At 46.0% G+C, this 1,153,433-nt stretch overlaps 5 protein-coding genes, 6 long non-coding RNA genes and 3 other non-coding genes across 23 annotated transcripts; 8 read left to right on the top strand and 6 right to left on the bottom strand.

The window, feature by feature from the left end:
- Window positions 1-3,796: 3,796 nt before the first annotated feature.
- On the bottom strand, window positions 3,797-17,557 carry LOC101903545 (uncharacterized). Of its 4 annotated transcripts, none has more exons than XR_235952.5 (3): window positions 16,963-17,557; window positions 10,903-11,199; window positions 3,797-4,706 (listed from the first exon to the last, which is right to left on the bottom strand). It is a non-coding gene; the product is annotated as an uncharacterized lncRNA (long non-coding RNA). The 4 variants fall into 4 exon arrangements; XR_009495893.1 differs by lacking the exon at window positions 16,963-17,557 and adding an exon at window positions 13,660-13,709; XR_003036482.2 differs by having other exon boundaries at window positions 3,797-11,199.
- A 10,701-nt stretch (window positions 17,558-28,258) lies between these two features.
- On the top strand, window positions 28,259-43,378 carry SFT2D1 (SFT2 domain containing 1). Its single transcript, NM_001034551.2, has 8 exons — window positions 28,259-28,391; window positions 34,962-35,048; window positions 35,585-35,667; window positions 37,473-37,554; window positions 38,472-38,507; window positions 40,061-40,119; window positions 41,506-41,535; window positions 42,836-43,378. The coding sequence occupies exons 1-8, from the start codon at window positions 28,329-28,331 to the stop codon at window positions 42,873-42,875; spliced, it is 480 nt and encodes a 159-aa protein (NP_001029723.1). The 5' UTR covers window positions 28,259-28,328; the 3' UTR covers window positions 42,876-43,378.
- A 6,281-nt stretch (window positions 43,379-49,659) lies between these two features.
- On the top strand, window positions 49,660-54,630 carry PRR18 (proline rich 18). The gene is made up of 2 exons (XM_024997135.2): window positions 49,660-51,220; window positions 51,316-54,630. The coding sequence occupies exon 2, from the start codon at window positions 51,329-51,331 to the stop codon at window positions 52,103-52,105; it is 777 nt and encodes a 258-aa protein (XP_024852903.1). The 5' UTR covers window positions 49,660-51,220; window positions 51,316-51,328; the 3' UTR covers window positions 52,106-54,630.
- A 3,318-nt stretch (window positions 54,631-57,948) lies between these two features.
- On the bottom strand, window positions 57,949-62,182 carry LOC132346148 (uncharacterized). The gene is made up of 3 exons (XR_009495891.1): window positions 60,832-62,182; window positions 60,194-60,638; window positions 57,949-58,991 (listed from the first exon to the last, which is right to left on the bottom strand). It is a non-coding gene; the product is annotated as an uncharacterized lncRNA (long non-coding RNA).
- Window positions 62,183-153,301: 91,119 nt separating this feature from the next.
- On the bottom strand, window positions 153,302-153,403 carry LOC112448209 (U6 spliceosomal RNA). Its single transcript, XR_003036591.1, has one exon. It is a non-coding gene; the product is annotated as a U6 spliceosomal RNA (small nuclear RNA).
- A 33,394-nt stretch (window positions 153,404-186,797) lies between these two features.
- Window positions 186,798-196,967, top strand: TBXT (T-box transcription factor T). 2 transcript variants are annotated; one of them, XM_059889714.1, is made up of 8 exons: window positions 186,798-187,184; window positions 187,824-188,088; window positions 189,065-189,199; window positions 190,299-190,360; window positions 190,477-190,538; window positions 192,515-192,691; window positions 193,712-193,841; window positions 196,033-196,967. In XM_059889714.1, the coding sequence occupies exons 1-8, from the start codon at window positions 186,979-186,981 to the stop codon at window positions 196,304-196,306; spliced, it is 1,311 nt and encodes a 436-aa protein (XP_059745697.1). In that variant the 5' UTR covers window positions 186,798-186,978; the 3' UTR covers window positions 196,307-196,967. The 2 variants fall into 2 exon arrangements, with proteins under 2 accessions (XP_059745697.1, NP_001179914.1); NM_001192985.1 differs by having other exon boundaries at window positions 186,979-187,184; window positions 192,518-192,691; window positions 196,033-196,306.
- Window positions 196,968-309,794: 112,827 nt separating this feature from the next.
- On the top strand, window positions 309,795-884,391 carry PDE10A (phosphodiesterase 10A). Of its 5 annotated transcripts, none has more exons than XM_059889985.1 (23): window positions 309,795-309,874; window positions 564,917-565,051; window positions 733,178-733,306; window positions 776,058-776,086; window positions 796,836-796,956; window positions 797,447-797,496; window positions 807,878-808,018; window positions 811,704-811,859; window positions 813,552-813,602; window positions 814,974-815,032; window positions 816,903-816,954; window positions 826,032-826,174; window positions 828,437-828,529; window positions 831,838-832,024; window positions 847,576-847,718; window positions 849,945-850,028; window positions 851,487-851,637; window positions 852,959-853,114; window positions 861,675-861,847; window positions 869,821-869,932; window positions 873,676-873,756; window positions 875,310-875,398; window positions 877,680-884,391. In XM_059889985.1, the coding sequence occupies exons 2-23, from the start codon at window positions 565,003-565,005 to the stop codon at window positions 877,795-877,797; spliced, it is 2,367 nt and encodes a 788-aa protein (XP_059745968.1). In that variant the 5' UTR covers window positions 309,795-309,874; window positions 564,917-565,002; the 3' UTR covers window positions 877,798-884,391. The 5 variants fall into 5 exon arrangements, with proteins under 5 accessions (XP_059745968.1, XP_059745967.1, XP_059745966.1 ...); XM_059889984.1 differs by lacking the exon at window positions 309,795-309,874 and adding an exon at window positions 530,187-530,691; XM_059889983.1 differs by lacking the exon at window positions 309,795-309,874 and adding an exon at window positions 557,018-557,216.
- On the bottom strand, window positions 402,467-423,636 carry LOC132346147 (uncharacterized). The gene is made up of 3 exons (XR_009495890.1): window positions 421,678-423,636; window positions 407,324-419,124; window positions 402,467-402,807 (listed from the first exon to the last, which is right to left on the bottom strand). It is a non-coding gene; the product is annotated as an uncharacterized lncRNA (long non-coding RNA).
- Window positions 558,781-558,884, top strand: LOC112448208 (U6 spliceosomal RNA). The gene has a single exon (XR_003036590.1). It is a non-coding gene; the product is annotated as a U6 spliceosomal RNA (small nuclear RNA).
- Window positions 884,392-898,935: 14,544 nt separating the features above from the next.
- C9H6orf118 (chromosome 9 C6orf118 homolog) lies at window positions 898,936-923,264 on the top strand. Of its 2 annotated transcripts, XM_059889657.1 has the most exons (11): window positions 898,936-899,001; window positions 899,105-899,267; window positions 903,981-904,651; window positions 905,873-905,995; window positions 909,166-909,225; window positions 910,646-910,770; window positions 911,710-911,768; window positions 916,615-916,796; window positions 919,251-919,304; window positions 919,838-919,899; window positions 923,035-923,264. In XM_059889657.1, exons 1-11 carry the CDS (start codon window positions 898,936-898,938, stop codon window positions 923,090-923,092), a joined length of 1,623 nt encoding a protein of 540 aa, XP_059745640.1. In that variant the 3' UTR covers window positions 923,093-923,264.
- Window positions 923,265-974,578: 51,314 nt separating this feature from the next.
- Window positions 974,579-976,770, bottom strand: LOC112448146 (uncharacterized). Its single transcript, XR_003036544.2, has 2 exons — window positions 976,552-976,770; window positions 974,579-975,076 (listed from the first exon to the last, which is right to left on the bottom strand). It is a non-coding gene; the product is annotated as an uncharacterized lncRNA (long non-coding RNA).
- Window positions 976,771-994,456: 17,686 nt separating this feature from the next.
- LOC112448195 (U6 spliceosomal RNA) lies at window positions 994,457-994,563 on the bottom strand. The gene has a single exon (XR_003036583.1). It is a non-coding gene; the product is annotated as a U6 spliceosomal RNA (small nuclear RNA).
- Window positions 994,564-1,081,237: 86,674 nt separating this feature from the next.
- Window positions 1,081,238-1,082,341, top strand: LOC132346183 (uncharacterized). The gene is made up of 2 exons (XR_009495945.1): window positions 1,081,238-1,081,913; window positions 1,082,141-1,082,341. It is a non-coding gene; the product is annotated as an uncharacterized lncRNA (long non-coding RNA).
- A 24,902-nt stretch (window positions 1,082,342-1,107,243) lies between these two features.
- LOC132346182 (uncharacterized) lies at window positions 1,107,244-1,119,410 on the top strand. The gene is made up of 3 exons (XR_009495944.1): window positions 1,107,244-1,107,413; window positions 1,118,292-1,118,449; window positions 1,119,143-1,119,410. It is a non-coding gene; the product is annotated as an uncharacterized lncRNA (long non-coding RNA).
- The last annotated feature ends 34,023 nt before the right edge of the window (window positions 1,119,411-1,153,433 follow it).

Genomic DNA, 1,153,433 nt, shown 5'->3' with positions numbered 1-1,153,433 from the left:
CTTTCAACACAATTTGGGTACCTAAGCCTCCTGAGCGGGCATTGAATCTTAGCAGTTGCTTTTCCTAAACGGATGCTCTGAGCGCTCCCCTGATCAATGAGGTCATCTCTCTGTGGAACTGGCAGGCTTACAGCTTGTTTAAAATCATCTGAAGACTTCTTGAACATATGAGAGACAACTCTGCAAATTTAATTTAAAAGGCTTCCTTTTCCTGCAGATGGGAGAACTAGGCAAGCACGCGGAGAAATGTGAACACGTTCCTGGTTGGCAGAGCTGTCTTAGGTTGGACGTAATATCTGGGGTCTGTTCCCGTCCTCCTAGGGGCAGTTCTGGGAGGTTTGCTGGTCTTCCTCCTCTGTTGGCTTGTAGGCTCCTTGGGGGCTCCTGGCGAACCTCTCCTGTAACCAGAGCCCATAAGGATTCAAGCAGCCTTTGTGTATTTTAGGAAGTCCTCAAACTTCCCGTTTCCTCACAGGCCTCCCTGGCAGCCGGCAGGCAGGGAGCGAGGTTGGGGCTCCCTCTGCCCCCCGGCCTCCCACATGCGTGCCCCAGAAGCAGGCTCCTTACAGAACGTCCACTGTACGGGCCCGCGTGCGGGCAGCTTCATCACTGAGAAGACAGGCCGGTTCTGGCAGCAGAGGCCCCGCCACTGATCAGGGAACCAGCTTCTCACCTTTCCACGCCCGTCACACTGCCCAGGTGTTGGTCCTGGAAGCACAGTCTTAAAACACACTCCCATTCTGCACAATTCTCTGACGGATCTTGTAGCATTTACTAAATCCCTTTTCTGCTTAGACTGGTCCAAGGAGATTCTGCTGTTTGTGGTCAGGGGCTCTAGCCATCCTGAGACAAGGAACGTGGAGTCTGAGACTTCATGTCCACAATTCCTGGAGAGACAGCAGTAGCGCCACAGGCATCTGGAAATACCTTTTATGATCATAAAGGCGAATACCTTTTGGGAAGGCCGAGGGGTGGGGCTCCTGACTCCCCAGGCCCAGAGTGCCTACGGCTGCAGAAGCATTTGAACGTTAAAATGTGCTGGAGATAGGGGGATAAAACAAAATGCCTTTTAAAAAATTTGCGATAATAAATCCATTTCACTTGGACTGAAACAGCTCCTGTAGGCAGGATGAGTAGCTCTACGTTTGACTACAATAAAAAGTCCAGAAGAGAGGTTACAGCAGGAGTCACAGAGACACAGACTGAGGGAAGGGAGGGAGGGAGGGAGGGAAAGAGAGGAGGAGGGTGGCGGGCAGGGAGGGATGGAGGAAGACGGGATCACACGGAAAGAATTCATAGATGGGGGAACGACAGCAAATCCACACAAGAAGTGCTAAAACAAAACCCACGAACATCAGATGCAAGGAGAAAACTCTAAAGGCTTCCACAGAGAGAGAATTACGCATCTGTAAGCAGGGTGATTAAACAACCAGCCAGTAAGTAGAGCCTGTGTCTCCATTTTGGGCTTCCCTGGTGGCTGAACGGGTAAAGAATCCACCTGCAATGCGGGAGACCTGGGTTCGATCCCTGGGTTGGGAAGGTCCCCTGGAGAAGGGTGTCTCCGTGGACGCGAGGCCCTTCTGGTTTCCATCTGCGGCCCAAGCTTCATTCCTAGAAGTGCCCCTCCACTCGCAGAAGCTTCGTGGTTGAATTTTATCCTCACTCTATCTGCAAAGGAGTAAGAGACAGCTTGGCAGGAAAACACTACAAGAGGATACTGGTGTAATGGGTTTGGTTTTTTTAAATAATTTTATTTATTTTCAGCTGTGCTGGGTCTTCGCTGCCATGCTCCAGATTTCTCTAGCTGCAGAGAGAAAGGGGGCGACTCTCTAGTCGCAGTATACACAGCCTTCTCCCTGCAGTGGCTCCTCTGGTTTCCAAACCCGGGCTCTAGGGTGCATGGGCTTCAGTAGTGGCAGTTTCAGGCTCTAGTATGCAGGCTCACCAGCTGTGGCGAGTGGACTCAGCTGCTCCATGCATGAGGAATCTTCTCGGACCAGGGGTCAACCCCTTGTCCCTGCATCGGCAGGTGGGTGCTTGTCCACCGTGCCGCCAGGCAACACGTCCTTTAATAGGTTTAAAGTAGTAAAAGAAAAGGGCTTCGAATGTTAGCTTTTTAAAGTCTGAATTGTCATTCAGATGTGAGAATATAAACATTCTCACTCATACAAGCCTCAAAAATGTTGCCATCCACTGAAAAAGGCTCTTGGAGGCAGGATTCAGACACGAAAAGAGACAAATCCAGGGCACTGCTATACGAGACACGGAGCTGAGGGTGATGAAATGCCTAGGAAAGGTCTACAATAGGAGCCAAGTGGGGAACAGACTGTCCGCAGCCGTCCAGAACTAAGATATCAGCACCATGGGGGCTGAAGGCGGAGGGAGACCAAAACCAGGAGCAGAGCGTCCTGAATTGTAAGACACAGTAAGATATTGCCAAGTTTACTACGACTGGTAAATATGCATAATTATAGGTTTTAAATTGAGGTTAGCCACAGTAAGAACAAAAATATAGTCTTTAACCTTTTAAACTGGCAGAAAACTCAAAATGACCAAGAGAAAGCAGGAAAAGAGAATAAAAAGAAGCAAAAAAGAAAAAAAAGTTCGATAAAAGCAAAGCATAAGACCACAAAACCAAATCCTAACATACGGTCACTATAATAATTATAAATAGACAAAACTTATCAAATATAAAAGATAAAGACAGATTGAATATAGAAAAAATATATGCAATAATATGATGTCTAGAAGAGGCATGATTAAAACAGAAATATACTGAAAGATTAAGGATGCTGCTGCTGCTGCTGCTGTCGCTTCAGTCATGTCCGACTCTGTGCGACCCCATAGACGGCAGCCCACCAGGCTCCCCCGTCCCTGGGATTCTCCAGGCAAGAACACTGGAGTGGGTTGCCATTTCCTTCTCCAATGCATGAAAATGAAAAATGAAAGGGAAGTCACTCAGTCGTGTCTGACTCTTCGAGACCCCATGGACTGCAGCTCACCAGGCTCCTCCGTCCATGGCATTTTCCAGGCAAGAGTACTGGAGTGGGGTGCCATTGCCTTCTCCAAGATTAAGGATAGAGGGTGACAAAAATACAAATAAAATGTTAGCAAGTAGAAGTCAATACCACATTAAGAAAATAATTTGTCATGACCAAGTGTGAGTTATTCCAGGAAAGCAAAGTTGATTCAATATCTGAAAATCCATCAATATTATACACATTTTTACAGATCCAGGAAGACATAATTATGTCCACAGAAGCAGTTAAAGTCTTGGACAAAATTCAGAACCATTCCTGATAAAAAGTACTTACTTAAGATACTTTCTTAATATAATAATAATAATAACATAGATATTCTTTGGTCCTGAAGCCAGCATCTTATTTAATGAAGAAACATTAGAGGCATTTTTACTAACATAAAGAACAAGGTAAAAGTGTGTTAGTTGCTCAGTAGTATCTGACTTTTTTCGACCCAATGGACTGTAGCCCGCTAGGCTCCTCTGTCCATGGGATTCTCCAGGCAAAAATACTGGAGTGGGTAGCCGTGCCCGCCTCCAGGGGATCTTTCTGACCCAGGGGTCAAGCCCAGGTCTCCAGCGCTGCAGGGGACTCTTTATCATCTGACCCACTGGGAAGGTCAAAGTAAGGTATGCCCGGCATTTTCTTAACTATTCCACACGGCATACGCTCAGCAATGCAGTTAGATAAAAAGTATTCAATTGCAGGTGTAACATCAGCAAAGAAGTAAAATGTCTCTTCACACATGATATGGAAGTACAGAAGGAAAACACCAGTGTTTCAATGTTGTTTTATTTTTATTTCGTTATGAATGACTGTGAGCAGGTTTTTTCATTGAAATACTATTTTTTCACCTGCCAGATTGGTAAAAATAGAAATGTCTGGTGGTACACCCAACTGTCCAGGCTATGGGCAAACACACTCTTACACGTGACTGGTGGGGATGCAAATCTGTGTGATCCACCTGCCGGCACACACACACACACACACACACACACACTCTGAACTAGCAGTTCTCTTCTGAGAATGTGCCCTGAAGATCTGTTCTGCAGCAGGCAGGCTCTGGACGGTCCCCAGGCGCCCTGCGTCCTGGGGCTTGTGCCCCACGCTCCTTTCTCCCTTAAGTGTTACCCAGACCTGGTGAAAGTGCCGGTCACTCAGTTGTGCCCGACCTCTGGACTGTACCCCTCCAGGCTCCTCTGTCCATGGGATTCTCCAGGGAGGAATACTGGAGTGGGTGGCCATCCCCTCCTCCAGGGGATCTTCCCAACTCAGGGATCAAACCTAGGTCTCCCACATTGCAGGCAGATTCTTTACCATCTGAGTTACCGGGAGTGACACACCTCTAATGAACAGAACGTGATGAAAGGGACAGAAGGCAACATCTGAGATCAGGTTGCAAAAAGACTGGGACTCAGGTCTTGCTCTGTCTTGCTCGCTCACATGGAAGGAAGACAGACTCGAAGCAGTGAGCCACTGCAGACAACCCAGGAACTCAGGGCGGCCTCCAGCCAGGCAGGAAGTGAGGCTCTCAGCCCAGCGCTGCAGAGGGCTCACATCCCGAACACAGCCGCCTGGCGAGCTTGCATGCAGGTCCTCCTTTGAGTGAGACCACCTCCTGCTGGCAGCTCGACCCAGAGCCAGGCGACCCGGCTGAGTTGTGCGTGGATTCCTGATCAGCAGATTCTGTAAAGTGATAAAGAGCTGCTGTTTTAAGATACTACATTTGGAAGTGACTTGCTATACAGTAGTAGCTAACTCCTAACTCCAGATATACATCTGTATGCAAGTGTTTATGTGTATGTGTGGCTGGGTGCTCAGTTGCTCACTTGTGTCCGACTCTTTGTGACACCATGGACTGCAGCCCACCAGGCTCCTCTGTCCGTGGGATTCTCGAGGCAAGAATACTGGAGTGGGTTGCCATTTCCTTCTTCAAGGGATCGTCCCCACCCATGGGTCAAACCTGCATTCTTTAAGTCTTCTGCATTGGCAGGCGCATTGTTTATCGCTAAGCCACCAGATGTATATATGTGTACATATAATCAAAATGTATATGTATGTGTACGTGTGTGTGTGTATGTGTGTGTGTATATGTGTGAGTATATGTATATATATTGTTATTCATTGTAGCATTATTTGTTGTTGAAAAAATGTAGGAAGAACCTAAGTAGTCATTGAGAAAACTGTTGAACACAAAGCAGCATTATTCAGCTGTTAAAAAAATGAGGACTTGTAAGAACTGATATGGATATTCCAGGATATACTGCTAAGTGAAAAAGGTGAAGTACAAGAGTGTTTAGTATCCTGTCCTCCTGTAAGAGAGAAGGGAGATGGGGGAAAGAACACATCTGCTTTCTGTGCAAAAGAAATGCAGATGCATAAATCAGACAGGAGATTAGTCACCAATGCGGGAAGGGTGGGGACGGGCGGGGGAGTGAGGGGGAGGGGAGCGAGACCGCTGTGCGTCTGGAACGACTTCCCCAGAACAGCACTTAGAATCGGCCAAGATGTGGGGCGCCCGGCCGGGACACAACGGTTCCAGAGGAACCCATCACTAACCTGATACGTTTGGAAAACGGCTTACTGACCACACGGTGCAGCTCAGGACAGAGCGATCCATGCTCAAGTATTTTACTGTCGTTCGGAACTGTGTTTCCCGCAGGGGCAAGGGCAGCACACTCCGTCCGAAGTGCAGTGCGGTTAATCTAGGACTGAGCGGCTATGTAAACACAACGCGGGGATGAAAACCAGGCTTCTCACCGTCAGGAAAAGACGCTATGATTCAGGCAAAGAGGAGGAGGGGATGATGGGAGCTGAGGGAATAACCTCAAGGGGTCCACATATCGCCCCAGTTCTGTCTGCTTGGGTAGCCTAGAGGCAAGGACACCCCGGGACAGTGGGCACACCTGGAGGCCAGATATTTGTTTCTAAGTATGAGTCTCCAATAAAGGAAGCAAGACTCCTTGCAAAACGGTTAACTCCGTGTGGTGTTGGGAAAACACACCATGAGCCTGGAACATGCATGGTGTCAGAAGTTAAGCAAGTGCTCAGAAAACGATGAGGGAACATGGACAGACCACAGGAGCCCCAGAGGCGAAATATGGGACAATTTGAGCAACAAAATAAACAATGACAGTAATTACTAACCCACAGCATAAAATCGATACCCTAAGTCCACAGTCATATCAGTGAGGAACGAATGCATGATTGAACACATACACATGCATTCATACAGTGGAGAAGGGGCAGCTCTTCCTTATAGCAGAATCACAAAGACATATGCAAATATGGAAATAGAAAATTTCCCTCAGGCTGACACCACAGTGATTATGTCTGTAAGCCAGAACCACCTACTGTTGCTAAACGCGGCAGGTGTCAGCATGATGAGAAACCACAGTGGAGTCTTGGTACACCTCCTCGAAGTGAGTGTGTGTGTACCAGTCACTCAGTTGTGTCAGACTCTTTGTGACCCCATAGCCCACCAGGCTCCTCTGTCCATGGAATTCTCCAGGCCAGAATACTGGAGTGGGTCGCCATTCCCTCCTGCTGGGGATCTTACTGACCCAGAGAATCCAGAGGATCTTCCCAACCAAGGGATGGAACCCAGGTCTCCTGCATTGCAGGCAGATTCTTTTTACTGTCTGAGCCACCAGGGAAGCCATAGGTGCGTACCAATGACGAAGGAAAACAGAGACTCTACAGTGAGGAAACCCCCCTGACACCACCCGAATCATCAACATTAGCAGAACAATCGTTCTGATTGGTTCTAATTGGTTCCAAGACCCCCCCCCATAAAATGTCAACGTTATGTAAATAGTTTTAAGTATGATGTAAACACTATGTAAATTGCGTTGGCACTAGAAACTCTAGGTTTGCTTTTTTGCAACTTTCCAGAAAAAAAAATTCTTTCTATTGTTTTCCTTCAACCTCCATTGGTGGAATCCACCAGATTTGAAACCCCTGGTTAGAGAGGAAGACTCTCGACACCCTGTCGTTCTCCATAGGATGCAGAGAGTTCTGCGGGATTCTTGCCCCAAACACATCAGCTCAGTGTAACTGTGAGGAAATATCAGATTATCCCAAAGCAAAAGACATTCCACGGACTCACTTGCCAGAGCCCTCCCAAGTGCTCAGGTTGTGAAAGGCGCAGGAAGCCCCCCGGGGCTGGGCTGCTGGTCACAGAGGGACTGGGTCCTGACTCAAAGGAGCGTGTTAGTCAGACAGTTGGAGAGACATGAATAAAATTTCCAGCTTAGTTACTCAGTTGCATCCACATGAATTTCCTGGTTTTGATCACTGTGGTCTGGTGATGTAATATGTTAAGAGTGGGAGAAATTAGGTGAAGGATAGGAGCAAAATCCTGACTTCCTTCCTTCCCACTTTTGCATTCCAGTCCCCTATAATGAAAAGGACATGTTTTGGGGGTGTTAGTTCTAAAAGGTCTTGTAGGTCTTCATAGAACCGTTCAACTTCAGCTTCTTCAGCGTTACTGGTTGGGGCATAGACTTGGATTACTGTGATATTGAATGGTTTGCCTTGGAAACGAACAGAGATCATTCTGTCGTTTTTGAGATTGTATCCAAGTACTGCATTTTGGACTCTTGTTGACCATGATGGCCACTCCATTTCTTCTAAGGGATTCCAGCCCGCAGTAGTGGATATAATGGTCATCTGAGCTAAATTCACTCATTCCAGTCCATTTTAGTTGTTTGCTGATTCCTAGAATTGTTGCAGGAAGGAGGACCCCTTCCAGGGCCCGAAACCGGGCTCTTGTCTAACACTCGGAATGAATTGTCCGAGGAGACACATGTGCTGACAAAGCAAGAGATTTATTGGGAAAGGGCGCCCAGGTGGAGAGCAGTAGGGTAAGGGAACCCAGGAGAGCTGCTCTGCCATGTGGCTCGAAGTCTCGGGTTTTATGATGATGAGATCAGTTTCCGGGTGGTCTTTGGCCAATCATTCTAATTCAGAGTCTTTCCTGGTGGTGCACGCATCTCTCAGCCAAGATGGATGCTGGCGAGAGGGATTCTGGGAAGTGGACAGACACGCGGTGTCTCCTTTTGACCTTTCCCGAACTCTTCCTGTTGGTGGTGGCTCATTAGTTCTGTATTCCTTATCAGGATCTCCTGTCATAAAACAACTCATGCAAATGGTTACTATGGTGCCTGGCCAGGGTGGGCGGTTTCAATCAGTGTGCTTCCCCTAACAACTCCCCCCGAGAGACTTCATACTCAAGATACTTCTTGGGAATTGGGGCGGAGGTCTCTTTCTTCCGTAACTTCTTCCTGCTGTGCATGGGCATAGCCTGCCTCGCAGAGCAGAAGTCTTTCTCTACCAGATCTAAGTCAAGATTATTTTTTGCCTGAAACCAGCATTCACCGTTATAATAACAGCAATTTAGTCTGAAACTGTTTGCCCCTCTCAGAGATGAAATAGACAAGGGCCAAACAGGAGACCTAACAGGATGGTTATCTCTGGTCCCCGGAAACAGGAGGCAACATTTGGGGTGAGGGCTGCAGGGTTTGTGACCCTTTTGGATTGGTTGGTGGTGAGGCAACAGAGCTGTGCTCCAGGAATCTTGAGTTCAGTCTGAAGTTACCGTCCCGACCTGGGTGGGGGCGCAAAGACATTGTTCTGCATATTCCTTTGAGTAGGAACCAGGACTCTGTCTGGAGGCTGCACCAACCTTTGATTGTTTCTCCGGTTTCTGTATCCCCTCCCTTCCCTGATTAGCAATTGTTTGAATCCACCCTTTGGAGCTCAGGGAAGGTCAAGGAGGCTGAATGAAGCCTATATCCTACAGACAAGAAATGGAGGACACAGAACAGATCTCACTCCAGAGCCCCACAGAGTTCTACTGCGTTTGTCACCCCACTCCAGTGCTCTTGCCTGGAAAATCCCACGGACGGAGGAGGCTGGTGGGCTGCAGTCCATGGGGTCGCTAGAGTCGGACACGACTGAGTGACTTCACTTTCAATTTTCACTTTCCTGCATTGGAGAAGGAAATGGCAACCCACTCCAGTGTTCTTGCCTGGAGAATCCCAGGGACGGGGGAGCCTGGTGGGCTGCCGTCTATGGGGTCACACAGAGTTGGACACGACTGAAGCAACTTAGCAGCAGCAGCAGCAGGCAACTATGACTGTAATAACTTCCTGTCAAAATGGAGCATAAGACTGCCTCAGCTTGGAGTATAAACACTGAATTGGAAGTATTTCTGAGTTCCAAGTTCTAGATCTGAGTCTTATATGATTAAAATCTCAGTCCCTTGGTCTGCCATTTTGGTGTAACAGACCCAATTAGAAGTAGTTGGAGGAGTGAAAACTGGAATTTAGTAGACAAAATAAATCTCATTTCTTTTTAGAAGAATAGGCCTGAAACCCAGTCTGGACCTGGCACTTCAGGGAGACTTGTAGCCAGTTGCCTAGTTTTATAAAAAGATTGCAGTTACCAGCTTCCAGCAGACATTGTTTTGAGAATGGTGGCATCCAAGCCTGACACGACTCAGAAAACGCAAGTGTTTAGCAACACAAGGTCTAATCGGAAAGTACACCCATGGCATCACCTAGTTAGCCAAAGCAGATTTCACCATTAATGACGCCAGTGTTCCTCTAGGTATGAGAAGATGCAAGAATTGGGACTCATAAAATCTTCTCCTGAAAAGATATAACTATCTGAAGGCCTGTTATGCCAGTTTTTCCCAGAGCACAGAGTGCCCCATTCCTGGTTTTCACCCTGAACTCCTTTCAGGGGCGTTGAAAGTCAGCAGTTTCAGTGGCCATGATTTAATCTTTGTAGATGAAGCCGGCAAGTGTCAGTCTTCAGTTGGCAGAGCCCTCTCTTGCTCATAAACTTGACCATGATTTTGAGGGGGGCATTTCATGACCATTTTATCCCACGGTGCTGAGAACGTCCATTCTCAGGTTTGGCAAAGATTTTGTTGACAGGCCACTCAATGTGCTGTTACTGGACTAGGCCATGAAACAGTATCCAAAATTCTCTGGACCACCTGTCTTGCCAGCCTCTTGGTCCAGGAAAATATCCCGTCTTGTTGCTTCTCCCCATATCTAGAGTTACACTGTTACCATCATCGATCTTATTGGCACTATATATTATTCTGTTAGAGGCCTCACACACGCATTTGACGGTGTAAGAAACAGTAAATTTGTAAAACAGGTGAAATACAAAGAACATAGCCAGCAGTATTAGTAAAGTCACAAGGAAGACTTAAGAGCTTCCATTAGATATAGCCCAGTAGATCTCAGGTCATCTGACTTAGTCTGCTCTGTAGAATCTTTATCTTCTAGGGAAATTATATATTGGCACCACTGTCTATAAGGCACATAGCCCAGTTTTCTAGTGTTACTAGAGTGATTATCCTTAGTATGATTTAATTGTTTCCAACACAGAGGAGACTTTAAACCTAAATTACCATAGCCTGGTGTTATCTATATAAATCCATCCCATAATTGTGGTAGATTTTTCCTCCTTTGCTGAAACTTTACTTGTTGCTCTGATTGTGCTTGAGTAATAGATAAAGGCTCAAATTTATGGCCAGAGTCAGAGCAGGCATTATTAATTGGCCCGGTGAGGGGATCCCATATAGTAACATCACAGTAACCTGAATATGACTATAATTGTTTTTTTAAGTAAATTTTCTCAGGGCCAACCAGTTAGAGTCTTGTAGTAGAGAAATTTAACAAGGTAACCCAGAACTAGACACAGGTAATTGGCCACAAACCCAACAATTGAATTGATTTTTAAAACTAGCATAGAATCAGGCCTATGATAGAAAAGGATTTGATTTATATGCAAAGGTCTAAGAAGTCAAGAAAACATAAATGATCATACGAATCAGGTCCAGCATCTCGGGCAAGCTGCCTACCTCTGATGTCATCGTCTTCTCATCCTGGTGTAGTGTAGTTTCTCCTGCTTGAGCATCATTTTAAGGTGAGATCAGGTCAGCTGTCTTCTCTATAGACCAATCCACTGTAGGGGCCTTTGGAAGTGGGAAATAATCTAAGAGTTAATTTCCCTTCAGTTTCATTGTGCATGAGCTAGTTAAGAGTACCTGGTAAAAAAGTCCTTCCATCCAGGTTGGAGACAGTCCCTTAAATTATGTCTTTTTCCAGTCCTGGTTGCAGGTCATGAGGCATCTGATCTTCATCCAAAGATAGATAACCTTCAGAAACAAACTGAAATAAGCTTCAGAAACAAACTTAGGGTGTTCTTTAAGAATTCAATTAAATTTTACATTAATATCACGTAACAGCAAAGAACTATCTAAGAGATGAGTCTTACTAGATGCAGACCCCCATTAACAAACTGGGATTTAACATTTTTTGAAATATCTTTTTCTCCCTAAAATTACCCTCATTTAAATCAAATATAACCAAATTAAGGCTAGTTTGTTTGCAAAATAGGTCTGTTCTCACTAATTTTGGTCTGATGATTTATATAACCATAATTGACTATAGACTTTTTATTTTGCCGAAACATTTATAGAGTCTCAGACTGGACTTTTAAAATAAAAGAGGGCTGGGAAACTCACACCAAAGGCTTATAACAGATTTTGCCTAACAAATCTAGTTGAATGCTTCCCTTTTTAAGTTCTCAAAAATTTCTTGAGATTTTTGTACCCATAACATTCCTAACTCATTTGATAAACTTACTGGAAACCTAAGAATTTCAAATTTCTGGAGGAGTCAGATAGAGAGAAAATATAATGGCTTTGTTTATAACGTTTAATTTTACCAAAGTATTGTCATAATTCGTTTGAGAGGAAGGTTTTCCCTACTCCCTGAAAACCAATCATTTTTCAGATAGAAACCATAAAAGTTATAAGCATATTCACTGGTTCATTCAGTCCTTCTGTTAACTTTTGTGAAGTCATCAGGTTTTTCATTAGAATACCAGGACATATCAGAATGTTAAGAACACCATATAATTTCTAGGATATCTGTATTAGTAATTTTACCATACATTATAACATGAGCGGATTTATTACTCATTTGATAATCTTTTTCATGTAATTTAACCAACCAAATAAACACAGTTTAATATCGCTCTTTGGGATGTTTCAGGGGCCCTCTGAAGCACCCCAAAGTTAGCTAGAGGTCGAAAGAACTTCAAAAGAATTCTATTTAGGAAGTCTTATGGAAAAGATCAATTAAAGGGGTTTAGAACATTGGTCAGATTTAGTCCGTGTTGACGGGCTTGCTGATATGTCACAATGGGCGTAAATACCACGGCTCAAAGTCTAGTGAGAGTCAGCTCCGCCATCTTGGGCCCAGCTGACTCTAACCAGTTTTCTTATGGCTGTGTCATATCTAACAAAATTCATTTATCTAATTGTAATCCAATTTTAGAAAATCCTGATCATGCATAACTCTTTGTAGTATTTTTCATACCTTTTTCTTTCTTTTTTTTTTACTGAAAACACACTTTGTACTTTCATTCAGCAACCAAGAATTTTATATTAGCATTTTATAGATTGGTGAGCATAAATACCAGTGATAATTTCTAAAACCCTTGCTTTCTTACAACATTTAGGATGGCACCAAGCATTATTCATTTATAGTCCCACATCTCTTTAGTTTCTCTGTAAAAGGAAATTAGTGTTTAGTAGCAAATGTTTCAAAATCTTATTTGGAAATGACCTAACTATTCAATAGACTTCCAACACTTAGCACACTTGGCACAACCCTCAGAAATTTAAGTTACGCCAATCTGGAGAGACTATTTTAGACAGATATTTCTAAAGAATAATTATTCTTAATAGAGTTTATATAAAAGCTCATATCTCATTTACATTTTTTTAGAAGTCTCTTCACTCGAGGTAATTTCCTTGTTGATAAACTTGTAACAGATATAATATTTAACTTATATTAAACCTAGGTACAATGAAAATATTCTACTTAATTACTCTAAGACATGTCTATATTAGATAGGTCAACAAACAAACATTAATATCAGGTATTTAATACTGAATATTTCCCAGTTCACATGAACCTGGAATTTATTGTTTAATTTAGAATTATTTGATTTGTAAGTGCTTACTTTTTTTAAGCCAAATAAATAGAGCTCATTTACAAATTAACCTCAAAATATTACCCAGAGACAAAGACATACCAAGACATATTTAGACAGACACAGTGCAAGATCTGGCTTCATTTTCTAAGTTTAGTCACGAATTAGATATTACAATATAAAATTTACTAGTTTATAAAAAAAAATTGAAATAAGTAAAAATTTTAAAGTCTTTTTCCCCTTTTCTCTCAATCTCAGGAGTTAGAGATGGTCTAGATAAGTGTTCCTGAGAGCCCTGGTCTCAAGGCACAGGGAAAGAAAATCAAGTTCTAACGAAATGGCGGCAGGTCTAAACCAAATGGCGGCCAGACAAAGCAAAATGGTCATGAAAAATCACAACACAGAACACAGAGTTAAAACACACACATGTAAACCTGGCATGTCGTCAGACACTCCCTTAAATACAAGAATACAGTCTCTCAGAAAACCTCCTATAGAGACACAACTTCAGACCCAAGTACTAACATCAAAGATTTCAAAGGCAGGAAAGGAAGCCAGGTTGAAAGAAGAAGCGGGAGGAGGCGGGAGAGGGGGGCGAAAGGGGTGGCCTTACAGACGGCTCCTGCCACCTGCAGATACCCAGGCGTTATGGGACTTTCCCCTGGGCCTCCAGAGAAGAGAGGGCTGGAACTCGGCCCTGCCAGAAACCAGACCAGGCCAGAACCAGAATTCGAGTTCTCTGCCAAGAGGAGGTGATCAGTCTCCAATCCTCAGCTCAGGCTGAAGGTCCTTTGACCAGATTCCTGTGTCCAGGACCGGGGGACTAGAAAAACGGGGAAGGATAGGAAGGGTTAAGGAGAGAAAGAGTGAGGGAACGGGAGAGAGGTCAATAAAGTCTCTTGGAGAAGAAAGAGTGAGGGAAGGGGAGAGAGGTCAATAAAGTCTCTTGTTCCTTACCAGTCGGGGCACTCTGGCCAGTTGTCTGCGTCAGGAGGAGACCAGGGACAAAAGGGTCCCAGTTACGGCTGTTGGGTCTGGTCCATTGGCAGGCAAGCTGGCCCCTGAGTACCCCGAGTGGTCGGGATGTCAGTCTCAGCAAAGAAGAGTCCTCGCCAGAGTCGCCATTTGTTGCAGGAAGACGGACCCCTTCCAGGGCCTGAAACTGGGCTCTTGTCTAACACTCGGGAATGAATTGTCCGAGGAGACAAATGTGCTGACAAAGCAAGAAACTCTACTGGGAAAGGACGCCCGGGTGGAGAGCAATAGGTAAGGGAACACAGGAGAACTGCTCTGCCGCGTGGCTCGCAATCTCCGGTTTTATGGTGATGGGATTAGTTTCCGGGTGGTCTTTGGCCAATCATTCTAATTCAGAGTCTTTCCTGGTGGTGCACGCATCGCTCAGCCAAGATGGATGCTGGCGAGAGGGATTCTGGGAAGTGGACGGACACGCGGTGTCTCCTTTTGACCTTTCCCGAGCTCTTTCTGTTGGTGGTGGCTCATTAGTTCCGTATTCCTTATCAGGATCTCCTGTCATAAAACAACTCATGCAAATGGTTACTATGGTGCCTGGCCAGGGTGGGCGGTTTCAATCAGCGTGCTTCCCCTAACAGAATGTTGATGTTCACTCTTGCCATCTCCTGTTTGACCACTTCCAATTTGCCCTGATTCAAGGACCTAACATTCCAGGTTCCTATGCAATATTGCTCTTTACAGCATCGGACCTTGCTTCTATCACCAGTCAAATCACAATCCAAAACGCCAGTTGTGTTTTTGCTTTGGCTCCATCCCTTCACTCTTTCTGGAGTTATTTCTCCACTGATCTCCAGTAGCATATTGGGCACCTACCGACCAGGGGAACTTCAGATGTTCAAGCTGGTTTTAGAAAAGGCAGAGGAACCAGAGATCAAATTGCCAACATCTGATGGATCATCGAAAAAGCAAGAGAGTTCCAGAAAAACATCTATTTCTGCTCTATTGACTATGCCAAAGCCTTTGACTGTGCGGATCACAATAAACTGTGGAAAATTCTGAAAGAGATAGGAATACCAGACCACCTGACCTGCCTCTTGAGAAATCTGTATGCAGGTCAGGAAGCAACAGTTAGAACTGGACATTGAACAACAGACTGGTTCCAAATAGGGAAAGGAGTATGTCAAGGCTGTATATTGTCACCCTGCTTATTTAACTTATATGCAGAGTATATCATGAGAAACGTTGGGCTGGAAGAAACACAAGCTGGAATCAAGATTGCCGGGAGAAATCTCAATAACCTCAGATATGCAGATGACACCACCCTTATGGCAGAAAGTGAAGAGGAACTAAGAAGCCTGTTGATGAAAGTGAAAGAGGAGAGTGAAAAAGTTGGCTTAAAGCTCAACATTCAGAAAACTAAGATCATGGCATCCGGTCCTGTCACTTCATGGGAAACAGATGGGGAAACAGTGGAAACAGTGTCAGACTTCATTTTTGGGGGCTCCAAAATCACTGCAGATGGTGACTGCAGCCATGAAATTAAAAGATGCTTACTCCTTGGAAGGAAAGTTATGACCAACCTAGAGAGCATATTCAGAAGCAGAGACATTACTTTGCCAACAAAGGTCCGTTTAGTCAAGGCTATGGTTTTTCCTGTGGTCATGTATGGATGTGAGAGCTGGACTGTGAAGAAGGCTGAGCGCCAAAGAACTGATGCTTTTGAACTGTGGTGTTGGTGAAGACTCCTGAGAATCCCTTGGACTGCAAGGAGATCCAACCAGTCCATTCTAAAGGAGATCAGTCCTGGGTGTTCTTTGGAAGGACTGATGCTGAAGCTAAAACTCCAATACTTTAGCCACCTCATGTGAAGAGTTGACTCATTGGAAAAGACTCTGATGCTGGGAGGGATTGAGGGCAGGAGGAGAAGGGGACAACAGAGGATGAGATGGCTGGATGGCATCACCGACTCGATGGACATGAGTTTGAGTGAACTCCGGGAGTTGGTGATGGACAGGGAGGTGTGCTGTGGTTCATGGGGTCACAAAGAGTCAGACACGACTGAGCGACTGAACTGAACTGATGAGCAAAATCTACTGTGTTTGCAACATTTTAAAGTTATTTTGAAAGGAGACATCCTAAAGGACAAAGATGAGCTACTATAAAAATTGGGACATTATCACAAGTGTGTAGGAAGCACTTAAGATGCGCCTACATACCACTGTGCTCCCTCTTCCATGGATAGAGACTGGACACAAAGGGGTTAAATAGCTTGTCAGAGACCAACCATGCAGCCAAGGGGCTTGGGGTTTGAACTCAGGTCTTCAGGACCAGCACCCACCACCCAAGCACCAAGCAACTTGGTCGATCTCCATTGCCAGTAAATGGAGCGCTCACCTAATTTCTTTAACTTTTCATTTGTATCAGGGTGTAGCTGACAGTGTTATGGTAGTTGCAGGTGGAGAGCACAGACACTCGGCCACACAGACATGTGTCCATTCTCCCCCAAGCCCCTCCAGTCCAGGCGCCACATAACATTGAGCAGAGCTCCCCGTGCTGTGCAGCAGGCTCTTGTTGGTTATCCATTGTACAAACAGTATAGTGGCTCAGATGGCAAACAATCTGCCTGCAATGCAGGAGGCTGGGTTCAATTCCTAGGTTGGGAAGATCCCCTGAAGAAGGGAAAGGCTACCCACTCCAGTATCCTTGCCTGGAGAATCCCATGGCCAGAGGAGCCTGGTGGGCTACAGCCCATGGGGTCGGACACAACTGAGAGATGAATACTTTCTTGGAGTCCCAAGAGAGACCCCAACCGTGTGTACGTGTCGATCCCAAACTCATTATCTATCCTTTCACCCCAACCCCACCTCGGCAACCTTAAGTGTCGGACGACAAGTTCTGACGTGTTAAATGCCGGTAGTCGCAGCAGATAACACATCTGTCTTACCTGATCTCAGCTCAAGTTCCACAGGCAGGATGTACAGGCATCTACATCCAGCTAGAGTCTTCCTACCCAGAACTCAGACGACACACAACAGTCAGACAACAGAAACTTCATTCTGTGGACACAACGCAACCAGACAAGTCCTTCCAGAAAGCCCGGGGCACACACCTGCCTTCCCAGGAGGACTCTCTGCACTCTCTCCAGCCCAGGGCACACACCTGCCTTCCCAGGAGGACTCTGTGTACTCTCTCCCATTTACATTGGCACCTGTGAGCTGGTCCCCAGGCAGAACTGCAAGGTCAAGGCCAAAAGAAGTAAAGGGGAGGTTGCTGAATAAGGTGGGGGGCGGGGCATGGGAGGGATGGGAGGGAGGAAGGGAAAGGGAATTTGTCCGTATGTGAGTTTTAGCAGCCAGTTCAATATTTGGGGTTTTCAATGAAACACACAAATCACTAGGCTCCCCTAAGCCATCGGTCTGTCTGCAGGGAGGACGGTGCTCCTCCTGATTTAAGTCGTGATCCCCCAGAGGCACAGTCACCAGGTTGGACTGGAAGGACTCTGTCCCGAAGGCAGGGCCTGGAGCCCACACACACCTGACTCTCCCAGAAGCAAGGAGAGCCCAGAGCGGCTTGGCCCTCCGAGGCTCGCCCCAGACTTGAGGCTCTTCTGTGGCAAAATTACGCCATCTCGTGGCCTCACGAGATTCGAACGCTGAGGTCATGTTCACGATTCTGAGGACATGAAGACAAACAGGTGAGGCTCAGGATGGATGTCCAATCTGCTTTCTGAAGTTCAAGTGCGCATTATTCCGGAGTGAAGACTTCCTGCAGCTCAGTCCGCTTGGGTAGTGCAGTACCAAGAAAGAGTGCTGGCTGCCAAGAGAGACCCCAGCTCACGCATCTGCGAGGTTAATATCCTCTGTAGCAGCACGAACCAGTTCTTTCCTTTTACCCTTTGACTGTGTGTGTGCTAAGTCACTTCAGTTGTGTCCGACTCTGGGCAACCCTAGCCTGCCAGGCTCCTCTGCCCATGGAATTTCCCAGGCAAGAAGACTGCAGTGGGTTGCCGTGCCCTCCTCCAGGGGATCTTCCTGACCCAGGGGATCAAACCCATGTCTCTTACATCTCCTGCATTGGTTGGGGGGTCCTTTACGTAACATTAGCGCCATCTGGGAAGCCCCATCTGAACACAGATTTGAAATTCATTTTCTTACCCAGGGAATAGAACTTGCAAAAGGTGCAACGAACCAGAAGTGCATGAAATAATATTATTTCTATGTAGAAACATGAAGAATTTAAAATAAACAGCAGAAAACCTGAACAAGTTCACAGCAACCGAGGGACCAGGCTGAGAAACAACCATTGGTTTATCTAAATAAATGATGCTAATATCCGTCAGTCATGGAGCAAGCACTCAACACGTAGCAGGCAGAGTCCTAGGTCTCTGCTTGCATAATCTCATTTAATCCTTCCAACATCCCGATCATGTCAGCACTGTTATAAGTCCCAGTTTTCAGCGAAGATAAAGGAGGCAGAGACAAACACGAAGTGAACGGGTCATTTGAAACGACAGGGTTCAAACACAGACCCAACATCGGTATAAGCGGTATAAGCTGACTCCCTCTGCTTCAGCCAAGCCAGCTTCAAGGAGCGCGGTGCGGGTCCAACATCACTCTTTGACCCCACTGTGGTCAGGAAACCCTTCTGGACACAGCGGCTGCGCCCACACACCCCGCCTACAGCTGGCCATGGCCACAGCTGGCCTGGGCTTGGCTCCCGACACTCACCTTGCAGGTGGCTCCACGGTGGTGCCCACCTCTCCACGGTCCCCAGGCTGACGGCTCCTTTCTGCATAACCTTGGTTAAGCCACTTTGGTGTTGACTGGGTCCCTCTGCAGGAACGGCCACCTTGGGCCGGGTCACACCTGTGCCCAGGGCCAGCCCCCACCTAATGACAGGTGGATGCAGAAGAGGAGCCTGGACCTTTCTCCTCCACATGTTGCCCCCAGCCCGGATGGGCCTGCAGCCCCTGCCGGGACTCTATTCCAAGTTCTGAGTGCCCGTCTGCTTCTATCACCACCCACCAGGCTGGTCCTGCATCCTGCGCACACACCTGCTGCTCCGTCTCCGTGGGGGCCCAGTCGGGGCAGGTGGTAAGGACCTGACGTGTGTCTCAGGGAGCCCCACACAGGTGTGGAAGCCGAGGGGCCGTCTTCCGCATCTCTCTTGTCAGCGAGTTGAGAGTCGAGTCAGAGACGAAGCAGAGAGGCAGGAATGCCCACCACGAGGGCATGAGGCTCGGGCTCTGCAAGAGAGAATTGAGATGGAGAATGAAGAGTGGAATCAGTATAGACCTGGGAACTGAAGTCTATGGAGTTCAGCAGCAAATCCTTGTTTTTGTGCAAGTATCCCTCCAAACCAGCCCGCTGAATAGAGCTGCCCCGGGCTCGCCCTGTCTGCCCAGTGGGGTCAGTACGTAGACACTCACCGTGTATATCTGTCCTCCCAGGGGCCCGCTACCCGGAAGCTCTCACTTCAGGGCCCAAGACTCTGTGTCCCCAACAAGCCCCTCGCGCTGCCTTCAGGGGCCTCTAACGTCCAAAGTTAAAGTCACCACACACTGTTTTGCTTATGCTCCTTTTTGATTAAATATCATTTCAAAAGTTCTTCATGCTGAGACAGTATCTTTTTCTTTTCTGAACAAAGTACCAAGTAGAAAATAAATGCACTTTTATCCACTAATCCCTTAAAGGGGGGATTATGTTATTTTTAATTGGACCATAAGTTAATCGCACCAATACACATTCATTTTCTGTGGGTTGCATCCGGGTTGCCATGGGAACATATTTTAACCATTTGTGTCATCCTGCAGTCTTGTTTCCATCAATCAATAGGGATTTAGCAAACGGAGCAGGAGAAATAGATTATCAAAATGCTGAATTTCCTTTTGCTTTTAAAAAAAATGGCAATGGGAACATGATTGCTTTACATGGCTGTGTTGGTTTCTACCTACTTTTGCTTTTAAGCTAGCAACATCCAAAACTCGTTTATAGCTGGTTCATTAATTCGAAGCTGTGAGAGGTCCACTTGTTTTCAGAGGCCAGCAAAAGGGTTTCCTGCAGGTCTCAGACGGACGTGAATAGGACTCCTGGAAGCCCCATTCACAGCAGAGCTGAATCCGCAGCGGCAGCGGTGTAATGCTGAGGACGCCACCTGTCGACAGAGGGTGGAGGAAGACCAGAGTCCCGTTCTTACCGGCCAGGCCCTCTCTGCTCTTGGGAGACAGGATTCAGGGAAGGCATTTTCGCTCGTCAAGCAGCTCGAGGTGTAAAACCTTTTCTCGGGGAAGGCATAATGCCCAACAGATAATCAGAAAAAGAATCACTTTTGTGTCCTTCTTTGGAAAACCACATGTGAGTAAAATGGAGAAGCAGGATATTTTCCAACGGAGCAGACCCCTGGGGAACACACCCCTCCACTTCTCACTCGGGGGCTCACGTGGCTCAGTGCCCGGGCAGGGACCCGGGGTCAGGGCACTCTGGGCACCACTGGACACCACCTAGCTGGCACATGGCCCAGGTTCCAGACCTTCTCAGCCGTGGAGGGAGGACCGGTGGACACCCGGGTGGAGGAAAGGCCTGGGTCATGTCAGCCGTTGAATACCCAGCTCATCTTTCTAGATCTCACCAGCCCTCCGAGGGGATAGCTACGCACAGGACGGGCTCCGTACTGTTCATATACTGACAACTAGACTAGCTTTCTCCCCACAACTAACTTTAGATGGCAGATGGAGGCAACTTATGTCTCAGACTCTTTAAATATACTCTACTTATATTACTCATGAGAGTCCCTGGGACAGCAAGGAGATCCAACTAGTTAATCCTAAAGGAAATCAACCCTGAATATTCACTGGAAGGACTGATGCTGAAGCTGAAGCTCCAATACTTTGGCCACGTGATGCGAAGTGCTGACTGATTGGAAAAAACCATGATGCTGGGAAAGATTGAGGGCAGGAGGAGAAGGGGATGACAGAGGATGAGATGGTTGGATGGCATCACTGACTCAATGAACATGAGTTTGAGTAAACTCCGGGAGACGGTGAAGGACAGGGAAGCCTGGTATGCTATAGTCCACGGGGTTGCAAAGAGTGCACAATTTAGTGGCTGAACAATAATTGTTACTCATTTATTAATTCTGAAACTATCCTCTGAGCATCTATCACAGGGTGGGGTCTGGACACAGGGCTGCCCTCGGCCAGGCAAAGCCAGGGAGAGACTGGTGACCCTGCTTAGGGACGGACACAGCAGCACGAAGAGCTCCAGGCAAGGGACCCTGGTCACGTTGTAGGAGTTCCAGGAGGTCTGCCCAGAGGAGACCGAGGAGATCAAGGGAGCTGGCCAAGAAAGGAAGTGTGGAGGAGCTCGGGGTGGGTGGGGCACACGGGAGCAAGATTTCAGGCAATGAGAACAGGGTAGACAGGCCTGTTGGTAGGACTGTGGCTTCTGCAGACTGAACAGGGAGAGCCGGCTGAGCTGTGGGTCTGTGTGGGTGTCTACTGCGTGCGTGTGCGTGCGTGCGTGTGTGGGCGTGTGTGAGTGTGCGTGCGCGTGCGCGTGTGCGCGCACGTGTGTGTGCGCGTGTGTGCGTGTGTGTGCGTGCGCTCGCGTGTGTCTGCGTGTGTGCGCGTGTGTGCGTGTGTGTGTGCGTGCGCTCGCATGTGTCTGCGTGTGTGCGTGTGTGCACGGAAAGGCAGTTGCGGTGATGTGTGAGGCTGCAGTGAAGAGCTGGGCTGCGTCGTGACCAGCTCTGCGAGTTACCCGGTTTATCCGGTCTTTTGTTACTTCGTTAACGTCTTTCACTCTGAGGATGGAGGGGAGTCGTTGGAGGCTCTTCAGCAGAGGAGTGAAATGAACAGGCTTAAAACGACCTCCATGCCACGTGTGGACAACGGCCGGAGCGGGACCAGTCTGGGCAGATGAGCTGGAGCTGACACCGGCCACTTCTGTGCCGCGTGTCTCCCGGGACGGTGGTATTGTCACATGTCATTTACTGGCCCCCACATCTGTCTGCCCCGCGGGGAGGGCGGTCTGGCGATCATCTCAGGGTCCCTGCTGAGTCAGGAGAGAGAGTGGGGATGGCGCCAGGCTCCTGTTGCAGTGGGACCCTCGGAGCATCTCTTTGCAGGGATGTCGTTGGGGATGGCACAAAGGAATTGGGGTCTCTGCGGGGCCACAGGGATCATCAGAACTAAGGCTGTTTCCCTAAAGGCTTACCTCGTCTCTGCTCATTTCACCCACGTCCTTCGAGGCGTGCGTGCCTGCTAAGTCGGTTTAGTACACACTGTGGAGGTGTTAGTCACTCAGTCGTGTCTGACTCTTCGCGACCCTATGGACCATAGCCCACCTGTCCATGGGGTTCTCCAGGCAAGAATACTGGAATGGGTTGCCATGCTCTCCTCCAGGGGATCTTCCTGACCCAGGGATCGAACTCTCATCTCATGTTTCCTGCATTGGCAGGCGGGGTTTTTGTTGTTGTTGTTTTTACCACTAGCACCATCTGGGAAGCCCATCTTTCTAGGTGAGACTGACAGACTTTATTTTCCTGGGCTCCAAAATCACTGCCGATGGTGACTGCAGCCATGAAATTCAAAGACACTCGTTCCTTGGAATAAAAGTTATGACCAACCTGGACAGCATATTAAAAAGCAGAGACATTACTTTGCAAACAAAGGTCCGTCTAGTCAAGGCTATGGTTTTTCCAGTGGTCATGTATGGATGTGAGAGTTGGACTGTAAAGAAAGCTGAGAACCAAAGAATTGATGCTTTTGAACTGTGGTGTTGGAGAAGACTCTTGAGAGTCCCTTGGGCTGAAAGGAGATCCAACCAGTCCATTCTGAAGGAGATCAGTCCTGCATGTTCATTGGAAGGACTGATGCTGAAGCTGAAGCTCCAGTACTTGGGCCACCTCATGTAAACTGACTCCTTGGAAAAGACCCTGATGCTGGGAGGGATTGGGGGCAGGAGGAGAAGGGACGACAGAGGATGAGATGGCTGGATGGCATTACCAACTCACTGGACATGAGTTTGAGCAATGTCTGGGAGTTGGTGATGGATAGGGAGGCCTAGCATGCTGCAGTCCATGGGGTCGCAAAGAATCAGACACGACTGAGCTGCTGAACTGAACTGAACTGAACTGTCCCCAATTCCTTCTCTTCTACCCACACTTTGACAACTGGACCTGACCCTCTGCCTGGGAGTAGCCTCACAGCCTTAATGGGAAACCGACTTTATTCACTCAGTCCTCACGGAGGTAAAGCTCAGTGTTACATTTCGTACCAAGGTTTTCTGCCGTGTCCTGAGAAGCAATTAAGATGAGCTGATAAGACAGAGTAAAGGGCCAGTGATGAACTGTTATCAGCTCTATCCCGAGTTCTGCACTCTTTCTAAGGTACTTCTAGCTGCATAGGGACTCAGCGTAATTTCCTAGCTGAATTGTCACTGGAGAGTGTCTGATACAACTTTCTACCAAGTACTGTATGAAACCTAAGAAATGAGAATAGGAAATTTGAGATGCTTTATATTACCTTTGTTTCAAGATGCTTAAAATGTTGCCATGGGGTTGGGTTCCTGCATACCTCTCCCCAGGCCCCTCTGGGAAGCCAGCGCCTGTCACTACCGTCAGCCGGTGGAGGGGTGGTGGTTGGTGCATGGGCTTCCTGGGGGCAGGGGTCCTGAGGTGGGGTGGAGAGGCCTCCGAGGGCTGCTCTGGGCCCAGGCTTGTCTGCAGAGGAGACAACGTGTTCCCCAGTGGGGACGTCCTCCTCCATGACTGGGGGCTCTGCCCCTGGGACCTGTGTTTGCCTTCGACACCCCCTCTCCCCCGTGGTCAGGTGAAGGGACGGAGGGAGGAGGAACGGACGGCAGGTGTGGAGACCCCTCCACCGGCCCCCCAGCAGGACTAGAGGAAAGCAGGGACTCTTATCTCAGGGCCCAGAAAAGCCTCCCTCAAGCCTCATGTCTCCCCTCTTGGAACCTTCTTATCCCATTGCCTTGTGTGTGAAAAGGCCATTGGCTCTGGAAAGTTCTGTGTCTGAGAGGCAGGAAGAGGAAGGAAGTCAGCAGATCCAGGCTTTTGTTCTAGGATTATGAGCGAGAGGTTGGTTTCCTTACAGACTGTTCGCCAGGATGTGTCTGCCAAAACATGTCACACAGGAGTCTGCAAACAGGGACAGTTTATCTGGGGCCTTAAGGAGGGCAATTTGGAGACACAGATTCAGGGTAACCCCAAAGGAGAAAGGATCAGGGGCTTCTAAAGACACAAAGCCAGGGGAAAAAAAGGAAAAGAAAGAAGAAAACGAGGCAGGAAGACACGAGAAGTTGCCTGGAGAGGACTGTGACTGACGGATGCCGAGTCAGAAAAGATCTGTCCTTAAGGACTCCTTTGTCCTTTAGGACAAAGATTTGTCCTAAAATCATGTTTTGGGGCCAGCGTCCAATAAGCAGATAGACGGCTCCAAGTCATTTTAGGTAAATGTCCTGGTATCTTGGGGCTTCCCAGGGGGCGCAGTGGTAAAGAACCAGCCTGCAAATGCAGGAGCCACAGGAGAGGCGGGTTTGATCCCTGAGTTGGGATGATCCCCTGGAGGAGGAACTGGCAACCCACTCCAGTATTCCTGCCTGGAGAGTTCCATGGACAGAGGAGCCCGGGTGGGTTCCAGTCCCTGGGGCGGCAAAGAGTCGGACGCGACTGAGCCCGGCCGCCTGCAGGCACATGTGCCTGCAGGTCTGACATCTTGCCTTTCCAGCAGGTGTTCTGGACAACTTCATCAGGTCAAGAGGTCAGGCCCCCCTCCAGGCGGAGGCCAGCGAGTCATCTTCCTCTGTGGCCTCCCAGCTCCAAGTCACAGAGTTTGCTGAGCAATACTGACTCCGTTTAGATTTTCCTTCCACAAATGGGAAGGGAGACAGGGAACCAGAGCAGGAATTACACATGATGAAACAACAGTAATGATTATAATCACGAAACCCAACACTGATTCAGCACTTGCTGTCTACACCTACAGTCGGTTCTTGTTATCTGCACACTATGTTTGACCAAGTTGCCGCAAAACTGGTTTACTAAGACTGAGGCACTGCTCCTAGGAGAGTCATAGGTCAGGTTCCTGTGAGCTTCTGAGAGCACTTTCCTCAATGATCAGCCTACAACCTTGCTTGGTGTACTTCTGTTTAAAAACTTCTTAGCACGCGTTATTGATTCATTCACGTGGAACTCACAGCCGTCAGTGTATAACTCAGCCTGAACGCAGCTTCTCTAACACACATTCCCCTCCATAAGCTTTCTTGTGCTTAGGGCACCAGGCAGCACTTCAGCACGAGGCTTGGGGCCTATTTTAAACAGTGAGATCACCGACAAAAGGCGCAAATGTGTGAAAAATGTGGCAGTAGGCAGGCCATGAAAGTGACGCTGGTTTGCAGAATGACCGGAAACAAGGAGGCACAGCAGTCTGGCTCCACCCCAGCCTGACCATGAGTGCTGGGTGACCAGCTTTTCACAGCTCTGCACCTGCCCCCAGTCACCGAGAACGTGCATGCAAGTATTAACTCTGGGTTACAAATAAACTGTGGCCAGTGGGTGAATTTGTTACACAGAACCCCTGAATAAAGAGGGTCAGGAGTTGTATTATTTTTATTTCATCCTCATAACAACCCTGCAAGATAGGAACCACGATCACCTTGATTTTCACATGACACAGTGAAAGGGGAGTGGAGGTTGATTTGCCCCCAACATCACAGCTACACAACAGGGGCATCAGGACTCTAGCCCAGGCCTCTGACTCCAGAGCCTAGACTCGATCATTGTTTCCAGTGGGTTATGCCTTCAGTGCATTTTTACACAGTATTTTTTTTTTTTTTGGAAACTAAGTTTGACTCACAGGGCATGAGAAGTGAGAAAGTCCGGATCACACTCTTAAATCTCCAGTGTTATATTCTAAGTAAAATTTCTTAAACCCAGGCACAGGTTGAAACATGTGAAATTTCCCTTTTCAGGTTAAACAGAGTCAGACACTGGCAATTTCACATGGTTCAGCCTCACATATCCTTGGGAAGCTTTCTCCCCATTAATAGAGGTAATTTATTTCATTGTTTTGTATACATAAAACTCAAGTTACTATACTTAAAAAGGAAAAAATTTTTTAATGGGATAGATGTACTCTTTTTGTTAAATAGAAGCATAGAGGTTTACCATTTTATAGCAGATGTGTTCATCTATTTTCTGATCTTTTTAAATTAAGGAAAAAAGGGGAAGATCTCATACTTTAGTATAAATAGGCCAAATATAAGTATTTCCACCTAAAAGATGCTTTATCAGAACAAGTGCATCATGTTTTTCTAGGGGTCTTATGTTTTCTATCTCACTGAGATTAGATAAAATTCTACTGAAGACAGTTAGAATGGACAATAAAAGCTTTGGGGACTTCACCTTTTAAATGTGAGATTTTAGGGAAGGAATAAAGTAGGTGATTTAATAAGCAAAACAGTAAGCAGGCATTTTCATCACGACCACAGCAAACTGTGAGGCAAAGCGCATCACTTGATGACCTTGGGAGGGGCTCCAAGGGCTTTCCCGGCTCAGTGTAAAGAACCTGACCTTGGGAGGGGCTCCAAGGGCTTTCCCGGTGGCTTAGCAGTAACGAACCTGCCTGCCAGTGCAGGAGATGCAGGAGACTTGGGTTTGATCCCTGTGTTGGGAAGATCCCCTGGAGAAGGAAATGGCAACCCACTCCAGTATTCTTGCCTGGGAAATCCCATGGACAGAGGAGCCTGGTGGACGACAGTCCATGGGGTCACGACTCAGAATTGGGCACGACTGAGTACACACCCAGGAGTCCGTGGAATTCACTGTACGGGAAGCCCTAGCTTCTCCTCTCTCCTTAGCGTGGTAGAGAATGAGAGAAAAAAGCCGCTACCTCACTGCCAGTGTCCACCCCCCAGTGCAGGTGGGGAACTGTGTTTACTCTGTTCAGAGGTTTGCAGTGTTTATGTACAACTGGAAAGGGGCGTTGGATTAGCTATTCCTTTTACAGGTAGGGTTTCGCTCTTACAAACAAACACCTCTCACAAGGAAAAAGGAAGAAGGCAGCAGCCTCTTGCTTTTTCTTGAGACAGTCTGAAGTTCAGTTGACCCTTAAACAAAACAGGTTCGAAATACACAGGTCCACTTAAACTTGGACTTTTTCCAAAGTAAATACTACAGCATTAACGGGTCCTCAGCTGGTTGAGCCCAACATGCAGAACCATGGACACAAGGAACCGAAGATAGGGATGATTCACACATACGACAGCCCTGCTGTAAGCTATACAACAGTTTTAGACTACAGTTTGGGCTGACGCACCTAACCCCCACACGGTTCAAGGCACAGCAAGGCTACTCTTTAAGACTGAACTCTTGTCCCTGTTTTCACATTGTACTAAGCTGCTCAGTGGTGTCCGACTCTTTGCGACCTTATGGACAGTAGCCCACCAGGCTCCTCTGTCCGTGGGATTCTCCAGGCAAGAATACTGGAGTGGGTTACCATGCTCTCCTCCAGGGGATCTTCCCGACCCAGGGACCGAACCCGCGTCTCTTACATCTCCTGCACTGGCAGGCAGGTTTTTACCACTAGCACCACCTGGGAAGCCCGTTCTGATACCAGCCCCCAGCATTCTTCCGTCAGGCCTGGACGGGGGTCTACCGCACAGAGCCTCGGGTCTGCGGCGCTGGACAGGAGTCTGCAGAATCAGACTCTGGTGCAGATACTGGACGTGCATCTGGGCGCTAGACCTCTGGCCTGCGTACTGGACGGCGCCTGCAGTAATGCATATCCAGTCTGCAGAGCTAGACTTCTGGTCCGGACACTGGACCCCCTGGTCTGCAGGCCTGGACCTGGGTCCGAGGCACCGGCGTCTAGGACACTTGTGAGGATCCATATTCGTGGGCCTGTTCATCCAACCAGCAATGGCCATGCGCCCGCTGGGTCCCGACTCCTGGAGGCAGGGGGTAGGTAGCGACGGCTGAACCCGAGAGGAGCGGAACCCCACTCTGCGCGTTGCAGAGTAGCCGCTTTGTCTCCGGGGGTGCTGGGTATTGGGGGGGGCCGGGGAGCGCAGCACCGACGCCCCGCCCCAATCCCCGCCCCCCGCAGCCGCAGGGGCCCAGACGGGCGGGCGGTCGAGCCCGGCGCGCATGCGCACGCCGCTAGGACGGCCTCCGGGGGCGGAGCCGGCGCGCCGGAAGCTGGAGACTGGGACTTCCGGCCAGCCGGAAGAGTCTCGACTTCCGGGGTTTCTCAGGGGCCGAGAGAGGGGCGGGCCGGGCGGCGCGGCCGCGGCCATGGAGAAGCTGCGGCGGGTGCTAAGCGGCCAGGACGACGAGGAGCAGGGCCTGACCGCGCAGGTAGCGAGCCGGCGCCGGGCGCGCGCCCGTGCTGGGGCGGGCGCGCGGAGCTGGGTCGCGGGCAGGCGCCCGGCGCCTCCCGGGAGGGTCTGGGGAGCCTTCTGGGTGTGCGTGGAGTCTGTGTGGCGTCTGCGGGTGCTCGCGTTGAGGCGCCTCTCCCCCCGCACCCCGTGTGGCCTTGAGACCCTCAGGAACCCGCTTCGCTGCCCGTCTGCCTCCCCCAGAGAGCCCGCCCGGCCCCGCGCCGCCGCCCCCCGGCCTCGCCCGGTGCTCCGCGCCCGCTGTGGACTCTGAACCCAGGCTGGCGGCGCGGTAGGCGTGCGGGTGCCCGTGCTGCAGAGCGGGAACCGTGAAGCTCCGCCGCCTCTGTTAGCCCCTGGAGTTAAGGGAGGTGTTGTGAGTGTGTCTTGTCTTGTGGAAGGAGGGAGACTGGAGGGAGAAAAAGAAAACAAACCCGGATCACTGAGAAGTGAAATAATACGGAATCAAAAGCTGTCTGTTGAGCTCTATTAAGAGATTTAACAAGAAACAAAAAAACCCTTGTCTCTGTGGTTTACCCACGAGACTTGATCAGGGTTACTTCCTCTATTTAGAGGGTTAAAAATAGTGCAGCAGGAACTGCTGTGTAAGTATCTGTGTTATTTGCCTGCAGACAAATTCATGCTTGCCTGTCACCGAAGTGGAACATTTAAAAGGATACATATTACAGAAAGACCTTTTATTTGTCCCCTCTCCTGTCTTAACTTCTTTCCTTGTGGTCATAATTGTTCGGCACCTCTAGTGAACAGGATTCTGGACTACTCGGTGAGGGTTCAGAGACTAAAAGCAAAGCATCTGCTCCAAGTGAACTCTAACCAGTTTGGCAAATCATAACCTTAACATAAGAACCAGTAATAGTAATATGAGAAACGTCCATTAGGCAGCAATGGCTCACCCAGCTCATTTATTGAACCACTATCCTCTGCTTCCCTTTTGGCTCTAAATCTGTGCTATACAAGCGGCAGGCCTAGCGACATGTGGCTATTTCAATTTAAATTAATTAGAATTAAATAAAATTTAAAATTCCTTGCAGCCACACCAGCCACGTTTCAGGTGCTGGCTAAGTATGGAAGTTAGCCGCTGTCGCATAGGACACTGCAGGCTTGGGACATGCCGCTGAGAAAGTCCTGTTGAGCTGCTCTGAACCTTAGGGACAGGAGGGTAAGGTGCCTCTTCTCTTGAGCTCACTCTCTAGAGGGGAGAAAGATTGTGTAGAGAAGTCACTGATGGAAGCTGGGAGTGACTGGAAGGGACATGTGCTGTGAATTCAGAGGAGGTGGTCATTTATTCGTTCAACAAATATTTTGGTACCTACATGTGTTTGGTTCGGCTTCCCCCACATGGAATTTATGTTTTAATTGAGGAAAGCAGTTACTAAACAAGTAAATATAAAAATATGTCAGTCAGTGGTAAGCGCTGTGGAAGAAAGTAAAGCAGGTTGAGGAGGTTGGGATTGCCTGATTGTGTTGGACGGTCATCGAGGGCCTGTCAGGGTGCCATTACAGCGTCCCTCCAAAGAGTCCTGGAGCTACCTGGGCAAGTCACGCAAATGTAGATCCTGAGAACAGTGCTCAGTCTGTTGAAGGCCAGTAAAGAAACCGGAGTGTCTGGAGCGCAGGGAGAGCGCAGTGGGGCTCCGGATTACGTGGGGTCTTGCAGGACCCAGTGAGGGTTTCAGCTTTCACTCACAGAGTGCTGAGGACCCGTGGGCAGAGCGGGGATGTGACTGACTTGGATTTTAAAGGATCCCGCTGGCAGGCCCGTGGAGAACACACTGGAGGGGCAGAGGACTCGGGGAGTGGTCCTGGGGAGAGCCCACTGGCTGGATCAGGGAGATGGGGGTGACGGTGGTTTAAAGTGAGAGTGGCCAGGCTCTGTAAATGGCTTGGGTGTAGAGCTGGCGGTATTAGTGGTTGACGGGTTGGATGCGTGAGTGCTCAAGGAGCCAAGGGCTCCTCTGGTTTTGACCTGAGCAGCTGGAGAGAGGGAGTCTCCCTTAGCTGGAAGGCGCAGGTGGTAGGGTGGGGAGTGGGGAGAGTCTGGGTGTTGAGTCTGAGATGCCAGCTGCTGAGTGAAGAGGCAGGAAGGCTGCTGGGGGTGAGATGCTGGAGGAAGTACTCGCGATAACCAAGGGACTGTGGGTAAGCAGACAAGAGATAAGGCTCGGTTTGACCTCTGGGCCTTTCTAGTGTGAGGAGCTCAGGAGAGGGGGGGCAGCCAGGGAAGAAGCGGGGAACCTGGAGAGGGCAAGGGCGGGACAGAGACCAGATAAGTTCATGTGAGAGCCAAAACTGAAGGGGCTCACGCAGCTATCAGTCACTTTGGCCTCTGGCTAAAGCTGGAGGACACGCCAGCTGCATTGGGCTCCGTCTTCCCCCAGCGGTGGGTGTTGATCAAGGATCTGGTGGGGCAGTGGAGGCCCGGGTCAGCCAGTTTTATGGCCTCCCAGGTCAGGGGAGAAGGGCAGGGACTGAGGGGTGAGTCCGCAGGGCCCCTCCCCTGCTGCCTGGCTCTCCTGAGGGCCTCGGGGCTGGGAGTGCGGGGGATGGAAGGACAGGCCAGCCGCCCATCCCTGACCGCGGGCAGGGGCTGTACACCAGGCCTGCACCTTCTCCCAGCTCCTTTTAACCAAGAGCCAGACCCCTCGCCTGGCACTTAACACAGGCCCCCAGGAGCCCACAAGAGGGCCTGTGTTAAGTGTTAACTTTGTTGAGTGAATCAGTGAATGAAGGAGCGGAGGCTGGAGGGTGAAGTCATGCTTTTTGTGTGTTTAAGATGGAAGAGGCTTAAGCATGTTCAGTCCTTAACAGTCGGTGGTGTGGGGGGTGGGGGCGGTGTCTCCGAGGCAATGGGGTTCTCTGTCGACCTTGGGGAGAAATCTGACTTGGTCAGGTCCCTGGGAGGTCAGAGGGTGTGGCATATGAAGCCCTCGTGTCTAGGTTGACCTTTGTCCTCTGTGGTGGTGGGAACCGGAAGAGGTGAGGGTCCCAGGGGAGCCTGGTGGTGGGGGGCCGTCCGTTCCCTGCGGGAGATGGAGGAAGCCCAGGGAGGAAGCCCTGGCGCCAGCAGAGGCGCCTGGCGGAACTGGAGGTTGAAGTGGCAGTGGGGCGGAGTGGTCAGCAGTGGGAGGGCAGGGTGCTGTGGACAGCTATGCGCAGGGGAGGCCCAGCAGGCCGGGGACAGGGCTCCTGAAGTGCAGACGCCCTGGTTTGATGCCCTGTCGTGCGTGACTGCCCAGAGGACGAGCAAGGAAGGCTTGAGTCATGAGGGGGTGTTGCTAGGTGGCTGGAGAGAAGGGGAGCCTCTGCTGTCTGTCGAAGCAAGGCGCCCTGCCATTTGTGCTGGAAAGAGGGGCTAGCGCAGCGGTGAGGCGGGGCGCAGGGGGACGTCAGGGCTGGAGAGCAGCGGCCTGGGCTTGGACACGGGGTCATTTCAGGGCGTGAGGGACCCTGGGTCCCCGAGGGGTGAGGAGCAGAAAGGCTGGGCTGCCAGTGCATGCAGCAGTCAGCTCAGGCTCTGCTAGGAGGGGGCAGGACCTGCGGTTGGGGTCCTGGTGAGAGAGGGTGACCGGGAGAGGGACCCCGAGGGGCTCGAGGCGTGGCCCCTGGGGAGGGTGTGCACTCCTGCTTCCCCTGCTGTCTTCCGGGCAACGTGTCCTTGCCGTATCTGCAGGCGCAGCTCTGGGAGCTCAGTGCTCAGCGGTTCCCTTGACTAGTGGGGTGGTGGCCTGGGAGGTGGGCTCTGGCCGCCACTGCCCGCCTTGCGCTGGTGCCCACCTCCCGACTCCTCTGTCCCCGGGCTCCGTTCCTTCACCTGTAGTACTGGTGCCGCCGGGAGGGTGTTTTCCTCTGTTGTTTCCGACTCATTTTTTCTTTTTAATGAAGTTCCAGTTGCAGGTACTGTTGGTTTCTTGCCGCATAAAGAGGACACCCGAGGACGGGAGGGTTGCTCCTGCTTCATGAGATGCACTCTCTGCTTCCTCTCTCTTTGATAACGAGTGAAATGACTGGTGGCAATTTCAGTGTGTATTTCTCTTCTAAGACTCAGTGTAGGAGATCGAAGCACTTGCTGCGTTTGCTGGGCCCCTTCCCGATCCAGGTTGGACCACACGTCGCACCTACCAGCTCATGCTGTCTGCAGGGTCAGGGCTCCCTTTGTCTCTCGCATGGACAGGGCAGGGCATGGTTTTTTGGCACTACGGATGGACATTGTAACGAAGAAGCAATCTGTATTATGTTTTTGTGTTCTGAACAATCTGCAGGGCTTGCGACAGGTCATTTGCTTGTGGATCGAATATTCCAAATTTGCAAAGGGAAAGAATTTTTCTGGCAGATGACAGTAAGAGGAAAAATATCTGCTGTTATACAAAGGACTGTGCTGAAAACCAAGTCAAACAAAGACAGCGGAGTGATTGAAACTTGAAAAAGAAAATGAATACGGATGCTGGGTCTACTCACCCCCTGCTGAGTCCCCCCCCCGCCACGGTCACTGAGTGTCCTCTCTGACCACTTAGACACCGTTTCTAGCCTTTCACAGACCAGCAGATCGTTTCCCGTGCAGTGTGCCGTCTTCAGAGTTCATTCTCTCCCATGTGGTTAAAATGTACTTGATGTGTATTCTTCCTGATCAGAATAAAATGAAATTTTAGATGTTGTTATAGGCAAGTTCATTCTTTGTTTACAGTGGTCAGTTTTAGTATCAACAGATGACATTGCTGGAAACAAGATTGTTTGTAAAGCAAATTTAAAAAACATTAAAATGTGTTAAAAAAATGATGGATGTTACATTGGTAGAATCTTGATTTAGTTGTTTTTATCTGCTTTTCATGCTTCGTGAGGATTCACAGACTAATCTACTGAGGTAAGGAATGTAGACAAAAGTATTTTCAGGCTTTGCATTCAAAAACTATTTTTGCTTCCTTATTTTTGAAAATACATTATAAGCATGTGGTCTTTTAAGTATATGGTAATACACGTTAGAAATTTAAATTTTGAAATGTAAATTCTTATTGTATGTTTCTAGTTTTCTTGAAACAGCCAGTGTTGATACTTTTTCAGCCTTATTGGGAAATAAATTGTAATAGTGTATTTAGTAATATGAACATGTATTTACCATTTGCTACAATGTAGATGAACCTAGAGGGTGTTAAACTTAATGAAGAGAAAGACAAATGCCATATGTTATCACTTATACATGGAATCTTAAAAACAGGGCAGATGTAGATAACCAGACAGAAACAGACTCACAGGCATGGAAACAAGCTCCTGCTTACCAGCGGAAGGGGAAGCCAGGGCAAGACGGGCAGAGGCGAGAGATGCAGCTGCTGTGCGTAAAGTGGATGAGCAGCTGAGATGGTGTACAGCACAGGAGAACATGGCCATTGTTTTCCAGTGACTTTAAAGGGAATATAATTTATGAAAATACTCACTGTGCTGTACACCTGCAACTGATGTCACACGCCGACTGTGCTTCCTGTGGAGAAGATGTGCACTTCAGTCGTCACTGTATGCCAGACTGCCGTGTGCAGTAGCTGGGGTGCGCTTTTCCCATGTGATCTGCTTAGGATACACATGACATCCTGAAATGTTTTTGCTCTAGAGTTAGTTATCATTTCAAAGCACATGTTTAATAACCTAGGTCTAGGAAATGTAGGCTTTCGTGACTTGGTTTTCTTTATTTATTTAGTGAGTTGGTTTCAAATGAGCTTTTTGTAACTGAAGTTGTTGGGGTACCCCGTGGCAGAGCCTGATGGCGGCACCCCAGGTCCTAGCTGTTGGGCAGATATACCTGTTGCCCATCAGCTCACAGCTGTCCTCTTGGGCTCGCTCTGGAGGTCCTGTGGCATGCTGGGCCCTCCTCATGACACACGCAGCCCCCTGCACACACCCTGCAGCCAGAGCAGCTGGTGGGAGGTGGGTCGCAAAAGGTCAGCGGACCTCACGTCTGGACAGACAGTGAGGTGAACACCGAGGGCCAGCTGAGGTCACGGCCTCGCTCACCCCTCCCCTTCTCTGCCCAGCCTCCCTGGGTCCTCGGGGCTTCCCCTGGGAGTGGGTCCTGCAGGACCACCGAGTCAGGCTCTGTGTGTGGGCACTTGGCCCAGACGCCCTCAGACACAGGGACAGAGAAGGGTGTGTGTCCCAACTCCACCTCGGCACCCGTCAACAGTTTGCCCGTCTGGTGTCATCTTTCCCCTGGTTTTTTAATCAGTGAGCGTTTTATAATGTCTCATCGCGTATGTCATTTGTCCGCATCAGTGCTCCTCCTCGCCCTCACAGGAAGAGTTTTCCAGACTCAGTGCTGTTACCTCATCTGCAGAGGTGACAGTGTCTCCGGGACGGCCCGATCCCCAGACTGTGTATATTCCCCTTCACAGCCGAGGAGTCCTCATGTTCTTAAGCCACACTGCTGTGTGCAGAGTAAAGCAGGTTCATCGTCCGTGTTAAAGTGAAGGTTTGCTTTAATGTCATATAAAGCATCAGATTGGCCAAGTGGTGATTTAAAAACGTGTTCTAACTCCCCTTCCTTAAGGTCCTTGATGCCTCGACGCTCAGTTTCAACACCAGGCTGAAGTGGTTTGCCATATGCTTCGTCAGTGGCATCTTCTTCTCCATCCTTGTGAGTTAAAGCTTTACGTTGCTTGATAATTTCTGCTTCATGTGAGACTAAGCATTCCATTTATCTGAACTGTTTTGATGTAACTTAGTCACTTGAAATAAAGGGGTAGAGATCGATAAAAAGATGTAGAGACTAATATTTAGGGGGGTTTATGGATTGTTAAAATAATTTCACTGAAGAAAAACCACTGTGTGTGTTAGGAGAGTAGCAGTCAGTGGTTTAGAAGAGTTTATTACCTTTTGTAACTTTTCATTTATAAAAAGAATACTTAAATAGAATGAGATTGACTTATATATATAAAAGATTATGGAATACTTTATTTATATATACTTATATGCAAATAGGCATAAGATTCAAATTAGCAAATAACATTGAAAATTAACTACTTTTTAAGAAACTATAATTAGTGACCATATGTTAACACATTCTGCTTAAACATCATATTGTTATACTGTCATCGTTATAGCAGCAGATTTATATTTTAATCTATTACAGTGGTAAAATTATCTTTAAATAACTATAACATCTTAACTCAGGGAACTGGATTGCTGTGGCTCCCTGGAGGCATAAAGCTTTTTGCAGTGTTTTACACCTTTGGAAATATTGCTGCGTTGGCCAGGTATGTATGGAAGTTTGGCTTCTCAAGATGTTTTGTTTGCTGTCATTTTCAAAGTTTTCTTTTCTAACAGGATATATTTCTGTAGGTCTGTGCATGTCATGAGTTCAAAATGCACATCCCCTCAGTGAATACTTAGACCCCTGCCGTCTGCCAGCTGCCTCATAGGGTTTATGGTGAGAAGAGCCAGCATTTGGAGGTGCTACCTGTGTGCCAGGCACTGCCTCTTACCCTCCATTAGACGTCCAGGTGTAGTAACATGAGAGGGGGTGGTCAGTCCTTGGGGAAGTGCTGAGGGAGGTGACCAGGCTGGGGTCCCACCTGACAGCCCTCCGGAGTCCCGGCTCTTAGCTGCCTCGTGAGGGGGACAGTCAGATGCCTGGCTGGCCAGTGGGAGCAGATCTGGGGTGGCAGTGCTGTGCAGAGGGGTCGGGCGGGGCCGTGTGGGGCAGTGACTCCGAGGACCGTGCACTGGGTGTCGGGGGGTCCTCTCTGAGGGCCTCGGGCGCATCTCTGGGGTGCTGCTGTAGCTGTCACAGCTGTGAGCTCTCAGCATTGAGAGGTGAGCCCCTGTCTGCTCAGGGACGTTCCAGGTCAGAGGTGGTGGCGAGGGGACGGGCGTGAACCACCGCTGGGCTCCGTCAGTCTCTGGGTCATCCCGCTCCTCAGACCACAGTCTGGAGGAGCCTGGGGAGCGATTGCACACTGTCTTGCTACTAGGAGCTCTACACTGGCAGTGCTTCTGGAGTCGACTGCACTGTTCATATGTGTCACAGGCGTCTAGATAAGGAGGCAGTCGCTGAATGGGCCCATGCTGAGGTCAGGCTGCTTTGTGTTCCTGGGCCAGCCGCAGCGGCCATGCTGACCCAGCGCTGAGAAGTGACTCTGCAAATGACTGAGAGGCATTCTTGTGTCATGGAATACACAGAGATTAAAGTTCCCTTCTAACTCTTGTTATTCAGTCTCTCAGTTATGTCTGTTTGTGACCCAATGGACTGTAGCGCACCAGGCCTCCCTGTCCATCACCAATTCCCGGAGTTCACCCAAACTCATGTCCATCGAGTCGGTGATGCCATCCAACCATCTCATCCTCTGTCACCCTCTTCTCCCGCTTTCAATCTTTCCCAGCATCAGGGTCTTTTCAAATGAGTCAGTTCTTCACATCAGGTGGCCAGAGTATTAGAGTTTCAGCTTTAGCATCAGTCCTTCCAATGAACATGCAGGACTGATCTCCTTTAGGATGGACTGGTTGGATCTCCTTGCATTCCAAGGGACTCTGAAGAGTCTTCTCCAACACCACAGTTCAGAAGCATCAGTTATTCGGCACTCAGCCTTTTTTATTGTCCAGCTCTCACATCCATACGTGACCACTGGAAAAACCACAGCTTTGACTGTACAGACCTTTGCTGGCAAAGTTGTGTCTCTGCTTTTTAATACACTGTCTAGGTTTGTCATAGCCTGTCTTCCAGCAGGCAAGTGTCTTTTAATTTCGTGGCTGCAGTCACTGTGATTTTGGAGCCCAAGAAAGTAAAGTCTTTGTCAGTTTCCATTGTTTCCCCTTCTGTTTGTGATGAAGTGTTGGGACCCCAATGCCATAATCTTCGTTTTTTGAACGTTGAGTTTTAAACCAGCTTTTTCAGTTTCCTGTTTCACCTTCCTCAAGAGGCTCTTTAATTCCTCAGTTTCTGCCATAAAACAGATTCAGTGAGGTTGTTTAATTAAGCTGACAGGGTTTGTTTTCTTTAAAGCACTTATTTTTACATAGACCAATTAACAGATCCACCTCTCGTGTCTTTTGTTTCAAATAGTACATGCTTTTTAATGGGGCCCGTGAAACAGCTGAAGAAAATGTTTGAAACAACGAGACTGCTTGCAACAGTTATTATGCTTGTAAGTAAATAATGGTCATTTTTAAAAACCTTTCATAGGAGCGTGTTTCTTTGGCGTTATTTATGAATTATCACCCACTTGTGTACAGAGGAACTCATGTTTCCTTTGCTGAATGTAGTAGTCGCACCCTTCAGCTGTGTGTTTGAAGAGTCTGGGTTACGCAGTACTAGCTGACTGGCTGGCTGGGGGAATCCTGCTTCTCGGGCATCCGCTAGCAGAGCAGCACGGTGTATTTCAGGTGGGAAGCAGAGCTGCATGTGTTTCAGTTCCCAGCCCCGTGCAGCCTTTCTTGCTGGATCACTGTATGGACTTTTTGGAGGGTGGGGCTGGAAGGTCGGGTCACTTCTGGGTCCATCTGAGTCTTCTCTGGGGGAGTCACCTGGCTTTTGTCCCTTCCCCGTTGGACTGTTGGACAAATACCCGTTCTCTGTCTTCAGACCTGTCCCCACTGCTTCCATCTGCCTGTCCTTCTCACTCCTTTGGGGACAGCGGTGTGGCGTGACAGTGCCCTCTCTCTGTATGAAATGATTATGGTCGGCTCCTTATGTAAAGCTAAGTAGAACAGGACTCACCGTACATTAACAGTTGTACGAAATACGGTGCTGGTGGTTGAGTTACTGAACATTAACGTAAGCGTTCACACATCCCTGAGAACAGCTGTTGTCACTCTCGAGCACTGGTGAAACAGTGTCTGTTGGCTTAGTCAGCATTTGACTTACTGCGTGTTTCCAGTTTGCCACGGAAGATTGCAGTCATAGACTTTAAAATAATAGGGAATACGTAAGGACAGTTCGAGGGAGCCGTCTCATTAATTTTGTTGTGTGATGTGTTATGCAAATGAGCGCAGAATCGTGTATGCATTTTTGTTAGGCTTTTGATAAGACTCAAAATCGACCATTTTCCTTGCCTTTCCCTAGCTGTGTTTCGTGCTCACCCTGTGCGCTGCCCTTTGGGTAAGTTACCTCAGCCATGTCTATTTTCTGCTGTGTGGACCCTCACCAGGTAAAGTGTCATCAAGCTGCCATCTCAGAGGAGCTCAAAGTCTGATTTATTAAAACCCACCGAAGACTGGTGTCCTTAAAGTCATGTGTGTAGTGTCCAGTTAGTGGCCAGACTGGCAGTGGAGCCTGCCACCTGAAACAGATAGAGGTGAGATCCTTCCTGCTTCCAGGTCAGGACGGCCCCCGTCATCAGGGCGCCGTGAGGGGCCGTCGCTGAGCGTCCACTGCGCTGTGGCTCTCGGGTGGGGAGGGCATTGCGGGCTAAAGGTGTCCCGGCAGCGAGGAGGAGAGGGCCAGCAAGCAGGCCAGACAAAAACGGCACCAGGGACAAAAGGACACACTCTTGCACACTTAGAGCTCTCCAGAAGCTTCTTTGCACACTCACAGCTCTCCAGGAGCCTCTTTGCACACTCACAGCTCTCCAGGAGCCCCTAGAGGAGCTGCTTCATTACAGCTCCGTTTACTTCCTGATGCTCCTGATCCTTCACTGTATTTGCGTATTGTTCCTGATCTACTTCCAAAGGGGATTGAGGTGGTCCTTGAGCTCCCAAGCACACAGTGCATTTCAAAGATGATGGGGTGGTGTATAATGCACTTCAGAAATGTCCCACCAAAGTGTTCAGAGTTTAATGATATAAGGACTGGGCTTTAGTTACACAAGAATTCACTAATACCTCATTTCCCAATTGTAACTTAAAATAATTTTCTTAAGCAATTTTTGCATATCCCTGTGGGAAATTGATTTCTGATGCGGAATGGTCCAGCAGTCTGTTTATAAGCAGTAGATTAAAAATAAGTGAAGAAGTAAATATAAAGATGGACACATTCTAAAAATGGATCATTTTAAAACAACCATGGAAACTGTTTATATTATTCCGGAAGATCACAATAAAGTACAGTTTTACTTCAAAAAGTAACTCAAGGAAAGAAAGAAGTTCCAGTGAGTCAGATACATAAATTCCACATAGGATATAAATCTGCTAACCAAGTGGGCTTTTCAATGTCGATTTTGTTTACTTATTTTTAAAAAATACTTACTGATGTATTTAGCTGTGGTGGGTCTCAGTTGTGGTGCAGGAGATCTAGTTCCCTGACCAAAGGACCAGGGATTAAAACCCCGGGCTCCCTGTATTGGGAGCAGGGAGTCTTAGGCCCTGGACTGCCAGGGCAGTCCCATGATGTTGACTTTGGAAAAGTTAGCCTTGACTCAAAAGGCCTTACATCAAAGGGGTTTAATACTTTGAGCCTGTGCACAGTCATTTCATGAACATTTAATGCCATATATTTAGCAGCATTTGAGTAAATGGAATCAGAATTCTAGACAGAAAATAAAATTTGTGGATATTTAATTTTCAGATTTACTGAATCTTGAATTTGTCAAACTAAAATTTAATGAAATGAGTGGAGCTATCAGTTATGTTTTTTGAAAGGAAGGAATTGAACTAGGCTGTGAAAAATATTTTAAAATGTTTAACTGGTTATGTCTTTGTCTTTGCTGTTGTCAGTGGCATAAGAAGGGGCTGGCCGTATTATTCTGCATATTGCAGTTCCTGTCGATGACCTGGTAAGTCTTACACTCATGGTGTAATCGTTTCCTCAACGGTGTTGAGCGTTTCGTTCCAAGCCTGTGAGCCGAGGGAGGTCCTTGGTGAGGTTCTCCTGGCCCCGTGGGAAAGGGCCTCCTGAAGGGTCAGGTGCCTGCGGTCTGTGGTGTGTCCCTGGTTGCGGTGATGGGCGGGGCGGAGACTCAACATGGGAGAGCTGCAGAGGGGCGGAGCCGCGCAGGCGTGTCACACGGGGCCGGGACCGTAGGGCCCCTCTGATGTCACACCGGGAGGCGGGGCCGTGTGACGTGTCACACGGGGCCGTGGGCCCGCGCTGACGTGTCACACAGGAGGCGGGTTCGCGCTGACGTCACACGGTGCTGCACGCACTTTGCTGTGCGAGAAAAGGCGAGCAATGCACGGGCTGCTACCCGCATGCGTAAACCCAGGCCGGCCACAGGCTGAGCCCGGGGGATGGCGGGGACCCCTCGCTCTGTGCGGTGTTGCTGAGCAGCTGCCGAGCGAATTGGTCGCTGTGCCGCCTCTGGCCCTGAGCACTCGCTGCAGCCCTGCCTCCCCGTCTCCCTGCGGCTTCCGGCCCTCCGCCGGGTCCCTCCTGAAGGGCGTCCCCTTCACGCAGCCGCGTTCAGGGCTGGGCGGCACTGAGGGCCAGGTATGTGACTGATAGAACGTGTCCCCCTCGCATGCTTCCGGGTCAGACCAGAAGTGTTTCTTGCAGACAGAAGCCCTTTCAGAGTGTTGTGCCTTTCTTCAGAGCCGAGTCTCCTTTGCTTCCTCGTAAGAGTCAGTGAACCCCTTCCTGACTGCTGTGTGACGTCTTGGTGTCGGCCAGTCCGGCAGCTGTGTGTGTTTGGTGCTGTTCCTGCCTTTCCACTGAGACAGTATCAGCACATGTTAAAAGCACTTCTTTGCCTGTCGCAAAATAACTTTCAGATACTTTACTCTGACATATGGAACATTTAAATCTTTCTTATTTTCTATTAATATGTTACTTTTTATTGTTGATGTGTAGTTGATTGTTTATCCTTGAAGGAGAGTTAGTTTATTCTGTTATTTTATAGTTTTTTTTCTTAGTAACTTAAAAGGAGTAACCTATTATAACAAGTTCAGGCTTTAGCGGGCATCAGAATCACTTAAGAGTTTGTTAAAAACACAGATTGCTTATTAAAACAACAGTTTTTCATTCAAGAGGTGTGGGGTGGGCCCTGCTAATTTGTCTTTTTAGCAAGTTCCCCAGTGATGCTGTATGCTGTCTGGCTCATGCTCTGAGAATCACTGTGTAATATTCTGCTGCCTCCTTTTTTTATGCTGTTAGAATATGGCCATTTGGCCTAAAGAAAAACGTTAATCAGATTGAATTTCAACACCTTGAATTCTTCTTGCAGGTACAGCCTGTCATATATCCCGTATGCAAGGTGAGCCTGCTTGGATTTCACCCTGTCGTTTCTGCTCCTCTCATTCTTTTTACAAAGATGTCTGAATTTTAGTAATTTTCATATTAAAATATGATTTACAGGGCTTTTTTAAAAATTGACTTTGACTTTTTTCCCAAAAGGAAATGAGTTTTTAAACGAGCTCTATAGAAGCTTGCCACATAAAGTAAAAACATGTGCACACGGGTCCCAGGTGGGCTGGGAGCTGACTGCAGATGTGGCACCTGAACACCTGCAGGTAGGGGGTGTTGGCGAGAGATCCTGGATCCTTCCACGGCTGTAAACACCAGTAAATAGGAAGTGAGGCTGATGCGTAGATGTTTGGTTTAAGCCAGCAGAAACATTTATTCTGTATATTGAGGTAACTGCCATTTTTAAATTTTTTTTTTTTTTCCAGAAAAATGTGTTAATGTAATTGTGGAGGGAAAAGCAAAACCACCTGCAGACTTAAGCGTGATAGGTTCAGCAGCATATTCTGTTGAGGCAGCTCCTTCATAAGCTCTGGGAATGTAGGTTGTATGAAAACAGCAGAACTGTATGCCTAAGAGAGCAGTGAAGGACATTAGTAGAAATTCTGTTTTTATTCAAACGGGTGAGTTTCTGACAAACACTTAAAAGGAGAAAAAGCAAACCAGGGTGACCTAGAACAAGAGCCGGCCCTCGGGACCTTAGCTGGGAGGGCTCCTGCTGTCCCTCAGCAAGGGGAAGAGGCGCCCTGGAAATGGCGTCCACTCCCATGCAGCCGGAGCTCAGAGCCAGGGCGAGGCATCGCTCCCTAGATGCGTGGGCCTGCGCCTCCAGCCTGGGCTCACCCTGAACCGTCTGTGCAACAGTGATCATGTTGAGACTAACTGTCCTGGAAGGTGAATGAGGTCTAGCACGTGGAATTTTTTTTTTTTTTTTGGAGTTCTTACAATGTAGTTATAAACATTTTTGTTTTAAAATCTTGTTCGTTATTTAAAAAAAATTTTTTGGGTTTGTTTTTTTTTTTTTTTGGTACTTAATTTCTTCACAAGAAAATTAGCAATAAGTGCTGGTTAAGATTTCTGAGTAAATAAATACCATTTCAGCAACTAATAAGTTATTTCCGTGTCTCAGTTCTTGATTTCAAGTGACACTCAAGAAAGTTTTAATTAACCAGGAAATGCGCTGGGGGTGTTCCACTGAGTTCTGATGGAAGAAGGTGATGGTGCATTTGTGTCTTGGCAGGAATCTTTTTGCAAGTTCACTCTGGAGGCAAAATTATTATATTGTTTTTCCTCTTTTTTTTTTTTTTAATCAGGGATGCAGTAATTAAGTGCTGTTCTTCTCTTCTGAGCTGAAAGCTGTTTGAAAAGAAGGAAACTGTTTGAAAAGACCTTTTGAAAGTTGATGTTCTGTTTTTGGTGCCATGTGCTTTTCCTGATACAGTGATCACTCCAGAACAACTGCACTGACCATCTAAGGCCATTTTGTATACTGATAAAACTACGTACCCATTAAACTGTTAAATGCTTGTGACAGTAAATTCATTATGTGCCATTAATATGCTCTGTCAGAGATGAGATTTTAATCATTGCCAAGTGTAAATGATTTTTAGCCAGTTTTTAAATCTTTTTTCTAAACAGCATTTGAGATGTGAATATTTAAGGATAAACCTACGCTGCAAGATATATTCAGCTTTTTTGGTGGTTTTTAAGGGTCTACATTTTTAAAATATCTTTTTAAAATAAAAACTTTAAATGTGAAAGCTTTTACTTTAAGCTAAACCACTTTATTGTATGTAATAAAAAATAATATATAAATCTTCATAATTTTGAAATAAACCCACACTTGGAAGAAATAACATTTTCTTGATCAAGTTTGTGATTTTTGTTTTCAAGGTTCTGTTTTAAGTGGGTGGTCTGCTGATCCAGTTGAATAAAATGGGGTTTGGACACTTGTGCAATCTTTGTGCAGTAAAACGGGTAAGGTGGGGTCTCTATCCTGGTAACTGCCCTCAGTGCAGACTGGTGAGGGTGAGAAGACCGGGTGACTGTGACAGCATTTGTTCAGTGTGCTGTGCAGGGTGGGCAGAAAACAGGCGGCGCGGACGCCGAGGAGGAGGGCAGGCCAGGCGGAGCGGCGAGGCAGGGAGGGCTGACCACCAGGAGGGAGGAGCCGGCCCACCCGGGAGGGAGCGCTGCGAGGCGGGGCTGGATCCGGGGGGGAAGTCGGGACAGGCAGACGTCACCAGCTCCACCTGTGCCCCCGGCCTGTCAACGACCGGGTGCATCCGCAGGCGAGGGCCGGCTCCTCGGGAGGGTGGCCTTCCGGGCCTTGGTGACCGAGCCGGGACGGGAGGGGCTCCCGGGAGGCGTGGGGAGGACTCCTGCGTCGAGGGATCTGCGCGGAATTAGCACGAGGCCGGGCTGCTGAGCACAGAGGACTCATCCAGTCCTGGGTGGGTCCTGTCTCCAGCCGAGGCCACGGTCGGGGCTTCGCCTTAGACACATCCACCAGTCCACGGAACCGGCGGGAAGCCCGGTGCTGCGCAGAAGGGAAGGGGCCCGGGGCGGCTGCGGGGGAAGCCGTACGCCGGCAGGCGGGGCGCCGCCGAGAGTCCTCCGAGTTGGGGCCGAGGGACCGACCGACCCCTAAAACAGAAGGCCGCAGCCCCGCGGAGCTCTCGGTCCGCACGGGACCATCTGTCCAGCCAGGCGGCAGCGGTGCAGATGCTCCGGCGAGCCACACCAGGTCCTACCAGGGAGGAGGGACCCCACAATGAGCCTCAGAGCCTGGGGGCTGAGTGGGACTCGGTGGACGCATGTCCACAGCAGGAAGGGACGGCATGAGAGGCCTGCCCAGGCCCTCTGGGCCCTGCCCTGGTGTGAGAGTGACAGATGGTCTCTTGTTAAACTTCCTCATCAAACTTTCCCTCATGCTTCCTCAGGGTGGGGGCCCCTTTGGGAGCTGGCCTTTCGTGGTCGGAGGTTCAATCCTCCGCAGGATGGCCCCCAGGTGAGGTTCTACGGGTATTTGCTCCCTAGGACAGCGGCCTTAGAGTGGGTCCCTTGTGCCACCCGGCAGGCACTACAGCAATGCTCAGCACGGCCCGGGTGAGGCACCCTCCCAGCGTCCACTGGGTAATAACTGGAGAAGGCAATGCCAAACCACTTCAGGATTCTTGCCTTGAGAACCCCATGAACAGAATGAAATGGCACCTGATGTGAAGAACTAACTCATCTGAAAAGACTCTGATCTGGGAAAGAGTGAAGGTGGGAGGAGAAGGGGGTGACAGAGGATGAGATGGTTGGATGGCATCACCGACTCGATGGACATGAGTGTGAGCAAGCTCCGGGAGACAGTGAAGGACAGGGAAGCCTGGCGTGCTGCAGGCCATGGGGTCGCACAGAGTCAGACACAACTGAGAGACTGAACTGAACTGAACTGAACTCTGAACTGTGAGCTCACCTCGGAGCCCTGGGGCTGTAGACACGTGATTGCACAAGGATGGAGTACAGAGCAGCCACTCACTTCTGACCTGTTTGCTGTAGAAAATATCATTTTCACTAAATATTTTACTAAGTTGCTCTTAAAGTCTCGGTTTAAATGTTTAGTAATGACATCAGTAGACAGAGGCCACAGAACAGAAGCTGTGTGGGTCCTGAGAATGTCGAGGGCTCTCGAGACTCACCGGCACTGAGCAGAGAGTGTACAGGGCTCTTACTCCCTGGACAGAGCCCACCCCGGTCATGATGTGGGCTGCCGGGGCAAACCTTGGCCTATTCATCTGGAAAATGCAAGTATTACTGGTTCTCCTCTCAGCAGACTCTCAACAGGTTTCAGTGAAGTAATCTAGATAAAGTGGCTTACCACCTTAATGATAGGAAAAGAGAAAGTGTTAGTCACTCAGTCGTGTCTGACTCTGCAACCCCTATGGTTGCAGCACCAGGCTGCTCTGTCCATGGGATTCTCCAGGCCAGAATACTGGAGTGGGCAGCCATTCCCTTCTCAGGAGATCTTCCCAACCCAGGGATCGGACCCAGGTCTCGCACATTGCAGGCAGATTCCTGACCAGCTTAGCCACAAGGGAAGCCCTAAATGTCTTTCTACTCTCAAAGCCTTTCATCAAATCAGATCAGTGTTAGAAGAAGGTGGTTTGCGTTGATGTTGTTGTTGTTATTGACCAGGTTCTCAATTTCTCAGTAATAAAATAGGACTTTTAAAATCCATGAAAAAAATGTCCTTTCTGTGGCTGTGCAGGGTCTTTGTTGCTGCCCGGGCTTTTCTCCAGCTGCAGTGAGTGGGGTTGCTCCCTAGCTGTGTTACTCCTGCTTCTCACTGTGGTGGCTTCTCTCGTGGAGCGTGAGCTTTAAGGCGAGCAGGCTTCAGGAGGCGCTGCACGTGGGCTCAGCAGTTGCAGCTCACGGGCTTAGTTGCTCCAAGACATCTGGAGTGTTCCCAGATCAGGGACTGAACCCACATCTCCTGCATTGGCAGGTAGATTTTTTACCACCAAGCCACTAGAGAAGCCGTAAAATGGGATTTTTTTAAAAACCAGAGTTAGCTTTCCATGTTTTAAAATTCAGATTAAGTTTTAGTTCCAGATGTTTGAGTACTTTTCACCCTATCCAGTAAAAACTTTGAATCAAGTCAGAAATGAAGTTGAGCCTACGGGAAGAGGGTATAATTGTAAAGACAGTATTGTTTCCCTTCCTGAGTTTTTTCTGAACATTGAAGTATGTGCCTTAGTAGAACCAAGAACTTAAAATTAATGAGGAAAATGAAAGGTTTCTTGAAATTATGGCTAGTTTCCTGGTATTCATGTGATCACTGGCTGTAATTTAATCCACTGGTAACTCCAAGGTGAGGACCAGTTGAGCAGTGTGTCTGTCTGATAAACAGCACGTGTCCACTTTGGACGTGTCTGTGGGGTCCAGGCGTGAAGCGGGAGCATGTCTGTGGCCCTTCTTCGTGGGCTGCGGTCATCATTCCACAGCCCCTATCACTTTCAGTTCAGTTTCAAACCTGTGGAACAACTGCCCTCTGTAATTTTACTCAAGCATGGATATACTCTTCGTATTTTATTTTAGTGATTGAAATATTTTCTGCCTTTATTTTACTCATCCTGAAAATATTTTAAAGGGTGGTTATGATCGAGCGGCGGCTGCAAGGCGCTGGAGCGGCGAGCGGCTGAGAGGAGCTGCCCCACGTCCAAGGTCAGGGGCAGTGGCCGTGAGGAGATACCCCACGTCCAAGGTAAGGAGCAGCGGCTGCGCTTTGCTGGAGCAGCCGTGAAGAGATACCCCAGGTCCAATGTAAGAGAAACACCAGTAAGACGGTAGGCGCTGAGAGAGGGCCTGTCAGAGGGTAGACAGACTGAAACCACCATCATAGACAACTAGCCAATCTGATCACATGGACCACAGCCTTGTCAAACTCAATGAAACCAAGCCATGCCGTGTGGGGCCACCCAAGATGGACAGCTCACAGTGGAGAGGTCTGACAGAATGTGGTCCACTGGAGAAGGGAATGGGAAACCATTTCAGTATTCTTTCCTTGAGAACCCCATGAACAGTATGAAAAGGCAATTTTCCAGTGGTCATGTATGGATGTGAGAGCTGGACCATAAAGAAAGCTGAGTGCCAAAGAACTGATGCTTTTGAACTGTGGTGTTGGAGAAGACTCTTGAGAGTCCCTTGGACTGCAAGGAGATCCAACCAGTCCATCCTAAAGGAGATCAGTCCTGCATGTTCATTGGAAGGACTGATGTTGAAGCTGAAACTCCAATATTTTGGCCACCTGATGCAAAGAACTGACTCATCTGAAAACACCCTGATGCTGAGAAAGATTGAGGGCAAGAGGAGAAGGGGACAACAGAGGATGAGATGGTCGGATAGCATCACCGACTCAATGGACATGGGTTTGGGTGAACTCTGGGAGTTGGTGATGGACAGGGAGGCCTGGTGTGCTGCAATTCATGGGGTTGCAAAGATTCAGACACAACTGAGCAGCTGAACTGAACTATGATGAAAAGGGGCTTCCCAGGTGGCGCTAGTGGCAAAGAAATCTGCCCGTCAATGCAGGAGACATAAGAGACATGGGTTCAATCTCTGGATTGGGAACATCCCCTGGAGGAGGGTATGGCTACCCACGCCTGTATTCTTGTCTGGAAAATCCCACGGACAGAAGCGCCTGGTGGAATACAGTCCATGGGGTCACAAAGAGTTGAACACCAGTGAAGCGACTTAGCACAAGCACAATAATGAAAAGTCTTTGTCCATACACTGACTCTGCTACAACAGTAGGAGAAAAAACTACTGATTTCCAAATGGTGGGAAAGTATTGCTATTGTTTATTTGAAATTTGGAAATAGAATAAATTTGAAAATTAAATATCATACGTAAAAACTGTGGACAGTTCTGAATACATGTATTTGATTTTAACTGATCTTTCAAATCAACTAGCTTTATTTCAAACAGTAAATTTCATATCGTTAGGGTGAGATGTAATTCAGTATTTTGGAGATCACCTCTTGCACCGCAGAAACGTGGCTGTGGAACTGATAATCTCACCACAGTACCCTAGTTTTACTATTTGGTATATAAGTAGTTTATCCCACTATTGTGTTCTGGGCATGTTATGCAAAAGCCCATGTAAATTATGAATTAAATCGGACTATATTTCTTGACTGATCCCTTTTCCGCTCCATCCCGTATTCTGAACGGAGGTCTGCTGTCTTCCCTGGTGTGACTTTCCTTACTGGTAACTGTCGCTGGCTAACAAGTCAACCAAATAGAACGCGGAGCGGGCTCTCTAACAGCCAGCACGCCGGTGTCAGGGGCAGACACAGGCGGCTTTCGCGGGCTCCTGCAGGCCCAGGCGGGCTTTCCAGCCTCCGATGTCAGGCGGCTGAAAGTTCTAGGCAGAGGAACTTGTCAGCAGGGGGCTTTCAGAGTCTGCGGGCCCGAAGCCTTCCAGAAATGCTAACCCCTCCGTGGCCCCTGGGAGGGCAGCCCACCCACCACGAGGCTGGGGACTCCTCTCCCCCACGGGGGCGGGGAGAGGGCGGAGGAACGGGTTGGGTGCTGGGGGGCGCACGCGGCGTTCACCTTCCCGCCTCAGAGGCCAGGCAGACGTGCCGCGTGCCAAGTCCCCGAGCTTCCGGGCTGGGACCGACGTGGGCGGACCGGGAGAAGCCCACGGACCAGGCTGGTGGGACTTGTGTATCCATCCGACGGCTCCCAGTTTCTCTCGGAGGAAAAGACCGACCTGCCGCTGCTGTGGGTGCTGCAGGCTCCTTACCCTCGTCGCCCCTCTCTCCTCTAGTGTGCCGACGGCTCAGACGTGGCCCTGGAGCCCTCGGCTGGGCTGAGGCTCGTCTCCTCCTCCCCCCGGGGCCGCATGTGGTTGGGAGGTGTTTCCGCCCGGGAGCCCTGGTTTTCTATGAGACTGGAGACATTCAGAGGGGCGGGGCGGCAAGTGCCACACAGCACGTCCATCGTGTGCGTGGACTACACGGCTGTCGTGACCATGGCATGCCAACCGACGCTCACCTCCCACTCTCACCCTTCAAGGGTCACTTCCAAAGCATCCTAAGAATTAGGAAACAGGGCTTCCCTGGTGGCTCAGAGGGTAAAGCATCTGCCTGCAATGCGGGAGGCCTGGGTTCAATCCCTGGGTCAGGAAGATCCCCTGGAGAAGGAAATGGCCACCCACTCCACTATTCTTGCCTGAAAAGTCCCATGGACGGAGTAGCCTGGCAGGCTGCCGCCCATGGGGTCGCAGAGTCGGACAGGACCGAATGACTTCAAGAATTAGGAAACAGGAAGCAGGGAAACCCAGTCGCTGATACCGGCACAGCTCCTGCAGTGCTGAGGTCCCTCCTGGAATCCCTCTCTGGGCGTCCAGCTGCCCCATAGCCGTGGTCCCCTAATCCCTCCTCCTCCTCCCGCCTCCTGACCCCCACCCCGCCCATCTGCACCGGCTTCACCTCCTCTGCCGCCCTCCATGCTCCTTGCAGGAGTGTTCCTGCCGCCACGGCTTCCACAGCTAGTCCACACCCACCCAGGAACAGCCGGGATAAAATGCCTGCGTGATTTCAGCGGCGCCGCGGGTGTTTTATGACCTGAACGGTCTCCAGTGTGTTTCCCCTGAGCCTTGGGAGGAGACACGACGCCTTGAGACACTGGCAGGGACAGGGAGAAGGTCCGGGGGAAGGACAGAGGGGAGCCCTGTCTGGAAACGGGGACTGTGTATTTTATGGAGAATATGGACACTCGGGGTGGTTTGAGGGTGATGGTGGAGCCCAGGCCATCAAGAGAACGTTTCCAGCCCCCCATCATGTTCCTTCTTGCAGGGCCCTGAGGGGAGCACGTGGGAAGGGGAGCAGCGGGGAGGTGCTGGTGGGAAGCAGGAGAGCCTGGAGAGCGGGACAGGGCCCCGCGCAGGGGGCACCGGCCACGTCTGAGGGCTCCCTGCTAACCCGGGCCATAACCCACACAACCTAGCTGTGTTCCTGGATAGCCCAGAAAGAGCTTCCCTGGGGATTCGGATGGTAAAGAATGCACCTGCAGTGCAGAAGACCTAGGTTCGATCCTTGGGTCAGGAAGAAAGGAATTCCCTGGAGAATTCCTGAGAATTTCTTTCATTCCCTGGAGAAACGGATGGCAACCCACTCCAGTATACCATAGCCAGTAATATGCCCTGAGAATCCCATGGACAGAGGAGTCTGGCCAGGCTACAGTCCATGGGGTTGCAAAGAGTCGGCCGTAATTGAGTGACTAACGCTTTCCCTGGCCCAGAAAATCATATCCCATGCATAGGGAAAAAAACCTTTTTTTTTTGAGCTCTAAACAATGGATGATTCTCCATAAGTAATGCAGGGACTCCTCATTTGAAATTTTGACTTTAGGAGGCACTTCTCTGTAATTATTCAATGAATCATTCATTTATTTAACACACATTTGAAAACTGAAGGAATGCTTCCAGGTCTCTACCACTAGACTCTAAGTTGACAGTGAAGCTGTCGCATTCCTTTGAACCACTGTTAAAGAAGTAAATGCTTTCCGTGTGCTCACAGGAGTCTCCTGAAACGAACTGAAGGTCCTATATCACGATTTCACCGAAACTGGCCTTTTTTTTTTTTTTTGCCTCGTCAAGGAATACGAGGTTTTTAATTTTAAAATGATTGTCTTTCAACATGATCCAAAAACAAAACCAGAAGGATGCCCTGAAATGCCTGTGCCCGCCTCTGAGCTCTGGCCAGCTTCCTCCCGCGACACCGGGATGCCGGGCCGCGCGCGGGGCCCGCGGTACCCCCGCCGCCGCCGGCCTGCGCACCACCTTAGAAGCGCCGAGAGGTGGCACACGACTTTCTGGCCCACGTGCGAGGACCCCGCCTCGGGCGGAGGACACGCCCGGCCTTCCCCGCCTCTGATGGATTAGCCCCCGCGGTGGAAGGTCGCCCGGGGAGCCTCGGCCGCCCAGTCGCGGCGCCGGGCGTGCGGGCACAGCGGCTCCTCCTCCCGCGGGCGCGCCCAGCTCCGCGTGGACCGGCCGCCGCTGTCCCCGGAGGAGAGCCGGCAGAGCCCCTGGCCCCGGAAGGAAGGCAGGACGGAGGAAGGCAGCGGGGTGCCCGGCCGCAGGGCCCTGGGTGTGGACGCGGGGGGCGTGTGTGCGCCGGAGATGCCGCGGCCCAGCCCAGGTGGGTGCGGAGGGCGGGCGGGGGGCGGACCGCGGCCCCCCGGGGAGGGCGCCGGGCTCGGCGCGCCCACACGGTAGCCGCCCCTCTCCTTCCAGGGCGCTGACCACCATGCCGTTCCCGCCCGCGCCGCCGCCGCCGCCCACCCCGGCCCCCGGGGTCCCCGCCGCGCGCCCGCCGCCCCGGAAGCCCGGCGCCCCGCGCAAGGCGGCGGCGCCCGCCTGCGCCCCGCCCGGACCCTCGCCGCCCGCCGTGGCCGCCGAGAAGAAGAGGAGGCCTCCCGAGCGGCCGCCGGGGCCGCTGTCCAGCTCCTGGCCCTCCGCCACTCTGAAGCGGCCGCCGGCCCGCCGCGCCCCCGGCCCGGCCTCCCCGCGCGCCCCGGCCCCGTGCGCGTCACGGCCGGCCGGTTCCGGCGACGGCCCCGCGGGGACCGCGGCGTCAGGGGCGCGGACCGCCGCCTCGGGCGCCGGGCCGGACGCCGCCCTGCGCTTCTCGCTGAGCCTCACGCCCGAGGCCGTGCTGGTCATCCAGCGGCGCCACCTGGAGAGGCAGCTGCTGGCTCGGCCCCGGCGGGCGCCCCCAGCCGACGCCGGGCGCCCGGCCGCCCCCTGCCCCCGGGCCGCGGGCCTCGGCCGCCGTCTGGCCCCGCCGCCGCCGCCCGTCCCCGTCCCCGGCCCGCGGCCCGCCGACCTGCGCTCGCTGCTCAAGGTGTCGCTGCTCAACGAACGGCACAAATACGACGACGTGGAGTACGAGGAGGAGGCCGCGGCCGCCGACGAGGGCCTGGTGCGCAAGTGCACCGAGTGGCTGCGCGGCGTGGAGTCGGCGGCCGCCGCGCGCGACCGGGCGGGGCCCCTGGACGCGCTGCCGCACCTGAGCTCGCTGTGACCGCGCCCGCGGCCCTCCCGGGCTCCGGAGAGCCGGCCCCGCGGCCCACCACCTGCAGAGGACCGGAGACGGCCGCCGCCCCGCCTGCGGCCCTCTGGGCTCCCCGCGGCCGAGCACCTGCAGGGAAGGGGGAAACGGGCGCTACCCCGCCTGCGGCCCTCCCGGCTTCCCCGCGGCCCACCACCTGCAGAGGAAGGGGGAGACTGCCGCGACCCTGCCCTGCCGCCGGCCGGGCCTCGCCCTGCGGGTCTGCCCTCTGCATCTGTTGGCCTCTTCCGCGCCCACGGGTGTCCTCGGGGCTCGTGGTTGGGGGGTGAGTCGCGGTACCCATGCCTCTCAGCCCCCACCCCTAAGGGTCCCCGGGCCCCCCCTCAGCGGGGGAAGGCCCGTTGGTGGGTGCGGCTTTGCAGGTGCGGGGGGCCTAGTGACCCCCAGGTGCGGGGCCGGGAGGGTGGCGGTCAGGGGCAGAGCTGGGCGCGGCGCTGCGTGGACGGTTTTGCTTCTCCTGAGTGGGAACCATGTCCTGGGGCCTGGAAAACCGGCGACGCAGCTGAACCGAACTTCCTGATGGCAAGGGAGAGGGTGCTGACCACCAGGAGAGTCTGCCTGGCCAGTGGGCGCTGTGATGGACACAGTGCTCTGCGGTCACCACGCAGACTCCTGGCGGCCGGGAGCCCACGCGCAGGGGCCCCCACACACAGGTACATGCCGGCACACTGACACATGCTTACCTTCACACACTCAGCTTTCACGCTCACACACTTGTGCTCTCATGCACACTTACACGCATACGTGCCTGCACACACGCACGTTTGCTTCCATACACTCAGCTTTCACACTCACATACTTGTGCTCTCATGCATACTTATCCATTCTCACACTCACGCTCGTTCATGCACACATGCTCACACCGGTTCCCGTACAGTTCTTGCCCACCATGCTCTCTCCACTCATACACACACATGGGCAAGCACAGCCGTGGGGACACTTTAGCGTCCAGGGTGAGGTGGCAGCTCGGCGCGGCCCCGCTTCTGGAGAAGGCACCCTCTGTATTTTAGTGCTGCTCACAAGTGTCTTTTGTGCTACAGAAAGAAGGGGTGGGGGGAAGAAAGAAGGGGGGGAGGTGACGTGCGGAGAGCTGGACCCACATGCAGGGCGCGATGAGCGGGCCAGAGACCCGCTTCTGTAGGGCCAGTGGGAGTGCGGGGCAGGGCGCGATGAGCGGCCGGAGACCCGCTTCTGCAGGGCCAGTGGGAGTGCGGGGCAGGGCGCGATGAGCGGCCGGAGACCCGCTTCTGCAGGGCCAGTGGGAGTTCGGGGCAGGGCGCGATGAGCGGCCGGAGACCCGCCTCTGTAGGGCCAGCGGGAGTGCGGGGCAGGTGGGTGTTTTCCGTGCCTTTTGGTCCCTGTGTGAGGATCAGTGCGCGGTGGCTTTGTACAGTTTACGCAGTGATTTGGAAAAGGGAAGTTTCTATTTATTATTTGAACACAGGGTAAGACTCCCCTGGCTTTTAGAGGTCATACTCTGCTCCACCAACTCCAGGCTGATTTCTAGGTATTCCTTCCGTGCACCTGAGTGTATTTAACGCCAAGGTTGAGAAGGGGGAGAAGTTTATACTCAGATAAAGCTGGTCATATGAGAGTGTAATGTATTACCTCAACTTGTGACTTATTCTGTAACACTTAAAAACTAGTTTAATGTTTATCTCATCAGACTTTAAAGTGTCAAGTCTTGTTTGGATTGTACATTGAAGCTTTACGTTTTTAAAAACCAATTTTGTATTTTTCTTGCGGAGGTCTCTGCTTTTGTCGCTCTCCCATGCTAGGCACACATCTAGGTAGACACGAAGCATCTAAATTTGTGGGAGCTGGATCAGCCGCCAGATGAGATGCAGGACCAAGGACCCCCACCTGCTGAATAGCTTGCCTCCTGTATGAATGCCCAGAGCCGGACCGTGTTTTCTTTTAAATGCGTGTCTTAATACCAGAGTGGCAAAGGCAGCAGTCGTGCGGAGGTGACTTTAAGACACGTGTCTCTGTGAATGCTGCGGGCACCGCCGTGGAGTCTGCCGAGCTCGGTGCTGGGGGAGGAACGCTGCCCTGGACGTCGACTGTGAGGTCGAGGAGGGCGGCGGGCCTTGGCCTTATGTGCACTCGGCACAAACGCCAGTGGTTAACAGGCCCCGGTTCCTGCCCATCATGACAGTAAGGACATTGTGAAGACTTTCCTGAAGGAGTCGATGTTTGCGGAGCGTCCTGCGTCTGTGTCTGTCCTGGCCCTGGCGCGCGTGCTGTCTGTGTCCGTGTCTCGTCCTCTGTCTCCCTCTCCTCCCCTCCCCGCTCCGCTGGGCCCCCAGCCCCGTCTCGCCCGTAACTGGCCACGGACACACGCACTTTTTCTCCTTTGCGATGTCGGATGCAGTTGTGTGCCTTGTTCTTCATTTTGAAAGCAGATGCGTCAAACGTTCATGTTGCTCTGGTTGACAACCCTCAATAAAAGACAAAAAAAAATGTTCTACACGTGACACATGATGTGCGTTCACATCGTAACTGATGTTTTCCAAGTCACTGCACTGCAGTTTCTTCATGTTTAAGTAAAAGAGAAATGTGATGCCTGTGTTTCTTTTTAGGAGGATATTAAACACTGGCCAGGAAGAGATCACCAAGGTTTTCCGAGAGGATTCCTGATGGCCCAGTGGTTAGGACTGAGAGCTTTCATTGCCCAGGACACAGATGTGTTCAGTCCTTGGTCAGGGAACTAAGATCCCACACACCACCAAAATAGAGTTCTTCTGAGATGGCCTCTCCCTGGTACTGCCCTACCTGAGGCTTTGGAATTTCCAGGGGTTAGCAAACGGTCGTGCCTGCCTGCTAAGTCATTTCAGTTGAGTCTGACTCTTTGTGACCCCATGAGCTGTAGCCCACCAGGCTCCTCTATCCATGGGATTTCCCAGACAGGAATACTGGCGTGGGTTGCCATTTCCTTCTCCAGGGGATCTTCCAGACCCAGAACAGAGTCTTATGTTTCTTGCTTTAGAGGACAGGTTCTTTACCACTAGCTCTTAATTGCTGCCAGCAATGACCGGGATTTTAAGAATTCTATTGCTAGGTCAAATAATGTCATAATAAAACTATTTGGCCTTCCCTGGTGGCTCAGATGGTAAGAATCTGCCTGCCATGTGGGAGACCTGGGTTTAGTCCTTGGGTTGGGAAGATCCCCTGGAGAAGGGGACAACTACCCACTCCAGTATTCTTGTCTGGAGAATCCCACGGACAGAGGAGCCTGGCGGCTACAGTCCATGGGGTCACAAAGAGCTGGACACGACTGAGTGACTTTGACAAGGCTACTTGCCAGCAGTACCTAACCTCTTGTGGGGTCCCAACCCCCATGAGAGCTAATTTCAGAAATTCTCCTAAGAATATGCCTGCCAACAACCAAATCTGCGTATGTTTTAGGGAGCTCATGACCCCAGATTAAGAGTTCCATCTACACTCACTACTACAATGCTTTCCTTTTGCTGAAAGTACTTTCAGTCTGGTGTGTCATTCCAATCAGAAGAGTCCGTTTGAATGATGGTGAGAGCTACAGATTACTCACAGGATGAGGTCTGTCTTTGAAATCTTTCGGTCCATGGAGAAAAGGTGATAAGCGATGTCCATGGAAGGAAGAAGGTGGAACCCCGCGTTCTCTGGGTAACTGGTGATGTTCAGGCCTAATCCTCCCTTCGCTGCCCTGCCCGTAGCTGGGGGAGCACACACTCCGTAGGCCGGGCGTCTGTGCTATAGTGAGCGGACACGGAAGGTCTCTATCGAAGGGCAGGGCACGTGTGACTAAATTCTGCATATCTAGGAAACACCCTGGCACTTTAAGAGAGGTTTTATGTCCATCTGTTCTCTTCCTGGAAAAAGCAGATGCCAGGAATCAGAAACTTCGGTTTTGTGGTTTCCCAACAAATGACAAAGTTCCAGGGATGGTGGTGATCTGTGGGATCTGGTCAGATGAAACTGACTCTGAATCTGTAACTTTGTACCCTTGAATCCAAATCGCCAGGAGAAATATCAGCAACTTCAGATATGCAGATGATCCCACTCTAGTGGTAGAAAGTGAAGAGGAACTGGAGCCTCTTTATGAGGGTGAAAGGGGAGAATGAAAAGCTGGTTTTAAATTTAGCATTAAAAAAAAAAAAGATCATGGCATCTGGTTCCATAATTTCCTGGCAAATAGAAGGGGAAAGAGAGGAAACAGTGACAGATTTTTGCTTTCCTGGGCTCCAAAATCACCGTGGATGGTGATTGAAGCCATGAAATTAAAAACCCTTCTCTTTGGAAGGAAAGCTATGTCAAACCTAGACAGTGTACTAAAAAAGCAGAGACATCAGTTTGCTGACAAAGGTTGGACTAGTCAAAGCGATGGTTTTTCCAGTAGTCATGTATGGATGTGAGAGTTGGACTATAAAGAAAGCTGAGCGCTGAAGAATTGAGCTTCTGACCTGTGGTGTTGGAGAAGACTCTTGAGAGTCCCTTGGACTGCAAGGAGATCCAACCAGTCCATCCTAAAGGAAATCAGTCTTGAATATTAACTGGAAGAACTGATGCTGAAGCTGAAACTCCAATACTTTGGCCACCTGATGCAAAAGATGCCTGAAGTGCCCACAGTCGTTCCTACCTGGAGGAAGCCTGCAGGAGTATCAGAGCTGGGGCCTGGGCGTCCCCGGAAATCTGGGAGGGGCCCCCACGGGTGTCTCTGCGTGTAGGGGACCCACTTGGGAGGCGGTGCTGCCTTCCCTCTATTTGTAGGTGTAGACAGTGAGTCCTAAGGGGAGAGCCTCTCACACCAGCACACAGCTGCTGAGCTGCCCTCATCACCAGGCCCCCGCGTTCAAGTTCTTAACCTTCACACGAAGGATCTAGTGAGCGTGGAGGGGTGCACGGGTGACCGCCTGGGGAGGGCCCTCACAAGGGGCCACTTCCAGGTGCCTCCCTCAGTGGGTTTTCCATGGAACCAACTTTTCCATGGAGTATAGGTGTAAAATCTTTTGTGGATAAAGATCACACTGAGCGAGTGAGTGAAAGTCTCTCTGTCATGTCTGACTCTAGTCCATGGAATGCTCTAGGCTGGAATACTGGAGTGGGTAGCCTATCCCTTCCCCAGTGGATCTTCTGAAGCCAGGGAATCAAACCAGCATCTCTTATGTCTCCTGCATTGCAGGTGATTCTTTACCAACTGAGCTATCAGGAAGCCCTACACTAGAAATCAACAAAATAGGACACTAACAACACAGAAAACTCACGAAGTCTTACGTTGCTTCTTTTTAAAGATTAGTTGGGCTTCCCAGGTGACCCTAGAGCTAAAAGAGCCTGCCTGCCAATGTAGGAGATGAAAGAGATGCTGGCTTGATCCCTGGTCGGGAAGATCCCCTGGAGAAGAAAATGGCAACCCACTCCAGTATTCTTGCCTGGAGAATCCCACAGACAGAGGAGCCTGACGGGCTACAGTCCATGGGGTCGCAAAGAGCTGGACACGACTGGCAACTTAGCACACGAGATTAGTTAAAACGAGCGGTACCTGTTGTGACTGATCATGAAAAAAGAAAGACAGAAAAAAATCACAAACTGTCAAGATCAGGAATTAGGGGGAATTTAACTGCAATCCTACAGATCTTAAGGGGGAATTTAACTGCAATCCTACAGATCTTAAAAGGGCAATCAGTCAAACCAGGGGCAGGCAGAATCGAAGTAACAGCTTTCCCAGCCACTGCCGACAGTGCTGGTCGGAACAGGCACCAGCTGAGGTTTTCTCTGTGTTGTTTCAGAAACATTTCCTTTCCGAGGTCAATATCTAGTTTGCCAGACAGAACAGCTGATATTTGCATGTGTGAGGCATAAATGTTTTTTTATTTTGCATTGCGATTCATTTGGACGCAAGGAGGATTTTGCCTGTTTCCTTAAGCAAAGGATAAACAGAAAGCGTCCAGCACACAGTCGCAAATACGTTGGGAAAACTGCTTCCCTTTTACTGGGAGAGCCTGGTTTGCAAGGCCACGTCGTTCACAGCGAGGGGCCGCTCCCGTGCCCTCGCCCCTGGGAGTCCCACGGCCCACTCCCCCCCCACAACAGGCTGCGGTCTCTGTGGAGCCTCTGGGTTTAGTCTCTGCCCTGGTCCCTGCTCTCTGCCCTTTTTACTGTGTTGATAACGAGTGTGTGTGCGCATGCTCAGTCAGTCCGACTCTTTGTGACTATGTAGACTGTAGCCTGCCAGGCTCCTCTGTCCATGGGATTTCCCAGGCAAGAATACTGGAGTGGGTTGCCATTTCCTCCTCCAGGGGATCTTCCTGACCCAGGGATCGAACCCAGGTCTCCTGTGTTCCCTGCATTGGCAGGCGGGCTCTTTACCACTGTGCCACCGGGGAGCCCCACTGATACCAAGACTAGCCTTCTTTTCAGAGCACTTGCATTCACCATCGATTTGGATGACACTCTCTGGTCAATTTTACAGACAGAAGGGGGCCCGTGATATGGCCCAAGCACTCAGGTGTGAGTGGCAGCAACCGAACTGTGACCAGTGCCCAGCGGATCCAGGCTCCACGGTGCTGGGGTGGCGGGGGGAGGGGAGCCCACCCTCCCCCACCCCCCAGATGCTATGTCCCACATCCTCGGGGCAGCATCCTGGGAAGTCTGTCCAGACATCTCCCAACATGAACTCGTCACTGTCACTTCATGGGTGGAGGGGCCAGCACCCTCCAAGTTACGATGCTCCTGAGGGTTAGAGAGTCACCTGAGACTCACCAGTGTGTTACCCAGGGCTGGGAAGGCGTGACGTGGTCTCCAGGATGGAAGCCTTGTCCCAGGGACTTGCCGAGAAGGTGCTCTTAGGGAAACTAAGTTTCTGGGTAAAGGAGAAAGCAGAGAGACACTGGAGGAGACTGGGTGACCCCAAGGGGCACTAGCAGTGTCCAGGGGTTGCACAATGATGCAGGTTGGCTGGCAGTGCCCGAGCCCAGGGCCTGGCCCATCCCAGCTCCCCACGTTCACAGTGACCTCATTGGTCACTGTCTGCCCCACTTCCCGCTCTGGACCTGGGTGATGGGAGCTCCAGGCGGGGGACCTGGCCTGGCATGTGGTGACGTGGTGTTTGCACTCATAGGGCTCAGACCCCTGAACATGACCCCACTGACCCTGAGGCTATACCAGCTGAGACAACAGAGCCAGAGAGTTCTGAAACAATCTCTCAGTGGTGGGGATGGGACTTCCAACAATGGGCCCATTCACAACCAAGCACAGCCAGTACCCACTGCTGTGCCGTCCCAGGGCCTGCAGAGAAACACTGCGGGTGGTGGGAGGGCCAGTGACAGACAAAGATGACTTCATGCTTGTTATAAAGCACAGCTGTCCCAAGAGGCTGGCTGGTGGGCACCAGGGCCCTGCAGTCGAAGCCGAATCACAGAGATTGTTCCACTTTCTTTCCTCACTTTCCGTCTGCTCAGAAGGCATGTCTGAAAGTCAGGGGCACTGTCTCAAGGACGCCTGTCTGTGCTCAGAGTCTGGGAGCTCCCGGCAGAGATTACACTACTCTTCCACTAACAATGGGATATTTGACCATAGTTGAGAAAAATGTCCTCAAAATGTTAAACATGAAGCACAAAGGGAGGGGACCCCTCACCAGTGGAAAAGAAAAGAGCAGACATCCGGGCAAAAACGGAGCTGTGATCATGTGAGCGGTGCCTTGAAGTCTAGCTGCTCTGACCTTCGTTCTAGAATCACCAGGAGAGCCTCATTAGGGAAGTAAGTGAGGGGACCGTCTCTGGTGGTCTAGTGGTTAAGACTCTGCCTTGCAAAGCAGGGGACGTGGCTTCCATCCCTGGTCTGGGAACTAAGAGCCCACATCCTGGGGAACAACCAGGCCCGCATGTCACAAGTAGAGTCCATGCACTGCCAGGAACGATCTTGCGTACCGCAAGGAAGACCCAATGCAGCCAAACAATAAATAAGTATTTTAAAAGGCAATAAATGAGATGGGAAGAGCTGCAGTCAGCCCGTTGCCCAGTTGCCCTGCAGCTGCCCATCGACGAGTCCTTCGTGGGCACTTACTGTCAGTGTTGCGAAGATTCTAGCTCTGCCCTGAGATGTGCGTAACTCTTCACACAGCTGTACAACCAGAGGCGGCCTGTTTGCTCCAGAACAAATGTGGGGTTTTCTCCCAGCACAGGGAAGAGTGAGAGGCATCAGAGAAGGTGGGGGGTAGGGGGACTGCAGGACCAGGAGAGATGGGATAGGAAGATTGGTCAGCTGTGCCCACTGGCGATGTCGTGTCTGCCAGCCCTGGGAAGGGGCAGGAGAAAACTGGTGAGCAGAGAGGGGGATGAAGCCTCTGCGGGTGGGCTTTGTAATGTGCCCAAGGTCCCCTTGGCCCACCCTCCTGGGCAGTATACAGACCAGCCACCTCCAAAACCTCCCTTGTCTTCGTCTTCTTGGTGTGAGCAAACTCTCTGAGGTTTCAGAGAGTTCTGGTACCTCTCCATGGAAAACACCGAGTCTGTTTTTAAGGAAACAAACCCAAGTCAGTATCTCTACATCATTGTTCAAACATACATTTGAACATAAGACTGGGCTTCCCTGGTGGTTCAGATGGTAAAGAATCCACCAGCAATGTGGGAGACCTGGGTTTGATCCCTGGGTTGGGAAGATCCCCTGGAGGAGGGCATGGCAACCCACTCCAATATTCTTACCTGGAGAATTCCATGGACAGAGGAGCCCTGTGGGCTGCAGTCCACGGGGTTGCAAAGTGTCAGGCACGACTGACTGACTATGCGCACGCACACACATTGGAACCCAGCTCATGGAGACGTGTGACCAGAAGTTCCATGCTTGCCTGCTGGTGGGGTGCCCGCCTTGGAACATGGACGCCCCACAGGCATGGATACGGTCCCACCAGCTGGGTGGTGGACGGTCCTGAGCGGCCCTGTCCTTCTCCATAGCAGCACAGTCAGGCCAGCTGTACCTCAGAGCCCAGACTGTCCTTAACTGTGAAGGATCACTAACACCCCACCCTGAGCTGCAGAGAAAGCAGGTCTTGCCGGTTCAGCTGGGGCCGTGGACGCCGCTGTTCCAGAACATGACTGCTGACTTTGATTGGTATTACTGGCTCCTTCACGAGATCAGGAGCCCCAGTGCTGGGTCCCAGGGATGTCCACCTAGGGCACGTGGTATGCTGGCACTGTGGGGGGACATGCCCAGGGGTCTTTCAGGAACCTTGGACAGGTCCACACAGAAAACTTGCTCTTCGATATCGTTGAGCTGGGAGCAGTGTGCTCTAGCGGGCTGCGCTGAGCTGGTGCTAGAAGGACCTGGAAGCTGCCCTGTGTCCTGTCCGCCGTCCTGGATAGGTATGTGATATAGTCAAGAATTCCCCTGCATCAGCTGAACATCAGCATCACGCAAGAGGAAGACTCAGTCACAACTTTCCTTAATCAGATTTTAAAAAATTACTAAATTACCCAAGCTCATTGTGTACCAGAGATCAAAGGTACCAGATTTTTAAAGAAGAAGTTAGGAGTCCGTGTCCCCAGGATGAACCCTAACTTTGTTCCTCCAGCCTTCTGCAGGCGACCTCCAGTTTGCTCTTATCTTTCTGCTGGGTGGGTACTGCAATTTTGTGAAATTAAAAAAAAAAAAAAATTGAAGCCAAATGAAAAAAAATTTAAAGCTTATTAAAAACATTCATCTGAAGAGACTCCCTCATTTACCCACTAAAAGACTTTGATGGTTACTGGTGTGAATCAAAGGGACCCCGGCCCCAGCCACGTAGGGCGACCGTACTAATGGCCACTGGGAGCCATTGTCCTTTGTCTCCTGAAGGCGAAGTGCCAGAGAGCCGGCTGTTTGAGCAGCGGCCCTGGCTGTGCTTTCCTGGGGGCCTCCCCACGTCTACAGTCGTGGGGAAGAGCCAGCATCACCATCATCCCATCCCGGGTGGAAGGGAGATGCGGAGTCACAGCGTTGCAACACCCACCAACCCCTGATTTTCCAGGGACACGCCGGTTCACTGAGGTTCTTCCCCAACGCAGGCTTTACTTCCGGTTCACGAGATTCTTCCCCAACGCAGGCTTTACTTCCGGTTCACTGAGATTCTCCACCCCGCCACTGCCCCACGCTGGCTTTACTGACTTTACTTCCATCAGGAGAACTGAGGGCCCAGCTCGTTTGAGGCACCTTCCATCCTTCTCCTCCTCCCCTCAGGACTGCCGGCTGGAAGGATCTGAGAGGCTCTCTTCCAGCTCGTTTGCACCAAATAAGGGGCCCTTTGGTGCACGATAAACCCAAATCAAGGAAGTGATCGCTTTCATTCAGAAATCGCTCTGTGTCTTGGTCAAATAATGAGTCTTAAAATAGCAAGACCACAATGAAGGGCGAGTCAGAGTACACAGCTGAGTGCGTGGATTAAAGCCACCGTGGAAACCATCCATGAGCACGGTCTCCACAAGCCCCAGCTTCTGTAGAAACCTAGTTTATTTCTGTATCAACTAATTTGACTCCAGGATCCTATTCATTTGGCTTTTCCTTTATCAAAAAACTTAGTATATCATAAAAGTTTGCAGTCAAGTACAAATTTTGTAATTTGCAATAAATAGAGACACTAGATTTCCCCACCTCGTTTGTAATTTAACAACAACAACCAAAAAAAGTCAGATAAGAACAGAAGAGAAAAGAAGTTGCCCAGTGGTCACGTGATCTTGGTCAGAAAGATTCATTCTCTCTTGTCTTCCCTCTTCTTGTTTTCTTCAAGCAAAGAAATAAGAGTTAAACAAAAGTATTTAATGTGTTGGGCTTCCCTGGTGGCTCAGACAGTAAAGAATCCACCTGCAATACTGGAGACCTGGGTTCAGTCCTGGGGTCAGGAAGATCCTCTGGAGGAGGGTGTGGCAACCCACTCAGTATTTTTGCCTGGAAAATCCCACAGACAGAGGAGACTGACAGGCTACATCAGAAAGAGTTGGACATGATAAGTGACTAAGCACCACACATTTCGGTATATGTGCTTGGAATTAAACAGCAGTGCAGATACGACCCTGTGGCTGCCCTACACACAGGTTCATGAGCACCATCTTTCTAGGCTCCATACGTAGGCACTAATATACGATATTTGTCTTTCTCTTTCTGACTTCCTTAATTCTGTATAATAGGCTCTAGGTTCATCTACTTTATCAGAACTGATTCCAGTGTGTTCCTTTTTATGACCAAGTAATATTCCATTGCATATATGTACCAGAGCTTTACCCATTCATCTGTTGATGGACACCAAGGTTTGGAAGGTGGATTCTTAATCTCAGGGACCACCAGGGGAACCCCATTCTTCAGTAATCTTTTATATCCATTTTTACATAAACTATTAAGTAGCCTGATAAGGTTGGAGAAGGAAATGGCAACCCACTCCAGTACTCTTGCCTGGAGAATCCCACGGACAGAGGAGCCTGGCAGGCTGCAGTCCATGGGGTCACGGAGAGTCAGACACGACTGAGTGACTAATACACACACACACAGCCTGATAAAGTTGTGACCTGACGATTTTTCAATGGGGTAGCAGGAAAGAATTTGATGTCCTCCTTGCTAACAGGACTGTGATGTGAGTGAGGCACTGGGAAGGACAGGGGGATTTGGACATTATTTCTTTGGTATCAGATCCTGCTAGAATGAACACTTGAATTTCTGTTTCACCGCTTCCACTAGAGGTGATCTGCAGCTCACCACCGGGCAGCTTCTGCGCTCTGAAGCATGGGGCTGCCCTGCTAACTTCCAGCTCTTCCAAATGACTAGCTGAGGTTTCTTTGGGTGATAGGTAACTACTCAGTTCAGTTATTAAATAAAAACAAGCAACTTTTTAAGTTTGGTTTTCACAATCCATGAGCATCTCAATAAGGAAATAGAGGAAGCAAAAGCTATTTTTAGTTCTTTGGTTTCTAAAATAAAAGCTAACTCTGCCTCAACTTGAGCAAAAAAGAGTTCTGAGAAGCTTGAGGGATCTGAAAAGAATGGAAGTTGGGGGAGTGCCATCGGAGAGGGAGACTCAGAGGCCCACACCTCCAGCTTAAAATAAAGGAGTCGGCTGGTGAGAACAGTCATTAACATTGGAACAACTTTGAGTGGCAACAGAGGGTAACTAGACTGACCTGGTGATCCTTTCCTAATGTGTGAAAATACAAAGTTACTATGTTGTACACCTTCAACTAGTACATACAGTATTATAGGAGTGTAAGTTAGTTATGGGCTTCCGAGGTGGTGGTAAAGAATCTGCCTGCCGATGCAGGAGACATAAGAGTCGCAGGTTCGATCCCTGGGTCAGGAAGATCCCCTGGAGGAGGGAATGGCAGCCCACTCCAGTATCCTTGCCTGGAGAATCCCATGGACAGAGGAGACTGACGGGCTACAGTCCATGGGGTCGCAAAGACTTGGACAGGACTGAAGCGACTTAGCATGCGTGCAAGTAAATTAGACTTCACTTTTTAAAACATTGAAAGAATGGGAGGAAAGGCTGAGGAAGCAGGCTTTGGTGAGAGTGGTTATCCAGCCCGCAGGCAATAATGGGGGGGGGTCCGTCTTGGGTGACCCTGTGTCAGTCCCTGTGGGGTGCAGATTTGGGGCTTTGCTCTCACGTCGTGGGTGTGGGGAAGTGAGGATGTTTGCCCAAAGAGGGACGGGCTGGATGCCACTGGCCACTGCAGGTCAGGGATGTGGAGCACCGCCCTGCACTGGGCCCCTCTGAGCTTGTCCCCATGGTGACCATGGGCATCCACCTACAAAATCCGAACCTGCCGCCTCTGGTCTGAGAGCTTGGGGTGTATCACTGCACGTCCCTGTGGGGCTTATACGCTGGTGGTGGGAGATGCTGAATACTGGGGGCGAGCCCTCAGGTAGGAGGATCAGCTCCGTGGTGGGACTGAGCCCCAAGGGAGCCTGAGTGGTGAATGGGCAGTGGGCCTGCAGGGAGGCGAGGGGATCGCACAGGGACCTGCGTGAGTAGGCGGTAGGCAGTTCTAGGGAGGTCCTTGCCCGGGTCTGCACAGCTGTTCAGTGGCCGATCCGCGGTTCCACCTAAATAGTTCTGTGCCTCCGTGTGTGGCCTTCGCTCCCCACCCTCAGGGAGGACCTGGCCTTCTGTGAGCATCAGCTCACCTCCAGGATCACCTCATCTCTGCAAAGTCCTCCGGGCAAGGAAGAAACGTGGTTCATTTGTCAGCTAAGTTGCTGCTTTTTCAGTAGTACCTTACGGAAATTTGAAACATATTTTAAAGGGTAATTAAATATCAAAAATAGCAGACGTTCACTTTTTGCAAGGAGAAATTCTATGGCTTGATCTCGCCTTGGTCACGTTTTATCGTTCTCGTGCAGTGAAGTAATTAAAGATGCTAAGTGCTGCTGAGCAAAGCCAGGCTGTGGCTAGACTGGTCCTCTCCTAAGTGCTGCACCAGTTATCGGGACAGAATGAGGACTCTTCCTGTTCATCCTGAGGGTGTCCTATGCAAGTTTTGGTTACTGAGCAACAGTAGTCAAAGCATTTTCATATGCTTTGTCTCATTGTTCTATTAACAAAAGTATCAGATTAGATAGAGGGAATGCTCGTTTCTTAGGAGATGAGGTATTTGACAATGGTAAAATACAAACACAGGAAACAACATGATTTTGAGAAGTTTTCTGAAGTTTTTGGTAACCATGAAGGAATTAGTAACTTAAAGTGATTGTTTCCTCTAAACATCAAAGTCAAACAATGAGCTTTTGTTGTTTTTTAATAACTAGGTTTTTCTTGCTTATAAAAACCTGGGGGAATACTGAGAGATAAAAATCAGAAAATAAAAACCACTCATAATTCTGCTATTCACATGTCATCTCTTTGATCATCTTTGTGCCTCTCCCTGTTAGCGTCTATGCAAATGTAAAGAGCCCTACTGGAAATTAACATGAGAATTTTCTCACATTATTAAAAGTTTTTCTACCACGTGATATTATTGGCTGTGTAGCTTTCCCCTATTACTCTAATTTTGAAAACAAATTCCCTACACAGTATTCAGTTTGACCTCCATTTGGGGGAGGCATTTTAAACACGAGTAACTGTGTTACAGTGAGTAACTGTGTCTGCTAATACTTATGCATTTGTATAAAGTCACTTATTTATGTAAGTCATTAAATTTGGGGGCTTCAAAATCACTGCAGATGGTGACTGCAGCCTTGAAATTAAAAGACGCTTGCTCCTTGGAAGAAAAGCTATGACCAACGTAGACAGCATATTAAAAAGCAGAGACGTAATTACTTTGCCAACAAATGTCTTTCTAGTCGAAGCTTTGGTTTTTTATGTATGGATGTGAGAATTGGATTGTAAAGAAAGCTGAGCGCAGAAGAATTGATGCTTTTGAACTGTGGTGTTGGAGAAGACTCTTGAGGGTTCCTTGGACTGCAAGGAGATCCAACAAGTCCATTCCGAAGGAGATCAGTCCTGAATATTCATTGGAAGGACTGATGCTGAAGCTGAAGCTCCAATAGTTTGGCCACCTGATGCGAAGAACTGGTTCATTTGAAAAGACCCTGATGCTGGGGAAGATTGAAGGAGGGAGGAGAAGGGTTCGAAAGAGGATGAGACGGTTGGATGGCATCAACGACTCGATGGACGTGAGTTTGAGCAAGCTCCAGGAGTTGGTGACGGAGAGGGAGGCCTGGCGTGCTGCAGTCCATGGGGTCGCAAAGAGTCGGACATGACTGAGTGAGTGAACTGAACTGAACTGATGTAAGTCACACTTTAGTGAGTAGGGATGTTTGTGCATCTTTATATGCATCTCTGATTTTTCTTGGAATAAACTTCTGGAACCAAGAGTCTGAATATATTGAGTCTTTTTAAAATAGCTTTTCTCTTTTAAAAATTAGATATTTATTTATTCAGCTGCTCTGGGTCTTAGTGGTCGTGTGCAGGATTTTTTTTTCAGCCACAGAAAGCAGGGTCTTTCGTTGTGCCATGCAAAGTTGGTTGTGGCGTGTGGGCTCGAGTTCCCTGACCAGGGATCTGACTTGAGCCCACTGCTTTGGGAGCAGTGAGTCTTAGTCCCTGGAGCACCAGGGAAGTCCTTACAGCTTTTCTGTGAGAAAGTCTGTGATAATAGACACTTCAAAGTGCTCTCTGAGAATGTCCTTCCCATTGACCCCTGCAAGCATATGGTAGGATCACTTAAAGAAATGTTAATTTGATAGGAAAAAAAAAAAATAAGACAGCTTGTGGGATTTTGTTGATTAATAATGAAGCTGAACTTTTAATTTATTTTCATGTTGTAACTACGGTCATTCTTCTTGGATGAATTGTTCACCTTGGCTGTTTGTTGAAAGTATTCTATTCAGCATATGAAAGGTGACCACAATTACTCATATTTAGAAAGCTTTTAGTGTCTCCTAGACTTGTCTCCTATTACAAACTCTGCTTGGCCAAACTCAAGATCAGTTCCTGGCACCCTTCCCCTGGGCCTCCTTCTTGAGGCCTGTCCTGGGCCTGCCTCGTCCAGGGGGTAGGGTGGGGGGCAGCAGGAATCCTGCTAAGTAGGGCTGGGGATTCCCATCCTCGGTTGGTCACCCTGGCCTGCTCTCAGCAAGAACCCTCACCCTTGGCGTCTTTATCCGTAGTTCCCCACCTGCTGACCCCCCCACCCCAACTCTGCTCCTCCACTCTGAATCCCCAGTTGCATTTGCTATATTTGGAGTTAAGCCCAGTCTCTCTTCCTATTGTGAAAATCTTGTTATTGAGGAGGGGAGATAATTGTTACTTGTTTTTTAAATCGGAGCACAGTTGCTTTACAATGTTGTTAGTGTCTACTGTAGAGCAGAATGAATCAGCCACACATACATGTATCCACTCTTTCGTGGATTTCCTTCCCATTCAGGCCCCCCGGGGTGCTGAGTTCCCGTGCGTGCAGCGGGTCCTCACTCGTCGTCTCTTTTATGCGTAGCTGTGTGTGTCTGCCGCTGGTCTTGCCCCAGTGCAGTAGCCCGGGATAACACTTTCCTTACTGGTTTCACAGGTGCCATCCTTAACGCCACAGAGCGTACGTATCTGAGTTCATTTAATTATCTTCATGTCCTTGTGAGGTAGGCACTATTTTGCAGACATGAAGACTGCAGCCCAGAAAGGCTGCTCACTCGGCCCCTGTCACACGGTGGTCAGCGTGGGGGCCAGGAGCAGACCTGGCCAGTCTGCTCCTAATGCCGCCACAGGTACGGTCTCACGGGCTTCAGGGCTGGGGGGAAGGGGGCTCGTAGATTTGCAATCAGCAGAGACGTCCCCTTCTAAGCGGTTTTATTTTTCTTCGTGTTAGAAGAAAAAAGCATATATATATTTACAAGTATATATGTATATATATAAAATCACATTTTCTTTATCCATTTGTTCTCCGATGGACACTGAGGTTACTTCCTTATCTCAGCTATTGTAAATAATGCTACAATGAACAAGTGTTTAGATATCTCTTAACCTAATGACCTCTTTTCCTTTGGATATACACCCAGAAGTGGGATTGCTGGATTGTCTGGTAGTTCTATTTTTAAAAACATTTTGAAGAACCTCCGTACCATTTTCTATTGTGGTTGAACTGATTTGCATTCCCACCAACAGGGAGCATACTATGCGAACCAGCAATTTCACCGGAAAAAGCGATCCTGTGTGGACTTCTGTGAAACACTATGAACACAGCCATTATTTGCCAGCACTCTGCTCCCCTCAGGGGGCCTCCCTGGTGGCTCAGAGGGTAAAGCGTCTGCCTGCAATGCGGGAGACTTGCGCTCCATCCCTGGGTCAGGAAGATCCCCGGGAGAAGGAAATGGCAACCCACTCCAGTGTTCTTGCCTGGAGAATCCCATGGACAGTAGAGCTGAGCGTACGAAGTCTGTGTCGGGGAGCAGGAAGTCTCTGTCCCTCTTGAGGGTAGCCGCCCACTTCCTGGGGGAGTGAAAGTAAGTGCCCGAAGAGCGGACCTTCAGCTGTCTCTCTGCCATGAACAGGGTCCACTTGCAGACGCCCAGATCCCAGATCTGCCCTGGCCACATGTCTCGGCATCCTGCTGCCAGGACGCACGAAAGCACCTGAAAGGGTGGTCTGATGTGACTGACTGAAGAGCAAACAGATAATGAGGGCTACTTCCACAGTTACGTAGTCTCCTGAGGTGTCATCAGGCTATGACTCGCACATTTGTGCTCAGTCACGTCCAACTCTTCATGATCCCACGGACTGTAGCCCACCGGGCTCCTCTGTCCGTGGGATTTTCCAGGCAAGAATACCGGAGTGGATTGGTTTAGTATAATTCTCCATTTCACGAGTTCCTGCAGCCTTTAAAAATGCAAACACATGTGTGTTCCCAAGTGCTTACTGATTTCCAGGCAAGAGCAAAGATCCTAATGTTCAAGGAGCTTTCTTGGGGGAAAGAATCTAAAAAGAGCAAGAAAGTTATGGGGTGAAAGCAAATCAGCAATGAATTCCGACGTGAAGGGCAGCTGTTGTTAGGACGGTAAACAGAACTGGCGATGCTGGCGAGGGGCCTGTGAGCGCCCGCTGGTCGCCAGGCACCGCTGGGATGTTGTGACAACCAGCTATAGAGGCTCAGGCCGGCACGAGTCCCCGGCCCGGACTGGAGGTGCACACACCGGGGCCGAGGGCCAGCTGGAGCTGCGCCCAAGCGCGCAGAGCTGGGGAGGGCGCGCAGGCACCTGGAGCTCGGCCGGATGGGGGTTCCGCTAGATCAAGCAGCAGAAGAGAGGAGAGGGCGGGATAAGGGGATGGGTGCGCCGACCTCTCTGGCACCTTCCTCTCCGGGAGGCCACCTGGGCACCCTCTGTGTTGGCCCAGGAAAGACAGTGGGCCTGGTTGTTTTTCTAGGGAATTAAGAGACGACTAGAACCACGTCTGAAAATGCTGCAGCGGGCCTGACAGGCCTCTTTATTTAAAAAACAAACATCCCATTGTTTGGTAGCTTTGGGGTTTGTTTTGCAAAATTCAACCTGGCAATGGAGATCAGATTTTTGTATCCCTTCACTTTTCATGAAAAAGACTCAAGAGAAAAGAAATGTATTATATTCTTAAATGGGCCTCCTTAGTACTTTAGACAGTAAAGGATTTGTTTGCGATGCAGGAGACCTGGGTTCTATTCCTGGGTCTGGAAATTCCCTTGGAGAAGGGAATGGCTACCCACTCCAGGATTTTTGCCTGGATTATTCCATGGACAGAGGAGCCTGGCGGGCTAAAGTCCATGGGGGTCACAAAGAGGCGGACACGACTGAGCAACTAACACACACATGTTCTTAAATACTCTTGGAAATAATGTGGAGGGTTTGATTTTTTTTTTTTTTTTTTTTTTGAGTCATGAAAATAAGTCTTAAGTGGCGGCACCATTAAACTGTCTTTTTCCTTCCAGCTGAGTTAACAGCTCTTCTGTGTCATGGTTGAGCGATCTGTGTTCAGCCCTGGCTGCCCCTGGATCGTTAGGAACAAACAAAGCAGGAGACAACGTCTAGTGACTCAGATCCCCGGGGGGCCTGGGCGCCCGGCCGAAACTTCCTGGTGCGCGTAAGGTGTGGCCGGAGGTGGGAACCTCTGTCTAAAACTCGACTACCCAGACTCCACACGCCCAGCTCCCCAGGGAGTTATTTAAGCACCTCACTTACACCAGCAACTTAAAACCCACTCGTGTTTCATTTCCCTTCTCACCAGCATTTGTAGCGGAGAAACCTTGGGAACGCAGGCTGCAGAGCACCACCTTCACGGTGTAACTCGAATAGAAGGAGATGCAGAGTTTCGGTTCCCAGTACGCAAACCCGAGGAAGCGGTATTCCGGCTTTCGGCAATGCAGCAATGCTGAAACGTGTCCAAGGCAGTAAACCCGCATGGCACTAAACCAGAGCCCCGTCACCTCCCGCTGGTTTGGGTTATGGACAGGGTGAGCCCTCAGAGTTTGCAGCCACAGGGTCCCAAGATATTAACAGGGAGTCCCTGCGTCAGGCAGGTGAGGTCCTTCCAGTCCCATTTACAAATTCAGTTCAGTCGCTCAGTCGTGTCTGACTCTTTGCGACCCCATGAATCGCAGCATGCCAGGCCTCCCTGTCCATCACCATCTCACAGAATTTAGAGGGAGGCCCAGCAGTCCCTAACAGGCCAGAGGGTTAGACACGTTTGGGTCGGGATCAGACACACGTGGACTGATTCCTGTCCTTCTACAACTCAGCCACGTGAGCTTGGAGTTATGGGCCTAAGTCAGACTTAATGGCAGACTCTGGACACTGACCCCAGGGCTCCGCCTTGCTGGGCCCTTTCATGCTTCCAGGACCCCCTCGCCCCCAGGTGGCTCACTGCCTCTGGGGGGTCTCACTGCTTCTGAGACCCTTTACCCCGGTCCCCGACCCCATCTAGCTCTCATTCCATTCAGTTCTACCACCATCATCTCAGGACACGCACACTCATGTTCTCCTTTCTGCGTGCTGACTGGGTCTGGGTCGTGTGCTGTGACATCCTGGGCTGTGCTCCGCCGATACTCACCTCTGAGTCCCCGCAGGTGACGCCCTGTGGACCCGCCCTCACGCAGTGTGACCGCAGCTGTGCCCACCCCCCACTGCTGCTCCCTGCAGACAGACAGAAGCCTCCGTCCTCTGGGCAGCACAGAGCAGCGAGGTGGTCACAACATCGCCGCCTTCTTGCACGCCACCCTGGATTCATCGAGTTCAGCGTGAGCACATTTGCAGAAAAGCTTTCCTCCCATGGTCAGTGCAGTTGTGCTGGGGGACCCCCCGCAGCCCACAAGGTGTCCAGGTCACGTCAGCTGTAGGCCAGGCTGCCCCCTCCTCAGGGTCTCCCCGCCAGGGGCCTGGGACTGACGGAGAACGGGGCAGAGGAAAGAACAGCGGAGCGACTTGGCGACGGCCCCGCAGGGCGCACCGGCCACATCCCAGCGCCTGACACCAGGGCTGGCTGGGGGCAGGCCCCCAGGGCAGGCCCGGGAGGACAATATGAAACGTGAGACAAAGGCGGCCTTCTGTCAGCCTCTTCCCTCCTGGCCTCTCCTCCACATGCAGAATACATGCCTGCCTCCCCGCCTCCAGGCTCCATGGCCAGGACTGCGGATCTGAGATCACGGGGCCAGTGCTGATGGGCGGTGGGCTGGGGTGTTCCTTGAGAAGCTCCTGCCGCCTCTCCCATGGAAAGAGGTCCCAGGCCGTGGTGTCTGGCTTGTGTCTCAGCCTTCTGGAAGGATCTGGTAAGGAAGCTCCCAGGGGAGGGGAGCTCCAAACAGCGTGTTGATGCCGCCATATAGAGCTTTGCCCCATCTCAGCTCTTTCCCCGAAGACTGTGCTGTTGGACGTGAAATACTCATCTGACTGATTTCCACAGACTCTTACTTCCATAGATCAACCCATTGTGCGTGCTAAGTCGCTTCATCATGTCTGACTCTTTGCGGCCCCCTGGACAGCAGCCCACCAGGCTCCTCTGTCCATGAGATTCTCCAGGCAAGGATACTGGAGTGGGTTTCCAGTTCCTTCTCCAGGGGATCTTCCTGGCCCAGGGATTGAACCCAGGTCTCCTGCATTGACAGGTGGATTCTTTACATTTAGTGCCACCTGCAAAGCCCTAGATCAGCCCATTAGTTTATACATTTTCTTTGCTTCTCAAGTTATCTGGGGTGAAGAATCAATTTTTTTTTCTATCTTCAATTTCAATGAAATTTTAAAAAGACCTGCAAAGTACACGGCAAATTTTTCTATTATTAATTCAACAGATGTAAGGCTTCTTTGACCCACGTTGTAGCCCAGATGGCTCTAGTGGTGAAGAGCCTGCCCGCCGATGCAGGAGACGTAGGAGACCTGGGTTCGATCCCTGGGGCAGGAAGATCCCCTGGAGGAGGCAATGGCAACCCACTCCACTATCCTTGCCTGGAGAATCCCATGGACAGAGGAGCCTGGTGGGCTACAGTCCATGGGGTCACAGAGTCGGACACGACTGAGCAACTGAGCACACATGAAAATTTCCACTTTCAGTTTTCTAAGCGGCTTTTGAGTCCTTCCTACCGGCTTCTGTGCTCATCTCCCAGGGACCAGCTTTGAGCGTCACGGCTCTGAAGGGCCTTTGCCTCCTTGTGGGTTTGTGCAGTGCGTCAGGTTTAGAACCTTCTGGATGTGACTTTGCTTCTGACTAGGAGCCTGAACTCAGCTCCTGACAAGCTGATGGAGAGAATCTGTCCAGATGAGGGAGCTTGCACGGCACACGTCTTATCGGGCCTTTGCTTTGGGCCTCCCCGGGTCTCCGTCCTTAAGCCCATGCCGTTAATCTTCTCGGTTGCTTTCAGGCGAATGATGAGCTGTGCACGCCCGGCCGTCCTTCCTGTCGCACTTCAGGTGAACAAGCGTGGGCTTGTCGAGTGCAACCGCAGAGGCACCGGCGGCCACCACGTCACCCCTCCCTTCGCAGGGTCCTCTTCCTTTTCTCTGACTCTGCTTCGGAGAGTGCTTCCTTAGCTTCGGGAAGAGGCTGTAATCTAACTCATTGTCTGTTTGCTCTGAAAACCAGCGTGGACGTGCAGAGGCCGACTGGATCACCGTCAGTAACCGTGCTGCCGGTCCGAGAAGCCAGCCCGGCCTCTGAAGCGGTGAGTGCCACCCTGCTGGTGGACGCAGGTCAGGTTTCCCTGGCTTTCTGTCAGGCTGTGTCCTTCCACCTTTCCTCTCCGTAATGACAGTCATCGAGCACATATGTATTGAGCGCCTTTTGGTTCCAAACAAGGCTGCGTTAGTGAGACTCTTGGTCGGAAAAAGTAGAAACCAATTCTGAATAACTTTGCAAAAAAAAAATAAAGGGAATGGATGGGAGGGATGGTCAGCAGCTCACAGAGCTGATGCATCTAGAGAGCAGCTGAGGGAAAGCGAGCAGGATGGAGGAGACCAGGGGTGAAGCCACAGGCGGGGACCGTCACCAAGGCCCGCACGCCCCTGCTCTGCTGGCCCGGCGCCCCGATGCGCCCAGCCCTCAGGATCTGAACACGAGCTCTCCTGTGGGCAAATGCAGGTCCCAAGCTCGGCTGACGCTGCCAGGACCTGGCATCTGAGTAGAAGGTGGCGGGGGCTTCCACGAGCAGGTGAGTGTGGACAGTGACCAATTGGGGGTCTTTGCAAGCGTCTCCCTCTGGGACTGCACTCTGGTGAGTCAGGGGGCCTCGTGTGTCCTGCAAAGAGAACGGACGCCCCTCCTCCAGGCCAGGGAGGCCCGATCTCCATGACACTGACGGTGTAGGGTGGGCTGTTCTCGGTGGCTCCGGGTGGGCCGGCTGCCCGTGCACTGGGGGACGTCGAGGAGCACCTCTGGCCTCTATTCACTGAGTGCATGAGCCGCCCCTCCTCAGGAATGACGACCGATAGGCAACAGTATCTGCCCCTCCCGACCGTGGCCCCCATCAGAGGTTTTGTTAAAGTTCCCCAGCCCATGTCAGAGCCCTTGGAGCAGAAACCCCGGGACCTGAGGTTAGAGTTTGCTTTTTAAAGTCTTCCCCGATGGTTTTATGCACGTTAGAGCTTGAGTGCCATGGATATGGGAGCTTTGTAAGTGGTGGCAGGGGAGGGTGGTTAGGTTTCCCTTCTAGAGAGGTCGCTCTGACAGGCAGAGGAGTTTAGAAAGTCCGGGATGGAGAGGATGAACCTGCGATGAAGACCGAGGTAGACGTGGAGCAGAGAGACCAGATGTGAACCCTCGGGGGTGAGTCTCAGAAGACGCACTGTGGGTGCAGGGACACGTGCCGAGCACCCCTAGATTCCTGATTTGGAGGATGGCGTGACGGTGCCCGAGATTGGGAAAGTCAGGGTGACTCCCAGGAGAAGAGAAGGAGCTCAGAGTAGGACCCGTGGGGCTCCCGGGGCTGACGGGAGCCCCTGATGGAGGCCAGTGTGGAGACGGGGTGTGGTGCCGTCAGCAGCCTGGGGTCACCGCAGAAGGAACAAGAGGGCAGAGCAGAGCCCTGACAAGCCAGCGGCATGTGGGCAAGGGGAGGACCCGAGAGACAGATGGAGGGCAGAGGCCAGGGAGACGGGAGGAGGAGCAAGGGGAGCTGAGGGAGACCGCAGGAGTGGACCCCCGGCCGGGTGCCAGGATGAGGTGATGGACAAGGGCCAGGGGTCTCATACTCTGTGGATAAGAAGTGGCCTTTGCAAGAGTGATTTTGGTAGAGTCATGAGAGTAGAAATCAGATCACAGCAGCGATAAGTAAGGGGCGAGACAGTGAAGGAGGAGAATGCCGTCTTGGGAGGGAACAAGATGGTTGACAGCACTCCCCGGGGGCTGAGAGGCAAAGGAGGATTTCCGTTTGTCCTTAAAGCTTTTGCCATGTCGCAGGCACACATTCTACCTCACGGACGTAAGCCCACGTACTTTGGCCAGTTTTGATATATGTCGCATCTGCGAAACCATCGCCACGATCAAAACGGTGGCTGGGTCCTCAGCCTCAAATCTCTGGTTTCTCCTGGGAAGTCCTCCCCCCATCCTCCCCCGCCCTCCCCTCTCACCCCAAAGCAACCACTGACGGGCTTTTCATCACGATCGATTAGTTTGCGTTTTCCAGAATTCTATCTGAGTGGAATCCAAGCTGTTGGCTGTGACGTATAAGGTTACTATAAACACACACGTGCACAGACGTTCCTACACTTTCTTCTGGGTAAATACCTAGGCTTGGAAAGGGGATTCAAATCGTAAACTATGATTAACTTTTTAAGAAACCAACGTGGTGGCACGTTTCACGTCCTCACCGGTTGGAGGCCGAGCTCTGTACCCCAGCCCACACTTGGAGTGGCCCCCTTTTCAAGTTTAGCTGTTCTCTTCGGCCTCTGGTAGCATCTCATCCTGATTTTGACTTGAGCAACATGTTTGTTTACCAACCCTGGATCTTCTCTGCTGGGGTGTCTATTCACATCTTTTGCCCATTAAAAAATGTTGTTTCTGGCGATTTTCCTCATTCTAATCTTAAAGGGTCCCTGCACTCACTCTGCGTGCGTGCGTGTGTGTGTGTATGTGTGTGTGTGTGTTTGCAACCTCTCCAGGCAAGAATACAGGCAATATGCTCCAGGCAATTCTCCAGGCAATTCTCCAGGCAGTACTCCAGGCAAAATTCTGCAGGCAAGAATACTGGAGTGGACTGCCAAGCCCTCCTCCAGGGCATCTTCCCAACTCAGGGATCAGAGCCCTGTCTCCTGGGTACCCTGCATTGTCGGGCGGGTTCTTTACCGTTAGCGCCACCTGGGAAGGCCCACTCACTCACTGGAAAGGGATCAAATATTTAATGAGGAGAAATTGTGAAAGGCTTAAGAAATGCTAGGCTTACACAGACACTGCCAGGAATGAGGTTTTCTTAAACAGTGTCCTTTGTCTTCGGTGTTTTTGCCCCTGTGAATGTGTCTTGTTTCTTCAATGACTGAAAGATCAAAATGCAGACACCACAGCGTGAAGCAGCAGCAGGATCCGATAGAAATCCTGAATCCACTTCTCAAGGAAACCGCGTTGCAGCGCCGGGTCCCCTGGGTGCCTCTGTGGCCTTTCTCTCCTTTCATCTGCTTCATCACCAGCGAGGGGGCAGCCCAGCCCCCAGTCCTCGGCCCAATCCCGTGCGGAGGTTCAGGCTGTCTCCAAGGGAACCGGGCCCGTCTTCCTGTTGCTCCACCACCCGCTCCGAGTCCCGAGTCCTGTAAGCGCATCTCTCATGTAACAGGAAAAAACGCAAGAGGGGAGCTTTGCCTGCTGATGAGAAGAAATCACTCGGCCTGGCGGGGGCTTCCCATCGGGCTCCCTCCTCCCCCGCTACTGTGGGCGTCAGGGACCCGCGGTGCACGGAGCCCCCCAGACAGCAGGTTCACAGGCCCAGCAGCGGGGAGTGACAGGATGCTACAAACGTGGAGGCGGTGAGAGCAGGTTGCCATGACAACACAGGTGAAGGCCCAGTCGGCACAGGGCCAGCCTGGTTTCTGTCTGCTTGTGGGCAGAGCATCCCTTCTGGTTGGAGGGTCATGCGAGCCTCTCCCAACCCCCCAGCCTCACTGTGACCTGCAGAGGAAAGGAGGTTCACACTGGGGTTGTGTGTGTCCGAATCAGAAACGTGTGATGCCATGGTGCTCGCCCTTAGTATGTGAAATGCAATCTCTTCTCTTCTACCACATTTATAGTATACAGAGTATGTTGCATTATTTTCTCTTCTGTTCCATAAAAAATGATCCACTAAACTGAATGCATGACCCTAGCGGTTGCAGACTTGAGGTTTGGAAAAGTGCCCAGATTAATGGATAAACTTTCAGGCGCTTTCCTAAATGTGGTCAGAGGTTTACTTGCTTCCTTTCCTCTTTGAGGCAGAAAGAAACTGAGGCACAGATTCACAGACTTTCCTTGTGGGGTCCCAGCTAAGCGGGCAGGGTCTGGGCAGCCAGGTCAGGGTCCTCCCCGATGTCCATGGCCTCCTGGCTCAGGCAGGGAAGGGGTGTCTCCAGTTGCAAAGGAGAAGTTTGTTTTTTAGCCACTTTTAGCTGGGAAAGACTGATGGTAGGAGGAGAAGGCGGCGACAGAGGATGAGACAGTTGGATGGCATCACCAACTCAATGGACATAAGTCTGAGCAAGCTCCGGGAGTTGGTGATGGACAGGGAAGCATGGTGTGCTGCAGTCCATGGGGTCGCAAAGAGTTGGATATGACTGAGCCACTGAACAGCAAATAGCACTGAAATACAGTGGACTTTATGGGGGCTCTAACTGGTATACAAAGGCACTAGAGTATAATTTCTTTCTTTTCTTTAAAAAATGTTTTTCAGGGATAAAAGTCCATATTCTTGGTATTTCCAAATCTCCCAAAGCAATTCATCTGAAGTTTAGAATATTTTCTGGGAAGGTGTCCTCCGATTTGTAACATACATTGTCAACACATTTTCCTCTAGAAATGCATTTCAATTTGTCTTTATTTTTGTTTCAACATTGAGTTTATTCAATTTAAATTTCTCTTTTTAGATTTTATTCTACCTGCTTCTGAGTCATAGTTATTTGACGCCATAGTAAATCAGTAGGGCCCCAGAATCATTAGTATAATTACTTACTGAAAAAATAAGACTCTGTCACGAAGCATGAAAGTATGAGAATTTTCACAGGAGTGTAGTATTTATTGCAAATTGCACAAAGCTGGTTCTGTGCTTGCCTCTACTTTTTCTAGCGTGCCGTTCTTTTTTTCCCTTCCGTCTTTCCTTGCCTCACTTAATCTCCTTTTCCCTCTCATTTATCCTTGAGTCTGTGTGATTGTCTGTTTTGAAATGTCAGCAATCTTTCTCTTTTGTCATTTACACTCTGGGCCAGTTAAATATCCAGGCCATTCACCTTTCTGTCTGTTCCGTCCTCACCCTCATCACCTTCACAGCAACGGGGTCTAAGCTGCCCAGAGAATGTGGGCTGACTCAGCACAGGCAGGAATCCTGATAAAATATGAGACCACAGCATCATTTATGAAGCTTCCCTCCAAAGTGAAAACATAACAGTTCCTGGAGACTAGCAAGGGCATGCTGGGTTTGGATGTGACAAATGATGGATAATAATGCCATCTTTCTTCAGGAAAGCAAGGCTTCCTGAGCGTGTGGGGAGCAGCAGCAGTGGGCGGTGATCTCACTTCTAGGGGTGGGTTGGACAGGGACAGGGACAAGAGAGGCGACCAGCTCCCAGGCCAGCTACTGAGCCACACTGAGCACCATCAGGAAGGTAGCATAGCACCTGCCTAAAACAGAGAAATCTCACCATGAGTCATTGGCATTTAATGCAGAATTAGCAGACCTGCCGTGACAGTGAAAGTCGCTCAGTCATGTCTGACTCTTTGTGACCCCCATGGAGTATACAGTCCGTGGAATTCTTCAGGCCAGAATACTGGAGTGGGTAGCCTTTCCTTTCTCCAGGGGATCAACCTAACCCAGGTCTCCTGCATTGCAGGAGGATTCTTTACCAGCTGAGCCACAAGGGAAGCCCAAGAATACTGGAGTAGGTAGCCTTTCCCTTCTCCAGGGGATCATCCCAATAAAGGAGTAGAACTGGGGTCTCCTGCATTGCAGGAGGATTCTTTGCCAACTGAGCCATCCCACGGTGTAATGGTGAGCACTCTGGACCCCGAATCCAGCCGTGAAAGGCCAGCTCATCATAGTCCTTCAGAAGCAGAGACCAAGGAACCCAAGTGCAGACTGCTTGAGTGCAAGAGCCTAGGAGCCACCCGGAGCCCCTCTGCACGGAGGAGTCAAAGTCCCTCCTGCCCCTGTCCTCTTACACAGACAGCTGCCACCTCCTCCCCCCCCCCGCCCCCACCCCCGCCCCCGCCTGGTTTTAAGAGCAGGCTGTGGGACAGAAACTGGATCTGCACCTTGGGGTGACAGCCTGTCCTTCACGGCACCAAGTACCTGGGCTGCACGGTTCCCTCAGGGGAAGCACCGTGTCCCCTGTGTCCCCATGCTGGCAACTGACTTTGCGAATGTTTTGGAAACTGAGACACTGGCATTTACAGTTGCATAAACTCTCTTTCAAAGGCATAGTTCAATCTGTCAAACTCTCATCAGACAAGAAACTGGATCTTGGAGCTCTGGACTTGTGCTACCATGGAAACCTCCAGAAATTTCAAGTTGGTGGCATCTCATTATCTCAGAATCCGTACCTGATGCTGAACAGAAGAAAAGCAACGTGAGAGCTGAAATACCCGTGGGTTGCGACTTTTAAGGGTCACCAACGTATTTGTGCATGTTATGTAATCACTATTGTTAAAGAAAACCGTATTATTCCAGGAAATTAGCTCCAGCTCCTTAAAATTTACAAATTACACACTCAAATTTTTTCAAAATAGTTACAGAAAAAAAAATTATTTAATACTCTGCCACACAGGAATTAGCATAATAGATTATAATGCTTTTGATAGCCATGACGTCAGTAAAGAATATTTTCTGTTGTGAAATACAGTTGGTATGAAAACCTGAACATTAGTTGGTAGGGGACGAAGCAGAAATGTTGAAAAGTTGAAACCTGGTTTGCTAGCAGTGAGATGAAGTTGCCGAAATCCAAGGAACCTGGACCCTGAGGGGCGTGTGAGAGTTTCCAGTTGTGGGGTGGGTGGCATCCGGTCTGCTGTCTGAGTGTGGTCTTCCTTCCTGTATAATCTGCTCTGCGGCAACATCAGTGGGTCAGAAAGAGAGCCTCGCCTGCAGGGAAGGGACGGGCAGGTGCCTGGTGGAAACACAGCTCCAGCACCATGGACAGGGGACACGCTCTTCTCTAGACATGAAGCTGACCCCGGTCAGGGGGCAGGTCAGGAGCTGCGGCGGGGTGGAGGGTGTGGATGGTGATAAAGGGTTAAAGAGGAGGGTAAGGCTGAAGCCAGGTGCCCAGCGCTCCTTTTCTCAGGCTTCTGCCGGGCACAGGGCTGTCACCGCGGGATGCAACCAGGGAAGAGTCTGACCACACAGTGGCCAGGGCACACGCACACACACGCATGTGCACACACACACACATGTGCACACACACGCACACACATAATCGAGGATGGAGACTAGGCAGCATAACCCAGGCTGTGGGGTCCAGAAGGAGACCCTCTTCCAGCACGAGACAGCGGGTCAGGTTGCTCAGAACTGCCCGAGAGCTGCACTGGGGCTGGAGCTGGTCCCCTCTGGGGCGGGTCTTTGTTGACCTTTTGAACTGTGGTTTTCAAAAAAACTCCTGAGAGTCCGTTGGACTGCAAGGAGATCCAACCAGTCCGTCCTAAAGGAAATCAGTCTTGAATATTCATTGGAAGGACTGATGCTGAAGCTGAAGCTCCAATACTCTGGCCACCTGATGAGAAGAACTGACTCATTGGAAAAGACCCTGATGCTGGGAAAGATTGAGGGCAGGAGGAGAAGGGGACGACAGAGGACGAGATGGTTGCATGGCATCACCAACTTGATGGACGTGAGTTTGAGTAAACTCCAGGAGTTGGTGATGGACAGGGAGGCCTCGAGCGCTGCAGTCCATGGGGTCACCAAGAGTCAGACACGACTGAGCGACCGAACTGAACTGAACTTGATGACCTTTCAGGAATTCCTTGGGTTGGCCAACCTCGCACGAGAAGCTTGAGATCTGCCGCCGTGAAAGTATTTGCAGCACAGAAGGGAGCCAAGGCCACGAGGCGGCACACAGCTGGAAAAGGCTGTTGGGGGGAGCGGGTGTAAAACGAGGGACATGCAGCTCCTCTGTCACCGCCTGAAGCAGCTGGAAGACTTGCTTCCCAAAGGTGCTGGCCGCCCGGGCTGCTCTGGCATCTCCTGCACCCCCATTCCTTGGACGGTCACTCTCATATGGAGGGTGTTCTGCCAATTTGCACAGTTGTGCCAATGCACCCAGGGAGATGCCCAGAGCTCAATGACAAACACAGGTGGGGGCTGTTAATCAGGCTGGCAGGTACCGGGTGGTCCTGGCGAGGCCGCACCTGAGGGCCGTGCCCGGGGCCCGAGTGCTGGAGCTGGGGGGGCTCTTCTGCCGCGGCCGCCACGCGCGTCCGGCCTTCCGGGTATCTGGGCTCCAAGGGGACAGAGAGGCCACACTGATGGGGCTGCAGTTTCCTTCATTTGTGACCTTAGTATTATTACTATTTTTCCTCAGAATTTGACAGTGTGGGTTTCTCTTTTCTTCAACTAACTGCATTCATAGCACTAACTCTCAGGTCAAAAGTTGACACAGAATATTCTATGGTTTTAAAAGTAGTTTTTCCCGCAATGAAACAGATAACACACCTGAATGTCAGACATGGGTAATACATCAGCTTGCTGTAACAAAGCGGCACAGGGTGGGTGTCTTAAACACCAGAACTTCATTGTCTCATACTGGAGGCCAGAGAGTGTGGTTAAGGCTTGGGGAGGGCTGGTTCCTGCCTTGGCGCTGCCCCCAGCCCCCAGCGATGGAGGTGATTCTTGGGCTTCCTGGGCTGTAGGTGCATCTGCCCGAGTCTGTCTTCACCATCACAGCGTTCTCCTTCTCCTGTGTGTGTGTGTCTGTGGCTGAGTTTCTCCTGTTTATACAGACACTAATCATGTGTGATCTGGGGCCCACCCTGCTCCAGTATGATCTTGTCTCAACTGTGTCTCCAACCACCATCTTTCCAAGTGAAGTCACATTCTAGGCACTGGGCTTAAGACATCAACCCACAGATTTTTAGTAAAGGTGATGCAACCCGCCAGCGTTGCAGTCAGTTGTAGCCGCCACTTTTCCTTCTTAGACTTGAGCCTCTTTTTAGCATAGTGTGTACCCAGAACTCAGATTTCCAAAGGTTAATTCTGTTGTCAGCAGCAGGCTCTGTGAACGTTGTGAAGATAAAGACGTGAATTTCACAGCGCCGCGCTCATGCGGACTTTAGTCCTATTTTGACAAGATCGCCGAGTTCTGATGAAACAGCAGGAAGTAACGTTTGGGGTCAATGTGATGGTGGTCTCTCTCTGTCCGCCTCTATGAGCTCATTCGCAACATTGATGCTTGTGAAATAGAGGGTCTGAGCCTATCTGTGCTTTAATCACGTGTGACACTTCCTGAAAGTGAAGGTGTCAGCCACTCAGTCGTGTCCGACTCTTTGTGACCCCGTGGACTGCAGCCCGCCAGGCTCCTCTGCCCATGGGATTCTCCAGGCAAGAATCCTGGAGTGGGGTGCCCTGCCCTCCTCCAGGGGATCTTCCTGACCCAGGGATTGAACCCAGGTCTCCTGACAGTTCATATCTGTTCCTGTTTCAAGATTTTCTTCCTCTGAGGCTCTCTTACTTCTGTTACCATAGCAAAGCCCAAAACTTTTTTAGGAAGATGTTTATTGAGACCTCATATACTTTAAGTAATAGCTTTAAAAGCATCAAGACGACTTGGATGTGAAAAGAGTTCAACTATTTTATTTCATGGTCGAGTTTAAACACATCTGTTTAAGATGCTCGACGTCCCCGGGTTCCTTCAACAGGAAGCTGTTGCTTCTCACCTCTGATGGGGTTAGGATTTTCATGAGGGCGGCCGGGGCTCTCATCCACTTCCAGATTCTTCTCTCCTCTGAGCCGCGTAACACACGCTGAGCTCCAGGACCACGTACAGGTGCCTCCTGTGGGCCGGGCCGCGTTCTCAGGGCAGAGACGCAAGAGGTGAGCAAAACACGAGTCCTCGGCCTCTCGGGCCTCGGTCCTGCTGCAGGAAGAGTCCTCGGCCTCGCGGGCCTCGGTTCTGCCGCAGGGAGAGTCCTCGGCCTCGCAGGCCTCGGTCCTGCCGCAGGGAGAGTCCTCGGCCTCGCGGGCCTTGGTTCTGCTGCAGGGAGACAACGTGGAGCCAGAAGAGTCAGCCGTTGTTGTTTACTCACTCAGTCGTGTCTGACTCTCTGTGACCCCAGGGACCGTAGTCCGCCAGGCTCCTCTGTCCGTGGGATTTCCTAGGCAAGAATACTGCAGTAGATTGCCATTTCCTTCTCCAGGGCATCTTCCCGACCCAGGGATTGAAACCATGTCTCCTGTATCTCCTGAATTGCTGGTGGGTTCTTTACTGCTGAAGCACCAGGGAAATCACTTGTCAATACAAGTCAGGTAGAATCACGCACAAGTACATGACATACGTAGAGAGTTTGCCCTGATGTGATGAGCAGAGTGGAGGAAAATGAACCAGGGGTGCAGCCGAGCACCAGGGGCGGGGGAGGCCCAGCAAGAAGTGCGCTGGAGGGGGTGGGACGGGCCCGCGGTGCAGACATGGGCACAGACCTGCCTGGACGGAGCTCCCAGGGCAGCGGTTGCCAGGCTCCTGGGCCTGGGCGTAAGCTGGGGCCCTGGGGCACAGGTCACGTGGGCAGGGAACTTCCATGGCAACAAGCCTCAGGGAGAGGAGGTGACCGAGCCCTGTTCTGGAAGGGCACCCGGGGGGCAGCCTGGGGGCCAGCACGGTGGGAGCGGGCTCCCAAAGCCCCTCTGAAGCAACCAGCCCAGAAGCTCCCGGGTTTGTAAAGCACCCGCTGTTTGCAGCCTTGTGTAGGCAATGCGGGCAAGGGAACAACAAAGTCACTCTGACCAGGACAGGGTCTTGTCCCGTGGGAGGAGGACACACACATGTTTGCACACCCCCTGCAGGCACACACATGCACACGTGTACACACATCACATGCACACACGCACACACATGCACACATCACACACGTGTGCACACAGACACTTAGACAAGGTCAACATAGCCAACCTGGATGAGCTACAAGACCATTATGTGAGATCTGATAAGGGGTCGCACAACCAGTGATTACATTTCTCACGTTTGTGAAAAGTACAAACATCGGAAGGTGAGGCACAGAGAAGGAACCCACGTTATGTTTTCCACTCTTGACATAAAAGAGCATCCCAGCCACAACAAGCTGTCACCCCACAGTCACTCAAGTGGCTGTAACAAGAAAGGACAGATCGTAACGAGGACGTGGAGGAATCCAAGCCCTGTGCGTTACGGTGACAGGGTAAAACTGCGCAGCCACTTTGGAAAGTGGTTTACGGTTCCTTAAAAAGTTCAGCCTCGAATCACTGCATGACCCAGAAATTCCACTTCTAAGCACATACCTAAGATAATAGAAAATTTATGTTCACACAAAAACTTGTACATGATTTTCATAACAGCATTATTCATAAGAGTTAAGCAGTGAGAACAACCCTAATGTCCATCAAGTATTAACAGACATCAAAATCTGTCTCTCCATAACCATACCAGTTAGCCGTAAAAGGGAACTACGTTCTTATGTATCTGGTGCAGCACAGATGAAACTTGAAGATATTACGCTAAGTGAAAGGAGCCAGATGTCAAAGACTACATGTTGCGTGGTACTATTTGTCTGGAATGATTCTATTTGTGTGAAATATCCAGACTAGAGGTCTGCTGGGGTCCGAATCAGTCTGCCGGGGCTGCCCTAACAAAAGAGCACGGTCGGGGCAGGCGCTTAGACGTTTATTTCCACACAGCTCTACAGGCTGGCTCTGCAAGGTCAGGGTGTGGGCAGGTTTGGTTTCTCCTGAGGCCTCTCTCCTTGGCTTGCAGACACTCGCCCACCCCGCATGTCCTCACGTGGACTTTCTCTGTGTACCTGCACTCCTGGGTCCCTCTGTGTCCGAATCTCCTCTTCTTATACGGGCAGCCATCAGGTTGGGTCGTCTCACTTTAATGATGACCTCGTAAAGCCTCCATCTCCACATACAGTCACACTCTGAGGGGCCGAGGTCAGGACTCCAACATCAGGCACCTCTGTCCCCGGGATTCTCCAGGCGAGAACACTGGTATAGGTTGCCGTGCCCTTCCCCAGGGGATCTTCCTGACTCAGGGATCGAACCCCCATCTCTTACGTCTCCTGCATTGGCAAGCAGGTTCCTTAGCTCCAGAGCCACTTGAAGCTGATGGGCAGGCTCTTCCTCTGGGGCAGTGAAAACGGTCTGACGCTCATTCTGGTGATGGGCGCAGTACACTGAGAGACACTCAAGTGAACTCTTTAAGGGGGTGAGTTTCAGGACCTGTGAATTACATGCCTCAGTTAAAAAACAATCTTCTGCTAACCTCCAAAAGAGGCTAATGCAAGTGCCCAGTGGAAGAAAGACATGAGAAATGAGGACGAAACGTAAAGAAGTGTTTCCTGTAGACGCAGGACCCCCGCGGACTGGTTTCCCAGTGCCTTTGAGTAGCCACCTGCTAAAGACTCCACGCTGTTGCCAGGCTCTGAATTCCAGGAAGGAGAAAATGCTGAGATGTAAAACAAAGGCTCTCGGTGGCTGAATTCCCCAGGCTGAGCCCTGGTGACTCACGGCTTCTGCAGGCGGGTCCGGCCCGGAGCGGGCGCTGCTGTGCTGCGAAGACAGTCCCTCTGCAGCGTCCCCCGGCCTGGTCCTCTGAGCGTCTCGCGTCCACAGCTGCCTCGTGCAAAAGCCATCATCCCTGTTCCGCCCGCCCCCTGGGAGCCTGGGCGGGGGCTTTGTGGAGCCCCTTTCTGCTTGACGGAGCCCCGGGCCTTGGGGACGCAGGGCCGCCCACGGCGGCTGACGGCTGTCTCTGCCATCTGCCTGCTCATCCTTCAGCTGTGTGTTAGCACAAACCGAACACCGCAGCCTTCTCGCAGCATTGTAGGGAAGCACGTCTTGTGAAGTGCAGGAAAAAACAGGCTGAAAGGGGCCTTAGGGTAACAGGGATCTTCATCCACAGTTTGGTACGATTCTCCTCAGGTGCGCCTTAACAGGTCACAAATCTTGAAAGATCATGAGAAACGGCTAATGGAAAGAGCCCCTGCAACAGACATTTCATTCTGCTGAAGACAAAGGAAACACAGCTCGTCCTGCTGGAGGAGGCAGTAACTGCTTACGTCACAAGCCGACTCTGTGGCCTTTACTATCTCCCTACGTAACGCCCTCAGTTTCTGTGCGACATGGCCAGGCCGTTCTTGGTGGCAGAAAATATCCCTGTTGTGTGGATGCTAAAAGCCTATATTCTGGCAAAAGTAACACTTTTAAGAGTGTGAATTTGCAGTTTCTAACAAACCTTTCAGAAAAAGGTCATTTTACCTGAGCGCGTGTGAGAAATTCACGCAGCTCGTGGTCACCCACAGTCACAAAAGAGAACATGAGCTGAAATCAGCCAATAATGTGGAAAATCCAAGGACCTCGCCTCTTCTGAATTCTTTCCCTGCCGGAGTCAAGATTGGCTCCAGGTAGGGGTGGCGGCTCCTTGGTCCCTGGCGCCCTCTGCAGGAGGGAAGGGGAAGTGACGAGGGTCAGCAGGACGTCTGGATGGCGCCAGTGAGCGGACGTGCTGACAAAATGAGCTGTGAGTGCAGCTGTGGCCTGGGTAGCATCTGCACGTGTGATTTAAGGCTCGAGGAATTTCAGGTTGAGAAGCCTTCAACCAGAGAAGACATATAACACTTTCATAGGAAGACTTACCGACATAAAGAGACCAGTTCTCCCTGATTTTCAAAATATTTGTTGTTTGGTTGCTAATGGACTGCAGCACACCAGGCTCCTCTGTCCTCCACTATCTCCTGGAGCTTGCTCAAATTGACGTCCATTGACTCAGCAGTGCCATCCAACCATCTCATCCTCTGCCGTCCCCTTCTCCTCCTGCCTTCAATCTTTCCCAGCATCAGGGTCTTTTCCAATGAGTCAGTTCTTCGCATCAGGTGGCCAAAGTGTTGGAGCTTCAGCTTCAGTCCTTCCAATGAATATTCAGGGTTTATTTCCTGTAGGATGGACTGGTTTGATCTCCTTGCTGTCCAAGGGACTCTTAAAGAGTCTTGTCAAGCACTGCAGTTCAAAATCATCTATTCTTTGGCACTCAGCCTTCTTTATGGTCCAACTTTCACATCCATACATGACTACTGGAAAAACAACAGCTCTGACTATATGGACCTTTGTCAGCAAAGAGATGTCTCTGCTTTTTAATATGCTGTCTAGGTTGGTCATACGTTTCCTTCCAAGGCACAAGTGTCTTTTAATTTCATGGCTGCAGTCACCATCTGCACTGATTTTGGAGCCCAGGAAAATGAAATTTTTCACTGCTTCCACTTTTTCCCCTTCTATTTGCAATGAGAAGATTGGACTGGATACTATGATATTAGTTTTTTGAATGTCAAGTTTTAAGCCAGCTTTTTCACTCTCCTCTTTCACTTTCATAAAGAGGCTCTTCAGTTCCTCTTCACTTTCTGCCATAAATGCGGTGTCATCTGCAAACTATAGGTTGTTATTTCTCCTAGAATCTTGATTTTGGCTGTGATTCATCCAGTCCAGCATTTCTCATGACGTACTCTGCATATAAGTTAAATAAGCAGGGTGACAATATACAGCCTTGACGTACTCCTTTCCCAATTTGGAACCAGTCTGTTGTTCCACGTCCAGTTCTAATTCTTACTTCCTGACCTGCATACAGATTTCTCAAAAGGCAGATCAGGTGGTCTGGTATTCCCATCTCTTGAAGAATTTTCCACAGTTTGTTGTGATTCAAACAGTCAAAGGCTTTGGCGTAGTCAATGAAGCAGTTCAGTTCAGTTAAAGTGCTCAGTCGTGTCCAACTTTGCGATCATATTGAGTGAAGCAGAAGTAGATTCTTTTCTGGAACTCTCTTGCTTTTTCTATGAGCCAACAAATGTTGGCAATTTGATCTCTGGTTCCTTCCTCTGCCTTTTCTAAATCCATCTTGAACATCTGGAATTTCATGGTTCACATACTGTTGAAGCCTGGCTTGAAGGATTTTGAGCATTACCTTGCTAGCATGTGAGATGAGTGCAATTGTGCAGTAGTTTGAACATTTTTGGCCTTTCTTTGGGATTGAAATAAAATCTGACCTTTTTCAATTCTATGGCCACTGTTGTGTTTTCCAAATTTGCTGGCATATTGAATGTAGCACTTTAACAGCACCATCTTTTAGGATTTGAAATAGCTCAACTGGAATTCCGTCACCTCCACTAGCTTTGTTCGTAGTGATGCTTCCTAAGGCCCATTTGACTTCGCATTTCAGGATGTCTGGCTCTATGTGAGTGATCACACCATTGTGGTTTCTGGATCATGAAGTTCTTTTTTGTATAGTTCTGTGTATTCTTGCCACCTCTTCTTAATATCTTCTGCTTCTGTTAGGTCCATACCATTTCTGTCCTTTATTGAGCCCAACTTTGCATGAAATGTTCCCTTGGTATCTCTAATTTTCTTGAAGAGATCCCTAGTCTTTCCCATTGTATTGTTTCCAAATAAAGGCTATCAATTTTCTCCCTGGAGATAGATAAATTGATTATAAAAGTTTACATGAAAAATAAGTAGAATTTATAAGAATCAATAAGAAATGATAAGAATCAATAAGAAAATCTTGACAAAGAAGAATTTAGGTGGGGGAAGGGGCTAGCCCTTCTAGGCATTACAACACGTGATAAAGTGTCTATAATTACAGCAAGGTAGTATTAGCACATCACTGGAACAGAACAGAAAATCAAGGAGTCAGCCCAAGAGCAGATGGAAATTTAGGGTGATAAGTGCATCCTCTTAGACCTTACTGGGAGAAACAATGGGCTTTTTACTGAATGACGTGGAGAATCGTGGACCGCCTCTGGGATTAGATCCATACCCTGTGCGGTCCCTAGGCTCATCCCAGAGCTTCAGAGATTTGTGAGCCAAACGCAAAACCACGGTGTCTGAAGAGGGGGTCGGTGGTGTGCCACGCTACCCTGGACCTCCACATGTGAGGTGCTAACTTCTGGGGCTGTTCCTACCGAGGAACCCACATGCTGTTCCCACCGCCACGAGCTGTGGGCCCGGGCGTCCATCACAGGAGCCACCTGCGTGGACTCTGCACGTGTCCATTTGCTGGGGCCCAGGCTGTGGGTCCACACGGCAGTCCACGGCACTGGGCGTCCAGCATCCTAACTCTTCAGAGAGGAAGGGCCTTCACTGAGGTGAACTTCCTCAGAGGCGAGAGGATTAAACAGGACGTATATGCTGAAAACTACAATTCTAAAAGACACCTGCACCCCGGCGTTCATCACAGCACTATTTACGATAGCCAGGACACGGAAGCAACTTAGAAGTCCATCAACAAATGAATGGATAAAGAAGCTGTGGCACATATATACAACGGAATATTACTCAACCGTAAAAAGAACGAATTTGAGTTAGTTCTAATGAGGTGGATGAATCTAGAGCCTATTATACAGAGTGAAGTAAGTCAGAAAGAGACAGAGTATATTAATGCATATGCATGGAATTAAAAGACGCTTGCTCCTTGGAAGAAAAGCTATGACCAACCTGGACAGCATATTAAAAAGCAGACACCTTACCTTGCCAACAAAGGTCCATCTAGTCAAGGCTATGGTTTTTCTAGTAGTCATGTATGGATGTGAGAGTTGGACTATAAAGAAAGCTGAGCGCAGAAGAATTAATGCTTTTGAACTGTGGTGCTGGAGAAGACTCTTAAGACTCCCTTGGACTGCAAGATCAAACCAGTCCATCCTAAAGGAAATAAGTCCTGGATATTCATTGGAAGGACTGATTCTGAAGCTGAAGCTCCAAAACTTTGGCCAGCTAATGGGAGGAACTGACTCATTGGAAAAGACCCTGATGCTGGGAAACACTGAAGGTGGAAGGAGAAGGGGACGGCAGAGGATGAGATGGTTGGATGGCATCACTGACTCGATGGACGTGAGTTTGAGTAGTCTCCAGGAGTTGGTGACAGACAAGAAGCCTGGTGAGCTGCAGTCCATGGGGTCGAGGAGAGTCTGATGTGACTTAGTGATTGAAATTTAACTGTATGGAATTTATTTAGAAAAACGGTACGGATGAACCTATTTAGGGACGGAGTGGAGACACAGATGTAGAGAATGCACTGTGGACACAGCGGGGGTGGGAGAAAGTGGGATGAATGGAGAAAGCAGCAACCGCGTACATCCATGGAGAAGGCAAAGGCACCCCACTCCAGTGCTCTTGCCTGGACAATCCCATGCACGGAGGAGCCTGGAAAGCTGCAGTCCACGGCATCGAGAAGACTCAGACATGACTGAGCGACTTCACTTTCACTTTTCACTTTCATGCATTGGAGAAGGAAATGGCAACCCACTCCAGTGTTCTTGCCTGGAGAATCCCAGGGACGGGGGAGCCTGGTGGGCTGCCGTCTATGGGGTTGCAGAGTCGGACACGACTAAAGCAACTTAGCAGCAGCAGCAGCAGCTGTACATACATGACCCTGTGTATAATAGATCGCTGGCGGGCAGCTGCTGTATATTAATAGTGCAAGGAGCCAAGCCTGCCACTCTGTGGTGACTGTGAGGGAATGGGGCGGGGAGAGAGGAAGGAGGCTTGAAAGCCAGGGGACATATGTGTAACGAAGGCTGACTCACATTGCCGTATGGAAGGCACCAACACAGCACTGGAAAAATTAAAAACCAGAAGAGGCAAAAGCAGCAAGAATTTAAAGTGCAGTTACACCCTGGCTTCGATAACAGTGATGCTCGACACAGGCAAGGTCTTGTGTGAGACGGCCCTGCTCTTCCGGGCGGGAGCGCTCCGGAGCGCGGTGGACGCCAGCCCACCGACCTCAGGAAACCTGTCTCCGTGTTGGAAAGGGAGTGTCTCCCCCGGTCCTGCCTCCTGCTTGCCCTGAGCAGCGGGTGATGGGGCCGCCCGTCCCCCACTGCTTTCCTCCCGCCTGCTCCCCAGGCCCAAATGTGTCCTTTTTCCAGGTTAGGTCAGGGAGATACCTGTGATTCTCAAAGAGGACCCTAAGTTACTCCTGGCAGTAGGTTATGTCCTGCATTATATCCTTCTTTTTTGGACTACTCGATTATAAAATAGCAAGACTGATGTTTCTGCCTGCTTATGGGTACCAGCCCTGTTTCTTTGTACTTAAAGCTTGTCCTGTAGAACTTTTCTGAACTGAAGAATCATCTACGGTGTAAACTAAAAGGATAAGGACGTATTTCATTTTTTTAAAAAATCATAAAGTAATCAACTTTAGTTCTTAGTTCAGTTGCTCAGTCGTGTCCGACTCTTTGTGACCCCATGAATCGCAGCACGCCAGGCATCCCTGTCCATCACCAACTCCCGGAGTTCATCCAGACTCACGGCCATCGAGTCAGTGATGCCATCCAGACATCTCATGCTCTGTCGTCCCCTTCTCCTCCTGCCCCAAATCTCTCCCAGCATCAGAGTCTTTTCCAATGAGTCAACTCTTCACATGAGGTGGCCAAAGTACTGGAGTTTCAGCTTTAGCATCATTCCTTCCAAAGAAATCCCAGGGTTGATCTCCTTCAGAATGGACTGGTTGGATCTCCTTGCAGTCCAAGGGACTCTCAAGAGTCTTCTCCAACACCACAGTTCAAAAGCATCAATTCTTCGGCACTCAGCCTTCTTCACAGTCCAACTCTCACATCCATACATGACCACTGGAAAAACCATACCCTTGACTAAACGGACCTTTGTTGGCAAAGTAATGTCTCTGCTTTTGAATATCCTATCTAGGTTGGTCATAACTTTCCTTCCAAGGAGTAAGCGTCTTTTAATTTCATGGCTGCAGTCACCATCAGCAGTGATTTTGGAGCCCAGAAAAATAAAGTCTGACCCTGTTTACACTGTTTCCCCATCTATTTCCCATGAAGTGATGAGACCGGATGCCATGATCTTAGTTTTCTGAATGTTGAGCTTTAAGCCAACTTTTTCACTTTCCACTTTCCCTTTCATCAAGAGGCTTTTTAGTTCCTCTTCACTTTCTGCCATAAGGGTGGTGTCATCTGCATAGCTGAGGTTATTGATATTTCTCCCGGCAATCTTGATTCCAGCTTGTGTTTCTTCCAGTCCAGTGTTTCTCATGATGTACTCTGCATACAAGTTAAATAAGCAGGGTGACAATATGCAGCCTTGACATACTCCTTTTCCTATTTGGAACCAGTCTGTTGTTCAATGTCCAGTTCTAACTGTTGCTTCCTGACCTGCATACAGATTTCTCAAGAGGCAGGTCAGGTGGTCTGGTATTCCCATCTCTTTCAGAATTTTCCACAGTTGATTGTGATCCACACAGTCAAAGGCTTTGGCATAGTCAATAAAGCAGAAATAGATGTTTTTCTGGAACTCTCTTGCTTTTTCCATGATCCAGTGGATGTTGGCAATTTGATCTCTGGTTCCTCTGCCTTTTCTAAAACCAGCTTGAACATCAGGAAGTTCATGGTTCACGTATTGCTGAAGCCTGGCTTGGAGAATTTTGAGCATTACTTTACAAGCGTGTGAGATGAGTGCAATTGTGCGGTAGTTTGAGCATTCTTTGGCATTGCCTTTCTTTGGGATTGGAATGAAAACTGATCTTTTCCAGTCCTGTGGCCACTGCTGAGTTTTCCAAATTTGCTGGCATACAGAGTGCAGCACTTTCACAGCATCATCTTTCAGGATTTGAAATAGCTCAAATGGAATTCCATCACCTCCACTAGCTTTGTTCGTAGTGATGCTTTCTAAGGCCCACTTGACTTCACATTCCAGGGTGTCTGGCTCTAGGTGAGTGATCACACCATCGTGATTACCTGGGTCGTGAGGATCTTTACTGATGTGTAATTTGCACACAGCAAACGTCCACCCATCTCAAGTATGCTCGTGGATGTGGATGACTGTTGATGAATGTGAGACTCTGTGAGCCTTCACCCCAACTCTCTCCCCGGTGAGTCCCCGGTGCTGTGGGCCTTGTTTGAATGATCAGTTCCTTATTCTGTATCGGGATGTTTCTTTCAGTACGACCTTGAGCTGCACAAGGACAAGCACAGACCAAGGGATGCTCTCTGGATGAAGATGCTCCAAGAGAAAATGAATACGCAGCAGAGGCAGAGGAAGACCCCCAGCCTCGGCTCTCAGCGGGACCTGGAGAGCCAGCGGAGAGAGGTACCTGTGGTCTGTCGTGTTTGCAGGACAGACACACGTGCTGCCATTATCGAGCTTGGGGACGCGCCCTTCAGGCCTCAGGTTCGCAGCAGGTGCCTGGTCTTACTTCACCTCCTCTCGATCACACGCAAGCCCTTCCCGTCACGTCTTATCCAGACCATTTCCCAGGGGAGAGCTGGGCTGGAAGAGGTCAGGGAGCTGCCCCCAGGCGCAGCTGGGCAGTGGCAGAGCCGGGGTGTGCCCCAGGCCTCTGGCTACTCCTCACTGCCCTCGGCAAGATGTGCTCTCACCAGCTTTCCCCCCACCCACGACCCTTGCTGCCCGTTCCCCCACAGTCCGGGCCCACAGTCCAGGCCAGTTTTGAGCAGAGCTTGCCCAGGACTGGCTCCTTCCTATCTCTATCTCTGAATTCCTCCTCTGAGTTGCCGTCTCAAGCCTCTCCAGAGAGGCTGCCCGAACATCTCAGATGCGTTTCATATGCCTTCCCGACTCCAAGTTTCTTCCCAGTCGACGGCCTGCCTGACTGCAGGGGTCCTGGTCCTTCCCACCATCCCACCCTGTTCAGGAAGACTTCATCTGCTCTCAGCAGCTCCCAAACAACCTTCTCCCACACCCTTTATAATAATCCAACACAGTTCCTTTTTATTTTTTAGTCAGTTCAGTTCAGATGCTCAGTCCTGTCTGACTCTCTGCAACCCCATGGACTGCAGCACGCCAGGCCTCCCTGTCCTTCACTGTCTTCCAGAGCCTGCTCAAATTCATGTCCATTAAGTCGGTGATGCCATCCAACCATCTCATCCTCTGTCATCCCCTTCTCCTCCCACCTTCAATCTTTCCCAGCATCAGGGTCTTTTCCAGTGAGTCAGTTCATTGCATCAGGTGGCCAAAGTATTGGAGTTTCAGCTTTAGCATCAGTCCTTCCAAAGAACAGCCAGGACTGATTTCCTTTAGGATGGACTGGTTGGTTCTCCTTGTAGTCCAAGGGACTCTCAAGAGTCTTCTCCAACACCACAGTTCAAAAGCATCAATTCTTCTGCGCTCAGCTTTATGGTCCAACTCTCACATCCATACATGACTACTGGAAAAACTGTAGTCTTGACTAGATGGACTTTTGTTGGCAAAGTAATGTCTCTGCTTTTTAACACGCTGTCTAGGTTGGTCATAGCTTTTCTTCCAAAGAGCAAACGTCTTTTAACTTCATGGCTGCAGTCAGCATCTGCAGTGATTTTGGAGCCCAAGAAAATAAAGTCTGTCACTGTTTCCATTGTTTCCCCATCTATTTGCCATGAAGCAATGGGATCGAATGCCATGATCTTGGTTTTTTGAATGTTGAGTTTTAAGCCAGCTTTTTCACTCTCCTCTTTCACCTTCATCAAGAGGCTCTTTAGTTCCTCTTCACTGTCTGCTGTAAGGGTGGTGTCACCTGCGTATCTGAGGTGGTTGGTATTTCTCCTGGCATCTTGAGCTGAACCAGGTCCTACTTGCAGCACACGGGGGCTTCTATCTTCGATGCAGCGGGCGCCATGTTTCAGTTGCAGCATGGGAGCCCTCGGCTGTGTCACGTGGGATCTAGTTCCCTGACCAGGGATCGAACCTGGGCCCCCTCCATTGGGAGTGCAGAGTGTTAGCCACTGGACCACCAGGGAAGTCCCTCACAAAGCTGCTTCTGAAGTTTGCTGGCTTCGTGCCTCAGGCTGATCACCAGAGCCCCAAGCCCTGAGTTCCAGGATCTGGGACCTTCCCTGAAGTACGTGGTCAGTGCAGCTTGTGCCTCCAAAACATTTACTTTGTGCCAATGAGAGACAAATAATAAAAAAAAAAAAACTAAAAAAGATTAAAGAAAAATAGATTTGATGGTAAGATGGGAGAGGATACAGGCTGTGAAAAAAATGGAGGGCAGGTTAAAGGATATCTGGGGTGCTGGGGAGGGCGGCCTGCGGGCCTCTGGGTGCGACCACCCTGGAGAAGAGCAGGTGCCAAGGCCCTGGGGTGTGTGTGGTGAGCAGGGCACAGTGAGGACCCCTGGGTGCTGGGAGAGTGGGGACGCGGGGGGCTCAGGGGCGGGGCGGGGGTTCCGAGCCTATGAGCCAGAAGAGAGCGGGATGTGGGGGCAGGGGCACGGGGGTCCCGCGCCTACGGGCCAGAAGAGAGCGGGGACACGGGGAGGGGCAGGGACGCGGCGGGCAGGGGCAGGGCTGGGGTCCCGGGCCTACGGGCCAGAAGGACCGTGGCTTTTACTTGGGGTCCGAGGAGGCGCCACCACAGGGTTTTAGCAGAGAGTGGCCTCGACCGAGAGCAAGCTCACAGGTGGTTCTCAAACTTTGGAATCCAGCTAATGCTGCCACATGTCTGCCGCTTGCTGTTAGGGCGTCCTCAGGGGTGTCTGTGTTGCGGTTCCCTGGAACGCAGCACACCGAGGGCTGGAGTGTGTCTGGAACGCCCTCAGCTCCTAACACAAGGTGGTGTTTTTACATTTTGCTCACACCACTCAGCCTGCGGGATCTTAGTTCCCCAAGCTGGGGCTGAACCCAGTGGAAAGTGTGGAGTCCTAACCACTGGACCCCACGCAGGTCCCTGGGGCACCTTTGTGAGGCTGTGGAGACACCACATCTTTTGGGGGTCCAGCGGGCGCCCCAGGCCACACAGCTCCCATTTATAAACGGTCCGGGCCGGTGGGTGCTGGGACCCAGACCCAGGCTCCGGCAGGCCCCGGAGGAGGAAGAGGACCCACAGAGGAGCAGTGCGCCCTCAGTGAGGGGGGACTCGGGTCCCCTCGGAAAAGGTGCTGAAGGCCTCCCGCAGGGACCGGAAACAGGGCCTGGGAGCACGTGAGTAGTCAGGGTGGGCCGTCCTGGTGGGGGGCCTAGGCCAGGAGAAACGGTGTCCTAAGAAAAGGGGACCCTGGACACGGGTGTGGGGGATGGGAAGGTGCTGTGAGCTCGGGGCAGAGACCGGGACGCGCCTCCCGCGGCCCCCAAGACGTCCGCAGCCCCGAGGGCCGGATGGATCCCCCTCAGTGAATCCCCCTCGGCCCTGGGGTCAGACTTCCGGGGTCCACACCGGCCAGAGGAGCCGCGTCCCTGGTTCTCCGCCACGTCTGTGCCGCCCCGGGTGCAGGCTCTCTCTAGCGGACGTGGGCGGCCTCCTCGGGGGTCCGTGTGCGTTTGCTGGGGAATCACACAAAACCTCGGACCCCCGCCCCGGCAACCTCGTACACAAACGGCCCAGCTCTGCACCGTATGCGGAACGCTGTCCCCGGGGTCTCCTCCCCCCCGGCCCCCGGCGCACCCCGTCCCTGCACAATGGGGGCCCCTCCTGCCCGGCCTCCATCCACCTGGCGTCACCGCGGTCCCGTCGCTGCCCCATGGCCACGCTCAGCCTGGCCCGGGCACTGTCCGCCCCGTCAGGCCCACTCGGTGCCCCTGGAGCGCCCGGAGGGCCGTGGTCTAGTACCTTCGCCCAGACGGAGCCCATTCCGTGCTCACCCCGCCCCCGGTGCCCTCGCCCCCCTCGCTGTGCCCGCCCCCCGCCCCCCCCCTGCACCCTGAGTTGCGCAGATCATCGCCCAGTCTATCTCCCCGCTGGTTCCATGGGAGGGAAGCCTTTATCTGTGTGCTTCGTCTTGATCCCCAGTGTCTCCCAAAAGCCCCGAACAGTGTCTGCCGCGGAGGGGGCGTTTAAGCCGTGTCTTCAGAGGAATTGAGCAACTGCACGACTAGAAAGCACTTAGTGTTTGAGGGCTTCCCTGGTGGCACAGACCTAAAGCATCTGCCTACAATGCTGGAGACCCAGGTTCAATCCCTGGGTTGGGAAGATCCCCTGGAGGAGGAAATGGCAACCCACTCCAGTACTCTTGCCTGGAAAATCCCATGGATGGAGGAGCCTGGTAGGCTACAGTAAAGAGTTAGACATGACTGAGCGACTTCACTTTTCACTTTCAGTGTTTCTCTGAAATGTGCTTATAGCTGATGGGACAGCATTGGCTGAGGTTGAACGACTTCTTTGTATCTACCAGTAAGCAGTCTGTGCAAAGACAAAGGCTGGACCTGGAAATTGTGGGCTTCCTCCACCTCTGGCCCCTGCCCTACCCCCACCTCGGCCCAGAGGCTTCACCCTGTGGAGCTTTCTAGGCGTCCCTCTGGCCCCTGCAAGGAGATCCAACCAGTCCATCCCAAAGGAGGTCCTGGATATTCATTGGAAGGACTGATGCTGAAGCGGAAACTCCAATACATTGGAAAAGATCCTGATGCTGGGAAAGATTGAGGGCAGGAGGAGAAGGGGACGACAGAGGATGAGATGGCTGGATGGTATCACTGACTCAATGGATATGAGTTTGAGTCAACGCCAGGAGTCGGTGATGGACAGGGAGGCCTGGCGTGTTGTGGTTCATGGGATCACAAAGAGTTGGACACGACTGAGCGACTGAACTGAACAGAACTGACTGAACTGGCCCCTGCTTGCAAGAGCATAAGAATGTCCTCATCCCACTGCAGAGGAAGCTCCATGCTGCATCCCCCTTTCACCCGAGAATCAAATGGATGCTGAGAGCAGTGAGTCTCCGAGCCTGGGCCTGGGGGTGGAGGGGTGGGGGAGCAACACCCTGGGGAAGCAGAGCCCCAAGGCCCCCCAGACCTGCTGAGTCAGCGCCTGGAGGGGCGCTTGAGGTGGGGCGCTGGGGGCCACACACTGTGGGCCGAAGCTCCAGGTGACTCTGGGGGGTCCTCGCTGCCCGTGAGCAGAGCTGAGTAAACAGTAGCACCTGAGGACTTTGAAGAGGATGCTCACAGCTCCAGAGAGGGCCTTGAAGTGGAGACTGAAAAAGCGCTTTGCTCTCCGCCCAACTGGAGGTCAGACCCGGATCCATTCCCAAGCACCGGGGTCCCCCACCTCCCCCAACACCGCCACCCACCCACCCCCCCCCACCGCGACGGGGCACCTTGATGGGATTAAAAAAATACACCCAAGCGCTTTCTGTTGACAATACTTTGTGCCAAATACCACTGTCCTCGCAGGAGGCTCATTTGCATTCTATTAATATGTGCATAAAATGTTGTCTGGTCTGAGCCCAAATACACAGACTGGGGAATCAAAGGGAACCTCTTCCCACCTTTTGCCGGCTTCCTCCCGAACAGTTATTTGTTCTAAAACAACTTCCTCAGCGAATTTCCTTTCTAAAGGAAACTCCTCTCCATTTTAAAGGAAAATTACCCCTTATTCCCCGCTCCTTAACCGATTTCTGACAGGGGGCCCTAATGAGGGTGGGAGATTGCAGCTGGCATTTTTCCTGCCCTCCTTTTTAAAGCTGTGGGTGAGGCTCTTGAGAAAATATTCCGAGGAAATTTAGTGACTACAAAGGACTTGCCTTCTGTGTGGAATTTATACGAACACCTAACTAATGCTTTTATTTTGGGGCGGGGCAAACAATTACTGAGGTGCCATAGACTTTGAACCAGGTCCTATGAGGGAATTATAAAAAAAGATCTAGTTTATAGACATTAAAGAATAGGTTTCCTGCTCAAAATAGCATGCTGTCGCTAGAGTAGATTAAAAATGGTACAGAGAGTAAAAATAAGGAAAAAACCAGTTTTTAATGAAACGTTTAAAAATATTTAATAATGTTCAGCAAATACTCTTGGTAAATTTTGCATGCTTCGAAGAAGTTAAAATAGGCTTTTTGGGGGGACAAAAACTTTCTGTCTCTGAGACTGAATTCATTGAAGATCTTAAGGGCTTTAGTGGACTTATTTAGTTATCTCATTTTTCTTATAACCAAGGATGTGAAACTCTTGAAGTTTGAACAGTTGCAGAGTTAAATGGAGCTTGGAAATCCTCTGGTCCACTTTCCTGGTGGGAGAGACCCTGAGGGGCCAGGGCAGCCTCCCTCCCCAGGCTCTGTCCTGGCTCGGTGTCTGTCTGATCCAGATGCTTCAGAAGTCTTTCTGTTTCTGCTACTATATTTAACCAATTTTAATTAACTCTTCTGGTTTCCCTTGTGGCTCAGCTGGTAAAGAATCCGCCTGCAATTCGGGAGACCTGGGTTCGATCCCTGGGTTGGGAAGATCCCCTGGACAAGGGAACGGCTCCCCACTCCAGTACTCTGGCCTGGAGAATTCCATGGACTGTAGAGTCCATGAGCTCACAAAGAGTCACGAGTGAGCCAGTTTCACTTTCACTTTTCGGGTTAGAAGTGAATGCAATGCACATTATTTACCTGCAGTTCACCAGGATTTGAGAGACACGGTGCTGCCCAGCTTGGCATCAGTTGCACGAAGCCTCAACCCCATGAAAGTGCCTGCACTTATTCATAAAACAGGCCCTTGGACTCTGGAAGTCTGTGTTAGCTGGACTCTGGAGGGCGGATCTGAATGGCAGTGCTCCGAGTTCTAGGCCTTTGGTCCTGCTTCCCTGCTTTGTAAGTGGGACGACGTGTGGGGGCAGGCCTGGAGGGGGGACTGGATGGTGTCTGGGCTCACTCGCCCCGCTTTCAGACGCTGTCTTCTCGTGGGTTACGACCTGGTAGCACGATTTTCCTTAGGTCATATCATGCTTCCCCGGTTTTCATGGACTTTCCTCAGGCCCAGGAACTAAGAACTTCAGTCTCTGAAGGCCGAAAAGTCTGCTCTAAGACAGGTTTTTATAACTGACCTTTGAGAGATTGGACAGATTTTATACAGTTCTGTTTGTAAGAAACATGGAGTGAGTTTCCAACTTAGAAAACGACTCCCCACGGCCTCGTGTGTGTATTTAAGATGTGATTTCTATCTTACCTCAAATGTCCATCCTGTGGCTCTTTGGCACAAGGACTCACATCTGCAACACAAAGCTAATTGAGAGGGATGCGGTATCCTGTGGCCTTCCCAGGCAGCTCAGCTGGTAAAGAACCTGCCTGCAATGCAGGAGATGGAAGAGACGTGGGTTCGATCCCGACTAAGGGTTGAACCTGCTCGCCCTGTATTGGAAGACAAAGCCTTAAGCGCTGGACCGCCAGGGAAGTCCCCTAAGTGGCTAAACCCGAACTTACTTTTCCTTTTCCACGGCTTCCATCTTCCCCTTCATTGGAAGGGTCTAGACTCCCACCTTCAACTGAATTAATAGATACTGATGTCAGGCAGGCTGTTGCAGTAGAATCAGCAGGAACCAGGCTGCACCTAACCATCCGACCTCCCCACCCTCCCCCAGCACCCTGACCTGTAGATTCTCTTACCGTGTTTCAAGAGGCGTCTGCAGGGAAGGGTTTCCTGGGCGCCACCAGCTTCGCCGGGGAAATTCAGTGCCCATTTTTTTCTTTTCATGTAGCTGCGAGCACAGGTGCCTCTAGTTTGTCGTGAGCACAGCGTCTGGCGTGGCATTTGCTGTGGAGCACGTCCTGAAGGAAAGAGCTGGACAAGTGCAGGGCAAGACATCTTAGGGCGAGCTGGCCATAGGCGCCAGCCCACCGGTCACTCCACACACGACGTGGCGTGGCCAGGGCTTTGAAGCCCCATTTACCCCACGTAGGGTAGAAAATCCTATTTAATTGTTCAAACGAACGTACTCATGATTTTTGGGCTTCCCTGATGGCTTAGTAAAGTATCTGTCTGCAATGCAGGAGACACAGGAGATGTGAGTTCTATCCCTAGGTTAGGAAGAGCCTCTGGAAAAAGAAATGGCAACCCACTCCAGTATTCTTGCCTGGGAAATCCCATGGACAGAGGAGCCTGGCGGACTGCAGTTCACAGGGCCACAAAGAGTCAGACACGACTGAGCAAGCAAGCACACACACACATTCACGATTTGGACCGACAGATTTGTCCTTCATACGTAATAGATGAAACAAAGAATGGCTGACCCGTGAAATGAACGCTTGGTAGTTATTAAAATGAAATATTTTAAAACCAGTGCATATACTGACCATTTATTTATAAATTAATAGATACTTGTGTAATATCTTTTGAAACATTGAACTTTAATCCTTAAAAAAGAAAAACATACCGGGCTTCCCCGGTGCCTCAGCGGTAAAGAATCTGCAAGGCAGAGCAACGCAGGAACCGCAGGAGACCTGGGTCCAGTCCCTGGGTCAGGAAGATCCCCTGCAGGAGGGCACGGCAACCCACTCCAGTGTTCTTGCCTGGAGACTCCCATGGACAGAGGAGCCTGGTGGGCTGCAGTCCATGGGGCCACAGAGAGTCAGACACGACTGAGTGACTGGGTCACGCCCACATGCCCCAGCCCAGTTCCACAGAAGAGGAAGTTTCCCGGTCCCAACTCCCAGAAAAGAAGAACGTGCTATAAACTTGCCCTCCCAGAGGGTCAGTGCTTACCAAGATAAAACTGTTCACTTAAATAATTTTAATATAATAAATGTGAATAATTTAGTAGGAACTGAGATTTATGGGAAAGTGCTAGCATTTGGCAGATTCTGATGGGGTAGAAAGATCGAATTCATTATTTTCAGCAGTGTTCAGGTGGGCATTGTTCTATTAATTGTACCTGAAGACATTAATAGAGAAAATCAATAAAAATATACATATCAGTTCAATTCAGTTGCTTAGTCGTGTCCGACTCTTTGCAACCCCATGAATCGCAGCACGCCAGGCCTCCCTGTCCATCACCAACTCCTGGAGTTCACCCAAACTCATGTCCATCAAGTCAGTGATGCCATCCAGCTATCTCATCCTCTGTCGACCCCTTCTCCTCCTGCCCCCAATCCCTCCCAGCATCAGAGTCTTTTCCAATGAGTCATCTCTTCGCATGAGGTGGCCAAAGTATTGGAGTTTCAGCTTTAGCATCAGTCCTTCTAAAGAATACCCAGGACTGATCTCCTTCAGAATGGACTGGTTGGATCTCCTTGCAGTCCAAGGGACTCTCAAGAGTCTTCTCCAACACCACAGTTCAAAAGCATCAATTCTTCTGTGCTCAGCCTTCTTCACAGTCCAACTCTCACACCCATACATGACTACTGGAAAAAACAGCCTTGACTAGATGGACCTTTGTTGGCAAAGTAATGTCTCTGCTTTTGAATATCCTATCTAGGTTGGTCATAACTTTCCTTCCAAGGAGTAAGCGTCTTTTAATTTCATGGCTGCAAACACCATCTGCAGTGATTTTGGAGCCCAAAAAAATAAAGTCTGACACTGTCTCCACTGTTTCCCCATCTATTTCCCATGAAGTGATGGAACCAGATGCCATGATCTTCGTTTTCTGAGTGTTGAGCTTTAAGCCAACTTTTTCACTCTCCTCTTTCACTTTCATCAAGAGGCTTTTGAGTTCTTCTTCACTTTCTGCCATAAGGGTGGTGTCATCTGCATATCTGAGGTTATTGATATTTCTCCCAGCAATCTTGATTCCAGCTTGTGCTTCTTCCAGCCCAGCATTTCTCATGATGCACTCTGCATATCAGTAGTGGGAAAAAAAAAGTATTATAAGTATATTATTTCTGGTAGCAGAAATAATTGGTTTTCAAAATAGCAGAAAATTCTGTTTCTTTTTGCTACTTTGCATACATTATTAGGTGCATACAATTGTTGGTTTCACACAACACTGAAGTAACTGATTTTTTAAGTCATAGTGATGCTTTTGTGTCAGGGAATCTGGCACACAGTTTCCTATGACCTTGAACTCAGTGAAAACCAACCATGACAAACTACATTATACCCCAGAGAGAGAGTAAGCAGAATTAAATTGAGACAATTCATTTCAATATGTTAACATTATTTTCACTGCTCTCAGCAGAACGCTTTCTGCTGTGTCTTAATGACATTCAGTCTGCCTTTATTATTTAGCACAAATGAGTGCCTGAGATGTGCAGTGTATGTATGTGTGTGAATACACGTGTGTGTCTTTTAAAATCACACACAGAGATTGTGTTGATACAAAGACAGATCAGGATCAACCCTCTCTATGTCATCACTGACCCATTCCTGCAACTCTGTGATCTCTTTCCCATACAGGATTAACTCTCCAGCACCCTGAGCCTTTCTGAACTTTACTGATTACAGGAAACAAGCTAAATGACCTTAAAAAATAAAAATACATGTCACAGGCTCCACGCACTGTGTAAATTGATATTGACAAAATTGATAAAAACATAATAGCAGCAAGCAGTTCTTCAGGCCAGCCTACCTTAAGTGCTTTGTATGTATCAACTAACTCGATTCTCACAAAAACCATGTCAGCTGGACACTTTATTTTCAAATCCATTTTGGAGATGAGGAAAATTGAGGTGCAGTGAAATGAAGTCATTTGTTAAAGTGCCATAGTTTTCCAGTGGTGGAACTGGGATTTGAGCCCAGGTGGGGCGCTCTGGATTCTAAACACTGTTTTAGCTGACCATCCAGCCTTTCAAACAGCCATGTGTATAAAGGCTTCACGAAAGCGCTTGCATTTCCTCGGTTGTCGTTCAGTTTCTGAGTTATGTCCGACTCTGCGACCCCATAAACTGCAGCACGCCAGGCTTCCCTGACTTTCACTGTCTCCCCAAGCTTGCTCAAACTCATGTCCATTGAGTCGGTGATGCCATCCAACCATCTCATCCTCTGCCGCCCCCTTCTCCTCCTGCCCTCAGTCTTTGCCAGCGTCAGGGTCGTTTCCAATGAGTCAGCTGTTTGCATCAGGTGGCCAGAGTATTGCAGCTTCAGCGTGAGTAAAAAATCAAAACAGCAAACAGCACTACCAGGCCCCCTCTGTGAACTCCAGGTTTCCCCGGTTATCATGAGAGGCACGGGGCACAGCCCGGGAGGACCGACAGGGCTTGGGGTCACCAAGAGATCTGCCTCTAGGTCAGTTTTCCCACCTATGAAATGAAATGACCACTTTGCAAGGTTGCCATGGCTTCATGTTTGTTAAGGAGACCCAGAGCACAGATCAGAGCCTGACTTCTTAGAATAGATAGGTTCAACACACAGCTGTGAAATTAGGTAACAAAAGCAGAAGGCACCAGACTGCCTGGAAGGTGCTTGGAAGGTGCTCAGGACTAGAAGTCACTTTGATTATTCTTAGAAATACAAGAGATGCAGAACATGTGAAGAGTTTCTGATTTCATCCTATACATTTATTTTTGTAAAATTAACTATAATAATGCATAGTGGGGGGAAAAAGCCAGGAAAGTAGCTGATGCTTTTTTTTTTTAATGAACATAATGTTTAAAACTTTATTTTAAAATCCTATTACCTAGGCAATCTGACAGTCCAGCTTGTCTCAATTCCCTAAGTTTCTGGATGGCTGAGGTTTTACTACTTCGACTTCTGGAGTAGAAAAGGGGCTGATCAACAGTTGTTTTTAATTTGTACCTATTGCCTGAAGGCAATCTGGCTTATGGTGAAGACACACAAACATAAAATTATACCTTTTTTAAGAAAAATCAAACGCAATTGAGCGCTCAGGACATAGCATGAAACCATAGCTCATTCCACAGATGTTTGCATCCTTGGCACAAGCAGTTGGAACACACGCGCGTGACAGCACGCCCCACATCGCCGTCCCCAGGAGAGGCCCTCTTGTAGGCACCGATCAGCTCAGTTGTCTTCACAACGCTGTGGGTGTGGGCTTTCCCTGTCTCTTCCCATCTTTAGATGAGAAAAGGGGGCGTACACGTATGTCCCAGAAACCCAGCTACAAGGCGCAGAGCTGGAGCTGGGCTCCGGCAGTTCGGGGAGAGAGGCCACGGTCTCCCCAGGAATTCAGCCCAGGAGGGGCCAGAGGTACAAGAGCAGAGGGGGGCCTCAACTAGAGACGTGCAAACGAGCTTTGGGCGGACTGAAGACCCCACAAGACCAGCCGTCGATGGAGCTCCAGCCACATTGCTCCCCGACTGATACAGAAGAGAGTTTAAGAACCGTTCGGGAGGAAGCAGCTGCATGTGTTCTTTGGCCCAGCAAATTAGCTCCCTGGGGCTATGGAGGGCGTGACCACAAAGTGGTGGTGGGCGCAGGAGTTCAGTCCCTTGCAGTTCTGGAGTGTGGAAGTGTGAGCGCACGGCATCAGCCTCTCCCGATGACTAATGTGCTAAAATTAAGACGTGATGATTGGGAGAAAAAGCCAAGGATGTGACTACAGTGTTTGGAGGGGGCAACAGAAAGACACCGAGGTCAGGGACTCCAGTCACACTAGGACCTTTTCAAGGGACTCGGGGAGCCTCAGAGCCAATCAGCCAATCTGGGGTCTCTGAGGAGGTTCAGGGCCTCCATCCAGGGTCATCTCAGCAGGATCCAGACAGAGATCATCTCAAAAACATCTATGAGCGAGGTCTTCTTTTCATGCAGTGAGTCTCACTGAAGTCCGTGGGAGACACACAACGTTTCTGAGCAAACTACTTCTGCAAAAACACTGCCCACTTGGGCAGAAAGGAATGGAGAGAGTACAGCCCCCGGATTCCACTGTCAGGAGGCAGGCTGAGAAGGCCATGCAGCTGCAAACAAGCGCCATACCTTTCACTTCAAAGCAGAGACTCAGAAGGTGGAGCCAACAGCTGATGGTGAAGCCATGAAGATTATCCCCAGCGTGCTGCCTGTGGGCCCACTCAGTCGCTCAGTTGTGTCTGACTCTGTGCGACCCTGTAGACTGTAGCCCATGGGTTCCTCTGTCCATGGGATTCTCCAGGTAAGAGTACTGGAGTGGGTTGCCATGCCTTCCTCCAGAGGATCTTCCTGACCCAGGGATCGAACCTGAGTCTCTTACATCTCCTGCACTGGCAGGCAGGCTCTTTACCACTAGCGCCGCCTGGGAAGGCCCGATTTTCCCCAGACTTGAAGCCTCACTGGGGAACTTCCAAGCTCAGGATTCCTACAGCACAGAGACCCCTCTTCACCTCCTTTCTCTCTTCTTGTGAAATGAGCAGCCCATAGCCCTTTCCTGCTGCCTGTGCCACCATGGTTTTTCAGCTGGGCTGGGGACAGATGATTTTCTGTCTGGCTTCTCAGGTCCCTCATAGCTCAGCTAGTAAAGAATCTGCCTGCAATGCAGCAGACCCCGGTTCGATTTCTGGGTCAGGAAGATCCCCTGGAGAAGGTATAGGCTACCCACTCCAAGATTCTTGGGCTTCCCTGGAGGCTCAGGTTGTAAAAATATCCACCTGCAATGTGGGAGACCTGGGTTTGATCCCTGGGTTGGGAAGATCCCCTGGAGAAGGGAAAGGCTGCCCACTCCAGGATTCTGGCTTGGAGAGTCTGTATAGTCTGTGGGGTCACAAAGAGTCGAACACGACTGAGCGATCTTCACTTCTCAGGTCCATGGATGGGCAGAAACTGAACTTGATTAGACCCAGGAGCCTCCTCTGACCTTTTTCTAATTCCAGTGAGAAGCTGATGAACTTTGAGTTTGCGCTATGAGAGATAAGAATCTTGGGAGCCCTGGGAGCAGCTGAATGTGTTTGAATAATAAAAGCCAGAGGGTGGATGGTGGCAGACAGACCCACAGTGGCCCAGGGTCCTGCTGCTGCTGCCTTTGTGGAATCCCCTCCCTGACTCACAGAGCAGGACCTGTGACTTGGTTCTAACCCACAGCTTACAGCAATGATGACAAATACCGCTCTCCTGACCATGATACAGACTGCTGGTAAACTCACTTTCCCTCCCTTTGTTGACTCTGAAGATGCTAGTGACCATGAGTCCTGTGACCGAAGGAAACGATATTGTCAACATCCCTGTGAGCAGGGACGCACGCTTCCACAGTGAGACCTCCGGATGAGAAGAAGCCTGGCCAGCACCTCGTGAGGCCCGAGGCAGGGGCCGTCCCATCCCTGGACTCTGACCCGCAGAAACTCGGAGATCACAACTGTGTGTTGTTTTGTTACAGCCGTGGTAATTTGTTACACAGCCACAGATAATTAGCGCATGCAATTTATTCCTTTAACATGAGTAAAGGGTGTGATGCCAATATATAGTAAAAGTTTTAATGGATATACGATTATGGCTTTGCTTCATTATTTTCATTAATCTGAGTCCTTAGAATATTTATAGCCCAGTTAATTTATGAAATAAGCATTAAGATTTTAAGACAATTTTGCACAGAGTAGTAATTTCTCTATATTTTTTAGCCCTCAAATTTTAATTGATACAGTTTCCTAGGTCAAACTTGGATTTATGGGGTGCAAAAGGATTGTTAATTGTGCTTTGATCTCCTCCTGTTTATCAGATAGTTCTAGGCACTTACCAGACATGATCATATTGTCAAAAAAAAAAAAAAAAAAAAAAGGAGGGGATGGTCCAGGCTCTATATCTACACACAGAGCTGATTCACTTCCTTGCACCGAAGAAACTAGCACAGCATTGTAAAGCAACTATACCCCAATTAAAGAAAGTTTTTAGATGGTTATAGTCGTAAAGCAAACAAAGAAACAAAAATCCTGAGAGAAAGATATTATCACTAAGTCTAGTTTGCAACTGGAAAAACTGAGGGTTGACGATGTTAAATGACTTGCCCATAAGGGCAGAACTTGGATTTGAGCCCAAGTTAGATGGACCCCCAAACTCACATTCTTTGTGTACATTATGTTGGTTATTTTTAAATTGTTACAGAGGTAGAAGATTCTTTTCCCTCAGTGCTGTTCATCTGTTGACTTTAACCAGCACATGTTTTTTAGAGTGATAATCTTTAAGTATTTTAAAATTTTCGAGTAGTGGAAATGTAAGCACTTTCCTTTATTATTTCAGCAACTCTTCCAAATTCATTTTATGAAGCCAGCATTATTTCGACACCAAAGCCAGACAAGGATGCCACAGGAAAGAAAATTACAGGTCAACATACATGCAAAATTCCTCAACTAAACACTAGCACGGAGGGGGTTCCTTGGTGGCCTAGTGCTTAGGATTCTGGGCTGTCACTAGCGTGGCCTGTGTTCATTCCCTGGTTGGGAAACAGATCCAGCAAGCCACACGACATGGCCAGACCATGAAAGCACTGGACTGCACTGGTGATTCAGTGGTTAAGACTCTGCCTTTTGATGCAAGGGGTGTGGGTTCAATTCCAGGTCAGGGAACCAAGGTCCCACTTGCCACCAAGTGTGGCCAATTGAAAAAAAAAAATGCTAGCAAGGGAGAGGATGCTTGCAAATCATGTATCTGATAAAGGACTAATATCCAAAATCTATAAAGAACTCATATAATTCAACAACAGGAACCCCCAACAATCCAATTTAAAAATAAGCTGAAGATCTGAATAAACATTTTTCCAAAGAAGACATACAGATGGCCAGTGGGTTCAGGAAGGGATGCTCAGCATTATTAACCTCCATGGAAATGTATACCACAGCCACAATGAGATACACCTCACGCCTATTAGAATGAGTATTATAAAGAAGACAGGAAATAACAAGTGTTGGTAAAGATGCGGAGGAAAGGGGTCCCTTCTGCACTGTTGCTGGGAATGTGTGTTTGTGTGTGCATGAGTGCACACTCAGTCGTGTCTGACTCTTTGCGACCCCCTGGACTGTGGCCCACCAGGCTCCTCTGTCCATGGGATTCTCCAGGCAAGAACATTGGAGGGGGCTGCCATTTTCTCCTCCAGGGGATCTTCCCGACCCAGGATCGAACCTGTGTCTCCTGTGACCCCGGCATTGGCAGGTGGGTTCTTTACCTGCCATCTGGGAAGCCCCTGTCTATCGGTGCGGTCACTATGAAAAACAGTATGAAGATTCTTCAAAAAAATTGAAAATAAAACTATCATATGATCCAGCAATTCCACTTCTGGGCATTTATTCAAGGAAAACAAGAACAGTAATTTGGAAAGATATATGCACCTACATGTTCATTTAGCATTATTCATAGTAGCCAAGGTATGGAAACAACCTGTTTTCATTGGTGGATGAGTGGATAAAGAAGATGTGCTGTAGTATTATTTAACCATCGAAAGAATGAAAAGTTACCATTTGCGACCTGGATGGGCCTCGAGGGGGGCATCATACTAAGTGAGACACAGGAGGACACTGAGTGATCGCTGTTGTATGTGGAACCTGAATACAGATTAGACTCAAGCTAAAAAGTAAGACAAACCTCTCAAACCCAAGCCCACAGGCAGGACAGACGGGTAGAGGGTTGGAAGGTGGGAGAAACAGGTGAACTGAGTGGCACATGTATCAAAGATTTGATTCAACTAATTGCTTAATAAGGTGACGAGATGCTAAGATTGATTCAAAAGAGAATTTCAAGGATGAAGACTCAGTCCATGGAATTCTGTAGGCCAGAATACTGGAATGGGTGGCCTTTCCCTTCTCCAGGGGATCTTCCCAACCCAGGGATCGAACCCAGGTCTCCTGCATTGCAGGCAGATTCTTGACTAGCTGAGCCACAAGGGATTTATGTAGTGGCTGGTAAACAGTGTCTTTCTCTGAGAAAGACAACCAGCTGAAAAGAAAGGTACACACACACACCAACAGAAGACAGAGAATCGCCGTAGTGGGAAATAACCGAGCTACATACACTGGAATTCCTTTTAGGATTATTTCCTTGAAGTGACTTGTGGTTATCTCTCCTTACATTTTATCAGTTTTTATATCTTCATAGGTATTTATAGATTTCCGATTTTAGACATTCTTTCCTTCCTGTGATGTATGATTAAATATATTCTTTCTTCCTTATGATAAAGGGAATTTATCACGTATAAAGAAAGCATAAAGAAGTAATTCTCAAGTCCTAGGTGATGCCGAGTGACTCCTTGGCTCCCCGAGCTCTAACGCACACTAACCACTTTACCACTTGCTTTAAAAATGCTGAAGATAACAGTCTAAGAGGCAGGTTCTGTTGGAAGCGCCTTTGCATAGCGCTCGAAGTTCCTAAGCCCGTCTGCGTGTGTGGTCTGGGGGCTGAACCCCGGGAGATGAACCCTGTGGGTTCCCAGGACCCGCCCTGGGACCGCGGTGGACGCCGCGGGGGTGTCACCGGGACGCGCCGGGCTGACCGCGGGGTGTCGCTGCTGCAGAGACCCCGCCTGGCCCGCGGGCCGCGCCCGGGAAGGGACCCTGGCTCCCCAAATCAAAGCGAGCTGTAAGGCATCTTTAAAAAGCTCAGACAGAAGCGTTCGACGGAGACCCTCAGTCCTTGCTGGACAAGCCACTGCCACTTGAAGTTTTAAGGAATGGTTGAAGGGCGCACAGAGGAACATTTGGTTATACAAAAGGATTGATTTTTACGAGAAGCTTCAAACGACGCCCCGGAAAGTGGGTTAGTACTGACATCTCCGTGTCCCTTCACCTGGGGTGGCGGGGGGAGCCCTCCTGCACCCCCGCCCCTGGGCTGAGCCCTCCACTGGCTCCCGGAAAAACGGGTTAATGTGCGAGATACAGGAATCCCAGTCTCCTTCCCTCTGGCCTCCCCCCGGGGCCTCTTTTGGGGGACGACAGGAATTGAGGCTTCGAACAGCTCGCCTTGAAAGGCCAGGGGAGCGCGGCAGGTGGACGGCCGCCGGCGGGGCTGCAGGCGGCGTGGGGGCCGCGGCCGCCCCCTCGGCGGGAGGCGGGTCCCCGCTGCGCGCTCATTAGCGCCCACTCTGCTTAATGGCTTCCTGGGGCTGGATGTTTACTTGGCGTTTGTTTTCGCCTCGGTTGCCCAGCTACCGAACCCGCACGCTGACCGCGGCTTTTCTTGGCTTCTCTGCAGCGCGCGGCGGGAGTTGCTGGACGTGCGCCCCCGCCTAGGCCTCGGCGCGCACAGGCCCGCGCCCGGCGGGCACCCCGCGCCCGGCGGGCACCCCGCGCTCCGGCGCCTACCGGGGAGGCCCCGGGGCGGGGCTGGGCGCGCGGCCCAGGACCCGGGACCCGCGTTCCCGTCCGGCCTCAAGTGCGCTTCACCGTCAGAATGGCTCAGGAATGGCGGGGGTGGGTCCTCCCTTGGGCAAGCCGCTGCTCTTGGAGCCCCTCTGCCCAGAATCTGGTGGGAGCTGTGCCGGCCCCGTCGGCCCCCTCGGGGACACGTGAAATGCTGGGAGCGGACAGTAGGGGAGACCCGAGCCCCAGGGCCTTCACACCCTTTACGCTCCCGGGGGGCTGCCCCCTGGCCAGAGCAGGGAATCTCATTCCAGACCGCAAGTCATTTTGGGCAGAGTCTTGAGAACAGGCCCCGGCGAATGAAAGCCCTTCCCTCTGGAGGGGGAAGGGTCCTACCTACCTTGGGGGGTAGGGGGGACCGCCCTGGGTATCTGAGGGAGTCCAGGGTGCCGCCTGAAACGACCTCCTGAATGAGGAATTGCTGTAGGAATCCGACTGAAAAGACCAGTCAGTGCTCATCCGAGTTACCCTGGCAGCGTCCCCTATCGTCTCCCAATCTCCCAGAGCCCCGGACTTCCTCAGCGTCGTCTTGAATTGAATGGAAAATTCCACCCCAAGCTATTGCTACAGATCCTTGGGGAGATTAGAGGGGTCTTCTGGGGAGGCACTGTTTTAAAGAAGCTATTTCATGTATCTAGCTGCACATCCTAAGTCAGGCCTTATCAGTTTCTAAGAGGTGAATGATATTTAAAAGCGGTCAGACTCCCTGTGCCTGTTTTCTGTAAGCCTGGCAGACGCGTCTTTTATCACAAGCAGCATATTCCTATGTGACGATTGGTTTACAGTGTATGGTAATTCTGGAGTCTGCATGTCAAGGCGATAAAACTAGAAACTGAATTTTAGGAGAAAGTTACCTTTATCTACTTCCTCTCATCGCCCTCAAACCTACCCACCCTTTTCTCCCTTCCTTTCCCAAAGCCCTCCTCTCCCCCACCACCTCTCCCAAGATTTCTCCTTATATTAACTTCTGCTGCTGCTGCTGCTAAGTCGCTTCAGTCGTGTCCGACTCTGTGCGACCCCACAGATGGAAGCCCACCAGGCTCCCCCTTCTCTGGGATTCTCCAGGCAAGAACACTGGAGTGGGTTGCCATTTCCTTCTCCAATGCAGGAAAGTGGAAAGTGAAAGTGAAGTCGCTCAGTGGTGTCTGACTCTTTGCGACCCCATGGACTGCGGCCTACCAGGCTCCTCCGTCCATGGGATTTTCCAGGCAGGAGTACTGCAGTGGGGTGCCATTGCCTTCTCTGATATTAACTCCTAGTTACCACCATCTAGGATGAAAAAAAAAAGAAGAAAGAAAGGAAAACAGTTTACTTCCCTTGAAATTGTTTCCTTTAGTTTTTAAATATAAATAACCCCTAGAATTAAGGGACAGAGACTTTTAAAGGTGTTAGTTTTCTGGCATCAGTTACTGTTGAAAATAATCCTTTCCTAACTAGATAGCTGCAAGTTATCCAGGTGCTATCCTTTGATGCTTAGAAATGGCATTTTAAATTTCTAATTACCCACCGACTTATTGTTTGCCATTAAAATGTAACTTTGCGATATATGTATGTGCGATATATGTGTATATATATATATATATATATATATATATGCCCACGCACATATATACTGTTCTTTTTGAAGATAAGATTGGAAGGGCTGCAGAATGAACTGCCCAAATGTGGAATCTGGAAGAACAGGAGTGGCAATGAGGAGTTTTGGAAGCTGATCTGGGAGGAAGCTTGTGGAACAGAAATCAAACAAAAACTCCAGAATATAAAATTTAAAAGTTTGTATTTATCCTTTTTTTTTTTCCTTCTGAAATTGAATAATTTTTTCCCCACTTTTTAGCAGTTAACTCTGGGAAGTAGGATGTAATCTGCCTTCCAATTAAGTTAACATTACATAGCATTTTTAAGTATTTTAAGACTATATTGATTTTAATATGATTTCTTAAGTAAAGTAAGCGCTGTAAAATAGTGCTGTCTGGTGTTTTCCTTTAGTATATGGACGTCAGTGATAGTGTACGGACGTCAGTAATAGCCATGATCATCAGGAGCCGAAGCTCAGAGGTGGCACAAAAGTGCCCGTTCAGTGATAGCAATAATCATCAGGAGCTGTAGTTCAGAGGTGGCACAAAAGTGCCCGTTTTTCCCACTCAGCTTTCACCAAAGAGAGGAAACCCGTTTCAATAAAGTGGAGCGCTTACTTTCTGCTTAGAACCGTGCACAAATACAGATGTAAGTAGCCTAAGGGTTGAGAACCCAGTGTTCCCAAAACCTGTTTGAGATTTTCAAGTAGGGCTGCAGGAAGCTCCGTGAGCTAGCTTTTCTTTATTGAGCCACGTAACACCAGTAACATCACACAGTGGTGTCATCCCGACAGCATCACTTACGCTAACAGAAGCATGATTTTTCAGAAGGTAGGACAGAGCAGTAATTTGAAAGTGAATTAGCCAACAGCTCTGAGCGGCTTGTGGTGCATTTGGGTAAATTTTGGTTGGTTCACGTGATCTACATGAGAATCTCATAGAGTTTGGTGGGTGACTGTCACCTTCCCTGAAGTCTGAAGTGTTCTTGATAATGAAACCCTCTGGAATTCTTGCATAAATATTTAGTAAACGTTCACCATGCCAGAACTGGTGCAGGTTGGTACAGGGGGAACATCACAGGCCAATAATCACAGATAGTTTTCCTATAGACACATTGCTGAGGCAAAGCATTTTTAGGTGTTCAGTTCAGTTCAGCCGCTCAGTCATGTCCAACTCTTTGCGACCCCATGAACCACAGCACGCCAGGCCTCCCTGTCCATCACCAACTCCTGGAGTTCAGGTGAGCATCACCTTTTATTAATGCACTCATATTAATGGGGCTTCCCTGGTGGCTCAGAAGGTAAAGAATCTGCCTGCAATGTGGGAGACACGGGCCTGCTGTCTGGGTCAGGAAGATCCCCTGGAGAAGGGAATGGCTACCCATTCCAGTATTCTTGCCTAGAGAATTCCATGGATAGAGGAGTCTGGTAGGCTACAGTCCATGGGGTCGCAAAGAGTTGGACATGACTAAGCGACTGATACAAACACTTCACATTAATGTCCTGCATGAAGATTCCAATCTCCCTTCTCTAACCTGCATTCAGGATTTTAGAGTCAATGTAATCTTTCATGTTACCCCAAATACTGTTATGTACTATTTCCATAAAATGTCTAAAGAAATTTTGCTCAAGCTTGCAAATTTCTTAAGAAATTTGTGCATTTAATCCACTTAACATGGCATTTTCAGAGAAGATTTAAATGTTGTTAGTAGAGTCAAGGGCAATTTTGGAGTGGTGTGTGGAGCTTTGCAGCCCTGGTGAAGGGAGGTGATGGCATGCCATTTTTGGGAAGCTCCTCTGAGTGGGGCTGTGGAAAGGAGCCAGTGGGCTGGTCCAGACTGGAAGGAGGGATACGGGACCCTGCTGGAGCTGCTCGGTGTTGAACTCGGGCTTAAGCGTGTTCGCCCCGAACTGCCCATCTCTCTGTGCACACGACTCAACCCTGGTGACTCAGGTGGACCTTTTAGAGTGGACGCAGAACGCTGACTATCTCAACAAGGGCTTTAAATTAGAGCTAGAAGGTTGAGCAGAAACACCTTCCTCACCACTGAGACCCTGTGTGTGTGAAGGTGAAAGCTGTGGTCTCGTGTAACAGGCCGGTGTGCTGAAGGGTCCTCATTGCCGCTGGGAATCTCAGTTGTCATGGTGATCAAGGATGTCACAGCTGTGAAATGAGGCTCAGTGTCTGACATGGGGGAGTCTGAGTGCCAGGCTGGCAGCCAGCTCGTAGTTCCCCTCAAGAGAAAAATAGTACTGTTTTCTGGAAAGCACGGGACTCTGATCTAAATAAGTGTCTGCGAATGTTGTTTGTGATGGTTTTGGAATTTCAAAATAAAATTTTATTGAAGTATAGTTGATTTACAATGTCCTGTTAGTTTCAGATGTTCAGCAAAGTGATTCAGTTACACACACACACACACACACACACACGTGTGTGTGTGTGTGTGTGTGTGTGTATTTTCTCTTTTAGATTCTTTTCCCTTGTAGGTTAATACAAAATACTGAGTAAAGTTCCTTAGGCTATATACAATAGGTCCTTAATGTTGGAATATTTAAATGGTATATATATATAATGCATTTCTTGTCTCTACCAAGATAAGTTTAGTTTCTCTGAGAATTTTAAGAATTAAAACACTGATAATTTTTTACTTGTATACAATGATAAATTAAAAAGTCTACCAGTAGTTATGTTTATAAACAATAGTATCAGATACTGAAATACCAGAGTAAATCTGGCAGAGTTGAAAGAACTGTAAATTTCCAGTTTTAAACCAAAAGGAAGAATTTATTATTCAAATGTTAAACTTGGTCTTGAATATATATACACACACATATATATTTTACAGTTTAGATTTATTTATGTATTTGTTGTTGTTTTTTAAACCTTTTGGTTTGTATTGGGGTAGAGTCAGTTAACAAGCAATGTTGTAATTATTTCAGGAGAACAGTGAAGGGACTCAGCCCTACATTCACATGTGTCCATCCTCCCTCAGACCCCACCCCCATCCAGGCTTTGGCCTTAAATATCAAGCAGTATATCTCATTGTGAATTCATATTCTTTTTTATTTATAAGGTAATGAATGCGTATGGAGAAGGCAATGGCACCCCACTCCAGTACTTTTGCCTGGAAAATCCCATGGACGGAGGAGCCTGGGAGGCTACAGTCCATGGGGTCGCTGAGAGTCGGACATGACTGAGCGACTTCCCTTTCATTTTTCACTTTCCTGCACTGGAGAAGGAAATGGCAACCCACTCCAGTGTTCTTGCCTGGAGAATCCCAGGGACGGGGGAGCGTGGTGGGCTTCCGTCTATGGGGTCGAACAGAGTCGGACACGACTGAAGTGACTTAGCAGCAGCAGCAGCAATGAATGCGTATAATATCAAATACTGCAATACACTGCTCCATGAGCAAACAGGACCTTATAATTAAATATTCTTTCCAGTGTCCCCTCCTAGGAGAATAGGAACCAGGCTATTCATCAACACTGAACAGAGGAAAGAGGTGAGATTTCTCATATTGATGAAAAATGTGTTTTCTAACACTATATTCATTTCCACTGGGGATATTTTTGCATGTCTACTATGTTCCATGGTTTTTAATTACTCAGAATTCAAATTTTCACTTCAGTGAAGTGGTTAGTGTAACGAGCATTTGAAAATCTTATTGTATGTAAAATAACATTTTGCATCATCCAAATAGTTTCATTTAGATGACGTCAAAGAAGGAAGTCATGATCTCTGCCTGCAAAGAGAATATAATGTGTCTGGAAGGAAAAGCATTCAGTAAATGTGATTCAAGGAGAGTAAGGAACTCACCCAGAGAAGGCAATGGCACCCCACTCCAGTACTCTTGCCTGGAAAATCCCATGGACGGAGGAGCCTGGTAGGCTGCAGTCCATGAGGTCACCAGGAGTCAGACATGACTGAGCGACTTCACTTTCACTTTCACTTTTCACTTTCATGTATTGGAGAAGGAAATGGCAACCCACTCCAGTGTTCTTGCCTGGAGAATCCCAGGGACAGGGAAGTCTGGTGGGCTACCGTCTATGGGGTCACACAGAGTTGGACATGACTGAAGTGACTTAGCAGCAAGGAAGTCACCAGATAGAAACAGAGTTGGAGAGAAAGAAAATAAATTATCCTGGGAAATCCCTGGTGGCCCCCTGGTGAGAACTCCATGCTTCCAATGCTGGGGGCCCTGGTTCAATCCCTAGTGAGGGAATTAAGATAAGAACCCACAAGCTGCATGGTACCAGAAACATAAATAAATACATTTTCTTTTAAACAAAGAAAATAAATTATCCTTAGCCTTTGTTATAAAATCAAGGTGAAAATAAACTGAGGAGGTTTCCTGGAGATAACAGGTTTTAGTATGGTCTTAAAGGTTTTGCTTTTCCAGGAAGGAGAGGGCTTGCCTGCCGTGCGTCTCCGGTGAGTTGTAGCTGGTGTCGTCTCCTAAGCGCCCGGCTCCACTGCTGTGGGGCCTGGGAACGGCCTTCTCCTGATAGGGTGTGTGTTTTCCATCTTTCTCCCTTTGCTGTCCTGTGCGCTGCCCTTCCCTCCTGAGGGAGCTCTGCTATTTCAGAACCCACGTAACATCTTCGGCAAGCTTGCACGGCACGGTTTGGAAATAAAAAGGCAGGAGAATCTGGGATAGAACGTGAAATATCATGAACTGTATTTTAATACCTGTACGTCGTCGCTTGGGTTTAACAATGATGAGAACTTTTTGCCTTTGTTCCTAGAGCTGGGTTTTTGTTTGTGTGCTCACACATAGCAGCAGGATAGAGGTAAGATGACCTGGATCTGACTCCTTGTTTGGCTCCTCCGGGGCCTTCTGAGCAGGTCCTCAGACCCCTGAGTGCCTCTAGGAAATGGGGAGGATGGTGCTTATTTCATGAGGCTATCATGAGAAGACCCTTATGTGCAAGTGCCTGGCACAGATTCATTTGAAGACAAAAGTGAAGAGTATGTCCTGTTTAAAATAGGTTTTATTTTGTGTGTATGATTTTTATCAAGTTATTTTTCTGGACAACTTGGTAGGCTGTGTACTGAACGTTTTCGTCATTAGAAGATGGTGTGGGTGCTGGTGGTACCCAAAGCCCTTGGCAGAGGGCAGGTGGTTCCATCTGTCTCCCGTCCCTGTGGTGCCCCGGCCCTTCCAGCTTAGCCGGGAGGCCCGGGCCTTCGCACCTGGGTGTCAGGACCACAGCATTCTCCATTGCCAGACAGGGCAGGGTGGAGCCGCTCTGTCAGATGGATGGAGATGGCTGAAAGCTTAATTTGTAGCAAACATTCGACTTCTGTTCCACATTCTCTGGAGAGAAGACAAAATGCCCTCATGACTATAGACCAGCTGCTTAACACTTTTAAAGCAGGATAAATCTTACATATTAAATTCAGAAACGTGGTTTTCGCTAATACTAGAAATGTGGAGCTTTTGAAAAAAGTCATGATCCGCTTGAAATAAGGCTTTATTGTCTGTGCAGAAATGGAAGAAATTAAAAGTATTTTTAATGTTAATTGTTTCTAATGACCCCTCTGAATTCAAAGAGGAACTGAAAGCAGTTTCCTCTTCCGCACGTACTTGCTAGTACATACAGGTATATAGAAGTATTTACTCTGGCAAGAGTGAGAAAGGTTTTGGTAGACAACTTGTAAGATTTCATGGAAGTTTCGAGACAAGGATCAAAATGTTGTCTTTTTTTTTTTTTTACTGTATATTAGTCTGCCAACTTCATTACTAACATTAATTAATAAAATGATATAAAGATATTACAAGAAAAGACAACTACAGACCAATATCTTTCATGACACAGATGTAAAAATTCTCAACAACAGTCAGCAATCAAATTCAAGAAAGTAGAAAAAGAATGAGAAGTCAAGTCATGGGACTAGGAGAACCTATTTGCAAAGGCCAACACCTAATAAAGGAGAGTTATACAAAAACATACAAAGAGCTCTTAAAGCTCAACCGTAAGAAAAGAAACAGCTGCGTTTAAAAAAAATGGGGTAGGGACTTCCCTGGCGGTCCAGGGGATAAGAATCCACGTTTCATGCAGGGGATGTGGGTTTGATCCCGGGTCAGGGAACTAAACTCCCACATGCCGAGGGACAGTTAAGCCCACACGCCACACTAGAGAGAACCCCGCACTCGCTGTACGAAGAGCCTGCACACCGCGGCAGAGATCCAGCCCCCACATTTCTTAGAAATAAATAAAAAATGGGCTAAAGACCACGATAGACTCCTCACCAAAGGAGATATACAAGTAGCAAATAAGCATGTGAAAACATGCTCCATTTCATATGCCTTCAAGGAACTGCAAATGAAGACCATGATGAGAAATCACTACACACCTATTAACAACAGCCAATAAAAAGAGAAACAGCCGAAGTCTGGCACGCTGACAACCCCGAATGGTGGTGGATTTGTGGAGCAACAGGAACTCGCATTCATTGCTGGTGAGACTGCAAACTGGTACAGCCACTCCGGAAGACAGTTTTGTGGGTTCTTACAAAGCTCATTCAATGTCCTATCTTTTTCCAAATCGGGAAAGGGCTACGTCAAGGCTGTATATTGTCACCTTGCTTATTTAACTTATATGCAGAGTACTTCATGTGAAATGCTGGGTTAGGTGAAGCACAAGCTGGAATCAAGATTGCTGGAAGAAATATCAGTAACCTCAGATACGCAGATGACACCACCCTTATGGCAGAAAGTGAAGAACTAAAGAGCCTCTTGATGAAAGTGAAAGAGGAGAGTGAAAACGTTGGCTTAAAACTCAGTATTCAGAAAACGAAGATCATGGCATCTGGTCCCATCACTTCATGGCAAATAGATGGGGAAACAATGGAAACAGTGAGAGACTTTATTTTTTTGGGCTCCAAAAATCTCTGCAGATGGTGACTGCAGCCATGAAATTAAAAGACGCTCCTTGGAAGAAAAGCTATGACCAACCTAGACAGCATATTAAAAAACAGAGACACTACTTTGCCAACAAAGGTCCATCTAGTCAAGGCTATGGTTTTTCCAGTAGTCATGTATGGATGTGAGAGTTGGACTATAAAGAAAGCTGAGCACTGAAGAATTGATGCTTTTGAACTGTGGTGTTGGAGAAGACTCTTGAGAGTCCCTTGGACTGCAAGGAGATCCAACCAGTCCGTCCTAAAGCACATCAGTCCTGAATATTCATTGGAAGGACTGATGCTGAAGCTGAAACGCCTATACTTTGGCCACCTGATGCTAAGAACTGACTCATTGGAAAAGACCCTGATGCTGGGAAAGATTGAAGGCAGGAGGAGAAGGGGACGACAGAGGATGAGATGGTTGGATGGCATCACTGACTCAATGGACATGAGTTTTAGTAAACTCCGGGAGTTGGTGATGGACAGGGAGCCCTGGCGTGCTGCAGTCCATGGGGTCGCAGAGAGTCAGACACGACTGAGCAACTGAACTGACTGACTACAAAGCTCTGCATACTCTTTCCATATAACCCAGCTATCACAATCTTGTTATTTACCCAAAGGAGTTGAAAACTATGTCCACACAAAAATCTGCACCTGGGTGTGTATAGCAGCTTCATTCATAATTGCCAAAATGTGGAAGCATGTCCTTCGGTAGGCAATGGGCAAATAAACTGTGGTACTTCCAGACAATGGAATATTAATCATCCCCCCAAAAAGAGCTGTCACGTCATGAAAAGAACTAGAGGAAACTTAAGTGCACATAACTGAGTAAAAGAAGCCAGTCTGTAAGTGCACGTACAGTATGATTCCAGCTGCATGGCATTCTGGAAAAGGCGAAGCCATGGAGATGGTGCAAAGATCAGGGGTTGCCACGGGTTAGGGGTGGGCAGGGTTGAACAGGCTGAGAGCGCAGAGGGTTTTTCAGGCAGCGCGAGTACTGTGTGTGATGTCATAATGTTGGATGTATGCCGTCATTCCTTTGTTCAAACCCATAAACCTCCAAGAGTGAACCCTAACGTAACCTTCAGAGTCTGTGTCAAAGTAGCTTCATCCCTGGTCACAAAGGTACATCCTGGAGAGTAAAGCTGATAAACAGGGAGGTTGTGCCAAACCTGTACCTTCCTCTCAATTATGTTGTGAAGCTAAGACTGCTCTGAAAGTAAAGCCTTTATTAGAGACAAAAGAGTGGCTGCTCAGTCGTGTCCAATTCTTGGCGACCCCATGGAGCCAGGCTCCTCTGTCCCTGGGATTCTCCAGGCCAGAATACTGGAATGGGTAGCTGTTCCTTCCTCCAGGGGAGCTCCCTAACCCAGGAATCGAACCTGGGTCTCCTGCCTTGCAGGCAGATTCTTTAGCGTCTGAACCACCAGCTTCTTTCAAATATCCCAGTTTTAAAAGATGACATAAAGTGACTCTCAAGCCTGGAAGTCCCTTTCCGATCATGGCGTTTCGCTCCACATGGGTATTTCTGAAGCCTTTCCGCGCAAGGACCCTGCAGGTGAGTTTGGAGCATGGTGGGGGCAGCTCACACCCAGCTGTGAGAAAGCCGGCCGCCTTTCATCTGGCCTGTGGGTCTCTGCCGGCCCTGGGGTGCCTGTTTGGTTTGCCTGCACTGAAGCCAGCGTATCTCTGACTCAATATTGTTACTCCAGAGCGGACCTGAGGAAGAGATTGTTCACAGAGGGGTGAGAAAAAAAAAAAAAAAAACTGAAACGTGGCAAGACCCTTTCCACCATGAAAAGGAGAAATGCCACTTGAAATTAAATCCAAAACGAGTTTTAGGAGGCCGCTCTAACGCTGTGTCAACAGAGGGGGTCGGTGAGCGTGGACACGCCGGCCTTTAGGAGAGTGACAGGCAGGAGATGAAAGGGACGGAAGGGAGGGATGTGGCTGGCCGGCCCTGGCCTCGAGCTCGTGTCTGCGGCCTGCCGTGTGGGCAGCTGCACCTTCTTCCCTGTGTCGCTTCACATTTCCCTCCACGTGGGGCGCTGGGTTGGGGTTTCTCTGGGCGACGTGATCCAGGTGGACATGTGACCATGGCTGCTGGTGTGAGAAGCTGGGTAAGGTTTAACCAGGAAGCCTCGCAGAAATCCCAGAAAGGATGCTCTTGAGACACCGAAACCAGGCCATGCAGGCCGTGTGCAGCTTGGCCTGTGTGGCTGCAGGTCCCCTTTGAGAGGCTGCGGTCACCCTTGGGAGACCAAGACGCCGGGCAGTCCCAGTGGCCTTTTCAGCAGAGAACGGGGGTTCCCTTGGCCGCAGCGAGGAGTGTCTGTCTGGGGCGGGAGCTGCCTTCCATGCCACTTTCAAAGCCAGACCTCAGGTGGTTGGCTGGGTTACAGCGGGTGGGCACTCTAGTCAAAGTAGCGTCAGTCACTTAGTCGTGTCCGACTCTTTGTGACCCATGGACTATAACCTACCAGGCTCCTTGGTCCATGGGATTCTCCGGGTGAGAATACTGGAGTGGGTGGCCATTTCCTTCTCCAGGGGATCTTCCCAACCCAGTGATCGAACCCAGGCCTCCCACACGGCAGGCAGATTCTTTATCCTCTGAGCCACCAGGGAAGTGCCACCAGTGGGCGCTGTGGGTGGATCCTAAGTGCTTTATTATCACCTTGTTACTCTGTGCATGTCACCATTAATCACACACACAGATCTTGCTCTTCATAGACAGACAGTCGTACCCTCTGCTGTTCCAGGGGCCTCTGAGGGCTGAGCGTGGGGTTGCCTGTCATTTTGCTGTAAATCGGGCCCTTCGGTCAGCTGCGTGGTGTCTGCATCCTGAACCCGGCCCTTGACCACGGGGTGGACTAGCTTGGCGGGGCTGGATGCAGGTGTGCACAGGCGTATCAGCAAACTGGGCTTTCTTGTATGTGTCGGGATAGATTCTCCACCATCACCAGGCATGGGCACGCCCGACCCCGTAGCCGCACGGCATCAGTGGTCCCTGCAGTGGCCCTGACCAGAACCACCCCAGGAGACTCCTTAAAAACGTCCATTCTGGGGACCTCCCTGGTGGCCCAGCGGGTAAGACACTGAGCCCCTAATGCAGGGGACCTGGGTTCGGTCCCTTGTCAGGGAACTAGATCCCACCTGCTGCAAAGAAGACCCAGTGCAGCCAAATAAATACAAATAAATTAAAAATAAAACAAGAAATGCACACTCTCAGGCTGCCCGCACACCTCCTGAACACAGGAACCCGGGCTGCCCAGCAGTCTGGTTTGACAGCCCCCCCAGTGATCCTCATCCTAGAGGCTAGAGTGTGAGAACCAGGCTCCCGCCTTCACGCTGCTCCGGGACTGGACTGTCCCACCTGATGGCAGGGCCATTGAGTCGCATCTGAATCTGCAGCTGGACTGTCCCATCTGATGGCAGGGCCATTGAGCCCGCATCTGAATCTGCAGCTGGACTGTCCCACCTGATGGCAGAGCCATTGAGTCGCATCTGAATCTGCAGCTGGACTGTCCCATCTGATGGCAGGGCCATTGAGCCCGCATCTGAATCTGCAGCTGGACTGTCCCACCTGATGGCAGGGCCATTGAGCCCGCATCTGAATCTGCAGCTGGACTGTCCCACCTGATGGCAGGGCCATTGAGCCCGCATCTGAATCTGCAGCTGGACTGTCCCACCTGATGGCAGGGCCATTGAGCCCGCATCTGAATCTGCAGCTGGACTGTCCCATCTGATGGCAGGGCCATTGAGCCCGCATCTGAATCTGCAGCTGGACTGTCCCACCTGATGGCAGGGCCATTGAGCCCGCATCTGAATCTGCAGCTGGACTGTCCCATCTGATGGCAGGGCCATTGAGCCCGCATCTGAATCTGCAGCTGGACTGTCCCACCTGATGGCAGGGCCATTGAGTCGCATCTGAATCTGCAGCTGGACTGTCCCATCTGATGGCAGGGCCATTGAGCCCGCATCTGAATCTGCAGCTGGACTGTCCCACCTGATGGCAGGGCCATTGAGCCCGCATCTGAATCTGCAGCTGGACTGTCCCATCTGATGGCAGGGCCATTGAGCCCGCATCTGAATCTGCAGCTGGACTGTCCCACCTGATGGCAGGGCCATTGAGCCCGCATCTGAATCTGCAGCTGGACTGTCCCACCTGATGGCAGGGCCATTGAGCCCGCATCTGAATCTGCAGCTGGACTGTCCCATCTGATGGCAGGGCCATTGAGCCCGCATCTGAATCTGCAGCTGGACTGTCCCACCTGATGGCAGGGCCATTGAGCCCGCATCTGAATCTGCAGCTGGCGCCCGCCTGCCTTTGAGCAGTGAGCACCTGGGCCTGTCTCTGAAGGTGGTTCTTTCCCATTGCATGCACCAGCCCCAGGAGTGGGCAGCACTCCTTGCCTGTCCCTGCCACCCCCAGCTGCACCCCAGTCGGTCAGGGCACCGGGCTCTGAGTGTTTCCTCACGGGGCAGGTGTGGGCTTGCCTGTCCAGGCGCCTGGCCCACAGTGGGGCGTATCTGTCAGAGATCCACTGGGGGTTAAGCTGTGGCCCCCGTGCTGACGCTGAGCCTGATACATTTGCCTGGGGGCCGCGGTGGGGGGCCTGTGGGGTGTCTCTCCTGCCAGGGTTGGGGGGAAGAGGAGGCGGAGGCGTCTGTCTGTGGTGTGAACACGTGTGTGTGTGAACCCCACGTGGCATTTCTTAGAATACAGGCCCTGGGCCCTCTGAGCACAGGGCAGCAACCAAAACTGGTTCCCAGAGGCGTTTCAGCGTGCTCCCGGGGCTCAGGGACTGCACACGCCCTGAACCCTCTCGGGCCTTTGGCTTCAGTCTCGGACCCTGCTGTACTCCTGGTGGCCGCCGAGGTCTGCAGGATCCACGTGCTGTGAGAACGAGTGGGCGGATTCCGGCCCTTCCTCTGTCCAGTGGCTGCAGGCCGCAGTTTGGCCTCCGCAGTGCGAGAAGTAGAACTGGTGACACTCAGGCTCAGAGTAAACACTGTCCCGGGAGGTGAGACAAGCCCTTGGGGGGAGAGAGCAGGGGAGGGGAGGGGAGGGGAAAAGGATGAAACGGAAAATGAAGAAGGTTTTCATCATCTCGAAAACCACTTAGACAAGAGATTTCTTAGAAGGGAGGTTGAGGGGCTGTGGGATGGACATAACCCGTCGAGTGATTTCAGAAACTGTTAGCCTTCCAGGAGCCAGGTCTGAACTTTGCCTTTTCTAGTTCTTGGGGCTTCCCTGGTAGCCTAGCTGGTAAAGAATCCACCTGCAGTTCAGGAGAGCCCAGTTCGATCCCTGGGTCGGGAAGATCCCCTGGAGAAGGGAAAGGTTACCTATTCCAGTATTCTTGGGCTTCCTTTATGGCTCAGCTGGTAAAGAATCTGCCAGCTGTGGGAGACCTGGGTTTGATCACTGGTTGGGAAGAGCCCCTGCAGAAGGAAAGGCTACCCACTCCAGTATTCAGGCCTGGAGAATTCCATGGACTGTATAGCCCATGGGGTTGCACAGTCTCACGACTGTGAGACTTTCACTTTCTTTCTTTTCAATAAAGAATCACTCTTTGCAGACACCTGGTGAGCAGAGTGTTCCTGGACACACAGTAGGTGCCCAGAAGAGACCCACTGATGGAATGAACAGCCCCTGGGAAAGCCAAGGGAATACCAAGGCCAGTTCCCGGGGAGGCAGGCGGCGCTCCTGTGGATTCCTTGGAGACCAGCATCATGCTTCTGAGCCAGGGCTTGACTGGGGCCACAAGAAGGGTCTGCAGCCATAGCCAGGACACCGGGGGCTGAGTGTCCCCATCCTTCCGACCACTCTCAGCAGGCAGCAGCGGATGGGCTGAGGTGCCTGTCCCAGGAGAGGAAGTGAACTCGGGGTTTGATGACCCTCCACAGACTGGGTCCCATTGAGTCAGTTCTAATGAGGTGGTAGATGAACCTAGAGCCTGTTTACAGAGTGAAGTCAGGCAGAAAGAAAAACAGGTATCGTATATTAACACATATATACAGAATCTAAAAAGATGGTGCCGACAGTCCTACGTGCAAGGCAGCAAAGGAGACACAGATGTAAAGAGCAGACTTTTGGACTCAGGAGAAGGAGAGGGTGGGATGATTGAGAGGATAGCACTGCGACATTTGTATCACCATCTGTAAAATAGATGACCAGTGTGAGTTTGACATGTGACATGGGGCCCTCAAAGCTAGTGCTCTGTGACAACCTGGAAGGATGGGGTGGGGACGGAGGGGGCTCAGGACGGGCGGACACGTGTCTGCCTACGGCCGATTCATACTGATGCATGGCAAAAACCATCACAACACTGTAAAGTAGCTATCCTTCTGTTAAATTAATTAATTTTTAAAAGAAAGATTGTGTCCCAGAGGACACTTCCTCTTGGATTCTCCCTGACAGCGCCTCCCCATTCAGTACTGTGTCCCCTCTGTGAGCAAATAAAGAGAACCTGCTTCTTGAGAACAAAACCACAATTGGGTTTGTCAGGGGAGTGTGTCACTTCCTCGGTTCTGTCTCGTCACAACAAAAATTTGAAGCAACGGACGTTAAAGCCCTCGGACAGAACCTGTCTCAGCTCTCGGACAGACTGTGTTACACCTCTGGGACAGGTCAGTATTACAGCTCCGTGTTACAGCTCAGTTTTATTTTGAAAATAAAAAGAAAATACATCCTCGAGGCGTGAGGGCATGCTGACCCAAAAGACATGAAAAGAGAGAGAGAGGGCACACGTGCCGGAGAGAGAAACCCCTGGCCCTTTGGCTCCTTTTTTTATATGTTTTTTCCTCCCCATGGGCCTGCCCTGTGTAAACTGGGCTAGCCAGGGGTGCTGTTTGTTCTACCTGAGGTCCTCACTCGGGTCCTCGGACCTTCCTCTGTTCTATTTTCCAGGGCTTTTCCCTTCCTTGTCTTTTAGGCACCACCCTTATGGACTCCTGTTTCCTATTCTAACTGCCTAACAGGTTCATCTCCAAGAAGCCACTGGGTAACTCCAGTGGGGTCTTAAGCAATCAGCCCTCCTGGGTGCCCTCCATGGGGCCTCGGCACCTGTACCTGGTGCTGAGAGGAATTCCTATCTCCCCGGTGTTCTCAGGTGGCAGGTGCCTCCCGCTGGCTCTGCTCACCCCAAGCCTGCACCTTTGCAGCCAGGGACCTCCCCAGGCGCCCTGGGGAACAGCCGGCCTGTAGCTGCGGCTGAGCACCTGCTGATGGAGACTTTGGGCTGTGTGTATGCTGCTGCCCCGTCGGCTGGTGAAGCCACAGCCCACGCTGCGTGTCAGCAATCGTGGCGGCCCCTTTAACACCCAGAGGAGGCCACAGGCTCGTTCTGCCTGCCCTTCAATTAACGGAGTGCTACTGCAAGGCCTCTCTCTCCAGAACCTGAGCACAGGTCACCATGCCTGTGCACTGACGGTGACCCACGTCCAGGCCGGCCGGCCTCTTGTCTCCTTCACTGCCTTTGCTCCCCTGGATGCCACCACAGCCCGCAGTCTTAACAAAGCGCTGGGGCAATGCTTGCCTGCATTTCAGTGATCTCTGCCCCGTGACAAAAGGCCCCTGAGCCCAGCGGCTTCAAACGAGACTGGATTACTTCTAAGGGTTGTTTGGAGGATTCCTTTATTGGTTTCCATCACCTGGCTGCATTTAGCTGGGAGCTCACTGGCTTCTGACATCTTCTTTCTCTCTGTCTTCATCTCTTCTGTCTCTCTTTTTGTGTCTCTCTCTCTCTGTTTCTGCCTGTCTCCCTCTGCCCCTCTCCTTGTGTTTCTCTGCCCACCCCTCTTTCTCTCTCACTGGTGGGACATCCGTGCTTCCTAAAGGGAGCCTGTTTTCTAATAAAGAGGGACCAGGAGCTGCCTGTGCTCTTCAGACCTGGGTTTGGAAGTCACAGAATTCCACTCTGTCACACTCTGTGAGTCAGGAGGTCACAGGGATGGCCCGGGGAACCTGTCCCACCTCTGGACGGAAGTGGTCACTTGTCCCTGTGAAGACGGAGGAGCCGGGGTGCCTTCTGAGGCCGGTCCTATGAAAACCCTCCAGTGGTTCCCCGTGTCGTAAAGGCCGAGGTCCTGAGCTGCCTGAGAGCTGACTTGTTTATTCGTTCCTTGTCAGCACTCTGCTCTCCTTACCTGGATAGAAGCTCACTGCAAGCCAGCATTTCTGTCCTGTGGTCCTCAAAGCCGAGAGTGGTGCAGAGCACGTAGGAGGAGCTCAACAAATGTTTGTGGAATGAGTAGAGGGAAAATGTGCACATTTAGGTAAACCAGACATAGGTTTTTCTCTAATTACAAGCACACCCTGAAGGATGCTGTGTAAGGCAACGCCTGTGACTGCAAGTCCTTATGACCCACGTGGGACAGAACATATCCTCCTGGGTCTGAGCTGAGGTTTTGAAGCAAAAGTGTAACTGAGCTGAGAACCCAGCATGACTGGAGGGGGTCCCACTCACCCCGGCTACTGCAGTGCCCAGAAGTCAGGCTGCTCCGAACAGCGGGGCCACATCTGTGCCGTTGGCCACAGCGAGCAAGCGGACAGTGCGCAGGCCCATGGGTGCCAGAAGGCAGTACCACACAGGACCAGGCTGGGCTGATCCATCCCGAGACTCACCAGAGAAGCTTCTCTTCCTGTTAAACCTGTGTTTAGATTTAGAGGGATGACCACCACCTTCCCTGCTGGCCTGTTAATGTGTGAATTTTTATCAAGTGAGTCTTTTTTCTTTCTCTTTTTCTGATTGGTAAAAAAAAAAAGTACCAGTTTTAAGATTAAAATACATTAAAATGATATGTTGTTGTCGTTCAGTTGCTAAGTCAAGTCCAACTCTTTGTGACCCCATGGACTGCAACCCACCAGGCTCCTCTGTCCATGGCATTCTCCAGGCAAGAATACTGGAGTAGGTTGGCATTTCATTCTCCAGGGGATCTTCCCAACCCAGGGATCAAACCTGAGTCTTCTGCATTGACAGACGGGTTCTTTACCACTGAGCCACCAGGAAAGCCATTAAAATAATACAGCCATAAAGTATTTTTAGCTCCCTAACGGATCTCCAGAGCTGAGGCTTTTCCTTAAATTGCCCTTGTTTTGGAGTTAGTGGGAAATTAGTCACTCAGCTAAGAACCTGAGTTTAGTCTGCTTACAGAGTATGACCAATGCAAACATTGGGTTCTAATTCTCGAAGCTTAGTTTGTGGCACTTTATTGAACAATAGGGCCCTTAAATCTGGGAAGGTCCTTAGTTTCTGCAGGAAAGATACCTGCTGACATTTTCAGGCAGGATGGAGATAAAAACAAGTGACGGTAAGAGTGCATCCAGGACAAGGGGAAGAAGGGATTCTTCCCATTCCTAAAGCACCAGGATGAAGCAGAAACACGGGAAGACTTCCCGTTCCTAAAGCACCAGGATGAAGCAGAAACACGGGAAGGCTCTTTTAGAAGACTGTCATCTGGCCGTTCCCTGATAGTTTCATTTATTTTTTTGGCCACACTGCCAGGCCTGTGGGATCTTAATTCTCACCCGCCCCCCACCCCAGGGATCAGACCTGTACCTGCTACACTGAAGCATGGACTCTTCACCACGGGACCACCGGGGGTGTCCTATTTGGCCATTCTTCTTTTTATTTTTCACTTCTTTCAAATTTTCATTTTTATTTATCTTCCACAATTTTGAAGCCTTAATAGTTTAGCTATAAAATTTTTGTCAATCCATTCAGCTATAGCACACATTCATTTTAAGAGGATAGTTAATGCTGAAATTTTCATTTTCCTTGAATGTAAATATAAACAGTATTTGGAGAAGGCAATGGCACCCCACTCCAGTACTCTTGCCTGGAAAATCCCATGGACGGAGGAGCCTGGTGGGCTGCCGTCTATGGGGTCGCACAGAGTCGGACACGACTGAAGCGACTTAGCAGCAGCAGCAGCATCAAGAAAAATAAAACTTTCCTAACTTCAAAAGTGAAAAGACAAAACAGTTACCATCATATTAAATATAGTTTAATTTGACTTGACCCAGTATTAATGAACCTGAAATCGCAAGTATATTAGTTTAACTTTTCTAATAAGTTATTTTTCTTGGCAGTCTGTCTTATTTTGACTGGAAGCACATCTGGATATTCTGAGAAGCAATAGATCATATGGCTGTTTAGTTTTATAGATATTTATTCATCACTAATATTTGTGTGTGTGCGTGTGGAGTGTGATTAGTTGCTCAGTCATGTCCAACTCTTTGCGACCCCACAGACTGTAACCAGCCAGGCTCTTCCGTCTACGGGGTTTTCAGGCCAGAATACTGGAGTGGGTTGCCATTTTCCTCCTCCAGGGGAGCTTCCCGACCCAGGGATCAAACCTGCATCTCTCGTGCCTCCTGCACTGCAGGCGGATAGTCACACAAGGAATTTAAACGATCAGAGATAATTTTCCTCTAAAAATGATACCAAATAAAAAAATAATAAAAATGATGGAAAATAATAGTACATTTGGGGCATCTTATTATGTGCAACAAAACATTTGTTATATGTAGAGAATCTAAACAGATATAAAGAGTGTATTTATTTGAGGTGACGAGAAGTTATCTCCATTACCAAATTCCAAGTAGACATGCCAGAATATGTTTATAATCTCAGAAATGTTGAAAAACACATCCCCAAATAAGAAGCGCTTTATTTCTGTGAAATGCTTTTGTGCAATGATGCATCCATTCATCCAAGCTGACCTGTCTTTGGAATTGAGCATTTCTTTACAGACCCCGGCGTCTTCCCCAGAGTCCACACAGGAGGTACCTCAGAAGCCCCCTCCCCGAGTAAGTGACAGAGGATGCTTCAGTGTGGCCTGGAAATCTTAAGATTATTGATCAGCTCGGTGACCAAACCAGGACGGAGTGTGGTGAAGGTTGTCTTCCTTCCCGAGACGTTCACTACAGAGTCCCTAAGTCTGGGGCTGTGATGTTATCCTGTCCACGCAGCAGCCTTTTCTCTGTGAAGATGAAGCTGGTTGCGTATTCCTTCTGTCTCTCCTATCGGAAGGGGATATTGTTCTCAATGTGAGGGTGCGTGTCTCTAAAGTTCAAGTTTACTTGTGAACATAATCAAAATCACTCACCCGTTTATTTAAAAAAAATATTCCATTAAAAAAAAAACCTTGAATGTGCTCCAAAATAGATTCTGTGAGTGACAAAGACATGAACCAACTCCTCGAATGACCAGCATTTTGCTAAATTTTTGGTATCTATTACTGTACTGTAACTTGATTTGGGTTTTAGGATAAGTGGTAGAGTCATTTTTTCATTGTGATAACATATGTACAATTTGACCTGGCTGTTTTTGCTTTTTCCTTTCTTAAAAATACTTCCAGCATGAGAAAGGCTCTAAAGGGACCAGAAATCACAGGCAATGAGCAAATAGCCATGAAAATACATGCTTTCTCCCTTACGTTCTACCTGATTGACTACGAGCAACTCAGGGTTCCAATTTGTCCTTCATTTTATCAGCATCCTTCAATCTGTACTTAATATTCTTGTAAACGGTCGTCATCAAATGCGGGCAGAATGCTTTAGAATGATTTTTGCAGAGGTTCCTAAGAGGTGCAACTACAGAGCCCTTCTGCAGCTCCTGTAGTTGGACTTGTAAAGAACTGCAGGCCCAGGATCCCTCAGGGTTTGGATACCCCCTAAAGCAGACAGCAGAGGGTGTGATGGTTTGTTTGAGATATTCCCCCCGTTTTTCTCGCAATTTTCTCCTTGTCACATAGCAGGTGGAGCGACTCTGACTGGCTTTTATCAGACGGATAAAATGATAAAATGTGTCCGCATGAAAATGAAAGTTCCCTAAGCAGAGGCTGCCAGCTGTCCCTTCCAGGCCGTGGTGTGGACACTGAGGGGCTTGCCGGGGCTGAGGGGACCGAGCCCGGGGCCCTTGGGCCATAAACAGCCTTCAGGGCACTTAAAAAAATGTGCATTTTGTGGGTGTTGGCTGAAAGCACCGGCTTTCTCCCCGCCATCTGTCCTGTGTCTGAGTCTCCTTTTGAACATCTGCCTTGGCTTGTAAACACCGCCATTCACTTCACTTTCGGTTTCTGGGCGATACCACTTTGTCAGATGCACTTGCGGTCTGTTCTTAAACAGCCTTCGTTGTTTTGGTTAACTGGATTCGGCTTTTCTTGCTGGTTTTAGGAACTGTGGTTCCCCCTCCGCTCCAGCCCCTTGCCTGGGACCCGACCCTCCTCCTCCTGGCGAGGAGGGCAAGGGTGGAGGCCCTTGAGACCCCACATTCAGATCCCGGAGGCCCCAGCTGGCGTGCTCGAGAGTCAGCTTCGGATCCAGCTGCCCCCCTGGACTGGTCAGGACTGAGTTGGAGCAAAGGAACCCCCTGGGAGGGTCCCCGCCCGCCATTTACAGGGGCTCTGAGAAAACGTATGTTTCAGGGTTTGTGCTTAAGAGAAACCCTCCTCCCTACGTAGGCTGTTTCCTGGCCCAGTCCTCCCACTTCTGGAGGCAAGGCTTCATCAGGACGAGACCCCACCTCACTCTCAGTGTGAGGGACTGGCTCCCCTGGGTGGTGAATTTCTCAGAGGCTCCTGGATACCTAAGGAGGCGCACAGAGCTCTTTGCACTGATCACGATTTCTGAAATTGGACCTGCTAAATCCCTTCTGGAGGTTGGAAGGAGCCAGAATTTGTGAGCAGACAGCTTTATTGTTCTACGTGAGCAGAAATGGGGCTTCCCAGGTGGCTCTGGTGGTAAAGAATACCCCTGGCAATGCAAGAGACTTCCGAGACTCGGGTTCAATCCCTGGGTTGGGACGATTCCCTGGAGGAGGAAATGGCAACCCACACCAGTATTCTTGCCTGGAGAATCCCATGGATAGAGGAGTCTGGCAAGCTGCAGTCCATGGGGTTGCCAAAAGCATGCACCACACAGGAGCAGAAATAAGTCTAGAAACGATTCTGAGCCACAATAGGAGGCTGGCTCTCCTTCACGTCACCCACTGTTCTGCTCTTCCCACCAGGCTGCACCAGCGTCCGTGTTCCCTGAGCACAGCGGGGTCCTCCCACCCCAGGGCCTTTGCACTGAAGTTCCCTTTCCCGGGAATGACCCCCCAGACATCCCTATGGTGCTCCCTCACTTCCTTCCGGTCTGTACTCGAAGGCCTCGCCCAGGAACCACGTGACCCGTCCCCACCGCCTCCACGCCCTTCCCTGCGTGTAAATCCCCTTCTTCTGCTTTGGTTTCTCTTCTTAGCACACCACTGTCCAACACTCCATGCATTTTTTACTTATTTTCTTTAGCGCGTTTCTCTCCCCTCTGCTCTAGAGCATCTTTCTCACTCTACATAGTGTTTCCTAGAATCCCCAGTGTCTTAGAAAAGTGCCCGGCATTCAAGAAACACTTGATGAATAAATGAAAAGATCTGGGCGTCTTCTGAAAGCATGTTATTTTCCCTGGCAAAACTTTTCATTTTGTTTTGTAACACACCATCTCTGAACCATGAGCTTGGACCCGTGAAGGTGTTTGGCGGTGGACGTGGTCAGAACTAGTGTTCAAGGCCGGCTGTCACCTGCTCCCAACTCCCTGGGGCGGGGGCCCATAGTCGCCAGGCTTCCCTGTTTTGGCCAGGTGCCCCCCTCCACCCTTCCAGACTTCTTCCTGGCCCAGCTCATGCCTCATCTCCCCGCACGCCCTCCCCGGCAGATCCCACTGGTGACCCCCGCTCTCCTCTCTAGTTTAATCTGCAGAGCAGATTGTCGGTGCCGAGATGGGGTGGTCAGTCCTGCTTCAGCACCTCCCCAGGGCTGGCCCTGTGCAGCTCGGGGGCCCACTCAGCCTGGCAGCCGGGAGTCCCCTGCCAGGGACCACCCAGGGGAGGGTCCCCATGCACCCAGGCCTCGTCCGGTCAGGCCACACTGCTTTACCCTCAGCCTCTTCCGTCCACCCACAGGCGTGCCCTTCACATCAACGGCCTCAACATCCGCCCCCAGGTTTAAACCTCTCAGGGACAGAGGCTCCTTCACCGGGGTCCCCCTCCCACGACGTGTCACGTTCTCACCGGGTTCGAGATGGGGTGGTTGAGGCCATCACTTCTGGCTCCATCCTCAAGGTCGATCAGCCCCGAGAGTGAGAGTGCTTCCTCCCGGCCCAGCCTGCTCCTCTCGGTCACCTGACAAAGGGCCCTGAGCCGGACTTGGACAGACTGAGACGGGGAAGCCCCCGCAGCCCCAGAAAGAGGCAGGCCCAGCCTCTGATCCCCAGGGACCCTTGGCACCTCGGAAAAGGGTGTTGGTGAGGATGCTCAGTGCTCCAGGACAGTCTGTAGAATCACCTTCCTTTTCTGAAAACTCTTTCTTTTGGTGCAAAATTCCATTTCAGGAGATCTCTTCTCCCTTTGGTGTAAAGAACACATTTGACTTGAGGCAAAAGATCCTCCTTTATGTTCTTTCCTAAGCGATAGTAGATCCTCTATGAGACCGAAGTGCTGGCTTTTAAAGTGGAAGGAGCACAGGGCTTCCTTGGTGGGCAGTGGCTGGGACTCTGCACTTCCAGGGCAGGGAGCTCAGGTTTTTTAGGGGTTTTTTGGTTGTGCTGGGTCTTAGTTACTAAGCACGGCCTCTAGAGCCCCGGCTTCAGTACTTGTGGCCAGGCCAGGAATGGAATCCGTGCCCCCTGCCTTGGCAGGCGGATTCTTTACCACCAGACAAACCAGAGCAGTCCCAGGGGGCTTAGGTTTGATCCCTGGTCAGAGGATCCCACATACTGCACGGCTTGGCCAAAAAAAAAAAAAAAAAGGAAAGAATAAGAAATATATACAATGAAGAGAAAAATAAATAGTGATGATCATGTCCCATCACTGGTGGCCTGTTTTCAAGGTGCTTTATTTTCCTTTGGGGCTTCCCCAGTGGCTCAGCGGTAAAGAATTTGCTTCCCAATGCAGGAGACGCAGGAGATTCTGGTTCGATCCCTGGGTTAGAAAGATTCCCCTGGAGAAGGAAATGGCAACCCACTCCAGTATGCTTGCCTGGAGAATCCCATGGACAGAGGAGCCTGGCGGGTTGCAGACAAGGAGGTTGCAAAGAGTTGGACACGACTGGGCACACGTGCATGCGTATTTCCCTTTGAAAACACTAATTATTATTAGATTATGTTCAATTTGGAGTGTTTTCAGTCATCTTGTTTCCTCTTTCAATGTGTGTGAGACTGTGAGTGTTTGGGGCCAGAACTAGATCTTTTTAAAAAATCTCTGTGTATCTAAGTTCTAATACAGTTGCAGGCACAGAATGAGTGGGACATAACAAACATGAAAAGATGAGGAATGAATGAATGAATGCGTCCTACCCCACCATGCTGGGTTATGAGGGTGACCTGTGATAGAATCTGTGGCCCTGTCTTAGAAGTTGTCAGCAGTTTTGATGACATCATGGGGCCCTAACCGTGGGACCTGAAGATTCATGGCTTCAGTTCAGGGTGAGGCTATACTGAAAGTGAAAGTCGCTCAGTCGTGTCCGACTCTTTGCGACCCCATAGTCCATGGAATTCTCCTGGTCAGAATACTGGAGTGAGTAGCCTTTCCTTCTCCAAGGGATCTTCCCAACCCAGGGATCAAACCCAGGTCTCCTGCATTGCAGGCAGATCCTTTACCAGCTGAGCCACAAGGGAAGCCTCTCGGCACACCATTCCCACTATTGGGAACCTTCAACTGACTGATTCTATTCAACCAGAAAAATATCTTCTTTTAAAGCTCCTTTACTACCTACACATAAGATTTCCTCAATAATGCCTCAGAGCACTTTAGCTTTTTAGCTTTGTTGGAAAACACTGTAAGCTGTGACACGCACTATTGTTAACTATTGTTAACTATTCTGAGTTAGCCAGATGTGGACTTTGAGCTGGTTCTTCCAACTGCCTGTTGCAGGCGATAACCCTTCTGCTTGCCCTGTCTCTGTGTTCCTGTCTTTAAAATAAGAACAGTAATTCCAACCCTCTTCAGTAATTAAAGAGTTCAATCAAACAAATTTAATCATACAAACTTCCTCTCACAAAATTACTACTCATGGAATGTATGTTCTTTTTATCTCTCCGACTGAGTTCAATTTAAAAAATAGCCTTGATTAAAATGGGAAGTAAAGAATTGAAAATAATGGAGAGGGAACATTACACTCTGCAAAGAAAGTGAAAGTGTGAGCTGCCCAGGTGTGTCCGACTTTGCAACCCCCTGAACTGTAGCCCGCCAGGTTCCTCTGTCCATGGAATTCTCCAGGCAAGAATACTGGAGTGGGTTGCCATTTCTTCTCCAGGGGATCTTCCCGACCCAGGGATCAAAACCAGGTCTCCTGCATTGCAGGTAGATTCTTTACCATCTGAACCACCAGGAAAGGGTCTCTGCTTAGTTTACCATCATTCAGAATAAATTCAGTATTCAGGTCACGCCGCAGCCGCTTTCTCTAATCATTTTATAGATTTAAGAAATGGTTCTATATCACATGGATCCAATACACAGTTATACTCTTTTCCATGAAGATCTGGGACAGAAAGGTTTGGTTGATGAGCTGTAGATGGGTGCTGTCAGTCAAACGTGATGCTGGATTTCAGGGTCCCCACACTGTTCTCCTTCCTTGGAGGGGTGTCTTGTTCCCTGCTGAGGGGAGTTAGCCGCTTGCCAATCAGATACACGTGGCATCTGCTTGATATATTCATGCTTGTCGATATTTCTTTTCCCCACTTTTCTGGAACATTTAAGGGAGTCTGTAACCCTCTTCTGTCCTCAAATCAACTCCAATAATCTTTGGTAAATAATTACTTGTGTCTACTGTGTAGCATTTCTCCCCCAAACTTTCAAATTGGTAGAATTCTCTGGGCCACAGAAAAATGTGTCTGATTGCATTCTGTTCAAAGAGACTGAGCAATAAAATCTGGGAAGGTGTACAGCTGTAGCTGGTGGGATGCCTTGCCTTAATGCAAATTTTGAAACAACTTCTTGTTGTCTTTAGTTTATAGCTTCAGCTGGGAATTTTACATGCAGTTGCCTGACTGTGGCAGGCAACTCGTACTTAATCAGGCCCTGCTTGTCCCCAGGTAGGTTGTCATCTATAACTCAGGGCTTGTCCCTGTTGGGTCCGGCCAGCTGTGAAATGTGGCTGCAGCTCTGGCTGGTACAAATGGCATTAATGACCTCAAATGGGCATCAGCCAAATGGAGTCATTGGGTTTAGGAACGAACCATATCCTCTATTAAGATCAAGGATCAAACTTTTATTCTGCCTGCTTCCAGGAAAACATGTTTTGTTGTTTATATTGAGCAAATGTGTCATCCATAAAATGATGCAAATTCCAAATAGATGTTCTTTTTATTTGATGTGCTTTTTTTGGGTAGATACTCTACATATCTACCATAAATAAATACAGGCTGATGTGTTTTGCCTTAATTTCTCAAAATGTACAAATTCCCATTCACTCCCAAGTATACGTGAAGGTAATATAAAATGCCTACATAAAAATTCTAAAAACCCTGACTTCACCATATGAGTAGTTTACCAACTCAAAAAAAGTGATGACAAGGGCAGCATGTAAATGTGCCCATGAAAATCCCAACGACCTCAGTGTTTACTCCTTGGAGAAATTGGCGTAGTCTGAAATTTTGCTTAGACCATGTATTTTAATTGAGAGCAGGGACATAACTTGGTGATTAAATGAAGACTTGTTTTCGATTATCCCTAAAAAGTAATTTGTCCCCAGATGAAACAATTTTTGTGGTTTAAGTGCAACTAGATAGAAATTATGGTTCTTAAAAATGCAGATTATCCAATACATGTGTTTATTTTAAGCAGGCAAAATGTCTGGGTTATAAGAGGTGCTGTGGTGAAGTGGCCAGAAAGACTGTTTAGGGATCAACAGCGTTTGCATATTGTTAGACTGTTTAACATAGTGAGAGAGGTTTAACAGGGGGGAGACAGGAGTATACCTTTGGCTGATTCATGCTGATATATGGCGGAAATTAACATAATATTGTAAGGCAATTGTCCTCCAATGAAAAAAAAAAAAACTAACACACTGATACCTTCATTAAGTAAAATCGACATAGTCAATGCTAAACCAGAAATTCAGATAAATTTAGAATTAATCTGAATTAGCCCTCAAGTATCTGAGGCCCTGAGAACTCCAAGAACAGGAAGATGAAACGCTGGAGAAGCAAGGCCTATGCTCTTCATGTTCTTATGAGCGAAGACACCGTTTCCTAGAAGGGGGTGGTGGTCGTCGTCTAAGACTCTGCAGGCCACCGTCGTCTCTGTGGTGTATTCTTTCTCTCCTTCGTCCCTTTCTTCTTTCCTTTCTTTCTCTTTTTCTTTCTTTCAAAAACCCTTTAAAAACTTGAAAACCACAACGTTGGCTCGAAGGCTATATTTGGCAGACGTCTCATCTAGGACGGTAACTTGACATTCTCCTTTCTGAGCTTAAATTGTAGAAAAATGAATTGAAATGTGTCCTGCATCTTTTGGAATCTGTAAGTACCAACGCTGCCTTCTTTATAATCTTGCGTTCTTCTGTTTAAACCACAAACTCTATTATGCTTACCCTTCTATGCTAAGATCCTAACCCAATGCCCGATATACAGTAGGTTTTTAGAAAATACTTACCATACGATAACATTCTTATTTCCATCAAAACCTATAGTATTGAAAGGATGGCTTCAATTCTGAGAGCTGGATTTTCTTCCATCAGCCTTAATTGGAATATTTCCTTATGTCACTCCGTCCCGACCCTCCGTTTTCTGTAGAATTTAAAGTATGGAAACCAACAAAAACAATTTACCAAAACTATTACCTCTATGAGCAATATTTATGTATAGGGCAAACACACTATTAGAGACTGAAAATTTAAAGGGATGAGATAAATTCTCAAATGCTGTTTTTACAATGTGTCTAAGCTCATTTTGCGTTTATTTGTTGGGTCTCCTTGATTATAAAGTAGCGTCCTTGAGGGCAAAACCAGGACTCTTTCTCTCTCATATTTCTTTCATACTTCTTTCCCCTTCATCCCTCCCCTGGCCTCCTCCCCTGAAGGTGATGAAGTGCTCACGACTCGACACACGCTGGGAGCTCAGTAAATGCTAAGGTTCCTGGGCTTGCCTCCAAGATGGTCCTTCCCCTTCCCATTATTTTTCTCTCTTCTTGCAAAAATGCTGCAATGACGTTTCCCTTTGTATAGAAAAGCGTGCATTTTTCAATCTGCCAAATAAAAACAATATGAACAATTTAAAGTGGCTTTAAATAAATTGATTTTCTGTTCATTCCCTTTATCCCCCCAAAACACTGGCACTAAGCCATGCAACGTAATGACCTAGTGGTCTGCAAAGTTAGAATACAATTGACTAATATGTCACCTGCAATAATTCATTTCCCATCACTAAAAGAAGAGGAAGAGGGCAAGCTATTACATCCTTACTGAAGTCCTGACATCTCCAAAAAAATGCGGTGTTTATTCATCTCTCCCAGTTTGAAGAAGAACCAGAGCCTGGTTCTGTGGTTTCAGAAGCATCTGTGATGGTACCCGATGCTGTTTAAGACATTTTTTTAACATGGGTTATAAATGTCGGCGTTGACTTGGCTTCTGTCTGCTTCCCCCGTCAGTGGCCTGTTGTCATCCGGTCGCTCAGTCGTGTCCGACTCCAGCCGCATGGACCGAGGCCCGCCAGGCCTCCCTGTCCTTCACCATCTCCCCGAGTGGCCTGGGTTTTGGTGAATGTGAGTTGCACTAAAATGTTCTGCCGGGCAGGCGTAGGGACATGAGGATCTAGAAAAGAGGGATATGAGACTGGTTTCCGCACACCCCCAGCACACGGAACACGGAAATCTGGGGGGGTCGTTCTGAGGAGCTGCAAGCCTGGCTGGGGTGAGCTGAGAGGCGGGTCTCCGCGGCACAGCAGGCGGCTCCAGGGAAACCGCGAGGGCATCCTGGCCCCTGCCTCCCACACCTGCCGCCGGGTCCCCTGCTGCAGTTTTATGGGCGTGAGGAGGCAGGTTTGACGCCGGGGGACACAGCCTCTGCCGACAGCTGCAGACAGTCAGCTCACCAGACAGTAAAATGGAAAGATGGGGGAGGGAGAGAGAACCTTTGAAGTTCACAAAAAAGCATGACTTTGACCACTTCCTTTTTCCTTTTTGAATTGGTGTCTCAGGTATGCTGAGAGCCACCATTGGCTGACTTTACAAGGACAGATCCGCTTCCTCCCCGCACTGCAGGGCTGTGCGGTTCTCAGCCTCTTAATCCCAGAGCCCAGGGGCCTTCATTTCAGAGACAGCATCTGTAGGGAGCGGATGAGGAGTGTGGATTTTGGCTGAAGGTGTGTAGTAAGGGGTGATGCTCTGCCTACACACACCCACAAGCATGCAGAGCGCTCTCTGGATTCAAGTTGAAGTGTAAAGGGCACAAGCCATCACTGCGCCCCCCCATTTTGCCCCCCTGGGCTTACTCAGGCTGTTGTCCTTAAAGGAGAAACGCAAAGAAAGTGAATAGGAATTTTGGCACTGCGTTTTCCTCTGATTTTCATGTCTCAGTTTTAACTTCCACTGGATGCTTTTCCTTTCCGTTTTGTTTTCAGGATTCCTCTCTGTGTTTAAGAAAAGGATCTCAGGATTTTAGCTGTTCTGTCGGTTTTACACAGTCTAGCATGAGATGTCCTGGAGAGTGTGTGTGCGTGTGTGTGTGTGTGTGTGTGAATCCCGTAGAGCAGATCTTCAGGAGACCTCGAAGGATTGTGGGGCTTGAGTTTGAAATTTGAACCATGCACATGAGAAAAGTAAAAAGGATTCTTTAAAAATTGCATAACAGACCTCATATTTGGCAGTTTTGTGATTTCCAGATGTAACTTCCTTCCTTGCATCATTTAACAATGTTACATGATGTTAACATCATTTGTCAACATCATTTAACAATGATCTTAACTCTCTGTTTAAAGAAAGGTACGCAAAATGGATCAGATTTAAACTCTCTGATGTTCAATTCTAAAATAAGAATTAGGGCCATTTTATAATGACTGCTTCCAAGCCAGCATAATATTTAAAGAAAACAAAGAATCTCACAGTCTGTTACTTTTCCTTCAAAACTATTAAAAGGAACATAAATACTTACACCCTTTTTGTAGGGTGGAAATTAACCTAGAAACCAACCCACGGATCCTCCCATTTCCATCACTGAAGTACTCAGTGTCTGGTTGTAAGCCTTCAGACCAGTCCTTGAATTTCCTGGGACTCCATTCCCAGTCTTGGGGGAAACAAGGCATGTGGTCTCAACCTTTTCTGTCCAATTCTGTAGCCACTAGTCACCTGTGACTGTTTACATTTCAATTTAATACAATTGTTGTTGTTTAGTCGCTAAGTCATGTCTGATTCTTTTGTGACCCCATGGACTGCAGCCCGCCAGGCTTCCCTGTCCCTCACCATCTCCCGGAGCTTGCTCAAATTCATATCCGTTGGACTGGTGATGCCCTCCAACCATCTCATCCTCTGTCACCTGCTTCTCCAACCTTCAGTCTTTCCCAGCATCAGGGTCTTCTCCGATGAGTCGGCTCTTCTCATTAGGTGGCTAAAGGATTGGAGCTCCAGTAACATTAACAATTTAATCCCATGATTGAGCAGCCACATCTCAAGTGCTCGGCAGTCCCAGGCGGCTGGTGGCTACTGCACTGTCCGCCCCTCGGATCCAAACCCCGTCTGTGAGACACTTCTGGCCGCTTGCTACTCGCGTTCCTTCGTTAATTTTCTTGGTTTGTACACCTCCCTCTTTGTCGTTTTGGCGTCCTACTCATAGGGCTTCCCCGATGGCTTAGTTGGTAACAAATCCACATGCAATGCAGGAGACCCCGGTATAGTTCCTGGTCGGGAAGATGCCCTGGAGAAGGGGTTGGCTCCCCACTCTAGTATTCTTGGGCTTCCGTGGTGGCTCAGCTGGTAAAGAATCCACCTACAATGTGGGAGACCTGGGTTCAATCCCCTGGAGAAGGGAAAGGCTACCCACTCCAGTATTCTGGCCTGGAGAATTCCAGGGACTGTATAGTCCATGGGGTCGCAAAGAGACAGACATGACTGAGCGACTTTCATTTTCACTTCACTTTTCATTAAGCAATTTTATTTTTGGTCTCCTTAAATCTTTATTTTGACAGCAGTTAATTAATGTTAATCTCTTGGAAGCTTGTATTTTCTGTATAAATACACTTATAATTAACATTCAAAAAACTAAGATCGTGGCATCTAATCCCATCACTTCACGGCAAATAGATGGTCAATGGAAACAGGGACAGACTTCACTTTCTTGGGCTCCAAAATCACTGAAGATGGTGATAGCAGCCATTTAAAAGACACTTGCTCTTTGGAAGAAAAGCTGACCCACCTAGACAGCATGCTAAAAAGCAGAGACATTACTTTGCTGACAAAGATCCGCATACTCGAAGCTATGGTTTTTCCAGTAGTCATGTGTGGATGTGAGAGTTGGACCATAAAGAAGGCTGAGTGTCAAAGAATTGATGCTTTTGAACTGTGGTATTGGAGAAGACTCTTGAGAGTCCTTTGGACTGCAAGGAGGTCAAACCAATCAATTCCAAAGGAAATCAGTACTAAATATTCTTTGGAAGGACTGATGCTGAAGCTGAAACTCCAGTACTTTGGCCACCTGATGTGAAGAGCCAACTCATTGGAAAAGACCTTGATGCTGGGAAGGATTGAAGGCAGGAGGAGAAGGGGACGACAGAGGATGAGATGACCGACTCAATGGCCATGAGTTTGAGCAAGCTTCAGGGGAAGGTGAATGACAAGGAAGCCTGGTGTGTTGCCGTCCATGGGATCACAGAGTTGGACAAGACTGAGCAGCTGAACAGCAACATGCTTGTAATTATTTTCACTTTTCAATCATAGACTCAAGCTTCCTTTTTATTTACCATAAATCATTAAAGCCATCTGTGCTTCCAAGAAAGGACACGGCACAGGGAAGGTTCTGCGGGTCAACACCAGACCGTACGTGTGTGTCACCCTATGGGACCCAAGAAGCAGCACCCAGGACTGCTGGGCTCCGCTCACAGCGGCCCACTCTCCCCTTCTGTGGACAGCTGGTGGAATCACGATTATAGTATTTATCACGGCAGATCTGCAGTCTTTGATTCATTAGATATGTGATGAGCACTTGCTGAAAGCCAAGAATCGTGCCCTGGGCTGGAGACATAAAGACAAAATCCATCGTGGCTATGTGCTAGGTGCCTACTGTCTGCAAGAGGACACCAGCAAATAAACAGTCCCAAATGCAGAAGCGATGGGGCGGCGTGCAGAGGCTGCTGGGCATCCTGCAGGGGTTGCTCCCAAAAGGGGCACTGAGCCTTGGAGGAGGAGAGGCGCTTTGTCGCAGCAGTCACAGGGGAGCATTGTGAGATGAAGACTCAGAAGTGGAGTTGCTGAGGTCAGGTGCAGGATACGTCTGCAAGCTCTCCATGTCTCCACTGGCTTCCACTCAGAAAGCATCAGTCTTCACATGTTGGCCAACATGGACGCATTTCAATTAAAAAGTGCATTTTATCAGTGTTTCAAGTAAAAAAGGTTAGTTTTGCATTCCTTTTATTCCTGGTGAAGTAGAACCCACTTGCATTGCTTCATTGACATGTGTTCTGTAGATCACTTTCTGTTCAGTTCAGTCGCTCAGTCATGTCCAACTCCTTGTGACCCCATGAGCCGCAGCACGCCAGGCCTCCCTGTCCATCACCAACTCCCGGAGCCCACCCAAACCCATGTCCATCAGGTTGGTGATGCCATCCAGCCATCTCATCCTCTGTTGTCCCCTTCTCCTGCCCTCAGTCTTTCCCAGCATCAGAGTCTTTTCCAATGAGTCAGTTCTTTGCATCAGTATTATACACGCAGTGTGTCAATTCCCTTTTAATGTGTATATATTTTAAAAAATTAGTTAATTTAGATATTTGACTGCTCTAGGTCTTAGTCGTGGCATGCGGCATCTTTAGTTACGGTATGTGGAATCTAGTTCATTGGATCAAACCCGGGCCCCTGCGCTGGGGGTGTGGAGTCTTAGCCACTGGACCCCCAGGGGAGTCCCAGATACTTCATATTTTAAATTTGTGGAAGCAAAGACAGTTTTCATTATTAGGTGATTTAAAAGTTTCAGTCTTCTCCTTTGTCGTGGTACGTCTTCCCAAAGCAAATCTTCTATAAACACTGACCTGTGTTGTGGTTCTGTACATTGGCTGAGGGGCGGAGCCCTCTGAGGAGGTTGAAGACATACAGGTGCTGGGGGCCACCCACCTCTCCAAGAGTCCTACCATGTGCCTGCTGGAAAGCCACGATAAACCGTGATCCATACTGTGTAGCGCTTTTATGATTCCATGTTCTATGTTTATCTGATTGAAGCAGACAGCTGACATTATATTTACAAAATATTTAGCCATTTGCCTTTTCATACAGTTTACTTCATGGGAAATAGATGGGGAAATGGTGGAAACAGTGTCAGACTTTATCTTTTTTGGGCTCCAAAATCACTGCAGATTGTGATTGCAGCCATGAAATTAAAAGATGCTTACTCCTTGGAAGGAAGGTTATGACCAACCTAGACAGCATATTAAAAAGCAGAGACAGTACTTTGCCAACAAATGTCTGTCTAGTCAAGGCTATGGTTTTTCCAGTAGTCTTGTATGGATGTGAGAGTTGGACTGTGAAGAAAGCTAAGTGCCAAAGAATTAATGATTTTGAACTGTGGTGTTGGAGAAGACTCTTGAGAGTCCCTTGGACTGCAAGGAGATCCAACCAGTCCATTCTAAAGGAGATCAGTCCTGGGTGTTCATTGGAAGGACTGATGTTGAAGCTGAAACTCCAGTACTTTGGCCACCTGATGTGAAGAGCCGATTCATTGGAAAAGACCCTGATGCTGGGAGGGATTGAGGGCAGGAGGAGAAGGGGATGACAAAGGATGAGATGGCTGGATGGAATTACCACCTCGATGGACATGAGTTTGGGTAAACTCTGGGAGTTGGTGATGGACAGGGAGGCCTGGCTGCTGCGGTTCATGGGGTCGCAAAGAGTTGGACACAACTGAGCGACTGAACTGAACTGAACTGAACTTGCCATTTGCCTTAAATCCATCTGTTATAATCCATTGGTTATTAAGTCCATTCTCTCCCAACTTGTTTGGAACACCATCTTTTTCACAGACTCCACTTTCAAAGACATTTGGACTTTGTCTGTGTTTTCTTTTTTGTCTGATTGGTTCCTGTGATGGCACTGTAGACTGTGCCCGTAGACTGAATTCTCCCTGGTTACTTCTGGATGTGGAGCTCACATTTTAAATAGCACTTATCAATTTTAGACTTCCCTCATAGCTCAGTCAGTAAAGAATCTGCCTGCAATGCAGGAGACCCAGGTTTGATTCCTGGCTCAGGAAGATTCCCTGGAGGAGGGCATGGCAACCCACTCCAGTATTCTTACCTGGGAAATCCCAGGGTCAGAGGAGCCTGGCGGGCTATAGTCCATGGGGTCGCAAGAGTCAGACACAACTTAGTCACTAAACCACCACCATCAATTTCAGTTGATTAAGTAGAAAGGCCCTAGAGAGTCATGGTGTGAATATAATAATTGATAGAACCATCTGGATTGGTAGGTATTGAGTTAAGATTAAAAGCTGGTTTATTCTTGACTCATTTAATGTAAATACATTTAAAGTGAAAGATACACTCATAGATTCATTCAGAAACTTTTTGCCGGGGTCAAGGCCTTTCCTTTGAATTTGGGTTTGCCGATTAGTTTCCTGTGGCTTTTCTTGCATCACCAACAACTTAAAGGCACTATTCAGGTTTCAGATTTCTGGTTACATGATTAGTTAAACACTCCTGGCACCAGATCTAAATGCAGAATCCTTTTCAGACCCTTCTCGTTTTCTCCCTTGACCCAGTCCTTTGGTGGTCTTTGGTGACTTACCTGTATGTGTCTTCCCAAAGCAGTTGGCATGGTGGTCCCACCCCTTCCAGCTATACTTTTCCAGAGTATGTAAATAGTTCATTAAATTATATAACTCTAATTATAGCTATACTTGGCGTTGGAAGGGAACTAACACAGTGGACCCCAGATGACCATCACTTTGGTGATGGATGGAGCCACGCGGTCACACCAGAAGGTCCTGCCGTCCTGCTTAACCGGCCCTGGTGCCTGTGGGCGTATTTCAAGGAGCGTGGAGGGCTAGTCTGGTGGGTGGTTCAGTGGGGTTTCAGGGAGGTTCTGGGGTGGGAAAGCGCCCCACCGGTTGGGAGCACCAGAAGCTACACTCTCGGTCACTCACTGTGACCAGAGGGTGATCCACGAGGTCCTCCTGAGCGTTCAGTGTGGCCACACCCAGGGACGGTTTAGAGGCCAGAACCCCGGGCACTGTCCCCCCAACACTCTCTTCCTTCCCCCCGCCAGATCCCCCACCCTTGTGACGAACACCCCAGACTCCAGGCGGCCGAGGCCAGGCCTGCTGTCCATCCCTGCACCCTCCCACGCTGGGCGCGGCCACGCCGTCTGCGCCTGGACCAGCAGCCTCTGTGTCCACTCTGCTCTTTGTTACACCCATGCTCATTAGCAGAGTGACTTCAAAGGGACCCCTAGCATCCTGTCAGCCTCCCCCTCAAAATACTTCAGTGTCAACCCAGGGCTCCTAAGATAAAGATGAAAGCCCCAGTCTCGAGGGACCCTGTGTCCTCAACTCCCATCTCACTGGCCTTTGGGTCCCGAAGTGGATGAAGGGGGTCTTCACCGGGGCTTCCTACACACTTTTCCCTCCTGCTCCCTCCTCCCTGGCCCTCCTCCCTGACCCTCCTCCTGCCCTCCTTCCTGGCCCTCCTCCCTTCCCCCTATCCCACCCTCTTTCTCTCCGAGGCTCTCAGCTTTGGGGTCCCCATCCTCAGGAGCCCTCACCCAGCTGCAGTTTCGGATGTATTTCTGTGGCTCTTTGGTTAATGACATCTGTATCTCCTGAGGAACTCAGACCTCTTGGGGACAGGAATCCTGTCCCTGACACCCTCCAACGGGCCCACCATGGCTGGCACAGGTCTCAGCAAACAGTCCATACATCGTTTATGGAGTATTCACTGGAGCAGATGATGATTACAATAAAGCCTCTAACAGAGTCTGACATGTAAGATGCCCTTTTACACACACACACACACACATACATACATATATATATTTCCTTTTCCCTGTCCTTTTAGTTAATCAATAGGACCATGTTACCTATTCAACGAGGTATTTCATACTGGGCTGCATGTGATGTGGGCGACAAATGAGATGGCATTTACCTTCAAAATGATTTCTAGACCATTTGAAACAAGCAGGTCTGAGACCACATCTTGACAAAGACTGGAAATTTTCCATAGAAAAGTTGCAGCGATTTCCTCAATTGGCTTGTAGTAAACTGAAGATCCCTTGGAGGAAGAAATGGCCACCCACTCCAGTATTCCTGCCTGCAGAATCCCAGGGACAGAGGAGCCTGGCGGGCTGCCATCCACGGGGTCGCAAAGCATCGGACACGGCTGAGCACAGCACCTACAAACTGCTGTCCATAAACCTCCACCTCCGTAACCGACTGTCACAGCTGCCGATGACGCCAAATTGCAGCTTACTTGTAATGATATTAGGCTTCTCCCTCCCCCGTGGAGAGGCCGGGATGGGCAGGCAGGCTTTGATCCCGCCTAGGTGTGTTAACACGGAACAGCAGGGAGCCCCAGGCGATCGCTCCCAGCCCAGCCCACCCCTGCCGCCCCAGCACCGGCTCTCTGCTCAGCCTGGTGAAGGAACTGCTTGAAAGGGCCCAGGCCCTGGTCACAGCCGCACCAGCTGAGTCCACTGGGGAAAATGGTTTAAGGAAACAGCGTGAGAGTCACTGGTTAACTTGGGTCAACAGTGAGTATGAGATGGGGACTTCTAGTTTATATTTTGTGGCGTCTACAAACCTTCTTGCACAGCGCCCGGGGGCGGGCAGGGCCCTTCTTACTCTGCCCTTCCGGAGCTCTGAGCCCTGCCTGCGGCCCTCACCAGGGTGCTGCGGAACCCCAGCCCACCCCTCGTGCCCCCGGGTCCCTTCACAGGCAGCAGACCCATCTCCCTGCAGGTGGTTCTGGGGGTTGCTGTCCTGCTCGGGGTCCGCCCCCTGCCTGCTGGGCAACACGGGACCCCTGGAGGGGCATCCTTGACCACCCTCTCTTCTCGGGAGACAGGCTGACCTCCATCCTCGGAGGGCTCCCGCCGCCCGCTAACCTTGGCATTTGTGTCAGGACCGAAGGGTTTTCCTGATCTCCCGGGGCCTCCGCCTGCAGGTGTGGAGCGGGGCTTGGCTTCCCCGCCAGAGACGGGAGCCGGGGTCGCCGCAGAGAGAGCCTCAGAGCGGAGCGCTCGACCAGTGGTCAGTGACAAGGCCCTGGCCCTTCAGCTTTGCAGAAAAGACAGAAAATAGTGAAACGAGTATTCATTAAGAGGAAAAAAGTACAGTATGTGTGGATAGACACACGGGCAGACTCAGGGAAAGACAGAGTTGCTGAGTTGCGTCCTCGTGGCAGTTTGAATTACTTTCATGGAGTATTTCTTCCAGGTTTCTTTGGTCAGTTGTTTTAACTTCCCTGGCTTGCAGTCCATATTTGGTTTGTCTCAGGATCCTCCCAAGTTGGCGCACGCATCTCTTCACTAAGACAGATTTTACTGACCAGGGTCTGAACCCGAGTCTCCTGCATTGGCAGTGAATTCTTCACCACTGAGCCATCAGAGAAGCCTGTTTGTACAACACCGTTTAAAAAACATTTTTGAATATCACCCATGGTGTATACAATAAAGGCATATTTTCAAAGAGTCAATAACTTAAAAATTATGGAAACTCATTGAAAATGCAATTGCTGCTGTAGTGACAGCTTTGGCAGGAATTAAGGAGAATGAACTTGGGGCAGAGCTATAGGCCCAGCATCGTGTGTGTGTGTGTGTGTGTGTGTGTGTGTACTCAGTCGCTCAGTCGTGTCCAACGTTCTGCGGCCCACGGGCTGCAGACTGACAGGCCCCTCTGTCCATGGCATTTCCCAGGCAAGAATACTGGAGCGGGTTGTCATTTCTTTCTACGGGGGATCTTCCCAACCCAGGGATCAAACTCGAATCTCCTGCATTGCAGGCAATTTCTTTACCACTGAGCGACCTGGGAAACCCAGATACAGTATCATGTGTGAAATTAATTCATTGGATCATCCTAGGCAAACTCAGGCAAAAAGAGTGGAATCCAGAAGTGGACAAAGATATGTAGAACATTATTGATCTGATAGTTAATAAAAATAAAACATAAACTGTGTGAGGGTTGTTATAATGACGTGTCACAACGTGGGCCCTGGCCACGCACTCTTGTACCACACAGCGGTTACTGGTCCATTTTGAATGAGACACTTGGAAGACTTTAGTGTGTGATGAATGCAAAGAAAGAGCTCCAAATTTACTAACCTTCTCTGAGATAACAAACAACTACTGGATTGCTACCTGGCAGAGTTAAGAAGTCAAGCCAAGACCCTTCAAGGCAAGGATAAAATTACCACATTTATTAACTCTAGCCCGTAGTTTGCGTTGGGGTTTGCTCTCAGAGGTGTACATTCTATACATTTTGACAAATGTGTGCTGCCGTGTATCGACCACATTAGTATCATAATGGTTAGTTTTACTGCCCTGAAAATCCTATGCTTAGCCTATTTATGCCCCCACTCCTCAGCCCCTGGCAGCAATGACCGTTTTATCATCTCCTTGGTTTTTACGTTTTCCAAATGTCATTGGAATTGTACAGTGCGTAGCCTTTCCAGAATGGCCTCTTCCACTTAGGAATAGGCGTGTAAGATTCCTCCGTGTCTTTTCACGGTTTGATGTCTCGTTTCTTTTTAGTGCTGAACCATATTCCATGGTCTGGATGGACCCCGCTATTTGTCCATCAGCTACTGTAGAGCATCTTGATTGCTTCCAAATTTTGGCGATTATGAATAAAGCTGCTATAAACATCTGTCTTTGTGGGGACATTAATATTCACCTCTCTTGAATAAATACCAAGGAGCATGATTGCTGAATCTTGCGGTCAGCGTATGTTCGGTGTTATTAGAAACTGCCAAAGTGTCTTCCAAAGTGCCTGTACCGTCCTGCGTTCCTGTCAGCAGTGAGTGGGTCCTGGTCAGCATAATGGCCATTCTTTCTTCTTCTAAAACTTTTTATTTCATATTGGAGTATAGCCAATTAACAGTCAATCCTAAAGGAAACCAGTCCTGAATATCCATTGGAAAGACTGAAGCTCCAATACTTTGGCCACCTGATGAAAAGAACTGACTCATTGGAAAAGACCCTGATGCTGGGAAAGATCGGAGAAGCCAATGGCAGCCCACTCCAGTGCTCTTGCCTGGAAAATCCCATGGACGGAGGAGTCTGGTAGGTTGCAGTCCATGGGGTCGCTGAGGGTCAGACACGACTGAGCGACTTCACTTTCACTTTTCACTTTCACGCACTGGAGAAGGAAATGGCAACCCATTCCAGTGTTCTTGCCTGGAGAATCCCAGGGACAGGGAGCCTGGTGGGCTGCCGTCTATGGGATCGCACAGAGTTGGACACAACTGAAGTGGCTTAGCAGCAGCAGCAGCAGCTAGGAAAAATTGAAGGCAGGAGGAGAAGGGGACGACAGATTGTGAGACAGTTGGATGACATCACCGACTCGATGGTCATGAGTTTGAGTAAGCTCTGGGAGATGGTGATGGACAGGGAGGCCTGGCTATAGTCCATGGGGTCGCAAAGAGTTGGACACGACTGAGCGACTGAACTGATAGCCAATTAACAACATGGTGGTAGCTTCAGGCGGACTCAGCCATCCATGTTTGGGTATCTGTTCTCCCCCAGTCTCCCGTCCCATCCGCCACATAGCACGGAGTGGAGTTCTGTGTGCTGTCCAGCAGGTCCCTGTTGGTTAGACACTGGCTGTTCTAGCAGATGTGCAGTGGTATCTCTTTGTAACCTGCATTTCCCTGATGACATACGATGTGGAACATCTTTTCAAATGCTTCTCCGTGTGTCTTCTTTGGTCAGTAGTCTTTTAAGATCTTTGGCCCATTTTTCGATTGTACAGGTTTCTGATTGTTGAGTTTCAAGTATCTTTTGTGTATTTTCAATACAAACCCTCAAGATATTTTTAATGATTTGATTTTGATTACTATTATTATTATTATTGGCTGCAGCTTGTGGGATCTTAGTTCCCTGAGTAGGGATCAAACCCAGGGCCTCCTGCAGTGGGAAACTCAAAGCCTTAACCCTTGGGCCGCCAGGGAAGTCCCCCTTCAGATATGTTTTTGCAGATATTTCCTCGAGTCTCTGACTTGTCTCTTCAGTGTTTCAACAGTGTTTCCCTCAGAGCCTACGTTTTTTGTTTTAATGAAGTCCGGTGCATCATTTTTTCCTTTCATGGACTGCGCTGCTTTTAGCATGGTAGCTTAAAAACTCCTTGCCAAAGCAAGGTCACCTGGCTTTCTTCCTGTGTCCTCTTCTAGAAGTTTCATACATTTGCTTTTCACATTTGCAGGCTGCCAAGGTGGTGCAGTGGTCAAGAATCCGGGAGACACTGTCAAAAGACTGAGGAGACAAATCAGAGACTGGGAGGAAATACTTGCAAAAACATTTCTGAGGGCGAACTTCCCAAGAACCCTCACATGCCTCGAATTAGATGATTTTACTGTGGCTCTTGGTTACAAGGTTAATATATGATGATCAACTTTCCAATACACTTTCCAATACACACAGTGAATGATTGGAATTTAAAGTTAAAAACACAGGCATCCTTGCTTCACTTCCAGTCTTACAGGAGGAGAATTCAGTCTTTAACCTGTAATTGTGATACTTGCTGTGTGGTTTGTAGATGGTCTTCATGAGGCAGAGGAGGCGCTTCTCCATGCCCAGTTTTCTGGGAGATTTTATGCCACTGGGTACAGAATTTGTCCGAATCATTTTTCCATGCCAATGGATTACTTAGCCTGTTAATATGGTGGTTTGCACTGGTTGACTTTTGAATATTGATCTAGCTTTGGATATTCGGAAATTCTACTTGGTCATGGTGTTTTATTTCTTTTTATACATGGCTGGATTGGGTTTGCTAATATTTTGTTGAGAATTTTTGAGTATATGTTCATGAGAAAGATTACTCTGTACTCCCTTCTTTTTTGAATGGAGAACGTATTTTGGACTTTGCTGTCAGGGTAAGTACTAGCTAGCCTCATAAAATGAGTTGGCAAATATTTCTTCCTCATCCATTTTCTTGGAGAGATTGTATAAAATTTTGCGTTAATTCTTACTTCGAAAGAAAAGAAAGAAAGTGAAGTTGGTCAGTCATGTCCAACTCTTTGTGACCCCATGGACTGTAGTCCTCCATCCATGGGACTTTCCAGGCAGGAATACTGAAGTGGGTTGCCATTTCCTTCTCCAGGAGATCTTCCTGATCCAGGTATTGAACCCGGGTCTCCCACATTGTAGATAGACGCTTTACCGTCTAAGCCACCAGGGAAGTCCAATTCTTACTAAGTGTTAGATAAAATTACCTTGTGAAATCATCCGGGACTGGATATTTCTAAATTCAATTTCTTTCACGGTTTTAAGAGTTCTGAGATTAAGAAGCTTATCTTTCTCATCTTCGCTGAGTTTTTGTCCTTTGTGGGTTTGAGAAATGACTCCATCGTGATCAGAGAACAAATTCTGCATGATTTCAGTTTTTTAAAACTTGCTTACATTTCAATTTTTGCTTTGCTTCTTCTGTTTCTCATTCCTCTATTTTTCTTTCCTTGATTTCTTTTGGATTATCTCAGCATATTTTAAAATACCGTTTTTATTTATGTATAACATTTTGATCATATCTTTGTATGTAGTTTTATTGGCGGCTGTTCTGGATCTTATGGCACACTTAAGTTACTCAGCATGGCCTCGTCCACGCCTTAGCACTCTGAGTGAAATGCTGAGTGTTTACTCCCATTTAGGTCCTTTAATTCTTTCTGCTTTTAAAATAAAATCGTCCTAAGTATTTCCTCTGCACACATGGAACACTACAGCAGACAGCGTTATCATGTTTGCTTCAACCATCAAATCTAATTTAAGAATCTGATGAGAAGGATAGTCCACTGTCTTTACCCAGTGAGTTACTCTGCTACAGCTGCTGTTACAAAATCCCACAGGTCGAGCAGCTTAAAGAACAGAAGTTCATTTCTCACAGTTCTGGAGGCTGGAGGCCAAGATCCAAGCACCAGCAGGCTGGGTTCCTGGGGAGAGATCTCTTCCTGGCTTGCGAAGAGCTCTCCTCACGTGGCCTTCCTTTGTGTGAGAGCAGCCTGGTGTCCCTCCCTCTTCCCAGAGACCAGTCTTCTTGGACCAGGGCCCCATCCTCAGGTGACCTTCCCTCCTTTTTAAAAGGCTCTGTCTCCAGACGTGTCACATAGAGGGTTAAGGCTTCAACACAAGGATCTGGGGGGAACATAACCCAGTCCATAACACTTACATGCTTTTTTTCCCTTTCTGGAAAGGATAGTGACCATCTCGTGAATTTATGCGTCGTCTCGTGCAGGAGCCATGCTGGCCTTCTCTGCATTGTTCCAGTTTTAGTGTATACATATTGCCAAAGCGATTCTTCCAGTATTTTCTTGAATACTTAGACAATTCTTGCTGATTGAGCCTGTTTCTCACCATAGAATCTGTTTCTCACATAGATTTTTTTCCCTTTATGACACAGATCACTTTTGAAAGCAAGTTGTGAGTGTTAATAACATCCCTTTGTCTTAGTTGACTGAATGTCAACATGTCCTTAAAACATTATAACTATAGCACTCTAGAGAAACCAGTTGGTAATATGTAGGCTGAGAATCAGATAATAGCATTATAGCAATATTCAGTTCCTAAATCTGGTCATTTTAGTGATGTTGTGTAAGAAAATGACTTTTTTACTGATAAAATATTTATGAGTAAAGGGTCATTATGTTTTTAACTTTCAAATGGTGAACTAATAATAATAATATTAGCATAATTATGTGTATACATATAAAAACATGTAAAAAGAGAGAAAGGGAGTCATAAAACATGCATTTAATGTGACACAATGAGAAATATGTTTGTAATTGATACAAGTAGCTGAAGAACTGATGGGAGTTCATTGTATAATTCTTGTAAGTTTGTGTAAATTTGAAACTCTTTCAAACTGAGCAGTTAGAAAAACCTTAGGGAAATTCCCTGGTGGTGCAGTGGATAAAAATTCACCTGGCAATGCAGGGGACATGGGTTCGATCCCCGGTCCAGGAAGATTCCACAGGCCACAGAGCAACTAAGTCCATGCACCACAGCTACTGAAGCCTGCATGCTCTAGCAGCCGAGAGCCACAACTCCTGAAGCTGGAGCTCCTAGAGCCTGTGCTCCACAGAAGCCACTGCAATGAAGACTGGTCCCCTCTCGTCGCAACCAGAGAAAGCCCGCACAAAATGAAGACCCAGCGCAGCCAAAAAAGAAAAAAATGAGAAATCTTAGAGTTCACAGCCGAAAAAAATGAGAACTCTTAGAGTTAAAAAGAAAGATTTCTCCCAACTTTACCTCCTGGGAGTATCATAGATTTCAAGATAGCGTTACTTTTATTTTTCTTTCCGTATATTAGACTGGCTAGTGAAGATAGAACGAAAGCAAAACTACAGTGCTAACTTCAACTATAATCAACTGTCAGTGTGTGTTTCCAAGTACAGAAAACAGGTAAACAGAAGTTGCGTTTTATTGATTTTCGAGGATGATCCAGTGATTCTGTGTATGATGTGCAGAGCCCGTGGGAAAGTGTCCCTTCATCAGCTGGTTGACAGCTTGTTATGAATTAGAAAAGTCTGAGACACAAACTGCAGACAGACAAGTCTTCTGCAGCTGAAGATTGGAAGAAATCCAACTAGACTCTTGTGCAGACATGGCGATTGAATGGCGCTCTGATTAAAGTGGATAATCGCATGAAACACTCGTAAAGAAGGACAACTGTTCAGAAATGGAGGTGATTGATTTGACCACTTCAGTTAATTTCAGTTCAGTTCAGTCGCTCAGTAGTGTCTGACTCTCTGTGACCCCATGGACTACAACACGCCAGGCTTCCCTGTCCATCACCAACTCCCGGAGTTTACGAAAACTTATGTCTATTGCTTTGGTGATGCCATCCAACCATCTCATCCTCTGTTGTCCTCTTCTCTTCCTGCCTTCAATCTTTCCCAGCATCAGGGTCTTTTCAAATGAGTCAGTTCTTTGCATCAGGTGGCCAAAGGATTGGAGTTTCAGCTTCATCATCAGTCCTTCCAATAAATATTCAGGACTCATTTCCTTTAGGATGGACTGGTTGAATTTCTTTGCAGTCCAAGGGACTCTCAAGAGTCTTCTCCAGCACCACAGTTCAAAAGCATCAGTTCTTTGGCACTCAGCTTTCTTTATGGTCCAACTCTCACATCCATACATGACTACTGGAAAAACCATATCTTTGACTTAGATGGACCTTTGTTGGCAAAGTAATGTCTCTGCTTTTTAATATGCTGTCCAGGTTGGTCGTAACTTTCCTTCCAAGGAGTAAGCGTCTTTTAATTTCATGGCTGCAATCACCATCTGCAGTGATTTTGGAGCCCCCAAAAATAAAGTCTGACACTGTTTCCACTGTTTCCCCATCTATTTCCCATGAAGTGGTGGGACCAGATGCCATGATCTTCGTTTTCTGAATGTTGAGCTTTAAGCCAACATTTTCACTCTCCTCTTTCACTTTCATCAGGAGGCTTTTTAGTTCTTCTTCACTTTCTGCCATGAGGGTGGTGTCATCTGCATATCTGAGGTTATTGATATTTCTCCCGGCAATCTTGATTCCAGCTTGTGCTTCGTCTACTTCCAGCTTGACCACTTCAGAGCAGCGGAACTTCCAAAATGAGCAGAGAAAATGAATACAGGTTATAAAGGGACAGTGTGTCAGTGACCTCAGATCTAGAAGTATTTGAGAATGATTACAAACTCCAAGATAACAAAAGTTCTGACTAAAACAAGGAAATAAACTATTTGAAAACCTTTGAATCTTTTTTGTCTGGAGAACTGGAAGGGTAGGCCTGCTGGAGTGGGAGAGACCAGACGCTTTCTGGCAAAGACAGTCTGCTGGAGAAGACAGGGCACCCATCTGGCTTCAGCACTTTAGGCCAGTGTGAGAGGAACCGGACCGAGCAGGATGGGCAGGCTGACCTGGTCCCGAGTCCTGGGAACAGTGATTGGCATTCAAGTATCCAAACTCACCCAGGTTCCCCTGGGCATCCTGAGTGCCAGGAAGCCGCCTTCACCCGTGTGCTTTGTACCTCAATGCAATGCTGGGGCCCTGTGAGTAAGGAGGAAAATGGGCCCCCAGTGGGCCCCACCCCTCCCCCCCGGGAGAGTCCCCGCCCCCGGCCGGGCCAGGCAGTGACGTCACCCTACACCGGGCAGACGGCCGTGAAGACCCTGTACCTGGTGCCCAGAATGCTTGCAGAGCCAGCAGTGAGAGGAGCCAAGGAAAATATGGAGGGGGTCGTCAGCACTGTGCTGTATCTGAAGCACCCCATTCCTACCTAACCAGAGAATCCGAGATCCAGCTCCATCGCTGGCGTTCTGCATGAGACGCAGAGCCGTCGTAACGCGGACAGGGAGGTCCCGGCACCATCGAACCAGGGACGATGTGCTGCCAAGTCACTTCAGTCGTGTCCGACTCTGTGCGACCCCACAGACGGCAGCCCATCAGGCTCCCCCGTCCCTGAGATTCTCCAGGCAACAACACTGGAGTGGGTTGCCATTTTCTTTTCCAGTGCATGAAAGTGAAAAGTGAAAGTGAAGTCGCTCAGTCCTGTCTGACTCTTAGCGACCCCATGGACAGCAGCCCACCAGGCTCCTGCGTCCATGGGATTTTCCAGGCAAGAGTACTGGAGTGGAGACGATGTGCACGCACGTCTTAAAACCAGGGAGAAGCCTCACTGAGACGTGGGTCTCAGCCACACTGGGCTGCGTTTGGAACCTTAGCCTTAAATAACAGGGGGCCTTGCCCCGTGCCACCCCCGGTCCGGGTACAAAACGCTGAGGCAAGACCCCCACTTTGTGAGTTGTGGTAGAAATTGGAGGGCCACGCTCAGCTCCCAGGGCTGGTGAACTGTGACACGGGAGTGTTAAATATTAAATCCTTTAATATTTATTAAAGGATATCTCACGTTCCTCCTAAGGGCCTTCTTTCTCGGCTTACAGAATGGAAGGAACAGCGTGAACAGCGAGAAACTGCAGCCCGGCGACCCCGAGGCCCGGAGCAGGTGGGCTGGGGGTGTGTGTGTGTCCCTCAGTCCCTTCTGGACCGCCTTCCCCCGTCCCTGCACCTTCCCCCCCAACCCCCACCCCTCCTCCTCCCACCCTGGGCGTCTTGTGGATTCCACCCGTTCAGCCTGAGAGAAGGCCCAAGGTGTCAGGGGTTCAAAGTGAAATTCAGAAGAACCAGTGGTGGCGAAGAAGAAAAGAAAAGCCACAGACAAATGCTTTTCTTTACCATGAGAATAGCCACAAAGCCTGGCTGAGGGCTGAGCACAGGCTCCCTTCCCTGCGATAAAGGGGTTATCTTCATTATCTGAAGTACCAGCCTCAAAGCCAGATACACTGGCTCAATCTCCCAAAAGCATGTCAAAGCCACGTTAGGATAACCTGAGCCACATTTGAGCCTCTTAGGGTGCAAGTGAATTCTTGAAACTCCTGGATTTTGCTGCACAAACTTTCCGCTAAAGGTTTACTGTCGTCAGTTATGAAAGCCAGCATCGGACTCTGTTTAATTCATTTATAGGCTGAAGTTTAAGGGAGGGAGCTCCAGAATCCTCCCAGGCTCAGAAAAGGGTCAAAGACCCACACCTGCAGTAAGGTCCTCCTGTGCACACACACGTGGAAATGTGTGAGCCACAGGGGCATCTCCTGTCGGTCAAATGAGGGACTTTGAGAAGATGATCTTCTCAGCCACTTGTTCAGACTGTAAAATTCCATGAATATTCATGTGTAGAAATCTAGGGACCAGGTTACAGCCACCACCCCAACAGGACAAGTAAACTGGAAACACACACACACACACACACACACACACACACACACACGAATGCCTTTCACTTGTAAAACAAACCTTGTCCTGTAACTAATACGAAAGTGAAAGTGTTAGTCGCTCAGTCGTGTCCGGCTCTTTGCGACTCCTCCACGGACTGTAGCCCACCAGTCTCCTCTGTTCATGGGATTCTCCAGGCAAGAATACTGGAGTGGGTAGCCATTCCCTTCTGCAGGGGATCTTCCTGACCCAGGGATCCAACCTGGGTCTCCTGTATTTCGGGCAGATTCTTTACTGTCTGAGCCTCCAGGGAAGCCCATCACTAACGTAGTCTATCTTGAAATCTGATTCCTTAAGCGAAGGGGTAAGTGGTAAGCAGATGCTGTGGGACTGTCTGAAAGACTGACTCTTCCGTTATTTCTGGCTTCTCTTCCTGGGTCATCCTCAGCTGTGTGGCCGTCCCCAGGCGTGTTGGGTCACAGCGGTCGCCTGGGGCACCTGTAAAATGTGCAGTTCTAGGCCCTTCCCCAAAGACTCGGTTTGAGTGGGTCTCTGGGGGGACCCAGGAATCTGTGCTGTTATCAAACTTCTCAGCGAATCCCTGTGATTCTGAGGATTAGACAAACATGGGAAATCCTGAATCAGAGCACCTGCCTGTGACCACTGGTGCTGGCTTGGTCTGGTGGACATGAAATTAAGGGATGGCTCACAGGCTCAGCTCCTTCCTTGGCCCCAAGTGAGCCGTGCACGTCCCGACCAAGGCCTTAGGGGTCTGAAAGCTCAACCCAGCAGCCCTGATTTCTGAGTCCTCCCTTCCTCCACCTTCCTGGTCTCACTTGTTTCTTGGTTTCTTTTCATCCATTTGGGATTTTCTCTAACCTGATATTCTATCACTTGGCATTCAGTTCATTTTATTGGTTGGTCAAAAAGTTCGTTTGGGTTTTCCCATAACATCTTATAGACAAATCTAAAGGAACTTTTTGACCAACCCATTACTTTAGCTTTCTGAATATTTCTATGTTTTGTTCTGTGTGTGTGTGTTTTTAAATTTCTCCTTTTCTACACTTAGGGTGATATAATTTACATCACTATTTTTGAATTTTTAAAATGTTGTCTCAAATACTGCATTTAATACTACCCTTAATTACCCTGTGCTAAATCGTGTGCTTTGGTTCGAACAAGTCTTAGCCTGGGAGTCTGCTTTTCGTGAGATGTTTCGGCAGTCCAGTGGCATTAACGTGATCTTGTCAACTAGTTTATACCAGAAGGCCAGGGCAGGGAAGTCTAAGTATTAATATTTATAGCATACCCAGAATATTTTGACATAGATCCAAAAGCATTATAAATATAAAATTCAGAGAGTAGCTGCTAGGTTTACGTGGCATAGTAAACAACAATACTGAGTCCAAGCTCGTACAACATGGGCCATGAACTGAGAGACGAGTTGTTGGGGCAAGGAAAGGCGCCAAATGGAGAAGATGGTGGACTCGTGTCCCAGAGAAGCATCTGCTTGAGTTAGAAGGCAGGCTTCTTTTATGCTAAAAGGGGAGGGGGAAAGCCAAACGTCTGCTGGTCCCGGGCAGCCTCCTGAGGGGACGTGTGATTCCTTCCTGCCGCCATTCGCATATAGGCTTGGTCACCATGTTTCCTGAGAAGATATTTTAGCTTAATGCTCCTAATCTGCAAGACGAGGTTCCCAAGGGTGGGCCGCCATGTGTCGTCTAAACTTAGAGTCAATGTCCCTTTAGAGATTAACTTGTAATAGGTTGCAAAGGCTCTTCCTTATTCCGGCAGCACAGTGCACACTGATTGTGTGTGGTACATGAATCCCGGCCTCAGAAGTATGAAGAGGAATGAGGACCCATCTTTGACAGCCTTAGATTCTAGCTTCAGAGGTAAGACACAAAAAATACAAATAAAACATTTCTTTCAGGACAAGATTATCTGTAAATCAGATAAGAAGGATTCTGAAAGTAAAAGATACCTTAGTCGCTTACATCAGATGTATTCCACCTCGCTCGCCAACGTGGAGTTCTGCAGGAGGTAAGTCTCTTTCTAACACATACGTGGGTGCTTATTTTACACGCCTTTTGCACAATCACATCCATGGTGTTTTCACAGAGATATGAAAGGATTGTCACTACACAATATGGTACCAACACTGTTTTCCAGGAAAAGAAGCATCATAACATCTAATCAATAAGAATCTGTTGTTGTTGTTTAGTCATTAAGTTGTGTCCGATTCTTGCAGCCCCATGGACTGTAGCCCTCCAGGCTTCTCTGTCCATGGGATTTCCCAGCAAGAATACTGGAGTGGAGTAACTAGCATAATGTAAATCTGAAAAGTAAGCAAAAGTAACCCCTGTCCTTTGGGGTCATGGAGACTGTAGGAGGTGGAGGTAGAGAGGAGAGAAAGGGATGGGTATCTCAGAGGATTGTGGAGCCCTTCCCTCGAGACTGCAAACTGTTAAAGCCTCTCACTCATGCCGATTTAAAACCAGCGTTGCTCCCACCAAACATGCAGATTCCGGCAGAATGGAGCCGAGTCCAGGCACGCACCAGGAGTGAGAGAGTGTAGCAGTTGGTGGGTGAAGGGTCCACTCATGCACAAGCATGGGGTTGGCGGGTGTGTGTGCTCAGACACTGATGTGTCCAGCTCTTTGTGACCCTAAGGACTGAGGCCCGCCAGGCTCCTCTGTCCATGGGTTTCTCCAGGCAAGAACACTGGAGTGGGTAGCCATGCCCTCCTTCAGGGGATCTTCCTGACCCAGGGATCAAACCCAAGCCTCCTGAGTCTCCTGCATTGGCAGGTAGATTCTTTACCTCGTGCCACTTGGGAAGCCTGATGGGTGGATAGGGGCGACACAAAAGCAAATATTAAAAAGACACACAGTTCTTTTTCAATCAGCTCTTCAATCACTCATTTTAGTCACGTAGAAAATGCACTCCATGCTGTGTTGACAGTTTGATGGTAAGAGACGAAAAATGAGATTAGGCAGGAGATTAAAGTCAGGAGATTAAAAATGACAAGTTATGTGGTGAAGTATGTGAAAAGGTGTTTACACTGATATATAATACCTAGGTTGATTTACAGCTAAACAATAGCTGTTGTAAATCTAAGAGCAGGCCTCGAGGCCGTGGGCCGTGTGAGTTAAACGTGGCAGCTCAGCATGTCCGAGGGGCCCTGGCCACACGTGTAGGGAGATGCTGCACTGGCCAGACGCTGGTCAGGAGTGCACAGGGGCTGCCTCTGAGCCCCTTCCCTGGGGGCGGGCTGCCTGCACGAACACCTCTCAGCCCTGCCTCAAAATTTAGTTTTCCAGAGTTTTGTGTCCATAGAAGTGTCGGATGCCCAGTCAACCATTTTGTCTTAAAACATGGGACTTTCCTGGAAATCCCGTGTTTAAGACTCCAAGGTTCCGACGCAGAGGACACGGGTTCAATCCCTGGTGGGGAACTGGATCCCACACGCACAGGGCAACTAAGCCCGCACGCCGTCAACAGAGAGGCCAGCATGCCGCAGCGAGAGCGGCACAGCCCTGCTCACCTTTAAAAGGTAAAGAAATAAAACATGCTTTTCTGATTTAAACCCTCCCAACCCTGCAAAAACACAAGAACAAGACCTAGTATCCCCCTCAGTCAGTCTCTCCCATCAGGAAGCTTCCATTAGCCTCTTAGCTTTCTCCATCAGAGGGCAGACACGATGAAAACCACAGTCACAGAAAACTAACCAATCTGATCACATGGACCGCAGCCTTGTCTAACTCAATGAAACTATGAGCCATGCCGTGTAGGGCCACCCAAGACGGACGGGTCATGGTGGAGAGGTCTGACAGAATGTGGTCCACTGGAGAAGGGAATGGCAAACCACTTCCATATTCTTGCCTTGAGAACACCATGAACAGCATGAAAAGGCAAAATAATAGGATACTGAAAGAGGAACTCTCCAGGTTGGTAAGTGCCCGGTATGCTACTGGAGATCAGTGGAGAAATAACTCCAGAAAGAATGAAGGGATGGAGCCAAAGCAAAAACACAACTGGCGTTTTGGATTGTGGATGTGACTGGTGATAGAAGCAAGGTCCGATGCTGTAAAGAGCAATATTGCATAGGAAGCTGGAATGTCAGGTCCATGAATCAAGGCAAATTGGAAGTGGTCAAACAGGAGATGGCAAGAGTGAACATCGACATTCTAGGAATCAGCAAACTCAAATGGACTGGAATGGGTGAATTTAACTCAGATGACCATTATATCTACTACTGTGGGCAGGAATCCCTTAGAAGAAATGGAGTAGCCATCACGGTCAACAAAAGAGTTTGAAATGCAGTACTTGGATGCAATCTCAAAAATGACAGAATGATCTCTGTTCGTTTCCAAGGCAAACCATTCAATATCACAGTAATCCAAGTCTATGCCCCAACCAGTATGCTGAGAAGCTGAAGTTGAACAGTTCTATGAAGACCTACAAGACCTTCTAGAACTAACACCCAAAAAAGATATCCTTTTCATTATAGGGGACTGGAATGCAAAAGTAGGAAGTCAAGAAACACCTGGAGTAACAGACAAATTTGGCCTTGGAATACAGAATGAAGCAGGGCAAAGACTAATAGAGTTTTGCCAAGAGAACACACTGGTCATAGCCAACACCCTCTTCCCACAACACAAGAGAAGACTCTACACATGGACATCACCAGATGGTCAACACTGAAATCAGATTGATTATATTCTTTGCAGCCAAAGATGGAGAAGCTCTATAGTCAACAAAAGCAAGACCAGGAGCTGACTGTGGCTCAGATCATGAACTCCTTATTGTCAAATTCAGACTTAAATTGAAGAAAGTAGGGAAAACCATTAGATCATTCAGGTATGACCTAAATCAAATCCCTTATAATTATACAGTGGAAGTGAGAAATAGATTTAAGGGATGAGATCTGAGAGAGTGCCTGATGAACTATGAATGGAGGTTCGTGACATTGTACAGGAGACAGGGATCAAGACCATCCCCAAGAAAAAGAAGTGTAAAAAAGCAAAATGGCTCTCTGAGGAGGCCTTACAAAATAGCTGTGAGAAGAAGAGAAGTGAAAAGCAAAGGAGAAAAGGAAAGATATACCATTTGAATGCAGAGTTCCTAAGAATAGCAAGGAGAGATAAGAAAGCCTTCTTCAGTGATCAGTGCAAAGAAATAGAAGAAAACAACAGAATGGGAAAGACTAGAGATCTCTTCAAGAAAATTAGAGATACCAAGGGAACATTTCATGCAAAGATGGGCACAATAAAGGACAGAAACATTATGGACCTAACAGAAGCAGAAGATATTAAGAAGAGGGGCAAGAATATACAGAAAAACTGTACAAAAAAGATCGTAATAACCCAGATAATCATGATGGTGTGATCAGTCACCTAGAGCCAGACATCCTAGAATGTGAAGTCAAGTGGGCCTTAGGAAACATCACTATGCACAAAGCTAGTGGAGGTGACGGAATTCCAGTTAAGCTATTTCAAATCCTAAAAGATGATGCTGTGAAAGTGCTGCACTCAGTTCAGTTCAGTTCAGTCGCTCAGTCATGTCCGACTCTTTGCGACCCCATGAATCGCAGCACGCCAGGCCTCCCTGTCCATCACCAACTCCTGGAGTTCACCCAGACTCACATCCATCGAGTCAGTGATGCCATCCAGCCATCTCATCCTCTGTCGTCCCCTTCTCCTCCTGCCCCCAACCCCTCCCAGCATCAGACTCTTCCAATGAGTCAACTCTTTGCATGAGGTGGCCAAAGTATTGGAGTTTCAGCTTTAGCATCATTCCTTCCAAAGAAATCCCAGGGCTGATCTCCTTCAGAATGGACTGGTTGGATCTCCTTGCAGTCCAAGGGACTCTCAAGAGTCTTCTCCAACACCACAGTTCAAAAGCATCAATTCACTCAATATGCCACCAAATTTGGAAACTCAGTAGGGGCCACAGGACTGGAAAAGGTCAGTTTTCATTCCAATCCCAAAGAAAGGCAATGCCAAATAATGCTCAAACTACCACATAATTGCTGTCATCTCACATGCTAGCAAAGTAATGCTCAAAATTCTCCAAGCCAGGCTTCAACAGTACATGAAGCATGAACTTCCAGATGTTCAAGTTGGATTTAGAAAAGGCAGAGGAACCAGAGATCAAATTGCCAGCATCCGTTGGATCATGGAAAACGCAAGAGAGTTCCAGAAAAACATCTACTTCTGCTTTATTGACTATGCCAAAGTCTTTGACTGTGTGGATCACCACAAACTGTGGAAAATTCTTCAAGAGATGGGAATACCAGACCATCTGACTTGTCTCTTGAGAAATCTGTATGCAGGTCAGGCAGCAACAGTTAGAACTGGACATGGAACAACAGACTGGTCCCAAATAGGAAAAGGAGTACGTCAAGGCTGTATATTGTCACCCTGCTTATTTAACTTCTATGCAGAGTACATCATGAGAAACGCTGGACTGGAGAAAGCACAAGCTGGAATCAAGATTGCTGGGAGAAATATCAATAACCTCCGATATGAAGATGACACCACCCTTATGGCAGAAAAAGAAGAAGAACTAAAGAGCCTCATGATGAAAGTGAAAGAGGAGAGTGAAAAAGTTGGCTTAAAACTCAGCATTCAGAAAACTAAGATCATGGCATCCAGTTCTATCACTTGATGGCAAGTAGATGGGGAAACGGTGAAAACAGTGGCTGGCTTTATTTCTGGGGCTCCAAAATCACTGCAGATGGTGACTGCAGCCATGAAATTAAAAGACGCTTACTCCTTGGTAGAAAAGTTATGACCAACCTAGACAGCATATTAAAAAACAGAGACATTACTTTGCCAACAAAGATCCAGCTAGTCAAGGCTATGGTTTTTCCAGTAGTCATGTATGGATGTGAGAATTGTACTATAAAGAAAGCTGAGCACAAAAGAATTGATGCTTTTGAACTGTGATGTTGGAAAAGACCCTCAAGAGTCCCTTGGACTGCAAGGAGATCCAACCAGTCCATCCTAAAGGTAATCAGTCTTGAATATTCATTGGAGGGATTGATGTTGAAGCTGAAACTCCAATTCTTTGGCCACCTGATGGGAAGAGCTGACTCACTGGAAAAGACCCTGATGCTGGGAGGGATTGGGGGCAGGAGGAGAAGGGGCGACGGAGGATGAGGTGGTTGGATGACATCACCCACTCAATGGACATGAGTTTGAGTGAACTCCGGGATTTGGTGATGGACAGGGAGGCCGGGTGTGCTGCAGTCCACAGGGTTGCAAAGAGTCGGATACAAATGAGCGACCGAACTGACTGAACCCTACAAAAACAGACCCATACTGTGATAATGGCAGAGAGAGGCTGAGAAGGTTTCCAAGCCTCTCCATCAGGGGAGACTTTGGAAGCCTTTGTTGGAAAGGCTGCAGGTCGAGAGTGGCCGCTGTAGTCCTAATTCATCTTGATTCTGACATGGCCTTGTTTCCACTGTGCTCCCCACAGCCACATCCCCCCACCCTAGTCCTCCCACCAGCATCCTGCACCCCAGCGCTCTGCTTGCTGGGGAGGTGGGACAGCTGGAGACAGGCAGCCGTGGGGCCAATGATCCCAGCTCAAGTCCTGCCGTTCAGGGCGTGGCCTTGGGCCCCATTCTGTGCTGTGTGTTCCTTGCACCCTGAGTCCTTAGGGGGACAGTCCCAGGAAGAGAAGAGCCATGTTTGCCTCCCCAGGCAGGAGGGCATGTGCGCCCTGTGGGGCCCGCCGGCGCCCCGCACCAGCCTCGCCCTGACCGCTCAGCTGGCGTCCGGGGGGCGTCCTTCTGTGGCAGCCTCTCCTGTAACACCCGACGATGCACCCAGAACTGTGGACGCCAGCGCCGTGCCCGGTGTCATGCCAGATCCTGTCATTTCTCCCTGGACGTGTAATGGGAAGAGGAGAACTTTGTTCAAACTGGAGGCCGTCTTCTCTTCTCCAGGAACAGGCTCCCGGAGCTGGCCGGGCCGGACACCACCTCGGGGCCGTTTCCCATGAAGCGACTTCACAGATCTCACAGCTGTCTGACTGGGCGGATCCCACGGGTTCTTGGGCAAAGGAGTGGCCTTGTGGTCATTTGCAGGGAAAAGTGTCTCCCTCTCTTAGTGGCCAATTCAGGCCCCGCGATTAGCATTTGAATCAGACCGCCCTGCTGTTTTGATTGAAAAGAGAAACCCAGCCTTTGTTGTTGCAATTCAGGGGCGTAAGTGATTTTCTCCCCTCCTTTAATCAGGCCTGAGATTTGGGGGAAATGGCGATATATACGGGAAAGGTGTGGTCTGGCCTCGGAAATGCAAACGCAGCTCCTGTCCCAAAGCTGAAGCTGCCCGAGACCAGCCCCTCGTGCTGCAAGTGACGCTCAGCCTGGGAGACCCCCGCCCCCATTAGCCGGCTGTCCTGTCCGTCAGAGGCTGGCTGGATAGCTTCAAAATATTATTCTCTTTGTTTGCATTAAACCAACCCCAATAATTATGGCTTCCCAGGTGGCGCTAGTGGTAAAGAAACCGCCTGCCAGCGCAGGAGACATGGGTTTGATCCCTGGGTCAAGAAGAACCCCTGGAGGAGGAAGTGGCACCCACTCCAGTGTTCTTGCCTGGAGAATCCCAGGACAGAGGAGCCTGGCGGGCCAGAGTCCACGGGGTCACAAAGAGTCAGACACGACTGAGCGACTGAACCTGCACGCACAGCAGGACAGACGAAGCTGGAAGGTGGGCGTTCAAGGTCTCCTCTTTGTGGGCTGATCCGTGGCCTGCGCACGAGGCGGGAAGGGGCAGCTCCTTGGCAGGTCCCGAGGTGACACCGACACGCCCAGAAGCCCAGGTCCTGGGTCCAGGGAGCGATTTGCTTTTAATTTGTGTGCGTAGGAGACACTCTGTTCACTTTCCTAGCGAAGAAAAGCTGCAAAATTCTAAATTGAAGAAGATGCCGGGCCAAGTTCTCAGAACCCCTCCCTTGCCTCGTTGTTCCTTTACTTCGCTCACATTTTCTCATATTACGCACACACAGACATGACAGTTTTGGATTCTTAGAAACACAGATGACTAAAGACCACCCATCTGGTGAAAAAAAAGGTCTTTGCTAAGTTGACGAGTTTGTAGCCAAATTCAGAGCCGAGGTCAGCAGGATGGCTTACTTCCGCACCCTGACAGCCAGGCCGGGCCGCCACCCGCTGGGAAGCTCTTGGCTGCTCTTCAGGGCCTACGGCTCCTGGGCCCTGAGGGTGACGGGCTTGGCGACATCCCCACAGAGCATCTGGAAAGCAAGACTGTAAAACCCTAGGAGTCGCGTGAGCTGAGGCCCAGGGAGGAGTCCTGGACCCATGGTCTCAGCTCCAGGTGGGGGGAGCCGAGGCTGCCCTGCTCTGCTCTGCACGTTCAGAGATGAGACGCTTCTGGCCCTGCTCTGCCCCAGGACCAGGCTCAGCACAAGGAGAAACTGCTCCCACGTCACCCTGGGCCTGCAGAGGGTATCCGAGCACAGCAAGCCGCGTTTTGTCATGCGTCCGGCTGAAACATTTGCTAGCTACCTTCCCCCACCTACTTTGGACATCTGGAGAATTCCCCTCTCTGCGACGTGGTTGACCCGTCCCCTTCACAAATGACCACTTCCGGGAAGCCCTCGAGGATGCCTCCCCTTCTCTCCCGGGTTCCCGGCTAAGCCAGGGCTGAAACCAGCCTTCTGCCAGTTGCATTCTGCAGCTGTGTGAGCTCTGTAAGGACCTCAAAGGCAGGCACCGTGTCTTCTAATTATCGTGTGTCCTCCCACAGGCCTGAGCACTTTCCCGAGGAAAGCAATTTGTCAAGCAGCTGCTCCCCAGGAGGGAGAAAGGCTGTGTTTGTTTCTGCCTTGGTGTTTGCGGTGTCGTGTGTACAGAAGACAAACGGCAGCCGGGCTTTCAGACATCTGTCCTGTCCCGGCATGCGGGCACCCGTGCCAGGGAACCCCACCTGCCCCCTGGGGCTGGTGCCAGCACCCCCAGAGCTCACCCCTGGGGCAGGGGTCGCCTGTACTTTGCCAGCTGCTCCGCCTCTCCGGGAGAAGCAGTTCGGGAAGGGAAGATGAAACGCTGGGGGTCTAGGGCTGCCGCTGAGAGCGCGCCCTGGGCAGTTCTCCCACCTGGTCTAGAGTCTGTTTTCTCAGAAATCAGTGATGACCCCCATCACTCCGTGTTCTGGCGGAGCTGTTGTGAGACCCAGGGGAGAGGGCGTGGGGCCACTGACAGCCACGGAGCTGGGACACGTCCTTGTCACTGTCCCCGGGGGGTCCGAAACAGGCCCCACGCATGACCCTCTGGTCCCAGTGCCCTGAAGCGAATTCCCCATGAGACCACGGTCTCCTGGCCTCTGGCCTCACCTTCCCAGGCCCTCCAGGATGCAGGTGAGAGAGGCAGACCGGACGCAGCCTGGTGACAAAGGCTGCCCCTGTTGTTAGTCAGCAGAGAGGCGGCACCTGGTGGGGCTGGCGGGGGGCCGGGCACTGGGCACGTGGGTCCCTTGTCCCTCGTGGGCCTCTGAGTCATCAGGGTTGCAGATCAGAGAGCGGGCTCAGGGGGGACTCGCAGGGCCGCAGCAGCGGGCAGCCCACCTGGGCTGGGGGCACAGGTCGGGGGACCACATCCTCACCCCCATCAGGGAGGCGCCCTCCAGCCACGCGCTCTCCGTCAGCCCCTAACTTTCTGCGTTCAGGCACACTTTGTGCCAGGTTTTATTACTGATGCTCTGGAGGCGGAAAGGGAAATGGGCTCTTATGATGGTGGATTCAGCGTGCTTCATACAGAATCCGTGTAGATGGTAGACACGTGAACGCACGCTGCGCGGCGGCGGGAATGCCGTCTCCCCCGTTTACTGTTGCTTCTTTCATGATGAGTGCGCGCGCTCGGCTTCCAGCCAGGAAAAGCCTCGAGGCGTCCTGACAACGGCGCTGTGTGCTCAAGGCGCCGAGCCTGACAGCTTCTTCTGTGTTTGCTTTTCTCTGTTTGGTGCTACCCCGAGCAGCCTGCTGGAGGCGAGCCGCCGGGGTGCAGATGTGGGCGCCGACGGCAGAGCCGGCGGTCTGGTCAATGTCGTCTGGGTCTGGCAGGCGCACAGGGAGGCTCTGTCCCCATCTGGGTGGGGCGGGTGGGCAGGAGCCACCACTGCGCAGTACCCCCCGCTCCTCCCACTGCTGCAGGGCAGCGATTGTGCGGTCAAAGTCCTGACGCACCCAGGAGGGCTGCCTGGAAGCAGTGGCCACCGTTAATAACCTAGGATGAAGGCATGTCCATCTGCATTCTGGGTCTTGATGCGGTGACCAGAGGACAGAGACATTAGTTCTGGTTTTAGAGACACAGATCTAACCTTGACTCTAATTTAAAACCAACGCAAAGCCAGAACCGCACCTGCCTTTCTGCTCTGAGTTTTCTGCCTCTCTTCTCCACCCACTCTCACGACCCAGCAAAGCTCCCCGCCCCTCAGTGGGCGATCATAGACAAGATGAACTCGGGGACTTAAGTGGTATTTATTATCATTTTTTTATTAATAGCAATAAGGTACAATCTTCCAAAATATCAAAGAGAGTATAATGAAAATATGAATACACATTTTAGTGATTATTGCTAGTTCAACTGTATCAAGATCTGTTTTAAAAGTTATTTCTCACATTGTGAATGAAATGAAAACCATAACCACAAAAATGATGCTTGCTTCCCGAAGTGGGACCCCGCGTTCCTCAGTGGACATGGGCAGCACCAGGTGCGGCCCCCGGAGAAGCGGCCTGAGGGTGCCCACTGGGCCGCTGGTCGTCAGCGTGAAGCCCGGCCTCCTCTCCTCTTCCTGATATGTGACAGCCTGCCCGGCGGGAAGAAAGATTCCAATGAGAAGGCAAGAGGACACACAGCAGCCCTGGGTGGCATGTGAGTGGTCTAGAAAAATGCCAGAAATGAGAAATACTCCAAACAAAGAAAACAATAAATAAACAGAACAACCCCCGCTATTTAAAAAAAAAAAAAAACACTTTTTATTTTGTATTGGAGCATAGCTGATTAACCATGTTGTGATAGTTTCAGATTAATAGCAAAAGGATTCACCCATACATCTATTATGCATGTATCCATGCTCCCCCCAAAGCCCCCTGCCATCAGGGCTGCCAATAGCATTGAACAGAGCTCCCTGTGCTGGACAGTAGGTCCTTGTTGGTTATCCATCATAAACCCAGCAGTGCGTACGTGTCCATCCCAAACTCACTGTCTCTTCCCCCATCCTTCTCCCTGGCAACCGTAAGTTCATTCCCTAAGTCTGTGAGTCTGCTTCTATTTTATAAATAAGCTCACTTATGTAATTTCCTTTTAGGTTCAGCGTATAAGGGACGTCATACGGTATTTCTCCTCCTCTGTCTGACTGACTTCACTCAGCGGGACAGTTGCTAGATCCATCCATGTTGTTGCAGATGGCATTCTTTCTTTCTTTCTTTTTCAGTTCAGTTCAGTTGCTCAGTTGTGTCCGACTCTTTGCGACCCCATGAACCGCATTCTTTTTAGTGGTTGAGTAATATTCCATTCTATATATGTGCCACATCTTCATCCATTCTTTAAAACCTCTGCTGTTTTTGAGAAGAGTTTGGCAGGGGGAGTGGAAAGAGACTTGAGAGATTGCAGACAGTGGCTCCACTTTCAATCTCAACCCAAGTATCACCTCCTCCAGGAAGCCTTCTAGGATGCCAGTAGCAGGGAGTGGGGCCCGCACTGGGCCCCTTCCTGCCCCATCCTTCCCATCTGGTGTTTTCCTCCTCTCATCACCATGGAGGGAGGGATAATGGCTTACGATCTACGCCCTCCTCTCTCCCCCTACCCTCCTCCCATGCGGGAAACCGGTGAGTGGACAAGAGCAGTCTCGGTCACTGCAGAGTCTCCTGCCTCAGGAACAGTAACTGGCCCACAGAGGAGATCCGTGACTTGTCCCGAATGAACGAGGGAGCGAGCTCCTCCCCGTTCAGCTTTCCATCTACCAAGTCAGTGCACTGCCCGTGCCCCGCCCCTGCTTCTCACGCAGAGACAGGTCCTGCCTGGCCTTGTCTCCTCACGTGGCCTCAGTGAGGTCCGCCCGTGGTGTCCTTGTTCTGAGCGGTGGGTACAAAGGCGCCTGCTCAGGGTTGTTGTGAGGATGAACTCAGCAGTGCAGGTAAGGTCCCAAGGTACCATAGCACCTGCTCGTGGTACAAGCTCTTGACTGTCCAATCCACATTGCAGGCAGATTCTTTACCAGCGGAGCTATGAGGACAGCCTCATAAATAGTGGGAAGGGGAGGCCTGGGCTTCCAGCTGGAGCCGCACTGGTGAGGCGGCCTCTGATGAGGGGAAGCTCAGCTGCGGCCTGGCTGCTGGTCTTGTCTGATTGTGTCTGTGAGAAAGATGCTTTTGGCATGAGCCCAGCTTCATGTGGCAGACACGGAAAAGCCAAGACAAGACACTGGGGTTCCATATCTCACTACTTTGCTAACTGGTCAACTCCTCTTGTCTTTCTGGAGAGAAATGAACAGAGTTCTTGTTTTTGTTAAGGCCCCTTGCATTGTAAAGAAGCCACCGTAACTGGGAGTTGGGCCTTATGGAGAGACTGGGAAAGTCAGGCTTCTGGGGGGTGCCTGGGAATTCCTGAGATAAGGCTTGCATTGAATCTAGATGACTTTTGGTAACATTGAAATTTTAATAATATTAATTCTTTCGGTCCATGGACATGGGATAGCTTTGCATTTATTTGTATTTTCTTAGCTTTCTTACATCAAAGTCTTACAGTTTTCAGAGCAGATAGCTTTCATCTTTTTGGTCAAATTTGTTCCCAGTATTTAATTGTTTTTGATGTTATTGTAAATGCGATTGATTTCTTTTTCAGAAGATTCACTGTTGGTAAATACAATCTTTAAGACTCTGTCTCTTTCCTTCAGGAGTAACCTTCCAGAACAAACGAGGAGTAAGCCTGCCTCTCCAGGGATGACCACAGCACCCCTCACCCTGGAACAAGTAAGTCAGAAGTCCCGTGTTCTGGTGGGCTTCTCTCTTTTCTCTGCCCAGACAGTTAGAGGGTGTGGTTCCCAGGAGATCGAAGAACAAGTTAAAGCAGGAGTACAAGCCCCAGATGCCCGAGTTGGGAGGTTGGGGTCAGAGCAGGACGCTGAGCTGAAGATTAGAGTCGCAGCAGCTCTGGGCAGTGCCTGAAGGCAGGAGCGTGAGCGCCTGCCCTCCGTGGAGTGGGGGTGAAGGTCACGGCGGTTTTAGGGAGGCCGAGTGAGACGGGTGAGCAGCCGGAGAATATGGACGTTCCCACGAAGACGCAGCAGGAGGGTGAAGGGGCGTGAATCTCCCCCCAGTTCCTTGGTGAGTAAGAGCAAAGAGCCAAGAATTACAGTTATAGTGGAGGTGAGGGCACTTCCCCACGGCACTTTGCCTTCAGAGTTTATATGTTGTTTTTTCTTTTTTGATTCTAGGAGGCTAAGGCAGCAAGTCGATACTGGACTAACTATGTGGATTGAGAAAGCGAATGTAGTGTCTCACCTGCATGAAAAGAATGAAGAAATGTTGAAACTCCCCCCAAAATAATTAAATGGCAGATTTCTTTTTCTTCAAATTTATGACAAGAAAATATGGTATTATCTAGTAAATAATAATATAAACCCAGAAATATGAATAAAAATCAGTAGAAATAAGAATCAGCTGAAGTAGATTCACAAAAAAGTCAAGATAATGGAAATTATCGTGTGTGGAAAATACAATAAATATGATTGATATGGTTAAATAAAATTTTACAAATTTTAAATCATGAGTAAAAACTATGACACTATGAAAATGAATCAAATTTATTTGAAAAAGAAATTTTTAGAGTGGAAAATACAGTAAGTAAAAATAGCAAGTGGGTTAAAGAGTATATTATGCATATGTGAAGATAGAATTAGTGAACTATATATATCAATAGAGGGCTTCCCTGGTAGCTCAGCTGGTAAAGAATCTTCCTGCAATGCAGGAGACCCCAGTTCAATTCCTGGGTTGGGAAGATCCACTGGAGAAGGGCACAGCAACCCACTCCAGTAGTTTTGCCTGGAGAATCCCCATGGACAGAGGAGCCTGGCAGGCTACAGTCCATGGGGTGGCAAAGAGTCGGACACGACTGAGCGACTAAGCACAGCACACAGATCAACAGAAATTATCTGAAATAGGGCACAGAAGAACAAAGTGGTAGAATATACAGCACAGAGGTTAAGGGCGGACAGGCCAGAGCATGAAACTCCAACATATGTTTCATCGCATTACTAGTAGAAGTAATCAAGAGGAGGAAGAAGCAATATTTGAAACTTTTTGTTTTCAACTTCAGAATTGATAAAAGACACCAGTCCTCAGATTTAAGGATTCCAAAGAACCACAAGAGCAATAGATTTTTAAAAAACCACCACAAGTAAAGTGAAATTTTTAAAGAAGCCAGAGAGAAAAGACAGATCACTCACAAAGAAATAACGATTAGAAATGCAGATGACATCTCAATAGCAACAGTGGACAAGTTACTTTAGTAAAGAGAAATAGGAAATCCAAGTAGTCCTACAGTTATTAAAAAAATTGAATCCATAATTTAAAAACCTTCCCACAAAGAAAACTATAGGTCCATATGATTTCATGGGTGAATTTCAGCCAAATATTTAAGGGAAAATAATGTCATCTTTTATAAGTAAACTCTTTCAGAAAATGGAAAAAGAAGGCAAGTCCTCCACCTCTTTTTGTGATGCCTGCAAAACTTAGAAGAAAAAAAGAAGGTTAATCTCACTCAAGAATACAGCTCCAAAAATTTTAAACAAGATATTAATAAATTGAGCCCAGTAACTATTGTTTATTTCAGTAATTTCTGCTCATAGTGAAAATGATAGCAAAGTATAAATAAGAGGGAAACTTCTTAATTGGTTAATATAGTTTTAAAAATATTTGCAAATAAACCCTGTACTTAATGGTGAAATACTGAAACCTTTCCTTTTGAATTTTGGAATGATAGAAGGAAGCCTGTTTTTTCCTTTTTCTATTCAAGCTTGGACTGGAAGTTTGACCAGTATAAAAAAGAAAAAAGAAATAAAAATCATAAGGTTCATAAAAGATATAAAATGTCTATTTTTAATAGAAAAATTCCAGCACAGAAAAGCAAGAGAATAATTATTATAATTTTCTGGAAAATGTTTAACGGGGAGGTAAAGGCTTGTGATTAGGAAGGGAACGTATGGTTGCTGAGAATGGGGAGGGGATTACTAACGCTTGTTTCATAATGAGTCACTATGTGACGTCTTGTTACGAGATAAAAGTGCTTACAAATATTATTAAGGGCTTCCCTGGTGGCACAGTGGTCAAGAATGTACCTGCAATGCAGGAGATGTGGGTTTGATCCCTGGGTCAGGAAGATCCCCTGGAGGAGGGCATGGCAACCCACTCCAGTATTCTTGCCTGGAGAATCCTATGGACAGAGCAGCCTGGAGGGCTACAGTCCATGGGGTCACAAAGAGTCAGACACGACTGAGCAGCTAAAGAACAAAACAAAATATTATTGTCGTTCAATTGCTCAGTCATGTCCAATTCTTTGCGACCCCATGGACTGCAGCACATCAGGCTTTCCTGTCCTTCACCACCTCCTGGAGCTTGTTCAAACTCAGGTCCACTGAGTCGGTGATGCCATCCAACCATCTTGTCTGTCGTCCCCTTCTCCTCCCACCTTCAATCTTTCCCAGCATCAGGGTCTATTCTAATGAGTCGGTTCTTCCCATCAGGTGTCCAGAGTATTAGAGTTTCAGCTTCAGCATCAGTCCTTCTAATGAGTATTCAAGATTGATTTCCTTTAGAATGGATAGGTTTGATCTCCTTGTAGTCTAAGGGATTCTCAAGAGTCTTCTCCAACACCACAGCTCAAAAGCATCAATTCTTCAGTGTACAGCCTTCTTTATGGTCCAACTCTCACATCCATACCCAAATACTGGAAAAACCATAGCTTTGACCAGATGGACCTTTGTTGGCAAAGTAATGGCTCTCCTTTTTAGTATGCTGTCTAGGTCTGTCTGAATTTTTCTGTCAAGGAGCAAGTGTTTTTTAATTTCACAGCTGCAGTCACCATCTGCAGTGATTTTGGAGCCTCCCAAAATAAAGTCTGTCACAGTTTCCACTGTTTCCCCATCTATTTGTCATGAAGTGATGGGACTGGATGACATGATCTTCATAGTTTGAATGTTGAGTTTTAAGCCAACATTTCACTCTCCTCTTTCACTTTCATCGAGAGTTTCCTTAGTTCTTCTTTGCTTTTGGCCATAAGGGTGGTGTCATCTGAAAATTTTAGGTTGTTGATATTTCTCCTGGGATTCTTGATTCCAGCTTGTGCTTCATCTAGCCCTGCATTTTGCATGATGTACTCTGCATGTAAGTTAAATAACAGGGTAATATACAGCTTTGAAATACTCCTTTCCCAATTTGGGAACAGTTTGTTGTTCCATATCCAGTTCTAAATCTTGCTTCTTGACCTGCATACAGATTTCTCAGGAGGCAGGTAAGGTGGTCTGGTATTCCCAACTTTTTCAGAATTTTCCAGTTTATTGTGATCCACACAGTCAAAGGCTTTGGAGTAGTTAATGAGGCAGAAGTAGATGTTTTCTGGAACTCTCTTGCTTTTTCGATGATCCAGCGGAGGCTGGCAATTTGATCTCTCGTTCCTCTGCCTTTTCTAAATCCAGCTTGAACATCTGGAAGTTCACGGTTCACATACTGTTGAAGCCTTGCTTGGGGAACTTTAAGCATTACTTTGCTAGTGTGTGAGAGGAGTGCATTTGTGCGGTAGTTTGAATGTTCTTTGGCCCTGCCTTTCTTTGGCATTGGAATGAAAACTGACCTTTTCTAGTCCTGTGGCCACTGCTGAGTTTTCCAGATTTGCTGGCATATTCAGTACAGCACTTTCACAGTATCATCTTTCAGGATTTGAAATAGCTCAACTGGAATTCTGTCACCTCCACTAGCTTTGCTCATAGTGATGCTTCCTAAGGCCCACTTGACTTTGCATTCTAGGATGTCTGGCTCTAGGTGAGTGATCACACCATCGTGATCACCTGGGTTGTGAAGATCTTTTTCGTACAGTTCTTGTGTATATTCTTGCCACCTCTTCTAAATATCTTCTGCTTCTGTTAGGTCCATAAGGTTTCTGTCCTTTATCGAGTCCATCTTTGCATGAAATATTCCCTTGGTATCTCTAATTTTCTTGAAGAGATCTCTAGTCTTTCTATTCAATTGTTTTCCTCTATTTCTTTGCATTGATCGCTAAGGAAGGCTTTCTTATCTCTCCTTGCTATTCTTTGGAACTCTGCATTCAGGTGGGTAATATGTTTCCTTTTCTCCTTTGCCTTTCACTTTTCTTCTTTTCTCAGCTATTTGTAAGGCCTCCCCAGACGACCACTTGGCCTTTTTGCATTTCTTTTTCTTGGGGATGGTCTTGATCCCTGTCTCCTGTACAATGTCATGAACTTCCACCCATAGTTCTCCCAGCACTCTCTCTATCAGATCCAATCTCTTGAATCTATTTCTCGATTCCACTGTGCAATCATAAGGGATTTGATTTAGATCATACCTGAATGGTCTAGTGGTTTTCCCTACTTTCTTCAATTTAAGTCTGCATCTGGCAATAAGGGGTTTATGATCTGAGCCACAGTCAGCTCCAGTCTTGTTTTTGCTGCAAAGAATATAGCCAATCTGATTTCAGTACTGACTCTTTTATACAGGTCTTTTAAAATATCTCTCAATAATTTTTATAATTTTGCTCAGTTTCAGAAATGAAATTCTGATTCTCCACGTTTCATCCCTTGGCCTTTCTGCGTGTATTGTGGAACCTGTGGGATGTGTTTCCCACACCACTCTGTCAGTTTTCTTTTTTTTCAATTTGTCAGTATGCCGTTACAGTGCTGCACTCAATACGCCAGCAAATTTGGAAAACTCAGCAGTGGCCACAGAACTGGAAAAGGTCAGTTTTCATTCCAATCCCAAAGAAAGGCAAAGCCAAATAATGCTCAAACTACCGCACAATTGCACTCCTCTCACACGCTAGCAAAGTAACGCCTAAAATTCCCCAAGCCAGGCTTCAACAGTACGTAAAGTGTAAACTTCCAGATGTTCAAGCTGGATTTAGAAAAAGCAGAGGAACGAGAGATAAAATTGCCAGCATCCATTGGATCATCGATAAAGCAAAAGAGTTCCAGAAAAACATCTACTTCTGCTTTATTGTCTATGTCAAAGCCTTTGTTGTGGATTACAACAAACTGTGGGAAATTCTTCAAGTGATAGGAATACCAGACCACCTTATCTGCTTCCTGAGAAATGTGTATGCAGGTCAAGAAGCAAGAGTTAGAACTGGACATGAACAACAGACTGCTTCCAAATTGGGAAAGGAGTATGTCAAGGCTGTATATTGTCACCCTGCTTATTTAACTTCTATGCAGAGTACACCATGTGAAATGCCGGGTTGGATGAAGCACAAGCTGGAATCAAGATTGCCAGGAGAAATATCAATAACCTCAGATACACAGATGACATCACCCTTATGGCAGAAAGTGAAGAAGAACTAAAGAGCCTCTTGATGAAAGTGAAAGGGGAGAGTGAAAAAGTTGACTGAAAACTCAGCATTCAGAAAACGAAGATCATAGCACCCAGTCCCATCACTTCATGGCAAATAGACGGGGAAACAATGGAAACTGTGAGAGACTTTATTTTCTTGGGCTCCAAAATCACTGCAGATGGTGGCTGAAGCCATGAAATTAAAAGACGCTCGCTCCTTGAAGGGGAAGCTAAGACAGAACTAGACAGCATATTAAAAAGTAGAGACATCACTTTGCTGACAAAGGTCCGTCTAGTCAAAACTATGGTTTTTCCAGTACTCATGTTTAGATGTGAGAGCTGGAGTATAAAGAAAGCTGAGTGCTGAAGAATTGATGCTTTTGAACTGTGCTGTTAGAGAAGATTCTTGAGAGTCCCTTGGACTGCAAGGAGATCCAACCAGTCACTCCTAAAGGAAATCAATCTTGAATATTCATTAGAAGGACTGATTCTGAAGCTGAAACTCTAATACTCTGGACACGTGATGGAAAGAGCCAATTCACTAGAAAAGACCCTGATGTTGGGAAAGACTGAAGGCAGGAGGAGAAGGGGATGATAGAGGATGAGATTGTTGGATGGCATCACTGACTCAAGGGACATGAATTTGAGTAGGCTCCAGAAGTTGGTGATGGACAGGGAAGCTTTGCATGTTGCAGTCCTCGGGTCCCAAAGAGTTGGACACGACTGAGTGACTGAACTGAACTGATATAAAAGGGATATCATCCTCATGGAGAGAAATACTATACATTTCCAAGATTTCAGTTCTCCCCAGTCTGATCTTTAGATGTAAAGCAATTTCAATAATTTTTCATGGAACACGACAAGCTTATGTTTATATAGAAGAGCTACCAGTTGTAACAGACAAGACCTACCCGAAACAGAAAACAGGGAGGCGTAGGGCTTGTTCTACTGTCCGCCCCGATTCAAAGCCATAGAACAATTAAGCCAGTGCTTCACTGGCACGACTACAGATAAAAGCCTCTGTCAGTGAATTAGAAGCGAGCCCAGGATCGGAGCCCAGACTCAGATGCAGAATGAAGACTATTGACGGCAGATTTATTGCTGATTGTTTAGTGAAATAATGAATGATTTAATAAACAGTGCTTGACAATCAGTTTTCCAAATTGAAAGTGGACCTCTTTCTCATCTTATGTGCAGAAGTCCATTCTGCATGGCTTAAAGTCCTGAATGTAAAAAGGCAGAGCTATACAACTTTAAAAATCCAAGTGACCATCTTGGGAGATGGCTCTCCTAAACAAAGACACAAAAAGCGTAAAGTGGAAAGGAAAAATGCAAGACCTATGACCTTATTGAAATTGAGAATTTATGTTTTGGCAAAAAGACATCATTGAGGACCTGAAAAACTACTCATGAAGAGGGAGAATGACATCAAGAAATGAGTAGTATCAGCATTAAAGAAAACGCCTGTAACTGAATTTTTAAAAAAGATTCAATGGACAAATTCCGTATACTTCTCATATGCTATCTAAAATATGACGCAGATGAACTTATTTACAAAACAGAAGCAGACTCATGGAAGACAAACTTGTGGTTACCAAAAGGGGAAAGGGGGTGTGGGGAGGGGTAAATGAGGAGTCGGAGATTAACAGATACACACGCCTACATGTAAAATAAACAGAAGGTCCTCCTGTGTAACACAGGGAACTAAGTTCAGTGTCCTGTAATAAACCATAGTGTGAAAGACAGGAAAAAGTTAGATAAATACAATAAACGAAATATTTGCTGTAAAGCAGAAACTAACACAGCGCTCTGGACCAACTGTCCTTCGATTAAAAGACCCAAAGTCCTCAGTGCTCCAGGAAACGCCGTCTAAAACCAGGACGTTCTTCTTTATGCCCTTCAGATTGGAAAAACTGTAAAATCTGACAGTATTAGGTGCTGGCTGGGATGCAAAGAGAGAGGAGGCTTACTCACCGCAGGGGGCATATAAAACGGCTACAGCCTCTTCTGAAAAACAATTCAGCAAACACTGTAAATACCGAAGGTGGACCTTACTCAGAAATTCCCTTTCTAGTCTTGTAACTCACACATGAACACTCTCACACATGGGCATCACAAGATTTATAACCTGTATTCAGACCTCAGCAGATAACTGTCCAAGTTCCCACACCGTTTCACGCCTTTAATCTCACCAACACGTCTAGCACCCAAAGGAGGTAGCTATAATAGCAGATTTTGTTTAAAGCCAAGGAGGTAGCTACAATAGCAGATTTTTTTTTAAGCCAGCCTCTGAGATTTTTGATGATGTTTGAAAGTTATACACGTTGACAGAAATGAATTAAACAAAGACCAAGGGACACAATTTGAGTCTTCCTACTTCTGTTCCGGAATGACACTAGTCCCCTAACCTAACTTGGAGTTCCACATGAACTGTGCGACCTTGGGAGACCTCTTTACCTCTCTGATCCACACTTTATTATGAAGATTTTTAAAAGAAAGGGGATAACTATAGTGACCTTCATAGGGTGCTTTGGAAACACAGGGATGATGTATTCAGGCCAAAGCATTGTTTGGCTTTTGCTTTTCTCCGAGTCACTAGCACCTCTGCAGGACTGTAAGTTGTGTAAGGGAGTGGTTGTCCAGCTCCTATTACACTGTTACCCTTTGCATAATGAAACATTTTTTAGATTTTGAAAGTATTTAAGCCCACCGCCTCTGCTGGACTGTAAGTTGTGTAAGGGAGTGGTTGTCCAGCTCCTATTACACTGTTATCCCTTGCATAATGAAACATTTTTCAGATTTTGAAAGTATTTAAGCCCACCAGTGTCCCCTCTGCAAACACACACACACACCAGATTCCATTTGTAAGCAATTTTATGAGTGTGGTGGGTGGGAAAGAGAAAAATACGTGTTTCCACTTGCTCTTTATTTAACCTAGTTTAGGTTAGTGAAAACAAGATGAGTTTTAAAGTAAGACAAGTCAGAAGTCCAGCTGGTCCCCTTCCCCTCTCTCTGGAGTCCTCATTGCTTTAGCGGCTCCATCATGCCCAACTCTTTCGCGACTCCAGGCACTGCAGTCCGCCAGGCTCCTCTGTCCGTGGGATTTCCCAGGCAAGAATACTGGAGTGGGTTGCCATTTCTTTCTCCTGGGAATCTTCCCCACCTGGTGTCTCTCCTGTCTCCTGCATTGGCAGGCGGGTTCTTTACCACTGAGCCATCAGGGAAGCCCCTGAGGAGCCATTAGGAGCCTTAGCTACCTGAATATAAAAGAGGAGTATCAGGGCCTTGCAAGCTGATGCCTGGTGATAGCATATGCAGGCCTCCTTGCATATAATAGAGCACACTGAATGCTACTTCCTCCTCCTTGGGTTCTGGGCTGGGACGGCTGGGACTCTGGAAACTGTGTGGGTTTAGGTGGCAGAATGTGCTAATTCTAATTTCCAAATGGGTTTTCCTCCTCTGAGGCTTCTTTTCAGCTGGCAAAGTCCCCGCGGTGGGAACCATTGACCGGGGCTCCTTTCTCACAGACATGCTAACCCTCCCCTTTGTCCCGTCAGTCTGGTACTTGGTATGGAAGGAGGCTGCCCTTTAACCCTGCCCCCAGCTCTCCCCACTGGGCGCTCCCCAGGGTCTCCCTCCAGCTTCCTGCTCCCATCCCAGCTCCCCCCGCCCGCCCTACCAGTCCTTCCGCTGGCATCTGCTCTGGGCTGCACCCTGTCTCCCTTCTCTCCCAGGCCCAGCTGAGCCCTCCCCAAATATCCTACACTTGGACCACTCTTCCTCTTCTCCCTTGTGTGCGTCTTTGTCTACAGGATTTACGGGAATTTCTACAGGAAGCCTCTGGACGTGCCCCAGAGTGTCTACGATGCGATGCAGACCTTTCTAGAGTTCCTGCTATTAGTCCCTAAGATCCCTGAAACCCACCCAGTGCCCCAGCCCCATACCCGCCGGCTCATCTCTGACCTCCCGTCTCCTCTTCCCAAACCACCTAGCACGCCTGCCTCACCAGGAGCCCTCGTGCACTCAGCCCTCCGGTCTTCGTGTCCCACTGGTTCTTACTAATCAGATGACTGCGTCCTTGGAGCCTCCACTGTCATTAAAAGTCCATGGTCTCTCGGTTGTCCTCAGTTTATGTGAATTTTTAAACTTTTGTATTAATTATCTATTTTATACATGTTGTTGGTTAGCCACTAAGTCGCGTCTGCCTCTTTTGTGACCCCATGGACTGTAGCCCGCCAGGCTCCGCTGTCCACGGGGTTCTCCAGGTAAGAACACTGGAGCGGGTTGCCATGCCCCTCTCCACTGGGCCATGTTTTGTCAGAATTCTCCACTATGACCCATCTGGGCGGCCCTGCATGGCATGCCTCGTAACTTCATTGAGTTACACAAGCCTTTCACCACGATAAGGCTGTGATGCATGAGGGGGAAGCCTCACATGCTGCAGTCCACGGGGTGACCAGGTTGCATCTACCTGCATTTATTTCCAACGTTCTTTCCTGGAAGAGAATTGGTTTGCGACTTCAGATATAATTTGTGCCAAAATAGGATCCTCAAAACTAAGGTATATAGAGAGGAGCGTGGGGTGAGTAGTATTATACACAGTCACGGAATAGATGACGGGGTAGAGTCCCCAGGCATGACTTCTTTAGCACCTCTAAGCCTAAAATCCTACCTCTTCGCCCTGATCACGTCTCTTGAAAGAGTTCATTTCTTTTCATTCTTAGGTCTCCTTTTATACACAATGCCCACAGGAGGTCCTTCCCTTACCGTCTTCCCGACAACAGGCGATTTGAGTCCATGATAATGGCCGAAGAAAGGCCACTGTGGATTCTGTGGCTCCTGTTTCGGTGAAAGTTAAGGGTTAATGTTTTGTCTACACTGCTGTTAAAATGCTCCCTGGCAGGTCTGGGTGTGTGTGTTGGGGGGGTTGGAGCTCTAGCTTCTCCTTAGATGCCCGTGTGGGCTGCTTTCCGATTTTGCCCACCCAGTCACTCCACAGGGACCCCTTGGGCCCCCAGCGGGAGTCAGGCGCTGGTTTGAGTGAGTAAACAGACCCTGCACCTTGCCTGCCTGTGGGGCGGCGGGAGGGGTCCTCAGGGCGGCGGGCAGGCTGGGGAGACCGACCGAGGGAGGAAGAGAATGAGGGGCGGGGAGAAAGTAGCAGGGAGCAAGGCGTTCAGGGCTGGGAGCAGCGGGGTGAGTCCTGAAACCCAAAGGTGAAACAGCCGCTGGAAATAATCAGTGACAAGGAGCAGAAGAGAAAATCAGAGAACAGATTGGCTTCCTTTCCAGTCAAACACAAAAACCATGGCCTCTAGGAAAAGGAGCCGCCGGGAGGCTGCAGGGACGAGGGAATCAGGATTGTCCGAAAACCCACCCTACGGCTCAGAAAGGAATCCTGCACCGGAGGCGATAAAAACCAAACGTGCCGGAAGAAAGCAAACTGACAGAAGGAAGCGGGAAAATTATCTCACAGGCTGCAGGATTCTTGCAGAAAGGGCTGAGGGATGCGACGGTGGAGAAATGGGACGGGCAAGAAATACGACGTGGAAGCAGAGATACGCCTCAAGGTAGGAACAGGACTGAAACGGGGACCACGACGCAGGGCAGAGCTGAGAGACGCCCAGCCTTCCGAGCAAAACCAGGAAGCAGAGATTCGTCCCTCGAGACAGCTGCGAACTCCGAGGAGTGAAAACTCAAGAGCCCAGGGCGGGCGGCCCGCCCCGGACGGGACCTCAGTTCAGCCACCTCCAAAGTCCGGAGGGGCTGAGTCCGGAGGGGCTGGACTCGTACAGAGCAAGCTCGCCGTCCTGAGCCTCAGCCTCACCAGGCTTGTTTGTTTTTAGTGTGTGAACTCCCATCAGGAAACTGCGCACTGTCATCCGTGGCAAACTCTGCCAGGATGGGTTTGGTCTTGAAGCACTTCCTCGGGCTAATAAGGCTGCTCCTCCACACCCTCCCATGCAGTTTCTGGGAGAGACTTCCCGAAGCTCAAAAACGGTAGCCCCACAGCCTGGGCTGCAGGGCTGGGTCAGCCAGGTCCAGGGCCAAGACGCTGTGCTGAGAAGACTTTGAAAAACAAGTCTTGGCTCTTTTCCACAAACCAGAGATGTTCCTGAACAACCCAAAGGGCTTGGAAAACTTTCCATGTGAAGGAGTCTAAAGAATTGCATGGTACGACTTTAAAAGCCATAACAAAACTCATCAGGCTTCTTCTTTCAGTGGGCTAGGCATACACCATTGGTGACAGAAAAGATACACTATCAAATGCCTCTAATATGTGGTCTGAAATTTAGGATGCAGATGCTATTGTTATGTCTGCTTAACCAGAATGGAAGAAGAGCTCAGCAGAAGAACAAAATGAAAAAAAAAAGTTGAAGAAAACACTCACAGAGGCACAGCGGTTCGTGGTTGAGGCTTGCATCTTCACATAAGCACACACGTACAAGAGTGCCCATGTGATGTATATGCAGATAGGCACATACACAGACGTGTATAGCATATTCTACAATGAGCACAAGTTATATAATCAAAAGTAAATTTATTTTCTCTCTGAAGAAGGAAGCTGGAGGGCATGGTGGAGGTCCCACCAGGACAGTCCCTGCTCCATCTGACCATCCTCCAGCCTATTAGGGCACCATTGATACCTGCTCCCACAAGACAAATGGTTTTGTGGCTTGAGAGGGGGTTGGTCTGGGGGAAACCTGCCTCTCTGGGAACTGAGGGGGGGGTGTGTGTGTGTGTGTGTGTGTGTGTGTGATTTCTTGTAAAATGCTTCCGAACTTATTTGTTTGTGAGGGTGATGTCCAGTTGCATTCTGAGCCCCAGCCGTAAAGCTTTTACTTATTTTTTCTGGAAAGAAGAGAAAGACCTTGGGAAAGACGCGCCTGGGGAGCCTTGGCCCCCCTCCCCCCAAGGAAGCACCTTGTTATTAACTCAGAACTCTTTATAGCTGGCCCGGAGGAAGTTTTTGGCTGTAAACTGTCATGCACCGCAGCCTTCGTTGAAAGGACCCCGAGAGCGGAGAAGCTGGTCCTGAGAACCAAGGAACGAAGATCCAGAAACCCCCGCCCAGAAACGAAAGGGAAAAACCTAGGCGCTGACCGTCGGGGGGACCTCCGCAGCTAGGCGCAGCCCTGCGCCCCAACCTCGGGGCGGGGGATCCCGAAAACCGGCCGTGCCTGCTGGAGGGCAGAAATGTCCCCGCGCAGGTTGGAGAGCTAATATTCCCTTCTGCCGGGTTTTCCCCCTCTTATTCGGCGGTGCCACGCCGCGTTTGTAGAGCTGAACTGAAATCGGAACTACAGTTGGCGGGAGGGACCCGGGAAACCCGGGGGTCCTCACCAGCGCTTCCAGACTTTGGGGGAAAAATCATCCCCCAAGCGGCAGCGCCGAGAGCTCCCCGCCTTGGGGGTCAGGGAGCGACCTAAGCTTCGCTCTCGAGCCAAGGTTTTGGAGAAACCCCGCCCTCGCGACTGCCTGATATTCACGCTTCTTCCGTCCACCACCTCACACCCACCCCCTTATTCTAAGTACTCAGGCTTGAGCAGTCCCAGGCAGCAGAGATCACCTTCTTAATTTGTCCAAAAAGACACGCAAAGCCCCCCAAAGCCCGTGGCCCAGGAAGCAGGGTGAAGGTGACTCAGCAGGGTCCGGGTGCCGCGAGCACATGAGGTCATTTTCAGTGTCTCCTTCCAGAAGGAAACTGTCCCCCTCAGGCCAGCCCCTGGGCATTTCCTTGTTCCTAGACAACAAAGAAACTGAGAAACGCGACGGAGTCGAGGCGCGCGGGGCTGCCCGACTCCCGGCCAGAGTTGGAGAGGGCTGGGACGGCGAGCGCGCAGGGTCGGCCGCCGTCCTTCCCGCGGTGGCCCCCACGGTTCTCCACGGCGGAACGAGGCTGCCCCGCGCCGGGCGGGGAAGGGTTAGCGCGGGGCGCCGAGCCCCCTTGATAAGGCGTGGGGTTGTTCTGAATGGGGCGCCCCACCGACGCGAGGCTCCCTCCAGAAAGCCTGGAGGTGGGGTGCATGCGGAGCAGACCCGGGGGACCGAGGCTGCGGCCACTCTGGGCTCTCTCGAGCCGCGGGCTAGCGAGTCTGAGGCGCGCAGTCCGCGTCCCCACGAGGAGCGCCTTCTTCCTTCTTTACTGGGCTCCCGCTTTAGGAGGAATGTTATTGTCTGAAGAGGCCCCATTGAACTATTTCCTGCCCATTGTCACCTTTCCTGCGCTCTCCTCCCGGTCCTCGCGGAAGGTAATAAACCACCCGGGCCCTGCCACCCCGCCAGGCGCTCCGTCGCGGCCGCGCGAGGAGACGCTCCCGAAGCCCGCTCGCGGGGAAACCGAGGCCCGTCCTCTTCTGCTCCCACCTTCCGCGAAAGCGAAGACCAAAACCCATAGAAGTCGAACAGACTCCTGGGTTACACCCAGTGCACGCACAGACCTCGCCATCAAAGTCCTGCTTTTATGCAGGGAAGCGAGAAAATATCCAGAAGGCGGAGGGCGGGGGAGGTGCGTTTTATTGATTTCAGTCTATTTCCCTCTCCGGGCGCGAAGTGGACTGTGGGCAGAGACTCGGAGCGTGCGATGTCTCTTTCCAGACCCGTGAGGGCTGCGGAGAACAGGGGGAGCCCGGTGGGCTGGTCCGTGGTCGAGGGTGTTGGTAGGGTCACCTGAAGCGCCGAGGAACGTGTCAGGCCGGGACCGGGCTCGGTGGCAGCTGAGCCTTCGGAAAAGCCCGACTCGGGCCAGGCCCTGGGCACGCACTTAGGCCGGGCTGCGCGCGGTGGTCGCGGGCTCGGGCGCGCGTGAGAGCCGCTGTGGGAATGGCATACCTGTGGGGTCCGGGACGCCCTGGGAGAGAGAGGAGGGGACCGCGCGCGCGAGAGAGAGTGGGGGAGCCTCGCGGGCCGCCGAGCTGCCCCTGGGCAAGGTGCGCGCCGGGGCGAGCTCGCGGGCCGGCCAGTCCGCGCCCACCCCGTCCCCCACCTCCTCCCGGCCTTCGGGGCCCGCCCAGACGCTTTGATGGAGGTGCAAACATTTGGGGGAGGGCGGAGGTGTAGGGGCTGGGCCGGGGCTCGCAGGGTCCGGCTCCGGATTTACAAAAAGCTGGCGCGGGAGCCCATTGATGACCCCCCGCCTCCGCGGCCCGCCCGGCGGGGTCTGATATGGCCGCGCGCGGCCAATGGGCTGCGGCCCCGGCGCTTCAAAGGGCTCGCGGCCCAATCCGCCGCGCCCCCCTGCGCCAGGCTGCAGGCTCTATTTATGCCGAGGGGCGATTTTCCTTCCTAGGAGACCTACTCTCGTCCCTCCTTGCGGGAGTTCAAGTGGAATAACCTCCCCCCCACCCCTCTCCCCCGCCCCCTCCTCTCCAGATCGTCGCCTTCCACGGAGGTCGGCGCTGGGTCTGTGCCGTCGCGGGTCTGGGCACTTCTTGGGTCTTCTTGGAAGAGCGGCCGTCTGCGGCGGCGAAGGTGGCGCTTGCGTAGCCAGTCGGGATTTGGGGGGGCGTCGGGGCGCGGGCCGGCAGGAGGATGACCTCCCCGGGCACCGACAGCCCGGGGAAGAGCCTGCAGTACCGGGTGGACCATCTGCTGAGCGCCGTGGAGAGCGAGCTGCAGGCGGGCAGCGAGAAGGGCGACCCCACGGAGCGCGAGCTGCGCGTGGGCCTGGAGGAGAGCGAGTTGTGGCTGCGCTTCAAGGAGCTCACCAACGAGATGATCGTCACCAAGAACGGCAGGTGGGCGCGCCGGATCCCTGCCCGGCAACACCCTCGCCTAATCTTTCCGCTCATTTCCGCTTGGGCTGGGAATAGACTCGTGTGGCCTCTCCCTCTGCCTCTAGGCCTTCTTCGCAGAATTGTCACTTTCCTGGGGAGGACGGGGTGGCGTCCCTGCGGGCTCAGATAGTAAAGAAGCTGTCTGCTATACGGGAGACCCCAGTTCTGGTTTCTGAGTCGGGAAGACCCCCTGGAGAAGGAAATGGCAACAGGCTCCAGTATCCTTGCCTGGAGAATCCCGTGGACACGGGAGCCTGGTGGGCTACAGTCCATGCGATCGCAAAGAGTCGGACAGGACTGAGAAACCAACACAACCCTAGGGAGAGGGACTCCCCCGGAACTCGGGGGACCTATGCCTCGCCTACTCTTGCCCCCGGACTGACCCGTGTGCTGCAGCCTCTACCAGGTCCTGTCCCACCTGCCTCCAGAGGCCGAGGGATGAGGGATGGTGGGGTGGGCGCATGCGGATCTAGGTGAGTCCTGGCAAGGAGCACCGTGCGTGGCCCCTTTTAAGTTCCCAGGGGGAGCTTTGTGCCCCAAATGACAGACGCCCCTGCCTTCGGCCTCACGATCCCATCCGGGGTCCTCCTTCCTTTTCAGGAGGATGTTCCCGGTGCTGAAGGTGAACGTGTCTGGCCTAGACCCCAACGCCATGTACTCCTTCCTGCTGGACTTCGTGGCGGCTGACAACCACCGCTGGAAGTACGTGAATGGGGAGTGGGTGCCGGGGGGCAAGCCGGAGCCGCAGGCGCCCAGCTGCGTCTACATCCACCCCGACTCGCCCAACTTCGGGGCGCACTGGATGAAGGCCCCCGTCTCCTTCAGCAAAGTCAAGCTCACCAACAAGCTCAATGGAGGGGGCCAGGTAGGTGTGAGGGGTGGGGGGCAGGGGCCAGGTAGGTGTGAGGGGTGGGGGGCGGGGGTCGACTCTAGGAGGGGCCTGCGACTCTGCACCTTCTCGTGGCAGAAAGTGGAAGGGCGCTCTGGCCTGGAGGTGAGGTCTGCCTTCCTCAATTAAGCCCTCAGTGTTGTTTATAGTAAGCTGACGACAGTAACACCCGGGCCTGGAGAGCGAGCTCGGGGAGAGGGCGCGAAGCCTCACCTTTGAACAGGCAGGCAGTTCTCAAGCTAAGAGGGCACTTCTGCGGCCTAGCCTTCAGCTTCCCTGGGGTAGAGAAAATATGCATGTCGAGGGTAAGTGCTCACTTCAGAGCTGAATGTGCCTGGACTGACTGCTCGGAGTCTGAACAGACTTGCAAAGCTGTCCTTTTCTACAGATAGTCTTTCCTTGGGGAGTGTTCCCGAAAGCGGCGCTGGTGCTCAGGCGTTCCAAGCTGTCTACAGCTGCCCTGGAAGCCGTAGAACTTTGTTCCACCAGGTCGAGCATGTCCGGAAGGGCAGGCGTTGCCTCTGATCCTGTGCAGCGCCTCTCATCCCCTTTCCGACCTAGTCGTGGGAGCAGCGCCTGACGGGCCACCTACCACCTTCAACTTGCTCAGTCGCTCCGTCTTGTCCGACTCTTTGTGACCCCAGGGACTGTAGCCTGCCAGGCTCCTCTGTCCATGGGATTTTCCAGGCAAGGATACAGGAGCAGGTTGCCATTTCCTCCTCCAGAGGGTCTTCCCAATCCAGGTATCCCTCGTCTCCTGTGTCTCCTGCATCTCCTGCATTGCAGGTGATTCTTTATGCCCCGAATCACCAGGGAAGCCCCCAGCGTCAGCAGTGAAGACATTTTCCTGTGAGCTGCAGTTTCTGCGTTTACATCAGGACAAATGGAAGTTTTGTTGTCTTTAACGGTGGGACTTTGAGGATCTCAGTTCCTGTGTTTGTGTCTCTCTCAGATCATGTTGAACTCCTTACATAAGTATGAGCCTCGAATCCACATCGTGAGAGTTGGGGGTCCACAGCGTATGATCACCAGCCACTGCTTCCCGGAGACCCAGTTCATCGCGGTGACCGCTTACCAAAATGAGGAGGTGAGGCACGGGCAGTCAGGGGGCTCGTGTGTGTGTGTGTGTGTGTGTGTGTGAGAGAGATTAGTGTCCTTTAGAGTCTAAGGTTTAGACCGATATTTAATGCCTTTTCAAATAATTTCCCATAACGGTAAATACCAAGTGGGACAGAAGGAGGAAAGTTTTAAAATAAGTACTCATTCAGGCACTTGCTCCTTTACTTTTCCCTAGAAGGGTCTAAATCTAGAAGCATCCACTAAATGCTCAAAATGAAAAGATGAATCAAACATTCAGGTTCAGGACTGTAAGATTTCTTGAGAACAAGACTTGAGAGAGAGGGCGGGGGGTGTCTCCTTACTCTGAAAACCTTCCTGAAAGGGTCAGGGGGCACCCCTCCAAGTCTGTGCTGTGTGAAGAGTCAAGTAGACACAGCATGCAGTTTAGAGCCTGTGGATCTGTGTCTACGCCTGACACAGACAAAGGACAGACAGTAGGTGATTAGCTGGTCAGGCTGAGAGTGTTGCCCGCCAGCCAGACTAGAAGTCACTCTCCCTAAGCGGACCTGGGTTATGTTTTGAGCCATGTTTGTTAGACGGGATATTTTTTTAGATACTTTGTTAGACATGCACACAGAATATTTTGTTAGACATGCACACGGAATATTGTCAGCAGTGAAGAAGTGAAATGAAAGTCACTCAGTCGTGTCCGACTCTTTGGGACCCATGGACTACACAGTCCAGGCCCGAATACTGGAGGGGGTGGCCTTTCCCTTCTCCAGGGGATCTTCCCAACCCAGGGATTGAACCCAGGTCTCCCACATAGTGGGCAGATTCTTTACTAGCTGAGCCACAAGGGAAGCCCTTGTCAGCAGTAGGTTAAATTTATTATTGTGAATTCCACTTAGGAAATCAGCATTTAAAAGCTTTACATAAATGTGCTGTTCTTTATGAAATATTATAATTACTTGTCTACTTCAGATTCAAATAGGAAAATATACCTGGAAAGAAGTCTGAATATATTTGAATATTTAAAGGGGGTACTGGTGGTGCCTGATTTCTTGGTGCCTAATTAAATCCTCTGACTAACGAGCAGATACTAGTAGATGCAATTTCTTGTTTTTCAGATCACAGCTCTTAAAATTAAATACAACCCATTTGCAAAAGCTTTCCTCGATGCAAAGGAAAGGTGAGAGAATGCTAACGATACCCCTTGGGGGAAGAAGTGTGCAGAATGATGCGCTACTGCTGCAGATACTGTTTCCTGAATGTTCTCCTTGACCATTCAATACACTTTCTTGACAGAAGCGATCACAAAGATATGCTGGAAGAAGCAGGAGACGGCCAGCAGTCTGGGTACAACCAATGTACGGTTTGTTGCGCTCTGCCCAGGGGCACCTTGTCTCAGGGACGAGCCTGTCTGGGGCAGGGGGCTGGGGATGGAGAAGACAGAGCTTCTGGGTGCCCCTGGGAGCACACCGCTCTTGGCTGTGCAAGGCAGTGGCCCTGCGTGTTGATGCTGTTCCTACTGGTTATCGAACTGCTGGTCATCAGCCTCTGCTCCATCGGGCCTTTTGGAGGGCGCCCCCCGACCAGCTCACGGGATTCCTGACAGAGGAGCCTGGGTTCTTTTGCTTTGAGGCCCCTCCAGAGGCTTCCTAGGTGGCATGATGGTAAAGAATCCGCCTGCCAGTGCAGGAGACAAAGGAGACCCAGCTTCGATCCCTGGGTCGGGAAGATCCCCTGGAGGAGGAAATGGCAACCCACTCCAGTATTCTTGCTTGGGGAATCCCATGGACAGAGAAGCCTGGAGGGCTACAAGTCCATGGAATCAGAGTCCATGGACATGACCGAGGGCTGAGCACACACGAGGCGGCTCCAGCCACGGCTAGGATGGACTGCTGAGACCCTGATCGGTGTTCAGACTCTGCTGTGTTGGGCAGGAGAAGAACTTGGCTCTCATCCACTCTGAGATGGTCTGTCTTTTTGTTAATGGCTGAGAACGGAAGGACCGTCTTTGGGACGGTGCTTCTGATCATGTGTAGCTCTCCTCCAGCTTGCTTCGGGGCTGGGAATGGCCCACTGGGTCATGCTGGAGACAGCAGCTCGCAGGATGGGCAAGTCTGCTTTCAGTCTGGCCTCCTTCAGGAGTTAGTGAGGTAATCAGTGGAGTGATGCAGGTCTGTAGCAGAGTCTATCGGGGAAAAGGCTTTCTTTACCCATCCAGGCCGGGTAAGGACTCAGAGATGAGAAACTGGCAACTGTTGGGAGAGAAAAGTTACTGCTGGCTGCTCACTTCTAAGTTCGGGAGGAACCAGAGCGCCGGCTTCCTCAAAGAACTGTTTTCCCTTTCTTTCTCAGTCTTTCTCCCTCCCTCCCTCCTTCTTTATCCTTCATGGACTACTTTAACAAACAGCTCTCCTAAGTGGCTCACGACTGCCACCTCACAGAGCAGAATATGAACAACTGCTCTGGCCAGCCGTGGGCCGGAGCTTTGTGGACAGGTCTGGACCCTCCTCTCGTTGGAATGCTGTCTGCAGTTAGAGTTTGGGACTTGGAGCCCGAGTAGTTGTCCTCCTCGTGGTTGCTTTTCTGAAATTTTTTTTAAAAAAGAGGAAAATAAAGGGAATGGAGAAGAAACGGGAGCTGTAAAGGAGGGCAGGGCAGTGTTGGAATGATTCTCTGATTGACCTGTAAGGTGGGAAAGGGTGAGCCGAACGCAGAAGAAAAGCGAGAACACGGGTGCCCGTCCAGGCAGGACGAGACTCCTCCGCGTGACGGTGTGGTCTGCAGCGGGGAGGGAAGCGGGGAGAAGCTGGGGGCAGGGCTCTCCCTGTGCGTCCTGAGTCTGAATTTTGTCTGTTTTAACATTTATTCACGCTCAGTAGTTTGGCCTTGAAAACTGACCTGCCTGGAGGGTCAGCACGTCGCGGGGGATATTCTGGGAGGATCCTGGCAGGGGGGATTTTTTGAGGAAGCCGCACGGCTGGCAGAGGTTGGGGTCAGTCTCTCAGGTTCTTGGGTGCCCTGTGCGTCTGGACACCTTGGCCCTTCTCTGGCCGCACGGGTGATGCCCACGACCCCTGAAGCCTGGTCAGGCCCTCGGTGTCCACGGACCCTGAGGAGGAGACCCGTCGCTCCCTGGCCTCTGCCCCGCTGTCCTTTAGCTTCGTTTCCGGCCACGTGGCTCGTGGGATTTTTAGTTTCCCGACCGGGGCCTGAACCGGGGCCCTCCGCAGTGAGAGCTCGGAGTCCTGAGCCCTGGACCGCAGGGAAGCCCCGTCTTGCCTGTTCGATGACGGAAGGGAGGCCGAGCGGGGTCCGCAGCGTGCTTCTCTCACAGCAGGGGGCTGGCTGATCCCCGGAACCAGCACCCTGTGTCCACCCGCCACCCCCCACCCCCAGTTCGGAGGCCCCCTCTCGCTCCCCTCCACACACGGCTGCGAAAGGTACCCGGCCCTGAGGAGCCACCGGCCAGCCCCCTACCCCACCCCGTACGCGCATCGCAACAGTTCTCCAAGTAAGTCCCGAGCGGAAGCGGAAGGCGGCCGGGGTTGGGATGCTGGGAAGACTTCCGGGAAGGGAGAGGCAGTCGGTGAGCGTCCAGGGAGCAGGCTCTTGACTGGCTCGAGAGGGACCTTTTGTGTCCATGTCGCTGCTGGCTCGACCACAGAGACCTCCAGGCCAGGGGCTTCGGGGCTGAATGTGACTGCTACCGCTTGAGCCTCTTTTCTTTGGGACCCTGGGCCCAGGCTTGCATATTTTGAGAACCTTGTAAGGTGATGATGCCGGGCCAGCCAGGCACGAGGATTACTAGCTTGACGAGACGCAAGAGTGTTTCTCCAAGTATGAGGCCAGGGTCAGTGGCTCCAGCATCATCTGAAAACCCCCCCGACCCACAGAGTCAGAAGCTCCGGTGGTCCAGCACTTGGTGGTCTAACATGCGCCTAGGGGATACAGGCTTATCCCTGCCCCTAGGTGCAGGCTTGAGTGGTATGAACACCGGGCCAGACCACGAAGACCCCTGGACCTAATTCCCTCTAATACCACGGATGCCCCAGACTTCATTTTGTCTGGCTCTGAAAGGAGGGAAAAAGCAAATGAACGCCATAAAACAATTAAGCAATTAAAGCTGATTTGAAATGGAAGAAGCTTATTTGGGAAGGAAATAGGAGTCCAGCTAGAGCCTAGATCATATTTTAAATTTTGCCTTGAGTAAATGGTTTTCAAAGCCCTTTTAATTCTTAAGCAATAATCCTTTGCAGAAAAGACAGGTAAAAATTACATTGATTTTTCAGTATAATTAATTCTTAATCATGTGACTGTAGGAGTCCATTTTGTACAGGATAGCTATTGATCTAATGATAAAGAAAAAGCCTGGGTGCTGGAATATATTCCAATATGTACACTGACAATGAGTATTGGCCTCTGATGACCGATTAAGCAGGTGGTGATGTAGCTCCAGCTGTTGGTAGCGTTTCAGTGTGTTTTTTCCCTTTTGGAAGCCCCCATGAGTAATGACACTTTCTTACATCTGTAGCCTATTCCGACAGTTCATCTGCGTGTCTGTCCATGCTCCAGCCCCATGACAACTGGTCCAGCCTTGGAATGTCTGCCCACACCAGCATGCTGCCCATGGGTCCGAACGCTGGTCCTCCTGCAGGCTCCAGGTAACGCATGTCTGGGGAGTGAGGCAAAGTGTGGGAACGTGAGTGCCTGTGATGTCATCCCATCCCATCCATTAGCCTGTATCCTGCTCTTCACTTATGGGTGACAGGTTTTTATTGGTAACTTGACTACTAGCCAGCTATGTCCGGGGCTCCGGGTTACATGACTGCTGTGAGTTCCTGCTTCACCTGTCCTCTGGGAGTTCAGTGGTGCTTTCAGGGTGGATGGAGCTGGAATCTCATGGTAGGGAGCAGGGACCCTCTCCTGGCTCTGCTGTTTACTGGTCCATGCGATGGACAAGCCTCCTGAGCATCGCTTCTTCAGGAAAAGGGCACCAAACAACCCCAGCCTCAGCCCATCTTCCCAGGCTTGTAGGTGTACAGGATTGTGGGGTCAGTAGGTGAATCTTGAAGACAAGTTTCCAGGACCTCTTTTGACAGGCACTATCAAATTAAGGAAATACATTTGTTGGATTTCTGTGGATATAGAATCAGGGTGTTTCTTCACATACAGGTAACTTGAAAAGAATGATGACTATTTTATTATTAAATTGAAAATTGTATAGAGGGAGGTTGGCTTCAAAAAATCAAGCTGGTCGGTCAATGTATTATATTTCTTCATAGGATTTTTATAATAAAAACTAAAATGGCAAAGTGAGAGCCCTTTCCACGTTTTCTGAGGAGGAGATGAGTCACCGGTATTAAATGATTGAACAGGTTGGCTCACAGCAGAGTGAGTCTACGGACAAGGCACCTTGACTTCAAAAGCAGTGCAGGTTCTGTGTGGATGCTAGCTCAGGTGCTCAGTTGCGTCCGACTCTTTGGAACCCCATGGACTGTACAGAATATCAGAATTTGCCTAAGACCTTAATTCTTTATGTTTAGGAAGCAGTTCCTTTAAAGTAGGAATCCAATGTCTACTCTTAAAAATAGAGCAAGCAATACATAACCAGGAAGCCTTTCCAGGGCTCCGAGGTCACCTAGAAGACTGCGGTGAGTCGGATGACCTGCAGGTTACAACGGGGTCCCCCTGAGGACTCGAGTGCATCTCGGAGCCTTGCTGCCTTTCATCTGTAAAATGGGGAGAGTCCCCTGCCTCCCTTCATCACGCCTGTTTGCAAGTCCAAGGGCATCTGAAGTGTAGGACGTGGCCTGGTCAGCCGCATAGCCCGCCACAGCCTAAGCCCTCATCGTTCATTTACGGAAGGATTGATTCTGCTAGAAGAGAGGGACATTTTCAGAAGCAAAACGTCAGCCTGGTGTAGTGTTGGTCGGGCCTGTGTTCTCACACAGGGGAGGGCTAATGTCCGTTTCCAGTTCCTTCCTTCAGGGACGGGGAAGCAGAGCCTTGAAGGTGGGCTCGGAGCAAGGCTCACCTGTCAAAGTGGGTTATCGGGGGTTTACTTCCAGGTCTGAGTCCTGGGGCTCTTCCTTCTCCAGGGGCCACGCTGACATGTGCTGACACGTGGTGCCCACAGGGCGTCACCAGAGGACGCCCTCCACCATCCACATGTGTCTCCCTCCTAGGAATGACTAGCTTTTTTTTTTTTTTAAAGATTTGTTTATTTACTAACTCTTTGGCTGTGGCAGGCCTTCACCGCTACGCGGACTTGGTCTAGTTGTGGCGAGTCGGGGCTTCTCGTTGCGATGCCTGCTTTTGTGGCCGAGCACGGACTCCAGGGTGTGTGGGCTTCAGGAGCTGCGGCTCACGGGCTCTCCAGAGCACAGGCTCAGTAGTTGTGGCTCGTGGGCTGATCGCTCTGGGGCATGTGGGATCTTCCCAGACCAGAGATTAAACCCGTGTCCCCTGCCCTGGCACGTGGATTCTTAACCAGGACCACCAGGGAGGCCCAGGAATTACTAGTGAACACGGATGTGTACGCACATCCTCTGAAACATCGGACTCGGTGCATCTGAGAACTTGGGTTCTCAGCTTGAGCACAAAGCTGGGGTCTTTGGAGCGGAAGCTAACAGTGCATGTCGAGGCGTTTTTAGGCGGCTCCTAATGATTTTGCTTCTTGTGGGCAGATGAGACGTGACCTCTATCCGTGTCCGAGTGTGATTTAATCACACAGAGGAAATGAGCCGTTTATGCCCCGGCCGTCTGGGGTGGGGTTGGCGGGGGTCTCTTGTCCCCTCCTGGAGCGCCTGCCCAGGTCTCTGACCCGTCTGTCTCCCCACTTTTCCGTTTCAGCCAGTACCCCAGCCTGTGGTCCGTGAGCAGCGCCGCCGTTGCCCCGGGCGCCCAGGCGGCGGGCGTGCCCAGCGGGCTGGGAGCCCAGTTCTTTCGAGGCTCCTCCGCCCACTCTGCCCCCCTCGCCCACCCGGTCTCGGCATCCTCCTCGTCGGGGTCCCCACTGTACGAGGGGGCCGCCACGGCCACAGACGTTGCCGACAGCCAGTACGACGCCTCGGCCCAGGCCCGCCTCCTGGCCTCGTGGACGGCCGTGTCGCCCCCGTCCATGTGAGCCGGAGCCTGTGCCTGAAAGGAGGCCGGGACTGCAGTGTTTGAGCGGCAGTCTCGTGGGGCGCGGGAAGGGGGTCAGGCCTGCTAACTGCCCTTCCAAGAAAAGAGGAAGAAGGTTCATGTTCTGTTATGTATCAGGGGTCCCACCGCCAGCGCTGTGCTCCTCCTCCGTGGTGGCGATGCGTCCTGGGTCCTTTCTGTGCTGCAGGTGTGGAAGCAAGGCGGGGGCCTCCCTCGCCAGGACCCTCAGTAACAGTGACCGGCCAGCATCCAGAAGCTGCGTTTCTCTTACATACAGCCCGGAGATGCCTCTGGCGCATCAGGCTTTGTAACTTCTCCGGTCATAATCTGGGGAGATAAAAAGCACGCTTCCAGTTCTCCTCCCTGTTGCTTTCCAGAAGCTTCCAGGTCCCTTTGGGACCCCTGTAGCTGGGGTACTAGCCGCAGCCCAGCTGAGACAGAATTGAGCCACTCTTGGGGGACAGCAGATGGTCGTTGAAACAACAGTGTCCAGCTCTGCCTGCTAGAATGTTTGCTTTTGAGCATAGGTAGCTGATCTCTTGTACTGTTAAACCTACAAATGTTTATGTTTTTCTTTTGACAAACTAGCCAAAGACAATCAGCAGAAAGTATTTTCTGCAAAATAAAGGCAATGTGCAAAATTCGGTTGGTCTAGTTATTATTTAAAACCCTTCTTTCGGAATGAGACTTTGCTTGTGCTTATGACTATCCTGGAGGAGCTTTTCAGTCTGTGATGGACTTTAACATTTTATCCAATCAGTGGCAGGACTAGAAGTGAAATGTTCATATATTTATTTACTCAATAGATAGACTACGTTGCCACAAAAATGCAAATGATGTTAAATGATTTTCAAGAGAGCCAGCACTGAGGGGTGAATGTGGATAGTGACGGGATGTAGACCATAATGATGCCATGAAGATTAAACGGAATGTTTACTCCATTCAAGCAAAGATACATAGAGTGAACTGGCAAAGGGTTAGAGTTTGTAGGTGCCAGGTGTAGCCACCACAGTCATTTGAACAGTAAGGCATCTGTTAACATCTTCCCTGCTAGTAAGGTTTCCCAGGAGTGAGTCAGAGCCACACCTGTGCTAGATTGGGGCAATTTCTCCACCTAGTGGCAGAACCCTTACTTTAATCCTAGCTGTTCAAGCTCGATGCTCTGAACCTCCTGTACCTTTGAGTGTGAACCTAGAACTGAAGTGTAAAGGCCTGCACCTTTGGTGTGTCTGTGCCTGCTTTCCATCGGGCCATGCTTCTTGTAAACTATTTGCCACTTGAAAGTTTTTCTTGGTTTTATTCCTGTGTGTGTGTGTTAGTTGCTCGGTTGTGTCTGAGTCTCTGTGACCCCATGGACAGTAGCCCGCCAGTCTTCTCTGTTCATGGGATTCTCCAGGCACGAATACTGGAGTGGGTTGCCATCCCCTTCTTCAGGGGATCTTTCCCACCCGGGGTTTGAACCCAGGTCTCCTGCATTGCAGGCAGATTCTTTACCAGCTGAGCCACCAGGGAAGCTGGTTTTATTCCTACTAGGTTTTAATGCAACTCCTGTAGAAATACCCGAGATGAGAAGACCTGATATTATATAAAGATATAAAGGGCCTTCCCTGGTAGCTCAGCTGGTAAAGAATTTGCCTGCAGTGGAGGAGACCCGGGGTTAATTCTTGGGTCGGGAAGATCCCCTGGAGAAGGAAATAGCAACCTACTCATGTATTCCTGCCTGGAAAATCTCATGGACAGAGGAGCCTGGCAGGCTATAGTCAATGGCACCACAAGAGTCGGACATGACTTAGTGACTAAACCACTGAAGATATAGAAGTATTGGAAGAATATTTTAAAATAAGCCACTGCCCAAGTAGGACTGGGAAGTAAACTGGCCCCAGACGTGAGGTCTGCAGAAGAGTGAGGCGGGGAAGGAGGTGGCAGGACGGGTCGTGATGGGGTTTCCCAGAACACATCACCTGACTGCCGTCCACAGGCTGGGGCCGTCCCCAGCACCTGCCCCTTCCCAGGCCTTCAGGAGCGTTAGTGAGTGATGACCAAGCTGCCGGTGAAGAGGAGCATGTGTCCAGTGAGATTCATGCTCTGGGTCGCTGGGGAGCACCGCCAGGAACAGAGCCCTGCCCCCGCTGGGGGCTGCGGGGAGATGGGGCCTCCACTCTGGGCTTTGACATGTTGGAGTTTCTGAAGGTGACCCAGAGAGCAAATTCAAGGAGTTAATATTTTAATAAATCCAATAGCATCCTTTTGGCTATGTAGCGGGGCAGTGGCAGCCAAAAAGAGCGAGGAGCCGGCAATTTTGGTACAAAAAACCTGGATAGGACTGTTCATCCTCATCCCTTGCTGTGGGAACCTCAGGAAAGTTAGCTATGCTTCTAGAAGTTGAAGTTCCTTATCTGTCCAGATGCAGAAAGAAAAGACCTGGGTGCTGTCAAAACGAATCTGTGGATCTCCCTGCCTGGTCCAGTGGTTAAGTGCTTTCACTAGAGGGGACGTGGGTTCAATCCCTGGTCCAGGAACTAAGATCCCCAAAGCGAAAGAACATAGAAATAAAGTAAAAATGCATCTGTTTTACCCAGAACACACACTTTTCGGGAGCACCGTCTGTCCCACTGGCCAATTGAAAAATGCTGTGGGCTCTATCAGGAAGAAGACGCCTAACCTAGAAGACATCAGGAAATTTGGTCAACAGTATACCAAGAGAAGGGACTGTGTCACACAGGAGGAAAGAGGCCCCCAGGAAAGGAGATGTAAGAGCCTGTGAAGAGGGCTTGGCTCTTCACAGGAGGGGAGCTGCTTCTGAGCCCGGCTGGGCTGAGACAGCTGAAGACGGTCACAGACAGGCAGAGGACAGCTCGCCCCACTTCCCTCCTGCCCTGCACTGGAACCTGTAATTGCTGTCCACCTCTGATGGACAGAGGACCTCTGTTAGCAAACATTCCTCTTCTTAAAATTTGGCTCTAAAACCAAGAGGGAGAAAGCAGTGCGATCACAAAGATATTAATGTGAATAGTAAAGTGGAGTCGCTCAGTCGTGTCCGACTCTCAGCAACCCCATGGACCGTAGCCCACCCGACTCCTCCGTCCATGGGATTTTCCAGGCAAGAGTACTGGAGTGGGTTGTCATTTCCTCCCTGAGAAAACCGTTAATATCTGTAAAGCAAAACGAAACCTGCAGTGGGACCCTTCCACGTGGGAAGACGAGGTGTCCCGGGGTGAGTGGGTGCAGGGCCGGGACTCGAGGGAGCCCGAGGCACAGGGACTGCAGAGGCGTGTCCGTGGCCGTGTTCACGGCACAGCCTCCTGCCCCGGGAGAGCTGGCGTGGACCCCTGCTCCCTGGCCCTCCCTGGCCCTCACTCCCGTGCTTCCTTGCAGTGGCGTCCGCCTTCCCAGCCCCCCCGTCACTGCTGCCCTTTCTCCGCTTGAAAGAAAGGTTTACTGCTGACTCCCCCAGCTCTTCATTGACTCAGGTGTAAAAACCTCCGGACATCAAACGGAAAGACAATTGTTCACCCTCAGGCCTCATAAAGGCCCCCAGGTTCTCCTCCCCAACAGACCCCGTTGAGAATCCGCATGGTAGAGGTGCTGGCTTCCCGCACCCAAGCGCACGTCACCTACTTCCAGCAGGCCTGGGGGGAGCTCGCCCATCTGACCCGCAGTTTTATAAACTCTAAAAGAGTTTACTGTTATTACTTTTTATTCTGGCTGGCCTTGTAGCATGCCGGAACTTAGCTCGAGACAGGGATCGAAAGCCCGTGCCTGCTGCAGTGGAAGGGAAGGTCGTAACTACCGGACCACCAGGGAAGCCTCCTGACTCCCAGTTTTAAATTCTCCGGAGACGATAACTGTACACTTTGGGGTGCTTAGTATGTGCCCGCCACTGTTCTCAGAGGCTTCCCTCATAGTTCACTTGGTAAAAGATTCTGCCTGCAATGCAGGGCACCCGGGTTTGATTCCTGGGTCAGGAAGATCCTCTGGAGAAGTCATTCAATCGTGTCCAACTCTTTGCGACCCCATGGATTGCAGCCCAGCAGACTCCTCTGCCCATGGGATTCTCCAGCAAGAATACTGCAGTGGGTTGTCATTTCCTCCTCCAAGAGTCGGACACGACTTATCAATGAAACCACCACCACCGCTGTTCTAAGTACATTGCGTGTGTCTCTGACCTCCTACAAAACCTCTCCTCATTTCATAGAAAAGCAGGTGGAGAGCAGAGGCGTGGAACGCCTTGTCCCAGGTCACATAGACGGTGGGCCGAGGGTTGGGAGACGCAGCCAGGGGATCTGCGTGCAGAGCCCCCGCTTGCTACCTGTGTGCTCGGCCGACAGAACAAGGCAGGCGGCTTCCCTGGCAGTCGCGTGGGAGGCTGAGGGAGGCACGGAGCGCCCGCGCTGGTTCCAGGAGGAGCTCTGTTGAATGTTCTGTCACTGTTAGAATATCGAGGCATCTGATAACAGTACGACCGTATCCACCAGAGACACGGCTTAACCCCGCCTCACAGGGACCCGCGGCTGGCTGGATGCTGGGGCGAGGAGGGGGCTTGAGGAAGGGGTGCTTTCTACACTGGTTTGAAACTACTGGCCGTACAAGTGTGGGTCTATCCCTGACTATTCTGTTCCACTGATCTGTCTTCCTATCTTTATTTCAGTCTTGCTTTATAATAATGCTGGAATTTAAGAAATGAAAGCTCTCCAACTTTACTCTTCTTGATCACTTTAAATATATGTTGCTGCTGTTGTTGAGTCATTAAGTCATGTCCGACTCGTTGTGACCGTATGGACCGTAGCCCACTAGATTTTCCTGTCCGTGGGATTTCCCAGGCAGGAATACTGGAGTGGGTTGCCATTTCCTTCCCCAGGGAATCTTCCCAACCCAGGGATCAAAGCCACGTCTCCTGCATTGGTAGCTGGATTCTTTACCACTGAGCCACCTGGGAAGTCTATTATAGGTTTATGCCCCCAAATTGTTATTATTTTTGGTTAAAATGATCAGTGTATGATGTGATATTCACCCTTTCTGGTAATCTGCATCATCTGCAGATTTGGAGTTCCATCTGGGAAATTTCTATCAGTCTTTCTCATAGGATAGGTTTGCTGGAGATGAACTGTTTCAGGTTTTGTCAGTGACCATCTTTATTTCCCTTTCAACTTGGAATACTATCTTTACCAGGAATAGCGTTCTCGTTTGCTGGCCTGTTTATATCCTGTGGGTGTTTTTCGGCCGTTCCCTAGTCGTCTGGCCGCCGTGGTCTCTGGTGAGAGTCAGACGCCGCTCACAGCGTCATCGCGCACCGCGCTGTGTGTTCATCACCGCACGTTACTTCCTGCTGCTTCTAAGCTCTGTCGTTTATCTTTCGTTCTCAGCAGCTTTACTGTGACGTTCCTAAATTTATTTATTCATGTATTTTTTGCAGTAATCCCGCTTGGAGTTGGCTGGGAATTTCGTATCTGCGAGTTAGTGTTTCCACCAGCGTGGGAGTGTTCTCAGCTATCGTGTGTCGACAGGTTTTCTCTGTGGCGTTATATTTCTCCTCTTCCTCTAGGACTCCAATCGTTTGCGTGTTTGATGTTTGACTTTTTGATCTTGTCCCACAAATTTTGTGGGCTCCTGGCTGATTTTTCCTCTACGTTTTTTTTTTCCTTTTTATTCAGTTTGGACTCTTTCATTGATCTGTCTTCAATTCACTGTGTCTTTCCTTTGCAACATCCAGTCTACTATTAAGCCTATCAATGTGTGTACATGCGCAATTGCTCAGTCATGCCTGACTCTTTGCGACCCCATGAACTGTAGCCCATCAGGCTCCTCTGTCCATGGGATTCTCCAGGCAAGAATACTGAAGTGGATTGCCATTTCCTCCTTCAGCGAATCTTCCCAACCCAGCGATAGGCGGGTGGGCTCTTTACCACCGGGCCACCTGGGAAGCCTATCTAAGGATTTATTTATTACTAACAAGTTTTATTTCTAACATTTAGCATTCGAGAAATTGGTCCAAATTTCTAGTGTTCTATCTGCTGAATTTAGTTGTCTCTTTACACAGCTATCTTTTTCTTTTTAAAAAACTTTTTATTTTGTATTAAGTTGTAGCTGATTTGGAGAAGGCAATGGCACCCCACTCCAGTACCCTTGCCTGGAAAATCCCATGGACGGAGGAGCCTGGTGGGCTGCAGTCCATGGGGTCGCTAGGAGTCAGACACGACTGAGTGACTTCCCTTTCACTTTTCACTTTCATGCATTGGAGAAGGAAATGGCAACCCACTCCAGTGTTCTTGCCTGGAGAATCCCAGGGACGGGGGAGCCTGGTGGGCTGCCGTCTATGGGGTCGCACAGAGTCGGACACGACTGAAGCCACTTAGCAGCAGCAGCAGCAGCAGGTTGTAGCTGATTAATAATAGTGTTGTGATAATTTCAGGTAAATGTGAACAGTGAAGGGACTAAGCCATATATGTGTATATCCATTCCCCCCCAAACTCTCCTCCCATCCAGGTGCATATAACATTGAGCAGAGTTCCATGTGTACACAAGCAATCTTTTCCTACAGTACACTTTCACATTTTTAACATAGCCATTTTAAAGTCTCTGACTCTTTAAAACTATTTAAAACTGTCTTACTGATGATTCTTTTTTTTTTTTTTTAACATGATTCCTTGTCCTACTGTTTCATATGTCTTGTAATTTTTGATTTTCTGTTGGATGTTTTTGTAGAAAAGAATAGTAGAGACTAAAATAGATGATCAGTGATCAGTGCAAAGAAATAGAGGAAAACAATAGAATAGGGAAAGACTGGAGATCTCTTCAAGAAAACTAGAGATACCAAGGGAACATTTCATGCAAAGATGGGCTTGATAAAGGACAGAAATGGTGTAGACCTAACAGAAGCAGAAGATATTAAGAAGAGCTGACAAGAATACACAGAAGAACTGTACAAAAAAAGATCTTCATTGTTGGGAAGCCCAGTACAAAATAGCTGGTTGGAGGAAATCCTTGGGAAAATGGCGAAGGGCCAGAAATACCCCGGCTTGGTGTGCTTGGGCAGAAAAACATCTCCTACCTTTGGTTATGCCCGGTGCTAAGATTTAATTATAAATATTAATGTTTAATAATAAATTAATAATAAATATCAATTTAATAAAAATTAAATGATAATAATAACGTTGCTTGAGAAAACGGGTTATGGGATAAGCACACGGGTCACTTAGAGCACGCTATCCTTGAAATATTTTTAATGATTAGGTGTTAACCCCATACATGCTCTGCTGGCTGTATACTCTAAGCTCTTTATTCCTACTTCTATAAAAAGGCTTGACTGCAGAAATAAACTTGTCAGTCCTTGCAAGAGACTGTCCGAGTGTCCTTCTTTCAGTTTCGTCACTTCCAAGTCCCGGGGAGAAAATCCCCAACATTCATGACCCAGATAATCACGATGGTGTGATCAGTCACCTAGAGCCAGACATTCTGGAATGTGAAGTCAAGTGGGCCTTAGAAAGCATCACTATGAACAAAGCTAGTGGAGGTGATGGAATTCCAGTTGAGCTATTTGAAATCCTAAAAGATGATGCTGTGAAAGTGCTGCACTCAATATGCCAGCAAATTTGGAAAATTCAGTAGTGGCCACAGGACTGGAAAATGTGTTTTCATTCCAATACCAAAGAAAGGCAATGCCAAAGAATGCTCAAACTACCGCACAATTGCACTCATCTCACACACTAGTAAACTAATGCTCAAAATTCTCCAAGCCAGGCTTCAACAATACGTGAACCGTGAACTTCCAGATGTTCAAGCTGGTTTTACAAAAGGCAGAGGAACCAGAGATCAAACTGCCAGCATCCGTTGGATCATCGAAAAAGCAAGAGAGTTCCAGAAAAACATCCATTTCTGCTTTATTGACTATGCCAAAGCCTTTGACTGTGTGAATCACTACAAACTGTGGAAAATTCTTCAAGAGATGGGAATACCAGGCCACCTGACCTGCCTCTTGAGAAACCTGTGTGCAGGTCAGGAAGCAACAGTTAGAACTGGACATGGAACTACAGACTGGTTCCAAGGGAAAGGAGTACATCGAGGCTGTGTATTGTTAATCTGAGTATTTAACTTATATACAGAGTCCATCATGAGAAATGTTGGGCTGGATGAAGCACAAGCTGGAATCAAGATTGCTGGGAGAAAGATCAATAACCTCAGATATGCAGATGACACCACCCTTATGGCAGAAAGTGAAGAAGAACTAAAAAGCCTCTTGATGAAAGTGAAAGAGGAGACTAAAAAGTTGGCTTAAAGCTCAACATTCAGAAAACCAAGATCATGGCATCCAGTCCCATCACTTCATGGCAAATAGATGGGCAAACAGTGTCAGGCTTTATTTTTTTGGGCTCCAAAATCACTGCAGATGGTGACTGTAGCCATGAAATTAAAAGATACTTGATCCTTGGAAGAAAAGTTATGACCAATGTAGACAGCATATTCGGAGAAGGCAATGGCACCCCAGTACTATTTTCCAGTACTCTTGCCTGGAAAATCCCAGGGGTGGGGGAGCCTAGTGGGCTTCTGTCTATGGGGTCACACAGAGTTGGACACGACTGAAGCGACTTAGCAGCTTAGACAGCATATTAAAAAGTAGAGACATTACTTTGCCAACAAAGGTCTGTCTAGTCAAGGCTATGGTTTTTCCAGTAGTCATGTATGGATGTGAGAGTTGGACTATAAAGAAAGCTGAGCGCCAAAGAATTGATGCTTTTGAACTGTGGTGTTGGAGAAGACTCTTGAGAGTCCCTTGGACTGCAAGGAGATCCAACCAGTCCATCCTAAAGGAGATCAGTCTTGGGTGTTCATTGGAAGGACTGATGTTGAAGCTGAAACTCCAATACTTTGGCCACCTGATGTGAAGAACTGACTCACTGGAAAAGACCCTGATGCTGGGACAGATTTGGGGCAGGAGGAGAAGGGGACGACAGAGGATAAGATGGTTGGATGGCATTACTGACTCAATGGACATGAGTTGGGTGGACTCCGGAAGTTGGTGATGGACAGGGAGGCCTGGCATGCTGCAGTCCATGGGGTTTCAAAGATTCAGACACGACTGAGCGACTGAACTGAACTGAACTGAACTGGAAGTAGATGATATTTACCTGCAGACAGAGGCAAGCTCTTGTTCTCTTGGGCTGAGGTGAGGATGTCAGTCTGATCTATAGTTCAGGGCAGTCTGAGGTTTGCTGCTGTTTCTGTGTGATTCAGTTCACTACTGGCTTACGTATTTTGATGGATGGGATTTGAACATGAGTGTGGTTCCAGAACCTGTCTCAGCGGTTTCACATCTGTGCTGTTGCCCTGCCATCTCTAAAGGCTCAGAACACCTAAGACGGCATGCTCACAGCTCTCTGTGCACCTCTGGACTTCAGAAAGGGATTCCTTGTACCTGGGTGAGACCCCACGCACCTGACTGAGCTCCCTGTGAGCTCTTGTTCTCTGATCAGCTTTTGCTCTCAGCACCCAGGGAAGCGCTCAGTGGAGGCCCGTGGAGAATGGTTGGTGGTTCAGTGCAGAAAGGATCTGAGACTTGGGCTCCCAGGATTCTATCCAGCTCACGTGCAGATGTAAAAACTTTGACTGTTTCTTCTTAGCCTCATCCGTGGTAGATGCGCCCTGGCCTTACCATTCTGCTATGGATGAGTGCATTCTTGGGTGTCTTCCCTCCTACGGACAGCTCATCACTTTCTTATGTGTCTTTGTGTCTTCAGAATTCTAAGCAAGTGCTATCATTTTGTAGCTTATCTTCCTTTTCTTGTTAAGTTAAAATCAATGGTCTCAGACAACTTTTTAAAATTTAAACCAGAATCAAAAGCCCCTCTGATGTGTTACTCATCTACAAAATGCTTTCCATTTTCTCTCGTCTGATTGCCCCCCTGATTTAAATGTTTAGATATTGAGCTGTTTAGTTTTTTCATTGCTCATCTTTACGTAAAATGAGATTTTTTTTTTCCTTGCCAGCTTTCTAAAGCAGAGGGTAAGGCCATGCTTTCTGTCCGTGCACAGTCGTGTGCGACTCTGTGGCCCCAGGTACTGTAGCCCTCCAGGCTCCTCTGTCCGTGGGATTTTCCAGGCAAGAACACTGGAATGCGTTAACATTTCCTACTCCAGGAGATCTTCTGACCCAAGGACTGAACATCTCCAAGTTGCCACATCTGGTTGAAAACGGAAGACTTTGACTGGAGCTGCCCCTGCCTGGAGGCTCCCTGGTTGCCCTGGGACATTGGCAGTGACGAAAGTGAAATGCGGCTGGCGTGGCGGGGGTAGCACGCCCCTCTCACTTTTGTATTTCACGCTGCAAGAAGAGCTCCAAAAAATGTTTGTCCTTTGGTGATTGATAGAATTTTTAGTAAAAAAAAATTTTTTTTCCAATTTGAAAAACTCTTAACGTCTGTCTTCTGCCTGAGGGACAGACACTGGGAGGGAGAGAAACCGTCCCTGAAAATGCATTGTGCCATGCTCGGTTGTTCAGTCATGTCCACCTCTTTGGGACCCCATTGGCTATAGCCTGGACTAAATCTGTCCATGGATTTCCCAGGTAAGAACACTGGAGTGGGTTGCCATTTCCTTCTCCAATGCATGAAAGTGAAAAGTGAAGTCGCTCAGTTGTGTCTGACTCTTAGCAACCCCACGGACTGCAGCCCACCAGGCTCCTCCATCCATGGGATGTTCCGAGCAGGAGTACTGGAGTGGGTGCCGTCGCCTTCTCTGACACGTGCTTGCAGTCAGGTTCCGTGCAGGAGTACTGGAGTGGGTGCCGTCGCCTTCTCCGATGTGTGCTTGCAGTCAGGTACAGTTTAGCGTCTCAGTCCCGAGCCCTGTAGCTCTGTTGCTCTGAAATCGAGGCAAGCAGTCTGCAGGCAGGGAGAATGTCGATATGCCCGTCACTCTAGATCCTTCCATGCAGCCCATCAACACTCCAAGTCCACATGGCTCAAGGGATATTTCTACTTAATTTACTATATAAGGGATCTGAAGCTCTGATTAGAATTTATTTATATTTAAGAGTGGCATGAGTTTTGCAAAACCCACAAACCTCTAATAGTCCCGGGTAAAGCTGGGACCTTCTTGACATCACATAATGAGAAGCTGGAGAGGAAATCCGGGATTTACAGTGAGGCTTCATGTTGCTCACAGGAACCCAGATTCTTTTCTCTGCTCCACGATCTCCGCTGCCTTGAACTTGACCTTTCTGTTTACACCCTTCTGAGGGGCTGCTACATTTCCAGGCCCCCAGCCATGTTTCAAGCAGGAAGAGAGAGAGAAGGAAAAACATCCGTTACCCGCTTATCTGAGTTTCATTCCCAGAACTGTCCCGAGGCTGCTGCTTCTTAGGAGGCTGAGAAAAGCTCTACAGATTGCTTCTGTAAGCTCTGTAGTAGTGGCAGGCAAGGTAAGGAGGGCTGAGTAGGGAGCAAACGTGCAGAAAGCTCAGGTTTCTCTAGGAAATGGAGCTTCCAGTACGACGTGAGTGATGGTGGTGGCCAAGGGGGCGTTTTCAGGGTCCTTCCTGAACAGCGCCGTTACCGATCTGACGCTGTCCCTGCACCTGCTCAGATGCTACCGTGTGTGACAGCTTCATTCTCATCCTTTTTCATGGCTTTGGACTTAGCTCTAGTTTTCTGGAAGTGAGAATTCGGCCTCATTTTCTACTTAGTAATGTTGCTCAGTAACATGTTAGAAGACAGACAAAAGATGGTTCAAAAAATTACGTGAGGTGTAGAACAGATTTCTCACGACCTTGCTCTTCAGATAGTTTCCTCCAGCCCAGAAAGGGCTTCCAGGGTGTTTCTGACTAAGTCACGTTCTTTTAAGCAACTTCCCGCAGTCCATGGGGTCGCAGAGTTGGACACTTCTTAGCGGCTAAGCAACTCAGAATGTGGATGCACCATTTCTGTGGCGATATTTGGACATGCCACTTTCTCGTCAAAGGTCAGGATTTTATTGAAATCATTTTTGTTGATTCATCGGACAGAGGCAAGAGCAGACCCAGCGCTCTGACCTCTCTGGCGGGAACCGGGGCTTCCCTGAGGCCTGTGTACACAGGGGCCCCGGCCGTGCCGTCTTGCTCTCAACTGCAGGCAGCATCTCCACCCAGGCTTTTTGTGTGAACTCTGTTCTTAGCAGCCCAGTGTGGAAACGAACGCCATTCCTCACCTATGTAGGAGAATTTTCTCATCAGGAAAAACACATAGTTCAGACAGCGTTGAGGAAAATTCCTCTGGTCCCAGTGACTGATGGGCGGTGGACTGGAACGCAGCAGGCAGCGTGTTCCGACTCAGCAGTTCGTGTTTTTGAAGAAAGTATTTCAGAGCTTCTAAAGCCTCGTTTTTGGACACAGATAATTAGCTGTGGTTGAGCTATGACTGATGTTTGACTTTTATAAAGTGTCTCTTATAAAAACAATTGGCAATCAAGAAACTCGTTTTAACACTTAACTTTCATTTTAGGGAAAATATTTTAAGGAAGTTGCGTACCCTCAAAACATCTCCAAAGAGCAATGATTTGTGAACTAAGGATGTTTCTGAGATGTTTTTATAAATAATTGCTAGTCAATATATTGAAGGGAAATTAAAGAAAGAGCACACTTAAATTATTTTAGAATTAGAAATAACCTAGTTTTGTCATTGTCAAAGAATGTCATCTTGAGAGTATTTAAAAGCACAAATTAATTGCATCTTAAAAATCTTGTGTTAGAAACATCGCAGGCACTCATGAAATAGGAGGTTTTTGTTGCAGTTTTTAGTTTACTTCTATCAGAAATAAATGATTTTGGTTCATTACTTAATTCTGTGCTTCAGTTTTTGGTTTAGGAAGTGTGTCCACTTTATCTGTGTAAATTTTGCAAAGAAATATATTAGCATAATGGCCTTAGTTAGTGTTAGTTCCTCAGTCGTGTCTGACTCTTTGAGACCCCATGGACTGTAGTCCACCAGGCTCCTCTGTGCATGGAATTCTCCAGGCAAGAATACTGGAGTGGGTGGCCATGTCCTCCTCTGCGGAATCTTCCCGACCCAGGGACAGAACCCAGGTCTCCTGCACTGCAGGCACTCTTTACTGTCTGAGCCACCAGGGAAGCCCCATGATGGTCTCAGTTGTAACCAACAGTCTCATGCAGAAGAACACCAAGTGTAGGAAGATAAACTCTATTTGCAGTAGTTACTCCCCTCGTGTCTTCCATCTTGATCAAATTCTGGTCATAACGTGGATAGTCTCCCCTTCTGTGCTTTCATAGCATCTCTTCCACACCTTCATTTTCTGTTTCTATTACAGATATTGACCCTTCAAAAATAAGACGGGACCTTGAAAAAACGTGATCCTCATAGCTCACATCCACAGACTCGCTTACTCTGTGCCAGGGGTTATACCCAGCAGCGAGTTCTCAGTTCACCTCCACACTGGCCCCCTGGGAGCTCTGTTCCTACCTGCAGTTTAGCAGCAGAAGCATGGGACCTCTACAGAACAGCCTGCTTGCCAGATCCAGACATGAACGTCAGAAAATCAAAGGGGGCAAAGGAAATCCACAGGCCAGTCTTAGGATGGACAGGGAAGAGCCCTCCCGTCGCGATCTGTCCCTGCAATGGGTACATGTGCGGCAGGGGGTACATAACCCCGTGTTTCTAATCCGACCATTTCCTGGAGTTTTCAGACACTTGTCCAGGTTGCGGTAATTAATGGGATGCTGGGAGTGAAGCCCAGGTGTGTGTCGGTCTCTGAAGCCTGTGATCCTTCCATGACGTCATGCCTGGGATGTTTGCAGGGTCAAGATAGCTCCCATGTGACGCGGTCCCTTTTACTTCTGGTGACTAAATTAAAACTAGGTTATTAGATTAGCCATTTTAAAAGTCGTCCTACTGTGCAGCACAGGGAACTCAGCTCAGTGTTATGTGGCAGCCTGGAAGGGAGGGGAGTTTGGGGGAGGATGGATACATGCATGTGTATGGCCGAGTCCCTTTGCTGTCCGCCTGAAACTATCACAACACTGTTAATTTGGCTGTACTCCAGTATAAAATAAGAAGATTTTTAAAAAGTCATTCTGCATTATTTTTAAATAGCGGAACTCTTTATAGTATGACAGTGTATGTTTCAAACAGGATGACACAGCTCAGTTGCTCAAAAAATTTCTTATGTACCTAAGTTTAAAGTATTATTCTGAAAATTGTTTGGCTTATTTCTTCATCATGCTGACTTAAGGCCGTGGATGATGCGTCTGAAGACAATTTCCACTGCATAACACTGAATTTCATGGAAAAGATTTTAAATCTCCTGAAGGTGTGATGGAGCCATATTCACTGGGATGGGTTTCCAGCTTCCTGGAGATGAGGTCACAGGGACTTTGGCCCCTGCGTTGCGTGTGTTCTCAGGTGGGGTGATGAGCACAGCCAAGCAGCTGCACCCAGGCTACCCTCTGTGGATGGCGAGGTGGCCGGGCACCCAATGGTTGCTTTCTAATTGGAACTTGGGTGGGTCTGAAATTCTCCCGGGACAAACACGGCACTGGTGTGCATATTTTGCTTCATGTCCTGGTGACAACTCATGAAAAAGTTTCTGATGGAATTTTTAGGAAGAAAACGTGTTGAGTTAGAACTCTTCAGAATGAGTTTTTCGTTTGTTTACAAAACACCTCCTGGGCGCTGTAACCTTTAATTAGATGTGACTGGCAGTGTGGAGTCTTCTTTTTGGGTGTGGGTGGGTGGCCGCGGACCAAACATGTCAAAGGGAGAAGGGTGATATATGACCCGGCTTATTGCGGCCCCGGCTGTGAGAACATTCCCTCCAGAGGAGACAAACAGAAGCCGTGTGTGCTCTTGAACGCTTGGTCTTCGCGCGGGTAAACAGATGTGGCTGCAGGGCTCCTCAGACAAATAGCTGATTTAGCAACTTGCAAAGGCAACTGTGCACAAGTGCGTAGGGGCCCTTGCTCTCAATGCTTTACCTGGTTAAAGGAAAGTCTTGCAGCTGGAGATCTATGAAAAGTGAAGACGGGGACACAGTGGGGGGACATGAGCTGGGGCCCCTGGGAGAGAGGATGCTGGCCAGCATCCTGGGGGCTGAGGCTTGCCCTTCGCCTGATGTTTGGTCCTAAGGATAAACGTTGAGTTCTGTAACACTGCCCTCAATATCTCATAGATTTTAATGTATTTGGGAGAAGCCAGAGAGCAGAGCTGTTGTGGACGTGGGTGGCTGTAGCTGGCCAGGATTGAGTCCATGCTCATCTGACTCTAAAGCTGATGATTTTCTGTGACTCCAGGCAGTCTCTCTGGCAAGTACAGAGCACAGTGGTGGATAAAGAAGTTACAATATGAAGCTCTCTGTGTAATGGGATGGGTATGGTGACTTCAGTGACTACAATGCTAAGATGCGCTGCCCACTGCCCTCTGCACAGCCCATCCCTGCTGACCTTCCTGGTCCTGCCGGGTCTCCCACAACCACTCCCCCCATAGACTGTCTCCTTCAGAACTTTCTCCCACCCTCCCCCATCACTGCAACCGTAATTTGACTTCCTCACTTTACCTCCTATGTAAACACTTTTTTCCCTTAAGTAAAAATACTGGGATCAGAAACTCTTGACCTGTGTATCCACTTGCAGAAATATTTCATTTGGTCACCTAGTTTTAAAAATAATTTGCATGTAAATGCCTTTTCCAGATAGGTCCCCTCAATACCGGTTGTGCAGTTCTTATTTAACTAGCTGACTGTATCTTCCCGGTTCTTGAAAACACTAAATCGAGACCCTTTTACATAGAGTGTCATCGTGGAGAAGAAAGTCACTGTCTCACTGCAGACAGTGGTCCCATTTCTCAGGCAAAGTCATTACCAGCTTCTCACTCAGGTGAGCTTTGTTTTAGGTGGTTTTATTTTTTAGTTTTTTCTATATTTCATGCCAGGTTTCCCTTTTGATCTAATTTGAGAGTCTGAGAAGGGAATGGCAATCCACTCCAGTGTGCTTGCCTAGAGAATCCCATGGGCAGAGGAGCCTGGCAGGCTACAGTTCATGGGATCACAAAAAGTCGGACACAACTGAGTGACTCACACACACACATTGTAAAATGAGGTTTAATTACATTGATTGCTATGGAGGATAAAAGTATTTTGTCATGATTTTTAATGTTCCAGGCTGGATGAAGCACAAGCTAGAATCAAGGTTGTCTGGAGAAATATCAGCGACTTCAGATATGCAGATAATACTATCTTTACGGCAGAAATTGAACAGGAACTAAAGAGCCTCTTGATGAAGGCGAAAGAGGAGAGTGAAAAAGCTGGCTTAAAACTCAACATTCATAAAATTAAGATCATGGCATCCATCCATGGAAAATAGATGGGGAAAGAATGGAAACAATGGCAGATTTTATTTTCTAGGGCTCCAAAATCACTGCGGACAGTGACTGCAGTGATGAAATTACAAGACAGTTGCTCCTTGGAAGAAAAGTTATGACACACCTAGACAGCATATTAAAAAGCAGAGGCATGACTTTGCCAACAAAAGTCCATCGAGTCAAAGCTATGGTTTTTCTAGTGGTCAGTACATGTGAGAGCTGGACCATAAGGAAGGCTGAGCGCCAAAACATTGATGATTTCCCACTGTGGTGTTGGAGAAGACTCCTGAGAGTCCCCTGGACTGTGAGATCAAACCACTCAATCCTAAAGGAAATCAACCCTGAGTATTCATTGGAAGGACTGATGCTGAAGCTCCAATACTTTGGCCACCTGATGAGAAGAGTCAACTCACTGAAAAGACCCTGATGTTGGGAAAGATTAAGGACAGGAGGAGAAGGGGGCGACAGAGGATGAGATGATTGGATGGCGTCAGTGACTTAGTGGACATGAGTTTGAGCAAACTTAAGAGACAGTGAACAGGAAGCCTGGTGTGCTGCAGTCCATGGGGGCACAAAGGGTCAGACAGGACTTAGTGACTGAACAACAACAAATAACCCTTTTTATCGCTTATTTAAAACATGTTTCCCAGTAAACTGATATGTGTGTGTTTTTGTGGTTCGTTTGTCTTATGTGTGTACTTCTAGTAAGCTGGACAGTTGTATAAATGTTTTGTTCTAGCAGTTACTTTATACTTCCTATTGTATCTTTTTATATTTAAATGATACTTTGGTGGGTGGAGAAGGAAATGGCAACCCACTCCAGTGTTCTTGCCTGGAGAATGCCATGAGCAGAGGAACCTGGTGGGCTACAGCCCATAGGGTCACAAAGAGTCAGACACGACTGAGTGACTAACACACCTGCTTGGTAGAAAATTCATCAGGCACATTCTTTCTTTGAAAATCTGTGGATATTTCTCCATGAACGGATGGAATGTTTCTTGGAGTTATTTTGGAATCAGTCTGATACTTCACTTTCACAGCCTTAGTCTTTTTTGTCTGGATGTTTAAAAGTTTCATCTTTACTTTGCTTTTCAGTAACTCGTGTCTTGGTCTTTTCAGCAAATTGTGACTTGCTTTTCAATGGGTGTTGTGGGCTTTTCAATCTACAGAGCATATTTCAAAAATTTCTTGTAACTTCTTGCATACTTCTGTGTAAGTTATAGTTTGACGTTCACTCTGTTGCTTTTGTTCTCCATCCGGGGATATGCTATACATTTATCATGCATTATGTGCTTGTCAGCTGAATTCATCACTTTTACTTCGTTTGAATTATTGTTCGTGTCCACTCGTACTTGCTTCTGCTTGTGTCCTAAACTTCTCTACTGCGTCTTCAGCAGTTTTGCTCCCAGTATCACCCTCATCTGAGTGTGTCTGTGTGCAAACTGACCGTAGTTCCAGCAGTCTCCTTGACCCCAGGTGGAGGCCTTGTAATAAGACCGACAGGGAAGAAATATAGAAGGACCTGGAATTAAGATTAATCGAGAAGAAATACAGAAGGACCTGGGTCAGTTAAGATATCCTGGGCCTTCCATATAAACCTTGCAATAACTCGTGCAGGATTTATACATTAGAGAAAATTAAACTCCATTCTTTAGAAAGATGGTAACACTGGCCTTGTATGTGAGACAGCAAAAGAGACACAGATGTAAAGAACAGACTGTTGGACTCTGTGGGAGAGGGCGAGGGTGGGATGATTTGAGAGAATAGCATTGAAACATGTATATTACCCTATGTGAAACAGATCGCCAGTCCAGGTTCGATGCATGAGACAGGGCGCTCAGGGCTGGTGCACTGGGATGACCCTGAGGGATGGGATGGGGAGGAGGTGGGAGATGGGTTCAGGATGGGGGACACATGTACACCCATGGCTGATTCATGTTAATGTATGGCGAAAGCCACCACAATATTGTAAAGTAATTAGTCTCCAATTAAACTTAATTAATTAAAAAACTCCATTCTTTATAATCTACTGTAATTTGAGCTTTCTATCTTGTCTAGTAATACTTGTCTCTTACTGATATAACAAGGATGCATCACAAAATTACCTAATTATGGACATTTATCTTATCTGTAGTATCTTGCTCCAAGGCATTGCTGAGAATACGAAGACCTAGATAAATGGAGAGACGTACCGTGTTCACAGACTGATGACTGTGTCGTTAAGACGCTGGTTCTCATCATACTGATCTATAGACTCAGGGCAGTTTCAGTCCCAGCAGGCCTTTTTGTTAGATGTTGAGAAGCTAACTGTAAATTTTAAATGGAAATGACCTAATATGGTCAAAGTGACATTGAAAAAGGACAAAATCCCAAATAATTTCAAGACACATTATCAATTCAGTTCAATTGAATAGAAACTATAAAAATAGGTCCATGAAGCTAGTTAGTTGACAGAGGTGCGATGGGAATTCAAAGCTAATCTCCTCGGTGAATGGTTGGGACAGCTGGTAGCCACATAAAAACAAAAGCAAAAGAATAAACTCCTTCACACCATTTGAAGCATCAGTTTGAGACAAGTCCTAGACCCAAAGATAACAGATAAAACTGTGTAACTGCTAGAGGAGAACAGAGGAAACAAGGTTAGTAACCTTGAGTTTGGCAAAAAATTTCTTTAAAAGGACCCAAACACCACAAAATAGAAAAGACAAGAAAAGTAGAATTTTCCTTTTAGCTTCACCCATGCCAAAATAAAGCTTTTGGGTTGGGGAAATATATATATATATGTGTGTGAATGTGTTTCCCAATCAAAAGTGTCATTTCGGCAAGAGTGAAGCTAAAAGGGAAATAAAGATCAGGGTCTTTTAACCAGGAGCAGGGAACACAGGTGCAAAAAGGATACCACGTGTCCGGTCATTTAGTTCATCCATCAGGAAAACCCAGTTAGGAAAAGCTTAACCATTGCATTTTTAGTCTTTACTACAATTTATGAAGTGGTTCTTAACCTCATTCTGCCAATGAAGAGAACGCGTTTCACAGGTAGCAGGGCATTTGTGCAATAAAATCCATAAGTGAAAGTCAAAGTGAAGTCTCTCAGTCGCGTCCGACTCTTTGCGACCCCATGGACTGCAGCCTACCAGGCTTGTCCATCCATCAGATTTTCCAGGCGAGGGTACTGGAGTGGGGTGCCATTGCCTTCTCCAAATAAAGCCCATAATTAATATTAATTGGTTAATAATTAATGCACACAGTCCCGACCTCCCCCTTCCCCAAGTCCGGGGCTCTCCTTGGGAAGCCTTTCAGCCACAGTGGTCCCGCAAGCTGGCTGCAGGCACTTGGTTCTGATCCTAACCCACCGGCCTGGCTCGGCCTGTGAGGATAAGGGGGCTCCAGCCTACAGAGGACCCTTCCTCGGGCCGAGCCCCCTCCTGCTCCCTGCACCCCTTGACGCCTGCACCTCAGTCAGCCTGGAGCCCCGCTGCAGACTTCGCATCAGTCACCCAGGCCCTGCCCTGCTCCGAGCTCTGACTCAGCTTCTGTACGTGCCCCAGAGCAGCTCTGGGAATTTGGGGAGAACAACCTTGCCAGCTGACCCCACATGCTCTTACTGCAGCGCTGCCGCTCAGATGGACAAGGAGCCCGCGTATGTCTGCGGAGCAGTCTTGGAGACGGCACACAAACAAACCTCCGGGGGCTGTTTCTAAGTGTCCGCCCTCCTCCCTGCCTGCTGGGCTCGCGGTGATGGACGGTGATGTCAGCTGTGTCAGGAAGGTGCTGGTTTTCACACCGCCATTACTTCAGCAACTGGAAAATCGAGGCATCCCTTTCTCGGTATTTCCCAGGCGCGGCCTGGAGGCGGCAGGGACCCAGGTGTGCTCAGGGACAGCTCCCACCTGCTGCAGAAATCTGGGGTCCTCCGGACCCCTGCCAAGTCCTCAGCCCCAGCACGTCCCCCACCCCAGCCCCAGGCGGTCATCACCGATCACTCCCGGGCCCCTGGACTGAGTTGCTGTCGCCATGGTGACGGCGTCCCGCCCTCCTCCAGAAAATAATGCTGGTGGAACAGAACCCGCCCACCCCTGAATTCTGTGTTGTGTCAGGAGGAAGGCTGCCTTCCTGTGTCCCAAGGCGCCTGCAGGCCAGCCTAGAGGGAGGTATCCAGGGAAGGGTGAACGAGATCCGATGGAGCAGAGGGGCCGGGACAGGGCGGTGGGGCTGAGTGTCCCGGAACCAGGTCCGTTTGCTCAGTGCACGCTGAGATGCTGAGGCTGCTACAGAAAAGGAGTTTAAACTGGAGGCAGCCCCAGGGGAGATCGGAGAACAAATCTCACATCACCTTTCTCCAGGCTCCGCATACCTCAGACCGCCTCAGACCTCTGCACACCTCAGATATTTTCTTTTTCCCATAAATATCCTGAGCCTTTCGCCCTCAGGAGGCGGAGCTGAGATCTGCACAGAGGTTAGTGAGCCACAAGCCTCTTCACTGCACTCCTGCTCAGGAAATGGCAGGTGAGCCTGCTGAGAGGGTGGAGTTCTTGGCTCTCTGACCTCAAAGGGTCTCTTCTATGATGCTTGCACATGCCCATTTGGAGGGCTGGGGGTCCCAACCAGTCTTAACCAGCTTGAGCTGGAACTGGACACAGCAGACTCCAAGCACCAGAAAAATAACTCAGGCAAACGTTTTATTGTTTAGGCCACGCAATACTTGCAGGATGTGCAAGTTTTTGTAACAACAATTAAATCAAGCTCATCAGTGAAGGCGGTTTCCGGTTCATGTTTTATTAAGCAAGCTGCAGTTTAATGGTGACTCCGTGGTAAAGAACCTGCCTGCCAATGCAGGAGATGCAAGAGATGTGGGTTTAATCTCTGGGTTGGGAAGATCCCCTGGAGAAGGAAATGGCAACGCACTCCAGTATTCTTGCCTGGAGAATCCCGTGGACAGAGGAGCCTGGAGAGCTACAGTCTTTGGGGTAAAAAGAGTTGGACACGACTGAGCGCCCACACACACGCACAGTTTAATGATCTAACTGATGACTACCCTCAATTTCAAGAGTGACACGCAAGTCTGTAACAGTCAAGAGGGGAGATGGTGGCAGGATTCTTGGAGCTGGTGAAGGTGGGGGGAAGACACATCAGGTGGGGAACAGATGAGTGTGAGCATGTTGCTGGATGTCACTGTGAGAGTCACATACGGATTCTGTCAAACAGCTGTTTAAAGAAGCCTGACCTGGGTGTGTAAGTCTAGGAGTTGCTGGCCATGGGTGGTGAGTCATGAAGTCAGAGAATGGGTGGGATTATTTAGAGGACTTTGAGGGGAGGCCCAGGAGAGGGCGTAGGAATCAGAGGGACTGTCGTTGTATGTTTGGGCCACACCCTGAGTTTTGTGGGCTCTTAGTTCTCCGACCAGGTACTGAAGCTGGGTCATAGCAGTGAAAGTGCTGAGTCCTAACCACTGGCCTACCGAGGAAGACCCCCAGGGACTGTCATTCATTGGTCAGAAAGGCAAGAAGCTGGCAAAACCACGGGGTGGCAGCACGGAAGAACCAATACAGCATCAACGGACTGACAGCGAGGAGGAAGAATTTCGATGGGACTAAGCCCTGCCCTGGGCGATGAGGTCGGAAAGCTGGAAGCAGCTCCACCAGGTTAGCCAGGTTTAGAAGAAGAATTGTTAGAAAAACAGCTCAATTTTCCTCCCCCACTTTTTGGGAAGATTCTTTTTTATGTGGGCCATTTGTAAAGTCTTTATCGAATTTGTTACAGTATTGCTTCTGTGTTATGTCTTTTGGGCCTCGAGACATCTTAGATTCCCAACCAGGGATCACACCCAGACCACCTGCAGTGGAAGGTGACGTCTAAACGGCTGGACCACCAGGGCAGTCCCTTCTTCTGTTTTTTATCTGTCCGCAAACCAGCTGCTCCTGTTCACCTTGCGCTCGGCAGTACTTTACTGGATGTTTGATGCCAGCATCTGGAATCTGGAGCCCACGTGAACTCGGTGTGGCTGGTCCAAGTTCCATCCCAACGCTGGAGACAAGGAAGCATTTAGTAACACCAAGAGGAAGCTGAGACGACTCCCGCTAGTTGTCTTTTAGGGCTGAAGAAAATATGAAAGCAGTCTGGCGGTTTGAGGAATTGGGGTCTGTAACTGTTCTTTCCTCTTGTTCTGGCTCAGTCCACATCCGCTCCCGCCAATAAGACGGCAGAGAAGCTGTGAAGCTTTTGCTACGTCACACAAAGATTAAAGCAAGAAGACAATAACGATTTCCACAGGAATCTAGAGAACCAGGAAATGTTGGGAAAATGATGCCTGGTTGCTAGGGACTGGCTACTGTTCTCTGTTGGGGCTGTGAGTCATCAATATGGAAAAAACAGTTGACCCCAGCGTGGGGAGCCGGCCAGGGAATCTCCCGCCTGAATGGGCTCTGTGAACATGAAGTCAGCTCGAGGCACAGAAACAGTGGCTGTTGAAGGACTGTCCCTCCTTCTCCATTCAACTCCCCTTTTTTCTACCCCACTCTTCCATTGCAGGGACAGAGGGCAGCCCAGCAGAAGCACGCCATTCCTCAGATACAGCCCACGATGGAGGAAAAAGAGCCTCCCAGTGGTCATTAGTAAAGAATCCACCTGTCAGTGCAGGAGACGAGGGTTCAGTCCCTGGGTCGGGAAGATCCTCTGGAGGAGGGCATGACAACCGACTCCAATATTCTTGCCTGGGAATTCCCAAGGACAGAGGAGCCTGGCAGGCAGCAGTCCATGGGGAGGCAAAAGAGTCGGACATGACTGAGCCCTCAACAGCTGTAGTACAAACAGAGTTGCTAATGGTGTCAAGGTTTTCAAACCAGGAGCTTGAATCCTGGACCCTACAAGAAGTTCCAGGACATTCGTGGACTCATGACTTTGATTGCAATCATTTTTGTATTGTCTTTTTTCTGTGCATCTTCTTTTAAATAATTTCTAATAAAACATATACAAGAATTTCAAAGAACAGTGCAATGTTAATCTCTGTTGTGCAAAACAAAGTCCCCTCTTTAAACATCTTTCTGTCGTATTCTCCACAATCCTGACTGCAGTGAGCTGCTGTGAACTGTGCTCATTTCCAAGCAAACACCTATATTTTGACAGCAGACATTTTTATTCTAAAACTATATATGGTATGTTTTAGGTCTGAGAACAATGCCATTGATATTTTGATAGCGATTGCATTGAATCTGTAGATTGCCCTGGGAAGTATGGTAATTTGAGCAATTTTAATTCTTTCAACCCACGAGCATGGTGTATCTTCCCATTTGTTTGTATCATATTGGATTTCATTCATCAGTGTCTTTTTTTTCATCAGTGTCTTATAGTTTCCTGAGTACAAGGCCTTTACCTCCTTGATTAGATTTATTCTTTTTTCAGGAGTCCCGGGCCGCCTCGGCCCCCTCTGCCAGCCCGCACCGAGCACGGGGCGAGCCGGCGCGGAAGCTGGGCGGGCACGGGGCGCTGGGCACCCGCCCCTCGCAGTCTGGGTGCCGCGCGCCCCCGGGGCTGGGGGGCCTCAGACCTTGGCGGCCAAATAAAAAAAAAAAAAAGATTTATTCTTTTTTCAAAAGATATTTGTAACCTCAGATATGCAGATGACACCAGCCTTATGGCAGAAAGTGAAGAAGAACTAAAGAGCCTCTTGATGAAAGTGAAAGAGGAGAGTGAAAAAGTTGGCTGAAAACTCAACATTCAGAAAACAAAGCTCATGGCATCTGATCCCATCATTCATGGGAAATAGATGGGGAAACAGTGGAAACAGTGTCAGACTTTATTTTTCTGGGCTCCAAAATCACTGCAGATGGTGACTGCAGCCATTAAATTAAAAGATGCTTACTCTTTGGAAGAAAAGCTATGACCAACCTAGACAGCATATTAAAAAGCAGAGACATTACTTTGCTAACAAAGGTCCATCTAGTCAAGGCTATGGTTTTTCCAGTGGTCATGTATGGATGTAAGTTGGACTATAAAGAAAGAGCACAGAAGAATTGATGCTTTTGAACTGTGGTGTTGGAGAAGACTCTTGAGAGTCCCTTGGACTGCAAGGAGATCCAACCAGTCCATCCTAAAGGAGATCAGTCCTGGGTGTTCATTGGAAGGACTGATGTTGAAGCTGAAGCTCCCATCCTTTGGCCACTTCATGTGGGGACTTGACTCATTGGAAAAGAGTCTGATGCTGGGAGGGATTGGGGGCAGGAGGAGAAGGGGACGACAGAGGATGAGATGGCTGGATGGCATCACTGACTCGATGGACATGAGTTTGAGTGAACTCTGGGAGTTGGTGATGGACAGGGAGGCCTGGCGTGCTGTGATTCATGGGGTCGCACAGGTCGGACGTGACTGAGCAGCTGACCTGAGCGGATGTGCTTATTTGGCTGCCCTGGATCTTTGCTGCAGGATCTCTTAGCTGCAGCATGTGGGATCTAGTTCCCCGACCAAGGATCAAACCTGGGCCCCTGCGCTGGGAGCTCCGAGTCTTAGCCACTGGACGACCAGGGAAGTCCCCTGTTTGTGTGTCTCTTTCAGGCAGCATATAGATGGGTTTTATTTTTTAATCCATTCAGCCACTCTGCGTCTTTCAATTGAAGTATTTAGTCGAATTACATTTAAAGTAATTACTGATAGGTGTGTGTTGATTGCCGTTTTGTTCATTGCTTTCTGGTTGTTTTTAATAGCTCTCTCATGTTCCTTTCTTGTTTTGCTCTCTTCCTGTGTTATATGATGATGTCTTTAGTGTTGTGTCTGGATACCTTTCTCTTTTGTGTGTGTATCTATTACAGGTTTTTGATTTGTGGTTACCAAGGCAAACCATTCAATATCACAGTAATCCAAGTCTATGCCCCAACCAGTAATGCTGAAGAAGCTGAAGTTGAACGGTTCTATGAAGACCTACAACACCTTTTAGAACTAACACCCAAAAAAGATGTCCTTTTCATTATAGGGGACTGGAATGCAAAAGTAGGAAGTCAAGAAACACCTGGAGTAACAGGCAAATTTGGCCTTGGAATACGGAATGAAGCAGGGCAAAGACTAATAGAGTTTTGCCAAGAAAATGCACTGGTCATAACAAACACCCTCTTCCAACAACACAAGAGAAGACTCTACACATGGACATCACCAGATGGTCAACACTGAAATCAGATTGATCATATTCTTTGCAGCCAAAGATGGAGAAGCTCTATACAGTCAGCAAAAACAAGACTGGGAGCTGACTGTGGCTCAGACCATGAACTCCTTATTGCCAAATTCAGACTTAAATTGAAGAAGGTAGGGAAAACCACTAGACCATTCAGGTATGACCTAAATCAAATCCCTTATGATTATACAGTGTAAGTGAGAAATAGATTTAAGGGCCTAGATCTGATAGAGTGCCTGATGAACTATGGAATGAGGTTCGTGACATTGTACAGGAGACAGGGATCAAGACCATTCCCATAGAAAAGAAATGCAAAAAAGCAAAATGGCTGTCTGGGGAGGCCTTACAAATAGTTGTGAAAAGAAGAGAAGCAAAAAGCAAGGGAGAAAAGGAAAGATATAAACATCTGAATGCAGAGTTCCAAAGAATAGCAAGAAGAGATAAGAAAGCCTTCTTCAGCGATCAATGCAAAGAAATAGAGGAAAACAACAGAATGGGAAAGACTAGGGATCTCTTCAAGAAAATCAGAGATACCAAAGGAATATTTCATGCAAAGATGAGCTCGATAAAGGACAGAAATGGTATGGACCTAACAGAAGCAGAAGATAGTAAGAAGAGATGGCAAGAATACACAGTAGATCTTCACGACCCAGATAATCACAATGGTGTGATCACTGTCCTAGAGCCAGACATCCTGGAATGTGAAGTCAAGTGGGCCTTAGAAAGCATCACTACGAACAAAGCTAGTGGAGGTGATAGAATTCCAGTTGAGCTATTCCAAATCCTGAAAGATGATGCTGTGAAAGTGCTGCACTCAATATGCCAGCAAATTTGGAAAACTCAGCAGTGGCCACAGGACTGGAAAAGGGCAGTTTTCATTCCAATCCCAAAGAAAGGCAATGCCAAAGAATGCTCAAACTACTGCACAATTGCACTCATCTCACACGCTAGTAAAGTAATGCTCAAAATTCTCCAAGCCAGGCTTCAGCAATATGTGAACCATAACCTCCTGATGTTCAAGCTGGTTTTAGAAAAGGCAGAGGAACCAGAAATCAAATTGCCAACATCTGCTGGATCATGGAAAAAGCAAGAGAGTTCCAGAAAAACATCTATTTCTGCTTTATTGACTATGCCAAAGCCTTTGACTGTGTGGATCACAATCAACTGTGGAAAATTCTGAAGGAGATGGAATACCAGACCACCTGATCTGCCTCTTGAGAAATGTGTATGCAGATCAGGAAGCAACAGTTAGAACTGGACATGGAACAACAGACTGGTTCCAAATAGGAAAAGGAGTTCATCAAGGCTGTATATTGTCACCCTGTTTATTTAACTTATATGCAGAGTACATCATGAGAAACACTGGACTGGAAGAAACACAGGCTGGAATCAAGATTGCCGGGAGAAATCTCAATAACCTCAGATATGCAGATGACACCACCCTTATGGCAGAAAGTGAAGAGGAACTCAAAAGCCTCTTGATGAAAGTGAAAGTGGAGAGTGAAAAAGTTGGCTTAAAGCTCAACATTCAGAAAACGAAGATCATGGCATCTGGTCCCACCACTTCATGGGAAATAGATGGGGAAACAGTGGAAACAGTGTCAGACTTTATTTTTGGGGGTTCCAAAATCACTGCCGATGGTGACTGCAGCCATGAAATTAAAAGACGCTTACTCCTTGGAAGGAAAGTTATGACCAACCTGGATAGCACATTCAAAAGCAGAGACATTACTTTGCCAACAAAGGTTCGTCTAGTCGAGGCTATGGTTTTTCCTGTGGTCATGTATGGATGTGAGAGTTGGACTGTGAAGAAGGCTGAGCGGTGAAGAATTGATGCTTTTGAACTGTGGTGTTGGAGAAGACTCTTGAGAGTCGCTTGGACTGCAAGGAGATCCAACCAGTCCATTCTGAAGGAGATCAGCCCTGGGATTTCTTTGGAAGGAATGATGCTAAAGCTGAAAGTCCAGTACTTTGGCCACCTCATGGGAAGAGTTGATTCATTGGAAAAGACTCTGATGCTGGGAGGGATTGGGGGCAGGAGGAGAAGGGGACGACAGAGGATGAGATGGCTGGATGGCATCACTGACCCGATGGACGTGAGTCTGAGTGAACTGCGGGAGTTGGTGATGGACAGGGATGCCTGGCGTGCTGCGATTCACGGGGTCGCAAAGAGTCAGACACGACTGAGCGACTGATCTGATCTGATCTGATGAAGGACACATGTAGTAACTTGAAAATCCTCATCATTATTTTAAGTTAGAGGATCTCTTAATTTCAACTGCATTTGAACCATCCTGCATTTCTATCGTCTCTACGACATCTGATGCTTTGGCATCATAGTTTATCTATTTCTGTTTTGTGTCTCCTTTACCCACTCACTGCACTTCCTTGTGGCTCAGAGGGTGAAGAATCTGCCAGCATTGCAGGAGACCTAGGTTCAGTGCCTGGGTTGGGAAGTTCCCCTGGAGAAGGGAATGGCCACGTACTCCAGTATTCTTGCCTGGAGAACTCCATGGAGAGAGAAGTCTGGCAGGTTACTATAAATGCACAAAAGACATAGCTGAAAAGCCCATAGATAGATTAATAAAATACAAAATATTCAGATTCTCCCAAAGAAGGGAGGCTCAGAGGAACAAAACCAGAAAATAATAAAATGTAAGACCAGGTTTCCACTATGTTAACACTTGCATTAAATGTTGATAATCTAAATGTGGTAAGGGATTGGAAGGCCAAGATATATGTTGGCTACAGGAGACATGTTTGAAATATAAATATATAGGTTTAAAGAATTGGAACAAAAAGCATATGTTGTGAATAAGAAAAAGGATACAAAAAAATTGAGTGGTTCTTATGAGAGTGTTACCAGAGACATTTCTTTATCATAATCATGAAAAGTAACAATTCATCAGTAACACTTAGCAGTTAAATATGCATGTGTGTTTAATAACAGAGCCTCAGACAAGTAAAGCGAAAATGGACAGAACTGGGAAGTACAGACAATGCTGCAGTTTTGGCCAAGAGTTCCTGTGCCTCTTTCTGCAGCTGGTAGAACAAATGGACACAAAAGCAGTAAGGACTTAGATGACTGAACCGGGCTACCTACTGCCTTTATGTGATTGATGCCTGTGTGCTTAGTCACTCAGGCATGTCCAGGGCTTTGTGACTCTATGAACTGTGGCCTGCCAGTCTCCCCTGTCCCTGAGATTCTCCAGGCAAGAATACTAGAGTGGGTTGCCATGCCCTCCTTCAGGGGATCTTCCCAACCTAGGGATCGAACCCAGGTCTCCCACACTGCAGGCAGATTCTTTACCCACTGAGCCACCAGGGGAGCCACCAGGAATTGATGCTGGTAGAATAGTATGTTGACCAAGTGCAGAATACGAAGTCTTTTCCAGGGCATGTAATATATTCACCAAGACAGGCGATATATTGGCACATAAATCAAGTCTCAACAACTTTAAAAGGATTAAACTCTTGGACTTCCCTAGTAGCTCAGTGGTAATGCATCTGCCTGCCAGTGTGGGAGACCCGGGTTCGATCCCTGGTCTGGGAAGATTCCACATGCCGCAGACCAGCTAAGCAGGTGCCCCACAACTGCTGAGCCTGCGAGAGACTTGAGAGGCTGCTGAGGCTGGGAGAGGCAGCTGACACCGTATTCACCTGTGAAGGCTTAAATGAGTCTGAGCTGGGGAGTCTGAGGTCTCTGGGTGAGAGGTGGAATTAGCGGTTGTTAGCACGCAGGTGTAATGGGCCGACACAAACTTCCCAGGGAGAAAAGCAGAGGCAGCAACGGACCCCAGGGAACACTGACTCCGCGGCACGCAGACACAGACAGGAAGCTGGGACAGGAGGAGGGGAGCATGCGAGGCTTGACTGTGTGTGTGTGTGTGTGTGTGTTAGTTACTCAGTCGTGTCCGACTCTTTGCGACCCCACGAACTGCAGCCTGCCAGGCTCCTCTGTCCTTGGGATTCTCCAGGCCAGAATATGGACTGGATTGCCATCCCTCCTCCACTGAGGTCTGATCAGCGTCTGAGTTAGTTCCAGCTGCCCGTGGGGCCAACACAGGAATCCTCATTTGGAAAAGCGCTGTGAAAACGCAATACCCTGAAAGGCCACACGATGGCGCAGCAGCCTCGGCCTTGCGTCCCAGGCCGGTGCTCTAGGCAAGGGCCCCTCCTCTGCCGTGTGACCTACACTCATCCACTTACTGAGTCACTTATTGTTCTGGCAACTATTTATGGAATTGTTGCCCTATGTTAGGTACAGGCCCTACCGCTCAGAACGAGACAGTCTGCTCCCCACGTATGGGGTTGGGGTACAGGAAAAAAAAACAAGTAAATAAGTCAAAGTGGGCTTCCCTGGTAGCTCAGATGGTAAAGAATTTGCCTGCCAATGCAGGACACTAGGGTTCGATCCTGGGTCGGGAAGATGCCCTGGAGGAGGGCATGGCCACCCACTCCAGTATTCTTGCCTGGAGAATCCCATGGACAGAGCAGCCTGGTGGGCTACATCAGTCCATGGGGTCGCAAAGGGACACGCACACGACTGAGTGACTAAGCAACAACAACAGCAAAATCCAGAAGGGTAATTTCAGAGAGCAGTAAAGGTCTGAGGCAACAGAACTGCCTCTGGTGAGCAAGCAGAGCTGTGCCCGAGACGTGGCTCTCTCTCTGTGGTCAGGACCACACAGAGTTCATGCACTGACTCACAGCTGTCCAAGCAAAGCAACGTGCACACATCTCACCTGCTAGGCCCACTTGTGACCTGACTTTCCTTCTGATGTACAAATTCAGTTTATCTACCCACCTATCCATCCATTTATTTATTTATATCTTCTATTCATCTGTCTGGCCATCCACCCATCCACCCACCCACCCACCCATCCACCCACCCATCCATCCACTCACCCATCCACCCAGACACCCATCCATCCACCCACCCACCCATCCATCCACCCACCCCCCCACCCATCCACCCCCCCCCACCCACCCACAAATCCACTGATCCACCCACCCATCCATCCACCCACCCACCCATCCACCCATCCGTCCATCTATTTAGGGCCTCATTCCAGCTGGGAATCGACCCTCCCACTTGCATCTTCGTGAAGAGCATTCCTCTGTGTGCTGGATGGATCCTCTCAGACAAGCAGAATTCGAAGTTTAAACCTACGTAAGTTGGGACTTGCCCAGTGGCAGGAGGGTGGAGAGTAAGAAGTCATGTCGCATGCACTGCAGTTGAAGAAACAGGCTGTTATCTGGAGAGAAGAAACCTCAGAGCTTTGGGGTGAAGTTGGGGCAGGTGAGAGACTTCCGTGCCTGGAGCACTGGTGTGGAGGTCTGGGAGGAGGTCTACTGTGCTGACCTCAAGGGCAGGGGTGAATGCGGCTGTCAGAGCCAGTCTCGACATGATAAATTTGAGATCTTTCCACAGGGTTTGCTAGGCGGAGGGGCAATGCCCGTCACATGGGCATTTAAAGAGGGACACGGAGAGGGGAGAGGTCACACAGTAGATGGCGGTTGATCCAGGTACCTTTGGAGATGACTTGTCCTCCTGAGATTATCTTATTTTTAAGAGAAATTGAAGAAGTCAGGAGTAAGTAGAGAGCAGAGTCAAGAGAAGAAGCCAGACAAACTGGCAAAGTTGGAGTAAAGCAAGAAAGTACAAATGGGGTCAGGAAGGCCAGGGAGGGGAGTTATGTATTTATGCACTAGTCTTGAGATTGCAAGGGGTCAAAGAGGGGAGCTGAATAGCAGACAACTTGTAAACGTGTGTGCTCTGCGGGGCAACGGGGGCCTGGAAGAAGGGAGCAGGAGAACCGGGAGGAGAAAGGGATTCTCGTCTCTTGGTATTCTTGTTTGTTTGAGGATTTTGTGAGCCAAGGGGTTTACCAGCAGAGAAGTTGGACAGGGAACCACTGAAGATGAGTGTTCATGAAACAGTGGGCTTATCAAGGAAGAGCCCCGTCACTATCATGGGGTACTCTGTCTGCATCCCATCTGGGCAGACGTCAGTGGCGTCTGTGATGTCCCTGCAGCAAGATGGTGTGAGAGAGGGGGCCGGGAAACCCACGAAGAGAGAGGGCTGGGGACTGCAGACAACCAGAACCGCGCTTAGTGAAGGACGGGGAAGCCTGGCGCGCTGCAGTCCATGGGTTGCAGAGTCAGACACAACTGAGAGAATGAACAACAGCAACAAACCCTGGGTTTGAATCCTAGCTCAGCCTCTTAAATTTGTTGGCATCTTGGGCAACTCTTGGACGCAACGTCTTGGACGCAGAGGAATCTTGGGTTCCCATTGAGTAATAATGAAACAATTGCTATGATTTGTTGTTTACAAAGACCCAGTGCTTCCCAGGGGACCCTACTGGGAAAGAACCTGCCTGCCAATGCAGGAGACGTGAGAGATGATGGTTCAGTCCCTGGGTCAGGAAGATGCCTTGGAGGAGGGCATGGCAACCCACTTCAGTTGGGTTGACTGGAGAATCCCATGGACAGGGGAGCCTGGTGGACTATAGTCCACAGGGTCGCTCAGAGTTGGACTGAAGCAGCTTAGCACATACCCAAGATCCAGCGCCAAGCCAAGTGAGTGCTCCAGGGGGTCAGATTCATGGAATTCTGAGCCCTGCAGGCATCAGGTTAAATGACCTCCCAAGGTCACAAAGCTGATCGGTGCCTTTTCCTCCAAACAGATATACAGCACCACCCCCAGTTGTCTGCCCCACACAATTTGTTCTAAGCTCTAAAAAATCAGGAGTATTCAAAGTAGTTGTGAATTATTGTAGTGGGATAAATGTGCTTTATTAAGAGTGCCCAGGGTTGCTAGTAACTGAGTAAGCAAATGAGTAATTAAGCTCTGGGGGAATCTGATTGATTTGGAAAATCAGCAAGCAGGTTTATGGTAATACATTCAAGAAGGAGAGAGAAAGCAATTCCTCGTTTTCAGCATGTGTGATGCTGGCTCACAGGTGAAGGAAGCTGCCCGGCAAACTGCCCTCAGTTGAAGTTTCACTGCTGACCTGGCGCTCACCTCCCACCCCTTTAACGCTAAGGAATTTCGGTTTTGTTTTCTTTTAGTCTGGGGGCAATGTAACCTCCTCCCTGCAAGGCCCCTCCCTGAGTCGTGACCACTGCATTAGAGAGCCACCAGAACTTCAGCCCTGAGCCCTCTCCTCCTCCCTGGCACGCAGAGCAGGAATTACATGTCTCCTTGACTCCTGTTTCTGGAAGCCTCTGCGCTTCTGAACAGTGCAAGATTATCTCAGATCCAAGAGCCCGGAAAAAGGGCCGTTTCTGGGTTTCTAACTCCCTCTTGTGGCTTTTCTGTTGCATCTCTTTGGACGACCTTGAGAAGATGCCGCTGCTTGTTGAGTCTACCAGCTTGAGCCGCGCTGCCTTGGTCCACACCAAGCGTCGTGCACTGTGCCTGGGAAAAACGTGGTCTCCGGCTTATAATCTAGGGGTTGGGAAGTTTTGTTTTTTCTCACAGTGAGGTGTTCTCCTGCTGTTCTGGTGTTTTCTCCAGTGTCTGTAGTTAATCTTAGAGGCATGGCAGTAGCCAGTGTTAGTAGCTCAGGCAGGTCCAACTCTCGTGACCCACCAGGCTCCTCTGTCCATGGGATTCTCCCGGCAAGAATACTGGAGTGGATTGCCGTTCCTTTCTACAGGGGGCCTTCCCAATCCAGGGATCGAAGCTGGGGGGCCTCCCACATTGCAGGCAGATCCTTTACCATCTGAGCCATAGATGAGGTGATTGTCAAGAAAAACAGTGAGTTTATTGCTTTAAAATATGCAACCACGCAAAGAGTGCAAAATGCAACTTGAATAGGTGACTAGGAAATGTGTGTTTCACAACCTGACGAGTGCTGTAGTGATTTACAAAGTTAGGCTACAGTGTTTGCATTCTCTTTTTCAAACATACTAGGTTGGCCAAAAATACCTTTCACCTTTCATAACCGTAAGTTTGTTTTCTGAGTCTGTGTGTTTGTAAATAAGATCATCTGTATTTTGTTTTAGATTCCACGTGTAAGTGATGTCGCATGATACTCATCTTTCTCTGTCTGGCTTATTTCACTCGGATGAGTTTGGTTTCTTACAGACAATGGTCCGTCTGGGGAAGGAAAATGTATTTTCTGTTTCTCCTCTTAACGTCTCCTGAGGAGGTGAGCTCAGACTTCGAGGTCCCCCTAACTCACTGTCTGTGGTGCTTTTTGAAGTTAGTTGATAGTAGGAGTCACCCAAAACCTCCCAGGTCCCTGGAGGAGGAAATGGTCACCCACTCCGGTGCTCTTACCTGGGAAATCCCATGGACAGAGGAGCTTGGTGGGCTATAGTCCACGGGGTCGCAAAAGACTGTACATGCCTTATCGGCTAAACAGCAACAACAGTGCAAAAAGAATCGACATTTATTTTTTAAGAAAGAGTAAACACACTCAATGAAACTAAGCCACGCCCGTGGGGCAACCCAAGATGGGCGGGTCATGGTGGAGAGATCTGACAGAATGTGGTCCACTGGAGAAGGGAATGGCAAACCACTTCAGTGTTCTTGCCTTGAGAACCCCATGAACAGTATGAAAAGGCAAAATGATAGGATACTGAAAGAGGAACTCCGCAGGTCCGTAGGTGCCCAATATGCTACTGGAGATCAGTGGAGAAATAACTCCAGAAAGAATGAAGGGATGGAGCCAAAGCAAAAATAATACCCAGCTGTGGATGTGACTGGTGATAGAAGCAAGGTCCGATGCTGTAAAGAGCAATATTGCATAGGAACCTGGAGTGTCAGGTCCATGAATCAAGGCAAATTGGCCAAACAAGAGATGGCAAGAGTGAATGTCGACATTCTAGGAATCAGAGAACTAAAATGGACTGGAATGGGTGAATTTAACTCAGATGACCATTATATCTACTACTGTGGGCAGGAATCCCTCAGAAGAAATGCAGTAGCCATCATGGTCAACAAAAGAGTCCGAAATGTAGTACTTGGATGCAATCTCAAAAACGACAGAATGATCTCTGTTTGTTTCCAAGGCAAACCATTCAATATCACAGTAATCCAAGTCTATGCCCCAACCAGTAATGCTGAAGAAGCTGAACGGTTCTATGAAGACCTACAAGACCTTTTAGAACTAACACCCAAAAAAGATGTCCTTTTCATTATATGGGACTGGAATGCAAAAGTAGGAAGTCAAGAAACACCTGGAGTAACAGGCAAATTTGGCCTTGGAATACGGAATGAAGCAGGGCAAAGACTAATAGAGTTTTGCCAAGAAAATGCACTGGTCATAACAAACACCCTCTTCCAACAACACAAGAGAAGACTCTATACATGGACATCACCAGATGGTCAACACCAAAATCAGATTATATTCTTTGCAGCCAAAGACGGAGAAACTCTATACAGTCAGCAAAAACAAGACCAGGAGCTGACTGTGGCTCAGACCATGAACTCCTTATTGCCAAATTCAGACTTAAATTGAAGAAAGTAGGGAAAACCACTAGACCATTCAGGTATGACCTAAATCAAATCCCTTATGATTATATGATGTAAGTGAGAAATAGATTTAAGGGCCTAGATCTGATAGATAGAGTGCCTGATGAACTATTGAATGAGGTTCGTGACATTGTACAGGAGACAGGGATCAAGACCATCCCCATGGAAAAGAAATGCAAAAAAGCAAAATGGCTGTCTGGGGAGGCCTTACAAATAGTTGTGAAAGGAAGAGAAGTGAAAAGCAAAGGAGAAAAGGAAAGATAAAGCATCTGAATGCAGAGTTCCAAAGAATAGCAAGAAGAGATAAGAAAGCCTTCTTCAGCGATCAATGCAAAGAAATAGAGGAAAACAACAGAATGGGAAGGACTAGAGATCTCTTCAAGAAAATTAGAGATACCAAGGGAACATTTCATGCAAAGATGGGCTCGATAAAGGACAGAAATGGTATGGACCTAACAGAAGCAGAAGATATTAAGAAGAGGTGGCAAGAATACAGAGAAGAACTGTACAAGAAAGATCTTCATGACCCAGATAATCACGATGGTGTGATCACTGACCTAGAGCCAGACATCCTGGAAGGTGAAGTCAAGTGGGCCTTAGAAAGCATCACTATGAACAAAGCTAGTGGAGGTGATGGAATTTCAATTGAGCTGTTTCAAATCCTGAAAGATGATGCTGTGAAAGTGCTGCACTCAGTATGGCAGCAAATTTGGAAAACTCAGCAGTGGCCACAGGACTGGAAAAGGGCAGTTTTCATTCCAATCCCAAAGAAAGGCAATGCCAAAGAATGCTCAAACTACTGCACAATTGCACTCATCTCACACGCTAGTAAAGTAATGCTCAAAATTCTCCAAGCCAGGCTTCAGCAATATGTGAACCATGAACTTTCTGATGTTCAAGCTGGTTTTAGAAAAGGCAGAGGAACCAGAGATCAAATTGCCAACATCCGCTGGATTATGGAAAAAGCAAGAGAGTTCCAGAAAAACATCTATTTCTGCTTTATTGACTATGCCAAAGCCTTTGACTGTGTGGATCAAAACAAACTGGAAAATTCTTAGAGATGGGAATACCAGACCACCTGATCTGCCTCTTGAGAAATTTGTGTGCAGGTCAGGAAGCAACAGTTAGAACTGGACATGGAACAACAGACTGGTTCCAAATAGGAAAAGGAGTTCGTCAAGGGTATATTGTCACCCTGCTTGTTTAACTTCTATGCAGAGTACATCATGAGAAACGCTGGGCTGGAAGAAGCACAAGCTGAAATCAAGATTGCCGGGAGAAATATCAATAACCTCAGCTATGCAGATGACACCACCCTTATGGCAGAAAGTGAAGAGGAACTCAAAAGCCTCTTGATGAAAGTGAAAGTGGAGAGTGAAAAAGTTGGCTTAAGCTCAACATTCAGAAAACGAAGATCATGGCATCTGGTCCCATCACTTCATGGGAAATAGATGGGGAAACAGTGGAAACAGTGTCAGACTTTATTTTTTTGGGCTCCAAAATCACAGCAGATGGTGATTGCAGCTATGAAATTAAAAGATGCTTACTCCTTGGAAGGAAAGTTAGGACCAACCTAGATAGGATATTCAAAAGCAGAGACATTACTTTGCCAACAAATGTTCGTCTAGTCAAGGCCATGGTTTTTCCAGTGGTCATGTATGGATGTGAGAGTTGGACTGTGAAGAAAGCTGAGCGCCGAAGAATTGCTACTTTTGAACTGTGGTGTTGGAGAAGACTCTTGAGAGTCCCTTGGACTGTGCAAGGAGATTCAACCAGTCCATTCTGAAGGAGATCAGCCCTGGGATTTCTTTGGAAGGAATGATGCTAAAGCTGAAACTCCAGTACTTTGGCCACCTCATGAGAAGAATTGACTCATTGGAAAAGACTCTGATGCTGGGAGGGATTGGGGGCAGGAGGAGAAGGGGATGACAGAGGATGAGATGGCTGGATGGCATCACTGACTCGATGGACATGAGTCTGGGTGAACTCCGGGAGTTGGTGATGGACAGGGAGGCCTGGCGTGCTGCGATTCATGGGGTCACAAAGAGTTGGACAGGACTGAGTGACTGAACTGAACTGAACTGAAACACACTCTTTTTAAATAGGAGCAAGGCTAGTATATCTGTAGAACACATAATAAAAATGTGTTTTGCTTTGGATAAGGCAATTCCACATTTAAAAATAAAGGCCTCACAGGTTTGGGACTCTTGGTTTTGTTTTTTAAAACATGTATTTAAAACTTTGCATATAGTAAATCACTTTTTTTGGGTGTGCAGTCCTGTGGGTTTTCACACGTACTGATTTTTGTAACCACCACACATACAGGACACAAAGCGATTCTCACAGCCGTGAACTCCATGCTGTGGTCCCTGATCGTGGCAACGCCTGGCTTGCTCTCTACCTCAGAGCTCTGCCTCTTCCCAAGTGCTGTGGCCATGCTACAGCGGAGGGGTGGGGGGGTGTGTGTGACACGGCCCCTTCCGTTCTCAGCAGAATACAGCTGCGGCTGACCCATGGTGTCCCTTGCGCCAACAGCTCGTTCGTTCCTGTCACTGAGTGCTGTCCTTGGTGTGGACAGACCACTTGCTCATCCATTTACCCACTGAAGGCCATCCATCTCCATTGCTTCCAGGTTTTGGTAATTATGAATACTGTTGCTGTAATTATTCACGTGTGTTTGTGTAAAGACGGGGTCTTCTTTTCTCCAGGAGGGACACGTGGGGCTGGGCCACGTGCACGCTGGCCGTGTGGTTGCCGTGGGCCCCGGTCCATGGGCGGTGGGCCTTTCTGGACGCTGCCCCTTCAGCATCTCTGCCTTCCTCGGCGACCTCACTCATCCTGTCTCCACACGAGCAGGCGAGGGTCACATCTCCATCATCTGAAAAGCTGCTCTGACTGTTCCCTTGTCTTATTAATGTCTCTTCTTGGCCACTCACACGTGGCCCATCTGCAGTGGAGCTCTCCCATCTTCACCCCAAGTGTGTTCTTCCCACCGGAGTAAACTGCCCTGCCCTCCTCCCAGCTCCCCAAGCCAGGAGGTCACCCCGGACCCCGCCCGGCCACTCTGCTTTGTCCTCTTCACTCGCTGGTCCTGCTGGTTTGACCTTCATGGTATTTCTTAGAACCACCCACGTTTCTCCAGCAGCCTGTCCACACCACCATCGTTGGGAGCTGGATTTCACAATGGCTTCCTAATAAGTTTACCTGTTTCCATTCTTCCTTTGCTCACCAACCCAGGCCCCAAAGAATGGCCAGAATGAGCTTTAAAGGTATAAATGAACCCCACTATGAGATGCCCTGGCTCAAAGCCCCAGACGGCCTCCAGCGCAACCCTGGGTCCCCTCTGCCTGTCCGGCTGCAGCTCTCACGCATCGCCACCTCCACCCTGAGGCCCGGGGTCCGGGTCCTGGCAGGTTCTAGAACCACTGTGCTCCTACAGCAGGATGTGGGGTGGTGTGGGGCACCCCCTTCTCATTGCACGGATCGCCTTACTGATCCTTCAGAAGTCACCCTGATTCCGCTCCCAGCAACGATCTCCCTGCCTTGCCCGGTTGGAACCTGCTTGTTTACTTCTTAGGATGAAATGCAATCTGTCCTTACTCAAGTCTGTTCATTTCTATTTGTTAGAATCACCAGACTGTGTGTTCTTGTATGTACATTTACTTCTGAGGGTATGCAGTCTTACTATAAAAGACGGAAAAGTTTGTGAACTATAGGTGAAAACTTTTAAGATATTTTAAGAATGGAAGAGGAGCTAGTTAAGCTTGTAAAAAAGGGCAGAGTTCATAGGTTGTGCTAAGTGGAGACTGGTGGTTAGCAGCATATGAGTGTTAAAAAACAAATGTGTGTACAAATGTGCTCAGTGGTGTCTGATTCTTTTTGACTCCATGGACAGCAGCCTGCCAGGCTCCTCTGTCCATGGGCTTTTTCAGGCAAGAATACTGCAGTGGGTTGCCATTTCCTCCTCCAGGAGATCTTCCCAACCCAGGAACTGAACCTGTGTCTCTGGCATCTCCTGCATTGGCAGGTGAATTCTTTATCCCTAGTGCCACCTATTTCAAATCCTAAAAGATGATGCTGTTAAAGTGCTGCACTCAATATGCCAGCAAATTTGGAAAATTCAGCAGTGGCCACAGGACTGGAGAAGGTGTTTTCATTCCAATCCCAAAGAAAAGCAATGCCAAAGAATGCTCAAACTACCACACAATTGCACTCATCTCACACACTAGCAAAGTAATACTCAAAATTCCCCAAGCCAGGCTTCAATAGTACGTGAACTGTGAACTTCCAGATGTTCAAGCTGGATTTAGAAAAGGCAGAGGAACCAGAGATCAAATCACCAACATCCTTTGGATCATTGAAAAAAGCAAGAGAGTTCCAGAAAAACATCTACTTCTGCTTTATTGACTATGCCAAAGCCTTTGACTGTGTGGATCAAAACAAACTGGAAAATTCTGAAAGAGATGGGAATACCAGACCACCTGACCTGCCTCCTGAGAAATCTGTATGCAGGTCAAGAAACAACAGTTAGAACTGGACATGGAACAACAGACTGGTTCCAAATTGGGAAAGGAGTACATCAAAGCTGTATATTGTCACCCTGCTTATTTAACTTATATGCAGAGTACATCATGTGAAATGCCAGGCTGGATGAATCACAAGCTGGAATCAAGATTGCTGCGAGAAATATTAATAACCTCAGATACACAGATGACATCACCCTTATGGCAAAAAGTGAAGAAGAACTAAAGAGCCTCTTGATGAAAGTGAAAGAGGAGAGTGAAAAAGTTGGCTTAAAACTCAGCATTCATAAAACTAAGATCATGGCGTCCAGTCCCATCACTTCTTGGCAAATAGATAGGGAAACAATGGAAACAGTGAGAGACTTTACTTTTGGGGGGCTCCAAAATCACTGCAGATGGTGACTGTAGCCATTAAATTAAAAGACACTTACTCCTTGGAAGAAAAGCTATGACAAACTTAGCATATTAAAAAGCAGAGACATTACTTCACCAACAAAGGTCTGTCTAGTCAAAGCTATGATTTTTCAGTAGTTATGCATGGATATTAGAGTTGGACCGTAAAGAAAGCTGAGCACTGAAGAATTGATGCTTTTGAACCGTGGTGCTGGAGAAGACTCTTGAGAGTCCCTTGGACTGCAAGGAGATCCAACCAGTCCATCCTAAAGGAGATCAGTCCTGGGTGTTCATTGGAAGGACTGATGCTGAAGCTGAAGCTCCAGTACATTGGCCACCTGATGCAAAGAGCTGAGTCCTTTGAAAAGACCCTGAAGCTGGGAAAGATTGCAGATGAGAGGAGAAGGGGACGACAGAGGATGAGATGGCTGGATGGCATCACGGACTCGATGGACGTGAGTCTGAGTGAACTCCGGGAGTTGGTGGTGGACAGGGAGGCCTGGTGTGCTGCGATTCATGGGGTTGCAAAGAGTCGGACACGACTGAGCGACTGAACTGAACTGAAGGTAGACATAGGTTTAAACCACCCCTCACCACGCGTTCAAATGTCAGAGCGATGGACAGACCATGTAAGACTGACTTTCAAGTCCAAGAGAGCTGCAGGTGCAAAGGCCTTTGGCTTTTATTCTGAGCCTCAGTTTGCTGCCTTTCCCCTGACTGTCTGTGGCTCTGACCCACCGGGAGCCTGGGACAAGCTGATCCCTGCTTCTTGGCACAAGAGCACACGAGAGCCTGGAAACTGCAAAGCTGGCCGTTGACAATCGGAAAGGCAGCCACCGTCACAGCCCCTGCCTTGCACACTCCCTGTCCAGTGGCCGCAGGTGTCCACGCTTCCCAGGAGCTGGATCGGGAGCAGGTTACCACTGCCCACCTGTGCCAGGGACGGAAATGTCTTTTCCCTGCCTCAACACCCCTGGAAGGAGAAGGTGATCAAGTGATTCAAACCATATGGGCTATCCTCCTCTGCAATGGCCCTGAAAAGGGATTTGGAGGCTGTGAAATGACCAGTCGTGTGCCAGGACTGGCATGGGGGAAGTTGGGTTGTTTACTTTTCCAAGTGGAGGTTCTACCCACGTTTATGGAAAAACCCATTTTGGAAAAACTATGGGTTTCCATAAAACCCATAAAACTGTGTCTCTTAAAACATACAGCCTTCTTGCTTCCACAAAAAAGGTGTGAGTCAGCCCTTTACCAACCGTCAGGGTTGTGGGCATGCTTTCAAAGTTTTAGAGAGGCAGTCGATTTTGTAACATTGATTCCAGAACTCTGATTGTTTTCCCTAAGCTCTTTCAATAGTCAATAAAATTGGTCAGAGGAGCCTGCTAGCAGTAATAAAAGATATTTAAGGGTTTTATCTTCTGTTAAGAAAAATAAATGCAGAAGAGAAAGAAAAAGGGGAAAGAGAGAGGCTTGGAGAAGGCGTATCATTTGAGGTTCTCATATTTAGGAGAGCGTGTGAGAGGAGACCTTGGGTAATGGAAGCTCCATAACAAAATGACATCACATATATTGCCATTTCTTTCCAGAACTAACATTTATAATAATATGCATTCTGTGTATATCTTCTAAAAATGCAGAAATTGTTGTCACATTTTACCGTAGTCCTGCAAGTTTGCCTGTCTAATAGGTAAGCAGTAAAGTTTAGAGAAGAATTTATTTTAAAAGTGTGTGGTTTGAGAGATCTATCACTGTTCCCAGTATATCTAAAAATAGAAGGGCAGAATACTTTATATGTTTATTTGCATTTAGATTTTTAAATGCTTGATATAGATAAAAACTTTTCCAGGGATCTTCTCAACCCAGGGATCAAACCTGGGTCTCCCACATTTCAGGCAGATTCTCTACCGTCTGAGCCAGCAGGGAAGCCCCCTCTCCCTTTTTTTTTTTGGATAGATAAAAACTATCCCTTACTTAAAAATGAAAAATCAGATGGGTGTGTTACACTATTGCTAATCAGCAGTATTAATTTGAATTTTACTTTTTGTTAAAGAGCATAAGGTTCTATTCAAAATAAAATTCTCTTTTTTTTTCCCTGTTGAATGTCTAAGGGTAAATTTTTAGGCTATGAAACAGCAAGTCAAGCATTTTTGTGTGGATATAGACAGAAAGGATCTTTGTCCTGTGAAAGCTACCAAAATCTAAAATCCTCAGGCTAATCTTTATTATTTTGGAGATTAATTTATTCACAATTTAAAATGTCATTTTCAGCAGGGGATATAGCGATTTGGTAAAGAATTCCAAACATAAGGAATCTGTCTGGCGTATTTGCCAAGGCTTCATCTTTCAGATGTTGTAAGGGACACTGTTCAGTACATCACAGAGAATCGTCACATGTCAGGGCTCAGTTAAACTAACTTGCACGTCTCTGGAACAACTAATTTTTAAAAACTTTGTTTGTGCCATCAGGCAGTTGATTGTATTTTCCTCTGAAAAACAGAACCAAATTTCCAGGCGTTTAGCAATTAATGGTACATTTTTTGTGTCCTGACCCAGCTTCCACATTGATTTTGTGTTTCCTCTCCTATTGTCTCATGTCCCCCAATTCCTATTATTTATTTCTGGTTATACGTATCAGATCAGATCAGATCAGTCACTCAGTTGTGTCCGACTCTTTGCGACCCCATGAATCACAGCACACCAGGCCTCCCTGTCCAACACCAACTCCCGGAGTTCACTCAGACTCATGTCCATCGAGTCAGTGATGCCATCCAGCCATCTCATCCTCTGTCGTCCCCTTCTCCTCCTGCCCCCAATCCCTCCCAGCATCAGACTCTTTTCCAATGAGTCAACTCTTTGCATGAGGTGGCCAAAGTACTGGAGTTTCAGCTTCAGCATCATTCCTTCCAAAGAAATCCCAGGGCTGATCTCCTTCAGAATGGACTGGCTGGTTATACGTATACTGTTGTTTATATTTTTATTCTTGATTATACATATAGTGTTCTTTATCTTTTTATTCTCATGACTTCTGGTATGGTTTCTTGGGCTCGGGGACTGCCTTATGATACGTGGTCATCACCTCTCTTCTGCTCTCCTCTTTTAGCTGCCTAAAAAATTTCTAATTGCTTTCCAAGTTTCAGCTCAACGATGGTAGATAATCTTTGTGGAGTTTTCACAACTCTCTTGGGAAGTGTTAGGTGCTCCTTTTCCTTTGCAGCATGGATTTCACCCCTGACTTTCCAGGCTGAAGGTCTGATCAGCTTGTTACTGCATCACAAATGCTGTCGAGTGACGGATGGAGTGATGACTGTTTCTGCTGGAGATAGTTCATGCATGATCTACTTCTCACGTAACTGGGGAGCACAGGGGTTCTTTTTTTCAGGGATGGCAGCTGTGGATCCTCCTTCCTGCCATTGGCCCCACCAAGATGGTACCAGAAAAATTCCAGATTATGTCCACATCTGTATCAACACACTTTGCTGACGAAGGTCTGTATAGTCAAAGCTATGGTTTTTCCAGTAGTCACATACGTATGCGAGAGTTGGACCATAAAGAAGCCTGAGCATGGAAGAATTGATAGTTTCCAATTGTGGAGAAGACTCTTGAGAGTCCCCTGGACAACAACGAGATAAAATCAGTCAATCCTAAAGAAAATCAGTCCTGAATATTCATTGGAAGGACTGATGATGAAGCTGAAACTCAAATATCTGGCCACCTAATGCAAAGAGTCAACTCATTGGAAAAGACCCTGATGCTGGGAAAGATTGAAGGCAGGAGGAGAAGGGGACGACAGAGGATGAGATGGTTGGATGGCATCACTGACTCAATGGACATGAGTCTGAGTAAACTCCGGGAGATGGCGAAGGACAGGGAAGCCTGGTGTGTTGGAGTCCATGCAGTCACAAAGAGTCGGACACAAAAGAGCGAGTGAACAACAATATCAGTACCTGACAAACAGGACCCAGAGCTCCTTTAAGGAGCCAGTTACAGTCTGTGTTATTTGCTTTGAATGCCCCTAAAACTTTGAGCCAAATTCAAAGTGTATCCATTGTAGCAGGAAGTAAAGCCATTTTTAGTAAAATGTACTTAGATTTCTGGTTCAACAAGTTGCTCTGGGCTGTGTGGAGGCTTTCCGTGCAGTAATATTTGATAGCCATGAGTTCCTGAGCGCGTCAACAGTTGGCTCTTTATCCCTCCACATGTGGAATGCTGAAACTGTAGAATGTGTGGTATTTTTAAACTTGCTATTTCTATATGCTACTGAAATATATCAGAGCTGGGCTATGGGCTGTGAGCTGAGACCATTCACACCTCCCACACTCAGCATTTTCTTGTATTCTCATAAAGAACTGGTTTTCAAATACAGGAGGAAGAGAAATCCATGAAATCGGAAATATTTACAAAATTCAGAGGCACATGCGATTCTGGTTATTTTAACTACAGAAGTTTTGTTCAGAAAAAAATCTGTGGAAAAAAATTTGGGGTGGTTGAAATCTTTAGCTTGCAAGAGTTTATGCATTCATGATTTTAAGAAATAACCTCAGTTTCACAATACTTCATAGTGTCAGATGGATACTTATTTAGAAATTGCTTAAGTGTAGTATTCTGAGATAACTTTCTAGAAAAAAAGGGAAAAACCCAAAGAAAAGACTTTTTTTTAATATTTATTTTTATTTATTTGGTTGCATGGGGGTCTTGGTTGCAGCTTGTGGGATATTAGTTCCCTGAGCAGGTTTTGAACCTCAGTCCCTCGCTTTGGGAGCTTGAAGTCTCAGCTACCGAACCACCAGGGAAGTCCCTTATTATTTGAATTGTCGCAATTGTCAAAATGTTGAGTTTGTGTCAAAATGTTGAAAGTTTTATGCTTTTTTTAATCAGCTCTAGAAGAATATACAAAACCACTGTGTAGGTAGCCACTATTTTATCATGAATAAAGTGGGAAGATTGCAGAGGAGTTTTCTTATTTGGTAGAAAGAGGACTGGGTGGGCAGTTGGAGACATGGGTGTGGCCACTGCCCTTTGAGATGGGACCAAATGGGCCCCAGACCCACCCTCCTGTGACGGTCGGTTGATTCCATCAGCAGAGGCGGCTCCATGTGCTCCCTTTTAATTTAGAGAGCTGAATGGACATTTCCTCAGCTTTGCCTGCTGACGCCAATGGTTCTTGCTTAACACAGGAAGGCAGATAGAGGAGGGGCAGCCCACTGGGTCTGTGGGCATCGCCACCCGCGGCTCCGGCCATTCAGACCCTTCGGGTCAAGGGGTCATGGAGACATGCTTCCAGAGTGACCTTCCAGGATTGGTGACCTTGCATCTGTTAGAGCCAGGCATCAGATACCAATTTGATGAGTCAGTTCCCACCTGAACGCAAGAAAACCACACCAGTGTGTATTGAAATGTGTTCTGGGTAAAGATGTCACCAGTAGATAATTCTCAATTTCTAGACCAAGACAAGGAAAAAGAAGAAAATGCAAAAGGCCTATGAAGGGAAGATATTTGGTCAAATTCTTTTCCAGGAACTTACTTAGAAACCTTGTAATTGATGGTTTTGTTCCCCTTCGTATGGGGAATAAAATGGAATTTAAAAACTATGTCCATTAAGGCCGTTTGGCCAAGATCTGAGTGTTCTCCCTGAGAAATAACTCACACACAACTCAGCAAGGGAAGAAATTGCGTTATTGGCAAAATTCTAGGGAGAGACCTGCCTGTGTCCAGAAAGTGGGTTTGCTTGCCGACTATGTCAGCCTGACAGGGTGAGGGGCTCCCCTCCCGCTCAGTGTCTGACCATCACCCCAGCCCACTGCGTCCACCTCAGGGGCCCAGAGCCCAGCCCTCTGCACAGTGCCCTGTGGTCTCTCAAGGTGCTGACCGTATCCAGGAGCCGCTGCCCGGGGTGCTGTCTCCCTGGAGAGATTCTGTGGGTGCAGCTGCATGTGTGGGGGTTGCTTTGATAAAGTTGCACGTGGAGAGAGTCCCCAGGCAGAGGGCAGACTCCAACCCCAAGGAGGGACAGGATCAGGAGGGCAGCGGTGGGGCGGACCCCAGGGTGGTGGGCGAGCTGGTCAGGCGGTGGCGCTGACTACGGAGAGCCACGTGCAGGAGCGAGCCAGCAGAGCAGAGGGAACTCAGAGCAAAACCCCACCTGGATCAGAGCAGCCAAGCGAGGAACAGCTGCAGGCGCAGGCAGGATCACGGTGTCTCATGCCAGACAGCAGTAGCCGGCAGGCACACTAGCTAACAAGGTGCCCCAAAGCCCAGGCAAATAGCAGGCTCTCATTTTATCCAGAGCCAGGCAAGTGTGGACCATGACACATGCCCTTCGGGAACTCCACGCGCGGGCTGCACCCTACTCTACGACAGTTTTTCTTGGTCCTTGATCACCTCTAACACCCGCCCCACGACTCCATTCTACATAAAATAACTGGTGTGTATGCACTCAGCACGAAACTCTTTTTATCCCTTAAATTGTCAGCCCTCTGTTGATCAATGGCAGCTATGAATGAGGTGAGGGGGAAAACCGATTCTCAGAAAACACACCCTTTTCTTCAGGGGTGACACACTTATTCAGACTTTTTATGTTTTTACGTCAGTAAGTTATTTTGATCTCAAGGTTTAATGATACACAAATAAACACAAATAAAAACCTTTTATATATTCCTTAATTTTTAATTTTGCTTTTATTTTTTTTATGCCTTTCTGTCAATTCTGTGTCTTTCAATAGGACTAAGTTATTCTAACAAAACTGATACTGAGTAAATTCTCCTTCAACCCAAGCATCTTGTTGAAAAAAAAGTCTCTTGAAAATACACAGGCCATACATTCTTTAAAAAAAAAAAAAATCAAGGTCATGAAAGACAAAGAAAGACCAAGACAATGTTCCAGATTACAGAAGGCTAAACAGAGCACTGACGAATTGAAGCTTTTGAACGGTGGCGTTGGAGAAGACTCTAGAGAGTCCCTTGGACTGCAAGGAGATCCAACCAGTCCATCCTAAAGGAGATCAGTCCTGAATATTCATTGGAAGGAGTGATGCTGAAGCTGAAACTCCAATACTTTGGCCACCTGATGCGAAGAACTGACTCATTGGAAAAGACCCTGATGCTGGGAAAGATTGAGGGCAGGAGGAGAAAGGGGAAGACAGAGGATAAGATGGTTGGATGGCATCACCGATTCAATGGGCATGAATTTGAGCAAACTCCAGGAGATAGTGCAGGAGCAGGAAGCCTGGAATGCTGCAGTCCGTGGGTTCACAAAGGGTCAGAGACAACTTAGCGGCTGAAAACCAGCAACGAGAGTACTATGTGTCTTTATCTACATTGAAACATGATGCTTATGCCTCTGTTGTATCACACACTGCCTTTTATTATGAGCAGTTCTGTAGGAAGCTGTCCATTCTCCTAGATTTTGAGTCCTTTGCAGAAGTGGATGGGGTGGAGGTGCAGTCGGGGGGAAGGCGTGCACCTTTTTTATCACCAAAATACCTTTCGGGTAGAGGCAGCCTGTACGTGTTTGTACAACTCCTTGTCAAGTTCTCCCATCTCTCCTCCCCTCTAAACTTCAGCATTTAAAACTGTCTCCTCGGGGCTTTCCTGGTGGTCCAACGGCTAAGACTCCACACTCCCGGCGCGGGAAGCCTGGGTTCCATCCCTGGTCAGGGAACTAGATGCCACGCGCAGCAACGGAGAGTTCACGTGCCCCACAGCTAAAAACAAAAAAGGATCTCAGAGGCCTCAGCGAAGATCGAAGACCCTGCATGACTCAAGTAAGACCGGCAGAGACAAATAAATAAACATTAAAAATAAATAAACTCTCCCCTCTGCTTGCCTCTCATTTCACCCAGATGAAGCAGAGCTGTGAGGGTCCTGATCAGAGTTCTAATTAGGCCAGGCTCTGCCTCAGCACAGCAACAGCTTCTCGAAAGGACTGTTGACGTATTTGAAAACTGAGAGAGGTTTGCTGGGACCATCTAATTGGGCCACAAGCAGATCAGTGTCGCTCTTACTTCCAAGTGAGTGTCCGTAGGTTTAAAAAAAATTTTTTTTTTTTTTTAACATCGGAAACACTTTGTATCGGGGTGTGGCTGATTAACAATGTTGTGGTAGCTTCAGGTGAGCAGCAAAGCGACTCAGCCACATGTATACATGTGTGCATCTGCACGTTTAAAAGTTATCCTAACAACATGTTTCTTCATGGTTTTGGCCTCTGGACCAGCAGTGACTCACTGTGCTCCCACCCCCACCCGTAGCTCTGGGGAGCAGGGCCGCTTCCGCCGGTGAGTGGGTCACGAGGTCACGCCTCTGCCTTGTCTCTGCTTGTCTGTCTCTCCTGCCGTCTTCCAACCCTCTCCATCTCTGTGCACCGTCTCACGATCCCCACTGACCGCTCTCTCCCTGCGCTACGTCTCTGCTTCTGCCCACTGGCTCTCTACATCTCGTGTTTATTTTTCCCAAGGAAAGACCTGCCTTGGGTTCAGACACCAGTCCCTGGTCTGGTGGATGGCATATTAATGCAAAGCAGGTTTAGCAAACAGCTTTCACATTTTTTAGGCGCTCTGTTAATCACTGGTGATTAGAGACGGGCCGCCTTCTCTGCAACCTGACACTGGGTGGGCTGTTGTAACTAGAGAAGCTAGGCTCAGTTCTGCCTCACATGCCTTTCTTAACAGACAGACCTCAAAGCAGACGCACAGCTGGATCTTGCAGTCCTAGTGGAATCCCTTGTACAAGTCCTTGGGTTCAGGTGGTAAGCCCAGCAGTAGCCATGTCAGGACCAGTCTTCTTGGGGCAGGGGTGCACAGCTATCGTCCTTAGACTTGTTAGAGGTAGTAGAAGTGTTAGTCGCTCAGTCGTGTCCGACTCTTTGCGACCCCATGGACCGAAGCCCACCAGGCTCCTCTGTCGATGGCATTCTCCAGGCAAGAATTCTGAAGTGGGCAGTCATTCCCTTCTCCAGGGGATCTTCCTGACCCAGGGATCCAACCCCGATCTCCCGCATTGCAGGCAGGTCGTTTACCATCTGAATCACCAGGGAAGCCCCACCCCTCGTTAGATGGAGAATTTCAGACCTAGAGAACTACTCCACAAGTGTTAGGTGACCAGGTTTAGATTTTTATACCTTGTTCGTTGAAGGGCAGTGGAATCCGTAAAACTTTCCTATTCAATTACATTTAAAAATTTCATTTATTTCACCAAGGAAAAATTGCTAACTAAAGAGATTTGTATGGAAGATTTATGTAACAATGCCTCAAAGTCTCGCTATAACTACCTCTGAAGTATAGATTTCTGATTAGTTAACTGCCTCCTAAGTACCCCGAGGCATTAGATTAAAATTAACTTTTATGCACATCCATTGACCACTTTATTCTGCGGTAGTTGAAGATTTGTTATGAATGGTGATCTGATGTTGGCTGGATGGTCTTTAGCTGCTTCCAACATCCTTAAGAAAATTGGAGTCAGTAGGCACTTTAAGAATTTCCGTTATATACAGTCCCATCCAAACAGGAAATGAAATTAGCAAGATGTGGTTTCTCAGGGACCTCACAGTGGTGCAATATTAATGACACAGCGGGAACGGCCTGGGTCGGGCCATTCATAACCCCACCTTCTCCTTTGTCCATTTTGAAAATGAAAACCTGAGTTACGCATCCCCCCACCCCCCACCAACTTCAGTTTCTAAGGCGTGGCGGTTTTCCATCCACTTCATTCGTAAATGTGTGTTCTCTGACTCCTTTTCCCATCTTGATTTTCCCTCATTTTACCTCTCCTTTCTTTTTTTTGACCCAAAGATAACGGGTGTCACTGGTGGTTCAGACAATAAAGAATCTGCCTTCGATACAGGAGACCCAGGTTCAGTCCCTGAGTTGGAAAGATCCCCTGGAGAAGGGAATAGCAACCCACTCCAGTATTCTTGCCGGGAGAATTCTTTGGACAGAGGAACCTGGCGGGCTACAGTCCATGGGGTCCCAAAGAGCCCAGCACAAATGAATAACCAACACTTTCACTTTTCAAAGATAATTCTGGTAGAGACTTTTTTTTTCCCACTTCATCCATTTATTCATCAAACACTGACTGAATACCTGGGCAGAGAAGTGCTGTCGCCCATTGACCTAGCTACCTGTGGCCCCAGGAGAGGAGGCACATGGGCTTGGGTGGCGGGCACAGCTCTGGGTTTAGCCCCAGGGTTTTGCTGTTGCTTAGTCATTAAGTTGTATGTGGCTCTTTGTGGCCCCATGGACTGTAGCCCGCCAGGCTCCTCTGTCCAGGCAATTCTCCAGGCGATTCTCCAGGCGAGAATGCTGGAGCAGGTTGCCATTCCCTTCTCCGGGGGATCTTGCCAACCCAGGGATTGAACCTGCGTCTCCTGCACTGTAGGTGGGTTCTTTACCACTGGGGCACCGCAGACGCCCAGGGTTTAGCCTCTGGGTTTTCTGTCTCCTGCTTCCTGCTTCCTGCTTGGCCGGTACCTGATGAGCACACCCAGCTCACACCCAGCGGAAACAAAGGAACCTCTGAGCCAATGTCAGATGTAGAGCCCAAGAGGCAAGACCGTAGAGCCAGATGTTCTGCTTAAAAGATTGTCTTGTTTAGGCTACTATAACAAAACGCCACAGACTGGGTGGCTTATAAACCACAGAAATTTATTTCTCAGTCTGGAGGCTGGAAGTTTGAAATCAGGGTACCCACACGATTGAGTTCTGGTGAGAATCTTCTTTGGGGGGGGGTCACAGACTGCTAAGTTCTCATTGCTCTCACATAGCTGGAAGGGGCGAGGGAGCTCTTTGGGGTCACTTTTATAAGGCCACTAACCCCACTCACAAGGGGACCACTCGTGCTCATCACTGCCAAAGGCGCCATCTCCTAATACCATCATCGTGGAGGTCAGGGTTTCAATGGGTGGATTTGGAGAGACACAAACACTCAGGCCATAACAAAGATTAATGACTCTGGTGTGAGAGTGGACAAGATGGAGGGCTGAGAAATGACCCACAGAGAAACAAGTATTTGAAAGAAAGGGATGCTTTCTTCCCAACAACAAGGGAGTGGTCCAGGTGCCCTGGAGTGACCACTGCCCAGTCACACATCACCTGGGGCCTCTGTGCACTCCCATACGTCAGGACACATGTAAGCAAGACCCTGAGCAGAGCCTGGGTGCGTGTACACCTTATGGTGATACTGCAGCCAGAGGGTGAATCCTGTCCACTGGCCGTGGTGGAACAGAACAAGTCCCACTGGGAATGTTCGCAAAGACCAGGCCAATGGTGGAACCACTTCTATTGTTTCAGTTGGTTATTTCTAACACCTGGAGTTTAGGGCGCTAAAATACAATGTGTTTTAGATAGGAAGAAAGGTAACTACTTAGAGTAAGAGAAGGCAGGTAGATTTCACTGGGACTTTTGTCCAGAAAAGGGTCAACGGATGATGCGAGGTGCCTACGTTTGATGAGTTCAGTTCAAGCTCTGGACCAGGCAGTGTGACTCACACAGGAATATAAGGAGGGTGGATTGGAAGGGGAAGGCTGGGGCCTACAGACAGATTATACCTGGGGTAAGAGCTCCAGGGTCTGCCTTTACCAGGGCCTTTGAAACTGTTTTAATCATACTTTCGTTCAGCACCCAATTCACACATTTAAATATAATGTTAAAAAACATCTTTCTCTTCATCAAACTCTAAGGCCCAGATGGTTTTATTGATATTAAATAAGTCTATTACACCTTCAATGAACCCTTAATTCTTACTTCATAATAAGTTATTTTCCCCCAAATATAAAAAGACAGAAAAATTGTGCTTTTCATTTTATAGCTGCTGTTGCTGCTAAGTTGCTTCAGTCGTGTCCAACTCTGTGCAACCCCAGAGACAGCAGCCCACCAGGCTCCCCCGTCCTGGGATTCTCCAGGCAAGAACACTGGAGTGGGTTGCCATTTCCTTCTGCAATGCATGAAAGTGAAAAGTGAAAGTGAAGTAGCTCAGTCATGTCCGACTCCTAGCGACCCCATGGACTGCAGCCTACCAGGCTCCTCCATCCATGGGATTTGCCAGGCAAGAGTGGGGTGCCATTGCCTTCTTCGATTCTATAGCTAGCTAGGGACAATTCAAGAGAAGCCAATTATAAGCATAGTTCCTTTAGAACACAGTTGTAAATATCTTAAATGAGATCTAGCTAAGAAAATCCAACAATATGTTTTTAAAAAGGAACAATAATTAAACGACTTTTTCATGAATGCAGGATGGTTCACCTTTGGGGAACGTCTCAGTGGAACTCATCACATTCGCTGTCAGCTAACATTCACGTGTAAAACACGTGGTTATCTGAGGCGATGCAGAAAATGCTCTTGATCAATCTGACACACATTTGTACTGAAAACTGTTAGCAAACTAGAAATAGAAACTTCTTCAATTGTTAAAGTTATATACCTTGAAAGTCACAACGTACTTTATCCTTCTGAAGGTCATTTTAATATTTCCTCTAAACTTGTGAGCAAGGCAAAGACATCCATCACTACTCCTACTATTTAACCTTTGTACTTAAGCTCCTGACCAATGCTCTAAGGGGAAAAAGAAATAAGGACTGGAAGGAACAGATAAAATTATTTGAAGATGATATGATCATTTATCCCCCCAAAATCCAACTATTAGAACTAATGAAAGAATTCGCCAGCATTTTCAGATACAAGACTTGTGAGGGGCCTTTGTTGGTGATTCAGTGGCTAAGAATCTGCCTGCCAATGCAGGGGATGCAGGCTCAGTCTCTGGTCTGGGAAGATCCCCCATGCTGTGAGGCAGCGAAGCTTGCTTGCCACAGCCACTGAAGTCCATGCTCTAGCCTGTGCTCCGCAGCAAGAGAAGCCATTGCCGTGAGGAGCCCACACACCTCAACTGCAGAAAGCCTGCAAGCAGCAAGGAGACCCAGAGGAGCCAAACATAAATAAATAAAATTAAAAAATGTTAGAAGGACTTGTGAAATCTTACCATACCTCTACAATGACAATACTAGCTGGAAAATATAATAAAAATATTATTCCAAGAAGCAGTCAAAACTCCAGAGTACATAGGAATTAATCATTCATGCATAGAAACTTTATAGAAAACATTTTAAATTTAATGAATGACAATGGAGAAATGGGGAGACGATCCATTCTCTTGGACAAGACATATCGTAAAGAATGCTAGTTTTCTCCAAGCTGATGAATCACAAGCTAGAATCAAGATTTCCAGGAGAAACTTCAGTAACCTCAGATATGTAGATGATACCACTCTAATGGCAGAAAGTGAAGAGGAACTAAAGAGTCTTCTTGATGAGGGTGAAAAAGGAGAGTGAAAAAGCTGGTTTAAAACTCAGCATTCAAATAACTAAGGTCATGGCATCTGGCCCCGTCACTCTATGGCAAACAGACGGGGCAAAAGAGGAAACACTGGCATCTTTTATTTTCTTGGCTCCAAAATCTCTGCAGATGGTGACTGCAGCCATGAAATTAAGACACTTGCTCCTAGGAAGAAAAGTTATGACAAACCTAGAGAGCATATTAAAAAACACAGACATAATTTTGCTGACACTTTTCCATGTAGTCAAAGATATGGTTTTGCCACAGTCATGTACAGATGTGAGTTGGACCATAAAAGCACTGAAGAACTGATGCTTTTAAACTGTGGTGCTGAAAAAGACTCTTGAGAGTCCCTTGGACTGCAAGGAGATCAAACCAGTCAGTCTTAAAGGAAATCAACCCTGTATATTCATCGCTGAAACTCCAGTACTTTGGCCACCTGATGTGAAGAGCCGATTCATTGGAAAAGACCCTGATGCTGGGAAAGATTGACGGCAGGAGGAGAGGGGGACGACAGGATGAGGTGGTTGGATGGCATCACCGACTCGATGGATGTGAGTTTGGGCAAACTGCAGGAGACAATGAAGGACAGGGAGGCCTGGCTGCTGCTGTCCGTGGGGTCGCAGAGAGTCAGACTCTGCTTAGTGACTGGACAACAGTACCCCACAGTATCCAGAATGATCTCCTTTATTTCAAGTCAACTGACTGTAAATGTTAAGCACATCAACTAAATACCTTCACAACGACACTGTGATCAGTGCTCGATCCCGTAGTCGGGCAGTAAAGCCTAGCCAAGCTGACCTGTAAAACTAACTGTGACACTAAATAGCCCACGTTTACATTCTTGGTTAATTGTTCTGCCTACTGACTATGGAATTTACCAGCCGATACGGAGACACCTCAGAAAGTTCCTATCAGTTCTGGCTAGACATCAAACACATGTCAAATTGCTGAGCAGGGAAGTGGTATGAGGAATGGAGATGGAATAAATTAACAAATTCATAAATAAGTAAATAAATGAAAGAAGAAAAGGGCTTTGCATGAGTAGTGATGACAGTGTGCCAGGAACTTAGGAATGTAGCCCTACCCTTTATGCTTGACGCCAAAAACAGAAATTTTTTTTTTAATTGCCAGCCATGATTCCTAGATACTTAACTAAAAGAAACGCCAACCTACCTTTACACACAGAGACTTTACAGAAATGCTTATGAGGCCTTTACCTAAAATAGCCAAAACCTAGGAAAACATCCCAAACATTTATCAATAGGTAAAAGGATAAAAATTGTGGTTTCCATACAAGGGAAATCTACTCTACTGATACATGTAGTGACATGGACGAATCTCATAAAAAAACTTATCCTGATCAAAAACTAGCCATGAGACTAAAGTGGGCGAGTCCATTTAGATGCAGATCTGGAGAGGGCGCTCTCACCCAGGATGGGCGAAAGCACAGCCATGGCCGAGGGTGATGACGGCCACGCGGTGACGTCATTGCTATCACACTTGGGAGACGAAGATTTCATCACAGTGGTGACTCCATGGGGTATACACCAAATTCCAACGAAGGCAGATTAGAAATAGTCCTCGGTCACCTGCCATAACCCAGCGGGCAGATCCCGGGACGGTGGGAGATGAGGAGGCGTGGGAAGAAATGCAGCCCGTCAGTCTCCCAGGTTGATCTCTGAGTTAATAATAGTTTAAACTGTTAATTGCATTGAATAATGCAGGTATGAGGTGGGAAAAACTCCTTGGGTCTCGGACGTCTCCAGTGGGGATATGTGTTTGCTTGTTGGAGGTGGATGTGCCGACGGGGCAGCATCTTCCAGGAAACTGATCACCAGAGGGTGTTTGTATCAGATGACATTGACATTGGCAATAAAAGAAAACTTTTATTATTTTTCATTTATTTATTTGGCTAGTTGTGGCATGTGGGATTTAGTTCCCTAGCTAGGGATGGAACCGTGCCCCCTGCATTGAAGCCTGGAATCTTAACCACTGGACCACAGGGAAGTCCCAAAGTCTACTTTTTAATGCACCGAAATCTTTACGTATTTGAGGATGGCTGTGATTTTCTTTTAAGCCAAACATCACCCATGACTTACTTGAACCTTGCCCAATAAACAACAGTTTTGGTATTTCCTATGGCACAATGGTAAAGAATCTGCCTGCCAAGCAGGGGATGTGGGTTCAGTCCCTGGGGTGGGAAGATCCCCTGGAGGAGGAAATAGCAACCCACCCAGTATTCTTGCCTGGAAAATTCCATGGACAGAAAAACCTGGAGGACGACAGTTCATGGGGTCCCACAGAGTCGGACACGACCCAGCGACTAACACGTTCACTTTTCAAAGATAATTCTGGTAGAGATTTTTGTTTTCACTTCATCCATTTATTCATCAAACAGGCTACCCTCACCCCAGGACTCGGGCTGCTCACAGCGGGGTTTGTATAACTTTGCTGACGTCCCTTGAGAAGGAGCCTGCAGACCCCACTGCAGCTCTGGGTGGAGTACCACAGCAGAGTTAACATCGCCTCTCTTCTCAACAAGGCTTTTAATGTAGCCCAAGAGCATAGCCGAGGTGGGTTTCTGGTCAGTGGACCATGCCAAAGCTGCCCTTGGAATCCTGGAGTTTCTAACTCCCCAAATCTCTTAATTACAAACTGCTGTTACGCTGTGCTGTCTTGGGGCAGAATTCAGATGCAAGGCTTGATGCGATAGATATCATGTTTCATTGCTTGGGATTTAGACCAATATGTCAGACTGCTGAGGTTTTTACTTTTTGTTTTACTCGGTTTTGAATCCAACCTTCACATTTACTATCCATGGGAGCATTCCATAAATGCTACACACAGGTCATTTTCTTCCAAGAATGGTTTCTAAGGCTGTAGGCCGTATTAAAAGCTTTGTGGCATTCCACTGGAAACCTCTTTCCATATGGCTGTGTGCACTCAGTCATGTCTGAGTCTTTGCAACCCCATGGACTGTAGCCCGCCAGACTCCTCTGTCCGTGGGATTCTCCAGGCAGGAATCCTGCTGCCACTTGCTACTCCAGGGGATCTTTCCGACACAGGGGTCGAACCCAAGTCTCTTTCGTCTTTGCATAGGCAGGCAGATTCTTTACCACCATGCCACCTGGAAGCCACTTTCCATAAGGCACTGTACCATTAACCATGTACCAAACTTGCTATGGATCCACTAATTTTTACTGTTATTCAAACTATATAGAGGTGGTTTTCCTTAATAAATAAGGACAAGGCATTTAAAAATATCAAACACACTGAGAAGGGAATATCATGATTGTTAATGTGATTTTTATTACCCTTGAAAGTAGTTTTCTTTCTATAGGACAGTATGTCTGAAATCATAGTGAAAATTAATGAGAAAATGTGACTCTGTGTGTCTTTCACAGACAGACACTTTCTGGAAAAGTCATATGAAGATGGATGGTCAAGATGTGGACAAGCAGGAGCTGATGGGCAGCGAAGAGTTGTTTCAACAGGAAGATTCAATGAAAGTCAGACGCACAGAGCCCGGGAGTGAGCTCGGGGGACTAGAAACAGGAGGGACGTTCGGGCAGGTTTGAAATGAGTAAAAGGGAAGCTGGTTTACTACTATGAACCTGTTCATCCTGAGAAACACTGTTCTAATTAATGTTCTAGGTAGGAATGGAGAACCGAGCGAGGAATGACTGTGGTACCTTATTTAAAGCAATGAACAAGGAGGAAAGAGAAGGGCTGGTTAAAGTCAGAGATTTTAAAGAAGTGAAGACTTGGGGTGACTGTCCTCAGAAGTTGAGGACAAAACAGGCTGAAACCTTGAGAGGTGAGACTGAGGATGGGCTTACAAATGCCCAGCGACGAGAAGGCCGAAGAGGAAACCAGAGCGCATGTGCTAAGTCCCTTCGGTCGTGTCTGGCTCTTTGTGACCCCGTGGACTGTAGCCCGCCAGGCTCCTCTGTCCATGGGGTTCTCCAAGTAAGAACACTGCAGTGGGTTGCCGTTTCCTCCTCCAGGGGATCTTCCTGACCTGGGATCGGACACGGGTCTCTCACGTCTCCTGCACTGGCAGGCAGGTTCTTTACCACTAGTGCCGTCTGGAAAGCCAGAGAAGGTAGCAGGTGCACTTGCACTGGGTCAGGACGCAGCTGGAAGCTTCCCAGAAGAGGGTGAGTGAGAGGTCTGAGGAAAACGGAGGGGGAATTGCACGCTGTCGAGCTGTCCCTGAAAACACGGGTGGGAGGTCTCCGGGGAGGAGGAGCCAGGCTCCTGCTGTGCGCAGGGGCCCTGAGCATCCAGGGCCTGGGCTCGCCGGCCAGAAGTGCGGCTTTCCACCGGGCTCCGTCATCCTTCTTGTTTCCGTCTCTGGTTTTGGGTACTTGGGTCCTCAAGCCCTGTAGTTAAACTAAACAGCCAACATAGCAGCAGAAATTTCAGATGAAAGCAAATGCTAGATAAATGAGCTTTTTAAAGAAACCGTTTCCTATTCATGTTATGAACTGTGCTGCTTTGGGATGTCTTTCCCCACTCAGTGATAACAAACTACCATAGGCTTTGCTGTGTGATTTCCCTACTTGGTTCATTTGGACACTACGGTGACAAAACAGGTGTTAGTGTTTAATAAGCCTAACCAGGGACACTGTTGGTCTTCAAACACAAAGTGAAAATAAGATAAATCCACAGACTTCAGCAAGCCAGTGAGTAGCACGGACACATCAGTTGTCATCATCTTCTGCTTCACACTGTTTCATAGCTCCTCTCTGCAAAACTCCTCATCCTCCTTGCAGATAGAAAATGTAAAACTGTAAAAGAATGGATTCAGATATTAAAAAAAATTAACATTAATACCTTGAGAAATAAAGAAGTAAAAGTGTCATGAAGTGTTAACCCTTCACACTCAGCGTTAGACCATCAGTCATGTCTGGCTCTTTGCAACCCTATGCACTGTAGCCCGCCAGGCTCCTCTGCTCATGGGATTCTGCAGGCAAGAATACCGGAGTGAGTCCCCATGCCCTCCTCCAGGGCATCTTCCCGACCCAGGGATTGAACCCAGGTTTCCTGCACTGCAGGCAGATTCTTTACCGTGTGAGCCATCAGGGAAACCCATTCACACTTAATTCCTACGTTCCTATGTTTTTCACTGCCCTATTCACAGGTTAAGAATAAGACTGAAGATCAAAGAAAGGTCGTGAATTTCCAGGTTGAGAAGATGGTGGAAGACGCATCTGAGTACAGAGAGGCAAAAGTGAGCTCACAGGACTGTGCGGAAAGAGGAGCCTGTGGGAGGCGGGCTGAGTGTGGCTTCTCCAGGCTGAGCTCTGCCAATTGACGTCAGCTGCCGCGAGCCTCCCCCAGACACGCCGGGACCAGCTGGGCCGCCCACCTGTGCAGGCCGTGGGCTTGGCGTGAAGACAGTGGGGTTCGGCCGTGCAGAGAGAACAGACTCTTAGAATCCCAGGCTGCTTTTAGCAGAAGCCCCGGAGAGAAAATTCCTTGGAGAAAGGATATTCTCTCAAATGCCTTTTCAGTTACATCAATCAAACAGTTCTTAATTTCCAACCAGATTTGAACCGAGGAATACAATCTAGGAGTGAAAACCTCTTGACAACAAATCGTTTTGTTAAGTTCACATTTTAGGGCTCAACCTCGAGACCTTCCATTATGGGCATGAGAATGCTTTAAAAACCTGGGTCATGTTTGGACAGATGACCAGTCAGGGTGTCCTCAGGTCAGCCGCTGATGGAGTGAAGCAAATTGCTGGGCACGAACGTGGAGCAGGCACCCAGGGCACACCCAGGAGCAAAGCGGACAGACCTGCCCTCGTGGGGTGGGAAGTCTAGTGGAGGAGACAGAAACAACGGTAGCATCGATAAGTGAACCGCTTCCTATGCTCGGAGACAGAGATGCTGTGAAGAAACGGAGCGGAGTCAGGGGTTTGGAAGAAGTGTGGGGGAGCTGTGATTCCTAACAGAAGGGCAGCGTGTGGGCCTTGCTGGTGGACGGCCGGTTATCTGGTCAGCCCACTAAAGAGGGTGTCCGGGGACGGTGTGCCAGGTAAAGGCCCTGAGGTTGGACCGTGTGCCGTGGCGTTGGGAGCTGTGTCCACAGTGGGGTCAGGGACCCTAAGAGACTTGCGGTTGTCAGGTCTCAGCCTTGGACTCAGACTGGAGTGGAGAGAGCCACGGTGGTTCTGAGCAAAGGAGAGCAAGTGATATTATCTCCTTTACATCTTCAAAGCATCCCTTTGGCGGAAGTCTGGGCGCCTGCCAGGGCGGCAGCCGTGGAAGGGGAGGAGGTGTTTGGATTCTGGATGCTCTGCCTTTGGGAGCGGGAGCCAACCGGATGAGGTGGAGGGGCGCGGGTGGGAAGCGAGAGGAAAGGATGACTCAAGCGATCGCACGCCGTTTGGGGCCGCAGCTCCTGGGGAGAAGGCGTTTCGTCGGCGAGCTGGAATTGCAGGGTGATCTATCACCCGCAATGCGTCAAGCGTGGTGCCAGGTGCCAGCTGAAGCAGGAGCTGGGTCAGTATTTTTCCATCCCAGGGAGGATGACCAGGGAGGCCGTTATGACTCCGTGATTTCCAGCTAGCATTTAAACATCCAGATCGAATGCTGTTGTACGTGCCCTGGGGCCCCACAGCACACCTGGGGTGCTGAGAACTTCAGCTGTGCTCTGCTCAGAGCCACCTCCCCCAGAGGATGACACCTGTGACCTCAGGGACCACCGAGACCAAAGAGGAGCCTGTGGCCGGGGTCCGGCTGATGGGCGCCGAGTCTGAGCTCTTGACTTGAGTGGGTGAGCAGGAAGGCTGTGCTGAGGCCCCTGAGTAAGAAGATATCCGTTTTCTCTTCTGGAAACCAGACAGATATCTTTGTCAAATGCTATTGAAGTCCATTTGAGGGTATGAGGGCTCCCAGGAGGACGGAGGGAGTGTGGTTGGATCGGGGGGTGCCCAGGGTCCAGATCTCTGCTGGCGGGGTCTGGAGGTGCCTGCAGAGCCCCGAGGGGTCTGGAACCTCTGGGGCTCTCACTTCCACAGGACACAGAGGATGCTGGCCTGGGCAGTAGTCTTGAGGTCCCCAAGCAAAGTGCCAGTCACTTCATGCAGCAGGGCAGGTCAGAGGCTATGAAATGTCTTCATTTTATGCCCAGAGAGTTGCATGGCTGATGTAACATCTTCCAGGGAACCGTGTACCATAAACCCACAGAGTTTAGGTTTATTGACCTTAGGTTTACACACCGTTGGGAGGGGAAGGAGAGGATGGGGTGAATTGGGAGGTTGGGATTGACGTGTATTCACTACCCTGGTGCAATAGAAAGCTGCTCTATAGCGCAGGCAGCTCAGCTCAGTGCTCCGTGACGACCTGGAGAGATGGGACGGGTGGGGAGGAAGGGAGGCCCAGGAGGGCGGGGACACGTGTGTACAGACGGCCGGTTGACTTCCGCGTTTAACAGAAGCCAGTACAACACGGTCAAGCAATTATATACCAATAAGATGTTTAAACATTCAATAGTCAAGGACTCTTCTAGAAAATGCCATTTGTCATGAGGTCTAACTACCAGCATGTTCAAAAAGGGATCAGACCAGGCCACTTAACCTTTTTCCTTTTGTTCAATGTCTCCCCACTACCTGCCTACTCTCCCTGGAGTGCTTTCCAGGGACATAACATCCTAGCACGACCCCAGAAGACGGTGCAAACATACAGCGAGGCCGGCCTGGAATTTTGGAAAAGTGATGGATTTTTCCATTAAGGGAAGCGGGAATGGCAGAACTGCCATGGTAGGTGGCGGTAGGAGGGATCTTAGAGAAATGGTCAAGGGTGGCTTCACAATTGAAGTCCAGAACACCCACAAGCAGATCACGTTTTGTGCGATGTCCAGACGATACCCATCCACTGCGCAAATACAGGATGTGCGGGGAACTTCTAGTCAGATGCAGTAATAGGGACTGGATTTACCCTCTTAACTAAAACAACTGTAAAACCAGACAAACTAAAACAGGGTTTACAGACGTCACACTAGCAGTGCAGGAGGAGACAAACAAGGCTCCAGAGGGAACAGATCTCCAGGCTTTCCCATCTTCTAAAGCCGCACTGTGTGCACCGCTCGACTCATGGCGCCTTCCCACGTCTTCAGGACCAGCCCTGTAGCTTCTTCACATCAGCCTCTGCCTCCCGGTCACAAGGGTTCTTGTGATCACATTTAAGTCGCAGGGAGATAACCCGGGAGGATTCAGTTCAGCTCAGTCGCTCAGTCGTGTCCGACTCTTTGCGACCCCATGAATCGCAGCATACCAGGCCTCCCTGTCCATCACCAACTCCCGCAGTTCACTCAGACTCACGTCCATCGAGTCGGTGATGCCATCCAGCCATCTCATCCTCTGTCATCCCCTTCTCCTCCTGCCCCCAATCCCTCCCAGCATCAGAGTCTTTTCCAATGAGTCAACTCTTCTCACAAGGTGGCCAAAGTACTGGAGTTTCAGCTTTAGCATCATTCCTTCCAAAGAAATCCCAGGGCTGATCTCCTTCAGAATGGACTGGTTGGATCTCCTTGCAGTCCAAGGGACTCTCAGGAGTCTTCTCCAACACCACAGTTCAAAAGCATCAATTCTTCCACGCTCAGCTTTCTTCACAGTCCAACACTCACATCCATACATGACCACTGGAAAAACCATAGCCTTGACTAGACGGACCTTTGTTGGCAAAATAATGTCTCTGCTTTTGAATATGCTGTCTAGGTTGGTCATAATTTTCCTTCCAAGGAGTAAGCATCTTTTAATTTCATGGCTGCAGTCATCATCTGCAGTGATTTTGGAGCCCAGAAAAATAAAGTCTGACACTGTTTCCACTGTTTCCCCATCTATTTCCCATGAAGTGATGGGACCAGATGCCATGATCTTCTTTTTCTGAATGTTGAGCTTTAAGCCAACTTTTTCACTCTCCATTTTCACTTTCATCAAGAGGCTTTTTAGCTCCTCTTCACTTTCTGCCATAAGGGTGGTATCATCTGCATATGTGAGGCTATTGCTATTTTTACTGGCAATCTTGATTCCAGCTTGTGCTTCTTCCAGCCCAGCGTTTCTCATGATGTACTCTGCATATAAGTTAAATAAGCAGGGTGACAGTATACAGCCTTGACGTACTCCTTTTCCTATTTGGAACCAGTCTGTTGTTCCATGTCCAGTTTTAACTGTTGCTTCCTGACCTGCATACAGGTTTCTCAAGAGGCAGGCCAGGTGGTCTGGTATTCCCATCTCTTTCAGAATTTTCCACAGTTTATTTTTGAACGGTTCTATGAAGATCTCCAAGACCTTTTAGAACTAACACCCAAAAAAGATGTCCTTTTCATTATAGGGGACTGGAATGCAAAAGTAGGAAGTCAAGAAACACCTGGAATAACAGGCAAATTTGGCCTTGGAATACGGAATGAAGCAGGGCAAAGACTAATAGAGTTTTGCCAAGAAAATGCACTGGTCATAGCAAACACCCTCTTCCAACACAAGAGAAGACTCTACACATGGACATCACCAGATGGTCAACGCTGAAATCAGATTGATTATATTCTTTACAGCCAAAGATGGAGAAGCTCTATACAGTCAACAAAAACAAGACCAGGAGCTGACTGTGGCTCAGATTATGAACTCCTTATTGCCAGGAGGATTACTTCATCTCAGTTTCCTTAACTCAATCCCGTATGCAAAGTCCCCATTACCATATATGGCAACATACATAGGTCCTGGGGCTTAGACTTACCTGGGGCCCTTATCTAGCTCATGGTCTTCCCAGGCGGTGCTGGTGGTGAAGAATCTGCCTGCCAGTGCAGGAGATGTGAAAGACGGTGGTTCTGTCTCTGGGTTCGGAAGGTCCCCTGGAGGAGGAAACGGCACTTCACGCCAGTGTTCTTGGACAGAGGAGCCTGGCAGGCTACAGTCCATGGGGTCACAAAGAGTCAGACATGACTGAGTGTCTGAGCACTCACACATTCAGCTTACAGCTACCATCCGACTTGATATCTTGACTTTTGTATCAGACTCCATCCAACAGCAACATAATACACATTTTTTTTTTAGTACAAATAAAACATTTATTAAGAAAGACTATATTCTGAGCCATAAAGCAAATCTAAATAGATTTAAGAGAACTGAGAGCATAAAAGCATATTCTCCTTTCATGACAGCAAAATATCAGAAATTAATAACAGAAATTACATTGAAAATATCCAAATATTTGAAAACAGAACAAAACATTCTAAGTAACCAGGGGTAAAAGAAGAAACCATAAATAAAATTTGAAAACATGCTGAATTGTATAAAAATGAAAGCACAACGTGCCATCATTTGTGGCAATCAGATAAAGCTGTGCCCAGAGAGTAACTTTTTTAGCATTAAATGCTTATATTGTCAAAGAAGAAAGGTCTCAGATCAATCTTAAGCTTTAACTCTAAGAAATAAGGAAAAATGACAAGTTAATCCTAAGCAAGAGGAATGAAAAAAAAAATGTTAAAGAGAACAGATCAGTGAAATAGAAAGTCAGTAAAGAAAACCAGTGAAATCAGAACTATGTTATCTGAAAAAGTCAGCAAAATTACTAAACTATAAGCAGACAGAATGAAATAAAGAAGGCAAAGTCTGCCAACTACCAAAGTCACTCAAGAAAAAATTAGTAACCTGAGTAGCTCTATATCTATAAAGGAGCTAAATTCTACTTTAAAATATTCCCAACAAAACACCCCAAACAAGCAAAACCCTCCAGGCCAGGTAGCTTCCCTGGCGAGTTCTATGAATATCATATACTGAAGGAGAGAGCAGCGCCAGTTGCACACAGATCCTTCACGGACATGGTAAGGAGTTGAGACACTTCCTAACTCCGTTTAGGAGACCAATATGATCCTGACTCCAAAAGCAGATCAATATACCTTATGATCAGAGGTGGAAATGACCTCAGTAAAACATTCACAAAATGAATGCTGCCTAGTCTGCTGCTAAGTCGCTTCAGTTGTGTCCAACCCTGTACGACCCCATAGACGGCAGTCCACCAGGCTCCCACGTCCCTGGGATTCTCCAGGCAAGAACACTGGAGTGGGTTGCCATTTCCTTCTCCAATATAAGAAACATAGTACATCATAAATGGGTGGGTATCATTTCATGAAAGTAAACTTGATTTAATTTTTGAAAACTAATTAGAATAATTCAGCATATCAATGGGCTAGAAAAATCTTATCATCTTAATAAATTCAAAAAAGATGTTTACAAAATTTAATATTCATTTGTAGTAAATAAAATTCTTGGAAAACTAGGCATGTGAATTAATTTCATCAACATGATAAAGCACAGTGATTAAAAAAACCTACAGTAGCCAACCTTGTATGTCAAAGTGGAAGACTGCTTTGCCCTTAAGATCTGAAATAAGGCGAGAAGACTGACTAGCACCACTTGGTTTGGGAGGTCCCACACAACGCCATAAGGTAAGGGGAGGAAAACAAGTATGTAGCTTAGAGAGGGAAAATTAAAACTGGCTTTCTTCACAGACTGCATGACTGTCTACACAGAAAAATTCCAAAGAAACTGTTGAAAAGCTACTAAAAAATTATTTTAGCAAGTGCAGATTATATGAGCAATACACAGAAATTAACTATACTTCTGTATACCAGCAGTAATTGACTAAAAACTGCAATTTAAGTCTGATCACTTAAAAGAGCATCAGAAAGTGAAATACGTAGGGATAGATTAAACAAAATATGCTAAATAACAGCATAGAGAGTTTGGCAATCTATACTGTAAACTCAAACAAAAAAATATAGAAAATTGTTGAAAAAAATTAAGGACCAAATAAGTGTAGAGAGATTTCACCTTCACATCACAGAGGAATCAATATTGTTGGGATGTTTTCTTTCCCCAAACTGACTGGTTTTCGATGCAAACCCAATCAAAACCCAACAGGCATTTTGGTAGAAGCCCATGAGCTGATGCTAAAGTTTATTTGCAAATGCAAAGGACCTGAAAAATCCAAGACAGTTTTTAAAAATGATGACCAAGTTGGAGAACTTACGCTACTGGTTTTGGGATTCTTATAAACGAATTGCGGTGTGTGTGCGGAACAGAATTCTATTAGGCAGAAGAAAGGCACAGTCACTCAAACAGCCCATCAGGGCCAAGTCCCCAGAGCATGACACTCAGCCAAGGAGAGCAGACACGGGAGACCGCAGACCCTGAGTCATTACCAGGAAATTCTAGCAAAAGTTTGACGGTGCTGTCAGAGACCACATCAGTGGTTTGGGGGAGTGAGGACAAAGCAAAGGAGTATGGGGAAATACTTGAGGTAATAGAAATTCTAATCCCAAGAAACACCCATGAATTCTGCACCTGAGACTCTTGCATTTCACGGTATGTCAATTCACGCCAACGGAGTTGATTCGAAGAATAAGGAATGCCCTGGAAAGAGGCGCCCCAGAGCTACTAAAAAAGTCTGCACCCCGAACAGTGACCTTTCCAGGGGCTGTGTCCCCAGCATCCCTGCCCTGGGGGGCTGGGGACAGGGAGGGAGGAGAGGGGTCCAGCCACCCTCTTTCTTGACCTTCTGAGAGAGCCCGCTGTCCCAACAGAAGGCGTCTGCAACGTCCTAGTGGTCCCGGTTCCCAGAGAGCAGACACGTCCATCTGGGCACACGGTGAGAGTCCTGTTAAAGTCCAAGCGGTGGCTGCCACCCAGCGTCTCAGGGTCCTGGTGCCAACGGAGCAAGCCTGGCCTGGGAACCGGCAGGTGTTCCCGAAGAGCGAGGCTGTGGCTTCACCCGGGGAAGGCAAGAGGATATTTCTTGTTCAGTTGAGCTACTCATGCTCCCAAGCTCAGCAACTTTTTGAAAACATAATTTACTTATTTATTACATCTTTAAGTCTCCCTTGCTGCACAGGCTTCTCCCCAGCTTCACCAAGCACAGGCTTCTCCCCAGCTGTGGCCCGCTGTCTCCTCACTGCCGTGGTCTCTCTTGTCGCGGGGCTCGTGCTGTAGGTCGTGCCGGCTTCAGAAGCGGCAGCACACAGGCTCAGGAGCGCTGGCTCATGGGCTTATTTGCTCTGCAGCTTGTGGGACCTTCCTGGATCAGAGATCGAACCCATGTCTCCAGCCCTGGCAGGCTGATTCTTTACCACTGAGACACTAGAGAAGCCTGTCAGCTTTTAAATGTAAAAAAATTAAGTAATCTCAAATTTGTAAATATTTGCAATCCAGACAGTACACGGCATGGGTTTTCACCTGCATTTTTGAAAGCGATTTGCCAAATCGATGCTCTGTCACCCTCTAATATTTTAATGTGTGCTGCCTAAGTGTAAAGATATTTCCTACATACCCACAATAGGAAATGGCAAACCACTCCAGTATTCTTGCCTGGAGAATCCCATGGACGGGGGAGCCTGGCAGGCTGCAGTCCACGGGGTTGTAGGGAGTCAGACATAACTGAACAATTAAACAACAACAACACAATACAGCCATTAAAAAAAGAAAAATTGGAGTACACGGCTGACTTGGGCTTGGTTGGTGGCTCAGCTGGTAAAGAATCTGCCTGCAATGTGGAAAACCTGGGTTTGATCCCCGGGTTGGGAAGATCCCTGGAGAAGGGAAAGGCTACCGACTCCAGTATTCTGGCCTGGAGAATTCCATGGACTGTATAGTCCCTGGGGTCAAAAAGAGTTAGACATGACTGAGCACCTTTCACTTTCACATAGCTGATTTACAACGTTGCCTTATTTCTGCTGAACAGCAGTCATTCAGTTATGCATGCACGCATATATTCTTGTTCATAGTCTTTCCCATTCTGCTGAGCAAAGTTCTTGTGGCTTACCCGTTTTATATGTTGCAGTGTGTACCTGCTAATCCCAAACTCTTAACTGTTTCCTCTCCTCTTTCCCTTCAGTAACCATAAGCTTGTTTTCTGTGTCTGTGGCTCTGTTTCTGATTTGTAAATAAAAACAATGATGCGACCTCAGTCAAGCCCCACCGAGGTGAGCGGTGCAGCTGTGTGTACACCATCGGTGACAGTTACAGCCCCCGGGAGGGGGCATCTTAGTGGTAGACGCAAAGCCAAGTGCAGCTGCAGTGCAGGCCTGGCGACCCCAGCCCAGGTCCGTCAGCGCCCTCGAGATCAACCTGGTCATTGTTGATCCTCCTGCCTCCCCTCCCTGTTCCTCTCTCAGCGTTTCCAACGCTGTAGAACTAAATTCCTCCAGGCTTGAAATCCCTGCAGTAGTTTCTGATTTCACGAATGGATCCTGGCTGATGGCCAGATTTAAAGGAGGGGAGAGTGCAGGTTGGCTGCACACCTTGGTGATGCTCCTGAGACCCCACGAAGCCCAGGGCTACGCTTGCCCCGTGGTTTTCTCGAGGTTTCCTGGTGAAGGTCTCAGTTCTCTCCCCTGATCCAGGCACTTTCCCACCCTCTCTGAAGTTGGCGGTGACCCCGTCACTTGCTCTGGTGAGAGCCACGTGTCACTTGAAGTACGAAGCCTGAAGAGCCGGTGCGTGTCCGCCACCACAGCCCTTCTCCTCACACGTGCCGAGGTCCGTCCCTGCCGAGCTCATTCCTAAGTGACCGCAGGGAGTGAAGACCGGCCACCTACTCGCAGTGGACGTGCAGCACGAGCAGGAAGCACGTACTGCTGTCCCCACCACGTAGGAACGGCAGCCGTTTGTCCCCGAAGCTTAGCCAAGCCCAGCTGGACACGGACAGAAGACGGTTCCTGCCCGGAGCACGGGCACGCTTGGACAGGGCTGTGGAAACCGGCGGAGGGTCTGGTGATGATTCCTCGATTGAAGGGTGGACTTCCCACCTCCCAGAGCTCTGTCTCCTTCTCTGCATCTCTGGTTTCCACGCAGACATCAGGACCACTGAGGACGATCTCTGGGGTGACGAAGCTCCCCGAGGCCGGAGAGACCTCCCTCGGCTCTTTGCAGGCTTGTAGCTTTTTGTCACTTATGTCAAGAATGCATCATGACATGAAACGATCAATAACCAGTCACTCAGATCTTCTCGTGCATGGTTACACATGTTTACTTTGGCCTTGGAAAAACGAGAGTTTGGCAGACTCTAGTCACGGTTGTCTTTGAAGAGACACAGGAGCTTGTGATCCTGTCGAGGAAGTAAAGCCCTTTCCAACCCCAGGGGTTCCTGGATCCTGAAACACCTGTGACGCTGTGTCCCCCATTCCTCCTGCCACTGGCCCCCACTCAGATAAAAGCTCCTGTCTCAGACAACTTTAACAAACCGCATTCAACTTTAAATTCCCCTGTGGTATTTTTTTCTTCTTAATCGCAACAAAGTGGCCCTTGTTTATTTCATCTCAGGCTTACATGTTTAATGTCTTTATCCCCACTAGATTGTAAACACCAAGAGGATGGGGACCACCATGGCAGGCGGTAGCTGGCTCACCGCAGCGTTTGTGTCACCGGGAACACTTCCTGGCTCAGAGTCATCGCTCAACCTGTACTACGCTGAATGAGCTCACTGGCCAACGAAAAGGCAGGACAGCCCCCCGGGCCTCTGCTCATCCCTCAGCATCGCAGTACAACTTGGTCGTGTGTGGCTTTCGATGGCTCACGTAACTCCTGAGCCTGGGTCTCCTCCTCTGTAAGCGGGTGTGACAGTGCTGCGCTCTGCTAAGTCGCTCCGTCTTGTCAGACTCTCTGCGACCCCGTGGACTGGAGCACGCCAGGCTCCTCTGTTCATGGGGTTTCCCATCAAGAATACTGGAGTGAGTTGCCATGCCCTCCTCGAGGGGATCTTCCTGACTCAGGGATTGACCCCACATCTCCTCTGGCTCCTGAATTGCAGGTGGGTTCTTTACCACTGAGCCACCAAGGAAGCCCAGGAATAATACTACCTACGGCTAGTTGGATTTTCTTTTTTCCTACTCAAGATACGAGCACACATTCTTTTGGATCCTAATGGTTTGTATTATGAGTCTTGGTGGAGGTGACCCACCTCTCCCCCAGAAAAGCCCACAACCCTGGCAGCTAGGATGTGAGCCTGTGACTCTAGCCAACCAATCAGACGCTCTCACCCAAGCTGCTGCACCCTGAGGGAGGGTCACAACACAAGAGCGAGCTGGAAAGGAGGGCGGAAGTGTGGGGGGCGTCTTTGGCGGACGTCCCTTGGACGTGACCTTCGCCCGCATCCCTTAACCTCTCTTGGTTTCTTCCTACTGAGCCTCTTTCCCAATCTTCTTACAGGCTTCATAAGATGCAGAACACACACCTGAAATATTCCCTTCTATATCTTGTGCTCAGCGGCTCAGCCGCATCCGACTCTGCGACCCCGTGGACTGTAGCCTCCAGGCTCCTCATCCATGGGATTCTCCAGGCAGGAATACTGGAATGGGTTGCCATTTCCTCCTCCAGGGGATCTTCCTGACCCAGGGACCGAACCCACATCTCTTATGTCTCCTGCATTGGCAGGCAGATTCTTTACCACTAGTACCACCTGGGAAGCTCTTTCTGTACATTAGGCACTTGATTTTTGTGAGTAGCTGCCAGGCACCCCAACCATACAAGAGACTTGTGAGGGTTAAATTACAGGGTCATGCCAGGAGCACTGTGGCTTGGTATCTGACAGAGGCTCAGCACTCGTGTCTGCGTTACTCTCAGGCTGCTCTGCTTAGAGATCCCTCCCGGATACCAAGCCAGGAAATAGGATAGCGCTGCACGAATCTTCTGTTTTAATCATGTCAGTGGGACAAATGGTGTGGTGAGGCTGTTTACCTTCAGAGCCACCATAAACATTCCATGTTTCGTGCGTCCCTTTAGTTACTCAGTATAGTTACTCAGTAAATATTTACAGACGCCGTCTATGCGTGACATCCCCACACTAGTCCCTGAGCAGGCAAACAAGTCCATGGGAAGCAGAGCAAAGAAGAAAGGACAGAAGAAGAAAGGGAAAGACAGAGAACTGATGGAGACGGGGACTTGTGACACGTCTGGGTGGGGCCTATGCCACCCAGGCTGAATGAATGAGTCCATTCTGTACCACCGAAAGGATTCTGGTGACGCCCACCGGGGCAATAGTCCCATCAGCTGATGGCGTCTGGTCCGGGAGACAAAGCCCTGGGCCGGAGTCACCTCTGGAGGAACAGCCCCCACAGCCCCCACCTCGTCCACAGCGAGGGGTCCTACGCCCTCTCTGCACAGCTGCAGAAAGCAGTAATCCAGCCCATTTCCTCCTGGAGGTTCAGCGAGGAAAAGTAAGATCATAAATAGATAGCTGCTTAAACGTTCTCAAGTGGAAGTTTTTCTAGGTTGGATGTGATTCTTGTTGTTACTAATATGAAAAATAAGGATGTGCATTGATGATGTGAAGTTTGGCATTTTTGTCCTAACCTCAAATTACTCTTTCCTAACTCTCAGTTGACGCTGAAGGACACATTCCTTTCCTCTCTAAGCAAAATTCAATGGACATAAAAAAGTGCCTTGCTGATTTATGGCAGATCTTTCAAAGACAGTTTTATGTAAAGCCCTTTTCTTTTGGGAAATTGAGGATGAAGTATGTTATAGGTTATTTTCTCTCCTCAGAAAAACAGGATCTTCAGAATCACCTTCCTGTTCTCATTTCATCATTTAATTCAATTCCAGTGGAAATTATTCCAGCGGAAATTTAGGGGCTTTCCAGGTGGTGCTAGTGGTAAAGAACCTGCCTACCCATGCAGGAGACGCTGGATCCCTAGGTCAGGAAGATTCCCTGAAGAAGGCCATGGCAACCCACTCCAGTACTCTTGACTGGAGAATCCTATAGACAGAGGAGCCTGTGGGCTCCAGTCCACGGACTCACCAAGAACCGGGCACGGCTGAACTCACTTAGCGGGCACGCATGCCCGTGGAAATACACCTAATCTCACTCCGGGTGTCACCAGCCAGGACTCGGCCCAGCGTCTGAGACCTGATTCCCAGAGTGAGACAGCGTGGGCTTGCTTTCACTTTTAACCTAAAACAAGGGAGAAATGCAATCTTAAAGGAGGGAAGCATCTTAAGTATGGTGTGGTCCAGCTGTTTGACTTTACAGATCTTTGTGCTAAGTCACTTTAGTCGTGTCCGACTCTTTGTGACCCCATGGACTGTAGCCTGCCAGGCTCCTCTGTCCATGGGATTCTCCAGGCAAGAATACTGGAGTGGGTGGCCATTTCCTTCTCCAGGTCTTTACAGATCATGAGACGAAGCCCAAGCACCCCTGCCCTCCTCCCCCAAGGGGAGCCTCCTTGGCTCCTGCCTCCGCAGCCTGCCCGACTCCTGCTCCTCCGTTCACATCTCTTCGTCCCTCGGGTGGGGCCAGCTGCATCAGAGGAAACGTTAGGGGTGTCCCGGGAGGCGTCCCGGGTGCCCCCTTCCCAGCCGCTGGCCTCAGTCTTGCTGTAACGCTGCGTCCTAAACCAGTCTCCTTCTTTATCAGACTCGCTTCCCTGGTCCCTCTCTCTGAATGCACTGAGGCAAGGGCTGGAGCGGAGAGTCCTTGGCGGGTCCCTGGGTGGCCTCTGCATAACACTCTGACCTGAGTGGGTGGAGGGTTGCCTGCCCGTGGTCCAGCTTGAAGCCATTGTTTGATTTCCACCCACTTCTTTTCCTTTTTTAATAGCTTTTATTTATTTATTTATGGCTGCCTTGGGTCTTCACTGATGTGCGGGGGTTTTCTTTAGGTGAGGTCATCGAGGTCTCTCTAGGTGCGGGGCACCAGCTTCTCATTGCAGGGGCTTCTCTTGTTGCTCAAAAGCACCTGTGCTCCCCAAGCAGCTCGGGGGCAGGGCCTCCCTTTCTGATGCAGACAGGCAGGAGGGGTGAGCAGCAGGGGCTGATGGGGAGACGCACAGCTCTGAGGACTCCCTGAATCCTCTTCTCTTAAAAAAGTCTCAGGTCCCCGGAAGAGAAGGAAGAAACTCTGTCACCTCCAGGACAATCTGGAAAAAAAAATCAGATCCATACCTCACACCATGAGTAAAAATCCAGTCCAGATGGATGAAGAACTTAAAAGTCAACAGCAATACTTTCAAAGTGTCCAGGCCTTTTGCTTGCTTTTTCTCAGGTCAGTTCCCTCCTTCCTCCACGGTCCCTTTTGTTCCTCAAGGCGGAGGGATGCTCACACCTTTGATAAAGTCATCCCCCGCGGCTGTCTCCTGGTCCTCATTATCTTTTCAGCTCTTTCAACATCTTTGTAAGGAGTTCCGTGCTGAACATCTCTCTCTGAGCTACCTGGCTGCTGCTGCTGCTGCTAAGTCGCTTCAGTCGTGTCCGACTCTGTGCGACCCCATAGACGGCAGCCCACCAGGCTCCTCCATCCATGGGATTTTCCAGGCAAGAGTACTGGAGTGGGGTGCCATTGCCTTCTCCAGAGCTACCTGGCAGGCATTCTTTTATACTGACCCTGCCTGGCTGACTGACACAAATTCGGAAAGAAAAAAAATGAGACGATCTTTATTCCATGATGTTGCACTTACGGACTTTTGTTTACCAAATGAGATCTTAAAACAAGTGAAAGTGAGGTAAAAACCGGGAGAAAATGTTTGTAAAGTGTAACCAATAGAGAACTGATATCAAGAGTACTTAACACCTCATATTAGTCAATAAGAAAAATGCAAAAATTCAGCAGGGAAATGGGCAAAAACCTATGAACAGACTTTTCCAGAAGCAGAAATGCAGGGCTGATAGTTACGTGAAGAGCGAAACGCAAATCAAAGCCACAGCGAGAGATCCTTTGTGTCCACTGGAGTGACAGAATCAGCCAGGTGACCAGTCCGTAGACTCTCTTATATCTTGCTCACGAGAGCGCGCCTTTGGAAGACAATTTGCCTACCCCAGCAATTTCACATGTGTCTTCTAATTGCCAGGAATTTCTTATTTCTTTTTCCCCTGGGGATAAATCTGGCATATGTACTGAAAACTCCCCAAAATTTAGATCTCTACTCATTTAGTATAATTCAGAAAATATACACCTTCTGAGCCTTCGGTGGTCTGATTTCCCATGGAAAATTCAAAATAATGATAATAACAAACAAAGTAAGATTCAAAATTGTGTGACACTTTACTTGGGGAAAGTACTCTTCCTATTGCAAGGGATTACTGTTGTCAGTTTTGTTATTATCATTGTTATTTTCTAAAGTGTTGTGAGGTTTTGTCCTTTGGGAATCCTGTAAGATTTCAAAACTTTTGGAATAATCTTAAAGGTCAAAGTTTGACAACATTGCTTTGGTTGCTTGAAGAGAAGGAAGACAGATATTTTAGACACTGATAGAGAACTCTGAGAAGCCTTACACATCACGAATGGGAGCTCCTCACTAGACAAGGACGCTGGTAGCCTGGGGTGCCCACACACCCTGTAGCCTAGTGAGAAGGGACACCTAAGCCCAGGTCCACGCACTTGAACTAGAGAATGGCGGGTCACAGCAGCCAATGGGCTCCCCGAATAAGGCAACGGCTTGGTTAGTTGTTAGTTCAGTAGCTCAGTCGTATCCGACTCTTTGCGACCCTATGGACTGCAGCATGCCAGGCCTCCCTGTCCATCACCAACTCCCAGAGTTTACTCAAACTCATGCCCATTGAGTTGGCGATGCCATCCAACCATCTCATCCTCTGTCGTCCCCTTCTCCTCCCGCCTTCAATCTTTCCCAGCATGAGGGTCTTTTCCAAGGAGTCAGTTTTTCACATCAGGTAGCCAAAGTATTGGAGTTACAACTTCAGCATCAGTCCTTCCAATGAATATTCAGGACTGATTTCCTTTAGGATGGACTGGTTGGATCTCTTTGCTGTCCAATGGATTCTCAAGACTCTTCTCCAACACCACAGTTCAAAAGCATCAATTCTTCAGCACTCAACTTTCTTTATAGTACAACTCTCACATCCATACATAACTACTGGAAAAACATAGCTTTGACTAGATGGACCTTTGTCAATAAAGTAATGTCTCTGCTTTTTAATATGCTGTCTAGGTTTATCATAGCTTTTCTTCCAAGGAGCAAGCGTCTTTTAATTTCATGGCTGCAGTCACCATCTGCAGTGATTTTGCAGCCCAAGAAAATAAAATCTGTCACTGTTTCCACTGTTTCCCCATCTATTTGCCACGAAGTGATGGGACCGGATGCCATGATTTTAGTTTTCTGAATGTTGAGTTTTAAGCCAGCTTTTTCTTTCTCCTCTTTTACTTTCATCAAGAGACTCTTTAGTTCTTCTTCACTTTCTGCCATAAGGGTGGTATCATCTGCATATCTGAGGTTATTGATATTTCTTGCAGCAATCTTGATTCCAGCTTGTGCTTCATTCAGCCCAGCATTCTGCATGATGTACTCTGCACATAAGTTAAATAAGCAGGGTGACAATATACAGCCTTGATGTACTCCTTTCCCAATTTGGAACCAGGCTATTGTTCCATGTCCGGTTCTAACTGTTGCTTCTTGACCCACATACACATTTCTCAGGAGGCAGGTCAGGTGATCTGGTATTCCCATCGCTTAAGAATTTTCCAGTTTGCTGTGATCTACACAGTCAAAGGCTTTGGCATAGTCAATAAAGCAGAAGTAGATGCTTTTATGGAATTCTCTTGCTTTTTCTATGATCCAGCAGATGTTGGCAATTTGATGTCTGGTTCCTCTGTCTTTTCTAAATCCAGCTTGAACATCTGGAAGTTCACGGTTCACATATTGCTGAAGCCTGACTTGGAGAATTTTGAGCATTACTTTACTAGCGTGTGAGATGAGTGCAATTGTGTGGTAGTTTGAGCATTCTTTGGCATTGCCTTTCTTTGGGATTGGAATAAAAACTGACCTTTTCCAGTCCCGTGGCCACTGCTGAGTTTTCCAAATTTGTTGGCATATTGAGTGCAGCACTTTCATAGCATCACCTTTTAGGATTTGAAATAGCTCAACTGGAATTCCATCACCTCCACTAGCTTTGTTCGTAGTGATGCTTCCTAAGGCCCACTTCTTTTGATTGGTGCTTTAATAAAATATGTTTTTCCAATATTTTACTATTAGCTTATCAGTGTCATATATATATATCTCCATATTGTTGCCTTTTGATTGAAGTGTTTAGACAAGACAGCAGTGAATTACGGACCCTACACCAAACCCCATCTCCTAGTTTTGTAAATAAAGTTTGTTGGGTCACAGTCACCCCCATTCATTGGTGGAAAGCGGATGACTGATTTCTTGCTACAACAGCAGAGTTGATGTATTTGCAGCAGAGATCGTATTGCATGCAAAAGCATAAAATGTTCACTATCTGGCCCTTGGCAGAAATCCCTGCTTTAGACCATTTACAGGTACTGTGATTATCAGTATGTTTGGGTTTAGGTCTATTATCTTGCTTATGATTTATTCCACCTATTATTTGTCTACTTCCCTATTCTGCTGTTTTTTTTTTTGCATTGACGGTTTTTTCAATATATGCACGTTTTATTTCTCACACAAGGCTACCATATGGCATAATGTATTTAATTTCTTAACAATTCAATTTTATTGCCATAAATGGATTATTAGTTGTATTTCCTTCATGTGTATATATTTGCTCTAGAACCTACTCTGCATCTTAAAATTTTCAGATATACTTCCGATGACATTTGCACTACTCTTCATAAAATATTGTGCATATAGAAAAGAACTCACAACTGTTTACTTCCTTTTCCCAATCCTTGTCTTCTTTGCTACTGTTCTGACATATTTTACTTCTTCATGAATTCTTCACCCAAGAATATATTTTTATTATTTTTACTTTAAACAATGAATAGTTTTAGAATTCAGTTAAGAACTGAGAATTATGTATTGTTTAACTTTTTAAATTTCTGAGTTGAAGGCTAATCTCTTTTTTTCCCTATTGTGCTCTTTGACAAATCTTGATGACATGTCAAATTCAAAATCCACAAATGAAAACTGAGTGTCTGTAACACTTGGCATTGTCTGGGTATTTCCACGTGTGATGTCTCATTCAATCCCCCTGTGAGGATCACACCATTATTCATATTTTATAAGTGAGGAGATGAAGGATCAAAGATTTAAGCAACTTATAACATCATTCTCAGAAGGGCACTGATACTTGAAAACTTACCAGGAAGAAGAAACCTATTAATCATCATGACTGTCAGTTTTAGTGATCCCTAGAGGAAAGCTGTGCAAATTCAACCTTCAGTTAAGACACGCGAGGGGTCTGAGCCTTTCTCTGTTTGTGAGCTAACACGTCAGCCTGCACAGATCATGTGTGTTCATGGGGATAAGATGGTTTATCACTTTCAACTTCAACTGCCACCGTAGCTCAGACCACCCCCAAACCCCAACTCTCATGAGGCAACTCGAAAGGGACTTCCACTTTGCAGTTGTTGGTAGTCCATGAGAAGAACCCTGACTTGGGTTTCAATAATGGGCCAGTGTGCCCTTCACCAGGAAGAGGACATTGTCTTTTTCACACTGGGTGCTGAGCATGCCTGAGCTTTGCTGGGGAGGAAGATTCTAGCTCTGTCTCACAAGGCTGGTCACATGCAAGCGTCCTTGAAAAGCTGTCCAGAGCAAACATGGTCGGTGCCTCTGGTGCAAGTCATTCAGAACCACAAAAGGCACACGGAGAAGAGTCTCCCAACATGCAGCTCTTAAAAAATCTCAGGTATCTCTGGCATTAAAATCTGTCTCATTATTCTAGCTTCACGGCCATTTTCTATGTGTAAATGCTGAATTGTTTACATATCGTAGGCATCCATCTTACAGTCCAAATGTTAAGAAAAGCAGCCAGATGGGTTGGACAGTATGTTTAACTTCTAGATGTGTTACAGTTACTTTCTTCTATAACATGCTGTCTTTTTCAGTTGAGATTAATTTTGAACTAGCCTTCAGTAAGCCACATTCTCAAGACTAGAATGCCACGGGACTTCAGGGAGTGGACTTACAGTTTGCCTGGATCTAAACTTCAACAATGATGTGGTGATGTCTCAGACGGTAAAGAATCTGCCTGAAATGCAGGAGACCTGGGTTTGATCCCTGGATCAGTAAGATCCCCTGGAGAAGGAGATGGCAACCCACTCCAGTATTCTTGCCTGGAGAATCCCAGGGACAAAGGAGCCTGCTGGGCTATAGTCCATGGGGTCCCAAAGAGTTGCACATGACTGAGCAACTAACACCTTCTTTTTTTTTCAAACTTCAATGATGATGTGATTACAAGAAGACACACAGCTGTGAGTGACAGAGGGGACATGGAACCCCAGACCCCGAAGTCACCCAACTCTCTTTTCCTTGAATTCCCCTGACTCCCAGACATGCCAACAGAAGATAATTTGTGTAATCTGACAGTAGCAGTCACTGGACTTTTTATCCCAACCAAAGTGTTAGTGATCATCACATATCAGATTAGTCAAGACAGCTATGCTAAAAACACGTCAACACTTTTCTAACCTGAAGCACACAAGTTGATGCCCACATTGATGAGATTAATATGATACGAGTTGAATCTTCACATTTCACCTTCTTATTCAGACATGCTTATATTATCTGTGAAAAAACAGACCTGCATTTTGAGCTACTATATGTGAAATCATTGGGGTTTCCTAGGTGGCCCTAGTGGTAAAGCACCCCCGGCCAATGCAGGAGACTAAGAAATGGAGCTCGATCCCTGGGTTGAGAAGATCCTCTGGAGGAGGGCATGGCAACCCACTCCTGTATTCTTGCTGGATAGTTTCCATGGACAGAGGAGCCTGGTGGGCTACATTCCATAGGGTCACAAAAAGTCAGACATGACTGAAGCAACTTAGCATGCATACATGCATATGAAATAGTTATTTCATATGCATTTTATAGTAATTTGGAAAATGCATGAAACCAACACCCTCTGCTTTTCTTGGTCTTTCTCTGAGCGTGTCTGGAAAAACCACATAAAGCCTACAGATATTTGGCAGTTTGATGTACAAATGGTTTCTGTTCCACAAAACTATTCATTTTAGGTGATAATTGTAAACTAAAATATTCTAGCAGCTCATTAGAAGCTCTGAGGTTTTCATACACTATGATTTTTGTAGCTAATGGAGCAAGCTAACTATAGAAGAAAATGTTCAAAAGACCTCCTATTATTTTTTCCTTCACATGCAGGGAAATTTAGAATGAGGTCATTCATGAAACTTGACTCATATACCTGGATACAGACATCAAAAAATGCTGAACATCCACCCTTTCTCAACTTAGCCTTTGTGATTAGAGACAGCCTGACACGTGCTCAGTGTCTGCACAGTAGGCAGTTTGATGGATACAGAAGAGTGGAAAGTGAAAAGGACACATGCGTGTAACACACACACACCGTCTTCTTACCACAAGCACTCAGGATCAACACTGGATGTGTTAGAGGAAATAACTGCTCTTTCTGGTGAAAAGCATGACAAGGAGAAAGAGGAGAGGACTTGGATCACTTCTAGAACCAGAGAAAATGATAGAATCAGATAGGTTGTCCCATTGCTGGCTTGCGTAGTTCCTGTGTCAGCAGAACTGGTCTAAAGGCTGCCAGGGGTTTACCCTGCAAGAAAGCCCAAGGAGGCTCCTCAGAAAGATGGCCCCGGTCCTCAGTCCTTACCAGCCACAGGAGTATGGGACCAGCAGAGATCCTGACAGCATTATTACCCGGATAAATACAGTCCACTTCCCCCACCACCAGGATGTCATCCACCCGTAGGCTGGGGATGATGGAAAAACCAAAAAAAGATGTTTCACTGAAAACTCTGTGTGACATAGTATCACCAAGAGCGTTGCTTTGCAAAGTGTGAATCAGAAGGGGGAGAAGGTCTCCTGTCCACCGAGGTCCCAGGCTCAGAAGGGGGAGAAGGTCTCCTGTCCACCGAGGTCCCAGCCTCAGAAGGGGGAGAAGGTCTCCTGTCCACCGAGGTCCCAGCCTCAGCTCTGTGGCTGTGGTTTCCAGTGCTGGCGGCTCTGAGCAAGGGCTTGAAGGAGGGAGGGGCACCTGAGATGCCCATCAGAGAAGGTGCCAGAAACAGGCCATGGATGCCTGTTACTGGGGAGCGTTAAAGCCAGTGCCATTCCAGTTAAAATTCAGTGCGACCCAAACTTGTCTGCAATTGGAATTCCTGGGAAGTTTCTGCAAATATCTCTGTCTTGGGGGTGGATCCTGGAAATCCATGGTGGTGGGAAGACCCCCACTGCTGATGCATTGGGCACCAGAGTTCTGTGCCCGGCGAGGCCCCTAGACCTGCAGCCCCTCTCCAGGGCCCTGCCGCTGTGAACGTCCCCTGAGAGTGGCTGCAAGTGCCCCCTCCTGAGGGCTGTCCTGGGAGGTTGAGGTGCTCTCTCCCTGCCTGTGAGGGCAGCGAGATGCTCGCTCCAGAGCCCCAGGCTTGCCGTGGAAGCTGTGTCCCCCTTCTCCCCCCCGCCCCCCTCCATAGCACACTTCTGCTCACTCTTCTCTGCCCTCTCCTGTGTTCCCCTCCTGACTGGCCCCTCTAGGAGCTCTTCCTCAAGAACTACTTAGACAGGAACCCAGCCGAGGACAAGGAGCAGCCCCCACTCTGTCCCCCCTCCCCCGGAGCTGATGAGAGACGCAAGACCCCTGGCCCAGCCCAGCCCAGCCCCTCAGCCTGGGCAGGTGAACAGGGAGGAGGCCAAGGATTGGCCTGATGGACGCCGGAGGGGCAGGCGACAAGCGCTCTGCCCCGTCCACCCACCCTGGTATGGGCGAGCGCTCCTTAAACAAACAGGAACTTCAGAGAAAAAATAGTACAACCAGGATGTCAGAAACAGCTATGTGAAGGGAAAGACTATTTAACATGTTAGGCTTGGTGGGCACGGAGGCCTACTCTACTGGAGATTTCGAAATTTTTAAGGATGGCAGAGGGGGAAATAATTGCTACCGTTTGTGGGTGGGGAAAACACGGAAAATTTGAAATGAATGTGTAACTAAATGTCCACAAAAAGTATACCAACTAGTTTCCTACAATTTAGCTAAACCCATATATATTTAATGTGGGCTGTGGTGAATTTTTCATGTGTTTGCTCTGCAGTGGCTTGGGGCCCCTACACTGTGGATTGCCCAAAGCTATAAAAAATGAAAATGGCTTTGAAAGGAGCCACCATGGGCAGCTCCCCTTTTCGGCAGCAGTGGGCTGAGCCGCTTTCCCCCCAGCCCGAGGATGGCCCACCTCCTGATGCCCCAGGTTCCAGGATGTGGGGGCTGGGCTGAGGGTGGGGCTGAAAGGGGCCCCCGGAGGAGGCGGGCACTAGGGGGTCCCCGCCCACCCCCTGACCCCTGCGGAACCAGGAGAAGGACGGGATGGGGGGCAGGGTTCTCCTGCCTGGACTCTGGCTTTTTCTGATGCTTAGAGCGCGCCACCCACTGAACAGTGTCTCCCTTCCGTTAGACAGGAATTTTCACTAATACGAGTTAGGGATGGTTTCTACAGAGCTCCCACCCTCCTCCCCAGCTCACCCTAGTGGGCGGAAGGACCCTTATGGCCACCGGGGAGCCACTTGGCATGATTTTTAGAGCTGGGCTTGGTGTCTTGAGCTTTGGAGTTTCACATTTCTAGTCCATTCTGAAGGAGATCAGCCCTGGGATTTCTTTGGAAGGAATGATGCTAAAGCTGAAACTCCAGTACTTTGGCCACCTCATGAGAAGAGTTGACTCATTGGAAAAGACTCTGATGCTGGGAGGGATTGGGGGCAGGAGGAGAAGGGGACGACAGAGGATGAGATGGCTGGATGGCATCACTGACTCGATGGACGTGAGTCTGAGTGAACTCCGGGAGTTGGTGATGGACAGGGAGGCCTGGCGTGCTTTGATTCATGGGGTCACAAAGAGTCGGACATGACTGAGCAACTGATCTGATCTGAAGACTCAGTTCATTAAGTCGGCTTTAACTTTGTTAAAGAATGATTTTCACACACGGAAACACACCCCATTTAAGTGTACAGTTTGATTGGTTTTGGCAAATGTATACAGCAGTACAGTTGTATATATACCAACTAGATGATGGTATAGATAAATACAGTGCACTCCCCACCACCAGGATGTCATCCACCCTTAGGCTGGGGATGGTGGAAAAACCAAAAAAAGATGTTTCACTGAAAACTCTGTGCAACACAGTATCACCAAGAGCGCTGCTTTGCGAAGTGTGAGTCCGAAGGGAGAGAGGGTCTCCCGTCCACCGGGGTCCCAGGCTCAGCTCTGTGACTGTGGTTTCCAGTGCTGGCGGCTCTGAGCCAGGGCTTGGAGGAGGGAGGGGCACCTGAGATGCCCACGAGAAGAGAGCCTATAAATACACACAAATACCATACATACCATAATCTAGTTATAGAATGTTTCCATCACACCCAAGAGTTCTCTCGGTTGTCAACCAACCTTCCACGTCCAGGCCAGCTCTGATCTGCTTGCAGTAGTTAGACTTCTCTAAAATTTCAGATAAATGAACAAAAGTCTCCGCTTAACAGATAAACAGGTATGGCGATGCAATATGTAACATGATAACTTGCGCTAACATCGCTGCGTGATATATAGGAGAGTTGTTAAGAGAGCACATCCTGAGTTCTCATCACAACCAAAAGAACACCTTTCCCCCTGTTTTTGTAATTGTAAGACACAGTGGATATTACTGAAACTCAATTCGCAGTGTATGTAAGCCAGGTCACTGTGCCGCATACCTTAAACTTTTACAGTGATGTGTGTAAACAATATTGGGGGGGAAAATGGACAAAAACCAATTCCAGGACAATGCTGAACAGCAGCGGTGAGAGGGGCCTTCTCTGGCTCGTTTCTGCTCTTCTAGGAGAGCTTCGCGTTTCTCAGCAGTTAAGTGTGCGTTTAGCCGTACATTCTGTGTTATCTAACTTTGTTTATTACCGCCACTAGTGCCCTAGTAGTAGTAAACCCAGGGAGTGTGATGACAGTTATTGTAAAGAAATTAAGGCCCAGAGTCTCACTAGTTTTCTTCAGAAGTGTGATCCTGGGTCTGCTGTTGGTTGGTTACGCAGTCACAGTCAGCGCGCAAACCAGAGAAGAGTATTTGCAGAGGTGCACTGGCTAATAAGGATGGCATCACTGACTCGATGGACACGAGTCTGAGCAAACTCCAGGAGTTGGTGATGGACAGGGAGGCCTGGCGTGCTGCAGTCCATGGAGTCACAGAGAGTCGGACACGACTGAGCGACTGAACTGAACTGAACTGGTTAATAAAGCAATGAAGCCATTAAAATTCTAGCGGCATTTACAGGCAAAACAGAAGGAAATCAGGTTTTAATACACCAATAGAACTCCCCGAAGGACAGACGATCGAAATAAAAAAAAAGAGAGAGCGAGAGAGAGAAATAGAAGTTCAGTATTTTACAAGTGGACTTGGTATGCTGGGGAAAGTGAAAAACTGAAGTCGCTCCATCGTGTCTGACTCTTTATGACCCCATGGACTGTAGCCCGCCAGGCTTCTCCATCCATGGGGTTTTCCAGGCAAGAATACCGGAGTGGGTTGCCATTTCCTTCTCCAGGGATCTTCCCAACCCAGGGATCGAACCTGGGTCTCCCTCATTGCAGGCAGACGCTTTACCCTCTGAGCCACCAGGGAAGCCCTGGTACACTGGGGGACATCTTATAAAGAAGGACTTCAGACCGATAAGACTAAAACACCACCTGCGGTTACTGAGACTCTGGTGTGAGAGAATATCACAGATGAAAGTGAAAATCAAAGTGTGAGTCGCTCAGTTGTGTCCCATTCTGTAGAACCCCAGGCACTGCAGCCCACCAGGCTCCTCTGTCCATGGGATTCTCCAGGCAGGTACCAATTCCTTTCTCCAGGGGATCTTCCTGACCCAGAGATCGAACTCTCATCTCCCACATTTCAAGTTGATCCTTTACCATCTGAGCCACTAGGGAAGACCTAATATCACAGATGTTTGCCTGCATATACTGGGCGTATTTGTGCCAAACAAGGTAACTCATGTCCCATCCATCCAGGAGCTGATAGTGATGCAGAAATCCAACTGCAGAAAAAATAAGTCTAGACAAAACGATTTTTTCTTACAACTGGATGACTGCTCTCGCAATACCAACACGGAATATTTTCAGTCCATTGAGATTTTGAACATGATGCGATGTGAAAGAATTCCCCTCTTGGTTTTCTATCCAGCAGACATGACCAGCCTGAAACGTATGCCATGAGGAAGGGTAAAGCCAGCAACACTGCGGATTGCACTTTTAAAGCTGTGCAGCTTGGCATGGCCACAGTGACAGCACACGGTGGGTGAGTAGTTAAGAGATTAGGAGTACATCTCTCCTGAAGTCAGCTGGCTCTGATCTGTGGTTCCAGCCAGCTTTACCTGGGGCGCAGTTGCCACAACCTCACCTCCCTATGGGCTCTTGTCAGTACTGTGGCCAGAGACCTTTATTTAATTGGAGGAAAATTACTTTCCAGTGTTGTGATGGCTTCGGCCATGCATCAACATCAGTCAGCCATAGGCACACACGTGTCCGCTCCCTCCTGAACCCCCTCCCGCCTCCCTCCCCTCCCCACCCCTCCAGGTTACCTCAGAGCACCGGCTTTGGGTTCCCTGTGCCATATATCAAACTCCCACTGGCTATCCATTTCACACACGGCGAACGTTGGTGTACGCTTCAAGGCTCTTCTCTCAAATCATCCCACCCTCTCTCTCTTTCTCCCACAATGTCCAAAAGTCTGTTCAGAGAGATGTTTTTAAAAATGGGAATCAGATCGCTCCTCTGACCCACGCACTCCTTGAGCTGGCTCTTCTCTGAAGAGAAGCAGAAGCCAAAGCCCTGATGAAGGCTGGCAGGCTCTGCATGGCTCTCAGAAAGTTCTCTGCTCTCCCATCTCCGTGTCTCTTTCTCCACATGTTCATACGCACTTCCACCCTATCACGCTTTGGTGGGAAACACACATCCTTAGCCTCATTCCTCCAACGTTCTGTCCAGTTGAAGGGAGTGCTGGGTTCTTCCGATCTGGGGTGCCACTCTTACATTCACCTTCACCTCTAACTGAGGTTTTACTTCTTTAGAGTGACCCTTGATGCCTCTCTGACATCCCACAGGAAGTCCTGTCAGCTCCATCTTCAAAATGTATTCAGAACACGACCGCATCTTACTATCTGACCACGATTGCGTGGCTCTGAATGGCATCACTTTACACTGGATTTCTGCAGCGTGTCCTCTTCACGTGCCCAGTTTCAGCCCTGGGCCGAGAGATCCTTCTGTGATGCTTGTAGGACCGTGTCGTTCATCTGAACGACGGAGCAGTGCCTGGCCCTCCATGTCACACAGTAAAACCTGAAGGCCTTGCAGGTTTCTGAACTGCCCCGTGTGCTTGTCCTCAGTCCTTCCTTCTAATCAGAGCTGTTGCACGGATCCCACGTTACTAACTGCTTCGCCAGCCCAGCTCTGCTCCAGTGCCGCCCTCTTGGCAAATTCTGCTCTTACTGTCCTACGATTCCCCTATACTGCTGTATTTCTACCCAAGGCATGGATTACCTTCCATCATAACATCTGCCTTTATTATGTCTTATCCTTAACTATCCCTCATCCAATAGGATGATAATTCCCCAAGTGCAGGGGATATTATTTATTTTGTTCATGGACGTATGTTATGCACCTAGAATAATGCTTGGAACACAGGTGCCCTATGTATCTGTCCTACGAATAAAGGTATTAATTACTTAGTTAACCTATTCAGCTCTTTCAACCCAGACAGAATCCTTCACAAACTGCATGTGTACTGTGAGTGCCGGAGAACTCATGCCAGTCACGTGGCTGTTTTCAGCCCTGAGCTGGGAGACACAGGACCCCTCCCCTTCATGCGTGGAGTGTTCCTTGGGGTACCTCTTGCCAACTCTAGGATTCAGTGGAAGACAGATGGAAATCACTGACTTGGCTGTCCCTCACAGGGGAGTTATTTTCTTGGACTAACACGCATTGTAGTCACCCGTGAGTCTCTACACAACGAGGCACACGTCGGGATGAAATAGAAGCTCCAGCCAATCATCTGGTCCACTTGTGCTCAGAGTATGGAGGGTCGTCCCTGCCTCCCCAGACCTCACCAGCCCGAGGAGGACAGGGAGAGAGGGCAGGGCCAGGGGCAGCCTGCGCGCTAAGCCTGCATCTGGAGTCTCCTCTGCTCCTCTCCTCCCCTGGTGTGGGCCCTGCCGTCCCCTCACTCTCCCGGGTGCCTGAGAAGCCAGCCTCCCTGCTGGCAGGTCTGCCCCCACATCACCTCATCAGTACCCCCCTACCCCCAGGATCAGGGTATCCCTGTAGCTGCTGCTGCTGACCTGGGTCTTGTCCAGGCCGTTAACGCCATCAAGCTTGAAAACCTATAAGGACAGACAGGGCGAAAGCTCCGGACTTAACTCCTCCCTCTGTTGCTCTTAGTTGCATGGTTTGAGAAACTCAGGACAAGTTCCTCATGGGCTGAGTTATAGGCCATCCAAACGGTGCAACCCCAAAACACCAGCTGTGGGTGGAATCGCGTCGTCTGAAGAGTTAGGCTGAAGTTCTCAGCCCGTATTTGAGACTGAGACCTCGTGGGGAAATAGGGTCTTGGCACACTTAAGATGATGTCATCTGGGTGAGTCCCAACCAGTAGGACTGGGGTCCTCAGAAGAACAGCAGAGGACAGGCCGAGAGCAGGCCGTGGGACCCCCGAGGCAGGGCTGAGAGTCACGTGGTGCACTCAGGGGACCCCAAGGCTCAATAGCACCTCCAGAAGCTGGCAGAGGCCAGCCAGGGTCTAGCAGGCTCGGAGGGGTCATGACCCTGCCCACGCTTCCATCTCACACTGCCAGCCTCCAGCACTGCGAGATGCTGCCTTTGCTTCTTCCTAGGTGTGGCCCTTTCTCAGGGCAGCTCTGGGCAACTGATCCGTGCTCACTCACGGCCACTTTCCCAAGACAGACCCCGAGCGCCTGGCTCTCTCTCTGCAGAGTGATTTCCCCATATTCCGGTTTCCACCTCTGGAAACTCTGAGGATCCAGGAAACATCTGCTACCTCTACTTACTCAAGAGGGTTAATCCTTTTGTATCCAGGCCCAGAGACGAGTTCTCAGAGCAGGAGCTGTGATTTTTCCAGAAAGTCCCCTGTGAGAGGTCCCCTGTGATGAGACGCTTCGCAGTTTGCCCAACAGCGCCCCTACTACTGTTACCCCACAACCTATAGGAACTTTGCAAGTATTAACTATGTTTCATCTGTGACCATTTGTGCTTAATCCATAAGCTTAATTCAATTAAAGATATGCTTAATTCATCTCTCTCATGTCCTTTATACAATGAAATAAATACATTAGAAAGCTAACATAATCACACAAACTTATGTGGTGAAACTGGTAAAAATAATTGAGAAGCATAACATATAAAGACTGGCAATGCATAAAAAACATTCCCACATAATCTTAAACATGGATACACAAAGAGGAGAGAAGCAGCAGCATCCAGAGGTTCATTTCTTCTAGGGAGGAGATACTGACACAATTTCACCGAATTCACTGTAATACTTAGCAAGAACATATTTAGCAATGAAATGTGCCTCTAATCTCACCATGCCAATCTTTCACATGGGAAAAAAGCATTTTTGAAACACAATCCTACAGTCCTTTAATATTTTTTTTGCTTTTTTCTCCTCCTTTTAATTAATAAAATCAAAACATACCAAGAGTACACGGCTAACTAAGCCAGTAAGGTAACTAAGCTTATTAAAAAGCAGAGACATTACTTTGTCAACAAAGGTCCATCTAGTCAAGGCTATGGCTTTTCGAGTAGTCAAGTATGGATGTGAGAGTTGGACTGTAAAGAAAGCTGAGTGCCAAAGAATTGATGCTTTTGAACTGTGGTGTTGGAGAAGATTCTTGAGAGTCCCTTGGACTGCAAGGAGATCCAACCAGTCCATCCTAAAGGAAGTCAATTCTGAATATTCATTGGAAGGAGTGATGCTGAAGCTGAAACTCCAATACTTTGGCCACCAGATGTGAACTGACTCCTTGGAAAAGACCCTGATGCTGGGAAAGATTGAAGGTGGGAGGAGAAGGGGACGACAGAGGATGAGATGGTTGGACTGCCTCACCGATTCAATAGACATGAGTTTGAGCAAGCTCTGGGAGTTGGTGATGGACAGGGAAGCCTGGTGTGCTGCAGTGTATGGGGTTGTAAAGAGTCGGAGACGACTGAGCGACTGAAGGACTGACTCACGGGGGAGGTGGGCTTAGCCAGCGGCGCATGCGTCTTACCGCAGTGGGCGGGCCGCCGCAGTCAGGTTGATTGATGGCCGCGGAACAAAGCTCGAGGTGCCGACGTCAGCGGAGCTCAGCTGACTCCCAAACACACAAATTATATCTTCGTGCGCACACGGAGGAGTATGATGAAAAATGAGGATGTGGAGTGTGTACTGAAATATCTGTAGGATTCATATGCATTTAAGGCTAAGTTGCAGGCGCTACGTGTTTTCCTGACTCAATCCTCAAGCAGGACTACTATATGCTTTTGTGAGTGTGTGCGCGCAAAGGACGTGCTTACAGACTCGTGCGCGCGCCCAGGCTCACCCGCACACACTGTTAGGTCCTCCAGGAGGGACAGGATAGGCGATGGCGCGTTCAGCTTCTCGCCGTAGAATGCAGGGAGCACAGTCCTTGTTTTGGCTTTCCCTCCCCCGGGGACTGCAAAGGATGCTGTTTACTGCGCGCCCCTGATGCCACGGCGCGGACAGCTCCGAGGCGCCCCGCCGGCGCGCCCCTCATTTCTCAGTCTCCGCTACAGCGTGAGGCGGCCGTGCAACGCGGCACCGACGCGGTAGGTCTCTCTATCGGGTGGACGCATCTCCCGGCTGCTGCAGCGTGTGTCCGCGTCTCCGTGGCCCAGATCCAAGGTGCGAGAGCGGTCCTCTCCGGAGTCACAGGGGCGGAGCCAGCCGCTAGCGGGTGCCCACCCCATCACCGCGACCTTGGTGAATGTCAGCGGCAGGACCCACTCCTCTGCCTGCCCTTACCCAGGCTTGTTTTCTCCCCTCAAAGCAGATCCTACTCCCCCGCCCCCCGATATCTACTGACATCTGTATCTTTATATATTTGCAGAATGGTCATTTCTCACCTTTGGTGCACAAAGGAAGCAAATAACTTTCTGGTGGCATTCGTTATATCTGCTGCTGAAACTGTGTATAAAATTCGTTTTGCAACAGAACCAGATTTAACTCATTTTGCGCAGTATGCAAGCTGCCTATTAGGATCTTCCACTGAAGTCCCTCAATCCACATGTTACGTTGTGAAAGTCCCTCAGTCGTGTCCGACTCTTTGCAACCCCATGGATTATACAGTCCATGGAATTCTCCAGGCCAGAATACTGGAGTGGGTAGCCTTTCCCTTCGCCAGGGCATCTTCCCAACCCAGGAATCGACCCGGGGTCTCCTACATTGCGGGCAGATTCTTTACCAAGTGAGCTATCAGGGAAGCCCCTTAAGATAGGTTTTATATTTCTTGCACCAACCAACTTTTGCAGGGCATAAAGATCATTCATAGCAGAACCTGTGCTTAGACACTGAAATGACGGAGCTTATTTTGAAACAGTCCCGAAGACTACAATGACCTTATGCCAATTTCTTTTGCTGTTGGTGTGCATCCCAGACTGCTGTGTACCACAGTCCAGATAAGAGATGTTGTCTTGGACATCTGTGGACTACATCCGAACAGCCAAACGAAGTTGCAAGTGTTCATTTTTCTTTTCCACGTGTCCCTCCTTCAGCTGCTCACGAGCCCTCTCCAGATGGCCCTCCTCAGTGCTTCTGTCTCTTTCTCTCTCTTCCTGAAGTGAAGAATGTGGGGAATCAGGGAGTGGATGTGATCCCTCTAAACACTTGCCTCCCTTAGCTGGTGATAGTTGACTTACTAACTCCTGAAGAAAGTTCACACACATGCAGAGAGCGTGTCCTGCTGTGAACAAGCAGGGAGAAGGAGAAGGCCTGGCTGAAGCTGCCCTGGACACCTGGACACAGCAGTGACCAGAGGCAAGCAGACAAGCATCTCCCCTGTGGCCGTGTGCAGCCTGGGTCTCCAGCCTGGGACCTCCTCAGTTTTAAGATCAGAAGAGTCTGGAGCTGGAAAGAGCAGAGACAACCACTCTGCTCCTGGTTGTTATTTACGGCCATTGAAAGAACTGAAAGAATGGAGGACACAGGTTGAGGGGGAAGAGTTAAAATTATTATGTGTGCTTAGTTGCTCAGTCCTATCCAACTCTGGGTGACCCCATGGACTGCACCCACCAGGCTCCTCTGTCCATGGAGATTCTCCAGGCAAGAATCCTGGAGTGGGTTGCCATGCCCTCCTCCAGGGATCTTCCCAACCCAGGAACTGAACCCTGGTCTCCCAGATTGCGAGCCAATTCTTGACCACCTGAGCCACCAGGGAAGCCCAAAATTATTACAAATTTGGAACAAATCAGGCCACAGTCTTTACAGTTACTTTATTCCAAGGCCGTGTGCTCTGGATGCTCACTTTTAGTTGAAAGTTGTGAGCAGGTTCTAAGGGTTCTGCTCTTGGTTCTGAGCCCAGAGAAGATCCAGGAGACAGAGTGGTTCTCTCAGGGAGGCTCTGGGAGACCTGGTTTCTTAGGGCCCAGATGACCCGCTTGAAGAACTTGTGGGTTCCGTGTAGATAAGAGGCCTGAACACACTGAGCGCTTCTAAGGATAGCTTCCAGAGGTGGAGCTCTGTTCTGCATCCCGGCCAGGTCTGTAAGAGGGACACCCCCTCCCCACAGCGTCCCTACCCCACTGGCTTGGTCTCTGCACCTGGCTAGGCCTCCCTGTGAAGCCTCCGGGCTGCGGCCTGTGCTGGAACCAACGATGGAAATGAGGGGTTCGTGGGGCTTCCCTGGTGGTTCACATGGTAAAGAAACTGCCTGCAATGCAGGAGATCCAGGCTTGATCCCTGGGTCTGGAAGATCCCCTGGAGAAGGAAATGGCAACCCCCTCCAGTATTCTTGCCTGGGGAGTCTCATGAACAGAGGAGCCTGGCAGGCTACAGTCCATGGGGTCGCACAGAGTCCGACACGGCCGACAGAGTGACGAACACTTCCTGGGACTATCCCTCTGAGGATTAACCTGGCCGGGCACCCCCCAGCTCTTGCAGGGGCTCCCCCACTGCCTTGTTCGAGGCCTTGCGGAGACACAGGAGGGCCTGTTTGTCTTGCTGGCCATCTGCGAGCGCCGGGCATTAGCATGCAGAAGCATGCCGCGGCTGCTGACGTCTTTACTGCCTGATCTGCATTCATGGCTGGTGGTCTGTTTCGTGTCAATAACACACCCACACAGAAGCTACCTGCTCCGCACCATCAGCGCCCACCCATGGGACGTTAGCCTAGGGCGGGGGGTGGGCTGTGCACCCCGCTCTCGGGCAAATCATCGCGCGTCCCCCTGTTTCTGGGTGCGCAGCGGCCAGGGTCTGCACCGCCGACGTCCCGGCCCCCCGCGCAGAACTGCGCTCCTCACCGCGCAGAGGGGAACTATTTCAAGTTTTTCCTCTAAAGGAGGCCAGGCGGCTCAGCCCCGCTTCGCGCGGGCGGCGGGGAGTGGGGGGGCTGGACGCGTGCCAGGTCTGATGGCCCCAGCCGCTTGATTTATGAGTCTGATAATAAAAATCCCATTAGGCTCCTCTCATTGAGAAAAAGGAGGAATAAAAAAACAAGCTGTGTGTGTCACCAAGCGGCATTGACGCAGGCAGCTCTGACGACAGCAGCCGCGGGCGGGGGACGCGGGGATGGGGGCGCAGGGCGCCCGCGAGGGGCGCGCGAGGGCCGGCTGCCAGGGTGCCGCCGCCCGGCTGCCCTGGGTCCTCTGCGGACCCCCCTGCCGCGCCCCCCGCGCCCCCGCCCTCACTGTTGCGCTCCCTCGGAGCCCGACCTGCCTCTCTTCACCAGCCCCTCCCTCCGCGCCCCCGCACGCCTCTGCTGCACCAGCCCCCCCAGATCCACCGGCCACATCTCCTCAACCACCCCATCCCTGCACCTGCTCCGCGCTCCCCCAAGCCCTCCACCACTGGGCCCCCCTGCCGACCCCCTGCCTGGGAGGTGGGAGGAGAGGCCGGTGCTGGACCCAGAGAGAGAGAGGCACAGACTTGGAGGTCGCAGGTCGCTGCCCCCAGGGGAAGGGGGCTTAGGCTGGAGGCAGGGAGGCGCCACGTTTCCCAAGGACACTTTGTGATGGCCAAACCCCTGAGGGAGTTGCCATTGCCAGAACCCCTGCAGACCCCTCTCCAGCAAGCCCACTGGGCAGGGTCTGAAACCTGCTAGAGTCAGAGTTATTTTTAAGTTAAAAAAAAAAAGCTTTCAGGTTAACAAACAAGATGAGCGATGCTGTGCTCTGAGGGTGCTGTTGGATCTCGGCCCGGCCAGCATCCATCCGTGCTGCTCTGGTAAAGCTCTGGGGTCAGCCAGGCTCCGCCGGAGAAGCTGGGGAGGGAGGTACTGCCTAGTGCCAGAGGGCCCTGGGGTCAGCCCCGAGGAAGGGGCAGATGCTGCTGTGGTGGCCTAAAGGTAAACGCTGCTTCTCTACCAGAATAAGCAAAGGTCTGACTGCGTGTAAACGTCAAGCTTCCCAGTCACTTTCCACGATAGCTGGAGGTTTTCATACACTCTCCACAAGAGAAGAGCTGGTCACATTCACTCTTTTCTCAGTGTGTTGGAAAATCCCTTATATAAGATTGACCTTGACAACTACAATTTAGCCTCAGCCTTACATTCTGCATCCCCCCTCTTGAATGCCGTTGGTGCAGTAGATACATCACTCCTGGTGTCCCAGACACGTGGGCCTTTCCAGCTCAACTGTAACATGCAGCAGCCTCGCCCATGGAGAGAGATTTTTGAGAAGACCTCTTGTTACAACTTCCTTCTCATCTCCGGCAAATCCTAATTTTATCTTTGAATTGAACACACATTACTCGTATGCTAATATTCAAAGGAGCGTGACTCACAACAGAAAAGAGGCAGAAATCACTCACATGTTGATCTGGTGATGAATGGAAAGACAAAATGTGGCCTGCCTATGCAACAGAATATCATTCAGCTGTAAAAAGGAACAAACTTCCAACACATGCTACAGCTTGGATGAAACTGGAGGACCACCGTAAGTGATATAAGCCAGTCGTAAAAAGAGAAACACTGTACGGTTTCTCTTCTGTGAGGTCCCTGCTGCTAAGTCGCTTCAGTCGTGTCCGACTCTGCAACCCCATAGACGGCAGCCCACCAGGCTCCCCCGTCCCTGGGATTCTCCAGGCAAGAACACTGGAGTGGGTTGCCATTTCCTTCTCCAATGCATGAAAGTGAAAAATGAAAGTGAAGTCGCTCAGTCGTGTCCAACCCTCAGCGACCCCATGGACTGCACCCCACCAGGCTCCTCGGTCCATGGGATTTTCCAGGCAAGAGTACTGGAATGGGGGGCCATTGCCTTCTCCCTAGAGGAGTCAAATTCATGGAGGCAGAAAAATACACTGAAGAGCAGTTGGCAGGCCTGGGAGGAGGTGGGGATGGGGGCTTAGTGTTTAGTGGGTACAGAGTTCCTGTTTAGCACGATGAAAAAGTTGGAAGATAAAGGTGATGGTTGTGCAGCATCGTAAATGTGACCAGTGTCCCTGAATCGCACAGTTAGAGACAGCTGTGTTATGTCTTGTGTCAGTTGCTAAGTTGTGTCTGACTCTTTTCGACCCCATAGACTGTAGCCCGCCAGGCTCCTCTGTCCGTGGAATTTTCCAGGCAAGAATACTGGAGTGGGTTACCATTCCCTTCTCCAGGAGATCTTCCCTACCCAGGGACTGAACCTGGGTCTTCTACATTGAACGCAGATTCTTCACCATCTGAGCCACCAGGAAGTCCTGTGTTATGTTTGCATTTCACCAGAACAAACAAACGAACATGAATGTCTTCAGAGAGGCTACTTCCTCCAGGTCTCCTCTCCAAGCTGCCCATTCTGAGGCCCGCACCCCCCCCATGGGGCCCTTGAGTTATGGGCACCCAGCTGTAAATGTACCTTCTGCTGTTTTAGAACACAAAGAAGTGCGTATGTGCTAAGTCGCTTCAGTTGTGTCTGACTCTTTGCAACCCCATGGACTGTAACCTGTCAGACTCCTGTGTCCATGGGACTCTCCAGGCAAGAATACTCGAGTGGGTTGCCATGCCCTCCTCCAGGGGATCTTTCCGACCCAGGGATGGAACTCCCGTCTCTTATGTCTCCTGCGCTGGCAGGGGGGTTCTTTACCGTTAGCACCACCTGGGAAGTGCAGAACCCAAATGAGACGCGATACTAAAAGTCACTAAGGGCTTTCTTGTCCCTTTATACCGATTTGAGAATGCTCCAGGGTGGACTGAATCCTTATCCTCTCTGCATCTTCCCTGTGCTAGTGTCCCACCCCTACTACAGACGCATATTCATAGAATGGATTTCAGTTCAGTTCAGTTCAGTTCAGTTGCTCAGTCGTGTCCAACTCTTTGCGACCACATGGACTGCAGCACGCCAGGCCTCCCTGTCCATCACCAACTCCTGAAGTTCACCCAAATTCATGTCCATTGAGTCAGTGACGCCATCCAGCCATCTCATCCTCTGTCGTCCCCTTCTCCTCCTGCCCTCAATCTTTCCCAGCATCAGGGTCTTTTCAAATGAGTCAGCTCTTCGCATGAGGTGGCCAAAGTATTGGAGTTTCAGCTTCAACATCAGTCCTTTCAATGAACACCCAGGACTGATCTCCTTTAGGATGGACTGGTTGGATCTCCTTGCAGTCCAAGGGACTCTCAAGAGTCTTCTCCAACACCACAGTTCAAAAGCATCAATTCTTCTGTGCTCAGCTTTCTTCACAGTCCAACTTTCACATCCATACATGACCACTGGAAAAACATAGCCTTGACTAGACAGACCTTTGTTGGCAAAGTAATGTCTCTGCTTTTGAATATGCTGTCTAGGTTGGTCATAACTTTCCTTCCAAGGAGTAAGGATGGATTCGGGGGAAGAAAAATCATTTCAACGTGTTTGGTTACTGCTGACCTAAGTGTATTTGTTTCGTATGGTTACTGTAAACACAACCTCCAATTAGTGGCTTAAAACAACGTGAATGCATCATCTTCTGGTTCGGGAGGTCAGAAATTCAAGAGGGTCTCACTGAGCTGAAGTCAAGGTGTGGGCAGGGCTGTGTTTCTCCTGGGAAATGTGGCTAAACTGAGCTGGGCCTGCTGGACGATACTTTATTCTCCTGTCTCGAGGTCCATGCTTCAGTCACACGGGAGAGTCCCCTTGCCATGCCGGGTGCTGCCATCACAGTTCTGGGGGCTGGGGGAGGCGTGGGGTGATTCTGCTCACGGCCCCAAGGCCCTGGTCAGGGTTCCTGGTTCTGTGTTTGGGAACACTGCTCTCAGTGAACTCGGCGGCACCAAGCAGCTTGCTCACAACTCGGTCAACACTCAGGAGAGAAGTCGACTGAGGTTCTCTGTAGCTGCTGTTCCGGTGGCTTTGCAGCTGTTTAAAAGCCTTGCAAGTCGTCCTGGCCCAAGGGCCCTGCTCTTGGAATGAGAGGCGGGTGTTGACTGGGAGCTTGTGTTTGCAACTGAGGCCCCAGAGAACAGTCACTCTGTGCAGTCTGCTGGGGGGTGGGGCAGACACAGTGTCCCCCCCCAGGCACAGACCCCGTGGGGACATAGGATGGAGGCTGGATGCCTGTGCCTGCAGCCCCGGGGTTCCTGCGTCGGTGGGGCTCCAGCTTGGTTATTACGGGCCTGTCACCTTCTTAAGATGCTTAATATTTTTGAACAAGAGTTCTAGAATTTTCATTTCTCACTGAGCCCAGAAAATTGCGTGGCCGGTGGTGGGTGGACGGAACATGCTGCCCGCCTGGGAGTCACACAGCTGATCCTTCTCCCCAAGCCCGGCTTACCACCCGGAGCCCTGCCCTGTACCTTTTGCCCTGAGCACAGTTGTGCCCGGAGGTGGACGTGCCTGGAAGTCCAAGTTTCCTGCCACAGGCGTGGCGGGGGGGCCAGGAGGGCACAGGACTGATGCCCTTCAGCCTTTATTAGTCAGACAGAGATCTTCTGCTGCGGTCACACGGGACCTGGCCGAGAAGCTGCTCGAGGCTGGGACAGGGCCCGGGGCTGAGTCTGGCAGCTCGTGGCCTCCGAGGTCACACAGACACTCGGGCCGCAAGCAAAGGAGAGCACAGAGCAGATGCTCCCACCTTGTCTCTCCTGGGCCTCGGCCTGGGCGGGCGGACCTCAGCTCCTGCGCCAGCCACTCAGGGGAACTCACCCACGGGGGCCATGTCCATGGGCAGGTGAGGTCTGGGGAACTTGTAGCTCGTGCTGGGCTGTATAGTTCTCTTCCTGCGGCAGAAGGGGACGGTGGAATGGTGGGTGGTCCTAGCCATGCCCCCTGCTTCCCTGTTAGTCCCGCCTCCTGTCTGGGCCTGCCCTTCTGGGCCGCCCCCCACGGGCACGGTCTGTCCTGCCCTCTGTTTCCTTCTGACCTGATGGTCTTGCCTCTCAGACGATCCTAACCGTCTCTGTCTCTAAGTACGGGAGTGCGTGCCAAGTCGCTTCAGTAGTGTCCAACTCTTTGCGATCCCATGGACTGTAGTCTGTGGGGCTCCTCTGTCCATGGGATTCTCCAGACAAGAATACTGGAGTGGACTGACATGCCTTCCTCCGGGGGATCTTCCTGACCCAGGGATCGAACCCGTGTCTCTTATGTCTCCTGCACTGGCAGGCAGGTTCTTTACCACGAGGAACACCTGGGAAGCCTGTCCCTGATCATGAGATTTTTCAAAAACATTAATTTTTTTAGGATTTGTTGCAAGTCAGGGAGACTCCTTTGCTTTCTAAAAACTTGCAGAGATCATCATGGACTGGGTCCATGGCTAGGAGGGAGGGAAACGGCCGAACCTTAGAGAAAAGGAAGACCATGAATCTGTCACCCTCCTGAAGACTCTTAGCTGCCTGCCTGTTGCCCTGGGATAAGCTGATCTTGAGTGCTGATTCCCAGGCCCCATGACATCTGGTTCTTCCCATGTCCTCACTCCCATCACACGTCTCCCTGGCCGGCCCACCGCTCCTCTGTGTCTAGAAGGCTCTTTCTCTCCTGAGAGCTCACAGGCCACCCTCCTCCCCCAACACCAGCTTCTCGCCTCCTGCTCTCCTGGTGAAGGCCTGCTCTGTTTTGAGGTCCTATGAGAAATATCACTTCAAAGACATCTTCTACTGCTTTCCATCCCAACCCCAAACACAGAGCATCATGGGGATCTCTGCTTGCTCGGGGTCGTTTTCCCTCATAGCGTGAATTATAACTCGTGGCTACACATTGACACACTTTGTTCCCATCTCATCATCTGTCTCACTAGATCCGAGACGGTCAGCTCCACCAGGCACGGAGCCCACCAGACTCAGAGCCCACGGGGCATGGAGCCCACCAGACTCGGAGCCCACCAGACATGGAACCCACCAGATGTGGAGCCCACCAGGCATGGAGCCCACCAGACACGGAGCCCACCAGGCACGGAGCCCACCAGACATGGCACCCACCAGACTTGGAGCCCACCAGGCATGGAGCCCACCAGGCATGGAGCCCACCAGACACGGAGCCCACCAGGCACGGAGCCCACCAGATTTGGAGCCCACCAGACGTGGAGCCCACCAGGCATGGAGTCCACCAGACCTGGAGCCCACCAGGCACTGAGCCCACCAGGCACGGAGCCCGGAGCCCACCAGACTTGGAGCCCACCAGACTTGGAGCCCACCAGACACAGAGCCCACCAGACACAGAGCCCAGAGCCCACAGGCACGGAGCCCACCAGGCATGGAGCCCAGAGCCCACCAGGCACAGAGCCCACCAGGCATGGAGCCCAGAGCCCACCAGACTCGGAGCCCACCAGACATAGAGCCCACCAGACTCGGAGCCCACAAGACACAGAGCCCAGAGCCCACCAGGCATGGAGCCCACCAGGCACAGAGCCCACCAGGCACAGAGCCCACCAGGCATGGAGCCCAGAGCACACCAAACTCAGAGCCCACCAGGCACAGAGCCCACCAGACACAGAGCCCACCAGACTTGGAGCCTACCAGGCATGGAGCCCACCAGGCACGGAGCCCACCAGGCATGGAGCCCAGAGCCCACCAGACACGGAGCCCACCAGGCATGGAGCCCACCAGACACGGAGCCCACCTGACACAGAGCCCACCAGGCACAGAGCCCGCCGTGCATGTATAGCCTCTGCCGTGGCATGTGTGCTCCACATGCATCTTCTGGGACCAAACAAATGAAAGGATGAGATCATAAGCAACTGGGGTGAGCTGAAATCCAGGTCATAGGGTGCTTGCTTGTTCAGCTGTTTCAGTTCAAACTCTTTGTTAACAGGGACGGTTGCTTCGAACTTGAGGACCATGAGAAGGATGGATCTTACATCCTTGTTTCTGTGAGCAAATAGAAAAGTCTCCAGTCATATTTCTGATTTTCTTTTTCTTTCTTATTTTTCTTCCCACCTGCAGTATGTTTCCCAGTTTCTGCCATCTATGAACTCTGATGATTGTATTGTTTCCTTCTGTAATTATTTGCGGGTGAAATATTTTATTAGCTGTTTGTAGAGTGTATTTAACATAAATGTGTCTCAAGATATAAAAGCCAATTGGTGGACACAGGAAAATTTTTTGAAGAGACCTTAAGATATTTTAAATAAATTAAAGATATTTATTACCATCTGTGCTCAACGTGCATCGGAGAAGGCAATGGCATCCCACTCCAGTACTCTTGCCTGGAAAATCCCATGGACGGAGGAGCCTGGTAGGCTGCAGTCCATGGGGTCGCTAAGAGTTGGACACGACTGAGTGACTCACTTTCACTTTTCACTTTCATGCATCGGAAGAAGGAAATGGCAACCCACTCCACTGTTCTTGCCTGGAGAATCCCAGGGACAGAGGAGCCTGGTGGGCTTCCATCTATGGGGTCACACAGAGTCAGACATGACTGATGCGACTTAGCAGCAGCAGCAGCAGTACTCAACGTGCATAGAATTTCCACAGATAATGCGGTTGTGTTAAATTTTCCATTTTGATCTTCATTTGAGTTGAATGTGTGCGTACACATACCACAATAATCCTTTTACCACACTTACTGTATACATTTGTTTCAGCATTGCCATGGTTACCAAAATAAGTAATTGAAAACCCTTCCCCAAAGATCTAATTCTAAATGGGTTGTGTGCTGTGACAGTGTGTTCTTTGATTTGTACGTTAGTCAAATTCTTAGCATTTCTCAGTGGAACATTCCGGATTTGCAAGAGAATCTCCAACATTTCAGACCTTGGTGAGTATGTTGAGAGCACTCTCAAATCTGAGAGAGGCATTTTCACAAGTGTTAGTGATGTATTTATTTATTCTTTGTCAGTCTCTCAGTCGTGTATGACTCTTTGGGAGCCCATGGACTGTATGTAGCCCCCCAGGCTCCCCTGTCCGTGGGATTTCCCAGGCAAGAATACTGGAGTGGGTTGCCATCCCTTCTTCAGGGGATCTTCCTGACCCGGGATTGAACCCAGGCTCCTGCACTGGCAGGTGGGTTCTTTACCACTGAGCTGCCAGAGAAGCCAATGTTTTCTGGGGAAGGTTTCCTTTTTTCCTGAAAAAGCAGGTGCCAGTCACTGTCACTTTTCTGCTCTCATCTTCATCCCTTGAACATGAAATGGTGCCTGGCTCCAAGCAGCCATTCTTGCCACGAAGGAACCAGCAGGAAGAAAAGGCCAAGAGGTGCCTGGGGCGGCTTGGGCATCGCTGAGCCCCTGACCAGCTAAGGAGGCAGCCCGCATCCAGACTCGCTGTTCTGCGAGGGCAGGACGGTGGCGCTTCTGTGGCTCTGGAAGCCTGACTGTGCCAGTGCCCTGGGGTCTCCCTGGGTGCCGCCCAAGGATGGAGCGGCGTGTCCTCCAGGGAGGAGGGAGAGAGCTGGGGAGCTTCCCGGGGCAGGCGGCAGGGAGCGGAGTGCGAGCAGTGTCGTCGGACCCCAGGCAGGGTGTCCTGGCCGAGGGAGGGGCCTCGGTCCTGCAAGGCAGCCTGTGCAGCCTCTGGTCCTCAGGGCAGCCGGCGCTTGAGGAGCTGGAGCGGGCGGAGGAGGCGAGGCTGCAGAGGCGGCAGCGTGTGCTGGTGCCAGGGCAGCGGGTGCTGTCCTTCCGGAAGGGTTGCACAAGGCTGAGGCAGGACGCAACCCGAGCAGGCATCTTTTCCGGAAACTCCCCTGGGCGTGGGGAGGGGACAGTCCACGACCCTGATAGCTTCCAGGCCGGGGAGAGGGTTGAGAAGAACAGTGGGGTTTTTCTAAGAGCCGCTGGGAGAAGGAGACGGGGTCCAGCAGGGATGCCCGGTGGGTCCATTCAGGCCTGGCTGCGTTGGGGTTGTGAACCAGGCCTGACCCATGGGGCCGTGAGCACCATCCAAGCATGCGGCGGCCTGAGCCAGCGGACCCCAGGCTCCTTCTGGAAACCTAGTCCAGCGGAGGTGGAATCAACACAGCCAGATCTCTGGTGCAGGTGTATTTAAAAAATCACAGTCAGGCATCCTGAATACCGCCCCTCCCCTTCGCAGCTTCTCTCTCCTCTCTTCCTGCCAGGTGAGGGACTGCTCTTATTTCTTGGTCTCCTGAGTTGAGCCCCGAGTGACAATGGCAGGAGATGCACAAAAGAGCCTCTTCTCACTTTGCCTTTTTTTTTTTAGATTTTTAATCTTTCTTTGTGAGCCAACTAAGCTCAAAATAATTACCCGAGGTCTTAAGGAAAAAATCCTAAGTGCTTTCCCCTGGATCAGAGGTGGCCAGTGCCTTCCCTCATGGGTGGAAAGATGACCTTAGACTTTCAGGAACTGTATCGGCCTCTTTGTTAAAGTTCCATTTTGAAATCATCTATTTCTTGGTGAAGCTCTTTAAAGAGGGGGTGTGGCATTCCTCTCAGACCTGCTGGCGCTCTCACTGCGGGTTTCACGTAGGCTCCTTGAAAAAGCAGAATGCTTTGGGACAAGGCAGGATCTACAGCTGAAGGAGTTCAGCCCTTTTATAGTGTAAAGATGGGCGATAAGATCCAGAGAGATGAAAGCGCACTGCTGAATGGTGTGTTAACTGTGGTGAGGATGAAAATGAACCAAAAAATGCAGATTTGCAACATTTCAATTAAATGTTCCCTCCCCCCCTCCCCTTCTTAGAATTAAGATGTTTCAAAGACTGTGGACAAATCGGACAATCAGAAACAACTAACAGACCTATAGACAGATAGATAACATCCAGGCATTTCTGTCTGGTCCATTAGGGAGTCGGGGAACATATTATTTTTATCTCCATCTTACAGATGAGGAGAGGAGTCTTAGTGACATCAAATGACTTCCCCAAACTCACAGAGCAAGAACGTGACAGAATTGAGAACAGAAATGAGGCCTGGTTCCAACTGATTTCTTCCCAGCACATTTATTTCATAATATAGCAGAATACCAGGTTCAGAATGTATGTGCTCAGTTTAGTAGACATGAGTGATAGAGGCGCGTGTTTATATCATGTTCTTATCGCCTATCTTTATATCTTTATATCATGTTCTTATCACCTATCTTTATATCTTTATACTATGTTCTGCTAAGTTCTTCTCACCCCAAGGTGCCTGAGGATGAAGCAGACCCTGGGCCCTAACCTTACCAGTTCAGTGAAGCAAATTACTTCTTTAAAACTTTTCTTTTTCCACTAATGCAAATTTGTTTACATTTGGGGAATTTTTTTTCTTTATGAAATGAAAATGATTGGTGAATTGTAAACTGATGGAAACCCTTTGAAGAATTTGTTAATATCTAACAACAACAGACTGGTTCCAAATAGGAAAAGGAGTACGTCAAGGCTGTATATTGTCACCCTGCTTATTTAACTTATATGCAGAGTACATCATGAGAAACGCTGGGCTGGAAGAAGCACAAGCTGGAATCAAGATTGCTGGGAGAAATATCAATAACCTCAGATATGCAGATGACACCACCCTTATGGCAGAAAGTGAAGAGGAACTAAAAAGCCTCTTGATGAAGGTGAAAGAGGAGAGTGAAAAAGTTGGCTTAAAGCTCAACATTCAGAAAAAGAAGATCATGGCATCCGGTCCCATCACTTCATGGGAAATAGGTGGGGAAACAGTGGAAACAGTGTCAGACTTTATTTTTGGGGGCTCCAAAATCACAGCAGATGGTGATTGCAGCCATGAAATTAAAAGACGCTTACTCCTTGGAAGGAAAGTTATGACCAACCTAGATAGCATATTCAAAAGCAGAGACATTACTTTGCCAACAAAGGTCTGTCTAGTCAAGGCTATGGTTTTTCCAGTAGTCATGTATGGATGTGAGAGTTGGACTATGAAGAAAGCTGAGTGCCGAAGAATTGATGCTTTTGAACTGTGGTGTTGGAGAAGACTCTTGAGAGTCCCTTGGACTGCAAGGAGATCCAACCAGTCCATCCTAAAGGAGATTAGTCCTGGGTGTTCTTAGGAAGAAATGATGCTAAAGCTGAAAGTCCAGTACTTTGGCCACCTCATGAGAAGAGTTGACTCATTTGAAAAGACTCTGATGCTGGGAGGGATTGGGGGCAGGAGGAGAAGGGGATGACAGAGGATGAGATGGCTGGATGACATCACTGACTTGATGGACATGAGTTTGAGTGAACTCCGGGAGTTGGTGATGGACAGGGAGGCCTGGCGTGCTGCAATTCATGGGGTCACAAAGAGTCAGACATGACTGAGCGACTGAATGAACTGAACTGAACAAGACTGTATTTATATTTACAAGGCAGTCCAGCTCGAGGTTGGGAAAGGAGTACATGAAAGCTGTATAGTCACCCTGCTTATTTAACTTCTATGCAGAATATATCATGTGAAATGCCCAGCTGGATCCAACACAAGCTGGAATCAAGATTGCTGGGAGAAATATAAAAATCTCAGATATGCAGATGACACCACTCTAATGGCAGAAAGTGAAAAGGAACTAAAGAGTCTCTTGATGAAGGTGAAAGAGGAGAGTGAAAAAGCTGGCTTGAAATGAAACATTAAAAAACACTAAGATCATGGTATCCAGTCCCATCACTTCATGGCAAATAGAGAAAAGTAGAAGCAGTGACAGGTTTATTTTCTTATTTTCTTTGGACAGATTTCTCCAAAATCACTGTAGATGGTGACTGAAGCCATGAAATTAAAAGACGCTTGCTCCTCGAAAGGAAAACTCTGACAAACCTAGACAGGTATTGAAAAGCAGAGATATTACTTTGCCAACAAAGGACCATATAGTCAGAGCTATGGTTTTTGCAGTAGTCATGTACAGATGTGAAAGTGGACCATAAAGAAGGCTAAAGTGCTAAAGAATAGACGTTTTTGAATTGTGGTGCGGCAGAAGACTCTTGAGAGACACTGGGACGACAAGGAAATCAAACCAGTCAATCCTAAAGGAAATCAACCCTGAACATTCATTGGAAGGACTGATGTTGAAGCTAAAGCTCCAAAACTTTGGCCACCTTGTGAGAAGAGCTGACTCACTGGGAAAGACCCTGACGCTGGGAAAGACTGAAGGCAGGAGGAGAAGAGGGAGACGGAGGGTGAGATGGCTCAGTGGCATTATCAACTCAAGGGACATGAGTTTGATCAAACTCTGGGAGATAGTGAAGGACAGAGGAGCCTGGTATGCTGCAGTCCATGGGATCCCCAAGAGTCAGACAGGATTAGCGACTGAACAACAACCAGCGAGTCCACTCCTAGGAATTTACTCATCCACAGTATGAAAATAAAAATGCACAAAGCAATTTTTTGCACTTATTGTAATTGTAAAGTTTTGGAAATTGCCTTAATGTCCAAGCACAGGACATACATACAATAGAGTTGTTTTTAAAAACTGAGGAAGAGGAACTTCCCTGGCAGTCAGGGGTTAAGACTTCTTCTGATGCAGGGAGCACGGACTCAATCCCTGATCTGGGAAATAAGGTCCCAATGCTTTGGAGTGCGGCCAAAAGTTAAAAAAAAAAAAAAAAAAACAATAGAGAGAGAGATTGAAAAACAGCAGGGAGTGATTTCCAGGAGATGTTACTAATGACAAACAGCAAATTGCAAAAGAGCACATAGAGTATAAGTTTTGTGGAGAAAAAAAAAAGAGAGAAAATAAGAAAACAAACATATCCACTTACCTTTATAGAGGAAAGTTTTGAGATAAACCAGAAAACAGTGAAGCTGGTTTCTAACCAGGCTTGGGGGCAGAGATAGAGTAGAAGGAATTTAGATGGAGGACCCTCTCTCCATAGATTTAGTCTTGACTTTCAGGAGCATATTCAGGAGCCTACATGCTCAGAGAATAAAATTAAACCAATGAGCCTGGAAAAGGGAAACCTCTGAACCTGAATGGACACAGAAACAAAGGAATCCTGTCATCCGTCATTCAAAGGAGAGGAAATGGAAGGGGAATACATAAGACAGAACCAACCAGCACCTTCTGAACACAGGGCTGGCTAGAGGTCTTCCGGGTCCTGTGTCCTCTGAGAGGTGCTGGGAGGCAGGGAATCCTGACCTCCTTGAGTTTGTTTGTTGCCGGCAAAGCCAGCTTTCAGACACACTGTGGAGCTGAGCAACTGACTAAACGCTTGATGTGGTTGGGGGGGGGGGGCGGGGGGTCATCTCGGTGATAAAGGGCCATATACCGATGACATGGGAATTCAGGAAAGACCCTGACACATGTGTACGTGTGTAGGTGCATAGTGTGTGTGCTGACTGCCCAGATCCGTCAGCTGCAAGGGCCAAGAAGAACGGACACCCTCAGCAGCAGTGAGCAGCCCTGGTACCCAGATCTTGGTCTCTAATCCCACTGCAAAGACCAGCGCTCCTTGAAGAAATGGCTGATTTCAGGCTGAGGCAAGGATGGTACAAGATAAGCCTGTACCATCTTGCGGTGCCAACAGTCAGGAAGAGTTCGGCAAACAATGACCTGTGGGCAGCAGCCAGTTTACAGGGACCCTCACAGATCCGTTTATGGACGAAACATGAGCAGAAGAGCCGCATACAGAGGTGAATCACAGGGCTTCCCTGGCGGTCCAGATGGCGCAGTGATACAGGATCCCCCTGCCTGTGCGGCAGGCGCAGGAGATGCTGGCTTGACCCCTGGGTGGGGAAGATCCACTGGAGAAGGGAGTGGCTATCCACTCTAGTATTCTTGCCTGGGAAATCTCATGGACAGAGGAGCCTGGTGGGCTACAGCCCATGGGGTCACAAAGAGTTGAACATAACTGAGCAGGCACGGAACAAATATCCTGGTTAAGCATCTTCCTGCCAATGCCAGGGACATGGGTTCGGTCCCTGGCCCAGGAAGATCCCATATGATGCAGAGCAACTAGGCCTGCACACCGCAACTACTGAGCCTGCACACTAGAGTCTGGGGCTGCAACTCCTGGAGCCCAGGGGCCTAGAGCCTGTGCTCGGCAGCAAGAGAGGCCACTGCAGTGAGCCCCAGGCACCACAACCAGAGAGCAGCTCCCACTCAGCACTAGAGAAAGCCCATGCGCAGCCATGAAGACCCAGTGTGGCCAAAAATACGTAAATAAATAAAATACATCTTAAGAAAGAAATGAATTATGAACCATGAGAACTGGGAATCTGTGAGTCCCTAAGACTTCAATACTCACAACATCACAAATAAGCGGATACACGCATGTGTGAATCAGGGAAAAGGGAGGCTCTCACCCACCCCAGGGCTGGCGAGTGAATGTGGAGGGTGCGCTGAGTTCACAAGCTGTCCAGGCAGGAGCGGACCAAGTCATAACCCTCAGATTCGGGGCAGATTTCAACGAGGAGCGGAATAGTAGCCATTCTTCCCAGAATGCTTATTAGCCATGAGCATGAGATCAAACGTGTGATGACACAGTGGAGGTGTCATCCAAGAGCTGGGCCAGGATTCAGATTCTCAGAGAGAACCGAGTGGACATCAGGGCCTCTGGAGGCGATAGTCTGGTAAAGAACAGCCTCCTCTTGGCAGCGTTTCAGCTGAGATCACCCGACTCCAGTCCTTTGGAAACATCTAACCGACTCATCCCAAGAAACGGTTTATTGTAAAATGAGGGGAGGGGATGTCCACAGCTCTCCAAAATGTCTGTGTCGTAGAAGACAAAGACGGGTTCTGGAAATGTTCCAGAGTGAAAGAATCTAAGACTGGGCCAGTTCAATGAAATCTTTATCCGTAGACTTTCAAGTTGTGGGGCTGGAGAAGACTCTTGAGAGTCCCTTGGACTGTAAGGAGATCCAACCAGTCCATCCCAAAGGAAATCAGCCCTGAGTATTCATTAGATGGACTGATCCTGAAGCTGAAGCTCCAATACTTCAGCCACCGGAGGCGAAGAGCTGACTCATTGGAAAGGACCCTGATGCTGGGAAAGATTGAAGGTGGGAAGAGAAGGGGCGACGGAGGATGAGATGGTTGGATGGCATTGCTGACTTGATGGACATGAGTGTGAGCAAACTCTGGGAGATCGTGAAGGACAGGGAAGCCTGGCGTGCTGCAGTCCATGGGGTCACAGAGCAGGATAAAGCTTACTGACTTAACAACAGGCTGCATTCTGCTTTGGAGGGGAGAGCGAGTCTAAAAGACGCTGGATCTGGTGTCACCATGAAGGGATAAGTGTTCAACTGCATCAACTCCCCCTTTGCCAAAATCACATACATTGAGCTCGCGTCCGCCCCCCACCCCCGCCACCTGATTGGAGCAGTTTCTCAGAGCTACCTGACATGCTGTCTGCCGGGCTACAGACCTCATTTTGCCTCAAATAAAACTTACCTTGCAAAATAAATAAAATAAATAAAAGACATTGGATCAATGGATAAAACTGGAATATGGACAGAGGTGAGATAAAACTATTTTATCAGGGATGTTTATTTATTGACTACAGTGCTGTGTTTATATAAGGAAATATCCTTATTCTTAGGAAATGCACACTGAAGTATCTCAGGGGTAGAGGGCCAAGAGATAATGCACGCTTCATTAATGAGAAAACTAGAGACCGTGCATATGACTAACATTTCACCAGAGGAGGGTCTGGATATCAGAAAGGTCCTTGTACTATTTTTATCCTTGCAAGTTTTCTGCTACTTGAAATTATTTCCAAATAGAAGACTAAAAGATGTGAGTGATGGCTTCTAAATAGATGAAATATTTAAGATAATTAAGCCACACTACTTACGGAACAGACAAGATGTAATAAAATTTCTGTGTTTATATGATCAGCTCACAACTCTGAACACAGTCCACAGCTGTGCTGTCCTTCCTTTAAAAAGAAAACAAACCACCGAAGCCCACTGCTGCTTGGCCGTGTTGCATTATTTGCCCTCATTTTCCTCATTCATAGCCCAGCACTTGGGACTAGGGGATTAGTCTCATTACTTAATTGAATGTTCCTTCCACTCTGCGAATCAGTGATTAGACTCTATTTAACCCATTCACAGTGTTAAATAAGCTGCTTTCAGACTTTCTGTGTCTACAATTCCCGTTTGAAAAACCACCTCCCACAACTTACAAGTTCTTCCCGGAGCAGAAATGCTTGTGCTCGGCGGTCAGCAGAGTCCTCACCCCTGCTTTCCAAGCAGGCACACTTGGTCGGAAGCCTGCTCTGATTTCACTTGTTTTCCCCAGCCTGTTCTTGGAATCGGTGAGAATTAACACCCCATTATCCAAAGATCTCACTTCTTCTTGGAACCAGAAGAACCTGGAAATGCTCTTCCAAGAACCAGGGGGAATGCAGCCCCCGCCCCCTCAAGCTGAGCCTTGCAGGTGTCAGGACAAGCCCCAGCCTGCCTGCCCACCACCCCCGCCGCAATCTCCCCACTCTTTATTCTAGATGCAGCCGGGGAAGGCCAGGCCACAGCCAGGATGTCCTGACTGCAGTTGGGGCGTTGCCCTCAGAGCCCATGGCCTTTGCTAGCTCGCATCACTGGTCCGTTTCCCCTTGCGGCAGTTTCAATGGAAGGGCCTCATCCACATCATGTCCCGTCATCTGATGCATTTGGGGGAAGCGGTGGCCAGCATGCAGGAAACTCAGGCTCCCCTTCCAGGGTGATCGAGGGGGCCTGCCCTGAGTCCCCCCCCGGGGCCCCGCCCCCTCACCTGCTCAGGCTGGCAGGTGACAGGGGCGCACGGGGTTTCCGGATGTGCAGAGTGGGTGACCCATCTCAGCCTGCCCTTGCGTGTGGCGTCCAGTGGTGCCAGCCCGCCTGCTCCTTGACGTCAGCCTCCTTGGAACCCTCAGCTCAGCTGGGCTGAGTTTTCAGATGCTACTCAGAAGATGGGCCGGCACATGAGCACCCAGAACTATTTCCGGCATCCTCACCTCCTCCCTCTTCTCACCCACGCGGCCAGCCCGGTTCCCTCCTTCAACTTGGGATCCGTGAAAACAGCCTCTGGGCCACCCACTCGCCCTGCCTCTGGTCCCGCTTCCTTTCCGCCACTCCCCAGCTGTCTCCCTTGCACACTGAGGACTCCATCCCACCTCTTTCTGGAAGCCCACCCACCAGGGCCTTCAGGATATGGCTTCAACTCCTCAGCCTGACACTGGAGCGCTGGGCCTTCCAAACAATCCCTCTTCTGCCTCTGGCCCTGGGGGGCCTCCTGTAGGGGGACCCCCCAGCATGCCAGGCCACCTGCAGCGGGCACTCCACAGCCTCAAGGCCTCTCCTGTGCCCGGGGATCACTGCAGAGACCAGGGCCTCTCCTGTGCCCGGGGATCGCTGCAGAGACCAGGGCCTCCGAGCTTTGCTCCCAAGCTCAGTGGGTTGCTGAATGAATACAATGTTGGGTGCACAGGGGGCATTCTAAAGTTTCAGGAACTGGGTATTTACTCTCTGGATGAGAAGGGTGGGAACCCACTACTAAAGGGCTCAAGGGAAGGAGTGTGGTCTCTGAGGACCCAGGTCAGCCGGGGTCCAATTTACCTCTGTGTGGACCACAGCAGGCTTAAGGCTTGGCAGGAAAGAAAAACCCAACAGGGAGATACAAAGAGAAAGGAGCAATGGAAGCAGAAAGTGACTGAGCAGAGAACCGAGTCACCCAGAGGCCTTATGGGTCTCAGGTAGGGGCTCCCACCCTCCCAGATGGATATTTGATCTGGGGACCATTGTGGTGGATGGAGGCTGCCTGCCAGCCTCCAAGCCCACCTTCTTCTAGCTCAGTTCAGTTCAGTTTAGTCACTCAATCATGTCTGACTCTTTGTGACCCCTGGACCACAGCACGCCAGGCCTCCCTGTCCATCTCCAACTCCCAGAGTTTATCCAAATTCATGTCCATCGAGTCAGTTATGCCATCCAACCATCTCATCCTCTGTCATCCCCTTCTCCTCCTGCAAACCCAGCATCTCCGGAATGTATGGTGAGGTGAGGAACTTCCCTGAGGCCAAGCCTACTTTTTGATGCAATTATGCTATGCTATGCATAAGTCACTTCAGTCGTGTCCGACTTTGTTCGACCCCATAGACAGCAGCCCACCAGGCTCCCCCGTCCCTGGGATTCTCCAGGCAAGAACACTGGAGTGGGTTGCCATTTCCTTCTCCCATGCATAAAAGTGAAAGTGAAGTCGCTCAGTCGTATCCGATTCTTAGCGACCCCATGGGCTGCAGCCTACAACCAAAGGCAAAACCCCCTGTCCTCGAGAAGCTAGCAGTTGAGGGTGAGACAGAATAAACAAGGCAAATGAGTAAAGCAGAAGGAGTGGCCAGAAGTGCTATTCCTGTGCAGGGATGGGGGCTGGAATTGAAGGCAAGTTTTAGGTGAGGTGCTGCCAGGAGCAGGAGGTCCGCCCGTGGCAAAGGTCATGAGGAAGGAGGCTTGGCATACTCAAAGGCGGGATCGAGCCTCAGGAGTCCCCCTGGAAATTCTCGAGCATCTACCCCCAAAACCAGAGTCTGTCTACTTTCTGCTTTGTGCTCTCACCTACACCTCTGACTTTACGGGGGGCTGTCCCCCACTACCTCTCTGAAAAAAGAGTTAACTTACAGCTCCAGTTAATAAAGTTCCTGGGTGTGATAGTGTTTCAACCTACAAACTCCTTTGGAAGTCCTCTAGCCTGCCTGAATAGGTTTTTCCGGCCACATGTGATTGCTCAGAGCCTCCCAACTGTGAGAGGCATGAGATGTTCTAAACTGTCTAAATACAGATTCCTTTGAGCAGTTAAAAAATTGATTAGAAATTGTATTGGTGAAGGGTTTTTCACTTATTGGGCCAATGTTTGCTGCTAAGTGTCCATATCCCTTACCTACTGTGTCCCTGGCAGTGTATTGATTAATATAATTGGTGTAAGTAGTAGCTTTAATGTTTGTAACCTTGGACCCTTGAGTTAATTCTTTTTCTTCTTATAGCCCACCACACCTTTGCCCTATAGGAATGCAATTTTATCTAATGCTTTTGGAGGGTGGCGCCTGACTAATCACCTTTAGAGAAAAATAAGTTTTCTGAAGAAAGGGTCTTAAAATGTTAACAGGCCTCCGGGCCAGAAGATGATGCAAATCACCTAAACTTTTGCATATGATAAGTTTGCAGGAAGAAAGCCTGGCTTGCTGCATGACTCTACCCCTTCCCCCATTATCCTCTATGCATAACTTAAGGTATAAAAACTACTTTGGAAAATAAAGTGCGGGCCTTGTTCACCGAAACTTGGTCTCACCATGTCGTTCTTTCTCTTACCTTCTGGCTGAATTATTCAGCCTCTTTTCTCCACTGAATTTCCTCACTGAGCTATCCTTATTTAACCACTCTTTATATCCTTAATTAACGTTTAATTAAGCAATTGTTTCCTGATCCTTGCCGAGGCTGTCCCCACTTCGAATTCCCTGGATCCACCCGGGCTGGACCCCGGCAAGGTGCCCTCCAGGGCTTCTCAGAGGAGGCCCTTGAGTAGAGGTGAGAAGGAGAAAGAGAGGTCATCTTGAGGGTCTTCAGTAGGCGGGTCTGGAGGGGATCCACAGATGCAGAGGTCTGAGTGGGTTCTAGAAGAGTTCTGAGTGGGTTCTAGAAGATTTCTGAGGGGTTCTAGGAAAGTTCCGAGGGGATTCTGGGAACGTTCTGAGGGGGTTCTAGAAGAGCTCTGAGTGGGTTCTAGGAAAGTTCTGAGGGAGTTCTGGGAATGTTCTGAGGGGGTTATAGAAGAGTTCTAGAAGACCTCTGAGTGGGTTCTAGGAAAGTTCTGAGGGTGTTCTGAGGGGGTTCTAGAAGAGTTCTGAGGGGGTTCTAGGAAAGTTATGAGTGGGTTCTAGGAAAGTTCTGAGGGGGTTCTGGAAGAGTTCTGAGTGGGTTCCAGGAAAGGTCAGTGGGACTGGGGACCAGGGAGTGGGGAAGGAAGAAGGTGAGCCAGAGAGAGATACCAGCCACTGTAGGGACCCGGCATCACTGTGGGGGAGAAGCCAGAGACCTGGTCTTGCATCTTGACCGGCTCTGACACCCATGTGACGCGCACACGGGCAGGGCAGGGGCAGGAACTGCAGCCCAGGCAGGAGGCCGTGGAGCTGGGCTGTGCAGTGGGGGCCGTGGAGCCTGTCCGGGTCTAAAGGTAGCGGGAACAGCAATTGCTGACAGCTGGAATGTGGAAGGTGAACACAAAAGGAGTCAACTGTACCCCAATATTTTGGCCCAAGGGCAACAGTGAGGATAAGACACCCTTTTGCAGAGGTGGGAAGAATTGTGGGCAGAGCAGGTTTGGGGTGAGGGTGAAATCAGGAACCCAGTGAGTCCTGATGAGTTTCCTGCACTTTTTAGACACCCGGGTAGAGGTGCAAGTGAGACAGGCAACCCCAACATTTCGGGGAGAGCTCTGAGCTGAATATATGAATGCTGACTCTTCAGGGTTGAGATTGGACTTAAGACCAGGAGGTAGAGTAAGGCCACCAAGCAGGTGGATGACAGAGTAGGTAAGGCAGCCGTGGGCAACTCCAGCATCAAGAAAATGGGGAGATGCAGATTCAACCAAGGTGACCCAGAGGGAATGACCAGAAAGGCAGGATGGAAGCCAGGGACAGTGTGTCCACAGGCGGGAAGGGGACCCAAGACTCCGTCCAACATGATGCGCAAGTCAGTTGAGGCTGAGGCTTAAGAACCGACCTTTGCTCCAAGCACTCAGGGTGACCTCTGACCTGTGGCAGAGCTGATTTTGCTAAGTCCCTGAATTAGACCCCCTCAGACCATCCTGTAGGCCTGGATTCAAAAGCCAGTGAGAGGAGAGAAATCAGAGACAGTGTGGTCAAGGGGAGAGAAATTGGGTGGAGGGATGCAGAACATGTGTCAAGACTTACTTTTTCCCCTTGGGAGACAGACGGGGCAGCATGCTTGGGGCGGGACCAACTCAACAGAGGACTTAGGACGGGGCGCGAAGGGAAGGCGGGTTACTCTAGCAGGGAGAGGGGCCCGGGTCAGGGCCTGAGCGGGGAGAAGGGAGCCCCCGGAGCGAGCAGCTTCTCCAACAGGCTGGGCCAAACCGGGCTCAGAAGGGTCAGCGGGTCAGCCTCCCTGCTGCTGGGCGTCGGCAGCAGAGACGCCCCGGACCTCTCGGCCACCCTGCTCTCTGAGTCCCATGGCAGCTTTTGCGAGCGTCCATCCAGCGCCCGCAATGAACAGGGCGCCTGAGAACTCCATCCTGTGGGATCCCGGAGCAGAAGTTGGGGGGGGGGGGCGGCCCAGGCCGGGGCGCCGCGTCCCACTCCCGGCCGGCGTGGGCCTCGCCAGCCCTCGGTTCCCCGCAGCAGCGCGCAGCCGACGCGAGCCCATCGATCCCCCGCGGGCTGGGCTGGGAGGGTGGGAACCCACCGCTGCGCGGTCCTCCGCAGCCCGCACCCCTGCGCCCTGGGGTTCTGGAGCCGAGAGGGCGCCGGCTTGTGCCACCCAGGGTGCGCAGAGGGAGGTGATGCCCGTGGCCTCGGCCAGTATCCCGCCCCTCCTGGCCGCTCCCCTCGCTGTGGCTACGATCTCGGTCGACCCTGACTGGCCCTGGTTGCCTGCGCGCCCCGGCTCTCCTCGGCTGAGCGCAGTTCGCTCTGCGTTTGGCTTTCCAGCACCGCAGGGGCAGTGACAAGAACCCCAGGGTGGGAGGCCAGGCTCTTGGTCCCTCCAAGGTGGCCGTTGGGGGGTCCACCCACCCGCACCTAGGAGAGGGCGCGGGTTCCGCGCGGGAGGAGCGGCCCCCGCGAGGGCGGCATCCCGCGCGCCCAGTGGTCCCCGCGCGCGGGCACGCTTCCATTCACTGCGGCTCGCGGAGCCGAGCGGCCGCCCCAAGACTCAAACCGAATCTATGAATGGGGAAGAGGGAAGCGAAGCAACGTTTATTTCCACTCCCCGCTTCCCCGCCCCCTCCCCTCCTCCCTCCGGGCCGCGCGAGCCCGGCAGGGGCGGGGGCGATGCCGGGTGCGCGGCCAGGAGAGGGGGGGCGCGCTGTGAGTCTGGCCGGAGACAGCACTATTTATAAACTCCGGGGCTCCAGGACAAAGGAGACAGATCGGAGTCCCCCCCTACCCCCCCGCAGCCCCAGCGCCTCCCCGGGCCCCTCCCCAGAGACTTTGATTTCATCCCCCAAGCCCCGGGCGGGCTGGCAGGTGCGGGGGTGGGAGCCGTCTCCGCCGGAGCCGCTTTGCCAAAGGTCCGGCTGCTGACGTCGGAGCGCCAGCTCCTGTCAATGAACGGCAGCGGCAGCCTGGGGACTGGCTGGCAACGAGGCTACAGACGTCATCGCCTCCTGTTGGACGCGGGGGGGTGTCCGAGCCGCAGCTCCGGCTTAAAGGAAAACTCTCCAAGTTCCAGGCAGCCGGGGAGCGCCGTTCCCGACAAGCACATGCTCCCACAGCCCGGTGCGCGCGGGCACACGGGCGGGCACACTCGCGCACTCGCACACACGCACACTCAGACACGCACGCACCCTCGCACCCGTGTTCCCTGTAGGTGTGCGGTCCAAAGTTGCGGCCGCAAGGAGGGTGAGCTGAGATGGACCGGTCTTCCTTGGCGCCTGGAGCGCGCTCGACGAGGCTTTCCTGGAGACCCCCAGAAGGACAAGAGGGCAAGAGGAAAGACCCCCTCCGCTTAGAGTTGTCTCCCCGCTTTTCCGAGATGACCAGCGCGAAATGTGGACTGCCCCAAGCCTTTGGGACGTGCCTGCGGAGCGGAGCCGGAGCGAGTGTTCTTGGAGAGGTCGTGAACTCGGGCCACCCGGGCTCACGGTCAACTTGTTCTGCGCAGTTCTCAATGGAGCCCCGGACCCACCGGCTCCTGGCTCGCCTGCTTCCCACCCCCTCTTTTTTGCTGCTCCTCTCTCTTTTAAATGTGTGAAGTTGAAGTGGAAAGCAGATAGGTGCTTCGTATACTTTGGCGGGTAAGTGGACTCTTGCGTTTACCTATTACTTAACCCTTGGGAGTCTGGAAAAACTACAATCTAACCTTTTCCCTACGTCAAAAAGTTATCATCATTTCCCTCATCCCTTTGGGCAATAAGGAAGTGCGTGCGTGTGTGTGTGTGTGTGTGTGTGTGTGTTGTCTGGGGACATGACTTTCTTGAGGAAGGGATGTTGAGGGGAAGTGATTAAAAAAAAGAGACCCAAGTGGGTAAAACCAGGAGCCTAGAGGGGTGGCAGAGGAGGTGAGGGGGTCCGCAGCCAACTCCAGTGCCTCCAGCCTCACCCGGCCAGCGCTCCCAGCTCCAAGTTCCGGGGAAGGCTGCCCTCCAGCTGCAAAGGGCCGCGCTGCGAGCCTGGACCCCAGAGGGCCTCGGGAGTCGGCCCCCCACCCTCCTGGCTCCTGGGTTCTGGAGGGGGACAAGACCCCCTCCCCTCTCTGCCTCTGGGCTCTGCCGCAGCTCTCCCGGGCCCACCCGCCACCTCCCCACCTCCCCCAGCCCCTTTTGCAAAAGCCCAGATGATGTCACGGCCGAGGAGGGGGGTCTGCGCCCCTAGCACCCGAAGGCATCACTTTTTTGGCATCCTGCAGCCTCTTCCTTCCTTCCTTCCACCCAGTTCTCCTTGCAGTCCTCTGCAAATACTTCCTTCCCAACGCCACAGACACCCCCACCCCACTGCCCCTCCCCAGGACCTCAGTCCTTCCCAGGCAGGGCCAGGAGTCCTGGTACCATGCACCCACCCACCCACCCCCTCCTACATCAGAAAGAAACCGGCTGAGGGGCCAGGAGCCTCCTCTCCCTGATTTTGTTGGGTCTCTTTTTCCTCTGGGCTTACCCTTCCAGGGGAAGGAAAGAGAGGAAGGAGAGAGGGAGAGGGGAAGAGAGAGAGAGGCAGGGAGAGAGAGACGGAGAGAGAGAGCACACAGCCCCCTAGACGTAGGTCTGCAGGAACCGCACGTAGGATCTCAGTGCCTGTCCGCCGGGTCCCTGCCTCCGGCTGCCTTCCTGATCCTCCGAAGAGCCTTCCCTCCTCCGGCAGCTGTCCCCCCAGCCCTCTCCCCGGCTCCCTCCCCCCCAGCTAACCCCACCTTCACTCTCCTCTCCGAGGTTGGGGGGGCGAGGCTGGGGGTGGGGAAAGAGCACCCCAGAGCCCCAGCCCCGGCAGAGATGTCGAAGAAGCGCAAAGCCCTGGAGGGTGGAGGCGAGCCCCAGCTCCCGGAGGAGGAACCCACGGCCTGGTTTGAGGGCGGCCGCGAGGAGCAAGGTAGGGGGAGGGGGTGAGGCACGGGAAGGAGCCGGCCGGGGAGGTTTGGGAGTTGAGAACCTCTGCAGGAATGTTCCAGCCTTCCTCCACAGCAGCTGCCTTGTCGGGGCAACTTGAGTCCACTTTCCCCCCCACCCCACAGATGGGGTTTTGCATGTGTCTCTGGGAAATTGGGGGTGGGCTAGGATGGAGCTGATGAGGCCCACACTGAGGACCCACCTTTGCCTGAACTTGGAAACTCTGTGGGGAGGGTGGGGGGTGGAGAGGGGGCAGGAGGAGTTTGGGCCCAAGGTTGCTGGCCATTCCCCCCTCCCAGTCCCCCGGCTGCCTGGCCATCACGGCCCTGGGGGTGACAAGCTGCCCCATGGATGTGTGGCCTGCGCTGGCATCCGTGTGCAGGACACCTGCGTCTGCAGGGCGGGGTGCTGGGGTGTCTGGGGCCGCCGAGGGCCCTGGGGAGGGCTGCTGCTTTCTCCCAGGCTGCTTGGTCGGAGGATGCTCAGGGCTGCGTCATGTTGAATCCCGAGCCCCTGCTTAGCCAGACCTCCATGTGCAAGCTCCCCAAGTTGGAGGGGAGGTCTGAGGCCCATCCAGTGCTGGGCTGTGATCTCAAGGGGAGATGTTGGAGGTGCCAGCAGCCGGGGTCTCCTTGGCCTGGAATTAGACCCATGAAAAAGTGAAGGTGGGGAATTTCCTAGGGAAGCCAAAGTAGTACTTGGATATCCGACTGCCACATGAAAGGAACCCAAACAGACACCTTTTATTTCACTGAAAGCAGTCTGAGTCTGGTTAAAGGTAGGCCCAGATGAGCCAGGCAAGCTCTTTCCTGGGCTGTAGGCTAAAATACAAAGGAAATAGGAGCCAGACGCAGGTGTTTGGCTGTCTGTGGAGCTGTGGACGAGGAGCTGAGAGGGCGTGTGGGCAGTGCGAGAGGGCTCCTGGTTGGTGCTGCTCGGGGCAGGGCCGGGCACCCGGGGACTGGGCGTGTGTCTTAAGATGGAGCCCATGGCTCTTCTTCTTTGACGTCATGAGAGACACAAAGTCACCCAAGTCCTGGCTGCTCACAGAGCCTGGATGTGTGTGTCCACTCGGCACCGTGCGTGGTTTGTGTGCGTTCTAAAGCCAAGGTTTAGACCCAGCTCTCCCTGAGCAGTGGGATTTAAGGGAAGCAGATGTGAGCAAAGCTGGCCACTCACCCCAGAAGAGGTTGTAGCTCAGTGTCTGCCTGTGTTTTGACTTTCTTGGCTTAGTTTCCATCTGAGAGCAGAAGTCAGTACCTTTCTTCCATTCATGCTGCTGCAAACATGGCATTTGGTAAGACATTCAGCTATTGCAATGACTGGTCGGTATTTTTCCATCTTTGGGGAGAATGACTCTGTATCACCACAGGTGTCTGACAGACTCATCAGTCCCATACTCAGCATTTAGTTTGGGGCTGAGGTTGCTCTCAAAGGTGCACACCATGTTCCCTTGCTTAAGCAACTGGTGAAGCCTATGGAAACTGATGTGATCATCCTGGTAAATAACAACCTGTTTACACTTTTATGCCATTTTTTAAGAATTAGTGAATGCCTGGCTGCTAGTTATGAAAAGCAATAAGAATACTATTTTAACAAACATTTATTGTCCTCTTGGTGGAATTGTGTGGTATTAGAATTTAAAAGCTACATGCTGGAGGTCTTGCACCAACAGTAAGAAAAATCCCACATGCCCGAGTGTGGTAGGACCCGGCCGAGTACATTCTGCAAGCCACAATGGGCAGTAGTAAGTACCTGTATCTGTGGTATTCAGAGGTTATCATAATTTTGAAGTGACTTGCTGTATAGATTGGCTTTGTTCAAACTTGGAAATATCTCATGTTTTTACTGTATCCTTTGCATTGGCATATACAATTGGTACTGGATAATTGCCTATGAATACGTAACTGTAGAAACCATGACATGTGTGAATACTCAGCTTTCATAGGAGGATGAATGCATTTACTCGGGAAGTGGTACCCATGATGCTCACCGAATGTGGTGGCGACCATCTCTACCTTTATGGCAGGCAGTAGGGCTGTGGGTACTTGGACCATAGGAGACGGGAGGCCAGGTGGAAACCGGGGTTCGAGTGACAGGTGGCTTGGCACTCGCACTGAATGTGGTTAGGGTTAGAGGATCTGGGTCTTACCACCTCTCCAACTCAAGGTTGTTGTTTTCCCTCTGAGTCTTCCAGCCAAGCTTGACAACCCGCACACCAAACAGCAGAGGAAGGTGCTTGCCTCCGTTCTGCTGACCTGGAATACCAGGAGGGGTGTCTTCTGAGCTCTGACAACTTGGAAGGCTGATGCGCTTGTTCATTTCAACCATTGAAAGTACTTTATGGCATGGATTAGATTAAGGCAATTGGAAATTAAGTTTCAGAGGGAGCCATTGATTTCAAGACCGTCTGTCAGCAGGTTGGCTCGGTTTAAAGTTTTAAACAGCTGATAAGCAGGCAGGCTGCCTGGAGAGAGTGGAGGGGGAACTTTGAACAGAAGGACAGAAGACCGTTGCTCCTTTCCAAGTCCTGCCATCCTGTGCCCCAGTCAGGAGGGTGGGCCTCCACTCAGGCCCCAGGCAGGGGTTTCCTGTGATGGCCCCTATCTTGTTCCTAGTTTCTGTTCTAGAGGTTCCTTATGGGATGAATGAAGATGGTGAATGGGTCGTTGTGAACACACATGGATGGTTCCCTTTTTCTCTCTGACCTATTTGTTCATCTGGAGCGAGTAGCAAGTGAAGTGCCCCATGCTAGTTGGGCTGAGCATTTCTTTGGATGTCCGTTGAAGTCATCTGGGGTGTGTGTGTGTGTGTGTGTGTGTGTGTGTGTGTAAAATCGTGACGTTGGTCAGAATATGGTTCTCTTGTGGCCCCAACTTCTCTGACCAAAATGTTCAGACTCTATTGATGGGAGGTGTTTGCATAAAATGTTAAACATGTAAAGGTTTTACCTTTACAACTTAGAGGAACTTGGTGTGCAGATCTACACTGCCAGCCACGATTTCTGTTTTGTTTCTACTGTCCTTTGTGGCTTTGAACATAGACATGAGCGTGTGTTAGAGTTTCATCTGGCCGTGAAGATGATGGGGGCTATATGTCAAACACCATATGGGATGAGGCCATGGTGGAAACACTGAATGATTATGTTTATTGATCTTATCCCTTAAGAAGATACTTCTCTTTTTTTCATTCTCTTCAGATGGTCCCTTTTCAAGGAATTCTTATTTACACAGAAACTCTGATTGAATCACACGATATTATATTAGTTGGGCTTCCCAGGTGGCTCAGTGGTAAAGAAACTGCCTGCCATTCCAGGAACCGCAGGAGACGTGGGTTCGATCCCTGGGTTGAGAAGATCTCCTGGAGGAGGAAATGACAACCCTCTCCAGTCTCCTTGCCTGGAGAATCCCACGGACAGAGGAGCCTGGTGGGCTACAGTTCATGGGGTCTCGAAGAGTCGGACACAACTGAGAGACTGAGCGTGCACAAAGCCAGTTAAAGCTGAACATCTAGGTTCTTAACTGACTACATCTACATGACCCCCTAAAGTCAGTTGAAGTGATTTTTTTCCTAACAGATTAATGGATTAATGTGTTTTTTTTTTAAGAACAATTGATTAGATTTTTATTATTTTGAAAGATCTCTTAAAGAGTGGTTTACAGTCATTAATGTTAAAGAGTGGGCAAGACCCCTGGAAGAATCTGATGCTAAAGAAGATCTCACAAGCACACATTCTGCAGAAGCAGAGTTGTTGTACAGGTGCTTGGTTTTTTGATTCTCTCCTCAGTTTCTCTGGCTCCCATCAGAAAGGCCAGGTTGCCCTGCAATGTGCCAAAGATGGTGGCGGGAGGAGGGGAGCTCGGGGGGCAAGAAGGACAGGGATACAGAGGGTGGTGTCCAGGTGGAACCTTCACATGTGGGCCAGAAAGGGAGTCCCATGTGTCTGAGGAGACTCGCCCATCCCTTGTTCCTGTGTCTGTAGCCTCAGAAGATTGAACCAGATGACCTGGGGGGTCCAATTTCCAAGACTTTGAATAGGATTGCGTGAAGAAGCAAGTGGGTTAAACCATAACTGGCCTCCAAGCTTAAAGGCTAGCTCACAAAGGAAGTAGATGAACAGCAGTTCTTACTGACCCGAAAGGCTGGGAAAGGGAAGTCATTTAAAATCTGCACAGTTTGGGCAGGCTGGTGGCTGGCGCAATGCTTTCTTTCCATTCATTCAGAGCCACCAGGCACTCTGGTGGGGTGTGAGCAGAGCGCACCTTCTCATCTGCGATTTTGCAGCAGGTCTTCACGGCGTAAGCAGTTCCGTCGATGCTCTGGTTTGCCAGCCCCCTCCCATTCCCCACAGACACCCCCCTCTCCCCTTCCCACCAGTGCAGACACATGACTGCAGATAAACAGAGGCGAGAGCCACATGGAGATGCTTCCACGACGGGCCTTAACCCTGCGAGTGGGACCTCGGCTTCTCAGGCAACCCGGAGTTACCTTCACCTTGTTAGCGGGAGGAGAGCTGCGCAACCGTGATGTGAGATGGTTGTTCAGAGCTCTTCAACTTTCTCATTTCTTCTTGATGAACACGGCATAGCAATCACAGCTGTCATTCTCACTATATTATACACATATATACACACAGACACACACATACACACATGTATACAGACATACACATGATAAGAACAGTAAGTACCACAAGAGGACATACAGAAAAAGGTGCAAAATATGTCTATCCTCCCCTAACCCCATTCGCATTTCCCAAAGGCCGCCAATGTGACAAGGTTGTTATGTTACCGACCAGTATTCTGGGCGTATACAGCCGTCCTTTAATATCCTCGAGGTATCGGTTCCAGGATTCACCGCAGGTACCGAAACCCAGGAACACTCAAGTCCCATGGTCAGCCCTCCCCATCCTTGGTTCAGCAGGTGCAAATCCACCAACTGTGGTCATGTGATCCCGCTTGTATTTCCTGCAAAGAAATCTGTGTAGAAGTGAACTCGCGCCGTTTCTCAGGGGTCAACTGTACCGGGGTGCCTGCTTGATACCCCTTCCTGAGACAAACGCAGGCATTCGGTGTCGACTCTTCTCCAGCCTTTCTTTGTTCACTTGCCTTCGAGTTGGAAATTTGCCGCCGTATATGGATCTACTTGGTTTTCATCGTCTGTAGAGTGTTCCACAGCACAGTGTAACGGGCATTTCCGCAGTCATGCTCAGCGTCTGATTCTTTGTGACCTCATGGACTGTAGCCCGCCAGGTTCCTCTGTCCGTGGGATTTTCCAGGCAAGAATACTCTAGTGGGTTGCCATTCCTTTCTCCAGGGGATCTTCCACCGTGGGATCAAACCTGAGGAACCCAAAGCAGGGTCTCCTACATTGTAGGTAAATGAAAGTGAAAGTGTTAGTCCCTCAGGCGTGTCCGACTCTTGGCAACCCCATGGATTGTAGTCCATCAGGCTCCTCTGTCCATGGAATTTTCCAGGCAAGAACACTGGAGTGGGTTGCTATTTCCTACTCCAGGGGATCTTCCCCACCAAGCGACCTAACCTGAATCTCTTGTGTCTCCTGCATTGGCAGGTGGATTCTTTATTACTGAGCTATTGATTGAATTCTTGTGGGATTACTAGTCTTTTGTTTTTATAAAGAATGCTATAACAGACAACTACATTGTATTTTTTGAGCACAAGTGTGAATGAATCTTGGGGTCTCCCAGGTAAAGAATGTCAATGGCAAAGAATCTGCCTGTCAATGCAGGAGACTCAAGAGATGCAGGTTAGGTCACTTGGTGGGGAAGATCCCCTGGAGTTGGAAATGGCAACCCACTCCAGTATTCTTGCCTGGAAAATTCCATGGACAGAGGAGCCTGGTAGCTATAGTCCATGGGGTCACAAAGAGTCGGACATGACTAAGCATGCATGCATGCACACGCACACACACACACACATATGAATGTGTCTGTTGGTAAATTTTCAGATACAGAAGTGGGATCAGAGAGGTGACAGCCACCAAAACTCCACCAAAGGCCTGTTTGCCCACAGCTGCCCCAGTTCTCTTGTGGAATTGACCTACTCTCACTGTGGACATTCTACTTCAGGGACGCGAAATTGGAGTGATTAGCAAATGTAAGCACGCTCCTCGAATCGATCAGTGGGATAGAATATTTGAGGTCCGAGCAGTACTAGATGTGGGGTGATTGTAACTGTGATGAATTTTAGGATTTATGGGCCAGTGTTTCTTTTCCAGCTTCCTGCTTAGAGCAAATGTGGATATGGTATCCTGTTCTGTCCATGTCAGCTACTGTAAAAGGCACAGGTGTTTGATTTTGCTGTAAATTCATGTAAGAACAGAGAAAGAGTTGTGTCATTTAAAGTGTATATTATTATAAAATAGGATATGAATACACTTTCTGGGGTGATCCATGAAAATTCTGATTGGTGTAAGTTTTGCTCTTGAATTCTCACATAGCTGCAATGATGTGTCTGGGTTTCATGACTTTTATGCATTTTGTATACTTTGAGATTCTTAAATATTGACAGAATATAAACTCACGAAGGGCAGGGGCAATGTCTTAGCTGGTGTGTTTACAGAAGGCTTCGTCTAGAACTGATAATTCCTGACTTGTTCAGTGTTTTATTCCTGCCCTTGATACAGTACATGTTACACAGAAGGCACTCGGTTTCTTAAGTGAAATGACCAGTGTTTCTGTAACTCAGGCAACTTAAAGTATTGAGTATTCTATTTAATAGTGACCATGATAATTCTACTTGTAAATGGCTAGAGATAGGGAGGAATATTTATACTGAGGTGTAAAATCTTTCATTTGTGAAGGAACATTGGCTTTGAGATTAAGCACGCACAGACGATTAAAACAGCATTGCATATTTATAAAAATAGTTGTCCTTACGACTACGTGAATTTTAAGACGTTAATGCCTTGGACTAACGAGAGGAAAGTAGGAACAGCTTCTCTTCTCCCACTTTCTATTTTGAAAAGTGTTTCATCGACAGAAAAGCTACAGGATTCATGCAACGCCCGAGAGGTCCTCTGCTCTTCCCCTGTGTCAGCAGTGTGACAATGTGATGCAGCCTTGGACTCCATTTCTGATGTTTCCCTGCAGACAGCTTTCAGATACCACCACCCAGCTTCCCATCTGCTCCACACCTAGGCCAGCTGATCCGACACCCCACGTGGGCCTTCCCTTGGGGCTGGTGGGAACTCAGTCCGCAAGAACCCCAAACCCTGCACAAGAAATCCCAGCACTGCCTGGAACTGCAGTGAAACCCACACGTGCTGGCTCCCAAGCCACTTTCAGACACATTTTCAGGAGTCTGGCCCGCTCCCCTAGCAAAGGCTCATTATGGCAGAGCAGACTTTTCCACACTCTCTTGATGCTTGGGTGGGATCACCGGTCTGGACATCCAAACCAAATTTTGGATGAGGGGGGTTCATCACACTCCCAAGGGGCTACGACAAACTTTGGCTATGCTGTCGTGTCCTCTTTCCCCTCCACCTCGTCTTTCTCATCCGAGGATTATTATTTTTGGCTGAATCACTTGAGAGTTATTTGCAGACGTTGTGATGATTTAGAGACTTCAGATTTATTTTCTAAGAGCAAGGCATTCTCCTAAATGACCACAATCCAGCAACCACATTGAGGACGCCTAGGCATTGACATAATATTATCTAGTGGGAGCACATGTTCGAATTCCCCCAATAACAGTCTGTGTTCTTCCCTCTCGATCTAGGGTTCTATCAAGAATCACGTGTGGCGTTTAGTTGTCTCGTTGTCTTTCATCTAGAGGCGCTCCATGACCTTGACAGTTTTGAAGAGTCCAGGTCAGCTATCTGACATCCCCTGATGATCAGTCAGGTTAACCGTCTTGGACAACGAGCCTCTGCACAGGCGATATTGGTGTCTCATCAGAGGACACACGATCCTGCCAACTGGCCCTGCCACGAGGGAGGTTGAGCTGGATCACTTGGTTATGGTTGTGCCTGCCGGACTTCTTTCTATATTGTAAAGAGAAGCAGAAACATATTCTGATAATTCACTACTTGTGCCGTGGCAAAAATCTCTGCCTAAAAGTATAAAATTTGAACACTCAGATCTGCGTTCGTGCATGCATGCTCAGTCACTCAGTCCTGTCTGACTCTTTGCGACCCCATGGACTGTAGCCCACCAGGCTCCCCTGTCCATGGGATTCTCCAGGCAAGAATACTGGAGTGGGTTGCCATGCCCTCCTCCAGGGGGTCTTCCCCACCCAGGGGTCAAACCCGCATCTCAGATCTGCAGTACAAGTCAATTCCTAACTACACAAATTTGGATTTTGCTTTCATACCAATATTTTTCTATTTAATTGAACTGTAACACTTTCAGAAAGCTCACGTTCTTAGGCGAACAGCTCAATTAATGTTAACATATATACAGTACCCAGGCCTGAGGACACAGGACATTTCCTGCATTCTAGAAAGCTCCTTTTGCTCTGACCCAATAAAATCCCTATTCACCATTCTGAACTCTATTGCCACGAACTCAGTTTTCACTGCTTTGCGACTCATACACGTGGAATCAAATAGCACCACAGCCTTGTGTCTGGATTCTTTTCTTGACATTGTGTCTGGAGGACTCACTGTGCGGTCACAGTCGTTTGTTCCTGCCGAGTGCTAAGCAGTGTTGCTAATATTCTACAGTTTACTTGCCCTTTGTACTCCTGGTGGACATGTGGGTTATTTTATTATTGGGGTCTTTACAAATAAAACTGACAGGAAACAGCTCCTGTGCTTTCCTTTTGGTGGACATAAAACTCATTTATTTTGAATATATACCCCACACATCCATTTTTGTAATCATTTGTAGAATGTTCTTTATCAGTCATTGGAGCCCATCAATGAAGGTGTATGGCTTTCTCTAAATACTTTGGCCACCTGATGTGAAGAACTGACTCATTGGAAAAGACCCTGATGCTGGGAAAGACTGGGGGCAGGAGGAGAAGGGGACGACAGAGGATGAGATGGCTGAACGGCACCATTGACTCGATGGACATGGGTTTGAGCAAACTCCGGGAATTGGTGATGGACAGGGAGGCCTGGCGTGCTGTGGTTCATGGGGTTGCAAAGAGTTGGACACGACTGAGTGACTGAACTGAACTGAACTGAACTATGTCTGAATATTATAAATGTTATATCCATGAAAGAAATCCCTAATGTATTCCACACACTTTAACATGGCAATATTTGCAATCCACATATAGGATCTTGATAAATGGACTAGATCTTATTCTTCTTAGTAAAAGTCTACACAGAATTTTGATTCACAGAAATAGTTATTCCTCCCTACCATGGATGTTAAATTTGATTCTTATTCATTTAAACAGTATATTGTGCTTGCATCTCTGACTCTGAAGGAGGCGGTGTTGAGAAGGAAGATGAAATATCCCCTGGGTATAGAGTCTTGAGTGAAGTTGCTCACAAGGGAGATCCTATTACTTCTGTTTGGGGAAGGATTGCCCGACAGGAATCTCTGCCTAGGAAGGTCCGTAACTTCACTTTAAGAAGGGAAGGATAACCAGGAGGGCCTTGTTTTCTTCCCCAGACTAACCTTGAGCTGTCATGATTTTGATTCCTGACTCTGCATTTTTCTACATCAAGACCATCATTTGTTTGCCTTGTCTGGGGCTTGCCTGGGCTAACTGTGAAGTAGAAGGGGAAAGGGACAAATGTGACTTTATGCCACTCCCTGCCCTGCAATAATAAAGCCATGTTTAAATAACAGGTGCTGTAGCTGGCGGACAGCTTTCAATCATCTTAACATTGAGCTATAGGACATCTCTCAGGAAGGGAATGATCTTGGTTTGGAAAAATACTGGGATGCACAGCAACAGAAAGAGGTGAGACCCTAGCGCCTTGGGGGCAAGAGTTTTCGTTGCTCCAGCAACAGGGAAAGTCCCTGAGTGTAAAGAAAAGAGAATGTGAGAGGGAGCAGAAAGCAGGGTGAAGGCCCCAACTCAGAGCAGGGGCCCTGCTGCGGGGCAGGCGGTGCGGACGCAGAGCCGGGGGCCCGCCGAGGGCTGGTGCTTGGTGGACTCGGAGCCTGGGGCCCGCTGAGGGCTGGCGCTTGGTGGACTCGGAGCCTGGGGCCCGCTGAGGGCTGGCGCTTGGTGGACTCGGAGCCTGGGGCCCGCTGAGGGCTGGCGCTTGGTGGACTCGGAGCCTGGGGCCCGCTGAGGGCTGGCGCTTGGTGGACTCAGAGCCCGGGGCCCGCCGAGGGCTGGCACTTGGTGGACTCAGAGCCCAGGGGTCGCCGAGGGCTGGCGCTTCAACTCAGAGCAGGAGCCCTGCTGCTGGGCAGGGGGCGCGGACGCAGAGCCCAGGGGTCGTCGAGGGCTGTCGCTTGGTGGACTCAGAGCCCAGGGGTCACCGAGGGCTGTCGCTCGGTGGCTGCTGGAAGCTGGACTGCTCTGCATGTCCTCAGTTCTTTGGTAAGTCTACCGATTTCTTCAACATCTCATTCGTAAATGGGAGCCAGTGAAGGGCCTGAGTCTCCCGTCTGGGCCGACGCGGAGCAGACCTGAGGTGTGGAAGTCGCTGCCAGACCCAGGTGAGCCGTGAGGTCTTGCGTCCGAGACTGTTTTTAGGGCCGCTGAGTATCTCTAGGTTGTCGTTGTTCAGTCGCTAAGTCGTGTCTGACTCTGCAATCCGATGGGCTGCAGCACGCCAGGCTTCCCTGTCCTTCACTGTGCCTGGAGTTTGCTCAAATTCATGTCCATTGTTCCAGTGATGCCATCCAACCATCTCACCCTCTGTTGCCCTCTTCCCCTGCCTTCAATCTTTCCCAGCATCGGGGTCTTTCCCAATGAGTCAGTTCTTTGCGTCAGATGGCCAAAGTGTTGGAGTTTCAGCTTCAGCATCAGTCCTTCCAATGAATATTCAGGGTTGATTTCTATTAGGATTGACTGGTTTGATCTCCTTGCTGCCCGAGGGATTCCCAAGAGTCTTGTCCAGTACCACAATTCAAAAGCATCAATTCTTCAGTGCTCAGCCTTGCTTATCGTCCAACTCTCACATCTGTACAAGACTACTGGAAAAATCATAGTTTTGACTATACAAACCTTTGTCAACGAAGTGATGTCTCTGCTTTTTAACATGCTGTCCAGGTTTGTCATAGCTTTCCTTCCAAGGAGCAAGCATCTTTTAATTTCGAGGCTGCAGTGCTATTCAGGGTAAATCTTTCAACTCCAAACCCTGACCGTAAGCTGTCTTTGGCCACATCACATGTTCGCCCAACTTGAAGTTCATTGGAGCACTTTGGTTGTAGTCACAGCTGAGTCTCCTGTTCTGAGTATGGTGTCACCTCTGGCTTGACGTTTGGTAAAAGATTGCATGGCATTCTTGCAGCCCTGGGTTCACTCAGACACAGTGGATTTCAGTGACCCAGTTTGAAACGATAGGGATTGGGTCCAAACCAGCTGCCTATCTTAAATGATGAAGGTGATGATTATTATGTATAAATAGCAATAACTTACAGAGCAGGAAGAATTTCCTTTAACTTCATTAGGAATGTCCACAGCATATCAGTCAGTTCAGTCGCTCAGCTGCGTCCGACTCTTTGCGACCCCATGGACTGCAGCACACCAGGCCTCCCTGTCCATCACCAACTCCCGGAGTTACCCAAACTCGTGTCCATTGAGTCGGTGATGCCATCCAACCATCTCATCCTCTGTCGTCCCCTTCTCCTCCTGCCCTCAATCTTTCCCAGCGTCAGGGTCTTTTCTAATGAATTAGCTCTTCGCATCAGGTGGCCTAAGTATTGGAGTTTCATCTTCAACATCAGTCCTTCCAATGAACACCCAGGACTGATCTCCTTTAGGATGGACTGGTTAGGTCTCCTTGCAGTCCAAGGGACTCTCAAGAGTCTTCTCCAACACTACAGTTCAAAAGCATCCATTCCTCAATGCTCAGCTTTCTTTATAGTCCAACTCTCACGTCCATACATGACTACTGGAGAAACCATAACCTTGACTAGACGGACCTTTGTTGGCAAAGTAATAGGGAAAAGTAATTTGTCATAACATATAAGAAAAATTAACTACCAATGGATAGCCGGAGAAGGCAATTGAAACCCACTCCAGTACTCTTGCCTGGAAAATCCCTGGAGGATCCCAGGGATGGGGGAGCCTGGTGGGCGGCTGTCTATGGGGTTGCACAGAGTTGGACATGACTGAAGCGACTTAACAACAACAACAGCAGCATGCTACTTTAATCCGTCTCCCTCTCTGCTTAATATTAAGCTCTTTTCCTGCCCATTCCTTTCAGTGTTTGTTGTTCGGTTTCGATGGTCAGACCTGAGGTCATTGTCATCTGATGGTCTCAAGTGCACAAGAATTGCAAAATGGAACTGAAATGTTGCAGGGACAGGATTTTGTGAAATTCATGAGAGTGGTGTTGGGAATAGCTCCCTTTATATGCTAAGTCATTAACTGCGAGTTAGAGAAAGGACACCAGCGAGGATCGCCCAGGCCCCGCCATGATGCATTTCCATCCCACTCTAGCCTCTCTGCCAGGCGCCTGAGTTGCCGCCTGGCCTGTGCTCAGTGCTGGCCACCCAGGGTCCACGAGCCTGGGGTCATTGTGGGAAAGGGACGTATCGCACGGGACAAAGTGTTGTCCGAGACTTTCTTATTGTGCTTACTTTTTAATAGTCTGTTTCTCCCCATAAGAATATGCTCTTGATTAAGACAGAAGCCTGTTCGGACTTCTGTTTTTCCCTGGTGTACCTCTCCCAGTCAGAGTAAAACCTGGCAGATATTGAGTCCTCCTTAAACACTTGTTGAGTAAAGCATGAAGGAACGATGGAAGGCCCTTTTTAGGAGAACTTCTCTGTAGACGTAGGGTGCCCAGGATGTAGGCAGGAGAAGGCTGCAGTGGGCTTTTGCTGCAGTGCCCTAGCTGTACTCCGTGCCCCCAGCTCTCATGCTTCAGCCTCTCCTTGCTGTGAGTCCCTCTCAGTTACAAGTGGTGAAATCCAAAGGGGACTTCAGTGGGAGGGGGTTTGCAGGGAGTCCCTGGGGGTGGGTTGCAGGTGGAGTCGAGGGGGCCTCCAGCCTTGGACGTGGCCCCTTCGCCTGCCTCCACCTCCCCTAGTTGATGAGGCGAACTGCAGCTCCAGGTCAGACCTTAGGACTAGAGCAGAGAGGAAGGAAGACCTTGACACTGCTGGCCTGGCCTCCACATCCCAAAGACAGAACTTCTCATGTGACGAATGGGGCATGGTCTACTTGAAGAAGTACGTACACGAAACACGGCTGCCACCTCGGGCTCCCTCCCCTGCAAGTGCGAGCAGCCCATCACTGTCTCTTCTCCTGCAGGAAGGTCGCCACCCCCTCTCCTTGGTGTGAGGGTCTGCTGCACTGCGGTCCTGAAGAGGTTTCAGTGCGATAATGGACGTGCCAACGTGTGGTCAACTAAAAGCAGCGATGCAGACTTAGAGACTTACTGTCTTTCGTGTTCCTCCCGTCCAGCCCCTTACGGCACCCTCCCATTTAGCTAAGCTGATACCTTCTAGGAGTAGTTATCCAGACATATGTATGAATATGCTTCAGGACCTGGTGATGGACAGGGAGGCCTGGCGGTCCATGAGGTCGCAAAGAGTTGGACATGACTGAGCGACTGAACTGAACCGAGAAAGTATAAGGGTAAAACGTTTTCACTTCAATGGCTCGTTTACAGGGTGGCTAATTCATAAGCAAAAATGCTTAAGTTTTGCTAAGAAACTCTGTGATGTTATTGAAGAAGGAGAGTGCCCAGATATCCAAGAGAATGAACTGTGAAGTGAAGTGAAGTGAAGTCCCTCAGTCCTGTCCGACTCTTTGCGATCCCGTGGACTGTAGCTTACCAGGCTTCTCTGTCCATGGAATTTTCCAGGCAAGAGTACTGGAGTGGGTAGCCATTTCCTTCTCCAGGGGATCTTCCTGACCCAGGGATGGAACCCAAGTCTTCTGGATTGCAGGCAGACGCTTTACTGTCTGAGCTACCAGGGAAGTATGGAACTGTGATAAGGATTAAAAAAACTCACCTGGAAATTGTTACTGTGTTTGTAGACTAACACTGGTCACACCTGGACACTTCCACAAAGGTGCTCTCTTCACCTGTCCTTGGATGGGGCGTGTGTGCTAAGTCACTTAAGCCTCCTCTGTCCCTGGATGGGGCATGTACTCAGTTGCTTCAGGCTCCTCTGTCTATGGGATTCTCCAGGCAGGAATACTGGGGTGGGTTGCCGTTTCCTCCTCCAGGGGATCTTCCTGACCCAGGGATCAAACCCGTGTCTCTGACGTCTCCTGCATCGGCAGGCAGGTTCTTTACCAGTAGCGCCACCTGGGAAGCCCCATGGTGGTCTTTAGTTGCTGATGTTGTGAGCCTGTCTTCATCCTCTAGGGGCACCTTGCTGTATCATGTACATCTTTAGACTGCCAGGGACTGTTGGACGCTTCTTCAAAATGTTTATTTCTTAAAAAGATTTCAAGCTTTTGTTCATATAATACCCTCCTTTGCCAGCTTCAGTGATCCTCAATAAACCCTCCTTGTGTCTTTCCCCCACAAAACATGCGCGGGCACCCTCAGAGCCCTCAGCTCCACCACATTTTGGAACAGTCTCAAACCAGTGCTTTTTCAGATTGTGGTAGCAGTCTATTTGTGAGTCATGGAATCTATCTTTAGTAAGCTCAAATCATATTTCTCAAGGCTGAATGGAATGGGGGGAAGGGAGGGAGAGGGTGTGGCGGGGAACAGGGAGGGGAGGGGAGCGTGACGGTGGGCCCGGCAGGGGGCAGGTACCATTCAGTGGTGTGTGTGTGTGTGCCGCATCTGGTTCTATTTTAAAATAAACTTCTTACTGTGAGTTGAAAAGGTCATAAAACCCTGGTCTAGACCACATTTTATAGATATCTTGGTGACAGCAGATAGTCCATAGTATCAGAACTGTTACGGTTCTTTGCCAGGGGTGATGCAGGAGACCCAGGTTCAATCCCTGGGTCGGAAAGTCCCCTGGAGAAGGGAATGGCAACCCTCTCCAGTATTCTTGACTGGAGAATCCCCATGGACAGAGGATCCTGGAGGGTTACAGTCCATTGGGTCACACAGAGCCGGATAAAACTGGGCATTCATGCAGAGCCAGTGATTATCTTGATGAAAAATTAAATAAATAAATCATTTAAGTGATTTAATGCAAATCTCTCTGGATTCAGGACCACCTCTAAGAGGGCTCTAGACTGCCTGTGTTAGCTGGAAGTGAAACCCAGTGACACAGTGGCGTCTATGGGGCTCAGTCCCAGGTGGGCTATCTCATCCCTGTCTTACTGTCAGCTAAGACTCCCGTGAGAGCCTTGGTTCCCCAGCGAGACCAGAAGCATTTTCAGGGCATGATCAAGTCTTCATTCCAGTTGTTCTTCCAGTAATGAGCACAGAGTAGCTGTTCAACAAATGATTTTATGTGAATGACCAAGAACCTGGAACACACCTGAGCAGTGGGTCCCCACGCAGAGGTGGAAGGTGAGAGGGAAGGAGGCCAGGAGGCCGGGGAGAAGGTCCACGTCTGAGTGCTCCTGTCAGGGCCGCGGAGAAGGCAGTGCAGGGAGCCTGGGGCCCCTCTGGGTCTTGGCCCTGCCCAGGGGCAGCCCCCACCAGTGACCTGAATCCTTGTTTCCCTGTTGCTCCACCTGGGGGGTAGACAGAATGCTCCGAGTTCCACCGTAGAATGAAAGGCACACTCTCCTTCCTAAAATTGGGTTTATGTGATTGAAACTTTTCACGCCTAATTTGTGATCTTAATGCGCTTGTGCTGGGTGCTGTGCTAAGTTGCTCAGTCATGTCCAACTCTTTGCGACCCTATGGACGGCAGCCCACCAGGCTCCTCTGTCCATGGAACTCTCCAGGCAAGAACACTGGAATGGATTGCCGTGCCCTCCTCCAGGGCATCTTCCCGACCCAAGGATTGAACCTATGTCTCTCATGTCTCCTGTTCTGGCAGGCAGGTTCTTTACCTGGGAAGGCCTTATGTGCTTGGGGAGTAATTAACTGTGTGTGTTTCTTTAAGTGAGATTCTTCTCGGCTTCTTTGTTATAGACTGTACCTTTTCTGCTCACCCCCTCACACTCCAGGAGACTGGACTTAGCCTCTGATATTTATGCCTTGATTGCTACTTTGACAAGTATCACTTGTTATTTTATATTACTTTAAAATGTTTAAAGTTAAATTAGAGTCAAGTGATGGGTACATATAGTTCTTTAGTTTTTCTCCATCCAGTGTGAAATCTTACTTATCAAATCTAGATGTGGTAGGTAAAGAGGTAAAATAATGAGATAAATAAATAAAAGCTTTGTGGCTGCCTACATGCCAATTTGCAAAAATCAATGCCAAATTATCTCTGGAAATGTCTGGAGCAGCTGTGGTTGTCAGTATTGCTTCAACCCCCAGGTCTGATGATTTAAGCTTTCCATTTTTCTTTTTAAAAATTAGAGGCAATACATGACTATTGTTTTACTCCCTTTCCTTCTGTTGTCAGAAGAAAAAATTTATGTGTATATAGAACTTGGTTCTTAATTGGTGAGACTCGATTCATAACTCAGGTCTGAGTTTGGATCGAGGGAGAAGAAAAGAAAATGAGAGCTTGACAATCCCGTGTTCACTGTGTGTAAAGCAGCGGGGAATTGTCACGAGCGATGGGCCAGAGTCCATTTTCTCAGCCCTTAAGGAGTTTCAGTCCTTATGGAAGAGAAGTCTGTGTTACGTGAGACGTTAAGTGAGCGACTTCATGGAAGTGATCCAGAGTTACAGAGGTTTCTGGGAGGGAGCCACGCTTTCCTCCCAGCCTTGGGAGGGTTGAATCACGGGTGGGCTGGGTGTGGGTAGTGGGGGGCTATCCCTCGCGTTTAAGCACACGGGATGTTGCAATCAGAGTCTGTTGCTGTGCAGTTTTCCTTCTTTGTTTAAAAGAAACTTCTTTATAATAACTTTAGTGGATTCAGTGCATGTTCTGATCGTGTTTTTCTCAGTGCGTCGTCTTTGCCAAAATTTCAGTTATTCCTTTTTTCAGTGTTTACTTCACATCTTTATGTTTTTTCAACTTTTTAATTTATATTGGAACATAGTGGATTAACAACATTGTAAGAGCTTCGGGTATGCAGCAGAGTCTTCAACGAAAAATAAATGCGTTAGTGAAAATTGAAAAGATACAAAAACTATATAATGAAAATGTCTGTGTTGTGTTATTTAGTATTGTTTCAAAGGTTTCTTCATGTACATGTTGCCTAATTTCTAAGTTCATTCTTAGGTGTGTTTATCTTTTTTAAAAAGTTGCCTTTATAAATGTAAACATTTCTTACACTAGATATTTTGGAGTAGTTTTATAAATTGATTTTTAAGTTTTGAAATACACTTACAGAAAAGTTGCAAGCATTATACAGTAGAAGGACCTTTTTTTCACCTGAACCACTACCCCGAATATTTTATTGTGAACTTTCTACAAACTAGGACATCTTACATGAATACAATGACACCCCATCGAAACTGGAACTGAATGTTGACACATCTCCACCATCTAACCCTCCCCTCCATTCGTGTCTTTCCAGTTGTTCTAATAGCATCCTTAATAAAAGGATCAGGCTCAGAGCTTCGCATGGCCTTTGTTTCTTTAGGCCCTTTCAGCCTGGAGCAGTTTCTTGTCGTTCACGGGTTTGCACCACCTTCGTGGTTTTGAAGAGGAGGAGTAAGTACCTTTGTAGCGCATCTCTCAGTTTGAGTTTGTAGACCCAGGCTACCCCCTGTAAGGAGGGCTGTCGCTGAAATGATGACCTGTTCTTCATATTCACCGTAACAAGTGGCCCATGAATCATCTGTCGCATTAGTGAAGATGTCCATTTTGACCTCTTGGTCGATTAAAGGAGTGTCCTCCACTTGTCTCCATTGCAAGTTACACTTTTCCCCCTTGTGAGTAGTAAGGAATTTGTGGGAGGGTAAACTTTAATGCATGCAAGTATTCTTTTCCTTTTCAAATATTTGATTATTAATTTGCTGATTTACATGAGTTTGTTTTTTTATTAATAAGTTTTATGAGCTGTTTGTATATTTTGGACATTGAGCCCTTGGTTGCATCATTTGCAAATGTTTTTTCACAGTCTGTAGGCTGTCTTTTCGTTACGTTGATGGTCTCCTTTGCTATGCAAAACTTACAAGTTTGATCAGGTTCCATTTGTTTATTTTTGCTTTTACTTCTAGTCCCTTGGGAAACTGACCTATGAAAACATTGCTATGGTCTGTGGACTTCCATGAGTTTGGACACTTGTTTTCCTGTTTTCGTCAGTGGGTTCCCATGCCTTACTGCTAGTCTTTATTTCAGAGCTCAGAGTCCCAGGGCTGGTGGGAGCCCCTTCAAGCTGGTTTCTGTACCTTCTGACACGTCTGTCTCTACCTCTACAGTCTTGATCTCCGTATCTGTGTAGAGAGACCGAGATGCTCACATATACAAACACATCTGCATCTGTATTTTTCCTATGTTTCTGTATGTCCTAAATGTGGAGGAAATGCCAGCATCTTCATTCCAATCCAGCATCACAGGGTTCATTCTAAGTTTGCTGCTTCTCCATATTTGTGACTCTCTTCTCCCACAGTGAGAAGCCTGGCTGCATTTACACCTATTGCTGTTTGATCAGTTTTTCTCCGTGTAGCCATGCTCCGTAAGTGCTGTGACCCACTCCCCTGTGTGGACGCTTTCCTCCTCCATCCAGGCTCTGACCCCCAGATCTCTGCTCCAGCTTCCTCTGCCCTTGGCCTTAGCCATGCACCCTGTCTTGTCCGCCCCCAGCTCACAGCTGTGGAATGGGAAGAGGAGGCAGAAGAGGAAGAGGAGGAGGGGCAGAGAGGTTTCAGTGCTGACTTTTGCTCGTCCACCTTATGTAGGAATCACCTTCGGTCATTTATATTTGTCCTTCACCTTGTTTTCCCAAGTAGGTCAGGTTGTTACTGATTAGCTGCTAAGTCTGTCTGACTCTTTGTGACCTCATGGACTGCAGCGGGCTAGGCTCCTCTGTCCTCTACTAACTCCCAGAGTTTGCTCAGACTCATGTCCTTTGAGTCAGTGATGCTATCTAACCTTCTAGTCTTGCTGCTGCTAAGTTGCTTCAGTCGTGTCCAACTCTGTGCGACCCCATAGACGGCAGCCCACCAGGCTCCCCCGTCCCTGGGATTCTCCAGGCAAGAACACTGGAGTGGGCTGCCATTTCCTTCTCCAATGCATGAAAGTGAAAAGTGAAAGTGAAGTCACTCAGTCATGTCCGACTCTTAGCGACCCCATGGACTGTAGCCCACCAGGCTCCTCGGTCCATGGGATTTTCCAGGCAAGAATACTGGAGTGGGGTGCCACTGCCTTCTCTGAACCTTCTAGTCCAGTCAGTTACAAATAATGGTAATTTTACTTCCCCTTTCCATATCTTACACCTCCTTTCTTCTCATCTGCTTAAACCTTCCAGGATGTCTTTAAGCTTTAGCAACAATAAAGACTTTATGGGAACGCTTTTTTGTTTTCCCACTTATCATAGAACTTACAGGCTTTTGGGTAGAGACTGGTAAATCTCATCAGAGTGATCCTTCTTAAATGCAAACCTGATCCCATCACACTCCTGTATCAAACTTTTAGACTCATTAACAGGTGAATAAAGAAAAGTATATATACACAATGGAATGTGACTCAGCCATAAAAAGAATGAAATAATGCCATTTGCGGCAAATGGATGGACCTAGAGGTTGTCACGCTAAGTGAAGTAAGTCAGACACAGAAAGACAAATGTCATATGATATCTCTGATACATGGAATTTTAAAAAATGCTACAAATGAACTGATTTACAAAACAGAAATAGAGTCACAGTTGTAAAAAATTTATGGTTACAGAGGTGAAAGTGGGGCAGATAAATTGGGAGACTGGGATTGACATATACACACCAACTATATATAAAATAGATAACGGACAAGGACCTACTCCTGTAGCACAGGGAACTCAACGAGATATTCTGTCACGGCCTGTATGGGAAAAGAATCTAAAAGAGAGTGGGTATGTGTATATGTGCAACTGACTCACTTTGCTGAACAGCAGAAACCAGCGCGACACCATAAATCATCTGTACGCCAATAAAAATTGGAAAAAACAAGAAGAGAAAGACGAGTATCATATGGAATGCCACACGTGTGGGATCAAAAAGACGGTACACGGCTTCCCAGGTGGCTCGGTGGGAAAGAACCCACTTGCCAATGCAGGAGACACCGGGAGATCCCACACGCCACAGAGCAGCTACGCCCGTGGGCCACAGCTGCTGAGCCTACGCATCACCGCAAGACGCACGAGCCTGGAGGCCTGCTCCGCAACGGGAGAAACCGCTGCAGTGAGAATTTTCTGAGCGCTGGACTGGAGAAGAGCCCGTGCAGCAACAAAGACCAGCACAGCCAAAAGTACATGCATAAATAATTTTAAAGATAAAAATGATGCAGATGAACTGATTTGCAAAACACTTAGCGAGCCGACTTACCAGCCCTGGCGCCGGGCTTCTCTGCGCTTTGTGGCTCCTCTGCGTGGGGACGTCTCCCCTTAGCAGCCACGGTGGCGTCTGCCCCTTTGAGAAGTGTGCCTTGGTTTCCTCAAGCCGAGATCCTCTCCTCTTTCACTGTCCTCTCTGCACCTGATCTCTCTTCGAATGATGGCGTGAGTCCGTCTGTGTGCTCAGCACAGAATATTGGTTGAAGAACTGTTGTTGCTGTTACTGCATTCACACGTCCGCCTAGTCATTACCTGTTTCTGTGGCCGCCCCTTCGAGTCTGAGCCCTGCTCGGTGATAGGGTGTGCGTGCCTGCGTGTTAAGTCTCTTCAGTCGTGTCCTACTCTCTGCGACCCTATGGGCTGTAGCCTGCCACGCTCCTCTGTCCATGGGATTCTCCAGGCAAGAATACTGGAGTGGGTTGCCCTTTCTTCCTCCAAGCGATCTTTCCAACCCAGGGATCGAACCAGGGTCTCTTGAAGTCTCCTGCATTGAAAGGCAGGCTCTACCACCATCACCCCAGAGAAGCCCCCAGTGATAGGGACTAAGCCTTAAAAACGTTTCCAGTGTGTGGGCCTAGTGCAGTCGCTGGTGTGTCCTGGGGCTTTCTGCATTCAGCGTATCACTGTCTTTTAATTGCATATTTACATTGCCTGCATTGTTAAAGTTTTAAGGCAAATTGAAAAAGCACCATTCTCAGTCCTAACAGAAATTTTTAAAAAAACAGAAAAAAAAATGAAGAAGAAAATTAAAATCACCTGCTTTCTCACTCCCCAGAGATAATATTAGAATTCAAATATGAATGTATTTCCTCCCAGTCACTTTTCTATGCAGATGGCTGTGTTTATAGGGTGTGTCTTTCTCTGTCTTGGTTTTTCTGTTATTCTTTTTAATTTTATTGGCGTATAGCCGCTCCACAATATTATGTTATTTTTTTGCTGTGCAGCAAAGCCGTCTCTATGCATTCCTGATGGTGATGAGAGAGGATTCACAAATAGTATTTGGTGAGTTGCACTAGCGTCATTCAAGTGGAATCGGTTGGGCATGTTTTAAAATTAAGAATATTTCAGGGATTTTATGCCCAGACTTCCTCTACCTTTTAAAAAGGGTAAGTAGTAAATTGGTAATGATTAAAAAAAAAAAATGAAGAAGAAGAAGAATAGGTACAAGAGCGATGAGAGGGTAGAGAAGTCTGGCCCATGAGGAAAGGGTGCAGTTGCTCAGCTGTGCGTCTCTGGACCGCTGGGTCTCCCCTGCCTCTGTGGAGTGGGGTGCCGCCTGAGGTCTTGCCCCGGCCCGAGGGACCCTGATTCTTTGGGAGGACGGGGGCGTGGAGTGACTGTGGTGAATGAGGGCAGACCGCTCCCTGCTGCTGCAGGCTGGCTAATGAGGAGGTGACTTCCGCTTACCCGGAGGGTTATAGACGAAACGAAACGAACTGCTTGGCGATACCAGAGAGAAAGGGATGAGCCAGCTTTGTCTGTGGATTTCACGAGGTCATCGCCTTGGGCTGCCTGGGTTTCCACCTGCCAGGAAACCCGGTGACTACGGTGTGGCCGGCACCCTGCCTGCCCTTCCAGCTCGGTGACCTGATGCCACCCAGGGGCTCAGACCAGAGTTAAACGCAGCACGTGGTGCCTGCAGGGCCCCTGCTGAGAGAGCACAGAGGGTGGGGGTCCTTTCCCGTGGGCCCGGTGGTGGTTGGTGGTCGGTGGTTGGGGAGGCGGGCTGGGCCAGTGAAGAGGTTGGGGGAGGGATGTCCAGGCGGTGAGGCAAGCCAGAGGCGGGGTGGGGATGGGGCGTGTGTCTGTCCAGGTGTGGTCACCGGTCACCCAGGGCTCCCGCTCCGTCACTGACGCTCCCGGGGCCGCTTTGCTTCCTGGTAAAACCACTTGTCCATTTTCAAGCCAGAAACTTCCAATAAGACTTTCGCCACAGTCCCTGGGGTTGCCTTTAATCCTCCCCTTTTTTAACTTGGAAATTAGGACCAGAGATAGGAAACCGCTTAGGAGAGGTCACACAGCAAGAAGGAAGGAGAGCCAGGCTTTGATCCCAGAATCTTTGGCTCTTGATATATATTTTTTTTCATCCTCCCAGAAAACATGCCAGTCCACGCTAGAGAGGAGGTCTGGGGAGGTTTTTTGAAAGCTGTGAAGCACTTTTCACATGTAAGGCCTGAGTAAATGAGACAGATTTACTTTATGGCTAGAGAGTCTGAGCTGCCCTGAGTTAGGATTAAGGATACGTTCCCACTTTCCTTGCGTAAGTGTGTGTGTGTGAGCATGTGTGTGAGCGTGTGTGTGTATTCGAGAGGGAGTGGGAGGAGAGATCACATAAATCTTGATTAATTACTTCAGAAGTTTCATTTCAAGGGTGGAAAGCTGGGTTGCATTCCTGCCAGCATCTGAAAAATGTCCCTTCTTGGCACGTTGCTGTGCTTCTAAGATCAGGTGGCTAGAACAGTAGTTACAGCTGTCTGTGTGTGCACGCGTGTGCCCACCTGCTTGTTTTATGTTTCAACTCACGAAAGGCTCAGGTTCAGTGGACAGACCCAGCATCCCTGTGGGCACAGTGGCAGCTGGTCCTCTGGGCACACGTGTGCTTCTTCCGCGTGTACGAAGGCCTGGCCGCCCGCAGGTGGGTTTCGTGCCTGCGGGGAGTGTGGTCCTGGTGTTGACCCTCAGTGACTGGGCGGGCATCTTGCTGGTCTTATGGACCTGAATCCATGCAGGTAATAGTGAGGGAGGTCCAACCAGTCCATCCTAAAGGGGATCAGTCCTAGGTGTTCACTGGAAGGACTGATGCTAAAGCTGAAGTGCCAATTCTTTGGCCACCTGATGTGAAGAGCTGACTCACTGGAAAAGACCCTGAGGCTGGGAAAGATTGAGGGCAGGAGGAGAAGGGGACAACAGAGGATGAGATGGTTGGATGGCATCACTGACTTGATGGACATGAGTTTGGGTGGACTCCAGGAGTTGGTGATGGACAAGGAGGCCTGGCGTGCTGCGGTTCATGGGTTTGCCAAGAGTCAGACGGCTGAGCAACTGAACTGAACTGAACTGAACAGCAAAGACAGTGAGCCCCTGTCTCCTCACCGTGTCCCGCTTCTCCCCCGCTCTCCAGGCTCCACCTGTCTCTGCACACACCTCTGCCTTCCCAGGAACGCAGGGCCCCTGCTTGCTCCTCTCCTGGACCTTCATTTTGTCCTCATCGGCTGACTCGCCCCCACCGCACCCCGTGAACCGCTCTGCTGGATTGCTGTCTGGTTCTGAGCAGCTTCAGTGCATTTCCAGCCCGTTCTCCACCTCTCCTTTCTTGCCAACCAGCTTCTCTCTGTCCTTAATGTTCTGAAAGTGAGTGACGACACGTCTCGGGGTGGGCTTAACGTTTTATCCCGGTTGGCGTTTGGTGGAAAATGACCTTTCCACGCGGGGGCTTGTCTCTCCCAGCTCGGGACGATGTCTTGCTCTCTGTCTGGGTGCTGTCTCTCCTCCGGTCTCGGTCTGCGCCTCCTGGAACTCCTGCGGGTCCTCCTCACCCTCACCTGTATTTATGTTTTCCGTTTCTTTACAGCGTGTTCTTTGGAAGCTTGCTGCGGTGTTCCGGGAGGACGACTTTGCCATCATTCTCGCCACGTTAATGTGAACTTTGCATGCTCTTCGGCTTTTATTCGTTTCCTTTTTTAAAGACTCCTACTTGCCTTTCCCGTGGTTGTCATGGACTGTTGGTGCTCTCACCTGTGCTGGTTCGATGGCCCCTTCTGTGGTTTCCCCGTGCAGCCCTTGCTCTCTAAAGCTCAGTGTCCCTACTCACAGAGTGGCCGGGTTTTCTAAAGCTCAGTGTCCCTACTTACGGAGCGGCTGGGTTTTCACGTTGGGAGGTGCTAACTCTGCCCCGTGCGTCGGGCTTGTTGCCGCTCCCTTGTCTCAGGGCTGTGATTCCTTCTAGACTATTCCTTACTTTTGGACATGCTGGCTGACTGGTGGGGGGTGGGGCGGGGAGGCAGGAGCCGTGACCTTGAGGCCAGGTGCCCTCGCCGCTTGCGGGGGCCACGCTGCCTTGCGGGGAACCCCGGCCGCTGAACTCTCAGGGATGCTGCTCCTGGCTGTCTGCTTGGTCGTCCAGCCCTGGGCCCGGCCTGTCCACCAGGAGGCTGACACCTGGCGGGGAGAAGGTGGGGGGAAGGGGACACGCCGGCCCCAGCCCGGGGCCCCTAGAGCAGCACAGGAACTTCCAGGGAGCCCTCCTACAGCTTTCGTGACCCTCTTTGCGTTCTTCTCTCCAAGAAATAGACGATCTGGATGAAATAATGCCCAGGGAGTCAACTTTCTAGGCTGATTGCCACAAATCATCCAAAGATAGCCAGTGTCTCAATGTGAAGGCAGAAGGCAGACATAAATCATCGTGTTTCTTTGGTCTGATCGGCTTAGGATGGTATGTAAGTTTCCTCATAGGGAGGGCAATGGATAAAGGGCTCATGATATTTTATGGCAAAGGCCTGTGCTTTTTCGTATGCCTTCCCAGGATCATGAGAGACAGAGGGAAAGCCCAGAGCTCTGGGACGGGCCCCAGGCCCCCTCCCTCCCTGCCTCCCCTCCCCACCCGACCCTGCTCAGGAGAAGACCGTTTCTTGCCCCGCAGTATGGAAACCATCAGCCGGAGGAACATTTTTTAGGAATCTCCTCACCTTGGCTCCTCACTCCACTGAGCATATTGCAGACTTTCCCCTCGTTCTCACTGGGCGATCCTGCCAGGAACAGCCCCAGGCGAGGAGCTGAGCCTGGAGCTCTGTGCTGCCTTGGAAGCAACTGCGACCCGTCGCCGCTCTGCGCACAGCCCTGGTCCACGGGCCCCTGTGGCTGTGTTTCCAGCTTTTCCTTTCATCCACCCGTGGATGCTCTCGCCTCTCGTTTCTCCAGTAAAAGTGACGAGAGAAGCATCAGGAAACAAAACCCTCCTGACATATGCAGGGAGATGAAACTCTTTTTCAATCATAGGTCACCGGAGGGGTGTGTGTGTGTGTGTTCCCAGTCACGTCCGACTCTTTGAGACCCCATGGACTGTAGCCCACCAGGCTCCCGTGTCCATGGGATTTCCCAGGCAAGAGTACTGGAGGGGGCTGCCATGCCCTCCTCCATGGGATCTTCCCGACCCAGGGACTGCAGCTGCGTCTCCTGCACTGGCAGGCAGATTCTTACCGCCTGGGAGGCCCGGTTCTTTGTAATTACTTCTCTCTGTAGAACAGGCGTTCCTTGGCCTTTCCCGTTCATCCTGGGCCACTGTGTCCTTCGCTCCTGTGCACACACACGTCCAGCGCCCTGGTCCGGGCGCCCCTTCTGTCCTTGGTGGCGAGAGGCAGAGGGACGAGGATGCCAGGAGAGCTCTGCTTGAAGGTCCTGGAGGCTCCCGGTCTCTGTTCAGTAAACCAGCGAGTCCTCCTTTTTGCTTCTCTTGCGAGTGAGAAGCTCTCCGTGTGAGTTCTGGTCTGGGAAGGATCAGAAATACCAGCTTCATGCTTTTCTTCTGAGCTTCTCTGAGGCTGGTGCTGGGCTGCCAGACGTGGAGTCAGGCGTGGACACTGCAGGACCCTCACCCCTCGGCCTCGGCCGCCCATCCCCCAGCCCTGAGCCCTGCAGGGTCTCCAGGGTAGCATGCACCGAATTTGGACTCCCTCAATCCAAGACAGAACACATCTATTTTCAGGGCAGTTGCTGCTTTTGTATAATTTGTCTCTGAACATGTTTGCCTCTTTCCAAAGTGTCTAAATTTCCTTTAAGATTGGCTGATTTCCTAAAGGAAATCCACCCTGAATATTCACTGGAAGGACTGATGCTGAAGCTCTGATGTTTTGGCCACCTGATGTGAAGAGCCGATTAATTAAAAGAGACCCTGATGCTGGGAAAGATTGAGGGCAGGCGGAGAAGAGAGTGGCAGAGGATGAGATGGTTGGATGGCATCACCGACTCAATGGATATGAGTCTGAGCAAGTGCCAGGAGATGGTGAAGGACAGGGAAGTCTGGTGGGCTACAGTCCATGGGGTCGCAAAGTCTCCGACACGACTGAGAGGCTTGCAGCCACCCCTCCTGGAAGGAGGGCTGGGCAGCTGTTGGCCTGGTTCCTGGCCCTGCTGCATATGGCTGGTGGTGACTTGTTGTCAACCTTCAGGCCACAGTCACTCCATCAGATGCTCCCCAAGGGTGGACTTGTGCAGCTCACCACTCTTTAGGAAAAGATATATTTGAGAACATACCACCCTGTGTATATAGCAGACTCTTAAGACCCCACTCATCCTCTGATTCCATGACCTGGTTGAATTCTGAATCACAGCAGACATGCCTTCTCGTGTGCCCAGTGGACAGAGAAAATGCTATAGTCCACTCCTTCCTGTATGAGCAGTTATGTTTTTGTAATTAAGTGAGAACCATGGGAAGAGGTAGAATCTGGTGAACTGTGCCACAGTTTAAATAGAAAGTGTTAAAATATTTCTGCCACGTGGACGAAGGGTTACTTTGCTCACAGATGCGAGAAGGAGCCTACAGGTGACTATCACAGGAGTTGCGATCCTGAACATGCTGACATTTCACAACAACTGCTTTTCTTGTGCAACTTTCATCATTCTGCTTAGGTTTCTAGAGACACTAGTAAAATTTGCAGCTGGGCAGAACCACTTCAAAGAATTAAACCATAAGAAACCACAGAGTCGAGTCACTCGAACAGAGGAGGTTTTAGAAAAGGACTAAGTGAGAGGCAGAGAAGTTGCCAGGGGTGTTGAGTCCTTCCCTCAAACTCCTGAAAACGTGGAGAAACAATAACAACTTAGGTATTTCTCCTGATAACGCAGGGTGGCTCCCTCCAGTTCTAGCCTTGCATGCGTACTTGTCCTGTGCTTACGTGAGTTAAGCAGAGACTGCTAAAAAGAAGAGACTGCTGTTATGAAATAATTTAATCATTTTTGAGACTTTTTTGCTTTTAAATAGCTAATAGTATTGGATATTTTAACCTTGAAAAGACCACTAACAGTTTTTTAGTCTCTCTCGGTATCTTCTGTACAGTTTATTAATATGTACATTTTACAGATGTGACAGTTGAGGTTCAAAAGATTAAGGAATATGTTCACAAATTATAACAAGAAAGCATTAACTGTTTGCCCTTCCCTGTGTAGCTTTAAAATTTTCATATGCATTCAGTGTATATTGTCACATACTATAACCTATCAACACATGTCCGCAGGAATCAGCGTTTTTTATTTGCTGCCCTGCTACGTTCCACCCGTTTTTATTTGTTATGGTGTCTTGTTTGCACTACAGGTTATTATTTTACCAGGTTATAGAATTTTTTTAAGGGTATAGATTCTTTAAATTCTTTGGTTTTGTGTAATTTTTTCAGTGTCAATGTTTCTAAATACATCTATACTTTTCTATGCTTTGTGCATTGAAATTCCGGATTTTTATGAGAAGAAGAAGAAGCCAGTACAGGCAGAGGGAACAGCACGAGCAGAGGCTCAGAGGTAGGGGCGGAGTCCGACTGGGAATGGAGAGATGGAGCCGGCCGTGGAGATGCTGGGTGTCAGTCCAGGGCGTCAGGGCTGCATGTGGCAGGAGGCAGGCAGGCAGGACGGGCATGTGAGCACCTGTGCTTCCAGAGGCTCGGCTCAAAACACTGGGAGAAATGAACTGGATGTGGGGGGACCGGCAGAAGGAGACAATTTGAAGTCATCGCCAAGATCTAAGTGAGAGATGTGCATGCGTGTGCTGAGGTGCTTCAGTCGGGTCTGACTCTCTGTGACCCCACAGAGTGTAGCCCACCAGGCTCCTCTGTCCATGGGATTCTCCAGACAAGAATACTAGGGTGGGTTGCCATGCCCTCCTCCAGGGGATCTTCCCCACCCTGGGATCAAACCCATGTCTCTTACACCTCCTGCATTGGCAGGTGGGTTCTTTACCCCCAGTGCCACTTGGCAAGCCCAAGTGAGAGATAATGAGACCTAAATCCAAGCCACAGAAGTGGAAAATGGGTGAGAAGTGCCATGAAAATGAACTTCTGCCTCTGCTATGCTCTCTCTGCTTCCAACCCTCCATTAAGAGCCTGACCTTAAACTTCAGCAGGTGGGGAGACTCGGGCCTTGTACATGCCAAGCCACCAGTCAAGCAGGAACTGGTTTGCCCGGGCATGTTCAGTGAGCATGTTGTTGAGCTGTGATTGACAACAGGTCTGTGGTGGCCCCTGGGAGACATCATGGAGCATGCCAGCCCGTCTGAGCATCTGTCCAACCAGCTCTTCCCACGGGCACCAAGGAGAGCCTCGCAGGCTGCAGGGTGCTCAGACCAAGCCCAGCTGCAGCTATGTTGAGTCTGTCATGGTTGTGGCTGTTTATTCACCCGAGGGCTTAGCCAGTCTGACAACCGTTCCCAAAGTCCTTCCCCGCGGTCTCCTCCCCCACAGAGCTGTGAAGAGCAAATGCTGGCCTCGGAGCCTCCCTTGGGTGCGGAGGTGGCCGTGGGACACCGTGTGACTCGTGAGACACGAACCGAAGAAGTTCACGCAGAAGCGACAGGGCAACCTCATGCTTCCCTGCGAAGGCCACGCTGCTGCTGCCCCTGTGGTCCTCCTGGCTTGAATGCCACCCACCCCCGGACACACACACCTGGCAGCTATGAGCCGGCAGGACGACGATGCTGGAGGTGGTGTCCACGCTGACCTTGGAAAGGAGGGAAGTCGGGGGTGTGAGGACCACACTGGCCTCCGCTTCCTTCTGCTCCTCTCGTCTCAGAGAAACCAAGCCCCGTAGTGCAGCCTCTGGAGTTGGGTTTTCTGTAGCTCAAGTGTTTCCCTGTGCGACACACAGTGGCTTTTCTCCTTCCTTAGCAGCTGAGGGTTTCCTCACAGGTCGAGGCTGAGCCCTGACCATCTAGAAACAAACCTGGCTCCTCTGTGGCCACACCACCACTGCTCTTACCCCTGGGTTTGGTGACGTAATCTTAGTAACACCAGTAATCACGATAGTAGTGACGTCAGAAGTGATGTCTGTGGTAATACTTCCATCCTGTAAAATTTAACTCAAAAATTTCCTTCTCTCCATACAAAACCCTCACGTGCATCTTTTTAGTGGTTTTATTCCTAGTGGCCAAAAATGCAATGGAAGCAACCCAAATGTCCTTCAGTAGGCAAGTGGATGGATAAACTGTGGCTTATCCAGACAATGAAATGTTATTTGGCTCTAAAAATAAATGAGCCATCAAATCAGGAAAAGATGTGGAGGAAACTTAAATGCATATTCCTAAGTGAAAGAAGTCAGTCTGAAAAGACTGTGTACTGTACGACATCAACCATAGGACGCTGTGAAACAGGCAGAGTTGTGAAGGCCGGCACAAAAATCAGTGGTTGCCTTGGGTTCAGAAGGAGGGAGGGGGCTTGCCTAGGGGTTAAGAATGTGCCTGCCAATGCAGGAGGCATGGGTTCATTTCCTGGTCCAGGAAGATCCCACATGCCTCGGAGCAACTAGGCCGGTGTGCTCGTTACTGAGCCATGCTCCAGGACAAGAGAGGCCACTGCAATGAGAAGGCCAAGCACACCTGGAGAGGAGTCGCTGCTTGCTGCAGCCAGAGAAGAGCCCGTACGTGGCAGCAAAGACCCAGCACGGCCAAAAGTAAGATACAATTAAGTGAATGAATAAGATTTGTTAAAGAGAGATGGAGGTGTGAACAGAGGGGGCATAGGGTTTTGAGGGCAGTAAAACCACTCTGAACGTGGTTTTAGGACATATACGACACTATAATGGTGAGTACGTGATACATGTATTTGACAAAACCCACAGAACGTGCCATGTTAGGAGTGACTGTCCAAGGTAAACTGTGGACCGAAGTTAATAAGAATATATTAGTATTGCTTCATCAGTTTTAACACTATGTCAATGCCAAGTATTAATGATAGGGAAGCAGAGTTCAGGGCAGGAGGGGATTATGGGAACTCTGTGCTTTCTGCTCAATTTTCTGTAACCCTAAGACTGCTCAAAGGAAAAAGTGCACAAATTTTTAAAAGGCACAGTGGTAAAGAATCTGCCTACAATGCAGGAAACAGGTTTGATCCCAGGTCAGGACGATCCCCTGGAGGAGGGCATGGCAACCCACTCCAGTATTCTTGCCTGGAGAATCCCCTGGACAGAGGAGACTGATGGGCTACAGTCCATGGGGTCGCAAAGAGTTGGACACCACTGAGTGTCTGAGCCCACAATTCCAATAAACTGCTAACAACCACATTTCCCTCTCTTACCTCTTGAAGGAGTATTTTAGAAATGAATATTTCACCCTTGAATGTTGTAAGGTGTAAGTGGGAAGTGCTATTAAGTAAATGGTTTTAAAGCACTTCCCTGATAGCTTCCCTGATAGCTCAGCTGGTAAAGAATCCGCCCGCAATGTGGGAGACCTGGGTTCGATCCCTGGGTTGGGAAGATCTGCTGGAGAAGGGAAAGGCTACCCACTCCAGTATTCCGGCCTGGAGAATTCCATGGACTTTATAGTCTACGGGGTTGCAAAGAGTCAGACACGACTGAGCGACTTTCACTTAAAAGCACTTCTGTAATAACAGAGAAGATAAAGGCGCAGAGTCACAGATCTGCCATGGAGTCAAGCCTAGTGTATGAAGTTCGGTTAGAACGCCAAAACGCTAGCTTGGCAGCAAGCTAAAAGAAAACCAAAAACAGATTCTTTACTTTTCAAGTCTCCCTTGTTTCCGTTCATAATTCCTCCTGATGCTGGATTTAAAATATCACCTCGGGGCGGCTGGGAGAGAGGCTGCTCGGCCATTTCACAGTTAGGAGAGGTCAGAAAACCCACAGGCCTAGAACAGGAATGCGCTGTGGCCTCTTAACAAAAATAATAAGTGACTGAGCAAACATATGGAAAAGGTTCCTTCGAGAGCGATCGGGGCAGAGTGGGAAGAACCATTGAGCATGTTTGAGCCTCACGGACTCGGGGGACGTGGTGAGGTGCGTCCAGACAGCCGCAGACCCAGTCCACCGGGCTGACCTGCCGAGTTGAGGGGTGCGGCTTCCGGGCCCTCCCAAAGTTCCCAGGCTTCTGGAGACTTTCCTCTATTTCTTTAAGAAGACAGAATGAACACTTCATGGGGAAATGTCGCAGATTCTACTGCAATAATAATACTGAAGAACTTCCATTCAATAATACCAAAGTTGAGTTTCAGAGGAGGTGGGAAGTGCGTGTAAAATTGAGGTGCTGGACGCTTTTCGTGTGTTTTCTGCATGCTAGAAAACAGGACCAGTCCAGGGCACACGCTTATTACCATGACTCCAACCTTGAATTCCGGCAAAATCTCACCATGATGGGTGAACCCCATTGCCCTAGAAGCTGTGCTGTGGTGCTCAATGAGAGGTATGGGACCTAAGTTGAGGACACAGGATACGCACAGGTGAAAACGAAAAATGGGAACGAATCGTGGCAGAGGCCGTGACGGCCATGTGGTGAGAACGGAGCCGTGCAGGAGGGCAGACGGGGTCTGGAGCCAGAGAGCAGACTTTGGATCCTGGCCAGGGAAGTTACCCAATTCCTCTGAGCCTCTCTGCTTCATATGAGAAATTGAGGGTACCACTCCCCATTTCAGGGGTTATTGGGAAAAGGAAATAAGACATGTCAGCAAGTACTTAACACATTTCCTGGAGCAGTACGTTGCTGATCAATGTTAACTAGTTATCATAAATTATTACAGCGACTGTGTGATAAAGGGCTTCCCTGATGCCTAGTGGGTGAAGAATCCGTCTGCAATGCAGGAGACACAGGAGACATGAGTCCAATCCCTGGGTTGGGAAGATCCCCTGAAGAAGGAAATGGCAACCCACTCCAGTATCCTTGCCTGGAAAATTCCGTGGACAGAGGAGCCTGGTGGGCTGCAGACCAAAGGGTTGCAAAAAGCAGGGGACAGCTGAGCAACTAAGCACAGACAACATGTTGTTGATCAGGGTTAACCGTTTGTTACAAATTACAGCAACTGTGTGATGAAATGCCAGTGGGGAGTTTGGACTCTGCAGCTAGAACAGTGCCTGGCACGTTGTAGGTCTTCGATAAAAGTTTGTTGAACGGATAAATGGAGCCACAGTCCCTCATTAAAGGAAAGCAAGATCACCACTCATATGGGGAGGGCAGTGCCTCAACCTGGATCTGGAGGATTCAGTGGGAAGAAGAGTTGGAAAATTAAAGCAGAAGAAAAGGCAGGTGGTGCTGAAGGGTGGTCATCAGACCCCTGTCAATGGAAGAAGGGGCGTTGGGAGGAAACCTAGCTAAGATAGAGGACGTGGGCCCTTGAAGAGGCCCTCGAACATGAGGGTCAAGAGTTGGAATTTCCCATCATGCACCTGAGGGTGAGGCTCCCGGAGGAGTGATCCAGCATTGCTCATGAGGTCCACTGAAAGGGCAGCAACCGCCGCAGGGACCCAGGCAAGGGAGGCACTGGGCAGTGAGGCCTGAAGATGTGACCCAGGAAGTGGCCAGTCCTGGGTCCAGGATGTCCCGAGGAGCTCAGAGGGTGTCCCGAGGAAGACAGGACCAAGTTTAATCTAACTATTCAGCCTAAACTGAAGTTCTACAAAGCTTACAGGGGAAAAAGTGCACAGGTAATGCCTACTAGGAGATGACACCGTGCATTTAGAACCGGAGTTGGCACAGTGACAGCTGTTCTGTTGCCTGTGACCTAACTGGTTACTTTACAGAGCTGGTGAGTACAGTGTGATTCTGCGTCCGTTCAGAAGTGGTTTTTCAGATCCTCCCCCAGCCAGCGAGACACCCCAAAGTAGTGGGTGTGGCTTATATCAGCCTTGCAAAAGGTCTCTAGGACTTTAGTCCATCCCCAACACTGACCTTTAGAGCCTGAAGGCACATATCAAGATGCGATATGTTTGAGCCAAAGCTAGCTCACATTTCCACATCAGTCAAACTTACGTGAGAGAAGGATGTGCAAAGAAATCAGTAACTTTCCAAAAAGGACACAGATGCTCTATTAAATCTGGATAAGAGACAAGCTCTCCCCCCTTTTACCCAGTTGCACGTGGTTTCATTGAGTTTTTGCCACCGGTTTTGTTCACTGCGTAGTCTGCTTCACGTCTGAGGGCTTAACAAGACAGGCTGGTGACCAACCTTTAATTCAGATTTCACTTTCTTCAGTCCTTTGGACTTCCGAGGTTCAGGTGAAGACCGTGTGTGTGTGCTAAGTCACTTCAGCCGCGTCCGACTGTTTGCAATTACATGGACTGCAGCCCACCAGGCTCCTCTGTCCATGGGGTTTCCCAGGAAAGAATACTGGAGTGGGTTGCCATTTCTTTCTCCAGGGACAAACCCTGTTACTATGAGTGAATTATGTGGGATTAAATACTTCACATCAAACCATATATAAGCCTGTTAAACATTTAGCAAAGACTGTACTTTTCTGTGTGTAAGAATAACTTTTAGAACTTTCTCTGGGGTTTCCTACTCAAATCATAAAGCATGCTTTAAATTCTGGAAACTAACCATGTTCTTGATGAAAGTGAAAGAGGAGAGTAAAAAAGTTGGCTTAAAGCTCAACATTCAGAAAACTAAGATCATGGCATCTGGTCCCATCATTTCATGGGAAATAGATGGGGAAACAGTGGAAACAGTGTCAGACTTCATTTTTGGGGGCTCCAAAATCACTGCAGATGGTGATTACAGCCATGAAATTGAAAGACGCTTACTCCTTGGAAGGAAAGTTATGACCAACCTAGACAGCATATTCAAAAGCAGAGACATTACTTTGCCAACAAAGGTCTGTCTAGTCAAGGCTATGGTTTTTCCAGTGGTCATGTATGGATGTGAGAGTTGGACTGAGAAGAAAGCTGAGTGCCGAAGAATTGATGCTTTTGAACTGTGGTGTTGGAGAAGACTCTTGAGAGTCCCTTGGACTGCAAGGAGATCCAACCAATCCATCCTAAAGGAGATCAGTCCTGGGTGTTCTCTGGAAGGACTGATGCTGAAGCTGAAACTCCAATACTTTGGCCATCTCATGCAAAGAGTTGACTCATTGGAAAAGACCCTGATGCTCGGAGGGATTGGAGGCAGGAGGAGAAGGGGACAACAGAGGATGAGATAGCTGGATGGCATCACCGACTCGATGGACTTGAGTTTGAGTGAACTCTGGAGTTGGTGATGGACAGGGAGGCCTGGTGTGCTGTGATTCATGGGGTCGAAAAGAGTCGGACACGACTGAGCAACTGAACTGAACTGAACTGCACCATGTTTTCCAAGTCAGTCTCACTTCACTTTTTTTTTTTTTACTTCACTTTTTAAGGGAAATAATATAACAATAAGGAAGTCTAGTTTAACAAGAATAAAGGGAAAACAAGAGACTGGACTAGATTTATACTAAATAATAATTTTTTAAAGAAGTCTCTCACATCAACATCCTTGTTTTTGTATTTTAGCCTTTATTATTATAATTATATAATAGTTTTTATTTTCCCATGTTTCCCTCTAAGTCATTTTTACTTCCTATCAACAACAACACAGCCAGCCTGCCCCCGAGGTGAGTGCACACAGATGAGGCTCGCTGTGTCTTCCCCCATTCCTTTCCCCCCGAATTAGCACAGGAGGAGGGCGGAGGGGCTCCTGACTCCTGCAGAGGAGAGGCAGGGCGCGAGGCAGGGCACGCGGGTCTGACGCTCAGGCCTGGTTCTCAGTTTACACCCGCACCGCAGCATCTCCTGGGAATGACAGAGACGTGGATTCCGGAGTCCCACCCCAACCCCCGCCCGCTGTGGTGGGTTCTGCTGACCACTGTGATGTCAGTAATGCCGAGTTGGGGACCTGTGTGCACACAACCAGCTCTTCCAAGACGGTCGGAAGGGGAATGGGCAGGTGCTTCTGCTATCACGTGATGTCTGCTTTCCTAAAACCCAATACGTTTGCAAAATTGTGCGTTAAAAACCGCAGGACTTGTAGGGAAATGCAAGGAGGGCCCAACACCCAAAACGCTGCTAGTAACACAGAAGGAAGGGGCAGCAGCTCAGTGGACACGGCAGCACTTTGTCCACGTGGACTGGTTAAGAAAAGTGTGGATGTTGCGATGAACGCGCCACTTTGTAAGGTCACCTTGAAAAAGCTGAAGTTTGCTTGTGGAAGTGGAGGCCCACGTTGCTAGGGGCTCAGTAGTCCCACACCTCTGTCTACAATGGGAAGAGAACAAGAGAACCAGAGAGAGAGAGAGAGACGTGAGAGCAGAAGAATAGGGAGAGGAAAGGGGAAATTGAGGAGAGGGCGGGCCCCGGGCAAGGGGTGCAGCCGACGTTCCAGAGAAGTGCCGGCGGGAGGGTCTTCTGAACCAGACAGAGAGTTGACCCGCAGATGTGCTCAGCTCATCGTCCTAGAGACACACGCGTGCCCTTTGTGTGCTGCTGCTGCGGTCGCCTGGTTCACATGATGAAACCAACGTAGACGAGCCGAACAAGGCTCAGGTCGTGCCCTTATGTGTCGGTCGTGCTGGAACAGATCCTCACGTGCCCGAGCAGGACTGGCTGCCTTTACACTGGGACACTGGCAAGTCCTCCAAGTCCAGGCTGCGTCCCCCACCCTGTACCCCGTGCACCTGTTAGAGCAGCACACTGCTGGGTGTAAAACACCGAACGGAGAAATTTCTGTTTATCAAGTGCCTAGTAAACGGTCAGAATTAATGCAGTTTCCCCGGGCAGAAGTCAAGCGGGACTCATGGGACACACTGGAACTGGAAGTAGACAGGGCAAAGCAGGTGCCCCACAGCAGGAGCAGGGCGGCCAGCACCGCTGAGCAGACGTCCCCACTGCCGACGGAGACGAAGCTACTAACTCCCAGAACACACCTACTCCACCACCCCTGCAGGTGCAAAGAGACACTGAAGACCGCGTGTCACAAATTATTAGCATCTTTTGCAATTATTTTCAAGGTGGAAGCAAAACAGGGGATGACAGCAAGCTCCAGTGAGACTTTAATTATTTTGTGAAGATACTTTAAACTGACACTTTTAACTCTCCTGCCAAATCCCACTACATATATGGTTTACTACACTTACTGTTGACAAGACCGAATGAGATATTTAATAAATGAGGTGGTAGCAGACATTTATCGAACGGAGTTTTATGAGGAAAACAAAAATGTGAGTGTTTTTAGGGTGCTTGCCATCAAGTGTGAAGAGTAAGATCTGATGCATAAATCATCATGCAAACAGCACAGCAAAAGGAAGGCTCCATGGACGCAGGACACAGCAAAGACTGTGTGGGTCCGAAGAGACCCCTTTCCTGGAAGGGCAGCATGTATGATGCGGGATTTGAGTCAGCCTGGAGAAGAGGGCAAATGAAAAGGGGAACACAGGCTCCGTGTGGTTGGGCAGCAAAGCCTGGGGCATTATCAAAGGGCCTGAGGAAGTTGGGTTTAGGCAGACAGGTTAAGAAGGGGGTATCTCTGTACCTCTTGTAAGACAGTACCTTAACAGCTGCAGAAATAGGGAAACTTCCATTGGTTTCAGGCAGGTTTGTGTCAGTTTCCTTATTATAGGTTTCTTATTGTTCAGCTGCTAAGTTGTGTCTGACTCCTTGTGACCCCATGGATTGCAGCATGCCAGGTTCCTCTGTCCTTCACCATCTCCCGGAGTTTGCTCAAGGTCATGTCCATGGAGTCAGTGATGCCATCCAACCATCTCATCTTCTTCAGTTCAGTTCAGTTCAGTTGCTCAGTCGCGTCCGACTTTTTGCGTGCGACCCCATGAATTGTAGCACACCAGGCCTCCCTGTCCATCACCAACTCCCAGAGTTCACTCAGATTCATGTCCATCGAGTCAGTGATGCCATCCAGCCATCTCATCCTCTGTCGTCCCCTTCTCCTCCTGCCCCCAATCCCTCCCAGCATCAGGGTCTTTTCCAGTGAGTCAACTCTTCACATGAGGTGGCCAAAGTACTGGAGTTTCAGCTTTAACATCAGTCCTTCCAATGAACACCCAGGACTGGTCTCCTTTAGGATGGATTGGTTGGATCTCCTTGCAGTCCAACGGACTCTGAAGAGTCGTCTCCAGCACCACAGTTCAGAACCATCAATTCTTAAGTGCTCAGCTTTCTTCAAGTCCAGCTCTCACATTCTTACATGACTACTGGAAAAACCATAGCCTTGACTAGACGGACCTTCTTAGTGAATTATTAATAAAGTGATCGACATCTCACTTAATCCTTACAACAACCCTATGAAAGAGGTAATATTACCATCCCTCTTTTATATGAGGAAACTAAGGCAGGAAGAGTTTAAGTGACTTGCTGAAAATCACACGGCTACTGAGTTTCAGATTTGGGTGCAACCCCAGCCAGGATTCCTAACCTTCTCACCCTACTTCCTCCCCTGTTTGAGCTACACCAGGAGGTATTGGAACATCCTAAGGGCAATTGGGGATGGTAGTTCTTGAAGAGACACTATGAAGATGGAACAATTTAAGTTCTGTGTTTTTCATAGGAAAAAATGGGCTATTATTGCATCAAAATTTGCAGAAAATTAGCTTTATTCCTGTGAGTCATCAATGACAAATTTCACGGAATTGTGCATATTGTTAGTTCATTCCCCAAAACCAACTAATCATATTTCACTTTATTCACGACCTTTTATAAAATGGAAGCTACGGGCTGAGGACGGAATGGCTCTGAGCTCTAGGGAGAATTCACAGGGAGGCATGGACAGGTAAGGGTCCTCAAGAAAGACAGCAGGGCCTGGAAAGGACTGCCCTGTGGGGCGTGTCTGCAGAAAGTGATGGAGAGAACCCTAGAATGGTCCCCCCAAGGGTCCCAGTACTGGAGTGACAGAGGGAGTACCAGTCCTGCATATTCATCAGGACGGAAAACTGCACCAAAGCCTCCCACGGGCTTCCCAAGAGCAAATGTGTAAGAGGCGGGGCTGCTGTCTCCAGCAGGTCCACCTTCCAACATGGAATGGATCACGCTTTATTCTTGGCCTGGTTGTGGACAAGTAGCTGCCAGCACGTCTGTGTGTTCTCTGGATTCATTTCCACTGCACGTATTTTAATACAATCTTCCTTTTTCCACACTGATTCAGAACAATTCTATCTACAAAGACTCAGTCTAGTCAAAGTTTGCATCTGGGTGCCACAGACTGGAAATGTGCTGAAGATGCCACAGCATATGGCTGAAAGAGCCTTTATGCTGAGTGTGAAAGAGACACTTGGTAAATCCTCTTGAATAGAAAAACAGCTGGTGCCCATGTGTTCAGCTTCAGGCTTTTCCAACTTAAAGGTGGGTTGGCCTCATGTGAGGTTTACCAGCTGCCTCTACTGGATAGCTGTGGGGTTGCAGAGAACTGAGAATTCTGTGGCTTCCTGGTTCCTTGGACCTCAATCCCAAGGCCCAAGAACAGGGGATAGGTGGCGCTTGGAGTAATCAAAGTGTTCAAAACGCAAATCCATTGGGAAAAACTTGCAGTGTATTTCATATGTTGTGGTTGTTCAGTCTCTAAGTCCTGCCCGACTCTATTTGACCCCATGGACTACAGCATGCCAGGCTTTCCTGTCCTTCTCTATCTCCTGGAGTTTGTATTTCACGTACAATATGTTTAAATGCACGTAGTTCTGTTGGGCAAGCGAATCATTTATGTTGTAAGTATTTCCAAGATTTGTACGTTGCAGCCATTCTGGTTTTGATCCATGGAATCTTGTCCCACTAGCTTTTCAAACCTGCACACATAATTGAGAATGAATTTTATTCTTTTAATTTTTATTTTACGTTGGAATGTTGTTGACTAACAGTTGTGTTGGTTTCAGGTTGACAGCAAAGTGACTTAATTATGCAAATACATGTATGTATTATTTTCCCATTTAGATTATTACAGAATATAGAGAATGAATTTTCTTTACATATAACATGGAACTTGCCCTTTTTCCTGAAGGGCAACTAATGTGAAACTGACAGAACTTCAGAAATAAATAAATAAAACAATAAAAAAAAAGTTTTCAGCAACAAAGGATGTCTCCATTGGAGACGACTCTGTTGATTCTCTATGGTGGTTTTACAGCTCCTATGGAGAGGAGGGAGGATTTGGGGGTCAGGCAGACTTGGGCTGGCAATCCAGTCCTGTGCTACCTGAGTTATGTAAGCTTAAGCTTACGTGGGCTTCCCCAGTGGCTCAGTGGTCAAGAATCCAACTGCAATGCAGGAGACATAGGTTTGATCCCTGGGTCAGGAAGATCACCTGACTGAAGAAGAAATGGCAACCCACTCCAGTATGTTTGCCTAGAAAATCCCATAGACAGAGGAGCCTGGTAGGCTACAGGCCATGGGGTTGCAAAGAGTCGGACACTGCACTGAGCGTACACACACAGCCATTACCACCAATAAATTCTGTCCTACGATTTTATGAAATGGTGTTAGCATTTGGTCACGTCTTCAGGTTGTTCTGGTTTTTAACTGGCTTCCTCTGGATCTTTAACCTTAAGTTACTGGTGTGTTCAGAATTGTGCTTCAAAGGTGTCAAAGCTCTTGGCTCAGTTTGCAAATCTTCTCGACTTGTTGGGAAGGAGAAAATGCAATATATTGGAATGTTTGATATTTATAGACCAGTTTTTGACTTCTACAGTCTTTAAGGAGAGAGACTAAGAGGGAAAGAATGACTTATGATCCGTCTATGGCATGAGGTCTGTGCATGTGTCTGGCTCTATAAACACATTATCTGACTTCATAGATAGTTTATAGGGTTCTGAATTTAAGACTTGACAGGCAAGAATCTCTGAAATTGGCAAGACTATTTTTATTAGCACTTATGAAAAGGCCAGTTTGGCTTAGAACGAGTAAATTCTTGGTTATATCCTGTTTAGACAACTTGGGTAATTTTTTTTAAATGGTGAATTGCTGCTCTTGACAACAAGCTTTGTGTGACTGACAACGGCTCATTCTCAGCTGGTTTTTATCCATTTGCCAAAATGACTGTTCACTATTCTTTCCCTGAGTAATTACTGCCGACTCTTCTCTCATTCAACAAATATTTATTGGGTCCTACTATGAGCCAAGTGCTGTAGGACCTGTAACAATGTCTGAACATGTTCTGTGCCAACTCTTCTTAAAAATATTTCTTTCATAAGTTGTAAAGAATATTATGCACAGACATTAAACACTTTTAAATACATAAGTTTATTTTGGGTTCAATAGGAGAATGAATTCCAGTGCAAAGTTGTTGTAAGAGAATGTGGACATCTCACCATTTGAATAACTCAGAAGAAAAATTGTTCTGTAAATTAATAGAAGCTAGATAGAAGATGAAGAGAGGCAGTTAAAATCTGAACATTAGCTTAAGTCTTCTTGCACACTGCAAAAAAAAAAAAGTTGAATAAAAGTCTTATTAGGTGGCAAGCAGTTGCCACCTGGGGCTTCATTCTTGAGGGTAGACACACAGCTGTGGCAGGGGTACGGAGTACCAGGCAGCTAACAGACAGGGCTGTCCTCAAGACTCCTGGGGTTTCTGAGACCACAGGGTGCTCCCTTGTATAGGCAAAGAAAACCATTTGAGTCACCCCTTACTGTACAGAAGACTTTTGTCCTGGGGTTAAGTAAGTGATGCTCTGAAATGTGTACAGATCACTCCCCATCAGTATAGTCTGTGCATACCTGCTAAATCTCTTCAGTCATGTCTGACTCTGTGGCCCTCTGGACTGTATCCTGCCAGGCTCCTCTGTCCCTGGGGTTTCCCAGTCAAGATTACTGGAGTGGGTTGCCATGCCCTCCTCCAGGACATCTTCCTGACCCAGGGGTAGAACCCGTGTCTCCTACGTTGCCTGCATTGGCAGACAGGTTCTTTACCACCAGCGTCACCTGGAAGGCCCCATGGTCTACAGTTATCCCCACCAAACCATCTCCCAGATCATGGGAGGGGCCTTACTGCCCGCCTTGACCCCTCTTTAATTCCAGCAGGAAGGGACTAAAGGAACATACCTTCGCAGAGCAGAGATGGTGATGAGCTGAAAAGACAAGATACAGGGGACCGGTGAACGGTCAGAACCTTGTCCTCAATCTCCACCCCTTCTCCATTGCCACTGGCTGCGTCTCCTCCCTTTGCCAACGGGGATAAACTTGGCTCCTCCCGGAAGAAGCTTGTTCTCCCTGGGTTGCATCTGTCTCCCTTCTTTCACAGCCAAGACTCTCTTCGCCTCTGGTTACCTGGACTCACTCCCACCGCCCTGTGCTGTGGACTCAGCCAACTTCCGGTGCCAGATCTGCTTGTCCGACCGTGTGAGTGGTGTCGATACCACAACCGTCTCTCCTTCCTTCTTCTTCCTTCTCCTGCATCGTTCATGTGCACACACCCCTTCAGCGCTTTGAGGTCTCTGGACCTGTGCCCACACTTTCTCTTTCTTTGGAACCACTTCCTCCATCCTCTCTGCCTTGCTCTGCATACATAACAAGATATAATTTTTTTCATTATTTTTTATTTATTTTAATTGGAGGCTAATTACTTTACAATTTCGTACTGGTTTGTGCCATACACTGACATGAATCCGCCACGGGTGTACACGTGTTCCCCATCCTGAACCCCCCTCCCACCTCCCTCCCCATCCCATCCCTCAGGGTCATCCCAGTGCACCAGCCCTGAGTGTCCTGTCTCATGCATCGAACCTAGACTGGCGATCTGTTTCACATATGATAATATACATGTCTCAATGCTATTCTCTCAGATCATCCCACCCTCGCCTTCTCCCACAGAGTCCAAAAGTCTGTTCTTTACATCTGTGTCTCTTCTGCTGTCTCACATATAGGGTCACCATTACCATCTTTCTAAATTCCATATATATGCGTTAGTATACTGTATTGGTGTTTTTCGTTCTGGCTTACTTCACTCTGTATAAGAGGCTTCAGTTTCATCCACCTCATTAGAACTGATTCAAATGTATTCTTTTTAATGGCTGAGTAATACTCCATTGTGCATATGCGCTACAGCTTTCTTATCCATTCATCTGCTGATGGACATCTAGGTTGCTTCCATGTCCTGGCTATTATAAACAGTGCTGTGATGAACATTGGGGTACACGTGTCTCTTTCAATTCTGGTTTCCTCGGTGTATATGCCCAGCAGTGGGATTGCTGGGTCATATGGCAGTTCTATTTCCAGTCTTTTAAGGCCTCTCCACACTGTTCTCCATAGTGGCTGTACTAGTTTGCATTCCCACCAACAGTGTAAGAGGGTTCCCTTTTCTCCACACCCTCTCCAGCATTTATTATTTGTAGACTTTTTGATAGCAGCCATTCTGACTGGTGTGAAATGGTACCTCATTGTGGTTTTGATTTGCATTTCTCTGATAATGAGTGATGTTGAGCATCTTTTCATGTGTTTGTTAGCCATCTGTATGTCTTCTTTGGAGAAATGTCTGTTTAGTTCTTTGGCCCACTTTTTGATTGGGTCATTTATTTTTCTGGAATTGAGCTGCAGGAGTTGCTTGTATATTTTTGAGATTAATTCTTTGTCAGTTGCTTCATTTGCTATTATTTTCTCCCATTCTGAAGGCTGTCTTTTCACCTTGCTAATAGTTTCCTTTGTTGTGCAGAAGCTTTTAGGTTTAATTAGGTCCCATTTGTTTATTTTTGCTTTTATTTCTATTACTCTGGGAGATGGCTCATAGAGGATCCCATTATGATTTACGTCAGAGAGTGTTTTGCCTATGTTTTCCTCTAGGAGTTTTATAGTTTCTGGTCTTACATTTAGATCTTTAATCCATTTTGAGTTTATTTTTGTGTACGGTGTTAGAAAGTGTTCTAGTTTCTTTTACAAGTGATTGATCAGTTTTCCCAGCACCTCTTAACAAGATATAATTAATAAAAATATATAGTCCTCAATAATATGAATGAAATAAAAATGAAAAAAAAAATACAGACATAACTAAGAGAAAATACAAGGACTCTTGAATTTCACCCGCAGACCAACGCCTGGAATAACTGTGTATGTTCTTCAAACCTTCTTATACATTTGTATTTTTAAAAAAAATAATGTTTTGGTTACTATTTATCAGTTCAATTCAGTCGCTCAGTCGTCTCCAACTCTTTGTGATCCCATGAATCATAGCACACCAGGCCTCTCTGTCCATCACCAACTCCCGGAGTTCACCCAAACTCATGTGCATCGAGTCAGTGATGCCATCCAGCCATCTCATCTTCTGTCTTCCCCTTCTCCTCCTGCCCCCAATCCCTCCCAGCATTAGGGTCTCTTCCAATGAGTCAACTCTTCACATGAGGTGGCCAAAGTATTGGAGTTTCAGCCTCAGCATCAGTCCTTCCAATGAACACCCAGGACTGGTCTCCTTTAAGATAGACTGGTTGGATCTCCTTGCAGTCCAAGGGACTCTCAAGAGTCTTCTCCAACACCACAGTTCAAAAGCATCAATTCTTCGGTGCTCAACCTTCTTCACAGTCCAACTCTCACATCCACACATGACCACAGGAAAAACCATAGCCTTGACTAGACGGACCTTTGTTGGCAAAGTAATGTCTCTGCTTTTGAATATGCTATCTAGGTCGGTCATAACTTTCCTTCCAAGGAGTAAGCGTCTTTTAATTTCATGGCTGCAATCACCACCTGCAGTGATTTTGGAGCCCCCCAAAATAAAGTCAGCCACTGTTTCCACTGTTTCCTCATCTATTTCTCATGAAGTGATGGGACCAGATGCCATGATCTTAGTTTTCTAAATGTTGATCTTTAAGCCAACTTTTTCACTCTCCTCTTTCACCTTCATCAAGAGGCTTTTTAGTTCCTCTTCACTTTCTGCCATAAGGGTGGTGTCATCTGCATATCTGAGGTTACTGATATTTCTCCCGCAATCTTGATTCCAGCTTGTGCTTCTTCCAGCCCAGCATTTCTCATGATGTACTCTGCATATAAATGACAATATGCAACCTTGATGTACTCCTTTTCCTATTTGGAACCAGTCTGTTGTTCCATGTCCAGTTCTAACTGTTGCTTCCTGACCTGCATACAAATTTCTCAAGAGGCAGGCCAGGTGGTCTGGTATTCCCATCTCTTGAAGAATTTTCCACAGTTGATTGTGATCCACACAGTCAAAGGCTTTGGCATAGTCAATAAAGCAGAAATAGATGTAAACTGCTTTTAAAAAACTTACCATATTATGATTATCTTTCCATGTTAGTAACATACTCTTGGGCTTCCCTGGTGGCTCAGAGGGTAAAGAATCTGCCTACCATGCTGGAGACCCAGGTTCAGTCCCTGAGTTGGGAAGATCCCCTTTGGAAAAGGAAATAGCAACCCACTCCAGTACTCTATCCTGGAGAATCCCCATGGACAGAGGAGCCCGGCGGGCTACAGTCCATGGGGTTGCAAAGAGTCTGACACAACAGAGCTACTAACACTTTCACTTTCACCATATTTTATGTTATCATTTTGAGAGATACATGTAAATAACCTATTTAGTCAGTCTACTGTTCTTGGCTTTTAGGCTATTTTTAACAAAAATCCTAACAGCCCAATCTTTAACTACATCCTTAATTCCTTTCTTAGGCTGAATTTGCGGTAGTTTAAGCTCTGAAGGATCTTACTATCATCCTTCCAATAAGTTTGTTCTAGAGCTAGTAGGTAGAGGAAAATCCAGCCGCCTTCCTCCTGCCCTGAGCAAGCTTTTGTGTGTAACTGCAAATACTGTAGAAACGCAGCCTATTTCTTTAGAAAATTAAATCCTTTCTGATGTGAAGTAGAATATCCTTATTGGAAAATAATTATTCATAGTAGCTCTGGGGTTTACAGATTTTGCAGTGATCTGTGAAGTCATTTGAGGATAAGGAGAGCCGAGTCTGTCCGAAGGTCCCGGATCTGCAGCGCTGGGTGGGGTCATGTGTAATGTCTGGCCCTCCCGGGTGGGGTGCTGTGTGTGCTCTGATCATCCAGGGATAACATCCGGCTTGTGTTATCTCTCCTGTTGTTCAATACACAGACCTGCAGGGGGAGTGTGAACACTTGTGCGTCCAAGCTCACAGCCGGAATCTCCCAATTAACTGCAAACTCTGGGTTTTTCAAACTGAATTTTTGTTTGAGTTTTCCATATGAAAATGAAAGTGTTAGTCGCTCAGTTGCTTCCAACTCTTTGTGACCCCACAGATGATGGCCCACCAGGCTCCTCTGTCCATGGGAGTCTCCAGGCAAGAATACTGGAGTGGGTAGCTATTCCCTTCTCTGGGGGATCTTCCCAACCTAGGGATCAAATCTGGGTATCCTGCATGGCAGGCAGATTCCTTACCCTCTGAGCCACCAGGGAAGCTCGACTCTTCCATAAGAAATGGGACATTTGCCCTTAAGAAGAATTTAGACATTGATACAAACACTGTGGAAGAAATCAAAATAGCAATGCTTTCTCAATACTAAAGGACATTGGGTTGCCATTTCCTTCTCCAATGCATGAAAGTGAAAAGTGAAAGTGAAGTCGCTCAGTCATGTCCGACTCTTCATGACCCCATGGACTGCAGCCTACCAGGCTTCTCCATCCATGGGATTTTCCAGGCAAGAGTACTGGAGTGGGTTGCCATTGCCTTCTCCAACTAAAGGACATAAGCACGTTTAATTCTAGATGAATGTGGCTAAAAGGTGTCTTTTGTTAAATTAGAAGGGGTGAATTTTGCACTAAGCAAGAGCTAGGTGAGTTCTGAGCATAACTGGCCCCACCAGTCAAAACCCCCGGTCTCGCCTTGGCTTCCAGCCTCCCCTGCAGATGCAGCTGAGGACGGCATCTCGGGGCGCATCGGTGAGGCCTCACTCCCTTCACTCTGCCCGGGGCGCTTCAGGTGGAAACCTCAGCAGAACACGTGTGGGAAGCTGGTGTCCTTGGATCAGCTCTGCACACTGGCCAAGAAATAAAGCTCTTAAAACCTTTTATTTGGAGATAAATGTGGATTTTAATGCACTTGTGAAAAATACTACAGGGAGGCTCTGTGACAACCTAAAGGGGTGGGATGAGGTGGGAGGTGGCAGGAAGGTTTAAGAGGGAGGGGACATATATATATATACACATACCTGAGGCTGATTCACGTTGATGTACTGCAGAAACCAACACAATATCATAAAGCCTTTATTCTCCAATTAAACATAAATAAGTTAAAAATAGTAATAATAATACAGGGAGGCCCCCCTATACCCCTCACTCAGTCTTTCCAGTGGTAGCAGCTTGCATAACTACGGAACAGTGTCACAATAGGAACTTGACAATATAGTCAGTTAATCCATTTCATTCGACTTTCACGCATTGGTGTATTTAGTTCCGTGCGCCTTTATTGCCTGTGCAGAGCTGTTCGGCACCATCACGATCTGTACTCAGCAGTGCCGTCACAGGGATCGCCCCCTTTTGCAGCAGACGGCTCCCCCTTCTCACCCACTGTCCTCTGACACCTGCTCATCTGTTCTCCATCCACACAGTGCTGACATTTCGAGAGCGTTATATAAATGCAATCTTCCCCGGCACAGTCTTCTGAAATTGTCTCTTTCCACTCAGCACAGTGTCTGGGGACTCTTCCACGCATGTTTGTGGCTGAGCAGTGTCCGTACTGGGGGTGGAGCACAGTTTGTTTCACCCACTGGAGGACATATGGGTTCCTTCCAGAGTTTTTACGGGACATTCGAGCACAAGTTTTTGTGTGAACGTTTTTGTTTTGTGGGGATAAATATTTAGGGATACCATTGCTGGGTCATACGGCAAATGAATGCTTTGATTTTTGTATTTTTAATGTTTTTTCTTTTTTTTTTTTTTTTACTGTGGTAACAGTCACATAATATACAACATACAGTTTCAACCATTTTAAGTGCCCAGTTCAGTGGTACTAAGCACATTCACATTGTTTGGAACACTCACCATCATCCGTCTCCTGAAGTTTTCACTTTCCTAGATTGAAACTCTATCCCCACTAAACACTAGGGCCCCCATGCCGCCTCCCCAGCCTTCTGACTCTGTGAATTTGACTGTTGGGGACCTCGTGTAAGTGGGATCAAAGAGTATTTGTCTGTACCTCAGGTATATGGGGATGCATTTTTAAGGTTGACTCAATATCCTGCCAACAGATTGTGCTCTCTCCGTTTACCCTGCACTGCACAGTAGGCTCTCACTAGTTATTTATTATATAATCAGTTCAGTTCAGTCGCTGTCGTGTATGACTCTTTGCGACCCCATGGACTGCAGCACGCCAGGCCTCCCTGTCCATCACCAACTCCCGGAGTTCACTCAGACTCATGTCCATCGAGTCAGTGATGCCATCCAGCCATCTCATCCTCTGTCGTCCCCTTCTCCTCCTGCCCCTGATCCCTCCCAGCATCAGGGTCTTTTCCAATGAGTCAGCTCTTCGCACGAGGTGGCCAGAGTATTGGAGCTTCAGCTTCCGCATCAGTGCTTCCAATGAACACCCAGGGCTGGTCTCCTTTAGGATGGGCCGGCTGTATTATTATACACAGAGCAGTGCGTGTACGTCAGTCCCAGTCTCCCAGGGCATCCTCCACCTTTCTCCCTCCAGCGTCTGTATGTTTGTCCTCTACGTGTGTGTCTGTTTCTGTTTTGCAAACTGGTTCGTATGTACTGTTTTCTAAATTCCACATATATGTGTTAATATGTGAAGTTTTACTTTCTTTTTCTGACTTACTTCTCTGTATGACAGTCTCTAGGTCCATCCGTGTCTCTGCAAATGGCATCATTTCATTCTTTTTATGGCTGAGTAATATTCCCTTATGTATATGCACCACATCCTTTTTATCTATTCCTCTGTTGATGAACGGCCCAATGAATATTTAGTTTTGAAAAAAACTGTCCAGCTATCATCTAGACTGACTGGGCCATTTCTCATTCCCACCAGCAGCATAACAATGATTTAGTTTGTTCACATCCTTCCTCTGCACCAAGCATTTGATGTGGTCACCAGTTTCTAAAATCTTCTCCATCTGATAGGTGTGTAAGGGTGGCTTGTGGTAGTTTTTTGTTTTATTTCATTTTTAATTGGAAGATAATTACTTTACAATATTGTGACGGCCTCTGCCATACATCAACATGAATCAGCCATAGGTGTACAAACGTCCCCTCCCTCTTAAACCTCCCTCCCACCTCTCGCCCCATCCCACCCCTCTAGGTTAGCACGGAGCACTGGCTTTGGGTTTCCTGCATCATAGAACAAATTCCCACTGGCTATCTACTTTTACATGTAGTTACATCATGGTGGTTTTAATTTGCCTTTCCCTCGTGGTTACTGAGGTTGACCGTCTTTTCGTGAGATTAAAAAGTCCGTATCTGTACATGTCACACTTTTGTGTAAAGCTTCTTTCCCAGAAATATAAGAAAAGCAGATAATCTCTGGCTTTGTGACTAGGATAGGAGCAGTTTTTGCTTGTGTGATTCATGTCTGCTCCCGTGTCACCAGAGTGTAACAACCTGGTTCCTTTCTCCTCCCTGGGGAGATTTTTCCTGTTTTGATGGGTTCAGATATTTTCACGTTTTGCTCCCTGCGAATTGTCTGTTTTATCTGTGTAGACAAGAGGGTTTGTGCATAAAGCCCAGTACCAGAGTTTGGACGGCAGGCCTCTGGGATCCTGGTTTCACTGTCCAGGAACAGGAGGTGTGACTCGCAGGGGAGGGGAGGCGGGTTCCAGTGTCCTCTGGGCGATGGTTTCCAAGCTCTTGGGACAGAACCAGTGACTGATCGTTTATTATCCACTCCCCAGCCTTGACTAAATGTTTCCACAACGGAGACCTATGCCTTGGTCGGACTTTGATTGGATCCACTTTCATCTGTAAGATGAAGTTCAGGGAATGTTGGAAAGACCGGATTGAAGAGCCACTAAGCGATTGTAGTTCTAAAAATAGGATTGTAAAGATAGCTTCGGATGGTTGGCCTGGCCCCACAGACTGCAAACAGAGGTCCGTCAACCCAGCCAGTGGTCTGTCTTAGTAGAGCCCACAAAATGAGAATGGCTTCTATCTCCTCACAGGGTCATAAATAGGAGGACAAGAGTTGGGGGAGGAGGGAAGGAGGAGAAGGAGGAGGGGGAGGGAGAGGAGGAGACAAGGGAACTAGGGCGAGGCGAGCAGTGAGGGTGAGAGCCCTTCTGTGTCCCCAGAAGCCTAACTTGCTATTGAATACGTGGCCCTGGCAGAGGAAGCTAGCTGCTCTCTGACTAGAGTGGAGACACTGTGCTGACAGTGGAAGGGCCCAGCGCCGTCTGGTAGCAGGAAGTGCTGGGCCGTGCCTGGGTGGTGGGCACCCTGTGCATGCCCGTAGCATCCAAGCACGTGCCACGGAGGACCCTGCACTCCCCATCCGGGGTGTAGGGCCCAGCGTGCTGCTGGCCGCCCTGCCTGAGGGACGGTGCACGCTCACATCTGGGGGGCAGGGTTGAGGGGGCAGAGGTCACTGCCGGAACGGGAACAGCAGGTGTAGGGACAGGGCTGTCTCTGAATTCCTCCCGAAGAACCTGGTCCGTCGGAGAAGAAAACATTTTTATCATCAAGATGGGCTGTTCAGGAAGGAAGTCCCTTCCCATGTTTATCCAACAATAGAGTCAGGTTTTTAAACCTTGACAGTGTGCCACGTACGTGGGTACAAAGCACTTCCCGGAAGACTGTGATTTCCATCCACGCTTCTGTCGTTTGGTAGGAGCGGATTCTCCGTCATCTGTCATTGAAAACAGCTCCCTGGAACTTATCACAAGCTTGCAGACACACCCACAGAGAGAACGCACGTCTGTGCTGCTTGTGCTGTGCCCTCCCAGGTGCCCGAACGGCCGCCCCTGGGGGAGCGTCTCGGGGGACAGCCTTGGAGGAGACGCGGTCTGGATCACACATGCCTCTGCGAAGCGACAGCAGAACCAACTCGGTTTAAAAAATGTAAACTGGGACTTCCCCGGTGGTCCAGCGGTTAAGACTTCCCCTTCCGATGTAGGAAGTGTGGGTTCCATCCCTGGTGGGGGAATCAAGACTCTGTATGCTTTGAGGCCAACAGACCGAAGCATAAAACAGAAGCAATACTGTAACAGAGTCAATAAAGACTTTAAAAATGGCCCACATCAAAACCAAAGTGAAAACTCACGTGCTTCATGTTTTACTGTAGCTACATTTACACAAGGGCTTCCCTGGTGGCTTAGGGGTAAAAAATTTGCCGACAATGCAAAAGACTCAGGTTCAATCCCTGGGTTGAGAAGATCCCCCGTAAAAAGAACTGGCAACCCACTCCAGTGTTCTTGCCTAGAGAATCCCATGGACAGGGGAGCCTGGCAGGGTGCAGTCCACAGGGTCTCACAGAGTCAGACACGACTCATGACCAAGCAGCAGCAGCAGCACATACGTATATGCGGAATATTTAAATATATTTTTAGATGTAAGTAATTTAAGTGCAAACATCAGTTTGTCATTCAAGCAATTCTACGGAAAAAAAAAATTGCAAATCTCAGTTGAACTGTTAGGAAGTAAAATAATTCTTGTTTGGAAAGAATTTCTGTTACTCTTCTGGAGGCCGATAATGATTATAAACAATCATTTAAGTATCAATGACATTAATTCCAATTCTCCTAATACAGAAATTGACAGTGGTTTGAGGTATGTTCTGAATGAAAATAAGCCAACACATTTTGTTTACTTGTTTTAAACCTGGAAGTTTAAGTCACATTTTTGTTATCCATATTTGCAAACACTGCTGGTAACTTAAGAATATACAGTCCAAATAAAATAAAATTAAAAAAAATAAAATTAAATTAAAAAAAAAAAAGAATATACAGTCCATGGTCAGGGGTAGGGCTTATGTGGAAACTGTACTTTCTGCTCAAGTGTTTTGTGAACTTGAATCTCTTTTTTAAAAAAGTTTACAGAAGAGAAACTGCTTCCATGTTTGATGCCGCCTTCCATACAATTCTACACATGATGAGTGAGACCTTCATGGCTCAACATTCCTCCAGCTTCTGAGACACGGAGATCAAGCTAACTTTGCTCAGTCTGTTTTCTTCCACCCCCTTGGTTGTTGGATTCCAGGGTTATTTTCCTTTCAGAAGCATTAAATGAATTAATTCCAATGGGCTTCCTGTATTCACCCAGCATCAGCTGGGGGATGAGGAGAGTGAGGCACAACCCCCAGGGGGATAGGGAGCCAGGTCCCTCCCTCAGGAGCAGATGGTTGGGGGCCTCAGTGAGAAAATGCAGGTTAGAAGGGAGAACCCATTAAGCTACAGATGACCGACTTCAGAGCATTTCCCCTCCAGTTAGCACATGGATGTTCAATAGTGGAGGCCGAAGTCTTCTTCCCTAATTTGCCCCCATTCTGCCTGGGAACTAAGCATTAGAGTTCAACATCTCCTAGCTACAGATTGTCCAGGGTGAGTAGCAAATGCTCTTCGCAGCCGTTCTGTCTCCCTGCTTTGTTTTGCCTGGCAGAATCTCACTTGAGTGTCCTGGGACCGTGGGCTTCTTCTAGTCCAGGGTTGAACCCTAACTGGCCATGGTAATTCAGTTCCCCTTGTTAGTGATGGTTCCATATGGACCAGGTAGCCCAATCCCAGCCTCTGCAGCAGGAGATAGCTGCTGGGAAATCATTTTTTTCCCCCCAAAATGAAACAAAGCTTGGGTTAGGAGCCAGGGATCTCTTCTTCCCTGAGCTGGGTGCAATGCTGGCAGTTACTGCTGCCATCTTGCTGCAGTGGAAGGAAAGCCAAACAGATTTCAGCAAAGGGTTGACTTTGAGTTACTGAGTCAGCCAGTCTTTGAACCACCCAACCCTGAGACTTCTAATGTGGAACAATAAATTGCAACCATTTAAACTATTTTTCATGAAATATTCTGCTGCCTGTAACTGAGGATATCCTATCAACACTGAACCTGGACAAAAGAGATGACTCTTTCAAGATGTCCATATGGTAAAGACAGAAGGGGCAACATTGGTTAACAGAGGACATTGTTTTAATATATCGTAATGACAAGATGGTTGGGCCGCAGCCCACAGAGCAAGTTTATATGGAAATTGTTTGACAACCACGCAGAAGAGACAGAATTGTTGGTAATCGGTGAAGGCCAAAAGGAATGCATTTTCTGTTTTGCTTTCCTGTTTCTACCATCTTTTAACCCAGAGCCACACAACATCACGCTCAGTACAGAAGAGTTCAGTGTGCACACGGATCTGGAGCAAAGCAGGAGGAAGCGGCAGCAGAAGAGAAGCGCTGTTTTCTTGTATTCTTTTCTCTTCGTCATTCGCTTTGGCTGCTGTGCTGTCCTGTAAGATGAAGCCAACAAGAAGGCTTGGCCTTAAATTACAGATTCGCATCTGCACGCATCTGACCCAGTTATAGCAAAAAAGGCCATGTGGAAATCAAACTTGGAATTAGGTCATGGAGTCTCACGACACTTGAGACATTTTACCTTTTTGTTCCTGGCAGATTTTGCAGAAACATGTTTGGATCAACAGATTGCAAATCAGAAACTGGCACTAGTTCCCACAATTGCTGACAACGTGTTTTTTTTTTTTTTTTAGAATATTTGAAGCGGGATCACTGTGCATGCCCAAATGAATGTTCCCCTAGCAGTGCCACCTTGTGCGAATGTGATTGCATGTTGTTTGCTATTGTTTATGTCTTCATTTAAAACGTAGTGTGCAGACCTAAGGGCGTGGCTGGACTAAGCATTTTCCAGATTTCACACCAAAACCTTTTTCTGGTGGACTCATACATATTATTTCCAAGATTGTCTCAGACTTTGGATTGTTTCAGACGTACAGTCAAAAGTGGGAGCTAAAAGCTGTGGTCATCAGTATTGCTGATCCTGTTCTCACGGTGCACACTGTTTGTTAAATTGGTGGTGGACAAGGTGCAAGTGGGGAAGCCGGAAGAAAACGCCAGGAGCCACAGGAACTGCGGACGCTGCCTTCTCTCCTGGCTGGCACAGCAGCCGTGGTGGCGGACACGGTATATTCTCTCCTCCTGTGGCAGACCCAGCGGGCACAGCCGTGGCAGGAATGTCGCCGCTTCTTAGGTGGGGCTCACGTATCTGTACAGCACAGAGTAGCCCGTGATCAAGTGAGCAAGTGCCTCCTGGCGGGCACGCGCAGTGCTGTGAATGATCTCAGCTGTTACATAACCATTATTTACAAAACGTGGGGCGAGAGAGCCTGGACACAACATCTTGGCTAATTCACGTCCTCATGAGAATGTCAAAGGTGCTCCTGTCTTTGAACCCCAGTGTTCCAGCAGACTGAGTGATGTACTGAAGAGACAAGGAAGCTGGAGGAACTATGAAGTGCGTGCTTGGCCATGACCTAGGCTTGTAGCAATGATCTTGGCTTTTAGGAGAACAGAAGTAGAGCACGTTGGACCATGGGCCCCAGTGATGCAGCACTGTGCCATCTGACTTTTTTTTTTAATGTCTATTCAGGTCCTCTGGCCACTTTTTATTTTACAATTTGTTTATTCTTTCGACAGTGCTGGGTCTTCATTGCGGCATGTGGATGTCTCTCGTTGCAGAGCAGGGGCTCAGTAGTTGCCGTACATAGGCTCTGTTGCCCCTGGCATGTAGGATCTTAGTTCCTTGACCAGGGTTCAAACTTGCATCCCTTATGTTGGGAGGGGGATTCTTAACCACTGGACCACCAGGGAAGTCCCTGCCATCTGATTTTAAGAGCAATGCCCTGGGGGTTCAGCGGAAACTTTTTGGGCTGGCCGGGTCACTGGGAACAGAAATGGTAGAAGAGACAGCGGTGCTCTGTGCTCGGCGGGGGAGTGCCTGACGCCCTCCTTGGCTCTGTCGTGTTGCTGCTTCTCTGCTACAGAGAAGACATGACCTCAACAGGTTCCAGTGGGTGTGGGAAAGCCTACCCTTCTTCTTTAGTCCACTGGGCTTCGTAATTCTTCATTCTAGCCCTCACATGGAATGTATGGTCTATATCAGATTTTAGGATTTCTTTATACTTTCTTATCTTATTCTCAAGTTATTTCTCATTCTATGTTAAAATTTCCTGAAAATTCACTGTCTTTTTCTTTTTTTTCCTAATCACTCCAATTGCAGCCTCACACTTGTCCAACATAATATCTGGCCGGGCCTCCACCTCTAAGACTAGTTCTTACACTTATAGCTGGATGCAAGCCGTTAGAGTGAACACCATCCTTGTGCAAGAGAAAATTGGCTTTGGACACATTCTGCAATTATACATTTTCAACTTAGAGCTCCATGCTGTTTGTTAAAAGCCCTCTTTGGGGGAATTATAAAGTGCCTAAACCTTATGATTTTGGAACAAAAATATAGAACAGGACAGTGTTTCCGTGCCTTGAAGTCAGAACTGCATCCCCATTCTCTAAACTTCACTTTTCCTCTACAAGCATCCTGACCACATGTGTGTCTTTCAACCAAATCAGTTGTGAGATGAATTGGAAGAGAGCATGGAATCCTTTTCTGAGTCTAGGTTTCTGGTCTTAAATGTACTTTAAACTACTCCCCGCTTGTATAACTTATCTTTTCCACACGTGTGAATAGAGTGAAACCAAGATGGGCGTCTCTTCCTGCATTTTGGCTCTCACTTGGTCTGAGAAAAGAGAAACTGGCCCCGGATGGTTCACACATCTCATCAACTTTTTCCAGAGTGGCTCCTGCTGCCTGAGTTGGTGACAGCCTCCCTGGACATGATCCATTCCACCCTCTCCTTCATCCCTTTGTGCAGCTGCTGCGTTTTCCTCCAAGATTCCGTGTCTGCATTCTGGCATCTGCTCAGCAGCTGGGAGAAATCCCCACGGGATAACATGAAGGACCACTTGGTTAGGAAACCCCTGGAAGGTAAGGATGCTTTAATGGGTCAGGTCCTGGATCACGTTTATGAAATGCCCTCATAATGTCATGAGGCTGCACTCCTTTCCAAGGCCCAGAGGCAACTTCAAGATGTGCGGACACTCAGGAGGCCATGTCCGTTTGTTTTCCAAGTTTGTTTAGCTCATTGGTGACATCATAAAATCACTGTCACCTAGGCAATGGAGCACGTTGCTATGGGAACCTCAAAGCTGATAACACTGCTTTAAAATGTTGACAGTTGGAAAAGCCTCCTTTTTCCTATGCTCACACCAATAGAGATGCATGTTTGGGGGATGTTTGGCTTAACATATTAACATTTAAAGTTTGATAATTTAAAGTACTTGGAGACAAATAATTTGTGACACTTAAAATATTTAGAATACTGAAAATATGGGGAGAGTATTACCGTCGAGATGCATGAAAAGCAGCCCTGTGTGCTGGAACTCTCACAGGCCTGGTGAAGTCAGAGTTGTTATAAGGAAGACATAAAGTCTCCCTGCAGAGCTGAGGGCAGCACACACATGACACATTTCTCTCATGTCCTGTCCTGGATTCAGGCCACAGATGAATGATTTACGCAGACTCAGCACGCTTCTTTTCTATTTCACTTCCCATCTCCTGAGGTTTCCTGGTTTATTGGTTTATGTAATTTATTGAATCATGACAGGCGCCTTTCATGAAACCATGACCCGAGTTACAAGCCATATCTTCCCACACATGTTTATGTCATCACACATACATGCACATAAGCATATCTATGACTAGGTGTGAGTGTGTGTATATACATGTGAAAGTGAAAGTGTTAGTCACTCAGTTGTGTCTTTGTGACCCCATGGACTGTAGCCCACCAGGCTCCTCTATCTGTGGAATCCTCCAGGCAGGAATACTGGAGTGGATTGCCATGCCCTTCTCCAAGGGATGTTCCCAACCCAGGGATCAAACCTGGGTCTCCCACATGGCAGGCAAATTTTTTAGCATCTGAGCCACCAGGAAAGTCTTTTTTTTGTATATGTGCATACATACAGTCAATTCTTGTTGTCACGGTATTTCTGTTCTCTGGTCGCCACAGACACGGAAGCAGTGAACACTGAGCCACTGCTCCCAAGGGAAATACAGGGTTAGGTTCCCGGCAACCTCTGGTCACATTTTCGTTCACTGATAAGTAAAAACCCTTATTTGCTGTGTTTCTGTTTAAAGACCTTATTCAATATACACTGTGGTTTCACTGACATTGAACTCAGAGCCAAGTGCACTGTTACTCATGCCTGAAGGAGCTTTGTCTAACAAATGTACTTGCCCCATAAAGCACTAAACAGCACTTCTGCACTGGACTCGGGGGCCGTTTTACACAGTGAACTCACATGCACACCTACAAAGCACGACAACGTGGGAAGCGTGGCACTTCGTAGACCCCAAGACGGGCGCTCATTTACAGGAGCACAAGCCGCAACACGAGGGCAGTGTCACCTCGCTCAGCTTCAGCAGGGACACGTGCCCCCATTAGAAGACTGAAAATTCTCTCCTCTCTTTGTGCATCTGACGGGCTTCCCAAGTGGCGCTAGTAGTAAAGAACCCACCTGCCAATGCAGGAGACGTCAGAGATGCGGGTTCGATTCCTGGGTTGAGAAGATCGCCTAAAGTAGGAAATTCTCCAGGATCCTTGCCTGGAGAACGCCATGGACAGAGGAGCACGGCGGGCAAGGGTCCACAGGGTCACAAAGGGTCAGACACAACAAAAGCGACTCAGCACGCACACACGTGTGTGTCTGATGGTGAGCACAAGCACCATGAGTCCTGGCGTGGGGGGACGAATACATTTTAGCGCGAAGGGGCATCCACAGATATGGAATCCATGGCTGATGAGGACTGACTGTGCATCGGTAAAATCTCCACACCACTAGGAGACCCGGCAGTGAGCCCGAGGAGGTGAGGGCAGACCTCTCCCAGAGCAAAGACGCCGTCCCCTCCGGGCCTCCAAGAGCGTCCTCTCGCCCCCTGGACACACGCCCCCTCCCCCGGCTCTCCAAGCCCCTCTTCTCCCCTCCCGGCGTGGCGCTGAAGGTGCACGTGGTGTGATGACTTCACCAGGCGTGTGCCCTGCCGTCCCTTCGAGGCTGTGCAGAGGTGGGGGGCGAGCCCGGGTCCCATGGCCAGCACATCTCTCTGCTCCCGGCAGGCGAGCCACAGATAGAGAACGTTACAATACAGGAACACTGGTGTCGGGGACCAGAGGTGGACAGGGCCTCATCTGAAATGGCGTTCTAGGCCCCGGCTCACCTTTCCATGGTTTCACTCATCTGCTTTACTGGCCGGCCCGGCCACAGCGCAGGCGACAGTCATGAATTAGCAATCTGGAGACTGTGCTAGGTCTTGCCTGGACAACCAGATGGGAGCTGGTCTTCAAGTCCTTGTCTGTAGAACAAAATCATTTTATTTTTAGGGAAATTCTATGGTTCTAAAGTTCTTTTCGGTAAAAAAAAAAAAAAAAATTATGTAATTCTGAGAAACTCAGAATTATGTAACAAGGTCTTTGCTTGCCATTTTAGGAGCCCTGTTGTTTGTGAAAGTGTTCAGGAAATAATGCAACATGTATGTGTTATCTTCTCCATTAAAAAGTTGACTCATTCGAATAAAAAGCATTGTTTTGGAAGAAGGATTTGCTGATGGCTTTTGTTCATGGTCGGGGGTTTTAGAGTTATGAGAGTTTTCGAGTCGTGATCACATCACAATTGTTAAAAATCCTTTACTAACATCAAGATTAGATAGGATGTTTTGTTTTATTTTTTGGTAATTGGCTGTTAGCTCCATCCTGGAGTATGTGCTATATGCAGGGCACTCTGCTAGTTCCTGTGATCACACAGGTTCTGGTCCTTACAGTAGCTCTGCAAGGTGCATATCAGGATTCCCATTTTTCAGGCGATGAAACTGAGGCTCAGAATAGCTAAGATGTCTGATAAGCAATTCAGATCCAAGCTTCCTGATCCCCAAATCTACATTCTTTTTCTTTGGCTTTGCAAAAGGTAACACTCGTGATACATGTTAGGTTATATTTGCAAAATTTGGAACTTATTTTTTGCAATTTTTGACTCCAGTGTAGTTATAGGATCTTCTAGTATATGGGAATAAAGAAATTGAGAAAGTAAATTTATTTTTACTAGGAACTAAATCTTCATCTCTTTTGAAGAACCAAATTAGACTTAAAAAAAAAAAACCCAAGATGTTATTAAAAGAAATTTTCAAATATAGATTTTATTCTGGCAGTATTGCTTTTAAGCTGGTAGACACTGTATATGTTAGTTGCTTTGTGAATCTTCCAAGCAGAAAGCACTGTACTTAGCGAATTTGTCAGCAATTTATTTAGATCCCATTTGACTATCTGATGAGCAATCAAAACATTCCCATCTGTTCGTCAGGGAGAGTCTGAATGTAAACATATCGTTTCCCCCCCGCTCCCCTGTTCAGCTCTGGGGCACCATCTCTGACTTCCTGAGTTTCTGCCCAAGTAGGTCACCTCCTCACCAACACCCTACTCCTTGAAGGTTCAGTATGTCCTTGGGTACTGCCCACCCCTGGTCATCTTTGTCTCTCATCTTCCAATCCAGGATGGGGTTATCTATCACAACACAACATGTCACATTGGGTCATTTCATGTCACATCACATCTTTCAGTCAACATGTGTTTATGGAGCATTTAGCTCATGCCAAACACTATTTCAGGCAGTAGGGACACAGAAAAGAGAACACTAGAGTAAAATCCCTGCCCAGGACTTACCTTCTAGTGGAGAAAATAAACAAGACAGGTGCATTTTTAAAACAGTGATCAATACAAAAAAAAAAGTAAACAGGGAAAGGAGGTAGGAAGTGTGTGTGTTTGGAGGGGTATCGGGGGACAAACAGTCAAACTGGGTCTAGTGGGAGCAAGCTGTGTGGACTGCTAGCCACTGAACACTTGGAAGAGGAGGCAGTGAGGGGAGGGTCGTCAGAGATGAATTTGGGGCGCCTGGAAGGCTGTGGTGAGCCCCTCACTTTGAAGCTGGGCCTCCAACAGAGCCACAGTGGGCACAGTGAGGCTGATGGGGGGCGGTGGGTGGTCTGGCGCTGGACACACAGTGATGCGCAGGGGACTGGTGAGGTCTGTGGGGGAGAAGGCAGGTCCGGAGGACTCCGGGATTGAAGTCCTGGGCAACTAGGAGCAAGGATCTTTTTACGAAATGGGAAGCCTGGAGAAAGGGGTGCCAGGGGGTGAAGGTGTGAGCACAGCTGGGCTTGCAGTGGGACCTCTGGCCGGGGGCTCTGGCTGAAAATTAAGCGTGGAGTCACGGGCACTGGTGCTATTTGAAGCCACGGGGGAGGGTGAGGTGGAGATAGGAAAGGGAAGCGGCTTTCGAGGTCTGGCGCTGGGAAGGCGGCAGGAAGGAGACGGGGACAGGGGTCACCGCAGTGGTGGAGGCCTGACAGGAGGGCCCGCGGTCTGGAGCAGGGAGTCCTGGTAGAAGGGAGAGCAAAGCCCTCCACTGGGGTGCGCTGAGCGGTGCCCACCACGTGGCACCGGCCGGATGGGCGGGGCTAGGGAGGGGGCAGGGCTCCGGGGCGGGGCTGCTCCGCTCAGGTCCACTGCGCAGCCTCTCTGCGCACTGCCACCGCCATCTTGCACCTTGGCGTCCTGGGCTGGGAGTGAGGCCTGTGCCCGCGCTGAAGGGAAGCAAGACTGAGAGCAAAGGAAGAAAAAAAGATTAGACTTTATTTTATAACCCAGATTCCGGGTTTATTTCCTGGGGATTATTAATGGGCTTCACTGGTGGTGGCTGGGCTGCTGAGGAGAGGAATGAGCCCAGAGGTGGACAGAGGAGTCCCCCGTGTGGGGGAGCCACAGGGCAAGGGGTGGCGCCCGAGAGAAGGGTGGGGGTACTGGGTGGGGAGGACTGGGGGGAGGTGGGGAGTGGTGAACGTGTGAGGAGAAGAGACCGACTGAGGAGCCGCTGTGAGAGACCCCCTCGCACAGCACGGGCATCTGGACGGCTGATGTTGGCAGGAGGAAATCCTTCAGGAATGAGGGGCTACCTGGGGGTCATTCAGATGGAGCCAGGAGAGGACAGGGAACTCAATATCTTGCAAGAACTTAGAATGGAAAAGAATCTGAAAAAAGAACAAATCTGTGTTTATGTATAACCGAAGCACTGGGCTGTACACCGGAAAGTAACAGCGCTGTGAATCTGCTAGACTTTCGCTTGGAAAAAGTTACCCAGGAGAGGACAGGAGCAGAGCTGTAGTGACATTTGCTGCTCTTGTGACAGTGGCCGACTTCCACTCCCTGTGGGCTCCCAGCACGGTTGTGATTGATCTGACCACCCCACGCCCCCAAGCTGTGGATGCTACGATGTGCAGGTCAGAGAGGCTGGGGCTTTTCCCACAGAGGGTGCCCAGGGTCTCAGCCCAGGGATGCCAAGAGCAGTCACAGGGGACAGACTCTTACAAAAGTCCTGGGATGAGAGGAGCTGGGAAGCCACCTGTCCTGACTCCCGCTGGGGCTGGCTGGAACCCCAGGAGGATGCTGGGGGCCCCCAGGTGGGCCTTTCACCCCAGTGTCTAGCGGTGGAGTCCGCGGGTGAGGCTGGGGTCACAGGGAGGCCTGTCAGAGGAGGCGCTGGGGGTCCTGCTAGCAGAAGGGCCCCCTCTGCCTGGATAACCACCACCTCCACCTACTTGCACTTCCTGGAGCAGGTGGAGCGTCCCCTGAGAATGCTGGGGGCGGGGGGGAAAGACGTCAGGGTCCTCCTTTGGCCTCTTCGCATGTTAACCCCTGGGGGCTTATGGGCCACACTGTGGCCAGCTGTGAGATTGGCCGGCCTTCTCAAGCTGGGTCGTTGGGTATCAGGAGAGGCCCTTCTGGGTGGATTTCATCCTTCAGGATGGAGCCAGGCCTTGGGAACCTCCTGCAAGTGCAGAGGAGCAAACTGGTGGCCTTCTCCAGTCTGTTTGCACCCTCTTCCGCCTGGAACCAAATAGGTGGCCGGTTACAAATGCCTTTTTAATGTTGCTCTTGACACCTCTGTAAAGTATCAGGCCACTGCTTTAGTTAATTTTATCCTGGAGCTGTTTTCTCTTTTATTTCCTGTTTGCCTGAAGGGATGGTGCCCTTGCCAAACAGACGGCAGCTGATCAGGTGAGCAATTGTAAAAATGTATCATAATTTCGGAAAATTCATGATCCACTGCCTCCTATCATCAGGTCAAGACCTGTTCATGGAGTAATTAAAACCCTGTGATGACTGAAAAACATATTTCCTCCTCTCCTTTTTCTATCACTGGCTGGTCTTGACCAGGGAGCCCTAATAGGAGTACCTTGTGATAAAGTCAGGGTCTTCTTCAGAACCTGCAACAAACTTCATTTTCTCTGGAACAGATGGGGATCCTTCCACTGCTTCCAAACTGGGTTGAGCCAACTCTGAGACTTCTGTGTTCCATTTTCTTGATACTCCTGTAAATTATCAAGATAAAGCTTTGTATCAAGATAGAGAAGCAGCTTTTTCCAGACCCATGTTTCTCCCTGGGAAGTTCAGTTCAGGTGCTCAGTCATGTCTGACTCTTTGCAACCCCATGGACTATAGCACGCAAAGCCTCCGTGTCCATCACCAACTCTCAGAGTTTACTCAGACTCATGTCCATTGAGTCGGTGATGCCATCCAACCATCTCATCCTCTGTCCTCCCTTTCTCCTCCCACCTTCAATATTTACCAGCATCTGGGTCTTTTCAGATGAGTCAGTTCTTCGCATCAGGTGGCCAAAGTATTGGAGTTTCAGCTTCAGCATCAGTCCTTCCAATGAATATTCAGGACTGATTTCCTTTAGGATGGACTGGTTGGATTTCCTTGCTGTCCAAGGGACTCTCAAGAGTCTTCTCCAACACTACAGTTCAAAAGCATCCATTTTTTGGCCCTCAGCTTTCTTTATAGTCCAACTCTCACATCCATACATGACTACTGGAAAAACCATAGCCTTGACTAGACACACCTTTGTTGGCAAAGTAATGTCTCTACTTTTTAACATGCTGCCTAAGTTGGTCATAACTTTTCTTCCAAAGAGCAAGCATCTTTTAATTTCATGGCTGCAGTCACCATCTGCAGTGATTTTGGAGCCCCCAAAATAAAGTCTGTCACTGTTTCCACTGTTTCCCCATCTATTTGCCATGAAGTGATGGGACCAGATGCCATGATCTTAGTTTTCTGAATGTTGAGTTTTAAGCCAACTTTGTCACTCTCCTCTTTCACTTTCATCAAGAGGTTCTTTAGTTCTTCTTTGCTTTCTGCCGTAAGGGTGGTGTCATCTGTATTTCTGAGGTTATTGATATTTCTCCCAGCACCCCTGATTCCAGCTTGTGCTGTATCCAGCCCAGCGTTTCTCATGATGTACTCTGCATATAAGTTAAATAAGCAGGGTGACTCCCTGGGAAACACAACCCTAAATCCCCACTTCTTGTACTTGGTGAGCTTACAATCCAAACAGCTATTTTCCTAAGGAAATGTGGAGTTTGCAGGACCTTTTCTGCAGTTTACGCCTGCTCTGTTGTCAGCAGTTACGGATAACGGCACATGACACGTGTATGTATGTATGTAGAGGAAGGTGATAGAGAATCAGAAGAGAGAAGAGAGTAGCACTCTGGTTCAGCTCCTCCAGTAAAAGTGTAATTCTCTCAGTTGTGTCTGACTCTCTGCAACCCTGTGGACTGTAGCCCGCCAGGCTCCTCTGTCCATGGTCCTCTGGGCAAAAGTACTGGAGTGGGTGGCCATTCCCTTTGCCAGAGGATCTTTCTGACTCAGAGTTTCAAACTCAGATGTCCTGCATTACAGGCAGATTTTTATCATCTGAGCCACCTCAGCTCCTTCAAGTTGGTGTTAGAAGCATACAATTTATCAAACTTTACCGGGGTTTCAAATTCAAAGCCGTTTGAATTGATGGTTCAATTCAAAGCCAACTCCTGTCAATGACGCCGGAGTTCCATGTTCTCAGATGGCATCTTCTGCCCACCTTTAGGCAGCGTGCCTTTCCCCGTGAAAAATGGCATCTAAACCCCACTGTCAGCTAACGAGCGTGTAACCTGCTTTGGCGGCGCCTCCAGGTTTCACTGGGATTTTCTGTTTATCGTGTGTAGGCTGTGTGTCGATACTTCCTAATTCCCCTCGCCTGTTCTCAAGGGTTCCTGCAGCGCCGCTGGCAATGGAATCCATGTTTGTAATCAGCTACTCCCGAGAAAAATGAAGCCCTCTGCTGTCCTTAGGATCATTGCTCTTTTCCTGGCTGTTGTCTTTGACATCTGCTCAGAAGGCAGTGCCTCCTGGTTTCTTCCTCTGCTGCAGATGGAGAATCTACCTTTTCCCTCCCACTTTTTAACCCAAGCCCCACGTGGAGCTGTTGCTAACAGTCACTGGTTAGTCTGTGCTCTCTGGGGTTCAGGAAGAGCCTTGTGGGTGCCTGTCAGATGCTCCACCTGAGAAAGGCCAAGCCAAACACCACGGCTCTACCCAGTTTTCCAAGTCCTGCTGCAGAACAGCTTCCACAGGAACAGAACCTCATGTTAATAGCTACAGTCCACCCACCTTTCATGTCCCCCCAATTTTCCTGTAGATTGTGGGGTGCTGCTAACCTCGTCTTAGTTTTCACCTGGTTTTTGCTCCCCCTCTTCCAGGTATCTGTTGAAAGAGGAGGCTGCCCCCTCTTGTTAAAGTGAAGCCTGTGGGGAGTCGGCCCTGCTCTTCCGAGGGCTCCTCGTGTTGCCCCGCAGCCCAGCGGTGCTTCTCTTAGTTGTGTGGTGGTGGCTCTGTCGTGTCCAGCTCTTTGTGACCCCAAGGACTGTAGCCCACCAGGCTCCTCTGTCCATGGGATTCTCCAGACAAGCATACTGGAGTGGGTTGCCAGTTCCTTCTCCAGGGGATCTTCACAATGCAGGGATCAAACCCGACCGTCCCACACTGCAGGCAGATCCTTTACTGTCTGAGCCAGCAGGGAAGCCTCACTTGCATTAGTTAGCTAGTTTGACACCACTGACCACTTCTTCTTCCTTGGCTGTGTTCTTCCCTTGGCTCCTGTGATATCTCCCTCTTAGTTCCTAGCTGCTGTGCTGTCTTCTCTCTTTGCTAAGTGTTGGAGCACCAAGCCCTTTTCTGTGTATATACTTTTTCCCCAAATGACCTCATCCAAAATGATGGTTTTAAATATTAATCTTTATGAAAGTAATGTCCAGAATTTTGCCTCCACTTTTCATCTTTTCAGTGAGCACCAGACTGTGACATGGAAAGTTTGCTGGGCCTCTCCACGTGGATGTCTAATTGAAATCTCACACTTAACACCTCCAAGGGAGAATTCTTGCTTTGCACTTCAGTTTCTTTTTTTCTCTTCCCTGCTTTTGCATCTCAGGAAATGGTATGCACCTCCAACCAAAGCTAGTGGCCATCTTTGATCTCCCTCTTTCTTTTCCATATGACAGTCAAATCTTAAAGCAATCTCAGAGTCAGTCTTAACCCCCTCTGCTTCCCTCCATCTCCACCGCTCGAAGCCTGACCAGCTGCTGTCTGAAGTGGCCTGTCTGTTTTCTGTCCTCTTCTCTTGTCCTGCTGCGCTGTAGTCAGAACAGTCAGAGACATCTTTTAGAAATGGGAACCATCTAAAATCTCCGTTGATTAGCATTCTCCAGTGGGATCCCAATGCACAAGAATGAATATCCAAACCCCCTACCTTCCTACTTATAAAATTCTACAAAACTGGACCCCTCCTAATGCATTAACCGCCTATGACTCTCCTTCACCCTGTCTCAGTTTTACTTGGGAAATAAAACAACAGGACTTGGTAATGAATTAAATACAGGACATGAAGAAACAGTGCCAGCATGACCTATGCTTCTGCCTTGCTCAGTTCCATAGGCTACTAGTGAGCTTGATGCTGTAAGAAACAAGTCACCAAGAAAGGCACAAATACAGTAGGATTTTATTTCTGGCTCATAGCACAGTGGGTTCCTGATCCAGGCAGGTTTCCCCCAGTGAGAGACTCAGGGACCCAGGCCCCCTTTCATCCCAGCCTGCTCCCCAGGGACGTGTATGTCTGCACTCGTGCTGTGGAAGGAGCAAGTGTGGAGAAGGCACCCTTGTACATTTGTATGCTTGGGTCCAGGAAGGACAGCTGGTGCTTCCACCGATGTTCCACTGACCGGGGTCTGCTGTGAGGCCGCCTTTGGATGCAAAGTGAGGCCGGAAAGTATCATCCCTGGTGGGAAGTGCTTTGTAGAACTCTCTTCTGTGGATGGAGAACACAAATTCAAGTGGTTTTGTAGTCGGCTCGCTCACAGGTAACCTTTGTCTGACGGAACATGGGCCACTGTAGAAAGCCAGGTCTGTGAGGGCGCAATGAGAGTCCATGACATCAAGCAAAGTGCAAGGAAAAGAACATACTTCAGGGTGGTCAATCCATGCCTACGATGCCAAAACCTCCAGTCAGTCAGGATTGATAAAAGTCAATTAGTTAACTGGTGCTTGAGACTTGGAAGCCAGAAGCACAAATCAAAGAAAATAATTCATTTCCCAGGAGCTGTTTGACTTCTTACCTATGTCAGAATCATGTACCCTCAGCCACTGAAGGCCAGATTCAAATCCTTATGTGTATCTTGTGGCTGTCTGAGAAAGAAGTCAGGGTGCAATCAGAGGGAGAGACATGAGGTGGGCTTCCCTGAACAGAGATCTGGAAAGGCCGTGAGCTTATGAGGCAGCAGTTGTAACCTGCATATGCAGCCAGTGCTGCTATTGAAAAAAAAAAGGCTTGTCTTTGTTTTATTCAATCTGAAAAGAAATAATATTGATCACTGTATCCTACATTTCACACAAGTGATGTAAGAAGAAAGTGATCGAATGTTAATAACAGACTGAGACTGTTGGTAAAGCAACTTTGACAACAGAATGTACACAAATCCCCCGATACTCAGACTTCAACAGTGAATATCAGATCAGCTAATACCTTTGTACAGTTTTATGTGACAGGACTGTGCGCGGTCATGGGAACAAAGGAAATGAGAAGAACACGACCACTCGGGAATCACAGCATGTGACTGAGAAGTAGCAAGAGCAGTTGGTTGTCCAGATGCCCCTCTGATGAGTTCTCAGGCTGAGTAGAAGGCCTGGGCAGGCCCCAGGGGCAGAAAGGGGAGGCCCCACCAGAGGTGGTTTCCAGATGGAGTCTTAAAGGAACAGTGGAGACAGTCAGGAGGCCGTTCCAAGCGCAGGAAAGAGGAGCTGAAATCAAGACCCAGCTGCACAGATGAGTGTGGGACTGCTGGGCCATTCTGTGCTGGTGGAGGGTGGACAGCAGAGTGAGGCGAGGGCAGGGTGCAGCAGGTGGAGGTTGGCCGTGCAGCCTGCAGCTTTGCTGAGGACCTTGGGCTTCAGTCTGTCTGCCCGGGAGCCACTGGTATCTTAAAACAGGAGGATGACATCGTTAGTTATATTTCAGATGACTTGCTTTGCAAAGTGAATCTGAAGAGATTCCTGGTGTGGAGTCAGGAATAACAGGAAATAAAGCCTGTCCTTTGCTGCTTGGTGTGGTGGTCCATTTGTCTATGCGTGCATCAGCTCATCCGGCTAGTAGGGGGCACCAGCGTCACGCTGGGTGCCTGGCTGGGTGCTGGAGATGTGACAGAAAAGAAAACGGCCCCATCCCAGTAGAGACGGTGCTTCCAGCTGGGTGAGTGTCTTCCTTGTGAATCACAAACCTGCCCGTCGAGAGTCAGGCCGACAGCTCAGTGCGTGTGGAGGTGGCCACACGGCCTAACCCTCCAGATCTCACACACCCCGGGCTTCCCACGCTGTCACCAATCACGTCCAGTGACAGTGACCCGAGACACAGTCTCTCTACCAAGCGAGAGTGGCCCCAGGCCCGGTTTTAGTCATTAGCTTGTTCAGAACTTTAATCAGATCCCATTGCCAGTACTCTGGTTAGTCCGGGTGACATCAAATACTTAATCCATGTAATATTCATTGTGCTGTGCATGAGAAGTGCTGAAGACAGGTGAAACACCGCAGTTATACTTTGCAGATCAATGAGAAGGAGGACTCAGCTTCGTCCCTGGCTTGCCCTGTCCTCTTTTTCTGTTATTGATCAATGCTCACTGGGCTTGGAAGGTCTTCAGCTTCCGTCTCTCGTCCTTTCCTGATAGGTGTGTGTGTGCGCATTCAGGAGACAGAAGTGACTCCATGCCCACTCATTTGATGTCTTTACTCTTGAGGATTAACAGAAAAGACCCCCATTTGTCTTTGAAAACCTCCCCCTGGTTCGCTCAGCCTGAGGCTGGGGTGGCGAAGCCCCAGAGTCGGCCCAAGGGGTCGGCATCCGCGGGGCCTCTAGGAGTCCTACTCCCTCCCTTATAGCATCACAGCCCCCTCACTCTGGCCAGCATGACTTATCAGATTGTTCTGGCCAATCAGCCCTCCCACACTAATTACCCAAAGGGCCAATGAAAAATTAGTGTACTAGGAGATTCAGAAAGAAACAGGAAAAAACCAGGTTGCTGAGCAACCTGACTCTGTCAGCAGAGGGAGATGCTATTTTTACACCAAGGATGTGGCTGCAGTTGATTCTGTCACAAAGTCCTAAACTCAGCCAGTGGAGTGACCTCCCGAAGACCTCGGAGTGAGCCGCACAGCCAGGCAGACATGCACTGGCACCCTCCTCTAGGCCCCTGATAAAGCAGCGCGTCTTCAGAAAGGACTCGGTGTTAGTTATGTCCCTCGGTGTGCCCTGTGCTTTTTCTGCATGTTGTTCAGATGCTCAGTTGTGACCGACGCTTTGTAACCCCCATGGATCGCAGCACGCCAGGCTTCCCTGTCTGTCCCTCACTATCTCCCGGAGCTTGCTCAAACTCATGTCCATTGAGTTGGCTATCCAACCATCTCTGTCGTCCCCTTCTCCTCCCGCCTTCAATCTTTCCCAGCATCAGGGTCCTTTCTAATGATTCGCTCTTCGCATCAGGTGGCCAAAATATTGGCGCTTCAGCTTCAGCATCCAGTGAATATTCAGGATTGATTTCCTTTAGAATGGACTAGTTTGATCTCTTTGCAGTCCAAAGGACTCTCAAAAGCCTTCTCCAACACCACAGTTCAAAAACATCAGTTCTTTAACACTCAGCTTTCTTTATGGTCCAACTCTTACATCCATACATGACTATTGGAAAAACTATAGCTTTGACTAGATGGACCTTTGTCAGCAAAGTAATGTCTCTGCTTTTTAATACAGTGTCCAGGTTTGTGATAGCTTTTCTTCCAAGGAGCAAGCATCTTTTAATTTCGTGGCTGCAGTCATCATCTGCAGTGATTTTGGAGCCCAACCAAGATAATAAAGTCTGTCACTGTTTCCATTGTTTCCCCATCTATCTGCCATGAAGTGATGGGACTGGACGCCATGATCTTAGTTTTCTGAATGTTGAGTTTTAAGCCAGCTTTTTCACTCTCCTCTTTCACCCTCATCAAGAGGCTCTTTAGTTCCTCTATGCTTTGGGTGGTATCATCTGTGTGTCTGAGATTATTGATATTTCTTCCTGCAAATCTTGATTCCAGCTTGTGCTTCATTCAGCCTGGCATTTCACATGATGTACTCTGCACAGAAGTTAAATAAGCAGGGTGACAACATACAGCCTTGATGTACTCCTTTCCCAATTTGGAACCAGTCCGTTGTTCCATGTCCAGTTCTAACTGTTGCTGCTTGACCTGCATACAGGTTTCACAGGAGGCAGGTCAGGTGGTCTGGTATTCCCATCTCTTGAAGAATTGTCCACAGTTTGTTGTGATCCACACAATCAAAGGCTTTAGCATGGTCAGTAAAGCAGAAGTAGATATGTTTCTGGAATTCCCTTGCTTTTTCTGTGATCCAGTGAATGTTGGCAATGAATCTCTGGTTCCTCTGCCTTTTCTAAATCCAACTTGTACATCTGGAAGTTCTCGATTCATGTACTGTTAAAGCCTGGCATGGATAATTTTGAGCAGTACTTTGCCAGCATGTGAAATGACTGCAATTGTGCTGTAGTTTGGACATTCTTTGGCGTTTTCTGCATAGCACGTGTCAAAATTTGTAACTAAAGAGTTAATTTTCTGTGTTTATACATCTTTCTCTAGGCACTGGACTGGAAGCGGGTGGAGGGCAGGCGTGGGACGTGTTTCTGCTCTCTGCTGTACATCCCCACCCAGCACGTATTACATCTGCAGGTTCACAGCGGGTCTCAATCTTTGTAGAATGAGTTAATAAACAGTGAGAGTTAGACTGGTATTAGTTTATTGCGTCTGATCATCACTAGATGTCATCTCTAGTCAAAATGTGGCAGAGGATCATGACCTCAAAGGTTTTTCTTCAAGTTGCTTCCAAAGTACTTTTCAGCAGTTGTTGTTTAGTTGCTATGGTGTGTCTGACTCCTCGTGACCTCAGGGACTGTAGCCCGCCAGGCTCCTCTGTCTATGGAATTTTCCAGGCAGGAATACTGGAGTGGGTTGCCATTCCCTTCTCCAGGGGATCTTCCCGACCCAGGGGCTGAACCCACAACTCCTGCATTGCAGGCAGGTTCTTTACCACTGAGCCACCTAAATCCCAGTAGCTGAGAGCTAGCTCCCAAGTTAGCCAGCACGCTTGCACTCAAGGCACAGATTGGTCTGGCACTGGAGTGTGTGACCTGAGAGCCGTGTGTGAGGATGCTGCTGGCAGCCTGCACAGACCAGCAGAGCAGTGCCAGGCTGGGGCAGTGGCAGTAGGGTCTGGGGTAGATCTGGATCAGATGACTTGGAGAGGTGCCCTCAGAAGGGAGGGCGCGCTGGGTGCGGCCCTCCCAGCCGACTAGGCTCCCCTCCTGGCCGCCTCCTCCACCGGCTCCTCAGCTTTCCCACCCCCGGGGCCAGACGGCCCCGTCCTCGTGACTCTTCTCTCTCCTCTTGTCTGCACGGACCTGTCTCTGGATGGTTTCACCCAGGCTCAAGTGTTTAGATCCTGTCGATACCCAGATGTCTCCCAAAAGTGCGTTATCTTCCGGAACTCTCCTCGGAGCTTCAGCTTAGAAATCCAGCTGCCAGAAGCCCTGCCCAAACAGCAACCGCCCTTGCCTCAAGCTTCCAAGTCTGAGGGTCCCTCCTTTCTGCAGGCAGTTCGACTCACAGACACTCTGAGCGGCGAGGAGATCCTTTTGCTTCTCCTGTTCCTCTTGCGTCTGGAGCCACAGGAAAACGCCCACATTGTTGTCCACGCCTCCCACGTCCCTCAGTCATGTCCAGCTCTTTGCGACCCCACGGACTGTAGCCCGCCAGTTTCCTTGTCCAGGGGATTCTCCGGGCAAGAATACTGGAGTGAAGTGAAAGTCCCTCAGTCGTGTCTGACTCTTTGCCACCCATGGACTGTAGCCTGCCGGGCTCCTCCGTTCGTGAAATTCTCCAGTTAAGAATACTGGAGTGGGTTGCCATTTCCCTCTCCAGAGAATACTGGAGGGGTTGCCATTTCCTCCTCAGGCAGATCTTCCTGACCCAGGGATCGAACTCGTGTCTCTTACGTCTCCTGCGTTGGCAGGAGGGTTCTTTACCACCAGCACCACCTGAAGAGCCCCACACTGCTGTCAACTGATGGTTGAACATCTCAAGGTAGCTGTTATATGTCTTTCGGTGTCTTCTCTAAGCACATTCTCGTGTTTCTGGGCTTCTAATAGATATTCGCCGTATGTGTGTTATGTGTAAATCATGGTGCTGGGTGCTTCGGTTACTGAAACGACAGTCACAGAGGCCGTCCTCTGCATCTCACGGCTCGGTGGGGACGGCAGGGTTGGTCCTGTGTCATCTGGGACATGGCCCACGTGCTGCAGCAGAGACCCCAAATGCAAGATGAGGTGCTGCTGCGGGGGTCTGGCCAGCGGTGTCTGTGTAGTTTCCTGGAAGCGTGTGGGAACAGAGTGTGGAGGGTCAGTAGGACTCAGCCGCATGGGGCAGGGTGGCTGAGAGACCTTGTGGGCAACAGCAGGCAGGGCTGCCAGGACATGTGCAGGGCCCGGGAGGAGCTTGCTTTTGTGGAGTGAGGCCCCTGTGAAGGTTGTCTCAGTTCCCCGGGCCGCTATGATGAAGTGCCACAAGCTGGGTGACTTGAACAACAGCCTGGAGGCCAGAGGCCCACAGGTGAGGTTGGGCAGAGCCCTGCCCCTCCCTCTTGCAGTGGCTCTGGCGCCCCGGGCTCGCAGCAGCCTCGTGTGTCCTGCCTCCGTCTTCACAGGGCCGCCTCCCTTCTGTGTCTCTGCGTCTCCATCTTCTGCTCTAACCCACTGTGTCGGACTGGGTCGGTGCCGGTGGAGGGTGACCTCATTTTAACATGCTCACCTCTGCAGAGACTGCATTTCCAGATGCGTTCATCCATGGGGACTGGGGGTAGGACTCCACCATGAGTTCTGGGGGGCCACAGTTCAACGCACAACAAGTGGAGTGGAAATTCGGTGGGAGGGTGCTCTCGAAGTGAACCTCCACTCCTCTGAAATCCAAACTGTGAAATTCAGCCTATTTCTTAGGCCAGTGGCTCGAAGTCCTGGCTGCTTATCAGAAACTCCTGGAGATCTTTTGAAAACGCAGATGTCACACTTCTAGACAAACCTGTATCCGAATCCCCTGAGAGCTCCCCTGGTATTTCTGATACTCAACCAGGCCTAGAGCCACTCATCTGGCTGACAAGGGCCTGTGAAGGGCTTCTCCATCTTACGACATTGGTTCTAGGACACCTCGGGGTCTGGAAGAGCCATGAACAAGTGTTTTCTAGTGTTTCCGTCTGAAAACGCGGCCCTCCAGATTGCCCATCATCCTCCCAATGTTGCATGGCCAGCCCAAGCCCGGGGGGGCCATTACCTGCTTCCTCTGTTAGCACTTCCCCAGTGGATGTGATTCAGGGGGCTCCCTTTCACAGTAGCCAGGTCTGCTCTTGGCTCCAAGTCGAGCCTGTGGTCGATTGAAACTCTTCCTGAGTCTTTTCCACACGAATGGCTGTAAATCCAGGTTTTCCCCATCCGGTACTTGTGCAATCGATTTTTGGCTCCTAAATGCAGGCCTTGACACATATCTCTGTTTAATTTCATCTTGTGGCTTTAGTCAAGTGTTCTAGCCTGTCGGGGCCTCTGTAGTTCAAGTCTGTCGTTTATCTTGTTAGCTACATCTCATAAGTCTGTCATCTGCAGATTGGATAAGCATGTCTTTTCTGGCTTCACCAAAATTGCTGTAAAACAGGTTGAATGTGTCCCAGAGAGAGAGACATGATATTCCTCCAGAGACCGATCTCCAGTGGCAGAACTGTCAGTACGTAGTTTGTAAATCAGCTCCTGCATCCAACCAGTTCCTGGTCCAGCCATATTTTATTCTCAGAGAGTTCTTTGAAACTTCTGTATTGAGGAGGTGATGCAGACTTAGAATTAGTCCCTGAAGTACAAGTCAAGAAGACCAAAGAGTGGCCACAAGTCTGACTGGGGGCCGTGCATACATCAGCTGGGCTGCACCAAGGAAACTCAGGCCACAAACAAAGGATTTTTATTGTCAACTCTGAACCGAAACCCGTCAGTGAGTCAGCAAAGCACCAGAGGACTCTGTGCTGAGCAACAGATTCAGAGTCCACATAAGCACAATTTTTTAAGCTAGACGCTCGAACATGGTATCAAGGTTGCTACAACTCTGAACTCTATTTAAGTTAAAAAAAAAATACCGGGAAGGTTCAGCTGCACTTAGAGATCCTTTCTTGAAGTCCTGCTGTAGGTTTGTCGTGGTCTTGCGGGCTCTGCAGGATATTCTCATATTACCTCCTGGGGCAACGGAAGGACACGAAGGCAGGCGGGATGGGGCACTTAGAGGGTAGGGTGGAGATCCAGCCGCCCAGCTGTGTGGATGCATAAGGTGAGGAGTTCGGGCTCCTGAGAAGGACGTATCGGCTTCAAACGTTAGCACTGCAGTTGACTGCTGTGTGACCTCTAAGTTTATTCACTTCTCTGAGCCTCATCCTGGCCATCAGCCAAGTGTTGACCTGAACAGAAGCCAAACTAATGAGATTGTGAAGATGAGATGAGATGTATGGAAAGAGTCTGACTTAGGAGCGGGCCCAGCACATAGTCTCTTCTATGAAGGTTTGACAAATAAAGGTAATAGGAAGTGACTCTCACTAGTCAAGGCTATGGTTTTCCCAGTAGTCATGTATGGATGTGAGAGCTGGACTATAAAGAAAGCTGAGCACCAAAGAATTGATGCTTTTGAACTGTGGTGTTGGAGAAGACTCTTGAGAGTCCCTTGGACTGCAAGGAGATCCAACCAGTCCATCCTAAAGGAAATGAGTCCTGAGTATTCTTTTTTTTTTTTTTAAATTTTATTTTATTTTTAAACTTTACATAATTGTATTAGTTTTGCCAAACATCAAAATGAATCCACCACAGGTATACATGTGTTCCCCATCCTGAACCCTCCTCCCTCCTCCCTCCCCATACCATCCCTCTGGGTCGTCCCAGTGCACTAGCCGCAAGCATCCAGTATCGTGCATCGAACCTGGACTGGCAACTCGTTTCTTACATGATATTTTACATGTTACAATGTCATTCTCCCAAATCTTCCCACCCTCTCCCTCTCCCACAGAGTCCATAAGACTGTTCTATACATCAGTGTCTCTTTTGCTGTCTCGTACACAGGGTTATTGTTACCATCTTTCTAAATTCCATATATATGCGTTAGAATACTGTATTTATGTTTTTCCTTCTGGCTTACTTCACTCTGTATAATAGGCTCCAGTTTCATCCACCTCATTAGAACTGATTCAAATGTATTCTTTTGAATGGCTGAGTAATACTCCATTGTGTATATGTACCACAGCTTTCTTATCCATTCATCTGCTGATGGACATCTAGGTTGCTTCCATGTCTTGGCTATTATAAACAGTGCTGCGATGAACATTGGGGTACACGTGTCTCTTTCCCTTCTGGTTTCCTCAGTGTGTATGCCCAGCAGTGGGGTTGCTGGATCATAAGGCAGTTCTATTTCCAGTTTTTTAAGGAATCTCCACACTGTTCTCCATAGTGGCTGTACTAGTTTGCATTCCCACCAACAGTGTAAGAGGGTTCCCTTTTCTCCACACCCTCTCCAGCATTTATTATTTGTAGACTTTTGGATCGCAGCCATTCTGACTGGTGTGAAATGGTACCTCATAGTGGTTTTGATTTGCATTTCTCTGATAATGAGTGATGTTGAGCATCTTTTCATGTGTTTGTTAGCCATCTGTATGTCTTTTTTGGAGAAATGTCTATTTAGTTCTTTGGCCCATTTTTTGATTGGGTCGTTTATTTTTCTGGAGTTGAGCTGTAGGAGTTGCTTGTATATTTTTGAGATTAGTTGTTTGTCGGTTGCTTCATTTGCTATTATTTTCTCCCATTCTGAAGGCTGTCTTTTCACCTTGCTAATAGTTTCCTTTGATGTGCAGAAGCTTTTAAGGTTAATTAGGTCCCGGAAATGAGTCCTGAGTATTCATTGGAAGGACTGATGATGAAGCTGAAACTCCAGTACTTTGGCCACCTGATACGAAAAACCGACTCATTGGAAAAGACCCTGATGCTGGGAAAGATTGAAGATGGGAGGAGAAGGGGATGACAGAGGATGAGATGGTTGGATGGCATCACCAACTCAATGGATATGAGTCTGAGCAAACTCCAGGAATTGGTGACAGACAGGGAGGCCTGGTGTGCTGCAGTTGCAAAGAGTCGGACACAACTGAGCGGCTGAACTGAACTGAACTGAAGTGACTCTAAGCCAGAAAAAAAGGACATTAGTAGAACTGACAGAATTTTAATCATGGCTCTTAAGGACTTAAGGAAACTGTGTCGACATCGATTTCCTGCTCGTGGTCATTGTACTGTGGCTGTGCAACATTTGGGAGGCTGAAGGACTTTATGTTCTTTCTGCAGCCCTTGTGTAAGTGTGTGATTATTTCAAACTGAAGTTTAAGAAGTGTAAACATCAACTTCTTTAACATGCATGTCTACTCCACTCTATAGGCATCTCCTACCTGAGGAGAGAGACAGGTATAAACTGAGACCATTACAGAACAATGCATGGTTGTTACAGATGATCCAGTGGAGGCAGAAAAGAGCATAGCTCACCAGCAAGAGCCCCATGCCGTGTGCCTGGAGATTCTTCCCAGCCTCCTGGTCAGCCTTCCCTCAGACAGAGTCCCCGCTCTGCCGTGGGGACGTGTCTTCAGTTTGCATGTGATTGAGTTGTCAGGGCCTTTCCTGAACTCCCTCCAGGAAGGGTGAAGCCACACCCTCACGAAAGAGTGCCCTGAGCAGCCGGAGGTGCTGGGGTCAGCAGAGACTGCTGCTCGGAGGGGCGGAGGAAGCTGGAGCTGGGCACAAGCTCTAAACTTCACAGAGGGAACCGGGGCCCAAGTCCAGATGAGCGCGAGCCTGGAGGAGGAGCTGGCACAGCCGGTTGCCAACTGTGCCAACGTCTTCTCCCAGCCAGGGCGGCCAGCGGCCCACAGGGCAGTCCAGGCTGTTTGCCGGGGCCGTGTCCTTTCCTCGGGCATGAGGAAGCTGCCCTGGTGAGGTTTTCTGCAGGAGTGCCTGGTCCTACCCTCGTGACGCAATCACCTCTCAGAGGTGACTGACTGCATCACGCGGACACAGATCTGAGTCACAAAGGCCCCGGCACCCTCCGACACCTGAGTCCCAGCCACCCACGCCGGAAGCTCTGACATGACCTTGTCATCCACATAAGCCGGGACATCTCAAAAGAGGGACGAAGACAGGACACAAAGACAAAAGGGCTCTAAATGTTGCACCGCCAAACGTAAAGCCGCTCTCAGAGAGTTTGCTAGAGCCCTTCCCAACATGCTTAAAATGAGGCAGGAAATCGAAGGCCTTTACGGAACACAACGGAGGACACATTAAGAGGGGCTGAAAATGCTCTCAGGGCTGTCAGCCACTCATCATACAACGTGTTCAAGGTTTACTACTTAAAAAAAAATCAACTAGAAAGAAAATGTTGGAGAGGAGGAGAGCCTGTTTCCTAGAATTTGAAAGGGCATCTGACAGTCTGGGAACCAGGGGTGGTGAATAAAACGGAAATACCGTTTAGACCTGCTCGAGGGGCAATGGCTACAGATGTCTTCAGAAATGCACACACCGGGTCCCTGATGCCATCTCAGTTGAAAGCGACCACAGCTCTGCAGCTGTAGATGGAGTCGTGTCTGAAGTAACAGGGGTCTGACATCACTGTGCTGTGACTCAGCCCGTTTATCCTCTTAGCTGTCTAAGAGGATAAACAAGGGTCCCACCCTTGCCTTTCTAGTGCTGCTTCTCAGAGAGCAGCAGGCAGCTTCCCTGTGTGCCCAGAGACCCCCGGAGAAGCTGGGAGTACACACAGAGGAAAAGAAAGAACCTGTGATTGTATTTGTTCTCAGAGCAGTGAGTGAACGCGCTTGTGAGAGCAGTTTTATATTCCCAGCAAAGTTGAGCTGAAGGTACAGAGTTCCCATCGAACCCCCCCATGCACCGCCTCCCCCACCACCTGGATGTTCGTTACCGTCGGTGAACCTGCCCGACACATCGTCAATGGTGGTTTCAATGGTTTCTATGTTTTTGTATAAGGAGAATGGAGCAGAGTGGTTCTGGACACAACTCATTAACTCCTCATGAAACCTAAACATAGGAGGGTCAAAAATTGGAAATTATGCATACTGGAAAAGACACAGTTTAAAGGACCGTCTCCAACCTGGGGGGAAGGGGCTGTACCAGGTATTCTCACCTAGCTCAAGCATGGCGAAATTGAAAGGAAACTGACTCTTGGGTTAGTTCCCACTTCCAAAGGTCCCTGACACGGGTCTACAGAGAGGGCTCACACCAGGACGAGAAGACACCAGACTGGGCTATGGAGAGGGCTCACACCAGGATGAGAAGGAGACACCGGACTGGGCTATGGAGAGGGCTCACACCAGGATGAGAAGGAGACACCGGACTGGGCTATGGAGAGGGCTCACACCAGGATGAGAAGGAGACACCGGACTGGGCTATGGAGAGGGCTCACGCCAGGATGAGAAGGAGACACCGGACTGGGCTATGGAGAGGGCTCACGCCAGGATGAGAAGGAGACACCAGACTGGGTTATGGAGAGGGCTCACGCCAGGATGAGAAGGAGACACCGGACTGGGCTATGGAGAGGGCTCACACCAGGATGAGAAGAAGACACCGGACTGGGCTATGGAGAGGGCTCACACCAGGATGAGAAGGAGACACCGGACTGGGCTATGGAGAGGGCTCACACCAGGATGAGAAGGAGACACCGGACTGGGCTATGGAGAGGGCTCACACCAGGATAAGGAGACACCAGACTGGGCTATGGAGAGGGCTCATGCCGGGACGAGAAGGAGACAACATCAGAAGTAGATATCTTGCCCAAGATGCTGGACCTGACTCGCACGGTCATTTATAATGTTTTCTTGACTTCTTGGGCCTTAGCATATAAAGCAGCTGCTTCTGTCATGGACACAATTCTATGCTAGTTTTTAGAACTCAGTCCAGTTGTTGGATGTGTGGCCACTTACCTGCATCTAATAAAGATAAGGACTGGTCCAGAACAGATGCAGTCAGATGGCCTGGGATAGACTAGGCTACACCTGATAGAAGTTTTTGGCTTAAATTCTTGTTTATGATTTTGCTAATGTTCTAGTTTTATATAATTTCTGCAATAAAGTCAGCTGCCCCCAAATTACTCTAAACACACTCATATGAAACACAAGTATTTGACCACCTCAATGGCACCCCACTCCAGTACTCTTGCCTGGAAAATCCCATGGACGGGGGAGCCTGGTAGGCTGCAGTCCATGGAGTCGCTAAGAGTCGGACACGACTGAGCGACTTCACTCTCACTTTTCACTTTCCTGCATTGGAGAAGGAAATGGCAACCCACTCCAGTGTTCTTGCCTGGAGAATCCCAGGGACGGGGGAGCCTAATGGGCTGCTGTCTATGGGGTCGCACAGAGTCGGACACGACTGAAGTGACTTAGCAACAGCATGTGTGTGTGTGTATATATATATATATATATATATATATATATATAGCCTATTTTACAAAAAGAAATGAAAAATAGAGGATTTAGAACATGACTTGAATAGCTGAGGTCACCATCCCGAGGCCATTGATCTCCTATTGGTCATCTCTCATTCCCTCCCCCGTCTGTGTCTCTGCTGTTTTCTTGTCTAAAAGCAAGTGCCATCAGCAACCAACCGGCGCCCTTTTGTCGCCTTTCAGGAGAGTCCTGTTTCCAGGGTTTGCTGCTGTCCACTGGAAAGCAAGAAACAGCAGTCTCCGCTGGATTGAAAGTCCATGAGATGATTCTTTTTTTTTTTTGCAAAGTATCACAGAGCTCTTCTAGTTTCTGTGTAAATGATTCCTTAAATTAGATTTAGCTAAGGTCACTGGGAGGCCGTGGTTCAACCTTGCCCTCTGAGGGGGTCATCCCCCTGCGTTGTGCTGGCCACCATCTCTTGAGGTGTCCGTGGATCGCCAGGACTCAGTGACCTGGGAGGGAGAGCGGTGAGAGGTCCCTGCCCAGGAGTTGGACCTGAGTAACTGGATGAAACCCAGGAAACTTCCCACTAGACCACCAGGGGCTAGAAGCTAGAGGCAGAGTTTCCCTGACTCTTACCTGGTTTGAAAGCAGGAATGTTTGAAGGAGGCAAAACCTGTGAAAGCAGGTATAAAGTCTGCCACTGGAGACACAGCACAGCACAGTCCCAATGAGGAGGGACGCTGAAAAGAGATGATTTAAATGTTTACACAGGACGGTCTTTCTGGGTCTTGGTTTACCTTTGGACAATGATCTTGCTGCTTGCTTCACTCCTGACCAGTCCTAGGACCCTTCCCAAGATGCCTGCGCAACTTTCTGCTACGATGGATCCCACCGCAGAGGCCTGTGGGTGCACGTCCACACTTATTATGGGGTGGTGCCCCTCCATTTTTGACCCCCAAGAGGCCCCCCTGTGCGGTGCAGGACAGGGACGTCTTCCTTGACCTCAGGAGCGGGCACCTTGTCTCTACTTCAGCAGAGCTCAGCCTCTGCCACTAGCTCTGTCCTTGGAGTGTCTGGATGGGAACAAAGCTTCAGCTTGACTCCGCCTCACAAACACCAGCTGTCCAGCCCAGGGGCGTGTCCGTCTCCTGCCTTGCCAGCACAGAGCAGGCACTCAGGAAATGCTCTTGGGGAACCATCTCTTAGGGTATCCGTGTATCCAGAGGACCCAGCACAGAGCGAGTGCACCGGAAATGTGGCAGAGGGAGGGGAGGATTCAGTGAGTAAAAGAAATAAGCCTTTTGGGTCCCTTGTGAGGAAAAGCTCCTGGACCTTTGGCCTAGGGCTTCCTTAGAGTTTCTCGATACCTGATACCATTCTGATTGGAGGGCCCTGGGTGGGGAAAGGACCCGAATCTCTGGGACATTTTCCTGTGCTGAGAGCAGGAGAAGCCCAGGCAAGTGCAGGTTTTATCCAGATCTCCCAATGTGCGCCGTGACGAAGCTCAGAAGCTGCCTCGTGAACCAAACACCACCCCCCCAGACTTGGTGCTCCCCAGCCCCCACTGTCCAGTCCACACAGCAGAGGCAAACCAAGGCGTCCAGGACGGTTTTTCCTTCCATGGAGACCAGTGAATTTCACCAAGGAATGTCCCTGCTCGGGGATGTGCTGCACTCGGCTGAACCCATCAGGAGATGCCTGCTTAGAATGCGCTTTTGGGTAAACAGCAGTTCATGCAAACAGTCCTCTAGGACTTCTGCATGGGCCCTGTAATCCTCCTTCTCGGAGGCAGTGCTGCCCAGTGACATGGATCGTGGATCCTGCCTTCTGTGCAGGAGTGATGTCAACCCCGAGCTCTGAGAGCTGCTAGTCATCACCATGGCTTTTGGACCTCAACCCTGCAGCCTCTCACTCCTCAGAGTTCATCTCTTGTGGGTTTTCCTGGGTATCACAGAGGCAACCTTAACCCTGAATTCATGGAAGTTACACAAGATGTATACCTTCCCTCATAGCTCAGTTGGTAAAGAATCCAACTCCTGCAGTGCAGGAGACCCTGGTTCGATTCCTGGGTCAGGAAGATCCCCTGGAGAAGGGATAGGCTACCCACTCCAGTATTCTTGGGCTTCCCTGGTGGCTCAGCTGGTAAAGAATCTGCCTGCAATGTGGGAGACATGGGTTTGATCCCTGGGTTGGGAAGATCCCCTGGAGAAGGGAAAGGCTGCCCACTCCAGTATTCTGGACTGGAGAATTCCATGGACTGTATAGTCCATGGGGTTGCAAAGAGTCGGACACAACTGAGCCACTTTCACTTTCACACAAGACATATGCAAAGATCAGGGCTCCAAAACCATGGTAAGCACTTGTCTGTGACGGGATGACTTTTGCATTAGTGCTTGATGTCTGCCTTGTTCATAAGTGTGGATGCCATCATTATTCACATGTTCTCCCTGAGGTTTCTTACGGTTCCTCACCCGGAGGGTGAAGCCTCTCCAGTGCTCCATCAGTTTTAGTTTGTCTTTAAACAGTGCTCCTCTCCTTCAGTTCAGTTCAGTCGCTCAGTCGTGTCCGACTCTTTGTGACCCCATGAATCGCAGCACTCCAGGCCTCCCTGTCCATCACCAACTCCCGGAGTTCACCCAAACTCATGTGCATCGAGTTGGTGATGCCATCCAGCCATCTCATCCTCTGTCGTCCCCTTCTCCTCCTGCCCCCAATCCCTCCCAGCATCAGAGTCTTTTCCAATGAGTCAACTCTTCTCATGAGGTGGCCAAAGTACTGGAGTTTCAGCTTCAGCATTATTCCCTCCAAAGAAATCCCAGGGCTGATCTCCTTCAGAATGGACTGGTTGGATCTCCTTGCAGTCCACGGGACTCTCAAGAGTCTTCTCCAACACCACAGTTCAAAAGCATCAATTCTTCGGCGCTCAGCCTTCTTCACAGTCCAACTCTCACATCCATACATGACCACAGGAAAAACCATAGCCTTGACTAGACGGACCTTTGTTGTCAAAGTAATGTCTCTGCTTTTGAATATGCTGTCTAGGTTGGTCATAACTTTCCTGGCACTCCAATTAAAAGTATGTTAGAGCTTTCCCTCTACCTTCCGCAATCTCTCCCCCGTACTGCGGTCCCTTTAATTACCTTATCCATGGTGGAATTCATAGGTGGCTGTGCAGAGATCAAGGCCCTTTCGGAGAGGAGACAGCTTCATGGGAAACTTGCTCTGTGGAATCAGACCAGGACTCCATCAAACTCTTGTGGTAATTTCATGTAAATCCTGTAATTTCACAGCTGCATCTTTTAACCTGTATGTACCTTTATTAACACACTACATTTCAAAGACACCAAAGGCTGGTCTAATTTGTGTCACAGAATTATAATCATCACCCAGCGCATAGCAAGGTTTCCAAATAGAAGCTCTTTATAGAGGCTTTCACAGAGTTCTCTCATAGTCCTCTCAACAGGGCTGTGATGGGGAAACACCACGTTCTCAAGTTAAAACCTGGTTTCTTGCAGTCAGATCCCGCCACAGACATCTGGATTTTGAGCTGCCTTTGGCGGGCCTGGCTGTCGTGTGGTCTTCGGTTGCCTGTTACGGACACTGGAGATCACAACAAATCACTTTTTGCACCTTCCGTGTGCTCGTTGCAGATTCTCCTTTGTTTAAGCAAATAAAATAGTTGTACAAATTTTGATTCAAAGACTCCTGTTCATCTCACGAGTCCTGTCCAGCCGTGGGCTTTGCTATTAGTAGTCATTCATTCACGAGCGTTACTTTTTTGGTGCCGTAAAAAGTGAGCCGGAGGGTGCTTTGTCCCAGCCCTGCTTCTAAGAGGAGAAACTGTGGTGAGGGGAGAGAGAATTGGTACAGCCATGGAGGAGACACATGATCTCAGTCCCAGGAGAGCTGCAGACTCCAGTCTTCCTCTTACTGGTTTGGAGGGCAGGCGGGGTGGAAAGTCAGGAACTGCTAACTGATGTTTGGGTGTCCTGAGGCGGCTGTAACAGAGCACGGCAGACTTGGAGACTTCATGAATCGGACATTGATGCTTCCCACAGCCCTGGAAGCCTGAAGTCCACAATCAGGGTGTCCTAGGGCCACAGTCCCTCAAAGGCCTCCAGCAGGGTGCTTCCTGCCTCCTCCAGTTCCTGGTGACCCCAGGCGTCCGCTCTGCTTCCAACCTCACACGGCCCCTCCCTGGTGTCCGAGGCTCAGACCCAGCCTCGTAACTTTTGACTTGCCTCTTGATGGTCTTCTTTTGATATTTCCAGGTGTTCGTTGGTGCTCCCAATTTGGCAGTGCTTTAAATGCTTTACAACTGTCTTCTTGCTCACTCTGTGCTGAAGTGTCCATTTGAACCCCAGCCCAGGCCAGCCCAGGTCAGCCCAGGACTGCGGTCTCATTAGAGGCACATTTCACATTTTCCCCTCAAGGCACCAAGGCCACTGTGAAGTGCTTCCATCGGTGTCCTTCCACGGGTCTCCTCTTCCTCTTCATGGGCTCGCAGAGCATCTTCCGGGCTCTGGCTGTACGCGCCCTGGCCCGTCCTTGCTTGGCACGGGCGAGCCCGAAGCCCGTCTCAGGCCTTCCCGCCTGGTCCCTGGAGCATCGGGGCAGTGCGCAGCGATAGGGCTCTCCAGTGCAGGGACAGACGGGGGCCTCTCACACCTGGGACCTCACTTCTGTACGCAGCTGTGCATGTACGAGGACTTGAAAAGCACTTTATCTAGCCTTTTCTGCTCGTATTGTGGCAAGAGTGTTTTCAGGCTCTCTACCCTACAGATATTAAGAAATGTGATTTCATTTATCTTTACAGTTTCCTTGGCATCCTGTACAGCTCATTGTAGGCATTCGATAAATATTCAAGGAGATGAATAAACACACATAAACTCATATAAAATATATAAACTCTCATAGTTAAACTTAGCCATTTCTGTCATTTCTCTGTACAGATACAGCAGTGTCCCATATCCGTGGGTTCACTTTTTAAGGTGCCAGTTACCCACAGCCAACCTTGATGCAGACACATTAAATGGAAAAGTCCAGAAGTAAGCAATTCATAAGTTTTGACGGGTCCCTTCTGAGCCGCAAGGTGGAATCTGTTCTCTCCAATCCACTCGGTACACGGTCATCCCTTTGTCCAGCATGTCAGCCCGGTAGGCACTTAGGAGCCCGCAGCTGTCAGACGGACGGTTGAGGCGTCACGGGGCTGGTGTTGGAGCGACTGATATACTTACTCGTGGCCCCAAAGTGCCAGAGGACTGATGCTGGCCACTGTTCTGCCACAGAGAAGCCGGAAAGTGCGTCTTCAGAGTGAAAAAATGAAAGTTCATCAGTAAGGAAAGAAAAAGTACGTGCTGAGGTTGCTGAGATCTACTGTTAAGAATGAATTTTCTATCTGCAATGTTTTAAAGAAGGAAAAGGGGAGCTGTACTGGTGCTGCTGCTGCACCAGGTGGCGCTAGTGGTGAAGAGCCCGCCTGCCGAGCAGCTGCCGAGCAGGAGATGTGAGACGCAGGCTCCACCCCCGGGTCGGGAAGGCCCCCTGGAGGAGGGCATGGCAGCTCACTCCAGTATTCTTGCCTGGAGATTCCCATGGACAGGGGAGCCTGGTCCATAGGGTCACAGAGTTGGACGTGACTGAAGCGACTTAGCCCGTATGTACAGGAAAGAAGATGGTATATATGGGATCCGGTACCACAGTGGGTTTCAGGGGTCTTATGGTGTTGGAGAAGACTCTTGAGAGTCCCTTGGACTGCAAGGAGATGCAACCAGTCCATTCTAAAGGAGATCAGCCCTGGGATTTCTTTGGAGGGAATAATGCTGAAGCTGAAACTCCAGTACTTTGGCCACCTCATGCGAAGAGTTGACTCATTGGAAAAGACTCGGATGCTGGGAGGGATTGGGGGCAGGAGGAGAAGGGGACGACAGAGGATGAGATGGCTGGATGGCATCACCGACTCGATGGACATGAGTTTGAGTGAACTCCGGGAGTTGGTGATGGACAGGGAGGCCTGGCGTGCTGCGGTTCATGGGGTCGCAAAGAGTCGGACACGACTGAGCGACTGAACTGACTGACTGGGGTCTTGGAATGTGTCGTCCTGTGGACAGGGAGGGACAGCTGTACTGATGTAGAAACAGATGCAGGATCAGAGGACGCGGCAAGTGAGTCCTTTTGTCCTCTTGTCCTCCGCTCCGCACGCACACGCACCTGTATATCTGCATACACAGCACAGCCCAGGTCTAAGAGCGCAACAGAGCACACTACTCAGCTAGCACTGCCCTCTGCTGCGGCCAGCGGGTGGGCGGGCACAGCCCAGGAAACCTCGTTCAACTGTGACCATTACCAGCCACCCGTCCTACCCACAGATGCTGCCTCCATAATCTGAACTGGTCTCCAGCCCTTCCCAGGGCTTCCAGGCGATTCCAAAAGGCCACCCTTCCCCCAACTTCACCATCAAACCCAGCACACACACAGGCAGGCACCTGTTCACTTGTGGACTCCGATGCTTAACAACCAGGCTCTGATCTTGACCTTTCTTTGCTGGTCTTGACTATGTGTTCACTTACGCTTCCAGCGGATTCTTAAAAAGAGATTGACATACGATTTGGAATCGTAGTAAAAATCCAGAAAATCACAATATACGCACCTAGAACTTGCCGGCCTGAGGCTGATGTAGCTTCTTTATTTGGCCTACACTGCCATCTAGTGGTGAGATTCTGCATAGACGTGCAGTTTATACCCCGTGCTGCGTAGTCCCACAGAATTGTGTTAATTACACCCTACACCACAGCATATATAAACCTTGCAATTAGGATGCCACTGTCTTCCCTCCCTCTGTGTCTGTATCCTTCCCCTGTGTTCTTTGCTGTCTTCTTTCCAATTAATCCTGGAGCCCCCACCGCTGAACATGTTTGCAGTAATTTTCCTAAACAAAGCCTGGCACATTGTCTTGTTCAATTAATCTCATCCTTTGTTTTCCAGTCGCTAAGCTGTGTCCAACCTTTGCGACTCCTCTGTGGACTGCACCACACCAGGCTTCCCTGATCTTCACTGTCTCCCGGAGCTTGCTCAAACTCATGTCCTTCGAGTCGGTGATGCCACCCAACCATCTCATCCTCTGTTGCCCCCTTCTCCTTTTGCCTTCAATCTTTCCCAGCATCAGGGTCTTTTCCAGTGAGTTGGCTCTTCACATCAGGTGGCCAAAATATTGGAGCTTCAGCTTCAGCATCAGTTCTTCCAATGAATGTTCAGGGTTGATTTTTTTTTTTTTAAGATTGACTGGTTGGATCTCCTTGCTTTCCAAGGGACTCTGAAGAGTCTTCTCCAGCACCATGATTTGAAAGCATCAAGTTTTCAGCACTCAGCTTTCTTTATGGTCCACTTCTCACATCCATACATGACTATTGGAAAAACCATAGCCTTGACTATATGAATATTTGTAGGCATAATGATGTCTCTGCTTTTTAATATGCTGTCTAGGTTTGTGATAGCTTTTCTTCCAAGAAGCAAGCATCTTTTAATTTCATGGCTGAAGTCACCATCAGCCATGATGATTTTGGGTGATTTTGGAGCCCAAGAAAATAAAGTCTGTCACTGTTTCCATTTTTTCCCCATCTATTTGCCATGAAGTGATGGGACCAGATGCCATGACCTTGGTTTTTTGAAGGCTGAGTTTTAAGCCAGCTTTTTCACTCTCCTCTTTCACCTTCTTCAAAAGGCTCTTTAGTTCCTCTTCATTTTCTGCCATAAGGGTGGTGTCATCTGCATATCCGAGGTTATTGATATGTCTCCCCGCAATCGTGATTCTATCTTGTGATTGATCCAGCGCAGCATGTCTCATGATGCACTCTGCATAGAAGTTAAATAAGCAGGGCGACAACATACAGCCTTGATGTGCTCCTTTCCCAGTTTTGAACCGGGTTTGCTGTTGTGGTTGTTATCAGAAGGAGGTCAGTTACCCTGATGTGGGTTAATTCCCGCGTCCCTCCTAACTGTGTGAAAGGCATTTTACAGAAGTCACTCCAGCAACATTAAGACTAAGTTTATACCACCTTTTGCTTCCTTTGTGAGATTCAAACAAACCAAAGTGATTCAAATTGATTGAAATTAGGTGTGTAGTATATTTTCAAAGCAGAAGGTGGGAACTCAGGGGTGCCTGGCTCTCGGCGCAGACTCTGCCGCCCACCAGCTCTGTGCTGGGCAAACAGCTTAGACTCCGTGTCTCCCAAACAGACTGGGACTCAGTGGCCTTCAGACCCCTGACCACCTCTCTCCTGTGGTCCCTGAGTGGTGGCTAAGTGGGAGTCGAATTGAGGAGTCCCTCAATTTGAAATGGATGAAATGGATGGAAATTTCATCCAATTTCAAAATGGGTGAAAGATGCTCTTTTCGGTCCAAGTTTATGACATTTTTTAAAGTTTATTTTTAATTGGAGGGTGATTGCTTTACAGCGATGTGTTGGTTTCAAGTCCTAGGAAATTTTGAGAGAGAAACGTGACTTTTTTTTAATATAAACTTATTTATTTTAATTGGAGGCTAACTACTTTACAATATTGTATTGGTTTTGCCATACATCAACATGAATCCGCCACGGGTGTACACGTGTTCCCCATCCTGAGCCCTCCTCCCTCCTCCCTCCCCATACCATCCCTCTGGGTCATCCCAGTGCACCAGCCGTGAGCATCCTGTATCCTGCATCAAACCTGGACTGGCGATTCGTTTCATATATGATATTACACATGTTTCAATGCCATTCTCCTAAATCATCCCACCCTCTCCCTTTCCCTCAGAGTACAAAAGACTGTTCTATACATCTGTGTCTCTTTTGCTGTCTCACATACAGGGTTATTGTTACCATACTTCTAAATTCCATATGTATGCATTAGCATACTGTATTGGTGTTTTTCTTTCTGATTTACTTCACTCCGTATAATAAGCTCCAGTTTCATCCACCTCATTAGAACTGATTCAAATGTATTCTTTTTAATGGCTGAGTAATACTCCATTGTGTATATGTACCACAGCTTTCTTATCCATTCGTCTGCTGATGGACATCTAGGTTGCTTCCACGTCCTGGCTATTATAAACAGTGCTGCGATGAACATTGGGGTACACGTGTCTCTTTCAATTCTGGTTTCCTCAGTGTGTATGCCCAGCAGTGGGATTGCTGGGTCATAAGGCAATTCTATTTCCAGTTTTTAAGGAATCTCCACACTGTTCTCCATAGTGGCTGTACTAGTTTGCATTCCCACCAACAGTGTAAGAGGGTTCCTTTTTCTCCACACCCTCTCCAGCATTTATTGCTTATAGACTGAGAAACACGACCTTTAAATGCACACGCCCAGGTTTCTGTCCCCCAGCCCCCAGAGACCCCAGAAGACAGAGGCCTGGTGACGCACACGGTTGTTGGCTCTGGGGAGGGGTTGTCTCTGGGTGAGCACCCCATGATCTCCCAGCCCCCCGGCGGTGGCCAGGTCAGCGGTGTGCCTTCGCATGCTGCCCTGCTCGCCTCCTCTCCGCGGGCAGGACTACTGTGTTTGGGGAATGAATTCGGGCACACAGATGCTCTGGGTTCTTGTGCCTTTCTCTGTGTGGTCCTGGCTTATTGTGCAGCCTCCTCCCGGGACGAACAAACCGGGGAGACCCAGGGTTGGAGCTGATCCAGCACTGCAGTGTGTGTGACCTCTGCTTGAGGCCTGGACCTTTTCAGCCCAAGTCTAGATCGGGGATGAAGCTCCAGGACGTTCTGTATAACTTCCCACCTGGAGTAACCCTTTCTACTCCCTGAGCGCACTCAGCACCAGCACCTCCAGCCGGCCGCAGAGGGTTGATGGTAATGCTGCTTGTTCACAACCAAAGCCCGTGTCTGGGGCCCCACCCACCCCTCCCCCCTCTCCTGGCCACCTCTGGGCCAGGGACGTGGGGCCCCCAGGGGCGCCCTCCCTGTCACTCGGCCACTGCTTCCTGCAAACCTGGCCAGACTCGCGGGTGGACTCAGCAGTGACACTCGTTATCCTTCAAACCCAAGGCTGGGGCACTTCAAGTGCCCGTCCCAGCCTCGGTGCTCTTAACTTGCCCACCGTGGTAACCACCTTCGTGCTCGGTTCTGCAGTTCGCCTGCCGTCATGCCTGATGTCACGGACTCCTTCAGCCAGGACTCACCCTGAGCTATGACATGGTGAGCGTCCCGGGTTGGAGCAGTGGGCCCCGAGGACCACAGCCTAGTGGCTGAATCAGTCCATCAGTGAATCGGTGTCAGAACACTGGAGACATTCCGTGAAGACCTGTCAGGGGACCGTTAGAATCGAGGACTCCTCGTCTGACGCGGTCAGCGATGGCAGGAGTAGGCATCGGCCGCGTGTCCCAGTTTATTCAGTGTGGGGATCTTGTCACCAAGAGGATGTTTTGGCCAAAGAGCTGGTTCCTGCCTGAGGGGCCTCGCCACTCAGGAGGTGAAATGGAGCTGAAAGGCGGGTGTCAGCACTTGTGCGGGGTGAGTGAGGGGTACCGGGGGGCCACGGCCCGACTCCAGATCCACTGCGAGCTGCGAGGGACCCCACCACCCGGGATCTGGATTCTGCATGTTGTACAAATAGCAGCCCTGGGCAGCATCTTCCCACGTGACTTCTGTTTTTGCAACAGTGAGGAAGAAGGTGAAGGTGTGTGATGGGGTGGGGGGCAGTTGAACAGGCAGGGAGAAAAAAACAGTAATTCCCTTACCACCTCCTGCACAGCATGTGTTTCACTCAAATGCATTTCCCCAACCTGGAAATTGCTTGCTGCTCTGACCTCAGCTAGGAAACTATTTCTAAAGGATATGATTTGTTTGCAGTTAGAGAGTTGTTTGCATTTAGAGAGTGTTTTATTGCCATGCTGGATGGAGTTTAGATGTTATTTATTTAAACTTTTCTGGTTTTGAAGGATTGACCTTTTTTTGAAATTGGTTGTGATTTTCCATTCCCATCAGTCAGAGCCTTGCCTAACATTTGGTTCCGTCAGGAAGGTCAAGTGCCCTGGACAAGCCTACAGCCGTCCGGCTTCTTGCGTTTTCTGAGTGTACAACCGACCCTGAGTCTTTTCAAACTCTGGCTTTGTTTACTCTTTTTTCTTTTTTGTTAAAAAGAAAAAAATGTGGCTTTCATGGTTTAAAGAACAAAAAGAAAGGCTTGTGAAACTATACAGAAGGCTTCTTGAACATCAAAAGCTCTTAGGAAATGACAAAATGATGAGTTAAGTGTGAATGACTGAGAAACACACGGATTAAATTTCCCTTGAAATGCACATGGATTTAAGAATTAGGAGGCAAGGAGCCCTTGGCACCAAGGGCATCGCCCAGAAAGCTCGGTCGTAGGACTTGGCTGTGCCCACCCGGCCGCCAGCTGAGCCTGTTCCCAGCAGAAGGTCGTCACGTGGTGTGATCTCAGGACTGGAAGCTGAAACGCTGGCTGCCAGGGGAAGATGGCACCCTGGCCCTGCCGCAGGCCTTGGCACAGCTGGGGCGGGAGCAGAGGGACCCGTGAGGACCCCGAGCTCCAGGGAATGTCCGAGGGCTCGACAGGTACCATTCTCCCCTGAACTCCCCTCCCAGCCAGGCTGCCGCCTGACATTGGGCAGAGCTCCCTGTGCTGGACAGTAGGTCCTTGCTGATTATCCATTTTAAATATAGCAGTGTGTACACGTCCATCCCGAACGCTCTAACTGTCCCTTCCCTTCATCCTTCCCCTCAGCAACCATAGGTTTGTTCTCTAAGTCTGTGAGTCTCTGTTTTGTAAATAAGTTTATCTGTATCCTGTCTCGTTAGATTCTGCATCTGAGGGATGTCGTACAATGGTTCTGCTTCTCTGTCTGACTCTAGATCTATCCACGTTGCTGCCGATGGCACTTCATGGCTGGGTAATACTCCACTGTATGAGCACGCCACATGCCCTCCATCCCCCGCTGCAGATGGACACTCGGGCTGCCCCCACGTCTCGGCTGCTGGGAACAGCGCTGCAGTGAGCACTGGGGCGTGTGCGTCCTTCTGAGGCCGCGCTTGTCTCCAGACACGCGCCCGGGAGCAGGACCACAGGGTCACACGGGGCTCTGCTTTTAGATTCTTAAGGAACCTTCCAGGCTGTTCTCCGTAGCGGCTGCACCAATTTACATTCCCACCGACAGTGTGGGAAGGGCCCCTTCTCACCACGCCCTCTCCAGCATTTATTTGTGGAGCCCCAGACTCCACTTCTGGTGCCAACTCTGCGTCCGTCTGGGTCCTTGCAAGCAAAAGAAGCCACGCAGAAAATAGAACAGGGGAGATTTAGGCCAGAGCAACTCTTCCAGAGATGTGATTCCGTTCACTGTTGGGCTGCATCAGTGAAGGAAATGGACCGTCTTGGCTCCACTCTTATTTCCAAAGGAGGGTTCCCAGCGGTCGAGTGGCCCAGGGGCGCCACGTGACACGTGCTTCAGGGCTGACCCCGGGTCATCACCCTGCTCCCCAGCCCGGTCCCTCCAACAAGCCTTTGCGTGTTGCCTTCCACTGCCTGAGTATGAAATGGGACTAACGATGGTACCCACCTTACTGCTTATCCGAAGGGCTCATATAGTGCAGGTACCGGAAGTGCTTAGAACATGTGGCCACTACTTCTTCTAGCGTGTTCCTCACTGAATCAGGAACCTACCTTATGGGGACGGGAGCAGCCAGGGCTGACTTCCTCCGCAGACCGAGTCCCTGCTCCCCACCTTGCATTGCCTGAGATGACAAAACTCAGCAGTGTTTTTCCCCACTCTCCTGCCCACCATTAAAGCTTCTTTATTTTTTATTTCTAAATCTTACCTTTTCCACTATGTTTTTCAGAGACTGATACAAAAAATATTTTTTGAATGGAAATGATTTTATTCTTTAAAATGTAAATAAAATCCACACATCCTTCTGGGGAGCACAGCTTGCCTTACTTGTTCCACACTTATTCCCTGGTGTGGACTGTTATGTTCAGAAGCCTTGTACTGTTTTGTGAAGCAAACCTTGGGCTCAGACATGTCGGGGAGAGTAGTAGTGGGGGAGGGGGTTCCATAAACAGGTATGGAGGATCCGCATGGAGAGTTATCTTAATTCACAATTTTGTTGAGGATGGACTCTAGGAAAACCACTCAAATGATAACATTGTCCTGCTGTTGGAGCAGGGAAGGCAGGCAGTCCGCGTGTTACTTTGTTTCCTGAAATATCATTAGGAAAGGTAAAGGCTTTCAGAGAGAGCACCATTGTCATTTTCAAAAGGACGACTGGAAAAAAAAAAAAAAAAACATCTACAGCAAAGGAAGTGACCTGGGTCTTGTCTGTAGCGCCCATTCCTGTGGGTGTGGATCTGGATGAATCCATGTGGTGCCCAAGCTGACCTCCTAAGGGCCCAGAGGAGACCTCACCCCAGACACCAAGCATGAAGCAGCCTCAGATTTGAACAGTGAACCTAGTTTGGGAAATTCCTGATCAAGGCAGATTTCCTGCAGAACGGGGACACGTTTACATAACACACGGAATTTCTTTGCTTGAGGATGTGGTGGTTTTACTGTTCATGGGGTTCTCAAGGCAAGAATACTGAAATGGTTGACCATTCCCTTCTCCAGTGGACCACATTCTGTCAGACCTCTCCACCATGTCCCTCCCGTCTTGGGTGGCCCCACACGGCATGGCTTAGTTTCATTGAGTTAGACAAGGCTGTGGTGCGTGAACAGTGTGAAAAGGCAAAATGATAGGATACTGAAAGAGGAACTCCCCAGGTCAGTAGGTGCCCGATATGCTACTAGAGATCAGTGGAGAAATAACTCCAGAAAGAATGAAGGGATGGAGCCAAAGCAAAAACAATACCCAGCTGTGGATGTGACTGGTGATAGAAGCAAGGTCTGATGCTGTAAAGAGCAATATTGCATAGGAACCTGGAATGTCAGGTCCATGAATCAAGGCAAATTGGAAGTGGTCAAACAGGAGATGGCAAGAGTGAATGTCGACATTCTAGGAATCAGCGAACTGAAATGGAATTTAACTTAGCTGACCATTATATCTACTACTGTGGGCAGGAATCCCTCAGAAGAAATGGAGTAGCCGTCATGGTCAACAAAAGAGTCCGAAATGCAGTACTTGGATGCAATCTCAAAAACGACAGAATGATCTCTGTTCGTTTCCAAGGCAAACCATTCACTATCACAGTAATCCAAGTCTAGGCCCCAACCAGTAACACTGAAGAAGCTGAAGTTGAATGGTTCTATGAAGACCTACAAGACCTTTTAGAACTAACACCCAAAAAAGTTGTCCTTTTCATTATAGGGGACTGGAATGCAAAAGTAGGAAGTCAAGAAACACCTGGAGTAACAGGCAAATTTGGCCTTGGAATATGGAATGAAGCAGGGCAAAGACTAATAGAGTTTTGCCAAGAGAACGCACTGGTCATAGCAAACACCCTCTTTCAACAACACAAGAGAAGACTCTATACATGGACATCACCAGATGGTCAACACTGAAATCAGATTGATTATATTCTTTGCAGCCAAAGATGGAGAAGCTCTATACAGTCAGCAAAAACAAGACCAGGAGCTGACTGTGGCTCAGACCATGAACTCCTTATTGCCAAATTCAGACTTAAATTGAAGAAAGTAGGGAAAACCACTAGACCATTCAGGTATGACCTCAATCAAATCCCTTATGATTACACAGTGGAAGTGAGAAATAGGTTTAAGGGCCTAGATCTGATAGATGGAGTGCCTGGTGAACTATTGAATGAGGTTCGTGACATTGTACAGGAGACAGGGATCAAGACCATCCCCATGGAAAAGAAATGCAAAAAAGCAAAATGGCTGTCTGGGGAGGCCTTACAAATAGCTGTGAAAAGAAGAGAAGTGAAAAGTAAAGGAGAAAAGGAAAGATATAAGCATCTGAATGCAGAGTTCCAAAAAACAGCAAGGAGAGATAAGAAAGCCTTCCTCAGTGATCAGTGCAAAGAAATAGAGGAAAACAACAGAATGGGAAGGACTAGAGATCTCTTCAAGAAAATTAGAGATACCAAGGGAACATTTCATGTAAAGATGGGCTCGATAAAGGACAGAAATGGTATGGACCTAACAGAAGCAGAAAATATTTAAGAAGAGGTGGCAAGAATACACTGAAGAACTGTACAAAAAGGAGCTTCACGACCCAGATAATCACAATGGTGTGATCACTCACCTAGAGCCAGACATCCTGGAATGTGAAGTCAAGTGGGCCTTAGAAAGCATCACTATGAACAAAGCTAGTGGAGGTGATGGAATTCCAGTTGAGCTATTTCAAATCCTGAAAGATGATGCTGTGGAAGTGCTGCACTCTATATGCCAGCAAAGTTGGAAAACTCAGCAGTGGCCACAGGACTGGAAAATGTGTTTTCACCCCAATCCCAAAGAAAGGCAATGCCAAAGAATGCTCAAACTACTGCACAATTGCACTCATCTCACACGCTAGTAAAGTAATGCTCAAAATTCTCCAAGCCAGGCTTCAGCAGTATGTGAACCGTGAACTTCCAGATGTTCAAGCTGGTTTTAGAAAAGACAGAGGAACCAGAGATCAAATTGCCAACATCCGCTGGATCATGGAAAAAGCAAGAGAGTTCCAGAAAAACATCTATTTCTGCTTTATTGACTATGCCAAAGCTGTTGACTGTGTGGATCACAATAAACTGTGGAAAATTCTGAAAGAGATGGGAATACCAGACCACCTGACCTGCCTCTTGAGAAACCTATATGCAGGTCAGGAAGCAACAGTTAGAACTGGACACGGAACAACAGACTGGTTCCAAATAGGAAAAGGAGTATGTCAAAGCTGTATATTGTCACCCTGCTTATTTAACTTCTATGCAGAGTCCATCATGAGAAACGCTGGGCTGGAAGAAGCACAAGCTGGAATCAAGATTGCTGGGAGAAATATCAATAACCTCAGATATGCAGATGACACTACCCTTATGGCAGAAAGTGAAGAGGAACTAAAAAGCCTGTTGACGAAAGTGAAAGAGGAGACTGAAAAAGTTGGCTTAAAGCTCCACATTCAGAAAATGAAGATCATGGCATCTGGTCCCATCACTTCATGGGAAATAGATGGGGAAACAGTGGAAACAGTGTCAGACTTTATTTTCGGGGGTTCCAAAATCACTGCAGATGGTGACTGCAGCCATGAAATTAAAAGACGCTTACTCCTTGGAAGGAAAGTTATGACCAACATAGACAGCATATTGAAAAGCAGAGATATTATTTTGCCAACAAAGGTCCGTCTAGTCAAGGCTATAGTTTTTCCAGTGGTCATGTATGGATGTGAGAGTTGGACTGTGAAGAAAGCTGAGCGCGGAAGAATTGATGCTTTTGAACTGTGGTGTTGGAGAAGACTCTTGAGAGTCCCTTGGACTGCAAGGAGATCTAACCAGTCCATCCTAAAGGAGATTGGTCCTGGGTGTTCATTGGAGGGACTGATGCTAAAGCTGAAACTCCAATACTCTGGCCACCTCATGTGAAGAGTTAACTCATTGGAAAAGACTCTGATGCTGGGAGGGATTGGGGGCAGGAGGAGAAGGGGACGACAGAGGATGACATGGCTGGATGGCATCACCGACTGGATGGACATGAGTTTGAGTGAACTCCAGGAGTTGGTGATGGACAGGGAGGCCTGACGTGCTGTGATTCATGGGGTTGCAAAGAGTCGGACACGACTGAGTGACTGAACTGAACTGAACTGAACACCCACTTAGAGAAACCTCGGTGTCTGAAGCTGAGCTGACTGTGGGCCCGTCCCAGTGAGCCCCTGAGCATCTCAGCTAAAGTGCTGACCGGGGCCGGAACCCCAGAAGGGTCTGCACTCCTTAGAGTAAACTTAACCTCTCAGCCACCTCTCCCCAGCCAACGTTTCATTTCACTTTTCTCTTCTTCCCACAATACTCAGACTCTCTAGGGGTCAGGGAGAAGAAGACACCTCTTGGGAGGCCCTTCCCTCCTGCACTGTCTGATTCCATGCTTCCCCCACCCCCAGCAGATGCCAAGTGCAGGGAAATGTGAATCCATTTCTAGTAACTTGTCCTTGTTGTGAAAGATGCAGCCCATGGAGGCCGTGGAGGGGACCCCAGGGGAGGGGAAGTGGTCAGAGGGCCACCGAGGACAAGGAACTCTGAGAGGAAATTGCTGTTTGCAGTCCAGTTCTTGCCTGTGCACTGTGGTGTCAGTAGCTCTCTGTGTGTGTTTGTGTGTGTGTGTGTGTGTAAAGAATGATCGCGACTCCCAAGGCAGCAAGCCACATTAGGACACGCTGCTCTGCAGACCTCTTGCTGAGTTGGGAGAGGGTCCTCCTCTGTCAGTGGCGTGGGCTCAGGGGTGCCGCCTGCTAGACGAGTACAGGGCAGGGTTTTAATTGTGGAGGGGGATGGCAGGCAGCCCCACGGCTTCCGTGGAGGCTGCTCTTTCCAGCTGTACTTCTGCACACACACATATCTGTACTGTTCTTTGGAAACCATGATGGAGAAAGAAAATAGAATGAGTCATCTTTGACTGAAGCATCTTGCTCAGTAGTTTTAAAACGGCTGGGAACCTGTCACTTAATTGTAGGTGCTGTGGCTTTGGATTTAATAAGGCACATCGCAGCCTGCTTGTGCTCGGGATTCTAGACTTGGGAGGGCCTTGGAACACTGCAGTGAATTATGCACAATGCAAACTGACCATTAGGGGCACTCACCTCGTTGTGCAGCCATCACAGCCATCCGCCTCCAGCCCTGGGTTGGGCCTGGGCCTTGATGGTAGAGCCTCCAGGAGCGGGAACCCCAAGCACACTCTCTAAAGACAGGTGTTCCATAGACGGAGCAGGATTCACACACGAAAGGCCTGAACGGGAAGCAGTTGCTGGCAGTTGCTTCCTTCCACCGGCGGTTGCTGCCTGTCTCAGCGGAGGCCACACCTTCACTCTCCAGGAGGCTCCTGTGGTCTGCAGAGAGGTCTCTAGGGCTGTGGGGCCCTGTCTCCTGGTGGCAGCCGCAGTGCCGAGGGCAGAAGTCCTGCTGATTACCTCTGTTCCTGAATTCCCACGGAAGGAGGCATTTGTGATAGAAAAACATCGAGAGGGTTACCGAATAAACACGCTTTCTTATAAGCTTAGATACGCTTCCCCGGTGGCTCAGATGGTAAAGAATCCACCTGCAATGCAGGAGACTCGGGTTCAATCCTTGGGCCCAGAAGATTCACCTGGAGAAGGGGGATCCAGTATTCTTGCCTGGAGAATTCCACGGACAGAGGAGCCAGGCGGGCTACAGTTCATGGGGTCACAAAGAGTCCGACACGACTGAGCAACTAATCACATGTCAGCTTAGACACATGACTTCATATTATTAAAAGATTGCCTACAGCACTTAAATATAATCTCTCGGTTCCCCTCCACTCACCTGTGAGTGAGTTATCGGTGGTTTACTTAGCTCCAACTCGCAGGCAGCATCAACCAGGGAAGGACCCGTAGAGATGCCCACTCAAGGCAGGGAGAGGGAGGTTTCAGCACTTTGGGGATGGTGGGTCTCCCTGGAGTCGCAGCCCCGGTGAAGACAGGCTCAGCGGGGAGGGAACGGGACACCCCTGTGCATTGCCAAGTAACCCCGAACAGTCACCCAACCACCCCTAACGAGCTAAAGGGTGACAGTGACATTTAAGCCAATTTACAATGAGGAAGCCAGGAAGATGGTGAGCAAGACTCTGCTGGACTCAGGGCAGCCCCAGAGCTTCCCGCCAGAGCATCAGCAGGCGCGCTCCCTGTGCGGCAGAGCGCTGCCTCCAGAATCCCGAATCCGAACCTCGGCGGGCTCGTCACACTCACTCACTGTCAGCTCACAAGTCCCACATCTTCGTGACTCTTTCTTTAACTGTCTGTGAGATGCCTTTTGTGGTGGTTGTTTAGTCGCTAAGTCCCATGCTTTGGAAGGTCCTCTATTCATAGGATTCTCCAGGCAAGTATACTAGAGTGGGTAGCCAGCTCCTTCTCCAGGAGATCTTCCTGAACTTCCTATGTCTCCTGCATTGGCAGGTGGGCTCCTCACCACTGAGCCACCTGGGAATGCCTTTAGCAGTGTGCAAATCAAAACCCATGAATTGTGTGCCATGGGAACTCCAAGTCAGACTGAGTGTGGGAGCATTTGGGTCCCTTCCAGAGGGGTTGCAGGCCTCACTTTGAAGAGACTTCCTCCGGGATCTGCACTTGTCTTTTGGCTTCTGATGCTGTAACTTTAATCAAAGGACCGCACTCAAGCTCACCTGAGGTTGCTCGCTGTGGCGGAGAACACGCTTCATTGCGCTAGGAGACTAATGGCTCAGTGAGGTCCAAGTGACAATGTACTTTTGGGACAGATTGCTAGAAAACAGGCATTAGGTCCTTGGAAAGAAGAGGTGTTGAGTCTCCTTGGACGATAAAGCCCAGATAGCTGCCTCCATCTACCTGTTAACATTGGCAGAAAGCTCACAGCCTGGTCGCAGGGGAAACAGATCAGCTGCCCAGTGTGAGGAGTTCAGCACTTGTCGTTCTTTCCTCTCCTTGTCTTGGCTGTGTCTTACTTATCGTTCCCCAGCTGCCGACATTCACATTTTTATTTATATTCCACAATTACTTCACCCGATGGGAGTTGGTCATAAGTCACCTTACCACCATCAATAAACAAACCAAATGAACACATATTTACTACAGTAGCTCTTAAAACAGAATACAGATACGTGCTACAAATATGCAGACATTTCGGGCAGGTACTTCCAGAATCCAGAAGTAAAGAGAACCTTTCTTACTGAACGTGGTTACTAAAGATGCGCTCAAAGCGTGAATGAAGAGATGACCCAAAGATCCCCAACCAAGAGGTCAGAACAGGAGTGGGTGGGACAGAGGGCCAGCCTCAGGGATGCTGTCCGTCACAGGAGACATGACCCTCAGGAGGCTGGGCTGTGGGCATGTGCAGGGCTGGGTGCCCACTCTGTTGCCACTGAGTGGCCTCTCGCCGTGGGCCCCCATCTTTTTCATCAAATCTCCAAACCTTCCCCTGCTCCGCAGCTTAGCGACCTTTGCAGAAGAAAGCCTGGTCTTGAGCATTTGCTTAAAGACCTCAGAGACTTTCTCTTGCCCTTAGGGTTTGTCATCAGAATTTGCAAAAGACTTCAGCAGAATTACATGCTATTGTACAACAAGAAATCTTCAACAAAATTAAAAGGTGAAGAACCAACTGGGGAAGTATGTCCACTCCAAAGGGAACAAAGGGTTTATGTGAAAAAGCTCCTGCCCTACCACCTCTCAGCCCCCTTCCCACTGGAACGGACAAAGGCCAGAAACTGAGGCAGGAGACAAAATATCGGCTGAAACAACTGATCAAAGTTCAACGTCATCAGTCAGGCGCTGATTCAGATTGTGCTATGCATTCTCTTACACTGCTCAGATTTCTGGCAAGTATTGAAAGCCTCAGGGATATTTATTCATTTCAGTTCATCAATTCTGCTTCCAGAAATCTAGCCAAAAAATAGAAATGTGGACAAATGTCGAAGGAGAAAATTGTTCTTGCTATATTATTTTATAATAGCAAAAAGTAAATGTTCAAAAATGGGAAATAAAGTATGACAGAATATAATGTGACCATAAAATGCCAAATGAAGGAGTTTCAGTCACACTGAACAATGTTCATGAGAGAGTGTTTCGTGGAAGAAAAAAAGTCAGCACGCATCACCGTCTGTAGTACAGTATGGTCCCAGCGAGCTGAACTGTTCGTGGAGATCACCTAGCAGTTTTGACCCATATTGATCATTTTCCTTTTCAACTACTTTTTAGCACATTCTTAGTGTTCTTTAACATTTGTACTTTTAAAATAAGCTCAGAAATCAATAAAAGCAAGATACGTCCCGAACATGAAGGGATGCTGCGGGGATGTAAGCATGCGGGCCCTGCGTGGGGCTGACACGGAAGAGCTGACCTTACCTGGACACGAGAACACAGGGAGATGAGGGAGTCGGGGTCAGGTGGAGAGAAACTCAAGTTCCTCCCGTGGCTGACTCGGTGACGCCAACAACCCAGAGAAACAGTTCAGCAGAGGTTGAGGGGCCCAGTTTGGGAACTTGCGGCCCTGCAGGTGTTGGCTGGAAGGGAATGCAGAGTCAAGGGGTGGCGGGGACCTGGGCTGCAGCCCCAGAGAAAGCTGCTGGGAGGGAGGGGGGTGGGTTGGAGCCCAGGTGCAGGTTGGAGAAAGGGGAGCCTTCCAGGAGGATGAGGGACATAGTCAGAGGCAGAGATCCAGGCGTTTCCAACAGAAAGTCAAAGTTAGAGAGCAGAGAGTCTGGAAAAAATCCGCCTGGGCCAAGATTCCAGAGGGCTTGAAAATCAGAAGTGACACTCTTTAGGACTCGCTAGGGACTCGGTTCAGGGTCGGGCCCTGCTGCCCTCGCAGAGTCCCGGCAGAGGGCACCACAGAGAGGGCTATGCGGTGCTTCACGACACGCCGGTGCTTTTGCTTGGGTTGCTTTGCCCTTAGTTTGTGAATCTTATTACATCTGTAACATGTACGTTTGTAATAGTCCATTTTCATTTATGTTAAATGGAAGTGAAAATGTTAATCTCTCAGTCTGTATCTGACTCTTTGAGACCCCAAGTACCGCAGCCCGCCAGACTCCTCTGTCCATGGGATTCTCCAGGCAAGAATACTGGAGCGGGTTGCCACGCCCTCCTCCAGGGGATCTTCCTGACCCAGGGATCCAAGCCTGGCCTCCGGCATCACAGGCAGATTCTTTACTATCTGAGTCACCAGGGAAAAGCCATTTATGTTTAATAACTGAAAGCAAGTAAAACATTTATTTTTAAAGACTAGTTAGTAGAAAACCTACTGGGGAGTCCTGCTTTCATTAATGTTGCAGCAAGGAGACCCCTCATACTTGTGCGCTGGAAGGCTGTGGACCCGGATTGCACATCACGGACTCCACCGTTCACAGTCGCGTAGTGAGGGCCGCCCGCAGCCTGCCTCTTCCGTGTGACCTCCGCGGCGGCTCGCTTCCCTTCCCTCCCGGAAGGCCGCCCCTCCCCGATCCAAAGCCCACCAGGGCGTTTCCCGGACCACAGGGGTTGGCTGGAGGGGCGCGGGGCGTTGGGGGGTGGGGCGGGGGGAGGAGGGGCGCGGCGGGCGCGCCCGGGAGTCACGGAGATGGGAGGGAGCAGCCAGGGGCCGTGAGCACCGCGGAGAGGAGGGGGTTCCAGCCCCACGCAGGGTTGGCGGCGGCCTCAGTGGGACGGAGGCTGTCCTGAGATCACCGCGAGGGCCGGGAAACCCTCAGCCCCGCGGCTCACAGAGCCGGAACCAGGTCGGCTGTCTCATCCAGATGATTCAAGAGCCGGGAACCCCCTCCCTGCCACCCCCTCCCCCCGCCCCCCACGGCCAGGGACTCTGCCACCAGAGGAGGAATTGTGTTTGCTGGGAAAACGCCCAGGGGAGGAAGCCCATGAGGCCAAATCCTGCTTGGTGGGGAAAAGGGAGGTTTTCCCACCGTCACAGGGCCTGCCTGAGGGGGAAGCAGAGACAGGGGGAGGGGGGTGGCTTTCAGGGATGCCCACCGGGGTCTCTGCTTCCAGAAGGAGGCTTCAGTTTGAATTGCAAACTGAAATTATTTAGATAGGGGGCTTTAGATACCATGTTAAGAAGCAGAGACATTATTTTGCCAACAAAGGTCCGTCTAGTCAAGGCTATGGTTTTTCCAACAGTCATGTATGGATATGAGAGTTGGACCATAAAGAAAGCTGAGCCCCAAAGAAATGATGCTTTCGAACTGTAATGTTGGAGAAGACTCTTGAGAGTCCCATGGATTGCAAGGAGATCCAACCAGTCCATCCTAAAGGAGATGAGTCCTGAATATTCATTGGAAGGACTGATGCTGAAGCTGAAACTCCAATACTTTGGCCACCTGATGGGAAGAGCTGACTCATTAGAAAAGACCCTGATGCTGGGAAAGATTGAAGGCAGGAGGAGAAGGGGACGACAGAGGATGAGATGAGGTTGGATGGCATCACCGACTCAATGGACATGAGTTTGGGTGGACTCCGGGAGTTGGTGTTGGACAGGGAGGCCTGGTGTGCTGCAGTCCATGGGGTCACAAAGAGTCTGACTCGACTGAGCGAGCGACTGAACTGAATCTTCTGAAGACAGGGGGAGGGGCGGCCTTCCTGGAGGGAAGGGAAGGGAGCCTCCTCCGCACTGGGTGGGTGGGAAAGGAGGGGTCCCGTCTAGCTGGGTGGGGGTCACACAGGAGAGGCTGGCAGGCGGCCGGCCGGCCCCCACTACACGCTCAGTGAACCGTGGGGCTCAGGAAAGGTTACCTCAAAATGATCTCCTTTGCTTAAATCACTTCAACCACCACTTCTTTGAACTCCTTAAATGGTGAGTTCTCAACACAGCCCCAAACAGGGAAAGCACTACTGGAGTGTTTCTGGGAACGAGAACAAAGCTCTGGCAGCAGCGAGGGGGTCGCGCGGCTTGGTGTCCGGCTCCCAGGGTGACTTCCCCCCCGGGCTACGGCCAGTTCACCCCTCTCTCTGTTCTTGACTTCCCCCCCGGGCTACGGCCAGTTCACCCCTCTCTCTGTTCTTCCGAACAACCACCTCATATTATACATTCAGAGCTGGAAGGGCAACAGTTCTCACAAATTCAGCCCTCTCCTCAAGAGAGAGCACACATCTGCTGATCTCATTTTTAAAACAGACCTGTTTTAACAGCTAGCATTTACTTTAGGTTTTGTTTTGTTTTTTAATGCTTTCCTTAACTCAGAAAATAAAACACACTAATTTGGGATTAAACTAAAAAAATTCTTGCTATCATAATATAATCTTGATAACATGTATGTTTAGAGGAGACGTGAAAGACGTGCTTTAAAACTTAGATGCAAAAAAAAATTGTCCTCCTTAACTTGGATGATGAAAATAAGGAGAAACACATGCTATGAAGGGAAAGGATAGATAACCAAAATAAACTGTCCTTTCACTACCGGATTTTCCTTTTAAAATATGATCATTTAAGAATTCAAAGTGTGTGTCTGTTTTAAGACTCTGGTAAGAATTATGATGAAAATTCTGCTTCTTCCATAAATGGAAAACATAATACAAATATAGGTTCCCATTACTACCAGCCTTCCCCCCAGGGACCGAGGCTGAAGCTTTGTTCTCTGAGCTGCAGCAAGCAGCGTTTTGTGAGAACATGGAGCATAAACGGTATCATTGTAACTGCAAACTGGTCAGAACCTCAAAATAGCCAGAGCCGCCCTCTGGGCAGGGGGAGGGTTACTGACCGACTGGTTCAAACTGCAGCAGTGATCGTACCTCGCGGAGAAGACTTCAGAGTTTTATCCCACACATGGCATCACGTTCTCTCATTTTGTCTTCCTCCCAACCCTGGGTTACGACTGTAGGGAATGAGATTCAAAGTTGGCAGCTCTACATAATGAACCTACTTGCATCTGGGGAAAATGCACACTCTTTCCTTGGTAGCGAACTTACCCACAGGGTGAAGAACTTGTTTTGCACTAGAAAAAAATTCAGCCGAGGTGTGCAGGGTGCTTCACCGTGTTCTCAGATCTGAGGTTCAATTCCTGAGACGCTCTAACTCGATGTGAATTTGTCCTGTGAATTTGTGTCTTCTTTTGCGCAAGATAAGAGACATGTTATTACTAGGTTTGTTCAAATGAATATTATCAGAAAAGATCATTCGAGGACTACAAAATAAAATTAAAATCAATATACTTTATGTAAATTATGGTGCTGAATGTTTAAAAGTATATATATTTGTATGTTCTCTCAATTTTTTTTTTTTTTTTGCAAAAGTCTGAACAGTACACAGTATTTGCAATTGAAATTAGGAAGCAGAGGGAAAATTCAAAACTTATCTCCAGTCCACTAAAGAATTCCATCAAATTCTCAGTGGTGTATCTGAGAGTCAGTGTGACGCACTTCGTCCCCACTGGGATGTTCAAACTTCCTCCCAGTAGCAGACCCCAGATTTCCAAAGGCAACTTATAACCCTGTTTGCTTCTTCATCTCCCTAGAGCACAAATGTAGATAAGTAATTTAACCCAAGAAAGGACATTGCTCAGGGTCAGTAGGGACATTGGTTATTATTAAACTGGTCATCAGTTTCCTAGAGAGAAACAGGAAGCAGAAAAAATGTATCTAAAACAAAGAAATGAGCATAGTTTTATGACTAAGACAAAAAGGTGATGAAATCATTAAGAAATACTTAGGGGACCGATGGTGGTGTAGGCTGGGATCAGCTGACATGGGTCCAGACCTCACACTGAATTGAATAAATGAATTGGTATCGTCTCGAATTCTTCAAGAATGATTGGTTTCTGACATCCTTCATATGACTCTCCGTATTACGAGGTAACATTAGGAGAGGAGTTGCCCGGGTCTTCTCTCCCTGAATCAAAGGCCGAATTACAACTGGACTGTAGTACAACCCAGGTCGCTCAGGGGTAAAGAACATGCCTGCCAACGCAGGAGACAAGGTTTCAGTCCCGGGGTCGGGAAGATCCCGCGGAGAAGGAGATGGCAGCCCACTCCAGGATTCTTGCCTGGAGAATTCCACGGATAGAGGAGCCTGGTGGGCTACCGTCCATGGGGTCACAAAGGGTTGAACGTGACTTAGCGTCCAAGCAACAGTACAGCCAACTCAGTTGTTTAACCCCCGTGGTGACTGGGATGCAGCATAAAGACTCACAGAAACACCGCACTGGTTCCAGCTCCGTCATCTGTCATGACCAGCACAGTTGGGCCGTAGACGTCTGCTCGGCTTCACGCAGGGATATCTGAGAGCTGTTAGGGGTGATTCAAGTCCTTCGCAGGGAGTCACCTTACTACCCTGCAAAGAATTAAAATGGCAAATGCCCATCGATCAACCCAGGATGAAGCCGTTAACAATAGACATTTTTATTGAGGAAACCACTCAAGTCCTAGAAGCTGGCACAAACCCTAATTTTTAGTTCTTCCCAAGAACACGCATTTCGTTCTTTCCTCTGTCATCACTAGAACCCAGATAATTCACTGTGATTCGGCAGGGGGTTGAGTTCGGATCTGTTTTCTTTTGTTTTAACCCAGAGATATTTAATCCGACCAAATGCTTCATAACTGCTCAGACCGCTTCCTTTATTGGCTTTTAAGAGTAGGGTTTGGACTGTGGAGAAGTGAAATGACTCGTTTACGGTCAAATAGCTATAAAGGGCAGGGCGGGAACTGGAACAGGGTACTCCAGCTTACCAGCCCAAGATCCTTTCTACAACAACAAGCTTGCATAAAACGGCTTTTCAGAGAAGCTTTTTACGGGTAACAAGTGATGGGTTTTCGGGTTTGGCAGCAATGATCAGAATTTCAGATGACTCTCGTGTATTTGAAAGTTGGTGAGGAACTCTTGAAGTTATTAATACCACAAACATCTATGTGTCTGATACATGCTGAGCACCAGAAGATACGCTGGGACTTCCAGACACATTAAACACAGACTCCCTCCCCACCAGGGTCAGGAGACCAGCACATGGGCCGGGACACAGAAGGGCAGGAGCGGGTGTCTACTTAGAAATAAGTACATAAATGCAGTAGTGAAGCAAAAACAGCCTGTGATGAACCCAAAGGAGGAAAGAAAAGAAAATCTAAACATTACTTACTTCAGATGCTGGCTTGTTTAAAATAAGGGAGCGTGTGACTCACTTGAATGAAAAAAGTTCACCTCTAATTATTCAAGAAAACCTAATGTAATGAATTAAATACTTAAACTACAACTTCAAAAGAGCCAGCTCTTAGGCACTTGAGAAAACAAACGAAAATGGGGAAAAGATACTTAGGAATGTCTTTTCGTTCTGACTAATCCTATGTGAAAACTGACAAAGACAGAAATCAGGGTAGCAAAGTAAATGAAGACATTGTTGGCATATATTTCCTATCAGATTCTTTCTCTCCCCAAAGTTAGAGCCACCGCAGCGTGAGATCCTGCTTATCTGGGATCCTCAATGGTTAAAAACCAGCAGCCTCCCGGTTCTGGGAGCGGCTGCCAAGCCTTCGTGCGTCATGGAGCAGAAAGGCTGAGAGTGATCATACCATCCCAGGGAGAAGAGCTCGGAGACTCAGAGCTGCAATCTCCCTGCTGGCCCTTCGGACATCAGATGGAGCATTTGCATTGCTGTGAGGTTGGGCTGCGGTCCCAGGCCAGGAAAAGGGCCAAGGGGGCCACAGCTGTAAGCAAGAAGGTTCTGAGAGTCCCCACCCACGCAGTCTCTGACCCGAGCCTGCTGACCGTCAGCTTGGTGTATCTAATCTAATCCCACCCATCTGACATTTAGATCAGAAGAACCTGCCTGTAGAACGAGGGTGACCTGGTTTCTGTAGCGAGCGCACCTGATGTTTTCAGTTTAAGGAAAATAATCTTTAAACGAATACTTTTGTTTCTCCCTAAGGGCTTCCCTCGTAGCTTGATTGGTAAAGAATCTGCCTGCAATGCAGGAGACCTGGGTTCGATTCCTGGATTGGGAAGATTCCCTTGGAGAAGGGGATGGCAACCCACTCCAGTATTCTTGCCTGGGAAATCCCCGTGGACAGAGGAGCCTTGCAGGCTACTGTCCACGGGGTCGCAAGAGTCGGACACAACTTAGCGACCAAACCACCAAATGCACCATCTGCTTTCCAAATGAGTAACTGTTCTGACTCCCGTGTGGCTCTCAAAATTGAGGGCTTGTTGACAAGCCCTGTCGTTTAGTCTGCCTTCAGAAATGATGCGTTTCTCCCTGACCCGCCTTTGTCCTCGTGGTGAATTTCAGAGTCCGCTCACTGAGGGCGTGCCAGCCTTTGTTTGCTCCCCAGTCCCCCCAAGAGCTATTATCTTCAGACATGTCCCCGGCCGGCCGCCTCCCGGTCTTTGCAACCACACCCTGCTCCTGTGCTCGCTCTCTGCGGGTTAGTGACCCCAGGTCAGAGGGCGCTTGGCCCATCAGTTGCCCCTGAAGCCCTCGTCTCACCTCTAGATATCCTAATGGGATTCTTAAAAAAAAATCACTTCTGAAATTAGAATCCTTTTAATGGAAGCATTGACAATTCTATCTACTCTGCTTCTTCACATTAGTATTAGTAAAGTGAACGACAGTACTTCACCCAACATTGTAAATCAACTATACAATGAAAAAAAGGCTTCACTTTCTCAGGGAGCTTCCTGCTGGTCTGGTGCTGAGCTAAATGCCTCATGCCGGATGTCCTTCAGTCTTCACACAGCAGCCTTCCGAGGAAGCTGGGGTTACTGTCCCTATTTCATGGGAGCAGGACAGAAGCTCAGAAAGACTGAACAGTTTGCCTGAAAGCACGCTCTAGGTAAGTGGTCAGGCCGGGAGCCAGACTTCTTCCCCCAGGACTCCCCCGAGGTCCGGTGGTTAAGACTCCGCACTTCCACCGGCAGGGAGGGCGGTCACGGGCTCCATCGCCGGTCGGGAACTGAGTTTCCACAAGCCACACAGTGCAGCCCAAACAACAGCAACAAAACAAGCAAACCGGAGTTCTTCCCATTGGTGAGGTTCTGCTGCTCCTCATCTAACAGAGAGGAGTGTCAGTCGCTCAGTTGTGTCCGACTCTCTGCGACCCCATGGACCGTAGCCCACCAGGCTCCTCTGTCCGTGGGATTCTCCAGGCAAGAAGACTGGAGTGGGTTGCCATTTCCTTCTCCAGGGGATCTTCCCAACCCAGGGATTGAACTCAGGTCTCCCTCATTGCAGGCGGATTCTTCACTGTCTGAGCCATGCGGCTTCCCTGCACAGAGGGAAACTGGCTGATAGTTGGAAGATCCTGTGAGGTACCATTGCCCTGTAAACTGCAAAGTAAGTCTGCTAAAGTGTTCAGAATGAGCCCAGACCCCAAACCAGAGATGCCCTCATCTGATGTGTAAGAATCCACGGCCTAACGTCTGTCTTTGCTGAGATTTTCCTGCTGCAGTCACTGGACTTCAGGAGTCATTGGTGGTCATAAGTTTTACCCAACCACATTCAAAAGAAGAGTCATATGATCAAATCAACAGAAAGCAAGCTATTGCCAAGGGGTTTGGGGAAAAATCGCTCTATACTGGGTCAGCGAACAAGGCAAGCCCATTTGGAAGCATTGGCCACCTCCTACCACCCAGCAGGTCATCCCCATTCTCAGGGGGACATTCCTGAAACACTGCAGAAGCTTCCAGGGCAGGGATAAGGGGCACAGGGGCAACTCGCTCTGAAGCCTTGAATAAGCTGTGAGACTTGCGTTTTCCTAGTTCAGGAAGAAGCTGTGGTAGACGTTGTGTCCGTCCCAGGGACAGCCCCTCCTGGACCCCCACTCTGCAGATCTGGCATTTTCCATGGTGGCAGGAGCTTGCAGACAGAGTAACGGGCTTCTGGGGGCATCCACTCCTGGATTGCCACCTGTCGCTCTCCATGGCAGCAGTGACTTGCAGGCGGGATCCTGGACCACCCCTGTGGGCCCAGTGTAACCACAGGTGCCTGGTGAGACGGAGGCAGGAGGGTCAGAGAAGGCAGGGCGATGCCAGAGACAGGTTGGAGTGATGTGCTTTGAAGATGGATGGCGGGGCCGTGGGCCAAGGAATGGGGGCGCCTCTGGAAGGTGGAAAAGGCCCAGGAACAGATCCTCCCCCGGACATTCCAGAGAGAGGACAGACCAGCCCACACCTAGATTTTAGCCCCACGAGGCACATTCTGGACTTTTGACCTCCAGAACTATTAAGATAATAAATTGGTGTTGTTTTAAGCTACTAGTAATTTGTTCCCGGCCCAGTGGACATGAGTTTGAGCAAACTCTAGGAGATAGTGAAGGACAGGGAAGCCTGGCATGCTACAGGCCACGGAGATGGAAAGAGTCAGATAGGACTTAGTGACTGAACAACAATTTGTTACAATAGCAGTAGGAAACTAATGTGATTCTGCTTGGAATTCAGGGCTGAACTGACCTGGGCACCGCGCCTCTCCATGATGGACAGGCCCGGAGTCATCTGGGTGATCAGGAGCATAAAGTATATACAATTTGACTCAGTCATGAGCTTCATGCTAGGTACTTAAAGGTATTATTTATTCATCTAAGATTACAGATGTATTCATTTAATTTTATCTTTAAAATGGTGAATTTTTTGGAAAATTGCTAATGGAGAGCAAGCCGCCGAACTTCTAAAATCTTAGCTCCGCTATAGTTTGAGCAGCTTCTGTGGCTCGACGTGTCACTTGGTGGCAGAGGAAGCTGGCAACCCCAGGAGAGAATCCGAGGCTGCTGGCTGGCTGCCCACCGAGGCCAGACGAGTCCCAGGCGAGTCCTGGGCGTGCCGTGGGTCCCCCGTGCCCGATTTGGCGTCTGCGGCTCCCCGGCTGGTTTTAAGCTCACCTCAGTGTCTCTATTGGCTTGACTTTCACTGAATGCAGGGGAGTCTCGGGGCCTTAAAGGGGGCCGCCATCCACCACAATCTTACCTCCCCTTCAAGGCCTGGATCAACGATGCCACCTCATGAACCTGACCCTCCAGTGAGCCGTGCCCCCCGGGGGTGTCTCCATACAAGTACTCTGTCTCAAGTCCAGTCGTTTTTGTATCTGGCTTGGCCCTCCCACCAGCTGAGCCCTGGGGGCCAGAGGGCCTGACCCCTGCCCTCTGTTTGCCCCCCACGCCCAGCTGCCCAGCAGACACTGCGGGAGGTGTTGATGGGGGCGCTGGCGGGAGCAGAGGCCCCACAGCCCAGCAGGCAGGTGGCAGACGGCACGCGCCACCCAGCGAGATGCACGCCCGACAGCCATGCCCTGGCCTTGCCGCAAGCAAGCCTGCCGTCCCGACGGCTGCCCTGGCCACGGGCAGAGCCCCAGGGGAGATCCGCCCCAGAGGGTGGGGGGCCGGCACGGGGTGGCCCGGGGGGCTTCTTGGGGGCCCCAAGTCGCCGGCTCGGGTGCTCCTGTCAGCTGAGTTCAGACTGAGACAGTTCGGATGTTCAGGGGGCCGGTCCTCCCCACAACTGACTTCAGCTTTGCCTCCAGCCGGGGGGCGGCATCTTGTGACCCTGCCTCACACCCTGCACCCCACCACTCACTCAGGCTGGACCCCTGTCCCCAGGCCCAGGCGGGGGGCTTGGGGGCGAAGGACCCACAGCTGTGGGGCCATCTGCTCTGTCTCCGCTGTCTCTCCCCCACACCGTCTCTCTCCTCATTCACCACTTCTGCTCTGTCAGCCTCGAGACCTAGAGCCGCCTGGGCCCCAGCTTGTCCTGAAAGCATGTTTCCAAATTAATGCTTCCCGAGTGTGGTCAGTGAGTCATCTGCGGCCTCTGGCTTTCTTCCAAGTGGCTAGCTGCTTTCAGAAGGCAGGTAGGAAAGCTCTGAGGGTCCGGAGTGTTTCAGTTTGAAATGAGGGGTTGGTAATCTGATTCACAGGAATCCGGTGATGTTCTGAATTCCTGTTGCATTCCTAAACGTTGTAGGAGTGCAGTAAGAACAACCTTCACTGGGTCGACAAAACACGGCTGACAAACGGGAAATTTTTTACATCATTCTTTTGATTACGTCCTATTAAAAAAGGCTTATTATGTAGTTGGCTTATTATACAGTGCTTATTCACAAAAAAATGAATTATGGAAGAAACGATTTCTTGCAATGTGAAAGCAGCCTTAAGAATAGCTATAAGAACAGTGAGGCTCCAGATACATTCCTGAATGGAAATAATGTAGTGAGAAGGACTCCAGCGTGAGAAAATGAACAGAATCCGCACGTAGAATGGTTTTAAACAAGTAGGTAAAAACAGCTGTGCTTGGAGAGCAAATGTAATGATAAATGTCCAACACCTGGCTTTCTCCATGACCCATTAGTTCTTAGTCCCTCAGCTCAGTTCAGTGGCTCAGTCGTGTCCAACTCTTGGTGACACCAGGCCTCCCTGTCCATCACCAACTCCCAGAGCCTACCCAAACTCACGTCCATCGAGTCGGTGATGCCATCAGCCATCTCATCCTCTGTCGTCCCTTCTCCTCCCGCCCTCAGTCTTTCCCAGCACCAGCTGGGCCTCGGTCTTACACATTCCCTGGGTTGCATCGTAGCTCCTGGCCCGTGAATTGGCTTCAGCACCCCTTTTCCTGAGACACAGGCTCGCGGTCACAGGGAACAGGGGCATGGCGCATGCCGCCCTTGGGTGTGAGCTGGCCTGCTCTCTGCACTTCAGTGACTTCGCCAGACGCCCCGCGATGGCCCCTCCCGCTCCGCTTTCCCTGCCCTGGATACGGTGCGGCACCGCGGGCCGTCTGACAAAGCGTTCTCCAGCGGCTCCATGCATGTCTTCTCTGAACGCAGCTCTGTCACGTGGTGGTGGCCGCTGCTGCAGACCTGTCCGCGGCGCTGACACCTGCAGCTCCTGCCGAGTGTGACTGAGTGGCGCCTCGGTGGTTTCAGCAACTGTTTCCTATGGTGTAAAAGCGGTCATTTCATAATGACAAGCGCCGTCCTCTCTGAGTGTTCATTTGCTCCATCTGAAGAGGCAGCAGGTTTGGATGAAAGGCTTTGAGGGCGACACAGAGCTGATCAAATTTCATAATAAAATATACCAAGGACATGGACACTGGACCGGTTCCAAATAGGAAATAGAGCACGTCAAGGCTGTATATTGTCACCCTGCTTATTTAGCTTATATACAGAGTAAGTACATCATGAGAAATGCTGGGCTGGATGAAGCACAAGCTGGAGTCAAGATTTCCAGGAGAAATATCAATAACCTCAGATATGCAGATGACACCACCCTTATGGCAGAAAGTGAAGAGGAACTAAAGAGCCTCTTGATGAAAGTGAGAGAGGAGAGTGAAAAAGTTGGCTTAAAGCTCAACATTCAGAAAACTAAGATCATGGCATCTGGTCCCATACATCATGGAAAATAAATGGGGAAACAGTGGAAACAGTGACAGACTTTATTTTTGGGGGCTCCAAAATCACTGCAGATGGTGACTGCAGCCATGAAATTAAAAGATGCTTACTCCTTGGAAGAAAAGTTATGACCAACATAGACAGCATATTAAAAAGCAGAGACATTGCTTTGTCAACAAAGTCCATCTAGTCAAGGCTATGGTTTTTCCAGTGGCCATGTATGGATGTGAGAGTTGGACTATAAAGAAAGCTGAGCACCGAAGAATTGATGCTTTTGAACTGTGGTGTTGGAGAAGACTCTTGAGAATCCCTTGGACTGAAAGGAGATCAAGCAACTCCATCCTAAAGGAAATCAGTCCCGGATATTCATTGGAAGATCTGATGCTGAAGCTGAAACTCCAGTACTTTGGCCACCTGATGCAAAGAACTGACTCATTGGAAAAGACCCCGATGCTGGGAAAGATTGAAGGCAGGAAGAGAAGGGGACGACAGAGGATGAGATGGTTGGATGGCATCACTGACTTGATGGACATGAGTTTGAACAAGCTCCAGGAGTTGGTGATGGACAGGGAAGCCTGGCGTGCTTCAGTCCATGGGGGCGCAAAGAGTCTGACATGACTGAGTGACTGAACAGAACTGAATCTTTGACCTTGCCCCTAGCCTGGCACAATGCCCAGCACAGAGGAAGTGCTCAGTTAACCCTTGGCATGCCCCTGTGCAAGAGTCCCTGGTGGATGACTGAGGAAGAATGGCCAGCCTGCCTTTCTGAAGCGGGCAGAACCACTAAGGGACATTCCAAATCATTCAAGATATACTGACATCTGACAGAACCAAGCTGACTCTTGGTAAATGCAAAATAGTTCAATTGCTTTTTTCTATTTTTGCTAGAGATTGTCCATGTAAATTTATCCAAACCTGAATAACTCTTAGGGGGGGTTTCACAAGGCATGATCAACCCCTCCTTGGATGTGTGGTGAAGATAATGACTAGGATAGAGACACAGGTGGAAAGGTGTCTCTTATGTTTGGTAGAAAGTTTTCTTTCCATAGTCTGTTTTTTCTTACTTGAATCTACCAGCTCACTTTCTTTGTTTCCCTTTACACACACACACACACACACACACACACAGCTCCCAAGGGCAGCAGCTGACTGATCAAGATGCTTGCTTAACACAGATATCAGTAGCTCACGAAGATAAACAAGGAGATGACTTTGGTTTCTGTTTTAAGTTACCGAATGAAAATTCCGGACAAGGTACAGATAATTGAATGTCGCCAAATATTTTTATGGCCATGAGATGGTTGGATGGCATCATCGACTCGATGGACATGAGTTTGAGCAAGCTCCGGGAGTTGATGATGGACAGGGAAGCCTGGCATGTTGCAGTCCACCGGGTCCCAGAGAGTTGGACACGACTGAGCGACTGAACTGAAGTATTTTTAACCATGTTGAATTCTGATGCAATAATCTTGACTCTCAAAAACATTTTAATTATGGGAAAGCAAATTTTTGAAAGTAAATTAAGTATGTCGTTGATACTTGAATGCCTTAATCTGCTTCTTAATTGGATACTGGACAGAAGGAGCTGGATCACTGAGAACCACGCGGTCAGTCATGTCCCAGGCTGACCAGCAGAGGGCGCCCACCACCAGGCACCCTCACTTCAGTTGCCCCCAAACCTGATGAAGAGCGGAGCTGATTGTGAGTCAATTTTGAAAACGTATCATATTTTTAAGAAGGATCATATAGCTGAACTTGATTGATTTTACTATGCTTTTAGAAGAAACTGAGTAATTCCTGGGGAATAAGAGGTGTATTTTGCTCAGTGGCTGTGGCCCATGGACCCTGGCATCCTAACCCACTTTCAAGGGGGTCGGGAGATCAACGTCTTCTAGAATACCGTGAGATCGCTCAGTCGCGCCTGACTCTTTGCTACCCCATGGACTGTAGCCCACCAGGTTCCTCTGTCCATGGGATTTTCCAGGCAAGAATACTGCAGTGGGTTGCCATTTCCCTCTCCAGGAGATCTTCCCAACCCGGGGATTGAGCCCTAGTCTCCAGCATTGTAGGCAGTCGCTTTACCATCTGAGCCACCAGGGAAGTCCTCAGAACGCTGAGATGTGTTTGACCTTTCAGTTGGCTGACACCTGCCCTGTAGAGGGATGGAGTTACTGCACCACCGGGCCCCTCACCACTCTGCTCTCACCACAGAGGAAGCAAACCCAACACTTCACTTAAGAGGGCCCTGGAAGAAGCAGCAGGAATAGTCAGCTTTCCTTAACTTTGATGCTTCCCAAGGACTCCAAAGAGTTTCTGTTTGTGTGGCTTTTATCTATTGATACTAACATATGCCCATATTCGACGTTAACGCTGTGAAAACCACTTATGAACTCTTTTAAAAGAGCAGTGATAAGCCCACTTTAAGTAATGTAAACAACATACTGCCATGAGAAACAGCTGTTTTCCAAAACAAAAAAGTTAAGAGTGGCATTGGTTTACATTCTGCAAATCTCTTTAATGTCCATCTTCATAGAAGACAGTGGATCTTCAAAACTGCCTGTGTGTTCAGCCCGCCGAGATCTGCTGCGTGAGGGCTGAGGTGTGAGTGAAAGGCTCCTGAGACCTGAGGACGTGAGGAAGGGGTGAGGGGCGGGGGGGGCCAGTTGTCGGGGGGCGGAAGCAGAGGACCCCCGCCCCCCTGAAGACACAGGGACCCCGGGACCCCAGGGAAGATGTGAGTTTGTTGTGGGTCGTTGGCACCAACGAGAGTGGATGGGACTCACGAGTCAGACCTGGAACGAGTGATGGGAATGCAGATTGTGAGTTTGTTGCAGGTCGTTGGCACCAACGCGAGTGGATGGGACTCACGAGTCAGACCTGGAACGAGTGATGGGAATGCAGATTGTGAGTTTGTTGCGGGTCGTTGGCACCAACACGAGTGGATGGGACTCACGAGTCAGACCTGGAACGAGTGATGGGAGTGCAGACTCTAGACCGGAGCCAGGAGAAGAATAAGCCGGGCAAGGAGGGGCCACGGGTCAGCCACGAACAGGGATGTCAGGCCTGCGGGGGTTTGTGGGGTCCTGACGAAACACCTCAGACGGGGCTTAGACGGCAGGAATTCCACGTCCACAGTTGGAGGCTGGACGTCAGAGATCCAGGTGTCGGCCCAGGTGGCTCTTCCTAGGGCTGTGAGGAGCTCTCCCAGCTTCTGGTTCAGTTCAGTTCAGTCGTTCAGTCGTGTCTGAGTCTTTGCGACCCCGTGAACCACAGCACGCCAGGCCTCCCTGTCCATCACCAACTCCCGGAGTTCACTCAAACTCATGTCCATAGAGTCGGTGATGCCGTCCAACCCTCTCATCCTCTGTCGTCCCCTTCTCCTCCCGCCCTCAAACTTTCCCAGCATCAGGGTCTTTTCCAATGAGTTAGCTCTTCACATCAGGTGGCCAAAGTATTAGGGCTTCAGCTTCAGCATCAGTCCTTCCAATATTCAGGACTGATTTCCAGCCTCTAGTGGTTGCTGGGAATCTGGGTGCAGTCCGAGCATAGAAGCATCAGCTCACCTCTGCCTTTATCTTCGTGTGCTGTTGTTTCTCTGTCTGCTGTGCTCACATTCCCCTTGTCTACAATAAGAGCGGTGCATCGGTCCAACCCACCTCAGGCCGGACCTCATCTTCGCTAATTCCAGCTGCACTGACCCCGTTTCTGAAGGAGGCCATTCTAGGGAGCGGGGTGAGGACTTCAGTACGCGGGTCTGAGGACGCAGCTCGCCCCCCACGAGGCCTGCGGGAATCTCTGGCCCCGTGGTGTTGCCTGATTCCGTGTTCTGGGCCGCCGGTGCAGATGTGAGGACCGGAGGGACAGGCTGACTTGGAGCAGGTCTGAGGCAGGCTCTACTTCCAAGGCCCCCACCCAACATGGGCAGAGGTGTCATACCCCATCCCCCTCCCTCCCACGGTGCCCCGGACCGTCCGCGACCTCCCCCCGGAAGGGCAGTCGGTGGGCGTGAGCCCGGGGCACAGCCCCGGGAGCAGGGAACCCCATGGCTGCAGATGGAACCGCTGCTGATTTCCATTCCACGTTGGAGGAAAGTCCTGCTGCCAAAGTCGTAGTCAGTGATGTTCCCGGCGGATCATGGGCCACAGCTGGGCACACCTGGCCGGGTCACTGTGCCCTGAGCAGTCAAAACACAGTCAACTCTTGAACAGGGAGGGGTTGGGGCACTGGCCTTCCTCGAAACTGGAAACCTAACTTATGCCCCCCAACTCCCACCCCCGTATTCATGGACCTGCAACCTCGGAGTCAGCCCGTGGAGGACGGTAGCGTTTACACTGGAAGCCACGTAAAGGTGGACGGGAGAAATTCAAATCCTCTTTGTTCAAGGGTCGCCTGTATTTTAATTAGCTGTCAACAGCTATAAACCAGGATGTTCTATGTACCTAGACTTCCAGACGGAAGGATCGGGAGCTCTGGCCTCACCAGCTTGACTCCCCAGGCGCTGGGGGCCCCGGTGCTCACAGCCCCCTTCCTCTTGGTTCTCTGACTCCGGGGTCACGTGAGCTGGCTTCTCTGGGATGTGGGGGACGCTGAGGTCAGTTGGGCAGGCAGGAGTGGACAGGGCTGTGTTTTCATCGAAATTGGAAGAGGCTGGACCGGGGACACAGGTTCAAGAGCAGGGAGGGTACAGGTCCCTTGAAGGGTGCTGTTCCCAGGTTGGCTCCTCCGGTGCCCCCTCCTCATCGCTGGCTGGGATCATGATTCCAGTCACCTTGAAAGAGAGTCTGGTGATGCCACAGGGACAGAGAAAGGAGGCCTTAAAACCTGCAGCTCAGGGCCCCGCCGAGCGCATCCTAGGGTCCTCCCCAAACACTGCTCTGTTGCTATCAGACGTGTTGTCCTGCTTCCCAAGTGTTTCCCCTACTCCTGTGTCTCTACGGCAGAAGCGGTCAGCGCCCACCCGGTAGAGCCATTGCTAGACTCCAGGGAGCAATGCCCACGAGATCATAAAATGAGATGACACAGGTGATGGCTTTTAAAGTGAAGTCAGAGTTCTTTCGTGGCTTGTGACGCAGTGCTTTGGAAGCTGGAATGGATAAAGGCACTGGTACTTGGGTTAAATTCCTATCACTGATGGGACAAGTGATCACGGATGTAGTGGCTTAAACAAACTTGCTATCTTGCGATGCTGACATCAGACGTCCAAGATGGCCTCCCTGGACGGAAATCAAGGCCAAGGTCCTCCTGGAGGCTCCAGGGAGAATCTGTTTCCTGGGCTTTTCCAGCTTCCAGGGGCTCCTGCCCTCCTCATCCTTGGCCCCTTCCTCCCTCCTGCACAGGGCCTGGCTGCACCCCTCTTCCTTCACAGATGCTCTGGTGCCTCCCTCTCCCATGTGTGTAAGGACCCTCGGGGTTGCACAGATCCCCCTGGACAGAGCAGACTACTCATATCTCAAAGTCAGCTGATCAGCAACCATTCGCCCCCACCCCCCACCCTACCACCTGCTAACCTGGTTCCTCCTTGCCATGTCACATGACACATCCTGGGTGCTGCGCTGAGGACGTGGACATATCCAGAGGGCCCTGATTCTGCCAGTCTCGGTGCCTATGGGTTTAGTTTAGGACTTAAATAGTCATGTACGGATGTGAGAGTTGGACCATAAAGAAGGCTGAGCGCTGAAGAACTGATGCTTTTGAACTGTGGTGTTGGAGAAGACTCTTGAGGGTCCCTAGGACTACAAGGAGATCCAACCAGTCCATCCTAAAGGAAATCAACCCTGAATATTCATTGGAAGGACTGATGCTAAAGATGAAGCTCCAGTCCTTTGGCCAACTGATGTGAAGAGCTGACTCATTGGAAAGGACCCTGATGCTGGGAAAGATTGAAGGTGAGAGGAGAAGGGGACGACAGAGGATGAGATGGGTGGATGGCCTCACTGACTCAGTGAACATGAGCTTGAGCAAACTCTGGGAGATGGTGATGGACAGGGAGGCCTGGCGTGCTGCAGTCCTTGGGGTCACAAAGAGTCGGACACGACCGAGCGCCTGAACAACAGCAACCGCAAGGAAGCGATGCCTGGGAGTCCCGGCGGGTGCTGGCAGTGACCCCTCACCCCCTTCCCAGTGAGGTCTCCCGGTGGGCTCCTGCAGCCTTGCTTCCATCTCCGAGGGTGTAGAATGAGCTCCCAGGAAATGCCGGAGAATGACTCTCAGGGCTGTGTTTCAGGTTCTCAGGATAAACTTAGTGGGCGCTTGCAAAGTACAAGTTGTAGATAACAGCACACAGTAGCCATGACGGGGTGTTTATTGAGCTGACGGGAAGTCAAGCCCTTCGGTTGTATCACTCACAGAGTTGTCCCAAGGAAGCTGTGAGGGGTCGTCCTCGACCCCTGATGTGGGAGAGGGAGAGGGGCTTGGAGAAGTTACGCAACACCCTATGGTCCCGTTGACCCTGACCCGTCGGGATCACATTCTGTTCTCAATGTGCCTCTGAATATGAGCCTGGCTGGGAGACTCCTCTGCTCAAAATCCACCTCAGCCGAAGGAAAGGCCAAGGTCCTCCACAAGTCCAGGAGGTGGACCCCACCCCACGCCCCCTCTGCGCTCACCTCCTGCCCCAGCACCCGGCCTGCGGGCTGTCCTGGGCACCTGCCTGCCGCCCTCCGCGTCCTTGGTCTCTGCTCACAGTCACCCTCTCTGGAAGAGAAGTGACCCAATCTCACATCCTGCTCCCCCCCGGACAGGCTTGGTGTCCTTACCGCCCATGGGACACACCCTCCAAGTGACCCCATGTCAAAGCTGCTTGGGGCCAGGGTGGTCGTGGCTCAAAGCGCGAACAGCTCCCAGCGCGGAGCGGGTGCTCGGTGAGTCGGTCGGCGTCCGATGGCCGAGCAGGGGGAGCTGCCCTTTCTGCCTGCAGTACACTCGTGTCCCAAGCCTGAACTTGAGAAGAAAGGAGCAAAGTGTCACATGTACATTTAACCCGCAGTTCTGGATGAAACGCCACAGGCGATATGTCGTTGACTGGAGCAATAAGCAAAGCTGAAGAGAAGAGCAGCGCTGACTGGGGCTGCCTCTCTTCTGAAACGTCCACGGGGCTTGAACAAACCAGACCGACACCACTGGGAGAGAAATTTAGGTTGAATATGATAACTTGTCACCAAAAAACCCAGTAAAATGAAATCAAGATTGAGAGTCACGTTTGTTTAGGTTCAAAGAAATACGGCAGTTCACACTTTAATGTTTCAGGTTTAAGTTAGCTTTGTTCTGCTGATAAATATGTTTTGGTTAACTATGGCCCATAAAAAGCCCCCAAAACGAGCAACCAAAACCCGCTGGTTCACAGTATGGGGAGCTGGCTTGCTTCAAAGCAAGGCCTTTACTGTCAGAAGGAGTATCAGGGCAGGTCTGTATTTCTGAAGAAGTCAGCTAACTTGCACGTGAGTGTTTTCCAGCGTTTACAATGACTGCCCCCCTTGTTTGATCACAAATTTATTTATCTTCCTCCTTGTTTTTCATATGCCTTGCTAACCTGCTCACGGTCTCCCATCAGACTGTTTTATGTAAGGCAGGGGCTTTGAGAGACGTGTGTGTATCCTAAGTGCTGTTTCTAAGGTGTATTAGAACGATGCTAGAGAAATGTTGTGAACGAATATAAAAATGTAGCTAATACATCAGATGCCATCGACCTCTAATAATTTATAGCCCCTTGTGTTAGCTTAATTACAGCTCCTGTGTCAGCATAAAGAACAGCTCTGCTATGAGACAGTGATCCTGAAAACTGATCGCTGGCGTGCAGGGGCTCCAGCAGTGGTGCGTGGCGCCTCCGGACTTCCTTGTCGCGCCTTGCTGTTTTTTGTGTGAATCCTAAATGGCAGGAAGGGAAGGTTTAACATATCTGGCTTTACCTGCGGTGAGTAGATTTACATGGGAGAATGAGAAAGCAATTGCTTATTTGGGAAGATGCAGGCAGTCTCCCATCTTTGGAAAATAAATGTGCTCGAACGTGATGTGATCATCGTGTTCCAAAGGCCACGGGCTTTCGGCCCTGCACCTGGCTGGGTGGGAGCATCACTGGAGGGAGCACCACCCCTCCCTGCTCTGTGAACTGGGCACTGAGCAGCCCCGCTCTCAGCCCCGGGGCTGCTTTTGGAACAGGACAGGGCGTTCAGGCTGCAGGGCTTGCTTCCCAGGGAAAGGAAGGAATGCGTAGTTTTGCTTTACTCCCACAGGGCTTGTGGCGGTCGTTTCTCATCCCTTTTTGCTTTTATTTGGTTTCCAAATGGTTCATCGCGATTGCTCATGTTTCCTCCTTCCACAAAGGGCTTAAAGGAGAAACCATGCTCTTTTTTTGGAGAAGAAAAAAAAAACTCAGGGAACTCTCTGTCCCCGGGGCTTGAATTGAAATGAGGCTCAGCTGACGGATTGACAGTGATGGTGAGAGGCACCGGAGAGGGGCACCAGGAAAGATGACCCTTGGGTACTGAAGGTTGAACAGAGCAGTTCCTGAGCCGGCTGCCCGCTCGGACCCTGGACCGGCTTGCACCTGCCCTGGCACCAGGTGACAGGGTGTCAAAGCCGTCTGCGTTAGGGAACTGGGATGTGCCCCGGGGAGGTTTGTAACCTCCTCAGTCCTGAGTGCTCCTGAGGGAGGGGCTGGAATGTGAACCCTGGGCGTCTCACAGAACTTGGCCACACTTCCTAACCCGCAAAGTGAGGGGGCTGGCCCCGGACCCCAGCTCCGCAGGGCTCAGCTTCCCCTGAGCGTCTTGGAATGACAGCATCCACTCTCGCAAGTGGATCTGCTCAGGGGAACCGGAGCTCTCGGCCGGAGAGGCACCATGGCCCGTTCTCTGTTAGATGCCCCCCGCTCTGCCGGAAGTTGCCCAAGATTGAGTATGAGCTGCTCTGTGTATTCTGGAAACTGGCCTTAAGAATCAACCCTCCCCCAAGTTCCCCCATCCAGACCCCTCTTTCTGTTTTTTCACTCACTGTTAGCATCTACAACCACAGGAGGGAATTTTTTTTCCCACATTGAGACGTTCCTGTTTAATTAATGAAGGTTTGGCATTCTCATACCTAGTCATCGGTCAAATTTATTGTCTTCTTACTAAACACGCCAAGAGAATGTCACAAATCATTTACATAGTTAGCAGATGCCGGTGGATTTATGTGCCATAGGAAGCTGTATATCAAATGACACGTTTTAATGCTTGTTTCGTATGTTCCATTGATTCCAGAGAACTTTAGTATTTTCCTTATGAGGTTTAACAGCACATCAATAATGTCCACCAGCAAGCAGCCTTGAAGTTTAAGAGAGACACACACCCCTTGAGGAACTGACCACGGCTGTCTGAACCTGTTTGTTGGTCCTGACCATTCTGATCAGCTCTAGAGTTATTTTTCCAAATAAGAGGGTTAAAGGGCTCGCCCCAGCAATGATGTGCATGAGCCCTGAAGAGATGCCTCGTTTCTGATGTGTGTCTCGTCTTTCATTACGGGTGTGAGCAGCCACGCGGGTGTGGGTGGGATGGTTTTGATGCCTGGTGTTAAACACGGACCTCTCCCTTCTCACTGGCCTTGTTTTTTCAGTATCCTGACTTTATTTCTTCTTAATCTTTTCTCATATTCACTCAAATTTAATCTTTTTTTTCCCCCTGAGAATGTGGTTTGTGATGGTCCCTCCTGTGAGGTGCTCTCGTTAATACAGCCACCATACCCTTGACTTTGTCATTTTCTATATATTGTAGAAAACCATGAAATGCTATTTTTCTTTTCTTTCTTCCAGTTTAGATTGGATTGCTTTCCGTGATCAATTTTGAATATAAAACAACTGTTGCTAAGTCCACATCACATCAGGTATTCACACTTATACCTCCCACTTTTGTGTCTCTGCTTCATTTTGCCCTGTAACTTTGACCCTATAATATTTACACTATTTCTCATCTCATTCTTTGTCTCAGAAAGGAGGTTTCTTTACAGCATCAGACAGTGCCTCTCAAAGGGACAGCACAGCCCGCCAAGTAAATTACAAGAATGCTTAAATCGGCAGAAGTTGTTAGGTTCAGAATTACATTATCTGTTCACGCATTATTAACTCGTAATAAGCTGTCCTGATATAAACATAGCTGCTAATACTTCCATAACGTAAAGTTAAGAAAATAAAGCAGTGTGTCAAAAAAAGTGTATCCAGGGTGAACTGATGAGAATCACCTCTTGTGTCTTGTTTTTTGTTTTTTTCAAAGAGATGTGTTGGCCACAATCCTGCGCACTCCCGGTCCACGAGTCCTCATTTTAACAAGGCCCCAGGCATGTTTTATCCTGATGTTTCAGGCTCCCTACTCTACCCAATGGTGCTGGTCTTTTCATAGTGTTATTTCTTCAATAGAATTCTTTCAACCTCCATAAATTATGATTAAAGTGTTAAAAAACAAGAATCGAGGATAGTCCTAAAAGATAGAATGAAAGTTGCTAGGTCAAATGAACAAGGTTTAAAAGCTCTCTCTACCCTGACTTATGGTTTTAAAACATTGAACTTTCAAGTTAACTTTTATCCAAGGAACTTCAGATTCGGGCATTATGATATCTCATAAGACATTTCCAAGCTCAGGTTCGATTCGAGGGAATTAGATATCACACGCGTGTTTTTGAAAATGGGTAACGGGGTGGCGTGGAGCGCCTAAGTGACTCCCCTTTTCATCTCTCTGGTGAGCACCTTGCGTATGGTATCACCCACTGCTCCTGAAGCCCTCACCACGAGCTTTCTCATGAAAGGTGGGGTAGAGCTGCTCACAGAACTCAGCCTGGACCCGAGACGGGTCACCTGCACCCTCTCTTCAGCTCACTGTGCTTTCCGTGTCCTGAGGCCCTTTGACCTTAACCCTGATCTTAGTATGAATGACCTTCAAGTCCACGGGCTCAGACTCAGCCCCTTCTGCATCCCAGGCTGGTACCAATGGCCTGTTGGCTTCTTTTGCAAGAAGGAGCTCCCTGGAGAAAATCAGGGTCCCATTAAGGCGAAGCACTGCTCTCCTCCCGTCTGCGCTGTGACCACACCAGCCTTCTGTCTGATGCTCACCCAGCACTCCTGTTTCAGGACCTTCTCGACCGCTTGCCCTGGGACCCGGGGACACCCCCTGTGGTGGTTTTCAGAGCCACCTCTGGCTCTGGTGGGGGTGAGGGCTGGAGAGGGGCAGGCCCCCACTTCATTCTCTTTTTGGCATCTCTTTAATGATTTAGCTGGACTTCCCTGATGACTCAGATGGTAAAGAGTCTGCTTGCAAAGAGGGAGACCCAGGTTCCATCCCTGGGTCAGGAAGATCTCCTGAAGGAGGGCATGGCAACCCACTCTGGTATCCTTGCCTGCGGAATCCCATGGACAGAGGAGCCTGGCGGGCTACAGCCCATAGGGTCGCAGAGAGTAGGACACGACTGAGCGACTGACACTCTTGCTTTAACACTCGCTGATTTAGCTCATCCTTCCAGGACAGGCCTCTTTAAGCACCAGTTTGACTGTCTCCTCTCCTGCTCAGGCCATCAGGGACCATCCCAGCCTGCAGGGGTAAAGCTCGGGTGTTTATTCTTTCCCCCACGACACCCCCTGTTACAGCGGCCCCTGCTCCTGGAAAGAAGTCCTCTCCTTTTCCTGATGCATCACTTTGCCTTTTCTTGGTTTCAGTCCTGGCTCCTGACGCCTCGGTCTGCCCTGCCCTGGGCTGGGCGTCTATCCCATCTCAGATCCTTCTCAACTTCAGGGGGCCTCCTCTCGTGCACACGGTGGTCTCATTCTGCCTGGAATTCCTGCAGCTTATCCTGTCCATTCCCACCTCATTAAGCATAGGGGTTTTTCTAAAGCCTGTGTGGGACCCTGTCTTTTCACCTTAACTCAAGGGGGTTCTTCTAGTGGGTGGGCTCTGACCCATTTTGTCAGGTGCAGTGGGGATGTGTGTGTGTGTGTGTGTGTGTGTGTGTGTGTATCAGCCACACCTTATCCAATGCCATACATCCACATCTTACAGGACTAACCCACAGGGGCTGCTGGGTCCCCACTTCCAACGGTTCCAGCCATCGTCACAGCAGCCCTTCAGGTAGACCAGGCTTCCCTGAGGAAGTGATCCAGCTTCAGAGTCATGGAATGAATTGGGGGAGGTTAGGCCCTGGCCCATTAATGTCACAGTGAGTGCCAGAGAAGGCGAACGTTCTACCTGCATGTCATCATGTCTGACCTTGGAGGCCAGAAGCCTGTCTCTTCCACCGCTAGCTTGCTGTGTGACCCTGGGCAAGTTGCTTTGCCCCTCAGTGCTGCGTGAGATAGTGATGAGGATAAAAAGAAGTGATCCTGCAGGGTGGTTTATGCAATCCTTGGCGCACGGTACATGCCAGATACAGCTGAGCTAACCTCACTAAAGGTAAAATCAAAGTCATCAACTGTCCCGCATCACCCACCAGGAGAAGGTCTTCATGAATTTCCAAAGTTAACTTGCTTTCACCCGTTACTCACTTTAACTCACTTGGAGAATTAAAGTAGGTGGACAATTCCAGAGCTGCGTGCAAGGGAGTTGGATTGAAATACAAATGCCTACGTTTCTTTAGCATATGCACGGGTTTAAGCACCAAGCTCCTCATAACAGTAATTACAGAGCTGTGGAGGGATCCTAATGGGTACACCTGTGGCTCTAAGTGGCTTATTTAATGGAAGTCATGCGGTTACATCACCAAGTGGGGTGAAAATAGACAGATGAACATTGTCATCTCTGCTCTGAATTCCCCAGCTTTTGTCTGACTGATTGATTCTGACAATCTTAACACTTTTTAAAAAGGTGCCACATTATCTTTCAAGTTTTTAATATGTCAAAGGCAACCACACTAAGACTTTGGTTACATTAAGTTATCAAGTGCATTTACTTTCAACAGGAATAGGACCATTGTTATGCTATATTAACACAAGTTTACTTTTTAAAGCACATCAAGAAAATCTTTCCCCATTGTTCACATGTGTTCCCTGTCTTCTGCCAGCCCATCGGCTTTTTCTAATGAGGCTACATGCCAGTGAGGAATATTGTGAACCTGCCTCAGAATCACGCAGCAGCTCAGGCTGAGCAAAACTCACAGCCAAGATGCAGCGCTCTGGACACAACTTATATCATATCAATGTCAGTAAGATATTTTTCCTTTCCCTTTCAAGTAATTCCAAACAAGCAAGGATGTAGTTGCCTCTTCCCTGGGCAAACCAGAGCTGAAGCCCTGCTCTGCTGTGGTCACAGGAACACAGATCTCGGGTGGCCTGGGCCTGTAATGGTTTGGAAGATGGAAAGTGGTGAAGCAAGTGAGGTATTTATCAGAGGAAATAAATATAGTACGTGTGCATAGACACACAGGCGGGCTCGGGGAAAGAGAGGGTCGCTGAGTCAGGCCCGCGTGGCAGTTTGAGTCACTCTTACGCGTCATTTCTGCTGGTTTCCTTCCGTCAGTCATTGCGGTTTCCCTGGCTCACAGTCCAGATTTGGTTTATCTCAGGATGTTCTCATGTGTGCACGCATCTCGTAGCCAAGATGGATCCTACCACAAAGGCCTACGGGTAGAGCATCCCTTGACGTGACTCCCCTTTGGCCTCCAAGGAGCCTTTTCTGAGCATGTGTGGTCGGGGAGGTCTCGACTTTGGGAATGAGAAATATGTGGTCTGTGCAGGACCCAGCCTCCTCCCTTAATTGCCCTCCTACTCCCGTCTTGGAGTCTTGGCCAATAGAGAATGAATCTCCAATTGCTTTACCTTGGGGGGCCCATCGGCCTCCCACCTCTAAACTAAGGTGAAGCTGCTGGTTACCAGCTGTGAGAGCTAAGTCACCCATTTGTTCACGGCCATCGACTGTTCCCTGCTCTGTCCCTCTGGGCCGTTCCCCCTCCACACCGGAGGCAGGAGGGCCCCAGGAAGTGCTCACCGACCCCAGGGACAGCTCAGATCACTGGGCGCCAGGAGGGGAGCTGCCAGTCTCGCCTCCACACTGTTGTGTTGTTCAAAGGGCAGGTAACAGGGATCGCTTGAGGCAGTGGGTACTCCAGTGCCTTCTGCTTGGGAGCAGCACAGATGTGCCCATGTGCTCAGACTGGCCTGAGGCCCACCAAGGACCCTTGGAAGTCAGCAGTGACAGTACGCTGCCCTCCCCAGCCTCGTCTGAGCCCTCTGGAGCTGTGGACGAGGAGGGCTGAGACCAGGGGCTCTTTGGAAGGCCCACCTCATCCCCTGCTCTGCCCTTGACCAACGTGAGGTTTTCACTAGTGAGCCAGAGATAAAGGGGAGACTGGGTCCTGCGATAGAGGCAAACCAAGAGGAAATTGAGGCCCGAAAGTAGATGAAAGAAACAGCTACTCAGAATCTTTAAATTAAATTAACTGGTGGACACCACTGTTTGCAGAGCACGGAGCTGAGATACCAAGTCTATAGGTGGGAATAAAACCTGAAGGTTTTAAATACAGTCAAATGTAACTGAATCCTGAATCCCCTAGTAAGGAAGAGGGTAGACAGAGATTTCTCCAAATTAAATTCTGGAAGAGTGGTCTATAAAATAGGGTGAATTGTTTGAATTGTTTATTTTAGCATATATTTAAAAATATACATGATGTGTTAATGGATTGATCCTTTCCTCTGCATATAGTTTGTTAAAACATAGACCAGAAATAGATGGGCGTTCTTCTTCTTTTGCTGATGGGGATGGGTACTCAGAGCACTCTGTGTTAGAATCTACTAGAAACACAAAGGCGCACCCCTAAGACTCACAGAACCTCCTCTCCTGCAGACTCACACCCTCTCCTGCAGTTCCAGTAACTTGGGAGAAAGTGCAGTTAATAGGGGAGCCAGCACCTTCGCCTGGCTCAGTCATGCTCAGCTGCTATACTTACGTGGACATCTGCTTCCTCTGTTAATGACTAGAAGTCATTATTGAGGAAAGGGTGAGCAAGAAGTATTTCAGGGAAAGGAAGATTGGCTCTAGGATCGTGCCAAAGGAAATTCTGGCCAAGTAGGATAAAGTCCATGCCTTCAGTGCTTCGTTATTGATGAAAGCTGGGCTTTGGCTATAGACAGTACAGCCAGCTCAAGAATGCCCAGTCTGATGGGAGGCTTCTGTGACAGGTTGCTGGGAGATGAAGATGGAGAGGAGGGAGAAAGAGATGGAAGGAGGACGGAGAGATGGAGAGGAGGAGGGAGAGGACGATGGAGGTGAGGATGGAAAGGAGGAGCAGAAGATGGAGAGGAGGAGGGAGGGGAAGAGGGAGAAGCCAGAGAAGCAGAGGCCAAGAGCCCATTAGGATCAACACTGTGGACTTAACAGAGAGGCCCTCTCAACTTCGCAGAATCGTTCACCCCTAGGACTTGGAGTCTGGTAGGACCCCAGAGTCACAGAGATCCTGAGTCGTTAGTCAACCTATTTAGAACAGGGTTGGAATAAGAGAAATCTAATTTACATTTTTATGTAACTTTTTCTCTTTTTTGCAGTTTCATGTACTCAGAAAGTCTTGACCATTTCTTGAAGGGAAAATTTGCAATTGTCGTCAATTTCTCATTAAAAGTTTGAGAGAAATATGATAGTTCTTAAAAAACCTCTTTATAATTTACTGCACAGCTGTAGTGATTATAATTCTTTGAGATCCTCTGCTGAAAGGCACTATTTAAAGCACAAAGTACTTTTGAATATTAACTCATTAATCCTAACGACGCCCTTGTGGGGAAGGTAGGTGGCAAAATGACTCACTCAAGGCCACAGTAGGAAGTCAGTGGTAAAGTTTGGCACTTGGGAGAAGAGTTTCTAGACTTTTTAGAAGTGCTTTTCTCACTGAATTAGTCCTGTCAGCTAGGAAGGGATCAGCAGGGAGTCCGTGGACAGGCTTGGAGATCACATATTTTCACTCATTCAACATACCATTCAGAGTTCTTGTTTGCAAACAACACAAATCAGCTCAGAATCTGGGGAGGAACTTACTGGAAGGGCAACCCCTTGCCCAGAGTATCATGAGGTTTCTCAGGAAACAGGCCCAGGTAATAAAGGGCAGAGGCAGGGCGAGTCTGAGCCTTGGGTACCAGGGATGGTGTGGAGTAAACCTCAGACCCTGCATTTTGGCATCCGTCATCCACAACCCCAGAAGAAACATCCAGTTGACTGAGTTCATATAATACTGCGTTTCGCATAACAATAAAGCAAAACAAAGAAAGACATTTGAAAAGGGTTAACCGTCTCCCATGTGCTGGGCCCTGAGTGAGAAGGATGAAGGTTGTGTTCCCCTGGAGCTCAGATGTGAAGGAGGCTGCCTGGGAGAAGAAAAGAGCCCTTTGCTGCTGTTGTGCAGTCTCTAAGTCGTGTCTGACTTTTTGTGACCCCATGGACTGCAGCACACCAGTCTCCTCTGTCCTCCACGACCTCCTGGAGTTTGCTCAAACTCATGCCTATTGAGTCAGAGATGTTATGTAACCATCTCATCCTCTGCCGTCCCCTTCTGTTTCTGCCTGTGGCTACAGGGGCTCTAGGTCAGTGATCACCCTGTTTATTTAACTTCTATGCAGAGTACATCATGAGAAATGCTGGGCTGGAAGAAACACAAGCTGGATCAAGATTGCCGGGAGAAATAACCCTCAGATATGCAGATGACACCACCCTTATGGCAGAAAGTGAAGAGGAACTAAAAAGCCTCTTGATGAAAGTGAAAGTGGAGAGTGAAAAAGTTGGCTTAAAGCTCAACATTCAGAAAACGAAGATCATGGCATCCAATCCCACCACTTCATGGGAAATAGATGGGGAAACAGTGGAAACAGTGTCAGACTTTATTTTTCTGGACTCCAAAATCACTACAGATGGTGACTGCAGCCATGAAATTAAAAGACACTTACTCCTTGGAAGCAAAGTTATGACCAACCTATATAGCATATTGAAAAGCAGAGATATTACTTTGCCAACAAAGGTTCGTCTAGTCAAGGCTATGGTTTATCCTGTGGTCATGCATGGATGTGAGAGTTGGACTGTGAAGAAGGCTGAGCGCGGAAGAATTGATGCTTTTGAACCGTGGTGTTGGAGAAGACTTTTGAGAGTCCCTTGGACTGCAAGGAGATCCAACCAGTCCATTCTGAAGGAGATCAGCCCTGGGATTTCTTTGGAAGGAATGATGCTAAAGCTGAAACTCCAGTACTTTGGCCACCTCATGTGAAGAGTTGATTCATTGGAAAAGACCCTGATGCTGGGAGGGATTGGGGGCAGGAGGAGAAGGGGATGACAGAGGATGAGATGGCTGGATGGCATCACTGACTTGATGGACGTGAGTCTCAGTGAACTCTGGGAGTTGGTGATGGACAGGGAGGCCTGGCGTGCTGCGATTCATGGGGTCGCAAAGAGTCGGACACGACTGAGCGACAGATCTGATCTGATCTGATCTGACAGGGGCTCTGCCAGGAGAGACAGAATGCTGGGTTGGGAGGGGTCAAGGTGGGCTTCCTAGAGGAGGTGAGACCTTACATAGATCTTGAAAGACAAGTGGCCATTTGTGCTAAGTTGCTTCAATGGTGTCCAACTCTTTGCGACCCTGTGGACTGTAGCCCACCAGGCTCCTCTGTCCACGGGATTCTCCAGGCAGGAATACTGGAGTGGGCTGCCATGCCCTCCTCCAGGGGGTCTTCCCCACCCAGGGATCTAAGCCACATCTCTTACGTCTCCTGCACTAGCAGGCGGGTTCTTTACCAATAGTGCCACCTGAGAAGCGTTTTACCACACAGTAAAGGAGAGGGGGAACTGAAGTGATTCCTTCAGGCCTAAGAAACAGCAAGATCACTGGCACAGATGGAAAGGAGAACAGGTGGGCTTTGCACTGCGACTGATCTGTGATTCATAGAATAGGTGGCAGAGGGTAGAGGAAATGAGCTGTGCTGGAAACTGGACTTTTCCTGGGAATCAAGGGAACACGGCCCTAAGAATTCAACAGCATTTCTTAAGGTCTCTGGAGGACCCCGTTGGGGACTGGACTACTGGTCGACCGCTGCGTCTTCAATCCCATGATGCTCTGGCTGGGCTTTGAGCCTTTGCATGTGCTTTTCCTTCCTGCTGAGACACCCTTCCCTCACCGACTCTGGCTTCTCCACGTCAGCGCTGCAGGACGGGAGGAAATGGAGCAGCTGGGCATCAAGCCATGAGGGTAGAAGCTAACTATGGGCAGGAATGTATGTCTTCTGCCTGCTCCATATAACGCTGAGCTATTAGCACAAACTTAATGAATGTTCTTCAACAGAAGGAATGAATATTCCCACAATATGAAGTTTAAAAAAAGAAAAAAAGAGGAGAGCCAACATTTCAAGAACAAATTCCCAGTCTCTTGCTCAGCTCAATAAACTGAATTTTAAGTATCCTGGGCTCTTACTTTAGCCCTGACTTGAGCAAAATTTCAGTGTTATCTCAGGCGACTTGCACTGCAGTGACTTACATTTGCTGTTCTCACTGCTTCGGGCACATGCGTGCTGGCTGTGTGCTAAGCTGCTTCAGTCGCGTCCAACTCTTTGCGACCCCATGGACTGTATGTAGCCCACCAGGCTCCTCTGTCCATGGGATTCTCCAGGCAAGAATACTGGAGTGGGTTGCCATGCCCTCCTCCAGAGGATCTTCCCAACCCAGGGATCAAACCCATGTCTCTTACATCTTCTGCATTGGCAGGAGGCTTTTTTACCTCTAGTGCTACCTGGGAAGTGAGATTACGTGGTAATTTTATGTTTAATTTCTTAAGAAATCACCGCACTATTTTCTACTATGGCTGCACCATTCTACATTCCCGCCAGACATGCACAGAGGTTCCAATCGCTCCACGTCCTCACCAACAATCTTGCTTTTCTTTTCTTTTTTTTTTTTTTAGATAACAGCCCCCCTAAGTAGTGGGAAGTGGGTATCTCATTGTGTTGTTTTACCTCCTAAATACTTCTCAGCTCCACACCCTCTCTCCATTCTACTCCTGGGAATCTGGTTCACTGGGATTGTTACAACTGTTCCCTGCAGGATACGTTGCCTGTGGGCTTATCCTCCACCCAGGGCTGAGAGCTGCGCAGGCGCAGGGGGGCGTGCACACTCGGCGGGGAGCACAGCGCGGGCCCTGGGGGTGGGGTCGGGGTGCACACGGCCTGCAGGCCTCTGCTGTCCTGCCCCCCTCACTGCAGCCCTGGGCCTCTTTCTCAAATGTGAGCCCTTGTTTCAACCTCCCAGGGCTCCGTGCCCCAGCTGCCCACAGCTCAGGACCACTGGGAACCTTACACTGACCAAGTCAGGTTCTTAGGATCTCTTGTCAGTGTCTGATGGATCACAGAGGTGTCAGCCCCTCCGAAGCAATAAATGCATGTCTTCACCTTTCTGTCCACAGACGCTCACACAGGCCCGAGTACTAAGCATATGCTTCACAGGTGTTTTTGATTCATTGAGAGGAAGAAAAAGTTTCCTGCTCCTCCTCACTCCAGAAAGCTTGGCCCTATCATCTGCTGGCCTCCTCATGGCAAAGTTTCTCTTCTCTCACCCTCCTCAACTAAACCCTTTGGCTTCCTGTTCGAGCTGTACCTTCTCCACAAAACCCAGCCTCATTCTCTGCTCTATTACCTTATGTCTGAAGCACCAACACTCTGGCCCCCTGGTGCAAAGAGCTGACTCACTGGGAAAGACCCTGATGCTGGGAAAGACTGAAGGCAGGAGGAGAAGGGGGTGGCAGAGGATGAGAGGGTTGGGTGGCACCACCGACTCAATGGACATGGGTTTGAGCAAATTCTGGCAGATAATGAAGGACAGGGAAGCCTGGTGTGCTGCAGTCCATGGGGCTGCAAAAAGTTGGACATGACTTATTGACTAAACAACAATTCTCTGCTCTAAATTTCATCTTTTCCTCCTCTGGAGATCATTGAATCCACTCTGCACTTCATAGAGGAGAGAGCAGAGGCCAGAAAGGGCCAGATTCACTCACTGGTGTGATTTGGTCTGGAAACAAGACTTCCAGCCCAGAGCTGGTGCTCAGCACCGGCCCCACCCCGTCGTGGGACCTTCACCATCTGGAGCTTGTGGCCTGGGCCTAGCACTGCTCTCATCAGGGCTGGATGGAGGCCTCCGTCATGTGCTAATGCCCCAGCCCCAGTCTGGCAGCCAGCACTTTGGTACCTCTGACACAGCTACACAACATTTGTTTAGCAGAGTTAGGGAGATGCCCACTTGACTCTATAAATAATACAGTCTACAAACGACAGAGTGTATCTCTTTATTCAGATCAAATTCTGAGCTTTGCTGTATTCACGGAATGTGGCAAAACGTAAGTCACTTGGAAGCATCTTTCACTACCCTGTTTCTGTCACTCATCACGGGACAGTGTCGATCACTTACAGTCATTTCCTCATTCCTTGGACAGACCCTGGTGGAGCCCTTCTGTGCTCCACGTGGGAGCTGGGATTCCTCTATGAGCAAGAGTGACTGGAGCGCCTGCCATCAAAGTGCAGGAGGGGTGCAGGGAAACCTCTCACCAGTGAGTGTGCAAGGGGGTGGTGGTGAGAGTGCAGTCAGGGAGGCCTCCCTGCGAGGGGGGTCCAGGTGAGGCCTGGCTGGTGGAAGCTGGAGCGGGGGGTCTCGCATCGGAGCCTACAGGACAACAGTGGCTCGTGCTGGGCATCGAGGCCACACTTGGGATGTTAAATTCTGAGCAGAAAAACAGAGGGGCACCCTGGAAGGCATTTCCAGCCAGGGCAGTCCTGACAGTGTCGACTGAAAAATTAGTCACAGCCTGAAAGTTGAGAGTTATGTTTTCTTTGGCGGGAATTTTTAGTACTTCAAGCCCAGGAGGCACCACCTCAAGTGACCCTGAGAGACCTGCTCTGAGGCGAGGAGAGGAGCCAGGTTACACAGAAGTTTTACAACAAAGGGCAGGTTGTCTGAACATCAGAAGGTTATTGTCAGTGAAACGAAACTCCATATTCCAAGTTATGGCATTCAGAGCTTTTCTATGTGTGGGAGGATGCAAGAGTCTGGGCTCGCTGGAATTATCCCTTTCACATGCATCTTAGCCCTCCTGGCCCAGCATCCTGTGTTTTCACATCCTGAGCTGCCTTGGGGCTCACCGACGGGAGTGGCTGCAGCCTGATAGCTGGTATTCTTCTCCTTCCCGAGTGCCTTCAGGGCTCACGTTGGAGGGCTGGGCTCCCCATGACTGTGACATCCTTGTTTACTGATATGGCAGGAAACGCTCCACTTCTCAACACAATTGGATTCCCATTCCAGCTGCAGCTTATAGCGTAGACTGGAATAAGTGGCCCTGGAGGAGTCTGGAAGAGAGGTGACAGCGATTGGACCAGTCGGGGCCCAGGGGTCAGAAGGGGTTGAGACACACAGGGAGTGGAGCCAACGGAAACTAGTGTGGGGGCCCAGGTGGCACAGAGAAGGTCCAGCTTGTCCAAAGGGACAGTGGGAACACTGTCCTTCTGGAACCTGAGGCACCTTTGAGACGTCCCAGGGGAGACACCAGGGGTGTACAGATGAGTGGTGGTGTTTAGAGGAGGGGTCTGGACTCTCATGAGCTGCAACTGAGCTTGGGAGGGGCTGCATCTGAGTGCAGAGATGACCAGGCAGCCCAGGGAGGAGGACAGGGGGCAAGTGACCCAGCAGCAGTGGGAGGGAGCGTCCATGAGGCAGGGGTCACCTAAGAGCCCGGTGAGGGGGACACGTAGTATCCATTACATTTAGGAGCAAGGGCTGAGTCCATGGGAGGAGAGGGCAGAGCCAGATTCTCATGGGTCAAACTGTGCATGGAAAGTGGGGGAGTGACCTGTGGCTGGGATACATCTCTGTGGACTTGGGGTGACGAGGAGGAGGGCACCAGGGGGCAAGCTGGAGGCTGTGCAGATCCGGCAGTCTCCTGCGTGCATGTGTGAATTAGCAGGAGCAAACTTAGTTCTGCAGGGAGAGCTGGTGCAGGAGGAGCTGCCTGGCAGCTCAGAGTGGGCCAGCAGCCGGGGCTGGTTTTGAGGCAAGTGGAACGCAGGAGGGCCACGCCACAGGGATTAGCCTGGAATAAGAAAAATTCTGTCCTCTGATTTAATAGAAGGGAGGGAGATGGATGCGAGCAGACATGGGAGGCAGCATCACCTAGCAGATAGAGGGTTGGGCAGATGTGAGAAGGATGGGGAAAGTTGGATGCCCAGACAGTGAACCAGCAGACCAGAAAGTGCCGCTGAGTGCCAGATGTGTGGGCCTGTTTTGAGTCCTGATTGTTAGTGAAGGCTGACTCCAGGGTCCCATCATGTGTCTTTATATGGCCCCTCCCATGCTGATCCAGAACAAGAAGATATTGGGCATTTTTTTGAGTAGAGGTTTCTCTAGATGATGTGCAAAAATGGGGAGGGGTGGAGTTGAAGGTCCCCATCATAGATCCAAGCTGAGTAAGAAGGAAATCGAGGAAGAGAGCGGAGGGTCTGTGGAGCAGGACGAGCTGAGAAAAGAGGCCAGCTTCTGTCCTGGGGAGACGACACTGCAAGGGGCGGGTGTTGGGCTCAGCATCTCAGCTGACAGCCCTGATGACAGAGCTGGAGACCGCTGCTCTTAAGCTACATCATCTCTTTCTGAGCAGGTGTGTCGTGGGCTCCTGCTGCCAGAACGGCTGCAGAAGCACCAGCGCTCACAGCCACAGGCACAGAGTTGGGTGGAAGAGAGGACCTGCCCATCCTCAAACCATGTGCAGAGCCTGGGGCACTATTGTGTTCCTCCTCCTAACCCAGGCCGCCCCACGGGAAGCAGCCTCTGACCAGGGTGCATGCTCACACGGCCTTGTGGGGTCCTGTCTCCCAGGAGGTGGCCCTCCCCAGAGGATGGGGCATGCTGTGACCTTCAGGGTGCCGAGTACCTACTGTGCCCCGGGGGCTTTGGCATGAACGTCCTCATCTGGTCCTCAGAACAGCCTATTTAACTGGTCATGATTGCCGACGGGCAGAGTCAGCCCTGCCTGACCTCACGCAGGGAGCAGAAACATCTCTGAAATCAGGACCCAGCTCTTCGAACTCCACCAAGCGCCCACTCATGGTGCCATGTGTCATCAAAGCAGCTGCAGATTCTGAGAAACGCTGAATTAAAACCAACCGCTTGGGCTGGACTGGGGCTTCCCAGGTGGCCCTAGCAGTAAAGAACTCGCCTGCCGGTGCAGGAGACGTTAAGAATGCAGGTTCAATTGCTGGGTCATGAAGATTCCCTGGAGAAGAAATGGCAACCCACTGCAGTACTCTTGCCTAGGAAATCCCATGGATGAAGGAGCCTGGTGGGCTACAGTCCATGGGGTCGCAAGGGTCAGACATGACTGAAGCGACTAAAGCACGCACACACGCCCAGGGCTGAGCAGGGAGGACCTGGGGAGTGAGCGCAGCTGGGCTTGGGGTTTCTTTGGGGCCAGAGGAAACGTGATGCAATCAAAGAGTGGGGTCAGGAGAAGAACCTCATGGACGTTCTAAGACTAGAATTGTATTCTTTAAAATGATGAATGTCCTGTGTGTGAATATATTAATATCTCAATAAAAAGTGGGACACTACTGTGTCAAAAATTCTCATATATAAAGATTGTTGTTAGTTGCTCAGTTGTGTCCAACTCTTGCGACCCAATGGACTGTAGCTCGCCAGGCTCCTCTGTCCATGGGATTCTCCAGGCAAGAATACTGGAGTGGGTAGCCATGCCCTCCTGCAGAGGATCATCCCAACCCAGGGATCAAACCCACAGCTCCTGCTTGGCAGACAGATTCTTTACCACTGAACCCCCTGGGAAGCTCCATATAAAGAATACCGAAGGTCAAAACATATCCTAGACAACCCTTTTTTTTTTTAATATCCACCATTCTGTGGCTTAATAGCCCTTCGGCTAAAAGGCCTTCCATTAATTGGGGCTCTTTAGTAACTATAGGAAATAATGAACAGGATGGTATGATTTTAAAGCTATTCTCCCAAAGGATTTCAGGAGTTGCAAATCACGGGAGGGGAACAACATCGTTCTGCGGTGTTACTTGGACCCAAGGTGACGGTAGGTTGAGGTCATCCGCTGGCCCTACAGTTCTCGGGTACAGGAAGTCCCTGGCTCTGATCAGCTTTGGAAAATGAAGATGCCCAAATCAGTAGATTTCTTAGAAGAACCTCAGGACTCCTCACGCTAAACATTATTCACTCCTAGTGAGGTAACTGGACTGCTCTATTTTCTAAAATAACCCCTAGCAGCAAACGCTGACTTACATTTTCAAAGAGAAAGCTTAGGCAAAAGATGAAGCGTGGAACCACATGGTTCATGATGCAGCCAGTGCAGGAATGTCTGAAAGCAGAGGCCGTAGGAAAAATAATAAATAAAACGGGAAACGATTACAAAGGAAGAAAATTTACCACGTTGACTCTGTGGCCATACATGGCTACCCGAACCAGAGCCTCTCAGAACTGCAGCGTGGAGCGTGCTCGTTGTATTCTTAGTAAGCATCAGCGTCTCCTGCATCCTCCCAGTAACCATTTCTCCAGGCCTTCAGTTTCCTTATTTGGGGTTCTCATCACTCTGAAGCTCTGGGAGGATTTTAAGATCCTCCAAGGAGGATGGGTTTCCACCCTCCCTTCCTGCCTTCCCACGCTCGTCTCCACCCAGGCGCTCCCGGGAGGCAGTGAGTTCCTAAGGATCTCGCAACTCAGGAAACCCCCCTTCTCATCATGGGCCCGGGACACGGATGACCTTTATAGTCACCATCCTGTGGCATGACTCTCAATGGCCCATCAGGAAAGTCACCTGGTCTGCAGGGTCTGTCCACACGGGATCCATTTCAGAGTGATACAAAGAGGAACCAGTGGCAGAAAGACACTGGGGCTAAGAAGGTGACGATGTAGCTTGAGTCCTTCCCCAGTCTAAAGGTCAAAGGGTTGACCATGTTTCCAGAAGCTACGGAAGACCTGGAGGGCAATAAACCACCTTCACGACTGGTCTCAACTTTACAAAAATGAATGTAGTAGGTGCGAGATGCTAGACATTTGGAAAACAGGGCCGTAAAACTCCTCAGAAACCAATGGGCCCTGGAGTGGGGATAAGGCCCAGTCAGATCCCAGTTAATCTGCTGTAGTCTGACCTCCGGCCCAGAAAGGGGAGGCCTCGGACAGACAGCAGGAAGGAGAGGACACTAAGACTGGGCAGATGGTTCGAGCAACACCACAGAACTGACGCTTCCCACGTAGGGACAGGGCACGTTTCAGAAGAGACGCTACGGAGGGACAGAGTCGCTTGTGCAGACCTTGGGGATGGCGCTGCCTTAGGCTGAACTGCGTGGAATCACTAACATCGGACTGGTTTTTGAACTACAAACGTGGCAATTTCATATTCAGTTCAACTGAGTTGACCAGATAGCTGCATTTTTTTTCTCTCTCTTCTTTATTTTTTTTGATTTTGGTTTGTTTGCTTGCTTCCTTTGGGGGAGCTATTGGAGGTTTTCACTCTTTGGAGGCATCAATCATAGTCCTGAGGAAGTTCAGTTCAGTTCAGTCGTTCAGTCGTGTCCGACTCTTCGTGACCCCCTGGAATGCAGCACACCAGGCTTCCCTGTCCGTCACCAACTCCTGGAGCTTGCTCAAATTTGTGTCCATTGAGTCGGTGATGTCATCCAGCCATCTCATCCTCTGTTGTCCCCTTCTCTTCCTGCCCCCAATCCCTCCCAGCATCAGAGTCTTTTCCAATGAGTCAACTCTTAGAATGAGGTGGCCAAAGTACTGGAGTTTCAGCTTCAGCATCATTCCTTCCAAAGAAGTCCCAGGGCTGATCTCCTTCAGAATGGACTGGTTGGATCTCCTTGCAGCCCAAGGGACTCTCAAGAGTCTTCTCCAACACCACAGTTCAAAAGCATCAATTCTTCCGCGCTCAGCCTTCTTCACAGTCCAACTCTCACATCCATGCATGACCACAGGAAAAACCATAGCCTTGACTAGACGAACCTTTGTTGGCAAAGTAATGTCTCTGCTTTTGAATATGCTATCTAGGTTGGTCATAACTTTGCTTCCAAGGAGTAAGTGTCTTTTAATTTCATGGCTGCAGTCACCATCTGTAGTGATTTTGGAGCCCAGAAAAATAAAGTCTGACACTGTTTCCACTGTTTCCCCATCTATTTACCATGAAGTGATGGGACGGGATACCATGATCTATGTTTTCTGAATGTTGAGTTTTAAGCCAACTTTTTCACTCTCCTCTTTCACTTTCACCAAGAGGCTTTTTAGTTCTTCGCTTTCTGCCATAAGGGTGGTGTCATCTGCATATCTGAAGTTATTGATACTTCTTCCGGCAGTCTTGAATCCAGCTTGTGTTCATCCAGCTTGGGAAGTTATCTTAGGAGAAACTCTCTACCGGAAGATCCCCTGGAGGAGGGCATGGCACAAACTCCAGTACTCTTGACTGGAGGATTCCATGCACCAAGGAGACTGGCTGGTCCAAGAGTCTGACAGGCCTTTGGACTTAGCAGGCACACACCCTCCTTCTTCCTGCTCTTTCCTGTGGGAACTCTCCTCCTCCTTCTTGTCCTCCTCCGCCGCCCCCTCCTGTCCACACCTGCCTGCTGCCCCCCTTCTCCGGGTGGCCGTATCCCCAGGCGCCCTCTGCTCCACGTGCATGGGCTGATACAAGCAGGTGGCTGAAGCCTTGCAGAGCCCTCTCACATGGGTTCAGTAAACCTAGAGCAGGAAGCCCTCACTGGAAGGGCAGTGGGAAGCCAGACCCAGATGCTGAACCTTGTTAGGCATCTCCAGGGCTCTGCGGTGTCCAGACACTTAGACTGGGGTGGTGGAAGGGAAGGAGCCCCACCTCAGCAGAGCCTCAGCTGCCCTATCCTGGCTTTTAATGCACAGGGTCTGAGAGAGGAAGCAGATCAGGGCACAGAGGGAAATTGCTGCCTGGAGACGAGTGGAGTGGAGATCAGGGCAACCTAGACTAGTCACATCTGCAAAGCTCTGGTCTTATAAAGGAATGTCCTGGGGACATCTGGGGGAGGGTGTGCAGAGAAAAAATGACATTAAAAAATAGTTGTAGTCTCATAATTGCTCAAATACAGCTTGAGGTCTCGGGATGGTGGTGGGGGAGTCTGCTACCGCCATGCGACACTGAAATGAGCTGTGGACACCTGCCGGAGTCTCTGAGGCCAAGGTCAACGCTCCTGGACCTCTGGACTCACTCCCATTTCCCCCACCCCCCGGGAATTCTGTCTGCAGCCCCATGGGTGGTTCTGACATGGCCTTGTCAGCATCTGTCGCCCTCTGGGTCCAGGATCCACTGTCGTATCCCTGAGACCGCACGTGGGCTCAGAAGGGACCGAAGTCTCACTGCCGCCTGCGTCCTGGGCGCTGGTCAGGGTCACCCTTCCCCGCCGTGACCCCCGACCTCGCCACACACCCCCACTTCCACACACACGAGTCCTGAGCATCAGCAGCTGGACCTCGCGGCCCTGCATCCCTGGGGCCCGGGCACAGGGCGGCCAGGGAAGGAGTGAGGGGGGCCCGGCCGCCCCCTCGGGCGCTGTTTGGAGGCTGAGAAGGGCCAGCCGCTTGCCCACGGTGGCACCTGTGTGAAAAGGAGCGGAACCGGGCTGGCCAGGTGTGAACGCAGCTCCCTCCGCTCCCTCTGCACCTTCTCAGCGTCCGTTCCCTGAATGGTCAGCGGGGCTCTGCCCCCGGCCCAGCCCCTTCCAGACCCCACCACTGGACCACGCTGGACCGTCTGCAACTCCTTGGGGGCCGTCTTTCCTCCCTGCGGCTGCTGTGCGGGGAGGGGCTGGGACCCCGGTGAGGAAATCGGGGGTTCGCCCCTGGGGACCAAACAGGAGCTGCTCCCACTTCACCTGCCCCAGAGCTTGGGTTTCCCCCACACACTTGACCCAGGCTGCAGCTCGGAGGGTCGGGGGCCCTGTACCAGGGGGCTGGCAGGCGCCTCCAGATCCCTGGGAAGTGGGCCCGCCTTCCCGCCCGCCTGCCTGCACCCTGGGCTGTGTGTCCTTCTGTCTGTGCAGTCACTTCCAGGGTTAAACTGCTTCCTCTGGTCCCTCTCGGACTGGACCCCTGGGGCCTGCAGGACCTGTGTCTTTGTGGGCCATCTGCCCCGAGCTGCACTGAACAACCTCATGTTGGCAGGACAACCTCAGGACCTTAGGGCTAATGGCTCACCTGTCTGTGTCTCTCCCTCCCCCCAGGGATCCTCGGCTCCCAGTGCGGGGGCCCGCCCTTGTCTCCTCTGCCTCTTTCCTGGGCTAACGGATAGCTAGCTTGGCTCCCTGCATTCTGACACCTGTTCTTCACTGGCTCTTACCTGGAGTGGACATCAGAACCTTCAGAGAGCCGGCCTTTTTGTCCATTGTGCCAGCTGATACCTGTGTGATGAAACCTGTGTGATGATACCTGTGTGATGAAACAGGATGAAGGGAGCTTCTAGGGCTCTGGCCGGCCCACGTGAGCCAGCAGAGCAGCTGTTGGCTCAGCACCTCTGTCTCCCACATGCCAGGTGATGGGGTGGGCACATGGGGTTGGGGGGCTGCCTGTCCTCTAGTCTGGGGGTCCCAGGAGTTGGGCATCCCTGTCTGCCTTGGGCAAACCTCTTCCAGGGACAGCTCCCAGGCCCCAGTAGGAAGTAGCAGTGAAGCAGCTCAGGGCCTTCCTGCAGCCCCTCCTCCCAGTCCTGACCCCCCGACTCCCCTCCGCTCTGTCCAACGGGAAGAGTGTGGTTGTCCATGACAGGAACCAAAGGTTTCCCACTGGGTTTTAGATACACACGTGTATCTCTTTCAAAACAAAGTCTTACACTCTCCTAATGTGGCAGTTAAAGGTCTTTAAAAACACCTTCACTTTCTTAAAGTTCCATAATTTTCCATCATAAAACAAAACCAACATGATTCTGTGACATGTCTTCTGACAGCCCCTTGGCCGGGCATTAGATGTCTTTGTGTGATTTTATCTGTTTGCTAGCTTTTGTCTTTAAGCAAAAGACAGAATAAAACACTATGGTGTCTTGACAAGCGGAGGAGAGAGAGATTTGTGAGGTGCAAAAGGAGTGTGGAGTTCCAAGTATACCAGAAAACAGAAAAAAAAAAAAGATTTTTAGTAAAAAAGTAATTCCTGCAATTTTTAAATACACAGAAACCTGTAAAATAGTAAAGGTAAACTGAAGTTTGATTTCCTATCCTGGGTCATTGCTTCTTACCAGAGGGGCTTCCCAGGTGGCTCGGTGGTAAAGAATCCCCCTGCCAGTGCAGAAGATTGGGTTTGATTCCTGGGTCGGGAAGATCCCCTGGAGAAGGAAATGGCAACACACTCCAGTATTCTTGCTGGGAAATACCATGGACAGGGCAGCCTGGTGGGCTACAGACCATGGGGTTGCAAAGAGTCAGAGGGACTTACCATTTGTTTGAGAGATAAGAATCTGTTTTTAAAGAGGCCCTGGGATTTCTTTGGAAGGAATGATGCTAAAGCTGAAACTCCAGTACTTTGGCCACCTCATGTGAAGAGTTGACTCATTGGAAAAGCCTCTGATGCTGGGAGGGATTGGGGGCAGGAGGAGAAGGGGACGACAGAGGATGAGATGGCTGGATGGCATCACTGACTCGATGGACGTGAGTCTGGGTGAACTCCGGGAGTTGGTGATGGACAGGGAGGCCTGGCGTGCTGCGATTCATGGGGTCGCAAAGAGTCGGACACGACTGAGCGACTGAAATGAACTGAACTGAACTGAGGCTATTTATGTGGACAGAATGACACTTGGTCACCAGTTAGGATCAGTGCCTGAAGTTTTAAGAGAAAAGGGAAGGTGTGTTTAGAGTTGGTCGCTCAGGTTTGCATAGAACGAGTGCTGTGCAGCATCTGACAGCTTCAACCTGCCAAACATGAACACTTAAAAATCAGCGTCTGGATTGCCTGAGAATTATCCATTTGTATCAGTTTGACCCTGTAGGAATATTACTGGCATAAGGAACGGAGAACTGAAGTTCGACCAGCTCGTCATTATTTACTTGTAACCGTTTCAAATGCTCAGACCATGCTTCACAGAAGAGACTGGACATCTCTTTTCTACCATCTGTGGAGAAAGACAGGTCATTAGAGGCAACCAGGGTGCTGGTCCGACTCCCTCAGACACTGAGATCTAGTGTCACACGGACAATTCATGGGGTGCACGGCAGGAGGCCCCCTGCTTCTGAGCACTCGGAGAAGCCATGAGTGGTGGTTACATGGCTTGCCACGGCTTCCTAACCTGGTGTGTGGAGGCATCCACGCTGACGTCCATCTGAATTATTTTTGGAAAGGACCGAAAAGCTGGCTCCTGAACGTATTGGAGTGTGTTCTAGAGGAGACATTACTCATTGTTTACTGCGGAGGGCTGTTACTATTTTTGCTCCTGTCTTCAGTGTTTAGGTAGCAGGCAGGCAGAGGTGGGGGGGCGGGGGGGGGAGGCAGGGGGAGACTGGAGACCAGTTTGGAGACGGAGGAGTCTTTGCAGCAGAGTCCCCAGAGCGTTTCCTCCCAAAAACAGTACAAGCAAGAGGACAAAGCAATGACTCTGCTTTCATTATAACTTGTCGATAAATCTGACTTCTCCGACTTGAGAACACCATCTCACTGAGAGAGCAAACACAGACTATTAGTCCTTCGCTTTGCACGCTGGAGCAGAGCACTTGCCTTTCAGCAGAACTGCCGTTCTGACAAAACCACCAGGCTCCAAACCGGGAGAGCAGTGACCTCAGAGGGCCTGTGTGCCCTGGGAGCCAGCTCTGGACAGCCCCATGGCGCCTCCACGAGCCTGTCCCAGCCACGAGCAGCCGGGCAGGCTGCAGCGGCCTGGATGGCCTGCCCTTCAGACCTTGTCCTGCCCTGCTTCTCCTTCCTGCCTTTCCTCTTCAGGTGGGGCCCCTGCCCCTTCACTCCCTTCCTTCCTCATCCTTCACCACCACAGTCACCCTGACCAGCACTAAGCCAGTTAAAATCCTGCAGAGGCAGGATTGCCAGTATCTGCGGTACCTCCTAGATTGGCTAACTTGAACTCATTAACATTGATGTGTTACTTTAAATAAGCCTTTGTCTTCTTGCAGAGTGAAAGCTTCTTCTTTGTTCAAATAATGCCAGGCATTAGTTAGTAAGGAGAGGCTTGTGAGAGGCCGCTGGACTCCTTTTCCAGCCTCCAGCCCTGAATAGGAAACTGACCCAGACTTAGGGCTGCGGGGCCCCGCCCCCGACCTCCTCCTTCTCTTGGGAGACTGGTTACACCTGCTGAAGGGTTAGGTCCAGCTCTGACAAGTCTGGTTATGTGCATGCAGCTAAGGAGCAGACGGCACTCAGGGTCTCACGCTGCAGAGTTTCCGGCTGTGCAATCTTGTGCATTTTACCTTAGAACTTCATGCTCTTTATCAAATGGGAATATTAACATTATGCATAATTGTAATTATATAATTGAAATTATGTACAATGATAAATGTGGGCACATGGTTATAAATGTTTATATATATAACATATACATATATATAATAACATATATGTTATGTTTATATATAACATATATAAATTTTATATATATATACATATAGTTGATGTTTGTTGTTTTGTAATCACTTCAGTCATGTCCATTTTTTTTATGACCCCATGGATTATAGCCTACCAGGCTCCTCTGTCCACGAGATTCTCCAGCAAGAATACTGGAGTGGGTTGCCATGCCCTCCTCCAGGGGATCTTCCCGACCCAGGGGTCAAACCCACATGTCCTGAATTGCAGGTGGATTCTTTACCACTGAATCACATGGGAAGCACCTCTCTCTCTCTCTTGCTCTCTCTCTCTACACACACATATATATATTTACCTGAGTGTCACACTTTCCCCCAGATAGCATACTAATTTTTCAGACCCAACTTGCTCTCAGGTTGGTGTGGAGTGATTTTCATGCCCTAGATGCTGGAATTCTTCCCAGTAAGGCGTTTACCTATTTGTGTTCCGTATCTTCTGCCGAGTCCAGCCCATAATAATAGGCATTGAATAAATTAAAGAATGATGCTGCTTCTAATTACATTTCTAAGGAAGGAGTATGCCTCAGAACAAGCCATTTTCTCTAGACAGAAGTGTTTCTTCCTTGTTAGGGTTCCACTTCTTGAGCTCAATTTTGATCTTTTCTCTTCTTGGATCCAGCAGGCTCAGAGTCACTGGGGGAGTTTTCTGGCCCTGAAATCAGACCTGTACCTTCCTGTGCTGGTCTGGACCAGATTCCTTACTGCTGGGAGTTAATGGACAATCAATTTTTCTGATTCATCTTTAAAATGCATTAGAAACATAGACTTAAAGCCATGTATCAAAATAAGTAACATGTGTTTAATAATATCATCATCTCAAGGTTTAGTGTCTGACTCTTTGTGACCCCTTGGACTGTAGCCCGCCAGCCTCCTCTCTCCGTGGAATTCTCCAGGACAGAATTTTGGAATGGGTAACCTGTTGCTTTCTCCAGGGTAACCTTCCTGACCCAGGGATCGAACTCCGGTCTCCCACATTGCAGGCAGATTCTTTGCCGTCTGAGCCAGGTACTCCTTTTCGCAACCCACAAAACTACTATACTTGGATCCACTTAGAGGTTGAAAACTCCGGTCCCAAATCCACATTTTTCTCCGGGTGGCTGGGTTGGTGGTCACTGTGGCACAGTGGGTTAGAGGGAGACGTTAGTGTGGAGCCTGGGGTGCGGACCCCCATCACTAGCAAAGCCCCCACCACACTGTGGTTTGGAGGGCGTGTCGCGTGCGGGGCTGAGAGCGGACGCACCTTTTGCTGTCGTTCCTGTGCTTCTCCTGTGGGGTCCATACTGGGGCGGGGACGTGGGGGGCCATGGCACTCAGCCCGCCCTGCGCCTGCGGGATGCTCTGGTCCCGCTTGGACACACGCCGTCGGGGGCCCTGCGCCCTCGGGCTGGGCTGCCCCAGTCTCCGCCCCGGACACAGCCGAGGCCCCGCGCACGCCTTGTCCCGAGGGCCTGGCCATCTCCTGGGCAAGCAGGTGGCACCGCCCCAGGCCCCGGGACGACCGCATCCCCTCCGAGCGCTCGTGACTTCATCCATCCTTCTGGGCTCTATGTCCCCGCTGTCCCTGCTCCCCACCTTTCCCCTCCCAGTCGCTTCTCCCTGCACGCTCCCTCGGTGCCCCACCCCGCCTCCCCGAAAGCCGCGCGGGACCCACGATCCCTGCGATCCCTGCGGAGCCCACTCACTTCGCTTCCCCAGGAGAAGGTCAGATGTGCAGGGATCTCGCCCAGCTCAGCTCGCGGGATGCCAGTGCACCTGCGTGCTGTTCTGGGCTCAGTGCCTTGGGACCTACCTACAGTGGCTTGCTTTGTTTTGAAGGAGGGGAGGACATTTAATCTGCTTTGTGAAAAAAGAAATCCAGTTTGGAGAACGACATTGAGAAGAAAACATGAAATGTCAAGTTCAGTTCGGTGCAGTCCCTCAGTCCTGTCTTAGCGACCCCATGGACTGCAGCAGCCAAGCCTTCCTGTCCATCACCAACTCTCGGAGTTTACCCAAACTCATGTCCATTGAGTCGGTGATGCCATCCAGCCATCTCATCCTCAGCTGTCCCCTTCTCCTCCTGCTTTCAATATTTCCCAGCATCAGGGTCTTTTCCAGTCAGTCAGCTCTTCACATCAGGTGGTCAAAGTATTGGAGTTTCAGCTTCAACATCAGTCCTTCCAATGAACACTAAGGACTGATCTCCTTTAGGATGGACTGGTTGGATCTCCTTGCAGTCCAAGGGACTCTCAAGAGTCTTCTCCAACACCACAGTTCAAAAGCATCAATTCTTCAGAGCTCAGCTTTCTTCACAGTACAACTCTCACATCCATACATGACCACTGGAAAAACCATAGCCTTGACTCGGTGGACCTTTGTTGGCAAAGTAATGTCTCTGCTTTTGAATATGCTATCTAGGTTGGTCATAACTTTCCTTCCAAGGAAATGAAATATCAAAGACTGACACAAAAGAAAACCATCCTTTTCTAATTTTGTGATATAACAGGGAGTTGGAACTGAAGAGTGTGGGGTTCAGTTTTAAGAAGCTTGAGAATTCTTCTTTTGAAACTGTATCTTGATCAAAGTTATGACTATGATATTTTAGCATGTCTGAGGAAGGAAAAGAGTTTCTTGATGTTAATTTTTAAGGCCTGGTCCTCAGAGAAACTGGGAAGACAGACGAGGAGTGATCAAAAAGAGGGTTGGCGGCCGCTGAGGCTTTGTCACTCTGGGACTGAGATGTAACTTGGGTCTGCGTGATTGGAAGGTTTCCTGCATGGCAACAGTGGTAAAGAACCCGCCTGACAGTGCAGGAGACATAAGAGACTCCGGTTTGATCTCTGGGTCAGGAAGAGCCCCTGGAGGAGGAAGTGGCAACCCACTCCAGGATTCTTGCCTGGAGAATCCCGTGGACAGAGGAGCCTGGTGGGCTACCCTCCCTGGGGTCTCAAAGAGTCGGACACCACTGACTCCGCATGCGTGCAGGGGTGATGGGGAGGGGAGTCTTTGAGTCTTCAGCTGCTTTGTGTAGAGAGCACCCCCCACCCCACCCTCACCCCCGGACTCAGAGGCAGCCACTCGTGCAGGGACCCCTGAAAGCAGACAGCTGCGTGGGGGCTCCCCGGGCACAGGGGCCACAGGTCAGAGGGGCTAAGCAGAGGTCAATCACCCAGCAGGAGGCCCGCCGGTAGGAGGGAGACCAGGGCAGATCCCAGGTCTTGCCGCTCCCCTTACGGGCCTGGGGTAGCCGGCTCTGCGGATGTCTGCGTTTACTTCTCTCCATCTGTGGCTGCCCAGATGCCGAGGAAGCCGGCTAGAACCCCCGCTAGGTTCCGCGGCTTCAGGTCTCCCTTCCCCAGGTGTCAGAGAGCCACGAGAGGCTGCACCACTTTGAGCGGATCTGAACTGGGTTCTGGGCGCCCGCAGCCGGAGGCCCCTCCCACGGGCCGTGACCCAGGCCCTCGGATCGCTCCTCCTTCTGCGGCCGGGAGCCACTTCCCCCCGGTCACCTGGCCCTGTCCCCGCGCCGGCCGTCCACGCGGGCCAGGGCAGTGCTGGGGGACTCGTTCCACAAGCTGTGGCGGGCGGTGGCAGTCTCTTCCGAGCAGGGGACATGACCCCACCAGGCGGAGCCCCTTTGGGCCGGTGACCCCCCCAGGCGGCCCCAGCTTCCGGGCGCAGTAGCAGGTGTCTGATGCCCGCAGGCGCCGGCTCACAGGAGGCCCTGCCCGCCTCCTTCACCGGCAGCCACGCGCGCCGGGCACAGGGGCATCTGGACGCAGCCCCGCTCTCTGCCCGGGGGCCCTGGGACCACGGGGCCGCCAGGGCTGCTCTGCGTCTGCTCCCCGCAAGCTGGCCTGGCCCCGGGGGGTGGGGTGGCCCTGAGCTCCGACGACCCCGGAGCAGAAGAGACAGGCGGCCGTGGAGGCCTACTCTGCCCCTTGCAGCAGCGCCTCGCCAGCCCCGCGGGAGGAGCACAACTCCATCCGGCCCACCTCTGTTCCCAAGAGTCGGAACTTGGGGGGAGGCCTCTGCTCCGACTGCCTGACCCCGGCACCCACACAGGCCGGAGCCCTGCTCTGTGAACACGTGGGGTTTAGAGGGGCAGCTGCAAGCCGGCGAGCCGGGACCCCTGCCCTCCAGAGCAGACAGCGGGGGTGGGGGGGTGGGTGTGGGGAAGGCGGTAGAGCCCAGAGCAAGAAACATGTGCAGGGTCGGTGCTCACGGGAGTCAGGACAGAAACCAGGGGGAGGGAGGGGGTGCGTATGCGGGGGTGTGTGTGTGGTTGTGTGTATGTGTGTGGGGTGGTTGTGTGTGTATCTCTGTGTGGTGGTTTGTGTGTGTGAGTGTGTATGTTTGTGTGTGGTTGTGTGTGTGTATGTGTGTGGGGGTGGTTGTATGAGTGTGGTTCCGTGTATGGGTGGTTATGTGTGTGTGTGGTTGTGTGTGTGTGTGGTTATGTGTGTGTGTGGTTATGTGTGTGTGGTTGTGTGTGGGGGGTTGTTTGTGTGTGTGTGGTTGTGTGTGTGTGGTTATATGTGTGTGGTTGTATGTGTGTGGTTGTGTGTGTGTGGTTATGTGTGTGTGTGGTTGTGTGTGTGTGGTTATATGTGTGTGTGGTTGTGTGTGGGGGTTGTGTGTGTGTGGTTGTGTGTGTGTGGTTATATGTGTGTGTGGTTGTATGTGGGGGGTTGTTTGTGTGTGTGTGGTTGTGTGTGTGGTTGTGTGTGTTGTGTGTGTGTATGTGTGTGGGGGTGGCTGTGTGGGGGTGGTTGTGTGTGTGTGGTTGTGTGTGTGGTTGTTTGTGTGTGTGTGGTTGTGTGTGTGGTTATGTGTGTGTGTGGTGTGTGTGTGTGTGTGGTTGTATGTGTATGTGTGTGTGTGGTTGTGCGTGTGTGTGGTTTGTGTGTATGTGTGTGTGGGGTGGTTGTGTGTGTGTGTGCGTGTGTGTGTGTATGTGTGGGGGGTGGTTGTGTGTGTGTAGTTGTGTGTGTGTGTGGTTGTGTGTGGTTGTATGTGTATGTGTGTGTGTGGTTGTTTGTGTGTGTGTGTGTGTGTGTGTGTGTAGAAGGTTTTCGGTAGGTGACACTGGAGCAGAGTCACGCACGGTCCTGTAACCATCAGCAGGAAGAGTGTCCGAGCAGAAGGACGAGCAAACACAAGGGCTCTGAGCCCAGAGCGAGGAGGCCACGGTTTCCGGCCGCAGGGTCAGGAGGCCTGGGGAGCCTCCGGGCGGGGCAGGGCGGAGGGCCCGCAGGGGTCTGGGCGGGAGGAGACGGCCTGGGCCGGCTGGCGGCTGCCGAGGAGTTGCTCAGAGCTGAGCCGTGTTTTTCAAGTGGTTTCAGTTTGCCACCAGAACGAGTGTTACTCAGCACCTAGACACCATCTCCAGGCATCGACCTGCGCCCTGCTGGCAGTGGTGTGAACAGCTGAGAACCTGGGTGGTACTACCTTTTCTGAACGGAGTGAAGTTGCCACATGAGAAGTGATCTGCCAAGTATCGGTGGCTTTCCCTCCTTGTTCAGGGCTCTCTCCCTTCCATGGGCCTGACAGACCAGCCTGCATGTGGCACTATCCTGAGAGCAAAGAGAGGGCTAATTTAAAGGCCTGTCTAAATAATGCAGTCAACAATTCCGTGGTTCAGTAGATTTAAGATAGATCATTTAAGATAAATGAGTGTAACTGTTCAAAAATTCAGTGAGTGAGAATGACATGGAAATCAATTTTTTGCAAGAAATAAAAGATAATAGACTGTCCTGAAAAAAATGAAAATCAACAAAGCTGCTGAAAACTCTTTCCAAGAGACGTCAAGAAGGCTTGATGTGCTGTGAAGGCTTGACGATCACCAAGTACTTGGTGATGTCGATCTGCTAAAAACATGTCTTTGAGCCAGGTTAGCATCCGCAAATACAGCAACAGCATGATACCTCTGTTCTGAGGCCAGGGCTGGGGTAAAGCGACTAGCCCAAGGTCAGGATCCTGAGCGTTTTGTTAATAAGATGATTAAACCCTCGGAAGATTATGATGAGATAAACATGCACTCTGAGGAAAGTGCGTTTTCAGTGGTTGCGCATATGAATTATACAACAATTATGTAATTTTGCCCAAAGCAAAAGCTTCTCAAATCCATATTACTCCCATCAAAAGCTCATTAATAATTTGGTCTTGCTATCTAATATTTTTGAGATTGATTTTTTATTTTTGCAAGCAATTTTTTTTTGTTTGGTTTTATCTGTCACCCCCTGGTGAAAGACTCAGACTTTGTGAAAACTGAATAACTGTTGAAAATTCAATTTTACTGAAAATACTTAGTTATAGGAGAAGATGGCTATGCTTTCCAAACTCCCCTCTGTGTCAGGCATTCTTTGTCTTCTCAAGCGGCCCCCCAACTATCCTATAAGGAAGCATTTGAGTCACCAGGAGATTCAGTAACTTGCACTTAAAACATAGATATAGAGGTTTAACTCAGGCATGTCTAAATTCAAAACCCATGGGACTTTTAAACAGCAAAAAACTCTCAGGCAGCAGTTGAAAGGATGGTGATGCTGGAACACACATATGTCATTTAAGCATAAATATTTAAGTTGGAGGGCGTGAGATTAAAAGGGAAGGTTTTTGCCAAGTTCAGACACTGCAAGCTCAGAGCACTGTGCTGAGGCTTCGAGCTGACCTTGTTGAGGTCATCTCGCTGTGTGACCCGTGATCTCTGCACCCCACCTGCCAGGCTTCAGGGCCAGAACGTCACGACTTCTAATCACAAGGTGAAGAGACGACCAACAACTCACTCAAGTTAGTAGCTGACTCTGATCTTTATTCTCTGTCAAAAAAAATTATAGACAAGCTAGAACATATTAGCATAATTTAAACTTGTCTTCTACATTTAAATAATGCCATCTTCCCTGTTCTTCTGCAGTATCATAATTATCAGTAATTAAAACATTAAATGCCTCATCATTGAACTGGTTTCCATTTTTTTCTCCAGGCTGTCAAGATAATGATTTTTCACTTTTGTTCTGCAAAGGGGCACAGCGAAGGAAAGGGCTTGTTGAGGAGAAGCAGCTAGGGAAATCGAAGGTGAGGGCGTGACCCGCAGAAGCTAGTTCAGCATCGCTGAAGCACTGGTAGCCCGGCTCAGGAACCCGCTCAGGATCTGCGGTTAGAATCTGAGGCTAATGAGCCTAAAATTAGTTGCTCTGCTCGATGTCCTTCCTTTCAGTGCTGGGAACTGATGGAGCAGGGAGAGGACACTCAATCTTTTATTTGCTCTGTGTACGGGGTCGCTTCAGTCATCTCTGACTCTTTAGGACCCTATGGACTCTTCTGTCCATGGGATTCAGGCAGGAATACTCAAGTGGGTCGCCACGCCTTCCCAACCCAGGGATCAAACCTGCATCTCTTATGTCTCCTGCATTGGCAGGTGGGTTCTTTATACTAGAGCCAACTGGCAAGTGTTAACTGTGAGTGACTGCCTGCCCCATCACAGCTGACTCCAGACTGTTCCATTTCTTCCGTTCACCGAGATTTACATTTTTGAGGAAGAGAGAGGATAGGGAAGGTTGTTGAGTTTGGAAGACAGATCATAAATCGAGCTGTCTCAATCCGCACTCACCACTCACTCCTTCACCAAGTACTTACTGAGCACTGACTATCTGCCAGGCTCCCCTCTAGGTCTTTTCGCTGAGCTTATGGCAGTTTGTACCCGCTAAACACTGCACTTAGAATGTGTATGGCTGAACTCCTGATCTTTTTATTTGGAAAGTGAATTGGGAAAAGAGCCTTCCCCAGGGTTTCCATTTTGTTTTCTGCTCAGCATTGGGAAAGGAGTGCTGATTCCAGGCATACATCTGCTTCTCTATCAGAACGGACTCACTGCAAACTCATTTAAAAACTACTGCTCCGCAGTGGAGTGAGAGAAAGGCGATGAACAAAAGGTTACTCTGGAGAGTATGCACACTTCACTCAGTTGGTGAAGGCTGAATGAGACTTCGGATCTTTTAAAAGAAGTTTCCAATGTTGCATTCATTTATTCAATGGTTTATGGAGCATCTACTCTGTGCTGCAGTTTGCAAATTGTTCCTACTACGCTGTAAAATAGCATTGCAGACCCTTGAGCAGGACAAATAGAAAAGAAGTACTCATCTGGAAGAAGAATATGACAGAGCCTCCATGGTACCTTCTTGATTACTAATTAAAGTTCGATTCAGTTCAGTTCAGTTCAGTCGCTCAGTCATGTCCGACTCTTTGCGACACCATGAACCTCAGCACGCCAGGCCTCCCTGTCCATTACCAACTCCCAGAGTCCAAACCCATATCCACTGAGTTGGTGATGCCATCCAACCATCTCATCCTCTGCCATCCCCTTCTCCTCCTGCCCTCAATCTTTCCCAGCATCAGGGTCTTTTCAAATGAATTAAACTTCAATAGGATCAGCGTAACAATAAATTCCTTTACAAATGCTCTCACTGCAGTTTTGTTACAGGTGGTCAAATACTTGTGTTTCATATGAGTGTGTTTACAGTCATTTGGGGGCAGCTGACTCTATTGCAGAAATTAATTTTTTTTTTATTTTTTGGTCATGCCACCAAACCAGGGATTGAAGCTGTGCCTCCTGCATTGGAAGCACAAAGTCTTAACCACTAGATCACCAGGGAAGTTCCCAGAAATTAATAATGTAGTAAGTCTCCTGAAAGTTGGGTGAAAGTTTTAGGAATTACTGTAAGACGGTTTATTTTCTGGGTATTGATTTCTAATATGCATAGTTATAAATTAAAATTTTCTCTTCAACAACTAAAGTATTCTTTTCCCTTTAAAAAACTGATTCTAAGATTCTGTTCTGTACCAAATCTTGAGCTACAAGTTTTTCACGTAATGCTCTCTGCAGACATTATATAGTCTTCGCTATTTTTCAGTCATCAAAACCATGAATAGATTTATCATGCCACATGTGACAAATATTTGGTTTTAATTGGTTGAGTTGATTAGCACTTAATAAATAGCTTTTAGCCATCGTTGAACAGTCTCTGAGGTTAAAATGTTGACAGTGTTATTAATTTGATTCAAGTCCAACAGAATAATATTATAATGTGTATTGATTCCAAATTATGGAATAGCCTGTGAAATTTATTTTCTCCACTCACCAAACCATATTACTTTCCCCAGTTTTAAAGCCAGCGAATGTTACTTCGATGAAAATGAATAGTATGAATTGTAAAGAGATTGCTTTCAACAAAATGCAGCACAGATATGAAAGAGTGTTTCCAGGGGAAGTGCATTTGAAAATGTGACTGATTAGTGGAAGAACTGAAGTTCATTAACATATCATTTTGCTTCCTTTATGTTGAATAGCAGTTTATTCTTTACTTTGACTAAAGTAACCCTGTGCAAATGCAACATTCCATAAAGTCCAGTGCCCAGGAAGACGGTGTCCTGGGAGCCCTGAGGTCCTGCTGGAGCCCCAGTAGGGTGGTATCTTCTCTGCAGGATGCTCTGAGTCACTCATTTAATAAACTGGAAATCAAGATTTACAGTTAATTATAGCGCTGAGAGGTCTTCCCCATGGCTCAGTGGTAAAGAATTCACCTGCAATGCAGGAACCACAGGAGACACAGGTTTGATCCCCTGGAAGAGGGCATGGCAACCCACTCCAGCATTCTTGCCTGGAGAATCCCATGGAGAGAGGAGCCGGGTGGGCAACAGTCCATGGGGTCGAAAAGGGTCAGACGTGATTGAAGCAACTTAGCAAACATGCACGCATAGAGCTGATAATACTCACTTGTAGGCTGTGCAAAGTAGAGAAGGCGATGGCACCCCACTCCAGTACTCTTGCCTGGAAAATCCCATGGACGGAGGAGCCTGGTGGGGTACAATCCATGGGGTCGCTGAGAGTCAGACACGACTGAGCGACTTCACTTTCAGTTTTCACTTTCATGTATTGGAGAAGGAAATGGCAACCCACTCCAGTGTTCTTGCCTGGAGAATCCCAGGGACCGGGGAGCCTGGTGGGCTGCCGTCTATGGGGTCCCACAGAGTCGGACACGACTGAAGTGACTTAGCAGCAGCAGCAGCAGGCAGCACAAAGACAAATACAGACCTCACAGAGTACAGGGAGAAAGGAAAGGAAGCAAATGATTATTTATGATGAACTTTGGAAGTGATCCTGGTGACTTGGGGAAAAGCTTACAAAAGATTTATATTGTTCTTTTGTGTAAAAATTAATATGCACTATAGGAGATTTTTGATATAAAAATAAGTACAACTTAACCCTAAAATCAGTAATAATAATCCTGTTCAAACATTTTGCTATAGATTTTTGTGGTATATATCATATATATTGGAGTAGGAAATGGCAACCCACTCCAGTGCTCTTGCCTGGAAAATTTCCCAGACAGAGGAGCCTGGCAGCTGCAGTCCATCAGGTCATGGAGTCGGACACGACTGAGCAACCGAGGGCATACATACCTACACACATAAAACGACATATTTTTAATGGTTGCACTTGTAATAATTCAAGAGACATTTTACTTTAAAAATTCTCTATTGAATTTTACACTCCTAGCTTGTGTGTGAGGAGTTACACAAAAGATTTTTTATAATAGTGCCTTGGGTTACTGAAAAAAGTATTAATCAAATAGGTCGAATAACATCTAGCCAACGTAATAAATGTCTCTGAAATTATTCCAGCCTATTGTCTGTCCATCTATTCACTTAAAGAAATCTTTCTTTTTTTTTAAAAAAAGTAAAGCTTTGTGTTGTTGGTGTCTTTGTTTTGGGTGCACAACAAAGTAAGTCAGACAGATACAGATATCCATCTCAACTACACATGTGTGTGTGTTTACATATATGTGCATATACATAATCTTTTTTAGGTTCTTTCCCACTGCAGGCTATGACAAGACATGGAATACAGTGCCCTGTGTGGTCAGCAGGTCCTTGTTGCTTGTCTACTGTATACATAGTAGTGTGCACGTGCTTATCTCAAACTCTAATCTGTCCTTCTCCCCACCTTTTCATCACTGGTAATGATCAGTTTGTTTTCTATGTCTGTGAGTCCATTTCTGCTTTGTAAATAAGTTCATTTTTATAATTTTGTTAGAGTCACATGCAAGTGATATCATATGACGTACGTCTGATATACTTCACTTAGTGTGATCAACTCGAGGTCCATCATGTTGCCGAAATGGCATTATGTCATCCTCTTTGTGACTGAGTAGTATTCCATTGTATATATGCACCACATTTGCTTCATCCACTCCTCTGTCAATGGACACGTAGGTTACTTCCAGGTTTTGTCTACTGTAGATAGTGTTGCTATGCATTTTTGGGTCTGTGTAACTTTTAAATTATAATTTTCATCTTTCCTGAATATATGCCCAGGAGTGAGACTGCTGGATCGATCATATGATAACTCTATTTTTAACATTTTTAGGAACTTCCATACTGTTTTTCATGCTGTGTGAATCAATTTATATCCCTACCAACAGTGTAGGAAGTTTCCCTTTTCTTTCATACCCTCTCCAGCATTTATTATTTGTAGACTTTTTGATGATGACAATTCTAATTGACGTGAGATGATATCTCATGCATTTCTCTAAATTTTAAAGCATCTTTCCATGAGCTTGTTGGCCATCTCTTTGCCTTCTTTGGAGAAACGTTTATTTAGGTCTTCTACTCATGTTTTGATTGTTCTGAAATATATATATATCTCAGCTTTATATATATATATACACACACACACATACAAACAACTTATACAGCTCTCTTTCTCTCTCTCTCTCTCTATATATATAGCTTTATATATGGAGAAGGCAATGGCACCCCACTCCAGTACCCTTGCCTGGAAAATCCCATGGGCAGAGGAGCCTGGTAGGCTGCAGTCCATGCGGTCGCTAAGAGTCTGACATGACTGAGCGACTTCACTTTCACTTTTCACTTTCATGCATTGGAGAAGGAAATGGCAACCTGCTCCAGTGTTCTTGCCTGGAGAATCCCATGGACGGAGGAGCCTGGTGGGCTGTAGTCCACGGGGTTGAGAAGAGTCCGACACGACTGAGGGACTTCCCTTTCACTTTTCACTTTCATGCATTGGAGAAGGAAATGGCAACCCACTCCAGTGTTCTTGTCTGGAGAATCCCAGGGACGGGGGAGCCTGGTGAGCTGCCGTCTATGGGATGGCACAGAGTTGGACATGACTGAAGTGACTTAGCAGCAGCAGCAGCAGCAGCAGCTTTATATATACAGATATATAGCTTTATATATACATATGTGTGTACATATATATATCTGTAGGAGCTGTTTGTATATTTTGGAAGTTAGTTGCTTAGTATCACTTACAAGCGTTTTCTCCCATCCCATAGGTTGTCTTCTTGTTTTGTTTACAGTTTCATTTGCTGTGCAAAAGCTTTTGAGTTTAATTAGATCCCATTAACTTTTGTTTTTGTTTCCATTTTCTAGGAGACAAATCCAAAAAAATGTTACCTGATTTATGTCAAAGTGTGTTCTGCTTATGTTTTCTGGTAGGAGTTTTGTAGTGCCCAGGCTTACATTGAGGTCTAATCCATTCTGAATGTATTTTTGCGTATAGTCTTAGAGAATGTTCTGATTCCATTCTTTTACATGTAGCAGTCCAGTTTTCCCAGCAGCACTTATTGAAGAGACTGTATTTTCTCCATTGCATATTCTTGCCTCCTTTGTTGTAGATTGACTTATGATGAATGGGTGGGTTTATTTCTGGGTTCTCTACTCTGATCCATTGATCTACATATCTGTTTTGTGTAAGTACCATACTCTTTTGATTACTATAGCTTTGTAGTATAGTCTAGAATCAGGGAGCATGATTCCTTCAGCTCCCCTCTTCTGTCTCAAGATTGTTTTGGCTATTCAGGGTCTTTTGTGTTTCCATACAAATTTTAAAACTATTTTTTCTAGTTCTGTAAAAAACACCATTGGTAATTTCATAGGGATTTCATTGAATCTGTGGGCTGCCTTGGGTAGTATGGTCATTAAACAATATTTATTCTTTCAACCTAAGAACATAGTATACTAAAAAAAAAAAAAAAAAAGCAAAACTGGGCAGGTGGAAGAGGATAAAAATCACAGCAAGGTATGCTGATGCAGTGCATACATGGTGACAAGGAGCACAGGTGAAGAACCAAGTTTAGAGGAAAAGATGGACCTGTTTTGGGAAATGTTGAGCTTGAGATGTATGTAAACATCTCACAGCTAGTGTAAAGGCAGAACTCAAGCTTAGATGGGAGTTTCATAAATGTACATAGGAAAATGCACATGTTTCCCAGCTACACAGTATTTTGTTCAACCTCTTGCATTTCGTATACTTAATTGACATTTTTAAACCTAAATGTAAGCAAATTATGAAAAGTTTCAAGAGTTCAGATTGATTTGAAACTCAGCATCTGCTAAATATAAATACTGTCCAACAGAGATTAACTGAAAATAGGATTTCATCTTCTATTAATCACTTTGAAAGAAATTTTCATCACTATCTATAGATTTGCTCCAAATAAATGTTTGAGAACATTTAGCAACCATCTTTGAAAGCCCTTCAGATGTTATTGCCCATTATTAAGAGAATGGGTTCATACAAAATCTGCCCTGAGTGTGAAATAATCATTCATAAAATAATGATTCTTGCTTTAAAGTCTTTGAATCTCATTTTCACATTTCCCACTGGCAAACTGATTGGATAGGAGTGCCTCACACCTCTAAGCTAACGACTAACCACAGCTTATTTATTTGTGTCCTTTTCTTCGTAAATTTTGGCTTCCCAGGTGGCATGGTGGTAAAGAGTCTGCCTGCCAACGCAGGAGACGCAGGAGACCTGAGTTCAATCCTTGGGTTGGGAAGATCCCTGGAGGAGGACTTGACAATCCTCTCCCGTATTCTTGCCTGGAAAATCCCATGGACAGAGGATCCTGCCGGGCTACAGTCTGGTGGCAGAATTGACTAACATTTTCACTTTATTTGTCCTCTTTTTCTGTGACAGTGGCTTATGCTGTGTTCCCACCATCTGCAACCGGAACTATCTTAACCTCTCCAGCATCACTTCTCTCCAGCTTCTCGCCACCCTGTAGTCCCCCACATCCACCATTCCCTCTTCGGGGCTTCCTCCTATCTGCACTCTGCTTCCTTTGCCCCATGCCCAACGCATTACCACCAGGAGTAAAGCTCACAGTCCCCTTTCCTCTGTGACTCCTTCCCCTCTCTTTCTACCTGCTGAACACCTGCAGTGCTCTGTGCCATCGCTCGGTGTTGGTTTATTCAGTTCAGTTCAGTTCAGTTGCTCAGTCATGTCTGACTCTTTGTGACACCATGGACTTCAGAATACCAAGCTTCCCTGTCCATCACCAACTCCCTGAGTTCACTCAAATTCATGTCCATTGAGTCAGTGATACCATCAACCATCTTATCCTCTGTAATCCCCTTCTCCTCCTGCCTTCCATCTTTTGCAGCATCAGGGTCTTTTCCAATGAGTCAGGTCTTCACATCAGGTGGCCAAAGTACTAGAGTTTCAGCTTAACCATCAGTTAGGCCAATGAATATTCAGGACTGATTTCCTTTAGGATGAACTGGTTGGATCTCCTTGCAGGCCAAGGGATTCTCAAGAGTCTTCTCCAACACCACAGTTTACAAGCATAACAGTTCACAGTTCATCAGTTCTTTGGTGCTCAGCTTCCTTTACAGTCCAACTCTCACATCCATACATGACTACTGGAAATACCAAGGCTTTGACTAGACAGACCTTTGTTGGCAAAGTAATGTCTCTGATTGTTAATATACTGTCTAGATTGGTCATAACTTTTATTCCAAAAAGCAAGCCTCTTTCAATTTCATGGCTACAGTCACTATCTGCAGTGATTTTGGAGCACAAGAAAATAAAGTCTCTCACTGTTTCCATTGTTTCCCCATCTATTTGTCATGAAGTGATGGGACTGGATGCCATTATCTTAGTTCTCTGAATGTTGAATTTTGAGCCAACTTTTTCACTCTCCTCTTTCACTTTCATCAAGAGGCTCTTTAGTTCTTCTTCGCTTTCTGCCATAAGGGTGGTATCATCTGCATATCTGAGGTTATTGATATATCTCCCGGCAATCTTGTTTCCAGCTTGTGCTTCATCCAGTCCAGCGTTTCTCATGATGTAGTCTGCATATAAGTTAAATGATAACAATATACAGCTTTGACATGCTCCTTTCCCGATTTGGAACCAGTCTGTAAGTTGACTTATAGTCACAGCCTTTTCAATAGATTTTGTGCTGTTTGCAATTACTTTACTGTTGCATGTATATCTATTTAAGAAACACATAGTGCCTACTTACCAGGCAATGTTCTAAGAACTTTATAACATTAATTCACTTAATGACCATAACAGGCCTACTACTTTCCCCATTGTACAGAGAAGAAAACTGAAGCAGAGCCCAAGTTCCCATGGCCAGTAACTGGAGGTCATGTGTTTCAAGCCCAAGCAGGTTGACTCCAAAGCACATGCTCCTAACTACCGCTCTCTCTCAATAGCTGGAAGATTTCATGAGCTTAGTGACTGTATCAGCTCCTTTAATAAAAGCCCCTATGTGAACTAGTAGAGGGAGGATGTAATAAATGATTGATCAGTAAGTATTATACTGAAGGCTTCCTCATGTTTCTTTATCAGGGGCTAGTTCTTCCTTGGGACCAGGCAGCTTTGGGAGGGGCTGAGCTTGGAGGGACGAGGCAGGGAGGTGACTGTGATGGAATGAGACAAGACAGCTGACTGAGCCACGGACGGGCATCAGAGGCCCCCGCTGAACCACCTTTCATACCTTGTGGACCAGAGCTACCCACCAAGTCCAGTGTGAAAGGGAATGGAAGGAACTAAGAGGAAATATGTGTGCGTGGCCAGTCACTAAGTCCTGTCCAACTCTTTTGAGACCCATGCACTATAGCCCATCAGGCTCCTCTGTCCATGGGATTTCCTGGGCAAGAACACTGGAGTGGGTTGCCATGCCCTCCTCCAGGAGATCTTCCCGACCCAGGGATCGAACTTGTTTCTCCTGCACTGGTAGGCAGATTCTTTACCACTGAGCCATCAGGAAGCCCAGTAGGAAATATACACATATATTTAAGAACAATACTTCAATCATTCTGTGAGCAAAGGAAATAAAACTTGAAGTTGGAAAGTCAAATAGAGTCCTCAAAGAGGACCAGTCTCTAGATGATGTCACATGGCCAGGATCTCAGCACGCTGTTGGAGCTTCGCCCTCTGCCTGGAACCCCAGCCCACCCCCACGCACGTCTGCCTCTTCACACAAGCTCAGCACCATCAGTCATGACCTCCACGCCCAAGCCCATGCAAGTGACTCAGCTACTCCTATCTCCCTCCCATCCATCTTCCCCCATCAGACATAACTGATCTTGTATTCTCTCCTCTCTGGGCAATTTCCCTAACAGCAGTGTCACTGATGAGTTAACTGATCGCAAAACTATTCTCCTTGACCTCTGCCAAATGGGAGGTCTAGATTTTCCTAGGGCTTCCCCAGGTGGTGCCAGAGGTAAAGAACCATCCTGCCGATGCAGGAGACACAAGAAACTTGGGTTCAGTCCCTGGGTCAGAAAGATGCCCTGGAGAGGGATATGGCAACCCACCCAAATATTCTTGCTTGGAGAATCCTATGGACAGAGGAACCTGAGTGAAAGTGAATGTGTTAGCCATTCAATCATGTCCTACTCTTTGTGATCCCATAGACTGAGGTCCACCAGGCTCCTCTGTCCATGGGATTCTCCAGGCAAGAATACTGAAGTAGTTGCCATTTCCTTCTCCAGAGGATCTTCCCAAACCAGGGATTGAACCTGGGTCTCCCACATTGCAGGTAGATTTTTCATCATCTGAGTCACCAGGGAAGTAGATATTTCTAACAAGAGTTCAAAACCCAGCTAACATGCCTACCCCGTTAAGAATAAAGACACCCTGAAAGTGAAAGTCACTCAGTCATGTGTGACTCTTTGAGACCCCATGGACTATACAGTCCATGGAATTCTCTAGGCCAGAATACTGGAGTGGGTAACTTTTCCCTTCTCCAGGGGATCTTCCCAACCCAGCAATTGAACTGGGGTCTCCTGCATTGCAGGCGGATTCTTTACCAGCTGAGCTACCAGGGAGTCCTGCCTTCCACGATTTGGGTCAGAACTGCAGGGAAGAGATTCTTCTGTTGTCAAGTGACGAATTCTCTGAGCCACTGATGTTTACGGAGAATGCTCAGTGCTGAAGAAGCTGTGCTCTGGAGTGTACAGCGACGAGAAGGATTCATCCCCTGCTTGTTTTATCTGTTTCTGCATGTAACGTTGACCCTGACGGTGTTTAGTCCTTTGTCTTAACAGGCAACTGGAGATAAAAACCATGTGCAATTTTTTAAAATGCTCAGTCTCCTTTCAGAATCACAGATGCACAGAGTCCATTTTCATCATGCAAGCCTTTCATCTTCCTGGTGCCAAGGATGACCTGCTGAAATAGCCCAATGAGTCTCAATATTTGGCCTGTCAGCTGGCCTTTAGCACCAGACTTATTGGACGCAGCAGAGGAGCCAGCAGGATGAGTGCCCAGCTAGCCTGCTAGGTCAGCTAGGAATTCCAGATCTGTGTCCACTTCCTGTTAGTCAGGGGCTGGCTTATTGTTTACACAGCTATGGTCACTTCCACAGCTATGGTATCACTTTATACAGTTATGATCAAACGTGGGCTTGGCTCTTTTCTGAGGGTGTTTTGTTTTTTCAGTTATAGCAAAATAACACCAAGCTGAGGGATATGCACGTATAAGCAGTTTCCTGCAAACTCTGGATTTTGATTTCTACTGTTTTGTACCCCTACATAATAAGGAAATATAAATTTTTAAATCATATTAAGTGAATCAGAATTTAATGACTATGGAAATCATGGAAGAAATGGTTGTAGAATAATTTTATTGCTGTTCAGTCACTAAGTCGTGTCTGACTCTTTGTGACCCCATGAACTACAGCATGCCAGGCTTCTTTGTCCTTCACTATCTCCCAGAGTTTGCTCAGACCCACATCAACTGAGTCAGTGATGCTATCCAACCATCTCATCCTCTGCCACCCCCTTCTAGAATAATTTTTCAAAGATAAATAGGACTCCCAGTACTTCCCCGGTGGTCCGGTAGCTCAGACTGAGCTCCCAATGCAGGGGGCCTGGGTTCCGTATCTGGTCAGGGAACAAGATCCCGCATGCTGCAACTAAGACCCAGCCACTCCTTGTCGGCTTTTTCTCCCTTTCAAACAGAAAAATATTAAACGAAGAAAATATCTCAGAAAGATTAACCTAGGAATAGTTCTAAGGTGGTGCTAGCAAAGGCACCGGGGCAGAAAGCCTGCCTGTGAGGAGGAGCCGAGCTGAGAGCGGAGGCATTTCAGAGGAAAGAAACCTTGGGCTGACGCTCGTGGGGCAGAAGCAGCCAGAAAGAGGAGGGCCACACCGCAGGCTGTACGTCTGCCAAACAGGCGTCTGAGGAAGGGAAAGAGTTTCGTTTTAAAGATGTTGACTTTGAGAGAATGGTGGTCAAAGTCAACAGGACTCCAGGAGAATCCTGGAGGTAGGACGCCGATGTTCAGGGCCGTGGGCCACAATGGATGCTGTAGCTTAGGAATCAACCAGGAAACGGTGGTTGGTCCATGAGAATTCACCATTCCCAGGAAGTGATTCTGAAGTCAATAAAAGGGCAGACACGTGACTGGGGCATGTGTAGCAATGAAGACCACCAGGGGCAGACACCTGCCAGGGAAGGAGGAAGCCTCATTACCGGGTCCCCTGGTAAAAAGAAAGGCAGTGCTCATAAATATGCAACGTGGGGCTTCCCTGGTAGCTCAGCTGGTAAAGAATCCGCCTGCAGTGCAGGAGACCTGGGTTCGATCCCTGAGTTGGGAAGATCCCCTGGAGAAGGAAATGGCAACCCACACCAGTGTTCTTGCCTGGAGAATCCCCTGGACAGAGGAGCCTGGTGGGCTACAGTCCATAGGGTCACAGAGAGTTGGACGCGCCTGAGCACATGAACTCTAACTCGTCACACCTCAAAGTACTTAATCGGATCTGAATAAACTTCAGGCATGTTTCCTGTACAAAGCTGAGAGAAGGAATGTCTGGACAACCAGATGCTGGTTCCAGAGCAAGCCTGTGCTCTCTGCGGGTCTGTCAGAATTTCATGTTTTCGAAACAGATGGGTCAGGAGGGAGTAATCGTAGTTAATCTCCTGAACTACCAGCACGTGTGGGTGTGGAAATCCTCGGGGCATGGGGTGCTGGCTGGCCCCTGGTCCAGAGCGGGGCCCCCGGAACCAGGAGGAAGGCCCGCCTGCCAGCCTCTTCCAGACCCAGCCCGCTGACCCCATCACGTTGCACAGAGAGTGAATGTATCATCTAGGGGGAAAAAATCATGTCTGATTTTTTTGTAGTTGCTGTCGGGGAGGGCGGGTATCTTTGTGCTTTTGGCTGACTGGGGGTTCATTCCACAGGTCGCTTCAGTAGTTCTCTCTGGGGAGCCCCTGGTCCCCGCCCGCACCCCGTTAGAGGTGATCCTGGTGTGTGCCGGGCTTCGCCTGCCGGCAGAGCCCTGTAGGAACCAAGCAGCTCAGCCTTGTTTCCTACAAACATTAAAAAGTGGACCCTAGGCAGCACTTTTTAAAAAGACTGATTTCTTTACCGACTGTGGTGGGTTTCCTTGCCCTGCAGGCTTTTCTCTAGTTGCAGCAATCGGGGGCTCATCTCAGCCGTGTCGGCGTCTCACTGCGGTGGCGTCTCTTGTTGCAGAGCACAGGCTCTAGAGTTGTGGTACATGGACTTAGTTGCTCCAAGGCACGCGGGATCTTCCCCACCCAGGAATCGAACCCATGTCTCCTGCATCGGCAGGCGAATTCTCTACCAGTGGGCCACCAGGGATGACCGAGGCATCGTTTTTTGTTAGGTCTGCCCATTAAGCACCCAATAAGCTCGCTGGCAGCCAGATGCGGTGCTGGGTCTGCACAGGTCCATCAGCAAACCCAAGTGCCCTTGGTCTGTGGAGACACTGAGCCCCTCCTGCTGTGGGAGTGTGAGGGACCTTTGGGTTGCAGAGAAGTGGGTGGAGGAGAGGGAGTTGGCATGGAGAGGCTCCTGCTGGGGGCACAGCAGCAGCTGGAGCTCAGGGGCCTGGGCCGTGAGTAGGAGGAGAGGGTCAAAAGCCAGCAAAGATGGACCCTTGCATCTTAAAGAAGGCAGTTGAACTTGAACCTGAAAGCTACAGGGATTTGTGAAAGGGCTAAGCGAGGGGGCAGCAAGTTGGGTGGTTGGATGGGGCGAGGCTGGAGCACAGCAGAGAACTCTAGGACTGGCTCATGAGCCCAGGGCTGCCGCTGACAAGGAGCCCCCGACAGTCCAGCTCGCCTCTTCCGGGAAGTGCAAAGCTTCATTTTCCCAATGGAAAGGCCGATTTCAGAGCTGCCAGGTTCAGAGCATGTGGTTCTCTGCAGCACGAACTGTGTATATTTAGGTTTTAGTCCCACGGCAAACAATGTTGCTGTTTAGTCGCTCAGTCCTGTCCGACTCTTTGTGACCCCATGGACTGTAGGCCGCCAGGCTCCTCTGTCCATGGATTTTCCAGGGAAGAATCCTGGAGTGGATAGCCGTTCCCTTCTCCAGGCCATCATCCCAACTCCAGGATTGAATCTGTGTCTCCTGCATTGGCAGGTGGGCTCTTTACCACTGAGCCACCTGGGTAAGTAAGCAAGTGTTAATTGCTCAGGTGCGCCTGCCTCTTTGTGACCCCATGGACTGCAGCTCACCAGTCTCCTCTGTCCATAGGATTTTCCAGGCAAGGATACTGGAGTGGGTACCCATTTCCTTCTCCAGGGGATCTTCCCAACCCAGGGATCGAACCCGGGTCTCCTGAACTGCAGGCAGATCCTTGACAGACTGAGTCACCTGGGAAGCTCCAGCAAATAATACTCAGGGCGAAGTAATTTGTTTCAAAAGTCTGAAGTGTGCTAAAAAGGAGGATGATTTGCTGCCAGGAGTGATTTACCTTCCTAACTGTGCCCAGTGTTGGCAAAAGGTCTGATGTAGCACACTCTAATTATATTTAATGTCCACATTGCCAGTATTATGTCAAAGAATATTAGCAAGCAAGGATGCTTTTTACTTCACATGAAAGAAAATTGCAGCCTGTCATTTTCATACACAACCTCTATCATTTTAAATAGACAAGAGTGCTTTCAACACAACTGGATTTAAAGGACACTTTGCACGTTGACCCGCGCAAAGGCCACAGTATAAGTCAATTGGCATAAGTGATGGTTGCAGGTTTTGATTGTTCTCGGCGAGTAAGTATGAACGGGAACTCTGCTTGGCCAGGAAACGTGAACACCTGTATTCCTCTAGTGTTTTAGTCGCTCAGCCTTATCTGACTCTTTGCAACCCCATAGCCTGCAGCCCACCAGGCTCCTCTGTCCATGGAGTTCTCCAGGCAAGAATACTGGAGTGGGTTGCCATTCCCTTCTCCAGGGGATCTTCCCCATTCAGGGGTAAAACCCAGGTCTCCCTCATTGCAGGCAGATTCTTTACAGTCTGAGCCACCTGGGAAGCCCCTAGTATTTCCCTCTAGACTTGCACATAACGGCAAGAACAGCAAAGGAGGTGAGCTGGGAGCAGTAACAGAGGTGATCACCTCCAGGCAGTGAGCTGGGAAGGGAACCTGGAACCACTGGGCCACACAACTGGAAAGCAGGCGGCAGTGAAGATGAGGCGGCGGAAGCTCGGCTGTGCACAGAGCAGCCCCTCTGTCTTCCTTGAAAGGCTTTCGAAATACGCATCCATTTCTTTATGTCGTGACCTTCCCCTCTCCACCCTGCAGAATTTCTCAGTTCTTCACATACTGGCGCATTGGCGGCGGCAGCAGGAAAGGCTGTGACAGTGGGTTCACAGACACGTGTGTAACCAGCACTAGGCAGACCTAGGTCCAGAAACAATGAACTCAGGCGAAAACGTGACGGCCGCCAACTCCCACGGCCCAGAGGGACACCACCCGTGCCGTGGACCATCCGCCACGCACGCAATCGCTTCTGTGTCTTCAGCTTGAATCTGAATTTCTCAGAGGATTTGGGGGAGTAAAGGCATGATCTTTTCAAATATGTTAAAGCCCTGAATAACTAGCAGTTGGCATTGAGTTTGCCCTTTGCTTCTTTCCAATGGATGGTAGATGTTTCCGTGACCACAGCACTCACCTGACCTCATGCCATCCCTGCCTCCAGGCCTGGCCCGGCAGCTGTGCTCCAGACGTCTCTTTCCGCTGCACACCCGATCCGCTCTGTCACAGCTCTTCTGTTCTTCTGGTTGGAATCCAGGCCTGCTGTGGGCGGGGCAAAAGGGAACAAAGTACAGAGACCACGTGGAGGCCACGATGGAGATCACCTTGTGCAGACGGCAGAAGCCGACAGAGACAGAAAGAATTTCCTGGTGACTCAGTGAAGATCCCAAGGATGATTCAACTTCCCGCCCTGTCGTCACACATCCTGTGCGTGCCTGCTAACTCGCTTCAGTCCTGTCCAACTCTTTGTGACCCATGGACTGCAGCCCGCCAAGCTCCTCTGTCCGTGGGAGTGGGTTTACCGTGCCCTCCTCCAGGGGATCTTCCTGACCCAGGGATCCAACCCCTATCCCTTACATCTCCTGCATTGGCAACGGGTTCTTCACCTCTAGCACTACCTGAGAAGGCCATACGCATCCTGCCAGTCGTCAGAAGAGGCGTTACGATGGCTCAGCTGTGAAGAACCCTGTGCAGGAGACGTAAGAGAGGCGGGTTCAGTCCCTGGGTCAGGAAGATGCCCTGGAGAAGGCATCTTCAGTATTCTTACTTGGAGAATCCCATGGACAGAGGAGCCTGGTGGGCTACACTCCACAGGTTGGCAAGAGTGGGACATGCCTAAAATGACTTAGAACACATATATACACACATCTGTATATTTACTTTATGGGTGCCAGGGAATCTTCTTTCTTAGAGAGATTGAAATGGACATGCTTAAAAAATTAATAGCCGACTGAAGAGCTGTCATTTCCATTCCTCATCTCAAGTTTTCTCTTACCTTTGGTCAGGGATTCAATTTAAACTGCAAGAGAGGCTGGTCCGAAAGAACTCACTGTGACTGAAGGACTAGAATTTAGCAAAATATATTGGAAAATGGTAGTATATGGTAGACCATGTGGGTATACTTATTAAGTGCAAAGAAATACAATTATAAGGGGACATTTTAAGGACTTTAATTATAAGGATTCCTATTGTTTAATAACAAATATGCCTTTTAAATTTACTAAATAAAACCCAGTATGTAAAGCAATTCACTCTGGTTTTGAAGGAGCATTTGACATCAGTGTAAGAGGTCCTCGAAGGCAGGGGTTTGCGGTGTCTAAGGGGAAGGCCCTGTGGACTGGGAAGAATCCCCATGGAGTTCTGGGAAGGTCCTGGGAACTCAGTGAGCCACACGCCACACACAAGGGGACGAAGAAATGTTAGCAGCAGAGTCTGGGCCGAGTCAGGGAGCACCCAGAAGAGTAGTTTCAGGGCGGAGGCGCTCAGGGTGGAGTCAAGTCTGTAAACAAGAATCGGGCCACTGGGTGGGTGAAGACCCCCCTGAGCTGCAGGAAGACCTGGGGCAGGCTGGATGGCAGGGTGTGGGCGCTGAAACCTGCACTCAGCCACAGGAAGGGCGGGCCCTGCACCAGTATAAAGGGACCCTGGATCCCCATCCACGCAGGCATCCCTCATCCTCTGTGGTTTTGCCATAGTTACGCACCCAAGACTAGAAACTCACCTCACACGGAAGAACACATGTACTGCTCCCCACTCCAGTAGACAGCGGGGGTATCTATGAGGGGCTTCTCCAGTGGCTCGGTGGTCAAGACTTCACCTGCAGTGCAGGACCCGCAGAAGACACGGGTTCAATCCTCGGGTTGGAAAGATCCTTTGGAGGAGGAAAGGGCAACCCACTCCAGTTTTCTAGCCTGGGAAATCCTGTGGACAGAGGAGCCTGGCGGGCTATAGTCCATGGGGTCACAAAGAGTCAGACATGAATGAGGCAATTTAGCAGACACACCCATCTATGAGGTCGTTTAAAGAATTGCCAATTGAAACTCTGGCGCCGGAATATATAGATAGAAGGCAAGCCCAGAAAAAGATGTTCTTATTCATTTGATCCTTTTTAGAAGGCCAAGCAGTTACACCATCGTTTTGACAAGCAATTAATTCTTTAACAGGGGATCAAGAAAATGCTCAAAACATTACATTTCAATACAACAGTGGCTGAAGCAAATGCAGTCTGTTTAGTATCCAATTTGGGAGGAAAGTCAGCCTCAATCAGAGCATCTCAGCTGCATTTCAGGAGAAAGATTACTTCCTGGGGTCAGTTTTAATCACTGAAAAATCTGTTTTATTCTGAAAATGCGATTTGCTTTTCATGAAAATATCCTTGATGCTATTTTTATTATCTTTATCTGACCTGTTGTTTTCTGACTCTCTGTGCTCAGTGCCTGGGTTTTGCCAATCTTGGAACATTTTGAGAAGTAACCCCTGGGGGCAGCCATCTGCAGATGAAGCATAAAATCCGTAATCTGGCAGAAAACACCTAATTAATTAGGCCTACACTGATGTTTATGTTCCAAAACCCAAAGTGGTTATTTTAGCAACGTTTGCTGATCACTTAAGAGATTTGAAGACCTAAAAAAAAAAAAAAAAAAATCTTAAAATTTATTTTCAGATTTAGAGAATGAGGACAAATAGGCTGCCCAAATTTCCAAGTTAAACGAGCACGGTTCCCAGACCCAGAGGTGCTGGATGAGGAGGATCATCAGGCCGCTGGATCGACGGAGGCCGTGCGACACCAGTGCGTGCTGATTCCCCAGCTTGTGAACACAGTGAAAGGCGACACCCTTGACCAAGTGCGGGCGCAGAGCAACAGAAGAGCCTCCGTGTGGGCGTCGGCAAGAGCAGGTGTCCGGGGAGATGGCCCACAACTCTGCTAATACATTGCTGTCCACTTTCTGTCCCTGTGACCCTAGGAAGGGATCAGACCACCCCAGGAGGCGAGGACAGACCAGCTTGTCCTCTCATAGACCTTGGGACAGGTTAATGCAGTGGCCCCATCAGACAAACAAAACCAAAAATGAGCAGAGACGACTCAGGGCTTCCCCGCCGGACAGACCAAAGCAGTCAGGGCTTCGCTCCGGAGAGGGGACCAGCAGATGGGGGAACTGCAACATTGCAAAGCAACTGAGGCTCCCAGAGGGGACTGCGGGTTTTCTTTTCCCCTCACATCCCTGCATTCTCGAAGTGGGCTGACACCTGTTAAGTCAGAAACAATTTCCTTCATTTTTCGGAGGGTACATGTCTGGGGCCAGGTGCTGGATGGATTCCAGGAGGATTCAAGGAATGCCGATGTTTGAGATTTCTTGCTGTTTAAGGGGCTCTTGAAAGCTGCGATCCATCTTTGTCTCTCTGTCAACCAGGGCCCCACAAAAGGTTGCGGTTGGAGGGAAGAGCTAACTCTACTGATGAAACATGTATTAGATTCTGTAGTGACCACTGGAAACATGCCTTTCCATTGGAAGCCTAGGCTGTACAAGACCTCTTTTTGGATAATGGATTAGGCTAAGGGAGGTTAAGTCACTCGAGCAGTCTCTGCAGACCTCCGGAACTGGGTTCTGACCCACTGGGGTGACTGTGAGCCCAACCTCTGCTCTGACTGGTCCCTACAGAAAACCAGGTCCCAGTGCCTCACTTTCGTGAGTTGCTTCAGAGACCCTCCCAAGTTTCATTCAATTCTGTAAACGTTTAAGTAGGATAAAGATGGCCTGCTCCAAAAAGGAAAACAGTGCCTTCGCCGGATAACACCTAACTCAGTAGGATGAATAGGAAGACACATGGTTCACCGGCCGGGAGAATTCACTTGGGTAAACCAGGAATAAGAAGTCAGGGCACAGCCAGCAGGAGAGGTCCTGATGCAGTCTGTTTCGGGTCTTTTGGGACCCCTTCTCTTCCCTCCTGTCACCATAAAAAGTATTTACATATACTTGCAAATAGAGTTAAAAAGAAATGGAGAGCTGGGGAGAGAAAGACTGGGGAGGAAGGGGGCGGGGTTTGGAAATTTCCCGGGAGGGGTGGCGCGGGGCGGGGACCCAAGGATGGTGGCTCCGCCTCCAGCCTTCCGTGGAGGGGCGCCTGCCTCCTTCACCTCTCACTGGGGGTTTTCCTACTTTCAAACATTCGTTGACTTTCATCTGTCTTTTAGTCCCTGCACTTTGAGCCTCTCCACCTCCTGGCGCCCGCGGGGGAGCACAGGCGAGCCTGCTAAAGCTTCCGAGGGGCCAAGGAGGTGACCGCGGGGCGGGTGGCTCGGGCTGGCCCCCTGGATCCCTGGGGACCCCGGCGCCCCCGCACCAGGCCCTCGCAGTCGCTGTGCCACACGCTTCCCCTTGCAACTTTGTGCTCCGGGACAGATGGGTCGTCTTCGCCCTGGGTGCACTGGAGATGCTCTGCGGCTCAAAGCTCTCTCCTCGCTTTAAAGGCAGGAAGGGTCCCCCCCTGGCGCTCAACACTTGGCTTTCTTCAAAGGTTTCTCTCGCAAGCGCTCCTCGGTGCATCGGCCCCCCTCCCTCCCCTCCTGCCCCTCCCAAGGCGCCCCACCTGCCAGTACCCCGCCCCATGCCTCCATCTGTGCATCCCGGAGTTCTCAATAGCTTCTTGGCCGTTCAGAGGAAATCGACCTTGACCGCATGGCCAAGAGCGCCATCTTCCCGGGCAAGCTTCCGGTATCCGGCTATCTCATTTGATTCCCTTTCTGGAGGGCGCATCCACCACCCACCACTCATCCCCACCACCCAGCCTTTGATAAAACAACGTGAACATCCCTTTCATCTTTGTCAGCCTAGGGACCAAAAACCAAAACAAAATAACTGAAAGCAAAGGAGTGATTGAGAGTGAGAAAATTATAATATCAGGATGGAACTTGAAGCACATTCCTGGAGCAGTCAATGTGTTAGCCTGGATTTAGAAGAAAATGTTAGTGTGAGGACCTCTGAGTATAGGATGAGTCATTGTTTTGATAAAATATTTCCCACTGAATCTTCCCTATAGATCTGCCCCATCCACCCACCCTCCAAAACATCTATTTGCTGGTTTTTTAGCATTTAGCTTTGTAAACCCATGTTTTGACTCATTAAGTAAAATTCAGTTGAAGAATACTTCAATTGGTTAAACACAGGCTTGCTTCCATACTTCAGTTGTTGTATTTTTATTGAAGTATAGCGGATGTACTGGAGTTCTGTTCAGTTCAGTCACTCAGTTATGTCCATCTCTTTGTGACCTCATGTGACTTTCACAAAGAGTACTGGAGTAGGAAATAGCAAAACACTCCAGTATTCTTACCTGGAAAATTCCACGGGACAGAAGAGCCCAGTGGGCTATAGTCCGTGGGCTCGCAAGGAGTCAGACACAACTGAGCAACTGAGCACACACACAGGCTGATGTACAATGTTGTGTTAATTTCAGGTGTACAGCAAAGCTGTGTGTGTGTGTGCATATACATATATACAAACGTAGTGATCACGTATGGATGTGAGAGTTGGACTATAAAGAAAGCTGAGCACCGAAGAATTGATGCTTTTGAACTGTGGTGTTGGAGGAGACTCTTGAGAGTCCCTTGGACTGCAAGACCAGTCCTGGGTGTCCATTGGAAGGACTGATGTTGAAGCTGAAACTCCAGTACTCTGGCCACCTGATGTGAAGAGCTGACTCATTGGAAAAGACCCTGATGCTGGGAAAGATTGAGGGCAGGAGGAGAAGGGGACGACAGAGGGTGAGATGGTTGGATGGCATCACCGACTCAATGGACATGGGTTTGGGTGGACTCCGGGAGTTGGTGATGGACAGGGAGGCCTGGTGTGCTGTGGTTCATGGGGTCGCAAAGAGTCAGACACGACTGAGCGACTGAACTGAACTGAGTTATTCTTTCTCAGATTCTTTTTCCTTATGGGTTATCACAAAATATTGCATGTGGTTCCCTGTGCTATAAGTAAGTCCTTATTGGTTACCTGCTTTATGTAGAGCAGTGTGTATATGTTGACCCCAAACCCTAATTTATCCCTTCCCGACAACCTTTCCCCATTTATAACAGTAAGTTTGTTCCCTGTTTCATTTCCTAAGTTCCTTTTTTGAAAGTATCTACTTTTCCATTCTTGTTGTCAAAACTAATAGTTCTTTCATTTAGAAGAGTAGAGTTGGGGCCATAAGGGGTCACATGTGAGGCAGGTGGGGTGCGCTGAGACCCCCAGTCATTACTGGGCCAGCGTAGGGGGATGGGGGAGACAAGTTCAGCTGTGCGTCTCCCTGCCTAGGAAGGTGAATCTGCTCAGCCTACGTACAGAACAGTAGTGTAGGGGCAGGGATATGATAAACGTCCCGTCCAAAGGCGTCTTGTGGATGGAGCGTGTAGGGCATACAACCCAGGAAGATATTTCATGAACATTTTATATAAAATGTCCACTTTTAGCAATTCACTGCAAGACATATATCATTTGTTTGTGGCTTATTTGTTAAATTCCTACTTGATTTCAGCTTAGATTAGGTGCTGAGGATTTGAAAGTGAATTTGATTCATTTCTACCTTCACGGAGCTTCCTGTCTAGTGTAGGAACACAGGCAAGCAAATGGCTTTAAATGTACTTTAAGTTCTTTTCTTTTCCACAGCTGCCCTCCTATATATAGTTGTAGATGCAATTAGTACAGGTTCTGTAAGGACACAGGTCTTCCTGGTGGCTCAGTGGTAAAGAACCTGCCTGCCAATGCAAGAGACATGAGTTTGACCCCTGGGTTGGGAAGATCCCGTGGAGAAGGGCACAGCAACCCACTCCAGTATTTCTGCCTGGGAAATCCCATGGACAGAGGTTCTTGATTGGCTACAGTCCATGCTGTTTCAAAGAGTTGGACACAACTGAGCTGAACAACTTAGCAAGCAAAAGCAAGCTGTAGGCACACAGGAATATAATGGTGAAGTTAGATATATGACATTGGAGCTGGGTCAGAAAGATATGTTTGAAGGTCCCTACACATAAGAAAAAGTTGAAATTATGGGAGGAATCAAGATGATGCAGGAAGAATATGTATCATGACAGGAGAACAGAGCAAGTATGTAAGTTCAGAGATTTTAAATGTCTGAAAGAAATTTTGGACTGAAGCCAGTTAGTAGCGGCAGCAGCAATGGTTTATATTCAGAGGTGATTCATCTGATAAAAGGGCCACACTATAAAAAAAAATATACCCCTTGGTGCCACTAAACGTTGGTTTCAAAACGTGGAATAATTAAGTTCAATCATTTCTTCCATCTATGACTCAACCAGGTTGTAAGCATACATCACATCTTCAATATTATGCCAGACATCATGGTTATCTGTACCATAAAACAAAGCCCTGCCTTCTTGAGACTTAGAATTTATTTGCCAAAATAAATCTAACCTGAGACAACTGAAAAACGCTATGAAATGTCCTAATAAGGATCAGCATAAGCAGTAGGATAATAAATACACTGAACAGAGTTAAGTGGAAAGCATGCAATCTGGAATGTCTTTATGGAGAAACTGGGACGAATGCGGTCAGGTCATGTAGGTAGAATGTGGATACATAGAGGGGATTCCAGGTAGAACATACTGGATCAAACCCTTTTTAAAATGTTTTGAGCTGACATTGATTTGTAGTGTTATAGGAGTGTCATGTGTATGACACTCGATTTCCACTTCTGTATACAACACAGCCTGGTCACACCAGAAGTTTCCCCTATCACTGCACAGTTAATCTCCTTTACCTATTTCACCCTGCCCTCCACTTTGCCTCTCTGGTAACCACTACTCTCTTATCTCTATCTACATGTCTGTCTGGTTTGTTCATTTATTTTGTTTCTATTTGTTGATTGGTTTTTATATTCCAAATTCAAGCGAACTCTTAGGGTACTTGTCTTTCTCCATCTGACTCAAATAACTTAGCGCAATATTCTCAAGGTCCGTCCATGTTGTCACAAATGGCAAGATTTTATCCTCATTGTGTTCATATGTACCACACCTTTATCCGTCCGTATGCTGATGGGCACTTAGGCTGCTTCCACACCTTGGTTGTTGAAAATAATGCCTCAGTGAGCATGGGGGTGCAGATATCTTCTCAGATTAGCAATTATGTATTCTAAAGAGCCAGACACGACTTATTGACTGAACAACAACAAATTCTTTCCGTCAAAACCGAAAAGTAAGATACTTGGATCATGCGGTAGTTCTATTCTTTATTTTTTGAGCAATCTCCATATGTGGATTGAACTCTTTTGAGCCAAAGCAGGACCTTCCTGGGTCCACCTGCCATGGCAGGGATTCCAATCTGCCAGGCACCATTTCCCAGTCCCACCTTTCCAGCAGACGGGCTGCAGGCTCCTGAGACAATATAGTCCATTTTCAGAAGACAGAGCCTGTTTATACCATCAGCCCCTGAAAAATGGCAGAAAAGACAAGCTAAGCTTTCTGTCTTCTACTCTTGTTCAACGGCTCCCAGGACAATACCATCCTGCTTTGGGAATCGTGTGGGTAACTTGCTTTTAAAAACGTTCCTTAGCCTAGTTTTACCGAACTATTAATCCTGAATTCTGAGCATATCTGCTCAGAAAGGATGCCCCGGGGATCTCGCTGTCAAACCTGCATCTTTGTCTTTCGGCTGAGCTCACAAGACCTCACAGGAGGGTTCCCAGAGACAGCCAACAAGTGACCTGGTTAAGGACGTGAGGAGTGGGCGGCAGGCCAGGAGCCAACATGCATGCTTTGACGGGTTCAGTGCCAACACCACCCCCCTACCAATCACAGCCCACTTAGGATCTGTTTAGTCAGGACAGTGTTACCTGCGAAAGAGGGGAAGAGGCGTCCAGGTTAGGCCAGTGCTAATCTCCTCGGGTGCAAGTCAGTCTAAAGATGACTTAGAGTGTGGGAAGGTGGTTACCGATGAAGTGGGAAGTCTCCCAGTTAAGAGGACCGCAGGGGAAAATTGCAATCTGGTGTGAACTGCACACACAGATGCTCAGTGCACACTCGCCGAATGGAGGGACTCATTAACGGGTGAAATGCTGCTCAGTGGCTGAGATCCAAACCAGAAAACGCTTTCCCAAGCCTCTTCTAGGAAGGTTCCTCAGCAGTGAGAGAACGTAACTGCTGTCTGCCTTCCTGGAGAGAAGGGGAAAGTGAGGTGAAGTAGGCTGTCACCAAGAAGCAGGACAGAATTTCCCCGTGAGGATACTCTTTTAAAAGCCTTAAAGTAAAGGGGAGGGGGCGGATAAACCAGGAGTTCAGGATTAACGTGTTCCTTAAAGTAAAGGGGAGGGGGCAGATAAATCAGGAGTTCAGGGTTAACGTGTTCACACCATGCTGCTCTGCGCTTAGTCGCTCCGTCGTGTGCGCCCCCGTGGACTGCAGCCCACCAGGCTCCTCCATCCATGGGATTCTCCAGGCAAGGATACTGGAGTGGGTTGCCATGCCCTCCTCTAGGGGGTCTTCCTGACTGAGGGACTGAACCAGGTCTCCCACATCGCAGGCAGATTCTCTACTGTCTGAGCCACCAGGGAAGCCCGACGTGCACACACTGCTGTACATAAAACAGATAACCAACGAGGACCTACTGCGCAGCACGGGGGACTGCGGTCAATATCTTGTAATAACCTGTAATAAAGATTCGTGTAAAACTCGTATAAAACCGAATCCGGGCCTTCCCTGGTCTGGAGGCTGGGACCCTGCTTCCACTGCAGGAGAGGAGGGTGGTCGGGGAACTGATATTCCACGTGCCGGGTGGCGAGGCCCAAAAAATCTGATTCACTTTGCTTTACATCAGAAACGAACATAACATTGTAGATTAACAATGTTAAAAAATGGTTAAAAAGCTTTAAAAAGGAACAGTTACCTCTAGAAATTCTACCCAGGTAGTCCTTAGTTTTGTAAGATTTTAAACCAGCCACCAAAACAAACTCAAAGACCTGGCAGCTGGCAGAAGGCGGGGCAGCTTAGGCGGGAGCAGGGATTTGCCCTCTTTCTCTGGTTTCCTGTTCACGGCAGCTTTTCTCTCACAGATTTTCATTCACTGCCGAAGCTAGAGAGTGATAGTCACTGGGTTGTGTCCAACTCTTTGTGACCCCATGGACTGTAGCCCACCAGCCTGTCCATGGGATCCTGTCCATGGGATTCTCTGAGCAAGATACTGGAATGGGTAGCCATTCCCTCCTCCAGGGGATCTTCACCACCTGGGTGTCGAACCCGTGTCTCCTGCATTGTAGGCAGACTCTTCACCATCTTGAGCCTCCAGGGCAGCCCGTACAGAAACTAGGAATGAGCTCTAAATCAGAGACAGGCTTTGCAGGCTGCCAAGGGAATTCCAGCTTTAGAGTCTTTGTTTTTGTGGCCAAAATTTAAATTGGAGCCATTAATGTTCCCATGGAGTCTGTTGTCACTAATTTTTATCATTAATAATCATGTCCTCACTGAATTTAATTAAGCACCTCTTAAATGCTACTGGTTTAAATTTAACTTTGATGATTAATATCATTAAAATATTTTATTTCCATGTGAAGAGTTTCAGCTTTTTGCATGAATGATGAAGCAGCTTCACATTTGGTGTGGATCCCAGGCTCTTCTTTCTTTCCCAACCGCAGGTCCCCTCTGAGCCACCACTTAAAGAAATGACCGCTGTTTCAAACTTGGACAGTGGTGTGGGCTTTGCAGCGCACGAGTGGAGCCTGTCTTTTTGTGAGGTCTGAAAGTAACCAAAATGGCCAAGTTCTGACACATGCGGGACAGAACGACAACTCTGGGACCCGCGGGGTCAAACGTCAAACATCCAAAGGCTCTCCTCACCTTGCACCTTGTCTCCCCATAATTCCTCTGTTATCATTTTTATCCTGATTTTTCTGTTACAAGGACCTGATTTCACAAAATCTACCATATTCACTTTTCATTAACAGATAGGCAGAACACAACCAGCAACTTTACTGAGTGTGTGTAATTGGTCACGAAGGTGATATTTTTGAGAAATACAATGTTAACAAAATCTTAAACTTCAAAGTTACCTGGTTTTCCAGCTAAGCATGGACATTTTAAAATTACGTGCATTCTAGTATGTACGAAGGAGCAGCGTGATGCCTCCCCCACCGCTTCAAGAACTATTTCTTCAACAGGATGGAAGCAAAAGCCAAAATTACTAAATCCAAAACACTTTAACTTCAGGCTTTCCTCAATAATAGAATGTGACCTGAATTTACTGACACTTTCACCTGCCTCGTTGTATTTTCGGCTTACACACTATCGCACAAGTTAGAGAAGGCAAAGCGCAGGAAAACGGTAATGAACGAGCACATGGCTCTGCCCTGCTTGAAACAAGAAGTGTTTGGTGTGTAAATGTTGTGCTTGTCTTTCATTGTTTCAAGATCAAAGATTTAAAATATCTTCCAAATATACATATTTTCATTTTTAAAATGACTACTATGCTTTGGTCACTTGCTAAATCTTCAGACTGTAGTTCTCCTAAACTTATGATCATGTTAATAATGTGCTTACCATAAAAAAGAATAATTACTATAAATGATTGTAAAATATTGAATAAATAAAGTATCTTCAAGCAATAGTAATGATTAAAGAAAGGGAGAAAAGATACTACTCCTTCTGTGGCAGTGACTCCCCTAGGTCCTCATTCTGAACGTTGTAAAGTAAAGGGAAGGAATTTATCCTGTCTTTCTAGGACGGACTGTAGTTTACCCTGGATAATGAGGAAAAGCTCTCCATTATGAAAAATGCAAGCTCTGATAAGTGTAGGACAAATGATAGGTTTAGGAAACAATCATTTTTCAACTCCCAAAGAAATAACAAATTTGATAAGAATCATCCATGGGTTCAAAACAGTTCAATGAAAGCTGCTGATGAATAGTGACTTATTAATTGCAAATCGTAAAACCAAACCCATACAGTGGGGATCCCATGATCACTACTTAACTGAATCATGAGACTGAGCATGGTGACAATGTAAAGTAGACAGAAGCACCCAGGAGGTGTCCTCGCCTGAATCATTCACCCAAACTCCATCAAGCCTGCAGACCAAGGTGATCACTCACCTGTTTGCACCTATTTCCTAGTTCCTGCTTGGTATGCAGGTGTAGTTATGAACAAGGGCCCTTTTTACTCTCATAAATATTCCAGTTTGGACAAAAAATTATATGGTTACCTCATCTAAATCTAACTTCTAATAATCAGGAAATAGAAGTTATAGAAGAAGCGGGAAGAGGCAGACACTTTAACCTCTGAGCCACCAGGGAAGCCCTTGGAAACAATAAGGAAACAGTAAATACAGAAAGTGGAATATTCTACCAAAGAATTGGCTTGGTTTCTTCACAGCTTCATTGTTGTGAAAATGGTGGGAAGACAGGGAACCAGGGCGTGAAGATTTTGATGAAAGCAACTCAAGGCACATAACAACCAAAAGGCAATGCCTGAACCTCGATTGGAGGTTGGTTTGGAATAACAAAAATGAAAGTTGTTATAGAAGACACTGAGGAATAATTGGGAAGATCTGATTCTAGATATTAGAGAATAAATTCTATTATTTGTGAAATTTATGTGAAAGGGAGAAGAATCTGCCTGCAGTGCAGGAGACCCCGGTTTAATTCCTGGATTGGGAAGATCTGCTGGAGAAGGGATAGGCTACCCACTCCAGTATTCTTGGGCTTCCCTTGTGGCTCAGCTGGTAAGAATCTGCCTGCAATGTGGGAGACCTGGGCTTGATCCCTGGGTTGGGAAGATCCCCTGGAGAAGGGAAAGGCTGCCCACTTCAGTATTCTGGCCTGGAGAATTCCACGAACTGTATAGTCCACGGAGTCACAAAGAGGCGGACACAACTGAGCAAGTTTCACTTCACTTTTGCAAACTCACTCACTTTTCATGCATAATCACTGTTGTTATTCAATGGCTCAGTCATGGCTGACTCTTTGCTACCCCATGGACTGCAGCACGCCAGGCCTCCCAGTCTTTCACCATCTCCTGGAGTTTGCTTGAACTCATGTTCATTGAGTTGGTGATGCCATCCAACCATCTCATCCTCTGTCGTCCCCTTCTCCTCCTGCCCTCAATCTTTCCCAGCATCAGGGTCTTTTCCAGGGAGTCAGTTCTTCCAATCAGGTGGCCAAACTATTAGAGCTTCCACTTCAGCATCAGTCCTTTCAATGAATATTCACGACTGATTTCCTTTAGGATGGACTGGTTTGATCTGCTTGCAGTCCAAGGGACTCTCAAGAGTCTTCTCCAACACTATAGTTCACAAGCGTCAATTCTTTGGCATGCAGCCTTCTTTATGGTCCAACTCTCACATCTGTACATGACTCCTCCATGTAATCATACGGATCTATATCTATCACTCGGGCATTACACAGCCTGAGCAGGACTACGGGACACCCTATGACTTGGTCCTACCATTGTGGGGAGGTGCCCCTTTGGCCCAGATGGGTAAGCAGATGGCTAATGAGACTGAAGAAATCTCTTCTCCAATTTTTGGATGAGTTGAGAGGTGTTGAAATGCAATCTAGTTGTAGAATCCTCCTGGGCAAGGGTTTTCTTTTGACTGTGTTGAATTCAGCAACTTTTTTAAAAACTGAGGTTTCAGATGAATATTGAGAAAATAAAGGCTAAGGAACATCAATCCCTCCAAGCTCCAATGCATAATGTAGCTGTCGGGTTCATCCAAAGGACAATCTGAGTGAGTGTGGAGGTGGAGGACCACAAGTCAATATTCCTTTTGACCTCACTTGTGCACCCAGGTCTCCGTCAGTAAGGACGTTTTCAGGGCAGGAGAGGGGTGAAGGTCAGAGACACAGCCGCTCAGCTCAGCCAAGGGCATTGGTCCATTCTTAGCCCTGATGTCACATGAAGACCCCAGTGGCCAGCGCAGCCCACACCGGACACCACAGTATGGCGGCCAGTGAGGGTCATGAGCAGTGAAATCACTGCCGGAGATGCATTTATTCAGACAACTTGATGGCTGGGTACTGTGCAAAGGACAGGAGAGGCGTTAGAGCATTTCCAGAAGAAAGAGCAAGAGGGAAGTAAGGAGGAGCGATCAGAGAGACGAAGGCGTCGGCAGCCACCCTCCAGAGGGGGTGCCTTGCGTCAGGCTGTTCAGAACCACCCCCGGGAAAGTCAGTTCAGGTGCCGCTGGATGACAGGAACAATAGCTGGGAGGGTGGGGTACAGAGATGCAGAAAAATTCACTCCTTTTCTGACATTGAAATGACAGTTCTGTTTTGACAGAGATCTAAAATAAGCCCGTGTCGCATAAGGTTTTCTTTTATGATAGAGTATCTATATAATTTTAATCTTTTCTATTATAGGATTGTGTGCTGCTCAAAAACAATAGGCACATTCATGTTTATTCATTAATAATTTTGGAGATCGCTTTCATCAGCACTTGAAGTTCCTCATTCCAGAAAGTTTCACTTACTCTGGACGATTTGTGCAATTCCATGATCAAATCTTTACTTCACTTTATGCTCTTTAAAGACCCATGATATCTGGCAGAGATGGGTTCTCAGAGGATCTAATTGTTCCAGTGTTAAGGTGCCTTTCTGTTATATGAGGAATTCATTCCTGTGAGTTTCAAGTGTGTGAGTGTGCACGAATGAGTGTGTATGTGCATGCGAGTGTGTGAAACTGAGAGTGAGTTGAGGGTGTGAGTGTGTGCAAGTGTAAATGCATGGGTGTGTGAGTGTGCAGAGTGGAATTGCATTATAGACGTGACACCAGGATGTGGAGGCAGCTTTTGGATCCTAGCTCTCTGCCCCTTACTAGCTTTGAGTTGTTGGGCAGGTTTAAATTTTTGTGACTCTATAAAACAAAAATTCTACCTATTTTACACTACTTTTTGAAAGCAAAATGAGATGATGTAAGATGTCACTTCCGATACCTGACCCATAATAAACACAATAAATTCAAATTACTGTTATTTTGTGAATGTTTCTTTTTCATTAGATGTATTTCAGTGTGGAAATCTGTCAAACAGGTATTTATTCCCTTTTAACATTGGAGAGCTATCTACAGAAGTTAAAACGCAAAATGCTAGCCTTTGAGCTGCGTATCAAAACACCTATCCTTAACCCTCTTTGCAAGTTGGTGGAGCCACTGGCTAGTTCAGAAGTAGCTGCCCACTTTCTTACAATCATGGGTAACAGGGTGTGTGCCCCTGATGTGGCAGAATGGGCAGGGACCACCCAGGAGGAGCTCCCCCAGCCGGCCTGCTGAGAGCAGCTTCTGCTGGGTACCAGTGATCTGCAGCTGCTTGGGCAGCGGTGGGGCTCAGGCTCCTCACTGGTAAACCGTCAGGAGGAGGCTGTGGGAGCCACGCAGCTGGAGCAGAGCACTGCCAGGTGGCATGATCTGCTGAAGCCAGAGGGAAAGCTGGCCTCTTGTCAAAAGACCTTGAGTCACGTCTTTATTTCTGATGACGGGATTTTTGAAACTGTGAAATGGAGGTTTTTCTTCTTCGTAGTGAATCATTCCTTTTCTTTTTATAAGGCCTGTGCCTTCTTACAATTAAGGCAGAGAAACAAAGACTGGGAACGGGTGGAGTGGAGTGGCATGGTGGTTCTCGGTCACTAAACCACTGTAGAAAAATGGCAGCGATATTTTGAACTATCAGCCATGAGTGTCCAAGCCTAAAATTGATTATTCTTGTCAGTGCCCCTGACAAGATTTTGTGTTTTAGAGTAATTATAGGCTTACAGAAAAGTTGAGCAGAAAGAACAATGTTCCTTATATTCCTTTTTCATCTTCCTTCACATCCCTTCCTGCAATAGTTCCCTTATTACTGACATGTTATGTGAGTGCAGCACATGTGTTAGGATTGATGAACCGACATTGATACATTATTACTAACTGAAGTCTGTAGTTTATCCTAGGGATCGCTCTTGGTACATTCTGTGGGTTTTGCCAAATGCGAGTGGCAGGTAATGTCATGTATCACCACTATAATATCACAGGGAACAGGTTAAGAGCCCTAAAAATCTTCTGTGGCCCGTGTACTCACCCCTTCCTCATCCCAACCCTTGGCGACCATGATCTTTGCATCATCTCCAGTTTTCCCTTTTCTAGAATGTCTTATAGTTGGAATGATACAGCATGAAGCTCTTTCAGCTTCTCTCTCTTAGTAACATGCATTTGAAGTTCCTCCATGTTGTTTTATGGTTGATAGCTCATTTCTTTTTAGGACTGAATGTACTAGTTTACATCTTGGTTGGTTCCAAGTTTTAGCAATTAGTAATAAAGCTGCGGTAATATCTATATGTAGGTATTTGTGTGAACATAAGTTTTCAACTCATTTCAACTCAATTTTTTTTTGAAAATAACTACCTGAAGTTTCATCAGACCTCAGTTTCGTTTTGTTTTTCCTTCCCTGAAGAGCTTTAAATCTTTCTTTCTTTTTCTAGAGGTGGTAAATAAGAGGTATTTATTGGAAATGAAAAAAAATCTGGACTACTGCATTTAATCATGTATTGTAATTGTGTTACTCCACCTTTTACACCAGAGACAGATATACAAAGAACATTCAGTTATAACAGATGGCACACTAAGGTGGTAATTCTTCAGGCCTTTTACATAATGACCCAAAACCAGAGACTGGATTCCACATAATCCAGTCTTGGCCAGAATCTTTAATTTACTTCTGTTGCTGTGCATGTACTCGGCCATGACTAGGGCTTGCAAGTCAACAACAGGACAAAGAAGTGTGCAGTATGCTGATGCGGAAAGTCAGCTGTGTTAACGGCCTGCAACACGTGGCCAAACTTGCTGAAATTAAAAAGCTTTCTGAAAACAGTGTTAACGGCCTAAATATTTTATACTCAGTTCATTTACCAAAACAAAATGCATTTAAATAATACAAAGCAACAATAAGTTTCTACCAACTTTATACGTAAGAGAGTACAAAATAACTTAGAGTATTTTGCTATTAATATTATCCAGACAGATGGCTGCTATGGGCAGTTATTTGCCTCTTTAAAAGCATGACATCACAGTGCCCCAAATGTTAGAAGACGTAGATGGATGCATGGATGGATGGCTGGACGGATGCATGAACTACCACAAAGGTCAGGCAGAAGCCCTGGGAGGGGCCCTCCGCTCGTGAACGATAAAGACCTGGGTTGCTGGACCATCTGGTGGGATTACGCTTTTGTTTCGTTTTCAACATTTATTCATTTGCTGCGCCAGGTCTTAGCTGCAGCCTGAGGGATCCTTCACTGCCTCGTGTGAACACTTTGTCGCGGTGTGTGGGATCTAGTTCCCTAACCAGGGATTGAACCCGGGCCCCCTCATTGGGAAGGCAGAGCCTCAGTCCCTGGACCACCAGGGAGGTCCCCCAAGATTGTGTCTGACTTTGTAAGAAACTGTCAAACTGTCTATAAAATAGCTCTACCATGTTGGATTCCCATCAGCAATGAATGAGAGTTCCTGTGGCTCCACATTCTTTTTTGAGGTTCACGAGCAATATTTTCTCCAGGTCTTCCCACAGGTACCAATCCACCAGGATTGAACCTTCCCTGGCACTGAAAAGTCCCAGCCCCAACTCTTCCTGACCTTGTTTGATCTTCTTCAAATGGAACTCAAGCAGTTCTATCCCCATGGTCACCTTTCCTTGTCTTGACCCCACCTCAGCCGTACAGTTCCCACCTGAATCCTGTCTGCAGCTATCGCCTCACAGACTCAGTCTACCTTGTCCAGTCCAGTGTCCATCACTTTCCCACCCTCTGAGCAGCTAACTTGGTCTGCATAGAAAACAAATAAAAGCAAAATTATTGGGGACATTTGAACTTATTATGAGGTTGTGAAGTGGATGGTGATTTTCAAGTCCACATTAAGGTTTTTTCCAAGCTTTAAACTTTTTATTTTGTATTGGGAGTATAGCTGGTTAATGGGCTTTCCTAGTAGCTCAGCAGTAAAGAATCCATCTGCAACTCAGGAGCCTCAGGAGATGCAGGTTCAATCCCTAGGTGGGGAAGCTCCCCTGGAGGAGGGCGAGGCAACCCACTCCTGTCCCCATGGACAGAGGAGCCTGGGGGGCTACAGTCCATAGGGTTGCAAAGAATTGGACAAGACTAAAGCAACTTGGCAGGCACGCACACACAGCTGATTAACAATGTTGTGATAGTTTCAGGAGAACAGCAAAGGGACTCAGTCATACATACACATGTATCCATAATCCCCCAAACTCCCCTCCCATCCAGGCTGGCACATAACATTGAGCAGAGTTCCGTGTTCTATACAGTAGGCAATTGTTGATTATCCGTTTTAAATATGGCAGTGAGTATATGACCTTCCCAAACTCCCTAACTATCTCTTCCCCCAGCAAACATAACGTCGTTTTCTAAGTCTGTGAATCTCTTTCTGTTTTGTCAGTAAGTTCATTTGTATCACTTTCAAGAGCACATTTAAGTAAGTGATTTGGCATCACTTGCTACTTTTGGATTTAGCTCCTATTAAAGGTAGTGACAATACCTCTTGTGTATTATTCAGTATTCTACCATACTGGAAGCTTGAAGTTGGAATTATTTAATTTTATTCAACTGTATTAATTTCCTTACCTTTGTAAAAAAAAAAGGGGGCCTAAAAACCAAAAAGATGAGAAAGGATTTGCTTGTCGATGGAACTACTGGAGTGAGCACACAGCAGGACGTTAATGTGGAAAAGTGGAAAGGAGAAGATAAAGGGTGAGAAGGTGGACATGGGGTGGGTTATTTGATCAACAGCCCCGAGGGCCAGGGAAGTGTCTTCAGTTCAGTTCAGTTGCTCAGTCATGTCCCACTCTCTGCGACCCCATGAATCGCAGCATGCCAGGCCTCCCTGTCCATCACCAACTCCTGGAGTTCACTCAAACTCATGTCCATTGAGTCGGTGATGCCATCCAGCCATCTCATCCTCTGTCGTCCCCTTCTCCTCCTGCCTCAAATCCCTCCCAGCATCAGGGTCTTTTCCAGTGAGTCAACTCTCCACATCAGGTGGCCAAAGTATTGGAGTTTCAGCTTCAGCATCAGTCTTTCCAATGAATACCCAGGACTGATCTCCTTTAGGATGGAGTGGTTGGATCTCCTTGCAGTCCAAGGGACTCTCAAGAGTCTTCTCCAACGCCACAGTTCAAAAGCATCAATTCTTCAGTGCTCAGCTTTCTTTATGGTCCAACTCTCACATCCATACATGACTACTGCAAAAACCATAGCCTTGACTAGACAGAAGTGAGTCCTACACAACTCTGAAGTGTGCTGTTACCAGTCACATGAATTAAAGACACATTTCCCCTCCTCCGTTGCCTTCTCTCAATTTCTCCAGACACCAGTTAATTCATTTCTCACCATCAACCTGGGTTGCTCCCGGCTTTTAAGTTAACTAGTAGTTGGAACTTACTCTTCTGTTCTGATTTCCTCTTCTCTAAAATGAAGGTGGTTGAATTAGATGGACTCTTTCATCACTCCTGGTTCTTAAAGAGTGTTATTTTTCAGAGTTTTTAAACTGGCCCATCAACACTCAGCTCAAGATTTGTAGAGCACTGAGCCTATGATACTCCAGTTCTGAGCGTGAGATTTCTCTAAACCAACAGTCTCACTGTGCTCCAGGGCTCTCCTTGTGCTTCTGGGAAAGAAATCTTCCTTCCTGAGAAGAATCTTCTCTTCTATGATCAATGCCCACCACTGCTTTAGAAATCAGGCTTTAAACAGAATTATCACACTCCTAAAAACCCTTGGTAGGAGAGATGACCCCTTTTTTAGTGCACACAGCTGTTTCTTGATGTTATTCATTCCTTCTGTAGGAATGGTATGAATGAGTAAAACTGTGCCACATTACATGCTCGGGTAGAGGATAAAAATCTAAACCATCTGTTCCTGACCTTCAAAGAGAATATATCCTTGTAGGACTGATAGAACGCACTTTAAAAACCATGAGTAAAGTTACAACTGTAATAGTAACTCACGACATGTTCTGTAATAGTCCCTGGGGTCTGTGTAGCTGGACGGTCATGATAAGATGCTCTCCTCTAGGGTTTTTTTTTTTTAATCTCTAGGAAAGCAGCTACTCACCAAGCCCTTGCCTACGGAATACACTATTTCGGATTGCCAGGTAGCCATAAAGTGGTCACTGCCTTCAAGGATTGCATGATTTTATGGAGTAGGCAAGTTATTTACTCGTTAATTTATGAGCAAGAAAGTGGATGTGAAACATCAGAGTGTGACAAAGTAAGTGTTAAAAACCTGCAGCAGCATGAAAGCTGCACACTAAAATCTGTGTTTGGGTCGTTTTGTTCTCTTTGTATTCAGCGGCATTTTAAAACTGTGCATAATTCACCTAAAAAATTGAACTTGGCTTTTGAAATCTGGCTGTACGATTTCCTACTCCGCATGATGGATATTAGCTAGGTCGAGAGGCACCGTAGAGCCGATGCACTGAAGCAGAATGTGCGTCACTGGGCATGCAGTAAGATGTGGTTCTTGTCCTGAGCAACGTCGCGGCTTCAGAGTTAGTTTATGACGGATGCTGCGTTGTGTGTGGACGAGGGGGAAACACGGTGAATTGAGTTAGCAGAGTTCCAAGTCCCACAGGAAATGTTAGGGGAGGGTTGGGTAATTGAGTCCAGTGTTCATCTCTGAAGGTCAAGTGAAAACCAATGAAACCGTATTGATCTTTAACTCTGCGTGTGACGCTTGTACACGTCTGAACTGCCTTAGGGATCAATAGGGCTCAATCTATTTTTAGGCAGTTTGTAACAGGCTTGATCGGACTTCCCACACCTTGGCCCCGCTCCGGACCCTCTGACTAGGTTACAGAGTGATTTTCAATTAGGATGATCAAATACATTTCTGTGCATTGAAGTAAGGGGGTGTGTCTGTGGCAAGGCCTGTAAGGCAGGCTTAAATTAGCAATATAATTTTTCTGAAGCAATAAATCAAATTCATGAAGAGGCTGACAGGAAAATCCCAGAAGACAATTAACTTGTCAGTGATTCACATGACTTAGTCCTTTTACAGAGCTATATGCTAACTTCGTGATTAAATTTTGAATTATTAAGAAACTTTTGATTTAAGAGTTCAAGGTGAACATACTTTAATTACAACTTTCGGATTATACTTAGCTTAGACAGCAAATTAACTACCAATTAAGGAAGCTAAGTTTCCATATTTTTGAGTATTTCTCCCTTCTATGGCCTTTTTTTTTTTCCCCTTGATTTGGGGCATTGTGTTATTTTCTATGGCTAGTGTAACAAATAACCAAAGACGTAGTGGACTAAGATGACATAAAAGCATTATCTTGCAGCTTTATGAATTACACGTTCAGCACAGGTCCTGCTGTGTTGGGTAAATCAAGGTGTTAGTAGAAGGCATTTCTTTTGGAGCCTTTTCCTTCTTGAATTTTCCAGTTTCTACAAATTGTCCACATTCATTGGCTTGTGGCCTCTTCCTCCATCTTCAAAGCCAGCAGCATCTGTCCAAGTCTTTCTCATGTAATATCACCTCCTCTTCTACAGTCAAATCTTTCTCTGCTTCTCCTTCTATTTTTGCCTCCCACTTTTAAGGTCCCCTGTGATTACATTAGAGCTTCCCTGGTGGCTCAGTGGCAAAGAATCTGCCTGCCAATGCAGGAGATGTGGGATGGATTCCTGGATTGGGATGATCCCCTGCAGAAGGAAATGGTAACCGACCCTAGTAGTCTTCGCTGGAAATCCCATGGATAGAAGAGCCCTGCAGGGCTACAGTCCATGGGGTCACAGAGAGTCAGACACAACTCAGTAACTAAATAGCAACAGCGATTTATCAACAGCGATTTATCAAGTGGGCTCACTTGATAAATCCAGGATGATAGCCCCATCTTAAGATCTGCAAGTTAATTACATCTTCACAGACCCTTTTGCACATAAGATAACATTCTCAGTTTCCAGAAATTAGGACTTGAGCATCTTTTAGGAGGGGGACCTTATTCTGCTGACTACAGGCTCTCACCAAAATAGGATGGTTAGTGTTCGTGTATTTCATGTTCTCCAACACACAAAGTCCTGAAAGGATAATGCTATTATTGTCTTTGCATCTCTCTTAATTCTTTTTTGCTCCTTTTGCACAGATACCCAGTCTTAGGGCTGAATGCACCAAATAAGAAACAGCAAGACATCAACCAGAGTTGAACCTGCCTATGGTCAGACACTGGAGAAGGCAACGGCACCCCACTCCAGTACTCTTGCCTGGAAAATTCCATGGATGGAGGAGCCTGGTGGGCTGCAGTCCATGGGGTTGCTAAGATCGGACACGACTGAGCAACTTCACTTTCACTTTTCAGTTTCATGCTTTGGAGAAGGAAATGGCAACACACTCCAGTGTTCTTGCCTGGAGAATCCCAGGGACCAGAGCCTGGTGGGCTGCCGTCTATGGGGTCGCACAGGGTCGAACATGACTGAAGTGACTTAGCAGCAGTAGCAGCAGCAGCATGGTCAGACACCAGATACAGGAAGTTAAAACACCAAGCAGATGCTGAGTAGAGAGACAGTCAGTGTCAGGCATTATATTAAATATGCAGGAGGGTTGATCATCAGATACCTCTGTCAAGGTCCAATCAGCCCCTGACGCCGGCGCAGGCAGGTGAAGCTCGGTGCTCTGCCTCCTGTGCACAAAATCTCAGCGGTTATTTATCACGAGGATTTGGTGACTACAGAGAGCACAGAGATGGTCTCATAAATTCTCAGAGATGATGCTTTCCTCTTGCGTGGACTTCGTTAAACACCAGGGACCTGGCTTTCCAAGCTTGTCACTTTGCTCTCCATCTTCCTGAGAACCCAGTGTCAGATGGCATTTGTTGGGCACCTGCAGAACTGTGCTATTTTACTTCACCATTTTCCATTTATAACTTTCATAGGGATTCTTTTTTCCCCCACTGTAACACAGGCTCTAATGTATTATCTGGAAAACACAGCAGTTCAAATTAATCACATGAGGGGGTTATTAACTCTTCTCTTATGATATATTCATTTTTTTGGTGTAAAGATAATTGTTACAAACACATTTTTGTCACTTTACTAGATTCAACATCTCTATTAATTACTTTCCATACTGGGATTCATTAAGCATGAAAATTTCAATTACATTTTGAAAGAAAATGACTGGCCTTTCTGAATATTAAAGACTATTCTATTTTATTGCACTTTCACGCTGAATGCTTAGGCAAAAAAATTACTAGGAATTATTATTTTTATTATTTGTTAAATTTCATTGTCCTTAGACAAACTCAAGGCACTTTACAATTGGATTCAAACCTGTACCACTTAAAGATATAAATGTGAATAATCTGAGAAGGGAAAAAATTGAATATATGGAGAGGGCATGGCAACGCACTCCAATATTCTTGCCTGGAATCCTGTGGACTGAGGAGTCTAGAGGGCTACAGTCCATAGAATCACAAGGAGTTGGTCATGACAGAAGTGACTTAGCATGCAGCAGAGGATGTAAAAGGCAATAAGACATTCAGACTTGAGGCAAAAACAGGCCTCTGTCCTCAGAAAGAGAACTTATTCCAAGTAGCACAGAGTCTCGCATACCAGGTAAACGCAAAACTCCAAATCCTTTCTGTGTAATAGCTGTTTTGATGTATCTGAATAGCAACACCTGTGTCATCTTTGCTTTGGCCTTGGTTGATCGTCTTTCCCATGCAAGTGGAGATTTTCCCGGTTTTTGAGTGCTGAGCAGTTTTGGATTGGGTCCCGCTACCGTGTCTTGCTCCAAGCAATGGGAGGACAGGAAGAGAAGAGGCAGCAGGGCAGTCTGCCTCACTCTTGGATCCCAGTTCTGTGGTGGGTAGGCTGGCGAGCACTTGTCGAGGACCTGCCCCTGAGCTGACGGCAGGGCTGAGGGAGGGTCATCAGAACAAGAGAGACTTGGACAAGGCTTGTAGATGGAAAAGAATGAGCCAGAGGAAGACAGGCACAGACATGGGAGGAAGAGGATTATGGAAGGAGCCGTGTCAGAGGAGGTGGTAGAGAAGTTCTGGAATAATTTGAAGTTCCCTACATTCACCACGATACGCTTCCCTGATTTCCTTTGCTCGTGTTTTACCTTCTCGATGGAATAGATGCTTCCTCTTGGCTCTGCAATGGCAACCCGCTCCAGTGTTCTTGCCTGGAGAATCCCAGGGACGGCAGAGCCTGGTGGGCTGCCATCTATGGGGTTGCACACAGTCGGACACGACTGAAGCGACTTAGCAGCAGCAGCAGCAGCTTTGCTCTGCCAGATCCCACTCACCTCCAGGAAATTGTCACTGAACACCTCCTCCTCCAGCCCTGAAGAAGCTAGATGTCCCCGCCAGGCATGCCCTTTAAAAGAGTGTTTCTCTACCTTCAAACTCACCAGGGCTGCTTACAGTTGTCTGTCTGTGTTCTTACCTGTGAGCCCCCTGTGGGCAAGAACCCTGTCCTATTCAGTTCTCCGTCAACATCACTATATATTAATGTATATGCATGTGTGCTCAGTAGTTCAGTCGTGTCCAACCCTATGCCCCACGGAGTATAGCCCACCAGGCTTCTAAGTCCATGGGACTTTTCAGGCAAGAATACTGGAATACTTTTCCTTCTCCAGTGGCTCGAACCTGCATCTCCTGCACTGGCAGGCAGATTCTTTACCAATGAGTCATGTATATATATACATGTTTGTTGACTGAATACAAGAGCAAATTTGGTAGGGCTGAGATTGTATCAAGTAGCAGGTGAGATGGTTGTGGTGAACTGAGAATGTGCTGAGTTCTGGAGGCTGGAGCTGAAGTTTCCTCATGTGCTTATAAGGTCTTCCAATGCAGTAGACTTGGCAGGTCAAGATGAAGGTCATATGAGTTCTTAAAAATCATTTATTCAAAGTTAGAACATTTGATGACTCATTACTGGGTAAGTGAAATGATGCTGAGGGCCAGAAAGAAGTCAGCAAGGGTGGAGTGGAACACTGGGAGGAAGGCCCTGACCTCATCCTGGAGGGAGGCGGGAGCAGGGCAGGACATCGTGGGGAACGTCACAGGTGATGAGGAGGACAGAAGCAGTGGGTGAGAATCAAGGATCGGAATTCTACACGGCAGGTTACCTGGAGTAAGGGTGGTGGGAAATGGCCTGGTTAGGTTCTGCATACTTCAGGAGACCAGCAGGGCATGACACATGCTCTGTGACTGTGCCTGGGCCTTTCGGGGCATGGGCACCCGTGAGTTCAGCTCAGTCGCTCAGTCATGTCCGACTCTCTGCGACCCCATGGACTGCAGCACGCCAGGCCTCCCTGTCCATCACCAACTCCCAGAGCCACTCAAAGTCATGTCCATCGAGTCGGTGATGCCATCCAGCCATCTCATCCTCTGTCGTCCCCTTCTCCTCCCACCTTCAATCTTTCCCAGCATCAGGGTCTTTTCCAATGAGTCAGCTCTTCACATCAGGTGGCCAAAGTATTGGAGCTTCAGCTTCAGCAGTGCATTGGAGGGTAGGGTCCTTTCTAGGCCAGTCAGAGCTGTGTCCATGTGGGAAGGTGGGAGGTGAAAGAAACCCGCAGGATGGAACCCACCCTGCGTCGTGACAGTGGAAGGTGGGTTCAGATCTGCTAGGGAGGTGCACAGTGGCTTTGGAGACAACCCAGAAATCCGTCAACAGGAGGAACAAAAGTTGTTTATTCACAAAATGGAACATTAGGCAGAAGTGAAAATGGCTATGTTATCTACATGCTACCAAGTGGGTGAATTTAGAAACAAAATGCTAAATGAAAGCTGGCATATTGTAAACACGGTGACACGGTTTGCTGAAATCCCAAACCAAGCAAAGCTAAAAAATAGACACGAGAAATACGGGCCCTCTAGGGAGAAGGTGGAAATGGGGAGGGGAGAGAGCAGGCCAGAGCTGAAGTGGCGGTGGAGGCCTGTTCCCATTCCGTGTTTGATGACTGACTCACAGTGGTCAGTTTATTCTCAAGCTTCATAACTTAGCACTGTGCTTTATACAGATAGTCTTTTGGAAGCATTAAACATTGAACAACAATACAGGAAAATGCCCTGGGGGAATGAACCTTCTCTGTCTTAATCCATCTTTCAAGTCCTTTTGCACAGCCGGCCATTTCCCTAGGCTAGAACTTGATCATAACAGGAGAGCACCCACCTGCTTTTCACAGAAAGTTCACCAGATTTATCTTCTTGCTTAAGATAATTCAGAATAATCCGTTATCCTTCCTAGAGGCGGAGTGCTGTTGGTGGCAAAGATGAGGCTCTGGCTCTCTTCTCATGGGTTAAATGACCAGTGTCCTGTCTTAACCATTCCTTAGAAAAGGGTCATTCGTGAAAACTGCAACAATACACAGAGAAAGCAATCAACTCATTCCTCGGGAGGAAAGGCAGTCCCCTGCCTCCCTGGAAACCGCACAGTCTTTGTCTGTTCTCGCTCTCTGCCCCCACGGATACATACATGCACATGGCAGGAGACACGCACATGGCAGGAGAGCAGCTCTCCTGCCACTCGAACGCGCCATCCTCCACCCACCGCCACGCGTCAGGCCCGTGGAGGGAAGCGGGCTCTGGACCCAACACTGGTCTTCAGGAAACTGCAGGACACCAGCACTAATGTGTGCTTTAAAGATGCCAGGGGGGCAGGACCCAGATTCTCCTTCCCCTGCCTCCCTGCTTCACACCTGCTGCTCCTTATTTTTAAAATGGAGAGAATGGGAGGATCAAACCCACACGTACGTATGGTTCCTTTTGCTACATACATCTGAACATGGAGAGAAAAGTCTTAGTTGGAAAAAACATCCAGGAGACTTAGGACCTGGTGCTGATTTGATTAAACCTTGGGTAGCTGCCGGGGACCAGCCCCGGCTGATCCAGGGTATTCGAAGGAGAGACGGCGTAGGCGAAGATCAGGAGACAATTGCTTAATTAAATGTTAATTAAGGATATAAAGAGTAATAGAATGAGGATAGCTCAGTGAGGAAATTCAGTGGAGAAAAGAGGCTGAATAATTCAGCCAGAAGGTAAGAGAAAGAACGACATGGTGAGACCAAGTTTCGGTGAACAAGGCCCGCACTTTATTTTCCAAAGTAGTTTTTATACCTTAAGTTATGCATAGAGGATAATGGGGGAAGGGGTAGAGTCAGGCAGCAAGCCAGGCTTTCTTCCTGCAAACTTATCATATGCAAAAGCTTAGGTGATTTGCATCATCTTCTGGCCCGGAGGCCTGTTAACATTTTAAGACCTTTTCTTCAGAAAACTTATTTTTCTCTAAAGGTGATTGGTCAGGAGCCACCCTCCAAAAGCATTAGATAAAGTTGTATTCCTACAGAGCAAAGGTGTGGTGGGCTATAACAAGAAAAAGAATTAACTCAAGGGTCCCAGGTTACAAACATTAAAGCTACTATTTACACCAGTTATATTAATCAATACACTGCCAGGGACACAGCAGGTAAGGGATATGGAAACTTAGCAGCAAACATTGGCCCAACAAGTGAAAATCCCTTCACCAATACAATTTCTAATCAGTCTTTTAACTACTCAAAAGAATCTGTGTTTAGACAGTTTAGAACATCTCCTGCCTCTCACAGTTGGGAGGCTCTGAACAATCACATGTGGCCGGAAAAACCTATTCAGGCAGGCTAGAGGATTTCCAAAGGAGTTTGTAGGTTAAACACTGTCACACCCAGGAATTATTAACTGGAGCTGTAAGCTAACTTTTTTCAGAGAGGTAGTGGGGGACAGCCCCCCGTAAAGTCAGAGATGTAGGTGAAAGCACAAAGCAGAAAGTAGGCAGACTCTGGTTTTGGGGGTAGATTGCTCGAGAATTTCCAGGGAGACTCCTGAGGCTTGATCCCGCCTTTGCGTATGCCAAGCCTCCTTCCTCATGACCTTTGCCAGAGGCGGAGCTCGCTCCCCGCAGGTAGCTTTTCACCCTCCATGAACCTCAGTTCCCAAGTCTTAAAACAAAAGGACCCCTGCCCTGCTCTCCACCTCTCCACTTTGATGACTCGCTTGTGACTTTCTCAGGGATCAGTCACGTGGCCTCCTCAATGCTTTCAGAGCAGAATACAAGGTCCTTGTGGATGGAAAGGAGGGAGGGAGGAAGGGATGAAGAGGGAGTGGTGAAGACGGAGGCTGGAGGAGGGAAGAGGGTAGTTAACCGCAGACCGTGGAGAAAAGGCAGTTCGTGGAAAGGCTTTGGGAACTCCAGAGAGCTCATGAAGTTAAAGTGAGTAATGCCATTGCAAAGGGCAATGACTGGTAATAATGACTGCTGCTGCTGCTGCTAAGTCGCTTTCAGTCGTGTCCGACTCTGTGCGACCCCATAGACAGCAGCCCACCAGGCTCCCCCATCCCTGGGATTCTCCAGGCAAGAACACTGGAGTGGGTTGCCATTTCCTTCTCCAATGCATGAAAGTGAAAGTGAATACGATCAGTTGTGTCCAACTCTTAGTGACCCCGTGGACCGCAGCCTACCAGGCTCCTCCGTCCATGGGATTTTCCAGGCAAGAGTACTGGACTGGGTTGCCATTGCCTTCTCCCAATAATTACTATATGTACATAAAGAATAACTTGCTGTTTTGTAAGGAGTTAGAGTGAAAGCAAGTATTTTATTTCTGAACCATTCACCTTGTGTATTTACTGCAGTTGTTTCAATTCACAGAAATGAGCAAAAACAGCCAACAACTGTACCAACTTTTGAATTTGTTGGACACATTTGGACATCACTGTGATTCACCAGGAGAAAACGGAAGCAGAAACCTCCTCAAATTTTCTTACATTTTAGCCTTTTTATACTTTAGATTTAAATATGTGCTACACATATGCATAATTAGTAAAAAAAAAAAACTACTTGGTTTATAAAATTAACAAGAATCATTCTAAAAATAAGTTTATTCTAATTAGTATGAATCTCACAGCTACTTCTATTCAATACTATATTAGAGGTTCTAGCCGGAGCAAGTAAAATGAGCCATAAAGCTTTGAGAAACAGTTTGAGTATTTTCTTCTCATCAAGTAGGGTATTTTGAAAATAGTTAATAAATGAAAGCACCTCAATAGTATTGGAAAATTCTCTGATTTCTTCTCAGACATACCCAGCTGGTAAAATTATTTGAAGACATTGCCAATGTAGAAGCTGATTAAATGCATTATTCAAGTGAATTTGATAACAATATGAAACTATGCTTTTCTGGAAGTAGTATAAACATTGGCCACTTTTTCTTTCCTGTTGAAAATTAAGTTCAAGTCTTAATAATATTAGTTAAAATTTGAAAGTCAACTAATTTTGCATTTTTGCTAACTGTATGAGCTTTACAGGCTTACTTACTTTATTTTTTTACACTATGACCAAGTAGAATTTATTCCTGGAATTTGAGAATCGGGTCAACAAAAATTAATCAATGTGATAAGTTACCTTAATAGAATGAGGGGAAAAAAAATCATTTCGGTTGATGCAATATAAGAATTTGACAAACTTCCATATCCTTTCATAATAAAAACACTTAATGAAGTAGAAATAGAAGGAAACTTACTATGATAAAAGTCCATATACAAAAAACTCATGGCTAGCAACATATTCAGCAGCAAAAGACTAAAGCTTTCCCCCTGGAATCAGGAACAGAGCCCACTTTTGCCACTTCTAGTCAATATCATATTAGATATTCTGCAAGAAAAAGGCATTCAAATTAGAAAGGAAGAAATGAAATTATCTGTATTCACAAACAACATGATCTTTTATCTAGAAAATGCTAGAGATTATACACATGAAGTTAGAGCTAATAAATGAATTCAGCAAAGTTCCAAAATACAAATTCAACACACAAAAATCAGTTGCATTTCTATAGTAGCAATGAACAACCCAAAAAGATAATTAACAAAATAATTCCATTTACAGTCTTACTTTGTTGTTCAGTTTCTAAGTCACATCCAACTCTTTGTGACCCCAAGGACTGCAGCACGCCAGGCTTCCCTGTCCTCCACTACCTCCTGGAGTTTGCTCAAACTCACGTCAATTGAATTGGTAATGCCATCCTACCGTCTCATCCTGTCACCCCCTTCTCCTCCTGCCCTCAATCTTTCCCAGCATCAGCGTCTTTTCCAATGAGTTGGCTTTTCATGTCAGGTGGCCAAATCATTGGAGCTTCAGCTTCAGCACTGGTTCTTCCAGTGAACATTCAGGGGTGATTTCCTGTAGGACTGACTTGTTTGATCTCCTGGCTTACAAGGGACTCTCAAAAGTCTTCTCCAACACCACAGTTCAAAATCATCAATTCTTTAGTGCTCAACCTTCTTTATGGTCCAACTCTCACATTCCTACTTGACAACAGGAAAAACCATAGCTTTGACTAGATGGGACCTTTGTCAGCAAAGTGATGTCTCTGCTGTTTAGTTTTGTCAGAGCTTTCCTTCCAAGGAGCAAGTGTCTTTTAATTTCATGGCTGCAGTCACCGTCTGCAGTGATTTTGGAGCCCAAGAAAATAGTCTCTGTTTCCAATCTTTCCCCTTCTATTTGCCATGAAGTGATGGGACCAGATGCTGTGATCTTAGTTCTCTGAATGTTGAGTTTTAAATCAGCTTCTTCACTCTCCTCTTTCACCCTCGTTAAGAGGCTCTTTAGTTCCTCTTCACTTTCTGCCTTTAGAGTGGTATTATCTGCACATTTGAGGCTGTTAATAGTTCTCCTGGCAATTTTTAATAGGCTTTAATAAGCCTATTAAAGTCTTACTCTAATAACTGACTTTAAAGGATAAACCAAAATGCTTAAAACTGCTTCCACAAAATGATTCATTTTTGATAATTTTTATTCTTTCTATTAATCAGTAGCAGTTAATAAAATGTGGGCATTGACATTAGGATTTTTTTTTCTAATGTACCCAAAATAAGATTTTATTTTCCCATTAAAGGTGCAAAAAGTATTTTTTCCTCAACAAATTAGGTTTTACATCTGCAGAGTGGTTTGTACATTTCATGAATGGGGAGGGGCTGAATCACAGGAAGCGGTTTTGTTTTCAGCTGATGACCTTTGAAAGTTCATGAACAGCAAATATTCTTCCTGTCGCCAAAATAATGGATGATTTCAAAGTCAGGGTGTTAAATGGTTGCTAAGGAAGTGTTACGGTGGAAGGCATTGTGCTGCCCAAGTGGTTGTTATGGCCACTCCACGCGTTAGGAAGACGTCAGCTCTTCTGCAGGGGTTGGAATTCTACCTGGTATCTGCTCCGCACCAGTGATTACCATTCTTATTGTAGCAACGAGCCAGTCCTGAAAATGGCTTTCAATGCTTCTCTTTTGTTTCCCACTAACTATATTCTCGATAATACTGTTGAGATAAACCAGAAAAAAATCTCCACTTGGCCGGCTGGAAGCATTCACATTTGTATTTAGCGGAATGTGGATTGTTTCCAGAGACGGGCAGGTCACTCAGCCTGACACTGTTTCACAGGCTGCTGGTGGTCTTCTTGATTTTTCTCTTCTAAATAATGAGATGGAGAGAAGCCAGAAGTCAAGTTCCTAGCCTCTCACTGTCCTCAGAATCATGGCCACGATGGGTCATGCCCAAAGTGAGAAGTATTAAAGAAACAAAAAAATTAAAAACAGAAAATTAAAGCAAGTAATAAAGCATAGAGCTGTATTCCAGCCATCCAGAATTGTGAGTTGTCATTTTGTCACATTAGCTTTTAAGTAACAATCTTTTCCTTTCAAGTGAAGGAAAAAGTAGCTTTTTCTTTCAAGTAAAGGAAGGATTATCAGTAAGACAGGAAGTTCTTTCTGCCAGCTCTTTCCCATACTCTCCAGAGCAATGACTATAGGGAGTTTGGTGTATGATTTTCCAGGCCATTCTACTAAACGGTTGCATATTCACAGGATATAATACATAGTCAATCTATGTGTGTTTTTAAAATATACCAAAAAACCACATATTTATTTCTGTATGTCCCTACAATTCGCTTTCTCCCCTCAACATTCTCTTAAAGATAGATAATTCTAATTTCTATGGTTGCAAATCTCTTCCTAAGAATCTTGCTATTTAATAATTATTTTTAGAGTGAAATTAAGATGAAAAGAAAGCACAAAATTTAAAGATAATCGCACCCATGTCACATCCATCTACCTTCACCTTGTAGAAGTTCTTTCACTTTACATTGACTTTTTACTTCACTTTTTCTTTCTATCCCACTTTCAGAGGAAGAGAATGTTAAATTTAAAAGGTCTCCGTTTATTGGAGGTTTTTGAAGAGATTGGTTACAAGTGACTTTCCCAGTCAATTGAAATGCCAGATCTTCTTTGGATGGTAGTCTTTCTGAAATAATGTCTTAAACACATCTTAGCCTTAAAAATACAAACAGAAAACAAACAAGCCCTGTACCATGTTGAATATGCTTGCTGAATCATATGATTTAAGATTCTCCAAGGTTGAGGGCTGTTTCCCCTGTTGCACTGATGGCCCCACGTGATTTTTTTTTCTCGTATATCTAGATTTTATTGTATTTCTGTCCATTGACTTAGTGTCACATTGACAGACGCTTTTGCTCTCATCCTTGGTTAAGACTCTGGAAACCCTCTCCTTCCTGATTCTTAATAAACCATTCTTAACAACTTGGAAAGTTTAACCATAAATTAATAAACCCAAACTAGCCTTCTATCTGTGGGGCACTCATTAAGAGCATAAATTTGTGTCACGGGCCTCTTTCTTATTTTTGGTTCTTGGGTGTGTCCTGGTCAAAATAACTAAAGTTGAAGATCTGAATTTTTCTTTGTGGGAAGAAAAAAGAAATATTTTAAAATGAGAAATGCTTTCTGTTTTTTTTAGTTAATGCTTTTATTTGAGTATATGAAAAAAGTGATGAAGCAATAGGGAACAAGTTGTCATCACAAATGATAAGGCCAGCTTTTCAAAGGCTGCCTCTCATAGCAACATGGGGCAGACTTTCTGCAGAACATTCCTTCAGATGTGGAAACTTCTGAGAGGACCCAGAGCATCAACATTCATTTCTCAAATTAAAAAAAAAGAAATATTTTCAAGAAGAAAAAATGATTATTTCTTCTGCCAATGATGGAAGAGACCAGTTACGCATGTGCATATTTTAATATAATGATTTGTGCTGTTTTAGATATAAGTAAAAGCTCATTAATTTGAATCTGAAGTAATAAAACATGAAAAATTCAGAGAGATACGTGCTTTCACAGATCATTTTGCCTGTTAAAAAAATGATTTGGCCCAGGGAAAAATGACAGAGATGACTTTTGCTGAAAGATCCGTTTTCTAAGGATGAAGAACTCACTTAACTTATTTCCATGAAAATGATGGTTGGTGCACAGGCTAGTCCAGGAATGTGTGTGCTTTGCTGGGCTGGGGGCCACGGCCCAGGTCACAGGGCGAGCTGTTGCTTCTTTTATATATATATATATAATTTTAATATTTTTAAAAATTTTTAATTGAAGGATAATTGCTTTACAAAATGTTGTTTTTCTTTGAATAGTCTTTCAGACTTTTCACTCTGTCCAAGTCTTTGTTCCCCATCAAAATCAACCAGCACCATCTTTCTTCAATTATTAAATGAAAAAGGAGTCAGAGCCCTTGCGTCCTCCCCTCCCCCACCCCCGTTTGTTTTCCCAGCTTGATTCATTTGGAAAGTAAAGTGCTAATTAAAATACACAACAAAAAATGGTCATAATTGTTAGATCATAAAGTTAGAAAGGGACCCTAGAGGTCACCCAGCCGACCATATTTAGATGAGGTGAGGAGCCCCCTGATGAAGGAGAACCGCCCCGGGAGGTCCTACTGCTCCTCGGAAAAGCGGGCCCCCCACCACGGGAAGGACCAGGGTTTTAGAAGGAGCGAGTGGAAACCAGCAGAGGAGGGGCTCCAAGGCCGGACGTGATGCGATGTTAAAACAGACACCAGGGAAGCAGCAGGGTTTTGAAAGAGGAGTTAAAGGTTAAAGGGTTGGGTTTCTTCTTCCTCTTTGTTAGGGCTTTACTGTAGGCAGAAGATGGATATGAAAATGTTGAAGAACATTGAAAGCGTATTTAGCCTAATTACGTTGCACAATAACTAAAGTGCATCCTATTTAAACACGAAAAAAAAAATCCCTATAAGATAGCAGTTTCCTCTTCAGACTTTTTTCAAAATGCTCAGTGCTTTATTCTTTATTCTTGCCAATGGGACTAAAAGCAGTTTGTATTATTTTAAAAGATATTATCAGAGTTAAACATCATTCCAGTTTCACAGAAATATGAATATTTAAGGTAGATGTTTTAAAGAGGTATTTTCAAACACAGCTAAATACATACACCGGTGTGAAGGTTCAGCTTTAGGAGAAGGATCAAGGGAACTTCTGAAGGCAAACCCAGCAGCGCTACAAGACTTCGGCTCGGATCCCACCAGTTAGGAGCCCAGGCCCACCGCCGGTTACGTGGACACAGCCCTGCGGGCACTGGAATCGACCACCTGTGGCCGTGGTTAGAGCCTTCGTGCTGTTCTAGTGCAGGCAGAGGTTGCACAGTCCACAAACTTCCCAGAATGGCCACCAGCTCACAAGCTAGAGCCTAATGAGGTAGGAGAGATAAGCAGGGCTTCCAAGTTCTTTTGTTCCCGTCTTCAAAAAAAAAAAAAAACTGGAAATTTGATAGCAGTGAAATCAGGATCTTAAAGTTACATGACTTGTCATCGTCACAAGTGCATTATTTGTTTTATATGGAGCATTGTTGAGGAACATAAGCTTTGAGGGAGGAAGTTTTATTCCTTGTTTATTTCATTGGAGTAAATGGAAGTCTCCTGCAGGTCGCTTCACATGTATGAGAACCTACTTGTTGGACCTGTGGAATCAGGGCTGTGCGGATAAACCTAGAGGCATTCGCTGACAAGTCTGTGGGGCTAACAGGGAAATGGGGCTGGGGGCTGGGAGAGGCGTCACGCGAGGTTTAGCGGTCCTGTCCTGTGATGCGATGCAACCCAGCCATACCTGGTTCCCGGGGCTCTGCAGCCACAACAGAATGAAGTCAGTTCAGCTTCTGTGGGTGTTGATACTCATACTCCACAGTGACCACTATGGACTCTCTGGGTCTCCTTATTGTTTAATCAATACAGGTATTTGGTGCTTCCCTGGTGACTCAGATGCTAAAGAATCTGCCTGCAACATGGGAGACCCACGTTTGGTCACTGCGTTGAGAAGATTCCCTGGAGAAGGGCATGGCAACCCACTCCTGTGTTCTTGCCTGGAGCATCCCATGGACACAGGAACCTGGCAGGCTACAGTCCATAAGGTTGCAAAGAGTCGGACACAACTCAGCAACTAACACATTCAGCCACAGACTGTACTGGGCAGGACAGATAAAGATACTAGCAAAACAGGAGCCCTGCCCTGGGAACCTCAATCAAAGTCCACTGACTGTGGTGAGTCTCCCCAGCAGCGTGGTCTTTGGGCAGAGAGTGTGGGTGTCCTAGCACGGAATGGTGACCATCAGCAGGATGTCTGGGTAGGAAATTCTAGAGAGAAGCAAGGACTGGCAGGTTGGCAGCAGCAATGGGCGCCGGGGGAAGGGGCAGCAGGGTCCCAGCAGCAATGGGCGCCGGGGGAAGGGGCAGCAGGGTCCCAGTGCTCTGCTCCTGGACTTTGCATTTTCTCCTGTAGGTGATGTCATGACGTCACATGGTCAGAGGAGCCTGGGCTGAGTACTGTGTGAACAGGAGGGGAAGTGCGAGTCCAAAGGGATTCCATTGTTTCTAGGGTGGAAATCCAGAGCTCGTCTTCAGGCTCATGAAACTTACATGATTTCTTGAAATAAAAGACTGCCTGTTATGTGTGAATATCTGCACAGACAACATTTTGGGAGGATGCAGGGGAAATGTTTCTTCATCCCGGCGGTGGAGGTGCAGACTGGGGATTGGTGGGGAGACTTGCACTCGCCACGGGACACCTTTCTGCACGTTTGTTTTCTACGCTGCGGAGCACACCGTTGGACAATTCCTAAGTCCCTGAGCACTGCCAGTGGGCCCTCACAGGACCCTGTTCTAGCCCCAGGAGAAAGGATCTACCTTTTTTTAAAATCATGCCTCTGCTAACAGATGGATTTTGTTTGTTTTCATTTGGTAATATTTCTATTGCAATGTTTGCTCCTCTGTGTGTTATTCAGGAATAGATATGGAGAGTAGGATCTTGTCAAGACTCCCCTTAAAAAAATTAACATAATTGACATATAATAGCTTTATATGTACAACATAATAGTTCAATAGCCAGGACTCCTTTTTTATTTTATTTTTAAACTTTACAATATTGTATTGGTTTTGCCAAATATCGAAATGAATCCACCACAGGTATACATGTGTTCCCCATCCTGAACCCTCCTCCCTTCTCCCTCCCCATACCATCCCTCTAGGTCGTCCCAGTTCACCAGCCCCAAGCATCCAGTATCGTGCATCGAACCTGGACTGGCGACTCGTTTCATATATGATATTATACGTATTTCAATGCCATTCTCCAAATCATCCCACCCTTTCCCTCTCCCACAGAGTCCAAAAGACTGTTCTATACATCAGTGTCTCTTTTGCAGGATTCCTTTTTGAGTAAAAAAGGGAGTTTCTTTAGAAAATATCAGTATCTGTTGATATTTTCTGGAATTACATTAAAAGAAAAAATAAAAATCATATAGTAGACTAAGGATGATCTTTTTATCTGCAAGGAATTTGTGTGTATAGAGTTCCTTCCAATTCCCAAGATAGCGTGTTGCATAAATAATTTATTACATTTGTGTTATACATACAAACTCTTGAAGACCAAAGCATTAAGTGAGCAAGATAGTTTTTAACGCAGCGCTGAGGCTGGCTTCTCTTCTCTGGTCCGTGTCATAAAGTGCTGTGTGTTCTCTGTTGAGATACGAGGCTCTACACCGTGCCTCTGCTCACAGACAAGCTTGCTCATGTTTTACGTTTCCATATGAATGTGATTGCTCTGATTATGTGCTTTCCAGGATTTTCACAGCACGTAAAAAAAGAAAAACTATTAGCAATTAACTTTTGCTTAATTTTAGTTACATACTTGGCAGAGTCTAAGATACATTCAGCCAGAAGTCTGCATATGTTCTTTTCTTTGGCAGAGAGAGAGGAAGTGAGTCTCAACATATACATCACTGTTTAAATTAACCAATACAGATTGCCACAGGAGCTACATCTCAACTTTCCCCCAGTGCCCCCACCCCCGCCACCTTTTTTCAAATAGGTCAGTTTCAGCAGGCAGTCTCACCGATTCTAAAATTCATATATTTTAATTGTTGTTCGGTTGCTAAGTCATGTCTGACTCTTTGCAACCCCGTGGACTGTAGCATGCCAGCCTCCTCTGTCCTCCACTGCTTCCTGAAGTTTGCTTAAATTCATGTCCACTGAGTCAGTGATGCCATCCAACCATCTCATCCTCTGTCAACCCCTTCTCCTCTTGCCTTCAATTTTTCTCAGCATCAGTGTCTTTTCCAATGAGTAGGTTCTTCATGTCAGGTGGCCAAAGTGTTGGAGCTTCAGCATCAGTCCTTCCAATGAATATTCAGGGATGATTTCCTATAGGATTGACTCATTTGATCTCCTTGCAGTCTAAGGGACTCTCAAACGTCTTCTCCAGCACTGCAGTTCGAAAGCATCTATTCTTCAGCACTCAGCTTTCTTTATAGTCCACCTCTCACATCCCTACGTGACTGCTGGAAAAGCCATAGCTTTGACTAGATGGACTTTTATCAGCAAAGTGATGTGTCTTTTTTTTTTTTTAACATGCTGTCTAGTTTCGTCATAGCTTTTCTTCCAAGGAGCAAGCGTCTTTTAATTTCCTTGCGGCAGTCACCTTCTGCAGTGATTTTGGAGCCAAGAAAATAAAATCTGTCACTGCTTCCCCTAGATGATAAAGGTGTGGCATCAGCACGGTAGCCACCTGTGGTTATTTTGACTCACTTACAACAGACAATGTTAAGCACTGAACTCCTTAGCCAGCCTGGCCAAACTTCAAACACCGAATAGCCACAGGTTGTTATGGCCCTGTATGGGATAGCACAGGTACAGAATATGCCGTCCCCTCAGGAAGTTCCATTGGATTGCACTAGTCTAGAATGAACATAGGTCATAAACAGAGTCCAGGCGGAAAACTTTCTGTAGTGCTTTGTGAAGTGTAGTGAAGGCAGAGATGCAGCTCCCTGTATATTTCTCACAGACCAGAACACCAAGCATGCGTCGGGGCTGCAGTTGCCTCTGTCCTGTCCTCACGTGGCATGTAACACGTTTGAGTTTGTGACGCTCCGTGCTTGCTGTGCTTTGTTTGCTGTTTTAGACAAAGGGAGGAAAGTGTGGGAACAGTCACGTGGATGACGGTCACTGTGACGGCAGGAGCTGGCTCGAGTTCGCACACAGTGTGCTGCTTTGGGTGGAGTTATAAAGAATCCCATGGACAGAGGAGCCTGGCAGCCTGCAGTCCACAGGGTCCCAAAGGATCGGACACAACTGAAGGGATGTGGCGCAGACCACTGACATTTACTGCCCTTCACTGATATCTGAGGAAAAATGATTTAAAGGCCAATCTTGATTTCCTATCTGTTCTTCCTAGTATTCTTTGGGTTTCTAACCCTAGATTATCATACTTTATATACATACATATATATTATATACATATATGAATGGAATATATGTATAAAATATACATATATATATACATATTAAATATACATATATTTGACCCCTTTGAATAACACGTTTGAACTGGGTGGTTCTGCTTATGTGTGAATTTTTTGCAGTATCCACAAATTTTTTGCATCACTGTGTGATATGAAGTTGGTTGAATCTATGGATGCAGAACCGTGCATCCAGAGGAACCGCATATTGGGAGGGGCAACTACAGAGGATGAGATGGTTGGATGGCATCACTGATTCAATGGACATGAGTGTGAGCAAGCTCTGCAAGTCGGTGATGGACAGGGAAGCCTGGCATGCTGCAGTGCATGGGGTTGCAGAGAATTGGACATGACTGAGCAACTGAACTGAACTGATTATAAGTTACGCTCAAATTGTCAACTATGCAGTAGGTCAGTACCCCTAAGGCCAGCATTGTTCTGGCGTTAACTTTCTCTCTCTATGTATATGATACATTGAGCTTCAAAAGTGCTTAGGCATTCTTTATATAGGTGATCTAATATGATCAGTGATGTTGGGTAATTTTCTGTTTCCCTATAGAAGGACTTCGTATAATCTTTTTTAGGACTTGCCTGGTGGCTCAGATGGTAAAGTGTCTGCCTATGATGTGGGAGACCTGAGTTCGATCCCTGAGTTGTTGGCAAGATCCCCTGGAGAAGGAAATGGCAACCCACTCCAGTACTCTTGCCTGGAAAATTCCATGGATGGAAGAGCCTGGTAGACTTCAGTCCACGGGGTTGCAAAGAGTCAGACACGACTGAGCGGCTTCACTTTCACTTTCTATAGATATGGAAAAGTTTGAGAGCTAAGTGAAGGACATTTAAAAGAAATCACTACCTTACACCATGTGGGCTTCCTTGATAGCTCAGTTAGTAAAGAATCCACCTGCAATTCAGGAGATGCCAGTTCAGTTCCTGGGTCAGAAAGATCAGCTGGAGAAGGGATAAGCTACCTATACTAGTATTCTTGGACTTCCCTTGTGGCTCAGCTGGTAAAGAGTAGAATGCGTCCATTGCAGTCTAAAGTTCTGCAATACGGAAGACCTGGGTTTAATCCCTGGATTGGGAAGTTCCCCTGGAGGGAAGGGAAAGGCTACCTACTCCAGTATTCTGGCCTGGAAAAATTCATGGACTACAGTCCATGGGGTTACAAAGAGTCGGGCACGACTGAGCAACTTTCACCTTACACCATATAGAAAAATTAACTCAAAATAGATCAAAAACCTAAATGTAAAAGTTAAAATTATGAAACTCTTAGAAGAAAGTGAAAGTCGCTCATTTGTGTCCAACTCTTTGCAATCCCATGGACTGTAGCCTGCCAGGCTCCTCTGTCCATTGGATTCTCCAGACAAGAATACTGGAGTGATTAGTCATTCCCTTTTCCAGGGGATCTTCCCAACCCAGGAATTTAATTTGTGTCTCCCACATTGCAGGCAGATTCTTTACCATCTGAGCCTCCAGGGAAGCCCTAAAAGGCAGTTGTTGCTTATATGTGATAACTTAAAGCACACTCAACAAAAGAAAAAAACTGTACTTCATCAAAAAGAAAAACTTGTTTCTCAAAGAACACTATTGATAAAGTGAAAAGACCAACCCACAGGACGGGAGAATGTATTTGCAGAGTGTATCTGATAAGGATCTAGTTGATAAAGAACTTTTGCAACTCAACAATAAAAACACAATCCAATTTTAAAAGAAGGAAAGGATTTAAATAGCTGTGTCTCTAAAGAAGATATGCATTGCACTGTGCAGTTGCTAAGTCTTGTCAGACTCCCCCGGGACCCCATGGACTGCAGCATGCCAGCCTCCTCTGTCCTCTGTCTCCTAGAGTTTGTTCAGATTCATGTCCATTGAGTCGGTCCAAAGAAGATATACAAATGGTCAACTAGCCATGCAAACACACTCGACATCATTAGTGAGCAGGGAGATGCAAATCAGAGTAACAGTGAGATACCTTCACACCCACTTTGTCCTCGTTCAGTCGCTCAGTCGTGTCCTGCTCTTTGCGACACCAAGGACTGCAGGCTTCCCTGTCCTGCACCACCTCCTGGAGCTTGCTCAAACTCATGTGATGGAATTGCACCGACTAGGATGGCTAAAATTAAAAAAAAAAAAAAAAAAAAATCAAGTGTTGACAAAAACATGTGAAATTAAAACCCTGTACCTTTCGGTGGGAATGTTAAAATGGTGCAGCCATGGTGGAAAAGAAATTGCCAGCTCCTCAAAAAGTGAAACATAGAGATATCATAAGACTCAGCAATTCCACTACTAAATATATACCCAATATAATTGGAAGTATATAGTCACATGAAAACTTGAATTTGAATGTTCACAGGAGTAAACTCCGGGAGTTGGTGATGGACAGGGAGGTCTGGTGTGCTGCAGTTCATGGGGTTGCAAAGACTCGGACACGACTGAGCGACTGAACTGAACTGAACTGAACTGAGGAGTAACATAGTTATAACCCCAGCGCGGAAACAACTCAAATGTCCATCAGCTGATGGACAGAAAATCAGAATAAGGCATATCTCTACCACAGAATAGCATTCAGCCATAAAAAGCATGAAGTACTAATAGATGCTAAAACATCTAAGCATCATTCATCTATGGATGAATTTTGGAAACATGCTAAGTGAAGGAAGCCGGTCACAGAGGATCTCATGTTGTAAGATTCTGTGTATACGAAACAGAGTAAGCAAATGCACAGAGACGGAAATGAAGCTAGTGGTTGCTAGGAGCTGGGGGATGGAAGGAATGGGGGTGACCTCTAATGGGGATGGGGTTTCCCTTGGGGATTAGGAAATGTTCAGCTGGGGGTTGTGCAGCTTTGTGACTATTCTACAGTCAAACTATGTGCTTTTATTAAAGGATGAATTTTATGGTATATTATTATATTGCAATAAAATATTTTAAAATAAATATATAATTCTTGGTTTTTCTTTTTAACACTTTATCTAATCGTATGTAAGTTTCTTGAGTGTTGTCTGATCCAATGTTTTAGGGAACCTGAGGGGGGAAAAGTTCAAGTGTCAGAGTGAAATGATAACCGCGAAATCGAGTCCCTGTTGTCATGTAGAAATGTAAGAAAGCGGCTCTTTTCACTTTAGCTAAAAGTATAAATTATAAGCGGAGTGTGTTATTTGTGAGCCAGAAAATTCAATTATAAAACAATGAAAAGTTTGAAAGACTCAAGTAGTAAGCATCTTTTTTTAAAGTCAAGACTGCATGTTCTATAATCTTTTAACGGCTGTATAAATAGAGCTCTGCACCACACAGGATGTTCATATGTCTCTAAAGTTTGCAGTAAATGGAATGATTCTGAGTGCACTGGCAAACTACTAAGCACATTTATTTCCACTTGTTTGTCGCTCTCTGCATTTGTATTTAAATCTCTGAAGTCCCTTGGCAGGATCACCGCAGAGCGGCGGGTCTGGGGGCTTCATCTGCTGGGCTGTGAAAAAAATCCAGCCTGGACAAGTTGCCGGCAGGAAGCGTTTGCCACATGACCAATAAACAATAAAAGTATGGGTGTAATATTTTTTTAAATTCAGCTAGCTTGCAGAACAAAACAATTGCATGGTGATTTGATCTTAATTTGCAAAAGCCTTCAGACTGTCTGCTAGGGTTTCCAGTTCATTGTCTAAACTTTATACAGAGCTTTTCAGCCAGGCACTCAACCATGGTCTCCATGCCAAATTGAATGGGGACAAGATAAATCAAACTTTAAAATAAAATTCTTGCTAAGGCCTTATAATTGTTGTGTTAGAGAAGACTTCTGAGAGTCTCTTGGACAGCAAGGAGAGCAGACTAGTCAATTCTAAAGGAAATCAACCTTGGATATTCATTGGAAGGACGGATGCTGTAGCTGAAGCTCCAGTACTTTGGCCACCTGATGTGAAGAGCCAACTGATTTGACCCTTGATGCTGGAAAAGATTGAGCTCAGAAGGAGAAGGGGGTGACAGAGGATGAGATGGTTGGATGGTATTACCGACTCTATGGACACGAATTTGAGCAAGCTCTGGGAGATGGTGAAGGACAGGGAAGCCTGGAGCTGCAGTCCACAGGGTGGCAAAGAGTTGGACAGGACTTAGCAACTGAGCGACAACAACAAGACCTAATAAGCCATGTGTAACTAAATAATATAATCATATGCAAGAATGAATCTTTCTGAGTCAATATAAGCTAGCTCTTTCTAGGCTAAAAGTTTTATTTCAAGTAAGTACTGGCATATGTCCTACCATATACTGGATGTGCAAAAGCAGTCAGAAATAAACACCTTTCTCCTGAGTCCAGTCGTCATAATCTTCAAGGACTACTACTCAGTGCTTCTATGCACACATGGCCCTATATTTCACCTGCTATTATTGTGGAGACAATAGCCCAAGGACAATGGAGTAAGTTCGTTGAGGCAAAGGTGGTAGCCTCTGTGTGACATAGGAAAACACTGTAGCTAAATTTCTATAAGAACCATGGCTATTTGATTTGTAATCATTATGTTTTTGTGTTCTAATTCACTTAATTTGTAATGATCCCTTGTATAACTGTAAGATATAATTACAGAATAGGTCTACAAAATTAGTAATTTCCCCCTTTTTGTCTTCCTTACTCTTAAACCATCATTTTTTTTTAATGTTTCTGAAATCTAAAGATCTGGTGACCATTCACAGGATAAGTTGCAATGAACCTTTTAAAAAGCATTATGTTTAAAGACCATTCAGTGGATTTCCATTAAAAATAACAAGAGAGAGGATCATTTACTAGGCATCCAGTTACTTCTTACTGTAGAAGGTTGTTCCAACCACCTGACCGGGTGTGCTTTAAAAGATTTATCTTATAATTTACATTTTGGTTTCCTTTGAAAGGGATATTTCTGTGTCTTCTATATATTCATTGTATTGACAGCAGATATAATATTCATTTAAAACATTGTAATATATTTTAGACAGCATATTAAAGAACAGAGACATTACTTTGCCAACAAAGGTCCATATAGCCAAAGCTATGGTTTTTTCAGTAGCCATGTATGGATGTGAGAGCTGGACCATAAAGAAGGCTGAGGGCAGAAGAATTGATACTTTTGAACTGTGGTGTTGGAGAAGACTCTTGAGAGTCCCTTGGACTTTAAGGTGATCAAACCAGTCAATCTTAAAGGAAACTAACCCTGATTATTCATTGACACTGAAACTTAAGCTCCAACAATTTGGCCACCTGATTCAAAGAGCTGACTCATTAGAAAAGACCCTGATGCTGGGAAAGACTGAGGGCAGGAGGAGAAGGGGATGACAGAGGATGAGATGGTTGGATGGCATCACTGACTCAATGGACATGAGTTTGAGCAAGCTCTGGGAGATGGTGGAGGACGGGTAAGCCTGGAGTGCTTCGGTCCATGGGGTCGCAAAGAGTTGGGCATGACTGAGCAAATGAACAACAACAATATGTTTTAATTATTTGCATCAAAACACTAAGTGTTTTGTATTTATAATACCTGAGATTGCTCTTTTAATCTGCTGTTTTAAGTATCTACTGTGACCTGGTGTCTTAACTTTATGTAGAACATTTTATTTTTTATTTTTTTTAATTTTATTTTATTTAACTTTACAATATTGTATTGGTTTGCCATATATCAAAATGAATCTGCCACAGGTATACATGTGTTCCCCATCCTGAACCCTCCTCCCACCTCCCTCCCCAACATTTTAAATTTAAAGTCATGCTTGTATATTAAGCAAAACTGAAGGGAATGGGGTGGGTGGTGCCAGGGAGGTTCAAGAGGGAGGGAACATGCATATACCCAGAATGATTCATGTTGATGTATGGCAGAAACCAACACAATACTGTAAAGCAATTTTTCTTCAATTAAAAATAAATGAGTTTTAAAAAACTGAGGGGAAATGTAAAGGGTCTTGGCAAAGTTGTGATGGACCCAGCAGAGATACTACAGATGACCAGCTGATAGAACTTTCAAATGACACTGAGATGTAAATTATAAAATAAATGTTTTGAAGTACATCATCTTACGTGGCTAAAACTACCTTCTACAGTAAGAAGTAACTGAAAACCAGTAACTGATCCTTTCTCTGGTTATTTTTAATAGAAATCCACTGAATGGTCTTTTTAGCTAATGCCTTTTTAAAGGTTGTCTACAACTCATTCTGTCAGTGGTCACCAGGTCTTCAGATTTTAGAAACATTTAAAAGATACAGAAAGTTAAGTGAGAGGTGATCCTTAACTAAACATCAGCGCAGTCATCTTCATTTCCCAAGGTCCGCACCTGATTTATTTCACGCATGTGAACCTCTGTAGCGTTTATGTTTCCTATCAATCGCAGGAAAGGTGCTGTCATTTCATACTGCCTTCTTGCATGTCCATCCTCTCCATCAGCGTGAGTGTAAACTCTTCAGGGGGCAGACCAGGAGGAGGCCCCGGAGCCAGCTCGAGCTGTGTTAACCGAAACCCATGCCTCAAACTGGGGCTTCCCGGCCACTTACCAGCCGTGGGGCCTGGGACTAGTCGGTAAATTGGTATGAACTCAGTGGTCTCACCTTTGAAACGAGAGTGATCATGCTTCCGTTAGAAGACTAAGATGACACCTGTGAAACATCAAGTGGGGCGTGGGAGAGTAAGTTTCAGCCAGCAGCCGCCCTCGCTCTAGGAGGCAGGGTCTCACTCCTTTATTCTTATGGGTGCACCCGTGAAATGCTTAGCACACATACTTCATGCGCTGTCAACAAATATTTATTAAAACCTAGTAGCTGACATGATGGAAAAAGCAGAGGGGGAGGAAATCAGCAAATCTGGTCCAAGCCACTGAACAGCCATGTGACCTGGGAAATCCCAAGAGCTTGCTCAGACTTCAGTTTTCCCATCTGTAAAGTGGGTTATTAGAAATGAATAATGTTCGTTTGAAGAGGATGGGGAGGGATTCGTTTGGGGAGGGATGCAGAAAGGGAATAAGATAGAGGAGGATGGAAGGAAACAGTGACAAGGTTGAAATAACTGCTTTAGGTAAACTCTGAGTCCAGGAAAGACGAAAACCACATGGTCTTCTTATCCACTATGTGACCAAGCAGTAAAAGAGATCATCCATATAAAACCGCATGTCCAAGTTAAGTTTTGCCTTTGGAAATAAAGGACAGAAAAATGAGAGTTCATCTTTTCTGAAGGGAGTGGCACACAACAGAGCCAACAAGCGCCCTTGGGTATTCCAGGGTCAGCATCAAGGACAAGAGAGAAGGATGGGCGCAGCTGACCACGCTCGTCTCAGGCCTTGGCTTGGAGAAGCACCTGGCAGAGAGCAAGTGCTCACACGTGCCAATTGCGACGGAAGCAGTAGTAATTAGATATCAGTTACTATTAGTACCATTAGTGTTCCTGCATACTGGCTGGGGTACACAAAACACTATTATTCCGCTGTTAAGTAAATACACACAAAGAAGCGGAAAATACATTGTACTGTACATTTTCCCTTTATATAGGCAATAAGACTCCTCCTGGAAATGAAGTTTGAAGTAGAAGAAGCTTAGAACTTGACAGCAAAGAATTGGATGAAAGATGGTTATCAAAAAAACAAAGAAATAAGTTACAATTTTGTAAAGTGAGTAGCAGATCTAGTGAAGTAATCAGAAGCAGAAGAATGGTGATGAACATCTGGGGCGTAAATGTAATAATCAAGGTTTTTTTTTTTTTTTCTCTAATGCTGCAATTAGCTGAGCAGCCAATTTCATGTTTAGGAAAAAATAGCTGGAAATGAGTTGTCAGTAATCCCCAATGTGTGGAGATGCATTGTTGTTCAGTCGCTCAGTCGTATCCAACTCTGCAAGCCCCTGGGCTATAGTCTACCAGGCTCCTCTGCCCATGGGATTTCCCAGGCAGGGATTCTGCGCTGGGGTGCCATGGAGACACACGTGTGTAGTGTTTTAGCGGCTACTGTGAGTGGCCCAGGGACCCGGTGGGCGATTAGCCAGCCTTCAGATTAATCTCAACTCTAGGCTTTGAGACAGTGTAGGAAGATGAAATTAAATCCCAGTTTCACTCCCTTTATACGAACGATGAAAAACCTCTGCGACAGGGCTCTCTTGCTGTACTAACTGTACATGGGAAGAGAAGACCGTGAGATAACTTACATGTCTTCACCCTTTTGAAAAAGATTCATTTCCGAAAAGTATCATGGGATTAAACTCGGTACATTTTATTCTAGGATCAAATTATTCTAGGATGTGCACTTTATGTGCAAAATTATAGCAGTAATGTTCAGTACATTGCTTTTAACCAATATATGCAATTAAGTACAAAATAATTCTACAAGGATGAAGTAGACGTGAAACAAAAATAATACCACTTATGAGACAATTTTAGAACTCACTTTTCAGCCCACTGCAAGTATAGTTTAATCTGACTCTTTGCGACTCTGTGGGCTGTAGTTCACCAGGTTCCTCTGGCAGTGGCGTTCTCCAGGCGAGAACACTGGAGCAGGTAGTCATTCCCTTCTCCAGGAGATCTTCCCAACCCAGGGGTCGAACCTGGGTCTCCTGCATTGCAGGTGGATTCTTTACTGTCTGAGCCACTAGGGAAGCCCATAGTTAATCAAAGTGAGCAGCTACAGAGGAGGGATAAGGAAGGCACAACAGAGAGGCCGGGAGAGCTGGATGATCTGCCGGCTCTGTAATCCACTTTGAATTGGATTTTCCACGTGTTTTCAATGAGAAGACAGAACTTGCTGATCTTTAGGAAAAGGCCTGTCGGGTGATGTATTTCATGATCTATCCTATAGATAAATATATATATATATATATATATATATATCATTAGTTGGAAACTGTGCTCAGAAACCTATAAACAAGGTTATTCGTGTGGCCTGCTCTCCGTATTCTTTCCTTCACATTGTTTACATCTTTGGAGCAAATTTCTTCAGTGGAAGGAGACAAACTAGGGGAGAGAGGGCCCATCCTTTCCCGGAGCATTTCAATCCCAAAGAAAGGCAATGCCAAAGAATGCTCAAACTACCGCACAATTGCACTCATCTCACATGCTTGTAAAGTAATGCTCAAAATTCTCCAAGCCAGGCTTCAGCAATACGTGAACCGTGAACTTCCTGATGTTCAAGCTGGTTTTAGAAAAGGCAGAGGAACCAGAGATCAAATTGCCAACATCCGCTGGATCATCGAAAAAGCAAAAGAGTTCCAGAAAAACATCTATTTCTGCTTCATTGACTATGCCAAAGCCTTTGACTGTGTGGATCACAATCAACTGTGGAAAATTCTTCAAGAGATGGGACTACCAGACCACCTGATCTGCCTCTTGAGAAATTTGTATGCAGGTCAGGAAGCAACAGTTAGAACTGGACATGGAACAACAGACTGGTTCCAAATAGGAAAAGGAGTTTGTCAAGGCTGTATATTGTCACCCTGTTTATTTAACTTATATGCAGAGTACCTCATGAGAAACGCTGGACTGGAAGAAACACAAGCTGGAATCAAGATTGCCAGGAGAAATATCAATAACCTCAGATATGCAGATGACACCACCCTTATGGCAGAAAGTGAAGAGGAACTCAAAAGCCTTTTGATGAAAGTGAAAGTGGAGAGTGAAAAAGTTGGCTGTAAGCTCAACATTCAGAAAACAAAGATCATGGCATGCGGTCCCATCACTTCATGGGAAATAGATGGGGAAACAGTGGAAACAGTGTCAGACTTTATTTTGGGGGGCTCCAAAATCACTACAGACGGTGACTGCAGCCATGAAATTAAAAGATGCTTTCTCCTTGGAAGGAAAGTTATGACCAACCTGGATAGCATATCAAAAGCAGAGACATTACTTTGCCAACAAAGGTTCATCTAGTCAAGGCTATGGTTTTTCCTGTGGTCATGTATGGATGTGAGAGTTGGACTGTGAAGAAGGCTGAGCGCCAAAGAATTGATGCTTTTGAACTGTGGTGTTGGAGAAGACTCTTGAGAGTCCCTTGGACTGCAAGGAGATCCAACCAGTCTATTCTGAAGGAGATCAGCCCTGGGATTTCTTTGGAAGGAATGATGCTAAAGCTGAAACTCCAGTACTTTGGCTACCTCATTCGAAGAGTTGACTTATTGGAAAAGACTCTGATGCTGGGAGGAATTGGGGGCAAGAGGAGAAGGGGACGACAGAGGATGAGATGGCTGGATGGCATCACTGACTCGATGGACGTGAGTCTCAGTGAACTCCGGGAGTTGGTGATGGACAGGGAGGCCTGGCCTGCTCCGATTCATGGGGTCGCAAAGAGTTGGACACGACTGAGTGACTGATTTGATCTGATCTGATCTGAGAGAAAAGCAGAGCTCCAAGTCCTGGGGGTCACAGAGTAGGGATTTGGCTCCCAGAATGGGCAGGTCCCGGCTTCCCCATCGGTCCCATGGCGGGGGTTCCTCTGGACCTGCGCTTGGACGCTGGGAAAATCAGCCTCCTGTGTCCATGTGGAGAGAGGAAGCTGCAGAAGGACCGCTGTTGGAAACATGCCCCAGGCACGTCGGCGCCCGCCCAGGTTTCTGCTGCTTCCCCAGGCGTGGCCAGACCCGCTGAACCCGCGGCCCTGAGTCCTGTGCTGAGGCGGTTGATGGCTGGACTGCCCGTGATCCCCGGAGCCAGACGCGCCCCTGGGCGGGGCTGAGGGCGGCCCTCCAGCCTCTTCAACGCTCTGTGTTTCCCTCTCTCCCGTCTCTTCTTCCACAAACCCCCTCCACCCGGGTTCTTTCCCTTTACTGCCTTTCGAAACATGAAACCCTATCGTTCCCTGGTTTAAATCACTGTTTATCAGCCGTTCTTCCAAATTACTAGGTGAAGAACAGCTTTGAAGCTTATTTGATAATGAAGACTAGACACCCTGCTTTTTGTGCTGTATTTTAAGGAAAAGAGTGATTCTAATAGCAGTGTTTCTGAGTGACGGTAGAATGATATTTAGAGAGAGAAGTCTGCTGAGAAAGACTTGTTTAAACACAGGGAGCTTTTTCTTCAGATGCCCAGCTATGGGATCATTTCAAAGACCTTATTTCCCCAGGGTGACTGTTTATTTTATTGTCTTATAATTAAGTGTCATAAGTACTTCAAAGTTGATAACTTGTAGTTATCATTCTGTAACATGGTCAGAGTCAGGACCCTATTAGCACGAAATAATAATTGCTACTCACTGATCTCATGAAGAGTGCTGTTTTTCATGAGGATGCCGGCCACTTTTAGCAAAACACAGAAAGACTCAGACTTGACTTTCCTGCTATCCCCAGGTCCGTGTCAGGTCAATGCCTCCTGATTTCCTCTGAACGGAGGACAAAGTACCTCTTCAGAGAAGTTCAATAGCAAAAGAAAAATGTTTTTAGGAATTCATTTCTGCTTTGCCCTATCCTCAACGGAGTCACCTCCAGAGGGGAGGGTGGAGGAGGTAGGGGGTGGCTGTCTCTCTTTGCTTGTTGTTTAATATCTAAGATAGATGCAGAACAGTTCCGAGACATGGATTTGGACTTTTTCCCTAACACTCCTAACTTACGGGTAAACAGTAAAAACCAAAACCACACAAGTGTTTGCAATGAGATTTCCGCCCCCCCCGCCCCCATGGAGGGATATTTAGTTTTTAATTTTAGCTTTGAAAAAAGTGAAAGTGTTGGTTTCTCAGTAGTGTCTGACTCTCTGTGACCCCATGGACTGTAGCCCGTCAGGCTCCTCTGTCCACGGGATTTCCCAAGCAGCAATGCTGCATTGGGTTGCCACTTTTTCCTCCAGGGGCTCTTCCCAACCCAGGGATCAAACCCCAGTCTCTCCCACTGCAGGCAGGTTCTTTACTGTCTGAGCCACCAGGGAAGCCCCAGTTTAAACTTTATTGTAATATAATTAACGAGTAAATTTGTAAAATATTCATAGTATACATCGTGATGATTTCATATTAAAATTATCTGTAAGAAAATAAAGAGAATTTTTTTAAAGCTTACTGACCACAGATACATACTGTTTTATTGAAAACAAGGCACAGCTCCAGCATTCTTTACTGACTTAGAAACAGAAATACCAACACTGATTATCATATGCTCACTGTTCTCAGAGACCAAAGACACTCACAGCCATGGCTTTCTGCCACAGTGCAGCTGTGTGTATAATTGACAGCGCTTTCAAACTTTATTTCCCCCACTTGAAGCTGATTCTCAATAATGGCTTTAAGGAAACAAGCCTTCTAAGATGGCTGTGAACAGCCATTGCCTATTATACTCATCACAAACTGCCCAATACTTTTGTTTGAACACTGTTAGCCTTTATAGGACTTCAGATATTATTCAAATATTCAAAGAACTAAGCATGTCTGTCTATATAAACTCTATTTTACTGCTTGGGGGTTTTGTTCAATTTTAAACACAAACATTATTGAAATAAAAATCTACTTTTTGTAATATTTCTAGATAATATTCAAGATAGAAGCTCTTTGTGAGAAGCTTATTTATTGTGTCCCAGAAATTCTAATTCTAGATTGATTAAATGATTTGCGGTAAGATAGGTGTTCAGATGGGAGTGACATATTTCTATTCTTGACTCCAAAAGGGTGACCAGCTAAGTGTTTTACATGTTTTATCTAATTAATTCCTAAAACAACACAATGAATAGGATATCCTTGTTACTGCCATTCTGAAGGTGAGGAAACTGAAGCTTTAAAAGGTTAAATGACCTGTCCAAGTCCACATTGTAAGTGAAGTGGAGTTGCAGCTCTCTGAATCCAAAATCCATGTGCTTAGCCACCAAAAATAATAATAAAAAGATACACACACGTATGTACATAAAGTATGTTTTGATTGTCCATACCTATAAGAACTGTTATGTTAAGATTTAAATATATATTTTCAAAAAACTACCTTTAAAGCAGTTTTCTCCAACAGCACACTGGTTAGTATTAACATCAGCAGTAGTAGGTCTTCATTGCTCTGTAGGAAGCAAATGATTGTTCTAGTTCATTCTCTGGGGAGATGTTTCCAATCTGTGCTTCAGAAACATTGGAGGTTCAGTTCTACTGTCACTTATGCCATCTTCCTGGCACCAGGTTACAACCTGACCAGACTCTAGTGCCCTTGGCAACCTTGGTATGTACATCACATTACGTATCTCACTAGCTGCATGTGTTTGGGGTATGCTAAATCATGAAAGTGAAGCAAATGATTGTTGAGGAATTATTGTCTGTGTTTTCTTATTTCTAGTCAATTATAACCACGCTTATATCAATATGGAAAGCATGTACAGACATTAGTATTTCTGCACTTCTAAGTACAGCAGCATTGTAAACTCTCAGGAATACTTTACTATGATGAATTATATGAGATTCTGTCACTGAAAGGAAGTTACCCAAAACTTTAAGCCCATAATTAGTTATTGAAATTCATTTAGCTTAAATTTAAGCAAATTAGCATCATATGTGTATGATCACTTATGTCTGACTCTCTGAGACCCTATGGACTGTAACCCACCAGGCTCCTCTGCCTATGGGAGTGGCTTGCCATTTCCTTCTTAAATTAGTATCTATGGTAGGGAAAAAAGAAAACTAAACACTAAATCAAAATTGTGATTATCCTTTAAGAAATAAAACCTGTGAGTTCTCACATTTTTATTTAAAACAAAAACAAAGTGTATTCTTAGCTTAGGTAAAGGAAAGCTGTTCATGGGGGCCTTCCGTGTGTGAAATAAAGTTCCTCCTTTAGAATTTGTCTGATGAGACACCATCAGGTGCCCTTCCTATCGAGAGTTTGGTTCCCATCCCACCGCCCCCCCCCCGCCCCTTGCTAGAGGTTAAGCTATCTGAATAGAGTCCAAAGGTGGACCCTGCCAGTCTATCTACCCAAGACTGTGTGAAATGCATTCCTTCAACCTAACCTACAAAATCCCTGGGAATGAAGGTCTAAAGTACATTATTTGATTTGTTAAAGATGCAATAGGCTTCCCTGGTGATTCAGTGGTAAAGAATCCACCTGCAATGCAGGAGACGTGGGTTTGATCCCTGGGTCAGGAAGATCCCCTTGAGTAGGAAATGGAAACCTACTCTAGTATTCTAGCGTGGATAATCCCATAGACAGAAGAGCCTGTTGGGTTACAGTCCACAGGGTCACAAAAAGAGTCAGACATGGCTTAGGGACTAAACAATAAAGATGCAAGACAACATAACATTGATACTAGATATATTTCTAACAACTCTGACTTGTCTTGGTTATCTAAAATTCAAGTAATATAGTTTCACATATTGTTCACAGAAACATTTAATTGATAATCAACTTAAAGACTATTCATATTTCTCTCAAATTATAACAATAGGTCTTTTTCTTTAGTAAAATGATTTGCATATTAAAAGTAGTTGTTATTCATGGATACATACATTTAATACATATATAAGAAATGAATGGACATTTCCTAATGTGATTTAATTTTGGTAACTTTCCCACAAGAATAAAAGAAAATCATCAGAAGATACATAACTCTGTGTAGTATAGTTCATATTTCAAATAGCATCTCTTCAAAGGTTGTTTCCTTACAGATGCTGGCAGTAGAAATGAAATGCTCAGAGTCCCTTACTGTTCTAACCTGAAGGAAAGAGCATTTGAGAATTTTTAGTACTCCTGCCAAGTTGATGTATTAATTAAGACTCTTTGGGGCACAGATGACAGAACCAGTTCTACTGATTACCCATGGCTGTGTAACAAAAGACTCCACATCCTGGCACTTTGAAGGGGCACACACTTCCTGTCTCTGGGTTCCTGTGGGTGAGGAGTTGGGGTGCAGCTCTTCAGGGTCCTCTGGCTCTAGGCCTCTCACAACCTCTCCTGACCTTCCTTCACTCCCTGGGCACACTGCCAGGCTGGCCTCTCATCCCTTCTGCTGCATTCCATCCATCAGAGCAAATCACCCTCGAGGGGAGGGGGCAACACAGGTGTGACCCTCCCCACCCCCCAGAAGGCGGGAGCCACTGGAGTCACCATAGAAGCACTTGCCACACTGACTCTGGAAAGCATAAAAGCAGGAAAGGTGAATGTGTTAAGGAGACTTAGGGCCCCTCATGAAACGTGGGCTTGAAGACAGCACTGCCATCCCCGGGTGAACAGTCGAGGGAGAGTGGTCTCCTGTGAGCGAGCACCCAGGGCTCTGTGCACAGAAATGGTACCCACCAATTATGGCTGTGCATCTGCCCGTTTTCCCCAGGGGGGCACTCCCGGCTGTGTGACACTTGCAGGAGGTCAGCCCACAGCCTCAGAGACAACTGTGAACTAAAGCTCAAATTTGCGCCTCAGACAGGAGGCGAAAGATGGCGTCTGAAAAGGAACCAAAGGCAGTCGTAAGCTGTAACCCAGGGCCCTCCAGGGCCAACCGGAAGCCGAAGGCTAAGTGCTTCCGGTCCATCCGCTCTGTTCGCCGTGGCCCAGGGGTGGACGTGGACGTGAGGCCTCACAAGGCCACCCGCAACTCCTCGGAGGTCCCTGCACCGTCTCTGCCGTCCTTGTTTCCCTCAACTGCAGTCTTCCGAATCCTTGAAAAGTTCTCAGGACTCCAGTCCTTTCTTGCTTTTCAGTTGGCCATTTTGACCACTTCAATTTCAGAACTTAAATTCGGATAATTCCTCCTAATCGTTCCAATGCGCTCGAGGTCTCTGCACGAACTGCAGCTCTCATCCTCCACCGACTCAGGCAGCGTCTTTCCCTTCACTGAACAAAAGCCTGTTTCCGCGGCTTCCAACTCTGCGCAGTGCCCACACGCCTGCCACCCACCCGTGCCTTCCTTCTGTCAAGTCGACTCCCTCTTCACATGGCTCCCGCAGAAGCCTGTCAGTCAAGGAGGACCAGGAAGCCAGATCCCAGCAACCCCACGTCTCACACACTCCCGCTAAACACCACACAGAAAACTTCAGGAAATGTGAGTAGCTGATGAATGCTAAGGAAAGAGTAAGTCTCAGGGTTTGAGCTGGAAACGTGAGGCATTTCTGAATCAACAGGTGGTGTTTCTCTTTGCCCATTTAGTGTCAGGGTAAATACTAAAAAGCAGAAATTTGAAAGAGAAATATTTCTCATACACCAATAAAAGTGTAAAGAAATTAGATTTGAGAGGAGGTCAGAATCAGTTTGTAAGTGTGCCAGTAGGAAAGTGAGTAAAAAGGTGCCTTCAACTGGGAATATTTGAAGTCCTTTTAATATTTTAGGAGTTTTTAGTTGCCTGTTTTGGATTTGTTTTTCTTGCTTCCCTTGTGGCTCAGACGTTAAAGCATCTGCCTACAGTGCGGGAGACCAGGATTCGATCCCTGGGTGGGGAAGATCCCCTGGAGAAGGAAATGGCAATCCACTCTAGTACTCTTGCCTGGAAAATCCCATGGATGGAGGAGCCTGGTAGGCTACAGTCTATGGGGTCGCAGAGAGTCGGACAGGACTGAGTGACTTCACTTCACTTCAATGACTTTATAATTTAATAATTTCTTCACTGGAAGAATAGTCCATGAATGATGATGGTGATATGGTTGATACAGATTATGGTGATGAGAATCGTGGTACGTGGTGGTGAGGTGATAATGATGAGATGGTGGTGGTGGCGGTGGTGGTGGTGGTGGTGATGAGGGTGGTGGCGTTTGGTGACAGTGACAATGATAGCTGTGTCTTAACTGAGAACTTTGTATGTGCCAAATTCAGTTCTCATGTGTATTACCTCTAATGTGCATTAACTCACTTGATTCTCATAGCAGCTTTACCAGATTGGTACTATTATTTCCTCACTTCACCTATGAGGACACTGGGGTAGAGGGGGCTAGGAACTTCTCAAAGCACTCAGTGGCAATGGCATACATTAGAAGTCCTAACCTGCATTGAGCTACACTCTTTTGCCGGCTCTATGCTAAAGAACCTGCCCACCAATGTGGGAGATGTATGAGAGAGATGCTGGTTTGATCCCTGGGTGGGGAAGATCCCCTGGAATAGGAAATAGAAACCCACTCCAGTATGCTTGGCTGGAGAATCCCATGGACAGAAGAGACTGGTGGGCTACAGCCCACGGGGTCTCAAAGAGTCGGACACGACTGAGCGACTGAGCACTCACACACTTCTGCCTCTCCAGCTGGTCCCTCAGGGTAATGTAATTCTATTTCCCAATTATGGTGGCTCTTCACAGGTGGGTCAAACCACACACACACACCCTTCCCAAAAGTGAAGTGGGCACTCAGATTTCGACACTGGATTTCTCGAGCCTCTGTGTAGTGTCCCTCCTCTGCATCCGTTTTCTCCTGTGGGATTTGCTCCTTCCTGGGTAACTGCCCCTCGTCCCTGCCTTGGGAGAGCTGTTGGTAGTAGTTACTGTGAACAGTTTGCTTCCACAACCCACATATTTCCTTTGGCACAGACGAGAAAACATAAGTATTTCTATTATGTCCTTGACTTTGAAACAACAGTGGTGGTGGTAGCAGAACCAGAGACTCTGAAGTTCATTGGAAGAAAAATATTTGAAAGGGGAAAAAGAATACAACCCTTGCAGTTCCAGCAGGGAGGAAGTACACGTTCATGCTACGATGTTAGAAACCGCATGACAAAGTAGGAGTACAGAACCCAAACCACTTTCCTCAAGGCTTAGGTAGCTTAGCACTTAATCTTTTCCAATGGTTTGTGTATCCATTTTCAGGGCAAGAAACTTCTATGTTCTAAGTACCTAACCAGTATAAATAATAAAAGGAGAACTGGCAATTAAATGCTAGTGGGCCTTTTTGGAGCAAAAGATTCACATTTAAGTAGGAGGAGCTAGGGTATTTTCTGTGGCTGTCTGGCATTTCTTTTACTCATTTTCTATTGGGTTTTTGATGTCTTCCATAGCAGATTTGGGAGAAGGCAATGGCACCCCACTCCAGTACTCTTGCCTGGAAAATCCCGTGGATGGAGGAGCCTGGTAGGCTGTAGTCCATGGGGTCACCAGGAGTCGAACACAACTGAGTGACTTCACTTTCACTTTTCACTTTCATGCATTGGAGAAGGCAGTGGCACCGCACTTCAGTGTTCTTGCCTGGAGAATCCCAGGGACAGCGGTGCCTGATAAACTGCTGTCTATGGGGTCGCACAGAGTTGGACACGACTGAAGTGACTTAGCAGCAGCAGCAGCATAGCAGATTTGTGGTTTTTTCATATTCTAGATACTTGTTATTTCCTATTTATATTTATATTCATAAGTATCTTCTTGCTACTCTGAGTTGTTTCATTTTAATTATTTATTATTCCTGTTGATGAACAGAATTTTTTAATTTTAAAGGTCTCACTTCTGTAACCATTATTTTTATGATTTGTTTTTACAGATCTTAAAGGTATACTCTCCCAAATTTTCTGCTAAGCATTTTAAAGCTGTCTTTTTGTGTTAAAGGCTTTCCCTATCTGAACTGATTTTTGTATGTGGCATAAGTCAGGGGGGCTAATTCTATTCGTTGTGAAAAGTCGGTTGTACATGCACTTACAAGGCCCTTAGTGTGGTATTTCTGATATTAAAGGAAATGCCAGGAAATGACATAGGGAAAAATCGTAAGCCAGTCCCACCTATAAATACATAAACAATAATTATTTAAAGAATAGCTTATTGGACTGACTGAATTTTTAAAAAATTAAGACCAAGTTGCGTGGACATTTGAACATTATTCAGCTGACAAATGTTGATGTAATTTACAATATCCTCTAGCGACGGAGAAAGGCCCAGTGATCATCATAATGGATGTGTGAAAGTATTCAGTAAATTTTGTTTACTGTTTATTTTTTTAAAAACTTTGAAAAGTCTAATTTTTAACAACCACTTCAAGCAGTCATGATCATATCTTAGTTCTTATGCATATTTTCAACATATTAACTATTTTAATACTATCCTGAAATCAAGTTAAATGATCCGAAACTTGGCTTTCTGGCCCCCTGTGGCTTTGTTTCCTTTATGAATTGCACTCTTGAGAAGTATGATTGTTTTGCTTTGAGAGGATGCTTGTTATCCTATGTGCTTTAGGGATGTTATTGAGGGTAAGTTTGAGTTTTGAACACAGCTGTCCAGGCCTATCCATTTTCTTCTAGCGAATGGTCTTTTTTCAGTCATGTGCACACTTACGTGCACAAATCACGTGCACAAATCATGTGAGCTTAGTGTACATTTTCCTCATGACTTCACTTGCCTGGGAGCTCAAACATAGGTTGATCCCATAGCCACTTTCTTTCAAAGTAAAGCAGAGCAGATAATTTGATGTTGTGGGCCCCAGCTTTAATTTAATGTTCCCGAATTTACTTCCTAAGGTCCCAGTTTCTTCTCTATTAATTTATGATGGGCTGTTTTACTGGGTCTGCCTAAAAACTCATGTTTATAAAACAGCATTTAGAGAATAAATCTGAGGTGAGTCACCTAACTAATATACTCACCCTGTTCTTGTTTCTCTCAACCAGATATTTAATGTCTAGATTATTTCTTTTTTTGCTTCCCTGGTGGCTCAGTCAGTAAAGAATCTGCCCGCAATGGGGGAGACCTGGGTTTGATCCCTGGACTGGGAAGATCCCCTGGAGATTCCTTTTGTGCTTACGATTTTCTGCCTTGATTTTCGATGTTTCCTGGCCTTCTAAACAAACTGCAAAAAGTTGAGTGCAAGAATCAGTTCTGATGTGTCTTTCTTACCCCTTGGAGCTGAGAGGCATGTACCAAGTCACTAAGTTAGAAGCACTGAATGAGTGCATGCCCCTAGTCTTATGCTGGACTGTGTTGAAACAGTTGCAAAGAGATTTTCATGTAATAAACAATAACCTCAAAGTTGTAAAAATGTTTATAAACAGCTAGAAAGAGGTAAAGATCAATGTTGTTTTAACCAATAAGCCAAGCATGAGTTTTAACGTTATTTGACTGAATTCTATATTGTGAATTAAATACATTTATGGGGAAGTAGGGAGAAGAAATGGAGAAGGCAATGGCACCCCACTCCAGTACTCTTGCCTGGAAAATCCCGTGGATGGAGGAGCCTGGTAGGCTGTAGTCCATGGGGTCGTTGGGAGTCGGACATGACTGAGCGACTTCCCTTTCACTTTTCACTTTCCTGCATTGGAGAAGGAAATGGCAATCCACTCCAGTGTTCTTGCCTGGAGAATCCCAGGGACGGGGGAGCCTGGTGGGCTGCCGTCTATGGGGTCACACAGAGTCGGACACGACTGAAGCGACTTAGCAGCAGCAGCATCAGCAGCAGCAGCAGGGAGAAGGAAATGGCAACCCACTCCAGAATTCTTGCTTGGAGAATCCTGTGGACAGAGGAGTCCAGAGGGCTGCTGCCCATAGGGTTGCACAGAGTCGGGCACGACTGAATCGACTTAGCATGCATGCATGCATTGGGGAAGGAAATGGCAACCTACTCCAGTATTCTTGCCTGGAGAGTCCCAGGGACAGAGGAGCCTGGTGGGTTGCCGTCTGTGGGGTTTCACAGAGTCAGACACAACTAAAGCGACTTAGCAGCAGCAGCAGCATGGGGAAGTAGTGGTTTACTGGGAATGAAGTAAGTTTTCTAATCATATCTATAGCAGGCATTTATTAAGTCAATAAAAGTATAAAAATACTATTAGCTTTGAAAGGATATGAGTTAGCTATTCAAAACTGACAGTTTTCTACTAAAGGAAGCATTTTAAGGAATTACAAATTAAAAGTGTAAAGACCTGAATTTTGTACAGTGAAAATCAATACAACTAAAGTACAGCTAAAAGTGGAAAAAAAATCATGGAAAAACAGCTGTGATAAATGTGATAGTCAAGGGTTAATATATACAACACATTATACAAGTAATTAAAAATAAAGAATGTGTGTAAAGAAAATTCAAAGACACTTTACGTAAAGAAACCATGACGTGAACTTTCCCACAACTTTAAGTGCCTCATCAAGAGATTATTCTTATTGAGCTCATCATTTGGGAAAAATTATTAAATTGGCTCGTGTATAAATAAAAGATAATTAAAATACCAATGAACTACTATTTGCATCCTGTAAAACTAACAAAAGCTATTCTAAAATGAAATTGAATACAGAAGAGGTTGAAGGGAATAGTTATCCTGAAAAATTCCCAATAATATTGTAAATCAGAATAATATTTTTAAATAAAAACATTTGTACCCTTTAGATCAGGAGTCTCACTTCTAGAAACTTACCAAAAATAAGTGACTCAAAGTATGATAAAGGGAAAACTGGTCCACAATCCCTTGTCCAAACTCTGGGCAGAATGTGCTTCAGAATTCAGACTTTATTTTTTTTTTAAGATGTTATATGCATCTGCTGTATGTCCTGTAACACCCAAAGGATATGAAGTGACATCTTACATTGAAATACATTGATATCTTTATGTGGAACATGTTAGCAAGATAATGACTCACAATGAATTTTGAGTGTAAACTTAAGGGGAAAAAAATAGATTTTGCTTTCAAGCATGTAAAAAAAAATCTTAGGTTTGTGCTTTTTTATTTCATAAATATGTGTAAGACCTCATATCAAAACGATATTATTAATATCAGTATTCTTTCTGACACAAATAATGTAAACTATGAAACCATTTAAAGTGAGATATCATGGGAAAATTGATAGAGTAACTTGGTGAAACACTAAGAAGACTAAAATTAAAATTAAGGAAACTATGTACCAGTATGCAAAACTGTTTTTAAAATGTTTAAAAACTGGCTCAGTCTTTACTATGAGATCTTTAATTATAGTTGATGTGAAAATGCAAGCTTGCCTGCCTCATCTGTTCCAGTGAGTTTGCTCTATAAGAATTGGATGAATTTGGGATGCTTTTTTCTGTAGACATTACTATTTATAAACATGGATTATGTCAGAAATTTGTAATGAATGTAGAGTCTTATATTATTTCTGCCATTTTCCTGAGAGACTGTAAAACCATTTTTTGAAAATACTCGTTTCAAATAGATTACCCTTAACTCTCTGTTTTACCCTATAGACAATAATGCATGCAAGCATGCTAAATCACTTCAGTCATGTCCAACTGTTTGTCACCTTATGGACTGTAACCCGCCAGGCTCCTCTGTCCATGGATTCTCCAGGCAAGAGTGCTGGAGTGGGTTGCCATATCTTCCTCCAGGGGATCTTCCCAACCCAGTAATGGAACCTGCTTCTCTTAAGTCTCCTGCAGATTCTTTACCACTAGCGCCACCTGCCAGTATTCAGTTCAGTTCAGTCCCTCAGTCGTGTCCAACTCTTGGCCACCCCATGGACTGCAGCACGCCAGGCCTCCCTGTCCATCACCAACTCCTGGAGCTTGCTCAAACTCATGTCCATTGAGTCAGTGATACCATCCAACCATCTCATCCTCTGTCGTCCCCTTTGCCTTCAGTCTTTCTCAGCATCAGGGTCTTTTCCAATGAGTCAGTTCTTCACATCAGGTGGCCGAAGTATTGGAGTTTCAACATCAGCATCAGTCCTTCCAATGGCTATTCAGGACTGATTTCCTTTAGGATGGACCGGTTGGATATTCTTGCTGTCCAGGGGATTCTCAAGAGTCTTCTCTAACACCGCAGTTCAAAAGCATCAATTCTTCAGCGCTCAGCTTTCCTTACAGTCCAGCTCTCACATCCATGCATGACTACTGGAAAAACCATAGCTTTCACTAGACAGACCTTTGTTGGCAAAGTAATGTCTCTGCTTTTTTAATATGCTGTCTAGCTTGGTCATAGCTTTTCTTTCAAGGAGCAGTGTCTTTTAATTTCATCACTGCAGTCACCATCTATAGCGATTTTGGAGCCCAAGAAAATAAATTCTGTCACTGTTTCCATTATTTCCCCATGTATTTGCCATGGATTGATGGGACCAGATGCCATGATCTTAGTTTTTTGAATGTTGAGTTTTAAGCCACCTTTTTCACTCTCTCTTTCACCTTCATCAAGAGGCTCTTCAGTTCCTCTTTGCTTTCTACCATAAGAGTGGTGTCATCTTCATATCTGAGGTTATTGATATTTCTCCCTGCAATCTTGATTCCAGCTTGTGCTTCATCCAGCCCAGCATTTCACATGATGTACTCTGCATATAAGTTAAATAAACAGAGTGACAATATACGGCCTTTATGTACTCCTTTTGCAGTTTGAAACCAATCCATTGTTCCATGTCTGGTTCTATTGCTTCTTGACCTACATACAGATTTCTCAGGAAATTCTTCCCATCTCTTGAAGAAATTTCCACAGTTTGTTGTGATCCACACAGTCAATGGCTTTCGCATAGTCAATAAAGCAGAAGTAGATGTTTTTCTGGAACTCTCTTGCTTTTTCTGTGATCCAACGGATGTTGGCAGTTTGATCTCTGGTTCCTCTGCCTTTTCTGAATACAGCTTGAACCTCTGAAATTTCTCAGTTCACATACTGTTGAACCCTAGCTTGGAGAACTTTGAGCATTACTTTGCTAGTGTGTGAGATGAGTGCAATTGTGTGGTAGTTTGAACATTCTTTGGTATTGCCTATCTCTGGGATTGGGATGAAAACTGACCTTTTCCAGTTCTGTGGAAACTGCTGAGTTAAGGAACCTGGAGGTATAGGGAAGTGATAAGTCACCATCCAAAAGTCATTAGAATAAAAATAACTTGATCTAATCACATGGAACCTCTATTTTCTCATCTATAAATAAAGATAATGAGTAATGTTCTTGTTGAAGATAAACTAGGGAGTCAGAGCATCTCCATTTGAATCGCAGCTTTTCACTTCCTTGGCTCTGCGATTGATGCTGATTTAGTAAGTGGCCTCTGCTGTGTTGTTTGCTGTGTTAAAGCCATATAATAACCTGGAGAGCCTGCCATGTGGCAGTGTCTACACTACTTGCAAGAGCACATTGCTCCCACTTATGAGATCAGAAGCTGAGGCTCCTGCACACAGACTGGCCTGATAAGTTGGATCTCTTATAGCTCTCCCCACTTGACACTGCAGGCAGAGGGTTGACGTGGGGACAGCCTCGGGTGGAAACCAAAGACGAGCAGGAGAGGTGCTTTCCGAACAGTCCTCAGGGTAGAAGGTGAGGAACGGGATCTGGTTAGTATGGTACCAAGGCAACTTCTTTAAGAAGCTGTGAAGTGTTAGCAGTGGAGCAAACAGGTGGCGGTGTGTGGGAGCCCCGGCGCCTCATTTCTGTAGTTCTGTACAACTAGAAAGACTGCAAAATAGAAACGTTTTTAAAAGTGCCATATCCAGGAGCGTTTATAAAACAGGTGAACTAGAGTATCATGGGCTTTATTCCTAGTGCCCAGGGTAGAAATCAGCGCTTTGTCGGTACACAGTTACTAGTGAATGAATGAATGATTCACTCACCTCAGTAATAATGAATGACAGCTAAGACACAGGCTCATCACTGGTACCAAAATAGCTCACTAGGAAGTGTTTTCCTCTATAAAAGGTAAGGTGACGTCAGAGCAGGCATTAATTGAACACCTCTTGGCAAGTGTTGGACACTTCAGGGCACCGTATCTGATTTGTTCTCAGTTAGTCCAAGCAGGCAGTACTGAGTTTCAGCTTTCTGTTGGTGAACTGGGATGGTGAGCCTGCACTTCTGCTGTGCTGTGCGGTGTGTGTGCTGGGATCTGGGCTGGCACAGAGGGGAGAGACAAGCGGTGCTGGAAGCAGGGTGTGTAGGAGCCAGTTGTCCACGCAGGGGGCCTGCTCAAGGAACCGTCTTGCTGAACTGAAGGCAGGCCAGTGGCCAGAGATCTAAGTCTAATCTGCCTTGGTCATCACTGTGAGACACGCTGATCCATTTGCTCGTAAGCTTGTCTTAAAATACACAGAAGCTAGAGGCCAGGTGCCACGGTCTTGTGCCCGTGTGAGGACTGCTTGACTTACCCGATGGACATAGTTAGTTCTGGAGTCAGACGGGTTGGGTTTGGGTCAAGGTGCATCTCTCACAGGCAGGTTGCTTCACTTTGCGCTTCATTCTTTTCTAGTGAAAGGGGGTTACTACCAGTGCCCCCTTTGAGTGATTGCCATCGTAATGATTAGGAGAATTTGGAGATGGAAAGAACTGGAATGAAGTCCTTAGGCATCAGTAGGTGCCCCTTACTATGATGATTATCCTGATCTGCACCAAACACATGTGGCTTTGTTTAAATCCCACTGCTCTTTCATACCTTGCTGCCAGCATTTCATCACAGTATGGATTTTACAGTCTCAATATGTCATCTTTGCAAATGAAGTATCAGAAAAATGGAAATAAAATCTCTAGAGAAAACCTTTTTGCCTATAATTTGTGGTCTTGTAAATTTAGAAGTCATATTCTGCAGAATTTTTTTTAAAAAGTTAATCATAAAAGATATAAATAGGTCTTCCTGTGTCCCCATAATCAATCCCACTTCCTTCCTGCCCACACCATAAGAATCCACTCACCTAAATTTAGCAGCTTTTGTTCACATTCACATTTTAAAATTTCTACTGTATGTATATATATTTTTCTGTATAATACATAGCATTTTTGTGTTTACTTTTAAATGTTATAAGATGATATCCTTTTTTTAAAAAAAGTTATTGTTCATGAAGTAAAGTTGCTGGGTAGTAGTAAGGTACACCTGTACTCTACTACCGTCAGATCCCTCTGGAACTGTGTCAGCATCAAACTGCCATTAACAGTTTTGGATGATGTAGATCTTTGTCAACAACATTTTAGTTACCCATCTAGTAAATTCCTGGAAAAGGGCATGGCAGCCCACTCCAGTATTCTTGCCTGGAGAATCCCATGGACAGAGGAGCCTGGCGGACTCTCCAGTTCATAGGGTCGCAAAAAGTCGGACACGACTGAGTGAGTAACACTACATCTAGTAAATGTGTTTGTTTTAACCACCACCAATAATAATACCAGTGACAGCAATGAAGCTGGAGGAATAACCACGTTCGGGATTCTTCCTCAGAAGTACCTGTGTGTGTGCCGCCTTCGGTTTGCTCGTGTTTTGCTACTGTTACTCTGGTGACCACTTCTCTCTGAGTGCAGTTTCCGTCTCCTGAGAAACATTCTGAGCTAGGCGTCGAAAACTCTCTTAGCCCTTGAGTTCCTATAATAGTCTTTATTTTTCCCATACTCTTGAATAATAGATTGAGTAAAAAAAATTCTGTTAACATTTATTTTTCCTCAACACTTTGAAGATACTATAAATATTTTCTGATCAGTGAAGAAGTTCCCGCAGGCCCATTTTGTCCCTTCTCAGATCAAATATCTTCCTTCTCTGGTTATTTAACTTTTTTCTTTTTGTCTTTTGGCATTCTGTAATTTCACTTAAAGTCTGCGATGGTTCATTTCATTATTATGTGTTGACTGGACTGGACCATTTGGTCAAAGATTATTCCGGGTGTTTCTGTGAGGGTATTTTTGGATGGGATTCCTCTGTAAATTGGCAGACTGAGTAAATCATTTTGCCCTTCATGGGCTTCCCTGATAGCTCAGTTGGTAAAGAATCCACCTGCAATGCGGGAGACCCTGGTTCCATTCCTGGGTCAGGAAGATCCGCTGGAGAAGGGATAGAGTACCCACTCCAGTATTCTGGCCTGGGGAATTCCATGGACTGTATAGTCCATGGGTTCGCAAAGAGTCGGACACGACTGAGCAACATTCACTTTCAGGGTGTGGCTGGGGCTCATCATCCGATTGGCTGAAGGCCTGATGGGAACGAAGGACTGACCCTCCCTAAGTGAATCCTGCCTGTGGCCTCGGCTAGAGCGTCAGCTCCACCTGTGTCTACAGCAGCCTCCAACCCTCACACGCAAACTGGGACAGATGATGATTTCATGAGGCACTTCCTTATAAGAATCCTCTTTGTATATATATTATTAATTCTGTTTCTCTGGAGCCTCCTGATGAATGCAGAGTTAATATCAGGTGTGTGGATATTTATCCTGCCGGGAACTGGTGCGCTCCTCTGATGTGAGAGGTCTTGACGTTCCACAGTCCTGAGCAGTCTGCCCCTGCGTCCATCTCGGCCATGCTCTCTATCTCCTCCTCTGGTGCTCAGACTGGGCACGTGCTGGTGGCCCGTCTGCGCGCCTTGTCTCCTAACAGTTCCTTTCCATGTCCTGACTCTTTGGTCCAGGTGTGTTCTAGGTAATCTTCCATTCCACCTTCTGGTCCACCAGTTCTCTCTCGTCTCCGTCATCCAATATGCTGCTTATTTCTTTTTCTATTTTCAGTGACTATATGTCCATTTCTAGAAGCTATTATTTGGTTCTTTTTCAAATCTGCCTGCCTCTTTCTTCATAACATTTTTGCTTTGTGGTTCTCAGTCCTTTCCTATCTAAGAATTCCAAGTAGACCTGTCATTTTTCTCTCTTGTCCTAGTTTTTGAAGTGGGGGGAGTGCTAGTCTTGGTTTGCTGTATGTCCATAGCCTCTGTGTATGCTTGCCTCCCGTTTGGTCATTTTTCACGTTGATACCTTTACACTGGGAAGCATATGTGGCTTAGGTGGTGGCCACGCTCCTCCAGATGGGTGTTATTTTGCTTTTGGCAGGTGGTCCAGGAGCAGCACCTCCCTGTGAACCATCCTTAGGCTTTTTTTTTGCCCCAGGGGGTGGGTTCCCACACTGCACAGACAGTGTAAGTTAGATCCCAAATCCACGCAGTCATCGTGTTTTACTCCTCAGAGATCTTTTCCCCTAGAGACCAGGGAAGCATGTGCTGCCTGCAGGCTCTCTTTCCAGTGAATAGATCCTTCTAGCTTCCTTTTCCGTGGGGATGCAGCCCGTGTAGAGTCCCAGGTCTAAGCTGATGTCTCAGCTTCGTTTCCCCAACTTGCATGGACCCACAGCCTCATGCCATATCCACGAACAAGAGGTGAATGTTGCCTGGGGACCTGGGTGTTGCATTTGGGTCCTACAGGTAACCCATCACTAGAGGTGCTATTTTTGGCAAAAGAGCATTGTTCCTTTCCCCCCTCATGATCAGATTGTCATTTTATGCTGCATCTGTACAGCAGTTTTTCACATATTGCGCTTTCTTGGCTTCTCTGAAAGCTCGGTGCAGGAAGAAGAGACTGAGGTACAGTAAGTAATGAGAAAGTGGCATTATATCTTTTGAGACAGGAGAACAGTTTAATTTTCTCCTGTCAAACAACTGGGTGTTTTAATAATCTTAGCCTTTTAAAGTCTCAGACTTTCAAGTTTCCTTACATCTTTGACATGATTTCTCTTTGCACATTCCACCCACACTTTATGAGCATAATAACGTGCTAACACTCTTTCTTCTACTGCACTTTTTGTTCAGAGAATTCTAAGTGCTTTGTAGACCTTGCCATTTATCCTGACAACACCTTTGCACACTGTGGAAGCTAGTTGGTTAGCGGGAGAGTTGGTTTAATTGAACATGAGGACCAGGGAGCCCAACACTGAAAACAGATTATCCCGTGAATAAGTTCACACACGTGCAGCCAGAAACATAGGAAGAGTCTTTCCCCCTTGCCCAGCTCAAGGAAGGGGTTTTAACCTAAAACAATATAGAAGAAAGTAAATCACCATCCTGCATGGTCTTCAGAGAAGAGACTTAATAGGCTAGCTTCTTGCTCGCTTTTGCTTTGTATCTCTGACTTTATGGGGCATGGCTGGTGAAGTTTTCAGCAAGACGAGAACAGGGCTTACTAGGATAATTGCAGCGGGAAAGAAAGCATGTCTGTAGCCCTGATCAACAACGTAGGAAGTGGAGGGCGTGCCGTTTCTGGAACAGCACAGCCTTCCTTGGCACAGAGAACCTGTGGGCTTGAGAGCAGGTGGTGGTCAGTCATCCAGACAGATGACTGGCATCCCAGAGAACTGTCATGGGGAACCAGGGACCTGAGGGCGAAAATGCCAACAGGCTCCTGTAAGAGAGCTGTCAAAAGGTGAAGGGCTGCCGGGACATCGTGTGGAGTTGGCTTAACCCCAGGAAAACCCTGGGTGGTAAAGCAGGAAGGGAGAGCATGGACTAACAGAAGGGCTAAGGCTATGACAGAGGATGAGATGGCTGGATGGCATCACTGACTTGATGGACGTGAGTCTGGGTGAACTCCAGGAGTTGGTGATGGACAGGGAGGCCTGGCGTGCTGCGATTCATGAGGTCGCAAAGAGTCGGACACGACTGAGTGACTGAACTGAACTGAACTGAAGGCTACGTTACCGTCAGAAAGCTGGTCGAGTTTCTTCAGGTGAGGACACGCTTACCTTCATGTTTCCTGAAAGCCATAGCAAAACAGACAACAGGGTGAGCTAACTCAGAATGAGAGGCTTCTCACTGTGTGGTCCATGCCGTGCCAGGAGTAACTTTCTCATAAAAAAACACTTATTTCCCTGTCATAACTACATCCAGAAAAGTTCGTTTTGTGAGTTTCACATAAAGGATCTGAAAACCATGGGCATGTCTTTAGTTTTACCAAAAACGTAGAGGCATTTGCCTAAATGAGAGGATGAGATGGCTGGATGGCATCACCGACTAGATGGACGTGAGTCTGAGTGAACTCCAGGAGTTGGTGATGGACAGGGAGGCCTGGCGTGCTGCGATTCATGAGGTTGCAAAGAGTTGGACACGACTGAGCGACTGGAGCGACTGAACTGAAATGAACTGAAAGGCGTTTACCAAAAACGCCTTTATTGTCTCCTTCTTACCTTGGCCCTTGATACCAGGTGAAAAGAAAATACTGAGTCTCCTGCAGGTCTAGCTCATCATACAGATAATAACTCTTTCTGAGCCCTACTGCCTCCTAGGCATAGTGCTCAGTGCCCTAATGCCTGAACGCACACAGCCCTCGGAGTAACACGATGCAGTGTGTCCATCCTGTGGGTAAGGAAACTGAGGCCCAGGAAGGTTAAATGACTCGCTGTTGCTACAGTATTCAGAGTGGCAGTGTTAGGGTTTAAACCGAAGTCTGGGCTTTAGAGGGGAGGCATTTTACTGCTCTGCAGTATTTCCTGGATCAGTAGCACTTGGACAGGGCTTGGAGAATTATCCTTGAGATGCACTCAGACTTTGATCTCACATGACATTTTTATTGGTTTGCTCTTACTGTGTTAAAGTAACTATTAGGTTTTCTCTTTAGAAAATTAGTACGTATTGATGGCAGCAGTTCATTTTTCCGCTCTTCCAGTTACTAATGCAAAACCCTGGAGTCATCCTTTGCTGACTCTCCTCCAGCCACGCTGGTCTTTGCCGTTCCTCCAGCCCCGCAGGCGCACTCTGCACGCTGTACTTGATGTTGCTGTCCAGTCGCTCAGGTGTGTCTGGCTCTTTGCGACCACATGGACGGCAGACTTGGTGCTTCTGCCCTGACGCCCCTTCCCCAGATAGTCTCAGGGCTCCCTTCTTCAATCCCTTCCTGTCTCTGCTCAAATGCCTGCTTGGCACAGGAGAGTCCAGACCCCTCTCCTGACACCACAAGCCCCTTCCCTGCGTGACTCCTCCACAGCACTCACCACCTGCCTGCTTGCTTGACAGCGGTATTTCTCTCCTGTCTGTCTCTCCCAGGGGCTAGGTTTGCCTGTCACATTCTCTGCTATGTCTCCGGGACCCACAGGACGATGGTTCCCTCTGGAGGTGTGGGGTGTAAGGAGGGGAAACCCCAAAGCTTCTGGATTGGGGTAGTATTCTATCATTGGCCTGGATACCTGAATCCTGAACTACTTGCTCACATTTTTGTATGCATGCTGTAGAGAGGATAGTGCAGAAAGCCTTCTGGGATCAGAGGGAGTGATGCCTTTGACAAGGGGACCTCAAATAGAGAAAGACTTCCGAGCAAATGTGGCTTTTGGCTTTCAGTTCAGTTCAGTTGCTCAGTCGTGTCTGATTCTTTGTGACCCCATGAACCACAGCATGCCAGGCCTCCCTGTCCATCACTAACTCTCAGAGTTCAGCCAAACCCATGTCCATCGAGTTGGTGATGCCATCCAGCCATCTCATCCTCTGTCATCCCCTTCTCCTCCTGCCCTCAATCTTTCCCAGCATCAGGGTCTTTTCAAATGAGTCAGCTCTTCGCATGAGGTGGCCAAAGTATTGGAGTTTCAGCTTCAGCATCATTCCTTCCAGTGAACACCCAGGACTGATCTCCTTTAGATGGACTGGTTGGATTTCCTTGCAGTCCAAGGGACTCTCAAGAGTCTTCTCCAACACTACAGTTCAAGAGCATCAATTCTTCGGCGCTCAGTTTTCTTCACAGTCCCAACTCTCACATCCATACATGACCACTGGAAAAACCATAGCCTTGACTAGACGGACCTTTGTTGGCAAAGTAATGTCTCTGCTTTTTAATATACTGTCTAGGTTGGTCATAACTTTCCTTCCAAGGAGTAAGCGTCTTTTAATTTCATGGCTGCAGTCACCATCTGCAGTGATTTTGGAGTCCAGAAAAATAAAGTCATGGAACACGTCGGAAGAAATAGAGGAGGGGTGTGGAAATGCTGGGAAGGAGTGATTTTCCTTCAGCTTTACCTTTGCTTGTTCTCAGGGTCCCCTACTGTTTTTTTTTTTAACCCAGTCTTGAGTTTTGCGTGGTCTTGGGTTTTTTTTTTTCCCTTGTCTTTTAATTGGAGTGCAACTTCTAGTAATTTTTTCAGAAAACATGTACAGGTGGCATATTATATATAGGTGTGTGTGTGTGTGTGTGTGTATATATATACGTGTATATATATATATATATATATATATATATATATATATGAAAGTCTATCAGCTGCCTTCAAAACACAGCTTGACTGCTCAGGTCATTCGATCACAAACAACAGAAATTTGCTCCACTGTCTCCAGCTTCTGGTGGTACCTAGAAGCCTGCACCTCATCTGGTTTACCCTTAAAATAACCTGAGACTTTTTTCTGCCTAATAATCCATGGCAGGCATGGTTATCTGAGAACAGATATGAACACTTTCAATATTTGCTCTCCCCTTTGCAGTTTTTTTTTTAAATGCTCACCTTTGAAGTTATCACCCCTGTAGACCTAATCAAGCTAATGGTTTTAACACACTTAAGTCAGAGATTTACCAAGACTGATCCCATTAGTACAGTGACCCCCACAAACTTTGGATCCATGTGGCTGGGCCCCAAGGTTACCCACTGAGCGCCCCAGTTAGGTGAGTATTGGGTTACTGCCTCCTAGTGGTAGGAGCAGGTGGTGATTATTTATTCTTGGGCTTCCCTGGTGGCTCAGCTGGTAAAGAATCGGCCTTTAATGCAGGAGACGTGGGTTCGATCCCTGGGTCGAGAAGATCCCCTGGAGAAGGGAATGGCAATCTACTCCACTATTCTTGCCTGTGGAATCCCATGGACAGAGGAGCCTGGCAGGCTATAGTCCGGGGGTCGCAAAGAGTCAGACATGACTGAGCGACTAACTCTTCCACTTTTCACTTGTGTCTCTTCACGCAATCTTTTTTTTTAAAAAGGTTTCTAACTCTCCATGTTTGAAACAATTGCTTTAAATAATTTATCCAAATGTTCTTTTGTTTTACTTTATCTCTTTATGTCTTTAAGTTCGAAAATGAAATCAGGATAAAAAAAAATCTATTGTATTTTGAGTGTTTTGCTTCTGAAGAAGGCTGATATTCAATTTCACTGAAATTGAATTTTCACTGGAAAGCTTTAAATACATGCATTTTCCCTGACCTCTGTTTAATTCACGTCATTCAAAGACAGTTCTTCTTTTATGAAAAATGTTTATAATTATTCCATCATATAAATTAGTCAACACAGAAAGCAGAGTCCCAAAAACTAAGGACTTTGAGATCAACTTGGGCCCTAAAAATCGGAGCTGTTTGGCCCAGGAGGTGGTTTACGTTTCACTGGGGATGTGAGTGTCTTTGGATGTGGCAGTCTCTCCCAGGCTGTTCTCTGTTCTTATTCCAGGGTATTTTACATTTTCATGTATCTTCAGTTCAGTTCAGTCTCTCAGTCATGTCCGACTCTTTGTGATCCCATGGACTGCAGCACGCCAGGCTTCCCTGTCCATCACCAACTCCCGAAGCTTGCTCATGTATCTTACCTCCACTTCAAATGGCTTAAAAATGCATTTTGCCTAAATATGTTATCGTTGCAATATCCTTGTTCTTTTTTCTTTTTTCTTTTTTCTTTTTTAACTGTTGCAACTCTTCTAGTATTGTCATAGTCATTATCATATCAGCATCGTGGGGGGGTCAATTTTTTGCATGGTGAAAACTGGCGTGTTGGAATTGTAAATGGATTCTTTGTCTTCAGACGTTTCTCAGAATGTGTATTGTTTTGGAGAAACTCTGCGTGGAAGCAGGAGAGCTAATCTTTGTGCTGGGTCAGTGCCAGCACCCACGTCACTCCTGAAGGAGGGGTGAAGCCAGCTCTGAGCTGGCTGACGTTTGTGCCCTCCTCTCCTGGTGTGTGGTGAAACCCACGAGTTTCTTCTTGTGCCCCAGAAGCTGCTCCGTAGGTGCTTAGAAGAGTAGCTGGGCAAAATGAGAGCAACGGTGTTGACTCTGAGACTCCATGAAAGGGTCAGCTGCTCTAATGAGCTTTCAGAGATTCTGCCAGTAGATAACTTCTACTTCAGGGTGCAGGGCCTCAGAAGAAATCCCGCACAAGCAGAGTTCCTGCAAACTGCCGTAGATCTCACTGTCTTATCTTCTCGAAAGTGTGTGTGCTGGGGGTGCATGGGATTCCTTGAATGGTTGGATTTTTGCCTTGTTTTCTGCTAAAGACTAAGGCCCAGTTGTCTGAGAAGAAAACAATTTAAATCCCCTTTGCTTCTTTCTCCCTGCCCCCCATCTCATTTTTGCAAGTGTACAAAGCAGCTTTGAATTTTGGTCTTTTCAGCAGCATAAGATGAAAAGCAGCTGGACAAAATAAAATGTCTTCATTTTTCTTTGGAAACATGGGTTATTGAACTTATGTTTCATTAAATAAACAAACAGGCTAAGATTTTTCCTTGCAGTGAATCAAGTGATTGGACAAGAAAGCAAATGATTTATTCATTTCTTTTATAGTTTTTGGTCTCCTGGCCCTCTTCCTCCTATCTGTTCCCTCCAAATTTCCATAAACATTTTGAATTCTTGAGTAGACCACTGTGGCTTCAGCCTTAGGAAAATAACCAATGAGCTGGCTCAGGAGACACTTGCAGGCCATCTGTCAATTTGGGGCCGGCTTTTTTGCAGTAATTCCTTCCCGGACCCTGAACTCTCTTCAGGGAAAGGAAGGAAGAGGAAGAGACACGTAGAATTAACTTTTTAAAAATCCCTGGACTCCTGGAAAGGCTCCTTGGCTTCAGTAGGCATGAGTCCCTCCTGATTCACTGGAGGGTCGCTTTTCTCTGACAGGCTCTACATGCTGACCTCTGACGTAAGCTCCTGAGCAAGAATCATGACAAAAAGTTAAGTAAAATTTGGCTGCAACATTAGGATGTGATTCTGAAGAGGAAACGGGGGTCAGTTCTCAAGAACTCTCCTCCGTGTTAGTCACGGCGCTCCTGCGGTCAGCGCTTCTGCGTGAAGTCAGCCTTCAGCTCATCCGGGGGGCCCGGTGCGCGGTCATCGCAGCTGGGAAACCGTGTCCTGTCCGGTGCTGGGCCCACAGCACGGACTCCGGCCCGGAGGCAGGGCGGCTGGAAGGGCAGAGACGCCTCAGCACGCGCTCCCCTCCGGGGCCACGGAAGGATCCTTTCCCCTGGACTGTCTGTTGACACGATGGCGCATTCACCTTTTCTTCTCCCTATGCCCATCTGCCCTTGGGGTTGCTTTCTGTTTTGCTGGTTTGGAGCACATTTGGGCTTCTCTGTAATCTCTAGTTGGGTCACAAATGAAGTGGAGAACTTTTCCCAGAGCAGAGTTTCGGCTTGTTTTCCTTGAGTAGGCATCTGTTCTTATAAAATACGGTGCTGTGTATTCAACTCAGCAAGGGAAGTCCTGTGTTATTCTGTGCCCTGATGTCGGGAGGGATGGGTCTGCCCAGAGAAGCTGCTTCTCAGGCCGGGTGGGATCCACCGGACACCCCCACCCTGCCTTTTACAGACAAGCCAGCAAGGACGACTGGTCCAGCAGCATTCTGACTTGCAGCCACTGAGCTTTTGCAGGCCTCCTCCCACCAGCTTTCTCCTCATTTTTTTTAGCCCCATGGTCATCTCTTCAGGTTTTTGCTGACATTATTTGAATTATGTCATCTGGGTTTATTTTGCTTATTTATAAGACTAGCTGTGTTTGTCACTAAATGTAAAATTTTGAAGATTTTCATCTAACTGTTGAGGATAATTCTTTTCCCCAGGGGAAAACATTTTTTCTGATGTTTCCTCATTCTGTTTTTCCCAACATGATAATGCTTTCCAGTTCTGTAGAGTGTTTCTCAGTTTATGTGTCTGATCGCTTGAGAGGGTAGTGAACCCCTGGAGTTCGGTATGCTTCCTCCCTCGCTTCTTCCAAGAGCCGGAGCACCGCAGGACGTGAGCCTTCTCCTGGCATGCGTTGTCTTTGCTCTGTGAGACCCTGGAAGTGTATCCTGTGAACCGTGTGGCTCCTTGGTTCTTCCTCCCCCTGCCTTGCATGTGCACAGTAGTACAATGTATTATATACTTGTCTGTGTTAAATCAAGTAGAAATAGAGCTGTTATTTCCAAGACCATATTCTCAACAGTGGGAGTGAGCCTCTGAAGAAGACAGTTCAGTTCAATTTAGTTCAGTCGCTCAGTCGTGTCCGACTCTTTGCGACTCCATGAATCACAGCACACCAGGCCTCCCTGTCCATCACCAACTCACGGAGTTCACTCAGATTCACGTCCATCAAGTCGGTGATGCCACCCAGCCATCTCATCCTCTGTCGTCCCCTTCTCCTCCTGCCCCCAATCCCTCCTAGCATCAGAGTCTTTTCCAGTTAGTCAACTCTTCGAAGGAGGTGGCCAAACTACTGGAGTTTCAGCTTCAGCATCATTGCTTCCAAAGAAGTCCCAGGGCTGATCTCCTTCAGAATGGACTGGTTGGATCTCCTTGCAGTCCAAGTGACTCTCAAGAGTCTTCTCCAACACCACAGTTCAAAAGCATCAATTCTTCGGCGCTCAGTTTTCTTCACAGTCCAACTCTCACATCCATACATGACCACTGGAAAAACCATGGCCTTGACTAGATGAACCTTTGTTGGCAAAGTAATGTCTCTGCTTTTGAATATGCTGTCTAGGTTGGTCATAACTTTCCTTCCAAGGAGCAAGCGTCTTTTAATTTCATTGCTGCAGTCACCATCTGCAATCATTTTGGAGCCCCCCAAAATAAAGTCTGACACTGTTTCCACTGTTTCCCCATCTATTTGCCATGAAGTGATGGGACCAGATGCCATGATCTTAGTTTTGTGAATGTTGAGCTTTAAACCAACCTTTTCACTCTCCACTTTCACTTTCATCAAGAGGCTTTTTAGTACCTCTTCACTTTCTGCCATAAGGGTGGTGTCATCTGCATATCTGAGGTTATTGATATTTCTCCCGGCAATCTTGATTCCAGCTTGTGTTTCTTCCAGCCCAGCATTTCTCATGATGTACTCTGCACATAAGTTAAATAAACAGGGTGACAATATACAGCCTTGACGTACTCCTTTTCCTATTTGGAACCAGTCTGTTGTTCCATGTCCAGTTCTAACTGTTGCTTCCTGACCTGCATACAAATTTCTCAAGAGGCAGGTCAGGTGGCCTGGTATTCCCATCTCTTTCAGAATTTTCCACAGTTTATTGTGATCCACACAGTCAAAGGCTTTGGCATAGTCAATAAAGCAGAAATAGAGAAGTGGAACTCTCTTGCTTTTTCCATGATCCATCAGATGACAGCGCTGATTTCACTTGACTTCTGTAGCTTGAACCAGATGGACAGGGCCCTTCAAAACCCCTGCACTCACAGCCGTCTCATTCACCGGAGAGGTGGATGAGCTGCCACGTCAGATTTTGTAGATAATGGCATGGAGCTGGAGGTCCAGCTGGACAATGGTGAAGGTCAGTAGTGGCAGAGAGAGTACATCTTTATGGGAAGCAACAGAAGAAGAACCGGGAGGCAAACAGGTGGTGGCAGGGGAGGCCTTTAGTCAGACTCTAAGAAGAGATCAGTACAAATGGCTGGCCTTCCCGTAAGTGTCACAGAGCAGAGAAGGGCATCTTTAGGAAGAGGGAGTGAAGAGGCAACCCCGAGCCTTAGGGGTCGCCGTAACCCAGCCCTCGCGCCTGACTGCACAAGTCTCGTGGATTCTCGTGGACTTGGAGCAGGAAAGGACCTGAAATGAGCAAGCTGCAGTGTCTCGGTCTTCTGCGTCCCTGGAGAGGGAGCCTGCCTCTGCGGCAGTGAGAAAAACGACCCTGGAATCCCATGTCGTCTCCACGGATGATCAACAGTCTCCAGCTTTCGAGTGTTTGACCTGCTTGACCGCACCCTGCGGTTTTCACTCTGCATTTCCTTCTACCCAGTTATTGGTAATAGAAGTAAACCTCAATTGATGAGAGCCATTTTTCAGTCAATGTGGAAATTTGGACAAACTTCTGTTAATGACACCTGTAAGTATAGCTTAGAGAAATCACAAGGACCTGGTAGGCATGATAAAAGAAACTTTGAAATTATCCTTGAGTGTCTAGATGGATCTCATGAAGACATATTTATATATAAATTACTATTAATATTTCAGGTTAGTAAAGACAAGTTACAAGCCTCAATTCTAGGTAGTCTTTTTCCAACAGTCTTAACAGCCTACCTGTTGCTCGGTCAGAATGATAGTTATGGGAATAATAATTTTTCTGATGTTCTTACCACATTTTCACATCTGTAACACTCTTGGTCTCAAAATGGCCCTGAGGAGAACAGTAAAGAATTTAACCTCATTTGATAGATGAAAAACCTATAGAGAAGGAGATTAGACTTCTAGTGTCTTTTCCAAATCCAACATCACCATGCTATGAATTTAAATAAAATCTCCAGTTTTGTATAATGTGTACATGGCAGAGTCTCCCAGCATTAAATCTTCCTCTCGTGACCCTGTATATGCACACAGATTAAGGCCATTTTAAATGGAGTGTTTTGCTAACTAATCTTCAGACTTTTAATTTTGATGAACTATATGCTACAAACATTAAACCTGTAGCATACACCAAAAGCCTGATTAGTCTTGATAGCTTATATAATTCATGGCATGCGTTTCTCAGTGAAATAAAATTCTTTTTTTTTTCAGTTTCTCTCAGAGGAATTTTATTATTTGAATGAAATTCACAGACTTACCTCCAAGGGAAAATTAAAAAATCAAACTGTTACTTTCTTCCTTGTTTGTTCATACACCTTCAGCATTGGCTTGAAAGTGAAAGTGTTACTGTCAGTCGTCCGACTCTTTGTGACCCCATGCACTGTAGCCCGCCAGGCTCCTCTGTCCATGGGATTCTCCAGGCAAGAATACTGGAATGGGTTGCCATTTCCTTCTCCAGGGCATCTTCCCGACCCAGGGATGGAACCCAGGTCTCCTGCATTGGCAGGCAGACGCTTTACCATCTGAGCCATCAAGGAAGGCCTATGTGTTTTGATCACTGGGAGATTCAGGATGCACACGGCCCTCTGGGGACTTCTGAGAGTGACAGACGTGGCTTGGATTTCCAGCTCTGCTGCTCCCTGCCTGTGCCCCGGTGAGCACGTCCCTCCGCTGAGTGTGAGCAAGTGAAATTTCGTGTGAAAGAGGACAATGAAGGCTCATTGTTTTCGCTGGATATGTCATGTTGTAAGCAGAAGGACTCAGAGATCATTGTATATGAGATAGAAAGCGCTCACCCCTACCTCCTGAGAAAGCGAAGAAGAGAGAATGCATGTGGAGAAGTGGATGAAGGAGAAACTGAGATGTGTCTGGAGTGAATCTCAAGACTTGTCACTGCCGTCCAGGTGAGAGGTCCACAGCCTCCCCCCGTGGGCACTCTGAACTGCCACGGCTGGTGTGACTGTGGCTCTGGTCAGGTCCGCTTTACAGTCATAGCTGTGTGTTTATCTCCTCGGCTGGACTGTATGTATCCAGAGAGAGGGGGATGAGGGCCTGATCATTCACTCTGTTGTCTAAAGCAGAGGGTGATGTGCCTGGGTTCATGTTTTGTTTATATCAAATCAAGAGGAGTTATTATATATTAATTCAAGTAAAAAGACTGTCCAAACTAAGCTTCTGGGTGCAAAATATAGATTTATTTATTTTGGAACAAATTTTATGAAAGGGTTCATAAGATCAATGGGCTTTGTTGTTTTACCTGCAAAGGTGTGACATAATGTTAACTGATTATCAGCGTGCTCAGCAGGAGGAAAGGCCCTGAACTATATACCTGACTTCGCAAGTGTCTTGCCTCACCTGGTGGTGTTCTGGCATGAATATGAATAAAAACAAACACTTTAACACTTGTGTCATAGTTATAAACCAGTTTTGCAGAATTAGGTCAAAGGAATCGACCTTCCGTTTTTCACAGATAATGGTAAATGTAGTAGGAAATTCATCGTATTTGCTTTGTATCACAGCATTGGGCATGTTTGGAAATAGATTTCCATAAAGTTCATCCAACCTCAACATGAGGTTAATCTGGTACAATTATCTGACATAACCCTGTAATTAATTCTTTACCATTCAAAAAATTGGAGGGCAGTATATTTGATTAAATTTATAAATTTGTTCTCTAACACCCACATAAGAAATCAACTTGGAATCCTTAGGTTTAGAAAAGAGTGTAATGCCCTGAGAACTGTAATTTCAGCACCAAAAATTGGTTGCTAAATGTGACAAGATTGTAATCAACAGTCCTCAGAGGAAATTTTTAACAGCTTTAAGAGTTTCATTAGAGCCTCAGCTTCTCTTAATTTATATATCAGCATCTTTTTGTCTAGACCATACTCACTTTATGTCATTTAACATTACAATCAATGAATTAAAAGAAGTGCAGAAATGTGTGAGGTGGGTGATATTTATGGGCCAGTGAGTTTACAGATGGGGCTGGTGGGCCTACTGGGTACAGAGATCCCGCTCCTGTGTGACTGAGTGTGGTAGGGAGGGCAGTGAATGTCCTTCCTCTTCTGTTTACTACAAAGAAACTGTTTACCAGAAAAAGCATCTGGATTCTATTGCTTTTTAATTCGCTGTAGATCATGGATGAAGTCTGGAACCACTTACGATGTAAGTGGCATTACAATATGGACAGGAAATAAGGGTGACAAAAAAGCCTCCCCAGAGTTGAGAGGTTCACATTCAACATCCCTCCTAGAAAATTCTCTTGGGTCTTATTTCACATCCCAAAGGATCAGTAACCTTGAAGCAAATAAAAAGCAATACAGTGTTTTCAAGTTAAGAAGTCACGAATCGGATTGGGGATGACATCATTTCTTACCAAACACTTACGTATTTTTGAAGCTTAGTTTCCTAGCTCAAGGTTCAGAGGAAGTGATAGAATACATGAAATCATCAACCCTTCATACTAGAAGTTGGTCTCAGCCAGGGCAAGAAAGCCCTTGTATCTTTGTCCTCCTGTCCTGCCCAACAGGGGCCCAGTTCTCGTCCCTACAGTGCAAGGCAACACATTTTATTTTTGAGTAGCTCAATAGAAAGTTCTTTATAATGAGTCAGTCTCTCTCTCCATATAATTCTTTCAATCTTCTACATTTAAAGATGTCTAATTGCTGGTTTGTATGGCATTCTTAATTTCTAAGACTACAGATGTTGTGCTTAGTTGCTCAGTCGTGTCCAACTCTTTTGTGACACCATGGACTGTAGCCCGCCAGGCTCCTCTGTCCATGAGATTCTCCAGGCAAGAATACTGGAGTGGGTTGCCACGCCCCCTCCAGGGGATCTTCCCAACCTAGGGATTGGACCCAGGTCTCCCGCATTGCAAGTGGGTTCTTTATCGTCTGAGCCACCAGGGAAGCCCACGACTACAGATGGTCCCCAGTTTATCATGGTTTGGCTTTCAGTTTTCAGCTTTACAGTCGTGTGGAAGTGATGTGTGTCCAGTAGAAACGGTACTCCCAATTTTGAATCTTGATCTTTTCTAGGCAAGGGACGCGTAGTTTGCTCCTCTTCCCTGCTGCTGGGCAGTGAGCTACAGCTCCCAGTCAGCCACGAGATCACGAGGCTGAAAGGCCAATACACTTCCAACTATTCTGTTTTTCACTTTCAATACTGTATTCAATAAACTTCATGAGCTATTCAACACTTATTATAAAACAGGCTTTTTGTTAGATGATTGTGCCCAACTGTAGGCTAATGCACGTGTTCTGAGTATGTTTAAAGCCAGCTAGGCTAAGCCGTGGTGTTCAGTAGGCTAGGTGTACTAAATATATTTTAGACTTAATAGTATTGTCCACTGATGATGGGTTTATGGGGAAAGCCCCATTGTAAGTTGAGGAAGATCTGTAGTTCCAGGAGACGGTACATGCTCTCCCTGTGATTTCTCTTTGCCAATTTCAAGACTGCATGAACACAGCCAGTGGCCTCCTTAATCCCTGGGACTGAGAACAGTAGTGCTTAAGTGGCCAGGCCAGAGCAGGGGATTGGTTGGTGTGGTCTTCCATTTCTTGAGAATGGACTTGCTTTTATTCATCCTAGAATTGTGTCACAGCTCCCTAGCTCTTACCAGTCACATCAGGTCATCTGCTGAAATTCTGTGATGGAGCCAAGGACTGCCTCTCCTGAGGACACTCACTTTCACCCTACACTCTCGTGAGCTCAGTGTGTTGAGATCTCAGCTGTTAGTTAAGGCGATGGCATTTGTGTTATTTGGTCCATGTAAATATTCCCCATAGCTGAGCTAAATAGGGTACCTGAATTCCATTTTTTTTTTATCTTGTGTAACTTATTTTCCCTTTGCTTAGAATTAACCTTGTTTTTTGTGTGCTTTATTTTTTAGCTATATCTTAGTTTGATTTTTTTCCCCAAATGCTCTAACAGATTTGTCACAGCTAACAAGCCAGTTTCCAAATTTATTTCAAACATGTTCAGAGCTCCCCACCAGCCCCGTGGTCTGTTCGCTTGGAGCACTCTCCCGGCACCTTTGGCTCTGGCCCACTGGAAGGGCCACACCTGTTGCGCACTGTGGCCCTGGGAGCTGCTTCATCAGCAACCTGGGGCGTGCCCGGGAACCCCTCTACCTCGTGTTTCTCTTTTTCTTGGTTCGTGCCCTCACTTTGTCGGAACCCATTATGTAGTACCTTTCTGACAAAGGGTACCTGGAGTAAACATTTTGAGACTGTGTATGTGTGAAGATTCTTTTTTCCTCCCTCCATTATGTTTCCAATGGAAACAGAATTCGAGGTTGAAAACCCGTTTTTGTCTGAGTTCTGGACACTTTGCTTCACTATCTTCTGGTGTCCAGTGAGGTTCTTGAGAAAGAGAACACCATTCTTCCTCCCTTCCCTTTGTCTGCGGCCTCTTCTTCTCTGGGAGCTCTTGGACGCTGTTCTGGATCTCCGCTGATGATAGACTTTAAAATGTTACCCTTGTTTCCTGTCCATACTGTAACGCCACTTACACACTGACATCGTAAGTGGTTCCAGACTCCATCCGTAAAAGCAATCGGGTTGCTTTTTAATTCACTGTGGACCATGGATGGTGTCTGGAACTCTGGGGAGGCATTTTTGGACTCTTTCTCTTGTCCCAGGCATGTGATATGTCAGACAGTTCAGAGACTTACTGGAGAAGGAAATGGAAACCCACTCCAGTCTTCTTGCCAGGAGAATCCCAGGGACAGAGGAGTCTGGTGGGCTACGGTCCACAGGGTCACACAGAGTCGGTGTCTTTGTGACTGAACAACAATAGCAGAGACTTACATGCTTCAGTCCTGGGTTATTTTCCTTATTATTTCTTCTGTTTTTTTTTTTCCTGTGTTGAATTAATATTTATATTTTTTATCTTTTCTCTTCTTTAGTTATTTTTGTTCTACTTTTGAGAGTTTTTCAATTTTTTCCCTGAAATTCTCCACTGATTTTTACAGTTTTTAATGTTCTGTTTTTTCAAGAATTCTTTACTGTTCTCCAGTTGTTCATTTTATAGCATTCCTTTTACCATGAATGTAATATATTTTCTTCTCTCTCTGAGAATATTATAGTGTTAAGAACTTTTTTCCTCCTTGTGGTCTCTTTCCAAGGTTCTTTTAACTGCTCGTGATTTTAGCCTCAGTCTTCCATGTTGGAAACTTTCCTTGACTATTGCATTATCCTTCATAATCCTTTCCTACTTAAGAATGACACCTGAAAAGCAAATTGGCAGCTCCAGTGAAGTGAGAGGGATGTCAGAGATTGTGGTCTGGTGAGCTCTCTGTAGAGTGACTGTATGGGGCGATCTCGGGTGTCAGTACCGGCAGGTCTTGTTTCTGGCACGGTCTGTTCTGGGGAAGAGGCCTTCTATCTCCTGTCAGGGCAGGGTGGGTGCAGGAGTAGACACTGGAAGCGCACATTCCAGCAGCTGCGTGGGAAGAGGCAGCTGGGGCAGTGGCGGGGCGCCCTGCATTCAGAAATGCTGCTTCTTAACTGTGTTCCTGTCGGTCTAGAGCCTCAGCTCTGCCCTCCTCTGTGTGCAGCGTTCTCCATCCTCTCCCCAGTGTGTCTGATTTCAGAGTCTCTCTGCTTTAGTTTGTCCCAAGAATAAATCCTTTGCTTCTTCTAGGGATGGGGGAAAGTGTCTGCAGGTCTGGACTCTCGATGTAAGGCTTTCAAACCAACCCCCTTGTATGAATCAATATCTAATTTCTTTGAAATGTCTTCATCATGGCTTCCATCTGTAAATTATGGAAAATTGATAAGAGGACCTAAAAATCTTGCTATGTTCCTATTGGTTTGTCACTGAGAGTGGGAAAGACATTGGCATAAGCCTGGAGAATAATTATAGAACATGTGCGAGTCAGGGTCAGAACCTTAAGGAAACGCTTCACTGCGAGTGGAGGAGGCAAAGTTGGGCTTAAACAGTGACAGTTAAAGCATCTGGTGGAGCCAGGATAAATACGTTGAATCCTCAAGTTAGTGAGAGCGTTTATTACTATAAGTGTATCATAAACAGTCTTATTTTCGTATACTTATGTTAATGCATTTCTTCCAAGGATTTTGTTTCAGTGCTTGGTTTGGCAGAACGTGTACTAAAATTGGAACTTAGAGAAGAATAGCATGGCTTATGTGCAAGGATGACAAGTAAATTTCTACTATATTTCACATTTTCAAAAAATTAACTCAACATTTACCAAGGGCCTAACCATATAGGTTAAAACTATAGAACTCTTAAGAGAAAATAAAAAGAAAACTTTATGACCTGGATTTACAATGATTTCCTGGGTATGATTCCAAAAGCATAGATGACAGTGAAAAAGGGATAATTGGGCTTCGTCAAAATTTGAAAGTTTTCATTTTAATTTTGGGCACAATAGACAGAGTGAAAAGGCAGCCCACAGAATGGGACAGAATGTTTGCAAATCATGTATCTGATGGTGGATTGCCATCCAGACTGTATAAAGCACACCTGCAACTCAACAACAACAAAAATCAGTCCGATTAAAAAATGGACAAAAGACTTGAATAAACATTTCTCTGAGGAAGGCATACTAATGTTCAGTAAGCACATGAAAAGATGCTTAACATTAGGAAGCATTAGAGGAATACAGATCAAGACCAAAATGAGATACCACTTCACATCCCTCAGAATGACTGTTTTTTTTTTTTAATATATAAAAAGGAAAATAAGAAAAGAACAAGAGCTGCTGAGGATATAGAAATGTTGGACCCTCGTGAAATGTGGATGGGAATGTGAAAATTATCCAGCAGCAGTGGAAAATAGTGTGATGACTCTTCAAAAATATATGATCCAACAATTTCACTTCTGGAAGTATACCCAAGAGACATGAAGGCAGAGTTCAAAGAGATAGTTGTACATGCCTATCTATGTTCACAGTGGCCAAAAGGTAGAAGCAGCCCAGGTGTCCATCAAGGGATGAATGGATGAAAGAATGTGGCTATATCCACCCAGTGGAATATTCTTCACCTTAAAGAGGCCGGGAATTCTGACACATACAACAACATAGATGAAGCTTGGGCAGTGTGTTAAATGAGATAAACTTAAGTTGCAAAAGGACAAATACTGCACGATTCCACTCAAAGTTCCCAGAGTAGTCAGGTTGACAGAGATGGAAAGCAGATTGGTGGTTCCCAGGGCTCGAAGTGGAAAGCCTGGGGGGTAGCTTTCAGTGGGCCCAGAGCTTCAGTTTGGGAAGATGAAAAGACTTTTGGAGACAGCCTGTGATCACGTCTGTATAGCAAGGTGAGTGCGCTTAACACTTTCAAGAGATCCGCCTTAGGCTCATGGAGTCTGGAGCTCGGCTTCAATAACAGAAGAAGCAGCTGGTGACGACAGGGACTTTTACACTTTGGACAGTGAACCAAACACTTTTAAAAGGTAAAAATGGTAAAGTTTTATGGTAAAAGTTTGTGTGCGTATGCACCGAGATTTAAAAAAATTTCAAGTCAGGAATAGCCATTAAAAAGAAAACATTTGCGTTCCCAGGTATTTCATCTTGCTCAGATGTTCAAAACCGTCTTGAGTGCCTCCTCTCTCTTAGTTTTCTTCATGACAGAGTTCTTTCTGTCTTCACCCATCGCTTCCTTTTTCCTAAATGCACAAAGATCTGTCTTCCTTCCTTCCCTGAGGCATAATAACATCTTCCTCCTCATCCAGTTGCTCACACAGCAGCTAGGCTCTGCACCCTGACTGCTCGTCCATAAACGTGAATCCCTGTCGTCACCAGCTTCTCCTTCCCTTATTAAAGCCGAGCTCCAGGCTCCATCAGCCTAAGGCAGATCTCTTCCAGCACATTCTCCACACAGGCCTCATCCTGCCCGCTCTGCTTCGCATCTCCAAGCATCCGCTCTTCTCAGAATGCCTCCCACCTCACCTCCACGACCTGCCCCAAGCGCTCCTGAAACTGCTTCCTGAGGCCTGGCCCTCTGAAAGCCGCTGATGGCCAGGGACAGCGCTGCTTCCACGGTCCTCACGGGGCACCGGGTCCTGCACAGCGGGACTCGCCTCTCAGCGTGCCTGCGGCTCGTGTTCCATCCTGAAACACCCCCTCTCGTGCCTTGCCCTGCTGGGTGCCTGAGCTCATTCAGAAAATAAAGGAAAACGGAGGAGCTGCTTTTGTAAAGCAGCCATGCTGTGAATTTCACAAACTGAATCGACTGTAAATAAATTGTGCATTTTACAGTTGTGGAAATTTACCACCCCGGCCTCGGTGCCCTGTTGTCGGAAAGACTCCCTGACTGTTGGTGGGTGCAGAGGGCACCTGGTTTCTGCAGTCTGGATGAGAGCATGCTCCGTGGTCTTCCTGCTAGAACTCGGCTCTTCCGAGCTTTGTCCTCCGCGGGTGAAGTTACTTACTCTGTGGCTTCGTCCCTAAGCAGACGGCCTGCCATAGTCAAGGAGCCTGCATTTCCTCAACTCCCAGGAATGGTGTAGAGAAGGAAGGGAAACCTGAGTGCTCTGGTGGAAGAGGCTAAGGCTTTTGTGCTAGTCACTCAGTCGTGTCTGACTCTGTGACCCCATGGACTGTAGCCCACCAGGCTCCTCTGTCCCTGGGATTCTCCAGGCATGAGTACTGGAGTGGGTTGCCATTTCCTTCTCCAGGATAAGGCTGGGTAGAAAGCAATTTGTAAGAGTAACCTGAGTTAGTCCAGAGTGAAGGATACAGGTGCTGGGAAATCAGGCTGGACTCCCACAATTTCAGAATGCAGAGAGCGGCTGCCCCCAGAAGCAGCCCCCACTGTTCTAGAGCCATTGGATCATCCCTGCTTTCTGTCAGGCAGCTTTGTCTTGTCTTCTTTCTGGGCCCTGATCCATCTGGCTGGCCTTCCATGCGGCCAGGCTCTCACTCTCTGAAAGAGGCTTGGCGTGTTTACGTGTGTGTGCATGTGTGTGCACGTGTGTGTATGTGTGAATGTGTGTGTCCTCTCTTGTCATGTCTCCCCCTTCTCCTCTTGGAATCCGATACTCCTCTGCATGTCTTTTCTCCTTTAGGAAAACGTGGTCTTTTCAGTGGCTCCAAAACACAGCCTTCCTGGAATCCGCTGAATGGTTTATTTGGAGGGAAATGCCTAAATTCGAGATTGGCTTAAATTTAGACGATCTTTATCAATGCATGTGCAGCTTCTGCTGGCTGATTGTCAAGTCTGTGTGCGGCATGTTGTTTAGCACTAATGTTTTTCATCTTATATTAAAAAACTTTAAACGCTGGTTTTCATCCATATAAAAATGGGGCTGCTTATCTCAGAAATGTTTGTCATCTGCGTCCCTCAGCCTCTCCAGGTTTGAGCACTCGGGTGCCGTTTTACGCCCTCTCAGTCTCTCTCCACTGCCCCCTGTCCTCAGGACTACCAGCCTCTGCCGCTTCAAGCCCATCCCCACCTCCGCCCTGTGCCCACAGCCCATATGTGGGCCTGGGCCCCTGCCAAGGGCGGATCACCCTGCTGGTCTGGCCCCAGAGCTCCCAGTCTCTGCTCATCCGAGCTTTGCAGGGAAGAGCAGTCGCCCCTAGGTGCTCTGCTGACCTACCTGCTGGGCTTGGCATCACTGGAGCCCAGCGCAGCACCCTCTGTGTTCACACACACACCTTCTTATGTGCCCATCGCTTGTGTGCAGAACAGTGACTCTCTGCAGCCCCCAGCCCTGGACTGAATCCAGATGGTCACAGCAGACTCCTGAACATGTCAATCAGTGGATTGCTCTCAAGGGCCCCAGAGGCCCCCTCTGTGATCCAGTTCCTGTTTCCCCTAGTCTGACAACCAGCTTGTCTGTGCCTATAGCGCAGTCCTGGAAACTGTCCTAGCTGCAGGCAGGGAGAGTCCTGGTCAGGACAGGGAGGTGTCGCCTGCCCCCCCGTCTCAGCTTTTCAGGAGAAGGGCACCTCCTGCTGACCTGTGATGTCCTGGGTCTTAGCCACTGTCTATTCCTCTTATTTTAGAAAGAAACTTTGGCTCTGCTCTTTTAGACACATATATCATTAGAATATCCTGAAATTTTAAAGGAACATATGTGATCTATTATGGGCTTCCCAGGTGCTGCCTACCAACGCAGGAGGCATAAGAGACGTGGGTTCAATCCCTGGGTCAGGAAGATCCCCCCAAAGAAGGGCACGGCAACCCACTCCAGGATTCTTGCTTGGAGGATCTCATGGACAGAGGAGCCTGGCAGGCTGCAGTCCATGGGGTTGCAAAGAGTCGGACATGACTGACGTGACTTAGCACACACGCAAGTACGCGTGATCTATTACACCACGCAAGCCTGGAGACTGGAGGGGTCAGGAAGGCAAAGCTGGGGATGCCCCACGCCTGGCCCTGCCCTGCCTGCCGGTTCACATCGCTGCTGCCTGGTGGGCTCTCCGCATGAAAGAGGCAGTGCTCATGACCCTGCGTCGAGCCCGTAGTGTGACTCTGGTATGAGGCGTGTGATGTTACCCGTCTGTGCTGCGTGGGGATACTGAAGCTCAGACTAGGATGCTAGTCGTCCGACTCCAGCATTTGCTCCATTCTGTGTTTTTGTTTCCACGCTACTCTAATTACTCAAAATGTTATGCTGGTGGTTTCACGGGTGCATACATGTATCCCGATTTATTCAAGTGCTGTGTTTAAATATGGGCAGTTTAGGTGTCAGCTATGCCTTCGTGAAGCTGTCTTAAAATAATTCACATGTATAAATGTCTATTACATATCAGAAGTCCTCCTTTCACCAATAAAACATTCTAGAATCTGTACGTAGGACTTAAAAATTCCTTACAGTCGAGTGTTGATGGTTTTTCACTTCAGACATCTGTGACCTTGGCTTTCCTGTTAGTTATTTATATGTGAAAGGTGAGAATAGCAAGCCAGAGACCCACGGACGCCGCACGCACACGTCTTAATGCCTGAAGTCCTGGCTCTCCCCCGGCCCCCCTCCCTGCTGCGAACGGCACGGAGAGGGCCGGGCTGACGGCTGAAGAGGACGCCTTTGCCGTGCTTCTGGGCTTGTTTGCTCCCGTGTCTCTTCGTCTTCGGCCCCCTTTGCCCCTCTCCTCAGTCCTTGCTTTTTCCAGCGCGCAGTGCCCAGGTCTTCTGCCCGTGCTGCTCAGTGGTCCCCGCTCCTTCGTGGTCCTACGGAAGCGCTGGCCCCTGAGGTCTGGCTCTAGAAAAGTGCTCTCCAGCCTTGTTGACTACGACGGCGGTCACTGGCTCAGCTCTGGCCTGTGGAAATGCCAGGGCCGTGGGCAGCTCCCACTGGATAACTGGACCTCTGTCCCATCCCTACCACTCTGGAAAGCCATTCCGATTGCAAATGAGAGATGAACCTGCCTCTTCTAATTGATTTTCAAGAAAAGGCCAAACTGTTATTACTAAAAATCATATTTACTGTAACAAGTTCCTTTCAACAGAAGAAGAGCTGAAGTTGCAAACTCCCCCAAGCCACTTGGTATTTTTCAAAGCCAGCAGGTTCTTAATAGAGGATGCCATTGGGACCCAGTGGTTAAAGCTGGGTGAAGGGTGAAGGGAAAGTGAAACTGTTAAGTCTCTCAGCCTCATCCAACTCTTTGTGACCCCGTGGACTGCAGCCCTCCAGGCTCCTCTGTCCATAGAATTCTCTGGGCAAGAATGCTGGAGTGGATAGCCATGCCCTTCTCCAGGGGATCTTCCCAACCTAGGGACTGAACCCACATCTCCTGCACTGCAGGCAGGTTCTTTACTGTCTGAGCCACCAGGGAGTGAAAGGTACAGGGCACCTTTCCTGTCTCCCTCTCCCCAGGTACCTTATAGATGAAGTAATTCTCAGGCCAAATCCTGCAGCTGAGACAGACCTTTGTCAGGGAGTGGGCACAAAGGCACACAGAAAGTCATCTGCCTGCGGTTAGAGACTTGCAGGGAGGCCCATTCCTGGTTGTAGTGGCATGTTTCACTGGGGGGGAGGGTGTGTGTGCGTGTGCTCAGTCTCTCAGTTGTGGTTGACTCTTTGCGACCCCCTGGACCATAGCCACAGGCCCCTCTGTCCTTGAAATTTTCCGGGCAAGAATACTGGAGCAGGTCGCCACGCCCTCCTCCAGGGGCTCTTCCCCACCCAGGGACAGAACCCACCTCTCTCGCGTCTCCTGTACAGGCAGGCAGACTGTATACCACTGCACACCTGGGAAGTCCCACGCCTCGCTGTTCATCGACATTAACACCGTCTCCTCTTGTTCTCTCCAGCCAGCTGCCTCCCTTTCACACTGAAGAGCGGGAGCAGAGGACCCGCTTTGCTGACCCTGAGAAGCAGGACAGACCCCCAGGAGCAGATGAGCCATGAGCCAGCGGAAGGCGGCCTGGACGCCTGCGATGCCTCAGGTACGAAGGAAGGCCTGCTGTGACGCGCCCCCTCCCCTCAGCCTGTCTCCCCCTTCTCTGAGAACCCCTCTTCATCCGAGCGGGGGCTTCGTGGACAGTGGCCAAAAAAGCTGTGCACAATTGGGAGAGAGATGGGCACGGTTGATGTTAGTGTGGTTCCCAGGAATGCAGGCAGCCTGACATGAATTTTCTAGAAAACCTGCGTGGCTTTTGGCTCTCTCACTTACTTTTCTCATGTTTGAAGGTCTGTTTGACCAGTATGCTTGCTCTTTATCCCTTTGATTTTTAAGGTTAGGTCAGGCATGCTCTTCACTGAATAGATAGCGTGGGTGCTGATGCTGCAGGGACTGACAGGTGGTGAGAAGCCGTGTGGTGGGTGAGCTCGTGGCTGGGGTCTCCTAGGGAAGTGCCGGGTCCCACTGAGGAGTGAGCCCTGCGGCCTCTGGAACCCGGTGCGCCTGCGGGGGCTACGGGGGCGGGAGGCCAGGCGAGGGGGACTAGAGGCCGAGAAAGGGGAGCCTTTCCAGGAGAAAGCGAGCAGGTGACAAAGGGCCTGGAGAGCGGAGGGCAGGGCTGGGCAGCGTGGGCCCCGCGCGGACCTGTGGGAGAGCTGTTCCCAGCGGGGCCGGGCCGGGGGCTGTTGGGGGCGGGCCCAGGCAGAACGTGGGGCTGTCGGGGGGGCCTAGGCAGAACGTGGGGCTGATGGGGGGCCCAGGCAGAACGTGGGGCTGTTGGGGGCGGGCCCAGGCAGAACGTGGGGCTGTCGGGGGGGCCCAGGCAGAATGTGGGGCTGTCGGGGGGGCCCAGGCAGAACGTGGGGCTGTCGGGGGGGCCCAGGCAGAACGTGGGGCTGTTGGGGGCGGGCCCAGGCAGAACGTGGGGCTGACAGGGGGGCCCAGGCAGAACGTGGGGCTGACGGGGGGGCCCAGGGCTGACAGAGTCGGGGGTGCCCAGGCAGAACGTGGGCACGGAAGGCAGCAGGCGTGGAGCACTCTTGCCGTGGGTTTGCTTCACAGAACAAGGAGGTAGGATGATAAGCTGTCAGGGAGGTGGGGTCAGAAGGGTTTGTTTACTCTTAATTTATTTTAATATGGGGCCAGGCAGAGTGACTGAACCCTCTCCGTCTCCGTAGCAAACTCAGTCATCCTCTAGCCAGGTGGAGATCGCCTCCGATCTATAGAAGTCTCCAGAGCAAGATCTATGGTTTCCCTTCAGCCTTAATCATAGGAAAAAAGCTGCTTATCCCACCAGTCAAGATGCCTCGAAGAAAAAGCAGCGCCAGCCAGCTGCAGACAGTTAGACACACACACACACACACGTGCAAAGTCAAGTCTAACGTCAAATACAAGTCCAGTGTGGAAACCAATCACAGCGTCTTTACATTATTGGGTAGCCACTTGCCCTCTGTGGCTACTGTAATTTAAATTCATCAAAGGTCAATGGAATTAAAAATTCAGTTTCTCAATCATACCACCGCATTAGCAGTGCTCAGTGGCCGCACGTGGTGAGTGGCTACTCAGAGAAGAGTGCAGAAGCAGTCTGTTTACACAGCACATTCTGGGGGCCAGGCTGCTGAGAGTTCTCCCACAAAGGCCTGTGTGAAACAGTGAAAGTGTTAGTCGCTCAGTCAAATCCAACTCTTTGTGACCCCATGGACTGTAGCCTGCCAGGCTCCTCTATCCATGGAATTCTCTAGGCAAGAATACTGGAGTGAGTGGGTTGCCATTTCCTTTTCCAGGGGTTCTTCCTGACCCAGAGACTGAACCCAGGTCTCCTGAATTGCAGGCAGATTCTTTATCGTCTGAGCCACCAGGGAAGCCTAAGGAAAAATTAGCCTGGAAGAAGAGGAAATATTCATTGGAAAAGGGAGCAAAGCAAGCTGAAAAGGGATTTGTCAATCCTGAATGAGAAACATAGCGAAAGCCATACCATACACTGGAAGATTTAGGAGACAGGAAATCTTAGGTTGCCTGTGTGAATTGCAGAGGTGAACCCCAAATCAACAGCTATTAATACTAACCAGTTTATTGTAAGAGAAGAAAATTGAACACAAAAAGTCAGTAAAAATATAATAAAGGCAACTCCAACAATAATACTTCAACTTTTTGCTTGTAATTCAATTATTTGAAACTCAGTACAGGATGCCCTAGAAGCTGAGACTGTGTGGTGATCCACAGAGAAGCTTCCTGTCCTCCACCCTGGGGCGTCCTGAAGCACAAGGCTCATTAGCACATTCCATGTGACCCGGAGGCTCAGGGAGGCTAGCTTCCTCAAAGGACGAGTGGAAGGGGGGCCTCTGAGTCCGGGCTCCACGCTGTCTCTGGGACGTTGGTGGGCAGGGCCCTGGCCAGGGTCTGGGCGCCCTGAAACTTGGTTCTGAGCAGAGAGGAATGGTCTGTACAACCCTGTTTTGGAGAGAATCAGCAGGGCTGGGGAGCCACTGTGCAGCCTGGGGCAACCTGGCTCAGGGGCCAGCGATCCAGCCATGGTATTTGCTCATGACATCTGTAAGCACCATTTCAGCTACATTTGGGGTCAAATAGGATTTTCTGGGCTTCTGCCCCAGCAATTCCCATAATTTTAAGGCTGCTATTTCCATGGAGATATATTTCGTGTTTTAAACAATTGACTTGAAATAAACTTTAGAATTTCAACTTTTATATGTTAGCATTCCTAGTTAGGATTACAGTGTTAGCATTTGTCAAAGGCTTAAGCAAATTCTGAACTACTTACCCTAATAGGGATAGCCCTGGGGTTAAGTCTAAGAATAGTCTCTCAACATTTTAAAACTCTTGAAAAATTTGCTTTTCTGGAATGAAATCATGTAAATTGTCATACATGAGTCTTTATTTCTCTAATGTCTTCATGGTGAATGAAAATCAGATTTTAATATTGTTTCCAAAGAATCCTTTCATCAGGTAATGAGAACTAATTCTCTACCACAGTTTCTCTCCTTTTTTTGTCATGGCTACCATGAAGCTTCTAGAAGGATGGATTGATTTAATCATAGTCTTTGAAGTTTTAACGGGAGGAAAGTTTAACACTGAGGCTAAAGAGAGTTATTGGGATCAAGTGAGAGAACAGGATGGAGGTTGGGAGGGATAGGGCCTCTGGATCTGACTCTGGTTCAAGCCCTGTTCTCAGCCAAGAAGGATGAGACACTGATCTTTGTCAGTTACCCTACATAAATAAGTATTCAGTTCAGTTGTTCAACTGTGTCTGACTCTGTGTGACCCCATGGACTGCAGCACGCCAGGCTTCCCTGCCCATCACCAACTCCCAGAGCCAATTCAAACTCATGTCCATTGCGTCAGTGATGCCATCCAACAATCTCATCCTCTTTTGTCCCCTTTTCCTCCTGCCTTCAATCTTTCCCAGCATCAGGGTCTTTTCCAGTGAGTCGGTTCTTCACATCAGATGGCCAAAGTATTGGAATTTCAGCTTCAACATCAGTCCTTCCAATGAATATTCAGGACTGATTTCCTTTAGGATTGACAGGTTGGATCTCCTTGCAGTCCAAGGGACCCTCAAGAGTCTTCTCCAACACCACAGTTCAAAAGCATCAAATAAGTATTCATGTTGGGTAATTGACTGCCATCTCAAGTAGTTATCAGAGGACCAGTTGACTTGTAACAATGACAGTCTCTTTCTAGTAACCAGAATCTTCCTGTCTGTAATCCATGGAAACCTCTTTCCTGATACTGAGATGTCTAGGAAGCCAGAATAGCAGTGAGGATTTGCTTAGGGATGCAGAGTGAAGGTACAGGGCGATCGCATCCTGAAGGACGCTTCCCTAGACCATGGTAACATCACCCGGTGCACCTGCTGCCCCACTGAGAACATTGTCTGGTGACGGGGATGCTCTTGTTCTCAGACTTTTATTTTTCCCCTCCCTACTAAGCTGAGCACCACTCAAGTGGGCTTTTCTGAAACTACTGCACCATGTCAGCTGTCCATCCATCCACATCTTTCTGGATGTGTCTCTGTCACCAGTGTTAGAATGCTGTATGAGGAGGAGGATGGCCATCCCACTGGGAGGACAGGCATCCCATTACCTCCGCATTCCAGGGGGACCACAGCTTGCCTGACTCTTTCTTGGGTCACCTGTGTTACTGTTCTAGTCAATCTCAACTCTTTTTGGAGGTGGGGAACTCACATGGTAAATTGAAACTCCTGAGCTTGTCAATGTTTAAATGAAGGGTTCCCCTTAGCAAATGATTTAAAAAATTTTTTTTATTTTACAGTATTGGTTTTGCTGTACATCAACATGAATCTGCCACAGCTGTACACGTGTTCCCCATCCTGAACCCCACTCCCACCTCCCTCCCCATGCCATCTTCCAGAGGAATGGTACAGGGAGGGAGGGGGGACCCCATACAAGCCCCTTGTATGTATGACCCCATACAAGCCCCAAGCATCTTGCATCCTGCATCAAACCTGGACTGGCAATTCATTTCTTATATGATATTATACATGTTTCAATGCCATTCTCCCAAAACATCCCACCCTCTCCCTCTCCCACAGACTCCAAAGACTGTTCTATACATCTGTGTCTCTTTTGCTGTCTCACATACAGGGTTATCGTTACCATCTTTCTAAATTCCATATATATGCATTAGTATACTGTATTGGTGTTTTTATTTCTGGCTTACTTCACTCTGTATAATAGGCTCCAGTTTCATCCACCTCATTAGAACTGATTCAAATGTATTCTTTTTAATGGCTGAGTAATACTCCATTGTGTATATGTACCACAGCTTTGTTATCCATTCGTCTGCTGATGGACATCTAGGTTGCTTCCATGTCCTGGCTATTATAAACAGTGCTGCGATGAAAATTGGGGTACATGTATCTCTTTCAATTCTGGTTTCCTCAGTGTGTATGCCCAGCAGTGGGATTGCTGGGTCGTATGGCAGTTCTGTTTCCAGTTTTTTAAGGAATCTCCACACTGTTCTCCATAGTGGCTGTACTAGTTTGCATTCCCACCAGCAGTGATTTTTAGTTATCATCTTAGTAATCCACAGGCAGTTGTGATATTTTTAAAGTCATGAGGCATCTTTTCTAAAAACACACCCCATATTTTACCTTTTATCAAAATTGTCTAGTATGTAAATTTTAATAGCCATCTTTTATATCAAAAGATCAAAAACCAAAAACTGTGTATGAATATTTTCCGGCTGAAGGTCTACTTACTGTCAATTGTATTTGATATCACTCAATTCTATAAAACAGATTATTTGAATAAGTTCTTGAGTTCATGGACTCGGCCTCACCACCCCAAAAAGCATTTTTTAGAAGACTACTCTGCTTTTGGCATCATGCGAGGGGCTCCGGGAACATGGTGAAGCCTAAAGCCATCTCTGTGCTTTGAAAAGTTTTCTGTTTGAAATGTTGCAAGAATTCCTGAGAAGCCACCTGCTGCAGCGTCAGGATTGCACTTGCCCATGAGGACAGTAGGGTCCACAGGGGAAAAGAGGACGATTGCTGAAAGGAGGTGATCTGAAAGGCAGAGTCAGAAATGAGGAGGAGAGGAAGTCCCAGACGTACGCTGTAATTGTACACTTGGTTGTGGACTGCTATCAACTGATGATGCAGTTAATTTGTTCTATTTTTCTACAGTATGACTTTTTTCCCCTTGACCAAAAATGTATGAGGGCTTCCCTAGTAGCTCAGCTGGTAAAGAATCTGCCTTCAATGCAGGAGACTCCAATTTAATTCCTGGGTTGGGAAGATCTGCTGGAGAAGGGATAGGCTGCCCACTCCAGTATTCTTAGGCTTCCCTGGTGGCTCAGCTGGTAAAGAATCTGCCTGCAATGTGGGAGACCTGGGTTCGATCCCTAGGTTGGGAAGATTCTCTGAAGAGGGAAAGGCTACCTACTCCAGTATTCTGGCCAGGAGAAGTCCATGAACTATACAGTTCATGGGGTGGAAAAGAGTCAAACACGACTGGGTGACTTTCACTCAATCAGTCAAAACCATAAGATGATCAGGTGTATTATGTTCTTTTGTTCAGCCACTCAGTCAGATCTGACTCTTTGCGACCCCAGGGACTACAGCACGCCAGGCCTCCCTGTCCATCACCATCTCCTGGAGTTTGCTCAAACTCATGTCCATTGAGTCAGTGATGCTATCTAACTATCTCATCCTCTGTTGCCCTCGTCTCCTGTTGCCTTTAATCTTTCCCAGCATCAGGGTCTTTTTGAATGAGTCAGCTCTTCGCATCAGATGGCCAAAGTATTAGAGCTTCAGCTTCAGCATCAGTCCTTCCAGTGAATATTCACGGTTGCACTTCATGGCAAATAGATGGGGAAAAAGTGGAAACAGTGACAAATTTTACTTTCTTGGGCTCCAAAAATCATTGAAGACCATGACTGCAGCACAAAATTAAAATGCTGCTCCTTGCCTGAACATCTGTGACAAAACTAGACAGCATATTAAAAAGCAGAGACATTACTTTGCCAACAAAGGTCCATCTAGTCAAAGCTATGGTTTTTCCAGCGGTCATGTATGGATGTGAGAGTTGGACCATAAAGATGATGAGGTATATGACAGGAATGGTATTTTGTCTATCTGTGTGGGTTTGTAGCTTTTTTTTGTGTTTATGTTATTAATCTCTCACACTTCTCCAGATCTACGAAAAGGTACATTTCCTGTTCAGTGAAACCTGTGCTCAAAACCTAATTGTCAGGAATTTTTGCTGTTGATCAAATCTCATTGATTTGTGTCCCCTCTTAATGTCGGCACACTGGTGAATTCGGAGGTTTGATGGTAAGGACAGAAGCGCCTCTGAGGGGTCTGAGTGGTGACAGGATAACGTATGTCACCTTTGTGTGAACTCGTCTGGGAGGGAGCACTGGACAGGGAAGCCTTCCTGCCGCCAGCTCTCCCTGGAGCGCTCTCAGCCAGGCCCCCAGCAGACAGGCTGTGGGGATGGTGGCTGACTCATAGTTTACGCGGGTTCTCCTGGGTCTTTGCTCGCTCTCTTTCCTGACCCCACGCTACTCTCCCTTTCTTTAAAGGAGCACATGCGGGTTCCTCCAGAGCTGTTGGCATTGTGTGCCCCTGTTCAGCTGGCAGTGGGTATCGCTCAAGGACCACAGCCAACAACGCCCACAGTGTTTGCTGGCCCAGAGCCTGAGAACTTGAGCCCGTTCCCAAACGTATACAGAATTTCTCTGTTAGGGACAACTCACCGTCGTGTGTGATGCTGCCGCAGCTGGGTTTACCCCCTCCTTGGTGAACACGTGTGAATACGTTTGGGGGTGTGTGCAGCTGCCTGGGAAAATGTGTGGAGAAAGGAAATGCTTAGAAGCTGTGTTCCCCATGGTTTGACAACTCCAGTAGCTGATTGTTGCTTCCATTCTTCCTGGCAAGCTGACTTTCTGACTTGCGAAGTCACATCCTTACTGCTGAGGGACTGGCCACCTCCACTTCTTCTCAGAGAATCTCAGGGGGTGTGCAAAGAAGCAGAGACAGGCTGGCTGTCCCTGGTCAGCTTCTCAGCCCCACGCTGTCCACGGGCCTATGGTGAGGGTTGCTGTTGGGAAGGACTGATGATTAGGAGGTGCTGAAGAGGCAGGATGGAGGTGGAAGATGGGAAGCCCCAGAGAAGGTCAGGTCACATTTTCTTGCCTCTGGCCTAACACCAAGATTTACAGAATGAACAGCAAGGTACAGCATGGTCTTTGGAGTAATTTAGCAAATTGGACAGAGTTTCTGAGCTCTCAGATGAGTAATATTTTTTATCGTTATTCTTGGAAGATAGCCTCAGCTGCATTTCCACGTTCCTTAACTTCAGATCTATGACTTTTGAACTTACTGTTGAAGGCCCTGAGCTGGCGGACAGTCTCTGCCATGTGTTGCTTCCTTGAAACTCACGGCGGGGGCAGAGAGCTCACAGGGAGTGAGCACAGAAGGAGCCCAGCTGCGTCTTTATCTTTGTATGGTGTTGCCCCCAAAACCTCTTACAGCTCTAAACCTGGCAAAGCGAGGCCATGTTTTTGCTCCCCCTCGCCATCCCTGGAGGAGGCTAACATGACAGTTGCATCAACCTCCCCTCCTGACGGCAGAGCCCTTCTTAGGAAAGGCTGGACCACTCGCCGGTGTGACACGGTGTGAGACTGTGACATGGTGTGAGATGGTGTGACACTGTGTGTGAGATGGTGTGACACAGTGTGAGACTGTGACACGGTGTAAGATGGTGTGACACTGTGTGTGTGAGATGGTGTGACAAAGTGTGTGTGAGATGGTGTGACACTGTGTACTGTGTGTGTAATATGGTGTGACACAGTGTGAGATGGTGTGACATGGTGTGAGATGGTGTGACACTTTGTGAGATAGTGTGACACTGCGTACTGTGTGTGTAATATGGTGTGAGACAGTGTGAGATGGTGTGACACAGTGTGTGTGAGACAGTGTGACATGGTGTAAGATGGTGTGACACTATGAGATGGTGTGACACAGTGTGAGACAGTGTGAGATGGTGTGACACTGTGTATGTGAGATGGTGTGAGACAGTGTGACATTGTGTGTGAGATGTTGTGAGATGGTGTAACATTGTGTGCGAGACAGTGTGACACTGTGTGTGTGAGATGGTGTGACACTGTGTGTATGAGACGGTGTGACACTGTGTGTGTGAGATGGTGTGACATGGTGTGAGACTGTGACATGGTGTAAGATGGTGTGGCACTGTGTGTGTGAGATGGTGTGGCACTGTGTACTGTGTAATATGGTGTGAGACAGTGTGACATTGTGTGAGATCGTATGACACTGTGTGTGAGATGGTGTGACACAATGTGCAATGGTGTGACACTGCATACTGTGTGTGTAATATGGTGTGAGACAGTGTGAGATGGTGTGAGATCGTATGACACTGTGTGTGAGATGGTGTGACACAATGTGCAATGGTGTGACACTGTGTACTGTGTGTGTAATATGGTGTGACAGTGTGAGATGGTGTGACACAGTGATCCCAGAGTCTGCACTCCTGGAACCGGCGTGGGGAGTGGCTGCAGTCCTGCCTTACTGAAATAATTATTCACAGGTTTATACAGCCCCGGGACCCGCGGTGTGCAGCACGACACGCCCTTCCCTTCCCCACCCGTGCTGTTCCTGCGTGAGCGGCGTGCGTGCCTTTGCCTCTGAGAGGCGCTGTCCAACTCTTTTGCTCAGGCGGTCTCGGGGTGGCGGGCTGGGTGGCGAGCGCCGGGCCTCCGCGCGCCTTCCGGAGGCCATGGGTTCTCCCTGGCCTGCTCCTCGTCAGCAGCGGCCTTTCCCAGGGCAAATCCTGCTTCTGCGCGCCGTTGTCTTGTGTAATACGAGTATCAGAGCCCCTGTGTTCCTCTGGTTCTAGCAGATTAGATAGAGAGCGTGAGTGACTGTAACGAGCCGTGCTTGCGGCTCGGATGACGTGGGAGGCCCGAGCCGGCTGCCAGCCCGGCTTCCTGCGCCCACAGCGGGCCGCCTTTGTCCAGCCCCGCTCCCCGCCCCCTTGAGTCGTGCACTGCTTCTTTGCTTAGCACACGCCTGAGTGTGCCACGTGCTGCCACTCCCGCCTCGAGCTTGTTGATCCTGACGGTCTGCTCCTTGGCGCTCAGGTGTCTGCCGTGCTGCGGAGCGTCCCTGTGCGGGCCTGTATGTGCACGTGTCCCAACGGCAGTGCCGCCCCAGCTGTCGCTGTGGAAGGATGCTGCCGGCCTGTCCCGAGATTAGACTCAAGCCCTTTGGGGCGGCTCTGAGGTCCTTCCTCAGGCAGAAAGCTCATTGATGTCAGCTCCCGGGGAGCATGGTCTGGCCTTTTTGTTAGTTAAAAGTGCTCACTTTCAGAAGGAGACAAAGGGCTGGGTGTTTTTAGAAAATTCGGTCTAACAAGTGCACCTGTTCTCTGCCTTGCGGGGTTTTCCCTTTGCCCTTTATCTCTCACGGAGTTTACCCTTAAGCCGACTCTGTGTCTCAGGGTCTGTCTTGACCCTCATCCTGAGGAAGCTCCATCCTTCGGGGGCTCAGACAGTGTTCGCCTCCTGAAGGAAGGATCGATGCCCTCCAGCAGGTGGTTCCACCTTATGCAGGCCCTCCTGTCTTGCCCCTGAGGCTGCAGCACCCAGGGCCACAGCGCCCAGGTTCCCCCGGCAGCTCCTTTGTAGCACGTGAGGGTCCCTCCACTGCCGTAACTCTCTTCCCTTAGTTTATCAAGCAAGTCATTCTTTCAAGACACATCTCAAGCCTATATAGTCTTCCCCATGCTGCTGCTAAGTCACTTCAGTCGTGTCCGACTCTATGGGACCCCATAGACGGCAGCCTACCAGGCTCCCCCGTCCCTGGGATTCTCCAGGCAAGAACAGTGGAGTGGGTTGCCATTTCCTTCTCCAATGCATGAAAGTGAAAAGTGAAAGTGAATCGCTTAGTCATGTCCGATTCTTCACGACCCCTTGGACTGTAGCCCACCAGGCTCCTCCATCCATGGGATGGGATTTTCCAGGCAAGAGTACTGGAGTGGGGTGCCATTGCCTTCTCCAGTCTTCCCCATACCTCACTCCAAACACGCACATTCTCCAGGAAGAGTTGATGGTCCTCCCTTCCAGGTACCAGCGTATCTTGTCCTCTCACCTCGTGGTATTCTGAGACTATTTACGTCTGCCTCCTCTCCAGACTGACTCTCCTGAGGGCAGAAGCCACCTTATGTACTCGCACACTCCAGCGTTCTCGCCTGGAGAATCCCACTGACAGAGGAGCCCGGCGGGCTACAGTCCATGGGGTCGCAAGAGTCAGACACTGCTAAGCAACTGCACCGTCACCACCGTATGGGAACATGTTAGGAAGTCAACAGAACGGTTTTTGTGGAATCGCAGAAGATGGCACGCTCTCAGCTGGGACTGGAGTGGAGCTGCCAGGGTCAGCATTCACGGAGCCCTCCTCTCACAGTTGAGAGCCCAGCGAGAATGGCCTGCTGTGTGGCTGGGGTTCTGGTTCTGCACACAAGCCGAGGACAGAGGGCGCTCACCTGTGGACAGCACGGAGACCCCCGAGACTGAGCGGGTGGTGGGCCTCAGCAGAGCTGAGGGCGGCCCTTCTGCAGGCGCTCTGGTTTTCTCAGGAATTCGCCCAGGCGTCTGAAGCCAGGGCCTTTTGTGCCAACAAAATATCATCCTTCGGTCTATCTATAGAGCTGGAGCATGCTTCATAACTGATGTTTATTCTGTATGTGCAAGGCATTTAACTGAGGTACCGTTATCTGTGAGACGCAAGAGAATCTGATATTACAAACAGGACCTCTGACTTTGTTCTCCCAATTGTAATACTGACAGAATGCAGATTTCAGACACTGAATATCTTACAGTTTCCCAGCCAGGGCTGCTGACGACCCTGCATAGATAAACCCTTCAGATGTCTCACTTTCTCTCATTGGTACTACCTGTAAAATCATCTGCATGATAACTTTATCTTCTGTTTAAGAAAAAAAAAAAGTCATGTAAACGTTAAATTGTACCTTTTTCCTCAGAGCTTGTCCTAAGGGGACAAGAAACCTAGTAAGTTGCGGAATGTACGTGTTGCTCTGACACCAGAGATAAGCTGCTGCTGAAATACTTCCAGCGGTGGTACACTCGGCAAAAACTCTTATGGCTGGCACTTGGAAGATGAAATTTCATTCCAATCACAATGATCCTGCAGCATTATCTTTGGAAAAGTAGGTATAAAGCTGCATAGGATGACCCATGTAACCTGCAGCAAAAGTTACTTTAAATTCAAATCTGATCTTCCAAATTCTCTTCTGTCCCCATTTGACACAATATAATGAATAGCATTTTAATCCCTGCCCAGTTCTCTAATATTCTGTGTGATGTTACCTGCAAAAGGTAAAGAAGGACACGCTGTGTCTGTGCTCATGCTGGGAGACACTAAGAGAAGTGATATTTAAACAACAGCAGCAGCAGCAGCTTTCCTGAGGTATCATTTGCTCATTTGAAGCCTGCAATTAGATGGTTTGGGGTATATTCATAGATCCGTGCAGCCGTCACCGCAGTCAGTTTTGGAACATCTTTGTTACTTCAGGATGGAACTGCACGCCCTTTAGCTCCCAGCCCCTGCCCGTGGCTCCGCCGCCCTCGCGTGTCCCTAAGCAGCCCAGCTCTCTGTCCCTACTGCTCTGACTTCTGTAGGAGGGGCTCGCGTGGTGCATGGTCTTTTGTGGCTGGCTTCTCTCACGCAGTCTGTCCCTACTGCTCTGACTTCTGCAGGAGGGGCTCGTGTGGTGCACGGTCTTTCGTGGCTGGCTTCTCTCACGCAGCGTAATGTCCTCAAGCTTTGTCCATGTTGTACTGTGTGTAGAAAGTGCCTCGCTCGTTTCTGTGGACAAATACTATTCCATTTGATGGACATACCACATTTTGTCTCTCCACTCTCTGGTCGGTGGACATTCGGATTATTTTCACCTTTTGGCTATTGCTGGTAATGCTGTTTTAAACATGTGTGCTTTGTTGATCTTCTCTGTTGTTTTTGTGTCCTTATCATTAATTTCTGCTCTTATAATCTGTATAATTTCCTTCCTTCTGCTTGCTTTGTTTAGTTTGCAGTGTCTTTTTCAGTGTCGTAAAGTGGAAGGATAGGTTATTGATTTGTGATCTTTCTGCTTTATTAACAAAGGCGTTTGCAGCTCTGTGTTCCCACCCAAGCACTGCTTTAGCTGCATTCTGTAAATTCTGTTATGCTGTCTTCATTTTCATTCATCTAAAAGTATTTTCTGGTGCCCTTTTTAGTTCTTCTTTGACCCACTGGTTGTTGAGTGTTGCTTAATTTTCATTTATTTTTGACTTTTCCAGATCTCCATGTTGTTGATTCTTAATTTTATTGCACTGTGACCAGAGAACATACTTCCTATTACTTTTATCTTTGTTAACTTGTTAAGGTCGTTTTATGCTCTAGCATCTGGTCTGTCCTGGAGAATCTGCTGTGTGCTCTCGAGAAGAACGTGTCCCGCTGCTGGTACGTGGAGTGTCCCATGTTGCGCGTGTCTTCTCGTTCCTTCTTGATCGTCTGCCTCATTGTAAATCGGGGTATTGAAACCTCTCTTACTGTTGAATTGTCCTTTTCCCTCTTAAATTATGTCAGTTTTTGCTTCATATATTTCAGTGCTATGATGTTAAGTGCATGTATCTTTGTTATATCTTCCAGATGGATTCACCTTTTTATCATTATGCAATAGCCCTATTTATCTCTAGTAACATATATTTTGTTTTAAACTCTGTTTTGCCTGATACTAGTTACTCCAGCTTTCCTGTGGGTACTATTTTCCTGATAATATCTTTTTCATCTTTTTACTTTAAACCTATTTATATCTTTCAATTTAAAGTACATCTTCAGTAGATAATAAAGAGTTTTTAATCGTCTGACAATTTCTGCCTTTTAGTTGGATTGTTCAACCTATTTACATTTAATGTTATTATTAATATAGTTGAATTTTTAAATTTTTTATTTTATATTGGAGTATAGTTGATTAACAATGTTGTGTTAGTTGTAGTTGGATTTAAGTCTGCTGTTTTACTTTTGTCCCTGTGTATCTCGTTTAGAGATATATCTCATTTTTGTTTCTGTGTTTTTCCTTCACTGATTTCTTTGGCCTTGCATAATATTTTCTAAGGTAACATTTTAATCTCACGGTAACATTTTAATCTCATTAATGACTTTTTCATTCTATTTTTTCTTTCTGATTGCAAACCGCTCTCACCTTCTATTGTATCAGGCCGCTTCTTACATTTATGATTATAGATAGTTTTCTCTCCATAGGGCCCCAGTTCAGGTTCCTTGCTTTTTCCTTAGGTAGTAGCCCTTATTAGGGTTATTTATCCCAATTTTAATGTTTTTATAACACTGGGGAAGGGACTAGAATTTAGGGCTTAACCTAAGTGTTTCACTAGAGACAGAAGAGATTGCTAGCTGAGCCAAGGAGTCCCTGCTTTACCTGCCTGTTCAAATAGCGGTTCCTTGAACAACTAGTATTATTGCTGAATAATCTCCCTGGTGTTCATTCATAGCTCTTAAAATTCAGTTGGGAAGAATTCCTGGCAGTCTTGTGGTTAGGATTCCATGCTTCCACTGCAGGGGACATAGGTTTCATCTTTGATGGCAAACAGATCCCACAAGCCAAAAAAATAAAGTTGTAGTTAAGCACTAAGGAAATATGTTTCTGTTTGTTTGTTTTATTTAATAATAGGAAGTTGGTATGTTGAAGGAAAAGGAAGGATTCACTTCATGAGGTTAATTCTACAAAGCCAAGCCTGAGGCATAAAATAATTCTCTGAGGTGCTATTATTAGGACGATGGATAGGAACCAGTACTCACTACTCCTAGGAATGGTGATTGAGTTCAGTTCAGTTCAGTTTAGTCGCTTAATCATGTCTGACTCTTTGTGACCCCATGAATCTCAGCACGCCAGGCCTCCCTGTCCATCACCAACTCCCGGAGTTCACTTTAACTCATGTCCATTGAGTCGGTGATGCCATCCAGCCATCTCATCCTCTGTCGTCCCCTTCTCCTCCTGCCCCCAATCCCTCCCAGCATCAGAGTCTTTTCCAGTGAGTCAACTCTGCGCATGAGGTGGCCAAAGTACTGGAGTTTCAGCTTTAGCATCATTCCTTCCAATGAACACCCAGGACTGGTCTCCTTTAGGATGGACTGGTTGGATCTCCTTGCAGTTCAAGGGACTCTCAAGAGTCTTCTCCAACACCACAGTTCAAAAGCATCAGTTCTTCGATGCTCAGCTTTCTTGACAGTCCAACTCTCACATCCATACATGACCACTGGAAAAACCATAGCCTTGACTAGATGGACATTTGTTGGCAAAGTAATGTCTCTGCTCTTTAATAGACTGTCTAGGTTGGTCATAATTTGCCTTCCAAGGAGTAAGTGTCTTTTAATTTCATGGCTACAGTCACTATCTGCAGTGATTTTGGAGCCCAGAAAAAAGTCTGCCACTGTTTCCACTGTTTCTCCATCTATTTGCCATGAAGTGATGGGACCAGATGCCATGATCTTCGTTTTCTGAATGTTGAGCTTTAAGCCAACTTTTTCACTCTCCTCTTTGACTTTCATCAAGAGGGTCTTTAGTTCCTCTTCACTTTCTGCCATAAGGGTGGTGTCATCTGCATATCTGAGGTTATTGATATTTCTCCCAACAATCTTGATTCCAGCTTGTGCTTCTTCCAGCCCAGCATTTCTCATGATGTACTCTGCATGTAAGGTAAATAAGCAGGGTGACAATATACAGCCTTGACGTACTCCTTTTCCTATTTGGAACCAGTCTGTTGTTCCATGTCCAGTTCTAACTGTTGCTTCCTGACCTGCATATAGGTTTCTCAAGAGGCAGCTCAGGTGGTCTGGTATTCCCATCTCTTTCAGAATTTTCCACAGTTTGTTGTGATCCACACAGTCAAAGGCTTTGGCATAGTCAACAAAACAGAAATAGATGTTTTTCTGGAACTCTCTTGCTTTTTCCATGATCCAGCGGATGTTGGCAATTTGATCTCTGTTTCCTCTGCCTTTTCTAGAACCAGCATGAACATCTGGAAGTTCACGGTTCCCATATTGCTGAAGTCTGGCTTGGAGAATTTTGAGCATTACTTTACTAATGTGTGAGATGAGTGCAATTGTGTGGTAGTTTGAGCATTGTTTGGCATTGCCTTTCTTTGGGATTGGAATGAAAACTGACCTTTTCCAGTCCTGTGGCCACTGCTGAGTTTTCCAAATTTGCTGGCATAATGAGTGCAGCACTTTCACAGCATCATCTTTCAGGATTTGAAATAGCTCCACTGGAATTCCATCACCTCCACTAGCTTTGTTCCTAGTAATGCTTTCTAAGGCCCACTTGACTTCACATTCCAGAATGTTTGGCTCTGGGTGAGTGATCACACCATCGTGATTATCTCCGTCGTGAAGATCTCTTTTGTACAGTTCTTCTGTGTATTCCTGCCACATTCTTAATATCTTCTGCTTCTGTTAGGTCCATACCATTTCTGTCCTTTATCGAGCCTATCTTTGCATGAAATGTTCCCCTGGTATCTCTAATTTTCTTGAAGAGATCTCTAGTCTTTCCCATTCTGTTGTTTTCCTCTATTTCTTTGCATTGATCGCTGAGGAAGGCTTTCTTATCTCTCCTTGCTATTCTTTGGAACTCTGCATTCAGATGCTTATATCTTTCCTTTTCTCCTTTGCTTTGCGCTTTGCTTCTTTTCACAGCTATTTGTAAGGCCTCCCCAGACAGCCATTTTGCTTTTTTGCATTTCTTTTCCATGGGGATGGTCATGATCCCTGTCTCCTGTACAATGTCATGAACCTCCATCCATAGTTCATCAGGCACTCTATCAGATCTAGTCCCTTAAATCTATTTCTCACTTCCACTGTATAATCATAAGGGATTGATTTAGGTCATACCTGAATGGTCTAGTGGTTTTGCCTACTTTCTTCAATTTAAGTCTGAATTTGGCAATAAGGAGCTCATGATCTGAGCCACAGTCAGCTGCCGGTCTTGTTTTTGCTGACTATATAGAGCTTCTCCATCTTTGGCTGCAAAGAATATAATCAGTCTGATTTCAGTGTTGACCGTCTAGTGATGTCCATGTGTAGAGTCTTCTCTTGTGTTGTTGGAAGAGGGTGTTTGCTATGACCAGTGTGTTCTCTTGGCAAAACTGTGTTAGCCTTTGCCCTGCTTCATTCCGTATTCCAAGGCCAAAGTTGCCTGTTACCCCAGGTGTTTCTTGACTTCCTACTTTTGCATTCCAGTCCCCCATAATGAAAAGGACATCTTTTTTGGGTGTTAGTTCTAAAAGGTCTTGTAGGTCTTCATAGAACCATTCAACTTCAGCTTCTTCAGCATTACTGGTTGGGGCATAGACTTGGATTATGGTGATATTGAATGGTTTGCCTTGGAAACGGATAGAGATCATTCTGTCGTAAGACTGGAAAAATTTCATCTTTACCCTGTAGTTACAATTAATTTTTTTTATTATGGGTAAAATACCCATAGCATAAAAGTTACCATCTAAATCATTTAAACTAATATTCTGTTGTATGTATGTACCATAATTTGTTGATCCATTCATCCACCGGCAAACACTTGGGTCGTTTCCACCTTTTGTCCATTGTGAATAAAGTTGCTGAGAATATCAGAGCATAAGTATGTTTCAGTCCCTGCTTTCAGTTCTTTTGGGTATAAACACAGAGGTAGAACTGCTTAAAGTTTGAGAAGTTGCCATAGCACTTTTTCATAATGGCTGCATCATTTTACATTTCCATCAGCCACCAACTAACAAAGGTTCCAGTTTCTCCACATCCTTGTTATTTTCATTTGTTGTTTTTTATTTTGGTTTTTTGATAAGAGTCATCCTGATGGGTGTGAATTGGCCACTGTATTTTTGAGTTATTTTTTTAGTGGTTGCTCTAAGGCCTGCCATATATATCTTGACATATTAGAAGCAGCTTCAGATTTATACTAGCTCAAGTCCAGTGATGGGGTCTTTGTTGTTCGGCCCCTCAGTCATGTCTGACTCTTTCACGACCCCATGGACTGTAACCCACCAGGTTTCTCTGTCCATGGAATCCTCCAGGCCGGAATACTGGAGTGGGTTACCATTCCCTTCTCCAGAGGATCTTCACGACTCAGAGACTGAACTCTCATCTCCTGCTTGGCAGGCAAATTCTTTATCACTGAGCTGTGTAGACGAAGGTCCATATAGTCAAAGCTATGATTTTTCCAGTAGTCACATGTGATGTGAGAGTTGGTTTGTAATGAAGGCTGAGCACTGAAGAATTGATGCTTGCAAACTGTGGTGCTAGAGAAGACTCTTGAGAGTCCCTTGGACTGCAAGGAGATCAAATTAGGCAATCCTAAAAGGAATCAACCCTGAATATTCACTAGAAGGACTGATGCTGAAACTCTAATACTTTGGCCACCTGATCCAAAGAGCCAACTCATTGGAAAAGACCTTGATGCTGGGAAAGATTGAAGGTGGGAGGAGAAAGGGGTGACAGAGGATGAGATGCTTGGATGGCATCACCAACTCAATGGACATGAATTAGAGCAAACTTGGGGAGAAAGTGGAGGACAGAGAGCCTGGTGAGCTACAGTCTATGGAATCTCAAAGAGTCAGACACGACTGAGCAGCTGAACCAGTCCAGTGAGATATAGAAATGCTGCTAGTATTACTATACAGCCCTATTGCTTTCCCCCCTTCTGATGGTATTACTGTTTTACATATTAAGTTTATTATAATACAAATCCAACAGTATATTTTCTTACAATATATTTTCGTAATTATTCCTTTACCATCTGCCACCATTTCCGAGGAATTACAGCCTTGTCCCCACCCACTTCCCTTGTGCTGTTATTGGCAGATACACTATAGTTCTATCACATGTCTTATGTTATAGGACCAAAAAAATATAATACAGCCATTACTTTATGTAGTTATTTTTATATAGTAGCTTTTTTAGTGAGTTATGAATCAGAAAAAAACATGCATTTAGAGTGTTTTTTGTAACTATTTCTGCTAGTGGTCTTTACTCATGTGTATTAGAATTATAATCTTGAGGCTAAAAAACTCCGTTAATATTTTTTGTAAAACAAGTTTTCTAGCAGCAAGTTATTTCAGTTTTTGCTTTGGGAAGTTCTTTATTTCCCCTTCATTTTTGAGGTGTATCTTTGCTGTGTACAGACTTCTTTGCTGACAGGGTTTTTTTTCCTTTGAGCACTTCAAATGTGTTTTTGGCTGCCTTCTGACTTGTTGTTTCTCCTGAGAAGTGAGCTTTTAACTTTGTTGTGGTTGCTTTTAATGCACATTCATTTTCTCTTGCCTTTTTCAAGGTTTTCTCCTGTCTTCACCATTCAGTATTTTTACAATGATGTGTCTATTTGCGGGTCTTTCTTTCGAGTTGATCACGTTTGAAGTTCATTCAGCTTCCTAGGTGTGTAGGCTATCGGTCATAGTTTTTCAGTGAATTGGAGAAGTTTGAGGCATTATTTATTTGAAGACTTCTTTTTTCTCTGTCCTTTTGGTACTTATATTATGTGTAGGTTAGTACATTTAATGGTACTCCACTTTTCTGTAAAGTTCTGTTCCTTTTTTTTTCTCTCTCTCTTTTCAACCTCTGTCAAACTTTCTTCAAGTCTGCTAATTCTTTCTTCTGCCAGTCTGCATCTACTGTTGAGCTCCCCTAGTTTTTTTTGGCTGGGCCACACAGCATGCCTTAGTCCCCTGACCAGGGATGGAACCCACATCCCCTACGTTGGAAGCACAGTGTCTTAATGACTGGACTGCCAGGGAAGTACCTAGTCAATTTTTCATTGCACTTTTGAACTTCACAATTTCCATCTGGTTCTTTTTTTATACATTTCTCTTTATTTTCTGATATTGTCTATTTGATGTGACATTGTCATTATGCCTTCTTTTACTTCTTTAATCGTGGTTTCTTTTAGTTCTGTGAACATATTTATAATGACTACTTTGGTATCTCCTATTAACTCTGACATCTGGTTGCTCTCATAGTCAGTTTCTATTTTTTACTTTCCCTCCCTCCCCCAGCCTTTTCCCCAGTGTTCGGGTCATACTTCCCAGTTTATTTACATGTATCATGACTTTTTTTAGGAAACTGGACATTTCAGATAATATATTGTAGCCACTCTGGTTCTGGTCCTCCTTCTGACCAGGGCTTGTTGTATTTGCTTCCTTATTGGTTTAGTTATTGCCGGATTGTTTTAGTGTGTGCACGGGTGAGCACACACACACACAATACACACAGCATAAGCTTCTGACTGCAAGGAGGTCACACCAGTCACCCCTAAAGGAAGTCAGTGCTGAATATTCATTGGAAGGACTGATGCTGAAGCTGAAGCTCCAATACTTTGGCCACCTGATGGGAAGATTATTTGATTACTTTCAACAATGCCCTGGGGATAGATTGATTGACAAACGAATCCAATCAAATTCTGGCTCCTTTGAAGGAAAGGTTTCTTAGGTCATGTTTGATATTTTAACCCTAAGAGGGCACCCACTGAGGGTGATCTTATTCCTTAGTTCTCTCCAGCAAGCTAGCTGAGACTGTCATTTCCTTAAAATCATCAATCTCTTCCCAGTTGCCTTTCATCTCAACCTCTGCTGTTCTTGAAGTTGCCCTCAGACTTAAACTTCTCTGAAAGTGAAGTCAGTTCCTTCCGCTTCCTAAGAGATAGACCATAAAGAAAGCTGAGCACCGAACAATTGATATTTTTGAACTGTGATATTGGAGAAGACTCTTGAGAGTCCCTTGGACTACAAGGAGATCCAACCAGTCCACCCTAAAGGAAATCAATCCTGAATATTCACTGAAGGAACTGATGCTGAAACTGAAGCTCCAGTACTGTGGCCACGTGATGCAAAGAACTGACTCATTAGAAAAGACCCTGATGCTGGGAAGGGTTGAAGGTGGGAGGAGAAGGGGACGACAGAGGATGAGATGGTTGGATGGCATCACCGACTCGATGGGCATAAGTTTGAGCAAGCTCTGGGAGATGGTGATGGACAGGGAGGCCTGGCGTGCTGTGGTCCATGGGGTTGCAAAGAGTCAGACACGACTGAGTGACTGAACAACTGCAAAGACATAGGAGCTACCTGTTTTACAGTATGCTTCCCTCCCCAGACAGAAGTGCTGAGCCGAGGCTCTGCGGCTGGGAGTGGGGACAGTGGCCAACTTCTTTCTGAGTGACACTTCTGCTCTGGAGGCTGAGTGCTTGTGGGAGCAGAGAGGTAGACAGCAGTCTGGGGTCCCCTTAGCTCTCCTCTCCTGGCATGGAACTACCGCCTTGCAGCTGGAGGAGTGGTGCCTGGGGCATAGACTTCTGAACATGCCACAGCCACGGTAGAGCCTCCTCTCCATGAATTGAGCCTGAGCTGAGAAGGAGGCTCTGCACCGCGCTCACCTGGGACTCGGGTCAGCCGCGGGGAGCTGGGCCGGGTGAGAAACGCTGCAGCCACTGCTTCTCCTGCCCAGGGCCTGGCGCCAGGGAGAGGAGCCCTGCCGTCTTGGCTGCGGCTGTCTGAGGTGCAGCTGGCCGGAGGAAGGGAAGATGCCATCTCGGTGCAATTATCACAGACTGTCTCGTTAACAAATGACTGTAGATGCTCTTGCATGGAGGTGTCTCCATTTGTTGTGTGCTTTTGCAGTCACTTCGGAGACTTCAAGTATATGGGTTTTCCCCCACAGTTTTCACCAGTTTCATTGGTAAGGAGCCCACAGAGCTCTTCACATTGTGGTGGAACATTGATCTCTAAATGATAGTATTCTGATTATTAGCCATTAGAGAAAAAATACCTTCATTTATATCTCTTATGGAAACATTGTTCACTTCAGGGGATAAAGTGTTACGGGAATGAGGCTGAGAAACAAACATGGCTTTCCATTGCCTTCAATTTCAAGTAAGAGAGATTTATTCCTGGGAGGAAAAGTCCTGTAACCGATCGCATGGAAAGCCATGGCAAATACAGGGGAAACTGCTGACTGGTTAAAACTGTGTTTTCAGGGAGTCAACACTCTCCATGAGGAGCCTTTTGTTTCATTTAGGAGCCAGATTTTGTTCTGATTTTGTGTCTTGTCTTAAATACACACTGTCAGTGTTCCCTTCTCATCCACCCTGTGTCCCAGATAGTTAAAAACAAACAGAACAAAGCCTTACTGGGTGATGCATTTATCCAGAGAAGCTTCTAGCTGAGCAGGCATTTAGAGACCTTGGACTGAACTCTTCTCATTTTTTGTAAGCGAGGGAATACAGTCCTGGGGGTATGAGGCTTCTTGCCATCATCAGCCCCATGTGGCAAAGCCCTGATCTCCTGCCCCATGGTGGCTCCATGCTCTAGCTGCTGCTGTTACAGGACACTTTCGGAGTGGAGTTGAAGAGCAGTGAACCCCAGCCTCTAGCACTAGGAGATTCAACAGTTTAGCTTACAGACCAGACTTCCACTCATGCAGTGGCAGGTCATGCATGACTTCCTGCTGCCGCCTCAACCACTTGGTTCCCAGCATGCTGATGGAGGGGGCTCCGTATCTTTGCCTGTAGCTTCTACAGTGAAACATGGTGCACAGCGTCCTTAAAATGGATTGATTACAAGGCTGAGGGTAATGACAAAAACCAGATAGCCACAATGGTGTGATCACCCATCTAGAGCCAGACATCCTGGGATGCGAAGTCAAGTGTGCATTAGGAAGCTTCACTATGAACAAAGCTAGTGGAGGTGATGGAATTCCAGCTGAACTCTTTTCAAATCCTAAAAGATGATGCTGTGAAAGTGCTGGACTCAGTATGCCAGCAAAGTTGGAAAACTCAGCAGTGGCCACAGGACTGGAAAAGGTCAGTTTTCATTTCAATCTCAAAGAAGGAAGTGCCAAAGAATGTTCAAACTACTGCACAATTGCACTCATCTCACATGCTAGTAAAGTAATGCTCAAAATTCTCCAAGCCAGGCTTCAGCAATACGTGAACCATGAACTTCCAGATGTTGAAGCTGGTTTTAGAAAAGGCAGAGGAACCAGAGATCAAATTGCCAACATCAATTGGATCATAGAAAAAGCAAGGGAATTCCAGAAAAACATCTGCTTCATTGACTATGCTAAAGCCTTTGACTCTGGATCACAACAAACTGGAAGATTCTTAACGAGATGGGAGTATTGGACCACCTGACCTGCTTCCCGAGAAATCTGTGTGCAGGTCAAGAAGCAACAGTTAGAACCGGACATGGAACAACAGACTGGTTCCAAATAGGAAAAGGAGTACGTCAAGGCTGTATATTGTCACCCTGCTTATTTAACTTCTATGCAGAGTACATCATGAGAAACGCTGGGTTGGATGAAGCACAAGCTGGAATCAAGATTACAGGGGAAATATCAATAACCTCAGATATGCAGATGACACCACCCTTATGGCAGAAAGTGAAGAGGAACTAAAAAGCCTCTTGATGAAAGTGAAAGTGGAGAGTGAACAAGCTGGCTTAAAACTCAACATTCAGGGAACTAAGATCATGGCATTTGGTCCCATCACTTCATGGCAAATAGATGGGGAAACAATGGAAACAGTGAAAGATTATTATTATTATTTTTTTTTTTGGCTCCAAAACCACTACAGATGGTGACTGCAGCCATGAAATTAAAAGATACCTGCTCGTTGGAAGAAAAGCTGTGATAAACCTAGAAAGTGTATTAAAAAGTATATTAAAAAGCAGAGACATTATTTTAAACTCCAAAGTACTGGAGTTTCAGTTTCAACATCAGTTCCTTCCAATGAATTTTCAGGAGTGATTTCCTGATGCTGAAACTCCAGTACTTTAGGCACCTGATGTGAAGAGCTGACTCATTGGAAAAGACCCTGATGCTGGGAAAGATTGAAGGCAGGAGGAGAAGCGGACGACAGAGGATGAAATGGTTGGATGGCATCACCAACTCAGTGGACATGAGTCTGAGCAAGCTCTGGGAGTTGGTGATGGACAAGGAAGCCTGGCGTGCTGCAGTTCATGGGGTCACAAAGAGTCGGATACGGCTGAGCAACTGAACAACAATGTCAAAAAATTATAGAATTCCCTGCTTATCTGATTTTGTAAGTCTGTCTCTGATAGTTGTAGTGAGATATACTTATGCCTTTCCCCCAACAGCATGAAGCCTGTTATATAGTGAGCCACCTTTCCTTTTGGTTTATGTTACATTCAGAGGGCCTTGAGTTATATACACAGTATCTAACGGTGGAGAAGGAAATGGCATCCCGCTCCAGTATCCTTGCCTGGAAAATCCCATGGACAGAGCAGCCTGGTGGGCTACAGTCCATGGGGTCGCAAATAGTTGGACACGACTGACCACAATGTTCCATTTCCTTTATCTAACACCACTGTGCACCCATGTTGTGTGGGTTTGTGCAGTGTTTTGACCTGTATCCATTAAAATATTTCTTTCAAACTGAATTCATGAAATTCAGAATATATTTTGGAAAAACAATAAGATGATTCATATAACTATATTGCATAGTGGAAAAACAAACTTTTTAAAACTTTTATGAGTATATGGGAAGAGCCGTCACTATCTGAAATCTGAAAATTGCTTAACAACGCTCTGTGAATGAATTATTTTGTCTTCTTGCCTGAAGTCAATTGGCCCCACAAAAGAATTAATTCCTGAGATGAATTTGGTTGGTGCCAAGATTGGGAAATACAAGGTTGTCCTTTTAGGTTGGTGAAAATTATTCAGACAAGTCAAGTCCTTAAAACCAACATTGTGAGACTTGGAGTACTTACAGGTTTTAAAATAATAGTAAAAAGAGAAGCCATGATGGTGAGGTAGAATATTGTACTTGACTGATACTCATTTTCTAAAACAGTCACACAGTGTTAAATGTTTCACTTCACTCATGATTTCACCCAGTATTCTCCCAAATGAGAATCTGAACTGACCATTGTATAGATACCCAGTGTGAAACGCAAATCACTCAAGCCAGTGTTTCTAAATCCCTCCCTCAGAGATTCAACACTCAGCACAAACTAGAAGACATAATGATTTTTTTGTAATTAAAATGTGACATCTAGAACAGATGCATCTGTCAGGCTGCTGCTGGTTACCCAGGCCTGTTCTGTCTTCTCTGTGGCGTGAACAAAATAAGAGGACCCCATTTCCTGCACCCCAGAAATGTACTGCAGACACGTGTCTGCAGCACAGCCACTGTGGGTTTAGTTGAAACTTAGAAATAAAATGCAGCACTCCACTTCTCTGGTTGTATGAGGCAGTACTTTTTATTTTGCTAGAAAGGTTGCAAATATGTAATCAAAAATGCTCTGGTAATTTCTAAATATGAATTTTCCCCTAAACACAAAATCTGTTTAGAATTTACAAGGCTGATGTGTGCTGTTTGTGTTACTGCCAAGAAAATGCTTTCCAGACTAAGGTTTTAAAGAGAAGCACTCCTCCACATAAGCGTAGCTGTGGGACGTTTCAGCCTAAAGGCACTTGGAAGGACGAGCAGAAGGCTGTGGGGTCCTGTTGATGGTGGTCAGGAAGTGGGCCCGGTGCGGACAGACAGGACTCCTGGGCCGGTGAAAGACAAGCCCTGGCTCGTCACTGCCTGTGAGAGCAGAAGTCTTTGTAGTGCCCACTCACCACCAAAGGTTCAGTTCAGTCACTCAGTTGTATCTGACTCTTTTCGAGCCCATGGACTGCAGCACACCAGGCCTCCCTGTCCATCGCCAATTCCTGGAGTGTACTCAAACTCACATCCATTAAGTCAGTGATGCCATCCAACCATCTCATCCTCTGTCATCCCCTTCTCTTCCTGTTTTCAGTCTTTCCAAGCATCAGGGTCTTTTCCAGTGAGTCAGTTCTTTGCATCAGCTGGCCAAAGTATTGGAGCTTCAGCTTCAACATCATTCCTTCCAATGAATATTCAGGACTGATCTCCTTTAGGATGGACTGATTGGATCTCCTTGCAGTCCAAGGGACTCTCAAAAGTCTTCTCCAACACCACAGTTCAAAAGCATCAATTCTTTAGTGGTCAGCTTTCTTTATAGTCCAACTCTCACATCCATACATGAGTACTGGAAAAACCATAGCCTTGACTAGACGGACCTTTGTTGGCAAAGTAATGTCTCTGCCTTTTAATATGTCTGCCATCAAAGAGGGCACGCCAAAGGCTTAAGCACAGTACTGTCCTCATTCACAGGTGCCCTGAAGAAGAGGGAATGCCTTCACCTCTTCAGAGCACAGCAGTCTGCTATGAAGTTATACCCTGAAATACAAGCTAAACCCTTTGCCACACCCCTTTCACCAGAACTGTGGATCTGAATATAAGGAGAGCTTGGCAAGTGCCCTCCCATCCTCAGGCACCTTTACAGTCTCACAGAACTCTGTGAGGCCTGGCCTTATGACCATCACTCTGGAGAGGCTGGCAGATATAGGCCTGGAGCTGGATATGAACCTCCATCTTCCTGCGTCAAAGCCCTCTGTCACAGCTCATCCCCTTCCTTCCCTCTTGCATTAGTGGAGTCTAGTGAACAGAGCAGTATGCTGGTCTAGACTATGCTGGTCTGTGTTTGAGAGTTAGTCCTGTCACTAATTAGATACATTTTAGAATCGTGTCTTTTAATGTAAAATTACTGATGGAAGGGGACCCTGTTCCAGGGGTGACTCACTGTATGGAGTAAAAGGGATGACTGCTTATCAGTTTCATCCGATGTATGTTCAATAAGTGTGAAAGATATAATGAAAATTCACTAATTCAGGAAGTGCTTAGCAAGTGCTTGTTTTAAAAGTGTCAGATGAATGGTAAACAGGACCAGCTCAGAGTTTATAGCCCATGGGAGGCAGGATGAATAGCTGGGAGCTCTGGGGCTCCTTGGGAAGTTCAGGCAGGAAAGACATCCCTGCTGGAGCTCTGGTTGGACACTTGGAGGCTTGGGAGAGGCTCCTGAGGGCACCTCAGGAGTTGCTCAGGTAGGAATGGGGTGAAGGAGAGGAGGAGACCAGTAGGAGCTTGTGCTCAGCCCAGGAGGTGAAGCAGGTGGGCACCCAGGGAGCCCGAGGCTGTGCTGTGGCTTCAGGCGTCTGTAGGTGGTGGGAGATGTAACCCCATGAAGACGCTACGAGGCTCACCAGCAGCTTGGACTTGTCCCTGAGAACCAAGAGGGTGGCTGGGTCAGATTCCAGGTTTCTGGAGCTCACTCTGGCTTCGTAAGGAAACGGATGGAGGTGGGCACAGCCGGGAAGACCAGAAAGCGGGCGGGCTGGAACGGTTGCGGTTGTACCAACGTTGGATGTGAGGACTTGTGGAGAAAGGTGCCAGAAGAACAGCGCCCAAGCAGCCAGAGACTGTTTCTGTTGGGAGGAGACCACGTACCAGATCGGAAACTGTCAACCGCAGAAAATGTGCAGCCCGAAAGCGGAGAACTACGTGCTATTTGGCAAACAAAACTGAGGGCTTAAGCCTGGAAGACAGCCTCTCAGATAGGTCTGAGGGACTGCTCTGAATAGGCAAGGGAGGGGCCAGCACACACAGGGATTCTGCAACAAAAACCAGGTGGTTGGAATATTAAAAGTACTGTTAAAGAAAACTGGACATCTCAAGTTAATGACTTTGGACTTCCAAGGTGGCTCAGTGATAAAGAATCTGCCTGCCAAGCAGGAGAAAAGGTTCGATGCCTGGGTCAGGAAGATCCCCTGGAGAAGGAAATGGCAACCCACTCCAGTGTTCTTGCCTGGAGGATCCCATGGACAGAGGAGCCTGGTGGGTGACAGTCCATGGAGTTGCAGAGTCAGACACGACTGAAGTGACTTAGCACGCACGTGTGTTTTCAGTCTTGGGTTAGCCACACCAACTGGCTACATTTGTGGGGCCCACCCGCTGGCCTGGGGTGGTGCCTGAGGGCAGGGGCTTTGGAGTCCGGCCAGTCTCAGCTCAGATCTCAGCTCTGCCACTTACAGCTGTGACCACGGCGAGCTCCTTGCCTCTGTCCCGCTCAGCCTCCTAGTTCTCACACCCTGAGGCTGCTGGGTTATTAAAGGAGTGAATATTTGGGAAACAATGTCTGGCAAAGAGTGAACACCGCATAGTATTTGTTTAAAAATAATCAGGTTCCTCGCTGGGAACCTCAGCCTCTGTGTCTAAGACTGCCTGTCTGGAATGTGGAGCCAGTAACAATATTTCATGGAAGCGCTGTGAGATAAAGTATAAAGAAGTGACTTAGACAGGCAAAGCCTGATACATGATACAAATGTTGGTGGGTCTCTGCAGTTTATACTTGAAGAAAGGATCATTTTAAAGTTGACCCCTCACCACTACCAAACCAATGCACATCTCTGAAAACCCGCATCCTGCTAGTGGAACTAGTGGGAAAGAAGCTGGTCGATGATGGTTCAGGGTGTCCCACTCGGTGACGTCTTTTACTTACGAACTTCTTGATTTTACAGTTCTTCTGTTCTTGTTGTTGTTGGTCAGTGGCTAAGTCGTGCCTGACTCTGTGGCCCCATACTCTGCAGCACACCAGGCTTCCCTGTCCTTTACCACCCCCTGGAGTTTGCTCAAACTCAGGTCCGCTGAGAGTTAAATACAAGGTAGTGACGCTCAAGTTTATGCTAAAGAACCACCTCAGATTCCCTCTGCTTGGCGATTCTGTAGTTAAGACATCTTCATGAGTGATTGATGTGGAAATACAGTCTCCCTGCAAAAAGCGTGCTTGACTCGGGCAGCGGCCTGCCCGTGGGCATCGTGGGAGCTGGCAGGGCGGGCGGGTGCCTTAAAGCCACTGGAGGACAGGTGTGGATGCATGTGGGAGCAGACTGAAAGGAGAGTGGGTGGTGGGGAACAGCCACGCTCTGAGTTGCTTTTTGCTAAAACTTTGAATAGACAGAAATTTAGAAGTCATTTAAGCAGCTATTGTTTCTGTTCGAGTGTTGTTCCTGTCACTTACTTTAACATCAGACTATTGTGCGGTTTCCAAAGCGTTCCCACGGTGCATCTAATAGCATCTAATGGAGAGGGTGGTCTCCAGAGCATCTAGGCAGGAGCTCGTGTCCTGCCCCGCGAGCAGGCTCAGGCCCGCGAGAACCAACAAACGCTGTGACGACGCTTCTGCTCGTATTTGTGCCCACGTCTGAATGACCAGCGTCCACAGCGTCTCTCAGGGCTTTCTAAAAAGCACTTACTTACCAGGACATGACAAAACGAAAGAACTGGTACAAACACAACTTATGATTTGATTGGAAACAAGGCTGTTTTTCTTCCTACTACGAACATGTATTAGAGACCTTTGTCTTAGACGTTGTACTCTGTCTTCTTTATGTGTTGTTTTATTTATTTTTTACAAAAACCCAGTATTTATTTATTTGGCTGCACCTGGTTTTAGTTGCAGCATATGGGATCTGGGTCCCCGACCAGGGATGGAACCTGGGCCCCTGTGCTGGGAGCGCAGAGTCCTAGCCACTGGGCCACCAGGGAAGGCCCTATGTGTTATTTTAAATGCTGACACTGCAGGAATTCCAGTCTCACTCTGGTGTTTAAAACAGAACCAGTAAGCCTGACGCTGGGAGGGTGGCTGTGGCTCCTCCCCGAGCAACAGCACACATGGTCGCCCAAAGATAAGAGGTCTCCTGAAGCCAGCATGGCGGCAAAGACAGGAGGCGGCAGACTTTCAAGAAGAGTCAGACTCCTGGAGGCGTTTCCTGTCCTCAGTCATGAGGCACCGAGCCTGACAGGAAAGACCCAAGAGTCTTGCAAGCAGAGGCTCCAAACGCATCCCATCTCAGGACCGGCAGGGCTCCTCCTGGGATGGTAGGAGTGTGCCCCATCAGACAAGTGCGGCTGCAGAGCCGCTTCAGAAGGGTCTTAGTAGGTGCTCTGTGCGCGTGTGTTTACTTACACACTTTTTGTTGTTTTTCGGTGCTTGTCTGACTTTTCCTTCGGGATGCCTGTTGGCTGTGCCGTTTCCTGAAGGTCTGTGTTGGTGGTGCCCCCAGGGAGGTCTTCAGTGCGTCCTAAACCACATTCTTTCTGCTCATACTGCATCCGTCCCCCGGTCCCCCGAGGTCTGCGTCGGTACTCTGATTCTTGTTCAGTCCCTCAGTCGCGTCCTGCTCTGTGACCCCGTGGACGGCAGCACGCCAGGCACCCCTGTCCTTCACCATCTCCTGGCGTCTGCTCTGCGCTGTCCTCCCGGAGCACAGATAATCAGTCTCCTTGAGAAAACTCCCCACGCTGAGTTATCATCTGCATCTCCGGTCTTCCTTGCTTCCTGTCAGCCATCCGTTCAGCAGCTGTTTTAGTGAATATGTACTAAGTGCCAGGAGCTGGGCTAAGTGTCAGAGACAGTGATGCACACAGAGCTGGTCTCTGCCCAAGTTGTTCGTTGTTGGCGGAGGGAGATGGGGAGTGGGGAGCTGAGGAGTGAGGAGGGACCAGAGGGGCGAGCAGCTGACTTTACCACGAGTGCTGACATGGGGAAAACATAGGGAAAACGTAGGTGTCCACAGGGTGGATCGGAGGACACCAGCCCAGACCTGCGGGTGGCGTGCAGCCCTCCAGAAGCGGTGACGTGGCAGCTGCCACCACCAGGTTCCGGACTGTAGCTGTTGACCATGTTCCCACGGGATGGTAAATGCCATGTTGAGATCAGTTTGTCTGGTTTCATAAATTGGTGGAAAATCAGCACGTCAAAAACTAGATCAAGGACAGCTTAGAGCCAGTTCATCGTGGCCGTGGGAAATAGATTTTCCAGAACGACACCCACTGTTCTCTGAGTGATTGTACACTCTTTCAATGACAATAAATGCTTTCAGAAAAGTGAGACTCCTTATCATTAGCACAAATGGAGGTATCACCAAGTTAGTTTAAGATGTCGATGCACTTCTCTAAGCGTCTCACTTTCTCTACAGGCTCTGTTAGGGCAAAGCAAGTGGCGGTGGCCAGTGCCCTTGTGAAACCAGACCGTTCGGCTTAGTCACCGAGACCCTGCAAAGACCACGCCATGTTATAAGGTGATTCAGCTCAGAGCCGATTCTGAGTAAACAACACGTGAATTTCAAAACACTGATATGGTGACTGTTTCCTGTTTACAGTTTGTTCTTTTTAGATGAAAGAGAGAAGGATCTGAAATAACCATAGGCTCTTTTATCATTTTAAGGAAATAGTAGTCTTGTGTTGGCCCAGCTGGGGACTTGCTAGAAACACGCGTGCTCAGCCCAGGCTGGGTCTGAACCAGGAGCTCTGGGGTGAGCAGACTACTCCTTAGAGATCCTCCAGACAGTCAACCACCACTTTATGGGAAACCATACACACACACGCACACACACATGCACACACATATACATGCATTATCACACATACACACATGCATGAGCACAAACACGTGCACACATACACAGTACACACAGACATACACACATATGCACACACACACATGCATACACACTTGGGCTACATCCAGCCCGGCATTTCGCATAATGTACTCTGCATATGAGTTAAATAAACAGGGTGATAACATACAGCCTTGACCTACTCCTTTCCCAGTTTGGAAAAAATCTCTTGTTCCATGTCTGGTTCTAACTGTTGCTTCTTGACCTGCATACAGGTTTCTCAGGAGGCAGATAAGGTGATCTGGTATTCCCATCTCTTGAGGAATTTTCCACAGTTTGTTGTGATCCACAAAGTCAAAGGCTTTAGCAGAGTCAATGAAGCAGAAGTAGATGTTTTTCTGGAATTCTCTTGCTTTTTCTCTGATCCAACAGAGGTTGGCAATTTGATCTCTGGTTCCTGTACTTTTTCTAAATCCAATTGTCCATTTGGAAGTTCTCAGTTCATGCACTGTTGAAGCCTAGCACGGAGAATTTTCAGCATTACTTCGCTAGCATGTGAAATAAGTGCAATTGTGTGGTAGTTTGAGCATTCTTTGGCATTGCCTTTCTTTGGGATTGGAATGAAAACTGACCTTTTCCAGTCCTGTGGCCACTGCTGAGTTTTCCAACTTTGCTGGCATACTGAGTGCAGCACTTTCACAGCATCATCTTTTAGGATTTGAAATAGCTCAACTGGAATTCCATCACCTCCACTAGCTTTGTTCATAGTGATGCTTCCTAAGGCCCACTTGACTTCACAGTCCAAAATGTCTGACTCTAGGTGAGTGATCACACCATCCTGGTTATCTGGGTATTAAGATCTTTTTTGTATAGTTCTTCTATGTATTCTTGCCACCTCTTCTTAATATCTTCTGCTTCTGTTAGGTCCATACCATTTCTGTCCTTTATGGTGCCCATCTTTGCATGAAATATTCCCTTGGTATCTCTGATTTTCTTGAAGAGATCTCTAGTCTTGCCCATTCTATCGTTTTCCTCAATTTCTTTGCATTGTTCGCCTAGAAAGGCTTTGTTATCTCTCTTTGCTATTCTTTGGCATTCTTCATTCAGATGGGTGTGTATTTCCTTTTCTCCTTTGCCTTTTGCTTCTCTTCTTTTCTCAGCTATTTGTGAGGCTTCCTCAGGCAGCCATTTTGCCTCTTTGCATTTCTTTTTCTTCGGGATGGTCTTAATTACTGCCTCTTGTAACAATGTCACGAACCTTCGTCCATAGTTCTTCAGGCATTCTGTTTTTCAGATCTAATCCCTTGAATCTTTTTGTCGTGTCCACTGTATGATCGTAAGAAATTTGATTTAGGTCATACCCAAACAATCTAGTAGTTTTTCTCCACTTTCATCAATGTAAGTCTGAATTTGGCAATAAGGAGTTCATGATCTGAGCCGTAGTCAGCTCCTAATCTTGTTTTTGCTGACTGTATAGAGCTTCTCCATCTTTGGCTACAAAGAATATAATCCATCTGATTTTGGTTTGGGCCATCTGGTGATGTCCCTTTGTAGAATCCTCTTGTGTTGTTGGAAGAGGGTGTTTGCTATGATCAGTGCACTCTTTTGTCAAAACTCTATTAGCCTTTGCCCTGCTTCATTTTGTACTCAAGGCCAACCTTGCCTGTTACTCCAGGTATCTCTTGACTTCCTGCTTTTGTATTGCAGTCCCTGATGATGAAAAGGACATCTTTTCCAGTGTTAGTTCTAGAAGTTCTAGTAGGTCTTCATAGAACCAGTCAACTTCAGCTTTTTTGGTGTTAGTCATTGGGGCATAGACTTGGATTACTGTGATATTGAATGGTTTGCCTTGGAAGTGAACAGAGATCATTCTGCTGTTTTTGAGATTGCACCCAAGTATTGCATTTCAGACTCTTTTGTTGACTATGAGGGCAGCTGCATTTCTTCTAAGGGATTCTTGCCCACAGTAGTAGATATAATGGTCATCTGAATTAACGTATTACTCCCTATACCTTAAAGAAGAAATTTCATGGTAGAGTTTTTTCATTTCTCCCAGTTAGGTGTTATACTCCTTAGGAGAAAAACCAAAGAACAAGATCCAAAATTATTTGTTTCCATCCCACTACCCAATGGAGAAGGCACTGGCAACCCACTCCAGTACTCTTGCCTGGAAACTCCCATGGACGGAGGAGCCTGGTGGGCTGCAGTCCATGGGATTGCTAAGAGTCGGACACGACTGAGCGACTTCACTTTCACTTTTCACTTTCATGCATTGGAGAAGAAATGGCAACCCACTCCAGTATTCTTGCCTGGAGAATCCCGGGGACGGGGGAGCCTGGTGGGCTGCTGTCTATGGGTCTCACAGAGTCGGACATGACTGATGTGACTTAGCACCCAGTGGGGTAGCTAACACTTAACACTACCCACAGTAGGTACCCAGCCGTATCTAACATATCCATGGTGACTGTGGATGAAGACCATTTCAGAAGTGCCACTTCCCAAACTTTTCTTTTTGTATCTTGAAACTAGACTCAAGAAATCCTGTTACCCTGTGTCTTTAAAGTGAAAGAGGGTTGAACTCAACCATGTGAAATACCATTTCTACAGGGCAAAACCGGTTGAGTACCAGCAATTTCATAGGTCCAACTGTATTACATATATTTTTCCAAAGTGAAGCAGAATAGCCTGTACCTAAGGAGACTGTGAAGTACTTCCTTGGCATTCCTGTACTGAGACAGCTTCCAGAGGCCAGCTTCACGTGGACAGCATCTCTGGAGGGTTTTTGTCAGAAGGAGGAGGAGGCAGCCCCTCCAGCCTGGGAGAGGTAAGGGCTGCATCAAAATCCAGACTGCCCCTGCCAGGCAGCCTTCCTGACCCTGTACCTGCCTCCAGGTTTGTTAGGACTCAAGGAGGCTCTGCACCTCTTTTCCTTATCAACGTTGAAGCTTCCTCCTTCCCTCCCCCTTTTGTTAAAGATCAGGTTATTTGGGCTGAGATTTATCTGCCTAAATTAGTTTTTAAGTAGAGCTACATTATCTCACCCAGCTCTCTTTTCTTATCCCTTCACATTTTGTTCTCCCTTCCGGATGAGGTTGTTCAAAGTACAGCTGCGCTGACGGATACAGGCTGTTGTGTCTGAACGCCGAGACCACAGCTACCTGAAGAGACCACATGCTCCACACTTCAAATGTTTTTCATACAGAATGTTATCAAAATACTCTTGGAAAAAGTCAGAAGTTCAAACAGATCATTTCAGTGGGATTTGTTTCCCTGCTTTTATCTCCTAATGAACTCCTTAACATAAAAGAATCTGGAAAAGTCTGGCTAATGGTTTTAAATCTCCTTCTAGAAGAAAACAGACCCAATCCTTGTGGATGACAATTAATTTGGTGACTGTTGCTAGGATAGAATTTCCACCACGTGTGAATAGGAATGTGCCTGCTAATTTATCATTCAAAGAGAATTTTATTTTTTGGTAAGAGCTTATGTGCAAAACCTGTTAGCACAAAGGGAGGAAGAAAGAAGGAGAAGCTGGTGTGGGTGGATGAGGGCCGTGATCCAATACAGCGGAGAGAGGGTTTGAGACTCATTTGGCAAAGGACATGGCTGGGGCTGGGGCCTGGCGAGGAGTGAGTAGCATAAGACAAACTGTCTCTGCAAGGCAAGCTGAATAGGGGATGGAGGCCATTTTTACCAACTGTATTTTGGAATACAAGTAAAATTGCTATGAGGATTTGTGCTTTCACCCTTGCAGTTTAAATTAAAAAAAAAAAAAGAAATCCCAAAAGGTTGTTGCTTAGTAAGAGATAATACAGAAACATTTTCTGGAAATACTGAAGAGCAAGGTCTAAATACAAGGTTTAACAACAAGGAAGGGATCCTGGGGAAGTGTTCTACATAGAAGCAGAACCAAAAGCATTGGGGTTACTTGAGGGGGAGAAAGAGACAGACAGGAAGAGGAGCACCAGCGTCTGTGAGCGTCAGTGTTCATCTCGTCCAAAGGACACCTTCCCTGCACCGTGCGGACCACACATGTGGGCACCATGGGGAGGCAAACGGATGTACAAAGTGAACCACTGCAGGAAGGAAGAATGCGGATAACTTAAGAAAGATCTTGTAATTTTGTTTTGAAAGTCGTTATCAGAACAGTTTCATTTCTTGGGAATAAGATAGTACCTCTCCTGCAGGAGGAGATGGCTCTTGAGGCCCCTCCCCCATTCACCTTCAGGGCTCTTTGAAGGTCAGCTTCCGTCCACTCAGCTGGTAAAGAATCCACCTGCAATGCAGGAGACCCCAATTTGATCCCTGGGTTGGGAAGATCCGCTGGAGAGGGGATAGGCTACCCACTCCAGTATTCTTGGGCTTCCCTGGTGGCTCAGCTGGTAAAGAATCTGCCTGCAATGTCGGAGACTACCCACTCTACCCACCCCAGTATTCTGGCCTGGAGAATTCCATGGACTGAAGTCCCTGGGGTCACAGAGAGTCGGACACGACTGAGTGATTTTCACTTTCACTTTTCCACCCACTCCTGAGCTTACAGACCTGTCCTTACACAGGAAAGGGGGCACAGCTGTGGATTGCCACTTTGCCAGCCTCCTGGTACCTCCATCCTTCCAGAGCAATTCAGGAGAAAAAATATACATGAAATGTAGATAATATTTTTTAAAAACAAAAGTCAGATCATATAAGTCCACCAAAGTTTCCCCATTTCATGAAGAAGGGAGACCAAGGCTGCTGGGGTCCAGCCCCGGCTGATCCAGGGAGTTCAAAGCGGGGACGGTGTCAGCGAGGATCAGGATACAATAGCTTCAATTAGATATTAATTAGAGATGTAAAGAGTAATAGAATGAGGATATCTCAGTAGGAAAATTCAGTGGAGAAAAGAGGCTGAGTAGCTTGGTTGACACGGGAGACCAATAAAACTTCAAGACAAGAAGTTTGCACCACTTACGTAGGCCGCAGGCGTCCTTCCGTTCTCCCGAAGGAGAGGAGACACTGAGGCCTCCCCGGTCGGATCTTAGAAGCCCAGGCATAATTAGTAAGCGTGGTGGGTTCCGTGCTCCAGATGGAGACTCAGCTAGAGTTTGAGAGAGAGAACAACATGGGGAGACCAGGATTTCGAGGAACTGATCCCAATTCTTTATTTTCCATGTTCTACCTTTATACACTGAGATGTTATGCAAAAGTCACGCGGGGTCAGCAGTCCTGACTTTTATCAAAGTCAGGTGCTTCATACAAATGTATACAGAGGTCTTAGGGGTGTTACATCATCTTCTGGCCAGGGGGCCTGCTGACAATTTATGACCCTCTCCTTGTGACAGTGGTCAGTCAACCAGGACACTTATTTCTCCAGGGGTGATTATTCTTAAAACAGACGCCACCCAAGTAAAGTTACATTTCTATAGGGTGAGGGTGTAGTGGGTTTTAGTTAAGGAAAGAATTTACTTAGCCTAAGGTCTAACGTGATTAATATCAAAGGTTAATACTTATTTCTTCTATATATTCATTAATGTGTGTAAGGGCAGGGGATGTGGAGACTTAGCAACAAACATTGGCTCAACAAATGAAAAACCCTTCACCAATACAATTTCTAATCAGCCCACTATACTTATACTAATGGTTTTCTGACTTTTCTAAGGAACCTGTTTTTAGAAGGTTTAAAGCATCTCGTGCCTCTCACGGTTAGGAGGCTGTGAGCAATCACATGTGGCCGGACGAGCCTGTCAGGCAGGCTAGAGAACCTTCAGAGGAGTTTGTAGGTTGAAACACTCCTATCACGCCCAGGAATTTTTATTAACTGGAGCTCTAAGTTGGCTCCTTCTCCGAAAGAGGTGGTGGGGGACAGCCCCCCGTAAAGTCAGAGGTGTAGGTGAGAGCACAAAGTAGTAAAGTAGGCAGGCTCTGGTTATGGGGGTAGATGCTCGAGGATTTCCAGGGGGACTCCTGAGGCTCGATCCCGCCTTTGTGTATGTCGAGCCTCCTTCCTCATGACCTTTGCCACGGGCGGAGCGCCTCACGCCGGCCCCCAACACAAGGCCAGTGGCCTAAACAGCTTGCAGGAACTGGTGGCCATGCCCTTGCTACCTCCTGGCCACTCCTGCCCCCGCCCGCCTCAAGTCTTCTCCTGGCACACTGACCGCCTGGCTCCTTTGGAGAAGCCACACACGCTGTCTTCGTGGGGCCCGTGAAGTATTTCCCCCTGGAGTAGTATTCTCCCCACGCCCACGGGCTCACCCTCGCCTCTGCCAAGTCTTGACTCACATCTCAGCTTCTCAGTGAGCCCCGCCCACCTGCTGCTGAAAGGCTGCCAGTGCCCAACCCCCTAGTACCCACCACGGCTGCCACTGTCCAGCCTAGTTACTCATGACATTTATGGCTTTCTATTCTCCATCCTGGAGTATGGGCTTTGTAAGGGCAGGGGTTTCTGTCTGCTTGGTTCACTCATGTATCCCAAGCGTCTAGAATAATGCCTGGTGCGGCGGACACCCAGCTAGTGTCTGTTGACGGAGCACATGAGTGATTTCCTAGTGTGGTGCAAGAGCTGGTGGTCAGCCGCCCCCAGGCCCCTCGGCCAGCGTTGCCAGGTTTCCTCCTTGGCCCGAGGCCACCTGGGGAGAGATGGCAGCGCTTTTCCATTTGCGTGTCTCCTCTGGGGCATCCACACACATGAGTGCCCTGAGCGCATTCGTTCATTTGATTTTAAAAATGATCCTATTTTAACTAAATATAGAATGTAAATCATTCAAGAAAAAATTTGGACTAAAAAATATTGAAAGACTTCTTTTCTCTTCTCAATATGCAGAAAATACTTACAGAATAATATACTTTAGCCTTATCAAATAAAAATAAACCCCGACTTCAGATCCAGGCATGGATGGCACTGCTAATGACTAGCCAGCATGTAGTCTAATTTTATTTACACTTTGCAGTGATGAGATGCAAAGTTCTGGGGTTTGCACCTTTTGCTTAATACATATCTTTCCAAACAAAAACAAGCAAACAAAGCAGATATTTAAATCGTAGGGTTTCAAAAGCATATAAAAAGAGTTGCTTATTTTCAGAATAGCAAATTCATATTAAAAATATAGCCATAGTTTTAGGGCAGACAGAAGTACAGAAAACCGTTGATTTTTCTAATATCAAATTATCTTGATGTCTTCACCTCTCTTTTTATCACCAAGATGACTTACTCTAAAAACTCAAGCTTGACAATTTTGTTCAGTTTTCGCAGAAGAAAAGGCCCTGGCTGCGGTGGGCGGGTGTGGACTGTGGGCACCTGGATGGAGAATATGCCAAGGCTCAGGGAGGAGGCTGAGAGGTGAGGGAATAAGGAAGAGACAGAATGGAACCACATGTCCCCGAGCTTTGAGAACTGAGCTGGGGAGAAGCCCACAAAACACACGAAAAATCCCGATTGGTGTTGGAAGTTGGTGTGACAGTGCTCACAGAGCAGCTGCACTTTTCTGCGGCAGACGCTTTGAGGCCTGGTGGCTTCTGTCCTTTCGCGACAAGATCACTGGTTTTCTTTGGCCTGGGAAGGCCTTCAAGAATCATCAGTTAGGCTAAAAGCTTGTTCGCTAAAAGCACGGTTCAGCCTGAGTTGTCTCATTTTATGACCCTAAGAAAAATAGTAGGTCCCAGTCGTGGGGCGCTGGCCCTGTGCCAGGCATGCATTTTCTCTCTGAATCCTCACAGTTAATCCTCACAGTTACGTCTAAAATGACTTGGAAGAGCTGCCAGGGTGTGGCAGATCCAGGCTTCAAAATCAGGCTCTTCTGACTCCAGAGAGCAGTTTCTTTCTTTTCCTTTTTTCTTAATAGTATTCCTGTCTATTGCCTGCATACGACATGCCAGGCACCACGTGAGACATTCTACACACGTTGTCCTCCATAATTCTCACCGTAACATTAGGACATGAATACTATTATTGTTCCCACTTTGACGAAGAAAAATGAAGCTCAAAGCAGTTCTGTATTTTGTTCAGAGACACACACTTGGAAGGAGGTATAAGCAGTTTAAACTTGGCCAGTTTGTCTCTCCAACAAAGACACAAGTCTGCCCAGCTCAGATTCTTCTTCCCCATCAGATCTTTATAAAAGTTGAACTTACACTTGGATGCAAAGAACACTTTAAATGTAAAACCAGAGATTTTACAGGGCATATTCTTTTACTATAGTCAAAAAATTTTTAAAAACAATAATAATGTGGCTGAAAACATTCTTTGCTACTTGGAAATTGACAAGCACACTTCTGTATAACTCGTCTATCAGAGAGGATGTTAAAACTGAAATTAGAAATTTAGAAACATGTGGAAGGGGGAATATTTTATTTCAAAGACCATGGGATCCCTGAAAGCACAACTCAGGGAAAATGCATGGAAGGAAATGACTTCAGCATGAGAGAAGAAAGCCTGAAAATAAAGGAGCTGAGTACACATCACAAAAAGCTGAGAGAAGACGGTCTGGTAAGTGCAAGTGCAAAGAGAGAATTCAGAGCAGCTGAAACCAAGAGCGTATAAGATAAGAGAAACTACGATATTGAAACTGACTCTCTGAAACAGGAAGTGGCGGAAGAGGCTTGAGTTGTGGGTGGGATCTCGGGATCTCTGGGGGGCCTCTCGCTGCCACAGTATAGTAACTCCTACTCTCTGAGGACCTGAGTATTAGCCGTTGTCTTTTAAACTTGAGAAAGAAGCCATTCAATACGTTGGTCTAAAGAAGCCAAACCTGCTGTGGTCTGGAAAGAAAACAATGAAAAACGTTTACCTGCTCTGAGTTTCTCATTTTGGAATAGCGTGCTTCAAAGTAGGGTTATAGGTTCGGCTTTTGTAAACTGAATTCCATGGAAATGCACTCTGGGGAGTCTGCCCACAGTATGGAATCTTGAGTTATGTTCACTTGTATGGGTGCACGTCCTAGTCCCTTCCTTCATCTCCTTCATCTACTGATAAAGTTATATTTTCGTCAGAGCTGAGCTGTGCCTGGTGACTACTTATTCAACAGATAGACCGTGATTTTTAGACCCTCTTTAAATTCTTTGCCACTCAGAGCTCGTGTATTGCCACTGATTTGGCCTTTTTAGAGGCAGGGTTTTGGGTTTTTCTGTTACTACAGAACTTTCCATCTGTATTTTGCGATTGTGAATCTGCACGTTTCCTTTCCAATTAAGACTTGCCCTACCAAGTAGACTTCACAAACCGTGCCCGTCCGGCCTGTACTAGCACAGCAACACCGTCACGGCGCCAAGAAATTGTGATGGTGAGTCTTCTACCTTTTAATGTTTTAAAGTGAAATGTGATTTTATAAGCCAAATGAAAGATTTGAAAAATTAGATTTTTTCCCCCACTAATTATAGTTTCTTCAGAGTTATACTGTGCTCAGTAACTGTATCCTAGATAAATCCACCCAGAAATGACAGTTCTGGGACATGCTAAATGTGTTTAGTTCCAAGTTTCACCGTCTTGATCAGTGTCAGCCCACCGCTCTCACCTTATTTTAATCCTCTGTAAAGGGAACGGGAAAGGAGGCTCTGACATCCAGTACAGACTGGAGACTCCAGTGGCTGCAGTGAATTGCTGGAGTTTTGTTAAAAGGCTTTGATCAAGTTAAAAGCCCTTGCTTTGGACAGTGACCCAGGAGATATAGATGGGTAATGGATACCTTTATGCAATTAATGATTTTCTGATAAACTTTGTGGAAATCTTCTTTTTTATAATTTGAATCAGGTTCTAAATGCAGGATTCAAATGGATATTCTAGGGAATTCTCTGGCAGTCAAGTAGTTAGGACAGTTTCACTGCCCAGGGCCAGAGCTGATGCCGAGTCAGGGAACTCTGATTCCAAAAGCTGAGATCTGGCCAAAAAGAGACAAGCAAACAGATGAATAAAGGGATATTTTAAGTTAGATTGTAGATCCAACCCTAGCCCTAGCCCTAACCCTAACCTCCTTGCATTGATCTCCTGAATATTTACAGTGAACTTCTTTAAATCAGAGTCCAAAACATTAAATCAGACTTCACCTGTATTTTATGGTTACTTAAGAAATAGGATTTGACTGAAAACAAATGGATAGATTTTCATAGCATGTATACTTAAAAACCCAGCTATAGAAAACTGGGCTATTTCATGCTTAAGCTTGCTTTTATATCAGAGGAGCATATTAACTGAGCCCTTTTTAAAGTGATCTAACTATAATAAACACAAAAATTTGGAAATACCGAATGCAGACATGCTGCTTTGGAGAATAAAGCACACATTATATATTTAAAGGGAAATCAAAGGCCCTAATTTGCCTTCTGTAGCTGCCTTTCATCAGGTTTATAATCCACATGCAAAATCTACAAAATGGGCCTAATTCCTAGCCCATAAAAGTCACCTCGAGAGCTGTTATGAGCAGTTACGGGAGTAAATTAACTTGAGTGTTTGAGAGCAGCCGTAATAACACATTCATGGAGAGACACAGGAAATGGTCGGCATGAAGGGGGCAGAACCAGCAATCTGTTCTCTCCTCCTGGCCTGACGTGGCTCTCAGGGGCTGTGTGAATGGTGCATGCTCAGTCCTCGAGTTCAGGGGGCACCAGTAGCTATTGCCAATCTATGCTTTTCAGGGGTTACCTGTCCTCTGTGGTCACCCCGGGGTGTCAGGCTCATTGGATCCTGAAACCATAACTACCAAATCTACCAGTCTTGGGAAAAGAGAGTTAGGAAAATTTAATCAAAATAGTTTAAAAAGATCAAAACAGTGTTTCACTGCAGCCTCTCATGGGCTGATATTCAGAAAAACAGAGACCCTGGGAATTTATAAGCAGAGAGCATTTACTTTTTCCTTTTATCTTTGGTTGCCGTGGGTCTGCGTTGCTGTGCACGGGCTTTCTCTAGTTGCAGGAGGCTCCTCACCTCGGTGGCTCTCTTGTTGCGGAGCCTGGTTCTAGGCGAGTGGGCTCTGGAAGCTGCAGCCCACGGGCTCTGGAGCACCGGTTCAGTAGTTGTGGCGCACAGGCTTTCTTGCTTCAGGGCGTGTGGGATCTTCCCCAACAGGGAATGGAACCCATGTCCCCTGCATTGGCAAGTTGGATTCTTATCCACTGTGCCACCAGGGGAGTCCTCATTTACTTTTTGTTCTTCAAAAACCGTGATCTTCTTCTTCAGGGTGATTTAACAGTGATACATTGAACACCTGTGAAATCCATCTGTTTACCAGAGTAGGGTAATGTGAAAGCGACAGATTGTCTTTTGTTGGGCTCCAAAATCACCGACGATGCTGGCTGCAGCCGTGAAATTAAGACGCTTGTTCCTTGAAAGAAAAGCTGTGACAAGCCTAAACAGCATATTAAAAAGCAGAGACATCACTTTGCCAACAAAGGTCCATATAGTCAGAGCTATGGTTTTTCTGATATTCATGCGTGTTGGACCATAAAGAAGGCTGAGCACAGAAGGATTGATGCTTTTGAACTGTGGTGTTGGGGAAGACTCTTGGAGGGTCCCTTGGACAGCAAGGAGATCAAACTAGTTAAGCCTAAAGGAAATCAACTCTGAATATTCGTTGGAAGGACTGATGCTGAAGCTGAAGCTCCAATACTCTGGCCACCTGATGTGAAGAGCTGACTCACTGGAAAAGACCCTGATGCTGAGAAAGGTTGAGGGCAGGAGGGGAAGAGGGTGACAGAGGATGAGGTGGTTGGATGGCATCACTGACTCTACGGACATGAGTTGGAGCAAGCTCTGGGAGATGGTGAAGGACAGGGAAGCCTGGCGTGCTGCGGTCCATGGAGTTGAAAAGAGTTGGACGTGAGTTAGTGACTTAACAACAACAGTGTGAAAGGCAAGCCATGGGCGTACAGTGTCCACCTGTTAAGACTCCAGCAGTTAGCAAGAAGGTGGAGGAACACGGTCAACAGAGACACCGGGAAGGTCTCCTTCATCCAGTGTGACCCCAATTCAACTAGTGGGGCCCCTCCCACTGTAACTTCTCAGTTTGTTTTACATTTATCCCCATATTTGTTCCTCACCTAAAGTGTGTAATGTGCTGGAGATTGGGGTATTTTAGGAGCCCAGGGATTGTAAGTCCTCTCTACCAGGTCTGACCTCGACAGCTTCCCTAGAAATATCGCCACTGCTTCTAGTTAAACTCCAGAGCCGAGGTATAAGGCTCCCACGGGGAACACACAGGTTTACATCAAGGTGACTGTATCTCGACTTATTTGCAATTATGTAAGATTATGAGATAAAAATCACAGTCATTTTAAACTTGGTTTTAATGTTCAATTCCACCCCACTCCAGTACTCTTGCCTGGAGGATCCCATGGGCGGAGGAGCCTGGTGGGCTGCAGTCCATGGAGTCTCGAAGTGTCGGACATGACTGAGCGACTTCACTTTCACTTTTCACTTTCATGCATTGGAGAAGGAAATGGCAACCCACTCCAGTGTTTTTGCCTGGAGAATCCCAGGGACGGGGGAGCCTCATGGGCTGCTGTCTATGGGGTCGCACAGAGTTGGACACGACTGAAGCGACTTAGCAGCAGCAGCAACAGGAGAATTTTTCAGGATGCACATTAACATTTCTAAACTTTTGTTGTCAATGAGTTGAATCTGAGTTAATGATGTTCTGTTATTTTTCTCGGTGGCCCTGTGGTAAGGGAAAGTGCCCCTTTATGGTAAGTGGTAAGTGCCCCTTTATGCTGTGAATGGGAAATCAGCCCCTGAGTGGTAACTGTGGTGTGACCGCCTTGAAGCCACCCTTTGTTTTCTGTATTACACTCAAATGCATTTCCTAGTGACTCAGGTTAAGGGGTGTACTAGGTCTGGGCGCCATATATGTCCACCTCTACTCCGTCTTCAGATTAAGAGGCCCATGTTGGGGCCAGAGGCCCACCCTCACTCCCTTTGGAAGGAGAAGACGGGCAGAGTTGACACAGAGAGTGCCCAGGGCTTGCCCATCCGAAGCTGTCCGTGGCTGAGGCCCCATGAGCCATGCAGTGTGGCAGAGCAGCATCCTGGCCCCCTGCCGGGTGGCACGGTTTTAACAGACGATCCCTTTCTCCCCATCAATGACAGGTGCACTGTCTTGGACTTTCTTGGGGCCAGCTGGGCCTCTAGAAAGGACCAGTGTGACGTGGAAAGCAAAGCCAACAGATTACTTAAGGCCACTTAGCCTTGGTGTGGTCTTCTGCAAAGATGGCGTCTGCCTGGTTGGCCACAGTCATGTCCCTCAGCCAGAAGCTCTCAGGGCACAGCAAGCTGAAGAAAAGAAAACTGGATATTTATTATGGGGAATTCCAGTTAGGAACATATGTGGCTTTTTGTTCTATTTTTTCAGCTAGGCTTGATATGCTGCATAGTTGGGTTTGGTTAGTGATAGAAGTGATGATGGGTTATTTGAATGCAGCACGTGTTCTTACGTAGGATTACTTTGAACACCAGTAGGCAGAGTATGGGGCTTCCCTGATAGCTTAGCTGGTAAAGAATCCTCCTGCAATGCAGGAGCTCCTGGTTGGATTCTTGGATTGGGGAGATCCCCTGGAGAAGGGAATGGCAACCCACTCCAGTGTTCTTGCCTGGAGACTCCCATGGACAGACGACCTGGCGGGCTACAGTCCGTGGGGTCTCAAAGCATTGGACACGACTAAGCAACTAGCACCGCATAGCACACAGGCAGAGTGTGGAATACTGCACCAGGGGCTCAACACTCCTGGTGGAGATTTCTGGAAACATCCTGTGAAAATCTCTGCCAGAGTGGAGTCCTAGAGGGAGGAGGAGAAGGGAATTTTCACATACACCATACGTGTGTGCTAAGTCGTTTCAGTCATGTCCGGCTCTTTGCAACCCCATGGGCTGTAGCCTGCCAGGCTCCTCTGTCCATGGGATTCTCCAGACTAGAATACTGGAGTGGGCTGCCATTTCCTTCTCCAGGGATCTTTCCCACCCAGGAACTGAACCTGCGTCTCTTGCAGCTCCTGCACAGCACATGGATTCTTTACCCCTGAGCCACTGGAGAAGCCCTTCACACACACCAGCAGATGGCAAAAATCTAACCAGACACCAAGGATCCTCAAAGGGGCGGATTTGAACTTGGGTCCTCCAGGCTCTGGCTCGTAGTATTTTCCTCTCCTCTGTCTGAAACAAAGGACGTCCTGCCAAAGAGCTCCTTGGGGAGGGAAGGAGACTGTACCATTGCTCTTGTTGATGACCACAGTGTGAATTAGTACAGATGATAAAGCAAAGTTATTAAACCCCTGCATCTCAACCACACAAAGTGGAAGTGTCCAGAGGTTTCGGAGGACACACTGTCTCAGCTTTCTCTTCCTTCAAGCACAGCTCTCTGGCTCCTGTGGTCACACAGACAACTGTGGCTGAAAAAACAAGGCTGCTTACTTTCTGGCTTCTGTGAGTCCTTTGTGTGTGTGTGTGTGTGTGTGTGTGATAAGGGTCCTTTCAAAAGATTTAATATGCAAAGTCGGTGGCTCAGATGGTAAAGCATCTGCCTACCATGCGGGAGACCTGGGTTCAGTCCCTGGGTCGGAAAGATCCTGTGGAGAAGGAAATGGAAACCCACTCCAGTATTTGGAAAATCCCATGGACAGAGGAGCCTGGTGGGGTACAGTCCATGGGGTTGCAAAGAGTCGGACACGACTGAGCGACTTCACTTCACTTCAGTGATAGTTCACAACGTGTAGCTCTTCCAGACCCGAGATGGCATGTGTGTGAGGAGGGCTGCCGTCGTCTGGAAAATGGAAAACGGCCGTCTGTATCATGAAACCCAGACCAGGAAAAAACTGTGTCTGATGTGCGCAGAGCCCTCGGCGGCTGCACCAGCCTTTCTCTCTGTCTCCTTTTCCCTTTGGGTGCTCTTCTGAGAGGAGCTCAGGAGAACGCAGTCTTGGTCAGTCACAGCCCGAGCCGCCCGCCCGTGGGAACGGCCACGGCCTCCGCTGGCCGCCCGTAGAGGCCCGCCAGCCCTGCTCCAGATCCGAGCACGAGTCTGGAGCCGCCGGTTTTTGTGTTCTGCTGGGGTTTTGTTTTGAGATGAACAGAAAGGAATACATTCTCTGGATTAAATGAGCCATTTTGTTTCTTATTTTTGAGACAAATCTTGGAATCAACAATTTTACTTTTTCTCACAACGGCACCATGTCCCCTCGTATAAAGGTCAAGTCTCATTGCGAAATGTGGCTATTAAAATAATGTTTGCAAGGAAAGGATTCCCAGGCCACAGATGAAGACCTGCTTATTTCAAATGACCTTAACAACACAGTCATTTGTGTGGACACAAGGCGAGCCTCCCTGGGGAACACACTCATTAGGAACTTTAACAGCTGTTTATGAAACGCTCTGCTTGTCTATATGTAAGGTGGTCTCAGGGGTCAGGAAATTTAGGCCATTCCCAACTTGTCTTATTTCGGAGAAGGCGATGGCACCCCATTCCAGTACTCTTGCCTGGAGAATCCCATGGACGGAGGAGCCTGATGGGCTGCTTTCACTTCTCACTTTCATGCATTAGAGAAGGAAATGGCAACCCACTCCAGTGTTCTTGCCTGGAGAATCCCAGGGACGGAGGAGCCTGGTGGGCTGCCGTCTATGGGGTCCCACAGAGTCGAACACGACTGAAGCGACTTAGCAGCAGCAGCTTGTCTTATTTATCCCCAGTGCCTCCATGGTCACTTTCTACTTAAATGCTTTGAATTGACTTTGGCTCTCTTTGAGGAGTATTTCTTTTGTTTAAGTCTTTTATTTATATAATTATATAAAAATGTATATAATTCTCTTATTCAGTTTTCTGTTTGACTCTTAAGATAGCCTCAAAGGAAACTGATACATGTGACCTCTGAAAGCTGATTGAAAGTGTTGATCATTTAACACTTTAACAGTGTTGATTGTTTAACAGGGTTGTATTCTAATTTGGGTGCTTTTGAGAAGCGAAGACTGCCTCAGCATCCTGTGAATCTCAGTGGGTTTCTGAAGTGACTCGATATTTTCAAAATGGCAGTATCTTCAAAATGTAGTTATGCTCATAGGGATTATCACAGAAACTTAGTATTGATTGTTTAATCTCAGCAGGCCTCTTAGCACCAGTCTCCTGGGGGCTAGATGAAAGCAGCGAAGGTGTTAGTCTCAGTCGTGTCCAGCTCTTTGTGACCCCGTGGACGGTAGCCCACCAGGCTCCTCTGTCCATGGAATTCTCCAGGCGAGAATACTGGAGTGGGTTGGCATTCCCTGACCCAGGGATTGAACCCAGGTCTCTCCAATTGCAGGCAGATTCTTTGCTGTCTGAGCCACCAGGGAAGCCCCAGGGGCTGGATACTCACAGCCATTAAGCAGAGCTTATTTGCATGAGGAATTAATGTTTTGCTTTTGATTAATGAAAATTTCTACTTGGATCTTATTATTCAGCAAGGAATATGCTGAATCCCCCTTTCATACTTAAGGAGATTTATTTGGAATATTAATGTTTTAACAACTGGCCGGTTCTCAAAAACATTCCCTAATTGAAAATTAAGCACCATTTTGGCATTGTTTTGGTGAAGAATAACAACTGGTTTTTAGTTGTTTTATAACACAAAGCAATACTAAAATTTAATTTGTTTTATAGTTAATTTATTTGAGTTCATAAAATAATTTAATCAAAACTGCAGTTTTAGGAATATTAGGGCTGAAGGAGTTGGTTTTCTCAACTCCAGTCTATTTTCAAGGCTGTCCCATTCAGTGTATTGACTGTATAACAACATTGTTCTTGTTGGAATTGTAATGCCCTTTTAAGAAACAGGCCTGACTATAATAACACTGTAAGAATGCCTGCTTCTCTTCAGTCAGGATTTGCTAACATCAGTGCTGACAGCAGTTTGTACTCAGGTGGCGTGAGGTGGCAGGTAGGGAGCAAACGCTGAGTGCCTCTTGTGTGCTGGCCTCTGCTGAAGACTACGGAGGAAGAGACGCATGACTTCACATATCACCTGTTTAAAGTAAAATTGTCAATGCAAATTTTATGTGCATTAAAACTTGGAAGAGGTTTAGTGTAACAGGTTCATATATGCAGATAAAATACCTTAGTTCCAGGAGACAACAAAGCTGTGATGGGTTGGAGAAAAATGAAGGCAGGCTTTGAGAAAGAAGTGCTTAAAACTCCAATGAGAACTTGGTGGGCTTGGGAGGCATGAATTAGTGCCTGGCGGCTGGACTCCAGGTTAACATGCCAGACAAGGAATAAATTATCTTCTTAGAGTGCAGAGATCTTGTGTGATATGATACATGTTGATAACTTAGCAGCAATTAAATGGAAAAGTCTGACATATAAACCCACATGTTTTTACTGTGTTTGGGAGCAATAGACACTTGCCTATAAATTATTTTGCTCAAATAACTTTTAAGTGTCAGAGAAATTAAAATCAAGATAGAATGTCCTTTTATAAACTGTATAAATAGACAAGTTTAATATTTAATCAACCTGTGTCTTATATCTTTATAAAGAAAGGTTACTAGCATTTAAAAAGAAAAAACAGGTTATTCAAGAATTAGCACTGTGAATTTTTATAGCTGTAAGCACTAATATTAAAAGTTGTAAAATAAAATCAATGAGACACAGGCCCACATGTTGATCAAAGCATTCATAAAATATTAATTGTATTTATTGTACCTAACTCTTAAGCTCTTTTGTAAAAGGGGTGCATGGTTAACTTATAAAGAAATTTTATGAGAAAAACCAACATTTTACCATTTCTTAGTCTCTTCCTTGAGCCATGCTTTAAAATGTTTTTATGAACATATCTTTCAAATTAGATAATAATCAGGCAGATATTCTTTCCTCTATGTATGGATTATTATGCATAAAATACTAAAATTAATATAAAATTAATATGCAATTAAGCTAATTTTAAAATAACATATAGAAGAATTCTTAGAGAATTTAAGTATGCTTGTGGTTGCACAGGTCCACTAATATAAGGCTTCATTACCAATATAAATTTCTTTCTTGATCGTTTTCCTTCATAGAGGGCAGAGGCGAGTGTTTTATATTCTAAAACATTGAACTGCTAGTGATGAGCATCATGATCTTGGCACCCTTTCTGGTGTTAGCTGCCCTGCTGATATTCTCTTAGTTTCCAATCTTTGCAGTGTGGACGGGCATGTCTTCACCTGAGAACGAAGGAAATTGTTCATTTCATAGAGAGTACCTAGTAGTGGGGTGAATTTTGGCAGTGGTTCTTCCTCTGCTTTTGGAATTACAGCTCCTAATTTCGGTTTGCTTAAATTGTATTGTGATCTGATAACATTTTGACATGTAACTAAGTTTCAAGTTTTATGAGGGCTATCAGAATGCAGAGCTCACTTAATTATGAGCCAACCTGTTTATTCCTGAAAGGTTTGGAGTAACAAGTGTTCAGTCCCAGTCTTCTCCTCCTTCTGAGACATCACTAAGGAAACTCAAAGCGAAGGAAAAGAATCGGCAAGAAACAGCATTCGACAGGTGTTGCAGCACCTGCACACGGGGGTGAGTGACAGCGCCCGCTGAGGCTGTGTGTCTGTGATTTAAATCTTTGACTAAATATTTCATGAAGAAGAAACAGTGGCTGGGCGCCTATTGGATTCACATGAACAGAAGTGCCCTCCAGTATTAAGTAAGGAGGACACTTAACAGATATGATCAATAATCAGTAGGCTCCTCCTCAACCTGTTCCTTTTCCGTTGTCAGGCTCTGGCATTTTTCATTGGTACGGGAAGTGTGTGCTGTCCAGCCATCGGCTGGAGAAAAGAAGGAAGTAAACTAGAAAGAAGTTGATTTCAGAAGAGGGCTAGTGACCATCCTGAAGCTTGTGTCCTGATTTAACGAAGACCCAGAAGAACAAATATCTGATGCTTTCCTCCCTGCGCCCTGTGCCCGGCGCTCCGATGGCTTCTCTTCAAACTAAAGACACATTTTCTTGTAACAGGAAAGTCACTTTAATGACTCCAAAAGGCAACCGAAGAAACCTAAAGGACATTGAGAAGCATTCTGCCTGTAGAAGAATAAACAGTGAACACTTCCAGAAGAAACGCATCCTCCCCAAACCGCCGGGCAGCCAGGCAGACCCTTCCCGCGGGGCCGAGGGCGCCGCGCACGCGGATCCCCGACTTCCGGGAGAGTAACAGGTGTTAGCGAAGCCAGCCGCGTCGGCCTGGAGGTTTCGGAAGACCGGGCTATGCGGCTCGGCCGTTTCGGTTCTTTCTTCGCCAAAAAAAAAAAAAAAAAAAAACCCAGCAGGCAAATTCCACCCCCTTCCACCCCCCGTAAGGTAAGAGCCACCGCAATCTTTTGCTGGTTCTGCAAAGTGAAGAATTCCGATCCAGCGAGTGCCAGGGATGGCGCGCGCTAGGAGCGACGCTCAGAGTTCACCGGGCAGTCGCGGAAACGCCCGGGGACCTGGCTAGGGAACCGGGGCCGCGCCGCCGTCCCGGCGCCCCGTCTGCTCAGTCTGGTGCAAATACATACATGCCCTTTTCCACTGTGGCCGTTTGGATTAGAGTGGGGAAAAGCAGACTAGGGAAGAAATTATATTTCAAGATAAAAAACCCCTCCGAACTGGACGGAGAGAAGAAAAAAAAAAAAGTGGAAGGCTAGAAGAGACCCCGGGACCAAGCGCACACTGGGGTCCCCGGCCCTGCGTCCACCGAGCGGCTGCACCGCCGCACATGCCTCTCGCTCAGGTGACCGTCTTGACCTTCGCGGAAGCAGGGCTTCGGCGCGCCGGCCCCAGTCCTGGGAAGGTGACCTAGGCCAGGGAGTCTGGGTAGCCCGTCCCGCCGTGGGGCAGCCGGCCCACCGCCCCAACCCCCGCTCCGCAGCGCTGCGATGGCCCGGCTGCCTGCGATGGGCGGGTACCGACACCTGCGCGCCCGGCGCTCGGCTCTCCAACTTGGCAAACTTCTGGCGGCCGCTCCGTGCTCAGAGCGCCCGTTGGGCGACATAGTTCCCTTTTGTAGTAATTGTCTGGATTGGGGCTGGGGGCCGAGGGAGGGGGCATGGTCCGAGAAAGCCGAGAGTGAGGACTCAGTCTCAGAACTTGTTTGCCTTTTCTATTCTCTGGCCTCACCTGGGCGAACTGGGTTGTGCACACAAAGTTCGTTGTAAAGTGAGTATCAGAGAGGGAGTCCTGGGGAAGAGCGGGCTTGCTAAACCCTAGTTTACTGGGAACAGTAAGCCTTGATAGAAATTCCAACCCAGCGTCTGAGTTGGCACTCTCCTGGGAGTTGTGAGCACATTTCGGTTGGAGCTGCGGGCCGGCTGGCGGGAGGGTGCCCGGGCCCGGGCAGGGGACAAGGCTCGCCCGGCGGTGCACAGCTGGAGCAGCTGCAGGGCGGCGGGTATCAAGAATCTAACACCAGGCCCAGATGTGAGGACGCCTCGCAAGACCCAGGCGTCGCTCGGTCTTCCGGCCCGGGCCCGGGGCGCACCCTGGACGCCGGGAGCCGCTGGGGTGTGGGGCCTGGCGCCGGGGGGCCAAGTAGCTGCGGGGCGCGCTGCGTGGGCGCGGGCGGCTGCGGCGTGGGGCGCCTTGGCTCCGCCAGTGGGCGTCTTCTGCAGCCGCCGCCGCCGCCTCCACGGGCAGCGGCACTGCGGCGCTTTTCTCCGCTGCTTTCGAGCAGTCGCTGAGGCTTAGCCACCACCGGAGCGCGCACAGACCACGCCACGCTTGCAGGCAGCGTCTCCGCCGCCCCTCGCCCGCCGGGAGCACGCCGATTGTGCGCGCCGGCCGGGAGCCAGGCGCCGCCGCGGGGGACTCGCCCGCCCGGCCCCGGGTCCTCCCGGCCCCCCATGCGGAATACGATGTGAAGACTGGGCCGAGCGGGCGCGGAAGACCGGAGAGGAGGACCAGACTGACGAACGGGCTGATCGGCCCGGGAGGGCTGGCCCTGCGGGGGCGGAGCCCGCGGAGTCCCGGCCTGTCGCGCGCCCCTCCCGCCCGCGGCCGGCCCCCACCGGCGGCCCGAGGAGGAGGAGGGGGGCTATGGCCAGCCCCGAAGAGCCACTTGCTCCCCGCCCCCAGGCCCCCCTGCCCGCGGCGGGGGACGAGCCCGGCTCCGGCAAACTCCGCCCGGAGCCCGGGCGCAGCGCCGCCGGCGGGAGGAGCGCAGCGGGCCCGGGCCCGGCCCCCGAGCCGCCTGGTCGCGGCCGGGCCGAGCGCGCCTGGTCCCCGCGCCCGCCCCCCTCTTCCGCTGGCCGCGCCAGCCCCCCGGGGGGCCCCGGCGCCCTGTCTGCGCGCGGCGGCGGGGGCGGCTGGGTCGCAGCGCGCGCTCCCTTCGCGCTCGCCTTCTCCTCCCCGGTCCGCGCCTCCGCTCCATCTTCCTTTTACTTCTGGCCGCCGCCCCCCCAACCCCCGCCTTCTCTTCTCCCCTCCTCATCTGCTTTTCACCTCCCCGCGCGTCTCCCAGGAAGGGAGGGCGCAGCGGCGGCGGCGGCGGCGGCCCGAGGAGGCGGCGGCGATGCTGGCGGCGGCGGCGGACAAGAGGCGGCTCCCCTGAGCGTCCCCCCCAGCAGGAGTCACCGCGGCGGCGGCGGCGGGCGGCGGCGGCTCTTCCTCTCCCCCGCGCTCCGAGGCTTGCTGCTCTCGGCCCGCGCCGGGCCCCGGCCGCCGCCGCCGCCCCGGCTCCCGCTCGGCCCGGCCGCCCCCCGCGCGGGTTCCCGCGGCTTCCCGGGCGCCGGCGGGGGCTGCCCCGCTCCGGGTCCCGGTCCCGGTCCCAGCCCGGGCGGCGGCGGCCGAACGGCGCGGCGGCCTCGAGGCGCCGGCGCCGCGCTCGCCGCCGCGTTCCCGCTGCTCTTCGCCTCCGACATGGAAGATGGACCTTCTAATAACGCGAGCTGCTTCCGAAGGCTGACGGAGTGTTTCCTGAGCCCCAGTAAGTGCCAGGTTCCGCGTTCCCCGCGGCGGGCGGCGGGCCGGGTGTGTGTGGCCGGCCGGGGGGCGTTGGGCGGCCGGCGACGGGCTTCTCTGGAGGGTCGGGGGGCTCGGCCAGCCCGGGACCCCGGGCTTCCCCAGGCTCCTCGTGTCGCGGGGAAGGGTAAGCCGGGAGGGCGGCGGGAGCCGCGCGCTTGGGACGGGACCTGCTGCTGCCCGCCTCGGCCCCCGGGGCTGTTTCTGGTCACGCTCGCCCTGCACGTCTTTTGCTATGATCTCCCACACCACGGACGCCGGCTTCTCTCTGTTTAGCCTGGGGCCACTTGGCTGGAGCAGAGGCGCTTCCTTCCTCCGGGGGGGTCCCGCCTGCTGTCTGCCTCGGCTGGAGGAGGGCAGGCCAGGGCCCCGGGACCCCGCGCTCCCCAAGGTGGAGGCACGGGCTGTTCCCCGGGCTCGGTGTCGCGGCCCGGCCTGGCTACCCCGGGCCCCACCGGGACCCGTTTCCAGAGCGTGGACTGACCGCGTGGAGATGGGTGCGCCTCCGCCCAGAGTCCACTTTCTCTCGGATCTCGAGTCTAGATCCTGGGGCTTAGCCGGTGCTCGGGTTGGTAAGGGGCAAGACAATGGGCTGTTAGGGCGAAGGAGAACGGCGCCGCCGGTCCGGACCCCTGGGGCCGCGCCCCACCCGGGACCCCGGGCACTCCCCGCGAGCGGGGCTCGGAGCGCGCCGGAGCAGGGGTGGCGAAAGGCGTGTCACGGGGGAGGGGGGCAAAACCGAGCAGAAGCATCGAGGCAGATATTTGCTAGGAGGCAGGAGGCAGGAGATGTTCAGGGAAGAGGCGCCGGGTGCGCGGAGGAGGGGGCCGCCGTTGTCTTGGATGGAGGGCGAGCGAGGTGAGGACCGGAGACCGGGGCGGGGCGGGAGGTCGCGCCCGCGGGAACCCCGGGCGATTCCGGCGCCAGCCGGGTCGGGCGCGGCTCCTCGGCCCTCGGCGCGGGCTCCGGCGCCACCGTCCACCGCGTGCGCTCCCGAGCCTTTGTCTGCTTCTCGCCCGGGACCCGCGTTTCCGCGGCGCCTTCTCCCGGCCGGCGGTTCCAGGGTGGCCGTTTTCGGCTTCCCGCTCCCATCTGCCGCTCACTCCGCAGCCCTGGCCGGCCTGCACCTCCCGGGCACCTGGGGTCCGACCCCTCCTCGCGGCCGGAACCCGTCTGGGCTCACCGCCCGCCCGGGAGCCTCTGGGGTGCCGTTCCCGGGCGTGTGAGCGTGTCTGGTGGGGCCTGGCCGCCGCCCCCCATCCTGCCGCGAGCTCCCGCCTCCCTGGCCAGGTTCAGCCCGCTCGGGCCGCGGGACCCAGCGGCCTCGCGGACGCTTGTTGGCGGTCTGGAGCCGCTGGCGGCAGTCTCTGCTCGTGTTTGCCATTGACCTGGAAGGACAGCGGGGTGTGGGCCCTGGACGCCCAGCGGACACTCCTATCCTGTAGCCTCCCCGTAGTCCGACCCGCAGGGCAGCTCTCAGGTGTCTGCCTCCTTCGGGCCCCCACCTTGCGGGTGTTGCTTGACTCCTAATTGCTGCGGTTCAGGAAGGACACGGTCTGCGGGGAGCGGCCTCGCCTGCTGCCCTTAGACGTGTTAGGTATGGACATCTGTACTTGTTGAAACGGACCCCGCTTGGCAGTGAACTGAATGAAGGCTGGCGGAGAGTGTGGAGCTCCTAACTCACTCTGACTTGAGTTGGGTTAGTCCGGTGCTTAGGACTGGGGTTCCAGTCTGCCCCTTTCCTCTTGAACTAGGGATTTCTTTCACTAAAAAATAAAACAGCAGTTTTTCACAATTTGCAGATAGTGGAAGGGAGGGAGACGGGGGTGGAGGCTCCCATACATTGCATATGAAAGTTTTGGGTGGATGACTGTGCTAGGGAGACTGGGTGTGTAGGGATTTCCCTAAAATGATGAAGTTTCTGTTCCTGTTGTTACTGCTGTTTGTCTGGGGTGGGGCAGGTTGGGAGGGATGTTGGGGAGAAGAATAAAGATGAACATCTCAGGTAAGATGGAGGTGTCCTGGGAGAGTCCTTAGCAAACTGTCTTTTTGGAAAGACAGGACCCCGGGGGAGAGGGCCATCTGCCCCCCTTCCCACCCGCTGCCCTGCAGGGAGTTTCCACAGGGAGAGGCCCAGTGATAATAGACTCAGGAGTTGTTGAAGGTTTTTGTTTGTTTCATGGTTTTTTTTTTTTTTTTTTTTTCCTCCCCCTTAATCAAGTCAGTGAGAAGTAGCTTGGGATTTGAATAGGAACCAATGTTTATAAAAATCTTTGGAACATTACTAAGGTAGTAAATACTAAAGGTCCCTGGGTTGGGAAGATCCCCTGGAGAAGGGAAAGGCTACCCACTCCAGTATTCTGGCCTGGAGAATTCCATGGACTGTGTAGTCCATGGGGTTCAAAGAGTCGGACACAACTGAGCGACTTTCACACACACACGCACACACTTTTGAGAAAAATCTATTATTGGACCCAGCTCACTGCAAAAATGGCAAGCGGCTAGATGGTGGCTTTGAGAACCGCATCAGTTTCTGCTCGGACACTGTGTCCTTCACGTTAGGGACTCTCTTTCTGTCTATTGCTGCGTGACAAGCCACATTTGTGGGAATTGCTGAAGTACCTGAACCTTGGCAGACTTTTTTGATATTTGTCAATGAAAATGAGTCTTTTTGAGAAAAATCTGGGTTTCTGTAAGAATGCAAAAGTGCCCACATGTGTAAGGATGTGTCATAGCTGGTGGCCGTTTATTCCCTTTTTTCCTTTCTGTCTGATCTCTTCTGGGTCTAACAAGCAAGTTGTCACATAAAGGCTGCTATGTCTGATTGTTGTTTGTAGAAATGCCTGTTTTACCATTATCGGAAAGCAAATCGTGTTTTGAGAGTATAATATCCTGTTTTCACTCCTGTCCATTTTGGCTCTGCATTTTGGTTCACACAGATTCACTGATTCGCTCGGTAATGCATGGAACAAACACTTATTAAGAGCTCCTGCCACTTGCCAGGCGCTGCCCTACCAGGCTGTAGTCCAAGAGTTCACCAACTTGAGAAGAGAGCCTCCGAGAAGCAAGTGCGGCAATGACGCCCAGTGCCAGGGGGCTCGGCGGTCGTTCTCTGACCCTGGCAGGCTGGTGCTGACTGAGCTTCATCACCCATCTGCCTTTAAGCGCTGACCTCTGAGCTTGTCCTCCGGTACTGGGCTTCGGGACTTCACTGCTCGCAGAGGTGTTGCTGTGAAGTCCGCTCTGCAGTGCCGTGTGTGTGTTTGTGTGTGTGTGCGTGTGTGCATGTGTGCGTGTGTGCATGTGTGCGTGTGTGCGCAGACAGGAAAGGAACACCAAGAGGCCATGCTTTGACAGGCCAGTAGGAGCTGCATTGTCTTTTGGAGGAAACAGCTCACTTTGTCTACACGTGGAGCGTGGCAGTGCGTGCAGGAGGTATGTACACCGGTGGGGCAAGGACTTGGAGTTGAGTTGGGAATCCTGCCCTAAGAACACACGAAAGTTAAAGGAAGGTCCTTGTCTCTCTCTTCCTCTCACAAATGCTCCTGCCTCTCTCCTCATGGGTGTTTCCCCGGTAGGCTGCTGTGAATAATGCATAGAGCTGTAGAAAAGAAAAATACTGCTCAGAGACAGCAGAGATAGCGAGGAAAATGAGATAGGAGAGATGAGATAGGATGAGAAAGTGTTGCTGCTGGCGGCAAACACGTCTTCACGCTACAATTTGTTGTATATTTCTAAAATATTCTGAACAGAAAATGTGTATGTGTTTAGGAAAGGTGGATTTTTAATATACTCTCCATCCATGACTAACCACTCCTTGCTCTGTTTCTTGAGACTTAAGATACTGTGTGGCCAACACTTGAGCAAACTGAGATAAATATGGTCCCTTTTAAGAGCAAGTGCGTATAACACACAGACTCTACTCTAGACTTCACATTTAACTTGTTCCTGTGGACCTGATGATTCTGGGATTGCAGTGGGATGCAAGGCTGACTACGCAGCAGCGAAACTGGGTAGAAATCAGTTAACAGCAACTGACAGGGAGATGCAAACAGCGGAAACCAGTCCTTCGGAGGAGCTGCAGTGCCGATGGGATACCCACCAAGATAACCAGCAGAGGAACACTGTGAGGACTTGCCGCCAGGCCCGGGTGAGATCAGGAAAGAGCCCAGCGAAGTGGAGGTGCCAGTGTCTGTCCTGACTGGTGGAATCAGGGTTTAATCAAAGGAGAAGCTGTTTGAACTGGGAGGAGTTATTCATATTCATCAATTTTTAGTTTCACAAAATTCTTTTAATTTCAAGCAACTTCCACGAACAAAGATAATCCCTAAACATTTAAATGAGAAACAGTGGAAACCATAGAAGATGGTGTCTTCTGCAATGTCAGCCTGACCCATTAGCTTGAGGTAATTTTGCATCTAAAACTTTTTCTGTCCCATTAACAAAATTAAGTGAGGTCAATAAATAAATAAGTGATGGGGATACAGCATGGTGACTGTAATTATTAATACTGTATTACATATTTGAAAGTTACCAAGGGAGTAGATCTTAAAAGTACTTATCACACACACACAAATACAGTATATGAGGTAGTAGATTCTGTTTATTGTACAGAAGGTTAAGCTTGATGTGGTGAACATTTTACCAGTTAATACACTGTTAGCTATTGTTTGTTAAAATCAGCTCACAAATTCTGAGAAGGAAAGAAAAAATAATTTTAACGAAAAAGGAATATTTCCCTCTTAAAAGAAGAACTTAGTTTTAATTAAGAAACATTTTAATTTCCTTTTAAAATGTAGATCGAGCTCCTCCAGCTGATATAAATCTGACTAAGGGGAAACTCCACTAATTTATTATACCATTGCTCAGTCTTGTCCCACTCTTTGTGACCCGTGGACTGCAGCAAGCCAGGCTTCCCTGTCCTTCACTGTCTTCCAGAGTTTGCTCAAACTCACATGCATTGAGTCACTGATGCTATCCAACCTTCTCAGCCTCTGTCTTCCCCTTCTCTTTTTGCTTTCAGTCTTTCCCAGCATCAGGGTCTCTTCCAGTAAGTTGACTCTTCATATCAGGTGGCCAAAGTATTGGAGCTTCAGTTTAAGCATCAGTCCTTCCAATGAATATTCAAGACTGATTTCTTTTAGGGTGGACTGGTTTGACCTCTTATAGTCCAAGAGACTCTCAAGAGTCTTCTCCAGCACCATAGTTCAAAAGCATCAATTTTCCAGCACTCAACCTTATGGTCCAAACTCTCACATCCATACATGTCTACTGGAAAAACCATAGCTTTGACTATACAGACCTTTGTTGGCAAAGTGATGGGTCTGCTTTAATATGCTGTCCAGGTTTGTCAGAGCTTTTCTTCCAAGGAGCAAGTGTCTTTCAATTGTATGGCTTCAGTCACCATCCCCAGTGATTTTGGAGCCCAAGAAAAGAAAATCTGTTACTATTTTCACCTTTTCCCCATCTATTTGCCATGAAGTCATGGGACTGGATGCCATGATCCTAGTTTTTTATGTTGGGTTTAAACCAGCTTTTTCACTCTCTTTCACCTTCATCAAGAGGCTCTTTAGTTCTTCTTTGCTTTCTGCCATTAGAGGGCTGCATATCTGAGGTTACTGATATTTCTCCTGGAAATCTTGATTCCAGCTTGTGCTTCATCCAGCCCAGCATTTCAAATGATGTATTCTGCATACAAGTTAAATAAGCAGGATGGCGGTATGCAGCCTTGATGTAGTCCTTTCCCAATTGGACAGCCCATTGTTCTGTGTCCAATTCCAACTGTTGCTTCTTGATCTGAATACACGTTTCTCAGGTGACAGGTCAGGTGGTCTGGTTTTCCCATGTCTTTAAGAATTTTCCATAGTTTGTTGTGATCCCCACAGTCAGATCTGAAGTCATGTATGATGTGAAAGTTGGACCATAAAGAAGGCTGAGCACCAAAGAAACGATGCTTTCAAACTGTGGTGCTGGAGAGACTCTTGAGAGTCCCTTGGACTGCAAGGAGATCCAGCCAGTTCATCCTAAAAGAAATCAACCCTGAATATTCATTGGAAGGACTGATGTGGAAGCTGAGGCTCCAGTACTTTGGCCACCTGATGGGAAGAGCTGACTCACTGGAAAAGACGCTGATGATGGGAAAGACTGAGGGCAAGAGGAGAAGGGGATGACAGAGGATGAGATGGTTGGATGGCATCACCGGCTCAATGGACATGAGTTTGAACAAACTCCCGGAGATAGTGAAGGACAGGGAAGCCTGACGTATTACAGTCCACGGGGTTGCAAAGGATTGCACATGACTTAGTGACTGAACAACAACAACTCAGTCAAAGGTTTTAGCTAGTCAGTAAAAGCAGAAGTAGATGTTTATTTTTCTGAAATTCCCTTGCTTTCTCTATAATCCAACAAATGCTGGTGATTTGATCTCTGGTTCCTGTGCCTTTTCTAAATCCAGCTTGAACATCTGAAAGATTTTGGTTCACATACCGCTGAAGCCTACCTTGAAGGCTTTTGAGCATTCCTTGTTAGCCTGTGAACTGAGCACAACTGTGTGATAGTTTGAAAGTTCTTTGAGATTGGAATGAAAACTGACCTTTTGCAGTCCTGGGGCCATTGCTGAGTTTTCCAAATTTGCTGACATATTGAGTGCAACACTTTCACAGCATCATCTTTTAGGATTTGAAATAGCTCAGCTGGAATTCCATCACCTCTATTAGCTTCGTTAGTAGTAATAGTTCCTAAGGCCCACTTGACCTCACAGTCTAGGATGTCTGGCTTTATGTGAGTGACCACACCATCCTGGTTATCCAGGTCATTACGACCTTCTTTGTACAGTTCTTCTATGTATTCTTGACACCTCTTCTTCTTGTCTTCTGCTTCTGTTAGGTCCACACCATTTCTGTCCTTCATTGAGCCCATCTTTGGATGAAATGTTTCCTTGGTATCTCCAATTCTCTGGACTCGATCTCTAGTCTTTCCCATTCTATTGTTTTCCTCAATTTCCTTACATTGTTCACTTATGAAGGTTTTCTTATCTCTCCTAGCTATTCTCTGGAACTCTGCATTCAGTTGGGTTTATCTTTTCCTTTCTCCTAGCCTTTCACTTCTCTTCTTTCCTCCGCTATGTGTGAGGCCCTGTGAGACAATCGCTTTGCCTTCTTGCAGTTCTTTTCTTTGGGATCGTTCTGGTCACCACCTGCTGTACAGCGCTACAAAGCACTGTGCATAGTCTCCAGGCACTCTGTCCACCGGATCTAATCCCTTGAGTCTATTCTTCACGTCCACTGTATAATCACAAGGGATTTGATTTAGGTCATACCTGAGTGAAAGAACGTGAAAGTGAAGTCGCTCAGTCGTGTTCGACTCTTTGCGACCCCATGGACTGTAGCCGGATAGGATTCCCCAGGCAAGAATACTGGAGTGGGTTGCCATTTCCTTCTCCAAAGTGTGGTTTTCCCTCCTTTCTTCAATTTGAGTCTGAATTTTGCAACAAGAAGCTGATGATTGGAGCCATAGTCAGCTCGGTGGTGGAGCTGCTCAAATCTTACAAAGGAAGTAGAGGATGCCTGCACTGGGATTTTACTTGGTGCATTATGCACCTCTGCAGTTCTCTCACTCAGGGACTGGCCTGCTTGCTCCTGCCTGTCTCCCTGTGCAGAAGGAGAGCCTGGTGGGAACCTGAGGGCAGGGGCTCGTCTTCCTGGGTTACAGTCCTGAGCCTGGAGAGACGGTGACACATCCGTGGAAGGAGCCAGATCCTTGTGTTGAAAATTCAGAGGCGAAAGGAAGCCCAACAGCAACATGATGTCTGCCTTCTAGGAGCTTAGACGCTGAAGGCCACTCATCAGAAGTGCCCTTGGCCTTGGCCCTGTCCTGAGGAGCCAGGAGTCGGCCCACCGTGTGTTAGGGATCACAGAGACGGGCCAGCAGACAGGAGGTTAGGGCTGTTAGGGCCAGCAGACAGCAGGTTCCTTGGCGAAGCCGGTGCAGCAGCTCTGGGGCCCAAGCTGAGGCCCCTCTCCTCGGAGGGCCCAGAAAACATTCCACAGCAGCTGGGCCAGGTCTTGCAGTGGAGGGTTCTTCCAGGCAGGGCCGGGGGAAGAGGGCTGGGGAAGGGCACATCGGAGCTTACTCTCTGTGTTCCTGAGTCCAGGGGTGGTCTGCTCACTGCAGGACGAGCCAGTAATCAGAAGACGAGGTGTGGATGCAAGGAGCAGCAAGTTTGTTCCAAAGTCCGGCATCCAGGACGATTGTGGACTCGCCCTGGAGTACCCTCTCTGGGAGTCTGGAGGCTGGTCTCTTATAGAACGGGGAGGGCGAGGACCTGAAGGAGCCAAGTGAGAGGCCGGCCTGGGGAGGGGATGTGTTAGTTTCTTGGTTCCTGCAGCCATTAACCCGGGGGCAGGGTCAGGGTGTTCCCCTGAGCTGAACAAAGGCTCTTTAGTTTCACATTCTGGCCGTGGGGCAGGTTCTCGGAGGCAGACCATTAAGGAAGTGAAGTTGCTCAGTCCCGTGCAACTCTTGGCGATCCCATGGACTGTAGCCTACCAGGCTCCTCCATCCATGGAATTTTCCAGGCAAGAGTACTGGAGCGGGTGGGTTGCCATTTCCTTCTCCAGGGGATCTTCCCGACCCGGCGATCGAACCCAGGTCTCCCGCATGGCAGGCAGACGCTATACCTCTGAGCCACCAGGGAAGCCTAGAGATGGCATCCTTTTAGTGATTGTTGTGACAGAGGCAGTGGGAAGCAGAGGTTGACGGGCAAGACAGAGACCCGCAGGCAGTCAGAGCTGGTGCTTCCCTGTTCCTTCAGGAGGTGGCTGAGGGGCGTCCTGGGGAGGGGGCTGTAAGACTGACGGAGCTCCTCCAGGCCGCTGCCGCGGGTCTCACGGTTGTCCTTTGAAGGGCTGTACAGAGACGTAAGGGGGAAGGTGAGAAGACCGCCTTCTGAGGTAGAGCTGGGCAGAGGCGGAGGCGAGGGCGGGGGGCTCCTCTGTGGCAGGCACTCTACCAGGTGAGGGGAGGCCGGGCCGGGCCGAGATGGGCTGGGTGACCGTGTGAGGTCGGGGACGGTGGAGGTGTATTTTGGGGGTGGGGCATGGTCCTGTGACCCGGAGAGAAGAAAGATCAGCATGGAAAGACACTGCGCCTGCCCTGTGGCGAGCCCTGCTGGTGGTGCCTATCCACTGTGCTGTAGGCCCTGAGCCGTCAGACGCGGGGACCCCAGATAGCAGAAGTGTCAAGCATCTTCAGAGTTTGCAGTGAGTTAAACTGGAGAGTTGGCCGCTCTAGTCTGGGTGATCCATGAGAGTCTCTCTGGGAAGAGGAAGTTACATTGGAATGTCAGCGACCGAGGGCTGCCAGCTCGGTGGGCATGAGAAAGAGGTCACCCCAGACAGAGGTCGCCCCGAGGAGCAGAGTGAGGCCTGACCCCTGGGAGCACCTCGCTGAGGTGCCCACGGGTGGTTAGGGTCCTGTCCAGTTTGCCTTTTGCTCCCTCGTGGGGGACGGTCTCCGAAGGTTCTAGGCAGGTGTGTGATGGGTGATCCGTGAGGTCAGTGCCTTCTTCCTGCCGTCAGGCCAGTGAGTCTGAGGGGCTGCGGTGGGTATGGTGGCCCCAAGGCCACCTCGCTGTAGTTGGGACCAGAGACAGTGGTCGTTTGGATCAGGGTGGTGATGATGGCAAAGGAAGCTGTCGAATTCCGTGGCTTCGGGGCCGTGTTTGGGGGCAGAATGTATAAGACGTGCAAGTGGATCAGCTACGTGGAGGGGCGGGGGGGTGGGCAAGGCGTCCAGAACAAGGCCCAGGGTTTGGCTGGAGCGCCGGGCACCAAGCGAAACTGCTGTGACGGGAGGGACTCAGGCGTCCTTCGTGGCCGTGTCAAGTCTAAGATGCCCGCGGCGCAGTTCAGTGGAGCTGATGAGAAGGCAGTTGGAAAAGTTAAGTCTGGAAATTGGAGGGGTCGATGGACCAAGACCGGAGGATTTAGATTATAATCATGGTGTTTAAAGCCGTGGGATTGTATGTTCCCTGCTGTGAGTCTGTGGGTACTTCAGGTGAAGTCGCCGGTCTTGGTGGCGGTCGCTCAAGAATCAGCCCTGTGCTGTGGGGTGAGGCTCCCCCCGGCTCTGATGAGTGACGGGGGGGCTCTGGTCAGGGAACTGAGGAGACCTGTGACTCCGCAGGGAGCAGGTGGAGCCCTGTTCTGAATGGGAACCCGAAATAACCGTGGGAGTGAAGGGCCAGAGGCAAAGCCAGCGGGAGAGAAGGGCCGTGGAGGCCCTGAGGAGGGGCCGTCTGAGAGCCAGGAGGCGAAGCAGAGCAGAGCAAGCCGCAGAGTCTGGAAGAAGGACCTGGAGGCGGAGGCGGCCAGTGCCCCGGTTTCCCCAGAGTCAGTGGAGCCAGGAGCTGCAGGCGGCCTCCGCGGGGCTTCCGGGGAGCGGTGGAGGCGGAGCTGTCTTCAGGGGCTGGGGGGCAGTGGAGACGAGACGCGCGGTGTTCAGTCCTCACAGAAGGAAGGGGAGACGTCGCCCCGAGACCCAGGGGTCGCCCCATGACCCAGGGGATACCCCGTGACCTGGGGGTCACCCCATGGCCCGGGGAGGGACGTGCTGGCTTTTCCCACCTAGGACTGGCCGGAGAGTTATTCGTTGAGGAAAAGGAGTTTGAAGACTAAGCAAAAAGAGAGCGGGACAGAACCTCGGAGCCTCTGGGGACCTCGTCCTCAGAGAGGGGGCAGGGTGAGCGGCCTAGGGGCTGAGGGCCTGACAGCCCCCTCGCGGGCCCTCCTGCCCGGCTCCCTGACTGGGCAGCGCCCTGGGCTCTGAGAGGGATGGGAGTGGGAGGGTAGGAGGGCGAGTCCCCCGAGCCGAGCTGCCCGGGGCCACACCAGAGTCAGGGGCGCGATCGGAAGGTCCTGCCCTGGTCAGAGGGGGTGGACGGGAGACTGGACAGTTAGCGGAGTGACGGGAACAGCGGAGAGCCTTGCAGGAGGGAAGGTATATGGTGAAAGGAGCATGGAGGGCTGACCCTTCACAGTGCGTCGGGGGGCGTGGGTGAGGGTGAGCTGGCACAGAGCATGGGCACGCGCGTCTGTGTTGAACCAGGAAGCGTGGACACTTGTGAGCTCTGAGGACACATCTTGGTGACAATGGTCTGGCGGGATGAGACTTGAGAAGTGTCTCGAGGGGGCAGAGCGTTAGGTGTGTGGAGCTGAGCCTGGAGGGGAGTCTGCCGTCAGAATCCCAGACGCAGAAGTGGGGTGATCTGGTGGGGGCTTCCTGCAGAGGAGGGAAGATAAAGCTGGTGGGAGGGAGCCAGGAGAGACTACCAGGTCCGGCCCCGCCCCACACCCCCCCCCACACCCCAGGTCATTCCAGTGTTTGGTTGGGGAAGGGGCATCATCAGATGATCTAACGTGCGCGTGTCCACTGAGCACCAGCTGCCTTTGTCCCCACTGCTCATGCGTCGGTCCAGACCCATCCTTGCCTTCGACAAGCTGCTGCGTGATGAGGGATGTGGACAAGATCAAAGGCAATCACTGGTGACTGGTGGAGGGTTTCACAGTGGGAAGCATGTGCTTTAATGGCATCTACCGCCCCCAGGAAGACCTCTGTGTCTCCCTCCATCTGCCTTTAAAGCTCTCCGTGCGGTGACCCCCCAGCGCCTCCCGCCTCACCTCCCCTCCAGTGCCCACGGTGCCAACCGCTTGGGACCCTGAGCTTCTGGCTGGGTCAGGAGGTCTCCTCCTACACCCAGCCCTTCCCCCCAACCAGGGCAGCTTCGGGTCCTCTGGAGTCCAGCCCTGTTCCTAGCCTGCTCACGGGCCCATCTGTGTCTCCCAGTGCCTGGAGCTTGTACTGGGCCACACGCGTGTGCTCCCCGAGGGCAGGAAGCACCTTCTATTCCTTGTCTTAACCTCAGTGCCTCGTGCAAATGTCGGTGACAGAAGTCTAAGGAATAAGCAGGAGAAGGTGTGAGAGTGGGAGAGACCGAGCAAGATGGTCCTGTAAAAACATGAGTTTCCACAGAGGAACAATGAGATAGGTAATGTGGCCAATAAATTCTGCCCGTGTAAGCCAGAACTTCTTTGATTCTTTTTTCTTTTCCACGGGATCTGAGTACGCTCTGGCCCCGGTGACAGGGCCTCGGAGTCGCTGAGAGCGTGGCATCTTCCTGTGTCTGAGCCATGGGCTCGGGGAGCTCCAGGGCTGAGGGCGGAGGGGCGATCAGCGTTAAGAGCGTTCTGGCCGCCTCAGCTTTAGTTCCCGAGGCAGTGATAAAAAGCTTTTTACTTTGACGAAAACATTTTCTAGACTAGGAAAGAGAAAGCGTTGCTTATGAAGTGCTGAAACAGTGCCATGTGTTTGGACGTGCTGAATTATTTATAAGCATGCAAGCGTATCTGGACTTTTAGAAGTCGGTGAGTGCTGTGTAAGAAGCAGTTTTGCAGGAAGAGCGTGTCCCTGCCTGGGCGGAGCACCCCGAGCGGGGGGCAGTCAGGCTGCGCCGCTCTGCCCACGACCTGGGTGTGCCCCCCTGCCCCGGGGTTCTAGCAGCTTCTCAAATAAACCTCTGCAGTGATACCCACAGGAGCTTGATCACTGTGCTGCCTCCATTTGGGTCAGTGTACACTTTATCTTTGCTATTAAGACTGCATGCTTTTTTTCCAATTTTCTTTTGTCCCAGGACCAGAAGTTTACTGTGGAAACATTCTCGGGTCCTCAGTCCTTGTGCCTTTTTAGGATAATGTTCTTTGCATCTCATGGTTAATTATCTTAAGGCAGGTTAAATACCTACTCACAGAACTGCAGAGATTCAAACAGTGTGGTGCTGGCATGTGAACAGATAAACCAGTACAACAGAATGGAAAGGCCTTAAAAGCAGCGCCAGACACGTAGAGGAATTTAGTATACTTCGAAAGTGTCATCTCATGTAGGAGAAGTAGAGATGGACTATTGAATAAATGATTTGGGGACGACTGAGTACTCATCTGGAAACAAAATAAAATTAGAGCTTATCTTTTACTCCAGGATAAATTCCATATGGATCATATGTTTAAAGATACCATAGAAACAAGGAAGTTCCTTTCTAGCCTTGGAGTTCAGTTCAGTTCAGTTGTCCGACTTTGCCTTGGAGTAGGGAGGGCCATTACATGTGACTCAAAATCTGGAATTAATCAAAGGAGAGATTGAGGAGTTAGTCTACATTTGCAAAAACACCTTTTGATGGTCCTAAATAACATCAAATCACAGTTTATTCTGACACCCTCTGCCTGTCTGCACTCTCTCTCTCCTGCTTCTAACAGGGCAGTCAAGGCTCTTCTTTACCATCAGCCTTGTAAGAAAACTCTAATAGTCCGTATCACAGCAGAGCTCTGCCTGACATACAGGGAGCTCCCAGAATGATGAAGAAAAAGAACAACCCAATAAAAATAGTCAAAGGATATGAACAAAGAGATGCTCAGCCTCTTTCAGGATAAGATAGTGAAGTCGCTTAGTCATGTCTGACTCTTTGCAACCCCATGGACTGTAACCTATCAGGCTCCTCCGACCATGGGATTTTCCAGGCAAGAATGCTGGAGTGGGTTGCCATTTCCTTCTCCAGGGGATCTTCCTGACCCAGGGATTGAACCCAGGTCTCCTGCATTTCAGGCAGACGCTTTACCATTTAAGCCACCAGGGAAGACCCTTTCATGATTAGATAAAGGCCATTTAAAAGCACACCAAGGTACCATTTTCTCCTGTTGGATTTGCAAAAATTAGTAGATTGTTTTATGAGGAGGCAGGTATTGGTGTGCATTCCTGGTAGGAGCACCCATTGGTAGAGCCCGGGAAGAGAGCAATTTGGCAGTGCCGATCAGAATTAACAGTGCATGTACTCTTTGAATCAGTTGGGCTCCCCTGGTGGTTCAGACGGTAAAGAATCTGCCTGCAGTGCGGAAGACCTAGGTTCAGTCCCTGGGTTGGGAATATTCCTTGTAGAAGGAAATGGCAACCCACTCCAGTGCTCTGGTCTGGAGAGTTCCATGGACAGAGGAACCTGGTGGGCTACAGTCCACGGGGTTGCAGAGTCAGACACAACTGAGCGACTTTCACTTCACGTTGAATCAGTTGTTTTACTTCTGGGAGTTTATCATTCAGATGTACTCACACACAGGCAAGATGACTTCACCGGGTATTAGCACGCATGCTAAGCTGCTTCAGTCATAGCTAACTCTTTGCGACCCTGTGGAATGTAGCCCACTGGGCTCCTCTGTCCATGGGGATTCTCCAGGCAGGAATCCTGGAGTGGGTTGTCCTGCTCTCCTCCAGTGGATCTATCTTCCTGACCCAGGGATTGAACCCGCATCTCCTGCGTCTCTGGCATTGGCAGGCGGGTTCTTTACCACTAGTGCCACCTGAGAAGCCCAATGTTAACTGATTGCAGCGCTGGTTGAAGAGAACAGTCGAAGAAACCACCGGAAGTTGGCCTGTAGGGACCAGGCTAAAGAAAATCTGTAGCAGTGAAATGAATGCACTAAAGCTCTTCGTATACATCGTCATGTGGAGAAAGCAAAGTGTAAAGCCGTGCACACACCCACACTTTTGTGTTGGAAAAGACAGTGAAAGCGTATGCCTGTGTGCATCTGTGTTGCATGAAGAAACATGGCGGAAACTCAGAAAGCGCGCCCAGTGCTTTGTTGGCAGTTCCGTGGGAGCAGTGGATACCCGGGGGCAGGGGCAGCAGGAGATGTAGGGAGACTTCACTCCATAGCTTTTTATGTTTTTTTTTTGATTTTTGAATAATTTATTACCTATTCAAAATTAAATTGAAAAGGAAGTAAGATTTTACCGAAATGCCATTTAACTAACTGTTGTCGTTCAGTCGCTCAGTCGCATCCGACTCTTTGCGACCCCATGGACTGCAGCACGCCAGGCTTCCCTGTCCATCAGCATCTCCCAGAGCTTGCTCAAACTCACATCCTTTGAGTCAGCGATGCCATTCAACCATCTCATCCTCTGTAGTCCCCTTCTCCTCCTGCCCTCAGTCTTTCCCAGCATCAGGGTCTTTTCCAATGAGTCGGCTCTTCGCTTCAGATGGCCAAAGTGTAGTTGCCCTAGTTTGTGGTTGATGTAATCTTTTCTTTTTCATTGTCCTCCTGTTGAGATCATAGTTGATTTTTCAGCCCCTGAAGTTTGTTCACTTGATTCTGCCTTCCTCTAGCCTCCCACTTACTTCTCCTACACAAGATCTCGAAATGTCAAACTATGCATATTAAAAAAAAAAATCTCATGCATCAATTACCTCTCATACTTATCAGCTCCTTTCTACGTCATGCGCAGATTTGAAAATGGAAACAAAGCCACTTCTATTTTAATGTACTTTCTGACTCCGATAGAGTCTATGGTTTCACATTTGAGAGATGAACTATTGTTTACACTGTTGGAGAGCTGCCCAGCCAGCTTCATCTGGTGGAAATCACTACATTTTGGCAAGAAACTGAGTGTCTTCCCTGTGAAAATGTGGGCTTTGCATTTTAGAGCTTCTTAAGGGAGTGCAAATGTAACCTTGAGTGGTCTTGCGACTGAATAATGCCCCTCGGCAGGAGACGGTGGTGGATTGTAATTTATTCCCTCGTGGCAGTGATCGGGGTTTTTCCTTTCAAGCTGGGAAGGTGTGAGCTCATGCATCCATTCATCCTTCTCGGCCGCTGTGGGCACCGTCTGGGCAGACCCGGTGGAAACCTGCCCTGACCTCAGAGACCTCACTGTCCACTAAGGACAGTGCCCGCCTTCTGGCTGTGCTTTTGTGGTGGAACCGAATTCTTTAGATCCTCACATTTCTGGTCTCTTCTCTGACTTTATTTTAGGTTTACAGTTGCTCTTCCCTGTTGCTCTGAGTGTCTGAGTGGGTTTCTTTCCTATCCCCTTAGTTTGAACTTCACCCCTGCTGATTTTTCCTGTGTTCTGCTTATACCATTGACGTTTTTCTTTGTCTTATCACTTAATATTATTTCCTCCTAGTCCACCCATTGGTTTTATTTTAGCTGCTGCTTCCTTCCTAGTTACTGGATTTTGTGCAGACCCTTTCCTAACCTTAAGCATCAGCCTGTCACTACCTTCAACGATTTCTTTGACCCGTGTGTCCTTGCTTCTGGGATCTTCAGTTAATCCTTGTTACACACCCTAGCCTTGGGGACGAGACATTGTCAGCTTGCACATACTTGGGCCTCTTGCTTGAAGGCACGACTTCCCCATAGTAGCCAGGGTTTCAGGGACACCCCTGATGCTCCCTCTTCTCTTTCCCTGGATGGGACGTGTGGATCCGGGGGAGGGGGTTGGAATCCCTCCTTTCACTCTGTTGAGCACCGCAGATGCTGTCAAGGCTTTCCGGGTCACTGGGAATGCCTTCGTGTTAAAGGTTATTCTTTATTAATGTTACTGCTCTCGTTGAATTGCATTTCTCCTGAGAGCCTGTCATAGCTGGGGGTTCTGGCGCCTTCTGTGCATTGTAACCGTTCTATTTTTTTTTTCTTTTGTCAAATGGGCCATCATTAGGAAATCTGTCACTTTTTTTTCCTAAGTTATTTTCAATTCTTTTTGTTTCGTATTGGTACACTTTTTGAAATTATCCTGGCCAGATTCTTGAGATTCAAAATTATTATGACTTCTTGTGGGTTGCAGTCTGGTGAAAAGTACCCCAGACTATTAAGACAGCAAGTTTTTGGGTACCAGGTTTCAGGTGGGATGACCTGATCTTTTTGCAAATGTGATGATGAGACGTGAACAGAGACCCCTGGGGAGGGGTGGGGGTGTGTGTGTGGAGAGAGATACAAACAGTTCATACTCTTGTTCGTCTTTTCTTTCTCTGTTGATACACTGCCGACCCTGGCCAGTGTTCCGTAGTGCTTTGGGGCTGGTGACTTCTCAGGAAGGAAAAGCAGGTAGTCCGAGGCCCTGGAAGTGAGTCTGTGTCCCTCATCTGTTAAGCAGATGCCCAGGAATCGGCCTAAGGTGGTGCTTGTGGGGTTAGACAAGACCACGTTGGAGCGAAGGTGAGATGAAATGATGTGTGTCCAGTGTTGGCAGCGATGCCTTGAACAGAGGAAGTGCCGGAGCATGTTGCGTCCACGAATCCCTGGGCCCTGAGGAGCCCTGAGGGACCGTCTTTCCCGGGAGGGAGGCAGGGCAGCCCCACGAGGGCACTGGGAGGCAGGAGATGATGGCGGGCAGGAGGCGGTCGGGGGCAGAGGGACGCAAGGGAAAGGCTGCCCGGCGCATCCACTGGGCACAGAAGGTGTTTTCTTTGTAGTTACAGGAAGCGTAGCTTCTAGAAACACTGATAGCAGGAAATGGCTGGAGCCTTAGAGTAATTCCACTTTCTTGGCAAGGAATTAAAGGAAAACGTGTTGAAAATAAAAGGGAAGGATTTTTGCAAAGAGAAAAGAACTGAAGAAAAAAAAAGTGACGATCACCAGCATTCTTCCATTTAGGGGATCTATTGTTTGAATGGCTGTCATGTCCCCCATTTGGGGGCCTCCGCGCTTCGAAGGCCTTTGACCTCTATTTTCTTGTGTCTCTGAACTGTTCGCCTGCACTTGGCCTGACTCAGGAGGGACGTTTCTGGTTTCCTCGGGGCCTTCCCGCTCTCGGGTCCAGTGGGGAAGCTCTGCAGCTGGCTGTGCTGGGTGCCGGGTGTCCTCAGGGGGGCCGGGCGCAGACCCGGGGCATCGCTTCCCTCTGGGCTCCATCCAGAGGGCAGCATGGGTTAGATTTGGTTCCTAGGTATGATATTTTCTTTGCAGCTGGCTCTTTAGTCACGTCAAAATTTTGTAGATTGTTGGTCTACATTTTGAATTAGCTCTGTGAATGGTCTGAGTCCTATATATGTGTGTTACACTTCTCTTTTGTGATTTAATGAACTCTCACTTGGAGAGAGGTGAGAATGTACCCATGAACAGTTAACCTCCTTAAGGGTGAATTTCGAGGCTACACTTTAAACCATTAAAAAAAAAAAATAACACTCTGTATCTGGTTTGCATTTATCTGAAACAAAACTATCAATGACATATTATTTTCATTAAAAACTTGACAAATAATTTGAAGAATTGCGCTTTTATCTGTTATGATCTTTTGGAATTCTCTCATACTGTATAGTGGACATGTGTATTTTTTAAAAAAATACTGAATTGCTTCCTTTTTTCAGTAGTGTGGGGCTTTCTTGTGGCTCAGACAGTAAAGAATTCGCCTGCAATGCCGGAGACATGGGTTCGATCCTTGGGTTGGGAAGATCCCCTGGAGAAGGGAATAGCACCCCACTCTGGGATTCTTGCCTGGGGAATCCCATGGACAGAGGATCCTGGTGGGCTGCAGTCCATAGGGTCACAAAGAGTCGGACAAGACTGAGCAACTGTCACTCACTTCCAGTGGAGAATAGTTCACAAAAATCAAAAGCAGCTCCAGGGCTTTCATTCATCCCTTCAGCCTTAGCAAGCACTTCCTGCCCGCCCCTCTGCTCTTTGTACGGAGACCTGAGCTGGGTGGTTAGTCTGTCCTGATGCCGAAACTGCTCACTGTTCATCTGTCTTTCCTTAACTGTGGGGTCGAGATGGGCCCTCTCTGGACCTCAGATCACCCGCAGAGTCTTCAGCAGGAATCACTCATGAAGTGTGCAGCGAATGAAGGCTTCCCAAGAGCAACTGGTGCCCTGGAAAGGTGTTTTGGCACAAGATGTGGGTTCATGCCTCAGCTCTGCCTGATTTCTGAGCTAAGCTCTGCTCACCTGTGAAACAGGTGCTCAGTATATGCTCGCTTCCCCAAAGAAGAAATAACAGATCTGAGTCAGAGCACCTTGGACTTCGTTGAACTGTAACAACTTTAGATCTGTGAAGTTTTCATTCTGATTTTATGTTACGCATGAGAGGCTCAGCTGATTTTTTTTTTTAATATTAAAGTTCAGTTCAGTTCAGTTGCTCAGTTGTGTCTGACTCTTTGCGACCCCAGGGACTGCAGCTCGCCAGGCCTCCCTGTCCATCACCAACTCCCGGAGTTTACTCAAACTCATGTCTATTGAGTCAGTGATGCCATCCAACCATCTCATCCTCTGTCGTCCCCTTCTGCTCCTGCCCCCAATCTTTCCCAGCATCAGGGTCTTTTCAGATGAGTCAGTTCTTCGCATCAGGTGGCCAGAGTATTCGAGCTTCAGCTTCAGCATTAGTCCTTCCAATGAATATTCAGGACTGATCTCCTTTAGGATGGACTGGTTGGACCTCCTTGCAGTCCAAGGGACTCTCAAGAGTCTTCTCCAACACCACAGTTCAACAGCATCAATTCTTCGGCACTCAGCTTTCTTTATGGTCCAGCTCTGACATCCATACATGACTACTGGAAAAACCATACTCAAAGAAAAGACACAAGTTTTCAGAAATCCTTAAAATACTGCCTCTGATTTTTAGAAGGATCTCTGGCTTCCCGGAGGGTTCTATAATGGAGCGTGGCTGGGGAAGTCGCGGGCCCTCCCGCTGCAGAGCTGGTGCTGGCGGCGCGGGTGGCCCGTCTTCCTGGCTCCGGTGTCAGGGGCTGACCTGCTGTGTGCGTCGCCTGCTGGGTCTCGTTGCCTTGTTTGTCTTGCTCTCTTCTTTTGTGTGAGGAGCCCGTCCTCAAGCCCAGGAGTCTGTGAACCATCTGCGGGTGGCCTAGTAGCTGCTCCCGGTGGCGTCAAGTGCCCGGCTGAAGCTTGTGAGAGGTTGGGGGGACGTCTTATCTGAGCGCTCCTGCAGGTCCCCTGGAGCTGAGTGTGGATGCGTGTCTGTGAAGTCACCCTGGGCTCACACCTCCGGCTCCAGCGGTTCTCTTAATACTCAGTTTCCCTTGAGGAAAGATTTCAAGGAACTCTAGTTTTTTAGTTGGACCTTCCCTGAAAACAGAGGTAGTTGATTTGGGAGGTGATTCCAGGCCTCATAGCTCAGTTGGTAAAGAGTCCACCTGCAATGCAGGAGACCCTGGTTTGATTCCTGGGTCGAGAAGATCCGCTGGAGAAGGGATAGGCTACCCACTCCAGTATTCTTGGGCTTCCCTAGTGGCTCAGCTGGTAAAGAATCCACGTGCAATGTGGGATACCTGGGTTCGATCCCTGGTTTGGAAAGATCCCCTGCAGAAGGGAAAGGCTACCCACTCCAGTATTCTGGCCTGGAGAATTCCATGAACTGTACAGTCCATGGGGTCACAAAGAGTCAGACACGACTGAGCAACTTTCACTTTCATGCTCTGCTGGCCACCCCCCCCGGAGCAGAGGGACCTCTCTCCACAAGGGTTGCCCCCTCCCCCTCAAGGCTCGGGGTGGGAGCCAGCCAGCAGTGGTCACCCACCTCCCCACTGGGGATGATCCTCCTTGGTGCTCACCCTGCACTTCCAGACACTCCTGCACTTCCCGGAGGGCCTTGTCTCTCCTTCCGGGCTCAGGGTGTGCACCCACATAGGATGCAGACCACCCTGGGTCTGGAGGGGGGGGTCTCACCTTGCTAGGAACAGGCCCCCATTGCTGGGCCAGAAACCAGAAGTTTCATGTTGCTGTTCCTCGTCCTCAGCTTTCACAAGTGATTCTTCTGGATAATATATTAAAACTGCAGAGGGAATGTAGCTTTATTTATACGTTTGGCACAGATGGAATTTAGGTTAGCAAGTCAATTCCAGAAGAAATCAACCTTGAATATTCATTGGAAGGGCTGATGCTGAAGCTGAAGCTCCTATACTTTGGCTACCTGATGGGAAGAGCCAACTCACTGGAAAAGACCCTGATGCTGGGAAAGATTGAAGGCGAAAGGAGAAGCGGGCGACAGAGGATGAGATGGTTCCACAGCATCACTGACTCAGTGGATAGGAATCTGAGCAAACTCTGGGAAGAGCCTGGTACACTGCAGTCCATGGGGTCCCATAAAGTGAGACACGACTTAGTGACAGAACAACAATGGAAGATAGCTTTCCTGTCGGATGTTTCCAAATCAGAAGATCGATTCAATCAATACAGTGGTTACCTAAGACTACTGAGAAACAGACTATTTCAAAGTAAATGCTAAAACTATATGAAAGCATCGATATGAATTTGTTGTCTGAGAACAGGGTGGACTGTTTCTGTGAAGGGCTTGATAGTTCCTGTTTTAGACTTGGTGGGACACAGCTTCTGTCATCCCGTCTCAGCTCTGCTGCCGTAGCGGGAAGACATGGGCAGAGCAGGGATGAATGACCTTATTTACAAAACCTGGCATGGGCTGGAGTTTGCTGACCCCTCATGTTAGAAGAATATATTATTTTGATGAACACAAATGCCTTGCTTCAGGCATTTGGAAAGCACTAAGCCCTCTTTCAATGGAAAGAGTATCTGAGGTCATGTTCCTTGTTTGGGCATGCGGACGCCCACCCCGCAGTGTGGCTGGCTGGCTCCCTGCTCCAGTGGCCCAGTTTGTTTAAGGCAGGGCGCCTGCTCCAGTAATTCAGCTTCTGTGGAGAGTCGAAAGGGCAGCGGTTTCATAAAACAAGAGCTGTTTTGGTGCTCCATGTAGAATTGGTATCGATGATTTTTTTTTTTTCCTTTAAACGTCTTGTAGTCCTAAATCACTTCGCAGAGAAGAAGACAGAAATCAGCAGACACATGTATAAATACGCACTTATCTCTGGGAACCATATGATGCATGTGTTATTTCTCTTGGCAGAGTGCTTTGCATTTTTTTTTGTACAGTTGAATTTGCCTGGAAAGACGTTATTGCCATACCCTTTTCTGTGGGTAACCAGGTTGATGCACACAGAGATCAGTGACTTAGTGCCCAGAATGGCCAGTTTGTCAAGGAATCCTTGTTATCATATACATATGTGCATATCTTTCTTTCTTAATACATTGATCACTGATCCTGGGGAAGATTTGAGTAATGCAGCCTGGACTTATTATTTAGATATATTAGGAACATTTTAGCACGGTTTGCATACTGAATGTATGCTGAGTACGTAATGCATAGTGACATATACATTAGATATGATCATGTGTCATTATTACAATGCATGTGTAATAGTAATGCGTGAATAATGGAATGGCTACATTAAAGAAGCCCGAGGGAAATTGCTGGGCCTGTCTTCCTCCATGTGGTGCCCAGGGTGAAGGGAGGGAGATGCCCCCACTCAGCGGAGATGACGGGTGGACCCCAGGGCTCTCCTGAAATGGTGAAAGTGAAAGCCGCTCAGTCGTGTCTGACTCTCTGCGACCCCATGGACTATACAGTCCATGGAATTCTCCAGGCCAGAATACTGGAGTGGGCAGCCTTTCCCTTCTCCAGGGGATCTTCCCAACCCAGGGATGGAACCCAGGTCTCCTTCATTGCAGGCTGATTCTTTACCAGCTGACTCACAAAGGAAGCCCAAGAATACTGAAGTGGGTAACCTATTCCTTCTCCAGAGGATCTTCCGGACCCAGGAATCTAACTGGGGTCTCTTGCCTTGCAGGCAGATTCTTTACCAACTGAGCTATCAGCGAAGCCCTAAAAGCCTTGAAATGGCGGAAATTCCTTATCCAGTGTCTTCAAACTGGTGTTCCCACTTTCAAGAGGCGTGCATACTTGCCTGCTCAGTCGGTTCGGTCCTGTCCAACCCTTTGCAGCCCTGTGGACTATAGCCCACCAGGCTGCTCTGTCCATGGGATTTTCCAAGAACACTGGAGTGGGTAGCCATGCCTTCCTCCAGGAGATCTTCCTGACCCAGGGATGGAGTCCACGTCTCTTAGGTCTCTTGTGGTGGCAGGCGGGTTCTTTACCACCAGTAAGCCCCTTTTCAAGAAGGGGGCTTGGCAAAGATGTTAAGAAATGGATTTAAAGAAATCAACTTCTGTGTTCTCACTGTTCACACAGACTCTGGAAGAAATGAGTCTGCGTCCCTTTCAGGACTGTGCTACTCCCCACGGCAGCAGAAGGGCTCACCCCGGCTCCTCCGCAGTCTCAGCGCCTTGCTGGCCCGGAGTGTAGACACGGTGCCGACTCGGACCCCCTGAGGAGACCCTGCTCCCATGGAGGGTCCGGTGGGGAGGGGCGAGGCCCACGGAGGCGCAGACTGAGACCGCACTGAGGAGACCCTGCTCCCACGGAGGGTCCGGGGCGAGGGAGGGCCGACTCTGACCCCCTGAGGAGACCCTGCTCCCACGGAGGGTCCGGGGCGAGGCCCGCGGGCGCCAACTCCGACCCCCTGAGGAGACCCTGCTCCGACGATGGAGGGTCCGGTGGGGAGGGGCGAGGCCCGCGGAGGCGCAGACTGAGACCCCACTGAGGAGACCCTGCTCCCACGGAGGGTCTGGGGCGAGGGAGGGCCGACTCCGACCCCGCTGAGGAGACCCTGCTCTGACGGAGGGTCGGGGGCGAGGCCCGCGGAGCTGCTGCGGACGCCGAGCCTCTGCTTCTCAAGCTCGCGGCTGCCCCTGCCCCTGTCCTTCCTCCGTCTTCAGATTCTCTCCCGGAAGTGAGGCGCAGCTTTGGATATGTCTGCCTTTTAAAGTAACCTCTTCAAACAGGAACCGGGCCTGACTTAGTCGTTCAAGGCTGTGGAAGACTGGCTTTCCAGTCAGGCACCTCACAGGACAGACTCCATAGTCTGAATGAACGATGCCTCGGTGCTAAGGTTTTGACGGAAATACGCGTAAGACGTATTTGCTGTAAAAAACATGTGGAAACGTACATCTATTTAAACTTGTGACAGAAAGTCTTCTATGCCAACCTAAGAACGTGAGAGAGGGTTCCCTTTCTTCCGGAAGTGAAAGTATGCCGCGGAAGAGGGAGCGGGTGTGAAAGGCGGTCACTACCTGAGCTGACCGGCTGCGTGCGGGGGAGCCACCCGGGCCGCGGGGTCCCCCACCCAAGAACTGAAAGCCCTGCGAGAGGGGGACAGCCAAGGACGTCGAGGTTACCGACGGGGACTGCGCCCGCGGTTTGGCTGGCCGGCGTCTTCCGCGAGGCCAGAGAGGACCCGCGATTGCCTTCCTGCTGTGCACCAGGTCTCTCCCCTCCTGACATCAGACCGCGGGCGCTGGGACTGCACACGCCTCCTTGTGTCGGCTTCCACAATGGCTCAGAGGGTAAAGAAGCCGCCTGCAATGCAGGAGACCCGAGTTCGACCCCTGGGTCAGGAAGATCCCCTGGAGGAGGGCATGGCCACCCACTCCGGTATTCTTGCCTGGAGACTGCCATGGACAGAGGAGCCTGGCGTGCTCCCGTCACAGAGTTGAACACGACCGTAGGGACTTAGCATGCACACACCTCTTTGTGTAGCAGAGCACGCCCCCTGGGTATCTCTGTGGTGGATTATGTTTATTTAATTTTTAAAAATTGATCAGTTATTTTTTTGGCTGTGCTGGGTCTCTCCCTTGCTGCACGTGGGCTTCTCTCTGCGGTGGCTTCTCCTGCTGCAGAGTTCGGGCTCTCGGGCTCAGGAGCTCCGCACTTGTGGTGCCAGGGCTTAGTAGCTCTGAGGTTTGTGGGATCTTCCTAAACCAGCAATTGAACCCACGCATTGGAGGGTGGGTTCTTAACCACTGGATCATCAGGGAAGTCCCTGTTTGATTATTTCAAATTTCATGCGTATGCACTTTGATCCAGTGAGTGTTTTTTTGAGGTCTTCGTGGCGTTGGTACAGAGGTGAACAAAGCTGGGAGTGTCCACAGCTCTGAGGCCTGTGTCCAGCAGTCCAGACAGACCTCAGCCAGCCAGCTGGACCCGTGTGCCCAGGGATGGAGCTAGGCTGGGCACTCGTCCCCTTGGGGAAGAGACAGGGAGGAGGAGGAGGCTGGCTGATCGGTGGGTGTGGATGCTCTGAAGAGGAGCGAGGGGAGGGCTGGGTGGACGGGAGGTGTTCTGTTGGAGGAGCAGAGGCCTGGGAAGGGGTACTTCTCTCCCAGGCGTGCGTGTGGGATCTGGTGCCTCGTCAGGGTCCAAGGGACATGCTGCCCTTCCCGCAAGGCGGACCGATTGATCACAGGCAAGCACCTCTCTGATGGATGATGGAAGAAACCAGATTCCGGCGCGGGTACGCCCTTCACATGGGCTTGACGTCCCCGAGGCACACGCCGCTGGTGCTGCCGTGGGGGCTGGCGGAGACACCCAGTGACCGGGACAGTAACCTGAATGGCAGCACCTTGCAGACCTGGAAAGGTTTTCAGTTTGTAAATTTATTTATATTCATGATTTCCCATGGTTCCTTTTTATTGAAGGATAATTGACTTACAGTGTTACTTGAGTTTCAGGTGTATAACAGTGATTCAGTATTTTTATGCATTATGAAATGATCAGCTCAGTAAGTCCAGTTACCACCTGTCACACAAAGTTACTACAGTGTTAGTGACTGTATTTCCTATGCTGTACCTTTCATCCCAGTGACTGACTTTGTAACTGGAAGTTTGCTCCTGTGGTTCTTAAAAACCGTGCGGAGAGGACAGACTGTAAGCAACGAGAGCCCCGGGGTGCAGGCCTGGGCCCAGGGCTGTGGACGCCTCGAGCCTCGGTCCAGGCCGCTGCGGTCCAGAGGCGCCTGCGAGGTGGCCTCCTGCCGCGTCGCCCTGGGCTGGACCGCCTTTGCCCCTGTGGTCCAGACTGTCTGGAGGGAAAGCTTTCCCAGATTACTGAAGTGTAATTTTTAAAGCATCTACTTTTTAAAATATATGTTGTTTTTTAAAAATTATTTATTTTTAGTTGGGGGATAATTCCTTTACAATATGGTGTTGGTTTCTGCCATACATCAACACGGATCAGCCATAGGTGAACATATGTTCCCGCCCTCTTGAACCTCCCTCCCACCTCTTCCCCCCGCCTTGCCCCACTGCGCCCCTCTAGGTTGTCCTAGAGCACCAGGTTTTAGCTTCCTGCCTCATACAGTGGGCTTCCCTAGTGGCTCAGAGTCTGCCTGCAATGCAGGAGACCTGGGTTCGACTCCTGGGTCAGGAGGCTACCCCGGAGAAGGGAAGGGCAGTATTCTTGCCTGGAAAAGTGCACGTACGGAGAAACCAGTTCATGGGATCGAAGAGTCGGACACGACTGAGCGACTAACATTTAGACTTGATCATACAGCCAGTTCCCGCGGGCTGTCTGTTTTACTCCTGGTAATGTATGTGTTTCCATGCTCTTCTCTCAGTTCGTCCCATCCTCCCCTCCCCAGCTGTGTCCACAAGTCTGTTCACCCTGTCTGTGTAAAGCATCTGCTTTTAATAAGTTATTTTACATAGAAATCTTCCAAAAATGTGTGATGCCATTTGTATCCTATTAGATGTGTATTGTGAATCTAATTATTCTCCCTTTTATCCTTACAAGCATCAATTATTATTCTTTTGTAAAATAGAAATGCCTTAAAGAATTTTTAAGGTTTATGGATCTATAGACTGTTCTAATGAATAACCTCAGACAGCCGTGCATTCTTATTTCTCTTTCTTGAAGCCGTTTTCTATAGAGAAGTGCAAACATTCTGTTGGTAGATATATTTTTTAGAAAATACTTCTCTGGCTGTGCTGGGTCTTAGTTGCAGCACGTGGAATCTTCTGTCTTCGTTGCATCCTGCAGGGCCTTCTAGCTGCGGCATTCGGGATTTAGTGCCTGGACCAGGGATCGGACCGGGACCCGCTGCATTGGGATCACGGAATCTTAGCTACTGGACCCCTAGGGAGTCCTTGTTGCAACTTTTAAGGTTGTTCCCTCCGCCCCCCTTTTTTCCTCTGCAGATCCGTGGGCATCAGCCTCAAAGGCTTGCCTGTCCTCCCTTCCCGCCCTAGGCAGCTTGCGGCTTCTGTCGCCTCTCAGGAGAGGTGGACACACATCTGTGGGAGGTCACTAGCCTTGATTATGGGAACTGTGGGCCTGCATGTGGATGGAGCACACCCCCTGCAGTGGTGACTTCACTCCTGACCACAGGGAGAGTGGTTCCTGGGGTGGTGACCAGGGTAAGTGATAGTGACTCCGCGTGTGCATTTTCTGTCTTTCCCGATAAGGTGCTGGGCAAAGCAAGGATCAGTAAAGTTGTACTTACCAGGTGAATTATATTACTCTCTGCCAAACTTATAAACTATTTCTAGTAAGTACGTTTTGTTCAAAATGTGTAGACTATTATTTACACAATCCAGGTTTGATCTAAATTTGTTACATCAACAACATCGCATGGTTTACCAAAACTTTATTTTATACATCTGATCTGCAGATGAGCGTCTGGCATGTTTTCAGTGCTTGTAACAGGAAGGTTGGGGGGAGAGGAAGCGGACAAGCACCCCAGCAGTGACTGATAGTTCCTAGTGACTTGTAGGTTCTTACATGGAAATGCTCCTTAGGTTTTCATGTTCTTTAGCTTTTCTTTGTGCTAAAGTAACTTAACTGCTTCTCTTGCTGTTTTGGAGTCACGTGAGTAGGCTTGTGTAAATTTCACAATACAATCTGTTGATAGAACAATGTGAAATTTTTACTTTGAAACCTTTACAGATCAAGAATAGTATAGTTGTACTTGTTTAATATGTGGTTACTGAGTAAATGATGTATTGTGGTCAGAGACTGGAAAGTGGTGTAAAATCTTAATATTACATCTAAAATAATACAGAAACAGAAAGGCATGCGACTTTTGAAAGATTTAAAAGATAATTGTTAAAAGCCATCAGAACTGTTACAATTTGAAAACCTTTTAGCAGTTTAAAAGCATTTTCGACATCTAAAAATTCCACATTGTCTGCATTTCTTACATCCTAATGGAAAAGAGTGACATGCGTGCAATTTAAAGGCCTTTGCTGCATTTGATGTTACATAGGTTATTTTTTTATGTCTGCCTTCAATTTTTATCCTTTATCAATTGCAGTTGAGAATTATCATAGATACGACTTCCTATCAAAATCAGATTAGCTTCTGAATTTTCAGCTGTACAAATTAAAGTAATGAAGGAAAAGTCATAATAGCAGCAAGGTGATAAAATATAGGTATCAGAGGGTAATGGAGAGAATGTTACGCCTTGGATCTGACGAGCAGGGTTTGGATGCGGGGCAGTGTGAATGCTGGCGCCTCCGACCTGTTGGTCACGGCGCCTGGACACGCCACTGCGTCACTGAGCGCTTTGTAACACGGTGGCCGTCTCACTCTCTGCCCGTCCCCCCCTCTCTCCCTTTATGGTCAGGATAAGGATGAGACAGTGAATGTGAACGCGCTCTGTAACCTGTAAAATTCAGTGCAAGTGTGATGTGTCCCCAGGGCATTTTATAAAATGCGGGGGACAGGGAGCATAAACCTTAATGGCTCTCATTGTTGCGCGGTGTCTGAGTGGCAGCTCTGTGCTACAGGCTCTCAGGGCCTGGCTCCCCCTCAGGCGCTCATCTGCCGGTGTTGTTCACAGGCTCTCTTTTAGAGTGCTAGGTGGGCAGCCAAGTACATAGCTTCTTATCCAGTGTGGGGGTCTTAACCTTGGGATGATGAACTTAACTTTCACCACGTTGACTAGTGTACATTTAAATGATCGAGCTTTCAGATTTCATAGTATACGCTTTGTAAACATTTCATTTTCCTTGCCTGGATCTGTGTAGTTCCGTCGACAGCACAGCCTCTGCGGTGTGAGTGTTCTTTTCCAAACAACAGTGCAGGTGAGCTGGCCTGAGCGGAGGGAGAGGATTACAACGCGTCCTTTCAGAATGAGCACAATGCTGCAGGCATACGAAAATTACGTTGTTTTTCTTTTAATGATGGATTTTCTTTGATATAAAAATATCTGAGCCCTCTCTCTCTCTGCTTCCTTCCTTATTAAAATTTCTTTGCATTTACTTTTGACTACTACTGTGTTTAAAGTAATCTGAATTGTAAAGTGGAAATATAAGGAAAGGGTAGATGTGCTGCATATTAGAATCACTTCCAAATGGAAGAGGTTAAAATTGTTGCCTTCCTTCCTTCTTTCTTGCTTTTTTTTGGCAGAAAGCAGGAGGCTTTACTCTGAGGCACTTCACAAAAGGCATAATCTTAGAATCTGATTAGATACCCATTTTGAGTCGGACCTTTTCTCAAAGCATAAGAAGAGATCCTGACTCATTTTCAGAAGAGATGTTATTGACAGCATGTACTCACAGCAAGTAGTGAATGGAGATGAGGGGAGATGGGATCTGGAATAAAAACTGATGGGAAAATCGGAATACGGAGAATAATTGCTAAAAAGCATTTTCTTACTTCCAAGAGGTAGACGAGGCACATTTTTAGAAAATATTTTTTGGCTGGAGGGAAACTCAAGCCAGATTTTGCCTTCTGCTTTGGCATCCCGCCTTTATTGGAAATACGTCCAGGGAATTCAGTGGGAACTCTGGAAGGGCTTTACTGCAAACCTGGGAGGCTCTCCCGCCTGCCCCCACCCCGACCCCAGGAACCACACACTCAGGTCTGGGTGGGGGAGGTGGCCTGGTCCTTGCTCTTCTCTTCCTCCTGATTGGATGGCACTGGGACAGAGCCTTGTACACACCATAAAAAACGAGGCCCTTATCTTTGTGATCCTGTGATGTTGCCTGACACACAGCCAGTGCTCCCAAGAGAATTACTGAGTGGGTTGCCGTGCCCTCTTCCCAGGGATCCTCCCAACCCAGGGGTCCAGCCCAGGTTTCCCTCATTTTAGGCAGAGTCTTTACTGTCTGAGCCACCAGGGAAGCCCATTGGCTGGATGTAGTATCTACTTTCTCAGGGCAGATGTGAGTAATTTTCCAAAACCTGTGTGTGTGTGTGTGTGTGTGTGTGTGTGTGTGTGTGTGACCACCGTCCACCATACAGCTCAGTTCTGGGGACGAAACAGATTGCACCCAGCCTTTTGTGGTTAGGTACAGTCAGTGCCTGTCACAGGTAGGTTGATCCGGTCGTAAATGCACCTCTCGGCCCAGGCCGGCCAGGCTGGGTGGGAGATGTGGGCAGGGACTAGGGGGACGGCAGCCTGGGGAGGCCGGTGATGGGTCTGTGTAGGCTGTGTTCCTGTGTCTGGTTCAGGTGGGGAAGAGCCTCAGCTTACTGTCTGTGATCAGTTAGTGGTGTGACTGCTTTTTGCCTCAGTTATCTCATCTATGCCAACAAAGGTCCATCTAGTCAAGGCAGTGGTTTTTCCAGTGGTCATGTATGGATGTGAGAGTTGGACTATAAAGAAAACTGAGCACTGAAGAATTGATGCTTTTGAACTGTGATGTTGGAGAAGACTCTTGAGAGTCCCTTGGACTGCAAGGAGATCCAACCAGTCAATCCTAAAGGAGATCAGTCCTGAATATTCATTGGAAGGACTGATGGTGAAGCTGAAGCTCCAATATTTTGGCCACCTGATGTGAAGAACTGACTCATTTGAAAAGACCCTGATGCTGGGAAAGACTGAAGGCAGGAAAAGAAGGGGACTACAGAGGATGAGATGGTTGGATGGCATCACCGACTTAATGGACATAAGTTTGAGCAAGCTCCGGGAGTTGATGATGGACAGGGAGGCCTGGCGTGCTGCAGTCCATGGGGTTGCAAAGAGTCGGACACGACTGAGCAATTGGACTGTACTGATCGCATCTATAAAACAGAATGAAAAGAATGGTACCTTGTCATAGATTGACCTAGTTAAATAATAGGCGTGAGGGCAATGCACTGAACACATCTCAGCTCTTGTTTCCTTTACTGAGGATTTTCAGGTTAATCATCTCAGGTGTGGTCACAGCCCTCTTGCTAGAGAGGCAGGCTGTTGTTTTGCAGATTATAAATTGGTTTTGAGGCATCCAGTGACTTAGGGCTCCCCTGATGTCTCAGATGGTAAAGAGTCTGCCTGCTATGTGGGTGACCCAGTTCAGATCCTTGGGTCAGGAAGATCCCCTGAAGAAGGGAATGGCAACTCACTCCAGAATTCTTGCCTGGAGAATCCCATGGACAGAGGAGCCTGGCGGGCTACAGTCTATGGGGTCACAGAGTCGGACACGATGGAGCTACTGACGAATTCACTTCACTTTTCAGTGACCCGGTGACAGTCCCTCGGCCAAGAGCAAAGGCTCTGACTTGTCCCTGTGCCCAGAGCCTGCCCTGGTCGGGGTGGAGGGTGTCTGGTTTGGGAATTGGGCGTTTGTACCATGCAGAGTCACGCCGGCTTGAAGCAGCGGGCGCATGGCGTGGAGGCTCACTGCTGCAGCTCTAGCTAATTGTTCACGCCTGTGTCCATGTGAGTGTGTAAACAGCCTGCCTAGTTTCTGCAGAATGACTGCTTGTGTAGCGATTCCTCTGCTGGAATGGTGAGCGCGATTGCGTTCTCTGTGGGAATGACTGGACAGATGGCCGCTGTTCCTGGATTCTCTTGAGCCTTCACCCGGGAACGTCTGGAATGTGAGGTTTCCTGTCGGGGCTGCCTTTGCCTGCGCTCTTCCTGTGAAGATTCTCCAAAAAGCTGTAAATTGCAATTAGATCACAGTGCTCCTTCTTGACAATTGATTTTAGTCCTCACAATCCTATATCAGTGGAAAGACGATATCAAGTTATGTTTCCATATTTTCACCCTCAATTTTACTCCTCAGAAGAATCGTTAGAACTTTGTTTCGAGGGATGTGTGTGCGGGGTTTGTGTGTGTGTGTGTGTTCTGTGTCAGAATCAAACCAGTGAACTGATTTGTTCATTTGCTGATATGATAAAGTGCATGGGGTAAGCGTATGAGATTCATTTCCCACGATTCACCGTAACCCGAGGGTAGAATATGAGGTTCTTTTGGTAACGTGCACCCGAGGGTAGAATATGAGGTTCTTTTGGTAACGTGCACCACGTGTTATCCCAGGTGAATGAGAGATTTTGAATTTACCACATGAACGTAAGTGTCTACCTATAGATAGAATATAGAGAGAATTATGCATCTGAAATTTGTAGAAAAAGTAAAGAATAAACACTGAGGGACTTCTAGAGGTCATGGGAATGGCTCGAATTATGCTGAGATGCTTACAATAATGATAACCCTTAGCTTGAGATATTTGCAGTTATTTTGAATGTTACTGTTTGAAACACTGCCTCCAGGCAGATTACTGTGTTTATGTGGCATTTAATATTTTTCTGTTAAGAAAGTAGAATCTTTGGTTTTTATTAAATTAAAAAATAATATTCCTTTCTCTTGGTTTTTTGTTCATGATTACTCCTCAGGTGGTTATTAAAGCCATCTTCTTTATTGAATTCCTCAAATTATGTATTTCAGCAAAGACAATAGTCTTTAACATTTTTTATTTAAATAGACCTATTCATTTATTTGAATATAATTTAAACTGTTCTAAGAAGCAGTTCCAAATTTCTGAAAAAGTTTTACTAAATGCGTAGCTAGGAAAATGTTTAGACTTGTCACAAATCCCTTTTAAAGTACAGTAAAATGGATATAACTACACTCTAACTAGCGTATCCACTTGTTCTATTGTACAGCACGATTCCAAGTCTGGTTTGTTGCTTGTCACGCACAGAGGCTTCCTAAGTTAATTGTCTACAAATGCAGACCTAAGAGGTTTTGCAAGTCTCCTTCCTCACTCACTGATTTAATGGGCCGACTGCGACTGTACACTCAGAAAGAAGTTGTATGTGGTTAAACTCCCCCTGCCTCCCAGCGACACCGAACACATATGCACATGCACACATGTATGTACACACACACAGAGACCCTCTTTGACTGTGCCCCGAAGCCAAATCCCATCTGTGATGGGGTGCTTATGCCAAGACTAAATTGGCACCTCCATTCAGCCTGGTAACGGGATAAGCAATAACCGTGGAGCCTTACAAGTGATCACAAGTGAGATCTCTCTGCAGAGACCACCTGTGCTGCTGCTTTTTAAAAACCCATTCCCTGTGCTGGGCACGCGCCCACAGCGCTCATTCCCTTTGGGGTCTGACTTGCCCGTTTGTCTCTGCCAGAGTGAAATCCAAAGCTTTCTCTGAGGACAGCTCCAGCCCGCAACCAGGGGAGTCCACAGCCCAGCAGCTGTGAGGGCGTGGTCTCTGCCTGGAGGGGGATGTGGCTGCTCCATTGTAGTGAAAATACCCGGTCACCCTCTGTCTCAAATGAGTGCTTGTCTAACTGACAACCTGGAGGAACTGCTTTTCAGGAAGTCCAGCGGCTCTTCAGGAAGTCTCATAGGTCAGTGCTTGCCACCTGGAAGGTAGAGGCTAGAGTTAGGACGGGCCGGAGACCTGGACTGCACCCGTCCGTGTGAATGGGGCTCCGTACGGGGGACGTTAGAGTGAGGCTGCGTCTACAGAAAGTCTGCTCTGAAAGCCCAGCAGTATCTGTCACTTTCTGTCGTATGTGTTTTGTCTTATCCATGTTTCTGCTATTTTATTTCCTTATTCTTTTTTGTTTTCTTTTTAATTTTGTTTGATTTTATATTGTTTTTTTCATTGTGCTTGATGTATGCTTGCAGTACATACTCTCTGGAACAAGGCAGAATGAATGATCTTCATATATTCATTATTTAGTATGATCTTGAGACAGTCGAATGTATTATCTTTGTTTTAACTGAAAGGAACCAGTGATTTTTATGGCCATGGCGCTACCAACTTGAGTGGCAGGATTCAGTTCAGCTGTAAGTCATGTTCCTGGAAAACCCAAGCTCATTCCACCGACTGTGCCACCTCCTCCTTCAGGAAGACCAAGAGATAACAGGAGATAACAGCTTTGACACTCCACCAACACAGATGAGCTTCGCCGGGGGAGCTGCCAACGCAACCATTGTTGTTGTTTAGTTGCTAAGTCGTGTCCTACTTTTTTGTGACCCCGTGGACTGTAGCCCCCCAGGCTCCTCTGTCCATGGGATTTTCCAGGCAAGAATACTCGAGTGGGTTGCCGTTTGCTTTTCCAGGGGATTGTCCCTACTCAGGGATTGAACCATGTCTCCTACATTGAAGACAGATTCTTTACCGCTGAGCCCCCTGGGAAGGCCCTGAACACAACCATGCCGCAAGCCAAGCACACGCATCCAGAGTGTCAGAGCTGACCCAGCAGGGTTCTCAGGGTGCCTCAGCCCCTCCCCTCACCTCCTGCAACCGGAACTCAGGGCATCAGCTGATGTACTCTTCACTTTGAGAACCCCTCAGAGACTTTTTGTTTCTTTTCTTTTTTTCTAGGAAGAAAATAATTGTTTCACAGATAGGATTTCCTTAAATAACAGAAGCTTCATGTCTGCACATTTCAATTCAATTTTTAAGGATTCAGTTTTTAGACATGACTTCTATAAAATATCTATCATGGGAAAAAAGGAATTTTTAGAAATAAAAATGGATCTGTACTGTCCCTACTGTCCAGCTCCTCCAAACTGCCCATCCCTATTTCCTTTGGAGAAATTAAGGCAGGGTTTTAAAAATGTTTGCTTTTTGGTTTCTTTTCTTAGTTATTCCACCCTTTCTTTCTTCCAAGGGGAGTTCGAATCCTGTCTTCGTTTTTTCCCTTTTTTAATATACAGAATGCAGTCTGTGACTCTGTAACTATGAAGATAAAAGTTAGGCTGTCAGTGAAGATTGTATAGTATCTTCATTAAGAAAATCCCACTGGAGTGGGTAGCCTTTCCCTTCTCCAGGGGATCTTCCCAACCCAGGTGTCAAACCCAGGTCTTCCACATTGCAGGCGGATTCTTTACAAGCTGAGCTACAAGGGAAGCCCAAGAATACCGGAATGGGTAGCCGGTAGCCTATCCCTTCTCCAGCGGACCTTCCCAACCCAGGAATTGAACCAGGGTCTCTTGCATTTCAGGCGGATTCTTTACCAACTGAGCTATCAGAGAAGCCCGAAGATTGTATAATATCTTCATTAAGGAAATCCCACCTCCTGAAGATGTTGAGGTGAACCGTTTGCACTTAGCCCTTCAGTTGCAGGGCTGACTGGCCTCAGTCCCTGATCTTGTGGGTTCTCTCCTGCCCTGCCCCGGGGGACCCCACAGCTTTAATCTTACACTGAACTCTGATACGCTTCTGCACAGAGGAGACCTGGTCCCATGTTGCTGAAGCGTCTGCTCCTCTTTGAGCTCCCGGGCCCTCCGTGTGCAGAGGCCCTTCAGAGCTGGATTTCAGGGCCGTGAAGTTAATGGAGGGTGCCTTCCTAATCGTTATTATTTATGCTCCTTAGTATTCATTTCTCCCTGTGCTTTGTTTGGAGGTAGAAGAGTAAGGCTGTGTGCTTAGTCACTCAGTCATGTCTGACTCTTTTCCAACCCTATAAACTGTAGCCCACCAGGCTCCTCTGTCCATGGGATTCTCCAGGCAAGAATGCTGGAGTGGGTTTCCATGCCCGGGGGATCTTCCCGACCCAGGGATCAAACGTGGGTCTCCTGCATTGCAGGCAGATTCTTTACTGTCTCAGCCACCAAGGAAACCCTAGAAGAGCAAGCCTACATCTCACAAATGCATAAAGCACAGACATGGACTTCCCTGTGCAGTGTTCACATCAGAGCAAGATAAAAAGCTGGGTTTTTCTACAGAGTGACTTTGTTCTCAGACATCAGTATGGTACGCTCTTCACAGAAATTGTGAAATAGTCTCTTCCGACGGATGGAAAAATACCCAAGGTGATGGCAATGTTTTATCATGACACCTTGGATCTCAGGTGGGAGGAAGCCTTGTGTCTTCAGGCAGAGCTAGGATCCTGCCGATTCCTGGGCGTGTGGCGCTAAAGAACGAGGTGATGTTACCGAAGCTCGTTAGTCGGGGTGTCCTGGAGCTAGAGTCCTGTGAACCTCCAGTACTTTCTCCAGTTGGAGTTTAGGTGCTTGAAGGAGCCCTCGTTCCCACATCTGTGACTACAGTTGCTGCACACCAGCAGCCTGTTTGGCTCGAGTGTGTCTGACACGTGCAAGGACAGCCTTCCCATGGCCACGTCATCCCCCAGGGCTGTAGCATCAGGACAGAGGTTCTCCGACCGCGACGTACCGAGGTCCTGGGACCCACGGCATTGGAAGTCCATCTTTTTTTGTCCTTAATTTGAAATCCCAAGTTATGGTGGTTGTGATGAACCCTTATCTCACAGCTTCTTGGAAGCTGCTGAGATTGAGCACGGAGTTCAATTTTCTTCAAAACAGTGCATTTCCTGATGGTTCTCTAAAGTGATAGAAGTTTGTTAAAATTGCAGCGTGAAGGAATTTCTCCGGAGAGAGAGCCAGCCCACTCTTCTCTGTCCTCAAGAGCTTTCTGTGTAGTTGTTATTTGCCATTTGCCGTCATGGTCTCCTATCTGAGCTTATGTGCTTTAAACTCAAACTAGAATTCCATTTCCTTTGATTCTAAAGCAGCATAGCTTCTGTGGCTTCCTGCTTCGAGAGGAATGGCATTCACCTCCCGCAGCCTCTGTGATCTCAGCGTCTTGATACCCCCATTTTTTCTTTAATCTTCTTTTATATCACTGCCCCTTGTGTATCTGCCTACAATGTGGGAGACCCAGGTTTGATCCCTGGGTTGGAAAGAGCCCCTGGAGAAAGAAATGACAACCCATTCCAGTATTCTTGCCTGGAGAATCCCATGGACAGAGGAGCCTGGTGGTCTACAGTCCAGGGGGTCGCAAAGAGTGGGACAGGACTGAGCTACCAACACTTTCACTTCACTTTCCTCTTGAGTATTAGGCACCATCTTTTGGTGATGTCTGCTTATAGTCTAAGTGTATAAGGACATTTTTGTTAAATTTAGGTTTTATATGAGACATAATATCTGATAGACATTTGTAAGACAGTTGTAACCCCTGTAGGCTGTACACACAGCTTTGGGAGCTAGTGCTTCTTTATCCCCTCTGCACTCACGGGAATTATTAACAGTTCTTCCTTATAGGTGTAATGTTTTGTTTATTAATGGTTTTATAGCAGTAAATTTAAATTTTGTAATAAAAATGTAGAAAGGTATTTAATTCAGACACATAACCAATGGTGTCCTATAATTAATAAATGTGATATAGATAATACAGCCTGCATTTTTGGAAGGGACTTGTTGATGGTAGTTTGCTTTTGTCCAAATTGTCTCAAGCAGTCCTGAAAGAATTGATATTTTCCCCCATCCTTACTCCCAGGTGAATGCTAGGGCCAGAGTGTACACGGACGACATGTCAGATGGCTGAGTTGACACTGACCCTCCCTGTAATCAGTCAAAAGACAGTGGTTAGGCGACCTCATGCACAGTGCAGAGGAAGAGTAACTTCAGTTCTTTCGATACTTACATTTTATTTTATCATTAAACTTTGTTGCTCTGGGCCATTTGCGGGAGAGCTAGACAGAGCTTTGCACTTGGAGCAGCGAGAGGTCCACCCAGCAGGCTGTGGAGGAGCTGACCCTTGGGTTCTGTCTCTCCAAGATCTCCTTTATTCTTCACATTTTCTACTCAGAAGACTTAACGCATATAGAGTCTCCGATCGTTGTTTAGACTATCAGCATCGTGCCTTTTGTGAGATTGCGTCGTCCTTTTTCTATCTGTATCTAAAACATCAGTATTGTCAAGTGTACATTTCTCTGATAATTTACAGTAGAAATATTTTTTCATTTCCAAACATGCTCTGTAAATGTGTCCTACCAGTGTTAGCTATGGTGGGCAGAATAGATATGTTCTAAGTGTGAAATGCACAATAAGAAATAGAACAAAGAATGAAAAAGGTAAAGCTTCCTTCAGAAAGAGTCTGTATGGGAAACAGATTCTGGATATAATCTGTTGATTATAAAAACACAACATAATAAAAAAGCACAACATAATAAAAAAGCAGATAAATTGGACTTCATAAGAATTAAAAACTTTGGGGTGTCAAGGGACACTATCAAGAAAGTGAAAAAAAAGTGTATGGAGTGAGAGAGAATATTTGGAAATCATATTTGATAGGGGTTTAATAACCAGAATATGTAAAGAACTCCTACAACTCATGGGAAAAAAGACAATTAAACATGGTCAAAGGATTCGAATGACATTTCTCCAGAGAACACATGCAGGTGGCCAATAAGCATATGAAAGGACGCTCTGCCTCATTAACCATTAGGGAAATGAAATCAAAACCAGAATGAGATACCATCTCATGCCCAATACAATAGCAATAATTTAAAAAATGTAAAGTTATTGTTGGTGAGAGTGCTGAGAAATTTGGAACTTCCTGCGCTGCTGAAGGGAATGTAAACTGGTGCAGCCGTCAGGGGAAACAGCCCGTGGTTCCTTAAGAACCTAGACATAGAATCACCAAGGACCCAGCAGGTCCACTCTTAGGCATGTATGTCCAGAGGAACTGTAATCAGGGACACAAACTAATACTTGTACGATAAAGTTGATTGCGGCGTTATTCACAACAGCCAAAGGGTGGGAACATTCCAGATGTCCACTGACAGATGAATGGATGCACAAAATGTGGTCCGTCCGTAGTATGCAATATCATTCAGTCTTAAGAAGAAAGGAAAGTCTGACACATGCTGCAGCATGGTTAAATCTTGAAGACATGTCAGATGAAAAAGGATTAAAGACTGTGTAGTTCCACTTACACGAACTGTCTAGCAGAGGCCAACTTTTAGAGACAGAAAGGCAAATGGAGGTTACCCAGGGCTCCAGGAGCAGAGAATGGGGGTACGCTGCTTAATGGTTACAGAGTTTCTGTCCGGGGCGATTAAGAAGCTTTGAAACTAGAGAATGGTGCTGGTTGTATAACATTGTGAATGAGATTCCTGCCATTGAGTTGTACACTTAAAACAGTTACGATATAAGGTCGTAATTCCTTCACATCACTATACATGAAGTTGTATGGGATAATTACGATCCATTTTCCACATAATCACAGTCTTTACGTACATTTAAGTCAGTGTTGTAAGAGCTATGCTTGGATTCTCTGATTTTGTATTGAAGTTACGAAGCTTTCAAGAAGCTTGAAGTATTGTTTCAGATGATGAGTGCTTTGCATTTGATTTTTACTAACTGTGGGTAAGTTCTTTATATTGAAAGTGGTGTTTAGTTGGAACCAAAATGAAACCAGTGCAGTAAAAATGGTTTAATGCGATCGTAACAATTTGTTCTTGTTCACTTTTACATTGAAAGCAATTGCTAATCCCGAGCTGGTTAAAATTCTCTAGTGCACTTTTAATTAAAAAAAAATTCTCATAACTCAAACTAGGCCAATTGAAAGTAATTTTTGCTATTAAAATGTATACACTACTATATATAAAATAGATAATTAACAAGGACCTATTGTATAGCACAGGGAACCAATACTCAGCATTTTGTAATAATCTATAAGAGAATAGAACTTGAAAGAATATATATATGTATAACTGAGTCACTTTCCCGTACGCCTGGAACTAACACAACAGTGTAAACCAACTCGACATCAATAAAAAAAATTATTAAGTTTACTTGGAAAGTTTGTAACTAATTTATATCTTCTTGTTGTTGTTGTTTAGTCTTGTGTCCAACTCTTTGTGATTCTGTGAACTGCAGTGCTCCAGACTTCCCTGTCCTTCTCTGCCTCCCAGAGTTTGCTAAGATTCATGTCCATTGAGTTGGTGATGCTAGCTAACCCTCTCAGTCTCTGCCACCTCTTTCTCCTTTTTGTATCTACTTAAGGTGATAAAAAGTTTGGATTTTATTTTATTTTTTTTTATTTTATTTTTTTAAAAGTTTGGATTTTAAAATGTCATTCAAATGACCCGTTGTTTGACTTCGTGAATCTGGCATTGTGATATTTTAAAGCTCCAGGTCAGGGGAGACTGTTTTCCATGGCACCTTAGCTGTGTGCTGTTAGAATCATGTCTCCTTCTCGAGCCCGGCCTGCTGGAATCCTCCTTTCTGTGCTGTGTCCTCAGGCGCGTGAGGAGTGCGTAGAGCACACACTGTCATTGCTTTCTCCGGAGTTTGGTAGGCGAGGCTCTCTACCTTCGAGTTTGCTGCTGCCTCTGACGTTGGAGAAGACTCTTGAGAGTCCCTTGGGCTGCAAGGAGATCCAGCCAGTTCATTCTAAAGGAGATCAGTCCTGGGTGTTCACTGGAAGGACTGATACTGAAGCTGAAACTCCAATACTTTGGTCACTTCATGTGAAGAGTTGACTCTTTGGAAAAGACTCTGATGCTGGGAGGGATTGGGGGCAGGAGGAGAAGGGGACGACAGAGGGTGAGATGGCTGGATGGCATCACTGACTTGATGGACATGAGTTTGGGTGAACTCCGGGAGTTGGTGATGGACAGGGAGGCCTGGCGTGCTGCGGTTCATGGGGTCGCAAACAGTCGGACACGACTGAGCAACTGAAATGAACTGAACTGACTCCATCTTATCTGCTCACAGGCTCACTGCAGAGCTTAACTTCTGCGACTCCCAGGAACCCTTCAAAAGTTGTTCACCACTTAGTCATCACATCCTCCCACACCATCTACCCACTTGCACATCAGAAATACTGAAATTGTGTCAAGTCATTTATCTCTGTGTTAAAAAAAAAAAAAACCCAAAAAACTGACACCATGAACATCCTGAAATCAGGGATGCTGATTTCAACTCTGACAAAAGTCTGGGCCTTTGAAACACACAGGTCAGCTGCCCTCAGTGAAGTCAGGGCTCATTTCATGATCTGGATATTTTTTTCAATCCTGCACATGGATTATTCGGACCATTACAGTGCTTTTCACTGTGACAAAAGATGCGGTAGTGAATCCAGTTATTTATCATTCTTGAGGTTTAGACCAGCTTAGTGAATTAACCAGTTTCACCACCCCTTGAAGCAGTCACACTTGAAAAAGTTACCATTTTGGGTGGAAATCTTCTAAATTTTGCTTGAAAGTTATGCGTGCTCTTCTGACTTACGAATCAGAGCAAACTAACATCACTTGGTCTTTTCTTGATAGAAATAACGAAAATCCGTGCATCCGCAGCCTGTGTCAGGCACTGTGCTTAGCGTCTCTCCTGGCTTGTTTTATGTGAGCCTTGGTCTGACCTGTGAGGTAGTGGAGATTTTCTTCGTTGAATATATATAAGGAAAAGAAACGTCAGAGAGATTAGATAACTTGGCCTGTGAGCACAGAGAGTTCCAAAACCCAGGCAAGCTGATCTCAGAGTGGTGCTATTTTATTTTCTGATGCTTGAAGATTGTCACACCACACTAGTCTCTTAAATCCTGACGGTTTTAAGATTTTTATCGTTTACAGCTATTTTTGTTTGTTCTGCTGCTGCACTGTGGCATTGGTTTATAATCCAGATAAACAAGGTATAAAATCATGTATAAAGCAAGAATAAACCACTTTCAAATAAAATATTGAGAGGAAACCTCATTGAAATCTGGAGAGCTTGTCTTCTGTGACATATTCCCAAATTACCATTCCTTTTTCATTTAAGTAAGTGTAAGGTTTATAAATAATTTTGTACCCTGAGAAAGTTGCTGTTTCAAAGGTGCTTCCCTTGATGACCTTTCTGGCAGTGCTGTTTGAGAGTGTTTTGGTTTCTCTGATTTCTTTTCTCTCCCTCTCCCCCATTCCCTGCTTCCTTCCCTCCCTCTGGGTCTCTCTGCAATTCTTGTGTCACAGGTTAAAGGGTGTACGATGTGATCATGTGATCGAGTCCCTTGGCATCTAGGTTGATTGTTGAGTGTGCTCTGAGGTGGGTGAGAACCCCTTGGGTCTGGTTCTCAGGATGATACCCTGGGTCATTACACTGCACGTCCTTCCCACGCTGACCAGGGCATGGGCCCACTGCCAGGCCACATGCTTAGGGCTCTTTGGTTACCTACCAACACTGCTTTTTTTTTCTTTTTTAATGCTTACCTGACACTGTTCCTCTTTCACATCTCATCGGAGGGTTTGAGCCTTTCACTGTGAACTGTGAGGTGAACAAGTTTATTACAGGAGGAGGGGGAGCTGGTACAGTTCATCAGGGTCTGGCCCAGGAGGGTTGGGGTAGGGGCCGAGGGGTGGAGCTGGCAGTGTTGTATTTCTGCACAAATTTCCCTGGCTGGAGACGTGGAAAATACTGGAGGGGGGCCTGAACCCCCTCTTCGTGAGTCTCCATGGGCAGAAGGACCATGCCATTCTTGGGGTCTCTGGCTCAGACGACTGTTATTCCCTCCGTGTCTTTGGTCGTTTCTTCACATAGCCCACTTTCTCCTCCAGGAGATGGGCTCCATGCGTGTGAATCACAGCCGGTTCCATGCTGGACGCTGAGATGTGCCCGTGGTGGTGTGATGAGGAGACACGGGCTGACATAGACGGCCAGCGCAGGCCGCCTCTGGATAGTCCTCACATTGCCTTTTCTGTGTTTGCAAAGTGGGTGGACTTCACACCCATCTAAAGCAGCATCCAGGCTTTAGACCCAGGAATTACTCGCAAAGCAAATTCTGCTCCCCATGTCTCTTTCACCTGGCTAACCTGCAAGTTGAAGTTTTGCTACACTAACATAATGTAAAAATCCAAATTACTAGACAATTATGTTAGTCCAAGTGATTTTCTTACGCAACAGTTGTGCCAATGTAGCAAACACATATTTAACCAATACATATTATATATGTATATTTATACACCTGTGTCTATATACAAGCTATTTTTGCTATCAAAAAATTAGGGTCACTGTATTCTTCTCTGAATATTTCACTGATCAGTTTTCAGAAAAGTAGTCACAGCCTAAAAGTTGAGTTATTTTTTATTTGGTGGGAACTTTCAGGACTTTAAGCCTGAGAGACAGCATCTCAAGTGAACTTGGTGAGAACTGCTCTGAGGAAGCGAGGGGAGAAGCCAGGTTATATAGAGGTTTTACAACAAAGGGCAGGGAATCAGAACATCAGAAGATTACTTTTAATGAAAATAAACCTGATATGCAATACAAAGAGCTAACTCATTGGAAAAGACCCTGATGCTGGGAAAGATTGAAGGCAAGAGGAGATGGGGGAAAGACAGAGGAGGAGATGGTTGGATGGCATCACTGACTCATTGGACATGAGTTTAAGCAAACTCCAGGAGAGAGTGAAAGACAGGGAATCCTGGTGTGCTGCAGTCCAAGGGGTCACCAAGAGTCGAACATGACTGAGCGATGGAACAACAACAAAGATATCCCAAGTTAAGGAATTCAGAGCTTTTCTATACATGGGAAGATGCAAGCGTCTAGGCTCGCTGGAAGAATCATCCCTTTCACATGCATCTCAGCCCTCCTGGCCCAGCATCCTGTGTTTTCACATCCCGAGCTGCCTTGGGGCTCACTGTCAGGAGTGGGTGCAGCCTGATGGCTGGTATTCTTTTCCTTCCCGAGTGCCCTCAGGGCTCACGTTGGAGGGCTGGGCTCCCTGATGATTGTGACATCCTTGTTTACTGATAAGGCAGGAAACGCTCCATTTCTCAACATGTAATTTTTTTAGAGAAAAAGCAGTCTTTGTTGCTGTGGGATTCTTCCACTGTTGATGCTGTGCTCCACTCCTGAGAGTTTTGTGAATAAGCGTGAATCCTTGAGGCTGAAGGCCAGAGGGATTTAATCTGCTCATAAGGTTGATTCTGTGTTTAGTTGACCTCTATTTTGGCTAAATCTCATGCGGCAGTCACATCTATAGGGTAGGCTGACCTCCTGACTGGTCCTGCGTGGCTGGGACTTTCCTGACTTTAGGACAGAATGTCTCACGTCCTGGGAAGCCCCTCAGTCCCTCTCAGGCAAGCCAAGAGAGCCGCTTATCCTGGAGCCAGACTTTCCGAGGGGCTCACCTCCGCAAGGTCCTAGCCACCACCTCCCCTACTGCGGTACTGGCAGTTGGCAGCTGATGAGATGAAACAGCTCGTTTGAAGTTGTCCATGCAGAGTTGAAAGGTGTGGTCCTGCAGGAGGTACCAAAGTCCTAAAACTGACCCCGTCCTGATTCTGGGCACTGCTTCCTCGGGTAGTTGGTTGTGGCAGGAGGTCAGCTTGCCTGACGGAGTCAGAGGACAGGACCGACCTCTGCTCTCTGGAGAAATGGGCTTCACCCTTTTGGGATTGCTCAGCTTGTCATCCCAGAGCTTCTCCTGGCTTTTCAGGACCTAAGGATGTAAGCGTTACCACACTCAAGAAAGCATCTTGCACTTGAGAAAACATCAGTCTCTTTTCATTGCAAATATCTCTTCTACGAACATGTATTTTCTTGAAGTTGTGCCCTTGGTTTTGACTCTAGGCATCTAGTACAGAAATAGCATTGCCTAATTCTGCAGAGATTCAGGAGATGCCTGCCAGTATAACTGAAGATATTTATCTAAAATAAATTGTATCGAAAAAGTGATCTGTTCCTTATCTATATCTCTTTCAGTGTTTCGCAGTGAAGATGCTGGTGGTGTACAGTATATGTGCCTTTCCCTCGGTTGTTGAGAAATCCACTCTTTGATTTGCATAGGAAACTGCAGTGCACTTTAACTGGCTGGGTTCAGGAGAAACTGAGAAGTTGTCTATTAACAAAATCCTTAACTGGGCTAGGAGGTAGCTCGCCTTTGAAGTTCAGTGGCTGTGTAATAATCTGGTCGAATATTGACTGGACACCCAAGCCGAGTGCCTGTAGTAGCAGTGCTCTTGGCGTCACCTGTGCAAGGTGTGTGTGCGCAAAGTCGCTTGAGTCATGTCTGACTCCTGCTGACCCCATGAGCTGCAGCCTGCCCGGCTCCTCTGTCCATGGGATTCTCCGGGCAAGAATACTGGAGTGGGTTGCCATGCCCTCCTCCAGGGGATCTTCCTGACTCAGGGATGGAACCCTCATCTCTTATGCCTCCTGCATTTACAGGCGAGTTCTTTCTTTACCACTAGTGCCACCTGGGAAGCCCTTTGTACATGGTCACATCTTATTATAATATCTTGTTGTGGATTTTGTGTTTTTTATATATATATATATATATATATATTCACATTATGATAATATGTCAAAGAAACTTTAGAAAAGGCCACAAAAGATCTATCCCCTTTAGGCTGTCTGCCTAAAGAAAATGTTTCTCAAGGGGCATGAAAGCTACCTGAGGAAAAACTGGAATGATATTTTTTTAAGAGTTTACTGTGGCTACCAAGGAGCCGTTATTTCGTGAACTCAACTCCCGGCACCTTGTGCTATCTCCTTGCTAAATACAGTTTAGGCTGTTTAAAGCTAGGCTCTGTGCTAGAGCGAGCGCTGACTTTCAGAGTAACGTTGGAGATTGGTTCCTGCGAGTTTCCTGCCTAAGGAAAGTAGAGGAGATGGCAGTCGCTGCCCGCTGAGCTCTGCTCTCTGGCATCCCTGTCTTGTGGGCAGCGCCGCGTGGCACTGAACCACGGCCCGCCTGGAGGATGCCTTCTGTTCCTTGGGAAGAGCAGCAGGGGAACTGAAGTTCAGGCAACTTCCTGGAAAGCCAGTGTTTTCCAGCTGCAAATCTGGCGTAAAACTAAAGGAGGAAAACTGCGGCTTGTGGGCAGAAGTCAGGGTTCTGGGTTATCGCGTGTGAATCAATGAAAATAGATGTTGCTGTGCTTCCTCCTTTCGGGGGTTTCGGGTGCTCTTCCTGCAGCGCTGCAAACACAGGGACGCAGCCTTGGGTCACAGGAGCCAGCAAATGAGAGTGACCGTAAGTGGTCCTGATGGAAGTGCCGAGAGGGAGCAATGCAAGTGTGAGAAGACATTGAGCTTTAGTAAGAGAAGTGAGTAGTAGCCCCATAAAATGAATCTAAGCTGAGCGAGTACACCTTATTATGCATAAAGTATTCTTTGCAGAAAAGTGTTTTAAGATAAAATTTTCTTGAAACATTTTGGTACCCATCACACTTGAAAGAACCTCGGGCTCACACATCTAATATTTTAACAATTGTTAAAAAAAAGGACGCCCACAAAGCGATCGTGTTTCATTGCCTTCATCCTCACCTCATGAGCGTCTTGCCTCTTGCTTCTGTTTGTCACTCATGGGAGCAGTCCAGACTTATCTTCATCACTTTGGTATCCGTAACATTCCAAAGTTTTGTTGAGAGTATCTGAATAAACAGCTTCTTTGGAAGACTGACATTTAAAATGATGGTTTTACATAGTTATAATGACTTAATTAGCTACCTTACAGATTTGTTTTATCTTAATATAATGAGTGGGGTTTAATTATTTTGTATGTATTTGTGTAAACTGGGTCCAGTGAGTCTACCACTGTGCTCATTAGACTCTTATTTTATCACGCTCCTTAACAGTGAGCAGGCCCCTGGCCCAGCCCTTACTTCCGTGCGACCAGGAGATGCTCTGGAGCTGCACAGGGAGTATTTTCTCAACTTTCATGCACTTCATCAGTTATTCAGATGTTTCTTGGATGCCTCCAGTGTGCCAGGAACTCTGCTAACTGCCGAAATATAACAGTGAACAAGATAAAAATAGTCCCTGTTCTGAAAAAGGCTCCGGGGGAGCAGCTAGGGCAGGCTCCGTGCACTGGGGGAGCTGTACTGGGGTCAGGCAGATTCCAGGGACGCTTGGGAGACACCTGGGCCTTGGGGGCGGTGTGAGTGGGGGCTGGGGGGTATGGGGTAGGCGCCAGGGAGGGGAAGAGGCGGGGTGGGCGGTGTGAGTGGGGGCTGGGCGTAGGGGGTAGGCGCCAGGGAGGGGAAGAGGCGGGGTGGGAGGCAGGGACGCTGGGCACCCGGAAGGCAGATTCGGAAGCCTATGTGTGTGTGGCCAGGCCTGAGGCAGGCGTGTGTGGTCTGTCCCAGTGTCCAGGGGCTGGTCACTGTCCTTGCACTTAGAGTCGGGAGGTGTTGAGCTGGGGAAGGGAGGCAGAGGGGGTGGCTTGGGATGGGATGTTGGGAGGCTTTCTGAGTAGCATCCACAGTTTTGATGTTACCTTTGAGGGATGAGATGGCTGGATGGCAGCACTGACTCGATAGATGTGAGTCTGAGTGAACTCCGGGAGTTGGTGATGGACAGGGAGGCCTGGCGTGCTGCGATTCATGGGGTTGCAAAGAGTTGGACACGACTGAGTGCCTGATCTGATCTGATCTGATTGAGGGATGAGGACCAGCTGCAAACTCTTAAGGAATAAGGGATAAGGTTGAATGAACACTGACGAAGGAGACTTTAGCATTTTTGGAGGCTGGTTTGGGAGGGCTTGAATAAAAGCAGAAAGGAGCTAGTGGAGTGTTTAGGACCCAGTCCCTGACAAAAGGGGTGAAAAGGGAATCTCTGAGAGATGTCTGCAGGACATCATCAGCACAGCTTGGGGCTGTGGGTCCTGGAGAGGGGGGCAGGGAGGACAGGGGGGCAGGGAGGACAGGGGGCAGGGAGGACAGGCGGACGGGACGACCCAACAGGGAAGGGTGTGGGCCCAGGAGGAGGGCCCGCTCAGAGCAGAGGAAGAACTTGGTTTGGGCCAGCCGGGTCTGATGTGCACGTTAGCCCAATGAGTCCAGACCACGGGCGTATAGTCGCAGGTCCTGTGGGGACCTGAGTCTGGAGAGAGACTGTCAGGGCTGGCGTCTCGTTGTTGATTAAAGTATCGCTGCGTCTTCAATGTTTCTGCTGCCATTGGAAGAGGAGCTCTGCAGTGCGTTGACTCGGGTGATTTCACACTTCATTGTGACTAGTAATGTTTGATTGCCTCTACTTTAGAGTTCTGTGGGCTTCCTCAGTGTCCACAAATTTGCGATTTCTCAACTGAAATCAAATATTTGGTTCATTGTCTGCTGGGTTACGGGGTGAAGTATGTTCAAGGAAATACATCCAAACACGTGCAAAGAATGTGTTTTATTACTCTTCAAAAGACAGCACCTATTGGGGAAGTCACATTACCTTCTATGACACCATGCGATGCAAGGAACAGGAACAAAACAAGACTTCTTCAAAAGTATGTGCAGATGCAGAGAGTGTTCCTGGTGTTTGCGTGCAGCTGTTGGGTTTCAGACAGGAGTGAGAAGACCCTCCCATAGGGTTGCCGTAGTTGGGAGGAATACGAGAAGGAAAAATGCTCCCGTCAGAAAACTGCTTTCTGTTCTCTGAGCAGTAGACATCTCATTTGGGCTACCTTTAGATTTGTAATGGGTAATTTAGCCTGGATATTTCTGTGCAGATCGTTTCTCCCAGTTATATTGTTCAGTACGTGGTGATGTTTGAAACCCTGTGTGAGATGAGTTGTCTTCTGCACGTGGATGGTGTGTGTTTTCAGTCCCTGGGAGAAGCCGGCACAGGGGTGTGTAAGGCACAGGGGAAGGGGCGTCCCGTCTCTGTTGCCAGCTGAAGCTGTCTGCAGTAGTTACTCATGACCGTGTGACTTTCAGCTGGAACTTGGCAGGTCCTCAGAGGCTGGGAAAGAGAGCTGATTTTTGAATGAAGGAGCTAAAATAACATAAACAGTACATGATCTTTGTTTCACTTATGGTTTTATTAAACAAACACAGCTCGTTTAATCCAAACACTGTGGCAGGTTTTCTTAGAGGAAATTGTATTAATATTTATGGAGAATGTTCTGCATGTTGCTTTCAAGAGAATGAAAACATGTATGGCCACTACCCCACTAATGTGACAGGCTAGCAGGTAATTGTGCAGAGATTAGGTTAGTTTTGGGCTTCCCTGGTGGCTCAGCTGGTAGAGAATCCACCTGCAATGTGGGAGACCTGGATTCAATCCCTGGGTTGGGAATGTCCCCTGGAGAAGGGAAAGGCTACCCACTCCAGTATTCTGGCCTGGAGAATTCCATGGACTGTATAGTCCATGGGGTCGCAAAGAGTCAGACACGACGGAGGGACTTTCACTAGGTTAGTTTTAGAGAGAGAGAATTCCGTGGCCAGTGGTACTTGTCCCTCATCTGGTCATCCCTCAGCTCCTGGTCACAGGCCCTGCATACCTGCTTTACTAGAAGGCCTGTGGCTTGGGCTGGACCTCGCAGTGTCCATCATCAGGGCAGGGACTCGGCCACGGCTCATCCGGGCCCTTGTGCAGGGCTGGGAGGGGATGCGGGGTGGGGGCCTCTCATTTTGCTGAGGTTGGTAGGCAGGGGTGGCGTGTGCCTTGTCTGTTGTGTGTGGAAGCCTGTGCTACAGTCAGGACGGGCCAGGTTACAGTGCCATAACGAGCAGCCCCGGAGTGTCCCAGCTCCGTGTGACAGTCACGTCTTTCCTTTTCCCACACAGGTCACCTCAGGACCAGATGAGAGCGTCATAACGCCACACTTTTTGCTTGCTTGCTTGGTTGTTTGTTTGCTGGGCTAAGTATGAATTGGGATTTTTGTCTCTTGCAGTTGAAAGGGTCTTTTGACAAACATGTTGGGATTCGGTTCGGTGGAAAGGAACACCACCGTAGGAGAGAGACTGAGGCAGCTCCGGGGTCAGGTGGCCTCAGGGTTTACCGTAACATGGATTTGGGCTCTCGGCTGCTTCCAGGGCAAGACTCTCAAAGTTACACAAGTCCTTTCCCTTACTTTATGAAGAGAAAGCTGAGGTGATGAGTGACCTGAACCTTCTGTTAAAGGTCAGATGAGAATTTAAGGACCAGGACTCAAGCCAGGAAGGGCTTTCCTGACTCTACATGCAGGGATTTTTTCAGGGTTTTCCAATCTCTTTCTCTCTCACACAAATGAAGGTAGAAAAGTTTTCAGGGCTGGACTCAAATCGTCACAAGAAAAGGCAGATGGATATGAGGTAGCAAACATAGTGGGCACTTTACCCACGAGTTGGGAATTGTATTTGAAAATCCTGTAAGTTATCATGTATGGCAGCAGAAGCACTACTTGAATCAGAACTCTTTCTAGAATAATCAACGGAAGGTGGCTGTTTGTGGGGACAGGTGTTTTGACCCAATCTCATGACACAGCGGTGGTGTTAAGGCCCTGCCCTTGCTGCTCTGTGAGCTCAGCTGACGCCAGAGACCCGGGGTCTCATGTGGAGACAGCACCATGTGCCTGAAGCTGTCTTCACTGGGCACCTGCCCAGTTCTGTCTGCACTGGTCCTGGAATAATAATCTCAGAACTTCATCAGCCACATGTCGAGGACTGGGCTTTGCGGTGCAGATGTGGCCTCGTCCTTCCAGAGGAGAAGCTGCCCTTTGTAAGAGATGCGTGTGCATTTGAGCTCTTACAATTTCTACGGTTAATGCATTCCCAAAAGTTAACATTTTTCTCCATCGAAGTGGGAAAAGTATTTTGGAAAATATCAGTCTGCTATTTCCAAGCTAATGAAGCAAGGAACTAGAGAAACTTGGGTTTTTCTTTGATAAGTTTAACAACAGAATAAACATGCTTCCTATTAGACTATAAAGAGCCTTAGGTTGATCGTCTTCAATTATAAGTAGCACCACACCAGTCTCCTGGGTTGCCACCACGGTGTGACCAGGTACATCGCCTCAGAGCCCTTAGCAACCTGACTCAACGCCCTTCCTCAGCCCAGGCTCCCACACGACCTGCACACTCTCCGTGCTGCAGCCACACCACGCCACAGGGGCTTCTCCTCCCACCTGACTTGCTGTTTGCTCTCTGCCGACCTCTGCACATTCTTCCCCGAGCCTCCTCTGAGCCTTTCTCCCACTTGCTGTTCCCAGTACACCTGCCGCTCTAAGAAATGCTCTTCTGTTCCCACTGTAATCCCCGGCGATATTTCTGGTTTTCTCTCCTGGGTGTGAGGTTAGACTACATCTCCCCGTCCCCTTCAAGCTTGACGCTTTGGCCGGTAAAATGCAGAAGGAAGTCGGGTGTGTTACTCTGCAGTGGGCTTCTCTGACGGTCAGCGCGCAGTTTACCGTGTTGCCTTCCCCAGGCTGGGCAGTGATGCTCTGGACTGGCACTGCGAGTGGCTAAGTGAGAGCAAAGTGAAGGTGTGTCCCGAGAACGTCAGTGGGCAGGTTTAGTGAGTGAAAAGAAATCTTTGATGTTTTAAGTCACTAAGATTTTGGAAGAGTTTGTTGCTGTTGTTTTTCAGTCGCTAAGTCATGTCCGATTCTTTGCAACCCCATGAGCTGCAGCATGCCAGACTTCCCTGTCTTTCACCATCTCCCAGAGTTTGCTCAAACTCATCCATTGAGTCAGTGATGCCATCCAACCATCTCATCCTCTGTCATCCCCTTCTCCTCCTGCCCTCAATCTTTCCCAGCATCAGGGTCTTTTCCAGTAAGTCATCTCTTCACATCAGGTAGCCAAAGTATTGGAGCTTCAGCTTCAGCATTAGTCGTTCCAATGAACATTCAGGGTTGATTTCCTTTAGGATTCTCCGAAAGCACAATTCAAAAGCATTAATTCTTTGGTGCTCAGCCTTCTTTATGGTTCACCTCTCACATCCATACATGACTGCTGGAGAAACCATAGCTTTGACTATATAGACCTTTGTTAGCAAAGTGATGTCTCTGCTTTTTAATACACTGTCTAGATTTGTCATAGCTTTTCTTCCAAGGAGCAAGCAGCTTTTAATTTCATGGCTGCAGTCACTGTCTGCAGTGATTTTGGAGCTGAAGAAAATAAAATCTGTCATTGTTTCCCCATCTATTTGCCATGAAGTGATGTGACTGGATGTCATGATCTTTATTTTTTTGAATGTTGAGTTTTAAGCCAGCTTTTTCAACTCTTCTCTTTCACTTTCATCAAGAAGCTCTTTAGTTCCTTTTCACTTTCTGCCATAAAGGTGGTGTCATCTGTATATCTGAGGTTATTTCTCCTGGCAGTCTTTATCTTCATCAAGATTGATGATGAAGCTTGAGCTTCATCCAGCCCGGCATTTTGCATGATGTACTCTGCATATAAATTAAATAAGCAGGGTGACAATATACAGCCTTGACGTACTCCTTTCCCAACCTGGAACCAGTCTGTTGTTCCATGTCCAGTTCTAACTGTTGCTTCTTGACCTGCATACAGATTTCTTAGGAGGCAGGTCAGGTGGTCTGGTATTCCCATCTCTAAGAAGTTTCCACAGTTTTTTTGTGATCCACACAAAGACTTTAGTGTAGTCAATGGATTAGAAGTAGATGTTTTTCTGGAATTCTTTTGTTTTTTTCTAGGATCCAGCAGATGTTGGTGATTTGATCTCTGGTTCCTCTGCCTTTGCTAAATCCAGCTTATACATCTGGCAGTTCTTGGTTCAGGTTCTTAATGTAAAAATGGCAGGGCTAGGGCATTAAGAGACTAGGACATTTTGAAAGCAGTTTCTCTTGTGAAGTGAATTTGAAGGACAGGGAAGCTGGCTCTAAGTCCTGGAGTGTATCAACTCTTGTGTGACAGCGTCTGCATCTCTACCTCCTCCTCCTCCTCCTACTACTAAGTCGCTTCAGTTGTGTCCGACTCTGTGTGACCCCACAGATGGCAGCCCACCAGGCTCCGCCGTCCCTGGGATTCTCCAGGCAAAACACTGGAGGGGGTTGCTGTTTCCTTCTCCAGTGCATGAAAGTGAAAAGTGAAAGTGAAGTCGCTCAGTCATGTCTGACTCTCGCGACCCCATGGACTGCAGCCTACCAAGCTCATGTCAGCTGTAAACCTGACATGCTGTAGTGCTCCTTGTGTGTGTGTGTGTGTGTGTGTGCGTGCGTGCATGCGCGCACACGCTCAGTCTTTGGGACCTCATGGACTATAGCCCACCAGGCTCCTCTGTCCATGGGATTTTCCAGGCAAGAATGCTGGAGTGGGTTGCCATTTCTGCCTCCAGGGGATCTTCCCCAGCCCAGGGGTCGAAGCTGTGTGTCCTGCGTCTTCCCGCACTGGCAGTCAGATTCTTTACCACTGAGCCCCCTGGGAAGCCCAGTAATGCTACTAAGTCACAAGAAACCTTGCCAAGTACATAGCAGCCACTCAACAAATGTACCAAATCATGTGTAATAAATTATGTGTGATAAGAGCTCTTTGAAAAACAGAATGCTAGGGGAAGGATAATTTGGGAGACTGGAATTGACGTATACACAGCACTGTGTATAAACAGATAACTGATAGAGACCTACTGTAAGCACGGGAAATTCCACCTACCGCTCTACAACGGCCTGTGGGAAGAACACTGTTAGACGCGGACACGTGTGGTGACTGATGCACTGTGCTGTACACCTGAAGCTAACAGGACACCGTAAATCAACTGTGTTCCAATGAAAATTACAAAAAGAAACCAAAATGCTAGTATGATTGAATTTGAGTAGCTAAAGAAAAAATATTGACATCATAGTTAATCTAAATGTTTGGGTACTAGATTTGGCTAACACTGCTTTCAGCAGCAAGTCTGTTTTAAGAATTAATTCCTTATCTGAGAGGCACGGGTGAAGGGGATTGAGTAGGAGCAATATTTGAAAATACCAAGTTGTGATTGCACTGGGTATAACCCTGGCAGAGACGTTAAAGGCAGCTAAGCGGGCCCTGCAGGTACCTCTGTGGGCAGATACTTTACTGTGTCCTTGATTAAACAGCCTCAAGACCTTGATGGAACACACAGTGTGGGAGTGAAAGGTTTGATGAGGAAATATGTGGATGTAAATCTGCCAGCAGGAAGGGGAGCGGAGGTCGAAGAATCCACTGAGGAAGTTCATGCAAGGGGAGGGTACCCGCTCTGCTGGAGTGCAGGAGAGGGTAGTGGGAGGGGCCGGGGTCTGTGATGGGGGCCTGGGCTCTGTGATGGGGTGGGGTCTGTGATGGGGGCCGGGGGTCTGTGATGGGGCCTGGGCTCTGTGATGGGGGCCGGGATCTGTGATGGGGGTGGGGTCTGTGATGGGGCTGGGGGGGTCTGTGATGGAGGCGGGGTCTGTGATGGGGGCGGGGGTCTGTGATGGAGGCAGGGGTCTGTGATGGGGGCGGGGTCTGTGATGGGGGCGGGGGTCTCTGATGGGGGCCGGGGTCTGTGATGGGGCCCAGGAAGAAGCCCTTGCTATACCGTCCACTGAAGGGCACATCCGAGCAGTTACATATACCTGTGTGTGTCCACACACATGCGTGTGCACATGCACACACACACACACACACGAGAATACAGTTTTATTTCTTGAATGGAAACACAGACCCTCAAAAGGCAACCAATCCACTTTCTCATTGGCTTAAGTGTTTACCCTGATGTTAAAACTGTCAAGGACCAGGGTTCTTGGCCTCCTTGATCAATAGGAATCAATCAGAGGCCAGACATCAAATCCAGGCAAGGCTTAATTGGGGTCCCTGCTGCACCAGGGGGGAGCGAGGAGAACAGACAGTAGGTCCCCTTGCCCGCTCTCTTGCTGGGGGAGGGGGACAAGCTGGTTCCTTAGATGGGGTGAGGGCAGGGAGTGTGCCCGGGGAGAGGCTGGCAGCATGGCTTGGGGGTCTGTCTCCCCTTTGGTGGTGCTGTGTGCAGGGGTCATGGGCAGTACCCCGCTTTGCCCTGGACACCCTGCTTTTGTTTGCTGCTCTTCAGAATGGCAGTTGGAAGTTTTTGGTCTCTTTGTTTGTAATTTGCCCCAACTGTACATGCACACGCTTTCCAGGTTATTCTAGTGGTAAAGAACCTGCCTGCCAATGCAAGAGACATAAGAGACTCGGGTTTGATCCCTGGGTCAGGAAGATCCCTGGAGGAGGGCATGGTAACCCATTCCATTATTCTTGCCTGGAGAATCCCATGGACAGAGGAGCCTGGAGGGCTGCAGTCCATGGGGTCGCAAAGAGTCGGACACGACTGAAGTGACATAGCAGGCATGCAGGCACATCCACAGAGTTATTTTTCATCCCTTACGGTTTCTTTGTATTTAGTCGTTGAAGATGTTTGTCCGGGGGCAGGCACTGCAGCAAAGGTCCAGGTGCCAGCCTGTCTCACGCCCACACTTTCCAGAGAACTCGTTCCCTGCCATTTCCTAGCAATTGTCCTTTAGAACCATGGGCTTCCTCCCCTCACTCTCTCTACCGAGGGGTGAGTGTCTTGGGAAGGCTCAGCCCTCTTGACCATCGGTCCCCAGCCTGGAGCCCTGAAAATGCAGCGTGGCTTCCCTGGAACCCTGGAGGAGTGAGGGAGAGGGACTCTGCAGTGTCACCTTCCCACGGAGCTGGGACATGCTGGTGGACAGAGACTCAAGCCTCTGGCCGGGGAGGGGCGAGGGAGGTGCAGGGACGTGAAGGTTCCAGGCTGGGACTGTGATGTCAGCGGCCCGGGGGGCAGAAGCTTGTCCCCAGCCCATGGCAGTTGGAATCTGTTGGAGGGCGGTTGGTCAGTCCTCGGCCTGAGAGAGCTGGGCAGCGGGAGACTCTGCCGGTGTGTCTGCTTGGACTCCGGGTGGAGAGGAGGCCGTCTGAGGACTCGTGAGCAAGCCCTTGTCCCCAGGAAAGCCCGCAGGCCGGATGTCAGCCCCGGGAGTCAGGCTGCCCGAGAGGCCGGGCGGGCCGGAGGGGCCAGCTTAGCAGCGCTGTGCGGTCGACCAGAGAAGCCCTCCTGCTTCCTTCTGCCTGCGAACCCCGGCAGCTAATGACTTTCTGTGGGATGGCAAGATGGTATGGTGAGGAGGGGGCTTGTTCCAGTGGTACAGCCTCAGATGCTTATCAGCCCTTACTGTGTCCCAGGGTGCCCAGCCTGTTTAAAGACCCCTGGGTCCTCTAAGTCACTGTTTTACGGTATCATCACGTAACGGGGACACCTGGGATTTTCCTCATTGATGTCGGTGAAAGGATAAAAGCCATGGCTTCAAGGGTTTCTCTGCCTTTTCATTCTTCTCAAAGGGTAGGAGAGAGACGGATGAGAAAACTAAAACAGAAATTGATTGTGATGCAATTTATCAGAGAGAAGCTGGGAAAGAGATAGAGGAAAAAGAGAACTGTAGAGACACTGTGCCTTCGTGGAACAGAGAAAACTTCATCCCCATTGCAAGGGGGTGCGTTAAGCTGAGCTGGGGCTGCCCAGGACTGTGTTTTCCTTACGGAGGTGCGGGTGTACACTTTGCTTGGCTTGTTTTCGTATGCTTTTGTTTCCAGCAGAGCATTTATTACTCACCAGAAACACAGGCAGTCACGGTAAGGGGGGAGCTGGCGTATACGATTCATCGTGATGGCTTACATTCTTTATAAATTTCGTCCTATACTGTGGCATTTCCAAGGTTACTAGCGTGAAATAGATATTAGAATGTCTGGATTAGAGTTCAGGCTAATCTAGAAGAACCTTGTGGTGGGACTGTTGCTTGTCTCTGTGAAGGATTGCAGAGACCCATCTGGGTAGGGTAGAAAATAAGGATGGAGAACATGCCATAAGAGACAGCTAGAGATCTCTTCCAGAGACAGCGGATGAAGTGATGCAAAGGTTGGCAGGATGCATGGATCTGGCCATGTCATTTTACATAAATTCAAGTCCAAAGCTATGCTCCTAGCTGACAGCAAAAGCGAATTTCTAACTCTTGGTCTAAAGCACATGGAGTCTTCTAATTTATGTGGAAAAGGACAGGGAGAGGGATTTTTTTTTTTTCCTTTGAAAATTAATCAGTAATTCCACCCATTATCCCGGGAGAAGGAAATGGCAAACCGCTCCAGGATCCTTGCCTGGAAAATCCCATGGACAGAGGAGCCTAGTGGGCTGCAGTCCATGGGGTCGCAAAGACTCAGACACGACTGAGCAACTAACACTACCCATTGTATACGCTTAATAGAAAATAGAAGAGCCTCAGGAACCATTTACTGAGGAGTTAGGTGTTCTAGATGGCATGTTGAGGACTTTACCTGCATTACCTTTATTAGCCGTCACAGAGATTCTTACAAGACTGGTACTGTTATTACCACCATTCTACAGATCTGAACCTTAGCACAAGTCCATTGCCCAGGTCACACAGTAGGGACCGTACCATTTGTTCAATTACAAGTGAAGGGATGAACTGCCTTTTATGTGATGTGTACCAGCTTCTGTACCAGTGACTGAACGTGGAGAGTTTTAAACAGTTTTGCTGAGAAGTGTTTGCTTCATTTATTTTAGCCGCTTTACATGGTGACTTGACAGGGTTGCCACTGCATTTGCATGTAACGCTTAGAAGCGATATTTTTAAGGTCGCTCTCATCGTGTTCGTCTTTGGGGGCTCTCTCCAAGCTCTGGAAATAGGAGAATAGAAATTAAATATGAGTAGTAGAGTTTGCTTTCAAACTTTTATGACAATAAATTTTACCATTCTCAGATGCAATTAGATATTTGCTAAAATGTATGTTGGTATTTTCGGAGAAGGCAATGGCACCCCACTCCAGCACTCTTGCCTGGAGAATCCCATGGATGGAGGAGCCTGGTAGGCTTCAGTCCATGGGGTCGCTAAGAGTCAGACATGACTGAGCGACTTCACTTTCACTTTTCACTTTCATGCATTGGAGAGGGAAATGGCAACCCACTCCAGTGTTCTTGCTTGGAGAGTCCCAGGGATGGAGGAGCCTGGTGGGCTGCCGCCTATGGGATCTCACAGAGTCGGACACGACTGAAGCGACTTAGCACCAGCATGTTGGTATTTTAAGATCTAACCAGCAAATTGACAGGTTTGGGGGTTTTCCTCCACAAAAAATAAGTGGGGGAAAATGTCTTTTTATATTAAGACTATAAGTAGTTTGGTAGTCTGATTTATGGCCTTGAGTAAGCCAAGAGGCCACGGGCCAAAATGTTACTTATTTTGGTGAAGTTCTTGTTGTCATAGTGTTTGGTTCCCAGGAGACATCTATTTCACTCTTCCATTTCTTTTCCATTATATTAGGCTTGCAGTCTTCTTTCTGTTAGCTTCTAATTACATTCCATGATATGTAAAAATAAGATTTAAAGGCATGTGAAGGACTCAACCAGAACTGTAAGTAAATCTGGTATCATTCATGGTTTCCCTTGTCTGGGGCTTCCTAGGGGGCTCAGTGGTAAAGAATCTACCTGCCAATGCAGGAGACACGGAGTTCAGTCCCTGGTCTGGGAAGATCCTTTGGAGAAGGAAATGGCAACCCACTCCAGTATTCTTCCTGGAAAAACCTCATGGACAGAGGAGCCTGGCGGGCTACAGTGCATGGGGTCGAGAAGAGTCGGACACGACTGAGCGACCGAACAACAGATTTCTCTTGTCTGCTTTAGTTTGACATTGCTAAGATCCGTCCGCAGTCACTAAGCTCTCGGGAAAAGAATTAACTAGAACGTGTAGTAGAGACGTGCCGTTTCTGAAGTGGATTTGTTTCTGTCCTATTTCCCAAGTCTTTGTCTATGCACCACATTTGGACTTGAGGGGCTTCTTCCTGTTAATCATAGTAGTCACATTTAATGTCACACGCAAGTTACCTTAACACGATTTTGTAGTCAACACAGATTACCTAAAGGGAGAAAACATTTCTGTGGCTAAAACTTGAGTTCTGTGTAGGAAAATGCTTGGGTACAACTGCAGCTGAAAGCTCTCTGACTGACTGTTCTCCGTACAGTTTAAGAGCCGAGGCAACGTACGACTAGTTGATCGTTAAAGCCTGAGTTGGAAGAAAGCGGCCTAAAAACACAACCCAGAAGGGTGATTTTCTTAATCATGGTTATAGCTGTAGGTCTGTCGTGTATTTATCCATCTGACACTCACATGTTGCTGTTATTGTTCAGTCAGTAAGTCGTGCCTAACTCTTTACGACCCATGGACTGCAGCACACCAGGCTCCTCTGTCCTCCACTGTCTCCTGGAGTTTTCGCAAATTCATGTCCATTGAGTCAGTGATGCCATCCAGCCATCTCATCCTCTGTCATCCCTTCTCCTTTTGCCTTCTGTCTTTCCCGGCATCAGGGTCTTTTCCAAGGAGCTGGCTCTTTGCATCAGGTGGCCAAAGTATTGGAGCTTCAGCAGATATTCGTTTACACGACAGATATTAGGTACCTACTATTTTAGGAAGTGGGAATAGAGCAATGAACAGATAAAACAAAAATCAAACCCTGTCCTCCTGGATACTACCTGGACGTCTACCTCGCAGGTAGACAGAACAAGTGACATGTAAGAGTGTCAGGCTGGCAGTAAGTGGTATGGGGAAGAACAGAGCAGTGAGGGCGGACAGAGAGTGTAGTTGTAATTTTAGTTGATAGATGCGGAATAGGCTACATTAAGAGGCAGAATCTCAGCAGAGATTCTGAGCAGGTGAGCTGCGTGATCTCTGGTGACAACGTTTCAAGCAGAGGGAGCAACCAGCAAGTGCAGACACCAGGTCTGAGAGTACAGCTGACGTGTTTGAGAGCACTGATTGCAGCGAGACCGTGGAAGTAGAGGAGCAAAAAAAGGGACTGTAGAAACTCTCCAATAAGGGTTAAGTCTCTTCTCTGTGTAAGACAGGGAGCCGTAAAGGGTTTAAGGAGAGGAGTGATTTATCTGACTTAGTAACAATGCCCTGACTGCTGCTTTGAGAACAGACTATAAGGAGAAGAAGGGTGGAAACAGGGAGACAGGATAGGAAGCCAATGGCTAATCCAGGCAAAGGACGATGGTGGCCAGGCCACAGCAGAGGCGGTGGACTGATGAAAAACAGCGGGTTGTGGACATACTTTAAAGATACAGCTAACAGGACTGAGTTCCAGTGGATCTGGACGTGGAGTGGGAGAGAAAGACATGAATGATGGTGTCAAAGTTTTGGCCAAGTTTCCTGGCCAGCGTTTTGGAAAAATGAAGGATCGGGTTGGTGAGAAAATCAGGTGTTTTTTTGGTTTTGGACATGTTAACTAGAGCTACCGAGTAGGCTTTTGGTGAAGTTATGATAGAAGTCTGGGTGTTAAAACTAGATTAAAACAGGCTTTGATTTTCATTTGTAATGGATTGCAGGCAAGCATTTCATGGCTATGTCTCATGGTTGATTTTACTTAGTTATTTAAATTGACTAGAATGATGAAATAGTAATAATCTTTTACTTTTGGTTGTACTATGAGCTCATCTTTATTGACTTTGCAGCCATCCTTCCTTATGACAACTGGATCATTTTTCTTGACTATAATAGAGCCAAAGACATCTAGGTGTCTTCACTTAGTGGTGCTGTGTCACTGCTTTGGTGGCAGTGGGGAATTCCAGTTTGTGTTTCGTAAGAACTGATGCAAGGACGAGTAGGTTGGGCAAGGGGAGGACTGAGGCTGAGGCAGATAAGGCTGGCCCTGGAGGAACTGGCCAATGCTGAAGGCAGCAAGCTACACCTAGACTTTAGAACCAGTGGGGGTTGAGGTTACCTGGCTCACATAGTCAGATGAATCTGTGTTTTAGAATCAGGGGGACTTGGTTTAAATTTCAGCTTTGCCAGTCACAAGATACTTGACTTTGAGAAAGTTCTCTGACTTGGCCAAATCTCAGTTTCTTCATCAGTAGATCAGAGATTACCCGACCTCTTGCATCTCGTTTAGCATACCAGCTTTATCACCTACCTCTTCTGTATGTGTTAATTCTCTCTCATGTTATGCAGGAGAGTATATGGTTCTCTGGCTTCGTGCAGATTCTTGCTGCATCCCATAATGTCAGTTCTATTTCTGGTGCTGCTGAATTTGCTCACTAGGCTCAGATGGTGTCCGCCAGATGTCTGTACTGTAAAGGTGTCTTTTCCCCTTTGTTATGAGTGGTCTTTGGAAAGATACTTGGAGGTGGTGTGAATATCATGCTTCTAATACCCTTTCATTCAGTGGTTTTACATTCATTGACTATCTTTGCCTGAATTATTATTTTGAGATTTTTACAGAATGATGATATTTGAAAATTCTGTTTGTTGTACGTTTAAACCTTGACTTATCCTACAGAGAGCTCTCGTCGCAGCCCCCTCCTGACATGACACCTCCTGCTTCTGGCCTTACTGCTTTCAGTTTTTGTTGTTTTGCCTTGTTTTGCATAGCATTATGCATTCATGGGTTCCTTTTATATTCAATGCTATAATGATACATTAAAATATGTGTTCTTTTTGTCTTATGTTTAATGTCACCATCTATTGCTGTTTTTATTATTTTTGATCATCAAACTGCCCCATGTCTGGCCAGTATCAATTCTTTTCGAAACACTTCCTTACTCCATTTCATGTCTCCATCACCTTGTACAAACTTTTCCTTACTTGCTTCATACTTTCCTATCTCAGACCTGGAGTCAACCATTCTCCAAGGATCCCTGGCCCCGTTTAGTGGGCAACAGTGTGGAGTCAACCATTCTCCAAGGATCCCTGGCCCCGTTTAGTGGGCAACAGTGTGGAGTCAACCATTCTCCAAGGATCCCTGGCCCTGTTTAGTGGGCAACAGTGTTGAGCAGCCGAGACCACTGCAGCTTGTGTTACTCCTTCTGGTCCCTGTCAGCGGCGAGAGCTGGGGCTCTATCTACTCCATCTGCCTGTCATGCTAGTTCCAATTCACATCCCATACTATAGGGCTTTCTTTACCAGGAAAGGCAATTAAAAATGATTATACAAAGTAATGGGCATAGAAAGCAATTATGAGCAAGCTGACGTATTATAGGCTAGTATGATTCAGTAAGAATCTTATGGTACAACTATTAATATTAATGATTTAGCTCACTTAGAATAGTTTCTTCTGTGGCCTATGATAGAACAGGAAATCTGAGGAAAATTTTTGTCTTTGGAATCTCCATTTGATACTGTTTGCATCCTTAACTTCTTCAGGGTGATTCTACATGCTTAATAATATTAGTATCTTTATTTACAAGCTGAATAGGAGTACATTTACTATTTTAACATGTCTTGTTTTAATAAAAATATCTTTACTAAAACATAAATGTTTACTAATAAGACTGAAGGAATTGACTAATGTCTGAATAGTAGCTGCAGATGTTGCTGATGTGATAGTCAACATATGAATTTTGATCTTTAAATTTTTGTATCCCATATTTGTCCTGCTTTTGCCCAGTTTAGGATATAGAATTGTATCAACTCCCCTAATTAGAATACTTTGAAACATTAATTTAAAAAAATGGAGGTATCTTTGGTTTAATAAATGCTATGTCTCACATGTGTGACATTATATTTGTGCTTCCACACACCCTCCAGTGTTCCTGCCACCACAAGGTTAGTTTTCATCCATCATCATGCAGTTGATCCCCTTTACAAGACCTTTTAGAACTAACACCCAAAAAAGATGTCCTTTTCATTATACGGGACTGGAATGCAAAAGTAGGAAGTCAAGAAACACCTGGAGTAACAGGCAAATTTGACCTTGGAATACGGAATAAAGCAGGGCAAAGACTAATAGAGTTTTGCCAAGAAAATGCACTGGTCATAACAAACACCCTCTTCCAACAACACAAGAGAAGACTCTATACTTGGACATCACCAGATGGTCAACACTGAAATCAGACTGATTATATGCTTTGCAGCCAAAGATGGAGAAGCTCTATACAGTCAGCAAAAACAAGACCAGGAGCTGACTGTGGCTCAGACCATGAACTCTTTATTGCCAAATTCAGACTGAAATTGAAGAAAGTAGGGAAAACCACTAGACCATTCAGGTATGACCTCAATCAAATCCCTTATGATTATACAGTGGAAGTGAGAAATAGATTTAAGGGCCTAGATCTGATAGATAGAGTGTCTGATGAACTATGGAATGAGGTTCTTGACATTGTACAGGAGACAGGGATCAAGACCGTTCCCATAGAAAAGAAATGCAAAAAAGCAAAATGGCTGTCTAGGGAGGCCTTACAAATAGCTGTGAAAAGAAGAGAAGCGAAAAACAAAGGAGAAAAAGAAAGATATTAGCATCTGAATGCAGAGTTACAAAGAACAGCAAGAAGAGATAAGAAGGGCTTCTTCAGCAATCAATGCAAAGAAATAGAGGAAAACAACAGAATGGGAAAGACTAGGGATCTGTTCAAGAAAATCAGAGATACCAAAGGAACATTTCATGCAAAGATGAGCTCAATAAAGGACAGAAATGGTATGGACCTAACAGAAGCAGAAGATATTAAGAAGAGATGGCAGGAATACACAGAAGAACTGTACAAAAAAGAAAGATTTTCACGACCCAGATAATCACAATGGTGTGATCACTGACCTAGAGCCAGACATCCTGGAATGTGGAGTCAAGTGGGCCTCAGAAAGCACCACTATGAGCAAAGCTAGTGGAGGTGATGGAATTCCAGTTGAGCTGTTCCAAATCCTGAAAGATGATGCTGTGAAAGTGCTGCACTCAATATGCCAGCAAATTTGGAAAACTCAGCAGTGGCCACAGGACTGGAAAAGGTCAGTTTTCATTCCAATCCCAAAGAAAGGCAATGCCAAAGAATGCTCAAACTACCACACAATTGCACTCATCTCACACGCTAGTAAAGTAATGCTCAAAATTCTCCAAGCCAGGCTTCAGCAATATGTGAACTGTGAACTTCCAGATGTTCAAGCTGGTTTTAGAAAAGGCAGAGGAACCAGAGATCAAATTGCCAACATCCACTGGATCATAGAAAAAGCAAGAGAGTTCCAGAAAAACATCTCTTTCTGCCTTATTGACTATGCCAAAGCCTTTGACTGTGTGGATCACAATCAACTGTGGAAAATTCTGAAAGAGATGGGAATACCAGACCACCTGAGCTGCCTCTTGAGAAACCTTTATGCAGGTCAGGAAGCAACAGTTAGAACTGGACATGGAACAACAGACTGGTTCCAAATAGGAATAGGAGTACGTCAAGGCTGTATATTGTCACCCTGTTTATTTAACTTATATGCAGAGTACATCATGAGAAACGCTGGACTGGAAGAAACACAAACCGGAATCAAGATTGCCGGGAGAAATATCAATAACCTCAGATATGCAGATGACACCACCCTTATGGAAGAAAGTGAAGAGGAACTAAAAAGCCTCTTGATGAAAGTGAAAGTGGAGAGCAGAAAAGTTGGCTTAAAGCTTAACATTCAGAAAACGAAGATCATGACATCCAGTCCCACCACTTCATGGGAACTAGATGGGGAAACAGTGGAAACAGTGTCAGACTTTATTTTGGGGGGCTCCAAAATCACTACAGACGGTGACTGCAGCCATGAAATTAAAAGACGCTTACTCCTTGGAAGGCAAGTTATGACCAACCTAGATAGCATATTCAAAAGCAGAGACATTACTTTGCCAACAAAGGTTCGTCTAGTCAAGGCTATGGTTTTTCCTGTGGTCCTGTATGGATGTGAGAGTTGGACTGTGAAGAAGGCTGAGCGCCGAAGAATTGATGCTTTTGAACTGTGATGTTGGAGAAGACTCCTGAGAGTCCCTTGGACTGCAAGGAGATCCAACCAGTCCATTCTGAAGAAGATCAGCCCTGGGATTTCTTTGGAAGGAATGATGCTAAAGCTGAAACTCCAGTACTTTGGCCACCTCATGCAAAGAGTTGACTCATTGGAAAAGACCCTGATGCTGGGAGGGATTGGGGGCAGGAGGAGAAGGGGACGACAGAGGATGAGATGGCTGGATGGCATCGCTGACTCGATGGACGTGAGTCTGAGTGAACTCCGGGAGTTGGTGATGGACAGGGAGGCCTGGCGTGCTGCGATTCATGGGATCGCAAAGAGTCGGACACGACTGAGTGACTGATCTGATCTGATCTGATGTACTTTTTTTATGTTCTCTTCCATTAAAGGTTATTACAGGACATTAGATGTAGTTCCCTGTGCTATACATTTAGGTCCCTTTTGTTTATCTATTTGACATATAGTAGTTTGTATATTTTAATCCCAAACTCTTAGTCTTTCCCCCCCACCCCTGCCTTTGGTAACCATAAGTTTGTTTTATATGTGAGTCTGTTTCATTTTGTAAGTATAATTCATTTGTCTCATTTTTTGATTCCACATATGAACAACGTAATGTGATATTTGTCCTCTTTCAGGCTTACTTAGCATGATAATGTCTAGGTTCATCCATGTTGCCATAAAGAGCATTATTTCCTTCCTCTTTATGGCTGAGTAATATTCCATAGTGTGTGTGTGTGAATGAATCTTTATCCAATCATCTGTTGATGGACACTTAGGTTACTTCCATGTCTTAGCTACTGTAAATAACTGTGCTCTGAACATTGGAGTGCATGTATCTTTTCCAGTTACATGCTCAGAGGTGGGACTGCAGGATCATGGTAATGCTATTTTTAGTTTTTTAAGAAACCACACTGTTTTCCATAGTTGTTGTCCAGTTGCTAAGTTCTCTCTGACTCTGTGACCCCATGAACTGCAGCATGTCAGGCCTCTCTGTCCATCACTATCTCCTTGAGTTTGCTCAAATTCAAGTCCTTTGAGTAAGTGATGCCATCCAACCATCTCATTCTTTGTCACCCCCTTCTCCTCCTGCCCTCAATCTTTCCCAGCATCAGGGGCTTTTCCAATGAGTCAGCTTTTCTTGTCAGGTGGCCAAAGTACTGAAGCTTCAGCTTCAGCTTCAGCATCAGTCCTTCCAATGAATATTAAGGACTGATTTCCTTTAGGATGGACTGGTTTGATCTCCTTGCAGTCCAAGGGACTATCAAGAGTCTTCTCCAACACCAGAGTTCCAAAGCATCAATTCTTTGGTACTCAGCCTTCTTTATGGTCCAACTCTCATATCCATACATGACTACTGGAAAAACCATAGTTTGACTAGATGGACCTTTGTTGGCAAAGTGATGTCTCTGCTTTTTAAAACACTGTCCAGGTTTGACATAGCTATTCTTCCAAGGAGCAAGTGTATCTTAATTTTGTGGCTGCAGTCACCATCTGCATTGATTTTGGAGCCCAAGAAAGTGAAATCTGACAGTGTTTCCACATTTCCCCCATCTGTTTGCCATGAAGCAATAGGGCCGGATGCCATGATCTCAGTTTTTTGAATGTTGAGTTTTAAGCCAACTTTTTCACTGTCCTCTTTAACCTTTATCAACAGGCTCTTTAGTTTCTTTTTTGCTTTCTGCCATAAAGGCGGTGTCATCTGCATATTTGAGGCTATTTATATTTCTCCCAGCAATCTTGCTTCCAGTTTGTGATTCATTCAGCCCGGCCTTTTGCATGATTACTCTGCATAGAAGTTAAATAAACAGGCTGACAATATACAGCCTTGACATACTCATTTCTCAGTTTAGAACCAGTCCATTGTTCCTTGTCCTGTTTTAACTGTTGCTTCGTGTCCTGTGTACAGGTTTCTCAGGAGGCAAGTAAGGTGGTCTGATATTCTCCTTTCTTTAAGAATTTTCCATAGTTTGTTGTAATTCACATAGTCAAAGGCTTTTAGCATAGTCAATGAAGCAGAAGTAGATGTTTCTCTGCTTAGTCTCACCATAACAGAAACAACACGTATTTTCATCACCTTTTTTTTTTAACTTAGTATAGTAAAAATGATGTGGGACTCTTCATTCTCATTCACCACTGACCTACCAATCATTCAGCCAATTAATAACTCCTGCTGACTGCCTCTCTTAAATATATCTCAGATGCTTTCCTACTCCCTGTACAAACATTGCTGTTTTTTTCTTGAAGTTAATATTCTTCACTAAAGTGAGGTGGATGCTTCAAAAATGTATGGTAGACTTGAGTTGGAAGATAAGGCCTCAAATACACGAGCATCAGCTTCATTTATGCCTTTCTGCCTTTTATTTATTCTCCATCAACGTCGGAGTACTTGTGGTATACATGTAGTATACATGTAGTGCTTGCAGTATATATGCCTCATGCACTTCTAGTATCTGTGTCTTGTCATGCTCTGAGCCTTGTCTGGAAATTCAGAAACCACCTCTTTGCTGCATAATTCCTTCCCATTAAGACTCAGTTCAGGCATTGTTTCCAGAAGACCTACCTGACCCATTCCTTCCCATGGGTTCATTTGTTCAAATGTTTATGATTTAAATATTTATTGAGCATCTATTATGGGGCAGGCATGTTTCTAGGTGTTTGAGATACTTCTGTGAACAATAACAATAAAAAAGATTCTTGCTCTTGTCTCTCATATATCCCAGTAGGGGAGACGGCCAAAAAGGTAAATTCAAAATAAATTGCACGATATTAGAGAGCGGTAGAGTGTCATGGGGGAAGTGTATAAATAGAGCAGAGTGAGGAGAGAGCTTGGGTCAGTGGGCACTGAAAGACAGCAATTTTCCACACAGTGGTCAACCACAGCCCCAAATGAAATGGTGACATTTTAAACTGACTTTAAGTCAGTTTAAAGGAGGTGAACAACTAGTCTATGTAGATACCTGAGAAATGAGCATTACAGGCAGAGGCAACAACCAGGGCCAAGGTTCCCATGTGCAGGTGTATCTCGTTTGTTCTAGAAGGTCAGAGGGGTTGTGCAGGTCAGATCGTGTACGACCTTGTAAATCCCTCTAAGGACTTTGACTTTTAATCTGTGTGAGCTTGGGAGATGTCGGAAGGTTCTGAGCAGAGGATAGATATGGTCTCACATTTTGACAGTTGCTATATTGAGACCAGAGGCTAGACAGATGCAGGATGACCAGTTAGGAAGCTATTATTGTCCCATCCAGATGAAAGAGATGAAGCTTGAACAAGAGTGCTGACTGTTAGGGGCATGAAACAGGGTCAGATTTCAAATGTATTTTGAAGTATTGGACAACAGGATTGCCTAACAGTTTGGACATGAGACATGAGAGAAAGAGCGTCAAGACTGAGTGGAATTATCAGTGTCCTCTTTCACAACATGCCTCTAACTGGTCATCTAGTCCCGTCAGTCCTACCACTTAATTATATTCTTTTTTCCCCCTTGTTGTTTGTCAACTGCACTGCTGCAGTGATTTCTTAATAGGTCTTTCTGGATTTGGTTACTCATCTCTGTGGAAATAAAGATTATTCCGAAATGCAAATCTGAGTATACCATTCTTGAGGCTATATTCTCAGGTGTCCCCAGTCACCGGCAGTGTTTCAAGTCCTTAGCATGGCATGGAAGAGCCTCTGCTTACTTTGGGAGCATCTTCCATCTCCCCATGAGATGCACCTACAGTTTCCCAACTCCCTAGGACGTTGGGCCTTCACGCTTCCCTGCCAATGTCTGTGCCATTCCTCCTGTCTGGGATACCCTTCCGTCTCGTCTGCTCAGGAAGTGACAAGACCAGCTTGCATGTCCTCCGTCTTGGAGCGCCTTTTCTGACCTTGCCTTGGCAGTAGTGTGGTACTTGCGCTCAGCTGTTTACTGGCCCGCTCTTGGAGGTCTCCGACACCACCAACACCCTAGGGCGGGAGTGGTACTGCATCCAGCACAGTCCAGCACGCCCATGGCTGACTTTTAGGCACTTAGAGCTTCAAGGCAGAAAGGGCGACAGTGAGTTAAATTAGGCCTGAAATAACATAAGTAGAAAAAAGCCTGGTGGCCAAGAAAGGTCAAGGCATTTTGTAGGAGAGCTTTGAGGTTCTCTATCCTGGAGACTTTTCTCCAGCCAGGGCGAGCGGAGAGGCCGACCAGGTGCACAAAGCCATGGGGATTGCATATTTAAATACTCCTTCAAGCGTTCTTGGCGCATTCTCTAGCTGTGGGTTCTGGATCTGAGGTCACAGCGCCTCGTCGGATGAAGATTCCGGTCTTCTCGTGCTGGCGGAAACGGAAGTGCCTGGGCAGGCAGCTAGGCTGCATTTCCGGTATACACTGTGATGTCCCCGGAAGTGCCCCCGCCGTCCCACCCTTGAGTGCAACCCCCGTAGGGAACCAGGGGAGCGTAGGGCAGTGTGACTGTTTCTCTGGCCATCTGGAGAAAGCTTGGGTTAGGGAGACCGGAGTGAGGGATCCCCGGCTGATTCTGGCCTCAAGGTGGCCCCACAGGTTGTCTCACCCTGCTCGCAGAGCAGGGGAGTAAAAGCCTGTGGGTAGACCCGTTGGCTCCACCCGGGATGCCAGGGACAGGGTGGTCTGAGGAAGTGTGGGGTCTTCACAGGCCTTGCAGGGGCAGGATGGTCAAGGCTGGTGACAGCTGCAGCCTCAGGACTTGCCCATGTGCAGTCTTGTCTCCCTGAGGTCCTCAGTCCCTCGAACCGTTCCTGAATTAACTGGAGTGTGGTGTGGAAGGCCTCACCTGGAATATGGGGTCTGTCCTCCGAGCTGTGCGGTCACGGACATTCGGGGCTAAGGGTTTTTCACCTTCCAGAAAAGTAGTTCTCAGGCTGGTATGGGAAGAGATTAACCTGGAGGCCTGAAAAGAGGAGGAGGCGGTTTCACTGATTGGTAGGACTGTAAGTTGGGGTCCCTTTGAGTTGCAATTTGTAATAGAAGCTCAACTCCAAATTGCTTAAATGGTTGGGAAACCTATGTCATAAAACAAGCAGCCCTGAGGTAGGGCAGCTCCAGGATTGACTAATTCAGTGCCTCCCTGAGGTTCTTAAGGATACAGTTTTTATTCTTCTGGTCTGTTCATTACTTTTGTTCTGATGGTGACAAGATAGGTGCTTTAGCCACAGATCTGGTGTGAAGATGGAAGGAGAGAGGTTTTCCCATGTGATGACTTTACAGGGGATGAATTATTTTCGTATTTCAGAGGAATGAAGTTATTTTCATGCTTAATTTATCTGTCTACTATAGTTGCCTTCCCAGACATAAAGAAAATATTGACTGACAGTGTCCTGAACAAAGGCAGTACCACTGAGAAAAGAAAAAGCTAAAAGGATGAGAAATATTATGGAGCTAGCATGGACAGGACTCAGCAATTATGTGTGTTTGAGGACTGATGGAGAGAGTGATTTAGAAGATATTTAGTTTAGGTGATTGGGTGGAAGAGAATCGCTACCCGACAGAATCAAAGAGAGGGATGCAGAAAAGAGAGGAGTAAAGTTTCAAGAAAGGAAGGTGGCAACTATCTTATAGTTATGTGATTTTTTTTTTAAGTTGGTTTAGAAGCTACAGGTAAAGATACAGAAGTCATTCACAGAGATGTTGTGGTTTAAGACATAGGGGGTTGAGAAGACTTTAGAAAACAGTGTTGAATGAGGATAGAACAGAAGAAATGTCAACATTGTAACAGGTGAGTAGAGTCTCTAAGTCAGCAAAGAAACTTGGAAGGGCCATTTAGATAGCAAACTAGTACTTTGTAGCCAGCTCCAAGTTTTAAAATGTGTCAGTTCATGAAAATTGTCAATCAACTAAAACTTGTTTCATTTACATGTTGAATTTTTTGATATCGGCTCTCAGTCAGTCTCCCACAGCATCCTTGGCTGGGGTTTATTGTGTAAAAAGCTTGTAGCATTTTATACCGGATGGACTTTTAACATTTTTTTTTTTCTTTTCCCTTTGAAATTGACTGTTTTTCATTTTACTTTTCATAGAGTGGTTCATCTGTTTAATAATATATTTGCTTTAGAAAAATTGGTTGTTGGCTGATGGACCTTCTTTGCTGTGTCATATAGGAGAAATTCTCAGGAGAAAAAGGAATTGGTTAACAATATCTGATATTGCTGAGACTGAGGAAGATGAAGACTGAGATAATCATAATAAGCTGTTCAGAGAAGTTTGGTTTCATTGTAGCGCTGGGAGGTGATCTCATAGTGTGATGATTAAGGCATGAATCGGAATTGAGTACATCAAGTAAGCACTGGACTGCTAATTTGACTTTGATGGTGAAAAAAAAGAAAAATAGAGCATGTGTTGAATTCACTGGGCTTGAGGAAATTTTTGTTGTTGTTTCAGGGTGAGCGGAAACCTGAGCTTATTAGAAATCTGATAGAAGGGGATAAAAAGTTTGAAGACTTGAGATGTAGAGGTAAATACTTGAGTGAGCAAGGCACAGACTTACTGAAGAACCAAGAGAAAAGCACTAGCTCAGTTCTAGGAGAAGATAGAAAGAGAAATGTTGAATAGGAGAAGTGAAGGATCCTCTCGGGGGTGGGGGGGAGGTCAAGTCACATGTCAGGGAGACAGTTATGTGTCTGGATGTTGAGAACAATGCAACAGTCTTGGTTCAGCTACTTTGGGACCATCATAGGAAGTCATCCAGGGAGAAATAAGAAGTATTGGCATGACTGTGTTTTTCCTCTTTAAACAGAAATACCAATGAAGGGAATTGGATGGTGGGTTTATCTACTGTTGGGGATATGCATGGCATTCTGTGGTGGTAGCTAAGCCATCCTTGCAGTAATTGGCAAAGATTTTCAGGCTCAGTAATGAGAAAAAATTAATTCTAAAAGTGGGGAAACCAGGTGGACAGGGGCCAAAGGGTACACTTGGGGGCGGAGACCAGGCCCAACAGGGAAGAAAGAGCAGGGTGTGAGGACGGAAGGCGTTCAGTCCCTAGGCTTGCTGAGACAGACTGTTAATGACTGTGTGGCTTAAGTCACAGGCACCGCCCGCTCTTCTGAAATCTGGGGAGTCCACGATCCAGGCATTGGCTGGGTCGCTTCCTGATGAGGGCTCTTCTCCAGGTTTGCACATGGTCCTTTTCTTCCTGGGTGCTCAGGGGCAGAGAGACAGGCAGACATCTCTTAAGGGCACTAATGCCTTCAGGAGGGATCCACTCCCATGACCTAATTACCTCCCAAGGACCCCATCTCCAAATACCATTGCACTGAGGGTTTGAGCTTCAGTGTAGAATTTTGTGGGGACACAGTTCAGTCTATAGCAGAAGGTGTGGTCAGGGGAATTTTGTCCTGGGAGAGAAAGGATGATTTTGCAGTCCATGATTTATGACCTCCAAACCATATAGAAGGGTGCTGTGCTTAGTCACTCAGTCCTGTCCGGCTCTTTGTGACCCTATGGACTGCAGCCCGCCAGGCTCCTCTGTCCATGGGATTCTCCAGGCAAGAATGCTGGAGTGGGTTGCCGTGCCCTCCTCCTTCCCAACCCAGGTCGTCTGCATTGCAGGGGGATTCTTTACTATCTGAGCCACCAGGGAAGCCCATATAGAGGGGTGTTTGGGTGCAAATTAATTACATGTATTCTAATTTAACAGGTAAGCTCGAAGGAACAATAAGCGGTGGGTTTGGTGTAATTTTATACCTGTAGTTTTATTAGATATATAACCCAGATGACAGTGTAGTTTGTGGTATATAGTATTTTGAGATATATCATTTTTTAACAGAGAACCATTCAACGTACAAGCCAAGTTGTGGGCTTTCCTGGTGGCGCTAGTGGTGAAGAATCTGCTTGCCAATGCAAGAGATAGAAGAGACCCTGGTCAGGAAGATCCCCTAGAGGAGGGCATGGCAAACCGCTCCAGTGTTTTTTCCCATGGACAAAGGAGCCTGGTGGGCTACAGTCCCTGAGGTTGCAAAGAGTTGGACACTACCCAAGCAACTTAGCATGCAGAAGTTGAGAATAGTAAATAAAAATTAGTTTTGGATATTTAAAACATAAGTGTTTATTACATTTACAATGACTTTGAAGTTCAGCTATTTAAAAAAAATAATTTTTAGGTAGTTTTTATGAGACAGTTTTTCTCTGCAGGAAACTTAGTCTTGGTTTGAGTGATGTGATTCAGGGTTAAGGGTACCTCTCCCTGCCTTTCGGATCTTGCGTTTAGAATTGTGAACATTGGCAGAGTCTTGAAAGCAGTTTGTCTCATTACCAGCCACCAGACACCTGTTTTAATAGAGCTAATGTAAGAGTTACATGTACATTTTCTACCAGATTCCTTTTTAAAACTCTCCTATGTGGAATATAACAGTCATTCTTCTGGAACTGTAACTTTGACATACATTTGCATAAGTAGAAGTAGTTGTCATATAGTTTAGAAAGCCTTTAAAAAAAAACAATAAAAAAAAACCCTCTTTCGCTTAAGATTGGGTTTAAGGGCAGCAACTTTCGTTATAATTAACGTAACACATTGAACTGTTTTCTTTTTGTTGTTGTTGTTAATAAGTGGCTAGAACCTGCTTAGCTCACAGCTCTAACCTCCACCCTCACAGTTACACACCTCCCTTCCTCGCGGGTTCACACAGTAATGGGTGAAGTGCCACGCAGTGTAAACCGATAAGATAAGCAGCCATGGCGCATTGCCACGAGCCGGGGTCCCTGCTGGGCTGGCTGACGCACACAGCGCTCCCCTGATGTCAGACAGCTGATAAGTAGCGAGAAAAGGCTCTTTGTCTGAAAAATCAGCTCTATTGAAGTATTTTTTTTTAAACATATTATTGCTTTGCTTGACTGAAGGCCAGATTCCCGTCTGTTTAAACCATTTAGTATTATTTCTGTATTGTTCGTCAGAAATGTTGGTCAGCAAAAATATGTTTAACTCATTATGCATGATTTCTGTGATATTTTTGTTACCACTCCCAAAGCCCAGCATTTATTTTTGTGCTTTTGTGTGAAAAAAATAAGGGTGGCAAATTTGAGGATACCTGTGTATCATCCCTTTCTTAATAAACCTGTGAGGAGGAGGAAAAAAGTATGGACTGGAATCAGTTCAGTGCACTTAACATCTGACAGGCTATTCACTCAGAAATACTTACTGGCATTTGTACTGAAACATGCAGGAATATTAGTTTCATGGGATTGAACTGTTCAAACCGGTGATAATCTACTGGTATAAATGCCAAACACATTCCCTCTGCTGATTTAAAAAAAAAAAAACACATCAATCAGATCATACTCTAGAGCCGAATTATCATTGCATTGATAAAGTCTGAGCATTTTATCACCTGCTGTATTGTCTGCTTAACTATATGAATGCTTAACATTATGAAATCTTTGAGAATAAAGAGAACTTCAAACCTGTAATTTTATGACTTTTGTTAAAAAGGGAAGCTCAGGTTTCCTGTAGCAAAATGAACAAACTGTCTGAAAACCTAAACATCCCAGCATATTATATATCAAAATTGTTGTTTTTCTTCAGTCCCTCAGTTGTGTCTGACTCTTTGTCATCCATGGACTGCAGCGTGCCAGGCTTCCCTCTCCTTCACTGTCTCCCACAGTTTGCTCAAACTCATTGTCCATTGAGTCGGTGATGCCATCCAACCATCTCATCCTCTGTCGTCCCCCCCCTCCTCCTGCCTTCAGTCTTTCCCGGCATAAGGCTCTTTTCCAATAAGTCGGCTCTTCCTATCAGGCCAAAGTATTGGAGCTTCAGCTTCAGCATCTGTCCTTCCAATGTACATTCAGGGTTGATTTCCTTTAGGATTCTCCAAGCACCAAAGAAAGCATTAATTCTTTAGTGCTTAGCCTTCTTTATGGTCCAACTCTCACATCCATACAAGACTACTGGAAAAACCATAGGTTGGACTATGCAGACCTTTGTTGGCAAAGTGATGTCTCTGCTTTTTAATACACTGTTGAGGTTTGTCATAGCTTTTCTTCCAAGGAGTAAGCATCTTTTAATATCATGGCTGCAGTCACCATCTGCAGTGATTTTGGAGCCGAAGAAAATAAAATCTGTCACTGTTTCCATTTTTTCCCAATCTATTTGCCATGAAATGATGGGACCGGATGCCATGACCTTCGGTTCTTGAATGTTGAGTTTTAAGCTAGCTTTTCCACTCTCCTCTTTCACCTTTATCAAGAGGCTCTTTAGTTCCTCTTCTCTTTCTGATATAAAGGTGGTGTCATCTGCATGTCTGAGGTTATTGATTTTCTCCCTGCAATCTTGCCAGCTTGAGCTTCATCCAGCCCAGCATTTCGCATGATGTATTCTGCATATAAGTTAAATAAGCAGGGTGACAATATACCGCCTTGATGTACTTCTTTCCTGATTTTAAACCAGTCCATTGTTTCATGTCTAGTTCTAATTGTTGCTTCTTGACCTGCATACAGCTTTCTCAGGAGCCAGATAAGGTGGTCTGGTATTCCCGTTTCTTTAAGAATTTCCCACAGTTTGAATTTCTTGGTAGCTCAGACAGTAAAGAGTCTGCCTGCAATGCAAGAGACCCGGGTTCAATCCCTGGGTTGGGAAGATCCTCTGGAGAAGGAAATGGCAATCCACTCCAGTATTCTTGCCTAGAAAATCTCATGGATAGAGGAGCCTGGTGTGCTACAGTCCATGGGGTTGCAAAAATTATTAGGTATTAATTCAGAGTTCAACTCAGGTTAGTGAAGTTCAGGTTTTTCATTATCATCTAGATTTCCTATTTCAAAATACACACTTTTGAATAACGCTGGCAATGAGAACTCTAGATTACAGTAATAAGCATGTAAATCCAATTAGAATAATAAAGAATGGTAAAGTATGTTGAAAATGAAAACCTGCAGAGAATAATCTTCATATTTTTTTCAGGAAACTGAAAAGTGTTTTGGGAATTTTTAAATGCCATTTAATTCCCAAAGCTGTAGTATTCTACTTAGTCCTCGTTTCTGACAACATAGTATTGTGTCTTTTGTTAATATGTTGACTAGTGTCTCATATGTATGTGCGAGCAGTTGCTAGCAATTACTGAGCACAATTTTAAACAGTTTTCATCTAATATCTCACTCAATTCTGAAAACAATCCTATAAGGTATAAGTACTGTTTTTGTCTCTGTTTCACAGAAATTGAGGTTCAAAAAGTCTGAATCACTTGTTCAATAACTCAGCTAGTGGTAGAGCTCAGAGAAGGACCCTGGCAGTCTTTCTCTAACCAACAGGTTAAATGGTGTCATGCTGCTGCTACTGTTGCTAAGTCACTTCAGTCGTGTCCGACTTTTTGACCCCGTAGACGGCAGCCCACCAGGCTCCCCCATCCCTAGGATTCTCCAGGCAAGAACACTGGTGTGGGTTGCCATTTCCTTGTCCAGTGCATGAAAGTGAAAAGTGAAAGTGAAGTCGCTCAGTCGTAGTGACCAGAAAACTAACGGACCTTTTCTTTGGCTGCCGACTTAGCTACCATCATAGTGATTCAGTACTGAGCAAGGGAACCGGGGCTGTGGAGCTGCTAGGCGGCATTTCAGGAAACTTTTAAGAAAACGGACGTGTCTGTATTTAAATTTTTCTCCAGTATAAATGAACACAGTTCTCCTGTGCAGCAGGTTTAAATAGTGTGTGGTGTAGATGCTTGTATTCCTGATTGTGGCATTTCTTACTCACTAGGGACAAAGTGGGTCCTTAATCATTATTATTATTCTTTAATTTGGTAAATCATTTTGTACCAATGTATTAATTGAAATAAGTTAATTTACAGTGTTGTGTTCATTTCAGGCGTATAGCAAAGTGAGTTATATCTATATTATACAATGGAATATATATACACACACACATATATACATATGTATTCTTTTTCAGATTCTTTTCCACTAGGTTATTACAAGACATTGAGTGTAGTTCCCTGTGATACACAGTAGGTTTTTGTTGTTTATCTGTTTCATATATAATAGCGTGTATATGTCAGTCCCAAACTCCTACTTTATCTCTTCTGCCTTCCCTCTATCCCCTTTGATAACCGTAAGTTTGTTTTCTGTCTATGAGTCTATTTGTTTTGTAAATATATTCGTTTATATTCATATTTTGAAGATTCTGTGTGTAAGTGATATCATATGGCGTTTGTCTTTCTGTGTCTGACCGACTTCGCTCAGTCATTTTGAAGATTCTGTGTGTAAGTGATATCATATGGCGTTTGTCTTTCTGTGTCTGACCGACTTCGCTCAGTCATTTTGAAGATTCTGTGTGTAAGTGATATCATATGGCGTTTGTCTGTCTGTGTCTGACCGACTTCGCTCAGTGTGACTGTCTCTTGGTCCAGCCATGTCGCTGCAAGTGGCATTATTTCATTCTTTTTTATGGCCGAGTAACGTTCCGCCGTGCGTGTACATACCACATCTTCTTTATCTGTTCATCTGTCAGTAGACACTTTAGGATTCCTCCATGTCTTTGCTATTGTAAATAGCACTTCTATGACTTTGGGATACATGTGTCTTTTCACATTAAAGTTTTCTTCAGATATATGCCTAGACGTGGGATTGCAGAATCATATGGTAACTCTAGTTTTAGTTTTTAAAGAAATCTCCAAACTGTTCTCCACAATGGCTGCACCAATTTACATTCCCATCAACTATGTATGAATGTTCATTTTTTTGCCACAGCTTCTTCAGCACTTATGATTTGTAGACTTTTTAATAATGGTCATTCTTACTGGTGTGAGGTGATACCTTATTGTCCTTTTGATTTGCATTTCTTTAATAATTAGAAATATTGAGCATCTTTCCATGTGCCTCTTGGCCATCTGTTTGTCTTCTTTGGAAAAATGTCTGCTTAGATCTTCTGCCCATTTTTTGATTGGGTTTATTTATTTATTAGATATTAAGCTGTATGAGCTGTTTGTATATTTTGGAAGTTAATCCCTTGTCAGTAGCATCATTTACAGATATTTTCTCCCAGTCCATAGATTATCTTTTCATTTTGTCAATGGTTTCTTTTGCTGTATGAAAGTGTTTGTGTTTAATTAGGCCACATTAAAATTTTTTCTTTTTATTTTCATTACTTTAGGAGACAAATAAAAAAACTATTGCTGCAATTTATGTAAAAGAGTGTTCTGCCTGTTTCCCTCTAGGAGTTTTATAGTATCTGGTCTTACATTTAGATTTATATATTGATCCTTTTTGAGTTAATTTTTGTATGTGGTGTTAGAAAATGTTCTGATTACATTCTTTTACATGTAGCTGTCCAGTTTTCCTAGCATCACTTATTGAAGAGACTTTTTTCCTCCATTGTATAGTCTTGCCTCCTTTGTCTTGAATTAGTTGACCATAGGTATGTGGGTTTACCTTTGGGCAGTCTATCTTATTCCACTGATGTGTGTGTTTTTATGCCAGTACCAGACTGTTTTGATTACTGTAGCTTTGCTGTATAGTCTGAGATCAGGGAGCACAATTCCCTCAGCTCCATTCTGACCTTACTTCCCCTCTGAGCGAACTATCCGCAGCAGTGGTACTGACTCTTAAACAGAGGAAGTTTTTAATATCTCAGTGCCAGTTGTAAATGGTGTGTAATTTCTTGTTCCAGTCTGTTGTTAGGACTTGACTCCTTAGGTTTCCCAATATAATTTCACTGCATGTGCTATTTCATTATATTTATATTTATCAGCCAAAAAAAGCTAGTAGGATAAACAAGATAGGTGAGCCAGAAGGCTTATTCCCCACAGACTCAAGTTGTTTGGTTGACTGCTAGCAGTTTGGTAGATTCAGTGTCATATGGATGTGTCTTAAACGGGATCAAAATAATGAAATTACTGGAAGGAAGAGGAATGTCTCATTATGATAGTGATTTCTTTCATTTATTCATTCAGTTCTAAGACATTTATCAAATGACTGCTATGTGAAAATGAGTCAAATCTCATTATTTGTGGATTCTGCATTTGCAAATTTGTCTGCTCACTAAAATTTATTTGTAACTTCAGAATCAACACTCACAGTGGCTTCATGTTATTCGTGGGCATGTGTATACACAGAGCAGTGGATAACATGAGCAGTGGTAACATCTGCACACGCATTCCCAGCTGAGGTCGAACAATGCCATACACTACCTTATTTTTTCAGTTCTCATACTGTAAACAAAACTCATTTTTGTGTCACATTTTGCTCATTTTTGTGCTTTTTATTACTAACTTTGCTGCTGAAATGGCTTCCAAGTGTAGTGTGCAAGTGTTGTTTAGGCTGTGATGTGCCTTTTTATGGAGAAAATGCATGTATCAGATAAGCTTCCTTCAAGAATGAGTTACAGTGCTGTGAGCCAAGAGTTCAGTGTTATCAAATCATCAATATTTGTTAAATTAGGTATATTTATTATATATTTAATGCTTCCCTCGTGGCTCAGATGGTAAAGAATCTGCCTGCAATGCAGGAAAGCTGGGTTTGATTCCTGGGTTGGGGAGAGCCCCTGGAGAAGGGAATGGCTACCCACTCCAGTATTCTTGCCTGGAGGTTTTCATGGACATAGGAACATGGCAGGCTACAGTCCATGAGGTTTCAAAGAGCTGGATGCGACTGAGCAACTAACACACATTATGTATTTAAGGTGCCTTTAAATAGAAACATACATAAAGCAAGGCTCTATATTGATCTATTGGTGAAAATATTGTGACGGAAGTTTATAGGAATCTAAGCCTGTATTTTGGTCTTCCCTGATGGCTCAGATGGCGAAGAATCAGCCTCCAATGCAAGAGACCTGTGTTCTATCGCTGTTGGGAAGATCCCCTGGAGAAGGAAATGGCAACCCACTCCAGTATTCTTGCCTGGAGAAATCCCATGGACAGAAGAGCCTGGTGGGCTGTAGCCCAATTGATTGCAAAGAGTTGGACACAACTGACCAACGGACACTTTCATGCTTCCACCCTGTATTTATTTTCCCATGAGAAGTGTTTCAGTAGTCACTACTTCATGTTTGCTTTGGCGTCATAGAACATGACTACTGCTGCTGACACAGATCAGCAGTAATTACAGGCACTGGGAATGAGAATATGAATAAGATACAGTTCTGTCTTTAAAGATCGTGCTAATGGTGGAGACAGTTTTAAGTCAAAGTTTAGAAAGTTGATACATTGAAGATCCTGTATAGCACAGGTCTTTTCAGAAAAGACTTTGAAGTCTTTTGGGGAATGAGATAGCAGTTTATTAACTTTGTTAGAGAAAATTGAGTTATTCCGGTTTTAAAATTAAGTAATGCTTGAGAATATTGGTTTTGATTTAGAAAACATTTATCTTAAAATATCCTGTTTTTTATATTAATATGGTAAAACAATGATTTTTTGTAACTTCAAATATGCATTTTTAGGTATATGGTAAATCACATTACTATATGCATTCATTAATTCTTAGTCACAGCTCCTCCATTTATCTTGATTATTCTCCTGGTGAGTGCAACTAAATCTAAGCACTAGGAACAGTGTAGTTACATATTTGCATGTCTCAGATATCAGATCAGATTAATAGTCTCTTTTTGCATGCTTACTATTGGATGCAGTTAGCATTTATACATTTATTAGAAAGAGTCATTCTGGCTTTTAAAGCAATTTTAGAAATAAAGTTGTCTGAAAGGAGTATGCATTGGTTTTCGAGGGCTGCCAAAAGGCCATCCTTCACACTGGATTATAATGTCCTTTTGCATTTTGTTACTTTCCATTGCTTTTCAGCATGTAAAATGCAGTCCTGAGTTAGTGCATGTCCATTTTATTTCTGGTGCCCAACTTCCTCTGAGAATGTGCCTTCCTGATGGCATTTCTCTCTGCTCTAGTTAACGTTGATTCTTTAAGGAAATGTGGGCCAACAGATATGTTAAGACAGATAGAATCTCCAAGGACTAGTCAGCTTCAGCAGTAGAGATCACGCAATAGCAGCGAGCATGGTATAGTCCAGCTTTTTTTTTTTCTTAAAATAAAGTACTTGTTTATTCACGGCTGTGCTGGGTCCTCATTGCCGTGCAGGCTCTTCTCTACTGTGGAAAGCGGGGGCCGCTGCCCAGTGCTGCCACCTGGGCTTCACTGTGGCGGCTTCTCCTGTTGGCGAGCTCTTGCTCTAGGGTGCATGGGCTTCGGTCGTCAAGGTTTCTGGGCCCCAGAGTACAGGGTCCACAGTCGTGGTGCACAGGTTTGGTTGCTCTTCGGCATGTGGGATCTTAACTGATCAGGGACTAAACCTGTGTCTCTTGCCTTGGCAGGGGGATTCTTTACCACTGAGCCACCAGGGAAGCCCCTGTCACTGATGAATCAGTTTTCTGTTCTTGGGCAGGTGACTCATGCTTGGTTTGGGTTTTTCATCATAAAAGGGGAGAACAAGCAGCCTTCACTCCCTCAAGGCTGTTGGTATAGTCATATGAGGCAATGGACTAGGTGAGCTGTAAAGGGTTAAAGAAATTTTGTTGATACACATCAATTTATATAAATCAGAACTCTTATTTGTTTCACATATTTATCACTTAAAATAGTTAAGTCCAAATCAGTGTTTATAAGTAGGTTGAGAAGGCTGGAGCGTGTCTTTTGAGTCTAATAACACTCTGACGAGAGAAGGAAACATTAAGTTTACCTCTCGATGTGGAACCCAAGACTCAGGATGGCAGCTGAGTGGCTGGCAGTTGGTTTCTGCGGTGTGCTTTAATGGCCTCAATTAAGGGACAGAGATCTGGCATAAACTGGAAAACAAAGGCCTTGGAGCAGTGCTCTCCAACATAAACGTGGTGCCAACCACATATACAAGTTACTAAACGTTTCCTGCTGCTGCTGCTAAGTCGCTTCAGTCGTGTCCGACTCTGTGCGACCCCAGAGATGGTAGCCCACCAGGCTCCCCTGTCCCTGGGATTCTCCAGGCAAGAACACTGGAGTGTGTTGCCATTTCCTTCTCCAGTGCATGAAAGTGAAAAGTGAAAGTGAAGTCACTCAGTCGTGTCCGACTCTTAGCAACCCCATAGACTGCAGCCTACCAGGCTCCTCCATCCATGGGATTTTCCAGGCAAGAATACTGGAGTGGGGTGCCATTGCTTAGTAGACACTAAAAAAGTAAACAGCCAAAATTAACTGTAATAATGCATCTAATTTACTCCAGTAAGTAATCGGTTTTTTTAATCTTACACTCTTATACTGTTGTCTTTGAAATCCATGTACATTTTATACTTAAATCACCTCTCCCTTTGAAGCAGCAGCTTTTCAAGTGCTCAATCGCCACACGTGGCTAATCGCTACTGTGTTGAACAAGCACAGCCTTATAGACTTTGTGACCGTGTGTTTCTAGTTCTTTGCTAGAAAATGTTGCTTCTGTGGTTCCAGGAGACACTTGGTAAATGTTTGTTGACAGATTTGATAAGCCTTGTCTAACTTAATGAAATAATGAGCCATGCCATGTAGGGCCACCCAAGACGGATGGGTCACGGTCAAGAGTTCTGACAAAATGTGGTCCACTGGAGAAGGGAATGGCAAACCACTTCAGTTCTTGCCATGAGAACCCCATGAACAGTATGAAAAGGCAAAAAGATGACACTGAAAGATGAACTCTCCAGGTGGGTAGGTGCCCAGTATGCTACTGGAGATCAGTGGAGAAAAAACTCCAGAAAGAATGAAGGGATGGAGCCAAAGCAAAAACAATACCCAGCTGTGGATGTGACTGTGGATAGAAGCAGGGTCTGATGCTGTAAAGAGCAATATTGCATAGGGACCTGGAAAGTTAGGGCCATGAATCTAGGCAAATTGGAAGTGGTCAAGCAGGAGATGGCAAGAGTGAACACTGACATGTTAAAAATCAGTGAACCAAAAGAGACTGAACGAGTGAATTTAACTCAGATGACCATTACATCCAGTACTGTGGGCAGGAATCCCTCAGAAGAAATGGAGTAGCCCTCACAGTCAACAAAAGAGTCTGAAATGCAGTACTTGGGTGCAATTTCAGAAATGACAGAATATCTGTCACTCATCTCACGTGCTAGCAAAGTGATGCTCAAAATCCTTCAAGCTAGGCTTCAACAGTATGTGAACTGAGAACTTCCAGATGTTCAAGCTGGATTTAGAAAAGGCAGAGGAACCAGAGATCAAATTACCAACATCCGTTGGGTCATCAAAAAAGCAAGAGAGTGCCAGAAAAACATATACTTCTGCTTTATTGATTATGCTAAAGCCTTTGACTGTGTGGATCACAACAAACTGTGGAAAATTCTTAAAGAGATGGAAATAGCAGTCCACCTTACCAGCTTCCTGATAAATCTGCATATAGATCAACAAACAATGATTAGAACCAGACATAGAACAGCAGACTGGTTCCAAATAGGAAAAGGAGTACGTCAAGGCTGTATATTGTCACCCTGCTTATTTAACTTCTATGCAGAGTACATCGTGAGAAATGCCGGGCTGGAAGAAGCACAAGCTGGAATCAAGATTGCTGGGAGAAATATCAATAACCTCAGATATGTGGATGATACCACCCTTCTTATGGCAGAAAGTGAAGAGGAACTAAAAAGCCTCTTGATGAAGGTGAAAGAGGAGAGTGAAAAAGTTGGCTTAAAGCTCAAAACGAAGATCATGGCATCCGGTCCCATCACTTCATGGGAAATAGATGGGGAAACAGTGAAAACAGTGTCAGACTTTAGTTTTTTGGGCTCCAAAATCACTGCAAATGGTGATTGCAGCCATGAAATTAAAAGACAATTTGCTCCTTGGAAGAAAAGTTTTGACCAACCTAGACAGAATATTCAAAAGCAGAGACATTACTTTGCCAACAAAGGTTCATCTAGTCAAGGCTATGGTTTTTCCAGTGGTCATGTATGGATGTGAGATTTGGACTGTGAAGAAAGCTGAGCACCGAAGAATTGATACTTTTGAACTGTGGTGTTGGAGAAGACTCTGAGAGTCCCTTGGACTGCAAGGAGATCAACCAGTCCATTCTAAAAGAGATCAGCCCTGGGTGTTCATTGGAAGGACTAATTATAAAGGTGAAACTCCAATACTTTGGCCACCTCATGTGAAGAGTTGACTCATTGGAAAAGACTCTGATGCTGGGAGGGATTGGGGGCAGGAAGAGAAGGGGACGACAGAGGATGAGATGGCTGGATGGCATCACCCACTCGATGGACATGAGTTTGGGTGAACTCCGGGAGTTGGTGATGGACAGGGAGGCCTGGCGTGCTGCGATTCATGGGGTCACAAAGAGTCGGACATGACTGAGCAACTGAACTGAACTGAATGTGAAGTAAGTAGATCATTGAACTCCAGTCCTTTGGCCACCTGATGCGAAGATCTGATTTATTGGAAAAGACCCTGATGCTGGGATTGAAGATTGGAGGAGAAGGAGACAACAGAGGATGAGATGGTTGGATGGCATCACCGACTTGATGGACATGAGTTTGAGCAGGCTCTGGGGGTTGGTGATGGACAGGGAGGCCTGGCATGCTGCAGTCCATGGGGTCACAAAGAGTCAGGGCTTAATATCGACTGTGGACTTCAGGTGATTATGACATGTCAGTGGAGGTTTATGGATTGTAACAAATGAACCACTCTGGTGGGAAATATTGATAATGGAGGAGGCTACACATGTAGTGGTAGGTGATATATAGGAAATCCTTGTACCTTCCTCTCAATTTCTCTGTGAAACTTAAAGCTATTCTAAGAAGTTGTCTTTAAAAACCTAGTTGTGTTTTGGGCTTATGCTGTTAGACTTAAATGTGTTACAGTAAGAATCACTATAATTATTTTCTCCCTAGCACTCATAGGAGTGAAATTCATTATTCATAGGGATGTGACAATTCATTATTTTAAAAGATACCCTTGACCTGTTAAAAATATTTCCTGTGCATTTTTTTTGGACTAAAAGTTTGTAAGAGCCTAGCGCTGTGTTGTGGCGTCAGAGACAGGAGATGTCTTTATCACAAGTGACAGTTTGGAACTCAGCATGCCGCTTGAAAGACGCTTGCTCCTTGTAAGAAAAGCTGTGACCAACCTGGACAGCATATTAAAATGCAGAGACATTACTTTGCCAACAAAGGTCCATCTAGTCAAAGTTTTGTTTTTTTCCAGTAGTCATGTACAAGTGTGAGAGTTGGACTATAAAGAAAGCTGAGCACTGAAGAATTGATGCTTTTGAACTGTGGTTGTTGGAGAAGACTCTTGAGAGTCCCTTGGACTGCAAGGAGATCCAACCAGTCCACCCTAGAGGAAATAAGTCCTGAATTTTCAATGGAAGGACTGATGCCAAAGCTGAAGCTCCAATACTTTGGCCACTTGATACGAAGAACTGACTCATTTGAAAAGACCCTGATGCTGGGAAAGATTGAAGGCGGGAGGAGAAGCGGACGGCAGAGGGTGAGATGGCTGGACGGCATCCCTGATTCGGTGGACGTGAGTTTGAGCAAGCTTTGGGAGTTGGTGATGGACAGGGAAGCCTGGCATGCTGCAGTCCACGGAGTCGCAAAGAGTCGGATGTGACTGAGTGACTGAACGAAAGATTTAGAAGACTGAAGGGAATTTTTTCTTTTTATAAAAAAATCAGAGACTTTAGAGTTCTTTGTTAAATGTTGTACTAGTGAGATGTGGGTCATCCAGCTTTCACTAGTCCAGCACACCTGCTCAGTCTGTTAGCTTGACCTGGGCTTTGATTTGATGATCTCCCAAATTCCTTCTGGTTCTAAGACTTCACTTTTATATTCTATATTGATTCTTAGCAATGATACTTTTAAGTGTTGTTGAGGAGTGAAATTATGCTGGTAAAATATATTTTATATGTAATTTTATATAAAATTATGTCTATATATAATTCTCAATTATATATATGTATATATGTATATCTTGCTTCTTAAAAATTGGAAATAGGTTTAGTTCAATAAAATGATTCTTTTCACTAAGATTTTTATCTATATTCTTGTATGTCTTTAGTATGTGTTTTGCATAATTCCCCTGGTATTTTGTTATAAATTTTATTTCTTGAAGGAAATCCCTGTCTTCTCAATGTATGTCACAGTGTAAACTCTCCTCCTGTTTTAATGTGCCATGATGATAATGTCATAGTTTTTTACACACTTTGTGAACATTTCTGTTGCAATCCTAACCATAGCTGTTTCTGCTCAATGTTTTCCTTTACTTTTTAAGTTAGGGCTGCTGGAGAGGAATGGTTTGTTTTTCTCTCCCATGAAGAAGCCTGGATTTATGCATTGAATTTGAATCTGACAAGTGGAAGGCACGTGTTTACATTAAAGTCAGATATATTAGCTGCTACTCTGTCAGTTGTGTAATAGCTACTGATGAGTATATGAGGATATACCAGAAAATGAGAGAGACTCTGTATGAAACTTAATGTTACGTTCATTTAAAAAAGAAAAGAAATGATCAGCTGACAGATTAGAAGTGCAGTACACCAAGGTGAAGGGTAGAATGCTTTCGGTGGGCGGCAGGGTCTCACTGCAGAGTTCCTGGACCCAGTGCCAGCTTGGTGTGTGTGTGTGTGTGTGCGTGTGCGTGTGTGTGTAGGCTTCCCCACCCCAACAAGCTGTTAGTTCCCTGACACCAAGTGTGTGTCTGAGAATTCACCTCGATTTTGACACTTACCTACCCAGAACTAGGGTCAGATTCCACCGGTAAAGGGGCTTACTGCCCCCAAGAGCCCTCTCCACTTCACACACCAGTTGCAAGCCCAGGCTGTTACCTGTGCTCTGAAAACCAGAGGTTCCAAGGACTGTCTCCAGCTCAGAATGACAGTCACAAAGTCCAGGTTGTCACCTGTCCTGCTGACCAACTGACTATAAATCAGAGAGTCCCAGAGCCCCTTCTTCAGGCTTGATTAATTTGCTAGGAAGGCTCAGAGAACCCAGGAAGACCATGTGCTCCTTAGATTGCTGATTTATTATATTAATAAAAGGATACAGATCTGTAGCCAGATGGAGACACACAGGCAAGGTTTTGGACCAAAGAGCTATGTCCCTGTGGGTGTGGGGCTTGGCACGGCGGCCCATGGAAGGACATTCACCATCCCTGGGCTCTCGGAAGCAGGACCTCAGCCCTCCCTTTTGGGTTTTTAATGGAAGCTTTGTTCCATGACTAATCATTGGCCAATGGCCACTGATTCAGCCTCCAGCTCCTCTCCCTTCCCTGGAAGTCCATGGAGGACTGAGAATTCCCGCCCTCTCATCACAGGGCTGGTTCTCCTGGCCCCCAGCCCTCACCCTTGGATGGCACCCAGAGCCACCTTCCCTGAAGTGCCTCAGGAACTGAGGACAAGGGGCTGAACCTTATCCCATGGCTCTTATCACTCAGGAAATTCCAAGGGTTCGGGAGCTGTGAGCCAGGAACTGCGAATGAAGACCAAACATGTATATTTTTTTTCCAATAAATTTGAGGTATCATATCACCGATTTGCTGGACTAGGCAAGGAGAAGAATGTGGCTATAGCAGGTGTTTCTAGCTCTCTTGCACGTGGAATATGCCAGGGCAGGTGGCCATGGGTGACATTTTTAGTGATTACCTCTGAATTAGTTTGAGGAAAGATTTTTAAAGTTTATTTCTGAGTAATCTCTGTTTTCTCAGGAAGATGTTCCTAGTCAAAACATTTTGTTGTTGTCTAGTCAGGAGTGTCGCGGGGTCCTGTCCGTGTGTGTTTGCAGTCTTGCACGCCCACGTGCTCACGGGTGAGGAGGAGGACCAGAGTGCCTGGCCCGCCGCACCCCACTGCCCGCCCTCCGCGTGCTCAGGCACGAACCGCAGCTCCCCTCAACAGCCCGGCTCCGGAGAGCAGCCGCGGACTGCTCAGGAAGCCCTGGCTTCAAAACCCACTCTGTGACTGTCTCCACTGAAAATGCTTGTTCCGAAGGGTCAGGGGTTGTGAGTTGAAGGTTTTTGTTCCAGGCTTTTAGGGGAGAAAAAAATGTCAGACCGAGGGTTTGTGGCTGAGATTTTGAAATTTCTTTTGCAAAATCACAAAGAATCATCCCTTCCCTTTGAATGCTGTGGATTTCCAGGAGAGAGAGAAAGATGGGGCCAGCCTGTGTGGCTGGGGAGGGCGAGGGTCAGAGCACGGTATGTGAGCGCACCCGCCTTCGTCTGTCTCACCCCCGTTCCTGCCATTTCTTGAGCCAAGTTTTACATCTTTTACATATACATGTGCAAGCATGTCCAGTCGGGTCCGACTCTTTGTGACCCCACGGACTGTAGCCCCGCCAGGCTCCTTTGTCCATGGGATTTTCCAGGCAAGAATACTTTTAATTCCCGTCAGAGCCATGAAACAGATATATAATTATCAGTTACAGATCAGGAAACAGGTCAGAAAGACTCCCTAACTTGCTAAGTCCTTCTGCTTGTTAGTGGCAGAACCAAGATTTTGAAATGATTTTTGTTTGATGGACACGCACGCTTAGTTGCTCGGCCATATCCGACTCTTTGCGACCCCCGTGGACTGTAGCCCGCCAGGCTCCTCTGTCCATGGGATTTTTTCAGGGAAGAATACTGGAGTGGGTTGCCATTTCCTCTTCCAGGGGATCTTCCTGACCCAGGGATCGAACCCATAGTCTCCTAATATCTCTTGTACTGCAGGCAGATTCTTTACCATCTGAACCATCAGGGAAGATGGACACGTGCATAAATACGTTAAAAATATTTGTGTATATATGTGTTTATTTGTGTGAGTATAAATATAAAATTAATACATTAGATATAAAATTAATATACACTACTGGCAAAATCATTTGACTATTTTGGAATAAGAAAAGTACCTATGGCAACCCCCTCTTCTTCTGCCCCACTCCCCAAAGTAAGGCATATTACTCTTTGTAAGAAACAGTGTCATATTTTTACTGATGTGTTTCACTTATTGGCCGTGAAATGTGTTTTTACGATTATATTTCTTGTAATAATGGACTTGCCCTTATCTGTAAACAGTAGCATTTATTTGCAAGGTGGCTTACAAATTTGGAATATCTCCTGGGTTAGACTGAAGATAAACTGGTCACTTAGGTAAGACAGTATGATCTGTTGTACGGTGGTGCCGCTGAGAAATGAGAACTCCATGATGATAATGCGGTTTACTCAAGACATAAAGGAACATTCATTGTTTTATTATTATGTCTTCAATGTGGTCTGAATCGCTGTGTGTCTCTTAAAAGCTCTCCCGACGTCAGAGGAAATGTAAACGCTCACTCCTCGGGTTCCGTGTCCATGGCTGGGTTAATGCTGTGCTTCCCCAGCTCCCAACCCAAATGGATGTTAGCCCTCTGAATTCCTTGTCTTTCCCTTTTGCCTTCTGTTTCCCCAGCCAGAACATCTTCTTGTGCTCCCCGGAGAGTCTTGTGCCCTATTTTGAGAATTGTGAACTTCTCTAGTTTTTAAATGTGAACCAAAATCAATTTGCCTGTTAAAGATTGGGTTGGGTTCTTTAGTCTTAAGGCTGCTTTTTATTATGAGTTACAAGCAGTGAAGTATAATTGGTTTGTAAGGTATTTGAGCTGAAACATGGGGAAGTTCATTCATTCAGGAAATATTCGATCATCTCTTTCATACACCACATACCCTCCCAGGTGTTTTATGGAAGTGAGTCAAACCCACAAAATGTCTGCTTGCCTGAAGCGTGGGTTGCTGTTGGGGTTGACAGAAAGCAGATCATCATATAAATAATTCAGACACTTTCCAGTAGTGTCAAGGGCTATAAAGGATGTAAAACCAGCCAGAGGATTGAGAATGACCGTAGCGTGTGGCAGGACCTGCTTCAGTGGCCGGCAAGTCAGACAGCTCTGGGAAGCCACTCTTGAGCTGAGCCCTGAGAAATGGAGAGGAGGCTGTTAAATCTAGAGAAAGAGCGCAGGGAGGAAAGACAGCGGGCAGCTCCCAGGCCCTTAGCAGGGCATTCCCTCTGTGCACTCGGGACTGAAGAGCAGGGAGAGCTGACCAACTCAGCAGAGCTTGTGTGAACACACCAGAATGGATAGGTAATAAAAACACTTTTTTTACGCACTTTTTAGCCTCTTCACACTTTAAAGGAAATGTTCAGTTCAGTTCGGTTCAGTCGCTCAGTCGTGTCTGACTCTTTGTGACCCCATAGACTGCAGCACGCCAGGCCTCCCTGTCCTTCACTCCTGGAGCTTGCTCAAACTCATGTTCATAGAGTCGGTGCCATCCAGCCATCTCATCTTCTGTCATCCCCTTCTCCTTCCACCTTCAAACTTTCCCAGCATCAGGGTCTTTTCCAGTGAGCCAGTTTTTTGCATCAGGTGGCCAAAGTATTGGAGTTTCAGCTTCAGCATCTGTCCTTCCAATGAATATTCAGGACTGATTTCTTTTAGGATGAACTGGTTGGATCTCCTTGCAGTCCAAGGGACTCTCAAGAGTCTTCTCCAACACCACAGTTCAAAAGCATCAATTCTTCAGTGCTCAGCTTTCTTTATAGTCTAACTCTCACATCCATACATGACTACTGGAAAAACCATAGCTTTGACTAGACGGACCTTTGTTGGCAAAGTAATGTCTCTACTTTTTAATATGCTTTCTAGATTGGTCATAACTTGTCTTCCAAGGAACATGCGTCTTTACAAGACCCTGGTGGAGAGTTCTAACAAAGCAGGGTCCACTGGAGAAGGGAATGGCAAACCACTTCGGTATTCTTGTCTTGAGAACCCCATGAACAGTATGAAAACGCCAAAAGATAGGACACTGAAAGATGAACTCCCCAGGCCCGTAGGTGCCCAATATGCTACTGGAGATGAGTGGAGAAATAACTGCAGAAAGAATGAAGCTGCTGCTGCTGCTGCTAAGTCGCTTCAGTCGTGTCCGACTCTGTGCAACCCCATAGACGGCAGCCCACCAGGCTCCCCCGTCCCTGGGATTCTCCAGGCAAGAACACTGGAGTGGGTTGCCATTTCCTTCTCCAATGCATGAAAGCGAAAAGTGAAAGTGAAGTCGCTCAGTCATGTCCGACCCTCAGCGACCCCATGGACTGCAGCCTTCCAGGCTCCTCCATCCATGGGATTTTCTAGGCAAGAGTACTGGAGTGGGGTGCCATTGCCTTCTCCGAAAGAATGAAGAGACGGAGCCAAAGCAAAAACAGCACCCAGATGTGACTGGTGATGGAAGTAAAATCTGATGCTGTAAAGAGCAGTATTGCGTAGGAACCTGGAATGCTGGGTCCATGAATCAGGGTAAATTGGAAGTGGTCAAGCAGGAGATGGCAAGGGTGAACATGGACATTTTAGGAATCGGTGAACTAAAACGGACTGGAATAGGTGAATTTAACTCAGACGGCCATTATATCTACTACTGTGGGCAGGAATCCCTTAGAAGAAAGGAAATGTTAGGTGATCGCAAATAAAGGTTGTAATCTAAAAGCCGTCTGGATAGTAAGAATTTGTACATGAGTATATTATTAGTCCTTTGCCACACATGTCCTGTTTAATAATTCCCCCTAAGTACTGAACCTTTAATTAATTATGATATTTGGAACGAAAAATACACATTTTACTTTAGAAGCTATGCTTTTTCAGGTTCCTACACAGTACACAAAGATCTGCAGTATTACAGTGCAGTGACTGAGCACTGAACACTGGCCTCGGGATAAACCACCTAGTAGCTTTGGAACTTGGAGAAGGCAATGGCACCCCACTCCAGTGCTCTTGCCTGGAAAATCCCATGGACGGAGGAGCCTCATAGGTTGCAGTCCATGGGGTCAATAAGAGTTGGGCACGACTGAGCAACTTCACTTTCACTTTTCACTTTCATGCACTGGAGAAGGAAATGGCAACCCACTCCAGTGTTCTTGCCTGGAGAATCCCAGGGACGGGGGAGCCCGGTGGGCTGCCGTCTATGGGGTCGCACAGAGTCGGACACGACTGAAGCGACTTAGCAGCAGCAGCAGCAGCAGCTATGGGACTTAGCCCCTCTCTGCTTCAGCTTTCCCATCTGTAAAATGGGAATAAGTAGCAGTAGTTATGTGTGTAAGGGCTGCATGAAGTGCCGAGTACCATGCCTGTCACATTGGAGCAGTCAATGAAAGTTTGTGATTATAATTTTACTGGGCAATCTAGTTGACACCGAAATATTTTACACCTGGTCTGTGAGTTGTCTTGCTTACTTGTCTCTCCAGCTCTTTAGATTTTTATCCTGCTCCTTATTTACCTCCATTTTAATTTTGTTCCTTCCTGCCCCTCTTCTTCCTTTTTTTTTAAAACTTCACTTTGGATTAAACTAGCTTTGCTCAGAGTTGTTTAATTTAGGGTCCTAGTAATTCACGTGTACCCTCTAACTCAGTGTCACCGTTTCCTTGTCCGTCGTGCACCCTGGGTTAGAGCTGCGCTGGCAAGGGCACGCTTTCTCTCATTCAGTTTCTCTTTGTCTCTGATGTGGTGGCCGGGCCCTTCTCATATGGAGGGGGGTGGCCCCTCTGGGGTGAGCTGATGCTTCAAGGGACTGTGGGGGTTTTGTTGAGGAGGAACGGATCCTGCAGTGGTCGTAGCCGGCATTTACTGCTCAGGAGATGAGAGTGGATGTCTCTATACCCGCCTCCTCGTGGATGCTGACGTGGATACTCTTCTGGTGGCTTTTGTTCCCTTATAGACTTGGGGATGCTTAGGTTTATTTATCTACGAGGCTGCAGGAAATTAGCATCTAGATCTCATTACTAAATACACGTGTATCTTACGAATAAACTTCCCTTATGCTTTGTTTTGGGATAGCTAATTTCTGTATGTCGTGCTTTTATAATAAGTACTGAAATCATTCAGACTGGAGTATTTTATACACTTGCGTTGCGTGTGTGCATGCTCAGTCACTTCAGTCGTGTCCGACTCTTTGTGACCCTTTGAACTGTAGCCCGCCGGTCTCCTCTGTCCGTGGAACCCTCCAGGCAAGAATATTGGAGTGGGTGGCCATGCCCTCCTCTAGGGGAACTTCCCAACCCAGGGATCAAACTGGTGTCTCCTGTGTCTCCTGCATTGCAGGTGGATTCTTTACCCAGTGAGCCACCTGGGAAGCCCCATGCACTTGTCTTAATAAAGTCTAAATTACATGAGAAGAAACACTGTATTTTGATGAATTCAAAGTAAAGTCTTAGATTTCTGAAACGTACTTTAACACGCATTTCAAATTTACCTTTTTTCCCCAATGTGTGGTTTACAGATGTAGAGAGATGGAGATAACATCATGCAATGAAGAAAATAGACATCATTCAAAAAGCTTTCAGATAATTACATGTTCAAATGTTTAAAAAGTTAAAAAGACAGCTTAGTCTTCTGTGAGAATGTGCTTTAATTGACTTTTTCTGGTTTGGTGACCACATTGCACCGAAAGTGTTTTCCTGGTTAATCTCAAAAGTCTCCGCTCCGTGGAGCAACCAAATCTGGTGTAGAATTTCAGGACATTATTGGAGCAGAAGGATTATATTCTAGTTTAGTTGATGGGACCACAGAAAGCCTTGAGAATCTGATGAGAGCATGTTGACCTTTTTCAGGGAAATGCACAGATTGCTGAGGAATGCAGGACGCCACAGGCGCCTCTAGGGTTTCTGGATTCCCTGGACCCCAGGTGTGGGGGTTGATGGACCCCTGGTTGAGAAGCTTCTCCAGGTTCTAGGAGACGTTTAGGAGCATCTCTCAATCTAGACCACTTCTGTGACTCTGTTTCCTTTTAAATATAAAATACCAACAGTAGTTTGTCTACCTGAAGTGGAAAATTATAATTCGAACTGGGATGGTTCATATTTCTGTCTTAGACAGTATTCATGAATTCATTACCAGATCATTAAACTTATTAGTTGAGCAGCAGGTAAGTCAGGATTTGACTTGTCAAGCCATTTACATTCACTGCTGTGAGAAAGAAGCATGTCCACGTGAGACAGTGATGTCTGAGAGGACCGTTAAAGGTAAACCCCTGGACTGATAACCCAAGTGAAGATTACTTAGGTCTTGAGGCCTTTCTTTGGGCTCCAAAATCACTGCAGATGGTGACTATAGCCATGAAATTAAAAGATGCTTACTCCTTGGAAGGAAAGTTATGATCAACCTAGACAGCATATTAAAAAGCAGAGACATTATTTTGCCAACAAAGGTCCATCTAGTCAAGGATATGGTTTTTCCAGTAGTCATGTATGGATGTGAGAGTTGGACTGTGAAGAAAGCTGAGCACCGAAGAATTGATGCTTTTGAACTGTGGTGTTGGAGAAGACTCTTGAGAGTCCCTTGGACTGCAAGGAGATCCAACCAGTCCATCCTAAAGGAGATCAGTCCTGGGTATTCATTGGAAGGACTGATGTTGAAGCTGAAACTCCAATAGTTTGGCCACCTGATGCGAAGAGCTGACTCATTGGAAAAGACCGTGATGCTGTGAAAGACTGAGGGCAGGAGGAGAAGGGGCCAACAGAAGATGAGATGGTTGGATGGCATCACCAACGCGATGGACATGAGTTTGAGCATGCTCTGGGAGTTGGTGATGGACAGGGAAGCCTGGAGTGCTGCAGTCCATAGGGTGACAGAGTTTGACATGACTGAGTGACGGAACTGAACTGAACTGAACTGAAGTGACTGAGCCCTTTCTGTAGAGAATGTCTCTAGCAGCAGTTCTCCAGGGCTGTCCTCAAAGCTTGCACACACTGTGCAGCTTGGATGATAGAGATTCATGCTCTCTGAGTTCTGAGGGTCAGGAGCACAGGATCAGGGTGTCGGCAGAGGTGGTTCCGGGGAGGCTGTGAGGGAACCTGCCCCGGACCTCTCTCCCAGCTTCTGGCGATTTGCTGGGAATCTTGGGCCTCCCTTGGCTTTGGCACCATCCCCCTGACCTCTGCTTCCATTTTTACCTGCTGTTCCCCTCTGTGTGTGTCTGTGTCTTCACACGGCAGTATTTTATAAGGACACCGGTCCTGTTGGATCAGGAGCCATCTTAGTCCAGCGGGACCCCTCCTCAACTAATGACATCTCCCTCGACCCTCTTTCCAAATAAGGTCATATCCTGAGGTGCTACTGGAGGTAGCTAGGACTTGAATACGTGAATTTGGGGGATGCCATTCAAGGTACAGCCTTCCTTAAGTGATTTTTAATTGCCGTAATGTCACAGGCCTTCTGTTTGAGACAGTTCCTAGAAGTCCTAAAGGTCGGATGCCGAGACATTTAGACCAGCGCTGTGTCAACATCCCCAGTTATGTGTCTCAGCACATGGCCATCAGTGTAACCTGCCTGCACTTTTAAGAATCTCAGTGTTCTCCGTTTTCTTAAGTTCTTCCCTGTCTTCCTTCCTTTCTCTGATTTACGTTCCTCTTGAGCTTCCACATGTGGGAAAGGTCATAGCATCGGTTCTTTCAGGAGACACTCATTGGCAGCCTCAGAACTACTGACGCTTTGTGGGGGTGGGTCTTAGTTGCGGGGCTGTTCAGAGCATCGTAAGATGTTTAGTGGCGTCCCTGGCTTATACCCACCAGATGCTGGTACAGCCCCTCCCCTGCACCGTGGCGAAGCAAACGTCTCGACACACTGCTGAATGTCCTCCCGGGGACGAGTTTGCCGCCTGCTGAGAACCACTGACTTAAACTGTATGCCAAGTGTTGGGCCAGGTACTGGGTACAAAGATAACCAAATCCTGTGCTCCAACTCCTGGAGCTTGCTCAAACTCATGTCCATCGAGTCGGTGATGCCATCCAGCCATTTCATCCAGTGTCATTCCCTTCTCCTCCTGCTTTCAGTCTTTCCCAGCATCAGGGTCTTTTCCAGTGAGTCAGTTCTTCGCATCAGGTGGCCAAAGGATTGGAGTTTCAGCGTCAGCCTGAGTCTTTCCAATGAATAGTCAGAACCGATTTCTTTTAGGATTGACTGGTTTGATTTCCTTGCAGTCCAAGGGACTCTCAGTCTTCTCCAACACCACAATTCAAAAGCATCAATTCTTCGGTGCTCAGCTTTCTTTATAGTCCAACTCTCACATCCATACATGACCACTGAAAGAACCATAGCTTTGACTAGGCAGACCTTTGTTGGCTGGAAGAAATGTTAGCCGTAGTTCTTAATGGTTAGACATTTTCTTCAGTATTCTCTAGGTTTTTTTCATCTTTGTCTTAAATTGTAGTTTAAAAAATGTTCATCTGAAAGCTATTTTGAAGAAGAGCTAATACCAGTGCTCTTATGTTTTAGTGTAAAATATCAGTAGTTGGAAAATTGAGACCTTTCATTGATGTAAGAAGATCAGATTCATTCTTTTTCTTCATGGGTATAAATTTAATAACTGACTATATTTTATTTCTTCCTGATACTACACCTTACATTTGAATGCAAATGTACACATTTGGTTTCTATCTTTTGAAATATCTTAAGCTTTGTAATTGTTTTTATTATTAAATAAGGAGCAGCTATAGTGCATGACTCTGATGCTGGGAAAGATTAGAGGCAGGAGGAGAAGGGGACGACAGAGATTGAGATGGTTGGATGGCATCACTGACTTGACGGACATGAGTTTGAGCAAGCTTCGGGAGTTGGTGATGGACAGGGAGGCCTGATGTGCTGCAGTCCATGGGGTTGCAAAGAGTCGGACAGGACTGAGCGACTGCACTGAACTGATAGTGTGTGTAGTAAAATAACGGCTGCTGTGCTGACTCAGTCATTTCTACCGGCAAGGAACAGCTTTGAGAGAGAACAGTCACTTTTCCTGACAGTCTCAAAGAGGGGGATTATGTCACTGCTGTTCCATTGTATTTTTTAGTGCAGTTTCACTAGGAAATAGACTTTCATTTTGGAAATCTTTTAATCTGATATTATTAAATTTCATTATAATATTTAAATCATTTAATTTTAACAGTGGCACTAAAATGTAACAAAAATGACTTCATACATGATTCATGAAAACTAATTTTAATACTTCATAAAGCTTTGTATGGAGGGACTTTCTGGGCTTACACATAGAATTGAAGTTAATACGATTAATCTTTTATGCATTCATGTTGGTGATTATTGGCCTAATTTCGATTATCATGGTCAACATAATGTTTTAGAGGAATTAAGACCTTGATATTCATAGGTATTAAAAGCTCAGTGCTGCAAGTCAGGCATTTTGAGCTTAATTGCCCTAAATGGGCCTACTGATTTTTGTTTTGATTTTGTACTGAATTTGCAGATATAGTGTTAGAGCTCACAGGCTGCTTGCTCTGTTCTTGCAAACAGGGAAGGTATTGAAATATATGAGCATCCTATAGAACAGAGCAGAGGAATATGGTGTCATATGTGTTTGTAAGATACAGGCTCAAAATTTTGTATTTAGATAAAGTCTTGTTGAACAACAAAACCAAAATTTGTAGACATAGGATAAAGAAATAATCTTTTCAAAGTTGAACCTTGGGTGACTCCTTTGATATATAATATCTCTTATATTTTTAAAAAATGAGCCTTCTGGAAGACAAAAACGGAGAATTTTTATTTCTTACAGTTTTTTTTTCTTTTTCCTTCCTGAAAGAATGCTTGTGATTTCTTCTTCCATGGAGGATGTGAACCTTTTTCTCTGTCACCCTATTTTAAGAAATACTATAAAGACCATATTGTACAGCAAGATTAAGTGTACTTTTAGTATTTTCTTTTCTCCAAATGCATTTCTCTCATTTGTCAAAGAGAAACTTGTAAACTTTTAAGACTTCATATTTGTCACCAGAAATAGTCATTGGAGGTCAAATTTATTTCTCAAATAAAAATTCAACGACTTTAAAAGTGCTTCATTATTTATAGAATTTGGTAAATAATGGTTATAATTTGGCAATTATAAAAATATAATGCTAAAATTCTGTGACTCCATAGTTCTTTAGATTATGCAAAAATATGTATTCTCTTATGAATAAAATAAGTTAAATGAGTTTTTGACAGTCTGCAGCAAATGCAGTTATTTCCATTTGTAAATAAAGTTTTGTGTCATAATTCACAGAGATTTACTTCCAAAATGCCGGGAAACAATTTGTTATGCCTGGAAAAAAATGTAGCGCTTCTCTCTGACAGTAACAAATGATATGCTTTTGTTATTTCCTTTTTCAGACGTTTTCTTTCAGACTGTTCTATCCAAATTCCAGAGTCTTGTGTGATTTTAAACCAAGGCCTATTTTGAACTTATTTAAAAATCAGCTTATTATTTTTTTAAATTAGGAGTTGTTGAAAGACATACACTCATCTTTCAACAGATAATCTGTTGGGTATTTATCATATGTCAGGCACTAAAGAACTGAAAGTAGTGAAGAAAAGAAAACTGGTATATTGACTATCGGTGCCAAAGGGAAAAATAGAGAAGAGACTTGTGTGTGTGTTTTGAGTGGCAGAATTGGCAATTTCAGCAAAGGTGCCAGGGCGACCTCCCTGAGCATAGAACACCTGTGGATTAAAATCTGAGGGAAATGAAGGAGTGGCCCCTTAGAGCGGCTGGGTAAGGGCTTCCCAGGCAGGGCCACCAGCACACTGCTGATGAGGCCGCATCCTCGGCGTGTCTGAGCACACGCCCGGAGTGAAGTGGACAAGGTGGAAACCAGACAAGTGAGGGGACGGGGTTATCTGGGGAAGGGGCGCCTACTCTGACGATTCGGGAAGGCCTTTGAGCCCAGTGACGGGGTCGTGTCTGGCTCACAATTGCACAGCGTCGGTCTGTTGCCGGGTACAGACGAGCATGAAGGCAGGCAAGGGTAGCGGCAGGGAAGCCACGTGTGGGCCGGCCGCTGAGATCTGGAGGTGCCTCGGGCCGTGTCTAGCGTCTGGACGGCCGGAGGAAGGCTACTGAGCGTGTGGACTCCAGGTTGAGGGCCGACTGCGCTTAGCGACCGAGGAGGAGCTTGGGCTGACTAGCGAGATTTTGGCCTGAGAAGAGAATGGCGTTTCACGTACAGAGATGATGGAAACCCTTAAGGAGGAGGTTTTGGAAAAGTCTTATTTTGGAAATGGCATGGATTAAACAATTTTAGGTAGAATGTCACAACGTGAGTGTATTGATTAATTTACTTGCTTGTAAGATACACGGCTTTATTGTCAGTGTCAAACTCGGGTGTGCAAGTCTTCTCTTTTTTTCATTTTCAAGATTGTTCTTGAAGTGTGTTCCCAAGACTCTAGGTCTTGAGTCTGTATAAATTTCTGTATTAGTTTACTGATTTCTTATAACAAAACTATAAATCAATTTGGAGAGAATAAATGCCTTAATTGTACTGGGTCTTCTAGTCCATATGTACATCATATATCATTTATTTGTATCCTGTACTTATTTGTTCTGGTAGTTTTTGTAGGTTCTTTAGGATTTTTACCTGCAAGGTTATGTATGTTTGTGAATAAAGACGACTTTACATCTTTCTTCCTAATCTGTTTGCTTTTACTTTTTTTCTTGCATTACTGCATTTTTCTTTGTTTTGCACTATTATACGGACTAGAACCTTCAGTACACGTTTGAACAAAAGTGGTGAGAGCAGACGTCTTTGTCTTATTCTGTGTCTTAGGAAAGGATTCAGTTTTTCACCATGAACTATGGTTTATCGCTGTCGATTTTTTATAGATGCCTTTTATCTGGTTGAGGAGGTCGCCTTCTGTTTGCTTCGTGGGGAGTTTACATCGTGAGTGGTGGTTGTATTTTGTCATGTAATTTGACCTGTATTGATTTAGGTAATTGTATTTTTTTTTTTGGTACTTTATTCACTTGGCGTATTATGTTAATTTATTTTTGGATGTTATACAAACCTTATATTCCTAGGATAAGGCCCTCTTGATTGGGATGCATATGACCTTTTACATGTTATTGGATTTAATTTGCTAATATTTTATTAAGGATTTTTGCTCTACACTCATGAGGCACACTCATTTCTGTCTGGTATCAGGGTAGAATGCCTCATAACATGGTGGGTAAATCTTCCCTCTTGACTTTGTATGGGATTGGTATTATTTTATTCTTAAATATTTTAGACAATTCGCTAGTGAAGCCATGCTTTTTTACCAGTGATGTTGCTGACTGGCTAATGGTTCACAGGCTCTTCTTCCCTCAGGCACTTCCCTATGTACCCGCTATGTCTGCTGACTGAACCTCGTAACCACTTGTATCCTTACTCAATTAGGTATTTAACCCCCTTTCAGACTTAAATTTATGATATTGGCCCACTTTTTTATGTTCATTGTTATATTAAAATTCGAGTAAATTTAAAATACTTTTTGGATAATATTATCCTACCAAGTGAAGGAATTTAAGATATTTGGATTGGGACTCTCTGCCGCTGTGGACTGAATTATGTTTCCCAAAAATCTGTATGTTGAAACCCTAATCGTGAATGTGACTGTATTTGGAGTAAGGAGGTAGTTAAGGTTAAATGAGGTTGTAAGAGTGTGCTCCTAATCCCATGGGATTGGTGTCCTGCAAGAGGGGATGCCAAGGAACTAACGTTCTCTCTCCATCGTGTGAGGACAGCTGGACGGGAGGCCTCTCCAGGAACCAAACCCTGAGAGGACCTTGACCTTGGGTTGCCCAGTCCCCAGAACTGTGGGCAAATAAAATCCTGTTGCTTCAGATGCCCAGTCTATGTGTTCATATTTTGTTATAACAGCCCGAGCTGACTAATGCATCTCCTTTATGCTACTGCTTTTGGAGCGAGTCTTCCTGATTGCGGTGCCATGTAACTGAATGGCTAATAGAGTCTTCTGTGTAGGCTCTTCAGGGAATCCTGGGTTGGATGCCTGTTCTGGCCTCTGTAGCTGGGAGAGCTACAGTAGCTGGGAAAATGAACGCGCGCTTCCACAAACTGTGGCCTCTCAGGAACTTCCTGCTACCAGATGGTGTGTTTCCTCAGAAACATGCACATATTCCCCAGAACTGTTAGTGTCTTTTGGAGTTAACTTGAGATTGGGAAAGTAGTGATATACTTTTCTGAGTTTGTACTTCTGTTAAACAACCAAAATAAATCTTTCAACTTTAACAACAGTTGACAGGTATGCTTTTTGCTAAACTGGTTATGGGTCACATAATTTGGGAACTCATACTCCTCTGGGGGAGAAGGCAATGGCACCCCACTCCAGTACTGTTGCCTGGAAAATCCCATGGATGGAGGAGCCTGGTAGGCTGCAGTCCATGGGGTCGCACAGAGTCAGACACGAGTAAAGTGACTTAGCAGCAGCAGCAGCATACTCCTCTGGGCTTCCCTGGTGGCTCAGACGGTAAAGTGTCTGCCTGCAATGTGGGAGACTGGGGTTTGATCCCTGAGTCAGGAAGATCCCCTGGAGAAGCAAATGGCAACCCACTCCAGTACTCTTGCCTGGAAAATCCCATGGACGGAGGAGGCTGGTAGGCTACAGTCCATGGGGCGGCAAAGAGTCGGACATGACTGAGCGACTTCACTATACTCCTCTACTTTTAAGGAGATTAATGTGAAAAACAATCCAACCTTCAAAGGTGAATTTACTATTTTTGCATAAGAAATTGCCACAAATTTAATGATTTGAAACGATGCTCGTTTATTGGCTCACAGTGCTGTGGACCACTAGTCTGGTGTTGCGCTCATCTCACACGCTAGCAAAATGGTGTTCAAAATTCTCCAAGCCAGACTTCAATAATATATGAACCGTGAACTTCCAGATGTTCAAGCTGGATTTAGAAAAGGCAGAGGAACCAGAGATCACATTGCCAACATCCATTGGATCATCAAAAAAGTGAGAGAGTTCAAGAAAAACATCTACTTGTGCTTTACTGACCATGCCAAAGCCTTTGACTGTGTGGATCACAAGAAACTAAAGAAATTCTTAAAGAGATGGGAATACCAGACCACCTGACCTGCCTCCTGAGAAATCTGTATGCAAGTCAAGAAACAGTAGTTAGAACTAGACATGGAACAGACTGGTTTCAAATAGGAAAAGGAGTACGTCAAGGCTGTATATTGTCACCCTGCTTGTTTAACTTAAATGCAGACTACATCATGAGAAATGTTGGACTGGATGAAGCACAAGCTGGAATCAAGATTGCCAGGAGAAATATCAATAACCTCAGGTATTCAGATGACACCACACTTATGGCAGAAAGTGAAGAAGAACTAAAGAGCCTCTTGGTGAAAAAGGAGAGTGAAAAAATTGGCTTAAAACTCAACATTCACAAAACTAAGATCATGGCATCTGGTCTCATCACTTCATGGCAAATAGATGGGGAAACAGTGGAAACAGTGTCAAACTTTATTTTTTGGGGCGCCAAAATCACTGCAGATGGTGATTGCAACAATGAAATTTAAAAAACCCTTGCTCCTTGGAAGAAAAGTTATGACCAACCTACACAACACATTAAAAAGCAGAGACATTACTTTGCCAACAAAGGTCCATCTAGTCAAAGCTGTGGTTTCTCCAGTAGTCATGTATGGATATGACAGTTGGAGTATAAGGAAAGCTGAGTGCTGAAGAATTGATGCTTTTGAACTGTGGTGTTGGAGAAGACTCTTGAGAGTCCCTTGGACTGCAAGGAGATCCAACCAATCCATCCTAAAGGAGATCAGTCATGAATATTCATTGAAAGGACTGATGGTGAAGCTGAAGCTCCAATACTCTGGCCACCTGATGCTAAGAACTGGCTCATTTGAAAAGACCCTGATGCTGGGAAAGATTGAAGGTGGGAAGAGAAGGGGACGACAGAGGATGAGGTGGTTGGATGGCATCACCAACTCAATGGACATGACTTTAAGTAAACTCCAGGAGTTGGTGATGGACAGGGAAGTCCATGGGGTTGCAAAGAGTTGGACTTGACTGAGTGACTGAACTGAACTGAACAATGTAACATAACTTAATCATGAGAGTAAAATTCCATTATATTCACAGTCTGCAAATTATGCAGGGTGTGTACACCAGAGAAAAGTCTTGGGGGCATCTTAGAGTTATGCCTATCACTTAAGTGAATATGTCTGTGGTTTTGAATCTTGATATAAAGAAGGATTGATCCAAGTAATTACTATGCAATCCAGTTGACAGAAGCCTATACATACATGTTTTACATTTTTCTAGAATGACTCAGTCTTTCTAAGGAGACAGTGTATAACACAGTTTCCTTCCATGATTTAAAAAATAATATGGGGATGGGAATGAGCATTTCTGGTGGAATGAAGTATTCCTGGAAACTCTTGTCCATTTGTAAATCTGTTATCAGTATGAATGACTTCCAAGTGTCCACCTCTTAGCTTCTACAGAACTTCCTTCTTCTGAGCTGCAGATTTATATTTCCTGCTTTTTCCTGGAAATTACCATGTAGATACTCTGATAGGCAGCTGCAATTTAGCAGACCCCAAACCATTTTCTTTTCCACAAATCTTCCACTAACTTCTGTATTTCATATGAGTGTCCATTACCTAAGCCAGAAACAGTGGAGCCACCTGTGACAAATCCTGTTGTTTCACTGTTGTTTAAATGTTCCTAGTTTCTGTTGGCTGACATTACCTGACATTAGACAGCATTTTAAAACTCCGTAAGGTTAAGGATGTTGTTTGTTTATTGTGTGTATCAACCATAGTTATGCCTGGTTCATAATAGTCACTCAATAAACATTTATTGGGTGAATAAACGAATCTCAGTGTTTAGAATTCATCTGAGCCAAACTCTGTGCTCAGTCAGTGGGCCGTCTCATCCATGAAGCATGGTTATCTGTCTGACTGTGCATCTTCCTACTTGTTTTTGAATTTCCAGATTCAGCCTAAAACACAGTAGAATGCCTGGCAGAGTAAGACTTTAATAATATTTTTAAATGAATTACATTGAATGCTGCTGCTAAGTCACTTCAGTCGTGTCCGACTCTGTGCGACCCCATAGACGGCAGCCCACCAGGCTCCCCCGTCCCTGGGATTCTCCAGGCAAGAACACTGGAGTGGGTTGCCATTTCCTTCTCCAATGCATAGAGCTGTATAAATAGTGATTTACTTTATAGAGAACATGTAGAAAATACCATTTCTGGATCGAGTTGTTATAAAAATAATTAAGAAGCTTAAGTTTTTTAGGAAAGAAGGGAAATGTATGTCTTTAAGTCATTTTAAGAAAGATTTTATATTCTTGGATTTTTTTTGTTTCAATTATGTAGGTGAATACTTGATTTAAAAAAAATCTCCTTTGACAAGTAGAAAGGGATGGTTTATAGAAACGCCTGCGCGATGGGCTTCTGTGCGCTTTCTCTTTTATAACATGATTGTTTTAGACTGAGATAAGTGAAAGTGCAGATGTGAATACTGAAAAGTGTATTTCACCAGAGTTTAAAGTGACTGTAGGAAATTACAGTTGTTACTCTGCTAGTCCTATATAAAGAGTGAACAGTGAAGTTATTAATTAAAAGTCTACCTGTATATTTATTATATCAGTCTCTTTTTTGTATTTCTCTTTTCTCCTTTATTCTTTTTTATTACACCAGATTAAATTGCATCACAGGAAATCTACTTTCATTCCTTTCCATATATTTTAAAGTTTTTTTAAAACATCATATACTACTATTAATATAAGGTTTATTTCTGTGGGAGCATTTATTAGTTTTTTCACATTTTTAATCAAATACTTTACTGAAAATTCCAGTATATAGTGGTAAATTTTGCTTTTCTCTTGTTATTGCTGCTTTAAATGTGTAGGTTGTACTTGCCCTTTGGCCGCTAAAGTGTTTGTCCGGAGTCGTCATATGTATTGTGGGAAAGAGCAGAATGTGTTCACTTAGTATTAGGTTTATCTCTTGCCCGACATTTGAGAAGCCACTTTCCCTTTCAGGTGACAGGATTTGATCTTAGCCATTTGGTTAATGCTATTAATACCTTGTGAATCATATTAGTGACATATTGATTCTCCCTGCCACTTTCCAAAGTCATGACTACTCAGTCCTTGGGCCTTTAATCCAAATCAGCTTCCCCAACTCTTGAGCCATTTGAGCTGTGTCAGCATCATTCAGAAACAGAGCTTTGCCCATCTGAGCTGTCTTCAAAGCCAAAGCAGTGAACGCTCTTGGGTTACTTCTGTTTTTATCCCTAGGCTGCTTACTCCTTTCCTATTTTTTTGCCCATCTTCTGGCTCATCGACCACTTCCTTCAAGCCAGGTCTCGAGTTCACTCACAGATGTGTCTTCAGCTGACTTTTTAACCCTTTGCACACTGCGCGGTGTCCTGTATGCTTGCCCATGGCCTCCCTGTTCCTCTGACTCTCCGCTGCTTAATCGGTGTGATCCAGCCTCTGTTAGCCATTCCTACGTGATCCTGCCTGAAAACTCTCAGGTTAGACCTGCTCTATTCCTTTGAGGTCAGTGTTCAAACACACTTTCTAGTTAACATGGTGGCAGCTAGACATTTTATCGATTTGATTTAAGAGCTCATGGGTAGGTGTAAAATGTGTTACTGTTCTGAAACACACCTAGATGAAATGTTCCTTAAATATAGGTAAATACAGGTTTTGTGAAGTCGAACAACACTTAAGCAGTAGCATTATTAGATATCTGTAAAAATCTTAAATCTCTTAATGCTTCCCGATGGAAAGGTGCCCCCTGTTTCGATGAAGGTGGACGTTACTAAATGATTTTCCATTAGTAACATACTATATGTGCAGCTCTTTCCGCGCGTCGTGTCCCCGTGGGGTCGGGCAGCTATTGCCTCCGTCTTTGCTAGTGAGCATAGTGAGGCCTAGGGGTCATAGCGACTTTTGTGCTTGAGCTTATGGTGACTCAGAATCTGGAGGGCCAAGATGCCCCACCAGGTTACTCTGAATTTCTAGCTGGACATGAGTTAAAGAGGTGAGAGTCCTAAACCCTCCACACTGCATAGCCTGTGGCTGGGGGTCTGCTTCCGTGTTAGGCTTCGCCGTGGTGCTGGCGTTTCCTGAGTCATGAGAAGGGTAAAAGTTTGCATCGTGAAGCTTACTCGTGGAATTGTACTCCAGAATCGTCGTTTTCATCTTTATCTTATCACTTTGAGCAACTTAATAGAAATTTGGCTTTCTCAATTCAAGAAGCTCTCATAGGTAACCCTTGGCTAAGGGAAAACATGTAATTTCACTTTGGTTTAAAAAAACAACAGTGTGGGATTTGCCTTCTGATAAATGCAGATTACAAACGATGGAAACAGTGTCTTCTTTGCAGCCAAGTCACCCTCCCCAGGCTGTGAATGCGCTTGGAATGAGTAATCAGTTATGTAGGTCAAAATCCTAGTGGTATATTCAATTAAGTTTCATTAAATGACTCCTTTTTAGGTCATAGACGAATCTTCTTTCAGTAAGAATGTACCTGGGTGGAAGAAATTATTTAGGTTATACAAATAGATAATTAGCATGCAAGAATAATTATTATAAGACATTTAAAACTTTCCTCAGCTTTATGGAAGTATTGTAGATGTATATGTATCCTTGAGGTATACAACATGGTGACTTCAGATACTTATATATTAAGAAGATATTACCACAATCAGGTTAGTTAACACCTCCATCCCCTCACTTAATTACCTTTGTGTGTGTGTGTTGATAACTTTTAAGATCTACTCTCAACAACTTTTAAGTATATAATACAGTACTGTTAATTACAGTCACAACACTGTATATTAGATCCCCAGGATTTATTCACTGTTTCGTCTTATAGTTGGAAGTTTGTAACCATGGACCAAAGGGCTCCCCTGGTGGCTCAGATGGAAGAATCTGCCTGCAGTGCTGGAGACCCAGGTTCTATCCCCGGGTCGAGAAGATCTGGAGAGGGGACTAGCAACCCACTCCAGTATTCTTGCCTGGAGAATCCCATGGAAAGAAGAGCCTTGCAGGCTACAGTCCCTGGGGTTGCAAAGAGTGGAATGTGACTGAGTGAGTAACACACAGACAACCATTGACCAACATCTCCCATACCCCCAGCTACAGGCCCCTGGCAATCACCAATACTTTCTCTTTGAGTCTGATTTATTTAGATTCCATGTACAAATGAAATCATGTAGTATGTAATGCAGCATAATGCCTTCAAGTTGCATCCATGTTGTCACAAAGGCAGGCTCTCTTTCCTTTTTATGGCTGAATAATATTCCATTGTGTGTATATGTGTGTGTGTGATGCTTTTTATCCACTCATCTGAAATGGACCCTAAGGTTGTTCCCATGGTTTGGTAATTATGAGTAGCGCTGCAAAGAAGACGATGAGCTAGGAATAAAATCATATGACCCAGCAGTCCTGTTGTGGACGCGTAGCGCTGTTTGTAACAGTCAGGACATAGAAACAACCTAGACGCCCGTCGACAGGTGAGTGGTTGAAGAAGCTGTGGTACATACATGGAATGGAACGCCACTCAGCCATAAAGATGGACTTGAGTCAGTTCTAGTGAGGTGGGTGAATCTAGAGCCTATTATACAGTGAAAAAAGTTAGAAGGAGAAAAACAAATATCATGCATTAATGCATATATATGGAATCTAGAAAATAGCACTGATGAACCTGTTTGCAGGGGAGGAGTAGAGACACTGACAGAGAGGACAGACTTGTGGACCCAGAGGGGGAGAAGGGATGCACTCAGAGGGGGAAGACGGGATGCACTCAGAGAGTGACGCTGGAACGTGCACGTGGCCGTGTGCGAGCGAGGAAGCTCTAAGAAGTTGCTGTAAGCACAGGCAGTTCACCTGGTGCTCTCTGACAGCTTAGAGGTGTGGGGTAGGGTGGGTTGGGAGGTAGGCTCAGAAGCCCGGGGACACATGTATACTTATGGCTGATTCACACTGTCGTACGGTAGAAACCAGTACAACACTGTAAAGCAATTATCCTGCAATTAGAAAAAAGTGTTCTGATGAATCTGTGTAAAAAAAGGCAGCACAGATATCTCTCTTCTTCTTCTTCTTTTATGTAGTACCCTGTGGCTTTCAGGATATTAGTTCCCTGACCTGAGCTCCAGCCTGTGCCCCTGGATAGAAGCAGGGAGTCCTAACCACTGGACTGCCAGGGGCTCCCCCAGATACATCCCTTAAAGGGAGCGGTTTTATCTCCTTCACATATACACCCAGGAGTACGATTGCTTGATCGGATGAGTTCTATTTTTAACTTTTCGAGGGACCTTCATACCATTTTCCATGCCAGCTGCACCAGTTTGCATTCCCACCAACAGTGCACAGGTATAATCACGTTCCCTCTTGTCATTTTGATGACAGCCAGACTAACAGGTGTGAGGTGAAGCTTCACTGCACTTTTGATTTTCATTTACCTGATTATTAGTGATGTTTGGTACCTTTGTGTATATTCATCTATTCGTCCTGTATGTCTTCTCTGGAAAAATGTCTGTTTGAGTCCCACGCTCATTTTTAATTGGATTTTTTTTTTGCCACTGAGGTGGATGAATTGCTCTTATGTTGTGGATATCAACCATTTATCAGACGGATGTTTTTCTCCAGTTCCGCAGGTTGCCTTTTTGTTTGGCTGATCGTTTCTGACATGCAGAAGCTCCCTAGCTGGGTGCAGTCCCCCTTTTTTATTTTTGCTCTTGTTGCTTGTGTCGTCCAGAACAACTTTGCCAACATCACGTCAAGGAGCTTTCACCTGTGTGTTCCTCTAGGAGTTTTGTTGTTTCCCATCTCCTGTTTAAGTCTTAACTCCAATCTTGAGTTAATCCATGAGTGGTGTGAGGTAAGGTTCCCTTCAGTTCTCATGCATGTGGTCATGCAGCTTTCCCAACATTGTTTATCTAAGAGATTATCTTTTCCCCACTGAGTGTTCTTGACTCTCTCATCAAATATTAGTTGACTCCGTATTTGAAGGTTTAACTCTGGACTCTTGATTCTGTCTCCTTGGTCTGTTTGTCTATTTGTCAGTGGGTGAGTGTTCAGTCATGTCTGACTCTTTGCAACACCATGGACCATAGACGCCAGGCTCCTCTGTCCATGGGATTTTCCAGGCAAGAGTACTGGAGGGGCTTGCCATTTCCTTCTCCAGAGGATCTTCCTGACCCAGGGATCAAACTTGCATCTCCTGCGTTGCAGGTGGATACTTTACTGCTGAGCTGCCTGGGAAGCCTTTTAAGTCAGTACCATACTGTTTTTATTACTATAACTTTGTAATAACATTTGTAATCAGGGATTGTGGTGTCTCCAGCTTTATTGTTCTCTATCAACTTTGCTTGGGCTCATTGGGAATGGGTCCCATGAATTTTAGGGCTTTCTGTGAAAAATGACACTCTGCTCCCTGTTTTTCCTCTTTGGTTAAAAAGAATGGTATCATTCCCCATGGGGTTTCACAGAAATCCAAAAAGCATCTCATCTGTTCATTTTTGTTGTAATTTTGGGGTCATTTTATTGATACTGAAAACCCATTGCATCTCTTACCGGGTAATCTCTATGCATTGCGTATGAGGGACTCTGCCTTTTTAAATAAAGAAGCCCAAAGGAAATGAATGTTAGAACCCACTGCCCGCTTCCCTTATTTGATGAATGGAAGAAGGAACTGCTCTGTAAATCCTTACATTTATAAGCTCATGTACACCAGTGCACTGTGGGGAAGAGCTTTGACTTAAAGGGTTCATATTATAGTATATACAGGGATCTAATTCCAGACTTGGAGCTTCATTAGAGGTGGACTGAAGGGTGTCTAAATTAGAAAAGCATGTTTGGATAATAAAAAAAAATTCTCATTTTACAGAAGACAGTATACTTAAACTGTTTCAGTGGGAAAAGAAACAGGAAAGTAGTGTGAAGAAAGAAACGAACTTCATCTGGTGTCAGGGAGGAGGAGTGGGGGGCACGGGCCGCTGAGAGGCGGGGCCCCTCGTTGGGACACTTGCTTTCTGACCTGGCTGCCTCTGTGATCTTGCAGGACTGGGCAGTTTGCAGCCGCATGGCTGCACGTCTGTGGTGTCACGTAAGACAAACGATGTCTGTGGATTTATTTATTATTGTTGATGGTCCCTGTGCCGGGGATTCCCAAGACTGCTTCTAAGCTCAGTGATTTTCTGGGGCTCCAGGACACGTAGTCATGCTTACGGTCAGCACTTCTTACGGCAGGAGAGGGTGCAGTGCGAACCAGCCAAGGGGGCGGTGCACAGGGTGAAGACTGGGGGATCTGGCAGGAGTCCTCCCCGAGAGGGTCACACAGGACTCGTCTGATCACCCCCAGCATGACTGTGATGGCGTGTGTGCAATACTGCTGACTAGGGAAACTCACTAGAGACTCAGCACCGGCGTTCTTGCTGGGGGCTCCTCACATAGGCAGGCTCTGCCTGCGGCTGTCCAGAATACAGACTCCCAGAATGAAAGCAGGTGTTTGGCATAAATCACACTGTTTGCGCAAGCATTCTGGGCCCAGCACCTCACTGGCATCATGCTCCAAGCCAAATTCTCTGGTGCCAGCCAAAGGCCAGGCCTGCAGGCAGACCCTCAGAACAGTCTCAGGCGTGCGTGTCAAGCCTGTCCTGCTTGGAGCCAGGACCATGCTCCGCGGACGGTGGAGAGTGACACAGGCCAGCTACTGCCGTCGTGGAGCTCGTTGTCTGCCCAGAGGCTGGAGTCCAGTAAGAGAACAATAGGAGAATAGAGTTCAACTTGGGGTGGGTGATGTGGAGCGAGAGAGAACTGCAGAGCAGCGGAGTGAATGGAGAGCAAGTGCTCAGGGGAGTTATCTCTACTTGGGATGGGTGATGTGGAGCGAGAGAGAACTGTAGAGCAGCGGAGTGAATGGAGAGCATGTGCTCAGGGAAGTTATCTCTGAGGAAATTGCTCTTCCATCAGCTAAACGTCTCACTTAGACAAGTGGTGAAGCGTGGAGAAGACTCAGGCAGACTCCAGAGGAGACGGCAGATGGGGAAGGACTGGGCAGGTTTGAGGAAATGAAGGAAGCGTGGGGAAAAATGGGGTCTCAAGTTAGACTTACTCTCAGGTCTACTGGGTGGTTCCAAGTGGTTCCTGCTCTAGAGATTTCTTCCTGCCTTGTTGTCAAAGTCCAGGGTTTAGCAGTCAGGTTTCTCAGTCTACAGTCTGATGTGAAATGTGTCCTGTAGTTCTGATTTGGGAGATAGCACTGGTCAGGAGCAATTCCACTAAAGCATAATAAGCTCAGGGCAAGTGTCAAGAACAAGAGGCAGTTGGGCTCTAGGAGGTGGGCTCCTGGGCTTGTAGCTCTGTCCAGCCCTAATGAGGGCTTCCGCACGCTCACTGTGGCCTTCACGCTGCTCTGTGTTTTTTTTTCCTTTCTTATGGTTCTGGTGCTAGGATTCATTTATTCAACCAACTTTTGTTGAGCGTTTACTCTGTGCCAGGCACATGATGCCCTGGATTATTAGTCCTCAGTTCAGTTCAGTTCAGTCGCTCAGTCATGTCCAACTCTTTGTGACCCCATGGACTGCAGCACGCCAGGCCTCCCCGTCCATCACCAGCTCCCGGAGTTTACTCAAACTCATATCCATTGAGTTGGTGACGCCATCCAGCCATCTCATCGTCCGTCGTCCCCTTCTCCTCCTGCCTTCAATCTTTCCCAGCATCAGGGTCTTTTCAAATGAGTCAGTGCTTCGAATCAGGGGGCCAAACTATTGGAGATTCAACTTCAGCATCAGTCCTTCCAATGAATACTTAGGGTTGATTTCCTTTAGGACGGACTGGTTGGATCTCCTTTCAGTCCAAGGGACTTTCGAGAATCTTCTCCAATACCACAGTTCAAAAGCATCAGTTCTTTGGTGCTCAACTTTCTTTATAGTCCAACTCACATCCACACATGACTACTGGAAAAACCATAGCTTTGACTAGATGGACCTTTGTTGGCAAAGTAATGTTTCTGCTTTTTAATATGCTGTCTAGGTAGGTTATAACTTTTCTTCCAAGGAGTAAGCGTGTTTTAATTTCATGGCTGCACTCACCATCTGCAGTGATTTTAGAGCCCAAAAAAGTAAAATCTGCCACTCTTTCCCATCTATTTGCCATGAAGTGATGGGACCAGATGCCATGATCTTAGTTTTCTGAATGTTGAGTTTTAAGCCAACTTTTATAATACCTTGTATAACACCCTGGAATCATATACTGAGAAGTGTTGTGGGGAGGGGCAGACAGTGACTAACTGATGCTCTAGCTGTTGTATCTTTGTATTAAGGAAGGAGATCACGTGATTGGAGTAGAGATGGGAGAGAGAGAGAGAGATACTCAGGAGTGGGAAGGTGTACAAAGCTGAGTGTGGGACAGAAGGCACATTTGCCTGACTTTAAGCTCATTCCCCTGCTAAACTGCGCTTGATCTTGGCTGAGTAAAGAAGGCTGTGCATAGGAACATATATGCAACCCAGGAGAATGATCACCTGCAGCTTGCGTGTACACGCACGCACACACGACGTTTAGCAAAGCCTTGCCGTTGAGCAGTGTAAGCACCCACCGCTGCTTAGCATGACATGAGAACCTTGTTTTCTTTTAACTTGACAGATGTTGTTCCCCTGCACTTAGAAAGTTTACTTCTTAAAACATATGTTTTCAGTGGTCATTTTAGAAATGCACATGTTTATTGATTTGGCTGTGCTCGATCTTAGCAGTGCGCGGACTCTTGCGGTGCAGGCCCTGCAGCGCGCCCGGGGAGTTACGGCCCGCAGGGTTGGTTGCTCTGCGGCGCGTGGCGTCTTCTCAGACTGGGATCCACCCCGTGTCCTGTGCGCTGCAAGCTGGGTTCTCAACCCCCGGACCACCAGGGAAGCCCACGCATTGTCTTTTGAAGAGTTAATCGTGTCCACCAAGAATCGTGTGTTCTCTCAGCTAATCATTTGTCGTCGTTCGCGACTCCTCATGGTGACGCGCGTTTCAGCCCCCTCTCAGCTCAGGTTGTTCTTTGACAATTGAACGATTACAGCGCAGTGTTTAATAGCATGAGAGGGTTTTTTTTTTTTTTTTAATTTCTGGTTGCTTATTTTTAATCCAAAGCTATCTAACAGTTGAATGAAGACTTTAAGAAGCTGAAAATTATTTACCTGTTCTTTACATCTGGAGTAAGCATATGGGAAAATATGAAGTTGAGACAATTATTGTGATGAGCCAGAGAAAAGATTATTAGTAAAATATACCTTAGAATTTTGAAATATATGGTTTCTTCTAATCCAGTTGAGGTTAGCTACTCAACTCTATTGAGTTGGATAATGGGACAGGAGAGGACTTAATGGTAAGACACCTTCCCTCAGAAAAAAGAGTTCTTTTAAGACAGAGCAGAGCTGAGTTAGGGTAGCATGAGGGCGCCATGGAATGGGGGCTCGGGAGCAGGGGCGGGCGGGGGAGGGTGCTGGGCTCCTGCCATGCGGTTTCCACTGCTTTTGCAAAAAGAGTACAGACAGATAATAGAGATTTTATTTGCCAATTAAGATAGCAGAGTTAATATTTGAAAAATTGTGTTTTTTTTCCTATTTCTAGCAATAGATCCTTCAGTACTTGTAATTAATTTAAAAGTATCCCTCTGAGAAAAACAATAGTCCTTCAGCCTCTGATTTGAAGGTGATTTTGTAATTTTAATGAATCTGAAAGTGGCAAGATTCCAGAATTAAAAAAAAAAAATTCTTCAGCATGTAGATACCCATTTTTAGAATAACAGTTTGTCATAAAGACACATTTACAGATACCATCTGAGGTAAACCTAAATGTGTATTGAGTCAGTGACATAATCAGAGAAAAACATTCCAAGAGACTTTAAAATGCAGTAGCTTGTACATTTCTCGTGAGATATCTGGGCTTCCCTGGTGGCTCAGTGGCAAAGCGTCCGCCTGCAATGCAGGAGATGCAAGAGATACAGGTTTGATCCCTGGGTTGAAAAGATCCCCTGGAGGAGGGCATGGCAACCCACTCAAGTACTCTTGCCTGGAGATTCCATGGACAGAGGAGCCTAGTGGGCTACAGTCCATGGGGTCGCAAAGAGTCAGACATGACTGAGCGACTGGGTTCAGAGTAGTAAAATGTTTAGTTTTTCACCTACAGGAGAATGCTACTGAACCAACTCATTGTAAAAACTGGTCAGTAAAGGGGAGCACATTCAGCATGTATCCTGTCTTGTGGCAATGAACTAGCCGCACAGTCGATGAGGTGAAATTTCTTTCCGTGTTATTTGTATTAGTCAGTGTTTTGGATTGTAACTACTCTAATAGATAGGGGAATCTCATTTTTGTTTAACTCACTAGTGACAGATGATCATCGTTTCATATTCTTATTTGCCACATCTGTATCTTCCTGTGACAAAGTGTCAGCTCTTTGACTCATTTATAATTGTGTTTTTTTTCTTTTTGAGGTTTAAGCATTCTTTGTATATCTCAGATAGAGTTCCTTTATCTGAAACGTAATTTGGCAAATAGGACTTGTGGCTTCCCTGGTGGCTCAGAGGATAAAGTGTCTGCCTGCAATGCAGGAGACCTGGGTTTGATCCCTGGGTTAGGAAGATCCCCTGGAGAAGGAAACGGCAACCCACTCCAGTATTTTTGCCTGGTGAACCCCATGGACAGAGGAGCCTGGTGGGCTGCAGTCCACTGGTCGAAAAAAGTCAGACACGACTGAGTGACTACACACACACACACACACACACAATATGCACTAAGATGAAATGAGGTGACAGTGAGTCAATTATGACTTTACGTTTTCAGCCTGGGTTTCTGGAAGAATGGAGAATAGTAGTAACAGGAAAAAGAGTTAAAATCACTTTGGGAATAAGTGGGAAGGAGATGACTCACATAGTTTTGAGTCAAGATGGAGCTTGGGGTGATGGAAGAATTTCCAAACTAGAGATGAAAAATATACAAAAATTCTTGATTCAGATTTTGCTGTCATCATTGTAGATTATTGTAGAGAAAGCAGAGGTGAAGAGCAAATAGAAAGTTAGGATAGGAACCATATTATGTCACAAAAGTGATACAAGGAAGCTTTAAGAAGGAATCAAGTGTTGAATTTGCTCCACCATCATGGGCATGGTCAGAGTGTGAACATTACTTTGTTTTCTTGAAGTCAGATCAGTTCTCAGATTACTTCTGTTCTGTGCCTTTTGTATCTGGAGACTCGAACTTGCTTTGCCAAGAGAGCTCTCTCTTACTTTAATGAGTCTCATATCTTTCAGTACCTTATAGAATTTCTCAAATTGGATTTTACATCCCTGAGGCTCTTTGCAGGGTGAACATGGACTGGGTCTTGTTTCTTTATTAATCTAATTCAACTACATAATTATGTATAAGAGATCTATATCATTTAAATCAAGTGCTTAGCTAATAATTGAATTGAATTGATTGAAATAAATCATTTGCTTTCTCAGTAATACCATTCTGTTGTGGAATCAGGCAACTGTGACTTTAGTCTCCAGCAGAATTAATTAATACGTCTAAGTTCTGTGCCTTGTCAGGTGCTGCAGGCATGCAGCCTATTCTCTGAAGTCATAACGATATGCTTGGTTTTGTCTTTTCTGTATCTAAAAGTAAGAATTTCCATTGCCTTTTCCACCTAACCGTCCCTAAGGATGGTAATTTATTGAATAATTCACAGAGTATTCAGTAGTACTCTGAATAATTATTTTAAATAATTAAAATCACTGAGTAATGACTACCGATAGCCTGTGATTTTGAGTGCTTTAGTGAAATGGCATACCAACCTGAAGCAACAGTTTGACAATGTATGATTTTATATTTTTTAAGTGAAGATCTGCGAAAGTTCTTTGAAAATTCTATGTCTATTCAACAGTTATTATTAGACTTGGAAGATTATTTTTGTGAAATGGACTATATATATGAATATCAATGAAAAAATGTTGAGATTATTTTGGACTGAAGTCAGTTGTATTATTGGATTTAGTGGCGCTGAGAAAAAGGAGAATTTGTGCTGTAAACAGTAAAAGAGAAGAACTTATTCACTAACCATATTTTTAGCACCCGAAGTCTGTTAGTCCTTTACGCTCCTGTTTGATACTCTTACTAGAGCGTCACTCCTGTTAAGTGTTAAATGTGTGATAATCACGTAAAGTAGAAGTACTTTGTAGGCTTAACCGCCGGCACTGGAATACAGCGCTGATTCAACTGCGACACTGAAGTTCATCGTTGGAAAACGGCCGTGTAACACGATGACATATCTATAGGTTAAAATTTCTGAAGTTTTTTCTTTTTTCTCTACTTTTTCAAAGTGGTGAAACGTAAATAACACAGAATTTGCTGTTTTAAGCATATCAAGTCTATAATCCAGTGGCATTAATGATACTCACAATGTGGGCCACCATCACCCCTATCTACTTCCCAAACCAGAAACTCTGTATCCGCAAAGCAGAGAATTCCTCCTTCGCCTTTTCCTCAGCTCCTGGAAGCCACTAATCTGCTTTGTCTCTATGAATTTACCCGGTCCAGAGGTTTCCCATAGGTGGAATCATATAATACTCGCCCTTTGTGTCTAGCTGATTTTATTTACCATACTATTCTTAAGGCTTCTCCAAGTTGTAACTGAACTTCATCCCTCCTTATGGTTGAATCATAGTCCACTGTGTGTGTGTATATCGTTAAAAATATTTGTGCTACATCTATTTGCACAACATGTCGTTTTTCCATATCTTTGATGTAGACGAAGATGTCACATTGGTTAATTTTATTCTGTTCGATTCTTTTACAGATTTGACAGATGAAAAAGTGAAGGCCTATCTTTCTCTCCACCCTCAGGTTTTAGATGAATTTGTGTCTGAAAGCGTTAGTGCAGAGACTGTAGAAAAATGGCTGAAGCGGAAAAACAAGAAGTCAGAAGGTAAGACCTCATTCAGATTGAGTGTTGGATTTTTTTCTATCTCATAGTGACAAAAAAGGTGTTTGTCACTTAACAAAAAATGCTAAAAGTAAAATATAGACAAATATTAGTACATTAATTCTGTAAGAATTCTATTCTGCTTAAAAAGATAAAATAAGTTAGAATGAGAGGAAATAAATACGAAAGAATGATCTTTAAAAAAATGATCTTTAGTCAAAAAATTGAAAATTTATTTAGATATGACCACATTGAAAAATCTGGAAGTTAGTATTAGACTTGATTTTATGCAAGTATTATTATCGATGATAAAAACATTCCGTATATATTTCAAAAATATATTATTACATTATTACATTTTGCAAAATGTATTATTGAAACAATTTTTATATGTGTGCAGTAGGAAAAGTGAGTTGCATTAGATGTTTCATCTATACTCATAAACTTAGGATATGGTTATATTAATGAAAAACAGAAGGTGGACTCAAAAGAAAAACATGTGAAGTCAAATGAATTTCCCCCTGCGTTGAATCTATATTAATATATTGACTTTGGATATTGTAGTGTTTTAATTTTGGATTTAGATGAATTTATCTTTGGCTGATTATGACTTCTCATTTCTGTGAATGTTGTTTTCAGCGTAGAAATTAACGTTTGTACATAATTTTAATTTACGGAAAACTTTTATATAAACAAACGTGTATACTACTTTTCTGGAAGTTTTTTAGTGTGACAGAAATGCTACACTTAAAGTTCAGAAGTGATCGTCATTTAAATATCACACTGTTAGAGCTATGCTACTGAGTATTGTGCTGGAGGCCAACTTTCCTTACTCTACATAGGAAAGCTTCTGTAACTTGCTAACATAATTTTTACAAGACGAAAGAGGTTAATTTTTTAAAAAGAGAGCTTTGGATATTGAAGCACAAAATGGTCTTTAAAGTACATGTCCACGGCTGTGTATGAATGTGTGTGCGTGTATGTGTGGATTGGAAGGGAGGGGAAAAAGGAGAAAGAAAGAAACATACATACATCAGAGACAGGCGTGTTTTTTTCAAAAGGTTCATAGCACTAATAGTAAGAATAAAGCTTGACATGGCATATTTCATTTGTTACAAACCTTACACATTTGAAAATAATTTGAGATGTTTGAAACTTTTAAGTGTGACTGAGTTGTGCTCAAGACAAGATGCAAATTTCAACTTGCTATATAATGATGGGTAATAACATGATCTCAAATTACATGATGTCAACATTGTTAATCGGTTACACTCCAATATAAAATAAAAAGTTAAAAATATATATATGATGTCTGTTAAATACAAAATTGAGCATACTTAGAAAATGAAAGGAATTGTAGACTGTTTTAGTGGTGCCTCAGCTGGTAAAGAATCCGCCTGCAATGCGGGAAACCCTGGTTTGATTCCTGGATCGCGAAGATCCTCTGGAGAAGGGATAGGCTACCCATTCCAGTATTCTTGGGCTTCCCTTGTGGCTTAGCGGTAAAGAATCCTCCTGCAATGTGGGAGACTTGGGTTTGATCCCTGGGTTGGGAAGATCCCCTGGAGAAGGGAAAGGCTGCCCACTCCAGTATTCTGGCCTGGAGAATTCCATGGATACAGTCCATGGGTCGCAAAGACTCGGACACGACTGAGCGACTTTTCACTTTCACTTTAGTATGACAAGGATAGTTTTCTTTTAAATTTTATAAATATTTGAATGTATCGCTCCATATCTCCCAAATCTGTTCTCTATACTAGTTAACCAAATAATCCTTTAAAGTACTGGATACATATACTCAGGAGTTAAACGGTTATTAAGAACAGCAACGTGTGATTGAAACAGTAGTCAGTTATGCTGGAAGAAAACCTTGTTCTTATAGGAAGATGATTTTGAAAGTGACCCTGTGCAGGACTAGACTGCTGCTACAACTGAGAATGTGAGTGAAGCGTCCCCCGGGGCTCACCGTCCAGCGATGAGAACAGGCCAAGAAGTGAGCGCATTGCAGGGTGCGTTGGTAGGAACCAGGGTGAGGCGGTTGGCAGTGAAAGGGCGTGAAAAAAACCTTTAATTGTGCCGCCAGGGGTGGGGTCTGGTACGACCCTTTCTACCTCCTTTTCCAGAGAGTTCATCGCAAGAGTGTATCTGATTACACCCCCTTCGTATTCAGTGAGATTCTGTAGTCTGGCCCCTGCAGACTGTTTAAAGACAAAATGTAGTGCTGAGCTTGCGTGAGTGGCATGAGAAAGCACTGCCCAATCTTCTTTGAGATGTAGAAAGCCAGTTAAATCTCTTGATTTCATTTATGTGGTTACAGATTAAAGTAGTGGCGGTTCTCTGGAACATCCTGTGTCTTTTCCCTCACCGTCTTACTACTTTTTAAAAAAAAATTCTGTGTTTTTCTCAAGTAGACCTTATTCTGCTTCCACCCCCTTTCATTGAAAATGTCTTGAGGAGGACAGTTTTTGTGGGGAGGATGTTATAGGGAGTGTTTGCATTTCCATGTGTGAACCCAGAAAGAGGAAGTGTGATAGCTAGAAAGATCTTGGAGGATAGTTTGTTGGAAATGAGATGAGCCTGCCCAAATTATTTCACTTTGTGTGTCAGTTTAGTAAAAGAAGATGAAGTAAGGAAAGCTGTGCTGTAATAAATAATCTGCACAATACCTTGCACATTGTAAGTACTCAATAAATATTTATTTTTTAAACACTGCAAAACCAGCCTCATATGGAAATGATCTACTCTATGGGGCAGAAAATTGTGGAAAGGCATATTGTGCCTAGAGAAAGATATATGAAAATGCAAATTTTTAAACAAAAGGGTTATTTAAATTACAAAATCATATTTGCCTTTTAAATGGCCAGCTTTTATACTGCTTGGATGTGTTTATTGTTTTAATGATGACTCTGTGCTATTAGAAAAGCTAGTTTTTCTCTCATTTAGTATTTTACTCAGCATCTACTGTTTGCTTGGTGCTTAGAAGGCAAAGCGCTTAAAAAATAGAGAATGCATGACACATTTTATTTCAACTATGATAATATTTATAATGGATGAATATCATGACCATAGTCCAGCTGTAACTTTCAAGGCACTTCACGTACATGCACCCTTTACATCTGGGTACATTAATGGGGATTAAACTTGGGTTCATTTGGTAGGTGTTGAAACTGTGCCAGGAGAAGCATAAGGATCCCTGAAGGCTCAGTGTCTAGTTCTTGATACAGTTACTACTGGGCAGCAACTCTACGAGCAGGTTGGGGGCGTAGACTAAGTGCTGTGGTTACTTTGGTTTTTCTCACCTAACGGTGCCTACTGGGCGGTTCTGTCAACACCGCTGTGGTGGTTTTATTTAATAAATGATGACATCAGGGAAGGTTACGTTCTCTTCCTCCGAGGGATCCACTCTGGTCCTTTCACTACACTCGGTGATCATGTTACACTGACACCAGAACTGCTTTTGTCTTCTTCTTATCTCCCCCATAGTTATTTAAAAGCTTCCTGAAGAAAGGAGTTGCATAATACATGTTTTTAAATCCTCGAGAGACCTTGTCTTTCTGTTTACTCAGCAAACTATATGTGAACACTTTTTAGGTCCTGGAATTATCAAGTTTCTAAGGAATTCACAGTCCATCAAATAGAAGAAGACAGAGAAGTTTCTGCTTTATCCTAGTTAGTCTGACAGTGAGCCAGAGTGGCCTTGTGAGGGGACCGGGCCAACTGATCTTGTGGGGTAGACGGCGGTCGCTGTCTACGCTGATGGAAGAGAAGAGGGTTTGGGGAAGGTGAACCGCCACGCGGCCGCAGGGATTAAACTTCAGAAGTCTTCACTCTGACTGTTTTCAGTTTAATTTTATTGCTTTCATACTGTTTTCATTTTAAACGCATCAAGTTCTATCTGTACTTTTGAGGCCAATTGTCTTTTGAAGGTTGACCTCTGATCCTAAATCCTAAACAGTTGATTTTCAGTAATGTTTGGAAATTGGAGATAGCCTTTATTTCCCTTATAAGCTCTTGTACTCTTCTAGATAATATATAAACATTTCCTCAGAAAGCACTGAGGCCTGTACACTCTTACAGATCTGCTTCCATTTGGGAAAAACTTAGGGAAGAAAGAAAATTATCCAGGTCATGAATTGTTTCACTAACTGTTATATTTTATGCTGATTTTTATGCAAAGTAAATTTGACGGGCCCAGCTGGTACTCTTCAAGACTCAGCCTGCTGAACTATTCAGCATCTACACAAATCTCAAAGTATAAATATAAAATTAATAAACAAACATTAGGATATGATGCAGATCCAACCAGTTGCACGTTTTGAAAGAGCAGTCCGAGACGGAGCACAGCTCACCCCCTGGATCTCAGCAGGCGAGGGAAGACCTGTCACCTCCACTGTGCTCCTTTACCCACAATTATTAGTTGATAGTATTGGTGGTATTAGAAGGGGTGTGTGAAGAAGTCGGCATGACTCTATTTGGAATCTTCTGGTAGCAGAATAAAACTTGTGTGGACTTTGTTTAAAACCCCCCAGATGTGACTGTGATAATTCGTTTTGTAAAGGGAAACTGCGTATGCAAGAGCGTGATTGACTGAACCCAAATTGTTTAAGAATGGTAAGTAGCAGTGCCATCTTTTCTGGCTGACATTTTTTATTCTTATTATATTTCTATGTCCAAAATATAGTAGCAGACCATCTCACTGTCATATGTATCTGTAAATGTCAGGTAATTAGGAATGAAAACATCGGTGCTGTTAGCTACCTTCAATGTTTACATGAATGGTTTCTTTTTTTTTTTTACTCAAAGAATGTAGTTACTATATTTTTTTCACCTCTCCATGATTCTTGAGATAGAATTTAATTTTCATTCAAATAAAACTGTTAGATATTTCATACTTAGAACTAGTGAGATTTATATTATGTCCCCTAAACCTACTATATGCAACCTAAAATTTGGATTAGGTAGCATCAGCCCTGCATACAGTTTCTTTGCTGCTGCTGCTAAGTCGCTTCAGTCGTGTCCAACTCTGTGCGACCTCATAGACGGCAGCCCACCAGGCTCCCCCATCCCTGGGATTCGCCAGGCAAGAATACTGGTATGGGTTGCCATTTCCTTCTCCAATGCATGAAAGTGAAGTTGCTCAGTTGTGTCTGACTCTTAGCGACCCCATGGACTGCAGCCTACCAGGCTCCTCTGTCCATGGGATTTTCCAGGCAAGAGTACTGGAGTGGGGTGCCATGGCCTTCTCCAAGTTTCTATGCTAGTATATGTAATGTAGCAGGATCTTAAGTTAACAAAGCATGAATTACAGTGTTAAAAGATTTCAGTAAATAAGACACTGATCAGTGATGTATTAGCTATTAAGAGGTGTGTGTGTGTTAGTTGCTCAGTTGTGTCTGACTCTTTGTGACCTCATGGACTGTAGCCTGCCAGGCTCCTCTGTCCATGGGATTTCCCAGGAAAGAATACTGGAGTGGTTGCCATTCCCTTCTCCAGGGGATCTTCCTCACCCAAGGATCACACGTTGGGTCTCCTGCACTGCAGGCAGATTCTTTACCATCTGAGCCACTAGGGTGGACCCATTAAGACATACCATGAGTAAGAATAAACATAATTGAAATGGTTTACTGGGAACTTCACTTTGGGCACTTTATCTCTTTTCCTTGAACTTGCTCTCTCAAAAATTGAAGTTACATTTTCACATAGAGCTTTCATATTTTTTTCATAATAGAAAACAGAAAATGTGTTGAATGTTACATGCCTTGCTATGAATTATAAACAAACATGAATTCACCATCTGGTAAGTAGAAGGGAGATAAAGTTGATATTAATTCATTTGTAAAGGGTTATTTGATATATTTCATTAATTCTGTTAATTTTAAATATTGCTGTTAAAAATGTATCTTTCATATATTCTTTTTAGAGAGTGTTTGAGCTCCTCAGCAATCCAATCAAGTTGATGGGGATTTTGATAATTTCAAATATTAAATCAGATCATCACAAATTTGTTAGTGATCATGAAATTAATTCAAATAAATTTAGTAGCTTTGTTACAGACTAGATTGAAGCAGTTTTTATATATTATCTGTAAAATTCCTATTGGTGGCAGCTAATGTCTGTGCATTCAATACTGTTACTACATTTCCTAAGCAAAACTTTTGTTTGCAAGGGATTCTAACTAATGAAAATGTTATGAGCTGACAGAGTGTTGAAAAGACCTTGTTTTGGTCAGTGCTTCTCTTTATAAAAATGTTGTTTGTTAACTGTACATATAGAAAAAATATGTAATAGAAATCATTGCATCTATTTATTTAATAGACTTTTTTCAGCATTTAAAATTTTGTTTCATATAACAGAATTTTTAAAATGAAAAACCTGTGAAAGATAAGCGATCTAACTGCGTCTGTGTGTTTGTGTGTGTTTTAATCTACTCCTTAAAACATCCTAAAGATGTAACATTAATCTGGATGATTTGACCAAAAGTTGAATAATCTTTTCTAGAAACGTTGATTTCAGTGGTGAGTTGTAGCTGGAATGTGGCCAGGTACGAGTCGTTTCTCTAGCTGTTTATTCAGCTTGCGTACGTGTTACAGAAGTGTAGTTGGGGAACAAGGACTATATGCTTGATTCCCTCAAGGTCACTTTCTGATAGAGGAAGACAGATGATAAACACATACTCTAAGAATTAAACTTACGTTAGTATTTGTTGACAGTGTGTATTTGAAAACATCTAACATAATGTCTGCTGCTGCTTCAGCCGCTCAGTCATGTCTGACCCTCGCGACCCTAGGGACTGTAGCCCACCAGGCTCTTCTGTCCATGCGATTTCCCAGGGGAGAATACTGGAGTGGGTTGCCATGCCCTCCTCCAGGGGATCTTCCCGACCCAGGGATGGAACCCAGGTCTTCTGCAGTACAAGTGGTCTCTTGCATTTCAGGCAGATCCTTTACCACCTGAGCCCCCAGGGAAGCCCAGCCTAGCATAATGTCTAACAAATAGAACAGTTTAGTACAATTAAATTTGCTTGAGATTTTAAAATTCGCATTTTTTGCTTGTGAACTCAGAGCCCATATATTGTAAGCATGTCTCCGTATCTGACTGCCCGTCCTGGGATGATTGTAAGTCACAAGAGCGCTGTTTCTTGTGTTTACTGCCCTTGACGGACTCACAGTCTTATGGTGTGAAAAGAAGATGTGAGACCAGGAGAGTACAGCCATGAGGGTGTATAGTATAAGCGTGTTAAGTTGTGTGGTATAGTTTATCAAGACAACACTTGTGAGAACTGAGGTCATTGAGAGGTATGAAAATTGAGAAGGCTTTTTTCAAGAGTTGGTGCTGTGTTGGCTATTGGTTCCTCAGAGCAGCATCAACATCCCTTGGGAACTAGTTAGAAATACCACAGGTTGAAACTCACCCTAGACCTCCTGAATCAGAAACGTCTGTGGTTGGACCAGCAGTCTGTGTTCTCACAAGCCCCCGCTCCCCTGTAACTCTAATGCAAGCTAACATCTGAGAACCCCAGTCTTGGCCATCGAGGAGCGCAGAGACAAGGAAGTGTGGTTCCACTGTTGGCTGGGGGAGCTGGGGGACAGAGGCAGGGCTTCAGGACTTGCTCTGCTTTACTTCTGGAAGACCCGGGAGAGCAGGGTTCGGCACAGGAAATTCTGGGTAGGAGCAATTTGACAGGAAGCAGGAGGCGCTTAAAGGCCGGCCGGCTAACACAGCAGCTCAGGCAGGAGTTTAGAAATGAGCAAGTGCAGTGCCTCTTCTCTTCATTTTTTAAAGTTTAATTTCTTTTGTTTGCTTTTGCAGTGCTGGAAGTTTTCATATGTGTGAAGTCATTTTGCTATAGATTGTGCATCATAAATATTTTTTCTTGTTTTAAGAACAAGAGAAGATGCTGTTTAAATTTTGGTCTTTCTACTCTAATTTTACTTTAGCTATTTTTTTCATGTTCTTCATTGGCTGTAATAGGAAACGTGGAAACAGTGTAAAAATCCAAAATAGATGTCTAACTGATAGCTTTGCTAGAGTTTGGTGAGTTATAGGACCATGCATATTATCACTGTTAGCAAGACAGCGACCACATAAAAATACACAGACTGAAAAACAAACAAAACCACACGGGCAAAGCTAGTCAAGCGTACGTCACTGTGGTGGTTTTTGGATTCTGAGGATTTATAGATGTGTTTATAGTCTTCTTATATGAGTTGCTTTTGAAATAAGAAATAAATAAAAGAAATATTGACAGAAAGCTTTTAGTTTTCTTGTATACAAGTTTTGCCCCAACTTTCTTTGATTCTAATTCAGTTTAAGCCAATTATCCTCTGCTTGTTTGGCTGCTTTTCTGTTGCAGGGAGGAGTAGACATTTATTCTGTTTTTACTATCCCCCTTTATTATTGGCTTTTCCTCCCCTCCCCCAATATATTATCTTTGGTCACGTAGATTATCACAGAAGAAATTGGTAGCTGAAATGGGGTGTAGCAAAGCACTCAGCTCAGTTTTTTCTTAGAGTCATCATTTTAAGTTTACCAATAATTGTACTCAGATTTACAAATTATCTTTTATAAGCTTAGCATTTGCTATAATAAGCATGGAATATGAATTCACTTGTAATGGAATTTGCTGTCTAAAGGGGGCAAAAAATAGTAGTTTGGCCATAATTATTTAAATCAATTGTATAAACTTTTTTCTTGTGATGAGAACTTTTAGGATTTACTCTTTTAGCAACTTTCGAATGCCGTGCAGCGGTGGTAACTACACTCCTCGTGCTGTGCGTCGAGGCCTCAGTGTCTACTTATCCTGTAACTTGGCATTTGTACCTTTAGACCACTTTCACTCAATGTCCTCATCCCAAATCAGTTTACAAAGTGTTAAGGCTGAAAACTTTTTCTCTAAGGTCGGGGACAACACAAGCTTGCCAACTCTCACCACTTCTATTCAGCGTGGCACTGGGAAGTCCCAGACAAAACAAGCAACAGAAAGCATCAGAATTGAAAAGGAAGATGTAAAACTGTTTCTGCAGATGACAGGATTTTATATAGAGAAAAGTACTAAAGACACCACCAGAAAATTGTTAGATCTAATCAGTTAATTCAGGAAAATTGAAGAATATGATAAAGTATTGCTGAAAAATCAGTGGTATTTCTATACACTAACAACGTACTATTTGAAAAAGAAAGAAAGCAATTCCATTTACAATAGCATTAAAAGCAATAGGAATAAATTTAACCAAGGAGGTGAAATACCTCTACTCTGAAAACTATAAGACACTGATGAAAGAAATCGAAGAAGACACAAATAAATTGAAAGGTGTACTGTGTTCATGTACTGGAAGAATTAATATTGTTGTAATGTCCGTACTACCCCAAACTATCTGTAGATTTAACACAGTCCCTATTAAGCTTCCAGTGGCAGTTTTTTTTAATAGAAGTAGCTGCTGCTGCTGCTAAGTCGCTTCAGTCGTGTCCGACTCTGTGTGACCCCATAGACGGCAGCCCACCAGGCTCCCCCGTCCCTGGGATTCTCCAGGCAAGAACACTAGAGTGGGTTGCCATTTCCTTCTACAATGCGTGAAAGTGAAAGTGAAAAGTGAAAGTGAAGACAGTCAGTCGTGTCCAACCCTCAGCGACCCCATGGACTGCAGCCTACCAGGCTCCTCCAACCATGGGATTTTCCAGGCAAGAATACTGGAGTGGGGTGCCATTGCCTTCTCCGAATAGAAGTAGAAAAAGGTATCATAACTTATATGAAACCAAAAGAGACCTGAAAAGCCAAAGCAATCTTGAGAAAGAAGAAAGTGTGAAGTGTCACATTTTCTGATTTCAAGCTACAGTACTTAAAACAGCATGGTACTGGCATGAAAAAAGACAAATAAATTAATGGAACAGAATCAAGAACTCATAAATAAGCCCAAACATATGTCAACTAATATTTGACAATGGAGTTAGGAATACTAAAAAGACAAGAGACAGTCTTCAACAAGTGGTGCTGGGAAGACTGAACTTTCACATGTGAAAGAACAAACTTAGATCGTTTCCACAAGGATTAACTTGAAAGGATTAAAGACATAAATGTGAGACCTGAGACCGTAAGACTCTTAGGAGAAAACAAAGGAAAGTAGCCCCTTGGCCTGGCACTGCCAGCGATGTTTCAGATGCGATAAAGCACAAGCAGCAGAGACAAAAGTAGACGAGACTACATCAAGCTAAAAGCTCCCACAGCAACGAGAAACAGTGAGCAAAATGAGAAGACAGAACAGAGCGGGAGAAAGTACTTGCAAATAGTCTATCTGATAAGGGATTAGTTCATCAAAACGTGTAAGGAACTCACACACAGCAACGAGAAACAGTGAGCAAAATGAGAAGACACAGAACAGAGCGGGAGAAAGTACTTGCAAATAGTCTATCTGATAAGGGATTAGTTCATCAAAACGTGTAAGGAACTCACACACAGCAACGAGAAACAGTGAGCAAAATGAGAAGACACAGAACAGAGCGGGAGAAAGTACTTGCAAATAGTCTATCTGATAAGGGATTAGTTCATCAAAACGTGTAAGGAACTCATACAATTCAGTAGCAACAACAGTAAAACAAAAGCAAGGCTTTCGATGTAAAAATGGGCAAAGGACCTGCATGGATACTTCTCCAAAAGAGATATGGGAGTAGCCAACAGGTACACGCAAAGATGTTCAACCTCCAGAATCATTACAGTGAAAGTGAAGTCGCTCAGTCGTGTCTGACTCTTTGTGACTCCTTGGACTGTAGCCCACCAGGCTCCTCAGTCCATGGGATTTTCAAGGCAAGAATACTGGAGTGGGTTGCCATTTCCTTCTCCAGGGGATCTTCCCGACCCAGGGATTGAACCTAGGTCTTCCGCATCACAAGCAGATGCTTTATCCTCTGAGCCTCCAGGGAAGCCCAGAATCATTGCTGCTGCTAAGTCGCTTCAGTCGTGTCCGACTCTGTGCGGCCCCATAGACGGCAGCCCACCAGGCTCCCCCGTCCCTGGGATTCTCCAGGCAAGAACACTGGAGTGGGTTGCCATTTCCTTCTCCAATGCATGAAAGTGAAAAGTGAAAGTGAGGTTGCTCAGTTGTGTCCGTGAATTTGGTATATACTGAAGAAATCCAGGTGAAAATTATTCTGGCCTGGACTAAAGCATGAAGTTGGAAATTGTGAGAACTGGTCAAATTCCTAATACATGAATATACTGTAAAGAAAGTTTTGATGGGATTTTTTTGGTAAACTTGAAATAGAGGTATGTGGTATGTGTGGGTGTGTGGTGGGGGCAGGTCGGGAAGCAGATGATCCAAGATGACTTATGTGGGCCTGTACATCTGTGTGGACAGTCAGCATTTACGGACAGATGATTATGAGGGATATAAACTGTAGATTGTGGCTGGAAGTGAAGAATTCAGTTTGGACACTAAAATTTTAGATGTCTTTTGAATATTCCAGTGGCAATGTCAAGAGGCATATATGAACCACGTATGGACTTCAGGAGACAGGTTTGAAACAGACATACAAATCTGGGAGTTATCAATGTTTAAATAATGGTGAAGTCACAGGAACAGAATAAGATCACCTAGAGGGTACTTACAGACATCCACAGAAATTGATTTGAATAAAATCCTAAAAGATGATGCTGTTTAAGTGCTGCACTCAATGTGGAAAACACAGCAATGGCTACAGGACTGGAAAAGGTTAGTTTTCATTCCAGTCCCAAAGAAGGCAATGCCAAACAATGTTCAAACTACTGCACAACTGCACTCATTTCACATGTTAGCAAGGTAATGCTCAAAATCCTTCAACAGTATATGAAACTGACTTCAACAGTACATGAAACAAGAACTTCCAGATATACAAGTTGGATGTAGAAAAGGCAGAGGAACCAGAGATCAAATTGCCAACATCCACTGGATCATAGAAAAAGCACGGAAATTCCATAAAAACATATACCTCTGTTTCATTGACTATGTTAAAGCTTTTAATTATGTGGATCACAACAAAAATGCAAATTGAAACCACATCACCTGTAGAATGGCCGTCGACAAAGACTAGAGATAACACATGCTGGCAAGGGTGTGGAGAAAAAGAGCATCCTTGTGCACTATTGGTGCAAAATCCAAATTGATAGTCACTGTAGACAACAGTACGGGAGTTCCTCAGAAAAATAAAAGTACAGTTTTCATATGATTCAGCAGTTTCACTCCTGGGAATGAATATACCCAAAGGAAATGAAAACACCATGTCAAAGAGGCATCTGCACCTCGAGGTTCACTGCAGCAGCAGTCACCACGGCCGAGGCTGCGGAGCAGCCTAAATTTCCACTGACGAACAAACAGATAAAGAAACTGTGGTGTGTATATACACGGTGAAACATTATTCAGTTATTAAAGAAAGCGGAAATCCCGCCACTTGTTACAACCTGGATGGACTTTGAGGGCATTTTGCTAACTCAGAGAAAGACAAGTGCTGTACGACCTTACTCTTACGTGAAACAGTTGTAGAAGAGACCAGATTTGTGGTCACCAGTCATCAGGGGCGGTGCGACAGCAGGGGGAACGTGCGTGAAGGTGGTCAAAAGGCACAGACTTCCAGTTGTCAGTCAGTGCAGTCACAGTGCAGTTGTGTCCGACTCTTGGCGACCCCATGGACTGCAGCACGCCAGGCCTCCCTGTCCATCACCAGCTCCTGGAGTTCACTCAGACTCACATCCATTGAGTCGGTGATGCCATCCAGCCATCTCATCCTCTGTCGTCCCCTTCTCCTCCTGCCCCCAATCCCTCCCAGCATCAGAGTCTTTTCCAATGAGTCAGCTGTCCACATCAGGTGGCCAAAGGATTGGAGTTTCAGCTTCAACATCAATCCCTCCAATGAACGCCCAGGACTGATCTCTTTTAAGATGGACTGGTTGGATCTCCTTGCAGTCCAAGGGACTCTCAAGAGTCTTCTCCAACACCACAGTTCAAAAGCATCAATTCTTCGGTGCTCAACTTTCTTCACAGTCCAACTCTCACATCCATACATGACCACAGGAAAAACCATAGCCTTGACTAGATGGACCTTTGTTGGCAAAGTAATGTCTCTGCTTTTGAATATGATATCTAGGTTGGTCATAACTTTCCTTCCAAGGAGCAAGTGTCTTTTAATTTCATGGCTGCAAACTCACCACCATCTGCAGTGATTTTGGAGCCCCCCCAAAATAAGTCTGTCACTGTTTCCATTGTTTCCCCATCTATTTCCCATGAAGCGATGGGACCAGATGCCATGATCTTCCTTTTCTGAATGTTGAGTTTTAAGCCAACTTTTTCACTCTCCTGTTTCACTTCCATCAAGAGGTTCTAGGAATGTAATGTGAAACATGACGAGTATAGGTAACAGCAGTGTGTACGCACATTGTTAAGAGAGTACACTGTAAGAGTTCTCATCACAAGGAGATTTTTTTCCCTTTGTTAGAATTCATATCTATATAAGACAAGGGGTATTCACTAAACTTATTGTCATAATCATTTCACAATGTATATAAGTCAAATCTTTATGCTGTACGCCCTAATCTTATATAGTGCTGCATGTCAATTATATCCCAATAAAACTAGAAAAACATTTTTAAAAAGTATTAAAAAGGAAGGTTTGTGTTTAAGCTCAGGCCTGATGGATGGGTTTGCTAAAGAGCAGAGAGAGGGAAAGAGCTGGAGGACTCGAAAAGGAAGGGACTCTGTTAGAGCTTCATGGGGGATATGGGTGTGAGCTGAGAAGCTGGCCCAAGGCCTTTCAGGGCTTTGGTTTGACCTTTGTTTTGTCAATGTCAAATGATAACTTATTTGTTGGTATCTTAATGCAATAGCTCAGTATTTTGAAATAGAAGCAAAAAGGGTATATTTCTCTAATGTCAAGGAATTAGATAATTATGAAATATTTAGGAATAATGTTTTGCTGGAAAGTTTACTTTCAAGTTGGGTAAATAAGCATTCATTTTGCTTTGGGCACAATTTAAAACCTAATGGTAAAACACTGACTGTATCTGAGGAAAAGGGAACACCCAGTGAAGAAGATTCGGGAAGAGAGAAAGCGCTGATTTCTTTGATCTGTGTAAATCATGAAGCACTATCAAGAGTGACTCATAAAGCGCAGAACATTGACTAGAGACACAACAAAACAAGGATGGTTCTCAGACTTCCAAAACAGCTGAACAGGAAGTGATAAAAGTGATAAAGGGAATGATTTACCTTGAAATAACTGTAAACATGAAAAACTTATAATCAACAAAGCAACCATTAATTCTAGGGATGTTTTAGAAATTAACCTCAGTCTAAGAATTTCAAAAATCAAGGGTCCTTAGACCAATCATAGTCAAAACTCCTTATTTTGGAATTTGTATGATGTTTTTCACTTAAGAATTTATCTAAAATATATAGAAATAACCGTATTTATTTTCCTAATTGTATATGTATGAGAATTATTTGAGATGGACTTATTAATAGTATTTCTCTCAGCCTTGAACATTTTTTTTTAGATATCAGTGGAGGCACTCAGTTTTCAGTTTGACCTATAATTATCCTCATACCATAGTGTCTATTCAGGTTTCTATACATTTCATTTTCTGTGGGGCTGAGAAAATTAATTTCTAGACAAAGTCCTATTAGAGTTTTCTACATAAATTGTTTATATGAAAGCATGATACAAAGAAAGGAAACTTAAAATATGTTAAAGTACTGGCAGTTTCTAAAATATGCACTTCAGTTCTTTTTTTGTGTTTGATACTCTAAGAAGGAAATTAGAAAAATAAGTGATTTTTAGAAGCAAAATATTTTTCTTATATTTTTAACATAAGACTTGTATGTTCCCAATACACATTTAAGCTATTAAAATTATTTTTGTTTTAAGAATTGCAGCTCTATATCCTAGAACAGTATCCTGTTATACTTGCTCTAAATTCTTGCTCTAAATATTCACTGAATGAATATACTGAAGTTAAATATGGACATGCAAAGTTTCAGTAAAGCTGGGGATTGCTAATATAAATCAATTAAAGCTTATGAAATGAAATTAATGCCTGACTGTTAAACATTTATAGAAAGAATGAATGCATATGGTGAGGTCTGTATGATTGCAGAAAATCCCCATATTGTTTTATAAAACAAACCAAAAAAATGAAAACTGATTTTTATACTATTAAGAAAAAGCAACAATAATAATTTATCAGGAAAGAGCAAATATACAAAATGCTCCTGTGTGTGTGTGTGTGTGTGTGTGTGTGTGTGTGTGTGTGTGTATAAACTTAAATAGTGAAAAGAAGCAAAGATCTCAATAAAGATTTATAAATTTGAGTAAAAGATTAACTTTTTCAAATAATAATAACAAATAATAATGTAGTACTTATTTGCCAACTACTGTTCTTTTTTTTTTTTCCTGCTGGGGAATGAACCCTGACCCTGAGAGTGAAAGTACCAAGCCCTAACCACTAAACCACCAGGGAATTCCGTCAGCTACTATTTTAAGTGCTTTATGTATATTAATTCATCTAATCCTTACAGTAATATTGTGAGAAGGGTATTATTATCATCCACGATTTACAGAGGAGCAAACCAAAATAGAGTTCTTAAGTATCAGAGCTCGGATATGAGCACACGTGTTGAAAGCAGGGACTGGAAGGTATCTTTACACGCACCTACGTGGTCATGATGTTACTTGCAGTGGCAAAACGACGGAAGCAACCCAAGCGTCCACGGACGGATGAGAGAATAAGCTGAATGTGGTGGGGACCTTCGGTGATGGTCTTCAGCCGTGAAAAGGAAGGGGATTCTGACACACGCTGCAATAATGGATGCACCTCGAGGACATTATCCCATCACAAAAGGACAGCTACTATGTGTTCCAGCTAATACGAGCTACCTCGGACAGGTCCCTGTCTCTAAGAAAGAAAGGGTGGTGCTAGGGCGGAGAAGGCGATGGCACCCCACTCCAGTGCTCTTGCCTGGGGGGTCCCATGGGCAGAGGAGCCTGGTGGGCTGCAGTCCATGGGGTCCCTGGGAGTCGGACACGACTGAGAGACTTCCCTTTCACTTTTCACTTTCATGCACTGGAGAAGGAAATGGCAAACCCACTCCAGTGTTCTTGCCTGGAGGATCCCAGGGATGGGGAGCCTGGTGGGCTTCCGTCTATGGGTCACACAGAGTCGGACATGACTGAAGCGACTTAGCAGCAGCAGCAGCAGCAGGGCTGGAGGGGAGGCAGGGGGAACTAAGGGTTTAGTGGGTGCAAAGTTTCAGTTTTGCAAGATGAAAAAGGTCTGGAGAGTGAGTGCAGGATAATGTGAATATACTCAACGCTGCTGAACTGTACACTTAGAATCAGTTAAGACAGTCTGTTTTATGTGTGCGTCTTATCAAAATGTTTAATTAAAGTGTTGACTTAGATGGCCTGGTGCTTCCCACAGTGCCAGCTTGCTTTTGTGGTGCTGGGACACTGGTGTGTAGGAGGAGGTCTGGGGCTTGTGAGGCTTGAGAGAGACCTTTTTGAAGTGAATTGGGTGTAAAAGTGAATATTTCTCTTTTTAAAAATTTTTATTTTATTGGAGTATAATTGATTTACAATGTTGTGTTAGTTTCAGGGGTACAGGTGATTCAGTTAAGCATATGCATGTATATTCATTCTTTTTCAATTATTTTCTCATATGGAAGAATATTGAGTAGAGTTCCCTTTGCTGTAAAGCAGGTCCTTGTTGGCCGTATCTTAGATATAGTGGTGTGTGTATGTTCACCTCAAGCTCCTAACCTATCCGCGTCCCTCCATGTTTCCCCTTTGCTAACCATAAGTTTGCTTTTGAAATCTCTAAGTCTGTTTCTGTTTTGTAAATAAGTGCATTTTGGTCATTTTTAAAAAAGAAATTAAACGTATAAATGATAGATGACATTTGCCTTTCTTTGTCTGACTTATTTCATTTAAAAGTACAATAATCTCTATGTGCGTCCAAAAGTGAATATTTCTTTGGATTGGGAAAATAAATGACGTGAAATTAAGAATTTTTAAAAGCTGAGCAACCTGCAAACGTCACAGAAATCTAGAAAATTAACATAGTACTGTATTGACCAGCTTCCTGGGACATCTCTTTGCTACTGATTTTTGTGTGTATTTTGGCCCTATACTCCTGCATCTCTGTGTCATGGTTTTGTAATATCATTTTCCATAGAGAGGACAAAAGAGTAATTCAGTCTTCTGCCAGGATGATTGAGACAATTTTTTTCATTTTGGTAAGTTAGACAGTTTTCTTTTAGCTTTAAAATTCATTATTGGTAATGCCATGAAGTATTTTAGGACTGTTGCCAAATCTGGGAAAACCCGCCTCAACGTGTTTCATATGTAAGCTATAATATTTAGAGATCTTCCAAATTTCTTTCTGTTTATTTCTTCTTTGGGATCGACAGCACGTTTCCGGTCTGTCACTGACCCCATGTCTCTGCACCAGGTGAGTTGGTGCAGGCTATGTCAGAGGCATTCTGGGTTTAAATGTCCGTGGAAGAGATTGGGAAACTCAAAAATATACCCTGATAAATCTGGATTAAATCCGTCTCCAGGTCGACTTCCCTTTTGTTGTGCCCTAAAAATACCGTGGCCTTGCGAGCGCTGCTCGAAATGACACAGTGACAGAGGGGAGGTCACAGTGAGATGAGACAGTGGTGTTCACCACCTGCGGTTTAAATGCCTGGCTTTTTCAAATTTCATAAACAGTTAACCACAAACACACACGACTCGCTCAAGAGGTTTGGGGTCCGCTCACTCGCCTCCTGGACGCCCCTCTGGTGACGACGCCGGTGACCCCTTCATCACCCGCGGCCACGGGCCTTGGGGCAGAGCCTATACCGCTGACACCCATGACGCTGGTGACCCCTTCATCACCCGCGGCCACGGGCCTTGGGGCAGAGCCTATACCGCTGACACCCATGACACTGGTGACCCCTTCATCACCCGTGACCACCGGCCTTGGGGCAGAGCCTATGCCGCTGACACCCATGACGCTGGTGACCCCTTCATCACCTGTGACCACGGGCCTTGGGGCAGAGCCTATGCTGCTGACACCCTTGTTCTTGCTGCCTCGCCCCTCCAGTAAATGCTTGCCAAATGAGGACTTCAGAAGAACAACTCCAGTTTTAAACTTGGATTCTACCACTTAACATTTAGCCCAAAGACCTCATTTAATTTCTGTACTTTAACCTTATGGAGTCTGTTTCCTCATATCTAACATGGGGATTAAAAAAAAATTTCTGTAATTATGTGTGGTGATGAATGTTAATTAACTGTATTATGTCGATCATTTTGCAGTATAAACAAACATTGAATCATCATGTTGTACATCTGAAGCTAATGTTATGTTGTATGTCAATTATTCCCCAGTAAAAATAAAGTGAGTAAGTAAATAAAATGGGGATAAAACCTACTTCACAGGGCTCATGTAGAGATTAGCTCCTGATCCATACAAATCACTGACAAAATGACAGCCGTACACATTAATACTTTTAAAGAAGAGTGTGCAGTTTCTGAGTGTACTGCTCTGAGTTTTAAAACTTGTATAGATTCATGTAACCACTACCATTCAGAACAGTTGCATCAACCTGAAACACTTTCTTCCGCTATCCTCATAATCAGACTCTCTGTGAACTCACTCCCTTGCAGAAAGTTCTCTGTTCTTCATCAGTACAGTTTTCTCTTCTCCAGAGTGTCTGTAATGAAATCTTGCGATGTCTTTCATCACTCGATACGATGCCTTGAGACTCATCCAAGCATGTTGCCTGTGTCACTTGTTCATCTCATTCCCTGGTGGCTCAGAGGTTGAAGCGTCTGCCTCCAATGCAGGAGACCTGGGTTTGATCCCTGGGTGGGGAAGATGCCCTGGAGAAAGTGAAAGTGAAGTTGCTCAGTAGTATCCGACTCTTTTCGACCCCATGGACTGTAGCCTACCAGGTTCCACCGTCTATGGGACTTTCCAGGCAATGGCACCCCACTCCAGTATTCTTGCCTGGAGAATCCCATGGACGGAGAAGCCTGGTGGGCTGCAGTTCATGGGGTCGCAAAGAGTCGGACACGACTTCACTTTCACTTTCTCATTGCTGAGTAATACTCTGTTGTGTGGGCTCACCACCATCTGTTTACTCATTTGGCTGCTAAAGCACATTCAGTTATCCCAGTTTTGTGGAATTTTGAGTAATAGTAGTGCAACTTTAAATAACTCCCTAGAGTTTAAATTGCTCCCTAGAGCAATTTCATGGGAAATTCTGGGTCATGTTGCTTTTACCAGAGTGTTTCTATGTATTGACTTATGTTTTGGTCTTTTTCATTAGATTTTATTCTTACCACTTTGATAGGGATCTTTGAGTCTTCTGAGTCCACTTAAGACATCAATATGATGTGTTAGATGTGGGAAATGCCATCTGTTTAATGTTTTTCCTACTTACGTTCAATTTCTTAGAGATTTAAAAGAAGTTGTTTGGCTGCACCACTCAGCTTGTGGGATCTTAGTACCCTGACCAGGGACTGAACCCTGGCCTCAGCAGCGAGAGCCCAAAGTCCTCACTGCTGGACCACCAGGCAATTCCCCATCTCAGAGATTTACTGTATTTACTAATTTTCAAACTGTAAGAAGGAATCATTTGATGACAAGAGTTCTCCATGCATTGGCTAAGCCTCTAATCTCTTATGCAGTGTTTGACATAATGGGCTATATTAAATGTTCACTTAATGAATACAAGATTGAAAAGTGAATGAATAATTCAAAAGCACTCTAATATATATAATGAAGTTAGTTTTGATTTATGGTCTGATAGGGACACTGAAAGCTTACGGTGAACGGCGTCAGTTTCGTGATCTCTAAAGAAGAGAATTTAGTCTTCAGGACTAGAGATGAGGCTTCAGGCACTCAGAGCTTCAGGTGGCGAAAGTTTTATTATAGTGCGAAAGGGATAGGAAAAGCTTCTGACATAGACGTCAGAAGAGGGCAAAGAGTGCCCTGACTAGTTTAGGTGGGGCTTTATATACTTATTTTTTGGTTACTAAGAGTAGATTAAAAGAATATCTCAAGTTTGAAAGGTCTTACCAGACCCACTCCCACAATCTATGTCTTAAGATAACAGGATTAGTCAGAAGCTTCCTATTAAGAAGGAAAAAACCTGTCCTCGAACAAGATACATTGTTTTTATATAGTCATTAGTACTGAGTTTAAGGAATAACATAACCTCCAGCAGGATGAGTTGTTTTGTTGGGTAATCATTAGCTCTGGGCTTAAAGGAAGTCTTAGAAGAAATAGACTGTTGCCATAACAACTCAAAGCTTAAGGAAAAGAAGTCTTATGCGATTAAGATGAAGGAATGTAGACAAAAAAATGTCTGTCCCCTTTCTCCTCTTTGAGGGCCCCAGACCCCTTTTTCCTCCTCAAAAGCCCTGGACTCCTTATCAACCTACCTAAGAATTAACTCTCTCGATACAAGGTTGTTATCTTAATTCATTATGTTAAAAATATAGCTCTTCATATTAATTAGAGACGAACTTTTAGAGTAATTTACATGTTGCTCATAGCAGAAAGAAGGTGTGTGGTCTGTTAGTGCCCAAGGACAACTTCTTAAAGGCAGCTGTTATTTTATTCTTTGATGGCCTTGTAGTTGTTGAGTATGGTAAAGGGAATAATTATATATGTAATTCAAAGTGAAATGTGATATTTATGATTATTAAAAATTTTTTTCAATGACTAGATTTTTCCTCTAATGATTATATATGGATAAATGACAGAGGAGAAGCACAGTACCCCAGAAGCTCTCTTAGTTCTCATGTTAACCTCATTCTTCCATCCATTAATGAAAAATTACTTTTGGAAGTATCACAGTTGCTTGTCATTTGTCCTTGCACTGCACTTTTAGTTTTATTACTATTATTTTAGCTTTGGCTGTGCCACACAGCTTGTAGGATTTTAGGTCCCCGACCAGAGGTTGAACTCAGGACCTCGGCAGTGAGAGTGCCAAGTCCTACGCGTTGGAAAGCCAGGGAACCCCCTGTTCTTGCGTTCTTCACACGTGAAGTGGCGTCAGGCTACCGAATGCTTTTATATTGTCATCAGAAGCGGTGCCACCGAGTAAGGCTTCATGTGTGATGGTACGAGAGGTTTCTTTAATCTAGATCTATAAGAAGAGTGCGCAGAGAGCCTCTTTTTGACATATATAGATCTTTGAGAATAATGTAACTCGAAACGAAGCAATTTTGAAGGATAATTGCTTTACACAATTTTGTTGTTTTCTGTCAAAGCTCAAAATGAATCAGCCGTAGGTGTACATATGTCCTCTCCCACGCCATCCCACTCCCCCCGACCCCTGCTTTGGTACAGAGCCCCTGTTTGTGTTCCCTGGGACATACAGCAAATTCCCATTGGTTGTCTATTTTACATGTGGTAATGTAAGTTTCCACGTTACTCTCTCCGTACATCTCAGCCTTTCGTCCCCTCTCTCTATGTCCATAAGTCTGTTTTCTATGTCTGTTTCTCCATTGCTGCCCTGCAAATTAATTCTTTGGTACCATCTTTCTAGATTCCATATCTATTCCTTAGTATATGATATTTTTCTTTCTCTTTCTGACTTACTTCACTCTGTATAATAGGGTCTGGATTCATCCACCTCATTAGAACTGAGTCAAGTGTGTTCCTTTTTATGGTTGAGTAATATTCCATTCGGAGAAGGCAATGGCAACCCACTCCAGTACTCTTGCCTGGAAAATCCTATGGACGGAGGAGCCTGGTAGGCTGCAGTCCATGGGGTCGCTGGGAGTCGGACATGACTGAGCGACTTCACTTTCACTTTTCACTTTCACGCATTGGAGAAGGAAATGGCAACCCACTCCAGTGTTCTTGCCTGGAGAATCCCAGGGACGGGGGAGCCTGGTGGGCTGCCGTCTATGGGGTCGCACAGGGTCGGACACGACTGAAGTGACTTAGCAGCAGTATTCCATTGCTCACTATGAGAGAAACGCAAGTCAAAACTACAATGAGATATCGCCTCACACCAGTCAGAATGGCCATCAGCAAAATGTCCACAAACAGTACACGCTGGAGAGGGTGTGGAGAAAAGGGAATGTTCTTGTACTGTTGGTGGGAATGTAAACTGATGCAGCCACTTTGGAAGATGGTATGGAGATTCCTTCAAAAACTAGGAATAAAACCACCGTATGACCCAGCAATCCCACTCCTAGGTATATACCCAGAGGAAGCCAAATTGAAAAAGACACATGTACCCCGATGTTCATTGCAGCACTGTTTACGATAGCTAGAACATGGAAGCAACCTAGATGTCCATCAATAGCTGAATGGATAAAGAAGCTGTGGTACATATACACAATGGAATATTACTCAGCCCAGCAATTATTAATTTGACAGTTTAGAAGTTTTATATAATATATTTGAATATCAGGGTTAGCATAGGGAAGCAGTATGGTGGTTATAGGTAATTACAGTCAGAGAATACAGTTAAAATTGCAGTATTCTGACAGCTTGCTATAATTCTGCTGTTTTTAAGGAGTGTTTATAACATTGGAATGATCATATATTTACCTTCTTGGGGCTTCCCTGATGGCTCAACAGTTAAAAATCTGCCTGCCAGTGCAGTAGCCACGGGTTCGATCCCTGAGTTGGGAAGATCCCATGAAGAAGGAAATGGCAACCCTCTCCAGTATTCTTGCCTAGGAAATCCCATGGACAGAGGAGCCTGGTGGGCCACAGTCCATATGGTCACAAAGAGTCAGACAGGACTTAGCAACTAACAACAACAAAATTAACTTTGCCCAAGAACAATTCCAATTTCTACTAATAGATAATTAAAAAAAAAAAAATGTTAGCAGAATAGTTTCCATATATTTAGAAGGGTGGCTTAAAGTGATGTTGAAGATTCCCATTTCTCCACGTTTAATTTATGCACACATATACTTCTCAATTTAAGGGACATGTAATTGCTGCTGCTGCTAAGTCGCTTCAGTTGTGTCCGACTCTGTGCGACCCCACAGATGGCAGCCCACCAGGCTCCGCCATCCCTGGGATTCTCTAGGCAAGAACACTGGAGTGGGTTGCCATTTCCTTCTCCAATGCATGAAAGTGAAAAGTGAAAGTGAAGTCGCTCAGTCGTGTCCGACTCTTCAAGACCCCATGGACTGCAGCCTACCAGGCTCCTCCATCCATGGGATTTTCCAGGCAAGAGTACTGGAGTTGGGTGTCATTGCCTTCTCCAAAGGGACATGTAATTACTTCATAGCAAATTTAATGAACATACAATTACTTTATAGCAACAGATATGTTAGGTCTATTTTAATAGCAATTTTTAACTTGAAAGCATCTCTTTAATCCTGATTTTAGAAATATAGAGAAATTTGAAGATGAGAAAATTAATCTTAAGCACAGTTCTTTGGGGGAGTAATGGATATCAGGAGTTCAGTCATAGACATGTTAAGTTTGAGACGTTTATTAGACATAGAAATGTAGTCAGATGTGCAGCTGGATATTTGAGTCTAAAATTCAGAGTATGCTTAGGGCTGGAGAAATGAATTTGGAAATCATGAGCATATAGATGACATTTAGAGCTGTGAGACTGTGCGTGAGTATACACAGAGGCTCTAGGACTGTGTACAGTTTCAACACAGGACACTGGAGAAAAGGACCTAGCAGCAGAAACAGAAGGGAAGTGTCCAGTGAGTTAGGAAGATAACCAAAAGTGTGTGGTGTCCTGGGAGCCAAGGGCAGGAGACCTATGGGATAGAGTGAACAATTGTGTCAGATGCCACTGGGAGATAAAGTGAGGTGAGGATGAAGAAGTGATCGTTTACTCTGGCAGTGTGGAAGGGTTAGTGATTTTGCTAAGCATGGTTTTGGCAGAGTGGCAGAGTTGATTGGGATGGGATTAAGAGAGTAGGAGGAGAGGGCCTGGAGATGAAGTGTAAATATGAGTCTTAAGAGTTTGTTGGGAAGGAGAGGACAGGACATGGTATCTGGAAGGGTGATAGCTTATGTTTTTGTTTTTGTTTTTTTTTAACATGAGTGCATGGATTTTGTACCAAGAGTATTCCCAGGGGCAGTTAGTTCATCATTCAATAAATTTGGATGATTATCCCAGCATCAACCACACAAACTAAGTCCAAAAAAATCAGAATGGTTCAGAATTCACATTTCAACCAACTTTTAAGAAACTGTTACATGCCAAATGGTGGTTTCACTTCAAAGAAGAATATATGCGGTTATTAATACCTGAAAAGCCTATGAAGTCTTGCTCCATTCCCTAATTACATATCTTATGAGATCAGATTTTCTTTGTATGCTTCAACCATAATAACTTGCCACAAAAAATTAAGTGCATTAGCTATTTAAAGAAGAATCTACATTTTTATTTTTAAATTAGCTAGACTTTACAAAGATTTATAAAAATATAAAAATAAGCCTGTCTTCCCAGTAATTATTTTTTTTGTTTTGGAAAATATTATTTTTTTGTAAAAATATGTATGTGTGTTATATATAATAGGATTATCATTATTATTTTAAAATATAAATACACATTTTAATCACCTCAGTTTTTGTTTCTATTAAAGCAAATACTAGTACTTATAACAGGCATAAATCAAAAGCATGGGCTCCTCATTAATTTTTAAGAGTGTAAAAGGAGTATGACAGTAAAAAAATTGAGAATTACTTCAATCTAAGAATATCCCAGATTTCTAATGCCTGGCTTTTAATGAAAGGCTAAACTCTTTTAAGAAATTATGGTCTAAAAAGAGAATTCTAAAAACTCTGTGTAAGTAAGTATTGTACTTTATGCAATAGAGTTGTTCACAATGTATACATTCATTTAATTTCTTCAATTCTATAATAGCATTTTCTGATATTGTTGAACACATAAAATATGATGTTTGTCTCACTAATAGGTAGGACTTTTTGTTAATTAAAAGCCAATTCAGTGCATTATGACATTTTTTATTTGCTCAAGTTCATTAAATTCCCATCTTAACTAAAGTGTTTAGACCTGACATATTAATAGAAGCAAATCTAAAGAGTGTGTGAGTAAGGAACGTGAGAAGGAACTTTTGAGACAAGCATTGTACTTCAAAAAAGCATATAAATTCTAGCATTTGTTTTCATAAAACATGAACAATTCATTCTGAGCCGCTCTGCAACTAGTATCAGTTGTATGAGAGAAGTGTTGTGTATGTACCACCTTTATGAAAATATTCTACTTCATATGCTTCTGGAAAGTCGTGCTCAAATACGTGACCTGCCTCTCATGTAATCATCTTTATTTTCCAGTATTTAGAATGGTGGTAAAATACACATAAAATGTGCCCTTGGAGCCATGTTTAGATACACGCTTCGTTGGTGTGTTATGCGACCCTCACCACCGTCCATGTCCATCACTCTGTTCTAGACCCATTGAACAATAATTTCCATCCCCCCTCTCCATTGCTCTTAGAAATCACCGTTCCACTTTCTGTTATTTTGACTACACGTCTCATATTCACTTTCACTTTCATCTCATATAAGTCGAATCATATAGTACTCTCTTTATGACTGGCTTTTTAATTTAGCATAATCTTCTGAAGGTTCGTCCGTGTTTTGACATGTATCAGAATTTCCTCCCTCTTTAAGGCTGAGAACTGCTCCGCCGTATGTTGACACCACATTTTGCCTACCCATTTATCTGTCGAGCTTCCATGGTTAGCTGTTTTGAGTGAGGAGGCTCTGAACGTGGTTTTGCAGATCTCTCTTCCGTCTCTGCCTTCAGTTCTTTGGGGAACATACTCAGAAGTGGAATTCCTGGACAGCAAGTCTGTTTTCAATTGAGGAGCCACCCTATGGTTTTCCATAACGAAACACCATTTAGTATCGTCACCAGCAGCGCCCAGGGGTGCCAGTTTTTCCACAACCGCACTAACTCGTTTTCTACTTTTTTGATAATCGCTATTCTAGTGGGTGTGAGGTGGCGCCTTGTAGCTCTGATTTGCGTTTCGCTGATGATTGGTGGTGTTGAGCATGTTTTTATGTGCTCAGCCACCACTTTCCTATCTTCTTTGCTGATGTGTCTATTCAAGTCCTTTGCTCATTTTTAATTTGGGTTGTTTATTAGTTCTAGAAGTTCTTTATATATTCTGGATGTTAATCCCTTATCAGATATATTATTTAAAAATATTTTCTCCAGCTCTGTGGGTTGCCTTTATAACTTGTTGGTAGTATCTTTTGATGCCCCAATTTTTATGCAGCCCAGTTTTTCAGTTTTTTCTTTTACTATGTATGCCTTTGGTGTTGTGTCCAAGAAATCATTGATAAATCTATTATCATGAAGATTTTCCCCATTATTTTAAGTTTCATAGTTTTAGGTCTTATATTTAGGTCTTTGATCCATTTTGAGTTAATTTTTCTATATGATGAAAAGACTCCATCTTCAGTATTTCACATGTGGATATTCAGTTTTTCCGAGCGCTATTTGTCAAAAAGATTTTCCTTTCATCAAGGGTATCCTTAGCACTCTTATCAAATTATGTGACTATATATGTGAACATTTATTTCTGAACTCTCTATTTTATTCCACTGACCTACATGTCTGTCTTTAAGCCAGTACCACACTGGTTTGATTACTGTAGTTTTAAAATCAGAAAATGTGAGTCCTCCAGCTTTGGTTTTGTTTTTGTTTTTTTAATTATTTTGGCTTTTTGCGGTCCCTTGAGATTTTATGTGAACTTGAGGATAGGTTCTCCTACTTGCTCACAAGTCATCTTTGGGATTTTGGTGTGGATTGTATTGAATCCATAGGCTGCTTTGGTTAGTATTGACATCGCAGCAATGTTAAGTCTTCCCGTCATAAACATGGGATGTATTTCCATTTATATTTGCTTTGTTTCATCAATGTTTTGTAGCTTTTATTGTACAAATCTTTCACCTCCTTGGTTAAATTATCAATACTTCCTAAGTATTTTATTCTTTTTGAGACTAGTGTAAATGGAATTCTTTTCTTAGTTTCATGTTTGCATTACCCGTTGTTAGTATGTAGAGATGCAGCTGACTTCTGTGTGTCGACTTTGTATCCTGCTACTTTGCATTTATTGATTTGAATGTGTGTGTGTGTGTGTGTGTGTGTGATCTTTAGAGTTTGTTACATATGAGGTCATGTACAAACAGAGGTCTTTTTGCTACTTCTTTCCAAGTTGGATGCCTTTTATTTATTTTTCTTGCCTAATTATACAGTCTAGAACTTCTGTATTGTGTTGAATAAAAGCGTTGAAAGTGGGCATCCTTGGCTTATTCCTGATATTAAGGGAAAGGCTGCTCTTACATTGAGTGTGATGTTTGCTGTGGGTTTTTCATTTATGTGCTTTCATTTTGTTGACATAGCTTCTGTTCTAGTTTGTTGACCATTTTATCATGAAAGGTGCTAAATTTTGTTAAATGCATATTCAGATTCAATTGAGATGATGTGTTTTTTCCCCTTCTTTCTGTTAATTTGGCATATTGATCATTTTTTTGTAGGTTGATTCATTCTTGCGTTCCAGGAATAAATCTCACTTGATCATGGTATATAATCCTTTTAATATGGTGATAACTTGAGTTTGCTAGTATTTTATTGGGGATTTTTGCATCAATATTCACAGGAGACATTTTTCTGCAGTTTTCTTTTCTTGTAGTTAATCTTTGTAATGCTGGCTTCAAGCAAAAAAATTTAAAATGTTTTCTTCAACTTTTTGGAAAAGTATGAAAACGCATGGTGTTAGCTCTTCTTTAAATGTTGGCGGCCCACTGGAGAAGGGAGCGGCAGACCGCTTCAGCATTCTCGCCTTCAGAAGCCCATGGACAGCCCATGGACAGAAGCCATGGACAGCGCAAAGATATGATGCCACAAAATTAAAAGATATTTGCTCCTTAGAAGAAAAGCTATGACAAACGTAGACGGTGTATTAAAAAGCAAAGACATCACTTTGTCAATAAAGGTCCGTCTAGTCAAAACTATGGTTTTTCCGGTAGTCATGTACATATGTTAAAGTTGTACCATAAAGAAAGCTGAGCTCTGAAGAATTGATGCTTTTGAACTGTGGTGCTGGAGAAGACTCTTGAGAGTCCCTTGGACAGCAAGGAGATCCAACAAGTCCATCCTAAAGGAAATCAGTCCTGAATATTCATTGGAAGGACTGAAGCTGAAACTCCAAAATTTTGGCCACCGGATGCTAAGAGCTGACTCTTTTGAAAAGTCCCTGATGCTGGGAAAGATTGAAGGCAGGAGGAGAAGGGGACGACAGAGGATGAGATGGCTGGATGGCATCACCGACTCGATGGACATGAATTTGAGTAAACTCTGGGAGATGGTGAAGGACAGCGAGGCCAGGTGTGCTGTAGTCCATGGGGTCGCAAAGAATAAGACACAGTTTAGCAACTGAACAACAAACAACAAAATGTTGGGTAGAATTCACTAGTGAAGCTATCAGGTCCAGGGCTTTTCTTGGTCAAGTTATTTTCTTTTTTTTAATTCAGTCTCCTACTAGTTATGGGTCTCTTCAGATTTTCTTTTTCTTCACCGTTTAATCTTGGTTTATATTTTATAATTTTTAGGAATTTGTCCTAAATTCCTTTATATTTCTAGGAATTTGACCATCTCATCCAGTTAATTCCGCTTGTTGATGTGCAGTTGTTCCTACTACTCTCTTATAATCCTTATTTCTGTGAAATCAGTGGTAATAGCTCCACTTTTATTTTTATTTTAATAATCAGAGTTTTGTTTTCTTAATCCATCTATCAAGATTTTATCAAATTTTTGACCCTTTCAAAGAATCAGCTTTTGGTTTCACTGATTTTCTATTTTGTTTTTCTGTTTGTTTCATTTATCTCTGCTCTCATCTTTTTTATAGTCTTCCTTCTGCTGGTTTGGGGCTAATTTTTTTCTAGTTGCTTTAGTTGTAAAGTTAGGTTGTGGTTTTGAGATCTTTGTTATTTTTTTTAATGTGAGCGTTTCTAGTTATAAATTTTCTCCTTAACACTACTGTTACTGTGTCCCGTACACAAGTTTGGTACTTTGTCAGTTTTTCTTTCCTGTTTTACATCTTTGTGTGTTTTCTAATTTCTGTTGTGATCTCTTTTTTGAGCCACTGGTTGTTTAAGAATGTGTTGTTTATTTTCACAAATTCGTGACTTGTCCAGCTTTTCTTTGGCTGTTGATTCCTAACTTCGTCTCACTGTGGTTGAAGAAGCCGCTTGCGTCTATCTTTGTAGGAATTTTGAGACTTAATTTATGGGCTGGACACGTGGTCTGTCCTGTGGCGTGTCCCATGCGCATTTGGGAGGAATGTATATATTGTTATTGTTGGGGAGAGTGTTCTGTATATATATTTGTTTGATTTATTTGGTTTATTATGCTGTTCAGATCCGATGTGTCCTTGCTTATCTTCTGTCTGATTGGTATGTCCATTACTGGGACTAGGGTATTAAAGTTTTGAACTATTATGTGGAACTGACTGTTTCTATTTTCATTCCATTCATTTGTGTTCATGTATTTTCATGGCCTTTCATCAGGTGTGTAAATGTTTTTAACTTTTTAACTTGTTGCTATTTTGAGCATTTTATTTACAATGTCCTTTGTTTATTGTAACTTCTTTAGGTTAAAAAATGTGGAGTTGCAAAATTACAGTACTAGCTTTTAAAATATGTATTAGCCTCAAATCATGTAGAAGACAAAATTTCAAACAGTTGTTAATTTTTGTTGTTTAGAGGCTCAGTTGTGTCCGACTGTTTTGCAGCCCCATGGACTGTATGTAGCCTGCCAGACTCCTTTGTGCATTGGATTTCCCAGGCAAGAATACTGGAGTGGGTCGCCATTTCCTTCTTCAGGGGATCTTCCTGGCCCAGTGACTGAATCCAGGTCTCCTACATTGCAGGCAGATTCTTTACCACTGAGCCACCTGGTAATACCAGCTTTAATCATTCTACACCTGTTTACTTTTACTGAGACATTCATTTTTTTTTCATATGACTTTGAGTTACTATCTGATGTCTTTTTATTTCATCTTGCAGAACGGCATCTGGCATTTCTTGTAAAGCAGGACTAAAGGTTATAAACACCATTTTGTACCTGAAAATGACTTGCTTGTTCTTTTGCTTGTGAAAGATAGTTTTACTGATATAGGATACTTAGTTGATAAACTTTGTTCTTTCAGAACTTTAAATATGTTGGCCCGCTGCCTTCTGGCCTCCAAATTTTCTGATGAGAAATCTGTGGAGAATCTTATTGAAGGCCTTTGTGTGTGAAGAATCACTTTCTCCTTTTCTACTTTCAAATCTCTCTTTCTGTTTTTGTAAAGTTTGATCATAATATATCCTGTATCGGTCCCTTTGAGTGCACCTTACTTGGAATCTAACCTTCTTGGATGTTTATATTCACGTCTTTCATTAAACCTGGGACGCTTTCTGAGATTTATTTCAATATTCTCTACACTTTGTTTTCCTCTTCTGAGACCCCCACAGCACGTGTGTCTGTTCACGTGGTGGTCTTCCAGAAGTCCTCTGTGCTCTGTTCAATTTGAGCAAGTTTAAAGTCTTTTAAAATCTTTGTCTATTGACGTGCCGTCAGTTCTTTCTCAGGGAGAGTCTGTGTTGCTCTATTTTTTTCCTTTGACTGGGCCATACTGCACTGTTTCTTTGTGTGCCTTGATTTTTTTTTTTAATTGTGTATTTGCATGTAATACATAACTCTTAAAGCCAGATTATTTCCTTTCTCCAGGATTTGTAATTTTTCGTTTGTTTTTCCATTGCTGTAGGCTCTGTGCAGAGGATCAGCTTAAAAGTGTAAGCTCCAAACGTTCTTAGGTCTTTTCTAAGCTTGTGTCTTTACCTGAACATACATGGTATATGCAGATGCTTTGGAATGTCTTTAATGCCTGGCTCCCAGAGGGGAAAAGAGAGAAATGGAGGATGGGGAAAAAGAGGAGTACCCTTTTAAATCCCTTGACAGTCTCTTTAGCCAGAAGAGAGGAACAGGTGGGGGAAGTGCAGCAACAGTGGTGACCCACCTCCTCGTTTACACCTCTGAAATCAGAAACAGCAGTCAGTGACCGGATTGCAGGCTCTTGATATTTGGAGGCAGAGGTCCTTTTCACCGATCTTGACTCCCACAAGCTCTGTGCAGGCTGCTGCAAGAATGCTGCATAGCTGCCTGCCATGGAGTGGGGAGCGGAGAGCTGTACTGTGCTAGGAGCTGAAACTGACCAAAATTAACTGTAATTTACCATCCAGATGTTCCCTGGAAGTTTCAGTCCTTCAGTAGGCTCCAGACTTTCAAATAATTACATCCAACAGATTCTGGCAGTGCAATTATTGTCTAGTGAAAGTGAAAGTGGCTCAGTCACATTCAACTCTTTGTGACCCCATGGACTATAGAGTCCACGGAATTCTCCAGGCCAGAATACTGGAGTGGGTAGCCGTTCCCTTCTCCAGGGGATCTTCCCAACCCAGGGATCAAACCCAGGTCTCCCACATTGTGGGCAGATTCTTTACCAACTGAGCCACCAGGGAAGCCCAAGAATACTGGAGTGGGTAGCCTTTCCCTTCTCCAGCAGATCTTCCCGACCCTGGAATCAAACTGGGGTCTCCTGCATAGCAGGTGGATTCTTTACCAGCTAAGCTACCAGGGAACCCCTTTGTTGTCTAGAGGGGAGACTAATTTTTAAGATTCTCTTCCCCCCTCAGGCATCTTATAATGTATTTCCCCCATTAGTTTGTATTTCCTTATTTTACAATATATAATTTTTTACTCAGACTCTATTCATTAAACATCCTTTGATGTAATAAAGTGAAGTAGCATCAGTTGTTTATTCTAAATTTCAAAATTTTATCCATAGTGCTAATTTTTATTGCTTTGAAATGCAACAAAACTAGATCTTTAATATTTTGCTCCCTCCTCTGATTTTATATGTATAAGTAGTGCTTCCTTTGAAGTGAGCTTTACCCTCATTTAAAGTTCTGATGGTTTGATCCTTACATACTGCACCACCACTTCTGGAACTTTGTCAAAGTAAATCTGTGGAACAGATCTTTTAAAAATAATTGTGAAGTGTTTCATACATGTAACTGTAGGTCCATACAAACTGCTTAAATAGCTTATTGGACTTGCATGTAATGTGTTGAAAAGTCAAAGTTTTACCTGACAACAAAATGAATGACGAATATAAAGGAAGGAAGTAGCCATGTAGGGGAGTGGCTTACGTTGGCTCAGCCAGTTGATAAATTTCCCAGAATGTTATGATCCAGTTGACATCAAAGTTGGTAGCTTGAAATCAGCCATGGGTTAAGTGTTTACACCACAGAAACCAGCAAAAGCTACAAATCAGAGTTTTATGTATTTTCCTTCAGAGCTGATCAACAGTTACTTACGGAGCACTGAACTCCGTATCCGTCTACCAATGTGAGGTCACCGAGCTTGGAATTAAGAAGAGATACGCAGTAGCACACCGTTACATAGCATTTCTGTCATAGATGCAGTAGACATGGCCTCAAGGGGGCAGATCACAGTAAAATGTCATAAAATGATTAGAGAATGGTGAGTTTTCAATATTTATTACCTTTAAAATGTTTGTTTATATAATTAGGTTTTTAATAATGACTATTTTAACAACCAGCTTGCAAAATTCTTGAAAATTTAATAATTGGTTCTTTCAAGCCTGTACAAGCTGATTTTAATACATCATAGGAATATTTATACCACAGAGATTGGAATGAACAAATTAGAGCGTACTTTCCCACAGGAGTCATCTGTTAAACTTTCACCAGCTTACCACTGGAGATAAGTCCTACAGTGATTCCGAGGTCCTCTGAAAATCAGTGAAAATTTTAGAGGTTCAGTTATCCTGGGTCATTGCTTGCAAAGTAATATGAAAATTACTACCTCATGCACCTCCCACTACAAAAGAGTTAGCATACAGCTGGTGGTCTGTTCAGGTCGGGAAGAAGCGTGTTCCAGCCCTGAGAATGTTCTCTGTCCTGTGTACTGGGCGATACAAGAGGCTGGGCTTTGGACTTAGAACCAGCGCAGTCTGCCTGTAACAGACCCGGGCCATGAGGCGAGTGACTTCGCTTCTGGTGCCATGTGACCCGGCGTGTCCTGTGATGCAGATGTGTCAGTGATGAGAAAGACAGCTACCCGAGGGAGTGGGGAGGACATGCCTGGGCCTGAGGTCACTCATCTGGCTGTCTGTTGGTGACCTTTGCTTTCTGCTGATGGTAAATATGCAAGTTTCCCGGCAGTGGCCCACTACATTAAGGACATCCTTAAACTAAAGTGACTTTTTTTTTTCTATGAGTCTGTGAGAGCTTTAAAAATGTTATTCAACACTTAGAGTATTTCCTTACCATTTGTGCCTGTTACCTACCATTACACACAGATATCTGTGTATTTTGCTAGTGTATGGCACACACCACAGTGACAGTGACCGCTGGTGCCGCCTGGAGTTGTTCTGTGATCTGGGCGGCCGCAGGCGGCTTTACAAAACAGGTGTCAATCCAGATGTTCCCGGATAAAAGGTGATACTTTGAAAAAGTGATTCAGCTCTTGGAATAGCTCAGCATCACTTACATTTGTTATCCTATATTCAAATGAAAGGTCTTTGATGACTCTTATGTGTGGATTTCAGACAAATACCACGAAAATAATGACATCAGCCACATCTATAGGCTCATTCACTGTAAAACAGAATTTCAGTTTTGAAGATGTTTGCGACTATCTTTAATGGTTACTTTATCCCTGCAGACAGGACTGCACTATGAGTACTCGGGCTGACTTCTCACGCAGCAGGCATCCGGCAGCACCCCCTGAACATTTTATCACTTTCTCAGCCACTGTGGGTGCTTCTGTAGTCAATACAATAACATTAACTTACCCTCAAGTCAGTGGCTGTGACATTTCTAGTATGAAAAGCTCTTACAAGCAATTTGGGGCTTTTAAAGGGGCACCATGTCTACATTTAAAATATTCAATTCTTTTCTCTTTATACACTGAATGATTGGTCTCAAAATAACCTTGCAGCTTAACTGGTACCACCGTACTGTTGGCAAATGTTCTGTTGCATAAGGAGGATCAGTTCAGTTCAGTTCAGTCGCTCAGTCCTGTCCGACTCTTTGCGACCCCATGAATCGCAGCACGCCAGGCCTCCCTGTCCATCACCATCTCCCAGAGTTCACTCAAATTCAGGTCCATTGAGTCGGTGATGTCATCCAGCCATCTCATCCTCTGTCGTCCCCTTCTCCTCCTGCCCCCAATCCCTCCCAGCATCAGAATCTTTTCCAATGAGTCAACTCTTCGCATGAGGTGGCCAAAGTACTGGAGTTTCAGCTTTAGCATCATTCCTTCCAAAGAAATCCCAGGGCTGATCTCCTTTAGAATGGACTGGTTGGATCTCCTTGCAGTCCAAGGGACTCTCAAGAGTCTTCTCCAACACCACAGTTCAACAGCATCAATTCTTCGGCACTCAGCTTTCTTCATAGTCCAACTCTCACATCCTACATGACCATTGGAAAAACCATAGCCTTGACTAAATGGACCTTTGTTGGCAAAGTAATGTCTCTGCTTTTCAATATGCTGTCTAGGTTGGTCATAACTTTTCTTCCAAGGAGTAAGTGTCTTTTAATTTCATGGCTGCAGTCACCATCTGCAGTGATTTTGGAGCCCCAAAAAATAAAGTCTGACACTGTTTCCACTGTTTCCCCACCTATTTCCCATGAAGGGATGGGACCAGATGCCATGGTCTTAGTTTTCTGAATGTTGAGCTTTAAGCCAACTTTTTCACTCTCCACTTTCACTTTCATCAAGAGGCTTTTTAGTTCCTCTTCACTTTCTGCCATAAGGGTGGTGTCATATGCATATCTGAGGTTATTGATATTTCTCCCGGCAGTCTTGATTCCAGCTTGTGCTTCTTCCAACCCAGCGTTTCTTATGATGTACTCTGCATATAAGTTAAATAAGCAGGGTGACAATATACAGCCTTGACGTACTCCTTTTCCTATTTGGAACCAGTCTGTTGTTCCATGTCCAGTTCTAACTGTTGCTTCCTGACCTGCTGCTACTGCTGCTAAGTCACTTCAGTCATGTCCAACTCAGTGCGACCCCATAGATAGCAGCCCACCAGGCTCCCCCATCCCTGGGATTCTCCAGGCAAGAACACTGGAGTGGGTTGCCATTTCCTTCTCCTTCCTGACCTGCAGGATAAGGTAAATTATTAAAGCCAAAAGAGTGATCTTTTATCCTTTTTTTTTTTTTTTTACAGTTTCACCCTGTTCCTTTGGAGTAGATTCCTCCCTCCCATGAGTTGGAGAATCTTCTCATAAGTCAGTTTCATCTTTTTCAGTGTCTTTAGACATAAACGGTGCAGCTGTAGGTTGAGAAAATGAGTCAACTAAGCTCCCCTTTTTAAAGGCTAATGACCTATCCTTAAATATAAGAAAATATACTATGTATGAATTTTGTTTTTAGGATAAAATAATTAAAATATTAAATTCTAAATAATAATAGTTTGGGGTGAAGTGTACATTTTTCTGTGTTTGTGTAGGTGCAAAGAACTTGGGAATCCAAAGTAGCTATTTATCAGATGTTATTGAAGTTGCAGAGGCTGGAGCAGGGGTGTCCAAAGGCCGCAGATGCAAGTGCTGCAGAGCACTGAGAACATGAAGAGCCTCTGAAGGCTCACATACTGATATCTTAAAGCAGTGACCTTAAAACATTTTAGAAAATATTAGGATACAATGGATGCATTCTGTGTACTGTAGGAGCATTATGTAGCCTCTGAAAAATACAATGTATATTTGTGAAAAAATAAGAAATAAGTGAGTTGGATTTTAGTGTTATTATGAAAATAGTCTACTCGTGAGCCCTCTGAATGGTCTCTGGGATGCCAGAGGCCTCTGGACCACATGTTGATAATTGCTGTTACTCAGTGAAAATGATGACATTTATCCAAAGCTGGACTTCCACCTATGACAGTGAAGAAGGTAGCAAAGTCTTTCCCCAAGAAGCAGTCATCAATTGGACAGTAATGGACAAAACCAGCCACTTTAGTCTCTGAATGTCAACCAAAGGCATACAGCAATTCGAGAGACATTCATAATTTGAAAACTGACCTGCAGTTTTCAGATAAATTCAGGTAAGAACCGTGGCTATTCATCATGTTATGGCCCAGAGCTTCTTCCGTTGCGCCCTGTCCCCTTGGTTGGAGCAGAGGCTCTGACAGCTTCTCCACAAGTTGAAAGCGTTCATTCAACTTGGAGGCGCCACCATCTTTGGAGCTTTGGAGGCCAGTGAGTGGGGGAGGGCTGGCAAATCTCAGGCTGCGCCAGCCTGAGATCTCGGCGAGACTGAGACAGACACGCTCCTGACTGAGGACATGCACACGTTCCTGGAGAAGCTTCCGCGGTCCCCCTTGGAAAGGGCCCAGACAGCATAGAACTCGAGCAGACCTGAAGAAGGTTGGGATTCTGGGCATTGTCCCCTTCTGCTGGACAGATCCATCAACAGTTGATGGAGAATGCAAAGCTTCCTGTTAGAAATTAGACATCTTGAATAAAGCAGACTCCTGGAAAGATAAAATCACCAAAACTGACATAACAAGAAAGAAAATCTAACAGGCCTTAGTAATTAACATATTTCCACAACCCAGAGCTTGTTCTCCCATGGCTGTACTGATGAATCGTATCAGGTGTTGTAAATGGAGTTACTACCAATCCTTCTCCAACTCTTTTCAGAAAGAGAGGAGGAAGAAAAAGTTCCCAGCTCCTTCTTTGAGTCATGTATTAACCTGATAAAAAAAAAAAAAACAGACTAAAACATCACAAGACAAGCCTCCCTTGAACATACATGCAATAACCCCTAAATAAAATCAGGAAACCAAATCTAGTAACATATTAAAAATATGGTATGACCCTGTATGAATACCAGTTTGTTTAATAGCAGTAAATCAATTATTTAAACTTATTAGAGTTAACACAATTATCTTAATACAGACAAAGGTTTTGATAGAATTCAATATCCATTCATGATGAAAACCGTCAGAGAATTAGGAGATGTGAACTGTTAACTTGAGCAGTAAAAAACAGGATGTATCCAGGTTTAAGTGGAAGAACTAAATCCTTTTCCCACGGATACATGATCCTGGATGTGGAAAAATTTCAAATATTCCACAAAAAACTGCTAAACTAATGAACGTGTGAGCAAGGTCTCAGGAGACAAGGACTGATATAGGAAAAAAATCAAGACACAAAAATCAATCTGTTTCCATCTACTAGAAAGGAACAGTCAGAAATTAAGAAAATACTTTTGTTCATAATAGCCTCAAAAAATTAAAAAGTTTAGGAATAAATTTAGCAAAGAAACACAAATTTCATACACTGAAATCTATAAATCTTGCTGAGAGGGAGGAAAGAAAAGTCTGAATAAATGGAGACAGATGTCATGTTCATGGGTTGGGAGAATCAGTATTGCCAGGATGACAGTTCTCCCCAAATTAATCTATATATTCAACTCATTACCTCTCAAAATCCCAGAGGGATTTTTTAATACAAATTGAGATGTTGATGTAAAAGGTAAAGGACCTAAAAGAGCCATAATAATTACAAAAGTAAAGTTCAGTTTTGAGGAGTTACATTACTTGGTTTCAGAACTTACTGTACTAATGGTATTTTAGCTCTGTTGTCCTGCCTTACAGATAGGTCAATGCAGCAGAATTCAGAGTCCAGGTAAAACCCTCACGTGGTCAAATGATTTTCAACAAAGATGTTGAAACAATTCCTTAGAAGGAAGCATAGTTGTTATAGAACAATTGGATATCCAGATGCAATATTTAAAAATACCCTTTTCTCACATTATAAATTAAAATTAATTTAATATAGATCATATATCTAATTGAAAGAGCTAAAGTTTTGAAATTCCTAGACAAAATAGGAAAAAAAAATATTAATGATCTTGGGTGGGCCAAAGTTATTTTATACAATACCTAAAGGAGGATCCTTAAAAAAAATTCTTTTGGAAAAATAGGCTTCATTAAAAACATATCTAGAATATATAAAGATTTGTTAAATTCAATAAGAAGATAGACAACCCAATGTATAAACAGACAACAGATTTGGATATGCATTATCCCAAAGAAGTATGCAAATGACTGGTAAGTCTTCTCAACATCATTAACTATTAGGGGAACGCAGCGAGATGTTGTACACTCACCAAGCATGAAAGAAAAAGGACAGACACTGTCCAGTACTGATGACGATGAAGATAAACGGATGTCTGTGCAATTCACTTTTGGAAAAGTAAAATGGTAATGGTGCTTTGGAAAACAATTGATCAGTTTCTAAGAAGGTTAAACTTACTTTATTAGTATTCATCAAATCTACTCCTAAGTGTCTATCCAAGAGAAAGGAAAGTGTGTCCATACAAAAGATATGTATTCAGTAGTTCCTAGGGGGCATTGTTCAGAATAGCTCCAGTCAAAAACAATTAAAATGTCTATTAGCTGGTAAATGGCTAAAATGTGATACACCCATATAATAGGAATACTATTTGATAATAAGAAATACTGATACATGTTCTAACATGGATGAACCTCAAAATATTGTGCCATGTGGAAGAAGCCAGATACAGCTAGTTCTGTATTGTGTGATTCCACTTATTTGAAATGCCCAGAAAAGGTGAGTGTTTGAGAACAGAGACGGCCCTGATGTGACTGGCTGTGGTGGGAACAGGGGTTGAATGTAAAGGGACATAAGGGGACTTGGGGGGGTGGAGGGTCTGCACTGGATTGGTGAGAGCCCGTCACACCTCTGTAAATCGACTGGAATCACTGAGTTGTATACTTAGCATGGGTTAATTTTATGGCATGTAAATTGGGCTTTAGTAAAGCTGCTAATGAAAAATCAATATCACTGCATATGTCTTAAAGTAGCTACTTTTAAACACACTGACCATATTTTTACAAACATTTCTTAGAGAAAATGTGACCTCAATTTTTTCACAGATCTACATTTTAAGATGCAGATTTACAGATGACCACTAGGCCTGTTGAGGGGAAGTAAGGGGAAGTACTTACTTCCAGCAAGTACTTATTTTTGAGTTAAGTACTCATTGGAAAAGACCCTCATGCTGATTGAGCGCAGGAGGAGAAGGGGACAACAGTGGATGAGATGCTTGGATGGCACCACCGACTCGATGCACGGGAGTGTGAGCAAACGTGGGAGAGAGAGGAGGACAGGGAAGCCTGGCATGCGGTAGTCCACGGGGTCACAGAGAGTCGGACGTGACTTAGCAACTGAACAACAACAACTGACCCGCATATAGGTTTCTCAAGAGGCAGGTCAGGTGGTCTGGTATTCCCATCTCTTTCAGAATTTTCCACAGTTTATTGTGATCCACACAATCAAAGGCTTTGGCATAGTTAATAAAGCAGAAATAGATGTTTTTCTGGAACTCTCTTGCTTTTTCCATGATCCATCGGATGTTGGCAATTTGATCTCTGGTTCCTCTGCCTTTTCTAAAACCAGCTTGAACATCTGGAAGTTCACAGTTCATGTATTGCTGCACTTCAGACTTAGAGGCCGTCAAAGGCAGTCAGACTTTTTGCCCAGAGTTATGACAGCAAGTGAGCCGCGGCCGGGCTCCCGAGCCCTGCGCGCACTGAGCCTCCTGCCGAGCTGCCTCTGGGGCGCCCCGCTCCGGCCGCTCCACCGCGCAGCACTCACCCAGGCCGTGTCTTCAGGGTGCTGGCCGTTTCCTTGGGCAAGAGAGCTCGATGGAACTTCCAAATGCAGGAAGCAGGAAGCCAGGTTCCCTTATCCTAACCAGTTCACTGCGCTCATTAATCCCCTCAGCTGAATTGCTGAATTCCCTAAATGTAATGGACTTGACATTCAGTTAGCAGAAACTGTTTGGCTTCCGAGTCTGAAGAAGACGTAGAAGATAGAGTCTTAAGTCTGTGCACAAGGTGAAAAAGCCAGATGTTAGGCTATAGATAGCACTTTCCTTTCACATACCTTAAACTGGCCATCAAACAAAAGAGGAGTTGGTTTGTATAAATACTAGCAGCAGAGCATCCTTTGCACGCTCGAGTTGGAGAAGCACTCGGCAGAACCGACGGAAAAAGTGAAGCGGACGTGTATATGCAGACGTCCGAATGTCTGGACATTCGAGCTCTTCTTCCCTTGAACTAACTTCCGAGTCCCGGTGATGACTGGACAGTGGACGGCCCCCGAGGGTCGCAGCCTGGACGCCCCGCTTAGTGCTGCAGTCAGCGTGTGCGCATGAGCGCTACCTGCCGGCGCCCGTGCGTTAATCACCCTTCACTTTTGACCCCCGTTTACTGAACTTCTTCGATAAAAATCTAAAAGAGTTAGAAACGTATCTGTCTCTGCAACTTTATAATCTGTTAATTTGTTGTGATGATTAAATCAAATAGTTTCATCTTCAGAGAGCTTTAGAAAAGAATAAGAGGTTAGGAGTTAAGGAATAAGTGAAATTTTTTTAATCAAGTGACTTCAGTATATAACATAAAGTCTATGTTTTCCCTATAACATGGTTACATTCTTACGGAAATCAGATGTAATATTCAAATCATTATGGAACAAATATAACAAAAATGTGTAAGAAATATGTGTTAACAGGTAATACAAGAATAGCTACTGTTTACTGAACACGTACTATCTGATAGCTCCAAGCTTGCTAATTCTGAAAAAGTCCCCAGGTAGAGGCAGTGTGTGTGCATGCTAGGCCGCTTCAGCTGTGTCTGACTCTTTGCGACCCTATGGACTGCATGCCAGGCTCTTCTGTTGGTGGGATTCTTCAAGCAAGAATACTAGAATGGGCTGCCATGCCCTCCTCCAGGGAATCTTCCCAACCCAGGGATCTAACCCGAGTGTCTCGTGTCTCTTGCATTAGCAGGTGGGTTCTTTACCTCTAGCACCACCTGGGAAGCCCTTTGATGTCTAATTTACTATAAATTCTGAAGCATCCAAGGGGTATGATCAGTTCAGTTCAGTTCAGTCACTCAGTCATGTGTGACTTTTTGCGACCCCATGAACTGCAGCATGCCAGGCTTCCCTGTCCATCACCAACTCCCGGAGCTTGCTCAAACTTATGTCCATTGAATCGGTGATGCCATCCAACCATCTCATCCTCTGTTGTCCCCTTTTCCTCCCACCTTCAATCTTTCCCAGCATCAGGGTCTTTTCCAGTGAGTCAGTTCTTTGCATCAGGTGGTCAAAGTATTGGAGTTTCAGCTTCAACATCAGTCCTTCCAATGAACACCCAGGACTGATCTCCTTTAGGATGGACTGGTTGGATCTCCTTGCAGGCCAAGGGACTCTCAAGAGTCTTCTCCAACACCACAGTTCAAAAGCATCAATTCTTTGGTGCTCAGCTTTCTTTATAGTCCAATTCTCACATCCATACCTGACCACTGGAATGATAGATGGTGATGGATGGAATATTTTTGAAAGATAAACTGGGTGGGTCAGTGTGTGTGTGTGTGTGTGTGTGTGTGTGTGTACATGATTTCCAGGGCAGATACGGAATTCAGGGATCAGCTTAGAGGCTACTGGTTGATATGTGCTTTGGGACTGTACTTAATATTATTTGTGGAAATGGGTGGTAAGCCGTAAATCTAAAAAAGATTAGAAAAAAAGAGGAAATGCCAGGACTCAGTGGTTTAGTTAATAAGAATGTTGAAGGAGAAAGAAGAATCAGTGCCCTGTCTGGACCTGTGGGACATGCCTTTGTCGGTGTTAAGGTAGATGAGGCTGTGCTCTGGTGTGGTATAGAACATGTTAGAAACTTGGTGTGTGAAGTGTGTACTGATGGGGGTAGTAAGACAGGTTTCCTTGCTACAAGGCCCAAGAAGGCAGCAGCGGTAAAGGCTGCCTCCCAGTGAGGGGTCTGGAGAGGGGTCTCCAGCCCCTACCCGCATCCTCTGGAAGGGCCACGTCAGCACATTTTCTCTGGGTCAGAACTAGCTCCCGGGCACAGGTGCTCACAGCCGGCGGACCTAAAGTGGCGCCTTGGCCGGTTTGTTTCTCATACCCTGTTGGTTACACAGGCATAGTCTGGCCATGTAGCCAGCCTCGCAGGGAGAGCCCGTCAGAGGGCCTCACCTAGACCAGGGCAACCCATCAGTCTTAATTTACCAGAAAGCAGTGCTGCCCTGCTGGTGGAGACAAGCCCGCCGCCTCCTGGGTCCGTGGTGCCGAGCAGCCTGTTGGCGGGAGTGGTCTGTGCCTTCACCAGGCCGTGCAGACACAGCTGTCATGTCAGCAAACGTGGAATGCTGGCACCTGCCCGACAGCACAAGTGCGAATGGCCTTTTGAGACATTCGTGTGGATTGTGTCATTTAGAATATTGCAAATACTACAGTCTCATTTTTAGGCATATGTATTGGTTAAGATACAGTGTAGCCATATTTTCAGGCATTACTATTTGAAAATCTCTAAAAAGGTAATCATGAAAATGATCAACAAGCTGTGGTGTTATTTCATTTCCCTCCAAAATTGCTACATACATACATCTAACTCTAAATATATTATGTTTCTTTACCTTACAGAGGTTTAAAACCAAATTTTTAGACATTGCAAGAGGAAGCATTGCAAATACCCTTCTGGTTTCCAGAGACTGAATGACATGTTCTATGTTTTTCAGAAACTACCCAGAGCTTCTAACATTATTTTTTTTTCTCCCTCCCTTCTTCATCCCCCAGATGAATCAGCTCCTAAGGAAGTCAGCAGGGTAAGTAATGTGAATATAATTTTTTTTACCACAATATAGAAAGTACATTCTTTTGCATATTTTTTCAGTGCTCTAACACGCTAAAGTGTTAGAAAAATAATTACAAAACTGAGTGCCCTCTCCAAAGCGTCACTCGTGAGCGTGGAGTGAAGCCAGTGGGGAGAGAGGTGTCAAAGCAGAGGGCTCAAACTGATCACAGCGAGCAGATGCGCCCCGCGCGGCCTGCACGTGCTCAAGAGCTTTCTGCTGCCAACAGTCAGAGGCTGAGCGAGTGCATGTTAAGACGGGATTTCTGGCTTCTCTTGAAACACCGGAAGGTGAGGCCGCGCCTCTGCGGCGTTCCCAGGTGGGGACAGGTGCTCCGGCCGCCACTTCATGGCCCCTGCCCAGTGGCTTCGTGCTGCCTGGCCGGCCCTGCCTGCGAGTTCATGCACCTTCACTCGGCGAGAGCAAAAGGTGACTCCGCCTGGATCGAGGGCGTGACTTTCGTCAGTACTTTCACAAATGTTAAATACACTGTTTTCACACCCAAGAGAAATGCTTTAAGAGACTTAGCAAATTTAAGAGCTTGTGGGGTGTGGTATCAAAAGCTGTTACAAAATGATAATTCTGTGATTACACATAAAATGGATCTTATAATTCTGTATCCTGTTGACAGATAAAGATCTTAATAGGTGGAATCAGTGTTGAAAATAATCAGTCAGAATTATACCTGATACAGCTTTGTGTAAGTGATCACTGTATCATATGATAGAAACTGAAGTACTGTTAATCAGAGTCACATATTCAGATACATTCCTTTATTCTGTATTATCTGAAGAAATGAATCTTTAAAATGACCAGGGCTATTGCTGGAGACCGGGCAGGGTTCCCCCTGCCCATCGCAACCTAACAGACTTAAGATTCTGGAAGTCTCAGGGTTTTCCTGGGTTTGGCACTATTAGCTTCGCGTCTTCTGGGCTCGCAGTTGGAACGTTCCCAAGTCTGAGTGTTTCAGCGTATATCAGGGGCAGAGAGATCAGCCTGGAATTTTTACAGCTACTGAGAGCAGCAGAAACGGCTGAAAGCAATGTGTGAGGATAACAGAGGATCCTCACGAGTGGACCTGGACTGTCATGAGATACTGAGGTGTTGGTATTGGTAAAGCCACTATCTCAGAGCTCCGAGGTGGTACCACCTGTTTATACATCAAGAACAGTACGGAAAAAGCTGCAATACAACTTAGCCATCACATTCTTGTTGTAGAAGAGCTTTCATTCATAGTGAATCCCTAACCTCAACTTAGCCTTTAGAAGCCTGGAAAGGTTTTAGATATTGCTGTTCTGAAGGGAAGTGGGAAAGAGATGCCCCAGGAGGTGGTTCCAACCTGCCCGCATGCCTTCCTTCCGTCCTGTTCCGTTGGCAGCGGAGTGGACAGTGGTCCTCCTGCTCCCTGCTGATGTCACTGCCCTGACTCTGCTTGCCCGTTTAGTGGGCTACCTTCCAGTGTCCCCCCGTTTAAAGCTTTTATACCACAGTGTCTGTCATCAGTGAGTTTGTTGCTGCAGTCCACGCTTTCAGTTATTCTTGCCAGGCTCTATTTGGGGAAAATAGCTGTGTGAACAAAGAAGAGTCCTTTTGGTTGAATGCATCTTTGCATAGTTTAATTTTGCAAAATATCGCCACCAGGCATTGTGGGTGCAGATGGCGGCGTGCGTCGTATAACAGTGCCTCCTGCTGGGTGAGTGGAGAGGAGACGCAGACGACATGGCGTGCCGTCTTTAAGGCCATGAGAAGTGAGGAGCGGCTATACACAGTGCTTTTCTTCTTTGCTATTGTTTTATAAGAGTCTCCTATTTTATGCCGGATTTAGAGAAATGCATCTCCAGCTGAGAAGTGCTAAATACATGAGCTGATGATCTAGAAGAGTATCGGTTGCCAGGATCTTTACGTGTTTTTTTTTTTTTTTTCCTGAGTGTACTCCAGATCTCGGTCAGTTCTGATATTCAGAATTTGCTTTATAAAATGGCATACCAATGTTTTAAGTTAAAGTGAGACTTAGAAATACCTTGTGCAACCTTGGGGATCAAACTAGTCAGTCCATCCTAAAGGAAACCAGTCCTGAATATTCATTGGAAGAACTGATGCTAAAGCTGAAACTCCAAAGCTTTAGCTACCTGATGTGGAGAACTGACTCGTTGGAAAAGACCCTGATGCTGGGAAAGACTGAAGGCAAGAGGAGAAGGGGATGACAGAGGATGAGATGGTTGGATGGCATCACTGACTTGATGGACATGAGTTTGAGCAAACTCTGGGAGAGAGTGAAGGACAGGGGAGCCTGGTGTGCTGCAGGCCATGGCATTGCAAAGAGTTGGATATGACTTAGTGACTGAACAATGAACAACAAAGTGTTTGGTAGAATTTACTAGTAAAGCCATCAGGTCCAGGGCTTTTCTTGGTCAAGTTATTTTTCTTTTGATTCAATCTCCTCCTAGTTATGAGTCTCTTCAGATTTTCTTTTTCTTCACTGTTTAATCTTGGTGTGCTTTATATATCTCAGTTCAGTTCAGTCGCTCAGTCGTGTCCTACTCTTTGCGACCCCATGGACTGCAGCACTCCAGGCTTCCCTGTCCATCACCAACTCCCACAGCTTTCTCAGACTCATGCCCATCAAATCAATAATGCTATCCAATCAATATCAAAACTTACCAAGTTCTGGAGTATATTTAGAACAACAACAACAAAAACTTACAGATTGTGGCAACTGACACTTGTCTAGGTCATCAGCTCATGTATTTAGCGTTTCTCAACTTACATTTCTAGGAGATAGTGAAGGACAGGAAAGGCTGGAGCGCTGCAGTCCATGGAGTTGCAAAGAGTCAGACGTGACTTAGCGACTGAACAACAACAAGTGCAACCTTTAGGTGGATGGTGACTGGTCACAGGGCACATCCACTGTCGAGAGCTTGCTCTCCAGGGAGGCAGATTCTTACTCTCCAGGCAGTTCTGATTGTTGTGAGATACGTTGCACTGGGAGCCAAACAGACTCTCCTTAACTGCTATCTGCTAGCATTGTTTTGACTTTTGTAGCAACTCAAAAAAGGCTGGTATGTACAGGCTGCTCCACATGCTGCTGCTGCTGCTAAGTCGCTTCAGTCGTGTCCGACTCTGTGCGACCCCATGGACGGCAGCCCACCAGGCTGCCCTGTCCCTGGGATTCTCCAGGCAAGAACACTGGAGTGGGTTGCCATTTCCTTCTCCAATGCATGCAAGTGAAAAGTGAAAGTGAAGTCACTCAGTCATGTCCGACTCAGCGACCCCATGGACTGCAGCCTACCAGGCTCCTCCGTCCATGGGATTTTCCAAGCAAGAGTACTGGAGTGGGTCACCATTGCCTTCTCCGATCCACATGAGAACTCCTCAAATAGAGGGACTGCATTCTGTCTTTCCAAGGGAAACACACCCACTCAGGTTTTTCCCATACATCCCCTTAGGGTTGGGTTGACATTCTGACAAAGCCTACTGTGTTGTCAGTATATTTTTAGAAGGTGGCAGCTCTGGCACGACATTGTAGACCAACTGTGGCTTGACTCCTGATAACACAGGGTAGGCCAGGTAGTTCTTATCAGCTCTGTGTCTGTAATAGGATTTAGGGAGAATCAGCTTTTCAAAGAAACTGCAGGACATTTATGGTTCTTGATCTTTGGTACACTAAGATATTTTTGACATGTAGTCAAGTCAGATCAGTGAGACTTGGGTCCTTTCTCCTCCTCTTCTTCCTCTCTTGGTCCTTCCCTCCCCGCCTCCCTCCTCCTCCCTACTTCTATTCCAGAGACAAATACTTAGTGAGCATTTGTATGCCAGGCATTGCTCTAGGTTCTAGGAATACAGTGCAAAATGGCACCCCAGTTCTCATAGTACGGGAGGCGGTGGTGGACACAGTTGAAAATTTTTTTAAATGACAAATGCATAGAATAAATAAATGCATAGAAAGCAGAATGATCCAATAGAGAGTGATGGTGGGTTAGGAATGGGGCTACTCTAGAGACAAGGCCAGGGAAGAAGACGGGCTGCGGGTTTGAGTGTGTAGCCAGTGATGCCTTCCAGGTAACTGGGAAGACATTACAGGGGGTGGAGGAAGGAGACCTGCTGAAAGCTGGGGGACGTGCACTGTGGCAGAGGTGCAGCCAGCACAGGCCCTGGGCAGGGAGGCCACGTCGCAGAATGCAGGCACTCGGGCCAGGACTGAGAGTGGGGGACAGAGCCCTGGCCACAGCCGTCGGGACGGGGCCTCTAAGGATGCATGTCAGTCAGAGCCTCTAGTCAGTACAATTAGTCTTTTCTTTTACTATTATTATTCTTGATGTAAGTGGCTCCAGCTTATAAATCAGAAAGATTTCTGACAAGAAAAAGGAGAGAAAACATCAAGAGAAAAAAAAATATTTGGGTGCTGAGTACTCAAATATGACAAATTTAACCAGCTCTAGAATTCTTGGGGGCTTCCCTGGTGGCTCAGTGGTAAAGAATCTGCCTGCAGTGCAGGAGATGCAGGCTCGATTCTGGGTCGGCAAGATCCCTTGGAGAAGGAAATGGCAACCCACTCCAGTGTTCTTGCCTGGAAAATTCTATGGAGAGAGGAGAATCCTTGGGTACTGTCTTGGCCCCTCAGAATGTTATCAATATGTTTCAGTATAGTCTTAATTTTCATTTAGCAGTCTTAGTCTTATGAAATATGTGCTGAAGAAGAACGCTAAGATCTGAGATTACTTGGTGAAAAGACGTAAGTATTTTATAATACATACTACAGGTTGATAAGTTGGTTTATCAAATTATTGTTCCAGTTAAGATTTCATTCTAACCCAATTTAATTAGCAGTCATATCTCTTCTCATGTGTCAATGGCATGATGTTGTTTTACTGTTTTCATTTAAAGGAAATAAACACATTGCCACTTGTTAGCTTTGTTTCCTTTTGTGTGAACTGCGTCTAAGTTTCACGTGTGATACATTCAAAAGAACTTCTCTGGAACAGTGTAGATCGCACAGATCTGAATTTGTGCTTTGCCAGTGTTTATCTTGGTGACCTTTTAAAATGACCTTTAAAAACCTCAAATGTGAAATGGGAATAAAATCTACCAAACCTGAGGTATGCAGTCAAAAGAAGATGAAAATGCATAGTCTTTTATTCAGTTTTGGAATACCAAAAATAAAATTTTTAAAAGCAGAGGGAATTAATGAGAAGAAATTAATGGCCCACAATTTAAAATATAGGTTTAATTAATAATGCAAAAGATATTTTTTTAAACAGATCAATAAAGTAGACGGTTTTGGCAATCTATTCAAGAAATAAGAAAATAGCAAACATTAGGGGATGAGAAAGGGAAGATAACTATAGGCAAAAAGGAGATTATTAATAATTTAATAAGGAATCATATTAATATATACTAATGCATTTGAAAATTTAGACATAATGGCCAATATTAAGGAAATTATAAATTATTAAAGTTTATTGAAGGAAAGTTAAGAAAACTAAATATCTTGTTAACCAGTGAAAAAAACTGAAAAGTTGGTAAAAGTCCCCTTACAATGCATGATGCTTAAAAGTTTTTACTGGATGAGTCCTCCAGACATGAAAAAGGAGAAAATTTCTACATAATATAAAGTATGTATTTCAAAAGCTAAGAAGATAATTTATCTCAGGAGGGAAGTTTATTCCTAAAACAAAAAGCATTCTACAAGATAGAACACATATTGACCAGTGTGCAGACGTAAGTGTGGGAATCTTAAGTACATAAATACAGCAGCACTCCCAGTGCCAAGGGTGGTGACAAGTTGGGGGACAGTGCAGTGATCCTGGGAAGAGATGAAGCTGGTGATGATGGCGGTGCGGAGGTTTGGCAGACTGAATTCCATGCATATTTGGAAAGTAGAGTGAACAAGAACTGCCGATTAATTGGATGCTTGGTATAGAAAAAAAGACAAAAAGAGAAATGATAGCTTTGGGTTTTTGCTTGAGCAGAAGGAACGTCAAGGTTGCCAGCACTTAGATGGGGGTGTTTGCCAGAGCAGGGAGAGGGGTCACCGCTGGCTGCGGAGTCTGAGACCTTTAGTCGATTTCTAAGCTGAGATGTTGAGCAGTTAGTTGACTGTTGAGTCTGGAGTTCAGGGGAATGATCTGAGTTAGATATACAAATTTGAGAAGCCTTAGTAACAATATGGATGATTAAGAACCCCAGCATATGGGATGGTATGTGAAGTGCTGAGACTGCGTGAGCTCACCTAGGAGGGGAGTGTGGTTTGAGGAGAGAGGATGAAGCCACAGTCCTGGCACAGGGCGTTTGCAAGTCTTCGACGGAGGGGTCCTTGGGCAGGAGGTGAACCCGGGGCCTGTGCCTCCTAGAGTGGAGGAGAAACTGTCCAGGAGAGCAGTCACTGGTGTGTTAAACGCTGCCAGCATTTCAGGGAAATAAAGCCCGAGAGCTGGCATTTGGATATGACGGCGTGGAGGCCACGGGCGACTTCAATTAGAGCTGTTCCACTGAGCGATTAAGAGTTGGGGGGCGGGGGAGGAGAAATTGCAGGCGGTAAATACATACAATTGTCTTTTGGAGTTTTGCCTTAAAAGAGAGACAAGAAAGTGTGTGGTAGCTAGACAGGGAGTCAGGTGTAATTGACACGTGACCTTGATTAGTTTCAGGAGCAGAGCAGAATGATTCAGTTACGCACACACTGTGAAATGATCATCTCAACAGGCCTAGGTATCATCCGTCGCCGCGTGGTTATGAGCTGCCTCTTCCTGGCGATGAGAACTTTAAGATCTACTCCCTCAGCAACTTTCAAATATCCAGTACAGTCCTATTAATCGTAGTCACTGTGCTGTATATTATAGCCCTGAGACTTATTTTGTAACTGAAAGTTTGTATCTTTTGTCCACTTTCACCCATTTTGCTCACTCCTCACCCCTGAGATATTGTTTTTAAAATGTTTCATTTTTATTTAAAAAAAATGGAATAAACAGCAACAAATGCATACAAATGGAAATAATCCAGTGGAGAGAAAATGTGATGATTTGGGTCAGAGGGGTCACTTGGTTGCGGCCACAGTTCTTGAGTCTCAGAGGCCTCCCCCACCTTCTGCAGCCTCCCCAGCGAACTTCAGTCTTGTCCTTCACAGAAGACTCACTTTTATTCACTTTCAGTTTCTTTTCACAGCGTATTGTTTTTTAAAATAATTTTTAATTGGTTATAAGAAAAATATAACCAAAGATACGAATAGAGGAAGAAACAGAGGAGGAGAAATAAAAATTGGGATCGTCAGTACTTTTCTATGAATAAGCAGACTAGCTGGCTGTTAAGCTTCCAGTTATGTGAACCTGAACCTGAGTCAGTCTTCATTTGTGTAAAGCTGACCTTAGAAATAAAACAGTTGTTTTACCAGCAAAGTCCTTTGTGGGTTTTTGTTTTTTCAGGAATAACCGAGATTTGTAATTTGGGATAAGCATGCTATAGCAGAAGCTATACGCAAACCTAGACAAAGAAGAGGAATGCTCTTTTATAAAGGAAAAAGGGGAAGCTTGGAAGGGCTGTTGACAAGCACGGAGTCCATTGTAGGAAACTGAGAGTGTAGTGGCTTTTCATTGGCTGAGCTGTTGCTGGGTGGGGAGAAGATCTTGCGTCCTTTCCTGGGTAGTTAGGTGGTAAGGAACCTTCTTCCAGTTGGAGATGCAGGGTAGTCTCTTCCTGTTTGGGGTCTGCATGAGTGCTCCCTCTTCTGGTCTTGCCCATTCATTTAATAAGGTATCCTAAAAATAAATAAATACGGTATCCTTTATTCATTTCTGCGTCTCTTAGGGAAGGATACCTGTCAGTTTTTATTATGGTTATTAAATTTCATGATAATGCAAACCTATTTATCTGATTTTATGTCAATCTTTAGGAAGTTTCAAAGATTTAATAGTATGTTAATACTATTAAAATGTGGCTCAGTGTCAGTAAGTGAAGGTGATACACACATGACTAGAACAGGCAGTGAAATAGTGGAAGTCGCTCAGTCGTGTCCGACTCTTTGCGACCCCATGAATCGCAACACGCCAGGCCTCCCTGTCCATCACCATCTCCCAGAGTTCACTCAGACTCATGTCCATCAAGTCGGTGATGCCATCCAGCCATCTCGTCCTCTGTCGTCCCCTTCTCCTCCTGCCCCCAATCCCTCCCAGCATCAGAGTCTTTTCCAGTGAATCAACTCTTCGCACGAGGTGGCCAAAGTACTGGAGTTTCAGCTTTAGCATCATTCCTTCCAAAGAACATCCAGGGCTGATCTCCTTTAGAATGGACTGGTTGGATCTCCTTGCAGTCCAAGGGACTCCCAAGAGTCTTCTCCAACACCACAGTTCAAAAGCATCAATTCTTCGGCGCTCAGCCTTCTTCACAGTCCAACTCTCACATCCATACATGACCACTGGAAAAACCATAGCCTTGACTAGACGGACCTTTGGGATTCTCCAGGCCAGAATACTGGAGTGGGTAGCCATTCCCTTTTCCAGGGGATCTTCCCAACCCAGGGACTGAACCCAGGTCTCCCACGTTGTAGGCAGATTCTTTACCAGCTGAGTCACAAGGGAAACCCAAGAGTACTGGAGTGGGTGATCTGCCCCTTCTCCAGGGGATCTTCCTGATCCAGGAATCGAACCGGGGTCTCCTGCACTGCAGGCAGATTCTTTACCAATGGAGCTATCAGGGAAGCCCAAGAGTAGGCAGACTCTTGTAGAAATACCTGGAGTAGTTTTTCACGTTCCCTATGCCTTGCCTCCAGCTGACAGTCATGGGACTCAGGTGCTGTGACCCAGTGGAGAAGCAGACAGAAATCATGTCCTCTAAAGTCTCCCTAAGTGCAGTTCCTTTAATCAGGCTTTGGCTAAGAGGGTCTTTGGACACCTGGATATGACACTTGCAAACGAGGACCTGGAGGACAGGCAGGTCACCGCCCCATTGATTATCAACCTAACTGTAGGACTGAGAAGCCAGAGGAACGGCAGAGATGGAACGTTCCAGTCAGGTAATGTGAAATTCTGGCATTTTGAATTTGAAATAGCAAACAGCCTAACAAGGATTTAGCCCTGAAGCTGGAAAAGATTGAGGGCAGGAGGAGAAGGGGACAACAGAGGATGAAATGGTTGGATGGCATCACTGACTCGATGGACATGGGTTTGGGTGGACTCCAGGAGTCGGTGATGGACAGGGAGGCCTGGTGTGCTGCGGTTCATGGGGTCGCAAAGAGTCAGACACGACTGAGTGACTGAACTGAACTGAACAAGGATTTCTCACCCTGATGGAAGAATCACCCGCTTTCCCAAGGAATACTGGCTGGAAGCTTGCCAGCAGAGGCTGTGTTTTCCATATGGCAAAGGGAAAAAAGCTTCAGGCACTCCAACGTGAGTTTTGTGGAACTCAAAGCAAAATTTCTTACAAAGCACAGTATTCATTTTAGCTAAATTCCATTTCGCAGCTTTTGCGGCTAGTTACTAACTATAGCCATAGAAACCTTGGAAGTCTATGTGGAGGACCAGTTCTCAGCACCTTGGCTTCTGCAGAGACTGAGTGGCAGAATATCTCCTGTATAGCTGAATGCATCAATCTGCTATAAGAACATGTTTCAAGCTATTTACATACTGGAAAATGGTGGCTAAAGACTGATTTTTGTTTGCTTGTGCTAAGAATGAACCCCATAATCTTAACGATAGACACACAAACCATCTGTCTGTTATAGTTTGTTCCTGATCGGTGATAATAAAATGATATTGGTGATATATAGAAGAACACAGATCCTATTAATCACGATGATAGTGATTAAACACACTATCAAGCCATTATGATATTTTTAAAATGGGAACCGAACACATTCTTCTTTCACAAGATTCTAAATTGTTACCTGTTTTTTAAGACCATTCTTGGCAACCACAACTCTGTTTTAGAGAGTGTAGATGCTGAAAAATAATAACAGCAGAGAAACTGTATGAAGCTGCTGATCTTAGTGTCGTTTGTTCTTGGCAACAGAAGCGAAGGACAAGAAGGAGTGCTCAGTCACTCAGTCGTGTCTGACTCTCTGTGACCTCAGGGACTGTAAGCCGCCAGGCTCCTCTGTCCATGGGATTCTCCAGGCAAGAATACTGGAGTGGGGTGCCATTCCCTTTTCCAGGGGGATCTTCCTGACCCAGGGATTGAATCTGCGTCTCTTTAGTCTCCTGCACTGGCAGGCAGATTGTTCACCACAGGTGATGCCTGGGAAGCCCTGTCGCAGAATCAGAGGTGAATTAAAGTCCATTGTTTTGGGCACATTTCTTTTTTGTATGAAGCACGAATATAGTAATGATCTAGTCAAAGAACAGTTGTGCGTAAAGTCCAGTTTCTCCTAGATCGTAGTTTATTACATTAAAGATGGCAACAGAATCATAGTGTGTTTTATTTGGGCTTCCCAGGTAGGGGTTCTCTGGTGGCTCAGATGGTAAAGAATCTGCTTGCAATGCAGGAGACTTGTCTTCCATCTCTGGGTTAGAAAGATCCCCTGGAGAAGGGTATGGCTATCTACTCCAGTATTCTTGACTGGAGAGTTCCATGGACACAGGAGCCTGGCAGGGCTATAGTCCGTGGGGTCACACAGAGTTGGACATGACTGAGCATGCATTTTTGCCATAGACATTATCACTGTTTTCTTGTATATTGCTTTCTCCCCACTGGGATTTCAATTCCATGAGTGACAGAGCCTGGTCGGATACTTACACAATAGTAGTGTTTGACACCTTGCTGAGGAAATATTTGTTTAAAAAGACTTATTTACATAATGACATTCAGAAATCCATCTAGTGGGTAAAGCACTTGGATACATCTTTTGTTTCTTTAACCTTCTCTTTATTCATCTGCTCGTGATGGCTTAATTTTTTTCTGTTAACAGTCTTAGACATATCAGAAATGTTTACTACATGAGTGATTTGAAGACATCTTATCTCATGGAGTCATTTTCCTAAATTAATTTATCATCATGAAAAGCCCTTTCATCTCTTGGACTTTTTTGCCCTAAATTACATTAGTTAAAATAATCCTTTGAAAACTTAAGTATTCTTTAGGAAAGTTAGTTTTTAAAAGGTCCTTCTAGTCAAGGCTGTGGTTTTTCCAGTAGTCATGTATGGATGTGAGAGTTGGACTGTGAAGAAAGCTGAGAGCTGAAGAATTGATGCTTTTGAACTATGGTGTTGGAGAAGACTCTTGAGAGTCCCTTGGACTGCAAGGAGATCCAACCAGTCCATCCTAAAGGAGATCAGTCCTGAATATTCTGTGGAAGGACTGATGTTGAAGCTGAAACTCCAGTACTCTGGCCACCTGATGGGAAGAGCTGACTCATTGGAAAAGACCCTGATGCTGGAAAAGATTGAAGGCAGGGAGGGGGCGACAGAGGATGAGATGGCTGGATGGCATCACTGACTCGATGGACATGAGTTTGAGGAGCTCCACGAGTTGGTGACGGACAGGGAGGCCTGGCGCGCTGCAGGTCATGGGGTCGCAGAGTCAGACACGACGGAGTGACTGAGCTGAACTGAACTGTCCTCGTGTTGAGCTGGTGACATGTTTTCAAAAGAATGTCTCCCTCATTTGTAGCATGCTCGCTTTCACCACTTTTAACATGAACTTCCTGCCTTGCCTGAGTGTAACCTGCAGTCGTTCTGTCCTCTCGTCCTGGTTGCTGCTCTTCGGCCTCCAGGTTTCTCCATCCTTTGTGGCTTTTTGTAAGATGCTTCCTCTGAGCTCCTGAAGGCTGCTGTGGAGGACTCTGAACCAGCTTCTCGTGCAGCCTTCCCTGTGCACTCAGTTAAGTGCAGGACAAGCTAGGCAGCTTCCCCTTGGTGTCAGGATGAATATCTGCTAATCCCTTGCTTGCTGTTAAGGACTTTTAAACTTTACAATAAGCATTTGCAAAGAGTCAGTGGCGCCTTCTTTCCCAGCTCTTCTTCTCCTGCAGTGCCTCTGAGGCCCACAGGTTTCCTTAACTGTTCATTGTGACTGCCCATGCTTAGTTAGAATTCTCCTGCCTGTGGTGTTTGTATGAAATAAATGACCTTTATTTATAACTTGTTTTCCCCTAAAATACCCAAATCATTTTGATAACTTTATTCTTAATATGTAACATTGAAAAAGGTTTGCCACTTTCTTGTAAAGTTAAACATATATGTACTTTTTGACCCAGGAATAGCCCTCTTAAGTATTTGCCTAGTATAATTTTGTTTCTATATTTTTCTGAGAACTATGCTTTAAGTTTTTAAAATCTTATTTTTTATTGAAGTATAGTTGCTACACAATATAAGTTACAGGTATACAATTTAGTGATTAACATTTTTTAAAGTGGGAGGAGGCAACGGCACCCCACTCCAGTACTCTTGCCTGGAGAATCCCATGGATAGAGGAGCCTGGTGGGCTGTAGTCCATGGGGTCGCTGAGGGTCGGACACGGCTGAGCAACTTCACTTTCACTTTTCACTTTCATGCATTGGAGAAGGAAATGGCAACCCACTCCAGTGTTCTTGCCTGGAGAATCCCAGGGCCCGGGGAGCCTGGTGGGCTGCCGTCTATGGGGTTGCACAGAGTCGGGCACGACTGAGGCGACTTAGCAGCAGCAGCAGCAGCTTTTAAAGATGATGCTCCATGTAGAGTTATTATAAATGTTGGCTCTGTTCTCCATGCTGTGCAGCGAATTCTGTAGCTTACTTTATGTGTGATGGTCTGTACCTCTTAACCGTCCAGCCCAGTGCTGCCCTTTCTTGTTCCCCTCTCTGGACTGGTGACCACTGGTTTTTTCTCTGTTCTTGCGAGCCTGCTTCTCTTTTGCTTTATTCACTGGTGAGTTGTAGTTTTTTTGATTCCACATATAAGCGGTGTCACACAGGATTTGTCTTTCTGACTCATTTCACTCAGCATAATGTCCTCCAGGGCCATCCTTGTTGATGCAGGTGGCAGTTTTTCCTCTTTTATGGCTGAGTCGTATCCCATTATATCTCACATCTTTACCCATTCATCTGGTGATGGGCACTTAGGTTGCTTCCATATCTTGGCAATTGTAAATAAAGCTGCTGTGAACTTTGGGTACACGTGTCTGTTTTAATTCATGTTTCTGGATTTTTTGGATATATACTCAGGAATGGAATTGCTGGGTCATAACATAGTTCTATTTTTAGGTTGATTTTTTATTTTTTGTTTTTGAGAAACCTCTTATTTTCCACAGTGGCTGTACCAATTTACATTCCCACCAACAGTGCACAAGAGTTCCCTTTTAACCAACATTTATTATTTGTGTTCTTTTTGATGGTAGCCATTCTGACAAGTATGAGGTGATATCTCATCGTGGTTTTGATTTTCATTTCCCTAATGATTAGTGATGTTGAGTATTGTTGGACAAATGTCTACTTCATTCTTCTGCTCATTTTTAAATCAGTTTCTTTGTTTTTTTCGATGTTGAATTGGTGAGCTCTTTATATATGTTGGATGTTAGCTCCTTGTCAATCATTATTTGCAGCTATCTTTTCCCGCTCAGTAGGTTGTCTTTTCGTTTTGTTAATGATTTCCTTTGCTGTGCGAAAGCTTTTAACTTTAATTAGGTCCTTTAAAAAAATCTTTTTTTGCTCATATTTTCTTTACTCTAGGAGACAGATCTAAAAATCATTGCTGCAATTTGTGTAAGAGTGTTCTCCCGACGTTTTCCTCCAGGAGTTTTCTGGTATCTGGTCTTACATGTAGGCCTGTCATCCATCCTGAGTGTATGTTTGCATGTGGTGCTGGACAGTGTTCTGGTTTCACCTTTTACACGTGGCTGTCCAGTGTCCACAGCACCACTCATTGGAGAGACTGTCTTTTCTCTATTGGATATTCTTGCCTCCTTTGTCATAGATTAATTGCCATGTAAATATATATATATATATATATATATATGTATTATATTTGTGTTGATGAGAAGCTTAGAATCAATGAGAGTAGTGGGCACATATAGCTCCAGCTCTTGGATTTTAAATACCATTTGCCACAAAAGAAACTAGGGCTTCTTTGAGAAGCAGAAATAGCTGGATCAAGGGCTAGCAAAATGTTTGATGAGAAAGTAAGAAAGTATTAAAAGAGTCAAGAAGATCTGTGAAAAGAGCATAGGAGCTATCTTGAGGGGGTTTCCATTGGTCAAGTTTGGGACAATTTGAGCATTAAAATGCATGTATAACAGTATTAATATTAATTAGTTACACGGGTTGAATAAAATTAGCATCTGTGAGTCCATACTCATGTAAATGAATGAATGAGGGAGAACAGAAAGCTCTTCTCCCCAGCAGAAAGCCAAAGAGCAAATACAGGATAGACGATGGTGTTCTAGCTCCATTACCTCACTGTACTCTTGCCCAAAATACAAAACCTCTAAATCTGATCTTGAGAAAATACCAGGCAAATAAAAATTTGCCTTCAAATATTCTTCATATTCTTCAAAAACATTGAGTTCAAGAATGCAAAGAAAGGCTGTGGAGTTGTTCCACATTAAGTATACAAGAGAGACATGACAATTAACTGGCATATACGATTTGGAATTTGAACCTCAACCAGTGAGGAAGGGACAATTATAAAGACAATATTGGGACAAGGTATGAAATTGGAATATGAATTTATCTATTGTTCTGATGATGATAACTATATTGGCCTATGTCTCTCACACTCTGTACAAATTCAGTGTTTGCTCTCTTATTGTTCTTTTTCTTAGGAAATATATACTAAAGGTTTCGGTTAAAGGAACATAACAACTTCTTCTCAAATATTCATAAAAATATGTATTTCTAGTTTATGTGTATATATGTGTGTGTGTACAGATGGATAGATAGATAAGACACACATGGAGAGAGATGGAAGGAGAGAGAGAGAGAGAGGGAAGTGGGGAAGGAAGGGAAAGAATTTACCACTAGGATAAGGCAAATATGGTGGTGGTAATGTCTGACTCTTGCAGCCCCATGGACTGTAGCCTGCCAGGCTTCTCTGACCATGGGATTCCCCAGGCAAGAATACTGGAGTGGGTTGCCATTTCCTTCTCCATGGGATCTTCCTGACCCAGCAATCTAACCCAGGTCTCCCGCATTGCAGGCAGATGCTTTACTGACTGAGCTAAGGCAAATATGATCAAATGTAAATAATTGATGGTATACAGGACTTCCTTGTACTATTAAAGTTGAAATTATGCCAGCAAATATGGACAACTCAGCAGTGCCGACAGGACTGGAAAAGGTCAGTTTTTATTCCAATCCCAAAGAAAGGCAATGCCAAACAATGTTCAAACTACCGCACAATTGCACTCATCTCACACGCTAGTCAAGTAATGCTTAAAATTCTCCAAGCCAGGCTTCAGCAATACGTGAACCGTGAACTTCCAGATGTTCAAGCTGGTTTTAGAAAAGGCAGAGGAACCAGAGATCAAATTGCCAACATCTGATGGATCATGGAAAAAGCAAGAGAGTTCCAGAAAAACATCTATTTCTGCTTTATTGACTATGCCAAAGCCTTTGACTGTGTGGATCACAATAAACTGTGGAAAATTCTGAAAGAGATGGGAATACCAGACCACCTGAGCTGCCTCTTGTGAAACCTATATGCAGGTCAAGAAGCAACAGTTAGAACTGGACATGGAACAACAGACTGGTTCCAAATAGGAAAAGGAGTACGTCAAGGCTGTATGTTGTCACCCTGTTTATTTAACTTATATGCAGAGTACATCATGAGAAACTCTGGGCTGGAAGAAGCACAAGCTGGAATCAAGATTGCTGGGAGAAATATCAATAACCTCAGATATGCAGATGACACCACCCTTATGGCAGAAAGTGAAGAAGAACTAAAGAGCCTCTTGATAAAAGTGAAAGAGGAGAGTGAAAAAGTTGGCTTAAAGGTCAACATTCAGAAAACTAAGATCATGGTATTCGGTCCCATCACTTCATGGGAAATAGGGAAACAGTGGAAACAGTGTCAGACTTTATTTTTTGGGGCTCCAAAACCACTGCAGATGGTGATTGCAGCCACGAAATTAAAAGACTCTTGCTCCTTGGAAGGAAAGTTATGACCAACCTAGGCAGCATATTAAAAAGCAGAGACGTTGCTTTGCCAACAAAGGTCTGTCTAGTCAAGGCTATGGTTTTTCCACTAGTCATGTATGGATGTGAGAGTTGGACTGTGAAGAAAGCTGAGCACTGAAGAATTGATGCTTTTGAACTGTAGTGTTGGAGAAGACTCTTGAGAGTCCCTTGGACTGCCAGGAGATCCAACCAGTCCATCCTAAAGGAGATCAGTCCTGGGTGTTCATTGGAAGGACTGATGCTGAAGCTGAAACTCCAATATTTGGCCACCTGATGCAAAGAGCTGACCCATCAAGGAAAAGACCTTGATGCTGGGAAAGATTGAAGGCAAGAGGAGAAGGGGACGACAGAGGATGAGATGGTTGGATGGCATCATCGAGTCAATGCACATGAGTTTGGGTGGACTCCGGGAGTTGGTGATGGACAAGGAGGCCTGGTGTGCTGCGGTTCATGGGTTCGCAAAGAGTCGGACATGACTCAGCGACTGAACTGAACTGAACTGATTCAGTCAGTACTATTATTGTTGCTCAGTCATGTTCAACTTTTGCGACCCTGTGGACTGCAGCACGCCAGTCTTCCCTGTCCATCACCAACTCCTGGAGATTGCTCAAACTCATGTCCATCGAGTCAGTGATGCCATCCAACTATCTCATCCTCTGTTGCCCCCTTCTCCCCCTGCCTTCAATCTTTCCCTGCATCAGGGTCTTTTCCAATGACTTGGCTCTTCTCGTCAGGTGGCTAAAGTATTGTAGCTTCAGCATCAGTCCTTCAGTGAATGTTCAGGGTTGATTTCGTTTAGGACTGATGGGTCTGATCTCCTTGCAGTCCAGGACACTCTCAAGAATCTTCTCCAGAATCTTTGTGTCATGTAAAATTTTATTTCTCTCTGGGTGACAGAGTGGCTATTCCCTGGTCCCCAAGTTGTGTTCCAGATGCCCTCAGGCACCACAGCAAACTCACAGGGACGATTCAGGACATGGTGCAGTTTCACGGGAAGCAACACCATCTGTCAGAGCTTGATGGAGTTCACAATTTCAGTGCCTGGCTGACATAGTTCCCCGTTTTAATGTTAGATCACCACAGTCCTGTCAATGGAGTCATATCTCTGCAAATCCTTTGTGTGTGTGTGTGGTTTCTCTAATGAAAAGCAAGTACTGCTTGAAAACCAACGTGGAACAGACAATGAGGGTGACTGTGTCCAGTTTGATTCTAAGGTTTCCACTGCCCAGTTCATTGAAGCTTCGAGTTCTGACTCCTCTTGATTGAGAAATGTCTGTGATACTCAGTGCATACTTTATATGGGTTCTTTTAATAAAGGCAGTGGTGAAAGGACTTGGCAGAGTTGAAATGCTGTGCAAATACAAGTTCTTAACAACTTCACTAATATACTGTTGTAGTTTCCTATTAGTCAAGACATAGAACTGAAAGTTTATTCAACTGAATTGAATTGATCCCTGGGTAAACTTTCTTCATCATGTTTCTGTAAGAGAAGTGCCTTAGCTGACTTTCATCCCCACTTGCTTCCTCTGCTTTTCCTCTAGTAATAGTACTAATGACTAGCAAAATGGCCATAAGCCTGAGGCCAAATAATTGTTATTATTATTCATATTTATATATATTTTAACATTTTTAGTATATTGTGACTTGAATGATCCACTAACTGTGAAGGTGTGTGTATTAGTCGTTCAGTCATGTCCAAGTCTTTGCGACCCCATGGACTGTAGCCCACCAGGCTCCTCTGGCCATGGGATTCTCCAGGCAAGAATACTGGAGTGGGTTGCCATTCCCTTCTCCAAGGGATCTTCCCAAACCAGGGATTGAACCCAGGTCTCCTGCATTGCAGGCAGATTCTTTACTATCTGAACCTTTGATATTTGAGAGGTTATATTATGTTAGCATAAATTAGTAATCATAGTTAAATATTTTGCTTTTATGGTATTTATGCAATTATTGCTAATCAAAGGAAACAGGGTCTGCTAAAAGTAACCCATGTATTATTTTCAAGATTAGAATTTGAAGTTTAATATAAACAGCAACAAAATTTGAGGTCATAGATTGCCACAGAAGGTTACTGTTGAAAGATATCTTAAATACAGTCTATTTCAACGTTCTTATTATGCAAATGATAAAAATGAAAGCTTGGAGACTTGAAAGGAAACCTCATGATAAAGTGTCCATAACCCCAAGTATCTCCTTGTTCTCGCTTGTGTGTGACGACCCATTTCCTGTCCCAAAGAGATGGAGAGCAGCTGGCCACTGATCTCAGCACTGCATTCCGGTCACGTTGAAGGGCCTGTTCTCAGAATTACATCGTCAGGGAAAAGTCAGTCTGCTATCATTTTTACAGGGACTCCTCTACTGAGTGACTAAAAACCCTCCTTGAGGCAGGAGGTCGCCCTGTCTCTTTCAGTTGCAGGGACACTGTGGTCAGGTGCTTGGTGCGGGTTGAAGCCCTCTGCTAGCCGGGTCATTCTGATCTCAGCTTCAGTTCTGTCCACTATGCTAACAGCACCCGCCTTGTCTCTGGTTAGTATGTGTGGCCTCCTGTCCCCTGCGAGGCCAGGATCCCATATACTCAGTGAATCAGTAAAATCCTATGAACCGCAGTGGTTCCCAGAGTCACCCGTAGCCCACAGCCCCGAGCTCTGCACACAGGCCGGCGGCCTGGGGAATGCACTTGTCATGGCCTTGAGGAAGGGAGCGTCCATCGGATATAGCTAAGTGGCGGGTCACTGGGTCTGACAGGAAGAATTCCCGCTAGCCTTCCAGTCTCACCGAGATTAGAATATATACAGGGGAGGTTCTGATTTTCAGCTGCATTAAATATCAGCCATCGAGGGGGAGGAGGCGGTGCAGATTCCAGCTGTCCCAAGTGCAAGCCCCCTGAGCCTGGTGCTTCTGTTTACTGCACCCCTCCTCCCTCTGCCTGATCCAGGGTTATCTTTACTCTACCTGACCCTAGCCCCCATGAGGTCCATCTTCATTTGTTTCCCAGGTTTCTACGTGTGAATGAAGTCGCTGAGTCGTGTCCGACTCTTTGCAACCCCATGGGCTGTAGCCTACCATGCTCCTCCGTCCATGGGATTCCCCAGGCAAGAAACTGGAGTAGGGTGCCATTTCCTTCTCCAGGGGGTCTTCGTGCCCCAGGGATTGAACCCGGCTCTCCTGCATTGCAGGCAGACGCTTTACCCTCTGAGCCACCAAGGAAGCCCAGGTTTGTATGGGTTAGCTGAATCTCATCTGTCTCATCTCTTGACAGTTTATCCTTGATACTTCATTTTCTGGGGTCTGCCTGGACTTAAGTCTGTTAATGGGTCAGTAGCAGAGAGAGGTGGTGGGCGACCAGCATCCTTCTACAAGGCAGCCAGCGGCGCTAGGCAGCCCCACCCTTCACGGTTCTAGGCTTCACCGGAGCCTGTCCGTGTCTCTTGTGTCCCTGGATCCTTCCGTCCCTGACCATCCCGTTTAAAAAGCAGTCCTTTCCTCCAAAGCTGATTACCGTCAGCCTTCCCGGATCTCCTGTCTGCGTCGTGCCCATCACCTTCCATCACACTGTATAGCTTGCTTACTTATTCTCCTCCGGCTAGAGTGGAAGTTCCTTGAGGACTGGAATTCTATCTTGTCCAGGCTCTAGCGTTTCTCGTGTTGGGAAGAGCGCCTGTATAGGTAGTGGATCGCCGGCTCTGGCAGTGCGTGTTTGTGGAGCGACTGACTGATCTCCTCATCCGTTCTTTTGTGTATTCATCCTGCAGAGGGATGGGTGCAGGGCTCAGCAGTAACAACCAGCGGTAGGGCTTTCGGAGTGAAAGGTGGCTGAGTGGCCTAGTGAGTGCGTGAAAGAGAGAGACGGCCTGAGATGGTTTCCGCAGCAGACGATCACCATGTTTTGCAGAGCTCAGAGACCACCCTGGGAGAAGCCTTTAGGCTAAGTGCACTGGGGAGCCCCAGGAGTCTGTTGAGCCTCAGAGTGCGACAATTTTATTTTAAAGTTCACCATGTCCGTGGTTTGGAGAGGAGGCTTGGGAAGGATGCTCAGTGGCACGAAGCTCACCAGAAGATGGGTTTTCAGTCCTTTGAAGAAGACACTCCACCGTCTTCCCAGACCTTTGTCCACCGGCTCCTGCCCTGGCGCCCCAGTGCGGCCAGCACCACGGGCCTGCTGTGGGGCTGCTGCTCTCGCAGGGGCGGCTCCCGAGAGAGCCTCCCCTTCCTGTTCTCGTGGCAGAGTTGAGATCAGACTTGGGTCCAGGGGTCACTCCATGGGCCCCAGTGAGTGGAGAGTAATAAACAAGCACCATTTCACCCAGCGCAGGGCATCTTAGGACGTTTCAGTCAGTTAACACATTTCCAAACCGTCTTTACTGATCCAGCTTGCCTGACCACGTTGTATTTAAAACTTCAGAAACTTGTAACGTTCTATATTTTAAAATAAATATTCATTCATGGAGTCTACAGATATCCTAAGTTGTAGCAGTTTTAACTTTCAATCTATTTTTATGGTATGTTATAATTAAGTCATGCTCTGTAAAAACATCATGAACAGCTAATATATAATATAAAGCCATGTGTATTAATTGCATATGTGACAAACTAAGGAATTTTTATTTTTTATATTTAATTATGCCTTTCTTTTTTTATTCAAAGTATCAAGATACAAATATGCAAGGAGTTGTGTATGAACTAAATAGCTATATAGAACAGCGGTTGGATACAGGAGGAGACAACCAGCTACTCCTCTATGAACTGAGCAGCATCATCAAAATCGGTAAGGAATGTTTTATGTTCCTCCTAGTAGAAAGATTATACCAAAGTAAATTAAATTATGCTCTCTTCAGTGATGTCATGCAGGCATATACATCATTCTTTCTGGTTGATGCTTATATTATATTGGTTATTCAGTATTATGTCATTTGTCTATTTTTAAATGCTTTAAAATTAAATGTCTCAAATTTTAAAAAATATGTTCTAATAATTCTAATATTTAAACTTTGACCAATATATTATTACATAGTACATTGCTGTGTACCTTTGAGAATGTCACATCTTAAAAACAGAAATAGCTAATGAAAAGAAATGAAAATACTCTAAGTATGTAATTCAGTAAAGCCATGAATTATTTAGTTCAGTTTACTGTATGAAAATTATGCTAACAAATGCATTCGAAAGACTCATATTTGAAGTCTCACCTTAGAGAATTCGTGCATGTTATATTCTCCCATTGAGATTAGTTTCTTCCTTTTTTATTACTTTGGCAGCCACAAAAGCTGACGGATTTGCACTGTATTTCCTTGGAGAGTGCAATAACGTAAGTATGTAAATTTAGATTTAGGTGTTCTAGATAAGAGGATGTTACAAGCTTTAAATTATGTTGCAGACGGCAAATGTATCGGCATTAAGTACTTTCACCAGCATTTCCTGTTTTGTTTCTGTGCGTGGTGGTTACCCGTTGAGTTTAGCAACATGGTGACGTTTAGTCGTGAAAATCTTAACTTTTTTTTTATTGTTTTGGTTTGGTTTGTGGTGTGCTATTTCATGAATGGCGTTTCTAGACTCACTGTTCTGTGCAGGAGTTATGTCATCACTGTGGGCTGGGGTGTCGGGGGCAGTCTGTGCCCTTTTTCTACACGCAATCTGCAGCAGAAGCAAATGAGAGCAGAAGTTTTATGTGATGTTTGTAGACTTTGTAAAGCTAACTCTGAAAAGTGCCGGGACGGAGCTGCTGCGTATAGATTCCTGAGCTGTGGGGTGGTGCCTCGGGCTGCTCTGTGGTTGGAGCTGCTTAGGGGTGCCCGGTCCACCCGTCAGCAGAACAGGCTGGACCCTGTGTTTCCGGACCGACTCACTTACAGCACCGTCTGCCGTCAAGTGCAGCTCGCTTAGGCACTTTCAAAACTATTTCAGGACTTTCAGTTATTGGCATCTGATTTTTTGTTATGGTATTAACACATATGTAACATTTTAGAAAAATACTCTGAACCAGCAACACTTATCTTCATAGGTTAAGTGAATAAAACTCAGTTATAACATTATTTTGCAAACTTTACTCTGTATTTCTTGTGTGTTAGGCATTGTTATTTGAGATTTGGTATGTATTTTTGCAGTGTGATACTTGTTTTGTAAGTAAGCAAAATGTATGCTATTTATATTATATAAAATGTTAATAGGAATAGAGACACAGTATTCTGATATTTTTAGCAGTATTCATGAATAGTAGAGTAGTCCAAACCATGAAAGTCATTGCACAAAAAGTCCTTGTTGGCTGGGTGCCCCTGCTCATAACTGACCTCTTCATTTGCACAACCGTTGCTCCCCTTATGTTGTGATGATCCGTGTTACAAGATTAAAAGCTCTTTAGGATAAGGACCGCTTCTTATTCATTTATGTATTCACCTGTATTCTCTCTTATTTTCTTTCATATGAGCAGTCAGCAAGAGGGTTTATTAAGTAGAATTATTCAGATATTACTCCTACTTGTGAATGCTTTCTATTTTACATACTGGTAGTATTTTAAAATGATGAAGCTACTGAAGTAACGAATAGATTTCTGTCCTAGTCATTCTAAAATTTTTTTTTCTAAAATTTGAAATTTTTGTTTAAAAACCAAGACTTCCTTTTAAAAAAGTTAGTATATAATTTACAGTGTATTTTTAACATTTTTTAAATTGAAGGATGATTGCTTTACAGAATTTTGAGATTTTCTGTCATAAATCATCAACAAGAATCAGCCATAGGCACACCCATGTCCCTCCGTCCCGGACCTCCCTCCCATCTGCCTCCCCTCCTCATCCTTCATCGGCTGCAGAGCCCCTGTTGGAGTCCCTGAGTCATACAGCAAGTTCCCAATGGCTGTCTGTTTAACAAACGGTGTTGTAAGTTTCTGTTTCTCTCTCCATACCGCTCCCTTCTGCCCTCCTCCCACCTTGCCCAGAGGTCTGTTCTCTGTGTCTGTTTCTCCACTGCTGCCCTGAAGATAGACCCATCAGTGCTGTCTCTCCAGATTCCACACATGTGTGTCAGTATACAATATTTTTCTTTCTCTTTCTGACTTACTTCACTCTGTATAATGGGCTATAGTTTCATCCAGCTCATTAGAACAGATTCAAATGTGTTCCTCTTTACGGCTGAGTAATATTCCATTGTGTATATGTACCCCAGTTTCTTTATCCATCCGTCAATGGACATCTAGGTTGTAAATGTAAATGTAGCTGTAGTTGTAAATGCAGATGTAGAAAATAATTTACAATAATTTTCATGGTTTCTGGTATGCATATTATCGTGTAACTACAGTAGTCCACGTCTTATCACTCTTTCCCTGATGTCTCCACACAAGCCTCGGGGATGGTCCACAGCAGCTGTGTTTGTATTGTGACCCTTGACCTTCAGTCACAGATGTTTATGACCCAAACTGAGACCAGTAGATTCCCTGCTGATACCTGGGTTGTGGACTCAGCGTTTTGGCTGTTCTACCTGGAAAGAAATGATATGAGCCCTAGGCCGAGGCGAGGCTGCCCCGTGGTCTGGCCCTCCTCTGCTCTGTGTGGAGGAGAATGGGAAGGTGGGGAGAGCTTGTCTGCGGAGGTGGAAAGGGCAGACGACTGGGAGCCTGGTCTGCTGTGCAGGAGCCTCTAACAGGGCCTGGCTCGGAGCTGGGGTTTAGGTTCCCAGACCGCCTGCTCTTAACCACTTGGCTATACTTCTGTACTCTGTTGTTGCAGACTTCTGCCTGATTATGATTTAGAAAAAGCTTTTGCAACTCGAATATCCCAAATGAAATTCTGTTTTGGTTTAGTTGCTAAGCTGTGTCCGACTCTTTGCAACCCCGTGGACTGCAGCCCCCCAGGCTCCTCCGTCCATGGGATTCTCCAGGCAAAAGTGCTGGAGTGGGCTGCCATTTCTTTCTTCAGAGGATCTTCCCGACCCAGGGATGGAACCTGGGTCTCCTTTGCTGGAAGTGATCTGCACTGCTGACTGAGCCCCAGGGAAGCCCCTAAAATATGATCTGCATGTATCTAATCCTTTCACTTTTACTTATTCACTTTGTAGCTTAACTGAGGGATTGGTGATGTCTTCTCAGGCTTCGGCTGGTGCCTCCTTCTAACCCCTGAGGTCAGTTGACTGGCTCTCCGTGGTTCTCTCCAGGCTGATGGAGTCTTTCCCCCTTTCTTCCCCACATCTCAGGGACAAGTGTATCCTGTTAGCGCAGCCCTAGGAGCAGCAGGGTACAGAGCGAAACGGTAGCCTTTCCTGACCTTCCTAAGTCAGCTTCTACTCTGCTATGCTTTCTTAATGTCAGATCCTTCTCCTTCGAGGCACTGAGCTGAACCTGTAATTTCGTGTTTATCTGTGCCTCATTTGATTATTTGCGTATCCAGTTTTCTCTCCAGCATATAAGCCTCACAAAGAGGCCTTTCTCCCTGGGAGGATAATTTTAGGGGATAATGACTGGGTTCTACTCCTGTAAGTCATATTATTCCTTTGGCCCCTTTCAGTCGATATTCTTGAGGTTGTTCCTTCCCCGTTCTGTTTCTCGAGATCAGATATGTACTTGTTTTTGCCATTCACTTAAGGTACCACCAATTGAAATCTATTCTGATTAACTCGTATAGTTGAGATTTTCTTCCCGACCACTGAGTGGTATGGATTCAAGCCTCACGTCCACATGATGCACAGTTATCACTTCTCAGATGAGATTTTTATTTTCTCTGCAGCAATAAATTCAAGGTACTCTGGTTTCCTTGTCATCCCCTTGCAGCTGTGGTGTCTTCACCCTTCAGACTGAGATGAGCCCATAGCCCTGGGCTGGTCCTGACCTGCCTGGGGGTCTCCTATTAGACTTCCCAGTAGAGAGGTCTCAGGCTTTACCTCTGATCTCCTGTTAGCCACGCGACTCTGCTGAGGTCAATACAGTTGACCCTCGAACAAATCCATGGGTCACTTGACTGCCGGCCCTCAGAATCCCCGAGTCCACTTCTGCACATTCAGTCCCTCGTGGATGTACGTGCTGCTGTGGCCCCTGTTGAAAGAGATCCGCGTGTAAGTGGATCCGCACAGATCAAACCCATGTGCTTCAAGGGTCAACTCTGTATCTAGGCTTTAGCTGATGCTCTCAAGGAAAAAAAAACAAACTGGAATTTGCTCACCTCCCAGAGTCCCTTTGTTTACTTCCTTTTAGATTTCTTTGGATCCTTCCAATCTTCTCAGCCCAGCAATGCCTTATAAAATACTTGTGAAATATTCTTTATCCAGCCTTTAAATAATTTTACAATTGTTTTTTTCAGGAGTGTCAAATTATCTAATCTGCCATATTGCTTGCAACAGATGTTGACATACTTCTAAAATGTAAGCTAACTGTATGAAATAAAGTAAAGCATTATTTTTGCATAGATGAGGAGATACATGTATATTTTCTTATATTTCTTCCTTTGTACATGAAAGACAACATATTATAGATATTTATCAATATTTTTAAAATTTGTCTCTGGATTTTGAATCATAGTTAGAAAGTATTTCTTCGTGACTCACTTTCAAAACAAAATGTATATACTTTAGTGACAAAATTATAATAATGCAACCCAAATAGACTACAATAAAAACTTTAGTCTTGATATCAATAAATATTAATACAAGGATTAAGACAGACATGGCATGGACTAAATCATTCTTACAAAAGTATTAATTTCTTTTTTCACCAATGAGAATCAGTAGAAATAATTTAATTTCTGAAATTGCTACATTGAAAAATATAGCTTAAATAATATTTAAATACATCAAAAGTTATACAGGTAGAATTTAAAACCAACATTCATATTACCAGAGAGAAAAAAAATTAAAACACAGAAAATTTAGGAGACGGTAGAAGACAACTTCAATGGTATTAAAGCGCTAAAAACGATACATTAAATGTGATTATTGAACTCATCTTGAAGCTAATTTAAAAGACAATAAAACAATAGAGTGGAAAATAGCAAATTATGAAAGCATACTTAGAAATGTGAGAATGTAGGTGAAATGGACAGTTTTTGAGGAAAATAGAAATTGTTCCATTTGATGATAGAAAACTATGTATCCAAATGATGATAGAAAACCAACAGACCAGTAAGCGGAAGAAATTGAAGGCAGTGTTGAAATGATGTGTGTTTGTTTGTTTTTTAAGCCTATAGGACATTGGCAGTGGTTTTGAGCACCAGCGTTGTTCAGGCTGTCGCTCGCTCTGGGACATGGCGGGTGACGAACCAGAGCTGGTTCCTTACTCTGAGCTCGCACTCAACTGGGGTCAGCCCTTCAGAAGAGGGAATGCCTGGCTGGCCACACTGTTCCAGAGCTTGGGAAGAGAAGGAAAGCTCCCCAGTTAGTTGTTCAGTTTTCCAGAGTAAAGATTCTGGAGTTGGATTGTGTGAGTTCCAATTCACTACTTTGGGATTTTTACAAGAGTCTCAAACTTTTGAATCTTAGTTTGACCTCCATTGGTTAAGCGTTATGTCTATGCATGTCATTTAATAAGCCATTTTAGACGCCAGCCATGTACCAAAATCTGTGTTGAATTTACTGAGCCTACAAATAAATAAAAACCATTCCTGTCCTCAAAGAACGTACAGTCAGTAGGAGAAATGAAGAAATCCACCATTAATTATACTGCATGATGACACGTGAGCAGAGAGGAGCCGAGGTGCTCCGGGACCCTACCTTTGATTGGCTGGTGGGGTCTGGGCTTGGTAACACTGAAATGAGCTTGGATGCTGAGCTCTATTTGAACAGAGTGTAGGAGACTTCTCCCTTAGTAGACAAGAAGGGAAAAGGAAGGAGAAAGCAGTCTGTGAGAAATCTAGCAAAGGAAGCTTTTTGTGTTCTGACCAATGCCAGTGTCCGGCACATAGCGTATACAGGGCACTCTTGAAATAGTTGTTGGGCAAAACTGATTTTTTCACGATTGAGATTTTTTGCTTAATACCTAGTCACATACTTCAGTTACTATGTAGCATACTTTATAATGTTCTAATATAGTTTTTATATATATATTATCTATAAGAGTAGTTTGTGAAAGCTGAAAACTTTGTGATCTCTAATTATTCATCAGACTTTATAATTCATAAAGTAAGTTCATAGATAGCTCTTTATGTATTAGTTTAGAGTAGCCATGTGACTTTGTCAATGCACAGTGAACTTTAGTAAGAATTGTGCAAACAAAGTTAGGGATCTGGCTCACGTTCCAGGGAACTTGGGGCTAGCTGCTCCTGCCCTCTGCACGGAGTGAAATTCATTTACTCTCCAGTGCCATCTAGTGTCTCCAAGAAAAATAACTTAATGGTAAGCCTCAGTAATTTGTTTTCTTCTTAAAAAGTGTTTCCGAACTTTAACTGGTTGTGAGTTGAAACCGTAACATAAAAGAGAAGTTTCATGAATAAACTGAACTTTGAATTGTGTGTGGGAAGAAAGATGAGAGCAGATGTTTACCACATAAAGCAGACATCTCTGTGATTGATGTCAATGAATCATTTTCCCAATTCATCAGAAACTCCTGTTATTTTTAACAAATAATGTGCAGTAGTCTAGTCTATGGTTCTTTTTCCACTGAACCTATTTCTAAAAATTTGATTTTTTAAAAATAACTTGAATGCTTTTTTATTTCTTCCTTGAGTCAGCTTAGTCATTATGACTACTGTTACCAATCTCCTTTAGTTTAAATGGTTTAACTTTAGAAATATTTTTGGAAATGTACTGTTACCACAAAAATATTGGATAGGTCATCATGAGTTTGTTTGAAATAATGAAAAAACTAACTTATGCCCTGCCACTGCCTGGCATCTGGACTGATTTCCAGCCCTGTGGCCAGTCTCCTTGCTGGTGTTAGGAGGTAAAGGGCCTTATCCAGGCCACCTGCAGCGCTCTCAGCTGCAGTGACCAGCAGCTCGGGGGTCAGGTGCACGCCCCGATGCATGAAGCTCTTCTTGAAAAGGTAGGGTCGGCTGAGATGTCAAACTTTGAACCTTTTCTTTGTTTTCGGTTTTCATGTAGTTTTTCATCTCTAGCCTCTAAAAAATTTGTGCTAATAAAAGTTTTCATAGATTTATACAACATTAGAGCAGAAATTAATTTTAGAGACTCATCTCAACACTGGATGTTATAGATTATAAATGTATGTATAATCACCTTAATATATTTAATATGTTATACAGTGATATTTGATGAAAGTTTTCATTCATCTTCCTGTGAAAATAAATAATGAGTATAATCTTTTTTCATCTTATTAATTTGAACATCCCAGTCAAATTCTTATGTCAAAATTCGTAAGAATTGACATGGGGGCATGGGAGGTACAAACCTTGGAGTATAAGATAGCCTTCTAAGGATGTGTTTTATTACAATATGGAAAATACAACCAACATTTTGTAATAACTTTGAATTGAAAGTAAATCTTAAGTATTGTATTAAAGTTCTTTAAAAATACTTCTTTAAAAAACTCCTAATGATTGATTTTGAAAAATAAAGTCTTTGCTTCATTTTTCCATTTCTTTATGAAAACTTTTCTCCACCCATCAGTCATTAATGCGTTAGTGCAGGACCTTCATCAATGCAAAATGCAAAATGTGTCTTATAAATTATGATTATTTTGAAACATGAAGAACCAAAGCAAGACTTGGCTTACCAGGTCACAGAATGTACTATAAATTACAGTAATTAAAACAGTGTGGTGAAAAATAAACCAAGTGATACAGAATTGAGAGTTCAGAGACAGACCCAGGTGTGCTTGAGGATTTATGTGATGAGTTCAGCCAGTGGGAAAAGGAAGGCTATTCAATCCGTAACTATCTTTTTGAAAATTATTTCTGTGGAGTGAGTTAAGGTAGATTTAACAAACTTTTCTCTATTCCCGAATACCTGCAATATTCAGCCTCTAACTTGGAGGTTTGTTATTGACATAGTCTGTTTGCAGTAATAACTGCCCACTAGCCGGATCAACCTCAGAGATCACGTGCAACATGCTGTTACCGAACACACACTCCAAATGAATCCGAGGATGATGATTTAATCAGGAACGATGCCAGGAAGGGAGCTGCTGCACAGGGGAACCATGTGGAGTTAAAAAAAAATGCCACCCAAAAAGAGGAGGAAGCTTCTAGTACAGAGGACAGACACTGAAGCTGTGAGAACATCAAAACAGGTGTCTGACTGGCTCAGCCCTCACGTTGCCTTCACGTGACCAGCGCCTTCGGCCTTCACAGGACAACTTACTTTTTTGTTAGCACTTGCTCTCAATTCTCATTTGTAGGCCTTTCTATTTGATAAATGTGAACAAAAATCATAATCAAGTTAGTAAAACAAGTACAAAGTCCCCATTGTAAAGAATAATTTTTTTTGATAATTATTTTGCACGAGAAGCTTACCACATTCAGTCAGGTTATTGAAGGATTTCTAAATCATTTATTTTCAGCAAGTCTAGTATGCAGCGTAGCTTGCCACGTACCCACGGTGCATTATTTGCTTGTCTGTTTCTTGTACATCATCTAGAAAGTCTGCATAGAGGCAGTCAATGTTTATATTAAATAAATGATCCAGGACCATATAAGCTATTTCGTCGTTACTGAATTATGAAGCAAAATGTAACTTGAAGATATTAGTAAATTCAGCCTTAATGGTCTTACAGAAAAGTCAGCCTAAAGAAGTGTCTGTGGTATATCTTCAAATAACAAACACAGGCAGTCAACAAGTGTTAAAAAATATCCAGAGCTTCTGCTGGGAGCTTGCTTCAGCGTTTGTTTTCTGGTGGTGTTGCGGGAAGTTCTTTTAAAGTTATCCAAATGACTCGGGTCAATTTAAGTTCATTTCCTGCAGTTCTGACTTTGAGAAGAGAAATGTTACTCAGCATCCTTGGTAATTAACTTTCTCATAATTTGAAAAAATCATTGTCAATTCTGACTCTTATTCAGCCTACATATACTGTATTTTTTATATTTTTATTGTAGTCATCTCTCTTCCTGTTCTTGGATCATTTTGCTACTCTCCTGTCAATCATAAGAAATGGTAACACACTGAATGATGTTTTGCAAGATAGATACTAAATCTAATGAAATTCTAAACTTGTTTATGTCACATGTGTGTTGGTGCATAATAGAGTACAGTAACTATTGTAAAAACACTGATTTCTAGCCACTTTAAAAATGTGTATGGTCCAATTGTCAATTATCATCGCATATGTAGTTAAATTTAAAAACATCTTTTTAAAGCATGTAACTTGTATTTAAATATTTTAAGCTTAATACTTTTTAAAAGAAGCAATTTAAAACTGATTTTCACAGACATTGTACTTAATAGCAAATTACTGCTTAAACCTAGTCCTAGCTAATATAGATATACTAATGAACGAAACTATCTTGAATGTATAATCTTTAGATAATGGTGACTTAAAGCACACAGAATGAGCCGAGGCTCTGTTTTCCTCCTCTCTGTTCCCAGTGATTGAAGTCGCTCAGGTTTATAGTGCTCAATCCCTTGTAAGATTTTATTTGAAGAAAGAGTTCTTTGACAGTGTGTGTGTGTGCGCGCGCGCGTGTGCTCGCACGCGGGCTTAGTCGTGTTTGACTCTTTGTGACACTATGGACTTAGCCCACCAGGCTCCTCTGTCTGTGGGATTTCCCAGGTAAGGATACTGGAGTGGGTTGCCATTTTCTCCTCCAGGGGATCTTTCCTACCCAGGGATTGAACCCTCATCTTCTGCGTCTTCGACATTCCAAAGTTGGAAAACCACATTATCTAAAAAGTAACACATCAGAGGATTGCCTAATACTTACTAGTTCAAAAGGCCCTCATCCTTAAGTTACAGCAGTTCCAGTTAAGATAAAAGTAAAGTGTTGGGAGAATTTACCAGAACTTTAATATTTTTTAAATCGTGTAGATAATCATAGTGTGGTTCTGTCAAAATATTGCTCCCCCTGCCCAGATGATTTCATTAACAATTCTTGTTTAGTAGAAATTTATTTTAAAATGTGGTTGGGTTTAGTCAAAATAATTGATCGTGTTTAAAAAAATAAATTTAAGATACTTTCAAATGCTCTCCATCTGCCACGTCTTCTGAGGGGGAGAGGTACACCCAGGTTTGTCCAGTCATTTATTTACTTAATTTTTGGTGTGTATGTGCAGAGAAAAGCAAAGATTTTACCAAGAGTATTCTAAATCTGTAATATTATGGGCAGGCCAGTTTCAGGAATGGAGTGGTTGATTATTTAAAAAAAAAAAAAAGAAGTAGTAACATTCTGATAAAGATTTTTAATGAACGTGAAAAAGTATAGTCATCTCACATTGACTTTGTAGTTACAGATCCATGTGCCACGTCTGTAGGAAGCGGGGCGCGTCGTATCTGCTTCTTGATTGGTAGTTTCTAGAGCCCAAGGACAGCTTACATTTCTGTCTTCATGTTAGTATTTCCTGTGGATAAAAATTGGAGGCTGCTGTAAGAGTTTTCACACGTGGACATTCATGCGAGTCCTGTGTCGAGCGTGTGTCTTGTGTTCGTGGGAATTCCACCTCAGATGCTTAGTGTGGTCATCGCAAAGCACCTCCCTTGTTTTGGGGCTCCTCTTTCCCTTGGCTCACAGATTTCTTGTCATCGTTAAGTAATGTCTAGGAGTCTTTGTGTCCCGTGCCAAAAAGCACAGGACAGTTTCTAGAACGTGTTCTTTTCCTCTTCGCAGAGCCTTTGTGTGTTTATCCCGCCTGGAATCAAGGAAGGAAAACCCAAGCTCATCCCCGCTGGTCCCATCGCCCAGGGCACCACCACCTCTGCCTATGTGGCCAAGTCCAGGAAAACATTGCTGGTGGAAGACATCCTCGGCGTGAGTGGCTTTTCACCCTTTGTGACATGCCGAGGTCCAGCCCCGGCTGATCCAGGGTATTCGAAGGGGAGACGGCATCGGCGACTTATTTAAATATTCATCAAAGATATAAACAGTAATAGAATGAGGATAGCTCAGTAGGAAAATTCAGTGGAGAAAAGAGGCTGAGTAGCTTGGTTTACGCGGAAAATCAATATAACCTGTGACACCAGATTAGCTCTGACCACGGAGGCTGCAGGCGCCCTCTCAAATAGCGGAAGGTGCCCCACCTTAGACACCTTCTCGAGTGGGTCTTAGAAGCCCAGGCAAATAAATGGTCGCAGAGGACCTCCGCGCTCCAGATGGAGACTCAGCCAGAATGTGAAAAGAAAGAATGACATGGGGAGACCAAGCTTTGGTGAACAAGGCCCGTAGCTTTATTTTCAACAGGGGCTTTTATACCCTAAGTTACACATAGAGGATAATAGGGGATGTGAAATCATGCAAATTCAGCAGTCTTTGATCCTTATCAAAAACCAGGGCTTCTTTCCTGCAAATTTATCATATACAAATGGTTTAGGTGATTTACATCATCTTCTGGCCAGAAGGCCTATTAACATTTTATGACTCTTGACAAAGGTTTGTCAACCATAAGACTTATTTTCTCTAAGAGTAATTATTTTAAGGTTTGCGCCATCTTCCGAAGGTGTTAGATAAAGTTGCATTCCTATAGGGCAGAGGTGCAGTGGGTTTACAACAAAGGAAAGAATTTATTACCTTAAGGGTCTAAAGTTGCTAACACCAAGGGCACTACTTATTTTTTCTACATACCAACTATATTAATTAATACACATTCAAGGATACAATACAGGGGATGTGGAAACTTGGCAGCAAGCATTGGCTCATCAATGGAATCTTTTACTAGTTTATTCTGACAGTTTCTAATTCTCTGAGAGGCTCTAAGCTATTTGAATATCTTAAGCTTCCCGTGCCTCTCCAGGCTGGGAGACTGTAAACAATCGTATGCATAGCTGTAGGAGTCCGGGTAAACTTGTCAGGCGAGTTAGAGAGCTATCTGAGGGGTTTGGATTTAAACACTCCTAATGCCCAGGAACTTTATTAATTGGAGCTGTAAGTTAACTCTTTGTCAGAGAGAGCGAGATGGTGGTAGGGGACAGCCCCCAGTAAAGTCAGAGGTGAGAGCACAAAGCAATAAAGTAGGCAGACTCTGGTTTTGGGGGGGTAGATGCTCGAGAATATCCAGGGGGACTCCTGAGGCTCGATCCCGCCTTTGCGTATGCCGAGCCTCCTTCCTCATGACCTTTGCCACAAGTGGAGTGCCTCTCGCCGGCTCCCGGCAGTGACATTTGTAACCCAAAGTATTTAATTAAGAAAGACAACATATACTCTTGATGTTGTAACTTAAGCCATGTTATAGCAGCATAAAAGCAAGATAGCGATCAATAAAAAGGGTTTGTGTGTAAATGAATTCTTTGTACTCCAAGAAATAATCTGATAACCTCCTAAGAGCTAGGTTTGAGTAGTTCTTCTTTCCATATTTGCCTGTGTGCTGATATACATACAAACTGAGTGATTACTCTTTGCTGGTTCGTATCCCAGCAGGACAGATCTGAATGAGTTAGCTGTGGGACTGACTGCCCCAGATTTTAGCGGTGTCGTGCAGCAACCACTCACTGACTCTGGATCGGCCGTTCTGCTGACCCGAGCTTTCTCTCACGTCTGAGGCCGTCTGGGCATCCCTTGGGAGCCGGCCAGGCTGAGGTGGCCTTTGTTCTCTGTATGTGTCCCCTTCCCTTCCACTGAGGCTAGCCTGGCGTCTTATGGTGCTGGCAGGGGTCAGAGAGAAGTGGACACATGCAGGTGAGTTTTCAAGCCTCTGCTTGCATCAGCTTCATGACCTTTGGTTTAGCCAACCAAATCACTTAAGGGGTCAGACTCAGTGTAGTCTGACCAAGCCCAGGGGTACAGAGAACAGGACCAGATGGAGCCCTCAGACCAGTCTCCCCCAGTATATGTATGCGTCGTGATGAAATGTCGCTGTGTGAGCTCAGACTTTGAAACTGAAAAGCATACAAACAAGTGCATTGGTGCCAGGAATTTGCTCTGAAAAAGTGCTAAATTGGAGTCGCAAAATCTAGATTTTAATTTTATTTTTGCCACTAATTATCTGTGTGACCTTGAACAAATCAGGTTACTAGTTACTGTTATCAAAAAGAAAAAAGTTTTATCAAAAAGAAAAAAAGTGCTTAAAATACATGTTTCACAGTATAATTACATAGACAAGAATATTATAATTGCCAAACTTTCTAAGAGACTAGATCTTCACCATTCTCACCACGGAAAAGAAAAGATGAAGACGCTGCTGGTGGAGGCCCCAGCAGCGCTGCCGATCCTACTGCAGTGTCCAGACGCAGCAGATCAGCTCACCGTGCGCCTCAAAGCCCCACGACGGTGTACACCGAGCCCATCTCATTTTTAGGAAGTACATGTTAAAAGTAGATATGGTATACATTATCACTTAAAATGTTATGTTGTATGCATGTACAAGCTTTCCAAAGATCTGTAAATTACAAAGGACAGATCTGTGCTAGTCTTGATTCATGAAAAGCTTCCTGTAGACTGCAGAAAGTGAGTAAATAGAATTGATGTTTTGATATTAATTCATTCCATTTTCTTGTATTCCTTTGAGTGGTTTTGCTAAGTTAGGAAATGAAGTAGAAGAACCAGTTTCATTTCTTAGGTAATGGGTGATTATTGGTTGATTCGAGTGCCTAATATGGGTCTTTGGGGTTCAGTTGCAATGACTCTCATTAACCTGTGGTTTTGTGTTATTCTGACCTTAAAAATAAGAGAAACAATTATATAAATAGAATTTGCTATGGCATTTGGGGTAATTTTCACATGTGACTTTATATCTCTAAAACTCTTAATTCTGACACTAGAAGGTGAGGAATAAAAAAGTGTTGCTTAGAATTGCTTGTGTGCTCAGTCATGTCCGACTCTTTGCGACCCCATGGCCTGTAAGCCCACCCGGCTTCTCTGTCCATGGATTTCCCAGGCAAGAATACTGGAATGGGTTGCCATTTCCTCCTCCAGGGGGTCTTCCAGGCTCAGAGATCGAACCCGTGTCTCCTGCGGCTCCAGCATTAACAGGTGGATTCCTTACCACTTGAGCCACCTGGGAAGCCGTCATAATTACTTTTATTATTGCATGAAGCTATATGTATTCATTCATTAATTGAATTCCCGTGTACAATGAAAAAGAAACGTGAGGCACTATCTGGGTTTGTGTCCCATGTTGCTAAAGTTATCTTAAACAGCTCAGTGGGTAAATAATCCACCTGCAGTGCTGGAGTCAGAGGAGACAAGGGTTGGGAAGATCCCTTGGAGGAGGAAATGGAAACCCACTCCAATATTCCTGTCTGGGAAATCCATGGACAGAGGGGCCTGGTGGGCTGCAGTCCAAAGGATCGCGAAGGGTCAGACACGACTGAGTGACTCAGCACAGCCCATGTTGTCAGGTCTTCTTAAGCAAGGTTTACAGTGACCATCGTCGTTTGGTTTTCCTTTGAAAAGAACGGCTGATCATGGCTTACAAGTACTAAGGAATTTCTGATAGAATCCTAAATTAATGATTCCATTTCTTTCGAAGAATTTATATCTTCTCACCCTCCTACGTTTTCAGGATGAACGGTTTCCAAGAGGTACCGGGCTGGAATCGGGGACGCGAATCCAGTCTGTGCTGTGTTTGCCGATCGTCACTGCGATTGGGGACTTGATTGGCATCCTGGAGCTCTACCGGCACTGGGGCAAAGAAGCCTTCCGTCTGAGTCACCAGGAGGTGAGCAGGGCTCCAGCTTTAGAAACATTTGGGAAACATCCCTAGTGGCTCAGGGGTAAAGAACGTGCCTGCCAAGGCAGGAGACACTGGTTCCATCCCTGGGTCGGGAAGATCCCCTGGAAGAGGAAATGGCAGCCCACTCCAGTATTCTTGCCTGGGAAATCCCATGGACAGAGGAGCCTGGCAGCTACAGCTCCTTAGGGTTGCAAAGAGTTGGACACAACCTAGCAACTAAACAACAGTAACAACAACACCAGCATCTGTTCACTGTTCCTTGAATGGGAACGGCTCAGTGACGCTAAAACCGAAGAGTACCGTGACCTCTCTGTCACCTGCAACGCTCGTCCAGGCCCCGGGGTGGCCAGCTCCCTGTCCTCTCACCTAGGTGACCGTTCGCCACTCTAGCCCCTTCTCTCCCTGCTGCCACGCTGGGCCCTTGTGCACAGCTGGCCCCTCTCCAGCAGATCCCGCACCTCGGTTCCCCCTCTGCTTCGACTTCTCTGTCCTCACCCGGCCGCCGCCTCCAGGAGCATGCTCTGAGGTCACCTGCTCAGGGTGGCATCTTCCCTGAGCCCTGCACACAGACGCGAGTGGCACCTGCTCTCTAACAACAGCGCTAGGCCCCAGCTACTGCTGCTAAGTCGCTTCAGTCGTGTCTGACTCTGTGCGACCCCATAGACAGCAGCCCACCAGGCTCCCCCGTCCCTGGGATTCTCCAGGCAAGAACACTGGAGTGGGTTGCCATTTCCTTCTCCAATCTGGGCCCCAGCAGGCACCCAGGAATACTCGTTAGATGAACAGAAAAAAAAACAAAAGAAATAGGATAGCTAGTAGTTTAAGCACTTGTCAGCAAAGTTTGGGAAACACTTCGTCATTTTTAAAGTGGTCACAAGCAACTGATTTGAGTCAGTCCCAATGAGGTGGATGAACCTGGAGCCTGTTATACAGAGAGAAGTAAGCCAGAAAGAGAGAGACAGGTACTGTGTAGTAACACATGTTCGTGGAATTTAGAAAGATGGTAACGACGAGCCTGCATGCTGGGCAGCTCGGGAGACACAGATGTGAAGAACAGACCTTTGGGCTCAGTGGGAGTAGGCAAGGGGGGGTGATTTGAGAGGATAGCACTGAAACAGGGACATTCCCATGTGTGAAATAGATGAGCGGTGCAAGGTTGATGCATGATGCCGGGCACCCAAAGGTGCTCTGGGACAACCCAGAGGGGTGGGGTGGGGAGGGAGGTGGGAGAGGGGTTTGGGTTGTACACAGGTACCCCAGTGGCTGATTCATGTTGCTGTCTGGCAGAAACCATCACAAAATTGTAAAGTAATTATCCTCCAATTAAAATAAATTAATTAATTTTTAAAAAAAGAAGGAAAGAAAATTGTCACTAGAAGCCTTTTTTATTAGTGATTTGAAGTGAAAAATAATTATCATAAGCTCAATAGATGACAGTGCTCTTAATCAATTCATCTTCCTTTTTATCCCAAATTAAGAGGAACAAAAGAGCATTACACTCAATCATAAAGAAGTGGGAAATAGAAAAGAGAAATTTTGCATGCATTTGACAGTTCGGGTTTTTAGAACGTTCACGGATGTGGTGACCACACCAGACTTAAGCTGGTGGCCTCTGTTGGGCTGTGTGCGTGTGGCCGAGGAAAGCTGGCGTCATGCTCTTCCTTTTCTTGTTTTTAGGTTGCGACGGCGAATCTTGCCTGGGCTTCAGTAGCCATACACCAGGTGCAGGTGCGTCCCAGGGCTGCCTTCACAGGCCGTCCCAGAGAACGGGCTTGTGTAGCCTGCCCCCAGCAGGCAGAGGGCAGGCCAGCCGCCACCCACGGCTTGCTTTGTGCATAGTAAATGTTTTCCTGTTTCTGAAATGTGTGATCTGGTCACTTATATTTACTGACTGCTTGCCTTAACTGTCTTCCAACCAATTTTTTTATATAGTTAAACAGGATGTTAAATCATTTGCATTTCTTATCGTGGTTTTTGTTTTCCACCAAAAGCCCAGGAATGATATATCCTACTGGCAGTAATGTTGATATTTCTATGATCCATTTCTTAAATTAAAGCATCCACTAAACTCAGTGGCATATGAAAACAATAATCGTAAATTCAAGTTCCTTGATTCTCTTGAAAATGTGATCTAATTTAAAAGGTCACAAACTGCATAGAGTTTCCCTGATAACCAGACTCTTAAGTTCAGGAACATGGCAGAAATAGAATTCTGTTTTGTATCTTCCACTGCTGCTTGTTTTGTTTAAGTCCATTTCAGCAAACTCAGATTGCTGAGGAACTGTCTGATAGGGAGAAAATGTGTGTGTTTGTGTGTGTGTGTGTGTGTGTGTGTGTGTGTGTGTACATCAGTTCAGTCACTCAGTCATGTCTGACTCTTTGCCATCGCATGGACTGCAGCATGCCAGGCCTCCCTGTCTATCACCAACTCCCCAGGCTTGCTCAAACTCATGTCCATTGAGTTGGTGATGCCATCCAACTATCTCATCCTCTGCTGTCCCCTTTTCCTCCTGCCTTCAATCTTTCCCAGCATCAGGGTCTTTTCCAATGAGTCAGTTCTTCACATCAGGTGGCCAAAGTATAGGAGTTTCAGCTTCAGCGTCAGTCCTTCCAATAAATATTCAGGACTGATTTCCTTTAGAATGAACTGGTTTGATCTTCTTGCAATCCAAGGGACTCTCAAGAGTCTTCTCCAACACCACAGTTCAAAAGCATCAATTCTTCAACGCTCAGCTTTCTTTATAGTCCAGCTCTCACATCCATACATGACCACTGGAAAAGCCATAGCTTTGACTAGATGGACCTTTGTTGGCAAAGTAATGTCTCTGTGCTTATATATATATATACACATAAAAAATAAAGCATATATATATATATATATATATATATATTTCAAGATAATGGTATGAGAATCAAGGACTTCCTGGATCTGACAGTACTGAGCAGTGATATATGCTCAAGTACAATTTTTTAAAAATCCTTGAAGTAGTGATTGTGTTATGCCTTTTTAAATAAATAAGGTAAATAAAATTCTGGAATTTTCATTCCTAAAATAAACAAAAGTCCCTCAAAATTAATAGCCACTGTTTTGTATGGCAGGTTTGCAGAGGTCTTGCCAAACAGACTGAACTGAATGACTTTCTACTCGACGTATCAAAGTAAGTGTTCATCTCTAGGGATGTGGTAAGCTCTAACAGGTCAACGGTTTAGATCAGGCGCCGGCCCTGACCGTGACAGACTGCTGTCCACTGCGGTCAATAGCAGCAGATCAGTCCTTACCCGGCACGTGATCTGGTAAGTGTGGGCCATCATGTTTGTGCTTAGAGAGTTTCATTCTCAGCCACATTCACGTCACAAGTAAAGGATCAAAGACGAATATGTGACCAGCTTAATTTGCAATTGGGCATGTTTGTAAATGACTCACTAGAAGGTGTTAGAGACTATGCAGAGAGATGCCGTAGTGTTGCTGTTTGCATAGGAGAGAACTGACAGCAGTGGAAGGAGGGGAAACGTTGATCATTTTCCCGAAGTCCTCTTTGGCCCTTGCTGTGAACGTCAGTAAATCACAACATACTGTTGACATTATTGTTTCAGTTTTCCCATTCTGAAAAAGATGGTGCCCTTCCCCGGAGTTTAACCTGGGAAGACTCTTGGGCTGGCAGTGGAGGAAGTACAGATGTTCGTTAAGCGTCAGGCCCACATCAGGTTTGCTTGCTATGGGGACGGCCATGTATTGATCTCTCTCTGACCGTCTGCTCAGTGGTTGAGATCTGAAAACGCCCCGGGATGTGCTAGCTTCAGGGCCCCACCCCACGGCAGGTTACTAACTCAAGGAGCACTCCGCAGCAGCTCTGATGCTGTTCCCGCTGACATGTCCCTGGCTTACTCGTCACCAAGTCCCGTAACCCCCTCACTTGTGATTCTGAAACTGCATTTTCGTGTTTTGAAATATTAGGGAAGTTTGAGTTGGAGGGCGTGCTCTTTTGATCTCCTTGGCCAACTATCCATATCTTCTCTGAGACAGAATGAAACAGCATGTCTGGACAGCAGATGTGACTGCTTCAGAGCCACCCCGGAAGGGAAGCCGTGTTCGGCCTCTTGCTAGCCTGTCTGAACACTTTGCAAGCCTCCCAAAGCCCAGTTAAAACCCTCATGTGACACCTGAAATCTCTTCCCCAGTGGGAAACTGATTTTCTTCAACCTGTTCCTTGCAGGATATTCCTCAGTGGATGTTGTAACTAAGCATATTAACAGCTTCAAGTCAGATGATTTCTCTTCTTGAAAAGGGCATTGTTAATTGCTATAAGTTACCTTAATCCTGAATACAGGGCTAAATTCTCACAGACCTAAACTGAGAGCGGCACCTTGCCAACAGTCTGTGTTAAGAGTATTTGCCACATATTCCCTATAACACGTGCCTGCGGATTTATCTGTTTCTCCGGTCTACATTTTAATGTATGTGCCATATGCCCTACAAATACTTACTTGCAGTTCATAATGATGAATCTGTATTTACTTGTGTAGAGTTGTCAGCTCCTATCATTACCTGTATTCTGATATTTCTTCTCAAATGAATTTCCCTGCTTTTTAAAAAAAAATACAGTTAAACTACATTCTAGCTTTTGGGGTTTTCAGTGATTTTTTTGTATTTTTATCTTATTAATGAGATTTAGCAAATTTAAATATTTTTGTTTTATATCAAAGTTATTAATGAGATGTTAAATTTGATGTACCAGTTTTATTTCTTCATCGTTTTAGTTAAATGCTACAAACTTTTTCTCTACCTTGAATAATTACTGAAGGCGATCTCTGGAATTAGAGCCCTTATACTAAAGTCAGTGATAAACTTTCATTTACCTCTTTAAAATAATATTATTGGTGGTTTCCACGAAAGGACAACAGTCAAACAGCATATATCTTTCTGTTTTTTTATTTAAATGTAGCCAAAATTGGGAAATGTATTCAAAGTTTCATATGTTCTGTGTTCTAATAACATTACTTAAAGATTTTACCTTTCTTTTTTTTCAGAACCTATTTTGATAACATAGTTGCAATAGATTCTCTACTTGAACACATAATGGTAGGTTGCCTTCTGCACGATACTGGGTGCTTGGGGCTAGTGCACTGGGACGACCCAGAGGGATGGTATGGGGAGGGAGGAGGGAGGAGGGTTCAGAATGGGGAACACATGTATACCTGTGGTGGATTCATTTTGATATTTGGCAAAACTAATACAATTATGTAAAGTTTAAAAATAAAATTAAATTTAAAAAAATAAATAAATAAAATAAAAAAAGAAGAAAAAAAAAAAAAGAAAAAAAAAAGATTTTGTTTAAGCCTTAATTATGTCCTAATATGGGCTTCCCTGGTGCTCAGATGGTAAGGAATCTGCCTGAAATGCAGAAGACCCGGGTTCTATACCTAGGTTGGGAAGATCCTCTGGAGAAAGAAATGGCTACCCACTCCAGTATTCTTGCCTGGAGAATCCTGTGGATAGAGGAGCCTGGAGGGATACAGTCCATAGAGTTGCAAAGAGTCAGACACGACTGCGTGACTAACACCACTCCTAGGTGTCTTAATATATGATGGAGCGTTTTAATGTACAATCATATGTGCTGTTTTAAGAACGATGAAAGTGATCTGGAGGCATCACCTTGATTGATCTGTCACTTCCGTTAATTTTGGAGGGGTTTTGAATAATGTTTTGAAAAATACCACAGAGTTTTCCATTATTTAACGGAGAGCTAATTTGAAAAAGCATTTAATCTCTTTTTCTTTCCTCAGAATACCTTTTGCATGTAGGTCTTATTAGGAATTTCCAATGATTCTTTCTAACCCTGAGTTTCATTCTACTTAGTCTAAGTTATTTCCCTCTTCCAGAAGACTCACAGGCTAGAACTGAAGGCTCCAGGAAGTAGAGTTTGCTTTCCCCACGTGTAGTGTTGCTGCTTTAGTGCTCGGGAGAGGGTCCGCTGAGGGAGGGGCTCGGGTGGTGGAGGTGGTGTGTGTGTGGACCCGTGCGTGCCAGGCCGACTTGCTGGGACCACCCATGCCTTGTTGTGTGTTTTGATAGGTGTTCTTTCTCCTTTCCGTTTTCCTGGTCTTTCTCAAGACGTAGTGACCCTGTACAACAAGGCTTCCTTTCATCTCCAGGCTTAATGGTGTGCAGTGATCTGTTTCCCTGATGTCCTGGCAGGTCAGGTGTGAGTGTGCATGCGCAGTGTCAGAGCATTTCCTGAGGGTCACGCAGGGGTCACTGCTTTCAGCACGTTCTCCCTGTAAGTAGTTACACTGATGGTTTTACAGTTGACCCTTGAGCTGCATGAGTTTGAACAGGCCCACTTACACATGGACTTTTTTCAGTAGTAAATACTGCAGTGAGACACCATCTGGAGCTGTGGAGTCTGTAGATGTGGAACTGTGAATACGGAGGAGCCACATATGTGGAGGGCAATAGCGGTTATATGTGGATTTTTTATTGTGTGGGCAGTGTTGAAGGGTCAGCTTTGTTTAGACAGAAAAAGAAAGAAACTGCACAGTAAAAAGAAAAATAGCCTCTTTGGTTATGACAAAATTTGAGGAATTTATAAAGCAATGAAAAGTATTTAAGAAGACATAAAAATATATAATATGGACTGACATATAGCTTGTACCAGGAGTATAAGAAATGCCATTGACCAGTTCTTGTATTCTTAATGTTATGTTAGAAAACAGTTTTACTGAGATATAATTCATGACAGTACAATTAATCCATTTAAAGTGCTTAATTCAGTGGTCTTTAGCATCTTCTCAGATAGCTGCAGCCATCAGCAGAGAATTTTAGAGCATTTCGTTACTTCAGAAAGAAACTGCCAAGCATTTTAGCTGTCGCCCGTCTGCTCCCCATCCCCTGAGCCCCCAGCCACAGCAACTACTGATTTACTGTCTCGTCTGTGGATCTCACCTGAATCCCACGTAAGGGGAATCCTGACTCTGTGGCCTTTCCTGCCTGGCTTCTGTCACTTAGCACAGTGTTTTCAAAGTTCATGGGTGTTGTAGTATGTGCCACTACTTCATTCCTTTTTGTAGGCAACCAATATTCTGTTGTATGAATATGCATATCACAGTTTTTTAATCCATTCATCAGCTGGTAGACATTTGAATTTGTTTCCACATTTTGGCTAATGCAAATGCTACTGTTTTGAAGATTTGGGTACATTTTTCTTGTTTTAACGCCTGTTTTCAGTTGTTTTAGGTAAGAGTGGAACTGCTAAGTGCTATGATTGCTCTGTGCTTACCTTTTTGAGGAGCAGTCAAGCTGTTTCCCTGGCGCTTAACACGATTTTACCTTCCTGCCAGTGGTGCACACGGGTTCCAATTTCCCCACACTCTCACCAACCTTGCTCATTATCTTAATTTTTGATTATTGCCACTGTAGTAGATGTGAAGTACTATCTCACTGTGACTGATTATCGTCTCCCTGGTGACTAATGATATTGACTGTCTATCCATGTGATGAAAGATTCAGCTCCATGGGCTGCTTTTTACTTTAGTTTTCAGTGTTGAGTTCTAAGACTTCTTGCGTTTTAGATATCACTCCCTTAATTGACGTATAGTTGGAAAATATTTTTCCCATCTGTGTATTAATATCTTTTCACTTTCCCGATAGCGTGAAGTACTAAAGTTTTTAACTTTGGTGAAGTCTAATTTATCTTTTTACTTTTGTTGCTCATACTTGCATCATATCTAACAATCCACTGCCAGATCAGATACCATGAAAACGTACTCCAATATTTTCTTCTAAGAGTTCTGTAGCGTTAGCTTTGACATTTAGTTAGGGTATTCACTCATGTTAGTTCATTTATGTTCATGGTGTAAGAGTCCAGTTTCATTCTTTTGCAGGTAGCTGTCCAATTTTACCAGCAGCATTTGTTGAAAAGACTTTTATTTCCCCTTTTAAACGCAGCTTTCCTGGAATCAGTTGAGCACGCACACATTGTTTTCTTCTTGGGGTCCCCGCTCTGTTCAGCTGACCTGTCTGTCCAGCTTAATGACAGTACCGTCTCATCTTGATTACTGTTGCTGTATGGCAGGTTTGGAAGTCAGCAAGTGTGAATCCTCCAAATGTGTTCTTCATATTCATTTCTCTTTTGGCTATTTTGAGTCCCTTGCAATTCATATAAATTTTAGAAACCAGCTTGTCAATTTCTGCAAATGGCTCATATGGGTTTCTGATAGGGATTTTGTTGACTGAACATCAATTTGGGGGATATTGCCTCCTTAATAATATGAAGTCTTCCAGTACAGCAACATGGGCCTTTTCCATTTATTTAAATTTTCTTAATTTTTTCAACACTATTCTGTAATTTTCAGAGTATAAGCATTGCCGTTATTTTGGTAAAGTTATTTCTAGATGTTTTATCTTCTAATACTGTTAGGCAGGAGACCTGGGTTCAATCCCTGGGTCGGGAAGATCCCCTGGAAAAGGGAACGGCTACCCACTCCAGTAGGCTTGCCTGGAGAATCCCATGTACAGAGTAGCCTATCAAGCTATAGTCCACGGGGTCACAAAGAATCAGACATGACTGAGTAGCTAACACTTTCACATAAAGTTACTCCTAGATGTTTTATCTTTTAATGCTATTTAACGCTATTATTAATGTGTTCTTAATTTTATTTTCAGACGTTTCATTGAAAATGTATAGAAGTAAACTTGCTTTTTCTATCTTGGTCCCCTATCCTATAGTCCTGATGAACTCATTATTTCTGGTAGTTTCCTGGTGGATTCTTCAGTGTCTTTATATGTCATCCACAATCACTGATGGTTGTAGTTCCTCCGTCCTAATCCATATACCTTTTTTCCCCTCCGTTGCATAATCGTCCTGGCTAGGTCCCCCAGGGCAGTACTGAATTAGGGATGGTGAGTGTGGATATCACTGCATCCATTCTGCAGTCTTTCACGGTTAAGTACATGGATTAGTTGCGGACTTCTCTTAGGTAGTCTTTATCAGGGTGACAACATCCCCTTCTAGTCCTAGTTTTTTAATGTTTTAAATTATGATTGGATGTTGGACATTATCCTCATTTATTTTCTCTGCATTTATTAAGATGACCATGTGTTTATTTCAGTTTTTGTCTTATTGATCTATAATGTATTATCCAGAGTGATTTTTGGATGTTATATGAACCTAGCATTCCTATGATATATCCCTCTTCACCATGGAGTGTGATTTACATCGGAATTACCTTGAATTTGATAAAATCTGAAGTAGAGTTGATACGTTTAGCGTATGGAGTCTTCTTGTACAACAGCATTGTCTTATTTTCAATTAAAAAAATCTCTCTTGATTGTATGTACTGACTTTGATCTCCCATATTTGGTATGTTGTTTTTTCAGTTTACAGTCTTGGATTTTCAAGAAAGATCATTTATAGTGATAAGTGAGAGCGGTGGTTCTACTTCCGCAGTGTTTACACTGTGTCTTTTTTCTTTTTTACTGAGTTTGCTAGGACCTGAGAACACTGTGGAATGGGCCAGTGAGAGTGAATATATTATAGTTTCTTTAACGTGCATGCTTCTCTTGTTTCCTTGCTGTGTATAATTGTTGAAGGTCCCCCAGTAGATACTGTTGATTAACTTAAAAATGTTTCTTTCTGTTCCTTTCTTTGAGTTTATACCAGATTGGGTGTCAAACATTATCAAATTTTGTAAGTCATTATTAAAATTATGTATTTTTTCTTCCTTTAGTCAATTAGAATAGGGAACTATATTAATTTATCACTTGATGTTAAATGACTGTGTAGTTGGGGCTTCCCTGGTGACCCAGACGATAAAGCGTCTGCCTGCAGTGTGGCAGACCTGGGTTCCATCCCTGGGTCGGGAAGATCCCTTGGAGAAGGCAATGGCAAGCCACTCCAGTGCTCTTGCCTGGGAAATCCCACGGACAGAGGAGCCTGGTGGGCTACAGTCCATGGGGTCGCGAAGAGTCAGACACGACTGAGCGGCTTCACTTTCACTTTTCATGTAGTTGTAGTCTGTACTCCTGAGTTGGTCGCTATTATTTTTCTGACTTTTTCATCTACATTCATATGTAAGATTGCTCAATGGCTGTCTTTTTTGCCTGTACTTAAATTCTCTTCCTCATCTGTAATTCAATTACTCTCTCATATCAGACTTGCCTTGAGCTTGTTTGTCAGTCTGGACTCTCTGGTGTAAGGCAAAAGGCATCACTACCTAACTCACATTAGCCTGAGAGAATCAGGGGGAAGTTTCTTAGCTTGTATCACACTGGAGAGACCTGAATGTTCAGAATCCTATGATTGCTGGGCCTGGGGGCGCATTCATCTTCAGGAATGCGTTGTTCTGGCTCTGTGCAGGGCACCTCTGTATGGGCCTTGTCCTCTGGAGACTTCACAACCACAAGAACAGCAAACTTCTCCTCCTTCCTTTTTGGCCTTCTAATCTTACATATTTTTTTGACACAACCAGATATTTTCAGTCTTTTTAATTAACTTTTTTATATGACAGCTGTAATTTCATAGGTATCATTTACTAATGAAATGTACAGTTTAATTATAGCTTTAGTAGTTTCTTTGCTCATCAATTTTGCTTACACGCCAGGTCGTCCTATGCTTTCTTGAATTTATCTATTAATTTTTTCTTGAGCTCATCTCCTTTTCCAAAATAGCTCAAAAGTAGTAATTTTCTGAGTACTTTGTACTTCTGAAGTATCTTTATTTTGCCTCATGTCTGAATGTTAGCTTGATCTGGTAAAGAATTTTAAGTTTAAAATGTTTTCTTCAGAAATTTGAAGATATATTTCCACTGAATTTGAAATCCTCTATTGCTGTCAAGAATTATTTCCACTTATAAGTAAACCTGTGTTTATATGTAGGAGAGAGAGAGAAGGTGTGTAGGAGACAGGTTGGCTTTTATAATGACCTTGTGGCTCAGTTGGTAAAGAATCCACCCGCAATGCAGGAGACCACGGTTTGATTCCTGGGTTGGGAAGCTCTGCTGGAGAAGGGATAGGCTGCCCACTCCGGTATTCTTCAGTCTCCCTGGTGGCTCAGCTGGTAAAGAGTCTGCCCGCAATGTGGGAGACCTGGGTTCGATCCCTGGGTTGGGAAGATCCCCTGGAGAGGGGAAAGGCTGCCCACTCCAGTATTCTGGCCTGGAGAATTCATGGACTGTGTAGTCCTTGGGGTCTCAAAGAGTTGGACACAACTGAGCGACTTTCACTTTTCACTTTCCGAGGCTTGGAGTTCATAACTGTTACCAAAATATGCCTAGGATTTCTTTATTAATTCTTTTCCAGCTTCTGAGTATCATTTCAAACTGAAAGTTTAATATTCAGGGAGAATTTAAAAAATAAATATATATTTAGTCACTTATCTTAAAGCAGAAGTTTTTCCTACTACTTGTAATTGTTTTCAGTTGATTTTCTTGATTTCTCAACATATTCAATAATATCGCCTAACATTAGAACTGTGGTCTTTTACCTGCTGCTGGTTTACTCTCCAGTCGTGTCCGACTCTTGAGACCCCAGGGACTGTAGTCCGCCAGGCTCTTCTGTCCATGGGATTCTCCAGGCAAGAATACTGGAGTGGGGTGCCATTTCCTTTTTCTGTCTTTTATCTAATTGTGTATTAATAATTATGATAACGTATCTTTGTCTTGTGCATAACTTTAATATCTTAACTTTAATAGGATGATTCTGATATTTTATCATTTTTTATGATGTAGACTATAATTTTCACATATTATTAGGGTGTCTGTGTATACTGATATATGTATGCATACATATATGTTTTTCTTCTACAAAATTTCTACTTAAAAAATTTTTATCATAAATACTGAATTTTGTTACATGTATTTTTTGGTAGCCATGGTAATAGTCATGTGATTTTTCTCCTTTTTTTTTTTATTGCTTTATGAGGTATAATAATAGACTTTCCAATACTGGAAGTTGTGAGTAAAGTGTAATTTTAAATTATTGAAAATTTTAAAATATTATCCTCAAGTTTGACTTGCTGATATTTTTATTATAATTTTTCTTCTTTTTCCAAGGTAAATTGGTCTATGATTTTCTTTTTTATAGTATCTTTGTCAGTTTTCAGTATCAGTGACATAGCAAGGGTTGTAAAAGTAACTAGAGAAGTTTTGTTTTGTCTGAACTTGGGTGTGTGTGTTGGTTGCTTAGCCGTGTCTGACTCTTTGCAACTTCATGGACTATAGTCCACCAGGCTCCTCGGTCCATGGGATTTCCCAGACAAGAGTACTGGAGTGGGTTGCCATTTCCTTCTCCAGGGGTCTTCCTGACCCAGGCATCTGCCTGAACTTACACTAGTTTAAATTAGATGAGACTTTATTTTTGAAAATTCTTAAGTGATTTGTATTTGAAATTATTTGGGCCTGATGCCTTTTATGAGGATAATTTTTTTTACAGTATTTCAGTTGTCTGTTTATTCTGATTTCATTCAGATATTTCTCTTCCAAATTCATTTTCTTTTTCTAGAAAAGTGTCCATTTCATCCAGATGTTTACAACTATTGACATAAATATGTGCCAGAGTGTTAGGCAACCAACATGGCCACTAAGGGTGCGGATTTCACCGTATGATCCAGCAGTTCAGGGCATTGTTGTCATTTAATAGTTCAAGATCTCCTGAGCCTTCCTTCCTGTATGTTGTTCCTCCTTCTCAAGTGTTTATTGAGAGTTGCTAGGTTATAGAGGTATCTGGTATGTTCTAACCTGAGGGCTGGCAAACTTATTATGAAGGGCCAATAGTAAAGCTTTTGCCTCGTGGGCCATCATCGCCTACAGCTATTCCAGGCGGCCGATACAGCAGCCGTGAGCCGCTCATAAAGTGTGGTTCCGTCCCAGTGAACCTTGTTAGCAAGTGGGGTGGGTTTACATGACCTGTGGACATTAGCTGACCTTTCTCTAAGCCTGGTTCTGGGCATTTGGGATACTGTGGAGGAAAGGAAGCAGTTTCTACTGCCCTGGAGCTCATGAGTCAGCTAGTGGAGGAGAGAAGTCCCCTGGGAGTTGACACTCATGATGCCCAGGGTACTTGGTCACGGTACATAAGGCACATCCAGTGTTTGTTGGGTGAGTGCGTACAGCTTCTAACAGCAGGGAAGACAAAGACGGAAGATGAGGAAGAACAGGTCCCTAAACCACTCTGATTTCTTTCTGTGAAATCTCCAAGGTGTTTTTACATGAGATGATATATTTTTCCTCTGGCCACAAGGTGGCCTAGCAACCTTTAGCATAGACTTTGTGATGGTTCTTCTCGAGCAGTCATTTCATGTCCGTCATCGAAAGGGTTGACGTTGCCAGAATTCTGAATATATGTAAATACAATTTTTGTGACATCGCTGTAATCCCAGCCAAGTGGGGACAGTGAGAAGTGTTAGGCATTAGAGAAATACTCGTTGAAGGGAACTGATGGACAAATGAATGGCTATATTAATACAGTTTTCCATTCAGAAAGAGTAAAGCATACTTGTTTCAAGAGCTTAGGCCATGGAAGCAGCTCCTGTGAGTTCACGTGCCAGATCCACCATCTGCGAGTGTGGTAGTAGGCAGGTTGCCTCTCCGTGCCTCGGTCTTCTGGCGTGCAAAATGTTAGTGAGGGTTAAGTGAATTAGTACACATAAGTACCGAAAAACTGGCACATAGTAAACACTTACTAATTGTTGCACATTATTGTTAGTGTAAAAAATAAAGTGTAGCTAATGTAAATATGAATACTCAGAGTCTCATTAGAGGTTATATTTCGTATTTTTTTTACAACTGGTGTTTCATAAACACCCACCATTGGAATAGATGCTGGCCTTTGAGCTGATTTGAGACTCGGACGAGGGCACCAGGGAGGCCTGGGAGGTTCCGGAAGAGGAGCCAGGGTGGCGGGTTCTCAGGGAGTGAGGCCGGTACCTGCTCCCGCCCCTGGCACCACAGCCAGGATGCAGAGCAGCTGCTGGTGTGCGCACATGGCCAGTGCCATAGAATTAGTTTCGTCCTTATATGCCTGTATTTATCTAATCATAATGCTCATTTCCCACCCTGTTCCAGTCTAGAACAGCCGCAATTCATATTTATTTCTGATAACATTTACCTGCAACCTCTTTGCATCTCTCACCGGCTGACTCTCGTTTTCTCGTTTGTCTGTAGATATATGCAAAAAACCTGGTGAATGCCGACCGTTGTGCCCTTTTCCAGGTAGACCATAAGAACAAGGAGTTATATTCAGACCTTTTTGATATTGGAGAGGAAAAGGAAGGAAAGCCCGTCTTCAAGAAGACCAAGGAGATCAGGTACAGCGCGCAGTAGCGTGTGGTCGCTGTGGCGGCAGCCGGGCAGGTGCTCCGCCGCCCACTTGTCTGTGCCTCTTCACAGGCGTGCGGACAGCACTTGTCATACTGTGATATCATTCCCACCAGGACCCGCCTCCTGAAGGTAGTGCTTGTGGGCATGACATTGCAGTGCCAGCGAAACCGCGCCTAGGAAGCTTTAGCACCACTCCTGGAAATGCCGTCTTCCGGAGGCGGTCCTTTTGGAAATCATGTTGGAAAAAGTTACTAGTGCTCCCAGGTAGGTAAAGGTGCGCCCCACCTGGAGTCTGCAGGGCCTCCTGTGTCTAGGAGCAGGTGTACTCAGACAATTTCGTCCCCTCCCCCCCGCAACCTACAGAGCTGCCTGCAAGTCTGGACCGCAGTGAAAACTGACCCGGTATATTCCCTAACTTCAACACATTGTCCTGCAGCCCAGCAGCCGGTTTAACCGATCGAAGAGCACTTGTGCTGCGTCCTGAAGCTAGAGAGTCCCTGGATCTGTCAGTGGCCACTGCTGTCACTTACGGGAGCAGCACGGCCTTCGGCTGGTGGCTGAGTCCTCCCACCATCGGGGCACCTACATGGAGCACTGTCACGGAACTAGTACACGTCAAGCTGAGCACTCAGAAGCTGTCTTTTTTAGACATTCGCATTTCTTCTGTTTTATACATATGTATGATGCTTAACTACTTTTCCACAAGGTACTCTAACGTACCGTGTCCCTTATTAACAGGACTGGCTCTTCATCTGGGCCGTCTGTCTGCACACAGGGAGCCTGGCATGTGCGCACACTGCCGCCCACCACGGGGTGCTTCCCCTTCTGTGGTCCCGGGATGCTAGGATTCCATACTCACAGGACACTGACTGCAGGCGCTGTTTAGGTTTTTGAAAAAAAAAAAAAAGTTCGTTTGTTTGTTTAGAGCTCCATAGATTCGTCTCGATATAGTCATTTAGGTAAAGTCACTTCTGCTGAAGGTCTGAGAGCTCCTCGCAGGGCCGGCATTGGCCTCATTTTGAAGACTTTAACTGGGAGCCTGCGCTTACAAGCCCTGGCAGAACAGGCAGCGGGTGTGGTGGGCTGTAACTCTGGGCTGAGCAGTCAGTGCCAACCACTTACCTAAGGGCATGCCCCTTGGTTATGTTTCCACTGATCTGAGATAGAGACCACCCTGAGCTACCCTCAGACCAAGAAAATCAAGAATTAACCGTGGAACGGGCTCTGGTACTCTGCGCACGGCCGCCCGACGTGTCGTGCTCACGTTGCTCAAAGCACAAGAAAACGGGGCAGAGACAACCTCCGTTTTACGTAGTACAGTGCTGGGTTCACTTGTTGGTGTTTTAAGAAAAGTTAATTCTCTTTGGTGTCAATTCTCTTTTGAATTTTCCTTAGGGAAATCCATAGGGTGGAGCTTTATTTCAAGAATGATAATTTTCTATAATGTTGAAAATGTAATACTGTGAAAGCTATTTTTCAGCTACTGAAACATGCAGCTATTGTGATTATAGATATCTTTACTATGTTTTGAATGAGAGCATGTATTATTATAATATTATAATGAGAAAACTATTTATAAATATGAGAATATATTTATATATAAAAGAAATGACTGATATTAGATATCAAAATATATCCAAGTGTAATCAGATAATGCCTGTATTTTGGCTGTTTTTAAACTTAACGAATTAGAGAAGTGGAGATACCGGAAGTTGTAAAGTGTGTTACCTTGGTATAGTGCTTACATTGCAGAGGCCTTAAAGTTGAGGTCCTGCATCTCAGGACCGTATAACCTGTGGGTCTGGTTACATGTGTGCTGGAAAGTGTACTGGTGTTGACCTGCATTCTTGTTTTTGCTGTGCCACTCATATTTTAAATATATGGGCAAGTTACTGAACCCATATGGGTCTCAGCTCACAGGAAGAATTATTTTAAAAAACTCATGTTGAAACATCTTGTAAATTATAAGGTATTTTGCAAATCTAACGGATTATTATTGATCAGTGAAGGAGAAGGCTAGTTAATTTTTCAATTTCAGTTTGTGATTCAGCATAATTTAATACATTATGAATTAAGTCTTGTAAGGTCTTCAAGTGATTACCATGCAGTATTTTTCTGCTTCACCTTTATACATTTTATAGCAATACAAGCATTTACAATAGAAATCTTTTTTATTCAGTGTTTGTTGGCAGTGACGTGTCTCAAGTTCTTCTGCAACATCTGCGTGCTCCTCTCTTCTGTGTGTGCAGGTTTTCAATCGAGAAGGGGATCGCTGGCCAGGTAGCAAGGACCGGGGAAGTTCTGAACATCCCAGATGCCTATGCAGACCCGCGCTTCAACAGGTGAGGCGGCCTCCTGTGCTCCAGCGTTCCTCCTTTCCCGTCCAGCTCAGCCGAAGCCTCTGCGGTAGGGCCCCAGCTCTCCATGTCCCAGCTCAGTCAGTTTTTCCTCTTTGCTGCTGTTACACTTTCTTTGAACCAACTTATTATCAGTAGTCAGTGTTTTCAGATCTTTATAAAAAATGATGGATTCTAAACCATTGATTGTATCTAGCTGTGCATGCTGCTGCTGCTGCTGCTAAGTCACTTCAGTCGTGTCCGACTCTGTGTGACCCCACAGGACGGCAGCCCACCAGGCTCCCTCGTCCCTGGGGTTCTCCAGGCAAGAACACTGGAGTGGGTCCAGCTGTGCATACGAGTGTGCAAAGTCGCTTCACTCGTGTCTGACTTTGCGACCCCATGGACTATAGCCTGCCAGGCTCCTCTGTCCATGGGATTCTCCAGACAAGAGTACTGGAGTGGGCTGCCATGCCCTCCCCCAGGGGAACTTCCCTACCCAGGGATCAAACTGACATCTCCTGCGCTGGCAGGTGGATTCTTTACCACTAGTGCCGCCTGGGAAGCCCCTGTCTCCAGCTACAGGAGTTTAAAGTGTTTTAAGGAAAACTAAAAAGCAAGAGTTAAATTTATAAAATTTTTTTCATTATATTGTCATCATTTTGTCCTAAGCATATTCTTTAGCAAACTGTATCTTAAAGGCTGTAACACGTAGTGATGAAAGTATTTTGAATCCTGGTTCTGTCCTTCGTCACCTTTACAGTGACCCGAAGCGAGTGACTGAATCTGTCACAGCCTCAGTTGTTTTCTCATCTTTAAAATGGGCACAGTAATACCTATTTTGCAGGGTTTTTTTTTTTATTTTATAATTAGAGAAAATATTCAGAAAAGGCCTGGCAACTTTACATGACATAAAGTAGGAGCTCAGTCAGTTGCAGACTTTATTGGATGTTAGGATTGCTAATAAAGTTTTGTTTTGAGTTACTTTGGAGAACTAGAAACCAATTTATGTAATTTGATTTAAAAAACTTTCGAAGTTGAAAGTCTCAAGGTTGACACCCTGAAAGTTGAAGGTAATGGTTCACCTATTTTGGCAGCAGTGTTCTGTGCGTTCACAATCGGGTTTCCTTTAGGGGACAGTTAAACAGCATAAGCAGTGGGAAGTTTTTCAGGTGTTTGATTAATGTCATATTTGCGTAACTTTTATATAAACAGAGCTGCATCCTGGTAACATATTTTTTCAATAAATTGAGTGTGCTGAAAATCTCAATTTTTGTCTTAAAAAAGCCAACTTGTCATTTTAGTACTTAAATATTGAAAATATTTATATATCCTTATATAAAACCTTTTTAAATAACATGAAAAAGCAAGCAACAGATTGTGAGAACAATTTGCAAAATATGTATCTGGCAAAATATTTGTATCTAGCATATATATTAAAAAAACTTCCAAGATAACCCAATTTAATAAGTAGGACACAAGATTTTAACAGATGCTTCACAAAATAAGATCGATGAATGGCCATTAAACAGATGAAAGATATTTGATCTAAGGGAAATGTAAATTTAGTTGACTATGAAATCCTGTTACATACAAGCTTGAATGGTTAAAATTTTTAAAAAGTGATGCTAGCAAGCGTTGGCAAGAATATGGAGAAACGTGGATGCTCATACCCTGCAAGTGGGAGTGTATGTTTGCGCAACCACCTTGGAGAGTAGATTCACAGTGTCTTATAAAGTTCAGCACACACAGCCCTCGTTCAGCTCCACTTCTGGGTAACACTCCAAGAAAAACAGCACCTGTCCACACAAAGACTTGTAAACAAATCTTGAGGGCAGCATTATTCATAATTGCCCCAAACTGGCAGTTAACAAATAATGTCCATCAACTGGTGAAGGGGTCAAGAACGTGTGATGTGTCCATACTCTGAGCTTCTGCAGCGGCTTAGTGGTGAGAACCCGCCTGCCGGCGCAGGAGGCACACGTTAGATCCTTGGGTCGGAAAGATTCCCTGGAGAAGTGAATGGGTGTCCACTCCAGTATTCTTGCCTGGGAAATCCCACCGACAGAGGAGCCTGGAGGGTTACAATCCATGAGGTCACAAAGAGTCGGACATGACTGAACAACTGAACACACACACACACACACACACACACACGCACACACACACATATCCACACCATAGAATACACTCAGCAAACAAAAGGGCTGAGCTGCTGATAGTGCAACACAGGTGAATCTCAAAACCGTCGCTCTAGGTGAGAGAGAGGAGAAGGCGATGGCACCCCACTCCAGTACTCTTGCCTGGCAAATCCCATGGATGGAGGAGCCTGGTGGGCTGCAGGCCATGGGGTCGCTAACAGTTGGGCCCGACTGAGCGACTTCACTTTCCCTTTTCACTTTCATGCACTGGAGAAGGAAATGGCAACCCACTGCAGTGTTCTTGCCTGGAGAATCCCAGGGGCGGGGGAGCCTGGTGGGCTGCTGTCTCTGGGGTCGCACAAAGTCAGACACGACTGAAGCGACTTAGCAGCAGCGGCAGCAGGTGAGAGAGACCCATCAGAGAAGGCTACCGTCTAACTCATTGCCTGTAGTTGTAAAGTTGCTCCTATGGAATGACTCCTATTTTCAAAAACCGTTTTGAAACTATTTCCCCTAGATCAGGAGTCAGCAAATCTCTTCTTTGAAGAATCAGACAATAGGTATTTTTGGCTTTGTCGGCCACAGCATCTGCGTCACAGCTCTGTTGTGGGGCAGTGGGACTCGTCAAGGAATGGTGTGGTTGTGTCCCATTTACACTGTTTACAAAACTGGAGGGTGCCGGTGTGTACACAGTCTGTGGATGGCTGACCCCTGCTCTAAATTGTTACAGTGAGGAGTCCCATTTAAGTTTGTTCAGGAAATTTACGGCTCTCATAAACCCGGCCAAGTGCAAACAAACAAGTCATTTTTACCAAATGTATTAGACTTTTCCTCCAATTCCACAGTTTGCATGTACTTTATGATGTGGGATGTGGGATGTAGTTTGTGATACGGGATGCTTCTCATTAGAACCAAATGAGAAGCTGAACACCTCCTGGAGATGGTTCTGAAAAACTCTCTTGAAAGCAGAACTGGGTTAGAATATTTTCAAAAAGGTTTTATTAAAAACCACTTGCATGTGTCCCCGCTGTCTTTGAGTTTAGAAGCTAGCAGTTCCGTTGCGGTTAACTGTGAGAGAAGCGGAACTGGGCCAAGTGTGTGATGGTGCGTGGTTTGCTCTCTCCTGCCTGTGCTGTCTCTTGTGCTGCCATCTGGCCCCCGCCGCGGGTGCAGAGAGGTGGACTTGTACACGGGCTACACGACCCGGAACATCCTGTGCATGCCGATCGTCAGCCGTGGCAGCGTCATTGGCGTGGTGCAGATGGTCAACAAGCTCAGCGGCAGCGCCTTCTCCAAGACGGACGAGAACAACTTCAAGATGTTTGCTGTCTTCTGTGCTTTAGCCTTACACTGTGCCAACGTAAGTCATGACATTTTTACTACTTGGTGTTAAATTTTATAAACTTGGAAAGTGTTCCCCCCCATTTCCTTTATAAACCCAAAAGAGTGATTCCTGGTTATGCATATCTTAGGAAATACCTTAAAATTCCTTGGAAGGAAACAAAGAAAAGAAAACTGATTTTTTCATTTATTTCAAGGTGTGAATTTGATAAAAAGAAAAATGAGGTGAATGTATACGGTTTCCCTTTCCTGATAACTACCGATGTAATTTTGGATGTAATCTACCGATGTAGAGGAGATTATCCAAACCCTTAGAGGTTGCCATTCGTACCACGCTTGAGACTCTTGTGCAAAGAAAAAAAAAAGAGAGAGAGAGTAATAACTCGAGTCTTAACACCAAGCAGAACAGTTTCCTCTGCAAGGAAAAGGGAGGCAGCCACTCCACATGTTTGTCTGGTGCTGTGTGCGGGCGTCTTAAGTCGCTCAGTTGTGTCTGACTCTTTGAGACCTCATGGACTGCAGCCCGCCAGCTCCTCTGTCCATGGGATTCTCCAGGCAAGAATACTGGAGTGAGTTGCCATGCCCTCCTCCCGGGGATCTTCTCCACCCAGGATTTGAACCTGCGTCTCCTGCACTGGCAGGCAGATTCTTTATCAAGGAGCCCCCTGATGCTGTGTATTCATTTAATCTTCACAACAGCCCAGCTCTGTGTACTGAACAGTAAGATCAGGCTCCATTTATTTTATGAAGTCTCGCTTTAAAAGAGCTGAACGTATCATCTTTCTTTTACATTTTAAATGAGTTAAACATTTAGTATTCTATGAACTTTAGTGAGCCCTGGGATTTCTTTGGAAGGAATGATGCTAAAGCTGAAACTCCAGTACTTTGGTCACCTCATGCGAAGAGTTGACTCATTGGAAAAGACTCTGATGCTGGGAGGGATTGGGGGCAGGAGGAGAAGGGGACAACAGAGGATGAGATGGCTGGATGGCATCACTGACTCGATGGACGTGAGTCTGGGTGAACTCCGGGAGTTGGTGATGGACAAAGAGGCCTGGCGTGCTTCGATTCATGGGGTTGAGAAGAGTCGGACACGACTGAGTGACTGAACTGAACTGAACGGAACGGAACTCTAGTAATCCTTCAGTGACATGACTGGAATTCTGAACTTGGAGAAGATTTTATTAACCTTTTGTAAAGCCAAATCAACATGCATGGGAATTGTCACCTTAGTAATTTAGAGAAATTTGTCTTTTTGGAAATCATAGGAGCAGCCATGTGAGTAATGAAAATAGCAGAGAAGACTCGGAACAAAATGGCAAAACGATAATAGTCTGGCGATGAGGGGTGACTGTGCGCAGTGCACCTTGTTCTTCCTGCGGCCCCGTGCGGTCTCATGGGGGCTGTACTGTCGCCCGGCCCATTGGAGACAAACCAGTGCAGCTGTCAAACACTTCTGACTTCAGACCTTTTTTATACCAGCGTATCTCCTCATCAGTAAACAGATGGACAGAATGCATCTGTTTAGTTTAAAAGGTGCAGGAAATATAATTTCCACTATATGCTAAATATTGACTTTTATAATTTTTAAATATATTCAGTGGAATCCAGGTATTAGAATAATTTGACATCTATTAATAGTCCACTTCCCTGGAAGAGGGCATGGCAACCCACTCCAGAATTCTTGCCTGGAGAATCCCATGGACAGAAGAGCCTGGGAGGCGACAGTTCATGGGATCGCAAAGGGTTGTACACCGCTGAAGCAACTTAGCACAGTCCACTTAGAATAAGAAGCTTTTACCCCTGAAAAACTTAGTATCATTCTTTTCTCTCTTGGGACTTGTGTTTCTGTTACCCCACAAAAGTTTATTCTAATATATGTTATACTTTAGTGATATTTAAAAAATTATAGTAGTCTAAAACAAACGTGTGTAAGGAGTGTTAAAAATTGATTTTGACCTGTGATGTTATGTCATGGACCTCCCAGATGGCACAGGAGTAAAGAACCCGCCTGCCCATGCAGGAGATGCAAGAGACAGGGTTTGATTGCTGGGTGGGGAAGATCCTCTGGACTAGGAAGCAGCAACCTGCTCCAGTATTCTTGCCTGAAAATTTGCATGGACAGAGGAGCCAGGAGGGCTATAGTCCCTGGGGTTGCAGAGTCAGACTTGACTGAGCAACTGAGCACACACTATTCAGTTCGGTTCAGTCGCTCATTCGTGTCCGACTCTTTGTGACCCCGTGGACTGCGGCGCGCCAGGCCTCCCTGTCCATCACCAACTCCCAGAGTTTACCCAAACACATGCCCATCGAGTCGGTGACGCCATCCAACCACCTCATCCTCTGTCGTCCCCTTCTCCTCCTGCCCTCAATCTTTCCCAGCGTCAGGGTCTTTTCCAATGAGTCAGTTTGTGACAGATACCACAGACTGGGTGACTTAAACAACAGAAGGTTATGTTTCTGTGGTTTTGACAGCTGGAATTTAAAGATCTGACTACTGGCAGTTTGGTTTCTTCTAGGCCTGTGGCCTCCTGCCTTCGTGTGTCTCCAGTGGTCTTTTCTCTGTAATCGTCTGTGTTCTAATCGCCTCTTCTTATAAGGGCATAGCTCATTGGATTAGGGCCCGCCCTACTGAAGTCTGTAGACCTCTATAGTCTCCTTCCTTGGGGCTTCCCCAAGTGGCTCAGTTGGTAAAGGATCTGCTTGCAATTCAGGAGACCCAGGTTGGAGCCCTGGGTAGGGAAGATCCCCTGGAGAAAGAAATGGCCACTCACTCCAACATCTTGCCTGGAGAATTCCATGGACAGAGGAGCCAGGCAGACTACAGTCCATGGTATCGCAAAGAGTTGGACACAACTGAGTGATTAACTTTTTTTTTAGCATTCAACCTAGAATCATTCCTTATTCTGTCTTCTATGTCTTAGGCATTTTGAAGTGTATAGTGAAAGTGAAAGTCGCTTAGTCATGTCCGACTCTTTGCAGCCCCATGGACTATACAGTCCATGGAATTCTCCAGGCCAGAATACTGGAGTGGGTGGCTTTTCCCTTCTCCAGGTGATCTTCTTAACCTAGGGGTTGAATCCAGGTCTCCCATATTTCTAGCGGATTCTTTACCAGCTGAGCCATAAGGGAAGCCTAAGAATACTGGAGTGGGTAGCCTATCCCTTTTCCAGTGGATCTTCCCAACCCAGGAATCGAACCAGGGTCTCCTGCACCTCAGGCAGATTCTTAACCAACTGAGCTATCAGGGAAGCCCTTTTGAAGTGTATGGACGGGTTATTTTGTAGGGTGTTTCTATTTTGGTTTTGTCTGGTGTTTCCTCATGGCTCTCTCGAGGTTATCATTTCGGCAGGAACATCTCAGCAGGCTGTGTGTTCACGGTGCCAGCTGTGGGCAGGCTCTGGGAAGGAGGCGTCTGCCTGGTTTCTCCACTGAAACGTCCTTTCCCCCTGTTGTCACTATTTCAGAAGAGAGTTTACACATAAGCCTGAATATCCTTTGCTTTCTCTCTCTCTGTCTCTCTCTGCATATCAGAACTTCCTCCTAACTCCAGAGAATTCCTTCCAGCTATTTCACCTCCGTCTTCGGGATACTGCTGTCTGGGAATGTGGCTCCCCTATTTCAGCATCAAGTTTATTTCTGCTCATCACCTTTACTTTTTGGGAAGCCGTGAGAGTTGCTTTCATCTTGAGTCAATGAGTGGAACAGGAAGAGTTTTATTATAGCAATTGCTCTTAATCTGAACTCCACATGAGCCAAGATGCCAAAGAATATGGCAACCCAATCATCAAAAATTGTTTTTAATTATCTGTCAGCTGAAAATTTGTTTAGGTCCACGTTCAAGTACCTTATGAAAGCTTTAGAAACCACTTTTAGACCTTATTAACACCAGTATTTGATTTAAGAGATTTTCGTACTAATGAAACTTGAGAAAGGGGTGATTTGAAATGAGCGGTGGGAAAAGAGCATTTTTAGGTAAGAGTCCATGTAAAAATGAAGGCGGTGGAACTTGATCTTCTTAAAATCTGTCCGTGTTTCTGTGCAGCCCTGGAGGACTTACTGTGTCCGTCCCAGGGTAGGCACTGTGAGGCCGGCTCAGCAGTGCTGTTGCAGAGCTCGCCCAGGGCGCTCAAAGCTCTCCTGAACAGTGATTGTTGCATCAGAAACCTGGACTCAACCACGGTCAAACGATTACGCCAACCCGAATACTAAAGCTGAAACAAGAAAAATAACACTCCTTCTGAAAAGTCATGAGTAAATTGACAGGCATTCTGTTTTTGTGTTGGGGGAAAGCTAGTGGAGTTATTTATAGTGAAACTGACTTGTCACTTTTTATAAACACCGAAACTCACCGAAACTGTTTCTGCTCTCCTGCCATGACAGATAGGGTATGTGCCACAGTTTCATAGAGTGTCAGCGCTGGTGGCGGGCTCTAAACCTCTCCTAGATTGAGCAGACCCAGGCCTGGTTGTTGCCTGAAGGTGCGTGTTGAAGCCCAGGTGGCGCAGCGTCAGCTCTCTGTGGGGTTAATCACCACTTTTTAAACTGCAGTATATCTTCTCCCCATGAGAGCTTATAAAAACTGCATTGTTTTTGACAGTGCCTCCAAACTCAGAGACCATGACAGCCTCTGACCCCGCAGCTCAGGGGCGCCCCCACCCCCGCCCTGCCCTCTCCACGCGCCTTCCCGTCTGGGGAGCAGCTGGTATTGGAGTTGTTTCTGTTCAATGCAGAGGGAAGACCAACGTACTGCCTTTCTTTACAGTAACACTGGCTTTGTTGAGGCAAGCATCCTCCTCAAGAAAAAAGAAAACGCAGAGAGCTCCCACTGTGTGTCAGTGTCTGTAAGCCAGTGATTGGTTTCTTTGCAAGAGAGTTTCCTGTCAGCCTTCTTCAGGGGAGGATGTCAGATCATAGACCTCTGGAGTAAAGACTAAGACCTGGATCCCGGTTCCTTCGTTAGTCCCACAGCTATCCCGAGGGAGGCTGTGATTAGCTCCACTTGGTGTGAGAGAGACAGATACATGGATGAAGTAACCCAGGGTAGGTCCCGCAGCACGTGTGTGGCCGGCCAGCTTTGGATGCGGCCCTGGAGTCCTCGGCGCACTGCCCTTCACCCGCCCGCGAGAAAGACAGCTTTGTAAACACTTACGTCTCAGAGCTAGTCAAGGAAAAAAAGTCATTTCTCTGCATCTTGGTACCGTGGTCTCCATAAACTGGAATAGACGTGCAGGCAGAGGAAGCCACACATCAGATGCTGTATTTTTTTGACGGTGTATTTTTAGTCGCTCGATTCTTTTTTATCAGCTCAGTTCTTAGCAGGGACGTCAATCTGTTGATTTTTCCTCGTGTTGGTCTCTTCTTTCCTGGATTTCCTCATTCCTCCATTCCTTTACTTACTTGATTTTTACTTACTTACTCAGATCCGTCTGGAATTGCTTCCCCTGGGGGAGACCCAGGTAACCTTGTCTCTCTGCAGGGTCCTCAGCCCGGGAACTCCTCCCTGCAGCCACAGGCAGGCCTTTGGTCCCACACAGGGCACGGGGCACAGCCTCCGCTGGGCCTGGCATTGCCCTCGCCCCTGTAGCCCTATTTCATGCTACTGCATACAGAGCACAAGGCTTCCTGTCCATACCTGTGTGGACCGTGTTTTTTGTTTTAGGTTTATTTAGGGGGCCACACTGACTTCATTACTGACATCATTTAATGCTATTGACATCACATTGAAAATCTGCATTTTAGCAGATATTCCGGCAGTTAGGTTGGGCATGTGACTTGAGTGAAGGGGAAGGAGCACCCAGTTTGTTTCAGCAGGGGTTGAGCCCCTTGCATCTATGGATTGCCTGCAGCCAGTGGCGAGCTGGTAAAGCCAGCTCTCTAACCAAGAAGGGGCTTTACGTGTAACACTTCCCAGTTTGTGTGGAGTGCAGACTCCCTCTCAGACAGGCGCACGCCCGAGGAGCATCCTGAGTGCAGACCTGGGAGCCAGGGTACATCCTCAGCAGGTGGGACGCAGCGTCACGCACCGTCACAGCCCTGACACTCAAGAGTTCTTCAGCAGACTGAGCCCTCAGGAGCCCAGCAGCGTGGCCGCGGTGCTGGAGGAGGTGGTCATTGCCGGCCACTTGCCCAAGTTTGTGCTCTTCCTTACGTGTGAGACCCCACGGACACCGCGTGTCCTTCCCGACTCGGGCGCTGCGTGTCCACGGTCTGCACCTGGGAGACCTGGGTGCAGAGCACTCGAGTAACTTTTGCCTGAAGATGCACAGCCCCTCAGCGCAGGAGAGGAGGGCCGACCCAGAAAGGTGAGCTGCAGCCTGGTTCTTAGCTGGTGTACCTTTAAGTGAGTCCAGGCCTCCTGTGAATATGAGTAACGTCAGCGCATCCTCCGCACGCCCCCATGTCTGTGCAAAAAGCCAGTAGGTAGGGGTGCTGCTTCGTAAGATGACGCGATTGTGTTCTCTCCGCGTGGTGGGCGCGAGCTAGGTTACGCTCCTGTTTCCAGGCCGCCGTCCTGCTGCCTTTGTGCCTTTCCCATAGCCTCAGGTCTGAGATTAATCCCCCATCCAAATGGACGGCGGCCTCCTCTGCTAGCTGTCCCTTGGGCTGGACAGTGAGCCCAGCGTAACTCCTCACTGTCACAGACAAATAGTCTGTAGAAAGTCAGCACACAGCGTGGCGGTCCATCTTCATTAACAGTCCGCAGTGGGGAGAAGAGAGCAGAATCATTTATTAGTAATATGTTATTTTCGACTATTCATATTGAAGGTCATTTAGAAAACGGGGACTCAAGTAGCTATAAAATTTGCCGAAACTAATTCTTTTTTTGCTGTAAAGTTAAAGTTCGTGTTACTGCCTTACATTGAGTACAAAATTTTAAAAAAACTAAAATTAACAGTTTATATGTTTACGAACAATATAAACTTATTAAAATTATACATAGTGATAAATAAAAATGTGGTTTATTCTCAGCGGAGGTCATAAGCTTGTAAAATGCTGAAAATGAGTATTTTGTGAGGATTGCGAAAGTGGTGTATACGGAGCCCTGAAAGGCTGCCTGCCGCCGAGCAGGCGCCCACTGGTGGTAACGACTGTGGCGGCAATGCTGTTCTGCTGCCTAATATGGTTACTTTTACTAGCACCTCCCCCAGAACGGCCCTGAAGAGCGGGCGGTACTGACTCACAGTGACTGCCAAGTAAACCCCGTTGATTGTTCGCCCTCCTGCCGGAACCTGCGGTACCGTCTCGAGTGGGAGGGATGTGACGGTCCGTTGAGGGTTGAGGGGAGCGTGTGAGAACTTCTTTTAAGGAGTGCTGTGAGGGAAAGTCCATTTTCTCGATTGTGCGTACACGGATGGAGCTTTCACCCGGCTCGTCCGTCAGGTGGCTGTGTCATGTCCAGGTGCGGTCTCCTGTGACAGGGGCCTTCTGTTCTACAGGGAAGAAGAGCGGACAGGGGTGTCCAGCCTGCACTTCTAAGCCTGACCCAGCTTTTCCTCAACCATGTTAGGACGACAGCTTTGCAGTGTCCACTCATTTCCCTTGTGCTACAAAGGCTTTGCTACTTGAGGCAAAGCACTTGGAATCGTTGTTGAATTCATTGTTTATTTACACATATTTCTTTCACAAAAAGATAGAAATTCCAAATTGCTGATGTTTTTCTGATGACAAATGACAGTGTTTTGTTACTTATAAGACGTATTCAAAGAAATAAACATTTAATCTGAACTTTCAAATTGCAAGAAACATTAACACGGAATAAGAAGATAATTGCTTTTCCAGATAAATTCATACCACGAAGAGAGTACTTTGAAAACAGTTATTTTCCATCATCATCATGTGACTTTTTGCTGAAATTTATGTGTCACATACACAAATTCCCACGTACCTTTACAAAGACTAGGAGCAAGCATTTTTTAAAAAGAAGTTTACTGAGGCTTATAAATATACAATGAACTACATGTGTTTAGAGTGTGCAATCTGACAAGTGTACACACACACCCCTGATGACTGGTGTGTCCATCATCCCCACGAGTCTCTGTGACCCGTTCCCACACACTCCTCCCCATCTTCATCCCCCGTTTCAGGCAACCACTCTTGTACTTTCCATAACTTACTTTGAATTTTCCAGTTTATATGACTGGAATCATAAAATCTGTGTTCCTTGCTGTCTGACTTCTTTCCCTTAGCACAATTATTTTTTAGACTCATCCATGACACTGCGTGTGTAAATAATTCATTCTTTGTTACTGAGTATTCTGCTGTATAGATATATTATGAGGTGTTTGTTTAGTCACCTGTTGATGGAAATTTGAGTTATTTCGCTTTTGGCTGTTACAAATAAAGCCGTCCAAGTCCGTGTGTGGGCATGTGCTTCCATTTCTCCTGAGTAATGCCTAGACTGGTGGGCTTTTGTGGCGGGGGGATGTTTAAGAAACCACCAAGCTGACCGACTTCCAGTATCCCCAGCATCACTGGCAGTGTTCCAGTCTCTCCACATTTGCATCTCTGGGTCTTCTTTGGTGAAGTGCCTGCTCAAATCATTCGCCTGTTGTTTGTAATTTCTGGTTTTTGTTACTGAGTTTTGATAGTCCTTTTATATATTCTAGATGTAAGTCATCTGCCAGATTATTTGCAAATATTTGCTCCCAGTGTTTGGCTCCTCATTCTGTTAACATTTTCTTCTTAAGAGCGTTCTTAATTTCGAAGAAGTCTAGCATGATTTTTTCTTTTTGTGATCATGCTCTCTGCATTGTATCAAAGAAAGATTTGTCTAACCAAAGATGACAATGATTTTCTCCTGTGTTGTCTTGTAGAAGTTCTACGGGTTTCACATCTAAGTCTGTGGCTGACTTGAGTAAGCTGTTGCATGTGGTATAAGATGAGGATCAGCACTTACTTGTTTGTCTGCATCCAGGTGCCCGGTTGGTCAGCCCCCTGAGTGGTGCAGACTCTTCTTTCCCCGAGGTCTTGCCTTGTACTTTTGCTGAAAACCAACTGACCCTATGTATTCATTCTCCTCATGGCCTGACCCCTTTATCACTGAAATGATCTCCTCGGTAATAATCTTTACTCTGAAATCTACTTTGTTAGGTATCTGGAATTTTCAGCTGTTCCCGTTTTCTCTAGACTGGTGGTAAATGTTAAACACCTTTTCCAACCTGTTGTTCTTGTTGTTGAGTCCCTAAGTCGTGTCCAGCTCTTTGCGATCCCACGGACTGCAGCACGCCAGGCTTCCCTGTCCTTTACTATCTCCCAGAATTTGCCCAGACTCATGTCCATTGAGTCAGTGATGCCATCCAACCATCTCATCCTCCTCTTGCCCTCAATCTTTCCAAGCATGAGGGTCTTTTCCAGTGAGTCAGCTCTTCGCATCAGGTGGCCAAAATATTGAAGCTTCAGCTTAAGCCTCAGTCCTTTCAATGAATATTCAGGGTCGACTTACTTTAGGATTGACTGGTTTGATGTCGTTGCTGTCCAAAGGACTCTCAAAAGTTTTCTCCAGCACATTTCGAAAGCGTCAATCCTTCGGTGTTCAGCCATTTTGTGGTCCAACTCTCACATCCATACGTGACTACTGGGAAAACCATAGCTTTGACTATACAGACCTTTGTCAGCAGAGTAATGTCTCTGCTTTTTAATATACTGCCTAGGTTTGTCATGGCTTTTCTTCTAAGGAGCAGTCGTCTTTTAATTTCATGGCTGCAGTCACTGTCCACAGTGACTTTGGAGCCCAAGAAAAATAAAGTCTGTCACTGTTTCCACTTTTTCCCCATCCATTTGCCATGAAGTGATGGGACCAGATGCCATGATCTTTGTTTTTTGAATGCTGACTTGTAATCCAGCTTTTTCACTCTCCTCTTTTGCCTTCATCAAGAGGCTCTTTAGTTCCTCTTCACTTTCTGCCGTTAAAGTGGTGTTATCTGTATATATGAGGTTGTTGATATTTCTCTCTGTAGTCTTGATTCCAGCTTGTGATTCATCCAGCTGAGCATTTTGCATGATGTACTCTGCATATCAGTTAAATAAACAAGGTGACAATATACGGCCTTGATGTACTCCTTTCCCAATTTGGAACCCGTCCATAGTTCCGTCCAGTTCTAACTGTTGCTTCTTGTCCTGAATACAAGATTTTCAGGAGACAGGTAAGGTGACCTGGTATTCTCATCTCTTTAAGAATTTTCCAGTTGTTGTGATCTACACAGTTAAAGTATTTAGGGTAGTTAGTGAACCAGAATGTGAAGTCAAGTGGGCCTTAGGAAGCATCACTACGAACAAAGCTAGTGGAGGTGATGGAATTCCAGTTGAGCTATTTCAAATCCTGAAAGATGATGCTGTGAAAGTGCTGCACTCAATATGCCAGCAAATTTGGAAAACTCAGCAGTGGCCACAGGACTGGAAAAGGGCATTTTTCTTTTCTTTTCTTTTTTTTTTCTAGTTTTATTTTATTTTTAAACTTTACATAATTGTATTAGTTTTGCCAAATATCAAAATGAATCCGCCACAGGTATACATGTGTTCCCCATCCCGAACCCTCCTCCCTCCTCCCTCCCCATACCATCCCTCTGGGCCGTCCCAGTGCACCAGCCCCAAGCATCCAGCATCGTGCATCGAACCTGGACTGGCAACTCGTTTCCTACATGATATTTTACATGTTTCATTGCCATTCTCCCAAATCTTCCCACCCTCTCCCTCTCCCACAGAGTCCATAAGACTGTTCTATACATCAGTGTCTCTTTTGCTGTCTCGTACACAGGGTTATTGTTACCATCTTTCTAAATTCCATATATATGCGTTAGTATACTGTATTTATGTTTTTCCTTCTGGCTTACTTCACTCTGTATAATAGGCTCCAGTTTCATCCACCTCATTAGAACTGATTCAAATGTATTCTTTTTAATGGCTGAGTAATACTCCATTGTGTATATGTACCACAGCTTTCTTATCCATTCATCTGCTGATGGACATCTAGGTTGCTTCCATGTCTTGGCTATTATAAACAGTGCTGCGATGAACATTGGGGTACACGTGTCTCTTTCCCTTCTGGTTTCCTCAGTGTGTATGCCCAGCAGTGGGATTGCTGGATCATAAGGCAGTTCTATTTCCAGTTTTTTTACGGAATCTCCACACTGTTCTCCATAGTGGCTGTACTAGTTTGCATTCCCACCAACAGTGTAAGAGGGTTCCCTTTTCTCCACACCCTCTCCAGCATTTATTATTTGTAGACTTTTGGATCGCAGCCATTCTGACTGGTGTGAAATGGTACCTCATAGTGGTTTTGATTTGCATTTCTCTGATAATGAGTGATGTTGAGCATCTTTTCATGTGTTTGTTAGCCATCTGTATGTCTTCTTTGGAGAAATGTCTATTTAGTTCTTTGGCCCATTTTTTGATTGGGTCGTTTATTTTTCTGGAGTTGAGCTGTAGGAGTTGCTTGTATATTTTTGAGATTAGTTGTTTGTCGGTTGCTTCATTTGCTATTATTTTCTCCCATTCTGAAGGCTGTCTTTTCACCTTGCTTATAGTTTCCTTTGATGTGCAGAAGCTTTTAAGGTTAATTAGGTCCCATTTGTTTATTTTTGCTTTTATTTCCAATATTCTGGGAGGTGGGTCATAGAGGATCCTGCTGTGATGTATGTCAGAGAGTGTTTTGCCTATGTTCTCCTCTAGGAGTTTTATAGTTTCTGGTCTTACGTTTAGATCTTTAATCCATTTTGAGTTTATTTTTGTGTATGGTGTTAGAAAGTGGTCCAGTTTCATTCTTTTACAAGTGGTTGGGCAGTTTTCATTCCAATCCCAAAGAAAGGCAATGCCAAACAATGCTCAGACTAATACACAATTGCACTCATCGCACACACTAGTCAAGTAATGCTTAAAATTCTCCATGCCTGGCTTCAACAGTACTTGAATCAAGAACTTCCAGATGTTCAAGCTGATTTTAGAAAAGGCAGAGGAAGGAACCAGAGATCAAATTGCCAGCATCCACTGGATCTTCGAAAAAGCAAGAGAGTTCCAGAAAAACATCTATTTCTGCTTTATTGACTATACCAAAGACTTTGACTGTGTGGATCACAATAAACTGTGGAAAATTCTGAAACAGATGGGAATAACTGACCACCTGACCTGCCTCTTGAGAAACCTGTGTGCAGCTCAGGAAGCAACAGTTAGAACTGGACATGGAACAGCAGACTGGTTCCAAATAGCGAAGGAGTACATTGAGGTTGTAAATTGTCACCCTGCTTATTTAACTTATATGCAGAGTACATCATGAAAAACGTTGGGCTGGATGAAGCACAAGCTGGAATCAAGATGACTGGGAGAAATATCAATAACCTCAGATATGCAGATGACACCACCCTTATGGAAGAAAGTGAAGAAGAACTAAAGAGCCTCTTGATGAAAGTGAAAAAGGAGAGTGAAGAAGTTGGCTTAAAGCTCAACATTCAGAAAACTAAGATCATGGCATCCAGTCTCATCACTTCATGGGAAATAGATGGGGAAACAGTGGAAACAGTGGCTGACTTTATTTTTCTGGGCTCCAAAATCACTGCAGATGGTGATTGCAGCCATGAAATTAAAAGACGCTTACTCCTTGGAAGAAAAGCTATGACCATCCTAGACAGCGTATTGGAAAGTAGAGACATTACTTTGCCAACAAAGGTCCATCTAGTCAAGGCTATGGTTTTCCCAGTGGTCATGTATGGATGTGAGAGTTGGACTATAAAGAAAGCTGAGCACCGAAGACTTGATGCTTTTGAACTGTGGTGTTGGAGAAGACTCTTGAGAATCCCTTGGACTGCAAGGAGATCCAACCAGTCCATCCTAAAGGAGATCAGTCCCGGGTGTTCATTGGAAGGACTGATGCTGAAGCTGAAACTCCAATACTGTGGCCACCTGATGTGAAGAACTGACTCATTTGAAAAGACCCTGATGCTGGGAAAGATTGCAGGCAGAGGAGAAGGGGATGACAGAGGATGAGATGGTCGGATGGCATCACTGACTCAATGGACATGAACTTGAGTAGTCTCTGGGAGTTGATGATGGACAGGGAGGTTGTAGCGTACTACAGTTCATGGGGTCTCGAAGAGTCGGACACGACTGAGCGACTGAACTGAACTGAACTGAATGAACCAGAAGTACATGTTTTTCTGGAATTCTGTTCCTTTTTCTATGATCCAGTGGATGTTGGCAATTTGATCTCTGGTTCCTCTGCATTTTATAAATCTAGACTGAACATCTGGAAGTTCTCAGTTCACGTAATGCTGAAGTCTAGTTTGAAGAATTTTAAGCATAATCTTGCTAGCATGTGGAATTAGTGCAATTATACGGTAATTTGAACGTGCTTTGGCATTGTCTTTTTGGAGTTGGGATGAAAACTGACCTTCTCCAGTCCTGTGGCCACTGCTGAGTTTGACGAATCCCCAGCCTTTTACTTTTACCCTGTCAAGTGTGAAATTTGCTCAGTTGTGTCCGACTCTTTGCAACCCCATGAACTATGCAGTCCATGGAATTCTCTAGACCAGAATACTGCAGTGGGTAGCCTTTTCCTTCTCTAGGGACCTTCCCAGCCCAGGGATGGAACCCAGGTCTTCTGCATTGCAGGTGGATTCTTTACCAGCTGAGCCACAAGGGAAGACCCTATCTGAGTCTTTGTTATATTTAAAGTAGGATTCTTTCTTGTAGACAGTGTGAGTTGGGGTTTTGCTTCCTGCTCAGATAACGTTTTCTTTTAACGAGGCTCTTTAGACCAGGCATGTCTTATGTTTAGGTGTACATCCATAATCTTGTTACTTGTTTTGTTTGTTCCATCTGTTTTTTATTTCCGTTTCCCTCTCTGTCTTCAAAAGTTGAATTTTTAAAAAAATCTGTTTTATCACACAGCTTTCAACTTATTAATATCTGCTGTGTGACGAATTTCACTGATTGTCACTGGTTTTGAACATGATTGACAGTATATAAAGATGCAGCTGATTGTTTGCAAAAGTAATTGATTTACATCAGGGAAAATAGAAATTTATCTGAATTCCAGTCAAAGACATTAGTGCTTAGAGAGCAGAACTGTGAGTGTGTAAGAACAGGCAGTCCTGCCTGTGTTCTGTTTGACTCACATACTGTTTGGCCTCACCGACTCGATGGACACGAGCTTGAACAAGCTCTGGGAGTTGGTGATGGATGGGGAAGCCTGGCGTGCTGCTGTGGGGTCACCAAGAGTCGGACAGGACTGAGCGACTGAACTGAAGTTTTTGGCATATTTTTCTCCAATAGGTGGTGCTACTGGTAAAGAATCTGCCTGCCTGCCAAGGCAGGAAATGGAAGGGAAGCGGGTTCCATTCCTGGGTAGGGACGATCCCCTATAGCAGGGCATGGCCACCCACTCCAGTGTTCTTGGCTGGAGAATAGCATGGACAGAGGAGCCTGGAGAGCTGTGGTCCAAAGAGTGTCACAAAGAGTCGGACACGACTGAAACGACTTAGCACACACTCACGCACTTTTGGCATATTTTTCTCCACTAGTACCACTGTTTCCAAGTGTTAAATCAAACACCACCATCTCACCAAGTAATAAAGAAAAAAACTTGAAAATAGATAACATATAGTGCTTCATTTCAAAATATATCATTGTTTAGTGTGACCAAGAGTCATGCTAAGTCAATATTTTTAAAATACGTACTTTTTTATCTTTTAAATTTTCTATTATATTTTAATTTATAATACAAACAATATATTAGCACAGTGTGTAATTTCTCACGGGGCATACATTTATTACACGTGCATCTATAAACTTATTTTGCCAATAAATAACTTTACAATCAACAAATTTTCAAACTCCCTGGACTAGAGGACTCTGAGATCACCAAGAGTTAAGCTAAATATTTTTAAAAGGAGACACAGAAAAAAAGTCAACTGATGTCTCAATTTAGTTGTTTTGCATCCTAGTCTGTTTGTGCTGCTATAACAAAATACCATGGACTAGGTGGCTTATGAACATCAGATGTTTATTTCCCACCAAGGCTGGGAGTCCAAGAATAACATACCAGGTAATCTCTCCACCTAGATAGAATGGCTGGCCGTCTGACAAAAAAAAAAAAAAAAAACTTGTTACAAAATTTAAGAAGTCTTTTAAAATGGATATATAATTTCTTAAAAAGCCATTTGTGTCTTCAGAGTCACATGTGGGGGTTTTTTCAGTAAATATGAAAATATATAGTGATGGTGAGAAAAATAGGGAAAGATTGAAGGCTGGAGGAGAAGGGGACAGCAGAGGATGAGATGGTTGGATGGCATCATTGACTCGATGGACGTGAGTTTGAGCAAGCTCCAGGAGTTGGTGATGGACAGGGAGGCCTGGCATGCTCCAGTCCATGGGGTCGCCAAGAGTCGGACACGACTGAGCGACTGAACGGAACTGAACTGATGGTGATGGTAGTTAACGGATGGTAACACGCAGTAACAGTAGTTAAGGACGAGTAATAGTGAAGCCAGCTGCAGCTGTGGCTTTGTTTTTAAAGCAGCCTCTGCACTTTAATGCCGACCACGCACACGCTAGTTTACATTTTCTGTGTTGGCGCAGATGTACCACAGGATCCGGCACTCGGAGTGCATCTACAGGGTCACGATGGAGAAGCTGTCCTACCACAGCATCTGCACCGCGGAGGAGTGGCAAGGCCTCATGCACTTCAACCTGCCCGGCCGTCTGTGCAAAGAGATCGAGCTGTGAGCGCCCTGCCCCGTCCGCTTCCTCAGCCACGGTTCTCAGCCCATTGAACTCAGAGTGAAGTGGCTTCCAAAAGTAGAATCATAAATACTGTGTTACACGTGCGGTCTCTGACCTAACCATTTCCCCCTTCCAAGGAAGGAAAGGCTGGATCTCTTTATCTTTAGAAAAACTAGCCTGAATGCCATTTTGAAATGAACCAACCTAAATGTTAGCTTTTCTTGTTTACATACTTTATGAAATATTTACTATTCAAAATGGCATTTAATCTCAGATAACTGAAAGCTTTCATTTCCATATAGTTTTAAGTTTGCCAGTTAAATTTGAGACTTTATAATACACAGTTTAACATCCACACTTCGCTTCTAATCCCAGGCTAATACATTTGTTACTGGTGGTCAGACTGCCCATCAAAAGTGTAAGCCAACTCTGTGTGTTAATAACAACATAGAAAAATCTTCAAAAGTGATCCAGAGCTGACAGTTATTTAAAATAAGAAAAATCGTATTGTTAAATTATTTAAATAAGGAGGTCATTAGATTGTTGTGCGTTTAATGCCCTGCTGGCCTAGTAAACAAATGGGAATCTAAGCCTGTAAATGCCTCAGGGTCACCAGACGGAAATGCTAAGGACAACAGTTCTGAACAGCCAGCTAGGCTTTAGCTGGAGCCAATCAGATGGTTCATTTTCTTGGCACAGTCTCTATAGAGGTGTTCCCATGACTTCTGACCACTCTAAGTAGGTGCTGCCCTTTTCAAGTGGGTTTTGCTCAAATAATATGCCTCAGTTTATGTGTTGACAGTGTATGTGTTACATAGTGTGTGTGTGTATATATATGGTATGTGTTGTGATACCCAGGACGGAGGAGCCTGGTGGGCTATGGTCCGCGGGTTGCAGAGTCGGACACGACTGCACAAATAATACACACATATATTTTGATACAATAAGAAACACACGCCTGTGGGCTGTGTAGCTAGTTCCCGGCACAGAGCTCCTTTGACCCTTAAAATTTCCTGAGTGATTTGGGTGAGAGAGGTATCTTTTGTTATTCATATTAAGCCTCTTTCAACCACTCAAGAGTTCTTACTAATGAAAGACTCTGGGGGGATGAGGGCCTGCCCATGGACTCCTTTCCAGGGAGAGAGACGGGGTGGGGGTGGGGGCTACCAGTGAGCAAGGATTTCATCACCTGTACTCCGTGTGCTGGAAGCTCCAGAAAACCCTAACTGAGGGGTTCTGAGAGTTTCCAGACTGTGGAGCACGTCAGGTGCTGGAAAGGGGGTGCCCCCAGAGAGAGGCCGGCGCTGCACGGCCCGCCCCACTGCCTGGCCCTGGGCACCTCTTCCTCTTGGCCGCTCTCGAGTTGTGTCCCAATAATAAGCCAGACGTCTAGCTGAAGTGTTCCTCTGAGTTCTGGAGCTGTTCTAGCGCATTATCTCCCCCGAGGAGGGGCTTGTGGGAATGGCTGACGGATTAGAAGGGCTGGTGGCCTTGACTTGTGATTGGCATATAAAGTAGAGCAGTCTGTGGGCCCCAGCCCTTGAGCTGTGAGGTCTGCCTCAACTCCAGGTAGTGTGAGAATGGGGTTGAATCCTAGGAAATCAGTGGGTGTCTGCAGAGAACTGGAGAACTGCTTGGCGTGGAAAACTCACACATTTGGTGTCAGAAGTGTTGCACCTAAAGGAAAATGGTTTAATACTTGAGCATTCTGCTTATTGGGGTTAAATATCCACAACTAAATTAGCATATGAAAATAGGTAATAGCTTTGAATGCTAATATTTATAAAAGTTTTCTCTGGATTAAAATGGGAAATAGATGGATTTTCAGCACTAAAAGAATTTCAGATGAGATCCCCCCTATTCTATGGATTGTGTAGGGCCCGTGTCATGTATGTGTTGTGTGTGTCCTGATGAGTGTGTGGTATTAAGAGCATCATTATGTTGTCCTTTATCATTGCTCTGATGATACGACCACAGTATTCCTTTGTAACAGAGACTTAAGCAGTGGCTTAAATCTTGGACTAAGTTCCTGAGGGGGTGGGTGGAATATCCTCCTGGAAGCATTTGATTACAACAGAGATGTGACTGAGGAGGGGAGAAGGCAGGGGGCCGAACTCCCAGTATTCTTTTAGTTTCTTCATAGACATAAGAGTTACTTGCTTTATTTGCACGTTTATCCTAGCTCGCTGCGTTTCCTCATGAGTTGTGCTTTCTGTTTATTCCAGGTTCCACTTTGACGTTGGCCCCTTTGAAAACATGTGGCCTGGAATTTTCGTGTACATGATCCACCGATCCTGTGGGACAGCCTGGTATGCAAGACCACCTTGATGCCTCACCGTATTCTTGGTTAATAATTAAAACATGCCACAAACTGTTTTCTCTAAGCACTTGAATTTTTAAAAAAGGCTAAGATTATTAGACAGCGTGCAGCCTTCTTAGATTCCCTTGGGTCATAACCAGGTCCGACCAGGTGATGATGAGAATGTAGGTGTAGCTGGGATAAATAATCGCATACTGATCCTGCGGGTGTCTTGGAACAAGCGCACACGTTCAGCATCGCCTTTCACCTTTGACTTTAACGTGCCGGTTAGAGCAGGAGTGGAGGAGCCAGGCCTCCTGACTCAGTGGTGTCCTTTGCTCGGCGGCGTTACCTTGCGCGTTCCTCCCACGTCCCCCTTCTTCTGTGGCCTGTCCCTGAGGAACTGCGAGCCCTTTCGTTCGTTCGTTTGTTTTTAATGTAGCTTAAACACACAGTTAAAATGCAAGAAATGTTTCTTTCTTTTTTCCACTAGTCATTAAGTGGCTTATCGAGGCTCTTGGCTTCTCTAGAGCTAAATTGTCACTCCTGTCCCACTAAATTCTGTTTTCTCTTATTCCCATCAGCGGCTTTTATAAATCACTGTTTCAAAAGAATGAGCGCAAGATACCTAACTTATTTCTTAGATAGCAGTTGAGAGTTTGACCAGATGAAACTCTTGTAATGACACACCTTATACTTCAGGGACTATTTGGAAATTTTCAGTAGAGAAACATAAAGGTTATGCGTATTAATATTTAGAGGTTTTCTGAACTCTCATCTCTGGTATTTCCAGAGCCCTGTTTCATATTGATACGTTTTTGTCTTAAGTTGCCTCATATCCATTGAGAGAGTTAGTGGGGCTCTAAAGAAGTCTATTTTAAAAAAATACAAAATCTATTACCACACTGTAGAGTAAGAGCATGCGTCATAGTCTTTCATGTACTGTTAAGTATTTGAGTGTGACCATCTGCCACTGCCAGTTGATAATTTGAGTGTACCACAGTAATTTGGATTCCTTTTCAAAGGATAGCCTGTCATCTAGAAAATTCTTATGGTGTGCACGTTTGCAGTTTGTGAACGTGAATGCCCTTTTTTTAGAAGAAACTCTCAGAACACCCTTGAGCAGGGTGATGGTATGTTGCTGTCTGTTGACCCTGTGGGCTGCAGGAGATGGTTGACTGTTCAGGAAGCAGTGATGGGATTCGATGGTAGGGAAGGCAAGCAGATTCTGGGGTCTGCTCGCTGGTGGGCCCGTTACAGTGTCTGAGAGGAAGCCGGTAAAGAGTCCTCCTTCCTTGGTGGCTGGAGGAATGCCAGGGAGCTGGTGAACGAGGCTCACTCAGCACCCCGGAAGTCTCCCCGGGGCAGGTGTGTGTGGGCACAGACCCATGTGTCTAGACCAGAGCTGCCTCCTGGAGCCCGTTGTTTCTTTACCAGTTTCTGTCGTGACGGTGTCTCTTCCGCACAGCTTCGAGCTGGAGAAGTTGTGCCGTTTCATCATGTCTGTGAAGAAGAACTACCGCCGGGTTCCTTACCACAACTGGAAGCACGCGGTGACGGTGGCCCACTGCATGTACGCCATCCTGCAGAACAGCCGCGGGCTCTTCACCGACCTCGAGGTGCGTGCGCGCGCCCTTCCTTTGCCCCGTTTTCAGATGGCTGGAGTGGGTTTGAACACTCTGTGTCTGCAGCCCATTCACGATATAATTGGGTGCATGTTATTCCAGGACAAACTTTGGTTCAGTAGATTCATGAGCAGCAGAGTTTTAAATGGCAATATCCAAGCATTTTTTCCTATTGTTTTGTATAAGAAATATAGAAACGGACATTCCAGTGTCGCCAAAACGTCCCTCAACGAAGCACTGGTTTTTGTGGTCTCTCTTCCCTGGTAAAGCCGAACTGTACTGAAGGGCGCAGATGAGGCCAGCTGCTGTCGTTGCCCTCACGCCCTGGATAGTGGACACTTATCCTGTCCCCCGAAAAGGGCGTAGATGAGGCGAACTGCTGTCGTTGCCCTCATGCCCTAGATAGTGGACACTTATCCTGTCCCCCGAAAAGGGCGTAGATGAGGCCAGCTGCTGTCGTTGCCCTCACGCCCTAGATAGTGGACGCTTATCCTATCCCCCGAAAAGGGCGTAGATGAGGCCAACTGCTGTCGTTGCCCTCACGCCCTAGATAGTGGACGCTTATCCTGTCCCCCGAGAGCCCAGAACATGAGATGCAGTTAAAACATAAACGCTGATCTGACCTTTTCCCTCACAAGAAGACAGGGGCACTGTGAGGCTCCACTGATTGACAGACGTGGACCTGGTGACACACTCAAAGAGGACGCGGGCACCCCTGTCCGTTCATGCCCTGCTGTCTAGCCCTTCCTTGGCCACCCAGCCTCGAGCTCGGGGACCGGAGTGCCTTCACCCCAGCTGTGCCACTCCCAGGCAGACCTTCCCGGTGGCCACGCTGTCCTCTCTGCATCGGCCCCAGCGGCCGCTGTGAAGGCCCCAACTCAACCCCCTTCTCTCCTCCTGCTCCAGGACTCGTGACCCTGCAGAGAAAAGGAGCTGCCTGCCCCATGCTTTATGATTTCCTTGTTACAGTCCTCATTCACGATAACCATACCATCGCTGGAATTTAGTGTCCAATAGATTTTTGAAAGAAGAATGGAAACTGCCTTCTGCTTTTGCAGATTCACTTTATCTGTCCTTCTTTGGGACCCTTGCTTTAATTTGCCCGCACTTAAAAACTTTTTCCCAGAGCTCAGCAGGAAACCTCAATAGTAATCTGGCTGTCAGAGTCAGCCGCAGAAAGCAACGTGGTTAAAAAGGAGGCTGGATTATCCGGCATGGCCGCTGCTCCTGAGGCCGGGGGCTGCATCCGTGACAGAAGTCAGCGTGAGAGCCCCGTTTCTTTGTTTTGAATGTCTGTGCTGTGTTGTCTCTTAAGCGCAAAGGGCTGCTCATCGCGTGTCTGTGCCACGACCTGGACCACCGGGGATTCAGCAACAGCTACCTGCAGAAGTTCGACCACCCGCTGGCTGCGCTCTACTCCACGTCCACCATGGAGCAGCACCACTTCTCGCAGACCGTGTCCATCCTGCAGGTGAGCTGCCAGGCCCGTCGCCTTCTGAGAGACTCCTGGCTTCGGTAGTTGGGGCCCTCTTTAAAAACAGCAGCCACGTTTTACTGTAGAACCGTTCCTTAGAGTTGTTCTCAGATAATCGTATTGGTTTTTTTTTTTTTTTTTTTTTTGAAAAAAGGCTCTTTTTTGAAGATTTATATATATATATATTTTGTAACCACATTCGGTTTTTAAGTACCTTATCCCCTGAGGCAAATGAACTATTTCACATAGTTCATTTAATCTATGTGGATTGTCATATTCTACAACTAGAATGTGCTGACCAACAAATCTCTAAAGTTAGGCAGGTAAGATTTTAAGTGCATTGAAGTTCTTTTTTTCCTTTTGTGTGTTTGTAATTCTGTTGCTTTTACGATGTTCTTAGTGACTACTCTGGACGCTGCCAGTTCTCACATCACAGTGAGATGCATTTGCTTCTTCACTTAAAGCTTTTCCTCAAACTCATCTTAAAGTAGCTATTACCTCATAGATTTGATTTCCATCACAATTTTTAAAATATGCTCTGTGTTTGATTCAGAATAGTGGACCCCGTTTCCTCCTCTCAGTGTTAGCACCTTGAAGGAGGAAGAGATACCTCATTAGGTCCCCTGATTATGGGTCTGGTTACCGGAAGGATTCTGAATTTGCAAGAATGTGAGGCACCCCCGGCAGGACCTCAGCAGCAACCGCTGTGGTCACCTGCGAAGCAAAGGGTGTTTACCGCTCAGGGCAGCCTTCCTTCCTGGAGTAGCCCAGGCCCCCGCCCACCCAGGGCTGGTTTCCTCCCGCCAGCTTCTCCAGGGGGCTCCTCAGTGTTCCCCTGCCCCCGTGCCTGGTGGTACCGCACACCGGATCTTCCCGAGCCCAGCAGACTGTGCCTGTCCACGCTCCTTTTCCTCGGGGCTGCCAAGGTGAACGTGAGCCTGCTGGAATGCAGGTGCTCCTCTGACTCCCTGCTGGGGAAGGGGAGAGGTCTGCCCGGCCGGAGCCGCGTCCGACGGGGGCCAAACGTCCCACCTGTCCCCAGGCCGGTTCTGTCCCCGAAAGCAACAGGGAGTCACCATTCCTGATGGTCCCTGTCCTTCATTTTGTTAAGTGATGTACATACGGATGGATGGATGGTTTGGATGGACAGGTAGGTAGATCCATATATACCTGGAAATTTAAGCAAGATGAAAGATGTTTATGGATATGTGTGGGTGTGTATGTGTTTGCATATATGCATAAAATATAGATATGTGTGTACCTATATATGTGTGTGTATAATAAATGTGTGTTATAGGTATGCACATATATATATTAAAACACACACATACTAAAATGAGCTTTCTGTAGGCAGATATTATAAAACTTTATGACAGTTTATACCTTCTTTGCCCTTACTCATCCTGTGAGACCATTTACTTGTACAGGAAGAAAGGCAAATGCCAGAGATGACGTCAGCATGCTTTCGCTTAGAGATATTTAGGCCTCCTCAACCCCGTGTGCTTCCTGAGTCCTAAGTGAGTTCATGCATTCGGCTGTGATGACATCTCTGCTATTTAAATCTGCCAGTGAATTTTGATAACCTTCATAAAGTTTCTTCAGAAAACCTTTTCTAAACATAATAGAATTAGCTTTTAAAAAGGCCAGGGTTGCGATGGACTGAAACCTGACCTGACTGGTAACAGCAGTGATACCAGCGGGGTGGGGTGGGGAGGGTGTGACCCAGGCAAGGAAGACTGCCTCTGTTTTTTGCCATTGAAGGTGAAGGTGGTGTCAACGGTTTATCTCATTTTCAGCAAATCCTCAGCAATGTGGGGACTGCATATTACATAATGCAGTGTTCCCAGAATGGTCAGAACATGGTCACTGAAACTCAAGGCAGTGAATTAGTTTCAGTCAAGCTGTTGAGATCCACAGACTTGTTGGGGGGCATTAGATTCCAAGTATTAGAGAAGGGATTTCGGTCACTGGTTAGGTATGTTTGTGCATTTGCTCTCGTGCCGGGGTCCAGCCCCGGTGGATCCAGGGAATTCGAAGCGGGGACGGCGTCGGTGAGGATCAGGAAACAACTGCTTAATTAAATGTTAATTAAGGATATAAAGAGTAATAGAATAAGGATAGCTCAGTAGGAAAATTCAGTGAAGAAAAGAGGCTGAAATAAGGATAGCTCAGTGAGGAAATTCAGTGGAGAAAAGAGGCTGAATAATTCAGCTAGAAGGTGAGAGAAAGAATGACATGGGGAGACCAAGTTTTGGTGAACAAGGCCTGCACTTTATTTTCCAAAGTAGTTTTTATACCTTAAGTTATGCATAGAGGATAATGGGGGAAGGGGTAAAGTCATGCAGCAAGCCAGACTTTCTTCCTGCAAACTTATCATATGCAAAAGCTTAGGTGATTTGCATCATCTTCTGGCCCGGAGGCCTGTTAACATTTTAAGAAACTTATTTTTCTCTAAAGGTGATTATTCCAAAGTCAGGCACCAGCCTCCCTCCAAAAGCATTAGATAAAGTTGCATTCCTATAGGGCAAAGGTGTGGTGGGCTCAATCAAGAAAAGAATTAACTCAAGGGTCCAAGGTTACAAACATTAAAGCTACTACTTACACCAATTATATTAATCAATACACTGCCAGGGACACAGCAGGTAAGGGATATGGAGACTTAGCGGCAAACATTGGCCCAACAAGTGAAAATCCCTTCACCAATACAATTTCTAATCAATCTTTTAACTGCTCAAAAGAATCTGTGTTTAGACAGTTTAGAACATCTCCTGCCTCTCACAGTTGGGAGGCTCTGAACAATCACACGTGGCCGGAAAAACCTATTCAGGCAGGCTAGAGGACTTCCAAAGGAGTTTGTAGGTTGAAACACTGTCAAACCCAGGAATTTTATTAACTGGAGCTGTAAACTAACTCTTTTTTCAGAGAGAGGTAGTGGGGGACAGCCCCCCGTAAAGTCAGAGGTGTGGGTGAGAGCACAAAGCAGAAAGTAGGCAGACTCTGGTTTGGGGGGTAGATGCTCGAGAATTTCCAGGGGAACTCCTGAGGCTCGATCCCGCCTTTGCGTATGCCGAGGCTCCTTCCTCATGACCTTTGCCATGGGCGGAGCTCGCTCCCAGCACTCTCGTGTCTTTAGAGAAGGTGCGGTCCTCAGTAGAGGACTGGGGTTGCTGGCTAGAGGAACCAGGCGTGGCCACAGGCTCAGGCATATCCTGGACTGACCAGCACCTCCTATGCAGCTGTGACTGGGGAAATGGCCGGGAATAGACTCATGGCCCCACCCCCATGGGCAGGAGTATTTCGGAGGGTTTTCCTTCGTGTTCTGGAGATGTCTACCCTGCTGATTTTACATGCTCCTGAGTTTTCCTTCTCACATCCATCCAACTGCCTCTGAGAATTCCTGCCAACAGCAGACGTGCCTCCTAGCACAGGATTTAGGCCCGGGGTACTGTGAGAAGGGCACCAGCCCCTCCCCAGCAGCACTAGAGGGAGGCAGGACCCCTGCCCTCTGCACACCTCCTGCGGCCCCACCGCCCTCCCAGGCTTGCCTCTTGGCGCGTCCACCCGGGACCCGCTGAGGTTCTGCCTCCAGACGCTGGACTTGGCGTCCGCGCGGCCGGCCGGTGTGCTTCTTCCGCAGCTCCTGCAGTGGTGCCTTGCTCACCCATCGCGCCGCAGTGACCCTGGCAGGGTCGCCCTCCCCGCCTCCAGTCACCAAGTCCCGCCAAGTGTGAGTGTGGTCAGGAGGCTTTCCAGGCTAAACAGTTAAGGTGACATCCTCGGGTAATGGTAAAAATGCCCCCGTCCCGTCACTGAAGCATCAGACGGTGCTTCCTTAGTAGACACGGACCGCTCTGGGAGCTCTGTCTGCCAGTGACCCCTATAAGGAGCGGCTCTCCCCACGGCCTCTCGGAGCGCCGCGCAGGCTTCTTCTTCTTCCCCATCACCGTGCAGACCTCAGCGGTCCTGCGACGGTGCCCTCCGGCCACGTGGCTGGAGAGAAAGCGTTCACTCTGACGGATAGGGGAGCTGCCCACAGGCCTTCTCCAAGCCAGGTCTGTGCGTGTGCGTGTGTGTGTATCAGTCTTATTCACCCCAAGGCTGACTTTTAGTGGGCTGCCGCACTTCCTTAGTAGACAATCTGGACAACGGGGGGTGGGGGGACACGGGGAAGAGGACCCCATGTGACCACAGCAGCACTGATGCACAGAGAGACTGAGCCAGTGGCCTTGACAGCTGACCTCAGTCCAACCCCCCCACACACAGTATTATTCGTGGTACAGGTCGGGTATCCGTCGCAGAACGGGGGGCCGGCTGGTGTCTGCCGTTCACCCTTGTCGGTATCTGTCCTGGTACAGGGGGCCGGGCAGGTGTCTGTCCGTCACCCAGGCCCACACGTTCATCCGTGAGGAGGGTGCAGGGAAGCTCCCTCCCTGCTGGATGGTGTAGGCAGGAGATTGCGTCAGGAATGAAGGAGGAAGTCTCAGCGCACCAGGAGAGAAGAGAGGCTCCCGTTCTCAGCGGGGCTGAGCCACCCTGTCTCAGTGGCCCCGGGTCTGCCCTCCAGTGATGGAGCCGGGCCGTGTGCAGGCCATGGGCGGCTGGACAGAAGCGCCCGCTGGCATCCGCGGTGGACGCCGTACAGGCCCCTCTGGGCACCACAGCCTCCTGCGTGGCCAGCAGGGACCTTCCGCGGGGATGTCCCAGAGTTCACCGTCATTGGACGCTGTCGGTCTGACTGCCTTTTTCCCCTGGTGACCACCGTTTCCCCAGGCTTGTGGGTCTCAGGTCTGCCTTCCATGTATATGTCTGAACATGTTATTCTCCTGTTTTAAAATTGACCAGTGGGTGCCAGGACGTCAAGAATAAAGCTCCTTTCTTAACTGATAGGCAGTCCTTGATGAACAGCCCCTGCCCGTTCCAGAACCATTGTATCTACCAGGCTTCTGTGGCCCCATACTCTCCTGACTCTCTGCCCTGTCCAGTTCCCACTTTCTTTCTTTCAAGCGTCTCCTTGTCTTCAAGGGTCAGCTCAGGCATTTCCTCCTCCAGTGAAATCATTGTACAACGTCTCCACACAGCTGGGGCACAGGTGTGTGCCCCTTCCCTCGGCCCTGAGCCCCCCAGATGCCCGCAGACACCTCACATGTCCCGGAATCTTCTGTCTGTGAGTTCAGCGCGCCTCTCCCCTGCGTGGTAAGCCCTGTTCATTGCCGCCGCTGCGGGCCTCTCCCGCGTCTGCTGACACGGGCACTGTGGGCAGCATGACGACTGTGGACTCGGAGTCGGAGAGGGCAGAGCAGTGTGGGCGCAGTGTGGAGACTGGAAGCTGCCAGCTTTCATTTAGGGGGAAGCGAGTACATACGTGTCCTCAGGACAGAGCGTGTAGGTGGCTCAGTCATGGAGTCAAGTGGAATGACTTCAGGCATGGAGTCTAGTCTGTGTGCAGAGTGACTGAATAAGCTCCGTTTTCTTATCTAAAACGCACCCATGTGTTTTTAGTGTTAGAATACTAAAGCCATTTTAATGCTCATTCACTATTCCTTTATTTAATATTCATAATAATGTTCATTTTAATATTAAAAATGTGTTTCATAAGAAGATGTTAATGATTGTTTTGAATACTGAAGCTGCCCTTTTTCTGTCTTTCTCCTTCTGTGAATACCTCGTGGTGGGTACCCAAAAGCCAGCATTTTAGAAACCAGACCAATTAGGGAGGATTATTCTTATCACTCAGAAACCTGTCTCACTATTCCATTAATCTTAAATTGCCTAGTGCTTGTGAAACATGTTTAGGTTTTTAAAACATCACCTTTATCCCAACATTTTGGGATCCTGTGACATTTTCATGAGTTTTTCTAGCAGTAGCATTTCTGTGACACAGTCCATCTGCAGTATGTAGAATTTATTGTTGTCTGTTGCAACTGTAGCAAAATTGTTGTACTTATACTCAACACTGTCCAGACTTACAGGCTACAATGTGTTAGTTTATTACAGAGGTTAGCTGAAATCCATCCTTTTCTACATATGAATCCTAAGTAGAGAGGAGGTCTCTGGCCGTCCCATTCGCTTCTGGACATGTAGGTTTGTTTGCTTGTCTCTCCTTCTCTCTCTCCCTGAAGTCTGCCTGCAGAAGTTACACTGCTAGATTTTACCATCATCCCTGTCAGCACAGGCAGTCTCATCAGCTCTGTGCTGTGCTTAGTCGCTCAGTAGTGTCCAGCTTTTTGTGATGCCCTGGATTGTAGGCCACCAGGCTCCTCTGTCCATGGGATTCTCCAGGCAAGAATACTGGAGTGGGTTGCCATGCCCTCCTCCAGGAGATCTTCCCAACCCAGGAATTGAACCCAGGTCTCTCCCACATTGCAGGCGGATTCTTTACCGTCTGAGCCACCAGGGAAGCCCTCATTTTTAGGTATTTCCAATAAACAAGAATTTTGCACTTATCAATACATTTGCTTTTTGTGGAATCCGGAGAGACAGGTATTATTATTCATGTCCATTTTCCAAATAAGAGTAATGCACATCCAAGAGGTTAAGGTACTTGTTCATTGTCACACAGCTTGTAAGGAGCAGGAGGATATTAACAACCAGAGGTGTTTGACTCCAAAATCTGTGTTCTTAATTACAGTGCTCTTACGTTTCCTAGTATATGGTTGATGCAGTTGGCAATTAAACATCAAAATAAATATTGTATATTTTTCAAAGCATCGTTGTTTTGAATGCTGGACGCAATTAGTTGCATCATTGACTTTTTTCCTTCCAAAGTCCCAGAATGCACCAGCCTCTGCCTACTGTTCCCACAGTAGTGATTCATAATGTGGGGAGAGGGGGCAGGACTGCTGGAGAGTGAGGTCTGGGCTGGCTTTCTTTAGTCAAATAAAAATGTCATTAGTGTTTCAGCAAACACTTCATTTTAGCTATATATCAAAGATTTATTGAAATTTTATCATTTGAAAGTGAAATCATGAGTTTGAAAGGGGTTTATAATTTTAGACCGTTCTACAGATACCATCGTCAGAACAAGAGCCGATTATAAGTAACTCTGTTGTTGGGTCGTACCATTGTACCATAGGATAATTTAAATATAAATGTAATACCTTAACAGTAAATAATTCAGAAAGATTCTGATAACTGAAAATAAATGGAGAACACACAGCCTTATTTCAGAGTAATAGGAAGCAGATGATGTCTTACTGAGGTATCTGATTTTGTAAAGAAATGTACTTTAATAATTTCAAGTTTGTAACATATTTTATCAGTGAGTAAATATAGTTTAAGACAACTGGAAACAAAAGTCAATTTATAGTACAATTATGAAAGCGTTTGTTGCTCAGTCGTGTCCAACTCTCTGAGACCCCATGGACTATCCAGTGGAATAGACTATACAGAGAATTCTAGTGGAATTCTCCAGGCTAGAATACTGGACGGGGTAGCTGTTGCCTTCTCCACGGGATCTTCCCAACAGAGAGATCAAACCCGGGTCTCCCACATTGCAGGCAGATTCTTTACCAACTCAGTAGTAGCTCAGTATAATTATGTTGACTAATAAATCATTAAAAAATAATTGATGAACCCACAAGTTGAATCTCAACCTTTTTTGTTTGAACAGAAATGCCACATTTTAGTCTCAATTACAAATCAAAACTTAAAATTCTGAGGGAAATTATTGGAAAAAGGTTGAAGAGATTCGCATATAGAAGAATAATTCTGAGGAAATAGAATCCGGATGACAGATGTTTGGTCTTGTTCAGGGTGGTGATCTGCTGTGTCCACGTACCGTGAGGACAAAAAGCGATGGCCTTCCAGTTTTTGTGCCTCAGGGATGTGTGTTTTATGTAGAAGCATTCCTGTCTGTAGGGAGAGTTTTTAATATGCCTATGAATTTTCCAGTACTGGGACATTTTCTTCTATGGTACAGAGTAATTAGGTTCATATTCACTAGGCTTGCAGAAATGGACAAGGGTATAGATGATTTTTTAAGCCCATTAATTTCTACTATAATATGAAAATTACCAAAATTTTTAATTAGTGTAAAAGGAAAATTCTTTCACTTAAATATTTTACATATTCCAATCCTTTAATTACTTACTGGAAATATCTCCAAACTAGGTATATATTTAAATTGCTGGAATTCTGTGGTGGGAAATGTTATGTGGTTTAAATAGTTCATTTAAGTGGTAGCTTCATTGTTGTATCATAAGGAGAAACCAAAACACTGATTTCATTGGTCATTTCAAACTGTCCTTTTATTCCACCCAAATGTGTCCTGAAAGCGTTAGTCACTCAGTCGTATCTGACTCTTTGTGACCCCATGGACTGTAGCCCATCAGGCTTCTCTGTCCATGGAATCCTCCAGGCAAGTTTACTGGGGTGAGCTGCCATTTCCTTGTCCAGAGGATCAAACCCGGGTCTGCATTGCAGGCAGATTCTGTTCGTGACCTAAACGACAACCAACTGTTGTTTCCTGGCACCGCCTGTGTCGCGAGGTGGGAGCCGGTGCTTGCTGTCGGCGTGTGGGTGTTTGTGCTTATGTGTGTTTGCTTGTGTCTTCCCCTAGTTGGAAGGACACAACATCTTCTCCACCCTGAGCTCCAGTGAATACGAGCAGGTGCTTGAGATCATCCGCAAAGCCATCATCGCCACGGACCTCGCTCTGTACTTCGGGAACCGGAAGCAGCTGGAAGAGATGTACCAGACCGGGTCGCTGAACCTTAATAACCAATCACATAGGTAAAAAGCGCTTCTGAAAGTTCAGTAGCCCAGGCAGTGCTATTTGGAATAAATGTATATTATAAAACAAAAGCGTAATTTCAAATTTATATTTGAAAACAGAAATGTAAATGGAATTTTTGCGTTTTTTGTTTGTTTATTTTATGTGCATTTTATATTTACTTTGGATATTTCATTGCTTGACAAGATCGCTGACAGTGTGTTGTGAAGATAACTAAACTACCAATTGGAATTTACACTGGTCGCATAGGAGTGGGTACTGTCAAAGGGAAGTCATTTTGCAAGACGCCTCTCCTCAGATTTATCACAATCCAGCATTTGGTCATTGACCTCTCAGACTCAGAAGCAAACAGAAATGGATTCATCAGAATCCAAATCCTATTCGCCAAGCCAGTGTGACTGATGTGTAAGACTTGCGTTCCATGTTACTAATCTGCAAACGTGTGTTGTAGCTGCACACGTCAGAACATTGGCACTCAGTGTGGTCACAATCTTAGGAAGCTGAGTGGCCATCCAGAGTCTGTTTGAACGTGGAGTCAAAACAGAGAATGAGGGTCCTTAAATGCTCCAGTGGCATCAGGCTGAGGTGGCTTGATTCCTTTTTTTCTGAGAAGGTGTGACTTGCCTGCTGGATTCAGGAATGCATCAGGTCTTTTCTTTGTGAGCCTGTCCACCCGTCTGTCCGTTAGATCTCAGTCCGTTGGCTAAAACACCTCTTGCCCTGGCCAGCTTCTCTTTCTAGGACTTTGCTGTTGCAGGGTGCATATCTGACCAAGTCCATCTCAAGTGATACATCTTTAGACCTGGGAACACTTGCTTATCGGTTCATTCCAGTCTTGCTGAACTTGAATCCACTCTTTATTCAGGTGCTTTGTGTGCCCTACTCTGTGATCCATTAAGGTACTGGTCCTAACGTTTCTTTCCAGAGGAATCTACATTTAGTTTTTAGAAGCAATTTGCTCAGGGGTCCCAAACACAAAACTTTATGTTTACAAATAACTACAGACAGATGCATAATAAACCTAATCTCCTCAAGAATATGATCATCAAACGTTTTACGGGGAGTCACTTTGAGGAAAAGAAATGCTTAATTTCTTAGAGAGTCTTAGTTTCACAGAATCGTCTGGACGTGTTGCCGGAAGCCTCTCAGGATGGTGGGAGCGTCCGTGTCACACAGATGCCCACTCCTCCGCCTGCAGCCTGAGGGGTGCCAAGCAATTTGCAGTTCTTCATATGTCTCTGCCTCTGGCAGATTTCATGTGTAGTTCTTGTGCCAAGACCTGTAGGAACAGGTGTTTATTCACAGTTCTCTCTCTTATGGCAATTATAAGATTGGAGAAATATGCCCGACATTACGGCATCCTTCAAGTTGCTGAAAACTCTGTGTCTTCATTGTCTTTAGGTTACAAAGAAGAGCTGTGTAAGTAGGATCAAGTTTCTTGCACATGTTTTTAGCAAAATGATTATGATAATAATATTATTATGAAATAGAAAAATTTAAAAACGTAATTGCAAATGATACTATGCTTGGTGCATCATGCATGTATCCACGTTAGTGGTGTTTACTGTACAGTTATGATGACTGAATAATTTCGGGGTGATTAGTAACTTTAAAGATAATGCATATTTGTTTTAACAGTTTAAAGAGTGCAGCCATATACAAGAAAAGCAATAATAGAGCCATCCGTCAGTGTGTCGGTGGGGGAGGCATTCGTTCCCTGACCCCTGCAGATACCAGAACACTCCTGCTCAAGCCCTGATACAGAATGGCCGCGTAGAACTGATAGCGTTACTGCCCTATCCGCACAGCATGGATGAGAAGCCCGAGGGTGCCCTGCTTCTGTCTGTGGCCCACAGCGAATAGCAGGCTTGGTGTGGTGCCATCCCATGCCTTCCCCTGTGTTTACTCACGGCTGTGTGTTTGTGCACGAGCCTATATTTTTAAACAAAAATGTGATCGTAAAGCTTCCTCAGTCTCTGGGGTTGGCTCATTAAACCTTCTTTCTATTAATCAAATGCTTCTGCAATTTTGCACTATTATTAATTCTGTAACCAACTCTCTTATCTACTGTCCTTTATAAATATATATGTCATATCACATATGGTATTAGAAAATTTTCTAAAAGAAAATTAAATTTTCTAAAAGAACTGTAGAAATGTACACTTCTTCTAACATAGGCTAAAAGCCGTTTCTCTTTGAATACGCCATTCTCTGATAGATGCCTGCATTCCAGACCTTTCCATGTTTGTTGACTGTTGTTCCTACTTCTGTTTGTTCACAATTTGTGTATTTTCTTTGTTGGATTCTTTACAATTTTTCACAAATCAGTTCGCATTCTAATTTTTGTTAAGGATGTTAAGATTTTCTCTGTCATGTTACATTTTCTTTTAAGTGTCTTTCAAAAATTTTATTCGTATTTTAACTGCAAAGAAATTAAATTTCTTGAGTCCAAATCTGTCATTTGTTTTTTCAAGTCCGGCTTCCTGTCTTGCTTATGAAGGCCTCCCCTGTCCTCAAAGGAGTGTAAACTGTGCTTAAATTTTTCTTTGCATATTTTTGTAATTAGATCTTAATGCTTCTGAAATTACATTTTTATGAACAAAACTTTATTTCTTTCTGATGAGTTGAATCAATATCATTCAATTAACAATCTGTTCTTTTCCATTGAATTGAAGTTTTCATATAGACTAGAATACTTCTTTTGACTCCTTAAGCCATTTAAATGTTAATCCTCAACTGTGGTCATACTATTTTGACTATTGTAACTATGTTAAAATTTATCATACATACGTGGCAAGATAATTTTCATCTTTCATTTGCTTTCCAAAAATTTCATGGAAATTGGTACTTAATAAATGAATTTTTATATTTTTATAAGAAAAATTTCAAACTTAAGAATGGTAGAAATTATGCTGAAATATATACTAATACCCACATTCAAGAATTATTAACATTTTAAAATACTTTTTGCCTATTTTTCACTGTGCCATTTCCGTATAAATTACACACATATTGACCCTTTATCCTCTTCATAGTGAATACTTATAAACAAAAAGAACATTCCATCAATCAGGTTTGTTTTCAATTAAAAATATCCACCTTGGGATTTTAATTGCAGCTCTATTGCATTTATCTCTTCACTTGTAAATGAGAGTATATTGGCTTCTTATCCAAGAGCATTGCTGTGACTTTTTAGTCTTGAATAATATTTTATATGGTTTGTTTGCACAGATCCTATCACTTTTTGTTAGTAAAATTATACTGGTCATATCATAGATTTTATCACTTGTGAATGTATTTTTCCCATTTTTAATGGAAATACAGTTTCCAGTATTTAAAAAGTTATGAATTTGATATATTTCTCAGTTTTGCTTCATGTGTTTAGAAACTTCATTAGGTGCCTAGACATCTGTGTATTTCTTTTGTCTTCTCCACGACTGAGCCTCGTGTCGCTATGAAGGTCTCTTTCATCCTGATGGTACCTCTCGCCTTAAAGTTTTCTGTGTCTCGTAGCCACACCAGCCTTCCCGTGCTTGCTTCAGTTCAGTTCAGTCGCTCAGTCGTGTCCGACTCTTTGCGACCCCGTGGTTTCATGGGGTTCTCAAGGCAGGAATACTGAAGTGGTTTGCCATTCCCTTCTCCCGTGGACCCCGTTTTGTCAGAACTCTCCGCCGTGACCCGTCTGTCTCAGGTGGCCCTACAGGCCATGGCTCATAGCTTCGCTGAGTGAGACGAGGCTGTGGCCCATGTGGTGAGAGGGGCTGGTTTCCTGTGACTGTGGTCACTTAACGGCAGTGTTTTTTCCAGCCCTTTACCGCCACACTGCCTGCATCTTTGTGTTTAAAGTGTGTCTTGTCATCAGCGTAGTTGAGACTTTCAATCGCTGCTTCCTTTAGGACTCTCTGTTCCTTGGCTTTTAAAAAAAGATTTTTTTTAAATTAGTATTGGCATGTAGTTGACTTAAAATGTGTTAGTTTCTGCTGCACTGTTGGTGGAAATGTAAATCCCTACAGCCATGATAGACAACACGATAGAGTTTCCTTAAAATTGGAGTAGGAAATGGCAGCCCACTCCAGTGTTCTTGACTGGAAAATTCCACGGATACAGGAGTCTGGCGGCTGTAGTCCGTGGGGCACACAGAGTCGGACACGACTGAATACTCACGCACTGCCTCTAACGCTCCTCCTACTTTCTTTGTCTCCACTTGTAGTTCAGTCGCTAAGTCGTGTCCAACCCCATGGACTGTAGCACGTCAGGCTTCCCTGTCCTTCACCTTCTCCCTGAGCTTACTCAAACTCTTGTTGGTTGAGTCAGTGATGCCATCCAGCCATCTCATCCTCTGTCGTCCCCTTCTCCTCCTGCCTTCAGTCTTCCCCAGCATCAGGGTCTTTTCCAATAAGTTGGCTCTTTGCATCAGGTGGCCAAAGTATTGGAGCTTCAGCTTCAGCATCAGTTCTTCCAGTGGATATTCGGGGTTGATCTCCTCTAGGATGCACTGGTTGGGTCTCTGCAGTCCAGGGGCCTCTGCCGTCGCCTCTGTTCACACCGCTGTGCCCGCCCCTCTGGATGCCGGTGTTCTCCTGCAGGCCTTCTCAGCAGCCTCCCCCACACAGGTCTTCAGCCCGTCCTCCGCTGAGCACTTCTGAGGGGCGTCTCTGAAAACGTGGCAGGTCAAGCTTGTACCCTCAGCCTCCAGGTGCTTGCCGTCAGAATGTTCCCGTCTGTCTCCAGACTCAGCAACAAGCAGCCCACGCCCCACCTCCCTGCTGTGTTTCTGCCGGACTGGCTTTCCTGCTGTTCTGCAACCACTCAGCGCTTATTCCCGAGTTAGGACTTGCACACTGTCATCGCCACTGGACTCTCACTCGTCTTCATATGTTTGCCTCCTTTGAAGTATTTTTCTATACACTCATTGAATGAAAATTTTCTCTTACCTTCTGCTTTTCCCCACTAGAAGATTACTCCTACAAGTTCAGTTCAGTTCAGTCACTCAGTTGTGTCCGACTCTTTGCAACCCCAAGAACCGCAGCATGCCAGGCCTCCCTGTCCATCACCAACTCCCGGAGTTTACCCAAACTCATGTCCCTTGAGTCAGTGGTGGCATCTAACCATCTCATCCTCTGTCGTCCCCTTCTCCTCCTGCCTTCAGTCTTTCCCAACATCAGGGTCTTTTCAAATGAGTCAGCTCTTCGCATCAGGTGGCCAAAATATTGGAGTTTCAGCTTTCAGTGAACACCCAGGACTGATTTCCTCTAGGATGGACCGGTTGGATCTCCTTGCAGTCCAAGGGACTCTCGAGAGTCTTCTTCAACACCACAATTCAAAAGCATCAATTCTTCTGAGCAGGGCTTATTTTACTCATTTCTAGAACCGTGTCTGACACATACAGGCCTTCAGAACTTTTTGGAATAAATGAATGTGGTGAACTGCACCACCCCCCCCACCCCTCGAAGCTACCCTCCTGGAACCGTCAGTAGTAGAGGCGTCACGTACCGGGCTCTCACTGCAGTGTTCTTAGTGAGGAGGACAGGCAAGGTCATGCCAAGAGCACAGTTGGCATAAACTCCATCCCTTTCAGAGTTGGCTATCAGAATGCAGTATGAATTAGGTCTCCATGCTGCAGTCCATGGGGTCACAAAGAGTCAGACATGACTGAGCGACTGAAGTGAGTGAGTCACCAGTTAGGCCTATATCCCATTCATAGACAGAAATAACACAATTCCGATTCAGGTTAATATTTCCAGGAAACCATCACTATCCAATTAATTTGTCATTAACAGTAAAAAAAAAAAAAAAAAGTAATTTTTTAAAGGCATTTAATACAGATCTTATCTGTCTTGTTTTTATTTGTTTGGTTAACAGTAAAATACTGGTAAATTTTTTTTTCTAAGTACTTTTGACAGTGAAGTCTGAATGATAAGTAGGTTATTATCCTTTCAACCCCAATGGTAAGGATGCTGCCTATGGAGTCATATCCAGGGAGAGAACTGGTTCACATGCTTTCTAGTGCCCATTTATGTTAACATTTTTTCCTTAGATTTATGAGATAAGAAATCTTTCTTGAGATGAAGCTTATTGCAATATTTATCCAAAAGAAATGAGTGCTGATTCTTTTGTGTGAATGTAGATTGAATGAGACTGAATTATTTAAGTCTCATGAAATAATTATTATTATTTTTATTATTATTATTGTTAACAAAATAATAGTATTTTTCATGTTCTGTTTCTGTTTAAATGAACTGGCCTGTTATGCAAACAGAAAATACAGTCATTGCTTTAGAAGCCCAAATCCAGAAATAAATATTCTTCCTGTAAACCGCAAAGTCCTTAGGAAACCACCTCAGCAAGAAAACGTGGGCTTTCTGATCATTTTAAGGGGTTTATATCTTCACATGACATCCATTTTGGGGTCACAGGGTGAGTACACGTTTTAAGTCTCAGTGACATTTTTAAAGTCATCTAGACTGCCTGTTAGATACATGATACCCACTTGTCCTTATGAAAAGTAAGGTTGTAGAAGAGATTACTAATGCTGTGCTCAGTCGCTCAGTCATGTCCAACTCTTTGCAACCCTGTGGACTGTAGCCCCACAGGCTCCGCTGTCCATGGGATTTCTCAGGCAAGAATACTGGAGTGGGCTGCCATTTCCTTCTCCAGAGATCTTCCCCACCCAGGGATGGAATCCATGTCTCTCGTATCTCCTGCATTGGCAGGTGGATTCATTACCACTGAGCCACCTGGCTAATGGGCTGAAAGAAATTGGCTGATGGAAAGTATTAATGCAAAACCTCACAAGTGCTTGGCACCAAAACATGGGTAATAGACAAAGCAGGGTCTCCCAGAGATCCAGGAATCTTTGCTTGAGGGAGCACCCCTAAATCAGAAGCTCCAGCCAAGCCTCTTGCTCTGCTGTGAGCCTTGGTCGACAGGCTCAGGCCCCAGGGCAGCCCTTGCCCACAGATGGGGTCTGTCTGCACCCCTCCAGGAAGACCAACGCCCTTGAGCAGCAGCGGAGTCCTCAGACTCTGGAGTTTAGGTGGGAGGGGCAATGGCAACATCTTCTCGCTTGTTACGAAGTTTTGTGTCTTTCTCCATAATTTGCCTCCTATCATTACGCAATTTGCTTTGTAAAAGTTTAAGTCGGTATATTAAAAGCTCTTAATAGCTAGCGTGTAGTGCCACGCTTAAGTGTAGTCTTCATATAGGGTGACCCCATGTCATTAGACCAAACCCATTACAATTACACAGGGGGTGGGTATGTTTAAATACTTTTTAGGCAATTTTTACTTGTCCTCTAGAGGAAGGACTGAATGAACCATATTTGGGGGGTGGGACCTAGAACACATGGTGGTGAGTGCAAAGCAATTGAGGAAAAACAACTTCCTTTCCTTGGGGATGTAGAGTCTGTACAGCAGTGGGCGACCCTGCCCTTCTCTGCAGGTGAGGCGGTGAGAGAGCCTCTGGGAATCTGAGTCCTCTGGCCGGCCCTGGGCTGTCTACACCTCGAAGACATCGTTGCACTCATTTGTGTCTCACATTCTCCTTCTGTAAAGTGAAAGGATTGGATAGGCTCCCCCCCCCCGCCACAAGGTTTCTTTCCACTCTAAAGTTTCACAATTCCATGAAATTCAAAATCTGGTTTGTGGCAGTCAGGTATACCAGGGATTTAGAAGGTGTCAGGGCCAGGCCAGCATGACATATTTCAGCAGGAAGCAGGAGCAGAGTATGCACTCTTCATGGAACTAGGGAGAGCAGTGACCGGTGTTCTCACGATTAAAGCGACACCATCTCTTAACTGTGTCCTTTCTCTCCTTTCAGCTGCATCTGCTCTGAAAAGCTATCTTTCGTCCCCGCTGCATGCAGCAGTGCCAGCCTGAAGCCGCGCTTGGTCCTGAAACTGCGGAAGTCTTCCTAGCTGTTCTCATACCTGTGCAAACGCTGCGGTGACCAGTCTTGTCTCGTTGTGTTCTAGAGACCGTGTCATCGGTTTGATGATGACCGCCTGTGATCTTTGTTCTGTGACAAAGCTGTGGCCAGTGACGAGACTGACGGCCAACGACATATATGCAGAATTCTGGGCGGAGGTACGTCCTGGGGTTTCATATGAACGCAGACGATGTCAAGAAGTGAGGAAAAATTGAGGGGATATTAAATACAGGAATAATGTAGTAACAGTAGCTGCTCACGTTGCTGCTGCTGCTGCTAAGTCGCTTCAGTCGTGTCCGACTCTGCGACCCCATAGACGGCAGCCCACCAGGCTTCCCATCCCTGGGATTCTCCAGGCAAGAACACTGGAGTGAGTTGCCATTTCCTTCTCCAATGCAGGCAAGTGAAAAATGAAAGTGAAGTCGCTCAGTCGTGTCCAACTCTTAGCGACCCCGTGGACTGCAGCCTACCAGGCTCCTCCGTCCATGGGATTTTTAGGCAAGAGTACTGGAGTGGGGTGCCATTGCCTGGTAGTACCTTAAAAAACCCTATTGTTTAGCCTTCATACAGGTATAAAGTCAGAGCGTCCAACTTGGATATGTGTGTAAATCCTGATCTCCACTGAAACGGTTCAGGAACTGATTCCCTGAACAGCAGTGCAGCAGTTTTCTTTATTTAATAGCCAATCCTTGTCATCCCTTCAGTAATGATCAGTGGTCATCCCTTTTATGGCCACTAGAGAAAGTATTAAGAGGGACCCACACAGGCTGTATTTGCCTGCAGCAGAAAATTTGAGGGACTAATGATGTACCATAGACACCTGCGATTAAATTGTGAATATGCCAAACAGTCAATTAAGCTGCAAATCATGAGTTCCACGGGAATTAATTCATGAACTCATGAATTCCTGACATATGAAAAGCTATGTAGATTGCTTTTATGAATACCTTTTCTTGACTGAATTATCTAAATTATCAGAAATGTGTCTTTGCTCCTCAGTTTGCTCTCTGAGTTGGTCATGAATAAGTAGGATATAATTCTCTTGTTCAAATGAACCCACAGATACTTAGATCCCTGCATATTAAAAATAAGTTTATGGAAAAATAAACTATAAAATGTTTGTGCACCTCATTTGGGTAGAAGAAGTCAAAGTAAATTTGGAGGACAAAGAGTTTGGTAAAAACCATAAACCTCATAGCTTAAATCTCATCCAATAGAAGAACAGATATAAAAAGTAAAAAAAAAAAAAAAAAAAAACAGTAAACCATCCAGGTAATGATGAATAGAAATGGTCTATGATGTTGGTTTTGTCTCATAGTAGTAATACCAAAGAAGTTTTTATTGAGTGAGGACCACAGGCCTTGGGTTGATTATACTGAAGGTATTGTTTCTATACCAGCTTCCCTGGTAGCTCAGCTATACACCTTGTATATGCATCCTCTTGAATGTTTCTTTTTAAAAAAAATTTTATTGTGTGTGTGTGTCAAAATCTAGTTACTCTCAGACTCAAGATTGGTTTTAAATGTACATGTCTGAGCTGTAATATTTGACTTTATTATCACAATCAGCTTAATTTGCGTGTGTGTCTATACTCGTAACATAGTTAATGCTATACGTACCACATAAGAAAGCTTGTCTGAAGCTTCCTTACTGTTTTGCAGACACTTTGATTCATTTAGCAGTGATATACTTCATACCTTAACAACTATATTTGTATTCTAAAACATGAAGCAAAAGGGGACAAACGTGTCGATTTCTTTCCCCTTTCTATTCCTCGTTGGTTAAGCGGTGCAGGGGTTAGGCACAGCATTGGTTAAGGGGTGCAGTGGTTAAGCACAGCATTGGTTAAGGGGTGCACAGAGATTGACCGAGCTCCCGTTAGGCTCACAGATGCCATCTGCAAGGACCTCACCGTCCCAGAGAGGAAGCAGAGCTGTAGTGCCCAAGCCTTGCCATGGTTTCATAGATGTTCATGGAAGTCCACGCTGCCCTCCTCCCCGCCCCACCCTCTCCCTTCCGTCAGACCCTCACCAGCTCTCGCCTGGATTACTGCAGCATGTAGCTGGGCTCCTTGCCTGTCTTCTAGAATCAGTGTAACAGTAGCTAAGAGTGTGGGGTCTTTGGTGTCACGCTGTCTGAGATGAACATCCCACCGTAGTGCTGATGCTGACACCTCGGGCCAGCTTTCTGACCCATCTCAGCCCCAGCTGCCACTCTTGCTGCTTCGGGACAAGTTCTGTTTCCCGGCAACCGCCTGTCTCCCCTCGCTGTGGTGAAGACAGAAGTGGCGAGCTTGATGCACCAAGCCCACAGCCCCTCTGCGGCCTGGGTCCCTGACTGTGCTTGCAGTTCCATCCGCCTGGAGCCCCCCGCCCCACACCCCCGCAGCCCTCCCCCCTCAGCCCCGACACCCCAGACCACACGCACGCACGGGCCATCCGTCCCGTGAGGTGTTCTCCTTGTCGCATCAGTGTTTGTTGCTAGGTGCCTGTACGAATCACTGCTTATTTAAAATCTTTGTATGTCTCGGGGCTTGTGAAATCCTTGAGGGGGCCTGGTCATTTTCATTCCCTTAGGGCAGAGAAGAAGAAAGTATGAGAACTAGCGCAGTTCATGTTTAAACCAGTAACCTCAGAGCAGACCGCTTCCAGTGACTTTACGTAGTTAAGACAGTGTTCTGGTCCTGTGCTCACACATCCTTAACGAGGGCTATGGTCATTCGTCCCAGGACCCTGTCTTAGCAAACTCAGGATGCTTTATGCTTCAGATTTCTGAAAACAAACACAACAAAATAGTCAAAAATATTAATAATTAAGAAATGCTAAGGACTGAATAATCTTTAACCTTAAAAAAGAAATAAAAAGAGTAAGGTAATTTTTAAATCTGTAAAATGGGGATAATAATATCTAACTCATAGTATTTCATGAAGACCAAGTGACGTAATATTTATAGTGGCCCTGATACTATACATCTTCAGTAAACATCTATGATTTTAACCTTCATGCTGATCTCTAGCCAGTTATATTGTGTCTTTACTGACATGTTTTAGCAGACTGCTCTTTATTCTTGATGGGTCAGTATTCCTCTTTAAACTCTGGCTTCATCTGTCTCGGTGCGTGTGAGAAAATCATCTGAAAGAGTGAGGTGAAGGCTGTGAGGTTATTTCATCCTTGCTCTTGTGTTCCTCCTCACACACGCGCGTGTTCCTCCTCACACGCGCGTGTTCCTCCTCACGCGCGTGTTCCTCCTCACGCGTGTTCCTCCTCACACACGCGCGTGTTCCTCCTCACACACGCGTGTGTTCCTCCTCACACATGTGTTCCTCCTCACACACACACGTGTTCCTCCTCACACACGTGTTCCTCCTCACACACGCGTGTGTTCCTCCTCACACATGCGTGTGTTCCTCCTCACACACGTGTTCCTCCTCACACACGCGTGTGTTCCTCCTCACACATGTGTGTTCCTCCTCACACACACATGTGTTCCTCCTCACACATGTGTGTTCCTCCTCACACACATGTGTGTTCCTCCTCACACACACGTGTTCCTCCTCACACACACGTGTGTTCCTTCTCACACACACGTGTGTTCCTTCTCACACACACGTGTGTTCCTCCTCACACACACGTGTCCTTCTGGTATAACTTTCACCAACTTCTACAAAATGAAGCAGAAGTGATGGCTGGGTTTCTGGTAATTCAGCACAGGAGAGGAACGTGAGGATAAAAACCCACAGTAGTACATTACATTTTTATTATTCTGACATTTGTGTGGTCGTTAGCCAGAAATATTATTCATTTTGAAAAACTTAATGAACAGAGGGAACAGCATGTTAATGCTGACGTTTTATAACTCTGCGTGAAACTGAGAGAGCCTGGTTTCCCCCCGTTTCTCCCAGGGCGATGAAATGAAGAAACTGGGGATACAGCCCATTCCCATGATGGACAGAGACAAGAAGGACGAGGTCCCGCAAGGCCAGGTATGGGCTGTGTGGTCAAGTGGTCGTTCACAGTGGTCGACAGCGGATGGGGGTAAGAAGCACATGCCAGCTGACGGGAGCTGGAACCTGCTGAAGTCTGCTCCATTTAGATGCCCCTTGATTGGGAAGTCCTAGCTAGATTTAAAGGCTTCATAACTAGCCTTGTCATCACTTCTTTCTACAGATAAAATTGCAGTAAATTACAGGCTTTCTTTTCTTACTTGAAATAGAGGAGATGGATGAAGTTGAAATGTTAATACATTTTAGCAAACAAAAAATACTTTTTCATCAAATGTACTTTCATCAAAATTTTCATTTTTCAAAATACTTTCATCAATATTTCATCAAAAATACTTTCATCAATACAAAGATATTTTTTGGAGAATAACATTATAGAGTTTGGTTAGGTCTGCGTTTCCTAACAAATAATGAATAATGTTTCAGTACATTTTGAGTTTTGTCTTACTGTAAACTGGCACTCATTATTTTCTTTTCAGGTCTTACAACATACTTTGCATTAATTTTTGATGCTTTGAGAGCTCTAGGGCCTTCTTAACTTTGCATGTATGCGCCTGTGGTGTGATACATTCCTTTGATGATGGTCTTTTAAAACTATCAATCTTCTGACGTCACGATAAGGATGTTAATTACGTCTCTTGGCGGGCACCAGCGCAGCATGGGAAGGTGTGATTTGTTCATCCTTGTCGCTCAGGGGCACTTTTCTCGACTCCTTAGCCAGCTCCTCCACAGGAGGCTCACTTTCCTTCCCTGTCTGGCTTGCACCAACACGCGTGCCATGCCTGTTGAGAGTGTATTTTGCAGTTTAGTCCTGCTTTGACATTGTAAGAGTCCTGTCCCATGCTGAGAGAATATCTTTACCTTTATTTTCTTCCACTTATTTTTAATTTCATCATTTTACATTTGATTTGTTCAATTTTCGGAATTCATCTTGTAACGTAGTTAAGAGAGGAAGCTGACAGTATTAGCTTTTCCTTGGAGGCAGTTGAGCAGTGACCCCAATGGGATTCTTGATAAGAGAACTGAAAATGCCGTCAGAAAGCGGACTTTGTTCTCGTGTGATTCCATTAAGAGCAGTGCATTTTTTTGCCAAAATTCCAGATCCATTTATAGTATTAGTGAATTTTAAATAAGATATTTCTGTGATCAGCTAGTATTTTACCAAATACATTGCTTCTGACTTGTAGTTATTGTGCAATTATTCTTTGCCATTTAGTAAAAGACTCCTAAGAATAGGTCATGAATTACAACTGATCTATAATAAGAATCCCACTGAATACCGTACTTGGGCTTTAAAGTAGCTTCTTTTTATGATTTAAATTTTTTATATTTTATATTGTGAATGTATTTTAATGAATTTTAAACGGTCACCTGCAGGAGTGTTCACTGAGGTAAATGTTACTTAGCAAAACCAGAGTGCTTAGATTTTCAGGTAGGCTTGAGAAGTAGAGAATTCACTTGGTGAATTTTGACAGCGCTGCTAGAATTGCTAACGTGCCGTCGTGTTTCTTGTCTGCGTTTCTGTGCTGGGCCAGCTGGGGTTCTACAATGCCGTGGCCATTCCCTGCTACACCACCCTCACCCAGATCTTCCCTGCCACGGAACCGCTCCTGAAGGCCTGCAGGTATGTACACCAGCTTCACCTTGATGCTTTTCCGTCAAGAATAAGAATCTGGGCAGCGTTTTTTGCCCCATCTAGACATGATGTCTTCACTGCAGTTTAGAGTAACTGGGCTGTGTGTGTGCCTACGTAACAAGTATAAGTCAAGAGTATTTGTTCACAAAGTTGTTCATTCACCAAAAAGGAGCGGGAAGTGTTCTTTTTTATGACTCACAGACCCCTGGCTGATGCTGTTTTTAAAAAGACGATAATGTCTTTTCTGAGCTGCTGGTTTGGAAGGGGACTCGGTTTAAATCACACAGTTTACTGTTTGAAGGGTAGAGACGGGATCTTGAATGCGATCTTAAGTTTCATTTTCTTCCCGAAAGAAAGGCAGGCCTCCAGCTGACCTGTTCTAGTTCAGATTTCTCTGTGTGCTCTCATTATCCTTTTTAAGGGCTAAACTCAGCTCAGAACGTTGGGAATTTTCTAAGATTTCATTTCACCTGAAAAGGAAACTCCCCTGGGGAGGGTGACAGGCAATGAGCAAACAGCTGTGTGTTGGCTTTCTGCAGGAGAGTGGGTATGGGGACTGTTTTTGTAACCGCTCGGCCGGAACCACACTGGGGGCTGGAGTGGGTGCATCAGACCTGTGGCCGGAAGGTTGCAGACACAATCAGAGGCTTTAGGGCTCCCCTGTCCTCTGCTGTTGAAACTCACGAACGGGCTTTTTTTTAAGGAAAACAAATAAAACTAACATGCAAGAAGATTGAACAGAGACACTGCTGTCTCCTATTTAAGTGGTCCTCTTTCTTCTCTGCGCCTGTGGCAATGAACAGAACACCCCAGCATGTTTTGTTGAGCCAAGGAAACACAGCAAAGTTAATGTGTGTCTTTTTTCCAATATACCAAGAAGTCTCTTTAGGTTTGGGGGAAATGACACCTGATGATATGGTACAGAAGCTAAAGCGTTATATTTTTCAGGTTATATTTTAGGGGTTTCTTTGTACAAAGATCTCTTAGCATTCTGTGCTTGCCGACACTAAGGTTCCCTTCTGATTTTGACATCCCATCAAGGCGGAGATGTGGATGGGGTCTCTGTGGGGTTGGACGGGGCGGGCCAGGGGCAGTCAGGCAGCAGGAGTGCTCCACCGTCGAAGGAGACCAAGATGCCCTCATGTTTGAGCTGCAGATCCTGAGAGAGACTGGGGGGCTGGGGGAGCTGAGGGTGCATTTGAGACCAGAGGCCAGGGGAGCACAAATCAACCACCTAACAAGGAAATCTCAAAGGTCTGTAGCAGGTGTAACTTGAGGTGACTTTTTAGTGCCTGACGTGGTGTTCAGCGTGCGGTGTGTGACGGGCGGGGCTGACCTGCACTGGGCACACACTTCCGCCCCGCGGGACGCAAAGGCCCGGCTGGGGGTCGTCATGGATGCCCCCTTCCTTCCTCTCCACCTGTGTGTGACCTGATGGTCCCGTCCGCTCTCCCAGTGAATCCTGACTGAGTCAGAAACTCTGAGCATGGGCTGCGTGTTCGCCTCCACAGCCTGAAGCTGGTGGGATGGGGCCTCGGCTCCAGCGGGTGTGGCTCCTCTGAGGACCCCGAACTGAAGTGCAGGGTCAAGGGGACAGTCCTTATCAGCCAGTCAGTTGGTTCAGTTGCTCAGTCATGTCCGACTCTGTGACAGCATGGACTGCGGCACACCAGGCCTTCCTGTCCATCACCGACTCCCAGAGTTCACTCAAACCCATGTCCCTTGAGTTGGTGATGCCATCCAACCATCTCATCCTCTGCCATCCCCTTCTCCTCCTGCCCCCAATCCCTCCCAGCATCAGGGTCTTTTCCAATGAGTCAACTCTTCGCATGAGGTGGCCAAAGTACTGGAGTTTCAGCTTCAGCATCATTCCTTCCAAAGAAATCCCAGGACCGATCTCCTTTAGAATGGACTGATTGGATCTCCTTGCAGCCCAAGGGACTCTCAAGAGTCTTCTCCAACACCACAGTTCAAAAGCATCCATTCTTCGGTGCTCAGCTTTCTTTATAGTCCAACTCTCACATCCATACATGACTACTGGAAAAACCATAGCGTTGACTAGATGGACCTTTGTTGGCAAAGTAACATCTGCTTTTTAATATGCCGTCTAAAATATATTACAGTGTTTTAAATGAATATTATATATGATCAGGGTGACACCCAGAAGCCAGCAGGCTAAGTTATGCCCAAGTTACACTGTGGGTGGTGTGGGGACAGAGTCCAGAAGCCTTTTCTGAAATGGCCCCTGTCTCTGCCTTCCTCGTTCCAGGAATAACCTGAGCCAGTGGGAGAAGGTGATCCGGGGCGAGGAGAGCGCCCTGGGGATCCCGGACCTGCCAGAGGCCGAGGGGTCCCCAGAGAGGCTGCCCGTGAAGACCGATGACTGACGGCCCCCAGCGGGCCGTCCCACCTGAAAATGCTCATCCTGCTTCTTTGACTTTTCTTCCTTTTATTTTCGGGGGGAACCTACACCTGTTAAACTGGGATGCAGACCTCTTCAAGAAGGACCATCGAGTGAGCACGTCCAGCAGATAGGTGGCTGCCTGCCGGCCTCCTGCCGCGTCCTCGACGGTGATTGGCCAGGCCCCGAGCCGCGCCGCCGGAGACGCCGCCCAGAGACGCCTCCTGACTCGGGACCCGGCCTTTCTGATGGGCTGCCAGGCGGAGGCCTTGATGGAGACGGACGCTGAGAAGGGGGTACTTTACCGCTGTATCTTTCTAGTGAGGGTGGAAACGGTGCTAAGGCGGCACCGCACTTTGGCTTCCACGCCGGTGCTGCTCTGACGTTGTTGGCTATAAATAGGAGCTTTGACACGTTGCGCTTGTGGATGTTCGTGTGTGACCTGGTTGTCATTAGTGTGGATCGTGGCAGACAGCCTCAGCCCGTGGCATCGAGCTGACAGAGCAAGAAGTGTCTTTCTGCAATCATTGATGGAAATAGTCAGACTTGGGGTCAGAGCCTCGTGAATTGAAAAAAGTTAGGTGGACTAAAGTGTACTCTTTAAATTTATATAAAGGGCTTAGATGCATAAATTTAACACTAAAGAAAGTAGATTTTCTATCCTCTCGAGAAGAGATGCAGATATACATCATAATAAATCTAAGAACTCCAATATCAGTTCTAAAGATGTTAAGAGAATTTTTTTAAATTTTTTTCCTTTATTGTAGTCTTGGCAAATTTCCTAAACCCTTTACACAAAAAACAAAATAAAAGCAAGGCATACAAATGTTTTTCAACGGACAAGTCTTATGGATGTAAAGTGTGAATTTTTAATAATGATGCTTTTATGTTTTCACTTGATGTCATTGCAAAATCTTAAACTCACATTCAAAAATGAAAGATTTATTCTACAGGTTATTTAAGAGACCATACATTTCTCTTAAAATCAATTAAACCATAAAACCTAAGCCTTCTGGGATCTTCACTCTGGCCTGCTGCGTTCCTCTCCCACATCCTTCCCTCTCCACCCGATGGTCTTTCAGAAGCTCTGTGCCTGCAGCAGGGAGGCCAGAGGACACAGCTGTGTCCGGGCCCACCTCTGCCCTTTCTGCTCCACTCAAGGTCAGACATCCACAGAAAACCCTGTGTCTGCAGAGTTGCTTCTGTATCAGTTTGGTAAGCTCATATTACTCTACAGTGTGAATGTTTGGAAAGAAGTATACGAAATTTAGTCAGCCCCCTTCCTGCAAGGATTCAAAGCCAGTCACTCCTGGTGCCTGTTAACGCTTAACCTCCGAAGCTGCTGGTCCTGACCTGAAGGAATTAGAGTCTCAGAAGTCCTGAGTTGTCCCTAACAAGTGGCTTATCCACCATCCTCGTAGCAGGAAACTGGAACATTCCTCTTAATTAAATAAATTTTTTAAAAGATTATTTCACATATCCAATACTGTATACATTGTTGTTCATATGAGCTTGGTTTTTGCAAAAATTATTAAATCGGATGTTTCTAAGATATGGTTGGTCTGTAGCAGAGTTAGCTATAGATAAACATCATTCTTATTTTAAAATTAACGCTGTGTTCAGTTTCCTTATGGGCTTCTAAAAGTGGCCCTCTTCCTGACTTGGAGCTCCATTTGCTGTTATAATTTTACAATATGATATAAAATGAAATAACAGAATGCCACTGTGGCTAGTTTCACACACACACATGGATGTGTGCGGCTGTGCACACATGTACATGCATATAGACATACACATGTGTGTAGATATGCACACACATATATAAGTGAGAGAGAGAAAGGGAGAGAGATGCAAACACATCTTTGAAAAGTACAAATGAGCCCCATTCTTCAAAAACTGATTTTTCATGTGGAAAAATGTATATTGTTTAATACAAAGCTGACTAGAAAAAGCCCTCTTTCACGTTAGTGTATTCATAGAATTGAATTCTAAAATGTTGCATACATCCAAACTTTCTACATCCAAATGTTTGAAACTGGGCCCAAGAGATTTAGCGTGAATCAGGAGAGTGCCTTAGGCCATCTAACTGAGCCTGGAGACTGAATTGCTAGGGGGAAGGGACTGTTATTTAAGGCTGCTGTGTTATTAAAAAGATTTTAAAAGAATGTGTGAATTCTGCTCCTGGAAAGAGCAGTCCTGGGGAGGGAAGCCTCTGGCTATTTTGCATTTAAGGTTGCTGTTCTGACCCGATTATTAGAGAAAAGTGTCTTATTTTGACATAGCCAAGTGTGTTACATGATGTGACATGTGCTTTGAACAATAGTTTCCCAAAGGAGTGTATGTGGGTTTATTGGTTGGTTAATTTCTTGTGAATCGTCATAATAGAAGCAAAGTTTGAACAAAGGACTGTATTCTAAGGTAAACTGTTAATACTGCTTCCATCATGTGTAAGAGCGACTTGGGAATCATAGACTCACCTAAGATGAAAGGGGCCTCGGTGTTTAGTTAACAATCTGTTGTGGAAAACACGCCGTTGGGAGTATTTTGTATCTCAGCAGATTTATTTAGCAGACACGCTTTTAGAGTTCCATCTTGTCTTTTCCCCAATCTTTTCTTTAAAGGACAGATGGTTGTCATTGAGAAGTGTTTTGATGAGTTTCTCATTAAGGTGGTATTTTATATTGGGCCCAAGTTCCCTGTTCAGTATAAATTTGGTAACCAGTTGTGAATATATGTTGAATATTTAATTTTCAAAAATTTTTATTGGTTTTCATTTATAATAGAGAACAGTTTTTATCATCAAATGCAATTATTCCATTATCTTTCCAGAGATAGTGAATATATTTTTTACCTAGAAATTTTCTTGGAAATGCATGCTAACGACGACATGAAATACTGAACTTGGACAGTGGAATAAAATTCTAAAAAATGCAAGTATCTGGTTAATTACTAGTTGGCTGTGATTTAACTAAATGGAGAGTCTTAAATGCAATTAATGTGGAAAGGAATCCTCAAATACAGCCCTTTCACTAGGGCAGGAATTGTGTGATCTGTTTCCCAGCATTAGTTATTTTCAAGAAGCACGTGAGAAGCCAGCCTTGGAGGAGAGACCAAGTTTTAAATTATTCACACACAGTTGTCCTTCATCCCAACTCTTCTCTCAGTGGAAAAGCATCTGTACAGACGACCCCAGAGCCGCTGACTTGTTACCACAGCGACGAAAGCAGAGCTGCTTCAGAACAAGGCTTGTTCAGTGTAGGTTTCCTCTCCTTAGCATGCTTTTCAGATATTACGTTTATTTTATAGAATCCACCTCAGTAAATTTTGCTTTTTTGGTATATTCAAGCACACTAGTTATGCTTGTACACAATACACATAGATGCATAAATCCTCAGCCTCTTGGATTATTTAGCAGATTTAGTTTCTAGTATTATGTTGCTGGTCTTTTAATCCAAAGAAAGGGTTGAGTCTTAGTAAGACTAAATGATTCACCATGCCTTGGTCTGTGCCTTTATTTTTAATACTGCAATTTTACTTCTTCTTTCATATATTTATCGTTTTGCTTTCTTGCTTGACTATACTTAAAAGCATTTCAAGGGATACATCCATGGTTAATTTTATCAAGTTGAATTAAGATCATTCTCTCCTTATGAGACTTCTATACTCTATTTCATTTTATTCAGGTATCCTCCTGACCATAACCAACGAACTGTTCAGACTCAGTTTTTTTTTCTACTTCCAAGAACTGTGACACTGATTGTGATGTGATTTTGTTGGGGTTTTCAGGTACATATGCATGATTTAGATTTTGAAATTCACTTCTATCTTTATGTATTTCAAATGTGTTTGCCTTTTACACTTCACTGGTTTTCTTCAGGGTTTCATTCTTTAAAAACTTTTCGTTTATTTGCTTTAAAGTATCCCTTCAATTGCGAGTGTTAATATGATTTAAAATCACTGTTAAATGTAAACTAACCAGGTCTGCTGCCGTGGCGCTTTCCCCAGGCATGTCTATAGCGCGTGGCTGGTGTCTTTTTACTTTTGCATAAGTATTTATGCTGATACACACTTTGCCAATTTCTTTAAACACTTAGGTTTAAACTGTGATACTCCATGCACTGCTTACTCTGTTTTCTCTTTTTTTACTGCGTATTTTGATTGAAGCATTAGATACATTTATGCGATGATAAAAATAGCAAAAAAAAAAAAAGAGGAAGAAAACAGTTTCTATGCTGCTCTCGTTCTAAATTTAATAGGTGGGACAAAGTTAAAGACGTCCATGTTTTCCAAGGAACACGTTTGAAATCCAAATAAGCATCACTGCCTTTGCCCAAACTCTCAGCGTTTTCTTCTCTGACCACTCTAAGAGCACGCAGACCCTCATGCGTCTGCCGGGCAAGGTCAGTGTTACCCCAGGACCCAGGCGGAAACTTCCAGCCAGTCCAAGCCACCAAGTAGAGAAGTAGGTCTACACACGCCAAGTTTCAGCTAATATTACCGAGGAACTGTCCATTTTCTGACACTTAAGTGGAAAGATTTCATTCCTAGGGCAAGTTAAGTTTTAAAAGTGTGTTATCTCGTACCCTAGCCCACCTAAAAATATCATCCTCTCTTGGGCATTGCAGCCTTTGTTTTCTCTTTAGCTCCCAGTCCTGTGTCATGTCCCAAATATCCTAGGCAAATGATGTACGGGAACGTTCTCTTCCGTACGATCTGTTGTATGGTGTATATTCTATATATTCACTCAGCGTGAACATCGGACATAGACTTCATCACAGAAGTGGTTTCCACACAGTGCCCCCACATTTTACCATGCCCACCCCAGTGACCCATGGGAAAAAATGTGTGTGCCCAAAACACTGTGAAACAGTTACCAAATTTATAGAAATGCAGTATCCTGACTCTTTCTGAAAAGGTGACTTTTGTTTTTAACAAGTCCTTATGAACAAAAGATTCTCTATCTCTACTTAGCCAAGGCATCTATAATCTCCTTGCTGACAGGAAGCTGCTGGAGTGACATATGGGTTACAGGATATCAAAAATACAATGAATCTCGTAATAATGCTGATTTTTAGACTCAATGGATCTGTATCCACAGTTTTAGTGGGCTCTCTTTTAGAAGGAGAAAGAATTTTGAGTTAATATCCAATTTCATTACAGTTAATGAGTTATAAATTTACAAATATTTTATACATCTGACATATAAAAACTTTGTAAAATGCACAAGTGCAATAACTTAAAGAGATCTTAACTTTGCATTTATAAATTATAAATATTGTACATGTGTGTAATTTTTTCATGTATTCATTTGCAGTCTTTGTATTTAAAAGAAATCTTTTCTGTTTGTATAATATAACAATAATCATTTATGATAAACTAGGCAAGTTGTAAATAAATTCATAATTCAAACAGCCAGTGTATATGCATATACAGGTGTTACATTACAAAATCTTTGTTTTACCTGCAAGCTTAGAGCGGCTAGAAACTTTTGTCGATATGTAACTATACATTTAAAGTATATTTATATATGTACGATACATGAAACATATGTAGAGATGTTCATAATTTTAATGGCTCTCCTTCGTTGTGAATAATTGAATACAGAATTTTTAAAATATCACCTTTCACGTTCACTGTCTGTTGTCACTTACGGGGAAGGTCAGAGACGTTTTGTGCATTGAGGAGGACGTGCAGGGCTTCCTAAAGTCCACATGCAAACAGCCCAGGCCTTGTCTGCAGAGGAGACAAGTTCACATTGGAGCGACGTGGTGCGTTTGCTTCAAGCATTTTCTGGCAGAAAGGATGAGGCAACATAAAACATCACATTTTTGCAAGACAATTTATTAACCCCATTGTATAATCGTAAATGTTGGAAGACTGTTCGGGGAAAGTGTAGTCTTTCAGAAAGACAGTTTCAGGTTCCAGAACTCCTGATCCTGAGTGCCGGGCTGGCTCTTGAATCTGCCCCCCTGCCGGCGGAGTTTCCAGGACCAGTCCAAGTTCGCCTGGCTACTAGTGGGAAGGACTCCACGGGGCGGGCATGTTTACAAGTTAAGTGATGGGATTCTTTCTGCTGGTAAAGAAAATGTTCTTGGCTAAATTCACATAATCTTTAAACACTGATGAATACCCTCCTGGCTTTAAACTCTGCTTAAAGAAATTGTGTTTATTTGGCTCTTTCTGCTTGCCATCAGGTGAGCAGGCAAATGATAAATATTTAAGACCAGAAAGTTAAAGTTGAATTGTATCCCAAGACCCTCTTTAACTAAAATTATACTAATATACTAACTAAAGATACACCTTTGGGAGCAAATGAAATAAATGTTTTGTGGAATAAAGGCCTGTTGCTTTGTTGAACATGTGTGTTCACAGCCTTGTTAATTAGGTGAACATAGAAAGACCCCAGAATGAGGCGAGCCCTTCTGCACACCAGATTCCTGTGGATACGGTGCTGTCTGCGTGCACGGCACTGTGCGTGTTGTAGACAGGATTTTTGTTCAATATCCATTTCCTGTGAAATTGTATCAAATGTTTGCTGTGTTAAAAATAAATCTCGTGTGCTAATACATCCATCAACTCATCTAGTGACTGAGCTTGCTGATTCGTTCTCTGTAAAACTGATCTGAACATGAGTCCGTATCTTCCTTACTCAGGTTTGACTTCTCCATCGACCTTACCCTAACCAAGAGCTATTTCCCAACACCAAAGGAAACCCTAGAAAAGCAACACTATTAAACACTTACTCAACAAGTGGGATTGGGCCCCTGATAACGCGGTGGAGTGTGGGGTGGGGGCTGCGGCACTGGGGCCAGTGCAGGGAAGGGAGCTGAGAGTTGGCTGCACACATGTCTTCCCATCCTAAGGCCTCTGTCACCATGCACAACTCTCTGCCCTTGTTCCTTCCTGTGGGGACTGTCCTCAGAGGCCCAGTTCTGGAAGAGACCAAAGGGAAATTGCATATTACTGACCTGAGAATCTCACGTATTAACAGGACATTTACTTTTTTTTTTTTTTACTAATTTTTATTGGAGTTTAGTTGCTTTACAACATTGCGTTAGTTTCTGTCGTACAGCAAATGAATCAGTTCCACGTGTATATGTAGCGTCTCTTTTTTAGATTATTTTTCCATATAGGTCATTACAGAGCGCTGAACAGAGTTCCCTGTGCTGTGTTCTCAGTAGTCATCTATTTTATATAAAAGATCAATAATGTTTGTATGTCAGTCGCAGTCTCCCCATCCGTCCCACCTCCTCCTTGGTGTCCGCACGTTTGCTCTCTACATCTCTGTCTCTATTTCTGTTTTGCAAATGAGATCGTCTATACTGTGTTTCTAGATTCCACACACGAGTTAACACACGATACTTGTATTTCTCAGTCTGACTTTCTTCACTGTATGACAGTCTCTAGAGTCATCCACGTCTCTGCAAATGACTCAGTCACGTTTCTGGTTATGGCTGAGTAATAACAAGACAGTTTTTTTTAAAAACTCTTCCAAATAATATATAAATAAGGTGGTTCTCCCATGAGAAAACTGAGCCTGATGAAACAGAAGCTGTCAGAAGCCTGTTCCTGATCCATCGCCCCCCGACAATGCCTCTCTCCCACCATCACAAAATTAGGAGCCCCCCCACCTACTGCACCACGGGTTGAGATTTTTCCTTGATTTTGAGGGGAAAAGGGAAAGTGACTAGGAAATAAAAGCAGGCATTGATTTGAAACATCAACTTCCAAATGCTTATTTGGTAATTGTACACATTCAGATAAGTCCTTGCTGACATGTCATTTCAGTCATGTCCGACTCTTTGCAACCCCATGGACTGTAGCCCACCAGGCTCCTCTGTCCATGGGATTCTCCAGGCAAGAATACTGGAGTGGATTGCCATTTCCTTCTCCAGAGGATCTTCCCAACCCAGGGATCGAACCTGGGTTGCCCGCATTGCATGCAGATTCTTTACCAGCTGAGCCACAAGGGAAGCCCTCCTTGTTGACATCTGTATTATTAAATAGGTAGAATTGACATTAAATAGGTAGAATTCTTGCTCAGAATGATATTTATAGAATATAGTAAATGTTCAGTCATCAAAAACAAGTCAAACATTTTAACACAGAATGACCGAGATGCATGAATATATTAAGAAAAAAACATTTACCTGATAAACCTTGCATTAACTAGAAGCCAAGCCTCAAAACACCTGTTTCCTAAGTCTTCCTGGTAACTGAATTTTGTCTGTGTGACACCTTGACTTGTTGAAGTTTGGCCTTAACGGTCTTTGGTTCGACCTTCCATAGCAACTCAACAGCACTGACTTCCCATGTCTGAAAGATGGTCATCCAAGTTCACATTGCTCCAGGAAGGAAGGCATGTTCCCATGACACAAACAAGAACATTGACTGACTGTTCTGATGGCCAGAGAGTTTAATCTAAAGTTGTCCTGGAACCTGGAACTTTTTATTAATAGTTTCTATTTCAAGAAATTACTTCTGTAGTTGCAGCCCAGGGATAAACCCTCTTCCTCTTTTATTGGACTACCTTTCAATTATTTTAAGAAAGCTATCCCGCTTCTTTGGGCTTCTCGGGTGGTGTTAATGCTAAAGAACTTGTCTGCCAATGTAAGAGATGCCGGCTTGATCCCTGGGTCAGGAAGATCCACTGGAGGAGGGCACGTCAACCTACACCAGTATTCTTGCCTGGAGAATCCCATGGACAGAGAGCCTGGCAGGCTACAGTCCATACGGCTGCAAAGAGTTGGACAGAAGTGTAGTGATTTAGCATGCACACATCTTGCCTCTTTGTGCTTAACCTGCTAAGTCGCTTCAGTTGTGTCTGACTCTCTGTGACCCCATAGACAGCAGCCCATGATGCTGCCCCGTCCCTGGGATTCTCCAGGCAAGAACACTGGAGTGGGTTGCCATTTCCTTCTCCAATGCATGAAAGTGAAAAGTGAAAGTGAAGTCACTCAGTCGTGTCCGACTCTTGGCGACCCCATGGACTGTGGCCCACCAGGCTCCTCCATCCATGGGATTTTCCAGGCAAGAGTGCTGGAGTGGGGTGCCATTGCCTTCTGATGTATTTGAAAAATTTAGCTTGACTTAGGAGCCCATGCAATTCTCAACATCCCAGTAGAAGTTTGCCAGCGGCCTCCTGCTGAGCCCTTACTTTCCAGAGAATAAATTGTCAGGTTCATGAGTTGGCTCTCTGGGCTCACCTCGTAGACCTCCTATCTCCGTGGCTCAGTCACGTGCGACACACACCTGTTCTAGGAGACCCTCCCCCACGTCCTTTCTCTACCGGAACAACCTTCTGTCTCCTGCTTAGCGCGTCCTTAGAGGCTCCGAGGTTCCTTTCTCTGTTCAAGAATCTCTATTCCCCCCGCCTGGTGACCCACCCCCTTCCAACCCCCCCCCCCGCCCGCCCGGGGACCTGTCCCCTCCCAGTCCCCTCGCCTGGTGACCCTCCTGCTCGGGGACCCACCCCCTCCCGGTCCCCTCTCCCTCCCGGTCCCCTCTCCCGCCCGGGGACTCGCCCCCTCCCCATCCTTCCGCCTGGTGACCGGCTCCCTCCTGACTGTGCTCCTTCTGGACAGAAGTAACAGAATTGACATATGCTGGGTGCTTGCTATCTGCCTGGCCCACCAGGTACTACTTGTATTAACTCAGCACTTGATAATTCTATAAATTATTCATGTTATTACACCCTATTTAAATATGGGGAAAATGAAACCCAAAGAATTTGAAACAGCTAGTCAGAGAGAAAGCAGCTGGTCTACACAAGGTACAGAGACCCGCCCCACCCTCCCCCCACCCTCCCCCCCCCCCCCACCCCGGTGCCCCAGAGGCACCTGATGCCCTGGGTGAGCCTGGCTTCACTTCCTGTGGGGGAAGGGTGCCTGTTGACTAACACAGACACAGGAACCTTTGGATGTCAGGGACGATCCAGCCCCTGAGCACGTGGTGCTTAAGTGACCTCCCTTCCCACCTTTTCCTGGCGAGGGCTGGGAACCAGGATTCAAGGGAGGAAACAGCAACAACTGCTCAGTTTCACAGTCACGTGTGGAAACTCTGATGACATCTTCAAGAGAAAGGCTTTTACCAGTGCTTATAACCTGACAATCTGGCTGCAATGAGAGGCTTTCAGGTTGTTCTGCCCCAGTCCTGAGGGTCGCCTGGACAGGGCAGGAAGGACTGTGGAGAAGAAAGCACCCTGGGTGTCAGCCTGCTGTCTCCAAGCAGGTCCCTGCCTGCCCTCCGCCAGGTGAGGACCCTGCAGGTGGGAGTCACCCCACATCAGGTCTGTGCAACCTAATCAACAGGGTCCTGGAGCCCACTTTTCTCCTGGAGCTCGGAGAGTGTAGTGTGTGATACAGTGGAAGCCTTGGATCAGGCTGCGGGGAGGGGAGGTGGGGCGCTGGGGTGCACACAGCCCCCACCACCGCTGTGGGGGTCACAGCCCCGCGGGGCTCCTGCTGTGACAGCAGCCTACACTGTGTGGTGGGGGTGGGCAGAGGGGGGACACGGCCTCCGTGAAACCAGCCAGAGGAGCACTGAGCTGCTTTCCTTTCAGATTAAAATGCTACTTTTCTTCAATATCTTTTAACATTCATGGTCCATCTGAGTCAACCCGGGCACCTTAGTCAGGGTTCCCCAGAGAGACACAACCCATGGGACACACACGAGCACAGTACATATACACGCATGTATGTATGTGTGTGTTATGAATATATCCCACTGGCTCTGTTTCTGCATAGAACCGTAACACACACACACACACACACACACACACGCATTTATTACAAGGAATTGGCTCATGCGATTCGGGAGGCTAAGTCTCACCATCCACAGGGGGAGCCAGGAAAGCTGGTGGTTTCACTTCTAAATTCTAGTCTGAGTCCTACGACCTCAGAACCAGGAGCGGCAACAGTGTCAGTCTCAGCCCAGGGCCAGGAGGAGACGAGCGTCCCAGCCCACCGTCAGGCCGAGAGAGCACGCCCCCTCCTCTCCTGCCTTCTGTCTAGGGCACCTGCAGCAGCTTGCCTGGGGCCATCCCCACCGGGAGGGTGTTCCGCTTGGCGCTGCACTGTTTCAAAGGCTTATCTGACCAAGTGACGGCCACCCAGGTGAGAGCCAAGACTACAGCTGAGCCAGATATTGGGTCCCCGCAGCTCCGTCATTGACAGTAACACAGACCATCACGGCAAGACAGACTTTCTTCTATCAGAGCGCTTCCTGTTCTCCCCCTAACCGAGTCCTCCGGAGATCTCTGCTCTTTATGTGTGGGCTGTCTTTCGTTTTGGCTCTTTTGCCTCCAGCAGGCTCTGTGGGACCCAGCCAGCCAGCGCCCCTGCTCCAGAGGCTCTGCTCAGCGGTGCTGCCGCTTGGGCCCCAGGCCAGCTTCACCGTCACTTTCTCGGCTGCGGTGAATTCCGACCACAAATCTGGCTCCGCTCCAGGCACTGGGCGTCCAGCCATGAATGGAAGCGAGAGAAACACTGCTTTCCAGGAGCGTACTGTACATCCAAGTGTGGAAAGAAAGCCAGTCAGGACCTGACCTGTCAGCTGGGCACAGCGGTGATAGAGACGAGCAGGGGAGGGGGTTGAGAAAAGGGGTGTAATCTCTAATGAGACGGCCTTTCAGCAGATCTCTGATCCCTGGTGGCTCAGACGGTAAAGAGCCTGCCTGCAATGTGGGAGACCCAGGTTCGATCCCTGGGTTGGGAAGATGCCCTGAAGAAGGAATGGCAACCCACTCCAGTATTCTTGCCTGGACAATTCCGTGGACTTCATGGAGGAGCCTGTGGGTTATGGTCCATGGGGACACACAGAGTCGGACACAAGTGAGTGACTAACACTTATGCTGATGCAATGATCCAGGGGCAGGGAGCAGCTTCTGAGATGTGACACAAAAGCAATTGGTGACAAAAACAGATATATCAAACTTCACTAACACCACAAACATTTGTGCTTCAAAGGGCATTGTTAAGAAAGTGAAAAAAAAAAAAAAAAACAATAGCCCAAAATAGACAACGGTTGCAAATCATAGATGTGATAAGGGACTTGTGTCCAAAATATAAAAAGAACTCTTTCAGTAACAAAATAACAATCTGATTTTTAAATGGACAAAGAATATGAATGGTCCTTTCTCCAAGGAAGATACCCCAATGGCCGATAAGCAAATGTGGAGGTGTCCCACATCATTTGTTATCAGGGAAATACAAGCCACAACCATAACAGCTCACCATGTCACCCCCCCCCCGCCCCGCCCGCCATGGCTGAAACAAGAGATGGACAATGAAAAGTAGTTTTTGGCAAAGACGGGGGAAACTGCAAGCCTCACACGTTGCTTCTGGGATGTAAGATGGTGCCACCACTTTGGAGAACAGCTGGGTTGTTCCTCAAGATGTTAGTTTCTATGTAACTCAGCTCTTCCTTCCCTAGCTACGTATTCGGGAAGAATAACACATGTTCATACAATACCTAGTTCACAGCTGTTCACAGCAGCATTATTCAAGAAGTGGAAACAAACCCGATGTATGTTGACTGGTGCGTGGATACTCATCAGTGCTTCATCCATAACAGAATGTCATTCAATCAGGAAAGGGAATGTTGTGCTGATACCTGTACAACATGGATGAAACCCTGAAAACAATGCTAAGTGAAAGGAGCCAGTCATGAGAGGCCACATGCAATATGATTCCACTCATATCAAATGTTCACGGGAGGCGAATTCATAGAGACAGAAAAACAGATCAGTAGTTGCCAGGGGCTGGGGATGAAGATGGAGAGTGATGCTAGAAAGTAGGGGGTTCCTTCCAGTGATGACGAAAAACTGTCCTCAAAGCAGACAATGTTGATGTCCACACCATTCCATGAATCTAACCACCAGACTGAATATACATAGACACTTCAAGGGAGGAAAACTTGGGACGTGTTAATTATATTGCAGTAAGACTTATGAAAGAGAATGCATATTGATTCTGTCACATTGGATAAAGAAAAATCCTTGAGTCCATAGTGATCCTCAAAACAAAAAGAAGGAATAAATCCCCCAGGCAGCTTTGGAGGTGACTACTGCCTCAAGTCATTTCTTCAGAAGAGGCCACTAGAGGTAACGAATCAAGTATTCACCTCTTTAGGCGATCAGATTCCAGCTTAGGGCTTCCCTGGTGGTGCTAGTGGTAAAGAACCTGCCTGCCAATGTAGGAGACACAAGAGATGTGGGTTTGATCCCTGGGTCGGGAAGATCCCCTGGAGGAGGGCGTGGCAAACCACCCTACTATCCTTGCCTGGAGAATCCCATGGACAGAGGAGCCTGGCAGGCTGCAGTCCATGGAGTCACAGAGTCGGGCACGACTGAGCGACTAAACATCTCTGTTTGATGAGGGAAAGCCCTGGTTTCCAGAACAATGTCACATCACCGTGGACGGTACGATGGTGGAAATAAGCACCCCCAGCCCCGAGCTGATTGATTCAGGCAGGCATATCTCTGGAGGAGAAGGGTTCATAGAAACTGGGCATCCTCAGGACCTCCAAGTGCCACCTCGAAGCATCCTTCCTGACCACAAAATGAAGAGCTACCACCATAGCAACAAGTTATCACGGTTGCCCCCTCCATGCAGAGATCAAATTTTACCTTACTAACCGTGGGAGGCAGTGATCAGCACCTGCCAGGAGCCAGCGTGAGGAACTCCGCCCGTGGCAAAGGTCATGAGGAAGGAGGCTCGGCATATGCAAAGGCGGGATCGAGCCTCAGGAGTCCCCCTGGAAATTCTCGAGCACCTACCCCCAAAACCAGAGTCTGACTACTCTACTGCTTTGTGCTCTCACCTACACCTCTGACTTTACGGGGGGCTGTCCCCCACCACCTCTCTCTGAAAAAGAGTTAACTTACAGCTCCAGTTAATAAAGTTCCTGGGCATGACAAGAGTGTTTCAACCTACAAACTCCTTTGGAAGTCCTCTAGCCTGCCTGAACAGGTTCTTCTGGCCACATGTGATTGTTCAGAGCCTCCCAACTGTGAGAGGCATGAGATGTTCTGAACTGTCTAAATACAGATTCCTTTGAGCAGTTAAAAGATTGATTAGAAATTGTATTGGTGAAGGGTTTTTTACTTGTTGGGCCAATGTTTGCTGCTAAGTTTCCATATCCCTTACCTACTGTGTCCCTGGGAGTGTATTGATTAATATAATTAGTGTATAGGAATGTGACTTAGCAGTAGCAGGTTTAAGGTGGTCAAAGTATTAGAGTTTCAGCTTCAACATCAGTCCTTCCAATGAACACCCAGGACTGATTTCCTTTAGGATGAACTGGTTGGATCTCCTTGCAGTCCAAGGGACTCTCAAGAGTCTTCTCCAATACCACGGTTCAAAAGCATCAATTCTTCGGCACTCTGCTTTCTTCACAGTCCAACTCTCACATCTATACATGACCACTGGAAAAACCATAGCCTTGACGAGAAGGACCTTTGTTGGCAAAGTAATGTCTCTGTTTTTTAATATGCTATCCTGATACGAAGAGCTGACTTATTTGAAAAGACCCTGATGCTGGAAAGATTGAAGGCAGGAGGAGAAGGGGACGACAGAGGATGAGATGGTTGGATGGCAACACTGACTCAATGGACATGAGTTTGGGTAAACTTTGGGAGTTGCAGATGGACAGGGAGGCCTGATGTGCTGCAGTCCATGGGGTCACAAAGAGTCAGACACGAATGAGCAACTGAACTGAACTGAACTGAGGTTTAAGGTGCACAGCACACCCATCTTGCAACCTTTTGAGGTCTTGTGGTTACTTTGTCCTCAAGTACCACTTAAAAATAAAGTGATACTGTGGAAAAGCACCCTTAGGGCAGAGACGGGCCTTCATGTGAGGACGTGTGAGGTGCATGGGACATGGAGACGGGACTGGGCCTCAGCCCCTGGTTACAGGAGACCTCGGCTGGAAGCTGGCTGTGTTAGTCTGCCCTGGGCAAGGGGGTCCACTGTCCCACACCCAGCAATGCTCTCTGGCCACAATCTGTTCCCTTAATACACGTGGGGGTGTCTCTGCCTCAGAGAGGTGAAGAGTCACAGCAAAACTTTGCTTTAATATACTTTTAAGATTGGAAAAACAAGAGTATGCGTGTTTCCCTATGGAAATATTCCATAGAGGGGAGGGGGGGAAGAGGGGGAAGAAGAGATGGGTAGGGGTGGAGGAGAAGACCCACCAGAGGTGTGGGATGGACACCCCAGAAAGGCACGGGGTCTTGATTGAATTCATGAATGTTTAAAAAAACACATTCAAAAGCGCATATGAAATATGCTTATGGAATTTGGTTCACTGGAATATGTCAATATTAAATTCAACACAGACTGAAAGAGATATCCTTATAGTGTGATGCATTAGTTGCATAGCTAAAAATATTATAAAATAAGTCTATTTTTAAAAGCCGTTTTGTGTTAGTATTTAGCCAGAATGTTAATTGAGAGTGTGCAGTCTCTTATTTGGGATTCCCTTGTGACTCAGCTGGTATAAAGAAAGCTGAGCGGCCAAGAATTGATGCTTTTGAACTGTGGTATTGGAGAAGACTCTTGAGAGTCCCTTGGACTGCAAGGAGATCCAACTAGTCCATCCTAAAGGAGATCAGCCCTGAGTATTCACTGGAAGGACTGATGCTGAAGCTGAAACTCCAGTCCTTTGGCCACCTGATGCGAAGAACTGACTCACTTGAAAAGACCCTGATGCTGGGAAAGATTGAGGGCAGGAGGAGAAGGGGACGGCAGAGGATGAGATGGTTGGATGGCATCACCAAGTCAATGGGTGTGAGTCTGAGTAAACTCTGGGAGTTGGCGATGGACAGGGAGGCCTGATGTGCTGCAGTCCATGGGGTCGCAAAGAGTCAGACACGACTGAGAGACTGAACTGACTGAACTAATCTCTTATTCAAAGCTGCAGGGTGCGCAGGGTGCGCAGAGTGCGCAGGGCAGCGCACAGCCGGGCGCTCTGAGCATTCAGTGGAGGAAGCCTTCCTTCCCGGTGTCAGGAGCTGGCGACACGGGGGTGAGAGCCTGGCCCCCTTTCAGTGTGTGGGCTGGAGAGGCCCGTCCTGACTCTTATTCTACCGGGTCATGGTCTCCAAAACGCCGCAGAGCTGTCCTCCTCCAACGGAACCCCGCGATGGCCTCTGAACTCTTCCAACAGCCCTCTGCGGGCTGAAGGGCCGAACCAAACGCCGGCGCGACGCCGCCCCGCGCTCCCGGAGCTCCCGGCACCCTCAAGTGTCTGCATCTCCCGGTCGGGCTGGGGGGTAGTCTCCATTTACCCCCCGGGTTCCCAAACGCATCTCTGTTTCTCGCCTGCAGGGCGGCGAGGCCCCAAAGATGTTTAAAAAGTCGGCTCAACTTTGTTCATCTTGGTGCCATAAGTTCTAATAGCTGAAAACGCGGTAACGGAAAATGTTCTTTCCGCGCAGTTTGCCTTTCCCAGCCCGTCCGTCCTGGCCGCCCGAGGCTCTCCCCCCGCAGCCCCGCAGCCCGCCGCTGCAGGCTTTTCTGCAGGGTCCTCCGGCCCCTCCTTCCTCTCCGCTTCTCCTTCGATCTCCGCGCCCGAGCGCTGCGTTGTCTGACTCCTCTGCACGCAGCACCTTCGGGGGGACGTCGTGTGTCTCTGCAGTCCTGGCAAAGTGACAGGAGCGGACGGTGCGCTTTCCGGACGCAGGGTCGCTGGAGGACGCGCGGACGGAGCTGGGTTAACAGGAGTCCCAGGCCGGTCTTTCGAGCCGTAGGGTGTGCTCCGGCCCCACCTAGAGCCTAAACGCAGAACAGCACCCCGCCAGGAACACCTGCCGGCGCGGTTTCAGGCCAGTCGCTCAGTCGTGTCCGACTCTGTGCGACCCCACGGACTGCAGCACTCCAGGCCTCCCTGTCCATCACCAACTCCTGGAGCTTGCTCACATTCATGTCTGTCGAGTCGGTGATGCCATCCAACCATCTCGTCCTCTGTCATCCCCTTCTCCTCCAGCCTTCAATCTTTCCCAGCATCAGGGTCTTTTCCCATGAATAGGTTCTCCGCATCAGGTGGCCAAAGTATTGGAGCTTCAGCTTCACCGTCAGTCCTTCCAATGAATATTAAGGGTTGATTTCCTTTAAGATGGACTGGTTGGATCTATGTGCAGCTCAAGGGACTCTCAAGAGTCTTCTCCAACACCACAGCTCAAAAGCATCGATTCTTCGGTGCTCAGCTTTCTTTATAGTCCAACTCTCATATCCATACATGACTACTGGAAAAACCATAGCTTTGACTATGCAGAGCTTTGTTGGCAAAGTAATGTTTCTGCTTTTTAATATACTGTCACGGTTAGCACGGGGTGATTACAGAGGGCTGGCCTCCGGAGAAACCAGAGGATTTCCTCTGTGGTTTCAGAGAATTCATTGACTGCGTTCATAATGTAATACTTAAATACGTTTCTGCCTCGGATGCTTTGTTGAAACGTTTAGCAATCAGAGAGCCGCAAGTGGGCTTTTAAGGCTGGATGTTGATTTGATCAATGACTTCTGTTCTTTACTGTGTAAGTGAAGTGAAGTCGCTCAGTCGAGTCCGACTCTTTTCGACCCCATGGACTGTAGCACACCAGGCTCCTCCATCCATGGGATTTTCCAGGCAAGAGTACTGGAGTGGGTTGCCATTTCCTTCTCCAGGGGATCTTCCTGACCCAGGGATCGAACCTGGGTGTCCTGCATTACAGGCAGACTCTTTACATCTGAGCCACTAGGGAAGCCCAAGTTGCTCAGTCATATCTGACATTTTGTGATCCCATGGACTGTAGCCCACGAGGCTCCTCTGTCCATGGCATTCTCCAGGCTAGAATACTGGAGTGGGCAGCTTTTCCCTTTTCCAGGGGATCTTCCCAACCCAGGAATCGAACCCAGGTCTCCCACATTGCAGGCAGATTCTTTACCAACTGAGCCACAAGGAAAGCCCTTACTCTGTAAGGGGTGGGTTAATTCATGGTATAAATGTCCACAGAACTAACCTGGGAGAAGCTGAGGTCTTGGGAACAAATGCATTCTTTCCTTCGGATATAGGAAGCATTTCCAGGAAGAATGAGCCCAGACCACCCTTGTGTGAGGGCGGCCCTGACTGATCCCTGGAGGCCACGGAACCTCCCCCATCGCCTGACCCCTTCAGGCTACGGGTGGCTTCTGATCCCTGTCCCTTCAACTTGCCTGTGGGGGACAGGGGATCCTCTGTCACCTGTCTGCCTGCCTGCAATGGTAGAAACGATGGAATAGTCTGTCTATAAAAGCAATCAGCCGTTTTACTAAACCAGTAAGCAGCTCTGAGCAGAAGGGATCACTGTTTCATCTCCAATAGTTGATAATAAAGCATCCTGGATCACCACACGTTAGCTCTTAATCTATAATTAACTGGTGGCGGGGGCCTTCCTCTCCCGGGTCAATGCTTCGCTGTCCGTGTGTGATGTGGGCACTTCCTGCCAGCACTTCTCATTACGGTCAGATGCTTAAATGCTGTGAACGTTGGAGAGAGAAGATCAGTAAACAATTTTGATTATCTGTCTCCAGGTTAAAATTCAGTCACACCTGACTAGGGAGCCCTCTGAGCCTGCTCGGATCGTGACCTTCCACGGTTTCTGAAAGGTTCACATTTAAACTGTCTGGTCAGTAACTGTGGAAAGAAAGGAAAATAGGGTATGTCTTCCTAACCGGGAAGGGTCAATTTTGAATTCACACCGATCAGCACTGTGACTTTAACCCTTACCTTGCTGCTTTCATTTTTTTCCTATCATTACATAATGGCTTGCCTCAGGGAGATAAGGTGACCCACCCACCTGAGGAGGACTGTGGCATTTCTTGAATTCTTTGTGTGGCAAATGGCTCAGTGCCCCGCTTCTGTCTGCTGCTTACCTGCATGGCCCAGAAATACACATTTGGGGAGGCCAGTCACAGACAGATGTGGCATCTGTTTGTTGACATGACAGGAGATGTTCCCTTTCACAGTGCAGTTCAGTAGCTCTGTCACGTCTCTTTGCAACCCCAGGAACCGAACGCCAGGCCTCCCTGTCCATCACCAATTCCCGGAGTTTACCCAAACCCATGTCCATTGAGTCGGTGATGCCATCCAACCATCTCATCCTCTGTCGTCCCCTTCTCCTCCTGCCTTCAATCTTTCCCAGCATCAGGGTCTTTTCAAATCAGTCAACTCTTCGCATGAGATGGCCAAAGTATTGGAGTTTCAGCTTCAGCATCAGTCCTTCCAATGAACACCCAGGACTGATCTCCTTTAGGATGGACTAGTTGGATCTCCTTGCAATCCAAGGGACTTTCAAGAGTCTTCTCCAACACCATAGTTCAAAAGCATCAATTCTTCGGCTCTCAGCTTTCTTCACAGTCCAACTCTCACATCCATACATGACCACTGGAAAAACCATAGCCTTGACTAGATGGACCTTTGCTGGCAAAGTAATATCTCTGGTTTTTAATATGCTGTCTGGCTTGGTCATGACTTTCCTTCCAAGGAGCAAGTATCTTTTAATTTCATGGCTGCAATCACCATATGCAGTGATTTTCAAGTCCAGAAAAATAAAGTCTGACACTGTTTCCACTGTTTCCCCATCTATTTACCATGAAATGATGGGACCAGATGCCATGATCTTAGTTTTCTGAATGTTGAGCTTTAAGCTAACTTTTTCACTCTCCTCTTTCACTTTCATCAAGAGGCTCTTTAGTTCTTCTTCACTTTCTGCCATAAGGGTGGTGTCATCTGCCTATCTGAGGTTATTGATATTTCTCCCAGCAATCTTGATCCCAGCCTGTGCTTCCTCCAGCCCAGAGTTTCTCATGATGTACTCTGCATATAAGTGAAATAAGCAGGGTGACAATATACAGCCTTGACGTACTCCTTTTCCTACTTAGAACCAGTCTGTTGTTCCATGTCCAATTCTGTTACTTCCTGACCTGCATACCGGTTTCTCAAGAGGCAGGTCAAGTGGTCTGGTATTCCCATCTTTTTCAGAATTTCCCACAGTTTATTGTGATCAATACAGTCAAAGGCTTTGGCATAGTCAATAAAGCAGAAATAGATGTTTTTCTGGAACTCTCTTACTTTTTTGATGATCCATCGGATGTTGGCAATTTGATCTCTGGTTCATCTGCCTTTTCTTGAAGCTAACACATCCCCTTGCCTGAGGCTTGCCATTCTAGGGCACATTTGCAAGGGTTGAAGTGAAGTGAAGTCACTCAGTTGTGTCTGACTCTTTGCGACGCCATGGACTGTAGCCTACCAGGCTCCTCTGTCCATGGGATTCTCCAGGCAAGAATACTGGAGTGGGTAGCCATTTCCTTCTCTAGATCTTCCCAACCCAGGGATCGAACCCGGGTCTCCCACATTGTAGGCAGATGCTTTGCTGTCTGAGCCACCAGTGAAGTCTTGCAAGGGTTAAATAGTCTTTTTACTTTGCTTCCTCACCTCCTCCCATTTCTAATCCGTAAAAGAACCTGGCGTCCAGGCCCCAGCAAGATGGTTATTTTGAGACTCCAGATTGCAGTCTTCTTAGTTAGTCAACCCACTCCTGAAAAAAGTCCCTTCCTTGTCTTCACACCTCGTCTCGGATTTATTGACCTGTCTTGCTGGGAGCAGAGAGAGTTTGGATTTGGTAACACCCTGAGTCTCTCACAAGCACTAACTTCATCCTGACTTCACCCTGTGAGGTTGGTATTGTCACCTTTCTCGTCTGGAGCCTGAGAGTAGTGAGTTCTGCTCAGTCACCTTCCCCTGAGCCTGGGAGCTAGTATTCCCCGGCACTGAATTCCCTCTGGTGCAAGACAGTAAAATACAACACAGTCTCCAAAGATACAAATCTTAGTGGTTTTAAGCTTTTCCTTCCTTGCCTTTGGGATCGCCCGAGGAAAAAGCACAGACTCTGTGCAAAACTTGAATTTACAGGCTTCTCCTCCACGCTACTGTTCTCAGGCAGTTCACTTTACCTCCCCTGATCTCAATTCCCCACGAAGAATTTCGTGGATAAAACAGTAAAATGACTAAATGATCATTTAGAGACTGGCACCTACTCTGCACTAGAACTCCAAGCACAGTCGAATGGGTCGTGCACTAAACAATCTGGGCATCTCCGTCGAAGATGCCCAACCCAAGGCCGCTTAGCTTTGGCTCCCTTGGCTTTGGAAAGGAATTAGAGCGCGCAAAGGTATTTTGAATTTTTTCAAATCACATAAAGGTTTTTCTTTTAAAAGTGAAAACAGGCAAGCAAATCTAGTACTCCCTGTTCAAGAAGGCCAGAGGCATAAGAGAGGTTCAGAGGAGAGATCCCTTGGCTGGGACTGTGCCCCGGTTGCCTGGCAACAGAGGAGCCCCAGAGGAGGGCCTTGGAATGTTTGTCTGTTTCCAGAGCAACTCCCAGCCTCAGCAGCTGCAGGTGGAAGGTGGAGATGGCTGAGGACATGGAGCCTGAATGTAAGTAGATGTTGAGCGTTTTGTGTTTGGTGTTTGATGTTTGCTGGATGTTTGCCTAGGAACCAACTTCTCTAACCCAGTGTGGAAAATGAAAACCTTTCTGGCGGTGCAACTCAGCTCCCGGGGTCACTGGGATTTAGGACTGGATTTAGGAATCAGAGCCTTTTCAGAAAATCCAGTAATAAAAGGCAGAAAATGAGGTCGGACATGTGTGTGTGTGTGTATGTGTCCTCTGGGAGGAGGAGAAACAGGAGGAAATTTCTAGACACTGTTTCTGTGTTCTTTTTTTTTTTAAAGATGACACATTTAGAGACAGTTTCTTTGGTACACGGCCCTTCTATAGTCCTCAATAAACAACCACACACCAGAGAACATGTCCACCACTGTGTACAAAGTGCTTCCCTGTCTCTGATTTAGTTTCACATCTCTGGAGCCTGGGTTATTGTGATTTTGCAAATGGGGCAGCAGAGTCTCACCTGGGTCTTTGAACTCTGAAGCTCTTGCTTTCTCACCACACAGAGTGCATGAAAGCATTGATGATTCAGATAAACTGGGGTCAGAGAGAAAACTCTGGTTGAAATATTTGTTAGTTTAAATCTAGTCCAAAAAACCTATTTCTGTGTCTTCCTTATCAGCGTCTATTCAGAAGTTGGTTTGGTTTTACTTAAAGCAAATTTATGCTCTGATCATTTTGTAAAGAACCGAATATTCCATGAATCCTTTCAGCTTTTTTCTTTTCCTGCTTGTCACGCTGACATGGCAGGATATGCAAATCACAGTGTCTACAGTTGAAAACTCTTCAGAGTTTTTCATGGCTGACTTGGGAGCCCTGGTCCTTATCACAGGATCTTGGCAGAGAGAAATGGAATCTGGATTCTCCAGGTCTAGTGAGGCAAGTCTTTCTGCAAACTAAGGAAAACAAATTCTAAGTCTGGAATGACTTGCCAATTAATTTGCTGGTGACTCCAAATCCTTTTTTGGAATAGAATCAACAAAGAAAATCGCAATTAAGTCACCTCCTCTCGTTTTCCACAGAGAGCTGGTCTAACACATGATGGTGCATTTTATGTGTCAGTTTATATGGGCTACTGTGTTGTGTATTTGGTCAAGCCTTCTGGATGTTCCTGTTGAGGTGTTTTTGGATGAGATGAACATTTAAATAAGAAGCCTTTGAGTAAGACAGATTCCCCTCCATTGTGTGGGTGGGTCACATCTAACCAGTTGAAGATCGTAAAGGAAAAAGACTGACTTCCCACTAGCAGGAGAAAATCCTCCAGCAGAAGGCATTTGGATGAACTCTGTCTTCAGCCTGCTATCCATCTTGCAGATTTTGGACTCTGCTTTTTTTTTTTGCATAATTGTGTGAGTCAATTCCTTATAATAAACCTCTATCCTAGACTACCTTACCTGTCTTCTTAGAAATCTGCATGCAGGTCAAGAAGCAACAGTTAGAACTGGACATGGAATAACTGACTGGTTCCAAATTGGGAAAGGAGTACATTAAGGCTGCATATTGTCACCTTGTTTATTTAACTTATCTGAAAAGTACGTCATGTGAATTGCCAGGCTGGATGAATGACAATCTGGAATCAAGACTGCTGGGAGAAATATCAACAACCTCAGATATACAGATGATACCACTCTAATGACAGAAAGTGAACAGGAACTAAAGAGTCTCTTGATAAAGGTGAAAAAGGAGAGTGAAAAGCTGGCTTGAAACATTCAAACAAAGATCATGGCATCTGGTCCCATCACTTCATGGAAAATAGATGGGGGAAAAAGTGGAAACCGTGACAGACTTTATTTTCTTGGGCTCCAGAATCACTGCAGATGGTGACTGCAGCCATGAAATTAAAAAATGCTTGCTCCTTGGAAGGAAACCTATGACAAACCTAGACTGCATATTAAAAAGCAGAGACATCATTTTGCTGACAAAGGTCTGTACAATCAAAGTGATGGTTTTTCCATAGTCATGTATGGATGTGAGAGTTGGACGATAAAGAAGAAATGATACTTTGAATTGTGATGTTGGAGCAGACTCTTGAGAGCCCCTTGGACTACAAGGAGATCCAACCAATCAATCCTAAAGGAAATCAACCTTGAATATTCATTGGAAGGACTAATGCTGAAGTTGGAGCCCCAATACTTTGGCCACCTGATGAGAAGAGCTGACTCATTGGAAAAGGCCCTGATGCTGGGGGAGATTGAAGATAGGAGAAGGGGATGACAGAGGGTGAGATGGTTGGATGGCATCACCAACTCAATGGACAACAGTTTGAGCAAACTGGGAGACACTGAAGGCCGTGGAAGCCTGGCGTGCTGCAGTCCATGAGATTGCAATGAGTTGGACACAACTGAGTGATTGAACAACAACATATTCATCCTTCTGGGTCTGTTTCCCTGGAGAAACCCAACTAATGTGATGTTTTTTTAGTGTTTTCTTTATGTGTTGGTGCCTTTGATGAATTAGAATGATTATCAATTAAGATATATCTTAATTGGAAACTTGTTTAATTAATATTTTAATTAACATTTCTTAACTGCTTTCTTTGAAGTACTAATCTATTTAATAGGGAAATTCTCAATGATCCCATTGCTCCAAGATCCAGCTACACAGGAGGGACAGGCTGATTCCTTTCCACCCAGGGCCCTGCTGCCCCCTGCCCAGCATGGACCCTGGGACTGAACATGGGGAGAGCGCTCCTTGGTTGCACTGTGTCCCCTGGTACTGGTGACCTCATGGCAGGGAGCATGTCAGGTGGGCCTGACCTAATCACATGATGTCAGGCATGGGGCAGGGTCAGAGGTCAAGGGCACGGGAAATATGTGGAGTGCCCTTGCTGGCTGGCTCAGGGATGGAGGCCATGTGATCGGGAAGATGGGCAGACCCAGGAGCCAGGAAAGATCCCCACCAGCAGCCACCAAGGGGGTGGGGACCTCTGTCCTACAGCTGCAAGGAGCTGGATCCTGTCCCAACAGGACAGGGCCCAGGACAGATTTCCCCAAGGAGTCCAGGAGCCAGCCAGGCCCGACCCTGACGTGCCAGTTGTGATCCCAGCGTGGAGAGCCAGCCCACAGCCTGAGGTGCCACCACGGGGCAGGTGACCCACGCGGGTGTGAGGCCTCTGGATGCAGGGCTTTTCGGACAGCGGAGTCGCTGTCACCCCTCACCCCTTTGTGCTGTCAGCCCTTCCCTCTAAGGTGATAATGCGGAGGTCAGGGACGCGTCCTGAACTCGTCTCGGCCAGAGGAGGGGGGGCGTCCCGGGACGCCTTGCCCTGGCCCCCTTGGCTCGGGAGGAGGGAAGAGCGACAGGTGGGGTGGAAAGGCTGAATTCAGAAGTCACGCTGGCACTCACTGGGTGTGGGGACCCGTGCTGGTCACCCCACTGCTCTCACCCTCCCTGGAACTGAAAGGGCCTCCTTCCGGATGGGCCTCCTCCTTCGGGCCGTGCGGACCGAGGGCGGCAGTGGGTGTGGACGTGGGGAAAGCCTCGGCCTCCGGGAGCTCACGATGGAGCCTTGAGGGTCCAGATGGGCCTGGTCGGATGCCCTGCGTCGGGGCCCCTCCAGCTCGGGGGACAAGGCAGGCCGCAGACAGCGTGGCGTCCGCTCGTGGGCGCCTGCACGCGTCTCCGGGCAGGGTGCCTCGGGTCTCGCCGGCCGGGAGTGGGCCCCTCCCGCTCCTCTGCGGCGTCTGCGTGCTCACGTCCTCCCGGAAGCCCTTAGGCGGTGCTCCCTGCGCTGCAGTCCTTGGATGACGCAGGCAGCGTTTAGGGAATGGCCCCTCCTTGCCAGGTGCCTCTCTGCCAAAAGTGATTGTATCTGGTTGTCAATTAGCCTCGTCCTGAGTAGGACGAGTCTCCTAATTTTGCTGAAGAAACTGCTTCAGAGAGATGATGTAAGATCTCTGAACTCGCGTAGTAGGAAACGGACTCCAAAAGCTCGCTTTTTCCGTCGTCTTCTGTCCTGGGCCAAGTGTCCAAATGGACCCTTACTTCTGGGACCCTTTGTGGAGGGAGCTGGGGTCCGCATCAACATGCCCCGGGTTCACTCTGTGGGTCACTGTCTTCCTCTGAGTGGGGAAGGGAGGGGCCAAGTGACCGACTCTTTTTTTTTTTTTTTTACCATGCAACAAAACCTTCATCAACATTTTGGACAGGTTCAGCTGTTGCTGAGAATGGTGATTTCTAAACTTCAGTTGGGGTAAATGGCTAGAGGGCAGAATGATGCCATCATTGGGCGTCATGAATAGAAGACTGAAGAACGAACAGCCGCCCCTCAGACGGAGGACAAGCTGCCGGTCGACTCCCCCTGGATGCTGTAATCAGAAGAGTGTGGCCGTATTCCGGCTGCTTGCCGGCAAAGATGAGCCTCTGCTGGCCGAGGGGAATGCCTTCCTTATCCAGGATCTTGACAGAAAACCACATAATTCTGTAAAGCAATTATCCTTCAATTTAAAAATAAATAAATTAAAATTAAAAATTAATTCCCTGTTGGAGGCAAGTCCCTGCTTCCTCCTTCTCGGCTCTGCGGGTCCCGGCTTGATGATGGGAATTGCCCGTCACGTGCCCCTACCCCAGCCCTCTGCAGCCGGGCTGGCCTGCCCTCTTGCCTCTCCGTAGTCTCCAGCTCAGCAGGTGCACAGGCCCTTTTATGGCCTTGGTGGGGAACTAGAGTGGCACTTACTGGTCTTCTTGTCTTTCCTGACCAGTTTACCTGAGGTGGAAGCACTGTGAGACACCAGGTGTTAAGACTCTGTGCAATCTGCGGACGCTTCTGAACCAACTGCAGAAAAACCACAGAGATGACGTCCACATGTACACTTCCGGACACCTGAACCCCAACAAGCTCTACAGGCCCCCGGAGACCATCCTGTATCACTGGCCCAATGCCAACAGGCCCCGGGAGTCAAAAGTCTTTGGACCGGAAAGGCTATCTGACAAGGTCAAGAAGATGAAAGATGCTTGGGCTCATTTTACCATCAACACAGCGGTGGGCCCGAGTGATGCTGAGAACACACCGCTCTTCAGGTATCTAAACCCTCCCTCACAGGCCTCCCACGCTTCGCAGGAGGACGTGAGTCCTAAGGCGGGGTTGAGAGAGGTGGGTTCTCCTGCACGGCCAAAGCGAGAGGAGCTGAGATTGCCGGACATGAAGGTTCTGAAGTACAAGGAGGTGAGGTCCAGCCGTGAGTGTGTGATGTCCCCTCCGGGCAGGGACGAGTTCCAGTACGTCAGCTCGCACTTGGCTGCCATAACGAAAGCAGACAGCTACAGGAAGTTCTTGAGCTTCCAGAAACAAGTGCTGGCCAAGCAAGACCTCTTGATGAGGGACTTCACTGGGAGCCAGGCAGCGAGGTGCCATGAGAAGAAGCTGGAGCAGGTAAGGAGGGCAGTTCTGTGATGCTATGGAGACCCCCGCCGGGTCTCAAGACTGTGGGCAGAGACTCAGCCTCCGAGGCCGCTCTGACTCTTGCAGGTGGAACAGCAAAGGGCTACCAATGGCTGGGAATATCCCATGTGATGTAGGTGAGACAGTTGTTGTTTAGTCAGAGTCCCACCTGACTCTTGCGACCCTAGGGACTATAGCCCACCCGGCTCCTCTGTCCATGGGATTCTCCAGGCCAGAAGACTGGAGTGCATTGCCATTTCTTTCTCTATGGGGGTTTTCCCAACTCAGGGATCAAACCCCAGTCTCCTGAATTGCAGGTGGAAATGCTGAGCCACCTGGGAAGCCCAGATGGTAACACTTAGGGTGCAAGAAAAGAAGCTTGGAAACGTGCCTTGGAGGTGCTTTCACAATGGAAAGCAGTGGCTGCTACACTGAGGGAAATGCCCCTGGGGCAGCAGAAATAGCTGAGACAAGGTTTGCCCGAGTCATTACGAAAGAATGCGAACCGAGGGTGAGGAGAGAGTTGAGGATGCAGGTAAAGTCTGCATAGGAGTCTCTCCATCTGTAGAAGGTTAGGCGTCATGGGATGCGCTATGGAGAGCTGAGAGTGATACTTAGTTGGGGACCAGGTGTTGGAAGGGTGAAGATGCAGGAAAGAGTCAACATATGGAATAACCAAACCTTGATGAGAGCTTTCAGAGAAGGCAATGGCACCCCACTCCAGTACTCTTGCCTGGAAAATCCCATGGATGGAGGAGCCTGGTAGGCTGTAGTCCATGGGGTCGCTAAGAGTCGGACACGACTGAGCGACTTCCCTTTCACTTTTCACTTTCATTCATTGGAGAAGGAAATGGCAACCCACTCCAGTGTTCTTGCCTGGAGAATCCCAGGGACGGGGGAGCCTGGTGGGCTTCCGTCTCTGGGGTCACACAGAGTCGGACACGACTGAAGCGACTTAGCAGCAGCAGCAGATGAGAGCTTTGGCTGAGAGGACTGGTGGAAAGAGAAGGACCTTGGAAACACTGTGGAGGCAGAGAGGCACTGTTTGTTCCCTTGACTTACAGGATGCAAGGGAATAAATGAAGTCAGACGATCATAGAGCCTCAGCACCAAGTGGTTTGCTACCCAGCTGACAGAATGCCCCGCCCGAGAAACTAAACCAGAAAGGAAAATGAAGTCATCCTGAAGCAGGGTGGTTCTCTTTTCCTCCAGGAGCTCCAGAAAATATGTGTCTGTGACCCTGAAGAGTTCAACAGACTCCAGGTCTTTGGAGAAGTCTTTGAAGATATTTGCAAAAGTTCTTTGGTATTTGGTGATATCTTGAAAGAAATTAAGGTAATAGAAACACGTATCTCCCAGGTAACAGTTGAGAGCCATGCATGAGTTTTGCACACATGAGCTCAGGCCACACAGAAATTCTGGCAAGTTTCATGGTGTCCATTCTACACAGGAGGAAAATCATTCATGGAGAGTCAAAGGAATATGCGTGCAGCCACATGAGTCTTAAGTGGGCCATGTGAGAAAAACACCCAGCTAGCTCACTTCTGAAGCCCATATTTTTCTACTAAAGCTTCCTAATTATAATATAAACTCTTATCCACTGAGCATAAATGTACACAGACACTTCTAAAGCTATCCATATGTAATTTTAAATGCATCTTGATGGAGTTTTAAGTTTGTTGTCATTTCCTGCTGAAAGTGAGCATCATATCAGAGCTGAGTTGAAATCAGGCTGCTTGAAGGGTCTGTTACTGTCCATTCCCAAATGTAAGGCTTAAAAGCAGGATATGGTGACCAGTCTCCATCCCTGGAGCATTCATCTCTAGGAAGTTTGTTGTTCTTGTTCTGTTGCTCAGTCGTGTCCGATTCGTTGTGACCCCATGGACCCCATGCCAGGCTTCCCGTCCTTCACCAGCTCCTGGAGCTTGCTCAAACTTATGTCCATTGAGTTGGTGATTCCATCCAACCATCTCATCCTCTGTCATCCCCTTCCCCTCCTGCATTCAATCTTTCCCATCATCAGGGTCTTTTCCAATCAGTCAGCCCTTCCCATCAGGTGACCAAAGTATTGGAGTTCCAGTTCCAGCATCAGCCCTTCCAGTGAATATTCAGGACTGATTTCCTTTAGAATTGACTGGTTTGATCTCCTTGCTGTTCAAGGGTAGCTCAAGAATCTTCACCAGCATCACAGTTCAAAAGCATCAATTCTTTGGTGCTCAGCTTTCTTTATGGTCCAACTCTCACATGCACACATGGTTACTGGTAAAACCATAGCTTTGATTATATGGATCTTTGTCAGCAAAGTAATGTCTCTGCTTTTTAATACACTGTCTAGGTTTGTTGCAGCTTTTCTTCCAAGGAGCAAGCATCTTTTAATTTCATGGCTGCAGTCACCATTTGCAGTGATTTGGGAGCCCAAGAAAATAAAGTCTGTCACTGTTTCCATTGTTTTCCCATCCATTTGCTGTAAATTGATGGGACCAGATGCCCTGATTTTTGTTTTTTTGAATGTTCAGTTTTAAGCTAGCTTTTTTGCTCTCCTCTTTCACCTTCATCAAGAGGCTCTTTAGTTCCTCTTTGCTTTCTGCCATAAGGGTGGTGTCATCTGAATATCTGAGGTTATTGATAATTCTTGCAGCAATCTTGATTCCAGCTTGTGCTTCATCCACTGCGGCGTTTCACATGATGTACTCTGCCTATAAGTTAAACAAGCAGGGTGACAATATACAGCCTTGATGTACTCCTTTTTCAACTTGGAAAAAGTCTGTTATTCCATGTATGGTTCTAACTGTTGCTTCTTGACCTGCATACAGGTTTCTCAGGAGGCAGCTAAGGTGGTCTGGCATTCCCATTTCTTTAAGAATTTTCTACAGTTTGTTGTGATCCACACATTCAAAGGCTTTAGCATATTCAATAAAGCAGAAGTAGATGTTTTTCTGGAATTCCTTTGCTTTTTCTATGATCCAACAGATGTTGGCAAGTTGATCTCTGGTTCCTCTGCCTTTTCTAAGTCCAGCTAGAACATCTGAAATTTCTTGGTTCACATACTGTTGAAGCCTGGCTTGGAGAATTTTGAGCATTACTTTACTAGTGTGTGAGATGAGTGCAATTGTGCAGTAGTTTGAGCATTCTGTGGCATTGCCTTTCTTTGGGATTGGAATGAAAACTGATCTTTTCCAGTCCTGTGGCCACTGCTGAGTTTTCCAAATTTGCTGGCATATTGAGTGCAGCATTTTCACAGCATCATCTTTAAGGATTTGAAATAGCTCAGCTGGAATTTCATCACCTCCACTAGCTTTGTTCATAGTGATGCTTCCTAAGGTCCACTTGACTTCACATTCCAAGATGTCTGGCTCTAGGTGAGTGTGAGTGATCATACCATCGAGGTTATCTGGGTCATGAAGCTCTTTTTTGTATAGTTGTTCTGTGTATTCTTTCCACCTCCTTAATATCTTCTGCTTCTCGAAGGTTCAGTTCAGTTCAGTTGCTCAGTCATGTCCGACTCTTTGCAACCCCATGAACTGCAGCATGCCAGGCTTCCCATCCTTCACCATTTCCTGGAGCTTGCTCAAACTCATGTCCATTGAGTCAGTGATGCCATCCAACCATCTCATCCTCTGTCGTCCCCTTCTCCTCCTGCCTTCAATCTTTCCCAACATCAGGGTCTTTTCCAATGAGTGGGTTCTTCGCATCAGGTGGTAAAAAGATTGGAGTTTCAGCTTCAACATCAGTCCTTCCAATGAACATTCAGGACTGATTTCCTTTAGGATGGACTGGTTGAATCTCTTTGCAGTCCCAGGGACTCTCAAGAGTCTTCTCCAACACCACAGTTCAAAAGCATTGGTTCTTTGACACTCAAGCTTTCTGCAGGTTAAAGTGAAGTGAAAGTTGCTCAGTCGTGTCTGACTCTTTGTACCCCATGGACTATACAATCCATGGAATTCTCCAGGCCAGAATACTGGAGTGGGTAGCCTTTCCCTTCTCCAGGGGATCTTCCCAACCCAGGAATCGAACCAGGGTCTCCTGCATTGGAGGTGGTTTCTCTACCAGCTGAGCCACCAGGGCAGCCCAGATCCGCATCTCCCCCTAGTGGCAGAAGGTCACATGTTGCACGTTTCTTTACCAGCTGAGCTACCAGGGCAGCCCAGATCCACATCACCCCCTAGTGGCAGAAGGTCACATGTTGCACGTGTGTCCAGGTGTTTTGTGAGTCCTAATAGTCAATACTCTATTGTGCTTTAAAAATGGTGAGATTTTTGCACATTTCCGTGTGTATGTTATTTAATATATTTCAGGAGCATTGTTATATTTTAAAAATATTCTGAACTGACACTCCTTAGCCTCTTTACATATGCAAAGAAAGTTACATTGTACAGTAATCTCATAACATTTCCAATGGATCTTTTTCTACTTTCTTTTTCCTTCTTTCTCCCTCCCTCCCACCTTCCTTTCTTACTCATTTCCTTTTTTTCTTTCTTTTTTCTTCTCTCTTTTTTTTTCTGTAGGAAGAATATGAACTCTACATGCTATTACTTCTGAAGAACCATCCCACAGAACAGTATAAGGTAACAGTCGGTCATGCATGTCTTAAACAGAGCCTGTTTCTTCTTTAATATTTCCTGAGCACAGGGAAACAGCCTGAATCTTGGAAGCCCCGTTTGTGCCTGCATGATTTAGATCAGTGGGTACTTTTAATAGGCGTGGGCCTTATGTCCATGAGGACACCGTGACGGACTGGCCCTCTGCTCCTGGCGACAGCGAGGGGTGGCCAGGGAGGCGCGCACGTTTCTTGATTTGGCCGCCACCTCTGGCCGCCAGTTCTTGGTGACCTGCACAGGCTTGTCCTCCGTGACCTGCTCTCCTGGGCTTGCTTTGCTCAGACATGGCTTTGCCTCTCTGCTCGTTGAGGTCCCCCCTACTGATGGTGACCCGCTTTGTAGGTGGCACCTAGGTCTTTCTAGTGAGTTCCAGATTACAGCGTATCCAGCCAGCGTCCCACTGAAGGCCGACACTTCGGTGTCTGAGCAGGAAGGTTACTGATCTTAAAAGACGTGGGGTGACCTTGGATTCTCTGTGACACCTTCCAGGGCTTCTCTCCGGGCGTAGGTCACACGTGTGGATGCTCGGGAAGGAAAATGGATGGCAGCGATGACATTATCACGCACACAGCTCAGAGAATACGGCACTGTCACTAAGGCGACTTCTGACATTTTCAATAAAGTTTAAAAATCGTGTCTCTTGGGAAGGAGAGAGTCTCATTGTGTCTATTAAACAAAGAAACAAAGATCATGGCCTGATGAGGAGGGCAGTTCTGACTCAATAGGGAATCACACTCGGGCATTGTTTCCTTGCCTTGAGTGATTCGTGCTTCAGAAAGAAGCCTCTGTTCGGCAGGAGTAAGCAAAGGCTCCAGCTGGGGTCTGCCTTGCTCTTTGCTTTCTGAGGCTGAGTCACTGAGGACCACGTCTGCCCACATCCCCGCCAAACACCAGGATGAAAGCGTCCGCAGGCCGGCGGGGCTCTAGATCCTTCTTCCTGGAAACTTGGCCCCCGTCACCCAAACGAGCCAGAGAGTTTTGTTTCACCACATTTGAGAATCATTACTTTGCAGCCATTGGATTAATATTGTTTTTAATACATTTAGAAAAATAATCACAGTGCTGATAATAATACTCATGAAGTGTTTTATTCAGCATTTTCTTTCCCCACACAAACGAGCAATGAAATCCCCCACCACTTTTTAATTTCTTAGGGAAATAAAGACTCCAAATTAAAATTTTATATATATATATATATATATACCTTACCCAGACCTTCACCTGACAACTTATCCCTTCTCCAATATTCCTCCTTCAGGCCCATCCCTTCTGTTTACTATTTTACTATGCATTTGACCCCGGACATCTTGGACACACCGTATTAACAGAGAAAATTCTCACCCTTGTTATCTGTTTGTCTCACCCATTCTGGCCTTGTCCTGCCCAGTCGTTGCTGACTCAGGTCCAGAGTCTGCAGAAGGGGAAGGTGAAGACGGCGGATGTGGAGTGGGCCAGGGAGGAGCTGAGGGTGCTCGTGACTGCCCTCAGAGCGGCCCTGGACCACGACGACAGGTGGGGAGGGTGATCGCGGTTGGTCTGTGCTGGGATTACACTATTATTATTGGCCTCATTATTATTTCATTATTGGTCTCAGAGGGTAAAATGCTCCTTGGAAGAAAAGTTATGACCAACCTAGACAGCATATTAAAAAGCAGAGACATTACTTTGCCAACAAAGGTCCATCTAGTCAAGGCTATGGTTTTTCCAGTGGTCATGGATGGATGTGAGAGTTGGACTATAAAGAAAGCTGAGCGCCAAAGAATTGATTCTCTTGACCTGTGGTGTTGGAGAAGACTCTGAGAGTCCCTTGGACTGCAAGGAAATCCAACCAGTCCATCCTAAAGGAGATCAGTCCTGGGTGTTCATTGAAAGGACTGATGTTGAGGCTGAAACTCCAATACTTTGGCCACCTGATGCTAAGAGCTGACTCTTTTGAAAAGTCCCTGATAATGGGAAAGATTGAAGGCAGGAGGAGAAGGGGACGACAGAGGATGAGATGGTTGGATGGCATCACCGACTTGATGGACATGAGTTTGAGTAAACTCTGGGAGTTGGTGATGGACAGGGAGGCCTGGCGCACTGCAGTCCATGGGGTCACAAAGAGTCGGACACGACTGAGCGACTGAACTGAACTGAGTGTAAAATGGCTAGTTTCTTTTCGTCCTTGCTTCTTAAAAATTCAAGTCACAAAGGAACATCAATAGACACTAAAAGACCAGCTCCTTTAACTAGTGGCTTGGGCACTCTTGATAAGAAAGGATACTTTAGTTTATTGAACTTGACTAATTCAGTCTCATTCTATCTACATCTTCAAGTCATCTTTTTATTGTTAGAAACTCAGAGGATCAGTTCTTATTTCTCAGTTTTTAAGTCTGTGATATAAGAGAGAGAAAAGGAGGACGGTATGAACAGGGTGCTAACGTATCATGATGTATTTTTACTGAACCGCAGGCTCAGAAATGAACTGGAGCAGGAGCGTGTACTGCTGGAGGCCGCGAGGAACCGGGCAGGCAAGTAAACCTGTGATTGGTCTTCTGACTCGAGGTTTGCCGTGACCTCCGCGTGAGGAATCTTCAAGACTAGTTCCCTGTTCATGGCTTCTGCTGCTAGTTTGAAAAGGTTTTTCAGAGAGGTTATTATCTTCCCCCTGCCCCCATCAAGCTCTTTAGAAATTCAGTAAGTTTTCATTTTTATCTGAAGTGGTTTAAAGTACTTTAAAGACACAGGAAGCAGTTGATCTCTTGGAGAGATTTGTCTGGGTGAAGATGTTTATCGCAGTTTCTATTGCTTTGGGCACGTTTGCTTGTCAAGTTGCTGTAATCACAGACAGGTCATGTGCGTGTCATCTTCCTGTAAGATCTCTTCGGTTTTAGTGAAACTTTGAATGAATTCAGGACCTTATGTTGAGAGAATAACCAAAGTACTTGAAATAGATTTTAAGAACCTTGGCGCAATGGTGTGAATATGAGAATCAACTCCGCTGAGGAAGTGTTGAAGAACTAAATGTGTTTATTTTAGAGAAAGTGTCTTGAAATACATAGTGGGTTTTAGGGGGGGAGCTGTGAATACTCCAGGGCATCCCTGGGGGATGGAAATATGCCGAGGACCAGCCCCGGCTGATCCAGGGTATTCGAAGGGGAGACGGCGTCGGCGACTATTTATATGCTAATTAGAGATATAGAGAACAATAGAATGAGGATAGCTCAGTAGGAAAATTCAGTGGAGAAAAGAAGCTGAGTAGCTTGGTTTACGCGGGAGACCAATAAAACTTCAAGACAAGAAGTTTGCACCACTTACGTAGGCCGCAGGCGCCCTCTCGAATAGCGGAAGGTGCCCCACCCTAGACACCTTCTCGAGTGGGTCTTAGAAGCCCAGGCATAATTAGTAAGCGTGGTGGGTTCCGCGCTCCAGATGGAGACTCAGCTGGAAGTTAAAGGGAAGAATGACATGGGGAGACCAAGCGCTGGTGAACAAGGCCCATAGCTTTATTTTTAACAGGGGCTTTTATACCCTAAGTTACACATAGAGGATAATAGGGGATGCAAAGTCAGCAGTCTTTGGTTCTTATCAAAAACCAGGGTTTCTTTCCTGCAAATTTATCATATACAAATGGTTTAGGTGATTTACATCATCTTCTGGCCAGAAGGCCTACTAACATTTTATGACTCTTGACAAGGACTTATCAACAAAGACTTATTTTCTCTAAGAGTAATTATTTTAAGGTTTGGCGCCATCTTCCAAAGATAAAATTGCATTCCTATAGGGCGGATGTGTAATGGGTTTACAACAAAGGAAAGAATTTATTACCTTAAGGGTCTAAAGTTACTAACACCAAGGCCACTACTTATTTTTTCTACATACCCACTATTAATTAATACACATTCAAGGATACAATTCAGGGGATGTGAAAACTTGGCAACAAGCATTGACTCATCAATGAAACCCTTTACTAGTCTTATTCTGACAGTTTTTAACTCTCTGAGAGGCTCTAAGCTATTTGAATATCTTAAGCTTCCCGTGCCTCTGGAGGCTAGGAGACTGTAAACAATCGTATGCATAGCTGCAGGAGTCCGGGTAAACTTGTCAGGCGAGTTAGAGAGCCATCTGAGGGGTTTGGATTTAAACACTCCTAATTGCCCAGGAACTTTATTAATTGGAGCTGTAAGTTAACTCTTTGACAGAGAGAGAGAGAGATGGTGGTAGGGGACAGCCCCCAGTAAAGTCAGAGGTGAGAGCACAAAGCAATAAAGTAGGCAGACTCTGGTTTTTTGGGGGAAAATGCTCGAGAATATCCGGGGGGACTCCTGAGGCTCGATCCCGCCTTTGCGTATGCCGAGCCTCCTTCCTCATGACCTTTGTCATGAGCAGAATGCCTCACCGGCTCCCCGCAGAAATAGAGGAAGTGTCGCAGTGGCCTGTGGTTTCCAGCGTAACAGCAAGGAGGATGGTCCAGTCTGGTTTCCAGACACTTTGCGTCTTTATTCTTGCATCAGAGGAGTCAGCTTTTCTGGACAACAAGGTTCTGTCCAGGTGTGGGGCACCCTCTCTTGCAAATGGGCCTCAACCTGCACACCTCAGCACCCCACTCACATGGCTGTTACGTGAACCGCTTTCGTGATACTGCTGCCTGTTCAGTGGAGGCAAGGATAGCGCTTCCCTCGTCATTAAGAGGATCTGAAAGGATGCAAGAGCACAGGGCTTGGCACGGCGGAGTCACTCTGCCTGTGGGTTCCTCCTCATGCCATCATCACTCATGAAGAGGGCCACACGGTTTGTGGGAAATTAATGACATTTTGTGAATATTCACACACTCAATGAAGTAATAGAAATGATCTCAAAATTGGGCACACCATTCACAGCTGGATTAAATGACCCAAACAGGCTCAGGTGACTGTCTCTCTCACTGACCTCTGCAGTTAACCCTGTGGCTCAGTCAGGTGCCGCTCCCACTCCAGGCTTGTTACGCACTAACTCACGTGGAATCGCGCTTTCATCTCAGCATCTTTGAGGATGTTCTCACAAGTCTAATGGTCTTGGGTTCTTCGGCAAACTTGGCCTCAAAGGTTGTGACCCCAGAGGATTTCGTTTTCCCTCCTCTGGTTCTTTCTGCTCTCCCATGAGCCAGGCCTGTGTGGTTTACCTGGTGGGCATCTTTCAAGGGTTTCTTGTGGCCTGAGTCTCCAGGCGGCCTGGTCTTGTGATTCTTCCAGACCTCAGAGGTTGGTGGATTCCTTCTCTATCTGCAGTCCTGCTCACTCTTGTTTAATGTTTTTAAAAAATGTATCGAAAATAAGAATCCACCTGCAATGCAGGAGATGCAGCTTTGATCCCTGGGTTGGGTAGATCCCCTGGAGGAGGGCGTGGCAACCCACTCCAGTATTCTTGCCTGGAGAGTTCCATGGACAGAGGAGCCTGGCGGGCTACAGTCCATGGGGTCGCAGAGAGTCGGACACGACTGAAGTGACTTAGCACACACCCATGGGATATTCTGTTGCAGGTACTGCATCTTCGTCTCTGCTGATGCACACCGAGTTTGCTGCATGCCTTCTGTTGTGAACAATGCTGCCAGGGACGTGTGTTGGCTCCTCTCCAGACAGGTTGCAAGATGAGACTGGAGCTCCCTGGTCTTCTGTCTCCTGCTATTTCTTAAAACTTGCCACCATTTAAAAAAATGTAACACTTTATTGCTAAACGCTAACAGAATAACATGGCAAAGGCTCATAAAAATAATAAGCAAAAAGAAGTTACCAACTTTCTAGGCCTGTAGTAATCTTTTCTTAATATTTGGTCCTAGCTGTTTCTGACACGGATTCAAACACTTAAAGAAACCCAGGACCCTACCTGCATCCTCCTGGATTCTCTTTCTGAAGATTTCTCATTCCTGAGCCTCCTCCAGACAAACGCATTTTCTGTGGAGTCCCCCTGTTTTGATGCCACGGTCTTCCTCTTTAGGTAGAAAGAGAAGGCACAGTTGGGCCGTGTGAGTGGCTTTCTGCACCTTCTGTCTTCCTTGCTGCCAGTTACTTATTTCGGGTGAAACCTTCAGCTTGGATTGAGATGGGAATCAGAGACGTTTTCGCTGGCTCTCCCAGAACTCACGTCAGAAGCTTAAGCATGACTGCCTCTGCTCCGGCAAGTCTGCTTCTCCAGCGTCTGCTGGACTTAGTCACCCAGGTTTCAGAACGCACCTTCACACTTTTCCCTTCTTCCAAATTGGGCAAGTTTGAATGACAGCAGTGACTTGGTGTGTATCAGCAGGTAAGATCACTCTTGCTCATGGCATTTTTCCATTAAAAAAAAAAAAAAGCAGCTGTTCTTTCTCAAAGAATTAAGTCTTTCGACTCATCAGAGCCTACCTGTGCTGACTGAGAACAGTGCATCCTTACCCTTGAGTTATTTTCTGCCTCCATCTCTCGGCTCCTTAAATACCGATCTTTGTTGGAGCTCAGCATGTTTTTGGCTCAATGCACACGTCTTTGAGTCTAGATCTCTTTCCTGCTGTAATACCTTTTCAGGCTTACGGTCAGTATATGCCACGGCCTACTGCACATGGCACCTGAGTGCCAGCTCAGCAAGTCCAAGGTATAGCTTTCCTCTCTGCATTTGCCTGTCCTTGGAAGTTTCAATGAATGGCATCTCCAGACACATGGAGGCTTGAGTCGGGGTACCAGCGGCGGCGTCTTCACTCTCTGCCCCTCAGCCACAACACGGCTGGTCGTAAGTGGCCAGGCTGGCTTCAGACCTCTTCAAACGGCTTTGACTGGTTTCCTCCCATGGGCTAGAAGACCTTTACGATCTGCCGCCTGCTCCTTGTAGTGTTCTGATTTCCTGCTTCTCCCCTGGCCCTTGGTGCCCCCACCGTACCGTGCAAATTCCCCCTTCCGGAAGGCGTCAGCTCTGCCCCTCTGCCTGCTCCCCACGCCCTCCCACTCACCTGACTCCTGTGCGTCTTCCTGCTCTCACCTTAGTCCCATGCCTGCAGCAGAGTCATCCTTGCTCCTTGCCCATGCTGTGCTAGGTACTCGATAAAGACTCATCAAGTACATAAATGAATTAAAGGAGGGACACCCCATTCTTGGGTCTGATCATTTTTTCCCCTTTTATTTCAGTTGCTATCCTTGCCTTTACTGTTTATATTTTCAATAGGAAAAGATAGGAAAATATATATCTACACTAAGGCAGTGAAACATATATACTTAATTTGGCTCTCATAATCTTTATTGACGTGCTTGAAGTTTGAATTACATTATATTTTATAACTATATACAATGTACTTAGTATTGTTAATACATAATGTTACTAATAAGAATTAAGGCATTAAACACAGAATATGTTGTTTTTAAAAAAATATTCCAGAATCACCTGAGAAAAAGGTCGTGAAGGAGGAGAACCTTACTCTTATTGAGAAGGTTGAAAAAAAGAGGTGTGAAGTACTTCATAAATGGGATGAGATTCAAGCTCTTGAAAGACTAATTAAAACAAGCTTTGTTCATACTGGAATTTTGCAAATCACTGAAAGTAAGATCAAAAGCTTAGAGGTATGCAAATTGTTTTTTTTTCAATGTCTGTGTTGTTATTTTGCTGGAAGACCTTGGCAAACATATGAAGTGATTTGACATTCAATGGCGGCAAAATATAACATTTGGTCTAAACATTTTTCATTTCAACCACTTTGTAGCAAATGAATAGAATAATTAAGAGATGTAGCTAAACTAGGTCTTCCCAGGTGGCGCTAGCTGTAGAGAACCTGCCTGCCAAAGCAGGAGACATAAGAGACATAGGTTCCATCCTTGGGTCGACAAGATCCCCTGGAAGAAGGCATGGCAACCCCCTCCAGTTTTCTTGCCTAGAGAATCCCATGGACAGAGGAGCCTGGAGGGCTACAGCACATGGGGTCTCAAAGAGTCGGACACGACTGAGCAACTTAGCATGCATGTAAGCACAGCTGAAACGACGACAGTGAAGGTGATAAAAATTCTGTAGAGCCCTATTAAGGGTCAGACCGAATCTCTTCCAGCCCAAGTGACATCTCTTAGAAATTAGCAATTTTATATGGAAAATGCTTGTCGTAAAGATAATGACGGGCATCATTTAGGGTCCAGTGTTTGCTAAGTAGTTTAATCTGAAGCCTAGAGAAGCTAAGCGACCCACCCAATATGGCATGAGACACAGAGGGCAAATCTGGGATTCAGCTTAAATCTTCTGGGCCCCAAAGTCCTTATAATTTCTATCGAGCCACATTGACCCCAAGGTTATGTGTACAGTTAGTTTCACATTATGCTGGAAGATAGGATTAATTACTGCCATTGAGAACCTGCTGTATTAGACCTGAACAACTGTTGCTAACCATTTTCTGGATAACAATAAAATTATGATCTTGATACCCATAAATTATTATGTGTATTATGTATGATCTAATGTTTTGAAATGCTATGATGGCCTACTTCTTAAGTTAAAATTTACACAATTTTAAATTGTGTAAAATCTTATTAAATATAACTTCTATTTATAGAGTTTGTAAGTCATATGTGATTATCCTTTTTTCTCCTGGTTACAGACTTTCATATATTTTCCCAACCCTACTTTATTTTTAAAGCCTAATTATAGGAAGGTGGTGGTGGTCCAAACTTGCTTTGGATTCTCTTGTGTCTCTTTGAAAATAATCTGGTCGGATTTCTTTCTGTGTTTTCACTGAGAGTCTGCCCCCACTTTTTAAACGTAATAATGTCCTAAAAAGAAACACTATTTTATAACTGAATGCTTAAACAGCAGAAACCAGTTACAACTTTATGTGTTCTGAGCATGCTATAATGCAAAATCATGTAAACTTTGCTTTCAATATTGAAACCTCTTTTAAACCTGGGAAATAGAAGATTCTATATGATTCCATATCAATAATTTATATTACTTTAAATATTTGTTATTTACATTTGGCTCCTTAATTCAAATACTGGAGGATATAATAGAGCTGCATTTATTATCCTATTAGATAACTGATTCCTGGGTCTGGATTTGAAATGTTATTTCTAACCAGAAGAAAAAATAACTAAATGTATCACAGGTTTACGATGCACAGATATTGCTGTAAATAGTACAAAAATACTATTTGATTTAATTCCAAACAACCCAAAAAGATAGATGTTTTTATTAACCCCCTTTTTCATACGGGGAAACCAAGGCATACATACGCTCAGTAACTTGATCAAGCTTACAGTGAGCAAGTGGTAGAATTAGGATGTAAAGTCAGCCCAACTCCCTAATTGTATATTATCCAGCCTCACGATATGCTGATACTCGCGAATGATTTCCATTATGGTGCATCTCTGGAGGAGCAAACCTTTTCATCCCTTCTTCATCATCATTTTGTTCACAATTATCTTGAGTATTCTCATTTACAGTATTAACTAATTTTTCAGTTTCAGTAGTATATACTCTTGGTTTTTTATTGTGCTCATTTGGGGAGAGATGACAGCTTTTTAATATTAACACTCCATCTAGGGTCATTTTATATTTATTTTAACGCATTGGTCTTAAAGATTTTTTGTCACTTTTGTTTCATGACTTTTTGGTTTCTATTGCGATTGTGAATGGAAACTCAAAAAATTCTTTTTCTTAACTTTGCAGTTTATAATCAGTGATGTCTATTGACATTTATATTTTTATATTGTATCCAGCCATAAAAATTCCATTATTAGTTCCAAAAATATGTGGAATGCGCCTACTCTGGAACTCCCCTAAAATCCCCTAGTGTTTTGCAACATCAAGCTCCACCTCCTCTGCTTTCTGACCCGAGGGCCAGGATTTTCCTCTCTCTCTGAACAGCCTTCATGTCATGCTTTGTATAGCCATTGTTTCTAAGGGGTGTGCTATTGAATACTTTCAAAATTAAAATAATAGCATTCACAGAATACTTTTTGTTCCATAAATGGTGAAAAATACTTAACAAATATTGTTAACCGCTTGTCTTTCTTTTAAAACCATTTTTCCTTTAGACTGAAACTATAAAGTTGGAAACAGCAAATAAAATTTTAATGAAGAAAATTCAGGTAAGTGTTTAGAACCTGCTTTTCAATAGAAATGTTTCTGCTGGCTCCTTCCTGTGCTATGTGATGAATCAAGTATGGCGGTGTGTGCACAGTCTTTATAAACCATGATGTTCTGTCACGGCAGGAATATCTCACTATGCTGACCTTAGCTTAAAACTGGACAGGTGTAAGCTAATACATTAATGAAAATATTCTCCCTTTAATAGTTGAATGTGTCCATCAGAACTGACCATTTCTCTAACCCACCGCTCATAACAAAGAATTATCATGAGTTTATGAATGCCATGGCTCCCTTAATGACGTCTCACGATAGCCTTCCACAATGCATGGTAACAATCTGCTGCTTAATGGCTCGCAGTGCTACCTTGACTACCCACGTGCACCTCTCTGCATTATATTTGGCATTAATCAGCATGTTATGCCTGATGCTAGAGGTGGTAATGCATTTGGATGCGATTGGCAACATTACTGATGTTGCCCACGACCAGTACTGTACCGTTGTATGTGACCAAGTGGTTTTTAATTCTTGGTAGTTTATTGTGAACTTCGTGAAGCAGATCATGGGGAGGAACAAGCTGAGAGAGGAGGAGCAGCAGTGAGTATTGAAGCTCTGATGGAGCAACTGTCATACCGTGATGCTGGAGCCCTTAAAGCCATCCATTCACAAGAGATGACCTGGACGATGCTTCTGAAGTCTGTGGGTTCCAGAGTGTTAACTTCACGTATATTACATATGTGACATCTTTTCCTTTGCTTAAGAATGCTTGGTCCAAGGTTTAAATCTCCATCATATGTATTATTTAGCAATATAGAAATATATATTTTTTGGGGAAAAAACTGAAGAGTTGAAGGTGATTCCTCAAGGGGAAGGATCAGGAAAGGGGGAAGGCGTGTGGCTGTGGGTGGCTTTCTTTTCTCAAATTGCATACCTTCAGATCAGATCAGATCAGTCGCTCAGTCGTGTCCGACTCTTTGCGACCCCATGAATCACAGCACGCCAGGCCTCCCTGTCCATCACCAACTCCCGGAGTTCACTCAGACTCATGTCCATCGAGTCAGTGATGCCATCCTGCCATCTCATCCTCTGTCATCCCCTTCTCCTCCTGCCCCCAATCCCTCCCAGCATCAGAGTCTTTTCCAATGAGTCAACTCTTTGCATGAGGTGGCCAAAGTACTGGAGTTTCAGCTTTAGCATCATTCCTTCCAAAGAAATCCTGGGGCTGATCTCCTTCAGAATGGACTGGTTGGATCTCCTTGCAGTCCAAGGGACTCTCAAGAGTCTTCTCCAACACCACAGTTCAAAAAACATCAATTCTTTGGCGCTCAGCCTTCTTCACAGTCCAACTCTCACATCCATACATGACAACAGGAAAAACCATAGCCTTGACTAGATGGACCTTTGTTGGCAAAGTAATGTCTTTGCTTTTCAATATGCTATCTAGGTTAGCATAACCTTCCTTCCAAGGAGTAAGCATCTTTTAATTTCATGGCTGCAGTCACCATCTGTAGTGATTTTGGAGCCCAAGAAAATAAAGTCTGACACTGTTTCCACTGTTTCTCCATCTATTTGCCATGAAGTGATGGGACCAGACGCCATGATCTTCGTTTTCTGAATGTTGAGCTTTAAGCCAACTTTTTCACTCTCCACTCTCACTTTCATCAAGAGGCTTTTTAGTTCCTCTTTGCTTTCTGCCGTAAGGGTGGTGTCATCTGCATATCTGAGGTTATTGATATTTCTCCCGGAAATCTTGATTCCAGCTTGTGCTTCTTCCAGTCCAGCATTTCTCATGATGTACTCTGCATATAAGTTAAATAAACAGGGTGACAATATATAGCCTTGATGAACTCCTTTTCCTATTTGGAACCAGTCTGTTGTTCCATGTCCAGTTCTAACTGTTGCTTCCCGACCTGCATACAGATTTTTCAAGAGGCAGCTCAGGTGGTCTGGTATTCCCATCTCTTTCAGAATTTTCCACTGTTGTTTGTGATCCACACAGTCAAAGGCTTTGGCATAGTCAATAAAGCAGAAATAGATATTTTTCTGGAACTCTCTTGCTTTTTTGATGATCCAGCGGATGTTGGCAATTTGATCTCTGGTTCCTCTACCTTTTCTAAAACCAGCTTGAACATCATTAAGTTCACGGTTCACACATTGCTGAAGCCTGGCTTGGAGAATCGTGATACTAAATACATGATAAATTTTTGTGTATTGGTAGTGATACATGGAAAAACCTATACATGTATTAGTCTGAAAGATTTAATTTAAAAATCAAATGCCGACTATTATTATCTCTTACCTAAGTTTAGATTTTACAGAGTTAACTTTCTTTGAGTTGGTACCATTGTTCAACCCTCAGGATTTGAGACGGCTGGGAAAACCACTGACAGTTTAAATATGGGAAAAGCTTATTGTATCAACAGGTAAAAAGACATTTAGTTGTTGATGGTACAGGTTCAATGGAATCAAGGAGTTGGAGCTCTTTTCCTTCCCTGCTGCCCTTGGGTGGTGGCCTGAGGGTGGCCGCCTGGCTGTCTTTAGGCACTGGGTCCCTGTCCCAGGGGGAAGGAAGAGGGGGGAATCGCAGGACAGCTGGCATCCCATGGTGAGTCTGTTCTGTTGGATTTAGGTAGGAAAGCCCGCCCCAGGGACTTCCACTGTATCTCACTGGGCACCAAGGCGACCCTTAGCTGCAAAAGAGTCAGAAAATGGACCATCAGACTTGCCAGCTTACATGTTAGAGAAAGGAGAAACGGTGTTAGGCTGGGTGCTGGTTGAACCACGCAGGGAGATCCGGGTTCTGGGAGGCCTTGCATTATGTCGGGTGTTCTCAATGGAAAAGAACACGGAAATGCAAACACAGCATTTGGAAGAGTCCTCCAGAGCATTGTGAATGAGAATAAACTCAGGTGATATCATGGCTCAGATGGTAAAGATTCCACCTGCAATGCGGGAGACCTGCGTTTGATCACTGAGTTGGGAAGTTCCCATGGAGGAGGGCATGGCAACCCACTCCAGTATTCTTGCCTGGAGAATCCCCATGGACAGAGGAGCCTGGAGGGCTACAGTCCATGGGGTCGCAAAGAGTCAGACATGACTGAGCGGCTAAGCACACATACAAACATCATTAAGGTAAGGGCTTCCCGGGTAGCTCTACTGGTAAAGACTCCACCTGCAGTGCAGGAGACCCCAGTTCGATTCCTGGGTCAGGATCATCCCCTGGAGAAGGGATAGGCTACACACTCCAGTGTTCTTGGGTTTTCCTGGTGGCTCAGATGGTAAAGAATCCGCCTATGATGTGGGAGACCTGGGTTCGATCTCTGTGTTGGGAAGATCCCCTGGAGAAGGGAACAGCTGCCCACTCCAGTATTCTGGCCTGGAGAATCCCATGGACAGAGAAGCCTGGTGGGCTACACGCCATTGGGTCATAAAGAGTCAGACACGACTGAGTGACTAAGCTCTGCAGCGTCATTAAGGTAAACCCACCTCTGCGGCACAAACTCCTTGGCCTGGAAAGTGTTGCAGAGGCCTGGGCCCATGTGCAGAGAAGGTTCGCCGCGTCCAAGGCCAAGCATCTGTGACAAATGCCCTTTAAAATGGAAGGGGAGGGTGCAAGTCTCACTATGCGTGTGTGAGTGAAAGTGTTTTAATAGACGTTTGTTTTGAAATTTTCTTTTATGATTCATGTACTTTTTCTCTAACCCATTGTACTCATCTGTTTTCTATTTTAAGGAACCTTTGGGGATTTATTAAAGAATTTGCAAAATTGAAAGAGACTGATATCTCTTAAGTGGCTGGAAGAATGGCCTATGAAAATTCACAACCACCATGTACGTGTGATGTGGGTTTGTGGAGGTAAACATTGAAGAAGATACATTTCACTTTGTCATTTTAATCTCCAATAAGGTCAATGTGGTCTTTGTATTCTCAAGATATTGAATTAAATACATGTATTCATGTGATTCATTTTACTTTGTAAATACATGTTCATAACAATAGTTGTTCCTAGAGTAATTTCTGCTTTCAATCAATAACTTTCTTCAGGAAAAAAAATACTTTCAATTATTTGATAGGAATAGGAAATTCAGCACTGCTACAACATAGATTAAATGCAAGTTTAAGTATAAACATTTAACAAAATGCAGTGGTTGTGTAATAAATCTCCATTTAATTAAATCATCTTTACTGATAGTGAATGATACAGTGTTTCACAGAGTTACAAACCTGGCCTGGTCCTTTACACTGCACCTGTTACCTGATTTTGACCTTCATGACAACTGCGTGAGTTGGAATTTGTTTTTATCCTTGCCTTGCCTGTAATATGGTCTGAGCACTTAAAGCCAGTGCAAGTCTGGTTTCTTTGTTCTTTGGCTGTTGTGAAGGTCAAAGATAAGTGGAGTATAAACATGAGGGTTTCAATCTTAAGTTAGACGTATTGGGTGACATAGATTTGTTTACATAAACCTTTAATGTCCAAGTCCCACATGTTAGGCTAGAGGAAGCACAGAGGTTGCCTCAAGTTCAAGGTCTCCAGGGAGCAGGTGACGCCAGGAGGGTCCATCAGAGATGCTTTGGGAATGCTGGGCTTTGAAAGAGAAAGAGGCTCAGAGAGAAGCAGGAGTACCAACACAGAGGATATACACTTGGCATAAGTTTGAGGTGAGGGAGGAGCAGGTGAATCAATTGTTTTCTGAAAGTGGCCACTGGGGTCCAGGAGCGGATGGCGGGGTAGCGCCAGGGTGAGCCAGGTGTGCTGGTGTTCGTGAATAGAGACAGTGGTCGCACTCTGCTTTTAACACGCGTAAACCACAGTCCCCAGGCCCCTCACACCTACAGGTCACCCAGCAGTTAAGCTTCAAGTTCCTGTGCGTTGCTGTAGAAAGAGCATCTCAGCCCGTCATATGCCCTACGTGTTCCCAGGAGCAGAAGGCGTCTCACACGTGTCCCTGAGTGGGTTCCCTCCTGGAGGGCACTCTGCCAGGCACGTGTCTCCCGGGCTGTCCCGTCCTCTGCAGCCCACCTGCCACAGTCCTCAGGAACATGTGCTTGCATGGCCGGGGGCAGCTGGGAGGCGCATCTCCACAACACTTCAAGCTCCGTGCAGCAGAGGCGTCCACACTGGCTGGCTTCCGTGGATCACCATGCGAAGGGGTAAAGCCTTGCAGGCAGAACGTATTCACTATTTATACTGTCATGAAAGGCAATATTCTAGACCACTGTCTGCATGTGGGTCTACCTTGCATGTTGGAAGGGACCAGAATCCTGGTTTTGTCTGTGTGGTTTTAACCCTTTATCTTGACTATAAATATTTATACTGTGCATGCTATCATCCCAAGAAAGTCTATCTCCCCAAGATACTCACAATGCTGACTCAAGGGATGGCCTTCGAGCTCTCTCTGTGTATCTTGTGTTTGATGCATATGTCCATCCATATAGCAAGCTTGTGCACGGGCCTCCCTGGTGGCTCTGTGGTAAAGAATCCACCTGCCAATGCAAGAGACCCAGGTTGGATCCCTGGGTCAGGAAGATCCCTTGGAGAAGGGAATGGCTGCCCACTCCAGTATTCTTGCCTGGGAAATCCCACAGACAGAGAAGCCTGGCGGGCTACAGTCCCTGGGGTTGCCAAGTGTGGGACACGACCTAGCGACTAAACAAAAACAATGCTTGTGCACTTATATTACTAATTAATGATAAATTGTAACTATAAATTAACAGGTGCCTATATAGTTTAACTGGGAGAAGGAAATGGCAACCCACTCCAGTATTCTTGCCTAGAGAATTCTGTGGACAGAGGAGGCTGGTGGGCTGCTGTCCATGGGGTTGCACAGAGTCTGACACGACTGAAGCGCCTTAGCATGCATGCATGCACTGGAGAAGGAAATGGCAACCCACTCCAGTGTTCTTGCCTGGAGAATCCCAGGGCTGGGGAACCTGGTGGGCTGCCGTCTATGGGGTCGCACAGGGTCAGAAATAACTGAAGCGACTTAGCAGCAGCAGCATATAGTTTAACTAAATTAGATCAACTTATAATAGCTTTGCAACTTGTCATTATTTGACATTATATTAGAATCATCATTTTAAGTAAGAAAATGACAATCTGCTTTATTTTTGAATGGCTACATCATATTCTATGGTGTGGCTATATCTTAATTGATATAACTATTTCCTCATGTGAAAAGTTGACTCATTGGAAGAGACTCTGATGCTGGGAGGGATTGGGGGCAGGAGGAGAAGGGAATGACAGAGGATGAGATGGCTGGATGGCATCACCGACTCAATGGACATGAGTTTGCATGAACTCCGGGAGTTGGTGATGGACAGGGAGGCCTGGCGTGCTGCAATTCATGGAGTCACAAAGAGTTGGACATGACTGAGTGACTGAAGTGAACTGATTTCCTTGTGGATTATTGACTATTTAATTTGTTCTCAAAATTTTCTTTTCAATGAAATGGACGTTTGCAACTTCAATGAACAAACTTTATTTGAGACCGTAATTTCTGAAACTATGCAAAGTCAATTTCCGTGTAAGTAGGTTTCTGTGTAAAATGGCACATGCATGAATTTTCTTCTAGATTTGTCACAATGTCCAGATTGCGAAATTGCATGGTGGTTGTAACAAATTAAACTCTCGTCAGCCATAGACAAGGACACCCATTTCACCTCTTTGTAACTAGCCCATTACTGGAGTTATTATTGTTGATTCATTCATTACTCACATTTGTTGAGGACATACTGCTTGCTGGGCGTTGTCCTCAATGGTGGAGACTCAGCTGTAGCCAAATGCCAGGTCCCTGGAGTCCTGGAGCTTGCATTGCAGAGAGGGCAGACAAACCAACCAGCAAATTGGGGACTATGTCAGACGGCGCTTACTGCTGTGAGTGAAAGTAAAGCCGGGGAAGGAGAGGGTGGGCAGGGTGGTAAGGAGGATGCCATTTCACAGCTGCTGAGGGGAGTTCTGCCTCCTAAGATGCTGGAGAGATGCCCGAAAGAAGAGGGGGAATCATATCCATGTCTGGGGGCTTCCAGACAGCAGGAGGGCATGTGCAAAGGCCCTGAGGGCAGAAGGCTGTGGGTCCTCAGGATGCAGCGGGATGTACCTTCAGTATTGCTCATGGTACCGTCCCGGGAACAGGCACATTGAGGACGACACACAGCAGAAATGAGGGGGCAGGGAGAGATGCTGGGGTCGGGGCAGCGCTTCTCCTGGGGGGGCGACGGGCAGTCACGGGGGGTGAGAGCAGAGGAGTCAGGACCAGTCTGCCTCCTGTGTAAGGGGCTTGGATGGTGAGTCTTATGGGTCAGTCTAGTCGAGAGAGAGTGCCCAGGGATTTAATCGAATACCACCGAGGTGCTGGTGTAAAGGTATGAGGCAGGTGGGGTGAACATCTACAGCTGGTTGTTGGTGTTCAGTCACCAAGTCGTGTCTAACTCTTTGCAACCCCATGGACTGCAGCACACCAGGCTCCTCTGTCCTCCACTGTCTCCCAGAGTTTTCTTGAATGAAAGTGCATTGAGTTGGTGATGCCATCCAACCATCTCATCCGCTGTCGTCCCCTTCTCCTCCTGCCCTTAATCTTTCCCAGCATCGGGGTATTTTCCAAGGAGTCAGCTCTTTGCATCAGGTGGCAAAAATGTTGGAGCTGCAGCGTCAGCGTCCGTCCTTCCAATGAATAGTCTGGCTTGATTTCCTTTAGGATGGACTGGGTGGACCTCTCTGAAGCCCAAGGAAGTCTGAAGTCTCTCTGAAGTTAGTTGACTTTAATTAATGGTGATCACCTTCCCTAATGTGGGTGGACCTTGTCCAATCAATTGAAGTCCCGAAGAGCAAAAACTGAGGTTTCCCTTGCAAACAAGTTCTGTCTCTAGATGGCAGGATCTCCTCCCACGTGTTTCTAGCCTGCTGGCCGGTCCTAGAGATTTCAAGCTTGTCAGCCCCGACATCCCATGAGCCCATTCCTTTAAAGATGTATTTTAACCTGCATATCCTCCTGGGGCTTTCCCCTGGAGAATGGAGATTCATACAGGCCCCGGTGCAGAAAACTCCTATGCAGAGAGCCCAGGAGGAGCGTTTTCCAGGAATATGGGCTGGAGGTGATGCGGAGCCAGACAGGAACCTTGGGGATGGTGAGAAGTGCTCAGAGGTGCTGGAAACGGGGGTAGAGAAAGGCAGATTTGAAGTGGAAATGGCAGGATTTGCTGATAGGATGTGAGGCTGGAGAAAGGGCAGGAAACCAAAGGGCCCCTGAAGGCTTTCTGTCTGAGCACGAGCAGGCGCTGCCGGGGGGCTCTGGTTGGAGGACAGTGGGGGTGGGAGGGAATTACGAGTTTTTAATTTAAAAAATTCTTACTCGGGCTTTTAAAAATACATTTTATCTCACCATTTAAATGTCTCCTTATTAACAGGATGAAGCCTCTTAAAATATGTGTGTTAGCTGTATTTCTTTTTCCCCTTCTGTGTATTTTCTGGCACATAGCTGATGCTCAGTAACTACTTTTAATTGCTCATTGGCTACCCATTATGTCATGCCCGTTTGTTTTATGGGCTTTTCATCTGAATTCTGTGTAACTTGGCACATGGCATCTTGGGTAGCTTTCAGCAAGTATAAAGCACTGATTTCTGTTTGGAATAAACAATTTAGACAACTGGGCTACAGTTTTTAAGTAATCATGAATCTATTCACCTCTCAATGGTATACAAGATGTATACTATTAACCACTTTAAATAGTAAGAAAGTTGAAATTATAAGGCATGTGCCTGCCTGAGTGGTTTATGAGTTGTGTGGATATGTGTGGTAAGTGATCAGGCTGGTTGTCTCACATGGTTGGCTGGAGCATAATCAGCTCCATCTGAAATTTTGGAGGATCAGCTTGTAAACAGGTGCCAACATTCTGAAGGCGGATCAGGCAGCATGCAAACTTCTCATGGTTCTCAGAGCCAATTCAGTTCAGTTCAGTCGCTCAGTCGTGTCCGACTCTTTGTGACCCCATGAATCGCAGCACGCCAGGCCTCCCTGTCCATCACCAACTCCCGGAGTTCACTCAGACTCACGTCCATCGAGTCAGTGATGCCATCCAGCCATCTCATCCTCTGTCGTCCCCTTCTCCTCCTGCTCCCAATCCCTCCCAGCATCAGAGTCTTTTCCAATGAGTCAACTCTTTGCATGAGGTGGACAAAGTACTGGAGTTTCAGCTTTAGCATCATTCCTTCCAAAGAAATCCCCGGGGCTGATCTCCTTCAGAATGGACTGGTTGGATCTCCTTGCAGTCCAAGGGACTCTCAAGAGTCTTCTCCAACACCACAGTTTAAAAACATCAATTCTTCGGCACTCAGCTTTCTTTACAGTCCACCTCTCACATCCATACATGACCACAGGAAAAACCATAGCCTTGACTAGATGGACCTTTGTTGGCAAAGTAATGTCTTTGCTTTTCAATATGCTATCTAGGTTGGTCATAACTTTTCTTCCAAGGAGTAAGCATCTTTTAATTTCATGGCTGCAATCACCATCTGCAGTGATTTTGGAGCCCCCCAAAATAAAGTCTGACACTGTTTCCACTGTTTCCCCATCTATTTGCCATGAAGTGATGGGACCAGATGCCATGATCTTCATTTTCTGAGTGTTGAGCCTTAAGCTAACTTTTTCACTCCCCTCTTTTACCTTCATCAAGAGGCTTTTTAGTTCCTCTCCACTTTCTGCCATAAGGGTGGTGTCATCTGCATATCTGAGATTATTGATATTTCTCCTGGCAATCTTGATTCCAGCTTGTGCTTCTTCCAGCCCAGCGTTTCTCATGATGTACTCTGCATAGAAGTTAAATAAGCAGGGTGACAATATACAGCCAACTGGAACCTCTCAAAAGCAGATGAGAATACCAAGTCTCAGCTGCAGGTGGCTGGGGACCCAGGCATCAGGTGGTCCATCTGGGTGAATCCACACCCTCACCTGCTTGTGGAAATCAGGTCACCTGTATCACCTGAAGACCCACGCTGTGCCTTTTGTGGACAGTGGACCTCGGCTGGGTCAGCGACTCAAAGACTTTCCCTTGTCACTCCCTGCAGTGCATCTGTGTAGCCCACCCTTCTTCCCTGTGGCCTCACTGTCTGCCACTGACCTTCATTCCTGCCTGACAGCAGACAATCTAATTGTAAAAAATGATACAAATGAACTTGTTTACAAGAACAGAAACTGACTCATGGATTTTGGAAACAAACTTCTGATTACCAAAGGGGAAATGTTAGGGGAGGGATAAACAGGAGGTTGGGATTAACACATTAACACATTACTATATATAAAATAGATGACCGACAAGGACCTACTGCGTAGCACAGGGAACTCCCCTCAATATTCCTAATAAGCTATATGGGAAAAGAATCTGAAGAAGAATAGATGTATATGTATATACGGGCTTCCCAGGTGGCTCAGCGGTAAAGAATCTGCCGGCCAATGCAGGAGATGTAGGAGACCCGAGCTCCAACCCTGGGTCGGGTAGGTCCCCTGGAGAGGGGCCTGGCAGCCCACTAGTATTCTTGCCTGGGAAATCCCATGGACAGAGGAGCCTGGAGAGCTACAGTCCATGGGGTCACAAAGAGGTGGACGCGACTGAAGCGACTTAGCATTTACGCCAGGGGCAAGTGCTGTCTCAAGTCCTACTTCACACCACCAAGAAAATCAGTTAGAGACGGGCTTGCACTTGGCAGGAACCCTGACCAGTCAGCCACCAGAGGGGACACGGAGACCGTCTCCATGAGCTGGGCAGCAAAGACATGATTTAGTCTGAGGCCACAGAAAGCATGAAACAAACAAAAAAAACAACGTGGAATTCTGGATGGGGCCCTAGAGCAAGACAAGAATGTGGTGGAGAGCCTGGCGAGGCCCAGTCAGAGCCGGTGGTTGGACTGGGTCCTAGAACAAGACAAGGACGGTGGTGGGGAGCCTGGCAATGCCCAATCAGAGCCGGCGGTTGGATTGGGTCCTAGAATAAGACAAGGACGGTGGTGGAGAGCCTGGCGAGGCCCAGTCAGAGCCGGCGGCTTAGATACCAGTGGGGGACAGAGTTCATTTCCTGGCTTTCACAGATGCACCGTCGTCACAAAGGATGCTAACATTAGGGGAATCTGGGTGAGGACCTAACCCTTAGGAGCTCTCTGCACATCCTTTACAATTTTTAAGTGAACCTGAAGCTATTCCAAAATAAAAAGTTAATAAGCACCAATGAATAGATTATTTCAAATGTCAGGAAGTCCAGAGGCAGGCAGTTTGGATCTGATCCAGTGGCTTTACAGTGTCCTCAGGAATCCAAGTTCTGTCCATGGTTCTGTTGCCCTAGTGTTTTGGCTTAATATTTAGATTTCTTCCCTCATGGTAAATTGGCCAAAGAAGAGAGGCATTTTTTGTTATTCCTCGCTGGCTTTTGTATCAGGGAGGAAAATCTTCCCCAGGAACTATCAGCAGACTTCCCACCAGAAATCACGGGATGCAGTTGGGTGGATGCTGGAACTCTGGTTGCAAGAGAGCCTGAGGTTACAGGAGCGAGGCCGGGGCAGGACAGGATAACCTGGGAACAGAGGTACTGGGGTTGGGGACCCGCAAGGCTGGGACAGTCACTCCAGACTGGCACTTTCAAGGTGTTAGCAGCCTGGGCCAAGAGATGAGGGGAGGGAGCCATCGCTGGATCCCCAAAGGAGGGCATCTTGTAGGGAGACCACCATGAAAGGAGCCCGAGGTGACCTCCAAGGAAAGGATCTGGCACGTCTGGCTGGAATCGAGGGGCCTGGGGAGTCTAATCGAACTCCTGGCTCTGCAGGCGGTCGGCAGGGGTGGCCACACTTCCCAACGTGGCCAGAACCAGGGGCTGCACCTTTCAGAGCTTCTGCCTCTGTGAAACGGCAGCAGTGACAGTCCTTCCTTCATATCATTGTTTGGGGAGATACAGGTTGTGCACTAACGTGCTGCTTGGACTAAAGTAAATAAATGCTTAGTAAGCCTTAGTATTGGAGAAGGAAATGGCAACCCACTCCAGTGTTCTTGCCTGGAGAATCCCAGGGACGGGGGAGCCTCGTGGGCTGACGTCTATGGGGTCACACAGAGTCGGACACGACTGAAGTGACTTAGCAGCAGCAGCAGCAAGCCTTAGTATCAGCCTTCATTTACGCACACAGCCCTTTCTCCTCTCCACCCGCAGGGCAGACCCGACGCAGGCACTGAGCTGATGCAAGAAGTGACTGTGCATCCGCTCGAGATCTTGGTTCCACTGATGCTTTACTTGGATTTTATGAGAATTTGTGTTTGTGAGAATAATCTGTTAGGACTCTGGAAAAAATAGAACTCTTTTCAAGGGGTAGAAGACGATGTAAATTAGTATCGCAAAATAAGAGGATCTTTTATTCACTTCAGTTCAGTCGCTCAGTCATGTCTGACTCTTTGTGACCCCAATGGACTGCAGCCCTCCAGGCCTCCCTGTCCATCACCAACTCCTGGAGCTTGCTCAAACCCATGGCCATTGAGTCAGTGATGCCATCCAGCCATCTCATCCTCTGTGCTTCCCTTCTTCTCCCGCCTTCAATCTTTCCCAACATCAGGGTCTTTTCCAATGAGTTAGTTCTTCCCATCAGGTGGCCAAAGTATTGGAGCTTCAGCTTCAGCATCAGTCCTTCCAAAGAAGATTCAGGACTGATCTGCTTTAGGATGGACTGGTTGGATCTCCTTGCAGTCCAAGGGACTTTCAAGAATCTTCTCCAACACCACAGTTCAAAAGCATCAGTTCTTCAGTGCTCAGCTTTCTTTACAGTCCAACTCTCACATCCATACATAACTACTGGAAAAACCATAGCTTTGACTTGATGGACCTTTGTTGGCCAAGTGATGTCTCTGCTTTTTAACATGCTGCCTAGGTTGGTCAATTTTTCTTTCAAGCAGAAAGTATCTTTTAATTCCATGGCTGCAATCACCATCCACAGTGATTTTGGAGCCCAGAAAAATAAAGTCAGCCACTGTTTCCACTGTTTCCCCTTCTATTTGCAGGAAGTGATGGGACTGGAAGCCATGATCTTAGGTTTTGGAATGTTGACTTTTAAGCCAGGTTTTTCACTCTCCTCTTTCACTTTCATCAGTCATCACTGATGTGAGTGAAAGTCACTCAGTCGTATCTGACTCTTTGTGACCCTGTGGACTGTACAGTCCTTGGAATTCTCCAGGCCAGAATACTGGAGTGGGTAGCCTTTCCCTTCTCCAGGGGATCTTCCCAACCCAGGGATTGAACCCAGGTCTCTCGCATTGCAGGAGGATTCTTTACCAGCTGAATCACAAAGGAAGCCCTTTCATCACTTTTATCAAAAGGCTCTTTAGTTCCTCTTCACCTTCTGCCATGAGGGCTGTGCCATCTGCATATCTGAGGTCACTGATATTTCTCCCTGAAATCTTGATTCAAGTTTGTGCTTCATCCAGTCCAGCATTTCTCATGATGTACTCTGCATATAAGTTAAATGAGCAAGGTGACAAAATACAGCCTTGAAGTACTCCTTTCCTAATTTGAAACCAGCCTGTTCCATGTCTGGTTCTAACTATTGCTTCTTGACCTGAATACAGGTTTCTCAGGAGGCAGGTCAGGTGGTCTGGTATTCCCATCTCTTGAAGAATTTTCCACAGTTTGTTGTCATCCACACAGTCCAAGGCTTTAGCGTGGTCAATGAAACAGAAGTAGGTGTTCTTCTGAAATTCTCTTTTTCTATGACCCAACAAATGTTGGCAACTTGATCTCTGGTTCCTTTGCCTTTTCTAAATACAGCTTAAATATCTGGAAGTTCTCAGCTTGTCCAAAAAAAATATGCAAGTCTGGGGCTTCCCAGGTGACACTAGAGGTAGAGAACCCGCCTGCTAAAGTTGGGACATAAGAGACGTGGGTTCGATCCCTGGGTCAGGAGGATCCTGGAGAAGGGCATGGCAACCCACTCCAGTATTCTTGCCTGGAGAACCCCATGGTCGGAGGAGCCTGGCGGGCTGCAGTGCATAGGGTCCTAAAGAGCTGGACTCCATGGAAGCGACTCAGCACAAGGCGCCTCTGCCAGTCCTGGTGTGTGTTCTGCTCCCGCTGGTGGCGGAGTGGTGGTGGGCGGAGAAGTGGCTGGGACCCAAGCGCTCCAGTAGCGTTCTGTCTGTAGGCCCTCAGGGCTCTTCTCCAGGTGCCTCTGCCTCAACGGTAGTTCTTGCATTAAAGCCAGTGATTCAGGGACTTGCCTGGTGGGCCAGTGGTTAAGAATTTGTCTTCCGACGTGGGGACGTGGGTTCTATGCCTGGTGCGGGTGGAGCGAAGAACCACCTGCTGCAGGGCAATCACAAGTAAGGCCTGATGCAGCCAGAAATAAAAATAAATCAATTAAAATGCAGAAAACCCAATTATTTAAAATCCCAAGGGCAAGGAGGTTTTACCTGTATCGTTTTACCTGTATTTATAAATACAGTTACGTTTGGGACTTTCCTGGTGGCTCAGATGGTAAAGAATCTGCCTGCAATGTGGGAGACCTGGATTCGACCCCTGGGGCTGGAAGATTCCCCTGGAGAATGGCATGGCCACCCACTTCGGTATTCTTGCCTGGAGAATTCCAGGGACAGAGGAGTCCATGGGGTCGCAAAGAGTTGGACACAACTGAGTGACTAAGCACAGCACATAAATGTAGGTGTGCGGTTTTTCAATGGGGTTTATTTCCTAGAGCAATTTTAGGTTCACAGCAAAATTGAGCAGATGATCCAGAGGTTTCCCATATGGCACCTGCCCCAACACGTGCATGTCCTCCCACATTATCAACATCCCCCACCAGAGGGATGTATTATTAGCAGGATAATCGATGGGCCTGTGTTGAGACCTCATCACCCAGAGTCCACAGTCTATGTTAGGGCTTCGCTCTCAGTGTTGTTCCTTTCATGGGTATGAGTTGTATCCACCGTTACAGTATCACACAGAACTGTTTCACTCACTGTCCCTCAAATCCTCTGTGTTCTGCCTGCTCATTCTATTCATTCATTCCCTAACCCCTGGCAACCGCTGATCTTTATAATGCTCCCAAAGCTTCGCCTTCTCCAAAATGTCCTTTAGCTGGAAGCATACAGTGTGTTGGAGAAGGGAATGGCAACCCACTCCAGTACTCTTGCCCGGAGAATGCCATGGACAGAGAAACCTGCTGGGTTACAGTCCATGGGGTCGCAAGGAGTCGGACATGACTGAGTGACTAACACACATACACATACAGACACACACACACACACACACACTGTATGTAGCTTTTTCAGATTGGCTTCTTTCACTTAGGATAATGCATTTAAGATTCTTCTGTCTCTTTTCATAGTTTGATACCTCATTTCCTTTTAGTGCTGAATGTTGCTGTTGTTCAGTCGCTCAGTTGTGTCCAACTCTTTTAGAACCCATCAACTGCAGCATGCCGAACTTCCCTGCCTTTCACCATCTCCTGGAGCTTGCTAAAACTCATTAGTCGGTGACGCCATCCAACCATCTCATCCTCTGTCGTCCCCTTCTTCTCCTGTCTTCAATCTTTCCCAGCATCAGGGTCTTTTCAAATGGGTCAGTTCTTCACATCAGGTGGCCAAAGTATTGGAGCTTCAGCTTCAACATCAGTCCTTCCAATGAACATTCACGATTGATTTCCTTTAGAGTTGACTGGTTTGATCTCCGTGTAGTCCAAGGGACTCTCAAGAGTCTTTTCCAACACCACAGTTTGAGAGCATCAATTCTTTGGTACTCAGCTTTCTTAATAGTTCCAACTCTCACATCCATAAGTGACTACTGGAAAAACCATAGCTTTGACTAGATGGACCTTTGTCAGCAAAGTAATGTCTCTGCTTTTTAATATGCTGTCTAGGTTGGTCATAACTTTTAGGAGCAAGCATCTTTTAATTTCATGGCTGCAGTCACTGTCTGTAGTGATTTGGAGCCCAAGAAAATAAAATCTGTCAATGTTTCCATTGTTTCCCCATCTATTTGCCAGGAAATGATGGGACTGAATGTCATGATCTTAGTTTTTTGAATTTTGAGTTTTAAGCCAGCTTTTTCACTCTCCTTTCCACCTTCATTAAGAGGCTATTTAATTCCTCTTCGCTTTCTGCCATCAGGGTGGTGTCATCTGCATATCTGAGGTTATTAATATTTCTCCCAGCAATCAACAATATCTATTATCTGGAGGTATCACAGATTATTTATCCATCACCCCCTGAAGAACTGCTTGGTTGCTTCCAATTGTTTGGCAATTGTGAATAAAGCTTTCATAAACATTCATATGCACACTTAGATCATTGGGAAGAGTGTACTTAGTTTTGTAAGAATCTGCAAGGCTCCTTGCCAAGTGGTCCCACGATTTTGCATTCCTTCCCACCAGCAGGAAACGAGAGTGTCCGTCCTTCACTCTCTCACCCGCATTCGGTGTCGCCAGTGTTCTGGGTCTGGGGCCTTCTCATAGCTGTGCGGCGGGACCTCATTGTTGTGTGAACTCACAGTCCCTGATGACCGGTGATGTGCAGCATCTGCTCACAGGCCGCCTGCCACCTGAATACCTTCTTTGATGAGTTGTCTCTTCAGATCTTTGCCCATGTTTAATCTGGATTATTCATTTTTTTATTGTTGAGTTTTTAAAGTTCTTTACATATAACAGTCCTTTATCAGATGTGTTTTTTGTAAATATTTTCTCTTCATTTGTGGCTTGTCTTCTCATTCTCTTGACAATAATTCACCTTTAACATAAAATTAAAACATCTTGAAAATCTTTGAAAGTGCATTAAGCAATGAACAATTCCGCAATTTCACCTACTTTTACATTCCCCTACTTTGGAAGTTAGTACACTGAAGTTTTCTGTGGCAAAAAGATAAAACCTCAGAATACATACTTTATTTTTTGAGAGTATGTGCTCTCAAGAGTTTCATTATTATACAAGTCATACTTCTTTCGGAAATTTTGGAAAATACTTGACAATGTAAAAAAGCAGGAAAATGACCATCGTTATGCACACTCAGTGGCTATCAGTGTTCATATTATGGCAGGTTTGCTTAACGCTGCCAATCTTTTTTCTCCTAATATTTTTAAGACATTCTTTAACAGAAATAAATCATCTGTCCCCTTTCCTGTAAATTACTTAATATGTTTTCCCATGTTGCCTCTTTTCAATAATAAGCAACAAATTAGCACCATTTATTGGGTAATCCTTTCATAAGAGTGAAAAGGTAACTATTCACAACATTACACCCACACGCAAAATAGAAATATTTTCCTCAGACCAGTTGAATGTACACGTCTATTCCATTCTACACATCTGTGGATTCTACCTCAAGGCCTTCAATTTAAAGATCAAGAACAAAAAAGCAATTAATTAGATGAAGGGGTTTGTCCAAGATTCCACAGAAAGTCTAGGGAATAGTTAGGACTAAGACTGAGATTGTCTGTGCTTTCAGACTATTCCATCAGCACTTTGCCAATTGCTGAGAAGGAGGTGGGACAGGCAGCACTTTCCAAAAATAGCTCACTTACTTCTCTGAGCGTCTGCTGGGACTCTGCAAATACAGACACAGTGAAGCCTTGACCTGAATCCTGCAGCGTCCCTCCTGCCTCTGCGATGTGGGAAACAGAAGAAGAACGGAAAAAGGAGACAGGAGAACAAACTGGGGAAGTGTTCAAGGAAAAGGCATTAAAGGAGACAGAAGTGTCTTAGCACCAGTGATTTCTAGATGATGTTTAAAGCTGCATGGAATCTGAGAAGATTATTGTGCACTTAATAATGTTTTATCACAAATCATAATTCACTACTAGGTCAAATATACTTATTCATTATTTGAAATACATTCATGGACATCAGATCAGATCAGATCAGTCGCTCAGTTGTGTCCGACTCTTTGCGACCCCATGAATCGAAGTACATCCCGATATATATATAATCTCATACATAATATGCATGAAAAACATTGACCAATATAGCAGAAATAGCTATAACTTTAATCAAACATTATTGTCTCTTTTTGCAAACTATTTTTGTGCATGCATGCATGCTAAGTTGCTTCGGTCTTTGCAACCCCATGGACCATAGCCCACTAGGCTCCTTTGTCCACGGTATTCTCCAGGCAAGAATACTGGAGTGGGCTACTATGCCCTCCTCCAGGGGACCTTCCCGCCCCAGGGATCACACCTGTGTCTCTTATGTCTCCTGCATTGGCAGGCGACTTCTTTACCACTAGTGCCACCTGGGAAGTCCAACTATTTTTATGAACTTAATTAATTTGGACTTGCAGTTAGTAAACTCATTTAAACTTATTTACAATATGTCGTTTTCTTTAGAATGCTCAATAGAGCATTCTACTCAGAACGATGATCATCTTAACTTGAACTTGGCCCCTTATTCTAATTTTATCTAGATCCATTCAAAAATACAAAAGTAAACTGTAAACAGGAATATTTTTGCAAGAATAAAATATGATTTTCTGTCTCAATTGATTGTTATTATGGAGACTTGATCTAAAATTATAACTTGTTGTCGTCTGAATTTCCTTAGCTTTGACTGTCAGCTTAGCCTTCTAGATATCATATTTAAGTGGATACTATGCTTTATGTTCAAACATAAACAAAATCCCTTGGATCTATTCGTTCAAAATTCATTACATCAAGAACTAATTTGGTCCATGGATGTCCCATGTTTTATTCTTGCAGCATTTAACAAAATTTTAATTCCAAGATAAGTTGTTAAATTCTGCCATCAGTGCGTTTTGTAGATTTTTTCTTCTACCTTCATTGTCTGGAATAGTAGGAGGCAGGGCACTCTGAAGGGTTCTCCTGCATCTCAGGATGCAAAAGGGCTGAGCCCGTGAGTCAGTTCAGTCCAGTCACTCAGTCGTGTCCGACTCTTTGCAACTTCCTGGACTACAGTATGCCAGGCTTCCCTGTCCATCACCAACTCCCAGGGCTTGCTCAAACTCATGTCCATTAAGTCAGTGATGCCATCCAATCATCTCATCCTCTGTTGCCCCCTTCTCCTCCTGCCTTCAATCTTTCCAAGCATCAGGGATTTTTCCAATGAGTCAGTTCTTTGCATCAGGTGGCCAAAGTATTGGAGCTTCAGCTTCAGAATAAGTCCTTCCAATGAACACCCAGGACTGATTTCCTGTAGGATTGACTGGTTGGATCTCTTTGCAGTCCAAGGGACTCTCAAGAGTCTTCTCCAACACCACAGTTCAAAAGCATCAATTATTTGTCACTTAGCTTTCTTTATAGTCCAAGTCTCACATCCATACATGACTACTGGAAAAACGATAGCCTTGACGAGATGGACCTTTGTTGACAAAGTAATGTTGCTGCTTTTTAATATGCTGTCTAGGTTGGTCATAGCTTTTCCCCAAGGGGCAAGCGTCTTTTGACTTCATGGCTGCAGTCACCGTCTGCAGTGACTTTGGAGCCTAAAAAAATAGTTCCTCGCTGTTTCTACTGTTTCCCCATCTGTTTACATGCAGTGATGGGACCAGATGCCATGGTCTTCATTTTTTGAATGTTGAGTTTTAAGCCAGTTTTTTCACTCTCCTTTTTCACTTTCTTCAAGAGGCTCTTTAGTTCTTCACTTTCTGCCATAAGGGTGGTGTCATCTGCATATCTGAGGTTATTGGTATTTCTCCCAGCTATTATGATTCCAGCTTGTGGTTCATTGAGCCCTGCACTTTGCATGAAGTACTCTGCATATAAGTTAAATAAGCAGGGTGACAATACACAGTCTTAACATACTCTTTTCCCAATTTTTAACCAGTCTGTTGTTCTATGTGCCATTCTAACTCTTGCTTCTTGAGCTGCATGCAGATTTCTCAGGAGGCAGGTAAGGGGGTCTGGTATTCCCATTTCTTTCAGAATTTCCTGCAGTTTATTTTGATCCACACAGTCAAAGGCTTTCACCTAGCTAATAAAGCAGAAGTAGATTTTTTCTGGAACTCTCTTGCTTTGTCTATGATCCAACAGATGTTGGCAATTTGATCTCTGGTTCCTCTGCCTTTTCTAAATCCAACTTGAACATCTGGAAGTTCTCAATTCACGTACTGTTGAAGCCTGGCTTGGAGAATTTTGAACATTACTTTACTAGTGTGTGAGATGAGTGCAATTGTGTGGTACTTCGAGCATTCTTTGGCATTGTTTTTCTTTGGGATTGGAATGAAAATCAACCTTTTCCAGTCCTGTGGCCACTGCTGAGTTTTCCAAATATACTGGCATATTGAGTGCAGCACTTTCACAGCATCATCTTTTAGGATTTGAAATAGCTCAACTGGAATTCCATCGCCTCCACTAGCTTTGTTCATAGTGATGCTTCCTAAGGCCCCATGACTTCACATTCCAGGGTGTCTGGCTCTAGGTGAGTGTCACACCATCGTGGTTATCTGGGTCTTGAAGTTGCCTTTTGTATAGTTCTTCTGTGGCTCAGTGGTAAAGAATCCACCTGCAATGCAGGAGACAAGGGAGACCCAGGTTCCATCCCTGGGTCAGGAAGATCCCCTGAAGTAGGAAATGGCAACCCACCCCAGTATTCTTGCTTGGAGAATCCCATGGACAGTGGAGCCTGGTGGGCTACATACAGTCTATGGGTCCCAAAGAGTCAAACACAACTGAGGGACTAAGCATGAAGGATGCAAAATTGTTCTGAGCTGAAAACAGAGTAAAAGAGGAGAGAAAATAACTATTGATTTTATGGGTGTCCTCATATAAAATGCTGTAAGATTCATGGCCTCTTTACTTAGAGCTTCTAGGTGCTAAGCAGCGGCTCTTGCTGGATGTCCGCGTCTACTCTTATTTGTAAGGGACTCAGTGTGTGTCCACAGTGCTTCTATGAGCATTTAACTTGTGTGCATTCCAAGCCTCTGGCGGTACCCATCGCTGACTCCTCCATAACATTGCCCCGCCAGTCAGACTCTCTATCTTTAATTGCTCTTTTCCTGTGTCTTTCTCCTTAACTGGTAAACATACCCAAGTTATCCATGTTACAAACAATATACGACAAGGAAAAGTAACAAACTTTGCTTGATTTCAGCTGCTGTAGTGCGGGCTGTCTACCCAGCCTCATTACCCACTTCCGCCTTACTGGAAGAATCTGTGTTTCTATTGTTTTACATTATGTTTTTTCACAGTACCCACCTCTCCTCTACTGCAGCCTCTGTAATGCGGCAGACTTGACCTTCCTTCAGCATGTAAGAGTGGGTCCCAGATTCCACCAAGTCAAGGAAGGGATGTCAATTTTATCTGCACACTAGACTCATCTGAGGGAAATAAAAAAAAAATATGCCTGAGCTTCCACCTGGACTAATTAAATTGAGAAATTGATGAGACTTGGGCATCAGAAATTTTTATCAGTTCCCCTGGCTCTTCTAATGGACCAGCTGGGGATTTTGACTTCATTGCTCCCCAGTATTTGGTCAGGAACTCAGGCTGCAGCCGGGTACAAGTGACTCTTCCTGTCTAGGAATGGGAATGAGACCTATGGCAGCCCAATCAGGGGAAGGGAAGGATGCTCCTCTGTGGTTGGGAGCGCTCCTCTGGCCCCTGCCGGTCACCAAGGGGGTCGGTTGCCTAGGTAACTGTGGGTGCTTGCTACTGTCTGTGATGATGAACAAGGACGTGCAGAGAGCAGTGTGGACAGACAGGCACCAGGAGGAGGGTGCGAGACTGTGACCCAACCTGACGTTCGCTCCCGGAGGCCCCCCACCCCGGCCCCTCTGTGTTTTCTGATCTGAGCCACACTGAGTCAGGCTATACGGCTTGGGGTGTTCATCACCTCCCCGTTCTCCTCTCCAGGGTGTTCAGGCCATGGTCTTCTGACAGCCTCGCGTCCAGTTGAAGGGCTGCCATCTGGTGTCTGCCCAGGATGCTGGGCACTGTTCTCACTAACGCGGGTAACTGTGTCCTTCTCATTGGTTCCTGTTCATCCGGCTTCACTCCCTCCATCCAAGCACCTGCTCACGGCCCTAAGTAGAGGCCGGCATCTCCACTTTGACTTCACAGGGGAGCGTTCTCAGCCTAGAGCAGCCGTCCTTCCTTCCTGCCTCCTTAAAGTAGAGCCCATCCTTCAGAATCAGATGTTCACCTTGTCTAGGAAGCTGTCCTCCACTCTCGCAGGGTGAGCATGAAGCTCCTACTGTGTGCACGTTGTCACAGATGTGACCTCTTTCTGTTAACGCGGGATGTCTGTCAGGGGCCAGTGTCCACAGTGAACGGGGTTGAGCTGTAAGTCACATCACACCTGTGTCTCAACGTCTTCAGGTGCATGACGTGTTGTTGTGACTCTTGTATTCCTAACCCCCGTCCTCCCCTGTCCTCCAGGATGGGGCTGTGTTTGGAATGAAGGTCTTCGCAGGTTACTAGGTTTGGAGAGGTCCCTAGGGTTGGCCCTGCGCCAGTATGTCTGTGCCCTCATGAGAAGGAGTTCTGGACACAGACGTGGCCACGGGGAGACACCGTGGGAAGATCCACCTTGCTTTGCTTCTGGACTGCAGATCAGTGAGGGATGCGTTTCTGTCGTCTCAGCCGCGTACACAGTGTCAGAGTCTGTGGTGCTCTGTGACAGCAGCCGCGGGAAGCAAAGAGGGGGACCCCTGCATGGTTACCGGAGGCCTGAGCGAAGACATGAGCAAAGGGGCTAAGCCTGACCCCAGGAATGAAGGCCCAGCCCCAGTACAGGTAGTTCAGTTCAGTTCAGTCGTTCAGTCGTGTCCAACTCTTTTCAGCCCCATGAACCGCAGCACGCCAGGCCTCCCTGTCCATCACCAACTCCTGGAGCTTACTCAAACTCATGTCCATTGAGTCAGTGATGCTATCCAGCCACCTCATCCTCTGTCGTCCCCTTCTCCTCCTGACTTCAATCTTTCCCAGCATCAGGGTCTTTTCAAATGAGTCAGTTCTTCGCATCAGGTGGCCAAAGTATTGGAATTTCAGCTTCAACATCAGTCCTTCCAATGAATATACAGGACTTATTTCCTTTAGGATGGACTGGTTGGATCTCCTTGCAGTCCAAGGGCTTCTCAAGAGTCTTCTCCAACAGTACAATTCAAAAGCATCAATTCTTTGGTGCTCAGCTTTCTTTATAGTCCAACTCTCACATCCATACATGACCACTGGAAGAACCATAGCCTTGACTAGACGGACCTTTGTTGAAAAAGTAATGTCTCTGCTTTTTTAGTATGCTGTCTAGGTTGGTCATAACTTTCCTTCCAAGGAGTAAGCGTCTTTTAATTTCATGGCTGCAGTCACCATCTGCAGGTAGAGCTGTTACTGAATGCAAGTTCACATACCTGACCCACCGTGAGGTCAGTCAGCAGCAAAATGGACTTTGGAGCAGAGACAGGTTTATTGCAGGGCTGTGCAAGGAGAACTGGGGGCTGATGCCTCCCCCAGATCCTGAACTCTTCAAAGAATTTCAGCAAAATAGTTTTTTTTTTTTTCTTTTTTCCTGTGCCAGGAGGCTTGCTGGATCTTAGTTCCCCAACCAGGGATGGAACCTGGCTGGCGACAGTGAAAGCTTGGAGTCCCAGTTAGTGGAACATGGGGGATTCCCTCAGCAAAGCATTTTTTAAAGACGCGGCGAGGTCAGAGCCTGGCAGTTTGTTGTAAACTTCTTGGTGTAGGAATCCTTTGTTCTTGCAGGTCAGGTCACCTGTTCCTGTAAACCTTTAACAAGACAAATGCTGTCCTCTGCTCTGCAACTTTTTATCTCTGTATGAATGAGGTATTAACCTTAAAGGTCAGATCCTGAGAATTGGCTCTCCTGTATATTTCAGGCTATATGAGACTTTTTTTTTTTTTTAATGTCTGTTTCGTTAGTTTCTGGCCATTGCACAGTCATGTGGGGTCTTAGTTCCCCAACCAGGGACCAGATCTGTGCCTCCTGGTTTGGGAGCACAAAGCCTTAACCACCAACCCCCAGGGAAGTCCTTAACATTCTTAAAGCAAAGCAAAAGCAATAGAATGCAAAGGTTAAAGTAGAAGAGAAATCTCCCGTGGAAGCAGGTTTGTTCTTCCCTATTGCAGAGCTGAAGGGTGAGGAAGGAATTTTTACCTCAGGGCTGGGTTCTGGGGCTCAAACCTTGACCACTCTGTTCAAAATGAGGTACACGGTGGATGTGACTTTTAGCTTGTGAATTCACACCCTTCATTTCTAGCTAAGAAAATTATTTTTTAACCTAAGTTTTATCTAGATTTCTTTCCCCCTGCTCTTTTAAGAATTTATGTTAGACTTTTCTGAAATTCAAGCACTCATATAAGCAATTGCATATTTAAAATCTATTTCAAGGTAATTATCTGCTTCACTGTATTCTTCATTTCAAATCCTCTCGGTTCATTGAAAGTAATTCAAGTTTTCCCTCTCTCCAGACAATGCTTTGCTAGACATTTTCCTACACTTTCAAAAGATACTGAACTCAGAGTTCTTGGCAGAAATGAGAAAATAGTGGTGACATTCACTTCAGGTAGTAAAGTGAAACTGACCTATTTAATTTTTCAAATCTCAAGGAATTTACACACAAATAAAACGGGTTCACACCCCTGTAAAATGGCTGGACATTTATTATCTAATTGTTTCAGAAATGTAACCATTAGCTTATTCTTTCTGAGAAGGTTGCCCTTCACATTGGAAATATGCCTATTTGGCTACTGTATTTCCTTTTGACCTGTGAAGTTTAGGGCACAATTGTTTCATTTTCCCTTGTCTAAATCACGTACTCTTAAGTTTCCTTGGCTTGTTCAGAACCCTGACTTCTGGAGCTCAGTTAACTTTCTCTGGCAGCTTATCCAGAATATTACATAGGGGAGCCCCGAGGATTTGATGGGACCCTCCTACCCCCAAACAGTGGCTACTCCAGGTAACGGGCCATCTCTGCCCTGGCGAGGCCAGGGAGGCCAAGTGGAAGGGCACCCTGTGTCAGCGTCTTCACGTCCTCCAGTTCCCCTCTCTCAATACAGGAGGTGAGGATAATAACTCATGATGACTGTTGTGAAGGTCAAGTCCCAGAAGACAGTGGCTTTGGGGATGTCAGCAGTAACAGTGACATCCCCCTTTGGAGGGAATCCCACACTCGCCCCGTGAGTGGGGAGCAGGGTGCTGGGCAGCAGCCCGCAGTGTCACAGGATGGGCAGCCGACCCTCAGGACTGCCCAACTCAAAGCACACTGTCTGCCTGCTGGGTGCGGGTGTGGTTCTCCGGGAGCCTGTGCCCAGCCCTGGATGGGCTCACCCAGGAGGGCAGATGCTGGGGCAGTTTCTACCAGCTTCTGTCTTGCGTTGGTCGAGGGTTGGTTGCTGCTGGGGGGAATGGGGGGTAGGGGGGCTCATGATCCTGGTGCCCCCCGCAGAAGCCAGCTGACCTCTGGGGCTAGAGAGGGGGCTCAGGACAGGGGCTTGGCCAGTGCGTGGGACCCTCCTGCCACGCTGCAGGTGACATCCAGGGTGGGGCGAGGGCTTCTAGGAGGACAGGGATGGTATGCGCTGCTACAGGGAAGAGAGACAGGCCAGAGGAAGCTGACCGAGAGGGCAAGTGTGTGCCTGCAGACGGCTGAGCTGAGACGTGCCAGGGCCCCTGGGGCTGAGCATCACTTCCTGCCTCCTCCATGTACACCGGCCTCATGCATCTCAGTTCTTCCGGCCAGTAGGGTTCTGCTGGTGGCTTAAAGATTAACTTTCACAGGGAAGGAGTCCTCTCGTCTTGGGCCTTTTCTGTACCAGCAAACCATCCAGTTCTCAGGCTGCAGCGGAGCCCATGGCATTTTCCGCCCCGTCTTTTTGGGAGCAGCCAGCCACAGGGTGTGACCTCCTCTGGTGTCTCTGGCTTCCAGACATTCTGTGCTCTCTGGCTTGCCCAGACAGGCCTTTAGGAATTCTTTACAATATTTTGCTCAGTTCTCAGTGTCTATTGTCTCTTCCTGCTCTGCTGCAGGTGAGCCAGGGTCCACCGCCTCTTTCCTTGGATGGTTCTATCTTTCTCTATATTTAAGGTTACTTATTTGCTCTGTGCTCCCCTGGAAGCTCAGCTGGTAAAGAGTCTGCTGCAATTCAGGAGATCCTGGTTTGATTTTGGGGTCGGGAAGTTCCCCTGGAGAAGGGATAGTCTATCCACTCCAGTATTCTTGGGCTTCTCTGGTGGCTCAGACAGTAAAGAATCCACCTGAAATGCAGGAGACCTGGGTTGAACCCTGGGTTGGGAGGATCCCCTGGAGGAGGCCTTTGTAACCCACTCCAGTATACTTGCCTGGAGAAGCCCATGGACAGAGGAGTCTGGCGGGCTACAGTCCCTGGGCCCACAAGGTGTGGGACACGACTGAGCGACTAGAGCACAGCACACATTTGCTCTGTGACCCTCGGGCGTCCCTGGCGGCTCAGATGGTAAAGAATCTGCCTGTAACACAGGAGACCTGGGTTTGATCCCTGGGTCAGCACCTTAGCTCTCTCTTGGGATTCAGTTATCATGGTTTTGAAGTTATCTCAATGGCAACCCATCCAGTACTCTTGCCTGGAGAATCCCATGGACGGAGGAGCCTGGTGGGCTGCAGTCCGTGGGGTCGCTAAGAGTCGGACACGACTGAGTGACTTCCCTTTCACTTTTCAGTTTCATGCATTGGAGAAGGAAATGGCAACCCACTCCAGTGTTCTTGCCTGGAGAATCCCAGGGACGGGGGAGCCTGGTGGGCTGCCATCTATGGGGTCACACAGAGGTGGACACGACTGAAACGACTTAGCAGCAGCAGCAGTCTTTTCTTGTGACCGGAGTAGGAGAGATGTTTCTTCTGGCTTTCTGCCTCCCAAATACAAGGGCAACGCCTCCCTTCATTCGTGTTTCCAGTTGTAAATCTCTGCTAATAGCTTCTGACATATTCTGTCAATAGGGTAATTCGTTTTTACAAACATAATCCTCAGGTGTTGGGAAATCTTGACAGGTCTCTTGACTCAAGTGTTATTTAACACTGCTTTGTAATTTTGTTTAGGTAAAGAATCTTCACAGAATGTGGGAGACTTGGGTTCAATCCCCAGGTTGGGAAAATCCCCTGGAGAAGGGAATACCCATTCCAGTATTGTCAGGGCTTCCTTGGTGGCTCAGATGGTAAAGAATTTGCCTACAGTGTGGGAGACCTGGATTTGATCCTTGGACCAGGAAGAGCCCATGGAGAAGGAAATGGCAACTCATTCCAATATTCTTGCCTGGAGAATTCCATGGATAGAGGAGCCTGCTGAGCTACATCCATGGGGTCACAAAGAGTCGGACTCGACTGAACAACTAACACTTTTACTTTCAGCACTGCTTTCAATTTCTGTCTACTTAGAAATCTGATTTGTTGGAACTCGGTTGTACTTGCAACGTGCAGCCTCAGTGAATATCAAGCTTCCAGACCCACTTGTCAGCTTTGTGTAACAGCCCCTGGGAGTTGAAAGGGAGGGGGGATTCTACCCATGGAAGCAGTCAGGCTAGTGAAGTGAAGTGAAAGTCACTCAGTCGTGTCCGACTCTTTGCGACCCCACGGACTGTAGTCCATGGAATTCTCCAGGCCAGAACACTGGAGTGGGTAGTCTTTCCCTTCTCCAGGGGATCTTCCCAACTGAGGTATGGAACCGGGGTCTGCAGGCAGATTCTCTACCAACTGAGTCACAAGGGAAGCCCAAGAATACTGGAGTGGGTAGCCTATCCCTTCTCTAGTAGATCTTCCCGACCCAGGAATCAAACTGGGGTCTCTCACATTGCAGGCAGATTCTCTACCAACTGAGCTACCAGGGAAGCCAGGCAAGGATCCCAGATAATAGGCTGGACCTATCTGCTCCTGGAAATTGTCGCTGTTGAGAACTATAGCTTGGAGGGAATGGCTTTCCTGGGCTCCTTCTGTGATCATTATCACACCCACCCCACGCTCACTCTGCTCCCTGCAGCCTGACCCCTGCTGCCAGTCTGATGTTTTTATTCTCATTTAAAATCCATTTTGCATTTCATTTACACTTATCATTTTTACCCAAGACTTTCTAAGGAGACACCTGAAGACATAGAGAAATCTGTACAGTGAAAGGGTGAAATATTCATTTCAGATCTCGTTTCCTATTCAGGAGTGTACAGGGAACATTTGTGATTACCGACTGGCACGCCGCCTATGGACTGAATGGGTAATAGGAGGAACCATGAAGGATGGAATAGAATAGAGGATTTCTAAAAAATTGAGTATCTAGAGGTGTTATTGAAATGTTTTTGAGTTACATGAAATATTTTATCCAAGTTTTCCCTGAAGTAACTGCTTACTTTTGGAAAGCAATGCTATTTTATTTAAATTACTTGAGTCTCATGGGTAAATGAAATCTAGTGTGCAGAAACACGAAGGAATAAGGAAATTTATTGCTATTTAATTTTTTTCAGGTTAAGAGAGAATTCAGCAGAAAGAAATAATAAATTTCACTCAGCAACTCATTTCAAAATTTTGGGGATTTTTTACATTATTTATTTTGTAATAATAATAAAACACTTTTATTAAAAGCTCAAGATCTTTCTATTCTATTCCAGAAAAGCCTAAGTCTATTCCTATGGAGTTATTCAAATATTTATTCAACCCTTCTACATGCTGCACACGGTGATGAATAAAGCTTAGCCCTTGTCATCAGGAGTTTATATTTCTAATGGAGCTGACAAGGGTCCAAGCTCGATTTTTCCCATATTTTTTCATTTCCTTCAATGGATAAAAGAAAGAGCTCTTATGGCATTGCATGGTAAGTCCTGTAGCATAAATGTCTTTGTGTTTTTGTAATATTTTGCCTATTCAAGTGGAAACTTTATGAGTCACGAGGGGTTTTCTTCTAACCAGTTTGACTTTTGAATTCATTTGAATTGATTGAATTGACTGGTAGCTTTTCTCTGAGAACACAGACAAAAATCATTTTCCAGCTGATCTTTAGCTAAAAATGTCAGTCATGCAAACGTTCGTGTAGTTATTATTCTCTAGCCTTTTAAAATATCATTACAGACCACTTAATAAGTGTTCTTCTATTTCCAGTTGATCCATGGGAGATTGAAATGGTTTCAAGTTACTAAATTAAGTATATTGTGCATTTCATTTATGTCCTTTTTTTAAAGTATTAGAAAAAAAATATGAAAGGGTTTGCTGTAAAATCTTGAGCAGGGTGTGTTTGGGGGGCAATTTTAGAATATCATTAGTAGGGAAGGTACGCCCATGTTCATCTTTAGGAAAAACTTTTAGTCTAAAAATGGAAACTTACATTAGGAGACTCCAAGAGAAGTTTGATTCTAGGACTTCCGTATTCCCAGCTGAATTCACAGGTTCAGAGAGCCTCAGACGTTATCAGTGACTTTCCATTATGATTAGCTTGCTAGAGATCAAGCTTTAGAGAAGAGGATCCATCTTACGAAAACATCTGGTGATAATGTTGCAAGGGTCCTGGCTGTTTGAGCCTAACAAATGTAGCAGAAATTAGGAGAACTGGAGCTGAGGTTCCAGGGTTAGTCCAGTGTCCGCTCTGATATTGCTTTTGGCTTGCGGATGTTTGTATGTATCTTACTACTCCGGTGAGGGTCCTTGGAATGCCCTTTCTCAGTGCGGTCCACGGGTCGCCTGCATCAGAACCATCTTGGATTTTGGAAAATTCAGATCCCCTGCTCGTAGTCCACCTCAGAGTCTGGGGCTCTACATATTTCATCTGGTTCCTGAGCAGAGACGTCTCGTACAGTTTTCGTTTTTGTTCAGTTGCTGAGTTGTGTTTGACTCTTTGTGACCTCACGGACTGCAGCATGCCAGGCTACCCTGTCCTTCACTATCTCCTGGAGTTTTCTCAAACTCATGTCCATTGAGTCAGTGATGCCATCCAACCATCTCATCCTCTGTCGTCCCCTTCTCCTCCCACCTTCCATCTTTCCCAGCATCGGTCTTTACCAATGAATCAGTTCTTTGCATCAGGTGGCCAAAGTATTGGAGCTTCAGCTTCAGCATCAGTCCTTCCAATGAGTATTCAGGGTTGACTTCCCTTATGATTGACTGGTTTGATCTCCTTGCTGCCAAGGGACTCTCAAGAGTCTTCTCTAGCACCACATTAGAAAGCATCCATTCTTCAGCACTCCGCCTCCTTCATTTTTTGTTTTTGTTTTTTTTTGTTGTTGTTGTTAGAGGAGGGGGAAGGGGGCACCAGTTTCCACAGTTTTAAGTCAGAGGATTAGACTGGAATTTGGTTTTCAAGGCTTTCCCCATGGGATGCAGGTACAAGTCCGGGGAAGGTTGGCACCCCCTTGAAGCTGGGAGGGAAAATAAAGGATTTTCTCCTCAGGCCTCTGGGGAATGTGGCCCTACTAATTCCTTGGCTGCCAGAACTGTGAGAGGATGGCTTCCCGTCATTTGAAACACACACTGTGGCAACTTGTCACAGCAGCTGCAGGGCAGTGATATACCATGGTTTTCACTGAACACCGAAGATTCACTGGGGATGTTTACTTTTATCACCTGATGGATTGTCTGAGAATAGGTATGCCTTCTACTCTCAAAAACTAGAAAACTGGGCAAAACGATGAAAGAACTGCTTTCAGACTTTGGCCAACAGGCGGCGTGGTTCTGTGTTCCCTGGGAGAGGAAAACACGCGAGATGGTCTTAGAGCAGGAGGAGGGTCCCCGGCAGTGCCGGTGGGTGCAGACACCGAGGGGCTGGCATTTGGAGAACAGAGGAAACCAGAGTCAGGAGCTGCGCCTGGAACACACTCCGGAAGTCCGCTTAACAGATGCTTTGAATCTTTGCCAGGCATTTATCTGCGCGTCTGTACCTGCCCATGCGCACTGTGCTTTTGTAGCGCGTCATCAAAAATTAATCAGTCGATCTAAGGAAGAATTGGAAAACTTTATTCGAGGCGAATTTGAGAATTGTAACCTGGGAAGAGCATCTCAGAAAGCTCTGAGAACCATTCTACCTGTTAGAAGTCAAGACACAAGTTTACACACTTTTTTTTTTTTTGAGACAGAGGGCTGTACATCAAATGATGTATTATTGACAGCACAATCCAGATCTAAGCGCCTTTGTGGTGGGTCATGGGACCCCTTACGAGATCAGGAAGGGATGCCATGTCAAGGAGTTGTCTTGTTGATGCTGGGAGAATACTGCTCCTTGTGTCTGAGCAGGTGTTTCTGCTGGCAGTGGGCGGTCCGGTCTATGCAAAGCACAGATAAGCAATGACAGTACAGGGACCGAGGAGTCAAAAGGCAGAGAAGAATGTTCATGTTTAAATTCTTCTTGTCTTGAAATATGAAGAATTTTCATATTCAAATTTTATTTATTGAAAAATAAAATATGAATTTTATTTCATAGGAGTGATGCGTATCATTAGCAACCAGGACAACACACTATTGAGGCCTCATAAGACATCCAGCTCACTTGTTCCATCAGCTAAAATGAGACGCCTGTTGTTTGCATGGATGACCCTGGCTAAAGAGGATCCCCTGGAGAAGGAAATGACAAGCCACTCCAGTATTCTTGCCTGGAGAATCCCAGAGACAGAGGAGCCCATCAGGCTACAGTCCATAGGGTTGCAGAGTCAGACAGGACTAAAGTGACTTAGCCTGCGTGCATGACGCAACAGATGTGGTCATACATTGTGGGTTGGGGTATAAGATGATATTAATCAGCTGGAGCGAGATTGGGCAGCTTCTCATTTTTTATATACTCACAGCAATATAACCCGTTGAATTTACTCCTAGGCGTTTCAAGAGAAGCAAAAAGCTTACATCCACACAAAGACGTGCGTGCAGACGTTAAGACCAGCTTACTTACAACTGCCCCAAACTGACCCTGCTCAGACGTCCACCTGGTTAAGGACGAATGAACACAGAGCGGAATGTCCATACAGTGCAGCAGCACTCAGCGAGGAAAGCGGTCAGGCCACTGGTCCATGCCACCTGGGCGCATCTCAGGATCACGATGACGAGAGGGAGAAGTCAGAAGGCACAGCGCATGCTGCATGATTCAGTTTATCAGAAACTCTAGACCCAGCAATCTAGAAGAGAGCGGATCTGTGGTTAGGGCTGGTGTGAGGGCGGGTTTGGCAAAGAGGCGTGAGGGCAACTTTGGGGGTGAGAGAGAGTTTTATCGTGGTGGTGGCAGCGGTAGTTCTGTTTGCATTTGTCAAAAGACACTGAACTGTACACTCACAATGTGTGAGTTAATACATTTCATTAGTGAAGTATTTCTCACAAATTTTAATTGAGAGTTCCAGTGTTCAGCGAGAATCATGGGGATGGTGGAAGTGGTGGTGGGCGTTTAGTCTCTAAGTTGCGTCCAGCTCTTGTGACCCCATGGACTGTAGCCCGCCGGGCTCCTCTGTCCACGGATTCTCCAGGCAAGAACACTGAAGTGGGTTGCCATTTCCTTCTCCAGGGGATCTTCCTGACCCCGGAATCAAACCCGGTCTCCTGCATTGCAGGCAGATTTCTTACCGACTGAGCTATGAGGGAGGTAGGGTGGAGACCCCTGCCCCCGCTCTTAGTTCAGTTCTCTGGAACATTCCATTGTGAGGTTTGGATACCATCCTCTCAAACGATAAAGACCAAGTTCCCCGTGTCCGTGTTGAACAGGAGGCTTTCTTTGTATCCACCACAAGGTGGCAGGGCAGCCTTCTTCACAGGATTTTAAACTGCTCCACCCAAAGCCAGCTCTGTTTACGATGCTTTTAGGATCCTAGCAAGGGGTATTGGGACTGCAAATGTCCCTCCGAGGCTGCAGGCTAAGGGAGAGGGCTGTCTCTCAACCTGAGACTCCCCCCCACACCCGGCCCATTGGAAGAGCTGTGCACAGAGACCCCGCCATGTCTGTGCCCCTCAGATGTTCAGGGAGTGTCAGCATCGAGACAGGCAGAACTTACTGAGGCTGGGCAGCACTGAGCAGACACTTCTGCTTCTTTCATAAAGTCAGGAGTTCCAAGATGCGTGTGAGAATAGTGTGATTAATGCGCGCTGTGATGACAAGGTCTTCAGCAGCCGGGTCAGGAGGCTGCATTAGAATGGAAACTCTAGGTTGGGAGGCTTTGGTCGCTGGCTTGCTGTTCCAGGAGCTCTTCCTTTCACACCGGCTGCCCCTGGGGAGGAGGGGGAGGGAGGGCGGGAAGAGGGAAGATGACCACAGGAGCACAGCGTTCCTCCGAGGGCACAGGAACAGAGCCTTCTTCTTGGTTTTAAAAGTTTCATTGAAGTTCAGTTAATTTACAATGTTGTGTCCATTTCTGCTGTACCGCAAAGTGATTCAGTGATGCATATACACCTATTCTTTGTCAAATTCTTTTCCATTATGGGTTATCAAGGCTGCTGAATACAGTTCCCTATGCTGTATAGTAGGAGCTGGTTGGGAATCCGTTCCATATGTAAGTTTTCATCCGCTCACCCCACACTCCCACTTCCCTCCCGCTTGGCAGCCACAAGTCTGTTCTGTATGTCCATGCAGACTCTGCCTTCTCTTTCGTCCGCTCCTGTGGCCCCAACACCAGGAATTGCTTTACGTGTTAGGAGGTCAGTCGCCTCCAAAATGAATGTGAGAAGGAATGAAAGGTTTAAAGAGAAAGCAACAGCGAGAACTATTAACACATAGCAAGGAACACAGAAAAAGTAACTGCAGCTCCTGCAGCCAGAAAGCAGGTAGGTGTTTGATGGTGTTGTGGCTTCAGGAAACAACCAGTAAGAAAACTGCAATATTCAACTAAGAAGTTATTCTCCATGTCATCTTGAGCCTAAGAGGTTAAAAAAACAACAACACAATAACAACATTTTCCAAAAGAGCACCGCAGTGATGTGCAGAAATAACTCTTCAGGTGTGCTTGCTGTAGAGATCTTTGTAGTCCTGTTTAATTTCCAGGTGGTGCTGGGGTAAAGAATCACCTGCAATGCAGGAGACACAAGAGATGCAGTTCCATCCCTGGGTCGGGAAGATCCCCTGGAGAAGGAAATGGCAACCCACTCCTGTACTCTTGCCTGGAGAATCCCACGGACAGAGGAGCTTGGCAGGCTACAGTCCATGGGGTCGCAAAAGAGCTGGACACAATTGATTGAGCACATATGCACTAATGTGCCATAATTTACACACTTTTGAATAACAAGTGGGGAGCGAATTTGCTAAAATAATAGAAAATAAAAATAGTTGCATTTGTATCTGAAGGACTAAATTTGAATACTGCAGTGGGTGCCTGACTCAGGGGGTGTTTTCCAAAAGTTCAATTTGTATTTTTGTCTTCTTTACTGCAACTACATTATGTAACCTGGATGCAAACACCTGTAAATTATAAGGGCAGAATTTTCTTAGAAGGGTAGAAGTTTTGATTGTCTGTGAAAAGGTGTGCAGGCAAGTACTTTGTTTTTTGAGGATTTCAAAGAAACGCTGTTCTAGCTCTTGGGGGATGGTGTCTGGAGAGGAAAGGCAAGCTGGCTTTGACCCTGGAGTGGTGGACATCCAGTTCTGATGCAGTCCCCCCAGGGCTGGCTTTCCCCCTGAGAATTTCTCTGTGTGTTTCCAGAGAAACCTGAGGCCAGGGCCATGATCTTGGGCTCAGATGGTGAGATATTAATGTCAGAGTCTCTAAGGATGGGACCTTCATCCTTGAGAAACTGCATGGCCCAGCAGGATCTTCCCAGACTGGAGGATCTTGCGGATCATGACAGATCTGACTTCAGGTCTCTAAGCCTTGTGTGAGAAGAATCTGTATCTCCCCTCTCTGTGCACCCTTCTCCACAGCCTATTGGACCAAAGAAATTCCTGGGGCCCTTGGCAATTTAGATACATGCAACTGAAGTTGAACTTCCTGCAATCAGGAAAGACAGAGTTCTGAGAAACACAGTGAAAAGAGACACACTCCTGTATGTATACTCCAAATCGCAGAGTGACTCATGTTGATCACACAGTGATCGGACACTTTCTAGAATTATATTCCCATCAGCAAAATAAAGTCACTCCTCACCAACTGGTGTGAATCAGCAAAGGGCATCGCTCAGCATTAGAAGCCTACGTGTGTGTGTGCGCTAGTTGCTCAGTCATGTCCGACTCTTTTCGACTGCGTGGATCGCAGCCCATGGGCTCCTCTGTCCATGGAATTCTGCAGGCAGGAATACTGGAGTGGGTTATCATTTCCTTCTCCGTGGAATCATAGCTATTGGGAAGCCAGACGAAGGTGCAGAACCGCAGCATCAACTACAAAGGGAACCTGGACTGTAATTCTTATGATGTCTGAGTTATAGTTTTCCTTTTTAGTTCCTGTATGAAAAAAATTAGTAGCTAATATCAATATATTCGTCTGGATGTGTCATAATGGAGTCCTTATGCATGCATGTGTACTGATCTTATGAATGAATGAACCAGTAGATACATCAGTCAGTTCAGTTCAGTTCAGTCGCTCAGTCATGTCCGACTCTTTGCGACCCCATGAATCGCAGCACGCCAGGCCTCCCTGTCCATCACCAACTCCCGGAGTTCACTCAGACTCACTTCCATCGAGTCAGTGATGCCATCCAGCCATCTCATCCTCTGTTGTCCCCTTCTCCTCCTGCCCCCAATCCCTCCCAGCATCAGAGTCTTTTCCAATGAGTCAACTCTTCGCATGAGGTGGACAAAGTAATGGAGTTTCAGCTTTAGCATCATTCCTTCCAAAGAAATCCTGGGGCTGATCTCCTTCAGAATGGACTGGTTGGATCTCCTTGCAGTCCAAGGGACTCTCAAGAGTCTTCTCCAACACCACAGTTCAAAAGCATCAATTCTTTGGCGCTCAGCCTTCTTCACAGTCCAACTCTCACATCCATACATGACCACAGGAAAAACCATAGCCTTGACTAGATGGACCTTTGTTGGCAAAGTAATGTCTCTGCTTTTGAACATGCTATCTAGGTTGGACATAACTTTCCTTCCAAGGAGTAAGCATCTTTTAATTTCATGGCTGCAGTCATCATCTGCAGTGATTTTGGAGCCCCCAAAAATAAAGTCTGACACTGTTTCCACTGTTTCCCCATCTATTTCCCATGAAGTGATGGGACCAGATGCCATGATATTCGTTTTTTGAATGTTGAGATTTTCATATAAGTTAAATAAACAGGGTGACAATATGCAGCCTTGGCGTACTCCTTTTTCTATTTGGAACCAGTCTGTTGTTCCATGTCCAGTTCTAACTGTTGCTTTCTGACCTGCATACAGATTTCTCAAGAGAGATTTCTCTGCCTCTTGAGTAGATACATATATGAGTATAATATATATAATACAGTAATATATGTGTGAAAAGTGAAAGTGAAAGTGAAGTCGCTCAGTCGTGTCCGACTCTTTTCGACCCCATGGACTGTAGCCCACCAGGCTCCTCTGTTCATGGGATTCTCCAGGCAAGAAGACTGGAGTGGGTTGCCATTTCTTTCTCCAGGGGATCTTCCCGACCCAGGGATCGAACCCGGGTCTCCCGCATTCCAGGCAGATGCTTTAACCTCTGAGCTACCAGGGAATATATTTATGTGCAAGTAGTAGAGTCTATCTATCTGTCTCTCTACCAGGAGAGAGGAGTAATTGCTACGGGTAAACACAAGTAGCTGCAGTGACAGGAACCAGGTCAGAGGAGTTTTGTCATTTAAACAAACACATCTGAAGCATGAAGCCCCTACCAAGGAGGCCGGGTCCACAGGGGCGCCGTGACGGAAGCCTGGAATCACAGGGAAGTCCAGGGTTTCAGGTGGATGAGAGGTGACTCACTGGGGAGAGTGTGTTCAGAGGCAAAACGAAGGCAGCTTAAGTCATGCTCCCCAGGAGGAGGGACGCCAGCACACGGGAGAAGTCCTGGAGGAGAACCACGTCCCGGGGGGACTCCTAGTTCCGTCTGGAACATCAACGCCTATCCTGTGGGCGAGGCTGTCTGGAGACCTGTCTTTAGAGGGATTTGGTAGGTGAGTCAGACTTCTGTGCTTCAGTAGAAATGTCTCCCTTAGTGCAGGAGTGGGTGGTGAGTTCACATCTGTGTGCATTTGCCATCCCAAGGCTGGAAATAAATGTTTAGCTTGGAGAGACAGAAGATATATATACATTCATGTGTGTGTATATATATATATATATATATATATATAAAACTAGTAGGATGCATAAAGAGAGCATGCCCAAATGTTGCTGGTAACCATGTAAATTAGTACAGATATTCCGGAGAGCAATTTGCAATGCATATCAAAGCTTAAACACTGTGCAATATTTGACTCTGAAAGTTTGCTTCTAGGAATTTCTCTTACGAAAGTGATCAGAGATGGGAATACTTACATTGTAAGGATAATGTTCAAAAAACCGTGTATGTTTTTCAAAAAGAGATGTATCAAATAAACTTTGTTTTTATACAATAGAATCTGAGAAGCAATTAAAAGTCACGTTTCAGAAGGATATGTAATAATTGGAAGTGTAAGACTCATCTCTGGATGATGGCTTATCCCTGACTTACACTTTCCGTAGTGTAACAATTATCACGTTTCTGCACACGCAACGGGTCCACATCTAGAACCTGGGAGGAAGCACTTCGGCATCTTTTCTGTAGAACTAAAAAAATTGGGAATTCTCTGGTGGTCCAGAAGTTACGACTCCTTGCTTTCACTATAAAAAGTCCTGGTCTGGGAACTAAGACCCCATAAGCTGTGTGTCGAGGCACCAATGTAAGACTTGTTCCAGTCTTTTTCCAAATGATTTCATACTAATGCTTGTTGTACTTAGATGGACTTTAAATGAGAAAATACATTTCTTAAGAGAAAGCACATTTTTTCCCCTGACAAACCAATATGTATGGAACATTTGCTTCTCAAATACATTTGAATATAAAACTCTAAAATTTTTATTTTGGCTCATGTTTACCTAGAAGAGTTGTCTTGCAATTGATTGACTATTGATGTCACGCTGTGTAAATAACAATAGAGACTGGAAGAAAACTATACCCTGGGCATCTGTGCAAAATAAATGACAAATTGTGAGAGCAGAGCCAAAAAGTGACTGCTGCTGCTGATGCTGCTAAGTCGCTTCAGTCGTGTCCGACTCTGTGCGACCCCATAGACGGCAGCCCACCAGGCTCCCCTGTCCCTGGGATTCTCCAGGCAAGAACACTGGAGTGGGTTGCCATTTCCTTCTCCAATGCAGGAAAGTGAAAAGTGAAAGTGAAGTCGTTCAGTCGTGTCCAACTCCTAGCAACCCCATGGACTGCAGCCCACCATGATGAGATCGACCAATAAAAAAGGTCAATGAAACTATAGGAAGAGATGTTTACTACTGCTACAGTTCAGGTATTGAATACTTAGTGCACTTAGTAATTTAGTATATTGCTAAAATTCAAATCGCCTTGAGACATACCTTATAAAAACATCTTGCATTTAAAAGAATGACTGTGCAAGTGTTGAGGACCTGAAACTCTCATACACTCCTATTGTGATTGTAAAATGGTACAATTGTTTTGGAAAAGAGTTTGGACTTTTCTCAGAAACTTGAATGTACACCATCCACATGACCCAGGCATCCGACCCCTCAGTATTTACTTTAGAGTAATTAATGCACACTTCCATGCAAATATTTGTACATATGTTCATAGCAGCTTTATTTGCAAGAGCCCCAGACTGAGAAAGAAAAGGCGGAAAACCTAAATGTCTGGGACTCACTTGGTGGTCCAGTGGTTAAGAATCTACCTTGCAATGCAGGGGACGTGGGTTTGATCCTTGGTGGGGGAACTAAGATGCCATAAGCTTTGGAGCAACTAAGCCTGTTTGACTCAACTACCAAGCCTGCTCGCCGCAGCTAGAGAATCCTCGTGCTCTGAGGAAAGATGCTTCATGATGCAATTAAGAGCCATCCATAGGGTCACAAAGAGTCGGACACGACTGAAGTGACTTAGCACACACGCATGGACTGTAGCCTGCCAGGCTCCTCTGACCACGGGATTCTCCAGGCAAGAATACTGGAGTGGGTTGCCATTTCCCTCTCCAATATATGTTGTATATATAAAGTTGTATATGTATAACTGAATCAATTTGCTGTATGCCTGAAACACAACATTGTAAATCAACATATAGTTGATTTAAAAATATTAGTTATCTCAAAAACAAATAGTTAATCTCAAAAATAAAAACAATACTTGCCGTATGACCAGGCAATCAGCATGGGAGTGAGTGCTTCGTGCTCTGTCCCTCTTAGGGGGTGGTGGGAGGGGTCCTGTCTCCTCGGTCAGTCCCCTGCAGCAGGTCTAATGGTGACGAGGGTCTGGGTCTGTGCCCCGTGTGCTCTGAGAAGCCTCGGGGATGAAGTGTGCCGCTGGCACCTGTCGGGTGTCCCTCTGCTCATCTCCTCCCCACCCTCAACCTGCTGCAACTCCAGGGTGGGGGCTGCCTGGGGATCAGCATCCTTGCGGGACCCTCTGCCTCCTGGTGTCCCCTGTAGGGAGCGGCGGCCTGGCGATGCCCGAAGCAGCCCTGGAGCCTCGTGTCGGGTGAAATTGCGGGGGAACGCAAGACATCATCCCGGAAGCGCAGGGGCTCCCTGGTTCTCCCTGGGGCGGCCCAATGAGCCTGCAAGCCTGGCTGCCTGCCGACCCAGAGCCAGGCATCCCAGTGACTTAGGGGTCCTATCTGTAGTGCTGGGGGAGACATCTGGGTGGAGGAAGCACATTTATGTCCTCTCGGGAATTAAAATAAAATAGCCAAGCTTGTCCTGTTAGCTTGCTGACTTCTGTTCAGATTCTATATGCAGACACTAGTGTTCAATTTGCCTCGGTGGCTACTGGTTGGACCCATGACGGGGGCAGCCCAGCCCTGCCAGAGACAGATGCAGGCACCTGCAGGCACCTGAAGGGCAGAGCCAGCGGGAGAAGTTGCCCCGGGCCCCCCAGCGGCCTCCAGGCGTCCGCCAGAAGCTGCACCCTGTGGCCGCGCTGGAAGGCCAGCTGACCTCTCTCGTGGGCAGGAGGAGGCCAGCTCTTCCAAAGCCCCCTTTTAGGCCAGAAAGGCAGGAGGGGCAGAAAGGTTGAAAGGCCAGGGAGAGGAAAGGGCACAATGGGCTTCGTTCTGCTTTTAAACCCGGATCTCAGTACTGCAGACTCTTCAGCGGTGTGAAATGTGATCCTTGGATATTCGGCGTGTGTTCTCTTAGGTGCCAGGAGGGAGGGGGGCTGGGGCCCCTGGACGGCAGGTGTGGTGGGCAATTCTGCAGCAGCTTGGCCGGACCGTGATGCTGACACTCACCATCACTCTGCACCAAGTAAAACCCTTACCTTCATTATGTGGGTGGGCCTCATCTGATCAGTTGAAGGCCTGAAGCATGAAACTCAAGTTTCCTGGAGAAGAAGGAATTTGGCCTCAGGGCCGCAAGCTCAGCCCCTGCCTGTCCTACCTGTGTGTCTGGCTGACCCAGCTGCCCTGTGGATTGTGGACGCGCACCCTGCCCCCAAACCCCCCACCTCACAAGCCAGTTCCTTAAAATAAGTGTCTTTCTCTGCCTCTCCTATTGATTCTTCTCCTCTAGAGAAACCTGACTAGTACAGCATAGGGGGAAAAGTCTTTACAGATAAAAGAGGAAGCTTTCACGATTTTCTGGTAGACAGTGGACTTTTTGAGCAGGTGAAGCCCTTGCATCCTTTACGCTGACTCCAAGCACAGAGGCTGAGGCCTGTGCTGGGTCTCTACAGCCCCTCTTGCGGATCCCCAGCCTTCTGGAACCCGTGGACTCAGCTGCCCTGCTCCGGAGGCTGGTGGACAGTGTCACCTAACTCTGCACCACGTGTGTCTTAGGGGCACATTCTCCCTGAATTTAAAGAGCTCTCTTCACAATCCTTGGGATTAGAACCTGCAGGAACCCCAGCTCTCCTGGCAGGAGTGGCTTTGCTTCTTCAGGGAAACACCCCCACTCCTGTCGGTTGGGTGGGTCTGTTCCAGGCGTTTGTGTGTGCTGCAGCTTATCTCTAAAGCATCCTACATCATCCTCACCTTTGCTGAAGGCAGGGCATGGCACCAAAGGGACCCTCCTTCCGATTCTGCATTAAACAGACTCGTTTCTGTTTTCTTACCACCTGGGAAGCGCTGAGTCCTGGTAGTCCCGAAGCCTTCAGAAGTGGTGGTGTTTAGCCATGCTGGGTCAATATTCCCCAAGCTTTGATCTTTCCAGTTTCAATGAGAATTTTACATCTTTCTTTCCAGCAGACTTTGTTTTTCTCACAAAAGGCTAGGATTCAGCCTTTGATAAATTCTCATTTGCAGAAGGGATGGTAAAAGGAGAAAGAAAAGCATCTGGGCTCTTATTTAAAAAAAAAATAATAAGATTTTACCCTGACGCTTCACCGTGCGATCGTTCTGAAGTCTGAAGGGTAACACACACACGCACACACACACACCCCTCTTCAAGCATGAAAAGAACTGGAATTAAATCCGGCCCCACGCAAGGGGATGGTGCTCGGAGGAGAGATGCTGCAAAGGCCCTGACAAGCCTTCTCTTTATTCTCTTGAGCTAATTGTGTCACTTGACACACCAGCATCAGGAACAGTGAGGCTCTGACAGGCTAATTTGAGCTTGCGGTTCCAATGAAATGTACATAAGGCACTTGTTACATTTAGTGACAATCAGTGTCGTTTTGTTTAAAAGCAGTCCATTCATTTGCTTGCCTGTGAGTGCAGGGAGCCCCTTGGAGGGAGTTAGAGGTTTAGACACGGTGGGATGATGGGGAGACAGAGACCAGAGGGCCTAGGGAAGGTCCTGGCTGTTGGCTGCCTGGGGTCACCCTGAGGGCAGGCCCTGAAAAACTCGCCTGCCTTTGACACTGAAAATCAGCTCCCGCTTTGCCTGGGTGATCTCAACCCCTATTTGGCAAGATCTCACAGATGTCGACTAGCAGAGGTTCAGATGGTGATTTTATTTGGTTCGAAGTCCTCCTGGTGCCTTTCAGTAGAAAGTTGAAAGCGAATTCCATGTGGATTCCAGGAAATGCCTATAAGGGGTTCCAACAGGAAAAAAAAAAAAAAAAAAAAAATCTATAAAATGAGAAGGGGAGCAGAATATCTTTTGCCAGTAGGTGGCAGTGTCGAGCCAGGCAGAGCGGGGCTTCCCGGCACTGGTGGAACTGGGCGGTTAGAGCTGTATAAAATTTCCCGTTGGCACAGAAGGTGAAGTCAAGGGTTGCAATAAAGACCACTTGGAGTCTTTGAAAATGCCTCGTGTCAGCAGCAACCAAGACTGACCCTTTGGGGAAAAAAATAAATAAATAAAGCTCAGGACCCGGGTCACTACAGAGGGTACAGAAACGAGGTCTGAACAATGTGTGATGGCACGGGTGAGGATAGACCTCGCTGTGTATCCTGGTCATAAAGTGGCCACATTTCCCAGGCGGCTGGAAGTTTCATCTCATTGTGAGAGAGTCATATTACATTTTTTATACAGCTTATTTATCTCAGAGAGATAACGAAGATATTCTAAATAACATCTATCTCCTAAACCTGTGTGCTTCCCCACCCCCTGAGGAATCTTAGTGCTAGAACAGCAAGGTCAAGGTAGTATGTAATTGCCGTGCCAGATGGAAATCTATTTCCGCCAACGAGGATTCTAATTTCGTCCTTTCCTTTAGCTAGTACTAAATTGACTCTGCTTAATAGAACCACACGCTGCCGAAACCACTGCTCCCTGAGCAACCTGATTTGTGCCTAGCTTGTAATATTTCAGAAAAGCCACCTTTCTAGATTGAATGGACATGAAATAGCAATGCTATAAGAACAACTAAGTTCCAAAGAGGCTGCGGAAGATTCAAGCACAGTATAAACTAGGCTGAGACAGTTCTGTGACCCTGCAAAGCCTTACCTGGGGGATGGGAGCTGAGGTCCCAAGCTGCCATCATCCCAAGCCGCTGCTGCTGCTGCTGCTAAGTCACTTCAGTTGTGTCTGTGCAGCCCCATAGACGGCAGCCCACCAGGCTCCCCTATCCCTGGGATTCTCCAGGCAAGAACACTGGAGTGGGTTGCCATTTCCTTCTCCAATGCATGAAAGTGAAAAGTGAAAGTGAAGTCACTTAGTCATGTCTGACTCTTAGCGACCCCATGGACTGCAGCCTACCAGGCTCCTCCGCCGTAGCAAAATTTTTGTTGTTGTTAAAAATTCTTTTTTGAGCCAATTTATTTCCCACTTAACTGAGAGTGATCATCAGCTAAAGCTGTAGTAAAGCCCCTCACCACCCCAAATCTCTGTTGTTTCTAGGCGGTGAAATGTAATCAAGTCAGAGGTGTGTTCTCTTCTCAGACAGGGGTCCAGCCCTGAGGACCTGGAGACCTGGCTTTTCCAGAAAGATGCATTAGTCACCTTTTTTTAGGGGGCAGTGGAGTTGTAGACAGAAGTGTAGGAAATAGGGCTTCACAAATTGTTGAGAGAGAAAGAGAGAGAGCTCTGAAGACTCTAAGTGCGGTCAAGATAAACAGCTCTGCCCTGTGCAGTCCAATTGTGGGAGCCCTTTGTTTTCTTTGGCTTATTTTTTTCTTGTCAGAGTGACCAACTCTGAATACCAACCCAGTCAGAGTGCTGTACAGGCAGTTACGGTTATTTTCCAGAGGAAGTCTGGGCTTGGTCAATTTTGTAGATGTCAGAGATAAATTCTTCCTTTATTACCCGTTTGGCTTTTCAGGTTGATGCTTGTTGCCGTTGTTCAGTCGACCGTCCGTATCCGACTCTTCGCGACCCCACAGACTGCAGCGTGCCCGGCCTCCCTGCCCCTCACCATCTCCCGGAATTGGCTCAAATTTATGTCCACTGCATCAGTGATGCCATCCAGCCATCTCAGTTTCTGATGCCCTCTTCTCCTTCTGCCTTCAGTCTTTCCCAGCATCAGGGTCTTTTCCAATGAATTGGCTGTTCGCATCAGGTGACCAAAATACTGGAGCTTCAGCTTCAGCATCAGTCTTTCCAATAAGTATTCAGGGTTGATTTCCTTTAGGATGGACTGGTTGGACCTCCTAAGTTAATGCTGCTGCTGTTGCTGCTGGTGCTAAGTCACGTCAGTCGTGTCCGACTCTGTGCGACCCCAGAGACAGCAGCCCACCAGGCCCCGCCGTCCCTGGGATTCTCCAGGCAAGAACACTGGAGTGGGTTGCCATTTCCTTCTCCAATGCATGAAGGTGAAAAGTGAAAGTGAAGTCGCTCAGTTATCTGATTCTAGCGACCCCATGGACTGCAGCCTACCAGGCTCCTCCGTCCATGGGATTTTCCAGGCAACTGCAAATCTCCAAGTTCACTCCATCTCAATGCATACAAGTACTGCTCCGGGCAAAACCTCTCACCCTCACGTTCTCTGTGTGAAGAGCCTGGGTTCGGAGTGAGAAGCTCTGATTTCGTTTCAGGTCTCTGCTTTTCTAGTGCTGGGCTCCCCTCCTCATCCAGACCTGGCCAGGGCACACTGACTCGCTTCTGGAGCATCATTTCCGTGTGTCTGGGCGCAGTAGGAGGGAGAGGGGTTGTCAGGCTTTCTGCTCCCCTCAGTGCTTCTTGAGGGTTATCCGACCACGATTCCTCAACAACACCATCCCTTTTTGATTGTCACCACCTGATTACATCGCCCTCTTCAAGGGCCTGGTCCTGGCTCACTGGCCGCTAGCCTATCAGACACCTTCTTCATAGGAAGCAGGGATCCTCTCCACCACGTCACAGGGCCAGTCAAGCATCAGCGGGAAGATGGGCGGGTGTCCCCCAGCATGGCAGCCACGACTTTCTGCTTCTGGATGCATCCTCCTTCTCGACCATCCTAGAGGGAGAAGGATCCTCACTGTCAAGGCTGACCCTTCCAGTGGACGTCTGTGTCCTTCAGGATTGCATTCTTTCAATTTTTCCTTCTGTCCTGCTCTCACTTCAACATTCTCCCTTCCCACTGCCCCTCCTTTGCCTTTATACATATTTCCCAAAAGAATAAAAAATGGGTAAACCTTTCCTAGGGCTTCCCAGGTGGCTCATGGTAAAGAACCTGCCTGCCAACCAATACAGGAGACGTAAGAGAGGTAGGTTTGATCCCTGAGTCGGGAAGATCCCCTGGAGGAGGGCATGGCAACCCACTCCAGTATTCTTGCCTGGAGCATCCCACGGACAGAGGAGCCTGGTGGGCTACAGTCAATGGGGTCACGAAGAGTCAGACAGGACTGCAACGACTTAGCACGCACGCATGCAGGGATCCTCTCTAATATCAGAATGCTGGCCCTCTCTTTCCCTGGAAACCAGCTTCAGGAGTGTGCATGCTTCCTCTGGATGCTGGCCACAGTCTCGTAGCTGGTTTCTTGGTTTCTGCCTATGCGGCCTCCTTTCTGCTCCCCACACATCAGCATTAGTGACTCCCTTTGAACATAAATTCATTATGCCAGTTTCTAGTGTAAAACACTCCAGTGTGTTCCAGTTACTCAGATTGAAAGCAAAGCTCCCTACCACGTTGCACTGGACCCGTTCCCCATGGAAGGCCTGGGCTGTGCTGAGGGCTGCCAGCTCACTCTGTGCTGCTTTGGTCTTCGTTTGTCCCCCCCCCCCCCCGGGGTCACCCCAGTCTGCTCTTGCTGTCACAACACCCTGAGCTCTTCACACTGCAGGGGCCTCTTCGTCAAAGTCTTCTTGGGGTGCTTCCCCCCAGTCTTGTAGAAACCTGCTTCTTTCTTTTATGCTTCACATAGTATGTGATTAGTACAGTTGTTTAGCTTCTGTCTCTTCCAATAAAATGTAAGCTCTGTGAGAGAAGGAATTATTTATTTGGTTTATTCTTGTATTGGGCTTTACCTGGTGGCTCAGTGGTAAAGAATCCGCCTGCCAATGCAGGAGACACAGGTTCGATCCCTCAGGGGTCAGGAAGGTCCCCTGGAGAAGGAAATGGCAACCCACTCCAGTATTCTTGCCTGGAGAATCCCATGGACAGAGGAGCCTGGCGGGCTACAGTGCATGGGGTCACAAAAGAGTCGGACAGGACTTTGCAACCACACAAGTCTTGCATCCCCTGCACCTGCTCAGCAGGGTCTCTGGTTTATTAAACACTTTCCTTGGATCCTGCATTGTGGACGTCTCAGCCAGCTGTGCCAATGGCCAAGGATGAGAGAGATTATTCTACAAGGCAAGTCTCCCCACACCAAGCTGTTCTCTGCGATATTAGCTGGGAGTCCTACAATTTTACTCAATTCTGACACTACCTGCCTGGACAGAGCATGAGATCCCCCAGGTTAAGGGCTCAGTCCCACAAAACTGCCCTCTGCTACTCTAGGTTATCACCTGCGCTTCTGACCAATTGGCTGTAGACCAGAGGTTCCTATGAGTCCCCTCCCTGGGTTTGGTTAATTTGTTAGAGCAGCTCACAGAACTCAGGGAAACACTTATTTACATTTTTCCATTTATTATGGGATGCAGTGATGCAGGTCACTCTTTGTGACCCCATGGACTATAGTCCGCCGGGCTCATCGGTTCATGGGACTTTTCAGGCAAGAATCCTGGAATGGGTTGCCATTTTCTTCTCCAGGGAATCTTCCTGATATAGGGATCAAACTTGTGTCTCCTGCACTGCAGGTGGGTTCTTTACTACTGAGCCACCAGGGAAGCCCAGGGATGTAACAAAGGATACAAATGAACAGCCAGATGAGGAGAGCTGCAGGGTGAGGTCTGGGCAGCTCCCAGCATCAGAGCCTCTGTCACCCTCTCCACGCTTGGGTGTGTTTGCCAGCCTGGAGCCTCATCGAAGCCCATACTCTTGGGATTCTCTGCAGGCTTTCTCGTGTAAGCATGATCGAGTATTAACTTCACTTCCAGTCCCTTCTCCTTCTATGGAGGGTGGAAGAGGGGTTAGAGCTGAGAATTCCAAGCTTCTAATCCTGGCTTGGTCTTTCTGGTGACCAATGCCCATTTAGGAGCCCACCCAGAGTTACTTCATCAGTGAAAATGATGGCCCTATTTCTCTTATCATTTAGGAACTTACAAGGATTTTATAAACCCTGTGTCAGAGACTGGGGGGCGGAGGCTACCAAACCTATTTTCAATAGTCTCATGACCGGGGCGGAGGCTATCAAACCTATTTTCAGTAGTCTCATGACCTGAAACATGGGATTTCCCTGGGTGTCAAGTCTGCTGGTCTCTGGACTAGAACCACATCATAATTACCAGGAACTTCCTAGTGACAAGCTTTTCATGGTTCACGTGACTATTTAGCTTTATCTGATGCAACTGACAACTCTTCCCCTCTCCCCATCCCATGAGAGGTTCTCAGCTGGGGGTGATTTTTCTCCCTGAGTTGTTAGCTGGTAATGTCTAGGGATACTAGAGACACTGCTGCTTTCCTAAATAGGGAGGGATCACTGGAGTCTAGTGGGAGAGATCAGGGACCCCACCACACACAGAGAATTATCCAGCCCAGCATGTCAGTGGTGTGCCAAGGTGCTGAGTCTATTTTTTGTTTGCAACTGCCTCATGGTTCCAAAGGATGCTCTTGCGTCATTTGCTGTCTCATCTTCTTCCAGGTAACCCCTAAATAATATATTTTTTCAAGATTTGGTCCTGTACTTCATTCTCTACTTATATTCTCTCCATTGGCAATCAAATACACTTCCATGTTTTAAAATACTGTTAATATGACGATTGTTATAGCTTTAAACACCGGATGGCCTCCAGACTCACATATCTAATTACTTACCTGACATTGACACTTGAATAAAAAACAGGATCACAAACTTCATATGTACAAAACATAATTTAAATTGCTTCAAACCTATTTCTTGCACCAAACCAACTTTGAATTGCACCAAACCTGTTTCTTCTTTATTTTTCCACTTCTCTATAAAGAACCCCGTGACTTACTCAGTACACAAAGCTCTAGCCATTGTGCTTGCTTCCTCTCATTCTACAGCCACCTACAGTTTATACATTAGCAAGTTGTATCAGCTTTAATTATAAGATATTTCCTGATTTAACTGAATTTTTTTCTAGCTTCCCAGCTGCTCATATAAGACATCATTAAATACTGCTTCTTTTTCTGTTTCATTAAATGTTACTTCTAAATGATCACTCTGCTTCTGCTCTTTGCAACCTATAACCTATGTAGAATCTCTAAGGATTATTTCAAAAACAAATCACATGAGCTTCCAGTGACTTATTCTGCATTTAGTAAAAAGACTCCATCTCTTTACCCTGGCACATATATCCTGAATCACGGGGCTACTGCCCATCCCTCTCATTGCATTCACTGCATCAGTAATTGTTGGACAGATGGCAAGAATAGCTCCAAGTATTATCCTTCCCAATTTATGACTATTTTGCAAAGTGACTTTTAAGCTTCTCCTGTTGAAACATGGAGTCTATTTCTCTCCCTCATGAATCTGTGTTTGATTAAAATGAAAGTGATGGTGCATCATCCAGTCCAGGGACCAGCAGGCCTGCTGTGTGCTTCTGCTAGCGTCTCGAGTCACTGTCCAGACCCCACGAGAGCCGCCTGCTGGAGGACGAGAGAGCCCGTGGAACAGAGACTTGCTATCGCAGTTGAGGCAGTCTAGGATCAAGAAGCTCCCAACAGACTCAGCAGTAGACCGCTGATGCGTTTGTGCGTCCAACTGAGGCTAGAAATAAAGTCAATAAAGTCCGAAGTTGCTGACTCATTAATAGTGACCCACGTTAATAGTTACGGGTTTAAAGGATTAAAATTTTGGGGTGGCTTGATATACAGCAACAGCAGCTTTCTTTCTGTTCTTCTAATCAGCAAAACTGATTCCCACATTTGGATGGTTGTAGTTGCTGTTTCCTTTGCTTGGAATATGTTAAATGAAAAAAAAAATGTGTAAGTGAATGCAGGAGGCAAATGTGTGGCAGAAATACAAGAGTAACAACCTTCTTTTGGAGACTGTGCTAGGGGACAAAATGTTTCCTAAGAACTTTTCCAAACTTTCATCTTAACATTTAAACATCAAAGGAGGGAAAATATATTAAGGAACCATTGAATTTTAATAATCATATGTGCTTAGTCATTCAGTCTTGTCCAACTGTTTGCAACCTCATGGACTGTAGCCCGCCAGGCTCCTCTGTCCATGGGGATTCTCTAGGCAAGAATATTGGAGTGGGTTGCCATGCCCTCCTCTAGAGAATCTTTCTAATACAGGGATCAAACCCAGGTCTCCCACATTGCAGGTGGATTCTTTGCCATCTGAGCCATCAGGGAAGCTCCTAATAATCATAGCAAGTTTACTGAATGATCTGAGCTCTGAGTAGTGAATAAGGAAGAAACTTTTTTTTTCTTTCTTTCTGACTGTGCCCATGGCTTGCAGGTTCTCAGGGGTTGAGCCTCGGCCACAGAAGTGAAAGCCTGGGATCCCAACCACTAGGCAACCAGGGAACTCCCCAGAAGCAACTTTTTCTGATTCATGCTGAATGACCCTCCCCCTAAGAACAAAGACTCTGGCCAACACTCAGTCAGTTTCAGATGCTGATAGAATTTCATGCACAGAAAAGATGTGGGGTCTAAATCAAAACTTCAGTTTGTCATTCAATATTTTAATTTTATTTACTTTATTTTTCAAATTAATTTTTATCAGAGTATAGTTGCTTTACAATGTTGTGTTACACTCTACTGTGCAGCTAAGTGTATCAGCTGTGTGAATACATATCCCCCCTTTCCTGGGTTTCCTTCTTATTGAGATCACCAAGGTGCATTAAGTAGAGTTCCCTATACAGTCGGTTCTCATTGGTTATCTATTTACATAGTAGTGTATCCATGTCAATCCCAGTCTCCCAGTTCTTCCCAATCCCTCTTCCCCCCGTTGGTGTCCACACTTTTTTTCTCTGCGTCTGTGTCTCTCTTTCTGCTTTGCAGATAGTTTCATCTATGTCATTTTTGTAGATTCCACAGATATGCATTATTATCTGATACTTGGTTTTCTCTTTCTGACTCCCTTCACTCTGTATGACCGTCTAACTCTTTTTGCCACAGGTCTTGCAGCCTGGCCCAAAAGCCTATGTGAGGAAGAAGGTGTGGTTTGCTTTCTCCGCTTTGGTCCTTTTCTTCTCTTAGCCCTGGTTCTTCTGGCACCTCCAGGGTGAGCAGAGAGAGGAGTTGCAGGAATGTGAAGGTCTTGCTTGACAGGTGTCTTTGCAACTGGTACTAATGTTTCTGTTGTGAAAATGCAGACATTTGGGCTTCCCTGATGGCTCAGTTGGTAAAGAATACACCTACAAGGCAGGAGACGCTCGTTCAGTTCCTGGGTGGGGAAGATCCCCTGGAGAAGGGAAAGGCTACCCACTCCAGTGTTCTGGCCTGGAGAATTCCATGGACTGTGGAGTCCATGGGGTTGCAAAGAGTCAAACATGACAGAGTGACTTTCACTTTGACTTTACACTTTCAGTCTGGGCGTAAACCTCACGAAGCCTCTTACCATTGATGTCACTTCCCCCTGATGAGCTGTTTCTTGGGATGGGCTACTTTCCATGGTGACCACTCTGGCCCATGGGGAGCACTAGGCAGGCCCCTTCTCAATGTGGCTATCATTTCTCACTCGTCTATCAAAGATAATTACAGCCAGGCTCTTGCCCTTGAACTTTTTCTTAGATGAAAGTCAGTTACTGAGTCTCTATGTCTCTAGCCCATTGGGCTCCTCCTTCATGGAATTCTCCAGACAAGAATACTGGAGTGGGTTGCCTTTCCTTTCTCCAGGGGATCTTCCCAACTCAGGGATCAGACTTACGTCTCCTGAGTTGCAGGAAGATTCTTTACCATCTGAGCTACCAACAGCCTAAATGTTAGGCTTCCCTTTACCTGGCTTGAATTAGAGGACTTCCCTTGTGGCTCAGATGGCAAAGCGTCTGCCTACAATGCAAGAGACCTGGGTTCGATCCCTGGGTCGGGAAGATCCTCTGGAGAAGGAAATGGCAATCCACTCCAGTACTCTTGCCTGGAAAATCCAATGGATGGAGAAGCATGGTAGGCTACAGTCCATGGGAATACTAATCTCCCTTGCTGATTGGTCTCCTGGACGTCCCTGGGGGAGAGCCTCAAGGAGCTTTTGTAGCCTTCTGCATGATTGGTTTGTATCTGCTAGTGTATCTCTTTAGAACATGGAGGTCTTTGACACATAGAAAACTCAGCAGAAACCCTGACTGGAAAAGCCTAATTTAACATGTCCAGTAATTTAATTCCTTAAAAAATAGCTTAGATCTGATTACTGAGCAAATCAGTGTGACCAGAATGTGGCTGACTCAGGTAGGATCTTAATGTGAAGTTCCCAGAAGGTGGGAAAGAGACCATCCGCTGGTGCGAACAAGGCAAAGAACGCTTGTAACAGGGCAACACGTGTACGCAGAGAAAATATCACCAGTGTAGCTTTCACAGCAATGATCTGTGATGCTGTTGTTCTTGTTTTATAGATGAAGAAATTTACACTTGTTATATTACTGTTACTGTTTTCTAGGCAAAGGAGAAGACAAATATTTAGGCTGGAAACTGATGAAAATGTTATCACCTCGTCAATAGGTATTTTATTTTCTGTGTTCAATTTGATAGATAATTTTAATTCTACTGCTTTGTTCATTATCTGCATGCTAATGAGTAAAACAATACTTAGCTTTAATGTCCCGTGCTACTTAAACTTCCATGTTTAATTTCACACTGAATTCTCATTCTCATCTACCAGTTGACAGATAAAATTTTTCATTACTGATAGGAACTGACCACTCTAGTGGATTTCCATCCTGATGTCATTAAAATTTTACTAGCCTGGGTCATTAAAAATAAGAATTCATAGGACTATCCAAATCTGCTCTGTCTCTCCCAAACCTCAGCCAGATTCTTCTAGAACGACCCTGCTCTTGTCAAGTCTACAATCTTCTGTTCATCTGTTTCTACAATGTTAATCTGTGATATCTAGACTCTGTGAACGAATATTGATTCTGAAAGAGGCAAAACCACTCTGTGTGAGATTCCGGGGGAAGCCAGCCATGCACTCTATCTGCATGCGTACAGAGAATGTAAGAATAGCTGTCAAGTACTTTTTTGTCTGTGTAAGAGATAAGACACTTTTTTCTCACCCTCCAATTTGTCACTGCCCATTGGAATGTTTATCCAGCGTCAGGGAAACAACCCGAGCATCTATTTTCTGCTTTAATAGCCTGCCAGACACAGACGCCCGAGTGGCTTTTGTTCTGAAAGATGTCCCCACGTTTATTACCTTTACTGTTTGTTGATCATATATTACTCAGCATAGCAAACTTGACTGGGTTCTTAAAATATATGACACGACACGATAAGGGTTTAGGTTTCAGATAATTTTGACTGAATGGCACTGGATTCTGGCGCTGCTGAACCAGATTGCAGCTTTTCCTGATGGGAGAAACGTGAATACATTAGAGTCACGCAATCAGCCTTTCGTATCCAAGCTAATGGGATGCAGAATTTAGACAGAAAATAATCACAGCAGCCCTGTCAGCATTCCTATCAGAGACGCAGCTGTGCTAACATGCTGCCGCCCCTCTCTTCCAAAACCTGTCTACATGTAAGGTGTCAAAGGGTCACGTTTGCTTACAGCTGTGATTTCCTGAGATCCTTCACCAGGATAACCAGCTTCTGGGTGATGCCATCTGTCTTCATTTATCTCTGCAGAATGTCCAGTTCAGAAAAATGAAATGTCTGTATGAGTTAAGGTCTTAGAATACTGGAAGCCAAGCTGAAATCTCTATCAATTAGTTAATTTTTTCCCCATACCATTGTCTCATCTGCTGTAATACATTAAGCATTGAATGTATACTAATACAGCAACACTGGAAGATAAAGGCACTGGACACTTTTTAGGTTTAGGAATAAGACAGAAATGAATTTTTATGGGCCAGTTATTGATATTTCTCACCCGTGAATGCATGTTCAGCTGCTCAGTTGTGTCCGACTCTTTGCAACCCTCTGGACTGCAGCCCGACAGGCTCCTCTGTCCATGGGATTTTTCAAGCAAGAACACTGGAGGGGGCTGCCATTTCCTCCCACAGGGGGTCTTCCCGACTCAGGGTCCGAGTCCAGTGTCTTCTGTGCCTCTAGCATTGCAAGCGGATTCTTTACTGTTGAGCCCTCCGGGAAGCCCATTTCCCATGTGTACTATGTGCAAGAAAAAAAAAAAAAAAGGCAGCAAATGCATGTTGACTAAAGCATCACTGTTTGCCGGCTGTGGATGCAAAGGTCAGGATGTCAAGGGAAGGCATGGAAGCCAGTTGGTGTCAGCTGCGTGACACAGCTGTCACGATTTTTCCTCAAGGGGATGACGCCAAGGGTGAATGCTAAAATTGAAATGGCATCAAGCATATCAGGTCCCCGAAATAGAACTACTTGAACTAAAAAGTGACCTGGTCACACAACAGATGCTCCCTCTCTTGCGAGTGTTTCAGGTGACCTCTAGAAGAATTTCCTATTGCGTATACTGACTCAAGCAGTTGCGACGTTCACCAGCTAAAAGCCTCCCTCACCCTGAAATCTTGCCACTGCACGGAATAATTTTGACTCAGTGTTTTCATATCCTATTTGCTTAACCCCACAGTCTCCATTATTTTCAAGAGCACATTTGGGATTGAATTTCCCCACATTTTGTTCCAGACGAGGTTAGGTCAGGTGGGGAGATCTTTGAACCATGTGATTTTATGTCTTTCCTCTTGCTGCTGTTGTTCAGCCGCTCAGTCGTGTCCGACTCTTTGCAACTGCGTGGACTGCAGCACGCCAGGCTCCTCAGTCCTCCACTACCTCCCAGAGTTTGCTCAAACTCATATCCACTGAGTTGGTGATGCCATCCAACCATCTTATCCTCTGTCGTCCCCTTCTCCTCCTGCCTTCAATCTTTCCCAGCATCAGGGTCTCTTCGAACAATGCCCTGGCTCTTCCCGTCAGGGGGCCAAAGTATTGGAGCTTCAGATTCAGTGTCAGTTCTTTCAATGAATAATCAGGGTTGATTTCCTTTAGGATTGACTGGTTAACATCTCCTTGCAGTCCAAGGGACTCTTAAAAGTCTTCTCCAACACCACAGTTCAAGAGCATCAATTCTTCAGTGCTCACCTTCTTTAAGGTCCAACTCTCACATCCATACATGACTACTGGAAAAACCATAGCAAAGTAATGGCTCTGCTTTTTAATCTGCTGTCTTTGTCATAGCTTTTCCAAGGAGCACGCATCTTTAAATTTCATGGCAGCATTTCATGGCAGCAATCACCATCCTCAGTGATTTTGGAGCCCAAGAAAATCAAGTCTGTCCCTGCATTTCTTCATCCTCTGGGTGAAATCTCTGTACAACTGCTCTTGAGCTGGGCACGCACATGGCCCTGCTTCTCTGAAACACCCTGCATCACAGACGTGGGGCTGGGCTGGGCTGAGAGCAAACGGAGCCCTGATTCTCTCCGTCTGCTGGGCATGAGGCTGAGCATCTGCCCTGCGAGTGACAATCAGGTAAAGAAGAGAGTCCCAGATCCCTCTGCTGCTACTGCCTAGAAAGAGTCCTCCACAACAGACCTGGGCTTTGGTGAAGAAATGCTGGTGGCGTTCCCTTCCTGGGGGACACCTTAGCCATTCCCCGGGAGCTGGCGGGGATCGGGAAGTGGGGGTGGAAGCCTTTTCTGTCTCCAGATGCTGTGGTGCTTCTGTCGCTCTGGGGGAAGAAAGGAGCGGGGGAGAGGGCATCATGGTTCAAATGCTAAGGACTGTTCCTGTCCTTATTTAGATTTCATAGCTTTTTTTTTTTTTTGACCGAATGTGTGTTTGCTATATAGACTTAGGACAATTCACAGAGATTTAAAGTTTTTTTTAAGAAAAATTTCACGGTTTATGCTCATTCCACAGGAGAGTGGGTCCTTGTCTACGCTACCAAGTTAGCTTCGTGTATAGTTTATATTTTACTTTTTAAAATGATTTTTTCAAGTGGTTATTGAATTTGTTACAGTATTGCTTCTGTTGTTTATGTTCTAGTTTTTTGGCCGTGAGGCATGTGGGATCTCAGCTCCCGACCAGGGATCGAACCCCACTCTCTGCATCAGGAGGTGAATGGGCTGTCAGGGAAGTCCTCTCAAGTATGATTTTAAAATAAATGTTATTAACACATAATTTTCTCACAATAAAAGTGCCTACTTTCAGTGCACCATTTGATGGCTTTGACAAGTTGATACACCTGCCTATCTACCAATACCATCAATAAGTAAAGCATTTCTGTCTCAACGAAACATTCCCTTCACCTCTTCCCAGGCAACCCCCTAGCCTTCATCTGCTTCCTGCCATGACAGATTTTTCTTTTCTAGAGTTTTCAGTACACAGAGTTATACAATATATACACTTTTACGTCTGGATTCTTTTATTCATCACTGTAAGTTTGAGGTTTATTCACTATATACCTTGCATTAATAGTTCCTTCCTTTTTATTGCTAGAGTGTATTCCATCGTATCAATGCACCAGAACTTGTTTATCCATTCATCTGATGGACATTTGAGTTGTTCTGAGTCTTGGTGAATTTGAATAAAGATACTGTAAGCATTCTTTGTGCAGACACACGTTTCCATGTCTCCTAGGTAAATGCCAAGAGTGGTTTGCCTCCCCAAGTGACTGTTCCAAACTGCACTTCTGGAAGAAATGGATTGATTTTCCTATTGCTCCACATCCTCAGGAACCCTTGGTATTGTTTACAGGTCTGAGTCATTCTTGCAGGTCTATAGCAGTACTGAATTGCAGTTTTAAGTTAGATTCACATAATAGCTGATGATGTTGAGCATCTTTCCATGTGCTTGTTTGCCTTCTTTACATATCAATAGCTCTTCTTTGGTGAAGTGACCTAAATGGGAAGGAAATCCAAGAAAGAGAGGATGTGTGTACGCGTATAACCGATTCACTTTGCTGTACAGCAGAAACTAACCAACAGTATAAAGCAACTCTACTCCAATAAAGTGAAGGGAAGTCTGAAAGTGTTAGTCACTCAGTCGTGTCTGACTCTTGGCGACCCTGTAGACTGTAGCCTGCCAGACTCTTCTGTCTATGGAATTCTCCAGGCAAGAACACTGGAGTAGATTGCATTCCCTTTTCCAGAGTGTTTTCTGGACCCAGGAGTTAAACTTGGGTCTCCTGCATTGTAGGCAGATTATTTACCATCTGAGCCACCATGGAAGTCAGTCCAATAGAGATTAATTAAAAAAAAAAAAAAAACAATGGAACTGCTCTAGGGCTAATGTCAGGTGAGAATTCAGAGATTCTAATAATTAGGCTTCCCTGGTGGCTCAGTGGTAAACAATCTGTCTGCCAGTGCTGGAGATGCAGATTTGATCCCCGGGTTGGGAAGATCCCTTGGAGGAGGGCAACCCACTCCAGTACTCTTGCCTGGAGAATCCCATGGGCAGGCTATGGTCTATGGGGTCACAAAGAGTTGGACACGACTGAACGAATCAACCACCGCCAATAAAGAATTACACTCTATGCAGGGCAACGTTCAAAGTCCTCAGTGCTATCTTTAGAGGAGTTACTATTATTCTGCCTCTGGTCCTCCAAGTGGAGGGTGCTTCGTTACAGAAACACTGCCTCTCTCCACCCCGTCCTTCTCTCTGTGAGTTGGTGCAAAGTGAACCCGGCCTGAGTAGCACAGCTGCTGCTCCCTCGAGAGGGAGGCGTCTGCAGGGATGCAGACTTCTCTTCATTCTGAATTGTCACCTGTCACAGGGGAAGCCCTGCCGCGGTCAGAAATAATGGGAAATGATGCCCGCTATGATGCCCACTATGCCTGTGGCTGCTTCTGTGATTAAGTCCAAGATATCCTACTGCCTGAAAACTCTTTAATGATCGTGATCAGTCGAGAAGTAGCGTGTTGGATTTCCACCTTATTTGCTATTTCTTAATTGACTCAGCTCTCCCACAGGGAAGAGATGTTTGTTTACTTACTGAAACTCCTAGAAATGCAATAATTTTCACAGTTATTTATTTTAAAGATAATCAATGTAAGCTGACATAAAAAAGTACCACTTAGTAAGTGGTTCTATGGTGCGTAAATTTGATGTTGTTACCATATTTTGCTGGATGTTCTAGATTTAGAAATGCATTTTAGAATATCTAGAAGAGAGTAGATGGTCTGCACGACCTTGAGTTTGCTTTGTTTGCTGGAAAATAGTCACCAGAGCTGCTTATTGGGAACCAGGATATCATTTTTGCAGTTTTATTTCTGCCTCTTGATTACGATTTTGGCAAGTCTAATAAAATCTTGGGAACTCATGCCTCTGAGTCTCAAAGGTTCTGCTTCCCAAACCTGCAGCTCATCACACTTACCCAAGAGCTTGTCCTGTGTCATGACCCCAGGATTCTGGGCCAGAGAGTCCTGTGTGCACTACTGGAGTCTGGGTTTGGTCAGCAGCTCAGGGAGTGAAGGTCTTTTCCGCTCTGAGCGTCCATGACTCTCTGGACTCTGCAACTGCTGGGTGATGTTTTCTGTCATCCTTAGCACGTCACCAGTCACACCACTCTCAACATCACGTGTATGTTTTTATGTAAAATGTTTTCTCGCTTAACTGGTGATACAGTGCCTGTAGCAGGCTGCACACAGTGGAGCGTGGCGTCGTTTCTCATCATCGCCGGAATCTGAAGACTCCAGAGGCAGCAGAGCCAGCAGGCTGGCCCCTTTTGCGTAGTGCTGGAGGCGACACGCAACCCAGAGTTTCAGCAGCTAGTTGACAGGTCGGGGTTGCTGTGAACATGGCCCCACCCGATTCACTTCAGATCAGTTGTTACTCATCTGTGCCTGGTGCTTCATGAAGGAACAAAAGCTGCCCACAGCTCGGAGCCTGGGGCCACCCGGTGAAGCTCCAACAAGGCGTCCTGTCAGCCAGGTGCTCGTAGGCACGAATAAGGAATCTTTTAGACAAAGTATCTTGTCAATCTGCAGCTCACGAATTTGCATAAATAGGATTTTTGATGTGATGCCTCGGAGCAGCCCCACATTCGCCTTGTCAGTGTGCCTTGCTAATCCACAGAGAACGCTCAGGATATTAATAATGGCGCAGTGGGCAAGCTTATTTCTAAACCAATGAGGCAGAGCTTACGGAAATGGCACAGTACAGGGCGGGGAGTATGGAAAAGAGGAGAAAAGGGATTCACTGCTTTTTTTTCTTTTTTGTCCATAAAAGGACCAGAGATAGGTTATTAATCATTTGTTGTCAGCTTCCAGACCCACGCACAAGGTTACGGTTTGAACCATACATGATTTAGAGGGAAAATGGACTGGGAAGTTGATCTAGTCAAATCTCTTCACTGCAAAAATGAGGAATGTGCTCTTCAGAGATGTGAAGTGATTTTTCCAAAATAACACAGCTAGCAGATAATAGACCCAAAAATACAGGATCATTTACATCGTGAAAATAGTAACAGGATACATTTCTCCTGTCAATTTCCAACTCTCTCTGTGAAAGGACTACTTTTTTTCGTTTCTCAGCTGTCATAAGTGTATATTATCTGATGGTTTTCTAATTTAAGCATCAAATGCATTACCTTCTTGTAAATCATTTCCTCGGCAACTTAGCAAAAGTGATACTCATGCCAGTGACTCAGTGGGTTTCTGAGACAGAGTAAAGATTGGTGACATGAAACCGCAAGCGGCTGAAAGACAATGAAAGCTGTGATATGAAGAAGCCCAGAGTTCTTCCAAATATGCACTTCTGGAAGGACACTGGGATTATCCATTGTTCAACAGGGAACATTAGGAGAAAAAGACTCTGTGCAATGCTAAGTTTGAACTCTGGAATACTCACTTTGTGCAATGAACAGCACAATCTTTAGTTGGTTTAAAATAGGTAATCAGTTCAGTTCAGTTCAGTTGCTCAGTCGTATCCGACTCTTTGCAACCCCATGAACCACAGCACACCAGGCCTCCCTGTCCATCACCGACTCCCGGAGTTTAATACATGCTGAGGTTTCAACATATTATAGTACATACATGCTCAGTTGCTAAGTAGTGTTGGACTCTGCGACCCCATGGACTGTAGTCTGTCAGGCTCCTCTGTCCATGGGATTTCCCAGGCAAGAATACTGGAATGAGTTGCCATTTCCTTCTCCAATGCAGGAAAGTGAAAAGTGAAAGGGAAGTCGTTTAGTCGTGTCCGACTCCTAGCAACCCCATGGACTGCAGCCTACTAGGCTCCTCCGTCCATGGGATTTTCCAGGCAAGAGTACTGGAGTGGGGTGCCATTGCCTTCTCCGACCTGTTATATAGACACTGCTAATTAAAGATAGAATCTCTGGAGACCAGATTAGTCATTACAGAAAATAGCAGGGCTCAGAGATACATGTTCTTGTTGTCTGTTTTTTTTTTTTTTTTTTTTTCTCTTAAAGAGGGTGAAAGAGTTGAAACAGGCTGCGCTGAAACAGATCATGTTGCTATCTTGTGATTCACATTTTAGGGGTTTCTGCTCAGGGAAGAAGAAGCAAGGTATTGAGTGTTGGGGTTTCTGCTCAGGGAATAAGAAGCAGGGTATGGAGTGTGGGAGAGAATCTGAATAAAGCTTGTGGCCCTCAAGCATTCAGTGTTAGCTCTTCGTTACAGGTTAGTGGGGAAGGGGTGCACTGTTAGAGCAGCTGCTCATTGGTGCTGCCTCCGAGATGAAGCAGGACAGCGACCTCTCCAGGTGGTGAGTGGGATGACGCCCCGTCTGTGACATTTTTGAAGGGAGAGTATGTCTTCCTTCACAAACTCTTTGTCCTGACCTGTTGAGGCCTGTGTTAGATCATCAGTTTCATGGTAGTCTTGAGAGTAACAGAGCAGGACTTCCACAAGGAAAAGACTTCATAGCCCTCAAATGCATGGGCTCGTTTACCCGTTCATCATATGTCCCTGTGTACTAAAAGGCGAAGACATCACTTTGATGACAAAGGTCCGTATAGTCAAGGCTGTGGTTTTTCCAGTAGTCTTGTACGGATGTGAGAGTTGGACCATAAAGAAGGCTGAATGCTGAAGAATTGATGCTTTTGAATTACAGTGCTGGAGAAGACACTTGAGAGTCCCTTGGACTGTGCAGAGATCCAACCAGTCAATCCTGAAGGAAATCAGTCCTGAATATTCACTGGAAGGACTGATGCTGAAGCTGAAGCTCCAATACTTTGGCCACCTGATATGAACAGCCGACTCATTGGAAAAGACCCTGATGCTGGGAAAGATGGAGGGCAGGAGGAGAAGGGGATGACAGGGGATGAGATGGTTGGATGGCATCACTGACTCAGTGGACATGGACTCGGGCAGCCTCTGGGAGACACGGAGGGACAGGGACACCTGGCCTACTGCAGTTCACGAGGTTGCAAAGAGTCGGGCACGACTTAGTGACTAAACAACAGAAGCAGATGGGAAGGGATTGAGTAACGTTGAAGAGCCTTCTAGCCCTCTGACTATTTGATCTACGAATTTATTTAGGAAATGAGAGCCATTCATATGTGGCCCCATTAAGTGAAATAAGAAAAGTTCTAATAATGCTTCTCCTTTCTAATAAATAGTGAAGTGAAAGTCGCTTAGTCGTGTCCAAGTCTTTGCGACCCCATGGACTATATAGTCCATGGAATTCTCTAGGCCAGAATCCTGGAGTGGGTAGCCTTTCCCTTCTCCAGGGGATCTTCCCAACCCAGGGCTTGAATCCAGGTCCCCCACATTGCAGGCAGATTCTTTACCAGCTGAACCACAAGGGAAGCCCCAAAATACTGGAGTGGGTAGCCTATCCCTTCTCCAGCGGATCTTCCCGACCCAGGAATTGAACCAGGGTCTCCTGCATTGCAGGTGGATTCTTTACCAACTGAGCTATGAGGGAAACCCTCTTCTAATAAATGATGGATGCCCAAAGTGCCTTGTATTATTGATACTCATGATGAAATAGAACATACTTTTATAGACCGTGGTCTCTTTGTCTATGGCGATGATAGCCCACTGAATATGCTGGAGCTTTGGCAGAACTCGAGTGGGATTCCTCTGAGCCAGAGGCTAGGACCAGGACACCCGTGCAGAGATGTGGGACACAGAATCCTAGGATGAGCAGACAACAGTCGCTGTATGGTGCTGAGTCCTGGACAGAACAGATGGTGGGGCAGAGCAAGTGGGAAGTCCAACAGCTGGGCACAGAAGGAATCCTGGACAGAGAGATCTAGAGGATCTGCAAGTGGGTCAGGGAGCAAGGGGTCCAAATTACGCTCCTCAGAAAACAGGCTTGGACTTGTGAGCTGAATCTGGGTGAGAGTCATGGGAGTCATTCTCTCTGTTGGTCTCTCAGAGCACCTTTTCACCCTGTTCAAATAATTCCAGCCCAGTTGGCATCCTGGCAGGATGCAAGATTCTCCCACATCACCGATACAGGGTACTTACATCTAATGAGATGGAGACCCATTGTAGGATAAGATTAGTGATTATGTAAGATTATATCCCATCCTCAGGCTGTAAGAGGCTTACGCAGTGGTGGAGATCTGTGTAAATGTTATTAACTTCAGCTAATTAGGACCCCTCTAAAATGAGAAATCTGGATTCCAGAAGCAGAGATGAGAACACTTGGACCAGTTTACTGAATTACTAAGCAGCTTACATTTGCCTGTGGCCGGTGCTTGCTTAAATTCTTAAGTAGGAAAGGCTTTAGCTGAGGATGCTCTGTCTAGCCTGAATGGAGCAGTTGTTGACAAAAACCTTGGATTAGTCCACTGGGGTTGCTGGGATTTTGACTGTTGGACCATAACTGTTCAGATGCAGGCCACTCCATCCAGACCACTTAAAAAAGGCAAGAAGGCCCACTTTCTCTTAGAACATTGGAGAAAGAAGAACATAAATTAAACACGATGCACCTAGCCATCTGAATTAAGGATGGCAGAAGTGTTTCTTTTTGGATGTTGAAAGTGTTAGCACTCAGTCGTGTCTAACTCTTTGTGAGCCCATGGGATGTAGCCCATGAGGCTCCTGTGTCCATGGGATTTTCCAGGCAAGAGTACTGGAGTGGGTAGCCATTTCATTGTCCAGGGGATCTTCCTGACTCAGGGATCAAACCTGGGTCTCCTGCATCCATTCATCTCCTGGTGAATTTTTTTACCACCTGAGCCACCAGGGAAGCTAGATAGATTCTCTGTAAGTTAGATGCTAGATGTGCCTAAATCCCTAGCTCCTGATAACAAGGTGGTGGGGGGCGGTCCTGCTTTTCTTCAGGTTGTACTCGCTTTGAGGGTGATGCTCACCTAGCATCGAGCTGTCGTTTCCTCTCGTCAAGCTCTGTCACCTTCAGGCTCCGAGGGGCCTTCCACCATCCATTGGTTCCGCCCGATCAGCTGAAGGGCTGCATTTCGGGCTTGCAGAACATCCTCAGCCTTTGCTGAGGGACATATTCAAAATCCCTCTGATGTGCACGCTCCGTCACTGGTTCCGGTCTCTGTGGGATGGAATACGTTTTGGAAAGGAGAGCTGTGCTGTGCGTCACCCGAGACAGCCCCGTGGGCACGTGTGTCGGAAGGCCCTGCCCTGCGCTGCATTCTCGGCCTCAGGCGGCTGGGGTCAGACAGGGCTCGTGTCCTGACTGGCTTGTGGTCTGAGGACTGGCCTCTGCTTTGAAGCGCGGTGATGCTGCCTAGGTAACCACACTAAATCCTTCCCGCCAGAAGTCCTGCTTTGCCTCCGGCCAGCGCAGGCATGCGTATATACTGTGAGCATACACTGTAGACTCGGGTTAGCGACATGCACACTGCGGTGTCCTCAGCTTGTTTGCTCAGAAATCTAGACCAGTGGTTCAGACTCCAGCGCCGGGGTCGCGTTCCTTGTGTCTGAAGCTTGAAGCTCCTCAGTGTTTGACCTGGAGAGAGTTACTAGCGTCTCTGAATGTCCGTTTCCTTATCTTCAGCTACCTGTGTGTCTATGTATCTGGCTTCCTAATCTATGCTCCGACTTCCATCTTTCTCTCTGTCGCTTGCATCTGTCTGTGTTCCTCTTGCCTATCAATCATCTACCAGCCTTTTCTCTCTCTGTCTCGCTCATTTCTGTGCGTCTGTCGTGTCTACCTATCGCCAGTCTACCAGTCACCGACGAATCATCTACATCTATCCGTACCTCACAGGTCGTCATCACGATTACACAAGTCATGTCATGCAAAGTGATTCGAACAGTGCCTGGACCATAGGAAATGTTTTTAAAAAGTTAGCTTTTACAGTTATCCAGCAACACCCTTAGAATCACCCATCTCCTAAGGGCCGGTGTTGCTCTGCTCTAGGTCTTCCCTGCATACAGGCCCTGCTGTGCTCCTTTTATCTTTAACTGCTGTGTGTGGGTTGGTTCATCCGTCTTGCACTGAAGGGCAGGGAAGGAAGTTGGAAATTTGTTACTTTTGACTAGTAAATAGATCTATATATTTAGCAAATTTCCAGCCAAAATCTTAAAAGCTTTTTCTTTTAGAACGAGGATAGACTTTTACTGAAGGTCCTCCTAAAGAAGTGCATGACGATAAAGGCAGGTTTATTACTTAATGAGGTCACTTGCCACACAAGTGAGACGTCGCACTAATGACCCAGGGTGGGTGATGGGAAGGACTCACAGACTCCCCGGGGTACACAGGACGCAGAAATGAAGACAAATGATGCGGCACGCAGGAGCGACTGCTCAAGGTCACGCTCACAGCGGCTTTCGGGGCAGCCACTTCCCTCCAGCTGCCCGGCCCTTTCTTACCTTCACGGGGTGTGCTTTATGAACCACTGAGAAACATAACTCAACGCAGAGGAGATCAGTGAGGAAGGATAAAGAAGTCAATACATTATAACAATGTGTTCTAGGTATTTGTTGTTTTCCTGGAGCCGTCATTTCTATTTTATGATAGAAGTGACCTTCAATTTTACTTCCTGGTAGCCCAGGGACTATTCTGACTGTAACATTGCAGTTAGATACCAAGAACTCAAATTTCAGGGAAAACAGATTCTGGTTCTCTGTCAAATTTTGAAAACTGTGCTGTCCTTCATGACTCTAGATGCAGAGATATTGGAGAAGAAGGATGAAAAAAAAGAGAGAAACACCATATTTTCTGTTTTACCTTAATTTGTACTGAAAGTCCATATGATATTTACTAAAAGATCTCTTTTTATTCGATTTTTAGATATTTTCTATTTTAATACAAGGCAGACATCTGTTTAATTATGAACTTTAACACCAATATTTCTTCCAGCTTCATTTTTTTTTACACAGCAATGTTTTGAGAGGTATACTTAAAAATGTCCTTTAGAGATATGCTTTTAAATGTATGAATGTATCATCTTCAAATTGTTTGTTACTTATTATTTGTGCTTCTTGAGTAAGGCACTCAATTTTGTCTTACAAGCCTGTTTCTGGGACAGGAAGTTCCTTGGAGACCAAGCATAGATATGCTGGTCATTGGAAAATTGTCTATTTTCTCTGATTATAAACTAATATAGTGACATTCTGTGTTGCAACCTGCTGACTTGGCTTCTGCAAGCCCAGGTTCATTTAATCAGCTCCTTAGAGCTTTAGTTAAATGCTCTTCATCCTCCAGAATTGAGAATAAAAGGAATATTTCACAGCAGATGTCAAAGACAAGATCCCACTATGCAATGACTCCGGTATCACGTGTCTGAAGGTTGCAACGACCAGCTCTTCACGTCCTTGGTCAGAAAACTCTAAGATTCCACAGCCACTTTGTTTCTAATGCTGTCATTATATTATGATATTGCAGCATAATGCTTTCTCTCTGTTTTATTCTAATAACTAATTCTCAGCCAAACAGACTTGTATATTTTAATAGTTAAGATACATTTTGCAAAAAAAAAGAAAGGTACATTTGCAACAGAAAATGTGTATTCTTTTTCTTTTTTTTTTTGTGGATAAAGGCAAATGAGGACTGGAAAAGATTTTGTCAGCACAAATGCACTCTCTTTCTGCTCTTTATGAATTAGAAAGCTTCGTCAGTGATTGCTTTAAATTATAGCCTCCTAATCTTGCCACCTAGCAGGCGCATAATTACCAAGTCCTTATCGGTTGCCCACTAATTTTCCATTTGTAATGTCTCCTTTTGGAATGAGAGAAGAACTGCAAGAGATTCTAAAATAGGAAGAAGGGCGATGATAAAAACTTCACATGTTCTGCCAAACAAGAATAAAGCCACTCTCATCTCTTTTCCACTTCGTCTTCCTGTCTGCACCACAGTCTGTCCTGAAGAGTCCCACAGCGGCTGGGGTGTTTATTAACACAAACCGAGGCTGATGCTTCAAAGTCAAGTACAAGTTGGCAGCAGCACTGGACTTGATATAATAAAATAAAAGAAAGAAGACGTTCAGTCGCAAATGTTAATGGAAAGGTCTGTGGACCTCCTTCTTTCTTTGATGCTAATTATATGAGTCAACGCTTTAATTTTGCATGTATGTGTAAAGTATTATTCATGTATATTTAATTATATGAATCGAACATTTATAGATGTTTTCTGTGTTAATTTCACAAAGCAAAACAGGATAAGTGAAGAACAAAAGTCATGTGATATTTAAATACAGCAAAGACGGAAAAACCACTTCAGAATATTGAGACTCCAAGAAGAGTTTGTGTTCTAAGCCAGCCTAGTCAGAGGTAATGTAGGGTAATGGAAAAACACTGGGAAGAAATGCAGTTGACTTTGGCTTCTTGAAATTTCTGACAGTTTTTAAACTGTCTCATTTTCTGCATTGGGAAAATGACTGTGTTGGGTTATTAGGTCTGATGATGTCAAAACTCTCAGGGTTCAAACATTCAAACATTACCTGATATTTGCATGTCCTTTGCTGTCACTAAAGTGCAGGTATTTTAAAAGCTGGATGAACCAGAGTCAAAGAATCACAGAGAACAATTGTTTAATTTTGTCTGATGCCATGCTTTGGATAAAAGCATAGTCTGCTCAGGAAACGTGCTGGGCACTTCCCTTAGTTATTCTGTTAAAATAATTCTCCATTTAACAATGAAGAAACCAAGAGAATTTAATTGAGTTTGTGAAGGTCACACAAGCAGAGAAGGTCACACAAGCAGTGAAGGGCAGAGCTGGAATGTAGCCTGAACTGCTGTCTCCCTAATCTCTGATTCTGCATAATATTTATATCTAGATTGTGACAGCATCAATTAATGCTGTACCATTGCTTGTTATGGGCTTTCTTGGTGGCTCAGACAGTAAAGAATCCTCCTGCAATACGGGAGATCTGGGTTCGATCCCTGGGTTGGGAAGATCCCCTGGAGAAGGAAACAGCTACCCACTCCAGTATACTAGCCTGGAGAATTCCAGGGACTGTATAGTCCATGGGGTGACAAAGAGTCAGACATGACTGTCTTTCACACAAATGCTTTTTACACATAAACAGAAAATAATATGTGGTACAATTTGAAGAAATGTAGATGGAACAGCTAGTGATAGTGATACTAGAGATTATCTTTTATACAATAATTATTTTGGAAACAAATATTTAAATCTAAGACTGCCTGCATTATTCAGTTCAGTTCAGTTCAGTTCAGTCGCTCAGTTCATGTCTGACTCTTTGCAACCCTATGAACCCTATGAACTCAATCGCTCAGTTCATGTCTGACTCTTTGCAACCCTATGAACTGCAGCACGCCAGGCCTCCCTGTCCATCACCAACTCCTGGAGTTCACCCAAAGCCATGTCCATTGAGTCGGTGATGCCATCCAACCATCTCATCCTCTGTTGTCCCCTTTTCCTCCTGCCCCCAATCCTTCCCAGCATCAGGGTCTTCTCAAATGAGTCAGCTCTTTGCATCAGGTGGCCAAAGTATTGGAGTTTCAGCTTCAACATCAGTCCTTCCAATGAACACCCAGGACTGATCTCCTTTAGGATGGACTGGTTGGATTTTCTTGCAGTCCAAGGGCCTCTCAAGAGTCTTCTCCAACACCACAGTTCAAAAGCATCAATTCTTTGGCACTCAGATTTCTTTATAGTCCAACTCTCATATCCATACATGACCACTGGAAAAGCCATAGACTTGACTAGACGGACATTTGTTGACAAAGTAATGTCTTTGCTTTTTAATATTCTGTCTAAGTAGCTTCTCACAATACATCAGTATGATGGCTCAGTTCAGTTCAGTTCAGTTGCTCAGTCATGTCCAACTCTTTGGGACCCCATGGACTATAGCATGCCAGGCCTCCCTGTCCATCACTAACTCCTGAGTTCACTCAAACTCATGTCTATTGAGTCAGTGATAGAATCCCACCATCTCATCCTCTGTCATCCCCTTCTCCTGCTGCCTTCAATCTTTCCCAGCATCAGGGTCTTTTCCAATGAGTCAACTCTTCACTTGAGGTGGCCAAAGTACTGTTTCAGCTTTAGCATCATTCCTTCCAAAGAAATCCCAGGGCTGATCTCCTTCACAATGGACTGGTTGGATCTCCTTGCAGTCCAAGGGACTCTCAGGAGTCTTCTCCAACACCACAGTTCAAAAGCATCAATTCTTCCGTGCTCAGCTTTCTTTATGGTCCAACTCTCACATCCATACATGATTACTGAAAAAACCACAGCCTTTACTAGATGGACATTTGTTGGCGAAGTAATGTCTCTATTTTTTAATATGCTGTCTAGGTTGGTCATAACTTTCCTTCCAAGGAGTAAATGTCTTTTAATTTCATGGCTGCAATCACCATCTCCAGTGATTTTGAAGCCCAAAATAATAAAGTCTGACACTGTTTCCACTGTTTCCCCATCTGTTTGCAATGAAGTGATGGGACCAGATGCCATGATCTTTGTTTTCTGAATGTTGAGCTTTAAGCCAACTTTTTCACTCTTCTCTTTCACTTTCATCAAGAGGCTTTTTAGTTCTTCACTTTCTGCCATAAGGGAGGTGTCATCTGCATATCTGAGGTTATTGTTATGTCTCTCAGAAATCTTGCTTCCAGCTTGTGCTTTATCCAGCCCAGCGTTTCTCATGATATACTCTGCATATAAGTTAAATAAGCAGAGTGACAATATACAGCCTTGATGTACTCCTTTTCCTATTTGGAACCAGTTGTTTTTCCATGTCCAATTCTAACTGTTGCTTCCTGACCTGCATACAGATTTCTCAAGAGGCAGGTCATGTGGCCTGGTATTCCCACCTTTTTCGGAATTTTCCACAGTTTCTTGTGATCCACACAGTCAAAGGCTTTGGCATAGTCAATAAAGCAGAAATAGATGTTTTTCTGGAACTCTCTTGCTTTTTCCATGATCCAGCAGATGTTGGCAATTTGATCTCTGGTTCCTCTGCCTTTTTGAAAACCAGCTTGAAGATCTGGAAGTTCACGGTTCATGTATTGCTGAAGCCTGGCTTGGAGAATTTTGAGCATTACTTTACTAGTGTGTGAGATGAGTGCAATTGTGCGGTAATTTGAGCATTCTTTGGCATTGCCTTTCTTTGGGATTTAAATAAAAACTGACCTTTTCCAGTCCTGTGGCCACTGCTGAGTTTTCCAAATGTGCTGGCATATTGCATGCAGCACTTTCACGGCATCATCTTTAAGGATTTGAAATAGCTCAACTGGAATTCCATCACCTCCACTTTTAGTGATGCTTCCTAAGGCCCACTTGACTTCACATTCCAGGATGTCTGGCTCTAGGTGAGTCATCACACCATCATGGTTATCTGGGCCATTAAGATCTCTTTGTATAGTTCTTCTGTGTATTCTTGCCACCTCTTCTTAGTATCTTCTGCCTCTATTAGGTCCATACACTGCATATTTTAAATTTAGAAAATATAAATGAGCCAATTATTAGTGGATATTATTTTTGTCCATTTCTTTGCACTGATTACTGAGGAAGGCTTTCTTATCTGTCTTTTCTATTCTGTGGAACTCTGCATTCAGATGGGTATATCTTTCTTTTTCTCCTTTGCTTTTTGCTTCTCTTCTTTTCACAGCTATTTGTAAGGACTCCTCAGGCAGTCATTTTGCATTTTTGCATTTCTTTTTCTTGGGGATGGTCTTGATCCCCGCATCCTGTACAATGTCATGAGTGGACATTTATCAGTATAATGAATAAAAGAAGTAAAATGGTTTTCCAAGTTCTGTACTCATCGGTCAGTATTTACAGACATGGCCAAGATCCCAGTATAATTAATGGATGGGTTCAGAGATAAGTGACAGTCATAAAAATGAGAAAAGGAAGTTTTATAAGGGAAGCTAGAATAGGGATATCTTCCCATCCGCTGATCACTGATACAGTGGATTTTTTGTGACAAAATAAATATTGTGGCTTTAAAGTGAGAAAAATAAGAGAGACTTTTATTACTAGGAAGAAAGAAAAATAGTCATTGGGGTAGAAATTGAAGTTCCACTGTATATCAAGTAAGGTTCCAGAAAGAGATAAAAAAGTCATGGGAAAGGGATTTTTCTGGACTTGAAAAAGAAGACATGAAACTTCATTACACAAAAGGACAGCCTCAGTAATCACAAATAAAACCAAGTTTATTTATAGGCACACTATAGGAAAATGGTGGACCATCATATCTGAAAATAAATACCTAAACAGCTATCAAAGATAAAAGACAGAATGTCTACCACAAATGACCATTGAAAAGCTTACTCTTCTGGAGAAATGATCCTCATAGGAGGATGGATTGGGTAGGCTACCGTTTTAGGGGGATCATGGTTATGACCTGCATAAAAATCAGGAAAATATGAAAGAAAAAGAAAACATGTTAGAAATGGAAATAAAATATATTGGGTGGCTTACAGTGGATCAAATGAAATATAGTAAGAAACTTTGAAAAAAGAAAAATGATGAAGATGAAAATGAAATAAAAGTAAAAGGTTCAAAGGGAAAGTGGTTGTCATGGAAGGCAGGAAAAATGGCCCCCAGTAGATATAGAGTTATTGAAGAAGTAAAACTAAATAAAGGAAGAGAACCAATATTTAAAATAACAATTCAGGTAAACTTTCGGGAAAAGTGAGGAAAGCCTTAAGTTTGTTTACTTAAAGGGGCCATTGTTTTCCCTGGAAAACTGACCTGAAATGGTTAAACTTGAAGGTAGCCTATTAAAAGTATTCATTGGACCTTCTGAAAAAAAGAAAAAAGTTGCTTATATGGTTAAATGCATCAGGCAAGCTTGAGACCAAGCGGGTCTCCAAGCACTTGCTTTAGGGCACCAGCGCTGAAGGTGTGGGGCTCCAGGCCGTGAGGGCACACGTGGGCTGCGGTACACGGCTGAGGGGATGGTCACCATCAGGTGAGGAGCTACAACAAAAGAGAAGAAAGAGAGAAAGAAAAGAAGAAGATCCACTGGCCAGTTTCCCTGAGAAAAAACGGGAGAAAGCACAAATACACAAGACATCTAGTGATAGGAATTTGAAAGAAGATAAAACATTTCTTACACTTCTCTGGAAATATTGGAAAGCCTCAGTGAAATGAACAATTTCTTAGGAAAACAAAATGTATCCAAGTTAATCCCAGTAGAAATAGAAAGCTTCTATCCATTCCCATAGAAGAAATAGGAAAGTTTTCTAGACTGTAGGAGTCCTAGGCCCAGAGGCTGTCACAGGAGAAGTCCACTGAATCATTAGATGACCAGATAACCTCAAAGCTGAAAAAATATTGTAGAAAATGAATGAAAATTTCTAAAACCATTTAATGACTCAAGATTAACACTGACACAGATATGCCAAAAATAAAATCTAGATCAGTGTTGCTTATGAATATTGTGCAAATACTAATTATAATATTAGAAAGCAGGTTGAAGCTGGCTTAAAAATAAGTATACTGTGACTAAGTGGGATGTGTACTGTGAACACAAATCAGACATAGTAGGAAATCTATTAATGTAACTCCTCATCCTAATGAGTTCAAGAAGAAAAATACAAGTATCTCCAATTGTGATTTAAAATTGTTTGGCAAAATTTAACATCTGCCATTAAAAACATTTAAGAAAAAAGGTATAGGTGGATATTTTCTTAACATCATAATATATTGGGTTGGACAAAAAGTTCGTTTGATTTTTCTGGAGGATGTTATGGACAAAACCAAAAAAACTTTTTGGCCAGCCCAATATAATAACTCAATCTTAGCATCAGACTGTTAATGGGGAGACAAGAGATTTTCCCTTCATGGTCAGAAGCAAGAATATTAAGCAATTTATGTGAAGCCAGTGCAATTAAGAAAGAGAACAATTAGGGACACAAGACTTGGAAGAACAGTAAAACCATTACTAACAGCTGATAGGAAAGCTTGCTTGGAAAGCCCTAAAGAAATGATAAGAAAACTAACTCAAATCATAAAAGAATTCATCAGGGTAGTAGAATATAAACTTTACACACAAAAATCAATAGCCTTCATACACTGAAAAAAAATAATTAAGAGTATAATGGAGGAGAAAACCCCATTTATAACAGCAACAAAAAGATGACATACTTAGGAATAAACTTAATAATTTAAATGGATGAAATTCATCTATTAAAAGACAAATATTCTCAGAATGGATTAAAGAAAGTCTAGCTACATGCTGTTTACAAGAGTTATCTATGTACCTAAAACGCAAGGCTATAGAAGGGTCGAAATGTAGAAAGGTAAAATTATAAAGCAGGGAGTTATTATCTTAAAGAAATCTAGATTAACTATATCTGAAAAAATTATAGAGAAAAGCATTAAGAAGAATAAAGAAGGAGATTGCTTAATAATAAAAGCAGTATTTCCTCAAGAAGATTTAAAAATCATGTCCCTTATTCGCCGAACTCCACAGCTTCAAAATACTTAAATCAATAGAAAGGGGATAGATTATCATACTCACTGACAAATTCACTTTCACAGCAGAGATTTTGATTTTAATAAACTGAGAGAAAAAATAGACAGATTGTTGCCTGTTGTGTATTGTGTCTCATTTAGTCCTCATGATGATCCCATGTGTGTGCTGCAGGCTAAGTCCCTTCAGTGGTGTCCGACTCTGCGAACCTGTGGACTGTAGCCCACCAGGCTCCTCTGTCCATGGGAGTCTCCAGGCAAGAGTACTGGAGTGGGTTGCCGTGCCCTCCTCCAGGGGATCTTCCCCACCCAGGGATCGAACCCACATCTCTTATGTCTTCTGCATTGGCAGGTGGGTTCTTTACCACTGAGCCACCTGGGAAACCCCGATAATCCTATGGGTGTGTGTGTGCGTGCGAGCTAAGTCGCTTCAGTCGTGTCCGAGTCTGTGGACCCTATGGACTGCAGCTCACCAGGCTCTTCTGTCCATGGGGATTCTATGAGGTGGATACAATTATCATTCACAGCTGAGGAAACTGGAAGCACACAATGGCCAAGTGACTTGCTCAGGGGCACACAGCAGGTAACTGATAGACCCAGGAATCAATATTTGGCCACCTGGCCCCAGAACCCATGTGTTTAAGCCCTGAAGACAGAAAGGGAGATCTCATGAATTAGCCTGAGTTGCCTTACTTGCATCACTGTCACTTAGGTTCTCAGTTTTCCGTCTGAAAAATAAAGGAATGGTTGATGCTGTTGCTTAGTCACTGTCATATCCGACTCTTTGGGACCCCATGGACTGTAGCCCGCCAGGCTCCGCTGTCCACGGGATTTTCCAGGCAAGAATACTGGAGTGGGATGCCATTTCCTCCTCCAGGGGATCTTCCTGACCCAGGGATTAAACTCAGGGATGGAACCCAGGTCTATTACATCTTCCACCTTGGCAGGGAGGTCCTTTACACCTGAGCCACCAGGGAAGCCCATCCATTGTTAATACACAGTGGTCTCAATAAATGGTAGCTTTCGCTGGTCTCAGCCTCTCTCACTGCCAGGAATTATGATTCCACTTTCCCTCCTGAAGATACTGCTGAAAAAGGGGCTCCTCTTCACCCCCGGCTTATGTCTTGCATGGCATTCTAATATGTCATCAACTTTAGAAGGGTTCATTGGAAAACCTCAAGAACCAGAGGACAGGCACACTGAACTCTCAAGAAGAACTACAATTGACTAGTAAACATTTGATAAAAGTTAAGGTCACCCTCACTACTATTAAAAAAACATGGAAATTTCAAAGAACATTCTCAAATAACAGGCTGGGAGCCATTGAACAGTATAGACTACTTAGTGTTGGACAGGCTGTATGAGAAGTTGATTCTTTTTTTTTTTTTTGCTTTAACATATTTCCCAGCTTTTTTCTTTTTTTTTTAATATAAATTTATTTATGTTAACTGTAGGCTAATTACCTTACAATATTGTATTGGTTTTGCCATACATCAACATGAATCCGCCACAGGTGTATACGTGTTCCCCCATCCTGAACCCCCCTCCCACCTCCCTCCCCGTACCATCCCTCTGGGTCATCCCAGTGCACCAGCCCCAAGCATCCTGTATCCTGCATTGAACCTGGATTGGCGATTCATTTCATATATGATATTATGCATGTTTCCATGCCATTCTCACTCTTGTCCCTGCTGTCGGAATTTTACTATGTGCAGTCTCTCTGAGTATGCATCAATCACATTTTAAAAGTTCATATGACTATGACTATAATTCTACTTCAACCACTTATATGATGGTAATACCAAGCATTTATTGAGTTCTTGGGATGCAGCACCTGGAAAGGCTAAGCAGGAAACTCTTCTGGGATGCACAGGCATCGAATCCCTTCCCAAGAGCTGTATGGTCTCCTCTTCAGATACTCCAGCACGTGAATCAACAATGCAACAGGTTTTCTGAAGACTCTCTAGACCACGAGACCCTTGAGGGCATAACCTGCCCTACAGACACAGCAGTCTTCATCCCCAGGACAGCGGTTGGCTTATCTGATGGCTTATTTACTGAATTAATAAATAGATTTCAAGCTGATTTGGGAATCTAGGGTCAAAACCCCTGGGTTATGAATTAATGAGATGAATTTTATAGAAGATATACTTGTTTTTAAATACAGCATTGAAATATATTGGATTGGATTCCACAGGACCCTAACTGCTAGTTTCCCTTTTCAGAACATCTATTACAGCCAAGGCCAACCAGCTCCAGGAACAAATGCTCTGGACTCAGGACTGTCAGTTACCTGCCGGTTAGAGAGCAAAACTCCCTCCTAAATAAAAAGCAGAGTCTGCAGAAGCTGGTTTGGGTAGGAAATTGGAGGAAGGAAATGGATGAGGAACCGGAACGTCCCGGGTGGAGGGCAGGGGTGCTCGGTGCTGTGGGCAGAGGGGTCCACAGCCGCCTGCCTGCCTGGTGGCCCGTCTTGCCCAGGGCCTCTCTGGGTTGAATGCACCAGGAGTAAGGACCAGAGTCAAGCACAGGAGGGTGAGGCCGGAAGTCAAGCGAGGTTGAGGCCGGAAGTCAAGTGTGGGTGAGGCCGGAAGTCAAGTGTGGGTGAGGAAACTGCAAGCTGTTCTCAGGAGCTGTGTGGACAGGCCTGCGGAGGAGCCTCGGTGTCTGGGGAAGCCCTCTCCAGAGCCTTGCTCCTCAGAGCCACTTTGTGAGTTCTCTGCTGCAAAACGGGATAAATGAGTGAACTGGTAATGTTTCTTGTGGCTGTATCAAATGTAGTGTGTAATATTTCCCAGCAAAAGGCATCAGGTGGATTACAAATACGGACCTTTCAATCCATAGTCCGAATCTAGTCCCCTGGTTTCTGGCTCAGGTGAAAATGTACTTTTGGAAAAAAATGGTACAAGGAAACTGGATCAAGCCTTTCTGATTTCGCTCTTCTTGAATGTCTGACACACATTCCAGCCAGGTTGTCTGGGATGCCCTCGTGGGCTGATCTAAAGGTAACATCTTACTGTGTGAAATATAGGGAATACTCTCTGAAAGGGCATGAATCTCCGAGAGACCTAATGAAAACACTTCCAGTGCCCATCACGGCCAGAGCATCTTCCATCAACTATTATTTGGGGAAGAAAAGTAGCCAGACCAAACTCACACTCATTCTATTGTTCTGAACTTCTTTTGAAAAGCACTTAAAAACACGGAATCAATATCTTCCTCTGATTACAGGATGATAAGTGGGGTACCTATCTTTCTCCCTGTTTCTTTCTCTTTTTCTTTCTCTAACATCATGGAATTGACTGCTGACTTTTTTTTATTACATTTTTAAAAAATGTAGATTTCACTGGAGTATAGTTGCTTTATAGTGTTGTGTGGTTTCTGCTATACAGCAAAGTGAATCAGCTTTATGCACATGTAGATCCCGTCTTTGCTAGACCAAGCATGGAGTGAAGTTCCCTGCACTATAGAGTAGGTTCTCATTAGATATCTACTTTATACACAGGAAAAATATGGAATGCTTCATGAATTTTCATATGATCCTTGCGAAGGGGCCATGCTAATCTTCTCTGTATCCTTCCAATTTTAGTATATGTGCTGACGAAGCAAACACATTGACATTTTAAACTTAGATGGTGATCATTGAAATTCCTTACAATGGAAGGAACAAATATGCCTTAATGGGATTTTGATGATAAAACTGTGTCTAATTGAATATTTGCCTGCAGTACTCATAACTTCAGAATCTAAAGTAATTCAGTAATAATTCATTCAACACATATTCAATCGGCACCTATCAAACTTCTACTTTGGGGGAGATCTCCTCTGTCTGGCCCTGGGGTTAGCAAGATGACCAGGAATCTGCCCCTTTTCTCTAAAATCTTACCATTTGGTCAGAGAGCCAGGTACGTCTGTAAATGATTTTATTCCGATGCAGATATACAGTAAGTGAGGCACACTATAATACTGAGGCTAAAGGAAGGGAGAAGCCAGTTTTATCTGTGAATACTTCAAGAAAAAATTCTGTGGAATAGTTTTTTAAAGAATCTACAACTGGAGAGATCACTTAAAACATGTCGGGAATTGTGAATGACAGTTCATGCAGAAGAAACAACTTGAGTAAAGACAGACAAAGGACAGATTATATTAGTGGGGATAGAGCTTCATCAATCTGGGGCTTTTACATACCAGAGTGAAAAATTTGAAACAGAAGCCACTGACTATAACAGAGGAGTGGCATTTTTCCTCTGAATTGATGGAAGCAAGCCTGCTGCTGGTGGCTGTAAATAGCCCAGATTTCGAAGAAGCAAGATGGTAGGAGGAGGGCCATCAGCTCCAGCTATGAACGTGGGCAGTGGCCGCAATAAGATATGGGTGGATGCAAGGAAGTGAATTTAACGATTGTTCACAGTGGCACTAAAGGGGCATTGATGATATATCGGAATGGGAGTAGTTTGTCATGTGTCTGTGGGGATTATGTAGGAAATCCTGTTTAGAAAATGTTGCTTCAAAGGTTTGGGAATGCTGCATCAAGATGTTAACCAGGCAAGTCAAAATGTGGTTTGGAGCTCATAAGACAGATCAAAGCTGCAGGTGGGAGTTGGTATTCCATCAGCTTCAGATTGGTAGTGAAAGCCACCAGAGTAGAACCTATTGCCAAGGAGAATTTGAGGAGTAAAAAGAAAAAACAATGAACATTAAGGTGAATAACAACTATAACAATGATGACAGCAACTAAACCCCGGTGTCAGTGGCTGCAGCAGTGACCTTCCCAGAGGGTCCTCACCGATTCTCAGCTCCTGGTGTCACGTCTATTACGGTCCAGTAGTGTCTCCACACCACCCTCCCCGCCCCCATCACGTCTACCTAGAATCTCAGGATGCAACTTCGTCTTCTTTTTTTTGGAAATAAGGGTTTTTTTGCAGATGTAATCAAGTTAAGGAGAGGTCATACTGGGTTGGGTGGGTCTGCAAATCCAATGACTTGTCCCTCCCTATAAGAAGAGAGAACTTTCTTAAAATGTATTTTTTAATTGGAGGAAAATTGCTTTACAATGTTGTGATGGTTTCTGCCATACAACAATGCAAATCAGCCATAATTCTACAAGAAACAGGGAGATTTGTAGACCCAAAGACAGAGTGTAGGGCCTCATGGGAAGCTGCAGGCAGAGCCTGGGTGATGCATCTACAAGCCAGTGATGGCTAAGGATTGCCAGCAACCTCTGAGAGCAGCAAGGAAGAGATTCTCCCTTCCAGCAGGAGGCAGCTCTGATGACCCCTGGATTTTGGACGTCTTGCCTGCAGAGCTGTGATAGGATGCTATTTGAAGCCACTTGATTTGTGGTACTTTATTACAGCTGCACTAAGAACTAATACAACTCCTGTGCCACCCTCTCTCACACTGGATGGGGCTGGGCTGCCTGACCAACGGGGTGCTGCAGGAATGACCACGTGCAGCTTCTGCCTTGCTCTCTCTTGGGGTGTCCTCTGTAGGGGGCGCTGGTGGCTGTGTTTAAGGATCCAGAGGCAGCCCAGTGGCCAGGCCCCGGGCTGAGAAACCACAGCCTCTGCCAGCCACCAGCATCGACTCGCTGGGTCTGAGGTCAGGCCTCACCAGGAACAGACATCCCAGTCCCAGATGAGCCTTCAGACTATCGCAGCCCAGGCCAGCACCGTGACCGAACCCTCCCAAGAGAGCCTGAGTCAGACCACCTGGCTGAGCTGACTCCAGATTCCTGACCCCCAGAAACTGTGTGAGCTTACAAGTATTTGTTTTTTGAATGGCTCATTTTGGAGGCTGACTTTTATACAACAGAACAAAACGGATTCTCATTTGTAAGGGTTTTCTGTTCCCTTCTGTATGGCTACCCCTCAGGCAGGTTACAGGGGATGTGCCCTCCTTAATGACTGAGGGCTTGCGGTTTGCTTCTGGTTTGTGCAAAGTTTAACCCCTGAAGGATTTTTCAAGGTCACCTAACAATCACAGGATTTTTTTCAGGCCAGAATCACAGTTTCTTGGGTGACACCCTCCCATCATGCTTTTGACTTACCTATTTCTGGTCAGTTGCATGGGGGAAAACCACATCCAGTTTCATTCCTGGACATGTCTTTTCTTCTTCCTCCCATGATCCTTAAATAAAAGGCATCTTAAAGGGTGGAGTCTGGTATTTAAGGCAGCTCGAAGTCACTGTTCAATTGAAGAGTCGTATTAACCTTTGTTGCTCAGAGCTCTAGTTGGTCTTATTCTCTTCTATTTGAACCCATAAGCACTTGGCTTTTCTTTATTTTTAGATGTTCTGTATTTTCTTTAATTTCTGCTTGAAAACCACTGGTGTTTTGTCTCTCTAGGCCAGAATACTGGAGCGGGTAGTTCCCTTCTCCAGGGGATCTTCCCAACCCAGGGAATCGAACCCAGGTCTCCCACATTACGGGCAGATTCTTTACCATTTGAGCCACCAGGGAAGCCCAAGAATACTGGAGTGGGTAGCCTATTCCTTCTCCAGCGGATCTTCCTGACTCAGGAATCGAACTGGGGTCTCCTGCATTGCAGGCGGAGTCTTTACCAGGGAAGCCCCCATGCTTAGCCTACATGTATGCGAGCCAAGTTGCTTCAGCTGTGTTCGACTCTGTGACGCTATGGACTGTAGCCCGCCAGGCTGCTCTGTCCATGGGATTCTCCAGGCAAAAATACTGAAGTGGGTGCATTACCCTCCTCTGGGGGATCTTCCCAAGCCAGGGAAGCTTCTTACATCTCCTGCACTGGCAGGCAGATTCTTTACCACTAGGGCCGCCTGGGAAACCTGCCGAGCTCAGCCTAAAGCAGCCCAAACATGCAATGCTCTGACTCTCCATCTGACCCAGCTGCTCTGCTGACCACATCAGCCCCGGAGGCAGTTTCGCCAAGTAGCTCAGCACAGACGGCAAGACTCTGGTGTTCCTGGACCCCTGCTGCCTGCCTGCTACAACAATGCACACATTTTAGGGTTTCATTAGGGCAGCACCCCACTTCAAAACAGCAATTTCTAGATTGGTTTACTGTAGGCTAATTGATACAGAAAACAAATGTGCAAGTTCCATTGCTGTAACAGAGAAAATTTGTTTCCTGCTCATCTAACCAGAGCGCGTGGGTCCACGTCAGAGTTTCTAGCTGTAGGAGATTCTGTTCCTTATATTTTATTCAGGGACTCAGGCCGCCAGAGTGTTACCATCTTCACCTTGCTGGCCAGTGTTCAGCCACGACACCTGTAAAGAGCGTGGGGGGTTACGCCCAGAATATTTGTTTATGGTTCTGACTTGGAACATATACAAGTCATTCCCACTGGCTGTATATGAAGCTAGGAAACACAGCCTGACCGTGGCCTAAAACGCAAGGAAATAGGATTGATGATCAGCAAGCAGTCTCTGACACAGACCTTGAATCTTGAGACGTACTCTTACTTACGGAATAATTGGGCTTCCTAGGTGGCTCAGCAGTTAAGAATCTGCCTGCAATGCAGGAGATGCAGGTTCGACTCCTGGGTCAGGGAAGATCTCTTGGAGGAGGGCATGGCAGCCCACCCTACTATTCCTGCCTGGAGAATCCCATGGACAGAGGAGCCTGGTGGGCTACAATCTATAGGGTCACAAAGAGTCAGACATGACTGAAGCGACTTAGCATACACACCAGTAATAATTATCAGAAGAAAGAAAGAATGGAATTGAAAATGAAGCTATTAGAGTGGGATAAGACCAAGCAGAAGCAGTGACAAATAGGTCAGTGAAACAAAACCAAACAAGGAGAGTGATAGTTCTAAGGACCGAGGGACAGGTTTTGTGTTTTAGGTCTGTAAATCTCTCCTGTCACCACTCATATCTTCAGAGAAACACACTGTTCATGTCACATACGTGTGTGCAGTTATATTCAGAAGTGGGCTGAGTTGAAATGTTGGGTTTAGGCAGTAAATTAGAGATCAGGTCACTGTTTCCAGATACCTAGAGCACCTTTAATCTTAAAACAACATTGGGAATATAGAATGGAAGAAAGCATAAGCATATTAAAATCATGTCTACACTGGTTTCAAAACGAGTTGTTCACTTAAACTGTCCAGGCAATGGTTGATTGTAGCTGGAGCATAACCTCCAGTGGGTTATAAAACTTCCCATCTTCCTTCACCCTTAAGGAAGAGGCATGTAAAGGAATATAGTGGAAAATTTAACCCTACTATGGTAGGACTTTTAAACTTACATAAGTAAACTAAATAGAGCTTTTGGGTGGAAAATCCATGTGGTTAGAAGAGATATTTTTCAAGATTTTTTTTATTTCTCTACCATTTAGAATTTCATCTTTTATTGTTCTTCCTTGGGGTAGTGATGAAATGTGGTCCAGGAGTCCCTCCAACCTGGGAGGAAATACTTGTAAATAATTCTTTCTACTAACTCTGAGTTATAAAGCCAGGTAGTTGCAACCTGCTGGGACCAGGAGATGATAAGCACAGGGAAGGCCTGTCTTACGGGCTTTCCACGTGGCTTAGTGGTGAAGAATTCTCCTGCCGATGCAGGAGACACAGGAAACATGGATTTGACCCCTGGGTCGGAAAGATCCGATGGAGGAGTAAATGGCAACCCACTGGAGAATCTCATAGACAGGGGAGCGCGCAGGGCTACAGTCCACAGGGTCACACGACTGATCATGCAGGTCTTTCTTAAACTCATGCTTTGTCTGGGCTTCAGGCTGGAGGGAAAACCAAGATTTCTTCATCTGACTCATGTTATCACACTAGGAATGTTTATAGAGACATGAGGCTGGATTTCCAGTAATCCAGTTAAATTCTAATTTTTGTGGAGTGCCTTTTGTGATATATGCCCAATAGAAGACCAGCAGAGAATGAAAATTCAGAAATTCTGATTCTTGGTTCTCTTTACAGAATAGAGAAAATAATAGTGATAAGTGAACAAATGTAATAAGTAAATAAGTCTTTCACTTTGAACTGTGTTTTGTTCCTTTTCTTGTGTTATTTAAAAATGTCTACATCCCATATGTCTGTCTATCTCTGTCTATTCACCATCTATGTATCTTTTATTTACTGATTGTTGGGAAACATTAATCATTTCTCACCCACACACTGGAAACTTCTTGATGAAGTACTTCTTTTAGTACTAAAATGGTTCCAGAGTATCTTCTGTAAATTTATCCGTATCACATTGAGTACAGTTAGCTCATGGCAGTTTCTAAATATGATTTTCTCTTGGAGTAAAGTGATTGCCGTATCCCTTTCTTATCATGATTTGGGTTGCCCTTACGTTAATGGGGTAACATGGTTATGTCTAACTGTGTGCTACACACCCAATAATGTTTTGAAGTCTAAGTAATAATTAAAAGTAAGACCCAAAACACCAATTTTTGTATCAGGGCATTAACTCATTAGTTACTTTCTCAGTAATAAAATGTTTTTATGATGCTAATTGTTTCTGTGCCAATTTTAAAAGAAGTTTGTTCTCAGTAGAGTCTATTAGAAATAGAAAAAATAAGGAAAATGTACAAATTGTTACATAAAACAATCAATACATATTATATATACTTCTAATTGTTTTCTCCCATGAAACTACACATTTAAAACTTAGGCTTATAAGGTGGAAAATTTTGCTTATGCAAATGTAAATGTGGAGACCAAAACTGGAGTAACTGTGCGTGACATACTGTGTGAAACAGGGTTATGAATTCTTTTTTGACTTAGCATGACACAGTGAGCATTCTTCAGTTCAGTTCAGTTCAGAAATCCCAGGGCTGATCTCCTTCAAAATGGACTGGTTGGATCTCCTTGCAGTCCAAGGAACTCTCAAGAGTCTTCTCCAACACCACAGTTCAAAAGCATCAATTCTTCACCGCTCAGCCTTCTTCACAGTCCAACTCTCACATCCATACATGACCACAGGAAAAACCATAGCCTTGACTAGACGAACCTTTGTTGGCAAAGTAATGTCTCTGCTTTTGAATATGCTATCTAGGTTGGTCATAACTTTCCTTCCAAGGAGTGTCTCTTAATTTCATGGCTGCAGTCACCATCTGCAGTGATTTTGGAGCCCAGAAAAATAAAGTCTGACACTGTTTCCACTGTTTCCCCATCTATTTCCCATGAAGTGGTGGGACCAGATGCCATGATCTTCGTTTTCTGAATGTTGAGCTTTAAGCCAACTTTTTCACTCTCCACTTTCACTTTCATCAAGAGGCTTTTGAGTTCCTCTTCACTTTCTGCCATAAGGGTGGTGTCATCTGCATATCTGAGGTTATTGATATTTCTCCTGGCAATCTTGATTCCAGCTTGTGTTTCTTCTAGTCCAGTGTTTCTCATGATGTACTCTGCATATAAGTTAAATAAACAGGGTGACAATATACAGCCTCGACGAACTCCTTTTCCTATTTGGAACCAGTCTGTTGTTCCATGTCCAGTTCTAACTGTTGCTTCCTGACCTGCATACAGATTTCTCAAGAGGCAGGTCAGGTGGTCTGGTATTCCCATCTCTTTCAGAATTTTCCACAGTTTATTGTGATCCACACAGTCAAAGGCTTTGGCATAGTCAATAAAGCAGAAATAGATGTTTTTCTGGAACTCTCTTGCTTTTTCTATGATCCAGCGGATGTTGGCAATTTGATCTCTGGTTCCTCTGCCTTTTCTAAAACCAGCTTGAACATCAGGAAGTTCACGGTTCACATATTGCTGAATATGTGATGCTGGTCCCATCACTTCATGGCAAATAGATGGGGAAACAATGGAAACAGTGGCAGACTTTATTTTTCTGGGCTCCAAAATTACTGCAGATGGTGACTGCAGCCATGAAATTAAAAGATGCCTGCTCCATGAAAGAAAGTTATGACCAACCTAGACAGCATATTAAAAAGCAGACATATCACTTTGCTGACAAAGGTCTGTCTAGTCAATGGTATGGTTTTTCCAGTAGTCATGTGGACGTGAGAGTTGGACCATAAAGAAAGTTGAGCACCAAAGAATTGATGCTTTTGAACTGTGGTGTTGGAGAAGACTCCTGAGAGTCCTTTGGACTGCAAGGAGATCCAACCAGTCCATACTAAAGGAAATTGGTCCTGAATATTCATTGGAAGGACTGATGTTGAAGCTGAAGCTCCAATACTTTGGCCACCTGATGAGAAGAGCTCACTCATTTGAAAAGATCCTTTGCTGGAAAGATTGAGGGCAGGAGGAGAAGGGGACAACAGAGGATGAGATGGTTGGATGGCATCACCGACTCAATGGACATGAGTTTGAGTAAACTCTGGGAGTTGGTGATGAACAAGAAGGCCTGGTGTACTACAGTCCATGGGGTCCCCAAGAGTGGGACACGACTGAGCGATTAAACTGAACTGAAGTTATGTGGATTGCTTTCAACTCATTCTTCATCCATTTGAATGATAATCAAAATTCCTATTCAATATTCAGGAGAAGAATAAGTTGATGGACATAACTTCTTTCCCTCTATCCTCGTCTTCAGAAGACATTCATCCAGGTGAGTTCTGTTGGACCAAAGTGGACCTCCCAATACTCTCAACCAATGAGACACAAGGCCCAGCATGCGCTGCTCCGGAGCGTTCCCACCCCCCACTCTGTGCCCCCCAGTTGTGGCCAGTGTTCTCCCAGCAGGTCCCCCTTCACTCCTGCTTTCTACTATTGTCTTCTACGCGTGTGATTTTTTCAAAATAGATGATGGAAATGAAAACACAATAAGGAAGAGAGAAAGGACGCTCTGGTTGCGTCAGTAATCAACAGGTGAAAACGATGGAATCGTGCTGCGTTCACGATGCTATTAATCTAGTCTCCCTGAGATCCACAACATGCAGTGGGCTAAGGCCAAGAAAGTAAAGAAAATTCATGAAAGAAATACAAAGTCTGATAACAATATGGCGGAAATTCCATCTTATTGGTAATTACAGACATACAACTTGAAACATTGATCCATTATGCTCATCTCTAATCTTAGTAAAGATTTAGAATGGTAATAATTTTGTGAATATGTATTACTGAGAGCAAAAGTCAGTGCAGACTTTTTTTAAAGATTGCACCCTTTAAATCTGTAACACGACTTTCTATCATTTATCATAAAGAAGCTACGAAAATAAATATAATTCACAGCACTATTTATGAGAAAACCAGAGCACCAATAACAGGAAATGATTAAAATGGAGATATAAACTCCAGTTCTTTTCGAAAATGTGTTTTTTAATTATTTAAAAACATGTAAGAATGCTCAGCCTTGGGTGTTCTTTGGAAGGAATAATGCTAAAGCTGAAACTCCAGTACTTTGGCCACCTCATGGGAAGAGTTGATTCATTGGAAAAGACTCTGATGCTGGGAGGTATTGGGGGCAGGAGGAAAAGGGGACGACAGAGGATGAGATGGCTGGATGGCATCACTGACTCGATGGACGTGAGTTTGAGTGAACTCCGGGAGTTGGTGATGGACAGGGAGGCCTGGCGTGCTGCGGTTCATGGGGTCGCAAAGAGTTGGACACGACTGAGCGACTGAACTGATCTGATCTGATCTGATGGGATCAGATACCATGATCTTAGTTTTCTGAATGTTGAGTTTTAAGCCAACTTTTTCACTCTCTTCTTTCACTTTCATCAAGAGTCTCTTTAGTTCTTTGCTTCCTGCCATAATGGTGGTGTCATCTGCATACCTAAGATTATTGATATTTTTCCTGGCAATCTTGATTCCAGCTTGTGCTTCATCCAGCCCAGAGTTCCTCATGATGTACTCTGCATATGAGTTAAGTAAGCAGAGTTTCCTCATGATGTACTCTGCATATGAGTTAAGTAAGCAGGGGGACAATACACAGCCTTGGCGTATTCCTTTTCCTATTTGGAACCAGTCTGTTGTTCCGTGTCCAGTTCTAACTATTGCTTCTTGACCTGCATACAGATTTCTTCAGAGGCAGGTCAGGTGGTCTGGTATTCCCATCTCTTTAAGAATTTTCCACAGTTTATTGTCATCTACACAGTCAAAGGCTTGGCATAGTCAATGAAGCAGAAATAGATGTTTTCCTGGTATTCTCTTGCTTTTTCTATGATCCAACAGATGTTGGCAATTTGATCTCTGCATCCTGTGCCTTTTCTAAATCCAGCTTGAACATCTGGAAGTTCACGGTTCACGTATTGTTGAAGCCTGGCATTTTTGCAATGGCTTGCATGCTTAAAAGAAAAGAACTGATATTCTGAACTTGTGGTGCAAGATTTTGAGCAAGATATAGATTCAAAAGTATCATAAAGAACATAAGTTTGCACAAAATTTGTCTACTTTTTAATAGTAAAAAATAGACAAATATTTTGAGTAAATACTTTAAAATTATATGTTTAATATGTGATGCTTTACATATTTACAATATTTTTAAATTAAAAATCAACAGAATTTAGTTTGAAATGTAGATTAATGTATTAAAAATCAAATTTGGGAAGTTTTGAGACTTTTAGAAATGATTCTATCTGCCCCTTTCTTTCTCTCTCCTCTTTCTGGCACTCATTACATGAATGTCAGTACCTATGATAATTGCATAAGTCTCTGAGACCCTGTTCACTTATCTTATTTATCTTTAATTTCTTTGATTTGGATTGTGTTATTTGCTCAATCCTGTCTGAGTCTTTGAGATCCCATGGCTCCTTTGTCCATGGGATTCTCCAGACAAGAATACTGGAGTGGGTTGGCATTTCCTTCTCTGGGGAATCTTCCCGACCCAGGGACTGAATCCCAGTCTCCCACATTGCAGGCAGATTCTTTACTGTCGGAACCAAGATTAGATGTATTGACTGACATGTATTAGTTTCCTGTCCTTTTCTTCTGGTAACTCAGATGTGCTGTTCAGCTCCTCCAGTGAACTCAGTTATTTCACTCGTCAACTCCTGTTTCCATTTGATAACTTTTTCCAATTTGTATATTTTTTGATATTTTAAAATTTGTTTTAATGTTTCCTCTAATTCCTGTTGGCTCAGTTGGTAAAACATCTGCCTGTCAGTGCAAGAGACCCAGGTTCCATCCGTGGTTTGGGAAGATCCCCTGGAAAGGGAAATGGCAAGCCACTCCAGCATTCTTACACGGGAAATCCCATGGATCAAGGACAAAGCCTGGCAGGCTACAGTCCATGGGGTTTCAAGAGTCAGACCTGACTTAGCAACTGAACACCACTAAATCCTTAGACATGATTCCTTTCATTTTTTTTTTCACATATTTTTAATAGTTGATTTAACATCTTTGTCTCATAAGTCCTCCAGAGCTATCAGAGTTTCTATTGACTTAATTTTTCCTGCACAGAAGCCATACCTTACTGCTTCTTTAAATGTCTTGTAATATTTTGTTGAACACTGGGATTTTAAATAACACAGTATGGAAATCAGATTCTCCACCTGCCCCTCTTCAGAGTTTGTGATTGTTGATTTTCTTTAAGTTTTTGTGTTTTTTTTGCTTTGATTACTTTCCTCAACTAATTCTATAAAGTGTGTGTTCTTTCTCACATGGAACCACTGAAGCATCTGCCTTGTTATTTTAGTGGTCAGGTAACAGTTACACAGAGATTTATTTAAATGTCTTGACACAGGAAGTCTCCAGTGTTTGCTAATGAGCTCTGTGTTCATCTTGGGGATCTGTCTTCAGTGTGTTTAGAGTGTACAACTCTGCCTTAGTCTTCACTTCACACTTGCACAGACTTTCAAGTTTCCCTGAAGTCCGTGTTTGGGACCTTTTGAATGCATACAGCTTTGCATAAGCATATTGACTTCTAGTTCCAGGAATATGTTGGGTTTTTCTCATTGCTTCTATGGATATTTCATCCCTGAGATTTTTTTTAAAGAAAACTTTTATTTTTGGTGAGCTTTGTGTTTCATCCACATATTACTCCCTCCTCAGGCAGCTGTGATATTAAACAGTCACCACTAAAGTATGCATGGAAGAAAATTGCTCAGAGCATGCAACTTCTGAGTGAGGTCCAGTAAGGAATAGCCTTGGAAGTGGGGGTTTCCAGGGAGCTTCAGACAGGCTGGAGAGTGCCAGTTCCCCAAGGGTGAAGCTTTGGGAGCGTTTACCTTGTTCTTCCCCATCCAGACGTGTCTGGCTCACTGCTGCTCAGATCTCCTGTCATCCTGAGGCTGTTGGTTCTCAGGGTCCCACAGAGATGGTGTGAGGAAGAGGCAACTGGGCAAGTTAAAGCACAGAAACATCACTGTTTTTACTGAAGTTCGGTCTTTGTCCTTGAATAAACTGGGACTGTGGCCAGCCTTTGTTTAATTCCAGAGTTCTGCAAAGGTTGACTTGCCATTTTGGCTAGTGTTGTCATTGATGTTGTAGAGGAACATATTTTCATGAAGTGGTCCTGACTGTCATGAAGGTCCTCACTCCATTATGCTGGCGTATTGCATCGCTGTCTCCTTATTCCTCTCATCAGGAACATGGAAGCTTTTTGTCTAGGGTGAACAAAACCTTCTAACTATGAACACAACAGTCCTACAGTAAGGAGAGCAGAGCCGGACGATAAATGAAGCCTAAATCTTCCATATTTTCAAATCATTGTGTGAATCCAGCTCTGGTGCTCCATTTATGGAAGAGAAAAATTCCCTTACTTAAAAAAAAATTAATTTATTTATTTTAATTAGAGGCTAATTACTTTACAGTATTGTAGTGTTTTTTGCCATATGTTGATGTGAATCAGCCATGGGTGTACATGTCCCCTTGTCCCGAACTCCCTCCCACATCCCTCCCCATTCCATCCCTCTGGGTTGTCCCAGAGCACCGGCTTTGAGTGCTCTGTTTCATGCATTGAACTTGGACTGGTGATGTGTTTCACATATGGTAATATACATGCTTCAAAGCTATTCTTTCAAGTCATCCCACCCTCGCCTTCTCCCACAGAGTCCAGATCACTGTTTGACTTTTGCAATTTTTGTTGCCATTACTTGTAACTGAATGCAAGTGCAGTCCAGTGTATGGCGTAGAACACTTGTTAAATAAATCATTTTTGAAAAGCATTAGTTGATTGATAGCCTCTATTGCATGTGACTAAGTATAGATTCACAAGGGAATGCTTCCTTTATGACACTTTATGGTAATTTATTGAATAGATTCATTAGAGATAAATCTGTTGGAGATGTTCCTTGAAGGAATTCAATGAGCAGAGCAGAGCTGGAGGAGGAAAGTGTCAAAGCATGACATGAAGAATGGCAGAGAGGCAGGAAAGTGCAGGATACAAAAGGGGATGTTGAGGAAGTGTGGTTCCCTGGTGGCAGTTGAACTGATAAAGTTAGGCTGAAGTCACTCATCCGAGGACCTTCAATGGTATGTTAAGAAGTTTTGGCCCTTCTAACATATGCAAATTAGTGGTGGAGTCTGTCTTTTCCCAGACGGTAAGAAACATTTCCTTACAGATATCTTCAGTCTTTGCTTTAAAAGAGTGAGAGCTGCACAGCACAATTTTTTTCAGCCTGCCAGCTCTCAGCTGGCATGGAGAGATAGGACCGGTCCAATTTCAATTTCGCTATCTCTTCTGCAAACACATTAGAGCATGACCAGCAATAAAAATGGAAAACTCATCCCACAGCTTGATAAATACCTCTTCAGAAATGCAAGTCCTCCTAGGGGCAGCTTCATCTCACAAAGGATGGGCGGCCTAGTGATAAGGACCACTCCACACATGTGGGTTGATGGGAACTAAAATGCATCAAATATTCAATTTCAATTCTTCCCAACATCATATTATTGTTTCACAGAATGTCTCCACAATAATAGTCTTAGAAGTCATTTTAAAGTATAACAACTGAAATAAAACTGTTCAGCAATTTTTAGTAAAAATTTTAACATGGAAACAGAAAATATGGGTGTGGCTAGTCTTTTTATCATGAAAACTCTGGTAAAAGATCTTATGGAAAAATAACAATAACATGAAAATATCATTGTATATTAAGTTTGCTTATGCTATATATGGCAGTAGCTGTTAGAAATTCTTCAAAGGGAGATTACTCTTACCTAAGCCTGATTTTTATGTTTAATCCATGGAAGTGAAAGGTTGTTGTTGAACGAAAAAAAATGCTGGGATTCTTGGCCCCTGGAGGAGAAGAATTCAATCTGGGGCCAGAGACGAGGCTTGATTGCTCAGAGCTTTTGTGTAATAAAGTTTTATTAAAGTATAAAGGAGATAGAGAAAGCTTCTGACATAGGCATCAGAAGGGGGCAGAAAGAGTACACCCCTGCTAGTCTTCAGCTGGATGTTATATAGTCACTAGCAGTCTGTTAATGAAAGAAAGGAATGTCTTAAAACTCAGAATGGCACCAGGCCCCTCACCCATAAGATGCATTTTGGGATAATCTTGGCAGCAAATGGTTCATCCTGGGCCATGAAATGATTAACTTGAATCCTGAAGAAGGGCAGATCACCATACATAGTTTCATTTACATAGATTAGGGGAACAATATCTGAGTATAACATACTGGTTTGTCAATAGGTTCTGAGCCATTTGGCAGAACCGACTTGAAGACAAGAGTTCGGGGTAAATGCATAATACATTAGCATAGCTTAAGACAAACATTTCCATAAGAAAAATGCATTGATTATCTCAAGGTTTGAGAATAGTTAACTTAGGTGAAACCAGGTGTCATTATGGCAACAGTATTTTAAGAGAAACCTCCTTTTAAATTTGTATAGAGAAGGAAAAAATATCCATAGTTTGTTTCCTCCTGCCGCTTAAGAGAGATAAAAAAGTCTGACACTTGCAGCCTATTTCCTCTGTTTGGAGACCCCTGGCCTACCTGTCTGTTACCCTCTCAGAAGGTCCTTATAAAATATTATTTTCAAGCTATTAGCATCCATATCCATAGACTTAGTGATATTGGGAATCAGTTAAGACACATTCTTACTGGTGGGAACATACTGAATCTCTCAGATATTTAAAAAAGAAAAAAAATGATTGAGAAGAATTCATTTTTTGTCTATGTGGACAATAAAGGTTTGGGGTTCCTTCAAAACTTGCTTTCACATCAGCTTTCGCGTGTCTCCTTCAATATTTAACCAGCTCACGACTTCACAGACCTTTATTTGCAAGCTCTAGTTGGATTGCACAACAGAAATAGTAATTTCCCAAGAAGATCTGCCTTGCATTCCAACCAAGAACCTTCTGAAATAACCACTTCTTTCACACACACACACAAAATAAAATGCTGAAAGCTCTAAGTTTCTGTCACCTAGCCACCATACATGCTAATTTGATTTCTTCTATATCTGAAAGAGGTCTGAAAAGAAGGGAGAATTATCTTTTTTTCATTTAAATCTGAAGAAAAAGTGTCTCAAAAGTAATTTTAGATAATGATGTCCAACAGAACTTTCTGCAGAACTCACTGAACAACTGACATGTGTCTACTGCAACTGAGGGACTTTTACTTTATTTTTTAGCATTAAATAATTGAAATTTAAGTAGACAACAGGAAGGCAGAGCTTCTATGCCTACCCGCTTGCATCTCTTCAGTTCATTTCAGTTCAGTCGCTCAGTTGTGTCCGACTCTTTGCGACCCCATGAATCGCAGCACGCCAGGCCTCCCTGTCCATCACCAACTCCCCGAGTTCACTCAGACTCATGTCCATCGAGTCAGTGGTGCCATCCAGCCATCTCATCCTCTGTCGTCCCCTTCTCCTCCTGCCCCCAATCCCTCCTAGCATCAGAGTCTTCCAATGAGTCAACTCTTCGCATGAGGCGGCCAAAGTACTGGAGTTTCAGCTTTAGCATCATTCCTTCCAAAGAAATCCCAGGGCTGATCTCCTTCAGAATGGACTGGTTGGATCTCCTTGCAGTCCAAGGGACTCTCAAGAGTCTTCTCCAACACCACAGTTAAAAAGCATCAGTTCTTCGGCACTCAGCTTTCTTCACAGTCCAACTCTCACATCCATACATGACCACTGGGAAAACCATAGCCTTGAGTAGATGGACCTTTGTTGGCAAAGTAATGTCTCTGCTTTTCAATATGTTATCCAGGTTGGATATAACTTTCCTTCTAAGGAATAACTGTCTTTTTGAAGAAGGAATTCATAGGGCCTGGACTCCATCTTAGGCCTGTTTATGCTGATCATGCTCGGCCACCTTTCCAATGGACTCTGAACTCTGTGTTTAGTGCCTATGAAAACAACAACAGAAGGAAGGATAAGACCCCCTCCAGACAGGGGAACCTTGAAGATGGTATCTAGGTTACTCATCGCCTAAGAGAAAACATACACTAATCACTCCTTCCTCCAGACAGGCCATAAATTTTTCTGTATCTATCGGAGTGTAACCTCAGGTTTATTGATCATTGGCTAATTGTTTGACTGTTTGAGCACATGAGCACATAGCACGTGAATGATGGGGTTATTGGGTTGTATTTTCCTTGGTTTATGTAAGTCTCAAGGAATTTGGAGTGGTGGGTTCATACACATACATATGGGGTATAAAAGATTTTCCCACATGCTGGTCGGGGTCCTTGGTGAAGAGGAGACTCTGCCTTAGGCCTGCTGGTGTAATGAACTGCATTCCACTATCTGCATTGTCCTTCTGAGTGAGTTTGTTTCCCAGAATGCGTGGCTACAACATTTTAATTTTATGGCTGCAATCACCATCTGCAGTGATTTTGGAGCCCAGAAAAATAGAGTCTGACACTGTTTCCACTGTTTCCCCGTCTATTTCCCATGAAGTGATAGGACCAGATGCCATGATCTTCGTTTTCTGAATGTTGAGCTTTAAGCCAACTTTTTCACTCTCCTCTTTTACTTTCATCAAGAGGCTTTTGAGTTCCTCTTCACTTTCTGCCATAAGGGTGGTGTCGTCTGCATATCTGAGATTATTGATATTTCTCCTGCCAATCTTGATTCTAGCTTGTGCTTCTTCCAGCCCAGCGTTTCTCATGATGTACTCTGCATAGAAGTTAAATAAGCAGGGTGACAATATACAGCCTTGATGTACTCCTTTTCCTATTTGGAACCAGTCTGAATCTCTTACATGTCCTATATTAATAAATCTATTTCTTTTCTATCATATAAATAAATAAACAGACCCAAGAACTAGTGTCCTGGGGAGTGTGTACTAGATAAACTCAGCGTGCAGGTTTATAACTACTCTTAAGCATGCTGAGAAAAGCATCATTTAATCTATGTTTGAATAGAGTTGCTTTTTGAGCTTCAGGTAAAGATCCCCAGGAAGATGTCTAGGCACGTAGCTTGCAGATCATGGAGTTGACTTTGTGTGTGTGTCTTTGTGTTTTGTTTTTTAAACTAAGCTTTAGTGAGGTCTGAATTATGTATACCAAAATGTACTAATTTTTAGTTACAACTCAGTGAGTTCTGATTATTTACAATTGTGAACCGCCAGCACTACAATCACCATGTGGGATGTTTCTAGCCCTCCGCAACCTTCCGTGGTACGCCTGGTTTCCTGTCACCGAGCCTTCACTGTTCTTTCTTGTCTGATCACATCTCATGGTAACATTTTGAGATTTGTCGGTGGTGTTGTCTGTCTCAGTAATTTTTTCTGTTTTATTGTGAATGACACTCCGTTATATGGATTTGCCACACTTTTTTTTCTGTCCTTCACCTGTTGATGTTCATTTTGATGATTTACATTTTTTTTTGGATGCTATGAATACATTTTGTGCCAAAATAATTTTAAAAATTTATTTTGGGTAGGTTAGAGGGGAATGGTTGGGTTGTATGGCAAATGCATGTGTAATATTTTGAGGAATGGCCAACTGTTTTGCAAAGTGGTGGTGCCATTTTGCATTCCCACTGGCAGTGTATGAGCTTCCTGACTATTCAAAATCTTAATCAATGTGTGGCATAGTCAATTAAGAAAAAATTTTATAGTGTATGTGAGAGGGGGCTTCCCTGAGAGCTCAGTTAGTAAAGAATCTGTCTGCAATGCAGGAAACCCCGGTTCAATTCCTGGGTCAGGAAGATCCCCTGGAGAAGGGATAGGCTACCTACTCCAGTATTCTTGGGCTTCCCTGGTGGCTCAGCTGGTAAAGAATCTGCCTGCAATGTGGGAGACCTGGGTTCGATCCCTGGGTTGGGAAGATCCCCTGGAGAAGGGGCAAGCGACCCACTCCAGTATTCTGGCCTGGAGAATTCCGTGGACTGTATACCCATGGGGTTGCAGAGAGTCGGACACGACTGAAGCATGTAGTGCGGCATGCAGTGCATGCGAGAGGGCTTTCCAGGTGGCTCAAATGATAAAGAACCTGACTGCCAGTGCAGGAGCCACAGGAGACATGGTTCAATCCCTGTGTCGGAAAGATCCCCTGGAGGAGTAAACGGTAACCCACTCCAATACTCTTGCCTGTGAAATCCCATGGACAGAGGAGCCTGGTTGGCTACAGCCCAAAGGTCACAAAGAGTTAGACACGACTGAATCGACTGAGCACACACACAAGTGCATGTGAAGTAGTACCTCACTGTGGTTTTATTCTGCATTTACCTGAAGACTACTGATGCGGAGTATCTTTTTTTGAACTTATTAGCCACTGATATTTCTTCTTTGATACTATGTCTGTTTGAGTATTTTCCCCATTTTTTTCAGTTAGGGTTTTGACTTCTCATCATTAAGTCATAAGAGTTTTCTATATATTCTGGATGTTTTTAAAATTAAAAACAAATTTAAATTAAAATTTTAAAATCGGATATACTTAAAAAATATTTATCTCTAGTATGTTGTTTGACCTTTGAATTTTTAAGTGGCCTCTTAAAAAATTAATTTTGAGGAAGTTCAATTTTTAATTTTTGTTTTATAGTTCATGAATTTTGTGTGCCATCTTAGAAATCTATTTTTAACCCACAGAAATAAATTTTCATGTTTTATTCTCAGAATGTTATAGATTTAGCTCTGACATTTAGTTCTATGCTCTGTTTGAATTTTACTTTTGTTTAGAGTATAAGGTGAGAGTTGACGTTTGTTTGTTCCTTCCTTCCCCTCTTCCTTTTTCTGTTTTGCATCTAGGCAGCCCGATGTTTCAACACTGATTGTTGCAGTGTTCTTCTTTTGCCCATTGAGTTAGTTTGGCAACATTGTAAAAATCCTTATTGGATGCATGTGTTAGCATCTGTTTCTGGACTCCCTGTTCTGTGTTCTTCAGGAGACGCGAGTTTGATCCAGGGGTCGGGAAGATCTATTGGAGAAGGGAATGACAACCCACTCCAGTATTCTTGCCTGAAAAATTTCATGGACAGAAGAACCTGACAGGCTACTGTCCACGGCGTCGCGAAGAGTCAGACCCGACTGAGTACTGAGGACACATCTGCCCTCTTCTGTGCTGTTAGCCCGCATGACCCCCTCAGTACTTCTAAAAGCTAAAATCAGCTAGGTGAGTTACACGGTATGCAACTAAGAATGATGACTGGAAGGTACACTTTCCATCCAACTTAATTATAAAATGTTGTTCTGAAAAGAGTATTCATTTTGGTTTTCTAGAAAGTCTGTATGTGACTCTGGAGATACTAGACATGCTAAGTGATAAAACTAGCTTTGGGAGAGGAATTTTCTTTTTTCCACACTACGTGGCTTCAGAGTTGCTTATTCAGCAGCAAGCCAGTCTTTGCACTGTCCTTAGTCAAGTGGCTTACTTCCCTGCTGAGTGGTCCTTGTATAAGTCATTATTCAGGTCTGCCAAATGTAAGAGATGAAATACCCTCTTATGAATCAGAGGAAATCGGGCATCTGTCCTCTCCAGTGGCTTTGAAATCCTGAAGCTAGTTAAACCCACATAAAAGCTTGGGGGAAAAAAAAATCTTTAGGTTTTCCCCCACATCCTTAATCACATTTTTATCTTAGAAAAAATTCAGCAATTCTTTTGTGAGAGGTGACATTTTAGGCTAAAGTTAACTAGTTAAAAACAGGTAGGAAATTATGATTTTTTTTTTTGCAGAGGACATATACCTCAGACAGCTCTTAATTCCTTCTTTGTTGTCAGAAAACACTATGAAACACCTATCTCTTAGTTTCTGTATTAGTTTGTTCCATATTTCATTTCTTACTCAAATGATTCAAACTTTGCATCCCCTATTCTCACTTCAATGCTTCGTAATACCTAGTAATCTTGGCGTTAGTGTTGGGCAGAATTTACTATCTGGGATTTACTCTACCCTTTGACTGACTTTTACTCAAGGATACACAATGTGCATTTACCTTCCATATCCATCCCAGTAATGTTTGACCATTCATGAGTGAAGAGAAAGGAATGTGCTTGTTTTAACTTAGATATGGATGTAGGCACACATTCCAGAACTGATTTTCCTCCTATCTTGCATTCATTTTGCAACCACATCAATCTTGTTTTTCCAGCTAAAGCAAAACTATTATTCACAGGTCAGGACCTGGCTCTTAATCCATTTATCTCTTTTTTACCACTTAAGCATAGTTTTGAGCATTCACTTGGCACATGAGTAAATGTGAATGGGGTGACAAGTGGAAGATATTGATGATTGCTGTGGACTTTTATGGGCTTCCCCTGTAGCTCAGTCAGTAAAGAATCTGCCTGCAGTGCAGGAGACCTGGGTTCAATCCTTGGGTCGGGAAGATCCCCTGGAGAAGGAAATGGCAACCCACTCCATACTCTTGCCCGGAAAATCCCATGGACAGAGGAGCCTGGTGGGCTGCATTCCATGGGGTCGCAAAGAGTTGGGCACGATGGAGAGTGGGAGCACGTTCCGAGAAATGATGGAAATGGATTTGACTGGGGAAGACTGAGGAAGTGAGGGTCTGTGACCCCAACAAGGGGGCGGTGGGCAACAGCTGCCCCTGGCAAGTTTGCAGGGAGAACAGCTGTACCGGGGGGACTGAGATGATTTTTATTGCAATGAGGACTAACTGGAGGTTTATGGAGCTGCTAATGGAACTGTGTTCCAAGGGAAGGTAGGGGAATCTAAAACGATGAGGCTAAATCCTCCCACAGATTGTAACAGTGATGTGTCTGGTCCTCTCTCACTTTGCTCCCTCGGAAGGCCTGTGGCTGTGATATTAGCTCGGGAGGGACAAGGCACCTGTTTTCTCTACACCTCAGTGTCATTTCAGCTTCAGTTTCCTCAGTTCTAAAGCCAGGTGGAAGGTCACAGCAGTACAGACATCATGACTATTCTGAGGATTAAAAGGATGATTCATGCTGTCTTTAGCCCATTGTCTGGTACCAGGCTAAGCATTCGAAGTATTTTCGCAATTTTCCTTTCTTGTAACGGTATCCAAACAGCTTCCATACTACTTATGAGCTAAAATCACTGAAATTGTGCTTCTTTAGAAAGCACACGGGGCTTCCCAGGTGGCACAGTGGTAAGGAACCCGCCTGCTAATGCAGGAGACGTAAGAGACACTGGTTCTATCCCCGGATATAGAAGCTGCCCTGGAGGAGGGCACGGCACCCCACTCCAGTGTTCTTGCCTAGAGAATCCCACGGACAGAGGAGCCTGGTGGCTACAGTCCGTGGGTTCCCGAAGAGTTGCACATGACTGAGCACACATGCACATATGTTTTGCAGAACAAATGGAATAGTTACTTGCATTTCACAACTTATAGAACTGATTGCATATTTGGTCATATTTTATGTTCTCATATTTTAGTAAATGCTTATAACTTTCCCTGATGTGTTGGGACTTGAAGTAGTCATGGTGGAAACTTGGGGCTTGGGAATAGTATTACCCTCTTTGTCTCCCTCATTCTATCCTCCATATAGAATCAGGGCCACAGATGACATGCTAAAGGCGATAGCTGATTCTGAGCTTTCTTTTTACTTGGATATTTTAGTGATTCATGTCTAATCTCTTTCCTAGGAAGATTAGATCCTAGTGTATTGAACACCATGGTTTTTATGCACATATTTTTAAAGAAATAAGCTGGAAGTTGTACTTGGTTAATCAAGAAAGAGTTGAATGAAGAACTTTATTTTACCACATAACGACTGTAAATAGGATTGTCTCTGTTTTTACTGTTACTTTAGTTTATATCACTGCTCTCTTACACCTTTTATTATTCCATTCTTGAAATTCATTCTCCATGAATATATAGAGTTTTCTGTATTTTATGAAGAATGAATAAGGGGGAGATATCTTTGGGTTTTCCAATTTAATTATTTTTTTAAAAAAATTTGTGTAGTTACTGAAAGTCATTTAACATCATATTAAACTACTTGACTCTGAAAATTGTGTTTTGGAAGAAATAAAATATTGAAACTGCATATCTTCAAGTGATCTGTAGCTTTAATTCTGCATTAACATTCCTAAAGTAGGGAAAAAATGGCAGATTTTAGTCTGACTCTATTGGGTTTGACACCTGAATCCATTTTTAGAGTACCCTTACCTCCAGAATGAGGAACTTAAATGTTATTTCACACTGAAAGGAATAAGGGTTACTTAAAGAAACGGCTGGCTGTAGTCAGGTGGTGGGGAGCAGTAGAAACTTTGGACAGTTTGTTGTTTCAGAAAGCAAGCAAATCATCAAAGAGGGCTGCTGCTGCTGCTGCTGCGTCGCTTCAGTCGTGTCCGACTCTGTGACCCCATAGACGGCAGCCCACCAGGCTCCCCGTCCCTGGGATTCTCCAGGCAAGAACACGAGTGGGTTGCTATTTCCTTCTCCAATGCATGAAAGTGAAAAGTGAAAGAGAAGTCGCTCAGTCATGTCCAACTCTGTGCGACCCCATAGACGGCAGCCCACCAGGCTCCCCCATCCCTGGGATTTTCCAGGCAAGAGTACTGGAGTGGGGTGCCATTGCCTTCTCCCAAAGAGGACTAGAGGAACCTTTTTTGAAGTTTTTGCATAGATTTAGATTCTGGGCTTGATCTTTAGCTATGCTCGCCTCTGGCTGCAGGATACGAGAATCCATTCACACGTTTTCAAGGTAGTTCGCTGACCTCCACACCCTGCTCTAAGTTAGGAGTAACAGGTCCGAGTCTGCCACTTTCTCTCCTCAAAGAATCTGTGTCACTTAGCAGTGTCCATCCAAGTCTACAGACCTTAAAATTCCCAAGTTCCCCATGGTTTTTCAAATGCCAGAGGTATCGCAGGAGTTAGTGCGTTTCTTTCTGTGCTTACCTGGATCCTCTTTTCCTCAGTGGATGCCCTGGCGATCACAAATCTGCTTCCTCGGTGCTAACAATACTCCACCCACCACCAATCACAGGAACCTCGTGGCCTTCAGGTCTACCAGATACCCAGTTGCTGAATCGCTCCCTAAGAGTCTGCTTCTTGGGAATCTGACTGTCACAAACCACCTTAAGCTGAGTTCTCTAGAAGCAGCCCCCAAGCTGTGTGTGTGTTAAATTGCTTCAGCAGTGTTCAACCTTTTACGACCCCATGGACTGTAACCCGACAAACTCCTCTGTCCGTGGGATTCTCCAAGCAAGGATACTGGAGTGGGTTGCCATTTCGTCCTCCAGGGGATCTTCCCAACCCAGGGATGGAACCCACGTCTCTTAGGTCTTGTACATTGGAAGGTGGGTTCTTTACTACTAGGGCCACCTAGGAAGCCCTAGGTATTTAGCAAGCGGAATTTATTGAGTGAATGCTCCTTGGGGAAAAGCTGTAGATTGTGAAGCAAGAGAGGGCAGAGGGGAATGCTGAGCAAGCTGGTCTCAGGTCAAGTCTTATGTTGGCCTGACCCACAAAGGCAAGCCAGTCACTGGCTTTAGGCCATCAGGTATGAGATGGCGGGGTGGGGAGGGGACACTTTTTCAGGCAAGGCAACTCTGTTAGTTATGTGTAATTGCCCAGAAAGGGGGAGCAGCTGTGAGCCTTCAGCAGCCTTGCTCACAGTTCCTAGGGGATGTTTGCTGGCCAGTAGAAGGGACCTGGGCAGGCCAATTCAGCGTCATCCACAGTGAGTAAACTGAAGTATGGGGCAGAGAAAAACATGTAAATTCAGAATGTGGATTATTAATTTGCTAGAGCTACATTACAGAATACCACAGGGGGGCTTGTTTGTGTTAGTCAGTCTTGCCCAACCCTCTCCAACCCCATGGACTGTAGCCCTCCAGGCTCCTCTGTCCGTGGAATTTTCCAGGCAAGAATCCTGGAGTGGGTTTCCATTTTCTTCTCTAGGGGATCTTCCCAACCCAGGTATTGAACTCAGGTCTCCTGCTTTGAGGCAGATTCTTTACTTTCTGAGCTGCCGGGGAAGCTTAAACCTATAGAACTTTCTCACTGTTCTGGAACCTGAAAGTCTGAGATGAAGGTGAGGTGTCCACCCACTTGGCTCCATCTCAGGGTCCACAGCTGTCTTCTTCCTGGGTCCGCATATGGTCTTCCTTCTGAGCACCTGTGTCCTAATCACTTCTTACAAAGACATCAGTCAGATTGGATTAGGGCCTCCTCCCCAAGCACCTCCTTTTTATCTTCATTACTTCTTTAAAAGCCCTCTCTCGAAATGCAGTGACATTCTGAGGCATGGGGATTAGAGCCTCAATACATGTATTTTGGAGGAATGTGGTTCAGTCCAAACAGTGGAAAATTCATCACAATAAATAACCTCATGTCTTCAAATAGCCATCCTCAAAAAAGGGGGAAAGGGAACCTATTACAGATGAAAAGTCATCAACAAACTGTAAGATATGAGTCTTCCTTGATCCTAATTCAAAGAAATCAACAATTAGAAACACATTTTTGAATGAATCAGTAGTAATCACATTCAGATTGTGAAAAGACGTCAAGAAATAATTTTTAATTGTGTTAAGTGCACTAATGGTGGTTTTGTTTTCATAAAAACATGTTCTTACATGAAGAGAGTACTGGAGATCCAACCAGTCCATCCCAAAGGAGATCAGTCCTGAGTGTTCATTGGAAGGACTGATGCTGAAGCTGAAACTCCAATACTTTGGACACCTGATGTGAAGAGCTAACTCATTAGAAAAGACCCTGATGCTGGGAAAGATTGAAGGTGGGAGGAGAAGCGGGCGACAGAGGATGAGATGGTTGGATGGCATCACCGACTTGATGGACATGAGTTTGAGTGAACTCCAGGAGTTGGTGATGGACAGAGGAGCCTGGCATGCTGCAGTCCATGGGGCTGCAAAGAGTCAGACACGACTGAGAGACTGAACTGAAATGAACTGAGCAAATGTGGCTCAAATAATCTGCAGTCTGGGATTTGCTTTAAAATAGCCTGGATGTGCTTTTTCCACAAAAGAAAGACTGGAGGGGCATTGATGAGAGCATAAAGGTAAACATTTAGGCACCTTTGAAACTGGGTGATTAAGGGCTCGTTATACCATTTTCTCTATTTTTTTGCATATAAAAATGTTCATTAAAATGTTAATTAAAAATAAGCTGCAAACTGTTCATTCACATTGTTTCATGAAAAAGCCCTATTCCTTCTGTGTTTAGGTCAGTGAGGCTTTCTGTTACTCAACTGAACAGGAGCCTCATCCGGCTGTGCTCTCAGGACACCCCTGTATACTCGTGGGTTTTTTCTTTTCTTTTCTTTTTTTGCACAATTGGACCCTCTCTCAGGCCTTCCCACAGCCCTTCCAGCCCTGATTTTAAATATTCTTCAGACTCTGTTTCAAGAAAGTTCTTTGTTACTTTATTAAGACTTTTTCCACGTGGACCATTTTAAAAGTCTTTAGTGAATTTGTTACAATATTGCTTCTGTTTCATGTTTTGGATTTTGGCTGCCAGGTCCATGGTATCTTAGCTCCTCAACCAGGTATCAAACCCACAGGCCAGCAGTGGAAGGCTAAGTCTCAACCATGGACCACCAGGGATGTCCCCCAGACTCTGTGTTTCTTTCTTTCTTTTTTTTAATCATTTCATTTCTTTCTCTCTTTATTTGGCCTGTGCTGGGTCTTTGGTACTGTGCAGACTTTTCCCTCATTGTGGCGAGCAGGGCTCCCCTCTGCTTGCCGTGAGCAGGTTTCTGGTTGCAGTGGCTTCTCCTGTGGCCCAGCGCAGGCTCTAGGGAGTGCGGGCTTCAGACGTGGTCACTCCAGGGCTCCAGAGCACAGGCTCTGCAGTCGTGACACATGGGCTTGGTCACCCCATGGCACGTGGGATCCTCCCAGACCAGGGATCCAACTTCTGTCTCTTTCACTGGCAGGTGGGTGCTTTACCACGGAGCTTCCAGGGAAGCCCCCCAGCCCCCCAGACTCTGTTTCTAACTAAGCTTCCCACTTGAACTTCACCACTTCTCACATCCTCCTTGCTCTCACCATATTCTTCCACATGTTAAGGTTATTAATATATTTGCTTTATCTTCCTACTACAATGTTAGTTCCCTAGGGGCTGGGAGCAGGTTTTGTTTATCTTTTATATGTATAATCCTTTCCATAGGGTCTTGCACAAAGTAAATGTTCAATAAACATGTGAAGCAGCTACAAATGAAATGTTAGGTTCTTCTTCTAGTTCCTGTGAAATGTTATACGTGAAATAGTTTGTTGCATGTACTCGTTTCTCTCTTACTTAATTTGGATAATTTCCCCAGGATTTTTTTGGAATAATTTTCACTTCTAAATTTCTCATATCATATTTGTCAATATAGATATTAAATAGGATTAGATACAGCAATCACATGAATTTAATAGGCCTAGGAAAAAAGATGGCATGACTGACAATGGAAATTCCTTCTGAATACTCTAGAGAACTCTATTCTTATGAAGAGTTGTGATCCTCATATGGGTAGGTGGCCAGTATATGAAGTGCTCATAAATATTTGCAGGCTGAATTAACACCTATTCCAGGCCTGCAGTTTAGAAAGGGTTTTCCCCAGCTGACTCTGTAGGGAAAGAAATTTCTTACAGACTGAAAGTCAGTGGAGTGCTTAGGTCTCTCAGTGTCTCTCTTTATCTCTCTATCTCTGTGGCTCCCACTCTGTAGTTAAATCTAGTCACAGCCTTGGAAAGGTCAGGAGCAGAGGGAGGTGACTGTCACTCAAGTGTTGGCATGGCAGTCTGGCTTTAAATTCAGAAATGTTCTTTTCATCTCCCTCACCTGCCAGATGACCACAAACGCTCAGCCTACGCACATGCAGCCTTCTGGTGAGAGGCTCAGAGCTGTCACCCACCGAGGTTAGCGACGAAAATCTCACCAGTTTAAGGGCAGAATGCATCGTCCTCCTTATCTCATCCCCGCTCCTCCACTCAGAGCAAGCCTGAGGCTGAAGTGCCTTCAAACAGTGTAAGGTTTCACCTTGGAGTTTGGGTTTCTTCCCCTGCAGAGTTGTTTTCTCTCTGATTCCAGAATCTCTCTATTGGCCGCCTGGATGTTGCTGAGCTTGCTGAGAAAATTCAGTTGCAAATCTGAGTCCCAGCTGCAAAACGGAGCCTTCGGCTTGGGGCGATTCCTTGTTGTCATGCATGTGTTCTTCTTTTCACAGATTCTATACTGACTCTGCTTTCTTGACTCCCGCTTTATGTTTTTGGTGGTAGCTGGAAAGTCTAGCTTGCTCAGAAGTGTCAAGTTCTAGAAATATTAATTCATAAAAGAGCTACTGGAATTTAAAAACTCTTTAGTAAAGAAAGAATCTGGAGGACTGTTTCTGAAGTTTCAATTGAGGAGCCCAGGATTTATATCAATGTGTTCTTCTTCTTATTATTTCAATCATTTTTGCCTTTTAATTAAACAGGCAAAAAAAAAAAAAAAGAAAAGAAAAACAACAATAATATCAGCTGGGGAAAAGGGCTGATAAATATGTCATCACATAAAACAAATTTCCAATTACCTTTAACTCAGTTTAGTTCAGTTCAGTTGCTCAGTCGTGTCCGACTCTTTGTGATCCCATGAATCGCAGCACGGCAGGCCTCCCTGTCCATCACCAACTCCCAGAGTCCACCCAAACTCATGTGCATCGAGTCGGTGATGCCATCGAGCCATCTCATCCTCTGTCGTCCCCTTCTCCTCCTGTCCCCAATCCCTCCCAGCATCAGGGTCTTTTCCAATAAGTCAGTTCTTTGCATCAGGTGGCCAAACTATTGGAGTTTCAGCCTCAGCATCAGTCCTTCCAATGAACACCTAGGACTGGTCTCCTTTAGAATGGACTGGTTGGATCTCCTTGCAGTCCAAGGGACTCTCAAGCGTCTTCTCCAACACCACAGTTCAAAAGCATCAATTCTTCGGCTCTGAGCTTTCTTCACAGTCCAACTCTCACATCCATACATGACCACTGGAAAAACCATAGCCTTGACTAGATGGACCTTTGCTGGCAAAGTAATATCTTTGGTTTTTAATATGCTGTCTGGCTTGGTCATGACTTTCCTTCCAAGGAGTAACCGTCTTTTAATTTCATGGCTGCAATCACCATCTGCAGTCATTTTGGAGCCCCCAAAATAAAGTCTGACACTGTTTCCACTGTTTCCCCACCTATTTCCCATAAAGTGATGGGACCAGATGCCATGATCTTAGTTTTCTGAATGTTGAGTTTTAAGCCAACTTTTTCACTCTCCTATTTCACTTTCATCAAGAGGCTTTTGAGTTCCTCTTCACTTTCTGCCATAAGGGTGGTGTCATCTGCATATCTGAGGTTATTGATATTTCTCCTGGCAATCTTGATTGCAGCTTGTACTTCTTCCAGTCGAGCGTTTCTCATGATGTACTCTGCTGCCGGGAGCCGGCGAGAGACATTCCACTCGTGACAAAGGTCATGAAGAAGGAGGCTCGGCAGAAAAAAAAAAAAAAAAAAAAGGAGGCTCGGCTTACGCAAAGGCGGGATCGAGCCTCAGGAGTCCCCCCGGATATTCTCGAGCACCTTCCCCCAAAAACCAGAGTGTCTACTTTATTGCTTTGTGCTCTCACCTCTGACTTTACTGGGGGCTGTCTCCCACCACCATCTCGCTCTCTCTGTCAAAGAGTTAACTTACAGCTCCAATTAATAAAGTTCCTGGGCAATTAGGAGTGTTTAAATCCAAACCCCTCAGATGGCTCTCTAACTCGCCTGACAAGTTTACCCGGACTCCTACAGCTTAGCATACGATTGTTTACAGTCTCCCAGCCTCGAGAGGCAAGGGAAGCTTAAGATATTCAAATAGCTTAGAGCCTCTCAGAGAGTTAGAAACTGTCAGAGTAAAACTAGTAAAAGATTTCATTGATGAGCCAATGCTTGCTGCCAAGTTTCCACATCCCCTGTATTGTATCCTTGAATGTGTATTAATTAATAGTTGGTATGTAGAAAAAAATAAGTAGTGGCCTTGGTGTTAGTAACTTTAGACCCTTAAGGTAATAAATTCTTTCCTTTGTTGTAAACCCATTACACATCCGCCCTATAGGAATGCAATTTTATCTTCGAAAGATGGCGCCAAACCTTAAAATAATTACTCTTAGAAAAAATAAGTCTTTGTTGATAAGTCCTTGTCAAGAGTCATAAAATGTTAATAGGCCTTCTGGCCAGAAGATGATGTAAATCACCTAAACCATTTGTATACGATAAATTTGCAGGAAAGAAACCCTGGTTTTTGATAAGGATCAAAAACTGCTGACTTTGCATCCCCTATTATCCTCTATGTGTAACTTAGGGTATATAAGCCCCTGTTAAAAATAAAGCTACGGGCCTTGCTCACCAGAGCTTGGTCTCCCCATGTCATTCTTCCCTTTAACTTCCAGCTGAGTCTCCATCTGGAGCGCGGAACCCACCATGCTTGCTAATTATGCCTGGGCTTCTAAGATCCGAATGGGGAGGCCTCAGTGTCTCCTCTCCTTCGGGAGAACGGAAGGACGCCTGCGGCCTACGTAAGTGGTGCAAACTTCTTGTCTTGAAGTTTTATTGGCCTCCCGTGTAAACCAAGCTACTCAGCTTCTTTTCTCCACTGAATTTTCCTACTGAGCTATCCTCATTCTATTACTCTTCATATCTTTGATAAATATGTAAATAGTCGCCAACTCCGTCTCCCCTTCGAATACCCTGGATCAGCCGGGGCTGGACTCCGGCACTCTGCATATAAGTTAAACAAGCAGGGTGAAAATGTACAGCCTTGACGTACTCTTTTTCCTATTTGGAACCAGTCTGTTGTTCTATGTCCACTTCTAACTATTGCTTCCTGACCTGTATATAGGTTTTTCAAGAGGCAGGTCAGGTGTTCTGGTATTCCCATCTCTTTCAGAATTTTCCACAGTTTATTGTGACCCACACAGTCAAAGGCTTTGGCATAGTCAATAAAGCAGAAATAGATGTTTTTCTGGAACTCTCTTGCTTTTTCCATGATCCAGCGGATATTGGCAATTTGATCTCTGGTTCCTCTGCCTTTTCTAAAACCAGCTTGAATATCAGGAAGTTCACGGTTCACATATTGCTGAAGCCTGGCTTGGAGAATTTTGAGCGTTACTTTACTAGCGTGTGAGATGAGTAAAACTGTGTGGTAGTTTGAGCATTCTTTGGCATTGCCTTTCTTTGGGATTGGAATGAAAACTAACCTTTTCCAGTCCTGTGGCCACTGCTGAGTTTTCCACATTTGCTGGCATATTGAGTGCAGCACTTTCACAGCATCATCTTTTATAATTTGAAATAGCTCAACTGGAATTCCATCACCTCCACTAGCTTTGTTTGTAATGATGCTGTCTAAGGTGCACTTGACTTCACATTCCAGGATGTCTGGCTCTGAGTGATCACACCATTGTGATTATCTAGGTTGTGAAGATCTTTTTTGTACATTTTTTCTGTGTATTCTTGCCACCTCTTCTTAGTATCTTCTGCTTCTGTTAGGTCCATACCATTTCTGTCCTTTATCGAGCCCATCTTTGCATGAAATGTTCCCTTGGTATCTCTAATTATCTTGAAGAGATCTTTAGTCTTTCCCATTCTTTTGTTTTCCTCTATTTCTTTGCATTGATCGCTGAGGAGGAAGGCTTTCTTATCTTTCCTTGCTATTCTTTGGAACTCTGCATTCAAATGGGAATATCTTTCCTTTTCTCCTTTGCTTTTCACTTCTCTTCTTTTCACAGCTATTTTGTAAGGCCTCCCCAGACAGCCATTTTGCTTTTTTGCATTTCTTTTCCATGGGGATGGTCTTGATCCCTGTCTCCTGTACAATGTCATGAACCTCTGTCCATAGTTCATCAGGCACTCTATCAGATTTATTCCCTTAAATCTATTTCTTGCTTCCACTGTATAATCATAAGGGATTTGATTTAGGCCATACCTGAATGGTCTAGTGGTTTTCCCTACTTTCTTCAATTTCAGTCTGAATTTGGCAATAAGGAGTTCATGATCTGAGCCACAGTCCCTTTTTGTCCCTATTTCCCTTTTTAGATTTTTTATTTACTTTTAATTAGAATATAATTTCTTTACAATGTTGCATTGTTTTCTGTCATACATCAACATGAATCAGCCACAGGTATACATATGTCCCTTCCCTCATACACCTCCATCCCCCCTCCCTATCTCACCCGTCAAGGTTGTCAAGGAGAACTGGCTTTGGGCTCCCTGTGCCATTACATATGGTAATATACATCACCGTATGTAAAGTTGATAGCCCGTGGGAATTTTTGTTTGCCCCATTTTCCATTTGGATCCCGTTATACTAAAATGGCAATAACACAAACAAAACAAAAGCACCCTCATTATTTCCCAAGCTGGGACACACCCAAGCCATCTGGACCCCACACTAGGACTCTGGTATTAGGTGTATGGCAGGGCACTCAGTCTTATCTACAGAAGATTAAGCAGACGGAGGAGTCATTTCACATGGATGGGTGACTTGTATTCAGAGCACAGAGAGCTGAAATAAAAACTGAAGAAATTCAGCAAAGAGGCACACCATATTCATGTGTAATTCTTCTTTCCTTTTATTACTTCACCAGTATGAAAATTCACAGAAGCAGAGACACAGCAAAGAGTCAGACACAACTGAGCGACTGAACTACACTGAAAGACACAAGCAGAGAAGAAAAGCAAAAAATATTAAGTTTCTATTGAAATTGGTGGGCAAGCAGCCATGGATCAGTGAGTTGCAGAAATCACGATTCTGCTGTCCTTTTCAGAAAATGCCACCAGAAATATCCTACTCTTCTTGGGACTTCCCTGGTGGTCCAGATGTTAAGAATCCACCATCCAATGCCAAGGCTGTGGGTTTGATCCCTGGTGTGGGAACTAAGAGTCTGTTAGACAGCAAGGAGGTCCAACCAGTCCATCCTAAAGGAAATCAGTCCTGAGTGTTCACTGGAAGGACTGATGCTGAAGCTGAAACTCCAATACTTTGGACACCTGATGAGAAGAGCCGACTCATTAGAAAAGACCCTGATGCTGGGAAAGATTGAAGGCGGGAAGAGAAGGGGATGACAGAGGATGAGATGGTTGGATGGCATCACCGATTCAATGGACATGAGTTTGAGCAAGCTCCAGGAGTTGGTGATGGACAGGGAGGCCTGGCATGCTGCAGTCCATGGGGTCGCAAAGAGTTGGACATGACTGAGTGACTGAACTTACTGAACTAACTGGGGGAACTAAGATCCCACAAGCCACATGGTGCTACCAAAAAAAAAAAAAAAAAGAAAAAAGTGATTTAAAATACACTACATTTCTTCTCTTTGTTTCCAAAGATAGAACAAAGTATGAAGAATATTAAATATATATATTTGCATCAGTTCAGTTCAGTTCAGTCGCTCAGTCGTGTCCAACTCTTTGTGACCCCATGAACCGTAGCACGCCAGGCCTCCCTATCCATCACCAACTCCCGGAGTTTACTCAAATTCATGTCCATTGAGTCGGTGATGCCATCCAACCATCTCATCCTCTGTCGTCCCTTTCTCCTCCTGCCCTCAATCTTTCCGAGCATCAGGGTCTTTTCCAATGAGTTAGCTCTTTGCATCAGGTGGCCAAAATGTTGGAGTTTCAGCTTCAACATAAGTCCTTCCAATGAACACCCAGGACTGATCTCCTTTAGGATGGACTGGTTGGATCTCCTTGCAGTCCAAGGGACTCTCAAGAGTCTTCTCCAACACCACAGTTCAAAAGCCTCAATTCTTCAGCGCTCAGCTTTCTTTGTAGTCCAACTCTCACATTCATACATGACCACTGGAAAATACAGCTTGTTTTTTCCAGATTAAAAGAGGAAAGATTCCTCTTCTCTTCTTCTTCTAAAATATAATTACGTGCATACACACATAACATCAGAGACAGGCACAAACAGGCTCACACATTCCCATGAACACACACATGTGTGCACACACACAGATCACCACACAGCAGCAGTCATGACAGCTCTCAAGTGGCAGTAATGGATTGTAGCAGACGGCACAATGTGAGAATAACTCTGCCAGTGAGTGATCTCCGTGTTTTTTTTTTTTTTTTTCCTGTTTCAGAAACTAGAAAGCATATCAAGCAGAATGTAATTTGTTTCTATAAGAGGAATGGGTAACTTTTGTAAGGTCACTGATGTGTGACAAAAATTGCCATACTTCATTAGACCAGCTTGTCATACACTGTTTAGTGGAAATACCTTTTCAGCTTTTTTGTCAGCTATGCTGACAGACCAGGGAGACCTCAATTTCCCAGGAAATACTCCATTTTACAATGGACAGGAGAGCTGTAAGGCGAGAGGGAATGAGACACACACACATGGGAAACGTAAGTCTGTATGTTTCATTGGAGTGTATTTCAAAATTCCACAAAATGAAATTTATGGCAAAGTTTCCAGGATATCATAATTCAGAAAACCCTCAATCTGTGGGTTCTACATGAAGGCTACTCTGACCCACCAGTGTTAGAACCATATTGTTTTTATCTAACTCCCTGTAATGGCTGATGCTTGGTAGTTCATTGAGGGTGAGAGCAGGGCATATTGTGTGTTAGCTGGTGCGTTAGTTTTCCCATCACATTTTTATTTGGTTGTTTTTGTATTTTAACTCTGGCATAGATAAGAGTAGCCATATCCCCTAGAACTAAAATGCAAACATCTATTTTTATGCAAATTTTCCCATCTAAGAGAAATTTCCCCTTGACAATGCTGGCTCATTATATATGTTACTAATAAATAGCAATTTATGCTTGGCATTATGGAAGTGAAGTCACAGAAAGGTCTTTGATCTCTGTGGACCAGAGTAGATAAAACAAGCTGCTGCAATTAGCCACTAATGTAAGCCCTGGAGAGGCAGAAAGAATGAGAAGGGCTCTATGCATTTTTCTTCCAGAAGGATTTTAAGAGAACTAAAGCGAAGAAGGATATTAAAGCGGTGAGATAATGATTTCTTTTATATGTCTACCAGGATAACAGTGTCCATTGTTATCTGTGTAAGGAAACATTCATTAACCATCTAATGACACACGAAAGGATAATAATACTAATTCAATATTTTATCCCAGAACATTTACAGAAGTTGCTAGTACCATAAAATCACCTTGGAAAATTTGACTCCATCAATATTTGCTTGAACAAGAATTCCATTCTTTTAAAGCAGTGCATTCCACTGTTCAAGACATGAAATTCAAATTCTTTGTGGAATTTTGTGATAGTCTCATTGTCTCCTAAAACTATAATATTGTATGCTTTTTGAATTTCAAAGAGATGTAATATAATTTAACTTTGAAAATCTTTGAAATACCCTAACATGCTCTTGAAATAACTGGCAAGAGTAGCAATGTCATAAAACCGGGTTTGGAATTGTTTGCCTATGGGAAGATATTGCAATAATAATATATATGATAAGAGCTAATGGGATAAATTTCTAAGACTATAAATTCATACTAACAATGCTATAGTTTACCGTTGCCAGATAACCAACCCGCAAAATAATGACAAATCATAAACATACAGAATGTCTCATCACATGGCAACAAGCCTAGGTGTCCTCTGTCCAGGGCTTGAAACTAAACATTATTCATATCAGATCCCTCCATGTTGGGTGGACTCCCACTCCTTTCCTCCCCATTCAGTTCAGTTCACTCTCTCAGTCGTGTCCAACTCTTTGCAACCCCATGGACGGTAGCATGCCGGGCTTCCCTGTCCAACACCAACTCCTGGAACTTGCTCAAAATCATGTCCATTGAGTCAGTGATGCCATTCAACCATCTCATCCTCTGTTGTTCCCTTCTCCTCTTGCCTTCAATCTTTCCCAGCATCAGGGTCTTTTCAAATGAGTCAGCTCTTTGCATCAGGTGTCCAAAGTATTGGAGTTTCAGCTTCAGCATCAGTCCTTCCAATGAATAATCAGGACTGATTTCCTTTAGGATTGACTGGTTGGATCTCCTTGCAGTCCAAGGAACTCTCAAGAGTCTTCTCCAATATCACAGTTCAAAACCATCAATTCTTCAGTGCTCAGCTTTCTTTATAGTCCAACTCTCACATTTGTGACATTGTACAGGAGACAGGGAGCAAGACCATCCCCATGGAAAAGAAATGCAAAAAAGCAAAATTGCTGTCTGAGGAGGAATTACAAATAGCTGTGAAAAGGAGAAAAGTGGAAAGCAAAGGAGAAAAGGAAAGATATACCCATTTGAATGTAGAGCTCCAAAGAATAGCAAGGAGAGATAAGAAAGCCTTCCTCCCCGATCAATGCAAAGAAATAGAGGAAAACAACAGAATGGGAAAGACTAGAGATCTCTTCAAGAAAATTAGAGATACCAAGGGAACATTTCATGCAAAGATGCGCTCGATAAAGCACAGAAATGGTATGGACCTAACAGAAGCAGAAGATATTAAGAAGCGGTGGCAAGAACAGAAGAACTGTACAAGAAAGATCTTCACAACCCAGATAATCATGAAGGTGTGATCACTCCCACTCACCTAGAGCCAGACATCCTGGAATGTGAAGTCATTTGCGCCTTAGGAAGCATCACTACAAGAAAAGCTGATGGAGGCAATGGAATTCCAGTTGAGCTGTTTCAAATTCTAAAAGATGATGCTGTGAAAGTGCTGCACTCAATATGCCAGCAAATGTGGAAAACTCAGCAGTGGCTACAGGACTGGAAAAGGTCAGTTTTCATTCCAATCCCAAAGAAAGGCAATGCCAAAGAATGCTCAAACTACTGCACAATTGCACTGATCTCACACGCTAGTAAAGTAATGCTCAAAATTCTCCAAGCCAGGCTTCAGCAATACATGAACCATGAACTTCTAGATGTTCAAGCTGGTTTTAGAAAAGGTAGAGGAACCAGAAATCAAATTGCCAACATCTGATGAGAGAGAGAGCAAGAGAGTTCCAGAAAAACATCTATTTCTGCTTTATTGACTATGCCAAAGCCTTTGACTTGTGGATCACAATAAACTGTGGAAAATTCTGAAAGAGATGGGAATACCAGAACACCTGATCTGCCTCTTGAGAAACCTATATACAGGTTAGGAAACATCAGTTAGAACTGGACATGGAACAACAGACTGGTTCCAAATAGGAAAAGGAGTACGCCAAGGTTGTATATTGTCACCCTGCTTGTTTAACTTATATGCAGAGTACATCATGAGAAACGCTGGGCTGGAGGAAGCATAAGCTGGAATCAAGATTGCCAGGAGAAATATCAATAACCTCAGATATGCAGATGACACCACCCTTATGGCAGAAAGTGAAGAGGAACTAAAGAACCTCTTGATGAAAGTGAAAGAGGAGAGTGAAAAAGTTGGTTTAAAGCTCAACATTCAGAAAACGAAGATCATGGCATCCGGTCCCATCACTTCATGGGAAATAGAGGTGGAAACAGTGGAAACAGTGTCAGACTTTATTTTTCTGGGCTCCAGAATCACAGCATATGGTGATTGCAGCCATGAAATTAAAAGATGCTTACTCCTTGGAAGGAAAGTTATGACCAACCTAGATAGCATATTCAAAAGCAGAGACATTACCTTGCCAACAAAGGTCCATCTAGTCAAGGCTATAGTTTTTCCAGTAGTCATGTATGGATGTAAGAGTTGGACTATAAAGAAAGTTGAGCACTGAAGAATTGATGCTTTTGAACTGTGGTGTTGGAGAAGACGCTTGAGAGTCCCTTGGACTGCAAGGAGATCCAACCAGTCCATCCTAAATGAGATCAGTCCTGGGTGTTCATTGGAGGGATTGATGTTGAAGCTGAGACTCCAATCCTTTGGCAACCTGATGTGGAGAGCTGACTCATTTGAAAAGACCCTCATGCTGGGAAAGATGAAGGCAGGAGGAGAAGGGGATGACAGAGGATTGATGGTTTGATGGCATCACCGACTCAATGGACATGGGTTTGGGTGAACTCCGGGAGTTGGTGATGGACAGGGAGGCCTGGCATGCTACGGTTCATGGAGTCCCAAAGATTCGGACATGACTGGACGACTGAACTGAACTCACATCCATACATGACTACTGGAAAATCAATAGCTCTGACTAGATGGACATTTGTTGGCAAAATAATGTTTCTGCTTTTTAAATATGCTGTCTAGTTTGGTCATAGCTTTTCTTCCAAGGAGAATTCATCTTTTAATTTCATGACTGCAGTCACCATCTGCAGTGATTTTGGAGCCCAAGAAAATAAATTCTGTCACTGTTTCCATTGTTTCCTCACCCATTTTCCATGAAGTGAAAGGACCCAATGCCATGGTCTTAGTTTTTTGAATGTTGAGTTTTAAGCCAGCTTTTTCACTCTCTTCTTTCACTTTCATCAAGAGGCTCTTCAGTTTCTCTTCACTTTCTTCCATAAGTGTGGTGTCATCTGCTTATTTGAGGTTATTGATATTTTCTCCAGCAGTCTTGATTACAGTTTGTGCTTCAGCCCGGGATTTCACATGATGTACTCTGCCTATAAGTTAAATAAGCAGGGTGATAATATACAGCCTTGATGTATTCCTTTCTCAATTTGAAAACAGTCTCTTGTTCTGTGTCCAGGTCTAACTGTTGCTTCTTGACCTGCATACAGATTTCACAGGAGGCAGGTAAGGGGGTCTGGTGTTCCCATCTCTTTAAGAGTGTTCTACAGTTTGTTGTGAGCTACACAGTCAAAGGCTTTAGCATAGTCAATGAAGCAGAAGTATATGTTTTTCTGGAATTCTCTTGCTTTTTCTATGATCCAGTGGATTCTGGCAATTTGATCTCTGGTTCCTCTTCTTTTTCTAAATCTAGCTTGAACATCTTGAAATTCATGATTCTCATACTGTTGAAGCCTGGGTTGGAGAATTTTGAAATGAAAAAAGGCAAAATAGTTGTTGAGGAGGCCTTCCTTCCCATGGGTAATCACAAATTGCACTTCTAACATGATGGATTACTACTTCTTGTTTTTAATCTAACACAAAAGGAATCATACATATGTATTTTTTATATCTTACTTCTTTATCTTACTATGATGCTTGTAGGTTTCACTCTGATTTTTTTATGTTGAGGTAGTTTTCTCATTTTTATTGATTTGTAATACTCCTATGTATTACACAATTTCTTACCACATGTCACAATTTATTTGTCATGAGAAAATGTCACATAAACCCAAATTGAGGGACATTACACATGTCTTTTCTATGACTTTTGGTGCCCATCTACATGTGCTTATGTGGGACAAATCCGTTAGAGTGGAAGAAAATATGAGAGAAAACTCAAGTTACTAAAATTAGGAATAAGAGATCTGCCATCACTACTGACCTCAGAGAAGGAAAAAGGATTTAAGAAGTGCTATGAACAAAAGATGGCAACAAAGTAGGTAACTTAGATGAAATGCACAGAGTCTGATAAAGACAAAGACTAGAGAAAGTGGCTGAAAATAAATGGGTAATTGGAAAAGATGGATCACAAACCTAGCGACTGAGTTACTAAATGAAAATCTACAACAAAGAAAACCCCAGCCTAGAGGACTTCATTGCTGGTTTTGCCAAACATTTTAGGACTTAATATCAGCCTCACAAACCTTACCAAAAAAGTAGAAAAAGAGAACACTTCTCTTTTCATTCTGTGAGACTAGTATTATTCTGATGTCAAATCCAGACAGACAACACAATAAAAGAAAACATACCAGTATCACTTATGAAAAAAAATTATACAATTTCCTGAACACACAGCATATAACATGATTATATGCGAGCCAAATCAAGAAGCAGATAGGATGATTATACACCCTTCAAGACAAATCAAGCAACATATAAAATGATTATACTCCATGACCAAGTGGGACTTATCATTGGATAAGAATGTTGTTTCAACATCTGAAAATCAATCAATGTAATACATCATATTAATAGAACAATGGACAAAACCACATGAACATGTCAATAGATACAATAAAATCATTTGACAAAAACCTAATATGCTTTTATGATAAAGCACTCAACAAACTAGGATTAGAGGAGACTTTCTTAACCTGGGAAAGGACATCTGGGGAAGCCCCAAAGTTAATATACTTAATGGGGAAAATCTGAATGCTTTCCCTCTAAGGTAAAGAACCAAACTACTGTGTCTGCTATCACCTCTTCTACTTAACATTACATTGAATGTTCTAGCCAACGCAATTAGGCAAGAAAAAGAAATATGAGGCATTGAGTTTGAAAGGGAAGATGGGACGATGTGTGACTATTTCTATCAGCTGATTATATAATTTTGTATTTATATATATGGATAGTTCTAAGGATTCCACAATAAAATTATTAGAGCTAATGAGTTCAGCAATATGTAAAGCAGTTTAAAATGAGCAAATGATTTTAACAATTATTTCTTCAACGGAAATAGGCAAATTATAATAGGTGAAAGTATCATTGGACTATATCATTAGTCATTAGAAGAATACATGTTAAAATCACAATGGGATTGATACCAATTCACACACACTAGGATGGCTACAATAAGAAAACCAGTTGGCTAGGATGGGAAGAAATTCAAACCTCATACTTTGATAGATGGCAGCCCGCAAGGCTCCGCCATCCCTGGGATTCTCCAGGCAAGAACACTGGAGTGGGTTGCCATTTCCTTCTCCAATGCATGAAAGTGAAAGGTGAAAGTGAAGTCGCTCAGTTGTGTCCGACTCTTAGCGACCCCATGAACTGCAGCCTACCAGGCCCCTCCGTCCATGGGATTTTCCAAGCAAGAGTACTGGAGTGGGGTACCATTGCCTTCTCCGGTAAAATAGTGTAGCACTTAAAAAATAGCTTTATTTTTCAAAAGGATACACATAGTTACCATATGAGCTTGAAATTCCTCTTGTAGGTGTTGTGAAAGAATCCAGTCACAAAAGACAATATATTATATGATTCCACTTATGGGCAATGTCTGGAAAAGGCAAATACATAGAGAAAAATAAACTGGTGGTTTCCAGCAGCTGGGGAAGGGGGAGAGTTGGACAGTGACCAATAATAGGGCTAGAGATTTTTAAGGGATGAGATGATGAAAATGCTCTAAAATTAGTTACGGTGGTGGTTGTAAAACTTTGTGAATGTACTGAAAACCCATGAAACTCTATATTTTAAATGGGTGAATTTTATGATATATAAACTGTGTTTCAATAAACTTGCTAAAATTAAAGAAAGAATTATGTGTGGTCTTCCCTCATTTCTTGATAGCGTATATAGAGTGTAAGTGGGGCCTCTGAGGTGGCACTAGAGGTAAAGAACCTTCCTGCCAGTGCAAGAGAGGTAAGAGAGATGAGGGTTTGATCTCTGGGTCAGGAAGATCCCTTCGAGGAGGGCACGGTAACCCACTCCAGTATTCTTTCCTGGAGAATCCCATGGACAGAGGAGCTTGATAGGCTACAGTTGATAGGGTCATATAGAGTCAGACATGATGAAGAGACTTAGCACACACGCATGCATAGAGTGTAAGAAATCACTTACATTCTGATGAGGACTGTTTTTAAGCTTCATGTATTTCCGTCTTGCTGGTCGACTTCAGTTTTGTCCTTATTCTGAAAAGGTGACCCTTCTGCTGTTTATTAGGACTTTTCTATCTTGGCCTGAATTCCAGCTGCTGGTAGCTGTCTGCTGGCATTCCTATTCCTCTAAGTCAAAAATGGCAAATGTTTTCAGTAAAATGCCAGGGGGCAATGTGAAGCACGCTTCATTGTGCTTCCTTTCTTAGAGGATCAGAGCATCTCAATTCTTGCCTGTGCTATCTACTCTTAAAAGTTTTTAGTGTTTTCTGCAATTTTATGCCTTTTTTTTCCTGCAGGAGAGATAGTAAAAAACTGATGCTCTATGATAAGAACCAAGCGTCCCTCCATTGTTGTTGTTGTTTGGTCTCTAAGTCATGCCCAACTCTTTGTGACCCCATGAACTGCAGCACACCATGCTTCCCTGTCCTTCACTATCTCCTGGAGTTTTCTCAACTCATGTTCATTGAATTAGTGATGCCATCCAACCAGCTCATCCTCTGTCTCCCCTTTCTTCTTTTGCCCTCAAGCTTTCCCAGCATTTGGGTCCTCCAATGAGTTGACTCTTGGCACCAGGTGTTCAAAGTATTGGAGCTTTCGCTTCAGCATCAGTCCTTCCAATGAACACTCAAGGTTGATTTCCTTTAGGATTGACTGGTTTCATCTCCTTGCTAAATTGATGCTCTATAATAAGACTGGAATATCCACCTATTGTTTCATTGCTAAGTTGTGTCCAGCTCTTTTGCGACCTCATGGACTATAGCCCATAAGGCTCCTCTGCCCATGGGATTTCCCAGGCAAGAATAATGGAGTGGGTTGCCATTTGCTTCTCCAGAGGATCTTCCTGACCCAGGGATTGAACAGGCATCTCCTGCATTGGCAGGCAGATTCTCTACCCCTGAGCCACCAGGAGATGTTTTTAACACAGAGAATTTCAAGACCCCCCTACGGTAGATGTCCTTTCTTCAGACAGACCAACAGCACCGAATCTCCTCCTCACAGGGGAATGTGTGTTTCAGAAACTATTGGGACCTCCACTCCAACCAGACGACCTCAGTGGGAGCTGCCAATCAGAACCCTCCACTCCCCAGGCCAGACAATCAGACTCTTTCCCGAATTGGAAGCCCTGTAACTAGAGAGAAAACTGTTTTCTTCTTTGAGCAACTCTTTTAAAAAAGTGTGAGTCCAGGAGGGAACAGTTGTAACCTTTAGGGAAACAAATCTTATAAAAGGAAAAGATAGAATTGTACAGTGAGAAGAAACCATGCATGAAAGAGTCACAAAAATCTCTGATTCTTAATCTTCACTAGTTACACTCCTTCCTTTGTAGTTAAACCAATGCATTTATCTTATTGCTGAAGCCAGTTTTTTTTTTTTTTTTTTTTTGTATCCTAGGAAATGAGCCTTTTGATCTGTGGATCACATGGTGACTGCTGGTGCTTCTTTTACACATATGTAATTTAGACATATAGAAACTTATATGTATGTTACTTTGGGGATTCCTGACAGTTTGTGAATCATCACTATAGGTATTAGGGAGAAATAGAATATTATTTATCAAGAGAAAACATGCCTGGATTTATGTCTCGGAAAGCTCATTTGATCACAGTGCTGTAGGTGAAACAGAGAAGAATTAAAAGTCAGAAAAAGGAATTGAAAAGGTCAAGGTAAATTAAATGAATAACAAAGCACAGACATTGTAAAAGTTATGGAAAATAAAATAAGACTGGCTAGTGAAATTTTTGGAAGGAGAGCTGAAAAGACATGGACATAGGTGAAAAAAGAAAGATGAAAGAAGAATTCAAAATTTTAGAAAATGCTAAGAATTACAGTAGGAAGAATAAGATAAAGGAATAAATTGTTTGTATGTACTTTCTTGGGTATCAGTCACTGAATTCACTCCATTTTTTTAAAGATCTAAACATGGACTTAAAACATCAGAAAAATCAGAATTCATTTATCCTTTTTTGTTGTGAGATTTGTCCTGTGCACTGTTTGATGCTTTTCTTTTCTTTCTTTCTTTTTGCCCCACGGTGGCATGTGGGATCTTAGTTCCCTGGCCAGGGATTGGACCTGTGTCCTCTGCAATGAAGGGCAGAGTGCTAACTGCTGGACCACCAGGAAGCCCCCTGTTTATTCTTTGCTCTCTTCCCTTTCTCGTTTTTCTATCAGTCCACCCTACTGCTTTGGCTCACTATAGGGTTTGAGATATGGGGGATGTTATACTGCCAAGCTTATCTGTAACTACAAAAATGTAACTTTGGAAGTGATACAGAGATTGCTAGCAGATTGCAAGCACTTCTACAAGGATACCATACATCATGACGTGATTTTTCTTTCTCTATTAGAAAGAGGTAGCACCTTTTATATTTATGCACATCTCAGAATGAATAAAATTCATTTTTCTAATCATGGCTTAGATGATAAAAGAAAAATCAATAGCCTATACCAACAAACAAATTAAACTCTTTCTTGAATAGCTCAATGTTATAACAATGACAGAGCTTTGACTGAAAAATAACCAGTGTCTTATCTGTAACAGTACCCAACATGTTTTGATTCTGATTTTGTTGTTCCTCTGCCATCTTATCTATGTCCTAGGAAATTGTATCCTCATGTTTTATTACGATGAGAAGAAATATTTCCAGGATGCAGAAAGCAGTGATCTTGAACTAGTGACATTTAAAGGGCAATAGAATGCTAATGTGGCTAATAAAAAAGAAAAATGGCTTTATAACAGGCCCTGTGATGATCCTACTTTCTCCTTAACTTATAAACTGTCTAAATTTGACAACTTAGCTTTTAAAGATCGAAATAAAGAAGCACAGTGGATTCAAACTGAAATAACAGTAAAACAAAGACATTTGTACATTTCTTACCCTTCAATAAGTAGCCTGTCACATTCTTATCCTTTTTTGTAAGGAAAAATCTATTGGGGAAGAGTGTTTTTCTGTGAATGTGGTGGTCTGTAATGATTTTTGAATTACTCTGGAAGGCAAGAGGTTGCAATACAAAAATAATCCTTCTTTGGTAATTGATTTTGGTACTTCCCTTTGAACACACAAAATTGGGTTCAGGGCTGGCATATTACAGTGTGCCAGTGAGCAAGACTATTGATAACTATAGTCCATGAACTCAGCAAGCAATCAATTGCTATTGTTGCCCTTGTTGCTTACATATAGCATACTAAAATGGTCTCATTGGCTGCGATGCCTGTATCAGAGCTGAAAAGTCAAGGCACTGCGTCTGTCAAATGTCCGTGCACTTACATGGGAGCTTTGATTGAGAATATTTGACATAAGCATGCTTCAGAAGTCCTAGGACATGGAGTTACTTCAACTAAAGCCTATTTTAAGGAGGAAAAACCACATGTTCATTCATTCACTTGTTTATTAACTCAATAAGCATTTTATGCCATTTAATAGTCACCAAACACTAGAATGCTATGGGTTTTCCAGTAGTCATGTATGGACATGAGAGACAAACCATAAAGAAGCCTGAACATCAAAGAATTGGTACTTTCAAACTGTGGTCCTGGAGAACTCGTGAGAGTCCTTTGGACAGCAAGAAGATCAAACCAGTGAATCTTAAAGGAAGTCAGCCCTGAATACTCACTGGAAGGACTGAAGCTGAAGTTCCAATACTTTGGCCACCTGATACTAACAGCCAACTCATTGGAAAAGACCCTGATGCTGGGAAAGATTGAGGACAGGAGGAGAAGGGGGTGACAGAGGATGAGATGGCTGGATGGCATCACCGACTAATGGACATGAATTTGAATAAACGCCTGGAGATGGCGAAGGACAGGGAAGCCTGGTGTGCTTCAATCCATGGGGTTACAAAGAGTCAGACACAACTTAGTGACTGAACAACGACAAAACACGAGAAAAAGGAGCTGAGGATGAAGCCATGAACAAGAACCAGTTGCTAACTCTAGAGGCTTACAGTGACTCAGGAGCAAGGAGGACCAGGAGACCCCGCTGATCTGGACCTTTTGTCCCCACTGGTTCTTCCATCCGAGAAGGACATCTGAGCATGGTTGTTAAGATACAGAAGCCAGAGTCCATTGTGAGAGGTTATAAGTGAGTGCGGGAGCCTTCCAGCTTGGCGGAGCAGGGCAGGATGCCTCAGAGTTTCACACCATGGCTGTTCTGGCACATGCCTGTGATTTCTGCTTGGTCCTGCCAGGCACAGCTGCTCCTTCCCTCTACCCTGCATGAGCTTCAGGAGGCTGCGCTGCATGGGCGGAATCAGTGGTGCCCTTGCTGGGCCCTCTGGCTCATGAGACTCACCAGGAGGAGACTGGAGCTCTCTGTCCCCAGTTCTACCCTGGGTAGCTGTGTTTTGTCTGTGTGGGCAGCTATGTCTTACAGCTCCACTGGCTTTCCCCAGGTTTTGATACCACTTCCTAGCTTCAGGTCCAGAGTATAATATAATATAATATAACATAACACAACATAACATAACATAACATAACATAGTGAAGAGGAACTAAAAAGCCTCTTGATGAAAGTGAAAGAGGAGAGTTAAAAAGTTGGCTTAAAGCTCAACATTCAGAAAATGAAGATCATGGCATCTGGTCCCATCACTTCATGGGAAATAGACGGGGAAACAGTGGAAACAGTGTCAGACTTCATTTTTTTGGGCTCCAAAATCACTGCAGATGGTGATTGCAGCTATGAAATTAAAAAATGTCTATACCTTGGAAGGAAAGTTATGACCAACCTAGATAGCATATTCAAAAGCAGAGACATTACTTTGCCAATAAAGGTCCGTCTAGTCAAGGCTATGGTTTTTCCAGTGGTCATGTATGGATGTGAGAGTTGGACTGTGAAGAAAGCTGAGTGCCGAAGAATTGATGCTTTTGAACTGTGGTGTTGGAGAAGACTCTTGAGAGTGCCTTGGAGTGCAAGGAGATCCAACCAGTCTATCCTAAAGGAGATCAGTCCTGGGTGTTCATTGGAGGGACTGATGTTGAAGCTGAAACTCCAATCCTTTGGCCACGTGATGTGGAGAGCTGACTCATTTGAAAAGACCCTGATGCTGGGAAAGATTGAAGGCAGGAGGAGAAGGGGATAACAGAGGATGAGATGGTTGAATGACATCACTGACTCATTGGACATGGGTTTGGGTGAACTCTGGGAGTTGGTGATGGACAGGGAGGTCTGGCGTGCTGCAGTTCATGGGGTCACAAGGAGTCCTACACGACTGAGAGACTGAACTGAACTGAACTGAACATAGTGAAAGTGAAAGTCACTCAGTTGTGTCCCACCCTTCGAGACCTCATGGACTATACAGTCCATGGAATTCTCCAGGCCAGAATACTGGAGATTCTGCTTCCCTTCTCCAAGGTATCTTCCCAACTCAGGGATTGAACCCAGGTCTCCCACATTGCAGGCCAATTCTTTACCAGCTGAGCCACCAGGGAAGCCCAAGAATATTGGAGTGGGTAGCCTATCCCTTCTCCAGTGGAACTTCCCCACCCAGGAATCGAATCGGGGTCTCCTGAAATGCAGGTGGATTCTTTACCAGCTGAGCTACATGGGAAGCCCCAGGTATATACTATACTACACTATACTACACTATACTATACTATACTGTAATATAAATCTTTTCTTTGATGAGGTGTCTTTTCAAGTCCTTTGTTCATGCTTAAATTGAGTTGTTTGTCCTTTTGTTCTTTAGTTTTAAGGATTCTTTATATATTCTGGACACAAACCCTTGTCAAATATAAGATTTGCAAATATTTTCTCCCATTCTGTAGGTTGTCTTTTGTTATATTGGTAATGTCCTTTGATGTATGAATTTTTATAACTAATGAAGGTTCAGCTTTTCTCTTTTTTCTTTTGTTGCTCATGCTTTTGGTGTCATATCAAAGAATCAATTATTGATCCACTCCTATGCTGCCTTCTAATGGATTAATGGTTTCAGTTATTATATTTAGGTTGCTGATCCATTTAGTGTTAATTATTGTATGTGGTATGAAGCGTCCAACTTCGTTCTTTCAAATGTGGAAATTCAATTGTTCTGACATCATTTATTGAAAAGTCTATTCTTCTCACATTGAAAAGTCTTGGCACCTTGTGTAAAATTAATTGGCAGGGAAATTGTGTATTTTTGATATACTCTGGGTGTGACTGAAGTCTATTTATTGTTTCTATTAAAGCCAAGGGCCCTGAGCAAACAATATCTTAATTGTGAAGTATGAGGAGACACTTAGTCTGTTATGAGAGGAGATTGAAACAAAAATACAAAAAACAGAGATGTGACCTGTAACTCTGATGGTTTCTGCTTCCAGTGTTTCCCTGATGTACAGCTCTGTTCCCACACTGTGCTTCCTCCTCACACCTCTATCTTAAAGTCCTACCTAACTTGCAGCTAGGGAGTTGGGAAAGACTGAAGGCAAAAGGAGAAGGGGTGGCAGAGGATGACATGGTTAGATAGCATCACCGCCTCAGTGGACATGAATCTGAGCAAACTCTTCGAGACTGAGGACAGAGGAGCCTGATATGCTGCAGTTCATGGGGCCCCAAAAGAGTCAGACACAACTGAACAGCAACACCAACTTGCAACTAACAAGATTTCCTTTTATGTAAAATTAGAGTCCAGTCAATAGGAATCAAATCTTTTACTATATCCAAGAAAAGTGAAAAGGTTAAAAGATAACTATAGAGTTGGAATCACTCTATTTAATCCTACCTGGGAGAGGTGTTTATATACAGTCACATGAATGTGAGGATGGAAGAATGCCCAAAATGTGATATACCAAGTGTCAAGGCTAGAAGGGCTCCCGTGGGTCCACGGAGATTCCCTCTGAGCAACCTGATTCCTGTGCCAACTTTCAGACAGGGGCTCCGAGACTCCTCCTGACAGTGAACATGTCTTGATCAGAGTTGGCCCTCGTCACATACTGAATGATTTCTGGCAACTGCCAGAAATCCTTGATTCCCAGGCAAGCCTTCCACCTGCTGATTTTGTCCAGAATTTTTATATCCCAGTTCTGTCCTATTGGTTATAAAGATTTTGCTTTTGACTAAAGAGTGGTCACTAAATAATGAGTGAGATGCATGATCCAGCCTTATGTTAAAAGACTTAAACAACATTTATTCATATTATATAATCCTTCAAATTTTTACTCCATATGAATCTCTCCTTTTTTTTTTAGCTTTTCCAAATTGACACAATTTCCTCAAGTTTTGTTAAAAACATTTTATTTTGTTATAAATTTGTCATTTAGAATAATCCAAAAGCTACAGAAAATTTGTAAGAAGCGATAAATAAAACCTGTGTATTCTTTATCCTGGTTTACTAATTTTTTACATGTTCCCCATTTGCTTTAGTGTTCACTTTATCTCATTTGCAGAAGGGTAGAGGGAGAGAGGGAAATCATATATTATACATGAAAATAAATTATAACTAGACAGCATATTAAAAAGCAGAGACATTACTTTGACAACAAAGGTCCATGTAGTCAAAGCTATGGTTTTTCCAGATATAGACATATCTGTCTCTTATTTTTCTTAGTCATTAGAGAGTAAATGACATACTTAATGACCTTTTACCTATAAATACATTAGAATGTATCTTTTAAGAAAAAGATGTTCTCTTAAGAACCATGGTACAACGATTGTAGTTGGGATAGTTAATACTGAGGCAATTCTACTATATAATTCCTCAAGGAATAAAACTTGAAGACATTATTGGGGCAACTGACAAAACTGCAACCTAACCCATGAATTATGTAGTGGATATAACAGTAGTAAATATACTGTTATAGTAATTGCACTAAGGTCTAAGCCATTTTGTTAACCTCTATGCTCATGTCCATTAGCTTTAGTAAAAGCAGAGCATTTCCCCATCCCCACAATGGCCTCCCCGCTTCCAACATCATTTTTCCACTCCACTGATAGAGTGATCATCATTTACAAACATGACTCTTTTACTCCTTCTCTCAATATTATTTACAGAGAACATTTTTTCAGGGGACATTCATTCTCCCTATTACGGAAAACACGCCCCAACCAGGTTTCTGTGCTTGGCCAGCTTCACCTCCGTCCACTGCCTCTGTGCTGACCTTTGTGATCTGGGCCCTTGAGTCTCTTATTATCTTATCTTCCAACGTCCTCTCTACTACCTTGTCCAAATTTCTTTTCATACTCATCATTACGTACTATATTAATTTAAAAGCATAATTGCAATTTGAATAATTACGTGCTTGCTATAATTTGCTACTGTGTGCCAGTTAAATTTTTATTCAGAGATTAAGAATTTTTTAAAGCTTAGGTTACATTGAACCTGCTCTGGTTGTTATTAAAATAAATTAGATGGAGAATGATTGGCGCCAAGAGAAATGTGATCCCTAGTATGGCCATCTGAAGGGACCATCATGGTCCGTTCCACAATAAAGGTATGTAAATAAAAGAATCTGGCAAGTGAAAATTCAGCCAAAAAGCTACTGTGGTTTTCTCTCGTGAGGTCGCGGAAAGTCCTACCTGTAGGCAGAATGCGGCAGTGGGGAGTGTAAGGGGAGCAGAAGTTTAGGTAGGGAGGCAGACGGCATTGCAAGGTATGTCCTCAAACACTGGAGGTCTGTCTTGGGGCAGGGGCCAGGGCCAGGTGGATAGCAGGTAGACACAGGAGGAGCTGTGGGTGTAGCTGCTCAAAGCAGGGTGGGATCCTAGCCCAGAGGACCAAACATGCTGGGAGGCTGGCTTGAACAAGGATTTAGGTGTAAGGAGAAGGGCAGAAACCCAGGTAGCTAATCTACTACAAGGTCTCAGGAGGACTTAGAGGTGAGCATGATTTGGTGCTGACGCTGGACTGCTAAGCTCCTTAAATTTCTCCGAGTTAGGGGTGTGTAGAGACTTTGCCGTCTTGGTCTCTCTACATAGGGCCTGGAGTCAGATTGAGCAGGGCTCCGGCTGAACCTGAGCACATCAGATTATGTTGGTAAGTGTCAATTTTTCACGAAAGCACCTACTCCTTCACCAATGATAACATCCTTTGTTGTTTCCTGTTCCAATCTTAAAAGCCCACCTGTGCTCCCATAGTTATTGAAATAATAGTTTGTGACTCAGTTTTAATAAATATCTTTCAAATCAGATCACATCAGTATTAAAGCTGAGAGACATCACTTTCTTGACAAAGGTCCATATAGTCAAAGCTGTGGTTTTTCCAGTAGTCATGTAGAGATGTGAGAGTTGGACTGCAAAGAAAGCTGAGTATGAAATTGAATTGTGGTGCTAGAGAAGACTATTGAGAATCTTTGGACAGCAAGGAGATCAAATCAGTCAATCCTAAAGGAAATCAACCCTATATGTTCATTGGAAGGACTGATGCTGGAGCTGAAGCTCCAATACTTTGGTCAACTGATGCAAAGAGTCAATTCATTGGAAAAGACCCTGCTGCTGGGAAGATTGAAGGCAAGAGGAGAAGGGGACAACGGAGGATGAGATGGTTGGGTGGCATCACTGACTCAATGGACATGAGTTTGAACAAACTCTGGGAGACAGTGGAGGACAGAGGAGCTTGGCGTGGTGCAGTCCATGAGGCTGCAAAGAGTCATACACAACTTAGCGACTGAAAAACAAAAACAAGATCAGTATCCTGCTGATTTGAAAATGAAGGTTTTAAAAATAATCCTTGAAGAGGCTTTTATTTAAGCAAGTAGTAGAAAACTGCCAAGTGAAAAGTCTAGTCTTTCAGCCAAATGTTACTGATGTTTGTTGCTAAAATGAGACATAAAGTAGTGCATTTCACAGACCTTCAATTCTTTTGGTAGCTTTAATTATTCCTTTAAAAATACTGAGAAAAGAAGAAACATGTTCTGGAAAATCAGATAATAATGAAGATTTTGTAAGAATAGCTGCTGTTGAAATCAGGTAAGAGCACACTTGGATAATTTAAACAAAATAAAATTAGTGGCTACAGATGTCATTGAATGCAGTGCTGCAGTTGAATTAAGAAACATATTCAGCTACTAAAGAGTATTTTTAGACTACCAAAATAAAGACCAGGGGAAGGTATCAGAAGATCAGAAAATAGGAAGCGGGATATAGCTTTTAAAAAGAAAAATAATGTGTGGTAATTATCCTAAATGTATAATATTCTTGTTCATTTTATAGGCAATAGTGAGATAAAATAGCTCAGGAATCCAGGGTCTACAGACACTATTAAAAATAAGATTCATTAGTTTGAAAGGCTGATGATAATTCATCTAGAGGAAGAATTTTTGTTTTCCTTTCTCACTGAGTTGTGCTTCTTTGTCCACGTTGGATTCCCTTCCTGCTCCCACCTCCTGTTTCACAGTCTCTGTTCCTTTGCCTCTTGGCTGCTCAGGGCTTTCCCCCTCTCTTCCTGACCTCCGTCTTGCTCCTCACCTGAGATCATTCACTGCTCTGCCGCAGGACAGCTGTCGGGGTGAGTGAGACAGGTTGTGGGGTAGCTGTTATGCCATCGTGTGTTCAAGGTCCTTCCTCCCGGCAACTTCCTGCCCCAGCTCACCGCCTACTTCTCTGCGGTACTTACCTCGTCTACTCACTACCCTCTGAATATGAATCCCAGTTTCCTAGTTCAGTGAACTCAGTAAACTGAACACATTGAATGTTTGCCCTACTGAAGACACTGGGATGCCATGTGACTAACCTAAGGATACTTGCCCTGACTACTTCTACCCTGGCAGAGCCCATGGTCTCTGCCTTCAACTCTGCACCCACCCCAGATCCCAAACTTGGAAAGCCCCTTTTCGCTTTTCTCTGACCTTGCCGTCACTCTGCCTCCAGGGATCCTCCAGGCTCCTCATCAAGGCCCTTTCCTTTACCTTTAGCCTCCAGAATGGCATTTCCCAAACACGGCCTGAAAAACACTACTTCTTTGGAAAGTTGGTCTTTTTTTCATTAAAACAGGATTATCTGGTCAAATACCTTTAGGAGTTGCTGATTTAAATGACGTTCATTGGCTGTCTTTGCTACAGGATTTCTCTGAGTCTTTAATATCCTGATCTGCATTTGGAATCCTCAAGCAGGACTTGCAGTACTCAGAGTTGACTTCTGTATTTGAGTACAAACTTGATTTCTTGGCAAGACAAACAGGACGCGTGCTGTACAAACACACGGTGGAAACCATCCTGAGGTGCGCGTCATCCGTTTACCACGCACTCCAAAGTGTTAGTGCTTGTTATGTTTACACGTCCGTTTCTTTTAATGGAAGCAGCGGTTTCTAATTTTTGAAGACTACTGTATGATTCTTTATACCTCACAAAATGTGGCTTGCTGCTTTACCCAAGGGACAATTTCAAACAAAAGCAAACCACTGCTCATCAAGAATTTATCATCTGCCTGCTGGGCAGTGCTCCTTGGGAATTATATAGCTGTGGGGCATCTTGCACTTTTCTTCCGTTAATAATCAGCATTTTGCTTGTTTGACACTTTAGAACTCACCTTGCCCTTTGAAAGAAACTGTTTTACTTGAGCTTTTCAATAATCCTGTGAAGCTGGGCAAGTCCTCCTCCTCCCACTTAGTAAACTGAGCTCCAGAAAAGTTCACCAACCGGAATGATTTTTCATTGAGGACCAGAGCCACTCTGGGTCCCAGGGTCTCTGCTTTGCAGGCAGGAGGCAGTCCACCGCAGCAGGGCTCCCCCAGGAGTGTTCACTGTAGAGGATCAGGAAGTTACCCCCAACACACACAGCACTGGTAGCCACAGTGTGCATGTTTTCTGGAAGGTAGATTACAGAGGGCAACGGGCTCGCAAAAAAACTGCACATACCTTTGCATGACTAACAAGTTCAACATGGTGTGATGGTCAGCTAGACAGACCTGTGCCCGCTGTGGGTTGTGTGGTTTGGGAGCAAGTTGACAGGGAGGCCTGGTGTGCTGCAATTCATGGGGTGGCAGAGTCGGACACGACTGAGCGACTGATCTGATCTGATCTGATCCGCCTTCTTTACTGGCACCTTTAGGCATCAGGTAGAGCCCAGTGCCCAGGATGCAAATCAAGGTGTTCACTTTGTTTCTGTTGCTGTGAAAACATGACCACACTTACCAGAATCACCAGTTTCATTTTTTAAAGGCTCCCAAATAAGGTATGTCCCTTATTCTAAAGAAGAATCAAGCTTTCTGTCCCAGAAAGAAATAAAAAATGTTGAAGAAACTATAAGTAGGTATTGGAGAGGAGTGAACTGAATTATGTGGATTGGCACTCTTGATTCATGCTTGGCAAATGATGATAAAAATAGAGCAAAAATTAAATCCAGACAAATGGGAGGAGGTGGCAAAATTAATGTAGAAAACACTATAATTAAGTAGGGGCAGTACACAAATTGATGAACTAGAAAGTATTTTATTTACGAATGTATTAAGGCTGTGAAATGAAAGTAACAGACTAGGAAACATTTTGTATTTATTGAGGTAAATGTAGGTATTTTGAATTATAGAGTCTGATAAACTTTAACAATTCACTCTCATCTACTCATATTTTGATTTAAAAGTTTTAGGAATATTACTAAAATATATAAAATACTAAAAATATATAAAATTATATTTTTAAATTTTAGATGAGAGGTATGAAATTGTCTGTATTTTCTAAAAATTATTAGCTTTCTTAATTAGTTATGCAGAAATAGTGTAGTCTTCCTGTGTAAAAGAAATATTAATGGTTAAAAATTCTAGTAAGGATCAAGATTTTAAATAGATATGAGGAAGTATGCCCATGTGATTTAAAATTTTAGGTTCTCTCAGTATCGTTTTTTATTTTCTCCATCCCTGTTTAAGTCACTGTGAACATAAAGATCATGTCAAAAGGAATTCTCCTTAGTTTCTGATAGTCCCTTCAATTTGGGATTTATCATTATTATTTTCATAGTAATTGTTCATGAGTGGGATTCCCAGGTGGCCCTAGCGATAAAGAACTTGCCTGCCAATGCAGGAAGCACAGGAGACACGAGTTTGATCCGTGGGTCAGGCAGATCCCCTGCAGGAGGGCACCGCTATCCACAGTATTCTTGCTGGGAGAGTCCCATGGGCGGAGGAGTCTGGCGGGCTACCGTCCATGGGGTTGCAAAGAGCTGGACTCGACTGAGCCCAGCACAGCATGTTGGGCATCCTTTTCACTGAGAGTGTCTGCAGGAGAGCTTTGGCTTGGCATTTGAAACAGCATATGGATGGTGTGTTACTGAAAACCATTTGGCAGGCTGTGCAGCCGTCAGGGACAGCCCTGCTGGTGGTCCCCAGGTGTGACTCGCATTGATGACACAGAACAAGGGTTAGCAAACCACAGCCTCAGACCAAACTGGGCTTGCTGCTGATTTTTGTAAATAAGCTTGTTCTGGAACAAAGTCATGGTCCGCTGGTTACACATCGTCTATGGCAGCTTTTGCTCTATCCTGGCAGAATCGAGTCATTTTGACACATACCTCGGGGCCACAAAGCCTTTTACTCTCTGGCCCTTTGCAGCAAGCTTGCCTCCTTTGACACAGAGGAGGTTGGTGAACATTTACTCTTTTCGCCGTCCAGTACCCAAGTCTCCCTTTCCTGGCAACAGCTCCTGACTCCCCTTTGGGGAGCCCACCTCCTACACTCTGCATCTGTGTTCACTGAGGGGCCGGTCCTGCTCCAGCTCCAGGAAGGGGCACCTGGTCTGACCTCGGCTGCCAAAGTCAGGGTGATTAGTTTAAGGATGGGAGTTCATGTGCTTGGGGTCAATTCAGGACCTTTGATAAGGGTATTTTTTCTGTTTAGGCGAGAGGGCTTTTTTTCTTCCTAAAATTTTGCTAAGTTTATAGGAGACAACTCAATCACCATGTTGAGACAGCCTGCCTCAGAATGAGGCTAACCAAAGGAAGACTGGTCAAGCATGGAAGAGGAAAAGGTGGGGGCAGAAATGGAATTCTAGGGGATATCCTTGGCCTTCCAGAGGTCAGGACTCTGCCCTTTTACTGCAGGGGAGTGTGAGTTAGGGAACGAAGATCCCTCATGTCAATGGTCTGGTTAAAAAAAAAAAAGAATTATAATGAACTATAACTGTATATGTACATGTAGACCTGTCTATCAACCTATCATCTCTCTGTCTATTTATCTATCTATCAGCTATTTGTCTATCTACCTATTGATCAAATTCAGATAACCTGGTTTGCTGCTGGGAGTCTACCTGTAGTGGGTCCCCTGCAAATTTAGACCCCATGTTAGGTGGGTTTGCATCTTTCACAAGCAAAGAAAGGTTTACTTTCTTAGTAAAGTATGTTTTCATGGTGGGGTGGGGAGGAAGGAGTGGATCATGGCTTGCAGAAAGAATCTTCCCAAATCATGACAATGAATGCTATAAAAAAAAAGGGTAAAAAAGTCACTGTCTGGCAAAGAAAAAAATATGTCAAGGCAGAGAGAAAACCACTTAGAGCTAAAGCTTGTTTGCCTTCCATGATGCAAACCAACAGGTGTAGGAAGAGCTGGTTCCTAGGAAGCAGAGTGTTGGACTCATCTCTGAGAATGTGACAGACGTGGGGAAGTTGCCAGTTGGATTCAAAAGGCCTTAAAGTAAGATTTTTAAAACAAAACACTCCTCAACAACATTCTGCTAAGTGACAGAGTGACCATGTATTTTAGGATTCCATTTGTACAATATGTGCTGAAAAGGGAAATTTATAGACAGAAATAGACCAGTGGTTGCCTGCTGTAAATGGGAGTGGGGATTAGCTAGAAATGAGCATCAGAGATCTTACTGGGGGGCATGTGTGCATGCTTAGTTGTGTCCAACTCTTTGCAACCCCCTGGACTGTATCCTGCCATGTTCCTCTGTCCATGCGGTTTTTCAGACAAGAATACTGGAGTGAGTTGCTATTTCCTCCTCCAGTGGACAATCTAGACCCAGGTATCGAACCTGCATCTCCTGCATTGGCAGGTGGATTCTGGAAAAACTCTAATAATGATTCATGGTAATGGTTGTATCACTCAGTAAAGTTAATAAAAATCATTGAAATGTACATTTGAAATGGGTGCATTTTATGATATATAAAATATACTTCAATACAGTTGTTAAAAAAGAGGTACAAAAGAGAAAACTAAAATGAAAGTGAAATAAATAGCAGTGACTGAAACAGTTTTTTAAAAAAAATATTGTTCCTACTGAACTGTTATATGGTGTTGATATTATCATTTATAGCCAACCACAATATATAAACCTTGGTTTCATGCTTATGAAGAAAGAAAAACAATTATACAAGACATTCTTGGGACAATTGGAGATATTTAAATAGGGGTTGAGTGTGATAGCATTATAGAAGTATTTTTAATTTTCTGAGATGTGATAATTACCAGGTGGCGCTAGTGGTAAAGAATGCATCTGCCAATGCAGGTTAGACATAAGAGACTCAGGTTCGATCCCTGGTTCTGGAAGATCCCTTGAGGAGGATATGGCAACCCACTCCAGCATTCTTGCCTGGAGAAGCCCATGGACAGAGCAATCTGGAGGGCCACAGTCCACAGGGTTGCAAAGAGTCAGACACGACTGAAATGACTTAGCACAGCACAATTTTATAGGAGAATATTCTTATTCTTAAGAGAGTATGCTGACATATTCAAGGTAGCAGGATAATAATAATTATAAAAGCCTGACATTTACAGTATTTTATTATATCTAACACTTCAATTATTGTAAGATACATCATTATTATTTATACTAGGAAAAGGGAAAAAATGTTGTCAGTAAAATAATGTGACACTTTCACATTAAAACAAAACCAATTAACCAAACACCAAAGACAAAAAACAATCGCCTGGAGTAAAGCAGGTTCTGGAGCCAGAAACCAGGAGATGCATGAAAACCACTGGGAAGACGCAATCTGAAGCCTCAGATTCATCCATCATCAGTTCAGTCGCTCAGTCATGTCTGACTCTGCGACTCCATGGACAGCAGCACGCCAGACCTCCCTTTCCATCACCAATTCCCAGAGTTTGCTCAAACGCATGCCCATCATGAATGAGGTGAAAAACATGGAAAGCAGTGAAATCTGGGTGGTGAGGAAGTTTTCAGGGCTTCCCTGCTGGCTCAGACAGTAAAGAATATGCCTGCAATGCAGGAGACCTGGGTTCAATCTGTGGTTCAGGAAGATCCCCCCTGGAGAAGGGAATGGCAACCCACTCCAGTATTCTTGCCTGGAGAATCGCATGGACAGAGCAGTCTGGTGGGCTGCAGTCCATGGGGTTCGAAGAGTCAGCCATGGCTAAGCGACTAACACTTTCACTTACTTATGAGGTCTTCAGCCCCAAATCTGTTCCTTTGATTTAATGTTTGTTTTATGTAATGATGTATTATTGATAGTTGTTATTCAATGACACTGTTTTAAGAACTGTAGTGAAAATGTTGAGTTGCAGAGCACATGTTGGCAGGGATGCAGAGAGAGGTGCAGCCAGCTCATTAAAACAAGGAGAGTGACTTGGGGGATACGCTGGATGAGGCACTGACACATGCTACTCATGCTGCGATGAGTAAAACCAAGACAAGACTTCTGGTTTCTGGAAAATCTTATTCTAACGCGAACGGCACTAAGGAAGAAGACAGCCGGTCTGGTGCACCAGGGGAATGCCGTGCTCCTGAATCTTTCCTGATCCTGCTCTCCTTGTTGCTTTAAAAGAGTAAAATAGGTTTAATAGAAGGCAGCGGATGAATGAATATGCAAGTCAAAATAGTTGAAAATAATGGAAGGGAAAAAAGATATGCCTCAATGATGAGATTTCACCTGTGGCCCAGTGGTTAAGATTCTGTGCTTCCGAAGCAAAGGGCACAGGATCAGTCTCTAGTTGAAGAACTAAAACTGCACACGGCCAGAAAAAAAGCAACTTTACAAAGTCCCTCAGAGAGACCAAGAAGTTGAGAACTGCACAATCTCTTGGGTCTGGCGAGCAGAGGTCATGGGTGGGGGTTAAGGGCTAAAGCTGCGTCACTGGTGTGGGGAGAGCAGTGAGTTGAGGGGTGAATGGCACCGAGGACCAGGGAGCATGGAGCGCAAGGGTGGTCTTTTCTTTTAAAGAACTCATTCGCGAGGGGAAGGCCAGGGCACGTGCGCATCAAGGGACGCGCAATCATTGTAGACACCTCACTAAGGTAAGTTAAGATGTTCGAGGTTCATCCGCTGCATCCTGCAACCAATCCTGCCTTCAGAAGGCACTTGTCCCTGCTTCCAGACAGACCAGAAGTTTGTTCAGAGTCTCAGCCTGACCCGAATGACAACAGCTGAGGTCAAGACTCACGCTGGATTGCATTTTGTGAGGTTTTCTATTACTGAACATGTGCTGGCAAAACCAGAACTCCCTCTTAAATAGAATCAGTAGCGTGAAATCCTGAAACAAGAGGGACATTGTTTACAACATTGGATGGCGTTCTTCATTTAATTTTCTCTCACAAATAATGCATGAGTGTTTCAGCTATGTAGTCAAAATGGTGAAAATGCTCCCTGAGAGTGGAATAATTGTTGAAATTTTTTGTCTTACTCAGTGTATCTAGAATGCAGGCCAAACAGGAAAGAGGTAAGGTCTCAAGTTATAACGTGAGCGCTGAAGAGTTGATGCTTTCAAATTGTGCTAGAGAAGACTTCTTGAGACTCCACCGCACAAAAAGGAGATCAAACCACTCACTCCTAAAGGAAATTAGTCCTTAATATTCATCAGAAGGACTGATGCTGAAGCTAAAACTCCACTACTTTGGCCATCTGATGTGAAGAGCTGACTCCTTGGAAATGACCCTGATGCTGGGAAGGATTGAAGGTGGGAGGAGAAGGGGGTGGCAGAGAATGAGATGGCTAGATAACATCACTGACTGAATGGGCATGAATTTGAGCAAACTGGCCTGGAGAAATCCATGGACTATACAGTCCATGGGTCACAAAGAGTCAGACACGACTGAGTGACTTTCACTTCACTGGGAGATAGTATAAGGCTTCCCTGGTAGCTCAGATGGTAACAAGTCTGCCTGCAATGTTGGAGACTGAGGTTCAATCTCTGGCTCTGGGAGATCCCCTGGAGAAGGAAATGGCAGCCGACTCCAGTATTTTGCCTGGAGAATCCCATGGACACAGGAGCCTGGTTAGCTACAGTCCATGGGGTCACAAAAAATCAGACATGGCTGATCGACTAACACTTAACTTCCTGGGAGATAGTGAAGAACAGGGAAGTCTGGTGTTCTGCAGTTCATGGGTTGCAAAGAGTCAGTTATGACTTAGTGACTGAAAAAGAAGCTGAAGTTCATATGAAAGGAGTGACTTGAGTGGGCCCAGAGGTTTCATCTTCCCATACATAGAAGAATGCTAAATTCCTCCACTTGGCATCTGATGGGTTTCCTTACTTAGCGATCTTTGATGTTTAGAGTGCCTTCCCCTCTTTGTTGCAAACTTGTATATAACCTGACTTCTAATCCTGCTTCAGGATTTGTCTCCACATAGCCTCCTTTTCATAATTCAGTTCAGTTCAGTCGTTCAGTTGTGTCCGACTCTTTGCGACCTCATGGACTGCAACATGCTAGGCTTCCCTGTCTGTCACCAATTCCTGTAGCTTGCTCAAACTCAAATCCATTGAGTCAGTGATGCCATCCAACCATTTCATCCTCTGTCATCCCCTTGTCCTCCTGCCTTCAATCTTTCCCAGCATCAGGGTCTTTTTTCCAATGAGTTAGTTCTTCACATCAGGTGGCCCAAGTATTGGAATTTCAACTTCAGTTGAATATTCAGGACTGGTTTTCTTTAGGATGGACTGGTTGGACCTCCTTTCAGTCCAAGGGACTCTCAAAAGGCTTCTTCAACACCTCAGTTCAAAAGCATCAATTCATCAGGGATCAGCTTTCTTCATGGTCCAACTCTCACATCCATACATGACCACTGGAAAAACCATAGCCTTGACTAGATGGACCTTTGTCAGCAAAGTAATGTCTCTGCTTTTAAATATGCTGTCTAGGTTGGTCAGGGGAGAAGGCAATAGCAGCCCACTCCAGTACTCTTGCCTGGAGAATCCCATGGACAGAGGAGCCTGGTAGGCTGCAGTCCATGGGGTTGCAAAAACTTGGACACGACTGAGTGACTTCACTTTCACTTTTCACTTTCATGCATTGGAGAAGGAAATGGCAACCCTCCCCAGTGTCATTGCCTGGAGAATCCCAGAGACAGCGGAGCCTGGTGGGCTGCCATCTATGGGGTCTCACAGAATCGGACATGACTGAAGCGACTTAGCAGCAGCAGGTTGGTCATAGCTTTTCTTCCAAGGAGCAAGCATTTTTTAATTTCATGGCTGCAATCACCATCTGCAGTGATTTTGGAGCCCAAAGTAATAAAGTCTCTCACTGTTTCCACTGTTTCCCCGTCTATTTGCCATGAAGTGATGGGAACTGGATGCCATGAACTTAGTTTTTTGAAAGTTGAGTTTTAAGCTAGCTTTTTCACTCTCCTCTTTCACATTCATCAAGAGTCTCTTCAGTTCCTCTTCGCTTTCTGCCATAAGGGTGGTGTCATCTGCATATCTGAGGTTATTGATATTTCTCCTGACAATCTTGATTTCAGCTTGTGCTTCATCCAGTCCAGCATTTCGCATGATGTACTCTGCATAGAAGTTAAATAAGCAGGGTGACAATATACAGCCTTGACGTACTCCTTTCCATTTCCATATATGGAATATGTATATATACATATTCATTTTTATATTCTTTTCTACTATGGTTTCTTACAGAATATTGCATATAGTTTCCTAGTTCAAGGTGTTTTGATAGTGTGTGGTGGGGATGGCCTTTTCTAGTCTTGGAGGCTTAAAGAAAGCCTTCATGAAGAACCACCACTGATGCTAGCACTTGAATGAAGAGCAGGGCCTGGCCAAGGGGAAAAAGAGATGGAAAAGATTTTAGGTTGAGACAGTGGTGGTTGTAGAGGACCTTGGCACATTTAAGGCATGAAAGGAAGGCAAGCGAGTCAGAGACTTCAAAACATCATGGATGAAGGTAAAGGTCGTCAGGGACCAGAACATTTAGGACTTTGATACAGATAAGACGGCAGGATGTCTGGGAATGATATCAGATTTGTCTTCAATGATCCCCCTGCTGCCAAGTGGAGAAGAGATTCTGCAGTCCAGGAGAGGCCACATGAAATAGTTTAGGTACCATCTCAGGGATCTGAGTGAGATGGAAGAGAAGGATGTGAAACAACTGTGCATGGGGATGATGAGAAGCTGACGGAGTGGGACAGGTTCGAGAGGAATTTTGTTGGTTATGATGAGAGCCAGGGCGGTGGCACTGGCTGCCCAGTTTCTGCAATAAGCACCTGGGGGGTCAGTGATTCCTCTGCTCGGACGAGGGACACTGAGGAAGCGGGGCCGCGGGTGCCCGAGCTGTGAGACGATGAGGCGAGAAGCAGTAATAATTTAAACCAATTTTGGTTTGTATCAGAAAACGACTGTCTCCTTTAATTGACAGTATCATCTAATTAACAGTGACAGTTGAGCCTATGATGTCATTTTCTTGATGACATTTCAGATGGTTTCAGGCTAAGTAGGTGCTTCTAGCTGTACCACTTTTTTAAAAAACACATTTGCCACAGGGGGTTTACTTTCTTCTTTGCTTCTTTTCCCCTCTATGATATGAGATGACCTGAAATGAGAGAATAAGCAGACAAATCCAGCGATGATGATTTCTTGCTGTTCAAAGGACTGACCTGTGCCAGAGAAATGCTTCACGGTTTTGCCTCAGCTCACTCCACAGCATCCATGGTGGTCAGCTCTTCAAAAACTACCTTGAAACCATTCACCTGTTTCATGGATTTCTCAGCAGAGAACATCACAAAAAAAGGACATTATAGGGTTGGGATAGTAATGAAAGGAATTGGGAGTTTATAGAGAATGTAGACAGTAGTTCTATTCAAAACCAGGAAACAAGCTGAAAAATTAAGAGAATGTATTTAAAAAGAAATCTTGGAAGAAATTTTCAGGGTTAGTGAAAATGCAGTCTGGACCCCCAGGGCCTCTAAAGTGGCGACGTTTGGGTTTTTAGGAATACCGAGGGTGTCCTGCAAGGGCCAGAAATGTCGGCGGGGGCCCTGCATTGACTGCTTGCAGGCAGTGTGGACCCGTGGGAGTCATACCCAGCGCCTCTACCCCTGCACACAACTTGATACAAGTCTCGGCAACTCCCACAGCTGTCAAAACGTGGGACCCTGTGTTAGAGCATATTGGCTTATATTTTCATAACATGGAAATTTTTAAACATGACTCTCAGTTGATTTAAATAACAAGGAAGTGCCATTTCTTGGATGTTGGTGAGTGTGTGTGTGTGTATCTGCTCAGTCACTCAGTTGTGTCTGACTCTTTGTGACCCCATGAACTATAGCTTGCTGGGATCCTTTATTAATGGGATTCTCCAGGCAAGAATACTGGAGTGGGTTGCCATGCCCTCCTCCATGGGGTCTTCCACACCCAGGGATCAAACCTGCATCTTATGCAACTCTTGCATTGGCAGGTGGGTTCTTTACCGCGAGCCACCTGGGAAGCACTTCTCGTCACATTGGGTGAACATTGCTACTACCACGAGGCTCCCCTGCGTGAGAAAATTCTGTTTCTGGTTGTACAGCAGCTGGCTTTAATCAAATTAACAAAAGATATAGGAGATGTGGGCTGGCGAAGAAAAAATAGCTGCAATAGTTGCCAATTATTGTGTCTTTACTTCTTTTAAAATGGGGCACTGATTGCCAATTCCCAAGATAGGGCCATTAACCAGTTGTGTCTTTTCCTTAAAAACTAGTATATCTCATCCTTGTTTAGAAAATCCTTTTTCTTTTCTTTATCAGATCATTAATAATTAATACTATTATTATTCCTTTAAAGTTCTGAGAATGAAATATGCTCTTGAATGCTGCCTACCTGAAGCTACAGCTATTTCAAAATAATGTTTATTATCTTTCAGAAGGCAAATACGCTGTTCTTGCTTGGCTTGTCCAGGGAGCCGCTAACACCGGGTCCTAAACTGTGTTTTCTCAGTTTCCTGGTAAAAAGAGATTTAACATAAACATGACCTGATGACCCTCTGTTACTGAAATCTGCTCATGTACAAGGGCTTTGCTTCCCAGGTGGTACTAGTGGTAAAGAACCCACCTGCTAATGTAGGAGACATAAGAGACACAAGTTCAATCCCTGGGTTGGGAAGACCCCCTGGAATAGGAAATGGCAACCCACTTCAGTATTCTGGCCTGGAGAATCCCATGGACAGAGGAGCCTGGCAGGCTGCAGTCCATAGGGTCACAAAGAGTCTGAGACGACTGAAGAAACTTAGCATGCATGCACAAGGACTTTAAATATTTTTAAGATTATGAAAGTTCACTGGTTTCTTGGGGCTGGTGCACTGGGACGACCCAGAGGGATGGTACGGCAAAGTTGGAGGGAGGGGGGTTCGGGATGGGGAACACGTGTACACCTACGGCGGATTCATGTTGACGTATGGCAAAACCAATACAATACTGTAAAGTAATTAACCTCCAATTAAAATAAATAAATTTATATTAAAAAAAAGAAAAGCAACAATGACTGTGTATCTCCTCCAGTGAAAACGCTTTGTATGATTCAGTGAAGATTTCTAAGGTCTCTTAAAATCTTTAAAATTAGCATTTATAGCTACATCCTTCAGAAATTATTTTAAGCCATTACTTATCTTCAAAAAGGGAATAGGTTCAGATGACCCAATATCTGTGACAATGAACATGCCAGTTACAATTGGCAGCATATTATGATGATATCAGGCATCCATCCATCCATCCATCTATTTCATATTTTACATATTGCACAAATATTCATTGAGAGTTTCCTAAGCACATTTTTCTTTCTTTCTTTTTTTTAAGTTTCTGGGTGCAAAGAAAAATAAAATATACATTTTACTCATAGTATGGCAGGGGGAAAAACATACAAACAAACAGTTATAAAGCAGTTTATTTCTAGAAAATTATAGGAAGTACCCAAGTTAACAACATGTGATCTTGAGAAGACCTTACTCTTTCTCTAGCCCTTTCTCCCCCCGGCTCCAAAACTGACTTTCTGCTCTCTTCCAGAAAATATTAATTATCTGTATTGTTGTTTAGTTGCTAACGCCATGGACTGTAGCCTGCCAGGCTCCTCTGTCCATGAGAATCTCCAGGCAAGAATACTGGAGTGGGTTGCCATTTCCTTCTTCATGGGATTGGCGTAGGACATACCCATTTCTGTGTTGATGGATCCAGGGGGTTGAGAACATTTTGTGTACACAAAACATGAAGACTGAAGTGGCTTGAGGGCTTCAAATCAAACTTTAGATCTCCGCTATTATAAATGAAAATAATAACAAAGTTGTAAAGCACTTTATGGATTTAAAAAGATTTACCATTTAGCCTTAGAAACTCAGACATTGTACAGATATCTATTTATAATGGCTTATATATGGTAATTGGCATTTTCAGATAGTGGTTTAAATTGAAGATGCATAGTGTTAGGAAACAAAACTGTCAATCTTGCCATCATAAGGGAACAAGACATTCAAAGATAGGCTGTTAGAGAAGAAATTACATCCCCAAAGCAAGAATTTACAACTGTGAAATATGTTCAATATTAGAAAGCACTCTATAAAGAAAGCAACATCTTTCAAGCAGCATATTGTAACTGATGACTGTTAGGAGTGAAATGCATAAAGATTTTTTTATTTTTTTAGGATAAACATATGTTATTTTTCCAGGGCAAAGCATCCAATCTTTACCGCTTCATAGACGATTCTACCATTTCAGAGGCTCTCAGAAAGGATCTCATAAAAATCAATTATAAAATGGCAGTTCCATTCTAAGCCTCAAGTCTTTAGTTTTTTATGATAAATATTTATGGTAAGGCCCAATTGATTATGCTTCATAAAGCAGTAATAGTTACCTACATAAAATTCAGTCTCTGATCTTGTTTAACCGTTGCTTGTACATAAGCATTGATGGTCTATAGTAAGACTTTATTCCACTGGATACAAAAATTACCTAAATGTGGAACTACTGTCATAATTACATTCACCTAAAAAGTCATCTATGAGAATTATGTCTCAAGTTGACAATTCAGTTGTCACATGTGAATTTGTGTAACACAAATGTCACATTTTCCCATCTGTTTCTACATCAGGCACACCACCCCCACCCAAGGAGAGAACTGTAACTCATGCTAGCCTGTGTTTCCCACTGCAGGAAAACTTTAATTAGGTATAAATGAGTTTAATCAGCGAATAATTAACTTCTATTAAAGTTTAAGGAGATTGCCTGACCTGGCCATTCTATTCTGAATTTAATCTGGAAGAGGCTGGATAATTAGTGCGAAAGGAATTGATGCTAGAGGCTGTCCTTCTCAGCGTTCCCACTGAACTGAGATGAGTCAGCCAGAAAGTTCATTTTGGAGTCAACGTCTCGGACTCCACAGACCACAGTGCACAATTTCCCCATGGAATACGACCCAGAAGAGGCTGATCATGCTGTTTGCGTTGGGAGGCTACCAAACGGACGGAGTCTTGGTTGTCCTTTGTAGAGCCTATCTATCTTAGTACCTGCTAGTCCATGTGTCTTGGATCTACGATTTTACAGCACACACTACGTTTCGTTATCAACCTTTCATGCATTTGTTCACCTTTTTACTTGCCTTTCATTTCATACCTACCATGGCTTTGTAATGTACTAGCTCCTGGAGATAAAAATTTAACCAAAGCCAGTCCCAGATCTTAGAGAATTTACAGTGAGAGAGCCAGAAAAGTACATACACAGTTGAAACGCATTGTGAAAATGTACCTGAGCAGGGCCCTGTGGGGCCTTCCAGGGACAGGCCCTCCACCATATCCCTTGCTTGAGCTCCTCTTTGAAGTACCTAAGTAATAGTATTTGATGCACATTCCCTGAGTTGTTTTGAAGATGTAGAGAAACTTCCCAGCGTCCAGCAAATGGAAGATGTTAACTACTTGATTACCTTGAGCACACAACCCCAGCCCTCCTGGAGCCTAAGGACTGATCATGTTAACCCCCTGTGACACCACCCGGCTACCTCAACATCAGCCAATCAGAGAATTATGCAAAAGATGGTCACAGACCCTGAAATGCTCCCCACCCCAACCTGGGTTTTAAAACTGCATTGGCTAAACATATTATGGCTGATCCATATCAGAATATGTTCTCCAGCATGCAAGAGACTGAGGTAAATTTGTGTGTACTGCTATGAAAGGTTTCCAAGATGCATTGTGAGAAATGCTATGCAGAGTGTATTCATACCTATGTTAAAATCTCCACCTCTAGAGATGGAACTCTTACTAGGTGTCACTAGACTCAGCAGGGGTACTTTCATTTTGCATTTATACCTTCCTTTAGTAATTTGCTATCATGCATGGTTAGTCGCTCAGTCATTTCTGACTCTCTGCAACCTCATGGTCTGTTAGCCCACCAGGCTTCTCTGTCCATGGGATTTCCCAGGCAAGGACATTGGAGTGGGCTCCTTCTCCAGGGGATCTTCCTGACCCAGGGATCGAAACTGTGTCTCTTATGTCTCCTGCATTGGCAGGCGGGTTCTTTACGTCTAGAGTCACCTGGGAAACCAGGATATATATTAATTTATGTTGAAAACGAAATACTTAAAGATGGCAATCAGAGTTAAGAAGGAAAAAAAATGTATAATTTAGGACAAGGAGTAAGGTTGAAATGTAGTTATGCATGTAATTCCGAATCAACAAAGTTGATATTTTAATGATTCACTAGACATGCTGGAATAGTATGATTTCTTATTTCAAAATAACTGACACCACTGTGCTGTTAGTGAGATCACTAATGTGGTTCTGTGGAAAAGCTAAGACCTAGGAAGTCAAGAGCCCTGATCCCTGACCACAGGGTGCCATTCACACCTCAGGTCTTAGTTTAAAAGTGCTTGGGGTGTGAGAGCAGTTAAAGCCTCAAAGATTAAAAGTGATGCTGATTGAAGAGCAGTAATACCTGAAGACATCTCAGAAACTCTCCAGGAATCAGAGGCTTTCAGGCTTTCTTGTAGATTGTTTTGTTTTGGGCTTTTGTATTTTTTTTTTTTGCCCGGGGTGGGGGTGGAGGTTAAGGTTTTCTGGGGGTTTTTTTGCTTTTTGTTTTAGTCCTACAGAGGGTAAAAAGCATCATGTTACACTTGAGAAAGTGTCAGCCCCACTTCTGAAAAGTCCCAGAAAACACTGGAGATTCTTGGTGTTGTTTGATGCTGCGTCCTCTTGTGTTAGAAGAAAAATTTCCGCAAGTTACTGATCTAGTAGGCTTTTATCCAGTGATTAATAAACTGGGCAGCACCTAGTCTAGCAGATAGAAAGTTGCCATGAAAGAGCTGTACAAAGAGAGATTTTTATAGACCAAGGGGAGCAAGAACAAGGAAGTTACGCTGGGCATGGGCTGATTGGTTAAAACTGGGTTACTCTCTCTTCATGGAGCAGAGGGAAGTCTTGGAGCTGGACAAGTGGTTGTGCTGAGCAGAGAAGCACTTAGTTGATGTGTAGGCTTAGCTGATTGGTTGGGGATTCCCAGGTAGCACAGCTGGTAGAGAATCTGCCTGCAATGCTGGAGACCTTGGTTTGATTCCTGGGTTGGGAAGTTCTTCTGCAGAAGAGCGGCTTTCCTGGTGGCTCAGATGGTAAAGCATCTGCCTGCAATGCAGGAGGCCCAGGTTTGATCTCTGAATCAGGAAGATTCCCTGGAGAAGGAAATGGCAACTCACTCCAGTATTCTTGCCTGGAAAAGCCCATGGACCAAGGAGCCTGATAGGTTACAGTTCATGGGGTTGCAAAGAGTCAGACACAACTAAGTGACTTCACTTTCTTGGAGAAGGAAATGACAACTCAATCCAATACTCTTGCCTGGAAAATTCCATGGACTGAAAGCCTGGTAGGTTACAGTCCATAGGGTCACAAAGAGTCGGACATGACTGAGCAACTTAACTTTCTTTCACTTTCTGCAGAAGAGATAGGCTACCCACTCCAGGATTCTTGGGCTTTCCTGGTCACTCAGATAGTAGAGAATCTGCCTGGAATGAGGGAGACCTGGGTTCAATACCAGGGTTGGGAAGATCCCCTAGAGGAGGGCATGGCAGCCCACTCCAGAAATCTTGCCTGGAGAATTCCCATGGACAGAGGAGCCTGTCAGGCTACAGTCCATAGGGTCACAAAGAGTTGGACACAACTGAGTGATTAAGCACACACAGCACAGTTGATCGGTTGCTCTTAGGTAGGTTGCTGACTTGTTGCTCTTCCTTTTCTGGGATAACAAGCATAGAAAATTGCTGATGTGAGGTTTAGCATGAACAACTCTGTCTCAGGCCTAATCTGGTTATTTCAAACTGTCTGAGGCATGGAGTTCCCTGTCTGTGAGTTTCCACTCCTTGAGTTTTCAAACAATCCTTTCTCCATCTAAACTCAGACTTTCCAAGTATACACGTCAACGATCATGTGTTCACATGCTTTTGTGCAGTTTCTGTTTTGCTTCACCTTAAATGGTTTTGCTTATTTGTTTATTTGGTGCTGGATTAATTTCAAATTTCACTTAAAAATAAGAACCAGGAAGTGACATTCCAGTGAAATAGTGAAAGGTCATATCATGCCTGGGATGATCCTGGCAGATTCCCTGATGCTGTGCAAGGGCTCATGTTGGCTCATCCCGGATTTGAGACCAGATCTGCGAAGCTGGTGCTTGGAGAGGCACCAGGTCCTAGAATTGATATCCGCCAACAGCTGAGAGCCCTTCTGGTCTCTAAAATATAGTCAACCTGGTCACTCATGGTCATGAGTGGTCTAGTTTTATCAAAGGAAGAATGACCAGGCATGTCCAGCCAACACTCGAAGGCTTTGTTGTTCTTCAGTCCAAAAAGTCCTGTCTGACTCTGTGACCCCATGGACTGCTGCACGCCAGCCTTCCCTGTCCTTCACTATCTCCTGGAGTTTGCTCAAATTCACGTCCATTGATACAGTGATGCTGCTTAACCACCTCAAAGGCTTACCAGCTCATAAATTCAAAGGGGAAATACGATTTTATTTACCCAAACTTTGTTTCCCTGCAACATTTTTAAGATCTCATCTAGTTCGTGAGAATGCATACTTATTGGAAAAATGCCAGTATAAACAACTTAGCCTCCACTAAGTAGATTTCTTAGTAGATTTCCCTCCTGCCTCAGGAGAAGGAAATGGCAACCCACTCCAGTATTCTTGCCTAGAGAATCCCGTGGACAGAGGAGCCTGGTGGGCTGCTGTCCATAGGGTCGCACAGAGTCAGACACAACCAAAGCAACTTAGCAGCAGCAGCAGCAGCTCCTGCCTCAAGTATGGGCCTCTGTGACATAAACTTCAAGTATGACCAGGAACAAAAATATTTACACCCCCTATCCTAAACCTCATCTTTATAATCATCTTTTTTATATTTAATAGTTAAAAACTTTATACACTGAACTTCATTTTCTAAATAAATTCTACTTCCTAAGTATCAATAGTTTTCACAATTTCCTGTTGCAATTATTTTAACTACAAATATCAGTTAGATTCAAATTTCTTTCTGTTAAAGAGTCATGACAACTTTTAAAAAGAAAATGTTAAGTATTAACTCCATATGGTCCATAAAGTGCATGAAAATCCTATGGGGTGGTCGTTTTCCATACATTTGGAAATGTAGGGAAAAGTAACAGAAGACTTTATAAAACCTATGAGGTCAGTAAAAAGTCAAAGAAAATTTATAAGAAAAGAATGGATGAAACTTTAGAACAATCCAGGAGGAATGACACATATAAATAGGAAATAAAGTTGAGATGGGGGAAAGTCACACTAAATAAACACTTTACCTGGAAGCAAAATACATCACAGTGCATAGAGAATGATGGGGTAAAATAATATTAATAACATTAAGACCATGAAATCTAAGGACAGAGACTGTGTGACCTTGAAAACAGTATTGTTCTCCTATCCAGGTCCAACCCAAAGCCTAAAAGAATGATGTGTAATGCCACAATGGGTAGGATTGTGTGAATTTCACTGAAGTTTTTCTTTGAGTAATTTATATGTGGCTGCCACTAACTGCATGCATGGTTTCTCAGCTATGATTTTTATATTGCTTTTGGGAACAATATTATTTAGAATCACTCCTTGACCTTTTATCATCTTCAAGTTTATGTATTCACTATGCTTCATGTAATTTTGATAAATTGTTTTGTAATTGTTCTGTCATTTCATGTCACGACTCCCTGAAAATACAGAGTTCTTTGAGGTTAGGAACTTTGCCCTTTATTTTATTTTATTTTTTGTATTTATGACCTATTCTACCTTTTCCAAACATATTTTCTTCTTCTATTTCTCCCCAACTGGTAAGGACACACACACACACACACACACACACACACACACACACGTTGTACCCCGTGTACAGAAAATGACTTCTCAAGACTTCATTACTGACCAAAAATTTTGGAAAAACTAATTGACAGCTTTTCTTTGCATTGAATGGACTTAACATTTTATTTTTAAAAGCTATGGTTAAAATGGGACTTTAGAATTATCAGCTGAAAAATGTCAACAGTTTTTAATTGATGGAGTATTTATACTGCATTTGGAAGGAGCATTCTGTTGGAAGTTAGCCACATGGGTTTTAATTTTGAATGTGTCTTAAACTGTGTGATGTAGGCAGTTTATGTAATCTTCCCAAAAGTCAGTTTTCTCATCTATAAAATGTGAAGTTCTGTTAGATGATCTCTGAAATCTTCCAGTTTTTAAATCTATGATACAAATAGCTTGTTTTTTAAAAGAAATTAATAGTGAATAGATAAATGGCAGATGGAAGGAAGGCAGTTGAAAGCTAACAATGGTGGCTGGAAAATGAAAATAAGAACATGGAAAGCTGAATCCACTTTAGCTCTCCATGCTCACTCAGTTCTCTGAATCCACTTTAGCTCTCCATGCTCACTCAGTTCTCAAGGGCTTTATGAATTCATTGTCTGTCCTCCTACTCCCAGTCCTTTGTTCTTACTTTGTTGAAGTGATAATCTCATCCCATAGATTATCACCCCTCTTCTTAAATGGGACCTTTTTATTTCCTGTCCCATCCAGCTCTAGCTAGTTTACCACGGGTTAGAGTATCCCACATTTGGTCTCCTGACTTTCTCCTTGTTTCTTTGTTCTCGCACTTTCTTTGCTCTGTTAATCTGTCTTTGCATAGGGTATCACTAAGAGCCTCCCCAGAGAAGGGAGGTTTACATTTTGAGAAGCAAGACATCAAAAGAAGTAACCCCCTGTGCATCTCCGGGTGCAGCCCTCAGCAAAGCTCTGAGTCCTGAAAACCGAGCACTTCATTTTGGGCTCGCTTACTTGCGAGGAAGCCCGATCCGTTCAGACTTGAGCTGACTTCTCTCAGCATCTTGGACATCCTTCTTCCCACTCTCACGAATGGACACAGAGACTGTGGGGATGATATCGGAAGCCCTGCTGTCTGCTGATCCCACCTTGCTGACACCAGTGTTATCCTCAGTCCCCAGAGGAGCCCCCTACCATCTCCTGCATTTCCACTCCTGTAGTTCCTGCTTCCTCAGTCCTTCCGCTTGCTGTTGCCCAGCTTCTCTCCAGATCATCATTTATCCACAAGCAATTCTAGCTACCTGCCAACCATACTATATCACTATATTTTCACTTGATTGTTTCCTTTAACTCCTGACCTCAGTTGTTCCACGGTGACCCTGACACTTTGACAGCCACTGCTCATGATTCCTCCCTCTTACCTCCATCAAGTTCAGAAGGAGAGGCTGACATTTTTATCCACCTCAATTTCTATTTCCAGGCTATCACTCTTCCTTGCGTTCCACCTTGCATTAGGCAAACAGAGAGATGAAAAGAAAACAAAGTAAGGAAATCAAACAAAACCATCACCAAAATACACACATTAAGAAAACCCAGGTTTCCTGGTGGTGAGCTCTATACTCCCTCTCCAGACTCCTCATAGATCTCCAGCAGTCCACACCCCGTTTGTTATTTGTGGCAGGTTTTAGAAGCAATCTCAAATACTTCTTCCCCACACAACTATGGTCAATTCGTCTTTAACCAAGGAGGCAAGAATAGGCACTGGAGAAAAGAGAGTCTCTTCAGCAAGTAGACAGCCTCATGTAAATCAGTGAAGTTAGAACACACCCTCACACCATACACATAAATAAGCTCAAAATGGCTTAAAGACCATAAAACTCCTAGAAGACAACACAAGCAAAAGCACTCTGTGACATAAATTGTAGCAATGTTTTCTTAGGCCAGTCTTCCAAGGCAATAGAAATAAAAATAAAAATAACAAATGAGACATAATCAAACTTAGAAGCTTTTGCACAGCAAAAGAAATCATAAGCAAAACGAAAAGGGAACCTATGGACTGAGAGAAAGTATTTTCAAACCATGTGACCAACAAGGGCTTAATTTCCAAAATATACAAACAGCTCATACAGCTCAGTAGTAGACCCAATCAAAAACTGGGCAGAAGACTTAAACAGACATTTCTCCAAAGAAGACACACCGATGGCCAACAAACACATGAAAAAGATGCTCAAAACTACAGTGAGGTACATAGATGTTTTATAAAAGGTGCTGTATAGATGGAGAAGTCTTGAGGTTACTGTAAAAATAAGACTGAAAACCAGAAGCAGGAGGCTTAAGTTCAGATCCTGAGAACACCAGAGAACTCCTGGCTCCAGGGAACATTAATCAACAGGAGCTCATCAAATGCCTCCATACCTACACTGAAACCAAGCACCACACAAGGGCCAACAAGTTCCAGAGCAAGACATACCATGCAAATTCTCCAGCAACACAGGAACACAGCCCTGAGCTTCAAAATACAGGCTGCCAAAAGTCACTGCAAACCCACTGACACCTCATAACTCATTACTGGACACTTCATTGCACTCCAGAGAGAAGAAATCCAGCTCCACCCACCAGAACACCGACACAAGCTTCCCTAACTAGGAAGCCTTGACAAGCCACCCATACAACCTCACCCACAGTGAGGAAACTCTACAATAAAGAGAACTCCACAAACTGCCAGAATACAGAAAGACCACCCCCAAACACAGCAATATAAACAATATGAAGAGACAGACGAATACCCAGAAGGTAAAGGAACAGGATAAATGCCCACCAAACCAAACAAAAGAGGAAGAGATAGGGAATCTACCTGGTAAAAAATTCGAATAGTGATAGTGAAAATGATCCAAAATCTTGAAAACAAAGTGGAATCACAGATAAACAGCCTGGAGACAAGGATTGAGAAGATGCAAGAAAGGTTTAACAAGGACCTAGAAGAAATAAAAAAGAGTCAATATATAATGAATAATGCAATAAATGATATAAAAAACACTCTGGAGGGAACAAATAGTAGAATAATGGAGGCAGAAGACAGGATTAGTGAGGTAGAAGATGGAATGGTAGAAATAAATGAATCAGAGAGGAAAAAAGAAAAATGAATTAAAAGAAATGAGGACAATCTCAGAGACCTCTGGGACAATGTTAAATGCCCCAACATTCGAATCATAGGAGTCCCAGAAGAAGACAAAAAGAAAGACCATGAGAAAATACTTGAGGAGATAATAGTTGAAAACTCCCCTAAAACGGGGAAGGAAATAATCACCCAAGTCCAAGAAACCTGGAGAGTCCCAAACAGGATAAACCCAACACGAAACACCCCAAGACACATATTAAAAAAATTAACAAATATCAAACATAAAGAACAAATATTAAAAGCAGCAAGGGAAAAACAACAAATCACACACAAGGGGATTCCCATAAGGATAACAGCTGATCTTTCAATAGAAACTCTTCAGGCCAGGAGGGAATGGCAGGACATACTTAAAGTGATGAAAGAAAATAAGCTACAGCCCAGATTACTGTACCCAGCAGGATCTCATTCAAATATGAAGGAGAAATCAAAAGCTTTACAGACAAGCAAAAGCTGAGAGAATTCAGCACCACCAAACCAGCTCTCCAACAAATGCTAAAGGAGTTTCTCTAGACAGGAAACACAAAAAGGGTGTATAAACTCAAACCCAAAACAATAAAGTAAATGACAATGGGATCATACTTATCAATAATTACCTTAAATGTAAATGGGTTGAATGCCCCAACCAAAGACAAAGACTGGCTGAATGGATACAAAAACAAGACCCCTGTATATGTTGTCTACAGGAGACCCACCTCAAAACAAGGGACACATACAGACTGAAAGTGAAGGGCTGGAAAAAGATATTCCATGCAAATAGAGACCAAAAGAAAGCAGGAGTAGCAATATTCATATCAAATAAAATAGACTTTAAAACAAAGGCTGTGCAAAGAGACAAAGGACACCACATAATGATCAAAGGATCAATCCAAGAAAAAGATTTAACAATTATAAATATGTACGCACCCAACATAGGAGCACTGCATATGTAAGACAAATGCTGACAAGTATGAAAGGTGAAACTGACAATAACACAGTAATAGTGGGAGACTTTATAACCCACTTTTTTTTTTTTTAATGTATACCTACAATATGTAGGACCATGCGCAGAAGCATGGCCGAGAGGAGCTACCCCACGTCCGAGGTCAGGGGTGTCGGCCGGGAGGAGCTACCCAACACCGGAGGTCAGGGGTGGCGCCAGGAGGAGCTATCCCATGCCCGACGTCAGGGGCGGCGGCGGAGAGGAACAATCCCACGTCCAAGGAGCGGTGGCTGCGTGGGCCGAGAGGAGCTACTCCACGTTCAAGGTCAGGAGGGGCGGCTGTGAGGAGATACCCCTCCTCCAAGGTAAGGAGCAGCACCTGCGCTTTGCTGGAGCAGCCCTCAAGAGATACCCCATCTCCAAGGTAACAGAAACCCAAGTAAGATGGTAGGTGTTGCGAGAGGCATCAGAGGGAAGACACACAAACCATAATCACAGAAAACTAGTCAATCTAATCACACGGACCACAGCCTTGTCTAACTCAATGAAACTAAGCCATGCCATGTGGGGCCACCCAAGACGGACGGGTCGTGGTGGAGAGGTCTGACAGAATGTGGTCCACTGGAGAAGGGAATGGCAAACCACTTCCGTATTCTTGCCTTGAGAACCCCATGAACAGTATGAAAAGGCAAAATGATAGAATATTGAAAGAGAAACTCCCCAGGTCGGTAGATGCCCAATATGCTACTGGAGATCAGTGGAGAAATAACTCCAGAAAGAATGAAGGGATGAAGCCAAAGCAAAAACACCACCCAGCTGTGGATGTGACTGGTGATAGAAGCAAGGTCTGATGCTGTAAAGAGCAATATTGCACAGGAACCTGGAATGTCAGGTCCATGAATCAAGGCAAATTGGAAGTAGTCAAACAGGAGATGGCAAGAGTGAACATTGACATTCTAGGAATCAGCGAACTCAAATGGACTGGAATGGGTGAATTTAACTCAGATGACCATTATATCTACTACTGTGGGCAGGAATCCTTAAGAAGAAATGGAGTAGCCATCATGGTCAACAAAAGAGTTTGAAATGCAGTACTTGGATGCAATCTCAAAAATGACAGAATGATCTCTGTTAATTTCCAAGGCAAACCATTCAATATCACAGTAATACAAGTCCATGCTCCGACCAGTAACACTGAAGAAGCTGAAGTTGAACGGTTCTATGAAGACCTACAAGACCTTTTAGAACTAACACCCAAAATAGATGTCCTTTTCATTATAGGGGACTGGAATGCAAAAGTATGAAGTCAAGAAACACCTGAGGTAACAGGCAAATTTGGCCTTGGAATACGGAATGAAGCAGGGCAAAGACTAATACAGTTTTGCCAAGAGAACACACTGGTGATAGCAAACACCCTCTTCCAACAACACAAGAGAAGACTCTACACGTGGATATCACCAGATGGTCAACACCAAAATCAGATTGATTATATTCTTTGCAGCCAAAGATGGAGAAGCTCTATACAGTCAGCAAAAACAAGACCGGGAGCTGACTGTGGCTCAGATCATGAACTCCTTATTGCCAAATTCAGACTGAAATTGAAGAAAGTAGGGAAACCCACTAGACCATTCAGGTATGACCTAAATCATAATCCTCCTTTATGATTATACAGTGGAAGTGAGAAATAGATTTAAAAGATTAGATCTGATAGATAGAGTGCCTGATGAACTATGGACAGAAGTTTGCAACATTGTCAGGAGACAGGGATCAAGACCATCCCCATGGAAAAGAAATGTAAAAAAGCAAAATGGCTGTTTGGGGAGGCCTTACAAAATAGCTGTGAAAAGAAGAGAAGCGAAAAGCAAAGGAGAAAAGGAAAGATATAAGCATCTGAATGCAGAGTTCCAAAAAACAGCAAGGAGAGATAAGAAAGCCTTCCTCAGCGATCAATGCAAAGAAATAGAGGCAAACAACAGAATGGGGAAGACTAGAGATCTCTTCAAGAAAATTAGAGATACCAAGGGAACATTTCATGTGAAGATGGGCTTGGTAAAGGACAGAAATAGTATGGACCTAACAGAAGCAGAAGATATTAAGAAGAGATGGCAAGAATACACAGAAGAACTGTACAAAAAAGATCTTCACGACCCAGATAATCATGATGGTGTGATCACTGACCTAGAGCCAGACATCCTGGAATGTGAAGTCAAGTGGACCTTAGAAAGCATCACTAGGAACAAAGCTAGTGGAGGTGATGGAATTCCAGTTGAGCTCTTTCAAATCCTGAAAGACGATGCTGTGAAAGTGCTGCACTCAATATGCCAGGAAATTTGGAAAACTCAGCAGTGGCCACAGTACTGGAAAAGGTCAGTTTTCATTCCAATCCCAAGGAAAGGCAATGCCAAAGAATGCTCAAACTACTGCACAATTGCACTCATCTCACACGCTAGTAAAGTAATGCTCAACATTCTCCAAGCCAGGCTTCAGCAATACATGAACTGTGAACTTCCAGATGTTCAAGCTGGTTTTAGAAAAGGCAGAGGAACCAGAGACCAAATTGCCAACATCCACTGGATCACTGAAAAAGCAAGAGAGTTCCAGAAAAACATCTATTTCTGCTTTATTGACTATGCCAAAGCCTTTGACTGTGGGATCACAATAAACTGTGGAAAATTCTGAAAGAGATGGAAATACCAGACCACCTGACCTGCCTCTTGAGAAACCTATATACAGGTCAGGAAGCAACAGTTAGAACTGGACATGTAACAACAGACTGTTTCCAAATAGGAAAAGGAGTACATCAAGACTGTATATTGTCACCCTGCTTATTTAACTTATATGCAGAGTACATCATGAGAAACGCTGGGCTGAAAGAAGCACAAGCTGGAATCAAGATTTCTGGGAGAAATATCCATAACCTCAGATATGCAGATAACATCACCCTTATGGCAGAAAGTGAAGAGGAACTAAAAAGCCTCTTGATGAAAGTGAAAGAGGAGAGTCAAAAAGTTGACTTAAAGCTCAACATTCAGAAAACTAAGATCATGGCATCTGGTCCCATCACTTCATGGGAAATAGATGGGGGAATTGTGGAAACAGTGTCAGACTTTATTTTTGGGGGCTCCAAAATCACTGCAGATGATGATTGAAGCCATGAAATCAAAAGACACTCCTTGGAAGGAAAGTTATGGCCAACCTAGATAGCATATTCAAAAGCAGAGACATTACTTTGCCAACAAAGATCCATCTAGTCAAGGTTATGGGTTTTCCAGTGGTCATGTATGGATGTGAGAGTTGGACTATAAAGAAAGCTGAGTGCCAAAGAATTGATGCTTTTGAACTGTGGTGTTGGAGAAGACTCTTGAAAGTCCCTTGGACTGCAAGGAGATCCAACCAGTCCATCCTAAAGGAGATCAGTCCTGGGTGTTCTTCGGAAGGACTGATGCTAAAGCTGAAACTCCAATACTTTGGCCACCTCATGCAAAGAGTTGACTCATTGGAAAAAACTCTGATGCTGTGAGGGATTGGGGACAGGAGGAGAATGGGATGACAGAGGATGAGATGGCTGGATGGCATCACCGACTCGATGGATATGAGTTTGGGTGAACTCCAGGAGATGGTGATGGACATGGAGGCCTGGTGTGCTGCAATTCATGGGGTCACAAAGAGTTGGACACAACTGAGTGACTGAACCGAACTTAATACCCCACTCACATCTATGGATAGATTAACTAAACAGAAAATCAACAAGGAAATACAAACTTTAAATGATACAATAGACCAGTTAGACCTAATTGATATCTATAGTCGATTTCACCCCCAAACAATGAATTTCACCTTTTTCTCAAGAGCACACGGAACCTTCTCCAGGATAGATCACATCCAAGGCCATAAATCTAGCCTTGGTAAATTCAAAAAAATTGAAATCATTCCAAGCATCTTTTCTGACCACAATACAGTAAGATTAGATCTCAATTATAGGAGAAAAACTATTAAAAATTCCAACATATGGAGGTTGAACAACATGCTGCTGAATAACCAACAAATCACAGAAAAAATAAAAAAGAAATCAAAATATGCATAGAAATGAATGAAAATGAAAACACAACAACCCAAAACCTGAGGGTCACTGTAAAAGCAGTGCTAAGGGGAAGGTTCATAGCAATACAGTCTTACCTCAAGAAACAAGAAAAACGTATAAAAAAATAAATAACCTAACTCTACACCTAAAGCAACTAGAAAAGGAAGAAATGAAGAACCCCAGGGTTAGTAGAAGGAAAGAAATTTTAAAAATTAGGGCAGAAATAAATGCAAAAGAAACAAAAGAGACTATAGCAAAACTCAACAAAGCCAAAAGCTGGTCTTTGAGAAGATAAATAAAATTGACAAACCATTAGCCAGACTCATCAAGAAACAAAGGGAGAAAAATCAAATCAATAAAATTAGAAATGAAAATGGAGAGATCACAACAGACAACACAGAAATACAAAGGATCATAAGAGACTTGTGCTGTTAAGTTGCTTCAGTTGTGTCCGACTCTGTGTGACCCCATAGACGGCAGCCCACCAGGCTCCCCCGTCCCTAGGATTCTCCAGGCAAGAATACTGGAGTGGGTTGCCATTTCCTTCTGCAGTGCATGAAAGAGAAACGTGAAAGTGAAGTCACTCAGTCATGTCCAACTCTTAGCGACCCCATGGACTGCAGCCTACGAGGCTCCTCTGTCCATGAGATTTTCCAGGCAAGAGTACAGGAGTGGGGTGCCATTGCCTTCAGCAGTTATATGCCAATAAAATGGACAACTTGGAAGAAATGGACAAATTCTTAGAAAAGTACAACTTTCCAAAACTGAACCAGGAAGAAATAGAAAATCTTAACAGACCCATCACAAGCACAGAAATTGAAACTGTAATCAGAAATCTTCCAGCAAACAAAATCCCAGGTCCAGACAGCTTCACAGCTGAATTCTACCAAAAATTTAGAGAAGAGCTAACACCTATCCTACTCAAACTCTTCCAGAAAATTGAAGAGGAAGGTAAACTTCAACTCATTCTATGAGGCCACCATTACCCTAATACCAAAACCTGACCAAGATGCCACAAATAAAGAAAACTACACGCCAATATCACTGATGAACATAGATGCAAAAATCCTTAACGAAATTCTAGAAATCAGAATCCAACAACACATTAAAAAGATCATACACTATGACCAAGTGGGCTTTATCCCAGGGATGAAAGAATTCTTCAATATCCACAAATCAATCAATGTAATACATCACATTAACAATTGAAAAATAAAAGCCATATAATTATCTCAATAGATGCAGAGAAATCCTTTGATAAATTCAACATCCATTTATGATAAAAACTTCCAGAAAGCAGGAATAGAAGGAACATACCTCAACATAATAAAAGCTATATACGACAAACCCACAGCAAACATTATTCTCAATGGTGAAAAATTGAAAGCATTTCCCCTAAAGTCAGGAACAAGACAAGTGTGCCCACTTTCACCACTACTATTCAACATAGTTTTGGCCACAGCAATCAGAGCAGAAAAAGAAATAAAAGGAATCCAAATTGGAAAAGAAGAAGTAAAACTCTCACTGCAGATGACATGATCCTCTACATTGAAAACCCTAAAGACTCCACCAGAAAATTAATAGAGCTAATCAATGAATATAGTACAATTGCAGGATATAAAATCAACACACAGAAATCCCTTGCATTCCTATACAATGAGAAAACAGAAAGAGAAATTAAGGAAACAATTCCATTCATCATTGCAATGAAAAGAATAAAATACTTAGGAATATATCTACCTAAAGAAACTAAAGATCTATATATAGAAAACTATAAAACACTGGTGAAAGAAATCAAAGAGGACACTAATAGATGAAGAAATATACTGTGTTCATAGATCGGAAGAATCAATATAGTGAAAATGAGTATACTACCCAAAGCAATCTATAGATTCAATGCAATCCCTATCAAGCTACCAACAGTATTCTTCACAGAGCTAGAACAAATAGTTTCACAATTTGTATGGAAATACAAAAAAACCTCGAATAGCCAAAGCAATCTTGAGAAAGAAGAATGGAACTAGAGGAATCAACCTGCCTGACTTCAGGCTCTACTACAAAGCCACAGTCATCAAGACAGTATGGTACTGGCACAAAGACAGAAATATAGATCAATGGAACAAAATAGGAAGCCCAGAGATAAATCCACGCACCTATGGACACCTTATCTTTGACAAAGGAGGCAAGAATATACAATGGATTAAAGACAATCTCTTTAACAAGTGGTGCTGGGAAAACTGGTCAACCACTTGTAAAAGAATAAAACTAGAACACTTTCTAACACCATACACAAAAATAAACTCAAAATGGATTAAAGATCTAAACGTAAGACCAAAAAATATAAAACTCCTAGAGGAGAATATAGGCAAAACACTCTCCGACATAAATCACAGCAGGATCCTCTATGACCCACCTCCCAGAATGTTGGAAATAGAAGCAAAAATAAACAAATGGGACCTAGTTAAAATTAAAAGCTTCTGTACAACAAAGGAAACTATTAGCAAGGTAAAAATACAGTCTTCAGAATGGGAGAAAATAATAGCAAATGAAGCAACTGACAAAGAATAAATCTCAAAAATATACAAGCAACATCTGCAGCTCAATTCCAGAAAAATAAACGACCCAATCAAAAAATGGGCCAAAGAACTAAACAGATATTTCTCCAAAGAAGACATACAGATGGCTAAAAAACACATGAAAAGATGCTCAACATCACTCATTATCAGAGAAGTGCAAATCAAAACCACAATGCGGTACCATTTCACACCAGTCAGAATGGCTGCGATCCAAAAGTCTACAAGCAATAAATGCTGGAGAGGGTGTGGAGAAAAGGGAACCCTCTTACACTGTTGGTAGGAATGCAAACTAGTACAGCCACTATGGAGAACAGTGTGGAGATTTCTTAAAAAACTGGAAATAGAACTGCCATATGACCCAGCAATCCCACTGCTGGGCATATACACCGAGGAAACCAGAACTGAAAGAGACACGTGTACCCCAATGTTCATCGCAGCACTGTTTATAATAGACAGGACATGGAAGCAACCTAGATGTCCCTCTGCAGACGAATGGATAAGAAAGCTGTGGTACATATACACAATGGAATATTACTCAGCCATTAAAAAAGAATACATTTGAATCAGTTCTAATGCAGTGGATGAAACTGGAGCCTATTAAACAGAGTGAGTTAAGTCAGAAAGAAAAACACCAATATAGTATCAGTTCAGTCCAGTCACTTAGTCGTGTCCAACTCTTTGCAACCCCATGCATCGCAGCACACCAGGCCTCCCTGTCCATCACCATCTCCCGGAGTTCACTCAAACTCATGTCCATCGAGTTGGTGATGCCATCCAGCCATCTCATCTTCTGTCATCCCCTTCTCTTCCTGCCTCCAGTCTCTCCCAGCATCAGAGTCTTTTCCAATGAGTCAACTCTTCGCATTGGTGGCCAAAGTACTGGAGTTTCAGCTTTAGCATCATTCCTTCCAAAGAACACCCAGGGCTGATCTCCTTTAGAATGCACTAGTTGGATCTCCTTGCAGTCCAAGAGACTCTCAAGAGTCTTCTCCAACATTGCATATATATGGAATTTAAAAAGATGGTAACAATAATCCTGTATGTGAGACAGCAAAAGAGACACAGATGTATAGAACAGTCTTTTGGACTCTGTGGGAGAGGGCGAGGGTGGGATGATTTGGGAGAATTGCACTGAAACATGTATATTATCATGTATGAAATGGATCGCCAGTCCAGGTCTGATGCATGAGACAGGGTGCTCAGGGCTGGTGCACTGGGATGAACCAGAGGGATGGGATGGGGAGGGAGGTGGGAGGGGGTTCAGGAAGGGGAACATATGTACACCCATGGCTGATTCATGCCAATGTATGGCAAAACCACTACAATATTGTAAAGTAATTAGCCTCCAATTAAAATAAATAAATAAATAAATATATATATATATATATATATATATATATATATATAAAATTACAGTGAGGTACAACCTGACACCATCAGAAGTCCATCATTAAGGAGTCTGAAAATAATAAATGCTGGAGAGGGTGTGGAGAAAAGGGAATCCTCCCACACTGTTGGTGGGAATGTTAATTGGTGCAGCCCATGGAGGTTCCTTAAAAAACAGAAAACAGAGTTGCTATATAATCCAGCAATCCCATTTCTGGGAATACATCCAGGGAAAACTGTAATTTGAAAAGACACATGCACCCCAATGTTCATAGCAGCAGTACTCACAATAGCCAAGACACAGAGGCAACCTAAATATTTGTTCATTGACAGATGAATGGATGATAAAGACGTGGTGTATGTGCACACACCGTGGAATACTACTCAGTCATAAAAAGAATTAAATAATGCCGTTTGCAGCAACATGAATGGTCCTGGAGAATATAATACTTGCTGAAGTAAGTCAGAAAGAGAAAGACAAATAAATATATATGATATAATTTACATGTGGATTCTATGATATGATATAAATGAATGCATTTATAAGACAGCAACAGACTCATAGACATAGAAAACAAACTTATAGTTACCAAAGGGGATAGTGGGGGTGAACGGATACATTAGGGATTTGGGATTGACAGATACACACTCCTACATGTAAAGGAGATAAACGACAAGAACCTGATGTGTGGCACAGGGAACTGACAGAGTCAATTTCTGAAAGTGCAAGTGAAGTCGCTCAGTCGTGTCTGACTCTTTGCAACCCTGTGGACTGTAGCCCACCACGCTCCTCTGTCCATGGGATTTTCCAGGCAAGAGTACTGGAGTGGGTTGCCATTTCTTTCTCCAGAGGATCTTCCCGACTCAGGGATCGAACCCAGGTCTCCCGCATTGTAAGCAGACACTTTACCGTCTGAGCCACCAGGGAAGTCTTAATCCTGTCATCTTAAAATGTTAAGTTATGGGAGGGGGTCCAGTACAAGCTTGAGACATTCTTTTGATTTATTGTAATAAACAATTAAAAAAGTATAGAATTCCCTTGCTAAGACTAGTGAGGGGGACACTCTCCATCCCCTTTCTGATATCTATGTCAAAATCTTTCTGTCTTTTTTCACTTTAATAAAACTCTGCTACACAAAAGTTATTGAGTGGTCAAGCCTGGTCCCTAGTCCAGAAGCTAAATCTTCTTCAGTTCAGTTCAGTTCAGTCACTCAGTCGTGTCCGACTCTTTGCGAAATCTTCTTCAGAGATCATGAATCCAGCACTGTTCACTGTAAGCTATCAGAACCGTAATCAATATCCTGTAAAAACGTTACTGGCTACCCAAGTGGCACTACTGGTCAAGAACCTGCCTGCCAACACAGGAGACGTAAGAGATGCGGGTTCGATCCCTGGGTTGGGTAGATCCCTGGAGGAGGGCATGGCAACCCACTCCAGGATTCTTGCCTGGAGAATCCCATGGACAGAGGAGCCTGGCAGGCTCAAGTCCATAGGGTCACAAAGAGTTGGGCGCAACTGAAGCAACTTAGCATGCACACACACAAGAAACCTAAATGGAAACAAACTAACCTTTATTTCCATCTAAGCCCCCACCATCTGAGTGGCTCCACGTTCACACCAATCACCCAACAGAGTCAATTCTACCTGCTGGGTTTCTCGGCTCCCTCACACATGTGGTTTTCATTTGACTTCCACTTGTATTGTCAGGCTGTGATCTGTGTGATCAGATTGGCTAGTTGTCTGTGATTGTGGTTTCAGTCTGTCTGCCCTCTGATGCCCTCTCTCAGCACCTGTAAAGAAAGCTGAGTGCCGAAGAATTGACGCTTTTGAACTGTGGTATTGGAAAAGACTCCTGAGAGTCCCTTGGACTGCAAGGAGATCCATCCAGTCAATCCCTAAGGAGATCAGTCTTGGGTGTTCATTGGAAGGACTGATGCTGCAGCTGAAACTCCAATACTTTGGCCACCTGATGCAAAGAGCTGACTCATTGAGAAGACCCTGATGCTGGGAAAGATTGAAGGCAGGAGAAGGGGATGACAGAGGATGAGATGGTTGGATGGCATCACCGACTCAATGGACATGGGTTTGGGTAGACTCCAGGAGTTGGTGATGGACAGGGAGGCCTGGTGTGCTGCGGTTCATGGGGTCACAGAGTCGGACACGACTGAGCGACTGAACTGAACTGAATTGAACTGTATCATCAGGTGTCTCATATAGTCTTTCCCTGTAAAGTTGCTCATGGAAATTGTCAGGACCTCCACCTCCAGTTCCTGGTCCTTCATTGGTTCTTCAGATCTGTTCATCTTACATTCAGCTTTGCCTCCTTTGCCAAATGGGACCTGAAACCCTGCACTGTGTTCAACCGTCTCCAGGGCTCTGTCCCATCCTGCTTGCGTTCGTCTCTGATCTCCTCCTCACGTGATCTCCACTGTTAACTGAGCACTGGACTGCAGCTTGTGCAGATTTTTTTCCAAGTAAACTTAAAAAATCCTGATTCTCCATAGAATGTATTTCTAAGCTTGTATACTCTCCTCAGACTTTTTCTCCACTTGCCTTACATCACCCAGGGAACATGCAATGTAATCTACTAATATTATAAATTCTTTAGTTTGTTGCCATCAAATTACAAATTTGCTTTTATCTTCCCCTATTTCTCCCCTTCCCTTATGTTTTAATAGAAGATGCATTCCTGTTCCTGTCTAAAGACCATCTCCTATTGGCCCCTGGATCTGAACACCCCCCTTGCCCACTCTCAGAGACACAGCTCACTTGCTGCTTCCCACTCTTCGGTCTGTATTATCCAGAATCTTCCTAGGTGCCAAATACCTCTGACAGATCCCTTTCTCCCTCCTCTATCCAGCTTCATGGAAAAAAGTGGAAAAAAAAAAACAACAACCCAAAACAGTTTCTTCTCATCCTACAGATTTTATCTCAGGAGTAATTTCCTTCGGGAGGTCTTTGTTGAGCTCCCTGATTAGGTCGAAAGCTTCTACTCTGCAGATCATGGCATCTTTTTTATTTTAGCACCTATATATGTGGAAACTATTCATCTGTTTTTGTGATTGTTTGTTAATAATCTGTTTCCCCACTAGACAGGAAACCACATAAGGGCAGAGACCTTACTTGTTTTTTTTTTTTTAATTCATTTTTTTTTTTTTTGTATGTCTTGGGTTCAGCACAATGCTTGCCACTTAGGAGTATTTGAAAAATAGTTTGTTCACTTATAAAGGCTATGAAATGAGTTACCTTAAACTCTTGCTGAAAAGAGGCTGTTCCAAACCATTTCCCGGCTACACAAACATGACCAGAAGTAGTCCAAGATATAAGATTCTCCCCCATTTATATATCTCTGCAATGTATATAAATATGTCATATGCTTATGGACACAAGCTCGTGCAGGCGAACACTCACCCGCAGACAGAGTGCAGTCAGGATCCTGACCGACTCCGAGTGGTCCCTCCGGGGCTGTGTTTCTACAAACGTCAGGCGGTAGAGTGAGGAGGCCCACCTGCTCTTCCCGATATGGGAGGTCCCGGGCCAAAGCACCGCACGGCACTCCAGGACGGTCAAAATGATGTGACTGTCTCATAAGTCTTTTCATTTAAACCACAAGCCGCATGGCACCAGCTCATCGTCTCCCTGGAACACGCCTCCCCGGGGACAGATTCTCTCCAATTACGCACTTTGGCATTGCTACTGCCCTTTGATGACTTATCTCTCCCTCTTCTTGCCAGTTTATGACTCTGCCTTTCCCCCAGTATAAAGCAAGTCATTTCCTGCATTTTATGAGTCTCAAGCATGGATTTTTCACTCACAATTAATTTGAGCACCTTCCTAGCTCAGTGCTAATGCAACGATGCCCTCGAAGAAGGGAGGGGGCTGCTCTCGTTTCAGATGGACTTAGAGAATGAAAGGATGATTGCGGGTCATTGCTCAGATCCTTTTGCCACATGTGAGCCCTGGTGTCACATTATGTAGGAGAAACGTGGCTTCCTTGTGCTCATCTGTCCTTCACGTCAGCCCGTGAAGTTCCTGTTGACACCTGAAAAAACCGTGGTGTCTGCTTGTCCTCTTTCTGTATGCTTTTCATCCTTTTACTTTTTCTGAAGTTGCTACCCAGGGAGAATAATTATTTCCTATTTTCCTTTGACTCTAAGGAACATAAAAATCTATTTTTTTTCTTTCTCTGTTTTTCCTTCTGAGATGATGTAGCAATTGTATTACCATTTCATTGAATACCATTTCTCTCTTCACTGGTCCCCTTATTCAGACCTCTATGATTAAGTCTTGTTCTGATCAAAGATATGTCCCAAAGTGGAAGGGTCTCAAATAGTTGCTTGTATTAATTTGAACTATTTTATATAAATTAATTATGTAAATATGCACTGGCTTGCATTCTAGTTGTGGTGAGGCAACTGAGATTCACGTGTTAACAACCCATTAACAACCATGATTACACAGTCTGACCTGTGCCAGGGAGGAGGTTTTCATTCTATACTTGAGGGCTCATTGGGTAGCAATGTAGGCATTTGAGAAAGAGACAGATGGATCATATTTGAATTTGAAAAGAATAAGAGGCATCGTGGAGGCCGAGAGAAGAGAGAATTTCAAGGAAGCATAGATGCTGCTTGGATGCAAAAAGTAAATATTGGCTGCATTTACAACCAAGCAGTTGTGTACCTAGTGCCTATCTGCTTATATGTAAATATATCTTATAGATATTTTAAACCATAGTTTCTATTTTCTTCTAGAGAAGATTAAGTAGGAGATGACAGTAGAAAGCAGACTGTGATACTGGGAATAAAGTTCACGGACACAGTTCAGTGGAAGCTCAGAAAATGACCAATTAAGGCTATTAGAAGACATTGAGGAGACCTCATAGGGCAGATAAAATTGAACTGAAATCAAAGGCGAGAAGCATGAAGGAGTCAGGCATTTAACAGTATAGTGAGAAATTCAGAATACATATATTTGATGGTTTATTAGTTAGGGTGCTTTCCGTGGCAAATGAAAGAATTCGAAAGTTCCGATTAACTTATAAAAGTTAGTATCAGAACAGTCACATCTCTGGCTTCACAGATGCCATTAGAATCTGCCCCTCCATGTCTCAGCTCCACTTACCTGTGCAGTAGCTTCAATGCCAGCCAGCTTCTTGTCTCAATGTGAGACAGTCCGTAACAGCTCTTGGTTTACATGTTATAACACCGTGGGGCCTGAGACAGAGACACTTGCCCACTGCATCTGTAATGGTCTCCAGGAAGGGATGACGCGTCACCCTGCACCAGCCATTTGCCCAAGCGTTGGAGTCTACAATGACTATGGACCGTGAGATTCGCCTGGTACTGACTCTCTCTACAACCAAACCTCCGTACAGGCGGAGGCGGACCGAGGCAGGCGGGTGGGTGAAGGGAGGGTTCCATCACGGTGCGGAGGGATATGTAATTCCTGACACTGCTTAGAATTACGGAGGCACGGTGACAGTTCAAGGCAGAACTTTACAGCAGCGGCCCCCAACCTTTCTGGCATCAGGGACTGGTTTTGTGGAAGCCAGTTTTCCACAGACCTGGATGGGGGACGATCTGGGGATGATTCAAGTGCATCACATTTACTGAGCCCTTTATTTCTATTGTTACATCAGCTCCGCCTCAGATCATCAAGTTAGATCCTAGAGGCTGGGGATCCCTGCTTTAGGGTTTGAACTTCTCTGTAGATACTGCACCTCTTACTGCCCCTCTCCACTGGTACACAACCACGTACGGGCTGATGTCCTTTCTTTTGTGTGTGTGTGTGATGATTTGACCGTTTTGTTCTTTTGAGGGAGAAAGGTATGTTATCTTGATTTTCTAGCTCTTAAGTAAATGACAGTTATTACAGAATATGAAGTTCTGAGAAAGGGCATAAAAATCAAATCTTCAAATGACCTGTAGTGTTAGAATGACTTTAGTGAACCAAAATCATTCAGCAGAAAGAAATCCATAAAGTGAGAGTGAGAATCATCCGCTTTTGAAGACAACTGATATTCAGCGGAATGTGTCTTGTTGTCTCTTATCAGTCTGCTGGGACCCTGAAGCTAAAGGCCCAGCTAAACCATGCCCAGAAGCCTGTACCACAGAAACCGCAAGATGATAAAAGTCTGCTGTTTTAAGCCCATAATTTGTGGAAACATGTTATGCAGCATAGACATGTTTGCCCTATGTTACAGTATGTTTACCTGTATTATTTTTTTAAATACAATATAAGACTCCTTTTTATATGAGTGTCTCCATTACAGTTTCACATTTATTTTTGGTTATTTGATTAATGTTTGTCTTTCCCACTAAACAATGGGGATTGTGTCTGTTTTTCTCATCCTTCTTTTTTTTTTTAATTTTATTTTATTTTTTAACTTTGCAATATTGTATTGGTTTTGCCTTTAAATGTGACTTAAGATAGAGCTGTACAGATATTCCTTATGCTTATTAAAATTATTTTTTTCATCTTTTAATTTTTTAATTGGGTAAAATTGCTTTACAAGATTGTGTTAATTCTTGCTGTACAACCACGTGAATCAGTTATATGAATACATATATCCCTTCCCTCTTGGCCTCCCTCCCACCCCCTTATCCCACCGCTCTAGGTCACCACAGAGCACTGAGCCGAGCTCCCGTGCTACAGAGCAGCTTCCCATTAACTATCTGCTTAACACATGGTAACGTATGTGCATCAATCCGAATCTCCCAATTCGTCACACTTAATTGAGACAGTTAGTTCTGTTTAGATATTCCTTACCCGTGTTAGTTCTTTATCTTGTCCTATTCTCTATTACTGAGAGAGAGGTATAGAAATATCCAACTATGGTTGTGGGTTTGGCTATCTCTTTCTGAACATTTGTCATAGTTTTCTTTGTGCATTTTGAAGTTCTACACCTAGTGTGATGTTCTGTTATATACCTCAGCTTGGCCAGCTGATAGTCCCATTTATTTAACATTTACCTAGGCGTTGCCTTGAAGTCCAGTTTCCAACAGTAAGAGAAGCATTCCAGCTTCCCGATGCTTCCTGTTTGCATAGTACCATGAATCCACTGAATACAAATGAGGTCTGTTCCAAGACTGTCTCTGTAAGTCCAATTTGTCCTTAAGTCCAACACAGTTGGCCTGTGCTGCCTGTGCTTAGTAGCTCAGTCATATCCAACTCTTATGACCCCATGGACTACAGCCCACCAGGCTCCTCTGACCATGGGATTTCCCAGGCAAGAATATTGGAGTGGGTTCCCATGCTCTCCTCCAGGGGATCTCCCCAACCCAGGGATCGAACCCAGGTCTCCCACATTGCCGGCAGATTCTTTACAATCTGAGCCACCGGGGAAGCCCTAAGTACCAATTGACATTATCGGTTATATAATACTGTGGTGTAATAGGTATATAATACTTTTTGCACAAATAATACATTAAAAACATGAAAAATAAAGAAAACATTTTTAATCTTGTAGCATAGTACCTTGAAAAGTACAGTAGTAGAGTACCACAGCTGGCATACCTGGGCGGTCATTCAGTCAACAGGGAAGAAGAGTTACAGTCTGGAGGCCGTAGATGCTAGAGCTGAAGGACCAGGAGCACCAGGAGAGGGAACACAGCTGTCGTTTCACTCATGCCTGACACGATGGAATGCACGCTTGCATCTTTGAAAGTTGCAACTTGAAGGTTCATATGTAGAGGACTTACTGAAGTTCCTTTGAAAAAGCAGAGACAGGAAACACACATACACACACTCATGCCTGATTACCCAAGGTCCGTCTAGTCAAGGCTTTGGTTTTTCCAGTGGTCATGTATGGATGTGAGAGTTGGACTATAAAGAAAGCGGAGCACCAAAGAATTGATGCTTTTGAACTGTGATGTTGGAGAAGACTCTTCAGAGTCCCTTGGACTGCAAGGAGATCCAATCAGTCCACCAGAAAGGAGATCGAAACTGGGTGTTCATTGAAAGGACTGATGTTGAAGCTGAAACTCCAATACTTTGGCCACCTGATGTGAAGAGCTGATTCATTTGAAAAGACCCTGATGGGAAAGATTGAAGGCAGGAGGAGAAGCGGATGACAGAGGATGAGATGGTTGATTGGCATCACCAACTCATTGGACATGGGTTTGGGTGATGGATCACCAAAGGAGTTGGTGAGGGACAGGGAGGCCTGGCATGCTGCGGTTCATGCGGTCACAAAGAGTTGGACATGACTGAGCGACTGAACTGGACTGAACTGCACTGAGTCTCCCCAGGGTTCACCTTTAGGTCAGGCTGTGGTGACTGATGGCTGCAACATCTTTTGTTTACTGATAGGATAAGTGACGTTTTTCATTCACATTTAGCTTGTTGTAGCTGCTCTTAATACTCTAACATGTGATCTTAGGCTCTTTCCTACCTATACTCAATTCCTTCTAAAGATTGTTTTCACCCTCTCTCAGGCTTAGAAAAGGATGGAGACTAAGCTCTCAAATACCATCCCAACACACTTGCACATGCGTGTGTGCACACACACACACACCCACATATACACACACACACTTCCATTTGCCTGGAAAAGACTCTCAAGGGACTAGAAAATCTGCTACCAGGTGGTTTTCTCTGCCTGCATAACACATCTTGATTACAGATTACAATGAGCATGATGATGATAATTTAAAAAATAACGCCTGGCACCCCAGTAAATGACAATAGAGAATTATGAGTACTAAACAGAGGTTCTATAAAGTGCTCTATGAAGAGGTGAAAGAAAATCTGAAAACTTGCAAGTCATTGACGAAGTCCAGAAAAGAAGCAGAAATTGGATCCTGAAGCTCCCATTTGTCTAAATAAAAGGTGGGGATTTGCTGTTAAGTAAGTATGTCCTTGAGTGTTTAAGTTTCTCTCTACTTAAAGGCCACCTGCTTGGAGAATTCTTTCCTGACCAACCACCCACCTGACCCTGTGACTCTCTGCCCCTGAAGCATGCTTATGTCTCTTCATCTCACTTTCACTCCCTTCCCTTCCTGTCATTTTCACTGGAATATAAACTCCCTAATGAGGAATTTCTGTCTTAGCCATCCACCATTCATTCTTGGGACTGAGCAGGTATCCAGTTAGTAGCTGTGGAATGAATACAACGTGGGTGCGGCAGGTCTGTGTCTCCCTGTGCCTAGACCCACCCATGTCTAGAAACATTGTTCCAAGTGGAAAATAATTCCATCAGCCTTAAATCTAAGCTGGACATTTAGACCTAAGCATCGAGTAGTGTGGGCTTCCCAGAGAGTGCTAGCAGGAAAGAGCCCACCTGCCAGTGCAGGAGACGCGGGTTCCATCCCTGGGTGGGGAAGATTCCCTGCAGAAGGAAATGGCAATGCACTCCAGTATTCTTGCCTGGAGATTCCCATGGATAGAGGAGCCTGGTGAGCTATAATTCATGGGGTTGGAAAGATTCAGACACGGCTTAGCATGCACACACTTCGTAGGATGGCTCTATGACTGCCCTGTTCTTCAAGGTTCACTGGTTTTCTCTATAAATAAAAACAGTTACATAGAGTAAATGTCAGGTTGTCTTGCTAGAAAAGGCAAACATTAAGTTGCCTTCCCTCAACCTGGACGATGTGTTAAATATTAGCGTAAGGACACCTTTTCAAACCATTCCTGAATTAGAAAGCTCATTATCAAACACACTAATTAATAAGTATTTTTAATTCCACAACGCTACCCTCACTAGGCTTACTTATCACTTCCCAAGCAGTTCCACCCAGACAACACAGATTTTCATCAAAAATTCCTATTTTTGAATAAAAAATATATATATACTTCTGTTTTTATAATGTCCTTCAGACATGATATGAACATAGTAACCTAAAATTGAAACTCCAATACTTTGGCCACCTGATGCGAAGAACTGACCCATTTGAAAAGACCCTGAAGCTGGGAAAGATTGAAGGCTGGAGAGGGGACACCAGAGGATGAGATGATTGGATGGCATCACGGACTCAATGGACATGAGTCTGAGTAAACTCTGGGAGTTGGTGACGGACAGGGAGGCCTGGCGTGCTGCAGTCCATGGGATCACAAATAGTAGGACACAACTGAGCGATTTTACTGAACCTAAAATTTGTGTGCCATTTTCCAAAGACCTTTTCTAAGCCAATGTTTATAAAACAGTGAATTGCTTACGAAATTAAAGGCAAATAAACCCCAGATATCAGTGAAGGAAATAAGGAAAAACAAAATAATAGGTCATTTTCTCAAGAGTATTTGTTTAAATGTATTAAACCCGGATCTCTTATTCCAGGTAAAATTGATAATAGCTAGCTCTTGCTGATATAGCTTCCCTGGTGGCTCAGATGGTAAAGAATCTGCCTGCAATGTAGGAGATCCATGTTCAATCTCTGGGTTGGGAAGATCTCCTGGAGAAGGAAATGGTAACCACTCCAGTATCTTGCCTGGAGAATTCCACAGACAGAGGAGCATGATGGGCTACAGTCCGCTGGGTCAAAAGAGTCAAACATGACTGAGCAACTAACACACTTATTGATATAAATAAAGTCCTTCAAGGGACATCCTGAAATATGCTCAAGAGTTAGGAGTGCCTCTATTGAAAGAAACTCCCTTGAATTCCTGCTACTAAAAACCTTGCACATCTATGGAGAGGGCAACTCCACCAGGACCTCAGCAGCAGCAAATCCAACAGAGGATCTAATTGTTTATCATTTCAGTCCAGATGTGGCTCAGATGGTAAGAATCTACCTGGAATGCAAGAGACCGCCACAATGCAGGATACCCGGGTTCAATCCCTGGGTTGGGAAGATCCACTGAAGAGAGAAATGGCAACCCACTCCAGTATTCTTGCCTGGGAAATCCCATGGACAGAGGAGCCTGGGGGCGGGCTACACTCCCTGAGGTCATGCAGTTCAGTTCAGTTCAGTTGCTCAGTTGTGTCCGACTCTTTGCAACCCCATGAATTGCAGCATGCTAGGCCTCCCTGCCCATCACCAACTCCCAGAGTTTACCCAAACTCATGTCCACCAAGTTGGTGATGCCATCCAGCCATCTCATCCTCTGTCGTCCCCTTCTCCTCCTGCCCCCAATCCCTCCTAGCATCAGCGTCTTTCCCAATGAGTCAACTCTTCGCATGAGGTGGCCAAAGTACTGGAGTTTCAGCTTTAGCATCAGTCCTTCCAAAGAACACCCAGGACTGATCTCCTTTAGAATGGACTGGTTGGATCCCCTTGCAGTCCAAGGGACTCTCAAGAGTCTTCTCCAACACCACAGTTCAAAAACATCAATTCTTTGGTGCTCAGCTTTCTTCACAGTCCAACTCTCACATCCATACATGACCACTGGAAAAACCATAGCCTTGACTAGATGGACCTTTGTTGGCAGAGTAATGTCTCTGATTTTGAATATGCTATTTAAGCTGGTCATAACTTTCCTTCCAAGGAGTAAGTGTCTTTTAATTTCATGGCTGCAGTCACCATCTGCAGTGATTTTGGAGCCCAGAAAAATAAAGTCTGACACTGTTTCCACTGTTTCCCCATCTATTTCCCATGAAATGATGGATGGGTCCAGATGTCATCATCTTAGTTTTCTGAATATTGAGCTTTAAGCCAACTTTTCCACTCTCTCCTTTCACTTTCATCAAGAGGCTTTTTAGTTCCTCTTCACTTTCTGCCAAGTCTCACACAATTTAGCAACTAAACCACCAGCACCACTACAGAAGTATTACAAGGTTAGAACTTTGTTTTTTACCTGCTTAAGTCAGAGTTGATCAAATTCAGGCAAACTAATCTATTTTGATCAAACTCCTAAAAGATATTGATTTATAAATCAGAATGCCAATATTATCAATTGATAATGTGAGCTACGATAAAGTGGCTCAGATGGTGAAGAACCTGCCTGCGATGCGGGAGACCCGGTTTTGATCCCTGGGTCTGGAAGATCCCCTGGAGAAGGAAATGGCAACCCACTCTAGTATTCTTGCCTGGAAAATCCCAGGAACAGAGGAGCCTGGTGGGGTACAGTCCATGCGGTCAAAAAGAGTCAGACACGACTGACAGACTACACTTTAAATGTGAGCTACAGCTGAAGTATCTCCCGTACAATCAATAGAAATCATGTCACTTACAAATTTATTTTCAGGCCACAATCTTTATTTTACTTAGTTCGCCTATTGTAATAGGCTCTTAGGTACTTTCCCCAGAAATTAAATGCACTAAAATTATCTGGCATATTTCTGTGATATGAAGCAACTATTAGCAAGATCAAAAATCATGTTAATTAAACACAGAGTCTACTAATTTTCATAAAGTTACTAGATTCTAGTTCAAACTGCAGGCTGAAATAGACAAAAGAATATAAAAATTAAAAGTCAGTTTGGGTTCACAACAAATTCTGTGGTTAATGGAAATGTTTATTCATTCCCATGAATAATTACCCCTTTGTCTGACTCATGAACATATTTTTATAATAATGGATTCTTTTTTAATAAATTGTGTTCTTCATGAATTATGGATCACGTTGTTTCTCAAACCCAATACATGCAATTCCACTAGCCATGTCACACGTGTCAAGAAATTACTCAGGAAAATGGTGCATATTTACTTGAAAAGCTGAGAGTCATTAACATCAGAGGCCATTATCAATTAAAGGTGCATTGCTGATAGGCATGGATTTCCTGATCTTAGCACTAAATCGATCTACCTTGTGACATGAAACCTGGTTTTGCTCAACACTGAGCGTGTAAGTAGCAATGTTTCTTCCTGAGCTATGTTTGCGCTGAGGTCTAAAGTTGAATTTTTAATGCAGAACAAATTAAGATGTTTTAAGCACCAAGTAGATTTGGTATGTCTGAAAGCATAAAAAGGGATTATTTTAGCAGTGGTTCAGTGAACATCTGTAAATGATAGATCTGAGTACTTTCTCCCTGCTCATCTCACAGAGACTGCATGTTAAACTACATGGAGCTTTTTCAAAAGACAAAATGCTTGAGTTATAATAGAATAAAAGTACCAATGAGAAAAAATATTTATTGCCATCCTTAATGTTATTTGTCTTTATATGTTACTACTGTGTATTATGGAGAAGGCAATGGCACCCCACTCCAGTACTCTTGCCTGGAAAATCCCATGCACGGAGGAGCCTGATAGGCTGCAGTCCATGGGTCAATAAGAGTCGGACCTGACTGAGTGACTTCACTTTCACTTTTCACTTTCATGCATTGGAGAAGGAAATGGCAAGCCACTGCAGTGTTCTTGCCTGGAGAATCCCAGGGACGGGGGAGCCTGGTGGGCTGCTGTCTATGGGGTCGCACAGAGTCGGACACGACTGAAGCGACTTAGCAGCAGCAGCAGCAGCTGTGTGTTAAGTGTTTATATGCAACACCTCAGTTTGGAGAAGATGTTATTAGAAAGTAGTAAATACCAAGAGTACACACTGTTGTTGTTCCACTTCATATGTGAGGAGCTGAGGGTTAGGAGTTGTACAACATGCTCAGCTCACAATACCAGTAAGAGGCAGAGTGAGAATTTGCTTTAACCCCTTGTTTATTACTTTAAAACACACTACTCTTTTCAATTCCAACACCCTCTGACCTTTTTCAAAATGTACTGAAAGAATGAATTTAACAATCCGGGTCACACCAAGTGATATATAAATTACTATGAGGGATGAATAAGAAAATAAGCTTAAGCAAACATTAAACCCTAGTTACTAGGAATTTCTTGCCTTTTTCAGTGAGTTTGATTGAGTTATTCTAATACTACTTTCTCTTAATTTTAGTATTGAGCAAATAAGTAACTACACTGTAGACAAATGAGCCCAGAGTTTTCAATGTGAATTATAAAAAGAGGTGATCATAGACCTTTGGCATGGAATTGGAATTGGAGTTATCAGTATGAACCCATAATTTGACAGATGGGCATAGAAACAAATATACATATATAGATGAAATCAGTTCAGTTCAGTTGCTCAGTCATGTCTGACTCTTTGCGACCCCATGAGCCTCAGCACACCAGGCCTCCCTGTCCATCACCAACTCCCGGAGTCCACCCAGACTCATATCCATTGAGTCGGTGATGCCATCCAACCATCTCATCTTCTGTCATCCCCTTCTCCTCCCACCTTCAATCTTTCCCAGCATCAAGGTCTTTTCAGATGAGTCAGTTCTTCACATCAGGTGGCCAAAGTATTGGAGTTTCAACTTCAGCATCAATCCTTCCAATGAATATTTAGGACTGATTTCCTTTAGGATGGACTGATTGGATCTCCTTACAGTCCAAGGGACTCTGAAGAGTCTTCTCCAACATCACAGATCGAAAGCACCGATTCTTCCGTGCTCAGCTTTTCTTATGGTCCAACTCTCACGTCGATATATGACCACTGGAAAAACCATAGCCTTGACTAGACGGACCTTTGTTGGCAAAGTAATGTCTCTGCTTTTTAATATGCTGTCTAGGTTGGTCATAGCTTTTCTTCCAAGGAGCTGCTGCTGCTGCTAAGTCACTTCAGTTGTGTCCGACTCTGTGGGAACCCATAGACGGCAGCCCACCAGGCTCCCCCGTCCCTGGGATTCTCCAGGAAAGAACACTGGAGTGGGTTGCCATTTCCTTCTCCAATGCATGAAAGTGAAAAGTGAAAGTGAAGTCGCTAAGTCCTGTCTGACTCTTCGAGACCCCGTGGACTGCAGCCCACCAGGCTCCTCCGTCCATGGGATTTTCCAGGCAAGAGTACTGGAGTGGGGTGCCATTGCCTTCTCCAAGGAGCTAGAGTCTTTCAATTTCATGGATGAAGAATCTTTTGAAAGAGCAAGGGTCTTTTAATTTCATGGGGAACTCAGGGTGGAGACACACCCTGCACTGCTAAGCCCTCAGTCAGGGAAGCCTCTTCAAGGGTTCGCCTGTAGGGAACTCAGAATGAAAAGGAACTGATGCTGCTCCTAAATGGCTACGGTTCATATCAAAGGAATGATTTCAATAAGCCCAGACTCTTGCATCTTCCCATACACAGAGAAACCCTTAAATCCATTAACTTGAGAAGTCTGGTTTTCTTTATTGAAAGGTAGTCTTTGGATGTTCTGACTACTTGGTCTTTGTTGCCAAAAAAAAAAAAAGAGGTTCCTCTCCTACCTCTTCAGATCAGTCCCTCAGAGCTAACTGGGTTTCCATGGTGGCTCAGATGGTAAAAAATTTGCCTGCAACGCAGGAGTGGCAGGTTCAGTCCCTGGGTGGGGAAGATCCCCTGGAGGCAGATGGCAACCCACTGTAGTATTCTTGCCTGGAGAATCCCATGGACAGAGAAACCTGGTGGGCTCAGCCCGGAGGGTGGCAAAGAGTCGGCCATGACTGAGCGACGAACACTTCATACATCAGTGCTCTCTGAAAGGCTGAGTCCTGGGCTTAAATCCTCAGTTTTGTGTCTGCCACATAAACATAACTCTCAAGTTTAGGTTGTGCTTCTTTTTTTCCAATCTACAGAACCCAACCTTTCCAGTGGTTTAACACAATAGGAGTTTGTTGCTTGCTCGTATAAAAGTCGGAGGCCAATGGTCCTGGTCAGACCACCAGGATTTAGAGTCCGAGGCTCCTTAAATCTTACAGCTCACGTTCGGCCTCGCCTTGAGCACAACAGAAGCGAAAGACAGAATGCAGAACGCACATTCACGGTTTTCCTGACTTGATTGTTAGTGACAACTATACCTCTGTTCACTCTGTTAGCAAGAACTATTGTCCCCCGCACCCCCAGGAACATTTCTCTGTTGCTATTTTTAAAAATAATGCTTATTTGCAGTTCCAAGGCGCAGTCTTGTCAGGGCAGCGGCTTCTCTTGCGGAGCCCAGGCTCCGGGGGGCGAACTTAAGGAGCTCCAGCTCCCGGCTCTGGAGCACGGACTCGGTGGTTGCGGCGCCCTGGCTTAGCCGTGCTATACCGCTTGTGGGGTCCTCCTGGGTCAGGGGTCAGATCCACATCTCCCACTTTGGCAGGCGGATTCTTTACCAATGAGCCATAGCGAAGCCCTGTCTGTCACATTTTTGTGCTTCTTTATCTTTCTAAATTAAAAAGAAAAAATTAAGGTATAATGTGCATGTGTAAAATTCACCCTTTTAGTACAGGGTTCAGTGAGTTTTGAGCAGTGTGGCCATTTTACCTATCACCGCGGTAAAGATTTTGAACACCCCCCTACAGACTTCCCTTCGACGGACTTGTAGTCAAACCTTCCTCCACTCACAGTCCCTTCCAGCTGCTCATCTGCTCTCTGTGCCCATGATTTCACTTTGCCAGAGGGTCATATAATGCAATAACACTGTATGTAACTTGTGCATTTATCTGTTTTGCTTTGCAGTGTACAAGTTTTTGATGAGTCTAAACTTCGGTTTCAGGGTCCACAATGTCTGTGTGCTTTTAAAATAGGCTTTATTAGCGCAGCTTTCAATTCACAGCAGGACCGAGGGCAGGGTACAGAGAATTCCTGTGCATCCCTGCCCCCACATGCTCAACCTCCTCATACCAGCATCCTCCCCTGGAGCGGTTCATGCACTACAGTCAGTAAACCGATGCTGACACACCATCGCCATTCACAGCCCATGCTTCACACTGGGTTCACTTCCATTTTGTGGGTCTGGACAAATGTATAATGATGTGTGTCCACCATGACCGTATCATGCAGAGTGGTTTCAATGCCCCAAAATCCGCCGGGCTCTGCCTATCCACCCCTTTACCTCCTCCCAGCCCCTGACAGCCACTGCATTTTTGTCATCTCCCAAGTTTTGCCTTTTCTAGAATTTTGTATAGTTGAAATCACATATAGGATATACCCTTTTCAGATTAGCCTTTCTTACTTAGTAGTAGGCATTTAAATTTCTTCCTTGTCTTTTCATGGCCTAGTGCTTAATGATATTCCATTGTCTGGATGTACTACAGTTTATGCATTTATCTACTGAAGGACATTTTGCTTGCTTTCAAGTTTTGGCGATTGTGAATAAAGCCACACTAAATATCCTTGTGCAGGTTTTTGTATCATCCTAAATTTCAACTTCTTTGGATAGATACAAGAATCGTGATTCATATGGTAAGATAATATCTAGTTGTTGTTTTTTTTTAATAGAAACTGGCAGACTGTTTTCCAAAACGGTTGTGCTATTTTACATTCCCACTAACAGTGAAAGAGAGTTCTTGTTGCCACTCACCCTCACCAGCATTTGGTGTTGCTGGTGTTTTGAATTTCATTCATTCTAACTACTGTGCATTGGTATCTCATTGCTGTTTTAAACTCAAAATTCCCTGACGACGTATGACTTGTACATCATTTCATATCCTTTTGTGTATCAACCTAGTATCCTCTAACTTTGTTATAATTGCTCATTAGTTCTAAATGCTTTTTTGTTGTTGTTGATTCTTTTGGATTTTTATATGCATCATCATATCATCTCTGAACAAAGACAATTTCATTTAATTCCTTCTCAGTCTCTCTGAAATTCAATCCCTGTTCTTGTCTTCTTGGTTTAGTTGGGATTTCCAGCATGATGTTGAAAAACAGTGGCCAGAAGGGACATCATAGTGTTGTGCCCTTAGTGGGAAATCTTCCTGTTCCTCACCATTTAGTACAATGCTAGCTACAGCATTTTTTGTAGATGTTCTTTATCAGTCTGAGGATGTCCCCCTATATTCCTAGTTTACTAAGTTTTTTTTTTTTTTTAATGAATGGGTGTTGGATTTTGCCAAATACATCTTCTGCATCTATAGATATGATCTGTGGCTTTTTCTCTTTAGCTTGTTGTATAGTCCATGAACTATAGTCCACCAGGCTCCTCTGTCCATGGGATGTTTCATGTGAAAATACTGGAGTGGGTTGCTATTTTGTCCTCTAGGGGATCTTCCTGATCCAGGGACTTAACGTCTGTCTCCTGTGACTTCTGCATTGCAAGGTAGATTCTTTACCTGCTGAGCCATCAGGGAAGCCCACGGATTACATTAATAGATTTTTAAATGTTGAGCCAGCCTTGCATTTTGGAATAAATCCCATTTGGTTGTGGTGTATAATTCTTCTTATTTTTTACTTTACTTTTAAATTAAGTTATAGCTGACTTACAATGTGGTGTTAATTTCAGCAGTACAGCAAAGTGAATCAGTTATCCATCTGTCTGTCTATCTTCTTTTTCAGATTCTTTTCCCCTGTAGGTTGTTACAAAATACTGAGTATAGCCCCCTGCGCTATGCAGTGGGCACTTGTTGGTTATGTATTTTATACATAGTGGTGTGTATATGTTAATCCCACCTCCTGATTTATCCCAAAGCCACTTTTCCCCTTTGGCAACCAACTTGTTGGATGTGACTTGCTAATATTGTGAAGATTTTGCTTCTACGTTCATAAGAGATACTGATCTATAGTTTTCTTTTCCAGTAATGACTTTATTTGGTTTTTATATTAAGGTAATTCCAACCTTACAGAATGAGTGAGTTAGGAAGCATTCCTTCAGCTTCTGTCTCCTGCAAGAGATTGTAGAGAATTGGTGTAACTCCTTTCCTTAAATGTTTGGTAGACTACATCAGTGAACCCACATAGGCTTAGTATTTCAATTTTAAAATAGATATAGGCCTATTCAAGTAGGCTGTTTCTTTTTTTTAAATTAAATTTAATTTAATTTAATTTTATTTTATTTTTAAACTTTACATAATTGTATTAGTTTTGCCAAATATCAAAATGAATCTGCCACAGTATGTGTGGGTTTTAGCAGGTTTTGTCTCAAGCGGTTGGTCCATTCCCTCTAGGTTATCCAATTTGTGGGCTTAGAGTTATTCATAACATTTCTTGACTATCTTGTCCATGTCAATGTGAGCTGCTTTGGTGGCTTATCTTTCATTCCTGACACTAGTAATTTATGCCTTTTCTTAGCTATCCTGGCTAGTGGCTAATCAGTGTTATTGATCCAGCTGCATGAGATAGAAGCTTTGATTTTTGAGATATTTCTTCTTTTCTAATACATCCATTCTATAGTATATATTCCCCTCTAAGCTCTGCTTTTACTGTATCTCACAAATTCTGAGAAGCTGCATTTTCATTTATTAAAAAAAAAAGTTTTAAGTCTCTTGAGGCTTCTTCTTTGACCCATGGGTTATGTGGATCTTTCTTATTTAATCTTCAAGTATTTTAGGATTTCCCAACTATTTTTCTCTTATTGATTTCTAGTTTAATTCTAATGTGGTCTGAGAGCAGCCATTGTATGATTTCTGTTCCTTTAATTTTTTTAAGGTAAGTTTTGTTATGCAGAATATTGTCTACCCTAGTGAATGTTCCACATGACCTTGAGCTGAAAATGTATTGTGCAGTTGTTGGATGAAGTAGTCTATAGGTATCAACTGTATCCAGCTGATTGATGGTGCTACTGAGATCAACTACTGATTTTCTGCCTACAGGATCTGTCCATTTCTGGCAGAAGGTGTTGATATTTCTCGTACGACAGTGGGTTCATCTATTTCTCCTTGCAGGTCTATCAGTTTTTGCCTCACATATCTTGATGCTGTGTGTATACACATTAAGGATTGTCAGGTCATCTTGGAGAACTGACCCCTTATCATGATAAATGTCTCCCTTTATCTCAATAACTTTTCTTGCTTTGAGGTTTGCATTGTGTGGAATTAATACAGCTACCCCTGCTTTCTTTCCATTAGTTTCAGCGTGTTTTATCTTTCTTCATTCATTTATCTTTGATCTATATGTATCTTTTATTTTAAATGGTTATCTTCTACACAGTATAAGGTTGGGTCTTGCTTTTTGATCTACTCAATCACTTTTAATTGGTCCACTTACACTACAAGGCTTCCCAGGTGGCGCTGTGCTGTGCTCAGTTGTTCAGTTGTGTCCGACTCTTTGTGACCTCACCAGGCTCCTCTGTTCATGGGATTCCAAGGCAAGAATACTAGAGTGGGTTGCCATGCTCTCCTCCAGGAGATCTTTTCAACCCAGGGATTGAAACCAGGTCTCCCACGTTGCAGGTGGATTCTTTACCATCTGAGCCACAAGGGAAGCCCATGAATACTGGACTGCGTAGCCTATCCCTTCTTCAAGGGATCTTCCTGACCCGGGAATTGAACCAGGGTCTCCTGCACGGCAGGCAGATTCTTTACCAGCTGAGCTACCAGGGAAGCCCAGTGGTAAAGAACCCACCTTCCAATGCAGGAGACTTAAGAGATGTGGGTGTGATCCCTGGGTAGGGAAGATCTCCTGGAGAAGGGAATGGCTACCTACTCCAGTATTCTTGCCTGGAGAATCCCATGAACAGAGGAACCTGCCAGGCTACAGTCCATAGGGTCACACAGAGTTGGACAGGACTGAAGTGACTTAGTATGTAAGCAGATACTTAAGGTATGCTATGCTATGCTATCGGAGAAGGCAGTGGCACCCCACTCCAGTACTCTTGCCTGGAAAATCCCATGGACGGAGGAGCCTGGTGGGCTGCAGTCCATGGGGTCGCTGAGAGTCGGACATGACTGAGCGACTTCACTTTCACTTTTTACTTTCATGCATTGGAGAAGGAAATGGCAACCCACTCCAGTATTCTTGCCTGGAGAATCCCAGGGACGGGGGAGCCTGGTGGGCTGCCGCCTATGGGGTCCCACAGAGTCGGACATGACTAAAGTAACTTAGCAGCAGCAGCAGCAGCATGCTATGCTATGCTATACTTGGCCACAAGCCAAGTAAGTGTGAGTAAAGGACTATTGATGTTTTGCCTTGAATTTAACTGGAATGTTTTGATTTAGTTAAAAAATTCTTAGAATTTTGTTTCCATTTGTTTTCCTAATATTTTCCGAATATTCAGAGAATTCAGGAAAATTTTACGATGCTACAAATTGAGCTGAGATAATTTTGATTTTAGCATGGTTTCCTTCTTTTTGAATTCCTAGATTGAAGGAGTAAATGGGGGTGCCCCTCAAAGAGACATCAAGGTGCATGTTACCTCTGGGATTTATGCCTGTGTGAGAAATAAAATCTGTGTATATATTGAAGAGATGTTCAATTAATTCTATCTTCCCCTGAACCACAGGCAGTACTATGAGGCTAAAAAGGAAGAGAAACTGTTGGAGAATTGCTGTTGATTATGTTTCATTTGAGTGCACTAAACTCCTACAAAAAGAATGTTTCAGAAAATACGTTTGGAGTTTGTCTTCAACCTTCTATTCCTTTCCTTCATCTTTTTTCAGGCAATCCTCAGGAAGCTAAATGGTGTTGATGTAATTATATTTCAAGCTACTCTAGATTATACCAATATGCATCCTTATTTCTGTGAGTGAATGACTGAACAGTTCTATTAAAGAAACTATTAGATTTAGAGAGCTTATTGATTTCAAGTCTTGGAACAAGAATGGTCAATCACTGGTTTGGTACTTTAGTTCATTTAGATTCAAAAATTCCTAGAGATAGTAGAAACTGAGGTTCTGCTTTAGAATTAAAAATTGCAATGCCTAAGTAATTTAACAAGAAACCTGATCTTTCCCTCCTTTAAATTTTGGAGATAATGTTGGAAGATCCATCTATGCATGTGATTACTAAACACACACAGAGAGACTTTACTGACATCAAGGCTAGGACATGACTATGTCTAGCTTGTTATAATTTGAGTCTTGAGAAACTGTGTCTTGTAATAAATGACTCCTTCACTTGAATCATCATAATAATATTTTACTCAGCATTATAAAATTGGCATATTTCTCTAGTGATATTTGAAATTGATTATCTGCTTATCATTAGTAGAATTGATGAATTAAAAAAAATCAATCAACATATATTGAATTTCTCTAAAAAGCAGGGAACTAGAGTTGGGGTAACCCAGCTTCCCTGAAAAATCAGGCTATATTTACAAATGATTCTGAAAGATTTAAAGTAGAATTACATTGGAATTGCTAATTTCCAGCCAAAATGGAAATGGCTTCTGGCTTGGCAGTGCTGAACACCTGGCCCTTGTTTCTAGGACATGTACCAAGTCAAACCAACTGGAGATGGGGTGGAACAAAGTGCTGTGCCGGAGAAGGTCCAGACAGAATGAGTGTTATCCGTCTCTAATAGATGGAGCCCTGGTGGTCTGAATTCCTCTAAAGCCCTGGAAGAATGTTTAGGGATTTTAGCACTGCCTACATGCCAGCAGACTGCACTGGCTCAGCTCACAGGCTCATTTAGACTTGTCAGTGTATAAACCTGCAGGTCCACAACGACATCAGGGGTCCCCTTAGGAGCCGCCGCTGCTGCTGCTGCTAAGTCGCTTCAGTCGTGTCTGGTTAAGAAGAAAAGTGCAGTCAGTGTACAGATACCCTGCGAGAGGCTTGGAGGGATTCAGTAGCGGTTCTGTGCTGGCGCTGGTCATTTTCAGTACTTGGGACACTCCTAACCATAAAAGGAGGGATTTGGGCTTTTTATCAGAAATTCAAAACTCTCTTGGGGAAGCACAATTGTTTTGTTTGAAATAAATGCCGTTTTAAAAAATGTACACTATTTTTAAAGTCTTTACTGAATTTGTTACAATATTTCTTCTATTTTATGTTTTGGATTTCTGACCCCAATGCATGTGGGGTCTTAGCTCCCCAATCAGGGATGCAACCCGCACCCCTGGCATCGGAAGGTGAAGTCTTAACCACTGGACTGCCAGGCAAGTCCCATGAAGTAAGTGTCCCCTGAGCTGATGCAAAAATGGATTTGCCTCACAAAAACTGTGATTTAGTCTAGGAAAGAAATAGATGCTTCAAGATGGAAGCACAGTTCCTGTACTTGCCATTGGCTTAGGTTTCATGGTTGATACAGTGACTTATTTCTGATCCCAAATGGGGACCAAGTACCTTGGGGTATCTGTGGGTAGAGCCCACAGCAGGAGACAACATACATAGGGGAGGAAATGTTATTTCTTTGATCTGCTGTATAGCAAAACCCTGGAGATGTGACAGGAACTTTCGGGACAAAGGAAAAACACCTAACTGGAGGCTTAGAAAGCCTTGGCTATAGCATCAACATCTTCTATTTTCTTGTTTCTTGGAGTGATTTAACAAGACCCACATCACTTGATTTGCCCAGTTTCCACTCCAGTTCACTCTTCAAGGCTGAGCTGATTGTTTTTAAGATGATCTGAAAATGTGATACATTCTTAATGATGACATAACATTTCTGGCAGAGAAAAACCAAGAGGAGGGAAACCCTTTGCTGACCTTGGGGCATTTGTTTTTCTTGTGAGAAAATTAAAGAAACACTTGCCTTGTGATGGAGCAGAACAGTGATCTATCTGAATGTGAGGTGACAATATGATAGAATGTAAGATTGTCACTTAATCCACCTAAGACAGCAGTTTGTTCGTTTAACTGTTACCAACTGTCAGTTATTTTTGTTTACTCCCAGAGTTAATGGTTTATCAATTCTCAAGCTGATACTTTTTAAGGAAAAAATGTATTTAAATAAAAATTGATATATTTAAGACCTCATATACTGTGGCATGAAATCCACTAATTTTGGATTTCTGAACAATTGGTTTCAGATTGAATAGATGATTATTTGTCAATGTTTCTGATGCTGGGAAAGATTGAGGGCATGAGGAGAAGGGGGTAAAAGAGGATGAGATGGTTGGATGGCATCACCAACTCAATGGACATGAGTTTGAACAAGCTTTGGGAGGTGGTGATGGACAGGGAAGCCTGGCATGCTGCAGTCCATGGGGTTACAAAGAGTCAGACACGACTGAGCGACTAGACAAAAAAACCCACAAATTAGAATATATACATAAATATCTAGCATTAGTTCTTTCAATGTGAAATATAAGGAACTTGCCAGGTAATATTTGCATCCAAGTGTTCATTTCTCTTTTTGTTGCATTCTGTTCTCTTTATGCTTTGGGGTTCCAGTTTTGGTTCTTTCATAGTAATTGAAAAATTCCAGTGTACCAGAGGATGAGATGGTTGGATAACATCACCAACTCAATGGTCGTGAATCTGAGCAAACTCCAATAGATAGTGAAGGACAGGGAAGCCTGACATACTACCTTCCATGGGATCTCAAAGAGTCCAGACTTAGCGACTGCACAGCAACAACGACAAGATTTATGCTAGGATAGGCGTTTGGTGAGACTCTGCATGTGACTTGAAGAACCTCTGTGTATTTTTAGTAGAATTCGGTGGTCTTCTATATTAACGGTTGTTACAGATCCATATGCAAATATGCAAATATGTGTGTATTATTGTTCAGTCACTAAGTCGTATCTGACTCTGCAACACCCATGAACTGCAGCACGTCAGGCTTCCCCTTCCTTCATTATCTCCCCAAGTTTGCTCAAACTCATGTTCACTGAGTCGGTAATGCCATACGACCATCTTATCCTCTGTTACCTCCTTTTCCTCTCACCCTCAATCTTTCCCAGCATCAGGGTCTTTCCCAAAGAGTTGGCTCTTTGCATCAGGTGGCCAAAGTATTAGAGCTTCAGCTTCAGCATCAGTCCCTCCAATGAATATTCAGGACTGATTTGCTTTAGGATGGACTGGTTGATCTCTTTGCAGTCTAAGGGACACTCAAGAGCCTTCTCGAGCACCATGATTCAAAAGAATAATTTCTTCCATTCTCAGCCTTCTTTATGATCCAACTCTCACATCAGACTCCTCGAAAAAATCATGTATGTGTGTACAATACGGACAAATTACTTCCTAAAACATACAATAAATGCCTATCTCTTGAGCAGAAGGTGCCTAAGTTTATGAAGGTCATATCATGGTTTCATCAGGCATTGAGCAAGAGGGGTACCATGGAAGGAGGAACTACCTCTTCTTGCAACATTCTCAGGTCGTCAGGACCCCCACAATGTGCTCTTGGGCACCCTTTGTCCTACCGAGGTGCCCTGTATATTGCTAACACCACTTTCTGCTTGCCAACAATCCACACAATTTTCCAGAATTTCATTACCTTCTGCAAATAGCTAACGGATAAATTAGAGAGTTATGTGATGGAAGTCACGGCCCTGCATCTCTCAATATTTCAACATGACGTTAATACCTGCAGATCTCCTAGGGATGCAGTATTGCTTCTGTTTTTCTATTTTTGTCAGTGGAGTTACTCCCAGGGGCTTCTACTTGCTCTTTCTACTAGAACAGTCTGCATTTCACAGTCAGGGACCCCAGGTGGGAATTCTTCCAGCTACTGAGTATATCTCTTTCAGCTCTGCCTCAAGAATAGACATATAATCACAGTGAGTCTGTGTACTCGCTGGGCCTACTGTGAGAAAACCTGGGCCAAACCCAATTATTTTCTGATTTCCTTAACTCCACTGACAGATGAAATACAATGATGTTTTGGATCACCAGGTAGTTGGGTGCAACTTTGTAATGATTAGAGTCTATCGAATCATCTTCAGGAGGTTTTGTTTTTCCCCTTCCCTTTTTACGAGCTCACTTCACCTTGGGAAACGAGAAGCCATGAAGAGAGATTTATGGTGCATGGTTGTGGTTTGGCAAGATTTTCCTTAAGGGAAGTTCATATTCTCTTCATCAAGGGACATTGGGTTGAGAAGGGTCCAAGAGGCTTTGATTCTTAATGTTTTACTCAAGTTAGATTTTGGCTCCACAGTCCTAGAGTTTTTCTGATTATATTGATCAAGATATTTTAATTTTATTATTTAAAAAAATGTTATTGGAGTATAGTTGCTTTACAATGTTGTGTTAAGATATGGTTTTAGATGGTAACAGTATTTTTCATCACTCAGGATACAATGAGCAGCTTTCCACTGTCAAGGATCTCCGATCAAAGCCTTCTGACTCTTTTACCAATGCTAGTGTCTAATAAGACAAATGACCCATCTTGTTTCTGGTGTTTAAGTGATGGCAGTTGGCCTCTGTTCTTATGCAAGCTCACCATCTCCTTTAAAATCAGAGAACTCTTTACCTCCACATGTCAGGGTGATCTCAAAGGAATGTGAGAATTCCAAGGCTCCAGATTCACCGCAAAGCATCAAATGCCCGTTTCCAGTTCTTAGACACTCCTTCCATCCCAATCAAGACTCTAGTTTGTATATAAGACTCTGGATAGCTTGTAAATCCAAATCTCAGAATTCTTTCAATATTGAAGTTTGGGCATGATTTGAATGGGGTTCCCAGATGACAAAGTGATAAAGAATCTCCCTTTATCGCAGGAAATGCAGGAGACCTGGGTTCGATCTCTGGCTCAGGAAGATCCCTGGAGGAGAAAGTGGCAACCCTCTCCAGTAATCTTGCCAGGCGAACTCACTGACAAGGAGCCCGCCTATGGCCCTAGGGGTCACAAGGAGATGGACACGACTGAAGTGACGGAGCACGCACGCACACTGAATGTGTGTAAGTCTTACTGATAAGATACTGTTTAGACTTCTCAGAGAATGTCTTTATTCTCTGACTATACCTTGAGAAAGCTGAGCCCCTAAGAATTGATGCTTTTGAACTGTGGTGTTGGTTAAGACTCTTGAGAGTCCTTTGGACTGCAAGGAGATCCAACCAGTCCATCCTCAGGGAGATCAGTCCTGGGTGTTCATTGGAAGGCCTGATGCTAAAGCTGAAACTCCAATACTTTGGCCACCTCATGCGAAGAGTTGACTCATTGGAAAAGACTGATGCTGGGAGGGATTGGGGGCAGGAGGAAAAGGGGACGGCAGAGGATGAGATGGCTGGATGGCATCACTGACTTGATGGACTTGAGTCTGAGTGAACTCCGGGAGTTTGTGATGGACAGGGAGGCCTGGCATGCTGTGATTCATGGGGTCAAAAAGAGTCAGACACGACTGAGTGACTGAACTGAACTGATACCTTGATCTGAAAGTTTGAGGTGCCTATTGAGCTAGAACCTGGGACCTTCTCACCAAACATGGAGTGAGGGAGTTGGAATCCCAATATTCCCATCCAATGTGTGGTGTCAGTGCTGAAACCAGAACCTTTCTACCCAAGGTAGGGGTGAGGGTGTTAGGACCCCAACATTCCAGGGTGATGGTGTTAGAACCCAAGTGTTTTCACTCAGTGTGAGAAAAGGAGCTAGAACTCTGGCAGTGCCACCCAAAGTGGGGTGAAGGTGCTAGACTCCGGCTTCCCCACTTGATGAGGGGGACAGGGTGCTAGGACCCCAATAGTCCCACCTGTGAGAGTACTAAGGCTGCTACGTTCCCATTCACTGCAGGGTGAGGTGCTAGAACCCCAGCATCCCCACCAGACGTCGGCTCCTCCAACAAACGTGTTGCTCTGGGCTTTCCCTCCGCGTCTTCAGGAAGGTCCCAGCTTCAGTCTCTTCTTAACCATCCCTGCCTCCTCTCCTCTTGCAGTGAGACCTGTGCTCACTGACCTGAAGGTTGGCCTTGCCTATGGCCACCCTCTCCCTTCCAGTCCGCACAGGCACTCCCCACCCACGGCTGGTTCTCTCTGGATTTTTGGTTTCCAGAGAACCACCCTGACACTCGCTATGCAGCATTATTAGGTCAATTAGTAATAATTATCTGCGGTGTTGCAAAAGACTCTTGAGAGTCCCTTGGACTGCAAGGAGATCCAACCAGTCCATCCTAAAGGAAATCAGTCTTGAATATTCATTGGAAGAACTGATGTTGAAGCTGAAGCTCCAATACTTTGGCCCCCTGATGTGAAGAACCAATTCATTGGAAAAGATCCTCATGCTGGGAAAGATTGAAAGCAGGAGAAGAAGGGGATGACAGAAGATGAGATGGTTGGATGGCATCACCGACTCGATGGACATGAGCTCGAGCAAACTCCGGGAGTTGGTGATGGACAGGGAGGTGTGGTGTGCTGCAGTCCATGGGGTCACAAAGAGTCGGGCACGACTAACTGACTGAACTGAACTGAATAAGTATTCTCCTATCTTTCTGAAGTTCTGGAAAAAACAAAAACAATGGTGCTTTAAAAATTCCGTTTATGATGGTTTTTATGGGTTTTGGCATCATTCTTTCTCTGTTCTTGTTTGAGTAAATCCCTAGAAAGCCTATTTAAGGCTTTCTGTGAAGAGCTGAGATTTGTTGAGGGGACGGCTCACATTTGGAGTAATCGAGTGGCAAAGCGGCTGTCTTGCTGTGGGTGGGGTGTGGAAAGCATACAGTTTGTGGGAGGGATTTTCTGTGGCTATTGAGTTTCTCCAGAGAGGGTCCTACCACATCCCGTCTGTGGGCGACACGGAAGAGGCAGCATGCCTTCTGGGAGTTTGTCAGGGGACGGTGTCGAAGCCGCCACAGTCCAATTACAGAATTTAATCTGCCTTTTTCAACCTCTCACCTCAGCCCAGGCTTCTGCTGTATCTGGTTTCTTGAGCCCATATCCCCCCAAGTTGACTTTTTATAGGAAAGAAGACTCCTGTGCCATGGACTGAAGGGTGGTGGAGCTGGTGTGTGCAGAGGAAGGGGCTGGAGTCCCTGCCCTCCATGTGGCCTCTCTGTCCTGCTCTGGGTTTCAGCCTGCTCCCTTCTCCCTCGCACCAGAACCAGGCCAATGTCCAGCCCTTCACCTGCTGACCCCTGTGTGAACCCAGTAACCGCCCTAACTCTCTGTTTCTGTTGTAGTTTTCTTTGTCATTTGGGTTAACACCTCTTGAACTTTGCAACTCTACTGTTTGTAAAGTCTTGGAGGGAAAGGGGGCAGATATGTGTGCTGCATACATTATTTTCAAACTGGAAGCCTAATATTTAATTTCCACCAGTGCTATTCAGGCTCCCCCGCTCCTCCTCAGCATCATGACACAAGCTGTTTTGTGCGTCTACATCACACAGTGCATGGTCCTCTAGAAAGTTGCTTGTCTTATACACACTACTCCTCTGGTCCCCAAATGGTCAGGGACAGATTCTGCAGTTTTAACTCTTCATAGAGTCTTCACTTAGCAGAGGAGCAATAAAAATTTTGTAAAGGAAGACTACCTAAGTTGAGTAACTTGGAGTATAGATTGCAATTTTACTTAGGAAGCTACCATTCAATTCAAGTGCTTCAGTTCCTGTGTGTTAATTTTCATATGATAGCCACGAGCGTATACACACTCAGTTGCATATAGATATAGATATATGCAGGCATGTATACATGAATGTGTGTGTGTGTGTGTGTGTGTGTGTGTGTGTGAGACAGAGAGAGAGAGGAAAAGAGATTGGGAAAAACAGAGAGACAGTAGTGAAAGTAATATTCCAGTGATATTCTGGTTTGTTCTGACTTAGTAAAATTCAGTTGATTTTAAAGCCATGTGGTACTTAGGTAGATCATATGCTTGCATAACTTATTCTTGGATATTTGAATATGACTTCATCAGAGGTTTATAAAGTTTGAAGTTTAATTTAAGAGTTCTGGGAATGGGAGGGTTTTCTATGAATAAAATATCATATTTTCAAATCTTAAATGGGCAGTGGAGACTTTTTCATTGAATATAGATGATAAGTTGCAAGCTACTTTTAGTGAGCAGGTTTCCCCTCTTCCTTCCCTCCGGGACCATGTCTCTAGAGTTCTACAAATAGAAATTTCTTACAAAAAGATTCTTACTAAAGATAATTTAAATTTACCCTTTTTTAAATCAATAGTAAGCACATATTATTTGATCAGTGCAATAAAATTAGAATATGCACAAATACCTCTCTGTGTTTCTCTTTATTTTCATCCAGTTTGATTTCTCAAACTTCTTATGGTAAATGTATTGATAATCTGATCATATGTAACAACTATTTCTTTTTTTTAACACCTATTTCTAAATTTGAAATACCCTAAATATTATATGGAACTTAATATTCTTTGCAAGACTAAACTTTCAGTTTCTAATAGAGCACTTGAGAAGGGTTCTGAATGCAGAAACTTTCAGCCTCTCTCTGATGCTTACACTGTGAGACATTGTTCTGTAATCTCAATACCAGAGGTGTAATTTAAACTTGCATAGAGGTTAATATTATAGGGCTCTTTGGCCATGGAACCGACAGCTTCTCACACACTTGAATTCTGATTTTTCTTCTCCAGGACCCTACATTTTCATTAACTGCTGATGCATATTTTAAAGATGTAAGAGAGTCGCCTCGGGCCTTTGCAGAGAAAAATGGTTCTTTTCTGATTTCATTTTGTCTTCTTGTTCGCGTCTACAGCTTCCCCTTCAGTCTAAGCCTAATTCTGCTGCAGGAACATGCAGCATGCAGCGTGAAGTCCAACAGCCATGTTCTTTTTCTAAGATGACGTGGAAGCTGTATTGGGCTGGTTAAAAGTTTTCAGAGAAAGGTTGTTCTCAGCTGAGTTATTTCATCAGCTTATGTGGACAGTAAAAACTATAATTAAACATGAACTGACGCTAGTGGTAAATAAGTTGCCTGTCAAAGCAGGAGACCTAAGAGACATGGGTTTGATATCTTGGTGGGGAAGATCCCCTGGAGGAGGGCGCAGCAACCCACTCCATATTCTTGCCTGGAGAATCCCATGGACAGAGGAGCCTGGGAGGCTACAGTCCATGAGGTCACACAGAGTCAGATATGACTGAGGTGACTAAGCACACAAAACATAAAGTTGGGGAACAATTCACATAGCATTATATGTAATCTTGTACAAACACACCCTACTTATATTCTTATCCTCAGACCTCCTATTACTGTATAATTTTATTCCCATGCCTCTCTAACTCATTAGTACAACACCTTATATATATATATATATTTTTTTTTTTCTTCAGATTTTGACTTAAAGTATTTTTCCAGTCTCACTAAGAAATAATTGACATACATTATGGTATAAATTTCCCTCATGGCTCAGTGGTAAAGAATCTGCCTGCCAATGCAGGAGATGCAGGTTCTATCCCTGGGTCAGGAAGATACCCTGGAGAGATGGCAACTCACTCCAGTATTCTCGCCTGGAAAATCCCATGGCCAGAGGAGTCTGATGGGCTACAGCCCACTTAGTTGCAAAAGAATCTGATACAACTTAGTGACTACACAACAAAAACAGCATAGATTTCAGATGTACAGCACAATTTATATATATGATGAAATGATTACTAAAGTAGGTCCAGCTAGGATAATTCTCTTTAGATACAATAAAAATAAAAGAAATGAAAAGGAAAAACATTCTCCTTGTGATGACAACTCAGGGTTTACTCCGTTAACAACTTGCCTGAAGACTGCAGGCCAGTGCCAGACCCAGTGCTGCCGTCGCGGTGTCTGCGCAGCACCAGCGCTGGTGACCGGAGGCTTGTGTCTTTGGACTGCTTTCTCCAGTTTCTCCTCCCTCTACACCGTGCACCTGCTGACCACAGACCTGAGCGCTTTTCCTCTGGGTTTGTCGAGAAGGACCGGGAAGCTTGGAGCGATGCAGTCCGTGGAGTAGCAAAGAGTCGGACACGACTCAGTGACTGAACAACAGCAACACGTAAGTAAGATCATGCGTTATTTGTCTTTCTCTGACTCACTTCACTTCACTTATCATAATAACTTCAAGGTCCATCCTTGTTGACGCAATGGTACGATTTCCTCATTTTTTTATGACTGAATAACATTCCATTGTGTGTGTGTGTATATATATACACATATATACACCACAGCTTCTTCATTCAGCTATTGATGGACACAAATTGTTTCCATGTCTCGGCTATTGTAAATAATGCTGCTATGGATACGGAGGTGCAGATATCTTTTCAAGTTAGTGTTTTTGTTTCCTTTGGGTATTTTCCCAGAAGTAGAACTTCTGGTAGTTCTAGTTTTAATTTTTTGAGGATCCACCATATTGTTTTCCATAAGGGCTGTGCCAATTTCTAATCTCATCAATGTGCAGAAGGCTTCTTTTTTTCTCCACATTGGAGCCAACATTTGTCATCTCCTTTGAGAATGGACATACTAACAAGGGTGAGATGATGTGTCATTTTGGTTTTAATTTGCATTTCCCTGAACTAGTGACATTGAGCATCTTTTATAGTACCTTTTGGCCATTCCTCTACCTTTGAATAAATCTCTATTCCCGTGCTTTTGCTCATGTTTAATAGGTTATTTAGAGTTTTTGTTTGCTTGCTATTGAATTGTACAAGATTTTGCAAGTATATTTTGGATATTAGTCTGTTATCAGGTACATGGTTTGAAAACACTTTATTTCCAACCTGTAGGTGCCTTTTCACTACACGATGGTTTCTTTCCTTGTGCAGAAGCTTTCTAGTTTGACGTAGTCCCACTTTTTTTTTTTTTTTTTGCTGATTTTATTGCTTGTTCTTTAGGTGTTATATCCAAAAAAATTATCAAGGCCCATATCTGATAATGAATGTACTGAGAACATGAGATTTGTCAAAAGGTCACAGTTGAAATTTGACTGGGCAAGGAGTTCTGTATAAATCAGAAAGGTATCAGAGTCTAGATTGCAGAGACTTGTTGAATGGTATTTTTAGGGTTGCCATTTTTAGGAAATAAAAATATAGGACTAGATAAATTTGGATTTCAGACAAACAAAAAATAAGCATTCAGTTCAAGTTGTCTCATTTAGTACTTTTATTAAAATACTAATGCTGAACATTAACTTTTATGTAAATTATACACTCTTATCCTCATCCTCTTGGCTGTGACTGTTTCTTATGATGTTTCTGATGACCTTAGCAGTTTTGAATAGTACTGGCCAAATATATTGCAGGATGTCCCCCAGCAGGGCTTTGGCTCATGTTTTTCTCATGATTAGACTTTAGCTACATCTTTGGGAGGGAGAGCCCACAGGTAAACCTCATTCTCATCGCAACGTATCAACACAACATCACTATTGGCATTGACCTTGATCATGAACTGAGGGAGATTTTCTTTTAAAATATAGAATCGCTGTTGATCAGTTTTAAAATGAAAAATTTCCTGGAATATTGCTTTTCAAATTAATCAACATACATATTGCATAATACTATTTACCTGTGGAGTTAGAGGCTAACGGATCCAGAGATGGGGTGGTATCTAAATTTGCAAGGCAAGTTCAGACAGAGCGGAAATCAGTCAAGAATTCAGTACTGCTTTTTTACTTCTCTGAGGAAAATGAAGTACCTGCATAGCAGTCTTGGCTGCCAGGAAATGAGGCAGGAAATGAGGGACATGACACAAAACGGGAGTTGAATAGATATTTCTTTGGATCAGAAGATGATCCTTGCTTTTATAGATTACCAATCAATTGGATAGCTGCAGGGAGATGAGATCAAGGGACTGAAACACAGGGTTTTTTAACCAATAATCTTTCTCCTCAGCTGCAGAGGTGAGTAACTATTTCTGCCTCTTTATTTCCTAGGGTGCAAGATGGTCCTAAAAGCTTGTACTTATCCAGCCTTTTTCCATGTGACTGGGAACAGACAAATGGAAACACTGGACAGACTCTTACAGCTACCAGTTCTATGAGCTGGTCCTCTTTCTAAATCTGACGTCTTATATCAGTGGGACCTTGGCTCTGTGTAAATAAGTGAATGACTAAGGAAAAGAAAGGGAAGGGGTTAGTCAAGGAAATGGAGGCAATAGATGGATAATGGATGGTGAAGAAGAAAAAAGAAAATTTAACAATATCTAGTACCCACTGAGAGTCTGAGAGCAAGATAATAGTATTATTGAGTAGCTGTATTACAGATGCCAGCAAGAGAGAAGCCATTTGTCTGCAGAGTTTCTCCTTTGAAGATGAAGGCCCAGGATAGAGTCCAATACATTTAGGGGTGTTTCTTCTAGATGTGCCTGGATGATGCCAGGACCACCTTGCAGAGGAACACTTACTTGGTATAATTATAATTTTACCTTGTCTTTGGTTCCTTTTCTAAAGCTGTATCTCCTATAGAGGACCCCTTCCAGATTTAGCCATACCTGGTGACTTTCTTTCTGTCTCTCTCTCACACACATGCATTACTGAAATATTTTAAAGCAAATTTCCAAATTACTTATGATTTTACTGCTATACAATCAGCATGTTTCTCTTAAAAATATGAACATTTTCTTACTAAGACATAATGCTTTCATTGCACTTATGAAAAGGAACAATAATTCCCGGTAACACTTATTACTCATTTCCCACTCAAGTTTCTCTGATTATCTCAGAAATAGGATTTTACAATTGGTTTATTTGAAGCAGACTTCAGAAAGTTCATTCATTGTGTGCACTTGTTCAGTCTCTTAGGTCTTTTAAAATATAATACAATAACCCCATCATTTTTGTTTTCATGCCATTGACTTAATGTAAGTGGGTCAATTACCTTGTAGAAAGTTATAGTTCTTTGATTTATTTATCATTTAACTTGATCCTCCATCTTCTGGATTATCTGTAAACTTAAAGCAAGCTCTAAGGGATTGGTTAGATGAAAGGTCAACTGATGAGGAAAAAGCCCTCCTGGTGATGCTACATACTTTGACTGCATCACAGCCTCCTGGTTCCCACTCCTGCTGATGCCAAGATGGACCATTCCATTTAGTGGAGGCAGCCTATACCTTCCACTGAAATTTTGCCTTCTTTGATCAAGTGATAATCTTTGCCTGAATTCGTAATTTTATTTAAATGTTGCAAAATGGTTGTTTCTTTTTTCTTTCATTTCTATAGTTATTAGTTGGAATTGTTCTCTAAACATACCTCTCACAAGCTAGAATTCTTTGATTCCATTGAAGTACATTTCAGAAAAGGATGACAGAAATGTGTTTAATTCTTTTGCTTTTTCTGGCAACTTCAGAGTGAGAAGCTGTGGTCTCTAGTAGCACTGTGACTCCCTGCCCACATTCCCTGAGTTTGAGCATTTCAGCACAAGCTCCTCAAACCTCACACCAACAGAAACCTCAACTCTGTTCCTGACAACTTTCTCTGGTGGTCAGGCCCTCTTTGCCTGTAACCACAGCAGACCAGAGAGAAAGGGAAATCAGTGCCTATGATCCCCTTTCTCATTGCTCTATCCAGCACCGGACAGGAATAGGTGAAAAGAGACCGAGGGTGCTCCTCGGGTGAGATACCGCTAAAGTCTCTGTTCTACACTGGCTTTCTATCCTCCGTGAAAATCAAGCCCCAGCACATCACCATGTCAATTAGCTTAATAATGTGTACTTTGACAGCATATTGAAAAGCAGACACATTGCTTTGTCAACAAAGGTCCATCTAGTCAAGGCTAAGGAGAAGGCAATGGCACCCCACTCCAGTACTCTTGCCTGGAAAATCCCATGGATGGAGGAGCCTGGTAGGCTGCAGTCCATGGGGTCACTGAGGGTCGGACACGACTGAACGACTTCACTTTCACTTTTCACTTTCATGCATTGGAGAAGGAAATGGCAACCCACTCCAGTGTTTTTGCCTTGAGAATCCCAGGTATGGGGGAGCCTGGTGGGCTGCTGTCTATGGGGTCGCACAGAGTCAGACACGACTGAAGCAACTTAGCAGCAGCAGTCAAGGCTATGGTTTTTCCAGTGGTGGTGTATGGATGTGAGAGTTGGACTATAAAGAAAGCTGAGCACGGAAGAATTGATGCTTTTGAACTGCGGTGTTGGAGAAAACTCTTGAGAGTCCCTTGGCCTGCAAGGAGATCCAACCAGTCCATCTTGAAGGAGACCAGTCCTGGGTGTTCATTGGAAAGATTGATGTTGAAGCTGAAACTCCAATACTTTGGCCACCTGATGCAAAGAGCTGACTCATTTGAAAAGACCCTGATGCTGGGAAAGATTGAGGGCAGGAGGAGAAGGGGACGACAGAGGATGAGATGGTTGGATGGCATCACTGACTCAATGGACATGGGTTTGGGTAGACTCTGGGAGTTGGTGATGGACAGGAAGGCCTGGTGTGCTGCGGTTCACGGGGTCACAAAGAGTTGGACATGATTGAGCGACTGAACTGAACTGAACTGATGTGCACTCTACATGTCTTCTCAAGGTTTCTTCCTTTCTTCATCTTGTGTCCTCACTATTTTGCTGGTGTTTCCAGGGATTATTTTCCAAATTAACTGCATGCTCACAAATCCTTGGCCAGGGTCTCTTCTGTGTGAGACGCAAACTAGAAGGATGCCTTGCTTACTGTCAGTGGCAAGCAGTGCTTTGATGCTTCTTCCCCTGTTTTTCTTTTTCCTTCTCTCTGGCTCTTTCTCAGTTACTCTCCTTTAAGTAATAACACTCATTTTATGAGTTTTATATATTCTGGCATTTCAGTTATTACAGTCATTTTGAAAACACTCAAATTGTCATATTTTTGATCACTGACATCTTTTCTCGTGTTAATGTCTTTAATCCTTTCCTTGCATTTCTTTTAAGATTCTATTTCTAGAGGAATTTTAGGTTCACAGAAAACTTGAGTGGAAAGCAGAGCATCTCAGGACACACACAACTTCCCCTGCCATCCCCACATGGTACATTTGCTTCTTTAAGAAAGTCATAGAAGTGGATTCATTTCATGTCTGGCTTCTTTCACTCAAGGGTATACATATGAGTTTTATTTATTTTTGATGAGTAGTGGTGATCCATTTATTTTCTTTGCAGCATTTCATTGTGTTAATGGAGCACACAATATTTCCCATTTTTGTTGTTTTACATTTAGGTTGTTTCCAGGGTTATGAAACACTCATGATTTAATTATAAATAAAATTATGATGAATGATATTGGACAAAGCTTTGAGTATATAAGTAAAATTTCCTAGGTAGATACCTAAGAGTGATATTACTGATTGTATGGTAGGTATATTTTTAATTTCTCTGAAGTTGCTATGACATTTTTAAATCCCTGCTAGCATTCTATACATTCTTGTCAACCATAGTATCATCAGTTTTTAAATTAAAAAAGAAAAATTTTTTTTAGCCATTCTAGTGGTTTGGCATTATTCAAGAAATAGTTTTCATTTTTATTTATTTTATTTTAAAATTTTTGTTTATTTTTATTTATGCATTTGTTGGCTGCACTGGATCTTGGTTGCCACATGCAGGCCTTCTATGGTTGTGGCGGGGGGTGGGTACTCTCTAGTTTCGGAGCACAGGCTTCTCCTTTCGGTGGCTTCTCTTTGTGAGGTGCTCAGACCACAGAGCCTGGGCTCAGTAGCTGTGGTGCACAGGTTCAGCTGCCCTGCAGCACGCGGAACCTTCCCAGACTGGGTCACTTGCACTGGCTGGCGGATTCTTAACCACTGGAGCACCAGGGACATCCCAGGCATGGTTTTTATACAGTGGGCATGGTTTGTATTTCTTTGATGAGTAATGATGCTGTGCACTCTTTTATATGCTTACTGGCAACTCGTATTTCTTCTTTTGTTAAGTATGTGTTCAACTTGTTTGCCCATTGTTGAGTTTTTTGCCTTTTTACTGTTGAGTTATACAAGTCTTTTATATTCTAGATGTAAGTCATTTGCCAGACACGTGTGATAAAGGTATTTTCTTCCAGTGTATGGCTTTCCTATTATTTATCTGTGGCTTTTATGGAGCAGAAGTGTTTTAATCCTCTTTTTAAAAATGTCTTTAAAGTCCAATTTACAAATTTTGCTTTATGGCAATTTCTTTTTCTGTATTTTCTAAGAAGTCTTTAACTATCCCAAGAGACCTACCTACCTAACTAAAGTAACTAACTAAATATATATGTATATATAAAATAATGTACATGCTTATTTACACATTTGTATATATTACTCTTTGTCACTGTATTGAATATTTTTAAGAACTCTGTTGGTGTACAATGTATGTACCATATGTTCACTCATTTTAAATATAAAGGCTGTTATTAGTAAGGTGACAGAACCACAATCCTAGAACTCCCCACCACCCCAGGACCATCGCTCATGCCATTTCTGTGGTCTTTCTCATCCCACCTCCCGCCTCGTGTAACTACTAACCTGCTTTCTGTATCTGTGGAGCTGTGTTTTTAGACATTCATAAAAATAGACTCATACAACACTGTAATGGGAAGAATTGAAAGCACCCTCATGACTTCTTTCCCTGGTATGATAATGGTGACCCTGGTAATTTATACGACAAAAGAGAAATGGGGGAAGTGCTAATCTGATCTCATTAGCGCTTTAAAGGCAGGGAGTCTTCTCTGGTTAGGAGCAGAGGGGAAGTCAGAGAAGTGATTGGGAGCTCTAAAAGAATCCCAGGAGCCTTTGCTGGCTTTGGAAAAGGAGGCAGTCCCTTGCGGGGACAGGACAGCAGCCTCAGGAGGTGGCAGCCAGCCAGGAAATGGGGAGCTCTGTCTTCACACTGCAAGGAGCTGCACTGTGCCGCAGCTTGAAGGGGCTTGCAAGCAGATTCTTCCCCAGAGGCTCCAGATCGGAGGTCAGTCTGGCTGACACCTTGATTTCTCCGTGGAAGACCCAGCTAGCTGTGTCCAGACCCCCAACCCACAAGCGAGACGCGGGATGAGTGTTGTGTCAGCGGCTGAGTGTGTGGGACACTTGGGATACAACAACAGAAGACGAATCACATATATAGTCTTTTGTGTCTGGCTTCTTTAACTAAAATTGAGGTCCCTCAACATAATATTAGGTGCATGCCTGCTAAGTCACTTCAGTTCAAGTCCAGCTCTTTGCGACCCCATAGGCTGCAGCCCGCCAGGCTTCTCTGTCCATGGGATTTTCCAGGCAAGAATACTGGAGTGGGTTGTCATTTCCTTCTCCAGGGGATCTTCCCCACCCTTGGTCTCCTGGATTGGCAGGCGTATTCTTTCCAACTGCACCACCTGGAAAGCCTTTTAGAAATATATATGTATATATATATATATATGTATTACTTAAAAGACTTGAATCTGATTGATTTAAATAATTTAATAGATTTACTTTGTATTTTAAAGCTTCATATTTTTATATCCTTTTGATAGGAAATTTAGGTTGGTCTACAATTGTAGAGAATACAATCTAATTATTCACAAAAAAGACACAGCGTTGCTCTCCACATCATGTTTATCAAATTAGTCCCTGAGACTAAAATTGAAAGGATATATGGTTTGCAGACAGAATAAGAAAATGTCTATGAAATCGTAGTGAAAAAATACTGTAAGTGACACACACACACAAAAATAAGAATGTTGTTGACGTGTGAAATGGCAACCCACTCCAGTATTCTTGCCTGGAAGATCCCTTGGACAGCAGAGTGTGGTGGGGGTCACAGTCCACGGGTCACAAAGAGTCAGACATGACTTAGAAACTAAGCAACGACAAACAAGAGTACTTCCTGTGATCAAAACACTTGGTCCCTTTCTGCAGATGTACTTACTCAACTATGTACACCAAGAGAAAAATAGTATAAATTAGAATTTGAGGCATCTCCCCCAAATTTGGACATAAAGTTGTTTTACCACCTTTTGTTGAAGAAATCTTTCTTCCTTATGAACTGTTTGCTGGTTTTTTTTGTATTGAAATCGATTTTTCATTTAGATGGTAGTATAGATACGTCTGTTGATTCTGTTTCATAATATATTTGTGTATCCTCATGCAGATCGCACACTGAATATCCTGTGGAAGGGAGATACTCAGTAAAATGAGCCTGTCACATGACATTACATTTCCAAGCTAGGATTTGGAGGTCTTTCTAATTTAAGGCCATTTTGCTTTAGAACCACTAGAAATATTGAATCTGTGATTTGTCTAACAGCTAGTTTTTATTGCCTGCACAACATGCGTGGCTCAGCTGATAAAGAATCCACCTGCAATGCGGGAGACCTGGGTTCCATCCCTGGGTTGTGAAGATCCCTTGCAGAAGGGAAAGGCTACCCACTCCTGTATTCTGGCCTGGAAAATCCCATGGACTGTATAGTCCATGGGGTCACAGATAATTGGACACGACTGAGAGACCTTCACTTTCACTTTCAGATCATTGATAAAAGTTGAGAAAACAAAGAGAGCTCCTATCATAGCAACAAATGCATGATATTCAGATCAGATCAGATCAGATCAGTCGCTCAGTCATGTCTGACTCTTTGGGACCCCATGAATCGCAGCACGCCAGGTCACCCTGTCCAACACAAACTCCCGGAGTTCACTGAGACTTATGTCCATCGAGTCAGTGATGCCATCCAGCCATCTCATCCTCTGTCGTCCCCTTCTCCTCCTGCCCCCAATCCCTCCCAGCATCAGAGTCTTTTCCAATGAGTCAACTCTTCACATGAGGTGGCCAAAGGACTGGAGTTTCAGCTTTAGCATCATTCCTTTCAAAGAAATCCCAGGGCTGATCTCCTTCAGAATGGACTGGTTGGATCTCCTTGCAGTCCAAGGGACTCTCAAGAGTCTTCTCCAACACCACAGTTCAAAAGCATCAATTCTTCGGCGCTCAGCCTTCTTCACAGTCCAACTCTCACATCCATACATGACCACAGGAAAAACCATAGCCTTGACTAGATGGACCTTTGTTGGCAAAGTAATGTCTCTGCTTTTGAATATGCTATCTAGGTTGGTCATAACTTTCCTTCCAAGGAGTAAGCGTCTTTTAATTTCATGGCTGCAGTCACCATCTGCAGTGATTTTAGAGCCCAGAAAAATAAAGTCTGACACTGTTTCCACTGTTTCCCCATCTATTTGCCATGAAGTGATGGGACCGGATGCCATGATCTTCGTTTTCTGAATGTTGAGCTTTAAGCCAACTTTTTCACTCTCCACTTCACTTTCATCAAGAGGCTTTTGAGTTCCTCTTCACTTTCTGCTGTAAGGGTGGTGTCATCTGCATATCTGAGGTTATTGAGATTTCTCCTGGCAATCTTGATTCCAGCTTGTGTTTCTTCCAGCCCAGTGTTTCTCATGATGTACTCTGCATAGAAGTTAAATAAACAGGGTGACAACATACAGCCTTGACGAACTCCTTTTCCTATTTGGAACCAGTCTGTTGTTCCAAAACAACTCAGCAGTGGCCACAGGACTGGAAAAGGTCAGTTTTCATTACAATCCCAAAGAAAGGCAATGATATTTCTCCCAGCAATCTTGATTCCAGCTGTGTTTCTTCCAGTCCAGCGTTTCTTATGATGTACTCTGTATATAAGTTAAATAAACAGGGTGACAATATACAGCCTTGACAAACTCTTTTTCCTATTTGGAACCAGTCTGTTGTTCCAAAAAAACTCAGCAGTGGCCACAGGACTGGAAAAGGTCAGTTTTCATTCCAATCCCAAAGAAAGGCAATACCAAAGAATGCTCAAACTACCGTACAATTGCACTCATCTCACACGCTAGTAAAGTAATGCTCAAAATTCTCCAAGCCAGGCTTCAGCAATATGTGAACCGTGAACTTTCTGATGTGCAAGCTGGTTTTAGAAAAGGCAGAGGAACCAGAGATCAAATTGCCAACATCCGCTGGATCATGGAAAAAGCAAGAGAGTTCCAGAAAAACATCTATTTCTGGTTTATTGACTATGCCAAAGCCTTTGACTGTGTGGATCACAACAAACTATGGAAAATTCTGAAAGAGATGGGAATACCAGACCACTTGATCTGCCTCTTGAGAAATCTGTATGCAGGTCAGGAAGCAAGAGTTAGAACTGGACATGGAACAACAGACTGGTTCCAAATAGGAAAAGGAGTTCTTCAAGGCTGTATATTGTCACCCTGTTTATTTTAACTTATATGCATGATATTCAACGAGCTGTAAATCTGCAAACCCACCCAAGCAAATATCAACACTCTTTTATGGGTTTCATATTTAAATATTCCTAGTAAAGTCCTCTGACGTGGATGAATAATTAATGAAATGGATCCTGTATGATAAGTGCTAGATGGATCTTTAAGGTCCAGCTTACAGTGGGCAGATTATGGGCATGGAGAAATGATGTCCACACGAGTCTGATAGGCTGTTGAGTGATCTTTGTCCCCCGATTTATTTTTTGATTTATGAAATGGCATTTATCAAATGCCCTTGGGCATCCACTCAGCAGTGAGCATAAATTTAAAATACAATAAGTGCGTCTTCTCCATGACATTTTTTCCCAATGCACTGAGAAAAGAAAATGCTACAGGGAAACAATTTGACAGAGGAAATCATATGAGCATTAGACAGAGTCATTAAAAGTTGTACACTGGGAAATATAACTGGGTTTCACTGAATATTTAATCAAAATTAATTAAAAAGGATTCTCTCACAGACTCTCACTGACTTTCTCTGTGTGCGTCTAAATTGTGTTAGATCCTATGGCGAAATAAGATTTCATTGGTATCTGTAAATAATGGATACCTCACTACTAATATTATATATTTTGTCTGCAAAATATGGGGTTGAGTTGTATAAGTGTATAAAATTGTAACTGATGATATAATCTGTGTTGTCAGGAGATATGTAAATATAAAAATGTTCTTTGTGAGTTTGTTTTTATATTTTTTTAAAATTTCCTTGGCAGGGACCTGTGAAGAGCTCTGTCCTTCTGAGATTGCCCTCGATGGAAGGGACTGGGGGATGCAGGGAAGAGGATTACGCACCTCTGCACCACTGTGTGGACCCTGGCCTGTGAGATGGGAAATGAGAAGAGCTGTGTCAGGAGAGCTCTGAGTGTCAAGGGTAATGCTTGGTTTCATTTGTATCCAGGGTTTCCCTAAACGCCATGACTCAGCTGTAAAAAGAATGCGTTTGACTCGGTCCTAATAAGGTGGATGAACCTAGAGCCTATTACACAGAACAAAGCAAATCAGAAAGAGAAAGACGATATCATATATTAACGCATATATGTGGAATCTAGAAAGATGGTACTGAGGAAGCTATGTGCCGGGCAGCAGTGGAGATGCAGACGCAGAGAACAGACTTGTGGAGACGGGGTGGGGGGCGTAAAAAGGAGAGAGCGGCAGGCAGACACAGATTTACCATGTGTGAGACACATAGCCTGTGGGGATTCCCTGTGTGACGAAGGGGCTCAAACCCAGTGCTCTGGGACAGTGTGGAGGGGCGGGATCGGGTGGGAGGTGGAAGGGAGTCTCCAGGGGAGGGAGGCGTATGTATGCCTACGCTGGTTCCTGTTGGTGTATGGCAGAAACCAACACAGCATTGTAAAGCAATTATCTTCAAATCAAAAACAAGTAAATTTAAATAAAAATAGAATTAATTAATCTGATATAGACAGATAAAGATAACTAATTAATACTGTAGATTTCCTTTTACATCCTCCAGGGTCCTTGACTTATAAACATTGTTTTCAGTGGTTCAAATCCAGTGAGTATATGCTATAATTTACGTTTATGAATGAATTTCCACAAATAGAACCAATGTCAGACCTTCAACTGCTGCTGCTGCTGCTGCTAAGTCACTTCAGTCGTGTCCGACTCTGTGGGACCCCAAAGACGGCAGCCCACCAGGCTCCCCTGTCCCTGGGATTCTCCAGGCAAGATCACTGGAGTGGGCTGCCATTTCCTTCTCCACAGACCTTCAACTAGAGACTCCTGAAGAAGAGGAAAGAATTTTTTAGAAATCTACTGAGGGAATTGGAAAATAACCATTTGTTGGTCAATTCCTAACAAAAATAAATCATGCTTAGAGGCAGTAGCTCGTGGCCTTTGTCTTTGGGAAGTGTGTGGCAATTTATTGTTAGAAATCTGCGTTTGTTGAAAGCACTTGGATCTGGTTGATAAAACTTATTTTGTATATTAAGTGTATGTTTTCATATCATTTGAGTGGAACATTTAAGATTGCTCCAAGACTGAGGCAATAACATTTAATTATCTACAAAGAGAAGACAGCACTGCTTTTTACTGTCATTTTATCAATTTAGTCCCTTGAGGCTAAAAAATAAATACGGTTTGCAATAAAGAGAAAATAAGAAAATAATTACAAAATGATAATGAAAAAGTGCTGGAAGTGGGGCAAAAACAATCTAATCTACACGTTTAGCTTCATGGAAGAATTCTGTCTGTGGCCACAAAGTAGTGTCTCTTCTGAAAGTATTTCAGTTACTTACACTGGGAGGAAAATAAGTGTATTTAAGAAAAAGGAGGTCTGAAGACAGTTTTTGTTTTTTGTAACTAAAGAGGACTGCTACTGGCATTTGGGCTTCCCTGGTGCTCATCGTTAAAGAATTCACCTGCCATTGCAGCAGATGCAGGAGACACGGGTTCACATCCTGAGTCAGGAAGGCCCTCTGGAGAATCAGATGGTAACCCGCTGCGCTATGCTTGCCTGGGAAATCCATGGACAGTGGAGCCTGGCAGGCTACGGTCCATGGGGTCCCAGAGAAGTCAGACACGACTTAGTGACTACACAACAGCATCTACTGGCGTTTAGTGGGCAGCGGCCCAGGATGCAGATAAAACCTGCAGTGAGTGGCCCCCACACAATCCCACTGTCACAGCCGAGACACAGCTGACCTCCAGCGTCAGAAGAGCCGATGAGGGAAAACCCCGACGCAGAGGAAGATGAGTCTTTCCCTGATTTGCCTACACTTCCCTAAGGACCAGCAATGGGCCTCCGGGCCTGGTACTGCTAACTCCACAGGTGCAGGCTGAGGGACGTGCAGCGCGTCTCTAACGATTTTTAGCTGTGTCAGTACTTCGGAGCATCCTCAGGTGCGTGGCCCTTTGAGCATCTCCATGACAGGTAGTCACAGGGATAAAGGAAATCTTATTTAGGCCTCACATAGGTGAGTTTTCTTCCTCAGTGGTTCTTACTTGGATTGCTTTAAAAATATTTGAACAATCGGCATTTTACTGAGAAACAGGCAGCTTCTTGTAGCCCAGCCACTTCTGGAAAGTGAAACCCAAACTCCCACCTGAAGAAGAGGAGTCAGTGTCTCTGTGTGAAAACAGAACTCTCTCCTGAAAACAAGTCAGCATGGGGATGGAAATACTTCACTTTTTTGAGAGGGAAATGTTAGAAAATCAAGAAAATGCAGCACACGTTTCTTCAGTCTACTTTATAAACTGAGGCTTTCCTTTTCCCCTTTGAAAGCTGAGTTAATGCTAAGATCATGGTGTGTCTAGAGACAGGAGACTCATTTCCACAAGGATTCAGCAGCCAGGTGTGAGTGAGTATGTGTGTGTGAGAAAGAGGGGGCAAGGGGGCACTTCAGTATGGATTCAAGTGTGCATACATGCATCAGCGTGTGGCGTGTAATAGTGTGTATCAGTGTGTGTGTACACACATATGAGTGTGTGCAGATCTGTGTGCACGCAAGTGTAGTGCTGTAGGCTTCTCCGGAGGGAGCAATCCTCGTGTACTAAAACCGAATGCTTTGTAGAAGCACACGGAGGAAATGACAGCTCACTGAAAACGACCTCCGTGTGAGGGAGCACTCCTTCATGTGACACTCCGTGTGAGGGAGCACGCCTTCATGTGACACAGCCCTCTGTCACCTCTAGGATCCAATGGAACAGACTGGGTTGCTGTAGAAGAGGGCACTCTGACCTCTTTGATTATGAACACTGCTATCAGTCACACAAGGCTGACATATGGTGGTCTTACATCCATGGACTGTGGCCCACCAGGCTCCTCTGTCCATGGGATTCTCCAGGCAAGAATACTGGAGTGGGTTGCCATTTCCTCCTCCAGAGGATCATCCCGACCCAGGAACCAAACCCATATCTCCTACGTCTCCTGCATGGCAGGTGGATTCTTCTACTGCTGAACCGCCGAGGAAGGTCCTGCATCTGAATGGTGCTTATTGACTGTGTAGCACTCTACAGCTAGTTGTGTAATTGCTAAGTCGTGTTTGACTCTTTGTGACCCCATGGACTGTAGCCCGCCAGGCTCCTCCATCCATGGGATTCTCCTGGCAAGAAAAGTGGAGTGGGTTGCCCTTTCCTTCTCCAAGGTAGCTAGTCAGCTGTGTGAAAACAAGGACTCTTCTTTTAATGTCTTTTCTTCTCTGTTACCTCCTCGTTTGGCACCTACTACAAGAGCCAGCATGAAAGGGACACTTGAAATGAACTCGGTCCATATCTACCATGCACTGGAGGCCCGTCAGTCGGCTAAGGACTGGAGTCCCAGTGATGACAAAGCCTGAACTGCCCTGTGGCACGAGGGTGCATAAATAAAACCTGCAAGATGAAACTGCCGCTCCTGATATGGACACAGTCCTGCAGGAAAAGCCAAGGCAGCTTACTTTAGAGGTAAATTCTGAGATGTGCCTGGGATTTTTCTGGGAAGGGAAAGGAAACTAAAGAGGAATTTAAGAAAAGAAAGGTCATAAGGTAGTTTACTGTGCCAAAAGATAATTTACCCTCTTGTTTGGGAAGAATTTGCTTATTTTTTGTACACACATGTCATCAAGAAATGTCTCTTTATTCCTCTGTCTTATACTGCTTGAGCTGCCGTAGCAGAATATCATAGACTGGGAGGCTTAACCAACAGAAATGTATTTTTCACAGTGTTGGAAGCTGTCTAGAGTTGTCTTCCAGTAAGTAGACAGCCGCCACCCCCCCCACCCCCGCCCACCATCTTCACAGAGAGAGAGAGAGAGAATCTTCTGGTTTCTCTTCCTGTTCTTACAAGGACATGAATCCATCATGGGCACTGCACCCTCATGACCTCACTGATTCCTGCATGCTCAGTGGCTCAACTGTGTCCGACTCTTTGCAGCCCCATAGACTACAAACCATTAGGCGCCTCTGTCCATGGGATTCTCCAAGCAAGAATACTGGAGTGGGCTGCCATGCCTTCCTCCAGGGGATCTTCTTGATCCAGGGACTGAACCCATGTCTCCTTCATCCAGAGGTGGATTCTTTACCACTGAGTCACTGGGGAAGTCCCTTCTAATCCTAATTACCTTCTATAAGCACCACAGGCAGTGCTAGCACTGAGGCATAGGACTTCCAACACATGAATTTTAAAGGGACGTGATGCTCAGTCCGTAACTGTGTCTGTCTATCCTCTACCAGTTTATCAATTATCTGTACCTATTAGGCTGTTTCTGAGCTCATTCTGTCAAAGTAGTGAACAATTTCAGATTTTTATACATAACAAAGAAGAATTATATGAACATACCTGTATTTTATAGAAGATGTTGTGGAGTGGTTTCAGAGGAGAGGTTGGAAGGATGGAGATGCTCATTTAATATGCAGGAGATAATGAGGGTCTGAGAGGCAGAGCAGCAGTGATCCGGAGGGGAGAGCATGGGTTAAAGGAGAAAACAGAGATAAGGTGAGAAAGAGTCACCAATTCAATGAATGTAGAGTGTTGACAGAAATGGAGAAATCCTGGATATTTCTGGAAATGTGAACTGTGCAGCTGGTGACGTAACAAGACAGTGAACATGGAAGGGGATGAACAGTATTTACAGGTAGAAAAAGACAGCCATGGACATTACAGTGTGAAAATGGAGCTTGTGAAGGACCACGGGGTTTGAAGTCGAGCAAATTTAGGTGCAAACACAAGCTTTCTCATTATTGGGTGTATCTCTTACCTCTTCACTTTTCTATAAAATTGAGATAATTGGACCTTTTCTGAACCTGTTGTAAGAATTGCAATATACAGCTTATATTGTTTCTGAGTTATTTTCTTTGAAGGACTTGCAACTGTGCCTGCTGCTGCTGCTGCTAAGTTGCTTCAGTCGTGTCCGACTCCAGCAACCCATAGACAGCAGCCCACCAGGCTCTCCTGTGCCCAGGATTCTCTAGAAAAGAACACTTGAGTGGGTTGCCATTTCCTTCTCCAATGCATGGAAGTGAAAAGTGAAAGTGAAGTCGCTCAGTCGTGTCTGACTCTTAGCGACCCCATGGACTACAGCCTACCAGGCTCCTCCGTCCATGGGATTTTCCAGGCAAGAGTATTGGAGTGGGGTGCCATTGCCTTCTCAGAAAGTCATTCAGTCGTATCTAACTCTTTGCGACCCCCTTCTCCAGCAACTGTGCCTAGAACATAATAAACAGATGATTAATGTCTACTATTACATAACATTTTCCATCTCTATAAATACATTAATAAGTAACTGTGTGCTTCAGTCCGTGGGGTTGCGAAGAGTTGGACACAATGAGGTGACTGAACAATAACGACAACATTGCTCTTGCTTTATAAGAGGCGTGTTCTCAGATCTCTTCAAATAGCAATGCGTTGTTTTCAGCAACATCCTCTGAATTACTATTATTTTTATTTTAAAGACAAAAAGTGAGACAGAAACATCTAGTAAATAAGCCAGAAGAGGGGAAATCACTAAATGAGTGATTTGCACTAAGGAGTGAAATACGAGAAGAGCATGTGGACGCAAAGGAGGAGAAAGCCAGGAAGCATCACTGTGTGTAGTGCCGCGGACGGGGGAGATTGAAAGCGGAGACCCCGGGTTGCGTGCTGAGACGGGGATTCCCACGGGGTCGGGGAAGGAAAGGCAGGCAGCAGTGGGACTGAAAGGCTGGTGGAAAGAAAAGACGTGGAAGCAAACTGGGGGAAGAGCAATTTAGGAGGGAAGTGATGTGAGAGAGAAGAGGGAGATGGAGACAGAGAATGAATATGGAGGAAATGACAAACTTCAATCTTTCTATGTAATTTCTAAGGTGGTCCTGCAATGAATTCTCTTCAATTTTATACATGAGAAAAATGGAAGAAATGAGACAGCATCTTGCTTACAGCAACATTGCGAATCCATTTATGGTGGAGTTTCTATTCAAACACAGAACTTGAGATTTCTCAGGGTACTCCACTGAGCTCCACACTTTTCCACTCTGTCTGTGACTGAAATTAAAAAAAGGAACATCACCATTTAAGGCAATTATTGCTCATTTAATGTCTACAGAACCATTTTGTTCACAAGCAATAGCACAGTATGTGTGCTTTGCATTCTAAGGCTACTGCTTTCAAAATATTTTCTGGATTACATCTCTAAACAAACTGCTCAGATTTTCTTATGGCTATGTCAACTACGTTATTCACTGTATAACTGGTGTTGTAGAGTGATAAGACTTTAACTCAGTGTTCAGTTAGGACCCTTTCTGTCTTGGTGTCTGATATGAAGCCACCAGCAGGAAAAAGCAATGTGAGTTAATATACGGAATTTATTTTTACTCTTTCTGACTTACGTCACTCTGTATAGCAGGCTGTAGGGTCATCTGCCTCACTTAAAGTGATTCAAATTCATTTGTTTTTATGGCTGAGTCATATTTGAGTGTGTATATGTACCACATCTTCTTTATCCATTCATCTGGCTATGGACATCGAGTTTGCTTCCATGTCCTGGATATCACAAGCAGTGCTACAGTGAACGCTGGGGTACATGGGTCTTTTAGAATTGTGATTTTCTCAAGGTACGCTATCATGTGTAAAACAGATAGCTGGTGAGAAGTTGCCATATAGCACAGGGACGCCAACCTGGTGCTCTGGGATGACCTAGAGGGATGGAGTGGGCCTGGCGAGGGAGGCCCCAGAGGAGGGAAAATATGGATAATCATGGCTGATGCACGCTGTTGTAGGGCAGAAACCAACACAACATAGCAGAGCAATTTTCCTCCAATTAAAAAATAAAAATTGCAACATGAGAACTGCCGGGTTCAGGTCTTAGTGAAGATGACAGACCCTCTCTCTATTCAAGACCGGCTGGGAGACTGACACTAATTTTCCTAGGACGGGCCCATGATTCACCCTCAGCACACACACACAATTCTGCTGATGAGTTGGCAGTCAGCATTTCCTTGAGTGAGTCATCCGTGTGCTGCTTGTTATTTCATTTTTATTTAGGAACTGGTGTCTGATTCCTGCCTGAAAGGACCAAGCAAGAGACACCATGGCTGGCCAGCTGTGGTGGGCAGGGCCAAGGAGGCTGGCACTGTGAGACAGCTGCCCTGCACCAAAGATGCACGTTGCTAAGGGCTTATATATAGACCCTGTAGATAAATCCTGCTTGTTTATACCACGTGAGGGGCAAGGGGATGCAAATATTGAAGCCGGGGACAGGAGAGTCTTAAGCTGGAAAGAGTCATTGCCGAAGATGCCAGTGGGGGCAAGCTCAGGTGAACCACATGAGGTTGACAATCAAGTTACTCAGGTGCCCAGCGCACCAGCAGCAGATACTGTCTGCACTAGACAAGGGGCACTGCGCCTTTCCTCCAGGCCAGAGGAGTGCCGATCCTCAGGAGAGCCACTGCGTGCATCTCTTCTCTTCTCTGTGTTCGGTGACGCATTTGCCATCACAGGAGTCTTTCCACCTCTGAGATCAGCAAGCACAATGACTCAGGATCTTTATTCTTTGGAGAACTGGTGGTTGAACATCAGTTTAACCTCCTCTCTCCTGCACCCTGACAAGGAAGGGGTCCAAGAAAACCACAAGCTCATTGGAGAAAAGGTGGAGGGAAGAAGGGAAAAGAAGGGATTCCCCACACACAACTTGTAAGACCAAAGTAGATTCACATTGAGGAAAGCAGGGAAACTGACCAATGAATGGACACAAAGTTATAGAATGGTTGTTGGCTGTTGAACTTGATGAAAACTAGGGGGGATCCTGAAAGGCTAAGGGGCCTGACAGGATTTCTTCAGGAGGGGAAACTGAGTCAGGGAGTATTTAGTGAGTATCAGTTCCGTTCAGTTCAGTTCAGTCGTGTCCAACTCTTTGCGACCCCATGAATCGCAGCACGCCAGGCCTCCCTGTCCATCACCAACTTCCGGAGTTCACTCAGACTCACGTCCATTGAGTTAGTGATGCCATCCAGCCATCTCATCCTCTGTCGTCCCCTTCTCCTCCTGCCCCCAATCCCTCCCAGCATCAGAGTCTTTTCCAATGAGTCAACTCTTCGCATGAGGTGACCAAAGTACTAGTATCTGAAAAATAAGTATAGCTCACTTTTTTCCCCCTGTATATTAAATACATCATTTTAAACTGGTTATAACTTGAGACTTTCCCATGGCAATTGAGTCAGACTAGTGTGGTATTTGTGACTCAGAAGTTACATGATTAAGTATCATTTTATATATCAGAGGACTACTATTCTCCTTAGTTACTATGAAATAAATGGTTCCTGTAGCTCTCCTTTGAAATCTCAAAACAACCACTTCTCTAGGAGCCTATGGTTTAAGAACCTTAAAATTAGAGAAAACTTAAAATAGTAAAACCATGTTTCACCATTGAAAATAGCTAAAATCAGGATAAAACAGATAAGGGGTGGTGCTTCCACCCTGTATGTCAAAAGCTTCAATGGAACGCCACTTGAATCCCAACAACGAAAAAAGTTCAGAAAATCTACAAAAGATAATTTTCCTTGAACCCACCAGAGAGCAGCCAGGTGTTCTGAATGACAAAGGCTGCTGAGACCTTCCAAGGAGATTAAGGGCATGTGGACTGCCTTGCCTTCAGTGGAGTGTGGGAGAAAGGGGTGCTCCTTGTGAAAGAGGGTAAGAAGAAAGAAGCTTAAGTTTTAACAAATTCTTAAAAGACAAGAGTTGGCTCAACAACAACCCAGATTAACTGGGAGCTGGGACGTGAGAGGAGTCTGTATGTTCACATGCTTTCTTGTGTATCCTTCAGGGGCTCTGCGGGGAGGTCAGGGCAGGGACCTGGGGACACTCTTTCCTGGACGAAGAAGGCATCCTAGTGGTGGTTGGTTGCTGCTGGGGGCCTTTGAGAAACAGCACCATCGCCTCAGACCCTTCTCTATGTGAAGTCAAAGCCTATAGTAAGAGGAAATAACCTTCCAGCCTCCAGCCCCCACAAAGACGACTGCTTCTGGAAGAGGAGTGTAAGCCAAAGGATTTGAGCAAGTTCAGTCCCACCTCTGAGCACACAGGGCTTGCAGAGACCAAGGGTGGGTCAAACGGGACTTCTGAAAGCTGACGATGGAGTGGAGACATGGAGAGAATCCCTGTGTCGGGTGAGGCCCAACACCATCCGCGAGGTAGCAGCAGTCCCCTGCTGCAGGGACGTGAAGCCTTGGAGCCCTGCTTGGGTGAGGAAGCGACCTCAAAACCGGCTCAGGGCAACCAACCAGACGGAGTCAGTCCTCCCCATCAATGCACTTAGAGGAGAAGAAATGTGCCAATTTGGGGGTATAAACAAAATTTACATCTGTCTCTACCCTTTTATTCTGTACAATATCCTATATTCAATTAAAAGGGAGAAAAACAATAAAAGCAAAGATAAGTGTTGAATTACAGAAATCAACAGAAGATTTAGAGAACTCCCAAATGTTGGTGCCATCCATAGGGACTTTGAAAAAACTATGTTTATTAGGTTAACAAGCAGAGTGGAACATACATAGTTCAACATATATGGATAGATAGGGAATTTTGGTGGAAATTTGGGACCTAAAAAAATAGTTAAATAGAAATACTAGAAATAAAAAAGAAAAAACCAAAAAACAGTCTCAGAGAAGAACTTATTCCATGTACTCATCAATAGACTGGACACAAGAAAATAATTAGTGAATTTGAATTAGTAACTGAAATTTTCAAACTGGATTGTAAGGAAAATTAATATGGAAAAACAGAGCATTCAAAGGCTGCGGGACATTAACCTTTCTAACATAACTGGAACTGGAATCTTAGAAGAAGAGGAAGAAAGAGGAAAAGAGAAGAGATGGCAAGTGAAAGTTAATGAAAGAATCGAAACCACAGATCAAAGAACCTCAGAGACATCCCCCATTCCATCCCCTCAAAAACCCTCCACAACTAGTCCCAACACAGGAGAACTCCAGGAAGCCAAAGATACAAAGACAAAGCCCAGAGCAATGTTACCTACAGAGGAACAAAGAAAGCTTAGAGAGGTCTTCTAATTGGAGACGAGGCTTACCCAAGCAGACTTGTACTACAGGAAACACTGAAAAACCCTCAGATAGAGGATCATGAGAGTGGAGGCAAATTTGACTCCAAACAATAGTGAAAATCATTGGAAATAGTAAAAATGAGGATAAACATAAAACGCAGTTTATGTTATTTTTAATTGCTTCAAAAGAAAACTCTTAAAGAAAAAGAGTAATGACGTATTGCAGAGTTCATGACGTACGTAGAAGGGAAATGATTAAAGCAGTAGCATAAAGCATGAGAGGAATATTACTCAGCCATAAAAAGGAACACATGTGAGTCAGTTCTAACGAGGTGGATGAACGTAGAACCTATTATACAGAGTGAAGTGAGTCAGAAAGAGAAAGATAAATACCATATTTTAACACATATGTATGGAATCTAGAAAAATGGTTCTGAAGAATTTATTTGCAGGGCAACAGTGGAGAAACAGACACAGAGAATAGACTTATGGACATGGGGAGAGGGGAGGAGAGGGTGAGATGTATGGAAAGAGTAACATGGAAACTTACAGTACCATCTGTAAAATAGATAGCCAACGGGAAGTTGCTGTATGGCTCAGGAAACTCAAACAGGGGCTCTGTATCAACCTAGAGGGGTGGGATGGGACGGGAGATGCGAGGAGGTTCAAAAGGGAGGGGATATATGTATACCTATGGCTGATTCATGCTGAGGTTTGACAGAAAACAGCAAAATTCTGTAAAGCAATTATCCTTCATGGCACCCCACTCCAGTACTCTAGCCTGGAAAATCCCATGGGCAGAGGAGCCTGGTAGGCTGCAGTCCATGGGGTCGCTGAGGGTCAGACACGACTGAGCGACTTCACTTTCACTTTTCACTCTCCTGCATTGGAGAAGGAAATGGCAACCCACTCCAGTGTTCTTGCCTGGAGAATCCCAGGGATGGGGCGGGGGGGGGGGGGCCTGGTGGGCTGCTGTCTATGGGGTTGCACAGAGTTGGACACGACTGAAGCGACTTAGCAGCAGCAGCAGCAGCAGCAGCAATTATCCTTCAATAAAAAACAAATCAATAAAAAAAGCATGAGCAGAAATATGGAAGTAAAATGGTGTAAAGTTCTTATGATTGTTTGTGAAATGGTGAAATGCTGTTGAAGTTAGATTATGGCAAATTAATAATTAACTTATAAACCCTATATCAGCCACTAGAGATGAAATAAACCACAAATAATTTGTTAACTAAAATGAAGATAAAGGGAGAATAAGTAACAAAAAATAGATGGGGAAATTAAAAATAACAAAATGGTGTTTTCAGGTCCAACCATATTAATGATTATGTTAGATTTAATGGACGCATCACTTTTACTTCTAAGTATTTATCCAGGGAAATGTAGACACACCCATACACCAACTTGTACATGAGTGTTCAGGGGGTGTCTGAGAAGTTCTATATCTTAATTACAATGTTTGTCACACAGCTATGTAAATTTGCCAATACATTTCAACTGTGGAGAAGAGGTAAAATATTATTTCAAAAACTATAACATAAAACTGATCATTGTGCTCAGTTGCTTCAGTCGTGTCTAACTCTTTGTGACGCCATGAACTGTGGTCTGCCAGGCTCCTCTGTCCATGGGATCTTTTAGGTAACAACACTGGAGTGGGTTGCCATACCCTCCTCCAGGGGATTTTCCTGACCCAGGGATCAAACCTGAGTCTTCTGCACAGAAGATTCTTTACTGCTGAGACACTGGGAAAGCCCAAAACATATCAAAATTACATCAAAAATGTAAAGAAGTATTTTTGTTCATTAAAATACAATTTTATTTTTGTTATCATTTATGCAAGATGTGTATATACTTGTCTGTGTTTAGAGGTGTAAATTTAAAAAGAAAATTTAACGATTACAATATTGACTATCCCCTGAAAGTTACGTATTCACTGTTAGATGATCAATGCTATCGTTAGGACATCTGGAAGAATAAAAGAAAATTGTGACAACATTGTGACAGACTTAAAATGTTTCTCATGTTTTCTCAAATTTCACAGTCAATTTTTCCTTTAAAATAAATGAAATGTAGCTATGTACCTTTACTCCTTCCCTCTTAAAGGTATTATTAAATCAATGCATTTTCTAACATATAGCATTTTAGGAATGAAGAAACTAGTAATTCAAGAATAAAATGCTGCACATTAGATCAAGTGCACTTTGAATTAATTGACCACTCTAGGAAATGCAAAGCAACTTTAAAAACACACCGCTGTATCTATTGGGGTTTGGCCTTTTATGATCAATTCACTATGCAATGCCTCTTATTCTTTGTCTTAGAACATTTATTTAGATTAATTTCCCCTCTCTCTCAATACAATAAGCCCCTAAGACCTACAAATTAAGTTTACTTGTCTTAGCTTTTATTAAACATCTGTATCTCATTGTAAAAACGCAAGCAAGGAGTCGACTTTGCTGGGTCATGACCAGTCCCGGATAAGATTAATATTGAGTTGTTCTAACTGTGTATATGGTTGTTACATTTCAGAAGACAAGCTATCATTGACTTCAGAAAGCTCAATGAAAAAACTCTGGAAATAGAGAAGAGAGAGTGTCAGTGCTTTTGCTCATGGAGATCGAAACTGACCCTGTCTTTACCATTATTAGAGACCACGTTTTCCTCCTTAGGGCTGGAGGGTAATACTGTCTATGTTCCTTCTTTCAGGAAGTCTCTCACAAAGGCAGTAAAACTCTTCAGACCACAGGAGTCTTGGTTCTCATTTAAAGCATCCCCACAGATTTTATGTTGTATGTTGAAAAGGTAATCAGACATGAGAACCAGCTTTAATCGACTGATGAAATGAGGAACTTTATTCTTAGCAGGAAAAATGACACTGATTTTAGAGGATAAGAGTGTGGGGAACATCTAACCCCAAACTGCAATTGTTCCTAGATTTAGACTTTTAAAATACACCCTCATGAGGTGAGCACAGCTCTTCACTCCTTAAAGCAGGCCATGCAGTGATCTCCTTCCCAAAAGTTAAGTGTGAAAAAGAAGAAAAGAACCACCTTACAGAGGAGCAGCCTGACAAAGACGACATCAGTCCAGTAATCAAGGCCAGCGTTGACAGGGATGAGAGCATGTGCTCTCGATGTGATGTGGTCAGCACAGCTGCTGTCTCCATGATCTTCCTCCTCCAAACCCATAACCCATGGCTGGAGATGAGAGAAGCCATCAGAGAAATCCCTGCTGAAGGGCCTTCTGAAAAATCGTTGACTCAGATCAGATCAGATCAGTCGCTCAGTTGTGTCTGACTCTTTGCGACCCCATGAATCGCAGCACGCCAGGCCTCCCTGTCCATTACCAACTCCCAGAGTTCACTCAGACTCATGTCCATCGAGTCAGTGATGCCATCCAGCCATCTCATCCTCTGTCGTCCCCTTCTCCTCTTTCCCCCAATCCCTCCCAGCATCAGAGTCTTTTCCAATGAGTCAACTCTTCACTTGAGGTGGCCAAAGTACTGTTTCAGCTTTAGCATCATTCCTTCCAAAGAAATCCCAGGGCTGATCTCCTTCACAATGGACTGGTTGGATCTCCTTGCAGTCCAAGGGATTCTCAAGAGTCTTCTCCAACACCACAGTTCAAAAGCATCAATTCTTCGGCGCTCAGCCTTCTTCACAGTCCAACTCTCACATCCATACATGACCACAGGAAAAACTATAGCCTTCACTAGACGAAACTTTGTTGGCAAAGTAATGTCTCTGCTTTTGAATATACTATCTAGGTTAGTCATAACTTTCCTTCCAAGGAGTAAGCATCTTTTAATTTCATGGCTGCAGTCACCATCTGCAGTGATTTTGGAGCCCAGAAAAATAAAGTCTGACACTGTTTCCACTGTTTCCCCATCCATTTCCCATGAAGTGATGGGACTGGATGCCATGATCTTCGTTTTCTGAATGTTGAGCTTTAAGCCAACTTTTTCACTCTCCTCTTTCACTTTCATCAAGAGGCTCTTTAGTTCCTCTTCACTTTCTGCCATAAGGGTGGTGTCATCTGCGTATCTGAGGTTATTGATATTTTTCCTGGCAATCTTGATTCCAGCTTGTGTTTCTTCCAGTCCAGGGTTTCTCATGATGTACTCTGCATATAAGTTAAATAAACGGTGACAATCTACAACCTTGACGTACTCCTTTTCCTATTAGGAACCAGTCTGTTGTTCCATGTCCAGTTCTAACTGTTGCTTCCTGACCTGCATACAGATTTCTCAAGAAGCAGATCAGGTGGTCTGGTATTCCCATCTCTTGCAGAATTTTCCCCTTGAGGGATGTAGTGATAAAATGTGTCACTCCTTAACTCTGTTTCATTTAGTGTTGCTCTGTTTGAGCATGCAGTGATGCCATTTACTAAATGGAGAATTTTATGCATTTTAACCTGGTTTGATATTTTCCACCTTGTCCTATATTTTCTAGCAGACACCTGTTATTTCCCATTAGTTGTTGGCAGGAGTTGGACTCTCATCCATCTCACCAGTTGTCACATTTTCAGCATAACATTTAGCACGAGGTGTGAGTATCACAAATGTGTTTATTAGTCTGTTTGACCTATTTAGACTCATAAACTGGGTCAAAACGAATCCTGATGAAGACTGAGTTAAACTCTGCCACATCAAGTTGGTGACAGATCCAGAATTAGAAGCCTTGCTTTCTGAAATTCTGATTTATTGAACTTCTCATTACAATCTAACTGACAAAGGAATAACCCCACTGCATCACATATAGCAATATATAGTTTATAATTAATGCAATTATTTGAGATAACATCAATTTGCTTCCCTATCAATATTAACATTATCAGCTCATTTCAAAATAGGATTCAATCTTCAAGAAGGACAAGTAGCCACCACAGGAATATTGTTCTCAGTTTACTGGACACCATTGAGAATTTGTCATAGTCTGAAATGTCCTTTGCTTGTTCTATACTTTTTAATATGGAACATCTTTTACTAAGCTTAAAATAATTTTGTTATTCTTGTTCAGTCACTCAGTCACGTCCAAGACTTTGTGACCCTATAGATTGCAGCACACCAGGCTTCCCTGCCCTTCACCATCTCCTGGAGCTTGCTCAAACTCACGTCCACTGAGTCAGTGATGCCATCCAACCATCTTGCCCTCTGTCATCCCCTTCTCCTGCCTTAAATCTTTCCCAGAATCAGGGTCTTTCCCGTTGAGTCAGCCCTTTGCATCAGGTAGCCAAAATATTGGAGCTTCAGCTTCAGCACCAATCTTTCCAATGGATATTCAGGGTTGATTTCCTTTAGGATGGACTGGTTTGATCTCCTTGCAGTCCAAGGGGACTCTCAAGAGTCTTCTCCAACACCACAGTCTGAAAGCATCAATTGTTCAGTGCTCAGCCTTCTTTATGGTCCAACTCTCACATCCATACATGACTACTGGAAAAACCATAGCTTTGACTATATGGACCTTTGTTGGCAAAGTAATGTCTCTGCTTTTTGTATTTTGAAAAATAATTGTAGAAATTATAAATTTAGTGCAAATTTGATTTTTTAAAATAATATTTGACATGCAGAAATTAATTAGAGCAGAAAAGCACCATCTTCTTCTTTTTGAGTGTCAAGAACCTCTTATTTGCTATCTGGGGATAAACTCCTTTGCCTCAGCATTCAAGGCACCATTTGGTGAATGGGCATCATATCAACATATGGTGTCCAAATTTCTTGAATAAATAAGCTCAATACTAAAAAAAGAAACAATTTTCTCTTTAAACAATGATAAGATTATGATAGCAATTGTCTATTATAATTAGATAAAAGCAGTTTTACCAACAGTTTTTTTTTATCAAATGAGTGTTTACAATGTAGTTCTAAATACCATAAAATGGGTCTGCTCTTTGTTGAATCAATAGCTATAATTTGATACAAAATCCCAAATTTAAAAAAATATCCTCTTCCTTCTCTTTTGAATTAATTGTTTTTGAAAAGTGGGTTACGCCTTTGCTTTAGCTAGACAAAATTTAAAAATATTTTTTGACATTTTGGTGAAATTGCTTTTGATATTGGCAAGCAAACGCTCCAAGTCTGGAACACGGCAGGAGGTTGGGTGATGTTTGCCAGTGGAGAGTTCTTCTCTACTGAGAGCCTTGTTCTCACCCACACACCAGTGAAAATAACTGGATAACTGAAAATGAAAAACTTCTCTTGAATTTATCAGAGGTCCGACATCCCAGGGAAAATAGCTAACTTCAAACCTGGAGAGAGACAAGAGCCTTCAGGGAGAAACAGACCACAAACATTTGTTTATCTGGGCAGGGTGTCACTGAAATACGTTGGTCAGAAATTCTTCATGAATTTATTGAAGGAATAAACACAATATAAAAAAGAAACAGTTTTCTCTTCACACAATGATCTGAATAAGGTGACAGTTTGTTATTAATAGATATAGTAGCATCCAGCATTATTAGATATAATGATTAGATATTTCCCAGCTGACAGTGGGCTAGCCTGAGAATGGGAGGGTCCTGTGAATCACAGACAAGGGGTTGGTTTCAAACTTTGGTAGGATTTTCCTCAGAAACCTCACCAGACACTCACAAGGAACACCATAAGAGTCGTGAAAACACGTCCCCACTGAGCTGATGGTGAAGGGAAATGAAGCCACCACCGACGCATCTTCGTCTCTTCTCCAGGAACAGAGCCTTTGTCTGCAGGGAGAAAAGCCATGAGACTGTTGGCTGAGGGCACTGGTGGAAATCCCACTGATGATGGAGGCTGTTGGCTGAGGGCACTGGTGGAAATCCCACTGATGATGGAGGCTGTTGGCTGAGGGCACTGGTGGAAATCCCACTGATGATGGAGGCAGAAGAGGAAAACAAAACTCCATAGCTGGTGATGGGAGAAGTACCTGGAAGACCCACCATGAGCCCTGGCTGAGCAGGGAGACCCAAATGGCGTGGAGGGAAAACTTCCATCCAAATCAGCTGTCGACTGTGCACAGACCCCCCAGCTTCTAAAAGCTGGACATCAGGGTGTGCTAATGCCCAACAACTGAAAAAAAAAAAAGCTTCAGTTTGACCTGTACAACATATCCACCTCACAGCAAAACTTTATGAAGTATGACGGATGCCAAGAAAATACTCAGCCTGAAGATACAGAACAGTCCTTGGATTATCAGCTCTGGTCTCAAACATCAAGTATGGGATTTAAGATAACTATTATTAATATGTTACATAAGAAGAAACATAGTTTCAGGTGACTGGAAACTGTAAGAAATAATCATACAGAAATGTTATAAATGAAAAAAAAAAAAAAAAAGAGAGAGAAGCAACAGAGATGAACTCTTGTCAGGCTCAATACAGATTACAGGTCTAAATATAAAGCCATGATCTTAAACATAAGTCAATAGCAATTACTCAGACTAAAACATACAGAGAAACAAAGAAAGAAAGGATAGGCAGAGAGCTGGAAGTTTTCAGGAGGCTAATATAGGTAATAGTTGGACTCCCAGAAGAATGAGTAAGTGCAAACCAATACTTGAAGAATTAACAGACAAGGACTTTCAAAACCACTTACAGACACCAAACCACACAGCCAAGAACACCAGCTGGAAAAATGCTTCATAAACAAACAAAAGGAAAGTGAAAAAAAGCCAAACCAGAAACTAAATGAAATAAAACTAGACAGAGGAGACTGGCAGGTTACAGTTGCAAAAGAATTGGACATGACTTAGCAACTCAACAAGAATAGTTGTTAATATATTAACTTCTAATGAAATTGTATACAGAATGAGAAATATTGCCAGGGGTAAAGACAGACATTTCATGATGATAAAGAAGCCAGCTCTCCAAGAACCCATAAACAATTATAGAACAAATACATATATTGGTAATTTAGATTCAATTTTTATGTAGTGCTTGTATACAACATGTGTTTGAACATGCACATGACCATACTCAAGCATTCTCTCCTCTCTGTTCCTCAATGTCTTGATCACCATCACCACCATGTTGCTGCTAGTTACATCAAACTATTATGAAAATATTGATATTTTCAGCTTTACTAATTTATAAACTACAAATTTTCTTTGGTTATTTATTCATGGTGAATTCCCATGTATCTCTTACATCTTCCATTTCTTCCTGGGGTATTTTATTCATGAGTGTTTTTAGAAAGGGTGTTTTTTTTAATGCTAACGTCTAAATTACTTTTCGTTATTGTTGTTCAGTGGCTCAGTCGTGTCTGACTCTTTGCAACCCTGTGGACTGTAGCCTGCCAGGCTCCTCTGTTCATGGGATTCTCCAGGCAAGAACATTGGAGTGGGTTGCCATTTCCTTCTCCACAGCATCTTCCTGGCCCAGGTGTCGCACCCATGTCTCCTGCATTGGCAGGCGGATTCTTTACCACTGAGCCACCAGATATAAGTTTCTAGTTTGCTTCACACAATAGGTTTCCTTCGTCTCTTTGAAAGGACCATTTAATTGTCTTCCTTCAACTACTACTTCTGTGGAGAAACCTGACAAGTCTTCCTTTTCAGGTGCTCAATTTTGAAACCTTGAAAGTCTTGACACTCTCGTGTCTTTGATGTTTTAAAATTTCTTTCTGATATGTTTAGTGTGGATTTTTAAAATCCATATATCCTATACAGCTCTCTAAGTCTTCCTGTAATCTGCAGGCTTTCATCTCTCTTCATTGGGGTTTGATTTCTTATTTTCTCTAGTTTACAGTTGCTGCTATAATGCATAACCAGAAACATAGTGTCTTAAACACATACACACATTTCTTCTCTTACGGTACTGGAGGTCAGGGTCTAAACGCAAGGTGCTGGAAGGACCGAGTTCCCTCTGCAGGCTTTGGGGCTTTCCAGCTTCATTCCAGGGATGTGGTTCTTTCTCCACAAAACTCTAACTTCTTGCTTTCATCATCACACTTCCTCCTCCATACCCAGACCTCCGCTGCCTCCCTCTTGTAAGGACTTACAGGATTACATTTAAGGTAGATTGGATACTCCAGGATCACAACCGCATCTCAGAATCTTTAGTTTAATCACATCTCTGAGTCCTTTTTGCCATGGAGTGTCCATTCTCAGGTTCTGGGGATTTGGGCATGAATAGCTTTTGGGGGATGGTTGTTCAGCCTCAAGATCACTACTTTGAATAGTTGCCCCTCTTCATTAGGTTTTTGTATGCCCCTTTGCTTCTACTTTTATAACATCTTTCATCAACACTTCTCCTTTTATCCACATCTTTAACCCCAAAGTACTGCCATCCAAGAACTGCTAGGTTTCTCTTACCTTCCTAGTCCCAGGAAAATCTCCTCCTGCTGCCTCCTAAAGAGTCTCTGAGTTTGGGGATACACAGACTCATTTCTTTAGAGCACCTGGGTTTTACCAAAAGAAAAGAAAGGAAAAGAAAGAAGAAGAAAGGAAGGAATGATGCTAGGAAGGAAGGGAGGAAGGAAGCTTTGATTCCAACTATATTGTCTTCCCTGCCTGCTATAAATATTCCCTGAGACAAAGAAGCATATTGTCTGACCATCTGCTTGAAACGGGAGGGAAGGAAAACAGGGAGAAAAGACGCAAACAAGTCAGTGCGGTTGGAAGAAACAGAGCCGAGTTTAACTCTAGGTCTGGAGCTTAATGTGTGAATCAGAGAGAGCAATGCTGCCTCACAAGGCTGTTAAGAAACCATCAGTGAACCTGAAAGAGCCATGCAAATAGAGGCGCTTATTGTTTTATACGGTTAGGAAGCAAGCAATGGTTCACTTCCTCATTCATTTCTGTTGCCTTTTTCTTCTGGTTGTTTTTGACTTGTGATAAAGACAACTGTGGCTGAGTGAGTGGAAAATGTACTTTTTTCCTTTTAAAATTGAGGGAAACACAGTTCAAAAGCCATTTTTTAAAATTTTCATGAAATTGCAGTGGATTGACCTCCACTAGATTATCTTGCTGCAAAGCTATGTGAGACTAACCTCAATGAGGCAATTGATTTTTTCCTAGTTCCTTATGAAGCCCGTTAGGCAGGTTTCACTGTAGAGTCCATTACTGCATGGAGAGCCATTGGCCCTTTTTATGACTGGCAATATAAAAGGTTCATTAGCTTCCCGCACCCACACTGGAGAGCCGGGGCTGAGGGGCCAAGGCAGCGCTGGGCAGAGGCTTTTTCCTTTCTGCTTATTAGCACCTTTTAATGGGCAGTAAATCACCACCTTCACTTGTCTGCCTTAGAATCCTTTTCCAAGGAATAAACACACACAGAGGACATTAGTGACCTGTTCTTTCCCTCCTTCGTGTGGATATTAAAAGGTCACGGTGACAAAGGCAAGAACGAGATGTTTAGAAGGACATGGGGGTTAGCTGGGTTTGGATTTCGTAGCTACTGTCTTCTCTCCTCCGCTTCATGGACATATACTGTGAACGGATTAGGGAAATTTTCTCATTGATTTAGTGTAAATCTTTTCCAACTTAAGTGTACATGTTTCTTATATTTTAAACTAGATTTTCCTAAATAAAATACAACTTTTCCTAAATAAAAGATCCCCAGTTTTATATATATATATAATCAATACACACACAGACACACACACACACACACACACATATATATATAGGCTTCCCACTGACTCAGTGGTGAAGAAACCACATGCAATGTGGGATACCTGGATTTGATCCCTGGGTCAGGAAGATCCCCTGAAGGAGGGCATGGCAACCCACTCCAGTATTCTTGCCTGGAGAATCCCATGGACAGAGGAGCCTGGTGGGCTATGTACAGTCCATGGGGTCACACAGAGTCAGACATTACTGAAGCTACTAAGTACGTATGTGTGTGTATATATATGTGTGTGTGTTTAGAAGCATTGCTCGGAGAAGGCAATGGCATGCCACTCCAGTACTCTTGCCTGGAAAATCCCATGGACAGAGGAGCCTGGAAGGCTGCAGTCCATGGGGTCGCTGAGGGTCGGGCACGACTGAGTGACTTCACTTTCACTTTTCACTTTCCTGCATTGGAGAAGGAAACGGCAGCCCACTCCAGTGTTATTGCCTGGAGAATCCCAGGGATGGGGGAGCCTGGTGGGCTGCCGTCTATGGGGTCGCACAGAGTTGGACATGACTGAAGCGACTTAGCAGCAGCAGCAGCAGAAGCATTGCTAGAAGGAAAAAGTTAAGAGCTAAGAAGCTCTTTTCATCTTAACTTGCCAGCCAAATAAAATATTTAGGGGAGTACAGTTAAAATTCACTGGTGACACAGAACTCTGGTCTTCCTAAATGGTAAAGTTCACAAAATGCTCAGATAGATATCAGGTGGCCTGAAAAGTCTCCCAGGGACTCTGACTCCTTAACTCTTGCACTAAAATGCATCATTTGATTCACTTTTAAAATGAATAATTTATTTATTATATAAGACATACATATTCTTTTGAAAAAATATACAAATACGAAATTATACCATTGTCTACACTACACTGTATAGAATTCAAACATTTCTATGCATATACTTACTTGTATATTAAAGCTTTGCTTATTGTTCATTGTATCCTAGGAACAGTGTTTCTGATTAATGAATTTAATCTAATCATCATTCTTAATGTGCACTATTATAAAAGTATATGAATTTACAAGAAATTTTAATAAATGTCCTCTTATGTTCAGCTTAACTTTTACCATCTGCTCTTCCTTTTTCTCTTCTTTATTATTTTGCTACTTAAATATGAACATAATAAACATTCGTAAGGATTGGAGAAGGAAATGGCAACCCTCTCCAGTATTCTTGCCTGGGAAATTTCATGGACAGAGGAGTCTGGTGGGCTGTAGTCTGTGGGGTCACAAAAGAGTCAGACACGACTGAGTGACTAGCAACAGCAAAGTTTGTAAGGCAGGCAGTATGGCCAGTGTGCAGGACTTAATCCCAGCTTCATGTGACCTCACTCTGAAGATAGCCCTGAGAACTTGGTGTGTTCGTGCGTGCTCAGTCGCTCACTCTTGTCTGACTCTTTGAGACCCATGGACTGTAGCCCACCAGGCTCCTCTGTCCTTAGGATTTCCCAGGGAAGGATACTGGAGTGGGTTGCCATTTCCTGCTCTATGAACTCTTCCCGACCCAGGGATCAAGTCCCATCTCTTGTGTTTCCGGCATCACAGGCGGACTCTGTACCACGGTACCACCTGGTGCAGTCCCGTGAGAACTTGGACGTGTTTCAAAACTACTTTGAGTCTTTAGTTCCCTCGTGTGGAAATGGGGATAGCACTCACAGGGTTTTGTGATGATGAATTTAAATACCCTTGTGAGCTGTTCAGCACTCTTCTTGGAATGCAGTGAATACGTTGTAAATGGGAGCCACTGTGCATCAGTTCAGTGCATTTGCCTCACTACCTCTGAATTGCTAGAAGTAGAACTGCTGCTTTCCTAATAGGATTCTTTAGGACACCGCTGGATGCACAGTTAAGCTGTCGGCCAGAAAGTCTGTGCTAATCTGCATCCTAAACAATGTGCTTACACTTAAATTTTCACTTATTCTCACAAATGCTAGGTATTCTCATGGGTTAAAAAATAGGAAAAGATTGCTCCATTATTAACTTCCAAATTTCTTTGGTTACTAGTAAGACTGCACTTTTTAACAACACTGAGGTGATTTCTGAGCATCTGTATTTCTTCTTTAATGGCTTGTTCATTCATGAATCAAGCTGTTTTTCTATTGATAACATTTCCTCTAAGTAATAAAAGCTGTAACCCTTTTTGTGACACAAGCTGCAATTTTTTTCAGATTTTCATTTACTTTTTATCCTTACTTATATTTGTTTTTTCAAGGCTATAGTGGTTTTTCAATTACTTATGTTATTGAATCTATTAGTCTTTTTCTCTAAGATTTCTGCCTTTGGGGGCCATAGCTGGAAAGTATTTCTTCATTCTCCTGTTGAAATAAAAAAGCACTCAGATTTGCTGGTTTGTTGTTTTGTCTTTATTTAGAATTGCCATGGAACACCTGCTTTTGTGGGAATATTCCAGAAACGTTATACATTTAAACCAACTGTGCTAAATAGTGATGTGTGCCATAAATGTTAGGAGTCAAGAATTAGTCAGAACATGCCCAATTATAGGTGTGAAATATTGTGGCTGTAGCTTTCACACAGAGGCAACGACCTCCAGAATGGATTACGCTAACTCAAGCATTTCTTACTATCTGGTTGCATATATTCCATATTAGATTTTACCTAGATGTTAATAGAATAAAAGGAGCAGGAACATTTCTTTAACTGCAAGATTATACAAATATTAATTTATATTTTCTTCCAAAATGTTGCTTTTAGTATATAATTCAGGTTTTTTTTTTTTTTTTTTTAATTTAATTGTTTTTGCACAGGCTTCCCATTGCAGAAGCTTCTCTTTCTGTGGAGCATGGGCTTTAGGGCACAAGGGCTTCAGTCATTAAGGCATGTGGGCTTAAAAGTTGTGGCACAAAGGCTTAGTCACTCCGTGGCATGTAGGATCTTCTCAGATCAGGGATTCAACCTTTGCCGCCTGTGTTGACAGACAGATTCTTACCCACTATGCCACCAGTAAAGTCCTACAACTCAATCCTTAACCATACAAGTATTATCCAGAAAAGCTTAACAAAAAATCTGTAGTTTTATACTATTTTAGTTGGTTAATTGGCTCAAAATGCATTTAAAAAGTATCAGTCATTTATCATTGAGTTGAGATGGCATGCACCTACTCTCACTTTTTTGAGCATTAAATTTTGCTTTTGGAATTGGATTTGGTGTTAATAATTAGATATTATTCTAAATTAAGTGGTCTTTAAATAAAGAAAAATACAATATTTTCCTCAGGTCAATACTTTCTAACTTGACCTCTTCAACACATTTCAAAATTTTGCTTTTCTCCTGTAAAATAGATGAAAGGATATCTTAAATTGTGAAACATTTCAACTTGTTAACTTTTAAACTCTTAGGCTATTGGACCTTGTTTATAAGACATTGCACATTTCATAGAAAAAAGTTCTATATTATGTGAAACTATGTATTTGCCAGCCTTGAAACTTTAGGGCGGAAAAGTTATTTTTTCTACTAAAGGAGCTTGCAGAGTAATGCTAAAACATTAGCACAGATAGCCAAAAGGCACATTAAATTGCAAAATTATCAATACATTAGGAAAAGTGCATTCATCTCTCGAATCCTCTGCTTTACTCTCCCCTCTTCTCTCTTTATTAGCAACTGATGTGATTATAGTAGAGGATGCTGTGACTTCATATTCATAGCTATTGCCAGGCACCCTTCCTCAGGCTCTCTAACCATATCATTTTCATACCTGGGGCGACCTGGTCTATATTATTGGGTGAGTTTCACATCTGTTTCAAGGATTAATTTTAACCGTATTTGGGAAACATTTTTTATATCTAGCCAAAAAGCACACACATTGGTTTGAGTGGAGCTGTACCTGTTGACCGAATTCTGAGAATTTTGTTTCTGCTTTCTTAAGCTGATTTGGAAATTTTCCTGACCTCTAAGAGCTTCTATGATTTGGCTCTTCCTCATTCTAAGCAAATTCTTTCCTTTTTACCACTACCCTTCTCTGCACCCCAGACTAAATTCTGTGCCAGAACCTACCCCAGCGTGAGATCCTCTGGCCAGACTTCCCTGATGTAATTGGTAGAATCATTGCTGCCTAACATTTATCACTAAACATCAAATTATGTTGGAATCTTTAACCAGCTCCCATAACTATTTTCTTGGATCCTTTGGATAGCTATTTTCATATTATGACCTAGTTCTTTTCTCTGCAAGGTGTGTTGTGCATCAATAAACATCTCTAGTCCTTTTTTTGTCCCTCCTAATCTTTCTTGTCCTGCCGTAGTTAATGTTGTTCTGCCTGATTCTGCATTATACTTGTCTATTTTAATGCTGCATCTGTAAATCTAGTTTCAGCTTTGTAGACGACTGGTTTTTTTTTTTTTTAATTTAGCGCAATATAGGCTAATATAATAAAGATAAAATTGCATTCCTACTGTCAGAAGAAAAGTGAAGTAGTCTAGGTAGCTTTAGGTAGTCTCAGAAAGTGAAGTTACATGATCCTATGGTACATTTTCCTTTGTTATAGCATGAACATATGACTGTATATGAATTTAGGATGGGCTACAGTGCAGGGTAGAGTTAGAGCTAATTTCTAGATTAAAATGGGACTGCCTAGAACTTTCTGTTTCATCTCCGACATGTAAAGCGCTTAAAAGTTGTCACTCCTGTCCTTAGAAACGAAAAACCTGGACAAACTGAGTATCGAGTGCTTTCCGTGGATTCTTCAGAGAACTGAGGTCATGGGGCAAACTACCATTTCCAAATCCAGAGAGACCAGAAAGTTAAGAGAGTGATGGCTGAAATATCCTTATTTATCTGGAGCAGAGACCTCCAGAGACATGGACTGGTAGAATACTTGGTAGGGGGTGGGAAGCAAGAAACACTCCTGAGGTTCACAGCCCAGAGACACAGACCCAGTGACAAGCTGAGGTCTATGTCTAATGTTGTGAAATACCTTGCCTCTCACATACCCTGAACCCATACCAGCAGAGCTCCAGGACAGTAACAGTGGGTTGCAGCTGGACGAACTGCAAGGTGCAGACTGTCTCTGCAGAGAAACAGTCAGGGAGCCCCAAACTAACAGGGAGACAAAGAGGGACACTAGGGCATTCCGAGGCTTCGGCACCGACAACTGCTGCAAAGAGGATACAGCCGAACTCCCGACCAGAATACAAAGCTGCACACGGACGCCCACCGACACCAGATCCTCTCATCTGGTACACTGTGTCTGAACTTCAGTGAAAAATTACAAGATGCAATAAAAGGTAAGGGAAAATACAGTCAGAAAACAAAACAAGCATCAGAACCACACATAAATGTTGGAACTGTCAGATAAACATTTAAAATAACTGTGTTTGAGATGTTAAGGGTTCTAATGGAAAAAATAGACAATATTTAAGAATGAATAAGTAATATTAGCAGAAAGAAAATCTAAGGAAAAATAATCAGAAGTAAATGCTAGAAAGAAAAATTAAAAGATGAGCTCATAAATTGATTGGTTATGGCTGAGAAAAGAACGAGTGAGTTTGAAGATAAGTTAATAAAAATTCTTCAAACAATAATGCAAATAGAAAAAATTTAAAAAATAGAATGGAATCTTCCCAGAATTGTGGGGCAGTTTCAAACTGTATAGCACTAATTGATATAACAGAAGAAGGGAGAACAGAATAGAAAAAAAAAAAAAAACAAACTATTTGAAGTAATAATGGCCAAAATTTCACCAAAATTAATCACAGGAAATATACTATAGAGAAAATAACACAGAGGATAAAAACATAACAAATTACACCTAAGAGTCTCTTGGTGAAAGTGAAAGAGTGGAGTGAAAAAGCTGGCTTAAAACTCAACATTCAGAAAACTAAGATCATGGCATGGGCCCATCACTTCATGGCAAATAGATGGGAAAACAGTGGAAACAGTGACAGACTTTATTTTGGGGGGCTCCAAAATCACTGCATATGGTGACTGCAGCCATAAAATTAAAAGACGCTTGCTCCTTGGAAGAAAAGCTATGACCAACCCAGACAGCATATTAAAAAGCAGAGACATTATTTTACCAACAAAGGTCCATCTAGTCAAAGCCATGGTTTTTCCAGTGGTCATGTATGGATGTGAGAGTTGGACTATAAAGAAAGCTGAGTGCTGAAAAGTTGATGCTTTTGAATTGTGGTATCGGAGAAGACTATTCAGCGTCCCTTTGACTGCAAGGGGATCCAACCAGTCCATCCTAAAAGAAATCATTCCTGAATATTCATTGGAAGGACTGATGCTGAAGCTGAGACTCCAATACTTTGGCCACTTGATGTGAAGAATTGACTCATTTGAAAAGACCCTGAAGCTGGGAAAGATTGAAGGCCAAGGGGAGAAGGGGAAAAGGGGAGACAGAGGATGAGACTGTTGGATGGCATCACCAACTCAATGGACATGAGTCTGAGTAAACTTCAGGAGTTAGTGATGGACAGGGCAGCCTGGCGTGCTTCAGTCCATGGGGTCGCAAAGAGTCGGACACAACTGAGTCACTGAACTGAAGTGAGGCATAACGTATTCAAATGTCAGAAAACCAGTGACAAAGAAACCATCTTGAAGAAGTCAGGGGAAATAAAATGCTTTAAATATAAAAGAAGAAAGAGCTGTCATCAGAAACTGTACCAAGCAAGAGATTGGAAATAACACCTCACACCCAATAGAATGGCTACTGAAAAAATCAGCAAACAGAAGTAACGACTACTGACAGGGATGTGGAGAGACTGGAACCCACTCCCTCATGCACCATTGGGTGGAGCGTGAAATAGTGCAGCCGCCAGGGAAGCAGCGTGGAGACTCCTCAGAAAACAGAACCATCCCGTGACACAACAATCCGCTTCTGGGTATACATCCAAAACGGTTGCAACCAGGACCCTGAAAGGCGTTTTAACAGATGTATTTATTGCCTCATTATTTAAAATTGCCAAGAGGTGGGAGAAACCCAGATGTTCACTGATGGATGAATGAATACTGAACATGTGCTATATATATACACAAAATGGGATATTATTTAAAAATAAGGAAACCCTGTCATATGCTGCGAAATGGATGAACCTTGAGGACATTGTTAAGTGCATAAGTTAGTCACAAAAGGATGAATACTACATGATTTTGTTTATATCTGGTACCTAAAGTAGTCAAAGTTTTAGAAACCAAAAGGAGAATGCTGGCTTAAAGGGGCAGGCCGAGAAGGAAAAGAGGAAAAGAAAAGGAAGTCGTTCGATGGTTTCAAAGTTTCAGTTTTGCAAGATAAAGAAAGTTCTAGAAGCTTGTTGCACGGCAGTGCACATATAGTACTGTGCTGTACACTTAAACATTGCTAAGATGGTAAATTTTATGTTACAGGCTTTAACAATAAAATAAACTGCAAAAGAATTTATATTTGTTTACAGCTTTTTATTATACCAAGTTTGTTATTATGGCAATTCTTTCTCTGCTGAAAGATTTTATCTTTGCAATAAAATATAATACAATACATTTTTAATAAAGTATCGGGAAATTAAACTTCATTTTCTTTGATTGACAAAATGTGATATGTTCCAAACATACTGTTTTAAAAAATACTGTGCTGCCTAGAAGAAACTCATTGGAGGAAAATAATGTTTTTCAATTTGAAAATTAAGGCATGAAGAAGATATAACAGGAAACAGTAAGTAAAAGAAAGTTATTACAGCAGTATTACTATTACAAGGAATATTACTTAATGCAAAATTACCCTCAACAAGGACAGAGGTACTTCATACTGGTAAAAATAAATTATCAACCCAAGTACAGATAACATCATGAAATTGCATACATTAATCAGAAGAATTTTAAATACATAAGACAAACAATTACATTTAAAAGACTTATAAGAGGCTTGGTAGCTTACTTATTAACTTTCAGTAGCTCATAGTTTGGGTTTTCAAGTCAGCCTGGAGGAACAGCAGGTTTTGTAGCAGCGACTGTGCAGTGATGGGGGTGTCAAGGGTGATGGCTGCTTGGCGTCCAGTTCCTTATTCAGGGATCAGGGACATCTTGTTGACCACATGGTTTCTGATCAAGCATGGTTTGTCAAGTTTCTTGTTAATTTTTGAAGATATGGTGTTTTCTGCAGATTATTTTATTGCCTAAGATAAATCAACAAGCGAATGAAAGAAAGAAATGGAGAACTATTTGAATGCACATAAAATATTAGAACAAAATTAATCATGGATAAAGAATATTTGAGCAAAGAAGTTAACTAGACTGATTATATATCTGTTAGCTATATAAGCATATTTACACATTTACTATTTATCCAAAACTTAAGAATATGTATTATTTTTAAAAGCACATGGGCCTTGTGCTCTGTGACAACCTAGAGGAACGGGGTCGGGGGGAGGCTCAAGAGAGAGGGGATATACATACATATATATATATATTTTTTTTTTTTCACTAAATATTCATTGGAAGGGCTGATGCTGAAGCTGAACCTCCAATACTTTGGTCACCTGATGGGAAGAACTGACTCATTGGAAAAGACCCTGATGCTGGGAAAGATTGAAGGTGGGAGGAGAAGGGGATGACAGAGAATGAGATGGTTGGATGGGATCACTGACTTGATGGACATGAGTTTGAGCAAGCTCCAGTAGTTGGTGATGGACAGGGAGGCCCGGCGTGCTGCAGTCCATGGGTTCGCAAAGAGTCGGACATGACTAAGCAACTGAACTGAACTGATATATATATATATCACAGAGACTCAGACACAACTGAGTGAGCTCAAAAACAGATAAATAAATAAAAGCGCATGGAATATCTAGCAAGAAAAAATTAGAAAAGACACATAATCCCAATATTAGAGAAGTGTGAAAAGGATACAATTACAGGGTCTATCGACATTAAAAAGATCTTAAGATGATATGTGCAATTATATCAATAAACTGGAAAGCTTAAAAAAGATGGACAAATCCAGAGATCTGGATGCTTTCCTGGGAAATGCTCATCCTCTGACTCAAAAGTAATGAGTTTAAAGAACAGATGCCGATGCCATTAATGTAGCCCCTGCATTTTTCTTCTCAGCATCATGTTATTAGTAGCCTTCTTGCACTTCACTAGATTGGTAGGAATTACTCTCAATTTGTGTGTGTGTGTGTGTGTTGTCATTTTTTTTTTTTAGTGTGGAAACCTATTGTTTACATCTAAAAAGTGGATTCCTATTCAGATGAAATATTTTTGTGTGTCAAATGATATTACCTGGAAACAATGTGTTTGATTGCAAACAGTTAGCACCTAACACAAAGATTTTACGGTGCACACATGTAAACCATAGAGGCTTCCTTGGTGGCTCAGTTGGTAAAGAATCTGCATGCAGTGTGGGAGACCTGGGTTCTATCCCTGGGTTGGGAAGATCCCTTGCAGAAGGGAAAGGTTACCCACTCCAGTATTCTGGCCTGGAGAATTCCATGGACTGTATAGACCATGGGGTCACAGAGAGTTGGACACAACTCAGCAACTTTCATTTTCATAAACCATTCAGTTCAGTTCAGTTCAGTTGCTCAGTTGTGTCCTACTCTTCGCGACCCCATGAATTGCAGCATGCCAGGCCTCCCTGTCCATCACCAACTCCCGGAGTTCATTCAAACTCATGTCCATCGAGTCAGTGATGCCATCCAGCCATCTCATCCTCTGTTGTCCCCTTCTTCTCCTGCCCCCAATCCCTCCCAGCATCAGGGTCTTTTCCAATGAGTCAACTCTTCCCATGAGGTGGCCAAAGTACTGGAGTTTCAGCTTTAGCATCATTCCTTCCAAAGAACACTCAGGACTGATCTCCTTCAGAGTGGACTGGTTGGATCTCCTTGCAGTCCACAGGACTTTAAAGAGTCTTCTCCAACACCACAGTTCAAAAGCATCAATTCTTCGGTGCTCAGCTTTCTTCACAGTCCAACTCTGACATCCATACATGACGACTGGAAAAACCATAGCCTTGACTAGATGGACCTTAGTTGGCAAAGTAATGTCTCTGCTTTTTAATATGCTATCTAGGTTGGTCATAACTTTCCTTCCAAGGAGTAAGCGTCTTTTAATTTCATGGCTGCAGTCACCATTTGCAGTCCATATAAGGGCAAATTTCCTCTCGGAGAGGGGAAACGCCACGTGTCCTTTTCCTCACGGTTGCTGGCTCCTGTATCTCTCAGGATGGCACATTGCAGCAGTTAAAACGTGTACTCACAGATGCACCCAGCAAGAGAGGCTAGGTCGACAGGCACTTTGTAAAGTCAGCTGTGGAAGCAACAGGAGTAGCTACCCCAGAACTTGGGAAGCAGCACATTTTGATTTTCAGCAGTACTACAGTCTTCTCTTTTCCTCTTCCTTCTGTGAGTCACTTAAGCTTTTCATCTATGTTACACACAGTGTTATTGCATCCTTCTAGATTACTGCTTTTTATGAGATGGAATGGTTGGGTGGTGCCATTTTGACCCCACACTGGGTTTACTGTGCTTTTTCTAAAGCTGCCGCCATTTGGTATTTCCATTCATTTCCTGGAATTGTGAGTCAGGCAAGCTCAGGTGCGTGGAGCTGCAGATCAAGGCTACTGTATGGGCTGACAGATCGAAAAAGACACAGGGGCTGTCGTTTACAGATGAAATGCAGAATTCTGAGTTTATAGATGCTCCTTTAATACTCTTCTGATCAACAAAAGCTTAGGAATTTTCACAGAAAGTCTTATTTCCAAGAATCTCTAGCAAATATTGCCAAATCTCTACCAAATATTAGCAGTTTCCCTTTAAGACTTAAGAAAAGTGGATGATTTCCTTACGTCTCCAGTATCTTCAACATCCACTCCAAACATTTTGAGAAGCAATGGAAAGTAACATTAAAATAATGCTTTGGATTTTCATTCCTACCCTTCTTTCTCTGAATCCTGCATATGTGTAAGAACATGCATAGGAAAAAAAAAATAACAAAATGAACACCAAAATGTGAAATAAGACACAAACTTATGTCATCCTAGAGCAGCTGCTCCTGCTGCTAAGTCACTTCAGTCGTGTCTGACTCTGTGCAACCCCATAGAAGGCAGCCCACCAGGCTCACCTGTCCCTGGGATTCTCCAGCCAAGAACAGTGGAGTGGGTTGCCATTTCCTTCTCCAGTGCATGAAAGGAAAAGTGAAAGTGAAGTTGCTCAGTCGTGTCTGACTCTTAGCGACCCCATGGACTGCAGCCCACCAGGCTCCTCCGTCCATGGGATTTTCCAGGCAAGAGTACTGGAGTGGGGTGCCATTGCCTTCTCCAAGGACACAATAGTTTGTTTTAACTATTTGTTTTACTATTGTCTTACAATAGTAAGACAAACTATAGTTTGTCTTACTATTGAAAACTATGATTTAAATAAAAGAATACTCATATAACACACTACTCGCTTAGCATTTATCAATAGGATATGTTTCTTATAGAGTACAAGTATTGAAGAGTACCTGAAATGTGTATTACAGTTGATGATGCCAAATTGTGCTATTTAAAGTTTGTATAACTTAAAACCTCTTCAATTTCTTACATATTTTGTTTCATTTTGGGTTTCTTGTATCTCTAGGAACAATTTTGATAGACTATTTTCCTCATAAATTATCTGCTTCATGGAGATTTTAAAGTGATTTTTATATACATGAATCTGTTTTAGGGCTTCCCTGGTGGCTCAGACAGTAAAGAATCTGCCTGCAATGTGGGAGACTTGGATTCAATCCCTGAGTTGGAGAGATCCCCTGGGGGAAGGCACGGCAACCCACTCCAGTATTCTTGCCTGGAGAAGTCCATGGACAGAGGAGCCTGGGGGGCTGCAGTCCATGGCGTCACAAAGAGTTGGATGCAACTGAGCGACTAAGCACAGCACATCTGTTAAGATTTCCTTTGTAGCTGTAATTATAATCTCTTTCACTCTTCTGAGTTTTTAGATTTGTGCTTCCTCCTTTTTAAAAATAATTATGTTTCGCCGGTAGCTAATTCATCAATCCCTTTTTTGGGGCCTGTTTTGTCTTTCTTGCCTTTTTGTGAGTGTGTGCTGAGTCGCTTCAATCATGTCCACCTCTTTGCGACCCTATAGACCATAGCCTCCCAGGCTCCTCTGTCCACGAAATTCTCCAGGCAAGAATACTGGAGTGGGTTTCCATTCCCTTCTCCAGGAGATCTTCCTGACTCAGGGACCAAGCCCATGTCTCTTAAGTCTCCTACACTGGCAGGCGGGTTCTTTATCACTTCTGATTTCATTCCTTAATGTTGTTTCTCTTTAAAAAACACAACTTACACACCACATAAATAAATTAATTAAAGATATACAATTAAAAAATGCAATCTATGTGCTACAGAGCTTCCCAGGTGGCACAAGTGGTGAAGAACCCACCTGCCAATGCAGGAGACAAAAGAGACAGAAGTACAATGCCTGGGTCGGGAAGATGCCCTGGAGGAGGGTATGGCAATTCCCTCCATTATTCTTGCCTGGAGAATCCCATGGACAGAGGAGCCTAATGAGCCACGGTCCATAGCGTTGCAGAGTCGGACATGACTTAAGTGACTTACCTCAGCACAGCACATGCCCTACATGATAAACACAGTTTAAAAACAATTTCTGCTATTTGTGTAATAATTTAAGACTATGAATTTCCCTATGAATATAGTTTAGCCATACTCAATAAACTTTGCTCTATAAATATTTTTTACTATCAAGTAATAATCATTTACGTACCTACTTCAGTCTAGGTATTGTTTATTAGAGTTTCAAAACTTCCAGATAACTTTTTATTTTTCTTCTATTTTTATTATTTTTCTATTTTATTCCTCATGGTTAGAAAACACTGTCCATATTCTTTTTGTATTTCAAAATTTATTTGGGTTCTCTTTACAATTTTATATATTCACAATTTTGACTAAATGTATTATACAATTTGAAAATACTTTGCTAGCAATACAGCTTTTATTAAATGTCTATTAAAGTATTCTCTGAAAATTCTATTCTGATTCCTTACACTTTTTTTTTTAAGAACTTTACTATCCTTGCTTTCCCAGTGGAAAAGGAATTGTAACTTGGTACAATTCCTGAAATACCTAGTTTGTGAGTTAGATTGCTGCTGTTTGCTGTGTAAATGTTTATGTGTGAAACCTCATTGAACATTCTGCCCTCATTACTAAATGCTCCCTCCATCAATCTCATTTAGTGCATTCTTCTTGTGGAAAGTCTACTCAGTGTGTGTGTGTGTGTGTGTGTATGAACATTCTTCCTGGAGATTTTCAAGTTCAACTTTTTGTGTTTGACATATAATAAAATTTCATTTCTAACTAAGTCTTTGAGTTACTTTAATAAAAGTATTTATTTTATATTTATCTATTGATATTGAATGGATATTTGGGCTTAATTCAGAGATCCTGAATTTGTGTTTTTTATTATCCTATATTTAATTAGATTTTTATCTTTAATAAGGCTCAACACACTCCACAAATGAACACTGCTTTTCCACCTAAGTTTCTGGTGAGTTAGAAATATTAATGCTAGCATCTGAAAACCTGATTCTCCATTTGCCTGCATACATACCCATGCTATGTATCTAGTAAGCTTGGAAATTCAAGAAGTGGTAATCCAATCCCTTAAAATATAGGTAGTATACCTGGCTTGATTAAATGAGCATTGCTTGTGTTTACTATTAAGTTCAATATTTGGAAAGAAAAAGAGGTCAGTTGGGTTGCTTGACTTTTTTCCACATCAAAGCATACTACTAGGCCTGTATTAAAAGTGGAAAAATCACCTTCTGAAATCAATTTCCTAGATTATTAATATTATATGTGACTAATCATCCTGCATACGCCAAGCAAACATTTATGAATAATGGCCAAATACTAGTTACTGAAGCTAAAACAGAAATGAAAACAGTCTATTTATTCCATTAGTAATTTGTGGGCTTTTGGCAATTGATAGAAATTTCTTGTTATTAAACACTAATTAATTTGTCAGCTAGTTTACTTTATGGACTGGCTGGATGTTCTTTTTTTTCATACATATTTTATTACTTTGGTTAAGTAATTAAAGTTTCTTAAATAGCTTGGGTTTCGCTCTGCTGCTTATCTATGAATTTCAATGAACTTGGTGTGAGTGTCTTTCGGGGAATCTAATATTTGTGGAAACCACACGCTGCACTCGGAGATGGGTTATGCGTCTTCAAAGCCCGGTGCAGCTCCGTCATCTCAAGCGCCTGCCTGTGAAGCTTGAAGCCCCAGGACGTCGGGCTTCTGACGGCGCAGCTGGAATGAGCGCCTGGGATATGATGGGAGAAGCACCGTGGAAACCGAGTCAGAGAA

Source organism: Bos taurus, chromosome 9 (assembly GCF_002263795.3).
Source record: "Bos taurus isolate L1 Dominette 01449 registration number 42190680 breed Hereford chromosome 9, ARS-UCD2.0, whole genome shotgun sequence".
NCBI classification, from domain to species: domain Eukaryota; kingdom Metazoa; phylum Chordata; class Mammalia; order Artiodactyla; family Bovidae; genus Bos; species Bos taurus.
Note: the sequence above shows the minus strand (reverse complement) of the source record. Positions and strands in the feature narration are given on the sequence as shown.

Bases quoted from the DNA above. Each gene is read 5' to 3' on its own strand.
- SFT2D1 (NM_001034551.2), top strand. From the start codon at position 28,329: ATGGAGAAGCTGCGGCGGGTGCTAAGCGGCCAGGACGACGAGGAGCAG. The intron at 35,668-37,472 runs GTATGTATGGAA...TGTTTCAAATAG, and splicing joins AATATTGCTGCGTTGGCCAG to TACATGCTTTTTAATGGGGC. The intron at 41,536-42,835 runs GTGAGCCTGCTT...TTTTTTAATCAG, and splicing joins TCATATATCCCGTATGCAAG to GGATGCAGTAATTAAGTGCT.
- PRR18 (XM_024997135.2), top strand. From the start codon at position 51,329: ATGCCGTTCCCGCCCGCGCCGCCGCCGCCGCCCACCCCGGCCCCCGGG.
- TBXT (XM_059889714.1), top strand. From the start codon at position 186,979: ATGACCTCCCCGGGCACCGACAGCCCGGGGAAGAGCCTGCAGTACCGG. The intron at 187,185-187,823 runs GTGGGCGCGCCG...CTTCCTTTTCAG, and splicing joins ATCGTCACCAAGAACGGCAG to GAGGATGTTCCCGGTGCTGA. The intron at 190,361-190,476 runs GTGAGAGAATGC...CTTTCTTGACAG, and splicing joins TTCCTCGATGCAAAGGAAAG to AAGCGATCACAAAGATATGC.
- PDE10A (XM_024997131.2), top strand. From the start codon at position 616,856: ATGGCCAGCCCCGAAGAGCCACTTGCTCCCCGCCCCCAGGCCCCCCTG. The intron at 808,019-811,703 runs GTGAGTGGCTTT...CTACGTTTTCAG, and splicing joins TGGTGGAAGACATCCTCGGC to GATGAACGGTTTCCAAGAGG. The intron at 832,025-847,575 runs GTAAGTCATGAC...GTGTTGGCGCAG, and splicing joins TAGCCTTACACTGTGCCAAC to ATGTACCACAGGATCCGGCA.
- C9H6orf118 (XM_059889657.1), top strand. From the start codon at position 898,936: ATGCCCAACCCAAGGCCGCTTAGCTTTGGCTCCCTTGGCTTTGGAAAG. The intron at 905,996-909,165 runs GTAATAGAAACA...TTTTTTCTGTAG, and splicing joins ATATCTTGAAAGAAATTAAG to GAAGAATATGAACTCTACAT. The intron at 909,226-910,645 runs GTAACAGTCGGT...TGTCCTGCCCAG, and splicing joins ATCCCACAGAACAGTATAAG to TCGTTGCTGACTCAGGTCCA.